The sequence below is a fragment of the Scyliorhinus canicula genome, chromosome 7 (genome assembly GCF_902713615.1).
Source record: "Scyliorhinus canicula chromosome 7, sScyCan1.1, whole genome shotgun sequence".
Classification (NCBI taxonomy): Eukaryota; Metazoa; Chordata; class Chondrichthyes; order Carcharhiniformes; family Scyliorhinidae; genus Scyliorhinus; species Scyliorhinus canicula.
Genome location: NC_052152.1, coordinates 97,953,692 through 98,929,689, shown reverse-complemented (window position 1 = coordinate 98,929,689; position 975,998 = coordinate 97,953,692). Strand labels below are relative to the sequence as shown.

Below are 975,998 nucleotides of genomic sequence, written 5' to 3'. Positions count from 1 at the left end.
ATGGTCCGAAATCGCAATGGCCGAGTACTCCGTGTCCTGCACTCTCGAAATCAGCCCCCTGCTCAGTACAAAAAAGTCTATTCTGGAGTACACCCTGTGGACGTGGGAGAAAAAAGAATACTCCCCTCGCCCTTGGCCTGCCAAATCTCCAAGGGTCTACCCCCCCCCATCTGCTCCATGAACCCCCTTAGCACCTCTGCCGCTGCCGGCCTCCTATTCGTCCTGGAACTCGATCTGTCCAGCCCAGGGTCGAGCACTGTATTGAAGTCCCCCCCCATGATCAGGCCCCCTGCCTCCAGACCCGGAATGAGGCCCAACAGGCGCCTCATAAAACCCGCGTCATCCCAATTCGGGGCATACACATTCACCAGCACCACATTCTCTCCCTGCAGCCTACCCTTCACCATCACGTACCTACCCTCCTTATCTGCTACCACCTGCGCCGCCACGAACGACACCCTCTTTCCCACCAAAATCGCCACCCCCCGGTTCTTTGCGTCCAAGCCTGAGTGGAACACCTGTCCCACCCACCCCCTTCTCAGGCGTACCTGGTCTACTACTCTCAAGTGAGTCTCCTGCAACATTGCCACATTCGCCTGCAGTCCCTTTAGGTGTGAAAAAACCCTTGCTCTCTTGACCGGCCCATTCAGCCCCCTCACGTTCCAAGTAATCAACCGGGTCGTGGAGCGACCTGTCCCTTTCCCCTGTCTATTAGCCATGTCCTGTCCCCTGTTCGCCCCGGGTCGACCCTCCCCTTCTGACCCGTTCCCCATGGTGATGGCCCCCCCCCCCTCTCTCCTCCCGTTCTTCCCTTCCCGTCCTCGGCCTTTCCAGCAGCAACCCGGTATCCCCCCCTAACCCCCCTTCCCCCCCCCCCCCCCGGCTAGGACCCCTCCTAGCCGCGGTGTATCCACCATCGTACTCCCGAGAGTCAGCTGATTTTCGCTGACCCGGCTGCCCCTGCCACACTCCGACTCCTCCCGATGTGGGGGGGGAGGGGCCTCCCCCCCCCCTTGCCATCCCTCTCTGACCCCGCTTCAGCGCGGGAAAAGCCGCCATTGCTGGCCACACCCCACTCTTCTCTCCTCCCCCTTCCTCCGTCCCGCGCGCGGGAAACAGGGGAAAGCCCGCGCTTTCGCCCGGCCACACCCTACCCCGCCATCTTCAATTCCACCCCCGTCCCCATCCAAGCCCATAAAAAAGCCCCCTTAGAACGAGAGGAAGAAAAAGAGAAAAAGAAAACACGCATAACCAACTTGCACCCCCCCGTCCCGCCTCCCCAACTTAACAATATAACAATATAAATAACAAATCTCAAATAAATACATAAATACATAACTATGCCTGCATAACTAAATAACTACCCAATAATAACGTATTTAACCATCACCCTCCATCGAACAGAACAGTAACCATAACCCTTAAAGAACAGATCAAAAAACAGTAAAAAAGCCCCCCCTACAATAACAATAATTAAGGGAAGTTGGCAACGGGAAGAGACACACAAAAAGGAACAAAGAAACCCCCCATAACACAAGTTTCAAAGAAACCAAACGATCCATCAACTTTAACCAAGTTCCGACCTGGCCTAAGAAAGACATGGGCCACTTGATCAGTCAAGGGTACTCGGGCGGCCTCGACCGCCGGCGTTCCCAAGTTCTAGTTCAGGTCCAGCTTTTCCTCCCGAACAAAAGTCCATGCCTCCTCTGGGGTCTCAAAGTAATGGTGCTGGTCCTTGTAGGTGACCCACAAGCGCGCTGGCTGCAGCATTCCGAACTTGATCCTCTTTGCATGCAGCACCGCCTTCGTCCGGTTAAACCGGGCCCGCCGCTTTGCCACCTCCGCACTCCAGTCCTGATATATCCGCACCGTCGAATTCTCCCATTTGCTGCTTTTCTCCCTCTTGGCCCACCTCAGCACTTTCTCCCGATCACAGAAACGCTGGAATCGCACCAGCACCGCCCTCGGGGGCTCGTTCGCCCTAGGCCGCCTAGCCATGACCCGATATGCTTCTTCCAGCTCCAGAGGCGATGGACCGGCCCCCTCTCCCATCAGGGAGCTCAGCATCTCCGCTACATATTTCGGGAGATCAGGCCCCTCCAGGCCTTCTGCTAGGCCCAGGATCCTCAAGTTCTTCCGCCTCATTCGAGTGTCCAGCTCCTCAAAGCGGCTCTGCCATTTCAGGTGGAGTGCCTCGTGCACCTCCACCTTTCCCACGAGGACCGTGGCCTCCTCCTCCCTTGCAGTCATCTCCTGCTGCAGCTCTCTTATCGACGCCTCTTGGGTCGCCTGGGCCCCCATCAGCCTTGTGGTCGTCGCGTTCATAGACTCTAAGAGTTCCACTTTCAGCTCCGTAAAACACCGGAGGAGAGCGGCCTGCTGCTCCTCCGCCCATTTTCTCCAATCTTCTAGTGCGCCACCGGCCGCCATTTTGGTCCTCTTCCCCCGCTTTTTTCGGGGAGCTGCTGCCGCTTTTTTTTGTCGCCCCACTCCGAGTACCGACCATAAAGTTGGTCTCACTCTCCTCAGGGAGCCTTCCCCCACCGGGATTCGTCTTTACAGTACCGTCGGGGCCCTCCAATCGGCCCTTAAACACCTTTGTCGCAGGAGCTGCCAAATGTGCGACTTAGCTGGTCATAGCCGCAACCGGAAGTCCCGCCCTTTTTGATTTTTGACTATGGCTTCTCTGCCTTATACTTTCCCCCTGACTGCTTTTTGTTTCTGGCCCCGTTTTACGTCCCTCCAACTTCCTACATTGGATCCCATCCCCCTGCCATATTAGTTTAAACCCTCCCTAGGACATCGGTTCCAGTCCTGCTCAGGTGCAGACCATCCAGTTTGTACTGGTCCCACCTCCCCCAGAACCGGTTCCAATGCCCCAGGAATTTGAATCCCTCCCTCTTGCACCACCTCTCGAGCCACGCATTCATCCTATCTATCCTGACAATCCTACTCGGACTAGCTCATGGCACTGGTAGCTATTTTTTTTTCTTATAAATTTAGTGTACCCAATTCATTTTTTCCAATTAAGGGGCACTTTAGCATGGTCAATCCACCTAACCTGCACATCTTTTGGGCTGTGGGGGCGAAACCCACGCAAACACGGGAGAATGCGCAAACCCCACACGGACTGTGACCCAGAGTCGGGATCGAACCTGGGACCTCAGTGCCGTGAGGCAGCAATGCTAACCTCTGCGCCACCATGCTTCCTGATGGTAGCAATCCTGAGATTACTACCTTTGAAGTGCTACTTTTTAGTTTAACTTCTAACTCCCTGAATTCAGCTTGGAGGACCTCACCCCGTTTTTTACCTATGTTGTTGGTGCCTATGTGCACAATGACAGCTGGCTGTTCACCCTTCCACCCCCCCCCCCCCCCCAAGAATGTCCTGCAGCTGCTCCAAGACATCCTTAACCCTTGCACCAGGGAGGCAACATACCATCCTGGAGTCTCGATTGCGTCCGCAGAACCGCGTCTATTCCACTTACGATTGAGTCCCCCATCACTATAGCCCTGCCATTCTTCTTCCTGCCCTGCTGCGCAGCAGAGCCAGCCACGGTGCCATGATTCTGGCTGCTGCTGCCTTCCCCTGGTGAGCCATCTCCCTCAACAGTATCCAAAGCGGTATATTTGTTTTGCAGGGAAATGATCACAGGGGACACCTGCACTGCCTTCCTACATTTGCTCTGTCTTTTGGTCACCCATTTTCTGTCTCCCTCAGTAACATTCACCTGGGTGTGACCAACTCGCTAAACGTGCTATCCACGACCTCCTCAGCATCACGGATGCTCCAAAGTCAGTCCATCCACAGCTCCAGAGCCGTCAAGCGGTCTAACAGGAGCTGCAACTGGATACAGTTCTTGCACGTGAAAGAGCCAGGGACAGTGGACGTGTCCCTGAGCTCCCACATCGCACACGAAGATCATGGCACGGGCCTGAGATCTCCTGCCATGTCTCAAACCTTAGGTTAACTTATACAACTACAATTCCAAAAAACAAAAGAAAAAAATAAATAAATAGACAAATGAAAAGGCCCCCTTTAGGATTTTGTCCTGGTCCTGGAACCAGTGCTGCTTCGCAATAATCGCTCTGGGGCTGCTCCCGGCTTTGGGCCTAGGTCGAAGTGACCTGTGCGCCCTGTTCATTTCTGGGGGTTTGGAAATCCCTCCCTCCCCACTAGCTTGCCCAGCATTTGGACAATGTAGCCCATTGGGTCTCTGCCCTCTATCCTCTCTGACAGGCCCACTATTTTAACATTCTGGATCTGCTTTCCTGGTTCTCCACTTTCCCTCTTAGGCTCCCTTGGGTCATTACCAACCTTCTCACCTCGGGTTTCCAGAGCTGCAATCCTGTCGCTCTGAAATGAGGTGGCCTTCTCCAACTCCAGGATCGTTTTCTCCTCGCCTCCACCTTTCTTCCCAGGCCTTCGATGGTTCGCTGCATTTTGGCTGTCGCCTCCAACAGCACCTCCGTCATCATAGTGTGGAGCTCCGTCCTAATTGCCTCCTTTATGGCTTTCAGCTCCCTTTTCAGCACGCTTCTCCACTCTTTCCGGTGAGGGTGGGGGAGATGATGGTCGCCACATCCTGTTCCTGCTCCGCTGTTTGCTTCACCAGCTTTTCCCCTTCCAGGTTTGCCTGAGCCTCCATCCCGTCTCGTGGGGCCGCCTGGCACATCGGCGCCACCGGGACGGACAGCCTGCCTTTCTCGGATGCCACTCTTTGCTTTTCCCTCTGTTTATGGTGAGCTCCCCCTCCACCATGTTAATTGGCTGGGTCTGTCTCTCTCCAAGTTGTTCCTCACTCTGACGCTGCTCTCCCTTCCCCCGCTGTTCTAACTCTCTGGGTCTGCCTCTCTCCACGCTGTTTCTCACTCTGAAGCTACTCTCCCTTCCCCCGTTGTTCTAACACATCAGTCTGCCTCTCTCCAAGCTGTTTCTCACCCACTATTACTGCTTGCCTCTGTGCTAGCAGTCACACGTTGCTCAGGGGTTCCACAAATGTTTGTCAATTCAATCTAGAGCATCAGGCCAAAACAAAACAGCATGACATCACTCAATTTGAACATTTTGGCAGGAGTTGCAAGATGATGCCATTTCAAATTCCATTGTGAAGCATAGTCAGTAAGTTAGTTTTTAAAGATGGGAAGTAGATAGTGGTTTGTTAAATGAGGACTATTAAAAGAATCATGAAGTGCCCGGGGGATGGGATAAACTGAATGGGATTGGCATGCCAAATGACCCGTTTCTGAGCTGTAACATTTTATGCATATAACCTCTAGTTTGACATTGCCGAAGATTTTCATGGAAGAGACTTCAGTTACAAATTAGATTGGACTGAATTTGAATGAGATGCCAAAAGGGCCAATATTGCCTTAACCCACTGTACAATCAGGCCCTGCCTTTTGTGCAAAATAAACCCTTTTTTAAATTGGTTCGCTATTTTGAAAATGCCCGTTATGTTGGAGCTTTTGGGAGGGTGCATAGTTAGCACAACCTTTAACCGAAACCCTTCAGCAATTAATCAAGCAATTAATGGGTAACTTTATTAGGATTAAGAACAGCACGAGTACAGCAATTAATTCGCAGGGCTAAGATTAAATTTACTTATTGCAAAAATACATTTGGGGCACATCATGTGTTACAAATATATCCTGGCACAAGACAAGTAATTTGTTATTCTGTCCTGTACTTTACTCGTAGCACTTCTCATTCACTGTATATCATTGGGGGGAATAGGATAGGAAGGCCAATTAATACAATATACACTTGACTTATTTTGAGCATGCAACCACGGCACTGCACAAATACCTGTGAAATTCTGACGACACAGGAAAATTAGAGTCATTTTATTCACAATGTGAAACCCCAGAATAGAGTATTTTTTCTCCTCAAAAAAAAGTGCCCAAAAAAAAAATCACAACTTATCTGGAAGATTGCCAAGGAAATAATAAAAGAGGTTTTAAAAACATATTTTTAATTAATAAAGTTGAGGCTTCTGGATATTAAAGGAGTTTGGGACTATTCTGAATAGGATTAATCTTTGAAAAAGAAAATATGATAGCTTCCTGTTGCTAAGGCTCTTGTTGCTAAAGCTCCTTGTTTGAGGCCGTGCCCATTCAGCTGCTTCTGAACTTCAAAAGATCCAATCAAACGCAATTGTTTAAAATCAATGTACGAAAATCTGGAATGGCTTCAGCTCAGTCTTGTGCAACTCACTGGAACATTTTTTGTTACTGAAGGAAATCATGTTGCTAACTTAGACAGCCAGTTAATATGTGCTATGGCACGCTTTGGCTTGTCTTCACTGCATTTAAAGATTTCTGAAGATAACAAGCCCTCTAATTAAGGTTGTTCAATGCGCAGGGTGCTGCCTGGGAATAGAGGAAAAGTACAGAGCAATCAGAATCCTTATGGAGCCCTGATGCAGCAGTGCATCATCTGAAGGCATTATTGGAAAATAGTCAGATGATTAGACAACAAGCACTGCCGCAAATTGTAATAAATAAAACATGAAGGTGCATCTGTACAAATATAGATTTTGAAATAAAACAAATCTATTTAAAAGCCAATGCTAATGTTCCTGAACCCAATACCTTCTCTTTGCCACTGTATAACCTCCCCAATCTCTTACAACTGTTGAAAGCACATCCACGCTACAGAAATTCAAGATTAGCAAGTGCTCCTTTATTGTGAAGAGGTAGAGTTCTTTTTTTACACCCCATATTTATTGCTAAGTAGGTACACATCAATTTAGTCTCGCAGCTGGAAGGCAAGCTTGCTAGCTAGCTTTAATCCTTAAAAAGCCATTCTGATTAAAGTGATTCAGGAATTGGTCACATAATTACAAGCGCAGTCACAAAAGGCACAATACTGTTTACCTCTCTATTGACATTGCCAGATCTTCTGCATATTTTCATGATTTTCTGTTATTATTTCACAATTACTGTTATAGCATGTCTGTCTTGTATTTCAAGCATTGTATCTGCAGCGAACCATCTGGTGAATGCTGGAGATTCTCTCCAGTCAGACTGCACCATGCTGAGAACTCGAGGCATAATGTGTGTTGGGTCGTACTTGCCTCATCAGCTTACAGTCTCGGATTTGGGAAGACCAACCTTAAATCTGAGAAGAACATTCATTCTCAGAAAGGTACATGCCACGGCTGAGACGCATTACTTACTTGCAACTAATTTGTTTTGTCGCAAATATTATTTATCTTATGGGCGGCACGGTAGCATAGTGGTTAGCACTGTTGCTCACAGCGCCAGGGTCCCAGGTTCAATTCCCAGCTTGGGTTACTGTGTGCGGAGTCTGCACATTCTCCCTGTGTCTGCGTGGGTTTGTTCCGGGTGCTCCGGTTTCCTTCCACAAGTCCCAAAAGATGTGCTGTTAGGTAATTTGGACATTCTGAATTCTCCCTCTGTGTACCCGAACAGGTGCCGGATATTGGCGACTAGGGGCTTTTCACAGTTACTTTGGGGCGGCACGGTGATAGTGGTTAGCACTGCTGCATACTGCGCTGAGGACCCGGGTTCGATCCCGTCCCCGCGTTACTGTCCATGTGGAATTTGCACGTTCTCCCCATGTCTGTGTGGGTTTCACCCCCACAACCCAAAGATGTGCAGGTTAGGTGGATTGGCCAAGCTAAATTACCCCTCAATTGGAAAAAAAAAAAAATATTTTCAAAACTTATTTGTTGTGATTTCACATGAGAAATTAGATTGTTATTTGTAAATTTGAACATTGCAATTCATTGCTATTTTCTGAAGATGAAATTTTAATCAATAAATTGCAACCGTGGCACATATATTTCTGTAAAAATACATAATTCAGGAAAGAAATTGTACAAATGAAGTATTCAGTGTGCTGGTGAATTTACAGTTTTAAACATTACAAATTTGTAGAAATGTACTCAGGGCTATAGATCTACAGTGACAAAATAAGGTCAGAAGTAGTAAGGGTAGGCCATTCAGCCCCACAAACCTGTTCCACCATTCAGCTAGATCATAGCTGATCTTCTACCTTAGCACCATTTCCCTGCAATGTATTTCCTTGCAATTTTTTTGTCTGTGGAATCTTGCAGAGGACAAATTGGCCGCTACATTCAAATACAAAACAGTACCTAACTGGGCAAAATAAATTGGTTTGCTGCAAGAATGTGACAGGCGCTATATAAATGCAAGTCCTTTCTTCATACCTGGGGAATGGATAGTGGGCTTGGTAGCACTGGGTGCATGGATCTATGGAGCGGGATTCTCTGTTGCCCGACGCCGAAATCGAGAATGGTGATCAGGCGGAGAATGGCTCCCAACACTGATATCATGGTAGGTGCCGGTTTGACACCGAGTCACAGTGCTCCGCCCCTCCAAATCGGCATCATCAAGATGCACACCGCGCTCAGTCGCAACCCGTTGGAATGTCATTAGCGGGTCCACCCACAATGCTCCACCTCCGATGGGCCAAGTTCCCGATGTCACAGGCCACATGTGGTCTCAGCAGTTGTGAGCGTGGCATGGCGGCTGCGGAGAGAGGGCATGTGGACAGTGACCAGCACCGCCACAGTCGGCCAAGTTCCGAGCCACTGGCCAGGGGGCTTCTGCCAGGGCAGTGGGGTCGGGGTGGCCGGTTAACCGGTCCAGTACAGCCGGCTCCATCTTTTTCCGGTGCAATCGATGCGTGTGTGGGGGTGTAAGCACATGCACAGCTGCAGCTTGTCAGCCTTGCGCATGTGCAGCATGGACCCGGCAAATCTCCAACTGTTTACCGCGCGTTCCGCAGGTGTTTCACGCTGCACCAGTGCTAGCACCTCATGGATAGTGGAATCGGTGTGGGTTTCGAGCCGATTTTCCCATTGTGACATACCACAGACCCTCCACTGGCGTCGGCACATAGCCTCAGGAACGGAGAATCCAGTCCCTGGTGTTTCAGTACTTGGTGGAAGTGCTGAGAACGTGGAGTTTGAAAGCCTAGCAGTTGAGGGTCTGGGATTTGGTTGTGTATAGAATTGACATTGCCGAAGGAGGCCATTCAGCCCATCGAGTCTGCACCAACCCTTGGAAAGAGCATCCTATCCAAGCCCAAATCTCCACCCTATCTCCGTAACCCCAGCTAACCTTTTTGGACAATAAGAGCAATTTTGCATGGCCAATCCACCTAACCTGCACATCTTTGGACGGTGGGAGTAAACCGGAGCACCCAGAGTAAATCCACAGACAAGGGGAGAACATGTGGACTCCGCACAGACAGTGATCCAAGCCGCAAATCAAACCCAGGTCCCTGGCGCTGTTACATAACAGTGCTAACCACTGTGCCACCCATGTTCTGATGGTGGGTTCCATAGTTTGGCTGCAGTCCATAAGTGGTGTTCGGGATGCTAGAAGCAGGGTACTTGGGGTGTGCTCATACTAAAGGAGGAACCTTCTGCAAAGCAACTAGCAATCCAGAGGCCCAAGCTAATGCTCTGGGCACAGTGGTTCAAATCCCACCATGGCAGCTTGTGGAATTTAAAGGCAATTAATAAAATCTGGAATTGAAAGCAATGGTGACCATGAAACTATCGTTGATTGTCATTTTAGAAATCCCTATCTGGTTCACTGCCATCCTTACCTGGTCTGGTCCACACATGACTCCAGATCCACAGCAATGCAGTTGACTCTTTATCGTCCTCTAAAATGTTCTAGCAAGCTGCTCAGTTCAAGGGCAATTTGGGATGAGCAACAAATGCTGCCGCAAAGTGCGGGGGAATCGGAGTCATAAAATGGTTTCAAGGAGGAGATTTGATTTGATTTGAAAAAATGGTTACAGGGATATGGGCAACAAGTGGGGAGGTGGATTTGAGACCAGGAAGAGATCAGCCATAATCTGATTGAATGGCGGAGCTGGCTCGAAGGGCTGAATTGCCTATATCTGCTCCTAATTCTTATGTTCCTATGCTGGCCTTGCCAGCAACGCCGACATTGCACAAAATAATTTTTTTAAAAGACATTATGAAACACTCCAGAACGCTTCACAGGAGCATTTGAAAGCAAAGTATAACACAGAGCCAAAAGGTTGGTCAAAGAGGTAGCTACCAAAGGAGGTAGAGAAACAGAGAAATCTAAAGCTTCGGGCCGATGCAGCTGGAGGCACAGTCATCAATTGGAGCCCAAATAAATTACGGGGGGGGGTACACCTGGGGCCAGAATTAGAGCAGAGACACATTGGAGGGTTGTGAAGGCTGGAGAAGGTTACAGAGATAAGGAGGCAAGACTGTGGACAGATTTGAAAACAAGGATGAGTAGTCTCAAATCAGAGCATTGCTTGACCGCTGTAGGTTGGGAGGAATGGGACTTGCTGCAAGTCAATGAATGGACAGCAGAGTTATAATAATCTTTATTATTGTCACAAGTAGGCTTACATTAACACTGCAAAGAAGTTACTGTGAAAATTCCCTAGTCGTCACACTCTGGCCCCTGTTCGGTACATGGAGGGAGAATTCAGAATGTCCAATTAACCGAACAAGCACGTCTTTCGGGACTTGTGGGAGGAAACCAGAGCACCCCTAGGAAACCCACGCAGACATGGGGAGAATGTGCTAACCACTGCGCTGCCGTGCCGCCCTATTTTGGATGACATTAAGTTTATGTAGTGCAGAACATGGGAGACCAGCCAGCAGTGCTTTGCAATAGTCGAGTCTTGAGGAAGCCATAGCTTGAATGAGTGTTTCAGTAACAAAAAAAAGCAGAGAAAGGGGCAAAGTCAGGCAATGTTACAGACATGGAAATCGATAATGTTTGCGATAGTATTTAGGGAAGAAATGGGCCAGTGCAGGCAGTGGAATAGAGATGGGGAAGAGAATTACTTCCTCATCCTATACCTGCCATGAAGTCAGTCTATCCACTGTTGTGCTGGGTTTGCCAATCGCAGTTACAATTATAGCATAAAAGGCCAAGACAGAAAAGTGGTTCTGAGCCAAGAGCAGATTATCAGGGCACCAGACAGGCCAGACATGTGGTGATGTGAGGCTCATGTGTGTAACAGAAGGAATATGGCATTTTTAAGGGCAGCACGGTGGCGCAGTGGTTTGCATTGCTGCTTCAGAGCTCCAAGGTCCCAGGTTCAATTCCCGGCTTGGGTCACTGTCTGTGCAGAGTCTGCACGTTCTCCTCATGTCTGCGTGGGTTTCTTCCAGGTGCTCCTCCCACAGTCCAAAGATGTGCAGGTTAGGTGGATTGGCTATGCTAAATTGCCCTTAGGTTAGGTGGGGTTACTGGGTTACAGGGATAGGGTGGAGGCTTAAGTAGGGTGCTCTTTCCAAGGGCCGGTGCAGAATCGATGGGCCGAATGGCCTTCTTCAGCACTGTAAATTCTATGATTCTATGAAACCAACGCCCTAATTGTTAATACTGATCATCATTGCTGTTGTTAACCTCCTGGTGTATGCAGACAGGATTCATTGGATATCTTGGTAGATGAATGTAAAGGCCTTATCCTTGCTGATGAATGTAAAGGCCTTATGCCAGCTCACAGAGATACAAGTATTCAAGCGCATGATGGAGTGCTGCGCATTGGAGGGTGTATTAGAGTCATTGAGCACAGAAACAGGCCCTTCGGCCCATCATGTCTGCACCAGCCATAAAGCACTTATCTATTCTAATCCCATTTTCAAACACTTAGGCCAGACTGGGTAAGGATGGCAGATTTCCTTCCATAAAGGATGTTAGTGAACCAAATGGGCTTTTTAAGTCAAATTGACAATAGTTTCATGGTCATTGTTAGACTTTAAGTTTAAGTTCTCATTGACATACATTCTGTCATTGATGAAGACGGTCTGGTTACTCGAGTGTCACCTCGGAATTCTGGAATCCCAGCAAATTCTGTTCAACTGGCTGGCCCTGCAACAATCTGTATCCACAGGTTTTACTGACATATGGAAACACTGATACTGGAATAGCCTACGGTCAATAAGAGTATTATTGTCACGGAAACAGTGCATACCTGGGAAAGAGCATCATGAAAGAGTCAAGAATTACTACCCTGCTTGTAACATGACTCCCAATACCACCCCCACCATAGTTGTTCAGTGACCCTCAATACCGCAAATTATTTCCCCAAACAAGCTTTTACAGGGCATCTGCAATGTAGGAATGATATCGTGAGGCGTTTCACAGAGGTGCTAGTAACAGAGATGTTGAAAGTTGTAGTGCGGTAGACAGTTGAATAGGGAAAAAGAGTAAAGAACATGCATTTACATAACACTGTTCACGCCAAAGTGTTTGTAGTCAACGGGCAGGTTTCTGTGTGGAGCGACACCCACATTTTGAATTTACCAGATAAACAGTTTCGCTCAGGTTTTTAATTCGACCAGCACTTGCAAATAAGAGAAGATCCAATATCATGAACGAAGTAACTATTCTGCATTTATCTCCACATTTGAAAAAAATAAAATCTAATTAAACCCATTTAGAAAGTTAAAGAATCGTTTCTAAAGAAAGACGACGAAATTTAAAAACAATTTCTGCTTCGAGCGGCCGATCTTGCAGGAACGTTAGGTTCCTTTCCAGTTGATGAAACATGGATTGCGCATCTATCTTCCGTTGAAGCAACGACACCACACATTGCTTTGCATGTTAAACCGAGGAAGATTGCGCATCGTGTGGCTGTGCTGCAAACGCCACGGGGCTGGCAATGCATTAGAACGCCCGGAGAGTGCTTGAAACAAAACAAGGCGTACTGCATTGCCCCGTTCCGAGTAATGAATATATTTTGAAAACGCACCTATTTAACCATACATACACAATATCAGCCTAAATGTTGTCTCGGGGTAGGGAAGGGGGGGATATCAAAACACCGAAGAGGAATCCCGCATTGACGAAATGAGGGGTGCAATACGTGAGAGCTATCCAAACGCTGGTCCGGCAAGGCTCGGAATGAATGGTGAGCGGAGCAGCGCGCCGGCGACATTGTTACATTTCCTCTTGTTTCCATCTGCGTGAAATCCACCAGCGCCCGTGACGTCACAATGATCGACTTGGAACCCAACCAGTCTGGAGCGTTGGAACGGTACCAACGTTCGGAAATGGAACGCGGCGGCGCTGGGAGCGCCAATCAGAGGCGCGCGAGTGGGCGGGACGCAGGGACTACCTCCAGCGCTGAGCGTTTGCGTCAGAGCTGATGAGAAAACGCCCTTTAACCGTTTCCGGGCTCCTTTCAGGTTGGATTGTACAGCCACACGCAAATATCGGCAGTGCGCTCAGCAAAAGCAGCACCTTTTCTGGCGGGCGGGGACCAATTAAGGGAGAGAATTTGTAAAATGGCCTTACCGTTTGCGGCCGACATTATGAGTTTGCTTTGACGGGCTGGTGACGCAGTTTCACCCGGGGTGCTGTTTACCCTCCTTTTCCAGACGCCGCTCGAATGGCGCTTTAACGGAAGAGGGACGCTCAAAAAAACCTTTGTACACTGCGTCCAATGACGGCGGCGCGACGCGGAGGCAAGACTGCGCAGCCGTTAACTCCCGACCCGGCCAGCATTGACAAAGCTGCCCCCCTCGGAGAGGGAAACGCAGACAGCGCTGCTCATTATCCAAATGGGCTTCAGTACTCAGCCACCGCCCAGGAACGCTTGAGGCTGCCGCTTACTCATTACTCCAACCCACCCGCTGCTGAATAATGTCACTGCGTTACCTTTTTCCACCACTTTTTCATTGATAATGCGCTGCCAGCGTTTCCAGCGTTCGTGGCGTCAGAAAATGTGACTCAAATGTCGTGGATTATTGAACCAGGGATTCCCTGCGGATGTAAGATGATTTCAACCCTTTTTAATGGCGGCAACTTAAATTGCTGACATTAAGTCGCGTAAACTTGTGAAATGTATTGGCGAAATTGACGCAAATCCCAACTCTGGAGCATTGACCAGCTGGATTGTGACGGCTGGCGGTCCTTTTGTCAATGACCTTGAATCTGTATCCCGTGGTTCTCAACGCTTCTGCCAACGGGAACAGTTACTTCCAACCTACTCTCCCCTTATCATTTTGATTTTATTGTCACATGTATCTTTCTGCAGCCAAGGGAACATACACAGTACATAAACAAAAGAGTAATCAAGAGTACATTGACAAATGGTACATCAACAAACAGTGATTGGTTACAGTGCGGAACAAGGGGCCTAACAAAACATATACATGAGCAAGAGCAGCATAGGGTGTCGTGAAGAGTGTACTTACAGGGAACAGATCAGTCCGAGGGGGAGTCGCTGAGGAGTCTTGTAGCTGTGGGGAAGAAGCTGTTCCTATGCCTGGATGTGCGGGTCTTCAGATGTCTATACCTTCTGCCAGATGGAAGAGTCGGGAAGAAGGCAATGCCTGGGTGGGAGGGGGTCTCTGATAATGTGGTCTGCCTTCCTGAGGCAGCGAGAGGTGTAGACAGAATCAATGTGGGGATGGCAAGCTTGTGTGAAGCGTTGAGCTGAGTTCACCACACTCTGCAGTTTCTTACGATCTTTTTGCACCAGTCAAATCTCTATCAGAATATCTCTGTCAAAGCTCATCCCAACCTCTACTTCTCGACAGAGAGCAACCCAAACTTCACCAATCAATTGAGGTAATTGAATTGTCACATCCCCAGCACCATTCTCATAAATCTTTATGCACCATCTCCAATGGCTCTTCTCTCTAAAGTGTGGTGCCTAAAGCTGAATGTGATTCTCAGGTTGAAAATTAATCAGTGTTTTATAAAGGTTCCCCATACCCTTTTATACTCTGCCTCAATTTATCAAACTCAGAATCTGATTATGCTTTATTAACCACTTTCTCAAATATGCTCTGCCACCTTCAACAACCTGTGCACACATACCGTCAGGTCCCTCCGCTCCTGTGACCCATTTAGGATTGTAAGCTTTACTGTCCAATACTTTTTCTTGTTTTCTTCCACACAAATGTTTCACTTAACACTTCTATGCATTAAATGTCATCTTCACCGGTCTGCCCCTTCCTCCAGCCTCTATGTTCTCGTGGTCTTATCACTATCCTCACAACTCATAATTGTTAGGAATTTGGGAAGTTAACGAGGTTAACAGTGAACTTGAGATGAAAACAAAATAAATATATAACAAGACTGACAGATGGCTAGAGAACTAATGAGATGTGATTTGCCCAGTAACAGGAAGCAGGCATCTAGAGACATTGAGGTGTGAATGGCCATATCAGAAACATTGTTTACCAGAAATCAGTGGGGCTATACTAATGATAATAACTTCTAATAATAATGCACCATAAAAAGTATCCTATCTGGCTGCATCACAGCCTGGTATTGCAACTGCTCGGCCCAGGACCACAAGAAACTTCAGAGAGTCGTGAACACCGTCCAGTCCATCACACAAACCTGCCTCCCATCCATTGACTCCATCTACACCTCCCGCTGCCTGGGGAAAGCGGGCAGCATAATCAAAGACCACTCCCACCCGCTTACACACTCTTCCAACTTCTTCCATCGGGCAGGAGATACAGAAGTCTGAGAACATGCACGAACAGACTCAAAAACAGCTTCTTCCCCGCTGCTACCAGACTCCTAAATTACCCTCTTATGGACTGACCTGATTAATACTACACTCATGTATGCTTCACCCGATGCCGGTGCTTATGTAGTTACATTGTATACCTTGTGTTGCCCTATTATGTATTTTCTTTTATTCCCTTTTCTTCCCATGTACTTAATGATCTGATGAGCTGCTCGCAGAAAAAATAATTTTTCACTGTACCTCGGTACACATGACAATAAACAAATCCAATCCAATCTCAAGGCAAGGGATTTGAGAGATGTAGACAGCATAATCCACAGGGTGGGATATCAAAGAGACTGAACTGTATAACTTCTAACACCCTCATTGGCGAAAGAGGCTACTTCTCCATCCAACAGTCAGACAGGCCAGTTCCATCTATGATGGAATCCTGTCCCATCTAGCATACTGCCATGGCAGATTGCCAATATTCTCTTCTCAAAGATGCAGTTTTTTGCCTTTGCTGAACCAGGAAGAGACATTTTCCACTTGGCCACCTGAGCCGTATTGTGTGTTAATTATTAACTGGATTTCAAACTATATAGTTATTAAAATTGGATGTTGCTTGGGGAAGGGGTGTCTCAGTAAGTTCAGGAAATGTGGGTATATTTTGGGATCAAAAGGTAACTTTTAAAATGGTGTGTTATTCACATACTTTAAGTGTTGTTGCTAATTATGCTCTCCTTAATTTGCTCTGTTTTAACTATGCTTGCTCAAGAGTCGCCAGGTATCCTTTGAATACCGCCACAAGGTTCAAAACCGAATACTGATCATAGACTCAATACACCAGTTAGTAAGTTTGAAATCAATGCACATTTATTTACACACACAGTCAATTACTACTCATGCACAAACTCTACTCACTAAACTACAACTACTACTAAAAGCCTATACTTAGCTTCACGTGCCCACTCAGTCAGAGGAACAATGGCCGTTGTCCAGTTCTGAGGCTGCTGGCATCGAACTTGTATAGAATAGTAGCTAGGAGCGCCTATCTTGTAGCTTGCGTTGACTTTAGACTTAATTGGCGGCTGCTTGGCGGGTCTCTCGTCGCTGAGAGCCAAGGTCAAGATGAAGGTGAAGAAGAAGAGTGATCTGTCTTTGGGGACTCCTCTTTATACCCCAAAGGGGCTTCGCGCTCTTTTGGGCGGACCCTGAACTTGGCCCCAATTAATTGGACCATGTCCCAATCATTTGTATTGATTTCTCCAATAAAGGGGTCGTTGCTTGATCACTGTGCGGGTCCTAAGTGACCTTTGGCCTGCCTTTGTTTTAGTCTCCACTGGCGACGGGGAGTCTGCCCAGGTGCTGATTGCTTAAATGTTTCTCTTTTGTCCCCGGAAATAGCTCATTACTATGCTACTGACTTGTAGTATCGGTTTTGTCTGGGAGCTGCAAACTCTAATCCACAGGCAAACCTTGCATCTGCTTGTTTCCTTAGCACTGTCCAATTTTCCCTTTACTCTTTGCAAGTGTCCATTTTGAAATCGGGACGCGCCACCCCAGTTGGCTACAGTGTCATAATGGATATCAGTTTTTTGCCATGTGTTTTTGTCTTTTACATTAATAAATATTCTTTATTACTTGTTTACACAACATCTGGATTGGCTCTCACTGGGTTGTACATTGTTCTTCACATAAAAATGTACCCCCAAGGACCAGTGTTTCAAGTATCCTTTGGGGTTTTGAGACACTTTTGCAGGTAATATCAGTGAGGTTCTTTTTGAAAATATTTTTTTAAGGCATATATAATTGTAACCATTTTCAAGAGGAAAAAACAACAAAACGAATAACACCCACCCAACCAACAACCAAACCTAGCCAACATGGCTTGCATACACAGTTCCCCAATCCCCCTTTCCCACTAACTATTTTCCACCTGAACCATCCCCCATGCCTCCCTCTACCCCCCCCCCCCCCCCCCCCCCCCCCCCCCCCTTATATCTGCTGACAGCTTAATTTTCGCCAAAGAAGTCGATAAACGGCTGCCACCTCCGGGCAAACCCTAGCATCGATCCCTCATGGCAAACTTGATCTTTTCAAGCCTGAGAAACCCACATATGCCACCTGCTATCGACTCCCCCCCCCCCCACCGGCCCATCAAGCATGTGCCTCATAATGCCCTCTTTCTGTCCCCACAGGGGAAGGTCTCAGCGTACCAGAGATTTGAGTCCTCATGAGGAACGGGACCTGGAGGTTGTGGAATTGTTTGAGGGGACAGCAGTCACTAACAGCAAGGTTGGCCTGTGCACAGAGGTGAGGATCCACTGCTCCTTCACCGAGATAACCTGTCTCAAGTGCGTTGTTCATGTCAGACAAAATGATCCTTCCCTCTCGTTGATCACATGTCCATTCTATCGCAGAATCTACAACTGATGGGGCCGGGCCATCTGGAATCATTCCCCCCTACCATCTTGGAGGAGAGCTCTGAGGAGACTACCATCCAAGCATCACAGTTCGCACCCGCACCCTCAACCAGTGCAGAGACACACACCTCTGTGGGCGACATTAGTGCACAGGCTTCTGGGCACAATCTGGTGAGCACCACAGTTGCTGCTGCACATCAGGTGGAGGCAGGAACATCCAAGGAAGACAAAAGTTGGTCTGCTTGATCCCAGGATACAGCTGGGTCCAAGTCAGATGCCAAACCTCTGAACAAGGTTTTACCGGAGCTGATGCACATGATAGGACACAGCCGTGACATTTAGCAGGGGATATTCTAGTGAGTGCAAAGCCGATTGGAGGAGTCTCAAAGCACTACGGCACTGGAGATGATGCTGACAATGCATGGCACCGAGGCCAACACTGCTAGGGTGGTAACTGCAGTGGAAATCCTGGAGCACGATGTCTGTATCTTGAATTGGTGCCCAAGGCATGGCTCAGTCCGTGATGACTATGGCGGAGGACCTCTACATCATATCCTAGTCACTGAAGGACATGTCCCAGATGAAAGTGGGCATTGCCGAAGTACTCCAGAGCATGGCCCAGTCACTGAGGACCATCACTGAGGGAGTCGACACCATGATGCAGACAATGGAAATCCGCATGGACTGGCAGATCCAGATGACTTAGAGGCCACTGGAGTTCACCCCAGCTGCCCCTTTGTTCCAGGGAGACCTCCAGGGCCCTATGGGCTCTACCGGAAAGGATGAAGCGTTGGAGTCAAACCTGGGCCTGCTACCAAGGAGATAGCGGGGGACTCCAGTACTTCCTAATCCCCTCCTGACACTGGCGCATCTCAAGGGCATGAAAAGGGTGGCAGGGCTTCGCTTATGACACCGGCAGATTGGCCGGGGCCCTCTAGCTCCAGACACTCCAGAGGGCGTCCGCCAAGGGCATCATAGGCACAGGGTGCGGAAAGCAACAGGCTGCCTCCACCTCTGACCTGCAGCCTGGGGACACACCTAGATGCAGCAGTAGATCACAAAAGATTAGGAAGAGTGAGAAACACTGATTGGGCACAGGGTGGGGCACTATCTGTTACTTGGGGAAGTGGAAATGTCCAGTGTTCACTGTTAAAACAAGTATCACCTGATACATGTGAAGCCTCTGTCACGTTATTCTTTATAGCGAGCCTGCCTGCAACCCCCCCACCCCGGACATAGTGGTCCAAGATCAAATGCCTCCGATGTAGACCCCATACAGAGGATAGGTGTGAGTGTGCTGTCAGCAGAAAGACAGGAGTCAGACTTTGGCATTAACTGAGGAGCACCTCAAAGTGAGTTATCATCACTCTCCTGCCTTGCATATTGACCCACTGACAGTGCTGACACAGGCCCAACAAGGAGGGATTGGTGAGGCGGGGAAGTGGTGAGCTGACGCACAAAGCCTCATCCTATGAGAATCGGGTGAGCATGAGGGCCTCCCTGTTCCTCCAGACATACCAGATCCTTGCCGTTGCCTGTCCTCCATCCTCTGGCTCCTCCTGCAAGTCCTCCCTAGGCTCGCCCTCCATCCCCTCCTGGTCCGTCTCCTCCTTAGACCAGACCGCGTGTCCCTCCTCTTTCGGCATGCTGCCTTGCCGCTGTGACAGTTTATATAGGGCACAGCAGACCACCACAAAGCAGGAGACCCTCCTGGGGGGTGTACTGCAGAGCACCACCAGAGCAGCCTAGGCATTGGAACCGCATTTTGAGCAGCCCAATGTACTGCTCAATGGCAGTATGAGCGGCAACATGGGCCTCATTATATAGGATCTCCATATTGGTGTCATCAGCCAGGACCTCAGCGGGTACTCCTTATCCTTTAAGAGCCAACCCATCATCCTGGGGTGGTCTTCGAAAATGCCGGGATCTCCGAGTGCCCCAGGATGTAGCTGTCATGAATGCTCCCTGGGTAGTGTGCGCAAATGTGCATGATCCAGAGGTGGTGAACATTCAGTAGGTGGAATCCCTTTCTGTTAATGAAGGGCACATCCTGATGCACCGGTTCGTGCAAAGCAACACGAGTGTTTGATTGTTGGTGCTGATGCTTCTAATGTTCAGTCAAACTGTTTGGTTGATTGAAATGCGTTACAATAATCATTGTCTGAGATATGGCATGTGTACCCATGAGAAGCCACTTGAGAATACTTTGTTTATTAAATGGTCAACACGACCAAAGATTTGAATATCAACTACGTAACATTCCACATATCCACTAACCATTAAACAAGGACATGTCACCATTCCATATTGGCACCAATACAAAGGTATATCCGCTTATTTTCACAAATAATACTAAACACACGGTATCACCCCTCGCAGGTTCCTCAATAGAAATGGAGGAAAAGCTTGGAATGTGGTATCATGTCCAGAGCTTCCTGGTAGAAATGATCTGTCCATCAATGTGTTCCTTGTTCCATGTATCAGTTCCATTCTCCGTCCAGGAGCCGTAGCTCTGCAGTTTCTCCCTTACAGCCCAATCTAATTGGAACTAGATTCTGGCATCCACATATTCCACTGGTGCTCAAGGTGCAGTTGAACATCCTTGACTTCCAGCGTGTTTAACCTGTGGTGATGTGCCAGTTACATGCAGCAGCACTCACCACACCAGCAACAAAAACATCAGCAATCTGTGAAAGCATTTCTTCAGCACTGTCATCAGGCGGCCCATTTGGAGCAATGTCACATACCAGGCCCCGCAGAGTCTTCTTGTTTCAAACCAGGTTGTCTTCTGGACTCATACATCACCCTGAGCCCGGTGTTCCAGGATCCAGGTATTTTAGATAAAATTGTCCTTCTTTCTGGCGATGGAAAAGGAAGGAAACAACATCAGCAGCTTCCAAGCATTTGCAACCATTAGCAGGAGCAAGCAGCAAACACAACCTGCAAATATTTTAGTTTATTGACATTATCAAAATACAAAGGACAATACAATGAGGACGTCAATCACTTGATACCTAGAACTCATCCCCCCCCCCCCCACGCCCCTGACCTACATCAGCAGAAAGGCTCACCAGCCCAGCCCAACCCACCAGAAAAGGCGTCTCCAACATGGAGCTTGGCAGAGGAGAGAGAGCAATCCATTCCAACCCTCCTAAGAGGGGCACAGTTCGGTCCAGAACAGGTTCGGCACATTATAAACAAAACAATAGAGCAACCTCCAAAAGAAAACACAAAACAGGCAGAAAGACACCAGGCATACACCAAGGTCGAAAACCAAAAGAAAGAACAAATTAACAATGCTAACAGCTGCCGAGGCTGCACACGCCCCCCGTCCCCCACCCCCCAGAATCACACCTACGGCGGCGGGAGGGTGCTAAGTAGTGCCTCAATCCACCAGAAAAGGACACCGATATGGGTCCAGTGGAAGGAGAGAAAACACCTCACACTCCCCACCAGAACTGGTAGCGTGCACCAAACAAAAACACAACACAGGCAGGAATATAACGAGGACACCAGCTGCACACCAAGTCAAAATCAAGACAAAAAAACAAAAGGAATACAATACTGCCAACTGTTGGGTCAGCGCACCCCCCTGCCCCCCACCATGGCCCCAACAGCAGACCCACATCAGTGGAAAGGCACCCAATGCATGTACAGGAAAGCACATGCGTGAACATCAGTACGTGCATAAAGAATATCGGCATGAATGACTGCGCCTGTGTGCCAGTTAGAGTGCACATGTGTTACAGCGAGCAGCACAGACCACCGAAAAAAGTCACACTGACAAAGGGCACAGCAGAAGGAGAGGGAGCACCCAACCCCTTCTCCAGCACTGGAAATTTGTCAGGGTCCAGGCTGCAGAAGCGACAGGGGTTGCAGCAGACAACCACACAGCCTCCAGGCAAAAGATGAATACACTGCCACAGATCATAAAAAGTCAGCGGTAGCCCATGAAAGTGCCCCGGCACAACCGCCAGGCTGCGCAGTTGAGCTGGGCTGCCGCCCCTCCTGCAGTATCTGCGTCTGATCTTCCATCACTGACCTGTCTGAGGACCGGGCCACAGGAACACAGGGGGTATTAACAGGTGACCCACAAGTCCAGAGCAGAATACACAGTCAACACACAAAACAGGCCTTTAAAAACACCCACAGACTGCTCAAGCAACCCCTCCTGCATCCTCAACCGGTTGTAGGCCCACCAAAATCCTCCCCTTGCCACACTCAAAGAAAAAGAGACCAAAAGGCAACTACTCCATCCAGAAAGCAGCAAGTAAGCCCAAGGGGAAGAGGCAGCAGGCAAGCAGCAAACAAACTCTCAGCTACAGCTACCTCCAGGCACCTGCCGCCACCAACAGGAGCAAGCAGCAAACAGAACCTGCAGCTGGGAAGTGCGCTCAGAACTAACAAGGCCAATTCCTCATGAGCAACAGCCTTCAGCTGTGAAGCTAAAGGCTGCTCACTGTCAAAGGGAGTTAGAGTGACCTTCAGCATAGAAACCAAGTGCAATACTTTGTCCTGGAAGTGTTTGGTAGGACAGACAGGCAGCAGCTCCAGTTGCCCTTGTTATGGGTCTCCACAACATTTAAAAATAGCTTGTAGGCCTCACAGATGAAAAGCTCCTCAACCCGCAATCCACCATCCCCACCCCCCCCAACCTGGAATGCTTCAGCCCCCCCCCCCCCCCGACCAAGCCCAACTACCACCCTGGGCACTGGGGCAGTATCTGCCATGCCCTTGAGCTGTATGCCAGAAATGACTATTCACCTCCTCAATCCCCCTCAGCAACCATTGTGCCAGCTTCACATTTTTAAAAAGGAGTACTAAACGACTCCCCTGTGATTTCTCACTGGAGATCCAGTTAATTCCGGAGTAGTGGTGGTGGTGGGAGGGGGGGGGGACTGCTCTATTCAATCTCACTAATGAGATGGATGGAAATGAATGCAAATGAGGGTTAATGATATGCTCATTATATTTAGGAGTGATTGGTAACTCGCCATCGGGAGCGGGCTGGTTAAATAGCGAACTGATTTACGCCCGGCGTAAATCTCGATTTTGGCCTTTCCTTCTATTTAACCGGTGCACCCAGATCCGCGGCAGGTGCAAGGCGGTGTTTAAATCGGCCCAACACTTTACCAGCTAATGGACACGTTCAATTGAGTAGCAAACAAATCCCCACCAGTATCACTCTATAGTGTGCAACTGTGAGTCTTTTGGAACTGGAGCAGGTGCATCGCACATCAAATTTTATTTAATGCTTCGCTGTGAGAATTTCTGTTCATAATACTGACACTCTCTCCAGTAATGACATCAGAACTGGTCTCCTGCGAGTTGTAATATGAGTAGTCTTCAGTCTGGGTCCCTTGAGAATGCTCCAGCGGAACAATAAAAATCTGACACTGCTATAATTTTGACTACCGCTGTCTAGTGTTAAAAGTAATTATATGTCAAGTAACTGGTACAGATGCTGAATGACAGTCTCTCTTGTATTATACAGAGCAGTGATGGCTAACCTCTAGTGCAGCACAGTAGCACAGTGGGTAGCACTATTGCTTCACAGCGCCAGGGTCCCAGATTTGATTCCCGGCTTGGGTCACTGTCTGTGCGGAGTCTGCACGCTCTCCCTGTGTCTGTGTGGGTTTCCTCTGGATGCTCCGGTTTCCTCCCACAAGTCCCGATGGACGTGCTGATAGGTAATCTGGGCATTCTGGATTCTCCCTCCGTGTACCCAAACAGGCGCCGGAGTGTCGCGACTAGGAGATTTTCACAGTAACTTCATTGCAGTGTTCATGTAAGTCTACTTGTGACAGTAAGGATTATTATTATTATTATATGCACCCAAGCTGACAGGTATCACTGTGCTCCTGAATATCATTCAAACACATAGGGGTTTAGCCAAGCTGAGCGAGTTACGGGGCTACTTATGTGCCCAACTTGTGTGTCATAACCGGAAGCTACACAGTGAAAGTCAAACAACGTGCAAATGCAAATCGAAACATCTGACCTGTGCAGAAATGGTCACAGTCTAAAAGGCAAGTGTGTTCGAAAGGAAGCAGCCGAGACCTGTCATTCACAATCTTAAATAAATGCAAGATACTGCTGTTGCTAGAAATCTGAAATATAGGAATTCTCAGCAGGTCTGGCAGCATCTGTGGAGAGAGAATTGGAATTTTGGTCGAATATGACTCTTCTTCAGAATGTAGAACTGTGATGGGTTTTTATGCTGTTGGCAGAAAGGAGGTGGAGGAAGAACAAAAGATCCAGGACTTAGTAATGGAGGCAGAGATTAAATGTCAAAGATGTCATGCAACAAAAGGCAAAGGGAGCGAGTGTGAATGCCAGAATAATAAACAGCTCTGTGCAAAAGCAAATGTAGAAAAACTGAGTGAAAGTCCGTCACCCACATGATGGTTTCTCTTTCTACATTTCTATTATTACATTTTCAAAATGTTATTGTTCTGATGAAAGATCATCGACTTGGATGATTGGTTTGACGTTAATGACCGTGGCGGTAACGCCAGAGACAACCCCATTTTTGAAGCCCTGATGTGATTGCTTGGCAATCAGGCAGCTAATTGTTGCTCATTACGCCTTTGGTGCCTTTAAGGGTGAAGGTCATGACCCCCAAGGGCTGCCAACCTTTCAGAGAGTTAGCAGCTCTTCAATCCCAGCTATGCTTCTGGGGAGGGAAGCACGATGACCCAGTGCCCTTAGCTCTTGGACTGTGACGCTGACTGTGACGCTGAGAACCCGGCTTCGAATCCCAGCCCTGGGTCACTATCTGTATGGAGTTTGCACATACTCCCCGTGTCTGTGTGGGTTTCACGCCACAACTTAAAAAGATGTGCAGGTTAGGTGGATTGGCCATGCTAAATTGCCCCTTTATTGGAAAAAAATAAATAATTGGGTACTCTAAATTTATTTTTAAAAAGCAATGCCTCTGGGAGGCATTGCTGCTGTTGATATTGTTGCCGGCTTAGACCAGTGGTGATGTAGGGGACCCGGAACTAAGATACCCTTACTAGGGCTCCTTCACCAGGGCCAATCAATCAGGCAGGTCCCAGCGAGTTGGGGGTAAGGTCTGTCAGCAGAGGTAGCCCTTGCTGCAAGAGGGGGCCTCCATCTGCCCTCCATGGAGTCAGACAGCTTTTATTACGTGGCATTGATTGGCCATTTAAAGGGCTCAATCAGCTTCTGTTAGGAAGGTTATCCTCAATCTGACAATGACAAGGGGTCAGGAAGGAAAAAGGCATTACACCCCCGCCTTCTCTCTTGGTTCTACACTCCCCCTGCCTCCTAGCCCACTCCTGAGGGTGGCATTAAATTCTGTGCAGTAGCTCAGTTTCTCTGTCCATAGGTGTGCCTGACCTGCTGAGTAATTCTACTTTTCTGTTTTAGTTTATTTCACCCCATCAAACAGGCATGAGTTGTTTCTAAATTTTTGTTAATGTTTTGTTACCTGTGTGGTAGGTAACATGTGCTACTCAATCCTTGGTTAATGATGAGGTCTTCTGAATCTCGATGAAGAAGACTCAAACTCATCCAGTAGTAACAAAAGGTTTATTGAGTAACTATAACAATAATTGCATGAGTTCTATACTTTAACTTTGATACTGTAGTTAGATCTTGTTAACCTTATCACTAGTAACTATATGTAACTCCACTAGCCATCTGAACTAGTCTGCTATTGCCCTGGTCACAGTGCACCCAAGAGAGCCAGAGACATAATGTGGTTGCCTTTTATACCCCTGTTAGTTCGGCCCTCTGGTGATCACGTGGTGCTACTGATTACACATTAACCCCTTGTGTATATGCACATATAGAGATCACTACATCCCCCTTTTTTCGTGTTACATATTTTCTGTATGTTGTAAAGAACTTTGAACAAACGGAGGCACTGGTAACGGCGCCGTTGCGGCTCCCTCCAACGAGGTATACCACGAGCCCGGTGGTGGCGGCTATCCTCAAAATTTGGGGGCAATGGAGAAGGCATAGGGGAGAAGTTGGAGGCTCGATGGAGGCCCCGATACGGGGGAACCATCGGTTTGTCCCAGGGAGCATTGATGGCGGATTTCTGGGCTGGCACAGGGCAGGGGTTAGGAGGTTGAGGGACCTGTTTGTGGACGGGAGGTTTGCGAGCTTGGGGAGTTAGAGGGGACGTTTGGGCTCCCCCCGGGGAACATGTTTAGGTACATGCAGGCTAGGGCGTTTGGCAGGTGGAGGGGTTCCCCTTGCTGCCCCCACGTGGGGTATGGGACAGGGTGCTCTCAGGGGTGTGGGTTGGAGGAGGGAGGATTTCGGACACATACCGGGTAATGCAGGAGGTAGATGAGGCCTCGGTGGAGGAACTGAAGGGGAAATGGGAAGAGGAGCTGGGTGAGGAGATTGAGGAGGGGACGTGGGCGGATGCCCTGGAGAGAGTGAATGCCTCCTCTTCCTGTGCGAGGCTTAGCCTCATACAGTTCAAGGTGCTGCATAGGGCCCACATGACTAGGTCGAGGATGAGTAGGTTTTTTGGGTGCGAAGACAGGTGTGCTAGGTGCTCGGGGAGCCCAGCGAACCACGCCCATATGTTTTGGGCATGCCCAGTGCTGGGGGAGTTTTGGAAGGGGGTAGCAAGGACGGTGTCGAGGGTGGTAGGATCCAGGGTCAAGCCAGGCTGGGGACTCGCAATTTTTGGTGTTGCAGTGGAGCCGGGAGTGCAGGAGGCGAAAGAGGCCGGTGTTCTGGCCTTTGCATCCCTAGTAGCCCGGCGGAGGATCTTGCTCCAATGGAAGGATGCGAGGCCCCCAAGCGTGGAGACCTGGATCAATGATATGGCGGGGTTCATTAAATTGGAGAAGGTGAAATTTGCCCTGAGGGGATCAGTACAAGGGATCTTTAGGCGGTGGCAGCCTTTCCTGGCCTTCCTGGCGGAACGGTAGGGAAATAGGCCGGCAGCAGCAGCAACCCGGGGAGGTGGGGGGGGGGTTTGGTTCGGTGGGAGGGAGAACTGTGTACATGGGTTTGTGGGATGTGGCGGGTGTTATCTCTTTCCCTTTTGTTGTTTGTTTTTTTTTTCCTTTTGTTTGCAGTTGCTTTTGTAGTTGGGTGGGTGTTCTTGGGTTTTTACCATGGTTGTTTTGTTAATATTGTTTTGTTGTTTATATTTTGTGAAAATCTTAATAAAAATTATTTTAAAAGAAGAACTTTGAACAAGCATAATTGATGCAGTTTGCAAATGCATTACAGAAAATCAATGTGTTAGTCCGTCAAATGTGAATACATTTAGTCTCTTAGGTTTTTTTTGCTTGTGTGAAATAGGTAGACAAATGATGTTATATACAAGTTGTGACGATCTTGATTATACAAAGCCAATTAATATTTATGAGTCCAATCTTAATAAAAGAATTTGTGAGTTCAAACTTCATGAATTTATTCGGTTGAGTTGCTTTCTTCTTCTGTTGTTGATGTGATGATGTTTATGTTGTTATTTCTTTGTGAATGTTGTCAGTGTTCTTGTGTTTAGGTGACCATCAAGTCATCATGAGGTGTTAGAATGGTCGAATCAGTTTGTTGTCTGATTTAGACTTTCTTTTTTATTCTCTATACTGTGGTAGCGATTCTGTGTTACACCGTTATCTGACCTGGACTTTTTTCTGTGCTTGCGGTATTGATTCTGTATGTCATCTTTATTGCCTGATCTGGATTTTTTCCTGTGCTCCTGTTATTGATCTAGTGTCACATCTGCCTTGAACGCAGGTGTGCTTGCTTGTTCTGGAGCACATGTGAATTTGTGAGATTCTTTGTCATGCCATGACATGTTTGTAGTCTTGTCATTGTTTTGCAGTGTGCTGTGGCATTGTCCTTCATATGCAGAGTTGTACCATGTTGTACAGGTCGTTGTTTCATTCTTGTAATTTCTGTTGTTTCTGTCTTGGTCGTTTTCGTTGTTGTTCTTGTTGTTGTTTTTGTCGTGCTTGTTGTTTCTGTTTTTGTTGTTTTCGCTGTTGTTCTTGTTGTTTTTCTTGCCGTGCTTGTTGTTTCTGTTTTTGTTATGCTTCTTGTTGTTTTTGTTGTTCTTGTAGTTTTTGTTGTTCTGCTTGTAGTTTTTGATGTTGCTGTCGTTGTTCTTGTTTCTGCAGCGCTTCTTGCGGTTTTTGTTGTTCTGGTTGCGCTCAATGAGTGTTCCGTGTAGATGATGTGAGTCATTGTCACAGTTATTGGTGTCAGTGTCCTTTGTGGTATCTGTTACATTGAGCATTTCTTCTTGAGAATTGTGAGGATGATCTGATGTTGCATTGATGTTGGTGACATCAGTCATTTATGGTGGATTGATTCCTCTTCTTTGCTTCCTTGGTACTCCTCTTCTAGAGTCATTTCTGGTTCACTTGAATCATCATTATTTCTTGGTGCACCTCTTTTGGAGTCATTTCAGGTTAATTTGAATCATCTGTGATCTCTTTGTGCTCCTCTTCTGGAGTCAAAATCTTCAAGATTTCAATTGACGTGGTCTCTCTGGACTCTTGGTGTTCCTCTTCTGGAGTCAAAATCTTCACGATTTCATTTGACGTGGTCCCTCTGGACTCATGAGTAGCCCTCCTCTGATTGTTGAATGCTTCTGTACAGACAAGCTGAGATCTGTCAGTCTCGCTGTGATCCTGCACATCCTGTATGGGAATTGTGATTTCTTCGTCACTTGTCTCATTCAGTGTCTTCTTGTTGGTTAAATGAGCTGGGTAGACTTTCATAGTCTTCTTCTGGTGGCTCAAATAAGCTGGATAGACTGTCTTCTTGTTGGTTAAATGAGCTGGGTTCTGGTGGCTCAAATAAGCTGGGTAGACTGTCATAATATTTTTGTTGTTCACGTGAGCTTGGTAGACTTTCATAGTCTGTTGCTGGAAATGCAGTTAAGGTGGATAGGCCCTCATAGTCTTGTTCAAGCATGGAGTGTTTGCTTGCTTCCATTTGTGAGTCTGTCACCGAGCTGTCTGTGGAGGCTTGCGTCATTCTCTTTGTGGAGGCTTGTGTCGCTCTCTCTGTGGAGTCGTTCATCGCTCTCTGTGGAGTCTTTCATCGCTCTCTCTGTAGAGTCCTTCGTCGCTCTCTCTGTGGAGACTTTCATCGCTCTCTCTGTGGAGTCTGTCATCGCTCTCTCTGTGGAGTTGTGCAGTGTTCTTGCTGTCGATTCGATCTGTGCTCTCTGTGTGCCGTTGTCTTCTTCTTGGGTATTGCTGTCATCCAATGTATCGACGATCTGCCATGGCATCATGGTATTGGATTCATTTACCATGAGAAGAGTCATGTTGAGTTTTTCAACTGTGTTGCTGATTCAATGATCATCAATTCCAAATAACTCATCCATGTCTGAGCAGTAGTCTTCAATGAACAAATCATCTCTTTTTGTTTCGGATTTGTCATTGTTCTTTCTATGTCCAATGAAGAAATCATCTTCTGAGTAATATTCTTCAATTAACAAATCACTGTGCCCTCCTCTTGGGTGGTGACTGGGTGCTGTGGAGGTTATTTTTAATTGGTGGTGTAAGTTCGGGCATTGTTCTGTCTTTTGATTTAAGAAAATTGGGTTTTGCAGCTTTATATGTCTTTTTGTTCATTTTCGTGCATTTCCCTTTTAAGTGGGAGTGGTCCGGGTCCTCTGACGTCATGACGCTTGTGACATCATGCGTAGGAATCGATTGCAAATGCGCAATTCAAGTTTCCTTTACTATGCGCTATTTTCTCAACTGCGCATGTGCGGCTTCTCGAGTGTGTTTCGCCGTTTTCCTTCTTTTGGAGAAGTGCGCATGTGCGTACTGGCTGGAACGCTCTCGCTCAAGGTGGCTGCCAATCAAAAAGCGCTGCTACATCGAGTGAGATCCTGCCTCTGCTTCATGATGAGTGTTCGTGCCATTTTTACCGATTTTGTTTCATTGATACTGATTCTGTGTTTGTAAAGTCTCACAGTACTGATTGTGTTTTTGTTCATAAGCAAGGCATTTTTGTATAGCAATTTCTAGAATTAGATATTTATCGTGTGAAAGTTCTTCCTTCAAAATTTTTGTCAGATAGTCCAGAAATTAATTGATCCATTATCATAGTGTCTCTGAAATCAGCATAATCACAGCCTTGTGGTATTAACTTTAGATTTGTAATAAAATCAGTGATCAGCCCTCCGTTTCTCTGGCATGTATGACAAGAGTTAAATCTTTCCAGCATCGCACCAGACTGACTCTTAGTGTTCATCAAATTTTTTGAGTATTATTTCTATTTTGGTGTTGTCTTCACCTTCTAAGTAATCAAAGCAATTATAGATTTCCCTAGCTTCACGCCCTCTTATTGATAGTAGTGTTATTTTTCTTGTGTCAGAGACCATGCTTAAATCATTAGCTGCGATAAATATTTGGAATATCTGTTCAAATCTTTTCCAGTTATAACTTAAATTACCGGTTGTTTCCAGCTGCCCTAGAGGTCCAATGAGTCCCATAATTAGTCGTTGAGGATCCATTTGCTGCGAAGTCTTCCACAGTCAAATATCCGGTCTTAATTTTCTTCTCTTTTTGTCTAACCTAATCTAACTAGTTCTGTTAAAGCCAATGTTTTGTTACCTGTGTGGTAGGTAACATGTGCTACTCAATCCTTGGTTAATGATGAGGTCTTCTGAATCTCGATGAAGACTCAAACTCGTCCAGTAGTAACAAAAGGTTTATTGAGTAACTATAACAATAATTGCATGAGTTCTTTACTTTAACTTTGATACTAGTGATAAGGTTAACAAGATCTAACTACAGTAACTATACGTAACTCCACTAGCCATCTGAACTAGTCTGCTATTGCCCTGGTCACAGTGCACCCAAGAGAGCCAGAGACCCAATGTGGTTGCCTTTTATACCCCTGTTGATCCAGCCCTCCAGTGATCATGTGGTGCTACTGATGACGTAGTATACTTGTGTGCCTTCAAATCATACAATTATTTTAAAGCAGCTGTTTGGGTGTGTTTGAAAAATTCCAATCTTGTCTCACTCATGGCCTCCAAACTAAGACATGGTTCTATGGGTGCTTACAAATCCCTCAACTAAATAGCCATTCTTCAACTGTGTGCCGAGACATGTAACCATGGAGGCATCACAGCCAATCTTGTCATGGTCGGATGGCAACACACTGAGGAGTGTTTTTCACCTCCTGGAGAGGAGTGACACTTTGGCTAGTCATTGTGTACTCACTGTAACCTAGGTGCTAAAAAGCGACAAAATCAAGGAAATGGGCAGAAGCAGACAAAAAGTACTGGAGACAATTAAGGAAGTAAAATCGGACAAATCTCAGAACCTGAGGGCCTACATCCTAGGATTCTAAAAGAGATAGCCGCAGAGATGGTGGATAATTGGCTTTCATTTTGCAAAATTCCTTAGCTTCTGGAACAATCCTAGCAGATTGGGTGTAGCAGATGTGACACCCCTGCCTCTTAACCAGAAGCTCTGTGTGTAAGTCCCACCTCAAGACTTGATGGCCAAGGAAGGTGCATTCATAATGTGGTCAAACCAATTGAGTGTGCCAACCTGCAAATCCTTCCAAACATGCCAATGGCTGGCGTTGAGAAGGGCAGACTCCTGGTCAGCCATGCTTGATGTGGAGTGGCACCCCTCAAGCTACAAGCCTCTGGCAACGGACTAGTGATCTGTTCCTGGAATTACTGGCTATGGAAACAGAGGAAGGTCTGCCTTACAGCACCACTAGGTGTAGGAGGAGAATTGGAATTGGAAATGCTACACCAATACTCAAGGCATGAGGGAGAGAGAAAATGGGGATCTGCTGGCCAGTCAGCCTGACATAGTCATCAAGAAAAGGCTGGCATCTATTATTAAGAAATACACTTTGAAATTCATAGTATGATCAAAGTCAACATGATTTTATGGAAGGATAATTGTATTTGACAAACTTATGAATATTTTTTGAGGGTGTAAATAATACAGTAGGTAAAGGGGAACCAGTAAATGTAGTATACATGGATTTCCAAAAGGAATTCGATAAGGTATCAGTCGTGATAAGAAGATGTGAAGGAATATATATCTGTCACCCTGGCTACTTTGGAGAAATGGCTGAGTTAATAAAATGGCTGTTGGTGACCACATGGTGGTAATTCTGGAAGTTTCTGAGCAATTTGAAAATGGAAAAGCTAACACATCAAACTTCTGGAATATAACACTCCTTGAATGGGCTAAGTATTCCAAACCAACCAGTCTCACTGTAAAATGCGGCTTGCCTGATCTACCCAAAGCATTGGAATCTAACCTGTTCACCTTGGAGACCTCGGGTGAGTGCCATTCAGTGTTGGTCCTCACAAACAGGGACCAGGTGGAATGGCACTTGGAGGTCTCCCAGAGGATCAGAGGCCCCAAGGTAATTGCCCTCTGGGCAGGGTGACACCCTGACACTGCTGGTGTGATCAAGACACCTTGGTACTGCCAGCCTGGCACCCTGATTGCCACTTGGATGACAGCCTGGCAGTGCCAGGCTGGCATTTTTCCAAGGTCAGAGGGCTGCCCATGTGAGGTGGCATGCAGGGGTTCCCGAAGATCCCTTATAGGTGAATTGGGACTTTGGGGGGCGGGGGTCGAGAGATCTGAACGCCATTTAAATGCTTGTACAAACGGAACTCCTCAGTGCAGGAAACAGGACTGAGTGCCGCCTGGGTGGGGCATTACCCGCTGAGGCCCTGAATTGGAATAAAGTCCTGATAGAAAGCATGGTGTATTTGAGCGCTGAGAGTGCCAGGAAACACCTGGCTAAACACGCACGTCATGGGAATCTGTTGCAATCTGGTTAGATTTTGACCACAGAGTAATATATCTGAGTTTACTTATAATGCAAAACTAAGGGGAATGTAAACTGTGAAGAGGACACGGAGAGGATGCTGTTACAAATGTGAAATTTTATACAATTATTACAATTTGGGACTGTCTTTAATTTAGGAGTAAAATAGAGTAAAGGGGGTCATGAGATCTTTTCTAACTGATACCAAGCCTGGTTTGCTTGGTTATTAAGAGATTAAAAGGAGGTCCCAGATTGATCTATGGGGGAAAAGGTGCAAGGTGTTCATGCCTGTATACAATGGCAAAAGCATTTGTGCTGATGGTGGATAGACTATTAGACTCCAAAGATGTTATGAATCACTGGATTTGTAAATGGTTATACTTTAAACTATCGATTTAATTTCAAGATAGAATGCAGTTGGGAGGTTGAAAGATAGCTATTTAACATTTTACCTGGATACTAGCCCATGTGAGTGTGTGTATTTTGCGAGAGTCCATAGGAAGACATATTAGAATCAGGTTACAGGTTTCTCTAAAATTATCACTGAGCCTCAAAGACAGGGTTAGTATGTGAGAATCCAGCAGAGAATGATAGCAGAGAGATAGGGGCAGCAAGTCTCTATTGTTCACCACACAAGAATGTGGTTGGGAGTTCATGCTCAGATTGAACATTTAAAGGAGACTGGAAGATTCACCTAGCTTTGGCTCGGGGGAGTAATCTCCAGGGTAATAACCTCTTGACTGTGAAAGCCAGTTCAGGGATTAGAATCAGGAGCTAAGACTCATTTTGCACTGGTTCCAGGAGAATAGATGATCTATTTAGGGACAGAGTAAAGTATATCTTTGGAGGGAGATTTTTGTCACATTATAGCATTGACAAAGAAATAAGTAGTTTAGAGTATGAGTTGACTACAGAATAGTGTGTGGTCAGTGTTTCTTTTAGTTTGTTTATTGCAGTAAAAGTCTTCAAAACTTGAAATCTCACCATTTCTAGTTTGGTGGGGAGAGTGAAAGCTGATCTGGCAAGGTGGGATGGTCTCCCTCTGTCACTGGCAGGTCGGGGACAGGCAGTTAAAATGAACGTGTCGCCGCAATTTCTGTTTATTTTCCAATGCCTGCCGATTTTCCGGCCAAAGGTATTTTTCAGAGAGACTGAAGGAATGATTACTTCGTTCATATGGGGAGGGAAGGTGACCAGAGTTAGAAAGGTGCTGCTACAGAGGGAAAGGCAGACAGGGGGTTTGAGTCTTCCGAATCTGATGTATTATTACTGGGCAGCGAATGTAGAGAAGGTGCAGAGCTGCGTCAGAGGGGTCGATTCCCAGTGGGTCAGAATGGAGGAGAGTTTGTGCAGGGGGTTGGGGTTCAAGGCGCTAGCAACAGCGCCGCTCCCAATGGCCCTGGGGAAATACTCGGGGAATCCAGTAAAAATAGCTTCATTGAGATTTGGAGGCAGTTTCGCCACACCTCCGGTTGGGGGCAGGGTCAAGGGAAATGCCAACTTGGGGGAACTACAGATTTGAGCCAGGGAAGTGGGATGGAAATTTTCAGAAATGGGAGGAGAAGGGGATTAAGACACTAAAAGATTTGTTTCTTGGGGGTCGGTTTGCAGGATTGAAGGAGCTGGAAGTGAAGTATGGGCTGGAGCAGGGGGAAATGTTCAGACACATGGAGGTTCAAGATTTTGCCAGCAAGAAGATACAGAGCTTCCTGGTGGAGCTGGCCTCAACATTGCTGGAGGAGGTGCTGACGACAAGGGGACTGGAGAAGGGGGTAGTGTCAGCGGTTTACAGAACTATTTTGGAAGAGGAGAAGGCACAACTGGAAGTGATCAAAGCAAAGTGGGAGGAAGAGTTGGGAGAGGGTATGGTGGTGGGGTTCTGGTGTGAGGTGCTCCAGAGAGTGAATGCCTCCACCTCGTGTGCGAGGTTGGGGCTGATACAGCTGAAGGTGGTATACAGAGCACACCTCACAAGGGCGAGGATGAGCCAATTCTTTGAAGGGGTACAAGACATGTGTGAACGTTGCCGGGGAGGGGGGGGGGTGGGGGGCACGTAAATAACGTTCATATGCTTTGGTCCTATCCGAAGCTGGAGGATTATAGGAAGGTTTTTAGGGCAATCTCTAAAGTGGTGCACGTGACACTGGACCTGGGTCATCGGGAGGCCATATTTGGAGAGTTGGACCAGCTGGGGTTGGAAATGGGTGCGGAGGCAGATGTTGCAGCCTTCGCCTCATTGATCACCCGAAGGCAAATCCTGTTGGGATGGAGAGCAACCTCTCCTCCCTGTGCCTGGCGTGGGGACCGGTTGGAATTCTTGACTCTTGAGAAGGTGAAGTTTGAACTGAGGGGAAGGATGGAGAGGTTCTACAATTCATGGGCACTATTCACTATGCTCTTTCAAGAACTGGATAACATTGAACATTAGTTGGGGGGGGGGGGGGGGGTGAGAGGTTTGGGGACTGTATGTGTTAATGGTGACTATGGGTGATTCCTGATACCTCTTTCCCATTTGTTTATGTGAACATGCGGGCTAATGTTTGGGATTTGGTGGGAGGATGGGATTGTTGTTATTGATATGGGGATTGACATCATATTCGTTACTGATTATTGTTTATTGATGGTGGGTGCACATTTGGGAGAAAATGTGAAAAAGGAGAATAAAAATATTTTTTTAAACTGGAAATCTTGTGCATATTTTTTAATTGTTCGCTGGGAATTCAAATTTATTTTTGGATCTTAATGGTCTCTACAAGGATCAGAGTGCAGCAAAGTGATTCAACAGGTTAAGTAAATGGATAATAATATGGCAAATGAAATATGGGGCGGGATTTACCAGCTATTCACGCTGGTGGGAAATTTTGGTCCCTCATCAGCATATGGGTTTCCCAGCAAGGGGTGCAGTCAATGGGAAGTCCCATTGACAACGGCAAGATCAGTAGATCCCACTGGTGGGCTGCTTCGGCCGCCAAAAAACCTGCTGCGGGGTGGTCGAAATATCCCATCCATAATGTGGGAAGTATGAAGTTATTTACTTTCTTGTAAGAATAGAAAAACACATTTTTTTTTTAAAAGGCATAAAACCTGTAAATATAAATTGAGAGATTTGGATGTATTCATACAATGAACACAGAAAGTCTGCATGCAGATACAGCAAGTAGGAAGGCAAACAGCAAGTTGGCCTTTAATAAGGGGATTGGAGTACAGGAATAAGGACATCTTGCTACAGTTGTACAGGGCATTGCTGACACTACACCTGGAGTATTTTGCATAGTTTTGGTCTCCATTTTTAAGGAAGGATATGCTTGTATCGGAATCAGTGCTGCAAAGGTTCACTAGATTGATCCCTGGAATTAGAGGGTTATCTTGTATGCTAAATAAAGTGGCCCTATATTCTCTGGATTTTAGAAGAATGAAGGGTGATACCATTGGAATATACAAAATTATGGAGGGGCTTGACAGGATCGACACTGAGGTTGCGTCTGCTGGCTGGGAATCTAGAATATGTGGGCAGAGTCGCAGCATATGGTGTCGATCATTTACGACTGAGTTGAGAACATTCTTCACTCAAAGGTGAATCTTTGGAATTCTCCACAGCAGAAGGTTGTGGCACGCTCCATCACGGAAAATCTTTAAGGCTGGGATAGGCAGAATTTTGGTCACTCGGGGAATCAAGGGATATGAGGAGCGGCAGGAAAGAGGGGCTGAAACCCAAGATCAGACATAATCATATTGAATGGTGGAGCTGGCTCGACAGTCTGACACACTCCTGCTCCAATCCCTTGTGTTCTTGTTGTCCCAACTGAAACCAGTTAATCTTACAGGGATCTAAACTGAAACCTTCCTGTCAAATAAAACTGCTTGCTTGAGCGTGGTCCTTGTGGTTAAAGTGCCTGAAATATAATAAGAATATTTTGTGAATCCTTGCTGATGAAAAAAAAGACTTTTCATATCGGAAAGCTCGTGGATTAACTTCCTGGCCTGTGTGTAGAACCAATGTAAAGAGTACATTATTCTTCCCATGTAGGTCCTTTTGAATCTACAGGGGTAAGTGTAAAATAATTCAACTACTGGAAAAAAGTAGTATTTTTTTCTGCTAATCCAATACAGTCACATTTATTGTCAGACTCTATGCACACTGTCAAAGCAGCCAGACTTGACTGGCCAAATGTATTGTACTTGGGGAGAATTCACAGGGGAGGTTTCACAATCTTTACTAAAAATAAATACAAGACTTAAAAGTGTTGCACAGCTCTAAAATATACAAAGGCTTAGAAATTAATTGTAAACTTTGAAAACATTTTACAAAAAAGCATCTCGGCATTTTAAAAAGTCCATATTTACAAATATTACAAAAAAATTATAAAATGGCTGCAAATCCATAAACCATTCTTGTCTTCCAGATGATCTGGTTCTAGGTACCAATACAGTTACACTGTAACCTTCTTTTATTTTTAATTTTATACAATAAACCAAAACCTAGATTTTGTTAACTCTGCCATCTATGCAGTTTAAATGCATTCATTCAACCTTTGGCAAAACCCTAGGCATAATTCTTTTAAGAGACCGCATACATTATTGATTTAAACTGTCCAGAACCTTGTAGTTGTCTTATATATGCCAAATAAACAGAAAGAAAGCCTATATAAATTAGGAATTATCAGATGCTATAAGGAAGCAGCTGCAGAACTTCAAACACTCAACTGTCTTACACTTCAGTGCAAACTACAGAACACACATATTGGAATGATGGTTCACAGAAATAATTTGTACAATATAATTCATTCAACTTATTTGGAGATGGCAGTAGTGTCTGAGCATTTAATAATTGTACGAGTGCTTCAAAAAAAGCTCAGCAGTATCTCTTGTAACTATGCATCATATATTTTAACAAATAAATTTCCAGAAGAATCTTTTCTTTATTCTTAAATATATTCATGTAGCTTTATGTTCTAGGGGAAAATATATGGCACGAGGTTGCTGATATTGTAGCTGCTTGACAGCTGATATATAAACGTCTGCTGAAAAACACTACTGCTCGTTCAGTCATTTATCACGCTAAATGATTAAAAAACTATGTGTGTTGATTAATTCATATCCACCTGCAGCGATAAAAAGCACTCGTATTACTGAAGAAAATGTGCTCATATGTCAATATCAGGTTATTCTAAATAATAAAAGTAAAGTACTAAGGCTGCTGGAAATCTGAAATAAAATCAGAAAGTGTTGGAAAAACTCAGCGGCCAACATTTTCTAGCAGTTCCCGCAGGTGGGTTCTTCTGGTCCCGGTGACAGGACTCCTCCCCCCTCTCTCCCCCTCCCTGCGGTTTCCCTGGAGATGGAAGGTAAGAACAGGGAAACCATTGACACCGGCAGGACTGGAAGATCCCGCCAATGGTGGGCTGCCTCCACCCGACAGGTCTGGCAGCATCTGTAAAATGATAAACAAAGTTAACGCTGGAACTTCATGGGTGTTGACGCCGACCAGATACCAATGATGCACCCCCATCGTGGGTTTCCTGGCAGCGAGGGGAGCACTCAACGGGAAACCTCGTTAACAATGGCGGGACCAGAACATCCGCCACCATGAAACACACGGCAAGTTGCGAGGTAAATCCCGCCCAATGTTTCAAGTCAAATATGATTTTTTATTCCTTAACATTAACTCTATTTCTCTCTCCACAGATACTGCCAGACACACTGAATCTTTCCAGCATTTTCTTTTTTTAATCCAAACCATGTTGAGTTTGACGGACAGGAATTACATATTTGAAGCAATTTCATCAGTGGGCAGCAATTCCCAAATTGTTAAGATATGTTACAACGCCCCCCCCCCCCCCCCAACCCCTTAGTTTCTCATCTGAGGAAATAGGATTAATATTTTTGGGGAGGACCACACTTTACTGGAGAATTTCCTTTCAAATGTTATCATTTTATCAAGTGCTGATCAGTCTCGCCGTACACTTCCAACTCTTTCTGTTCTTATGTCCATTTCATCATTTGCATGTTTTCCTGATATATTTTTCTCCTGTGATTGTTGCTTTAGTTGAAAGTTGAAGTGCTGATCTGGCCAGATATGATTAGCTGGAACAGCCATTTCCTTTTAACTGAAGTTGACCAAGACCCATGAGTAAACACTCAAAGGGGCCAACAGTGTTTTGCTCTGTGTTGTGTGCAGCTCATTGACCTGAAGATAGTCAGTTCATGGTGCCAATATACTTTCAATTGTTTTTTCAGCAATTAAGTGTTTACAGCTTTGTCACCATCCAGTCCTAAGTTGGGGCTGTTCTCAAGTCTTCAGTGTGGATATCTTAATATCTACATTGCTCTCTGCATTTTGTCAGCTTGCTGAAGTGGAATTACAGTCTTCTTTGCAAAATTTCTTTACTGAACGTCACTGGGTCAATCTGCACTTTAAAAATATCCCATTTTCTTACCCATTCGCATATCATTCATCTCTCACGGTTACTCATCCTCTTCTTACTTTATGAATATAGCATTTTCAATACACATGAAATAACTTCTCTAGCTTGTCCATTTTTGGATTTTACACCATCACCAATTCCTTCGAAAACCTATGGAGGGGGTGCAATTTTAAGCTAACTTGCTGGGCGGTGAACCCATGGGATCGACAGGTTTTATGTTTCGCCCACTGTTTATTGACAAGTTAATGCTTCGGTTAAAATTGCCCCCCCCTTGCACTTACTGCTCTTCTCTCCCTTTTTACTGAAGAACTTAAAACTACAAAACAAAATGCCTTTTTTTTCTTTTCAGTTAATTCCATGTTAATCTCATGATATTGACATCTGTGCACTATAACCTGTAGCTTAAACAAAATTTACACTACATGGTAAAGTCTCTTATAACCAAGGCTCAACGTTTTTTCCTCACTCCCCAACCCCACCAATGTGGTTCCAAAAATGCTTACATATTGTTTTAAACTATGGCATTTTTGCAAACATGCAATTCTCGGTGTTTACACACAAGTCATTCAAATTTAATCACAAAAATAATCATTTTCTTCGGTTCATTTTTTTTCTATTTGTACAATATAATGATCTTTAGTAAATTTTAAAAAAACATAATATTTTTCATGATTAGGTAGTACAGTATTAATCCTTTTGATGTAATTCTATTTCTACTGGACACAGCAGAAGTTGATTAAGATTTAAACTGTAATGGAAGACTGCTTCAGCAATGTATAATTTTAAACTGTTAGAATTGGACAATGGTATCAATTAGATTCAAATGTCCACGTATCTGTAAAGACCCTGCCAGCCTTGTGAAGATGTAAAAGTTATTTTTCTTTCAAACTAATTAAACAGAGTATCTGTGGATGACAAGAAGCCACAAACTCAGTGTAGCCATTGTTAGGAATAATAATAAGAGCTAAAGTTCAGACAGTATTTGCAAGGTATACTTTTGAAAAAAAAATATTTTCCTCATGTTTACCTGCATAAATCATTGTTTTAGTCTTTAAAATATTGGTCTATTTCATTCCCAGAACTCTCTGATGGTGCAAATTTTGAAGAATGTGCATTGCTCAAAGGATTAATAATTTTTTGAAATTGAGTAAAAGTGATGGTATTTACATTAGTTTCAAAGCCTGTGCTGAGCATATCACTGGTATTTCATTTCTTGTTTAGAAGATCATCACTAAGTTGGAAATACCAAGAACTGCACTGTACATTTCTCACAATTGTCCTATTGCTTAAGCAGCCGTTTAATCATTCTAGGAAACAACACCCCCTAATAGCAAACAAAAGGGAACAACCATGCATACATCCTTGCAAAGTTCATCAGAGACCCTTAAACAGAGTATTGGCCCAAATTCATTTAGGACAGCCTTCGATTTCCTTTCATTAAGTAGTCAAAAATCTCTCTTTTCCTGGTTTACTCTGGTTGCATTTCAAAATGTAGCTTATTTAATCAAAATATGTGTACACTAAAATGATTGAATCATGAGCAGTTTTGGAGGAACAGTGAAGGGATCTAGTATCTCAATACCTTTTTTTTCTTAATACCTTGGGCAGCAGTCTGTTTTGTTTTGTTTTGTTAATTGTTTCAGACCTGCCCTGCTTTTGATAAACCTTTCAGGATAAACATTGCTAAACTAAACCACATGCACATTTCTGTCTGCTCTACAACTGCTGCTGCACCCGGCTGTTAGTATGTGTCCTGCGAGTTCCGATCGTCATGTGGGCTGCCATCCGAGTTTTCTGCTTCCCCCTCGGAAATGACTTGCATTGGCGCACTGTGAAGGCGACTGCGCACGCTGTAACGACTGCTGCCCGCTGCAGGCGGGGCTCGAGATCGACTTGGCCGGGAAGAAAGTGAGGCCGAGAAGCTGCGGGAGGAGATCCCTTCCGTGCTGAACCTTGGGGAACAAGGTGCAACTGGTGATTGCATTTCACATCCAGAAGGGAAAGGGGGATTGTCCTCGCAATCTTTCGCCTGTTCTGAGGAACTGTCTCCTGGGGACTTGGGAGATACTGGACTTGCAGATTTCAATATTTCGGCTGCAGATAGTCGATAGTTGGAGTCTGATCGGCTGCCTTTCTTCAGCAGCAGTAATTTGAACTCCTCGTGGGAAGTGTTAGATTTGCGGACACTCCTATAAATGGGGCTAGACTGTTTCTGAGTAGCAGGAGGAGTTCCAGGGGAACTGCCAGGGGATGGTTTTGGTTTGTTTACATTCGGCCCTTCATCGGAATCTTTCCTTCCCAGAAGTTTCCTCTTTGATCTAGAAGGCAAAGCAAAATAGATAAAAATTCTAACATCAACCATACAATAAGTTGTTGACTAAAATGGATGTATTGTTACACAATTTAGTAATGACTGGGAAACTGGGTTACCAACTCAGATTGGATGCACTCCTGGATGTTTCAAACGGTCTTTTTTTTCCCAATCTGCAATACTTTTATAGCGTAAGAAAAAAAAGTGAAAAGTAAACGGAAAAGAAGATACACCATTGTTAATGCCCTTATGATATTTCTCCTGGGTTTCTCACAGATGGATCTCAGGGGATTCATTCAAGAGGACAATCCTGTAGGGATTCCCACATGGGAAAGGGCAGTGGGGCAGATGACTGGCTTACAAATGAAATTCACATTCATTTTTTAAAAAATATATTTTTATTCTCCTTTTTCACATTTTCTCCCAAATTTACATCCACCAACAATAAACAGTAACGAATATAATGTCAATCCCCATCTCAACAACAATAATCCCATCCTCCCACCAATCCCCAAACAACTGCCCGCATATTAACATAAATAACAAAGAGGAATCAGAAATTAACCATAGTCACCATTAACACATAACAGTCCCCAACCCTCCCAACCACCCCCTCCCTCCAATGTTCGATGTTATCCAATTCTTGAAAGTGCATAATGAATAATGCCCATGAATTGGAGAACCCCTCCATCCTTCCCCTCAGTTCAAACTTAACCTTTTCAAGAGTCAAGAATTCCAACACATCCCCCCCCTCCACGCCAGGGCACAGGATGGAGAGGTTGTTCTCCATCCCATCAGGATCCGCCTTTGGACAATCAACAAGGCAAAGGCTACATCTGCCTCCGCACCCGTTTCCAACCCTGGCTGGTCTGACACCCCAAATATGGCCTCTCGAGGGCCCGGGTCCAGTTTCACGTGCACCACTTTAGAGATTACCCTAAAAACCTCCTTCCAATAATCCTCCAGCTTCGGACAGGACCAAAACATATGAACGTGATTTGCGGGGTCCCCCCTCAACGTTCACCCACATCTTCTACCCCCTCAAAGATCCGGCTCATCCTCGCCCTTGTGAGGTGTGCTCTATATACCACCTTCAGCTGTATCAGCCCCAACCTCGCGCACGAGGTGGAGGCGTTCACTCTTCGGAGCACCTCAGACCAGAACCCTTCCTCCATACCCTCTCCCAACTCTTCCTCCCACTTTGCTTTGATCCCTTCCAGTGGTGCCTTCTCCTCTTCCAAAATAGCCCCGTAAACTGCCGACAATACCCCCTTCTCCAGTCCCCCTGTCGTCAGCACCTCCTCCAGCAATGTGGAGGCCGGCTCTACCGGGAAGCTCTCTATCTCCTTTCTGGCAAAATCTCAGACCTGCATGTATCAAACATCTCCTCCCTGCTCCAGCCCATACTTGAAATTCACATTCATGATTTTCCTCACATCCATTCAATAAATTACAAAGCTGGGGCTGTTGAACGCTTCAGCAATGCAGCCCAGTGGTAGCATTCTTAGCTCTCAGTCAGTAGGATGTGGGGGCCAAGTTTCACTCAAGAGACTTGGCCACCTAATCTAACCTGATACATCTATGCAGTACTGAAGGAGTGCAGCACTGTCGGAGGTGCTGCCTGTTCTCTCTGGTGGATGTAAAAGAGCCTATGGCACTATTTTAAAGACCAACAGGAGAGTTCTCCCCAGTGAATGTGTATCGTTCAACCAACAACAATAAAATGATGATCTGGTCATTGTTGTTTGTGAGAGCTTTTTGTGTTCAGATTGTTTGCTGTGTTGCTTACATTACAACACTGACTACGCTTCAAAAAGTACATCGTTGGCTACAAAGAACTTTGGAGCCTCTTGAAATCATGCAAGGATTTACTTAAACACAAGTCTTTCTTTCAGTGATAGAAAGTCCTAAAGGAAGAGATAATATAGTTCTGAAATAGAGAAATAACTTTGTGAGAGATTAAGACCTCATCCTGTATTTTTTGTTTTTAATTATAAAATTTAAATTAGACATAGATCTGCAATGGGTGAATCTATGTCTGTCTGTGACCCTGAACTAAAGAAGTTACGTGGTAGTTTCAGAGATACTTACACTTCGCTATTCCTGAAGAGCCACTAATGATCGCCTCTGGATTGCTCCAAAAGTCCTGCTCAGAATAAATTTAAAGAGAGCTATTCAAATGCGAACTGCATTTCAGAATCCAGACTGGACAACAGAAATCTGCTTGTCTTCTCAGACAAAGAGTCCAACAGCCAGTCTTTCAGTTCTTAATCATAGATTCTGCAGTGCAAAAAGAGGCCATTTGGTGCATCAAATCGGCACCGGCCCTTGGAAGGAGCACCTTACTTAAGCCCATGCCTCCACCTTATCCTTGGAACCCAGTAACACCACCTAACCTTTTGGACACCAAGGGACAATTTAGCATGCCAATCCACCTAACCTGCACATTTTTTGACTGTGGGAGGAAACCGGAGCATCCGGAGGAAACTCACGCAGACACGGGGAGAATGTGCAGACTCCACACAGGCAATTACCCAAGGAGCTGTAAGGCAGCAGTGCTGACCACTGTGCCACCATGCTGCCCCTAAATGTTAATGTTTGAGACTTTTAACAATCACAGGGATCCAGATGAGGGATGCTCGTCCTTTGTCAAAGACAGTGTGGGAGAGATGGGAGTCACAAGACAGACTGTGGAATCAGTAATATTGCCTTGCTGAATGACAAAGTCTCAGCTTTTTTAACATCTGACTAGCAGCCTCTCAGACAAGGAGCTCTGGCCCAGATTGGACACCTGGCTCCATCTCCACTGCTTCTGCTGGAAACATTGTACCATTGCCTCGAAGACTGGTTAATCTCTGTGTGCCTATGTCATTCTGGAAAGTTAACACCACCAAAAAAGTTCATTATCCAGCATGGAGATTTTCAACTCATCGACCTCCGGGAAGGAATACTTCATTGGACTTTGATTCTGGACTCTGGAGCTCATATGGTTCCCTGCACTGTAATTCTTTATTTTCTCTATTCCTCTTTTACTGTATGAAGGTAAAGAAGGAAATGTTGCGATCCTCCTCCAGTCTTTTGAGTGTGTGTAGATTAACTAACCCCCTGAGTTCATTCTATCTCAGATTTGATTTGGAGATAATTTATAAAAAACTGCAAGGCCACAAAACTGAGGCGGTTGGGTAATACGCCACTGCTTATAAAGGGGCAAGCAAATCAAAAACATCTTTCTGTTTACAGACAGTTGGTGAGGGAAGAAGTTAATATTGTTTAAATTAATGCTCCTCCTCCTGTACTTAAAATATTTGAAAGGATGCCATTGATTTTAGCAATACAACTGTGGTGAATGTAATTTACACAGTAATATATATGATACCATATTATTGTAAGCGCAGTTGCGTTGCCCGACCACTAGGGGGAGTAGCACTGGGAATGCATAGGAGTGTGTACAGGGCTCCACCCTTGGCTCCGCCTACGGCTCCTCCCCCTGGTCTGCTGTATAAAGATCGATGCCCAGAGCCAGCCGACCAGTTCATCCAGGGTTCATCGTGTTACAGACTGGCTCTGTTGTAAGTAGATTAAAACCACTGTTCATATCTTAAAGCACGTGTCTCGTGAATTGATGGTCGCATCAATTTAATCTACTTAAAAAACAGTAAGAAACAATCATGGAATCAGCCCTCAAGCCTGAGCGGTTGGAACTCGACCCACAGGATGCAGAGGCAAAATAAATCTTTTTGCATTGGCTCCGATGTTTTAAAGCCTACCTGGCTGAAGCAAGAACAGCTGAAACGACGGAGGAGCAGAAACTTAGCCTACTGCACGCGAGGGTAAGCCACAGAATTTCCACTCAACTAAACTGTACCGGCTCATATACTGAAGCTCTAGCGCTACTCAACAAAATGTATGCGAGGCCTGTAAATGAGGTCTACGCGCGACACATGTTTACTACTTGCCGGCAGCGGCCTACGGAATCACTCGAAGAATTCCTCAGAGAACTAAAAACTCTATCTCGGGACTGTAACTATCAGGCTGTAACTGCTGCAGAGCATTGAGAACGTGCTGTCCGCGATGTCTTTGTTGCAGGCCTGAGATCAAATTACTTGCGACAGCGACTGCTGGAAAAGGGGGCCCAAAATCTTGAAGATACTGTTGAACTTGCTATGACTATGGCGGTCTCATTTCGCAGCCTCACCTCGTTCCCCGCGACCCCGTCATGGGCCCCCGACCAGCGACTCCCCCAGGCCTGTGCCGCACGGCTGCCCAGCCACAATGCTGCCCCAGCCTGCCACTTTCGTGGCCAGCCCCAGCACCCGCGGCAGTTCTGCCCGGCCCGCAACGCGACCTGCAGCAGCTGCGGGCGAAAAGGACACTATGCCAGAGTGTTTCTGGCAAAGAAAGCCCCAGCCTCTAACCCTCCCATGGCTCAAAGCACTCGTTCCCGCAGGCCCTGAAGTGCTGCAGCCTGTATGCCGACTCCGCCCCCACCCAACATGTGCGACTCATGGGGCGGCCATCTTGGCAATCCTCCTCCATGCGGCCGGCCATGTGCGGCTCATGGGGGCGGCCATCTTGGGATCCATCCCCTCCAAACTCAGAAACTTACCTCGACGACTACGAACTCAGAAGGCAGTCATCACGGGGCCACTCCAGCACAGCTGATCGAGCCGCCGACTACCCGCAACTCAGAGCAGTCACACTGGACCAATCGCGCCCAAAGCACCACCACAACTCGATGGCGTCCAAATCAACAGGTACAGCACGCCATGCCTTTTCGACTCCGGGAGCACTGACAGCTTCGTACAACCAGATCTGGTAAGACGTTGTTCGCTCCCTGTTTTCCCTGCGCGGCAAACTATCTCCTTTGCTTCGGGCTCCCACTCTGTTCAGATCCCAGGGCGCACCGCCGCGACTCTCACAATCCAAGCCTAGCTATTCTAACTTCCAACTCTACGTCCTGCCCGAACTCTGCGCCTCACTCTTATTGGGACTCGATTTTCAATGTAATCTCAAGAGTCTCACCCTCAGTTTCGGCGGACCCCTACTCCCACTCACTATCTGCAGCCTAGCCACGTTGCGAATCTCCCCCCCTCCTCTCTTTGCCAATCTCACACAGGACTATAGACCTGTAGCCACTCGCAGCAGGCGGTACAGCCTGCAGGACAGGGTATTCATCCGATCGGAGGTCCGACGGCTGCTCAGTGAGGGGATCATAGAGGCCAGCAACAGCCCCTGGAGAGCTCAGGTGGTGGTCATCAAGACCGGGGAAAAATTCTGCATGGTCGTAGACTATAGTCAGACAATTAATAGGTTTACGCTCCTCGGCGCGTACCCCTCCCCAGGATTGCAGACATGGTTAACCAGATCGGCCAGTATCGGATTTTTTCCACGGCGGATCTGAAGTCTGCATATCACCAGCTCCTAATCCGCCCGGAGGACCGCCACTACATGGCATTTGAGGCCGATGGCTGCCTCTTCCACTTCCTCCGGGTTCCCTTTGGCGTCACAAATGGGGTTTCAGTGTTCCAACAAGCAATGGACCGAATGGTGGACCAGTACGGGCTGCGGGCCACGTTTCCGTACTTGGACAATGTCACCATCTGCGGCTATGACCAGCAGGACCACGACGCCAACCTCTACCGTTTTCTCCAGACGGCTCAGAAACTAAATCTAACATATAACAAGGAGAAATGCGTTTTCCGCACGACCAGACTAGCCATCCTCGGCTATGTTGTGGAAAACGGAGTCCTGGGCCCCGACCCGGACCGTATGCCCCCTCTTGGAACACCCTCTTCCTCTTTGTCCCAGGGCCCTCAAACGGTGCTTGGGATTTTTTCCTATTACGCCCAGTGGGTCCCTCAATATGCGGACAAAGCCCGCCCACTATTTAAGGCCACACTATTTACCCTGTCAGCTGAGGCGCGCCAGGCCTTCAACTGCATCAAGGAGGACATCGCCAAAGCGGCCATGCGGGCGGTGGATGAATCCACTCCATTCCAGGTAGAGAGCGACGCCTCAGAGGTCGCTCTTGCAGCCACTCTAAATCAGGCAGGGAGACCAGTCGCATTTTTCTCCCGAACCCTCTCCACTTCGGAACTTCGACACTCCTCAGTCGAAAAGGAAGCACAAGCCATTGTGGAGGCTATCCATCACTGGAGGAACTACCTCGCAGGTAGGAGGTTCACCCTCATCACCGACCAAAGATCGGTTGCCTTCATGTTCGACAACTCGCAAAGGGGCAAAATTAAAAACGATAAAATCCTGCGGTGGAGGATCGAACTCTCCACCTATAGCTATGATATTAAGTATCGACCGGGGAAGCTCAATGAGCCCCCGGATGCCCTATCCCGCGGGACGTGCGCCAGCGCACAGAGCGACCGCCTAAAAGTCATCCACAACGACATCTGCCACCCGGGGGTCACCCGGCTCACCCATTATATCAAAGCCCGAAATCTGCCTTTTTCCACTGAGAAGGTAAAAGTTGTCACCAGGGACTGCCCGATCTGTGCGGAGTGCAAACCGCACTTCTATAGACCAGACAGGGCCCACCTGGTCAAGGCTTCTAGGCCCTTTGAAAGCCTCGCGATCGATTTCAAAGGGCCACTCCCCTCAACTAACAGGAACGTTTACTTCCTAAACATTATAGACGAGTTCTCCCGCTTCCCCTTTGCTATCCCGTGCCCCGATATGACCTCCCACACAGTCATTAGGGCCCTGCATAGTATCTACACCCTGTTTGGTTTCCCCAGCTATGTACACAGCGACCGGGGTTCGTCCTTCACGAGCGACAAGCTGCGTCAGTACCTGCTCGACAAGGGCATCGCCTCGAGCAGGACTACCAGCTACAACCCCAGGGGGAATGGGCAGGTGGAGAGGGAGAATGCGACAGTCTGGAAGACCGTCCTACTGACCCTCCGGTCCAGGAATCTCCCAGTCTCCCATTGGCAGGATGTCCTCCCAAACGTGCTCCACGCTATTAGGTCCCTCATATGCACCGCGATCAATCAGTCCCCTCACGAGCGGCTCTTTAGTTTTTCCAGGGGCCTACCACGGGGGTCTCTCTCCCGGCATGGCTGAAGACACCGGGCCCTGTACTCCTCAGGAAGCACGTCAGGGCGCACAAAATCGACCCCCTTGTAGGGAAGGTGCGCCTGCTTCACTCAAACCCCAGTACGTCTTCGTAGAGTTCCCTGACGGCCGTCAGGACACCGTATCCCTCTGGGACCTAGCATCCGCAGGATCCAGCACCCCCACTATCACTGCAGAGGTACCCCTCACTCTACACCCCACCCAGCTGCCCCCTTGCGCTCCTGAGCCCACTAGCTCGCTACAATTGTTTCGCACACCCACACCGGCTAGCTCCCAGCGCCCCCGGTCCCCAGTCGAATCAGACGGGTATGGATCTCGGACCCAATCACCCCGGAGTCCGCCATCGTACCCCAACCCACAACACCCATCCAGCCACCACAAGAGGCTGCAACCCCGGTGCTCCGCAGATCGCAGCGGACGACTCGACCACCGGACAAACTCAATTTGTGAACCACCACCCCCGCCGGACTTGATTTTTTTGGAGGGGGTGAATGTGGTGAATGTAATTCACACTGTAATATATATACCATATTATTGTAAGCGCAGTAGCGTTGCCCGACCACTAGGGGGAGTAGCACTGGGAATGCATAGGAGTTTGTACAGGGCTCCACCCGTGGCTCCGCCACGGCTCCTCCCCCTGGACTGCTGTATAAAGATCGATGCCCAGAGCCAGCCGACCAGTTCATCCAGGGTTCATCGGTTTACAGGCTGGCTTGTTGTAAAGATTAAAACCACTGTTCATATCTTAAAGCTCGTGTCTCGTGAATTGACGGTCTCATCAATAACACAAGGAGTAAACCTGAAGTCCATTCAACAAGGCTGATTTGTCTGTTTCTGGTATGCCCCTTTGTGAAATGTCTTGGGACATTTTAGACATTAATGATGGTGCCTAAATGCAAGTTGTTGCAGAGCCCAGCAGGGGGAGCAGCACACACAGGGCAGTGCGCCACTTGTTTAATGGCCAGAAAAGCAAAAATTATTTATTCACAATTTCCAACACCTGAGTGGGGAGTGGCCGTGTAGTGGCATTGTCACTTGACACCCAGAGTAATGCTCTGGGGACCCAGGTTCAAATCCCGTCACTCCAGATAGTGAAATTTGAATTCAGTAAAAATCTGGAATTAAAAAGTCTAATGATGACCATGAAACCATTGTCGATTGTTGTGAATACCCACCTGGTTCACTAATGTCCTTTAGGGAAGGTAATCTGCTGTCGTTACCTGGTCTGGCCTACATGTGACTCCAGATCCACAGCAATGTGGTTGACTCCTACCTGCCCCCTCAAGGGCAATTAGGCCTGGGCAATAAATACTGGCACAGCGTGCAACGGCCACGTCCCATGAACAATTCTTTGAAAGTTGTTGCCTCGGCTCACAATGAAGGCTATCTTGGTTTGCTGAATGCCTACAATCATATCCCAGGCAAATGGAGTGTTCCAAGGGAAAATAGATTGATCTATTATGCTGCTTTCAAAAAAATGCTGCATTATGTGCTTCTTGTATCTAGGAACATTTAATGCCGAGTCTTGCCGTTTTTGAGTCAGGTCTCCAAAATGCCACGCCATCTATTTCCTATGTGGATACCTGTTCCTGCAGCTCACCAACCTTATTGAACAGCCTCCATGCATTTACACACATGCGTTGTACACACAATTTAGACTTTATCGCATTCCCTCTTACTCTGACCCCATCTAATACCGTACTATTGCTTCATTTTGTGCCATCTGTCTCTCCTTTGTGAACCTTTCTCATGTTGCGTGCTGATTCCAACCTCTCTGCTAAGTTAGTTTAAGTCCTTCCAATAGCACTAACAAACCACCCCGCTAAGACAGTGGTCCAGAGTCTATTTAGGTGCAACCTGTCTGGCCTGTGCAAGTCCCACCTCCCCATAACTGGTCCTAATGTCAGAGGACAACAACCTCTGGCTGTTCACCTATACCCCCGCAAAAAAATGTCTGCAGCCACTCAGTAACATCCCTGATCCTGGCACCAAAGAGGCAACACACAATCCTGGATTCATATCTGTGGCCACATAAACACCTGTCTGGTCCCGTTAAATAAAATTCCCCCACCATTATTGCTATCTCTCAGCTGACTACTTCTCCCATCTGAATTCCCAGTCTTTAGGTTTGGAAGTCGCCATCTGCTGTGGTCAGCGTGAGTGGGACCCGAATGGAAATTCGTAGCCAGCCACAGGCTTTAAGGCTCCATCGAAAGGGCAACATGCATTGACAATGTTTCTGGAGAGTAGCGAGAAGGACCCAAAGTAAGAAGCCATGGGCGGGATTCTCCGATAATCGGTGCGATAGCCGGGACCCGGCGCCACAAACGGTGCGGATCACTCTGGTGTCGGGGCCCCCCAAATGGCGCAAATTCTCCGGCCCGGAATGGGCTAGTAGCTGCGTGACGCCATTCGCGATGGCGCCACCTGCCGCAGATGCGCAGCATCATTGACGGCAGGCGGCGTCACAGCTGAAAAGACCCCCCCGGGAGATCCGACAAGATGGCCACCCGCAGCACAGCCCCAAGGTTCCAGGAGCGCGACATCGAGGCGCTCCTGGACGCAGTAGAGCAAAGGAGGGAGGCCCTGTACCTGTACCCCCGGACACGGCCACAGGGTTGCCCCACGCCTCAGCCAGCACCTGTGGAGGGAGGTGGCAGAGGCCGTCAGCGCTGTGGCTGTAACACCAAGGACAGGCGCACAATGCCACAAGAAAGTGAATGACCTCGTCAAGGCAGCCAGAGTGAGTTTCCTCCTCCCCCCCCCCCATCCCCCAATGTGCGGTACACCCCCAGGTGCAACCAACCCTAACGTGCTGCGTACCTCTGCCAATATACGCACAACCGCTGGCCTGCATGTATATCCCTGCCTAACATTGTTGCCCTTTATCCCTGCCACCCACCCCACCCCCCCCAATGCCCCCTATACCCCATATCCCCCCTATACCCCATATCCCCCCTCCCCCATATCCCCTCTCCCCCATATCCCCCGATCACCGCCTGCGTGTCTAACCATGCTGCTGTATTGTGTATTGCAGGACCAAACGTCAAGGCACCCGTCCCCACGGATGCCGACCGCCCGCAGGACGCCCCAGGGCGGCCAAGAGACTGCGACAGGCCCGGAGCAACACGGTGACGACGCCCCCATCTCGTGCGAGTGCGGCGACGCAGGCGTGTGACACCCAGCGACAAGGGGGGCAGCCGAGCCAGGACACCCCTACCCAGGACAGCGCTACCCGGGACACCCCTACCCGGGGCACCCCTACCCGGGGCATCCCTACCCGGGGCACCCCTACCCGGGACAGCCCTACCCGGGACACCCCTAACCGGGACACCCCTAACCCGGGACACCCCTACCCGGGACACCCCTACCCGGGACAGCCCTACCCGGGACAGCCCTACCCGGGACCACCGACACACATGACACCGAAAGACAGGACAGTGACACACAGCGGACGGGTGGACACGAACTGCCACCCCAGGGGACCATGGATTCTGGGTTGGACGATGCTCACGACACAACGCCACTGCTATCTCCAACACCCTCCACCATCGCAGAGACACTCACCTCGGTTGGGCACTTTAGTGATGAGGCTTCTGGTACACTCACTGGTGCGCACAATACAGCCGTACCAATACAGCAGGTGAGGGTAGGAGCAGCAGAGGGGCCAGGAAGTCAGAGGGCATCCTGGCGCAAGCAAACACCTGCCGCCCAGACGGGTCCCGGGTTCCTGGAGTTACTGCACCCACTCATAGACCCGATGCAGTCACCAAACCAGGGACGATCGAAGTGGGTGACGGCCGGCTTGTGGGAGCTGCAGACGAAGGTGGAGGAGTCCACTCGCGCCCAGGAGCAGGGAGTGGTGCCGGTCATGCGCACCACCCAGGCCGAAACCGCACGGGTGGCGTCCGCGGTGGAAGCAATGGGCACGACGGTGTCAGACATGGGGAGCAGTATGCAAGGCGTGGGGCTTTCCGTGCAGGCGGCGTCTGTGGCCCAGGACATGGCTGCTCTCTCACAGGAAGCCATGAGCCAGAGGCAGATGGCAGAGGCGCCCAATGACATGGCCCTGTCTCAACAGGCAATGGCCCAGTCCCAGCAGGCCATCGCTGAGGGCATCAGCGCCATTGCCCATGTGCTGTCCGGCGTCACCCAGACACAGATAGGAGTGGCCAACTCCCTGAGCTCCATGGCTGCAAACTTGCAGACCCTTGTCGATACCAGGGCGGGCCTCCAGGACTGGCAGCACCAGGTGTCGGGGGGGTGTTGGATGGCCAGTCCGTTCGCACCCCCGCCCCATGTAGAGGCCCGGGGGCCATCGGGCACCCCGAGGGAGGAGGAGGTGCTGGGGCCCGTCCCGGGTCCCCCTGTAGGGGAAGTCCCGGAACACCGTGGCACCTCGGACTCCCCCCCCCCCCCCCTTTCCGTCCCAGGTGCATCTCGTGGGCAATGGGCAGGACTGGCTGGCAGCTCGCCATCCCAGTCATCCGAGCCGCAGCCTGGTCCATCTAGGCCGGGCCGCCCCAGGAAACAGCCGCCAAAGAGATCCCGAGTCACAGGGCAGGAATCACAGGTGTCCACCTCCAGTTCAGCTGTATCGTCTGGGGAACCACCTAGACGTAGTCAAAGGGCCCGTAAGGTCAAACAATCAGACACTGAGTAAGTTGGCACAGGTGCAGGGCACAGATGAGTTATAGGGGCTAGGGCACGTGTATGGACTGTTTGTCATTAAAATCACTTTCACACATACTAATCTGGCTTTGTGCTCTGTCCGAAGCGTGCGGGGGTGTGGTATGAGGTGAGCGCCAGTGTGTGTGTGAGGGGTGGTATTACGTTGGCCCCAGGTGAGTGTGCCCCCTCTCCCCCCGGTTCGCCCTCGCCATCTCCCTGGGCAGAGGACGGGACCATGCGCTGTAGTGTCATGGCCGCATGCAGGGATGGTCCGGGTTGAGGGTTGTACTGTGGCCATGGGTCAGACATTGTCCAACGATGTGGAGCCAGGAGCTCATCGCAGAGCAGGTTGTCATCATCCTCCATGGCCTGCAATAGACACGCTTCCACCGGCGACAGTGTGAGACCGGCCCATTGTGCCGCAGGTGGATCTCCAATGGAGGGGTGGTGTGCATGCAGGTGGGGTGGGGTAGTTGGTGGTGGGTGGGTGGGTGGGTGGGTGGGGGGGGTGAGGGTGTTGGTGGTGTGCATGCGGGTGGGGTGGGGGTGGTTGGTGGTGGGTGGGTGGCGGGAGTGAGGGTGGTTGACTGGTGCCGTGGTGTGCGATCTGTGCCCATACTCACCAATTCTCACACCCCCCTAGTTAGTGAACCGGACGGCTATCAGCCAGTCCCGTGCCCGCTGGCCCAGCCGGTAACGGCGGGCAGCCTCCCACCCATGTCCAGCCCGTCTGTCCTGACCATTGCCCCCATCCTCCTCAACTGGGGAGGACTGCGCCTCTTCCTCCTGCTCCTCCACTCCCCCCTCCTCTGCCTGCGGTACATCGCCCCTCTGCTGGGCGATGTTGTGCAGGACACAGCAGACCACAAAGATGCAGCCACCCTATCTGGCAGGTACTGGAGGGCCCCTCCAGAGCGGTCCAGGCACCTGAAACGCATTTTGAGCAGGCCAAAGCACCTCTCTATCACACCCCTGGTCGCTGAGTGGGCATCATTGTAGCAATTCTCCGCGTCAGTCTGTGGCCTCCGTATAGGCATCATCAGCCATGACCGCAACGGGTAACCCTTGTCGGCCAGCAACCAGCCCCTCAGCCGGGGGTGGCGTCCCTCGAACATGCCGGGGATGTAAGACTGCGCCAATACATATGAGTCATATACACTGACCGGGTACCGGGCGCAGACGTGCAGGATCATCATGTGGTGGTCGCAGACCATCTGAATGTTCATGGAATAGGCCCCTTCCTATTGGTGAACACGGCCCTGTTATCTGCAGGTGGCCGCACGGCGACGTGCATCCCATCGATCGCGCCCTGGATCATGGGAAACCCGGCCAGTGCTGCCCGGGCATCCTGGCTGGCCCAGTCCATAGGGAACTGGATCTAGTGGTCTGCAATTGCATAAAGGGCGTCTGTCACTGCCCGGATGCACCGATGTCTGCGAGATGCCGGACAGGTCCCCACTCGGTGCCTGGAATGACCCCGTGGCATAAAAGTTCAGGGCCACAGTAACCTTGACGGACACGGGGAGAGGGTGTCCTCCCCCAGTGCCACGCGGTGCCAGGTGTGCCAGCAGGTGGCAGATGTGTGCCACGGTTCCCCGGCTCATCTGGAGTCTCCTCCTGCACGCCCGGTCCATGAGGTCCTGGTACGACGAGCGGGGCGGTACACACGGGGCCTCCTTGGCGTCCCCGTCGCCGTGGCGCAACCACCTCCTTCCCCTCCTCCTCGTCCTGTCGGGCGGGTGGCCCTCCAGCCTGGGCGGCTGCCACCTGCCCCTTTGCGGCAGCCTGCACCACCTCCGTGGCACGCTCCTCCTCCTCCTCCCCCAGGGCAACATGTAGAAGTGCGGCTGCCGCCACGGCAGCCAACATCGCTGGCTGATCAGCAAACATAACGGCCTGGTGGGGAGGGGAATGACGACATGTCATCATTGCCCGTACCCCCCCGTCCCCGCAGCCAGGTGCCATAGGCTGCATGGTCGCGACTGTTGGAGGCTGGCACCTGGCCAGGCAGACGACTTCCCTCGTCCTCTCCCCCCTCCCCGACACTCACCCTCTCCCCCCTCCCCGGCACTCGCCCTCTCCCACCCCTCCCCGGCACACGCCCTCTCCCCCCCCTCCCCGGCACTCGCCCTCTCCCCCCCCTCCCCGGCAATCGCCCTCTCCCCGGCACTCGCCCTCTCCCCTCCTCCCCGGCACTCGCCCTCTCCCCCTCCCTGGCACTCGCCCTCTCCCCCCCTCCCCGGCACTCGCCCTCTCCCCTCCTCCACGGCACTCGCCCTCTCCCCCCTTCCACGGCACTCGCCCGCTCCCCCCCTCCCCGGCACTCGCCCTCTCCCCCCCCTCCCCGGCACTCGTCCTCTCCCCCCCCTCCCCGGCACTCGCCCTCTCCCCCCCCCCCCCCGGCACTCGCCCTCTCCCCCCTCCCCGGCACTCGCCCTCTCCCCCCTCCCCGGCACTCGCCCTCTCCCCCCTCCCCGGCACTCGCCCCCTCTCCCCCTCCCGGCACTCGCCCCCTCTCCCCCTCCCCGGCACTCTCCCCCTCCCCGGCACTCACCCCCTCTCCCCTCACTCACCCCCTCTCCCCCCTCCCCGGCACCTCCCCACTCTCCCCCCCTCCCCGCACCACCCCCTCTCCACCCTCCCCGGCACTCCCCTCTTCCCCCACTCCCCGGCACTCACCCTCTCCCCCCCCTCCCCGCACTCGTCCTCTCCCCCCCCTCCCCCGCACTCGCCCTCTCGCCCCTCCCCGGCACTCGCCCTCTCGCCCCTCCCCGGCACTCGCCCTCTCGCCCCTCCCCGGCACTCGCCCTCTCGCCCCTCCCCGGCCCTCGCCCTCTCGCCCCTCCCCGGCACTCGCCCTCTCGCCCCTCCCCGGCACTCGCCCTCTCACCCCCTCCCCGGCACTCGCCCTCTCCCCCCTCCCCGCACTCGCCTCTCCCCCCTCCCCGGCACTCAGCCCCTCTCCCCCCTCCCCGGCACTCGACCTCCGGTCCCCCTCTCCCCTCCCGGCACCACCCTTTCCCCCCTCCCCGCACGCCCTCATCCCCCCCTCCCCGGCACTCGCCCTCTCGCCCCTCCCCCCTCCCCCCGCCCCGGCACGCCCTCTCCCCCCCCCCCCCGACACTCGCCCTCCCTCCCCTCCCCGGCACAGCCTCTCCCCTCCTCCCCGGCACACCCTCTCCCCCCCTCCCCGGCACTCGTCCTCTCCCCCTCCCCGGCACTCGTCCTCTCCCCCCTCCCCGCACTCTCCTCTCCCCCCCTCCCCGGCACTCGTCCTCTCCCCCCTCCCCGGCACTCGCCCTCCTCCCCCCTCCCCGGCACTCGCCCTCTCCCCCCTCCCCGGCACTCACCCTTTCCCCCCCTCCCCGGCACGCCCTCTCCCCCCCTCCCCGGCACACCCTCTCCCCCCTCCCCCCGCCCCGGCACGCCCTCTCCCCCCCCTCCCCGACACTCGCCCTCCCTCCCCTCCCCGGCACAGCCTCTCCCTCCTCCCCGGCACACCCTCTCCCCCCCTCCCCGGCACTCGTCCTCTCCCCCCCTCCCCGGCACTCGCCCTCTCCCCCCCTCCCCGGCACTCGCCCTCCCCCCCCCCCTCCCCGGGCACTCGCCCTCCTCCCCCCTCCCCCCTCCCCGCAGCTCGCCCTCTCCCCCCTCCCCGGCACTCGCCCTCTCCCCCTTCCCCGGCACTCGCCCTCTCCCCCCTCCCCGGCACTCGTCCTCTCCCTCCTCCCCGGCACTCACCCCTCTCCTCCCTCCCCGGCACTCTCCCTCTCCCCCCTCCCCGGCACTCGCCCCTTCTCCGGCACACGCCCTCCCCCCCTCCCTGGCACTCGCCCATCCCCCCCCCCCCCCCGGCACTCGCCCTCTCCCCCCTCCCCGGCACTCGTCCTCTCCCCCCCTCCCCGGCACTCGCCCTCTCTCCGGCACTCGCCCTCCCACCCCTTCCCGGCACTCGTCCTCTCCCCCCCTCCCCGGCACTCGTCCTCTCCCCCCTCCCCGGCACTCGTTCTCTCCCCCCTCCCCGGCACTCGCCCTCCCCCCTCCCCGGCACTCGCCCTCGGACCCAATCACCCCGGAGTCCGCCATCGTACCCCAACCCACAACACCCATCCAGCCACCACAAGAGGCTGCAACCCCGGTGCTCCGCAGATTGCAGCGGACGACTCGACCACCGGACAGACTCAATTTGTGAACCACCACCCCCGCCGGACTTGATTTTTTTGGAGGGGGTGAATGTGGTGAATGTAATTCACACTGTAATATATATACCATATTATTGTAAGCGCAGTAGCGTTGCCCGACCACTAGGGGGAGTAGCACTGGGAATGCATAGGAGTTTGTACAGGGCTCCACCCGTGGCTCCGCCACGGCTCCTCCCCCTGGACTGCTGTATAAAGATCGATGCCCAGAGCCAGCCGACCAGTTCATCCAGGGTTCATCGGTTTACAGGCTGGCTTGTTGTAAAGATTAAAACCACTGTTCATATCTTAAAGCTCGTGTCTCGTGAATTGACGGTCTCATCAATAACACAAGGAGTAAACCTGAAGTCCATTCAACAAGGCTGATTTGTCTGTTTCTGGTATGCCCCTTTGTGAAATGTCTTGGGACATTTTAGACATTAATGATGGTGCCTAAATGCAAGTTGTTGCAGAGCCCAGCAGGGGGAGCAGCACACACAGGGCAGTGCGCCACTTGTTTAATGGCCAGAAAAGCAAAAATTATTTATTCACAATTTTCCAACACCTGAGTGGGGAGTGGCCGTGTAGTGGCATTGTCACTTGACACCCAGAGTAATGCTCTGGGGACCCAGGTTCAAATCCCGTCACTCCAGATAGTGAAATTTGAATTCAGTAAAAATCTGGAATTAAAAAGTCTAATGATGACCATGAAACCATTGTCGATTGTTGTGAATACCCACCTGGTTCACTAATGTCCTTTAGGGAAGGTAATCTGCTGTCGTTACCTGGTCTGGCCTACATGTGACTCCAGATCCACAGCAATGTGGTTGACTCCTACCTGCCCCCTCAAGGGCAATTAGGCCTGGGCAATAAATACTGGCACAGCGTGCAACGGCCACGTCCCATGAACAATTCTTTGAAAGTTGTTGCCTCGGCTCACAATGAAGGCTATCTTGGTTTGCTGAATGCCTACAATCATATCCCAGGCAAATGGAGTGTTCCAAGGGAAAATAGATTGATCTATTATGCTGCTTTCAAAAAATGCTGCATTATGTGCTTCTTGTATCTAGGAACATTTAATGCCGAGTCTTGCCGTTTTTGAGTCAGGTCTCCAAAATGCCACGCCATCTATTTCCTATGTGGATACCTGTTCCTGCAGCTCACCAACCTTATTGAACAGCCTCCATGCATTTACACACATGCGTTGTACACACAATTTAGACTTTATCGCATTCCCTCTTACTCTGACCCCATCTAATACCGTACTATTGCTTCATTTTGTGCCATCTGTCTCTCCTTTGTGAACCTTTCTCATGTTGCGTGCTGATTCCAACCTCTCTGCTAAGTTAGTTTAAGTCCTTCCAATAGCACTAACAAACCACCCCGCTAAGACAGTGGTCCAGAGTCTATTTAGGTGCAACCTGTCTGGCCTGTGCAAGTCCCACCTCCCCATAACTGGTCCTAATGTCAGAGGACAACAACCTCTGGCTGTTCACCTATACCCCCGCAAAAAATGTCTGCAGCCACTCAGTAACATCCCTGATCCTGGCACCAAAGAGGCAACACACAATCCTGGATTCATATCTGTGGCCACATAAACACCTGTCTGGTCCCGTTAAATAAAATTCCCCCACCATTATTGCTATCTCTCAGCTGACTACTTCTCCCATCTGAATTCCCAGTCTTTAGGTTTGGAAGTCGCCATCTGCTGTGGTCAGCGTGAGTGGGACCCGAATGGAAATTCGTAGCCAGCCACAGGCTTTAAGGCTCCATCGAAAGGGCAACATGCATTGACAATGTTTCTGGAGAGTAGCGAGAAGGACCCAAAGTAAGAAGCCATGGGCGGGATTCTCCGATAATCGGTGCGATAGCCGGGACCCGGCGCCACAAACGGTGCGGATCACTCTGGTGTCGGGGCCCCCCAAATGGCGCAAATTCTCCGGCCCGGAATGGGCTAGTAGCTGCGTGACGCCATTCGCGATGGCGCCACCTGCCGCAGATGCGCAGCATCATTGACGGCAGGCGGCGTCACAGCTGAAAAGACCCCCCCGGGAGATCCGACAAGATGGCCACCCGCAGCACAGCCCCAAGGTTCCAGGAGCGCGACATCGAGGCGCTCCTGGACGCAGTAGAGCAAAGGAGGGAGGCCCTGTACCTGTACCCCCGGACACGGCCACAGGGTTGCCCCACGCCTCAGCTAGCACCTGTGGAGGGAGGTGGCAGAGGCCGTCAGCGCTGTGGCTGTAACACCAAGGACAGGCGCACAATGCCACAAGAAAGTGAATGACCTCGTCAAGGCAGCCAGAGTGAGTTTCCTCCTCCCCCCCCCCCATCCCCCAATGTGCGGTACACCCCCAGGTGCAACCAACCCTAACGTGCTGCGTACCTCTTCCAATATACGCACAACCGCTGGCCTGCATGTATATCCCTGCCTAACATTGTTGCCCTTTATCCCTGCCACCCACCCCACCCCCCCGCCCCCCCAATGCCCCCTATACCCCATATCCCCCCTATACCCCATATCCCCCCTCCCCCATATCCCCTCTCCCCCATATCCCCCGATCACCGCCTGTGTGTCTAACCATGCTGCTGTATAGTGTATTGCAGGACCAAACGTCAAGGCACCCGTCCCCACGGATGCCGACCGCCCGCAGGACGCCCCAGGGCGGCCAAGAGACTGCGACAGGCCCGGCCCCTCCGGCATGCAACGCCCCAGGGCGGCAAAGAGAGAGGGAGAGACCCGGAGCAACACGGTGACGACGCCCCCATCTCGTGCGAGTGCGGCGACGCAGGCGTGTGACACCCAGCGACAAGGGGGGCAGCCGAGCCAGGACACTACAACCCAGGACAGCCCTACCCTGGACAGCCCTACCCGGGACACCCCTACCCCGGGCATCCTTACCCGGGGCAGCCCTACCCGGGACAGCCCTACCCGGGGCATCCCTAACCCGGGACACCCCTAACCCGGGACACCCCTACCCGGGACAGCCCTACCCGGGGCATCCCTACCCGGGACACCCCTACCCGGGACCACCGACACACATGACACCGAAAGACAGGACAGTGACACACAGCGGACGGGTGGACACGAAACGCCACCCCAGGGGACCATGGACTCGGAGTTTGACGATGCTCACGACACATCGCCACTGCTTTCTCCAACACCCTCCACCATCGCAGAGACACTCACCTCGGTTGGGCACTTTAGCGATGAGGCTTCTGGTACACTCACTGGTGCGCACAATATAGCCGTACCAATACAGCAGGTGGAGGTAGGAGCAGCAGAGGGGCTGGGAAGTCAGAGGGCATCCTGGCGCAAGCAAACATCTGCCGCCCAGACGGGTCCCGGGTTCCTGGAGTTACTGCACCCACCCATATACCCGATGCAGTCACCAAACCAGGGACGATCGAAGTGGGTGACGGCCGGCTTGTGGGAGCTGCAGACGAAGGTGGAGGAGTCCACTCGCGCCCAGGAGCAGGGAGTGGTGCCGGTCATGCGCACCACCCAGGCCGAAACCACACGGGTGGCGTCCGCGGTGGAAGCAATGGGCACGACGGTGTCAGACATGGGGAGCAGTATGCAAGGCGTGGGGCTTTCCGTGCAGGCGGCGTCTGTGGCCCAGGACATGGCTGCCCTCTCACAGGAAGCCATGAGCCAGAGGCAGATGGCAGAGGCGCTCAATGACGTGGCCCAGTCTCAGCAGGCAATGGCCCAGTCTCTGTAGGCCATCGTTGAGGGCATCGGCTCCATTGCCCATGTGCTGTCCGGCGTCGCCCAGACACAGACAGGGATGGCCAGCTCCCTGAGCTCCATGGCTGCAAACTTGCAGACCCTTGTCGATACCAGGGCGGGCCTCCAGGACTGGCAGCACCAGGTGTCGGGGGGGTGTTGGATGGCCAGTCCGTTCACACCCCCGACCCATGTAGAGGCCCGGGGGCCATCGGGCACCCCGAGGGAGGAGGAGGTGCTGGGGCCTGTCCCGGGTCCCCCTTAGGGGAAGTCCCGGAACACTGCAGCACCTCGGACTCCCCCCCCCCCCCCCCCCTTCCATCCCAGGTGCATCTCGTGGGCAATGGGCAGGACTGGCTGGCAGCTCGCCATCCCAGTCGTCCGAGCCGCAGCCTGGCCCATCTAGGCCGGGCCGCCCCAGGAAACAGCCGCCAAAGAGATCCCGAGTCACAGGGCAGGAATCACAGGTGTCCACCTCCAGTTCGGCTGTATCGTCTGGGGAACCACCTAGACGTAATCAAAGGGCCCGTAAGGTCAAACAATCAGACACTGAGTAAGTTGGCACAGGTGCAGGGCACAGATGAGTTATAGGGGCTAGGGCACGTGTATGGACTGTTTGTCATTAAAATCACTTTCACACATACTAATCTGCCTTTGTGCTCTGTCCGAAGCGTGCGGGGGTGTGGTATGAGGTGAGCGCCAGTGTGTGTGTGAGGGGTGGTATTACGTTGGCCCCAGGTGAGTGTGCCCCCTCAGCGGGAGTGAGGGTGGTTGGCTGGTGGCGTGGTGTGCGATCTGTGCCCATACTCAGCAATTCTCACACCCCCCTAGTTAGTGAACCGGGCGGCTATCAGCCAGTCCCGTGCCCGCTGGCCCAGCCGGTAACGGTGGGCAGCCTCCCACCCATGTCCAGCCCGTCTGTCCTGACCATTGCCCCCATCCTCCTCAACTGGGGAGGACTGCGCCTCTTCCTCCTGCTCCTCCACTTCCCCTCCTCTGCCTGTGACACATCGCCCATCTGCTGGGCGATGTTGTGCAGGATGCAGCAGACCACAACGATGCGGCCGACCCTATCTGGCGGGTACTGGAGGGCCCCTCCAGAGCGGTCCAGGCACCTGAAACGCATTTTTAGCAGGCCAAAGCACCTCTCTATCACACCCCTGGTCGCTGAGTGGGCATCATTGTAGCAATTCTCCGCGTCACTCTGTGGCCTCCGTATAGGCGTCATCAGTCATGACCGCAACGGGTAACCCCTGTCGCCCAGCAACCAGCCACTCAGCCGGGGTTGGCGTCCCTCGAACATGCCGGGGATGTAAGACTGCGCCAATACATATGAGTCATATACACTTCCCGGGTACCGGGCGCAGACGTGCAGGATCATCATGCGGTGGTCGCAGACCATCTGAATGTTCATGGAATAGGCCCCTTCCTATTGGTGAACACGGCCCTGTTATCTGCAGGTGGCCGCACGGCGACGTGCATCCCATCGATCGCGCCCTGGATCATGGGAAACCCGGCCAGTGCTGCCCGGGCATCCTGGCTGGCCCGGTCCATAGGGAACCGGATCTAGTGGTCTGCAATGGCGTATAGGGCATCTGTCACTGCCCGGGTGCACCGATGTCTGCGAGATGCCGGACAGGTCCCCACTCAGTGCCTGGAATGACCCCGTGGCATAAAAGTTCAGGGCCACCGTAACCTTGACGGATGCGGGGAGAGGGTGTCCTCCCCCAGTGCCACGCGGTGCCAGGTGTGCCAGCAGGTGGCAGATGTGTGCCACGGTTCCCCGGCTCATCTGGAGTCTCCTCCTGCACGCCCGGTCCATGAGGTCCTGGTACGACGAGCGGGGCGGTACACACGGGGCCTCCTTGGGCGTCCCCGTCGCCGTGGCGCAACCACCTCCTCCCCCTCCTCCTCGTCCTATCAGGCGGGCCACCCTCCAGCCTGGGCGGCTGCCACCTGCCCCTTTGCGGCAGCCTGCGCCGCCTCCGTGGCACGCTCCTCCTCCTCCCCCAGGGCAACATGTAGAAGTGCGGCTGCCGCCACGGCAGCCAACATCGCTGGCTGATCAGCAAACATAACGGCCTACAGGGGGTGGGGGTGGGGGTGGGGAGGGGGAATGACGACATGTCATCATTGCCCGTACCCCCCCCGTCCCCGCAGCCAGGTGCCATAGACTGCATGGGCGCGAGTGTTGGAGGCTGGCACCTGGCCAGGCGGACGACTTCCCTCGTCTTCTCCCCCCACCCCGGCACTCACCATCTCCCCGGCACTCACCATCTCCCCGGCACTCGCCCTCTCCCCCCCTCCCCGGCACTCGCCCTCTCCCCCCCCTCGCCGGCACTCGCCCTCTCCCCCCCCTCGCCGGCACTCGCCCTCTCCCCCCCCTCCCCGGCACTCGTCCTCTCCCCCCCCTCCCCGGCACTCGTCCTCTCCCCCCTCCCTGGCACTCCCCCCTCCCTGGCACTCCCCCCTCCCCGGCACTCGTCCCCTGCCCCTTCCCCGGCACTCGTCCCCTCCCCCCTCCCCGGCACTCGTCCCCTCCCCCCTCCCCGGCACTCGTCCCCTCCCTGGCACTCGTCCCCTCCCCGCACTCGTCCCCTCCCCCCTCCCCGGCACTCGTCCCCTCCCCCCTCCCCGGCACTCGTCCCCTCCCCCCTCCCCGGCACTCGCCCCTCCCCCCTCCCCGCACTCGTCCCCTCCCCCCTCCCCGGCACTCGTCCCCTCCCCCCTCCCCGGCACTCGTCCCCTCCCCCCTGCCCGGCACTCGCCCCCTCCCCCTCCCCGGCACCCGCCCTCTTCCCCCCTCCCCGGCACTCGCCCTCTCCCCCCTCCCCGGCACTCGCCCTCCTCCCCCCTCCCCGGCACTCGCCCTCATCCCCCCTCCCCGGCACACCCTCCCCCCCCCCTCACCCCCCACCCCCTCACCCCCCCACCCCCTCACCCCCCCTCCCCACACAGACTGCGGCCACGCGTCACTTCTCCTGCGGCCACCCTACGCCGTGACCTACCTCCATGCTGTCCGGCGTCAACCATCACACTGGTTGACGCCGTTATATAAGGTGGTTTAATTTACACCGGCATGACCCGTGGTCACGTCGGCGGGACTTTGGCCCATCCGGCCGGGAGAATTCGGGCAGCCCCGAGGTCCATTACGTCGCGCCGGTCCCCGCCATTCTCCCAGGCGGGCGCCGCATTTCACATCTCGCCGACTTTTGGGGGGGGTTGGAGAATTCGGAGGACGGTGGGGGCGGGATTCACGCTTACCCCCGGCGATTCTCCGACCCGGCGGGGGGTCGGAGAATCCCGCCCCAGAAGTCCTGCTGCAGACTAGTCAAGAATAGCAATACCAGCACCAAACACTGTGACCTTTGAATTCTGAACCCATGCCCCCTGTGAGAATCAGTCCTCACAACCAGTGCTTGACTGGCTAATTAGCCCCCTATTAAGTCACTTTTTTATTGTGAACTGAAAACAATCTGTTACTGCAACAGAATCTAGTAACACATTTTTAGATATAATGGATAAGAATTCCTTGGTGCATTTCCCGTGAACAAAATCAAAATTTTCTTTGTGAACAGTGTATTTATATCATTTGTACTTGTGAACATAAGCACGTGAATGGATCATTCAACTCCCTCAAGTCTGGCCCGCTATTCAATTAAATCATAAACTCAACTCCATTGATGTGCCTGTAATCCAAAGCCAAAGATATCCTTCAAAGTCAATGAATGACCTTGGAAGTCTAGGTGCTGCCACCATTTTGGGAAGCTGGCAGCCAAACTGGGTACAGCAAGCTCCCGCAAACAGTAATGTGAGAATGTCCAGGTAATGATTCTGGTAGTCTTGGGATAAAAAGTCCTCCATTAATGCCATCAGGGTCCCATGTACATCACAGGATCTTCAATCAGAATATACTAATGAGGCTTGGCTGAGTCAGCAGGCGCCTACACTACCGGTAAAAGACTGAAGATAAACCTCACTAAGAGCCACTTGATTTTAACTCTTGATCTACTGTTAGATCTCCCCTTGGTATGTGGGGCATGGTATGTGTTCGAAAAAGTGATGTTAATCTCCTCCAATGGGAAAATTGCAATACCTACTTGTCTTTTCTAAAATAGAGCTAACCATTTCAGGGAGCAAATTAGAAAACAACTTTTCACAAAAAGGGCAGTGGAACTCTAGAATTCTCTCCTCCAAAAGGCTGTGGAGGCTGGGGGTCAATTGGAACTTTTAAGAGTGAGATCAATAGATTTTTCTTAGTTGAGGATATTGAGACACGGAAGTTAAGGCAGATGAAGTACAGATCAGCTGTGATGGGAGGAGAAGGCTCTGGTTTCTCTTATTCATTCATAGGATGTGGGTGTCATTGGCGAGGCCAGCATTTGTTGCCCATCCCTAATTGCCTTCAGAAGGTGGTGGTGTGCTGCCTTCTTGAATCACTACATCCATGTGTTGTAGTACATCCACAGTCCTGTTATGGAGGGTCTTCCAGGATTTTGACCCAACAATAGTGAAGGAATGGTGATATATCCCCAAGTCAGGATGGTGAGTGATTTGGAGAGGAATTTCCAGGAGGTGATGTTCCCATGTGTCTGTTACCTTTGTCCCCCTAGATGGTAGCAGTCGAGGGTTTGAAAGGTGCTGTCTTTAAGGAGTCTTGGTAAGATGCTGCAGGGCATCTTGTAGATGTTTCACACTGCTGCTACTGTGTGTAGATGGTAGATGGATTGAATATTTGTAGAAGGCGTGCCAATCAATCGAGCTGCTTTGTTCTGAATGGTGTCAAGCTTCTTGAGCGTTGTTGAGCTGCACTCATCCAGGCAAGTGGGGAGTATTTCATCACACTTCTGACTTGTGCCTTGTAGATGGCAGACAGACTTTGGGGAGTCAGGAGGTGAGTTACTCGCCACAGGATTCCTAGTCTTTGACTTGCTCTTGTAGCTATAGTATTTATATGGCCAGTCCTACTGGTTAAGTTGATGGGCCATATTTAAATGAGTGACAGACTCAATGACTGAATGCTGTTCCTATGCCTGTAGTTGGCACTATGGCAGGCAGGTTCTGTGATAGGTATTTTAATGATTGGAACTCATATAACTGGCCATTGCGTCATGCTAGATGTGACACAATAGCTAATATTTAATAGCTGCTTGTGACGGGGGAGGGGGGCACTGGTTAGCTTAATTAGCTCAATGGCTAGTACATGGTTTAGGGTAACACCCACAGCTTGGGATAGATTCTTGTTCTGGCTGACATAGATTTGGGACCTGCCTCCTCACCCTCCCCTAACTGTGGAAGGCAATGGTCAACCCCCACTGACAAAACCTGTGAGGAAAACTGCTCAGGATGGAGGATCAGCAGACAATGAGCCAGGACCAGCCTTCAGGCACAGCACACATGACACAGCATGGGTACGGTGAAAGAACTTTTGGCATGCATGTAGTTGCATGCTATACCACTGGGTGACAGTATCTGCAGTCTTTCAGAGATACTGGGCAGGCCATTTTCATTTACGATCAAGGAAAATGTACTTTTAAACTTTGTCTTTTTTTGTTGCGCAATCATTTTACAGCTTTAACTTAATCGGGGGGGGGGGGGGGGGGGGTTGAATTTTACAGGTCCCTCCATCCCCCCCTCCTTACTGGCATATTTACAGGTGGGATGGGTGGTGATGGCAGGGATGTGGATGGGGTTAACTTGCATGTAAAATAAAGCAGCGGGTGGCTAGCCCCCCCCCCCCCCCCCCCGGAGATGTCTCCCATATTCGGGTGGGTAGGCCATTAGCCCACCTGCCCAACCTTAGCACTGTTGCCTCAAAGCACCAGGGATCTGGGTTCAATTCCAGCCTTGGGTGACTGTCAATGTGGAGTTTGCACTTTCTGCCTGGGTCTTGTGTGGATTTTCTCTGGGTGCTCCAGTTTCCTCCCAGAGTCAAAGATGTGCAGGTTAAGTGGATTAGCCAGGTTAATTTGCTCCTTTGTATCCAAAAATGTGCAGGTTAGGTGGGGTTATGGAGATAGGGCGGGGGAGTGGGCCTAGGTAGGGTGCTCTTTCAGAGGGTTGGTGAGGACGTGATGGGCCAAGTGGCCACCTTCTGCATTGTAAGGATTCTTTGTAGGGCTTCATTCCACCTCTGCTGCAATAACATGTACAGTTGAGGAAGTCGGGATGAAAGAGGCAGGCCCACTACTTTCACAATGAAGATTAAAAGACAGGGAGGAAGAGGAGAGGAGTGCCTTCTATGACAGGGGGGAGGGGGGGGGGGCATTGGGGAAATGCTCCCCCTTGAGTCATACCACCTACCTGCCTTTTGTGACTCATCCTCCTTGGCCACCAAAACCCTGCCTCCTCGCTCTGGTGGGTCCCTGAACCTCCCCACCACCAAACACCCCAGACTTGAATGTGAGCCTGGTCTCAATGGATGTTCTTCTGGGGACTCCCTTGTAGTTCCGGCAGTGGCCACGGCTGTGTTGTGCGACTGTGACTCAGCAGCCAGCCATTCAGATTAGCCAACATTTCTCGAGAGCTGGACTTCCATTCCATGAGGGGCAGAAGTTCCAAACTTGTTCAGGCCACCACCAGCGTATTGTCGTTGTAGGGCAGCGCTATTTTAAAGTAGGTGAGCTGCACCACTCCCCTCTTAAAATTCACCCCAATGTTTTTATTCCATTTTTTAAAAAGTATTTTTCAGTCACCTTTGTCCTCAGTAAAAGTGGAGTTCCCTGCATGCTCCCACTGGACTTCCTTTCCTTCACTGACAGGACGTCTAAACAGTGATCCTCCAAATGGGCTGAAGTTTTATTTGAACAAAGTTTCAGTTTGCTTTACTTGCTTTTAGTGAAGTGTGTACATATGGCAGTGCCTTGTCGTCATGGGAGATTTGGTTCAGCCGCATAGCCGCACGGGCAGTGCTTCAAAATTGCTCTCCCACTTTAGCTAATACTCTGCACCTTGCAGCTCCCTATGCATCCCAGAGTGCTAAAAGAGATGGCTAGGGAAATTGCAAATGCACTAGTGATAATTTACCAAAATTCACTAGACTCTGGGGTGGTCCCGGCGGATTGGAAATTGGCAAATGTGACACCACTGTTTAAAAAAGGAGGGAGGCAGAGAGCGGGTAATTATAGGGCAGTGAGCTTAACTTCGGTAGTAGGGAAGATGCTGGAATCTATCATCAAGGAAGAAATAGTGAGGCATCTGGATGGAAATTGTCCCATTGGGCAGACGCAGCATGGGTTCATAAAGGGCAGGTCGTGCCTAACTAATTTAGTGGAATTTTTTGAGGACATTACCAGTGCGGCAGATAATGGGGAGCCAATGGATGTGGTATATCTGGATTTCCGGAAAGCCTTTGACAAGGTGCCACACAAAAGGTTGTTGCATAAGATAAAGATGCATGGCATTAAGGGTAAAGTAGTAGCATGGATAGAGGATTGGTTAATTAATAGAAAGCAAAGAGTGTTTCTCTGGTTGGCAATCAGTAGCTAGTGGTGTCCCTCAGGGATCAGTGTTGGGTCCACAATTGTTCCTTCCTGAATTCCTTGCCCAGTGAAGCAGTTGAGGCTCCTTCATTAGATGTTTTTAAGGTAAAGATAGATAGTTTTTTGAAGAATAAAGGGATTAAGGGTTATGGTGTTCGGGCCGGAAAGTGGAGCTGAGTCCACAAAAGATCAGCTATGATCTCATTGAATGGTGGAGCAGGCTCGAGGGGCCAGGTGGCCTACTCCTGCTCCTAGTTCTAATGTTCTTATGTTCACAATTTACATAGATGATTTGGAGTTTGGGACCAAGTGCAATGTGTCCAAGTTTGCAGACGACACTAAGATGAGTGGCAAAGTAAAAAGTACAGAGGATACTGGAAATCTGCAGAGGGATTTGGATAGGTTAAGTGAATGGGCTAGGGTCTGGCAGATGGAATACAATGTTGACAAATGTGAGGTTATCCATTTTGGTAGGAATAACAGCAAAAGGGATTATTATTTAAATGATAAAATATTAAAACATGCTGCTGTGCAGAGAGACCTGAGTGTGCTAGTGCATGAGTCGCAAAAAGTTGGTTTACAGGTGCAACAGGTGATTAAGAAGGCAAATGGAATTTTGTCCTTCATTGCTAGAGGGATGGAGTTTAAGGCTCGGGAGGTTATGCTGCAATTGTGTAAGGTGTTAGTGAGGCCACACCTGGAGTATTATGTTCAGTTTTGGCCTCCTTACCTGAGAAAGGATGTACTGGCGCTGGAGGGTGTGCAGAGGAGATTCACTAGGTTAATCCCAGACCTGAAGGGGTTGGATTACGAGAAGAGGTTGAGTAGACTGGGACTGTACTTGTTGGAATTTAGAAGGATGAGGGGGAATCTTATAGAAACATTTAAAATTATGAAGGGAATAGATAGGATAGATGCGGGCAGGTTGTTTCCACTGGCGGGTCAAAGCAGAACTAGGAGGCATAGCCTCAAAATAAGGGGAAGTAGATTTAGGACTGAGTTGAAGAGGAACTTCTTCACCCAAAGGGTTGTGAATCTATGGAATTCCTTGCCCAGTTAAGCAGTTGAGGCTCCTTCATTAAATGTTTTTAAGATAGAGATAGATAGTTTTTTGAAGAATAAAGGGATTAAGGGTTATGGTGTTCGGGCCGGAAAGTGGAGCTGAGTCCACAAAAGATCAGCCATGATCTCATTGAATGGCGGAGCAGGCTCGAGGGGCCTGGTGGCCTACTCCTGCTCCTAGTTTTTATGTTCTTATGTTCTCTGTGCGGAGTCTGCACGTTCTCCCCGTGTGTGTGGGTTTCTTCCGGGTGCTTCGGTTTCCTTCCACAGTCCAAAGATGGGCAGGTTAGGTGGATTGGCCATGCTAAATTGCTCTTTGTGTTCAAAAAAGTTAGGTGAGGTTACTGGGTTACGGGGATAGGGTGGAGGTGTGGGACTTAAGTGGGGTGCTCTTTCTAAGGGCCGTTGCAGACTCGATGGGCAGAATGCCCTTCTGTACTGTAAATTCTATGTTCTACATTCTATGACATTTGGTTCTGAGCCAGCCTTTTAAATTTTCTCTGATAACACTTTAGGATGATTTATTACACGAAGGATTTTATATAAATTAAAGCTGCTGTGGTTGAATTGACCCTATTCTCATTATCTATCCTTCGTTACCATTTACAGAGTTATTTATTTATGTAGCACTGGTACATGAAGGGAAAACATAGATCATAGAATACCTACAGTGCAGAAGGAGGCCAGGCAGCCCAGCGTGTCTGTACCCATCCTCCGAAAGTGCAACCTACCTCGGCCCACTCTCCCGACCCCCCTTTGTAACTCCTCCTAACCTGCACATCCCTGGATACTAAGGGGCAATTTAGCATGGCCAATCCACTGAAGCTGCACATCTTTGAACTCCGGAGCACCTGGAGGAAACCCACGCAGGCACGGGAGATCGTACAAAATTACAAAATCTCCACAGTCACCCCAGGCTGGAATTACACGCAGGTCCCTGGTGCTGTGAAGCAGCAGTGCAAACTACTGTGCCGCCGTACTTCTTCATCTATTTGCAGTGGGTAAAAAAAGCCTTTTTTTTCCAAAAATCAATTGAAAAAATTCCTTTACTGTGTGAACAAATCTCCCACAAGTTTGTTTCCGAATCCTTTCAGCAGACTTATGTACCCTCTCACAACTTTTAAAAATGTATTTATTTATTTTTTTATTAAAGGGCAATTTAGCGTGGCCAACCCACCTACCCTGCACATCTTTGGGTTGTGGGGGTCAGACCCACGCAGACACGTGGAGAATGTGCAAACTCCACACGGACAGTGACCCGGGGCCGGGATCGAACCAGGGTCCTCGGCACTGTGAGTCAGCAGTGCTAACCACTGCACCACCATGCCGCTCCCCCCCTCACCACTTTTAGCCATCCCGAAACATAAAAAACTTCATTTCACATGAGCAATGCGTTGGATACCAGTCTTTTTTCAGTTAGTTTTGTGGACAAGTACATGTAAATATTTGTAAAAGAGTCTGACCTGTGAATCACAGCAAAAAGGTCCTCTGTGGTGCGGAGTCTGTTTGGCGATATGAATACATTATCTTCATTAGTCTCAAGATCCACTGGAGAAATCAAATAATTCTCACCCTGTCCCACATCTGCATATGAGAAACACAAGTGGTATTTCCTTAGTTACTGTACTAAAGCTGCTATTTAATCTCGCAGGTTGCACAAATCTTTCACATTGTAGACACCTTGAATGAGGTCTTAGTTTGGTTAAATAGGAAACTTTCAAAAAATGTATTAATACTTTGGCCTGTGTAGTCTTTCAGACCAGCTTCCTGACCAACCTTTGAGATGATTTGATATTTGATTCAAATCAAAATTTTGGATTTGACAATTGTGTGTGCGCCATCGAATGTCAGCTCCAGTGAGTGGTATTAGTCGCCTCCCTAAACAGTTTGTGTGTTTTTATGGAAGCTGACTCACTTTGCCTTGTATCTGGAGTGCAACAGTGGTACCCCTCTCTGTGACCTGAAACAAACATGTCTTTCATGGGTGTACTTCCTCAACCACACCAAAGCCATTTGAAGGAAAAACTTCATGAATTGAAATAAAGGGGCAGCATAGTGGCGCAGTGGATTAGCCCTGCAGTCTCACGGCGCCGAGGTCCCAGGTTCGATCCTGGCTCTGGGTCATCGTCTGTGTAGAGTTTGCACATTTTCCCTGTGTTTGCATGGGTTTTGCCCCCACAACCCAAAGATGTGCAGGCTAGGTGGATTGGCCATGTTAAATTGCCCCTTAATTGGAAAAAATGAATTGGGTACTTTAAATTTTAAAAAACAAAGGAGATGAATTGAAATAAAAACAGAAAATGCTAGAGAAACCCAGAAGGAAACAGAGGAAGCGATCTAACAGTCGTGCCCGACTTGGAATGCAATGCGGCTGGTAAATCTCACGAGAGTCCGCTCTCGAGATTTACCCGGCTTGTTACGCCCCATGAGATCTCAACAGGATCTCGCGATGTGTCGTGATCTGGGCGTAATTCAGATTTGCATATTCAAGTGAGTAGTTAGCCTCACTTTCATATGTCTACGCCGGATCTCCCCAGCACCCGGGATCGAATCCCTCACCTTGGAGACCCCGGCCGTGCACCGGTTAAGCACTGGTCTCCACAAACGTGGACCTGGCAAAACGGCACTTGGGTTGGGGTCTCCCAGGCGACCAGAGGCCCCCGTATAGTCGGCCTTTGGGCAGGGTTGTACCTTGGCACTGCCAGGGTGCCCAGGTGGCATTGCCAGGCTGTCAGGGGAAAAAACAGCCTGGTTGTGCCAAGGTGCCCATGTGGCATCTTGCCCTTGCTGGGATGTCCTGCCCTCATGAGGTGGGGTATGGGGGGCTCAAGGACTCTCTAATCAATGCGTTGGGGGGGGGGGGGGGGGGGGGGGGGGTTGAGAGATCAGGGCACCATTCCTGCACTGGTGAGCTGAGATACTGAGTTGAAATGGCAAGCGATCGGAAGCGGCAGAGCAAAGATGTTCCGCAAACCGATCACCCAGCCTGTTCTTAGTTACCCCCATGTAGAGAAGACCATATTGGGAGCAGCAACTACAATAGAGTAATTTGAAGGACGTTTAAGTGACATGCTGCTTCACTTGACAGGAATGTTTATGTCCTTGGAAGTGGAATGTGCGTGGGAGGGGAATGAAGGATTTGGGGCAATGGAGGAGTGGGCGAGGGTGTCACAGAGGGAGTGGTCGCAAGAAGATACCCCTTTCCCATTATACTCATTGCCTTTTTAAATAGACTTCTCATTCTTTTTTCTCATACATCTTAGAATATATTCGCCGCTGTCGTGAATTTTCATGTTCACTTATTGCAATGTGGCCATAATTCTAGTTCTGGCAAGAAAAACGTGATGTCCACATGCTAATGAATAAAAGTACAATATTGAACAATACTGACGTTATATTTATGAAGTTCATCCTGCACCTAGAATATATAAAATAAAACATATGTATATCCCACGTCCATTTATCGCCCGTGTATAATGAGATTTAAAAAAGACATTGGATCAAGAGATCAGAATCCTGATGTGACCATAAATCGAAATCTAATTGTAATGGAAATGAAAATCTTTGATGAAAGATGTGAAGCAATTATCTTATATTGGGGATCTGAATGCAAATATACATCATGCTTATTTAATGCAATTATTAGAATTGATTTAAACACAACAACATTTGGCTGCTTTTCTCATGGAGAGGTTGAGTTGGCCAAATTTGATATTCTGAAAATAGTCAAGCTAGGTGCTGTAATAGGTAACGTTTCTGGGGCCATTAATACATTTAATAACGCTTTTTCTTACTGTGACATTGACAGGTAATGAGAGGTTAACAATCTCCTGAAAATCTGAAGGCAAACAAAATAAGAAAACAGTTACCTAAATGATCTTTGTACTGCCCATTGCTGGAACTCTGACATAGAGCGTCTGCAATTCTGCTGGGATCTGTTGCACTTTCTGGACAACCATCTTGTACCCTTTCGGATTTCTCGTCCGCACTACTTTTATTGAGCCTCGGTGCACCTATTGGTTGAATTACATCATGGGGTACAGTTTCATCATCTTTGACCGAGTCAAAATCAAGTTTTCTTTCCAATTTCTCTGCAGTTGCAGGTCCCAGTATTGTTGCTGGCAAGATTTCTGTAACTCTGTTACATGGCGAATGCACACTTTCAGGTTTCTCTTCAACCCCTATTTCCTGTGAAAATACCTCATTCTGTAAGTCTTTATTGGAATACCGGAAATCTTGTTCTATTTCTTGTGGAGCACTCTCCTTCACTGAATTATTTTTGTTGCTATATTTGCAGACTGTATGACAGCCATCTGTTGTAACCACTTGGTTATCTTCAAGTTCTGTGTTCCGTGGGCATTCACCTGATACTGTGAGCTGTGTTAGAGACTGTGCCGCTGTAGAGACTAAGGGGAAAGGTGGCATACTCTCTTTACTCAGCTTTTTTTCCAGACAAAGTGCAAAATTACTTTCCAAATGCAAGATGCTTGGGTTTGTGTTGGTGGATGACAGTTTTCGTAACAGTTGAGGGGAATTGGAAATTTCACTGCACTTGTGTGTCAATGATCTGTTTGGTTCAGTTCTGTCTGGTGGTGTGATACTTTCTGCATAATTTGGTTCTTCTATTAGGTCAGGTTCTTCTTGACATTCTTGTTTGGATTTCCTGCCTTTATTAATGGAACGAAGTTGTACAGACTGGAGAACAGACGGGGTTATGCCAAGGGAAACTGTTGCACTGTTGTTGGTTTTTTCAGCAGCCTCTCTCGGTTTGCTCTGGTTCGAGATATGCAGTTGGTTCCGGTGAGAAAAAGGCTTGCTTTTAAACAAATTCTGAAGAGCACTTAGGTCAAGATGTGTTGGAGGTATAGTTGGTAGTTCAAGGTCTTTCTTTGTGACATTCACATCCCTCGTGGAAGACTGCTGCAGTGAAGACCGTCTCTCTGGAACTTTTGGCTTTCTTTTACCACTGTTTGGAGACAAAGGGCCAGGGAACAGGGGTGTTGGCAAAGTTGAGGTTGGTGTGCCTGACTGGCTCGAATAGCCACTGGATGGCGATGCCAAACTGGCCAACTTATCAGGGGAGGACAGCTTGAACTCGTTTTCAACCGAGGGGAGAGATGGAGTGGTAGCTCGCGATTCGGACTGGGATGTTTGTGACTCTGATCCTTCTGGAGACTTAGTGCACTCTATCACGGTGGTACCAGTAGCAGTACTGGAGTTTGATAATGACCTGTAGGGGTCATTTGACTTTAAGTCATTTAAGAGCCAGAGTCCTGCATAATCTGATTGCACAGCACCTTCATCTTTAAATGAGGGCATGTCCGAAGGGGTGAGTTGAGGGTCTGACAATTCGTTATCATTTGTATATCCACTATGACTGTCCCAAGGATTATTCTTTTTACCAGGTGGAATGCAGCCTTTGAACCTGTCAGATGCAATGCTTAGGTCAAGTTGCAAGGCTTTCTGTGTATCTCTAGATGGTACAGTCCTATTCTGCCCATTGTTTGTCTTTGGTTCAGTCTGATCATTCTCATTTGCACAACTTTCGTTTTTCCTCAAAGATGAACTGCGTTTTGGTGGGGCTGGTTTTGCCTTTGGTTTCTTCAGCGCAATGCTCTGACCTCGACATTTCTGCTTTCTCAACTCCGAGTGGTCTGGTTGAGGGAATTCGCCAAGTTCCGAAGTATTTTCTGTGCTCTGAATTCCATCTGAGCTTGTAGATGCATAGTTAAAAATATAGTTTCTATTAGTTTTCAAACCACAGTCAAAGTGCATGGAGGTATAATACCCTTCAGTATCCACAGAGAAATAAGAGCCCGAGTCAGTTCTGGAGGAGGATGGTCTCTCAACAAAGCTGTCACATGTACCCATGCTCGCAAAACTAGGACATCCCAAGCTATTTGTCCTTGAATGCCTTGGACTAAAGTCTCGATGGCACGATGCATCGTGGCAATGGTGCAAATAGTTCCATTCAGCATCGCTTGTGTTACTTGTATTGAGATCTTCAACAACATCTGTCCCTGTAGAAGTAAAAGAGTTTGTCCTGTGACCTCTGACTTTGTCCCCTGGATATGTGTACTGTTCCAGTAAGAAACCTGACGAATCATAGTTTGTGTGCGCAGGAGTATTCAATGATAATTCGGAGTCACAGTGTGAAGATCCTGTCAGTGGAGGTGAAGATGCAGTATGAATAGTCTCCGATGTCTGTGAGGGGCATGTTGAATTACTCCCACTCCAGTTTCCACTCGAGGATTGATGGTCCTCCTTTTGATCTATCTGACTACTTAGAAGAGCCCCTGCGCTGGAGATACTGTTGACTGGACTCCCGAACGTATCAGAATTTGAAGAAATCTCACTGTTTCCCGTATCTCCCTCTGGCATAAAGTTGGAGATTTTTGTCACCGAGCCTTTGTGTTCTGGCTTTTGCTGGGGTTGAACTGTAACACCCTTGGAATGATGTTTCTGTGGGCTCTGAATAAACAAACGCTCTTCGTCTTCCTCCTCTGCCATTCCTGGGTTTGGCAAGTACTTTTCACGAGTACCGGTAATGCTCTCGACGCTGTCGTCCTGACTTAATTCACGAGAGAACAGTGAATCTCTAATGCCTTCTCGAGACAAGCTGCGTGAGCGAACGTGGCTGTCAATTGGTGTGAGAAACATCGAGCTTGAATCGTCTGCCAGGGTTGTGATATTCCCAGCTGAATGCGACAGCGAAGACACAATGTTGTTGCCACGCTGAGCTCGGATCCGCCTCACTGATGGTGCAGCAATTAGAATATCCTCTGTCTGGCACTCGGAGTCTTTTGTTCCAGATCGCCCGCTGGTAGAATTCGCCTCAACGCCATGGAAGTCCAATTCGGGGTTAACGTGAACAATCACATTCCTTTCTCTAGCCATGGGAGATACATCGGAATCTGCTAGTCAAGTAAATAAAACATAGAGTCAAGCATTATACCCTGAAATGACAATAAAGTTAGTGGCATATAAATAAATTTCCTCAGGGCCAGTGGTTTCCTGATGTACATTGAGGGGTGGGAACGGAATGGGATGGGATTGCGTAACATCAGGTTCCCACTCCAAAGTTAATTCTGAGCAAAGTTCCTTGAGTTCCATTGGCCCCTTGGAGTATGATGATTAAAGAGGAGCTGACAGGGGTCGGATAATATCATCTGCTGGAGTCCCTTCCACTCCGCCCCTCCCTTGTCCCAATTGAACCAGACACAGGCAAGCAGCAGTTCATTGCAGCAGTGCTAGTTGTTGCAACAATCCACAAGATGAAATGCTGCCAAAATAAAAGTGGCGTCTTATAAGGGGCACGAATTTCACATGTGGCTGCACTCTGAAGTTGCTCTCAATAGTTTCACCCTCAAACCCTTTGCAAGAATTGGATTTTGTTCCTCACACAGTGGGGTGGTACCAGTACTATGGGGAGGTACCAGACTGATTCATGCAAACAGTCTGGTCTCAAAAACATTAGTGGGTTCAAGCTCAGCAGCTCATGATTCTCACCTTTCCATCATCTGAGTGACTGAATGGAGTCACGGGTATTTGAGACCAACATCTTTATCTACAGTAGTGAGTTTGGAGAAGGGAAATCAGAGGCAGAACACAAAGGGTCTCCAGGAACTTGTGATCATCTCAGAACAAAAAAATTAAAATAATAATAATGGACTGATTTTGGCTATCAAATCAGCCTTGAGGCAGTGGTGGATAGCACCGTTGGCTCTGAGTCAGAAGTTGTGAGCTCATTCCCACTCCACAGACTTGAGTACAAAATTCAGGCTGACATTTCAGTCAGTGCCAGACCAAAAGAGTGTTGTGCAGCTCAATGTGCTGTCTTTCAGGTGAGATATTAAATTAAGGCTCTGTCTGTCTCTCAGGTTTCACTATTTTGGGGAAGAACAGGTGTCCTGGCCAATATTTCTCCCTCAACTAACATCACTAAAATACACAGTGACTATCACAATTCTGTCTGTGTGATCGTCCTGTGCCACTGCATAAATGGCTACACTTTAAAAGTACCTCAAGCCTTTTGCGACATCAGGCGATCGTGAGAGTTGCTGTTAAATGCAAGCTTTCTACTTTTCTGTGAAGAATGAGACAATTGGCTCTGATTCACCGCTTATTTTAAGTTCGACTCTCAGGGTTTTTTTCAATTGCGAATAACCTTTGCAGAAAACATTTCCAACCAGGTTTTAAATCTTTACCTATCTCTTGCTGCACCCGTCTGGGAATCCCACTGATAGTTTTTCGCCTCTTTAGCTTTCGTCTTCGCTGCAGCACAGATTGAGGGTGAACAAAGGAATACCGGCCAATGACCTGTCTCTCAAAACCTACTCCTGCAATCAAGAAAGGATCAAGAGAACTGTGCAATCCATAGCATAATTTCATAAGCAATTAATAGTAAGCTGCTAGGTTTATTTAGCATATTGGTACCCAAGATGGAGAAATCTTATCTAAACTAATACATCTCAGTTTATATTATATTATATTTATATTAGATTATAACGTTCATTGGCATAAAAAGATTGAAGCCTTTCCTTCATATTTTTCCAGAGGCTCACAGTTCACAACATTAAACTTTATTTCATCTTCATAGTACATAAATGCCTATGTACAGGTCCTGTATTTTCTACTTCTATTAACCTGGGACGTTAAAAATAACAAATATTTTATTAGAAATAGTAAAACCATCCTGAGCGTTTGAATTATATGGAAATTAAGACTTGTTTCAGCACCGATTGTTCATCAAAAAAGCTTAGGGAGATCATTCTTACAAATCTTAAAAAGACATCAGTTTGCTCTGGGATAAGCAGGCATTTTCAAGCTTGTGCTGAATTAGTTGGGCGGCTGTTGGGCCTACTCAGCTGACAACCTGAGCATCAGACTAGAGAAATAGAAAGTCAGCTGGGTTCTCACTGGTGCTACATGGGTGAGGGTGCGTGTATTTGGGTGCAAGGTAAGGGTAATGTTGGACTCAGCTGACAAGGATGCTTCTCACAGGGTCAGAGTCTATGGTTACTTAGAAGAATGTTCATGTGAGGCTACCAATGCCTGTACACTTTGGTCACCATCTCCGGTCAAAACGAGAATAACGTTGGAGGGGTGTAGGATGTATCAAAATTACTAAAAAAAAATTGTTCAATGTGAGGGGAACAAAGGAATACCGGTTGACTTGTCAAATAGGTGTATTATAGATGAAATATTCTCTAGATCAATTTGTCCTCATTACGCAAAATCCACCATTCAATTATATTTAAAATCATGAATAATCCACATCCTCCACCAAACTCCTTACTGAGACACAGATGGGGCATTCTGAAAGATACATTATTTGTCTTAGCATAGTCAACAATTGTATTGTTCCAATTTAAAATTTAAGCATTGGAAAGGGACAATCTATAGCCTATAGTACAATTGACAACATGAGTTAAAGGATTAAGCAGCTTCATTTACTTGTGCAACCTGACAAGTACTAAAATATTAAGCTATTAAGTGAATAAATCACTGTTTGTAGATGCATCAAAATGGCTTCTCGATTTTTCAGATGTGTAAAGAAGCGTTAACCTCTTTACAACAAAATGAGGCCCAAAAAGCATCACCCAATGTGGAGCTGGGGTATTCAAACCCAAAGTTCCAAGGAGCATCGACCTGTGAGAGTGGGGCATGAGAACCGTTTGTACAAACTCTGTGGCACAGAGGGATAAAAAGAGGAATATTTGAGAGGGGCGCCAGCATGAAAATTCATGACAAGTGAGTAGACGATTGGACTCAGTTGTGACATTACCCCTGCCAGTAATGATTTGAGTAAAACAGAGAAGTAATTAGATAATCGTGGTAATGCACCTCAGACAGAGTCTGTGTCTTCAGCAAAGGAGGTGAATTATAGAGGCTGAAAATTTTCAAATATTGGTTAGATCCTCACATGATACACTAAATTTATTGATGTGACTGACACAAGAAGGGTAGATTTCTTCGGCATGCAAAGCGTAACAAAATCATAAATGCATTTGTAAAGTACAGGTTTATGCTTTCACTACAAGAATTTTGCTGTGACCTAAGAACTTTTTGTTAACCACTTCACAAACGAATGCTGGAACAGTTCCCAGAACACGCTGTTTGGAAAAGACCCCAAGGATCTGATGAGAGGAAGTCGCCCGAGTAGTTTGTTAAGAACCTGGGCACCGCAAATTAATGTTCCCATTGCACTTAGGGTCAATGTAACAAATTCACACACACTTCTGCTTTGAGACACCAGTTCAATTTAAAAAAAACTAACTAATGCAACAAATTCTTCTTCTGAGTACTCTGGGCAGTGCTGAGAATTAAAGTGTCACCGTGACCTGGTATAATTTATATTCTTATCGTCATAGCCATCATTGCTTACATTAAATGGAACCTGCCATCCTGCTTGCTATATAAGGCATTGCATCATCTGTCAAGCTGTTAAAGGTGTTTCCATGGCATCTGTGCTTATGACATCACTTAAAGCATTGGTGAGACCAGCATTGAGCAAACAGCCCAAAGCTGGTCAACTATTGCCAGATGAAGTAAGCGCATTAATAATGACCTAATCAGACTGGACAATGGGTGTGCTTTAATGACAACTGACAAAATTGGAGATATCTTTAAATGTACAGTGTTTCTTCCTTTATTACCAAACTGGGAATGGACATGATTTATGAATTACCATGAAGCATACATCAGGAATTCAGAAACAGAGGCTCCTGTGTCTGTACGCTTCTGCATCCATAATAGCCAGAAAATCACACAGGGCACACTGACCTTGGAGCCTGTATTTCCACAGAACACTGCTCATGTGTAAAATCAGCCCAACGGTCACAGGTTGGAGTATTATATTGCAAAGTGTCATTTTCCTTTTTTTGTAGCCAATTCCCTCCCTCTCTCTTCAGAAGGTATTTTGAGTACCCCCGTCAAATGGCCTTTACTCATAGCATTTATTCACCTCAGCACTGAGTGCTGCCAGGCTATGTAACCGCAGAGGTCATCACCCTCCAGCCCAATCGTGTCTTCAACTGACAACAGCAGTGGTCAGTGGACAGCAACCACACAGGTTGCTTTTGTACACTCACAAAACCAGGAACACTGAAGACAGCTGTAGAAATCCTGACTTAGGAAAACTTAATAGACATTTAATCATTAATAGAGATGAGAAAATTGACCCTGTGACTCAGCTACTCCTGAAGTAAAGTTATGGAGTGATGCTCTCTTCACAATAGAAAAATAATTGTAGAGTCTTCCTTCGTTTTTACATCAATGCACTTCTGAAAAATATTTCGTTTGAAGTATTGTAAAATGGGGGCAGCACGGTGGCGCAGTGGGTTAGCCCTGCAGCCTCACGGCGCCAAGGTCCCAGGTTCGATCCCGGCTCTGGGTCACTGTCTGTGTGGAGTTTGCACATTCTCCCCGTGTTTGCGTGGGTTTCGTTCCCACAACCCAAAGATGTGCAGGCTAGGTGGATTGGCCACGCTAAATTGCCCCTTAATTGGAAAAAAGTGAATTGGCTACTCTAAATTTATTTTTAAAAAATTAAAAAGTATTGTAAAATGCAATTAACCGATTCACTTAAGATTGGCTTACACTTTAACTAATACATTAGTAAATCTATCACTGTGATATAATTAAAATTCAACTTTAAACAACAAAAGTTTAGAAAATTTGTGTATTCGCTGGCAATTTTTCAAATTCATATAATCACACACACAGCAAATTTCAAATACCGTATAATAATGAATACAAATTCTAATCTTCACTATTCGAACAGAGATATTGACGCATTCGGGGGCAGCAAGGTGGCACTGCTGCTTCACGCCACTGAGTTCCCAGGTTCGATATAGCCCCGGGTGGCTGTCCGTGTGGAGTTTGCACATTCTCCCTGTGTCTGCGTGGGTCTCACCCCCACAACCCAAAAGATGTGCAGGGTAGGTGGACTGGACACACTAAATTGCCCCTTAATTGGAAAAAAAAATGAGTGGGGACTCTAAATTAAAGGAAAAGAGATATTGACCCATTTATTCCAAACAGCCAAACAACTCTGATAAACTAGTTGGGGGGGGGGGGGGGGGGGGGGGGGCGCAGTGGTATTGTCACTGGACACATAACCAGGAGACCCTGCTCTGAGGGCCATGGTTCGAATCCCACCATGGAAGATGGTGAAACGTGAATTCAATAAAAATCTGAAACTATTGTCGTCAGAAAAACTAGAAGGAAATCTGCCATCTTTACCTGGTCGGCCCTATATGTGACTCCAGGCCCACAGCAATGAGGCTGACTCTTAACTGCCCTCTGAAATAACAAGCCTATTTGTTCAAAAGGCAATAAATGCTGGCCCAGACAATGATGCCTACATCCCATGAATGAATAAAGAAATTGGACATGACCACCTTATAAGGCGAGCATCATTCAGTACGATCTCCTTGCAGTAGGTCATAATTGCATATTAGATGTTAAGCTATAGATATTTATGATGTCTTGGAATTCTGTTTTTGATGAATAAAGTCAAATGTAATTCTGCTCAAGTCTGCATTTTTCTCGAACTTATTGTTCTCCAGAGAACCCTGCTGCAGAGTAAGGGTGAGAGTGTGAAGACATTGGATGAGCAAACGACGAGGCCACCACCACCCAGCTGAATTAACCTGCAAGCAGCCACTAGCAAAATAGATCATCTTAATAAGATAATGAAAGTTTCATATCTCAGTGAAACTCCACCCCAGACTGAAAACACTTTGCATTTACTCAACCTATCATCCAGCATAGATTTTTCTTATAAGTATGAAGAGATGGAACTGTACCAGTCACATTGATGGGAATAACACAGGAAGCAATAGCCTGAGCCTGCTGACGCATCTTCTGTTCTGGAGTTGGAAGAGGTAGATCTTTGCTCCAATTCGTTTGCCTATCTAGTGTTGTAGGGATGTTCGGTATCGGATTTTTAGGCCTCTGACCTAATGCGATCGTATCGCTGTCACCATCTGTAGGTGGAATGGACTGTAAAAGAGTATAACAATTTGAAAATGACTGCGTACCGAAATAACAGCAAGAATATGATGTGAAAGAACCAAGCTACGCACAACCGTCCCATGAAGATATGTTTGGCAAACCTGTCCTGCCTTCTTTGCAAGCGCATTATGCAATGGTGCAAATCACACTAAGTTTGACAAAATTCCCTTCTATCTCATTTTCTCCCCTCATTTCCTGAAGGAACATCCACATTTTTGGGTGTGGTTCCACAGGTGCTTATGACCCTCTGGTACAGCGACCAATTGCCCATACTTTAAGGATGAAGAAATAATCAGAATCAAGAGCCATATCAATCCCAAAGGGATTAAGCTGAGCTTGATCCTGCCCTTACTGCTCTGCCAAATGTTACAATGGGCTTTGCTGGATAACTATCAAAAGTGGTAACACCAGCTGGATTTTCCAGTCCCAGCTCAGAGGGACAAGCTTCAATTGTAGCTCCATTAATCCCAACCCATCTGATACCATTGCCTCAGCTGGGATCTTCCTGAGTTAGATGACAATGCTGTAACTGGCTAGTGCATTTACTAGCCAAACCACTGGGGGCAATGTTGTAACGACAATGGCGCACAACCTGCTCGACTCTCTTCCAGGCCAAATGGAAAGGTTCACCACTTCTTCATGAAACAGCACTCCGTTAAATTGCAGCAAAGCACAGAAAGCTAAAACTGACACACACACACTTAGTGAATCTGCAGGTTAGTCAATGAGTGAAATGGTCATAATGAAAAAGAAAGGTGAAAAAAATATTTTGACAGCTCCACTGAATGAATATGCTGAAGGCTGCAATTAATATCGGTAACACACGACCGATCACTAGATTTTGAGATAAATACTAGGCAAATCTAAAACCATTGGGGCCGATTGTGGTTTTGGCATTCTGATATTTCCAGTTTTTGGATCCACCGTATATACCAGAGGCCAAGGTCTGCTTACATTACAATAGCCTAAGCGAGTTATATTCAACAAATACTGGCTTGCTGCTCTATTTGTCAACTCTTGCACATACTATTTTTTTACTTATTAACACTTATTATACCTGTAATATAATATTACATCACTTCATTAACATACAAATCAACTACTTAGCGGTTCAAAAAAGTGTTACATTTTTGAATGTGTTTGGTTTTCGGATGAATGTATGAAGAATATGGAAATGTAAATAAAACTGATTTGATATCATTTTTGTTGCTTAGTTAAAAAGATTAAACAATGGAAATGATTTAAAGGTGTGTATTGCAATGTAACATTGGCTAAATTTTTATGGATTTTTCACCTATCAAGACAGCTTTATATAAAGTTACTTTAGCTGGGTTAGCTCAGTTGGCTGGGCTGCTAGTTTGTGATGCAGAGCAAGGCCGCAGCGCAGGTTCAATTCCTGTACCAGATGAGGTTATTCATGAAGTCCTCACCTTCTCAGCCTTGGGTCCATGGCTGTGGGCGGCCTCCATCTTGAACTCTGGAGGCACCCCCAAGCATTGTTCAGATGAGTCCTGACAGTTGTTCTGAACGCGTTTCAAGCTGGCGTGTTTTCCTGCTGGCAACCCGGAGAATCTGGTGTGGGTGGGGAGGGGGGTCACATCTTCATTTGGACATCACTGTTGGGATGCAAATGAGGTTCATGCTGGCCTCTAGTGGATTTTCTGACCCGACATGGTAGGCACCAAAGGAAGATCCCGCTGCTATCCGGCGGGGTGGGCCGTACCGGCGCCAAGGAGTGGCGTGAACCACTCCGGCGCGGGCCGCCTGGAAGGTGTGGAATCCCCCACACCTTCAGGGGCTAGGCCTGTGACGGCAAAGTTGGCGCCATGCCAGCCAGTGCTGAAGGGATTGGTGCTGCACCAACCGGCGCTGAAGGGTCTCCGCCAGCCGGCGTGAGTTGGCGCGGGAGCACCAGCGTGTACTGGCGTCATCCCAGCGCATGCGCAGGGGGTTCTTCTCCACGCTGGCCATGGCGGACCGTTACAACGGCCGGCGCCGGGGGAAAGAGTGCCCCCAATTGCAGGCCAGACCACCGGGACCAGATCCCCCCGCGCCCCGCTGAGGACTCCGCAGGCCGCCCGCAGAGCCAGGTCCCGCCGGTACGGACCTGATGTAATATACGCCGGTGGAACTGGCTGGAAACGGGCGGCCACACGGCCCATCGCGGGGTGGAGAATCGCCGGGGAGGGGGGCGGGCCGCTGCCAACGGCCCCCGCCCGGCGCAATGCAATTCACGCCTCCACCGACAAACTGCCGCCGGAGAATCCGGCAGCCGGCGGGGCGGGATTCCCGTCGCCCCCCCCGGCGATTCTCTGGCCCAGCGGGGGGGTGGGAGAATCCCGTCCCTGGTTTCTGGGCCACCCATATTTTCCCACCATGCCCGCCATCTAAAATGCCAGTGGGGACTTGGGAGAATTCCGCCCGATTAGAATTCTGACTAAATTACCACAAAGGATGAACTAAAATAAACACAGGAAGAAGTCTTTCAACATCAGGTTAAAGTCCAACAGGTTTGTTTCGAATCAATAGCTTTTGGAGCGCAGCTCCTTCCTCAGGTGAATGCTTCGAAACAAACCTGCTGGACTTTAACCTGGTGTTGTAAGACTACACCCCAGTCCAACGCCGGCATCTCCACATCATGGCTACAATCGACACTCTTAAAATAAACAATTTATGAATAAACAGGATGGTCTGCAATGGTGATGAAAGATAATTAACCTCTCTCAATTTAAACTTCTGCTATATGGAAGAGTTTAACTTTACCAAAAGATTACCCTCTTGACTACACTTCAAAAATACATAATTGCCAATAAAAGGGCTATGATACCTTGCGTTGTGAAAAGCGCTATTTAAATGCACAATCATCAAGTGATAAAATAAATAATTTAATCTCACTAAGACTGAAATGCTGACCTCATTTTATGGAGGATGGTCAGTTTCTACTCTAACTGCTGCCTTCCCTCAGCAACAGTTGACAGACACTCCTGGAAACGTTATTGCGCATCCAGGCTCACTTAGATCGTACTGTATTCAAATTAAACAGAATTTATTGTACTGACCCAAAGTCTTCTGCTAAAATAATGGTGAGGCTGGTAGTGCTAACTGTCATTCATGTGCAAATGCTGCAGCAGCTTTAGGAAGAGGCAGATGCTCAGTTAATTGGAAACCTGCCACCCGAGATGCGGCGCTCCAATGTTAACTTTGTAAAATAGCATCTTGCTGTCTGGCTCCCCATTTAAATGGTGTGAAATGCCTGTACGGCACAATGGATACAAAATAAATCCACCACAGAAAGTTAAGCCAAGTCGTTTTAAGGTTAAGCACTTTTTTTTAGCAATGTAGTAACTGATTACTGCCCATCAACCTCTCTAGCACTGAAAAGTAATTATTATAAATGCGGAGCTTCACTATTTCAAGCTTAATTGTTGTTGGGGATTTTAAAAAACAGATTAAAATTATTTTTTTCTTCACTGTCTCTCTCTTATTGCTCTCTCCTAAACCAATTATTTTTCTATACCTTATTTGACATCATAGAATTCCTACAGTGGAGAAGGAGGCAATTCAGCCCATCAAGTCTGCACCGATTATCCAAAAGAGCACCCTAACTAGGCCCAAACCCCCATCCTATCCCTGTAACCCTACCTAACCTTTGGACACTTAAGAGGGATTTTAGCATGGGCAATACATCTAATCTGCACGTCTTTGGATTGTGGAAGGAAACCAGAGCACCCGGAGGAAACCAATGCAGACACGGGGAGAAAGTGCAAACTCCACACAGACGGTCACCCGAGGTCAGAATTGAACCTGGTCGTTGGCGTCGTGAGGCAGCAGTGCTAACGATTGTACCACCATGGAATTCATTCACTTTAACTTGCAATTCTTTCTGGTTGCTAATTTTACAATACGTCTTGTTGCTAATTTCATAATACTTCAATCTGATTGGTTGAAGAGATACACACAACTTACCCTGTTCACTCAGATCCCAGATGCCCCATGGAGGGCATTATGTCAGGATTTACTATTCTTGACACGGGAGCCCATCTTCCAGTTGAAGAGCGGTTGGGAAAACCTGTTCTGCTTCTATGGGGAACGGCTGACCACTCTGGCCTTCTCTGGGATTTAGGATGCCAGTGGTGGAAATCCCATCAATGGGGAGCGGGAGCAGTGGCTGCTGTGCAGGTAATGCCACACGAACTTCATCAGGGATCATTGGACTGGATCCTGGACTCAGGTGATTTAGGGCAAGGTGATTTAGGGCAAGATGAGGGTCGCAGGGAAAAGGTCTTGGGAGAGGGAGGACAAGAAGGTTGGAGGCAAGGGCAGGGCCTGGGACTTTCAGCCCATCAAGTTTGCACACCGGCTATCCAAAAGAGCAGCCCTGCCCCTGAAGCTGGGTCCCTCGATCAGGCACCGAGTGATTGCAATGAGGAACACCCCCGGTAGGCCACTGAAACCCAACAGGGTTTGCTGGGTGGGTTTTGGAGGCATGGGAAAGACATATGACTCCCACTTAATCACTGAAACTCCAGTAAATTCTGGTGGGCTCAGCAGGGATTATTGCTATCAATTGGCTCACTAATTAACCTTATTGATATCCCACCGTGAGAAGTGTGATTTTTCCACCTAGGCCCATTCCTGTCTCCGACCTCATCGTAGGAGGTTATTCCACTGCTGGTTGACTGAGGCTCAATGTTTCCATAAATAGGTGTGCAGATCCGCCATGTCTCCCGCTGTGGTGGTCTGGATTAAATTGCGCTCCACATGTCTAACTAACAGTGCACATCCCTCGTTGTCTAAATAAGGAATTTTGGTCCATTCTTTTCAGATTAATATCATTTTGCAATATATATTTTTCAGGTTTAGCAAAAAAGGTTAAGAAAAATTGGCTGAATAGAGAGGGTAATTTTAATTGTTAGAAAACTAGCAGTAAAGTAGTTAAAATATTACTTAAAGAAATACTCAATAATAAATCTATCTTTTGGAGAACTAAGTTTTAAAGTCATGTGCATTGAGCATTTCATTTAGAAAATAATGACACATTTGTCGCACTCTTCGAATAAACTCTGTATGGTGAATTAAGTGCTAGATTCCTCTTTTATGGTTTATCTCAGTTCCTCCTATGTATTATAACAGAATGAACTAGCAACTCACAATCTTTATTATTGTCACAAGTAGACTTACATTAACACTGCATGACGTTACTGTGAAAAGCCCCTAGTTGCCACATTCTGGCGCCTGTTCGGGTAGACTGAGGGGGAATTCAGAATGTCCAATTTGGATATCAGCTGCATTGATTTGACATGAATGAACCTGAAAGCATCAGGTTTAGAGACAAATGTCCTGAAGCGCCTGACACTGAAGTATATGTCTGCGAAGTCTCTATACATTTAACAAAAGGTCCCTAATGACTTACAAGGAAGCCTGTTCTTTAATGAATAGTTTTGCAATCCAATTCTTACTGCTGTAAAATAGGGTCTTAACTGTCCATCAAACTACTGGAACAAAGCCAGTATAAATATCACTTTACAAACTCTTGGAAAACTAAACTAACTTGTGATAATTAGTGCCCTCTCCTCTCACAACACAGATTGGTTACATATCTTCGGTTTACTCCCATTAAGTATGCTGAGTAGGCATAAACATTGTAAGAAAATTAGTCATATGAACTGCCTAAAATGAGTGAACCATACCGATAGATACACTGTGGTCAAACTTTATATTCCAAGTGCTCTCAAGTAATGTAGGACACTGGAAACTTGAAGTGAGCAGTTCCTCACTTGGATCCAACTGAACAATTGGACACAGGTTTCTGCTCATCCTTTGCAACCCAACACCTCTACAAAATGGAGAATGAACCACTTACTTCACATGTTCCACCTTTGATCTGGCTCACCACCTGCTCGCTGTGTGCTTTTCCTTAGCAAGCCTCACTTCTTCTCCTCCCATTATGCTCTCTTTTGTGCACGGCATTCCTGGCAAATGATTATCTTTAATACGACGAGACCGATGGAATGATGAAAAGTTCTTTGGTCACAGCACAACTGACAACCCTGCTGTGGAACACAAGCGGTGTTTACCCGCATTCCTTCCTCAGTCAGGAGTTTGCCCTTGTGACGAGCGCGAGTGCTGTCCAGGATTCATGCTTAATGCAGTGTCATCACTATAGTGACCAGTTTTTTTTTGTGTGAAGGCTGCTATTTTCTTCTTTGGCAAAGCTCTTCGAGGGGTGCATATTAAGGATGCCGTGGGGAGCAATTAGCTATAGCCTGGATTTTCAAACACGTTTATCTTCTTTCATAAATGTTTCATTCTGCAGTGAGACAAAGAGAGTCTGTTTTGTCAAGATAAACTATTCTTTCTACAGAGCCTGTAAAATAATCAATGTAGTTCCAAATGAAACTAAATTCAGGTATCTACAATGGGTCCTCTGTTGACCTTATATCTAAGGCTTTACTGCTTCTTCCATTTGGTATACACATCACAAAACAGTGCATGAGGAAACAGCTAGCTTTAAGATTACATAAGTGATTAACCATTGATTTATTTTCGTGGTTAATTTCCTTCAATCTCATTGACCAAAAGGGCAGAACCCTTATCACGTCTCCACAGGAAACATGTCTAAACCTGTTTTGAACCAGAACCAGATTGGGAGTCCCAAAGTATTTCCTAGCAGCAAAAATGAGCTGCAGAGTATCAGTTTCTCCACGTCCGACAGAATAATCTTTTATTTGGAAAGGTTTGTTTCATCATTTTTTTGTTTGCACTGCTGGTGGTTTCGTACTAATAAGCTGACAAGTGTGGCCTGAATATCAAATCTTAAAGGAAAGAAATGAAATGAAATGAAAATCGCTTGTTGTCACGAGTAGGCTTCAATGAAGTTACTGTGAAAAGCCCCTAGTCACCACATTCCGGCACCTGTTCGGGGAGGCTGGTACGGGAATTGAACCGTGCTGCTGGCCTGCCTTGGTCTGCTTTAAAAGCCAGCGATTTAGCCCATTGTGCTAAACCAGCCCCTAGCAGAATGATCTGCTCAACGTTCCAAGCAGGTCATTCAAATGTTGTTACTGTGTACAGCTATGAAAAACTGACTATGTGTACCATAATTTATGTTTATATGCGTGATGAATTTATGTTTCCGCCTTCTTTCCGTCTTCAATGCTGTGTGGCAATTATTTCAAGGTATTTGAACTCACTGCCTGAAGTACTTCTCAACACTTTTTACTGATTGTTATTAATAAGAACCGAAAATTAAGCAAAGCTCGAGGCACTGCGCATTTAATCATTCCGGAAGATTCCATCACAGCAAAGAAGCCAAAAAATGGACAGAAAACCAATTCTTCACGGAAAAATCCCACTCCAGCACAAAAGTCCGTTTTATCTGTACAAATTGTGACCCTACTTCTTATTGCCTTCAATTGCCTAAGGAAGCACCAGTAAGAGAATTTGTCACATCATTTTTTAGTCATCTCCATTTTTATTCCTGAATGCAGAAAGTGAGTTGTTGAAGATTTGAGTTGAGAGTGAAAACATTTTATGAAGTTCCTTCCAGCACTGGAGACTGATATAATAAAGCAGACATCTTGGCCCGATCTATAACGCAACAACTGCCTCTGTTTCAAAAACATATATTTCTGCAGATGGAGAGACAGGAAGAGAGAAGATTGAGATCCCTCAAACATATACTGAACCACTTGGGTTGGTTTTAGGATTCTGCAAAATTCATATTAGTCATGGATGAGAGGCTTAATGAATCCAAAGAGAAGTGGGGAGTGATTTCTTATCGCCAAGCAGCCATGATCTTATTTGAAGTTTGTTAAATAACCCAATGAACAGTGGATATAGATATAAAAGTAAGCAAACCATGTAACCTTCAGATCAGAAGGGCGAAAATTAACGCTCACGCCTGAACTTGAAAATACAATTAGTGTAGGTCACTTCTGTAATCCTAAAGGTAATATACACTACAGACCATGAGCATAATAATATTTAACTTTTCTATGCTGTCTATTGTTCGACAGTTGCCTCAGTAGAAGTATGAATTCAGACCCTTCAAACAGTTCAAATAGTGGGGCCAGTTTAGCACAGTGGGCTAAACAGCTGGCTTGTAATGCAGAACAAGATCAGCACGGGTTCAATTCCCCTACCGGCCTCCTTGATAAGGCGCCAGAATGTGGCAACTAGGGGCTTTTCACAATAACTTCATTGAAGCCTATTTGTGACAATAAGTGATTATTATTAAGGGGCTGGTTTAGCAAAGTGGGCTAAACAGCTGGCTTGTAATGCAGAACAATGCCAGCAGCGCGGATTCAATTCCTGTACCGGCCTCCCCGAACAGGCGCCGGAATGTGGCAACTAGGGGTTTTTCACAGTAACTTCATTAAAGCCTACTTGTGACAATAAGTGATTATTATGGGGCATACATGTACAGATTTGAAATGACAATTCTCCGGAAAGACTTCGAAGTGTGGTAGCGAGTGGGAACTCCCGCGGGCTTCCAGGCACTCGGCGCGGCAAGGCCAGCAATGCAATACAACGTTGATTGGTCCACTTAATTAGGCCCCATAGGCTTCTCGCTGCAAATGAAGGCTCACCAGCCAATTCGCCGGAACCGCGCTTGCCAACCCCCTGCCAGCAAAGGTCGAGAAGCACTTAAACAGCACTTGCACAGCCAACACCACTCAGCTTGAAGCCTTTGCACTGAGACGGTCGGCCCCAAGGTTTGGAGACACGGACTTGGGGAGGCTTCGATGAGGTCGAGAGCAAGAGGGACATCCTGTTCCGCCAAGGGTCCCAGAGGGTGAGCCACAGGGCAGCCTGGGATGAGGTACAGGGGCCATCAGCTCAGGAATCGTGGCCAGGACGATTGTCCTCCAGTGCCGCAAGAACGTCAACAATCTACACCGGGCCGCATGCGTGAGTTGACACCCCCGCCAAAACCTTTTCACCCCCATGTGACTAGTCCCCCCAACCTTTCATTTGCCCCCCCCAACCCATCCTCTCCCCCACTTCACCGCCCTCTTCGCCCAAACCTTCCTTCACAACACCCCCCCCCCCCCCCCCCCCCCACACTACTGTGAACTGCATGTGGGGCTAATGATGCCCTGTCTGTCTCCGCAGTAGAAGCTGTCCCACAATCGTTGGGAGAGAGCCTGGACTGGTGGAGGGGTGCTGGACATAAGAATCGTCACAACCTTTGAGCAATAGGGCCCTGGAGCTTAAGGGGGTGGCCGAGGAGAGAGCGGTCACCAATGTGGACGTCGGCACATGCCATAGAGGTGAGAATCCACCATGCCTCACCCGGAGGCCCTGCCAAACGCGAGTTGTTAATGCCTTACTGACTGACATATCCCTCCCACTGACCACATGTCCCTTCTCCCGCAGGTCCTCCAGCCGATGGCTTCGGCCCATCTGGGATGGCCCCCTCCCCTGCCTCCCATTAGACCACATCAGAGGAGAGTTCCGAGGATGCCACAATCGACATGTCACAGCTGTCATCCCCACCCTCCACCAGCACAGAGACAAGCACCTCAGTGGGCAACATTAGTGGACAGGCTTCTGGGGCACACTCTGGTGAGCACCACATAGTTGCTGATGTCCATCAGGTGGAGGTAGGAACCCCCAGGCGAGACAGCAGTCAGAGGTCTGCTGGATCCCAAGTCCCATCTGGGTCCCAGCCAGAGGCTGAGCCGATGGAACATGCTATCCCGGAGCTGATGGAGACGTTAGGGAGCGTCCGGGACATTCAGAGGGCGATGTCAGCGACACTCCAGCAGGTCCATAGTCGATTGGAGGAGTCCCAGACCCTCACCACAACCAGTATTACGCATCTGGCTCTATGTTTCACGATGTATGCTCACCAGCAATCCCAAGCCCGGTTCCCACAGACATGGTCCCTCACCCCTGCGCTCCTCACCCTACATGCCCTGCCCATGTACACTCAGTCGGGGATATGTGCCCGTACCCTGGGTGGTCAAAGGTTACCGCTGTGTCTGTGGTGCTGCCTCCCGCAATGTTCAACCACAGTGTTAATGCATCAAGGTGTGATTGGGATGCCAGGTAATGAGTCCCACATGTTACATGGCCCACCCACCCACGGGATCCACGTGGGATGTGTGATGGGCTCACTTAACCAATAGCCTTCAGGCACAAGCCAGAGGCCTCCGCCGTAATTGGGAGTTTTAGGTGATCATTGAGCAAACAGGCAGAGATTAGGGTTTCCCCGAGAACAGGAACACAAGGACCCAAGCATGGTGAATCCCCTGACCTCATCAGCGTCCCCCCACCAGTGGACCCCCCCAGCCCCGACCGGGGCTGCACACCGCCCTGTCAGTTGCCCCTCCCCATCCCCCCCCAGCAAAGGGGCAGCATGCCCAGTACAGTATGAGGCCCTCCAATCCCATCGGACGGGACTCTCCGGCTGTGCCCAGCCAGTGACCGGTGAATCCTGGCCGAGGTCAATGGACGTTACCCATGGCGATCATGTGGCAGGCGGGGTGAGGCGGAGAATCCAGCCCATCGTATCTGCACCGGCCATCTAACTCAGGTGTATTCGAATCCAAATTTCTGTAAATTATTTTTTTAATTGACAGCCAAATGTCACAAGATGCATTACTGAGTAATACAGATCCTCAAATGAATCCCTGGCCGGTGCTAAATGAGCTGTTCTTAGCTGTCATGGTGGTGGGGCTATTCCAATCAGTCTCAGGTACCCTGGGTTGGAGAGGCAAAATGTATTTGTCAGGATGGCACAGTGGCTAGCACTGCTGTCAAACAGCACCCGGTACCCGGGTTCAATTCCAGCCTCAGGTGACTGTTTGGAGTTTGTATGCTCTCCCCCTGTCTATGTGAACTTCCTTTGGGAGCTCCAGTTGCCTCCCACAGTCCAAATATGTGCAGGTTAGGTTGATTGGCCACGATAAATTGCCCCTTATTCTACGATAACCATTTACACCTCCTCTCTACTCATCTTCTGGTTTCAATTGACCCCTCCCGATATCTTTACTTCTCACTATCATCCTCCTTGTCATTTAATCGCTCCTGTGCGCCACCAATCACAACCTTTGTTCTTTCTATCAATCCCACATCCTGGCCGGGATTCTCCAACCCCGGGGGGGGGGGGGGGGGGGGCACAAAAATCGCGCCACGCCGCCCCAACTAGCCGATTCTCCGGTGCCGATTTTCGGGCTCCCACGGGATCACTGCCACGCCGGTCAGGGGCCGTTGAAAGCGCCCCCCCCCGGCGATTCTCCAGGCCTCGTCGGACCGAGTGCCCGCCACGTTCGGCTGAGTCCCGCCGGCATGGGTTACATTTGGTCCCACACGGCGGCTCCTCGAAGTTTTGTTTGAGGGGGCTGTCCTGGTTGGGGGGGGGGGGGGGGGATAGGGTTAGGGTTAGACCCTAATAAGAGTTGGATAGCAGCCAGGTGAGGCCCGTTGATGGCGGAGTGCCTCGCACCACTTTTCTCGCCGGCGTCAGAACTTGGCTGCAGGATTGGAGAATCCCTGCCCTGGCTTTGTACTTACTTTCCAGAAAACAACTATTTTTTAAAAATAATTGTTATTGGAATTTTTTACAGAAAATATAACAACAAACAATGAAATGCAACAGAATACCCCCATAATAACTGTAGCACCCCCCAAACCATATCAACGCATGTATCACATTCCCCCAACCCCCCCAACCCCAATGAACAAAAAAAACTTTAAAATATATTAAAATTAAATAAACATAGTCATCGTCCCCCCTTCCCCCACTTTCCCTCCCCCTTCTCCCCCCCTTTCCCACTTTCCCTCCCCTCTTTCCCTCCCCCTTTCCCCTCCTCCTCCCCTTTCTCTCCCCCTCCCCCTCTCCCTTTCTCCCCTCCCCCTTCCTTTCCCCCCCCCCTTTCCCTCCCCCCTCCTTTCCCCCCCTTCCCCTCCACCTTTCCCCCGGGTTGCTGCTGCTGCTGCTGTCCCAGTACCCTATCGTTGAGCCAGAAAGTCGAGGAAAGGTTGCCACCGCCTAAAGAACCCTTGTACCGATCCTCTCAGGGCGAATTTGACCCTCTCTAGCTTGGTGAAACCCGCCATGTCGTTGATCCAGGTCTCCACGCTTGGGGGCCTCGCATCCTTCCATTGTAGCAAGATCCTTCGCCGGGCTACTAGAGACGCAAAGGCCAGCACACCGGCTTCTTTCGCCTCCTGCACTCCCGGCTCCACCCCAACCCCAAAATTCGCGAGTCCCCATCCTGGCTTGATCCTGGATCCCACCACCCTTGACACCGTCCTCGCCACCCCCTTCCAGAACTCCTTCAGTGCCGGGCATGCCCAGAACATATGGGCATGGTTCGCTGGACTCCCCAAACACCTGACACACCTGTCTTCTCCCCCAAAGAACCTACTCATCCTAGACCCGGACATGTGGGCCCGGTGCAGCACCTTGAATTGGATGAGGCTAAGCCGCGCACACGAGGAGGAAGAATTAACCCTCTCCAGGGCATCAGCCCATGTCCCGTCTTCGATCTGTTCCCCCAGTTCCCCCTCCCACTTAGCTTTCAGCTCCTCTACTGACACCTCCTCCACCTCCTGCATAACCTTGCAGATATCAGATATCTTCCCCTCTCCGACCCAGACCCCCGAAAGCACCCTGGCACCCCCAGGTATCTGAAACTCTTCACTGCCCTCTTAAACGGGAGCCTCCCAATTCCCTCCTCTTGATCACCCGGGTGTACTACAAATACCTCACTCTTGCCTAAATTTAACTTATAGCCCGAGAAGCCCCCAAATTCCGCTAACAGCTCCATCACCCCCGGCATTCCCCCCTCTGGGTCCGCCACATACAACAGCAGGTCGTCCGCAAACAGCGATACCCGATGTTGCTCCCCACCCCGCACCAGACTCCTCCATCTCCCTGACTCCCTCAACGCCATAGCCAGAGGTTCAATCGCTAGTGCAAAGAGCAAGGGGGACAGGGGGCACCCCTGCCTGGTCTCACGGTAGAGCCTAAAGTACTCCGATCTCCTTCCATTGGTAACTACACTTGCCATCGGAGCCACGTAGAGCAGCCTCACCCATTTGATGAATCCCTCCCCGAATCCGAACCGCTCCAGCACCTCCCACAGGTAGGCCCACTCAACTCTATCAAACGCTTTCTCTGCATCCAGCGCCACCACTATCTCCGCCTCCCCCTCCACTGCCGGCATCATAATAACATTTAGCAATCTCCGCACATTCGTGTTGAGGTGCCGTCCCTTGACAAATCCTGTCTGATCCTCGTGTATCACCCCTGGCACACAATCCTCTATCCTGGTGGCAGGATCTTCTCCAGCAACTTAGCGTCAACATTGAGGAGCGAGATAGGCCTGTATGATCCACACTGCAAGGGGTCCTTATCCCGCTTCAGGATCAGAGAGATCAGTGCCTGTGACATCGTCGGGGGCAAAGCCCCCCCCCTCCCATGCCTCATTGAAGGCTCGCATCGATAGGGGGCCCACCAGATCCGCATACTTTTTATAAAATTCCACTGGGAACCCATCCGGCCCCGGCGCCTTACCTGACTGCATTTGTCCAATCCCCCGACTAGCTCCTCCAACTCTATCGGCGCCCCCAGCCCCTCTACCAGCTCCTCTTGAACCTTTGGGAAATATAGCCTGTTCATGAAGCTCTCCATCCCCCCTCTCCCCACCGGAGGTTCCGACCAGTACAGTTCCTCATAGAAGTCCCTAAAGACCCCATTTACTTCTGTCCCCTTCTGCACTACATTCCCACCCTTATCCGTCACTCCACCAATTTCCCTAGCCGCATCCCGCCTACGGAGCTGATGTGCCAACATCCTGCTCGCCTTCTCCCCATACTCATATACCGCGCCCTGCGCTCTCCTCCACTGTGTCTCCGCCTTTCTGGTGGTCAACAAGTCAAATTTGGCCTGCAGACTACGCCGTTCCCCCAGCAACCCCTCCTCCGGTGCCTCCGCGTATCTCCTGTCCACATCCAGGAGCTCTCCCACCAGTCTCTCCCTCTCCTTCCTCTCCCTCCTTTCCCTATGGGTCCGGATGGAGATCAGCTCCCCCCGGATCACTGCTTTCAGAGCCTCCCAGACCAACCCCACCCGGACCTCCCCCGTGTCGTTGGTATCAAGATACCCCTCAATGCTTCTCCGGATCCTCCTACACACCTCCTCATCAGCCAGCAGCCCCACATCCAGGCGCCAGAGCGGGTGCTGGTCCCGCGCCTCCCCCATCTCCAGATCAACCCAGTGCGGAGCATGGTCTGAAATTGCTATGGCCGAATACTCAGCATCCTGCACCTTCGGGATCAATCCCCTGCTCAGGACGAAAAAATCTATTCGGGAATAAACCCTATGGACATGAGAGAAAAAGGAATACTCCCGCGCTCTCGGCCTCCCAAACCTCCAGGGATCCACCTCTCCCATCTGGTCCATAAACCCCCTCAGCACTTTGGCCGTCGCCGGTCTCCTACCCGTCCTTGAACTGGACCGGTCCAGTGGGGGATCCAACACTGTGTTAAAGTCTCCCCCCATGATCAGGCCCCCTGCCTCCAGGTCCAGAATGCGGCCCAACAAGCGCCTCATGAAGCCAGCATCATCCCAATTCGGGGCATATACATTAACCAGCACCACCTTCTCTCCTTGCAGCCTACCCTTCACCATAATATATCTGCCCTCCTTGTCCAACACCACCTCAGCCTCCTTCCTCTTCCCCACCAGAATCGCCACCCCCCGGTTCTTCGCGTCTAATCCGGAGTGAAAAACCTGCCCCACCCACCCCTTCCTCAGACGAACCTGGTCCGCCACCTTCTAGTGGGTCTCCTGGAGCATAGCCACGTCCGCCTTCAGCCCCTTCAGATGAGAAAATACTCTGGTTCTCTTAACCGGCCCATTTAGCCCCCTCACGTCCAGGTAATCAGCCAGATCAGAGGGCTACCCGCCCCCCCTCCCCTGCCAGCTAGCCATAGCTTATCGACTGTTCGCCCCAGGCCAGCTCGCCCCGCCCGACCCGTTCCCCATGGCGATAACGCCACTCCTCTACCCCCCGGCCCACACCAGCTCCTTCCTGGACATTCCAGCAGCAACCCGGTACCCCCCCCCCCCCCCCCACCCCTTCCAGGCTAGGACCCCTCCTAGCCGCGACGCACCCTCCATGGTACTTCCGTGAGTCAGCTGACTTCTGCTGACCCCGGCAGCTCCCGCCAAAACCTATCCCCTCCCGGCATGGGGTCATCCCCCTCTTGCCACACCTCCTTGGCACCGCTTCAGCGCGGGAAAGAAAACCAGTAGAGGCCACGGCCCCACCGCCAGCTCCGCCCCCCCGCCCCACAGCGCGGGAAACTAGAGGAAAGCCCGCGCTTTCACACTGCCACACCCCACCCTTCTGACGCAGCTCCCCAAAATCCAGTTTCACCCCAACCCCCAGCCCTGTACAGAAGAGAACATATAAAACACAAACCCCCAACCTTCCCCACATCCATACCCAACAGACAGACCCACCCGGAAACAGGGCAGAAAGAAAACCCAGCATAAAAAACACGTGTCAAAATTGCAGAACATCAACAGCGAAAAAAAACAGCAACGGCCATAGTGTGTCCCCAGGCCCTAGTTCGAGTCCAGCTTCTCCGCCTGTACAAAGGCCCACGCCTCCTCCGGGGACTCGAAGTAGTGGTGCCGGTCCTTATATGTCACCCACAGGCGCGCAGGCTGCAGCATTCCAAATCTGACCTGCTTGGCATGCAGCATCGCCTTCGTCCGGTTGAACCTGGCCTGCCGCTTAGCCACCTCCGCACTCCAGTCCTGGTAGATTCGCACTACCGAATTCTCCCACTTGCTGCTCCTCTCTTTCTTGGCCCAGCGCAGCACACACTCCCGGTCACTGAATCGATGGAACCGCACCAGCACCGCCCGCGGGGGTTCATTTGCCTTGGGCCTCCTGGCCAGCACTCTGTGAGCTCCCTCAAGCTCCAGGGGCAAATGGTAGGACCCCGCTCCCATCAACGAGCTCAACATCGTGGTCACATACGACGGGAGATCCGACCCCTCCAGCCCCTCCGCCAGGCCCAGGATCCTCAAATTCTTTCGCCTCGTGCGAACGTCCAGCTCCTCCAAGCGGTCTTGCCACTTTTTGTGGAGTGCCTCGTGCAACTCCACTTTCCCCACAAGGACCACGGCCTCCTCCTCCCGCTCAGCGGCCTGCTGCTGCAACTCCCGAATGGACACCTCCTGGGCCTCCTGGGTCTCAAGCAGCCTGTTGGTAGTCGCATTCAGGGAGTCCAGCAACTCAGCCTTCAGCTCCGCGAAACAGCGCAGGAGAGAAGCTTGCTGCTCTTGCGCCCACTTCCGCCGGCCGCCATTTTGTCCTTCTTCCCCCCGCTTTTCTTGGGGAGCTGCTGCAGCTTTTTCCTTTGCCCCACTCCGGGTGAGCACCATAAATTATGGGGAATGCTCCTCTAGACACCTTCCCCCACCAGGATTCGTCGAGAAAGCGCCTAAAGTAGCGGGAGCTGCCGAACGTGCGGCTTAGCTCTGCATAGCCGCAACCGGAAGTCCCAGAAAACAACTATTAAATTCCTAGTTTCTACCAATTCTGATGAAAGGTTATTGACCTGTTAGTTTCCCCCTCTATAAATGCTGCCTGACCTGCTGAGAGTTTCCAGCAATTTGAATTATTTCAGATTTCAGCTGTCTGCAATATTTTGCTTTGATTAATGGCCACGAGGTTACGATACCAGAGATTTGCCAGCATCAAATTTGTACCCAAGGAAGACTCACCACCTCAGGGGGAGCAAACATCGAACAGAAAAAGTGAAACAAAGTTCACCGATAATGTGCATTTGCATTTGGGCTAAATTCCATTTAATTTCTTGAATTTGTTTTCCAATTAGGCACTTTGCATATCTAGGGTTAGATTTTGCTTTCCTCCTTTCTGCTACTACAGAAGGGGTTAGAGTTTGAAGCATTGCTGTTGATGTTATGCCTTCAATGATATGCCTACCATGAATTCAAAAGGGGTCAAAAAATGTCAAACTGGAAACTTGCATGAATCTAGAGAATTTAACTTTCCGTCCGAATATGTGTAAACGACAAAAATAAGTTTTGCGGACAATCAGGTGATATGGTTAACTAGCATGATCCATTTCCAACTGGGAGAACTAGCCAATGGGCTGGCGGATTCGGGGCAGATTCCCAAATTACACCCGCCCAACTTTATTCTCCATTTGGGGCAAGAACATAGAACATAGAACAGTACAGCACAGAACAGGCCCTTCGGCCCTCGATGTTGTGCCGAGCAATGATCACCCTACTCAAACCCACGTATCCACCCTATACCCATAACCCAACCCCCTTAACCTTACTTTTTAGGACACTACGGGCAATTTAGCATGGCCAATCCACCTAACCCGCACATCTTTGGACTGTGGGAGGAAACCGGAGCACCCGGAGGAAACCCACGCACACACGGGGAGGACGTGCAGACTCCACACAGACAGTGACCCAGCCGGGAATCGAACCTGGGACCCTGGAGCTGTGAAGCATTTATGCTAACCACCATGCTACCGTGCTGCCCAAATAGTGTGCAAAATCAAAGCAAAATACTGCTGGAAATCTGAAATAAAAACAGAAAATGCTGGGCAAACTCAGCAGGCCCATTGATTTTAAGGAGTGGGGAGGAGCGCGTGGTTCAGAGGGTGGGAGGGTTAGAGCTGGGGCAACTGAAGGCATGGCTGCCAACGATGGAGTGATGAAAACCGAGAAGTGCAGAGATCTCAATTCACTGACAATCACTTGCCAGCACAGATCTCAGGGCCAGTGCTGGAAGAATGCTTCCCAACAAAGTCTGTACAGTCCCACTGGTGAAATTAGACAAGCTGTTCCTGGTTGCAGTACAAATAGAATAATTCTCCAAGCCAGCTTAGGAACAATACAGGAAAAGGAAAAGGAATTTGGAGCACTCTATCACAAAGTGCATGGAGGTGTCACAATGCCATGCCATGTTAAACATATTTCCCATGTACTGCTTCATCAAATGTTAAAATAGCCTCAGATTTACAGCAATTATTGCTTAATTATTATAAAAAACCTTGGGATCAAATGCAGCATTCAAACATGCACCCCAAAAATGGGAGTTAAATTGCATGTTCAATGCTTTTCCATTGGCAGAAAAGGATATATACAGGCATCAAGAGAAAAACATGTTGCTTGATACCCATGACATCTGTTTAGGTTTGGCTCCTGGCTGGTGTGCTGCAGGGGATTGATATTCCCTTTCATCCTCTTTCAGGGAGCAGCCTTCCTGCAGCTGTTCTCGACAGTCATGAGGAAATGTTTTTTAATGCTAGTATTATGCAGCATAGGAACACGCACAATTATCCTACCACCTAGCACCTATTGATATGGCAATATCATCTGATGTAGTCCAAAAATAAGAGTCCAAAACTGTGATTTTACATTGTGTCAGGTTTGTAGGCCTTTACAAGGGATTGCACAGATGTAGCAGCCATATTGGACTGGATAAACCCTGTTCTCCAAAATATCAAGCTTCGATTCTGTCTTTCTCCTCAGCTCGCTTGGTGAAACTCTTGAAGGATCAGTAAAGGATGCCTTGAAAATTGGAATAAAGTAACATTATACTCTCCCAGTGTTTTCACACATCCATATGGGCAGCACGGTAGCATGGTGGTTAGCATCAATGCTTCACAGCTCCAGGGTCCCAGGTTCGATTCCCGGCTGGGTCACTGTCTGTGCGGAGTCTGCACGTCCTCCCCGTGTGTGCGTGGATTTCCTCCGGGTGCTCCGGTTTCCTCCCACAGTCCAAAGATGTGCGGGTTAGGTGGATTGGCCATGCTAAATTGCCCTTAGTGTCCTAAAAATGAATGTTAATGGGGGTTGTTGGGTTACTGGTATAGGGTGGATATGTGGGCTTGAGTAGTGATCATTGCTCGGCACAACATTGAGGGCCGAAGGGCCTGTTCTGTGCTGTACTGTTCTAAAAAAAATATTTTGAAAGATCAGCTGCCAAAATAGAGAGCCTTACCTGCAATCTACAAAGTACCTGCATGGTGTGATTATCCATTGCCTGCAACTCTGGGGTTGATTTTGTGCCCGCACTAGACGCTCCTGGGATTGACAATACTGGTGGAATATCCGGAGAGAATCGCAATTCCCGATTTCCCCCTCCTTCGCTGGCGTCGTCACAAGATTCACGCCCACATTTGAATAGATGTTTTTTTTTAATTTAGAGTACCCAATTCTTTTCTTTCCAATTAAGGGGCAATTCAGCCTGGCCAATCCACCTACCTGCACATCTTTGGGTTGTGGGGTTGACCCACGCAAACACGTGAAGAATGTGCAAGCTCCACACGGACAGTGACCCGGTCCGGGATTGAACCCGTGTCCTCGGTGGTGCGAGGCAGCAGTTCGTTTGAACAGATATTAATGCATTTAAATATTATTAACGGGCCCCAGCCACATGTTCTCCCCTCGTTAAATATTCACAGGTGATGTCAGCAATGCCAATCTGTGCCAGGGGCAGTGCCAGGGACAGGTCCTAGTAAGATGGGGGATTAATTTATGTATGGTTGGGGGGTGGGGGATTCGGACACTGTTTTGGGGGGGTGGATGAGTCCATGATATATGTCCGCAAAGGTGGTGGGGGGTGACCAAAGCCAGCAATGATTGTTGGGGGTGGAGGGGGAGAGTCCCCAATAGCTCCGTGATGGGGGCTTGGAGCCATTAAGTTGCAGTCCTGATTCAGGCGACATATAAAGATGACACCCAAGATCTGTGGAGCTAGTTAGTATTCAGAGTATTCCACCCCAATCATTGTTTTTCCTTTGAAGAGGCTCAATATCTGGAGAGAAAACTGGACTGTGCAACTGGATAGTTACACACCAGTTTTCAGTCTGAGGCTGCCACTTTGCCAAATTCTGGTAAGAATCCCCCCACTGTACTGCCGATGTGAGTGTGACTAACAATGTCCAGAAATCAGACAATGCCATGTGACAATTGGGACGCTCACCCAACTCCCGCTCGTGCTGTTGCACTTGTGTTATTTGAAGTCTTGAAGATACTGGAGTGCCCTCCATACTGGCTTGAATGACTTATATCTCCGATTAGTACTTGGGAAGACACAGAACTCCACATTGAGGGTCTACGGAACCCCACATTGGGGGTACGCGGAACCCCACATTGGGGGTACGCGGAACCCCACATTGGGGGTACGCGGAACCCCACGTTGGGGGTACGCGGAACCCCACGTTGGGGGTACGCGGAACCCCACTTTGGGGGTACGCGGAACCCCACTTTGGGGGTACGCGGAACCCCACTTTGGGGGTACGCAGAACCCCACGTTGGGGGTACGCGGAACCCCACGTTGGGGGTACGCGGAACCCCACGTTGGGGGTACGCGGAACCCCACATTCGGGGTACGCGGAACCCCACATTGGGGGTACGCGGAACCCCACATTGGGAGTATATGGAACCTTAGATAACAATAATAATCTTTATTAGTGTCACAAGTAGGCTTACATTAACACCGCAATTAAGTTACTGTCAAAAGCTCCTGCTCACCCCACTCCGGCGCCTGTTCGGGTACACTGAAGGAGAATTCAGAATGCCCAAATTACCTAACAGCACTTCTTTCGGGGCTTGTGGGAGGAAACCGGAGCACCCGGAGGAAAGCCACGCAGACAAGGGGAGGACGTGCAGACTCTGTAAAGACTGTGACCCAAGTCATGAATTGAACCTGGGACCCTGGTGCTGTTAAGCAACATGCTAACCACTGTGCTACCGTGCCGCCCATGTACACCATTGGGGCTACATGGAACCCCACATTGGGAGCAAACAAAACCATACACTGGGAGTACATAGAACGCTATATTGGGGGTACACAGCTATCCCACATTGTGGTACACGGAACCCTACGTTGGGAGCAAACAGAACCCTACATTGGGAGCACACAGACACTACATTGGGGGTACACGGAACCCTACATTCGGGGTACATGAAACCCTACACTGGGGGCACACGGAACCCTAAACTGGGGGTACACAGAACCCTACCCTCGGAATACATTGGGATTCATGGAACCCTACATTGGGGGAACAAAGGAACTCTAAATTAGAAATACACAGAACCCAACCCTGGAAGTACACAGACCCAAACCTCGGGGTACACAGACCCTGACCTGGGAGTACACAGAATCTCACCCTGGGAGTACACGGAACCCTATCCCCTGGGAGTACATAGAACCCTACAATCGGAGAACTCAGAACTCTACCCTGGGAGTATACAGAACCTTACCCTGGGAATACACAGAATCCTATCTCTTGGGAGTACACAGAACCTTACCCTGGGAGTACACAGAACCCGATCCCCTGGGAATACACAGAACCCTATCCCCTGGGAGTAGACAGAATCCTATCCCTTGGGAGTACACAGAATCCTATCCTTTGGGAGTACACAGAACCCTAACCCAGGGAGTACACAGAACCCTATCGCCTGGGAGTACATAGAACCCTACAATGGGAGTACACAGAACTCTACCCTGGGTGTATACAGAACCTCACTCTGGGAATATACAGAACCCTAACCCTGGGAATACACAGAACCCTAACCCTGGGAATACACAGAACCCTATCCCCTGGGAATACACAGAACCCTATCCCCTGGGAGGACACAGAACCCTATCCCCTGGGAGGACACAGAACCCTATCTCCTGGGAGGACACAGAACCCTATCCCCTGGGAGGACACAGAACCCTATCTCCTGGGAGGACACAGAACCCTATCCCCTGGGAGGACACAGAACCCTATCCCCTGGGAGGACACAGAACCCTATCCCCTGGGAGTACACAGAACTCTACCCTGCGAGTACACAGAACTCTACCCTGGGAGTACACAGAACCCTATCCCCTGGGGGTACACAGAACTCTATCCTGGGAGTACACTGAACTCTACCCTGGGAGTACACAGAACCCTATCCCCTGGGGGTACACAGACTCTATCCTGGGAGTACACTGAACTCTACCCTGGGAGTACACAGAACTCTACCCTGGGAGTACACAGAACCCTATCCCCTGGGGGTACACAGAACTCTATCCTGGGAGTACACTGAACTCTACCCTGGGAGTACACAGAACCCTATCCCCTGGGGGTACACAGAACTCTATCCTGGGAGTACACTGAACTCTACCCTGGGAGTACACAGAACTCTACCCTGGGAGTACACAGAACCCTATCCCCTGGGGGTACACAGATCCTATATTGAGAATACACAGAACACCATCCTGGGAGTTGTGGATTGGCTGGAGGTATGGGCCGGGATTCTCTGACCCCCTGCCGGGGTCTCCTGCGATTCTCTGGGCCCCGTTGGGCTGAGTGGCCATCGTTTTGCCCAGTCCCGCCAGCGTGGATTACTCACCTTCTTTCCTCCGTGCCTGGCCCCTGTAGGGCTCCGCCATATTGCCCGGGGGCTGGCGCGGAGAAGGGAGCCGGCCGTTCTGCACATGTACGGAAATACGCCAGCCAGTCCGTGCATGTGCGAGATCACGCTGGCCATTCCGCGCAAACTCGCACCGGCCCTTTGGCCCCGGCTGGAGCTGTGGGAACCACTCCGGCATCAACCTAGCCCCGAGAAAGTGGAGAATTGGATAGGGGGGAGGCGACGAGAGACTGTTTCCGCAGGTTGGGAATAAAAAGTCAATGAGAAATTTCTTCAAAGTGTTGGAAAGCTGTGGAATTCTCTGCCCCGGATGGTTATGGATGTTTCATCATTGAATACATTTAAGACTGGGATTGACAGATGTTTTGGTCTCTCGGGGAATTTGGGATATGTGGAACAGGTGGAAAAATTGAGTTGAAGCACAAGATTAGCCAAGATTGATCTGAATTGTGGAGCAGGCTCAGTGGGTCCTGTGGTCTACTCCTGCTCCTATTTCTCATGTTCTTAAATGATTCAGTTCCACAGTGCATTTCTCAACCAAATTAATGAGAGGACTTGTAGGGAGCCGATAAAGCATGCTCTGACTCCACAAAATTTATCAAGCACTCACACAACATGTACTGAGTTCATGAAGTAGAGAACCTTTGTGGAGTACACAAATTCCCAGTGTTAGATCACCTAGTTCCAGCAATAGGCCATGTCTTGTTATGCTCTTGGCGTAGCATAAGCTGCTTCCTTGATGTTCACTCTGACACAGGAAGGTTCAGACGTGGAGATAACTTCAACACGTTTATTAAACTATTTACAATTCACCTACTCAGATTGGCCTCTACTGTTAATCCTTCTATAGCTACTCAGACTGACAAACCAGTCTGCTACAATCCACGTGGTGGGTGTGATGTTGAATCAATCCTGTGTCTATACTCACTGAGTGTCTCCACTGAAAAGAGGAATATCATGTGTGCTGTGTCCTTTATATATGGGTTGGTGTAATACCCCCCTGTGGGTAGTGTCACCTCTGTGTGTATCGTGAATGCGCATTGGTCGTGTCCTATCTTACTGACCTATTGGTTGAGTGTCTGTGTGTCATGTCTCTAGTGCTCCCTCTAGTGTCTAGCTAGTCTACGTGTACTTACATTAACCCCTTGTGTATCTACAGTGATGCATATCACCACAGGCCACATGTTCTCAGTATTAAACCTCATGACCCTAGCGGCCATATCAGTTCAATCTTACAGCATTGTTCCATCCATTATTCTAATAAAAGCAAATCCATTTATAATGCAGGACAACATACAACAAGGGAGTATTATATGAATATGTTGAGCATTTATCTAATAATATCACTGCAGGCTTAAAAAAAGGGCTTTTAAATTAATTCAGAGCAGAAGATTAACAATGCACTATTGTGTTTTGCAATGAAATGACTTGGACTGAGAAAACAATTCTTGTACAGTTTTCTTCTAAAATAAGTCTCACCAAGCTGGGAGAAAAATCAAATGCGACCGAAGAAAACAACCGCGATAATCCACCTGCCAGAGACTCCAGAACGTTTGGAAGACCAGGCCTTAAATTGAGATGAGGTGAACGTTAATGTTCCAACAACATCTTTTTCTGGAAAATTGACAATACGGGGCTTCACACAATTGTGATGGCCCACGTGCTTTCGCGGAAAACCCTATGTACTATGTTGGAATGGTGATCCCTTTCAGAAGTAGGCTATCCGAGGTGATTGTTTTGTAAAAACTACAAGCAAACCAGGTTAATTACAGGGATGGGGGACAGTAGATTCCTGGGCGTGGTTCTATTTTCCGGCACTTTCGTTTTAGCACAAACTGGCTGCTGGGAACATTTCTTTCAAGCAGAATACAGTTGAAATTCTGGGTAAAAGGGAATAAAACGCACACTAACTGAAGAACTCTATTAACAGTGAGTTTGACTTATGTGATAGCTATGCAGAGAAGAGAGAAAGAGAGAGTTTTTAGATGCAGGACTCCAGAGTTAAAGAACATTAGAACCAGCAGAATTTTGACCCGAGGTGGCCACGCTTAAGGTGGGATGCTTGGTGGAAATTTAAAGGGACACCCTTTCCAGAAGTAAGTGGACGGCCCAATAAATCTCAGCCTTCAAACAAATCTTTTAAACAGCACTTAGACCAAGTGGCTAACCTTCCAATTTCTGATAAGAATTTGATTTAAGTTTATTGGTGGGGACGGGGGAGGTTAAATAAGTTAAATAGGTGCAGAGAAAATTGTACTTAAAAATTTTGGTTTAGGGTTTGATTAACTGTATTAAGAGTCATAGAGGTTTACAGCATGAAAACAGGCCCTTTGGCCCAACTTGTGCATGCCACCCCGTTTTTACCACTAAGCTAATCCTAATTGACGGAATTTAGCCCATATCCCTCTATACCCAGTTTTCTCTTATAACCATCTAAATGCTTTTTTAAAAGACAAAAGTGTACAGATTCTACTACTGTGTCTGGCAGCTCTTTCCAGACACTCACCACCCTGTGTGAAAAAATTGCCCCTTTGAGCCCTTTAGTATCTCTCACCTTAAACCTATGACCTCTTCGTTTTAATATCTTTAATGTAGGTGTCTATTTAAGTTGGAACATAGAACAGTACAGGCCCTTCGGTCCACGATGTTGCACCGACATGGGAAGTCAAAAACTAACGGCCATCTAACCTACACTATGCCATTATCATCCATATGCTTATCCAATAAACTTTTAAATGCCCTCAATGTTGGCGAGGTCACTACTGTTGCAGGTAGGGCATTCCACGGCCTCACCACTCTTTGCGTAAAAAACCTACCTCTGACGTCTGTCCTATATCTATTACCCCTCAATTTAGGGCTATGTCCCCTCGTGCTAGCCACCTCCATCCGCGGGAGAAGGCTCTCACTGTCCACCCTATCTAACCCTCTGATCATTTTGTATGCCTCTATTAAGTCACCTCTTAACCTTCTTCTCTCTAACGAGAACAACCTCAAGTCCATCAGCCTTTCCTCATAAGATTTTCCCTCCATACCAGGCAACATCCTGGTAAATCTCCTCTGCACCCGTTCCAAAGCTTCCACATCCTTCCTATAATGAGGCGGCCAGAACTGTACGCAATACTCCAAATGCGGCCGTACCAGAGTTTTGTACAGCTGCAACATGACCTCATGGCTCCGGAACTCAATCCCTCTACCAATAAAGGCCAACACACCACAGGCCTTCTTCACAACCCTATCAACCTGGGTGGCAACTTTCAGGGATCTATGTACATGGACACCGAGATCCCTCTGCTCATCCACACTGCCAAGAATTTTACCATTAGCCAAATATTCCGCATTCCTGTTTTTCTTTCCAAAGTGAATCACCTCACACTTCTCTACATTAAACTCCATTTGCCACCTCTCAGCCCAGCTCTGCAGCTTATCTATGTCCCTCTGTAACCTGCAACATCCTTCCACACTGTCTACAACTCCACCGACTTTAGTGTCGTCTGCAAATTTACTCACCCAACCTTCTGTGCCCTCCTCTAGGTCATTTATAAAAATGACAAACAGCAACGGCCCCAGAACAGATCCTTGTGGTACGCCACTCGTAACTGAACTCCATTCTGAACATTTGCCATCAACCACCACCCTCTGTCTTCTTTCAACTAGCCAATTTCTGATCCACATCTCTAAATCACCCTCGATCCCCAGCCTCCGTATTTTCAGCAATAGCCGACCATGGGGAACCTTATCAAACGCTTTACTGAAATCCATATACACCACATCAACTGCTCTACCCTCGTCTACCTGTTCAGTCACCTTCTCAAAGAACTCGATAAGGTTTGTGAGGCATGACCTACCCTTCACAAAACCATGCTGACTATCCCTAATCATATTATTCCTATCTAGATGATTATAAATCGTATCTTTTATAATCCTCTCCAAGACTTTACCCACAACAGACGTGAGGCTCACCGGCCTATAGTTACCGGGGTTATCTCTACTCCCCTTCTTGAACAAAGGGACCACATTTGCTACCCTCCAATCCTCTGGCACTATTCCTGTAGCCAATGATGACATAAAAATCAAAGCCAAAGGCTCAGCAATCTCTTCCCTGGCTTCCCAGAGAATCCTAGGATAAATCCCATCAGGCCCTGGGGACTTATCTATTTTCACCTTGTCCAGAATTGCCAACACTTCTTCCCTACGCACCTCAATGCCATCTATTCTAATAGCCTGGGTCTCAGCATTCTCCTCCACAACATTATCTTTTTCCTGAGTGAATACTTGACGAAAAGTATTCATTTAGTATCTCGCTTATCTCCTCAGCCTCCACACACAACTTCCCACCACTGTCCTTGACTGGCCCTACTCTTACCCTAGTCATTCTTTTATTCCTGACATACCTATAGAAAGCTTTTGGGTTTTCCTTGATCCTACCTGCCAAAGACTTCTCATGTCCCCTCCTTGCTCGTCTTAGCTCTCTCTTTAGATCCTTCCTCGCTTCCTTGTAACTATCAAGCGCCCCAACTGAAACTTCATGCCTCATCTTCACATAGGCCTCCTTCTTCCTCTTAACAAGAGATTCCACTTCTTTGGTAAACCACAGTTCCCTCGCTCTACCCATTCCTCCCTGCCTGACTGGTACGTACTTATCAAGAACACGCAATAGCTGTTCCTTGAACAAGCTCCACATATCCAGTGTGCCCAACCCTTGCAGCCTACTTCTCCAACCTACACATCCTAAGTCATGTCTAATGGCATCATAATTGCCCTGGAGTGTAGTTATTAGTAATCATGTCCTTTGATGATTGTGCATTAAAATTCAGGTCATGGGGCAAGGTCGAGTGTTACCCAGAAAATCTAACGTTCAAGTGATTATAGACTTTCCATTCCAAAAACCAAATGATAGATCCTGTGGTTCCCTTGGAAAAAGTGGACTTTACAAAAGGCTGCCTTAATAAATATACCTGTGATGGCTGCTCCAAGTTTCAACAAACCATTCAAGATAGCAACTCATGCTAGACATCGGCTGTGGGGTCCATATTGTTACAAGGTGACGATGCTAACATGGAGCATCCAGTGAGTTATTTTGCAAGAAAACTTAATCCTGGTCAACAGAATTACTCCACAGTTGAAAGAGAAGTTTTAAGCCTTGTTTTGGATCTTCAACAGTTTGAAATACATGTTTCCAGAAATGCCGGAGAGACAGTGATCTATACAGACCTTAATCCACTTATGTTTTGGAGAAATTCCAAGCCCGGAATCTCCATTTGTTTCAATAGGTGATGTTGCAATCATTTAGTTCAAATATTGTTCACGGTGCAAGAAGTGATTGTACATGCTTTATCCAGAGTTTTATTATTAACTTAAATACTTCATAGCTGTAGAAAGGAGACTCAAGTTATTTGCCAAAGGTTTTTGACATAATCTCTCCATGGCCTCAGGTTGCATCGGGCATTTGAATTTGAATTTGTCCTTTTAGTAAATACCTGGATCGTCAGATTTACCATGATCATAGTAAATGGGAAATTACTGGAGAGAATGAAAGCGAGATGGGCAACTTTCTGCGCAGATTCAAATCATGGCTTAAACAAAGGCCACAGAATAGAAGTAGGTATTGTGTTTTAAAATAATCTTCACTGGACCATACGGCTTGTCAATAAATCAAACTAATCCCATCCTCTGAAAAGGGGTATAAATGGTTGAACATAGTGGAGACCTGTACTTCAGTCAAAGATAAGATGTTCCAGCCAATTGTTGGTCAGAGATTTAAACAAAAAGAGATAATTTGACTGAGCACTGGGAGAAAAGTCTACAACCACAGAAGCCTAACACGTCAGGTGATTGTATGACCACAGTTAACAGTATATTTGAATTAAATAGTGTTTCTTTGCTGGATGAAAAGTGACATATATAAGCATTCTGATGCTCGACATTAATGAAGCATTGATTTGCTGACAGCACACGAAGAAGCTATAAAATATATTATTTTCTGTTCTCATTTTCTTTCCTCAACCTGTTTAAGTCTGTAACCATTTTAATTTTTCTGTAATCCTTTTACATCAATGCCCATTTTAAATCTGTATTCCTGAGTACAAAATAAATGAACCCCATTAAGCATAATGATTTATGCTCTTGCAATGCGCAGGCCAACAGAACTATGTGTAGACCGAGTGTTGTAAAAATGATAAAATCTCCGACATTTATTGGCGACCACATGAAGATATCTGAGTCTAAACAAAGGCACACTCAAATTGAAAAGATAAAGATATGGATGAGTTAGTCAGAAAATAATTATTGGCAAAGTATCTCTCTGGAAAAGGTGAGCACATATAGTCGACAGCGATGGCCTGGTCCATATTTTTGTGCATTTCATCGCTTGACTAACAATGGTGTAGGTACTACACTACCGTAGAGCAGTAAAGATTTTTTTTGGCTAACTGAAGCATTTGAGTGCGATCATTATTTCTGTAATTTTCAGGTTAGAACTCCAAACATGTTAAGACTGAGGAAAGTCTTTCACCAGCAGCAGTTTCGAATATGACTGACTGACTTATTTTTGAACTGTCAACTGAGAAGCCAATCATTTGTGCAGGGATTGGATAGGAAGGGATGCTTTCTCTCAGCAATTTTCATGCACAAGAAAATGAATGAATACAAATTGATGCCGAAACACAAATGTGACTTCCCATCTGTAATTTTAGTGGATTCAAAACTGACAAATTGGTTATGCAGAGCTTTTCATATGGCTCCTGGATTTCATTGGGAATGTGGAAGTCAAATTTCTTCCCTTAATTTACACCTAATGTCTGTGCTGAGACACAACAATTTCAGTGCATGGAATAACATAATCTGGGCTGTAACTGCATCGTAACAATATATCGGATAACTTGATTTGAGCTGTCACTGTGTCATTATCATTATAGTGTGTGGGGTAACATGGTCTGAGCTGTAACTGCATTGTTACAATGTGTGGTATAACTTGATCTGAGCTGCCACTGTGCCATTACAGTGTGTGGGATAACATGATGTGACCTGTAACTGTGTCATTACAGTGTGTGGGATAACATGATCTGACCTGTAACTGTGTCATTACAGTGTGTGGGAGAACATGAACTGAGCTGTAACTCTGTTTAAAAAAAATTGTAAAGTACCCAATTATTTTTTTCCAATTATGGGGCAATTTAGCGTGGCCAATCCACCTACCCTGCACATCTTTGGGTTGAGTCCCACACAAACACGGGGAGAATGTGCAAACTCCACACTACAGTGACACAGGGCCAGGTTCGAACCTGGGTCCTCAGCGCCATACGCAGCAGTGCTAACCACCACGCCACCATGCTGTCCCAGCACCTATGTATTCTAATACAGTTTTCAAGCAGTTGGTCCATAGCCATGCATGCTGTGGTGTTCCTCAAATGTCCCTTTCCCATATCACCCCTGTGTTTGATGATCTACATTGGCCCCCAGTCAAGCAGCACCTCAATTTTAATATTCTCGTTCTTGTTTTCAAATCCCTCCATGGACTTGTCCTTTCCATATCTCTGCAATCCACTCCAGTCCCACAATCCTCCGAGATATCTGCACTTAACTAATTCCAGCCTCTTCAGCAACCCTGACTTTAACCACTCGACTATTGGTGGCTGGGCCTTCAACTGCCTTGGCCTAAGCCCTGAGCTGCCCCGCTGCCACCCCCACCTCTCTTTCATCCTTTAAAGTAATCAAAACCTATCTCTATGACCAAACGTTTGGCTATCCGTCCGACCTGCCTTGTGCGGTTTGGTACCATATTATGCTTTATAATCAAATACCGTTGGGCATTTCAAAACATTAAGGCTGTTATACAAACACAAGTTGTTGTTTGTCAGGGGATGCTGTTAGGTGAGATGAGCTGCAAAGTGGTCATGTGGGATGGTACTGGGGTTAGTTGACAGTTGCTAACTAAAGACTGTCAGCGATTATGGTAGAATAATCCGGTGATGTGTGAATGTGAGACAAGCCCCTGAGACGTGTGGCTTCATCTCTCTTCACAAATTAATGGCAGATTTGAGTGGATGAAACTAGCTCACTCTTTGCATTGTTCCTATGATGAGAAAAAAGCATCAACAGTTTTGGTGCAAAATTCTTCAACAAGCCAAGCGCTGGCCTGATCATTTCAATCAATTAGCACGCCCTTGACGAGCACACGTGCTCTTTTTTTAAAAAAAGATTTTAATTCGGTTTTTAACATTTCATACATAAAACAAAACACAAGATAAAAAGAACAGAAGACCCCCCCCCATTCTACCAACTAACCCACATACAATTCGAAGAATAAAACCCTCCCCATCCCAAACCCCCACCCAGAACCCACCTCCCCTTAGCAGCTGAATGTAACCAACTCTTTAAAGCAAAAATAAGCAGACCCCATCTCTATGGAACCCCTCAATCGCCCCCCCCCCTCCCCCCCCCCCCTCCCCCCCCCCCCTCCACCCCCCCCCCGACCTCCCCCCCCCCCCGACCTCCCCCCCTCACCACCCCACCTCACCCCCCCTAAGGTGAACATAACCTTTTAAAATACAGGAATTTGATCAGGTCCCCCAGCCACACTGAACAACAGGGCGAAGAAGCTGACCTCCACCCCAACAGGACCCGCATGTGAGGCAAAGCCCCAGCCTCGTCTGCAGCTCTGGCACGTCCAACGCCCCAAATATGGACTCCAGAAGTTCAAGTGCAAGATCGCCGACATGGTGCTGAAAATATACCTCCAAAATGTCTCCAACTTCAGGGAGGACCAGAACATATGTGCGTGGGTGACTGGACTTCTCCCACACCACTCGCAAGAATCCTCCACCCTCTCAAACAACCAGCTCCTCCTTGAACCCGTTAAGTGTGCCCTGTATACCACCTGTAACTGTATTAACCCAGGTCTCGCACACAAAGTCAAGGCATTCACCCTCAGCAACACCTCACACCACAACCCCATCCCCAGCTCCTCCTCCCACTTGGCCTTAACCCCCCCGTATCTATGGGGTTGTATCAAATATGCCGTATCTTCCTCCAGGATCCTCCCAGAAATGACCACGGTGACCCCCTCCCCTCTAACTCCATCACCAACAGCACCCCCTCCAACAAGGAGGAGGGAGGTGTTACCAGAAATATTGGGAAAACCTTTCTTGCAAAATCCTTAATCCCAAACTTCTCTGTCAACTCTTCCAAGCTCGCAAACTACCCTTCCAAGAATAAGTACCTTATTTCCACCATCCTCCGCTTCTCCCAATCCCAAAACCTAGCATCCAATCTCATTGGTTCAAACGCATTATTCCCTCTGATCAGCATCAGCCTCCACCCTGCCAAACTTATAATGTTGCCAAAATTGCCTCCATACATTAAGTGTGGTCACCGCCACCGACTACTCAAATATTTCTCCGCTAGCGCCGCAGCCCTGATCCTTACAAGAGCCTGCCTCCATCCTCACCCACATTGCCTCCGGCCCCCTACCCTAGCCCAGTACCTTCTCACCATTTGTCGCCCAATAATAATACAACAAATTTGGCAGAGCCAAACCCCATGACTGCTGCTCTCTCTGAAGCACCGTCCTTTGAACCGTCGCTACCTTACCCACCCAGACAAACGACAAAAATCAACAGTCCCACCCCTATAAAATTCACTTTCGGCAGGAAGTCCGGTAAACACTGGAATAAAAACAAAAACCGCTGCAAAACATTCGTCTTTACTGCCTGCAGCCTGCCTGCCAACGATAGGGAAGGCTGTCCCACCTCACAAATCTGCTTTGACCCTGCCCATGAGGCTCCTAAAATTCAATTTACGGAGCCAGGCCCAATCCCGAGGCACCTGCACCTCCAGATGCCTGAAGTGAGTAGTCACCACACGAAATGGAAATCCCCCCAAGCCAGCTCCCGTCCCCGGCAGGGAAGCAGGGTGACCAAAAAGCACTCGCCCTTCTCCAAATTCTCTTTGTATCCTGAAAAGGCTGCAATTCGCTTAAACAACCCCATTATAAGCCCCACCATGGGAAGGGGGTTGGAAGTATGCAACAAAAGATCATCAGGATAAAGGGACACCCTATGCTCCACTGCGCCCCACACCTCTCACTATGCCCCTCCACTTATCCAAGGTCCTCAGCGCAATGGCCATGAGCTCTATCGCCAGCGCAAACAAAAGGCGGGGGGGGGATACCCGTCTCGTTCCCCTATTCAGCTGAAAATATTCCGCGTTCACCTCATTCACCTGAATTGCCCCTTAGTGTCCAAAAAGTTTAGGTGGAGCTACTGGATTACAGGGATAGGGTGGGCTTAATTAGTGCGCTCTTTCCAAGGGTTGGTGCAGACTCGATGGGCTGAATGGCCTCCTCCTCCACTGTAGAGATTCTGTGGATTCTAATTCGTATGTACATTCACCTTTGGTTCCTTGTACAATAATTTGAACCAGACCATAAACCTAGGACCAATCACAAACTGTTACTACACCGCAAGCAGATAACTCCACTCTACTCGATCAAATGCTTTCTCTGTATCCAGCGCCACCAACATATCCTGCTCCCTCCTTTCTGATGGGGAGAGCACCACGCTTAACAAGCGCTGCACATTCAAGGACAACTACCTCCCTTTTACAAACCCGATCTGATCCTCCCCAACCATCTGTGGAAGGCACTCCTCCAACCTAAGTGGCAACACTTTGACAAGAAACTTGGCATCCACATTCAACAGAGATATTGGTCGATACAGCCCACAGTCCACTGGGTCCTTAACCCTTTTTTAACAACAACAAAATTGATGACTATCCCATCGTCTTTTGGAAACACCCGCTCCTATCTTCTGCATCCTCAAACATCTCCCCCTATTTCTCATCCACTTCCAAAATTTTGTCTACCAACTGCTGCCATTCCTCTCTTACCTCCTGTCCACCTGCACCTTAAACGAGATGATCCTGCCCCTTACCACCACCTTCAGCACCTCCCAAACCACCAAGACCTTCCCATTCTTATTGCACCTCACATAATTGTCAATCGTCTTCTCCAAGACCACATTCACCAAGTGTGGAGCATGATCTGAAATAACAATCGCTGAATATTCCACTTTCCTCAACCCTGACAACAACAACAATCCTCAAATACACATTATGCACCGGCGAGAAAAGGAATACGTGCCATAGTGTTCCATTGATCCATGTTGATCAATAGTGTTTAAATCGCTCCCTAAAATTAACTGATGTGTGTCCAGACTTGGTATGGCCAACATCCTCTTCATAAATCCTACATCATCCCAATTCGGGTCTAACACACTAACCAACACCATAAATCTCCCCTCCAAAGCACCCGTTACTATAACTATCTGCCCTCCTGATCTGCCACCACCTTCTCCATCTGAAACCTTACTTTCTTACCCACCTTTTGAACAACAAGTTCCAGCAGCAGAGGAAGGAGGCCTCAGTGGACTTGCTTAAGGTGGTGGAACTGCTTAGGGCGGCTATTGCGAGAGTGGAGCAGAGGCTGGAAGCACAGGGCCTGGCATTCTAGAAGTTGAAGGAGTCAATGGGGAACAAGAGGACCGGCTGGCCTCGCTGGAAGTGGAGATGGTGCTGGTGGTGGATAGCCAAAAGAGGATAAAGGAAAAGGTGGAGGACCTAGAGAAACACTGCAGGAGGCAGAAACTCTGGATCGTGGGATGCCTGAGAGGGTCGAAGGAGTACAGGCTGCTAAATATGTGGCAAAGATGCTGTGCGGAGTCTGCACATCCTCCCCGTGTGTGCGTGGGTTTCCTCCGGGTGCTCCAGTTTCCTCCCACAGTCCAAAGATGTGCAGGTTAGGTGGTTTGGCCATGATAAATTGCCCTTAGTGTCCAAAATTGCCCTTAGTGTTGGGTGGGGTTACTGGGTTATTGGGATAGGGTGGAGGTGTTGAACTTGGGTAGGGTGCTCTGTCCAAGAGCCGGTGCAGACTCGATGGGCCGAATGGCCTCCTTCTGCACTGTAAAAAAAAAAAATTTTTTAATTCTATGCTGGAGAAGCTAATGGGGGAGGGGGTCTTTGATTGACCCCTTGAGGTGGGTCGGGCGCACAGGGCGCTGAGGAGGAGGCCGAAGGCAGGGGAGCCGCCGAGGGCAATGGTGATGAGGCTGGATTGTTTTCTCGATAATGAGAAAATCATGAAATGGGCAAGGCAGACAAAGCAGTGTAACTGGGAGGGGTGCGAGCTGAGAATATACCAGGACCTGGGTGTGGAGTTGGCCAAACGGCGGGCTGGCTACAATCAGGTCAAGACTGCCCTCTACAAGGAAGGGGGTGAAGTTTGGGATGCTGTGTCCTGCTTGTATGTGGGCCATGCGTCAGAATCGGGAGTGTTATTTTGATACGCCGGAAGAGGCCAACAAATTTATGAGATACCATGGACTAGGAGGAGTGAGAGGACACTACACTTTGGAGATGTTCAATGTGGGGAATGTGAGTTTACAACAGGGGCGGATTGATGAATTCAATGAGAATGGGAGCGGAGAGGGTAAGTGTGCTGCCTGTTATGTTGGGGTTTCAGGGTGGGGGGGGGGTGAAAGTTGAATTTGGGGAAGGGGGGTAGATGGAGGCCCCAGGCAGGAGCCACCATGCCAACTAGTTTACTAGTTAACGGGAATGAAGTGGGGAGTCAACAGGGGAATGGAGTGGGGAGGGTGGGGGATGAGTTGGTTTATCTGTGTGGTTATGGGGGGTTGGAGGAGAGGGATACTCCCTCTGGGAAATGTTGGTGTGGCACAGTTGGGCGAGGAGGGATAGTGGTGGACATCTTGGGCAGGGCCCGGAGGAGGAAGCGGCATGGGCCAGGAGAATCTGGTTGAAGAAGGAATGAAGGAAGGAAGTGGGAAGGGAGCCCGCCGGTCTGGTTGATTACATGGAATGTGTGGGACTGAACTGGCCGGTTAAAACTGATACATGTTTTCACACCCGGAAGGAGTTTGAAGGCAGACGTTGTGTTTCTTCTGATCCTGAAGCTGGGGATCAGACAAGGCTGAGGAAGGGGCCAGTGGGGCAGGTGTTCTACTCCGGGTTGGATATGATGACAAATGGGTGACGATGCTGATCAACCAGAGGGCGGCTTTTGAGGTTGGCAGTATCGTAGCCAACGAGGGGGGCACGTACGTGACGGTTAGCGGGAAGTTGGAGGGACACCTGCGTGCTAGTGAATTCTATGCCCCAAACTGGGGTGACGTGGATTTTTGAGGTGGGTTTTAGGGAAGATTCCGGACATGCACACGCATCGGCTGATTATGGGGGAGATTTCAATACGGTTCTGGATCCTGGGTTAGACCGGTCGTGCCATGGATCCCTGAATGTTTCGACAATATCAAAAGAGTTGATGGGGGGGCAGCACAGTGGCACAGTGGTTAGCACTGCAGTCTCACGGCGCCGAGGTCCCAGGTTCGATCCCGGCTCTGGGTCACTGTCCATGTGGAGTTTCCACATTCTCCCCGTGTTTGCGAGGGTCTGACCCCCACAACCCAAAGATGTGCAGGGTAGGTGGATTGGCCACGCTAAATGGCCCCTTAATTGGAAAAAATGAATTGGGTACTCTAAATTTATTTTAAAAAAGTTAAAAACAAAAGAGTTGATAGGGTTTATGGAATGTGTGGGAGGGGCGGATCCGTGACGGTTTAGGAGGCTGAGAGCGAAGGAGGTTTGGCTGTTCTCACATGTGCACTGGGTATTCTCGCGAATAGATTTCTTTACATTGGATAAGGCGCTATTAGCGGGGTGGTTGGTTTGGAGTATTTGGCGATCGTGGTCTCTGGGACGAGGTGCGGGTGGTGTAGGAGGCGGCTCAGCGGCTGCAGTGGGGGTTGGATGTGGCACTGCTGGTGGACAAGGGGGTCTGTGAGAGGGTGAGGGCAGCCATTCTAAATTATGAGGAGCTAAATTAGACAGGGGAGGTCACGGCCTCCATGCTGTGGGAGACACTCAAGGTGGTAGTAAGGGGAGAATTTATTTCAATTCGGACACATAGGGAAAGAGTGCAATGGGAGGAGAGGCTGAGGTTAGTTGTGATGTGGAGATGCCGGTGTTGGACTGGGTTGAGCACAGTAAGAAGTCTTACAACACCATGGTACATTGGCAAGACCATGCAGACGCTGCGACAACGGATGAACGGGCATCGCGCGACAATCACCAGGCAGGAATGTTCCCTTCCAGGCGGGGAGCACTTCAGCAGTCAAGGGCATTCAGCCTCTGATCTTCGGGTAAGCGTTCTCCAAGGCGGCCTTCAGGATACGCGATAACGCAGAATCGCCGAGTAGAAACTTTGAACATGGAACATACAGTGCAGGAGGCCATTTGGCCCATTGAGTGACCAACCCACTCATGCCCTCACTTCTACCATATCTCCATAACCCAATAACCCCTCTTGACCTTTTTGGTCACTAAGGGCAATTTATCATGGCCAATCCACCTAAACTGGACGTCTTTGGACTATGAGAGGAAACCGGAGCACCCAGAGGAAACCCACGCAGCCACGGGGAGAACGTGCAGACTCCGCACAGAGTCTTCGCACAACTTATGGGCAAGTTCTGCACACATGAGCACGGCCTCAATCGGGACCTTGGATTCATGTTGCATTACATTCACCCCCCACCATCTGGCCTGGGCTGGCGAAATCCTACCAACTGTGCTGGATTGAGACAATTCACACCTCTTTAACCTACGATTATCCCTCTCTCCGGTTGCTCTGTCTGGACCTGTAAAACTTAATTACCTGCAAAGACTCATATTCAAAGTATTGTCTAGCATCACTGACTTTGTCTATATATATGTTTATGGAACCCACTTCTTCATTCAACTGAGGAAGGAGCAGTTTTCCGAAAGCTGGTGATTCGAAACAAACCTGTTGGACTTTAACCTGGTGTTGTAATACTTCTTACTGAGGTTAGTTGAGGAGAGGCTGAGGTTAGTTGAAGACATCCTGAGGGTGGACCGGAGATATTTCATGGCACCGGAGGAGGTGTTCCTAAAGGAGAGACAGAGGTTCCAGATGGCGTCTGGGCTGGTATCCACAGGGAAGGCCTATAGTAGGGCAGCTGCAGAGGGCCACTGGGGTGGGTTAGGAGTACGGGGATGCATCAGTTGAGGAAGCAGGCGGTGGCGAGAGAGATTGGAAGGATGAACGAGGCAAGGCGGTTTCGGAGTCAGGGGGGGGTGTATGGTTCTATCGAAGGCTGCATGAATTGGAGCCTCCGATCAGGGTGGAGGATGTGAGGCGGCTCTTGGAAGTGAACATGAAAAAGTGAGGTGTTCCAGATAAATGCCAGGGGGAGGAGAGGAGTTGCACTTCCGGGTGATATGGGGTGTGTTTCTGCTATCTTGGGGTACAGGCGGCACAGTGTTGGGCCCAACTGCATAAGTTGACCTTGGCGTGGTTGGCGGAGTGTATGAAGTCGGCCTTTAAGAGGTGGAATGTGTTGCCCTTGTCTTTGGCAGGGTGTGTACAGACGGTGAAAATGACGGTGCTGCCCAAGTTTCGATTTGCATTTAAGAACCTTTCCATCTTTGTTCCCAAGTCCTATTTTAGAAAGGTGAATGGGATGATTTTGAAGTTTGTGCGGGCGGGGAGGTGAGGAGGGTATTTCTGGAAAGGGATCGGCGAGGTGGAGGCTGGCTTTGCTGAGTCTGGGAAGCAAACATTTCAATGGTTAGGAAATGGGCAGTGGAGGATGGGTTGGTCTGGAGGCGGATAGAAGCGGCATTGTGTAGGGGGAATAGTTTGAGGGTACTCTTGTTGGCGCCCCTTCTGTTCTCTCCGGTCCGATTCTCCATGAGCCCGGTGGTAGTGTCAGTATTGAGAATTTTAAACCACTGTAGGCAACACTTCAGACTGGAAGGCATGTCTGTGGGTGCCAATATGTGACAACCATAGGTTTGTGCCGGAGTGGTTGGACACGAGGTTCTGAGGTTGGCGGTAGATGGGGATAGAGTACTTCAGGGATTTGTTTGTGGGAGGAAAGTTTGCAGGCCTGGAGGAGCTTGAGGAGATGTATCAGTTGCCTAAGAGAAACAGGTTCAGGTATCTGCAGGTGAGAGAATCATAGAATGTACAGTGCAGAAGGAGGCCATTCGACCCATTGAGTCCGCACCAGTTCTTGGAAAGAGCACCCTACTCAAGCCAACACCTCCACCCTATCCCCACAACCCAATAACCCCACTTAACCTTTTTGGACCCTAAGGGTAATTTAGCGTGGCCAATTCATCTAACCACACATCTTTGGACTGTGGGAGGAAACTGGAGCAACCAGAGGAAACCCACGCAGACATAGGTAGAACGGACATAGGGAGACATGGGGCAGCACGGTAGCATTGTGGATAGCACAATGGCTTCACAGCTCCAGGGTCCCAGGTTCGATTCCGGCTTGGGTCATTGTTTGTGCGGAGTCTGCACATCCTCCCCGTGTGTGCGTGGGTTTCCTCCCACAGTCCAAAGATGTGCAGGTTAGGTGGATTGGCCATGATAAATTGCCCTTAGTGTCCAAAATTGCCCTTAGTGTTGGGTGGGGTTACTGGGTTATTGGGATAGGGTGGAGGTGTTGAACTTGAGTAGGGTGCTCTTTCCAAGAGCCGGTGCAGACTCGATGGGCCGAATGGCCTCCTTCTGCACTGTAAATTCTATGAACGTGCAGACTCCACACAGACAGTGACCCAAGCTGGGAATCGAACCTGGGACCCTGGAGCTGTGAATCAACTGTACTAACCACTGTGCTACCCACAGAGAGACTTTGTTAGAAAAGAGGTACTGTCCTGTCCAGAGCTTCCACCTCCGGTGCTGCAAGCCAACTTGTTATCTGAGGATGACATTGGGGAGGGAGAGAGTGGAGGATATATATGAGAGCTGGGAGATAGGGAGGGCGCTCCTCTGGACGAGGTCAGATGCAAGTGGGAGGAAAGCCTTGTGGAGGGTGTTGGGTTGTTAGTTTTGTTAGCTGTTGCCGAGGTTTGGCTTGTGTATTTTTGTATATACAAAAATGCCTTCAATAAAAATATTCCTTGAAAAGCTCTGCATACTCCCGATCAACCCACCATTCACACCCCCTAGGCCAGTCAAAACCTGTCCACACAGGTTCAGCCGGCCACGACTCCTCCTCCAGCTCGCTCCTGTTCAGTAGCCAACTTAAGTTTGCTAGTGAGGTGGCCCCTACCAGAGCCCCCTCACCCCACATACGTAACACAAAGACCAACAAAGAAACCCGCTCTGACCCAGCCCTTCCAAACACCAAACAAAGGGGAACAACCCCAACCCATTATTCCACCGTCCCTAAACCATCCCCTCCTGACCACAACATGAGAAATCAAAGTCCAAACTCAGTCCTTCAGCCCTCACAAATGCCACCGTCTCCTCTGCCGTCTCAAAGAAATGTTCCTTGGAGTTATACCTAACTTTGCCGGGTAGACCACCTGAATCCCACATCACTCTTGTACAGCGCAGCTTTTGCTTTATTAAAGGTCGCCCGCCTTCTTGCCAGCTCCACCGTGACGTCCTGGTATATACGAATGCCACTGCCTTTTCACCTCACCTCCCAATTCTTATAATAATAATCTTTATCACAGGTAGGCTAACATTAACACTGCAATGAAGTTACTGTGAAAAGCCCTTAGTCACCATATTCCGGTGCCTGTTTGGGTACACGGAGGGAGAATTCAGAAATGGCCTAACAGCACGTCATTCTGGACTTCTTGGAGGAAACCGGAGCACCCCGAGGAAGCCCACGCAGACACAGGGAGAATGTGCAGACTCCGCACAGTGACCCAAGCGACAATCGAAGCTGGGACCCAGGTACTGTGAAGCAACATTGCTAACCACTGTGCTACCCATCTCAAGACCCTCTCCATCATCTGATAGCTGTGAAAACAGACTATCACAGCTCTTGGTGAATAATTCATCATTGACTTCGGCCAGTGTGACCGATGAGCCTCATCCAGCTCAAAGAGGGAAGTGTTCTCCTCCTCCCACAACAACTTAGTGAACATCCCCGAAAGGTATTCTGTCAGGTTCGGGCCCTCCAGCCCCTCAGGTAGTCCCACAATCCAAAGATTCTGCGCCGTGACCTGTCCTCCAGGTCCTCGACTTTGGCTCTCAGCCCTTTATTGTTTTCCTCCACCTTCTTCAGCCCCTCTCCCATCGAGGAGAGCTGTTCATTGTGCCACAACAATGCCTCCTCCACCCCTTCAACACCTCACCATGCTCATGCACCGTCTCTGACGTCTTTCCAAGAGTCCCCTTTGTCGGGGACAGCATATCCTCCACCAGCTGTTTGAGCGTTCCCATCATCTCCTTCCCAAATACACTTAGCAAACCGCCGCTCAAACTCCACCGCCATCACCTTCGCCAGCGTGTCCATTGTAATGGGCGCACCCCCACCCAACGAGCTTGCTCACACCATCATTCCTCCCACAGAATTCCACACTGAACTCAGGCCCACTGGCGGACTAGTTGCTCCTTCCTCTTCGTGCCGCATTCTTTCATCGGGATTTCAACATTCCCTAATTCTCACAACTGTACTGAAGACAGCTCATATAAAACGGTGAAAAAGGCCAAAAAATGAGAACTCTAGGGGGAGCCATTCAACATGCGACCTCCACCTACCTGTCACCACCGGAAGTCAAGCACATCTTTTATGGCTGGTTTTTGTTCTTTAATCTCAGAGAACTTTATTTTCATGGCTTGACAATATATTGCAGAGCTCGTATACCAAACCTTTCATATGTCCTCATCAGCTTACATTTTACATCTTTCTGATAAAGAATCCTCCACAATACATAAAGATATAGGCCATAGTATTTTTCTAATACACATACATGTCTGCATGTTTATATTTGTGTATATATATATATATATATATATATATATATATATGTATGAAAGTCAGATTTATATATTCTACAATATAAAAATAATTTAAAACCTAGAATTTTACTTTCTGTTGGTACAGCGAATGAATGCTTACCAATGACTATTCTTGACTTAAGTAGGGGCATTAATGCATGCAAAACAAATGTCAGCATTAAAAAGAATGTCATGCCAATACATTAACCCATTGCCCACAAATACTATTAATGGTAATTTCTAGATTTAAGTGAATTAGAAGAGGGACCTGTGTTGAAATGTGATGCTGACATATCCATTTTAATATGAAGTTCAAATATTGCGCAGACAAGCCAGTATTTGAGAATTCAGAAAATGTTAAGAGAGAAACAATGATTGCAGTTAAGGTTAAGGATAGAATTATAAGCTACAGAGTAAGGACTGGCAGAGAGCAGGGCTAATGCTTGAGGTGTAGTCCAGTACCTTTCTACTCCAGGGGGTCATTTGGCAACATTCAGTGGGAGAGGATGAACGAATGCTGTGAAACTACAAACAAAACAGCCAGTGAACTATTAAAACCAAAATAAACACAAATATCTCAACAAATACGAAAGACAAAATAAGAATGAATATCTGAAAGAACTAACTGGAAACACAAATCCATGAAAAGCAATATATCAACAAGGAATATTCTCATTGACTTTTGAAGCTCTTTATACAGCATCTTCTGAAATAATCAATTAGATTTTTATTATTATTAAGTTTTTGAGTTGTGCAAAATTTCAATCTTTTTTTAAAGTCATTCATTGTAGATCACACAGTACTAACAACCACATACATTGAAGTTTTAACAGCACTGCACAATAATAGGATTAGGCTCACCCCTTGGTTAAAGATTTTGGTTGGATTAGATTGGGGAAGGATGAGAAAAACAGTTTGTTTGAAATCCATGCATTCCACCTTTTTTTTAAAGAAGCATATCTCATCCCCACACTGTTTCTCCCATGGGGGAAAGTGGTGGAAGGATTCGCGAGCTGAATATCAGCCCCTTGAACCATGTTATAAACCCTTGTTCCATAGCCAACAAGTCCCGGCGCTGGACTCGAACCCAGAGCTTCTGCTCCAGCAGTAGGGATGCTGCAACAAGACCTTGTGCATTCCGCTCATAAATATCTCAATGTGATTCCCCCCCGCTACCCTCTATTTCCCCTGCATTTTTCATTCAATCTGGGTAGCATTCACGTAGCATTTGATAACTCAAAATGTTACGACTGACTTTAAGATTGTGTGATTGATTTGAAAATTAAGTTGCTAGTTTTACTGTGCTAATAAGTGTGTGAATGCGAACAAGTATGAACCCTGCAGAACAATAGGAAGAGAATATGCACTACAGTTTAGAGGTACAGGTCGAAATGAAACCCAAATCTTAGACAGCCATGACTCTTTCATCAATCTATTGCAATTGTGAATCATGTTTTAATGGGTTTAGTAGTTTCAGAAGCCAAGTTCCATCTATTGAAGTTCATCATTTCTCTCACACTTCTGTAATGGGAACTAAATTTGCTTCTAGTTTTACAATTTTAGCAAGGATGCTATAATTTTACCTAATTTATTCAATTACACAGACAGATGGAGCTCAAGGCAATCTTATAGACAATCAAATTGTTCAGAATTATAGTCTTGATTTTAACCCAAGGCAGTTGTGCCCCTGGCGTCTGAGGTAGGCAAGAAACCATTCAACGCTCTGAAGTTTGAGGCCCAAGAGAGTTTATCTTCTGAGCCTCAAAGCACAGAATTCATCAGTTCCCCATCCGAGTCTGGTGGTTAGCAATAGCTGACTGATTAATCGCCGTGGAAATTCCTCCGGCCCACAGGAAATGTTATCCTTTCATTGTGATGAACTACCGTCATCCATACCACAGGACATTATCAGAACCTTTGCGTTCCACACTTAGCTGAGCACAAACCAAGTTCCCCCCCCCCCCCCCCCCCCCAGTGAATAAAAACAAAAGTTGCCCAACATTCAATAGGCATTAACCGAACCAATGGAATTTATTCAAAAGTCTTGATTATTACAATAGCCTAAGAAAGTTAGATGCATCTGTTCTGCACCGCCTTATTGTGAATGAAGGGAAGGTGTGGCAGGTAAATTGAAATGGGGTAAAGGCAGGTAATGCGATTAGGTATCAGATGTACCAGCTACGGCAAAGCTAAATTCAGACTCGTCCAGCCCCAATAATCATTTTTCTTATGTGATAGCTTGGAACGTTAATTTAATATTATATGGGAGCCGTAGAAACAGGTGTCCATTCAGATCACTAACTGATTTGCCTTTGAAGAAATTAAATCAAGGCAGAAACAGGTTTTTGTTATATTTTAAAATCCAATTGCCCAAAATCAAAAGTGCCACTAAATAAACCCTCTGAAGACTCTTTATAGTCCCATCCCCTTTCATAATTTATGCTGCCAGATATAAACTTCTCAGTTGGATTACAGCTGCTCAAAAGTGACATTGTTCCTACATATGTCAGTGAACCATTGTCACTATCCTTCTCAGAAGGTTTCCCTCTCACAAGTTGGTGGGAACCTACATATATATTTTCCTCGGTTTGGTGATTTGAAAAATGAAACACTCGGTGATGTTCCCTGCCTGACACTCACATCTTTCCCTGTTAAAATCAGCTGGCTTGTTGAAGCCAGGACTCGGTGATGGTCACATTTTAACACTACCGAAGTGTGTTCTTTTCAGAACAACTTTATACAATGGTCTGTGCCTTGCAATGGTAGGTGGCAAAATGCCAATCAGACTTTTAGATGTTAAATCGGCAAACATAGCATTGCTAAGGGAAAGGCGGGATTCAAAGAGAAACCCTGAGAGTGATGGACAGAATTTGCAAGACAATGGTGACCCTGTATCAATACTAAAGCTAGCAAAGAGCCGCGACAGACGATTTTCACATTGCTCCAGCAATGAAAGAACAGCAAACGTTTGCATGAAAATCTGTCATAATAATGTATTGGTGATTAATATGTTTTATACCCGTTATATGTACAATCCACTACATTAATGAATAGCTATTCCAATTTGCTTTAAAAAAAACAAGTTAATTAATTAGTGTGGAGAACCAACAAAATCTGCCAGACATCTGTTCTGCCAAAGAAATGTCTTGCCTTGTCTACAGGATAATAATAAATATCTGTACACTACAGCCTCACAGAGCTGATAAAAGATCCTAAATGATTTGCTGGCAATCTCTGCCTTCAATCTCCCTGTTGCATGCCACCACCACTATGCATGAACTCATCCAGCTAAGATACCAATGAATGCAAATGACTTCCACTAATCCCTGTGCTGTGAATTTGTAGAGCTTGTTAAGAAGGGAAAGTTCCAGCAAACTGCTACATGTATTCTGTAGTTTAGGATTTATAAATTGTTTCTGAATTTGGGTTGGATGGGTACTGACAAAATTTTTTAAAAAAACATTCAATATGGCCAAGTACAGATCACGTACTTCGATGCAAGTATGAATGGAAGAGAAATAATGTGCGAGTCAGAAGCACTACACTGTGGTTTCCCTCTGATCACTGTGCTGATCAATGGAATAACTTCACCGGCATTAATGTAGTGTTATTATGCAAACTTTCAATTTTAATTTGTTGGCAACTGGAACTTAACAAGCAGAATTGGGAATAGTAGGGCAAAATCTTTTTCGTGATTAGGATATTACAGTGCTCAGGGACACACATTCTATGCTCGTTAAAGCAATGCCTGGGTCAGAATTAATCATCCTGTTGTGGAAATTGGGCATCAAATCAAATAGGGTTTTTAACAAATTCCAAAGGCTTGCAAATGTGAGCTTGCAACTGAAATGTTTCTGATCTCTCTTATTTGAACAGCAATCCCTGTGCTTCACTTGTGAAGAATAGTCCCCTTGCGATCACACCAACAGCATTGCACAGCAACACGCATTATGTTGCTAAGCGACTGCACAGAAAGGACAAAGGAAAGGAATCGCTTTCACGCCTGATCCTGCCGTGAAGCGGGCAGAGCTTTTGGAGTACGCAGTGGAGGCTTGGGGTTTGTGACAAATCACGGCTCAAAAACTTCTCTGCGGGTTCTGAAAACAGCAGATAGGCAGTATTTCTGAATTGAGAGATAGAAAGAGGCAGCAACTCACAGCCTCTTCATTCAATGTCCAAGACCTGACTATCCCTTCCTGGTCCTCTGAAAACCATTCCACTTAGACCCAATCACCATCTGTCACCAGACAGAATACGGCCTTTGGCCAATTCACTGACCACCAGACAACCAACTGAACCAAATCCTTCCGATCTCTCCCCTGCCAGAAATCTGAGTTTTTCTATTCAAAATCTGAATCTACAATAGCAGAGTGTACTATTTTGCAACTTTTGAGTTCCTCACTTCCTCTGCTCGACTTAAAGGTATATGTCCATTAAATGTCCATGGATCAAAATGTTAACCACAAAGTAAAAGAAATGGGAATAAGGGAATCAACAAGAAGGACCCTTACACTCTTGATTCCATTTGCTGGTTGGGACCTAGCCACAATCAGCGGCCCTGGACACTGTGCCGGCCCACAGGCAAGTCTCCGGGGTGTTGGCTGCAAAAGCTAGCCGACAATACTTGCTGATTGCAGATTTACGAGTGCAGGTGAAATATGAACACGGCCTCAATTTACATTGCAATGGCTGTCATTCAGGTTCATTCACCAGGGTGGCACTACACTGACCAGCTATTCAACCGTGACAGTCAAACATATTGCATGACACTCAATGACACACTTCCCACAGGAGAAGGTATTCCACAGCCAGAGGGGAACAGGCACACCCAATGAAAAGAAAATATTGGCCATTATTTAAGTGTCCATTGCTGAGGCTGTGCCCAGTAGCAAGACTGAAACCACAGTATCCTCACACCTAGTCCTCTTTTTCACATCCCACATCCTTCCCATCTCACATTGTTTTCTGGTTTACAAACTGCAGGAACTGGAAATATGCGCTTCCTATTTTTGTTTTGTTTCTTCATTGTGCCAATGGGCTGCTCTCAATATATGCCTGCTGCCTGCATGCAGTTGGGTGTGAACTGGAGTCATGAGCCATGAGCCATATTGGCAGTTGAGAGCCCTTGTTGCCCAGTAGCCACCCTTTGCTTTGCAATTTAGCTTCCACAGTGGACTGGCGCAGAATGAAGGTGTTGTCTCTCCTGCCAGGATACGATGCATGGACCTGCATGATTCTTTTCCGATGGTCACACAGCATCAGGACATTGAGGGAGTGAAGCCCCTTTTGATTCCAGTTTATTGCAGAGTTGACCTGCGCCACCTGCAAAATAATACACATGTGTAGTCGATGGCACCCTGCACCATGGGGAAGCCTGCAATCCTAGTGAAGCCATGTACACACTTTGTCTGCTTAACTCAAGCAAGAGGAGGTGAACTCTTAAAATAGAGAATTGCTGTGACTTTTCTTAGAGGGTAGTGCAAATCGTGCAATATCTTCAGCTCCTGCCTGGAAGAAGCCAGATACATAAAAGGTTCATCTCCATGGTCAACTTCACAAACACTGGCAATGCGACCCTTGCCCTGTTCCAAGGCTGTGGTTGGCAGGTTTGAGTAAGGGCCTTCTCAGTAAAGGGCAGACCTCTCACACACTCTTCCTCGCTGAGATTCAGGTAGGAGAATTGTTCCCTGAACAATATGGGAAAATATGGCCTCTTGCTGCGAGCCTTCTTCCCCTCTTCTTCATACAAACATACAAATTAGGAACAGGAATAGGCCACTCAGCCTCTCAAGCCTCTTCTGCCAATGAATAGGATTGTGGCTGATCTGATTGCAACTTCAGCTCTGCCTTAAAAATATGCAAAGACACTGGGCACCGAGAGATCCTGCTCCTGGGATCTACCCAGCTTCCAATGCCTCGCGGGATCCAACGCGATCCGCAGGACTTTGCAATGTAAATCCCGCCGAGTGTGGGCAGGATCACCTTTTGACAAATCTGCATATTAGAGCGAGAAAGCTGGTCTGACTCTAATGTGCAGATTCCCGAGGCACCCGAGACTTTAGGATTCATTCCGTTCGCCTCTGAGACGTCAAGCAACAGTTCAATACTGGTCGCCAGAGGGAACAGCACTCTTGGGGTCGCCCAGGGGATCGGAGGTCCCCCAGCTGCATGCCCTTTTGGCAGGGTGGTGTCTGGCACTGTTAGTACCACCTGAGCACCCTGGCCTCGGCAGTGCCAGCTATACTGGGGAGTTTTGGCAAAGGGAGCTCCCCAATGTACAAAACCCTGTTATCTGTGGTCTCGGCCACACGGCTCGCGTCCAGGCCTCTTATACAATGCAGGTTGCATTGAATAGCCATGTGTTTCTTGGCTAAACGCGCTCAATATGGGACTTTGTTTTCTTTTGGCAGAATCGCGCTCTCTGCTTCCACTGCCTCCCCTTCTAGCAACTCGTCTTGCTCTTTGTAACATCTGCTCAGTCACGCCCTGCCCTTGGCTGGGAGGTAATTTGTCCAGAAGTCTTGAATACTTCAGTCACACCAGACTTTTGAAACTTCAAACACCTATAAACACCAAAAATGTCTACAATTGTAGCACCAGATAGAGGAAATCAACCAGCAAACTAATCTGTACGTTATGGATGATGCTTTAAATAGCCCCGTGTGTCAGCCTTGAAAGTCTGAGAGAACATCTGCTGGAGCATGGAGATTCAAAATGGCAGTACTGGCATTAAATCAGTAATACACATAGATTAATGTCGTGATCTGCTTAGTCTTAACATCTTAAGGCAGATGTTAACTCTGAGTGCCGCTAACTTTTTCACCAAAATGGAGTGTGCTTTGCATCGGACGCCTGCCTGGGTGCCAAAGATGCCATTTTGGATCCCTAATGGCACTCGTACTTGTACTGCCCAAGATTGGATGTTACAGAGCTTAATTTATCACCCGTTATTCTGTAATTAAAAGGTTTTCTTTGTTGTGTTACAGAGAAAAGTGTATTTCTCTCTTCCACTCACGAGAAACCAGACAAAGACTCTTGGAGTAAAAAAACTAGTCCTTTATTACAAGTTATAGCAAGAGCTATTGGTATTCCAAATTGGGACGCCAGAGAGCCCAGATTCAAGAATTGTTCAGACAGTTATCCTTCGAGATTCGGTTACAACAAATTAGCATATACTAATCATTTGTTACTAATTATCCATCTATGTCCAATCATGACCATCGATTAAGGTTGTATCATGCATTGTATATGAGAATAATTAACCAATCCGATCAAAGGTCCACATCCAATCATTACAAAGGCACGTATGTTGTCTTGAAATTAGTGATATTGGTGGTCCGATATCTGGGGTGTAACTATCAATCATCTTCCTCTCTGCTTTTTAATGGCTCTTCTCGAGGCATGGGTGCTATCCATCACCCCGTCCTGCCATACTCAGCAGACACACTGGAGGCATAGAAAATGGTACACTGTCCCACATTGTAGAACAGACCTTGAGATTTAACACTTGCAGTTTTTGTGCCTGAAAGCTGGCCCCTCAGAGACAGTGTGTCCTTGTAATATCCGTTACAATTGGCAACTTGTTTTCCACAGTCAGAACCGTGTAACTTGCGTAACTCTGTAACTCCTCCAGTAAATAATGGATCTAGTTTTTAAACTGGTTGCAGTGTAATATTGAATATCTAAAATGCCCAAATTGCCTTCTTCAATTGACACTTGCATTGACCAATGAACTTTATTGAAACAACAACTGATCTAACCTCTGATCGCCTTGCCTACTTTATGGTTCCAAATGCATCCTGACATGCGGTTACAATATTTTTATGATGTGGCTGGCATTATATTAATATGCTAGTATACTACTATTAACATTTGATAATTACTTCCTGAAGGCCCTTCTGATCTCTTCATTCAGGTTGGTTTACCTGGGGTAAAATCACTGTTTCATCCTGGCTAAGAAGATCCATCTCAAAGGTTCTCATAACATTTGGAACCTGTGATTTCAGCTCTCTGCTGACAAATTAATGTGTTTTCATAAGTACTGAGCAGATTGGTATCAGCATTAGTGACATTAAATTTCTTTATTTACTCCATGATATTTACTCCATTCAGCCTTTCTCATTAACCCATGCATGTCTAGCGATGTCAAACATCTATTAAACAGATCGACTGGAAGCCACAAACTTTCACATTGCATTCACTGGTAAATTCTGTGTAGCTCTTTCTCCCCATTTTATTGGGCGTGGAATTCCCCATGATTCTTCATCAGGAGTACAGAAAACCTTTCATCTGTATTAATTTACACCTAGTCTCCTCCGTCAGAAGGTGATGACTGATGCGAATCCTTGGCAGCTGTTTTAATACTTTGCCCAAGTATGAGTGCTGTCAGGCCATTCGGTTTGAAGGCAAGAGTGGAAGACATCATAGTTGAACCTAATTCTATCTTTATCAGCCCTCCAGGCATACACATTATCCAGCAGATAAGAGTTCAGAGTTGATTGTTTTTCCTTCCTGCCCAGGCAGTACAACAACCTGCATGGATAAAGCAGCGCCAATGATGTAGAACATCTCACGAACTTCAAGTCGGCCATCAGACTTGAGCACGAGTAAATGCGGGAGGTTGGAAGTACAGGAGATTTTTTGCTAAATTCTCTGTTTCGCGATGCCGGCAGTGAGAATTACGATTGGCCGCGCAATGGAAAAATCACGATTTGCGGCAGGTGCCGATTCCATCGCCGTGCTCCAGTCCCTCGCTGGCGGCATTATGGAAGTTCGCATCCCCCAGTTTGGGGGGGGGGGGGGTCAGTGCAAAACTGTCATTTGCATGGATTTTAAGATCATTAGAATCGTTACAGTGCAGAAGGTGGTCAGTATGGACTCGATAGGCCAAATGAAAGAGCACCCCACCTCGATCCATGCCTTCATCCTAACCCCAGCTAACCTTCTGGACAATAAGGGACAATTTAACAAGGCCAATCCACCTAACCCACACACCTGTGGACTGTGGGAGGAAACCAGAGCACCCGGAGGAAACCCATGCAGACACGGGGAGAATGTGCAGACTCTGCACAGACAGTGACCCAAGCCGGAATCGAACCTGGGACCCTGGAGCTGTAAAGCAACAGTGCTTAACCACTGTGCTACCATGTTGCTCACTGTGCTACAGTGCTTGCTGGGGGATGGCTGCCCAGGCCGGTGTAGTTACTGGGAACAACTTGGTGCCTAGTCCGTGGACTCGGGGTGTATCCCTCGGGATCGGAATGGCCTGGTTCCGATTGTTATTGCTGCAGCATGTGGATTTAAACGCACCCCTTTGTTGCTACCTACTTGCTGCTCACACTGCTGACTGGTCACGGTATCCAGTGAATCTTTAAAGAAGACTTCCAGTGGCGTGACATGAGGGGAGGATGTGCATGAGGCGACTCCCGCTGGAAACCTGACTGCTTTACCCTTTTTCCTGGAGCCATGGGTCTTTAACTTTTCAGGAAAAAAAATCCTGAAATTCGGCTGTGCAGAATTCTCTCTTACCCGAGATACCCAAGGGAGGCATTGGTCCATACGTCTTCTCCAACCATTCCTCTAATTTTTCTTTTTTTTCATAAATTTAGAGTACCCAATTAATTTTTTCCAATTAAGGGGCAATTTAGCTTGGCCAATCCACCTAACTTGCAAATCTTTGGCATGTGGGGGTGAAACTCATGCAAACACGGGGAGAATGTGCAAACTCCACACGGACAGTGACCCAGAGCCGGGATCGAACCTGGGATCGGTGCCGTGAGGGAGCAATGCTAACCACTGCGCCACCGTGCTGCCCCCCCAACCGCTCCACTAATGGCTGAAACTCTCATAAAATCTTTGGCGATGAACATCAAAACATAAGAACTAGGAGCAGGAGTAGGCCATCTGGCTCCTCGAGCCTGCTCCGCCATTCAATGAGATCATGACTGATCTTTTGTGGACTCAGCACCATAACCCTTAATCCCTTTATTCTTCAAAAAACTATCTATCTTTATCTTAAAAACTGGCGGATGTCAGGTGAGTTGGGAAAAGTTAAACTTTTGATAATGCTGCAAGTCTCCATGCCTCAAACCATGAGAAGCGTCACCGTGTCGCAGTGTAAAATTTCAGGCAAGCGACCACCCAGAAGCGATGACTATGAGAAAGTTTTGATTTATTCTACTTACTATTTACACCCCCTACTCCCTGAAGGGTCTCCTGTGCCTTGCCCTCACGTGGGCCAGGGTTTTATGTCTTATCAATCCGAGGAAAAGGAGTGGGTGTGGGGGGGTAGGCCTGCCCCCTCAACTGGGTAAATCGGAGTCATCTGACTTGGCTGGGTGGCCATCTTGGGTGGATCTTCTTGCTTTATCTTGGGTGCGTCCTTCTTTAATACTTCTCTTTGGAACAGCTGACTCTGGTTTGAGGGATGGTGGGAGACCTCCAATATACCTGGGTGTTTGAATGGCCCTGTAAAGTGGTCCAGTGCTTCGCTTCACTCATCTCAAAAAGCCTAAACTCTGATATTGTCTTTTTGCAGGAAACCCATTTACGAATCAAGGATCAGATCAGGCGACATAAAAATTGGGCTGGGCAGGTTTTTCATTTCAGTTTCAATGGCAGGGCCAAGAATACAACAATTTTAATTAATTCGAGTCCAGTTCTCCTCTTCTTAGATTATAGCTGACCCCAATGATCGATATGTTATTGTTCGTGGCTCCCTGTTGAACACCCCTGGTCAACGTTTATGCCCCGAACTGGGATTGATGTGTACAAGATTATGAGGGGCATGGACAGAGTGGATAGGGATCAGATGTTCCCCTTAGTTGAAGGGTCAGTTACGAAGGGACGCAAGGTCAAGGTGAGGGACAGGAGGTTTAGGGGGGGATTTGAGGAAAAATTATTTTTATTCAGAGTGGTGACGGTCTGGAATGGACTGCCTGGGAGGGTGTTAGAAGCAGATTGCCTCATCCTTTAAAAAGCACCTGGATGAACAAGTGCTGGCAAATGGGATTAGGTGGACAGACCATGTGTTTTTCATGCCTTGGTGCAGACTCAATGGGCTAAAGGTCTCTTCTGGGCAGTCTTTCTCTGTGATTCTGTGTTGATGTGAATTTTAATAACTCTGTTACCTTCCCTCCCAAACCTCGATCACAGCAGCTTATTTTAGGAGGCGACCTGAACTGTGTTTTGGACCCAAAATTGGACCGTTCCAAGCCTCCATCCTTTGTTTCATCTTGGGTGGCTAGAGCCTTGTCTTCTTTTATGGCTTGGCTAGGATAGGGGCAGCAGGGTAGCATGGTGGTTAGCATAAATGCTTCACAGCTCCAGGGTCCCAGGTTCGATTCCCGGCTGGGTCACTGTCTGTGTGGAGTCTGCACGTCCTCCCCCTGTGTGCGTGGGTTTCCTCCGGGTGCTCCGGTTTCCTCCCACAGTCCAAAGATGTGCGGGTTAGGTGGATTGGCCATGCTAAATTGCCTGTAGTGTCCTAATAAAAGTAAGGTTGGGGGGGGGGGGGTTGTTGGGTTACGGGTATAGGGTGGATACGTGGGTTGAGTAGGGTGATCATGGCTCGGCACAACATTGAGGGCCGAAGGGCCTGTTCTGTGCTGTACTGTTCTATGTTCTATGTTCTATGAGTAGATCTGTGGTGCTTTTTGCACCCAAATGGCAGGGACTATTCCTTTTTTTCATATGTCCACCATGTGCATTCCTGCATTGACTTTTTTATTTTCCCAGGTTGTGGGAGGCTCTTAAGGCTGTCCTTAGGGGTGAATTTATTTCATATAGAGCATACATGCTGAGGAGAAGAGGTTAGAGCAGCAGAGCTGGTGGACTCCATTTTAGAGCTGGACCTCAACCCTACTTCGGAGCTATTTGCAAACAGAAAAAAGTTGCAGACAGTTTGGGATACTGGCCATTAACAAGGCTGCCCATTAGCTACAACGCTCCAGGATAACTTTTTAATGAGGACAGAGAGAAGGCCAGGTTTCTTCTGGCTCATCAACTCGAACATCAAATGAATGAAATGAAATGAAAATCGCTTATTGTCGCGAGTAGGCTTCAATGAAGTTACTGTGAAAAGCCCCTAGTCGCCACATTCCGGCACCTGTTCGGGGAGGCTGGTACGGGAATTGACCCGTGCTGCTGGCCTGCCTTGGTCTGCTTTCAAAGCCAGCGATTTAGCCCAGTGTGCTAAACCAGCCCCTCCCATGCGATTCCCCAGATAATTAATCCAGGAGGAAACTTCATTTCCGCCCCTCCCCAGGTCAACGCAGCTTTTAAATCCTATATTGCAGGCGTTACATTCATATAAATCCTTATGGGTGTTAATCATCACATACTTCCTGGATGACTCATCTAATACAGCTGGAGGTAGGCATGGCTCATATCTAGTTTGGTGAAGGTTTGACCACCTGTCAGTTTGGCATATGGATCTTCTATGAATGGTGTGGGATACTGGTCTAAACGTGAAGCTTTATTAACTGTTAGTTTATAGTCCCCGGAAAGGTGGACCGACTTGTTGAGCTTGGGGACGGGGACTACTGGAGTAACCCATTCTGCAAACCGCACTGGTCGCGTTCTCTGAGGCTCTCTAACTGCTCAAGTTTGGTCTCCATTTTGGTAAATAAAGTGTATGGGACTGGCCGTGAAATATTTGGGTTGGGCATCGAGTCCACATAAATCTTTCCCTTGTTCCAAGGCCTCCTTGGAATACCTCAGGATATTTTCCAATGACATTATACGGTTCCTAGTTTAAAAACTTGTAGCCAGTCCAGAGTGATCCTCTGGAGCCAGACTCTGCCCAAGTCTCTTGGTCCTGGTCCTCATACAACTATGAGTGGGAGTTAGGTCGTCTGCTGCCCATAGATAACCAGAGTCATACTGATCCCCATAGTCTTGAACATAGAATATACAGTGCAGAAGGAGGCCATTCGGCCCATTGAGTCTGCACCGACCCACTTAAGCCCTCACTTCCACCCTATTCCCGCAACTAATAACCCCTCCTAACCTTTCTTTTTGGTCACTAAGGGCAATTTATCAGGGCCAATTCACCTAACCTGCATGTCTTTGAACTGTGGGAGGAAACTGGAGCACCCGGAGGAAACCCACACAGACACGGGGAGAATGTGCAGACTCTGCAGACAGTGACCCAGTGGGGAATCGAACCTGGGACCCTGGCGCTATGAAGCCACAGTGCTATCCACTTGTGCTACCGTGCTGCCCAAAGGTTTATATGGCCAACTTGGCCCTGGTGCCTCGCAGGCTTATGAGCAAGATGTCCTTCCGGAGACGTCAGAAGATTTGTTCCCCGATGATGGAGACGGCAGCTCCCATATCCACCTCCATTTCTAGGGAGTGGCCTTTGACCAAAAGTGTTATCTTTATGGAGCATTTAGGCTTAGAAATAAATAGTTTTGTCAAGTTGTGCTTGGTACAGTTGGTGGCTCTCTACATCTCAGTTCAAAGATCATGAGATTTGAACTCCACTCTTTCACCTATTCACTGCTAAACCAAGCTCAAGTCTCAGACTGAACTGAGCTGGTCCAGGACAAAATAATATGCTCTGAAGAAGAGTCATATGGACTTAAAATGTTAACTCTGTTTCTTTCTCCAGAGATACTGCCAGACATGCTGAGATTTTCCAAGGCAATGGGTCATTTTGACCTTTGATGCTCGGGCAGAAATCTGACGGGAAGAATAGTTCACCGGATATTGAAAGCACCCTGACTTTATTTTCCACAATAACCGAGCCACCTGATTGGTGAAGCAGAAAATGAGGGAGGTTGAGAGATAATTTAGGGCAGGTTCCGGGGGGGCGGGGCGCTTTATGACTCTCTGCTGGGCATGTAAAATAGAATGGGTAGTTAGCCCATTACCATCCTGCCCACCCTCGAGCTGTCCCTCACAATATGGTTGGCGCTATGGGGATGGGGTAGAGGTGTGGGCTTGGGTGGGGTGCTCTTTCCAAGGGCCAGTGCAGATTCAATGGGCTGAATAGCCTCCTTCTGTACTGTAAATTCTATGATTCAATGAATATGGTGAGTGGATAAGGCATAATCTGGCCCGTCTGCCCTTAGGCCTTTTGAGCCCTTAACTGTGGGGGAAGGCGGAGGAAAGGTGAAAAGCGAGGTGGGTGTTACTGCCTTTGGGCTGAGTGCCAAATGTGCATCAGGGGCACCTGTTCCCATAATGTTACCCTCTGCTTTGTACCTCCAAAACCTGGCGCCCAACTCACTTCCCCAATACCCATAAAGCCCCGACTTACCTTCGTCTGGCATACATCACTTTTTACCCTTTAGTCCCAGCTGCGGCTACTACTCTGCAGCTGGGGCCACTCAGCTGCTGGCCATTCTGATGGCCAGCCGCTCTCATGGGCAGAACGTCCTTTTCCCCGGGGGGCAGAAGTCTCACATTCACCTTAAGGCCACCCTCAGTATACTATCTCATCAGGACAGCTTTTTAAAAGTTGACCACGGTGCCAGCAATCCCACAATGTCCAACATATAAGCTTCTCCGGAGAGGGGTACTGACAACATTGGTTGTCACTTACATGCACATACTCTGCTCAAGACAAACACATGTGAGGCAGACCTGTTGGTGCACAGTAACCGCTTGTTTCCATGGAAACAGGAGCAGACCATATTACAAAACTCGATAAGATGCGGCCGACACTCGAGTTCACTATCTCACTGACCAACAGTGGCTCTGCACTTAAATAAATATTGAAGGAATGGCATACCCCTCCATTATTTGTGGAGTTAATTTTTTTTAAATTAATGCTTTGCAGGGTGGGTGGCCATTTTACGCTTGGGCCACCATTTTGTTTGGAGCTGCTGTCATGCTCGGGAAAGATGTGGAGAATTAGTTGTTTGGCACACCACTGTCGAATTTTTAAAAATTATAAAGAATTTCAAATGATTCACAGAATGCATATATTGGTTTAGGAACCCTGAGGAAACAGGACAAATCTCACAAGTTTGTCTTTGGGAACCAACTCCTCAATCGTGAATCCTCCCAAGTACTGCCCCAAGAGTGCAAATTGGTTAATAGGCAAGTGCAGGTCAATAACGTCCAGGCATTCATTTAAGAACCTAATTCTCCCATATCAATCACCACTCTTACTAACTTTGTTTACATAAGTAATTGAGCTAGGTATACATTACATCCTTTTTATAAACTTGCACTGCTTTAGGCCCGAGTTTCTAATCAAAATCAAAAGTCTAATTAAAACTACATAGATAACCTGGATGTTATTTTGTACTGCTCTATAATTTATATATATTCCTGTTTCCTGTACACCACAGAGAAATGGTTGCATTGCTCTTTTAGAGGGGAGCGGTCAGGCATTTTTCAACGTCAGGCCAAACAACAGAGCAGCACTTCATGGCAACAGACTCCAAACAGGATGTCCTTGTCCACTCTCCGTGACCGCTGGTACCCACTTGTACTTCCACAGGTATCTAATCCAACCCCCGCATGGCCAGTGCCAACCAAGCAGGCTCATCCTCAGCAGAACACTCAATACACTCAGTGATAAATCAATGTATGAAGTACTGTGTGATCACAATGCCATATTGTCTGAAGTGGCTCTAATTGAGAGAAGTGTGACAGGAGAAATGGCCTTACCGTTAAGATATGCTGCTTCTTCTGGGCTCTCAGTCTGTTGCGGTGTTGAATCAATGACAGTGGTGGGGGCAACATGGAAGGGGGTTTCATTAATCTTCTCTCTCCAAACTGTCTCTGATGTTCTGCCATGAAACAAGAACACACAAAAAAAATTAAAACATGATCTCTGAATCCTGTAAACTGCCAACTGACATACAATGCCCCTCGACTAAGGAAGCCAAGAAAATAAGACCTGCTTGCCCAGACACTGAAAATCTGCCATCAATCCCTACTGTAGCCCAGCCGCTCGCCATCGCTTTACTTTCCTGTGAATGCTCAAGGACATTTTACATCAACGGACACTTTCTCTTCAGAGCTCACAGTTGCATCTTTCATTCTTAGCTGCATTCAGTTGGCGAGGTCCAGGTCCAACAATTATCACCGCTGCAGTAAATTGCTTACTAAAGAACAGGTTAAAACGTTTACTGTTTTGTGGGGCTGGATTTAGTCTTCTTACTGTGGGCCCCACACATCAGTTGGAAAACTGCAGGAGATCCACATCACTGTGGTCGGGGAGGCCCAATTGAATTAAATGCCGAATACCTATCAGGCACTTAAGTGGCCAGCATCAGACCCTTCCTGTGATTTAGGACCCCAGTAAAGGAAATCGCATCCCCTGAGAGGTGCTGATCAATTAGAGATTGGCAGCTCTCCATTGCCCGTCAATGCCACCGGTAGTGGTGTGTGTTGCCATTAATGCACCCACCGGGGGGGGGGGGGGGGGGGGGGGGGGGGGGGGGGGGGGGGGGGGGGGCTATGGTGTGCAAGTGTAGGGTGGTGTGTCTCAATGGGAACCCTACTTCCTGATGCCAGGTCACTTGATCAGGGACTGAGTGCCTTTGAAAGAGTACTCGTCTTGGAAGCCCATGCCAAACATGTTGGGATATGCTGGTTGGCCGTCAGGAGGAATGGGAAACCCATGCTAGTTAGGGACAATCCTTGAGCCACTATTAAATCCCAGTGCACTTAAGGATAATGACCTTTAAGTGGCTTATTAGTGAACCTAATTAGCTAATGGACAGAATTCCCGTGCCAGCCCATTCCTACCTCTGACATAATGGGGGTCAGTTTTCCCGTCTTTGGGAATGGGATGCGGCCGTGGGCCTGCCCAGCTTCTAGCCCACTCTTGTGGGCTCCATTAAATCCAGCCTGTGGAATTTGTGTTTCACTCCAAAGTCTTCAACACAAAAGTTAAATTGATACTCCAGTGCAGTGCTGATGGAGTACCATACTGTTGGAGGTGCTACCTTTCGGGTGCAATGTTAAACTGAGACATTGAGCGCGATCTAACCAAAAAAAAAAGAGTCCGTTCTGGGCGAGAATAGATGGGTCATTCCTGGCACTTGTAGTGCTGGGAACAACCCTGTTATCTAACGACATTCTTTTTTCGGGCCTCAGCAGGGAACACCCGCTGAGGCTGCACTCAGCCGCATTTTCCTGCACGGATGCCGACGAGCTGAACTCCTCCATACAGGAAGAGACGGGGACGCCATTTTTAAATAGTGTCCCGATCTCTCGACCACCCGACATGACTTCCGGCCCTCCCCAACACCCCAACTCACCTGTTGGGGGTGTCCTTGAGACCCTGCACTCCACTTTACATGTGCAAGGCACCCTCAGGCCTGATCCCCAGCATGGGAAAAATAGAACCCGGGCACTTTGGCACTGCCAGCCTGGCAGTGTTGCCTGGGCACTCTGGCAGTGCCGGGCTGGCACCTGGGTTCCAGGCTGGCAGTGCCAAGTTACCCAGGAGGCATCAGCAGTGCCAGTGTGCCACCCTGCCCTGATACCAGCCACCAAGGAGCCTCTGATCTCCTGTGATATTCCCAAATTGCTGGTACGCCTGGTCCCCATTTGTGGGGATCAGTAATAATCGGCGCCCAGCTGGGGTCTCCTTGACAAGGTGGGTAGATCCAGGAGCTGGCTCAATCTCATGAAAGCAGAGTTAAGCGAGTTTTCAAACTCACTTAACTCTGAAGGGGCAGCACAGTGGCGCAGTGGCTAACACTGCTGCTTACGGCACCAAGAATGTGTGTTCGATCCTGGCCCTGGGTCACTGTCCATGTGGAGTTTACACATTCTCCAGTGTCTGTGTGGATCTCACTCCCACACCCCAAAAAGGATGTGCAGGGTAGGTGAATTGGCCACGTTAGATTGCCCCTTAATGGGAAAAGAAAAGAATTGGGTACTCTAAATTTAAATAAATAAATAAATAAACTCTGCGAGTCTGAGCGGGACCCAGATAGCGATGTCTCGCGAGATCTTGTTAAATCTCATGAGGCGTAGCAACTGTTGGGAATCCCAGGAGAGGCCGCTCCCGGATCTACTGACATCATCCCTTCCCGACTCTGATGGACCCGAATCGTGCCCTTTATATGTCTTTTTGGGTGGGCGTAAAAGATCACATGACAGTTTTTGAAGGACAGAAGGGGTGTTCCCTATCCAGTGTCCCAGCCAATATTGGTCCCTCAACCACTATAACCAGAACTCACTGCCTGGTCATTACCTCACTGCTGTTTTTGGGAGCTTGCTGTTTGCACTTTGGCTGACGCTTTTCCTATATTACAATTCAAAAGTTACATCATTGGCGGCAAAGTAGTTTTTGACATCCCTGGGGTCAAGAACGGTGCAATATCAATGCAAGATTTTTTTTCCCCTCTTGTGTCACCTGTCAATTAGGATGTTCACAGCTACATTACTGAGGCAGGAAAAACGCTGCTCGGATAGATTTACAAATTAACTGATTTGCGGAAGCAGGCTTATAAGCAAGATATTGAATGGCATTATCCGTAACTCACAACACGTACAACTCAGGTGACTGTTTCAATGTGCTCTAGCTCATCTGACTGTTCTTGAAATGAAACAGTCCCTGGTACATAATGCAGCTTCCATTTCTTTATAACCAGCCCCACCTTCAATGGTGCAAGGAGCTAAAGTGTGCCCGTCTTAATACCTTAGCTGAGCTTCAAACCTTCCCTTGCAAGATTAGCTATTTCTATTCTGTAACTTTGCCCACCTTCACCTGTGCCTCCCTCCCAACTGCCCATCCCTTCAATACCTCTCGGCTTGACTTATTCAATATCGGCTTCACCACATGACAGCCTGCTTATTTTAACACCCGTTAATAATAGCAAGTTACATCCTCGTGTCGCACAGCATCAGGAGCGGTGGAACTAAGTCCCAAACCGGGTTCTCAAGCTGTGTGCCTAAAAGAGAAGCTTCTCGGCGGTCGTTTTGCTTTCCAACTGAAAACTTATTTAGCCCTGGCTACTAACACTTTTAAAATACATAAATAATTATACAGCCGAGATCTAGCAACCTATCACAATGAAACTTATGCTTTTGCCATGTCCCGTCCTGTCATCAGAGGCTCCCTGATGACGCGAGGGTGTGGGGTAGTTAGCTTGCGTGGATTTGACTCTCTCACATTGCTAGCAGTCAGTAAACTGTGGAGGGAAGTAGAGTGTGACTTAACCCACAAAAGCTTGCAATCGCCACCCTTAATTCAAAGTCTATAAGTGCACCCACAGCAGTATGCATAAGAAGATCTTGTGCTAAATATTCACCGTGCAGAGCACTGGCTCTGATTCGCAAACTGAACATGCTTTTATATTTTATCAAGACAAAGCCAAGTAATAAGCCATTCTAGAAGCCAGCGAACAAAACAACAAGATGGCCACTAAAAGTGAGCAAAAACTACCAACGATCACTGCTACATCATTTAGATAAAGTCCTATTGTGCAGAGCCAGAGAGGATTTCTGCCCTGCTTTCAGCCAAGCAGTCAGCAATGAATTTACAACATTAATTCCGACTTGGTATTTGAGGACCAAGAGAGATGGGGAAATACAGAAAAATGCTCAGCATGAGACATTGTCACTGTAATCCACTTTAACTACAATTCACGATTAAAGACTGATAATACGACTGACATCACAACTGTTTCTAATTCTCCACACGCACATGCATGCACACACACAAATTATGCCTGTTAGAATTGAAGACAATGATTTTTTTTTAAACTCAACTGAAAGTTTGATTGCCAACTGTACCTCTTTCACCAGGTCTGCGATAGCGGCCCATGGTCCCACCAACTGCTCCCTCCTGCAGAACACAGCACCGCAGTAACAGCTCACAGCAGGAGCCTTGATGGAAAGTTCATTATGGCAGAGCATGGAGCTGAGGCGCCCAATCCGCAAGCTGCCAGCTGCTCACTGGGCTACGCCGCTGCCCAGAGAGACTATTTGTTTTACACAAGACTTTAAAATGACAAAGTGATGCTGAATTGATTCAGTCAGACGCAGCTTAGAATGAAGCTATCATGGCTTGCACCAGCACCAGAGATATAATGAGGTTGCAGTAATACATGATATTGGTCAGACAAACCATTCTCTCCACAGAGCAGGGCGAATGATTTTTAACTTTCACGCATCAGGCTGAATTTATTTTGTAAGCAGCCCCTGATTATTTCTGCTACATTCGGTGTCACACAGCCTTTCATATTTAGCCCTTTGAAAGCAGCAAGTATGACAAAGCATTCACAGTTAAAGCAAATTATCATCTGTGGCCTGTAGAGTGGCTGAGTTATGAATTGAAAACTCAGGTTAAGTGTGTAAATACATTCTATGGGCGGAAACCAGAATTTACTAAGTGTGTGAGAGTGGGATAAAACTGGAGGGGGACCGCTGGACCTGCGGCCCCTCACCATGGCTGAGCAGAGGGCCCTGGACATGGTCGGTGGCCCAGAGGAAAGGGAGGTCACCCGGGTGGAGATCGGCAACGGGCGAGGAAGTGACGCCCTGCTGGGTCACGGTTCCCCGCGACATGTGTGTCAACAACTCCCCTCCCCCCCCCACACCATCTCACTTTCACCCTCATCCCCACACCACCCACACCCTCAGCCTCACCCCAACCTCCCCTGGCCCTGCAGTCTAATCATTTGTCTTGTCTTGGAGGACCTACTGCCGATGAGGGAGGTCAATCTGGTGTCCCCCGCCCCCAGCCAGTGCCACAGCTGGAGCCCCGGATGCCGAGCAGTGATGGGGACAGCAGCACAGATGTGAGCCATGGACCTGAGACCCAAGACACCCCGGAGCCCGGGTCCGAGAATGACTCCAACACCGTTCATCATCCTAGAGACACTCATCTCGTTTGGGCATTTTACTGAAGAGGTTCCTGGGACACTCTTGGGTGCGCACCACCCAGCTGATCAGGTGGAGGTAGGAACTCCTGAGGGGGTGGATGGTTGGAGAGCGGGCCGACCCCAGGAACTAGCTGTCGTCCAGACGGGCCTTGAGCTTATGGAACAGACAGTCCCATCAATTGTGGGGATCGCGTTGCAGAGCCAGGGACTACATGAGCGGTTGTCAGCGAGCATCCAGTAACTGCAGGCACAGGTGGAGGAAACCAACCGGATGCAGGAGCAGGAGATGGTGCTGACCATGCATGCCACCCAAGCCAACACAGCATGGGTGGTGTCCATGGTGGAGGCATTGGGGGCAAGCGTTGCGGCTAAAGATCAGCACATCCAAGGCCTGGGGCATTCTGTGCAGGCACTGGCCGAGGCCCAGGACAGGGTTTCCGCCTCACAGGTAGCCATGTGCGAGAGCCACCCAGAAATTGCAGTGGCGCTTCTGAGCATGGCCCAGTTACAGTGGGCCATGGCTGAGAACTTCAGCGGCATTGCCCAGGCGCTGACTAATGTGGCGCAGACACAGGGGGAGGTGGCTGAGACCAGTCGAGGTCATCTGCTTATATGTTAACGTCCGCTCCAATATCAATATTTAAAGTAGTATCAAAGTCCTACTTCTACTTGTAAATACCAAGTAGTCTGGATAAGAACTACCTACTTCCCCTAGGAATGCTGTAATTTTGTATTTTTCTAGACTTTACATTTCTTGGAAGGAATAGTCATAAATACTTACTGGTCTGCAACTTCAATTAGCATTGCAGCATTTGCAGAAAAACCTGGGGCCAGATTCTTTGGCCTCTCCGAGGCGTGTTTCTCGGCGGCGGGAGGCAGCCCACCGTTGACCAGCAGTGGGATCTTCTGGCCCCGCCGCTGTCAATGGGATTTCCCACTGAATCCACCCCACACCACCGGGAAACCTGCAGTGGGGATGCTCCGTCAGCAAGACCGGAAGATTTCACCGGAGTATCTCGCTCTTGAAAGGTCCAATTTTGCCATACTAGAAACATTCCGTGCCCACTGCTGGATGGGCTGTGCGTCTACATTGAGTTTTTGCACCAAAATGCATCAATGACAAAATGGCTGCTGGCATGGATTTCCCATCCTTTCAGTTTGTTTGGCTGACTTCTGCATGGATGGCATCACTGCCTATGGGTCTATCTAGTCAATGGAATCATATGAAAACACAAATCATAGCCCAATTAAATGCTCCAAGCTTGGTCTGCCTCGCATATCCGATCGCTTGATCCAAATGTAGATCATCTTTGCTCCGCAGAGAGTTGGATATTTTTCATTCTGGACATGTGGTCAGGGATCAGCCCGTCCTTCCGCATCCTGTATCCACAAGGACTAACTCAGCGATATAGGTCCATTCGGAATAATTCATTTAATTCCCCTAGTTAAAACATACTCGTTCAACCACTAAATTTTGCTTTGGGCTAAAATAGGTGTCAAAAAGGCTTTAAGAATGCAGCCAAAGTCCACAGTAGGCACTTACACATCCTGCCTTAAGGGAACGTTGTCTACTACTGCACCTACTACTTGAAGAAAGGAACTTTCAGGAAATGCGTTCCCAAAACTCCCACTGCTGGCTTCTCTGCCAGCCCTGGAGTCAGTCAAATGGGCGGAGCAGAGGGAGGGTCTGCTCACCAGGTACAGTCATCGTTAACTTTCTCCAGTGCGCCTCCTTCTACTGCTGAAGTTTCTTTGTGCTGTTTTCAAAGGTTTCCTTCGATAACACTAATGTGCTTTTTACATCAGTATCTCATTTGCTGCCGCCATGATCTGCGATGGGTATAAGCATGGGACTTGGTTCTTCAACATGGTAGCCATACTCTGGTATCTGCTTAACACTTGTTTATTCGTACTACATCTAAACAGGTTAGAGGGCAGGCATGCAGTTCTGAGGCATGATTCCAACCTCTCTTAGAGAGAGGGCCTAACATGTGACTGAATAGTGTCAGTGGTACATCATCATCTACGTCATACATTAGCATATTATAGAACAGTACAGCACAGAACAGGCCCTTCGGCCCTCAATGTTGTGCCGAGCCATGATCACCCTACTCAAACCCACGTATCCACCCTATACCCGTAACCCAACAACCCCCCCCCTTAACCTTACTTTTATTAGGACACTACGGGCAATTTAGCATGGCCAATCCACCTAACCCGCACATCTTTGGACTGTGGGAGGAAACCGGAGCACCCGGAGGAAACCCACGCACACAGGGGGAGGACGTGCAGACTCCACACAGACAGTGACCCAGCCGGGAATCGAACCTGGGACCCTGGAGCTGTGAAGCATTTATGCTAACCACCATGCTACCCTGCCATGTTGCACCCCGCTGCTGCTGTTAATCCTTTATCCTACAGCCAGCTGGTCTGTGAAGCAGCTGAACTTGTTCGAGGAGGTTACAGCCATCTGGCATCACCCTGAGCCTCCTGACACACAGGTATTGAAACATGTCGAGGAAACTCTGCCTCTAACTGAAGACCATGTGTTGTGGACAGCCCCTTCTGCCAGGTGCATACTTCTGCTGCTGCCTTCTCTCTCCCAACTCCCCTCTCTCTGTCACTTCCTGGGGGACCTTTGCAAGTCGTTAAGAGCAAATGTAGAGGAGCAGGCGAATAAATCCAGAAGACAGAACCTGCATATTGTCGGCCTGCCTGAAGGTGTGGAAGGCACGAGTGCTACGAGATATGTCTCGAGGATGCTGGCAGGGCTGGTGCTGGACAAGTCCCCAGAGGTGGATAGAGCGCACAGGTCTCTGAGGCAGAAGTGTGGGGGAGTCACCGTGATTGTGAGGCCCCGCAAGTTTATGGAGAAAGAGAAGATCCTGCGGTGGGCCAGGGAGAAGCGGAACAGCAAATGGGTGGGGAATAAGGTCCAAATATATCAGGACATTGGAGCGGAGCTGGTGAAAAGGCACCGGGCTCAACAAGGCCAAGGAGTCTCTTTATCGACGGCAGATCAGGTTTGGGCTGCTGTACCCGGTGAAACTGCGGGTGACTTTTGAAAGCCGGGAGTATTTTTTCGAAACCCCAGAAGGCCAATTACCTTTTTAGAGATCATAAACTGAGGAGAGCTGAATTTTGATGGGAGTCGGAGGAGTTGGGACAACGGAGTTCGGAGGATGCAGGTAGTGTGGGGGGGTTTTCTTTCATCTCGGGTGGGGTGATTTCATTGTGGCAACTATATGTTTCGGGGTAATAAGTTGGTAATGGGGCAACTGCCCCACCCCCTCCAGTCGCATGTGGTGGTGTTTATGTTTTGGAGGAGGTAACCTGTGGTTTTGGATGTGTCTTTGAGTGGGGGGGGGTGGGGAGGTCCATGGGAGCCGTTTACACAGATCAGGGAGGAAAGGATGAGGGGGGAAGAGTTGGACGGGTAGAGAGGAGGAGCCTTCGGGCAGGAGCTGCCACATTGGCAGGTAATGCTGGCGAACGGAAATGAGGTGGGAGAGATGGCCGTGAGGGTTGGCCAAGGGGGAGCGGGTAGGGGGGAGGGGAGGATAGCAGCGGGGTGCAATGTGGCAGTGTTGGAGGAGATGTGTGGTCATGGGCGGAGATGGGGGCCATCTTGGATGGCCCGGTTTAAGGTGAAATTAAAGGGGACAGAATCAGTAGGTGAGGATGGGGGACAGTAGAGGGGAATGGAGACGCGTGCCTTCGGTAAGGTTCATAACACGGAACATACGGAGGCTGAACGGGCCACTGAAGAGATCTCGGATCTTTGCGAGCTTGAAGATGGGGGTGGTCTTCCTGCAGGAGACGCACCTCCGGGTGAGGGATCAGGTTTGGCTGAGAAAGGAATGGGTGGATCATTCAGGGTTTGACTCAAAGTCACCAGGGTGGGTGGGGGGGTGGCCATTCTGTTGAGTACGAAGACGGGGTTTGTAAATGCCAAGGAAGTGCGGGACCAGGTTGGGAGATACTTTTTAAAATACATTTAGAGTACCCAATTCATTTTTTCCAATTAAGGGGCAATTTAGGGTGGCCAATCCACCTACCCTGCACATCTTTAGGTTGTGGGGGCGAAACCCACGCAAACACGAGGAGAATAGGCAGCACGGTAGCATTGTGGATAGCACAATCGCGTCACAGCTCCAAGGACCCAGGTTCAATTCCGGCTTGGGTCACTGTCTGTGCGGAGTCTGCACATCCTCCCCGTGTGTGCGTGGGTTTCCTCCGGGTGCTCCGGTTTCCTCCCACAATCCAAAGATGTGCAGGTTAGGTGGATTGGCCATGATAAATTGCCCTTAGTGTCCAAAATTGCCCTTAGTGTTGGTTGGGTTACTGGGTTATGGGGATAGGGTGAAGGTGTTAATCTTGGGTAGGGTGCTCTTTCCAAGAGCCGGGGCAGACTCGATGGGCTGAATGGCCTCCTTCTGCACTGTAAATGCTATGATATAATGCGCAAACGCCACACGGACAGTGACCCAGAGCCGGGATCGAACCTCGGACCTCGGCTCCGTGAGGCTGCAGGGCTAACCCACTGCGCTGCCCTAGGTTGGGAGATACATGATGGTGAGCGGTGTGCTGGAGGGGACGTTGGAGGTGCTCTTGAATGTATATGCACCGAATTGGGACGATGTGGAATTTGTGAAAGGGGTGCTGGGAGTGATTCCGGACTTGGCCGCACATTAGTTGATTATGGGAGGGGACTTTAATTGTGTGCTGGAGCTGAGGGTGGACAGGTCGAGCCCCTGGTCAATGGGAAGGCTGCATATGGCGAAGGAGCTAGGAGGGTTTATGCAAAGGATGGGAATGGTGGACCTGGAGATTTAAGAACCCGGAGGAGAAGGAGTACTCTTTCTCGCACAGTTACAAAGTATACTCCAGAATCAATTTTATTCTGGTGAGCTGTGAGGTGTTGGTGGGGATGGTGAGGGCTGGGTATGTGGGAATCGTGGTTTCTGACCACACACCACACTGGCTGGAGGTTAAACTTGAATCAAGGCAGGAACAGAAGCCGAGATGGATCCAGATTGGGGGCTGTTAGCAGGCAGGGAGTTTTGCTAAGGTGCAGTCAGTGATTAAGGACTGCGTGGAGCTGAACCAAAGTGGGGAGGTATCGGCGGGCATATTCTGGGAGGCATTGAAGACATTCGGGGGGAGATTATCTCGTTCAAGGCGCACGGAGATAGGAAGAGGAGAGAGGAGTGTAGACGATTATTGGATGAGATAGTTGAGGTAGACAGGGAGTTATCGAGGGTCCCCACAGTGGAGGGATTGATGGAGAAAGAAGTTACAGGGGCAGTTCGACAGGCTGACGACAGGAGGGGTTGTTGGGCAACTAAAGAGGGCGAAAGAGATGCAGTACAGACATGGAGAGAAGACGAGCTGCATGTTAGCCCATCAGCAATGGAGGCAGGACTGGTCCAGAGAAATCCTGAGATTACGGACAGGGAAGGGGGAGGTAGTGTCGGAGACGGGGAAGATAAATGAGGTGTTCAGTGAGTATTATGAGAAGTGTATAGGGCCGACCTGGGGATGAGGAAGGGGTATGGGGCGGTGTTTGAAGGGCTGGAATTGCCACAGCTGGATGAGGACAGGTGCTAGAGGAGCCATTCGGGCTGAAGGAGGTGATAGAAGAGGGATGAAGTCGGGGAAGGCCCCGAGGCTGGACAGTTATCCAGCGGAGTTCTATAAGGAGTTTGCAACAGAGTTGGCACTACATTTATTGGGGTGTTTAGCGAAGCGCTGGAGAAGAGGGAGCTGCCGGAGACATCGACACAGGTGACGATCATGCTAATTCCAATGAAAGGGAAGAACCCGCTAGAGTGTGGGTCATACAGGCCCACATATCACTGTTAAATTCAGACGTGAAAGTGTTAGCTAAGTTAGTGACAGGGACGATGGAAGGATGCGTTCCAGGGGTGGCTGCAGATGATTAAACGGGCTTTGTGAAGTGTAGGCAACTCTCGAGTAATATTAGGCGGTTATTGAATGTGATCATGACTCGGTCAAGGGGACAGGTACTGGAGGTATTGGTGTCTGGACGCGGAGAAGGCTTTTGTCATGGTGGAATGGGCGGTATCTGTTCGAGGTTCTGGGAAGATTAGGGCTCGGGCCGACGCTTGTGGGGTGGGTGCATCTGTTGTACATGGCTCCGGTGGCGAGTGTACAGACAAACGAGAAAAGCTCATGGAGTTTTGGGTTGCATAGGGGAACGAGGCAGGGGTGTCCATTGTCGGCACTGTTGTTTGCGTTGCGATAGAGCCCCTGGCGATGGCCCTTAGGGGGTCGGCAGCATGGCACAGGATTGTGAGGGGGAGTAGGGAGCACCGGGTGTTGTATGTGTCGGGCCAGCTCGAGAGTATGGAAAGAATTATGGGCTTATTAGAGGGGTTCGGGGCCTTCTCGGGTTATAAGTTCAACAAGGGCAAACGAGGTGTTTCCGGTGAGTGAGGCGGACAGGGGAGCTAATTTAAGGAGATTGCCATTTAGGGTAGCCAGGGATAGGTTTAAGTATCTGGGGGTCCAGGTGATGGGGAGTGGGCAGCATTGCATAAATGGAACTTAACAAAGTTGGTGGAGGAGATAAAGGAGGACTTTAGGAGATGAGATACACAGCACCTGACACTGGCGGGGAGGGTCCAAGTGGTGAAAATGAATGTCCTGCCCAAGTTCCTATTTATATTCCAGACTCTCCTGATCTTTATTCCGAAGGCCTTTTTCCGGAAGTTGGACGCAGTGATTTCGGAGTTTATATAGGCGGAGAAGGCAAAGGGTAAAGAGGGCTCTGCTGCTGAGGCAGAAAGGGGGACTGCGTTACCGAATCTGCTGCACTATTATTGGGTGGCAAATGTGGAGAAAATGAGGCAATGATAGGAAGGAGAGGGGTTAGAATGGGTTAGGATGCAGGGGGAGTCCTGTAGGGGGACCAGCCTGAGGGCTATGGTGACGGTGACGCTACCGCTGGCACCGAGGAGGTATTCTGAGGGCCTAGTCAAACAGTTAACGATTAGGGTGTGGAACCAGCTGAGGAGATACTTCAGGATGGAGGGGATGTCGGTGTTAACACCGTTGTGTGATAACCATGGGTTCAAGCTAGGGGCGTTGGATGGCATGTACAAGAGATGGAGAGAGGTGGGGAGGGTGAGGGATTTTCATTTGGAGGGGAGGTTCACAAGTCTGGAAGAGTTGCTGGAGAGGGTAGAGCTCCTGAAGGGAAGTGAATTTAGATATTTACAAGTAAGGGATTTTGCACGGAAGGTGTGCAAAGGGTTTCTCAGGTTGCCGAAATATGCTCTATTGGAAAGGTTGCTGCTCCCGGACGTGGAAGGGGAGGGTTGGATTAGAGATATATACGAGTAGCTGGGGAGTAGGGGGGAACACAAGTGGTGAGGATCAAGGAGAAATGAAAGGAGTTGTGGGAGGGGAAGATAGATTGGGGAGTTTGAAGCGAGGCGCTGCGCAGGGTGAATTCGATCTCCTCATGTGCGAGGATGAGTTTGATACAGTTTAAGGTGGTACCCAGGGTGCACACGACTTGGACGGGGTTGAGTGGGTTCTTCCAGGGAGTGGTGGAGTGTGAGAAATGTGGGTGAGGACCAGCAAATCACGTGCAAATATCCTGGGCTGTGAGAAGTTAGAGAGATACTGGGTGGGAGTGTTTGGGAGGCTAGCAAAGATTGTGGGAGTAGAGAACGGGCCGGACCCTATGGCGGCGATTTTTGGGCTATCGGAAATGCTGAAGCTGATGGAGAGGAGGAAGGCCGAAGTTGTGCCCTTTGCCTCTTTGGTTGCCTGGCGAAGCATTTTGTTAGAATGACGGTCAGTAACACCGGTGGGGATGGTGGCCTGGTGAGGGAACTTGTACGACTTCTTCTGGTTGGAGAAGATTACGTTTGACTTGAGGGATCAGCGGAGGGCTTTGAGACACAGTGCTCACCACTATGGTGGTGAAAAAGGGGAAAAACTTGTACAAACTATAAAATTATGAGAACGTTCCCCAGATTATTGATGTTTTTGTACTTTTGAATATGTTTGGAATAAAATACATTTAGAAAAAAGACATAACCGTCTCCACCTCTCGTATTTTCGCCCCTTGTGCCTCGAGGCACTTCTCCATGCGGTCCATTGACCCTCACAGAGATGTTACTGCTCCCATGTTGGTCTTCGACCAGTCCCCATACATCTCCTTCCTCTGCTGTCGAAATTCATCTTTGATGAAGGCCATCAACTGTTCCATCTGAGCCTTTCCCACTGGCGTCGATCCTTCCCCCACCACCATTTTCACAATAGTTGCTGCGCCACAGGTCCCTTCCAGTTCCTCAGCAAGGTTTTTGACTGTTTTTGCCGGGTGTGGCAGCCAGTAGACATACCGCTCGTGGTGAGAACCTCTCCTTCTGCACCTTTTTGCACCACTTTCCTGCTGGAGCTACGCCACTAACGGGTATAAAATGCCCAAACCAATGCCTTCGAGCCGGAGATGTCCTGTGAGCGACCACTCACTCCATGGCCGCTACTGGAAGTCTCCATTTTGTTCACCTCTCTCTGCTGCCTCCACCCCTCTCTCTGCTGCCCCCCACCCCTCTCTCTGCTGCCCCCCACCCCTCTCTCTGCTGTCCCCCACCCCTCTCTTTGCTGCCCCCCACCCCTCTCTCTGCTGCCCCCCACCCCTCTCTCTGCTGCCCCCCACCCCTCTATGCTGCTCTATCCTGCCAGCTGTCCAGGTATAACAAAGAACAGTACAGCACAGGAACAGGCCCTTCGGCCCTCCAAGTCTGCGCCGATCACGTGTCCTATCTAGACCAACTGCCTGTATTCTTCTATACCCCGTCTGTTCATGTGCCTATCCAGATAAGTCATAAAGGTCGCTAATGTGTCTGCCTCAACCACCTCGATTGGCAGTGCATTCCAGGCCACCACCACCCTCCATGTAATAACCTTCCCCCGCACATCTCCACTGAACCTTTTCCCCCTGACCTTGAACCTGGTCCCCCTTGTAACTGTCATTTCCGCCCTGGGAAAAGCCTCCAACTGTTCACCCTATCTATACCCCTAATAATTTTATAAACTTTTATCAGGTCGCCCCTCAGCCTCCGTCTCCCGAGGGAGAACAATCCCAGTTTATTCAATCTCTCCTCATAGCTAATACTCTCCATACCAGGCAACATCCTGGTAAACATTTTCTGTACTCTCTCCAAAGTCTCCACATCCTTCTGGTAATGCGGTGACCAGAATTGGACACAGTGGGGGCGATTCTCCGCTCCGCGGACCAAGTGAAACGCCAGACTCCTTCGGGGACCCCACCCAGTGAAGGAGCCACCCTCCACACACCCCCACAGGCCGCCTCCCTGAGCGTTCCCGCAGAGTTCCCGCCGGCAGCAACCAGGGATGGATGGCGCCTGCGGGACCCTGTCGCGTCAGAGCGGCCGCTCGGCCCATCTGACGGAGAATTGGCGCTTGCGCCGATTCTCCGAGCGGCCCGGCACAATTTGAGAGCCGCTGGTTTCGGAGGGAGTGGGAGAATCGCGTGCACGCGGCGCCCTGGCGATTCTCCCACCCAGCGGGGGGGGGGATACCACCCGGTATTCCAAATGTGGCCTAACCAACATACTATATAATTGTTACATAATTTGAGGTTTTATATGTACTATGAAGGCAAGCATGCCATATGCCTTCTTTACCTGTGCTGCCACTTTTAAGGATCTGTGGACCTGCATACCTAGATCTCTCTGTGTCTCTATGCTCCTGATGGTTCTGCCATCTATTGTACAGGTCCCTTTATAGCTGGTTGCAGCTGCTCTGGTTGTTGTTGACCACATTGTCCACATCCAATTGGTGGCAGCCAAGGTATCGCCCATCACAGTGTGATTGAGAAAATCTCCGTGTGGAAAGCAATCTCCCAGCAAAAGAACTGCAAACAAAGATTTTCCCACCATCGAGTAAGAAAAAGGCTGTTAGCCCCGAGTATCCAGGGCAGTGTTTCTCATATGTTTGAATCAAACACTCTCTCAACATTTGCTGCTACTTTGCGGATGTGATGTTGAATTTAAAAGTGTGTTGAAATGCCACTCCAATTAAACAATTAGCAAATCTTAGGTGGCAACTTGTCCCTCTCCAGGGCATTGCCTGCTAGCAGCCCAATGTGCTCAAGTTAAACAACAAAATCCTCAGGTTGGACCCAGCCTTCCGGTGCACTAATGTTCGTCCATTTAAATCCATCCCCCCCCCCCCCCCCCCCCCCCCCACACACACACACACACACACACACACACACACACACACACAGACAAACTTGTCCAGTTTAACCACCCCCGCATTGTCTTCAGGAAAAGGATGAGGGGAAATGAGAGCAATAAGGGTCCTTTTGATTCGCTGTAAACACGTCCTTCGTGTCTTTCCTTTTTAAAAGGCAAAAGTGACAAAACCACTTTCCTTGAAGAGGGAGATGAGCTGCAAAGGATAAGAGGAGGTTGTCCTGTAATATTCCCAATATCCTTGTCTCCAATAGATGGCAGCAGTTCTCTTTCCCCAAGCTCATGATTCTCCCATCAAACCTAAGAGAAACAAACTGGACACTGACTGTAAAAAAAATACTGCTGACAAATGGCCGTTGAAATGTTAACTCCGTCTCTGTCTCCACAGATGTTGCCTGACCTGCTGTGTATGGCCATCATTTTCTGTTTTTACAGTATTTTCGAATACAGACTGTGACTGACTAACAAAATTAAAACAGTTGTTTTGAAATTTATTGAACAATGATCCAGACCTTTTTCAAATTGGAATGTTTCCCACAGTTTCTTTGATGTGTCTTAAATAATAAGTGTGATTATATTTTTACACATTCCATTTTTTCAAGCACTTAGGTTTGAAAAAAGTTAACCACATAGCACTAAAATCCCTCTCTGCAAGATTGCCATTTCACCCAGATGTGAGGCACTTGCAGCCATTCTATAAATATCAGGATGTTACAACATGAAACAGGCCATTCGACCCAACAAGTTCATGTGTTTGGCACTCCATACGCACACAGTTGTAACATAGAATCCATACATACAGTGCAGAAAGAGGCCATTTGGCCCATCGAGTCTGCACCGACCCTCTGAAGAACACTGCCTGCTCTATCCCCGTAACCCCACCCAACCTACGTATCTTTGAGCTCTGGAAGGAAACCAGAGCACCTGGAGGAAAACCATGCAGACACGGGGAGAACGTGAAAACTGCACAGTCACCCATGGCCGGAATCAAACCCGGGTCCCTGGCACGGTGAGGCAGCAGTGCTCACCACTGTACCGCCATTTTGTTACCATGTCGCCCGTATTCTCTTCTTCAGTTTTATGACCCACAGCTCCATGATCTCCACAAGAGGTAGAGCAAGGAAAGGAGGCAGGAAAGGAGGCAGGTCGTGGAACGAACAACCCCCCCCCCCCCCCCTCCCCCCCCCCCCCCCCCCCCCCCCCCCCCCCCCGCCAACTGCTGTTTTTAAAAAAATGTATTCCTTTCTCAGAGTTGCAAAGCCATTGCGCAGAGTACACAGGGAAAAACCTTAATCCATCGCTTCACTTGCTCCAAAAATCAATTCAAATTTAATCGAAGTCATGATCCCCACAAAGGAAACATACTCGATCCAAGCTGACAAGAAAAGGCAAAATACCTGATCTTGGGCTTAATCCTACGCTTGATATTAGACAAAAGGCTGAGAAACGCACCAATCTCATCAGAGTAGATTCGCAAGAATAACAATGGAATGGAAGAACAATTTATACTGCATGAGAAGAGACTGCTGGTGAGTGCTAGATGACAAGCTTTGAAAATAAGTCCCTTTTTCCAGCAATACTCAATTTCTGGACTAAACAAAGGAGTAAAACTAAAACAGTGGAGTTCACCCTGATGTCCAATATTTTATCCCTTAACCAATATCATATTTTTTAAAATTAAATCTCGCTGAAAAGAGAAACACATTGCTGAAGTTCTTCATCTTGCAGTCATCAGTACAAATGCAAATAATGCCAATTTTAAATTTCACCACAATATATACACCAGGAGAGGAGGCTGCTGCTTGATTGCCAAGTCAACTCTAATAGGCTGGGGCAGCACGGTGGCCTAGTGGTTAGCACAACCGCCTCACGGCGCTGAGGTCCCAGGTTCGATCCCGGCTCTGGGTCACTGTCCGTGTGGAGTTTGCACGTTCTCCCCGTGTCTGCGTGGGTTTCGCCCCCACAACCCAAAAATGTGCAGTGTAGGCGGATTGGCCATGCTAAATTGCCCCTTAATAGGAAAATATAATTGGGTAATCTAAATTTTTTTTAAAAAAACTCTAATAGGCTGAATCGTTGCCATTGTTATGACACCCTGGCCTAGTGCGTGGTCAATTCCAGCCCCACTTGACCGGGAGTCAAAACACGATCGAATTACCCAATAATTCATTGGACTTTGGCTGTCCAATAACTACAGGTTTGTAAATATAAAAATTACTTATTAATAACAAGAACTGTAATGAAATATGCAACAAATACAACTGGTTAGCTATTATCCAATTTCTAATTCCCCACCTAAACTTGCTCCCCACCCGCCACACGCGCACGCACACACAGAAGACAGACAAACACAGAGGGGAAGAAATGGGCAAAAAATCATAAGTAAAAGGGGAAAAAAGGTTTCAGATGGTGGTTTTTAGCATCTTACTCCTCTTCAAACTTTGCTTTCAGTTTGAAGTTTTACTGTAGATTCATTCCGGTCTCTACTTTCATGAATATAGCACCTACAGCCTTTCTCGAGAGGGAGAGAAAGCAGTTCCTTGTCTTTCTGTGTCAAGGACTCTAAATATCATCCCACTGGGATAGGATTCAATTACCATCTATTTCCGGGCACAGTACGACCTTCTTGCCAATTCATTGCTCATCAGCCTAGCAATCTAACAGAGTCCCACCCTATCTCTCTCTCTCTCTGGTGCTGAAAAGTCGAAGCTCCTGTTCAAACGAGCAGAGACTAAGAGAGTGTTCTCTCCTGTAACTTCAGAAATCCTCATTCTCTCTGCTGCTTGGCTTAAAGATACATGTCCATTAATCACCCATGGATCAAAAATGATAACAAAATAAAAGAAAGGGGAAATATGGAAATAAACAAGAAGGAACCTTACACCGTGGGGCTGGTTTAACACAGTGGGCTAAATAGCTGGCTTGGAAAGCAGACCAAGGCCAGTAGCGCGGGTTCAATTCCCATTCCAGCCCCCCTGAACAAGCGCCGGAATGTGGCACTTAGGGGTTTTCACAGTAACTTCATTTGAAGCCTACTTGTGACAATAAGCGATTTTCATTTCATTTTCAAATCAACAGGGACCCATCGGCTCCCCAAGAACCTGGGTGATTCAACAAAGGTGCAGGGTCTAAAGAGGGCAGCACAATAGCACAGTGGTTAACACAGTTGCTTCACAGATCCAGGGTCCCAGGTTCGATTCCCGGCTTGGGTCACTGTCTGTGCCTGCGTGGGTTTCCTCCGGGTGCTCCGGTTTCCTCCCACAGTCCAAAGATGTGCAGGTTAGGTTGATTGGCCACGCTAAATGGCCCTTCGTGGCAGGTTAGGTGGGGTTACTGGGTTACGGGGATAGGGTGGAGGTGTAGGCTTAAGTAGGATGCTCTTTCCAAGGGCCGGTGCAGACTCGATGGGCCGAATGGCTTCCTTCTGCACTGGAAATTGTATGATTCTATGATTCTATATTCCTTTCGTTTGCAGGGAACGGATCCCTGTGTATTAATTTCTAGTAACTAGAAATGATGCACATTATAAGCTTGACTAATTATTTTAAAGTGGTTGTTAGTGTCACAATTGCTGGCTAATCATAGAATCACATTTAACGGTAGATATTTTGTTGTAGGTTTTGCAAGCAAGGTCCGGTTGAGTATGGTTTGTACTGTAGGTATTCATCGCTAAGTTATACGAGTGCAGAGTACAGATCATACTTTTTTTATCCTTTCATGGGATGTGGATGTTGCCTATCCCTAATTGCCCTGGAACTGATGGCTTGCTGGGGAATTCCATTGTTAAGTGTCAACCACATTGTTGAGGATCTGGAATCACAGGTAGACCAGCTAGGGTAAGGATGGCAGGTGTCCTTCCCTAAAGGACATTTGTGGACTAGGTGGGGTTTTATGACAATCGATGATATTTTTATGGCCACCATTCCTGAGACGACCAGATTTATTAATTGAATTTAAATCCCATCAGCTTCTGTAATGGAATTTGAACCCATCTCCTGGACATCTGTGGCGGGATTCTCCCTTCTGGAGCTAGGTGGACGCGGAGGGGTTGCCGCCGCTCCAGCCGGTGCCAAAGGGCCGGCGCGAGTTCGCGCATGCACGAAACGGCCGGCGTGATCTCGCACATGCGCGGATCGGCCGGCATATTTCTGTGCATGCGCGAGGATTCTCTTCTCCACGCTGGCTCCTGGGCAATATGGCAGAGCCGTACAGGTGCCCGGCGCGGAGGAAAGAAGTCCCCCCCACGGAACAAGCCCGCCCACAGGTCGGTAGGCCCCGATCGTGAGCCAGGCCACCGTGGGGTCACCCCCCCCCCCCCCCCCCCGGGGCTGGATCCCCCCTGAGGACCGCCCCCTCACACTCACCTGCCAGGTCCCGCTGTGCATGAGGTGAGTAATTCACGCCGGCGGGACTGGCCAAAACTGGACGGCCGCTCGGCCCATTGGGGCCTGGAGAATCGCCGGGGCTGGCCGCTGTCAACGGCCCCCGACCGGTGTGGCGGGAATCCCGCCATCACCCGAAAAATGGCGCCGGAGAATAGGGCAGCCGGAGTCGGGGCGGGATTCACACCACCCCCCCCGGGGATTCTCCGACCATTTGGTCTGTAGCCATAAGGCCATGAGATATATGAGCAGAAGTCGGCTATTCAAACCATCAAGTCCATTCTGCCATTCAATGAGATCATGATTGATCTGATATAATCCTCACATTCACTTTCCCACCTTATCCACATAATCCTTGATTCCCTTACGGATTAAAAATCTGTCTGTCTCAGACTTGAACATGCTTAATGACCCAACCTCTACAGCTCTCTGCGGTAAAGAGTTCCGCAGGTTCACTACCCTCTAGGAAGGAGAAATTCCTCCTCACCTCTGTATTGAATGGGCTACCCCTTACTCTGAGATTATGCCATCTGGTCCTAGGCTCTCCCAGAAGGAGAAACAACCTCTCAGCATCTACCTTGTCAAGTTCCCTGAGGATCCGATAAGTCTCAATGAGGTCACCTCTCATTCTTCCAAACTCTACTATTCAACCTCTCCTCACAAGGAAATTCCTCCATGGCCGGGATCAACCTCATGGACCTTCTCTGGACTGCCTCCAATGCCAGTATATGTTTCCCTAGATAAGGGGAACAAAACTGCTCATAATATTCCAGGTGTGGTCTAACTAGTGCCTCGGAAAATTTTAGCAACATTTCCCTATTTTTATACTCCATAGATGGATAAAGAACTGGCTGGGCAACAGGAGACAGAGAATAATGGTGGAAGGGAGTGTCTCAAAATGGAGAAGGGTGACTAGTGGTGTTCCACAGGGATCCGTGCTCGGACCACTGTTGTTTGTGATCTACATAAATGACCTGGAGGAAGGTATAGGTGGCTTGATTAGCAAGTTTGCAGATGATACTAAGATTGGTGGAGTTGCAGATAGCGAGGAGGACCATCAGAGAATACAACAAAATATAGATAGATTGGAGGGTTGGGCAGAGAAATGGCAGATGGAGTTCAATCCAGGCAAATGCGAGGTGATGCATTTTGGAAGATCAAATTCAAGAGCGGACTATATGGTCAATGGAAGGGTCTTGGGGAAAATTGATGTGCAGAGAGATCTGGGAGTTCAGGTCCATTGTACCCTGAAGGTGGCAACGCAGGTCGATAGAGTGGTCAAGAAGGCATACAGCATGCTTGCCTTCACCGGACGGGGTATTGAGTACAAGAGTCGGCAGGTCATGTTACAGTTGTATAGGACTTTGGTTAGGACACATTTGGAATACTGCGTGCAGTTCTGGTCGCCACATTACCAGAAGAATGTGGATGCCTTGGAGAGGGTGCAGAGGAGGTTCACCAGGATGTTGCCTGGTATGGAGGGTGCTAGCTATGAAGAAAGGTTGAGTAGATTAGGATTGTTTTCGTTGGAAAGACTGAGGTTGAGGGGGGACCTGATTGAGGTCTACAAAATTATGAGAGGTATGGACAGGGTGGATAGCAACAAGCTTTTCCCAAGAGTGGGGGTGTTAGTTACAAGGGGTCACGATTTCAAGGTGAGAGGGGGAAAGTTTAAGGGAGATGTGTGTGGAAAGTTTTTTACGCAGTGGGTGGTGGGTGCCTGGAACGCTTTACCAGCGGAGGTGGTAGAGGCGGGCACGATAGCATCATTTAAGAAGCATCTAGACAGGTATATGAATGGGCAGGGAGCAGAGGGAAGTAGACCTTGGAAAATAGGAGACAGGTTTAGATAAAGGATCTGGATCGGCGCAGGCTGGGAGGGCTGAAGGGCCTGTTCCTGTGCTGTAATTTTCTTTGTTCTTTGTCTTTGTTCTATTCCCTTAGAAATAAAGGCCAACATTCCTTTTGTCTTCCCTATTACCTGCTGAACTTGCATCTTTGTCAGAAAGTACAGGAATGCAGGTGATGAAAGTGATAGATGGGAGAGGGGAGACAAAATTGGCTATTAATCACCCATCGTCAAACAACCTGCGATCCTCCATGTCTGCATTCAGACGTGGATACTGGTTATTTGTGAGGATTACCAGGAGGTCTCTGGGGAGGTTACTGGAGATACTAGTTTTGTGCATTCATTATGAATCAGGAAAGGTAATTACATCTCACGAGATCCTCAGGAACCGGACAAACAGATCTCTGACCTTGTCCGTTGTCCAGAGGACTGCTCAGAAAGATTCCATCCAAAGGCCGCTGGTTCCAGCACTGGTGCCAACTGCAGCTCACTGAAAATGCATTGTGGCATCAAATATAACACCAGGCAGGGGAGGACAATAGTGTACACCAGCCGGCAGGAATAATGAGCTGAAGTCGATGTGACCATTCATCAGTTAACTTCTAACACACACTGAAACTCTTGACATACGTTAGCCTTTTTCAATATCAAAGTTTCAATACAGAAAGCTTACTTTGCAAAGCAACAACAATTATTTGCATTTATATAGAATCATAGAATCCCCCAGTGCAGAAGGAGGCCATTCGGCCCATCAAGCCTGCACCAACCCTCTGAAAGAGCACTCCACCCAAGCCCACTTCCCTCTCCGTGTCCCAATAATTCACCTAATCTGCACATTTTTGGAGTGTGGGAGGAAACCAGAGCACCTGGAGTAAACCCACGGGGAGAACGTACAAACTCCAAACAGACAGTCACTCAAGGCAGAAACTGAACCTGGGTTCCTGGCGCAGCGAGGCAGCAGTGCTAACCTCTGTGCCACCCAATATAGCACCTTTAACAAATGAAACATCCCAAGGTGCTTGACAGGAGCATTATAAAACAAAGAGGATGCCACTGAGCCACATAAGGAGATATTAGGCCAGATGATTAACCTTGGTCAAAAGAGGCAGGTTTTAAAGAGTGTCATAAAGGAGGAAAATGAGGGAGAGAGTTGGAGAGCTGTAGGTAGGGAATTCCAGATCTTGGGGCCTAGGCAGCTGAAAGCAAGGCCACCAGTGGTAGAACGATTAAACTCGGTGATCACAAGCGGCCGGAATTAAACTAGTGCAGATATCCTTGTGGGACAGGAGGAGATTACACAGACAATAATAATAATCTTTATTATTGTCACAAGTAGGCTTACATTAACACTGCAATGAAGTTATTGTGAAAATCCCCTAGTCGCCACACTCCGGCGTCAATTCGGGTACACAGAGGGAGAATTCAGAATGTCCAATTCACCTAACAGCAGGTCTTTCTGGGACTTGCGGGAGGAAAACAGAGCGCTCGGAGGAAACACACATGGACACGAGAGAATGTGCAGACTCCACACAGACAGTAACCCAAGCCGGGAATGAAACCCGGTAGGGAGGGGCCGAGGCCATAAGAAATTTGAAAACAATGATGAGAATTTTAAAATCAAGATTGTGCTTGACCAGGAGCTAATGCAGGTCAGTGAGCACCAGGGTGACAGGGGAAAGAGACTTAGTGTGGGCTAGGGCACAGACAGATGAGTTTTGGATGACCTCAGGTTTACAGAGGGTGGACCAGCCAGGTGTATGTTGGAATTGTCAATTCCAGAGGTAACAAAGGAAAGAATCATGGTTTCAGCAGATGAGCCTAGGCAACGGGAGGTCATAGAATCCCTGCAGTGTAGAAGTAGGCTATTCAGCCCATTGAGACTGCACCAACCCTCTGAAAGAGCACCCTACCTAGGCCTACTTACCCACCCTATGCCTGTAACCATACTTAACCTGCACATTTCTGGACATGAAGGGGCATACCTAACCTGCACGTCTTTGGATTGTGGGAGGAAACCGGAACACCCGGAGGAAACCCACGCAGACACGGGGAGAACTTGCAAACTCCACACAGTCACCAAACGCCTGAATTGAATCCAGGTCTCTGGTGCAAAGTGATGACGTACACATGGCCTTTACTGAGAGCCCCGAGGGGATGAGAGATTAAAAGAGGAGGGGAAGCAGTTGGTCATGATGCATTTAATGACTGAATACCGTGATGTCACATAATCTAAGCTTATAATTGAACAATAGTCAGTAAGGCTGAAGGACACCCTGGGTCAGAACTGAGGTGGGTAACCAAGCAAAATGGCACAAATGGCCTCATGTTAGTTAATCTCCTCCATTCTCAATCTGGGTGATATTTATGATGGTGAGGGGTGAGCAGGGGGGTGGAGGACAGGCTAATGAATTCTTCCGCAGAAATTATTAGGCCAATTAAGACACTTAGGGAGTTCATTAGGAACTCGACTTTGAATCTTTCCAATTTTCTGAGGGGTGGGCAGTCTTCGGGAGCTGTCTGAGGCCAGCTCAACGGCCACAGGGAGAACAGGGACGCTATGTTTTGAGTGCAGAAGGTCAACTCATAAGTGGCAGTGAAGAGATTTAGAGGGGCAGAGGGGGCCTATCACATCACAGGAAACATCTAAAACATTTAACCAATTTCACACATTCCTCCCCTTTCCCAGGTCCCAGATTCTATCTGCTCTCCGAAATGTGAAAATCTGCACGGTCCATTCTAGCAACCTTAAAAGTTACTGTGAATGTGGCAGCTATTGTAATGATGCCAAAGCGAGAAGGACACAGCCTGCTTTTCCAATAACCTACCATTGTTCCTGACCATCCCCGGCACTAACCAACCAGCAAACCTGTCTCCAACCCAATTGGCAGCATGACTTCACCAAATACTGATAAGCTTCTACTTTCTGTTGAGGGCGACTTGGAAAGTAATCTGTCTCCCGATTCCCATCTCTACCATCAAAATCCGATCCCTTACCTCAACACAGTCAGCATCTGCAGAAGAGGAGGATATCACCACCCTGGCTAAACAAATCTGATGTCGGAACTAAAGACCATAATGTCAAAACCACTTCACATGAACCCTCCTCATACAATATGGAGGACAATCTAATTCTGTGTAATATAAGTTCATGTAACTTGAAAATAGATGACCTGCTCGTCAAAGTAAAAGCAGAGCTGATTAAAAATATTTTTCATATACATCCATCAAATTAAAATTTTTATGTCTTTAACCACGACCTACTCATGAAATTTTACTTTCTATCTTCAAATTTTGGCTTTTTCCATTATTGCTTCCTCCAACTTTTCAAACTTTTTTTCCTGGGACCCACTTTTACCAATCAGCCGGCCTTCGGGACCTACGCCAGCCACGACCCATGCCAGCCGAACTTTGCAACCCACCATTTTTGCTTATCTTTTTTTAAAATATATTTTTATTCTCCTTTTTCTCATTTTCTCCCAAATTTACACCAACAACAATACAATAATCAGAACGATTATAATGTCAATCCCCATATCAACAACACCAATCCCATCCTCCCACCAAACCCCCCAAACAACTGCCCACATCTTAACATAAACAAATAACAAAGAGGGAACAAGAATCTCCCATAGTCACCACTAACACATACAGTCCCCCTTATCCCAACCCCCCCACCTCATCCTCCCCCAACCCCCCCCCCCCCACCTAATGTTCGATGTAATCTAATTCTCGAAAGTGTATAATGGAAAACGCCCATGAATTGTAAGACCCCTCCATCCTTCCCCTCAGATCAAACTTAACCTTCTCAAGAGTCAAGAATTCCAACAGGGCTGCCCGCCACACCAGGGCACAGGGTGGAGAGGTTGATCTCCATCCCAACAGGATCCGCCTTCGGGCGAACAATGAGGCGAAGGCTACAACATCTGCCTCCAGACCCGTTTCCAACCCCGGCTGGTCCGACACCCCGAATATGGCCTCCCGAGGGCCAGAGATCCTCCCATCTCTGAAAATTTCCATCCCACTTCCCTGGCTCAAATTTATGGTTCCCATAAATCAGCATTTCCCTTGACCCTGCCCCCACACCGAAATGTGGCAAAATTGCCTCCGAATTCTCAAATACGCTTTTGCTACTGGACTCCCTGAGTATTTCCCCGGGGCAGTCAGGAGCGGATCTGTTGCTCGCGCCTTCAACCCCAACCCCCGCCACAAACTCTCCTCCATTCTGACCCATTGGGAATCAACCCCTCTGACCCAGCTCCGCACCTTCTCCAGATTCACCGCCCAGTAATAATACATCAGGTTCGGAAGACCCAAACCCCCCTCTCTGTAGTAGCACCTTTCTAATTCTGGCCACCTTCCCTCCCCATATGAACGAAGTATTCATCCCTTCAATCTCTCTAAAAAATGCCTTGGGCAGGAAAATTGGCAGGCATTGGAAAATAAACAGAAATCGCGGCAACACGTTCATTTTAACCGCCTATACCCGACCTGCCAGTGACAGAGGAAGACCATCCGACCTTGCCAGATCAGCTCCCCCACCCCCCCCAATCCCGAGCAACCTGCACCCCAAGGTATCTAAAGTGAGTCCCTGCCGTATGGAATGGCAGCCAGCCAGCGCCCGCCCCGCCTCCTCCCCACACTCCCCCGCCCTGCCCCCCCCACACCCCCCCCACCCCCCCCACACACCCCCCGCCCTGCCCCCCCCACACACACCCCCCCGCACTGCCCCCCCACACACCCCCCCCCGCCCTGCCCCCACAACAACACCCCCCCCCCCCCCCCCCCCCCCCCCGCCATCTTGCCCTTGGCTCCTTATACAGTAGATTTAACAGTCCACAAATCATGGTCCAATACCAAACCGCTCCAGAACTGCCATTCTACCCAGTCAAAAGCTTTCTCGGCGATTTTTGCTTACCTTTAATATGACAGGTGAGCCTGTTTTGGCCTCGCAATCTCACTTGCTTTGTCATTCAATGTTACACTTCTGCAAAGGACTTCAGCTAATTATTTAAGTTCTTGCTGCATCCTTTGTCCTTGAACTCGCCATGCTTAGTCTTCAAATGCCGTTGATCTTTTGAGGGTTTTAAACTTTCATTTGCCAGCACTTCCCTGCATATAACACACATGAGCTTTGCATCCTGATTTGAATTGGCACAATTAACAAAGGAGTTAACATACTTCAGGAAATCATCCTAATACTTAATACTGTTTTGTTCCTGATTTCATCATGGGTTGTTCTTAATGGGTTGTTCAACAGAGGCCCTGGAGCTCTTTATACACCAGCACTATTTTGTCCTGCCACGGACTCTCCTGAGAAGCTCTCTCCAGCAGATTTGTTTGTGAGATCCTGGCCTGTTGCTGTCTCTGGCCCTCTCTTCCTGTCTCTGGCCCTCTCTTCCTTATAACCAAACAGTCCATCTTCAGTTCTTCACAGTCCTGTTGCTTGCTTGCTGAAAAATGGAGGAATCTCTCCATCATGATTTCCACGCCCAATGCACAGACATGCAAGGCGCCCGACATCAGTATAGGTGGCAGGCGTGTGTCCTGCTCTCTGCTGTCTCTTCTGGCAGGAAGACTCCATCGTTTGTATTTAAAGGCGGTTGCAGCTGACATTCTCAACTTAAAAGCTGGGTCACGGACTGCATTCTTAAAAGCTGGTCATGGTTGTCCGGTGCTTCTCCCGTGATCGGGAACGCCACGACGATTGCTCCGTGACACTCCCAAACCCGCCGTCGTGACCCGCAATTTGAAAAACCCAGCTCTACCTGAATTTGCACCAAACCATCTGTCTCAACCAGTAATGCTGCGGTTGCACAATCAGGCCACCAGATGGCTCTTTGATGCAACTTTCTGAATGGTTTGAAAAATTCAATTTTGTTTATTCATTTACAGAACTCAAGAGTTCCTTTTACCTGTTTGATGTGGCCATTGCTGGCTTTTATTGTTCATCCCTATGCAACTCAGTGGCCTGCGCAGCTATTTCAGAGAACACTTAAGAGTCAACCACATTGCTGTAGGTCCGGAGTCCTGTGCAAGGGGCTTTTCACAGTAACTTCATTTGAAGCCTACTTGTGACAATAAGCAATTTTCATTTCATTTCAAGCCAGACAGGATAAGGACAGCCGATTTCTTTCCTGAAAGGCGTTAGTGAACCTGGTGTTTTAAAAAAAATGACAATCTGGTGGTTTCTGAATCAGCGTTGCCGAGACTAACCATTTTTTTTCAATTCCAGGTTTATTTAGTTGACTGAAGTTAAACTCCCAGCTGCTAAGGTGGTATTTGAACCCATGTCTCTGGATAACGACTATACTTCTGCCAACTGGCAAGCAGTCAAGTAAAAGATCATGAGCGGGATTCTCCAATAATGGGGCTATGTCCCCACGCCCGTGAGAAAACGGGCGCGAATCACTCGGAAATTTTTCCAGAAAGTCCGGGGTGATTCTCCGTTTTTAAGGGGGCTTGCAGGGCCCCAGAGTGCTCCGGCTGCCGATATGAGGCCCTTCACTTCCGGCTGTGGTTCCGCGCTTGCGCATGGCAGACCCCTGGGGCGCTGGCCCCGCGTGACACGGCGGACCCACACAGCGGGCTGGCGCCGAAGAAGTAGGCACCCCCTCAGATTGCGCGAGCTCACCGACCGGTGGCCCCCGATTGTGGGCCTGCCGATCGTCCACGGAGAATCGCTGCGGGAACCTCTTTCAACGGTCACTGGAGAATCACGGAAGCTCGTAAAATACCGGCCCTCATTGTAAATGGAAATGTTTTCAGAGGAGTTAACAACTCTCCTCTGGATAAAAAAGGTAGATCACATTCACACTATTGAAAGGGAGCCTAGTGTGATCGAAATCTGCAAATGTTTGAACTTATTCTAATGCTTTTATATATTTAGTCGAGACATCTATTGAGATAGCAGTTATGAAGTTTGTTTGTTTACTCGAGGAGTTTTATGGGCTCTTGGCTGGAACTCAACTGTCCAATCATTTTACAAGTGTTTGACTTTGCTCATACAATTGGCTTTGCGTCTATTTGCTTATGCAGGGTTTTTTATTGGTTATTCAATGGCTTCCAACTGTTATAGTCAGGCTTTTGAGTTATGTTTATAAAGTGGATAACTGGTGAAATTAAGTGAGGGGATCAAAAGGGTAATGATGAGGGGGTGAAAAAGGATAAGGTGTAAGGAGGGTAAGGGTGAACAGGGGGAGGGTGAGGAGGTACAGGTGAATTAGAAGAATGGCTGTGGTAGTGAGGGTTAGGGTATCAGGATGAAGAGGTGACAGGGTGAAGGAAGGTGATGGGTGGATGAGGTTGAGGAAGTGAGGACGAGGGGGTGACTGGGTGAAGTGGTGAGGGGGGAAGGGCGGTTTAAAGTGTCCAGAATCGTAGAATCCCTACAGTACAGAAGGAGATCATTCGGCTTATCAGGTCTGCACCGACCCTCTAAAAGAGCATCCTTCCTCGGCCCAATCCCCCATCCTACTTTGTAACCTCACCTAGGGGCAATTTAGCATGGCCAATCTACCTAACCTGCACATCTCTGGACTGTGGGAGGAAACCAGAGCACGCGGAGGAAACCCACACAGACACGGGAAGAATGTGCAAACACCACAGTCACCCGAGGTTGGAATTGAACCTGGATCCCTGGTGCTTTAAGGCAGCAGTGCTAACCACTGAGCCACCGTGCTGCCCCAAAGAAGGTTCCAGGCAACTTAGGTCTTGGATTCGCCAAAGATCCTCTGTGCTGGCTGTTTCGAGACAGGAAGCGGGGCCATAATGGCGGAATTAGTTTCCTGATTTACGCTCTGAAATGCAAATCCAATCCTGCAATGCTGTTTCCCATGGTGGGAAATCCAGAACACAGGGGCACAGTTGGAGGGTAGGGGACTGATCATTTTGAACTGAGATGAGGAGAAATTTCTTTTTTCAAAACGTTGTGAATCTTTCGAATTCTCCATCCTGGAATATATTTAAAGCTGAGATAGACAGATTTTAGGTCACTCAGGGATTCGAGAGATTATGGGGAAGGGACAGGAAAGTAGAGTTAAAGCAGAAAATAAGGTGTGATTGTATTGAATGGTAAAGCCTCGAGTACCTCAGGAATCTTTTAAAAAATAGATATTTAGAGTATCCAATTTTTTTTTCCAATTAAGGGGCAATTTAGCATGGCCAATTCACCTACTCTGCACATCTTTGGGTTTTGGGGGTCAGACCCCGTAGACACGGGGAGAATGTGCAAACTCCACACGGACAGTGACCCAGAGCTGGGATCGAACCTGGGACCTCAACACAGTGATGCAGCTGTGCTAACCACTGCGCCACAATGTTGTCCATCGGGAATCTACACATTAGATTCTAGAGACTAGCTGTCTCGTTTTAATATGCAGATTTGCCAAAACGTGCATGTCTCGCAAGATCGCGTTAGATCTCGCAAGGCATTGCGAGCTGGGTAGATCCCAGGAGCGGGGTTTCCCGGATATTATTGGCCATGCTGCACCGAGCTGACTTTCAGGCGCAGTGTGGCAACTGGATCATGCCCATAGATAGATTAAGTAGCTGGGTAAAACTGTGACAAATGGATTTCAATAAAGTGGCCATTCACCTCAGACCTGGAAGGAATAGAACAGGATACTTGCTAAATGGTGGAAAGCTAGAATCAGATGAGATGCAAAGCAGATAGGTATGAAAATCATTAAAATGTCACAAACAGGTACAGAAAATATTTAGAAAGACATAGGAATACTGGCCTTTATATCTAGAGGATTAGAATATGTGGGGGTAGAAACCATGCTTTACAAAGCCCTGGTTTGCCTACATCTGGAGTACTGTGAACAGTTCTGGGCAGCATACCATAAGGAAGATATATTGGACTTGGAAGGAGTTTACTATGGATACGCCAGAATGATTTCCAGACTCCAACAGTTAATTTGTGAGGAGACTCGGATCATATTCCTTGGACTTTATAGGGTTGAAGGCTGATTTGATTGAAGCTTTCAAGATTTTAAAAGGAACAAGCAGGGGAGACCGACAGAAACTACTTCCATTGGTTGGGGCATCCAGGTCAAGGAGCATAGACGAAAGAAATGATAGCCAGACCTTTCCAGACTGAAGTTATGAAATACTTTCTAAGCACAAAGGGTGGTAGAAGTTTGGAACTCTCTTCCGCAAATGGCAACTGATGTTAGTTTAATTGTTATTAAAATTAGTTTGGCTAGATTTTTGTTAACCATAGGTAAGAATGGAAATAGGGCAAACGTGGGTACATGGAGTTAGGTTGTAGATCCAGCATGATCTCACTGAATGGCTGAATAGACTCCGAGACTGCAATGATCTACTCCTGCTCCTGTGTTGCTTTGTTACCATAAATTCAATGGTGTATATTTGTGAAGAGAGCTGCGTAACTTGACCTTCTCTATTGAGTTTAAACGCTGACAAGTTGCCCCTCACTACCTCAGACATGTTATCCATATCCATATTCGGAAATCTAGATTTTGGATTCTAATGGAATAAGGGGGTATGCGGAGAATATGGGCAGCAGGGTAGCATGGTGGTTAGCATAAATGCTTCACAGCTCCAGGGTCCCAGGTTCGATTCCCGGCTGGGTCACTGTCTGTGTGGAGTCTGCACGTCCTCCCCCTGTGTGCGTGGGTTTCCTCCGGGTGCTCCGGTTTCCTCCCACAGTCCAAAGATGTGCGGGTTAGGTGGATTGGCCATGCTAAATTGCCCGTAGTGTCCTAATAAAAGTAAGGTTAAGGGGGGGTTGTTGGGTTACGGGTATAGGGTGGATACGTGGGTTTGAGTAGGGTGATCATGGCTCGGCACAACATTGAGGGCCGAAGGGCCTGTTCTGTGCTGTACTGTTCTATGTTCTATGAAAGTGGGAATATGGCATCGAGATAGAAGATCAGCCATTGTCGTATTGAATGGCAGAGCAGACTTGAAGGGCCGAATGGCATACTCCTGGCTCCTAGTTTCTATGTTTCTATCTTTAACTCTCATCCTTTGGGATTTTGACCAATGTCTTACACGTGTGTAAGTACAGGAATAAGCCCAAGGAATACACAAACATGATTATTTAATACATATATTCAAATAAATAAATATACACTGTCAGAAATGACTAGGTGCAATTTTGGTTTATCACCTTCCAAAATAAAGCCACCTGCTCCCTTCATTCTCCAATAACCACTTTTCTGTTTTGAGGGGTTTTGTTCCAATGCTTCACCTTCCTCACCCCCACATCATTACCCTCTTAACTTCCTCATTTACCCCACTCTCACCTACCTCACTCTTATTCAACACTTACTTGTGATGTTGTTTTAAGGTATATTCCTAGTTTGCAAAACGGAATTCCGTTTTACAGAATTGGTCTCACTGTGATGGAACACAAACTCCACCACACTGAAGACTGTGCAGGGTTCCAGGGAGAAGGCAGGAGGATGGCACCGTGAACTTCTCCTTCGGAGAGACAGTACTGACATGATGGGCCAAATGCCCTCCTTCTGCACTGTAACAATTCTGTGATCCTGTCTTGGCAATATTGTCCGCTGGGGAATTTCAGGCTTTACCAAGCCTGAGGAATTCAAGAGTTTGCATTGAGATAACCCAGCTCTACCCCATACCAGTAATGACTGTTATTTGTAATAGAAAGGTATTGCTAAAGGCAAAAGCCCTGGGGCCAGATTGGGTGTCAGTCAATGATAAGAGTAAGGTCCTGTCTTATTTGGCTTCTTGCTGTTATTATTCTGCATGGTGTGAAATGTATACCAGTGAAGTTGAAGTTACCACGAGATGAACATGATTTATGACAACCAACTATGTTGTATTTGAAAAAGGACCCGCTGCTGGAACGTCCCATATAATAAAGAGTGTCAGTGGTTTAAACACAGCTGTCTGTCACCTGTAGAACTTGGATCTGAATCCATTCCTGACTGATGGGGGAAGGTGATTGTGACTGCGTGTGCAACAGAGGGAAATTTCTCCTGAATTTCCGACGCTTCAGTCGGAAAAAAGTCAGGAGATGTGAAGTGGGCTGTCGATCACATTCTAACCTTTCACTATCACAGATAATCTCCCCCGTGGGTGATAGTTTCACTGACACCAACTCTGACCTTTAACTTCATGTTACTTGGAATAAATTAGGAATCTGACCTGGAGAGGGGTCACAGGATGGATGGCGTGGGAAGTGGAAAATGACAGACTGGTGCAGTCGGGACTACACATTGCTGGGGCAGAATGCAGATTTTCACAGGATTAGATACCTGACTTGGGAGTGTTTAATACCAGCACTGGCTGGGAAGCAAGAAATGGTTCCTTTTCCCTCTACGCGTGCCTCATCTCACTGATCACCAAATGACTTACCATAAAATGCATAAAAAGGAGGGGGGGAGAAATATAACTCAATATAACCAAGAACTGATGCTTTGTTATCGAGCAAGATCAACTATTTAATTCATATTTTAGTCATGCAGCCATTTAGATTTTCAAAGCTTGTGTATTCCTCTCAAAAATCTTTAGCTCTTCTTAACTGAGTTGGAAGGCAGATTTATGTTGGAGCAATTTCTGTGCTCAGTGCAAAGGCTAGCTTATCTCAATGCATTAATGATGAAATCTGCTGCAAAATACATTCACTGTACGTATTGACCAACATGTTGATGTCTAATTTAGTTCCTCACAAACATTCAGGCGCCAGAACTTATTACAGAAAGTCTATTTATAAATGTTGGTTTACTAACAAAACAAAAAATACCTTACCCTCCTGTAGACATAGACATAGAACATACAGTGCAGAAGGAGGCCATTCGGCCCATCAAGTCTGCACTGACCCACTTAAGCCCTCATTTCCACCTTATCCCCATAACCCAATTACCCCTCCGAACCTTTTTTGGGCACGAAGGGCAATTAGCGTGGCGAATCTACCTAACCTGCACGTCTTTGGACTGTGGGAGGAAACCGGAGCACCCGGAGGAAACCCACGCAGACACGGGGAGGACTTGCAGACTCCTCACAGAGGAGAAGGGTGAAAAATTGGGTGGGGGGGTCCGAGGGGAAGGGTGCAAAATTGGGGCATCAGTGATGCCAATTAAAGGCAACCTATGCCCCTTAAAGGAGACACGCAGTTTGGTTGCCAGGAACTGAGCTCACATCCTTTTTATGTTTCCTTGGTCTCTATGCTGGAGGGTTGTGAATGTTTCATCCTTGAATATTTTAAAGCTGAGACACAGATTTTGGGTCTGTCAAGCAATCAAGGGATATGGGGAATGGGTGGGACAATGGAGGCAGAAAACCAGCCATGAGTGTATTGAATGGCACTGAGTGGAGGGGCTGAATGGTCTATTCCTGCTCCTATTTCTTATGTTCTTATATTCTAAAGTTACCATCTACAGCCTACAAACGGGCTCTCAAGTGACAATTGCACAGTCTCTGTTCCAGCGAGCTGTTAGACTGCCATGCATTCCAGACTAATCAGCAAATATTTTTTTTCATAAATTTAGAGTACCCAATTCTTTTTTTTCCAATTAAGGGTCAGTTTAGCGTGGCCAATCCACCTAACCTGCACATCTTTGGGTTGTGGGGGTGAGACCCACGCAGACACGGGGAGAATGTGCAAACTCCACACAGACAGTGACCCGGAGCCAGGATTGAACCGGGTCCTCAGCGTCATAGGCAGCAGTGCTAACCACTAAGCCACCCTCTACAAATATAATCACAGGTTGCCTTTAATGCATCAAAGAAAAGAAAACTGCACTGTCCAGCATAGAGCAGATGAGGCAAGTCCCAAAATTCAAACCCTAGTCTGTATTGCTTAACTGGTCTCAGCTACAAGTACTAATAAAGAGAAGGAATAACTTGCATTTCTATTGTGTCATTCTTGGCCTCAAGCTTGCCATTTTCAAGTGTAGTCATTTCCGGAATGTCATAGAACAGGGGTAGGCAAACTACGGCCCACGGGCCGCATGAAGGTCTTTATGCGGCCCACCAAGATGAAGTCATTAAAAAAAAAATTTAAAATTAAAAAAATTTTTTTTTTTTTTAAATTTTAAGGTTAATGGGTGGGCTGTTGGGTTACTGGTATAGGGTGGATACGTTGACTTGAGTAGGGTGATCATTGCTCGGCACAACATGTGTTTCATGTGAAGTTTCTACTTTAAAATATTAATAAAAATTAATTGCTTTTTTTCTTTAAAAACCTTTTATTTTGGCTATTTTAACTATTAATTATTTTACTTAATATACTATGCGGCCCTTTAAAATTGTGAATTTCTGAATGTGGCCCTTGCACGGAAAAGTTTGCCCACCCCTGTCATAGAATCATAGAATCCCTACAGTACAGAAGGAGGCCATTCAGCCCATTGGGTTTGCACAGACCCACTGAAATAGCAGCCCACCTAGGCCTGCTCCCTCCCCTACCCCCGTAATCCCATTTAACCTGCACATCTTTGGACACTGAGGGCAATTTAGCTCAGCCAATCCACCTAACCTGCACATCTTTGGACTGTGGGAGGAAACTAGAGCACCCGGAGGAAACTCACGCAGACAGGGGGAGAAAGTGCAAACTGCACACAGTCACCCAAGGCCAGAACTGAACCCGGGTCCCTGGAGCTGTGAGGCAGCAGTGCTAACCAGTTTGCCATCATGCAGCAATGATGTAGGAGACACGGCAAGGTCCCAACAATTGAAATTTGATCGTGGCCTGAATATCTGTTTTAGCGATGTTGTTTGCGGGACAAACATCCACCAGGACACTGGGGAGAACGCCCCAGCTCTTCAGTGAGCTGTATCATGGGATCTTTTGCACCCTGCTGAGAGGGCAAACAGGGCCTCATTTTAATGTCTCATCCTAAAGCAGACCTGTAAAAGCTCAACACTCCCTCAGTACAGCACCGGAGCTTCAGCCTAGAATTGGGATTCAAGTCTCTGGTGTTGAACTTACCCATGACCTTCAGACTCAGACCGTGCTTCTCAGCAAACAGTACAAACAAAAGTTCAATACCGCAGAGCTTGGGAAGGGTGAATTCAGCCGGTGTTTCTGAGCCTGACAGCTACCAAGAAATAAGTTTTACCCAGGCCAAACCATGACCACTGCTTTCAAGAGTGAAGGAGTGAAAATAGGAGGGAATTTTAAAATCAAATCATTTCTACTTTATGGAGCAATCTGGCCACAAATAATGGACACTTATCTCACATACAGAGTCACCCTGTGTCTGTACTGAGGTGATCGCACAAGAATGTGGTTGTCAAACTGCAACTTTCGCAGAATTCACTCACAGTGCAAAGAAAAACCTATTTTTGCGTCTCTCTGCAGCCTATTTAGTAAATGAATTGATGGAGAGGATCTGAAAACTGACACAACAGTTCCGACTTATGTCAGGCCTCATTCCCCCCGTCTGCAAGGATTACTCTATTTTTGATGAAGCACAATCCACTGGGATAAAAAGCTGCATGGAGAACGGTGCGCTTTTTCTCAGTCGCAATGCCAGCAATATTATGTTTTTGTGTACTTTTCCTGAAGGTACTCACTGCTGTTGGGCTCCAGTTCCATGGGCAATTCTGCAGTTGTCTTGCCTACCCTGCCCTGTAGGCACTGACTCCTTCTACACACCCACCGCGCACACTCATACACACATTGGTAGGCCCACGTGTGGGTGAGATTTTAGGTGGCAATTCATTTCCCAGAGAATTGTGGACCTGTAGAACAAGCTGTCAGCTCATGTGGTGAACACAGAGTCACTGAATTCCTTTAATGCTAATGGCACCTGTTTGTGGCTGGGGCAGTGATCATGTTCGATGAATGGCAGGTATTGCATAGAATTATCAGGGTTAACGTGATTTCCTGGACTAGTCTGAATGGCATGGTTGGGAAGCGGAGGTGTGGGGAGTGATGGTCTTCGATGTATTTCATGGGGTTTTCCTCCGAAATGATGTGTGGTTTCATCCGATGTTCCACCGCTCCGAGAACATCAGATGGTTTCAGGTGGGATGTGAAAAGCATATATATGGCAGCACACTATGTATCACAAATGATGTGGGTTTTTTCTCTGTCACTCATTTTCGTCCATTCATATCACTGAACAGTAGCCCAGAGTGAGAGCGGGGGGAGAGGGAGGACAGTAGGAGTTGGATGTCTGGCACCATGGGCAGGAACTACCAGGCTAGCTGGGCAGGCTAGCTCGCGGAAGCAGTGGGGGGGCGAGCGGGCAATAAGTTTGATAAGGGGGGTTGTGGTGCTTCGAATGGGGGGAGAGCTGCTCTGCTGACGGGGGAGGGACTGTTGTTGGGAGACAAATGGGAGTTTGAGGATGGTGGATATCTGAGGGCGGGCCTGCGGAAGCGAGGGACGTGAGCTTGAGGCTGGCCTAAGAAGGGTGATGGCTGATCGGCAGTGGCTGGGGGAGGGGAGCCTCCCTACTAGGCTGATGACGTGGAACATTAGAGGGCTGAATGGGCCGGTTAAGAGGGCCCGTGTGTTCACGCATTTGAGGGGATTGAAGGTGGACGTGGCAAAGCTACAGGAGACACACCTGAGGGTAGTACATCAGACCAGACCAGGGTTAGACTCTAAGACTAGGGGGGTGGCGATCCTGATCAACAAACACGTGGCACGTGAGACGGAGAAAATAGTTGCAGAGGTTTTTCATGGTGAGCGGGAAGCTGGAGGTGATGCTTGTGAATTTATACGCACCAAACTGGGACGATGTGGTATTTATGAGACAGGTTTAATGGAAGATCCCGGATCTAGATTCGCATGAGTTGATCATACGGGGGACTGTAACACAGTCATTGATCCAAGTCGAGGTCAAGGTCAGGGAGGGTGTCAGCCCTGGCGAAGGAACTAAAGGGGTTCATGGAGCAGATGGGGGGGGGGGGGGGGTAGGGGTTCATGGAGCAGAGGGGGGAGGGGGGTCGACCCTTGGAGGTTGGGGCATCCAAGAGTGAAGGGGTTTTCTTTTTTCTCCCATGTGCACAAAGTGTACTCCCGGATTGATTTTTTTAAATTTTGAGTAGGGCTTTGATGGTGGGAGTGGCTGATACCAAGTGTTCGGTGACTGATGTGTCGGACCATGCCCCACATTGGGTGGATTAATAGGTGAGCAAGGAGGGAGGTCAGCACCCGCAATGGAGATTGGATATGGGACTATTAGCAGATGAGGGGGTGTGCTGGCGGGTGAGGGATTCATCTAGAACTATCTGGAAATAAATGACACAATGGGAAGTCTCGGCAGCAACGGTGTGGGAAGTGCTGAAGGCTGTGGCTTGGGGGGAGCTAATCCCAATACGGGCCCATAAGGAGAAGGCGGAGTGAGCAGAGATAGATAGGCTGGTTGGGGAAGTACTCCAGGTAGACAGGAGATATTCAGAGACCCCAGAGGCGGGGTTATTGAAGGAGCGGCAGAAGCTACAGATGGGGTTTGGTCTGTTATCTACAGGAAAGGCGGTGGAGCAGCTCAGGAAGGCGAGGGGCCAATGCACGAGTATGAAAAGGCCAGCAGGATGCTTGCACACCAGCTGAGGAAAAGGGAGGGGACCAGCGAGATAGAAAGAGTGAAGGTCAGAGGAGGGAACACAGTCTTGGACACAACAGGGGTGAACGGGGTGTTTAAAGAGTTTTATAGCCGATTATATGAGTCGGAACCCCCAGCTGGGGTGGAGGGGATGAGGCAGTTCCTGGGTGAGCTGAAGTTTCCGAAGGTGGAGGAAGGGTTGGTGGAGGGGCTGGGAGCTCCAACTGGAATTGAAGAAATAGGAGAGAGGCTGGAAGCCATGCAGACGGGTAAGGCCCCGGGACCGGACGGCTACCCAGTGGGAATTCTACAAGAACGTCTCTGAGATGCTGGGCCCGCTGCTGGTGAGGGCATTTAATGAGGCAAAGGGGCGGGGTGTCCTTCCCCCAACAAGTCACAGGCCCCAATCTCATGGATCCTGAAGCGGGAGAGGACCCAGAGCTATGCGGGTCATACAGGCCAATCTCTCTATTGAGCATTGATGCTAAACTGTTGGCTAAAATCTTGGCCTCAAGGATAGAAGACTGTGTCCCGGAAGTGATGGGGAAGACCAGAAGGGGTTTGCAAAGGGCAGGCAGCTAACGGTCAATGTTAGAAGGCTTTTAAATGTTATCATGATGCCCTCAGAGGGCAGGGAGATGGAGGTAGTGATTGGATGGATGCGGAAAAGGCCTGGAGTGGAATTATTTGTGGGAGGTGTTAGTACGGTTTGGGCTTAGGCAGGGCTTCATTGATTGGGTTTGACTGCTGTACCAGGCACCAGTAGCAAGTGTACGAACGAATCGGCTGGTGTCGGGCTATTTTAAGCTGCACCGAGGGACAAGGCAAGGTGTCCCCTCTCCCCGTTGTTGTTTCCCCTGGCCATTGAGCCACTGGCGATGGCGCAAAGAGCATCTAGAGACTGGAAGGGGTTGGTCCGGGGGGATGGGAACACAGGCACTCGTTGTACGCTGATGACTTGCTTCTGTATATTTCTGACCTATTGGGGGAATGGGGTAGATTATGCAGATCCGAGGGGAATTTGGCCAATTTTCGGGGCATAAATTGAATATGGGGAAAAGTGAAATGTTCGCAATCCAGACGAGGGGGCAGGAGAGAAGACTGGAGAGCTGCCGTTTAGAGTGGTGGGGGAGGGTGTTTCCGCTATTTGGGAATCCAGGTGGCACGGAAATGGGGGACATTATATAAGTTAAATCTGACCCGGCTAGTAGAGCAAATGAAGGAGGACTTTAGAAGTTGGGACATGCTCCTGCTGTCACTGGCGGGGAGGGTACAGACGGTGAAAATGACGGTCCTCCCTAGATTTCTGTTTGTTTTCCGGTGCGCGGGGGGGGGGGGCATTGATAATGTCACCTCTGCCGTTCTCGCTGGCCCGGTACTCCACAAACCCAGTGATAGTGGCGGTCCTCAGAGTCTGGGGGCAGTGGAAGAAGCATATGAGAGTGGAGGGAACATCGGTCTGGGCTCCAATTTGTAACAATCATCGGTTTGTACCGGGAAGGCTGGATGGGAGGTTTCGGGCAGGGATTGAGAGGGTGGGGGATTTATTCATAGATGGAAGCTTTCCCTGTTTGAAGGATTTAGAGGAGAAATCTGATTTGCTGGCAGGAAACAGATTAAGGTTTCTGTAGGTACTGGATATTTTGCGAAGGCAGGTTATGACCTTTCTGCTCCTACCGCCACCGGGGAATACAGGACAGGGTAGTTTCTAAAATGGGGTGGGAGAGGGGAAGGTATCAGATATCTACAAAGAACTCATGGAGTCAGAGGTAACTCAGATAGAGGAACTAAGGGTGTCATAATATACACCAGTATATCATGGTGCAGACACACACACTGATTGACACACAGCAAGACCAATCAACACAAACAACACCGCAGCCAATCACCAGTTAGAGCACACTCACTATAAAGACAAAGGGCATCAGTTTTCCCACTCATTCGGGATGCAGCCTCTCAGAAGGACAGAGCTCACAGTTTACAGCACAGATCATCACCATGTGCTGAGAGCATAGACTGGTTAGGATCGGCACAGGTCTTTAGTTTAATCTAACATAGTGTTGACCCACAGTGAAAGTATTTTAAACAGTTTCTAGCAAAATAAAATAGTGTTGTACTATTTCAAGTGTTGGTGGCCTGTATGTGTTACTGCTGAGATAGAGGCAGTCTACACGGATCCAGAGTACCCAACACATCAAAGGGCAAATGGGAAGATGAGCTCGGGCGAGAGATAGAGGCAGGTCTGTGGGCGGATGTCTTGAGCAGAGTCAATATGTCCTCATCATGTGCCAGGCTCAGCCTGATTCAATTCAAGGTAATCCACCGGGCACACATGACGGGGGCCCGGATTAGCAAGTTTTTTTGGGGTAGAGGACAGGTGTGCAAGGTGTGCGATGGGAGGCCAGCAAATCATGTGTTTTGGGCATGCCCAAAGCTTTTGGGGGGGGGGGGGGGGGGGGGGGGTAAAGCTACATTTTGTGTAGGGTAGGAGGGACTTGTTAGGGATGAAGATGATTTATGCAATATGTTTATATTTGGATTTGCATTGTTTACTGTTGTTGTTACTGTTATTATTATAAAATTAAAAATACCTTAATAAATTGCTTTTTTTTTTAAGTAACCCGGGGTGAGGATCCTGACCAATAATACTGACCCTAAGTACAGGTTGCTGAGGCCAGTTCAGGGCCTTCTTCGTTTATCCAGGCTAATATCTGCCTAAGAATTGAAGCTGGAGCCTCCCTTGAGCAATGCATTAGATCATCTACGACGTGTGTCTCTAATTTTTCAGTGTTTAAATTACATTGATTGCAACAACTTTGCAATATGGAGAATGGCAACATGGCCAACCTTGACCCAATCACCAAGAGGCAAAAGCTTACATAGTCCCCTTCACCCATTGCAGCCCATCTAACTGGCTCCTGAATGACTCACGGTGTGCACTATTTCACCCAGAAGTCTATTCTCAGTGTCAATCGCTGTATTAAAGAAGCCCTTCCTGGTGGCAAACCTAAATTCATCTTTTACTCGTTTCAACCTAGGATCTCTCATCACTTTGATCCGGATTTAACTTTTACTCAATTGTCTTCTTCCCAGGCTAAAGAGCCTTTGTTACTCCAGTCTTATTCTACCTCAATCCTCTGATTCTGGGGAATCAGCCTTATTGGCTGATCTCTGCACCAATTCTACCGCTTGAGTATAACTCAGTTTCGAGATGAGCAAAACTGGACCTGGTGTTACAATCAAATGTTGAAGAATTTCCACTTTGATATGCAAGGTATAATTAACACAAAGCTTGGTGGGTGTCTAAAGATGTAATAAATATTACATGTCATTTATCAATGTATTAATTGTTCCCTTTAATTAAAAGTTCTGATTAGTATACGTTAACTAAAAGTCATCGAATGTTACCTCTCAAAACAGATGATTTGACCCATCAAGTCTGCACTGGTATATCTCCCTGCATGAACCATCTTGTCTAGTCCCTCTGCTCATTTTTAAAATGCCTTAATGTTCCTCTTTCTCAAAGAATAATAACTGTAAAATGGACATCACACGGCTAACCCACAAATTGACAGTTATCTCTGAATCTGGTTATAAGGACACACATAGGTTAATGCATCAGGTGTACCTTTATGCAGGAACTGTAGTTTTTGTTTGGCACAATGGTGAAGTTCCTCTACACATGGAGGTCTGGTCGATGGGTGAAACAGATCTTCTTGCTGATACCATGGAGCTCGGTAGTAGACTGTTAGTTTGCTCTCCCTGTCCAGGTTTGATACAGCTGAAAAACAGAAACAGCTGGTAAGCAATCATTGTGTCAGTGTTTTCACAGGGACTTCAGCAAAGTACAACAGTGGGGTACGGGAGTGTTTTGTAGCATGATGTACTGCTGACTAATCTGTCGCTGGTGCTTGTACCGGTAAAAGCAGTCGGAGACTGCGGCGGGTCGGAGAATCCCTGGGGGGGAGCGACAATCGCGATATGCCGCCCCAACGCTGGCCCGCAAATTCTCTGGCGGCGATTTTCGGGCGCCCGCGGGATCGCCGCCGCGCCGGTCGGAGGCCATGGAAGTGCCCCCCCACGCCCGGCGATTCACCAGGCCTCGATGGGCCGAGTGCCCGCCGTATTCGGCCGAGTCCCGCCGGTGTGGGTTACTCTGGTCCCACGTGGTGGAACCTGGAGGTTCTGTCTGCGGGAGCCATCCTAGAAGGGGGCGGGGGGATCTGACCCCAGGGGAGGGCCTCCACAGTGGCCTGGCCCGCGATCAAGGCCTACCGATCAGCGGGCGGGCTGGTTCCGTGGGGGCCCATGTTCCTCACCGCCATGGAACTCGTGCCAGTCCGGCATGCATGCGCGGACCCGCGTTGGCCGTAGCGTGCATACGCAGACTCGCGCCGGCCGTAGCGCGCCAGCTGGAGCAGCAGAGACCACTCCGGCGCCGACCTAGCCCCCAATGAAAGGGTGAATACCTGGCAATCGGGGACCGTTGACGCCGGAGTGGTTCGCTCCGTTTTTCACGCCGGCGTCAGAACTTGGCCACAGGATTGGAGAATCCCGGCCCATGTCTTTACTGGCCAATAAAAATGACCCAATCTGCTTCATCTGACTTTCCGGTATTTGGTCTGTCTTAAGATCATAAGGCAAAGGAGCAAAAGTAGGCCATTTGGCCCATCGCGTCTGATCCACCATTCAATGACATAATGACTGCTCTGATATAATCCTCAACTTTACTTTCCCGCCTTATCCCCATAATCCTCGATTCTCTTACTGATTAAAAATCTGTCTATCTCAGCCTTGAACATAACTTTTTTTTTAAAATTTAAATTTAGAGTACCCAATTAATTTTTTTCCAATTAAGGGGCAATTTAGCGTGGCCAATCCACCTAGCCTGCACATGTTTGGGTTGTGGGGGGGAAACGCACACAAACACAGGGAGAATGTGCAAACTCCACACGGACAGTAACCCAGAGCCGGGCTCGAACCTGGGACTTCGGCGCCGTGAGGCAGCAATGCTAACCACTGCACCACCGTGGTGCTCCGACTTGAACGTACTCAACGATGCAGCCTTTACAGTAAAGAATTCCACAGATTCGCTACCCTCTTCTTTGTCCTCAATGGGCGCCCCCTTACTCTGAGATTAGGCTCTCTGGTCCGAAAACCTTGAAGATTATGGCACTTCTGGTGCACATCCAGGCACATTTCAAATGAGATGAGGTTCTCTGCCTTTCAGACAGCGAGTTCAAGCCTCTTCCCGCCCTCTAGGTGAAATTATTTTTCCCATCACCCCTCTAAACCTTCTACCAATCGGTTTGAATCTGTGTCCTTTATCATTGATAAATACATACTTCCGCAAATGGCAAAATGATCAAATACACACCAAGAGAGACCAAAGGTATCAGCTTTCATTCCCAGGCTGTGCTGTACCATCTGATCTCAGTGGGGATGCTACAAGTGATCTCTGACATCTGTGAGCGAAGGAAAGGGAAAGTCCAGCCAGGTCTCCCAAAGCCCAATCGCCATCCCTAGAACAGTTGTTCACGTATGGAGACAACAAGTGAAGTGGGATTAAGCTTGGTTGTGGTGTGCTGCACAACTAGCATGCTGGCAGGGGATGTGACTACTTGAGTGAGGATTGCTGGACCATTGGGAACCCCAGTTGGAGCACCATGCAAACCTTTTTAAAAATTCGGAGCATGAAATAATTTTTCCTTACTTTTACTTTTCATTATGTTGGTACCATGATCATTAATCCCTTTATTGCAAATAACTTCACAATAAAATTAAGTTTATAAACTTCCAAGCAGTTAAACAGCTCTTGCCACCAGCCCTCAGTAATGTTTTTACCATGTTTTTTATTAGAGAGCAGAGAAATGTACCTCACATTTATATCAGCGTCAAGGGAGTAATAGTCATTCTCAAAGTTGCTTAATATTAAACTACCGGGCGGGATTTTACCCTGACGGGACCCATCTCAGGAGATTCGGTGGCCCAGCCGAAAGTCTTTGGGTGGGATCAGACGATCCCGACACAGGCAGGGCCGGAAAATCCCAGCCTCCTAAAACAATTCTTTATCCACCAATAGGTACTGATCCGCTGCAAAGGAACAAATAAATTACCTCCTAATTCTCAGTTGGGAATATAAATACATCAGAAGAAATCCCACAATGTACTTTCACTTTGAACTATAGTCTGAACAACTAAAAGTGACTAACTTGCAGATTACAGCCGTGTACATTACAAACTAGAAAATCTACAGATCACTTTCTCCAGTCCCTTAAATTAGTTTTGGGCACAGCCCAGTAAAAGGTTAAGCCACAAAGAGCGCGATCTCTTGAGTGTGATCTCTGGTTTGTGCTGAGTTAATTGATTTGATTCAGAGCCAGATGCCAGCTGTACACCAGAGGTGGCACTCTCGACACTAAGTCAGATAACTGTGGGTTCAAGTCCCATTCCAGCAGTGAACTTGGTGGACAATCTCAGTGCAGAACTCAGAGAATGCCGCACTGTTGGAAGTGATGTCTGTCTGATGAGATGCTGAGCAGAGAATGAGGACTGTCCATTCAGTGCGAACCTCACTGGGAAGATAAGTCTGACCAGGCCTTGAGTTGGGCCTGCTTTTATCCTCTGCCTTAACGAGCCCCAGGTAGATGGCCACCGCACCTTACCTGGGGAGCTCATACTTTACAAGTCTGATGGGGATGTCAATGTTTTTTTCCCCTGTGGTCCAAAGATAAGATAAGATAATTGCTTATTGTCACAAGTAGGCTTCAATGAAGTTACTGTGAAAAGTCCCTAGACGCCACATTCCAGCGCCTGTTCAGGGAGGCCGGTACGGTTCTACATTACAACCCAGCTGTTTAGCCCACTGTGCTAAACCTGGGGTTATAACAGCATGGTACCATGTCTCACTGCCCCAAGGCTACAAAAGGGAAATATTACAGGGAGCTCTGCTTCCTGCGCTGTTCCCTGACCCCTGATGGAATGTTCATATTCAGCAAAGTGGATCAAAATTGGGCTTAATTGTGAGGACTCTCTCAGCCTGCCAACACTTGCAATCCAAGCGTACACATGAAGAGTGGCCACTTGGGTGCGCTATGACAGGCGGCTGGGATAACTGGATTGCACTAATAGCTTCAGGAGGCAACGGAAGGAGAAATTCATGCAAACTGATCTTCGCAGGACCCACTTGCTTTGCTTTCAAGAAGGTTTTTCTGGCTGTGAAAAGCAAACTAATGGCGTATGTTAATTTTTGCAGTTGATTTTTTTTAAAAACTAAAATGTAAACACTCGGGGCTTTTGCTTTCCATTTTTGCATACAAAATGCAACAACTCTCTTAATTTAATGTGTGCATTACAATGTACTGATGGAGCAGTGGGAGAACCAGCCTTGTGACTGACTCCCATATCTGACAGAATGTTTTACAGCTTTGTGAGCCAAATTCTAATGCAGTTTGCATTGCACAGCAGAGGTCAGAATAATGATATCTGGTACATGCACAGCATCCATCCAGCAGAGACCAAAATAAAGATCCCTGTCAAAAAATATAAATAGAATCTTTAATTTCTTCGGAAACTACCACTGGCATTGCTTCAATTTAAGTAATTTTATAAATGAACACATTAGCTTTCCTTTAACAAACCCAATAGATTTGTGTCAATGAGAGCAAGGTGGACAGTTGCATTAAGATAGCAGGTTATATAGGCACTGATATCGGGCAGACACCCTGCTGTCTGCAGGATATGACAGTTGTCACATGGGCTGGGGCCATTCTTCTAAAAGGTTATGCTGAACTTCCTCAGTAGAGGCTCATCGTGGAAAAAAGACAGGGTTGTGTTTGTCTGTGATGCCCACACAATCAAACAGCCCACAGCTATATAAAATGGTGCCCATTCCCATGGACCTTAATTGTGCAGTAATTGCTGGCAAAAAAAATGAAATGAAAACAAATGGGTTGAGGTGGGGCTGATCATCTGAAGTTGTTGAATTCGATGTTCAGGCCGGAAGGCTGTAGCGTGCCTAACCGGAAGATGAGATGTTGTTCCTCCAGCTTGCATTGCGCTTCACTGGAACATTACAGCAGGCCAAGAACAGATATGTGGGCATGGGAGCAGGGTCTTTTGTTAAAATGGCAAGCAACCGGGAGGTCAGGGTCCTGAATGCGCACAGACCGAAGATGCTCAGCAAAGCGATCACCCACTCTGCATTTGGTGAGAGACCACCAAAGTGGGCAATCTGCTCCCACCCTCCACCACTACAGCTCTGTATTGGACAACAAAGCCACTTCTATGTACACAATCTTACAGCATTGAAGGCGGCCATTCAGTCCATCGCACCTGTGCCAGCTGTTTGAAAGAGTAATCCAACTAGTTCCACTCCTCTGCACAGCTCCTACATCCCTATTTTCTGCCCATCGCATTTTCATCACGTTCCCGACTGAAAGTTACTACTGAATTTCCTTCCACCACCTATTCAGGCAGCACATGCTGGATCATCATAAACTGCTGTGTCAAAAAGAAAAATGGCCTCAGCTCTCACCTTATTCTTTTGGTAATTATCGTAAATCTATCTTCTGTGACCCTCCACATTGACTCCATCAAAACCCTTCATGATCATGCACATGACTATTAATCTCCCCTTAAATTTTCCTGCTCTATGTAGAGCAATTCCAGCTCCACATATCCATGAGCCAGCTTGTGTGATTCATGTCTCTAACTCTATTTGATGTGGAGAATTGGCAGACTCGTCCACCCACATTCACCCGATAAAGCTGCTGCTGGACTGTGGATCAAACAGCGTGAATGCTGGAAGTGGCTCCAGGTCTCTGGAATTAAGGAAAGAACTATACAGGAAGCCCTTCAAAGATGTGCAGCAGTGATTTGATTGTCCCGGTCACGGGGAAATGATTGGATTCCACTCATTGCTTCCCCATCGTGGCGTGACTGAGATTCAGAACTCACTGACAAAGCTTTCAGGCACAAATCGAAGGTGTGTCGCTCAGCGGGCCAGCATTTTGGGCCTTCAATGCCACATCCAATCACTCGCTTTTAAAAATTATTTTCCTGCAGTATGCCCTGAGCCACTGAGGCTAATCTCCTTTGACACTCTCTGGAGTCCCAATGTGACTCACTCGCCCCCACTCTGCAGCACAAATAGATTTAAATACATTTTGCAGAAGCAGATTAAAAGCATTGCAGAGAGAGAGGAGCAGGGAGTGGGACTCATTGAACCACTCTTCCAAAGTCAGAATACTGTAGACACTGGAAAGCTGAAATGAAAACCAATGGTGCTGGAAAAACACAGCAACTCTGGCAACATCGGTGGAGCGAGAAACAGAGTTAATGATTCAGCTAGGGTGGGAGGAGGGCATATTGCTCACCTCTCCTCCCACCTGTAGAAAAGTCAGTCTTGAGGTCCAGACTGTTATCCCCGAGAGGCCTTAACTAGCTGAAAGTGGGACTTCTGGGTCTCAAGAGCAGCCAGCCAATCTGATTGGCTCACAGAAAGCGGTAGTGGCCGCTGCTGGGACTACAAGGGAGTCTCCAGAAGATGATAACATGCCTACCAGGCACGGTCAAGTCTTGAGGTTTTTGGTCACGGAGAGATCGGGGACCCAATGCCATTGGGTTTGTGTTTTGCAGGCCAGGGCAGGCACAAAAAGGGGTATGATTGTGTTGGGGGGTGGGGGAAAGAGATGCCCCCAACAGGTATAGGAACTCTCCCAAAGGAGGTTGCTTCCCCTTTCTTTACCTGCCTTTTAGCCCGAGTTGCAGAAGTGGCGGGCTGGTCTTCTTTGTTCAGCCTTTCCCAGCCACACGTATTATTGTGGTAGAAGCTGAATGAGGCTTTTAAGTGGCCTCAATAGACCTAAGGGCAGGCAGGTGCCTTACCCACCCACCCTAAAATGGGGGACAGCTCAGGGGCTCTGTGGCTGACCGCTCAACCTATTTTATGTGCCCCCTCCTCCTGCCTACAAATACATTGGCTGGGGGCTGTGAAACTCCCCCTGAACTCCCCCCGTTCCACAGATACCAGACAAGCTGCGTATTTTCAGAATTTTCTGTTTGTAGCTCTTTCAAGGAGTCAGCCACAGACAAGGTGGGCTGAAGTCCCCACATCTGCTCCCAAAGGTTCTAGGAGTCCCTATGTTTACAGCTGCAGCCTTGGGAATATTTTGGAGAACCCACATTGCACTGTCAAATAAAACAAATACCAGGCATTAGTCATCTGTTCTCGAGGTGCCATCATTAATTGTATAAGCATGACAAATGGAAAGTCCCATCCCTTGCCGTATTAGCCTTCCCGAACAGGCGCCGGAATGTGGCGACTAGGGGCTTTTCACAGTAACTTCATTTGAAGCCTACTTGTGACAATAAGCGATTTTCATTTTCACCTTCATGACATCCTCCTTCTCGGTTGGAAGGCAAGACCTGCTCCACAGAACTTGAATGATGCAAATGTCATTATATTATACAAAAACAAAGGCGACAGAGGAGATTGCAACAACTGCAGGGACATCTCACTCCTTAGTCATTGGGAAGGCCTTCAAGGGGTCATTATTGTGCAGACTGACTGCATCCAGAAGGACATTGTGCTTTCCATGTTGGCAGATGTACAGTGGACATTATCTTCTCCATATTCCAGCTACAGTAGAAGTGTAGGGAACTGAATACTCCGCTTTCTCTTACTTTCACAGATCTTAATAAAGCATTCTGACAACATCAGAAGAGGAATACTCTACAAGTCTTTGGGGAAAATTGGCCGTCCACCAAAGTTCCTCAGTTCCATCTGCTCCATTTATGTCAACATGCATTGGACTGCGCACTTTGCCGGCTCCACCCCTGGCAATTTCAGAGTGAAGAGAGGAATGAAATAGGAGTGAAATATGCCCTCCCCCCCCCCCCCCCCCCCCCCCCACCCCCCCCCCCCCCCCCCCCCCCCCCCCCCCCCTCCCCAACTAGCCTTCCCTGCAGAAGGTGTTTATCTGCATAGTTGATCAGATGGCAAGTTTGACAAACAGTTCAGGCTGAAAGCAAAGACAAAAAGAATCATGTCCAGATCAGAGAACCCCTGAACACTGACAATGCCATGCTTGCCATTCACTCAGGTTCAGGCACATTCTCAGAATGGATGAGGGCAGCATTGGGCACCAACAGCAAAAACAACAACCCACAACCATACCTGATAACCACTTGTGTCAGAATCTGCTTATCACCGATTGGTTCCTTCAGCCATCAGCAGATGTGTGCCACTTGAAGCTATCCCATCCCTCTGATGGATTGGATTTGCTGCATGCCCATCATCTGCTGGAAGGGTGCCGAGGACAATGACACGATACACACAGTACAAAGCAGGGAATGTGTGGACTGGTCTCATTACGGAAAACTGAACACCACTTCACTGAGTAAGTGGAAGACTGTCTCAGTTAAAACAATGGAGAATCCCACCATAAAACTAATATCAGTTCCAGCACAAGATTATTGTCAGATAACTGGAAAATGGCAGAAAGGCACATGAAGAAAAGTAACAGTAAATGAAGAAATGTGAACAGGTATGTGTTGAACAATATATGGTGGTCTTAAGTTACAAGATGTGGTTGTACATTTTCCACGGTTTCATCCCAATAAGGGACTTTTTTTTAAAGAACTTATTCAACTCACAATGAGAAATTGTGCGAAAATGAGCACTGCATGCCATTTGATTTCATGTCTGTATTCCCCCTGAGTAGCACTCCATACTGGGAGCACAATCTTCAAATATTTACCCCATTTATTTAACCAAGCCCAATCCAAATGCTGGGACTAAAATGACAAAACAAACACAATGGGTAAAGGTTACAAGGGAGGACTTGGTTTGAAGTACTCCGACACACACAAATCTCCAACTAAAATATTAAGTTGATATTGCTCTTTTCGGATACTGAATACACATATTTGTCTACTTTCGACATTCTTCAATTTCAAGCAATTACAGCTTCTTTTTAAATTGAAGTGGTTTTGATAATTCACGGAGGTGAACACAGAAACATGGGAAATAGGAGTAGAAGTAGGCCATTTGATCCCTCAGGTCTGCTCCGCATTTCGACTAGATCATGGCAGATCTTTTCCTCCGTGCCATTTTCCCATGCCATCCCTCAATATCTTTACTATCTACAAATCTATCGACCTATATTCAATGACTGAGCCTCCACAATCCTCTGGGATAGAGGATTCCAAAAATTCCCGCCCTCTGAAATGAAGAAATTCTGGCAGCATGGTGGCGCAGTGGTTAGCACTGCTGCCTCACGGCGCCGAGGTCCCAGGCTCGATCCCGTCTCTGGGTCACTGTCCATGTGGAGTTTGCGCATTCTCCTCGTGTTTGCGTGGGTTTCGCCCCCACAACCCAAAGATGTGCAGGGTAGGCGGATTGGCCACGCTAATTGGAAAAAATTAATTGGGTACTCTAAATTTATTTTTAAAAAGTGAAGTGAAGAAATTCCTCCTCATCTCAGTCATAAATGGTCTATCCTTAACTCCGAGAAGTAAACCACAATCAATTTCTGGCTCAGCAGAACCATATCATGAATCAACTCTGCTAGTTATCAATTAGCCTTTTTTTCTGAAGAAAATTGCTGTCATTTTGTTTTACTGTAACTACAGCATTTGTCCCCATTTGGGACCCATTAATATGTTGTTTATTTCTCTTTATTCTAAATGGCTTGGCGGTTCCATTAGATTGCTGGATATCTTGGCATAAGAACTATAGAGTAGTTAGAATGGAGGACTTTAATTATCCTAACGTAGATTGGGATAGTAATAGTGCAAATGTCAGAGAGGGACAAGTGTTTCTGAAATGTGTTCAGGAGAATTTTCTAGATCAATATGTTTCCGGCCCAATGGGGAAGGAGGCACTGCTGCATCTGTTTCTGGGTGACAAAGCATATCAAGTGGATCAATTATCAGTAGGGGAACATTTAGGGGAGCGGTCATTTTATAATAAGGTTTAGATTAGTTATGGAAAAAGTAAAATTAGTTAATTGAGGGAGGATCAACTTCAGTGGAGGAAGGGCAGGGGTAAGTCAGACCTGGCCTACATAAATTTGAATCAAAGATTAGCCACCAGATCTGTGATGGAACCATAGACTTAAACCATAGATGTGATAGTTTGGGTACAACTGAGGTACATTCCCAGGCTAAAAGGTAGGGCAACAATTCAGAGTGCAGTAAAACTGTGCTTATGACAAATGTCAATTGGATGAAACAACTGAGAACCAGGCTGCATACATAAATTTCAGAGGGGAAGTGGAAACAGAAATGCGAAGCAAAAAGATAGTATGGGAAGAGACTGGCAACTAACATAAAACGGAATCACAAAGTCTTCTACAGGCATATAAAGGTTGGCATAGGAAAATAGGGCCGATTGTGAATAAAAGAGTGTTGTATGCAATAAGGCAGGAGTACAGCAGTATAAATAAGTACATTTGCAATTGTCTTTACCGTTGAAGATACTACCCCGGCCATAGTGAAAGAGGAGGTAATTTAGAAACTGGATAGGTTAAAAATTGATTAAGAGGAGTTATTGGATAGGCTGGATGTGCATAAAGCTAATAAGTCACCAAGGCCAGATAGATAGTGAATGCGGAATGGAAATTGCAAAGGCGCTGCCCATAATCTCCCAATCTTCCTTAGATACATGGGTAGTGCCAGATGACTGGAGAATTGCAAATGTTACACTGTTATTCAAATTAGGGCATGAGGATAAATCCAGACCTGCAGGCCGGTCACTTTAACCTCAGAGGTGTGAAAGCTTTAATTAAGTCAGTGTGTCAGATGTGGATTTATTTTTTAAATATAAATTTAGAGTACCAAATTATTTTTTTCCCCAATTCAGGGGCAATTCAGGTGGCCAATCCACCTACCTTGCACATCTTGGAGTTGTAGGGGTGAGACCCACGCAGACACGGGGAGAATGTGCAAACTCCACACGGACAGTGACCCAGGGCCGGGTTCGAACCGGGTCCTCGACGCCATGAGGCAGCACTGCTAACCACTGCGCCACCCCAAATGTGGATTTATTATGGGCATATTATGTTTAATTAACTTGCTGGAGTTTCTTTTTATAAATTTAGAGTACCCAATTACTTTTATTTCCAATTAAGGGGCATTGTGTCACGTGCTGCCCCAACCTGCTGGAGTTTTTAGATGTGGTTTGGAACAGAAAAGGTTGATGAGGATAATATAGTTGAAGTGGTGTACTTAGACTTACAAAAGGCATTTGATAAAGTACCAGTTTACAAGCTTGTCAGTAAAAGTTGAAGCGTAGGAAATAAAAGGGACAGTGGCAGCATGGATACAAAGTTTGCTGAGTGACAGAAAACAGGGAGTAGCAGGGAGTGGCTGTTTTTCAGGACTGAAGGAAGATATGCATTAGGGTTTCTCAGGGGTCAGTGTTAGAATCAATGCTTTTCTTGATCGATATGAATTACCTGGTCACAATTTCAAAATTTGCAGATGACAAAAACTTGGAAGTTTGTGAACTGCCAGGGGAATAGTGATAGACTGCACTATTCTCACTTTGGGTCGGCGAGTGGCAGGTGAACTTTCGTGCACAGCAGTGTGTGGTGATTCATTTGGTAGGAAGGATGAGGAGAGACATAAAAAGTGTGAAATTCTAAAGGTGGTGAAGGAGTAGAGGATCCTGGCGATTTTTGAGCACCAATTATTAAAATTGGTAGGGCAGATCCAGGAAATAATTAATAGAGCATATTGGTGCATGGGTTTATAAATAGGATCATAGAGTACCAATGCAAGGAAGTTATAATGAATCTTGTATGAAACCCTCATTTGGTCTCAACTGAAACGAATTCAGGGAGCCGAATTCGTGAAGGCCGTCGTGAAGTTGGCCGAGGTTCACGACGGCCTTGGAGCCCGCTCCCAGCACCTAATTCACCCCCACCCAGGGGGCTAGGAGCGGGCCTCCGTCTTTCTCGGCAGCGACCTCATCACACGAACCCGCGCATGCGCGGTGGCCGTCTTTCTCCTCAGCCGCCCGGCAAGACATGGCAGTTTGATCTTGCCGGGCGGTGGAGGGGAAAGAGTGTGTCCGTTTTGGACGCTGGCTCGACGATCGGTGGGCACCGATCGCGGGCCTGCCCCCTCCCGAGCACAGTCGTGGTGCTCCCGTCCCAATCGGGCCCCTAGATGCCCCAAACGTGAAAGGCCGGCCGCTCGACCCATCGGGCTCGGAGAATTGCCGTTTGCCGTGAAAAACGGCGAGCAGCGATTCGGCGAGCGGGGGGGGGGGGGGGTGATAATCGCGGGGGGCGCAAAAAATGTCGGGGGGCCCTCCCGCGATTCTCCCAGGCCGCGTGGGGAGCGGAGAATCGCGCCCGCAGCATCTTTGAAAGGATGTGATGACATTAGAGAAAGTGCAGAGGAACTTCAACTACATGGATAGTTTGGAAAAGCTGGAGCTGTTCTCCTTGGAGAAGAGAAGAGCAAAAGGAAATTTGGCAGAGGCATTCAAAATCAGGAGGGGTCTGGGCAGGGTATTACTCCCACTCCCAAAGGGAACGAGAGTAACACATAAATTTAAAGTAAGTGGCAAAAGAAGCAAAAACAAAATGAGAAAAAAACTTTTTCACATAGCAAGTGCTTAAGATTTGGAAAGCACTGCCTGAGAGTATGGTGGAAGCAGATTGAATCAAGGCATTCAAAATGGAATTAGATTGTTCTTTAAAAAAGAGGGATGTACAGGCTTACATGGAAAAGGCAGGAGAATGGCACGAATGGGATTGTTCATTCAGAGAGACATGGTGGGCTGAATGGCCTCCTTCTGCACCGTAAAATTTCTGGGCTGGATTCTCCGATTTGCAGACTAAGTGCTGATTCCAGCGTGGGAACAGTGGCAGTTAATGCCAGAAAAAACGGCGTAAAAGCTGCACTGATCCTCCGTCTGGTGGGGAGCTCGCAGCCGTGTAGCGTGAAGCCCCCGGCTTTACCTGCAGATACGGCCGGAGAATGTCCGGGTCCGTGGCCGTGCATGCGCAAGGCGGCAGCCTGCACTGCAGAGGCCACGCCGTGCAACACTGCAATGGCCGTGCGCGGACCCAGCAACCAAAAACTACCCCTCCTGTAACCAGCCTCGCCACCCCCAGACCACCCCCCCCCCCCCCCCCCCCCCACCAGTGCCCCCAGCCCCCTGCCACGCTGGGATCAGGAAAAGAAAAAGGATAAGTGTTCCATGCCGTCGGGAACTCGGCTCATCGGGGGCGGAGCGTTGGGGGAGGGCCTCAGGTGATGCCCTGAGGCCATCCATAGGGTGTGCAGCGTACTCTTTCGAGGGGGCGGAGTACCGCAAAAGCGGCACCACCCCCCAATTTCGGCGCAAACGGGAATTCTCTGGCCGATCAGTGAACGCGGTTTCAGTGTCGGTGACCGGAGAATCCGGCCCATTGTGTTTCTGTGAATAAGCAAATGGTTTTGAGTGGTAAGTTGAAAAAGAACACTTCTCAAAAAAACTAACAACAGCATCAATTGCACCCATGGTGGAAACTCTTCCACATAATCTTCATTCTTTGACTTTTGCTTTTCCCACATCAGGGAAAGGTCAAGCTAGGAACTGCTGGGACAGACTGATAGGGGGTAGAAGGAAAAGAAGAAAGTAGCTATAACAAATGAGCTTATGCGACATGATATGATGACATGTGCCTTGAACTCTGGCTTGACAATGTAGCCTTGGAATTCAGATGATGGCAGCAGAATTCCGGATGTTGTAGCAGCATTCCTGATATAACATTGACATTTAGAATGGAGCAGCGCTGTTCAGTATGGCATGACATTTAAAATTTATCCATGTTATTTAGAACATAGCAACAGTATTCAGAAAACTGTGCCAAATTGACTTTATTGCAGAATACCACTGTTACATTTACGAAACCACTCCTTTATTCAGTGCTATTCTTAATAAAATAGTGATGTTGGAATTGTATTGATGGTAATTTGAATGTCAGGTATTATAACCATTGATTTTCTTGATACTGTATATATCAATAACCTGAAATATGGGTCAAGGGGGTTACAATTTAAAGCTTGTGTGTTATATAAAACTTAGTAACATAGGAACTAGGATGGTTGCAGACTTCAGGAGGGCATATACAGGAATAAGACACAAGGCACATGCAATTCTATTCTAACAAAGTGTGAAGTTATGCACTTTGGGAGGTACAACATGGAGAATGTTCTAAATAATACTGTCTTGAAGAGGGTTCAAGAGCAGAAGGAAGTGAGCTGGATATTACAAATCTTGAAAGTTGGCAGAGCCAGATGATCGGGCAGTTAAGAACGTGGCCATATCTGGCTTTGTAAATGGAACATAAAAATCTGAAGACATGGTACATCCTCACAGATCAAAGGCTCAACCTCTCAGTGTACGGTGTACAACATTAGGCACCACACGTGCAGAGAGTACAGAGGATGCTTACCAAAATGGTGCCAGGGATGAGGGGATTTGGTTCTGTGGAGAGAATGGGATTGTTCTCCCTTGACCAGAGAAAATTAAGTGCAGACTGTATGGAGATATTCAAAATTATGAGGGGTTTTGATAGAGAAAGTCAGAATTATTTTGATCGAGCAAGTCAGAATTATTTTTCTGGCAATTAGGTTGGTGGCTAAGGTTTAAAATGACCAGCGAAAGAATGAGAGAAGTGAGAATTTGTCAACATCTGGGATTTACTACCTGTAAGAATGGCGGAAGTACATTCCATAGAGACTTCCAAAAGATGACTGGACATGTGCTGGAGGAGGATAATTTTGCAGGAATATGGTGAAAAAGACTGGGATGTGAGACTAAATTGGACAGCTCTTTCAAAGCATTCGGAATAATGAAATGATATACAGGCTAGCTCCCTGTGCCACCTGTTTCCTTTGGCAGATCTGATGCCCTCTGCCTCTGGGAGGGCTCCAATCCCAGCTTGGCCTGCTCGAAGATGGCAAACTGGCTCAAAAATCAGTTCTGCCCCTCTTTTACTTTCAGCGTAAAAGATCAAGCATCACTAATGTGGAGGCAGAATTCCCTCATTGAAAAGATCCTAATAAGTCATAATTGCAAACAGAATTAAGGGCCTAGCGCACACCAGCATCCTCCCTATCAGTGGTTGAAAGTGCAGCCTTCCTTCAGCAGACACTGAACTACAGCAGCAGAGTTAGGAACAAGAGCTTGATATGTGGGGAAAGTCAGCCACAGATTTGTGGCAATCTCAACTCTTTGGTTCTTGTGAGTGGCTTCAAGCCACACATTGCCTAACAGTGTAGTCTGGGATCAATAAGCCAGTAAGGTTGTAGTATAACATGACCAGATATGTTTTCCCCAACAGGTTTTATACATACCACTGTCTGACTTTACAGACCACAGTCTAAAACAGTACACAAAAGGTGTCAATTCTTTCCCCTTTTATAGATTGCAAGACTTTGAACTATTCCCTCCTGTTATTAACAGCACTATAATCATGAATAGGTGATTTGCTATTTCCTCTTAAACTAGTCAAATTGCCCTTATTTAGATTCTTTTCTTGGCATTTTTCACTGGCTAACGAGAGTAGACAGTCTTCTTTTGTTCAATGACCAGAAGGTACAGATTGAAATAAAAGGAAAACAGCGACTATAAGTGGAGTTGAAAGGTGGGCCGGACAAAGCAAGATGAATATAGAAACAGCTGTCCAGGGGCTTCACAGCTGGCTAAAGTGATGGGGAAATGTGCTTCGAAAGCAGCCAGTGGTGTTAATCTCAGAAATATCAGCCACATGTTTTCAAACTTCTCTCTCGATTTTCTCCCTCCAGAAGGTGCTGACCCTCTCACTGGAGTACAGTCACCCAACAGTGCTTTGCTCAAGTACCCGTTCTTCATGAGGGGGCAGCATCAATCCACTGAGTGGAGGACATCCACACCCAATCAACCACTGTTCTCCTCTTGTGATGACGATTGATTTCCAATAGAGGGTGCAATTTAGCTATCAGAACCCAGGGACTCTGTCCAACTCCCTTTTTTCCCCCGACCACGGCCCAGCTGAGGGCAGCTAACTCACTATGATCTAGCCTGGTGTCTTCCGGTTCTGTAGAGCGGAGCTCACAGGGAGAGGAACACTTCACTTTCAACATCCTTGACTAGCCAATAGCTGGATTGCCCCACAGAGAAAGGAAAGAGGGGCCCAGTCTTTTTCAATATTACGAATCCATCAGTGACAAACTGAGTTTGAGATTTTCTCGGGGTCAGGATCTCATTGATATGGAGATGCATCTGTCGACCAGGAATGGAGGCAGGTTTCAAACACACACGGCAACCATCACTGAGGCTGCTGCTTGTCCTGAGGGAGAAAGCTTGTGCCAAAGGGAAGCAAAGGGTACGGACAGATGTTTGGCATGCAACAGGGAGAGGATTAAGGTGGCAGAAGGAGGCCACCTTGTTGTGCAACAGGGGCACCTCTCTTCAGTGTCATCTCCCAATGCCTGGGCATATTGCTGGGCACCAGATGACAGTACTTAGCAGAGGACTCACTGACTTCGAAGTTCATGAAGACCCATTGGTTGCAACCCTATTGGGTAAAGAGGGCATCTCTCACCTGACTGATGCACCAGTATGCGGCGGCAAGAGATGCCGCAGCTGTTGGCAGCTGATGAGAGCACATCTGCCGAGACAGTCACGAACAATCTCTTTTGCCACTGGTTTTCACAAATCTGTTTGCCTCTTCCCATAGATCCTGTGCTCAGGATGATGTGGCCTTTGAGTCCCTTGCCCTTCTCTGGCCTTCGAGTGCCTGGCACTCTGCCTCCTGTGCAGGCAGCTGCTCCTCATCTTCAATCGTCTCAATTTCTGAAGGTATATCACCCATTCCCAACTTCCTGGTGCTCAGGTAGAGTCCAAACATCAATGCCCGCACGGTGCTAACTGGGTGACCACCGCCTCAAGTGGCAAAGTTCTCAATTCTGGCTCCTCTTCTGACCTGTAATGGAACCTTACAAAGGGGTAAGACTTCGAACGTTTAGAATTCATTTTTTACTCACCTGAAATGGTTTGTGTCTACATATTTCCTCCTCATCTCAGTTTTAAAAGATCATCCCTTCAACCTGAGGCTGTGCCCTCGGGCTCTAGTTTCTCCTACTAGTGGAAACATCTCCTCCAGGTCCACTCAATCTAGCTCTCTCAGCATTCTGTAAGTTTCAATAAAATTCTCCCTTAGCCTTCTAAATTCCATCGAGTACACACCCAGAGTCCTCAACCGCTTCTCATATGACACGACCTTCATTCCTGGAATCATTCTTGTGAACTTCCTCTGGACTCCCTCCAAGGCCAGCACATCCTCCCTTAGAGACAGGGCCCAAAACTGCTCACAATATTCCAGATGGGGTCTGACCTAAGCCTTATACAGCCTCAGAAGTACATCCCTGCTCTTGTATTCAAGCCCTCTCAAAATGAATGCTAACATTGCATTTGCCTTCCTAACTGCCAATTCCCCAAACAAGTATGTCTTTTGGGACTTATAGGAGAAAACTGGAGCACTCGGAGGAAACCCACGCAGATATTGGGAGAAGGTGCAGACTCCACACAGTCAGTGGCCCAAACCGGGAATCGAACCAGTATCCTTGACACTGTGAAGCAACAGTGCTGACCACTGTGCTACTGTGCCGCCCACAGTTCCTTCCTCCAGATCGTTAATGTATTTAGGTGAATAGTTGTGGTCCCAAAGTGACCCCTGCGAAACATCACTAGTCACCGACTGCCATCCTGAAATAGACCCTTTTATCCTCATTTTCTGCCTTCTGCCAGTCAGTCAATCCTCTATCCATGCCAGTACCTTGCCCCTAACACCATGGGCTCTTATCTTATTTAGCAGCTTCCTGTATGGCATCTTGTCAAAGGCTTTCTGGAAATCCAAATAGATCATGTCACCTGGCTCTCCTTTGTCTAACATCCTCGTTACCTCCTCAAAGAATTCAATCAGATTTGCTAGGCATGACCTCCCCTTGACAAATCCATGCTGACTCAGCCCCATTTTACCATTCACTTCCAAGTACTCCGCAATCTCATCCTCAATAATGGACTCCAAAGTATTATCAATGACTGAAGTCAGGATAACCGGCCGATAATTTCCCGTCTTCTGCCTTCCTCCCTTCTTAAGCAGAAGTGTTACCATTTTTCAGTCCTCTGGGACCCTCCCTGACTCCACTGATTCCTGAAAAATCACCACCAATGTCTCCACAATCCCCTCAGCTATCTCCTTCAAAACCCTGGGGTGTAGTCCATCTGGTCTGGGTCACATTAAGGGCATGTCTCACCTAAAAGAGGACACCTCTGACAGTGCAATACTCCCTCCATGCTGCTTGGGCTCACACTCCACCATGTTGATACAATACAACAAAAACAAAGTGGCGTCTCCTGCTTTCCCACTCTATTTCCGTGAGTAAATGGGTCTTCCTCTCATTCTCCATGTAAGATGCTCCAGCAGAATCGAACTGGCCTCAAGGAAATACTCAGCAAAATTGTCTGTGGATATTAACTTCCTACCCACGTGCACAGAGGGCCATGCAAAAACAATTTCTGCTCACCTTAATCCGCACAGAGGTTTGCTCCACATGATGCACATTTTCTTTCTGTTGAGAAGACCCCCTAGCTCTGTTGCAGGAAGCTCTCCTGATGTAATAGCTTCTGAATGGGCAATGAACTGAAAATTTTCATCCTACCCAGCACATTATTTGTGCATAAACAGAAACCAGGTCAACGAAAAGGACTTAAAACATAGAACATAGAACAGTACAGCACAGAACAGGCCCTTCGGCCCTCGATGTTGTGCCGAGCATTGTCCGAAACCAAGATCAAGCTATCCCACTCCTTGTCATTCTGGTGGGCTCCATGTGCCTATCCAATAATCGATTGAAAGTTCCTGAAGTGTCCGACTCCACTATCACAGCAGGCAGTCCATTCCACACCCTAACCACTCTCTGAGTAAAGAACCTACCTCGGATATCCCTCCTATATCTCCCACCCTGAATCTTATAGTTATGCTCCCAGGAAATAGTCTCTGAACGTTCACTCTATCTATCCCCCTCATCATCTTATAAACCTCCATTAAGTCACCTCTCATCCTCCTCCGCTCCAAAGAAAAAAGCCCTAGCTCCCTCAACCTTTCCTCATAAGACCTATCCTGCAAACCATGCAGCATCCTGATAAATCTCCTTTGCACCCCCTCCAATGCTTCCATATCCTTCCTATAATGAGGCGACCAGAACTGCACACAATACTCCAATTGTGGTCTCACCAGGGTCATGTATAGTTGCAGCATAACCCCGTGGCTCTTAAACTCAAGCCCCCTGTTAATAAACGCTAAGACACTATAAGCCTTCTTCAATTCTCTATCCACTTGAGTGGCAACCTTCAGAGATCTGTGGACATGAACCCCAAGATCTCTCTGTTCCTCCACATTCCTCAGAACCCTGCCGTTGACCCTGTAATCCGCATTCAAAAAATTTCTACCAAAATGAATCATCTCGCACTTATCAGGGTTAAACCCCACCCATCTGTCATTTTCCGGCTCAGCTCTGCATCCTATCAATGTCTCTTTGCAGCCTACAATAAGCCCTCCACCTCATCCACTAATCCAATCTTGGTGTCATCAGCAAATTTACTGACCCACCCTTCAGCCCCCTCCTCCAAGTCATTGATAAAAATCACTAATAGCAGAGGACCCAGCACTGATCCCTGTGGTACACCGCTGGTAACTGGTCTCCAGTCTGAAAATTTTCTATCCACCACCACCCTCTGTCTTCTATGTGATCGCCAGTTACTTATCCAATTGGCCAAATTTCCCTCTATCCCACACCTCCTTACTTTCTTCATGAGCCGACCATGGGGAACCTTATCAAACGCCTTACTAAAATCCATGTATACGACATAAACTGCTCTACCTTGATCTACACACTTAGTTACCTCCTCAAAGAATTCAATCAACTTTGTGAGGCAAGACTTACCCTTCACAAATCCGTGTTGACTATCCCGGATTAAGCTGCATCTTTCCAAATGGTCATAAATCCTATCCTTCAGGACCTTTTCCATTAACTTACCGACCACCGAAGTAAGACTAACCGGCCTATAATTACCAGGATCATTCCTATTTCCTTTCTTGAACAGAGGAACAACATTCACCACTCTCCAGACCTCTGGCACTATCCCCGTGGACATTGAGGATCCAAAGATCAAAGCCAAAGGCTCTACAATCTCATCCCTTGCCTCCCAAAGAATCCTTGGATATATCCCATCTGGTCCAGGGGACTTGTCGACTCTCCGGTTTTTCAAAATTGCTAATACATTCTTCCTCAGAGCATCTACCTCCTCCAGCCTACCCGCCTGTATCACACTCTCATCCTCATAAACATGGCCCCTCTCCTTGGTGAACACTGAAGAAAAGTATTCATTCAACGCCTCTCCTATTTCTTCTGACTCCATGCACAAGTTCCCAATACTGTCCTTGACCGGCCCTACCTTCACCCTAGTCATTCTTTTATTTTTCACATAAGAGTAAAAAGCCTTGGGGTTTTCCTTGATCCGACCCACCAAGGACTTCTCATGCCCCCTCCTAGCTCTCCAAAGCCCTTTTTTAGCTCATTCCTTGCTACCTTGTAACCCTCAAGCGACCCAACTGAACCATTTACATTGACTTCCATTTACATAGCATCCTTCAGGACCACAGGGCACCTCAAAGTGCTTCACAGTAAATTAAGTGCTTTTAAAGTGTGATCCCTGTTGTAATGTAGGAGGTGTGGCAGCCAATTTGCACACGGGAGATTCTCACAAACCAGAATATAATAATGATCAGACAGTCTGATTTGTGTGTTGCTGATTGAAGGATAAACATCCTCCAGGACACCAGGAAATAATCCTCACCCGACTTCAAGATTGAGCCTTGGGATTCTTTAGATCCACCTCAGACAGGGCCTCAGTTTAACATCTCATCCGACAGACAGTGCTGCACTCTCTTGGTATTGCACTGAACTGCCAGCCTTGATGTTCGAGCTCAAGGTCTAGAGTGGGACTTGAACCCACAACCTCTGACTCAAAGATGAAAATGTTATTGTGAGTCATGTCTGACACCCAGGCCATGGTTAAAATTGGAGCGCATTCCCATTGATCAATTTATGTGGCTTTCACCTGCTTCAGTTATGCAATTCACACACTCCTGCAAACCACTACAGGTTAGCATTGGATATGGTTGGGATCGGAAAGCAAGAATGTGCATTTATATATTGCTGTTCAGAAACTCAGGACATTCCCAAGTGCTTTACACCAATGAAATTGGTTTTGAAAATGGGCTGGAATTTCCCCACGGCAGCGCCATGGAAATCTCCGTTCACATTGGCGGGACCAGAAGATCCTGCTGGCATGAAGGGCTGGAAAATTCCAGCCATGGTGACGGTTGTAGTTTGAGGGACCTCAGCAGTCCGCTGGAGTACAGGAAGATCCCACAAATAACGATGGAATGGATGACCAATGGAACTGTTTTAAGGTGTTGGATGAGGGACAAATGTTGACCGGGACATTGGGGAAGAGGCGTGCTTGCTTTTAACTCTCCACCGAGGGTTAAAATTGAAACCGAGATGTATTCATCCACTGAGCATTTGCAGAACATTGGGATATACTTGGGAGCATCCTCATAATCACAATTATGCTAATAATTGAGAATATGCTTTCCTTGTCATTACATCTGTTAAAACAAAGTAAAGATTGTAAACGTGTTACACTTTTTTCTGAGTTCAAATGTTGTTGCATTTAGGGAGAAGCTGTTTGAAATTCTCATGGATACTGAGACCCAGCAATATGCATGACTGACCAAAGTCTCTGAGAACATAGAGTGCTCTGCAGTGAGGATTGATTCTTATCTCTGGACTTTGCAAATATTACTGGAAATGGCATTGTGCTGCTGTCCAACCCTGAAGTAAATGAGAATCCCCTGCCAAGGCACAGCCCAGAACAATCTCCAAAACATTATTTCCACTGGTTCAAGGGTCTTGCAGACCAAAGCAATCATCACCACAGACAGCAGGGAGAGGATTCACTGCAAGACCTTGAACTGAAATTGCAATGGCAAACTTGGGAGTTTAACTGAGCACACAGAGCTTAAACCTCAAGATAAAACACAGGCAATTGAGAACATTCATTAGTGTTACTGCAGATGGCTAAGAGAGCATATTAGTTTCTCATGTAACAAAATGAAAGCTGCACAGGATTAACCAGTACATGCTTTGCCCATTGAAGACACTTTACAGAATCCATAGACCTCACACATAATAGAACACTCCAGGTAGCGCTTCATGATGGTATGGACAATTCATTGGAGTATTAATGTGATTCTGGCGAACTATAGATTCATGTCTGAGTGTCCTTGTGTGGTTCAGAATGAATAGAGTGTACACACAGACTGAGTCACTTTCAGTGGCACAAAACTGAGTGCCAGGTAAACAGCGTGTTGTAAGTGATGATTTATGGTAACAGAGCTTGCAATGAGGAGCTTTGACTGCAACTAATTTGCCTTGTAGCCGGCCAGCCGGTTTATGGTGCAACACTTGATTTAGTGATTTAGATCTGGTTTTACAGGATTTAACATTGCAGCAGTTGCAAAACAAACTGTCAATTAGTTTGCTACCCAAGTATCTGGTTACACTGGATAAATGGACTGCGAGAAACACTATTTAACTCGCATTTAAATAGGATGATGGCATTTTTAAATATCTGTTTCTTTTTAAAGGAATGGACAATGAGAGTAATGGAAAACGAGTGACATTTTAAATTGAGAACACTGGCGCTTCAACTGTGGGTTCTGTCTGAGTTCTGATGCAGCCCAGACAATAATGGGAAGAAAATGTAATTATTGCGATGTCTGTAAGCATCTGATATTTAATGAGTTTGGGTGTGGACATAGGCTCAAGGTAAAAATCTACTTTGATGATGCATTAGATTTTGTTACATAGACACCGATAATGTTTGAAAAGAAATTTGAACTTCCAGTTAATAGTTGAATAAATGACACATCAACAATTCATGCTTTAAAACCTTTACTGCAACAAATGACAAAAAGGACTACGTATTGACTAAACACTACTTCCTTCTTTGTAGGCAACTTTTTCTTTAAACTAGAGGGGAACATCCCCCTTTTACATTTATCACACTTCGCTATTGCATGGAATTATAATCTGTATAGCAAACAGTCCAGAGTTGATTTCCTGTATCATACTGACCATCTCCAAGTGCTTTCTTCAGACCATCTCAAAAATGACTTGCTCTGCCCTCTTCCCCATACCTTCTGAAATATATCAGCCTTGTGTCTAGCTAGAAATGCTAATTGGCTATTCTTGACCAGAACTCCTTTTTCATCCTCAAAGTAAATAGACAGTTCACAGCACAACTGTTTATAATCTGATACCTCCATCCGTTTTCTGGAACTTTGGGAAACTCAAGAATCTACTCATTGGAAAAAAAAGACTGCTGCCATTGACTCCAAGTGCAAATACTTGCACCTTTTTCTCAATGAAAGAATTTTCCTTTTATCTCGAACAATCAAACCACCCATCGCACTGGCACAGAATTCAGAACAGGTCACATGACCCCCTTTATTTACCCTTAATTTAAAGCTACAGTCCCAATGTATAATGAACTTACAAACCACCTAACTGTAAAAATGAGCAGCATGTTTTTGGTACATTCACTCCATTCTTGTTTTATGTATAAAATGTACAGTCAGAGACACCACTCACTCAACCAGCCTGGTCTTCTCCAGGTTGGAGAGATGCAATCCACATTCTAAACAGCATTCCATGGTGGGATTTAAAAAAAATATATATATATATTTTTTTAAAGAGTACCCAATTCATTTTTTCCAATTAAGAGGCAATTTAGTGTGGCCAATCCACCTACCCTGCACATCTTTGGGTTGTGGGGGCAAAACCCACTCGAACACAGGGGGAATGTGCAAACTCCACACGGACAGTGACCCAGAGCCGGGATTGAACCTGGGACCTCAGCGCCGTGAGACTGCAGGGCTAACCCACTGCGCCACCATGCTGTCCTCCATGGTGGGATTTTAACAGTGGAATTGTAGAATTAGTTATTCAACTGCCAGCAGTGTCAAATAAGGAAGAATACTAAATGTTGAATAGATTTTCCCAACAATCAATGAATGTCTCAGATTAAAGTCATTCCTCTGCACAGCTGTCAATATGCCTCAAAATGATCAAATGCCTCAACAATTATAAATGATATACAATTACTATAGAGTAGAACTTTCAACTCTTGTTGCCATATTTCAGTTGTGGCTGTGTTAGTTGATGAATTAAAATATTGGGAGTGGATGACATGGCAATGGTACTAGAAAAGAACACTCTGGTAACAAAAAATATGAAGATATTTATTGCTGTATTTTGATGGCAGTAGTGATGGTAGTGTTCATAGTAAAGTTGCCATAGTCCCAGATGACCATAGGCTGCTTTCCCCTTTGAGGTGGAGTTGCCGGCATTGGACTGGGATGGGCAGAGTAAGAAGTCTGACAACACCAGGTTAAAGTCCAACAGTTAGTCAAATCACTAACTTTCGGAGTGCAGCACCTTCCTCAGGTGAACGAAGAGGTAGGTTCCAGAAACACATATACAGACAAAGTCAATGATGCAAGACAATACTTTGAATGCGGCCTGGCCACACTTGGTCGACCTACAGGTTGAGTCAACAGGCCAGCGGCCCTTCGAGCCACCGCCTGTCAGAACGTCTATGCTAACGGCTCATTCCAGGGCAGCACCAGTGGCCTGTGCAGCATCACCCGGTCAGCCACAGTCATGCCAGAGACGGGGCTTTGCCCATTTAGCAAGCTTGCCCCAGGTGCAGGGTATGATAGACTGCACCCACGTGGCCCCGCAGTCTCCATGGCATCATATGGGTGGGGGCAGCACCACGGAGAGTAGGGGCACGGGGAAGACTACTGGAGGTTACTAAACCTGACGCTGCTGTATGTATGGGTATGGCGTCATCATGTATGGGGTTCCCTTGCAGTTTGAGATATAAAATACCCTACTGCAGGTAAGTGAGAGACCACAAGATGGAAGGAAGAAAAATGAAAACCGATCTCCATTTTCTGTATCTCAGTCAATTTTGAGGCTTCTGCTGATGGGGAAAGGAATAAGATCAAGCTGATGCAGGTGTAATAAGGCAAACAATACTGCACATAAAGCCACCCAGCACCAAACAGTGGCAAGGTTGGCTAAAAACCAGGCTTTCTGGTAAAAAGGTAAGGTAGATGAATGGCCACCCGTGGGCACTTAAGAGAAGTTGTAGGAGGATGACCACTACTCGAATAACTAAACGCCAACATTTGGAGGAGAGGTGTGACAATTGGTTCACGTAAGCCCTTAACAAAACAAAAAATAAAAACAGGTATATCAAACCAAGGAGATGCAAAGCTGGCTGTTCAGTGATCAAAGATCAAATCTAACTTTCTTGAAGGCTCACTTCCACATTGTTAATCCAACTGGCTTGATGAATCTTACTGCCTCGGAACTGCACCCAGCTGTGGCAGAACCTCGCTCACCCCCCCTCAAAGTTCGTTTGGCACTTCGAGGGTTAACTGGCTGCACAGCGAGTCAGACCCAAGTTTCTGCTGCAAACATCTGGAGAACAAAGTGCCATCCACCTACTAAACGACTGTGTTAAGTCAGAAACATTGATAAGAAGTGTGAAATCCGAAAGAAATCAAAACACCCCTTTGATTAAACCTCTCGCTTCAGCAAACCGCTGGCCAGCTCCAGTGCTGTGCGTTCTTTAATTACTCAACACTTGGGCAGAATAGAAAGCTGCTTGTGCAATTACCCTGAATAATGGAGCTTTTCTTATTTCTATCCTGCCCCCAATTAGCCAGGCATCAAAGTTGGCCAAACTGGAAGAGAAAATGAGGCCCCTCCCTGTGCCAATCACTTACATTACCAACTGCCAATTAATTATTCGCCCAAATTAGGTTTTTCTTACTGTCAAACTGTTCTCATTCACTGTGCCCCTTGTGAAATCTCCCAATTTGTAACGCTAGCACCACTGTTTACATAGATTTAAAATCTACGTAGTAGCTGGGTGAACGTAGTGACGTAAATTTCCGTGTCTGTGGAGAGAGAGATGGAACAATGATTCAGGTCGATGACCTTTGATCAGGATGATCCACAGGTGCTGTCAGACCTGCTGAGTATTTCCAGCATTGTCCCCATTTATTTCAGATTTCCAGTGTCTGCAGTGAATTGCGGCCTGTTTCAGCAGGGCACATGCTACGTAATATGTGACCAAGCATGGAATGGAGCCACACAATGGAAAGCTGAATCCATCTCAGTTAGATTGAGTGAAAGAAAGAAAGACTTGCATTTATGGCCACACAATGTACCCAACTAGTTGACAGTCAAAAACAGAAAATGCTGGGCAAAGACTTGTCGTCCAGACTCGAAATGTTAGCCCCCTTCTCTCTCCACAGATGCTGTCAGGCCTGTTGTGATTGTTCAGCATTTTGTGTTTTTGTTTCAGATTCCAGCATCTGCTGTAATTTGCTTTTTACTTTACAGTCAATAGTAATTTTAAAGTGTAGTCACTGTTCGAATGTGGGAAACACGGCAGCAGGTTTGGACACTGCAAGCTCCCACAAACAGTAATGTGATAATAACCAGGTAAGTTTATATGTTGATTGAGGGATCAATATTGGCCCAGAGAACAGGAATGAAGCCCCCCGCTTGTCTTCAAAATGGCGCCGTGGGTTCTGATATATCTGATGTGGCCCCGTTTTAACATCTCATCCGAATACAGCATCACTGGCAGAGCTGCACTCCAGCAGTACTCCACTAGACCATAGATTCACTACAGTGCAGAATGAGGTCATTCAGCTCATTGAGTCTTCACCGAACCTTTGAAAGACCACTCTACCTAAACCCAATTCCCCACCCTATTCCTGCAACCCCACCCTAAGGGGCAATTTAGCATGGCCAATCCACCTAACCTGTACACCAGCTTTGATTTTTGTGCTAAAGTCCTTTAGTGGGACTTGGCAGCACAACCTTTTGACTCAGAGATAACAGTGCTCCCAACTCAGCCTCAGCTGACAAACTGCTGTCTCTCGCAGGATGCGGATAGCTGCTGCTATATTCATGTCTCTAGATTGAGGGAGAGTAAAGTTCTCTCAGGTTGCTGCTCCTTCTCATACTCCAGTAATTCCTTATAGAAAGTGCATTGTGTGGGCAGCAGGTTCAATCTCTGACCTGGGCTCACCTCAGTTGATCTTGCGTTAGCCTCAATTGATGGCTGTGGGTACTAACATTGGTGTTGTCACTACGCTAGTGAGGATAACAGAAATCACTGATCAGATTTTATGCTGCAATGTGCGTGTATGTAAACACGAGGCATTATTGTCGGACTTTGTGTGCCTGTTGTGGAGAACTGACCACCGCTAAGTAGGTATCAGAAATGCAGGAAACCCATTGAAATTATGGCATAAAAATATCATGAGCTGCAGTTGCCAAAATTCCCAAATCTTCCTGGAGTGGGCAATACTTCTTGCTGGAGAAAGCTTCATGAAAGGCTATGATGTCCAAAAGGTTGAATGGCCCACCAATACTTTATATGTGGACAAGGAATACTCACTTGGGCTATGTACTGACATTGTGCCTCTCTCCAACTATCCTGTGAGGTTCCAGTCATGGCTCAGTTGTTGGTACGCTTCCCTCTGAGTCGCAAGGTTCTGGACTCAAGTCCCACTCCAGGACTTCATCACAAAAAAAAACTGAGCACTGAAGGAGTACGGTACTGTCAGAGATGCCATCTTTCAGACAGGGTGTTACACTGAGGCCCTGCTTGTTTTACCCCTCAGGTAAAAGATCCCATGCCACTATTTTGAAGAGGAGAAAGGGTGTTATCGCTGGTGTCCTAGCCAATATTTATCCCTCAATCAAAAATACAAATTATTTGGTCATTATCACATGGCTGTTTGTGGAAGCTTGATCTGCACAAATTGGCTAGCACATTCACAACAGCCACTACACGTCAAAGTACTTCATTGGCTGGAAAGTGTTTTGGCACATTGGTGGTTCTGAAAGACACTATAGAAATGTAAGGCCTGTTTCTTTTTTTATAAATTTAGAGTACCCAATTCATTTTTTTCAAATTAAGGGGCAATTTAGCGTGGCCAATCCACCTACCCTGAACATCTTTGGGTTGTGGGGGTGAGACCCACGCAAACACCGGGAGAATGTGCAAACTCCACATGGACAGTGACCCAGAGCCGGGATCGAACCTTGGACGTCAGCGCCATGAGGCAGCAGTGCTAACCATTGTGCCACCGTGCTGCCCAGGCCTGTTTCTTTTAACCTCAGCTGAGTTGGCACTCTCAATAAAGGAGCGAGGATTATAGGAAAGAGATGAAGGAGCTGCATCCATCAGTTAAAAAGAAACTCCTGGAGAAACATTTTAAAGGCGGGGCTAGCTGTGCAGAACATTAACTTGCCACTTTTCCGAGACTAACTAATTTCTGTTTTTGTTGTACCCGCTCATCAGCTCCGAAGTGTAAATAAATTCACTAATGCTCCCAGCACTTTTTGTAAACTACAGGTAGAACCGACAACAGACCTGACCATAGCTACTCGGAAAACCTTCGGCTGCTCTCCCACTTTGTACTTTGCTGCTGCTTTTACGCTATCATCTGCTCCTTCTCGAATTACACAGGAACTTGTTACAAAAGGCTCCTGAAGCTCAAAGTACACTTCAAGTTATTAACAGGAAGTCATCTGCCCCACAAATCCTGGACTGTTGATAGGTTTTCAAAAACATTTCAACACATTCCAGTATTTTCATCCTTCCTTTCAAAGGTACTTTCATAACATAAAACAACATCTCTCATCTCTAATTACAGGGGGTTTGTGGATCGCAGATATCGAAGAAGGTATACTTGAGCCATGGTCTGTCAGTGAGCTTTTTCACACTTGTGTTGACATATAGCACTGCCAAGATCGTTTCGTCCATAACCCAGATGCAAAGTGATGTCTGAAAAAAGACTCTGCACAGGATCAGAAGACACTGACTGCGATTTAAGAGAAAGGTTTCTAAGTGTGGTAGCGAGCAGGAACTGCCGTGAGCTTCCCAACAGTCGACCTGGAGAGGCCGTCACTGGTATTAAATGTTAATTGGTCCACTTAACGAGGTCCCACTGGTTTCATGCCGCAAATGACTGTCCCACTGGCTGATTCGCCAGGACCTCCCCCGCCAGCCCCCCGCTAATGAAGAGGAGCAGCAATTAAACCGATCCCACACAGCATACCACCAAGCAGACAGGCCTCAAAGTTTGGGAATGCCGTCCTGGCCTGTCTACTGGGTGCGGTGGAGGTGTTGTTCCTCTGAGGGGCTCAGCGGGTCAGCCACAGGACCCTGCCCCCACCACTGACAACCACGTGCCTGTCCCTGCCCCCGCCCAGCACCATGCTGCATCCAACCTCACCCGTGCCCGGCAGTGGTGCTTATCCATGTCCCCCCCATGTAGCCGCCTCCCCCGCCACGCATCACACAATGCCCTCTCTGTGACTCAGGAGAAGCTGGCCCATAACAGATGGTAGAGGGCCCAGACAGGCGATGGGGTGCCTGGCCAGACATCAGAGGCCTCACACACTATGAGGAACTGGCCCTGGAGATTGCGGGGGTTGCCAGGGACAGATCGGTCACTGACATAGAGATTGGCTTGCGCCACAGAGGTGACTAACTACCACCCCCACCCAGAGGACCAGTCACATGTGTGTTATATATGCCAGGATGTTGATCCTTCCCCTCCACTGACCATATCCCCACTCTCCCACAGTATCGCCATCCAATGGAGCTGGCTCATCCGTGGTGGTCCCCTCCATGCCTCCCAAGAGAACACCATGGAAGAGATCTCTAACGATACCACCATAATAGTCACGGCACAGCCATCATCTCCACCATCCGCCACCGCAGAGACACACACCTCGTGGATGAAATTAGTGGACAGGCTTCTGGGGCACTTTCTGGTGAGCACCACACAGTTGCTGACACACATCAGGTGGAGGCAGGAACGTCCAGGCGAGCCATCAGTCAGAGTCTGCTGGATCCCAGGACCCAGCTGGGTCGCAGACAGATGCTGAGCCTCTGGACCAGGTTTACCCAGAGCTGATGCAGTCGATAGGGTGGAGCCGAGAGATTCAAGGGGGATGTCAGCGACACTCCAGCAGGTCCACAGCCGATTGGAGGTTGAGGGTGCAGGAGGTAGTGCCGGCAATGTTTGGTACCAAGGCCAACACTGCTAGGGTGGCGACCGCAGTGGAGAGCCTGGAGCACAATGTCAGCACCATGAGTGGAGGTGTCCAAGACATTGCCCAGTCAGTGACAGCCATGGCTGAGGGCCACGGCAACATGTCCCAGTCGCTGGGGAACATGTCTGAGTCTTAGCTGGACCTGGCCGGGGTGCTGCGGAGCATGCCCAATCCCACGTGGGCATCACTGAGGCGCTCCAGAGCATGTCCCGATTGCTAATGACCATTTCGCAGCCGCAGGTGGACATTGGCGAGGCACTGCAGAGCCTGGCCCGAGCACAGGGAGGCACACTGTTGGCGTCAATACCATGGTGCAGACATTGGGAACCCACCAGGGCTGGCAGAGCCAGATTATACAGGGACATTTGGATCTCAGTCCAGCTACCCCTCTGTCCCAAGGTGACCTCCAGTTTCCAAGGTCACAGACCGGGAAGAGGGAGCGCTGGGGACTGAACTCTCCCTAAAGGGTGGCGATGGTAGCCACCAGCACCCCCGAGCCCCCCCCCCCCCCCCCCCGACAACCGCATGTCTCGGAGTCACCATCCTGTACAAGGTGGCACGGCAGGGCATGTTCCCCCAAAAGGCACTCGCCAGGGGCATCGAAGGCCACGCGTCGCAGGAAGTAGCATGCTGCCTCCATTGCTGATGTGGATGATGGGTAAACACCTAGTCGTCAGGGCAGAGCACGAAGTGCTAAGCAGAGAAAGGATCACTGAGAGGGCACTGTCGTGGTGAAGGGGGTGGGACGGGTGGAAGTGAGGCGAGGGGCAGTTGGGGTCACTACTGTACAACAATAAAACACATTGCACACGAGACATGTGAAGCCTCTGGCACATTATTCTGCAATGCTGGCTGACATCCAACCCCTTTCCCAGCGCCCCCCCAGGCATGATGGTCCTGGATCTGCACCCCTCTGCGTCCCTCCTTTCCAAGGCATACCATGTGCAGGTGATGGGTGTGAGCACACACCTGGCAGACAGACAGGAGTCAGACTATGGCACTGGTGCTCAGCTCACAGTGAATCATAGAACTTACAGTGCAAAAGGCCATTCGATCCATCGAGTCTGCACCGGCCCTTGGAAAGAGCTCCCTACTTAAGCCCACGCCTTCACCCTGTGCCCGTAACCCACCTAATCTTTTTTGGACACTAAGGGGCAATTTACCATGGCTAATCCACCTAACCTGCATACCTTTGGACTGTTGGAGGAAACCGGAGCACCCGGAGGAAACCCACGGAGACACGGGGATAAAGTGCAAACTCCACACAGACAGTAACCCAAGGCCGGAATTGAACCCAGGTCTCTGGAGCTGTGAAGCAGCAGTGCTAACGACTGTGCTATATACATAACCATGCTATATCAGCCTCATGCCGTCGACATGGACCCGCTGACAGTGGCCCATCACCATGGAATGATGTACTACAGGCCCTCAGAGGGTGGAACTTGACAATTGCGGCGGTGGTGGGGGTGGGGGACTGGACGGGAAGGTGTGGCTGGCCAGGTGGGGGATGCGGAAATAGGTGTGGCGGGACAGTGGATGGGAAGGGCGGGGTGGGATGACAGCCATATCCTATATGAGGCAGGTGAAGATGGAGTCCTCCCTGGCCCTCTGGGCATGCTGGACCCTCGTTGCCACTGCCTGTCCTCCATCCTCCGGCTGGTCCTCCAGTACCTTCTGACCTAGTGCCTCCTCATCCTCCACCTTGGAGATGGCTGCATGACGCTCCTCCTCCAGCATGTCGCCCCACTACTGCGCTAGATTGTGGAGGGCACAGCAGACCACCACAAAGCAGGCAACCCTCCAGGAGGTGTACTGCAGAGCAACACCGGTGGAGTCCAATGCACCGCTCAATGACAGCCCGGGTGGCCACATGGGCCTCGTTATATTGGGTCTCCGCATCGGTCACCGGCCTCTGTCCTGGCGTTATTAGCCTGGTCCTATTCCCCAAGATCCAATTGGTCACCCTAGGATGTCCCTCGAAGATGCCGGGGATCTCCGAGTGACCCAGGATGTAACAGTCATGCACACTCCATGGGAAGCATGCACAGACGTGCATGATCATTATTTTATCTAACAAACAATTTTAATGATGTCTTTTTGGCATTACAAACAACAGTATAAAAATAATGTACAAAAAACAGTAATAGTGCAAACACCGATACCCATCCCTCCAAGGCCCGCCTATTTAACCCCCTATTCTACGCTACCCTAGCCCCCACCCCCCGCTGACGATTAATTATCCGCGAAGAAGTCGATGAATGATTGCCACCTCCGGGCGAACCCCAACACTGACCCTCTCAAGGCGAACTTAATATTCTCCAAGCTGAGAAAGCTCGCCATGTTGGTTAACCAGGCCTCCGACTTCGGAGGCTTTGGGTCCCTCCAAGCTAGTAATATCCGTCTCCGGGCAGGAAGCCCAGAAAATCATGTCCACATGTTTTGGGCATGACCGAAGCTGAGGGGGTTTTGGCAGGGTTTTGCTAAGGCAATGTCCACGGTGCTAAAAACACGGGTGGTGTTGAGTCCAGAGGTAGCGATCTTTGGAGTGTCACAAGATCCAGGTGTTCAGGGGACGAAAGTGGCCGACGTCTTGGCCTTTGCCTCCCTCGTAGCCCGGAGACGAATCTTGTTAATGTGGAGGGACTCGAAGCCCCCGAGTGTAGAGACCTGGGTTAGTGACATGGCTGGGTTTCTCAGTCTCGAGAAGATAAAGTTCGCCTTAAGAGGGTCAATGGTCGGGTTCACCCGGAGGTGGCAGCCGTTTGTCGACGTTCTCGGGAAAAATGAAAATGTCCGCAGATGCAGTATTCCGGGGGTGTAGGGGTGTTGGGTTGTTGTTGTATGGTTGAGGTGCGTGAAGATTGGGTTGGGGGGGGGGAAGGAAATGTTTATTTTACCATGTTGATGTCATTGTTTATGTTACTGTTCTAAAAAAAAAATTTCAAATACCTCAAAAAAATATTATTTTTTTAAAATCCTCTAAATAAAAAATTCGCTTTAGCCACTTATTCATTCATTGCTGAATGTGGGACCTCGCTATATGCAAAATGGTTCCCACAACCACTGTAAAACAATGATATCTATTAGAAAGGTGTTACTACAGAGAGGAAGGCAGGCAGGAGGTTGGGTCTTCCGAAACTGATGTATTATTACTGGGTGGCGAATGTGAAGAAGGTACGGAGCTGGGTCAGAGGGGTTAACTCCCAATGGGTCAGAATGGAGGAGAGTTTGGGTAGGGGGCCGGGTTTGAAGGCGCTAGCGACAGTGCCGCCCCCGACGGCCCCGGGAAGATACTCAGGGAGTCCGGTAGTAATACTGTAGCTTCGTTGAGAATTTGGAGGCAGTTTCGACAGCACTTCGGATTGGGGGCAGGGTCAAGAGAAATGCCGATTCGGGGGAACCATAGATTTGAGCCAGGGAAGTGGGATGGAAATTTTCGGAGATGGAGTGAGAAAGGAATTAGAACACTAAAAGATTTATTTCTTGGGGGTCGTTTTGCGGGATTGATGGAGGTGGGAGCGAAGTATGGGGTAGAGCAGGGGGAAATATTTAGATACATGCAGGTTCGAGACTTTGCCAGAAATGGGATACAGAGCTTCCCAGTAGAGCCGGCTTCCACATTGCTGGAGGAGGAGCTGACGACAGGGGGACTGGAGAAGAAGGTAGTATTGGCGGTTTACGAGGCTATTTATGAGGAGGAGAAGGTGCCACGAGAAGGGATTAAGGCAAAGTGGGATGAAGAGTTGGGGAGGGTATGGAGGAGGGGTTCTGGTGTGAGGTGCTCCAGAAGGTGAGCGCCTCCACCTCGTGTGAGAGGTTGGGGCTTATACAGCTGAAGGTGGTGTATAGAGCGCACCTTACAAGGGCGAGGATGAGCCGGCTCTTTGAGAGGGTAGAAGATGTGGGTGAACTTTGCTGGCGAGGCCCCGCAAACCACTTTCATATGTTTTGATCCTGTCCAAAGATGGAGGATTACTGGAAGGAGGTGAATAGGGTAATCTCTAAGTAGTGCAAATGAAACTGGACTCGGGCACTTGGGAGGCCATATTTGGGGTGTCGGACCAGCCGGGGCTGGAAATGGGCGCGGAGGCAGATGTCATAGCCTTTAACTTGTTGGCCCGAAGGCGGATCTTGTTATGGTGGTGATCAACCTCTCCACCCTATGTCCTGGCGTGGCGGATGGACCTGCTGGAATTCTTAATACTTGAAAAGGTCAAATTTGAACTGAGGGGAAGGATGGAGGGGTTCTACAATTCCTGGGCGTTATTCAGCATGCACTTTCAAGAATTGGATCACATAGAACATTAGGGGGATTGGTGGCTGGGAGGGTTGGGGGGAGGGGGACTGAGTGTATTAATGGTGACTATGGGTGACTCCTGATTCCTTTTTGTCATTTGTTTATGTTAACATGCGGGCCCATGTCTGGGGTTTGGTCGGAGGATGGGATTGTTGTTGTTGATATGGGGATTGACATTACATTGACATAAACATTGTTTACTGTTGGTGTAAATTTGGTAGAAAATGTGAAAAAGGAGGAGAATAAAAAATATTTTAAAAAAAAAATGATATCTGCACTTCAAAAAAAAAAGTTTTTAAAATAAATTTAAAGTACCTAATTACTTTTTCTTCCAATTAAGGGGAAATTTAGCGGGGCCAATTCACCTACCCTGCACATCTTTGGGTTGTGGGGGTGAAACCCACGCAGACACGGGGAGAATGTGCAAATTCCACACGGACAGTAACCCAGGGCCGGGATTCGAACACGGGTCCTCAGCACCATAGGCAGCAATGCTAACCACTGTGCCACCTCAAAAAAAATAGTTCACTGGGCATAAAAGGCACTATATAAATGCAAGTTCTTCCCGTCGTGGGGCAGAAAGGCCAGGAGGAATATTAAAACATCACAAAGTCACATGTCCAATCTTAAGTAACAACCGGTCAATTGGTTTTTGTGCCCCTGTATTGGGGATACACCGTTGTCCAAGAACTCCACCCTGTAGGGAGTGTGCAAATACGTTTCTGGGATAGGACTTGATTGGATTCGACACTGCTGGCTACTACAGATGAAGAGTCATTACTCCCAAAGTTCACGCAAAAGGATGAGGTACCAAAGGGTTGCGCCACAGAAATAAATCAGTACCTTTGGCAGAAATGAGAGGGATGAAAAGCTAAGATTTGGAAACTGCTGAGAAAAACACAGACAATGTACTTGTGGGCCAGAAGCGATCAGTGCTTTTTACATTCAATCTCAGCACAAGACGGAAAAGGATTGCACCCTTAATTAACCTGGAGTTGGGGGTGGGAGAGGGCTTTGATCCTGCATTAGGATACAGCAAGAATGTTTTCCATCAATGATTTTCGCACACATTTCTTCAATCATTCCCTCATACCTGTGTAATGTTTTGTCAACAGTCGCGGTGAAATGATTAAAGTAATGCCTTGCTGTCAGGTTCCACGGTTCATCTTAAACAGGGTTGATGTCCTTAATCAACAATGAAAAGCAACACTCTTAAAGGCAAAAGTTGTTACTTAATTACTCTTTTTGTATTGCTGATTTTTTCACTCGACCAGACAGCAGAGCAGTTCCTTTGTGAGATTACCTTTAATTTACAGCTTACTGCCACAAAGCAGCCCTTTGCAGACTGTGGCAAGGAACAGATCAGATGTAAAATGGTCTGCTGCACCCTTGAACAGAGATAGTAAATCAGCCACAGATCACCATTCAAGCACGGAGGTACTGTTTGTATTGTCAGAACAGTAACAGCTGGATGGAATTATGAAGAACAGCAGGATACTAATTTGAGGTAAAACTACTGCTAGAGCATGCCTCCAATTGGCAGTCAAGTTTTCTATATTCCATGTTAATTCCATAATTTGGCTCAATCCAACAGTTAATTGTTCATTGTCACATGCTATATCACTTCAAGTCAGGAATGTTTGTAAAAGCTATGGAATAAAAGTCTGTGATATGCCGCTTAAAAAATCTCTCCTCCTCTCAATCGTGTTGACAACTCTGACTGGATATGTGCCTGGAGGTCTCATCACATGACCTTCTCCCGCTAACTACCCCACCCCCATACTTTTCCCCCATTGACCAAACAGCTTTTTCCTTTCCAAAGCCAACACTTTTGTCACTAATAAACAAAAGCGCCTTAAGTGTTTTGTCACTTCTAAACAATTAAGGATACAAACATACGCAGGAGCATCTGCTTCTGAACTGGGCTTCTATGAAAAACCGGAAGTGTAATTTATTCCTTTCCTTCCAAAAAAAGGATAAATCTGGGACTTTGTTTATGACACACTGTACTGGTAGTTTAAAAAAAAATATAGTACTTTTTAACTAAAATGTTCTTTTTACAAAAGTATAAACTTTAGACACAGACATCACAGCATCAAAATATTTTTACTCAACGCCACTATTATTTTCTCCTGGGTTGCTTTCAGCAGTGTCCTGCAGGTTAATTTTCAATTCCTGTAGACTCGGGGATAAATCCTGGCTATTGCATGGTCAACGCCATCCCAGACACTCAACAGGGAACGCCAGGGCCTCTATGGTGCTGAGCCATACAGAAAGGAAAAGATTTAAATTTTGGAGTACCCAATTCTTTTTTTCCCAATTAAGGGGAAATTTAGCGTGGCCAATTCACCTACCCTGCACATCTTTGGGTTTTGGGGGTGAGACCCAAGCAGACACGGGGAAAATGTGCAAACTCCACACAGACAGTGACCCGGGGCCAGGATTAAACCGGGTCCTCAGCGCCATGAGGCAACAGTGCTAACCACTATGCCACCGTGCCGCCATGTAAAGAAAGGATTTTAATCATGTAGATATGATTAAACAGGATGGTCTTCACCTGAACCAGAGGGGTACCAATATCCTGGGAGGGAGATTTGCTAGTGCTCTTCGGGGGGGTTTAAACTAATTCAGCAGGGGGATGGGAACCTAAATTGTAGACCCAGTGTACAGGATGTTGAGAGTAGTGAGGTCAGGGATAGGGTTAAAAGTTCGAAAGAGGGCACCGGCAAGCAGGACGCTGGTTTGAAGTGTGTCTACTTCAACGCCAGGAGCATCCGGAATAAGGTGGGTGAGCTTGCAGCATGGGTTGGTACCTGGGATCTCGATGTTGTGGCGATTTCGGAGACATGGGTAGAGCAGGGACAGGAATGGTTGTTGCAGGTTCCAGGATTTAGATGTTTCTGTAAGAACAGAGAAGATGGTAAAAGAGGGGGGGGTGTGGCATTGTTAATCAAGGAAAGTATTACGGCGGTAGAAAGGACGCTTGAGGACTCGTCTACTGAGGCAGTATGGGCCGAGGTTAGGAACAGTAGAGGAGAGGTCACCCTGTTGGGAGTTGTCTATAGACCTCCGAATAGTCCCAGAGATGTAGAGGAAAGGATTGGAAAGATGATTCTTGACAGGAGCGAGAGTAACAGGGTAGTTGTTATGGGGGACTTTAACTTTCCAAATATTGACTGGAAATACTATAGTTCGAGTACTATAGATGGGTCAGTTTTTGTGCAGTGTGTGCAGGAGGGTTTTCTGACACAGTATGTAGACAGGCCAACAAGGGGCGAGGCCACATTGGATTTGGTACTGGGTAATGAACCCGGCCAGGTGTTAGATTTAGATGTAGGTGAGCACTTTGGTGATAGTGATCACAACTCGGTTATGTTTACTTTAGCAATGGGCAGGGATAGGTATATACCGCAAGGCAAGAATTATAGCTGGGGGAAAGGCAATTATGATGCTATTCGGCAAGATTTAGGAGGTATAGGATGGGGAAGGAAACTGCAGGGGATGAGTACAATCGAAATGTGGAGCTTTTTCAAGGAACAGCTACTGCGTGTCCTTGATAAGTATGTACCTGTCAGGCAGGGAGGAAGTTGTCGAGCAAGGGAGCCGTGGTTTACTAAGGAAGTTGAAGCACTTGTCAAGAGGAAGAAGAAGGCTTATGTTAGGATGAGACATGAAGGCTCAGTTAGGGCACTTAAGAGTTACAAGTTAGCCAGGAAGGACCTAAAGGGAGAGTTAAGAAGAGCGAGGAGAGGACACGAAAAGTCGTTGGCGGATAGGATCAAGGAAAACCCTAAGGCTTTCTATAGGTATATCAGGAACAAAAGAATGACTCGTGTAAGATTAGGGCCAATCAAGGATAGTAGTGGAAAGTTGTGTGTGGAATCAGAGGAGATAGGGGAAGCATTAAATGGATATTTTTCGTCAGTGTTTACACTGGAGAAAGACAATGTTGTCGAGGAGAACACTCAGGTTCAGTCGACCAGGCTAGATGGAATTGAGGTTCAAAAGGAGGTGTTAGCAATTTTAGAAAATGTCAAAATAGACAAGTCCCCTGGGCCAGATGGGATTTATCCTAGGATTCTCTGGGAAGCCAGGGAGGAGATTGCTGAGCCTTTGTCCTTGATCTTTATGTTGTCTTTGTCGACAGGAATAGTGCCGGAAGACTGGAGGATAGCAAATGTTGTCCCCTTGTTCAAGAAGGGGAGTAGAGACAACCCTGGTAATTATAGACCTGTGAGCCTTACTTCGGTTGTGGGTAAAATGTTGGAAAAGGTTATAAGAGATAGGGTTTATAATCATCTTGAAAAGAACAAGTTGATTAGCGATACTCAACACGGTTTTGTGAAGGGTAGGTCATGTCTCACAAACCTTATTGAGTTTTTTGAGAAGGTGACCAAACAGGTGGATCAGGGTAAAGCTGTTGATGTGGTGTATATGGATTTCAGTAAGGCGTTTGATAAGGTTCCCCACGGTAGGCTATTGCAGAAAATAAGGAAGTATGGAATTGAAGGTGATTTAGCGGTTTGGATCAGTAATTGGCTAGCTGAAAGAAGACAGAGGGTGGTGGTTGATGGCAAATGTTCATCCTGGAGTTCAGTTACTAGTGGTGTACCGCAAGGATCTGTTTTGGGGCCACTGCTGTTTGTAATTTTTATAAATGACCTGGAAGAGGGTGTAGAAGGATGGGTTAGTAAATTTGCAGATGACACGAAGGTCGGTGGAGTTGTGGATAGTGCTGAAGGATGTTATAGGATACAGAGGGACATAGATAAGCTGCAGAGCTGGGCTGAGAGGTGGCAGATGGAGTTTAATGCGGAAAAGTGTGAGGTGGTTCACTTTGGAAGGAGTAACAGGAATGCAGAGTACTGGGCTAATGGCAAGATTCTTGGTAGTGTAGATGAACAGAGAGATCTCGGCATCCAGGTACATAAATCCCTGAAAGTTGCCACCCAGGTTAATAGGGCTGTTAAGAAGGCATATGGTGTGCTAGCCTTTATAAGCAGGGGGATTGAGTTTCGGAACCACAAGGTCATGCTGCAGCTGTACATAACTCTGGTGCGGCCACACCTGGAGTACTGCGTGCAGTTCTGGTCACCACATTATAGGAAGGATGTGGAAGCTTTGGAAAGGGTTCAGAGGAGATTTACTAGGATGTTGCCTGGTATGGAGGGAAGGTCTTACGAGGAAAGGCTCAGGGAATTGAGGTTGTTTTCGTTAGAGAGGAGAAGGCTGAGAGGTGACTTAATAGAGACATATAAGATAGTCAGAGGGTTAGATAGGGTGGACAGTGAGAGTCTTTTTCCTCGGATGGTGATGACCAACACGAGGGGACATAGCTTTAAATTGAGGGGTGAGAGATATAGGACAGATGTCAGAGGCAGTTTCTTTACTCAGAGAGTAGTAGGGGTGTGGAACGCCCTGCCTGCAATAGTAGTAGACTCGCCAACTTTAAGGGTATTTAAGTGGTCACTGGATAGACATATGGATGAAAATGGAATAGTGTAGGTCAGATAGGCTTCAGATGGTTTCACAGGTCGGCGCAACATCGAGGGCCGAAGGGCCCGTACTGCGCTGTAGTGTTCTATGTTCTATGTTCTATATGTGCGATTCTCATGTCAGGTCCACTTCAACTATGAATAACACCCAGAAGGAGGTCTGTGTTATTTTCATTCAAGATCTGGGAAAACAGCATCTGTTAAATCCAACTCCCCGATCTCCGCAGCAGACTTGTGGACTCGATGTTCTTGGTCCCCGACGGTGAAAATTAGTTAAGAGAGCTGGATTGAATGATGTGAACACTAAGAATCGGCTCAAGGATATCAGCTTCCCAGAATCAATATTAAAATAATCCCAATGTCAAATCAGCTCAATGCCAACTTCAATTTATAAAGCAAGTTTTAATGTAAAAAAATGTTCCAAGGTGTTCGACAAAGATGTACACAAACGACAGAAGGAAACATTGGCTAGGGCAGCTCATGTGTACCTTGTTTTCCCTTACCCTTCAGCTCGACAAAGTTCACCCCTGCAAGTTTCTGGCAGTTCAAGCTGGTAATGATTGCAAGGGTAATGAGGCATCAGGGACTTGGGTAAATGACAGGGCCAATAGTTTACCCCTTTAATCAATCAAATTTAACGATTTGAGAAAAATAGAAGGTACTGGCAGAGATAGGAAATAACTTGTATTAGAGACTGATCGAATGCAGAAAAAGTAATGAAGAGAGAAAGATTGATCAAAGTAGAAGAAAGATAAGAAAGTGACAGAAAAAAAATGGAAAGCAAATTTACATTGTTAATTTAAAAAATCTCTGACATCCTGCAGGAGTGAAACGCCATAATTAGGATTTCTGAGTCAGAATTGCAGAAATATAAATTTTGTTTAGAAAAAGATACTTTTGCTCTTAAGTAGCACCCTTAACTTTCGACAGTGAGTTTAATTGGTAAATGTAGCAGTTTTACAAAACTCAAGGAGGTTTGAGGGCAAACTGCACTTTTGCAAGGCTAATGGAGGAGATAGGAAGGGCTAGGTACAGCTGCCAAAGGATTTAAAGTTGAGGATGAGAATTTTAAGTTGGAGGAGCTGTGTGGTCCAGGATCTAGTTACCAAGGACAGCAGTGAGGTGAGAGCTGAAGTCTGGTTCTCAATGAGCTGCGCGCAGCTGGCAGAGAGAGGAGAATGGAAATCTGGACAGGAAGGCATTGGAAGCCTGAGCTGACCAAGGTATAAATGAGGATTTCAGTCGATGGGCTAAGTTATGGGTGGAGAAGGGAATGAAGTAAGCAGAAAGAGAGTTTTTTTTTCCAATAAAAGGAGCATGGGATTGAAAGCTCATTTTAGGGTTGAATCGGATGTGGATGTTGTTAAGAGCCTGGTCCAACCTGAGACAAGAGCTGGAGAGGAGGAGGAGGAGGAGGGGGGGGGAGGAGGAGGAGGAGGGGGGGGGGGGGAAGACGGAGGGGGGGAGAAGAGGGGTGGGGGGGAGAAGAGGGGGGGGGGAAGAGGGAGGGGGGAAGGGGGGGAAGAGGGAGGAAGAGGGGGGAAAAGAGGGGGGGGAAAGAGGGGGGAAAGGGGGGGGGAAGGTGGGGGGGGGAAAGGTGGGGGGGAAGAGGTGGGGGGGAAGAGGTGGGGGGGAAGAGGTGGGGGGAAGAGGTGGGGGGAAGAGGTGGGGGGGAAGAGGTGGGGGGGGAAGAGGTGGGGGGGAAGAGGTGGGGGGGGAAGAGGGGGGGGAAGAGGGGGGGGAAAGAGGGGGGGGAAAGAGGGGGGGGGGCGGAATTGGTCGCAACGGTACAGAATCTGTGGTGAAGATGTTTGGTCTTGTCAATGTTCAAATGGTAGAAATTGCAACCCATCCAAGATTGGATATGGACAAATACTCAGAGCACAGGCAGTGGCAGGATCAAGTGAGGTCGTGGCGAGATAGAGCTGAGTTCTATCTCCAAGAAACCCCCTCCTCCCCCCCCATCTTCAAATAATGTTGCACAGAGTAGCAAGTGAATGAGGGACTTGAACAAGGATTTACTGCTGTAAATGCTTTGATATAATCTAATGGTTAAGACTTGAATCAAGTGAGGGTAGATCTATTAAACTGGACAATGGAGAAGAAACATTGGGGGAGTAAGATATGCCTGGCCACTATAAAGGCTGCAGATGATAAAAGTCATCCTTTGAAAATAGAGTTGTACCTAACTGCAGCAATGCTGGCTGAATAACTCCTGTGTGAAGTGCTGGTGGTTACAGCTCTGTCACGAAGGTGTAAAAAGCCACATTTATGGGCCACCATTAGTTTGCCCGAGGTGATCCTTCCTATGAGCTATTGAGGTCACGATGGTGACGGTGCTCACACAAGGTGCTGGGTAGGAAATACCAAGGCATGGATCTGAAGACAGTAAAGCAACAATATCTTCCCGAGTTGGGATGGTGCGTGACTAAATAGGGAACTTGGTGGTGGTGATACCTCTTTGACCAATCTGTTGATTACCTGTCCTGATAACTCCCACTTGCCTCAGTGTCAAATTTTATTTGATAACACTCCTGTGAAGTGATTTGGGACATTTTACAACATTAGAGGTGCTAAATAAATGCAAATTGTTGTTGTTCGCGATGTGCCACTTTTTTACACTCTTTCGATACTTGTTTTCCCTCTCTCCCTGCAATATGTGGCATTGTTCCCTGTCTGATGGGGAGAGTGGACAATCTGTTCCCTCTGGCCTTTGGCTATGTAACCAGTTGCAGGGAGGTGTGGGGAGATTGTCTTGTCCTCCTCTGCCTCTCCTCCAAAAAGAGCCTTTCCTCCACGTACCCTGAACAACTCAACAAACCGCCACAGTGAATCTGTGTCCTGATGAAAGAGTAGTACAGCAACCGAGGACCTGAAGCCAGCACTAGCAAAACAGCAAGAGGCGTATCAGTAGAATGGATAATGTTAGTTATTCTGCAATGATTAATACCTCAATGCTCTATCTTACATGACCCCAGAGATAAAAGCAGGCATTTATTTTTGTATTGTGATTTATGAGGAGATAACTGCGACCTTCTGAAATGTAGATCCTATCATGTCATTGTTTCTGTTAGTATCTCTGGCTCACAATCACTGACATCCTAATTGCTTCGCACTCATTAGAAAATCTTCGCCTCGACATTCACTGCAGAAAGCTGCCAATTGACGTCTTCAATCATTCCAGCAGAATAATAGGCAAAAGACAGAAATAGATTGTGTGCGTTAACAAAAACAATTTGAGTACAAATAAGGTGGCCTGGCTGGCTCTGTACTATTAGTATTCACAGAACACCATTGCCATGCATAACCCAAAGTCATTGGTAACCTGGTAACCATAACAACTTTCAAATGTAATTTTCAATGAGTTGCTTGATCCCGATCAAACGATAATTACAGCCTCGATTCCAAAGATATATTTTGATCATTAAAGCTTTTCCAATGGTTAGATCTGAAGGAGCAGAAAACAATGATTAAAACTTCTTCCCGAGCACTAAAAGCTATTATTTCATCTCCAATGTTAGGCAGCTACTGCAGAATAACACAGCACTTGGTGGGAAAGGGTATATATTACTTGAAGCACAGGTCTTAGGACCATTTGATTGTCTTTCATCCTCTTCTCTTCTGGGGGTGATTCTGAGATATGAGGCATGATTCAGCGACCCCGTTGAACCGGCAGGGATCCGGGTGCAATGGTTGAATCTCACGCAAGCCCCAAATCAGGCTTTATGTCGGGCCGACCGCAAGTCACCCGACTAGCTCCATCCGGCGTGATGGGTGAGATTTGTAAGCCTGAAGACTTGTTTGAATATCCGGACCAGTACTGGTCCTCACAAACGCAGACCAGGCGTAATTGAACCTGGGTTCAGTACTGGTCTTCACAAACGCAGACCAGGCGTAATTGAACCTGGGTTTAGTACTGGTCCTCACAAACGCGGACCAGGCGTAATTGAACCTGGGTTTAGTACTGGTCTTCACAAACGCAGACCAGGCGTAATTGAACCTGGGTTCAGTACTGGTCTTCACAAACGCAGACCAGGCGTAATTGAACCTGGGTTTAGTACTGGTCTTCACAAACGCGGACCAGGCATAATTGAACCTGGGTTTAGTACTGGTCTTCACAAACGCAGACCAGGCGTAATTGAACCTGGGTTTAGTACTGGTGTTCACAAATGCGGAACAGGTGTAACTGCACCTGGGGGGAGGGGGGGGGTTGCTCTCCCAAGCTATTGGAGGTCCTTCGGGTGGTCGGGACAGGGTAGAATGGCACTCTGGCACTCACCATGACACCTTGACACTGCCAGCCTGGCACTGCCAGGATGTCTGGGTGGCACTGCCAGGGATCGGGCCGGGGGGGGGGGGGCCTTGCCAAGTAGAGCGGAGGGGAGGGTGGGGGTCAATAAAGCAGAGAGAGTCGTGAGGAGGAGGGAGGGAGAAAGATAGAAAGATTGGTACTGCTGTGCAAAATGGCGCCCCGATCTGCGAGAAGCCTTTCCTGCTGTCGAACTTCAGTTCTGTCCATGGTATTACAAGCAACGGTTTGACATTAAATAAATAAAGTTGGAATCATTCTCCTTGGCCTCAGCTCCACACGGAGACAGCTCCCACCTTCTCCACCCAGAATAGTTTCTGAGCCCAGATTGAGACTCGCTGTTGGGACAGTCAAATGTCCAGTCGTCATTCATTGTCCAAGACACAGGTAATCAGCATGGTAGCACTGCTTCACATCGACAGGGTCCTTGGTTCGATTCCCAGCTTGGGTCACTGTCTGTGTGGGGTCTGCACGTTCTCCCTGTGTCTGCGTGGGTTTCCTCCGGGTGCTCCAGTTTCCTCCCACAAGTCCCGAAAGACGTGCTTTTTAAGTGAACTGGACATTCTGAATTCTCCCTCTATGTATCCGAACAGGCGCAGAATGTGGCAACTAGGGCCTTTTCACAGTAACTTAATTGCAGTGTTAATATAAGCCTACTTGTTGTAATAAAGATTATTATTATTGTAATGGCTGCTTGGGGCAACATAAGTAGTGGAGAAATACCGACAGCTTTTTTATAAAATAAATTTAGAATGCCCAATTCATTTTTTCCAATTAAGGGGCAATTTAGTGTGGCCAATCTACCTACCCTGCATATCTTTGGGTTGTGGGGGCGAAACCCATCCAAACACAGGGAGAATGTGTAAACTCCACGCGGATAGTGACCCAGAGCCGGGATCGAACCTGGGACCTCAGCACCGTGAGACAGCAGTGCTAACCACTGCGCCACCATGCTGTTCATAACCAGCATCTTTAAACACTACTCAGCAGCCTTGGGAAGGAGGGCTAAAGAGGCAGTTGGAAGGATAAATGGATGGCCACAGTACTGCACACGTGGGTGAAACATATCATATGCTTTGAGTAGGATTCAATTCTGGCTATTTGTAAAACAAGATTGGAAAATCAGCTGTGATCTGTCCCAAAACATACCGATCTAACAATTTCATTCCTCTGTAGATCAGACAAAATGGTGAATGGCAACAAAACCATAAATGAGTTGATGATAAAAAGCTTTCAAGTGAATGTCCAATCAATAATATCAGAGAACTGCCAATCACACACAGCTGTGTTAATGAGCTCACTGTTTTGATCCAATGTTACGTGAACATTTGGCGGCTGCTTTTTCTGCTTGCCAAAGCCTGGATGTTAGTCAATCACATTTGTACTCATCTCACTGTTGTTACAACACCTGAAAAACATTCACTGCGACCTGACAAATTTCACACTGGAGATACGCTAGGCAGAAGTGGAAAATATTACAACTTGTATTTATATAGTAGCTTCCACAACCCCTGGGTGTGCCAAAGCACTTGACAGCCACAAAGATACTTAGGAAAGGTAGTCATTGTAGTAATGAAGGATATGGTGACCATTTTGTCCCACGGCTGCAATCAAATAAATGCTCAGATTGAGGGCTAAATATTGGTCAGATTGGGTGGGACTTTGGGTTAACGTTTCATCTCAAAGATGGCACCTCCGGCAGTGCAGCACTCTTTCAGCATACCACTGGAAGATCAACCTTAATTATTTGCTCAGGTCTCAGGAGCGATGCTTGAATCCAAAACTAGGAGTCATCTTGTTGGCTCCTCGCAGCTAGTTGCTGCTTCCGAGACTTTGTTTTGTCAGAAGTTGGGACGGGGAAAATAACTTCAACGTGGTTGCCTGGAGAAATCTGCAACTGAGCCCCCATTCTCCTGTTTATTGAACGTGCCTAATTTTTGTTCAAATGATTTCACCGTAAAGAGTGCATGTTCTACGACAGGTGGGCAGTCCGCACCACCAGATAACGCCCAGGAAGCCAAGTTGAAAATTAACCCCTGGGGTGGCATGGTGTTGTAGTGGTTATCACCGCTGCCTATGGCGTTGAGGACCCAGGTTCGATCCTAGCCCCAGGTCACTGTCTATGTGGAGTTTGCACATTCTCCTCCTGTCTGCGTGGGTTTTACCCCCACAACCCAAAGATGTGCAGGTTAGGTGGACTGACCACCTAATTGGGTTCTCTATATTTATTTTAAAAAACAAAAATTACCCCCAGAAAATGTTTCAACATGACACAAGACCTGTGCTGGCACCAGTCATCGTGGCAGGTCGAGTACAACTGGCTGCAAACCAAAGATGGAACTGTTGGGCTCACTTAAGAACAATTTGCGACCATCATTGTGAGATCTGAGTTTCCTAACACTGGCAATGGCAGCAAACTAAAAGTAACAGCAGGGTATCTTGAACAAATGCTACAAGCGTCTGAGCCCACAATTTATCATTGCCAGTTCTACTTGGCATGCTCTGAGTTTGTTTTAAGACTGTTGTTGCTAATGGTTAATACAAATGATTACAAAGTCATGAGTTCAGTGTAATGGGGGTTTGTGGGTGCATATAAAGATGCAGCACACTTATACTTGCTAATTCCCTTTCTGTCAGGTCTGGAACATGTTCAGACTTGGCATGCAGACAGCTCAAACTGAGCCAATCTATTCCTGTCTCACTTTCAGCTGTGCAGTTTTTTAAAAAAAAGTCAGAGCATTCAATGTTGTTGGAGATTTAAAGAATCTCGAAAATGCTGAGGGTTCAAAGCGATTGGTGACACGACACATCCCAATACATCCATCAACTGGTCAACTTCCATAAACATTCACTCCCTCCACCACCAACGCACACTAGCAGCCATGTGTACCTTCTAAAAGATGAACTGCAGGAACTCACCAAGGCTCCTTCAACAGCACATTCCAAACCCGCGACCTCTACAATCTAGATTGGGACAAGGGCAGCAGATATGTGGAATCACCACCTCCTGGAAGTTCCTTTCCAAGTCATTCACTAACCTGACTTGGAAATATAACACTGTTCCTTCACTGTCATTGGGTCAAAATCCTGGGACTCCCACCCTATTAGCACTGTGGGTGTACCTGTCTTATATAATTGCATGTGTGCCATCTCTTCAAAAGAGATATCCAAGGGCGGCACAGAGGCACAATGGTTAGCACTGCTGTCTCACAGTGCCAGGGACCCGGGTTCGATCCCAACTTCGGGCAACTGCGTGAAGTTTGCACATTCTTCCCCTGTCTGCGTCGGTTTCCTCCAGGTGCTCAGGTTTCCTCCCACAGTCCAAAGATGTGCAGGTTAGGTGGATTGGATGTGCTAAATTGTCCCTAGGTGGGGTTACAAAGATAGAGTGGGGGATTGGACCTAGGTTAGGGTGCTCTTTCAGAGGGTCAGTGCTGAATCAATGGGCCGAATGGTCTTCTTCTGCACTGCAGCGATGCTATGATTCTATACTCCCACTTCTTCCCCATACCACTCCATTTTCCTCTTCAGGTACAGATCCATTTTTAAAAAACTTAACGATAGAATCTGCCCCTTTCATGGAGTGCATTTTAGATTTTTTTTTTATATAGAAATTTAGTGTACCCAATTCATTTTTTTTCCAGTTAAGGGGGCAATTTAGCGTGGCCAATCCACCTACCCTGCACATCATTTGGGTTGTGGGGCGAAACCCACGCAAACACGGGCAGAATTGCATTCCAGAGTTTACTAACTCTGAGGAAGCTGACGGTAATCGAACAAAAAATAACTGTTTACAAAGTTTAGCTCAAGGCAGCATATCACTCCCACTCAATGTAGTCTTTGCTGTGAGAACTAACCACACCAGGCCCTGCTTTGGGCCCGCTTTTATCTTAGTTCATAACAAACCTCTGCCCCCAATCTGGGAAGCTCGTACTCCATGCGTCTCACACAGAAATCAATGATATTCTCCCCCGGTACTCATGGGTGTTATGACACAGATGTCAACCAATTGTGACAAAATGGTGGGCAGACTGTGTTGATGTTGATATTGTACCTGGTTCTTCCATCATTGCTTGGAGAGCTGAGTGATGCACCAATCGCCAATGTACCAAATTCTATAAACCAATTTATTTGGAATAGTGATGAACGAGTGAACAAGGCCAATACCTCATGATTTCCTCTCTCAGAATTCATTAGAGTGAGAGATTGTGTGTGTGAGAGAGAGAGAGAGAGAGAGAGAGAGAGAGAGAGAGAGAGAGAGAGAGAGAGAGGAGGAAAGATAGAAAGATGAGTGAGATTGACTGCAGGCAGTAAGTACATATATAATTCTGTAATAGCCCATAAACCAACAAGTGCTAATTCCTTATACATACGAATTTCTATCTTTCCTCCTCTCTCTTTCTCTCTCGCTCACACATTCTCTCACTCTAATGAATTTGAAATTTGAATTTATCCTTCATTATGATTTGTCTGTAATTTATTTGTATTCATCAGTTTAATTACAGCCACTCTATTGGAAAATGGATAGCCTTGAGTAGATCAATGTCAACACTGGGTCTTTTTACTGTCCTAAAGAGGGACGTCTCTCCAAAATTCAGTCATTATCTCTGTAGACAACATCATGACATTACCACAAGCAAAAATAGTGAAGATATGTTTTCTGATAGAAATTTTGTAACAGAGTTTCCTGACCCTGAGAGAATTGTGTCTCTTGCTTCTCATTTCAGAACTTTTAGATCACTATCCAACTTGCAGAACAATCTGCCAACAAAATAAATGACTCAAAACTGCCACAAAAGTTTCAAGAGGATGCAAAAATTTGTAATCATTCAAAATGACAAACTGACATTCTGATGGACGTACAAACACAGAAAAATGTTCAGGGCTCTTTCCCTGGAGGGGCTGCCTGGATCCTGAAATCTTCAGTTTTATTCTAATCAGTTTACTTGCTGTGGTATGCTGCATTGTTCTTTCAATGATGTGTTTTATTCCCAATCTATAATACATTAAGCTTATTACCTATATTGCATCCTCCTTATTTGGATGTCCCCTTTCTGAGAGTCATGCCTGCAGCTGCACACCTCTGCCACTAGATGGGGGTTTCACAAGCTCTCTGAAGTGCACTCCTTGCCCAGATCTACAGCATCACAGTGCACTCCGAGGGGAATTCGCTTTGCCTTAAATTTCCACGAGCAAGACCATGGGAACTCATCAGCCTTGCTTCGAAGTGAAACACTGGTGAGTTGGTTGTGGCTGAGTGGTACTTGCCCTGGATGAGTCAGAAGATTGAGGGTTCAAGTCTCACTGCAGGGACTCAATGCAAGCTCATGCTGCACTGCAGTAGATGGCCAGTAGATGCCACAGAGTGGTTGCAGACGAGCTGCGAGTGGATGTGTGAGGATGGTGCACGGCAGACAGGTCTGAGTGTGGCATATCTCCTGGTAAGGATAGCTACAAGCAGCAGTTCCACCATAATACCGAAGGAATGCTGCATTGTCAAAGTTCAGATGTTAAGCTATCTGTCTTCTCAGGTGGGTGTGGGGAAAAAGTACCACAGCACCATTTAAAACAACCATTGTGCAGGGACAGGGTTGCTCCTGGTGTCCCAGCCAACATTCATCCCCTCTACCAGCATCAGAGATTATCTGGTCATTTTTACACTGCTGCTCGGGGGATATTGACTAAAAAATGATTTGGGAAGTCACAAAACGGATGACACCAATTCAAGTCCTTCTTAGTGTTTCACCAGAAGTAAAATGAGTGAGTCGCAGCACAACCTCATTCCAGATTCAGCAAACAGGTGCACTCTCCCTTCCAGCACCTCTTCGCTTGTCTCTCCACACGTGCTTTCACAAAGTCTTTGAATTTCCTGGGGCTACAAGCTGAAATAATTACTGACATGAATCAGTGATTTCCTGATCCTTATCTAGCCCGTGAAACCCTGACAGTTCGTTATGCTTCCTATTCATACTGCAGGCCTGGGTATCAGAGTGGCCGGAAAAATAATGATGTTCCTGGTCTACAATTACAACAGAGAAAATCAAATCTGCTTGAAGATGCAGAGCCAAAGTGAACCTGTTTTATTCCATTGTCACACATTGTATGAGGATACAAGCCGGGCTCAATTATGCATTGAAACCCAAGTTGCATTTACAATCATCCTTCTTTGTACAAAATAATATCAATTGCTTTGCAACGTTCATTTGTCGAGCTGAACTTCACATAAAATGTGTGAAAAGAAATCAATGGCTACATCCACCTGAAGCGCAGGCTTAGAAGAGGTTCCTACATACATCAGTTGTCAAGCAGGGGGAGAGCATGCAGATCACGTCCCTTTTGTCCATCGTTCCTGAAAGATCATTTGGATCAAACAGCAAGCTGCTTAGAGGAGGAGGACAGGTTTCAGCTGCCCTTTCCGATCTTGGCTGCACTAACACTTAATTAACACTGTGTCTCCAGCAATAGTGAGAACTCTTCTACAGCAAAATAAAAGGCAGAAGATTAGACAGCTTCAAGATGTACTGTTATTTTACATCTCTCTCACTCATCCCCAAAAAGTACTGAGAAAGTCCCTTTGGGAAGAGGAACTTGGAGAGAATGGTAGTAATCTTCCAAAATTCGCTAGATTCCGATAAGGTCCTAGTGGATTGGAAAACTGAAAAAGTGTAACACCTATATTCAAGAAAGAAGTGAGACAGAAAGCAGGAAACTATAGTCAGTTAGTCTAACATCTGCTATTGGGAAATCAACATCATCCAGGCCAAAACAGCTAACCCAAAAATATTCAATCCCTCCACCACCGACGATCAGTGGTAGCCACGTGTACCATCTACACGATGCACTGCAGGGACTGACCAAGGTTCCTTAGGCAGGACTTTCAAAACCCACGACCACTACCGTCTAGAAGGACAAGAGCGGCAGATACTTGGGAATCCCACCATCTGGAGGTTCTCCTCCAAGTCACTCAACATCCTGACTTGGAAATATATCGCCGTTCCTTCACTGTCACTGGGTCAAAATTTTGGAACTGCCTCCCTAATAGCACAGTGGGTGTATCTACACCTCAAGGACTGCAGCGATTCAAGAAGGCTGCTCACCACCATCTTCTCAAGGGCAACTAGGGATGGGCAATAGAAATGCTGGTCTAGCCAGCGATGCCCGCATCCTGTGAAATGAATTTTTAAAAATTCCTGACATGTCTACACATCTCAGTCCATTGCTGATCGCCACCTTCTTGGCCTACCTGCAGTATCAGCAGTGGCCACCGTTATTGCTTGCTCTGAGGGTGTGCAATGCTGCCAGTCTCTAATTGACTGGCACCTTAATGAGGCAGGACTTCCTCTTGGAGACAGATGGAACTCCCATCTCAAACTAATAAAAGGGTAATTGCCGAAGAATCGAAGGGGAGATGCTGGCTAAGCAAAGGTGGGCTCGCCCATCGACGTACACACTGGAGTGTAGGGAACTCACACTCAGTTTTTAATTCAGCCCGTAGTGTTGGGAGTGAAATATTAATATGGATAGAGGATTGGCGAGGTAACACGAGTTGGGATTAATGGATCATTTTCAGGTTGGCAAACCATAACTAGTGGAGTGACACAGTGATCAGTACTGGGGCCTCAACTATTTACAATCTATAGCAATGGCTTTGGTGAAGAGACTGACTGTATTTGAGGCAAATTTGCACATTGTACAAAGATAGGTAGAAAAAACGGTTGTGGAGGGTACAAAGAGTCTCCAAAAAGATTTTGATAAAGTCAGTGGGCAAATATATGGCAGGTATAATATAAATGTAGGAAAATGTGAAGTTGTGAGGAAAAATATAAAAACAGACTGTTGTTAAATGGATAGGGATTGCAGAAAGCTATGGGACAGAGGGATCTGGGTGTCCTTTTGCATGAATTACAGAAGTTAGCATTCGGGTACAGCAAGTAAAAAAGAAGGCAACTGAATTGCCAGCCTTTCTTGCAAGGGAGATGGACTGTAAAAGTAGGTGAGTCTTGTTACAGCTGTACAGAGCAATGATAAGACTGCACCTGGAGTACTGTGCACAGTTTTGGTCTTCTTCAGGAGGGACATATTTGCATGAGAAGCAGTTCAGGGAAGGTTTACTGGGCTGATTCCTGGGATGAAGGGGTTGTCTAATGAGGAAAGGTTGAGCAGCTTCATTGGAGTTTCGAAGAATGAGAGATAATCTTATTGAAACGTGTAAGATTCTGAGGGGCTTGACAGAGTAGATGCTGAGAGGAGGTTTCCTCTCATGAGGGTATCTAGAACTAGGAGACAGTTTAAAAATGAGGGTTCACCCATTTAAGATGCAGATGAGGATGAATTTCAGCTCTCAGAAGGCTGGTAGTCTTTGGAATTCCTTATCACAGAGATCAGTGACGACTGGGTCATTGAATATATTAAAGGCTGAGTTAAGATAGATGTTTGAGTGACAAGGGAGTTAAGGGTTGTGGGGGCAGTCCGGAAAGTGGTGTTAAGGCCACAGTTAGATTTTCTGTGATCTTATTAAATGGTGGGGCAGGCTCGGTGGGCCAAACACCTACTCTGAATTCTTATGGTCCTATTTTTGAGCTGCTCATCCCTGATGCTGGAAGATTGGTGAAGAGTAATGGGCAGGATTCTCCGGTCCTCCAGCTGTCTCGGTAGTGTGCCATTCGCTGGCAGCGGGAATCCTATTCCCGTTGCTTGTCAATAGGATTTCCCATAGAAGCCACCTCATGCTGCCAGGAAACTGGAGGTCGAGGATACGCTGCCAGCAGAAACGGAGAATCCAAACAGCCAGAGAATTCAAGCCAATATCCTTCACTGGAATACTGTTCCAGTCTTAACTCATGTGGCTTCACCTTGATAGGTGAAGGAGTGTTGCTTTGTGAAATCTTTCTGGAGTTATTCTAGTGGAAGGATTGGGCTCAAACCCCAGGGCCTATCCTGTTAGGTGGCGTGCATTTCACAGCTTTCATCACATATTTCTCGAGCTCAACAAATATGTGTGGCTCAGTAACAGCACTCTCACCTCTGTGTCAGAAGGCTGTGGGTTCAAGTTCCACTCCAGAGGTTTCTGAGAGAGTGCTATGCTGCTGGAGGTGCTGTCTTTCCGATGAGATTTTAAACTGAGGCCTTGTCTATCCTTTCAAGCAGAGGTGGCAGAACAGGGAAAGCCTGCTATCATATGTATAAAATAAGCAAACAAGTAACGTCTGTACCCTTGGCCTTGTCTATTACAATCACAATTTGTCTTTAACATGGAAAAACATTGCACCAGAGATATAATCAGATGGAAATGAATGTTGAACCAAAGGAAGAGACTTCAGGAGGAGGGACCAAGAGTGGGATTCTCCGGTCTCCCAGTTGTGTGTTACTCAGTGACTCGCCATTCAATGGTCGCGGGATTCTCTCTTCCCGCCGATTATCGATGGGATTTCTCATTGGAGCCACCCCACATTGCCGGGAAACCCACGGATGGAGGTGCACTGGCAGTTTGAAAAGAGAATCCTAATGACTGAAGAACTCCAGCCCAAATCTTTGGTGAAAGAGCTGGGTTTTAAGGAGGCCTTAAAAAGGAGGTAGAGAAGATTAGGGAGGGAATTCCAAAGCAAGGTACTGCTGTAGGCACAATTGTGAATGGCTCGTACCAGCCTACTGACAAGGCAAATAAATCACCGTCAGGCAAAAGGTACCTAATTCTGGAACAGTGCATGACAAAAATAACTGTTCCAAGGTTACCTGTTATTTTCAGAATTGAGAGGCAGCACTGGGGTCTCTTTGGACCCAATCTTCTACCGAGTGGGCCAGCTTCCGATGGTCAACAACACTTTGATGCAGAAGGTGGGCTGGGCTGATACAAGCAAGAAAAGAGAAGGACTCAAAAAAAAAATGTAAGCATACCAACTCAATGCACTGACACTAGTCTTGCCAACTCAGCTGGGGCGTACTCCTGGAGGCATCTGCTCAAAACCTTGTCCGCAAACTGGCCCACATTCCTGCCAAAGGCCCATGCTCCAGGCACACTACCTCACCACAACTGAAAAGAAAACACTGTCCATCACTCAACTGGATTCAGCTTGACTGCTAGTGAAACAGCCTTTAGTTTCCTCTCTTACCAGCATTTGTATAATCAGTTGATGAAAATGCTAAAAGAAAATAGAAAATAAACACACTGTTTTGTGTTTTGCCCTTACAATATTTCTCCCACGATCCCTTGTAGCAAAGATGTCCCAGAGATGAATCTTCACGTCCAAGAGACTCCAGGGCAATTCGGGAGTGGGCGGGGGCTAGCAACCTTAACCGACACCCTCACTTGAGGTTGCACAACTACTATACCCTCCGCAAATGTACAATTGCACCAACCTACTCCTGTAATCAATGACTACTCCTGGAAATGCTGTATACAAATGTGTTCGACTGGTACACCATGGGGTAACTAGCTTTTAAGGAAAAGCCAAACTAGCCAAGACTCCCACGACTGATCCCCTGTCCATCAATCAGTGCCGGATGACAGTATCCATTCAGCTTGAGTGAGGAGAGGAGAGGTCTTCGCTATGCTGCATCCTAAATAATCTGGCAATGCCTGCTGTCAAGTTTCACCTTTGAATAAAGGAGAAATTGTCACAAAGGTCTCTCAGTTCATCTGGGACTCTAAACCACTAAGGAATTAACTCTTTCGAAGGAACGGGAAAACAGAACACTGACAATATGGGGATTTTTAAAAAAAACTAACAGAACAATAACTGTGTAACTCTGATGTGGGGAGTCAGCAATAGGGTCTTGCTAACATTTTAAGATAAATCTGTCACCCCAGCAACCTCCCCCAATACATAATCTCAAAGATGCCAGTGGAACACCCAGCTTATTGGCAATGTTACAGCTTTAGCTGCTTCTGGCTAGTTCCAATACTGCCTGCGCCTAAAAGCCTTTCCATCTTCCAAACTGGTCTTTGATTATAAACAATCATTTTTAGCATGCAAGGGCAGCACGGTGGCTCAGTAGGTTAGCACTGCAGTCTCACGACGCTGAGGTCCCAGGTTCAATCCCGGCTCTGGGTCACTGTCCGTGTGGAGTTTGCACATTCTCCCCGTGTTTGCGTGGGTTTCGCCCCCACAACCCAAAGATGTGCAGGCTAGGTGGATTGAACACGCTAAATTGCCCCTTAATTAGAAAAAAAACAATTAATTGGGTACTCTAAATTTTAAAAAAAAATTTTTTAGCATGCAAGCCAGAAATTCCTTATGACACATAACTCTTATAAATGCAGACAAACATCAAACAGACCTATCACAAACAAACAGCTGTTAAAATGCCACCACAGGACGTGATGAGCATTTTTCAAATATAACCAAAACAAAGCTGCTTTTAGCCCTGCAAGACTATCATTAGGATTTTGTCAATCATTCTAAGGTTGTTACGACACCCTGGGTAAGTGTGTGGTCAATTCCAGCCCCACTCATCCCAGAGTCACAGCACAAGTGAATTAACCAATACGTCTGATAAATATAGCCAAAATCTTTGGCTCTTGGCTGACCAATAACTAGTCACTAAGTTTGTACGTCTAAACACAATTACTGTTTATTTCTAACAAGAACTATAATGAAATATGCAGCATGATGTAGTTCGTTAACTATTAACTAATGCCTAACTCCCAATGTAATTTGCCTCCCACCTTCTACACACACACACACACACACACACACACACACACACATGCAAACGAGAGACAAACGCAGAAGGGTGGAGAGGGGTTAAAAAAAAAGCGTAAGTGAAAGGGAAAAGTGTCTTTGCTACAGATGATGTTTCTTAGCATGCTTTCTTCACAGTAAACTTGCAGATTAAAGTCTTTGCTTTGCAGCTTGTACTGGTCTTCCCGATAGTTTAAAAATACCGTACTCACAACTTTCCTGGAGAGGCAGTCTTTCTCATCAAACCTTGGTTTCAGTTCATGGCTTGTCTTCAGGTCTCTGTAGTTCCAAGAATCGAAAATCCACAGGCTTTCTGAAGAGAGGGACTGCCCCCAAAGCAGCCTTCTGGTGAGTGTTAGCAGCAGTTTTCTGGGCAGAGTTAGCAATGGCTTTCTGGAATTAGCTAGGCCTTTTCACCGTGCTCCTCAAATCAAAACTGAAACCTTCTTAGGTCTCTGAACCATATAAGTGGGATAAGATCCAATCACCACCTGTTACTGGGTAAAGTACAGTCTTTTGCGACAATTCATTGGCCACCAGCTAAATCAATCAAACCAAGACCCAGCCCATCTCTGTCATGGTGCCGGCCAGTCTATAACTCCAGTTCAACCAGCACGGGCTTCTGTTTTCCTCTGCTTGAATTAAAGAATTGTGGCTCAAAGACACATGTATATTAATCAACCATGGATCAAAAATGTAATGACAAAAATGTCTGGGCAGCACAAGTGGGATAGCATTGTGGCTTCACAGCGCCAGGGTCCCAGGTTCGATTCCTCACTAGGTCACTGTCTGTGTGGAGTCTGCACATTCTCCCCGTGTCTGCGTGTGTTTCCTCCGGGTGCTCCGGTTTCCTCCCATAGTCTCCAAAGACGTGCTGGTTGGGTGGATTGGCCATGCTAAATTGCCTTTAGTGACCAAAAAAGGTTAGGAAGCGTTATTGGGTTACGGGGATAGGGTGGAAATGAGGGCTTAAGTGGGTCGGTGCAGATTCGATGTGCCGAATGGTCTCGTTCTGCACTGTATGTTCTATGTTCTAAAAGAAAAGAAAGCGGAAACAAGGGAATAAAGAGGAAGGACCCTTACAAGATGGTTCCAAGATTGCCACAAATTGAATAATGATATCCAGGGGCTATTCTGATCAGTTTTGGGGAGATGGTGACATAGTGATGATGTCACAGGACTGCTAAGCCTGGGCTAAAGGTTCAAATTCCACTCCATGTGGTGGAATTTAAATTCAATTAATAAAATCTGGAATATATAGTTATTGATGATAATAAAACCCATTTGGTTCTCCAATGCCCATTTAGGGAAGGAAATCTGTCTTCCTTACCTGGTTTGGCCTAGATCCATAGTAACATGGTTGACTCTGAAATGGCCTAGCAAACCATTCAGTTCAAGGATATTTAAGGATGCTCAGAAAATGCTGGCCTTGCCAATGATGCTTACATCCTATGAAGATTAATAATTTTAAAAACCCATCTCGATAAGAAAATATTGGGTGATTTAAAAAAAACAAAACAATTGTCTCAGTTCCAAAAACATTGGAGATGGATTAAAGGGCCGCTTGAATAAAATTGTCCCATCGGGTATTGGCGAGTCATTTTGCATCTCAATTGACCTTGGCAAGATGTGCTGTGAGGACGGAAAAGTTGCTAGACCAATGGTGCGAAATGGGAGGTCATGTGATGAAATTTCCAGAAATTCACCCAGAAGTCACCAACTCTAAATACCTTGGACGCGATTCTCCGATCGTGGGACAGAGTGTCCGCGCCGTCGTGAACGCCGTCGCGTTTCACGACGCCGCGAAACGGGCGTGGGCAGTACCAATTCTGGCCCCCACAGGGGCGCTGGAGCGGTTCACGCTGCTCCAGCCTTACTTCCTGGCGCTCATGGGGCAGCGCCAACCTACACATGCGCAGCGGTGACACGCCAACCCGCGCAGTGGCCTTACTGAACGCTCCTGCCCCAACTCAACATGGCTCGGGGGTTCTGGGGCCGGACGCGCAACAAAGTAGGCTCGGGGGGGACAGGCCGATCGGTGGGCCCCGATTGCGGCCCAGACCCCAACAGAGGCCACCCCCACAGGCTGCCACCTGACCCTTTGCACAGAGTTCCCGCCGGCAGCGACCAGGTATGAACAGCGCCGGTGGGACTCTGCTCTTTCTGCGCGGCCGCTCGGCCCATCTGGGCCGGAGAATCGGCGGCCCCGCCGCGTACAGCGGCCTGCGACCGGTGCCATGCCAAACGCGCCAGCGCAAACGGTGCTGATTCTCCGTACCTCAGAGAATCGCGCGTCACCATCGGGGCGCGTGGCGCAGTTGCGCCGATTCTCCGGCCCGACGCGGGGCTCGGAGAATCGCGCCCCTTGGCTCCAGAAATTTGATTTGGACTTAGCAAAAGCTCTGAGCATCTCCACTCACTACTGTTGGCCCTTGACTAGGATGTCATCAGAAAATATGAGAATGTGATTATTCTGATCATTGAGTGGCTGGAGGTACTGTACCGGTTATAATCGCAAGCTCTAAAGAACCAGTGAGATCCCAGATTTGATTCTTGCTGATCTCAGCTTGATTTATCATTGGCCTTGGTGTTCTGGGTCATGGAAGAAAGAATCAGCCAGCTTCCCACTACTGTCACCTAGTGCCACCAACTGGAAAGCATAACCCGATGGTCCATACAGGTTAGTTATGAAGCACCACTTGAACATCGTGCCGATACCTCAGAATGGTAAGGCCTCCAATTTGGGCAGGCAGTGAGCTGTGGGACATCAGCCCAAACATTTGTCAATAACCTTTTCACACTGAATTTCCAGGTTGCATCTGGGATGTCATATATCTTGTCTGAGATCTGTAGTAGCAACATCAAGGGGCAAACAACTTGCACAAAAAGCTTCTATTGCACAAAATAAGCTATTAACCATTTATGCGACCATTGAGATATTTTTCAGGCTATTCCTGCCAGCAGGATCTTCTGGTCCACGCCGACTGTGAACCCCCAGCATGGGATTCCCGGCAGCGGGGGGTGGATTCAATGGGAAATCCCACTGACAGCAGCAGGACCAGAAGATCCCACCACTGACCAACAGTGGGCTGCCCCCATCCCTCTGAGAAACATGCCACAGGTGGGTGGCGGCGTCCCCCCATTGTCCCCCTCCATCCCATGTGAATGGCTAAATTCACTGATCCAGCAGTGGAGGAAGTAGGTGCGGGGAGTCTTCTCTATGGAGAAACATCGTCTTCAGTTCTATGGCTGAGGGATTTTAGTTATATGGATAGATTGCAGAAGCTGGAGCGGTTCTCCTTTGAGAAGAGCAGGTTGTGAGGAAATTTGGTAGAGGTCTTCAAAAACACAAAGGGTCCAGACAGGGCTGAGAGAAACTGTTCACATTGGCGGGAGGATCAAGAACCAAAGGTCACTGATTTAAGGTGATTGGCCAAAGAATCAAAGGCGACCTGAGGAAAAACCTCTTTACATCAGGCATGATTATTGTCTAGAATACACAGAGTGCAGTAGAGACAAATTCAATACTGACTTTCTAAAGGAAACTGGATGAACACCTGAAAGAAAAGGAAACTTAATGTTATGGAGAAAGGGTGTGGGAGTGGGGCGAACTGATGTGTCCTTACAGCGAGCTGACACATGCTCCAAAAGACATCCTTCTGTATTGAACGTATTCTAGGATCCTATAAAACGGGTATTGGACAATGAAGTAGTTGGGCATACATTCATTCCTTGGTACTAAATATTTCTCCCATATGACTTCAGAATGTTCGTCGCCCAGTAACAGAGGCCCAACAACCCACTTTTACAGATGTTCAATGATCGGAAACAGGTGTGTTTTCGAAGCTGTGGCCACTCCGTGTTCAAAGGGTAAATGCTTCCATGCATAAAACTAACTAATATTCTGTAATGTAGTGCACTGCAGCCTTACACATCACTTAAACATTGACATCCAGCACAGTGCGGTGCTGTCTGCAGAGAAGCCATTTCAGGAAACTTAATAAATGCGGCATTAATTTCACTTGAAACCACAATGGCTACAATATATTAAGAAAAATGAAAAAAATAAAGCTACCTGCCTATCTGAATAAGCAAAAAGGATTGAGAGAACCAAGGGGATTACTTTATGCTGCTGCAAGGAGAGCCAGGATTATGGTATTCAATTTGAGCACTGCCCCTTTAAAAACCTGGCCTTTGAAGTTCACCTGCATGTTGCCTGAATTCAAACCAGCTGTCTGCCTCCATCAGCTATTCCCCCCATACACACAGCTGTCTTTGCTTTGGTAGCTGGTCCACAGTGACCCTGGAGGTTTTTGTACAACCTGACTCGGTCAAAACCACTCGGAATCATATTCTCTCCTGCTAATAAATTATCTCCTACCCAGGGGTTAGTGGTCTCTGTTTAAATGGCTTCATTGCTACTTTCTGTAAGCAACTGATGTTAAGGCCAAGAGATATCGTATTTCTAATTAACTGTAGGTTAGGTTAACTTTATAAATAAATACAGCACACATGCCAATTACCTTACCACAGACTTCAGATCAACTGGATTTATAGACAAGAGAAAGGAATGATTGAAATGAAGAAAATGCATTTATATAGCACCGTCCACAACCACAGGCCACCTCCCAATGCACTTTTTAAGTGTAGTCACTGTTGTACTATAGAAGGGCAGCACCGTGGCACAGTGGTTAGCACTGTCACCTCACGGCGCTGAGGTCCCAGGTACGATCCCAGCCCTGGGTCGCTGTCCTTGTGGAATTTGCACATTCGCCCTGTGTTTGCGTTGGTTTCACCCCCACAACCCAAAGATGTGCAGGGTAGGTGGATTGGCCACACTAAATTGGCCCTTAATTGGAAAAAATGAATTGGGCACTCTTAAATTTATTTTAAAAACTGTTGCACTATAGAAAATAACTCAATCAATTTGTGCAGAGAAAGCTCCCACAAACAGCAATATGGTCATGACTAGAGGATCATTTTTCAAAATATTGATTGCGGAAGAAATACTGGCCAGGACACTGGGCAAAGTCCCTGGGCTGGATTCTCCAAAAATGGGGCTATGTCCCCACACCAGCGTAAAAATGCTGGCTTTTCACTCTGGACTTTCGTTAAGACTTCCGGTCGGGAGTCCGCGCATGCACATGGCGGCCTGGTGCGGCCGCGCCATGCGCATGGTGGACTCGCACCACAGACGTCATCAAAAATGATTGATCACACCAGTCCGCAACCGCCACCCGAAGTTCCCGGCGGCCAATATGTGTTTAGAACTATGCCGTTACTCGGCCAGTTTTGCCCAGAGAATCGCGGAGGGGGCCTCTGTCAATGGAGCCCTACCCGCGCCACGTAGATCGCGTGTGAGCTACTCCCAAGCGATTCTCCAGTCCGATTTCCGGGGAAACGGCCATTCTCCGCCCCCGCGTCGAACGCAGTTTCGACACGGAGAATCTAGCCTCCTGTTTTTTTCTAACTGGATCTTTATGTTCACCTGAGAGGGTAGATAGGGGTCTTGGTTTCATGTTTCATTCAAAAGATGGCACCTCTGGCAGCACCTCCCTCAGTGCTGCATTGGGAGTGTCAGCCTAGATTGTGTACTAGTGACGCCTTGAACCCACAATTGTTTGAATCAGAGGAGCCATGGCTGACACCAGCTTTACCACATGTGACATCAACACCTGGATTTGCAATAATAAACCAGACAAGAGCTGACTCAATGTTACCTGGGTGACTGCAAGAGAACTGCACTTTCTATTAACCAAAATTCTGATGTATCCAAGCAGAGTTATAGCACATATGGCTCTTTTAGTGTCTTCAGTTAATAAGCTATGCTGAATGGATCAACAAGGACCTAGGTTCAGTTTTTGGCCTGAGCATAGATAACGGAGATCAGTTGGGTTGGCAGGAGTGGGTAATCTAGCCTCAGCTGGATTAGAGAAAGACTGTCGGGAATCTTCGACTGGTCGCTATCCAGAAGCCCTGTGGCTGCCCAAGCTGGAATTTTCTGCACCAAGAGGACAGGGCTATGATGGCGTGATATCACCCATGTTTCGGATATCAATGATGGCTATTTGTGTTGGGTTGCCAGTCTCTTGAGAAACCCATCCCATTCTGAGCAGCCTGTATCTTCTGTGAAGGGCTAAAGCCTTCAGAGGAAGGTAAAAACAGGGGCTGAAACTGGTCGGAGGGGGAGAAAATACCCGAGACCCTGTTAGGGACCAGTACCACACCCTTTACCCTAAAGTTGCCAGTTCTGGTTGGATGTAGCCTGGAGATTGCATTACAAGACCTCCCAATGCCAACTGCCCAATCCAGATGCTTCACACCTTATACCATTCATGTGGTGTCCCATCTTCCCACAACCTTCATTTGCCATTTGGCTGATACCTGACTGCCAGTCAAACAGTCTTTCTTTTCCATCTCCAATATATTACTATAGAATCCCTAGAGTTCAGAAGGAGGCATTTCGGCTCATTGAGTCTGCACCGATCCTTGGAAAGAGCACCTTACTTAAGCCCACACCTCCACCCTATCCTTGTAACCCAGTAACCCCACCTAACCTTTTGGCACTAAGGGGCAATTTAGCATGGCCGATCAACTTAACCTGTACATCTTTGGACGTGGGAGGATACCGGAGCACCAAAGGAAACCCATGCAGACACGGAGAGAACGTGCAGACTCCGCACAGTCACCCGAGGTCGGAGTTGAACACAGGCTCTGGAGCTGTGAGGCAGAAGTGCTAACCTTAGAAAACAGAAGGAGGCCTTCAGGCCATTTAGCCTTTGGCAGCTGTCTGGAAGAGTAATTTAGCTTGTCTCACAACCCTATTTCCCCGTGGCCCTGAATTATTATTTTTTAGGTGCTTCTGAGAGACATTATTGAATCTGCCACACTCTGAAGCTGAGGATCCCAGATCCCAGCCACTTTCTATGTTTTTCCCCTCAGGCGTCTCGGCTTCTTTTGTAAATTGGTGTGCCCGTGATCTCAACACTTCTGCCAATGGAAGCAGTTTCTTTTTATCAAATCTGTCCAGGCCCCTCATGGTTTGAAACACTTCCACCAATCTCCTCTCTAACTTTTCTTCTCCAAGGAGAACAATCCCAACTTCCCCAACCTATTCACATAATTGAGGTCTCTCATCTGTGGTTAGCACTGTTGCTTCACAGCTCCAGGGTCCCAGGTTCAATTCTTGGTTTGGGTCACTGTCTGTGCAGAGTCTGCATGTTCTCCTCGTGTCTGCGTGGGTTTCCTGCGAGTGCTCCAGTTTCCTCCCACAGCCCAAAGATGCGCAGTTTAGGTGGATTGGCCATGCTAAATTGCCCTTCCTGTCCAAAAAAGGTTAGGTGGGGTTACTGGGCTATGGGGATAAGTTGGAAGTGTGGGTTTAAATGGGGTGCTCTTTCCAAGGACCGGTGCAGAATCGATGGACCGAATGGCCTCCTTCTGAACTGTAAATTCTATGATTCTATGATCACTGGAACCATTCTCATAAATAACTAATAAAATTAAATGTTCAAAAGGTTCATCACGGCAGTGTCTGGGACTTTAATCCCTGGAAGGTTGACAAACCTAAATTTACCCACATACCCCAAAACCTTGGGCAGGATTCTCCCATCCACCAGCCGCTTGTTTCTCAGCCGTGCACCGTTTGCTGTCAGCAGGATTCTATCTTCTTGCCGATTGTCATGGGATATCCCGCTGTAATCCGTGAAACCCACTGGCGGGACTGCACTGCCGGCGGGAACACTGAATCGCAACAACCGTAATATTCTGGCCCTTATCTTCAATTCAAGCAAACGCCTAATAGCAACTTTCACTGCCGTTCATCCTGGTGAGGGAGTTAATATTCCTGTATAGCTATCACAACTGATTAAAGGTTGCTATTGCCATCCTCGATCCATGAAAAACATTGGGGGCAGTAAGAGGGTCCTAGGGCCAACATCCAATAATAACACCACACATGATGTAAATAAGGTGCTCACAAATGTAACTATGGAAATCACTCACACGTTTCATAATTTCTCAAAATAAAAGTATGCTGCATAAATTCTATGGGCAGCCTAGCCTGTTTCTGCACTGGATAAACTATGATATATGTGATAATCGAGATAAAGCGCAGCAAATTGTTTTGATTCATGAATCAACAGAAAAGTGCCAGCCGCCCAGAGCTGTTTTTGTGGTTTTGGCGTCACTCTTGAAGCCTGCAAGAATGAATAACTATTAAAGTGTGTGTGGTCATGTTTCAGAGGGCATGTGAGTGACCTCAGTACACCAGTGTGAGCTTCCGGCCCACAATGGATTAAATAAAATTAACCCTTTGGTCATTAAATTTTGTTGGAACTCAGGTCAGATTGTACTACGGCATTGAAGAAAGTCAACATCTTTGCTTTAGATTTGCAAAATCACCTGACAGAAGTAACTGACACCAAATCAGCAGGGATATGACATATTGGGCGTAATTTTCCTAAAAGGGAACAAAGTCCCCTATCAAGCGCATTTTGCCACATGTTACCCGGCACTCGCCGAGGCCGCACATAGCCCTGTTATTTACAGTGGGTCCCACCGCCGGAACACCGCATTGTAACGAGAGATTGGGACGCCATTTTTAAATAGCATCCCCATGTCCGAGGCCCACAAAAAAAAATCCCCGACCTCCCCCCAGCCCGAATGCAACATGAGAATCCCCCGCCACCCCCCTGCAAACCAAGGTGGGCGCAGAAAATGCCAGCTTGGCACTGCCCCTGCCAGTGCCACCTGGGCACATTGCCAATGCCAGGCTGGCACCAGTGACACTGTCAGGCTAGCACTGCTAGGGTGCCCAGGTGGCACCAGCACTGCCAGGACACCACCCTGCCCAAAGGGCATGCAGCTGGGGGCCTCCAATCCCCTGAAAGACGCCGAGTGCCGTTCCATCTGGTCCCTGTTTGTGGAGGCCAGTTCCAAACGGCAATCGCCTGAGGCAAAGGGATTGAATCTCAAAGCGTCAGGTACCTTGGGAATCTACACATTAGAGCGAGGCTTACTGCCTCACTCTAATATGCAGATTTGCCAAAAGCTGACCCCGCCCATTGTGGTTGGGATTCCCCTTGCAACGCCTCTTGAGATTGCGTTAAATCTTGCAAGGCGTTGCGATCCAGGTAGATCCCGGGAATGAGGTCTCCCGGCTTTCAACGGCCATGATGCACCGCAGCGAGATGCTTTTCCGGCACTGCTTAGCTGGAAGATCATGCCCACTATCCCAAATTACTCTCACAATTACCCACAATTCACCATATGTTCATATATGGTATGTGACATATAACTGACCACAGGAATCTGAAACATATCCCCTTCCCTTGCTATTAAAATCGGATCCACATTTCCCCCTCTCACTAAACCCGAGAATCTGATCCACATATCTCCCCTTGCTGACCCTGAGATTCTGAAGAACATTCCCTTCCCTCACTGACCCTGAAAATCTGATACGTAATCCACACAGATCACTGTGGACTCTTACAAACACCCTGTGCCTCAAGGCTGCACAGATTTGACAACAACATTTACTCCAAGATTACACGGACTCTGACACGTAAAGTGATCCCAGACCACCAGAAAGTTTGCAAATCCTCCAACTGGTGACTGACATTTGCATGTACGCCAAAGTGCACTGGAATCCAAACAGGTCCAGAATTCAACATTCAAAGGTTTGTGGAACTGATGCACATTTGAGCTGGTATGAATAAATATTCACACATTGTATAGTTTATTTTCAATTACATTCAACTCAAAATAATAAACTGTGGATGGGGCGGTGGTGGCATTATGGCATTATCTCTAAATAGTATTCCAGAGGCCCAGGGTAATGGTCTGGGGACTTGGATTTCAATCTCACCACAGCAGATGGTGGAATTCAAAGACAATATTTTAAAATCTGGCATTAGTCTAATGATGACCATGAAACCATTGTTGATTGTCATAAAAACCCATCTGGTTCATTAATATCCTTCAGGTAAGAAAATCTGCCACCCTTACTCGGCCTACAAGTGACGAAAGACCCATAATAATAATCTTTTTATTGTCACAAGTAGGCTTACATTAACACTGCACTGCAGTTACAGTGAAAAGCCCCTAGTCGCCACATTCCGGCGCCTTTTTGGGTACACAGAGGGAGAATTCTCAGCTGGTATGGGAATTGAACCCGCGCTGCTAGCCTTTTTCTGCATCACAAACCAGCTGTCTAGCCCACTGAGCTAAACCAGCCCTGCTACCAATGTGGTTGACTCATAAATGCCTTCTGTAGCAGCCCAGCAATTCATTCAGTTCAAGGGCAATTATGAATGGGCAACGAATATTAACCAAGCCTGCGATACCCACAAAATAATTTTTTAAAATCCAGATCATATTTTTATTTAAAATTATATTACCGGTTCAGAAGAGGTTTTCTAACAATATTTTTAAGCGGGTTTAATATGATTGAAATCGGGCAAGGGGACAAATCTTGATGTGTTACCTTGGAATTATTCTATAGCGTGTGTGAGTATGTATGTGCATGACTGTAAATTTATGTAAGAGTCTGAAGAAAAATAGGCAGGTGAGACTGAGGGAAAGCGTGCTCATCTGAGATGTGGAGAGTATCTGTAGAACTGGACCCTGCGACTGTGCAACCCCCCCCCCCCCCCCCCCCCCACAACCACATCTCTAACTCTCCCCGGCTTCTTTGAATGTTGTTGAGTGAGGGACTGGAGAGAACTGTTGACAAATAAAGAATAGGTTGTATTGTCAATGTGCTCACAGGGTTAAAGGTAACCAGAAAACAAGCATGATGGTATTTCATGATATGGCTTTTAAAATGTAGGCAGACTTCCAAGGATGCAAATCATGCTTTAACCTTCTGGATTTAATAAGTTTTGGTGGACTTACACCCATACTTTCACTTCTTTGTTCTCAGTCCAAGTGACAATTTAATTCCATTGCGCACCAGATGTGAAGAAGTGGTATGTCACTGTGTGTACTTTATTAGAAATAAATACTGCTTTTGTGGTCATCAAAGACATGTTTTATGAAGCAAAAATGAGCATTGAAATCATCCCTGAAGTCCCAGCAGGGAACAACACTGGTTATATGTGCCACATGAATTGTCATAAAATACTTTAAAAGTTCAGCTCTTGTAATAGTGACTACAGCTGTAATCAGTCACAGACAGTGATGCAGCTTGAGAAAGGAATAGAATACTCACGTTTGAACCGTGTGCAAGATAAAGTTGTGACCTAATGACCGCCAACTATTGAGTCTTTGTAAAAGTAGTTGCTGCAAGCTCAATTAAACAGCAGTGATCCAAGTATCCAACGAGTTAATGGAAAGAGCAAATAAGACATGGAATGGAGTTCTGAGTAGAGAGAGCGAGGCTAAACCCTGGGCACATTTAAGAACTAACAATATTGTGCAAAGGGGCGAGTTTACGGGGTTCTGATTGATGAACTGGTATGGCCCAAATACTTTTTCTCATCCATAATTATTTTGTGATCTTTAGGGTTAGCTCTCCCTACAATATAATAATCAAAATGGTGGTCCGGCCAGGATAAAAGACAACAGCGTACCTTAATGCTTCTTTTTCAGCTCAGGGTCCAATATGGGGGTGAATTTTCCCAGGGAGATGGGGGAACATATTGCCCAGCTCTCACCAGTGGAAAAATAGGTTGACTGTCCCACAGTAATGACATGCTGGGGGCGGCCTTAACAAGACGGATATGGGATAACTTCCCCTCAGGGAATGGTAGTTCTGCCACCTTAGAAAGCTACCGGCCAATCTGACTGACCCCACAAGGAAGTACGCACCGCACCCCCCCCCCCCCCCCCCCCATCTATTTCTCCTCATCTCTGTCCTAAATGGTCTACCCTGCATCCCCAGACTGTGACCGCTGGTTCTGGACACACCCACCATCAGGAACATCCTTCCTGCATCGCCCCTGTCCAGTTTGAATTATATAGGTTTCTATGCGTCTATCATTTCTATATATTTTCTTTCCCCGGTCTTAGGATCCCAAATTCACATCAAGGTAAAGATGGACGTACTTATGTTCTCCCTCTTATTCTGTAGATCACCACAGTGTTACAGGCCTGGAATATTTTACCGCTGATGACTTGCCATTTAATTACTCGCTGTTGAATCTCTGATATTTAACCAGAAAGCCCCTCACAGGATAGTTTTCATTGTTCTGAAGCCAAGCCTCCCAGAAGTTTGTTCTATGCAGGCCTGTAAAGTGTCCTATAAAGCAAATATTGACTATCACAGTCTTGACCTGTGCTGAGAAAATACTCAGGAGCTCCTCATATACAGTCGAAGTTAAGCCCCTTGCTGTGGTTTGCTGCATTCGACAGCTGAAACAATAAATTAAATCCCAGGCCCTTTCTCTCAGGTGTTGGATTTCCAATATCTTGCATATCTCCATCTCGACCAGAGGAAATCCAATCTGTCAACCACAAGAACCTCAAGTTTCCAACAAAGTCAGAGAAGCATTGTGCTTTTCTATATGTATAGCCAGCAGATTAATGGAGTTGAAAACAAGGATTAAACCACGAGCTAGACCTGGACGCCTGCGATCAGGTGCAGAAAGTAAACATGAGAAGTATGTACCATCCTCACAAATAGATAACTGCATTTATTAGTGTAAGATGGAGCTGGTAGCGATATCTAATTAATCACAACTAAGTTTAAACCCAGTGCTGAATCCAATTGACATTTTTCTGGCCCATCGAAATCCATTTAATAAATCTCTAAACCCTCCACATTCCAAAGATACCTTGTGAATCTGAGAAAATAGACAAGGGGAGAAAACAGATTTGAACACAGCCAGAGAGTTTATACCTACATTGTTACACTGAGGTTTCACTGCTGTTGTCCTAGGAACATTCCACATGTGGCCTGGTAATCCTGCCAGTTTTCAATAAAAGGAACTATTTTTATTGCACGTCTCTCAAGGTGCTGCACATTTTCTGGTTATAAAGTAATCCCATGGTTACATTAAATGTACAAGTCCAGATATTAATCCTGATCATCATTAATTTGAAGGAGATCGAAGAGGAGCTGCTGTTAGTTTTCAATTTATTAACATAGTCCTGACCTAGCCATTTGATCAAAACAAGATGTTTTAGGTTAGATGATTGGAGACAGGCCAGCACAAACAGCTTGAGCCTCTAAATTCTCTCAAAACAACCTTTCTCTACAGAACTTTGTTAGGTCTTTGTGTCCCATTTCACCCATTGCTAATAATAACCTGGATTCTGTTCGCGTTCAGTCACCAACCTCTCCCCTTCCCAAACTGACGCTTCCCTTTCTTGGCTTCATGACTTTATGGATGGTGCGACTAAGGCTGCTGTGCTGAGCTGGGATTTAGAGTCTCTCTCACACTCGTGTTGTACAGGAAAATGATTTTAAAAGACAGATGTGCGTGAAAAAGACCTCACATTAATCGCAATTGGTTTCAAAATTCACCAAGTTCCACCACGGATGAATTTTATGAGTTGAATATAGGATCATAGAGCATAGGGTGAGGCAATCCGGCCCATCGTGTTCGTACTAGTTGCCCCCCCCCCCCCCCCCCGCTCTTCTAACAAAATAAATAATTTCTTAATCCAAAGAGTGGCGAGAATGTAGAATTCACCAGCACAGCGAGTGGTTGAAGTGAATAATATAGATGTATTTTAGGGGAAACTGGATACGCAAATGACTAAGATGGAATAGATGATGGTGTTGGTAGATTTAGATGAGAAGAGCCTTGAGTGGAGCATGGACACCGGCATAGACTGGTTGAACTGAGTGGGCTGCTGCTGTGCAATATATCCTAAGTCATCCTCTGAAATATGACAATATGCGTCATATATGTTATACAAAGCAGCTTAAATTATGTTATGCAAAATTATTTTAGCCTGTTTCTGAAGATTCAGTTGAAGACTTAAATGCTTCTGCAGTGCAGAACAGGCTTGGTAACTTGCACTGTGCTCTGGCGGCACTGTATTCAGACATCACTAGCTTCCAGTTTCAATCTCTTTGGCACTCCAGTCTGCTAGTTTCTTTTGCTGCTGAGCTGAGCTCCCTTGGGTCTTGACCAGGCCACACAGGGAAATGCCTCAAAAGGTACCAAGGGAAGGGAAGAAGTGGCACTGGGCTTATCTACGTCTTTGACCAAACAGCAGAACTGGTGATGTTTTAATGAAGCATTGGGGTGAATTTTCTGCCAGCGGGATTCTCCATTCTGCTGGCAGCGCACCCCCACCTGTGGGTTTTCCGACGGCGTGGGGTGGCCACAATGGGAAATCCCATTGGCTGGCGATGGGAATGGAGAATCCCGCTGCCGACGACGTCGCGCCACCAAGGAACGCGTGGCTGGGGAGGTGGAGAATTCAGCCATTGTCTCCTCATTCCCAGTCTGCTGTGATAGACCTTCCAAAAAAACCAATGTCACTGAGAACCCTGCCAGGACAGGCAATAAATTTAAGCCTGCTTTCAAATATAAAGAAATAAATCAGTCAATTTACATTAGTGCTACAAGAGCCAGAGCCTGTAACATACTTTAGATCTGTCAACATTCACGATGGCCGAAACAAATTACCCGTGATAGTTGTAAAGTGGAATGCTCCTTTGTCTTTAAACAGTATTTCTCTAACCTTTTGGTCTCAGTAGGGGAGGGGAAAGGAACCTTTTATTCAAACACTGTCTATCTGGTGAAAAATTATCCAGATGAGGCCTAAATGATAAGGCCTGGCTGCCTCCCAAGTAAAGGCCTTTTCCTGACAGATGCTGGAAAACAGCCAAGGAACTTAATTTGTCGAATTAATTTCATGGAACTTTAGAGAGACCAAAAATAACATTTTACGAACTTTAAAGAAATTAAACAGAGAGTGATCTCATTTTGATAAAGCCTTCGCTGCTCCGCAGTTACCGTAATACAGGCGACTGTGAGCACAGTAAGAGGGCTGGTCATCCTCTGCTCCTTCACAGGTCATTATCACAGAATCACAGAATTGTAATGGTGCAGAAGGAGGCCATTTGGCCCATCGTGCCTGCGACGACTCTCCAAACGAACATTATGAATTTGTACCATGATGCGCGATCAATTGCACGAAAGACTCACCACATTCCATTCTCCTGCCTTTTCCCTATACCGTTGCACAATATTTCTAATCAAGCAATCATCAAATGCCCCTTTGAATGCCTCGATTGAACCTGCCTCCACCACCCTTCCAGGCTGTGCATTCCAGACTCAAACCACTCGCTGTGTTGAAAATAGATCTCACTTCACATTTACTTCTTTTGCAAATCACTTTAAATCTATGCCCTCCATTTTTGATCCTTTTAGGAGTGGAAACAGTTTCTTGCTATTTACTCTGTCCAGCCCCTCATGATTTTGAGGATGAGGGTGAACTTATGAGGTGGAACCTTTCAGTCGTAGGTAGTGAGCGGAGGAACTTCATTTGGCAGGAGGCCAAAAATCATTTTCACAAAAGGGGTTTGGGGAGAAAAGGAGCAGTGAACATCAGCAATTAAATTCTCAAGACGTCAAAGGCGGGGCAAGGTTTCTGATGAACAATGTCAGGAAGCATGTCATGTCAAGCATGCTCATTAATAGACCAGCTCGCTGGAATTAAATGCCAGTTCATGCTCGAGTCTGGGTGGTGGCTGTCATAATATACACCAGTATATCATGGTGCAGACACACACACACTGATGGATATACACTAGGACCAATCAACATGCATAACACCACAGCCAATCACCAGTTAGAGCACACTCACTATAAAGACAGAGGGCATCAGTCTTCCCGCTCATTCGAGATGCAGTCTTTCAGAAGTACAAGAGATTATAGTTTACAGCACAGATTCTCACCATGTACTGAGTGATCAGACTGGTTAGGACAGGCATAGGTCTTTAGTTAATCTAACATCGTGTTAACCCACAGTAAGAGTATGTTCAACAGTTTATAGTTTAATAAAATAGTGTTGTACTATTTTAAGTGTCGGTGGCCTGTATGTGTTTCACGGATCCAGAGCACCCAACACATCAGTGGCAATGCAAGTTGTGTGGAGCATAACCAAGGAAGGGTAGAAGGGTAGAAGGGTTGACGAAAAAGGAATACTGCAGGCTGTCTAAGTATCCTTTAAGTATGGTATCCTGTCCTATCTTGACCTTGGACTGCATGAGGTAATGGCAGGTACGTCGACTTTGTGTGCTTCCCATCACGAGAATCAGCGACTATTTCACGGATGCATATTTAAGAAGCTGAAGAGTGCAAGATCCCATCTCCACCCCCCACCGACCTGGTCTTACTTCCCTGCCCGCCACCGAACTTAAACTCCAGAATGGAAGATTCCGGCCATGACATCTGACCAGATTAATGGTTAGAGGGCAAGAACTCTCAATGATTTTTCTTTTCGTAGGCCATTCCTGGAGCCAATTGTGCCATCTCGCACGTGACTCAGCTGAGATAAGCTAATGACACACAAAAGTGACACAAAAAGAAAATGTACCTAGCTGTTTTGTTTGACTCAATTCCACACTTGCCGCTATATACACCAGTATGGTGGGCAGCGAGTTCCTATCCTACACCGTAAGAACACGAGGAAAGCACGAGGCCCTTGAGTTGCATTTGGAAAAGAATTCACAATCTGGCTGGTGGGCTGGAGCAGCGATTTGGCAGCAGGGAGCTGCAGAGTGCAGGGTTTGGGCCCAGAGGTGATCGGTGAGAGAATGGAAGGAAGGAAGGAAGGAGGGAGGTTGGGTCTTGGTCCAAAAGGAATGCTAAAACAAGCAAAAATTTTTAAATGACCTTGGCCTTTTTTCCCAGTTGGTCAATGCCTTTCATTGTGGTTCTACTGCGACTGCACAGTGCGAGTCTCCCGCTAACATGTTAATGTTACGTAACAGTGGTGATGACATAATCAGGTTAGCACTTTTAAACATGACCTAGGCCTCTGCCTGTCTGTGGAGGTGGCCGGGCCAAAGGCCTGAATCGTTGTATTTAAATCTCAGCCATTAGGGACGCGGTGCAATCGAGCCAAGAACTGATTTTCAAACTTTTAACCCCTCCTGCGCACTATTTTCACCAGGTTGGGGGGGGGGGGGGGGGGGTGTGTGCGTGTGCGGGGGGGAATGTTCGAAATCCCGGCTTTACCATCTACGCTCACATTGTAAAAAATTGTTTCTGGGGCTCCGCATGTCCCCAGCAAAAGGATCCAGTGCCTTCTAAAAAGAAAATGGGTGAATGAAATCAGCAAGGTTTGCTAAAGTTCCCTGGATCGATGAATATCTGAAACAGCAAGATCCTAAGAGGTGAGACACATTTTAGTGAGAAACAGAAGCCCCTCCTCCATTCTACAATCATAAATATATCTATTTAATGGTTGGGACTTTAGAAAGTCAATTCACTGATGTAAATTGCTGCAAATACAAATGGTTTGGAACTGCCACTGAGAAATATCGGGGATTTCTGACTGGTGACAGTGACTTACTGCTGCTCTTTCATGAGTGTAAAAGACTCATAATTCAAGATCACCACAACCATGACTGAGTTACGATAACATTTCACGCAAGTAGCAAGCATCTGGAACTCGGTCGCCTGTGAAATATTTTGTCCCATCAATGGGAGAGAACAATTCAGTCTATTTAAGTGGCCTTTTAATTCATTCCAGAAAGCAAAAGTAATTGGCTACCGTTTTGCCTTTCAATATCATGAGTTATCAGTCACTCTGTAGGAGGCACTTCAATTACCGCTCTCATTTCCTTCATTGCTCACATACCATACACACCCCAGAAGACCTGGACTGCCAAGGACTTTTAGAAAGAGACCTTAAAACTGGAAAATTGGCCACAACTTGGCCAGGTTATCAGAAGTGAATAATACTACACGACATACTGGAAAATGCTGCAAAGAATTATCAAAGAAGCCTCAAAGCTGCAGTCTTACATCTTCTGGTTGGCATGGTTACTCGTGGCCAAGCAACAGGCTGTTATCACGGCCAACTTAACTGTAGGAATTATATACTGGATGGGCACAAATAACATATTGGGGGGATGGCAAATTAAACCAGATTGCATCATATGATTAATATTAGAATGATTTATATATGTGGTTAAAAAGAATTTTGATTTGCTATTGGTGTCTGCACTTGTCTCATCCAGTTTTGATTGTCCTTCCATTGACAGGTCTAATGGAAAGAGAGTTCTTCCTTCAGTTATGTCCTACCCTTATAGTCTGGGGAAAATCTGCCAGCCACATGGGCATGGAGAGCAGAATTCTTCGTCCACTCGTGGCAGCGAGATTATCCAATCATGCTGTAATGAATGGGAGATTGGGCTGAACGCCAAATTCTCTGCCTTCGCTTGTAGCAGGGCAAACCTGTGGCGAACAATCCCGGCCAAAAAGTCTGAAATTCAGATCTGAGTCAAACATTCCTGGTCAAAACTGACCAGAAACTGTACTGGGCCAGTCAAAAAATAGCGCGGCCTCAAGAGCAGCTCAGAGGCTGGGAATCCTTCAGCAGGTTATTCACCTCCTGACTCCCCAAAGCCTGTCCACCATCAGGAGTGTGATGGAATACTCTTCACTTGCATAGATGAGTGCAGCTCCAACAACACTCAAGAAGCTCAAAACCATCCAGAACAAAGCAGCCCCTTTGGCACCCCGTCCACAAACGTTCACTCTATCCTCACGAACGCACAGTGGCAGCCATGTGTACCATCTACAAGATGCACTGCAGGAGCACACCAAAGCATTTTCAACAGGACCTTCCAAACCCATGAACTCTATCATCTCCAAGGACAAGGGCAGCAGGTGCAAGAGCACACCAACACTTGAAGGTTCCCCCTGAAGCCAAATACCGGACTTGGAAGTATATCCTTTACTGTCACTGGTCAAAATCCTGGAACTCCCTCCCCAACAGCGCAGTGGGTGTATCCACACCACATGGACTGCAGCAACTCAAGGAGGCAGCTCACCATCACCTTATCAAGGGCAATTAGGGATGGGCGATAAATGCTGGCCTTGCTCGCGACACCCTCATCCTGTGAAAGAGTAGGAAATAATTATTTGAATAGTTTTATTTCCTATCAGGGTTGACACTACTTTCATTTTTTCCTTTACTGGTATTTATTGCGAGAACTTTGAGAGCACTTTTACACCAGTATGTAATACTAGAAAACTAACCCTGAAATTACTGTCATACTTTGGAGTATCAGATTTTCTAATTGATCAGATTTCCCCATCCACCATTAACTGGCGAGTCTGGCAATATTCAGCACAGTCAGGAAGGTCACTCCTCGGTTAACTGGTAGGTTCCTTCTCTCAAAATTTGAGCTCTTGAGCTTTTAATAATTTGCCTGAGTGGGAAGCCATGTTGTTGCTGAATAATGAGCAGATGGAAGGGGATCAGCCTGCAAAATGAAGCACAGAAATTGGTGATAATCCAGAGCCAATATTACAACTCAATTAGCCTTTGATTTTCACTCACATCATTAAATCGTCACTCAATATCTACAACCACTTCCAAAATTTCAAATGAGCAACACCATTGTACGAAAAAGGATTACAAAGAAAATTAACCACAAGCTCCAATTTACACACAACAACAAACATGAGGCATCAGGCAGGGTTCAAATAGCTGCAAACCGCGAGTGATTTACTGCTGTAGTTTAATGTTCTTTGTACATCAATGTGATCTTGGTAGATTCAGGTCAAAATGACACAAAACAAACTGATAAAAATTTCAGTTAATTTCTGAGAGGGTAAAAAGGAAAGAAGTTTTTCTGGCTCATGAAGGTGAAAAATATCAATGCTCGGAATGTAATACTTGAGGAACTGCAGGAGGAGAAATTAGACCATTTTGGGTGGAAAATGGACCTCCCTGAGGACAACTCCTTGAATCCTGAATGATGGCTCGAGACATATTTGACTGGGCGTTTTGCTGTTGGCACACTGGCTGACACGTGAACAGACGCCCTGTATTGAAATTAATAGCATAAAGCCTGTTTGAGGCTCCCTCTGCTAAACTGTTCAGTGTTGAGCAGGGCAAATGTCAGGCCTCTTTCAGAAATGAATTAAAATGCTCGCCTACACTTTCAGGGCATTAATTAAGGCACATCTACTGCAAGCAAGGCCATACTTCAATCTCCTTTGGTCACGTTATTGAGCCTTGCTGACTGTCTCAAGAAACATTTGGGACTGGAAGGAGATTTTTGCAATTCCAAACTGTCAAAACACATGTACAATTTGCGACCACATACAAATTAATTCTGAGAGGAAAAGCATGAAAATCTGGAACAAGCCCATTAAATAAATTTACTTCAAGCGTTTCTAGTGCTGCTGTTGGGAGAAACGCTGAAATCTAGCTATTCTTAAAAGGACTTCACTCATGTTGAGATTCTACAAATAATGTCTATCTTTCTGCCACAGGCTTCCTATCAAAAGCTGTGCTTTCCAATAGCCTCATAAGTTGTCTTGCATGATATGGTTGGACAGTATAATGAATGCGTCACTCCAGCAAGATAGAGCCCATAATTTATTTAACTCTTGGACCCTACATGTTGGCAAATGCATTCATACGATTATAGTCTTCTGACACAACTGTATTTCGTTTCAGCAATGAAGCAAAACCTTGTGAAACTTCAGTCCTGACATGCAGTCTCAGTAGATAGAAGCTTTGGTTGCCGAATTGGCCTGCTATATGATGGCCCCATCTGCCAACCTGCTATTGAGGTTACACATTGGCAGAAAAGCATTGTGAAAGAGCCCTGTATCAGAAGTGGAACTGCCCAATCAGTGATTCTCACACACATACATTAGCCCTCGGCTGATGTTGCAGTGGCTCAATGTAAAAAATTAAAATAACTAAACTGTGAAGCAAAGACCGAAGGCAAAATGAAACATTTTTCCTATTTTTAGCTTTTTCTTTGTTCTTTCAATCCTAATTCTTGCATCCCAGTAGTTTCACCATTGAGAGATTTGTAACTCGAGTGATCCTGGACATTGATCAATCAGTATGGTATTTCTCCCTTTGCATTTCCTTCAGGTTTGATTCACGTCCATCCGATTCTCTCTCCATCTGTGGCTCTTGGCACTCTTACCACACATTGACTGGTGATTTTAAGCAGGACCGTCACTTCCTTAGCCTCTCCTCTTTGCTCATCCCTCTCTCCTCACAATATTCACACAGTGCATCCCTCTTTATGTCTTTCCTCCTGATTCCTTAAATCAATCTCATTGTTCGGATCCTGGACAAGAACCCAACTATTTGCAATTCATAGAATTGCGAGGAAATGTTACTGCACCACAGGAGTGATAACGCTGACCCATAGGTATCTTTTATGTTAAAACAAACTTTAATTTAGACACAGAATTAACCACATTAGCATCACAGAAATAGCTTTACAGTTAACAGTTATAATAATTCTGAAGAGAAACCCTCAACTTACTTCCTACATCTACTACTTTATTCCAATTAAGCAAACCAATATATTTCAAATACCACTCATGAATAAAGTTAACAACAGATTTCTATTTCCTTTTCTCAATGCAGAATCTTCGGAGAGAGAACCTTTCAGGACCAAAACTGAAGACACCTCTGTTCAGATGGTAGTTCTAGGACGAACTGACTTTTCAGATTATCATAGAATTTACAGTGCAGAAGGAGGCCATTTGGCCCATCGAGTCTGCACCGGCTCTTGGAAAGAGCACCCTACCCAAGGTCAACACCTCCACCCTATCCCCATAACCCAGTAACCCCACCCAACACTAAGGGGAATTTTGGACACTAAGGGGAATTTATCATGGCCAATCCACCTACCCTGCACATTTTTGGACTGTGGGAGGAAACCAGAGCACCCGGAGGAAACCCACGCACACACGGGGAGGATGTGCAGACTCCGTACAGACAGTGACCCAAGCCGGAATCGAACCTGGGACCCTGGAGCTGTGAAACAATTGTGCTATCCACGAAGCTACCATGCTGCCCCATTGATTGGCTGACCTGGCTCCTCCCATTAACGAAATCACCCGTAATCAAAACATAAGGCAGTCTTTTGTCTCTTCTTAGAAGATGTCCCATGACTTGTTTAGACAGGCCCAAACACAATACCTCTCAGAAATTATCTACACTCCATCATTGGAAGGGAGTGGTAGGGAAAGTGTAGTTGAAGCCTCGGCTCAGACATTATTGAATGATTGAGCCAACTCAAACGTAAAAAAGTTTCCACTAGCCAACTGTAAACAAGCAAATGGTTTTCAAGATCTATTAGCGGAACACTTCACCTGCAAATCAATGATTACCTCACTTTTACTACACCTTAATCACAGCTCTAGCAACCATACTTTCTACATACATCTTAACCCAGGTTTTAATAACATTACTGCAAAAATATAAAATATGACAATTTCTTACATTCATCACACTCATGCACATCTCCACTTCACTGCCTGATCATTAACGTTCTAGCCATCCACCTAGATTCTAGATGCCACAGCAGTTAGTGATAGACAACAACTCGCCAATTGAACTTGGAAATGCTGATTTTTAAAAAATTATGTCTTGAATTGCCTCAATAAATTGCATAACTGATATAAAAAGTACAACTGTGCTGCAGTTCCCCACAAATTTGGTTATGACACAACAACTATAGTCAACTGTCATAACACATGAGCAATTCCACTCCCTCATGTAATGCAGGCAACACAACCCATATATAAATAATTATCTTAGTTGAGTTGAGTGAATTATCTTACATATAAAATCTCCAATGCTCTCCTATGATAAATGAATATTCCCTTGTACATCACAGTTCTCGCAGGAACAATGTACTGAATTGCTGTTTCTTTTGATCTCTGTTTCGATGCATTAAAAGAACCATTCACTATATTGCAAGGGACCTCTTGGAGGTGAAATCAGTTAAATATGTGTCGCGGCACTTGGAACTTCAGCGACTTGATCCCATTGTTGGAAAGTAACTGTGAAATGCGATCGATTCTACACCCCATTAAACTGTACTGTACTAAATCTTAGCAAGTGGCTCCAAAGGCAATTTTGAAGTATCATAGCCATTAACGCAAACTAAAAGCGCCAATAAATTCAAACTAGCATTTACAGAAGGTTTTCTCCAGATTACTGCATACACTGGCTGAGTTGAGTCACACAGAGACTTCTACAGAATGTTTTGCCAGAAGTGATAGCTTTTGGTAAGTAGGATTAGATGTCTCTGAAAAAACACTAACTTCTTTGAGTTGATAATTGCACAACAGTTTTAGCTCTTTATCACTTCCTCGTGGGTCATAATGACCATTGGATTATTGGCTCTTTTACCATAGTTTCTTAGCACAACTTAAGAACGTAAGAAATAGGAGGAGCAGGCTATACTAACTGTTGAGTTGGCTCAATCATTCAATAATGTCTGAGCCTGGGCTTCAACTACACTTTCCCTACCACTCCCTTTCAATGATGGAGCATCTCCAAATCTCTGGGGTAGAGAATTCCAAAGATTCACAACCCTTTGAGTGAAGCAATTTCTCCTCATCTCAGTCCTAAACAATCAGTCCTTTACCCTGAAACTGTGCTTCCTTGTTCTAGATTCACCAGCCAGTAAAACATCTTAGTAAAACACCTTCAAAGTCTTGAATGTTTTAAGGGCAGCATGGTGGCACAGTGGTAGCACTGCTGTCTCACAGCGCTGAGGTCCCAGGTTCGATCCCGGCTCTGGGTCACTGTCCGTGTGGAGGTTGCACATTCTCCCTGTGTTTGGTGGGTTTGGCCCCCACAACCCAAAGATGTGCAGGGTAGGTGGATTGCCACTTTAAATTGCCCCTTAATTGGAAAAATGAATTGGGTACTCTAAATTTATTTTTAAAAGTCTTGACAATTTCAATGACATCATCTCTCATGATAAACCCCCGACAATATGAACATAATTTACTCCGCTTCTCATCACAGGATAACCGTCCCATCGCAGGGACCAATCTCATGAACCTTTGCTGTACTACCTGCCATGCAAGTATATCCCTCCATATATTTGGAGGCCAACATTGCACACAGTATTCTAGGTGTGGTCTCGCCAAAGCTCTGTACAATTGTAACTAGACTTGTAACAAAGGCCAACCTGCCACTTGCTTTCCTAATTGCTTGATGTACCTGCAATTTTTTGGGTTCCATTTACGTGTACACCCAAGTTTCTCTGAAGATGAACATTTATAAGGTTGTTGCCTTTTGGAGCAGCACAGTGATGCAATGGTTAGCACTGCTGCCTCACGGCGCTGAGGACCTGGGTTCGATCCCAGCCCTGGGTCACTGTTTATGTGGAGTTTGCACACTCTCCCCATGTTTGCGTAGGTCTCACTCCCATAACCCAAAGGTATACAGGCTAGGTGGATTGGCCCATAATTGAAAAAAAAAGAATTGGATATTCTAAATTTTTGTTGCCTTTTTAAAAATATGCTGCTTTTTTATTGTTACAACCAAAGTGAATAAGTTCACACTTCCCCATATTATACTCCATCTGCAACTTTGGTGCCCACTCACTTAATTTATCTATATTTCTTTAAAGCCTCTTTTGTTTAAATTTAGAGTACCCAATTAATTTTTTCCAATTAAGGGGCAGTTTAGCGTGGCCAAACCACCTATCCTGCACATCTTTTGGGTTGTGGGGGTGAAACCCACGCAGACATGGGGAGAATGTTCAATCTCCACACGGACAATGACCCAGAGCCAGGATTCGAACCCGAGTCCTCAGCGCCGTAGGCAACAATGCTAACCACTGTGCCACCATGCAGCCCACCTCTGAAGCCTCTTTTGTGTCCTCCTCACAGCTTGCATTGCCACCTAACTTTGTACCACCAGTAAACTTAGATACATTTGCTCTCTTTCTCTTTGTCTAAATTATGAATATATTTTGTACATAGCTGAGGCCGCAGCACTGATCCTTGCGGCAGCCCACTCAACATAGTCAACTATCAACTTGAAAATGCCCCATTTATCACTACCGTCTGCTTCCTGTCCGTTAACCAATCCTCCGCATGTGCGAATATATCAACCTAACGCCATTAGCCCTTATCTTGTGCATTGGGGTACATTTCCAGGCCCCACCTTCTGCAGGAATTGTCGTGGGTGGGACACAAAATTTGACAGACCAATTAAAGATGTATTGACTTCAGGCAGAGATTTCCGGGCTTGGGACGGGTGTAACTAGAAAATCCTGTCCTTAACTTTTCCCGTGGCACCTTATCACTGGTTCCCCTTTAGCTACCCTGCTATTTACCCAAGCTCAAAAGACTAATAAATTTGTCAAAAATTGGATTTACATTTTGTAAATCCATGTTCTACCATTCTAGGCTTTTCTAAGTGTATTGTTAAGACTTCACTGGTGTTATAACCTGCCTGCTTACCAGAGAGAGAGAGGGAGAGAGAGAGAGAGAGAGAGAGAGAGAGAGAGAGAGAGAGAGAGAGAGAGAGAGAGAGAGAGAGAGAGAGCGAGAGCGAGAGAGAGAGCGAGAGAGTGAGAGAGAGAGCGAGAGAGAGCGAGAGAGAGCGAGAGAGAGCGAGAGAGAGCGAGAGAGAGCGAGAGAGAGCGAGAGAGAGAGCGAGAGAGCGAGAGAGCGAGCGAGAGAGCGAGCGAGAGAGAGCGAGCGAGAGCGAGAGAGAGCGAGAGCGAGAGAGAGCGCGAGAGAGCGCGAGAGAGCGCGAGAGAGAGCGCGAGAGAGCGAGAGAGAGCGAGAGAGAGCGAGAGAGAGCGAGAGAGAGCGAGAGAGAGAGCGAGAGCGAGAGCGAGAGAGCGAGAGCGAGCGAGAGAGAGCAAGAGCGAGCGAGAGAGAGCGAGAGAGAGCGAGAGAGAGCGAGAGAGAGCGAGAGAGAGCGAGAGAGAGCGAGAGAGAGAGAGAGCGAGAGAGAGAGCGAGAGAGAGAGAGAGAGAGCAAGAGAGAGAGCGAGAGAGAGAGCGCGAGAGCGAGAGAGCAAGAGAGAGAGAGAGCGAGAGAGAGAGCGCGAGAGCGAGAGAGCGAGAGAGAGAGAGAGCGAGAGAGCGAGAGAGAGCGCGAGAGAGAGCGCGAGAGAGAGCGCGAGAGAGAGCGCGAGAGAGAGCGAGAGAGAGCGAGAGGGAGCGAGAGGGAGCGAGAGGGAGAGCGAGAGGGAGCGAGAGGGAGAGTGAGTGAGAGAGAGCAAGAGAGAGAGAGAGAGAGAGCGAGAGAGAGAGAGGAGAGCGAGAGAGCGAGAGAGCGAGAGAGCGAGAGAGCGAGAGAGCGAGAGAGCGAGAGAGAGAACGAGAGAGCGAGAGAGAGAGAGAGAGAGAGAGAGAGCGAGAGAGAGAGAGCGAGAGAGAGAGAGCGAGAGAGAGAGAACGAGAGAGAGCGAGAGAGAGCGAGAGAGAGCGAGAGAGAGAGCGAGAGAGAGAGCGAGAGAGAGCGAGAGAGAGAGCGAGAGAGAGCGAGAGAGAGCGAGGAGTTAGCTGCAAGGGAAGTTGCTGCTGTTATATAATATATATATGTTACTGTAAATAAATGTTACTTCTTTGTATCCTGAAGACTCATGCTGGATTCTTCGTGGCCCTCAGAAAACTGGTGACGAGGGTTAAAGTGAATAGCTGTCTACACTGCTGAAGCCACCTCCCTGGATTTTTGTTGGATACAGGTTGGAAGTTGTTTTCTATTACACCATGCCTCTGTATGGACGTTTGGATGTTTTTGATGCTGCGCTGAAAAGCTGGAACCAGTACGCACAATGGATGCGTTAATATTTACGGGCAAACAATATCACCGAAAACGTGCGCCAGGTGGTCATATTGCTCACCGCCTGCGGCCTGCATACGTTTGGGGTGATTAGGAGCCTTACGGATCCAGCTGCGCCGGACACCAAAACGTTTGATGAACTTGTGAACTCAGTGAGGCAACATTTTAACCCAACCCCATCCACGATAGTCCAACGTTACCAGTTTAATACCGCTGAGAGGACCCCAGGAGAATCCCTTGCCGACTTTCTATCCAGGCTACGCAGGATTGTGGAGTACTGTGACTATGGTGAGACCTTATCAGAAATGTTACGCGACCGTTCGGTTTGCGGTATTAACAACGTGGCCACCCAGAGAAAGTTGTTAGCCAAGCCAACATTGACTTTTCAGCAGGACATTCAAATAGTATTATCCCGAGAGAGCGCAGAACTAGGAGTGCAGAAGCTTCCGCCGGCCACGCCCCTACATCACTGGGAATGGCCAGGACAGCCTTGGGCGCGCTTGCAGGCGGATTTTGCCGGCCCTTTTCAAGGATCCATGTTCCTGCTATGAATCGACGCCCAGTCTAAGAGGTGCATAAGATGGGAGGCACAACGTCCTACGCAACAATCGAGAAGATGCGTTTGTCTTTCAGTACGCATGGCCTCCCCGAGGTGCTGGTCACGGACAACGGCACTCCGTTCACAAGTGAGGAGTTTGCGAGGTTCATGAAGATGACGGCATACGCCACATCCGCACCGCCCCATACCACCCGGCTTCAAATGGGTTGGCGAAGCGCGCAGTGCAGACATTCAAACGAGGCCTCAAGAAGCAGTCTTCCAGGTCGATGGACATGAGACTGGCTCGTTCTTTTGTTTTCCTGTAGGACCACCTACCATGCGGTGACTGGGGTAGATCCCGCAGAACTCCTAATGGGCCGGAGACTTCGCACCCGCTTTAGCATGGTTTCCCCGGACATTGGCGCAAAAGTACGCTGCACACAAGAACGGCAGGGACATGGTTTTTCTTGGTATTGGCCAATTTGGCAGTTTACACCCAGTGACCCAGTGTTGGTTCGGAATTTTGCTGGTGGTGCCCAGTGGGTCCCTGGCGTAATCTTTCGCCAAACGGGCCCTATCTCTTACCAGGTGCAAGCCCAGGGTCGTCTCCAGCGCAAACATGTAGACCATGCTCGGTCCAGAAAACTATCACTTCCAAAGCTTCCCCGCCCCAGGAGCTCATTTCTACAGCCACAGAGACCAAACACAATGGAAAGTATTCCTCACAATCTTCCTCTGGTGCCTCACTCAAAGCCTGCGCAGGTCGTGTAGAACCACGTAGAGATAAAGACGCCATGATGATGGAGACAGCAGACTCTAACTCCGAGATGGAGACACAAGGCACCTCAGAGGGGGAATCCTCAGGCCCACGGGTCGTGGATGGACAACCGTTGCGCCGTTCATCACGGAAGCGCCGGTCTCCATCTCATTACACGCCGCCTGATCCAGCGCCTCGTGCAAATGGGGTCCGGCCTGGGGCAAAACAAGTCCGACGCCCTCCTTCGCCAGGGTCTTCGGTGGATTACTTGGACTTTGGGGGGGGAGGGATGTTATAACCTGCCTGCTTACCATTGGCTGGGGAATGACAATCCCACAATCCTTTGGGAGTATGAGCTTCCCCAATGAGGGGGGGCGGAGAAATAATTAGCAGACTCCCTGCATAAATAAAGCTGGCCAGTTTGGAACCAGCAGAGAAAGAGAGGAGTTAGCTGCAAGGGAAGTTGCTGCTGCTGTTGTGTGTGTGTGTATATATATGTTATTGTAAATAAATGTTATTTCTTTGTATCCTGAAGACTCGTGCTGGATTCTTCGTGGCCCTCACAAAAACTGGGTAGTCCTTTCCTTCATTAAGAATAGATTCCAACACTTTCCTGATGAATGATGACAGGTTAACTCGCTTTTAGTTCCATGTTTTCTGTCTTGAATAGCACTTTACATTAGCTAACTTCCAATCCTCTGTGACCATTCCAGAATCTAGGGAATCTTAGAAAATCATAAACAGTGAACCCACTATCTCTGCAGTTGTCCCTTTTAGAACCCTAGGATGTAGTCCATCGGGTCCTTGAGATTTAAATTTCTCCAGTAATTTGTATTTTCTGATATTAATTACCTTAATGTCTTCACTCATTATTCTCTAGGCTACCCTCTATTTCTGGTATATAATTTGTGTCTTCTGCTACGAAGACAGACACAAAATATTTGTTCAAAGTCTTTGCCATTTCTTCATTCCTCATGATAATTTATTTTGTGTCTCCTTCTAAGGGACCAGCATCTACTTTAGCTACTCTCTTTCTTTTTATATATTTGTAAAAGTTCTTACAATCTGTTCTTTTATATTCCAATTTTTTTCATTTTTATTAACTTTTGGTGGCCCTTTGCTGGTATCTAATACACTCAAAATCCTCAGATATACTGCTGTTCTTTGAAACATTATACGCATCTCATTTTAATCTAATTCTCAATCTCCTTAGTAAACCACAACAGATTTTCTCATTAAGTTTTTGTTTTTCAATAAAATATATCTCTATTGAACATTTTGAATCGTTTCTTTAAATGTCTCCCACTATTTCCTTACCACCACACCTTCTGGTCTATTTTCCCAATCAACCATAACCAGTTCTTTTTTTTTCCTTTTTAAAACACTCGAGTACCCAATTATTTTTTTCCAATTAAGGGGCAATTTAGCGTGGCCAATCCACATAACCTGCACATCTTTGCGTGTAGGGGTGAAACCCACGCAAACACTGGGAGAATGTACAAACTCCACATGGACAGTGACCCAGGGCCGGGATTCGAATCCGGGTCCTCAGCGCCGTAGTCCCAATGGTAACCACTGCACCACCGTGCTTCTCTGTATCCAGCTCTACCTCATACCTATGTAATTGGCTTTGTATGAGTTTAAGATCTTTGTTTGTTACTGGACTATGATATTTTCAATTTAACATGGAATCCAATTGTATTGTGATCACAGTGGATCTTTTACTATGACATTACTAATTAGCCCTGTCTCTTTGGACAATAGTAGATCTAAAATTGATTTATCCCTTGTAGGTTCCACAATATATTGCTTCAGAGAGCGGTCAGAAAAGCATTCTACAAATTTAACTTCCAGACCACCTTTGCCAATTTGATTAGTCCAGTCTGTGTGAAGATTAAAGTCTCCCTTAACTACTACTTTACTTTTGTTATAAAACCCAATCATTTCTTGTTTAATGCTTGGTCTGACAATATAACAATTGGCAATGGTTTATAATCTACTACCAGTTTTTTCTGACCCTCACAATATCTAATCAGCACCCAAAGAGATTATACTTCTTGATTTTCTGAGCCAAGATCCTTTCTCACTAATGTCGTCATATCATTTGTTATCAGGGTTTTTTCTCCTCTTTTTCCATTCTGGTTATCTTTTTGAAATGTTTGAGTACCATTGAATATTTATTTCCCAATCTTGGTCACCCTAACCATGTCTCTGTAATGGCAATTAGATCTAAACCATTTGTCCCCATTTATGTCATGAGCACATCTATCTTATTGCTCTGCTTATTCAGACAAAATGACTACAATTATTCCCCACATAGTCTGTAATATCTCAATATTAATCTCCCTGCACCGTTGTGCCATGGTCAGTGTTTTGTTCATCCTCCCTGCAATCTCTGCTCTCACCCACACAAGCTGCAAGAACCGCAAACCTGTTCGACAGGGACTAAGGCTACCTTGTTACCTAATTGCTACCTTCTGAGTCCTCATATCAACCTCACTCGTAGGTACAGCCCACTGTCCCTGACCATGGACTAGTTCAGAAGTACCTAGCCTAAGGGTTTTACTGCCTCCTGGAACAAAGTTGTCAGGTAATCTTCTCCCTCTATGATGCATCACAGGACCTGATGCTTGGACTCCAGCTCATCAACGTGGAACTGATGTTCCTCAAGCTGCAGGCACTTACTGCAAATGTGATTGCTATGGATTATGTTCAAGAAGAATTTTGTAATCTTTTTAGGATCATAAAGGATGCCCTTCTGGACAATTTCAGTGCTGTTTTATCTCCGGTTTCTCTTCGTATCCTCTCCTCCAGTGGAGGCTTTGACTTGCTCTGCTGCCTCTCTATTCCTCATAAAAGTGAGTGAAGGATTTTCTTTAAAGGCATAACCAAACAGGATTCAAAATCTTTGACCTCCAAAACACCATCCTGAGTGAGACCCAACTGGACATCCTCAGTGGACACTGCTCCTGTTGGGCCTGTTGATAAACACAAAGAGGCCATAATGTTATGTATGCCAAGAAAGGAAAACATTTTGTTTGGTAGGTTCCCATGATTCAGAGCTGGAGGTGGATGATGTTTTCCTCAAAGTAAATTTGGCAGCAACCACAAACATTCACCATCTGGCTTACTGGCTCGGACTCTCCTGTACCTCGGTACAATGCAATCAAAGTGATTTGGGGGCCATGTACTGTTGCCTTCATGGTCCCTTCAATCTTATGCAAAAAAAGTGGCACGGACAGGATGCCTTACTTGGAATGCTTTGCACAGATTAGAGTTTGTGGAGGTTGGAGGAAGAAGGACAGGGTCGTGAGTTTGGAATGAAGAAGGCACAGAGACACAGGTGGTGGTAGACAATTTGCCAGCAATGGTAAAAAGCAGCATATGTGATGCCGAAGTTGAGTTCTGAGCTCAGAACACTAAGGGCGCAATCATCCAACCATGCTGCGCCAGAAAAGCAGAGCGCCACGGGGCGGCGGGGCTGATGAAAGCCGGGTGACCCCGCTCTCGGGATCTACCCAGCTCGCACTGCCTTGCGAGATTCAACGCAATCTCGCAAGACTTGTGATGTGAATCCCGCCCACAATGGACGGGATCACTTTTATAGCAGACCTGCATAATAGAGCGAGGCAGTAATCCTCCTCTAATGTTCAGATTCCCGAGGTACCGGAGGCTTTGGGATTCAATCCCTTCGCCTCAGAGAATTCAGGCCAGTGTTGTTTCGCACTGGTCCCCACAAACAGGGATCAGGAAGAACGACACCCATGGGCGTCTCCAAGGGGATTGGAGGCCACCAGGTGCATACATTTTGGGCAGGGTGATGCCCTGGCAGTGCTGGCCTGGCACTGTCAAGGTGCCTGGGAGGTACTGCCAGCTGGCATGGGCACTGCTAGTGTGCAGGTTGGCACTGGCAAGGTGGCATTTTTTGCACGCATGTGATCGGGCTGGGGTTGCCAGGCGTGGGTGGGGAGGGTGTGCGGTGGGGTCCAGGGACTCTCCCATATTGCGTTTGGGCTTTGGGGTGGGGGGGGGTGGAAAGAGGTCAGGGATAGTTTTGGGGGCCTTGGAAATCGGGACGCTTTTAAAAATGGTGCCCTGTCTCACCGCAATAAGGTATTCCAACGAGCAGAGCTCCCCACTGTAAAAAAAATGGGGCTATGTGCAGCCTCGGCTGTGCACTGCCTGTTCAGGCCCTTCATTCAACGCGATGAATAACCATGTTTTTCAGAGCACTGCGAGTGCCGGGAAACACGCGGCTAAACACACTCACTCGGGGACTTTGTTTCCTTTTGGGAGAACCGCGCCCTAAGTTACTCTAAAGTAGCCAATGTGGCTTATGGGGTTGTTGTTGGGATGGACACCGAGCTGGAGTTAGGAGAGACATCGGCAAGCTTCCAACGGTATGGATTTTAAAAATTAAATTTAGAGTACTCAATTAATTTTTCTGAATTAAGGGGCATTTTAACATGCCCAATCCACCTACCACGCACATTTTTGAGTTGTGGGGACGAAACCCACACAAACACAGGGAGAATGTGCAAACTCCACACAGACAGTGACCCAGAACCGGGATTGAACCGTGAGTAGTGCTAACCACAGCGCCACTGTGCTGTCCTATCCAACAATATGGTTGATTAAATATATTTGCAACGGTTATTTTGGAGCTGGGGTGAGATGCAGCAAGGTACAGGGCTTTAGGAAAAGCATATCTGTGGTAACTGAAGTGAGTACTGCAAGCCACACTCCTGTACCATTGCTGAACTAACTTAATGTTCTTAATATCTGTAGAATAAGGAAGAGCTGTGCTTTAATAGGAAAAATGAAATAAATTGCCGTTGTCATTTGCAATGCAAGCTTCATCCATTCTTAACCACAGCAGGTGAGCAATGCTGCAGGGGAAATAGTGACATGAATCCATAATTTTTCCTTAGCATCAGCCTGAGACGGGAGGCTCTCAGCCATCCCATGTATGCTCACTTTCCTGAATCGAGGTTCTCATTGGCAAAGGAGACCCATAGCTAAGAAAGGACTGGATGTTCTCAATAAAACAGAAGATATAGGGAAAAAAAATCATTAATAACCGGTGGCCCAGTGGTTAGCACTGCTGCCTCATAGCAACAGGGACCCGAGTTCAATTCCAGCCTTGGGTCACTGTCTGTGTGGAGTTTGCACGTTCTCCCTATGTCCACATAGGTTTCCTCTGGGTGCTCTGGTTTCCTCTCCCAGTCCAAAGATGTGCAAGTTAGATGGATTGACCATGCAAAATTGCCCCTTAGTGTCCAAAATGATGTGCCGGTTAGGTGGGGTTACAGGAATCGGTTGGGGCAGGCTCAATGGGCCATATGGCCTCCTTCTGCACTGTAGGGATTCTATGATTCCTTTGAAAGGTATTTTCAGCATTCCCTCCTATCCTTACTTTTATACAGTTCTCAATAATCATCTAATTCTCTCATTCCAGCCTCTTGAATATTCCTGATTTTAATCACATTAGCAGCTATACCTTCAGCTGCAGGCCTTAACATCTGGAATTCTCTTCCTCAATCTTTCCGCCTCTTTCCCCTTTTCCGACATTCCTTAAAGCCCTACACCTTTGACTAAGATTTTGGTCACCTGCCCTGATATCTTTATGTGCCTCAGTGTCATACCTTGTTTTATAATGCTCCTGCAAATTGCAATGAATGTTTTTATTATGTTAAAACATGTATGCAAATCAATTTGCAGGTTAGGTGGATTGGCTATGCTAAATTGGCCCACGGTGAAGTTATGGAGATAGTGTGGTGTTTGGGCCCAGCTAGGCTGCTCTTTCAGAGGGTCAGTGTAGACTTGATTGACCAATGAAGGTGCCACACAAGTACAAGTAGCTGCTGCTGTTGGGTATCTTGTGACCAATTCCACATTTGAACCTTTGAATGGTATGAGTGGAGTGATGAGGTTGATGTGCATGATTTTTTTTTATCACTGGAGTTCCAAATGGACTCATCTCATGCACCTATGTCCTTTTCAAAAAAGTGGGAATATATTACATTAGTCAGGCCAAACCATAGATCAAATTTATTTGAATGGATTGAGATTACACAAAAATAAAATTAAAACAAAACCATATTAGACTTGCAAATTTTAATTTTATTTTAAAACCAAACTCATCAAAATCTGGGAGTCATTTCAGCCTTTTTAAATAAATTTCTTTAATGATCTTTTATGTAGTAGTAGACCCTCAATATTTACAGAATTTTATCTCATCATCACAACTTGGGCATTCAGCTGAACTGGGTGAAATAAAAATTAGTAGCTTGCACAGAACGTATCAGCAAGAGAATCCTTTCATGACACAGATATTGTGATATTAATAAGTTTCCTCCCAAGATATCATACTTATGAATCAGCCACTTACAGGTGGAAATCTCTCCCTCCGGAGTTGGGAATGGAGATCAATTGGGGAGTATGGAGTGAGGCACTGCGAAGGGTAAACGGGATCTCCTCTTGTGCAAGGATGAGCCTGATACAGTTCAAGGTGGTGCACAGGGTGCATATGACTTGGGCGAGAATGAGTGGGTTCTTTCAGGGGTAGCAGATGAGTGTGAGAGGTGTGGGCAGGGGCCAGCGAATCATGCGCACATGCTTTGGGGTTGTGAAAAATTGGGAAGATTCTGGGCGGGAGTGCTCGCTGTCTTAGCCAGAATAGTGGAGGAGGGATTGGACCGGGACCCTTTGGTGGCGATATTTGGGGTTTCAGAAAAGCCGGAGCTCATGGAGAGGAGGAAGGCCGATGTCATGGCCTGCGCCTCTCTGATTGCACGGTGACAAATTTTGCTGGAGTGGCGGTCGGCATCGCCACCAGGGGTAGCAGCATGGTTGGATGACCTGCACGACTTCCTGCGGTTAGAGAAGATAAAGGAGGGCAGCACGGTGGCCTAGTGGTTAGCACAGCTACCTCATGGCGCTGAGGTCCTAGGTTCGATCGCGGCTCTGGGTCACTGTTCATGTGGAGTTTGCACATTCTCCCCATGTCTGTGTGGGTTTCGCCCCCACAACTCAAAAATGTGCAGGGTAGGTGGATTGGCCATGCTAAATTGCCCCTTAATTGGAAAAAATAATTGGGTGATCTAAATTTGTTGGGAAGAATGGGTTCCCGGGGTGTTTATTTGCTGTAACCTACTTTGATACAATTTGAATAAAATGTGTTTTAAAAAAAAGAAATCTCTCCCTCAATGTCAACAAAACGAAGGAGATTGTCTACATCAATAGGAACGAAGTAGAAAGGGTCAAGAGTTTCAAGTTTTTAAGGTGTCCAGATCGGCAACAACCTGTCCTGGTATCCCCATGCCGACACTATAGTTAAGAAAGCCCACCAACGACTCTACTTTCGAAAGACTAAAGAAATTTGGCATGTCAGCTACGACTCTCACCAACTTTCACAGATGCACCACATAAAGCATTCTTTCTGGTTGTATCACAGCTTGGTATGGATCCTGCTCTGCCCAAGATCGCAGGAAACTACAAAATGTTGTGAACGTAGCCCAATCCATCACGCAAACCAGCCTCCCATCCACTGACTCTGTCTACAATTCCCGCTGCCTCGGAAAAGCAGCCAGCACAATTAAGGACCCCATGCACCCCGGACATACTCTCTTACACCTTGTTCCATCAGGAAAAAGATACCAAAGTTTGAGATCACGTACCAACCGACTCAAGAACAGCTTCTTCCTTGTTGCCATCAGACTTTTGAATGGACCTACCACGTATTAAGTTGATCTTTTCTCTACATCCTAGCTATGAATGTAACATTATATTCTGTAGTCTCTCCTTCCTTCCCTATGTACAGTATGCATTGTCTGTATAGCGTGCAAGAAATAATACTTTTCACTGTATACTAATACATGTAACAATAATAAATCAAATCAAAAGTCAAATTAAAGTCCTCTTTTGTAGTGGCAATTTGCATACATACAGTACCTCCCAACAAGGGGATTAAATGATGCTCTCAACATATTATTGACTCTGCTCTGCGAATTTAGCTGGGCTATTGATCACACTAAGTAACACCTCCAGAGGATGTGATTTGCAAATTCTGTACCTCAGGTCCATGGTGGCAGACAATCTGTCCCTTGGTGCAGAACTTAATGCACACATGGAGAAAGCAGCATCTTTGGCCGACTCATGGAACATGCATGGTTAGCATCAAGCTAACTCTTAGGATCAAGGTGCTGGTTTATGAGGTCTATGTCCTCAGCATCTTGCGGTATGACTGTAAAATATGGTTAACTTGCAGCTATCAAAGAAAAGAAGTTCAGCACCATTAGTCTTCACTGTTAGCAAAGCTTTCTGCCTGGGCATACCATGGAAGGACAAAATCATGGATGCTCCCAGGTATGTTGATGCTCATTAAGCTGAGGTGAAATCGCTACTCCAGGCACATTCTCAGCAAAATCCCTAAGGATTTTCCACATGGCGAGGTAACCAGAGGCAGAAGACCAATAGATCTCCCAAAGCTCCATATCAAGCATGTGTAATACCATCCTGGAGTCTCACTTGTAGCCACAGAAATGTCTACCTATTCCTCTTATAATTGAAGTCGGGTTAGGTTTATATTCAACTGCAGTTTAGAAGAATGAGAGGGGATATCATAGAAACCTGTAAAATTCTAACAGGGCTAGTCAGGGTAGATGCAGGAATAACCAGAGTTCACAGCCTCAGAATACAGGGTAAATTATTTAGGACTGAGATGATGTGAAATTTTTCACCGAGAGTGCTGAGCCCGTGGGATTCGCTACCATCGAAAGCATTGAGACCAAAACATTGTATGTTTTCAAGGGGAGTTCGATATAGCTCTTCGGGCTACAGGGATCAAAGGATATGGGTGTTACTGAGTTGGATGATCAGCCATGATCATAATGAATAGCGGAGCAGGCTCAAAGGGCTGAATGGCCTTCTCTACTCCATGTTTCTAATATGTGAAATGACAATCCAAAACAAATTGGGAGACAGTAACTGACTGACAACGGAGGAAAATAGTGACGTGGCCCGTGTGTCACCATGATGACCAACGGCTTGGCAACAGGCACCTACAGCAAAAACAACAGCCCACAACCACGCCTGATACCCACTTGTGGCAGTTGTGGAAAATCTGCCTCTCATTGATTCGTCTCTTCAGTTACCAACAAAAGTGCACCTTATTATGCTACCCCATGTCCCGGTGGATTTAATTTGCTGCATGTCCATCATCTAGTGCAGATGGGAGGATGCTGATGATTGTCCTATATAATATGAGCCGTTCACAGCCAATAAGGCAGATTTAATTCATCCTTAGAGCCCAAGACCAAGGTGACCCCTTCTAAACAAAGCAGGCCATTAGATACATGTCAAAATATCTCAGCCTAGCTAAAACCTCACATAAAAATCCTGCATTTTCTAATCTAAAACAGGGCAAAGATCTGCATCTGTTATCGTTCTAGCACCTCATAATGTGGCACTTTAGTGCTTCAATGTGATCCACCACTCACTATTCTTCCAAAGAGAAATGACTGCTCCCTGAATATGATTTAGTGAGTAAATGCATAATATAGAACATAGAACATAGAACAGTACAGCACAGAACAGGCCCTTCGGCCCTCGATGTTGTGCCGAGCAATGATCACCCTACTCAAACCCACGTATCCACCCTATACCCGTAACCCAACAACCCCCCCCCCCCTTAACCTTACTTTTAGGACACTACGGGCAAATTAGCATGGCCAATCCACCTAACCCGCACATCTTTGGACTGTGGGAGGAAACCGGAGCACCCGGAGGAAAACCACGCACACACAGGGAGGATGTGCAGACTCCGCACAGACAGTGACCCAGCCGGGAACTGAACCTGGGACCCTGGCGCTGTGAAGCATTTATGCTAACCACCATGCTACCGTGCTGCCCCTATATAGGACTGGCTTGGTCTCTGATCTGGCTCATTTCACACTTGCACAAATTGGGTTGTTACAACGGACCTCATTTTTCCATGTCCAGAATGGGGTAGGGAAATCAGCTGGGGTTCCTATTTCTTTTTTATTTTTAAAATTAAATTTTAGCGTACCCAATTCAGTTTTTTCCAATTAAGGGGCAATTTAGTGTGGCCAATCCATCTACTCTGCACATCTTTAGGTTGTGAGGGTGAAACCCACGCAAACATGGGGAGAATGTGCAAACTCCACACGGACAGTGACCCAGTGCTGGGATCAAACTTGGGACCTCGGCGCTGTGATGCAGCACTATGCCACCGCGCTGCTCCCGGGATTCCTATTTCTAAGTCATTATCCCATTAATCCCCAACTAGGAAGTGCACACCTGTGGAAGGAAGTGTGTGAACATGTCAGCTCAGAAGGGTTTGGACATACGATGCCCTACATGATCATGCAGCTCATGGAATCACATTGTGTGGGCTCTCATGTGAAGAATGGCATGTGGTAAGTGTAGGTTGGGAGGAAAATGGACCGATAGTTTCCATAGCTCTCCATCACTGGGGTCATAACTGGGTCGGTTGTTGACCTATAGAGATTGCCATCATTAATCAACAACTCAATTATCATTGCCATCATTAATCAATAACTCAATTATCATTGTACTAGGATGGTGGAGTGGCTAGAACTTGGTCTATTCTCATTCAGCAATTCTTATCACTTGGACAAAGTCCCTCGAGACAGCCAGCCTTGTAGAATTGAGACAATTGGGGGGGGGGGGGGTTGCGTGATAAAAATATATCCTTTAATTCAATTTGGAGCACTACCAGCGCTGACACGCCCCCCGCCCCTCTGCATTATGGCTCGTGCTTTCTTCAGCCTAATTTAAGGAGCTTTATTTGCAAATTGAAAGCAAATACCATTGGCGCCGGTGCGGAAAATGAAACAAGTGAGAAACCAAAAATATGCAAAAATGGTCACTTGCATAGCTTGTTTTTATCGTAGCCTTTTTGCTGAATGTCCATAATTGAACTCGCAGCTTTAGGCTTTTATCGTTTGCTTCTATTTCCCCCCACAGACAGGCAAATAATCCCTTATAATCCCTGATAAAGAAAATTATTGGAACCAAGAACAAGATAAATCGCTGGTTTCATGGGAAAATGCGAATTTAAGATGCGCCCGCAGATGAAAGAACTATACTATAATATCGTGTGCAAAATGCCAGAATTACAGATTACTAAATGAGGCTGGTGTTAAAACGTACAGCTAACATCAAAACTCAGGAGGAACAATCCACACAAAAGCTTTGGAGAGGCAATGGCTTTACATATCGAGAACAATGCACTATAAACTGTGCCCCCACATCGACCTTATTTTCATCGCTATTTTAGTGGCACATTAATGCACAAGCTGACAGATTTTTAATATAGTCTTGCCCTGCTCTGTCTCTGAATGTCAGGCATTTCAACACAGAATACATGCATTTTCCAGCAAGGTTAGCTCAGCCCTGCACCAAATAACATGCAAGGATGCTCCACACACGACAGGATCGGCATGCTGTAAGAAGCACTTACAGAGTTAAAAGTAGCTTTTGTGAGGTTTCCTCAGCCTGCTCGACAAAGTGTTTGAAGCGTGTAGTGGACATCTGCCTTCCTCCGCACACAGCATCCCATGACCATAGCGGGATGTGCTGCTGCAATGGAGAACGCTGCCTTAGTACCACAGTTGCTGCTCTCCTCCAGCAACAGCTTGCAATTCGGTCATGCTGGTGATGTTGAAAAGCTAGTCATGCTGCTGGGGGTGGGTAGAGAGAGGAAACAGTACTGGGGGTGAAAGCCGACATGAATGTCGACAGTATCCAGGGCCACCCCCTTTTCACTCATTAGATGGTAGAGTCCATTTTGCTTGGGATGCTCTCTCCTCCTAATCCCATTACAAACAAATGGCAGAGCACATTCCCGTGCAGCGGCAGTAATTGCTGGGCTGCCGCACCCAACGGCAAACGGGGGGGTCCGGGGTCCAGACAAACCGAGCCTGGTTTACCTACACCCTGCCATAGGAATGCGAACCCTTGTGGAGGAAGCCTCCACGCTTACACACATACTGCTCGTTCATTCATCGGGCACGCCATTCATTGTGAGGCAAAGCTGATACATTGGAACTGCAGGGACAAAACAAGAACTCAAGCATAGCAGGAGTTTTTTTTTGATTCACTGGGGCCAGTCCACACAAACGCAAGGCTCCAGGGGCGAGGCTGAAGGGAATCAGCACTCACTCACCCACCCCCAAATTCTGCTTGACCGAAAAAGAATCCTTTCTCTGCATTCACATTCCGTGGCTCTCAGCAGATCATCAATTTACAGTGATGTGTTCACTCAGAATTACAGCCACAGTGATAATCTTTTTATTGCTTCAGCACCAGGGACCACCTTCCTGTTCATGTCTACATCTATACAACACCACGTTGGCCTGCTCACTAGACAAAGCTGCTTCAGACTATGACTTTGTACGTCAGCACCAAACATCATCTGTCCCCTTACTCAATGTAGTCAGCTTCTCATCAGAGGCAAAGAGCAGCCTACTCTGACCCAACTAAGCTCCGTTGCACTCTAGCTTTCCTTACTGTGCTATTGTCCCATTTCTTTTTGTTCCCGCTTAGCCAGAATTTGTTGCCCATCCCTAATTACCCTTCAGAAAATGGTGGTGAGCCGCCTTCTGAAACTGCTGTAGTGCATCTAGTTTAGGCACAGCCGCAGTGCTGTTAGGGTCGGAGTTCCAGATTTATGACCCAGTGACAGTGAAGAAATGTCTATATATCTCCAAGTCAGGATTGTGAGTGACTTGGAGGGAAAATTGTAGGTGGTGGCGTTCCCATGTGTGTTCCCCTTGTCCTTTTAGGCGATAGATGTTATGGGTTTGGAAGGTGCTGTCAAAGGAGAAATGGTGACATGCCGCAGTGCATCTTGTAAATGGTACACACTGCTGCCGCTGTGTGTCACTGGTGGAGGGAGGGAATTTTTAATGGACGGATGAGGTCTGTCAATCAAGCAGGCTGTTTTGTCCTGGATGGTTTCGAGCTTCTTGAGTGGTGCTGGAGTTGCACTCATCCAGGCAAGGGGAGAGTATTCCATCATACTCCTGACTTCTGCCTTGGAGACAGTGGACAGGGTTTGGTGGGCCAGGAGGTGAGTTACTCGCCACAGGATTCCTAGCCTTTGACCTGCTCTTGTAGCCACAGGACAATGTTAAGACTCAGTTAAGACTCTGGCCAATGGTAGCCTGCAGGATGTTGATGGTATTCGATGCTGAAATACTAGATGTCATCTGAGGCCGTGTGACGATGCATCTGTTTTCAGAACTGTTTACATATTTTTAGGCAGAGACTCCTGTTGTGCAGCAGAGGAAGCCCCATTTCCATGAATGGTCATGGGAGCAAATCCAGTAAATTGTCGTCCTGACCTTCATGGCATAACCTAGAGCTGCCTCACCCCCAGTCTGACGGCAGCCATCTTTATTTTGATTTCTCCCTGTACATCCATATTTATTTTTAATGATGCATGGTAATGTCCAACGGTCAGTATGCAGATGTGATGTTGGCTGCACTGACCTGCATGGTTTCCCTCACAATCATGATGGACATATTAGATACATGACCCTCAAATTGGCAACCCTTCCATCATCAAGGGGCTGGTTTAGCTCACTGGACTAAATCGCTGGCTTTTAAAGCAGTCCAAGCAGGCCAGCAGCAAGGTTCGATTCCCGTACCAGTCTCCCCGGACAGGCGCCGGAATGTGGTGACTAGGGGCTTTTCACAGTAACTTCATTGAAGCCTACTCGTGACAATAAGCGATTTTCATTTCATTTTTTCATTTTCAATCAGAAATCTCTTCAAAACTCCAACTGCAGAATTAGCTGTACCTCTGGAGGTCCATTGCAGTTATTTATGAAATACCTTACTCTTTGATGAGTTCAGGATGTTCCAACGTGTTACACATTGAGTGAAGCGCATTTAAAGTGCCGTCACTGTTGTAATGCAGGAAACATGGCCGCTAAATTGCACAAAGCTTTCTCTCACAAACAGCAATGAGATAGCGACACCTTGGGCCTGTACAGGTAGGGTTAATATCTGAGTGTAGTTCGCTAGGCCCCCAGACTCCATTGCCCCCAGACTCTCAGGGCCGCCACCACCACGGGGCTGGTGGAGTACCGTGCCGGCGGGAACGGCAGAGGCACAGTTACCAACGCCTCCAAACTGGTGCCCTTGCATGAAGCCGCCTCCATACGCTCCCATGCCGACCCCTCCCCCCACCACCCACTTCCTAATCATGGCTATATTCGCCGCCCAGTAATAGTTACTAAAATTTGGCAGCGCCAGCCCGCCCTCTCCCCGACTCCGCTCAAGCATTACCTTCCTTACCCACGGGTAAGGAAGACGAACAGGAATCTGGGGAGGACCGTCATCTTCACCGTCTGCACCCTCCCAGCTAATGACAACGGGAACGCATCCCATCTCCAAAAATCGTCATTCATTTGGTCTATTAGCCGGGCCAGATTTAATTTATGCAGCCGGTTCCATTCCCTCGCCACTTGAATGCCTAGGTACCTAAAGCTTCCCCTCTGCCAATCTAAACAGCAGCACCCCCAATCGCCTCTCCTGTCCCCTCGCCTGGATCGCAAATATCTCACTTTTCCCCATATTTAACTTATACCCCGAAAACTGGCCAAATTCCCCTCAAATCTTCATGATTTCTTCCATCCCCTCTAATGGGTCCGATACATACAGAAGCAGGTCGTCTGCATAGAGCGAGACTCTGTGCTCCACCCTTCCCGGACTAGCCCCTTCCAGCCCCTTGAGGCTCTCAGAGCAATTGCCAACAGCTCTATGAGTAGCGCAAACAACAGTGGGGAGAGGGGTCATCCCTGTCTCGTCCCCCAGTCTGATGTTGTCCTATTTGTCTGGACACTTGCCACAGGAGCCTGATATAGCAACCTGACCCAGTCAATAAAGCCCCACCCAAATCCGAACCGTCCCAGTACCTCCCACAGATAATCCCATTGTAGCCGATCAAAAGCCTTTTCTGCATTTATTGCGATCACTACCTCCATCTCCCTACCTTCCGGGGGCACCATGATCACATTTAACAGCCTTCTTACATTGGCCACCAACTGCCTACCTTTAACAAACCTCGTCTGGTCCTCCCCAATAACGTCCGGAACACAATCCTCAATCCTGAAGGACAAAATCTTGGCCAGCAGTTTGGCATCCACATTCAACAGGGATATCGGCCTGTAGGACTCACACAGCTCCGCATTCTTGTCCCGCTTCAGAATCAGCGAAATCGTGGCCTGTCGGGGGCAGCACCCCTCTTTTCCTTGCCTCATTAAACATCCTCATCAACACCGGTCCCAATATCCCAGAGAACTTTTTATAAAACTCCACTGGGTACCCGTCCGGCCCCGGGGCTTTACCCGCCTGCCTGGCCTTCAGACCCTCCACTATCTCTTCCAACCTGATCGGGACCCCCAGCCCTTCTACCAGCTCCCCGTCCACCTTTGGGAAATTCAGCCCCCCCACAAGAAGTACCTCATCCCCTCCGGCCCCGTAGGGGGTTCCGACCTATACAGCCTACTGTAGAAATCCCTAAATGCTTTATTCACCCCTGCTGAATCTCCAACCAGGTTCCCATCTCCGTCATTTACTTTCCCTATCTCCCTGGCTGCCTCCCTCTTTCTAAGCAGATGTGCAAGCATTCTGTTGGCCTTCTCTCCATACTCATTGATGTGACCATCAATTTACTCGAGACACGATAGGAAGTAAACTGTGGTGTTAATAGACTTACAACTGAGCCTGCCTGTGACCAGAAGAACTGAGGGCAGACTCACAAGGCTGCAGCACTTTATACTTCCGGTAGTGGGAGGGGCCATGGGCGGAGCCATGTACAAGCTCCTCATCTCCCCCTCTCGGCAGAGCCGCGCAACGGCTCACAGACAGAGCCCACAAGGACACAATGCTATACAGTGTGAACGCAATACTATACAGTGTGAATTACATGATGTACATTCACCACACTCATAGATCGACCCCCTTGCCTTTCTCAGCTGCTCCACCGCCCTCCCTGTGGTTAACAAGCCAAACTCCACTTGTAGCCTCTGCCGTTCTCTTAAAAGCCCTGCCTCTGGGGTTTCCGCATACCTCCTATCGATCTGTAGTATCTCCTTAACCAGTCGGTCCGTCTCTGCCTTGTCCACCTTCTCCCTATGGGCCCGTATCGAGATCAGCTCCCCTCTGATCACCGCCTTCAGTGCTTCCCAGACCATCGCTGCTGAAATTTGCCCCGTGTCATTGACCTGCACGTAATTCTGAATACATTTCTTCAGCCGCTCGCACACCCCTTCGTCAGCCAAAAGTCTCACATCTAACCTCTAGTCTGGGTGCTAGTTACTGTCTTTACTAACCTGCAGGTCAACCCAGTGCGGAGCATAGTCTGAGATTATGATCACCGAGTACCCCATATCCATCACCCCTGCCAGTAAGGCCCTGCTCAAAATGAAGAAATCAATCCGGGAGTACACTTCATGCACGTGTGAGTAGAAGGAGAACTCCTTCACCCTCAGCTGCCCAAATCTCCATGCTCGTCAACGCATATATTGTATTTGCTGCAACTACAAAATGTGGTAATGAGTTCCACAATTTAACCACTCTCTGGGCAAAGATATTTCTCCTGAATTATTTATTGGATTTATTAGTGACTCTCTTATATTTATGAACCTTAATTTTTGACTCCCCCATAGGTGGAAACACCTTTATTGCATCTAGCCTATTGAACCTCTTCATAATTTTCAGGACCTCAATCAGGTTGAACTAACTTGCTGAAGTATTTTGAAGAGTTGTTGAAATAACTTGCTGGAATTTGTTTGAGGAGGTAATAGAAAGGGTCTATGGAGGTAATGCCATTGATGTGGTGTACATGGAGGTACAGAAGTCATTTGATGCAGTTCCACACAACAGACTTGTGAGAGAAGTTATAGCTCATGAAATAAAAGGGACAGGAGCAATGTGGATACAACATTGGCTGAATAATAGGAAGTAAAGAGTAAGGGTCAATGCATATATTTAGAGCTGGAGGAAGGTTGTAGTGGTGTTCCCCAGGGATCAGTATTGGGACCCTTGCTTTTCCTGATATATTAATGTTCTTGAAATTGGTGTGATGGGGACAATCTCAAACTTTGTGATGACATAAAATGTTGAAGTATTGTAAACTGTGAAGAGGACGGCAGCATGGTAGCACAGTGGTTAGCACGATCGCTATACAGCCCAGGTTCAATTCCCGGCTTGGGTCACTCGCTGTGTGGAGTCTGCACATTCTCCCCGTGTCTGCGTGGGTTTCCCCCAGGTGCTCCGGTTTCCTCCCACGGTCCAAAGATGTGCAGGTTAGGTGGATGGCCGTGCTAAATTGCCCTTAGTGTCCAATAATTTAGGTGGGGTTACGGGGATAGGGTGGAGGTTTGGGGATTAATTGGGGCGCTCTTTCCAAAGGGCCGGTGCAGACTCGATGGACCGAATGGCCTCCTTCTGCACTGTAAATTATATGTAAATCTACGACAGTTTAGAACTTCAAAAGGAGATAGACAAGTTGGTGGAGTGGCAAGGATGTGGCAAATGAAGTTCAATGCAATGTAATTTGGTAGGAAGAACATGGAAGGACAATATAAAATAAGGGGTAAAATTCTTAAATGTGTGGAGGAGCACAGGGCCCTGGGTGTACATATGCATAGATCAGTGAAGGTGGCAGGATAGGTGAGATCAGTTAATAAAGCATACAGTATTCTGGGCTTTAATGATGTGGGCATAGAGTACAAGGGCAAGGAGATTATGCTGAACTTTACAATACAATGAGTTAGACCTCAGTTGGAATATTGTGTATTGTTCTGGGTGCTTTGGTAATAGATGCAAACGCCTTGGAGGGAGTATAGAAGAGGTTTACAATAATGGTTGCAGGGATGAGAAACTTCAGTTATGAGGATAGATTGGACTGTTCTGCTTGGAGAGAAGAAGGCTGACAGGAGATGTGATAAAGGTGCTCAAAGTCACGAGAGGGCTGGACAGAGTAGATGGGGAGAAATTGTCCCCGCTTGTAAAAGGATCAAGAAAGAGAGGGCATAGATTTAAAGTGTTTTGCAAAAGAAGCAAATGTGATGTGAAAAAAATGTTTTCACACAGCGAGTGGTTGGGGACTGGAATACACTGCCTGGAATTGTGGTAGAGGCAGGTGCAATCGAGGCATTCAAGTGGGCATTAAATGATTACTTGAATAGCAACAATGTGCAGGGGTACGGGGGAAAGGCTCGGCAGTGGCACTAAATCACCATGTTTGTTTGGAGAGCTGGTGTAGACACAATGGACCAAATGGCTTAATTCTGCACTGTAACAATTCTCTGATCTCTTAGCCTTCTCTTTTCTGGAGAAATGTGCTCCAACTTAGTTATAACTTTTTAGTTCTGTTTTCACCTTTTAAAGTTTTTTGCACCTTCTCTAATACCTTTATATCCCTTTTGTAACGTGGAGACCTGAATTGTGCCAGCAAATTAACTGGTTAGTTAGCCAATTCATAAACTATTACAAATTGGACCCAATGTAGTTTTCAGCCTTAGGCTAAATGTAGCATGTAACTCAATGAAAAAAATCTCACGCTGTCAAAAGTCTTTGGGAACAGGCCTTTAACCTCCTTGTTTTCCAGATGTGAAGTTCCAAATCAGTTTGTTTGAAATATTTTAAACATCTGGCAACATTCAGAAGACTTTCAATAAGGTCCCACACAGGAGTTTAGTAAGGAAAATTAGATCACATGGGAATTGGGGTTAATATACTGATGTGGATTGGTGAATTTACAGAAAACACAGTGGAGGAATAGCAGGTCATTCTCAGGTTGGCAAGCTGTGCCTTGTGGGGTACTGCAAGGCTCAATGTTTGGGCTTCAGCTCTTCACAATCTACATCAAAGATCTGGATGTGGGGATCAAATGTAATGTTTCCAAGTTTGCTGATGCCACAAAACTCGGTGGGAATGTGAGTTGTGAGGAGGGTGCAAAGAGGGTTCAAGGGGATCGAGACAGGCTCAGTGAGTTGGCAATAACATGGCAGACGGAATTTAATGTGGAAAAATGTGAAGTTCCAGAAATACAGAGTATTTCCTAAATGGGGAGAGATTGGGATGTGCTGATGTCTAATGGAACCTGGGTGTCCGTGATCATAAGTCATCAGCTAACATGCAGGTAAAGCAAACAGTTAGGAAGACAAATTGTATGTCATGCTCTGTTGAATGCGGATTTGGGTACAGGAATAAGGAAGTCTTGCTGCAATTGTGTAGAACCTCGCTGACACCACAAATGGAACATTGTGTACTTGGTCTCCCTACCTAAGGAAGGATTTTATTGGCCACCGAGTAAGTGCAACAAAAGTTCACCAGACTGATCCCTGGGTCGGTTGGTCTGACTTATGAGGAGAGATTGAGGAGACTGGACTTGTGATCTCTAGAGTTCAAAGAATGAGAGATGATCTCATTGAGGCATACAAAATTCTTCCAGGGCTCAATAGCACAGATGAAGGAAAACTGTTTCCCCTGGCTGAGGGGGTCTAAAATCAGGGGGCACAATCTCAGGAGGAGGACTGAGATAAGGAAGAATTTCTTCACTCAGAGGCTGGTGAACCGTTGGCATTCTCCACTCCAGAGGGCTGTGCAGGCTCAGTTATTGAGTCTGTTCAAAACAGAAATCAATAGATTTCTCGATATTAAAGATTTCAAGGGATTCTGGGGATAGTGTGCAAAATGGCAATGAGGTAGGTCAATCATGATCTAGTTGAATGGAGGGGCAGCCTCAAGGGGCTGAATGGTCTAATCCTACTCCTATCCCCTACCTGAAGTGGTCAAATCTGAAACTGGGATCCTGAATCTAAATAAAGGGAACTCTAAGCTAATGTGGTGCAAATTGGCAAGGACACATTGGGGAACCTTACTAAAGGGGTTGACGGTGGATGGGCAATGGTTCATATTTAAAGAACGTGTGCTTCAATTAAAACAATTATTCATTCCTATCTGGCGCAAAAATGAAAGAGGAATGGTGGCTCAACTATTGCTTGCAGAATAAATTAGGGATAATATTAAATCTAAAGGGAGACATTAAAAATTGCCAGAAAAAGCAGCAAGCGTGGGGATTTGGGAGTTATGAGGATAGATTGGATTCAGCAAAAGAAGACAAGAAATTTGATCATGTGAAGTTATCCACCTTGGTGTGAAAAACTGAAATGAAGAGAATCATTTAAATGGTTGTATATTGGGAAGTGTGAATGTACTAAAGGATCTGGGTGTCCTTGTACACCAGTCAATGAAAGTGGAGAGGTAGGTGCACCAAGCAATTAGGAAGACCTTCAGTGCAAGAGGATTTGAGTTCAGAAGTAGGGGTGGCCTGCTGCTGTTGTACAGGCTTTGACAAGACCACACCTAGTGTATTGTGTGCAGTTTTGGTCTCCCTACCTAAGAGAGGATATACTTGCCATAGAGGGAGTGTAGCGGAGATTCACTAGGCTGATACCAGGGCTGCCAGGACTGTCCTATGAAGAGAGGTTGGTTCGAATGGGCCTGCATTCACTTGAGTTCAGAAGGATGAAAGGAGATCTAATTGAAACATATAGAATTCTAACAGGGCTGGACAGTCTAGATGCAGGGAGGATGTTTCCCCTGATTGGGGAATCTAGAACCAGGGGACTCAGTCTCGGAATATGGGTAGACCTTTGGGACTAAGATGAGGAAGCATTTCTTCACTCAAAGATTAGTGAACCTGTGGAATTCTCTACCACAGAAGGCTGTGGAGACTAAGTCACTGAATGTATTCAAAAAAGAGATAGGACCCGCGGGGTTTTTCGGCTGCGCCCACCTGGCGACCAGAAATTCCCGCCTGTGGTTAATGAACCTTTACATGGTCCCCGTCCCTTCTGTGGCGACCTTGTGGTGGGCACGTCCAAAAAATCCAACCTATAATCTTTTAGATTTTAATGGGATCCAAGGGGTAGAGAGAAAGCCGGCCCATGGCACTGAGATTAAGGATCAGCCATGATCATATTGAACAGCAGAGCAGGCTTGAAGGAAGGGCAGAATGGCCTACTCCTGCTCCTTGTTTCTATGTTCCTATTTCAAACATGTATCAAAGACTATAGCAAAACACACATTACAAGAATGAATAGATATACTTATGCCTGTGCCTGCCCTTTTACAACTATCCACGTGTCAATTTCAGGTCAATTCCATTACATAAGCAGTGTATGTAAATTAGAGCAGCCAGCCACCTCTGTGCATCCTAATGACGCTGTGAATAGACTAAAGCAACAAATCTGCTCTAAATTATTACCTGCGAGAAAGACCTCTGCAACCCATTCATGAATTAAGTGTTGGTTGGTTATAAAGGTCTCCTCACTTGTGAAGCTAACTGGGGATCCAGCTATTTGCCGCTCATTCACATTTAGCCGAAAAAAGGAAAACATTGAGTTAAATACTGACATTTACAAAGGTATTGAGTCTCTTTTAAGGCCATAAAACATATCATCCAGAACTGTAAGGCAAAGGGTGATTTGATACGACCCAGCCCCACCGCTGGCAGATGGACAATCATGCACGAATGGGCGAAGGAGACCCCCTCCAGCTGGCCACTGAAGGAGAACGTTCAGACTTCAGGGTGGGGGAGATGGGAAGAGAGGGTGTAATACCACTCATGAGGCCCATGGGGATACCCTACTTGATTTCCCCATGGGATGCTTAGAATACAAGATTCCCCGCTGTAGGCAGAGGCCTGCCCAGCTGGGGCTCATTATTTGACTATATAAAAGCTGACCCGGACAGAAACCGGCATCCTGCTAGTCCCAACGAGGAATTATTGTGTGTGTGTGCCGCTGTGGCGGCCGTTTCCTTTGACCTAAATAAACTACTGTTTACTTACCTACTCGGGCCTTCTGGGTCTTCAGAACCTCCTTATTCTGCCTGCCCAAATATGTTACCTTCCCTCTATTTATTCCAACTACACACACATTTTGCAACTTTATTAATGTAATCCTACATTTTGACACAATCCTCTTAAGTTTTAAATACACGACTGAATTTGGTGCTATCCTCAAATTTTGAAATGTTACTTCTGATTCCCAAATTTTTGGATATCATGAGCAGCCAAAGTGCCAGCACCACTCCTTGTGAACAACCAGTCTGAGTAACTTCCTTGGACCATTACTCTGTTTGCTGGTTTGTAGCCAGCTTGTACCCAACCCCATGGGCTCTGGCCCTAGTCATGAGGTTATGTGGTACTTTAGCGAAGAATGACCAAGTCCTGAGTGGAGCAGTTGCTTCGGGAGTGTGACATCAGACATAAGAATGATATGCCCCACTGGCAGTGCTGACTTTGACTCATTAGCACCTTGGACACCAGAATTGGAGAATCTTGCTGGTTTTTTGAGGTGCCTGATTTTGGTCGTCCAAATTTCTTAAGCACGCAGGAGTGTAGCGATCACTGCTGACTGGTGAGCCATGATCTTATTCCCGGCTTTGAGATCTTCAGCCTTAAATACTCTTTTCCTCAATCAGCCGAAGGCTGAGCTGGTACATTGGAAACAATGATGAGTTTTGTCATCCATTTCAGCCCTCATCAAGTCCTGGCTCCCAAGATGCAGAAAATTGTCTGCATTTCCCAGGATGGGGTCAGGGGATAGGGTGGGTCGTGGGTCTGTGTGGGGTGCTCTTTTGGAGGGTTGGTGCAGACTCGATGGGCCAATTGGACTCCTTCTGCATTTTAGGTATTCTATGATAAAATTTCCTGGAAAAGAAAAAGTCTCTGACCGACACACACCACAATTAGCCCACAAATCAACAAAGACTTGTCGTGAGGAGAAGATTGCAATCTGCCACAGACTGCTGGCTGCTCAATGCCGATCCACCATCAGCTTCCGAGAAATGGCTTCTTGGCCTTCATGTTAATTCTCATTTGTTTTATGAAGGTGCAACATTAATAAATTAATTACCCATTAAACCAACCACGGAAAGTTAAGTCTAGTAATTAATAGTGTAATAACTTTTTAATTATGTGATTATTAATGGCTGCCAATCAATCTGCCATGCCCAGAAAATAAACAATTAAATGGGAGGAGTCTCATTCCTTATTCCTTCAGGTTGTGAATCGTTTGTCTATTTTCACAAAGGAGATTTCAAAAATGCCATATTTTACATTTTAAATCATTTTTCTTACTTTTCCTTTCTGCTTCTTTTTCTCCCCCTTAATCCAATCTTTCTTTCACACTTTTTTTCTTCATTTGACATTGAATTCACCGATATACTTGCTCTGTTCAATTCTCAATCCTTAAATCTCATTGGTTTGTCCCATTGTTCATCAGAGTCCCAGATACCTTGTTGCCCTCACTGCACCTTTATTGCACCAAAATGCCTTTATTGGAATAGGCCTACCTAACCAGGAAAGCAGGGAGATGCTCTGCTCCAGAAAATAACGGTACGACGCTACAAGTAAAATAATCCTGCTATTCCCAGACAACAGATGGAGATGAGCTGTCTTTTAAAATCGGGCAATGTAGATCCACCTGTCACTCAATTCAACAATGACCAGAATTATTTCTCAGGGGATTTGGCTAAAAGATTCCACCATCAGAAGAAAGACATCGGTAAAGACATATCCCAGAAAGCAGTTTAACAGCACACACATAAATTATTCATTCCACACAGACACAGCTTTCTTGTCCCATTGATGCATGACTGAAGAATCTTTACAACTCAGATCTCTGGGGAAGGAGGGAAGGGCACATTCATACATGGTTTAACCATGTGTTAAAAAGTGTGGTGTTTGCCCCGGCAGCTGTTTTTTGGTAGGACCTGAACAACAAAATGTAGCTGTAGCATGTTGCTCATGGCTTTTAAGTTAGCCCTGCCGTGCCACTAAACTTGAACCTGGCCACTTTCAGAAGCAAGGTTCCTAGCCAATTCTCATATCCATAATTCCACAATCCAGAACTCAGGAGCTGTGATTCCAATGGTAACCTTGGCTCAGATCAACTTCGTCAACAATAGATTGGGAAGGAACCTCACACTATCTGAAAAGTAACTACTATATTTATATTATATGAGCAAAGACAACTGGCCTTAGTATTTTTATGACAAACACCAAGTTTTCAGGTAAGTGGGCCACTATTCTTTTGGCAGATTATATGGATAGATAAATGGGATCTTTGTTTCCTGCAGTCAGCCAAAATAGTAACCTAGATACACTTATTGCTGCGTTGCAAAATTCTCCCATCTGGGGACTATGTGCCATGGCGGAGGAGGGAACATGGGATGTTTCCAGCCTTGGAAGTTGGCAGGAAAGCATGTCATATCTTCCAGCCCCAACATAATTAATTATGCAACCAGAGGTTTTGTGCCATGATCCGTGGCATGTAGTTCTCCACTGTATCCGGGCACCATATTGAAAAGGTGCCCAACATCCCTGAACAACTATTGAAGAAAGAAGATGACCCTCCTGAAAAAAAAATGGATCTCTGGGAGCTCTCGGGGACCAGAAGATGGACATCCTCAATGACAATTAATTTGGAAGATTAGCCTGTAGACCCTCCCCCCTCCCCCCCCCCCCCCCACACACATGGCTGTGGTCCGGGGTTGCTGGCAGCCTCCATTCCAAACACCAGAGGAAGCCCTAGGCATTGTTCAGATAAGTCCTGACATCTGCATGCCACATTGTTCCAGACCTGTTTTGGACCCCGGCTTGTTTTCCTACTGGCGCCGCTGACGAGTGGATGTGGGTCGAAGATTCCGGCTAGCCTTCATTTGCATCCCATTAGTGGGATGAAAATTAGTGTCACGCCAACGTATGGAGGGTTTCCTGATCTGCCATGGTGGGCAACATCAGAAGATACCATTGGAAATCCATGCCAGCGTGAAACCCATGTTCTGCACTCCTAGCAAATTCAGTTTCAGATGTGCAGGCTAGGTGGATTGTCCATGATAAATTGCCCCCAAAATGTCCAAAGGTTGAGTGGGGTTATGGGGATAGAGCAAGAGATTGGGCCTAGGTAGGGTGCTCATTCGAAGGGTCGGTGGAGACTTGATGGGCCAAATGGCCTCCTTCGGCACTGTAGGGATTCTATGATACTGTATGCACTGGAGTTTAGAATAAAGAGGTGAATTTATTGAAACATATTAGGAGGCATGACAGGATAGATGCTGAGACGATGTTTCATCTTGTGGAAGCTATCTAGAACTACTGGGCAGAGTTTAAAAATAAGGGATTGCCTATTTAAGAAAGAAATGTGGAGGAATTTCTGTCTAAGTCAGCCTTGAATAAATTCAATGACTGCTTTCTGCAGAAGAGAATTCCAAATATTAACAACCCTCTGAGAGATTTATTCAAGGCAGACTTAGACAGAGGTTTGATTGACAATGCAGCCAAGAGTTATGGGGATCAGACAGGAAAGTGGAGTTTGGGTCATAATCAGATCAACCATGATCTTACTGAGTGGCAAAGCAAGCTCAATGGATTACCGCTGCTTCTTATTCTTGTGGTCTTATAATGTGTGAATGGGAGGGGGGGGGGGGGGGGGGTGGGAGAGAGGGGCTTCACAGAGTCTTCTGACACCAGATAATGTGGAGAGCTTGGTTGAAATTTACATGAGTACATAAAATAAAATGTTTCCAAAGTACTGTTAAAAACTCTGGTTTACCTTGTCTGCATGGGTCTCACCCTACAACCCAAAAAGATGTGCAGGCTAGGTGAATTGGCAACACTAAATTGCCCCTTAATTGGAAAAAAAACCTGAATACTCTAAAAAAAATTTAAAAGCTCCGATTTTTACATTTATTTGCTGTATTATATATATGGATATATGAATACACAAATTTGAGAACTATGTACTGAATATTGCTGCACTGCTTTATTTGCTGTTTGTTATGTTTTGCCTGGTGTCTGGACTCATGTTAAAATTGACTCATGTTGAAAATTAGTTTGGGAAGCACTGTTGCCCTGGATGTCAGACAAGCAGTCTTACAGTTTGGAGGACAGCGAGGGGCTAGGGGTGTGAGAGGGACAGTGAGATAGGTTGCCTCATTGAATCTCAGGGTTGAACAATGTTTCATTCTATGTGACATTTCCAGAACATGATTCATGCTCACCAACATTCTCAAATCGTAAGAAACTCGCAGGGAGATTTAGAACAGTATGTGGAAGTTTCTCCACTGCAATTCCGCACATGAAATATTCAGACTATAAAACCTATACATTTAAAATGATGATATGAAATCAGGATGTAAATTCTTCAGGATTGACCTACTTTTCATTGCAGCTGAAGCAGGGAAGACTGCTCTTCCTAAAAAGAATCCACCTGGTTCAATTTGCTCGAATCTCACTGTCATACATTGTTGTCGAAAAGTGATTAAAGTGATACTTCGCTGAGCACAGAATACAAGGCAATGTAATTTTTATTTAGCAACAGAGGCTGGGCCCTCCTTACGGCCTTTTTTTCGGTCTTCTCTCAACAATAATAATGACTAGACCTGGAATTGCCACGAGCTCTCTCCGTCAGGTCAGTTCTCGGGTAACACAATTCTCCTACATTCTCAGCCTTTCGAGTTTCGCCAGGTTTGTACATGTGCAGGTCCTGTGATTCATTTCATTTTTCATTTCATTTTATTTCATTTTCATTCCTGTTGCATGGGGCAATCTCTCGGATGGTGGGTGATGCGTGAACATTTTTACTGGTTTATTTTTACTGTAATGGCACAGGGCAAAATGATGGTTGCACTTGAACTTTGAGACGAGTTGCTGTTATGGACAGTTCTCAAATGCCTTATGTCCCAGCTGCCTCTGACTGCGCCCTATTCTTACACAGTGGACGAATATACAGTAATCCAATGTTGCCAAAGCTGCCACTTTGTTATTTGCCCCGGAAAGAATGAAGCAGGTCAAGCAAAATGCACCATTAACAAAATGTTTGCAAAAGGTTCTAATTCCTGTCTCTTATTAATGTGAACTCCAGCCGTGTTACGTGGTCTCTCCCCCTTTCATGGTGTCAGTGATCTATCAGGTTCCATGGGCAACATTTCTGATCCCTCATTCAATGATCGTAGGCATCACTTTGTTTCCCAGTTCAGAGGCTGGCCCATTCCACTGCCCTCCAGCACGGGGATGTGCAGCTAAAACCAAACTCCCAATGGGCGTCCCTGATTTGGGAACTCCCTGGTGGGAGAAATAGCCCCGAATTCTGGGCCTATGCAGAGCGTTGTCAGGCCGTTTGGCCATGAGGGCATCACAGTCAAGCCTGATACTGTCCTGGCATTAAGAATTTCACTGTGGAACTCTGCAGGACCTGTTCACTCCCACACTCTGGAGTGCTCGGCAAAAGAAAGACATTGCAATTCTTTGGTATGTTGGCAATCTAAAAATGTTCCAAAGCGCTGTGCAGCCAATGGAATATTTGTGAAATGCAGTCTCTGTTGTAACGCAATCCATGCACTGCAAGATCCCACAGACAGCAACGCGATAAGACTAAATCTGGGTTATTTTTTACTGTTGATTAAAGGATAAACACTGGCTGGGAAACTGGGAGAACTCTCCTATTCTTCTTTGAATAGTGCAATGCGATCTCTTGAGAAGGCAGATTGTGAGTTCCTAAACACCAGTAGTTCTCTTAGCAGAGGTCAAGGATCAAACTGCGATCATTGCTGGACCGTGTGGCTGAAGGAGTACAATTAGCAGTGAAAACATGATAGAACTATCGACGGTATGTTTTTGGACTGCAACTTATGGCAATACAAACAAACTTCAGCATGATCTTCAGGATCAGTTTGTTAGATTAGGGCCAAAGCGGTTTCCCTTCTCTTGGAAGGTTTGAAACTGATACCGTCTGCAAAAGAACAATACATTCTCTCAGCTCCCTTCTGCCCTTGGCCTGCGTGAAGACATGAAAAAATACTTCTTTGTAACCTTTCCAGCATTCATTTCAAAGCCAATTAGAATCACTTTTTTTTTTACTTTTTTGGGGAATAAAAAAACAACATACAAAGAGCTACGGTTCCTCATTATCAGTCAAAAAATATTTAATCCTGCCTTTCTTCTGCCGGTGGATTTAAAAAGGGAAGCTCCTGTCTCATGCAGCAGCCTGCACATTGGAGGAGGAGGCACCAGAAGCTTTGCTGAGTAATCACTGGATTAGGACTTTACACGATTGGATTCACAGGCTGGAGTCCTACAGAGGGCTTTTGTTTGGTTCAAAACAAACTTCTCCAACTATTCCTTCCATCTACACATATTCTAGCTATCACTCAGGTCACTAACTCAATTGTCATACACTTTAAACCTGAAGAGGCACCTCAAGGTCATCCAAAATCAAAGGCACGTTTCCCCAATATTCTACTCCATCCCCACAAGCTCTCATTAGGTAACAATTCTGGCAATGTGACTCTCCTCTGCTGACGGTACCCCAACTTGACCCTGTCCCGGATAATAATCTTTTTATAATTTTTTTTTAGTGTCACAAGTAGGCTTACATTAACACTGCAATGAAGTTACTGTGAAAAGCCCCTAGTCGCCACACTATGGCACCTGTTCTGGTACACTGAGGGAGAATTCAGTCCAATTCAGCTAACAGCACATCTTTCGGGACTTGTGGAAGGAAACCAGAGCACCCGGAGGAAACCACCGCAGACACAGGGAGAACATGCAGACTCCGCATAGCCAGTGACCCAAGCCGGGAATCGAACCTGGGACCCTGGAGCTGTGAAGCAACAGTGCTGACCACTGCGCTACCATGACGATTCTGGAGCTATTAAATAATGAGAGCCTTTGGTCACAACCATAGCATCATACCAGAGGTATCCTCTGGGACACTGTCAGTGTGGAGTTTGCACATTCTCCCCGTGTTTGCGTGGGTTTCGCCCCCACAACCCAAAGATGTGCAGGCTAGGTGGATTGGCCATGCTAAATTGCCCCTTAATTGGAAAAATGAATTGGGTATTCTAAATTTTAAAAATAAAATACCAGAGGTACCCACTTCACAGGTCGGGTTGCCAACTCTGGCCTGATGTATTCCTGGAGGTTTGACCCCATGACCTCCAACCCCAACCACCCAGTTCCCATCAACAGCCTTTTAACCCCAATTCCAAAATTTTACAATTAATAATTAAAAGTTCAAATAAATTGTTTTGTTTTTAAGTGTCCCTCTGATCTTTCTCCAGGATCACTCACAGCCATGTCCAGGAGATTAATCTTTAAATCTTACAAAGTCCAGAATGATCCTGGAGAGTTGGAAACACTTCCCATGTGGGCAATAAAACTTGGAATGGTTGCCCACAAAAGAGGAAATGCTATTCTAATTTTTTTTTCAGCACGGCCCCTCTCCCTCTCCCAATCAAATGATCCTACTGGAATTGATCCCCACTCACAATTTGTCTTACCGACTGCAGAGCCTACTTTAGGGCCCTGCTCTCAGCTGACCAATATCCCAGTGGGCCTAGTCAGGGCATTCTGTCTGGAAGCCATGGAAATTCCCTCAGTCGACGGCCCAAAGTGTTGGCAAGATGGGCAGGCAGAGGAAGAGCACATGTCCCCGGGAGAGCAAAATTGGAGGCATTTTTCTTCTTGCAACGTAGTCCAGAAAATGTGACACACAATGACATGTCAGAATTGGGTTTTATTGTAGAAACGTTCATCTGAGCTGAAGACTTGTAGCCATCACCGAGACAGATGGCTGGACTGATTCCTCAGAGAATGCCGTGTTTAATCAACCCCAGCTCACTTTGATTGTGTTTTCTTAGTTTTGACAAGCACACAATTTCTGGCTAATACACTAAAGTTTCAAAAACACGTCAAGTATTTGTTTTGTTGTTGGAGCAATGTCACCACTAGAGGCCTCTGATGGTCCATGACACCTAGGAGTTGAGGCCAGGAGCAGGGCACAGAAAGAATTTACACTTTAATCCTTGGGAAATTTTCCTATGTTAAAGATGCTATACAAATGCAAGTTATTGCTGTTGTTTCCAGGAAAAATAGGTTGCTTTTTCTTTTTTTTAAATTTAGTGTATTAATTTTTTCCAATTACGGGGCAATTTAGCATGGCCAATTCACCTACCCTGCACATCTTTGGATTGTGGGGGCGAAACCCACGCAAACACGGAGAGAATGTGCAAACTCCACACGGACAGTGACCCAGAGCCGGGATCGAACCTGGGACCTCGGCGCCATGCTGCCCACGGGTTGCTTTTTCAACAGGTACATGAAATGTGAGGATGGCCATGCACATCATACTGCTAAGTATTTAAATCAATTTGCTGCTCTGATTCAGAAAGCTTCAACAACGTGGGATTGCAGAAACCAGAGCCTTGAAAATCTATGGGTCTTCTGATACATTCCAGCCAAATTTAACCAGGAAATGCCCCAAAATCTTTGCATTGCCTTCGGGGCCCATTCAGGTGTGGAACATTTGTCTGCCTGAAAAATGGTTCCCTGTGATCAAAGGGGTGCACAGAGGCTGAAGAATCTGAACTCCCAGGCTCGAAGTTCCCTTAGTCCCAGCCTGGGAGCAGCTGGGTAACCATTCTAACAGAGGACGAGAGGTATATTGACCTTGTGGACAGCTGAATGGGTCCCAGCTATGTAGCGATGGGAGGGGAAATCAGGACTGCATTCGGACTGTTGGAAAAACCCTCCCTTGGTGTCATCTGAGTATCAGCTGATAGCTACACCACATCTGAGTTAGATCTTTTGTGGGTTTAAATCCCCATTCCAGAGACTTGAGCATGTAATCATAGAATAGAATCCCTACAGTGCAAACGGAAGCCATTCGGCCTATCGAGTCCACGTCGACGCTCTGAAAGAGCACCCTACCTAGGCCCAATCTCCCGCCCTATCCCCATAACCCCACCTAACCGTTGAACACTAAGGGGGAATTCGGCACGGCGAATCTACCTAACCTGCACATCTTTGGACTGTGGAAGGGAACTGGAGCACCTGGAGGAAACCCATACAGGCACGGGGAGAATGTGCAAACTTGATATAAGCAGTCTCCCAAGGTTGGAATTAAACCCAGGTCCCTGGCACTGTGAGGCAGAAGTGTTAACCACTGTGCCCCCCTGCTGTGCTATCTAGGCTGACATTTCAATGCAGTACAAGCAAGTACTACACTTTCACAGGTGCCTAACTTTCAGATAAGAAGCTAAATCAAGTCTCCATTTGTTCTGTCAGGTGGACATAAAGGATCTCATGGACACTACAGCAAAGCATAGAGGAGTTCACTGGTGTCCTGCCAATATTTATCCCTCAGTCCACATCACAAAAACAGACTATATGCCATTACCCTATTGCTGTCTGTGGGAGCTTGCTGTGTACAAATTGGCTGCAGCCTTTCCTATGTTTTTTTTAATAAATTTAGATTACCCAATTATTTTTTCTATTAAGGGGCAATTTAGCGTGGCCAATCCACCTACTCTGCACATTTTTGGGTTGTGGGGGCGAAACCCACGCAGACACGGGGAGAATGTGCAAACTCCACACGGACAGTGACCCAGAGCCTGGATCGAACCTGGGACCTCAGCGCCATGAGGCGGTTGTGCTAACCACTAGGCCACCGTGCTGCCCTAGCCTTTCCTATGTTATGACCGTGATTACGCTTCGTAAGCCTTTGATTGGTTGTAAAATGATATGGGGCATCCCGAGGTTACGAAAGGCACTTTATAATTCCAGAAAATCCTGTAGATCAGTAAATTTGTAACTTCCTCAAATAGAATCATTTTCCTTTCTGCAGACCTGGGAAAGAGGGGAAAGCAGGGCTTGGGTAATGGTTTACCTGACAGGATCAGCTACCAACAAACTAACAAGAAAACAGTTAAGATCACCATGGAGACGAATAACTTTCTTAAAAGAAATACAAACTTCTAGTGAATGGCTGGAATGATTAAACAACAGAATTTCAATGTTAAGATTTTTTACTGTAACAAACAAACTTGGAAGTCACATTGACTGAACACTATTTTAGGAAACAACTTAGACTGTGAACGACAGAAAAGATCCCCCATTTAACACCCTCCCTCTAGTGAAAGCGTGACTTCATTTAAGTCCTCACAATCTTGGCCTCTCCCAAGTGCGAGCTCTGACCCACATTTTGTGTGGTGAGCACTTGCTGATTTTATTCTTCTGCTCTCTCTATCACTCAGATCCTTGTACATTGACCCTGTCTGTGAGCTTCAGGGATACTTTTGGCAAAAGTTTTAACCAGATCTTGCAAAGGTTTCTTATGGGCCCTACCATATCACCATGGCAATGTGAATCACATGGGCCCTATACACAGGTGGAAATGCTAATTTGCTATTCTCCATACCGCACAACATCATTCTATCTTGGAATTAAATAATCAGATTCAAGTGTAACTGTTTACAAAACCTTACATTCCCAATACCTCCCTGGAACTTGGAAGCTACAGTCTATCCACTGTCAGCACAGCTGCTTTGGTCATTTTTTACAGATGTGGATATCTTTCTCCCAGTAAAACAATCCTTTAACCTTTAACAACCAAGTCACCCAGGCTTCTTTTTTTAAAATATTTTTATTAGGGTATTTGCAAGTTTTTATAATGATAACAATAACAGCGGCGTACACATGGTACAATAAGCATTTCCACCCCCATCCCAATCTTCACACCCCCAACAATAAAATATCAGTCTGGCCCTCTCAACCCCCCCACCCCCACATTTGGAATTCTGCTTCTGCTGACATTTTAATTTTCCCCGAGAAAGTCGACGAACAGCTGCCGACCATTGACCCTCCTGAGGCGAACTTTATTTTCTCGAGACTGAGAAACCCAGCCATGTCACTAACCCAGGTCTCTACACTCGGGGGCTTCAAGTCCCTCCACGTTAATAAGCTCCGTCTCCGGGCTATCAGGGAGGCAAAGGCCAGGACATTTGCTTCTTTCTCCCCCTGAACTCCCGGCTCTTCCGGCACTCCAAAGATTGCCACCTCAGGACTCGGCACCACCTGTGTTTTTAGTACCGTGGACATTGCCTTAGCAAAACCCTGCCAAAACCCTCTAAGCTTTGGGCATGCCCAAAACATGTAGACATGATTTGCTGGGCTGCCCGCACACCTAGCACGCTGTCTTCTACCCCCAAAAACATAGAACATAGAACAGTACAGCACAGAACAGGCCCTTCGGCCCTCGATGTTGTGCCGAGCCATGATCACCCTACTCAAACCCACGTATCCACCCTATACCCGTAACCCAACAACCCCCCCCTTAACCTTTACTTTTTAGGACACTACGGGCAATTTAGCATGGCCAATCCACCTAACCCGCACATCTTTGGACTGTGGGAGGAAACCGGAGCACCCGGAGGAAACCCACGCACACACGGGGAGGACGTGCAGACTCCGCACAGACAGTGACCCAGCCGAGAATCGAACCTGGGACCCTGGAGCTGTGAAGCATTTATGCTAACCACCATGCTACCGTGCTGCCCATCCGGGCCACCGTCATGTGTGCCCAGTGGACTAAATTGAACTGTATCAGGCTAAGCCTGGCACATGATGAGGATGTGTTAACCCTGCTTAGGGCATCAGCCCGCAGACCCGCCTCTATCTCTCCAAGCTCGTCTTCCCACTTGCCCTTAAGCTCCTCCACCGGAGTTTCCTCCGATTCCAAAAATACCTGGTAGATATCTGATACCTTCCCCTCTCCCACCCAGGTACTGGAGACAACTCTGTCCTGTATCCCCCGTGGCGGCAGCAGCGGGAAGGCCGGCACCTGCCTTCTCAAGAAGTCTCACACCTGCAGATACCTAAACCCATTCCCTGCTGGCAATTCAAATTTATCCTACAAGGCTTTCAAGCTGGGGAAGCTCCCGTCTGTAAATAGATCCCCCATTCTTCTAATTCCTGCCTTTTGCCATCTCCGGAACCCACCATCCAGCCTACCTGGTACACGCCGATGATTATAATAAATCGGGGTAAAACCGATGCTCCCTCAACTTTCGTATATCTCATTCCAATAAAAATTATTTTTTAAAAAACTCTCGTATATCTCTTCCACTGTCCCCAGATTCTCAGAGCCGCCACCACCACCGGACTTGTGGAGTATTGGGGCGGCGAGAATGGAAGAGGTGCCGTTATAAGTGCTCCCAAACTCGTGGCTTTACATGACGCCGCCTCCATCCGCTCCCACACCGACCCCTCCTCCACTACCCACTTCCTAATCATGGCTACATAAGCCGGTCACCCAAGCTTCTTGTCAGTATAGTTCAGAGCAGGTCACACAACCCTTCATAATAATCTTATGAATTTCATATTGATATCATAGCTCACACCAGTGATTAGCCACTGAACCACATTTGTTGCAGCCCAACTTTCATCATTCCTCTCTTGGTAGCACTGATTCATGCTGGAGGACAGCTCACTGAATACTGGCTGCTCTCCAGCACCATATTCAAATGTCTATACATAAAGAATGAGGCAGGTTAATGAGTGTTGGTTGCCTATTTTACTGCAGAAGACAGCACACCCACCCTGATCTTCGCACTGATGGGCACAGATTAAACAGTGTCACAGGGTAGTTTTCGGATGTGGGTACCCTGGCAGGCGGAGGAGGGGGGTGCACGTAACTATTAATTTTTTATTAGCGAGGGAAACATGTACAGCAGCCATTGTAATGGACATGGATAGAATGAAGAATGACATAGTGTCAAGTGCTATAACTCCCTGAAGTGCTTTAAATCCTACTGATCTCAGATGGTGAAGGCTATTTCAAATGTTTTGGGGTTATGCCAATTCATTAGTTGTAACAGATTCATCAATCAAAATATAGATCAACATTAATGTGCTGACATACTATTGATCCAAAATGTACCAGGCACACATTTTGGGTGCTTGTTCCGGTTCTGTAGACAAGTGGATGGAGCCTTGCACTAATCAAATTGTGGGTTTCTGAGCAACATCCTCAATCCCATTTGCCCACTCTCGAGCTGGTACTGCTCAGTACACATTGCTCTCTTGTGCAAAGATCTAATAGAGACAGGTGTTTTTTTGAGAGAGAGGAGCCATTTTAGTTGAGTTTTATCCTCTTCTCACCCCCGCCCATTGGCAAATACTTATCCAAGTAGTCGCTCAGTGTCCAGTCCTTTGCTGCATGCCACCCCGTACCTTGGCAAATGTGACCACTGTTCAGGCATGAGCCTAGACACTGATTTGATTTGATTTATTATTGTCACAGGTATTAATATGCAGTGAAAAGTATTGTTTCTTGCATGCTATACAGACAGCGCATACCGTATATAGGGAAGGAAGGAGAGACTGTAGAATATAATGTTACAGTTATAGCAAGGTGTAGAGAAAAGATCAACTTAATACGAGGTAGGTCTATTCAAAAGTCTGATGGCAGCAGGGAAGAAGCTGTTCTTGAGTCGGTTGGTACGTGACCTCAAAATTTTGTATCCTTTTCCTGACGGAAGAAGGTGGAAGAGAGTATGTCCGGAGTGTGTGGGGTCCTTAATTATGCTGGCAGCCTTTCTGAGGCAGCGGGAATTGTAGGCAGAATTGTAGACATTGATGTTTACCGAGCTGCTCACCCACGTGGGGCATCACAATGCTGTACTCACTCCTGTTCACACATGTGTAGTAAAGGCTAGTTAGACTAACAGCAAAATGCTTGAGTCAATTGTTAAGGATATGATGACAGGACACTTAGAAATCATAACATGATTAAGCAGGACAAATATGGGTTTATGAAAGGAAATCATGTTTAACAAATCTGTTGAGAGTTTTTTGGCAATTTAACTAGTAAAACGGATAAGAGGGAACCAGTGGATATAGTGTATTTAGATACTCCAACAGCATTTGATAAGAGCCACTGAAGAGGTTATTACACAAAATTAGGACTCATGTGAATGGGGATCAAGGATTGAGGATTGGTTAAAGGGCGGGGAACAAAGAGTAAAAATAAAGAGCACATTTTTGGGTTGGCAATCTAGTGAGGAGGTGAATATATCAGCCCTTAGTTCTCAGTTTATGAAAGAAAGCAGTGAGGAGGATGTAATGAGGCTACAGAAGGATATAGATAGGTTGATTGAGTGGGCAAGAACATGGCAGATGGAACACAATGTGACAAAGAGTGAAGTTATCCACTTTGGTAGGAAACATTTTAAAATAATTGTTTTTTCAATGTCTGCTGGAAAATGTCTACATTCTGAGTGTCCTTGTGCATTAATCACAGAAAGTTAACATGTAGGTACAGCAAGCAATCAGAAAGGCAAATGTATGCTAGGTTTTGTTACAAATGGGTTGCAATATAAGTGTAAAGAAGTCTTACTAAAATTATACAAGACATTAGTGAGGCCACACTTGGATTACTGTGAGCAGTTTTTATCTCTTTTCCTCAGGAAGGCCATATCTTCCCTAGATGGAGTTCACTGAAAGTCCACTGGACTGATTCCAGGAATGGGGAGGGGGGGGGGGGGGGGGGGGGGGGCTGTCCTGTGTGGGGAGATTGAGTAGACTTGGCCTGCATACCCTGGGGTTTAAAGGAATGAGAGGCAATCTAATTGAAATGCATACAATTCTTAAGGAGCTTGACAGTAAATGGTGAATAAACCTTTCCCCTGGGAGGGGATCCTGTCCATGGCTCACGGTCTCAGAAAAAGTAGTGGACCATTTAGGATCGTGAAAAGGAGAGATGGCTTCAAAGTGAATCTTTGCACTTCTCTATCACAGAGAGCTATAGATGCTCAGTGATTGAGCGTATTTAAGATAGAGGTCAAAAGAAAGGTTTGAAGGGAATTAAGGGAAATTGGGGACAGATAGAAAGATAGAATTAAGGTAGAAGATGATCCATGATGTTCATGAATTCAATATTGAATGGTGCAGGCTGGAAAGTGCTAAATGACCTACTCCTGCTCTGCTTTCTTAGGGTATGTTTATATTATCCTTCAGTGGTCACTAAGATCAGAAACATTATGTGGTGCCATATTTAATAGGTGCCAACATCACGGGACCACTGTTGAGGAAAGAAGATTGATCTCCAAGAACACCCTGAGGCTGGAAGATGGATCTACTTGATGACACTGAATCTGGAAGGTTCACCTGATAGGTACTCCCCCCACCCACTGCTGTGGTGCTCCATGGCTGCCTCCATTCTGAACTTATGGGGCAGTTCCAGGCCTTCTTCAGGTAAGTTGGGACTTTTGCACGCCACATTGTTGCAGATGTGCTCTGGACCAGCATGTTTTCCTGCTGGCGTACTGAGACTCGGGCACCGGAAGGGGGGGGGGCAAAATTCTGGTGAGCCTTCATTCGCATCCTAATAGTGGGATGAAATTCGGCGTCATACCAGCCTCCAGTGGGAGTCCTGATCCACAATGGCGGGCAGCATTGGAAGATCCCGTTGTGATTTCATGCCAGTGAGAAACTGATTTTTGGTTCTCCAGCCAAACTCTCCTCCCCCATCCCCCCAAACCCACCATTGATCCTGTTGGCAGAGGCAAGGGCAAATTCTATCTGGGAACTTTAGCTTTTTTCCACTCCCTCATACCGTTGTCATTGAATTTAAATGTAGCCTTGTCCTGGCTGACATCAACTCACAAATACAGGGGCAACATGGTGGTGCAGTGGTTAGCACTGCTGGCTCACGGTTCCGAGGACCCGGGTTCAATCCCGATCCTGGGTCATTGGCTGTGTGGAGTTTGTACGTTGTCCCCATGTCTGCATGGGTCTCACCCTCCAACCCAAAGATGTGCAGGGTAGGTGAATTGGCCACTCTAAATTGCTCCTTCACTGGAAAAATAAAAAAAACACAAATGCTGATTCATGCTTGGACCAAGTCAGTATGGCTCAAGCCAAGCAGCAGTGCATTTACTCACTGAGGACCACATGTCAATGGGGATTTGATTCCAGTACGTCTACTAATTAAAGAAATAACTCACATTTATATTGCAGCTTCCATAACCTCAGGATGTCCCAGAGCAGTTTACAATCAATGACAAGCTTTTGAAGAGCAGTTGTTGTTGTAATGTCAGAGATATAACAACCAAGTTGCAAACAAAATGTTCCCACAAAGCAGCAATGTGATTCTGACCAGATAATCTCTTTCATTGATGTTGGTTGAGGGTAGAATGTTGGCTAGGGCATTGAAGATCCCTTTGTTCTTCCTAGAATAATTCCATGGGATCTTATACATCCATCTGAGACAACAAATCTGACATACATCTCATCTGAAAGATGCAGTGTTCCCACAACACTGCACCACAGGATCAGCTGAGGTTGTGTTCTCGATCAGGATAAGGCTTGAACACATTGTGGTAGTATGACTAGGGAGATTTCGGTACCTTAGAACCATGCTGCCATTGGTGCAGAAGGCTCGCTGCCCATTGGCTCAGGCAAGTCATGTGCCTCTCTGCCAATTGGCTGAGGCTAATCATGTGACTACCTGCCGATTGGCTGAGACGTTGGTAGCTCCGCCTATGAGGCGGGGTATAAGAACCCATACCGGCTGGCAGTCGGCCTTTCTCTGTACGTCTACTGCCGGGCACACATATAGTGTATTAAAGCCTGTTGTTTGGAACTACTTCACGACTCAAGTCCAATTGATGGTCTCACATGACTTCTGGTCTCAGAGATGAAAGTGTTAAACATGGAGACGAGATTGGCACAACTGAAATGAGAGTCAGGGGTTTTGGTGAAAACATGTACAGCTGTAAGCATGATCTCTGAGAGGCAGCACTTAAAAAAATAAAGAACATCAAATTTAGCGTACTTGAAGGATGACTGGATATATCTGCTGCTCAATTCAGAATGCAACAGAAGGATTCCAAATTAATTTCCTGCTGAGTTTTGAGTTGGCTGGTCTCAGATGGGGTGGGGTTAGATGCAATAAAGGTGACTAAATGTCTTTGAGCTGGGGTAGGGGGTATAATCCCACCTGCAATGAAAGCCAGTACACTCTGCTGGAGAACGAATGGACATCAGGGAAAATGTTCAGCTATGATGTGGGGTTAAAATCGCCTGCATGTAGAATTAATCCCCAATTAGGTTCAGAGCCCTCAAGGGAAGAGAAGAAAATTGAAGGAAGCGTAGCTCTTCCTCTTCTGAGTCAGAAGGTCGGGGGTTCAAGTCCCATGGTGAGTATATAATCTCAGTTTACACTCTTATGTTGTACTGAGGGAGTGCCGCACTGTCACTGGTGCGGTCTTCTGGATGAATCATTAAACACAGGCCGCATTCGCCCTCTTGGGAGGCCACAAAAGATCCCAGGACATAATCGTAATGTAGGGCTCACCTGAGGAAGGAGTTGCGCTCTGAAAGCTAGTGATTCGAAACAAGCCTGTTGGACTTTAACCTAGTGTTGTAAGACTTCTTACTGTGCCCACCCCAGTCCAACGCTGGCATCTCCACATTAATGTAGAACAGGGAGGGGTTCTCCCCGGTGGTCTGGACAATATTTACCCCTCAACCACTCGAAGATGATCAGAATATCTAGTCATGATCATGGTGTTGTTTCTGGGATCTTGCTGTGTGCACACACACCGGCTGCTACAATTCCCACATCACAGCAGCGACTACACCTCAGAAGTACCTCACGGCGCCAAGGTCCCAGGTTCAATCCCGGCTCTGGGTCACTGTCCGTGTGGAGTTTGTACATTCTCCCTGTGTTTGCGTGGGTTTCACCCCCCACAACCCAAAGATGTACAGGGTAGGTGAATTGGCCACACTAAATTGCCCCTTAATTGGAAAAAATTAATTGGGTACTCTAAATTTTAAAAAAGAAGTACTTTCACTGGCCTGTGAAGCATGTTGTGACCTCCTGAAGAACCGAAAATACGTTACATAACTGCAAATCTTCCTTGATTAAAAAAAATGTTAAGGACAGGAAAAGATCCTGAGGCCTTAACACACTCATCCTTTTTAATCAGGACCGTAAATATGTCAGGGCCATGGATTACAAAATGTGTGTTTGCAGCGGCAGCGGCCATAAATAAAACAATTTAAAATCTACAGCACAAAAAAACTGCTGGGCTTCCTCCTTACACTTCTCTCGTAGCCTATGGATGACTGACAGGATCACGTGCTCATTGCTTGTAATTATTAAATATTTTCAGGCGGTAATGTGATAAGCTGGATGATAGTCGTGGGAAGTCCCGTTTGTAGTGAGGGTGGTGATTAGTTGTAGCTATGGATAGAGCGGTCTTTGTTCCTGCTCCTCGCCGCTGTACCGGATGAGGTGCATGCCTGAACTGTACCTGCTCTGTGGGAGTCAGTCTGTGCAATGACAGCAGTTCTTTAAGGCTCATTCAGTTTGTACCGTGAAATACAGGTGATATGGTTCTTGAATGATGATTTCCTTAAAGTGGGATGGCCTTTCTCAGGAAGTATTTACCCATCCGTTTGTTTTGTTGTTTATGAAACACTTGATGCAATGAAGCGATGAACATCACTGCACCGTGATAGAAATAGAACCAGCTCCTTACTTAGGATATTTGTCCAAGGCAGTGATGGCTCTTCAAACGATCACTAGGAGGACAAGCTGTTTTTAAAAAACTTTTTAACACTGAAAATTGTTTACAAATGTTTTCAAAATGGTTTCAAAAACTTTTTGGTATGTTACATATTTTAAAGTTCAGATGAGGACATGGTTGCCATTTACTGTCCAGCTATTTTGATTAACATAAATAACCAAGGAAACTAAATCAAATGAACGGAGAGACAAAGTAAAGGGACAGTTGCTAAAAGAAAAATTGCCTTAAACAAAATGAGAATCACAAATGAGACTCAAAACATTAAACCAAAATGTGATTAACGGGGTGAAAAAGGCACCCCAGCACCTACATCGCCCAACTGGCACGGAAGGTCTCAAGGATGCCAACTGTCCATCCAGATACAGCTGAGTCTAACTGGGCCAGTACACGGGGGATGTTACCAGTCTGTACGTTGGTATGGGATTGATATAGGCCTCACTAGGGTAACACCACCAGGCTTCTCTCCTTGAAGGACAACCGTGGGGACCAGTTGTTTATTTTAAACTCGACAATCTGCAGCTTTAATTTAATTTAATTTAATTTAATAATCTTTTATTGTCACAAATATGAAATTACTGTGAAAAGCCCCTAGTTGCCACATTCCAGCACCTGTTCGGGTAAACTGGTACGGGAATTGAACCCGCGCTGCTGGCCTTGTTCTGCATTACAAACCAGCTGTCTAGCCCTGAGCTAAACCAGCCTTGCAATCACTTCCGGATTTTTAGAACAGAAATCAAGTTCTCGAACTGCCACAGTGAATTTGAACTCACATTTATCTGGATTGTGATCCGGATTTCTGGATTAATGATCAGTGAGAGCCCTGCTACCCCATCCATTGGCATGTGCTATTAGTAAAACCATGCTCCGTGTAACAAGCCTGTATATGGTTTTTCAAAAATAGCACTCAGAAAACACGTGGCATACTTTTCATTAGGAGGATTGCTGCACATTTCCCGGTAAACCATCCGCACAGGTCTACATTCCCAACAACTGTTTTAGTAGCATGATATGGCTGGGACCCCAGTCTTTCCTCCTATTCAACGAATGCAGTCAATTAAAGTGCTTAACAAAAGCAAGCAACTTTTTTAAAAATCCTACAAACAATGCAACAGGAAGCCTTCCCCTCAGACACTGGATGCCACTGCATTCTTTGGCATCAATAAAAATACTTAACAGAGGTGCACACACCACTCGAAGGGTTTTAAAGAATTTGGCTTAGACTTTTTGCACTGCTCCCCGAATTGGACTGCATCTTCTGGGAATCACCCGCCATTGTGATTCTCCCACTCCTCCTTCCACCACGGAGATGCCTTAGCCCCTGCCTGCTGACCTCCCGACTTGGAGGTCACTTCAATACAGGAGATGGCTCATAAGCTAAAGACAGGAAATGGGAGCAGAGGTTGGCTACAGTAGGTCAAGGGTGGGCATGTTCCGTGCCGTTCATGAGAATAGCTTTAAAATAAATCATGGGGTGTTGTCTTTGGTTTGTGCAAGGTCACATTTTCTGGAAATGTGCCACAAAATGTTTCCTCAGCTCCACCCACACACACCCCTGCTTTGCTGACATTAAAATGATGGCGCCCCCGGTTCATTGTTCAAATGGTACAAATGGCAGCAATAAATCAGAGGCCAAATGTTCCTTCTTTACATGCTTTAAACATGCAGCGTCCATCTTTCCTCCACTAGCTACAAGACCCGGGAAATTGGCACACCAATATTTACCCTCAGCCAGATGGAAAAATAACTCCCAGAATGGGAGCCAGGCAAAAGCCAAAGGCTTTGGTACTAATGGCTGGAAAATAAATCCTCTGCCACATGAACCCCAGCTGCTGTTCTGGGTCCTCGGAAAAGCCCCTGCCATGAGATCCACATATGATATGGTCAGGTAGCACTGCCAAGGTGTACAGAAGGGAGCAGGGTTGAAAGTTGGCAACTTAATTGTAATCTTGAAGCAGCAGGAAGCCAAGTGTAAATTCCTGCTACCTCCCACAAGTGGCCAGTCTTTGCATGTGAGCCAGAAGCTGACTTTCACCAGCTTTCCTGGGTGGGGAGCGTCACAGCTGACCCTGTGGGCGGCACGGTAATGAAGTGGTTAGCACAGTTGTTTCACAGCTCCAGGGTCCCAGGTTTGGTTTCTGGCTTGGATGACTGTCTGTGCGGAGTCTGCACGTTCTCCCTGTGTCTGCGTGGGTTTCCTCCCGCAGTCCAAAGATGTGTAGGTTAGGTGGATTGGCCATGCTAAATTGCCCTCAGTGTACAAAAAGGTTAGATGGAATTACGGCAATAGAGGTGGAGGTGGGGGTTAGGTTGGGTGATCTTTCCACGGGCTGGTGCAGACTCGATGGGCCGAATGGCCTCCTTCTGCACTGTAAATTCTATGATCTGCGATCTATGACCCCCCGTTATCACCAGAAACACCACTCTCCAGAGCATGCCTCCGGGCTGGCTGGTCCTCTTGCTGCATCATCGGAGTTGAAGGCAACTACAGTCGGCCAAATGCTACTCCAGGTAACATCAGCCACTTCACCATGGAGCAGGGTCAGTTAATCCAGGACTCACTGGAGTCTTGTTGGTCTGTATGGCTCAATACTACAATGGATGGTCCACTTATTCTCTGAGCCGCCATCAGCATCTACACCAATTGCCTTTGTCTATCTCTGAGAAGATGGATGAAGTCTGAAGGGAATGAGAAAATGTGACTTTTTCCCAACCGAGAGAATTGTATTTCATACTAAAACGTTCCAAATAACTGAACAATTTGGAGCACAAAAGGCACCTCCGGCAGCAAACACAGCTGAATGGAAAAGGAAACTTCAAGACTTGCACATTATTGTGGTATAATAAAGGGTAAAGTACCCTTGAGAATACCGCAGCCTAATCATCTCTGAGTGGAGAGGAAACTGGCTACTCAAATTCTTCACCACTTTGGCCTGTGCATCTTGAACAGCATCCGAAATCCCGGCATCTCCATCCGGAGGACATGTTTTAAAGTTAATGAAATAATTGCTGAACAACATTAAAATCAGTTAGATCAATCTTGGCGTAAATGAGGCTGAACCTATTCAAACACAGTTTGAGCTTGTCACATATTTTTCACATTATGAAGCAGATGGGAGCTGCAGCTCCTCTGAAATGCGGGGCCTTTCCAACAAATGGTTACAGATGATTTCCACGTTCCTGTGACCTACTTCTAGCGCTGCTGCAGCAGTGACACTCTGATCTGAGATGCTCCTCAAAATACTGATGCGCACACAGCCTTGCGGAATGACATGTAAACCCGGCCAATCCCTTTGCATTAGAATGCAGCAGCTCTGAGTTAGAGCTTTCTGATAACAGAAAGGGAGCAATGCAAGTTATCACTCTTTGCAATGGATTTTTCATTCTTTAATACACGTATCAGTGAGACATTATTGCATTGACAGCAAAATTGTGTTACTACTAATAAGCAGCTTTTTTACATAGCCTGTAGGAGACAGTGTTAGCTGTGTTGGCAGCTGAAACGCCATAACAATTGGGAGGGGGGGGGGGGCATCTTACAAACCTTCAAGGTTCATGTTTTGGGACATTATAAGGCCTATATGTTCATTAATTATGATAATGAACCTCAATTTACATATGGGAAATCTTAGCTGATTTGCATATGCAAATCAGGCCTCATAGCAAATGCTGTATTTTCCACTGGGAAGATTTCACAAACTCCCACTCAAGCACATTAAGGCAGCCCTCACCCTGAAAACATGATCCAAGCACAGGTCAGAGAAACAGAGGCCGCTGCATTTCATTACAGCAAAACTGTTCGCACTGAGCGACTTGTTTAAACCTCAGCGCGTCTAGCATTTCACCACTAACAGTATCAGAGAAGACCTCAATGACAGGGAAAGAATGGAACTCACACCGATCCAGGTGAATAGTGTCCTGTCTGTAGAAAGTAATTGCAGGGTCAGTTGTTGCTAGAGGGAGTGTCTATTCTCTACATGTCTGTAGTCTGTCACCATTGCCTTGGGTTGCTGTACCAATACACAGAGAGGCCATTCATTTTTTACACAGCTCTCAACACAAAAGACAACTCACGGTCATTGTTCAGAGCTATGCCTCTCAGTTAAATTATGTAATGCTTGGTTGTATTGACAAAAAAAATAAGAAAATGAATACAGTTATTCCAGGAAATGTAATCTTCAAGCCTTTCAGTACTTTTGTATTAACTAGATGTTGAAGCCGTTCAGTAGAACCTTGTTTGGCTGAACCCTTTAGTTCAATGTGTCCTTTAGGTATCCAGAAGAAACATTATTCCTTCACTTATTTATATCAATGCAGTTTTTACAATAAAATTCCAATATAAGTCTTGTTTTTCCATCATGCTAGCGCTATCTTTGTACAATGCACCCTTCCTCTGTAAAGGTGCTAATTCATATTGATCTACAGCCGAATGAAGTGATTGGCACTGTCGCCTGGTAACTTAAGTGGCAACTGTATATGCCTAGAGTAAGAAGTCTTATAACTTATAACACCAGGTTAAAGTCCTTCCTCAGGTGAATCACCTGATGAAAGAGCTGTGCTTCGAAAGCTAGTGATTCGAAACAAACCTGTTGGACTTTAACCTGGTGTTGTAAGACTTCTTACTGTGCCCACCCCAGTCCAACACCGGCATCTCCACATTATGTCTAGAGTGCCAGCAAAACGATTATAAAACCAAGCAGATGGGTAGGGCTTTGGGATCCTTCTGAAAAAGATGATGAGAACCAATATCAATTTAAGATATTCCTTTATGAAACCTGATTGATCAGGGGCGAGGGCAAGTGATGGGAGCCTGAGTTTTTAGGCTCTCCTTTCGAGGTTGGAAATCTCAAGATCCCCCAGTCTCTCATCATAACCTGTAAAAGTTTTTTTTTTTTAATTTTAGATTACCCAATTATTTTTTTTTCCAATTAAGGGGCAATTTAGCGTGGCCAATCCACCTACTCTGCACATTTTTGGGTTGTGGGGCCGAAACCCACGCAGACACGGGGAGAATGTGCAAACTCCACACGGACAGTGACCCAGAGCCGGGATCGAACCTGGGACCTCAGCGCCGTGAGGCGGTTGTGCTAACCACTAGGCCACCGTGCTGCCCTATAACCTGTAAAAGTGACACGAGTTTGATTAGAGAGCAGAGTTGAGCACGAGAGCAGAGAAATGCAGTATGAACAGAATGGTGAATTGCTGATATTGGGGTACTGTTATCGGACAAGTCAGAAGGGAACACTTTGCTGATCTGCAGGCTGGCATCAGCCAGTAGCCAAATATGTCAACCACCGCTGGCAGCCTTGGGAAACCGTCTCTGAACATTGTACTTACTGCTCCAGCATCAGAAAACACTCTGCCTACAGTTAGCGGCAATGTTGTAATATGAGGGGGCATAAGGACAAGTATTCACCTGTTGTAACTGCTACCAGCAAACATACCTGTTGTTTCAAGCTTATTATAATAACAGTTTTTTCCTGTAAATATAGAGTTTTGATGTCCACACCCAGCATCACTATTTTGGAAGTTTATCTCTTTCACTTGTGTCTCTGTCTCCTGGACCAGGGCCAATGTAAACAGGGCACTTTACATTCTTCAAACACTCCCAACCTGTTGCTGTCAGTACAAAGCCACACATTTGCTGTAAATGCTTTCTTTCACAGCCAACATTCTCCCCCTTTAGGTACAGTTCCACAGGTGCCAGGTGCCCTGTGGCGCTTTGGCGGAACGACTGCATTTGTGAGTCCTGGTGAGCTATTCATCACAAGGGGGCATCACAGTAATGCTGTGTACACATGTAATAATAATAATCACTTATTGTCACAAGTAGGCTTCAATTAAGTTACTGTGAAAAGCCCCTAGTTGCCACATTCCAGCGCCTGTTCGGGGAGGTCAGTACGGGAACTGAACCCGCGCTGCTGGCCTGGTTCAGCATTACACACCAGCTGTTTAGCCCACTGTGCTAAACCACTGGTGTGACAGATTGCTGGGCCATGGTCCCCACGTGGGAACTCTGGCTGATTTCCCACTTTGTGATCCGTAGACTCCTCACTCCCAGTACAGGAACTCAACTTCCACCCAGTCAAAAGGATGGACTGGGACCTTCCTGCTCAGTTACGGCTCCATGCTCTGAGACATTAACAGAGGGTTGACAACTCTAGAGTAAGACCCCTAATAAATCAATCAAAGGGGAAACTCAGTTTGCGCGTCACAGAGTGAGGCACATTGTGCAACAGGGGAATACATTCAGCAATAAGAGCTTTCTGCAGCTTTTCAGAATGGTAGCAGGGGAGATGACGATGAGTAGGCGCGGAAATGGTTGGTTGGTTGAGAACTGCTCACATTTCTAATTTTGGTAGGATCTCAAATGCGGAGGTGGCAATAATTCCAAAACATGTTGCTTACCCAAAGAGTAAATATGTGAGGCAGTTGTAAATTGCCTGTGAAAACTTGTCTTTAAGGTGTTGTCTCGTCATCTCTCTCCTACAAGAACAGCCTACAAACACTCCCACACAAGGCGCTCATGTTGGAAAACAGTCGAGACCTTTTGCAGCTTGGTGTTGCTTTCGTTTCTCCCCCCACCCGCCCCTTCCTTCAATTCGTCTTCCCTTTTTTACCTCTTGCTGATCCTCTCCCAGTTGTGGTGGCAGTTCTACAATCTGTGCCAAAACCCTTGGATTCCCCAGCAAAATCCTAACTTCTCCTGGGTGAGCCTAAAACAGCGGACGCTCGACCTTTCGGCTAAGTCTGATTTATTTTTCTTCTTCGCCCAATCCCAGCACCGACACACGAGCACGGTTGCGAAGGAATGGGAAAGCCAGCATTTTCCTCGTCGTCCCAGCTGGGGAAGGCTGGCGCTAGCTCCTGGTACTTCTGACAACAAACCTGTGCTGACATTTATTAAACGCCGCCAAGTGCAAAGAGCTTCCTCGGTGGAAGAGCTCACTGCGAGGCACACTGACCCCCGTTTGCACTGGGGGTGCTGTGACACCACCGAGCTCAATAACACGCACACGGCGGCAGGTAGACTGATCGGCTCCAAACACCAATTCCCCATACATGGAGCTTTCCAAAACTCTGCGCATCAGGATCATTATAATTATGCTTGAACATCCTGCTATTGAATCCGTTCTGGGATTCATGGATTGTTGCCAGAATTGCTACAGTGCATTGGCGTGAGAGTGCAAGAAGATCGGTTTAAATGTGATTTCTCAAAGTAAATTCCTCATCTTAGTCCAGTTGTCCTGTGTAATGTTAGAAGAAACAGAAATGTATATGAGTTGGAGGGGCAGTCAGCCCTTGATTCTTCCTAGTCTCCATCAGCTTGTCATTGTGTGCCATTGGCAAACATTTGAAAGTGTGTCAAACTTCTCTCATGTGGAATGTCATTCTGTTGGATATGAGAAATATAAAAAAGGTAATATTCAAGTAAATTAACTAAATTGCAGGAGGTTCATTGAAATCCAGTTGTATCTGAGCTGGTGCCTGTGCCCAAGAGCTTAAATGAAGCAATGACTGCCAAGGCACTTGTTCTTGCTTACAATCTTTAAGCTGGTATGTTTATTTTCTAAGACTTACAAGCAGACTTAGAAACAGGAAATCGAAGGTGATGCACACGCACAAATACAGCGAAATTTAAAACGCTGCCCTCTTCTGCTTCAATAAAAGAAACATTATATTAAATGTGCTGTGAGTTCAGTGTCAGGGTTAGCCTCCGTTCGACATGTCTTTGATTGAAAGGTTGAGTACAGGTACATAATTTTGATAAATAGCTGTCAAGCTCAGAGGCAATTTACCTTTCGTAAAACTCCCACCAGTGTACAAGTGAAGAGAAAAAGTGCAGCCCTTTGTTATGAAGGAAGGATGGGTTGGTTGGGAATAGATACAAAGGAATAAATTGCCATGCTTCTTTTCACCCAATTGATCACTGACAAGCAGATTTAAAATATGTTTATTCTGCGCGTATTATTCCTCGTGCTGACTCATGCATCAGGTAAATTACACTATTAAAATCTCGTTAGCGAAAAACAACTTATTGCGGCTGAAAGGGACGACATCGCCAGGGAGAATCATTGCCTCTTTTCAACCCACTGTTGACTTTCACAAGTTCTGAGTGGCACATGTGTGTCCATGTTCTGCATGCTGTCACAGTTATATAAACAGTGTGCTCAAGCTGCAGTTCCGGACACTTTTTGAATCGATGATAACATATTGAAAGCCTTTCAGTGAGGTGCTGCAACCAAATGAGGTTAGCACATTCAGTGCCACCGTTAAGACAGTTCTATCACTGCTATCTCTTTATTTCTCTGCATCTTCACCCCCCCCCCCCCTTCTGAAAGCAGAAGGGGTACTTATGTATTTAGGGTAATTAAGGTGCCATTTGCCCAGAATTGGCATCAGGTCTGATTGTTCTCGTGTTCTGTTTACACTGGGGCTGTGGTTGGTGCCACCCTGAGATGGGCGACCAAAGCATATGCCTGGTTCAGGCAGGAGATCAAAGGACACTTTTGGATTGTATGAAGCACCTGGGGTCACCGGAAGAGAAATCTACAACCGAAAAGGTGTTGGGTCGATTTTAATCCTGCCTCTTTGCTGGGAATCTGCCATGGCCCGAAATGAGGCCCCAATTTTAACCTGCTCCTCTAAATGCGCCAAATGGACACAGAGACGTGTGGGCAGAATCCTTCTTTAAATGGTCAGGTTCTCCCACTAGGTCCATCTACTTGGGGGTCAGAAGAGGCCCCCAATATTCCGATCAACCTTACTGAATACCAGAGACCCAGGAACTTCCTGACACATCCCCTTGCCCCGCCGCTCCCTACTAACCGCTGTCTAGACCTCATTTCCCACGGATTTCAGGCGGGAAGCTGGACAGGCTTATGGAGATCGGGCCATGTCTAGCCCAGGCTAACGTTGACAAAGGGCTCACAGCACATTTAATACAATGTTTCGTTTACAGAGATAGAATAGTTCAGCATTTCCAATGTTATTTTATATGTGCGTGTGCGCTTCTTCAATTCCCTCTTTTTAAGTCTGTAAGCCTTAGAAAAGAAACATCCAACCTTAAGAGACTGGAAGCAAGAACAAGTACCTTGTTAAAATCGAATGAAAATCGGAGCCACAGACCTTTTAATGTGAAAGTGTTGGTAGCACAAGGCATAAAAAGGAGTACATTTCTACATGGGGACATTGAATATAAACGCAAGGAAATGATATAGCATTCATAAAATTGATTAGGACACAGTTGGGGTAGTGTGAAATTCGGAGCAGCACATTGTAGGAAGGAGTAATGGTGTTCTGAAAAGCATACAGCTGAGGTATGAGAATGATACCAACAGAATGAGAATGTATAGTTTTGGAAAGGCTCAAAGGCTGTTTTGCGCTGGAGCAGAGGAAGCTGAAGTGGATCTAATAGTAGTTTTCAAAGGTGTGAAAGCGTTTGAGAAATGGACAAAGTGAGGATGATCACTGAAATAATGAGGGGAAAAGAGAAGTATTTTGCACGCAGAAAGTTATTGGAACGTGGAATGCTTTGCTAAAAGTGATCATTGAGCAGAGACCGGAACATCATTAAAAATGGAAAGGAAGAATACAAAAGAATGCAGAAAAGTACAAAGAGAAAGGACTGGAACATTTGGAGTTGATGAGCCAGATTTCGCATGGGTACAACGGACTGAATTGATGTCCTCTTCTGCTAGAACTGTCCCGAGAGTTGATTATTCTTGGATGCAGAATTTTACACACTCAGCCTGCAGGTTTGTAGCCGTTAAGTGAGCGTAAAACTACTCGATGGCCTTCCTAAATAAAAGCAAATTACTACGGATGTTGGAATCTGAAACAAAAGAAAATGCTGGAAAATCTCAGCAGGTCTGGCAGCATCTGTAGGGAGAGAAAAGAGCTAACGTTTCGAGTCCAGATGGTGGCCTTCCTGTTGGGTCCCTGACCCTCTCCACAATTTTACACTTGGGTAGGTGAGCCTTGGCCACCTCAGCCGCCCAGTTGAGGTTAATTTGACTACTTAAGGGCTGTTTCCTGCCCCGCAGGCTGGCGGTGTGGGGGAAGTCTGATAATGCATTGGTTCAGGCTTGGGCAGGACGGAGGGTGGGTGCCTCCACCAGCAGCTCCCCTTTAACCTCGGACATCCCCCCCCCCCTTAAGGCTGGCTCACTGCAGGACCTCCCACCCTTCTAATCCTCTTCACTGACATGACAATCCCCCTCTGTCCCTACAGTCCACTAGGTTGTCCCTACCTTCCCCGCGCTGCGCCCTCCAACATTTACCTGGTCGACTCTGTGGCGACCTCTTGCAGTCCCCGTCCTGGCCACTGCAACCTCTGGCGTTGCACGGACTGGCGAGCAGCCAAGCAATCAGATTGACTGGCAGCACTCTGTGGGGCGGGATTCCAGCCTCCAGCCAATTGGAGTGCAGGACAGACCGTGCCGGCGATGGCGGGAAGGGAAACCTTGCCTGCCATCCTCAAAATCCTGGCTAGAATGTTCCTTTGATCAAAAAGCCACAGGAGTTGTGGAAAAGGTCAGCTAATGCGACCATAACGGGACAAGTGAAGGGGTGTCTGGCTGTTAACCAGTACTAAACGGCCGTAGCAATGATACTCTATAAGTTACACAACATAAACTAGTTAAGTGCCATATGCCAGCAGCTGCTCCTTACTTTTACTGTTGTCATGTTTAACTGATAAACCATTTTGCTAAATAGCAACTTCCTCACACTACAGTGATGTCTATATTCAGCTATTCACAAGACAGCTGGAGTAGCCAATTATAAATGATCCATACAGCACAAAAGGAGAGCCACTGTGCCCATACTGCCGTTTTAAAGGACTTGTCCAGTTAGTCCTGTTCCCCTGCTCATTTCCCTTGGCCCAGTAAATGTGTCCCCTTCAAATAGATATCCAATTCCCCTGTGAAAGTTACTATTAAATCTGCTTTCACTCTTCTTTCAGGCAGTTTATTCCAGGTCATAACAACTTGCAGCATAAAGAAAATATTTCTTCCCTATAAATGTATTTGCCAGTGACCTTAAAGTGGTGCGCTCTGATTACTGACCCTCCTGTCAGTGGAAACAGCTTCTCCAACTGAACACACATCGATGCCTTAGGTCCTGCTCCCAACCCTGCTCTGTTATCTGCTCAACCGTACATGCTGATCCTTATATTTCATGCATTGTTTCCATAACGTTCCCAAGTTAGCCATTAGTTCTATTGACTCCTTGAACAAATAATAACTCTCTCAAGATAATGCCATGTATGAATTCGAGCCTTCGAAGAGAACAGTCAGTGGTTTTACTCATGCCAGTGGCATTAATTGCCAGACACGATAGTCCAACTGCAGAAATGATCTCTTTCATGAACTGAATATTTTCCTTCATCATGAGAACTGGCTTATTACTTTAAACACACTTTCTTACTACTTCCAGTCAAGACTGACCTTCACACAGAATGCAGTATCCCAAACAGACATTGATTGTCCGAGAGCCTGGGTTAGAGGCGATCCTTATCTAATGGTGGCTACTAGCCATTTATCGCGACTAACATTCATTTGGACTCAATGGGAAGTAGATGGTAAAGTCTGCATTCAAAAGTAATGGCCAGAAGACGGTTGAATCTATCCGCCAGCAGCCCCTCCCCAGCACTTATTGTTCAAATGGCAAAATTCCAGGATTATACCTCAGCTTTTTGTGTTTTTTTAACATTAATTGCTGGGTTTAACTAGTAAGCAGTATTTTAAAGTCTTATGTAAAGGCACATTGGAAACAGTTGACTGAATTGCTAAAGGCACAGCCTGAGATTAGGCAGACTCTAGAATCGATCCCTTCAAGTGGAGTGCCAACAGAGTGCTCAGCAACAATGAGGACAATTGAGGTATGGTTTTCTGCTGAAACAAACCGGGTCACGCGTGAGCGAGAGTGTGACGCAGCTGTTAGATTGCAGGAAAGGCCAAAATTGGGAACCACGCCAGGCACTGATTGGTTTGCGATCTAACCGGCCCGCTCCCATTGGTGAAATCAGGATCCCAACGTAAAGTGGCAAGAAACCAAAAATCACCACTTAAATCCATTCTCCATACAATTAACAGGAATGACCCCCTACCTAAAGGCCTCCCATGATCTAACTGCCTCCCCAGAAAGTGGTCACATGGGCACTGATTAATACTGTTTTTTCAAAACGTGAAGCTGGTGGAATGAATGCTGTGGGGATCTGTGGAGGTGAGTAGCCATCTTCGCTCCCGGGCAATGAGCCCAGGGGCACTGGGGTTGCTGCCCCAGTCCTCTGGGGGACGGGACCCCATGGAGGGTGGCCTTGGTCGGGGGGGGGGGGGCACAATCGGTGGGAGGGGGGGTGTAATATCTCAGTGCTCATCAGGTCCACCATGTCATCCCCTGGATCGTGTGTACTTATTACCCAAGCCCCTGACTTTCTCCCCCACGGACCACCCATAGCTCCCACTGACCCTGGAGGCCTCTGGCTGCGCGGCTGAAGGGGTTCCACTCCCTAAATGTCCAGTTCGTGTGCGACCACGACATGAAGATCATGCATTTGTGTGCATGCTTCCCAGGGACTGTGCTTGACAGCTACATCCTGGGGCAGTTGGATATCCTTGGTCTCTTTGAGGATCATCCCAGGATGGCTGGTTAGCTCGAGGGATAAGGGGTACTCGCTGAGGACCTGGCTAATGATGCCAGTATGGAGGCTGGTGACCGATCTGGGGATCCGATACAACGAGGCCCATGCGGCCACCCAGGCTGTCATTCAGCGATGCACCAGACTCCTCAAGATGAGGTTCTGATGCCTTGCCTTTGGTGGTGCACTGCAGTAAACCCCCCAGAGTACCGCCCACATCGTGATGACCCGCTGTGCCCTCCACAACCTAGCACAACAGTGGGGTGACGTGTTGGAGGGGGAGGGAGAGGAATATGCGGCCACCGAGGAGGAGGACGAGGAGGCGCTGGACCACGAGGGGCTGGAGGACAAGGAAGGACCCACAGGACCAGCCAGAGGATGGAGGACAGGCGGCAGTGGTGAGGGTCTGGCAAGCCCCCAGGCCCAAGGAGGCCCTCACCCTCGCCTGCTTCACATAAAATGTGGCTTCACCCATTATCTCGGGGGAGCTGGTGGCCATCACCACTCCATAGGGTGGTTCCGAGTTGCTACCCAGTATCCCCTCCTCCCAGTCGGTGCCCATAGGGCTCTGGGGGTCACCTTGGGACAGAGAGGCAGCTGCATTGAGCCCCTGCTGCCCCTGCGTCATTGGGCTCTGTCAGACCTGGTGGCTCCCCAATTTCTGCGGCATGATGTCAACTCCCTCAGCGATACTCCTCAGTGCCTCATAAAAGTCCACCTTGGACATGTGCCCCAGCGAGTCGGGTATGCTGTCAGGCTGCTCAGCCATGGCTGTCACTGACTGAGCGATGCCCTGGACACCACCACTCATGCTGCTAACATCTTGCAACAGGCTGTCCACTGAGATCGCCAGCCTCGCAATATTGGCCTCGGTGCCACAGATTGCTGGCTCTATCTCCTGAGACCTGCTGGAGTGTCGCTGGCACCTCCCTCTGAATATCATGCCTGCACCCTGCCAACTGCATCAGCCCCAGGTAAATCTGGTCCAGATTATATGTTTTATGTTTAATGATGGCCTCTGAAATCTGAAGCTTGAGGGAAGTGAGGATAAGGTAACTCGTTTTCCAACACTCCCTGTGGGCCAGGAGGAGCAGGACGTTTCCCATTGTCCCAGAATTGCCACGCCCCCTGCCTCCTTTTGGGATCCCCGAATTCACCCCCCCCCCCCCACTGTCCAGGAGGATCTGATACCTCCTAGGATTAACCCCCCCCCCCCCCGGGTCCCGTCCCCCCCGTCCGCCCCCCCCCCCACCCCATTGAATCTCCATCCCAGCAGGAGGCTCCCTACCTATTCCCAACAGGGAGTCTCACCTGTCAATCAGACTGTCTTGGGCAAGGAACAGGCTTGAGGAAGAAACACACAATGCAAAGTTAAAGTTAGTTGTTAATGCAACAATGGTAATATATGGAACCTTCACAGCAGTACCCGGCTACCCGGTTAGCTGAGTTATGCTTTTAGGGGAGGGGAATAACTGTTGTGCCAGGTCAATGGATAGATTGATGTTTACGAAATTTGCATGTGTTATGGAATAAAGTTTATTTTTGGGGTTATTTTGTAAGGTGAAGAATGATTATGATGGTGTTAACGGGAGAATTTTATTTTGCTGGGATGTGCTTGGGTGGGATTTTCAGGGGTTTTGTGATTGACTAGAAGCTAATGGTGCATTTGACCAAAGTAGAAAATAATCATTTCGAAAGGAATGAACACATACATAACCAAAGAGAAGCAGGGATACGAACAAGCAAACACCTTGGGCTGGATTCTCCATAGGTGGAGAATCAATATTCACGCTGAAATCGGGCCCGGCGCCAGTCCGGCAATTCTCCAGGACCCGAGAATCGGCATGATCGCAGAGTACTCCACGTGGCTGGGGGCCCATTGCCAGAGGCCAACTCAGCGATCCTCCCCTCCCGACTGGCCGGGTTCCCGACGGCATGGAACTAACCTGCTATTGCCGGTCGGGATGCTCGTGTGGTGGCTGTGGTCTTAGTCCGTGGCCTCCCTGTTGGGGGCTAGCAGTGGGATCGGACACCGGGGTGCGCCTTATAGGCGGCCGGGGGACAGATCCATGCGGTCAGTTCCTCGAGTGCACGGCCCATCGGGGGCTCTAGTTCTTATGTGTGGCCCCGGGGTCTGAGTCCGCCATGACGCTCGACGCGGCCGAGAACCAGAAGTGCGGGGGCCAGTGTCCACAGCTAAAGCTGTGTGAATTAGTCTGGATCCCTGCTAGCCCCCTGCAGATCATTGAATCAGCTCATCCTTTTTGCAGGAATCTCCAGAGTAAAACGTCAGCGTTTTTACGCCGGCGTGGGGGACATAGTCCCATTTTGAGAGAATGCAGCCCCTTGTCCCCTTGTTCACAGTGCAGCAAACAGACTTGACAAACAGAACAACAATTATTACAAAGCCTAATCGAGCTCCCTAAGCTGAATGGCTCTGATAGTCTTATATATTAGCCATGGTGAGTTGGACAACATGCAAGAAGGTTGTGAAGGTGCTTAGGGCAGTGGATAAGTCGTGTTTTCTGACAGACTCCTTGGAAATTTGAGCCAATCAGTTGGTAGTGGTGACTTTTTTAAAGACTAATTTGAAATATTCGTTGACAGTTTGATACCCTAATTTTAATGAGCTGAAATTTCCTAGGAACAAATCAAAAAAGCACAACATGCTTCACATCTGGGCCTTCCCTACTCTAATAATTCCTTTATAATAATATTTATTATTGTCACAAGTAGGCTTACATTAACACTGCAATGAAGTTACTGTGAAAAGCCCCTAGTCGCCACATTCCAGCACCTGTTCAGGTACACAGAGGGAGAATTCAGAATGTGCAATTCACCCAACAGCACGTCTTTTGGGATTTGTGGGAGGAAACCAGAGCACCCGGAGGAAACCCATGTAGTCACAGAGAGAATGTGCAGGCTCTGCACAGACAGTGACCCAAGCTGGGAATCGAACCCTGGACCCTGGCGCTTTGAGGTAGCAATGTTAACCACTGTGCTACTGTGCAATATGACAGCCACCATGGAGTGCAGTTGCTAAGTGAGTCATTGGGTTTGCTTGTATTATTTTAAAAATCATTTCATATCCAGTTATCTTCTCGTATCCAATTCACTCTCCTGAGGCCGAGTTTCCTTCATCCCTGGTCTTCCACTGGGAGTTGAGAATCTCAGCCTAGTCAACGATCCAAGTGGTGAGAAGGTGCTGAGCCAGCCGCTATTCTTACAACAAGGGAGAAGCAGCATTGGCAATGAAGGATGTTTCACATCTGCTGTCCTGATCGGACAGAATTACTTGAGGGAGGAAGCAAAGGCAGATTTTCATAGGGAGTGAAATTAGTTTAGGTTGAATTCAGAGAAGAACTTTTTTTTTTGTAATTAAGGTTGTCAATCCCGGACCCTCCTAAAATTAAAGATTAATATTCTCGATGCTGAAGCCAGAAACCCGAGAGACTTGCGTTGTTTGTTTCGTTTTCTTTTTTGATTAGTTATAAAAATATTGGATATGAGTAAAAAAGGCTGTTTGGTCATGTGACAACGCCTCCATCTAGAGTTGGTAACCCGAGGGCAGATTGGCCTCAGCTTAACTTTGCTGAAATGGGTACTTTCTACCAATGTCAAACTTTTATCAAGATGTTGAGAAGCAAGAGCTTTCAGGAGGTAACGCTCGACAACTGTTTCTAATTAACTTTTGATAATATCTCAGTAATAATACATTACGGGGCTAAGCTGAAATGAAAACATTTGTTGAATATTACCATTTTGAAATCCACTCTGCCTCCATCCCACCTTTCAATCAGTAGAGAAGCCCTGTGTTAACAGAATATACTGTGATTACACTGAGAACATCGGGACCTGAGACATAAGTGAGGCCAAGTGTCTCAGAGAAAGAGATGATCATGTCTTTTTGTCTCAAATATAATATTCTGTCCTTCACCAGTCATATTGCTGTAAGAAAGGAAACTTGGACATTGGGATATGCTTTGCTAGCTTTATGCCCTCCAAGCTGCTATATGGTGGTTTATATGCACCCTACAGTGAACAGACACCCCAGAACGACCAAAGGAGCTAACAGAAAAAGTAGAGGTTCATAGTCCAGGACATACTGTGGTGAATTCCCTTGGATAGTCTGCTGCCTTCTATGCCATAACTCTGGATGAACCTCCTTTTTACCCAATACGTAATGACCCTTCAATGACAAACGGTGTGCGGAACCCCAGGAAAATGTTCAGGTCCCTTCCCAACAATGCTCTGATTTTAAACATGATGTGGAGATGCTGGCATTGGATTGGGGTGAGCAGAGTAAGAAGTCTTACAACACCATGTTAAAGTCCAACATGTTTGTTTCAAACACTAGCTTTCGGAGCACTGCTCCTTCCTCAGGTGAATGAAGAGGAATGTTCCCGAAGCATATATATAGACAAAGTCAAAGATGCAAGACAATGCTTTGAATGGGAGCATTTTCCAGGTAATTAATGGCGACAACATGCAGACCCTGCAACAACGGATGAACGGACATTGCGCGACAATCGGCAGACAGGAATGTTCCCTTCCAGTCGGGGAACACTTCAGCAGTCAAGGATATTCAACCTCTGATCTCTGGGTAAGCGTTCTCCAAGGCGGCCTTCAGGACACGTGACAACGCAAAATCGGCGAGCAGAAACTTATAGTGAAGTTCCGCACACATGAGTGCGGCCTCAACCGGGACCTTGGATTCATGTCGCATTACATTCATCCCGCACCATCTGGCCTGGGCTTGCAAAATCCTACCAACTGTCCTGGCTTGAGAATGCTCGCATTCAAAACATTGTCTTGCATCTTTGACTTTGTCTACATATATGTTTCTGGAACATACCTCTTCATTCACCTGAGGAAGGAGCAGTGCTCTGAAAGCTAGTGTTTGAAACAAACCTGTTGGACTTTAACCTGGTGTTGTAAGACTTCTTACTGATTTTAAACATGTTTGGTGCCTCTGCTTTGGACACTTGTCTCCAGTGGACGCAGCGTAAACTACGTCACTGCAACCTGTTTAACTGTAAAGGCAATAAAAGGCAGGGCCATTACATTAAAACGGTCTGTGCCTCTGAAAAGATCCACCCTGGGGTTCTTGGAGATTCAGATTGTTCGCTCAGCTAAGACACCAGGTTGCAAATAGCAAACTCCATTATGCAGAAGTCACAGGTTTTGTTCTGACTGAGCATTCACTGAGCCAGGCCAGGACCTGCCATTTGCATGGCCTGCCCACTGCTGTGTATATGTAGAAATATACATAGAAATAGAAGCAGGAACAAAGAACAAAGAACAAAGAAAAGTACAGCACAGGAACAGGCCCTTCGGCCCTCCAAGCCTGTGCCGACCATGCTGTCCGTCTAAACTAAAACTAAAAGGAGGAGGCCATTCGGCCCTTTGAGCCTGCTCCGTCATTCATTTTTATCATGGCTGAAAATCAAGTTCAATTACCCTGATCCCGCCTCCCCACTCCTGCCTCCATATTCCTTGATCCCTTTCGCCCCTGGAGCTATATCTAACTCCTTCTTAAAGGAGTTCTATCAAAACTTCTGCAGTTGAAAACAGTTTTCTCTGCCCTGGGAAACCATTGTCAGGAATTATGTAAGTAACCCTATTTTAACTTATTTTGTATAGAACTAAATTCTTCTGACTTTTTTCTGGAGTAACTCACAAATTAAGTCAGGAATCACAGTTAGAGAGTTAAACACAACTATTGTTGAAAACCAGTGAATGGAGAGGGACTTGGGGGTTGGGGCGTGGGGGAATAGAAACACAGCTCATGCAGATCCTTATATTTAAAACTGGAACATATTAGAAAAGAAAATATACAAATTAGATTAATCTTTCCTTAGGCTTATATATTTATTCACTTACATAGCCTAACTCAATGAACAATGACAGTGATGAATTTATTATCTATATTACAAACAGATTACACATGATATACAAATAAAAAAGATTATTTATTTACATTAAAAAGCTATTTATTTGCTGGAACCCATCAATGCTTTCTTCACTTAAGATTTTTGCCGACCTCTTTCGAGATATGTAATATGCAACTATGCAACACCCTTTCATTTCTGATGGTAGTATGTAACACCCCCCTCCATTTTGCAACAGTGTAACTCTGACTCTAAGCGCAACCTTATACGAGTTTCACTAATGGACAGAAGATTAGCGGGATAAATATTTCTTTCTGTGCAAAGCTTCACCCTTCTGGTCTGTCAGGCAGGGCAAGAGCCGACGTTGCTGATTTGATATCTAAACACTCGAAACAATGCCATGAACCAGCCTACCCTGTAAGCAACTAACTGATAAGCACTATCTTCAAAAGCTAGATTAGAGATATCCTCACGTTAACCGTCGCATAACCAATATTTAGGGCTGAGCCAAGGAAAAAGTGCACTCAGTGGACTAGACATCAGAACATTGAAGGTTGGCTGTTAGATCAGATGTCAAATGAGGTTCCTTCTCAAACAGCAATAAATGCTTACAATAAAAGGGATAAATGTGAAACTAGGAGAGAAAAACTTAACAGATATAATTTACCCAACCCTCTGCTTGCTGTGCTAACTTAACATTTACTTATGAATGAAGTGCTATGATTCCGGAGTAGAGATAGGTCCAAAATAATGAGAAATTTAGCAAAACAATAAATAATTAGCACTTAGTAACCAGAGAAAGTAACATTCACAAAGATCTTTATTTGACCCAGAATTCAGTTTCTATCTGGGAAATTTGACTTGGAAAACCAGGAAAAGTAAAAGTTTTATTTGTCCAAATTTTCAGCCCTGACAAACTACTATTACAGTTTTACATCTTGGAGCCATTTGCACATTTCAACAGTGACTACACTTCAAAAAGTACTTCATGGATTGTAAAGAGCTTTAGGATAGCCAGGGATGATGAACGGTGGGATATCAATATGAGTCTTTCCTCTTTCTGGCTATGCTGAATGGATCAGTAGCAACCAGATATTGTTCATAGTACCCCTACAATGCAGAAGGAGTCCATTCAGCCCATCGGGTCTGCACCGACCCTCTGTACATGCACCCTACCGATGCCCCCTCCCCCGCCCTGTCCCCGTAACCCCAATAGACCCTCACATCTTTGGGCACTTAGGGGCAATTTATCATGGCCAATCCACCTAACCTCCATATCTTTGGATTGTGGGAGGAATCCGGAGCACCCGGAGGAAACCCACGCAGACACAGGGAAAACGTGCAAACTCAACACAATCGGCCAAGGATGGAATTGAATCCGGGTCCCTGGCATTGTGAGGCAGCAGTGCTAGCCACTGCACCGGTTGCTTGGAGTTAAAGTCCTGGGTGTCTGCCAGTATTGTTTAAGATTACCAAATCCGAATGCCTGTATCCCTGGAGTCGCCTTTCGACCTCTCCCTTTCCTCAGCTGCTGCTGCCTCCAATGCAGCCAAAACCAGGAAGAAAGTCTCTGCCTGTAGGATCCTCACGAGTAACAAAGCTGGGAGCTGGCTCAGGTGGACGGGGTGGTGGGGAGAGTTGCCACTCAGCACACCGGGAGGGCATACTCTGATGCTGGCCACTTTATTGATGGAGCTGTGGGCTTCGGCAGACCTGCGGAGTAGTGGGGTGGCAGAGGGGGGCTGCTGAGTAAGTGAGTGGGGGAGGGGGAATGTGAAAAGGGGCTGCTGAGTAAGTGAGTGGGGGAGGGAGATTGAAAGAAGGGTGTGTGTGTATCTGTGCCTCAGTGTGTGCGTGTGTGTATTGGGGGTTTGATAGGCTGGTGCAGGGGCTTCACTGAGACTTCTGTCACCAGGGAATATGGAGATCATGGCTGAAGCTACATGGGTAGATGAGACAATAGCATTTTTACATAGCACTTGAAAAATACAGACTTTTATATTTATATGATGTATTATCATATGTGATATGTGAACTATAATATATTGAATGTTAATATGCTGCTTTATGTTGTTTATTTTGCTGGCATTGCAGAGTTTTTCCAGATATTTGCTCATGGGATGTGGGTACTGGTGGAAAGGCCCCATCATCACTGCTCCTGGGAAGGTGGTGGCGAGTGAAAATGCGATCATATTGAAAATTAGTTTGTGAAGCACTGCCCTAGTCCTTTGCTTCACTTTGCATGTACATCACCCAGCAAGGTTGTGTTCTGCTGTTAGAATGGACTTCATCCTGTACTACCTGCATTAACTCCACTCAATGCTGAAATGCTGAGGTTATTTTGGTGATTTGATACAAATACACATGGTCCACAGTCCTGATGGTAATAGAAGGTAAATGAATAGGAAAAAGAATATTCCTACCCATTTGAGTTCTAATAGTTCCACCCATCTAAGTGGCCTGGAAGCATTTGCACTTTGTTACAGATCATAAAAAGTGGAATCGTTATCAGGAAGTGGGTAGTGGAGGAGGGGTAGATGTGGGAGCGGGTAGAGGCGGCATCATGTAGGGGCACAAGTTTAGGAGCACTGGTAATAGCACCTTTGCCATTCTCGTCGGCCCGGTACTCCACAAGCCCAGTGGTAGTGGTGGCCCTGAGCGTTTGGAGGCAGTAAGGAAGCATATGGGAGTGGAGAGTGCGTCGGTGTGGGCTCCAATTTGTGATAATCACCAGTTTGGCCCAGAGAGGATGGATGGGGGTTTCGGAGGTGGCAGAGAGCAGGGATTGAGAGGCTGGTGGATCTATTTATTGATGGGAGCTTTCCCGGTCTGGAGGATCTCGAAGAGAAGTTTGAATTGCCGGGAGGGAATGGGTTTTGTTATCTACAGGTGAGGGATTTTGTGCAAAGGCAGGTTTCGATCTTTCCGCTTCTGCCGTTGCAGGGGATACAGGACAAGGTAGTCGCTAGAACAGGGGTGGGGGAGGGGAAGGTTTCTGAAATCTAGAAAGAACTTATGGAGTGGGAGGAAACCAAGATAGGTGAGATAAAACATAAATGGGAAGATAAGTTGGGAAAGGGGTTAGAGGTGGGTCTGTGGGAACATGCGCTGAGCAGAGTCAACACGACCTCACCATGTGCCAGGCTCAGCCTGATACAATTCAAGGTGGTTCACCGGGCACACATGCCGGTGGCCCGGACGAGCAAGTTTTTTTTAGGACAGGTGTGTGAGGTGTCCAGGAGGGCCCGTAAATCATGCCCACATGTTTTGGACACGTCCGAAGCTCAGGGGATTCTGGCAGGAATTTGCCGATGTCATGTCCACGGTATTACAAAAAGGTGGCGCCGAGTCCCGAGGTAGCGATTTTTCGAGTGTCAGAAGACCCGGAGGTCCAGGGGGCAAGAGAGGCCGACGTCTTGGCTTTTGCCTCCTTGGTGGCCCGGAGATGGACTACCATGGCTGGGTTTCTCAGGCTTGAGAAAATTAAGTTCGTCCTGGGAGGATCAATGTTGGGTTCGTTCGGAGGTGACATCCGTTTATCGACTTCTTCAGGGAAAACTAAACTGTTAGCAGATTCAATTGGAGGGGTGGTTAGGGAGTAAGGGGGGCAGGGAAAGTTAGGTTATTTTTGTTTGGCTCAGGCGGGATCAGTGACAGATGGAGGGGGTGTTACGCACCAAATTATATTTACATTTGTTTTTGTATCTTTTGTTGTTATAAAACCATAAATGCCTTAATAAAATGTTTGTTTAAAAAAAAGTGCAATCGTTATATAATTACCTGTTACAAATTATTTTTTCAGGCCTTTTTGTCTTCACCCCTGATCATCCAGGCACACTGCCTTCTCTTGCAAAAGGGAAAGGGGAATTCTTTGTTACACAATTGGGTTAATGTTGATCGTTAATCAAACAACTTTTTATTCGCATTGTCAATATTTATGTAATTAATACAAAATAATTAAAAATAAATTGTTAACACCTTTTATGTTTTTTCTGCTGAAGTAGTCTGCAGTCATGTGTTGAAGATAATGATAATCTTTATTATTGTCACAAGTAGGCTTACATTAACACTGCAATGAAGGTACTGTGAAAATCCCCTAGTCTCCGCACTCCGGCGCCTGTTCAGGTACACAGAGGGAGAATTCAGAATGTCTAATTCACCTAACAAGCACGTCTTTCGGGACTTTGCGAGGAAACCGGAGCACCCGGAGTAAGCCCATGAAGGCACGGTGAGAACATGCAGACTCCGCACAGACAGTGACCCAACCCGGGAATGAAACCTGGGACCCTGCAGCTGTGAAGCAACAGCACTAATAACTGTGCTACCTGCCGCCCGATGAATATTCAGTTTCATAGATTTCATAGAATTTACAGTGCAGAAGGAGGCCATGCAGCCCATCGAGTCTGCACCGGCTCTTGAAAAGAGCACACTACCTCCACCCTATCCCCATAACCCAGTAACCCCACCCAACACTAAGGGCAATTTTGGACACTAAGGGCAATTTAGCATGGCCAATCCACCTAGCCTGCACATCTTTGGACTGTGGGAGGAAACCGGAGCACCCAGAGGAAACCCACGCACACACGGGGAGAACGTGCAGACTCCGCACAGACAGTGACCCTAGCCGGGAATCGAACCTGGGACCCTGGAGCTGTAAAGCATTTGTGCTAACCACTATGCTACCGTGCTGCCTGGAGTCTTAGCGCCCTTAATGCTGTACTGTTACTGAACAATAGGAATAATGCAAGAACAACCTCCGGAATGACACTTCCTTCTCTCACCCCCTTAGGAAACTACCTGATTTCTGCTCCGGCATCCTTGATAGCACTACTGTACTTCGATGAAGAAACAAGGCGAATCGCCAAGAGAAAGTCACGGTACACCTACGTTTCACCCCACACTGCATGGCTTTTGAAAAGCATTTTGACCAGGTCCTGCACCAAATGAGATTCATTAAGCTTAAAGCAGTGGGTCCAGGACTTTGGAATGGGTGAGTAATTGTCATAGAGAATAGCAAGCAGCTGTCACAGAGCTGTGGGGAGGTGTTGAGTGTAATATGCAGCAGTTGGTGTTCGAGCCTCTATTATTCCTAATTTGCTTTAACAACTTGGATTTAGAAGCTCAAAGCAAACTGATCAAATTCACAGATGAAAGCAAACTAGAAGAGACAGTTGACTCCAAGTGGCAATGTGGGCGCGGCAATATTGAAGCAGACAAAACATGTTGTAGATGGGCTAATATGGGTAAGTGGAAAAATGCTGCCTGCGACATATAAAGAAAAGGTGACGTAAGTACTCCATGAAAGTTGTTGAAAAAGCAAAGGATGGATTTGAGAGGGATTTTGAAGCTTTGGCAGACCCATCACTCAACATACTCAATTACTGCTGAGTAGCATCATGATTAACAAAGCAAGGAAAACAGTGAATTAAATAGCAAAAATGCTGGTTTGTCTGCCTGTGTGTGTGTAGCTAGTCCTGGTCACCAAGAAAACCGAGGTTATCAGATCTGGGCATTGGATTTTACCCATTCCTTCCCCCGGTGTAAAACTCAGGGTAACTCCCCGCAGTCATTTTCTACCTGTTGGGCTGTTAATTTGCATGAAATGAAATGTAATGAAAATCGCTTATTGTCACAAGTAGGCTTCAAATTAAGTTACTGTGAAAAGCCCCTAGTCGCCACATTCCGGCACCTGTTCGGGGAGGCTGGTACGGGGCATGAGGTGAGACGTACAACCTCATTGGGGTAGGAAGTCTCACCTCAGAAAGATGTTGACCATTTGGTCTCAGGAGAGGTGACAATTGCCAGGACTACAGCCAGTCCCCGATGAAAGGGTCGGGGGGGAGGAGGCTAGCCATGGGGGTTGGGAGAGCAGGGGAGGGTAGTGGGAGGGTAGTGGAACGGGAATCCCATTGGAGGACAGAGTGAAACTGATTTGCATCCCTCTAATGGAATGCAAATGAAAGTGTAACTGGAATCGTCCCCTGATACCAGTGATAAAACACCAGTCCAGAGCAAATCTGGACCACATGGCGGCAAAAGTTGGGATTTATCTGACAAATGTCTGGAGCTCCCTCCAAAATTTGGGATGGAGGCCGCCAGTGATTCTGAAACACCACAACAGTGGGTGGGGGTGGGGGGTTTGGTGGCGCAGGTTCATCAATCAGATAGAACTTCCAGCTTCAGTAATCTTCGAGGAGGAGGTCTTCCTTCTTCAACAATGGGTCAGTGATGGCTGGAGCTTTTTCTTTTTTTGATATCAATTTAAAGTACCCAATTATTATGTTTTCCAATTAAGGGGCAATTTAGCGTGGCCAATCCACCTAACCTGCCCATCTTTGGGTTGTGGGGGTGAGACCCACACAGACACGGGGAGAACGTGCAAACTTCACACGGACAGTGACCCAGAGCCGGGATCGAACCGAGGTCCTTGATGCTGTGAGGCAGCCGTGCCCCGTGACCGTCTGGAGCCTTTTCATTACGGTACTCGCGTACGGCAGCAGGACGTACATCAATAAGCCCACTTGCCTTATTTACGCTGGGAACGAAAGATATAGCATGGTTTTCTGACCGTCCGCGCAGTGGGAAACACTCTCCATCCCTGTTCCTGCCCCTGTCACGGGACTTAGTCCCGGATTGAAGAATTCCGCCCGTTAACTCCATTTCACTCCACAGATGCTGCTTGACCTGCTGAGTATTTCCAGCATTTTACTTCAGATTTCCAGCATCCGCGGGTATTTTGCTTTTTCCTCCCCCCTGGCATCAGAAGGTCGAATTCTGAGAAATGACAAAAGAAAACTGGATTTTTCGGTTTTAAAAGGTGAGGTGGAGGTGTCCTTTCAAGATTAGGAATGGTGTAGAAGAGGTTCCCTACTATTGTGTGCCAATTTGCTGCCACATTTCCAGTCAGAACTGCCCAACAGTGAGTACACTTTAAAATAAAATCCTTCATTGGTTGTGTGATGCTTAGGGACCTCCTGTTGTGCTATATAAATGCAATCTTCCTGTCAAGCCTCACACACAAAAGACTGGGTGAGGTACATGGGTGTCAGCACCAGTGGAACCACACGAGTAAGCAGATTTTGGAGAGATAGGGAGGGACCGGTAACTGGGAGAGAAAAACTGAAAGCAGATTCTTGAAGCTGTGAGCTTTCATGCAGTGCCAGGATTTTAGATTAGTTTTTGTTCCTTACAGGTTTAATTATCTAATGCCATTTTTCTCTGCCTCAAGCTTTTTGAATTTTGAGATGAGAAACTAAAAATGATATTTTCGTGAGTCTTGAAGTGAAAGACAGAAATCAGTAGTGACTTTTAGAAGTATACTTCTAGGTAACCCTATCTGCCTTGTCATTATCAGCATCCAAGCACTTCCTGCAATTTAAGCTGTAAGAGCCACAAACTGCAATTATTTCCCTTTGCCAGCTTTATTCAGTCTGATAGCATCAGCAGGAATATGATACGCACTGTTAGCAGCCCACATTCACATGAATTAACTGCTTGCGGACTTCTGCTTTCTGATTTTTTTTCTGATGTAACCATCTTCTCAGAAAGATTAATGATTTGTATTTGTTAGATACGGGAAGAAGCTCTTGCATGCTGCAACCTGTGCCCACATTAAGCAGCATTAAACCAGTGAATGAGAGCTGGGATAAAGAGTTTGCTGAGGAAGTGCTGTGTTCCGGAGTTGGAAAGGAGATATGCTTGCCAGGTCCCAACTGTTACCTCTGTGCCTTGGGCCAGTTCCGATGCCAACCAAGGTTGAATTCCCCACTGATCCTCACTGCGGTAAGTTCAGCATTGGCCACAGGACCAAGGCACTTCCACATTCGATGAAACTGTTAATCAGAGAATTGCATGTGTCTTGGAGGTGGTAGGGACTCTGTTCAGTACAAAGATACACCTTCCTCTGATGTTACAAGCTTAGTCTCATTAGTCCACTTCCAGCCTCTGCTGGAGATCCCACTATGGAGAAAGCTTGGGGTGGGGTTGAGCATTTGCGGGATGGGGGAGTTGGATGATTAAAGAGACCTTGATAATCTTTATCGCCATTAGGTTATAAGAAGCCTTTCTGGTAGAGGAAGAAGTCCAAAATTTTATTCAAAAAAATCTGAAGACTTTGCTGACTTGTCACTCTACAATGGAGCAAATAACTCTGATGACATTACTGTTACCATTTTAATGTAATTTTGAGTCAGCCACCAATATTTGAGCAGATTTATTGCATGTCGCCTGTCTCTTCTGGCCAGTGACATTGTGACAGCGACATCATGGAGCCCAGTTCCCATCAACAACTCCCCCCCCCCCTCCCAAACTCCTCCTCTTCCCTCCCACCCCCCCACTCCAAATCCAGCTATAAATTTATGAGGAAAGGTTGGACATCCTGAGCATGCAGTTTAACACGGATTAGTTCCTTTGTTTGCCTGCAAAAGGATTTTCAGCTGAAAAAGTGTATTGTGTCGGGAGATTGAGCTGGATTGGTGGAGTTGAGGAAGGGACTCCAGAGAGCTTTCAAAATGGTGGGCAGGACTCAGATACAGAGGTCCAGTCCCATTTCTAAAACATTCCTTTTTTTGTCGGCAGTAGGGGAGGAGGGATCAGTCACACAGGTGGGAAACCTAAACGCAGGAGTATTGGAGGGCCTAACAGCCTTTTATACACTGGGCTAAAGTCTCAGGCAGCTGAGCTGGCCTTTCAATCAACCTGCCTCAGCACTCACCTATTCTTATGGCCACCTACAATCTGCCTCTGAGCCCAACGGACCCAGCTCTCTCTTAACTGCGGCCTAACAGGAGTGAAAATTAGAGGTGGAATTCTCCCATCGTGGGACTCTGGTGGGGGCAGGAATGTGGAGTGTTTCCTGCTGCAGAGGCCAGTGGCACAATTTGCCAAATTTTCCAGCTTCGATCTCATTATTTACATAACCTGGGGTTTCGCACCATATTCCGTGGCAGGGCAACTGTCATTGGTGGACCAATAAAAGTCAAGCAGGTCTAAGCAGCCGGTCCGGATATCTAATGGTTGTAGAACTGGAGAAGGTTAAAGATAGGAAAGGGTGAAGCCATAGGAAGGTTTGAAATGCCTCCATATTCAGAGAACTGGCAGCACCACAGACACAGAAAGGTATACGTCTATCAAGGTGATTAAGGGGCATAGAATCATGAAACGTAGTGTCACACCTGAGGAAGGAGCTGCGCTCCGAAAGCTAGTAATTCGAAACCAACCTGTTGGACTTTAATCTGGTGTTGTAAGACTTCTTACTGTGCCCACCCCAGTCCAACGCCAGCATCTCCACATCATTTTTTAACATAATCCTCGTATCTCTAACTTAGACTATTTCCTCTTATTTTCCCTGAGCTTTACAACAACCCACAGCTAAAATCACCCATGCACATCCAACTATGTGACTTCCATCCAAGGACTTTCCTTGCCAATCAATGTGACAAAGATCGAGAATAGCATCTCACCAACAGAAAACACCCCTTCTTGTGATTGCAGTCACAAGCATCTATTCTACCACCTGCATGAAGCAAAACATTACTGCTTGGACAATTAGGTCTGAATTTCCGCAGTGACAGAGAGGATCTTCGGCTTGGTCAAAATAGCAGCAGACGGGGTGGCATGGTGGCACAGTGGTTAGCACTGCTGCTTCACGGCGCTGAGGGTCTGGATTCGATCCTGGCCCCGGGTCACTGTCCATATGGAGTTTGCTCATTTTTTTTTTTTACAAATTTAGTGTACCCAATTCATTTTATCCAATTAAGGGGTAATTTAGCGTGGCCAATCCACCTAGCCTGCATATCTTTTTGGTTGTGGGGGCAAAACCCACACAAACATGGGGAGAATGTGCAACCTCCACACAGACAGTGACCCAGAGCCGGGATCGAAGCTGGGACCTCGGCGCTGTGAGACAGCAGTGCTAACCACTGTGCCACCGTGCTCCCCTTGAATTTGCTCATTCTCCCTGTGTCTGCATGGGTCATTTCCCCACAACCCAAAGATGTGCAGGGTGCGTGGATTGGCCACGCTAAATTGTCCCTTAAATGGAAAAAGAAAGATTTGAGTATTATAAATTTATTTTAAAAAATGGCAGCAGAGCCCTGATTCAGAAGTCGTGCCCCCAAACTTGTTATCCACCATTTTGATTGGGCGGTGGCAGGGAAGGAACATTGGGACAGGTTGCAATTTGCTCATGTAAAACAGATCAAATTTCTCATTAGTGGGATTTGTGTTTCATGACTGATTCCCTATTATCACAGTGGGATGCCGGTCAGTTCACAGTTTGATTGACAGTTCTAAGTGGTTAGAAAATCTTTGATGTGGGGCTATGAATACAAATGCTTGTTTTTATAAGGGATTAAACATTTGCAGGAATTTAAATACAACATATCGGTTTTCATCAGTTTTTTTTAAAAAGTGAAGTCATCAAGAGATATTTCGAACTTTATTTTATTTCATCTCAGCATGAGTCCAGACGTCTCCCAGGGTGGACATTGGATGAGCTGCATGGAGGGTATAGGGGCAAAGATTGGTAGATAAGAAAACAGGCGTTGACACTAAGTTGATATAGGGGCTAGAACGGGCCTTGTGGGACAGGTAGAAATGCATGGGTTTGCATTGAGGTAGGTTCGGTCTTGGGAGTTGTATGAAGGCATGAAGTGGCATGGGTTGGCATGGATGGAATATGGGGAGTGTGGGGGTGTTTTTTTTTACAATTGGCACAAAGTCCTGGGACACAGGGGCCCTTTCACAAAGCCCACCTCTGCACCCAACAATCCCTGTGGCTGCCTGCACACTGTTTCCAGGGTTGGCAGACCTGACTCCCATGAATACCCACCAATTCCAGTAAACGAAAATCAAACAATCTGAGGGCACTTTCTCCAGAGTTGGGTTTGTGGAGTTGCAATTTTTCCTGACTCTGCCCTCCCAACTCAGGGGCACTGATTCAGGTCTGGAGTGCCAGCAGGTCACCCCAGCATTCTTCAGTATGAAGATGTACCAAGAACTGTTTGGTCACTTGTATTTATTCCTACCATCCAACGGTGTCAGACATGGCTCAGTTGGTAGCACTTTCACCTGAGTTAATGGCACAGACAGGTATTTCTGTGACCCCAAAGAGGACTCTAGGATGGTGTGTTGCCTCCCTGGTGCCAGGGTCCTGGATATCTCTAAACGGCTACAGGGCATCCTGAAAAAGGTGAAACAGACAGATGTCATGATCCACATTGATACTAATGACATAGGTGGGAAGAGGTCCTGCAAAGACAATTCAGGGAGTTAGGTCAGGAGCTAAAATGCAGGACCTCTGAGTAGTAATCTCAGGATTACTTCCCATGCCATGTGCTAGTAAGACTTGGAGCAGGGAGATAGTACAGTTGAACACGTGCCTAAAGAGCTGGTGTAGGAGGCGGGGCTTCAGATACATGGATCACTGGGATGTCTTCTGGAGAAGATGGGACCTGTACAAGAAGGACAGGTTGCACCTGAACTGGAGGGGCACCAATATCCTGGGCAGAGGTTTGCTAATGAGAGTTGAAACTAGTGTGCCAGAAGGGTGGGAACCAGAGCAGCAGGTCAGTAAGTGTAGAGACTGGGGAAAAAAGTGACGCTGATATAAACATAGCACAAAGTAAGAGCAGGCAGAGGGAAGCTGCAGGGCTTAGCGGGACTGTAGATCTGGAATGCACTTGCTTCAATGCAAGATGTATAACAGGTAAAATAGATGAATTGAGAGCCTGGATTACTGCATGGAACTATGATGTAATTGCAATTACGGAGACATGGTTAAAGGAGGGAAAGGAGGGAAAGGACTGGCAGCTTAACGTTCCAGGATATCATTGTTTTAGATGGGACAGAAAGGGAAACAAAAGAGGTGGGGAAGTTGCATTGCTGATTAGGGAGCAGATCACAGCTGTGCTGAGAGAGGACACATTGGAGGGATCTTGGAGTGAGGCATTCTGGGTGGTGCTCAGGAATAAGAAGGGTGAAATGACAATGTTGGGAGTGTACTATCGACTTCCCAACAGCCCGCAGGAGACAGAGGAACAACTGTGTAGCAGATACTGAAAATGTGTAAAAAAAAAAAGCAGGGTAGTTGTGATGGGTGATTTTAATTTCCCCCATATTCACTGGGAATCCCTTATAGCCAGGGGCTCAGATGGAGAGCCATTTGTTCGATGTGTCTAGGAGGACTTTTTGGCACAGTAGGCTGACAATCCAACCAGGGAGGGGGCATACTAGACTTGGTATTAGGGAATAAGCCAGGCCAGGTGATTGATGTTTCAGTGGGGGAGCATTTTGGGCTTAGCGACCAGAATTCCATAGGATTTCAAGTAGTCATAAGGACAAGAGTGCCCCGCGGGTGAGGGTACTTAATTAGGCGAGGGCCAATTACATCCAAATTAGACCGGAACAGGGGAATGTGGATTGGTAGCGGCTATTTGAGGGCAAATCCATGAGTAACATGTGGAAGGCTTTAAAAGGCCAGTTGATTGAAATGCAGGACAGGCATGTCCCCGCAAAAATAAAGGATAGAAATGGCAGGATTCGGGAACCAAGGGAAATTGTAAGCTTAGTCAAAAGGGAAAAGGAAGCATATGCTAGGTCTAGGCATCTAAAAACCGACAACGCCCTTGAGGAGTACAGTGAAAGTGGGAAGGAACTAAAATGTGGAATTAGGAGGGCTAAAAGGGGCCATGAAATGTCTTTAGCAAACATGGTCAAGGAGAATCCCAAGGCTTTTTATGCAGAAATTAGGAGCAAGAAGGTAGCAAGAGAAAGAGTAGGCCCACTTAAGGACAATGGAGGGGAGTTATGTGTGGAACCACAGGAAGTGGGTGAAATCCTTAATGAGTACTTTGTACTGGTATTGACCAGGGAGAAGGACATGATGGATGGTGAGGTCAGGGATAGGTGTGTGAATTCTCTTGAGGACATCAATATATCAAAAGAGGAAGTGTTGAGTATCCTAAGTTACATTAAGGTAGACAAGTTCCTGGGGTCAGATGGGATCTATTCCCAGGTTACTGGGGGCGACAGGGGAGAACTAGCTGGGGCCTTAACAAATACCTTCACATCTTCTTTGACCACAGGCGAAGTTCCAGCGGACTGGAGAATAGCCAATGTTATTCCCTTGTTTAAGAAAGGAAGCAGGAACAATCCAAAAAATTATTGTAGCCACCTGGGGTGGCCACGTCACGATTCAAAATGGACACTCGCAAGGAGTGCAGGGAAAATTGGACAACACCAGAGAACACAAGCAAGTGCAAGGTTTCCTGTGTATTAAGATTTGCAGAACACAGACAGAACTGAAACCAATAGCCATTAAGATATTAATGAGCTATCTCCAAGGACAAAAGGAAACATTGAAACAATCGGGACCAAGACAGACTCCCCGGCGCCAGTGGGAGCTAAAACAAAGGCAGGCCAACGACCACCTAGGGCCCGCCCAACGATCAGGGAACAACTCCGGTATTGGAGAAAATCGATAGGAACAATTGAGACATGGTCCAATTAATTGGGACCAAGTCCGGGGTCCACCCAAAAGGGCGCGAAACCCTTGGGGACTATAAGATAGTGTCCCCAAGTTCAGTTCACTCTCTTGGCCTTGGCTCTCAGCGAGGAGAGACCTGCCTAACAGCTCTTGGCCTTGGCTCTTAGCAAGGAGAGACCTTCCTAGCAGCTGCATCAACCAAGTAAGTCTCAAGTCAACGCACGCTACGAGATAGATGCTCCTAGCTACTATTCCGTACCAGTTCGAAGCCAGCATAATCAGAACCGGACAAAGGCCATTGTTCATCATGGCCAATCCACTAACCTGCACGTCTTTGGACTGTGGGAGGAAACCGGAGCACCCAGAGGAAGCCCACGCAGACGCGGGGAGAACGTGCAAACTCCGCACAGACAGTGACCCAGCGGGGAATCGAACCCGGGACCCTGGCGCTGTGAATCCACAGTGCTGTCCACGTGTGCTACCGTGCTGCCTGAAAATGGTTTGTAACTTGACATTCTTCTCTTTTGCAGATACTCATTGGATACTTGTCCTGCCTATCACACCCTTCACCCAATTACAATCCCACTGTTTTATGTGTGGGCTCAAAAATAAAATGATCTATAAATGTTCCCCTAGCTCGCTGATATTGCGGAACACTACTTCTAATGTTGGTGCTCGAATCCTCCTGCATCTTTACCTCTATTTTGCCGCTATTTGCAGTCACCCCTTAATCACCCCCTTTTCACCAACCTCAAACCCGTCTCAGCCTTTCTTGCTACGCACCTTGTGATTTCTCCTCAATCAGCTTTTTATGGGCAGCACGGTAGCACAATTGATTAGCACTGTGGCTTCACAGTGTCAGGGTCCCGGGTTCGATTCCCTGCTGGGTCACTGTCTGTGCAGAGTCTGCACGTTCTCCCCGTGTCTGCGTGGGTTTCCTCCGGGTGCTCCGGTTTCCTCCCACAGTCCAAATATGTGCAGGTTAGGTGGATTGGCCATGGTAAATTGCCCTTAGTGACCAAAAAAGGTTAGGAGGGGTTATCGGGATAGGGTGGAAGTGAGAGCTTAAGTGGGTCGGTGGAGACTCGATGGGCCGAATGGCCTCCTTCTGCATTGTATGTTCTATGTTCTATCTCCCAATCACAACTACCGTTCTTGGTCATTTGCCAAGTCCAAAACATATCCCGTGGCACTGTAATATTTTCCCCCCACCCCCCTCCACAAGTATATATCTTTTATAAGTTGCCATTGAATCTGCTTCCACCCCTTTCCTGATCATCCCAATTTACTGCATGAAAATAACTCTTACCCTCTCCCCACTGGTTCTCTCGCCAATTATTTTACAACTGTACCCTCTGTTATCAACTCTCCTGGCAGCAGAAACAGTTTCTCTCTATTTACACGTGGTGTACGAGGTACATTTCCATTAATGGATGTAAACAAAATTATTTAAAACATATTCCTCTTGGAGAATACCTTTTTCCGGAGAACTATTATGCTGGAATAGATGTAACTGTGGAGGGGGTCTACATTTCAAAGTCCAGCCGATTATGGGGGGCGGGGGGGTCTCCCAATGCTCAACAACAGAAAGCACTGAAATGACTTAGATGTGAAGAAGGCCAAGCTTGGAGAAGATTACACTTAACTATTAAACCAAAATGACCTCCCAATTGCACAAATTAAATAACACGCTGCAATGTCACAGTAGGTAATTGCATGACATGGTGTGATACTGAAACATGTGGACCACAAGATCTGAGATTACATCCCTGGTCTTAGTCTCCCTCAGTAGTTGGGAAACTGCAATTGATAGGGAAGGGGAAAAATATGTTAGACCAGCTTCCCACACCTTATCAATGTTTGGAAATCCCTGCTGCTTTTCAGCAATAAGGTTGGCTTCATTCATATTCTCACCTCACACCTGAAGAATGGTATCTCTGGCAAAGCACCAGGCAGAAAGCAATACTCATAGGGAAGGAAGGGGAAAAGTGTATGAGAGATTTGTCATAATAGGGAGGAAAGCTACATATGTTATCATAAAAGGAGACAACCCTGTCTTGAAATCAATCCCAACTATTTATTTCAAAGATTATGGCCATTACTATATTTTTAGATTGGCAACATCACAGTAGAATCATTTTGCCCCTTGTCTCTCCCCTTCTGAGGATACCAGAATGCAGAGCCATGGGCATTGGCAGCTCTCTGGTGATTGGCTCAGGAGCCTATTCATCATATTTGAGATCAGAGGGAGTTCAGTCAATCCAGATTCTGTCCTCATCTAAAAGTCATCTAGAAACTTTCCAAAAGGCATACTAAAAATGTCATGTACACAAAGCCATTCAGAGCATGAATATCTCAAGTTCAAAACCATCTTGTGTTGAGTTAGCTGCTCTCAGTCAATCAATAGGGTAAGAGCAGTGCGGTTGTGAGTGTTCCTCGGGTATAGGGAGGGGCAAACAAAAGCAGCCATACCTGATTACTAATTAATGACCTACCACCTGTGTTTGGATATTGGGGAGGACAGGATCAAGCAACAGTGCATCAATAGAGTCATCAGCATCTCAGATTTTATTCAGAGCAAAAACATCTCTTAGTCCATTTTCTAACTCTGGAATTCCTTGTTTGATAATACTAAACGTTGCAAGACAAATTCATTCTCCAGGATCCAAGCTTTCAAATTAATACTTTATGACAGGACTGAGTGAGTTCCTGGATGAGATGTTAAAGCAACCTATTCATGTCGTTCAGGAGTACAGTCGCCTCAGTCTGTTAAAAGAAGTGAACCAGGCTTGTGTCAGACCAACACTTCTTTTTCAGGTTGTAGAAAGAAGGTGCAGGTGTAAATGTGATGCCTTTTGTGCCATTTCAAAGGCTATTTCTTCTCTTTATTCAAGAGGCAGTGTGAATGCAGTCTGTCATTGTTATAACTGCTTCAGCTATTTCTCAGCTATGTCAGTCAATGTGATACTAATGGAAATTGCAGCTGGAATGAAATTGCTTTGTAATTAATTGAAATCTCCTTTTGTTTGCCTTCACTTTAGTTGTCAGTAGCACTACCTTCACCCCCCCCCCCCCCCCCCCCCCCTTCCATCTCTCCTCAGACTATCTGTGCCAGGATCAGCAATATGGACATGATCTGCCCAAGTCATCGAATACCTTTCTAAAACGGACCACAAAGAGGTGTGTGTCTAATTGGGTCAGTCAGTGCCCTTTTGACCCTCCATCTCTCAGTGACCAATGAGCCTCTGTTCAACAATTCGTCACAGAGGCGTGACTGAGAACATGAGGTTGGCAGGCCGAGGATTCTGAGTGAAACTTGAAATCTGATTGTGCCTTGATGCAGCAAGTTGCAGAGCCCCTACAGTGCACCCCTCCAGTTGTTCCTGTGGAGTTTCAAAATATAATTTTGGCATAAAGACTTCTCGATGAAGAACTCCCACATGGCTGATCTGCATCCAAAAGTGTGGACGGAATTTACTGGCTGTTCGTGCTGGTGGGATGTTCCGATCTCACAGATGGCGCACCCCTGCCTCGTGTTTTCCTGCAATGAGGGGTTCATTCAACAGCAAATCCCGTTGACAACTGCGGTACCAGAAGATCCTGATGGCGTGTTGCCTCCACCACTGCAAAACACACGGCGGTTTACACAGAACATCCCGGCCCATATGGCTGTTAAGACATCTACCCCGTGCAATCCGGTATTAACGATTAATCCCCGCACAAACTACAGGAGGAATTTTCAGCTCCAGCTAGTGTCGGGATCTGTGGTAGGCGGGGCCACCAGATTTGGCCGGATGGAAAAAGTCAGCTTCCGGCCAGCCGGCAGGAAATTAGTTTGGAATTTTGACCTCCCCACTTTGATGGGGAGTTGAGGGCAGTTCGAGCTTCCTGCTGATCTATGTTGGAAACCATATTTACATTCATTTGGTTCTCATGAGTGGTCATTAAAAGGCCACCTCACCAGAACTGCGTGTCCTGCCAGGGGATTAGTAGAAAGGTCTGGGGCTGAATTCTCCGACGTCGGGATGCTCCGTTTTACCAGCCGCTCGGGAGTTTCCCGATGGCGTGGGGCTGCCTCACAATGGGAAACCCCATTGATCGGATGGCGGAAAGGAGAATCCCGCCAGCATGCTGAACCAAACATCTAGCGCGGCAAGGCGGAGAAATCCTCCCCTGCTTCTTGCCTGTAGATAAATGCCACGCACCTGGCGAGCTCCGTTACACCGCAGAGTATATAGACACTTATTTTGCTTTGTTTTAAGAGTGGCACTGCGAGACTAAGGATCAAAGTGGGAGGAGGATCTTTTACAGTGGGTGGAGTTCAAGGTCAGTACAAGTGACTGACTGAAGAGACACCCTCATAATGAGGAGACAACTGGATGTCAAAGTGGCTCATTGTGTTCTCCTCGCTATGATGAATCCCACATTCCTGCAAGATTGTTCCCAACCGATGGGTGTCATAACATCGAGTCCCAGCAAGGCCGAGAGCTGCCATTCAGGCTGTGCCATTTGCCATCTGCTGCAGTCGGAGGCTGAGATGAAGGGTGGGGGGCGGGTTTCCAAAGGGAACGGCTAGTAAAGGGAAGCCAACATCCCACTTCAAACTTCCATTTACCCAGGTGAGTGGTCATGGCTGACAAGGGATTATGCAGTTAGTCTTTCTATGCTGACCAGGCAATGGGCTCTCTATAGAGTTTTAAAAGTAATGGAGGGGAGCGTAAAAGTGTTCCGAGTGAGGCTTCTTGCACATGGCTCTCATCACCTTGATAAAAGAACAAAGTCTCCATTTAAAGTCATGTATAAATGGGAGGATCCCTCAACTATGGTCCTACAGGATCTCCTTTACAAGGAAGGGGTGGTGATGATGCCGTGTCTAGCTGGAAGCCAAGTAAAGAACTTAGCACTTGATGCCTTTGAGATGGAGGGAAACTTTTAAGGGTTATGCTCACTTAATGTATCACTTCAATTAATTCACACATCCACTGAGGTGTGGACACCGCAGCCTGCAGACAATCCTGCCTTGGCAAAGGGTCTCATCCAGATGAAGAGGAGGATGACCTCTGCCAGTTGGCACAGGGCCAGGAGGAGTGAAGGCCTAACAGCAACAGGCAATGGGGTCTTTACAAGATCAAGGCGGCAAACATGGAACACTGCAATGCCGAGCATCAGCCTGCCCATGGGTGTATCAACGGAAATGTTCTTATCGAGAAATGAGCGAAAGGCAATGACAGAGTTGCCCTCATATGCACCAACATGGGGTTGCTCACATCTGCCAGCTTCTCCAGTACAAGCTATGACCAGAAGGACTCTGGAGTAGTATGGGGCGCCTGGCCTGCATTGAGCATCTGTCTATCCCTATACCCTTTAATTATGGCACTAAGACCATCGATCCCTTGGTGTAACGGGGAAGGTGGGCAACTTGCTCCCCAAGCCATAATTAGTGAGCTGAAAAGCAGAGGATCACACATGTTCGCCTGCCCAGCGAGAATCACACCAACTTTCCCGCCCGCCACTGCACTTAGCCTCCGGAAGGGAAAATTCCATCCTTCGTTTCCATTTGGTTACACTAGAGCAACCTCAACAAGAACTTCCAAAGCAAAGAGTAGAGCGGGGAAAACATCAGATGCACAGTGGGAGCAAAAGGAATGAGGATACAAAAAAGCTGGTGAGAGAGCAATGGTTAAATAGAAGAGTCTCGAATAGTTTCTAAAAGGATGGAGATTGGTGGCAAGGTGCAGGGATTTAAACAAGGAATTCCAGAGGGGAAGGGGATTAGTGTGTAAAATCACAGCCCTTGATAGTGGAGAAAAATGGAGGGATATATACATTCAGCTCCACTCACTTGGGCACAGTGGGTATGCTGCCCTGACAATGTACTGTGTTGGTACAGGCATGCAACTGATACAGCCAGAGGCCACTGGTCACTCAGTAGTTCTAGCTCGTCTAACGATTTACACCCCTAAATCCTGGCTTTTATTTTGGGTGGTGATAAGTAGGAACTGAGATCTTCCCGAAATGGAGCAAATAAACGTGGAATTTCTCCCTGTTCTCTTGCTGAAAATCAGCTGGAGAGATTTGCATGGATTACATCCAGGATGGAGTCAGACACATTTCCTATTACACATGCCTTACTATGATCTTGGATGAGGCGGACACACATTGATCTCAAGCCTAATTTTCAGCAGGGAAAGAAACAAAGGCTGGACAATTTGGATTTTCAGAGGGAACTTGGATCTTTTGCCGCGACTGCTGTGAGGATGACATTCTTTACACTGAATGCCAATCTTTCTTTACTGGTCGAGAATGGAGGAAGGCGAACCTGGGGCGCGATTCTCTGCAAATGCGGCGAATCGTAAAGGCTGCCGTGAAACTGGCCGTGGGGGGGACCCAATTCTCCCCCCCGGGCGGGGCTAGCAGCGGGGCCCCGTGAAGCACAGCATCGCGGCCTCAGCGACCGTCACGCGTCACGCCGGCTGACGCGCACGTTGACGTCAGCCGCGCATGCGCGGGTTGGACGGCTCCAACCCGTGCATGCGCGGGGCCGTCATCTCCCCCGGCCGCCCCGTGGACTGATCCTGCGGGGCGGCGGAGGGAGAAAGAGTGCGTCCGTTACGCTGCCGCCCCGCAGAATCTGTCCGGGGCAGCCGAGGGAGATGACGGACCCGCGCATGCGCGGGTTGGAGCCGTCCAACCTGCGCATGCTCAGCTGACGTCATCGTGCGCATCAGCCAGCGTGATGCTTGCCGTGCTTCACGGGGCCCCGCTGCTAGCCCCGCCCGGGGGGGAGAATCGGGTCCCGGGAGGGGGCGCGGAGGCTGCCGTGAAAGATGGCCAGTTTCACGGCAGCCTTTACGATTCGCCGCATTTGCGGAGAATCGTGCCCTTTGTCTACCGTTGGGAGAATTTCGCCCAAGATCTAGATCTTGCTGGAAGCCCAGATCAGCAATGATTTGTAACTGAACAGTGGAAACAACATGTTTGAGATTTCTCAAAGCATTACACAGATTCATAAACAAACAAAAATACATTCAATGTACAAGATGGGAAGATATTAGGACAAATATCTTAAAGCCTGTTCAAAGAGGCATGCATCATCTCTGCATGAAACTCATTGGATCATCCAGAGTTCAGCTTTTCACACTCCTGCTCAGCTTGCATTAGCAAATACAACACTGAACCCGGGCAGATTGCAAACTGAATGAATGCCGATTTGTAGCAATAGTAGAAATGGCGTGGCACAGTGGTTAGTGCTGCTGCCTCACAGCACCAAGGGCCCAGATTTAATTCCGACCTTGGGTTACAATGTGGAGTTTACACTTTCTCCCCGCGTCTAAGTGTGTTTCCTCCGGGTACTCCAGTTTCCCCCCACAGACCAAAGATGTGCAGGTTAGGTGGGGTTACAGGGATAGGGTGGGGAATGGGCCAGAATGTGCCGGCTGAATGGCCTCCTTCTGTAGTGTAGCGATTCTAGATGTGGGGCCAGCATCAGAAAAAGCTCCGGGAGGACCAGCAGTAAATGTGATTAAGCCTTCAGACATGCTGTGGATTCCAATGCTTCACTGCTGCATCATTGGTGTCAGTGTTTGGTGCTCCTGAGGCCCTGAGTCCTGGAATTCCCTCTGTAAACTTCTCCAGCTCCTTATTTCTCTCTCCTACTTCAAGGTAATCCTTAAATCCTAACCCTATGAATAAGTGTTTAGTCATCCTTGTGTGGTTCGATTAAAAGTTTTGTTTGATTATGATCCTGTGTGGTACCTTGAGATACTTTCATTTTTTTTTGTTGATAATTTTAATGTGCCCAATTCCTTTTTTTTTCAGTTAAGGTGCAATTTAGCGTGGCCAATTCACCTACCCTGCACATCTTTGGGTTGTGGGGGTGAGACCCACGGGGAGAATGTGCAAACTCCACAGTTACCCAGGGCCGGGATTCGAACCCAGGTCCTCAAATGTGAGGCAGCAGTGCTAATCACTGCGCCACCGTACTGTCCCCCTGGATGGTGTCAAGTTGCTTGAGAGTTGTTGCAGCTGCCCAATGTTGCACATGTGGAAGAGCTCTAGAGGTGCCTTTATCTGCTGTCTGGTTTATTCCATTCAAAGTTCTCAGGTGCTTTTTATTTATTTATTTATTTATAAATTTAGAGTACCCAATTATTATTTTTCCAATTAAGGGGCAATTTAAGGTGGCCAATCCACCTACCCCGCACATCTTTGGGTTGTGGGTGGTGAGACCCACGCGGACACGGGGAGGATGTGCAAACTCCACACAGACAGTGAGCCAGGGCCCTCAGCGCCGTGAGGCAGCAGTGCTAACCACTGCACCACCGTGCTGCCCCCAAGATACTTTCATATGTTAAAGGCTCTATATAAATATAAATTGTGATTCTTGTCATGCTCAATATCATTATTAAGCCTTCACTTTGTTGCTGATGCTTCACTCGGCAAGAGTAATGTCTGCTGCCCAGAGACCCGATACTCGGCGAACGTCCCATTATCACAGTGTTAACACATTTTATCCGGATCACGGCTAAAGAAGAACTGTTGCATTGAAGTTGAAGAACTATGCAAGCCTCATCAGTTTTTCTGTCCTCAAGTAGTACCCAGGTATCTAATATACTCCTGCATGACTCCAAAACCACCCACATATTTTGTATTACATGGTGACAGTACAGTAAGGGACTGGAGCATTAAAGCTAAAATAATCCATTGGGTCACTGGCATTTTTCCACCCACACTTTGTAAGGTTTACAGAAACCAGAATGCAATAATCATGCTTTTTAACTTGGCTGAGGCATGAATCTTCAAAGATCAGGATGTAAGAAAAAGCTTTCAAAAGATTGAAGGATAATTATTCTCTTCACCTCTAATCCATCTACTGCTCCATACAAACCTAAGTGCAAACATAGCTACAAAAGAAATGTTACTAAATGCTCCTAAAAGACTGCCCACCCAATGCAGCGTTCACGATTTCTGCACACTGTAGAGTCTTACCAAGAGTACACATCTGGTTATAAAATCAAACAGCTTTGACAATGCCAATGGTCAGAGTCCCTGGAATTGGTCTCAGTGTGACAGTTGCTTGAAAAGGATTGTCCTACCTAATCGCTATCCAGTGACTTTCTACCTCTCTCTGTCACTCGCTCTCTCCCTGCCCCAAATCCCTGATGAATGTGCTTGTGTATGGAGGAAAACACTTCATGAGATTTCTCTCTTCATTTTGCCCCACCACCACCGCATGGAGTTGCTCAACAACCATTGTGCTGTCCAACAATATTGACTGACAGCAAATTGTGGATGAACCAGATCATTCTCCAACTTTACATGTCATAGAATCCACTCCTCACCCCTTCATTCCTTTGCCTTTGTTTTTTTTAAATTTAGAGTGCCCAATTCATTTTTTTCAATTAAGGGGCAATTTAGCGTGGCCAATCCATCTACCCTGCACATCTTTGGGTTGTGGGGGCAAAAACCACGCAAACACGGGGAGAATGTGCAAACTCCACACGGACAGTGAACCAGAGCTGGGATCAAACCTGGGACCTCGGCACTGTGAGACAACTGTGCTAATCACTGCGCCACCGTGCAGCCTCTATTGCCTTTGTTAACTGCTCACTCAAGGTGAAGCTAACAACAGGCAATATCAGTTTTGATCCTGACATCCATAACTCTATCCAACAGGACTTTCTGTTTTTGGCTTTGTAAGATTGTCCCTCTCTTCCCTACAGATGTTGAAATCATTACCCACGCTTTCATCACTTCCGTACTGAACTCTTGTGCCGCCTTCCCAACCTTCACCCCATAGAAATCCCATTGATCCAAAACTACGCAACACAAAAACCTGTCCCACATTAAAGACCAGTCAACCCTACTCTCCCCAATCTCCAGCATTTTGTTCCATTGGTATTGATTTCCAAATCTTTATCCTCATCTACAAGCTCCTCTGTGGCCTCCCCCTCCACACCTCTGCAACTTTCTCCTGACCGACATGCCACTCTTTCTGACTCTGGCTTTCAATCTATCCACCCTAACCTCTGACACTGTTTCACTTTCAGTGGCTGGACCTTTAGCTGCCTTGACACCACTTTTTGGAAATGTCCTCCCTAAACCCTCAATTCTTTGCTGCCTCTTCAGTGCAAAAACTTCTCTTTGATTGTTTCTTCCTTCTTTTATTGCTTGCTTTTCACCTCTGTGAAGAGCTATGGTACTTTTAACTATATTAAAGGCACATTGTAATGTGTAGATTGTTGTTGATGTCTTCCAACCTAATGTTAAATGGATAGACAGGCTTACCTATCTCTTTGTAGAATACATTACAATTCACTGCAATTAGAGAAGAAGGTCGCTTGATGTTTAACCAAAATTCAGAAGTTGAGGACAAAAAGAGACATTGAGTAAATGAGCTGCAGGCAAACCAAAGCACCTTAGTCGCCATTAATGTTAGATAAGAGGATCCAACTGGATCATGTCCCTCTGTCTCTCTAAGCAAATGCAAGCCAAAAAGACTCCACAAAGGAACCTTCAAAAAATATTTCAGTGTTTTTTGAGTCAGTGTTTGATGAAGAAGATTAGCACAGGGTAGATGCTGATAGGTACAGTACAGATCATTTCTGTACATATGCATGCAGGTCTGTGTGATCCTGTGGCTTCTGCTGATTAAATGCCACTGAATATTTTTAAATAAGATCTGCACATATTCAAAGCCTGAGAAATATTGGCTGTAACTCAGCATTGGAACAAAGATGGTTAATAAGCAAATGTTTAATGATGTTAATATTTAACTTGCCAGTTCAGGCACAGATTAGGTCCTTTTCCATATCACGATCGGACACAAAACGGCTTTCTGTTCAAAATCATGCAGATCACAGTCATTACTATTACACAAGCATTTTCAATGGAGTTTTTCAGGACAATACACACAATGTCAAAGTCAGTGGCACGTATCAGCAAACTGATGTAAAACCTTGTGTTCAATCGTATTTTGTTTAGATGATTGTTTAATTTTACTTCCCTCTCTGCCCTTCCACTTGCCTTTTTCCCAGTGAGCAAAGCAAACAGGTATAAATGTTTCATAAACAAGATACGAGGTGGCCCACCAGAGTGGAGAAGGGTGCCCTGGGGCAGTGCCCACGAGGCAGGGTCACTGGGCATCCACCATGCCCACCATTGCCTGTCAGCACTAACTGGAATGCAAACAGACTTGGTTACCCACAAGTGAATAACTGTCAATAAAGAATCAAACAACCCATGTACTATTCACAGTGTCTATATTAATTCAAATTTTCACTATATTATACTCACTACTTACTTTCATCTTTTGGATAAGTCAGGTGGATGCAAAATATCCTGACCCTATTCCGATGAAGAGCGGGGCAATTCTCTCCAGTGTCTGGTAAACATTTATCCTCCTCTAACCCCACTAAAGCAGATAAATCTGGTCATTATTAAACTGGTGTTTGTGGGAACTGGCTTTAGCCAATTGACTGCCCCAATTCTCACATTATAGCCGCAACTGCCTTCCAAAAGCACTCTGTTATCTGTAACACCCTTCGAATGACGTGAGGCGCTATATAAATGCAAGTTTTTTTTCCTTTCCTTACTATTCATACTATCTACCATCCTTGCTGTTTACCAATCACAGCGGGCATATTCATATTATTAATGTTTACAAATTACTAATGTCCTTCAAGGAAGGAAATCTGCCATCCTTACCCAGACTGGCCTATATGTGACCCCAGATCGATAACAATGTGGTTGACTCTTAAATGCCCCCTCAAAGGCAATTAGGGATGGGCAATGAATGTTGGCCCAGCCAGCAATGCTCACATCCCATGAAGGAATTTAAAAATGAATCACAGAATTATTTTCTCCTTTAGAAGATACAACACAGATTATTTTCTAAAAACTAATAAATGGGGTTAATTTTACACAAACTATGTAATTGATGAACAGGAAAAGATCAATTTGCTCATTGAGCCTGCCCCCCACCATGATGAAAAAGCCTCACGACCGAACACGTCTTCCCACCCTGCTACACATTCCCGTGGTCATGTAATCTCCTGGAAGAAATATAGGACCAAGAAGGAAAAAAGAAAATTCCTCTACAATTTCCTCAGGCAATTGAAGACGAGTCTTTAAAGCCACTCATCTTCTATATGAAAGCAAATTACTGCGGATGCTGAAAATCTGAAATAAAAACCAAACAATGCTACAAAAACTCAGCAGGTCAGGCAGCATCTATGGAGAGAAACAGAGTTTCAAAAATCAGATCAGTTCAAGACCGCAACATTTGTTAGGATACCAGACAAGAACCCCGGGCGCGATTCTCCGCCCCCCACGCCGGGTGGGAGAATAGTGGGAGGGTCTCCCGACATTTTTCACGCCCTTCCGCAATTCTCCCCCGACCCACGCCACAAATCGCCGCTCGCCGTTTTTTATGGCGAGCGGCGATTCTCCGAGGCCGATGGGCTGAGCGGCCGGTCCTTCGCGCCCGTTTCAACACGGCAGAAAACACACCTGCTCGCTGCCGTCGTGAAACGGGCGGCAGATGCCCGTTTGGGTCATCTGGGGGTCCGATTGGCACGGCAGTACCATGGCCGTGCCAAGGGGGGCATAGACCCGCGATCGGTACCCACCGATCGCGGGCCGTGCGTCCATGACGGACGCACTCTTTTCCCTCCGCCGCCCCGCAAGATCAAGCCGCCACGTCTTGCAGGGCAGCTGAGGGAAAAGACGGCAACTGCGCATGCGCGGGTTGGCGTCCAACCTGCGCATGCGCGGCTGATGTCATCGGCCACGTCAGCTGGCGTGCCGCTTGCCGTGCGGCTTTAACGACCGTCGTCAAGACCGCGCAGCCGTGATGCACGGGGCCGCGCTCCTAGCCCCGCCCGGGTGGGGAGAATCGGCCCCGGAAGTGGGCGTGAAGGCTGCCGTGGGTCACGGCCTGTCCCACGGCAGCCTTTACGATTCTCCGCATTTGCGGAGAATCTCACCCCCCATACATTTTATTTTTAATTTAAAACTGTGAGGAAAGGATACTTTGCTCCAGGAGTTATTCCACTGTCCGATAGATATCTTTTATACTAAAACAAACTTTATTCTTATCAGGATTGAACGCATTACCATCATAGAAAATAGCTTTCAATTAATAGTGAAAGGATTCTTAACAATAAGGAAACACTTTTAATTGATTTTTTTCTATCTTCAATTAAGCAACGTCCATCACAAGTCAAAAACACTTTAAAAATAAAGTTAGGAATCTCAGTGATACTTGTTCTCTTCTAGAAAGAGATTCCTTGGAAAGACTGTTTGGATAGAGGGGGAAACCCTTTCAGACACCAGCTGCAAGCCTTGCTGTCTTTGAGAGACTGCTGCTTAATCGGCGGTGTTTCCCAGTAGCATGGGGTGGCTTCTCTGGCAAATCCCATTGACAAGTGGCGAGAAGATAGAATCCCGCCGCCAGTGAACAACGTGTTGCCGGGAAACACAAGGCTAGAGGACTGGAGATTACAGCCCAATGTCTAAAATGATCTACTCTCCAAGGAATCTTCTTTCTATAAACAGAAGTCCATTAGGCCTCCCTTTGTAAACACATAGATGACTGCAATGAATGATGATCTCACTTTTACGACATTTTAATTGCACATTTTGCAGCCACAGAGTCTGGTTACCTTAATGTAGGTTTTTTAATAATATTACTGCAACAGATCTGGATAGTGGAAATAGCCTTGTAAAAACATTGCTGCAACAGCTATTAAAGACAATGTCTAAACATTTCCTACATTCATCACATATGAAGTAATTTCTTCCCCAATCAATAAACAGTCCAATTATCCTTTGAAGGCATACAGACTGCAAAAAGTGCAGAAGCCAGCAATATATTACAGAGGATCACTGTGAGAAATGCAGGGATATAAATTCCCTACATTTGATTAGCTATTATTACTGGGTGAAAAACAGGCACCAACTACTCGAACAACAGTTTTCAACCTCTCCCATTTTCTTTCCTGTTGAAGTAATTGGAGAGGATAATCTGGATGAGTTGGCCATTCACTATGGTAAAAGTTAAAATAGACCCCGAGTTCAGTTCAATTGTGTTACTTCATGAAATACGCAGACTGGGGCGAGCCTTTTGATTATAAAATCTGTCCCAACTTCTGAACAAACAAGCAAGGAATCTTAAAATTGTTTCTAACTTTTCAAACAGTTAGTGCTACAATTTCTGGAGCCGCAGGTAATGAAGTGATCACCTCTTGCCATTAGTCAACATATACCCGATACACACACGTTTTTTACGTTTGAGGCTTTTTAGGTTTTGGAGCTGTTGTGGACTATCTATCTGAGAATGGATTCAGTCAGTGTGAGAAATACTGGTGCAGGATTGGACTGCGTCAAGCTCACGTTTCAGGCATAGAATAGGCAAATCTCAAGTAAGATTCAATATCTGACCATATTGGTATAGGTGCCTGTCCAGACTCACCCAGAGATAGACATTAGTCCCCTCCCACATGTAACTAAAATACTTAAGCAAAGTTCTCCATTTGAGAGACTAAGTGCTGACGCAGGAACAGAATCGCGAGTGTTCTACGTTGACAAAAGAGGTGCCCGTCCTGGAGCAATTCAGGATCCGTTAATGGGCTAGCACTAGCACCATGTGGAACTAGTGCGATTTTGATGCAGGACGGCATCTCATTTGCCGGAGTCAGGACCGGCACTCAAGGTTAAGAGCCTGACAAACTGCAGCCGCATTTAAGCATTCCACTCCCCACACACATTCATTCCAGCCAACAAGATAGCACCCCGAAGAGTGACACCCCATTTCACCGATGCAGAGTTTGAGACCTTGCTGCACACCGTGGAAAAGAGGTGGAGCATTTTGTTACCCAGGGTGGGAAGGCGGCTGCCACTCGCGGGCATCAACCGGGCCTGGGCGCAAACGGCAGAGGCCATGAACGCCATGTGCCCCACCGCCAGCACTGGCCAGCAATGTCGCAAGAAGCTGCACGACCTCCTCAGGGCAGCCAGGATGAATAATCAGGCGGGCACCCCATTCCCATCTCACACCCCGCACCCCCATATCACCGTCGCCCCCAGGCGGTCCCCATCAGGTGGACTGGTAGGCACACTGGGCCCGGATGGGCAATCCCCAAGACAGCCAGAATGGGCCACCACCATCATGACTGTGCCCCTGGCACTAACCCCCGTCCCACACACCCACAGCTGCCCACCCAAAAGGGCGATCGAACCCCACCCGCCTGCAGGCCACCCACACCCCATCCTGCACCACATGCCTACAACCATCCCACCCACCATGGTCTGTCCCCTGCACACACAGGCTATCAGCCGAGGGCTCCCTGTGCTGCCTGCATCCGAGTGTCTCACACTCCTTTATCTGTCCCTCAGGAGAACGTGGCTCACTAGCGCAGAGAGAGAGAACAGACCAGACGTGGCCTACCAGACCTGTGGCCCTGACTGCTGCTGAGCTGTGGGCATTGGGCCTGGATAGTGGGAGAGTCCTGGGCCTCTTAGTTGGGGATGTCTTTGCACCATTGACTATATGCCCAGAAATAACCACGTTTTGACCCACATACCATAAAGAAACCTAATATGATTCCTATATGCAATGAGTTGAGTGGCGATAACGGAATTGAAAATCCTTGTGCTCAGGAAGGGAAAAAATAACCAGGATTTCTACTTTTGATCATTACTTAGCAGCACTTCATGGAAAGTGTGGGTATTCGGTGCATATGGTGACAGGTTCAGCTAAGATACTCACTGCCTAACCCTGCACATAAAGTGTGACCACTTTGGAGAAATACTGGAGGCAATTCAGTACTCACATCCTGTGTGTGTGTGTGTGTGTTGGGGGGGAGGAGGTTTAGTGTCAAAGTTCATTTCTCTTAAGAATGCAAGAGGTCAAGGCATCTGGAAAAATCATTGCCATAACTCGGGAAATAAATTGGACCATAACAGACACAAGTAAACAGATAAACAAAAGGTTAGTAGTATGTGAACAGATACAAGAGCCTACTTGGCACCCGCATTCCAATTAAGCAATAGGTTTCCCAGAACATACAAGTGAGTTGCTGAGATTTAATTTGGTAAGTCAAGGGTTGGTTTATAATCACCTTATGCTCCCTTTCTTACTGTGACTTGTGCTGTATAATTAAGGACCTGCTCCCAGCCCGTGTAAGTACTTAATGCGTTTGCTAACCCACCGTACACAGTACAGTAACTGTACTTGCATTGGCAGTTCAACACCACCATGGCATTTGTCCAACTTCATTACAGTCTATTGGAGACTTGTGAAAGGACTCAAATTAACCCAGGCAAATTCAACACTTATTTTTCTTCATGTTGAAGCACACGCGGCTGCAGAAACAACTAGCTCTTGTCTCATTTGATAGGAGACGATCGAATGGTTTGGTCCGGGCACATCGCTACCATGGCAACACAATTCAAGCAATGGCACGATGGGATGAAATGGCCTTCTTGCGGACCATAATTTCAATTGCTCGTGCAGTTGTGCAGGGTTTTTAAAGTTTTGAGAATCCTGTTATCGCTGCTAATAATATTCTTTAGACACATGTTTTTCGTAATGAAAGTTAATGGACACAGGTTACAACATGGGCTGAACAAACCCCACCTATGCCACCCCCCCTCCCCATCCCCCCCTCCCGAGACCGTGTAACTCTGACTAATTAGAACATGAAGTTGCTATGCATCAATATGGTCTCATTTACTGCTAATAGTGACAGTCTAATGGTGTCAGGTTTCTAGTGCTGCAGCACTATAACAAAAAATGTGTGCTGGCTGTTGATCAAAAGACTCCAAGGGGGTTCACAGAAAGTTCTGGGACTCTGGTGGGAAGAGAAACTCATCACAATATTCCCATTATTGGTAACCAGAAATGGGATCACAGTGACTGTCATCAGGTTTAATATCTCGTGCATTTACACGCAGGCTGTGGCCTATCTGCTGCATTAGCTGTGGGTGCAAATCCCATTATGACCATTAAATCTCGAGACTGGAGTTAGCACATTCTCCCCATGTCTGTGTGTGACTCGCCCCCACAACCAAAGATGTGCAGGGTAGAGGGTAGGTGGATTGGCCACGCTAAATTGCCCCTTAATTGGAAAAAAAAAGTAAATCTCGCGAGAGGCCCTAAATGGGATTTGCGCCAGTGTGATCTCAGACTCAGATCTTCCCAGCCCCCTCTCCGATGGCACAATCAGGTTCATGCCCAGGAAGGGCATGAGCTTGGTTAGAATATTTTTTAACATAAATTTAAATCTCATTAAAGGGCTGAATGCCACTACTTCTGCCCTCTGCATTGTCCCACCTAGCTGGTGGTAGGTTTCGTGGCGCAAACCATTGCTGGTTTTCAGAAACAATGACCAGTACTGATGACCACGCCGGGGGCACACAGGTAAGCATATCCCCTGTGTGGTGAGGGGCATGGCCCTCTGGCAGTGCCGATCTGCAGTGCCAGGATGGCGCTGCCTGGGTGGGACCTGTGAGAAGCCCCATTGGGGGTTCCCCTTATGTGTGTTGGGGTGATGGAAGCACACCTTGATGCCTTTGAGGGAGTAGAGGTGCTGCTTGTGAGTGGAGTGCCGCAATACTTCCTTGGTGGATTTGGGGATCGCCCTGATACTTGTGGAGGGAACCTCTGTCGCCCTGGGGGAAGAGTTTATTTTATCTCAGATCGGGGTGCCCTTTAAAGATTGCGCCCCGATCTCTGTGGAGCCAGCCTTGCTGGCTCTATCAGGCCCTGGCCACCAGAGTGATGGCATAAACCACGCCCCCAGATTCTATGTGCACAGGTTGCCAGAAAATCTGGAGTGAAAACCCGGCTGTGCATTAGTCTGAAACTGACACTCTGCAAGATTTGGGGGGAAATTCCGCCTCGTTTTCCTGGAACAGGGAAGGAGTAGGCATTTGTGGAAGCTGGGTAGGAAATGAAGCTCGCCTGCAGAGAGATCCCATGCAGCGGTAAGATTTGCATTTCTTTAACGCCTTACATGTCTTCAGAACATGCCAATGCACTGGACAGCTAATGAGATACCTTTCCTCAGTGAGGTCACTGCTGGGATGAACGAAATGTGACAGCCAGTTTGTGCACAGCAAGCTCACACAAACAGCAGCATGATAACAATAACCTCTGATTGATTAGTTGTTGGTTGAGGGAAAAATATTGGCCACGATATCAAAGAGAACTCTCTTACTTTTTTTGGAATATTGCTGTGGGATATGTTATGTTCACCTGGGGCGTCTCAGTTTAATCTCCAATTAGGAAGATAGCAAGATGGCAGGCATCTCTGACAGTGCAGCCTAGTATTTCTGCTCAAGTCCTTGGGAGTGCAACTCAAACCCCATAACCTTCTGACTCAGAGCGAAGAGCATGACCCTGGAGCATAACCTCCCAATACTCATCATCTGAGCAATGAAGTCCAATGGTACCATAACCCAACTGCAGGTCAGTACTATCTTGGTAAGGGGGATGGGAAAGGGTGGTGGGTACAATAAATAACCAGCAGCAGGTCAATCATCTTCTTTTCCCCTGTATGCAGGTTGTGTTGTTACTCGTGTCTTAATAAAGCTCGTAGTCTCAAATGTGGAGAAGATGCTTTATTGTGAGTTTGTTCTCTCTTCAGAGCTGTTACCTACGGCTACCTTCAGTGCTCCTAGCTGGCGTGTGTGTGTGTGTGTGTCCTGCTCCAAGTTCTGCCCTCTGTGAAGTGTGTCCTCACTTCCTGTCCCCGTCTATTTATATGGCTCTCCCGTGCCCCCTCTAGTGTTTGCTCAGTTGTATTGCATCTAGTTAACTTGTGATCACCACACAGGTAACCAAGTTTAAAGTGCATTAGGACAGGATGGTCTATAATGCAACACGAAGGAGTATTAAAAAGCACCAAACAATCTTCTCCTCAGCTTTTAATCAGAAGGAAAGGGCTCTAATGTGTTGATCTAACTGAAGGAAATAACAAAAAGGTCTTGATTTACCACCCAAGGTTTTTGTCCCAATAAACCTGCGAGCAACCATTCATTGAGAACTGAGGGATAGCAATCTGCAGCAAAAATGGGAAAATGATCCAACTCTGAACGACAGTGGCAGAGACTGGAAACCCATTGAAAGCCTCACATCGACATCATGCCTAACCTGAACTCGCATTTCTAAAACTAAACCTGAGTGGCAGATTCTTTCTCTCTGAAATTAAACTAGAGTGGTTTGTCAGCATTAGGGCCTGCACTTTCAGAGGAACCCAAGTACACGGCAATTCCTTTCGGCCTCCAAAGATGTAACTCCCTTCTCCTCTCTCCATCTCTTGTGAAGGCAATGACCAGTGTCCAGTAAGTTGCCCTGGGCACCAGCAACCCAAGTCAATCACTGTGAATTAATCCAATTCAAACGCATCTCAGTGTCGTTGAATTGGGACAGCTCTGAGGTAAGCAGGATATTCTTCCATTGGCAGCATTTCATTGGCTTTATCTCACATTCTTATCCGCCCAGACAGATTAATATGGTGTTCAGTGTAACAATCTGATGTATTCAGCAGTAATACACTTTTTTAAGCAGTTGATTTTTTTTCTCATCAATTTTCTTCCCTCTGCTGGAGCATAACCTGCTAATATTCATCATCGGAATAATGAAGCCCAATAGTACCAAGTCCCAACTGTAGGTCAGCTCTACCATGGGAAGAGGGAATGGGGAAGGAAAGTGAGTGCAATAGATAAGTGCCAATTGCCAGTCCCCAGTATCTTGTACAATTATTTATTGTTCCATTGTATGTATATGACGTGCCAGCTAGCTTGCGTAGGGACTCTACTGAATCAAACACCTCAGCTGCACCCGAGCCCATCCATAACTGATGCCCAAATACAGTTCATCTATAGGAAATATAGAGTCATAGAGTTTTCAGCACAGAAAGAGGCTCCGGCCCATTGTGTCCGCACAAGCCATCAAGAAGATATATATTCTAATCCCTTTTCCCAGTACTTGGTCTGCAGCATTGAATACAATGGCGTTTCAAGTGTTCATCTAAATACTTCTTAAATGTTGCAAGGGTTCCTGCCTCTACCATCTTTCAGGCAGTGAGTTCCACATTTCCACCACCCTCTGGGTGAAAATGTTTCCCCTCAAATCCCTTCCAAATCTCCTGCCTATTACGTTAAATCTATGCCCCCAACAGCAAAAACTTGCATTTATTTTTGTCACACCCTGGGTACAGTGAAACACTGCAAGGCAAGTCACAAGAGCATTAGCAAACAAAACTTGACATTGAACCAATTTTGGTGAGAGGAGTTAGGTTCTCAGGAGCATCGTTACAGGAGGAGAGAGACTGAAGGTTGGGAACTTCTTCACTGTCCAATGTACACTCATTTCCCCATGTTCCGAGATGGGTAAAGACACCAATGGGATGCAGGGAGTCAGGGTTGCACCAGAGGCTAAAGTTGGAGAAATGTAAGAGTTCTCAGGGCTGGAGGAGATTACAGACAAAGGGAGGGGAAACTAAATGAAGCATCGAAAAAGAAAAAAAAATGGCCTCATAAACTCTGAAATGTCTAAGAAGCTATGAGAAGCTAACTCTGGTGCGGCCACACCTGGAGTACTGCGTGCAGTTCTGGTCACCACATTATAGGAAGGATGTGGAAGCTTTGGAAAGGGTTCAGAGGAGATTTACTAGGATGTTGCCTGGTATGGAGGGAAGGTCTTACGAGGAAAGGCTCAGGGAATTGAGGTTGTTTTCGTTAGAGAGGAGAAGGCTGAGAGGTGACTTAATAGAGACATATAAGATAGTCAGAGGGTTAGATAGGGTGGACAGTGAGAGTCTTTTTCCTCGGATGGTGATGACCAACACGAGGGGACATAGCTTTAAATTGAGGGGTGATAGATATAGGACAGATATCAGAGGCAGTTTCTTTACTCAGAGAGTAGTAGGGGTGTGGAACGCCCTGCCTGCAACAGTAGTAGACTCGCCAACTTTAAGGGCATTTAAGTGGTCACTGGATAGACATATGGATGAAAATGGAATAGTGTAGGTCAGATAGGCTTCAGATGGTTTCACAGGTCGGCGCAACATCGAGGGCCGAAGGGCCCGTACTGCGCTGTAGTGTTCTATGTTCTATGTTCTATGTTCATGTGGCATCTTCTGTCCCTTTTACAGCAGCATTTGGGCAGCACGGTAACATAGGTGGATAGCACTGTGGCTTCACAGCGACAGGGTCCCAGGTTCGATTCCCCACTGGGTCACTGTCTGTGCAGAATCTGCACGTTCTCCCCGTGTCTGTGTGGGTTTCCTCCGGGTGCTCCAGTTTCCTCCCACAGTCCAAAGACATGTAAGTTAGGTGGATTGGCCATGATAAATTCCCTTAGTGACCAAAAACGTCAGGAGGGGTTATTGGGTTACGGAGATAGGGTGGAAGTGAGGGCTTAAGTGGGTTGGTGCATACTTGATGGGCCGAATGACCTCATCCTGCACTGTCTGTTCTATGTTCTATGATCATTTGGAAACTGGAATGTGTTCTAGTTTGTCAAGTTTGATCAGTTTGGGAGGTTTCTTGATACAAACTGAACTAGTTTCTGGCAGCTCTCTTTGCCATGATGTGTTTTGTCAAAACCAGTGGTAGACAACTTGTTTCTCCACATGGCTTTGTATCCTATTTACATTTCCTGAATAACAACTGGAGCTTTGCAGCTAGTTTATAAGACCACCTGCTGAACTATTAGAACTGAAAAGCATGAATGCGGTACATTTAAGATCACTCCCCCAAGACCCAATTTAACAGTAGCTTTAAATGGAACCTTGTCAAACCCCATTACTGGTGCTGGTTTAACCACCCCAACAGGGCCAGTAGATTAGTGCCAATAACAAGCTTTGTGTGTGTGGCCAGGGGAAGCACACTATAAACACGAACAGTCCATTTTAAGCCAACATTTCAGCCAACAAAGGACGGCACAGTGGAAAAATGGTTAGCACTGCTGCCTCACAGCACCAGGGACTCAGGTTCAATTCCAGCCTTGGGAGACTATCTGTATCGAGTTGGCACTTTGTCCCCATGTCTGCGTGCATTTCCTCCGGGTGCTCCGGATTCCTTCCACTGTCCAAAGATGTGCAGGTTAGGTGGATTGGCCATAATAAACTGACCCTTAGTCCAGGATTGCACGATGGTGCAGTGGTTAGCACTGCTGCCTCTCAGCGATGAGGTCCCAGTTCGATTCCGGCTCTGGGTCATTGTCCGTGTGGAGTTTGCACATTCTCCGTGTTTGCGTGGGTTTCACTCCCACAACCCAAAGATGTGAAGGGTAGGTGGATTGACCATGCTAAATTGCCCCTTAAATGGAAAAAAATAATTGGGTACTCTAAGTTTATAAAAAAAAATTGACCCTTAGTGTTAGGTGGGGCTACTGGTTACAGGGATAGGTTGGGGATGTGAGCCTAGGTAGTGTGTTCCTTCAGAAGGTCGGTGCAGACTTGATGGGCCAAATGGCCTCCTTCTGCCATGAGGGATTCTATGATTCTGGGCGGGATTCTCCATTTCATAGATAGTGAGCAGGATTCTCCATTACTCGACACCAAAATCGTGTTCAGCGATCTGGTGGAGAATGGGCTCCAGAGGTCAAATCGGGGCTGGCGCCAGTTTGACGTCCATCAGCCATGCTTCGCCCCCTCGAAAATGGCATCATCGCATCATGCGCTATTGCAACGGCGTTGGCGCGTCATTGGCCAGCCCTCACATGGTGCTCTGTCCCCGATGGGCGAGTTCCCGGTGGTGCGGGACACGTGTGGTATCACCCATGTGGGAACCCAGTGTGGTGGCTGCGGACTGAGTGCAGGGCCACCATACTCAGCCAGGATCCGTGCCGCTGGCTAGTAGGGCTTCCACGAGGGCTGGGGTGGACTGGTGGGGTGGGCAGGTGGTTGCCAGGTGGTGCGCTGTGGATGGCGGGTCGGTTCTGCGCACGGCCAGCGCCATGCTGTAAGGTGCGACCGGTGCAGGCCGTCAGCCATGGTAATGCTCGACCCGGGACCCGGCCATTCTGTGCCTGCTTTCAGCGCGGGAGCCGGGCGTTTTTGTTGGCGCCGGTGCTAGCCCCTCACCGGTACGGAAGCGGTGGGGTCCCCGCCGATTTTTTTCGCATAAACTTCCCGTGGATTCTCCGTTCGAGCCGGCACTTAGCCGCGGAAATGGAGAATCCAGCCCAAGGTGTTGATGTCGGGACAGAATCAGTGGACTTCTGTGACAGCAAAATTGGCGCCGGTCCCGGAGCAATTCTTGAACCGTTAATGGGCTAACACCACGCCACGTGGAACACGAGCGATTCCAATGAAAAACGGTGCCGGATTCGCCGGGGCCGGGATTGGCACTCGAGAGGCTGAAAAGCTGCACCACATCCACTTCCCACACACACTCAACGCAGCAAATAAGATGGCACAGATTGCGTTGGAGCATTCCCATTGATGGATTGGCTGGGGCCAGCAGGTACCTGGGGGTGTCCTGAGAGGGCATTCATACAACCTGTGTGTGGCACTAAGTTCACAGTGGGCAGTCAGCAGTGTGCGCAGCCATATGGCTCCCTTGCAGCTGCAGCAATGGTGTTCCGTGTTCGTCCACCCTGACCCCACGATCCACCTCCTGGCCGCCCCCCACTATTCCCCAGGCCCTGGCAGAAGCCTCCCAGGCCAGCGGCACAACAGTCAGCACACTATGGCGATGTTGGACACTTTTTATACCCCCTCTCGCTCCTTCAGAAAGCACCAGTGAAACTTGTCGCCGGGAATGCCTCCTGGGAACCGCGGAACATTGCGGAGTCCCTGGAGAATATGGCTCAGTCCCGCTAACGATATGCTAACGGCGTTTTCTGTGCACGTGGAGTAGAATGCACTGACGCCGCTATCGAGGCACCAGAGCATAGCATTCTGTTGGGCGCCTGGCGCCAGCTACAATTTTCACCTCACGCGCCATTCTCCGCCCAATCACGTTTCCCAATTCAGGCGTCGGCCGACAGAGAATCCGCCCTCTATGATTGAAGCATCATTGGTCAGGTATGGAATATAAAAGCAATTAATTCGGAACACAAGGCAGTGGCCTCGGGTATTGTCACTGGCCTAGTATTCCAGAGACCCAGAGCAATGTTCAGGGGACCCGAGTTCAAATCCCACCAGAGCAGATGGTGAAATATGAGTTTAAAATAAATCTGGAATTAAAAATCTAATGATGACCATGAAACTTTTGTCAATTGTCGTAAAAACCCATCTGTCCTTTAGGGAAGGAAATCTGCCGTCCTTACCTGGTCTGGTCCACATATGACTCCAGATCCACAGCAATGTGGTTGACTCCCCAATTAAAGATGGAGAATAAATGCTGGGCCAGCCAGCGACACCCAAATACCATGAAAGAATAAAACAAATTGACTAGGCCAGAAACTCTCTTTTAATATGTTTTAATTTGCCTTATATTCATTGCTGCATTGCACTCTTCTGGCTAGTTGAGTGCCATCTATTACCAGGCTTAAGAGTCTCTGAAGCTGGGGGCACGGTGTGGTCACCGATCTGTGACAATCACCGGTTTGCTCTGGGGGGGCTGGAGGTGGCAGCAGGCAGGGATTGAGAGATTCGGAGATCTTTTCATTGAGGAGAGTTTCCCGAGTTTGGAGGAGCTGGGGGAGGGGTTTGAGTTGCCAGGTGGGAATGTGTTCCGGTACTTGCAAGTGTGGGATTTTGTTGGGAGGCAAGTCCCGGGCTTCCCGCGCCTCCCACTAAGGGGGCTACAGGACGAGGTGATGTCAAAAACAGGAGTTGGGGAGGGGAGGGTCTCGAAAATATGTAAGGAACTGATGGAGTGGGAAGGGTTTCCAATGGGCGTGGTGAAGAGCTAGTGGGAGGAGGAGTTGGGAGGGGAGCTGGAAGTTGGGATATGGGAAGAGGCCCTGTGGAGAGTGAACGTGTCCTTGTTGTGCGCCAGGCTTAGCCTAATCCAATTCAAGGTGGTCCACAGGGCTCGCATAACTGAGGCCCGGATAAGCAGGTTTTTTGAGGGGGTGGAGGACAGGTGTGGGCGCTGTGGGGGATGTCCTGCGAATCATGTGCACATGTTCTGGGCATGTCCGAGGCTGAGGGGATTTTGGTAGGGATTTGCGGATATCATGTCAGAGGTCCTGGAAGGGAGGGTGACTCCGAGTCCAGAGGTGGCAATATTTGGGGTATCGGAAGATCCATGAGCCCAGGGGGGAGAGAGGCTGGCGTTTTGCCCTTTGCCTGCCTGATGGCCCGGAGACGGATTCTGTTGGGGTGGAGGGACCCGGAGCCTCCAAAGTCGGGGGTGTGGGTCAGTAACATGGCAGGGTTTCTTAGATTGGAGAAAATTAAGTTCGCCTTAAGGGTTTCATTACAGGGATTCGCTCGGAGGTGCCAGCCGTTCATCGAGTCCTGCAAGGAAAATTGACCATCAGCAGGCAGGGGGAGGGCATGGAAGTGACAAATAAGGGTAGGAAAACTAATGAAGAGAGAACCGTGAGGTGGAGTAGTCACATGGACCACGATAGTTAGGGTTTAGGCTTGTGGGGGAGATGGTTATGTTATTGTGGGGTTTTTTGTTTGTTGGATCTCTTTGTTTAAAATGTTAAATTATAACTGCCTTAATAAAATATTTTCTGCAAAAAGAGAGTCTCTGAAGCTAATTACTGAGAAATCTGCATAAGTTTCCATCTGCATAAATGGTGGGAAGCATGTAAACCTTCACGCACTTTTCCTAAAGGGATGTACCTCATTCACTTGACTCCAGAGGACCCATAACCAAGAGTAGGTAACTCCAACTGCATTTCACTGTCCAGCTGGAGTTCAACCAAACATAACCATGTTGTTTGTCCATCCACAGCATCAATATGTTTCCTACTCTTCTTCAGTTACTACACTCCACTCATCATGGCACCATTGTAGCTGGTTGTCTGGAACCCAAGTGAGAAGAAGAATCTCAGGTGCAATATTGGATGCAACCACGGAGCTCCCAGCCATGAGCCAGGCTAGTTGGTTGAACATCAAGAGTGTTGAGCAGCACAGCAGATCTGCCTGCCTCAGGTATCAGAATGTCAAATCTTTCACACACAGCACCAACCTGTTTGTACTTGCATTCCATCTCCCATTGCCAATTGTGTCATCTCGGAGCCAACCCAAATCCATCAAGTAAATGGCTGCTGGAAATCAGGTTGTGTGGCATGAAGTTTATTGAGGTCCGGCTGCTCTCAATTCGCGGTGACATCCTCATGTACACAGAGTGCAAGGACAGCTCTTGTCCTTGAAACTGGTCAGCGTAACCCTTGAGTAAAAGGATAATAATGATCGCAGCGTAGCCCCACACTGGGCTGATTACGTACTCAGACTTCTGGCTCACAGCCCATAATGCTGAAATCAGGAGATGCTTTCATCTCTTGCAAAATAAACCACACAAGGTTGGCTCTGCTTAAAATAACATCACCTAAAGAAGACAAGATATCCTGCGGCTTTGTTGCCATGGGGAATGGACAATCCCATTGCACCCGAAGGTATTTGTACAATTTATGGAGCTCACACGCCCCACCAACCAGGCAACTTGCAATGATTAAATCACAATGTCTGTGGGTGGGCTGATACAGTGCCATAATATGATGTGCAGTGATATAACCCCGAAATATCCTTGAAATGAAGGCTGACGTCAAAAGTTTAAAATCTCCAGCCATATAGCCAGAACAACATTTTTATAGGGCATTAGGTGTAGAAAAATCTCACATGGTGCTTCAAGGAGAGGTCAAGTCTCCAGAGGTTATGTACAGGCTTCGGAGTCCCTGTCACACTCACAAAAAAAATTGAATTTATCATGCATTTTTCACAATCTCAGGCTATCCCAATGTACCTGACATCCAATGGAGTATTTTTGAAGTGTAGTTACTGTTACAATGTCGGAAACATGACAGCCAAATTGGAGACGGCAAGCTCCCACAAACAGCAATGTGATAATGACCAGATGATCAGGGCGGAACAGTGGCACAGTGGTTAGCACTGCTGCCTCACGGCAACGAGGATCTGGGTTTGATACCAGCTCTGGGTCACTGTCCGTGTGGAGTTTGCACATTCTCCCCATATCTGCGTGGGTCTCACCCCAACAACCCAAAGATGTGCAAGGTAAGCGGATTGGCCATGCCAAATTGTGCCTTAATTGGAAACCAAAATGACCAGATAACCTATTCCTCACCACAAAAGCTCAAAAAAGGCCTTCTGCCTGTTATTTTCACTCCCCACACTGGCCAAGGAGCGCATTGGGCCAGGTTTCAGAGCAACTCCAGTAACACCCTCAGACTCCTCAAAACTCCTCAGTGGAGACATGTGCGCCACCCAGTGCGGAGAGGGGCGGGAGTGAAGAGGACCTCTTTGTGAACCTGCTCCTGGCCAAAGATGTCATAAACAGGTCCAAGCAGTGGGCCACCAAGTGGGTCATCTGATTTGACTGTCTGCCCCTCTACTGCGGCTACATTTGTGGGCAGGAGTCCCTAGAGAGGAAGCATGCGGTGTCCAAGGGCACCATTGAGGCCTTCCATGCCCGGTGGGCCCCATCGAGTCTGGGGTGTTTTATCTACCCTTTTAATCATATTTCAATTTGAAGTTTTAAGTTTAATTTGTGATTTGTTCCTGTTTAAGGCAGAATCCCTTTAAGGGCTGCCCCTTTTAATTTGTCCCTCAGTTTGTTTGATTTAATTTATTTGGTTCAAAATAGTTGGAGACCCATGCGCAACTTAGCCATGTTCCTCCCCACTTCAAGATCAGGGTCATTTGAACAGGTCGATTTAAATTCAGACCATTTTGCTCCATGCTGTCCTCGCAAAGTGTGGCATATTGTTCTGTCAATCAGATTATTCAATTAGCCAATAATTATCCAGTAATAAGATTGTCAAGGAGAAAAAATGAAAAATGAAATGAAATGAAAATGAAAATCGCTTATTGTCACAAGTAGGCTTCAGTGAAGTTACTGTGAAAAGCCCCTAGTCGCCACATTCCGACGCCTGTTCGGGGAGGCTGGTACGGGAATTGAACCGTGCTGCTGGCCTGCTTGGTCTGCTTTCAAAACCAGCGATTTAGCCCAGTGTGCCTGGCTATGTCAGAACAGTTCAACCTGGCCTCCCTGTTAAAGTTGTCATTTTGTAAAAACATTACCCCGTCAGTCTTGAATTAGAGATTGTGCACTTAACTATTGGGTAAGCCTGAGTGACTCTGTGGAGTAATGACAAGAGTGAATGCTTCGCCAACCCATTGACCACAAATGCTTAGTTTTGAGGTTAAGTCATTTTCACTAATGCTAATAGTCAATTCATTTTATTTAGTAATCATTGAAAGATGCTCCTTTTAAAGTTCAATTGCCAGAATTCTCACCTCTACATGCCAAACAAGCAACTTCCACCCCTGACAAATTCAAACTCTGAGGGATTCAGGTGTAATGGTTCAGCCACTGGAAAAGAGCTTGACTAGCATTTCTAAATCAGTCTTTTGTGAATGGAGCTGTAAGCTCTCTGGCATCAACTCCAGCTGACTCGCCAGTTTGTGGAGATCGGAGTTCAGTCAACACATCTAAATTCTGCCAAGCTCAACCTCATTCACTGAGAAATGGCAATCCAAGCATCGTCAGCTGGCTAACATACTTCAAGTGGCACCACACCATCGTGTACTTCCACACGGGCCTCTGCCCTCGGGGTGGCACGGTATCACAGTGGTTAGCACTGTTGCTTTACAGCACCAGGGTCCCAGGTTTGATTCCCGGCTTGAGTCACTGTCCGTGCGGAATCTTCAAGTTCTCCCCGCATCTGCGTGGGTTTCCTCCCACAAGTCCTGAAAGACGTGCTGTTAGGTGAATTGGACATTCTGAATTTTCCCTCTGTGGACCCAAACAGGCGCTGGAGTGTGGTGACTAGGGGATTTTCACAGTAACTTCATTTTTTCTAATAACAATTTAGAGTGCCCAATTAATTTTTCCAATTAAGGGTCAATTTAGCGTGGCCAATCCACCTACCCTGCACATCTTTGGGTTGTGGGTGTGGTACCCACGCAAACACGGGGAAAATGTGCAAACTCCACACGGACAGTGACCCAGAGCCGGGATCAAACCTGCAACCTCGGTGCCGTGAGACAGTGGTGCTAACCACTGGGCCACCGTGCTGCCCTGACAGTAACTTCATTGCAGTGTAATGTAAACCTACTGTGACAATAATAAAGATTATTATTTTTTTAAAACCTCTGCCCTTACAAGGAGATTTTCAGTTTATTTAAACTGAAGCTTTCCCCTCTGAAAAATGTCCCTTCAATCATTGTTTGTACAAAATGATTATCCAGTTCTCACACATAATCATGTTTTTTTAAAAGAGGTAAAAGTACAGAAATGGTTCTGCAAATGAACATATCACTGAACAAATATTTTCCAGCAAGCAACTGGGAAGTTAACACATTTCAAGTAAAAACAATTTGGCCACTGAGCGTGTCACTTCATAAAGAGTGCGAGTCTCGCGCTTGGTCATCTGTTTTCTCACATATTTAAACCCAACATTTTTGTTATTTACTTTTTAAAAATAAATTTAGCGGGCCCAATAATTTTTTTCTCCAATTAAGGGGCAATTTAAGTGGCTAATCCACCACCCATCGTAACCACCCCCATGCCGGCGGGAAACCTGTGGGGAGGGGTGCGCTGCCAGTAGGAAAGTGAATCACAAGGACTGGGGCATTCCGGGCCATGTGTTACAACAAGGACAACTTGACACAGTAAAACATCCCAGGGGGCTATCAAATGATGTTCATCACCAGGCCACTGAAGGAGATAATATGGCTGGATGATTAAAAGTACTGGAGCTAACATTTTGAGTCTAGATGGTTCTTTGTCAAAGACTTTGTCAAAGCCAGCTTTGACAAGGAGCCATCCAGACTCAAAATGTTAGCTCTTTTCTCTCTCCACAGATGCTGTCAGATCTGGTGAGATTGTAAGGCATTTTCTGTTTTTGTTTCAGATTCCAGTATCCGCAGTAATTTGCTTTTAAATTTGGCTATAAGTATTCAGCACATTCCATCTCTGGGCATCTGTGAGATTCACAGGGCTGATCAGTGAGGTATCGGAGGTGTGGCCTCACATCAAATATCTTGCCTACCCTCCAACAGGTACTTCTGGCCTGATGATGTCAGATAAGAGCCTGATCTACAACTTTAATGCTGAAATGCATTAACCCCAGGTGCGGAGATAACAAGAAGGTTCCAGTTTCTCCTGGTCTGATGTAGCACAGAAAATCGTCCTGGAAAAACCATGCATGAACCAGCTGAAAGCAGGGAGTGAACAGTTTCATTAAAGTGGTGGAGCAGGAATGGCTAGGTGTCGGGCTCATGGCACACACCCAAAATGTTGATATTAGAACAGACAGCTTTAATGCTTAAATCAAGCTGCAAAGTTAATTTCAAGGTCTCTGGAAATCTTGAAAGTTTCAAAGGACCCAAAAAAACAGGAGGGGCAAGACTGGAGGCAGAGTAACAGATATATCACATATATCAAAGAATAAAGTCAATAACAACAACCTGCATTTACAAAGGAGCTTGTATGTTATGGAATGTCTCAATTAAGGCATTTCGCAAGAATGCTACCAAACAAAATTTGACATAAAGGTGCACATTAAGCCAGACAATAACAACTTGTTACAATAACTAAGCTTTAGGGAGGGTCTAAAAGAAGGAGAGAAATGCAAAGAGGTTGAGAGGTTTAGGAAGGCAAGTTAGAGAGCATGGCAGCTGAAGACATGGCCACAATGGAGCGATTAAGTAGCCAGCAGCAGAGCATGCCCTCTCGGTATGCTGATCCAGAGCATGCTCCCAGCCTTGTTACTAGTGAGGATCCTACAGGAAGAAGACTCTCTTCCTGGTTTTGGCCGCATTAGAGGCGGCGACAGTTGAGGAAAGGTGGAGGTCAGAAAATAAATTAGAAGGGCAGAATTTCATTATCCAATGGCAGTGGTTGATTTTTTAATTGATTTCAGGTTTGGAAGAATACCGTTTACAGTTAAATGAAACCAGCCTTTCACCTTCTGTAAACATCAGCTCATCCAAAATGCTTCCTGTGTCCTATCTTGCACTAATTCCCAATTGCCCATCAGTCCATATTTGAAGATCTACATTGGCTCACTGGTTAATTGACATCACCGTTATAAAATTAACATCCTTGTTTTTAAATCCCTCCCTGCCTGGCCTCCTTTCTCTGTCACCCCATCTGAGAACCTGAGTGTTGTTGTTTTTAATTTAGTGTATCCAATTCATTTTTTCCAATTTAGTGCGGCCAATTCATCTCCCCTGCACATCTTTTTAAAAATAAATTTAGTGTACCCAATTCATTTTTTCCAATTAAGGGGCAATTTAGCGTGGCCAATCCACCTACCCTGCACATCTTTGGGTTGTGGGGGCGAAACCCACGCAAACACGGGGAGAATATTCAAACTCCACACGGACAGTGACCCAGAGCCGGGATCGAACCTGGGACCTCGGCGCCGTGAGACAGCAATGCTAACCACTGCGCCACCGTGCTGCCCCTCCTGTGTGTTCATACAATTTTTACCCTTTGCACACTGCCAGAAATTTCTGCTGGCAACAATAAAGTGCTGCCTCCTCTGCTGTAAAACACACCGGGGAGAGGGGGGGAGGCGGAAAATCCTGCCCAGAGTTTCTCACTTCATTATTTAAATAACCTCCCACAAATCATAGAATTGCTACAATGCAGAAGGAAGCCATTTAGTCCATCGTGTCTGCTATTGGCCCTTGGAAAGAGCACCCTACCTACTCCCATACCCCCACCCTATCCCATAGCCTAATAACCCCACTTAAACATTTGGACACTAAGGGACAATTCAGGAGCCCATCCACCAAACCTGCACATCTTTGGACTGTGAGAGGAAACCGGAAGACGTGGAGGAAACCTACGCAGACAGGGAGAGAAAATGCAAACTTCACACAGTCACCCGAGGCCGGAATTGTACCCAGGTCCCTGGAACTTTGAGACAGCAGTGCTAACCACTCTGCCACCATGCCACCCATATCCACAAAGTCTATGCTTTTCTCGAAGACCAATATCTCTAGCATATGGCAATAACTAATGGGCTTTTAAGCTGGGTATCAATCCAATTACCCAGGCTCTCTATATCACTCACCATGTTAAGGGGCCAAAACCTTTACAGTAATCTAGGAAAGGTGTAACCAAGGTCTTGTAGAAGGCAGATGTCATGTTTGTTGTTTATACTGTAACATCCTAGCAATGAATCTCAATAAGCTTGTAGCCTTTACAATGTTCTCATAGTATTACTTGTGAACCTCTATGTCATAACAGGCAGGTCTCCATCCCACCCAACAGACTTTAATTTAGGGCCTTGCATGGTATACTTGCTATTATTATGTTTCTGTTTTCATCTTACATTGATTTATGTTAAATTTCTTCAGCAAGATCCAGATGTATTTCCATACGCCATGAAGATCTACTAGAATTCATTCTTTTTCACTCTGGAGTTGTAACATCGAGCACAAACCCAGTCAGTGGGTTTTGCCTCCCAGAGTTGGCTGTTATAGTATGCCCCAGTATGTTAAGTATTTAATTAAAAATTGAACACCTATTTTCAGATTGGGTTAAGAGTTAAAATAGGCACGTACAGGTGAAACAATTTGGTGCAAATGTGTAGAAGTGCACCTATTTGCAATTAAGATTACCATAATGTGACCCTGAAAAAGCCCCATCTAAACCAACCAGCCTTGGATCCTCAGCGCCGTAGGCAGCAATGCTAACCACTGTGCCACTGTGCTGCCCATATTCACTAAGATCTTAGCTGATCTTATAACTCAACTCCACTTATCCTTTGATTACCACAGCATCCAAGAATACAGTGTTTTTCAAACTTTGTTACTTGGACCCATTTTTACCAACTGGCCATCCTTCAGGATGCACGCTGGCCGACCTTTGCGACCCACCCTCCCGAATTTAGTGACCCACAATTTTCACTTGCCTTTAATCATAGAATTTACAGTGCAAAAGAAGGCCATTCAGCCCATCGAGTCAATGTGACAGGTGAGCCTGCTTGCTCCTCATGATTTCACGTGCTTTGTTGTTCAATGTTACATTTCTGATTATCAGCTGGCGATTTAAGATCTCACTGCATCCGCTGAATCAAGAGGTTTGTCCTCCAACTCGCCATGCTTAGTCTTCCTGCCTTTGAAGCTTTGAGGGTTTTAAACTTTCATTTGCCAATGTTTCCCTGCATATAACACACATGAACTTTACATCCTGATTTGCACTGGAACAATTAATAAACTCACACCTCAATTAATCATCTTTATGCTCCTGTTTTCAGCTTATTCTTCATGGGTTGTTCACCAGAGGTCCTGGAGTTCACACCAGCAATATTGGCAGATGCAAGATGGAGGAATCTCTCTCACACCCCGAACACATGACATCAGTGCACGGGTGGCCGTCTCTCTGCCACTGCTTCAGGCAGGAAGACTCCAGTGATGTATCAAAATAATCTGCTCCTGGGTCAGCGTGTTGATGTCAGGAGGAGGCGGTCTGCCTCACTAGGCTCCAGGCCTGTGCACTGTTGAGGGGCACGCATGCACGGAACGGCCGGCATTCTGAAAGCCAGCTGTGCCATTGGGCACTACTTCGTGTGATCAGGAACGCATGGTCCCGCGATTGGGAATGCCACAACGCAAGGCCCGTGACTCTCCCGACACCTGCCCATGGGTCGTGACCCTGGGTTTGAAAATGACTGCAATAATCTATTAAGGTTTGCAATGTGTGGCTGCATAGATGCAGAAACAGTTAAAACAATAAGAACACAATGAAGCATTAGAAGGGCAGTACAGGAGGGGCGGCTTTAGCTGTGTTTGCACACAAAGACTCCCAATCACCAGGGCACAGCAATTATGGGAAACCCAAATGAGTTTATTCCTGAAAATGTTCCAATCTGCCTGATTTTCCAATAATTTTTGCACCCAGGAAAACTTCCCTCATGCCTTGCTCTTTCACTGAGCTGAATATACATCAAAGCTCTGTTTGTTTGATGACCAAGTGCCCCTGGCAGCTTTGAAGATGTGTCCATTTTTATCATTCCTCATTATTATCAAATTGAATTTCCAACAACTGTTAAACATCAAATGTTCTAAAGCAAATTTAGTAAATTGTGCATGATTACAGAACCCTTGAGCTGTCTCCACCAATGAAACTGCTTTTTTCCAAAATGCGTGTAAAAGGTCAAGCAGTCTTACTCAATATTACACAAGTGTTCCTATTGAGAATGGAAATAGCAACTAAATGTAAATGTCGCCACAGTCCCAGAGGACCATAGCTGCTCTAAAATTGAATCTGTGATTTTGCCAATCTAAACATGCCCTGTCTCCACTTTAGAGCACATTCATACAGACAAGCAAAGGTGAAAGTTCATTGGCGGAGTCAGGCTGAGTGGACAGTCACGTGTGGCCATTTCCAAGATGGCCACCGAACAATATCCAGCCACAGTAGCTGTTTAGATTTGTACAATTCAATTTATCTGACCCAGCAACATACATATAAACAAGTCTGCATCATAATTAATTAAAAGAATAAACACATTTGCCATGCCAAAAGCTCAAGCCAAGATTCCATGCCAACATTTCGTCTCAGAGCATGAGCGATCAGGGCCGGGATTCTCCGAGCCTCTGCGCCAAAATTGAACTCAGCGTGGGGGCCGAGACTGGGGTCTCAGACCGCAGCACCGAGACCCGATTCTCCACAGACCGGAGAATCGCTGCCAGATACTCACGGGCGGTCGACGCAGTGCCGGTCAGGGGCCTTTGAAAGAGGCCCCCGCGGCGATTCTCTGCGATCGACCGGCCAAGTTCCCGCCGAGTTCCGCCAGCTTGGTTCCAACCCGGTTCCGCCCGGCAGGAGCTCGGACTCGTGGCCGCACTGGCCGTCCTGGTTGGGGGTGCTGAGGGATCAGACTCTGTGGGGGCCGCCACAACGGTCATGCCCGCAATCGGGGGCTACCGATCGGCGCGCGCGCATGATCCGTAATGGCCTATCTTCTTCTGCACCGGCCCACTATACGCTCCTCCATGTTGCGTGGGGGCCAGCGTGAAAACGGCAGCCATGCGCATGCGCGGACCCGCGGCCGGAAGTGCAGGGTCCCCTATCAGCAGCAGGATCTTTTTTTGAAAAAAGTCTTGGAGTGATTCGCGCCCGTTTTCCGGCGGGCGTGGGATCATAGCCCCATTTTAGGAGAATCCCGGCCCAGTTTCCAGATCAAACACAATTTCAACAACCTGCTGCATAATAGTACACTCAAGCTTAAGCATGAGGTGGTTTTCATAGTATTGTTTTTATAAATTTAGTGTACCCAATTAATCTTTTTCCACTTAAGGGCAATTTAGCGTGGCCAATCCACCTAGCTTGCACATTTTTGGGTTGTGGGGGCGAACCCCACGCAAACACGGGGAGAATGCGCAAACTCAACACGGACAGTGACCCAGAGCCGGGATCGAACCTGGGCCCTCGGCGCCGTGAGGCTAACCCACTGCGCCACCGTGCTGCCCCTGGTTTTCATAGTTTAATGAGAAGGTGACTATCCATATGGTCAAAGCTATCAACTCTCCCACTTCACTCAGTGTCAAATTAGCTTAAACTTTGATTTGGCATCAATGAAAATTTTATAATAAGCAGGCAGTCAGGTCATAAACAGTTGGCTTATCAACCAAACAGTTCAAAACACATTATTACACATTGGGCTGAATTCTCTGCTTCACGACGCCAGCAACAAGAGTTACGATTGGGCGGAGAATAGCGTAAAAAGGAAAAATTGTGATTTGGGCCAGGCACTGATTGTGTTGCCATGCTTCCGTCCCTCTCTGGCGGCGTTAGTGAAGTTTGCACCCCACGCCCGTGAGTCCATGGAAAATCATCATTTGCATGGATTTTAATATCATTAGCGGCTTGGGCACTTGAGCCTACCCAGGCTGCCCATCTGGAAACCCTCATATCCCAGTGGAAACAGTAAGGGGATAGGTGTGGCCATGCTCAATCAATGGCTCACCAGGTGTTGGCACTCCTCAGAAGTTCTGCTCCACTGCAGAGGAAGCAGGGATTAGCAGAGTTCACCCCAAACAAAGGACACCTGTAACTGTGGCCTTTGAAACTCACCCTGAGGGCGTAGGGCTCACCAGTGACCCCCACCCCTCAGGATCACAAGCTGTCTCCTTCTGGTGAGGCTGGCAGAGTTGACTGTCTTTGCCACCACCTCCCAGGTGCTGTTCAGGAGGGCGGCCCACCCTGGGGAAGAGGATGTCCCTCCTCTCCTCATTGACATCAGGCAGTGGGTCCACCTCAGACTCCTGAAATTGGTGGGCAGGTCTTCTCTGAGCTATCCTTGAGTACTTACAAACGTTCCAGCTGTCGGGCTCGTTCGCACTAATTCCCGCCCTCTGGACCGGGAATTGCTTTCAATTCTCGCTGACAGTGTTGGCTCGTTTGTATGTCCTGAATCACGGAATGAATAGCGCCCCAATGGAAACATGAATCGCACACTATTCAGTCCTGGCTGGAACACTCTCCGAAATGGAGAATCCCAGTTGTTATAGCAAATAGGAGCTTGAAAGCAGGAGCGATAAGAATGATTAGTGATTGTTCACAAGAATTCTTGGACAATAGATCTGAGAATAGCATCCAGAAAATGATTTCCTTAATTGCTGATTTGTGTGGTCAACAAGTAACCTGTTACTTTAGAACGAGAGCACAAAAAGTAGGTGATTACCAGTCACTGCTTCTTTTCAAGTGAAACTCACAACTGTTGTAAAAATGAGCAATATTGTTTGGCAATCCCTCCGGACACGTGTGCGCAGACTGGGGATTATTCTGATCTATTCAAATAGATCCTAATCAGGTGGAACTTTTCTCAGACAATCTTGTTTGATATACATTTTATGTGTGCATTCTGCATGAAAACTCTTGCAGTTCATTAATTTGCCTCCTCTCGGGGTCCTCTCCCCTTCTCTCCTAAATGTGCCAATTCATGCTGGAGAATGTGTCTGTGGGCATGAGCACCTTGCCCAATATGCTCACTGTTCTAAACCGCTGGCTTTTAAAGCAGACCAAGCAGGCTAGCAGCACGGTTCAATTCCCGTATCAGCCTCTCCGGACAGGCGCCGGAATGTGGCGACTAGGGACTTTTCACAGTAACTTCATTGAAGCCTACTCGTGACAATAAGCGATTTTCATTTCATTCATTTCATTTCATATGCTAGTTATTTATGCATGAGGCACGATAATGAGCCTAAGCACTTTACTTGAAGGTGAGAGGAGACACAGCCAAAGCTCTCTCTTCCAGTATTCATCCAGTATCCACATGTGCACTTTTCAGTGATGAGGAATCGAGACAAACTCTTTTTTCTTCTCCCTTTGCTGAGCGCAACAACACTGAGATCAATTGCGTACAACAGCCTCGACTGCATTTATCTAACACAGCAAAGAGAGGGAACAAAGCTTGGGGATAAGTTCATTATACAGTTCAGCTGCAGTCTGGAGAATGCATTTACCTGCTGAGCATTCAAGGACAACACATTGTAATTAATAAATGATGGGATATGTTCAATTATTGAATTATTTATAATTGGAATTCGATTTACATGCACTCCCATTTCTCGCCTATGAAATCATCAAGATGCCGGTTTCTGCTAATTGTCAGTTTGTCGATAAATACAGCAGAATTCCACCTGTTCTGGCTATTTCTTCACTTATATATGTTACCATTGTTGGAATAGGTAATCCTGTTATGAATGGAATGGCACTCTGTAATCTACAGAAAGCTGGGACTGATTACCAGGCAGTAATCTAATCGAGGGGTTCGATTTACGTCACAAATCCCTTGACTGAGCCCCTCAATTAGATTATTCTCCTGAAATCTCTTTGCATGATCTGTGTTTTCTAATATAATAATATTGCTGCAAATTTGAAGACAAGTGTTTTACTCAGTTAAGGGCCTGTTCTTGGGCTGCTGGCAGTACAAATGCTATCTGCCATTTACTTGGTGCATTCATGGATGATAACATGCAGGCCTTAGGATTAATCATGTGATATTGTTACTGCAGGTACATTGAGCAGGAGATCTAAATTGATTATCAAGTTACTTCATGGCAAATCAAAGGTTTAAGAAATGCTAAATGTGTGCCTGCTTGTGTGTGTGTATATATATTATATACTAGTTGTGTCTTCTTTGTACTTTTTTTCCTTCTTTTTAAAATTTTTTAATTTAGAGTACCCAATTCATGTTTTCCAATTAAGGGGCAATTTAGTGTGGCCAATTCACCTAACCTGCACATCTTTGGATTGTGGGGACGAAACCCACCCAAACACGGGGAGAATGTGCAAACTCCACACGGACAGTGACCCAGAGCCGGGATCGAACCTGGGACCTCAGCGCTGTGAGGCATCAATGCTAGTTTTCTTTGTACTTGGGTGTACACGCATGCTATATCGTCACCAGAAGATGACAGGGCTTAAAGGGTTAAATTATATGGACTGGTTGCATAAACCTGGCTTGAATTCCCTTGAGTGTTGAAGAGGGATCTGGGTCAGAATTCTCAGGCTGTTGGTTTTCTCTTTTCCCGCTGGCAGCACACCCCGGCACACGGGTTTCCCACCAGCGTGGGATGGCTTCAATGAGAAATCCCATTGGCATGTGGCGGGAAGAGAGAATTCTGCTACAAAGAGACATGCGGCTGGGGCACTGGAGATGCCCAACACCAAATTTGAGGTCTTTAAAATGCTAAACGGATTGTAGAAGTATTTGTTTTAGTGGGAAAATTTGGAATATAATCTTTGAACTGGAGCAGTGAAATCAGGAAGCACTTTTCTCTTCCATGAAGAATGGTAGAAAGCCTATGAATGCTGTTTCAAGGCCGCAATAGATTTATGTCAGGTCTGAGTATCAAGGCAGCTGGAGCAAAGTTGGGGAAATAGATTTTTAAAATTCATTTACGGGGTCACCATCACCAACAGTCTGTCCTGGTCCACTCACGTTGATGCAACAGTCAAGAAAGCCCAACAATGGCCGTGATTCTCCGCTCCCCATGCCGGGTGGGAGAATCACGGGAGGGCCGGGCGACTCACAACACGCCCCCCTGGCGACCCCTGCAATTCTCCCAACCCGCCGCTCGGAAGAATCGGCGCTCGCCGTTTTTCATGGCGACCGGCGATTCTCCAGCCCGAATGGGCCGAGCGGCCTGCCGTTCACGACCGGTTCACGATGGCGGCAACTACATTTGGTCGCTGCCATCGTGAACATGGGCGTCAAATGCTCGTTTGAAGCTTGTGGGGGGGGGGGGGGGGGGGCGGAGAGGGGATTGAGCATCATGGCCGTGCTCGGGAGGGGACTGGCCCACGATCGGTGCCCACCAATCGTCGGGCCGGTGTCTCAAAGTGACGCACTCTTTCCCCTCCGCCGCCCCGCAAGATCAAGCCACCGTGTCTTGCGGGGCATGGGAGGGGAAGACGGCAACAGCGCATGCGCGGGTTTGAGCCATCAGCTGTCGTGACGTCAGCCACGCATACGCGGGTTGGAGCCGGCCAACCTGCGCATGCGCAGCTGACGTCACTTAGGCGCCGCCGTCGGGTCATTCTCGGGGCGCCGTCTTGACACAAGCGTCAAGGCCCGGCGGCCAAGAGTTACGGAGCGCTGCTCCTAGCCCCCCCGGGTGGGGGTGAATAAGGTGAGAGGAGCGGCCTCCGAGGCCGTCGTGAAACTCTGCCGAGTTCACGATGGCCTTCCCGATTTTTCGTGGGAGCGGAGAATTCCGCCCAATGTCTCTACTTCCTATGGAAGCTAAAGAAATTCAGCACGTCTGCATCGACTCTCACAAACTTCTACAGCTGTACCAACGAGAACATCCTAACCGACTGCATTACTGCTTGGTATGGCAACTGCTCAGCCCAAGTTCGCAAGAAACTGCAGAGTGTGGTGAACTCAGCCCAACGCATCACACAAGCTTGCCATCCCCCCATTGATTCAGTATACACCTCCCGCTGCCTCAGGAAAGCAGTCAGCATTGTCAGAGACCCATCACACCCAGGCTTTGCCCTTTTCCAGACCCTTCCATCAGGCAGAAGATGCAGAAGTCTGAAGAGCCGCACATCCTGACATAGGAACAGCTTCTTACCCACAGCTATTAGACTCAACAACTCTCCCTCGGACTGATCTGTTCCCTGTAAGAACACTATTCATGATGCTCTTGCGCATGTATTTGCTTTCTTGGGCCCTTGTTCTGCACTATAATCAATCACTATTTGTCGATGTACTTTGTTGATTATTCTTCTTGTCTACGGTGTACGTACTGTGTATGCTCCCTTGGCCGCAGAACAATGCCGCTCCAAGTTCTTCAGTACATTTGACAATAAATCAATCAAGCAAGCAAATTGGGCGATGCTGGTTGGGCCAGGATTTATTGCCCATCCCTAGTTACTCTTCAGAAGGTGGAGGTGAGTTGCCTTCTTGAACTGCTGCAATCCCTGAGGTGTAGGTACACCCCCTGTGCTGTTAGGGAGGGAGTTCCAGGATGTTGCCCCAGCATACACAGTACATACACAGTAGACAAGAAGAATAATAGTGAAGGAATGGAGATATATTTCCAAGTCAGGATAGTGAGTGACTTGGAGGGGTACCTCCAGATGGTGGGGTTCCCAGGTATCTGCTGCTCTTGTCCTTCTATATGGTAGTGGCCGTGGGTTTGGAAGATGCTGCCTAAAGAACCTTCATGAGTTACTGCAGTGCATCTAGTAGATGGTACACATGGCTGCCACTGTTCATCGGTGGTGAAGGGCTTGAATGTTTGTGGAAGGGGAGCAGTCAAGCGGGCTGCTTTGCCCTTGATGGTGTTGAGCTTCTTGAGTGTTGGAGCTTGCACAGGCAAATGGAGAGTATTCTATTACACCCTTACTTGTGCCTTGTAGATGGTGGACATGCTTGGGGGGTCAGGAGGTGAGTTACCCGCCATAGGATTCCTAGCCTTTGACCTGCCCTGGTAGCCACTGTATTAATATGGCTAGTCCAGTTCAATGTCTGGTCAATGGTAACCCCAAGATGTTGATTGTGGGGGTTCCGTGATGGTAATGCCATTGAATGTCAAGGGGTGGTGGTTAGATACTCTCTTGTATGAGATGGCCATTGCCTGGCAGTTGTGTGGCGCAAATGTAACTTGCCACTTGTCAGCCCAAGCCTGGATATTGTACAGGTCTTGTTGTATTTGAACATGGACTGCTTCATTATCTGAGGAGTTGTGAGTGGTGCTGAACATTGTGCAATCATCTACAAACATCCCCACTTCTGACCTTATGATGGAAGGAAAGTCATTGATGAAGCAGCTGAAGATGGTTGGGTCTAGGACACAACCCTGAGGAACTCCTGCAGTGATGTTCTGGACCTGAGATGATTGACCTCAAACCACCACAACCATCTTTCTTTGTGTGCCAGGTATGACTCCAACTAGCAGAGAGTTTCCCCCAGATTCCCACTGACTCCAGTTCAGCTAGGGCTCCTTGATGCCAAACTTGGTCAAATGCTGCCTTGATGTCACGGGAAGTCACTCTCATCTCACCTCTGGCATTCAGCTCTTTTGTCCATGTTTAAACCAAGGTTGAAATGAAGTAAGGAGTTGATTGACCTGGGAACCCAAACTGAGGGTCCGTGAGCAGGTTATTGCTGAGTAAGTGTCTCTGTCCATCACTTTGCTGATGATTGAGAGTAGACTGATAGGGCGGTAATTGGCTGGGTTGGATTTGTCCTGTTTCTTGTGCACAGGACACACCTCGGCAATTTTCCACATTGCCAGGTAGATGCCAGTGTTGTAGCTATACTGTAATAGCATGGCTAGGAATGTGGCAAGTTCTGGAGTACCGGGATATTGTAAGGGCCCACATCCTTTGAAGTATCTAATGCCTTCAGCTGTTTCTTGATATCACGTGGCGTGGATCGTATTGACTGAAGACTGACATCTATGATGCTGGGGACCTCCGGAGGAGACCGAGATGGATCATCCACTCGGCACTTCTGGCTGAAGGTTGTTGCGAATGCTTCAGCCTCGTCTTTTGCACATCTGTGCTGGACTCCTCCATTATTGGGGATGGGGATATTTGTGGAGTCTCCTCCTCCAGTGAGTTGTTTAATAGTCCACCACCATTCACGGCTGGATGTGGCAGCACTACAGAGCGTAGATCTGATGCGTCTGTTGTGGAATCGCTTGGCTCTGTTTATTACTTGATGATTATGATGTTTGGCACACAAGTAGTCCTGTACTGTAGCTTCACCAGGTTGACACCTCATTTGTCGGTATGCCTGACTTTGCTCCTGGCATGCCCTTTTGCACTCTTCATTGAACCAGGATTGATCCCCTGGCTTAATGGTAACGGTAGAGTTGAGGATATGCCGGGCCATGAGGTTGCAGATTGTGGTTGAATACAATTCTGCTGTTGCTGATGGCCAAAGCGCCTCATGGATGCCCAGTCTTAAATTGCTAAATCTGTTTGAAGTCTACCCCATTTAGCACGGTGGAAGTGCCACACAACACGATGGAGGGTATCCTCAATATGAAGACAGGACTTTGTCTCCACAAGAACTGGGTGGTGGTCACGTCCGGCGGTGGTCACGTCCACCAATACTGTCATGGACAGTTGCATCTGCAGCAGGCAGATTGGTGAGGATGAGTAAAGTATGTTTTTTCCTCTTGTTGGTTCCCTCACCACCTGCTGCAGTCCCCGTCTAGCAGCTATGTCCTTTAGGACCCGGCCAGCTCGGTCTGTGGTGGGTACTACCGAGCCAATCTTGGTGATGGACGTTGACGTCCCCCACCCATAGCATATTCTGTACCCTTGCCACCCTCAATGCTTCACCCAAGTGGTGTTCAACATGAAGCAGTACTGATTCATCAGCAGATGGTGGACGGTACATGGTAATCAGCAGGAGGTTTCCTTGCCCATGTTTAACCTGAAGCCAAGAGACTTCAGTGGGTGTTGAGGACTCCCAGGGCAACTCCCTCCCAACTGTATACCACTGTGCCGCCCTCTGTTGGGACTCTCCTGCCAGTGAGTGAGGACATAACCAGGAATGGTGATATTTGGGACATTTTCTGTAAGGTATGATTCTGTGAGTATGACAATGTCAGGCTGTTGCTTAACTAGTCTGTGAGAGGGCAGCACGGTGGCGCAGTAGGTTAGCCCTGCTGCCTCACAGCGCTGAGATCCCAGGTTCGTACCAGGCCCTCAGTCATTGTCCGTGTGGAGTTTGCACATTCTCCCTGTGTTTGCGTGGGTTTCGGTCCCACAACCCAAAGATGTGCAAGCTAGGTGGATTGGCCATGCTAAATTGCCCCTTAATTGGAAAAAAAAAGAATTGGGTACTCTAAATTTATTTTAAAAAACTAATTGTGAGACAGCTCTCCCAGCTTTGGCCAAGCCCCCAGATGTTAATAAGAAGGACTTTCCAGGGTCGGCAGGGCTGGGTTTGCCATTGCCGTTTCCAGTGCCTGGTTCGATGCCGGGTGTTATGTCCGGTTTCATTCCTTTTCAGTGTTTTCATAGCGATTGAATACAACGGAGTGACTTGCTTGGCCATTTCCGTGGGCATTTAAGAGTCAACCACATTGCTGTGGGTCTGGAGTCACATGTAGGCCAGACCAGGTGAGGATGGCAGATTTCCTTCCCTAAAGGACATTAGTGAACCAGATGGGTTTTTATAGCAATCAACAATGGTTTCATGGTCACAGTTAGACTTTTCATTCCAGATATTTTATTGAGTTTAATTCCATCACCTGCAGTGATGGGATTCGAACCCGGCTCCGCAGATTAATATCCTGGGTATCTGGATTACTAGTCCAATGACAATACCAGAAAGGCCACCGCCTCCCCCTAAGCCACAGGTCAGCCATGATATAATCTAATTTTGGAGCGTGTCTGAGGGGCTGACAGCCCATGGCCTGAATCTTGTACTTGTCAGCCATAGGCGATCGATGGGCCCAGAAGTGGATGCAATATGCGCTTCTGGCCGCATCGGTCCCCGACTGTGATTTTAAGTTGGCTGGTCAATTAACTGGCGACCAGCATGAAACACAGTGCTGCTGAAGTGGGTGGGGGGGGGGGGGGGGGGGGGGGGGGGGGGGGGGGAAAGACGTGGGATGAGGACGGGTGTCGAGAGAAGTTTGGGTGCAGGCAGGCGCTCCCTGAAGGCTGACAGCTGCTGCAGAGCTGCCTCACGGAGCTGTAGTACTGTAAAAATGGAATGAGATCAATAAAATACTGCAAACTATGTCACAATACTGAAAATTCAAGCACCTGCCAGCAGACCACAAAGCACTTCATCCTTCAAACTTCTTTTTCTATCTTATTTAACCCCGGACATTTTATCTCATCCTTGATGGAATTTATAGTGAAAGCGTGAAGGCTGCCTGACAGATTGGCCCATCTTCCAACCATAATAGTGCACAGGACTTGTAAAATCATGGAAATTGGCTCCTTAATGGGCTTATTTGGTCGCTTAATTGTCAGCGCGTGCGCTTCCAACACCCGTGTGCAGCTACTGGCCACAATGTTATGCGCAAGCGCAGCAATGTCAGGCACACATCGTCTTCTTGTGTGAGATATATATAGATATATAAACAAGCACTTGTGAAATAATCATTGATTGATTTTCCTACTGTTTTCCCTTGTCCCTTTTCTCGAGAGTGCTGAATTATACAACATCATGACCAAGACCAATCCTGAGCTCCTACAGTGTCCACACAAGTGGATTATCCTAGCTGTATCATTGGATGGCGGTCAAGAGTGTTAATTCTGGTTGATCTTTTCCCACCTTAGCACAACGGAGCTGTTTTACCATTCCAAATGGGATTAGTTGACAGAGCGCGGATCAAGGATCCTTAATTTTGTTCCTTTTTGTCCTTGTCAATTTTCTTCTGCTTCTGAAGTCTTGTCTAGTTACAATTCCATGTGCACCTTCAAGGCCCTCACATTCATCTATGAAGCTTGACAATGAGTTTCAGCACGTGGGCGGCACAGTAGCGCAGTGGTTAGTACTGTTGCTTCACAGCTCCAGGGTCCTAGGTTCTATTTCCGGCTTGGGCCACTGTCTGTCTGGAGTCTGCACGTTCTCCCTGCGTCTGCGTACCCTCAAGGTGCTCCGTTTCCTGCCACAGTCCAAAGATGTGGAGGTTAGGTGGATTGGTCATGCTAAATTGCGCTTAGTGTCCAAAAAGGTTAGGTGGGGTTAGATGGGGTTACTGGGTTAGGGGGACTTTTGGGTTATGAGGATGGGGTGGAGGTGTGGGCTTATGCTGAGTGCTCTTTCCAAGTGCCAGTGCAGACCCGATGGGCTGAATGGCCCCCTTCTGCACTGTAAATTCTATGATTAACAATTGCCAAGCCTGATCATCTTCACCAATGTCCAGACATTGTCCAATGTTTGGGGCCTCACGGTAGCATGGTGGTTAGCATCAATACTTCACAGCTCCAGGGTCCCAGGTTCGATTCCCGGCTGGGTCACTGTCTGTGTGGAGTCTGCACGTCTTCCTTGTGTGTGCGTGGGTTTCCTCCGGGTGCTCCGGTTTCCTCCCACAGTCCAAATATGTGCGGATTAGGTGGATTGGCCATGCTAAATTGCCCGTAGTGTAAGGTTAATGGGGGGATTGTTGGGTTACGGGTATACGGGTTACGTGGGTTTAAGTAGGGTGATCATTGCTCGGCACAACATCGAGGGCCGAAGGGCCTGTTCTGTGCTGTAATGTTCTATGTTCTATGTTCTACATGCACAAATCCAACAGGATGACGATGAGCAGGAACCCAAGCCTATCCCCCCCCCCCCCCCCCCCCCCCCCCCTTCTCCAAGCTGCTGAGCCGAATTACGAATACCAATTCCCTGACATTGACTGTAAGCAGCTAGCTTAGCCGATGCTGAGGATTAAACCGGAGACCCAATCCTGGCTCAGGAACTGGGCTCCTACTGGCAGCACGGTGGAGCACTGGTTATCTCTGCTGCTTCACGGTGCAGAGGACCTGGGTTCGATCCGGGCCCCGGGCCATGTGGAGTTTGCACATTCTACCCGTGTCAGCGTGGTTCTCAGTCTCACAACCCAAAGATGTGCAGCGGAGGTGGACTGGCCACACTAAATTGCCCCTTAATTGGGAAAAAAAAGAATTGGGTGAATTAAAATGAAAATAAAGTTAGAGTACCCAATTCATTTTTTCCAAATAAGGGGCAATTTAGCGTGGACGATTTACCTATCCTGCACATCTTTGGGTTGTGGGGGTGAAACCCACGCAAACACGGGGAGAATGTGCAAACTCCACACGGACAGTGACCTGGAACCGGGATCGAACCTGGGACCTCGGCACCGTAATGCAGCAGTGCCAACCACTGCTCCACCTTGTTTCCCCCGGGAATTTAAAATTTTAAAGACAAGGAACCGGGGTCATGACCCTGCGTTGCATCTGCGTCGATGACACAACACCTGTTTTTTTAATGCAGGGGCTCCAATTCGTCCAGAGCTGGGGTTGGCACCCGATTAGTGTTACTGGCCGCTGCCTGCTGGCAATGATTAGTTCTGGAGGGCAACTTTCAGGATTAGTTTGCTTGGAGGAATGGAGCAGTCAGGAGATCAGAGATTCAGCAGGTTCACTGTCCACACAAGTGCCCAAAAACTCACTCATCAGGTACTTACTCCAATCTGCTCGATTGATTGCAAATTTGTGCCCATCTCATGAGCCCCTCAGCTTGACTATCACTTTGAAAGACAAGATTTTAAATCAGTAACCACAATAAATGATGGTTCCCTTCCGCACACCCGACAGCTGCGCAGTAACATGCCTCAGCCTATTCGCCCTTTCTGTTGTTACCTTTTAACATGTGAATCTGCCACTTTCCAGACTGTTAACAAGTTCTCCGTTGAGCTTACCCGCAAGTGAACTGGGGGCAAGTGAGTTGCTGGTGTTCCCTCCCTTCAAAACCTTCAGCACGTTGCCAGGGCTTCAGAAGACTGATATGCCCTTAGAGATTGCTATTTTCAAAATGTGCCCACGCCTGGCCTTATACCCCACCCCCCTTGAGTGACTGAAAATCCAGCACCCAGGTTCCATTCCTGGATAAGCTTGTCGATTCAGTGTGGAGCTAATTAAGAATGCTGCAGCAAAAGGTGATGCGAGGGAAAGGCACAAACCTACACTGTTAAGGTGATTGCAGTGATATTGCAGTGAAACAAGGATGTTGTGTGCAGCAGGTTCAGGGGCCATCTTTCTGAACAATGACCAACTCCACATACTGAAGTGAACAGAACAGTTGATTTGTGTACATTAACATATGGACCCGTCACAAAAGCAGTGGGTTCATGGCTGACTGACAACATAGTTGCTTGTCACTCAGTACCGTCTGAAGTGTTTCGGCCCTGTGTGGCTCTTGCACAAATACCACAGCTTCCTAGCTCAGGAGTGAGCTGTGATGACTAAACCGCACACTCATAAAGCATGAAAATCTGGCACCGTATCCTCCTAGCTTTCCATACATACAAGGAGCAAATCCTCAGGTGTGCAACACAGGAATGGACACATTCTGTGAAATAGGACTTTAGGACTTGGGGAACAAAACCAGCCCATTTTCCTTTAGGGGTGATCAGTGACTACCTGGGGGCATTGAATGTGGACAGGGCTGAGCTTGACATTGGTATTATCCCTACCCCTCAACACATACTGAGATTCACTGTCTGGCATGTGCAACAATCACTCGGAGAGGTAGGAAAATTAAACAGCGGGATTTGGAACAGAAAGTATAAAGACATCATGAGAATTTTTTAAACACATTTTTTAAAGACATATATTAAGACTGCCATAGACTGATGCCGATGTTCTGTAAAGCAGCAGGTATTGAGTAACTTTGTTTAATATTCTAAATATAGCCTGCAATGTACTACCTACTGAGGGATTTTAACGGTCTGAATATTCTACTACAGATGCAATGCCTAACAATTCAGAACCGAGAAGTGTTAAAAGGAATGTGTATAACTCAATAAGCATCTTGCATTCATACCTGCCAACAGAAATAGTAGACAGATAATTTATGTTTGACCATAATCAATTATCAGCAACCCCGACTCTAACTGGTTATTTTGATAGTGACATTATCTAATCTGAAGGCTTTCAGCTCTACAAGACAAATCCTAAAGATGTGTCAGCAACTAATCACTCATCTGCTCACACCCCCATTAAGGAAAGCAAACAACACTGGGAGGCAAGTGTCATTTACCATTTGAACTGAGCTTTATTTCAGTCAGATCAACTGTTGAAATGGGCTGTCAAGCCTTCCCTTCACAGCTTAATCACACCGCCTGGACATCTGTTTATCTCACCTATTGAAGGAACATATCAAAAGGATCTCAAGAATACATCTATTTCTCTGTGAAAAGGATAGCACGAAAGAGGAGTAAAGCCTGGATCTCAAACCTGAAGCTGATAATGGAAGGCAAACACTTTGCCACTGCAGTTACTTCGGCATTTATCAGGTTAATTTCACTCTTCCAGTCCTTCCTGGTTTTCCCAATTCTTGCAACACTGATAGCTTCCTCCAGCACGGTAGCATTGTGGATAGCACAATCGCTTCACAGCTCCAGGGTCCCAGGTTCGATTCCGGCTTGGGTCACTGTCTGTGCGGAGTCTGCACATCCTCCCCGTGTGTGCGTGGGTTTCCTCCGGATGCTCCGGTTTCCTCCCACAGTCCAAAGATGTGCAAGTTAGGTGGATTGGACATGATAAATTGCCCTTAGTGTCCAAAATTGCCCTTAGTGTTGGGTGGGGTTACTGGGTTATGGGGATAGGGTGGAGGTGTTGACCTTGGGTGGGGTGCTCTTTCCAGGAGCCGGTGCAGACTCGATGGGCCGAATGGCCTCCTTCTGCACTGTAAATTCTATGATCTATGATTTCTTTCCCAAAGGAATTCATGGTAGAACTTGTCCAAGTGAGACCAGGCATTCATTGCTAGCTTGGCTATTTGACATTGGAAAAAATTCACAGACGTATCAATGCTGTCCTTTGTACTTTCCACCATCATTGCAACATCATTGGATAATGATTGAGAGTGGTATCCAGGATAATTTGGGTCGGATCCTCAAGTCCCCCAGGCACCTGTTTCTCAGCAGTGCGCCATGCACTGGCGGCGTGATTCTATACCTCCAACGCTTGTCAATGGGATTTCCCAATGAAGCCACACCACACTGTCAGAAAACCAGTGGGCGGGGGTGCGCTGCCGACTGGAAAGGTGAATTGCAACAGCCTTTACCTCTGTGCAACTATCTAAATTAGTGTCTTCAGAAGAGGATAAAAATTGGAGGAGGAAGAAAAAGGTCACAATCATCCTTTTCATTACAACAGCATAATGATTGTTCGGGCAGTACGGTGGCTCAGTGGTTGACACTACTGCCCACGGCGCCAAGGACCCGGTTCGATCCCAACACCGGGTAACTATCCATGTGGAGTTTGCACATTCTCCCTGTGTCTGCGTGGGTCTCACACCCATAACTCAAAAAGATGTGCAAGGTAGGTGGATTGGCCACACTAAATTGCCCCTTAATTGAGAAAAAAAATTAGTACTCTAAATTTATTTTTTAAAAGCATCATGATTGTTTCTGAGAGAAAGAGACAATTGTCAAAGCTTTAATCTTTCACTTGTCAGGATAGATTTGGAAGTACATTTGAAGTGTAGTTACTTTTATAATATGGGAAAATTACAGCCAAATTACACACAGCAAGCTCCCACAAACAATGACCGGAGCGACAGACAAAGATGCTGGTTCAGCATACCTGTCGGCCAGGACATTCAAAACAATTCCCTTCTTCCAATAGTGTCAGAGGATCACCTGCAGATGGTGCCTTGGTTAATGACTCAACTGAAAGATGGCCCCTCCAACAGTGCAGCAGTCCCGCAGTACTGCACTGAAATGCCAGCCTACCTTTTGGGCTCAAGCTCAAAATAGGGGTAATGGTATTATGACACCCTGTGCGAGCGTGCGGTCAGTTCCCATCCCACAGACTCCAGAGTCTCAACAAAAGTGAATTAACCAATAATTTGTGTACTTTCCTGTGATCTTTAACCCTTTACTGCTCCAATGAGTTACAGGTACCAGATTTATACGTAAAACATCAACAAACTGTTTATTTATAACAAGAGTAAAAGATGAACATATAATGGAAATGATGGAGCGATGGTCTACTTGTCTACCTATTTCCAAAACTCCATCCCACCCTCCACCTAGACACACGTAAGACAACACACGGTAAAGGGGGTAGGAAAGGTTAAAAAATAACAGGGATTAAAAGGGTATGAGAGATTTGAAGATCTTTGTAGGTAGTGATCCCTTCAGAATGTGATGTCAGTTGGTTTGGATCTTCAAGCTGGATCACTCAGGCCGGATTCTCAGGTTGTAGGATCCTCTCTGGGGACACACTGTAACTTGTGTTGGGCTGAGCCTTACCCACTGAAGATGCACTTCAGGACTGCTCAATTCCTGATGTGTGGTCAGCTTCAGCAGATTCACCAACAGCTTGTCACAGTCAAATAGAATACCAGCGCAGCAGTTTTCGTGAGGCCCTCGAGTGGTCTGGTACCTTTAATGGGAGAGTAATCCGGAAAGTTCCCCTTTCCCAGCTCTATCTTTGAGTACTCACTAACTGTTCTATCTACCTGAAGGTAGTTCCAGCTAACAGTTGAGAGAGAATTCCTCTCTTCTGGGAGAGCGACACAAAAAGGATTTTGCTTAGCTCTGCAGTTCCCAAACAAAAACAAAACTGAAAGCAAACACAAGTCAGCAGCAGGGCATTTAAGAATAACTTTGAGCAATCCACTTTGAATATGTGCCATCTCCCAGGAAATGACTGTCAGACAAGTCTGAAAAGACGTGCTACAACTGACGTCAGCATATCCTGCTACTGATTTTTCTGAAACTAAAGGTGTAGGCCCTAGCAATGCCCAGGTGTAGGAATTATAACAGCCAAAAGAATGGGATTCAAAATGGAGTCCAACCAGGATTCACAAGTTCCTTACAATGGGTACTGAGCACGTCTAGAGAGAAATAAATGGGGCCGGATAGGCTGCTCAATTTATACTCCATCCGGTTTTGGTGAAGCCTTTCTCAAAATGGCTGCCAAATCTGATCCTGCCAACTTCCCACCAGGAGGGTTAGGTTACAACCCTGCCTCCGCATGCCCAAACCTCCCCCTCCCCCAACTCAAATGCTTAGAATTGTACGGTAATGATAATTCCGTGCCTAAGATAAGTCAGGTTGTTCAGTAAACCAGAAATGAGGTCATCTTCAAATAGAAAGATTGCAGGAATTAGTTCCAAGGACAATTTCCTCTTTCATTAGGTGGGTAATAATGTTAGAAGCCACAATGTTTGGTTATATGACTTCAGCAGCTTACGGGACACAAATAAAATCTAATGGCTTGAAGCTATTGCAAGCAGTACACTACCTTACTTGTTTGAACCTCTATTCTATTTCCTCATTGTTTTATTAGGCTGAAGGGGTTAAATTTTGAAGACATGTTGCATTAATTAGATCTGCATACCCTTGAATATAAAAGATCAAGGGATAATACAATATAGGTGTTTAAAGTTGCTCAGAGAGGCTGATAGAGCTTATGGGGAGAACAATTTCCTCTGATAGGAAAGCCCAGAACAAGAGAGCACAACTTTTATTTCGAGATGATTTCATAAAAGTATTTCTTCAGATAAAGTGAAAACTTCTGATATGGGGTCATTTGAAAATGCGAATGCTGAAATGGACAGATTGTTGATAGATAAGGTTACTAAATGTTACAGAACCAGGTGACACTGCTGCCTCAAAGTGCCAGGGACCCGCATTTAATTCCAGCCTTGGTTGACTGTGTCGACTTTACACATTCTCTCTGTGTCTGCCTGGGTTTCCTCTCACAGTCCAACGGTGTGCAGATTAGGTAGATTGGCCATGACCAATTTCCCTCAGTCTCCAAAGATGTGCAGGTTAGGCTCTGGGAATAGAGCGAGGGAATGGCCTAGTTAGGGTGCTCTTTCTTTTTTTAAAAATAAATGTAGAGTATGCAATTCATTTTTTTTCCAATTAAGGGGCAATTTAGTGTGGCCAATCCACCTACCCTGCACATCTTTGGGTTGTGGGGGCGAAACCCATGCAAACACGGGGAGAATGTGCAAACTCCACACGGACAGTGACCCAGGACCGGGATTCGAACCTGCGACCTCGGCGCCATAAGACAGCAGTGCTAACCCACTGCGCCACCGTGCTGCCCCTAGGGTGCTCTTTCAAAGGGGTCATTGCAAACTTGATGGGCCAAATGCTCTCCTTCTGCACTGTCGGGATTCTATGGTTCCAAACATAATTGATAGGTGGCGTTAGGATACAGATCAGCCAACATGTAACTGAATGCTTTGAGGGCTAAGTGACATGCTCCTGTCCCCAGGTTCTGCTATTACTTCGTAAAACAATAGATAATGATTGTGGCCTCTCCAAAGCCTTAATGCACATAATTTCTGCATAGCTTGGACAGAGACGCATAGATCAATAAAGATTCAATGCACACCAGGTAGGTGGCATGACACGGTTGCTACAAGTTGATTCTGTGCTAGTGAGCGCTGCCTATTATCCATTGATATCTACCTAACAGTGCTCATGCGTGGACATTGGGCAAGGTCAGGATGGGATTTGACTGCAATGCCCTCACTGTTGAATAGAGGGCCAATGCCCACTGCTCAGGCTGACAGGGGAAGAATGGCCACTGCAGAATCAGCAGAACCAACAAAGGAAGGGAAGAACATTGGGATCTGAAAGTAAATTTTAAAAAGCACTGGAAGATAAAGGACAGGAGTAATAGTGCTTACTGTACTCTCTTAACAGAGTTATTTGCCATTAAAGGTAAAGTCGCCACAGTCCCAGATGACCATAGGCTTTCCCCTTTGACGAGGAGAGTTGACTGATGGTGATTTAACCTGAGGATGATCACACCTCAGGCGAGGAGCGAGGTTGAGAAGGCAGGGACTTCATGAATAACCTCAGCCGGTACAGGAATTCAACCCACGCTGCTGGCCTTGCTCTGCACTACAAACCAGCGGGCTAGCCCAGCCCAGCTGAGCGACCCCCACTATGGGGTCGCAAAATGCACCCCCCTTAATTCTCCCTTAAGGCCCTGCCCCCTCAGGCTCCACCCCTCAGGTCCCACTTCTTGGCAGTGCCCTAGGTTGGCATTGCCAGGATGCCAGGGGCAGTGCCCTACCATATTTCCAAGCACTGCGAGCTACAATGGCCTCCTTGCCCCCTGCCGTGGTCACCACATCTGGGCAAGAATTCTCTGGCTGTTTGCTGCTGGAGGAATTCTCTGGTCCTCCCGACAGTGCACTCCCTCCCGCAAGTTTCCAGGCAGAGTGGCTTCAATGAGAATTCCCAGTGACAGGGAGCAAATAATCCAGCAGCCAGCGAACAGCGTGTCGCCTCCCACCGCCGAGAAACACGTGGCTTGGAGGCCAGAGAATCCCACCCCTGGCGCCCATTTGTGGAGACCAGCAGTGATTCACACCAGCTTCCCGCTGCGCCAGCAGGAGCCAGGAGAATCCGGCTTTTAATAGATCCTGCATATTTAAATGAGGATTTAAACATCTGAATCTGGTTCCGACCACCCAGTGAGGGCATGATATTGATCACACCAGCTGGAGCGGGCCAGAAGCATCAGAAACTGTTTGGCGCTTGCCGCAAATCCCGTTTCTGGCCTCTCCCTGAATTCTCCTGGCATTTACGCAGGCGCAATGCAGTTGGAGAATTGCCCCCGGTATGAAAAAGACAATGCAGGAACGCTTTTTAAAAAGTGACCAAATGCAGTTAATTCAGTTTTGACAGGGTTTAATCCTTATCAAACATTTCTTTGCTGCAACAGTGTAACATATCCCCTCTCTATTCACTGATTGAAGGTTACGAAATGTCCCAACAAAACTGATTAGATGTAGAGAAGACTACAGTTTATACAGCTTGCATTTTTGGCAGGACCAGGGAGAGAAAGTGTTCGAAATCTGCTCATTTAATGGGTAAATTATTAGCTTTGTGGGACCAATTTTCATGAATTCCAACTGTGTTAAGGATCCACCTACTTTGCATATTCAAGGAGCCTAGTACCTGCTTTCGCACCCCATTTGGGGCCTCACGGTAGAATGGTGGTTAGCATCAATGCTTCACAGCTCCAGGGTCCCAGGTTCGATTCCCGGCTGGGTCACTGTCTGTGTGGAGTCTGCACGTCCTCCCCGTGTGTGCGTGGGTTTCCTCCGGGTGCTCCGGTTTCCTCCCACAGTCCAAAGATGTGCGGGTTAGGTGGATTGACCATGCTAAATTGCCCGTAGTGTAAGGTTAATGGGGGGATTGTTGGGTTACCGGGTTACGTGGGTTTAAGTAGGGTGATCATTGCTCGGCACAACATCGAGGGCCGAAGGGCCTGTTCTGTGCTGTACTGTTCTATGTTCTATATTCTAAGGGGGTCGGTTAGCTGAGTTGGCTGAACAGTTGGTTTGTGATGTGGAACAATGCCAAAAGTGCAGATTCAATTCCCCTACCAGCTAAGGTTGTTTATGAAGGTCTCACCTTCCCAACCTTGCCCCTTGCCTGAGGTATGGTGGCCTTCAGGTTAAATCACCAACCAGTCAGCTCCCTCTCAAAAGGGGAAGTGCAGACTACGGTCCTCTGGCACTGTGGTGACTTTCATTAGGACCCCATTCTCGAATTCAACAAAGGTGCTGTCAATACTGCACTCTGCATTGCTGGGTTGACAGCAGCCACATCAAAGAGGCCTCTGATGTGGAAAGCTCAGTAAAAGGAATGCTCCTTCCTGTTCTGTGCGTTGCTGTTGACCCAGGCTTGCTCCCACCACCCAATCAAATGCAGTTCATCTGTCAGCTGTGGCTCAGCTAGTATCACTCCTGCCCAAGTCAGAAGGTTGTGGATTAAAGTCCCACTCCTGTGATTTGAGCACAAGGCTAATGCTCCAGTGAACAATGAGGGGGTGCCGCACTGTCAGAGTGTTGCCTTTTAGATGCTAAGTTAAGCTAAAGCCCTATTGTAAATTGATGTCAGAGATCCCATGGTGCTCTTTCAAAGATGTGCAGTGGAGCACTCCCCAATGTCCTGACCAATAGTTATCACTCAATCAGCATCATAGAACCGGATTATCTAGTCGTTATCACATTGCTGTGTCTGGGAGCTTGCTGTGCATAAAATGGCTGCCCCATTCCTAGGTTACAATAGGAAATACACTTCAGAAGTACTTTGTTGTCTGAAAAGGGCTTTGGAATGTACTGAGGTTGAGATAGATGCTATAAAAATGCAAGTCTGTTTTAACCTAACTCTCCCTTTATTGGCTGGCTCTCGGAGCCACACCGTTCATTGGAGGTCTAAACCGGCAAGCTGCACCCAGATATCGGACAGGCTCATACAACTCACCAGTTTAATGCAGATCGGCTCTGACCTCCAAATCACAGCAAGCCTCAACTCAGTGCAACTTCTTTGGGTGCAAGTTCTGGCGGGGGGGATGGGGAATCCCACCCGCCCTATTCTTCGGCAACGGTGCAACAACTAACAGTGGTCCCGAATCAGGTTTGGGAAAAATCAGCCATGGTTCCAGCTCACGCAGAGTGAGGACAGGAAGGACCTCAACTGGGCCACCCGCCTCTTTGCCTTTCACGAGATTGAATAACTAGCTGAGACTGTGGTCAGGGGTAAAACTTGAATAATGCTCTCAGGAACAAATGAATGAGGAGTGCCCAGCAACAGGCATTTAGAGAGATAAGGGGAGAAACATGCAGTAAAAATGAAAAAAACTTTACTTCACAGGCTTTCACGCCTTTGTTTGAATTTTTTTTCAATGGAGATAATTTCTTTTCAGATATAAATCTATTAAATTCAACATTTTAGCTAATCCTTAAAAGAGAGATACGTGAGCTATAATGTTCTAACTCATTTAAAATTAATGGATTACCACTGTGGTTCCAATTGAAAAATCTAGGCCATGATGCATATATTTGGATCTTGGGACTTTGATCCATTGTTATAGCAGAACAATTTGACCCATGTGGTTATTGGTTGGCTGTATTTAAAGCTCATATTATTATTTAATTTCATTTCCATGATAAATCACTTATTATTTTTAAATTGAGTTGCCTTATATAATACTTAAGGCACTTTCGCACCTGCCCAAGTCTGGTTCCAAAGAGAAGAATATTAACCTGACCCAAATTTGAAACCCTGCAATGTCTACTTTGTGAACTGCTTCTGGCCTACAAATAGGCCAATTCCAAGATCTGAATTTCACACACCACCAGTTGGATTAAGCTGCCAGCCAGGACTGTAACAGTTACTGCTCTGCGTGGTCTGTCTCAGAACGTGAGGCTGTGTTGGGCTGGTGTCAGCTTGCTTTGTTTGTGAATGCTACCAATCTGCACCATGCTGCAAGGGCCCCTGGGATTGTGTGGTCCTCCCTCAATTCCTCAGCCTCTCCAGGGAGGCTGCAGCTTTGCGCTTATCAGTGCTGGTGGCTCCCCGGCCCTCCCCCTGGACCATGGGCACCTTGGCACTGCCCAGCTGGCACATTGGCACTGCCACCCTGGCACTGTCAAGGTGCCTGGGTGACACTACCAAGCCAGCAGGAGCACTGCCAGGGTGGCAGGGCAAGGGCGCCTGGATGCCAGGATGGCACTGCAAAGTGTCAGGGAGCAAGGGGGGGCCATGCCCATAAAACAAGGATAGAAAGGGGAGTTTAAAGGGTGGGGGAGTGCTGGGCAGGTAAGGAGGGGCCTCTGGGAGGTTGAGTGTGTGACGGGTGTGGTCCTGGAAGGGAGGGGCTGTTGTAAGGCTTGGGGAAGGCCTGAAGAGGGGGAACCTCCAGGGACCCCATTGCGTGGTATCCTCACTTGGAGGGTGTGGGGTAGTGTCCATGTGTGTGGGGGTGACGTTACCCATGGGTGGGGGATCCCCAAGCTCACAGAGGTCAGGACACCCTTTCAATATGAAGGCCCAATCTCTCAGTTCAGCTCCCCAGTGCTAAAAAAAATCTAAGTGTGGCCTAAACCGGTGAGAAACTCCCCAGGGCTCAAAAAAGTGGAATAGCGGGGGGGAACTTGGCAGTGCTGGCAATGAACTCCCGGAAAAACCCGCCACAAATTAACTTTGAAATTTTTGGGAGAATAATGTTTGGTTCCCACATCCCCAAATCTTTGATAATGGATAGGAATTTCCGATCCCAGCCACCACGGGAATCGTCGCGAACGGGTCGGAAACTTTGACAGACCAGCAAAAGTTCCTTTGACCTTGTGCAGGAATTTCCAGACCTGAAAATCCCACCCATAGTTTGGGAATAGCTGATCCTTTCAGTACACCATGGGACACAACCGCCAACCTGAGAGTGATCTTTTTACCACTTGCCCATTTATATTTCAGGGTGCAGAAAAAGATCATCTGGTTTTCTCGATGAATTTGCATTTTAGTTGCACATGGTGTGTATGTGATAGCGTGCGTGTGTGATCGAGTTGTGTGTGTGTATGATAGAGTGGTGTGTGTGTATGATAGAGTGGTGTGTGTGAGTGATATCGTGGTATGTGTGATAGCTTGTGTGTGTGATAGAGTGGTGTGTGTGTGATAGAGTGGTGTATGTGCGTGTGTGTGATAGAGTGGTGTGTGTGTGTGTGACAGAGTGGTGTGCGTGTGTGATAGAGTGGTGTGTGTGTGTGATAGAGTAGTGTGTGTGATAGAGTGCTATGTGTCTATGATAGAGTGGTGTGTGTGATAGAGTGGTGTGTGTGATAGAGTGGTGTGTGTGTGTGTGTGTGATAGTGTGGTTTGTGTGTGTGTGTGTGTGTGATAGAGTAGTGTGTGTGTGTGTGATAGCGTGCTGTGTGTGATAGAGTGGTGTGTGTGTTAGAGTGGTGTATGTGCGTGTGTGTGATAGAGTGGTGTGTGTGTGTGAGAGTGGTGTGCGTGTGTGATAGAGTGCTATGTGTCTATGATAGAGTGGTGTGTGTGATAGAGTGGTGTGTGTGTGTGATAGTGTGGTGTGTGTGTGTGTGATAGAGTGCTATGTGTGTATGATAGAGTGGTGTGTGTGTGATAGAGTGGTGTGTGTGTGATAGAGTGGTGTGTGTGTGTGATAGAGTGGTGTGTGTGTGTGTATTAGCTTGGTGTGTGTGATAGCGTGCTGTGTGTGATAGAGTGGTGTATGTGCGTGTGTGTGATAGAGTGGTGTGCGTGTGTGATAGAGTGGTGTGTGTGTGTGATAGAGTAGTGTGTGTGTGATAGAGTGCTATGTGTGTATGATAGAGTGGTGTGTGTGTGATAGAGTAGTGTGTGTGCGATAGAGTGGTGTGTGTGTGTGTGTGATAGCGTGGTGTGTGTGATAGCGTGCTGTGTGTGATAGAGTGGTGTGTGTGTGATAGAGTGGTGTGTGTGTGTGTGTGATAGCGTGGTGTGTGTGATAGCATGCTGTGTGTGATAGAGTGGTGTGTGTGTGATAGAGTGGTGTGTGTGTGTGTGTGATAGTGTGGTGTGTGTGTGTGATAGAGTGGTGTGTGTGTGTGTGATAGTGGTGTGTGTGTGTGTGTGTGTGTGATAGAGTGCTATGTGTGTATGATAGAGTGGTGTGTGTGTGATAGTGTGGTGTGTGTGTGTGTGATAGAGTGGTGTGTGTGTGTGTGATAGAGTGCTATGTGTGTATGATAGAGTGGTGTGTGTGTGATAGAGTGGTGTGTGTGTGATAGAGTGGTGTGTGTGTGTGTGATAGCGTGCTGTGTGTGATAGAGTGGTGTGTGTGTGATAGAGTGGTGTATGTGCGTGTGTGTGATAGAGTGGTGTGCGTGTGTGATAGAGTGGTGTGTGTGTGTGATAGAGTAGTGTGTGTGTGTGTGATAGAGTAGTGTGTGTGATAGAGTGCTATGTGTCTATGATAGAGTGGTGTGTGTGATAGAGTGGTGTGTGTGTGATAGTGTGGTGTGTGTGTGTGTGATAGTGTGGTGTGTGTGTGTGTGATAGAGTGCTATGTGTGTATGATAGAGTGGTGTGTGTGTGATAGAGTAGTGTGTGTGCGATAGAGTGGTGTGTGTGTGTGTGTGTGTGATAGCTTGGTGTGTGTGATAGCGTGCTGTGTGTGATAGAGTGGTGTGTGTGTGATAGAGTGGTGTGTGTGTGTGTGTGATAGCGTGCTGTGTGTGATAGAGTGGTGTGTGTGTGTGTGTGATAGCGTGGTGTGTGTGTGTGATAGTGTGGTGTGTGTGATAGAGTGGTGTGTGTGTGTGATAGTGTGGTGTGTGTGATAGAGTGGTGTGTGTGTGATAGAGTGGTGTGTGTGTGTGTGTGATAGCGTGGTGTGTGTGATAGCATGCTGTGTGTGATAGAGTGGTGTGTGTGTGTGATAGTGTGGTGTGTGTGTGTGTGTGATAGCGTGGTGTGTGTGTGTGATAGTGTGGTGTGTGTGATAGAGTGGTGTGTGTGTGTGATAGAGTGGTGTGTGTGTGTGTGTGATAGCGTGGTGTGTGTGTGTGATAGTGTGGTGTGTGTGATAGAGTGGTGTGTGTGTGTGATAGTGTGGTGTGTGTGATAGAGTGGTGTGTGTGTGTGATAGTGTGGTGTGTGTGATAGAGTGGTGTGTGTGTGTGTGATAGCGTGGTGTGTGTGATAGCATGCTGTGTGTGATAGTGTGGTGTGTGTGATAGAGTGGTGTGTGTGTGTGTGATAGCGTGGTGTGTGTGATAGCATGCTGTGTGTGATAGAGTGGTGTGTGTGTGATAGAGTGGTGTGTGTGTGTGATAGCATGGTGTGTGTGATAGAGTGGTGTGTGTGATAGCATGCTGTGTGTGATAGAGTGGTGTGTGTGTGTGATAGCATGGTGTGTGTGATAGCGTGTTGTGTGTGTGTGATAGCATGGTGTGTGTGATAGCGTGTTGTGTGTGATAGAGTGGTATGTGTGTGTGTGTGTGTTATAGAGTGGTGCGTGTGTTCACTGCAACATAAAACTGTTTAATGTCAAAAGTTTCAGAAAAGATTCCTCAACTGACGGAGTGTTACTCTTGAACAAAAGAACATGTCATCCAATGTGTTTAATTTGGAAAATTTCCAAAACCAGTTCTCATACTTTGCTAAATCTTTTAAGAAGTGATATTTAGAATGGCAGTTTACAGAGTGAATGCACCTATTGAATTCTCCGGGTTGTTACCCAGGGTGAGGTTTTATTGCTTGGTTGCATTGTGAGCATTCTGACTTTGTTCCCAGACACATCTGCACCAACAGTGAATGAATCATTTGAACTGGGCTCTTTAAGACACCATAGACTTATTATGCTGAAGTATGGCAGGGTCCTACAATTCAATCTGGAAAAGAAAGGCGATCAATGGTGTTAACTACCAAAATAAAGAATTATAGCTGCAGTAGTTTCTCAGGGCACGATTCTTCCAAAATATTTCTGAGTTAATTTGTGGCGGGTTCTCAAGGAGTTTCGCATCAACAGGCTTTGCGCTTCCCGGGATTCTCTGATATCACGCGAGATGTCGGAGTTGGAACCCCGCCCAAATGGGCGTGACCGAATGATGCTCACAGTAGTCCTAAACTGACTTACGACCAATCTGCGTGGGATCCAGGGGCCTCCTGCAATTCCTCAGCTTCACCAGGGAGGCTGCAGCAGGGCGCTTAGAATGCTGATCCACACAAACGTGGAAATGAAAATGAAAAATGAAAATCGCTTTATTGTCACGAGTAGGCTTCAATGAAGTTACTGTGAAAAGCCCCTAGTCGCCACATTCCGGCGCCTGTCCGGGGAGGCTGGTACGGGAATCGAACCGTGCTGCTGGCCTGCTTGGTCTGCTTTAAAAGCCAGCGATTTAGCTGAGTGAGCTAAACCAGGCCAGGTGGAACGGCACCCAGGGGGGTCTCCCGAGTCATCTGACACCCCAGGGTGGTCAGGGTAAGAGCAGGGTGACTCCCTGGCCCTCCGCCTGGAATGCGGAACCTTGGCACTCCCATTCTGGCACTGCCAAGGTGCCCGGATGGCAATGCCAATCCAGCAGCACTGCCTGGGTACCAGGATGGCAGTGCAAGGGTGCCTGATTGTCAGGGTGGCACTGCAAAAGGTCAGGGTGTGAGGGGGGCCATGCCCATGAAATGAAGGTGGAGGTGCATCTGCTGATAGACCTAAAGTAAAATTTGTACTTATTGGTTTGCATTCAGATGCGAGATAAATGAGGGTGAAGGGGGGTTTGAAGGGTGGGGGAGTGCAGGGCAGGTAGGTAGGGGCCTCTGGGAGGTTGGAGGGGTGATGGGTGGGTGTCCTAGAAGGGAGGGTATGCTGTAAGGGGGCTTGGGGGGGCCTGAAGAGGGGAGACTCCCAAGGGCCCCATAGCGGGGTGTCCTCCCTTGGGGGGTGTGGGATCATGTCCATGTGTGTGGGCGGTGACATTGCCCAGATGTGGGGGACCCATAAGCTCACTTAGAGATCGGGGCACCCTTTCAAAATGGCGGCCCAATCTCTGAGTTCAGCTCCCCAGTGCTAATAAAAAATTCGAAGTGTGGGCTAAACGGTGAGAAACTCCCTAGGAACTCCCCAGGACCCAAAAAAATGACTGAAGTGTCATTGGGTGACGCCCTATATTGCTCTTGCTCATGTATTTGCTTTGTTTGGCCCCTTGTTCCGCACTGTAACCAATCACTGTTTGTCGATACTATACCATTTGTTAGTGTTCTCTGTTGATTATTCTTTTGTCTACTATGTACGCAATGTGTACGTTCCCTCGGCCGCATAAAAATATTTTTCACTGTACTTGGGGTACATGTGACAATAAATCAAATCAATCAATCAACTGAATACCGGTGGGGAACTCGCCGGCAGAGCTGGAGGGAAGCTCCCTCAAAACCCAGACACAAATGAACTTAGAAGTATTTGGGGACTCATTGTGTATTTATGCATGTCCTATGTTTTTTCATGTATGGAAAGATCTGTCTGGGATGTACACAGAACAATACTTTTCACTGTACCTGAGTAGACGTGGCAATAAATCAAATTCAAATTCAAATTTATGCCCCTGGCCATTGATCCCTCCACCAAGAGTAAAACCCTTTTCTTGTCTACACTATCAATGCCCCTCATAATTTTATGCATCTCAGTCATGTCCCCTCTCAGTCTCTGCTCCAAGGAAAACAACTCCAGTCTCTTCATAGTTTAAACTCTCCAGCCCAGCCAACACCCTGGTAAATCTCCTCTGCACCCTTTCCAGTGCTATCACATCCCTCCTATAATTTGGATTCCAGAACGGCACACAATACTGTAGTTGTGGCCTATCCAACGTTTTATATAGATCCAGTATAACCTCCCTGCTCTGAAACTCTATGGGCGGGATTCTCCCGCAAATGGGCGGGATGGCCCGATGCTAGCACCAAAAACGGCGTGAACCACTCCGGCGTCTGGCCACCCAGAAGTTGCGGAATCCTCCGCACTTCCGGGGGCTAGGCTGGTGTCGGAGGGGTTGGCACCGGCGTGTTCTTGCACATGTGCAGGGGGTTTCTTCTCCGCGCCGGCCATGGTGGAGCCCTACAGAGGCCGGCGCGGAGGGAAAGAGTGCCCTCACGGCACAGGCCTGCCCGCAGATCGGTGGGCCCCGATCGCAGGCCAGGCCACCGGGGGGCCCTTCCCGAGACCAGTTCCTCTCCCCCCACCCTGAGGACTCTGGTAGACAGCCTACCAGCCAGGTCCCGCTGTAATGGACCATGTCCATTTCACGCCGGCGGGACTGGCCGCAAACGGGCGGTCGCTTGGTCCATCGGGGCCCGGAGCATTGCCGGGATTGGGGGGGGGGGGGGGGGGGGGGGGGGGGGGGGGGTGGTCGGGTGGTCGCTGCCAATGGCCCCCGACCGGCGCGACGTGAACCCCGCCCCTGCCCGAAAACCAGCACCAGAGAATTCGGCAGCCGGCGTAAGTGCAGCAGGGCAGGATTCATGCCGTCCCCCGGTGATTCTCTGACCCGGCAGGGGGTCGGAGAATCCCGCCCTATGTCTCAGCTAATAAACGCAACTATACCATATGCCTTCTATCTACCTGCTGTGCTACCTTAAGGGACTAGTTTAAACGCACACCTCTGATCCTCGGTGCTTCCCAATGTCATGACTTTTATCCAGTATTCCGTTGCCTTGTTTGTCCAACCTAAGTGCATCACCTCACAATCATCCGGATTGAATTCCATTTGCCACTAATCAGCCCATCTGACCAGCCCATCTATATTCTCCTGTAATCGAAGGCTATCCTCCTCACTATTTACCACCCCACCAATTTTTGTATCATCCACAAACTTACTGCTCAACCCTCCTACATTCATGTCTGAATAATTTATATAAACCACAGCAGCAAGGGACCCAACGCTGATTCCTGCGGGACCCCACAGGTCCCACTGGACACAGGTACCCAGTCAGAAAAACACCCCTTGACCATCATCATCTGCTTCCTGCCACTCAGCCAATTCTAGATCCAACTTGCCAAATGTCCTTGGATCCTCTGAGCTCTTACCTTCACTATCAGTCTCCCATGTGATGCCTTATCAAAAGCCTTGCTGAAGTACATGTAATCCATCTTCCTGAATAGTTTGTGAGTGAGCCTCCCCAATTAGTTGAAGGACCCTCAACGACCAACTGCAGCCATTAGTTTTGAACTCCTCTTTCAGCCTCAGAAAAACTAAAAAAAAACATTTAACCATTCCCAAAATCTCCAACAACATCCTGGAGAAAGTCCACCTTATTTCGAAGAAGGATAGGAAGGAATAAAGTTTTGGTGGTTTGATGGGAAATTCATGGCAGGCAGTCATCCAGACCAGAGGCTCCCAGGCCCAGTATCTGCTGGGTTTACTCCTCTCAGCTGAGACAATTGGCCTCAGTACCCTGCGACTGGGAGGAGATAGAAACGTGCCAATACAGACCTTAGAGGAGACCAGGGATGAGGATTGGCCTTCCAATCTGTCACTCTCTGCCAGAAAGCACTTGTGTAAGAGTAGAATTGGTCTCAGTAATAAAGTCAGAATCTTCAGGAGTAGGTTGCCAACACACCACTTGGTCATTGATAATCAAAAGGTGCCAATATGCGTGATTCCTTCCGTGGGCAAATAGCTGCCCAACACCACACATCAAGACTGGCCATTTGCATTTGGAAGCAGGAAGATGGCTATTGTTGTGGAATTGTATTTGTTTCAGGAGCGAAATGGGGAACGTGTTGGGAAGAAAAGCAGGAGGGAAAGAATAAATACCCAATTCAATTGGGGCATTCCCACATGACTGGAGGATGGAATAGGTGTCTGTAATTTTTAGGCACTGGATTTACTCCCTTCGTTCCAGCTCTGTGAAATAAAGGAACAGTCATTGACCACCCACAGACTCTTCTGTCTTTAGCTGCTTGTCTTAGCGGTTGCACAGTGGCCGCGAGGTGATCAGGGCACCATGTTTGAGCTATTTCCTGCCAGTCTGTCCTTTTGAATTTCTCTCCATGGTATTTAAGCCATTAAAACAGCCCGCAGAAATCAGAATGTTTTCTGTAACCATTATTTATACCCTATTTTGAACCAATACACTTGCTGCGGACTAGAGGGTCAGGATTCTGGCAGGCAGACGTGTTACTCAAGTGTGGTCAAGTGGAATAAATGGAATGCATTGCCACGGTAACCTGCTCCATTCATTTGCTGGCGTCGGTTAACATGCTGTGGTTTATAGAGAGAAAAAAATCACTGAATTGTATGATGACCTAACTCGCTCATGCTGGCAAACCACATGACTATGACCTCATAATGTACAGGTTGTATACAGCAGTAAATAAGACGATGAACATCAAATTGATTGACACACTAATGCTCTGGGCACTGAAGGATATCGCCATCTACTGTACCAGAAAACTGCAAGTCATACACCCTTTACAAGAACAGAGGACGCTGGAAAAAATCAGCAGGTCTGCCAGCATCTTATCAAAAGAGAAACATATACAGTCTTACTCAGAGTTGTGCAATAACAGCAAGATTTTTACTTTCTAATTATGCACACACCACACACTCACAGAGAACACACACCCACAACACACGCATACTCACACAGGTCATACACTCTCAAACAATACACCAACAATACACAGATACACACACTCACATACAACACATTCACAATCATATAATGTACACACACCCATAACACATACATGCACACCACACAATCACATACAATACACACACCCACAACACACACTCACTTCCAGTACACACACCCAAAACACACACCATTCACATACAACATGCACACCCACAACACACGTACTGACACAACACGCACCCACAACACACATACTGACACAACACTCATGCACACCACACATACAGACACAAGACAACCACTAACATACACCACATACGCACACCACACCCTCTCTAACACATCCACATCATACACACACTCACGCATGCCATGCACGCCACATGCACACTTACATATAACACACTTACACACATCACAAATAATACACCCACAACACACATACTCATAAACAACAAACACACTCGCATACAATACGCACCCACAACACACACTCATATACGATACACACACCCACAACACATACATGCACACCACATATTCCATACAACACTCACCCACAACACACACTGACATACCGATACGTGGCCCTGCACTTCTGGCCGCGGGTCCACGCACGCGTGCAGCGGCCCGCGCAACATGGCGGACCCACACAGTGGGCCGACCCCCACAATATGGGCCCCCACCAGATCACGCGCGCCAGCCTGGCCGTCCTGCCCCCCCCCCCCTCCGATGACGGATCCCCCCCCCCCCACCCCTCCACCAGGGCGGCCGTGGACAGTGATAAGCTCTGTGATACCGTACCGCCCATAACAGTTCATCATACCTTCCTTATTTTTGTTCACACATGTCCCCAAGTCCCTCCGTTCCTGCACCACCCAGCGGCACGGCAGCACAGTGGTTAGCACTGTTGCTTCACAGCTCCAGGGTTCCCAGGTTCAATTCCCGGCTTGGGCCGGCCGTACGGAGACTGCACATTCTACCCGTGTCTGCGTGGGTTTCCTCCAGGTGCTCTGGTTTCCTCCCACAAGTCCCGAAAGACGTGCTGTTAGGTCAGGGGTGGGCAAACTTTTCCGTGCAAGGGCCACATTCAGAAATTCACAATTTTAAAGGGCCGCATAGTATATTAAGTAAAATAATTACTTCACCCGGTTATGATTCTGGGCGCCTCATATAGAACATAGAACAGTACAGCACAGAACAGGCCCTTTGGCCCTCGATGTTGTGCCGAGCAATGATCACCCTACTCAAGTCAACATATCCACCCTATACCAGTAAGTAACCCAACAGCCCCCCGCATTAACCTTTTTTTTTTAACGACTTGGTGGGCCGCATAAAGACCTTTGGCGGGCCGCATGCGGCCCATGGGCCGTAGTTTGCCCACCCGTGTTAGGTGAATTGGGCATTCTGAATTCTCCCTATGTGTACCCCAACAGGCGGCAGAATGTGGCGACGAGGGGATTTTCACAGTAACTTCACTGCAGTGTTAATGTCAGCCTACTTGTGACAATAAAAAGATTACTACTATCACCTTTAGAAATATATCCTTTATTTAATATTGCCCTTTCTACAAAAATCTATCACTTCACACTTCTCTGTATTAAATTTAATCTGCCACCAGACAATTCATGTTCTCTTGAAGTCCATCACTAACTCCCTCACTGCCAACAATACTTCCAAATTGTCTGTCATCTGGAAAGGGAATGCCATCTGTGAGTATCCCCAGAAAAACCCAATCATTTTGACTGCCTCCGTTACTTGCCTTTTGTTTATTTGCTACATATTTATTTTTAGTTTAGCATTTTCTGCTCTACAAGAAATAGTTTGTGCATTTTCCAGATGAACCTCGGTGACCTAAAAAATTTGGGGGGGGGGGGTTCTTGTTTTTTGGTTGGAGCAGATGCCTGGGCACAAAGCCTGCTGTTGCATTCCTTCAACCTGATCCAGCTCACATCAAGTGAATGATTTACATGGGCACTGATATACTTCCCCAGTGGGAGTGTTACAGAGAGAACATTCCCCAGCACTGTCTAGTTATCCTGTGTTTCTATGTGCTGCCCTTTATAAAAAGGCTCCGAGGAACTTAAAACCTTTTCCTGTTTCCCTTGATTTAATTTTATGGCTAATTATTATTCATAGGCAGAAGGAGCCCAGGCATGTGTCTGGATTCATCAACCTGTTTACAACCCAGGACAAGCCAGAGGATCAAAGGCCGGCGGGCGAACGTTTTAGGATTTCTGGTATGGAGATCAGTGCACTGTAGGGTTTCATCTTTCCACATTTTAAAGTGAATAAACAGGCCATTCAGCCCAACTAGTCCATGCCAGCGTTTATGCTCAACATTTATTTTGCTGCTACATTATGAAACTGGAAACTCTAAACAACTTCTTCACGCTGCCTCGCCAATAAAAATGACAAACTGGTACACAGCAGAGATGGATGAAGTATCCCTCGATAGCTCGGTCGCTCAATATTATACCGATAACATACAGTGTAAGATTTGGGTTCAATTCCAGTTTGTTGTGTTGGCTGAATCAAGCTGCCAGTGACAGAGGTTTTAATTGACCAATGTGACTCTGATCAAGTTAGAGTTCCCATTCTTCCCAGATGCACACGTCGTTGAGTTGATGTTAATCTGCTAATGTACATTGCAAACAATGACAATCACCCAAACAGGAATTTGGACACAATATATTCGATAGCGCACGCTGTTTGGGTAAAAATAGACGTCTATATTGGGCCACCAGTTTACCACATAGTACAATGTACCTTCAATTAACTCAACGAATATTTTATGTCCCTATACTGTTTGATAGTGATGTTTGGTTATCAAATACCTTGATAAGCAATACTAATAGTTCAAGTGATTGAAAGCTAATTCTAACTATTTATTTTGTTATCAAGTTAAACAAATTAAAATATTTCATGGGCATTTTAAGACGTTTCCTCCCAACCTAAAATTGGTCAGGAGCTGTAACAAATAAAATCATGGTGGTGTAATAAGCAATTGAGAGCGGGGTCAGCATCAACTTGTACTTTAGATTGTGCTCCATACCTACACAAAGATGTGGCAACGTGCTTCACAATGAAGAGAGGGATATGCTGGAACAACACACGTTTAGGAAGAGGAAAGGACTTCAGAGATTGTGATGAAGAATCAGAGGTAAGGTCAAAGAAGAGGATTTTGAAGCAGGGATGAAAATGTTCAGGTGAAGGGGGCTCAGTAGAGAATTCTAGAGGCCAGGAACGAAGGGAGAGAAGGGCAGCATGGTATTTAGCACTGTTGCTTCACAGTGCCAGGGACATGGGTTTGATTCCAGCCTTGGGTGACTGCGTTGAGTTTGCACATTCTCCCAGTGTGTGCGTGGGTTTCCTCTGGGTGCTCCAGTTTCCTCCAACAGTACAAAGATATGCAGGTTAGGTGGATTGGCCATGCTGAATTGCCCCTTGGTGTCCAGGGATGTATATATTAGTTTATGGGGACGGTTGGTGCAGACACAATGGGCCAAATGGCCTCCTGCACTGTTGGGATTCAATGATTTTATGAAGGGATGAGCAATATGAAGAAGTGCAGCATTAAGGAGGTTAGAATCGAAGGAGAAGAACAGGGTTGGGTGGGACGAAGCTTAAGAGTGACTTGAACCAGGGCGGCATGTGGCGCAGTGGTTAGCATTGGGACTGCGGCGCTGAGGACCCAAATCCCCGACCTGGGTCACTGTCTGTGTGGAATTTGCACATACTCCCCATGTCTGCATGGGTTTCTCCCCCACAACCCAAGGATGCGCTGGTTAGGTGGATTGGCCACACTAAATTGCCCCTTAATTGGAAAAGAAAAAATAATTGGCTACTCTAAATTTATTTTTTTAAAAGAGTGACATGAACCAAGAAGGTGAATTGCAATATTTGACACAATGGAGTATGGGAAATGAGTGGAGGTTGCGGAAGGCAGGTGGATGAGTCTGAGCTTGATGTTTTTTGGGCGAGCTGGAACCTGAAGAGGACCGATGCTGGGAAGTCGGATTGAAAGTGACACCACACTCATGAAGCACCCAGATAACAATTAGTGACTGAATATTTAGATTCTCATAACAAATGGAGTGGCCTTAATAAAACCAAAATATTGGGAAGTTAATAATCCTTCAAGCTGCTTATGTTTTATTGTCACATCATTGTGTGTCAGATTTTAATTGAAGGATTCAAGCGCATGACATCATCAACCAAGAAGTTAATTCATCAAGATATACATTTATCAGCTTAGTTATATCTCAGTCAATATTCAAATATTTTCCCAACAGAGCTGTAGCTAAAGCTCGGTGCCATGTTTCACTGTAATTCCTCGGTTTTATTACTGGTGATAATTTCTTCACTTTATATTAGTGGCACACTAGCTCCCAGCCTGGCGCCCATGTAATCTGCTCATCTGAATTCACCCTTCGCTCCTGCAGTTCAGGTCAGCTGTATCCACGTTCTCTCTCCCACAGGCTATCCAAACTACACCAACCAAACCAGATCCAGCATGAACCAGGCCCAACTGAGGACTGAGGTTCTTGCCATTACATTAGGTTTCCAACATGAATTTGGGGAGGTTTATTCACATGACCTCTTATCTCCAAGGACCTCTCTCCATGTCAAAGAGCCATTTTTCCCCATCTCCAATATTTTTATTACAAATAAACAAGTGTGTTTAATTAACACTTTTTCTATGATGTTGCTTACTCCAGTGTCCAGGAGACCAATCTTCAATCACTTGAGACTCCAGGCCAATCTTTGAACGTTGTCAACCTTACATGACATAGACACCTGCTAGTGTACACTGACAGTAAACACATGCCCTGAATGTTCCTCTATCAAATGGCAAATTCTTTCTTACACTTGATCCTTGTTTCACTTAGAAAGTATAAGCATGTCTCCAGCCCCCTGATGGCTCAACCCATTTGTCCATCCAATGAAACCTGATGTATGCCATGTAAATTCCAATCTGGGTTCCTGGTCCTTGCTGCGTTAGCTGGTATAGATCAGCGTGGGGTTAGGATAGACGCAATTAACCTTGGTATTACAGATTAAGGAAGATGGTGACAATTCCTAATCCTTGGTAAAGGTTTGCATGTCAAGGTAGTCTGGCACATGATCAGCATTAAATCCACCTGCCCTCTCCAAAAGCCAGCAATCAATCACTCACAGGAAAATAATGATCTGTGGAACAGTACCCCAGAAATATGCTAATACATTCTGGGATGATGGGGACTATTCCTTACTTCCATTAAAAGCAGCATCTAGCACATGATCATTTCTATTATGAAAGGTGAGGTAGAAAAACATCCCAGCAGTAACAGGAAAGATATCTAAAATGGTTAATTGCAAACGTACATCAAATTCGTATTCCAGTTGCAATTTATACCTGGTGACAAAATAGTCACTGGAATCAGTGATCTTTAACAGACTCGCACCTTTTGAGGTCGTTGTTGGTCAATGTGTACATTCTGTGCACAAAGTTCATTTAAAGGTCAAACCTCTTGGCCTTGGTAATGGGGACAATTGGTTCTAAATGGCTAATTGCAAAGTTTACATTTGATTGTTTTATTGACTGAAGCTGGTCCAGGCAAGCCATGAAAGATAACATTTGGTGTGTGTTTAAAAAGCTTCAAACTGATAGCAAATGGACCACCCTCAATGAAGGAACAGCATAACGTATTCTCAACTGCAAGTCCTCCTCCTATCGTAGCTCTGCAGGCTTGTTGAGTGAATGAGTAGCTAAGCCAGCGAAGGAAGAAAGGTGCCAGGTTGCATCTGGGATGATCTCATCTAGTTTGTAGAGTGAGCAAGGGCAGCACGCTGGCACAATGGTTAGCATTGCTGCCTACGGCACTGAGGACCCGGGTTCAAATCCCGGCCCTGGGTCACTGTCCGTGTGGAGTTTGAACATTCTCCCCGTGTCTGTGTGGGTTTCGCCCCCACAACAAAGATGTGCAGGTTAGGTGAATTGGCCACGCTAAATTGTCCCTTAATTGGAAAAAAAATTATTGGGTACACTAAATTTTAAAAAAAATAGTTTGTAGAGCACAAATATACCTCAGTGCCTCAGGTTAGGAAAGCGGTTCAGAAAACCTCTGCCAGGGTCCCTGTTGCAGGTTCTTGGGCAGGTTCCATGCTGGAAGTTCAAGCGTGGCTATTAGGACCTACCAAAGTGACTTGCAGTGCTCTTGCCCTAGAGTCAGATAGCAACAGTCGTTGTCAATGGTCAAACATGCAATGGCTGACTCTTAAATGCCCTCTGAAATAGCCTGGGAAGTCACTCAGTTCAAGGGCAATTAGGGATGGCCAATAACAACGGGCCCAGCCAGTGGCGCCCACATCCCATGAAGGAATAAAATAAATCCATTTGGACAAGGTAATAAAGGGTGAACGATGCCCATGGAATTGTATTCCAATAACAACTTACATTTATAAAGTGCCTTTAATACAGTAAAACATCCGTGCAGTTATGATATAACAAATGTAGAAAGTAAGTCACATCAAATGGTAGGAAGGTAGATTACTGAAAGCTTCATAAAGTGATAGGTTTGAAGGAGTATTTTAAAGGAGGCCGGTGAAACAGAGAGACATAAATTTTTCGGAAGGGAATTCCATGCCCTAGCGCCCAGGCAGCTGCAGTCACAGCCGTCAATGGTGGTGTGTTTAATATTGGGGATGTTCTACAGGCCAGAATTGGAGGACCGTTGTAGGGCTCGAAGATGTTTCACTGATAGAGGGACGGCCATGGAGAGATTTGAAAACAAGGAGGAGACTCTTAGAATTGAAGTGTTGTGAGAAACTGTTAATCAGCAAGCACAGGCATGATGGATGAATGGGATTGGTGCAGGTTAGGGTTCGGGCAGCAGACCTTTGCATGAGCTCAACTTTATACGAGATGCAAGGTGCAACCACTAGAATAGTTGCGTATAGAAGTAACCATAGAATCCCGACAGTGCAGAAAGAGGCCATTCGGCCCATCGAGTCTGCACCACCCCTCTTAAAATGCACCCTACCCAGACCCACTGCCCCACCTTATCCCTGTAACTCCAAAACCCCACCTAACCTGAACATTTTTGGACACTATGGGGCAATTTAGCATGGCCAACCTACATAACCTGCACATCTTTGGACTGTGGGAGGAAACCCAGGCAGACACAGGGAGAAAGTGCAAACTCCACACAGACAGTCAGCAAAGGACAGAATTGAACCTGGGTCACTGGTGCTGTGAGGCAGCAGTGCTCACCACCGTGACGCTTTCGATGAGGGTTTCAGCAGCAAATTAAAAGACAGGATGGAGGTATGGGCTGTCTTGGTGATGAAGAGAATATGGGATCGGAAACACAGCTTGGAGTCAAATGGATCACAAGGCTACAAACAGTCAATTCAGTCCAAGACAGTTTCCCGAGAGAGGGATAGTGTTGGCTTCAACCTTCCCAATATTTAGCTGGAGGAGGTTTCTGTTCATCCAATGTCAGTCAACCAGAGGGTATGGAGTGGTTGGTAGAGGTGGTGAGGAGCTGGGGCTGAGTATGTATTGGGGTACATGTGGAGCATGATGTTGGGTTTTATAATGATGTTACCAACGACGCAGGTGGGAACTAGGAGGGGGACTCAAGGAGAAATCCTGAGGGGACACGAGAGGTAATGGTGAGGAAGCAGGAAGAGAAGTTATCGTCAGTGATTCTCTGGCTACAACTGGATAGAGAGGAATAGAAGGCGGCAAGAAATCAAAACCTCCAAGAGAGTGGAGGGAGGGGTCAAACCTGGTGAGAAAGAGAAACAATAAATCGTTGAGCAGATTCGGTAACACAGCTAACCTTGAGTCTGAAACATCCAAAGCAACAATCCATCTGTTTTGTTGTGCAGAGCCTCTGTGCAGGTGAGATCGTTTTGGATCCAGTTCTCTTTCCTGCTCTCAGGTACCTCATTTGAGGGACCAGTGTTAATGTTTTGAGGCGAGATAATAAGTGTCAGGGGGCTTCGCAGAACAGCCCCTCCTGGACCCGGAGCACTGAGGCCAGGGCCTGAACTGCCGCTCTAACTAAATTTAAACCTGACAGCAAACAGGAGAGTGAACATCTGACCTTCTACGCTCTGTTCCTCTGATATATTTACCCATTATGTCAAGAAATATATGTGGTATTTACAAACAACTAGTTTCAGTTCCTCCCCTGCTGCTCCACCATCTCAGGCTGAAGTGTATAGTTCACCAATGGACAGCAGTTCTATGCCAAATTTTTAAAAAATATATATATTTTTTAATTTTAGAGTATCCAATTAAGGGGCAATTTAGCATGACCAATCCACCTATCCTGCACATCTTTTGGGTTGTGGGGGTGAAACCCACGCAGACACGGGGAGAATGCGCAAACCCCTCACGGACAGTGACGCAGAGCCGGGATTCGAACCCGGGTCCTCAGCGCCGTAGGCAGCAATGCTAACCACTGTGCCACCGTGCTGCCCCTGCTCTATACCAAATTGACCATTTTTTCACGGCGAGATCCGGGACAATGTGAGCTGATCAGCTATTGAATCACGAGGGCCAGGGAGCCCAGTTGCCTGACCCCATTCTCACTGAGGATTACCAGCCCTTCAGGATTGTCTCTTGAGCCTCCAAGAATTAAAGATTATGCACACAAGGAACACGGCAGACACATGGAGATTCACAAACAAAAATTCACACTTTCTTTGAACTTTGACCAATTATGCAAATATTGGAGACAGGATAAAGAGACTGACTGACAGCCGGCAGCATCCAAACGGGCAATTAAGAGTCTGCTCTGTTTCAACTGGTGTGGGAAGGTGATGCAGTGCAGGGATGGATCGCTGGGGAGCAAATGGAGGGTGAGAGTTTTTTAGGGGGGGGGGGAGGAGTCATGTGATGACACCTCCAGGAATACATCCAACCAGAGTTGGCAACCTGACTCAACACAAATGTTCACACATGCACACTTTGTCGCGGTGGGGTTGAATTGTGACCGGGCATGGAAACCCAAGTTAGTTATTCCCTTTTTTAAAAATAAATTTAGAGTACCCAATTCATTTTTTCCAATTAAGGGGAAATTTAGGGTGGGCAATCCACCTACCCTGCACATCGGGTTGTGGGGGTGAAACCCACGCAAACACGGGGAGAATGTGCAAACTCCACATGGACAGAGACCCAGAGCCGGGATCAAACCTGGGACCTCGGCGGTGTGAGGCAGCAGTGCTAACCACTGTGTCATCGTGCTGCCCAGTTGTTTCCTTCTTGAGGTCAGGCCAAGGTGGGTGACAGTCTGTGTGGAGTTTGCACATTCTCCCCATGTGCGCCGGTTTCTTCCAACAGTGAAAAGATGTGCACATTAGTTGGATTGGAAATGTTAAATTACCCCTTAGTGTCAAAGGTCAGTGGGGTTACTGGGTTATGGGGATAGGGTGGGGGCATGGGCCGAGGTATGGTGCGCTTTCGGAGCATTATGGTGCAGACTCGATGAGTTGAATAGCCGCCTTCTGCACTGTAATGAATCTCTGGTTCTAAGATTGGTAAAGCACAGCATCAGAGAGATTCACACTCATAGTGCTTCCAAGATTAGAGCATTCACTCTGGTGAACATGGTGGCAGGTCATCATCACTTTCAGAGAAGGCTGCTTTTGGTCCTGTAGCATGTAACCCTGCCTTAAATATGCCATCTGCAGCAACTTTCCCACAAAGCAGCTTGACTCTGACTGCAGCACGAGCAGTTTGGTTCCAGTTATCAGAATCTGGTGTTTGCTTGTCTGCATGAAACAGTGTTCCCACATCCCGTCTTTTCACTGTATGTTTTGGCAACAGTTTCAAACTGCGCCCTAGTACAAACAGTTGAAGCCACATGCAACACAGATGTTACTCTCTGAAACACTTGGCTTTGAAACATCACCGTTCATATTCAAAGCTTTGTAGTTAAGCTTCAACTTCTAGTGAGACACCCACTGTGACCATAATAATTTATCCTTCCCTCCTCAAACCGGATCATTTCTCCCTTCCTAACTCCCATCGATTCATAAATACTCTCCACTACCCGCACACCCACGAGTTATCCCCCTCCCCACCCCTGCACTCGCCCGTCATTCTACCTTGCCTTTATCCCTCTATCCAATACGAACAATGAGAGACAGGAAAATACCCCACCCCCGCAAACCCCAACTGAGCCTGTCCAGCCTGCTGCACAACTCTGCATCCCATCATCACCCGTAACTATGCTTCCGCTCCTATGTCTTATGGTAACGCCAAAACTGACTGCTGTCTCCTCGCACAGCCACAAACCCTCGATAGATTGGCACAAAGAATTATGAAGGACATATGTTACACAGTACGCTGTGATGATCTGGAATGAAAGAGTGCTGGAATTTCTTTCCCAAACCCCTCCATTTCCTTCTCTTTTCCTTCATGATGCTTTTTCATGGACCTCTTTGACCAGGTTTTCGGCTGCCAGTCCTTAAAATGGTTCCGAGACATATTCTCCCTTTCCAGGGCCACCAATACACAGATACTCTCAAATTTTGTTGGATTCCTCAGCCTGTCCAACACTTTAGGAGGTCTGGCTGCACTGAAGACACTACATAAATGCAAACTGTTGTTGCTTGAGGCAGGTTTAATAATAACTTGCAAGAGGGAATGGGATATTTCGTGAAAAGTTGGCACAGTGGTAGAGTGGTTAGCGCTACTGCCTCAGTGCCAGGGAACCGGATTTGATTCCGACCTTGGGTGATTGTGTACAGTTTGCACGTTCTCCCCATATCTGTGTGGGTTTCCTCCAGGGTCCCCGGTTTCTTCCTACAGTCTAAAGATGTGCAGTGTCCAAAAGGTTAGGTAGGGTTGTGTGGTAGTGGGCTTAGGTGGAGTGCTCTTTCAGAGGGTGAGTGCAGACTCGATGGGTCGAGTGGCCTCCTTCTGCACTGTGGGTAATTCTATGAAATGTGCGGAGGACATGTGACCAACTGGAAAGTTGTTAGAAAGGGCTGGCTTAAGCACACCAGGCTTTCCCTGGCACCCGTAACAACGTGGCCAGGCAATGGCATAAGTTACCAGGGCAAATTAACAGAGAAAATGCAGAAAAATGAGAACCTCCCCTTGAATGAGATACAGGCAAATGTGGAGCAATTGACGTTTACAGTGAAGACGGCAATACTTCAGGCCCAGAAAGTCTGTGCAAGTTCTCTATCATCAGAGCAATCCAAAAAGTAATCCCACTGCCCTTTTCACTGCAGATAAACATTATTATGAGTCAAGATGTGCCGAATTACATTCCTGATCAGTAAATAAAAAAATGAGGAATAGGAACAAAAACAGAAACTACTGGCCAATCTCAGCAGGTCTCACACTATCCCTGAGAAGGGAGCTGATGTTTTAAATCTGGACGACCCTTTGCAAACATGAAGAATAGGCACTATCGTTGGGCATGTGATCTGAACACTCCCATTCCCACAGCGCGCACATGTGTAAAATGCTAGACTGGAAGGCAGAGTGTGAGTGTTTCTTGATCACTGTGAGTACTTTCCTTCCTTAGTTTCTGAATGGTGGCAGGTTATTTGTGAAGTGTTCCCATGTCTAGTACATGTACTGTATTTACCAACACCCCCTCCCATCCCCTCCAATTGTCATTGCTCACCGACCATTCTTCCTGACTAGCTATTCAGGCACTGGATCCAGCCAGTCATTGCTGGAAAAGAAAAATTATCTTGTACCTTGTTAGCAAAGCTGGAAAGTTTAATACAGTAATCTACATGACATCAGCAGACAGCCATGAGTGTAATGGTGCCTTGGCACTTTTCCAAACTTTGTTCATAAATTTAAAAAAGTAATGAACTCCCAGGTTTGTAGAAAGCAAAGCAAACTACCTCGTCTAATGCAGCCCCGGGAAGTTAGTAGCCAACTCTAAGTCTTCCTTACCAAGAGAGTTTAAACTGTGCCCCAGCAACACAAAAGCCAATTAGAAATGCCCGAGTGTGCTCCAACAGGTACTTGTCTTTTTCAGGAATTTTCCACAGCAGGTACACAAATAAAGGTCAATGGAAATTGTGAGTTAAACCATGGGAGTTCTGTGATTGGGTGGGTCTGCATTCAGCCTGCTTTCCTTCCTCTTATTGACGAATATTTCACAATTAGATACTTTCATCCAAATTCCCATTTCTCCTCACCACCTTCCTCTTTATCCGCCCCTGTTAAGGCATGATTGCATGACCACTGGATGTCCTTGGTCACCCTCGTACCCATGCCCTACACAGAGAGTGTGGGCAAGTTGTTTGACTTTTGGACATAGCCCAATTGCCCAATCAGGCCATGTGGGTGTCTATGCTTCACTCCAGCCTCCTCCCATCTTTCCTCATATAAATCTCATATAAATCTACCAACGTAACCATCTAGTTCCTTCTCTCACATTTGTCTAACTTTCACCTAAATGCATCTACTATTGCTTGTGGTAGCAAGTTCTACATTCGTGTCACCCTTTAGGTGGAGACGTTTCTTCTGAATTCCCTATTGAATATGTTACTATTTCAAACAGATGGCCTCTTAACCCAAAAAATGAAACACACTCTGAGTATCCATTTTATCTTAATTTTAAATTCCTCGATTAGATCACTCCTCCAATTTCTGTTTTCAAGGGGGAAGAGACCCAGCCTCAACATCTTTCCGCCCTACATCCAGGCACAGGCCCATTCCGGCAGGGATACATATTAGTCATCCGAAGTGTTGCCTTTCTCTCCTCTCTATCATAGAATGTTTATGGCACAGGAAGAGGCCACTTGATCCATCGTGTCGGTGCTGCCCAGAAAACGAGCCACCCAGCCTAATCCCACTTTCCAACATTTGGTCTGCAGCCCTACAGGTCATAGCACTTCAAGTGCATATCCAGACACCTTTTAAAAGCATTGAGGATTGGGCAGCATGGTGGTGGTTAGCACTGTAGTCTGACAGCGCCGAGGGCCCAGGTTTGATCCTGGCTCTGGGTCTGTCACACATGTCCGTGTGGAGTTTGCACATTCTCCCCGCATATGCATGGGTTTCACCCCCACAGCACAAAGATGTGCAGGGTAGGTGGATTGAACACGCTAAATTGTCCCTTAATTGGAAAAAATGAATTGGGTATTCAAAATTTATTTATAAAAAGCATTGAGGATTTCTGCCTCTCCTACCCTTTCCGCCAGTGCCCCCACCACCCACTTGGGTCAAATGTTTTCCTCATCTCTCCTCCAATAACTTTGAATCTGTGCCCCCTAGTCACTGGCCTATTTACTAAAGTAAATGGGCCTTTCCTATCCTCTCTATCCTGGCCCCTCACACTTTTATACATCTCAATCAATTCTCCCTTCAGCCTCCTCTATTCCAAGGTGAACAATCCCAACCTCTCCAATCATTCCTCATGGCTACAATTTTCTACTCCTGGCAACATCCTCGGGAAACTCTTCTGTACCCTCTCTAGTAATTACATCCTTTCTGTAATGAGGCCACCAGAACTGCACACAGTGCTCAAAGTGACCTAACTAATGTTTTATACAGTTCCAGCATTACCTCCTGCTCTCATATTCTATACCTCAGCTAATAAATGAAAGGATTCTATACGTCTTCTTAACCACCTTATCGACCTGTCCAGGGATCTCTGGACATTCAAGGCCCCTCACTTCCTCTATATCTCTCAGTAATCCTTTGCCTTGGTTGACCTCCAAATGGATCACCTCACACTTCTCTGGGTTGAATTTCATTTGTCCAAAGGCGTTGAGCCAATTGTACTGTCCTTCCTCCCCAACAACTCATTTGTCCAAAGATGTGCAGGTTAGGTGGATTGGCCAGGCTTGAATATCTTACTATTTCAAACAGATGGCCTCTTAACCCAAAAAATGAAACACACTCTGAGTATCCATTTTATCTTAATTTTAAATTCCTCGATTAGATCACTCCTCCAATTTCTGTTTTCAAGGGGGAAGAGACCCAGCCTCAACATCTTTCCGCCCTACATCCAGGCACAGGCCCATTCCGGCAGGGATACATATTAGTCATCCGAAGTGTTGCCTTTCTCTCCTCTCTATCATAGAATGTTTATGGCACAGGAAGAGGCCACTTGGCCCATCGTGTCGGTGCTGCCCAGAAAACGGGCCACCCAGCCTAATCCCACTTTCCAACATTTGGTCTGCAGCCCTACAGGTCATAGCACTTCAAGTGCATATCCAGACACATTTTACGTTTAGCTAGGCTAATTTGCCCTTACGTTAGAGGGGGTTACGGTGATAGGGGGGAGGTGTGGGGTTAAGTGTTGGTGCAGACTTGATGGGCTGAACAGCCTCCTTCTGCACTGTAAATTCTATGAAATCTATGGAACTCTAATTCCAGTTAAGCCCTAATAACACCAAAGCTGTGTCTTTCCTGGTCTACAACGTTCAATACCACCCAGGTCCGAGTACCTATCCTCTTTGGAACTGTTAACTCATGGTACTATAAACAGATCCTATCCATATATGTCCCAATTAGACTCAATAATACTTCAATGCAGGGCAGCACTGTGGTGCAGTGGTTAGCACTGCTACCTTACGGCACTGAGGACCTGGGTTCGATCCTGGACCTGGGTCACTGTCCATGTGGAGTTTGCACATTCTCCCTGATCCTGCGTGGGCCTCATCCCCACAACCCAAAAAGACATGCAGGGTAGGTTTATTGGCCAAGCTAAATTGTTCCTTAATTGGAAAAAAAAGAATTGAGTATTCTAAATGTAAAAAAATAATAATAATTCAATGCGGATATCATTACAGGTCAGCCACATACAGAACAGGGCTATCAGAATCCTTCAAGATCAGAAGCAAAAATAAATCCCACCAAACAAAAGATATGGGGCTGGATTCTCCGCAACTCGACGCCGAAATTGCGCCTGGCGCAAGGGAGGAGAATCCACTTTTGCGCATGGGATCGGGACTGGCGCTGGTTCCCCGATTCTCCGGGCCCCGAAAAGCGGCGTACGTGCCATGTACCCCCTACCTGCGGCCATTGCTGGAGGCCCTCCCCGCCATTCTCCATCCCCGACTGGCCGAGGCCCAGCCGGCGTGGATATAACATGGTCCCGCCAGTCGGGGTAACCACGTGGTCAAGGGTGGGCCGATCGGAGGGCAGGGGGGCCTTATAAGCAGCTGAGCAATGTTTGGGCGGGGGGTCCGGGTCGGGCGCGTGGCTGATCGGGGGGTCTATTTTTAATGTCCAGCTCGGCCGTCTAAGTCCGCCATGGAGCTGGAGGCCACCGCCGTGCGCATGCGTGACCTCCGACCCGGAAGTTGGGGGGGGGGGGGGCCTGTATCTGCAGAAAAAGCTGCTAATTTTACGCCGGGTCCCTGCTAGCCCCTTGCAGGGCTTGGAATATGTGGCCTTTTCATGCCAGTTTTTTTGGCGTGGCAGTTTGTTTTTATGATGGCGTGGGAACATAGTCCCAGAAACAGAGAATCCAGCCCATGGTGAAGCAAAGCAATCCATGAAGTTAAGCTCAAGCCTTTCTCTCTTGGCTGACATTATTTAAATCACTGGCTCCATAACTCCCCTGTCGCACTCTGCTTTTTACCTGGGGCATTTCCAAGTACCGCATTCTCCATATTTTTATTTATGCTGCATGTCGGATCCAAGACACCCCTCCCACCCCGGACAGATTTCAAGTTCGAGTTTAAGGTGGGGTAGTCAGCCCTGACCAGTTTTATATACCCTGAAGTGAAACTGAGCAAGGGGCCGGGAGGCAGGCGCCGTCTGAGCCAGATAATTACAAGTTAAGTTGGTAGAATGTAAAGGCTGAAGGTAGATAGTAAATTCTTTAAAAACTGGGAAAAAGCTGTCCTTCAGCTTCTTCAGTATGTATGAACTGTTCAAAATGATCCATGTGAAAAATTGCAGCGGACTCAATATGCCTATTTGACAATTTTACTATCACTGAACAGATGTTACAAACGTGTCAGCAAGGCAAAATAAAGCATGCTGACTGGTGAACCACAGTCCGTGTAATTCACACTGTTATTATATATGATATACTGTGTCTGTGTAAGCTTGTTATACGAGCAGTTGCGCGGCTCTGCCCCTAGGGGGAGATGAGGAGTTTGTACTGGGCTCCACCCTTGGCTCCGCCCATGGCTCCTCCCACTAACCTGGCAGTATAAAGCCTGACAGTCTGAGCCTGCCTGCCAGTTCATCTCGGCATAGGCAGGCTCCGTTGTAAGATCATTAAAACCACTGTTCGCTTCCAACTGCGTGTCGTGTGAATTGATGGTCACATCACTGACAACACATGGCTGCTCTTTGCCAATTACTGTTCAAACTTTTCATTTTCTTTTTCCGTGCAGTTTCTCCTATTCTTGTACCTTACTATTGAGATGCAAACTGATGGTATGTGGGAGTGATGCAACACTTCAAGAGGCAATGGGACTGATTGTCAAAGTCTCTTCAATGTGAATGCAACTTGCACTCGCTGTGTGTTTGATCACAGAAGAATCTGATTTTTCAACACTATACTGGGATGCCTTGTGAACGAACTCAATTCCTCAGAAGGCCAATATTGAAAAACAGATCACTGTGGGGATGGTACAGTTCACACACAGGACTTAGATTTGGATCCAACCCATCAAAGTGAAAATCTAGGAGTAGAAATTTGTCCAGGTTAATAATGCAAAATGGGACATCTCAGGTTGGGCACTGGTTATATAGACCTGCTGATATTTTATTGGCTGCAACGGAATGAAATATCAGGCTGTGAATCATTGGCAGCTAGCTCAACATCGCCAATGTTTGCGCCACTGCCCGGCATGCATTTCTAGAACCACCTCCTCTTCTCTTTGTCAGCAGCCTCTCATGACCCGTATGCAACGGCATTTGCAGACTGGACTGGCTCCCATTTGTGGGAAATCCAGTTTGTAACCAATATTAACAAATGTCGTCCAGACTCCCCATACAGTGGCCTGAGGCAGGCCTGTGGTTATTAGTGTGCAGGGGAACTAACCGCCTGACAACTCCTCCCCCACCCATATCACCTGGACCCAGAAGCATGACGCAGATATGCACAAATGAAAGATATTCAGCCGAGTCTCAGTCCAGTTCTAGTGAGCAGAAGCCAACAGCAAGAGAGCGAGAGAAGAAATCCACACTAAATTGGCAATCTCATCAGAAAAGGTCACAACTTGCTTTTTAATGTTGCTGATATTGACAGAATTACTCTCAGCACATTCAATTAAAATTCCATTCTAACCAATGTGTTAGCTATTTTTGTGTAATGGGCTAACATCTCTGTCAAAATATCAAGTGGAGGATTATTAAATTAACACATTAAATGCTCATCCCCTAATAACCAGTAAGATAAAAGCAAATTACTGTGGATGAGCTCTGACGAAGTGTCATCCAGACTCGAAATGTTAGCTTGCTTCTCTCTCCACAGAATGCTGTCAGACTGCTGAGATTGTCCAGTATTTTCTGTTTTTGTTCCTAATAACTAATTGTTATTTCTAGGTTCAATGGTGTGGCAAGTAGAAATATCTGGGATTGTTCTTCTTAAGTCCAAATAGGTGAAGTGGGAAATTTGATAGCAATGCTTGAAATGTTGAGGGATTTTGACAGTTAAGCCCAATTTTCACTCTTGCGTCAGTGAAAGGATTTTGAGTACGGCAGTAGGTAAAGAGAAACTCGTCTGTTAATCAGAGGACACAGATTTAAAATTGGCAAATCGATCAGAGTGGCAATGTTTACTCAGGAAGCCTATGATTTTCAACGTAACAGAGCGAATGGTTACTTGTAAAAAGAAATAATTTTTAATAATCTTTATTGTCACAAGTAGGCTTGCATTAGCACTGCAATGAAGTCACTGTGAAAAGCCCCTAGTCGCCACACTCTGGCGCCTGTTCGTGTACACAGAGGGAGAATTCGGAAAGTCCAATTCACCTAACAAGCACGTCATTTGGGACTTGTGGGAGGAAACCGGAGGAAACCCACGCAGACACGGGGAGAACGTGCAGACACCGCACAGACAGTGACCCAAGCCAGGAGTCGAACCTGGGACCCTGGCGCTGTGAGGCCACAGTGCTAAGCACTGTGCTACCGTGCCGCCCTTAGATGAATAGATGAAAAAGAAAAATTCTGCAGGGATATGGGGAAAGATTAGGCGAGTGGGGCTAGTTGGATAGCTCCTTTAGAGGGCGGACATAGATATGATGGGCTGACTGGGCTTCGTCTGCACTGCATGATTCTGATGATTTAGTGCTGCAGAAAATAATTTTCTGAAGCAGGACAGTGGCACATCGTAGAGGCAGGGTCAAGTCATTTGATCAGACCTGTAACTGGCAACGAACAGAAAAATGACCCATTTCCCTGCACTCACTTCATCCATTTGCTTAGAATAAATAAAAGTCACCAAAGAGAATAAAACAGATCAATTGTGAACTGTTAATGATCCCAAAGCATGCAGAACATAACTTGTACCACTCTCATTCCCATGAAGGAAGTCTGCAAATGAGATATGTAGTTAAATATAAATCTTCATCCGTGACTGATCCATAGATGGCTGTTGTAGCAGCAGGGAATGGTTAGAATGTGTTATCAATTTTATTTAAATTACCACTGGTTTTTTTTCCTGTTGCACACCATTTTATACATCCTGTTTTGAAGAGCCATAAGGAAAATGGCAGAGGCAGGAAGGGCCCCGTCAGAAAACACAGCAGTTGCTTTAGTCCCAGACAGTCCCATTAGTTGGGAAACAGGGAAGGGCCTGCAGGGAATCACAATAAATCAAGTCCAAATATGAGAAACGACAGGAAGGATATTTTCAGCCCCCACCCAAAACTCCAGGCTAACCCTCCAGTGTTGTACTGAGGGAGTGTTGCACTGTTTCAGATGATGGAATTCTTCATTTGGGAGAAAGTTCTCCCGCCGGAGGTGAATTGCACTAGTTTTACAATCCCCTTGCGGTCGTAAAGCGGGATGCAATTCAGTGTTCCACGCCCTGCAAATTTATACGTGACATGGAATACGAAGGATTCCTGGGGGAAATCCCGATATCAGGTGTCCGAATAGTGAGTTCCCGCCGCACCGCAAGTCGTGCACCGACACCCTCCCTGTGGGGCGACCCCTGTAATAGGCCCCCCCCCCCCACCCACCACAGGTACACCCCCAAAAGGACCCACGTAATAGGGAGACCCCCTAGGAATCCCCTGTCTAAAGGAATCCCCTTCACAGACACTCCCCCATACACAGACCCCCCACGCCACATAGATCTCCCTGCCCCCACAAAAAAGGGACCCCTATCTGGAAGCTGGAGAGCAGTCCAGAAACGGGCTGCGGGAAGCATTATAGCTGTACTACTTACCTTGCAGCTCCATGTGTTCATTCATGGATGACAAGCAGTCATGCCTGCGTCTGGTTCCCAGGGATCCACTGTCTGCAATCTATTCAAGGCTTTAGAGTAGTGGTTTGTGATTGACAGCTCATAAAACCAACTGCACTTTGATCCATTCATATCCCTTCACCTTTAGTGGCCTAAGTGGTGAAACCCCAATGTTTGTAAACATTAACCACATCAAAGAGATGAAAGTGCACTAAGTGCATTCAATCGCTCAAGCAGGGGTATGTGTTTGTGGAGGGGTGTCTGTGTGTGGAGGGAGTCTGTGGAGGAGGTTGCTTTCGGCAGTGGGTCCCGGGGGGGGGGGGGTCACCTCCGTACTTGGGGGTGGGGAGAAACCCAGGAAATCCAGGGGTTGGGGGCTGCTATGCGATGTTGGGGGCAGGGTTCGGGGCTGATTTGCAGTGCCAGAGTGGGGAGGATGGAGAAAAAAACTGGTAAAGGCTAGTGATTTGCTGACATCAAATCACAGAGACAAGCTTTATGCTTTGGACCTGCAGTTTCTGAACTCCAAGCGCTTTGGGGAATAAGCTGAGAAGGAAGTCTGCCCGAACTAGATACTCAGTGTGTGGTTATCAACCTGAAGCAAGATAATTCTCATTTGAGTAGATAGATAGTTATACTTCCAGAGTTCAATTCTGTGTACCAGTTCATGAAAATTGTTTTAAAATTATTTATTTTAAAATAATAAACCAATCATTATTGAAGGAAGCCTGGCTAAAATCTCATTTATTCTAGGTCTAACAATGGCAAAGTAAATAATTAGTCACTCTGGTGAGTGAATTAAACTTTTAAACTAATTGGTGAGATCTGCAGAGTAGTGAGGCTGTATAAACTGTGCATGCCTCCCATCCCCATTGTAATAATAAAGTGAACAGATACATGGCTATTTGTGGAGCTGTATACATTTGTCTGCTTAATTGGCAACATAGTCGTTCAAAACGGTGACCTCTTTGTTGTTCAAATACAACACACTCCAACCTGCTGTGATTTTGTAATGACAGAACTTATGGAAAGAAATGTTCAATGGCTAGTGACTCAAGCAGAAACATAAAAGAATATTGCAACTTTTACCAAATCTGGGGCTTGACAAAAATATGGTCACAATTGTTGGAGAGACCCCTATGACCTGGATTCTCATTTGCTGATGCTGTCCATTGCTTCTGTCCCATAATTATCCTTTCCCACACGTTGTTTGGAGCTGGACCTTGTCCCCCACTAACCCTCCTTTGTGTAGTCCAGGCGTCCTGCCTCTTCACGCTTGTCTGGCTCTGGCTTGTTCCGCGCTTGGCTTCCTGGCTAGTGCCCAAGCTGCTGCTGGCTGTCAGCAATTCTTTAGGGTGATGGCTATCCTCATCCAGGAGGGAGGAGATGGGGGGGCTTGCATCTTTTGTTGGGTCCCAGCATGGCACTGGCCTCGACAAGCACTAACCCATTCACAAAGTCCAAGCCTGCCTGTTGGATCTGATGGAACTCAGAGCAAGCAACTGAAGCAGAAACCAAAATAAAACTCGCTCAGCCACTTCAGTACGAATCGCTACACGCTTCTTACTAGTTACTGGTAAAACATATACAAGCTTTAACATTTCAAAAATCCACTATTGCACTCATCCCAAGATCTCGCTTGGCCGTAACTAATTTTCCTCGGGAAAGCGAGAGAGAGAATCGATAGTGATTAATTAAAAGTCAAGAAATAATTTGTAATTCTTTTCGCCAGTGATGTTACTGCAGCTGTGAATGCATAGAAATTCCCTTCACAAAGCACAAATCAACTCTTTCCTCATTATGAACATGTCCTCTAGCCATCTTTCATTATTCATTAGACAGCATTCAAATGGTATAGAAATTTACATTTTGGGTTACATATCATGAAAGAGTGTTTTCTATAAAGCACAGAGCCGCTGAAGTATAATCGGCATTAAATGGTGAGCAGCTTGAAAGGATGATGCATTGTTCCCATGTTATCATGCCCCCAGCCCAATGGCCTAGTAAATGACTACATCATATCCCATCATACTGAACTCTGAAAGTTCAACTTACTGTCTAAAAATAATCTTTATTCATAAAATTTATAAAAGTGACAGTTCAAAGTTGGCTTCACTCAAAATGTAAATGCATTCAGTTTCTTTGAACCCAGTATGTGGCACATTCAGATTCCTCACTACGCTTACAATTACAGCCTGTATTTACAATATTCATTCTATGTCAAACACACAGCCCGGGGGGTTGCAGGGGCTGTACGTTTACACTGTTTTCAATGCCTCCGCGTATTACTGCGTGAAAGCCTTACAAAGTGTCCTTTTCACATTGTGCCTCTGAGGTGGCTGCTCCGAGCATTAGTCACTCAGCTTGTAGACCTGGAGCTTGAAATGTTCTAGTCTATAAAACACTGTACTGGAAGGGAAGAAGGTTTTGTCGCAGCAAAGAGCATCTTTCATTGAGTGGATGGTCCTCCAGCAGCAGTTAATGTCTATCTCGGTGTGCATGCTGGAACACCACATTGATTCCTGAATCCTGTATTACTGAGCTGCTGGGGAAGAATCTGGACAAAAACACTGCAACGTTTTTCAAGACCTGCTTTGGAATGGAATCAGCAAGTGGTTGGGGGTTCTGGACATTACATTGTGGGCAATGGACCATGGACATGTGTTCAAAGGTGTTTTCCCATACAAATATTTCTACAAGGGACAGATGTTACGACACAATCCACCTGAATGAAGTGTTCCTGCCAACATAGCCAGACCCATCCTTCGTAAATCCGGGGACAGATAGAACCTCAAGACAAAGTGACAGCTGGTGTTCACTTACCAAGGGTCTATGCACAGCTTGATGCAGCCACACACAAAGGTGGCCAACAGGATGGGAATGACGTAGGGTGGCCAGGCAACAGCTAGTGGACTCCATTCTGGCAGTCGATAGAAAGTACTCCGAGGCCCCAACAGTAGAGCTACTGGCGGAGCAGAAAAAGTTGCAAATGACTCACCAGCTGAGAAAGCAGGCAGCCACGAGGGAAATAGCACAGGTTAAGGATAGCAAAGGCCGACTGGTAACAGAGCCAAAGGAAGTCAATCGGGCATTTGAGACCTTCTACTGTGAGACTGTGCACCTCCGAGCCCCCCGACGGGGATGCGGGAATGAAACGGGTCCTAGACAGACTGGAACTGCCAGTTGTGGGGGAAGACAGACGGGGGGAGCTGGAAGCACCAATAGAGCTGGGAGAAATCACACAGAGCATCAGCTCCATGCAGGTGGGGAAGGCACCGGGACCAGACGGGTTCTCGGCGGACTTCTACAAAAACTTTGCACCAGTCCTGGCCCTACACCTAAGGGGCATGTTCACGGACTCACTGGCAGGGGGCACCCTGCCCCCAACGCTAGCGCAGGCCACAATCTCACTAATACCCAAAAAAGATAAAGACCTGACGGAATGTGGATCATACAGACCCATTTCACTGCTGAACCTGGATGTGAAAATACTCGCAAAGGTCCTGACCAAAAGGCTGGAGGGCTGTGTACCAGAGGTGGTCGCAGAGGACCAAACAGGCTTTGTCTAGGGTAGGCAGCTCACAGCAAACATCAGGCGGCTGCTGAATGTGATAATGACCCCTCCCGGGGAGAGAACACCAGAGGTGGTCGTCTCCCTGGACGCAGAAAAGGCCTTTGACAGAGTCGAATGGAAATACCTCAGAGGTACTGGAACGGTTTGGGCTAGGAGCAGGGTTCACCGCCTTGGTGAGGTTCCTGTACAACACTCCCAAAGCGAGCGTCTGAACTAACGGCACCAGGTCTGAATACTTCCAGCTACAGAGAGGAACAAGACAGGGCTGCCCCCTGTCCCCACTCTTGTTCGCGCTAGCGATCGAACCCCTGGCGATAGCCCTGCAGGACTCAAAAATCTGGAAGTGAATTTCGGAGAGGTGACAGAGAGCACAGGGTCTCACCCTATGCAGATGACCTGCTCCTCTATGTTTCAAAGCCACAGGAGGGACTGAAGGCAATACTGCAAATACTGAAAGAGTTTGGAATATTCACGGCTACAAACTTAACCTGGGCCAAAGCAAGACATTCCCAGTGAACCCAAAAGGGGGAGGGACAGAGCTGAAGGGGCTCCAGTTCAAAGCGGCCCAGAACAGATTCTGTTACCTGGGGATCCAAATAGCCAGAGACTGGACACAGATCCACAAGTGGAACCTGACTAGCCTGGTGGAGGAAGAAAGAAAAGACATTCAACGGTGGGGCTCACTCCCACTCTCCCTGGCGGGGAGAGTGCAGACGATCAAGATGAACGTACTGCCAAGGTTCCTCTTCCTGTTTAGATCCATCTCGATCTTCATCCCCAAGGCCTTTTTCCAAAACATAGACAGGCTAATCATGGTGTTTGTGTGGGGGGGGGCCTGGCTCTGCCGAACCTACAATACTACCACTGGGCATTAACGGTAGAAAAAGTGAGGGGATGGGTACCAGAACCCATCACAGATTGGGTACAAATGGAAGAGGCATCCTGTAAAGGAACAGCCCTCCGGGCCCTGGCCACAGTGGCACACCCATCCCCCTCAACAAGGTACACAACGAGCCCAATGGTAGCGGCCATGCTGAGAACGTGGACCCAGTTGAGACAACACTTCGGGATAACCAAAATGTCCCTTATGGCCCCCATCTGCGGCGATCACAGATTCCCCCCAGCCATGCTAGATACCACCTTCAAAAGATGGAGGCGGGACGGGGGCACACTGACGGTCGGGGACTTTTACGTAGAGCGCATACTGGCGACACTGGACAAACTGATGAGGAAGTGGAAACTATCAAGAGGACAGGAATTCTGACACCTCCAAAAAAAGCACTTCCTCCGCAAAGAGACAATGAGGTACCCCGAGGCCCCAGAAAGCACACTACTAGAGGACCTGATAGGCACAAGCAGCGAGAAGGGGGGCTATGTGGGAAAATATCCGGACAGCTACTGGACAGAGCCCGAACACCACAGGACGGGACCAGACAAAAATGGGAGGACGAACTGGGGACAGAGGTGGGATGGGGACTCTGGAGCGAAGCACTGAGCAGGGTGAGCTCCACCTCCTCCTGCGCAAGGCTAAGCCTAATGCAGCTCAAAGTGGTGCACAGAGCGCACCTGACCAGAACCCGAATGAGAAAGTTCTTCCCGGAGGTGGAGGTGTGAATGGTGCCAGGGGGGGGCCGACCAACCATACCCACATGTTCTGGGCCTGTCCCAAGCTTGCTGGGTTCTGGACAGCCTTCTCCGAAGCAATGTCCAAGGTTGGGGGGGGGAGGGTGAAGGGTTTCCCTAATCGCATGGCGGAGAATCCTGCTTGGCTGGCGATCGGCAGCACCGGCCAAAGCTGCAGACTGGCCCGCTGACCTTTTGGAATTTCTCCACCTGGAGAAGATTAAGTACACCATCCGAGGGTCGGAGGAAGGCTTCCTGGATACTTGGGGGCAGTGCGTCGGCCTGTTCCAAAACCTGTTCAAGGCCAGCAACGAGTAAGCAAGGAAAAAAAAGATGAAGAACCACAGAATCTTTTGGGGGGGGTGGGGGGGGGGGGGGGGGGGGGGGGGGGGGGATGGGGAAACCACAAAAGAAGAGGAAGGGTGCTGAAACCAATGGGGTGCGGAAGGGGGAAGGGGGGGAATATCATAGACCGATCCAGAGGGCAGCAAAATGTACGTACAGTTAGGCAAATGAAGGACAAAACAAACCTCTCTGTAGAATAAAGCAAATTAGCGAGGGCAAGAAAAATGTAATGTATACAAGTAATAATTGTTTATAATATGAGAAAAGCCAAGAAAAGATTTTCCAAAAAAAAGGATGGGAGCGACGTTTAGTATGTGTTTTCCTCTCAGGTGTGCGCTAACCTCCTCCATTGGTGCAGTCTTACTACTCTGTTCTCCCTTGAGGATGCTGCTGATCATGGCTTCCTGGAGCTGGGTCTGCTGAAAGCTTCACTACTCCCGGATTCCCAGGGTTGGGTCTGCTGGGAACATCATGCACCCAATTTCCCAGAGTTGGGTGTGCTGGGAGCTTCACAGCATGCAGCTTCCTGGAGTTGAAGTCTCCCTGTGCTTGGTGCTTTGGGGTTGGGATGCATGGGGCCCTTTGCTGTTTTCACTCTGCTGGAGGTGTTCTTCTTCAGCTCCCTAGAATATTTTGCCGTCTTTTCTGTTGGTGTCATCCTTATCCGAAGAGGAGCAGCCACTATAGTTAATTTCGATGGGAACCTCTATTTGCTACCAGTTTGACTGGTGGCCTGGAACTGGTTTTGGTTCTTCTTTTTAGCTCCCCTTTTAACCGATTACCACTAATCAGATTGTCCCTTTGCTGACACCTTACATCTGTCTGCTGGAGGAGGAGGCAGCGTACGTACTTCACAGTTTGCTGCAACACATCATCTTTTTCCTTCTCCCACTTTGTAACCCTCCTTGTGTCCTTGTTTGACCTTTTTTCCTCATGAGGGGACTTGGCAGAGAGCGGTTTACTGGTCATGAAGAGATGCTCGGGACAGCTGTCACTAAGAGACAATTGGTATCAACACCCTTAGGCCAGGGAGTGAGGAATGAATAAAGAGGCTGCTGGTGTCTTCCATCCTATCATCCTTGTCTGTTAACGGAAATACCAGGCAAGGACAGGACTCTGACTCCACAGGTAAAAAAAAACACCCAGAAACCTTACATGTAAGCCAAGAGAATGAAATGTCTGCCATTTGTTAAGGTAACTGTGGAAAGCCTATACCAAAAACAGGGCTCTGTACTTTCAGCGAAGGCTGGGAATCGGAGGGAAGAGAATTGTGTGGAAGCAATCTATCAGAAAGTAGCACTTTTAGTACTGGGCACTGTGACTCAAAAACAAATCATGCAGAATTTCTGTCAATACACATGCCAAATCCAATTAACCATAAAAAGTCTGTTTTCATAGCTTCAACAAAGCAGGTTAGGACACATGCAGTTTCATTTTCAAGATCTTTTGGATTAAGTCAGTATTACACCAAAATAGTCAACATCTAATCTTAAAGAATGCTCTGCCCCCAGACCAACCCCTTACTGAAGATAGGAAATAATTGCAAATTCTGCCTGCAGAGTACACTTTCACTGCATATTATATTAAAATAATACAAATTCAACTTTTTTCTACAAGAACTGGACAAAACTGCCTTGGCAAAGCCAAATGGACCTCATGTTAAAACATTTGGAACAATAGGGCTCAGAACAAGATGTGGAATATTAAATATTTCATCACAGTCATTTGGACCATTGATAAAGCGTGACTGACTACCAATTTGCTGACTGCAATCATTTCAAGGAAGGAGTTGAATATGTTGTTATTTCATAATCAATAACACCATAATGATACTTCATAACTACCATACAATATGTTATAACTTTAATGCTAAATTGCTGTGCTAATATTCTCCTGCATCCTGAAAGTTGTGATTCCTTGCTGAAGTACAATTCCTCAGCCAGTTGGGACTTTCCTTTACCTCAGGCAATTGGCCAGTGAGAGAATGTGCCAGATTATTCACTGATTGAGTGAGGCAGGTAGACATTACGAAACTGACCATTGAGCTCACCTACTGTGTGTGGGTGCTTTCTGTTATACATTTAGCTACTGTTGTATAGAGTCAAAGGTTCTACTCCTTTTCCACAAACACCTTTAATTTAATTCAACAGACTCTATACAAAACTCTAACATCACATCACCTGACACAAAGGACACCTGAAGCCTCTTTACATATCAGTGTCAATTATTGGATACTTAACACAAATGAGACAACTAATTGGAATCCTCTTGACCCATTACTCAACACTTTCCTCTGTTGGAAGACTGATTCTCCAACTCCCGGTGATGCTCTAGCCCTCTCAGCCGAGATTCATGCGGGCGTGAATTAGTTGCAAGTATTTTTCAAGCGCGGCCCTGATGCGATAGACCCCATGTTGGGTCAAAGGAGTCAGTGCATTACAGAGGTACTCCCCCAAAGTCCATCAGAAGGCTCCCCTCCCCCCCATCCAACCACGCCCCCACCGATCCCCCATCAGACCCCACCATCAGACATCCCCAAAAGAGACCCCCAAAAGAGACCCTCATCAGTTACCCTGCCTGAAAGCTGAAGAGGAGTCCAGGCAGTGGAGTGCATTTTAACTTACCCCTCCCTAACATCTGCTGCCTCAAACAAAAGTGTTTAAAGCAGCAGATGTTACAAGTGTCAGAGGCTTCCTCCAATGTCAAGTACACTTCAAATTCTATGTTCCCGCCACTTGTCAATGGGATTTTCCACTAAAAGAACCCCATGCCGCCGGGAGATCTGTGGGTGGGGGTGCGCTGCCAGTGGGAAAAGTGAATTGCACTGACTGGAGAATTCCGGCCACTGTATTCATGTCTATTTTCATTGTTGGAGTGGAATGTCCCAACATTTTTCTCCAAGTTTTGCCCAGTTTCCTGGGAGATCACAATGGAACAATGTGGTAGCTGGTCATCCCATGTTGGCGCAGGAAAAGCTCAATAGATCAGAGGGCACCATCATACTCTCCCTTTCGAAAGCTCGAGGACCAATGGAATTGTCAGCATTGGCTGTAGCAGCGACCCATCAGGAGCGGGAAGGGAAGAACTGCGTTGCTGGCCTGTTCGGCTTAACAGACATCTGGCCTCACCTCTGACCAGTATAGGTTAACAATATGGCTGCCCCTTCAGCAGCCCAGGATCACCAAACCCTTAGATAGTTCCCCACTTATGTGAAGGAAGTAACTTTGTCCTGAACATGTTACAGCGCAGGTACTTAAATCAGATTTATTATTACCAGAAGCCTGTCATGGTGGTCTTCACTCTGACAATCCTGTAATGATCATTCCTGAACGTTGGCCATGGCAACAATTACTTGCAAAGTAAATGGCTTCTATAAATCAAATTTCATTTTTCTCCAATAATAAAATGGAAATAATTAGAATGTAAAGAATTCCTGGATGGTGGTAATTGAGATGATAATGAACTCCAAGTTCCACATTTGCAGTTTGCAAAATTATCTAAATTTCTCAATCGGGCTATTTTCTCAGAATCATTCGCACATTTTTTTCTGCTCTTTTTAATCTAAAAGCAAATCACTTGAGGACGAGCACATTACAACCACCACCCCTCCCCCTCCGAACCACAGCTGTGTTGTGTCTAACATTCAAACCTCCCCAAAAGCAGGGTGAGGAAGGCAGGATGGGCTAAATTAAGGGGACTGATTTCCTGAAAATATTTTTTCCCTCCCGTCCTGCAGGTGCTGACGCCATGTGAAGCTACAGGTTCCATTGACACTGGCCAACTTCCAGTTCCCAATCCAAAGTAACTATTGTGCTTCGGTTAGGCTGGACAGTGAGTGTCAGAGTACGATTCAACCGTGAATAAATTCACTACAGCCATGTAGTACTGACAACCATTAATATGCAATCTCTAAGAGAAGCAATCAGGAGCAGAAATCTGGACTGATTTTCTTCCCTGTCTGGTTCAAAAGGTGCCACGGTGAATTCCGACTGCCACTGCAATCAGGAATTCAGCCTGGTGCCTTTGTGATCTTTTTTGTGCCTCAGTTTCACATGATGGGATGGGGGGATAAGAACATTTGTTAACTGAATAATTGTAGGAGCCTCCACAAAAAGTAGTAAAATAAAATCTAACAAAGTACACCTGGAATAGAGCTAATTACAAATATATTTTAATAAGCCATCTGATAAATAATGAGGCTCTCAGTTCCTTTAATATTGTATTCAGATTTTTGACTTAGCTTAACAATGATAACCCATAACAGGTTCTGCTCATCCATTACTGCTGTTGACTGACATTGGCTCCCGGTTAAACAACAGCTGGATTTTAACTATCTCCTCCTTGTTTTCAAATCCCTCTGTGACCATCTTCAATCCTCAGAGAACACCGTGTTGCTCTAACGCGGGCCTTTTACGCATCCACAATCACTGTGTCCCACCACTGGCAGCCATGCTCTTAGCCATCTGTGCCCCTAGGTCCAGAATTCCTTCCCTAAACCTTTTTTTAAGACCCTCCTTCAAACCTGGGCTCAATTTGTTAGTCTCTTCCTCTTGGTATCACGGTTTAGCCCAATACTCCTGTGAAAAACTTTGGGATGTTTTCCTATGTTAAAGGTGCCCCTCCTGTACAGCAAAGACTCTTTTGGAGAACTCCCAACCCCACCAACAAAACACCCAACAAGCCCAGTGGTGGTAGCAACTCTGAGACCTGGAACCAGATGAGGCAGCACTTTGGTCTGACCGAGGTATCCACCGTGGCCCCATTTGCGGAAACCACAGATTTCCACCGGCCATGCTCAGTGCCACCTTTAAGAGATGGAGACTGGACGGGGACACTGATGTTCAGGACTTTTATACGGGAGACAGACTAGCGAACTTAGAGGAAATGATGGAGAGACTGGGACTACCGAACAGGAACAAACTCCGACATCTGCAGGTCAAAAACTTTCTCCACAAGGAAAGCCCTTCTGTAGTCAGATGGTTTTTTTGCGACAATTGTTTCATGGTCATCATTTGACTTTGATTGCATGCCTATTTTACCAAATTTCACCATCTGCCATGGTAGGATTCAAACTCCAGAACATTAACCCTGATGTCTGGATTACTAGTCCAGCAGCAATACCGTTATCCATCGCCTCCCATATGTCTGCCCCTTCTGATCTCTGATGCAAGTTTACAAATTCAAAAGGTGCATGTCAAAAATGAATTAATCACACATTCCCTCCAAAACCAGGAATGCTTTGGACCCGAGCACCTAATAATAGTATAGGTTGCATCGAACATATTTTAATGTCAGCTAGTGTGCACTGATGGATTGGGTAAATGGAAAAAAATTATCACCAAGTTCTTTGTTGTGGTGGATCGCAGAACCAGTCACTTAATTGAGTAAGAATCTGGCCCACGAGTGTAACTGACATAACAATTTTGTCCTTTCAAACAATTTGCAACTATGGAAATACAGACCCACTCCAGTCCAGCCAGATATCAGAATCCAGTCCATGTTTTCACATATGTAGCAACCGCAGTTTGTGGATGCTGTAGTTGCAAATACATTACAGTAATGTTCAAAAGCTTGTTTGCTCTGTCTTGAATTTCCAATTTAAAGACATAAGGAGCTCTAATGAATCACCAGAGAGCCGTTCGGTCTACTTTCCTATCTCTTTGTCGAGTTACTTGTGGGAGGAAGGGATCCCTTGGTGTTTACAATTTTGAAATTCCAAAAATCTGAGAGTAGAATTAATATCAGAGAATGTTTTATGTCATTTGACTGTATAACAATCATTATTGCATTTGCTTTCAATATATCCCTTTCTGAATAAAAAAAATAGTGAACTGAAACACTGCATTCTTAAAGGAGACTATTTTACCCTGATGTGTGCTTTGAAGTCCCTTTGTTTCAAACAAGTTTTGGTCCATATAATAGATATAGTGTTAGCTACACCTGAAATCTCTGCATATTGCCTACTTTAAGGGCCTTTGCAAAGACACCAATTTAATATATACCATTCAGTAAGGCTTGCTGTGAAGTCGGTATGTTTGAGGATTGGCCAAGAGCAAGAACAGGACTGGTGATGATATTGAAGGTCATCTTTTCTACCGACAATAAGTGACATACTGGACAGAGCAGTCAAAGTCCATGGAGAAGTTATTTAGTCAAACGGTTCCCAATTTTCTTATGCGATGCGATATGGTTCCATTGGCAGTGGGTACCTTCCAACAATTCACCCAAGCGACCATTCCTTGTGCGAAAGGTTAGACATTGAGTTACTGCAAGAAATTTCACCTTGGGAGACAGCACAGCTGAACTCTACTGCCCTTATCTGAAGCCCACCCATATGCATTTGCCCAGAAGTCTAGACTTTGATGAGGAGTAGGAAACCTGGCTGATTTGCTCCAGTTCTTAGCCACGGAGGTGTGGATCAATTGTCCCAATCACCTCCCGAACTGAACAAGGAATTCTTTGGTCTATGTATCTTAATGTATTTGACATTGAAGCATCAGGGAAACCAAGTGATATACAACTTATAAAAAAGTGACCCATTTTAATTTCTATGAGCTGCGGTATATTTAGAAAACACAGTTGATGTTTATCACATTCACTTTCATTATAAAGGCTTATTTACACACGAGGTACATTTTCTCATTTTCACTATTTTCTACCCACCACTTGTTGAGTGGCAGCTACACGAGAATTTATTATTACCACTTTAAAGCAGTTTGTCAAGGTGAGTAAAGGATGGAAGAGAAGTAAAATGCCAGGGGCCATGCATGTTGCACGATGTTTTGCCAACACTGGTTTCCGTTTCCTTTCTGAATGAGGGGGCTGCAGAAATTTATTGTCCACTGTTTAACAACTTGTGACTTTGGAGCTCAGAGTCTTCCCCACAGACAGCTAGCAATATAACCACAAGGAGGGTACAGAAAGGATATCACTGATGCAAACTCGCTGAGGAATATGAGGTTTCAGGTAAAATTCCAGCATTCATTCCGTGGGATTACGTAATAAGAAATGTATCATACGACAATTCACCACAGCTACTCCCATTTGAGTAATTCAAAATTTTCAATTTAACCAAGTAATCTTTAGTGCAGTGAAATAATAATTTGCACAAATGTGCTTAACGTCATTAATGCCTTTGACTTAATTGTAATTTCTTCCTTACTTTTCGTCTAATAAAAGGATCTAGCTCCATCAGAATTATGGTTGATGTACCTCCAGCACCGTGCAAATGAGGTACTGGCAGAAACAATGGACTTGCATTTATTTGGCGCCTTTTATGAATTTAGGATATCCGGCATGGTGACAAGTGGTTAGACTGCTACCCTCCAGTGTCAGGGACCTCGGATCAATTCCAACCTTGGGTGACTGTGTAGAGTTTACAATTTCTCCCCATGTCTGCGTTGGTTTCTTCTGGGTCCTCTGGTTTGCTCCCACAATCCAAAAATGTGCAGGTTAGGTGGATTGGCCATGCTAAATTTACCCTTAGTCCAAAGATGTGCAGGTTAGCTGGGGTTCTGGAGATAGGACAGGGTAGTTGGCCTAGGTTAGGGTGGTCTTACAGAGGGTTGGTGTAGACTAGATGGGCTGAATGGCCACCTTCTGCACTGGAGGATTTCTATGGTCCAAAACTGTATTACAGCTAATGAGGTGATGTTGTACTGTAGCCATGTTTCAAATAGCAAGATCCCACAAACAACAATGATATCATGACCAGATAGATCATCTGTTTAAGTGATGTTGGTTGAGGGAAAAAGTGAGGAAGAACCGCCATGTTCTGCTTCAAATAGTCCCTCCAGAATTTTGTATATTAACTGGAGAGGGCAGGCAGGGGCTCAGCCTAACTTCTTATTGGAAGAAAGCAAATTTCTGACAATGCAGGAGTTGCTCAGTACCGCCCTAGAGTGTCAGCCAAGGTTATGTGCTCAAAGCCTCTGGAGCAGGTCTTGAACCCACACACCGTCCCATGTCGGAGGCAAGCATGCCGACCAAGTGAGACACAGGTCAAGCCACTTGCAAATGGTGATGCGGCAACTTTCACACCTCAGCATGTCCCACAGTGCTTTGCAGGAAATTAGGCAATTGAAGTGTAGTTGCTGTTGTAAACGGAAGAAAGGGACACATGTCAGGGGCTCAATGACCAATTTTGGTGGCTGCTTAGAGACATCTGGATAAAATCACAATGCAATATGGGGTTAGACCAAATTTCAGGCTTCCTTGGAGTATGGGATATTGCACCACAAAATCGATATTTTCCTCTTGGAAAATTGGCACAATATCAAACAATTATAACACAAATGACTCTCTTCTTAAGAAGCATTAACTCATGTAAATATCTCTAGATCATAAGAAAATCCCTACAGTGCAAAAACAGGCCATTCAGCCCATTGAGTCTACACCAACCATACCAAGGCCCAATCCCCACCTATCCCTCTAACCCCACCTTGGGACAATTTAGCATACCCAATCCACCTAACCTGCACATCATTGGGTTGTGGGAGGAAACCGCAGCACCCGGAAGAAACCCACACAGACACGGGAAGGATGTGCAAACTCCACACAGTCGCCCAAGGTCGGAATCGAACCCGGGTCTCTGGCGCTGTGAGACAGAAGTGCTAACCACTGTACCACCGTGCCACACATGTCAAATTTACAATATGCTGGCTTCTATCATTAATACAAACAGTTAAAATAATAAGCTATTAAGATGCTCTGTCTAAACAACATACTAATATCAAAATAACCATTAATATTTTGCATAGGGAGCATGGAAACATTAATTTCCATAATGAAGGGTTGTCATGGTGAAGTGGTTAAGAAGATTTATTACCATCTTTATACCTGAGGGGTGATGACAGATTATTTTATTCTAAATTTATTTTGATTTGCATTAAAGCATGAAAGTATGTAGAGTATTTACACCTAAAACAATGACTGTCCTGTCAGTATAATCCAGGGGAGATTATTTCAGGAACCAAAAATAAAACTCCCCGTGCAGTTCGGCTGCTCCTTTAAGAGTGGACAGGCTGAACTGAATAGGCTTCCATCGAGATGAATGGAAATTGGGGCTTTTCACAGACCCATCTGGCTTGCAGGCTTGCCTGCACGCCGGGTGAAAGGATTCACTACTGTGGTTTGGAATCGTGGAGGTTTTCGATGGAGCACTGACCCTGCTCCTGCTGCAATCCATCACCAACAGGCATGACACAGGTTGAAAGCACACAGGAGGCTGCACAAACACCTCACCCATGCCCTTCGCTGGGGCAATAATCATGCTTGCAGAGGCTGGACCACAGCCAACTTTCCCCTTTCACTTCTTATTAGGGATTTCTTTCTTTGCTAAAACAGTGACGATAACAGCACCGTGCCCGAGGCAGGGCTATTATGTGCATTTCTCAGAGGCAACTTGTGGGGTTATTTAAATGTGTGCTTTAGTCCATCAACTTTCATGCCCCATCATAATGAATATCGGGAGGAAATTGTTTCTGCTTGTGATTAATCTAGAATATGAGGCCATAAAAGATGGCCACCAACAGATCAAATAAAAGGTTACGAAGAAATTTCTTTAAACAGAGCATGGAACTTTTGGAATTCTTGAACTCCTTCATCATCTTAAAGACTTCTTCCATCTGGTCAACTTTCAGTCTTCCCTTTTACAGAGCAAAGTGTCCCAGGCTGTTCATCTTTTTCGTAGAGTTGCATACTCTCAGTTCTTACGAATCTGTGGGATGCCTTCTCCAGTGCCTTTATTTCCTTGTTCCAAAAGGTGATCACAATTGTTGTCAGTATTCCCAGTATTGTCTAACCACAGTTTTAAACAAGTTGAACTACAACGGTTGTGGTCTCCATTTAGAAAAAGGAAATAATGTCCACTGGATGTTCAACGCATACATGAGGGAGAATGTACTATGGAGGCATGGTATTATAGCTCGGATTTATGTACTGTAGATTCTGTACCATTCTGTATTATTGCTCTCAGTTTTTCTTAGTTTATTGAGAGATCAGCATTACCTGTCTTTTGTCCCTTCACAAACAACTCTGGATACACATACTGATTTTTTGAGAAACGGATTCAGACGTCCCTGGTACACTTTCAATTAAACTTTAGCTATTCAGACAGCAAATTATATTTCTTTTTTACTCTGTGTGGAGTTTGCACATTCTCCCTGTGTCTGCGTGGGTCTCACCCCCACAACCCAAAGATGTGCAGAGTAGATGGATTGGCCGCACTAAATTGCCCCTTAATTGGAAAGAAAATAATTGGATGGTCTAAATTCATAAACAAATATATTTCTTTTTTGCAAAAGCTTGATGCTGGAGCCTGGTAGGCATGCCAACAGTAACAATAAATCTGAAGAGCTCTACAACCCAACATGTTCCAAAGAGGGATGTCTTGCTAGAGTTTAACGTACAAACATAGGAAATAGGAGCAGGAAGAGGCCATTCAGCCCTTCGAGCCTGCTCTGCCATTCATTATGATCATGGCTGATCATCCAACTCAATAGGCTAATCCCGCATTCCCGCCATATCGTTTGATCCCCTTTGCCCAAAATGCTTATTTAACTGCTTCTCTACAACATACGCAGTGGAATTAGATGTGCCGATAAAGTAACTTTATTTTAATTCAATGTAAATTTCACTCCAATTACATTGTTCATTGGGAAAGCCAGTTTCAAGCAATTAACTCCCCATTTGTGATATCACGAAAAGACCTATGTCAATTTTTACAAGTTCAAAATATCCAAAAGCACTTGACAGCTAATGAAGTACTTTGTGCAGTGTAGTCTACTGCTGTAATGCAGGTAACATGAGGGCAGCCAATTTGTATACAAGAAGGTTTGATGGCACGGTGGCACAGTGGATAGCACTGCTGCCTCACAGTGCTAGGAACCTGGGCTCAATTCCAGTCTTGGGTGACTGTGTGGAGTTTGCACGTTCTCACCATGTCTGCGCGGGATTCCTCCGAGTGCTCCGGTTTCTTCCCACAGTCCAAAGATGTGCAGATTAGGTGGATTGGCCATGCTAAATTGCCCTAAGTGTCCAAAAATGTCAGGTGGGGTTACTAGTTTGCGGGAAAAGGTGGGGAGTGGGCCTAGGTAGGGTGCTCTTTCAGCGGGTCGGTTCAGACTCAATGGGCCGAATGGCCTCTTTCTGCACTGTAGCAATTCTTAGGTTCTACAAACGACAAGGTCATGACCAGGCTAGCTGTTTTAGTGATGTTGAGGAATAAATATTGGCCAGGGCACTGGGGAGAATTCCCTTGGCCTTTGCCAAAATAAGTGCTATGAGACATTTAGGCCTTAGTTTATGTCCTCATTTGAAAGACAGCCCCTCTGACAGTGCAGCACCCCCTCAGGGCTCTCCCTCATTATTGCACTGGAGTTTCAGCCTTGGACTTTGTGCTCAAGCCTCAGGAGATAGCACTTGTGGCAATTCAGATGAATACCCAGCTTCTGTGGCTACTTGCTGGCTAACACCATAGGAAGATTTCAGTTCAATAAATAGTTCCTGCCCACCACCATCGTCCTTAAGGTCTGCACAAGCATGAGGAATGGTTGTCCCCAAACAAGGCAGTTAAATCTGTCCTTTGGTTGACCAGAGGTGGTACATTGCCAGCTGCCATATCGCGTCAATTTTTTCTCTTCCCCTGGTTCATTTCACCAAGAATGTGAAAAGCAGCCCTGAAGGAAAGCCATGGGAAATTCACTGGCTGCAGTGAAAATGCAGTTGCTCAGCTGTGGTAGCAGATTACTCCAAGACCCCTTGCCTGTGTAGTGTACAGAGGAACAGGAACTTTCTTATTCTGATATATTCAAAGTCCAATTTCAGCTACTGACTAATTTCAGAAATACTCTAGTGCAGGTATTCAGCCAAGGAAGGCATGCTGACATGACATCAATACAGTTAAGTCCTTGCTGCTGTAAAAAAAGAGGAAGTGAAAGCACTTAGCTGCTTTTGATGTGGTGAGGAATTGTCAGTCATAGCAAGAGTATTTATAAACATTGCAGTGAGCATCAAAGCAATGTCCTGGAGCTGCATTCAAGTGTGAAGTGAAAGATACATCAACATTTCACCACGCAGCTCTCTCTGGAGTGATAAAACTCAATCACTGCCAAATGCATCGATTGCTGTGTAAAATTGAATGGAAGATTTACATTTCAATGGCTGTCAAGGGGTTTGAAGCCCTTTGAAGTGTACTTGGATTTGGAGGAATCCTCTGACACTTGGAACAGTTACTGCTTTAAACACTTCTATCTGAGGTAGCAGGTGTTAGGGAAAGGTAAGTAAAAATGCAATGATTTTTTTTTATTCTACTGCCTTGTCGGCTCTTCAGCTTTTAGGGAGGGTTAACTGATGGGAGTGTCTGATGGGGATTTCTGTTGCAGGTTTCTGTTGGGGGTCTCTGTTGGAGTCTCTATTGGGGGTCTGATGGGGGAGATGGAGGCAGGATTTCTATTTTTGGGGCGTTAAAGGCCTTCCGATGGACTTTGTGGGCACCTTAGTTAAGCACTGACCCTTTTGACCCACCACAGGGTCCACCACGTCAGGGCCAGTCTTGAGGAAACTTGCACTAAATCCCACCAGGAGGCTGTCCCACTGTGGGGATCAGTACTGAATGAGGGGTGGAGACTCAGGCCTGCAGCCTGTTAGTTGGATGCACATGATTACATGTCACCGATTTTCATCCTCCTCCCTGCGGGGGAGGGGGGGGGGGAGGTGTAGCTCGCTGCTGCCACCATCAAGGACTGGAGCATTGGAACGGGATTGGTGCTTGACTTTAAAAACATTTTTCAGCCAACACTCTATTCTCCACCAAACTGGCAAACCACTACGAGTGTCAGGCAATGGAGACTCCACCCTCATATCAGAGAATCATAGAATCCCCAGTGCAGAAGGAGGCCATTCAGCCCATTGAGTCTGCACCAGCCCTGCGAAAGAGCACTCTACCTAGGTTCACTCCTACATCCTACTTCCACAGAATCCATAGAATCTTTACAATGCAGAAGGAGGCCATTCGACCGATCGAGTTTCATTGGCCCTCTGAAAGAGCACTATACCTGGGCTCACTCCTCCACCCTATCCCCATAACCCTATCTAACCTGCAAATCTTTGGACATTAAGGGGCAATTTAGCATGGCCAATCCACCTAACATGCACATCTTTGGAATGGTCCTTTTATAAAAAGCACAACTGGTCATAACACCTGGCTTGTGCCATGTAGATTTCAGAGACAAAAATTATGAATTAAACGGTGGCACTCAGTAGCTGCATTGATACTGAGCATTTTGTTTCCTTACTAGGCCCGTTTCATCAATTGCCCACAATGGTGAACCACTTCGCTTGGATGTATTGAATTTCCGTGACAAAAACAAAGGCCTCATACATGAATATTGCATAGGCCAATTTCAGCCGAATAGCCTCTGTGCTGCAAATGCCATGTTCTATAATCAATACGGCAGAGCTGAGCAGAACCACCGTTTTCTCCTCACAGACAAAAGCTCAAATCCTTCACAAAACCGTGCAAAGGAAGAAACATTATAAAATTGCCCATACCTGCTGTGATACAAAGAAAGTCTTTCCTATTGGGCAGAACAAGGAGTGGACCACCCTGGTGCCGGTGAGGAAAACAAAAATGAAATAAAGTAGGAATGCACCAGCAATGGCATCACTCCATCAGCCTCAACGTATGATCAAGTTCTCCCCTTGCCTCTGGCACATCCTGTGGCCTTTCCTGCTTGTAGCTCATATTGCTAATAGGCAGCAGGAATCTAACAAACACACATTTGCTAATAAATTGGATCAGGGCTTCCATTGCATCTGTTTGAGTACAAATGTTAGATTTAAGTTCCATCCTCTTTTCAGATTGACTCCTGGATTAGGGCTTCCATATAATAAGTTTGAAGCAATAGTTACTTTAACTTACTTTAGGCAGAGGCAGCAGGATTCAGTAATTTAAAAAATAATAATTGTGCAGTAGCATATTTCTTTATGTTAAAAACAAAAATGAAAATGGGAATTGGGAAATACAGCCGATTAGTGCTGTGTTGGTTCACTTCTGGAACAAATTCAGTTCTTAATGTTGGAATAAAAATGTTCTTCTGACTGAAAGAGAAATGAACCTAATCATCTCAACCCAACTCGGGAGTATTGGCTGTAACATTGAACAAAGTGATTTAATATTCAGTGCCGTGGCTCAGGTTATGAGCACTCCTGTTTCTCAGTCAGAAGGATGGTGGTTTGAATTCCACCCAGAACCTGGGCACATATATCAATGCTGAAACTCCAATGTAGTACTGAGAGTGTGCTGTAATGTCAGAGGCACCATCCTTTAGACAAGACCTTCAAGGGAGACCCAATCTACCCCTTCAGACAGTTGCAACATGAAAGGTCCCATGCCACCATTTCAAAGGGCAGGTGAGTTGGTGTTAGTGTCTTCCCTGAGTCAACATGACAAAAAAAAGATTGTCTGCCCATATTCACGTTGCTGTTTGTGGGAGATGGCTGTGTGTGAATTGGCTGCTGGGTTTCCTACATCGTAACAGTGACAATATTTCCTCAAACTTATTCAGATTACTTGTATGAAGGTCACACCAAGAGAGAGAGATGATTGTCTGAAAAGTACTTACCACAACATCAAGCTTGAGGGAAAGATTGATGCTCGACTCCTCAGCAGAGTCACAAGGACGGCTGTGGGAAATGGAAAGGTCATGTTGTTCCTTTTCTGTGGTTGAAGTGTTTTCTTAATGCATTTTTTCCAAACATATTCTTTTTTTTTAATTTAGAGTAATTATTTTTTTCTAAATAAGGAGCAATTTAACGTGGCCAGTCCACCTACCCTGCATATCTTTGGGTTGTGGGAGTGAGACCCATGCAGACACAGGGAGAATGTGCAAACTCCACACAGACAGTGGCCTGGGGCGGGGATTGAACCCAGGTCCTCAGCGCTATGAGGCAGCAGTGCTAACCGCTGCACCACCATGCCACCCTATTCCAAACATATTCAAAAGTACAGCAAAATCAGTAACATTGTCAATGGCCCCACTGTTCACAGTTTGTGCAGTATTTGCCCCCCCCCCAGAACAAACAATTCCTCAAACATTGTCATGAACAGTCCCCGCCGTGTCTTAAGCCCTCTGCTGATCCCCTCAACTCGAACGTGATCTTTTCCAACCTAAGGAAGTCACACAGGTCCCCCAGCCAGGCAGCCACCCCCGGTGGCGTCGCCAACTGCCAATCCAGCAATATTCTTCTCAGGGCAACTAGAGAGGCGAAGGCCATGACATTGGCCCTCTTCCCCTCCATCATCTCCGGCCTTTTCAACGTCTCAAAGATTGCCACCATTGGGTCCGGCCTGACCTCTACCCCCCCCCAAATGGCCCTCAAGCTGGACCCCCGACAGGACTCCTCCTCCAGCCTAACCCACTCTAACTCCTCCCACCACCATCTCACCTTCTCCACGTTCATCACCCAGTGCACCTCCCGCGCCACCTCTACATCTCCCGCTGCCTTGGGAAAACAGGCAGCATAATCAAAGACCCCTCCCATCCGGGTTATTCACTCTTCCAACTTCTTCCATTGAGCAGGACATACCAAAGTCTGAGAACACGCACTAAAAAATTCAAAAACAGCTTCTCCCCGCTGTTACCATAGTCCTGAGAGACCTTCTTATGGTCTGAACTGATCTCTTCACACATCTTCTCTACTGATTAGTACTGCACTCCGTATGCTTCCCCGATGCCTGTGAATATGTATTTACATTGTGTATTTAAATAAGTCCTGTGTTTTTTTCATGTATGGAATGATCTATCTGGACTGTACGCAGAACAATACTTTTCACTGTACCTCGGTAAACGTGACAATAAAACAAACCCAAATCCAATAGTAATGCAGCAGGTTTGGGAGCACCAGTCCCCGTTTCTGCCTATGTAATAGGGCCCTCTTTACCCTTGGTACCTTGGTACATGCAAACTCTGAGATAACAGCCTGCAATTTCCGGAAAAAAGCCTTAGGGATAAAGATCGGGAGGGTCTGGAATACAAACAGGAACCTTGGAAGCACATTTATCTTAACCACCTGGACCCTCCCTGCCAATGTCAGGTGCAGCAAATCCCACCTCCTAAAAGCCCCCTAATCTCCTTCACCAACATTGTCAGGTTCCACTTGTGCATCGTCGACCACTCCTCCATCGCCTGGAGCCCCAGATACCTGAACCTGCCCCCAGCTACCCTACTGTGTTTGGAGTGTTATGGAACATTGTTCAGTGTGGAAGAAGAGATGAATCTTTACGATGTAGGAGCAGTAGTTTACCAGACCTGAAAGCCTTGACTGCTGAAAATTATCATCCATTTTGTTACAGTGCCCTTTCCTCACCCAGATACAGTGGTGGGAAACCTACAGCCCGGGGGCCACAGGTGGCCCATCTGGGTTGTGAAGTTCTGAGTCAACGGTTTGTTGATGGTTGTGCACATGCAGGGTTGCCACTGTCTGCTGATTTCTGACTGCACCGTTTTTTTTCCTACTGGTATGACTGAAGTGATACATACGCAAAGCAATGAAGTGAGATGGCTGCTGATTGTCCACAACATTGACTGGGAGAGCTCTGCGTTCAAAGTGTAAATATTTATTTTGTTTTTGCCATTTAAAGTTGATGACAGTTCTGTAAATATATGAATGTTTATGCATTTTCTACAGCCCATTATGAAATATTTGGTGTGTATTAAATGTATTTAATCTTATTCATGGTGTCATGGTTTTTTTTTCTGGTCAGTGGACAAACCAGATTTCAATCTCACGGCCCACTGAGGTGAAGGAGGGCCACTCAGGCGGCTCACTCGTTGCTAGGTTGCTCATCACTGCCATAATATGAAGGACACAAAAACCCTAAAAGATGGAAAACAAATTCATACAGCCATGTAATGTGTAACCCAATTAGAGATTACACATTCCAAACATTGTAGTTTCACAGTAAGCTATTCAAATGTGACTGGAACCCATATGCCAGAGTATGGTGGTGTGATGTTTATATGTGTTAGGATGAACACTGCGAAGGTTGTGAGATGAAGTTCCATGGAATTAAATATGTTAGATTAATTGTAAAAACTGCTAGATTGGTGTTCAAAAGCCAAACTCATCACTAATTGGGAGAGGGTATGTGACCCAATGTGGCCTACATGTGATTTCAGTCCCACACTATGTGATTACTTGTGAATGGGCAATAAATACCATATTGTCCACACCTGAAGGAATAAAATCACTTTAGGCATTATTGTGACACTTGCATTTGTTATGACCTCACAACCTCAGGACATCCCAGAACAAACATTTTAGCATCATAGTCTAGACTCTAGAACATTAAAAATGGAACTTAATCTGTGCAGGTCAGCTAGTAAAAAGTAAAGTCACTATAGTCCCAGATGACCAAAGACTACTTACCACTTTGAGGGGGAGAGATGACTGGTGGCGATTTAACCTGAGGGACACCACACATAAGGCAAGGGGCAAAGCTAGGAGGCATGAAAACCTCAGCTGGTACGGGAATTGAACTTGCGCTGCTGGCCGTTCTCTGCATCACGAACCAGCTGTCTAGCCAAGTGAACTAAACCAGCCCCTATGGTCAGCTGTACGGGGTTAATCACCTTTCCCGCTGGCTGGCGGGGCGTGAACCACTCCGGGGCGGGCCTAGCCCCTGAAGGAGCGGCCCGACGCCGGAGTGGGTCACGCCACTCCATCCTGCCGGGACTCCCCGCCCCGCCGGGTAGGGGAGAATCCCACCCTTGGTGTTCCAGCCAAAACTCCATTCACTTCAAGGGGACTGGAGAATCCCAGCCATGAGCGAGGATAGAAGTTTTCGCTGATAGTCTTTACAAATCCCTTTGACTCGCTCTTACGATGGTAGAACAGCCTGGCTGCCCAACAAAATTTCCCTGTCCCCTCCGACAGGTAAGATAAGGAAAGAACAGAGTACCCAACATTCATGAATGGTGGTCCATGTGTACTTAAAGCAGCTAGTATGCTGAGTGGGGGCCATGTGTAAATAGTCCGATACTCAGAAGACCACCACGAGTGGGCACGGATTCACCCTCCCACAACCCTGATATGGCCTCAAAGAAGGACGTCCAGTATCCGACTAGTCTGCGACAAGACCAGAACATGTGGGTGTGGTTGGCCGGGCTTCCCTGGCACCGTTCCTGGATGGCAAAGTTGACCACTAACTGTAGAGTATTGCTGTTTTGAATTCTCATTTGAACTTATACATTGTTTTAGTCCGGACCATCACTCTGCTTGTAAGAAGTTGTGATTATTCACCCGAGGAAGGAGCAGTGCCCCCAAAGATAGTGTTTGAAACAAACCTGTTGGACTTTAACCTGGTGTTGTAAGACTTCTTACTGTGCTCACCCCAGTCCAACGCCAGCATCTCCACATCGTGATTATTCAGGTTTAGCTCTACCCACATCTTTGGCCATCTGGGCACAGAAAGAGTTTTTTTTTTAATTGCCTTTTAAAATGAAGCATTATGTATGTGTAATGAATGTAGAATTACTATTTGCCAAAGTAATTGAAACTTTATCCTCAATAAACTCCCAAAAATGAAAATAATTCCTCCTGTTTATGCAGCATCTTCCTTCTGGTTCTTTTGGCTCCAATTTCAAGCCTATAAATAGCCTGGTAGAAATGGAATATGCAGATTCCCGTCCTCTCTGATTTCATCCAAAATTGCAGCTTAGTTCAGTGACCTAGTTCCTGCAACCCCTGGAAAGTTTACCTCGCTCAAGATGAACTTGATATCATTAAAGGATTACCCGACAGAACGTGACAAGAATTTGCTCCATGCGAAGAAGTAAATGCAGAAACTAATCAGTAAATCGATCAGGGAGAAAATGTAAGATTTAATCATGGAGGAATTTGCATTTTGCTGCAAGGTTCGAAAACATAAATGAAGTGAAACTGATTTAAAATTAAAAGTTGCACCCCCTGAACATTTACTGGGTCCGTCCTTTTCAAAACCTTTGGGCATTTTGGAAGCATAAAGAAGATTTTAGTTCGTCCAACATTTGTTGAAACATATTTGATTAAAACAGGCAACAGTAGATACTGGCTGCAGACTTCCAATACAAGGAAAGGATTCCCGCCGAGGTCTTAGCGTTTGATAAGGTAGAATCAATTTCTAGTCACCAATATTTATAGTTTTCCTCAATTTAATTTTCAGAACAGTGTACCAGGAACAGACAAAATGTTGCCAACATTAATCCTGATGCTGGGGTTCTGGTGCCCTAATATATTTAACGGCAAAATAATGTGTGATGACACATCCTTATCGCATTGAGCAGAAAGGTCGCCATTTGTTTGACATTTGTGTCAGCTCAGTTGGTGCCCTCTCACTTCAGAGTCAGAAAGTTGTGGGTGCAAGTCCAACTCCAGGTCCTGAGCACAAAAACCAAGGCTGGCTCTCCAGTATGGTACTATGGGAGTGCTGCTCTGTAGAAGGTGCCGTCTTCCAGATGAGATGTTAAACTGAGGCCCCATTGTGCATCTACTGACACTCTGAAAGAGCTGTCCAATTGGTTCCACTCCACTGCGCTTCCCCCTTAGTCATACAGGCTTTTCCTTATATAAATTTCGAGTACCCAATTCTTTTTTTTCCAATTAAGGGGCAATTTAGCGTGGCCAATTCACCTACCCTGCACATCTTTGATTGTGGAGTGAGGCCCACACAGACACGGGGAGAAGGTGCAAACTCCACACAGACGGTGACCTGGAGCCGGTATCGAACCCTGGTCCCCTATGCCGTGAGGCAGCAGTGCTAACCACTGCACCACTGTGCCACCCAGGCTTTTCCTTTTTAACTATATACTCAAAATCCCTTTGAGAATCACCGCTGCATTTGCTGAGAATACCCTTTCAAGGGGAGCGTTCCATCCCTTGACAAATCTGTCTAATTCCTCCAGCACAACATTTAAGGGTGGCACTGTGGTTAGCACTGCTGCCTCACAGCACCAGGGACCAAGGTTCAGTTCTGACCTTGGGTGACAGTGTATGTGGAGTTTGTACTTTCTCCCCGTGTCTGCGTGGATTTCCTCCGGATGCCCTGATATGCAGGTTAGGTGGATTGGCCATATTAAACTGCCCCTTAGCATCTAAAAATTAGATGGGGATAGGGCGGGGAAGTGGGCCTAGGTAGGGAACTCTTTTAGAAGGTTGGTGCAGACTCAATGGGGTGAATAGCCTCCTTTGCACTGTAGGGATTCTATGATTAAAATCCTAACATTCCTTAAAACAGGAACACTGGTGGGAAATAAAAACAGAAGGCACAAAGAAAAAGGCTCACTACCAGCCCTTCTTTTGTCTTCACCGACGCTGTGGGTCATGCTGGATAATCACTGTTTTTATATTAGATTTCCAATTTAATCATGAGTTTTTAATTATATTTTCAGCCTTGGCTCAGTTGATTGGACTTTCTGGGCTGGATTTTCAATCTGGGGTCCGGATTGATCCAATTCGGAGATATGTCTTTACCCCAAGATTGAAATTTGCTATCACATAGACAGGTTGAGGCAAACAGAATCAGTTAAAGGGGAGGTAGGCAAGTAAATGTTGGAGATAGGAATGGAAGGCCCCACTGATAGTGTGAGGTGAAGTGCGATAGAAGGGTCATGCTGAGTTTAAGCAACGGATTAGACCATTTGGGACGAAGGCCTCTGTCTGTGCTGTAAATTCCACCAAAGCAGCTGTCAGTGGCTTTACATTCAACCAATATGCAAATACAACAATTAGCATTAGACTAATATCTGGCTTGGCTGTTTCATTCATTCCCCAGCAGACAGCATTTTGAATGAAGCCAAGCCTGTTGATCCAAAGCCTGTGCCAGCATTTTCTTGTGTGTTAGCTCGAAGGGAGCATGCTCTGCAGTAGGTCATCAGCTCCCTGTCCGAGGGAATCAACATCGAACCAGCTCACCTGCACTGAAGTTAAATAACCGTAGCCTGGCTGTCCATTCAAATCAGGAAGGCTTATTGTTACCACAGTCAGTGAGGTGTGTATGGAAAATGAATGGCACCGTTCCACACACCCTTCAAATCCAGACTGTTTACAACAGAGGAATGGGAAATTTTACCATGAACATTCAGGTCACAGGCTGTGCTTTACTGTGACAACAAAAGCTTCACTCCTTTTCTAATATCTACACAGACCTACTAAAACGTCCAAGCTTTCCAGTAAAAAGCAGTCTGATGAAACAGAAACCATATTAAAATGCTGTACAGTCAAGTGCTCATAGCTTTATTACTGAAGGTATAGTTTATTTAAAAGAAATACAAATCTATCCATCCCTCCTACCCCCACAATGCTTACCCCACTTCGCCTGCTGGCAGTGGCTCACATTAAGTATAACACTAAACCCACTCCTGCTCAAGTGATAAGTCTTCATGTGTGATAACCTGAACAAAGGGAATCAGCAGAGGATTGAATTTAAGAGCAAGCATGAGTACATTCACACACACACACTTGCTCAGCAATCAGCAATGGGCACCCTGGCTTATTGTACTGCCCTAACTGGTCCAAATACACATATAGCTGTGCTGAGATCAGTTGGCTCAGCCTAGACCTGGGATCGAATCTAGGAACTTCTAGTCTTAACTTGTCACCACTCTGACCCAATATATTGTCACTTGAGCCAGAAGCTCTCAGTCCTGATTTCACTCTGTGTGGTGATTTCCTGGCTTGTGTTGAACAAAATGGCCCCAGTTGGAGTGATGATGCAGATCCTGCAATTAGCTTCACCAGAATGTAGGGGAGGGGGAAAAAAATCATCCAGCACTTCCACTCCTTAACATTTATCCAATAGCTGCTAACCTCACCAATATTGCCAGCATCTGGCGAGGACAAACTCAAATTATTATGACATCCTTGTTGCCAAAACTCACTAACCCAGCTGATAATACGGGTAATCCTCTGCTCACATGTTACACGTATTGAAGGCATAATCCCCTTGATTTAATTAGAAATGAAAGTTGGGCATTTTCTATTATAGGCAATGTCTATTTTACATCTGGGCAGCAAGTTGAAGATCTGCCCTGTTGTCTCCAAGCTCCCGCAGGCCTTTAAGAGCAAGAGAGTTTGAATGAACTTCCCAACACGGGCATGTTGTGTCATACATTATCTTATTCTGTCCAGTGGGCAGCATGGTGGCGCAGTGGTTAGCACTGCTGCCTCATGGCACCGAGGTCCCAGGTTCGATCCCAGCTCTGGGTCACTGTCCCTCTGGAATTTGCACATTCTCCACGTGCTTGCGTGGGTTTCGCCCCCACAACCCAAAGATGTGCAGGATAGGTGGATTGGCCGCGCTAAATTGCCCCTCAATCAAAAAAACTGAATTGGATACTCTAAATTTATATTTTTAAAAACTTATTCTGTCCAATCTTCATGGGCCGGTCTGTTGCTTAATTTACAGACCAACTGTTCTGCACTCTCAGCTACATTGGATTTGGTGACTTCATTCTGCTTTCTCGACACCACATTCCTGCCACCAGGAATGTGCTGCAAAAAAGGAAAATCCCAGTGCAACAAGGTCAGAAGTTTTGCATTCAAACAAGCTTTTGATAAACCCTCACAGCAAAAAGAGACGCCAGTCAGTGAGGCTTGAAGCTGCAGCCAGAGCCTCAGGCTATACAGTAATGTGGTTGGAGACTTCAAACTGGCCGTCCCCCACCAATGATACTTCTCTTGAGAAAGCTTCACACAAAATCAACAGGTAATGTAAGGTTACGTTAGGAGGGGAAGAGCTGATCGAATTAGTGCACCATGTGAAAGGTACTCTTCACCAGGAGCCTGGGTTAGGGAATTACTCCATGAGACTGAGTAGGTAATCTCATTTCTAAGTACTTGGACTGTGTGTTCTATGCAGCTTAACAATACATCCACTTATAAAGAATAGGTTCACAGGTAATTTTCCTCCAATTTTTCACTTTTAAAAATGGCTTTCTCCTACAGAAACAGTTGAAGCACTTTGATAAATGTGTTAGTTACATGCATTTAAACAAGTTTCCTCCCCCATTTACTTGGCTGAAAAATTGATTATTACATTATTTGCACCTCTTTTCTAAAAATAATTGCCTCTTTAAAAGGGACAAGACTTCCCGAGTGCAGCAATCAGTCTTCGAGCACTTGTCTGCTGTCAAGTCAAGAGATATTAATGAATGTTGGTGGTGCTGGCAACACTTGACTCTTCACGGTGTGCTCTGCACATGAGAAGCTGCAAACACAAGAATCTGCCCCTCAGGAAAATGTCAGTCATGTCACTAAAAAAACGATTTATAAACTTCAGCAAGCTCAGAGGTGGTATGACTCAATTAAGAGATGGGAAAGTCAACTTGAACAAGCTGGGTTTGAGATACAAGCTGTTCACTTCTCACTAAGTAGCAATCAAAGGTCCAACTTGCCTGCACGATATTATAGCGAAGTCATGAATGGATTATCTATGGATTACCAGACTCAGAAATCTCATAAAGATAGCACCAAGACGAATTCTAGTCCTTCCAGCCTATTTTCAGTACCGTAGATCGCGGTATCTTTGAATCCTTGCAAAAACAGGGGTCAACCTATTGGCACAATAGGTGCCAATAACACACAGGTGGTTGTTACTGTAGGTGGTTGCCATTTTTAAATGCAAAAAAAACATAACATAAATAAAATCCATGTGACACATTATGTTGAATGAATCCAACCAGAGTCAAAGGGCTGGATTCTCCGATTCTGGGGCTATGTCCTCATGCCACCGTGGGAAAGGTGGCATTTTACGCCAGAAAATAATGGCGTAAAACGGCCACTAATTCCCCATTTTGCTGGGGGCTAACATGCAAGCAGAGTAAAGCACCCGGCTCTAGCTGCTGATGCGGCCCGAAGAATTGGCGGGTCCGTGGCCACGCATGCGCATGGCCTGCAGTGGCTCCGGCGTGCTACATGGTGGATGCCGCTTGCTGACCCGGCCCACGAAACAGTGTCCACCTTTGGCCGGCTCACGTGACCTGGACCACCCAACAGTGCCCCCAGCACCTACTAAGTCCCCCCCACCTGCCGATCGGCCCAACCCTGACTACTGGACTGAGTCCGCAGCCACCACGCCGAGTTCCTGACGGATGAGATCACATGCGACTGACGCCGTCGGGAAGTCAGCCGGTCAGGGTCGGAGCATCGGGGGCGGGCCTCAGGCAATGTCCTGAGGCTGTCGATACGTGCACAGTGTGGAGGGGGTGGAGCATCGCAAAAGCGGCGCCAACAACCTCCTATCTGGTCGGGAACTGTGATTCTCCGGCCGATCGCTGAATATGATTTTGGCGTCACCGACGGGAGAATCCAGTCCAAAATGTTTTAAAACCCCATCAAATTCATTGGTCAGGATTCTCCATCCCAGGATGCGTTACCTGATGTAAGGGGAGAATCAGGCACCGGGTGAAAATCGGGATCGGCGTCCATGTTGCGCCGAGCCCCTGCTGGCGGTGTGAACGAGGTCCACAATGCGCGCTGGCGGGAGGGTGTAAATAAATTCAAATGGGCTATTTAGCCATCCCAGCACCCTATGCTCTAGTCTACCGTGATTCTCCGGCCCCCAGAAAGCTGAAGTGGTGGGCCTCACAGTGGGCCAAGGCCAAGGGGGCCATGCTGGTAGAGGCCATCCGAAGGCCGCCCTCTCCCCCCTACAATGCACTGCCTGCTCCTGCCTAAGGCCTGCCCCCGATGCGACATCTCTAGCAGACCACTATAATAGAGACCCCACAGGGACCCCTGTAATAGGGGGAACCCTCTCCTCAGGGGCCCCTTTAAAAGGGAGGTCTCCCCAGGGACCCATGTAATAGAAGCATCCCCAAGGACCCCTGTAATAGGGAGATCCCCCACAGGCACTCCTGTCATGTGGTGGCCCCCCAAGGGACCCCTGTAGTAGGGGGAACCCCACAGGGACTCCTGTAAAATGGAGACCCCTTTAGGGACCCATGTAATAGCAAACTCCCCCCAAAGGATCCCTGTAATAGGGGGATCTCCCACAGGGATCTTTTGCCGAAAGCAACCCCTCCACAGCCCCCCGCCCACACACACAGAGCCACCTGCCCCCCAGAAAAGGGACCTTTGTCTGGAAGCTAGAGAACAGTCCAGACAAAGGTAGTAACAAGCGTTTTGGCTGTAGTACTGACCTTGCAGCTCCATTCTCAAAGGAGAGCAGCTATGCTTTTGTCTGGTTTCCACAGATCCATTATCTGCAAGCCAGTCATAGCTTTCAAGTAGTAATGTAAAAACCATTTGCAAGCTTTGATCAATTCATATCCTTTCACGCTTCAGTGGCCTTAGTGACAAAACTCCAATGTTTGAAAAGAGTGACCACAATAAAGAGATGTAAGTGTATTCCAAGCACTAAGTGCATTCCAATCACTCAAATTTGTGATTTCACTGATGGGAGGAAGTGCCAGGGCCGACTTGAGGGGCAGGCATGGGGCTGGCCGGCTATGGGATCTTGCTATCAGACCGCCTGCTCAAGATGGCAGCCCATGAGCTGGATTCCATTGGAATCCCTTGCATTCCGCACCATGCATAAATTTGCATGGCGTGGAACACTGAATTGCATCCCGCTTTACGACTGCAAGGGGATCATAAAACAGGTGAAATTCTCCCGGCGGGAGAACAGTTAGTCTCCCAAACGGAGAATCCTGTCCATTGTCTCTGGTATCTGATGCGAAGGGCAGGATTTTCCTCCCTATCCTAATGGCCTGTTTTGCAGAGACAGAGGCTGTCCGTCATTGGACAGCGGTTGGATCTCCTAGTACCGCCGATGTCAACAGCCTTTTCCATTTCTCGCCCTCTCCGCCACATGAGGAATCTTCGGCCAAAGAGTTGATCAAATTTATTCTGAGTCACTTTGACTATTGGTATCATCATGAGGACCCCAGTCTTGTCCAGATTTAACACTTTAAAAAAATGTATTTATTTTTTTAAATTTAGAGTACCCAATTATTTATTTATGTTTCCAATTAAGGGGCAATTTAGCATGGCCAATCCACCTAACCTGCACATCTTTGGGCAGTGGGGGTGAAACTCACGCGGGCACGGGGAGAATGCGCAAACTCCACATGGAGAGTGACCCAGGGCCGGGATTCGAACCCAGGTCCTCAGTGCCGTAGGCAGCAATGCTAACCACTGTGCCATGATTTAACACATTTGTTTTCAGAATCATCTCTTCACAACAAATCATCTTCCTCTCCATCCACTGAATTGGATATTTTGACATTTTCTGAGCAATCTGATGACAGGTTTTGAATACACGGTTTTTGGCGGCAACAAACCCCAGGCTGATTTTACACCTCGATCTGTGATAAATTTGATGAAACCACACAAAATGTCAGGCAGGGCAACTCGCACATTCCCATCTTGCGGAAGAAAATGTTCTCCATTTACTGTAAACCTATTCCATATGTTGTGAATACGATCGCTGAATGGCTTGCCTGTGCTGACATCCACCACAGGTTGAACTACGGATGAACCCCCTGTATAACTCATTGTGGGTGCTATTTCTTTGTAGGTGTCTCTTGATCTCATTGTTCTTTTTTAAAATAAATTTAGAATACCCAATTCTTTTTTTTCCAATTAATGGGGAATTTAGAGTGCCCAATCCATCTAACCAGCATATCCTTTTTGGTTTGGGGCTGAGACCCACGCGGACATGGAGAGAATGTGCAAACTTCACACGGACAGGAGGCGGCACGTGGCGCAGTGGTTAACACTGGGACTACGGCACTGAGGACCCAGTTCGAATCCTGGCTCTGGGTCACTGTTGTGTGGAGTTTGTACATTCTCTTTGTGTCTGTGAGTTTCACCCCAACACAAAGATATGCAGGTTGGGTGGATTGGCCACACTAAATTGTCCCTTAATTGGAAAAAAAAAGAATTGGGTTCTCTAAATTAAAAAAAACAATTTCACACGGACAGCGACCCCAGGCCGGGATCGAACCTGGGTCCTCGCCACGTGAGGCATCAGTGCAATCTTATTGGTTAAATGGGACCTGAACATGTCCCACAATAGTAAACTACATTCTTTCTTTGGAATGATAATTCGAAATGCTCTCAATCCACAATTTCACCCCATCCTCATGAATCCACTGTCATGGAGATGCACAAAAAACACCTGCGGGGAGCTTGATTTTTTGGCATGGTGCTACATTTGAAAATTCATGATTGCCTTTCATTTTGTTCTGAGAGCTATGCAGGCTGGTACCACTGTGAATCCTGTTTTCTCATCTCTTGTGGTTTTTGAACTGTTTCAAATCTTTCCACTCCACAGGTAGTTGCTGGACATAACAAAATTCCTGGGCATTTCATTCACGCCGCCGATGTGATATAATAGCTGCTCGTGTTTTTTGCCACTGTCTGATGATAAAGCTGGAAACTGGTAATTTGGCATCAAGGTCTTTTGGTAGTCTCTGAACAATCTTGGCTTTCTGCCACAACATTAGATGTTTTAGTTGCAAAGAACGCTGACATCAATTAGCTGTTCCATTTGGTCCCTTGAGTGCATCTGAACGCATTGCATTTCTGGTAACCATTCTGACAATCCTTGCGGGCCCATCCTGAAACAGGCTTCTCAAGATCAGGCCATTGGCTGATTCCTGTTCTCATGGCCTGCATGAGCTTAGGCATCTTCTTCAGGGCAGATTCCAACTTCTTCCATTCTTGCACTAGTTTTTCATTAACTGAATTCCCTTGACGGGTTAGCCAACGTTACAACTTTTCACTTGAAACCAGCTTTGTATTTGTTGCTCATCTGATCCGTGTGGGTGAATCTTAAACTCACACAAATTTTCTTTGCAGCGTGAGCTGTACCACCTGCCTGAACTCATGTGCCAACTTCTCAGGTGAGTAGACCACGTGATTCTGAGGTGAAGAATTGAGGCCAACTGCAAATGAGAGTTTGCATTAATTGGCAGAAAAGTGGAAATTGAATTATAATTTAAGTTTAAGCTTCAACACGGTTTTTGGCGGCAACAAAATGGGGTAATCGTAAACCCCAGGTTGATTTTACACCTCGATCTGTGATCAACACCTAACCTGGTGACCTGACAACAGGGGGTAAATTGGGTATCAATGGCAGATAGGGCCATTAGTTGTACAACGGGCAGGCAATCCACTCCAACAGATTATCAGCAAAGTTGTGAAGGTTAAAACTTTATCCCCCACGTCTGACCCTTCCAGCATTATTGCCATGAATAACTTTCTCTTTGTGTCCTATTTAGTGGGGTAGGAAACAAAGATCAAGCAATGTCGATACAAAGTACCCCCTTGTGGCAGATACAGAAAGTTGCTTAAAGGTAAATACTGCCCTGTGGTGACACATCTCTGAGGTTCCATTCTTCCTTCTTCTATAAGGTATTATCACTGAACTAATAACCACAGACACAGAGTAAATGAACTGGGGACCTGGGTTCGAATCCCACCAGGTAAGATGGTGAAATATGAATCTGAGAAAAATCTGGAATTAAAAGTCTAACGATTTTTTTTAATATATAAATTTAGTGTACCCGATCATTTTTTCAATTAAGGGGCAATTTAGCATGGCCAATCCACCTAGCTTGCACGTTTTGTTTTGGGTTGTGGGGGCGAAACCCACGCAGACACGGGGAGAATGTGCAAACTCCACACGGACAGTGACCCAGAGCCGGGATCGAACTTGGGACCTCAGCGCCGTGAGGCGGTTGTGCTAACCACTAGGCCACCGTGCTGTCCTTAAAAGTCTAACGATGACCATGAAACCATTGTCGATTGTCATCACAACTCGTCTGGTTCACTAATGTCCTCAAGGGAAGGAAATCTGCCATCCTTACCTGGTCTGGCCTATGTTTAGAGTCCTTTTCTTTGTTCCCTTTTATTTCATTTCATTATTTATTGGTCCGTGGATCCATAATCACAATGTGCCTTTCAGCAGTGGACGCTTGTCAGGACAGTGTGTTCCAGGTTTTGTATTTTGGACAGGAGAAACAGACTGACTGCTGTCAACTGAATCTTGATAACCAGCTCTGGAGGGAGTTAGTTCGTACAGGACGCTTCTGAGAGAGTGGGGCAGAAGTGATTAGACCTTGAAAGGAGAAGGAAATCTCTCCATTGCATTGTTGAAGTAAAGAACTGCTTTATTGATCTAAAACCTGAGTGCCTGGCACATCTTTACTACATATTTGAAATAATGTTGTATCCACAGAGAAAGTAGATAGCCTTACCGGAGAAAACCATCCCAAGCCTAGAAGGAAGTAGTATCAAAATGAAAGCTCGAACACATGAAAGACAATGGGCGGAATTCTCCCGCAACTGGCCAGATGGCCCGATGCCGGCGCCAAGAGCGGCGCGAACCACTCCGGCGTCGGGCCGCCCAGATGTTACGGAATCTTCCACACTTCCGGGGTTTAGGCCAGCGCCGGAGGGGTTGGTGCCGTGCCAATCGGCGGCGAAGGGCCAGCGCGAGTTGGCGCATGCGCAGAACCACCGGCTGGAATCGCCAGCGTGTTTCCTGCGCATGTGCAGGGGGGTTCTTCTCCGCGCCGGCCATGGCGGAGCCCTGCAGAAGCCGGCGAGGAGGGAAAGAGTGCCCCACGGCACAGGCCCGTCTGCAGATCGGTGAGCCCCGGGGCCGGATCCTCCTCCCCCACCCAGGACTCTGGTAGACGGCCTACCGGCCAGGACCCCGCAGTGTGGAACCATGTCCATTTCACGCCGGTGGGACTGGCTGAAAACGGGCGGCCGCTCGGCCCATCGGGACCCGGAGAATTGCCAGGGGGGCCGCTGCCAACGGCTCCCGACTGGCGCAGCCTGAACCCCGCCTGAAAGCTGCGCCGGAGAATTCGGCAGCCGCCGTCAGAACGGCGAGGCGAGATTCAGGCGCCCACCCACCCCTTCCCTCCCCTCCCCCCGGCGATTCTCCGACCCGGCCGGAAGCCATCCTTGTGCATTGGAGATCCTTTATCCTTTTATTATATCATTATTTTCTTCCTTCTCCATCACCCTTTCCCTCTATATTTTGTGTGTTTTTGTGTGTGTGTGTATATATATATAATACAAATATAGAGTGGGGCAAGTTGAAAGGGGAGCATTGGGAAAGGGGTATTAGGTAATTTATTACATTTTTGTCAGTTTAACTATATTACCGTTAAATACTAAACCATTATTTGTGTTAAATTTACAGACTTGAATACTGCAGTTTCTTGGACTCAGCCAAGGACCTCAGGTAGATAAATATAATCTCTAATTTCATTTGTGTTGTGACTCCAGGTCAAGGGGGCTAGGGTTGACCACGTACTAGCCCAGGGGATTGTGCTACTTACATGTGACTTCAGACCCACAGCATTGTGGTTGACTCTTAAAATTTCCTCTGATCGTGGAGCACGGTGGCACAGTGGTTAGCACTGCTGTCTCACGGCAGTGAGGTCCCAGGTTCAATCCCGGCTCTGGGTCACTGTCCGTGTGGAGCTTGCACATTCTCCCCGTGTTTGCGTGGGTTTCACCCCACAACCCAAAGATGTGCAGGGTAGGTGGATTGGCCATGCTAAATTGCTCCTTAATTTTAAAAAAATTAATTGGGTCCTCTAAACATATTTTTTTTAAATGCCCTCTGATCAAGGGTAATTAGGGATGGGCAATAAATGCTGTCCCAGCAAACAAAGCCCAGATTCCAGGAAGTAACATTTTGGTTCTCCATGCAGCTGCACATAACTGATGTCAGTGTGTTAAGACAGCAGACATGGCAGGTAACACATTGGACTGAATTCGCTGGTCAGTAATGAACAAATGACTGCTATTTTTGCACTGACCCACTGACTTTCCACAGGCTTTTGCACGGGAAGTTCCTGTTAATACAGAGACATAGTAAATAGAAGCAGCAGGAGGCCGTTTAATCCTTTGAACCTGCTCTGCCATTCATTATGATCATGGCTGATCATCAAGTTCAATACCCTGATCCAGCCTCCCCCCCCCCCCCCCCCCCCCCCGCCTATATCCCTTGATCCCTTTAGCCCCAAGAGCTATAGCTAATTCCTTCTTGTAATTACAGAATGTTTTGGCCTCAACTACTTTTTGTAGGAGTGAATTCCACAGATTCACCACTCTCTGGGTGAAGAGGACGGGATTCTCCGCGAACTGGCGGGGCTGGCAACTCCAGCGCGAAAGAGTGGCGTGAACCACTCTGGCGTCGGGCCGCCCCAAAGGTGAGGAATCCTCTGCACCTTCAGGGGCTAGGCCGGAGCCGGAGTGGTTTACGCCGTGCCGGCGGGGCTTGGCGCCACGCCAACCGGTGCTGAAGGGCCTCCGCTGGCCGGCGTGAATTGGCGCATGCGTGGGAGCGCCAGCGTGTGCTACCGTCATCCTAGCCCATGCGCAGGGAGGGTTCATCTCTTCGCCGGCCATCACGGACTGTTACACCAGCCAGTGCGGAGAAATAGAGTGCCCCCACGGCACAGGCCCACCCGCGGATTAGCGGGCTCCGATTGCAGACCAGGCCACCATGGGGGCACCTCCAGGGTACCAGATCCCCCTGCACCCCCCCCCCCCCCCCCCCCCCCCCCCCCCGAGGACCCCGGAGGCCGCCCGCGGAGCCAGGTCCCGCCAGTAAATACCTGTCGTAACATACGCCGGCGGAACCGGCCGAAAACGGGCAGCCACTCGGCCCATCACGGGCCGGAGAATTGCTAGGGGGCTGCTGCCAACGGCCCCCGACCGGCACGGCGTGATTCCCACCCCCGCCAAATCCCTGGCGCTGGAGAATTCGGCAGCCGGTGGGGGCTGGTTTCACGCCGCGCCCCCCACCCCCCGCGATTCTCCGACCTGGCGGGGGGTCGGAGAATCCCGCCTGAGATTTCTCAGTCCTAAAGGTTTCATTTAATCATGACCAATCAACCTACCGTGCACAACTTTGGACCACAGAAGGAAACTAGAGCACCTGGAGGAAACCCATGGAGACACGGGGAAAACATACAAATTCCACACAGTCACCCAAGGTCGGAATTGAACCCAGATCCTTGGCACTGTGAGGCATCAGTGCCAACCACTGTGCTACCATGCTTCCCCGATGAAGGGCAACATACCTTTTGCCTTCTTTAATGTCTGCTGTACTTTAAAAAAAAATTTAGAGTACCCAATTCATTTTTTCCAATTAAAGGGCAATTTAGCATGGCCAATCCACCTAGCTGGCGCATTTTTGGGTTGTGGGGGCGAAACCCACGCAGACACGGGGAGAATGCGCAAACTTCACAAGGACAGTGACCCAGGGCCAGGATTGAACCTGGGACCTTGGCGCCGTGAGGCCACAGTGCTAACCCACTGCGCCACCGTGATGCCCTATGCCTGCTGTACTTGTGCGCTTACTTTCAGCGACTGATGCACGAGGACACTAAGGTCTCGCTGAGTATCCACTTCTCACAATTTACACCCATTCAAATAATAATGTCTTTCTATTTTTGCTACCGAAATGGATAACCTCATATTTATCCACATTATACTGCATCTGTCATGCATATGACCACGCACACAGCCTGTCCAAATCCCACTGAAGCTACTCTGCATCCTCCTCACAGCTCACCCTCCCACCCAGCTTTGTATCATCTGCAAATTTAGAGGTCATGGGCAGGACCAATCTGCTGCATGTTATTCAGTGGCGGAGGCGGCACGCCATCGGGATTTACCGACCCCACCGTTGTCAATGGGATTTCCCGGTGACTGAACCCCTCCTTGCTGGGAAACCTGTGATCTAACATGGGACTGGAATATCCCGCCGGCGTGAACAGCCGGTTGATGGTGCCGAATACATTTAGTTCCCTTGTCCAAATCATTAATATATAATGTGAACAGTTGGAGTCCTAGCAGAGATCCCTGCAGTTCCCACTAGTCACAGCTTATCAACCAGAAGAAGACCCATTTATTCCAACTTTTTGCTTTCTGACTGCTAACCATCTTTCTATCCATCTCAAGACACTACCTGCAATCCAATGCGTATTCCCGTATTACTTTACATAGTAATCTGCTATGTGAGACTGTATTGAAAGTCTTCTGAAAGTCTAAATAAACCACATCCACCAGTTCCCCCTGGTCAACTCTACTCGTTATATCTTCAAAGAATTCTAGCAGATTTGACGAGCATGAGTTCCGTTTCATAAATCCATGCGGACTTTGTCTGATTATACCATTGCTTTCCCAATGCTGTGCTATGAAATCTTTGATAATGGACTCTAACAACTTCTCTACTACCAAAGTTAGGCTCACTGGTCTATAGTTTCCTGTTTTCTCTCTCCCTCCCTTTTTGAATAGCGGGGTTATATTAGCTCCCCTCCAACCTGTAGGAACCATTCCAGAGTCCAAAGAATTAACCAATCATCCAAAATGTGTAACGTCCTCTCTGGAGAATCTAAGACATGTGTGAACTGGGCAGGCAACTGTGCATCTCCTTAATCAATCAGCGCAAAGAACAATTAATGAGCAGTGATGACTAAACCAGCTAGAGTCAGAATATTCAATTCAGTGTCAAATCAGGTAGAGAAAGTGAATTATAGAGAGGGAACAAAAGATGGGATTAAGGGAGAAGAAGAACAAATTTAATGTTTTTCCTTTTTAATCTCCAACAACAATTACATTCCGAAGCAATGAGATTCCAAGTGGTCGAAGTTAATTTTCAATGCCAATGGGGTTGTTTGGCAGAAATGAACACTTATTCCATAATAGAACATAGAACATACAGTACCGAAGGAGGCCATTCGGCCCACTGAGGCTGCACCTGCCCACTTAAGCCCTGACTTCCACCCTATCCCCGTAACCCAATAACGTCTCCTCACCTTTTTGGTCACTAAGGGCAATTTAGCATGGCCAATCCACCTAACCTGCATGTCTTTGGACTGTGGGAGGAAACCGGAGCACCCAGAGGAAACCCACGCAGACACGGGACGAACATGCAGACTCCGCGCAGACAGTGACCCAGCGGGGAATCGAACCTGGGACCCTGGAGCTGTGAAGCCACAGTGCTATCTACTTGTGCTACCGTGCTGCCCCGATTAAAATAATTAAAAGGGTAGACAAATCCTGACATTTTCTTGGTGATTTTAGTTGGAATATTTCAGCTCAGTAATGCAATGTCATGCTGTTCCATCTGTTTCAGTGGTGAGTCTCCTTCTCTTCCCCCCGCTTGAAATATCACACAGCTTTCGGAAGAGCAGGGATCTCAGATCTCAACTTCCCGATTCACACTTTTAACTACTGCATACATGCGGTCACAGGAAGTTGCTACAGGATTTGCATTTTAAGGGCTGTTTGTCTCACTATCATTATGACTACAAAGTACAATGATTGACTACGAGGAAGGCGAGGACCTTTGAGATTCTGAACATGGAGATAAAGACAGGGGATGTGGGGGAAGATAGAGGCATCCCAGATTTCATGCCAAGTTGCTTCCTTTGCTTTTCATCATCTACATTTTTCCTCATTCACCTCCTGATTCAATGACAGAATAGTGAGCACACTCCAAAAGTAATTGGCTATAAAGCATGTTGAGATGCCTTGAGGTTGTGAAAAGTTGCTCCATAAATACAAATCTTCCTTTCTTTTCACTGTTCTCTTGACACTCTTTCTACAGCAAGGGACAGAAGGGTTCAAATTAGCTTGGTGTGTCATGGAGTTTTAATCCAGGTTCTCTCCCAGTTATTAAAATATTTTGCAGAATTTTTAGATTGGATTGCTCATCATCAGCATTTAGCTTGCTCAAAAAGACAAGGAATTTAAAAAATGGACTTTGAGAAGTCTGTAAAAGGAGCAAGAGCTAAAGGGATTGATATCCATGCAAAAGGATTGTTTTTGTTCTCAGTAACTGACACCTTATTTGTCTCTCTCCATGAAGGACTCCTACCCTGATGGTTGATTCCACTTCAATGAGGGAGGCTATCAAGCTCATCACTGCTGCTGGAGGTTATGCAAAGGTCATCAGCCATGGGGGGAGCCGTAAATGGTGGGAGGGGAACACTGAGCAAACACCACTGCAATTCTAAATAAACCCAGCCTGGTGCACTGACCCTTGCACTTTTGCAGTTCTGTACCCAGCTAGCTCTATGAGATAATTCTAGCTGTAATAATTGTTGCATTGATAATATCATACAGGTACATTCCAGACACTTATTACAGGCTGATATTAGTCAAAGCCTTAATCACATCAGGGACACCTAACTATTATTTCAGGAGATAAAAGGATTTTGCAACAAAGTCTTTATTGCAAGACATTCAATTGCTGTCTGACCGTCTTCTATTAATTTATGAAAGCTCTCTGTATTTTGTTTCCCACTGCCAATTTTCTCCTCCCCTTTGCTCTCCTGGAGGCACATGCCCACATGGGCTGGGGAGGGGCAAGGGTAGGGGATGGAAGAGTTGTTGAACAGGAGCCAGTGCTTTTGCTCATAACCTATTTCAAGAATCCGATGGGGCATTGGAGCTAAGAATTATGTGCACACATGCAATCCGGCCTTGCCGTCAATTCCAGGATTGTCCCGCCATTTGCCACAGCGCACAAAGAATCACCGCCTTTACGAACATGTACATGGAAGTCTCCATTTAGTCAGTCAGAGTGCTGAACAGAATGGCCATTCAGGGCAGGAAAATGCTGTCCTGTTGATGAACCGTTTGAGGGAAAATAACTGACAGTTGCGACACCATTACTGTCTCAGAGCTCACAGTCCCAAAAATTCATCCCGTGACCTCAATGGTGTCGCAGTTCACCTTTTGTGAAGCCCTGTCACAGACAGCAAGTGTCAACAGGTGAACTACACTGTCCGTACTGTCATCCCAACTACAATGAGAATGTCAGACATGGATTAATGGATTGGATTCTGACTCGAATCAGATGATTTTGTATTTAAGCCCCACTTCAGCAATTGATCTCCATATATCCATATGTACGCATATTTAATTCCTTGCCTTAGACAAATAGAACGATGTTTCACTAATCTGAGTCCGCACAAGAGACATCACGCAAGACAAACCAAACACAAAATAGCAATCCATAAATCTTCATTTTATTGCAGCGCAGATCCCCCAATGTTATGAGAACGGGTCTTCAGCTAGCCAACCTGAACCATGGGAAATCAGGGAGACGCCTCTACTAAATTATTTGTAGAGTCTTTGGAATGTATCCCCATGTTTCCGAATTGCCGCCACAGCCTATTAACCACTAGTGTACAAAAGAAATGTAATAAGTAAAGTGACACAATAACTGCTCCAGCCTCTGCTTTTTCCAAATCTTTTTATTCAATAAAGTGTTTACAGCATGAACAATATCAAGATACCGATAGAATTTTCTGGCATTCAGAAAGGAGAAACTATTTTACAAAGCCTGAGCAAAACCCCCACTAATTAATGGAGATTGTTTGTGCCTAAAGTATAGCAACAATGCAGATCCAAGCCCTGGGCCTGTCTGAGCACTGAACCCACTCATATCCCTCAGATCAGAATGTACAAAGCAACCCACTGATACCTAAAGACGGCTCCCATGTTCATTACAAACGAAACAGAGGCCAAATCCTGTAAAAACATTCCACACAACCTAGACTAGCAAATGCAAGCCTCTCCAGGGGGGAATCTTGTCACTGTGTAATATTACTGTGTCCTGCTGAAAAGAAGCCAGCTCACCCCATTCTCACAGGCAAGTAGATTAATCCGTTCATTTTAATCACTTTCAACCATAGCCCTTGGAGACAGTTTAAAGAACTTAATGGCACCAGTTCCTTTGATTACCAAGCATATAAGCGCTAATGTGAGGCGGTCTTGTATCTCGCAGAACAGGCAGTGGTTCCGCGGATTGCATGGAGCTGACCGGCTCCCCGGACCTCTGCTAATGCTGCTCTGAAAATAACCACTAGATCGCACAAGTGTTCCTGGAAACACTCCTGGGGAATGCAGCTGTCCCCCCCCCCCCCCCCCCCACCCCAATGCCCTATTTGACGTTTGGATCAGTTACATTCACATTAAGCCCATGTTGTTCACCTTCATTAGGGACGGATTATCAGCAAGGAACTCCGGGACTCTCTGTCAACACAAAGACCTGTGGAACAAGAATCAAGCACAGCTTTGGATAGAGAGGATGGGTCTCCGATTTCCACGACTCCACCACTGGCAGTGGCGCCTTTACCCGTCAACGCTCTGGAAATTCCTCCAGAAACCTGGCTACCTCTTTAGAGGGCCATAGAAAAGTTAGAGCATAGAAGGAGGCCATTTGGCCCATCTTGCCCATGCCAGCCCAAGGACGGATTGAATACATACTTTGGTTCTGTCCTCACAAATGAGGACACAAATCAGATCCCAAAAATGTTGGAGAATGAAAGGTTTAGTGAGAGGGAAGAACAGAGGGAGATCAACATTAGTCTCGAAATGGTGCTGGGAAAGCTGATGGTAGTGGGGAAAATGCTTGTATTCGTTATCAAGGACTTTATAGCGGAACATTTAGAAAGCAGTGGCAGGATCAGTCAGAGTCAGCATGGATTTATGAAGGGAAAATCATGCTTGACAAATCTGTTGGAATTCTTTGAAGAGGTAACCAGTACAGTCGACAGGGGTGGGGGGGCATTCGATGTGGTACATTTGGACTTTCAGAAGGCGTCTGACAAAGTCCCACATAACAGATTATTGTGCAAAATTAAAGCGCATGGGATTGGGGGAAATGTATTGAGGTGGATAGAAAACTGGTTGGCAGAGAGGAAACAAAGAGTAGGGATTAATGGATCCTTTTCAAATTGGCAGGCAGTAACCAGTGGGGTACCACAGGGATCTCTGCTGGGACCCCAGCTATTCACAATATATTTTAATTATTTGGATGAAGGGAACAAGATGTAACATCTCAAAGTTTGCAGATGATACCAAATTAGTGAGAGAGTGAATTGTGATGAGGATGCAAAGATCCTACAGCAAGATCTGGACAGGTTGGGTGAGTGGGCAAACCAATGGCAGATGCAGTATGATTTGGATAAATGTGAGGTTATTTCTTTTGGAAGCAAAAACAGGAAGGCAGATTACTACCTGAATGTTGTAAATTGGGAGAGGAGAGTGTGCAGCGGGACCTGGGTGTCCTTGTGCACCATTCGCTGAAGGTAAGCATGCAAGTGCAGCAGCGGTAAATAAGGCTAATGGTATGTTGGCCTTCATTGCGAGAGGTTTCGAGTATAGAAGCAGGGATGTGTTGCTGCAATTGTACAGGGTCTTGGTGAGGCCACACCTGGAGTATTGTGTGCAGTTTTGGTCTCCTTCTCTGAGGAAGGATGTTCTTGCTCTTGAGGGAGTGCAACAAAGGTTTACCAGACTGATTCCAGGGATGGCGGGACTGTCATATGAGGAGAGATTGACTAGGTTGGGATTGTTCTCACTGGAGTTCAGAAGAATGAGGGGGGATCTCATAGAGACTTTTAAAATTCTAACAGGACTAGACAGGGCAGATGCAGTGAAGATGTTACCACTGATACGTGTGTCCAGAACCAGGGGTCACAGTCTGAGGATTCAGGGTAAACCATTTCGGACAGAGATAAGGAGACATTTCTTCACACAAAGAGTGGTGAGCCTGTGGAATTCATTGCCACAGGAAGTAGTTGATGCTGAAAATTTGAATATATTCAAGAGGCGGCTGGATATAGCACTTGGGGAATATGGGATCAAAGGCTATGGGGAGAAAGCAGGATTAGGCTATTGAATTGGATGACCAGCCATGATCGTGATGAATGGCAGAGCAGGCTCGAAGGACCAAAAGGCCTCCTTCTGCTCCTATCTTCGATGTATCTATGACACCCAGGTGCTCTTTCTAATTCCGCCTTCCTGCACTTGGCCCATAGCCCCGTAGCTTACAGCACTTAAGGTGCAGATTCAGATACTTTTAAAAAGAGTTCAGAGTCTCTACCTTCACCACTAACTCGGGCAGTGAATTCCAGACCCCACTACCCTTTGCATAAAAAGATTCTTCCTCATGACCCCTTTACAACTTCTGTCACTTATCTTGAATCTACATCTCCTTGTTCTGGAATTCTACATCAAGGAAAACAATTTTATCTTGTCTTGTCCACTCCATCTCTTCCCCTTTGTACACCTCAATCAAGTCACCTCTCAGCCTTCTTTGCTCCAAGGAAAATAACCCCAACCTATCCAATCTCTCATAGCTACACTTTTCTAGCCCTGGCAACATTCTTGTAAACCTCCTTCGCACTCTCTCCAGAGCAATTATGTCTTTCCTGTAATGCGGTGATAAGAACTGCACACAATATTCCAGTTGTGGCCTCACTAGCGTTTTATACAGCTCCAACATTATTTCCTAACTTTTATATTCTATACCTCTGCCAATGAAAGTGAGCACTCCATTCACCCCTCAGAAGGTGTCTCATTCACCAAGCTTTTGGCCAGCGGTCCTGTGGTCCAGTGTCAATATTTGTTTGATTACAGTCCTTGGGACATTGTACCACATTAGAGGCATTATCGAAACATAGGTTCTCGTTGTAGTCCTGGGCAAGCAAACTCCTTGATTGTTTTTGAGGATGTGATAATCCAAATCAACTGTGGTGAACCCTGTAACATTGGGCGCTGAAGACTTCCAAAAACGTACCTGAGAAAGTATTGTGTGAAATTTGACTGTTTAAACTCAAAACTGTGGGGATTCATCGCAAACCTGGCTGGAGATTCAAAAATGGCTACTGAATGGAAATGTAGGAGCAAATAAGGGGTGGGGTGCCCTAACCTCACAGTTGCACCACCGCTGTTTCAAATTTACATGACTTTGGACTGCAAGACTCAGCGTATATTGCAGATGGTACAAAACAAGAGGCAGTGAAAACAAAAGGAGTTTAATAACATTTGCGGGCAGCATGGTGGTGCAGTGGGTTAACACTGCGGCCTCACGGCGCCGAGGTCCCAGGTTCGATCCCAGCTTTGGGTCACTGTCTGTGTGGAGTTTGCACATTCTCCTCGTGTTTGCATGAGTTTCGCCCCCATAACCCAAAAGATGTGCAGGGTAGGTGGACTGGCCACGCTAAATTGCCCCTTAATTGGAAAAAAATGAATTGGGTTTTCTAAATTTAAAACAAAACACAATTGCAAGTAAGCTGAACAATGGTGGCTGAAACCTAATGAGGTATTGGTTGGAAATTAAAATTAGAAACTTTTAGACTCTGAGTCAACCTAATGGAGCTGTTAGGTTCCACATGTAGGCTAATGACACCCAGCTCCACCTCTCCCAGATTTCTCCACCATCTCTGACTTGTCTCGCAGCATGTTCGGCACCCAGAACTGTATCAGCAGAAACTTCCTCTAACCAAGTTTTGAAAAGATTGAAAGCCAATAGTGGAATTTAATGCAGAGGTGGTAACCGGCCCACTGTAGGCAAATCTGAGCCGAACCCATCTCCACCAGTCCTGGAAGCCACCACCAGATTTTATGGCCCTCAGTTGCCTCTGTATTTCATCATCTGTTACTTCACCCTACCTCAATGCAGGATGTTCCACCTCCAAGAGCTACCAGCCAATCAGAGGGCCGGCAACTCTTCAGTGCCAGCAGTGCCATCAGGAATGGTGGCCACTACTGGGACTGCAGGAGGTCCCAGACCATGAGCTGTGCTGGAGGTTGGAGTACAGGTAAGTGAGATGGGCTCACTGGGGCTAGTCAGGCAATTCTTGGTAAAGACGTTGGAGGGGCCTCCAAGCAGCAATTAATATTTGTGCCACACAAGTCCAGGCAATGACAATCTCCAACATCAGAGAATCTAATAATCACTCCTTGACATTCAAAGGCATTACCATCGCTGAATCACCCACTATCAATATCCTGGGGTTACCATTGACCAAAAACTCAACTGGACTAGGCATATAAATACTGTGGCTACAAGAGGCTAGAAATCCTGTGGCTAGAAACTCATCTCATGACTCCCAGAGCCTGTCCACCATCTACAAGGCGCAATCAGGAGTGTGATGGAATACTCCTCACGTGCTAGATGAGTGCAGCTCCAACAACATTTATGAAGCTTGACACCATCCAGAACAAAGAGGCCGGCTTGATTGGCACCCCATCTACAAATATTCACTTCCACCACCAGATGCACAGTAGCAGCAGTGTGTACCATCTCCAAGTTGCACTGCAGGAACTCACCAAGGCTCCTTTGTAAGTACCTTCCAAACTCACAACAACGACCATCTAGAAGGGCAAGGCAGCAGATGCATGGGAACACCACAATCTGGAGGTTCCCCCTCAAGCCACTCGGCATCCAAACTTGGAAATATATCACTATTCCTTCACTGTCACTGGGTCAAAATCCTGGAACTCTCTCCTTAACAATACTGTGGGTGTACATACCCCACGTGGACTGCAGTGATTCAAGAAGGCAACTACCACCACCTTCTCAAGGGCAATTAGGGATGGGAAACAAATGCTAGCCTAGCCAGTCATACCCACTTTGCATGAATTAATTAAAAAGAAAAATGAATTGATGACTTAAAGTCCTCAATTGGTTCATCACGCTTGATGGCCATGATTTGTGGCTGAAAGAGGCCATTTGCAATTTGCCATGAGATTGGTCCTCTCACCAGGGATTTGAACTCTCAAGAAAAACTGGAGAGACTTTGACTTTTTAACATCAGAGAGATCAACCAACCAAGGTAGGACAATGGACAATGGTAGGATAATGGCAGATATTGATCAAGGGAGTGAGTGTAACAGAAAAGGTTAATCCAGTGACTTGAAATTAAGCAGTTGACATGGACCAAGGGGACACAGGTAGCAAAGGTCACTTTTGGATTGATATACAAAGACTGATGAAGACTATGCACTGAGGGTGATGGAAACAAAAACAACATTTAAGTAGCAATAGGTAAAGTGTCCGGTTGTTCTCTAATTTAAAAATTTAAAGCATTCAATTCTTTTCTTCCAATTAAGGGGCAATTTAACGTGGCCAATTCACCTCCCCTGCACATCTTTTTGGTTTTCGTGGTGAAACCCACGCAGACACGCGGAGAACGTGCAAACCCCACTCGGGCAGTGATGCAGGGCCGGAATCGAACTCGAGTCCTTGGCACTGTGAGGCAGCAGTGCTAACCACTGCGCCACCGTGCTGCCCAAGTGTCAGGTTGTTGTACATGGATAGGTGAAGATGGGCAGATAGCCTTCATCATTCATAGATTATTTGTGATCCTCCTGGAACTAAATTGCACTAGGATGCCAAGATCCTTAAGTATGAACTAGAACAGATTAAACCCGCCACATCATAGACAGTCAAGGTGTTTAGAACAGCCACAAAAGCACCTTCTCCGAAGTTCTGGGAGGAAACTTACCTTTCATTACTAAGATTGAGTCATGGGCTATTGTTTATATGATTACCTTCAGCACTGTCAGCCACTTGGAAGGGGGAGTTCGTCTTGGGCCACAAGCTGGCACCAGACTTGTGTCTGTGATCCTAGCCCCAGCCATCTGTCTAACTGGCAGCTCTCAGGGCAAACAAACAAACCCAGCGTCATTCCACCAAGGCAGTGAAAGGGAATTGGAGGCTGATTATTTTTAAAGTAGGGTTATTCTGGGTGGTATATCAGAATTATATTGCGAACAGTGTAGGGGCAATAAATCTTTAGTTGCCCTTTAAAAAAAAACAGATGGAAGGGGGTGAAAGTTGTTCCTCGAACATGTCAGCTCAGTTCTGACTGACTCCTTGACTAACAGAAATTTTTTGAGACAGTTGAACAATGCGAAGGAATGTATCATCGTTTATTTCTTTTTAACCAGGTCACCAGCTGTGGATTTGCCAATAATGTTCAGTGTGCTTCTATAGTATGAAGTGAGAGCAATGTACTCCACATTACTCCCAACACCAGGCACAAAGAGCCTCTCTGTAAATGAGCTCTGCACGAGCTAATAGTAAAACATGCCTCTACAAAAAGTTACATATGCTTGCAGTGTTCCAGAATTTAGAACATTTCACACTTTGGGCCAAAAACAGATAGCTGAGCCTGAACTTCCTCGACAATGAGACTCTCCAGCTGTGCTTACTTGACAGCGATCCATGGGAGAGGAGCCTGCTTACACCTTACCTAACTGAGAGCCACAGAGACCAATTGATTCAACCCAACTTCTGCCCCTGCTGACGCAGGACAGGCCAGAATGTGAATATGGCATATACTATGTGCATTGCCCAATTTAGTCCAAGGAACCAAAATAAATCCTTATTTCAAATCTGGATATGCCTGACATGCCATAATATCTCATATGTCATGACATCACTCCATCCTCACTGTGGGGTATGGAAATTTAGAAGGAAAACGTCTTCACTTATGCGAAGGTCGGAATCCTGTGAAATCAGTTGCGATTTTCTATCCCCTTTAGCAGTGTGTCTTGCGGCAGTGGTGGCATCTTCCAGTCCCTCCGCTGTCAATGGAGTTTCCCATTGTTCCGACCCTTCGCCGCTGGGGAATCCGCGATGGGGGCTCGCCATTAGCCAGACCGGAAAATCCAACCATCAGGAATGGCTGGAAAATCCAGCCCAAGGAATAACCTTGGCGGGTTATGTTGCCTCATTGGTTTCAACTGCAGTTGGAGAGGACCGAGATCCAAAGTTCTCTGGAATGAGTGTGCTCTGAGTATTTATGTGGATTGTCCACAAGGCCAAGTCTAGTGGATTGTCACAGTCAATGTCACTGGTGTGGTAGGGGCAGGGAGTGGATGAAATTGAGATTTAGGCTAGGATAATATAGAGTTTGGGCTGTGAAGCATTAACGTTGCTACTTTTAATATTGTGGGGTCTCAAAAGTGTATAAAGCATTGGAGTTCACTCCTATGCCACACCACTAAGTCAGGTGCATATTGTGCAGGGCCTGCCCTATAACCTGCACAACGAATAGTCTACAAATGACTCCAAACATTTGCCCTCATGCATTACTTTAAGGCAGCACCTGCAGATAGGTGTTAGTATACCTTCCGTGCTTTGAATCAACAAGATTTGCAATTACATTTGTGCCCTTTCCGATATCAGAACATATTACAATCAGTGAAGTGCTTTCGGAGTGCACGCAATGTGGCGGCCAACTTGCAGACTGCAGTTTCCTTAAAAAGCAAAGTGATAATAACCAGTTCATCTAGTTCTTGTTTAATAGTGATGGTGGTTCAATGATAAATATTGACCAAGAGACTGGGGGTAATCTTCTGCTTTTCAGCAAAATATGGTCCAGGGATCATGTGCGCCCGCCTGAGAAAGCAGACAGTGAAACGTCTCATTCAAAAGAAAGCTCCTCTGCCAGTGCGGCACTCCCCTGGTGTGTCGGTCATGCTTGAATGGGACTTTTAACTCTCAACCTTTGACAAAGAGGCAAAAATATAGACCTTCAGCTACAGCTGATGTTGTTTATAATCTTTGGGAAGGAAGGACTGCAAAAGGGAAAATAATATTTAAAAATAAAATAAAACTTGTGGGTTTAGACATTGATTGATGTTTGAGCTGGCCCAGATTAAGATTTCAGGGGCGGGATTCTCCAATAATGGGGCTATGTCCCCACACCAGTGTAAAAACGTAGACAAATTACTTTCCTTAAGAGAAGGAGTGCTTCTCGCAGCTCTGGCTGTGGATAAGGGGCCCCGCAGTTCTGGTCGGGTGTCCGCGCATGCGCACGGTGGCAGCCTGCAGTGGCCGCCACGTGGGACATGGCGGACTCGGACCAGCACCAGAAATGTATGACTCCCCCTCCCCCCCGAGATCGCAAGCGCCCGCGGGTCCGTGACGCTTGATCGCCCCCCTGGCCGTCCATGAGGTCCCCTCCCGATGATCGATCCCCCCGCCCCCTACCAGGACTGCAGTCTGCAGCCGCCACCAGCCGTTCCTGACGCCCGATAGGTGGTTAGAACCACGCCATCGGGAACTTGGCCAGTTCTCTTTGTAGAATCGTGGGGGGGGCCCGCTGTCAATGGCCCCCTACCCACACCGCGTAGTTCCCGCGTGAGAAATTCCCGAGCAATTCTCCGGCGGCGCGGAGACTAGGAGAATCCAGCTCCAGGTTTTCCAAGTGGAATTTGAAATTTTCAATGTTCTGCTGATATCAAAAAGAGATGCTTCTTCCCTTATATCACTAAATTAAAAGAAAAGGGGTGGGATTCTCCGTTGGCTGACGCCGAAATTGCGAAATGCAATTGGGCGGAGAATAGGTTCCGATGCTAAAATCGTGGCAGGCGCCGATTTGACGCTGAATAGTAATTCTCCGTCACCTCGACAGCAGCGTCAATGCGGTCAGGAACGCACGTACAGTAAACACCATTTTCATGTCATTTGCGGACCTGCCCCGGTATTCTCCGAGGCCTCCGCAATGCTCCGCCTCCAATGAGCCAAGTGCCCTACGGCGCGGTCCACTTGTGCTTTTAAAAATCGTGAAACCAGTGTGGTGGCTGCTGAGGGAGTGAGAGGGGGGCCACCATCGCCATAGTTTGCTGACAGTTGTGCTGCTGGCCAGGGGCTTCTGCCAGGGCCGGTGGGAGTAGCGGGGTTGGCCAGGGGGTGGGCTGTGGGGTCGGGGTGGACAGGCATGTTACACCATTGCCACAGCCGGCAAGGCAGCCATACAGCTGCACACACCACTAACAGCCCACTGTGAACCTAAGGCCACGGGTTGTATAGGTGTCACCCCAGGGACTCCCCTAGGTGCCCTCTGACCCCCAGCCGACCCATCAGCTGTATGGGCATGCTCCAGCACAACTAATGTCATCTTGTTGGTTGGGTCGAGTGTGTGTGGGGATTGTAACGTGTATATGCGGCTGCAGCTTGTCAGCCTCCCGAATGTCAATCACGGACCGGCCTAATCCTGCACCGCTTTTCATTGGAATCGATTGTGTTCCACGTGGCTCCGGTGCTAGCCCCTCCACAGTTGCTGAATTAATCCAGATTTGGTGCCAGTTTTTCTGTCATGGAAGTCCATGAATTGTGCGTTAGTGTCAGCACTTAGTCTCAGAAATGGAAAATCCCGCCTATGAGTTTTAATTTGCTATTCTTCTGGTCTGCATGCTTTGTTGGATAGGGAAACTGAAGTAAAAGTAAGTAAAGTCGCCATGGTGACCATCGGTTGCTTTCCCCTTTGAGGGGAGAGCTAACTGGTGGTGATTTAACCCGAGGATCACGACACCTCAGGCGAGGGGCAAGGTTGAGAAGGTGGGACCTTCATGCATAATCTGAGCAGTTACAGGAATTGACCCACGCTGTTTGGCCTCGCTCTACATCACAAACCAGATGCCCAGCCAACCAAGTTAAACTGAGCTCCCTGAAGTAAGGTGTGGCAAAAAATATAGCTGTCTTGCTCTTGTTCAAAAGTATTACTTGAATGTGGCACAGCACAACCCAATGCCTGTGGGAAGGCCATTAAAAGGTTCCCAGAGATGGCTCTGGCCTTGCAGAAGTGGCTTGCTGAGGGTCAGAGATCAAAGCATTTTGTAGTACGCTTCTCTCTCTCACCTCTTGTGTGGTTGAGGTTTGATCATTAGATCTGTGATATTAAGGTACATGTCAAAGTAGATAGCAAGGACCTGTTTGAAAAATGGTTACAGACCACCCAGAAAGGTCTTACACTGCTTTTAAAAAACAGCAATAAACTGTACATTGAAAGCTGGGTACATGACCACACAGTACTTTGGCACTCAGTGGTCACAATACCAGAGCCAAGCCAATGCCACAGTTATAAGTGCGGTCTATAAGACTCACAAGAGTCAAAATGAAAAAGATCCCTAAATTAAGCACTTTTCATTTTCATGCCAAGTAGCTATGAACTGGGAGGAGATTTTGGTGGGTCCTTGTGACAAGCTCACTTTTACAACAGATCTATCCAGTGGAATGAACCCTATTGGTAGTAAGTGTTCCACTAAACTCAAAATTATACACAGAAACTCAATAGTTCTTTAACCAGCTAAAATATAAAGCTGAAACTATTGCAACATATTACTAATTATTAAATAACTATGTACATCTGTCAACAGTTATTTATCAGAAAAGTTGCTGGTTTTTGCTCGTTGTGTGGGAGAGGGTCATGCAAACCACTATCTTTCCCTGTAATTGCAAGTTTTATTCCGGAAAGAATACTGTAACATGGTAGCAAGAATCAATTTTCCCTCACATAGAGATAGTCCATTGTATAGAGATACATTATTACAGCTTTCCAGATGTGGAATGCAATGTTCTCACAGAGTTCAAACACAGTAGACATCAGCATCAGAGCTGAATGGTTTTTACAAAGCTTCTTCTGACAATTATCTTAGGACTTCAGAAACTGTTACAAACACAGCAATACCTATGTGGAGCAAAATTCCAAACCTACAGCCCCGTTCCCTGACAATGGAATCCATGCAATATACCGAAGTACATAATAATAGATCAGACTCATGAAAAAAAAACATGAATCTTTCAAATCTGGCAACATTGAAAACCTCCTTTATCTTAGGGTTGCAAACAAGTAAACAAAGAGATAAAAGGTGTTGATTGTGGCTGGGTTGGTAGTTATCATCTGAATGAAAACCATGGAATAAGAAGGGGATGGATACAAGACCCATTCTGACTGCAAAGGCAAAATCCAGATTTACAGCTGAGTGCAGTTTGGAGCATGTGCTGTATTACGAGAGGGGACTTCTTTTGGAAGAGGCATTAAATTGAGGCCTTTCTGTCCTTTCAGTGATGACCACACTGTGAAGATTGGCTACTGCATTTACAAACTTACGCAGCAGTAGACCACTCTGCCCCTCAAGCCTACTCCGTCATTCAATAAGATCGTGGCTGACCTGTGCATGATGAGTTCCACATTCCCATCTACCCCCGACAATCTTTGATTCCCTTGCCCAACAAGAATCATCTACCTCCACCTTTAAAAAATATTAAATTACCTCGTTTTCACCACCTTCGGAGGCAAATAATTCCAAAGTCACACAACACTCAGAGAAAAAATTCACCTGATCTCTATCCTGTAAGTCAAGATGTGGAGATGCCGGCGTTGGACTGGGGTGGGCACAGTAAGAAGTCTTACAACACCAGGTTAAAGTCCAACAGGTTTGTTTCAAATCACTAGCTTTCAGAGCACTGCTCCTTCCTCAAGTTCCTTCACCTGAGGAAGCAGCAGTGCTCTGAAAGCTAGTGATTCGAAACAAACATGTTGGACTTTAATCTGGTGTTGTAAGACTTCTTACTATCCTGTAAGAGCAGCCATTTTTCCTCTATGAAAACTAAATAAATCCCAGAACTGGGACGATGATTTGCAAGTAATTCCAGTGGGAAAAGGAAGAATGTGCAGGGTTTATGAGGAGAAGGCAATAGAATGGCACAAAGAGAATTGTGCATTTGGAGAGCTGGTGATGGGCCAAATGGCCTCCTTCTGTGCTGTGACTTATTTTATAGACCTGTGTTTTTCTGAAGTTTTGGCAAGAAATAATTTTATCCACTGAGAGATATCCACTATTTAAAATAGCATGATCCATGTTGGGTTAATTGTGATTTTACACACTCAGCCTGTCTGCTCATCCTCTATCACTCGGTTTTAAAGTTGCAATATTTCAAAATGCTGAAAAAGTCCCTGAATTGCAATTGAAGCTTGTAGAATTCAACAGAAAACTCAAAGTGTCATCCATCCCTAACTAGCAGTGATTGTTTATTTACTTAGTGGCAGTTTGTGAATTCTGCAGCTATTGAGTTGATGGATCTGTGTGCCAGTGATTCATCAATGCTCCCTTCACACTTAGTAGTCAGATTTAGCACAGTATTGAGTACTCCAGGCTAAGTGTAGTCCAGGTTAAATGGGAATGACGTTCCTTGTTCTCCCAAAATCTCCTCCTATCACATCCTTTCATCATGACGGCAGGTGAAGTTTGCCAGTTCAGTGTCAATCAAAGCCGATTTGTGGGCAGTATGTTATCTGGGCCCACATCATAGAATTCCTACAGTGCAGGAGGAGACCATTAGCCCATCAAGTCTGCACCAACCCTCAGAAAGAGCACTCCACCCAAGCCCATTCCCCCACACTATCCCATTAACCTCTTAACTGAACCTTGGACGTGAAGGGGCAATTTAACATGCCCAATCACCTAACCTGCACATCTTTGGACTGTGGGTGGAAACTGGAGCACCCAGAGGAAACCCACGCAGACACAGGGGGAATATCCAAACTCCAGTCACCCAAAGCTGGAATCAAACACGGGTCCATTAGCTTTGAGGCCACTGTGTAAATGTGCCGTCTCTTTAGAAGTGGGCTGAAATAACCAAACATACGTCTTCTGGGTCCTTGATGGCCACTTTTAAGGGTCACTTGACGGCCCCTCGCCAGCTATGTAGGCTGAGAACAGCAAGGGTGTCTTCATTGTTAAATGGCTTCCAAGTCAAAGCGGAGGATCTCTTTACTGCAGAGTCCTAAGGGCCCATGGTTAAACATATTCCAGGAGACAGTGGGTAGAATTAGAGAGCTGAGATTCTGTGGTGGTGCTGCCAACAGTGGGAAATCAGTCAAAGAAGCCGAGGAGAAGGTCAGTGGATCCGTGGGAGACACCAAATAAGGTGAGGGTCACACATGCTCAGAATGAGAAATACCAACGGCTAAAGTCTGATTACTTTAACCAGTAATGATAAATGGATGTTATTGTGAATAAAATTGATAGCACAAAAACAAAATCACACCAGTGGGCGCAAAAGAATGAAAGCAAAATGAATTAGTTTTTTTAAGCAAAGCAAGAAATCACTTCCTTTATTTGCTGTGTATCTTTCATTTATTTATTGATGCATTTAATAAAGTAACTTTTTAATGGATGGGACTTGTGTAAATTATAAATGCGTCCACAAACTGTTGTTGCCCAGGGCCTCGTGAATTTGCTGTGGGATCTTGCCAAAAGAAAAGGCTAGACAACCAGCGGATGACTTTAAACAAAAAAGCAAACTGCTGTTTAATTTATTGTATGAGGTACAAAATAGGTTGGAAAACTTCACATTGTGCACGTGAACAAAAGGGCAGATTGAGATGAGGCACGAGTGGGACCTTTTCCACTCCAGCCCCAAATGTCAACCATCTCTGAGCCAGTGTTTTTTTTAATGAATCAGATTGAACCCTACTTGTGGGCTCATGACCTCTGATTTCAAGCTCACTGTTCAACTTCAGTGCGTCCTCACATACATAATTCATTTCCACCTTTAGTCACATAGAGGTCTGATGGTTCAACTCTAGCCAGAGGACTGGAAGTGCAAAGATTTATTTAAAATTCACGTTGCTCTCATTAACAAGTCACTAGTTTCTGCAGGTCCCTGGGATATCTCTTAAAAATAAGAAAGAGGGCAATCTCATTTACTGTTAACTATTGAGGGAACCCAATCTTCCTTCAAATCTAATAACCCAATTAAAAACTTTGGTATGACTCTGCAATTTTCCCAGGCACTGTGCACAAGGAAGCACTATCATGGAGGGCATGGGACAATGGCAATGGCCACTGCAAATTCAATACCCATTCTGAATAATACTATAGAATCCATGCAAATTGTGTATTCTGCCCTAAAGCAATAATCTGGGAAGCAAAATGTAAAAATTTATTGGAGTAGAGGAGGTTCTCAATCGTGTCAGTGGAGCACATGGGAGATTGAAGACTGAGGGGACAAGAGGACAGAACCACAGTATGACAATTTAAATTATATCTGACAGGATATGCATGCAGATTTTTTATATTACATATATACATACATTTTAAAAAGGGCTTGCAATTATGTAGCACCTTTCACAACGTCCAGACAACCCTAACCCCGAAGGAAGTATTTATTTTTCTGCAGCCTGCATGGTCCCATGTGCAAGACGATCTGTTTTAGGATGTCGATTGTGGGGTAAATGTTGGCCAGGACATCAAGGAGATCTCCCCGTTTGTCTTTAAAATCATACCACTCAACCTTTTACATTCACCTGAGAAGGCAGTTAGGGCCTCGGTTTAATGCCTCATCTCAAAAACAGCGTAGCACTCCCTCAGCACTGCACTCGGACAATCAGCCTGCATGGTGGACAGCCCTCAACAACTGGATTTGAACCCACAATCTTCTGATTCACTACAAAAGTATCAAGTAGGCACAGCTAGCACAGATCTAACATCAGCATCCTTTTCAGTGGAGTGCTGTAAATCTAAAGGGCCAGTTCTCCAAAGCTCCTTCTACATCACACAGTCTCCTTGGCCACGAGTGAAATAATCCAGCTCAGTGTCCCATGCACATTCCACTGGGCCAGAGAATGCTAATGTGCATGCCTCATTATAACATTTAAAAACAGGGGCTGGATTCTCTGCACCCCGACTCCAAAATCGCATTCGACGACGGGGTGGAGAATCCGTTTTGACGCACGTAATTGGGAGCAGCGTGGTAGTACGCTGCGCCGAGTGTCCACCGCCTCAGGCCATTGCCTGAGGCCCGTCCCGTGATGCTCCGTTGCTGACCGGCTGAATTCCCGACAGCATGGGACTCGTGTGGTCCCAACGTCCATGATGCTTGCGCGGCGGATGCGGACTTAGTCCGGGCGGCCACAGTCGGGGGAGGGCGCAATATGTGCGGGCGGTCTGGGGCGTGCGAGCGGCCGATGCGGGGCACTATTTTGCCGGACCAGTTCCGCTGGCTGAGTCCGCCATGGAGCACGGCGCAGCCACTGGAGGCCGCGGCCATTCGCATGCACAGCTTCTAGCCCGGAAGTGCGGGGTGCGTATCGGCAGCTAGAGCTGCGAGCTCGACGTAAGCTGCCTGCTAGCCCCCAGCAAAACGGGGAATATGTGGCCCTTTGATGCCAGTTTTCCTGGCGTAAAAGACCACAGTTTTCTCGATGGCGTGGGGACTCAGTCCCAAAGACGGAGAACCTAACCCCAGGTATTGCAAAGAACCATTCAACTGTAGGCGAGGCTGTACCTATAGTACGCATTTCACTCATATTAACTGAGAGTACAGGAATCTGGGGTCTCGGCCTTTGTCAAACAATTCATCAGGAAGATTGAATGCAACCTACCACAAAAGTCATGCCGCTGCTTCCCAGAATCATAGAATTTATAGTGCAGAAGGAGGCCATTCAGCCCGTAGAGTCTGCACCGGCCCTTGGAAAGAGAACCCTACGGACGTCCACACCTCCACCCTATCCCAGTAACCCCACTTAACCTTTTTGGACACTAAGGGCAATTAAGCGTGGCCAATCCACCTAACCTGCACATCTTTGGAATGTGGGAGGAAACCGGAGCACCCGGAGGAAACCCAGGCAGACACAGGAAGCACGTGCAGACTCCGCACAGACAGTGACCCAAGCCGGGAATCGAACCCAGGTCCCTGGCGCTGTGAATCAACGGTGCTAACCACTGTGCTACTATGCCATCCCCTCAAGAATAGTTGTTCACTGAGGAACCGCTTCTTCCATCTTTAGCACATAAACCATCCACTCGATAAAATGTGCAACCAGCACATCCCAACAGGCATATCAACGGCTACATTATTGTAATGGAATGGAAGGCTTACTTGCCCTTTTCAGCAACTTCTACCATTCGATTGGGCCTCCCAGTTTGAGATTTCTCTTTATGAGCAGTACAGGTGCTGTCCCCGTATTCCCATTACGTTGTCTAAACGAGTGACAGGACTCCACTCCTAGAAGTCAACATCCAACTCCTCTTGCATCCTGGAGCACCCAGGAAGGCGAGTTCTGGTTACAGCATATGTCTTGTGGTCTTATGCTGAGTGTGTTTAAGCCACAGAGAGATAGGTTCTTCATTAATAAGGGGATCAGGGGTTATGGGGAGAAGGCAGGAGAATGGGGATGAGAAAATATCAGCCATGATTGAATGGCGGAGCAGACTCGATGGGACAAGTGGCCTAATTCTGCTCCTATGTCTTATGGTCTTATATGTTTGCTGTCACATGCAACACCCATGAGGAAACTGTGCACAAAATGTTGTTGGTTCTTTGGTACTCACTTGGAAAGTTGCAAGGGCAGAATTTATTCTCGGGCATGAACTCAGAACAGCCGTATCATATTGACTGCCTAATGGCAATGGAGTTGAATATGGGGTGGCTCATATAACAACTGCCATGTCACTCACCTTTGCACCACAACCCGGGACAAATTTCCACCCCATACAAGTAGACCAGAGTCAAATCATAAAACAGAGGTTTCTTTCTCCCTACTTCACTTATGTGTCTTGCTATGGGAGTGTGTTACTTATTACGTGTTCAAAGAATTTTTATGTCAGTAGCAGAGCAGACATCTGAAACAAATTGTGTTCCCCTGAAAGCACAACTGGTATAGGAAGCCAGAAGCACAGCCATATGGACTACTCAGCTCCCTGGTTTAATGTCTAGTCTGTACTGGATTAACTGGCCTCAGCCAGTCTGAGGTACAATGACAACAACTGCTGTTGCTAAGGGTAAAGTGGACAAGACTCTCATTTTCAATCTCCTGTGGGAATGGTGGGCGAGGGCATTGTTGGGTTACACTGGTAGATTCGACAATTAAAGGGAGATTCTGATCATGACCCTTGTAACACTCAGTGACCAGGTTCACGCAAAACAAACACTGAGAAGGGAAAACAAACACCAAGATGGACATCAGATGCTCATGAAGGTGAACATCGGCACGAGAGTGAGATGGGAAAAAAAGAGAGAAAACAAACAAGCAAAAACAAAAATCCAATTTTAAATATTAAACAAGCCAAAATCCAAGAGACAGATTTTTTAAAAAACAGTCAAAGCAACAATCAAAAATCATGTTTGCGTTCTGCTGCTTAGCAAAAAAATTAATCTCAAATCTGAGAGAAGAGGTCTACAGGAAACCCTGGGCGCGATTCTCCGATCGCGGGACAGAGTGTCCGCACCGTCGTGAACGACGTTGCGTTTCACAACGGCGCGAAACAGGCTCGGGCAGTGCCGATTCTGTCCCCCACAGGGGGCCAGCATGGCGCTAGAGCGTTTCACGCCACTCCAGCCTTACTTCCTGGTGCGCACTGGGGGCGGTGCCAACCCCCACATGCGCAGTGGCGACGCGCCAACCCACGCATGTGCAGTGGCCTTACTGAACACGCCGGCCCCGACGCAACATGGCATGGGGGTTCTGGGGCCGGACGCGCAACAAAGTAGACCCGGGGGGGGAAGAGGCCGGCCCGCCAATTGGTGGGCTCCGATCGCGGGCCAGACCCCATCGGAGGCCCATCCCCCCCCCCCCCCCCCCCCCCCCACTCCCCACAGGCCGCCCCCCCCCGACTCTTCGTGCAGAGTTCCCGCCGGCAGCGACCAGGTGTGGACGGCACCGGTGGGACTCAGCTTTTTCCACACGGCTGCTTGGCCCATCCGGGCCGGAGAATCGGCGGCCCCGCCGCGTACAGCGGCCCCAACCAGCGCCGTAAATGGCGCTGATTCTCCGCACCTCGGAGAATCGCGCGCCAGTGTCGGGGCAGTGTGGCGCGGTTGCGGCGATTCTCCGGCCCGGCGTGGTGCTGGGTGAATCGTGCCCATGTGTCTGAGAATTAATGTGATTAACTGCAATACCTGCTGCAGTGGCAACTGTCACGTTAAGAAGCTTTGATTCGGAATCTTTGCAAACACCTGACCAACTGGGCGTCTGACCTAGGCAATCCCATCTATCTTTAAATTAGATGTATGTGTGATTATAGCCAAGTCAGTGAACAGGCTGGGACATGCATCCATATCAGCAGCATGGTTCCTTTAGCTTAAAGGGATACTGTCAAGAAAGTTTATCCGATTTCAGCCTGATCACATTTTTGATCACATTAAAAGCATTTGCCCCATCAGGTGAAAGGCAATGTGACATCCAAAATACTCATCTGGAAGCAGAGTTTCTACATTGGAATGGAGCCTAGCTATGTGCCTCCAAATTAGGAGTTAGCTTCCAAAATGTCAGGGTCGAATCTGGGTTGAATGTGGAAATTGGGACTTTCCGAAAAAGGTTTCTTGGAACGTCAAGGATATTTGTGCTGTAAGAGATTTCTGTAATTGAGAATTTTCCATAAACAGTATTTTTGGATTCTTCCTGGCAAATGCTACTGGATCAGACCTTGAAAGAACTTCCCAGCTTGTCATCCAATATAGCAGCACTATCGTCTTGTAACATCTGTAAGCAGATGACATACACCATATAGTTTGCAAGGGGCAGACAATGTTATTTCCTAACATGCACCCATGTCAGTAACAAAACACAACAATTAAGATTGGCTATTAGGAAAAAGCACAGCACAGTCAACTTGCAAGGAGCTAATCATTAGCAGATGGGCCAGTAAGCACCCTCCCCCCGCAACACCCCCACCCCCGTGACACTGGGCAACTGGTTTTGTTCAATCTGACGGGAAAAATGAGTCAAACAACTTCCCGGCAAGACCATTGCGAAACAAAACTTCAATCTTTCTCTCCATCATGGTTCCCTGGTCACAAACACACAGCTTCCCCTGTTGCTTGCAGTTTTTCTGAGCTGCGTCCACTATGAAAGACGTGGCTTTCTTTGGTAAGAGACAAACACTTGAAGTCATTTATCACAGTAGGAAATGTGTTTTTTTGTGTGGAAAAGAAAAGGAGAGGCAAAGAAATGAGGAACTGCCTGGGTGTTTCTCAATCAGAAACTCATCGTTAAAATGCTTAACATGAGCTTGTAAAACTGATATTCTTCATTATTTTCCAGACGTTAAAAAAAATGTTTAAAATTAGAAAGTTATCCTCAGGTCATCACCATTATATAGTGCTGATCATTTCTGGTTGATTAAGCTACCCTATTAATGGCCCATTATTTACTTGCAGGACTTGATTTTATGAGTTTTCTCTTTTGGTGGGATTTATCTTCACTGGCTATGCCCAGTGCGAAACCACACCCATCATTTCTCAACATTAAGAAAAAGGATAGGCATAAAATCATGGGCTACCTGCAAATCCATAGATGTCATAGAATCCCTACAGTGCAGAAGGAGGCCATTCAGCCCATCGAGTCTGCACCGACCCTCTGAAAGAGCAGCCCACCTAGGCCCACTTCCCCGCCCTATCCCCGCAACCCCATCTAACCTGCACATCTGTGGACTCTAAGTGGCAATTTAGCATGGCCAATCCATCTAACCTACACATCTTTGTGGGAGGAAACCGGAGCACTTGGAGGAAACCCAAGCAGACACCTATCCATCCATACTTTCCTCATACACCCTTCTTTAAAAAAAAAATTTAGAGTACCCAATTACTTTTTTTCCAATGCAGGGGCAATTTAGCGTGGCCAATCCATCAAACCAGCACATTTTTGGATTGTGGGGGTTTATTATTCATTGTTATAAATCAATGACTCGACAATATTGAAAATTACATGAAATAAAACAGTATTTCACCATGAGCAATGCCACAGGATACCTGTCAATATCAGTATGAAATATAGTCACAACTCATTAATCTAGTTCTATTTGTCACAGACAGAAAAACAATTGGTGTACTGTCATGCGATCAGTGAAGCGTAGCCCGGACATTCTAGATTTGCACCTCATTTCCTGCAGAGCTCAGTAGAATATAATTTCTGTTCAGTATATGAAATCTCATTTGCTGCTGAATTACACCACAGTTTGCCAGGCCATCACAGCACAATGACATGCAGCTACAACATTTTCTGTCATCGCCAGGACAAACATTCAAATTTATCTGAAGTGTTAGAAAAAACAGTCGTGAGCCTTTACTCCTGGTAAACCCCAGTCCAATACGCCAGCAGTTGGATTAATGTGTCAGAACAAAATGATAACAGCGCCGGAATGCAATCAGGTTATATAATGCTCATGACAAATAGCTTTGTGAGGGTAAAACAGAATGAAAGCCAGTGTAAATATGCCAAGGAATGAGATTATTTTTGATTAAGCAATCCTGAGAATGAGCACCCTGCATCACTAAGGTCCGAGATGCAGTCTGGCAAAAGTAGCTGTCTTTCTCTGTCAGCCACAAGGATCAGCTCTCCCCTTGTAATTTGCACAACTTAGCAGCACTTTTCAGGATTGCCCATTTTTTTCTTGTTGTTGAGACTTCTTGTTGTTGTTGTTGACACAACATCAACTTGCATTGATATAGCGCCTTTAACATCGGAAACTGAGGCTACTTCACACGAGTGGAACCAAATACAATTTTGCACCAAGCCACATAAGAAGGTAGGTTTTCAAGGAACAAAGACAGAACATTCTGGACAATCTCAGCAGGTCTGGCAGCCTCTGTGGAGGGAGAAGGGAGCTACCATTTTGAGTCTGGATGACTCTTTGTCAAAGCTGGAGAGAACTGGAAATGCGTCAGATTTATGCTGTTGTGGCCACTTGACTCACCTGTGGGTTATGTGCCAAAATATAGATCGAGGTCCCAGGTTCGATCCTGGCTCTGGGTCACTATCCATGTGCGGTTTGCACATTCTCCCCGTGTTTGTATGGGTTTCATCCCCACAACCCAAAGTTGCGCAGGCTAGATGGATTGGCCACGCTAAACTGCCCGTTAATTGGAAAAAATGAATTGGGTACTCCAAATTTATATTTTAAAAATTGACACTTTTTGAAAAATACATTATAAATTTATTCTTCCCAGTTGCCAGTGAATCTGGGTAGTATACTTTTGGTCAATAATTGGCTGCACAAGGCCCAAGTGACAGGAACTGGCATCACTGGTTCAGGTCATAGGGCAAAAGTTTCAGGGTTTCATTCTAGCTGAAGTTTTGGTGAGGGCTATAACCAGGATATTCAGTGCAACTGGGCTTGCGAGAGAAAAAGGCTACTCGAGTATTTCAGTCAACAGGCTAACCAGGACCAAGAATGAGGCAATATCATCAAGTTGAAGCTGGAGAAAAACGTCAGGAAAGGATGGAACAATAAAGTACAAGACGAGCAGTGCTCAAAGGAATAAAGTTGCAGCTCCTTTAATGTGAGCGTCATCTCACATTGAACAATATGTACATGGTACCATATTGTGCAGTTATACATAACCTGTAACACAATAAACACCACCCTCGGCATTCCACAGGAGCATTATCAGAATTTCCTTTCTACTTAGCCACGCAAGCAGGTGTCAGGGCAGGTAGTCAGAAGCTGGCTCTGGGAGTGATAGATGTTAAGGAGCTTTTCTGAAGAAATGGAGAGAGGGAACAAGATAGAGAAGTAATGAGATACATTTCCAGAGCTTAGTTGTGGAGAAAATCCTGGAAACGGATAAAATCTCTATGCCCTGCCCCTTTATCAGTCGTGATTGAATGGCAGAGCACACTCGATGGGTTGAGTGGCCTAATTCGGCTCCTATGTTTTAGGGTCTGCCCCACACCCGATATTTCCTATCTTGGTGGAGGCGGGGGTGGAGCTGTGCCAGGGTTCGTGCATGCATGGAAGCAGCAGGCCATTTAAATCACCAGCTGCCTCCACTGAAGTGGGATTTTTAATCCCTAGTTTCATGATCCCGATGTACAGGAACAGGCCAGGTAATAGAAGGTCTGAAATTGATGGATTCTTTGCATGCCTAATGTACCTCTTTGGATAATAGTATCTCGGAGAGGTAAGGGACCCTTTGTAATTGTTAGAATTAAACATGATAATGCATTTTTTACACACAAACTTTGGTGAGCGTTCAAGCTGTCCAGAAATTGTCAAGCTGTCCAGGAAGTGTCACACTGTCCAGGAAGTGTCAAAGGGTACAAGCTTCACATTGGGAGTATGGGGTGGCATGAGTTTTCATTAAGTTGGCATGGGGGTCTGAGGGGACTAAAGGGGCTAAGTTAGAGGGGCATGGGCTGGCACAGGAGATATGATGGTTATGGGGTGTGGGTGGGGTATGGATTGGTATAGGTTGGCATGGATGGTGAATATACACAAAGCATATGGGGAGGACTGGAGGGATGAGGGATGTTTTGTTTTATTATTTTAAAAATTTAAACACTGTGCCGGGGCACAGAGGCAGTCCTTGCACCCAGCCCACCTATGCACCTCGCAGCCTCCGCATTTGCCGCCCGGTTGCCCACAAAATCCACCCCCAACCCCGACCAAGAATTCAATCTGGGGGCAGTCATTTTTTAAGATCGGGTTCGCCAAGCTGGGAAATCTCCTGACGCTCTGAACGCCACCGAGGGATGAAAATCTGGGCTTCAGTGTCTGGACAGCTGCCAGTATTGGAGTGAGAAAAGGCAGGGAAGTTCAGAAGGTCAGAATTGGAGGAACAAAGAAGGTAAACCCCTCCTAACCTCTGGAACATCCTCCATCCCTGCATCTCTCCGGGTCATTTGCTCTTCCTTTGCTCTTCAGGATCCCCGGTTTTAATCATTCCCCCTTTGGCTGGTGAACACTCTCGGTTCTGGAATTTCCTCCCTAAACCTCGCTGTTTCCCTTTCCTCTTCTAAGATGCTGTTCAAAATCCCTCCCAATAAGGGCAACATGGTGGCTCAGTGGATAGCACTGGAAGTGGCACTGAGGACCTGGGTTCAAATCCCGCCCCTGGTCACTGACCATGTGGAGTTTGCACATTCCCCCAGTGTCTGCATGGGTTTCGCCTCCAGATGTACAGGTTAGGTGGAGAGGCCATGCTAAATTGCCCCTTAATTGGAAACAAAATAATAATTGGTTACTCGAAATGTTTGTTTTTTAAAAATCCCTCCCAATTGGAAAGCAAAAAGACTCCAGATTTTTGGCGGGAGCAGTGTCCAGGAGCCTGTCGGGAAGGTAAGTTTATCTTTAAAAACATACCTTACAGGAGAAGCGGCCTCCAGATTTTCAGCGGGAGCAGTGTCCAGGGGCCTGTCGGGAAGGTAAGTTTACCTCTTTAAAAACTTTAGAGCTGCAGGAAGTGGGGATTTCTGGGAAGATTTGTTAATACCTGTATATAAGTTGGGTGGTTGCTAAACCTGAGACACTACACTTGTAGTGTCCCCCACCCTTCCACCTCCTCTAACCTAAGGGGTTGAGTGAATATCAGGTAAGCTCTTCCTTTCTTTTTCTTGTTTTATCTGGAGGGGATGGCTGGGAAGGCAGTACAATGTTCCTCCTGCAGAATGTTTGAGGTGAGGGACACCGTCAGTGTCCCTGCTGATTTCATCTGTGGGAAGTGCACCCATCTCCAGCTCCTCAGAAACCGTGTTAGGGAACTGGAGCTGGAGCTGGATGAACTTTGGATCATTCGGGAGGCAGAAGTGGTCATAGATAGAAGCTTCAGGGATGTAGTTACTCCGAAGAATAAAGCTAGATGGGTGACGGTGAGAGGGGCTGGGAGGAAGCAGTCAGTACAGGGATCCCCTGTGGTCGTTCCCTTTAGTTACAAGTATGCCGCTTTGGATACTGTTGGGGGGGGGGGGGGAAACTTACCAGGCGTAAACCATGGTGTACAGGTCTCTGGCACAGAGTCTGCCCCTGTTGCTCAGAAGGGAAGGGGAGAGAGGAGTAGAGCATTAGTCATTGGAGACTCCATAGTTAGGGGGATAGATAGGAGATTCTGTGGGAACGAGAGAGACTCGCGGTTGGTGTGTTGCCTCCCAGGTGCCAGGGTCCACGATGTCTTGGATCGTGCTTTCGGGATCCTTAAGGGGGAGGGGGAGCAGCCCCAAGTCGTGGTCCACATAGGTACCAACGACATAGGTAGGAAAAAGGATAGGGATGTAAGGCAAAAATTTAGGGAGCTAGGGTGGAAACTTAGATGTAGGACAGTTATTATCTCTGGGTTGTTACCCGTGCCACGTGCTAGCGAGACGAGGAATAGGGAGAGAGAGCAGTTGAACACGTGGCTACAGGGATGGTGCAGGACGGAGGGTTTCAGATTCCTGGATAATTGGGGATCATCCTGGGGTAGGTGGGACCTCTACAAACGGGATGGTCTACACCTGGATCAGAGAGGTACCAATATCCTGGGGGGAGGGGGGGGGGGGGGGGGGGGGGGGGATTTGCTAATGCTCTTCGGGAGGGTTTAAAATAGTTCAGCAGGGAATTGGGAACCTGAATTGTAGCTCCAGTATACAGGAGGTTGAGAGTAGCGAGGTCATGAGTAAGGTTTCAAAGTTGCAGGAGTGTACCGGCAGGCAGGAAGGTGGTTTAAAGTGTGTCTACTTCAATGCCAGGAGCATCCGGAATAAGGTGGGTGAACTTGCGGCATGGGTTGGTACTTCGATGTGGTGGCCAATTCGGAGACATGGATAGAGCAGGGCGAGGAATGGTTGTTGCAGGTGCCGGGGTTTAGGTATTTCAGTAAGTTCAGGGAAGGTGGTAAGAGAGGGGGAGGGGTGGCATTGTTAGTGAAGGACAGTATTACAGTGGCAGAAAGGACGTCTGATGAGGACTCGACTACTGAGGTAGTATGGGCTGAGGTTAGAAACAGGAAAGGAGAGGTCACCCTGTTAGGGATTTTCTATAGGCCTCCGAAAAGTTCCAGAGATGTAGAGGAAAGGATTGCAAAGATGATTCTGGATAGGAGCGAAAGTAACAGGGTAGTTGTTATGGGGGACTTTAACTTTCCAAATATTGACTGGAAACGCTATAGTTCGAGTACTTTAGATGGGTCCGTTTTTGTCCAATGTGTGCAGGAGGGTTTCCTGACACAGTATGTAGATAGGCCAACGAGAGGCGAGGCCATATTGGATTTGGTACTGGGTAATGAACCAGGACAGGTGTTAGATTTGGAGGTAGGTGAGCACTTTGGAGATAGTGACCACAATTCGATTACGATTACTTTAGTGATGGAAAGGAATAGGTATATACCGCAGGGCATAAGTTATATCTAGGGGAAAGGCAATTATGATGCGATGAGGCAAGACTTAGGATGCATCGGATGGGGAGGGAAATTGCAGGGGATGGGCATAATGGAAATGTGGAGCTTGTTCAAGGAACAGCTACTGCGTATCCTTGATAAGTATGTATCTGTCAGGCAGGGAGGAAGTGGTTGAGCGAGGGAACTGTGGTTTACTAAAGTAGTTGAAACACTTGTCAAGAGGAAGAAGGAGGCTTATGTAAAGATGAGACGTGAAAGTTCAGTTAAGGCACTCGAGAGTTACAAGTTAGCTAGGAAGGACCTAAAGAGAGAGCTAAGAAGAGCCAGGAGGGGACATGTGAAGTCTTTGGCAGGATGGATAAAGGATAACCCTAAAGCTTTCTATAGATATGGCAGGAATAAAAGAATGACTAGAGTAAGAGTAGGGCCAGTCAGGGACAGTAGTGGGAAGTTGTGCGTGGAGTCCGAGAAGATAGGAGAGGTGCTTAATGAATATTTTTCGTCAGTATTCACGCAGGAACAAGACAATGTTGTTGAGGAGAATACTGAGATACAGGTTCCTAGACTAGAAGGGCTTGAGGCTTGAGGTGTTAGCAATTCTGGAAAGAGTGAAAATAGATAAGTCCCCTGGGCCGGATGGGATTTATCCTAGGATTCTCTGGGAAGCTAGGGAGGAGATTGCTGAGCCTTTGGCTTTGATCTTTAAGTCATCTTTGTCTACAGGAATAGTGCCAGAAGACTGGAGGATAGCAAATGTTGTCCCCTTGTTCAAGAAGGTGAGTAGAGACAACCCCGGTAACTATAGACCAGTGAGCCTTACTTCTGTTGTGGGCAAAGTCTTGGATAGGTTTATAAGAGATAGGATGTATACTCATCTGGAAAGGAATAATTTGATTAGAGATAGTCAACACAGTTTTGTGAAGGGTAGGTCGTGCCTCACAAACCTTATTGAGTTCTTTGAGAAGGTGACCAAACAGGTGGATGAGGGTAAAGCAGTTGATGTGGTGTATATGGATTTCAGTAAAGCGTTTGATAAGGTTCCGCACAGTAGGCTATTGCAGGAAATACGGAGGCATGGGGTTCAGGGTGATTTAGCAGTTTGGATCAGAAATTGGCTAGCTGGAAGAAGACAAAGGGTGGCGGTTGATGGGAAATGTTCAGACTGGAGTCCAGTTACTAGTGGTGTACTACAAGGATCTGTTTTGGGGCCACTGCTGTTTGTCATTTTTTTTTTTTTTTATAAATTTAGAGTACCCAATTATTTTTTCCAATTAAGGGGCAATTTAGCATGGCCAATCCACCTAACCTGCACATTTTTGGGTTGTGGGGGCGAAACCCACGCAGACACGGGGAGAATGTGCAAACTCCACACGGACAGTGACCCAGAGCCGGGATCGAACCTGGGACCTCAGCGCCGTGAGGCGATTGTGCTAACCACTAGGCCACCATGCTGCCCTTGTTTGTCATTTTTATAAATGACCTGGAGGAGGGCGTAGAAGGATGGGTGAGTAAATTTGCAGATGACACTAAAGTCGGTGGAGTTGTGGATAGTGCGGAAGGATGTTACAAGTTACAGAGGGACATAGATAAACTGCAGAGCTGGGCTGAGAGGTGGCAAATGGAGTTTAATGCGGAAAAGTGTGAGGTGATTCATTTTGGAAGGAATAACAGGAAGACAGAGTACTGGGCTAATGGTAAGATTCTTGGTAGTGTGGATGAGCAGAAAGATCTCGGTGTCCATGTACACAGATCCCTGAAAGTTGCCACCCAGGTTGAGAGGCGTACGGTGTGTTAGCTGTTATTGGTAGAGGGATTGAGTTCGGAGCCATGAGGTCATGTTGCAGCTGTACAAAATTCTGGTGCGGCCGCATTTGGAGTATTGCGTGCAGTTCTGGTCACCGCATTATAGGAAGGATGTGGAAGTATTGGAAAGGGTGCAGAGGAGATTTACCAGAATGTTGCCTGGTATGGAGGGAAGATTTTATGAGGGAAGGCTGAGGGACTTGAGGCTGTTTTCCTTAGAGAGAAGATTAAGAGGTGACTTAATTGAGGCATACAAGATGATCAGAGGATTAGATAGGGTGGACAGTGAGAGCCTTTTTCCTCGGATGGTGATGTCTTGCACCAGGGGACATAGCTTTAAATTGAGGGGAGATAGATACAGGACAGATGTCAGAGGTAGGTTCTTTACTCAGAGGGTATTAAGGGTGTGGAATGCCCTGCCTGCAACAGTAGTGGACTCGCCAACACTAAGGGCATTCAAATGGTCATTGGATAGACATATGGATGATAAGGGAATAGATGGGCTTTAGAGTGGTTTCACAGGTCGGCGCAACATCGAGGGCCGAAGGGCCTGTGCTGCGCTGTAATGTTCTATGTTCTAATTACCTATTGGATGATGCTTAACTGTCAGTGAAACAACCTTTTTATCCTAGCTCCAATATGTTTGTAACGAATAAAGTGAATTTTTAAAAAATTCATAATTTGAAATAACCTTGAGTTTTTTTCCCTTCCATCTCGCCCCGCTCAAACAAGCTTTTGGTCATCTGACCTAATACCTCCTTAAGTGGCTTATTGTCAAATTCTGTTTAATACTGGTTTTGTGAGGAAGACTGGGCTGCTTCATTATCTTAAAGGCACTATATAAATGCAATTTGCCATTGTTATTGGGCTGGAGGAGATTGCAGAGATAGAGGAAAGGCCAGGGTTTGAAACCAAGGATGAGAAATTTAAAATTGAAGTGTTGTTGGACAGGAAGACAATATAGGTCAATGAGGCAAGGGTGAAGGGAGTCTGGTGCTCATTACAACATGGGAAGCTTGCGCAGCAAGGTGGTGCAGTGGATTAGCCCTGCTGCCTCATGGCGCCGAGATCCCAGGTTCGATCCCGGCTCTGGGTGCGTGTGGAGTTTGCACATTCTCCCCGTGTTTGCGTGGGTTTTGCCCCCGCAACCCAAAAGTGGACTAGCCACGCTAAATTGCCCCTTAATTGGAAAAAATGAATTGGGTACTTTAAATTTAAAAAAACAGAACATGGGAAGCAGAATTTGGGATGGGTTCAAGCTTGCTATAATATGGCAGCAATTGGTTGCTTTTGTCTGCCTTTGGGGCAGCAGGGTAGCATGGTGGTTAGCATAAATCGGTGGAGTTGTAGACAGTGCGGAAGGATGTTGCAGGTTACAGAGGGACATAGATAAGCTGCAGAGCTGGGCTGAAAGGTGGCAAATGGAGTTTAATGTGGAGAAGTGTGAGGTGATTCACTTTGGAAAGAATAACAGAAATGCGGAATATTTGGCTAATGGTAAAATTCTTGGTAGTGTGGATGAGCAGAGGGATCTCGGTGTCCATGTACATAGATCCCTGAAAGTTGCCACCCAGGTTGATAGGGTTGTGAAGAAGGCCTATGGTGTGTTGGCCTTTATTGGTAGAGGGATTGAGTTCCGGAGCCATGAGGTCATGTTGCAGTTGTACAAAACTCTAGTACGGCCGCATTTGGAGTATTGCGTACAGTTCTGGTCGCCTCATTATAGGAAGGACGTGGAAGCTTTGGAACGGGTGCAGAGGAGATTTACCAGGATGTTGCCTGGTATGGAGGGAAAATCTTATGAGGAAAGGCTGATGGACTTGAGGTTGTTTTCGTTAGAGAGAAGAAGGTTAAGAGGTGACTTAATAGAGGCATACAAAATGATCAGAGGGTTAGATAGGGTGGACAGCGAGAGCCTTCTCCCGCGGATGGAGGTGGCTAGCACGAGGGGACATAGCCTTAAATTGAGGGGTAATAGATATAGGACAGAGGTCAGAGGTGGGTTTTTTACGCAAAGAGTGGTGAGGCCGTGGAATGCCCTACCTGCAACAGTAGTGAACATGCCAACATTGAGGGCATTTAAAAATTTATTGGATAAGCATATGGATGATAAGGGCATAGTGTAGGTTAGATGGCCTTTAGATTTTTTCCATGTCGGTGCAACATCGAGGGCCGAAGGGCCTGTACTGCGCTGTATCGTTCTATGTTCTATGTTCTATAAATGCTTCACAGCTCCAGGGTCCCAGGTTCGATTCCCGACTGGGTCACTGTCTGTGTGGAGTCTGCACGTCCTCCCGCTGTGTGCGTGGGTTTCCTCCGGGTGCTCCGGTTTCCTCCCACAGTCCAAAGATGTGCGGGTTAGGTGGATTGGCCATGCTAAATTGCCCGTAGTGTCCTAATAAAAAAATAAGGTTAAGGGGGGGGTTGTTGGGTTACGGGTATAGGGTGGATACGTGGGTTTGAGTAGGGTGATCATGGCTCGGCACAACATTGAGGGACGAAGGGCCTGTTCTGTGCTGTACTGTTCTATGTTCTATGTTCTATGTTCTCTTAAACTGAAGTCACCTTTATTTAAAGTCAAGCAGCCTGAGCAAAACCACTGTCTGAATTGGAAATGGGAATTCAGTTCGATCATACCACGTTTTAGAGGGGAGAACCAAAACAAAGTTGCACCAAAGTGCAGGGATTGCCAAATTAAACACTGCTATTTCGAGCCAATCTTCTCCAATCTTTCCATTTCACCTTCCGAGCTTCATTAACCGGAGGCCAATTTTTAAAAAATACTCAAAAGAAATCTCAAAATAATAGCACACATGGAAACAAACTGTTGGGAGAATAAGTCTATGGCTTTCACTAAAAACAATTCCCAATAGTAAGAGATCTGAAAATAAACTTGCCCTCAGGTGCTGCAAAAAATGTGTGCCCTCACATCTCCCAGCTGAACCCAATGCTAATGCGGAAATGAGGAAGTGGACTAAAAAGATTGTGGCTTCCTGCTGACAGAATCATTTACCTTCACGGTCTAACAGGAGCTACTGAGAGCCGACTGTCGTGTGGCAACAACCTGCATTAAGAACTGACCCAGTAGAATCGGCACAGAATGCAAAATCAGACTCAACTCCATTCACCCTCACTGCCAGCCCGTCACAAAATGGCCGCCTTAGGCCTTGCTTTAATAGAGGCTCGTCAATCCCTGCAGTCGGAAACAATTGAATGCCACTCTCCGAAGAAGATACAGAAAGAAAGGGTTAATTGGAATCTGTCTGGGATAACTGTAGAAGAAGAGGGTGGTGGCATATTGGTATTGTCACTGAACTGGTAATTCAGAGATCCAGAGTAATGCTCCGTGGTCCCGAGTTCGAATCCCACCATGGCAGATGGTGAAATTTGAATTCAATATCTAATGATGACATTTTTAAAACCCAACTGGTTCACTAATGACCATCAGGGAAGGAAATCTGTCGTCCTTACCTGGTCTGAGCTACATGTGACTTCAGACCTGCACAGCAATGCAGTTGACTCTTCACTGCCCCCCACTGAAATGGCCTAGCAAGCCACTCAGTTGAAGGGCAATTAGGGATGGGTAACAAATGCTGGTCCAGCCAGCGATGTCCACATCTCAAGAACAAACGGGGCAGGCGCTGGTTTGGTGCTGGGTCGCAATGCTCTGCCCTCTCCAAATCGGCATCATTGGGACGCATGCCACGCGCAACTGCAGCGCCATTGATACGTCATCAGCCGGCCCACCTGCAATGCTCCGCCTCCGATGGGCGGAGTTCCCGATGGCCGGGCCATGTGTGGTCCCAGCAGTCAGTAGCCTGGCATGCCGGTGTGCGGACAGTGTCCAGAGCCGCCATACTCGGCCACGATCCATGCCGCTGGCTGGGAGGATTCTGCCAGGACTGGGGGAAGTGGTAGGGGGGTGGCCAGTAAGTGGGCTGTGGGGTCAGGGTGGGCAGGTACCTGGTCCAGCACGGCAGGTGCCCTGTTTTGTGGCAGGACCAGTGTGTGTGTGTGTGTGTGTGGGGGGGGGGGGGGGGGGGGGGGTGTAGGCATGTGCGGCTGCTTGTCAGTCCTGCGCATGTGCAGCACAGGACTCAGCAATTCTCCAACCGTTTTCCGCGTATTCCGCGGGTGTTTCACATGGTGCCAGTGCTAGCCCTTCACTGTGAAACACCACGGATCCTCTGTTGGGATCGGCACTTAGCCTCAGGAACAGATAATACAGCCCCCTGTCTTTAATTGCCCCACCCCTGGCCATGTGATACATCAATCAAAGAAGGGCAGCACCTTCCCAAGCCAACTGGAAAGCAAAAAGACTCCAACTGCCTATTGGATAATACTTAACAGTCAGCCTTTTTATCCTATCTTCAATATGTTTATAACAAATAAATTGAAGAAAAGGGGGGGAAGAAAATCATATTTGTTCTTGAAATACGCTTGTTTTTTTCCCTATTTTCCCCCCTCAACCCCATGCTCCAAATCCCACTGTATTGAAGTATGTGTTTGAATGTCCTACATATTTTTCCTTAGCTCTCATGGAGTGCACGTAATCAGAATGTCTTGCGGTCTCTTTGCATTGCTGCATAATTCTTTGACTTGGGCACAGAGATTCATGAGGGAAGGAATTATTATTTGTGAGATATTACCATCTGAACACTTGAAAACCATCAGCCAAAATTCTATCTCTGTTATTTAATCTGATGCTTTCGCTTGTCCAAAACAAAATAACATGCTAACCTCATCTCTGGGTTGTCCATTTAAAGTTCCCAATTGTTTCCAAATTGGCTCTTGAGTTTGCCTAAGAAGTATTGAGAGGTAACCAACATCCAGTAAAAATTTGTTACGCGGTGAGTGGTAAGGATCTGGAATGCACTGCCTGAGACTGTGGTGACGGCAAATTTAATTGTGATCTTCTAAATGGGGTGAAGTGAAACAATGTGCAAGGGCATATTAAAAGGCAGGTTCTTGCAGGAAGCCAGTATGAACAGGATGGGCTGAAAGGACTCCTTCTATTATCCTCTTACCCAAGTTGGTTCCAGTTAAGAGTCAGAAGTGGATAACCCGGGGCACTTGGATTGGATTTGTTTATTTTCGCGTGTACCAAGGTATAGTGAAAAGTATTGTTCTGCATACAGTCCAGACAGATCATTCCATACATGAAAAATAACATAGGGCATACATAAATACACAATGTAAATACATAGATACAGGCATCGGATGAAGCATACAGAGTGCAGTACGACTCAGTACAGAAGATGTGTGAAGAGATCAGGTCAGTCCATAAGAGGGTAATTTAAGTGGGTTAACACTGCGGCCTCACGGCGCTGAGGTCCCAGGTTCGATCCCGGCTCTGGGTCACTATCCGTGTGGAGTTTGCACCTTCTCCCCGTGTTTGCGTGGGTTTTGCCCCCACAACCTAAAAATGTGCAAGCTAGGTGGATTGGCCACACTAAATTGCCCCTTAATTGGAAAAATGAATTGGGTATTCTAAATTTATTTTTAAAAAGAAGGTCATTTAGATGTCTGGTAACAGCGGGAAAGAAGCTGTTTTTGTGTCTACACTACAGTCTACAGAATTTGACACTTTTGTGGCAAGCAGAATTCAGGATAAATTTGGCTTCCTTTCGCCACCATGAACAGGATACAACTCAGCTGGAGGATACTAAATAAGAGGTGCCAAACTCACCCACTGGATAGACCAATCTTCAAAGGTGCGAGGGAAGCTATCTTCTGGAATTGTGGACTTGTCAGGAGGTTGACAGAGTGTATATTAAAACCACACACCAAGGCCCCAAATATAGCCATATCAAAGTCACTTTTGCATTATTTAGCAGGACAAAAACAGCACCATTCTGGCACCTGACCAACAGCAGCAACATGCGGCCAACACAATTTTACAGGACCTCGGGTCCACTCAAAACCCCGAGAGTCATCCTGCCCCTTTGTTATTACTCGCCTCACTTCGCATTGTTTCTTTATCACCACGTGGTTTCGATTAAGTTGATTTTCAGAGTCCTTTCTTGGCTGTGGAAAATTGAATGGATGGATAATTAAGTGCAGTAGGTCGGCTGGGCTATGCTGAAAATATGGCATATGCCAGCCATGAATAGTAATAGTGTTTGTGCAGCGGCGATCTTTACTTAGACACCACCAGTACACAAATTTCAGTGGCACCTTGGGCAAACCCAACCGAACAGCATTGACACGGGACTCATGGCTGCCTCTGTAACAGCGGCTTCCTTGTGATTGGACATAAAATGGGACAGCACAGCAAGCTGTTCGGCCCATCGTGCTTGTGCCAGATCTTTGGACAAAATATCCAGTTAGTTCTATTCCTCTGCTCTTTCCCCATAACCATGCAAACGTTTCCTTTTTCAGTATATTCGCTTTTAAAAGTTATTACTGCATCTGCTTCCACTAGCCATTCAGGCAGGGCATTCCAGAGCTGAAGACTCACTATACTAAAAATCTTCTCAACCCCTGCTTTTAAATCACAAATCGGTGTCCTTTCATTAGTGACCTTACTGACAGTTTCTCCCTATCTAGTCTTATCAAAATCCGTCATTTTGAACACCTCAATGAAATGTCCCTTTAATCTTCTCCGCTCAAAATACTGTCCTAATTAATTAAGCGTATTAACCCTAATTAATCACAACCCGTAGATTAAGATTAGGTAGGTTTTTATTTAACATGCTGAATAGCGACCTTAATTATGGATGAACAAGAGGGAAGACTTACCCTGTATGGTGTAACAAAATCACAAACCAACTTGTGAGAGGGCGCATTTAGTGGTTTGTTACATATAACAGAGAGGGAGTCTTCCCATGTGTGTGTCATTTGGAACTATGAATTGTGGTTTTCTCAGTGTGAGCAGCACATGTAAAGAAATTTAAATCTACTCTCCAGCCAGAGGACTCGAGTGTTTAATCAGACCACTGCTATATGGTACAGATGGAGGATGGTTCCTCTTTTGAATACAAATTTCCAAATTAGTATTTACAAGTTCTAGTTTTTGACATGTAACTTGCATTCTAAATTAGGGGAAAAAATAGAAGCCTTATTTTATCCTAAAATATGGACCCAGGTCCAATGCTAGACACAAAAAGAGCAATGAATAAATAATGTGTGTTATACAGAAAATGTCCATGGAATATGTAAACAGGACGACATGGTGATCCATGGAATGTTTGGAAGGGAGCTTACAGTTTTAAATACACCAAATAGATGCTTGTCAGCAGAAGGTTCTCTTAGTGAAGGACACTATGCAGGGCAAACAGTAAACTAGATAAAATTAACGTTTATATTACCATGATGTGAACAGATTCTGCTCAGTACTGTAAGGAAGGCACAAGTCTGGCATAGATTTCTAAAGGGCGAACACACATCGGGTTTACTTAGATCCCACAAAGGGGATTAGATGGCGGCCAGATGTTTTCAGCTGCTCGATCCTGGAATGAAGGATCCCTTGCAATCCAGCAGAAGCAAATTATTCCCATGAGCACATTTCCTTCTGTGCAGGAATTTTAAATTTGTCTGATAAAAAAGCTGAGAAGGCTCCGTCTCCAGATTGCATAGTGCAATGGGCAGCCGGTAGCATTGTGGAGAGCGCAATTGCTTCACAGCTCCAGGGTCCCAGGTTCGATTCCGGCTTGGGTCACTGTCTGTGCGGAGTCTGCACATCCTCCCCGTGTGTGTGTGGGTTTCCTCCGGGTGCTCCGGGTTTCCTCCCACAGTCCAAAGATGTGCAGGTTAGGTAGATTGGCCATGATAAATTGCCCTTAGTGTCCAAAATTGCCCTTAGTGTTGGGTAGGATTACTGGGTTATGGGATAGGGAGGAGGTAGGGTGCTCTTTCCAAGAGCTGGTGCAGACTCGATGGGCTGAATGGCCTCCTTCTGCACTGTAAATTCTATGATAATCCCATAATTAGGGTTGGCAACGCTCCAGCAAGTCCTAGAATCCCCAAAAATTAAAGATTCATCTCCCTGTAAGCAACCCAGGAGAAAAATCATTGGGCCAGTAAAGAAACATTTTTTAAAACTTCATTTACATTGAGCACTTTTGCTTAGTTAGTAAATAATGGAGATAGGGGTAAAGAAGTTGAATGAATGAATATGTGACGAAAGAGAAAATGCTGGAAAATCTCAGCATGTCTGGCAGCAACTGTAGGGAGATAAAAGAGCTAACGTTTTGAGTCCGATGACTCTTTGTCAAAGCTCAATGAATACGTGGGGTGGTTGAATCTGGAAAGTGATATGATGAAATCTCTGGAGTTATGTCCAAACGCGGTTAGCAATTCTACTCCCAATGCTTAGATTCAAAGCAGCATTAGTGGTCCCCTTAAATTTTGACTACCTATCTGTTCTGTCAGACATGCAGTTGTAGAGAAAAAAAATCATCTGATGATCTATTTCTGTCATTTCTGCCATTTCCATTCTGCTAGTTCAAACATGGGCAGCTATATAGAATCCAATCCATCAAGTTTAACAGGATATTTACCGGATGCAAAATTGGCTGAAATGTTGTAGAGAATGTTACCAATTGTTTGTTCTGGTTCTACTCAGACAAGGAGAAGAAAAGTGGACCAGCCTTGCCTAAATACCTGCCAGAAAGCCAATCAGCTATGTACTGTGATAACGTCAGTGAGGGTCTCAACAATGGCTCGCAAACTAATCACATAAAATTTCTCTCTCCCCATGTAGATATCTAGCTATCATTTAAAAATAACAGGCATCCTGGCCTTTGAGACACATCCAGAATTGACAAAAGAACTACCTTCAAAGGTCAAATTCTTACAATCGATTCCAATACCTTGGGCGGGACTCTCCATTTCTGAGACTAAGTGTTGATGCTAGCGCAGAATTTGTGGACTTTCACGACAACAAAACTGGCACCACAATCCTCAAAAGGTATGCAATAGCAATGGGAGTTATTTCTTAATTATTATATAAATATTAAGCCTGTGACAATTTAATAAAACCCTGAATTTAAACACACTATCCGTGAGACTGAAGAAAAATTTCTCCAGTACAAAAATGTAATCCTTTAAGTACTATTAGGTTTGTTCGTTGATTTAAATCACAGCAGAAAACAAAACAAGACAGGATAGGCTGACAGGATTTTTAAAAAACATTTTGATGGCATTGGGGCACCTTTGACAACTGGAAAAGCATTGTAACGCCTAATAACAATTACACAATGCTGCTCAATGAAAGGCTCAATACATCACTTCAAGGTGTCAAAACATTTTGTAATTAATTTTCAGAATATACCTCGCTCCTCAGCTGGTTTCCCCACAAAATCTTTTTCTTCAACGCTTACAAAATTCACACTAGTGAATGAAATTAGAAAGTGGAAAGAAATACAATTTTCCTGTGGTCCCTAGAATGGGGAGCCTGACCTCTAAAGAGGAGCAGGTGCCACATAAAAATGTTGTGGGGTCCGGAAGGCACAGGAGGACTAATTATCCAGCAAAAAAAAACTAAGTTCAACATTTTGCAACTTGATTTGAACCTCTATTGGGAGAAGAAATTCCAGCCCCCAGGACTCAAGCAGAAGGAAATGCTAACCGTTCAGGGTTTAAGGAAACATTTCCTTGCCGTAAAGAACAATCAGTATCTGCAATGGTCCTTGGATAGGGCAGCGGGAGTAAAAACCCTTGGAGTATGCAGGAAATTAGCCACTATGGTGGGGGAGAGCTGTAAGGTGCAGGGGGGTTAGTTGGGTGGGATCTGCACTCATCTTTGTGATCCTCAAGTCTATCTCTGCCGCTGGTGGTAAACAAGTGGTCCCTCAAAGCATCTATCCTTACAACTGTCAGCCAGCATCATGAAGCAAGAGTTACAGGCAAAGAAAAGACAGCTTCACCAGTTTCTACCCAAGCTTTGGGAGAGAAAACTCTATCCGAGGACACTGGGTGAAGGAAAATCTTTGAAGCACGTTTGGCTTTGAAGAAAATAAATCTAAAATGTCTGACGTGTTGCAGTATGACGCATGCGGCCCTAAATTACAGACTGACAAGGGCGGCACTTGGCACAGTGGTTGGCACTGCAGCCTACGGCGCTGAGGACCCGGGTTTGAATCCCGGCCCTGGGTCACTGTCCGTGTGGAGTTTGCACATTCTCCCTGTGTCTACGTGGGTTTCACCCCCATAACCCAAAGATGTGCACGTTAGGTGGATTGGCCACGCTAAATCGCTCTTAATTGGAAAAGAAAATAATTGGGTACTCTAAATTTATTAAAAATAAATAAATAAATAACAGACTGACTGATGCAGGACAACACTTCCGGACAGCATCCTGACAGGTAGGTAACAAGTGACTTGACTCAAACTTGTTTTTTAGGACTAAGGCAGGGCAAAAAATGAAAACTAGTCGGCTGAGTTGAAATCTGTATATTTGAAACTGGACCAGTGAGACGGGCAGCATTACTCGGCTGCTAGAGTTCTGAAAACAATTCAATGATCAACCCTAATCTAATTGACTGGCACAGCAGTGTCTGAAAGGGTCTGAAAAGTCTACTCCTGTTCCGATGCCAACATATGGTAATTACATAGTGCTTCCATGCATGGAAAGCTTCTGTACCCTTTTACGATGCACCTGAAACAGATGGCCATGTTATTGTACAAGATGTAATCATTATAGTTTCAGTTTCTATCACATTATCGCTAAGGGATCAAGGGATACGGGAGAAAGGCAGGATCAGGGTATTGAACTTGATGATCAGCCATGACCATAATGAATCACGGAGCCAGCTCGAAGGGCTGAATGGCCTTCTGCTGCTTCTTTTTTCTATGTTTCTACATTTCTATGTTATGTTTATGGCGGAGCAGGAATATGTGAAAAAACTATTGGGCCCTTTCCCATGTCTGGCCTTGATGGAACTCATCCCAACAATGGAAAAGGTGTAGAGAGATTAGAGCCAAGATATAGAATTCCATTTTTTGTAAACCTCCACTGAGTTTTTACCAAGATAAAATGACATAGATGAAAAGTAAAAACAAATACGACGAAAACAGTTTATAAATCAGGCATGAAAACGCAGTGACTGCAACTGGTCCACAGTTAGCAATGGCTGCACTCCATAGCAATCCTCTTGGCATATGCTAATGCAGTCTGCTGAAATGGAAGTTGTCATCCTTTAGGTTTTCAGCTAAATGGCCATTTTTGTAGCAGGATATTGATTTTCTTTTCAAACATATGTACCAAGAAGTAAATCACAAACTCGGGATGAAAAGTAAAATCCACATGAGCATTTTCCAGGTTGTCGCAACATCTTAAAAACAGTCAGAACTTCCCCATTCAATAAAGCACCAAGTTATTTCCATTACAATGTTCAATAAACAAAGCAAGATTCGGTGTGAAGCTGTTTCCTGGTTTCTTCATACAAGTTAATTACTTAATTTTAGCCTCCATAATAAAGAAGAAATGTCCTGGCAGGTCCATTAGCACCTGTATAAAAAAGTAGCTTACCAAATAGGTTAATTTTTCAGATTCCTCCACCTTTACTGAAATGTTAACCTGTTTTTCAATGTTTTCGCTATGTATTTCCCACATTTCCGACTTTGTTACCTTTATTTTAGATAACCAGCATTCACAACTGAAAAGAAAGCTTCAACAAAGTGTAGTGCTGTATTCTTTTTCCAAATATATTTTCAACTGCAAAGTTAAGAATTGTTAAGGGAGATAGTCGTCACATCAGTTTCACACTTTAAAACAGTCTGAGGCTTGACATCAGCTCACTCACACACAACAGTGAAACCAATTCAAAATTTCAGGAATTTTTCAACAAGAGCTCAGCTGGGTACGGTCTCACACCTTACTAAACAGCTCACCAGGAGTTAGCCAACATACTTTGTACTTTGCGTAAAACTGTACACTGGGAGCCATGGAGCAATTTCACACTGGCTCAATTGATCATTAAGAAAGGTAGTGGGAAGAATTTTGAACTTCATTCATTGGAGGATTTTTTACTGTTTGATGCCAAAACAACCTGGAAAGATGGTCAAATAACAGGCAAATATGATATTTTGTTTCCCCGCTAAGATATGCCATCCTGGCATCCTTCCATCTAAGGAAGATGATAAACATTCAGCATTTCCTTTTGGGAGAGGGAATTGATGGGCTGAATGGCCTCCTTCTGCACTGTAGGAACTCTATGACTCTCTAGGGTGTGGCACAGTGGTTAGCACTGCTGCCTCACAGTTCCAGGGTCTCGGGTTCAATTATGGCCTGGGGTGACTGTGTGGAGTTTGCACTTTCTCCCTGTGTCTGTGTGGGTTTCCTCCGGGTGCTCCGGAGTCCTCCCACAGTCCAAAGATGTGCAGGTTAGGGGATTGGCTATGCTAAATTGCTCCTTAGTGTCCAAAAGGTTAGGTGGGGTTACTGGGTTACGGGGATGGGGTGAAGGTGTGGGCATAAGTAGGTACTCTTTCCAAGGGCCGGTGCAGACTCAATGGGCCGAATAGCCTCCTTCTGCACTGTAAATTCTATGATTCTATGATGGGACAGCTTCAATTTCACATCTGCTGACGGCTCAGGATACCAGTCAACGAGAAGCAGGTTCTGTCACAAATGCCACATATGAAGTGGTTATCAGGTGGCGTCGTTATTTTTGGTGTTGGCGCCATGGTAGCACAGGCTGTCTCGTGCCAGCAATATTTCTCCTCTTTCGAATTGCCAGGTGATACTTCCACCAATGAAGCAAAAAGCAAAATACTTGGAAATATAAGAAAAAGGCTGAAATGGAAGCAGCCAACAGGTCAGGCAGGATTGGGGAGAAAGAAATGGACGAATAACCTTACCCATTGCTGAGATGAGTTCCAGAGAGGTGGTAAGTTGCAATGGGCCCAATAGTTTTTAAATTATACCTACCCTGTCACAAAAGTTAATGATAACATCACAGAAACAGAATCTATGATGACTGTACCTTGTCACGTAAACATGGTCATCTGCTGCTGGATTCTCCAGTCCCCCAGTTGCATATTTCTTAGGGGCTCACTGTTCGCTGCCGGCAGGATTCTCAACTCCTGCCACTTGTAAATAGGATTTCCCATTGAAGCCACCCCAGGCCACCGGGAAACCCGTGGTCAGGGCTGTGCTGCAGGTGGGAACAGAGAATCCCAACGGCTGGAGAATTCCAGCCATGTAGGTTACCACAGGAACAGGAATAGGGGGCAGGATTCTCTCAGCCCACGCCGGTTTGGAGAATGGCCGGGCGCGATTCGCGCAACGCCAGTCCGGAGAATCGGCGCCTGCATGGTCGGTGCAGTGCCGGTCGGCAGCCGCTCTACGCAGGCCCCCCCCTGGCGATTCTCTGCCGGGATGCGCCGTGTGGCCGCCCGTCCATCCTGTCGGGGGCGGCCTGGTTTTGGGGGGGGGGGGGGGGGGGGGGGGGGGGTCCGACCCCGACGGATCCTCCACTGTGGCCTGGCCCTCGATCAGGGCCTACCGATTGGTGGGCCGGCCTCTCTTGGTGTGGCCGTCTTTTACTCCACGCTGGCCCTGTGCCCTACGCCATGTTGCGTCGGAGCCGGCGCGGAGAAGGAAGCTACTATGCATGCGCAAGTTTGCACAGGTCGCAGTGCTCATGCGTGCATTTGCGCTGGTCGCAGCACGCATGCGCAGACCTGCGGCATACGTTTGATGCCGGTATCGGTAAGTGGAGCGGCGTGAGTCGGCCCTCTGTAGGGCAGAGGATTGCTACACTTAGCGGTCTTATGACGCCGTCGTTTTTACGCCCAGGACATTCAACGCCTCATGAATTAGATCGCAGTTGGTCATGGAAATGATTTCAAAAATCTGGCTGATAAGTCATCTTCCCAGTCTCACTAATCCAGTTCTAAATGAATCCAGCAGACCCATATGTGCTTTCAGCCCTGAACTAGTCCCAGACAGAAGTTCAGTCTCACAGTGGCTACCAAACCATCTGGATGACCTCCAAAAGGATTGCACTGCATCAGTCAGTGGGTTAGGACTCCACCTTATCTCTGTGTCTTTCTATCATTTACAAGTTTTATTTCCTCCCCAGTCTCTGGTCTGCTTTGTAAAAGGAAAAGACATGATCTGGATTTCTTTCAGGCCTCATTTCAGCAGTGCAATGGTGCAGTGAAGCAGGCTGAGGCTGTGGACGCTCTGACCTTGATTAAGAATTTTTGGTGTTCCAGCCACCAAGAACAATCAGAGAGTGGGCACCAGCCATGATGGGCCAAATGGCCTCTTCATAATGGTGAACTCTAATTTTTACTTTTCTGAAATCTCTGGGGTAGGACTTGAACACACCACCTTGACTCACAGGGTGAAAATGCCACCACTAAACCAAAGCTGACGCATATCACAGGAGCACGGATGGAGACTGACAGAGTTTGACCAAAGTGGTCTACACCCATGTTTTTACTCCAAACGGGCCTACCCCCACCCTCTTTAATATGACCAGGAAACAACAAGTGACTGCCCTGCAGAAGTAATTTGCTGGTGGTGAAGTACTTTTGGCGATTTTGAGTATGTGACAGGCACAACATAAATAGAATTGTTTTTCTTTTTTTCTAATAACGACAGCTAACATGGGTATACTACATAGTTTAAAAACATCATTTGAAATCCAGGTTGTTGAAGTACAAAGATGACCATGGAAATGTTATTCATTAAGTGAGGCAGGCCTTGTAGTCTAGCCTTGTAGTCACAATCCTGAAATTGGCTGAAGGTTTAAAACCAAAGGGGGTGATTTTACGCCCACATCCTCCGTCAGTGGGAACGTCAACATCGGCCCAAAATTTCTGGGTAATTGAAAAATGAGATTCTTGCCAGCGAGATCTCATTTCTTGATTTTCCCTTTCCCAAGCCAGTGACCCACCAAGGTCCATTCCTACACAGGCCGAGAACCTCATTCTGATGCTTTTACATACAAAGAACAATACAGCACAGAAACAGGCCCTTCTGCCCACCAAGCCTGTACTGGTCATGATACCAGCCTTGGCCAAAACCCTCAGCACATCCTTGTGCCGTATCCCTCCATGCCCATCCTATCCCTGTGTTTGTCAACATGCCTTTTGAACGCCGTTAATGTATCTGCTTCCACAACATCCTCATTTTAATATAATTAGTGAGCCCTCCCGCCACATGACTCGCCCCTTCACTGGATATTCGAACCACTCTGATGTGACGTCACCTCGGCGAGGTTTACAACGTTATTTTAAAATGTGAATCAGTTGAGGGGATCCCCCCAGGCATAAACATAGGGGTGGGGGGTGTGGGGGGGAGAGAAATTCCACCCTACCCCAAAATCTTCTCATTATTAATTTCAAAGACTTTATAAAAAGCAGCAAGTGCTGGTTCACCTTGTTTTGTCAAAGTTTGGTATTCCATCAGAGTGAGGCCAAGGGACACATGTACAAAGCATTGACAAAGACTCTGTGACAAAGAGTCATTCAGACTCTCAGCGGGATTCTCCACAATCGAAGCAATGGCCGGTGTCACAAACGGCGCGAACCACTCCGGCTCGGCTGACTAGAAGTAGTGGAATTCCCCGCACTTCCGGGGGCTAGGTGGACGCTGGAGGGGTTGGCGTCGTGCCAGCCGGAGGGACTGCGCGAGCCCGCGCATTCGCCAAAGGGCTGGCGTGATCCCGCGCATGCGCAGAACCGCCGGCGTATTCTGGCGCATGCGCTGGGGAATGTCTTTTCCGTGCTGGCACGGAAGGAAGAAGCGCCCCCACAGCACAGGCCTGCCCACAGATCGGTGAGCCCCGATCACAGGCCAGGCCACCGTGACCCCCTCCCCAGGGTTGGATCCCCCTGTGCTCCCAGAGCACCGCCCCAGCCGACTTACCTGCCAGGTCCCGCCGTGTGGGACCATGTCTAATCCACGCTGGCGGGACTGGCCAGAAACCGACGGCCGCTCAGCCCATCGGGGCCCAGAGAATTGCCGGGGGGTGGCCGCTGCCAATGGACCCCGACCGGCGTGGCGTCAACCCCGCCCTGGCACGAAAACCGGCGCCGGAGAATACGGCAGCTGGTGTAGGGACTGCAGGGCGGGATTCGCGCCCCCCCCCCCCCCCCCCCCCCCCCCCCCCCCGGGGATTCTCCGACCCGGCAGGGCGTCTGAGAATCCCGCCCCAAAAGTTAGCTCCCTTCTCTCTCCACAGATGCTGTCAGACCTGCTGAAATTGTCCAGTATTTTCTGTTTTTGTTTCCAATTCCAGCATCCACAGTAATTTGCTTTAATATATATATGCACAAAGTAGTAACTAAACCTGCACTGGGAACATGCAACCTAATTGTTTTCTTCCTGTAAACAATGCAATAAGATCATAAGAGAACTTCCTGGAGGGAGAGAGAAAAATCTCCAACATTAATCAAATGGATCCAAACCCACGCTGGTTGTTTTCTGTCTACTGCTTAATATATTTATTCAGAGTCTTGTATCCTTTATCCACAGCGCTGGACCCCTGTATATCTCCCTGATTTTATTAGCAAAACTGGTTGACAGTCTGGCTAATGTGGTTACAGGAATCAAGTGATTGCAAAATATAATGACACTGGGAGGAGAAAGACTTCTTTGCAAATCATCATCACTGCTGCAGAACAGCTAATGTTGATCAAGTGGTTTTGGTACAAGTATAGCGTTGATATCAGTTTTTTCTGGCTTCAAGTCCATTTTTCTCAGTGGGCTGTCGATTTTCTATTATTTAAACTGAGCTGGAAAGACCTGCTTTTAGTGCCTGTGGTCTGGGTTTCCTCCAGTTTTCGAGGCTACACGTAATCTCAGGGACTCTAAATCCCAATTTAGAATCACAGAATGTACAGTGCAGAAGGAGGCCATTCATTCCATGGAGTCTACACGAGCTCTTGGAGAGAGCCCCGTACTTAAGCCCACGCCTCCACCCTATCCCCGTAACCCAGTAACCCCACCTAACCTTTTGGACACCAAGGGGAAATTTAGCAAGGCCAGTCCATCTAACTGCACATCTTTGGACAGTGGGAGGAAACCGGAGCACTCGGAGGAAACCCACGCAGACACGGAGAAAATATGCAAACTCCTCACTGACAGTCACCCGACGCCTGATTTGAACCCGGGACCCAGATTGGAGAGATGTGAAACAGGTTGCCAATGCACCATTACTTGCGGTTATTCATGAAGGCTCCATCTTCTCAAGGTTAAATCACCACCAATCAGCTCTCCCCCTCAAAGGGGAAAACAGCCTATGGCCATCTGGGAATATGGCGACTTTTACTCATTTTGCTAAAATGAGTAAAAGCATCATCTCTTACCTAAAGCAAAAATACCCCTCCCTTCTGCCCTGACAGGTGCTCTGGCAATGATAGAACTAAGCTTATGATGGACATGAGCTTTTTATTACTTTTTCGAACCAAATATTAGCAGTTAGTGCTGACAACTTAGATTTCCAATTATATTTCTTAAATCCAAAACTGGAAACACTTCTGAAAGGATGTCAAACATGGATGGCCGATTAATAAACATTGACAAACTGGAACATGCCTCACCCACCGAATTGGAAGAACTCTTTACTTTAAGGAACCCCTTTCGGCTCCAAAGAATTCGCAATAGAGCCACGCTGAGTCACCATTTCAAGAGACAAATATTACCAATGATCCAGATCGGAGACCTTGACGTTAGTGTCAACCACGAGGAACAGAGGTCCACCTCCTGAAATTCATTCAGACCAGAAAAATGTACATCGCATTTTAAAAATAATTTGTGCCCAAGCAAATGGAAAAGGAAACTAAAATGCGAAAAACCCAGAAATGATGGAGAGAGGGAAAGACAGGAGGAGAATGTGGCCCTATCCAATGAAATACCGCGTTCTCGTGTCCAATCATTGTTGCAAAGATCCAGATATACCTTCATTTACGCATTAATTTTGTCACCTTAATCAGATGTATGGATTTATTTTCCTTATATTAGGTCCCAACAGTTCCATGCAAGTTTCCTGATGCCCGAAAGTTGACAGAAAAAGAAAGTTGCCAGAAGCAGAAAACTTTCCTGATGGCAGTGATCAGGTCTCTTTAGCAGCAAGCTAAATGGGCAACATCCCATACACCCTGGTTTAATTTCCCTTCTGAGTTGGCTGACCTCGGCCTCAACTGGGGACTTGGCCAAGAACTGGCCTTGACTTTCCTGGGTGATAAAGAGGCAAAAATGAGCTGGGTGTTCCCATTCCCTGACTGCTGCTGATTGCTTCAGTGACCTACTCATTGAAAGTTACATGCATGGATAGAGACAAGGCCAGGATCAGGCTCAGCTGCGATATTCTCACAGTCAGATGGCAACCAGATAGTTACTTTCTTGGCTCACGCAGGCGAGGCACCAGCTTGTTGCTCGCATAACTGGACGACAGTAGGTGCTGTTCCCAGGAGAGGAGGTGTAGATGTGTGTTGGGGTGGGGGGGGGGGGGGGGGGGGGGGGGGGGGGGGGAGGGGGGGAAGAAACACAATATTATTCCGAGGGCAAAGCTTACTCGTCATCCATTCATAGAAGGGTTGGTTGCATTTCGTATCGAACAAAAAGCTTAGCCAACACTTTTTTTTTAAGTCATAAAATGCTAATTGCATTTAAAATTGCAGTAGGAGCAGAGCACTAAATCACCATGAGAGTCGGTTCCTTTACAATTACTGTGGGAATTTTTATTGCCATGCTTCTATAGCACCCAGCGAAGAATGCCAGTTTAGTGGATCAGGCCATTGCTGATGAACTGGTTAAAAAGAGAAATTGATGTGTGGGATGGAGGTCATTTGCTAAATGCACTAAAATGATGGGCCAGTGCAGGGAAGGAGCTTTGGCCTCTGGGCCAAAAATGTGACTGGTTTCTGCTATTAGGAATTACTGATCTATAAATGGACAATTGGGAGTGTCAATATCCCTTGCTCGATTTGAAAAGGAACACACCAAAACCTAATCGATTCCTGAATCATCAAAATTCTGGAGGTTAGCTGCGTTCCTGGCTGCCGGTGGGAAGGTGCTGAGTGAATGGAAATGATTGAGAGACAAGTTTGCTCCCAAAAAGTGCAGCAATGACAATTATACAGTGCCTTTAACATGAAGGAAGGTCCCAGGCATTTCAGAGATGGAAACACTGTGGCCAGGAAAACAGATGCTGAGAGGATGAGTGAAAACTTGCTCATAAAGATGGGTTTTGGAAAGGCTGGAGAAGGGTCGAGACTAAAAAGTATTTGTGGAGAAAGCCCAATAAAGGGGACAAAGAGAGAACTTTGTTCCCAAATCCAGCCCAAAGCACCAAAAAAAAGATTCCAGAAGTAGTTTTTAAACTGCCTTGATCTTTTCAAACAGATTTCCACATATTCATCTATAAATGCAGTTTAATGGACAGATACGCCCAGAGTATGTGCCGTTACAGTTAAATTAGCTTTTAGTGCTTCTTCAGTCATTAATATTTAACTAGATGCCTGATTCAAGGAACAGCACGGTTACTTCAAAGAAAACCAACTGCAGCTAAACCTTTTCAAATTATTTTGCACAACTCGGTATGGAAAAGCAAGCAAATAGTCAGCACGTGGTCATGTTATTGAGTCATGCCAAGGTTCATCATAGTAATAATGGCCTGCTGACAAGCGCTGCCTATGGTGCGCACACAAAGGATGGTGGTAATTCCAAGCTGCCAGTGCAATCCATGGAGTGAATCATGCTGCAGGAGGAGTTACTATGCTCTTGGCGGGGGGGGGGGGGGGGGGGGGGGGGGGGAACGCAGCAGCGCGACCTTGCAACCCAGTAGCACTAACCACCACCATGGTCCTAACAAGCAGACTCAAAGCTGGTCTTGTCCATAGCATCCACCACCATTGCTGGGTCAAAAACCCCTGACTGAACAGCACTGTAGAAGAGTACCTTAACCACACGGATTGTTTGTGACCCCGCACCACAAGAACTAACACCATTACAAAAATGCAGCCAATGCTTCTCAGACTGACTGGGAAAAATAGCACCTTGCTTCTAACACAAAAAATATTGACATGATCGCAGTGGAATAATTGTTTAAGGGGTCACTACTATCAATATATGTTCGTTATACTCAATGTCTATTTGTCTAATTTTTGCTTCTCCAATGAGACCTTAGCGCCAAATGAATCCAGTTCCAAAGATGTACGCAGCTCATCACGGCCTAACCAAAATCTTCCTATTTTAATCGGAATTTCCCGCACTTTTTCCGCCCTGCTTTAATCGAAGGTGTTTTCGGGCAAGTGAATAGCAAAGTGAGCCACAAACTCAGGTTTGAGCTTTTTTAATATACGCCTTAGTCAAGTGAGCTAGACCATTTCCTGCCTGTTTCAGTTGAGAAAGTTGGCAGGGAGTAATGGAAATTGGCCTGCAGGCCACCTATCCACAACAGGTAGATGGTGTCCCTGCTCAGGTTAAAATTGTGTCCAATAGGATCCTGACAGCACAGCAGTGGGTAAGTAAATTGGGATATTCGAGCGGCCCACAAGGCTGGTTTTTATCAGGCAGTCATGATTACTATCACCCTCAGCGAGGCAATGAGACATGACCAGGCATCGCGGCCCTCACTCAAGATCTATATGCTTGGTGGATATGGTGAAGAACCTGCCTGATCCCCCCCTTATCTCAGAAATGATGACCACCTGAATTGCTGCTCCTGGTGACATTGGGAAGCCAGCATTTCCTCAAGACAGATCCTCACCTGAAAAGTGAAGGTTGAGAGGTGACAATTACAGTGTTTAAGATTCTGAAGGGACAAGCTAATAATGTTCTGGGGGCAGGTATCACATAATTACCATAATCGTATAAAGCGAATCAAATGGATTGTGGTCTTCCTTCATCCACCAATTCCAATGTTGCTCTGGAATCAAACCTGGGAATCTCCAGGTCTCAAAGACTTATTCTGTCCCTAAAACACCACCTTATTCAGACAACATTACCCTTTAAATAGAGTCTGGAGGATTCTCCTTCACCATCCTTCAGTTTGCATAAAAAATTGTTGCTGGAGAGACAAGGATGTTTTTTCTATACAATGTGCTCTTAACAGTGGATTATATAATAAACTGCTGCTGAGTAGATCAAAGGATTAAATAACAGTAATTAGCAACACGACAGTGCAATTTATCAATAAATATTATCCTACTTAATTAGTTTAGGCTGAACCAATTGTGGTCTACTGTGCATAGAATAACAGGGTATGGAAGGAGGGAGTTAGAAGCCAATTAGAAGTTGGAACATCTCATACAGATTGTCTTAATAAGAAAATTATGCTGCTTTTTTTAACCCCTTCCTACCTAAACATCATATTAGCATTGTCACACTTTCCTTCTATATGCACTTTTTGATTACATTAAATTAATTTTTCCTCCCGATTACACTATCTAACGCTACAGTATGAAAACACTCAACACCTGAAGGATCTCACCTCTTGTGCACAAGTCTGGAAGTTATTCAATCTCAAGACGATGCCAAAGTCAAATTTAATTCTGCCACTGTCTCTTGCCAACACTCTCACCCTTTCAAACATCAAAAATTGGCAGCAAATAAGCCCCACCCCACCTGCCCCTTCTCCCCACCCCACCCCGCACAGGGACAAGACTAACTGCACAATGCTAACTGATGCCCAGATGAGATGTTAGTTAACTCAGCATGCATCAGGGATCAAACTTCAAACCTCAATCTGGTTCAATACAACAACAGGAAGACAGCACATGGATCCTCACTTTGTGGAGGTGGCCAACTTCAGGTGATTTATGATTTTCATGGGAATCTCAGATTCTTCTTGAGCGATGCTAGAAGGTAAATATTTCAATGCTTTGTAAGATCAGAAAATATATGACACCAAGCCATGGCCAGAACAGATGCAGAAAGAGAACCTATTTCTTCCCCACAACACATCCGATCAAGTCTACATCTTTCAGTTTGTCTGAAGCTGACATTTTCTCTTCAGTGACTGGCAATTGTTTTACTTCCGCCCAGTTCGTTGCACAGCTGGTTTTAAACAGGAGCAGGGTGTGTTTCTCACTCCCTCTTCCATCTGAACAAAGAACAAAGAAAAGTACAGCACAGGAACAGGCCCTTCGGCCCTCCAAGCCTGCGCCGGCCATGCTGCCCGTCTAAACTAAAATCTTGTACACTTCCGGGGTCCGTATCCCTCTATTCCCATCCTATTCATGTATTTGTCAAGATGCCTCTTAAATGTCACTATCCCTGCTTCCACCACCTCCTTCGGCAGCGGATTCCAGGCACCCACTACCCTCTGTGTAAAAAACCTGCCTGGTACATCTCCTCTAAACCTTGCACCTTAAACCTATGCCCCCTAGTAATTGACCCCTCTACCCTGGGGAAAAGCCTCTGACTATCCACTCTGTCTATGCCCCACATAAGTTTGTAGTCCTCTATCAGGTCGCCCCTTAACCTCAGTCGTTCCAGTGAGAACAAACCGAGTTTATTCAACCTCTCCTCATAGCTAATGCCCTCCATACCAGGCAACATTCTGGTAAATCTCTTCTGTACCCTCTCTAAAGCCTCCACATCCTTCTGGTAGTGTGGCAAACAGAATTAAACACTATACTCCAAGTGTGGCCTAACTAAGGTTCTATACAGCTGTAACATGACTTGCCAATTCTTATACTCAATGCCCTGGCCAATGAAGGCAAGCATGCCATATGCCTTCTTGACTACCTTCTCCACCTGTGTTGCCCATTTCAGTGACCTGTGGACCTGTATACCTGGATCTCTCTGACTGTCAATACTCTTGAAGGTTCAACCATTCGCTGTATATTCCCTACCTGCATTAGACCTTCCAAAATGCATTACCTCACATTTGTCCGAATTAAACTCCATCTGCCATCTCTCAGCTGAAGTCTCCAAACAATCTAAATCCTGCTGTATCCTCTGACAGTCCTCATCACGATCCGCAATTCCACCAACCTTTGTGTCATCTGCAAACTTACTAATCAGACCAGTTACATTTTCCTCCAAATAATTTATACTACAAACAGCAAAGGTCCCAGCACTGATCCATGCGGAACACCACTAGTCACAACCCTCCAATCAGAAAAGCACTCTTCCATTGCTACTCTCTGCCTTCTATGACCTAGCCAGTTCTGTATCCATCTTGCCAGCTCACCTCCGACCCCATGTGACTTCACCTTTTGTACCAGTTTACCATGAGGGACCTTGCCAAAGGCCTTACTGAAGTCCATATGGACAACATCCACTGCCCTACCTGCATCAATCATCCCTGTGACCTCCTCGAAAAACTCTATCAAGTTAGTGAGACACGACCTCCCCTTCACAAAACCATGCTGCCTCTCTCTAATGCGACCACTTGCTTCCAAATGGGAGTACATAGAACATACGGTGCAGGAGGAGGCCATTCGGCCCAGCAAGTCTGCACTGACCCACTTAAGCCCTCGCTTCCACCCTATCCCTAGAACCCAATAACCCCTCCTAACCTTTTTTTTAAGATCCTGTCTCGAAGAATTCTCTCCAGTAATTTCCCGACCACTCACGTAAGGCTCACCGGCCTGCAATACCCTGGATTATCCTTGCTACACTTCTTAAACAAAGGAACAACATTGGCTATTCTCCAGTCCTCTGGGATATCACCTGAAGACAGTGAGGATCCAAAGATTTCTGTCAAGGCCTCAGCAATTTCCTTTCATGCCTGCTTCAGTATTCTAGGGTAGATCCCATCAGGCCCTGGGGACTTATCCACCGTAATATTTTTCAAGTCGCCCAACACCTCGTCTTTTTGGATCTCAATGTGACCCAGGCTATCTACACATCTTTTTCCAGACTCAACATCCATAAATTCCTTCTCTTTGGTGAATGCTGACCTTCCCAATGATGCCCACATCTCATGAAAGAACAAAGAAAAAAAGGTTTCCATTTTCATGCCTCATGTCGGCATCAGGCACTCCCAGGTTAGAAAGAACAGAGCAGGTATAAAATGCTGCCATTTCAGGAGGTCTGAGACTAAAACAGAGAATGCTGGAAACAGCACTGCTGCCCTGCGGCGCAGAGGACCCAGGTTCGATCCCGGCCCTGGGTCACTGTCCGTGTGGAGTTTGCACATTTTCCCATGTCTGCGATGCTCTCACCCCTACAACCCAAAGATGTGCAGGGAAGGTGGATTGGCCACGATAAATTGCCCCTTAATTGGAAAAAAAATAGGCACTCTAAATTTATTTTAAAAAATCCTGGAAACAGTCAGCTAGTCTGTAGGCATTGTTGGAGACAACAAAGGTGATCCTGCTGTTATGACAGTCAGTTGCTTGGATTGGAATTCAGAAAGCAGTGCCCAGTCAACTGAGCATTCACCTCTAAAATCACAACAGCATTTACATTAAAATCTCAGCTCAGAAAAATCCGGGAACATGGAGCGCGGAATTCTCCCAAGTTCCCGCTGGCATATTCGAAGGTGGGCATGGGGAGAGGAGTGGGGGAGAATGTGGTGGGAGGGCCAGAAATCACTTTCATGCCACTGTGAATTTACAGCAGGATATTCCAAGGGTCAGAAACCTTGTCAGAGACCTATCTGAAGCTCATTTGCATGCTGTTAATGGAATGCAGATCTAAACCAGTTACACCCCACCCCATGCCAGATTCGCCACGGCGCAGGCCAAAAACATACCAGCATGAAACACTTTAGGCGTGCAGATGTTGGGACTCTTCTGAACAACGCCTGGGACTGCCTCCAGAGTTCACAATGGAGGCTTCCCACAACCCTAGACAGCAGTGGCTCGTGGATTCACCTGCAGATGAACCTTCCCGGTGCAGTGTCCAGGAGGGGGACCATCTTCCAGGGTCAGAATATTCCAGGAGATCCACCTTCGTGCTCCCCAGGTCCAGCTTCTGGCCTCCCAGTGATCTATCTTCATTTTCAGGAGGTCCACCTTCCTTCTTCAATAGTGAGTTAGTGATGTTTGGTGCCTTATCAATATGGCACCCTACAAGGTGAACCAAGAACTGTGATGGTCTGCTTTCATAGCTACCAGGTGAAGGAAAAGGCATTGAGATGGGTGAGGCTGAATCGAGAGGCGAGGTGGGAAGGCAGTGGTATTCATATATACAAGGATCTCACGGTGGAGCTGGCAAGAAAGGTAGGTGACCTTTGGTCGGTGAAGGTGGCTATGTATAAAAGCGTGAGGTTTGGTGTAGTCTATCCATCGTTAAAGCTTGGCTACTGGATTTTCATTTGGTTTAAGAAGGTTCCCTGTGTAATGTTTAATTAGAGATCTTTGTGTTGTTAGTAGTATGTGGTAACTAATGGGAGGAGCTAGAGAATCAGACATTTTTGGAGAAAAGCAGTCAGAGATTTAGGTTGGTTCCTGAAAGTCAAACCGGGAAGACAGTTTCTGAATACTTCAGCTAGAGATCCTGCAATGTTCTGGAAGGATTCAGGTCTATCTCTTAAAACAGTCTCAAAGAACATCTCTTGGGCAGCACGGTGGCTCAGTGGGTTAGCACTGCAGTCTCATGGCGCTGAGGTCCCAGGTTCGATCCCGGCTCTGGGTCACTGTCCGTGTGGAGTTTGCACATTCTCCCCGTGTTTGCGTGGGTTTCGCCCCCACAACCCAAAGATGTGCAAGGTAGGTGGATTGAACACGCTAAATTGCCCCTTAATTGGAAAAAATGAATTGGGTACTCTAAATGTTTTTAAAAAAAAGAACATCTCTTAAGCAAGAATGCCTGGGTCTGCTAACTGTATTTAAAAGTGGATTGAGATCAGAGATGATTCTTGTGATGAATGGGTAATGTGCCTTTGAGACCGTGCATGTAATGTCCCTTTAAGACCGGGTTTGGAACACTGGGGGACTTCGCCTCCGGCTCCACCTCCCAGGGGCCGGATATAAAGTGATGTCCTGTGGCAGCTGGAGTGTCCTAAAGTAGGAGAGGAGAGGGCTGGAAGAGCCAGTGGGGATAGAAGAGGTGCGGGCGGGAATAGGGGGGCTGCAGACGGGTAAGAAACATTTCCTGGTGGAGATCTATAAAACATTTTTGGATAAGCTTCCACCGCTGTTGTGGAGATGTTTGAGGATGCGGTGGCTAAGGAGGCACTGCCAGAGACGATGGGACAGGCAAACATTTCATTGCTGCTAAAAAATCATAAGGACATGGTAGAGTGTGGACTGTCTCTGCCAATATCTCAGCTTAATGTGGATGCAAAGATTTTGGTTAAGTCTGCTGTTTAGGTTGGAGGAGTGCCTCCTGAAGGTGGTTGGGGAGTATTAGGTGGGGTTCGTAAAGGGGAGGTAGTTCTTGTCGAACATGCGGTGACTGTTGAATGTGGTGCTTTCTCCGGCAGAAGGGAGGGAACCGGAGGTGGTGGTGGTGGTGGATGCAGATGAGGCGTTTGATCGTGCCGAGTGGAGCTATTTATTTGTGGAATTGGAGAGATTTGGCATTGGGCCCAAGTTTATGGCATGGGTTAAATTGATGTACAAGGAACCGAAGGGGAGTGTGCGCACAAATTAGATGAATTTGGGGTACTTTCCGTTACATAGGGGAACATGGCGGAGGTGCCCCATGTCTCCCTCCTGTTTATGCTCGCAATAGAACCCTTGGCCATAGCGCGGAGGTGATCGGATAAATGGAGGGGGGGGGGGGGGGGTGGGAGGGGGGAGACATGAATCTGTATGCTCTGATTGTTGTATATCTCCAACCTGGGCTCTTCGGTGGAGGATATAATGGGACTGATTTGGGGGTTTTTCAGGCTAAAAGTATAATTTAGAAAAGAGAGTGCTTTGAAGTTTGGGGGGGTTGCTATTTTGGGTGTCCATTACCCACTTGTAGGTACTTGGTAGTGCAGGTGGCTCAGTTTTGGACCCGGCTCTGTAAATTTAATTTTACGAGCCCAGTGGGCAGGGTCAAGATGGATTTATTGAGATGGGGCAGCCTTTCGCTATCTTTGGCAGGCTGGGTGCAAGTGGTTAAGATGAACATTTTGTCGTGATTTTTATTATTATTTCAGTGCTTAGTGGTCTTTTGGCCAAACATATTTTTTATGCGAGTAAAACGGTTGATTCTGTTGTTTGTGTGGGCAGGTAAGGTGGCAAGGATTAAGAGGACAGTGCTTCAGAGAGGGCAAAAGTCAGGAGGCCAGGCCCATCCAAATGTGATGTATTATTATTGGGCGGTGAACGCAGAGAAGGTGTGGGGCTGGAGCAGGGAGCTGGAGGCTTTATGGGTGATGATGGAGGCAGGCTTTTGCAAGGGGTCAGTGTTGCGGGCACTAGTAACAATGCCTCTCCCATATGTCCAATGGAAATATTTGGGGAGCCCGATGGTTGTGGCCACATTTAAAATATGGAGGCAGTTTCGGCAGTACTTTAGGTTCGGGGTGGGGTTGAAGATGCTGCTGATCTGAGTGAACCATGGGTTTGAGCCAGCGAAAGCGGATATTGGGTTTCAGGGATGGGAAGAGCGAATGGTGATGGAAATGAAGGTCCTATTTCTAGAAGAGCGGTTTGTGAGTTTGGAGGATTTGGGGAGAAGTTTGGGATGCTTGGCGGGGGGGGGGGGGGGGGGGGGGAAAGAGAGAGAGAGAGCGGTTTTCAGATATATATGGGTGCAGAATGTCACGAAAAAGGTTTTTCTGACTTTTCCTGTGGCAACACCCTCCTTGCTGTTGGAGGAGATGCTGTTGATGATGGGGCTGGAGGGGTGTCATCTCAGCGATGTATGGAAGATTTTGGAGGAGGATATGGCATCTCTGGAGTTGGTTAGCGGTGTGGGAGGGGCCCGGCCAATGACGCACGTCTAACCACTGCGCCGCCGTGCTTATCACTGCTGCATCACGGCACCGAGGTCCCAGGTTCGATCCCGGCTCTGGGTCACTGTCCCTGTGGAGTTTGCCCATTCTCCCCATGTTTGCGTGGGTTTCACCCCCACAACCCAAAGATGTGCAGGGTAGGTGGATTGGCCACACTGAATTGTCTATTAATTGGAAAAAATGAATTGGGTATTCTCAATTTATTTTTTAAAAATCATGCGCATATGTTCTGGCCCTGCCAAGTTGGAGAAACTTTGGAGGTCGTTCTTCAGCACCATGTCGGCGATCTTGCATGTGGATTTGAGCCCGGTCTCCTGGGGGCCATATTTGGGGTGTCCGATTTGCCGGAGCTGCTGATGGGAGCACGGGCAGATGTTTTAGCCTTCGCCTCACTGATCGCTCACAGGAGGGTCCTGTTGGGGTGGAGGTCAGTTGCTCAACCCTGTGCCTCTGTGTGGCTGGGAGATCTAATGGAGTTTTTGGATCTGGAAGAGGTAAGGTGGCGAGTGAGGGTTTGCACAAGAGATGGGGTTTGTTTATACAACATTTCAAGGAGCTGGTTACCGTCAGCTGTTAAGGGGGGTGCAAATTGGGGTGTTTTAGTTGAAGTTACGGGGGGGGGGGGGGGGGGGGTCTTGTTTTTCTTTGTTATGCTATGTGTTTAAATGTTAAAATATCAAAAATTTTAAGAAAATATTTTAAAAACTGTTTTACAAGATATAGCAAATTAAGACAAAACCTGACAGAAAATGATTTAAATGGGAAAACAAATTCCAGATGAAGTTTAGGCCTAGGTTCAATATTAATGCTGCCCACACAACCAAAACTGTGTTGGCTGACTCCTTGCTTAAATATGTTTCCAGGCCTGGTGACCTTCCCTGAAAACATGCAACATGCGGATCACGCCCTTGTGAACTTATTGAGACCCGACCGCTACTTTCTATGAGTGTTTTGAATCATACGCAGCAACAAACTTGTTTGGTCGTGATGCCAGCCGACACTTACCATCAGGGTTCACAGGAACAATGACTAGTTGAGCGAGGTCCTTGTGGGACCTTTCAAAGAGCCAATCACTTGGACAGAACAGGGGAGAAAATCTGGCAAGGAAAACAAAAATCGTCAGGACTCAGGCTCCTGCTGATTCAATGCTTATGATCGTAACATCTTTGCCATCGAGTAATGTGAAATTGCCAAAAGTTATATTGCGTAGCTGACATAAATTACACAGTTTGAACAAAATTCCTCAGAATCGTTTCCCCTGTCATTACACTGTAGTTTACAATTTCCTGAAAATGTTGCGTCTTCATTTTTTTGCCACAGGCTCTCGATCTTACAGCAGCAGCTGCTGCTGAGCTGTTTGATGTGTTCATTGGACCTGTAAAGGCCTGCCTTTGGAGGAAGGCCCCTCCAATCTGTTAACAAAATATGCACTAATGAAATGTTTCATTACAAAAGGGGAAGCTTGCAGCTGCCATCAATGACTTATCTTGTGTGGTTAAATCCAGCACCTGGATGCTTGTTATGGCTAGCTCCTCCTAATGAGCCTAATTAGCCCTTGGAGGTAACTGGCCAGTGATGAACCCTAATTAAAACCTGAATGGAGAGAACACTGTGCACCGGGCTGAATATTAAGCTTCTTCACTTTCTCGGCAACAAAAAACTGAATATCAAATAGTGAACGTCATTGCTGAGGCAAGTTCAGTGATTAAGACCCTGACAAGAAATTTCTGATAAATTTCTTAAGTTTCAATGGTAGAAAAAGGTAGCTGAAGAGAAAACAAGACTTTTTTCCCCCCTTAAATTGCACTTCATGTGTGTCCTCTTGTTACAGTCACTTACCTTTGTACTGAGGATTAACTGGGACAAATACAAGTGATCTATTGCACCACAATGAGAGAGGGCTGGTGTAAAAAGCCTGTTAAATACCTGCCTGGGCCAGAACAGAATTGGGATCTAAATAGGGATTTCCAGGTTGACTTTCCTGATGGCTTGATGGGTTTATTCATAGAACTCCTCCAGTGCGGGAGACCATTCGACCCATCAGGTCTGTACCAACTCTTTGATAAACTACCCTACACCTTGTTTTTTATAAATTTAGAGTACCTAATTCAGTTTTTCCAATTAAGTGGCAATTTAAAATGGTGAATCTACCCAGCCTGCACATCTTTGGGTTGTGGGGGCGAAACCCACGCAAACATGGGGAGAATGTGCAAACTCCACACGGACAGTGACCCAGAGCCAGGATCGAACCTGGGACCTCAGCACTGTGGGGCAACAAGGATATCCCACTGCGCTGTCCACGATAGACCACTGTACCTAGGTCCAAACCCCCATCCTATTCCTGCAACCCCACCCTAAGAGGCAACTTAGCATCGCTAATCACCTAACCCACACATCTTTAGATGGTGGGAGGAAACCGGAGCACCCAGAGAAAACCACGTAGACAAGGGGAGAATGTACAAACTCCAGGCAGTCACTCGAGGTCGGAATCGAACCCGGGTCCCTGGTGCTGTGAGGCAGCAGTGCTAACCACTATGCCACCGCGGTGCACAAATTAGAAGAGCTTTTACAGCTGATGCTTATGTAGTTTGGGTCACAAGAGAGATTCATTCACATTGCAAAAAAATCAACTCCCTCCTGACAGCAGACACAGAGCCATGAAAAAAGTGGCGCTATGACTCTTATATTGGGACATGGATGTACCAGACTCCAGTGACCCCAACAGAAACTCCACACGTGCCTGCAGAGACTTGCATTGAATGTGTACTGTGAATGTTACATGGATCACAATTGTCTTGAAGTACATCAGAGTGCAACTTGATCTATGCAGACAACCGAAATACCTTTGTATCACTTGTAACGACCATTTTGAAATGTCTGTGATGTTTCTTTGACTGTATTGAAGCACCTCAGAGTGCAACATGGAAGCACAGTGGTTAGTACTGTGGCTTCACAGCGTCAGGGTCCCAGGTTCGATTCCCGGCTGGGTCACTCTCTGTGCGGAGTCTGCACATTGTCCCCGTGTTTGCATGGGTTCCCTCCGGGTGCTCCGGTTTCCTCCCACTAGTTCCAAAAGTCGTGCTGTTAGGTAATTTAGACATTCTGAATTCTCCCTCTGTGTATCCGAGCAGGCGCCGGAATGTGGCGACTAGGGGCTTTTCACAGTAACTTCATTGCAGTGTTAATATATGTCTACTAGTGACAATGAAGATTATTATTATTATAACAGGATGTATGTGGAGAACCCGAATATTATTGCACTTCGTGTGATGGCCACTTTGAAATGTTTAAATTTTCTTTCAGATATTTTACGAATAAAGTATATTTTTGCAAACAGAAAACAGCGCCTGCAGAAGTTTCCAGATTGGTTTCCAATCTATGCTGAGTTAGCTGATCTTTTATTGTAACTGCATGAACGGTGCTAAATGGCCTCCGCATTCTGCTGTGAAAAGAGAGGAGATAGGGTGGGGGATGTGAGGGAGCCTAAATTCCTGGTTGGTGGTAACGAACAACCTCTTCTGGAACTACATGCTGTATGGATGTCAGGTAAGTTCAGAACCAAGCTCAGTCTGATGCCTCCTTCCTCACCCACAGAGGATTACTGACCCACTCTCTCGCCATCACAGCTCAAACACAATGAAGTGCCAATGGGGTTTAGAATGCTTTGCTACCATACAGTTTCATCCAGCATTACAGCTAGCATACTGGTTCACAGACATCATGAGTCAATGCTTTCAGTGAGCAAGGAAGGTAACAAATACAAATGGCAAGAAAAGGAAATACATTTTGTGTAATATTCTCATTCTTGATATAAAGTCCAGGAACCAGAGACCATGGTGGCATTGTGGTAACATCACTGAATTAGTAATCCAGAGACCCAGGCTACTACTCTGTGAACATTGGTTCAAATCCCAACATGTCAGCAAATCCCAGCATGTCAGCTGCTGAATTCAATCAATGAATCTGGAATATAATCTAGCATCAGTTATTGGTGACCATGACACCTCTCATTGATTGTTGTAAAAACCCATCTGGTTCACTAATTCCTTTAGGGGAGGAAATCTGCCATCCTTGCCCTGTCTGGCCGACAGAACCTCAGCAATGTGGTTGGCTCTTGACTGCCCCTGCAATGGTCTTGCAAAGCATTCAGTTCGAGGGCAATTAGGAAGGACAACAAAAGGGCAGCACGGGGACGTAGTGGGTTAACCCTGCTGCCTCACGGCACTGAGGTCCCAGGTTCGATCCCGGCTCTGGGTCACTGTCCGTCTGGAGTTTGCACATTCTCCCCGTGTCTGCGTGGGTTTCGCCCCCACAACCCAAAGATGTGCAGGGTAGGTGGATTGGCCACGCTAAATTGCCCCTTAATTGGAAAAAATAAATTGGGTACTCTAAATTTATTTTAAAAAAGAAGTGCTTCCTGATATAACCCTTGAATGACTGAGCTCCAATTTTAAACTTATACCTCTTGTTATGAAACCTAACAACAATTTATGTCTATCCTGTCAGACCATTTTGTAACCTTATATCTGTGCTGTATGACTCTATACCTCAAGTTAGATTCCTCCCTGCCCTTGAAACAAATCTTCTAATCTTGAGGAATACAACATGTAACGTATCCTTTTTCAAAAATTTAGAGTACCCAATTATTGTTTTCCAATTAAGGGGCAATTTAGCGTGACCAGTCCACCGACTCTGCACATCTTTGGGTTGTGATGGAGACACGGGGATAATGTGCAAACTCCACACGGACAGTGACCAGGGACTGGGATCGAACCCAGGTCCTCAGCGCCATGAGGCAGCCTTGCTAACCTTGCACTACCGTGCCATCCAACATGTAACCTGTCCTATTTTTTAACTTGAGTATCACTGAAAAAGATACACGTCAAAGCTTTTCATCTTGTACTCATCAGGACATTTGCAAGAATATCAAATATACAGGGAACAACGGTTGATATGAAAATCTTTAAGGTGTCGTTTTTTTTCAGCAATAGTCACGTTTTGTACTACTATACTATTTATAATTTCAATCTTCTAGCCTCACTATCCTCCTGGTAAATCTGGACTGCGCCCGCTCCAAAGGCCTGAGGTGCAATGCCCAGAACTGAATGTAGCACTGCAGATGGGGGTCTAACCAGAGCTTTAGTAGAACTTTTGCCCCCTTTGTATTTCAATCCCTTGGGATAAGGGTCAACTTTCCATTAACCTTTTGAATTTCTTAAGTAATGTTAAATTCCAACACGCTGCATCAGGAAGACTCCGCAGACTTGTCAAAATGGAGCATGGGACACAGAAGTGGCCACGCTCCCATTTCTGGAAGATCTCATTTTTACCATTGGGGGAAATGTACAGGAAGTGAATCACACAGATGGAAAACTAAACTCAATAGAGCCGTTTGAAAATATAGCTCAGTTCAAACATTGTTTTAACTGGTCCAAGGGCCTAAACTCACAGTGCATCAGTCATGAATTAATGGATTAAACATAAACATTCTTGAAGGGCAGGTAAGGTCTGTTTAAGTGTCATGATCTAACGTGGTTGAATCCTGTGTTCTTTAAATGTGTAAAAAAATAGGCTGAAGCTGTCAGGAAGAGTTTTAAAAAACCCTCTGCTGGACTGTTTTGATTGATTTTCTTTACTCTTTCAGAGGATGTGGGCATTGATAACAAGGCTAACATTTGTTGGCTATCCTTAATTGTCCTTAAAAAGTGGTGGTGAGTTACTTCTTGAACCACTGCAGTCGATGTGTTGCAGGTGCAGCCACATTTCTGGGGGAGGGGTGGTTGATTCTCATGCATCTGCTGCCCTTGTCTTTTGAGGTGATAGAGGTCATGGGTTTGGAAGGTGCTGTCAAAGGAGTTGCTGCAGGGAAGCTTGTAGATGGTACACACTGCTGCTTACTGTGTGTTAGTGGTGGAGACAGTGAAAGGTGGTGGATGACGTGCCAATCAAGCCGGCTACTTTGCCCTTGATGATCAAGTTTCTTGAGTGTTGATGGGGCTGCATTCATCCAGGTAAATAGAGAGTATTCCGTTGTAATTAGTGTGGAGAACACCAAAATACTGTTTTCCCTATAACCCCATGATAAATTAAATGCTAATCCTTGAACATTCCCATTTTCACCAATAGTATTGAATACTTGATCCAAATAAATATCCAGAAATAGGTTATTGTGACCTCTTCTTAAGGCCCCACAGTACTGAAAAAATAATATTTGATTCCTACCTCAACTGTTCTGAGATACCCCCAAGAGTGCAGAGAGCCAGGAAGACTGCGCAGTGAACCAGGTCAGAAATGAGTGCTTCCAAAAATTCAAGGAATGAAAAGCAAGCACTTGAGATTTCACTGCCGTTTGACTATATGTGCTGCCTAGAATCCACTCTAATTCTCCAGCAAATGCTTTGAGGCCTATAAAAACCTATTATCAACCTTTGAACTGTGTAGAAAGCGACATCTCAAAATCAGATCGTCACATTGATGTGTGTGGGAGCTTGCTGTTTGTAAAGTGACAGTCACATTTCCTACCAGTGACTATACATTTCTGGAAGTACATCACTGGTATAAGATGCTTTGGGAGATCCAGAAAGGTACAAGATAAATTTATGCCCTTCTTCCATTTTGGGACAATTACGATTATGAAGTGCAACAACAATTTCCTGATTATGGACTCCAAGCAGGCGAGGTTCCATACTGTGAGCACTTGATACCATTGAGCCTATGCTTTATATATTGCAACCAGACTCCCCAAGTCAAAATAGCTCTTGTATCAGATCCCGTGCACATGATACTACATTGATGCTTTCCTTGATCTCCTCCCCCTTTATGTGCCCCAATGCTAAGCACCATTAGTGACAATCAAAGTGGTTTGAGAGACGATCGACAATCATTATAATTCAGCAGCTAGGCACCAGTTAGTATTCAACACCTTCCTGAGGTAGGACTGGCCGTTCAACGCTTTCTCAAAGTGATCAGTAGATCTTTATTGCGCATGGAAACATATACTGCAAACTGGACGTGTGATGATTTGAAGGCAGCAATACTATTTTGGATCTCAATTCTCCAGCCAACACCCTGCATTAATCTTACACAGCTGAACACATATTGTGCAGGAGGAGAGATTCCTTCCCCCCAATACAGGTGCTATTTAAAAGGATCATCAACTGTTTATAGGTTAGTTGCTGGTTAATTTATTCTGGCTATTACTACACGTGCTTTCCATAGTCCTTTCAAGTTGCAAAACTCTATAGGGACTGGTGTGGCATGTGCTGAAAGACTTTTTCCCGATTGAGGCTTCTGCACAGGCCGTTGCTTCCACTTCCCTTGGATTACAGCATGATTGGGAGAATGAGCCGAACTCAAAGGAGAATTGAATAAACGCTACAATAGAAATCACTCACAGGGCTACGGGGAAAGGTTGGGGCGGTGGGGCTAGCCAACTTGCCAGGGAGCCAGCATGAACACAATGGTCCAATTGGCCTCCTACTCTGCTGTAACCCTTCGATGATTCCACAGGACATGCAGAGCAGACAAGATTCTGGGAGAGAGAGAGAGGTGAAAGAGATGGAGAGGGACTTTCAGTCATACCCACCTGTGGAGCGCCATTTCCCTTCCTGAACCCAAATGGGGAAGAATGCGAAAGATGTCTATGATTCTGTAGGGATGTTCTCACTGATATCAGCCAGCTGCTGAAGCCACAACTGGAATCTCAGAGCAGGGTGAGCTCAGCATTGCCAGTGATCTGTGGTGATAAATCTCTTTGCATCTAGATCCTCCCCAGCTGGAACGAGAGATATTTACAACATTTTATAGTGTGCAGCAATCCGCTGCCTAAAGGAGGCCACATATGCCTGGTATTCCAAAGGAACTGGAGACATCTCATTCTCTCTTGCCAGAGCCGAGCAGAGAGTGAGAACAGGGCTTTGAGGATTACAGGTCTCCCCATGGTGAAGGGTGCGATTGAATGCATAATTTTGCCGATTCAACATATTAACACTGCTCGACACTGGAACTGAAAGGGATTCCACCCCTTCAACATCCACCTTAGGTGTTGTCACGGCACCCTGGGCTAGTGCTCCATCAATTCCAGTCCCACTTGAACTGTATTTGAGCTACCACACCAAGGTAAAGACTGGACAACAAGGGCTATATATGGCTCATGGAGAGCAGACGATGCTCATGACTTTGGTGCGTAACCCATGCATGAGCGAACAACATGCTGACATGAAAGACATGCTGCCCCACAAAACAGGTGAACTGTATCTGGCAGAACGGGCATGATGTTCTGCTGCATGTTGCACAATCCCGCCATGTTGGAGAGTGGGGGTGGGGGAGGGGGAGACAGCTCTTGTCAACAGCTGTACAGTGAGTGATGTTCAGGAACATGAAGCGGGGAGGAAATTTAGATAGTCCCTTTCTGCTTGGGCTGTCCATGAAAAATGTATTCAAATGGATACAAGTAACCTGAACTCCAATTCTTCCTTCATCAACAGTGCCAAATCTTCACTTGCCTCTGTTACCGACCATCACAGTGTCAACTTGGTCACATTGCCGAAAAAAAAGCAACCACAAAATGAAAATTAGATACAGTAAGAAGTCTTACAACACCAGGTTAAAGTCCAAACAGTTTTGTTTTGAATCACTAGCTTTTGGAGCACAGCTCCTTCCTCAGGTGAGGAAGGTTCACTCACTCACCTGAGGAAGGAGATGTGCTCCGAAAGCTAGTGATTCGAAACAAACCTGTTAGACTTTAACCTGGTGTTGTAAGACGTCGCACTGCGCTCACCCCAGTCCAATGCCGGCATCTTCACATCATGAAAATTAGATAAGCACAGATATCCTGGTGGTGGGGATGGGGCAGGTGGTGGGATGGATGGGGTGACAGGGGGATAGGACTTGGTGTGAGTTAAGACACAAGTAGCTGGGTTCTGGAGGGTACAATATGGGAGACTAACCAGGAGTATGTTGGAACAGTCGAGTCTAAAAGCAGCAAAGGCATGAATGAGGGATTCAGCAGGAGATGAGCTGAGGCAGGGGGATGTTACTGAAGTGGAATTGACAGTCTTAGTGATGGCATGAATATGAAATCAGCAACTCATCTTAGGGTCAAATAATAATAATAATGATCACTTATTGTCACAACTAGGCTTCAATGAAGTTACTGTGAAAAGCCCCTAGTCGCCACATTCCGGCGCCTTTTCTAGGAGGCTGGAATGGAAATTGAACCCACGCTGCTGGTCTTGTTCTGCATTACAAGCCAGCTGTCTTAGCCCACACCAAGGTTTTGAACTGGCTGGTTTAATTTCAGACTGTTGCCAAGGAGAGGGATGGAATCCGTGATGAGGCATTGAATTACGGAGCGGCATCTAAAATAATTGCTTTAGTCTTCCCAATATTAAACTGGAGGAAATTTCAGCTCATCCACTGCTGCATGTCAGCTGAGGAGCCTGACAATTTAGCAATGATGGGGGAGTTGAGAGAGGTGGTGTTGAGATAGAGCCAGCTACCCGTCAGTGTACATGTGAAAACCAACACTGTGCTTTCGGACTGTATCGCTGCGGGGCAGCATGTAGATGAGAAATAGGATGAGGCCAACAAGCGATCCTTGGGGGACACCAGTGGCAATATTGCAGGAGCAGGAAAATAAGCTATTGCAAGATTCTGTCTTGCCAACAAAAATGAAGACTAATTTATTTCCAGTATTCTGGCTCCTTTTTATGGGTAGAGGGAAAATGAGTGCCCTCAAAGATAGGTTTCTTCAATTTTGTCCAATACTATCTTGTGTGCGCGCATACATAGGAGCAGAACGAGGCCATTCAATTGTTCCTACCTGTTCTTTCAGATCCTGGCTGACCACTCCACTTACCTGCCTATTCTTCATAGCCCTCAACACGACGCACAGCTAAAAAAAACTTGGTTTTGAAAATTTAAATTCACTCAGCATCCACAGCCATTTGCAAGATTAGAGATCAGTAGAACTCAAACTGAAATGCCTCTGGCAAGGATTTAGAGTGAGATATTAGCTGAGATTCACATCAGTGTTCATCGTATGTCCCTGCAATTATTTTTTTAGTGAGTCCCTTCCATGGCTTGTTTTTAAAACATTATTTTTACTGGATTGTGGGCTTCGCTGGCTAGGCTAGTATTTGTTGCCCATGTCAGTTAAGTATGGACTAGAGACATCGGCAGGAACTTTGTGGAGGTTGCATGGGTTACACCTACCGGTTGAAGAGCTGGCAAGAGACCGCATTGCCTCCTTTGAGAGAATGCCCACCAACCCACACAAGCCAATCAGGCAGTTGAGAGACCGGCCTTTCAAACACATGAACAAACGTCTTAGGAGCGGGAGGAGGCCATTCGGCCCCTTGAGCCTGTTCCACCATTAAATAAGATCACGGCTGATTTTTAAAAAACTATTTTTATTGAAGGAATTTTTTCATCATAACAGAATAAACAACAAACTAAACAACAAATACATGAAGGTACAAAGCAAGAATAGCACAAGCAATAATTAACAACCCCACTGACGGCATAGGGGGAGTCCGAAGAGTTCATAAGAAAGATGTTTATTCAGCATAACAGCAGTATTTACACAGATCCCAGTTACACATCTCGGGGTCCTCGCCCCTTGCTGTCAGCTGCTACAGAACCAGTTCTGGTTAACTCACAGCCCAATCAGCACTAGAGAACAATCATCCCCAGCTCGCTGAGTCCCATGCAGGGTTATAACACCCCCACCCCTCCAAAGTCCAAAAACTCACTCAAAAACATCCGTGGAGGAGAGAAAAATATTTAAGGAGTACGAAAAAACCAATACAATAAAACAGCAATGGACAGACGAGAACAACAAAAAAAAAGTGTTTTGGGATCAACAAGGCACCACAAAAACAGGGGAGCAGGATGGACTGGCATACTCCCTACTGGATCATCCGGTCCAACGCCCCCACTAACCACACAAAGGGAAAAGCTGCTAAAAGCCGAGCCTGGGGACAGTGTGCACCATACCTTTGACCCAAGGCCTTACTGGCACCATGTAACTTTCAGCCACCAGGGGACTGGGTTTGTGAGGATAAACACAGCAGACAATGACCAACACTACATCCCATATATCCCAAAAACACGTACCATAGCATCAATGTAAAAAAGGGGAATTAATCACACCTACCATTCAGGGAGCTGTCGCTCCAGAATTTATACAGTCCTGATTCAATCAGGCACGTCACAAAAAAAACCACAGGGTCCACACCCCAACAGTGTCTGTCGTCACAAAACTTGCAGCCAAGCAGCAACATCTCAGGGTCCTTAACTCTTCCTGTCAGCTGCTACTGAAGCTGACCTGTTAACTATTTCTGCACCAGGGAACAATCATCCCGAGCTGGATGAGTCCCTTGCAGGGTTATAACTCCCACGAAACCCAACCCTTAAACATACAACTAAAGACTAAAATGCCCCCCGAACAACCGCCGGTGACTAACTCTGAAAAAGGAAATGAATGGCTGCCAACTTGAGTAGAACCCTTCTACTGACCCTCTAATGGTGTACTTGACTTTCTCTAGCTATAGGAACTAACTTCATCAGGTCACCCAACCAGGCCGAGGCCCTGGATGAAGTACGAGATCTCCACCCAAGCAGAGCTCGCCTCCGGGCTATCATCGAGGCAAAGATGAAGACATCCGCCTTCACCCCCGTCTGCAGCAACAGCGAGAACAAATCCCTGAAAATGGCCACCAGTGGACAAGGCTCCAGCTTGATATAAAGAATCTATTGCATGGTGTTAAATTTAAAAAAATATTTTTCATAAGGTATTTTATACATTAAACACAAGCAAAACCAAAAAGAGAACAAACAGGAAATCAGATAAATAACACTCCCTGCCATTCTCCTCCACCCACCCTGCCTTCCCCATTTTTACCACCTGCATCCACTCCCCCCTCCCCCTGCTGACATTACTTTTTTAAAAATAAATTTAGATTACCCAATTAATTTTTCCAATTAAGGGACAATTTAGCATGGCCAATCCACCTACTCTGCACATTTTTGGGTTGTGGGGGTGAAACCCACACAGACACGGGGAGAATGTGCAAACTCCACACGGACAGTGACCCAGAGCCGGGATCGAACCTGGGACCTCAGCACCGTGAGGCAGCTGTGCTAACCACTAGGCCACCGTGCTGCCCTCCCTGCTGACATCTTAACTATCTTTGAAGAAGTTGATAACAGCTTCCATGACCGGCCACTCCCCCCCCCCCCCCCCCCCCCCCCCCCCCGCCCCCCGGCCCTCTGAAAGCGAACTTGATTTTTTTTCCAGCCTAATGAAATCCCCTAGGTCGCTCACCCACACCCCCGGTTTCGGCAACCCCGAGTCCCTCCACTCCATCAAATTGCATCTCCGGGCTACCAGGGAGGCAAAGGCCAAGATGTCGGCCTCTCCCGCCCCCTGGACTCCCGGGTCTACTGACACTCCAAACATCACCACTTCTGGAGTCGGGGCAACCTTCACCTTCAGCACCTTGGTGATTTCGTCCGCAAATCCCTGCCAGATCTCCTTCAGTTTCGGACAAGCCAAAACATGTGTACATAGTTCGCGGGGCCCCCCGCGCACTGCCCACACCTAGCCTCCACCCCCACAAAGAAACTGCTCATTCTGGCCACCGTCATATGCACCCGATGTACTACTTTGAATTGAATAAGGCTAAGCCCAACACACAAAGAGGATGCATTCACTCTCCTCAGCGCCTTCTCCCACAACCAGCCTCCATTTCCCTCCCGTCCTCCTCCTCCCACTTTCATTTAACTTCTCCTATCGGGGCTCCCTCCCAATCCATTAACTCCTTATAAATCTCCGACACCCTTCCCTCACCAGCTCCTGTTTCCAACACCACCTTGTCCTGCAGCCCTGGGGCGGCAGGCCTGGAAAGGATGGCACTTGCTTCCTGACATAATCCTGCACCTGTATATACCGGAACCCATTCTTGCTGGCAGCTCATACTCCTCTTCCAATTCCTCTCGACTCGAAAAGCTGCTCCCCACAGATAGGTCCCCAAACTACTTGATCCCCACCCGCCACCACGCGTTCAACCCCCCGATGTAAATCTACGATTCCCACAAATCGGTGCCTCGACTGAGGTACCCTCCAACCTCAAATGCTGCCGCCACTGTTCCCACACCCTCAGGGCCGCCACTGGGCTCGCGGAGTACCTGGCCGGTAAGAATGGTAGAGACACCGTCAACAGTGCCCCTGCAAGAGTCTGTCTCCACCAGCTCCCACAACGACCCCATCCCTATTGTCGACATGGCGTTAAAGAAGGAGAAGACCATGGCTGATCTGACTGTGGCCTTAACATCACTTTCCTGCATTAACCTATGACTTCCTTGTTTGCCAGAAAATCTATCCAGCTGTGCCTTAAAAATCTACTGCCTACTCATATTGACACTGCCTCCACTGCTCTTTGGGGAAGAGAGTTTTAAAGATTCACAGTCCCTTGAAAGAAAATATGGGCACGGTTTAACAAAAGTCCCATTGTATGCGGGTTAAGCAGGATGTTTCTTGGAGCTTGTAGATACAGGAATGACCCCGCTATCGAATGGGACTCTTTCCATCATTTCCTGCGCTGGGGAGCTCCGCTCCATATCGCAGAAAACCCAATGTGAGCCCCGGAACCCCACATACTGTTCAGGAGATCTTTTAGAATCCCTCACTCTACCTCATAAGGGAAGGGCACCCCCGAGCCAGATCCCTGGTGCAGGCAAAATGCCACCATGGCACTGCCAGCCTGGCACCCTGCCAGTGCCAGAGTGCCACTGCCAAGGCACTCAGGTGGCATCAGCAGTACCAGAGTGCCACCAGTCCAGAGCCTGACCACGTGGGGGCCTCAGCTCGCCTGGTACCCCCACCAAGTGCTGTTCTGCCCATTGTGGGTTGGATCCAAATCACTTTGATTTGATTTTTTGATTTGATTTATTATTGTCACATGTATTAGTATACAGTGAAAAGTATTGTTTCTTGCATGCTGTACAAACAATCCTTACCGTACATAGGGAAGGAAGGAGAGACTGCAGAATATAATGTTACAGTTATAGCAAAGTGTAGAGAAAAGATCAACTTAATAAGAGGTAGGTCCATTCAAAAGTCTGATGGCAGTAGGGAAGAAGTGGTTCTTGAGTCTGTTGGTATGTGACCTCAAACTTTGGTATCTTTTTCCTGACGGAAGGAGGTGGAAGAGAATATGTCCGAGGTGCGTGGGGTCCTTAATTATTCTGGCTGCCTTTCTGAAGCAGCGGGAATTATAGATAGAGTCAATGGATGGGAGGCTGGTTTGTGTGATGGACTGGGCTACATTCATGACCTTTTGTAGTTTCCTGCTATCTTGGGTAGAACAGGCTCCATACCAAGCTGTGATACAACCAGAAAGAATGCTTTCTATGGTGCATCTGTAGAAGTTAGTGAGGGTCTAGGCTGACATGCCAAATTGCCTCAGTCTTCTGAGAAAGTAGAGTCATTGGTGGGCTTTCTTAACTATAGTGTCGGCATGGGGGGACCAAGACCAGGCTGTTGGTGATCTGTACACCTAAAAACTTGAAGCTTTCCACCCTTTCTACTTCATTCCCATTGATGTAGACAGGGGCATGTTCTCCACTACGCTTCCTAAAGTCGGCGACATCTTGAGAGATCCCGTTAGATCTCACGAGGCATTGGGTGCCAGGTAAACCTTACGGGCGTGACACGGCCATTAGATCACACCCTATATCTCTGCAACTCTGTCTTAAATGGGACACTCCATATTTTTGAAATGTATTCCCTAGTTCTAGCAGTTCTTTCCCCGGAATCAGGGGAGGGGGCAGAGGTTCCGCCTACCTATAGTTGGCAGCCAATCGGAGGCTGGCCGCTCATTTGCTTAGCAGTGTCATAGGTAAGGTGGTGATTCCTGCAAGAAATGCATCCACTGGAGGCCCAGAATCATGGCGTTATCATTGTATCTACAGTAGGTAGATCATGGCGGGAGGGGTTTTGCAGTGTGGTGGTTGTGGGTAGGGGGTATATGGGGGTATAAGGGACTGCAGTGGAAGGGGTCAGCTGCAGGGTCTGTGAGATGGCTGTCAGCTGAATCATGCCTTTTTTATTCTTTCACTTAGTGTGGGCTTCGTTGGCTAGTCCAACATTTATTGCCAATCCCTAACTACCCTGAAGAAGGTTTTGGTGAGTTATCTTCTTGAGCTGTTGCAGTCCCTTCCTAATGCCAGGTTCCCTGACCAGGCACTGAGTGTTTCCGAAGGAGGAGACATCCCCTACCTAGAGACCAAGAGCAGCCCGCACAGGTTTACTTGCTGTTTATGTCACCTGGCAAAAGTGTCACCCGCAGCTGGGTAAATACCAACTGCAGGGGAATGAGACCCTTGAGTGGTCATTCACTGTCCACTTAAAGGGCCTCAATTGGTAGTGGGCCGGGAAGGTCGGCCATGTGCCATACTGCCTCAGGCAGGAAAATGATGGGGAAATCACCCATTACCCTCCTGCATGATTAAATACCCTGTCTGCCTCCAAAAACACTACTAGATAGGGCAGAAGGTTCTGCTCAAAGATTAGGAAGGACCTTTGTTTTAATGCTAGTCTGTGCTCAGGCTGATCTCAGTAATGTTGACAATCGATGTCCATGTTCTATGACAGCAAGGGAAAAATAATAAGCTCCTGATACCTATCCAGTGATCACTACTGCTTCATTGGATTCAGCTTAATTCGGATGTATCTGATCTCTCATTCTTCCCCCCAAAAATCAGGGTCAATTAAAGTTTTTAAGGCAGAGAGAGATAGATTCTTAACTAACAAGGGAGTCAAAGGTTATCAGGGCTAGGTGGGAATGTGGAGGCCACACTCACATTATCCATGATCTTACTGAATGACAGAACAGGCTCGAGGGGCCGAATGGCCTAGTCCTACTTCATATGTCCGTGCTTCTACGAGGCTCATATTTAAGATTAACCATATCCTGTGGCAAACTGGTGATGATTAAAATGGACCCCAGGACAAACTTAAGGGTCTAGATGTCTGGCTGCACAGTGCCCGCTGCCTCCAGATTTTTTATTTTTTTTAAATAAATTTAGAGTACCCAATTCATTTTTTCCAATTAAGGGGCAATTTAGCATGGCCAATCCACCTACCCTTAACATCTTTAGGTTGTGGGGGTGAGTCCAACGCAGACACGGGGAGAATGTGCAAACACCACATGGACAGCGACCCAGGGCAGGCATCGAACCTGGGACCTCGGCGCCGTGAGGCAGCAGGGCTAACCCACTTCGCCACCGTGCTACCCTCGCTGCCTCCAGATTTAATCACCACTCACCCTTTCCTTCCGGATTGCCTCCCGTCACCATTCCCCTGAGGGCTGCTGCTGGCTTTGCAGTGGCCCAATCTTCAATCCCACTTCACCTGTATATTCGTTTAATGTTAATGAAGCCTGGGGCCCAGTATCAGGTGCAGCGGGAGTTTTGGGGGGGGGGGGGTTAAATAACTTTATAATATCTTTGGTCAAATATCCTTTGATATGCACAAACACTGAAACATCTGACAAAACTCCTCAGCTCAGCAACTCGCACGCAGCCTCGTTAAGAGATTTAGTCAGGAGTGTTGCACGCAGAAAGAAAACTAGCCAAAGAACAGCCATGAACCCCAAAGGTTATAACTGGAACAGACTGTCTCATATAAAACAGCACATCCCCAGCAAGCTCACACCACTGTACACCTTGGCTTATTCAAAGGAAGATGAAAGAAAAACAAAAAGTCGAGGAAAACATCTCTGTCGAGTGTGAAGGGGTTGACAACGGGGCTTGAAGAAGACTCTGAAGAGCCAGTGAACATCTGTTGGCTATGAGGCTACAGCAGCTGGCCTGTTTCCTAGATCAACTAGAAGGACCACCAACACATCAAAAGGCATAACATATCATTTTTCTCTATTCCACCAAACCCCCGCCCATTCTCTCTCTCTCACTCTCTCTATCTTGGAAACTTAGAGAATTTTAGAAGGACATTTCCCACCAGGAAAGCAGCATTCATTCTCCTATAAAATTGCGCAATAAATTCAAATGACATTTTGGGGCACTTCAGAAGACCTCTGTAAACGTGGGCTTTTCCAGAGAGACTCGTAAAGCACTTTTATTTTAAAGCGTTTTCTACAGTAGATTTTATTTCAAGGAATATGCTCCATGCTGATTTTTCACTTCTCTTTTCATTTGCAGAGAGAAAGAAAAAAACACTCAAATTGTCTCCAGATGTCTCTGAATCGAGAGTTTGCCTGGGTGTTGTTTATCTTTCATGGTATATCATTCTGCTTTATTACTTTCCCCTCGTGTGGTTCAACACATAAACCACCTGCTTTCAAAAGGCTCAACTTCAGGTTGTTTTTTCCCCTTCTCTCAAAACTTTTCTGTGAATGATATGACTCTTCATGCTTGGCGTGTTTTATGCAATGGTCATTAAGTTCCTTCAAATTCACTGACCCTCTGTAAAATCAGGAGCTTGATTTTTTTTTCCACTATAAACAGCAATGCTTGTCAAGAGTGTGGTGGGCCGAAGTGAAATATTTACCCGATGCCACGTACAATGCCGCTAACTGGTTACACAAAGCTGGCAAAGTTGCTCGGGCAGTCCACAGCCACAACTGATTTGAGCAGGGTTATGTCAAGGCCTTTGCAGCAGATGCCTCAGGGCCCTTTCAGCCTCGAGTATCAAATATCTATTCGTAGTGTGCCAGAGCTTTGTGTATGCTGTTCAGATCTGAAATTCAAGCACCGGCGAAAGGTTAAGCTACTTGAACTAATTATGTAAGATGTTAAGACACTACAAAAATGAGAATGGACGTAGCTATTTAATTCTTGGAATCAGAAAAGGATAGGGTTGTTTGCCAAATATTGTTGAAAGCTCCAGAAATTAGCATATATTTAAGCAGACTTTACTGAAAATGTCAATCTTCTGATAAATCTCCAATGGCCTTGAGCATAGGCTGAGAAAATGGCGGGACAGACCATTAACTTGCCGCCTGGGTGTATAACTGGAGTTCAAAATCAGATGGTTCCCAAGATGTGTGACTCATTCCCCTTGACCTTTTGCTGTGTTTGTTGTCGCAGATGCATACTTGCATTTAAAAAATAAATTATTTCATGGGATGTTGGGCTTCGCTGGCTAGGCCAGAATTTATTGACCAAGCCTCACGGCGCTGAGGACCCGGTTCAATCCCGGCCCTGGGTCACTGTCTGTGTGGAGTTTGCACATTCTCCCCATGTTTGCGTGGGCCTCATCCCCATAACCTAAGGATGTGCAGGGCAGGTGGATTGACCAAGCTAAAATTGCCCCTTAATTGAAAAAAAAGAATTGGTTACTCTAAATTTATTTTTAAAAATGTATTGCACGAGACTACTTACTCTTGAGAAGGTGGTAGTGAACCGTCTTCTTGAACTGCTGCAGTCCGTGTGATGTAGTTACACCCATAGTTCTGTTAGGAAGGGCGTTCTAGGATTTGGACCCAGTGACAATGAATAAATAGCGATATATTTCCAAGTCATGATGGTTTGTGGCTTGGAGGGGAACTTGTAGGTGGGGGTGTTCCTACGAATCTGCTGCCCTAGTCTTTCTAGGTGGCAGTGATCATGGGGTTTGGAAGATTTCATCGTAGGAGCATTGGTGAATTGCTGCAGTGCATCTTGTAGATGGTGCACACAGCTGTCACTGTGCATCAGTGGTGGAGGGTGTGATGTGGATGTGGTACCAATCAAGTGGGCTGCTTTGTCCTGGAACATGTTGAGTTTCTTCAGTGTTATTGGAGCTGCATTCATCCAGCCAAGTGGAGAGTATTTAATCACACTCCTGATTTGAGGCTTGCAGTTAGTGGACAAGCTTTTGGGAGTCAGAAAGTGAGTTACCTTCCACAGAATTCCCAGCCTCTGTCCTGCTCTTGTAGCCACATGCATCTGTTCCAAGATAATTGTTACATTTAAGGTAATTGGCAAAAGGAGACAGGCGATGAGGAGAAATTATTTTACACAGAAAATTATTATGGTCTGGAACGCACTGCCTGAAAGGATAGTGGAAGCAGGTTCAATTGTAACTTCTAAAGAGAATTGGAGAAATACTTGAAAAGAAACAATTTGTCAGACTATGTGGAAAGAGCAAGGGAGTGTTGCTAATTTGACGTTTTAAAAAATATTTTAAAAACATTTTTCCAATGAAGGGGCAATTTAATGTCATCAATCCACCTGTCCCAGACATCTTTGGGTTGTGGTGGTAGGATCCACGCAGACATGGAGAGAATGTGCAAACTCCACACAGACAGTGATCCGGGGCTGGGATCGAACCCGGGGCCTCAAATTGGATATGATTTTCAATCAGCCGGCATAGGACTGACAGGCCAAATGATTTTCTTCTGTACGGTGTATTATTCTACATTCTGACATCATTCACAACCTCAGGACATTCCCCAAACCCCCTTCCCTCTCCAGAAAACAGTATGTAGAGATATTGGAAGCAGGAAGTGGGATTAACTGGATTGCTCTTCAGAAGAGCCAGCACAAACTGAATGGACCAAATAGCCTTCCTCTGTGTTGGACTAGCCTGTGGTTTTACAGCCTGACCGAGTTTAGGGCGCCATCTCTGGAGCAAGTAAGAAAATCATTATAGTGTTACCTATTGGTTTCAGGTTAATGGGGATGGGGCACATTATCAATTCATTTTAATCTAAGATATATAGGTCTATGAAGTAATTAACGCCGGGTCTAATGAAAGCTCCTAACTCTCAATGAGGAGCATCGCCACAGAGACCAGAAAAGTCACAGGTCCAACCCTCAGCCCAAGTAAAGCAAACTAACAGACAATGCAGAAATGCTGTGACTGACCTCTGTATCAGGAGTAGGAATCCTGTTGAACCATCCCCCTCTAGGAAGAGTAAATCAGCCATGAACCATGATCCCGACCTGTATCCAGTGACCTTTTTTTGAGTAGAGAGATGTCAGATGCAGCACTGTTGGGGCACCCCAACAACAATCAACAATCTTCTGACTCTCCTTAAATTAAAAAGGTAGGTGGGCGGCATGGTGGCACAGTGGTTAGCACTGCTGCCTCACGATGCCGAGGTCCCAGGTTCGATCCCGGCCCTGGGTCACTGTCCGTGTGGAGTTTGCACATTCTCCCCGAGTCTGCGTGGGCCTCACCCCCACAACCCAAAAGATGTACAAGGAAGGTGGATTGGCCATGCTAAATTGCCCCTAATTGGAACAACAAATGATTGGATGCTCTAAACAAAATTTTAAAATTAAAACTGTCGGAGCTCGGTTAACCTGATCTGTCTGTCCTTGTCCTCCAGCCATCATCTCAAAAAACATGAGAGCAGATTGCCAACCTATCCACGTGTATGTGTGTCTGTGTAGTAAGGAACTATAAACATGATCTGCTTTAACATAAGAAAGAATAATGAAAGACTTGCGTTAATTGAGCACCGTACACAACCTTGGGACATCCCAAAGTGCTTTATAATCAACAAGGCATTTTTGAAGTGTGGTCACTGTTGTAATGGTACATGTCCAAATCATTGGCAATGATTGAACACAGCTTACCTTGTCTGATTAGTTAGAATTCCCTGAGGACTGTAAAAGCACCACGTTCTCTGACAAGCACTAGTTCCTGATTTACACAGTAAGCATTGATTGATTGTTATGAGAGGGTAAATTGTTATTTCCCTGGTGGTCATGTTTCCCAGTGAAGTGAGCTGAGGTGGGCTGGTGGGTGGTTGAGGAGGTTAATAGTTTATTAAAATGACTTTTCACCACTGTTCTCTCCTCGTCTCCTGAAGACACCGACCTGTAAGGTGGGGCTGGTTTCCACCGGTGCTGTTGTCCTGAATACACTGCCTTGCCCAAATAGAGCCTTTTATGCTTCAATGAACACAGAAAATGTTGGAAATACTCAGGGAGCAACTGTGGAGAGGGAAACAGAGTTAATGTTTCAGGTCGATAACATTCTGTACAGTTGCGTGAACCCCAAGTCATGAGTGCCGCTGGAAGACTATCTGATCTATAAAGGGCATCGCAGCCTGATACTGTATTCATGTGATGTGTGTTGACTCAGATTTCCCACGAGTGTTCCGCTGGACAACCAAAGTTGGATGATCCCATACCCAGGAACACTGTAGCCTACTGTAGCGTCTTTGCCAATGGCCCTACTGAGACCAGCTAACACGGTACAGATAAGGGATTGAACCTGGAGCTGCCCTGGGTTATCGAGCTCAGCATCACACTAATAAACTCTGAAATACAAAATATGATCTTTTACTTTTTATAACCGTGTATATTATCATTGATAATAAACGAGGGCCTGGGATTTGAAGCTGAAATGTAAATGGTTGTGCACATCCGAGCACGGGGGCTTAAAATTTCAACATGAGATTAGATTCACCTCCACTATCTACTTTTTCAAAACACCAGCAAAATCCCTGGCTGGTATTGAATATTTCTCGTTCTCTTCCTCAGAAAATTCTGACAAATGGCTACGGCAAACCTTAGTTCATTCTCATCGTGCACTTCCTGGTAGTTGCAGTACTACCAGGTGCAGTTCCCAAATTCTAGATTACTCAAATGTCAACCAGGGTGGGTAGTCCTTGTCCTCAACCTTTCATGACGGAAAAGCCATCAATGTTTATTCAGTGAGATGGGTAGGATGGCAAAGCATGTTCCTCATCACTATAAGCCTGACTCCCATTGGCAGTCACGGAGCCTCCAACATGGGCCAAGTGAAGATCTACAAGGGAGACAAAAGGAAAGATTGAGAAGGGAGAAAACAATGAAAGAAAGAGGAATGTGCAACCTGCCTTTCTAGCTATGCTTTGTGGTGCTTCAACAGTTAAAGAAGTCTTAGGTTTGCTGTGTGTGTGTGTGTGTGTGTGTGTGTGCGTGTCGCAAATCAAAAGGAATTAAACATTAAAGTCCTGTCAAAATCTAAAAGTAGATCTGCTGAAAGTAGGGCACTAGCTGCTTTTGAGCAAAAAACACTGAGCTGCCAGACAGAAGATTAGAAGATCCCTCCTCCCAGACACATTAGATATACATATAAAGGGCAAGAGTGGAGTGCTCTTTTTTTGGTAGTATTTGCAGGTATGACTTTAAAGCAATAACATACTGATCATATCTCTTCCTCCATGCCACTCTTATAGTCTCTCATTATCATCACGGGACATAGTTTGTGTAATTCGTGTAAAACTAACTTCGAGCAGCTTCCAACAGAATTGTTTCTCCTAGTCTCCCACTTCTATAGACATCAAAGGCTGGCTGCTGTCACAAAGCTTTGTAAGAAATCTGTCAAGTGCTGTCAACATTAGGGAAGAAGCTCGACTGACAGGCTTTGTACCTGGGACTGAAACATCTTCATGCCACACCATTATCTATGCTTCTGAAGATACATGCATTTCAGCTCCTCTCACAGTCTCAGTCTTAATGCACCCAATTTGAAAATATGACAATTTATAGGTTAAAATTGCTTTTCTATTTTTCCTACATGTTAATTACCTGACAATCCAAGCTGAAGGAAAAAGTGTAAAGTCAATGATGATCAATAAAGGAGAGTTAAAAGCCATTAAAATAAGGGTGAAGTCCATGGAAAAATATGTTCTTCAGAAAAACAGAAGCCCTGGTAAGCAGTCATTTTTATTCCACCAGATTAAGCTGACACTGGATGTGAATTATTTAGGTCGCGTGCTCCAATTATAAACAGTCTGCATCTAAAATTAAAGTATATGGTCGGGTATTTCAATTCCAAACTGCTCAGCCCTAATCATCAAGGAAGCTGGAGAAATCTGCACCCCCCCCCCCCCCAACACCCTCTCGTCCTTGCTATCCCCTTCCCCACCCAATGCTTCATGTTCATTCAGAGAGCAGCTGCAAAATATGGACCGGAAAGGGTCCAGGTTGTATCCTGGTCTAAAATGAGTTAGCTGATCTCAGCTGCAATCTGTCTCAAGGCGTAGTTTGGGGATAGATACACAAGTCAGTTGTGATTCAGATGAATAAAACCATAGGTAAAATAATAATCTTTATTATTGTCAAAAGTAGGCTTACATTAACACTGCAATAAGGTTACTGTGAAAATCCCCTAGTCGCCACACTCTGGCGCCTGTTTGGGTATACAGAGGGAGAATTCAGAATGTCCAATTCACCTAATTTGAACTGTGGGAGGAAACCGGAGCATCCGGAGGAAACACGGGGAGAACGTGGAGACTCCACACAGACAGTTACGCAAGCCTGGAATCGAACCTAGGAGCCTGGCGCTGTGAAGCAACAGTGCTAACCATTGTGCTACCGTGCCACTGGGACTTATTTTCAGACCGAGGATTGCAAAGTGGAGAAGTTATGTAAATCTTGTGTAAAACTTCAGTTAAGCTATGGTGCACCGTTCTGGTGTCTGTGAGCGATACTTTATGGGGGTATTGGGTGGACTCATCCACCGGGCTACTGAGCTGGCTCCACGCTGCTTCTTTGAGGGAAGGTCCACTGAATGAAATAACTCTTGGACACTTTAATTACACAGGAGTAGGGTTTCCCTGGGATCATGGACTTCTGCAACTGTCAGCTCATCCACCGAGAGCTGCTGGCCAATCAGAGGTTGAAAGCTGTATTGAATGGCAGTGCCTGCGGGGAGGGAGGTGGCTGCTGCTGGTACTACACCAACCCGAGCCCTAGGATTGATGTTGATCCCAGGGCACAAGTGAATGTTGGTGGCTGCGGAGGGGTGATTTGCAGAAGAGGTGCGGGGAGATAATTTGGCAACAAGAGCAGGGGGTGGCTCTAAAACTATTCCCGATGCTGGGTGCCTTTATCATGCACTGAGTACCTTCTTTGAACAAGGGATCATCTCCTCCATCCCACCCCACCCCCAGAGCCTGAAAGTAATCCAACACAAGTTTGCTGATCATTCTCCCTGCATGGAGAGACCCCCCTCCCTCCTGTCATTGGGTTAATATCTTGAAACGGTGGCGGTGAAAACTGTATGGCTTGTTCGGCCATTCCTGAGGGCAATTAGGAATCAACAATGTTGAGAGTCTGGAATTATTATTCCTTTCTCAGAGTTACAAAGTCAATATGCAGAGTGCACAAGGCAAGGCCCGAATCCATCTCCTTGCTTGCTCCAAAAACCAATTCAAATTCAAATTGAATCGAGTTCATGGTTCCGCAAAAGAGACATACTAGTTCCAAACGGATACGTGCAGGCATTACACATGATCATACGCTTGATCTCGGCCAAAAGATTGACAAAATGTTGGCAGCTGGTTTCCTTCCTGGAAGGGAGTTAGCAAACCAGTTGGGTTTTTCCAAAGTACCTGGTCATTATTACTGGAATGAGCTTTTTATCCCAGGTTTACTTAATTAACTGAATTTTAAAAATTTAGGTGCCAGGAGTGGGATTTGAACTCATTCAATTACTAGTCCAGATGCCAGATTATTAGCCCAGTAACATAACCATGATGTAATTATACCCAACACCTAGCTATTAGGAGCAGCACGGTAGCACAAGTGGCTAGCACGGTGGCTTCACAGCGCCAGGGTCCCAGGTTTGATTCCCCACTGGGTCACTGTCTGTGCGGGGTCTCCCTGTGTGTGCGCGGGTTTCCTCCGGGTGCTCCGGTTTCCTCCCACAGCCCAAAGACGTGCAGGTTAAGTGGATTGGCCATGATAAATTGCCTTTAGTGTCCAAAAAGGTTACGAGAGATTATTGGTTTACGGGGATAGGGTGGAAGTGAGGGTTTAAGTGGGTCAGTGCAGACTCTATGGGCCGAATGGGCTCCTTCTGCACTGTATGTTCTATGCTCTATGTTCTATACCCATCACAAAAGACTGGTCAGACTGGTTCTCAACTCTCTGGAAAAGGACAAGACTGAAGGGGTGAACTGTTAGAAGTCTTAGAGATTATGGACGGGTTGGGGAGGGTAGACATGGGGAAGATGTTTCCATTTGTGTGGAGAGCATAAATGTAAGACAATCACTAATAAATGCAATAAGGAATTCAGGAGGAGGAACGCCTTAACCCAGAGAATGATAAGAATGTGGAATTCACTACCACAAAGAGTAGTTGAGGTGAATAATAGATGAATTTAGGGGAAGCTAGATAACCATCTGAAGGAGAAAGGATATTTTGATAGGGGAGATGAAGAGAGGTGGAGGGAGGCTCAAATAGAGCATAAACACCAGATATGAAAGTGTGATTTATGGACAGTGCCTGATTAGGGGACCCAGCTTTGCGAACAGGGTCAGGGTGACTGCTGAGAGCCACTCCATGCCCGTCCTGCCAAAACATGTCCCTACGCCTCGTCTGTGAACCCCCCCCCCCGAGCTGGCAATACTCCCATGTCCCGGAATCCAACATTAATCTTCGGTCTTGGGTTGCTGCAGTACCAGCAGCAGCCACCACATCCCCAACCCCCAGCAAAATATCAGAGGAAATTGACAATATTTGTGATTTTTCACTCAATTTTCCCTATGCAACACAAAATGCAGTTGTGCAGCACACCCTTAATGTAGGGGTCGATTGCAATTGTTCTGACAGCACCAGAGAGCAATTTGAAACTACCCCACCTACTGCGATGGGGTCCAATACTATTCTTACAGCCCACTATGGTGTATTTTCTATTGACTAGTATTGGGGGGGGGTCTGTATAACTGGTAATAAGTTTGATTGTTCCTCGCCAACATGTTATGTGGCCTCCCTCACTCCAGTGTATAGGGCTATATGATTAATGACAACTAGGGATAAGTGAAAGAGGTGGTCTTCAGAAGAAAAATGGTAGAAAAAAGTGGCAAAGAAAAAAGTTAAGACAAATAAATCGCCAGTGTTCTCTCCTTCAATAACAATTCTGGGTGCTGTTAGGGTACAGCTTCATAGGTATTGACCACCCATCATTACACATGCTGGGTGCTCATTTCTCATGTATGGCCTGAGACAATATATATTAAAGCGCCAACAAGGAACTCAAAACCTATCTTTTCCCGAGATCCACTGCACTCACAGAAACTTGGTTTCAGCACTGGTCACTGGAGAGCAACAAGGATAGCTTGGGTGTTCTTTTTTAAATCCCTAATCAGAGATACTGAGGCCAATGGTACTGTCCAACTGCGAACCTACCCGAGGATCAAGTAGCTAAGCACAGGCAATAGGAACCAAACACTGGACCTTTTGGTCGACCGAGCTCAGTACCAAAAACTGCAGTGAATTTGGTGATTGGTACAGAGAAGTGAATAACTTTACACCGTATTCGTCAAACTTTAAATTATCAAGAGAAATTGACAATATTTGTGATTTTTCATTATATTTTCCCTGTGCAATACACAATGAATTGGGAAGCACACCTTAATATTGGTATCGATTGCACTAGTTCTGACAAAACCAATGAGCAATTTGAACCTCGCCCACTCATTGGGATGGGGTCCAATGCTAATTTTACAGCCCACTAGTTTTTATTTTCTATTGACTAGTGTTGGGTGGACTGGATAAATGGTAAGAAATCCAATTAGGCAAGCTCCCTCCCCCTAAAGAAATGTTATGTTAAAACTGCCCCCATTATGAATCCATGATTTTTCAAGTCCAAAGACTGGGAAAAGCTTCCAATCGTTTCCTTGATTCTGCTTTATCTCAAACGGGCTTGCCCCTTTTGGCAGCTGGACTCGCTACAAAATGCATCTCAGTTCATGTCTGATTCAATGATTCAAAAAAAGTAGACAAACATTGTTCAAACACACGCTTGGATGGAGGTAACAGCAGAAGAAGGGATAGCTCTGGACATGACATGGGGGCCTAGGAATGGAGGCGACAAGGTCCGAGAGAAGGATATTGTATGGTCAAAGATGTTCCTCGGAATGGCAGCCATTGCACAAACATTTACTCGCCCAGCATTTCCCTCACAAAAGTGGAGACAGAAAGCGGTCAGGAAATGTAGCACAGGAGAAAGCATCGAACTGGTGAGCATATGTTTAGGGAGTCGCACTCAATGGTTTCACAGATACAATTTGGACAGAGAACGAGCGACATCCAGCTGGAGACCAGAGAGCCAGGCTGACATTTCCTCAATCATATCCAAACAGGCTGCACTCAGTCCATTTGGAGTCATTTCTAAATCAATTATTACCAAATTAGAGAAAATAAACCCAAAGATACAGACAGCCATTTAACATATATTACATAATCAAAATGATTGTTTAATTACACTTTGTTTCACTGGTGTAGATCTTCCTTTTGAGATCTTAGCGGATCTGGAGGGAGACAAGGAGACTTCTCAATGCTGCCCCTATAAGTTGTCAACTTTCATTTCTATCATTCCTAAAAGTGTCAACTTTTCCTCTTTGACTTGCATCCTGTTTTCCCTGGGTGCCAAAGGGAAGAGTTTAGCTAACTGGTTGCATGTCAGTCAAGATATGACAGTTCGCAGTGCTGAAAAGTGCTCGGAGACTGAGATTGCTAAAAGTCATATATAAATGGAAATCTTTCTTTCTATTTGAGGACAGGGATAGTGACAAATCGGAGACTTCCTCGTACAGTGGGTATCATCTCTGCCTCTGAACCAGAAGGATTTAAGTCCTTTTCCAGGACTCGATGGCACATTCACAGACTGGCCAAACAGATGGAGTATCAATTTGTAAATCCTTCCAAAAACCATGGAATGCGAAAGATTCCTAGTCAGCCATCCGATGGAAAGAAATTGGAGCCTCGATCGTTGCTATCCGTTAGCTTTTGGCTACAACATGCATGTTAAAGTATATAGTGCCACAGTAACTAGGACACCTGAGTGAGGGTGGTTCGCTCAGTTGGCTGGATGGTTGATGTAGATGAGATGCTGCCAACAGCACTGGATTGAATCCTCTTTCTGGCTGGAGTTGATTCAGGACCTGCTTCCTCGCTCTAACCCATGGTGGAGATCATGGCACAGGTCTTGGACCTGCCCTGTGACAGAGAACTGAAGGAATATAGTGACAAGAACATCAAAGGATTGAAGGGCTATATTTATTTTATAAATTTAGAGTACCCAATTTTTGTTTTCCAACTAAGGTGCAATTTTAGCGTAGCCAATCCACCTACCCTGCACATCTTTGGCTTGTGGAAGTGAGACCCACGCAGACACAGGGAGAATGTGCAAACTCCACATGGACAGTGACCCAGGGCCGACATTGAACCTGGGTCGTCAGCACCATCGGCAGCAGTGCTAACCACTGCGGCACTGTGCTGCCCTGAAGAACTATATGAAGAAAAGAAAAACCTGAACATCCCTCTGCAGGATAAACATAATGTAACATAACATATAATTGACATATTCCACATTCACTGAATTACTGTACAGTTTATTAGTTGTTCTCTAATTAACTTTAGTCAAACACTTAAATGCACACAGTCTCCATTCTCTTTGATTTGTGATGCCTATCACTTGACCAAGGCGGCCTATATAAAAATATTTCAGAATCATGCAGAGGTTCAAAATATCTAAATCCTCCAAAATGTTGTGTGCAAAATACATATCTTTCTTGCATTACAATAATTTTAAAGATTTGCGAAGTTCACCAGATTTCACAGCAGAGCTGACTCAGTGGAAAAAGTTGATTGCTATTTAACCAAAGCAGCAAAATGCCTTTTAATTTGATAAGAATTAGGATTAGGATTTTGGGGTAGTTTATCTTTCCTGATATTTTCACTGAAACTCATCCACAGTGTGTTTAGATTGAGGTTTTAAAATACACGTAGCTGAAGCAGAAATTAATTTCATTGCGTCATAGGATGTGAAGCACCTGCTGGCCTGAACCAATCACTGGTGAAACAGTTGCAACTGGAACGGTGTCTTCTCATTCATGGACACTCTCCACTGGCTGCAGGAGTGTGTGTAGGCCAGCATTATGAAAACAGTAGCCCATGTTGACACAAAAAGAATCTGTCACCCAGCAGCAACCAGAACATAATGGTGGCATAAATATCCCGTGTGGACGGCAGTAACCATTGAATTTTGCTCATAAAGCGCCTCTTTGGAAAACCACTTTGGGATACATCACAGCCATTTGCTGGTTCCTTAGTAGATTGAGCTATCCTATTTCAGGGCAATCCATAACAGCAAGGGACACTGTCACTCAAAGTCACTGTTATTTGGACCAGACCCTTCCCAGTGTGGGGGTTAAGATTGTGCAGGCTGTTGGTGGTTTACACCTGCCTCCCTGCATGGCCAGTTGCAAGATGGTGCCCTCAAATTGAAGTACCAGCGATCAAAGCTATTGAAGCTTTGCTAACATTATCAGGGAATACCTGGCAAATCCCTCACTTGAAATGGGTTCTGGCCTTTCCAGCTACTGGATCATACAACGCTGCCTACAGTAATACTTTGGTGTTGGTGGCAACACATGCCGCATTGTAACTGTACTCACTTTGTTGCAACTCCTGATGCAGAATTCCATGCTTCAAAAGAAAAACAAATGTCTTCCTGCCCTCTTATTGTAGGAACATATTTTGTAAAATATACAGAAAAGGCAATTCGGACCTGGTCTTTGCGATTGATGGAAAACTGAGCTATTTGGGTCACTGTCCGTGTGGAGTTTGCACATTCTCCCCGTGTTTGCGTGGCTTTCGCCCCCACAGCACAAGGTGCAGAGTAGGTGGATTGGCCACACTAAATTGCCCCTTAATTGGAAAAAAAATGAATTTGGTGCTGTAAATTTTTTAAAAACAGAGTTATTGGCAGCAAGTTAGATTTCTGTAGCGCTCCTCAGATACAAACCAATAGGAATGAGCAGGGAATTAGGGGACGGGCTGAAAGCCCTATTTAAAAGAAGCCAAGTCGGTGACAGAAACGTACGGAAACAGATCTAAAGGATCACAGACTGTTGTGTCTCCTTTGCCTCGGTGGGACAATTCTTGCCACTGGCTCGTAAGGTTGTGAGTTCAGGTTCCACTCCAGACAGCCTTGGACTGACAATGAGGGAGTGCTGTACTGTTGGAAGGCCTGCCCTAAGTTAAACTGAGACCCACTTGCCCTTTCAAGTGGACATACAAGGTCCTATGCTGCTATACACAGCAGAGAAGCAGAGTTAACCTTGGGCAGTCTTGTGTTCTGTGGAATGCAGTGTGTCTGTCCACCGATGCCATTTTATGGAGAGAATGGTTTCAATCCTGGAGTGTAATTAATAGGGAGGGTTTTGGAGACACTCAGTGTTTTTCAATTTTATTTTTCAGTGAATGTGGAGGAGTGATTTTAGTGTTACTTAAAGTCAACTGACAGGAGTGGTGGTAATAAATATACACGGGTTTGGAATGGGATTTAATGGCACAAATCGCTGTATTTCTGTTCCAGGCTTTCTTTTCTTCCTTCAATATGTTGGCCAAGTTAGTAACTCACCACAAAATGCAATGACTCTATTTGCATTACTAAAGTACACTTGACAACATTATGACACCTTACATTAACCTCTCCCCAGAATAATCAGAGCAAGTTTTTAAAAGGCTAAGTGGCTGCAGGGCAGGGCTGGAAAGCACATCTTTACAGTTCAGTTGTTGCAGTCGGGTCTCAACTAAACACGAATTAGTCCTTTGTTGAACATAATCTACTTGTAACCAAGCATAATGTAAATTGAGAGCTTAGCAAGCTCCAGACGGGTCTTCTTCTGGGCTGCTGGTGTTCAGACATGTCAGAAACCAATTCTAAAAGGTCACATAACAAGCCTCTTAAAATAAGTTGGTCTCTAATATTCTTTTAACCCATACTTCATTATTATAAAAAGACTGCATCATTGAGATGATTTTTGTAAGATTATAAATGGTGCCCTGCACACAAGTATAAACATATAAATTTGGATCACGAATAAACCATTTAGCCCCTCAAGCCTGTCCTGACATTCAATAAGATCATGGCTGATCTGATTGAGGCCTCAACTTTACATTCCTGCCTACCTCCAGCAACCTTTTACTCCCTTGTTAGTCGGTAAACTAGCTACTTATACCTTAAAAATATTCAATGACACTGCCTCCATCGCTCTCTGGGGAAGAGAATTCCAAAGACTCACAACCTTCTGAGAGAAAATAAATTCTCATCTCCAACCTAAATGGGAAACCCCTTGGGCGCGATTCTCCGCAAATGCGGAGAGTCGTAAAGGCTGCCGTAAAACTGGCCGTGTTTCACGGCAGCCTCCGCGCCCCCTCCCGGGACCCGATTCTCCCCCCCGGTCGGGGCTAGCAGCGCGGCCCCGTGAAGAACGGCATTGCGGGCTTAGCGACCGTCGCTAAGCCCGCACGGCAAGCGCACGGCGGCTGGCGCGCACGATGGCGTCAGCCGCGCATGCGCAGATGACGTCATCACGCATATGCGTCAAACCTGCGCATGCGCGGGCCGTCATGCCCTTCAGCCGCCCCGCGGACTGATCCTGCGGGGCGGCGGAGGAACAAAGAGTGCGCGGGTATCGGACCCGCTGGCCGCGATCGGTGCCCACCGATCGCAGGTCCATGCCACCCTTGGCACGGCCGTGGTGCGGCCGTGCCAATCGGTGCCATGGTTGTCCGGGACGGCACTTTGCGGCCGTTTTCACGAACGGTGAGAGCAGGTGTGTTTGTGTTCCTGAAAACGGCCGTAAAGGCCTGGGAACTCGGCCCATCGGCCAGGGGAGCAGCGATTCGTGTTGTGGGGCGGCCGTGGGGGGGGGGGGGGGGGGGGGGAAGAATAGCGGGAGGTCGGGAAAAATGTCAGGAAGGCCCTCCCGCTATTCTCCGACCCGTCGTGGGCAGCGGAGAATCGCGCCCCTTATTTTTAAACTAAGTTCCCCAGTTCTAGTTTCTTCCACAAGGGGAAACATACTTTCAGTATCCACTCTGTCAAGCCCCCACAGGTTCTTGTACGTTTCAATAAGATCACCTCCTAAACTTCTAAACTGCAATGGATTCAGGCCCAGCCTGTGCGATCTTCCCTCATCAGACATACACCCATTCAAACCTTCTCATAACTGCTTCAAGCACATTTATATATCCTCTTAATAAGGAGGCCAAAAACACTGACCCCCGCGGCACTCCACTCATCACATCTTGCCAACCAAAAAATGACCCATTTATGCCTACTCTCTATTTCATTTTAGGTAACCAATGCTAATATGCTCCGCACCATCTCTTAGCTTGCATAGTAACAGCTGAAGTGGCACCTTGTCAAATGTGTTGGTTTCTATGTTTTACAAAAGGAAAAATAAATTCCAATTTGAGGAAATTTCAGTTTATTTTCAGGGGCTCTCTGAACATTTGAATGTGAGGCAGTGGAACTGGGGGACACTTTAACCCAACTGGCAACTTTCCTTCGGCCCATTTCCAAACAATATTACTTAAAAAGGAGATTAGGATGGAGATCAGGTTTTTCTGGTTATGGAAGCCAAGTAATTAAACTGAGCTAAACTTGAACGATATCAACTAAAGGAATCTTGTAGCAGGCTTGCCAAGCAAAGGAAACAAAGCAGACACACTGGATTTGTCAACAAGTTATTGTTCTTAAATTCTGAGTTAGCCCATATTGAGAAATACTTGATCAGGTAAATATTCCCAGAGTTTATGATTTATTTATAAATGATGATTAATATTCTCATTTAACATTTTAGATGCAATCTTATTTCCTCTCTATTGGTTTCTCCAGCTGCTTAGCTTCCTGTAGTGCATACACCGTTCCTTAACTGCGTGAGCAGGCAGGACACCTGTCCCTTGAAATGAAAGTCGCTTATTGTCACAAGTAGGCTTCAATGAAGTTACTGTCACTACATTCCGGCGCCTGTTCGGGGCGGCTGGTAGGGGAATTGAACCGTGCTGCTGGCCTGCCTTGGACTGCTTTAAAAGCTAGCGATTTAGTCCAGTGTGCTAAATTGGGGGTATTCTAATTTTAAAAAAAAATAAAAGTTGACAATTACTATACATGGGGTAGCACAGTGGTACAGTGGTTAGCATTGCTGCCTACAGCGCTGATGACCCGAATTCGAATCCCGGCCCTGGGTCACTGTCCGTGTGGAGTTTGCATGTTCTCACCGTGTTTGCATGGGTTTCACCCCCACAACCCAAAGATGTGCAGGGTAGGTGGATTGGCCATGCTAAATTGCCCCTTAATTGGAAAAAATAATTGGGTACTCTAAATTTATTTTTTTAAAACAATTACTATACATGGGAAGCACGGTGGCGCAGTGGATTAGCCCTGCTTCCTCACGGCGCCGAGGTCCCAGGTTCGATCCCGGCTCTGGATCACTGTCCGTGTGGGGTTTGCACATTCTCCCCGTGTCTGCGTGGGTTTCGCCCCCACAACCCAAAGATGCGCAAGGTAGGTGGATTGGCCACGCTAAATTGCCCCTTAATTTGAAAAATGAATTGGGTACTCTAAATTTGAGGGGAAAAAACAATTACTATACATTTTAGAGAAACTTATCATCAACTATTATAGACCATAAAGATATGGGCCAGGATTCTCCAATAATGGGGCTATGTCCCCACGTTGGCGTGAAAAACGGTGCCAACCACACTGGCATCACGGTCCTTGATAATCAGGAATGCTCCCCTTCCTACGGGGCCAGGTCAGCGCCGGAGTTGACCCCGCAGCGCCAGCCGGCGGGGAACAGCCGGTACGAGTTTGCACATGCACGCTACAGCCGGCATGATTTCGCGCATGTGCGGAATGGCCGGCAAGATTCCGCGCATGCGCATGGGTTCCTGTCTCTGCGCCGGCCCCTGGGCAATACGGCGGAGCCTTACAGGGGCCGGGCGCTGAGGAGATAGTCCCCCCCCACGGAACCTGCCCGCCCGCCGATCGGTAGACCCCCCCGTGGTCGTATGTCAGATCCCCCTCGCTCCCCTCCAGGACGGCCCCCGAAGACACACCTTCCAGGTCCCACCGTATGGGATCTGAGTAACCCACGCTGGCGGGCCTTGGCCGAACACGGCGGCCACTCGGCCCGTCAGGGCCCGGAGAATCGGTAAGTAGGCGTTGGGGCACGATTCTCATGTCTCCCCGTGGATTCTCTGACCCGGCGCGGGTCGGAGAATCGTGGCCATGGTAATTACATTGATGCTTGATCAAGGCCCAGGTCTCACACACAAAATATTTTACAAATGGTACCTGAAAAGTTAATAAAAGTTGTAAAAGCTGTTCACTAATTTCCACAGGCAATGTGCGTTCAAGGCACAATACATATTGAATTAAATAATAACACAGTGAATATTACTTTATTGAAATTCAATGAGCTGGATTCTCCGATTTCCAGACTAAGTGCCGACGGCGGCATGGGAACAGTGGCGTTTGATGCCAGAAAAAATGGCACAACAGTTGCACCAACTCTAGGACCGTTGGGGACTAGCAGCCATGTCAGTAAAGCTCCCGGCTCCCACACCGAAAACAGCCGGAAAATGACCGGGTCTGTGGCTGCACATGCGCATGGCGGCGGCTGCGCCATGCAACATGGCGTCGGACGCGCACGGATCGGCCTGCCAAATAATGACCCCCAGTAACCCCACTGTTATTGTCAGGATGCACAGAATCACAAACTCATTTCAGAGAAGAAATCACAAGAACAAGTTCAAACCCTATCATGCCATTGTGCGTGATGCTCTGTGTCATGAGGTCACGGAACAAACTTTTGTCGTTTCATGAGCATTCAGTGAAGGCAAGTGAAATACCCATAGCTGGACAAAGAACGGATAATAGGAAAACAAGTGTAAAACTGACAGAACCCACAAGCAACAGTAAAACTCCTTATATTGCTCCTTGGGCAATTGGACTGGCCATTGTCCAGATTAGAAGCTGACTCACAACTGTGGCTCTTTGTAGTCTCCAGATGATGTAAAATGTATGCAGACTGTAAAGATCAAATAATGACCCCCAGTAACCCCACTCGCAACCCCCCACCAGTCCCCCCAGCCCTCACCGAAGCCCCCCGGCCAGTGGCATGGCTCCCCCCGACAGTGGCGGCACTGGACATAGTCTGCAGCCGCCACGCATGCTCACCGAAAAAAAAATAGCATAAGTGTTCCACGCCGTTGTGAACTCGGCCCATCGGGGGTGGAGCATCGCGGGAGTGGCTTCCGATGACTCGGCGACGCCTTTCCAACGGCATGTGGTGTGAAACGCGATGATATCATTTCAGAGGGTGCGGAGACTCGAAAACCGGCCTCAAACCGGTGCCGCCCCCGGTTTGGACGACGGAAGGGATTCTCCACCCGATCGCCAAATACGATATTGATGTCGGGCAACGGAGAATATCGCCCAAGATTTTTTTGTCTTAAATGAGTCAGTTTCAATCACCCTCAGCATGTTTCATCTCTTGTGCATTGTGGCAACCTCATCAAGACTTCAAAATATATTTTTTAATTATAAATTTAGTGTACCCAATTCAGTTTTTTCCCAATTAAGGGGAAATTTAGTGTGGCCAATTCACCTAACCTGCACATTTTTGGTTTGTGGGGGCGAAACCCACGCAAATAGGGGGAGAATGTGCAAACTCCACACGGACAGGGACCCAGAGCCGGGATCGAACCTGGGACCTTGCCGCCGTGAGGCGGCAAGGAATAACCCACTGCGCCACCGTGCTGCCCAAGACTTCAAAATATTGTCCACTGACAGGTGACCCCAAGTGAGAATCCATCAAAGGGAACTTTTTGATAAACACTAACAAATAATGACAATATTGACTTAAAATGTCATTATTAAGTGCTACCAATTAATTGTAATCTTTAATTACCTGGGCACAAAGTTTTTCCTTGCAATTTTCAAAAAAAGGAGAAAACTGCATTCCAACAATAAAGCTAAGATATCTGATGTGCCATTTTACAGCCTTCCCCCCCCAACCACATGTTTGCTGGTAGCTGAGGCAGTTCACGATTGGCTGGCGGTGGAATCTGACCATCTCTAAAGAGAGAGCAAAATCATCTTGCCTTGACATTCAATGGCATTACAATTACAGAATCCCCCAACATAAACATCCTGGGGGTCACCACTAAACATAACTGCTGTGGCAACCAGACCTGATCAAGATCTGGGAATGGCTCATCTGCCAATTCGCGAAAGTCCCTACGAAACCTACAAGGGACAAATCAAGGATCAATGGAATATTGTTCAATTCCCTCAATGAGTGTAGCTGTAATAGCAAGAGGCTTGAAACCATCCAAGGCAGAGCAATCACTGGCATTGTGTACCATCAACGGAAAGAACTGCAGCAACTCACCAAGGCTTCTATGACAGCACCTCCCAACTCGACAACCTCCACCTCCTCCGAGAACAAGGGCAGGTGATACACGGGGACAATTTCATGTACCACCTGCCAGTTTCACTTTCCAGTTTCCCCAAGGCACACAATGTTCTGAGTTGCAACATATAACGTCATTCTTTCATGAATGCTGGGTAAAAATCTTAGAAAGCTGTAGCGAACAACTTCGTGAGAAAACCTTCATCACATGGACCACCCAGTTCAAGAAAAAGACCCACCAAAGGACGAACAATAATTGTGGACCTTGCCAGGGACAGGCACATCCTGAGAATGAATCAGAATGAGAAGAAATAAAATAATTATTTAATGGCTTTATTTTTAAAAATAAATTTAGAATACCCAATTCATTTTCTCCAATTAAGGGGCAATTTAATGTGGCCAATTGACCGACCATGCACATCTTTAGGTTGTGGGGCGAAACCCACGCAGACACAGGGAGAATGTGCAAACTCCACACGGACAGTGACTCAGAGCCGGGATCGAACCTGGGACCTCAGTGCCGTGAGGCAGCAGGGCTAACCCACTGTGCCACCGTGCTGCCCTTTTAATGGCTTTATTAAGAGGACAGTTTGAATATATTTGGTTTGGTTCCTTGAGTTTAGTTAATCTGAGCTAATATTGATTCTTCAACCAATATCACTAAAGCATATAATATCATATTTATCTCATTGTCATTTGTGGAACCACAATATGTTACTGCATTTCATGAAATTAGAACAGCAACTATATATGTCAGAAGCTGAAGGGATCGTCAATTAACTTATAAATATCACTTTATTTTGTTCAAGTTGCGGTACCTAAATAGATAATCACTGATGTTAAACAAGCAATGACTGGGGGGAACAATCAAGTCTGTCAAAATGGAAAAGATCAATGTGTCAAGTGAAGAATGATCAATAGTTTTAAATGGTAATGATCACTTACATCAAAGAGGGAACAATTGTTACTTTATACTTCAAAAAAGCAATACTATTTGATACATTAAGCACTTGTGTAGAGTTTGTGCTGTGGGCACAAATTAAGCTGGCCTGAAGAAGAGATTTCCCCCCCTTGCTGGTTTGAACATCGCCAATTTCAAAATCGGTCATGAGAAGCACAATCAGGCAGCATTTATAATGTAATGTTTAAATTTTTGTTTAAACTTTCCTTTAGAAAGGACTCCATGACACATTTAAGTTTGGTAACTTGGAACCATTTTTTTTAAATACAGCTTAAAATGGGTTATCATACAAAAAAGCACTTAAGGGCGTTTAGTCTCCCACTTGTGAGTAATCTGATCTTAAATAGTTGAAAATAAGTTTAAGAAAACTATCCAGAATAATTTACTGTCTTCGTTGGCGTACAGTGGTCAGTTCCTTACATTCAAAAGCTTTTAAAATATGCCTATTAGTGGCCAACAATGGCTTACTATTTAGAGTTCCTTGTAGCTCACAAATGGGTGCATTTGGCAGAAATTTGTAATGCTGCTGAGTAATTCAACCTGGGGCCATGTATTTCTTGTAGGCGGAACCTGTTTCTAGCAAGATATTTTTAAACTAGCACAAAGGTTCTGGAGGTTAAATTTGCATTTCTTGTAATTAATACGTCAAATTCTCTCAACTTTTCTGCTGGCTTCACCAATTTCAGGCCAATTGCACCAAAATAATGCCCGGGCAGCCAAGTGGAAACTTGTGGCCTGTATATCTCTCCTTCAAAGTTTTCTTCTATTTTTTTTATTCCCACAGGCCAAGAATTGAGTCAGCAGTCTTCTTAAAAATAAATTTAGAGTACCCAATTCTTTTTTTTTCTTTCAATTAAGGAGCAATTTAGCGTGGCCAATCCAGCTAACCTGCACATTTTTGGGTTTTGGGCGTGAAAGCCACGCAGACATGGGGAGAATGTGCAAACTCCACACGGACAGTGACCCAGGGCCGGGATTCGAATATGGGTCCTCAGTGCCGCAGTCCCAGTGCTATCCACTGCGCCACATGCCGCCGGGGGTCTTTTTTAAGCGTTGCTAGTTCACTGGGAAATAAGAACATAAGAACTAGGAGCAGGAGTAGGCCATCTGGCCCCTCGAGCCTGCTCCGCCATTCAATGAGATCATGGCTGATCTTTTGTGGACTCAGCTCCACTTTCCGGCCCGAACACCATAACCCTTAATCCCTTTTTTCTTCAAAAAACTATCTATCTTTACCTTAAAAACATTTAATGAAGGAGCCTCAACTGCTTCACTGGGCAAGGAATTCCATAGATAATGCATATCCTTTGCTTTAATATCATATTAAAATGTTCTAGAAAACATTTTGCATACTGCAAAACTTAACCCCAAGCCTACTCTGCTGGGAGTATAAGTGTGAAGATGTTAGACAAGAGGATTGCTTTGTCGTGATATCTTATGTTAGGACAGTTGTGCCATTTGAATGCCAGGTGGTACCACTCTTATCTGAGGATGTTCTTGCTATGGAGGGAGTGCAGCAAAAGTTTACCAGGCTGTTTCCTGAGATGGCAGGACAGTCATTGGTGGAGAGACTAAATCGGTCAGGATTATATTCATTGGAGTTTAGAAGAGTGAGAGGATTAGACAGGGTAGATTCAGAAAGAATGTTCCCGATGGTGGGGCAGTCCTGAACTAGGGGTCAGTTTAAGGATAAAGGGGTAAACCTTTTAGGACTGATGTGAGAAGAAATTTCTTCACCCAGAGAGTGGTGAATCTGTGGAACTCACTACCAGAAAAAATATTTGAGGCCAAAATGACGTATAATTTCAAGAAGGAGCTAGATATAGCTCTTGGGGTTAAAGGGATCAAGGGATATGGGGAGGAAGGCTGGATTCGGGGATTGAACTTGATGATCAGCCAGGATCATAATGAATGATGGAGCAGGCTCGAAGGACCGAATGTCCTCCTCCTGTTTCTATGTAATAATCTACTCATTCTTACATGAATAATGGCCAATTAAATAAGATTCAAATGTGGAAGGGTAAGAAAAAAACTTTTAAAAATCCCTTCCCAAAAAACATTTCCAATGAAGCTCTCTGCTCTATAAATTACCCAGATGGAAAGACAGAAGTGGCTGCCTCGATTGAAACTCACTGACTTAAATCTGTCAGTTAGACCAGTCAGGAAAGAGAAATTGGTCTTTTTAATTAAGACCCATTTTATTTTCCAGATAGTTTCTCTCTGCACATCCTGGATAAACTTTGCACATCCTGGATATTAAAAGCAGAGGTCTTTTGTACACTGCCTACATTTTAACGTTTAGAAGCCACAGGTAGCTAGAACCAATCATGAGATTGGGACACTGCGGGTTCAGTCTGAACCCAGCTCTTGTAGTGGGAAGTGAAGGGTGAGCTGACCTCATTTTAGAGCCATTTCATTTCAGCTGCAGCCAATCCAGTCGTATCACCTTGGCATTGCTGATGTGTCAATTGCAAGAGAGGAAACTTGACATGTCTTTAAAAAGTTACTTTCTCAATTTAGTTTGACATTTTCTCAGAAGAGCTCATTGTGGCATATTGCAAGGCCTCTAGGTATCGACCATGTCTCACATCACGACAGCGGTGCCTTTTGATTGCCAAGTGGTATCACTCTTGCCCCAAAATCCTGGAGATCCTGGATCCAAGTCCCGTGCTAGGAATTTGACTGGTCTAAGCTAGTTCTCCAGTGCAATAGTGAGAATGTGCTACATTGTCAGAGATACTGGGCGCGATTCTCCGGACTCACGACGGTTCGGAGAATAGCGGGCGTCGGAAATTTTTACGGCGACGCTGTTCCGACGCCCTCCCGCTATTCTCCGAACCCCGCAAATTGTCGGAGTCGCGTTTCCCGACAGACGCCTCCTTCCCGCCCCTGACACGACCAGAATCGCCACTGAGAGCCCCCCCGCTATTCACCGGCCCGGATGGGCCGAAGTCCCGACGTCATGGCGCCCTGTTTGGACGTCGTGAAACACACCTGCTTTTTAAATTCGTCAACCAGTCGGCCTGGCTGACGACTGCTTGGAGGAGGTCAGGGCACCACTCTGCGCACCGCTCAGCGCACCGTTCAGCGCACCGCTCGAGTCTGGCCACAACGGGGAAGGCATCCCTGGGAACGGGAGGGGGTCCAGAACGGGGGCAGTGGGGGGGAGACGGGGGGGCAGTGGGGGCGACGGGGGAGGCAGTGGGGGCGACGGGGGAGGCAGTGGGGGCGACGGGGGAGGCAGTGGGGGAGACGGAGGGGGCAGTGGGGGCGACGGGGGAGGCAGTGGGGGAGACAGAGGGGGCAGTGGGGGAGACAGAGGGGGCAGTGGGGGAGACGGAGGGGGCAGTGGGGGGGAGACGGGGGAGGCAGTGGGGGAGACGGGGGAGGCAGTGGGGGAGACGGAGGGGGCAGTGGGGGAGACGGAGGGGGCAGTGGGGGGCGACGGAGGGGGCAGTGGAGGGGGGGGGGTTAGGTAGAGAGTGAGCCGTCCAAGCCCGTAACAAAATGTCTGCCACCATGCCATGGTGTGCAGGTGACGAGGACACGGCCGCTGGTTCCCCTGTGGCTTCCGGACACAGGCCACTGACGCACCCGTGAGGAGGCCATAGTTTACTGGCCGTTGGATACAGAAAGTGACCAGGGGTTAGGCTGCCCGCGTGTCAGCAGTGCGACCAGGCCACCGGGACACACTGGTATCCCATGGCTGGCGGCTGCCGAGGTGTCGACTAACCTCCGTCTAACATGTCCCGTTTCTCTGCCTCCCACCACCCTTCTGTAGGTTAGCACGATGCATGGGAACAGAACGGCTATGTTCTGCGCAGTGGTTGGGGCCGCTCTACTGGATTTGGAGATGCAGCAGCATCCACACCCACAACCCGCAGTGGCTGCAGGGCCAGCTGCAGCAGCAGAGGGAAGGGCCGAGGAGTTGCCAGTCGTCGAGCAGCATGGGGGGGGGGGGGGAAGAGGAGGAGGAGGAGGAGGAGGAGGAAGAGGAAGAGGAAGAGGAGGAGGAGGACGCTGGCGGAGTGGCGGGCGCAGCACGCAGACACGACCCAGGTGCTGGTGATGTCCAGGAGGCGGCACGACGGACCCGGAAAGGACGGCGGGCACGCGACGCCATGGTGGCAGCACGGTTCACGCATCGCATGTGACGTCCCCGATGAACACCAAACCACCACCTGCATCGCTAGTCATGCAGAGGGTCACCACACAACTGCCACCACCACAACCCCCCCCCCCCCCCCCCCCCCCCCCCCCCCCCCCCCCCCCCCCTCAGTGTACACTGCTCCACTTCGACATGACGCTTATCACTGGGTACAGACGGAATGGCACAACATTGATGGCTGTGTCAGCGGGTGTGATCAGTGCCATGTGGAATGATGACAGCCCGCTCTGCGCAGAGCTGTGAGCTCAGAATCGTTAGAGAGAGTCTGACCCATGGCAATAGCTGAACCATCCACCTTGGTGGCCGCTGCGTTCGTCACTGACACTCCATCACGTGCCCGCGTGGGCTAGCTGTGGGAGGGGGGTAGGGGCAGGGACTGCACACCCGGCACCGAGGTTTCACCACCCGTCACCCCCAGCGACACTCGGTCACCATCACGATTCCTGTGGCTGTGGAACAATCACACGGTATTACAAGTAAGGTGGAACAGTGCGTTTAATATTAACAATTATTTACAGGTGCCCTAGCCCCTACAACTAAACTGTGCCCTTCACCCGTGCCAACTTACTCAGTGTCTATCTTAGTTGCCTTACCACTACCACTACGTCTAAGTGAATCCCCAGATGATACAGCAGGAGTGGAGGAGGATTGCTGCGAATCGCCCCCCTCGACTCGTTTCTCCTTGGCCAAGCGTTTCCTGGGGCGACCCGGCCTTGATGGTCCAGGCTGCTCTGCGGGCGTCTCGGGTGACATTGTGCCACCCTGCTCTGCCTGCTGCCCACCCGATGCACCAGGGATGGGACGGGGGGAGGCCGAGAATTCCGGGACGTCCCGTGATGGAGTTAATGGGACGGGCCCCGAAACCTCCTCCTCCCTCGGGGAGCCCGGTGGCCCCCGGGCCTCACTTTGGGACAGAGGTGCGAGCGGGGAGGTTCCCCGTCGCACCACCGACACCTGGCGCTGCCAGTCCTGGAGGCCTGCAACGGTATCCACCAGGATCCGAAGGTTTGCAGAGACGGAGTCCAGGGAGTTAGACATTCCCGCCAGGGACTGTGCGATCTCAACCTGTGTGTGCACGACGCCATCCAGCACATGTGTCAGGCGGTTGATGGTCTCCGCGACTGACAGCTGGGACTGTGCCAGCGACTGCTGGGACTGTGCCATGGCGTGCTGCGACTGGCCAATGACCTGCTGAGACTCGGCCATGGCCCGCAGGGCGCCGGCAATGTCGGTTTGGCTCTGGCACATTGCTGCCTGTGAGAGGGCAACCCTGTCCAGGGCCGAGGATGACGCGTGCACATTAACCCCAACGTCTTGCATAACCTGACCCATTGCCTCCACCGCGGATGCCACCCGTACGGTGTCGGCCTGGGTCTCTGCCATGAGCGGCACCACTCCCTGCTCTTGGACGCGGTTCGACTCCTCTAACAGCGTCTGCAGAGTCTGGAAGGAAGCCCTCATCCCGTCATTGTTTCCCTGGGTTTCCTGAGGCATCGGCTGTGCCGGTGGGTTGATAAACTCCAGGAACTCCGAAAACGTCTGGGAGCCAGCTGCATCCTGGGCCTGGTCTGGCCTCCGCGAGTCCGGGCCCTCTGTTGCTCCGACCTCCACCTGCTGTACCTGCTCATCTGTGATGTGCCAACCAGACTGTGCCCCAGGAGACTCATCACTAAATAGGCCCGCCGGTGTGTGTATCTCTGGGATGATGGATGTGGTGGGAGAAAGCAGTGCCGCAAGCCCGACGCTCTCAATGCTTAGGTCCTCGTCCATGGTGTGGGGCTGCTCAGCGACAGGAGGGTTGTCCCTGGCCATTTCTGGTGGTGGTGGTGGACTTCGAACCCTCTGTGCGTCCTGGTCCGCAGATTGGGTTGGGGCGGATAGGGCTGCCCGCTGATCGGGCACCCTCTGTTGTGAGGCCCCGGGTGAGGTGGCGGCAGATTCCTGTCTCCGTCTGCAGCCAGACGGCCCTGGTCGTTCGGCATCACGTCCTAGGGAAGAGAATGAGACGGGTTATTTCGATTTGCTCGGCAGGCCGCTGGACGGTCCCAGTGGGCAGGGTGTGTGAAGGGACAGAGGATGGGGGAGGTGTCCCAGTGGGCAGGGTGTGTGAAGGGACAGAGGTTGGGGGAGGTGTCCCAGTGGGCAGGGTGTGTGAAGGGACAGAGGATGGGGGAGGTGTCCCAGTGGGCAGGGTGTGTGAAGGGACAGAGGATGGGGGAGGGGGGGGGGGGGGGTGTTTGTCAGGGAGGGTTGTCTCACTTGCTGCAGTTCCGCCAACCTCGCATTGCGCGATATCGCGGCTGGCAGACCCCCCAACAAGGTCCAGTGCCCTCTGTTCAAAGGTGCTGAGGGGGTGCATGTTGGGCGAACCCCCTCCAGTCTTGTGCCGCTCACGGTGGTTATGACCGGCCTTGGCCTGTTGGGGGAGGGAACATAGGTAGATCATTACAAAACGGTAGGTATCAGCAGTCCGTTCAGATACTGGCACAGTTTGGGGGGGGGCAAGTTGTCATCAGATGATTGCATCTCTCCTCGGGGCCAGAGCGCTGGGTCTGTGACAACTTTGTGAACCACCCTCAAATAACTCTGCCCCAATCCCTCTCCCCCCCCCCCCCCCGCCCCCCCGGGCAGTTAAGGGGGAGGGATGGTTGTGACTAGGGGGCACCCTCATGGCACTTACCCTGGCAGACCTGGTGAGGTCGTGTAGCTTCTTCCGACATTGCTCTGCTGAGCGAGGGGTCTGCCCCACAGCACTGACGGCAGCAGCCACGTCACGCCAGGCCTGGCGTACCGTGCTGGCAGGTTGGCGATGCCCTCTCCGCGGGCGGATGATGCCCCTCCTCTGCTCCACGGCATCGAGCAGCGCCTCGACGTCTGCATCTACAAAGCGAGGAGCAGCTCTCCTCGGCTCCGACATCCTGCCCGACAGATTCTGTGGTCGCCCGCGCCTTTTTACGGCGTCGGGCGGCGTCACATGGGCGGGTTCGTGTCGTCGTCGCGTTCCGTCGTCATCACGCACGTAATTGACGCGGCCGCGCTACTAGCCCATTTCCAGGAAGTGAATCCGTCGGGAAATGAAGCCTTCGCGACCGTCGTAAAACGGTCCCGATTTTTACGACGGTTTGCCGACTTTCCGCGGGTGCGGAGAATTTCGCCCACTATTCTTGCAATGAGGCCTTCAGTCAAGAATCCACCTGCCCATTCTGACATTTGATCCCACGGTGCAAGTCAAAAAGGAGAGTGGGGTGTTCCTCCAGTGTCCCAGCCAAAGTGCCTTTCTTAATCGATGTCATCAAATATACATTAACTGGTTGGCCATTCCATTGTGGTTTGCGGGGTCTTGTGGTGTACTGAACATCTGCTAACTGTGTTTGAAAAGAAGACACTGCATTCCAAATTAGCTTGCAATGTTTCTGAAAGGCGCATTTCGGTGTTATCTAAATACCAGCCTTTCTTTGCCTATATTCCTAGCTCTCGCTCAATTTTTTATAATAAAAAAGGTAAGTTTTACAAACTATTCTTATGCTTTCTTCTCTCAAATATTGTCAGAGTCTAAAAACTGTCCAAATGGAATTGGTGGCTCACCTTAAGGTGTACCAGATGCTTTGTTAATTATACTGGGATTACTTCACCTCAATAGAGGTACATCCAGGAACATCTCATTTGCCCTTTGACATGCCATGCCTACTTCAGATGTCTTTCATGAGACATCACAGCAGAATTCCTTTGACTTCACTTTATAATTGGGTAACATCTAAAAACAGTGCAGCATTTACCTGCCATATACTTAAGAGGAATGTGCGTGACCCAATAAAGTCTTGCTTTGTAAAACCTGCCAGGATTCCTCGTTGTAAAGGGAACATAATTAATCCTCTCTGCTTGTGGAATTTTCTCCTATTCTCCTGAAAGATTTGCATTGATTTTACAAAACCACTTCTAAAGATTTTACAAGCTGGTGTATTCAAGGAGCTTCTGCAAGAAGCAGACTTCAGCAGTAAAATGGCCACGTTTATTGGAGGATATCCTCAGCTTCTTAAAATAGGTGCTTTACCAGGCAAAATGCACCGCGATAGTAGCTGGGCAAGACAATCCCTTCCTTTTTCTGGACTTACCAGGGACATTTCCCCGCACAATATTTGACTTTGTATTTCCAAATTGTTGAAGTAATGGCGCCAAGCTTTCCCCAATGGTGTTCATCTGTGAATACTGTGCCCACTATAGTACTGAGCTATAACATCCATTGTTCATTTTCTATGGAGTCAGCCAAGATGATAATAAGAATGCTGTATAAGGCTTTTGCTTCAGTTGCTCTTTTGCAATAAGACGGATGGAAACTGCCAATAACAGTGTTCCATCGTATCACTGCATTTATCAAATCCCTGGCATGATCTGTCAACAGCAAAGTCATAATTTGTGTTTTCGACAGTGTTATCAAGTGGGATTTGTTGACAAGCTCACCAATACTCGGTTTAGCTTCAGACCTCATTACAGCCTTGGTTTAAATATGGGCAGAAGAGCAGAATTCCAGGGATGTGGACTTCCCTTAACACAATGGTAGCATCTGACTAAGTGTGACATCAAGGACCTCTAGTAAAGCTGGAGTTAATGAGAATCAAGGGGAAAACTCTCCACTTGTTGGAGGTCAATTATCTCAGCTCCAGGGCGGCACAGTGGCTGAGTGGTTAGCACTGCCGCCTCACGGCACCAAGGACCCATGTTCAATCCTAGCCCCAGGTCACTGGCTGTGTGCAGTTTGCGTTTTCTTCCTTAACCCAAAATATATGCAGAGTAGGTGATTGGCCACACTAAATTGCCCCTTAATTTGAAAAAAAGGGGGGGGGGGGGAAATCATCTCAGCTCATCACTGCAGGAATTCCTCAGGATAGTGTTCAGCTGCTTCATCAGTGACATCTCTTCTATCATGAGGTCAGAAATTTGGGTGTTTGCGGATGACTACACAATGTTCAGTCTGTAGCTACCTGGGTTGGCCACTTCCTCACTTTAAAATGGAGATTCGCTAAGAATGCAGGGAAATTCAGCCAAGGACAGAAAAACAAGCAGGTGCAAAATCTCCTGTATATTAGAACTTGCAGAAACCCAGACAGCACTGAAACTGACGACCATCTACATATTGATGAGCGATCCCCGGGAACAATTGAAACAGTTAAGATAATCGAGGTCAAGCCAGACTCCTCAGCGCCAGCAGGAGCCAAGACAAAGGAAGGCCAACGGACACTTAGGAACCGCCCAGCGACCAGGGAACAGCTCCAGTATTGGAGAAATCAATCCAAGTGATCAGAACTCAGTCCAATCACTTGGAACCAGGTATGGGGTCCGCCCAAAAGGGCGCAAAGCCCCTGGGGACTATAAAGTAGAGTCCCCAAGTTCAATTCGTTCTTCTTGGCAGCTCTCAAAGAACTCTTGACCATGACTCTCAACCCGGAGAGACTTGCCTAGCAGCTGCACCAACCAAGTAAGTGTCCAGTCAACGCACGCTACGAGATAGGTGCTCCTACCCATTAGTCCATACCAGCTGGAAGCCTGCAGACTCAGGATCGAATGAGAGGCCAATTGTTCCCCTGACCTAGTGGGTCCCTTTTCCAAAGCTAAGTATTGGCCTGTTAGTGTTAGAAATAGCCTAGTGAATAGTATTTTATGCATGAGTAGCGATTGACTGTGTATATAATAAATGTGTTTTGATTTGGACCTTACTAACTGGTGTATTGAGTTATTGATCAGCACTTGAACTTGAACCTCGTGGTGGTATCATAAAGATACCTGGCGACTCTAGAGCAAAGGTTATAAAACAGAGCAATTAAGTGTAAAGCACACTTAGCAAAACGAGCAACAAGTCCCATTAGTAACTCCTCAGATACTGACATAGTCCATGACCATATACAGCAGGACCTGGACAACATTCAGATTTGGACTGACATTTACACCACAAAAATGCACGGTAATAACCATCTCCAACACGGGAAAGTCTAACTACCTTGCTTTTATATTTACAGATCCCCTGCTACCAGAGGTGGGAGGAAACAATTGACCAGAAACCTCATTGGACCAGTCATACTACAAGAGCAAGGCTGAAAAAACAGGTCAGAGTCTGGGAACTCTGTGGCAAGTGACTCACCTCCTGACTCCCTAAAGCCTTCCAACATCTGCAAGGTACAAGTCAAGAGTGTGATGGAATACTTTCCCCTTGTCTGGATGAGTGCAGCTCCAACAGCATACAAGACACCATCCCGGGCAATGCTTGACTGGGACCCTATCCACCACCTTAAAACCTTCAATCCCTCCACCATGAGCACACTGTGCCTGCAGTGTTATTACAGACAAAATGCCCCGCCGAAGATAGCCGAGACTTCCTCAACATCACTTCCCAAATCCATGACCTAGAATGGCAAGGTCAACAGATGGGAATACCACCATCCAAACAAGTTCCCATCCAAGGCACATACCATTCTGACTTAGAATTACGTCGCTGTTCTTTCACTGTCACTGGATGCAAGTTCCAGAACTAAGAGCATTGTGGGTGGAATGGCGCCACATGATTCAAGGGCTACCTTCTCCAGGGCAATTATGGATGGACAACAAATGGTAGCCTAGATAGTGACACCCACATGCCATGAATGATTTTTTTTTAAATATGACTCTTTCATGATTAAAAAAATGTTAGAATTGAACTAAATATAGGGAAGAGGTGGGTCTTTGAAGCCTTCCTTAATTAAAAGTCACTCAGATGTTTTAATAAGCACTATACTTATTCTTTCCATGTTATATTGTTGTAGAAATAAATGTGTTTATTGGAACTGATCGTGACTGTGCGAATGAAACCAATCTTCTCAAAAATCACTTGACCAGGCACAAGGTTTGGACCTTCCAGCTTTAGATTTCTTTTTTCAGGAGACTAATTTCTATTTGCATTTTGCGCTCCCACTCATTCCCTCTCCTGTAGCTCTTCCCAGCCTGATGTAACATTAAACTCTCCATTCCTTTATCGTCACTCAGATCAGAGAAGGATCCCTGTCCTACGAGTACCTCACAAAACAAATTACTTTGGGGAGATGGGGTCTTTGATCCTGATGACTGGAATGTGCAGTGAGCTCAAACTCAACCTTTTTATGAATAACAGACAAAAGAAAACACTGGTGAGATTATACTGATTTGGAATGTTATTTTTAAGAGCCTTTAATGATAATACTCCCACCTATATTTCAGCTCTGAAAGCAAACATCTTTCAGGGCCACTGACCAACTGAACGCCAACCTCCCTTTGCACCTTGCAATGCAGCAAGGCTGGGTTTTAAATCGCGAGGCAGCTGTAACAACTTCCCTTTGAAAATTATCACTCTGGCGACAAAGAAGAGAGACCTGGGCTGGAGTTACCATCCTCCCTCCTGCCATTGGCCACTCCAGTGAGATTTTCTGTTCCTGCTGAAGCCAGTGGCCGCTTGCATTGCTCACTGGCCATGCCACCAGGGATCCTATGGTGGGAGATCGCAGGACCGAAAGATGCTGCCGGTGGAAAATGCCGTAAAATCCCAGCCTTGGATTTATCGAGCGCCTTCAACAGCTTCAGGACACCCAGAAGTGCTTTACAGGTATTGAGGTGTAGTCACTATTGTAATGTAGGAAATTGGGCAAATTTACCCCAATACCAAACCCCATAAACGGCAACACAATAAATCACTGCCTAATCTGTTTTAGAGATCTTTGTTGTGGCATAAATGTCAGCCAGGACACCAGAAAGAGAGCTCTCCTGCTCTTCTGCAAAAGCCATTTTGAATCCTATGTCTATCTTATAGTCATAGAGTCATCAGAGGCCAGGCACAGCTGCCGAGCCACCACGATGTGTATGAACATCGATACACACACCAGGAACTTTGTCAGGAGCCGTGACAAGATACTGGTGGCTGCAGCTTTCTTTGGGACATAGGAACAGGACTGGGCCCTCAAGCCAGTTCTGCTCTTCCATTCAATGTGTATCTGTGTCATAGAAAGGAATGAGCTTACAGGGACTGATCATGTCTGTGCCAATAAAACCAGAACTGACGAAGGTCATCTGAAAAGGGCAGAAGGTATTTCTTTTTAAGGATTTTGATTTCTATTTATTGTGCATTGAGTTTTCCTCCTCAATTCTACTTGCCTTCATACCCCCGGCAACACAATCTATCCCTCTTAACTGACACAGCCTCAACAGAGGAGACAGTTTCAGATTTCCACTGCCTTTGTGCAATGAGATCCTTCCCAGCATCACCCCTGAACAGCCTCGCTCTAGTTTCTTGTTCTAGGCTCCCGCTTTATGAGAGGAATTAGTTTCTTCCTAACTACCCTGTCAAATTCTTCCATCACTTTAACTACCTTATCTAGATCACCCCTCAATCTTCTATACTCAACTGAAGATAGTACCTTAGGCGAGGACCAAAAAGTACAACCGCAGCGGAAATATTTAATTAATAGCATTTTTTTTTAAAAAAAGGCCTCTACATAACATTTATCCTGAAGTGTCGCCCAGGATCCCTCTTCACAACCCACGCAAAAAGGGAACTTGGGAGCCCTAAAATGTGGTTTTCTGGTATTACACGTTGTGCTGACTACTCCATCAAATGTTCTTTGAACTAATAAGTACTTGGTCTGTTCTGTCACTAAATGGTAGGGAATGATTATTAGGCCTACAGTTACATGGTTAAAACAAGTTATCATTTTCCGAGTAACAACCTTAGGCTAAAACATTAATTTCCATTAACTCTTTTCCCCTCAGTTATTTTTGGTTCTGTCGTCTCTTGGTTCCGTGGAACAGTAACTTGCTTTTAACTTTGGAGAAGACTGAGGTAGTTGCAGCAAACCTACTGAATTGAATGCCAAACAGTTGCGGATTTACAGCTAGTGGGGTCCTGTGTTCAGCTTTGTGCACCCTCCCTTCCCCCCAAACCACACCCCCGTACCCGAAGACCGACTACTTGCATAATTAGGTTCTCGGAATGTCATACCAAATACTTTTAGATGAGGTTTCTCTATTTTTGCTATGCATTGCAAATAAGTCGTTAGATTATGAATAGATGCTTGCTGACCAAACTGTTCCATTGGTGAGCCCAATAAAAACTTCTGTGAGTAGACAAAGTCACTTGAGGCTAATCACTCCTCCTCTGTGCAAACTGGCCAATACCCACTCCCTGCAGTACACTAAAACACAGGTAATCTCTTGTTAAGGCCACTTTAAGGTTTTATGTGCTCCTTGAATGGAACTTCAGGGACTGTATTTAGCCAAAATATTTGCATGACTTGATGTAATACAAATATAGACCTTCGAAGAACTGTCAACATATTCCCTGATGTGCAATTGAGCCATTCAAATTAAACACGTTCAGATTTGGTTCCTGGAGGACGGGATGTGGAAGAACAATCTGGCCACCTATAGCTGTTCCAAGTAGATTGGATTTATGAGCAGACCGCCACATTGAGTACTGCCAAACTATTCGGTCATGAGGGCATCGCAGGTAAACACAATTCCTTCTACACTTATTTCATGTCCCCTTTTCCGGCAGAGTTTGTTGAATGTTGATCGGGGGGCTGCTCGGTTTTTCCTTTCCCAAGGTATAAATTTAATGCCCTAACCATCAACAAAAAAACTCGGTTCAGACCAGGGATCAAACCTGGCATTTCCCTAGTCTCTAGGGGTTAGCTACTCACTGGATAAGCTTATTGGACCACTGCAAAGTCAGATAGATGAGCTCTCAAATGTCTGTAATATATACATAAAGGAGCCCAATCACTCAAGACAGATTCTGCTGGGTATCAGAGGTCAACATCCAACTTAATCAAAGCTTCATTTGCAGCAGGCCTCACTGCCATTTAAGCAATACGTATGCCACAGTCCATTACAGATCATCTGGCTTTAACTCAGAATGATCCAAATGGAACCTAACTGTCCAATGTTTTTTTAAAATTAAGGAGCAATTTAACGTGGCCAATCCACCTACCCTGCACATCTTTGGTTTGTGGGGTTGAGACCCACACAGACACGGGGAGAATGTGCAAACTCCACATGGACAGTGACCTGGGACCGGGATCAAACCTGGGTCCTCGGTGCCGTGAGGTTGCAGTGCTAACCACTGCACCACCGTGCAGTTGCTAAATGTCCAGGGTTAATGCTTAATAATGTGCTGGCCATTATTAATGTACCCATTATATTGGAATTCTTAAACTACCCAGCTAACACAGGGGTTGAGATTTTCCTTTGCACTGGAAGTGGGAGATTATCAACAACTGATTACAGATTCATAGCAAGCATAGATACCGTAAACCTCGCACTTTTACACATTGCTTCTATTTGCTGTCATTCACCTGTAAATGGTCAATAAATGAAAACATTGTTGCTGTACTTTTAAAAAAAAACCATTTTATTAAGGCATTTATGGTTTTATAACAATAAAAGATACAAATACAAATGGAAACATAGTTCAGTGCAGAACACATCCCTCCATCTCCCACTGTTCTCGCCTAATCTAAACAAAAAATAGCCTAACTCCCCCCTACCCCCCCTTATTGAATTGAATCGGCTGACAGTTTAGTTTTCTCCAAAGAAGTCGATAAACGGCTGCCACCCCCGAATGAACTCTAACGTTGACCCTCTCAGGGCGAACTTAATTTTCTCAAGTCTGAGAAACCCAGCCATGTCACTAAACCACACCCCTGATTTTGGGGTCTTCCAGTCCCTCCACGACAGTAAGACCCGTCTCCGGGCTACTAAGGAGGCAAAGGCCAAAACGTCAGCCTCTCTCGCCTCCTGGACTCCTGACACTCCAAAAATCGCCACCTCTGGACTCGACGCCACCCTCGTTTTTAGTACCGTAGACACGACATCTGCAAATCCCTGCCAGTGGCCCCTAAGCTTCGGGCATGCCCAAAACATGTGGACATAGTTTGCAGGCCCACCTGCACACACCTGTATTCCACCCCAAAAAACCTGCTCATCCGGGCCCCCGTCATGTGTGCCCGGGGGACCACCTTGAATTGGATCAGGCTGAGCCTGGCACCTGATGAGGACGTGTTGACTCAGCTCAGCGCATCCTTCCACAGACCCACTTCTACCTCCTTACGCAGCTCATCTTCCCATTTACGTTTTGTCTCACCTATCGGCGTTTCCTCCCACTCCATAAATTCTTTATAGATTTCCGATACCTTCCCCTTCCAGAAACTACCTTGTCCTATATCCCCCGTGGCGGTAGAAACGGAATGATCGAAACCTGCCTTTGCGCAAACTCCCTTACCTGCATATATCGAAACCCATTCCCTCCCAGCAATTCAAACTCCTCCTCCAAATCTACCAAACTGGGTAAGCTTCCATCAATAAATAGATCCCCCAGCCTCTCAATCCCTGCTGTCTGCCACCTCCAAAACCCCCCATCCATCCTCCCCGGGACAAACTGGTGATTACCACAAATTGGAGCCCACATCGACGCACCCTCCACTCCCATATGTTTCCGCCACTGTCCGCAAACACTCAGAGCCGCCACTCTCACTGGGCTTGTGGAGTACCGGGCCAGCGAGAACGGGAGAGGAGCCGTTACCAATGCCCCCAAACTTGTGCCCTTTAATGAGGCCGCCTCCACATTGTTGCTGTACTACAAACAATGCTGAATCCAAAACACCAGCACTATTACTACACATTTGAAAATGGAGGCATTTATATGTTGAATGTAATTTGCTTATTTCAGAAGCCACATCCCTTCATCTTTGCTAATTGCTAGGAGCTTGTATCTGTGACTCTGTTCACAATGGTTCTGAGAGGTATTTCTGTAACAAGGGGCCAAAACAAATTCAGTGAACACTTTCGAATAGAAATCCACCTAATCTATTGTTTTTTTATGTACATGCCATGGTGTGTGTTAATGCTGGTGCATAAGATGTAGTAAGCTGGACTCCTTTTTTTTATTTTTTAGTATTTTAGAGTACCCAATTATTTTTTTCCAATTAAGGGGCAATTTAGCGTGGCCAATCCACCTACCTTGCACGTCTTTGGGTTGTGGAGGTGAAACCCACGCAAACACGGGGAGAATGTGCAAACCGCACACAAAACAGTGACCCGGGGCTGGGATTGAACCTGGGACCTCGGTGCCATGAACTGTTTGGTTGGTGGAATCCTTAAACTGTTTTAAGCTAATGTTAATTTGCAGACATCTACAAAATGAGGCAGGTCATCAAGACATAATCTTAATTCCTGCCCCCAAGCCATCCCGATCGTTCAGGGTAACAAATCTGATCTAAGCCACACAGAAAAGGAAAACCTTGAAGTTCAGTCTTATCAGTTTATGGTAAGTGAGCTGAACTGTGTGCCACATTTAGGCACGGCATTAGTGGGTAGGGAAGGGGGAAGGTCGATCGTATTCCTGCTCATGAAGGTTGTCCAGCGCCCTTACAGTGTAAATTGTAGTAATCCCATTTGAGGAGCAGAGGCACGAACCATGTACTCCCTATTCTTTGATGTGGGATTCTCCTCCCAATTCTCCTTGGCTTCTGCTGGCTGTACACCCAAGCATGTCAACTCTGTCAAAAGCATAGTGGTTTAGCAAAACTTTCGAATATTTTTAATCTCCAAATTGAGGAAATTCTCTGAGGTAGTGGGAATCTCAAATGTCCATGGCGTCTCCCCCCCCCCCCCCCCCCCCCCCCCTCCCCCCACACACACACCATAGAACAACCGCACTTCAAAATGGAAATGAATATGTTGATTTTAATCAGCAGTATGGTGGTCTAATATACAATGATTTTTCAGTGCCGTAATTTGCACTACTGCAGGGTTTTGCAGTGCACCCTTGCAGGCAGGTGCGTGCACAGTCGGTCATTGCCAGATTTTATTAGTCCTGAGACAGCCAGTCCTAAATCACTCTGCTAATCTGGGCTATAGGTCCAATATATGATTCATTTTCCATGCTCAACAAGAAAGTCACTGGTTATATCTTTCAAACGGAATGAGTGGCAGACCCTGCGAGCATGCAATGGCTGGGAATTCCTGATCTCACAATAGGTATTGTCAGAATAGTGGCTCACACCCAAAGCGTTGGAAGGAAGAGATCCTGGACCAAAGCAAGGTGTTGTAGGAACATTTGAAAAGTACATCAGGAAGACAAGTGCCTCTGTTAACAAAGAAGAGAAATGGAGAGGGTGGTTGATGGGGATGGGAATTTGGTAGGGGGCTTGGCAGGGCTAAACAGGGAGTTCAGGGACTTTTACAGTAGGCACTATTGTTCCTAGCCCCCCACGGGGCCGGAGGGGATGACACACTTTTTGGACGGATTGACTTTCTCAAGGGTGGGTAGGGAGTTGGTAAATGGGCTGGGGGCCCCGATTAGAGCCGAAGAAATAGTTGAGGACTTGAAGGCAATGCAGTCCGGTAAAGCCCCGGAGCCGGATGGGTATCCGATGAAATTCTATAAAATGTTCTCGGGGATTTTAGGGCCGTTGCTGGTCAAGGTTTTCAATGAGGCAAGGGTAGAGGGGTGCTGCCCCCGATAATATCACAGGCCACTATTTTGTTGATATTGAAGCAGGACAAGAACCCGGAGCTATGCGGGTCATCTAGGCCGATCTCACTGCTTAATGTGGACGCCAAGCTGCTGGCCAAAATATTGGCCTCCAGGATTGAAGATTCTGTGCCGGATGTGATAATAGAGGATCAAACCGGGTTTGTCAAGGGCAGGCAGTTGGTAGCCAATATAAGAAGGCTGATCACTGTGATTATGATGCCCCCAGAGAGTAGGGAGGTTGAGGTAGTTGTGGTAATGGATGCAGAAAAGGCGTACGACCGGGTGGAGTGGGACTAACAATGGGAGGTGCTGGGATGAATTGGGTTCGGTAGGGGCTTTATAGACTGGGTCAGGCTGTTGTACCAGGCCCCGGAGGCTAGTGTAAGGACGAAAAGGACAACCTCGGACTATTTTAGACCGTACCGGCGGACAAGACAGGGGTACCCCCTCTCCCCACTGCTGTTTGCGTTAGCTATAGAGCCACTGGCAATTGCTCTGAGAGCTTCAAGGGGCTGATTCGGGGGGAGGTGGAACATAGGGTCTCACTGTACGTGGACGGCCTGCTCTTATACGTATCGCATCCAGGGGCAGGGTGGGTGATATTATAGCGATTTTGGGGGAATGTGGCCGATTTTCGGGGTATAAACTGAATATGACAAAGAGTGAGATGCTTGTAGTCCAGGCGAGGGGTCAGGAGGGTCGGCTAAGGGAGCTGCTGTTTAGGTTGGTAGGGGACAGTTTCAGGTACTTAGGGATACAAATGGCGCGTAACTGGGGCCGGTTACACAAGTTGAACTTGTCCCAGTTGGTTGAGCAGATGAAGGACGAGTTTCGGAGATGGGATGCGCTCCCGCTGTCGTTGGCTGGGAGAGTGCAGACGGTCAAAATGACGGTCCTACCGAGATTTTTATTCGTATTTCAGTGTCTCCCAATGTTCTTTTTTAAGAGGGTTAACAAAATCATCCTAGATCATCATAGAATTTACAGTACAGAAGGAAGCCATTCGGCCCATCGAGTCTGCACCGGTTCTTGGAAAGAGCACCCTACCCAAGCCCACACCTCCACCCTATCCCCATAACCCAGTAACCCCACCCAACACTAAGGTCAATTTTGGATACTAAGGGCAATTTAGCATGGCCAATCCACCTTACCTGCACATCTTTGGACTGTGGGAGGAAACCGGAGCACTCGGAGGAAACCCACGCACACACAGGGAGAATGTGCAGACTCCGCACAGATAGTGACCCAAGCCGGGAATCAAACCTGGGACCTGGAGCTGTGAGGCAATTGTGCTAACCACTATGCTACCGTGCACCCCCTGGGCTTTGTGTGGGCGGGTAAGTCCCCGCGAGTGAAGGTGATGATCGAGCGGAATCAGGGGGATGGGGGGGCTTGCCCTACCGAATTTGAGTAATTATTACAAGGCGGCTAACATAGCCATGATAAGGAAGTGGGTGGTGGGGGCGGGGTTGGTTTGGGAGCGGATGGAGGCAGCTTCATGTAGGGGCACCAGTCTGGGGTCGTTGTGGCACCTCTACCGTTCCCGCCGGCGAGGTACTCCACCAGCCCCATGGTGGTGTCAGCCTTGAGGATCTGGGGTCGGTGGAGAAGGTACGTTGGAGCAGTGGGAGCATCGGTCTGGTCCCCAATATGTGACAATCACCGGTTTGCCCCGGGGAGCTTGGATGGGGGGTTGAGTATGGCGAAGGGTGGGAATTGAGACGATGGGGGACTTGTTTTTAGAGGGGAGCTTCCCTAGCTTCAGGGCGCTGGAAGAGAAGTTTGGGTTGGCAAGGGGGAACAAATTTAGATATTTACAGGTGCGGGACTTTCTGCGCAGGCACGTATCATCCTTCCCACTCCAGCCACTAAGGGGGATCCAGGATAGGGTAGTGTCTAGGGGATGGGAGAGGGGAGTGTCTCAGACATCTATAAAGAACTCATGGGGGTGGAGGAAACGCAGACCGAGGAGCTGAAGTATAAGTGGGAGGAGGAGCTTGGTGGTGAGATGGAGGATGGCTTATGGGCGGACGCGTTGAGCAGAGTCAACGCAACGGCAACATGCGCCAGACTCAGCTTGATCCAATTCAAGGTGGTCCACCGGGCCCACATGGCAGTGGCCCGGATGAGTAGATTCTTTGGGGTGGAGGACAGGTGTGTAAAATGTGTGGGAGGACTAGCGAACCATGTTCACATGTTCTGGGTGTGTCCAAAACTTAGGGGATATTGGCAGGGGTTTGCGGACGTCATGTCCAGAGTAGTGAAAACAAGGGTGGCAATGAGTCCAGAGATGGCGATTTTTGGGGTTTGGAAGACCCGGGAATCCTGGAGGAGAAAGAGGCAGATGTTCTGGCCTTTGCTTCCTTGGTAGCCCGGAGACGGATACTGCTAGCTTGGAGGTACTCAAAACCCCCGAAGTCGGAAACCTGGCGAACTGACATGGCGAGCTTTCTCGGCCTAGAGAAGATTAAGTTTGCCTTGAGGGGGTCACTGTTAGGGTTCGCCCGGAGGTGGCAACCATTCATCGACTTCTTCATGGAGAATTAATCGTCAGCGGGGGGCGGGGGTAAGAGTAGTGTAGAATAGGGGTCAATTAGGCGGGTCTTGGCGGGACGGGAGTCAGTGATTGCACTTTGTTTCTTGTTCTTTGTACATTGTTTATATACTGTCGCTGTTTGTAATGCCAAAATAATTTTTTTCAAAACATAGAAGAAGAGGGTTAGACAGAGTGACTCCATGAACTGGGTGGGAAATGCTCAGGTCGGTGTGGTGATGTGAAGTTTTTTTAAATAATTTTTTTTTAAATGTAAATTTAGAGTACCCAATTAAATTATGGGGCAATTTACTGTGGCCAATTCACCTTCCCTGCACATCTTTGGGTTGTGGGGGTGAAACCCACGCAGACAGGGGGAGAATGTGCAAACTCCATACAGACAATGACCCCGAGCCGGGATTCGAACCCGGGTCCTCAGCGCTGCAGTCCCAGTGCTAACCACTGCGCCACATGCCGCCCTATGTGAATTAACCTGGTGTCATCTATTTTTCCAATTAAAAAAAAAACAATCTTTATGAAATAAACCAACATAGGATTAATCTGAATGTGCCATTTGCCAAAAAAGTACCGAGATAAAATTCAAACATTTTCCAGAGACCTTGGCCTCAGACCTCCCACCTAACCCCAAAGGTACACACAGGGGGTGGGGGCATTATATGTAAAAGGATAGTAAATTCTAATTGTACTGTCTGTTCGCCTGTTACAGCACCACATACATGGTCTTACATGGTACTATATTACAATAGAATTAGTAAGACACAGTGAGAAGATGTAGGGAAGCTGACACAGCTTCACATTAGGTCCTTTCGTTTCAACACATCTCAAAGATCACATTCTTAAATCCATTCACAAAGTATCGTCATGAAGAAAGTTCTTCTTCCTACTTCTGTTTATTCTGTATGGTCTTTGCAATACTTGGAATTACAACTTTTCATTTTTTTTAAAAAGCCATCAAGAGTCACTTATTATTCCCATGAAACACACACATTCTGATTTCCAATGAAAACAAGACATTCTAACGTAGCTAATCATTTCTGAACATTTGACTTTTGCCTGCCCCTTACAGGCAAACACAGCCATTAAAAATAACTGATGCTACAATTACAAAATATAAATCTCCAGATGTTAACATCACAGTGAAAGATGTAGCCGCCTGCCAATATTTCTCAGCCCAGTTAAAATGTACCACAACTAAATTATTTATGATCAGTTATTAACTGTAAACTATAAGGTGGGAATCAATCTCTTGAGCCACTGGAGCTTCCAAGCTTCTTTTGAGAAGCAATGACTGACCTAACCCAGCCCACATGTAGAACTGTTGACCTTTGCCTTTAGACAAGGCCTGTTTTATGAGGCTGTGAATGGCTATTAAAACTATTCAAAACCACTTGATCTCAAGTTTGTACTTGTCTTCCTTGCTCCAGCTGTTTAGGCTCCTTTTGAACTCAGGAGTCTGATTCTGCAGAGTTCAGCAGCAATTTCCTGGATGCAAAGTGCGCCCCTCAATCCTTCAGCCCGCATGCATCGTGCACATTCCGGGTGTCTGAGATGTGGTCACACAGCTTTGCAGTCTCAGGCCTCAGGTAACTGAGAAAAGACAACCCTCAATCTTGGACCTAATAATTAAGCGATTATGTCATCCAGGCAGCAATAATTAATGTTTCTGGAACATGCTTGAAGCGTGTGACCACCAGCATGTCTCAATTCATCTAGTTCACTTCAGGCAAAGCAAGAAATGGCAGAGCTCAGATTCTTTACAGATCCTCCTCTCCTCATTTTGTTTCCCTCCTTTCTGAAGAATTATAGGATGTGCAGTGTTGCTACACTTGTACAGCTTTTGGCCTCTTGGATAACCATAATTTCTGCGTGACCTGAGGCAGCCTACAGACTAGTCTATGTCTGGGGAAGACAGGGGAGGGAGGTACCATTCCTGAGGCTAATTCTCTCCCAACCCCAGATCCATCCTCAAACACTTCCACCACCAGCTTGCAGGACAACATCCAGGAATACCAACATTAGACATTATTTCTTTCCTAGCACAGAGCATTTGGAGTGTGGCGCCCTACCAGTACCCAGGCTGAGATCAGATAAGTCAGCACAAACTGTGAGTTCCACTCGAGACCTTCTGGGTTGTGTAGTTTACTGTTGTGCCAGAAATTGCCTTCAACCCAGCTATAGAACATTCGTTCTTGACTTTTTTTTAATCTAAAAAGAGCTGGCAACCCTAATTCCTAATATAATCTCGAAAAATCACTCACTTTGTGTGTTGATAAAATAACATTCATAATAATACATTCATTATTCTTTCAAAGTAATTATGCAATAAGTCACAGAAGCAATCTCATGATTTCACTGCACTATAGTGATAGTTTGGGGTGCGGGATGCAGTGAGGAGGACAGGGGCTGGCATCAGTTTGCAACATCTCATTCCTGGATCATCACCTCAATACATTTGGTCTGCATGGGGCAAGGATTAAGACAAACTCAAACAATTTGCATGTATTGATGAAATCAAGGTGCACACAACTAGGCAGCATAAATTTTTCGTGTAAAACAAAATTACAGCCGTCAATTTTAAACTCAGGGTCCATATGAAACACAGGCGCTTCACAAACAGGAGCATTTCTCTGCCCTTGATTGGACTTACTGGACCTACTTCTAGGCATTCAGTCAGCTCAGGACCTCTACTGCATAATTCAAACTCCCATCTTTCTCAAAGACGGATTGAAATTGTGTCAATGTTTATTGCTAAATGTAAACAGCATTAATTTTGAACTGTCTGGGATCCCTTCAGCCACAGACCACCATGGGTGTCCCTTGCAGCTAGTTAGAAAGGACTATATTCCTTGCTAGATAAATTTATTGAAGCAAGTTGTTAGGTGCACAAATGTCCATGTTGATGTGAACCATCTCAACTTTCCATTCATTTCAATGGGATCTGAAGTGATGTCATTTTTGGCATTTTGCTAATATTGTGGCAGCATTAGCCTACAGCTTATTGCAGGCTCCACAGTTCCCAGAGTGTCTCTGCTTGAAATATTGATCATCAGCTTTGAGAGTATATCAGTCTTATTTGTCCTTAGGCAGTCCCAAGGATCAAGGATGATCTGCTTCCACTTCAATTCGATGGGTTCTGAGATTGGCTGATAAATCCAAAAAGGATTAACAAGGCAAGGGAATACACAATGAAAAGCAGGGCGCTAGGAAGGATAGAGGACTAGAGGGATCTTGAGGTATACATCTAAAGATTTCTGAAGGCAACAGGACAGGTAGATCAGATCCCATGGTGGCACAGTGGTTAGCACTGCTGCCTCACAGCACCAGGGCCCCGGATTCAATTCTGTCCTTGGGTGACATTCTTGAGTGGAGTTTTCATGTTCTCACCATGTCTGCTTGGGTTTCCTCAAGGTGCTACAGGCTCCTCCCATAGACCAACGGTTGTGCAGGTTAGATGGGTTGGCCATGCTAAATTGCTCCTTTGCTAGAGTATTTTGTGCAGTTCTGGAATCCACGTTAGAGCAGGGATGTGGTAGCACTGGAAAGGGTACAGAGGAGATTTACAAGGAGGTTGCCTGCCTGGAGAGTTTTAGTTATGGAGAGAGACTGGAGTCGTTTTCTGTGGAGCAGAGGAGACTGAGGAGGGGGAGACATTATGAGGGGCATAGATTGAGTAGACAGGAAGAAACTTTTCCTCTTGGTGGAAGGATCAATAACCAGGTGCATAGATTTAAGGTAAGGGGCAGGAGGTTTAAAGGGAATGTAAGGAGAAAACTTTTTCACTCAGAGGATGGTGGGAGTCTGGAACTCGCTGCCTGAAAGGGTGGTGGAGGCAGGGACCCTTGTAACATTTAAGAGGTATTTAGATGTGCACCTGCGATTCCAAGGTCTACAAGGCTATGGGCCAAATGCTAGAAAATTGGATTAGAATATGGTTGTTTTTGACCAGTGCAAACGCGATGGGCTAAAGGGCCTTTTCTGTGCCGCAGTCTTCTATGACTGTGACTAATGAGCTGGAACACAGTCTCTGAGTCGAAACACACACCAGCAAAATGTGAAGGATCATTATCAGCTTTGGGAATATATCAGTGCCAGGACCCAGTCTGGCTATATCAAATGCCTAGTCTGAATGGGGACACACACATTCTGGATTTAGTAGGTGTGTGGTCAAGGGATTCGAGGCCAGTCCTTAAAAGATTCCTATGTAAACATCCATCATGGACTGTCTTAAAACTGTGTGTGAGGTAGGTTTGAAAGTTCATATCGTATTGAAGTAGTTTGGATTGACAGTTCTGTGTCGACCAGCAATAAGGAAGATTCAGACACTGTCTCTTTAAGCCTGGATCCATTCTAGTCTGTCAAGAGGGGATCCGGTGACTAGTCAGTGAAGATGATGAGAATTTGCTTCTATTTATTGTGTCGACTCCTCTCCGTACCCGGGTTGCAGTGTCTCCAGATGCCGGCAGCCGCCCTCCGTTTGATGGGAGGCGCCAGAGGCTTTTCAGTGAATGAGGGAACAGCAGAGCCTCTATTCTCAGCAGCCTGGTCATTCTGTTTGGATGCCGAGCGCTAGCCCACTGAAACATGCGGTTAGGAGGCGATCTTTCACACATTGGAAGCAAATTGATCCCGCCTGGCGTGCCTGATCCTGCCACCCCAGATAGACTCACAACTCTCCGAGTCTCTGCATAGAGAGCCACTTGCTCGCATCGACTTTCAAATCATTCCGACTCCAGAGAGAGACACACTGGGCGAAGCTCACCAAACCCGGAGCAAAGTTTATATTGAGACCAGTTACACAGCGACATTCTCAAACTTCCCAATGCAGAGACACGGGGGGGGGGGGGGGGGGGGGTAAAGATGGAACAAAAACTGCAAATGCCACCCCCTCGCTGACCAACTCTGTCACTGTGGCATGTGCTTGCTGGCGAAATGGCAGCAATGTTTTTAAAGGTGAAAGTGGAACAGGAATAAAACCCTCACTTCAAACAGGCGGCAACAGACCGGCCATCTCAGCACCTCCCAACCCAATTCTACCTCAGCGGTTCTCCAACCGCTAACCCCACCGGTTAAAATGAAAACAAAATAATTCTGCTGGAAATTGTTATTGTCCTTTCAGAATATGTTTAACTCGCCAGTTTTAAAATGTTTTCAGCTATATAGTATATATATATATATTGTTTCTCTCTCTCTCCACTGAGGAGTGGATTAACGATCCTTTCGTAGCTGTTTGGTCCTCGGGCTGGCTATTTGCTTCCAGCTGTTTTGGGACACAGTTCCCGGCGCTTTTTGAAGCATTCTCTCCAAATGTTGTGTTTTCAAATTTCTCCACCCCATCTCCCCAGGGCAGGGGATCCGGCTCGCAACCCCTCAGCGCCGACGGAAAGCCAGGGAGGTGGGGAAGGTAGGAAGAGAAGAGGGAGGGAGAGAGAGGGCGGCCAATGGCCACAAAATAACCCGAAGGAAAGCCGGGTGGTGGGAGCTGGGAAAGGGGCGCGAACTCTGAATAACAGCCAGCTCTGACCACGGAGAAAAGGAGGGAAAGTCTGTGGACACACACACATCCTGGGTAAACCATCCTCGGACAGAATAATCCAATATTCAGTAAACTCAGGTCTAAATGTTAGACATTGAGGTGAGACTAGGATGATACACAGCACCGGGAGCAAGCTAATGCAGACTGGTGTTCATTCGTGCTCCTCCTTACAGGTCCGGGAGAGTGAACATATTTAAACTGCTCCCAAATCCACAGTGCATGCAGGGACGAGGGGATATCCGAAATACAACTAAACATGATTTTTTTTTGCATTTACTGAAAGGGAGAGCACGTGACCGCAATCCCGAAGCTAAACACAAAACAAAACATTGCCGAAGCCCGGCTCACTGCACAACGCCTCAACTCAGCCTTCAGCCCAAAACTTTCCCCGAATCCGTGCTCAGCGGCCAGGCGTCTGGGAAATCAGACACACCACCCAGGACCGCGAGTGGAGATCAGCATAAAAAGTAGCAACTGGCGCTGGGAAATAGATTGAGACAGGGAAAGGGGCTGAAAACCGGGTGACAAAGTCAATGCACGGAGTTCACATTCCGGATCTCACACACACACACACACAGGGACCAGGCTGCTGAAACACTGCACACTCCTTCAATAAACACATCAGCTCTGGCAGCAGCATTGCACTCTGCCCCCATCCCACCCCTGCACACATCTGGACATTGGCGGGTGTTTTTTTTGTGGGGGGGGGGGGTATAATTTTGTGGGGTATAATTTGTTCAGAAGCCTCCACTTACGCACTGTTTCCTGCCTGGGTTGCAGGGCGTTCACGGCGGCGCCGATGTCGCTGATCTTCCTCTGGATGCCATAGAGGCGGCGGTGCACGGCCAGCACTTCATCCTCGATCTCCTGGAACAGACCGCAGGCGTGTTTGGCCAGGTGGGCGAGCTGGCGGAGGGTCCGGCCAAGGGTGTAGTTACTGACAGCGGGCAGATCCTCAAACACTCTGCCCCGCTCCGCCGAGCCATAGCGGGAGAGCAGCAGCGGCTCACAGATGCGCTTGGAAAAAGGCATCACCCTCACCCTGTCTCCCCCTTCCCAAAGCAGCAAGTTCAACTCAAATCAATCACAGCCACGGCTGAAAGTTTCCCTCCCAACCTCCCCCTCCCGCCACCACTCTTCACAGCAGCGCCGGTAATCTGCTGATAAGATCCATTGCCCCCACTCGGCGGTGACCCCCTCGGCGAGAGCAGCCCAGGCTCTCTCCGCCTTTGCGTTCATCAATTGCCTTTTGGTGCCTTTTTTTTAAGAAGAGGTTTTAAATGTTGGGAGAAACACGCGGAGCGGATCATCTGGATCTGGAGTTGGATGATTCCAGCTCTGCTTTCCCCCCACTGCTACAACACCACCTTCTGGTATATCCTCAAAGACATCCAATAGGCCGGAATGAAAACACACCAGCATCTCCACATCATGAAAACACACATACCTACATATACACACACACAAACATATATACACACACATGTACACACATACATATATATACACACATACATATACACATATATATATATATATGCGCACACATACATATACACACAGATACATATATACACACATATATATACACACACATACATATACACACACATATACACACACACACATATATACACACACAGCAGCTAAAGCAGCTCAAACACAGTCAAATCAACTTTGGCACAGGCAGTGCGTCAGCCCTGGCTCAGTTGGCAGCTGACATTATCGCATTGTGGGCCTTTCTGTGCCCATTTTGGCTTTTGCCTCTCTTACATTACAACAGTGACTGTATCTCAAAAGTACTTCATTGGTAGCAGAGCGTTAAGGCGCCATATAAATGCAAATCTTTCTCAATTGAATTATGAAGCATTTTGCTTGTCATCTGCAATGTTTTCTCCTATTTGCTTCATCAGTCAGCTCCCATATGTTCAAATCTTCCATAATCACATGAGGAAGAGGATTGGACCATTCAACCCCCACTGGTTTGTGTAGCAATTGAAAATGAAATGAAAATGAAAATCGCTTATTGTCATGAGTAGGCTTCAATGAAGTTACTGTGAAAAGCCCCTAGTTGCCACATTCCGGCGCCGGGGAGGCTGGTATGGGAATCGCTGCTGGCCTGCTTGGTCTGCTTGAAAAGTCAGCGATTTAGCCGAGTGAGCTAAACCAGCCCCATTAGAGTATGGCTGAGCTGTACCTGGACTCCATTTACCCAGCTCTGGCCAAGGCTCTAGACGACAGAAACATAATTTTCTCACTGCTTTCAGGTAAATGGCAACATTTCAATAACTGACTGCTTTTTGTACCTGTCAGCTGGCTTCAAAGTGATGTGTGCACTCAAACTCCTAATTCTCTTTGCCCCTTTGTACTGGTTTTGCTCTGTTGTAAAATGTATCTTTCATGAGTGACCATGTACCTGCACATATTGAACTCCATTTGCAATAGCTTTGCCCATTCACCTCCTGCACTGATCTGCACTATTTACTGTCCCTTCAAACTTAGCATCCTCCAACTCTCTATTCCCATTAAATGACATAAAGTGGAGGGTCCACTTACCATATCCTGCCAATCAAGAGTACCTACACTTAAACCACTTTCAGTCTCTTACCTTCCAATCTACAATCAAAGTACAGGGTCACCTCCAATTCTTTATGTTGTAATTTTTGCGAATGACTTTAATTGGGAGCCTTATTGAATGGCATCTATAAGTCCACATCCATAGATCTACCTTATTAATGACCTTCCCTGTGGCGCTGAGGACCAGGGTTCGAATCCCGGCCGTGGGTCCCGGACCGTGTGGAGTTTGCACACTCTCTCCATGTCTGCGTGTGTTTCACCCCCACAACCTAAAGATGTGCAGGTTAGGTGGATTGGCCACATTAATTGCCCCATAATTGGAAAATAATAATAATTGGGTACTCTAAATTTTAAAATAAACATTAATGACCTTCCATTTTGTCACATTTTCTCTATTTTGCCTGTCGGTGATCTACCCATAAACATGGGCTTAGTTTTTACATATATACAGATATCCAGATTTATCATTCCCCTACCATCACTCCTCCAATGATTGTTCTTGTTGTCCAACATTAACCACTGACCTTTATAAAAAAAACTGAGCTCAGACTTAATTCCCAAGCCCCATTTAAGTTCAATGTGGTGGAACAACAACTTACAACATTATTTTGCTTTCCCCTGCATACTCCCACTGCTGCTCACCTCACTTCCAAACTCATGGTTGCCTCCTCTTTGGCCTTCAAAGTTCAGCTGTATAAATTGGAATTAATTCAGAATTCCAGAGCTTGCATGCTTTTCCACATAAAACTACTCTTGCCTATCATGTACATCCTTACAGATTGCGACTCTCCCCCACCTCACCCCTTCAAGGGATCATGTTGTGATCCCATCCTTGGCTTCGCCCTGTAGGCAGTGGCGGACTGGCCAAGGTGTTAGCTTGCACGATGGCAAGTGGGCCCCTGATGAAGTGGGCCCCCTATATCAAATAAAAATGCAATAAAGAAACAAACACAGACAATTATTTTAGTAATAAAAAGGAATAAGAAAAAAAAGAGAACAGGACACAAATAAGCAGTGCATGAAAAGGAACGAAGCAGGGGAGGTAGTGGAAGGATGTGGAATAGGGGGGCCCGGGTCGGGCATAATTAAGGAAATTCCATGTTTTCAGCAAGTGTGTGAATTTAAAGATAAAGTTACAATTCGTGATTTGAGATGGTCGGCAACTTCAAAGGATATCAAGCAGTAGTCTTGGTTCAGCCGGTACATCGGTCCAGGGCCCGGAAAGCCAAGAAGGGGCCCGTGAATCTCTGAAGGGCCCTTAAAAATTATAATTAATTAGATAAATAAATCTCCAACTTCTTTCCTGAGATTTGTATTCTAACTTAATAACATATAATTGCTCTTAAAAAGAGTAATACCAAATAAAAATGCAATAAAGAAACAAACAAATAATCACTCAGTGTATGAAGGAACGAAGCAGTGTTAAACGGATGTGAAAAGGAGTGGAGGGGGCGGGGGGGTGGGGGGGGGGGGGGGAGGTTGGGGGGGGGAGGTTGGGGGGGGGGGGGGCTGGTTCACCCGGGTCGGACATAGTTGGAAATCCACGTTTTCAGCAAGAGTGTGTGAATTTAAAGATAAAGTTTCAGTTCGTGATTTGAGATGGTCGGCAACTTGAAAGGATATCAAGCAGTACATAGGGTCGTGAGGTCACCGAAAAGGGAGAAGCGGTACCTTTGACCGTGAATCATGAGGTCAAAGATATTGAAGTGATAAGCCATGATCGGTAAACTCAAAGGGTTGCGACTTGTAACACTACACTGGTATCAAACTGGACATGTTAACTTTGGTTGTGGGACCATTCTTAATGTCTTACTATAGACGGACCAAACTTCTACGTTTCAACAGTTGTCTCAGTTGCCTGCTGGTGTGAACACTGGACAGTGGATTGTCTCCTCTTCTGAAGCTGCATAGGCCACAGTAGTATTGACTAATGAATTGAAGTGTAAGTAAGTTATTTTATATTTTTTATCAAGTAGGGGTTTATCTGGCGTTCCTTCAAGTTATTCTTGCAATCATCAATATTCATTTTTCCCAATGTGGGCTATTTTTAATTAAGTTTTTATTTCAGGAATATTACCCTGCCAGCATGGAAAAGAAAAGGCATAAATCTGGGTCACTAAAACGCAAAGAACAAAAAGAAGCAGAAAGGAAGGAATCAGCCAAGCGATGCAGGCCAATTACAAAGTTTATAATACCACAAGCACAATCCACATCAATATCCAGTTCTGCAACAAATAATCAAGAAGCAAGATACAATGCTCATGGTGATGATGCAATGACATGCATGTTACAAGAACAGAGAAGAGCTACTTTGAATGTAGAGACAAATACAAGTGCATCCATTACTAATCAACCCAAGCCCAATATTTCTTCTGGCTTCCTTGTTCCGGTATCTGTACTGCCTGTAGTTGCAACATCTGAACACATAGCTTCAACTAGTGACAGGGAATCAGATATTCCTTCAAGCATAAATGACTTGGTTTCTGAAGCACATCCTGTAAATGAACCTACGCAAGAAAATGAAAGATCAATTACTTGAATCTTCCAATATCCATCACGAGCAAAGCTAAAACAGTTTTTTGCAGAACATCCACTTCAGCCACTTGATGATCTGCCATTTGATGCTCGTTTGTATGAGAGGAAAATTATGAATGACTCAGTCCCAAGAAAATGGCTAACATATAATAAAGAAAATAGATGCTTATATTGTTCATACTGCTTAGCCTTTGGGTTTCCCAACACTTGTAATCCATCACCCTTTGTACGTGGCTTTAGTGACTACAGGCGTATTAGCCAGAGCTTGACTTTACATGAATCGACAACAACACATGTCAGAAATGCTCAGCAATATATCAGTGTGGTTAATGATGGCACCTTAGATACATTTTTTGCAGCATCACTAATTAAAAGGAAAGAAGAAGTATTGAAGCAGAGAAGTATTGTCATGAGGATTATAGACATCATAAAGATGTTAGGCAAGCAAGCACTTCCTTTTCGAGGTCACAGAAATGAATCGGCCTACACTCTAGATAATGAGGTTCTGAATCATGGCAATTTTCTAGCTACAGTGCAGTTGATGGCAAAATATGACCCCATTATGGCAGCTCACGTTTCTGCAGTGCAAAACAAGTCTAAACAAATAATCAAATGATTAGAGCAACAAGGAAAGGCTCAAAGTAAAGGCCGTGGTGGACTTGTTACATACCTGAGTAAAACAACTATAAACATGTTAATCAAAATTATGAAGACTATGATACAAGAAAGAATTAGTCATGAAGTTTCTCAAGCAAAATATTATTCTATTCAGGTTGATTCAACACAAGATAATTCATCCATCGATCAGTTTAGCATTATTATTCGGTATGTGCTTAAAGGTATTATCTGTGAGCGACTACTTTCAGTTGTGCCAAGTCATGATGGTACAGGACAGGGACTTTTTGATCTATTGATTGAAACATTACAGCATCTTAAAATTGACCCCCAAAAATGGTTATCTGATAGCACAGATGGCGCTGCAAGCTACCATGACCAGTATAATGGTTTACAAAGTAAAATTGCTGATGTGGCTGATCAACATGTTCATATATGGTGCTATGCCCATGTCTTGAATTTGGTGATAATTGAAACAACAAAATGTTGTGTCCCTGCAGTTTCTTTTTTCAATTTGCTCCAGAATATAGCAACTTTTGTGAAAGCATCATACAAGAGAATGGCTGTATGGATAGAAGTTGTTGGAAAAACATCTAGGACAAGAAAAAATGAAACGATTAAAGCTAATTGGTGAGACCAGATGGTCAGGAAAATCCAATGCAGCAACAACTATATTTGGACGTTTTGATGATGCTGCTGCCAGTACTTTCGTAAATCTATTGACATGCTTATCAATGATACAAGATTCAGAAAAGTTTGATGCAAAAACAAAACATGAAGCAAATGTTTTACTTCAAAGTCTTCTAAAGTTTGAAACCATATTGACAGCATTTACTTACTTCTATATATTTGAAACTACAACCCCGTTATCAAGTTATCTACAGACAAGTGGTTTAGATATGTTTACTGCATGAAGTTTGGTAGATTCAGCTACAACAAAGTTGAAGGAACAGACAAGAACATTTGATAATGTTCACAGCAAGGCTTTGGAATTTGTAAATAAATGTAATGACAGGATTTCACAGATGAATATGGATGAAAATCAAACATTGGAAATTGATGCGTTGGAAACAGCATTGTCAGTTAAGAGGCAGAGGAAGAAAAAAAGAATGGCAGAGCTTATTGATGATGAAAGAAATTCCTCAGATTCTCCAGCTGATTTTCAAGTAAATGTGTTTAACCTAATAATGGATTGCATTGTCCAGTCACTAGAATCACGCTTTGTACAACACAAACAGTTGTATAAAGATTTGTCCTGCTTGGACCCAGCAAAGTTTAAAACTATTGCAGAGAAGGGCCTTGAAGTTGAAGCATTGGAAGGTATTATTAAGCTGTTTCCACAAATCAGCAAAGATCAAGTAATATTGGAATTGTTTTCTTTTGCTTCAAACTTTGGTGTATTAAAGCTATTGCTTAATGATAGTGAGAATATGGATTCCAGTTGCAACAATTGTAAAATTTGCAGCACTTGCCCATCGTGTGTACTAAAAATTCTGGCATCCAACAGACTTCATGACAAGACATATGATAACCTTTATGAACTTTATAAAGTCATCTGCACACTATCAGTTACTCAAGTACAATGTGAGAGGACATGTTGAAAGCTAAAGATCATAAAGACAAGGTTAAGAAATTCGCTGTGTGAGGAGAATTTGGAATCATACATGTTGCTATCCATTGAAAAGGAATTGTTAGGTGAATTGGATGCAGAAGCAATTATTGGCAGATTCGCATAATCATCTAGCGAACACAAACGATTGCTCTTAATATAGTGGACTGCATGCAATGCTCTATTGTGCTTTTGAACTATCTGTTAATGTGTAAATTGTGCAGTAAACTATTTAAAAATATCAACCAATTACTTAAAATTAAAAAACAAAATTCAATTATAACATTCTGTATCTACATTTGGTATCTACTGCCAGTAATATGTACAGTACATGTACATTGTAATTACTAAGAAATACACATTTTTTCCACAAAAATTTTAATTGTACCCTTTTTTCCATATGTATTTTTTGAAAATTTTATTTATTCGTTATGGAAATTAAATGATAGCATTGTAGTTGTGGCAGGTTTGTCTCCTGGCAACCAATATTTTTAGACCCAGTCCGCTGCTGCCAGTAGGTAATGAAAACCCTGCGGCTTTCTTTAGTTATCTTCTCCCAACCATTATTAATGACAGAGCCACCAGTCATCTTGCCCCTGTATTTCAGATATACCTCCCTTTATTACTTCTTCCTGCCCTCCAAACCTGCTGCTTCAACTGCACTTTCAGTCACCTCTCCTTATCTCCACCCTCCACCACCACCACCACCCCATTACTGCTTGGGCCAGGCACCCAGCAACGAAACACAATGAAATGTTTTCTCAACTAAAATGACTATACACATTCCATACAAATTGGTTTCAACCCTTCAAAGGAAGAGTGATCCACCCACAACAGGTTCAGGACTGGCCATGGCACCTGCTTGCCCAAACTCCACAGATGGGTGACTAGTGCCAGCCCCTTATGTGCCTGTTGGAGAGAGCAAACTATATCTCACATCACAGGAGAATTTCCAATCCACAGACTCAGCAGAGGCCTATCCTCACTCAACACAGCAGGACCGGAAGTGACTGCTTGGCTTAGGGACTTTGCATTCGCTGAATAAATAAACTATACAAATTTTAAGTTGCTACACTTTTAAAGTTTTTGAAATGTATTGCAGGCAGCTACTTCCTTATTGACAATCCTGCTTTCTTTGGTCTGTGAAAAGCAATTCAGCTGATTGGATGAAATCAGGATTACATTCCTCCGTGGAGAAGGCTTTGAACAACCGGTTCAATCAGTTCTGTTTTTTTCTGACACCTCCCTTCCTTTGCCAAGCATAGAGTCCTGTATAATTGTGCAGGGGGTGAGGGGGGTGTGGGGGGGAGGGGGGGGGGGGGCGGGGGCATACACATAATTCAGTACTTAGCCCACGACCATGAACATCTACTGGTGCCTGAAGAATTGCTAATTAAGCAAAGCACCTAAGGACCTGGACTTCTTGTGGCATAGTGGATAGCTAGTGGGTAGCTAGAAGCTCTGGGTTTGAGTTCCACCCAAGGACTTGGTGGTGTTCATAATGTCATCAAACAGGTTGAATGTCAACCTGCAAAATCCTTCCAGTATACCAATGGCAGGCAATAAGAATGGGAGAGATTCTGGGTCAGCCATGTTTGATGTGGAGTGACACCCCTTAAGCCAAAGCGACAGACTAGTTTTTAAAAAGTATTTTTATTAAGGTTTTGCAGAATTTTTCATAATAAACAGTAGTAACAATAATAACAAAACAAACTAGAGTGAACATTAACATAGTGTAAAAAGAGAATATACAATAACAATTAAATAGACATTACCCCACGCGACCCAGTCTTCCCACACCATCCCAATGAAGCACTATCAACAGGCTAGTTACCTGTCCAGGAAAACCCAGCTGTGGAAACAGACAAAAAGTCTACTTTGTGCACCGCTCGGGGAGGGAAGAGAAACAACAACAATCTTAACAATGAAAGGTTCTACAGCAGTTGAATCCTGCCCATCCTATACTTCAATTCCCAATACCAAGTTAGAGCAAGGGGTTCAGACATGTTGTTCCCTTGCCCAGAGGCACTAAGGCCAGTTGTAATTTGCCAATGCTGGTCCAGCTAAAATGTTAAAACTAGTGATTAAACCTGACCTGTTCATGTTTTGCACTTACTAATTGAAACATGGTGAGAGTTTGCTTGATCAATTCCACAGGATAATATACTCTTATTATGAAGCCATTGTTTAGTTCTAGGACCTAATAGATTCAGGCAATATCCTAATCAGAAAGTGAAAGTCCAACAGGTTAGGTAACTTAAACAGAGGATAGCATTCCTGGAAATTGGAAATTGACTTTTTTTGCCCGGTTAACTATATAGAGCAACTACAACCAGAACACAATATCTAACATTTTGGCCAAGTTGGTTACATATCCAACAGGTCAATAGATAGATTCTGGGGTAGTTCAAAGTGGATAATACTTTCTGAAAAAATGCAAATTGCCTTGTGTAGTAATGCATGTGATCTCCATCACCAAGACTTTATGCCTACTTTCACCTTTACAATGGTTGACTCTAATATCTCCTGATGTATCTTGCTGTCAAGTTTTCTTTCAGAGTTGTTCCAGGAAAGTGCCTTGGGGACATGTTACTTCCTTCCAGGTGCTAATTAGAGCTGATGATGAAAAAAGGACTATCTTTTATATAATGGGTACCACGGTGGTACAGTGGTTAGCACTGCTGCCTCACAACACCAGGGATCCGTGTTCAAATTCCAACCTCAGCTGACTGTCTGTGTGGAGTTTTCACGTTCTCACCGTGTCTGCGTGGGTTTCTTCCGGGTGCCCCGGTTTCCTCCCACTGTCTAAAGATGTGCAGGTTAGGTGGATTGGCCATGCTAAATTTCCCCTTTGTGTCAAAAGGTTAGGTGTGGTTACGGGATGAGGCGTGAGCCTGGGTACGGTGCTCTTTTAGAGGGTCAGTGCAGACTGGATGGGCCAAATGGTCTCCTTCTGCACTGCAGGGATTCTATAGCGCATTTCAGGTCTGCTGGACATCCCAGGGTTCTTTAACAGCCCAGGAAGTGATTTTGAAGTGAAGTGGCTGTTGCCATGTGGGGAAGGTGATAACCAATTTTGGTACAGCAAGGTCCCACAAACATCAAGGTGATGATGAACAGATTATCTGTTTGTGTATAATGATTGGGGGGATAAATATTGGCCCGGGAGTCAGATATAACTTTTTAAAAAATAATTTACGGGATGTGGGCGTTGCTGGTTAGGCCAGCATTTATTGCCCTTCAGAAAGTGATGGTGAGTTGCCTGCTTGAACCGCTGTAATCCTTGAATAGGGTAGATAGGACAAGACAATATCCCTCAGAAATATATTCCAATTATTTTTTGTTGTTTTTTTTACATTATGCTGTGATTTATGTGCAGCACTTTGCTTTAAATTGCCAACATCCTTTTTGGAGTCAGAGCTCCATCACAGTGTAATGAAAAAAAACCCACACCCCGATGAATGCAAGTAATGGAGATGGTTACAGTGCAAAACACATTTGCAAAGTCCGGGCCGGTTTTTTTTTACATGATTCATTCTGTCTCCAATAATGGGACATTTATCCGAAAAATTATTTGGCTGGTGCCTTTCAATTAATTTAACAAGTAAACCCGAGAGTCAAGGCTCTCTGCAATTGGAATCGCTGCCGGGAACAGCAGCACTGTACACATTAGCCCGCCAGTATTATCTAGTCTGCAAAACTGTTTGCAGAATCAAGATAGGTTTGCTTAACCTCATAATTAAAATTACCTTAAATGCGGTGGGAATTAAGTGCACGGCCCAAAAAAATGCTTAATGATGTCTGAATATGACATTTTAACGTTTCTTTAACGCGGAGGGTTGATATTAAGAAAAACAATCGCGTCTTTCGCTATTCCAGGGCTGGGAGGTCGATGGCCTGAGAGGTGGCGCCAAATAAATGCCAGTGTATTTGAAACCCTTCACGGTGCAAAGGAGGGAAACAGTTCTCCGAACCATAGAATCCCTACACAGCAGAAAGAGGCCATTCGACCCATCGAGTCTGCACCGACCCTCTGAAACAGCGACAGATAGTGTTGGCACAGGCTCAATGGGCCGAATGGCCTCCTTTTGTGGCATTCTAGGAATCTCTTGTCTCCGAGAACTAATCCAGGGAAGGGGTTGAACTCTGGGAGAGCGGGGTGATCACAGGTTCCTTTCCCGGATTGCCAGCAGTGCCTGTGTATTAACATGTTGGGGGGGGGGGGGGGGGGGGTGTAGGAGCCCTGTGAAAGATGAGGACGCCGGGCATTTTCCACCCACAGCAGTCAGCCTCAGGCGGGGTGTGACTGCCATTAAAAGTGGGTTAGAAACTGGAGAACCAGGCCAGGGGGCAGTACTGGCTGTCCAGCTCGGAGCACAAAGCCAGACTGAAATAAAGGCTGATTTAGGAGAGCCTTAGATTCTGTGTCCACCTGCTGGAAATAAGAGAAATCCTCTAGCTTGTGGTCACACTTTCCCGCTCTCTAAGAGAGAAAACTACCGACAACTCTCTCAATTATGGGTGTGGGCGCCGACACAAAGTACGATGGAACATTTATATTTCCCACCCCGTCCCCTTCCCGCTCTCTTGCCTTTTGTTCTCTTATTAATAAATTTGTTTCGATGTCCTTCTGGATTCAACACCTGGTCGTTTCCCTCCCTGTTTCCATTTGTCCTATATCCTTCCTTTTGCTATTTCTCAAACAACCCCGCCTCTCTCTGATATTGCTTTATTTGCTGCTTTACACCTTTAAAGGCGCCATCTAAATGCATGTTGATGTTTGCCTCTTCCTCCTCTCCCCTCACTTTTTTTGGGATTGAACATTTTCCAGGTTTTTCTCTCTATTGTTTTAAGTTGATACACCACTGTTATTATTGCTCAGAGGAATTATTACAGGTTTACTGAAATTATAGGCTACGTGCCGAGTGCTGGGTTCAAACAGTTGTTACCTGATTGAACCACGTTTGAGATATTCAAATGTCTCCAGGACTATAATGAAGCGAGCGCCGCCTCACTCTTGGGAAAGCTCTGCACTGAGCACAGAGCAGCTTTCCTCCCGCAGTACATTCAAAATAAACCTCCCTTTACTGTACCGGTGTCCAGCACAACCCATCTCCCAGTTAAAGGGCAATTCAAACAATTGTGCTGTTAACAGAGCGCGGAACTGGAAAGACTGCTTTCTGATTGGTTATTGGTGAGAGGATGCCTGATCACTGGGAGTCCAATCACTGAGAAGTGAGCGGTTGAAACATTCGTTCTCGATGCGGCGAGAACCCTTTCTTAAAATCTACAAAGCCAATGAGTAGAGAGGACCATTAATCCATCTTTTTGCTTGCTCCAAAAAACAATTCAAATTCAAATTGAATCCAAGTAGTGGTCCTCCACAATAGAGACATACTGGATCCAAGCTGACAGGATCCTAATCTTGAGGGTAGCAGAGTTGCGCAGTGGTCAGCACTGCTGCCTTATGGCACCGATACCCGGGTTCAATCTCGGCCCCGGGTCACTGTCCATTGTTATGTTCTGTGTTGTGGCCATGGTAAAGATGCACACAGAAGATGTGCCACTGTGCTGCCCAAAAATCAATTTATATTTAATAATAATAATCTTTTATTGTCACAAGTAGGTTTACATTAACACTGCAATCAAGTTACTATGAAAAATCCCTGGTCGCCACATTCGGTGCCTGTTCGGGTACACAGAGTGAGAATTCAGAATGTCCAAATTACCTAACAGCACGTCATTTTGGGACTTGTGGGAGGAAACAGGAGCACCCGGAGGAAACTCACACAGACACAGGGAGAACGTGCAGACTCATCACAGCCAGTGACCCAAGCCGGGAATTAAACCTGGACCCTGGCGCTGTGAGACAACAGTGCAAACCACTGTGCTACTGTGCCGTCCATTTAAAAAGAAGCTTTGGGTTGAAATGTGATTATAATTACTAAATCTTGCTGGCATGTCTGTATTCTTTTTTTTTTTATAAATGTTTTTATTCAGTTTTCATATTTTATATTGAACAAATTACAAATTGTTAGGAGAAAGAAAAAAGAAAAAAAACAAACACGCAAAAATTAACATACATATTTACAGGTAAGCATCTTCGTAGTAGTAACTGCGCCCCCCCCCCCCCCCCCCTCAACATGTTTATTTAGTTTGGTTTTGGGCCTTAGCTAGCCATCGAACCCCCGTAACGAACCTGTAGCCCCCCCCCCCCCCTCCCGCTACCTTCCCCCGACTATTCTTCCTCTTGTACATTGGCCACAAATAGGTCCCGGAACAGTTGCATGAATGGCTCCCACGTTCTGTGGAAGCCGTCGTCCGACCCTCGGATGGCAAATTTGCATGTCTGTATTCTGAGAACCTTTTCATACAATTTTCCAAAACAGTAGGCCATTCAGCCATTATATCTATGCCAGCTCCCTGAAAGAGTTGTCACGTATTTAGTATACAAAGCACAAACTGAACATCCATCAACAAGTTGAACCAAGGAAAGTAGTTTCATATAAAGAGGACTTTCCCAATAACTTAGGGGGGTGGGGAAGCCAAGTTTCTCCACAAAAGTACAGGACTGGTCAGGAAGAATCTTAGTTTGGTCACAGCTCTGGTCGAAGTCAGGTGATCTCAGTCAGGGCAGTGCTCCAAATGACCCCAATGATCCCTGAATTGGGAAGATGACATAGGTTGCATCCCACCATCTGTTGATTACTGTTCAAGTATTTGGATGGGCAACATTAAGTGAGGATAGGATGGAACTAGGCAATGAAGCTTCCTTAATGAGTACCAGCATCACCTGTTATTCATGGACCTGCCAAACCTGGGCATCGGGCATGCCATCGAAGACTCCGGCTGTGCAGGGGGTCAGTGCGACATGGTGGCGGCACAATAGCACAGTGGTTAGCACAGCTGCTTCACACGCCAGGGTACCAGTTGGTCACTGTCTGTGCGGAGTCTGCACATTCTCCCCGTGTCTGCGTGGGTTTCCTCCGGGTGCTCCAGTTTCCTCCCACAGTCCAAAGATGTGCAGGTTAGGTGGATTGGCCGTGCTAAAGTGCCCCTCAGTGTCCAAAAAAGGTTGGGTGTGGTTACTGGGTTACGGGGATAGGTTGGCTGTGTGGTGCTCTTTCCAAGGACCGGTGCAGACTCGATGGGCCGAATGGCCTCCTTCTGCACTGTAAATTCTATAATTCAATGATTCCCCAGCAGAATAACCTTGTGACATGCTCGCAGCCACTTAGACCAAAGGCTGGAAGGCTGTGAGGAGGAATGATGTGGAGATGACGCCAGTGGACTGGGGTGGACACAGTAAGAAGTCTCACAACACCAGGTTAAAGTCCAGCAGGTTTATTTGAAATCACTAGCTTTTGGAGCATTTCTCCTTCTTCAGGTGAAGCGGAGGCAGGTTCACAAACACAGGATAGATAGGCAGAGACACAGTTGCAAGATAATTACAGGCTGGAATGTGAAGAATGGTTGGAATGCAATTCTTTACAGGTACAAATAGTGTGAGTGGAGTGAGGGTTAAACACAGGTAATTGTAGTGTGAATTATCTCAATCCAGGACTGTTAGTAGGATTCTGCAAACCTGGGAAGTATGGTGGGGGTTATATGTAATGTGACATGAATCCGAGATCCCAGTTGAGGACGTCCTCATGTGTACGGAACTTGGCTGCCAGTTATCATGTCCTCGTGAGCGGAACTTGGGGACAGCACAGTAGCTTCACAGCGCCAGAGTCTCAGGTTCGATTCCCTGCTGGGTCACTGTCTGTGCGGAGTCTGCACATTCTGCCCGTGTCTGCGTGGGTTTCCTCCGGGTGCACTGGTTTCCTCCCACAGTCCAAAGACGTGCAGGTTAGCTGGATTGGCCATGATAAAATTGCCCTTAGTGACCAAAAAGGGTTAGGAGGGGTTATTGGGTTACAGGGATAGGGCGGAAGTGAGGGCCTAAGTGGTTCGGTGCAGACTCGATGGGCCGAATGGCCTCCTTCTGCACTGTACATTCTATGTTCTGCTCGGCGATTCTATATTGTCGTGTGTCTTGAAGGCCGCCTTGCAGAATGTTTACCCGAAGATCGGAGGCTGAATGTCCTTGACTGCTGAAGTGTGCCCCAACTGGAAGGGGCTTCCTGCCTGGAGATTGTTGCATGGTGTCCATTCATCCATTGGTGTAGCGTCTGCATGGACTTGCTGATGTACCACTCCTCGAGACATCCTTTCCTGCAGAGTATGAGGTAGACAACGTTAGCCGAGTCGCATGAGTATGTACCATGCACCTGGTGGGTGGTGGTTTCACGTGTGGTGGTAGTATCCATGTCGATGTCCGGCATGTCTTGCAGAGGTTGCCATGGCAGGGTTCTGTGGTGTCTTGGTTGCTGTTCTCCTGAAGTCTAGGTAATTTGCTGCAAACACTAGTCTGTTTGAGGTTAGGTGGTTGTTTGAAGGTTAGTAGTGAAGGTGTGAGGTGGCCTTGGCGAAATGTTCGTCGTCATCGATGACATGTTGAAGGCTCCGAAGAAGATATTGTAGTTTCTCCGCTCTGAGGAAGTTCTGGACGACAAAGGGTACTCTGCTGGTCGTGTCCATGTTAGCCTTCTGAGGCGAAGAGGTTTTGCTCAAACTTGTTCTTGAAGATGTTGGGTATTGAGGTGCGATCTTGGTCCCCATAGCTGTTCCGTGTGTCTGGATGAAGAACTGTTTGTCGAAGGTGAAGACGTTGTGGTTCAGGATGAAGTGGGGGAGTTGTAGGATTGCATCTGGGGATTGGCAATTATTGGTGTTTGGTACTGAGGCTGTTCCAGTAATGCCATCATCCTGGGGGACGCTGGTGTAGAGTGCCAAAACGTCCATTGTGATGAGGGGTGTTCCTGGTTCAACTGGTCCATGGGTGCTGAGTTTCTGAAAGAAGTCCGTAGTGTCGCGACAGAAGCTGGGGGTTCCTTGTATGATGGGTTTCAGGATGCACTCAGTGTAGCCAGAGAGGTTCTCACACAGGGTCCCATTGCCTGATAAGATGGGATGGCCGGGTGTGCTGGCTTTCCAATTTCCTCAAATAATCCTATGCTGAACTTGGATGCCACAAGAGGATCAGTGCCAATGGCATCAGTAGATACCCATCCTACCTTGCCAGATATATAGTAGGAATCTTGATCCCTGAGAAATTCTAGCCTTCAATGACACCAAATCCACCTTCATCAATCCTTTCGGGTAGAGAACATACACTAACATTAGTTGTAAGAAGTTCATTTGTTTCAGTTTCTGATTCCTAATCTTACATTATGTGCATTTCAAGATAAATAAACAAATAAACCAAATAAACCAATTTAGGGTGAGCACGGTAGCACAAGTGGATAGCATTGTGGCTTCACAGTGCCAGGGTCCCAGGTTCGATTCCCCGAAGGAACACAAGGGGAACACAAAGAGAAGAACGGGTTCATTTTCAGATTGGCTTCAGCAGGTAAGATACACGTTGAGGGAACAAGATGGCACCGCAAGCAGCCACTTTGGAGGGTCCCTAAACCCCGGCATGCAGGAGTGCCCCCACATGGTGTACACACAGTTGGTGGCCATGTTGAGTGCCCCCTGGAAAAAGGAAAAGCCCAGAATGCGAGGGCCTGGCCTCATGGTGACTGTGGCCATTTTGAACGGCCTCCTAACAAAAGGAAACCCCGGAGTGCAGGGCCGCATCCACCAGGTAAGTATGGTTGATCCTGCAGATAGGTGGGACAAAAGCCCCAACAGGATTATCACCTGGAATGTCAGAGACTCAACGGCCCACTGAAAAGGTCCAGACCCTTCTCCCTCTGAAGAAGTTTGAAAGCCGACATAATCTTTTCTGCCAGAGACACAACTGAGGGAAAGTACCGACTATGAGTAAAAAATGTCTGGATGGGACAGACGTATCACTCATGTTGTGGGACAAGGGCTAGGGGGGTAGCCATACTGATCAGTAGGAGGACAGTGTTAACTGTGACAAGGACGGTTTGGGACCAAGGGAGACAGTATGTCATGGTTAAGGATGTCCTGGATTGGGCACCGGTAGTTCTGGTAAACGTGTACGCACCCAACTGGGACAACACGGATATCATAAAAAAAGACCATGGCGGAAATCTCCGACATTAACACCGACTGATCATGGAGGAAGGGAGGTGGGGGCGACTTCAACTGCATACAGGACCGACTGACGGACCGTTCAAACCTCAAAAAAGACAGGCATGGCAAGGGAACTGGGAGCTTTCATGGATCAGATGGAGGCAGTGGACCCATGGTGGTTCCTACACCCTGGTGAGAAGGAATTCCCGTTCTTTTCGCCGGTACAGAAAGTCTATACCCGTATTGACTTCTTTGCAGTGGGGAAATCAGTGCTTCCAGAAATAATCAGAGCGGAATACTCCGCGATTGTCATCTCCGACCACGCTCCACATTACATGGATGTGAGGTCGGAGACGTGCCGTGCGCAAGGCCTCACATGGAGGTTGGACACGGTCCTTTTGGCTGACAACGTCTTCTGCCAGAAAACAACACAGGCCACAGACGAGTACATCACTAATAACCAGAATGGGAAGTCTCACCTTCCACGTTCTGGGAGGCACTGAAGGCGGTGATTAGGGCCCCGAGCCTCCAAGGCTCATAGAGACAAGGAAGAGGGGGGCAGCCAGGCAGCAACTGATCAACCCCATCCTTGAGGTTGACAGAAGATACTCCAAGGCCCCAACCATAAAGTTTCTGTAAAGAGGAAGAAGCTACAAATAGACTTTAACCTGCTTTCCACCAGGAAGGCAGTGCACCAACTCCAGCAGGCATGGGGAACCTTTTATGAACACGTGGAGAAGGCTAGCCGTCTATTGGCTTACCAGCTGAGAATGCAGGCAGTCACGAGGGAGATAACGCAGGCGAAGGACAGCAGAGACGGACTGGTAGCCGAATCAAAAAAGGTCAACCAAATATTTGAGGCCTTCTGCTGGGGACTGTATACCTCCGAGTCCCCCGACGGGGATGCGGGAATGAAACAGTTCCTTGATTGGCTGGACATAGCAGTTGTGGGGAGTGATAGGCATTATCTGGAAGCACCAATAGGATGGGAGCGATCAGAGAAAGTATCAACTCCATGCAGGCGGGGAAGGCACCAGGACCCGATGGCTTCCTGGCGGACTTCTACCAAATATTTGCACAAATCCTGATCCCACACCTACGGGAAATGTTCGCAAATTCGCTAGCAAGGGACACCCTGCCTCCAACGCTAACACAGGCCAGGATATCACTGATATCCAAAAAAGACAAAGACCCAACGGAACGTGGATCATATAGACCCATGCAACCCTAGACCAGCGAACGTAAAGAATGGAACTACGGAACAGACACGAACTCTGTCTTCTACAAATCAAAAGCTTTCTCTGCAAGGAGACGATGAGGTACACTAGGGCCCCAAGAAACACTTTACTGGAGGAGCTACTGGTCACGGACAGTAGGGAGAAGCAGAACTGTGGGGACATCTACAGACTATATTATTCCTTATGTCTGAATAAAGCTCGTAGTCTTACAGTTGAAGTAGATGCTTTATTGTGTGAGGTCGTTCTCTCTCCAGCGCTTATACTATATGTTACATCTGAGCTGTATGTCTGTGTCCTGCTCACCAGCTGCCGTTCCTGTGAAGAGTGCCCCTTGACTTCCTGTTTTGTCTATTATATACACTTCTGGTGCTCCCTCTAGTGATTACTTAGCTGTGGTGTATTTACATTAACCCCTTGTGTATATACTGTAATGTAAATCACTACATCCCCCTTTATTCTTTTTACATATTTTCTGTATGTTGTTCAAGAAAATTGTACAAAACATGTCGATAAATGATGATATGTACAAGTTGTGATGATATTGATGATTATACAAAGCCAATTAATATTTGAGTCCAATCTTAATAAAAAAAATTCATGAGTCAAACTTTATGAATTTATTCAGTTCAGGTCTTTTTTCTTCTTCTGTTGTTGACGTTGTGATGTTGATATTGTAATTTCTCTGTGAATGTCGTCAGTGTTCTTGTGTTTAAGTAACCAACAAGTCATCACGAGTTGTTCAAATGGTCGAACTACTGATGTTGACTGACATGGACTTTTTTGTGTGTCATCTGCCTTGAAAGCTGGTGTGCTTGTTTGTTCTGGAGCAAATATGATTTCGTGAAATTCGTTGTTATGCCATGGTATGTTTGTACTCTTGTCATTGTTTTGGAGTGTGCTGCTGCATTGTCCTTCATGTGCCAAGTTGTACCATGTTGTACAGGTTGTTGTTTCATTGTTGTTGTTTCTCTTGTTTCTGTCTATGTTATTTTCGTTGTTTTTGTCGTGCTTGCTGTTTCTGTTTTTGTTGTTTTTGTTGTTGTTCCTGTTGTTTTTGTCATGCTTGTTGTTGCTGTTGTTGTCTTTGCTATGCTTGTTGTTGTTTTTGTAGTTTTTGTTGTTGTGATTGTAGTTTTTGTTGTTGTTCTTGTTGTGCTTCTTGTTGTTTTTGTTGTTGCTGTTGTTGTTCTTGTGTGGTTTTTGTTGTTCTTGTTGCACTCAATGACTGTTCTGTGGATAATTTGAGTCATTCTCAAGGTTATTGGTATCGGTGTCCTTTGTAGTACCTGATGGTTCATTGAGTTTTTCGACTTGAGGTATGTGTGAATAATCTGATGCTGCATTGATCTTGGTGACATCAGTCATTTGTGGTTGATTTGATTCCTCTCCTTTGATTCCTTGGTGCTCCTCTTCTGGAGTAATTTCTGCTTGATTTGCTTCATCGTTGGTCTCTTGGTGCTCCACTTTTGGAGTCAACGTCGTCAAGATTTCAGTTTCTTGTGGGTTTTCAAGAGTTTTTAAAAAATATTTTATTCTCCTCCTTTTTCACATTTTCTCCCAAATTTACACCCACCAACAATAAACAATAATCAGTAACAAATATGTCAATCCCCATATCAATAACAACGATCCCATCTTCCCACCAAACCCCAAACATTAGCCCGCATGTTCACACAAACAAATGACAAAAAAAGAATCATGAATCACCCATAGTCACCATTAACACACACAGTCCCCCTTCCCCCAACCCTCCCACCGCCCCCCCCCCCCAACTAATGTTTGATGTTATCCAGTTCTTGAAAGTGCATAATGAATAATGCCCATGAATAAGGGGCTGGTTTAGCACAGAGCTAAATCGCTGGCTTTTAAAGCAGACCAAGGCAGGCCAGCAGCACGGTTCAATTCCCGTACCAGCCTCCCCGAACAGGCGCCAGAATGTGGCGACTAGGGGCTTTTCACAGTAACTTCATTTGAAGCCTACTTGTGACAATAAGCGATTTTCATTTCATTTCATTTCATTGTAGAATCCCTCCATCCTTCCCCTCAGTTCAAACTTAACCTTCTCAAGAGTCAAGAATTCCAACAAGTCCCCTCGCCACGCCAGGGCACAGGGTGGAGAGGTTGCTCTCCAACCCATCAGGATCCGCCTTTGGGCAATCAACGAGGCGAAGGCTACAACATCTGCATCCGCACCCGTTTCCAACCCCGGCTGGTCTGACACCCCGAATATGGCCTCGCGGGGGCCCGGGTCCAGTTTCACGTGCACCACTTTAGAAATTACCCTAAAAACTTCCTTCCAGTAATCCTCCAGCTTTGGACAGGACCAAAACATATGAACTTGATTAGCGGGGCCCCCCTCGAACATTCACACACATCTTCTACTCCTTCAAAGAATCAACACATCCTCGCCCTCCTGAGGTGTGCTCTGTATACCACCTTCAGCTATATCAGCCCCAACCCCACGCACGAGGTGGGGGCATTCACTCTCCGGGACACCTCACACGAGAGCACGTTGTCCATAGTGGGTTTTCAAGAGTAGATGAGGTTTTAATTGATGCGGTCTCACGAGACTCATGAGTGATTGTGCTTTGATTGTCAAGTTCTTTTGTACAGACGAGCTGAGATTTGTCAGTCTCGCTGTGATCTTGTCTATCTTGTCTGAGAATTGTGATTTCTTCGTCACTTGTCTCACATACAGTGGTTAGATTTACATTGTCTTCTTGTTGATTATGTGTGCCGGGTAGACTTTTATAGTCTTTTTGTTGTTCACATGAGATTGGTAGACTTTCATAGTCTGCTTCTTGTTGCTCAGATACGGTGGGTAAACATTCGTGGTCTTGTTCATGCATGGATTTCGCTATGGAGTCTTTAGTTGCTTCCACTTTGGAGTCTATCAACGATCTCTCTGTAGAGGCTTACATCGCTCCTCTGTGGAGTCTTTCATCGCTCTCTGTGGAGTCGTGCAGTGTTCTCTTTGTGGAGTCGATCTGTGCTCACTCAACGGAGTCGGTCAGTATTCACGGTGTGGTGTCGTTTTCTTCTTGGGTATTTGACAGGTTGCTGTCATCCAACGTATTGACGATCTGCCATTGCATCGCGGTATTGGGTTCATTTACCATGAATAGAGCTTTTCAACCGTGTTGCTGATGCTATGATTAGCGTATCTGAATAACTTAGCATGTCTGAGTAGTATTTTCCGATAAACAAATCATCTTTTTTTGCTTCGGATTTGTCACTGTGATCTTCATGGTCAATGAACAAATCATCTTCTTTGGTTTTGGATTTGTCATTGTGCTCTTCACTTTGGGTGTCTTGTTCCAGGATGCTGTGAAAGTTATTTTCAACTGCTGGTAGAAGTTCAGGCAATGTTGTGCCTTTTGAGGTTGAATTTTTTGGTTTTGTGCCTTTAAGAGTCTTGCTTGTGATTCTCGGGCATTTCCCCATTAAGTGGGCGTGGTCTGAGTCTTCTGACTTCATGACGGACGCAGATCCATCTTCGAACTGTGCGCTCTTTTTGTTCAGCTTGTGCATGCTCTGATCCATCTTCGAATGATGTTCGATCTTCATCTGACTACGTGTGTGCGGCTTGCACATTCGCAGAACGATTTGTGCCCAAAATGGCTATTTTCAACTGTGCATGCGCGGCTGCGGATTCCTGCGCATGCGCAGACCCAGATTTGTGTCTTTTGTTCCTGGGCAGTTTAAAATGTGCTCAGAGGCCATTTTAACTTCTTTAGACCCATGGAGAAGAACGTTTTCGGTGTTCTTTCTTGGTAATGACTGAATATTATTTTTTTCTTGCGATCTGCTCTTGTCAATTGCGATTTCCAGCATTAAACCTTTCTATTCTGACAATGATTCTTTGAGTTTCGCATCACTCATTCCCTGTGCAATTTGGTCTCCAAGCAATGAATGGCTTAATGCAGCATTGTTACTGGTGTTACAGTGATCTTCACATTTGTTGAGTATTACTTCTAATTTGGTGTTGTCTTCACTTTTCAAGTAATTAAAGCGGTTATAGATTTCTCTGGCATTATATCCTGCTAGTAGCAGTGTTATTTTCATTTCTTATGAGGCCGTGCTCAAATCATTAGCTACAATATATAGTTTGAACGTTTGTTTAAAAATGTACTGTCTATGATTTAAATTATCGGTTGTTTTCAGCTGCGTGGAGTTACAACGAGTTTCATCAACTCAGTGAAGTCTTCCCACGTCGAATGTCCGGTAGGAGTTTTCTTCTTAATTTGATCTTTCTTTGTCTGCATCTTGTGTAATCTTCTAGTAAATGTTCTTAAAGCACCTGGTAACATGTATTATTCCTTGTGAATAAAGCTCATAGCCTTACAGTTGAAGTAGATGCTTTATTGTGTGAGTTCATTCTCTCTCCAGCGCTTATACTATATGTTATATCTGAGCTGTCTGTCTGTGTCCTGCTCACCAGCTGCCGTTCCTGTGAAGAATGCACCTTGATTTCCTGTTTTGGCTATTATATACATCTCTGGTGCTCCCTCTAGTGGTTACTTAGTTGTGGTGTATTTACATTAACCCCTTGTGTATATACAGTGATGCATATCACTACACAGACGACTGCTGGAAAGGACAAGGACACCACTGGACAGATCTATGTAGAAATGGGAGGACAAATTCGAGACATAAGAGGAATCTGGAGCAAAGCACTAAGTAGATACAACTCCACCTCTTCCTGCGCAAGGCTAAGTCTCATGCAGTTTAAAGTGGTGCACAGAGCACAGCTAACCAGAACCCGAATGAAGAGATTCTTCCCAGAGGTGGAGGATAAGAACATCAGAAAATAAGAATTAGGAGCAGGAGTAGGCCATCTGGCCCCTCGAGCCTGCTCCACCATTCAATGAGATCATGGCTGACCTTTTGTGGACTCAGCTCCACTTTCCGGCCCGAACACCATATCCCTTAATCCCTTTATTCTTCAAAAAACTATCTATCTATACCGTAAAAACATTTTATGAAGGAGCCTCAACTGCTTCACTGGGCAAGGAATTCCATAGATTCACAACCCTTTGGGTGAAGAAGTTCCTCCTAAACTCAGTCCTAAATCTACTTCCCCTTATTTTGAGGCTATGCCCCCTAGTTCTGCTTTCACCTGCCAGTGGAAACAACCTGCCCGCATCTATCCTATCTATTCCCTTCATAATGTTATATGTTTCTATAAGATCCCCCCTCATCCTTCTAAATTCCAATGAGTACAGTCCCAGTCTACTCAACCTCTCCTCGTAATCCAACCCTTGCAGCTCTGGGATTAACCTAGTGAATCTCCTCTGCACACCCTCCAGTGCCAGTATGTCCTTTCTCAAGTAAGGAGACCAAAACTGAACACAATATTTCAGGTGTGGCCTCGCTAACACCTTATACAATTGCAGCATAACCTCCCTTGTCTTAAACTCCATCCCTCTAGCAATGAAGGACAACATTCCATTTGCCTTCTTAATCACCTGTTGCACCTGTAAACCAACTTTCTGTGACTCATGCACTAGCATACCCAGGTCTCTCTGCACAGCAGCATGCGTTAATATTTTATCATTTAAATAATAATCCCGTTTGCTGTTATTCCTACCACAATGGATAACCTCACATTTGTCAACATTGTATTCCATCTGCCAGACACTAGCCCATTCACTTAACCTATCCAAATCCCGCTGCAGACTTCCAGTATCCTCTGCACTTTTCGCTTTACCACTCATCTTGGTGTCATCTGCAAACTTGGACACATTGCCCTTGGTCCCCAACTCCAAATCATCTATGTAAATTGTGAACAATTGTGGGCCCAACACGGATCCCTGAGGGACATCACTAGCTACTGATTGCCAACCAGAGAAACACCCATTAATCCCCACTCTTTGCTTTCTATTAATTAACCAATCCTCTATCCATGCTACTACTTTACCCTTAATGCCATGCATCTTTATCTTATGCAGCAACCTTTTGTGTGGCACCTTGTCGAAGGCTTTCTGGAAATCCAGATATACCACATCCATTGGCTCCCCATTATCTACTGCACTGGTAATGTCCTGAAAAAATTCCACTAAATTTGTTAGGCACGACCTGCCCTTTGTGAACCCATGCTGCGTCTGCCCAATGGGACAATTTCTATCCAGATGCCTCGCTATTTCTTGCTTGATGATAGATTCCAGCATCTTCCCTACTACTGAAGTTAAGCTCACTGCCCTATAATTACCCGCTCTCTGCCTACCTCCTTTTTTCTTTTTTTAAAAATGTTTTTTATTGAGTTTTCATATTTTATATCCAACAAATTACAAATTATTAGAAAAAAAAACACGCAAAAATTAACATGTATATTTACAGGTAAGCATCTTCATAATAACAACTGTGGCCGCCCCCTTTAACCGGCATACATATTTTACATTCCCCAATATGGCCGAGGCACATGTTTATAGGCATTTATTTACAATTTGGTTTTGGGCCTTAGCTTGCCCTCAAACCCCCATAACGAACCCGTAGCCCTCCCCCCACCCCCCCTTCCCGGCTACCTTCCCCCGATTCCCGTCCATTTTCCCCTGATTCTTGGCCACCCGACTATTCTTCCTCTTGTTCGTTGGCCACAAACAGGTCCCGGAACAATTGCATGAATGGCTCCCATGTTCTGTGGAAGCCGTCGTCTGACCCTCAGATGGCGAATTTGATTTTCTCCATTTGGAGAGATTCCGAGAGGTCGGACAGCCAGTCTGCAGCTCTGGGTGGTGCTGCTGACCGCCAGCCAAACAGGATTCTACAGCGGGCGATCAGGGAGGCAAAGGCAAGGGCGTCCGCCCTCCTCCCCAGGAATAGATCTGGCTGGTCTGAAACCCCGAAGACCGCCACTATCGGGCATGGCTCCACCCTCACCCCCACCACTTTGGACATAGCCTCGAAGAAGGCTGTCCAGTACTCCACAAGTCTGGGGCAAGACCAGAACATGTGGACGTGGTTGGCCGGGCCTCTTTGACACCGTTCACATCTGTCCTCCACCTCCGGGAAGAACCTACTCATACGGTTTCTTGTTAAGTGGGCTCTATGTACCACTTTTAGTTGTGTCAGGCTGAGCCTTGCGCACGGGGAGGTGGAGTTGACCCTATGCAGTGCTTCGCTCCAGAGACCCCACCCTATCTCAATCCCCAGGTCATCCTCCCATTTCTTTCTTGTTGCGTCCAGTACAGTGTCGTCCATTTCTACCAGTCGGTCATACATGTCGCTACAGTTCCCTTTATCTAGGATACTTGCGTCCAGTAGGTCTTCCAGCAGTGTCTGTCGTGGCGGTTGTGGGTATGTCCTTGTCTCCTTTCGTAAGAAGTTTTTGAGCTGCAGGTACCGTAGCTCGTTCCCCCTGGCTAGCCGAAATTTCTCTGTCAGTTCGTCCAGTGTTGCGATCCTGTCGTCCGTGTATAGGTCCCTGTACTGGGAAGATCTCGCTTTTGCTCATGCTGAGTTTGTAGCCCGAGAAGGCTCCAAACTCTTTCAGGAGCGTGATGATTCCGTCCATGCTGCTTTGTGGGTCCGAGATGTAGAGGAGCAGATCATCTGCATAGAGTGAGACTCTGTGCTCTCTGCCTCCCCTTCAGATCCCCCTTCAATTTTTTGCTGCCCTGAGCGAGATTGCTAGCGGTTCGATTGCTAGTGCGAACAGCAGCGGGGACAGTGGGCATCCTTGTCTGGTGCCCCTGTGCAGCTGGAAGTATTGGGAGTTGGTATTGTTGGTCCATACACTCGCCATGGGAGCGTTGTATAGGAGCTTTACCCAAACGGTGAACCCTGTTCCAAGCCCGAACCGCTCCAGTACCTCAATGAGGTATTTCAATTCGACTCTGTCGAAGGCCTTTTCTGCGTCCAAAGACGATCACCTCTTGTGTTCTCTCCCCGGAGAGGATCATTATCATGTTCAGCAGGCGCCTGTTGTACGAGGTAAGCTGTCTACCTTTGACAAAGCCGTCTGGTCCTCTGTGACCACTTCAGGTACACAGTCTTCTAGTCTTTTGGCTAGGATTTTGGCCAGTATTTTGGCGTCTGCGTTCAGCAGTGAGATGGGTCTGTATGACCCACATTCCGTTGGGTCTTTGTCTTTCTTAGGTATCAGCGAGATTGAGGCCTGTGCTAGCGTGAGTGGCAGTGTGCCCCTAGCTAGCGAGTCTGTGAACATCTCCCGCAGGTGCGGGGCCAGAACTGTCGCGAATTGTTTTGTAGAAGTCTGCCGGGAATCCGTCTGGTCCCGGCGCCTTCCCCGCCTGCATGGAGCTAATGCTCTCCATGATCTCTCCCAGTGCTAGTGGTGCTTCCAGGTCCAGTTTTCTGCCCTCTCCCACGACTGGTATGTCCAGTCCATCAAGGAACCGGTTCATCCCAGCCTTCCCCGTTGGGGGCTGTGAGGTGTACAGCTCTTGGTAGAATCCTTGAAGGTTTTGTTAATCCTCTCTGGTTCTGTTTCCAACGTGCCTCCGGTACCCCTGATTTGCGCAATTTCTCTGGTGGCTGCCTGCTTTCTCAGCTGGTGTGCTAACAGGAGGCTGGCTTTGTCTCCGTGTTTGTACAGGGTCCCGCGCACCTGGCGGAGTTGGTGCACCGCTTTCCCGGTGGAGAGCAGGTCAAAGTTCCTTTGTAATTCTTTCCTCTCCGCCAGGAGCTCTACGGCCGGGGCCTCGGAGTATTTACGGTCTACCTCCAGTATGCAGTCGACCAGCTTCTGCCTAGCCACCCTTTCCTCCCTATCTCTTTGCGCTTTGAAGGCAATGATTTCCCCTCTTAGTACGGCCTTAAGCGTTTCCCAGAACGTGGAGGGTGAGACCTCCCTGTTTTGGTTGTTCTCCGTGTATTCTGCTATGGCCCGCGCTATCCTTTCGCTGAAGGCCTTGTCAGCTAGTAAGGCACCGTCCAACCTCCATGTGGGGCGCTGGGCCCTTCCCATCTCTAGCCGCACGTCCATTTAGTGTGGAGCGTGGTCTGATATCACAATTGCAGAGTATTCCACTTTGTCTATCCCTGGAAGCACCGTTTTCCCCACCACAAAGAAGTCAATTCTGGTGTACACATTGTGTACTGGGGAGAAGAAGGAGAATTCTTTCTCCCCCGGGTGGGCGAACCTCCAGGGGTCCACTGCTCCCATCTGCTCCATAAAGTGACTGAGTTCCCTTGCCATGCTTGAGGTTTTCCCCGTTTTGGGGTTTGATCTGTCCGTCTTTGGATCCTGTACACAGTTGAAGTCCCCCCCCAATGATTAGTCGATGCGTCGCTATGTTCGGGATTTCTGCCATGGTCTTTTTGTTGAAACTCGTGTCGTCCCAGTTGGGCGCGAACACGTTGACTAGAACTACTGGTGCCCCATCCAGGGCCCCGCTGATCATGACATACCGCCCCCCTGGGTCTGTAACCGTCTTTGTCGCCCTAAACATTATCCTCTTGCCGATCAGGATCACCACCCCCCCCTGGCCCTTGTCCCATAGCAGGAATGGTAGGTTTGTCCCACCCAGCCCTTTCTTACCCGCAGTTGGTCCTGCTCCCTCAGGTGCGTCTCTTGGAGGAAGACTATGTCGGCCCTCATGTTTCTGAGGTGGGTGAGGACTCTGGATCGCTTCACTGGGCCGTTAAGTCCCCTTACGTTCCAGGTGATTATCCTGGTGGAGGGCTTCTGCCCCCTCATTCCTGTGGGATTAACCATATTTATATGGTGGACGTGCCCCTGCCCTCCGGGGTTTCCCTTTGTTAGGGGGCCGTCCAGGATGGCCGCTGTCACTGCTCTCCCCATGCGGTCGGGTCTCTGCGCTCCGGGGTTTCCCCTTGTCCCGGGGGCACCCGCCATGGCCGTCCACTGTGTGTCCGCCACGCGGGTAGTCCCCTGCACTCTGGGGGCCCCCTTCGCCCACAGACCGTACTGGGTGGGTGCTTGCAGCGGTTCCTTGTTTCGAGCCCTTGGTTGTGGCACTTTGTAGCCCTGTTCCTTTTCTGGCCTTTTTTGTCCCTTCGTCCCTGCATTTCCCCTCCCCGATCTCTCGCTCCCTGTGTGCCCCCCCCCCCCCCCCCCCCCCCCGGTCTGTCCCTTTTCCCTCCTCCCCCGTATACCCCTCCTTTGCCCCTCTATCCCCTATTCCTGTCCCCGTTTGCTCTCCCGTCTTTGATGGGTGATCCCCCCCCCTCCCCTGCCTGGCGCCTTCCCCCCTGTTGGGGGTGCGCTGCGGCCCTGCTTTGTTGCATGCCCCCGTCGCTAGCTTTTCTGCTAGTACGGTGGCTCCCCTCTCGGGGGTTGTTGTCTCGCTTCTCCCCTGCCTGACCTCTACGGTTTTCTGCCCGCTCTTCCCCCATCCTACCCTGCACCCCTCTCGCCTGCTCTCCCTTCTCCATTACTCTCGTTCCCTCGTGCTGGGGCCTGGCCTCCCACCTGGAGTGGTCCCTCGGGCAGTGGTTTGATCTTTGTTCTGGGTGTTCCTGCCGGGGTGGGGGGCCTGGCATTGCCTCGCCCCTCCCCACCCCCCCGTCGGCGTGTCGTTGCCCCTTGCCATGGGCCCCTCGTCCCTACCCCCCTTGTAGTTTTCCAGCCCATGTTCCTCGACAAACCTATCCGCCTCAGCGGGGGCTGTAAATAAATATTCCCTGTTTTGGTATGTGACCCAGAGTTTCGCTGGGTACAGCATACCAAAACGCACTCTGCTCCTGTGGAGAGCTGCTTTCGCTCTGTTGAACTCAGCCCGTCTCTTAGTTATGTCTGCTCCAAGATCCTCATAGATTCGGATGGCGTGCCCTTCCCATTTGCAAGCTCTATTTTCCTTGGCCCAGCGCAGGATTGTCTCCCTATCCTGGTACTGGTGCAGTTTAGCTATGACTGCTCTCGGTTGTTCCCCTGCCTTGGGCTTCGGGCGCAGCGACCGATGTGCTCTGTCCATTTCCGGTGGGGTTGGGGAAAGTTTTCCTCCCCACTAAGTTGCCCAGCATCTCAGCCACGTATGCTGTGGGGTTTCTACCCTCGCTCCCCTCTGGCAGGCCCACTATCCTTACATTTTGCCTTCTCGAGCGGTTTTCCTGGTCATCTACCCTGCCCTTCAGGCTCCCCTGTGTTGCGCCCAGTCTCGCCACTTCCCTCTCCTGGGCCGTGACTTGGTCGCTCATGTCGGTCGCTGCTTTCTCCAGCTCCTTAATGGTCGCCTCCTGGGCTTCCAGTTTCTCCCCTTGGGCATCCAATTTCTCCTCCAATCTGGTCAGAGCCTGCTGAACCCCTGACATGGCCCTGGCCACTGCTGCCTGTACTGCGGCCTCTGCGTCTGCTTTCACCTCAGCCTTGATTGCCTGCAGCTGCTCCCTCAGCACCTCGGTAAAGGCTGCCTTCCAATTCCAGCCCCCCCTCTAGCCCCGGGGGAGAGGGCACCTGTCTGTCCAGCTCTTTTTGATGCGGCGATACATCCGTTCCACCGCTTCGTGTGCTGATTCGCTCGCCTGAGCTGGCTTGCCCTTTGCCCCGTCTGCTTCTGGTGCCCCCTCTCCCTCTGCCTTGGCTCCCTTCTGGCATTTTTTTCTCCCCCTTCCCTTTCATCTTTTCTTCTCCCCTTGTTTTTCTTTTCCCCCCTTTTCCGCACTCTATTTTTATTTTGTCTACCTCCTTTTTTAAACAGTGGTGTCACATTTGCTAATTTCTAATCCACCGGGACCACCCCAGAGTCTAGTGAATTTTGGTAAATTATCACTAATGCATCTGCAATTTCCGTAGCCATCTCTTTTAGCACTCTGGGATGCATTCCATCAGGGCCAGGAGATTTGTCTACCTTTAGCCCCATTAGCTTGCCCATCCTTAGTGATAACAATTCTCTCAAGGTCCTCACCTGTCATAGCCTCATTTCTATCAGTCACTGACATGTTATTTGTATCACAGCAGCCAGAGCTACATATAGGGAAGAGGGCTGACACCCTGGCTTTTGCTTCCCCAATCGCACACGGGGGAATCCAGCTCATCTGGTGATCAGCAGCACCACCCACAGCGGCAGACTGGCTGGCAGACCTGGCGGAATTTCTCCACCTGGAGAAGATTAAGTTCACTATCCAAGGGTCAGAAGAGGACTTCCACAAAGTTTGGGGGCCATTCATCAGCCTGTTTCAAGACCTGTTCGAAGCCAATAGTGATTAGGAAGAAAGGTGGAAGGGGGAGGGACCGATGAAGGCAGAGAGGATCGCACAGAGCAGAAAGGGACAAGGTGGGGGTGGGGAAGGCAAGGAAGGAATCCAGGGGAGTATGAGGGAGAGACATTGAAAAGGGGGGATGAAGGGCAGCACGGTGGCACAGTGGTTAGCACAGCTGTCTGACGGCGCTGAGGTCCAAGGTTCGAGCCCGGCTCGTACATTGGACATAGGAAACATCATACTCTGTAAATATTATGTGCTTTGTATGTCAAATTGTCAAACTATTAAATATGGAAAATGCCAATGAAAATATTTTTTAAAAACCAGTCAAAATAATGGGAGAGCCTCAACAACTCCTCCTAATGGGTTGGATTCTCCCTTTGGGAGACTGTGAGCAGGATTCTCCATGGGCGGGATCCTCCACTTCGCCGGCAGAGCACTCACGCCCATGTGTTTTCCGATGGCGTGGGGTGGCCCACAATGGGAAGCCCCATTGGCTGGCTGCGGGAATGGAGAATCCCATTGCTGACAGGGGCAGGCCATGCCGGAAAACAGGGCTGGCGGGATGGAGAATTCTGCCATATGTTCTCCCTCTGCAGCTGAATCACTCTTGGTCTGTGCTGGCACCAGGGACAGCATCGAGAAGTCATTCCCTCTCTCTTGCCATGCAAATTTATGCACAGCGGGAAGCTCGCGGGATTCCATTCCGAACCGTGCTATCGGGCTGCTCTTTTGTGTGGTCGGCGAGGTACTGAGGTCCAGCGGCTGGCCCCCCTCCCCTCCCCTCCACATTGCAAATCTTGCCTCCTCACCTCACATAAATAGGGGCAACCTCCCACCCCCCACAGCAGGCCCGCGTGAGGGTGACCCCCCCCTCACCGAACCTCCACCAGAGACCATCAGACCCCTCATCAGAACCCCACCAGAAACCCCAAACAGACGCCCCTCACCAAAGCCCCCATCATACCCCCCACCAGAGACCCGAGACCCCAATCACACCCCATCAGACCGCACATCAGAGACTCTGACATGGGGGGGGGCTTCTGCTGGGGGTGTTTGGTGTGGGGTGGGGATGATTTGTGTTGTGGGGAGATTGTACCCCCTGATGGCCTTTGGGGACACACACAGGTTAAATACTTGCCCCCTTGGCTCACCGCGATTTTAATCGTGTCAGGACCACACTGGCAAATATTGGCACCAATCCATGCCCGTGTGAACCCTGGCCTAGAGGGCTGGGGCATCATGGAGGTGTGGAGAATCCGGTGTCCAGTCCATTAACAGGATTCAACGAGTCTCAGGCCATGCCCCGCACCGGTGGACTTGCGACTAGGGGCGGAAGGAGGACAGTGCCCTCTCTGGAGACTTGATGTGGGACTGCTGGCAGATGAAGAGGTGTGCGGGCGGATAAGGAGGGGCATCCAAAACTATGTGACAACAAACGATATAGGGGAGGTAACAGCAACTACGGTCTGGGAGGCTATGAAGGCAGTTGTCAGAGGGGAGTTAATTTCTATTAGGTCCCATAGAGAGAAGAGGGAGAGGCCAGGGACGGAGAAGCTGGTGGGAGAGAGTTTGATCTGCTGACCACTCGGAAGGCGGAGGCACAGCTGAGGAAGGTGAAGGGGGCAGTCTGCGAGTATGGGGAGAAAGCAAGTAGGATGCTGGTGCACCAACTTCACAGGAGGGAGGCGGCCAAGGAGATTGGGGGACTTAGGGATAAGGCAGGTAACACGGTCTTGGGCCAGGAGAAGATTAACAAAGTATTCAAGGAGTTTTATTGTAAACTGTACGAGTCAGATCCCCCGGTGGGAGGGGAAGGGATGAAGCAATTTATGGACCAATTAAGGTTCCCAAGGGTGGACGAAGAGCTGGTGGAGGGACTGGGGGCCCCAATTGGGTTGAGTTTTGTCTACTAGAATAGAGGACTGTGTCCCAGGAGTGGTTGATGAGGATTAGATGGGTTTCGGCAGGGGCAGGCAATTGAATGTAAATGTGAGGAGGCTCCTAAACATTATTATGATGCCCTCAAGAAGGCTGGGACGCAGAAGTAGTGGCTGCAATGGATGCAGAGAAAGCCTTTGACCGGGTGGAATGGGAGTATCTGTGGGAAATGTTAGGTAGGTTTGGATTTGATGAGGGGTTCATAGGGTGGGTCAAGCTACTGTCTCAGGCCCCCATAGCAAGTGTATTCACGAACCGGCTGAGGTTGGAGTATTTTAGGCTGCACCGAGGGATGAGGCAGGGGTGCCCCCTATCCCCGCTACTATTTGCCCTGGCAATTGAGCTGTTGGCCATAGCGCTGAGGACTTCAGGGAACTGGAGAGGGCTGGTCCCGGGGGGGAGGAGCACCGGGTTTCGCTTTACGCAGACGACCTGCTATTGTATATTTCGGACCCACTGGAGGAGATGGGGGAGGTCATGTGGATCCTAAGAGACTGGGTGGCTAGGAACTGGGATGCCCGACACAGGCTCAATCTGTCTCGGCTTGTAAAGCAGATGGAGGAAGACTTTAAAAGGTGGGACATGCTCCCGCTTTCCCTGGCGGGAAGGGTGCAGACCATGAAAATGACAGTCCTCCCCAGATTCCTGTTCATTTTCCAGTGGTTTCCCATCTTCATCCCTAAATCTTTCTTCAAGCGGGTGAACAGGATTATCACGGGATTTGTGTGGGCCAACAGGACCCCGCGAGTTAAAAGACTGTTTCTGGAGCGCAGTCGGGGAGGGGGAGGGTTGGCGCTTCCGAACTTCTGTAGCTACTACTGGGCGGCTAATGTAGCCATGATTAGGAAATGGGTAATGGAGGTGGGGCTGATTTGGGGGCGGCTGGAGGCATGCAAAGGCACCAGCCTAGAGGCACTAGTAACGGCACCGCTTCTGTTCTCGCCGGCACGATACACCACAAGCCCGGTGGTGACGGCGGCACTGAGGGTCTGGGGTCAGTGGAGAAGGAACAGGAAGGAGGAGGGGGCCTCAGTTTGGACCCTGATATGAAATAATCATAGATTTGTTCCAGGCAAGATAGATGGGGGGTTTCATAGCTGGCACAGGGCAGGCATTAAAAGGATAGGAGACCTGTTCATAGATGGGACTTTCCCTAGCTTGAAGGCGCTGGAGGAGAAATTCAGCCTGCCCCCTGGAAACGCCTTCAGATATCTCCAAGTCCGTGACTTTCTCAAAAAACAGGTGGGGACATTTCCATTGCTACCCCCTCATAGTATTCCAGACAGGGTGGTGTCTGGCATCTGGGTAGGAGAGGGGAAGGTGTCGGACATCTACCAAGAGCTGCAGGAGGCAGAGGAAGCCCCAGTGGAGGAACTGAAGGGAAAGTGGGAGAAGGATCTGGGTGAGGAGCTAGATGAGGGCCTATGGGCTGATGCCCTGGGCAGGGTAAATTCCTCCTTATCATGTGCCAGGCTCTGCTTAATTCAGTTTAAGGTGGTACATCGGGCACTCATGACGACGGCGAGAATGAGCAAGTTCTTTTGAGTGGAGGACAGCTGTGCGAGATGCTCAGGGAGTCCTGCGAACCATGTCCATATGTTCTGGGCATGCCCAGCGCTTAAAGAATTCTGGCAGGGCTTTGCGAGGGCTATGTCCAGGATTTTGGACACGCGGGTGAAGCCGAGTCCAACAATAGCGATCTTTGGGGTGTCAGAGGATCCGGGAGTGCAGGAAGCGAAAGAGGCCGAGGTTTTGGCCTTTGCCTCCCTGGTAGCCCGGAGACGGATCTTGTTAATGTGAAGAGACTCAAAACCCCCGAGTGTGGATACCTTGGGTTAGTGACATAGCTGGGTTTCTCAGCCTGGAGCGAATAAAGTTGGTCTTGAGAGGATCCTTGCTCGGGTTCTCCCGGTGGTGGCAACGGTTCCTTGGCTTTCTAGAAGAGCGTTAAAATGTCAGCAGCAGCAACAATCCGGGGGTGGGGGGGCTTAGGTGGGGAACTGTTTATTTAATGTATATTCTCTTTTTGTATAATGACAACAGCCACTTAGTTTAGTTAAGTATTTTCCCTTTATTGTTCTGTTATTGGTTATGTAAAAATTCTGTTTGAAAAAAGCTTTAATAAAAACAAATTAAAAAAAAACAGTATTCAACTCGGTTGAAATGACCATTTGCAGCCTCCAGCCAGCACGGGGCTCAAAACTTGATGTCACTGCCGGAGGGGGACCGGAGCATCGGAACAAGATCAGTGCTGATCCCATTTATTGACCGACAAAAGATTCTCCTCTGCATTGGGAACTCTGCGATCGACGGCAGACAGCAAAGATTCCCCCAATGTCTTCACAAGGCGTGTCAAGCTTCAATTAAGGTGATCGGCAAAAGGAGCAATGGTGACACAAGGAAAAACGAATCGCAGCAATGCACGGATTGAGATTGGTGGAGGCAGAATCAACCGTGTCTTTCAAAAGGGAATTGGATCATTATCTGAAGAGCACTGCTATGCATGGATATGAGGAAAAGGCACAAAGTGAATTGATCTTGTAAAGAGCCAAAACAGTCATGATGAACCAAATGGTTTCCTTCTTTGCCGTAATCATTGCACAATTCTATAAATCATCTGACCAGGGAAATTCTTCGTTTATGTCTAATTGAAAACCTCACAGTCTGTCATGATACTCCCGCTAAGTTTACGGATGTAGTAAGTCTGCCTAAAAAAACCTCTTCTTCATTTCTACTACACTCACTCCCTTCATCATGATCACAGCAGTTCTGTGATTATGGTACAAGGCTGGAACCCCAAACGTCCGAGTTCAAAAATCCCACTATCTAGCAAATCTGTGGAATTGATCTCAATAAATTTACAGGCTAAATTTGGCCTACTTTTCAGGTGCCACACAGCCTACTAAGGCTCAGCAATGGGGGTCCAAGATTCACAGACATACACAAGAGTGTGGAGGAGTGTGGTGCTGAAGGGGTTTGTGTGTCCTGACTACCAGTAACACAAGAGGATCAGTGAAATGATGATGCGAATCAGCATGCAGTTTCTAACTACACACACCCAAGCAATGCTCCGTGTTAACCTTGCACAGCTGAACACTGTATCAAACAAGAAGTAGAACACCCCATCTGATCTATTTAAAGAGATCATGATGTACTCACTATTTGGGGAATTATTTATTCTAGCTCGTTTTGCAATTGCACATGTTTTTGGAAGTTTTCTGTACTTGGCTCACTCGTGTTTTCGTTTGTTTTTTTTTTAGAAACTTAGAGTACCCAATTATTTTTTTTTCCAATTAAGGGGCAGTTTGGTGTGGCAAATCCACCTAACCTGGGTTGTGGGGGTGAAACCCACGCAGACATGGGGAGAATGTGCAAACTCCACACTGACCTCATGTTTTCACTCATCTCTAGTCACAATAGGCAGTATTTGTCTGTCTGCACTGTTCTGATGGTTGGGTGGGTATACAGCGGTACACGGGGGCTGCGGAAGACTGCAGTACGTGACACGGGTGCAACTGTTGGTTGTGGCAGCAGTGGTGGGCAGGGTGGGGGAAGAGAGGAGGTAGGTGTCAAGAAAAGTGGAAGGTAAGGGGAAGCCAAAAAACATGTTTTGGTGGCTGGAGGTCCGGGGACGGAAGGGGCCGGTTGGCACGCGGAGTGGGCAGAATGCATAGGAGGTATGGAATGAGCTGTGAAGATGGGAGACATGGAAAATGGGGATTGTATGAGAAGAAGTGGTGGGATGGGGATAATGTGAGAGGGATGAAAGGAATGGGATGGGCATGGAATGAGAGGGATGGCACTGGATGGTTGAAGTGGGCATCTAAAGACATACTGCTGTAATAAAGACACTAATTGCACTGCAAATGTTTCACACGACTCTGTTAGTTGTTTAATATATCAGAGCACAGATTCAGTTGACAAATTATTCCAACCACTTATTGTGTCCACTTTGCACCTCCTTAGCAGCCTTGAAGTAGCGCAAGCTGCCCTCTATTGGACCTCTTCTGTGTAGGGCTGGCATTGGCTGGTCACACAGCAGGCAGCATAAATTAAGATGTTGCTGGCTACACTGTTTTAAAAAAATATATTTTATTCAGGCACATATATTTTTAACAATTTTCAAGGGGAAAAACAGCAAAGTAAATAACGCCCACGCAGCCGCCAAACCCAGCCAACATGACTTACATATACAATTTCCCAATCTCCCTTTCCTACTATTTCCCACCTCGACCAAACCCCGATGCCTCCCTCTTTTCTTTTACCACAACCCCCAATCTCTGCTGACAGCTTAACTTTCCCCAAAGTCGTCGATAAATGGCTGCCACCTCCGGGCAAACCCTAGCATTGATCCCCTCAGGGCAAACTTGATCTTCTCAATCCTGAGAAACCCGGCCATACCCCCTGCTTTCAGGGTTTCCGAGTCCCTCCACACCAATAAGATCCGTCTCCGGGCTACCAGGGAGGCAAAGGTCAAGACATCAGCCTCGCTCGCTCCCTGGACTCCCAGGTCTTCTGACACACCAAAAATCGCCACCTTTGGACTCAGTACCACCCGTACCTCCAGTACCTTTGATATGACACTGGCAATTCCCTGCCAAAATTCCCGAAGCCTTGGACATGCCCAAAATATTTACACATGATTCACAAGCCCACCCGCACATCGCCCACACCTGTCCTCCACCCCGTCAAAGAACCTGCTCATTCGGGCCACAGTCATATGCGCCCTGTGGACCACCTTGAATTGTGTCAGGCTAAGCCTGGCACACGACGAGAGTGAGTTGACTCTACTCAGGGCATCCTCCCACAACCCCCACCTAAATTCCCTGCCCAGTTCTTCCTCCCACTTTCGCTTCACCTCTCCTATCGGGGCTCCCTCCAATTCTATCAGCACCTTGTAAATTTCCGAGACCTTATTCCTCCCCACTCCTGTTTTCAAAACTACCTAGCCTTATATCCCCTGCTGTGGAGATGCCGGCGTTGGACTGGGGAAGGCGCTGCGCTCCAAAAGCTCGTGTTTGAAACAAACCTGTTGGACTTTAACCTGGTGTTGTAAGACTTCTTACTGTTATATCCCCTGGGGCAGCAGGTGCGGAAAGGTAGAAACCTGCCTCCGCACAAAGTCCATCACCTGCAAGTAGCGGAACCCATTCCCACCGGGCAGCTCAAACGCCTCCAATTCCTCCAAACACGGAAAGCCCCCGTCGATAAACAAGTCCCCAAACTGCTCGATCCCAGCTCACTGCCACCCCAAAACCCTCCATCCAGTTTTCCTGGTGCAAACCGGTGGTTGCCACAAATTGGTGCCCATCCTGACGCGCCCTCCAACTCCCATATGCTTCTGCCAATGTCACCATACCCTCAGGGCAGCCACTACCACCGGGCTTGTGGAGTACCGAGCTGGTGAGAACAGCAGAGGTGCCGTTAACAATACCCTTAAACTTGTGCCTCTACATGAGGCTGCCTCCACCCACTTGGCATCTACACTGTTAATGGGTGTGGGTTCATCATGGACTCTGTTCCCTATGTCTGCTTTTGGGGGTTATCTAATTTCAATGTCCATGCTGTTTAAGGGTTGGTGCCAGAATAATATAGGCAAAGCTGCCAGGCTGTCAGTGACATTCTTCAAGAAAAGGAATCAGGCAGCCCTGTCTGATCTGGCTGGCAGGTGATTCCAATCCCAAGCCAGGTAGTGGATTCAATGCCTTCTGTAAATCTAATTGTTCAAAACAATGTTCTAACATAACCTTCTCACGGGACCAGGAGATGCTTTAGTAATAAAAACAACCTTGCCAGGGCTGCAGACATCATGAGAACCAATAAAAAGTTTCTCCCAGACCTCCTGCACCTGTAATTCTCTCACTTATTCCTGACTTCTGTTTCTCTTTCTTCTATTTTGCTCAGTCAGCAAAAATATTTCTGTTGCAGTTATTCAAAAAAATTGAAATCAAATGCCAGTTTATTCTGCCACAAATTCTCATGATCCCTCTTCACAATGACATTTTAACCGGAATTCTCCGGCAGTTGGAATTCCCTGTTCCCGCTGGCAGTGCACCCCCCCGCCTGCGGATTTCTTGGCGGCCTGGGGTGGCATCAATGAGAAATCCCATTGATAAGCGAAGGGAGTAGAGAATCAATTCGACTCAAGACACAATTAGGATCCGAACTGTGGCTTTAATCAGCTAGTTGTTACCCCGGTGGTCGACTACAGAGAAAGGCCGACCGCCGGGTACTCTGGGTACTTATACCCCGCCTCGGAGGCAGGGCCTACTTGCCTCTTGACCAATTGGAGAGCAGTCACATGGCTAGTCCCAACCAATCGGACGAGAGGCACATGACCAGCCAGAGCCAATGGGAAGCCAGTGCTCTGCACCAATGACAGTGCTCATATCCATACCACCACATTCAACCTTTGTGGAGAAAGAAGGCGGGGGGTGGGGGTGTAAGTGGGAGAGAGAGAGGGGGGGGGGTCTGAGGACTGGTGGTATGAGCAGCGAAAATCGATAAAGGTGGGCCGCCCACTGGCTCGTGGCAAAACAATACTACTACTACTAACAACAGAATACCATAAAATGTCCAAAAAAGTCCCATGGCCGCATCAGATGGACACGATCAGCCTGTTGGGTGCCCGTGGTGTTCTGGAGGACCGTCGCAGTGGAGCCGGTGACGTCGGGTCGACGGTCGTCCTTACCTCCGGGAGCGTCGGTCGTAGATGTGTCTCCATACCCCGGGCCAGTGGTGGAGACGCTGTAATCGGGGAAGAGGGGGCATGTGCGCTATGTCGTGGGGGAGGTGTTGATGTAGGCGGAGAAGGCCGCATGCCGGCGGGTGCCAGGTCCCGAAGTGAGACCGTATCCTGCCGACCGTCGGGATACTCCACGTACGCATACGGCGGGTTGGCGTGGAGTAACTGGACTCGCTGAACCAACGGGTCAGACTTGTGCACCCGCATATGCTTCCGGAGCAAGATGGGCCTGGGGGTGGCCAGCCAGGTCGGGAGAGGGGATCCTGAGGAAGACTTCCTGGGGAAAACAAGAAGACGTTCATGAGGTGTTTGATTGGTGGTAGTACAGAGGAGAGACCGGATTGAGTGAAGGGCGTTGGGGATGACCCCTTGCCAACAGGGAACAGGGAGATCTCTGGACCGTAGGGCCAGCAGGATGGTCTTCCAAATGGTGCCATTCTCACGCTCGACCTGACCGTTACCCCGGGGGTTATAACTGGTCGTCCTGCTAGAGGCTATGCCCCTGCTGAGCAGGAATTGACGCAGTTCGTCACTCATAAAGAAGGACCCCCGGTCGCTGTGGATGTACGCGGGGTAACCGAACAGGGAGAAGATGGATTGGAGGGCCTTTATGATGGTTGTCGTGGTCATGTCGGGACAGGGAATGGCGAAAGGGAAGCGTGGGTATTCATCGATAACACTCAAGAAATAAGTGTTACGGTTGGTGGAGGGGAGGGGGCCCTTGAAGTCTATACTGAGACGTTCAAAGGGGCGGGATGCCTTGATCAGATGCGCTCGTTCGGGGCGGTAGAAGTGCGGTTTGCACTCGGCGCAGATGTGGCAGTCCCTGGTGACGATCCTGACTTCCTCAACGGAGTAGGGCAGGTTGCGGGTCTTAATAAAATGGTAAAAACGGGTGACCCCTGGATGGCAGAGGTCTGTGTGGAGGGAGCGGAGGTGGTCAATCTGCGCGCTGGCGCAGGTACCGCGGGATAGGGCATCGAAAGGCTCGTTGAGCTTCCCAGGACGATACAAGATATCGTAGTTGTACGTGGACAACTCGATCCGCCACCGCAAGATCTTGTCGTTCTTGATCTTGCCCCTCTGTGCATTATCGAACATGAAAGCCACTGACCGTTGGTCTGTGAGGAGGGTAAACCTCCTGCCGGCCAGATAGTGCCTCCAATATCGCACAGCTTCGACTATGGCCTGTGCCTCCTTTTCCACCGAGGAATGGCGGATTTCGGAAGCGTGGAGAGTTCGTGAAAAGAAGGCCACGGGTTTGCCCACTTGGTTCAGGGTGGCCACCAGACGTGTAGCTCTCGACTTGGAATAGAAGGGACTCGTCGATAGCACGCATCGTGGCCTTTGCGATATCCGCTTTGATGCGGCTAAAGGCCTGGCGGGCCACATAGACAGGGGAAAGGAGGTGGACTGGATGAGGGGGCGGGCTTTGTCTGCGTAGTTGGGGACCCACTGGGCGTAGTATGAGAAGAGGCCCAGGCAACGTTTGAGGGATTTGAGGGAGTTGGGGAGAGGGAGTTCCATCAGGGGGCGCATGCGTTCGGGATCAGGGCCTATCACTGCGTTACGCACTACGTAGCCAAGGATGGCTAGACAGTCGGTGCTAAACACGCACTTATCCTTATTGTAAGTTAAATTAAGGAGTTTTGCGGTTCGGAGGAATTTTTGGAGGTTGATGTCGTGATCCTGCTGGTCGTGGCCGCAGATGGTGACAATATCGAGATACGGGAAGGTGGCCTGTAAACCGTGCTTGTCGACCATTCGGTCCATCTCCCGTTGGAAGACCGAGACTCCATTTGTGACACCGAATGGAACCCTGAGGAAGTGGTAGAGGCGCCCATCTGCCTCAAACGCGGTGTACTTTCGGTCACTCGCGCAGATGGGGAGCTGGTGGTAGGCGGACTTAAGGTCCACCGTGGAAAAGACTTTGTATATCACGATCCTGTTAACCAGGTCGGAAATACGGGGGAGAGGATACGCGTCCAGCAGCGTAAACCTGTTGATGGTCTGACTGTAATCGATGACCATACGGTTTTTCTCCCCAGTCCGAACCACCGGCACTTTGGCTCGCCAGGGACTGTTGCTGGCTTCGATAACTCCTTCCTTAAGGAGCCTCTGGACCTCGGACCCGATGAAGGTCCGGTCCTGGGCACTGTATCGTCTGCTCCGAGTGGCGGCAGGTTTACTATCTGGGGTGAGATTAGCAAACAAGGAAGGGGGGTCCACTTTGAGGGACGCGAGGCTGCAGACAGTAAGGGGGGGAATAGGGCCGCCGAATTGGAAGGTCAAGCTCTGCAGGTTGCACTGGAAATCCAGGCCCAAGAGTGCCGGAGCGCATAGACGGGGGAGAATGAGGAGTTTGAAGTTTTTGAAAACCCTCCCCTGGACCGTGAGGTCCGCTATGCAGCACCCGGTGATTTGGATGGAGTGCGAACCTGAGGCCAATTCAATTTTATGTTTAACTGGATGGATGGGGAGCGCGCATCGTCTTACCGTGTCAGGGTGGACGAAACTTTCCGTGCTCCCGGAGTCCAGCAGGCACCTCGTTTTGTGTCCGTTGAGCTGAACCGTTGTCATAGTCTTGGCGAGCGTGCGTGGTCGCGACTGGTCGAGTTTGATGGAAGCCAGTCGTGGTGAGAGTTCCAGATCATCCTCAGTGGCAGAGTAATCGTTTGCAGGGCCTTCCGTGTTGGCCCAAGATGGCGGCGCCCAGGACCCGCACGTGGAGTCGGGGTCCCAAGATGGCGGCGTCCAGGACCCGCACGTGGATCCGGGGCCCCAAGATGGCGGCTCCCATGGCGTCCGGGGCCCAAGATGGCGGCGCCCGTGGGAACCTCGTGGCAGCTGGGGGCAGTGTCAGCGGCGTCTGCGGGCCGGTCGGGGCAGCTGGGAGCAAGGGTCGGGAGGACCGTGGGGCCGTTGCAGGGGCCGGGAGGCGGGCCGGAGAGGTTGGTGCGCGGCGTGGGGCCCTGGTGGGGCCCGGGGGGGCGATCCGCGGTCGCTGCGCGGAACAGCAGCGACCGACTTGGTCTGGCAGACCACCGCGTAGTGGCCCTTCTTCCCGCAGCTCTTGCACAGAGCGGAGCGGGCCGGGCAGCGCGGGCGGGGGTTCTTGGAGAGACCACAAAAATAGCAACGGGACCCCGCTAGTTTGTCGGAGCAACCCGCAGCGCAGGCTTGGGGGGGGGGGGGGGGGGTCGGGGTCCACGGAGGACGGGGGTGGCGCGTGCCATGAAGTCCAGGGGGTTGCTGCACGGCCGGGGGCTTATGCGCGGGCGTTCAAGTCAGCAACCTCCAGGGAGGTTGCAAGAGTCCGTGCCTCAGCTAGGCGGAGGGTGTTCTTTTCCAGCAATCGTTGGCGGATAGAAGGGGACTGCATGCCAGCAACGTAAGCATCTCTGATTAGAAGTTCCATGAGCTCAGTCGCCGAAACTTGGAGACATGCGCATGTTCTCCCTAGAGCTGTGAGGGCCTGGTGAAACTCGTCGAGTAACTCACCAGGGAACTGTTGTCTGGTCGTCAGGAGATGTCATGCGTATACTTCGTTGACCGGCTGGAGAAAGTGTCCTTTGAGAACCTCCATGCCTGCATCATAATCGCTTTCGTCCTCAATCATTGAGTAGATCGCCGTGCCCACGCACGAGTGGAGGATGTGGCGTTTCTGCTCCTTGGTGGACTTGCCGGCTGCAGTTGTCAGGTAACTGTTGAAACACACCTGCTAATGTTTAAAGATTGCAGGCGCATTTGCAGCATGCGGGCTGGTGCGGAGGCAGTCAGGCTTGATGCGAAGCTCCATTCCAAAATTCTAGCTGATTAAATTGATGTACCATCAATTCGACTCAAGACACAATTATGATCCGAACTGTGGCTTTAATCAGCTAGTTGTTAGCCCGGTGGTCGACTACAGAGAAAGGCTGACCGCCGGGTACTCTGGGTACTTATACCCCGCCTCGGAGGCGGGGCCTACTTGCCTCTCGACCAATTGGAGAGTAGTCACATGACTAGTCCCAACCAATCAGATGAGAGGCACATGACCAGCCAGAGCCAATGGGAAGCCAGTGCTCTGCACCAATGGCAGTGCTCATATCCATACCACCACACAGTGAATGATGCTCCACCAAGAAACATGTCCTGGGCGGGATTTTCCGGTCTCTGACTCCAGAATTGCGTTCGGCGATCAGCCGGAGAATCCACGTTGGCGTCGAAATCGGGGGCGGTGCCGCTTTTGCGATGCTCCGCCCCCTCCAAAACGGCGTACTCTAGGAGTACGCCACATGCTGTCGGGATGGCCTCAGGACGTTACCGGAGGGCCTCCCCCCGATTCTCCTCCCCCAATGGGCCGAGTTCCCGACGACATCGGTCACTCATAGTATTTATTTTCGGGAACGCGGTGTGGTGGCTGCAGACCAAGTCAAGCACTCCACAATTGGAGAGGGAGTCGATCCGCGGGTGGGGGGGGGGGGGCTTTGGTGGGGGTTGGGGGCACTGCTGGGGGGTGGTCCGGGGGTCGTGAGCCTGGCCAAATGGGTTCACTAGTTGGCAGGCCGGGTCCGCACGTGGCTGGCACCATGTTGCACAGCAATCCTTTGGCCGTATCCGCAGATAGAGCCGGGTGCTCTACGCTGCTTGCCTGCTAGCCCTCCCCCTCCCCCCCACCCCCGACCAGATCGAGGATCGGTCGCAAAACACCACCGTTCCCACGCCAGCATCAGCACTTGGTCTCAGAATTGGAGAATCCAACCTGTGGTTGGGGGATCGGAGAATCTAGCCCATTTTTCATAATTGCTAAAAGTTATTTATCATCCACCCCTTCCTCACTTTAGAAACATTCACCCTTGTGGTATTAGAAAGGCTCCAAATAAGGGATGAATTTAAATGATTTGAATTGAGGATTAACTTTGGATCACCCTGCACCTTCCTAATTTAGGTTTTGCTACGTCTTCAATAAATTTGAGCCATCAGAAGGCGATCTGACAGCCACAGGGTGTAAGCATTATGAAGTTTGAAGAAAGGACTTAGGTTTTGTGAGGGGTTTTGTGAGGGCCACGAAGAATCCAGCACGAGTCTTCAGGATACAAAGAAATAACATTTATTTACAATAACATATATATTGTAGCCACCTGGGTTGGCCACTTCCCGACTTGAAAATGGAGATTCGCTAAGAACGCAGGGAAAAATGGACAGGTACAGGGAAGCAAGCAGAATGCCAAGCTTCCTGTATATTAAGACTCGCAGAAAGCAGACTGCACTGAAACCGACGACCATCTGCATATTGATGAGCGATCCCCGGGAACAATAGTAACAGTTAAGATAATCGAGGCAAAGCCAGACTTCTCGGCGCCAGCAGGAGACAAAACAAAAGAAGCCAACGGACACTTAGGAACCGCCCAGCGATCAGGGAACAGCTCCAGTATTGGAGAAATCAATTCAAATGATCAGAACTTAGTCCAATCAATTGGAACCAGGTACAGGGTCCGCCCACAAGGGCACAAAACCCCTGGGGACTATAAAATAGAGTCCCCAAGTTCAGTTTGTCCTTCTTGGCAGGGTCTCCCAGCAGCTCGAAACAACCCTTGACAGAGACCTGCCTAGCAGCTGCACCAACAAGTAAGTGTCCAATCAACGCACGCTACGAGATAGGCGCTCCTGACCCTTAGTCGATACCAGCTGGAAGCCTGCAATCTCAGGATCGAACGAGAGGTCATTGTTCCCTGACCCAGTGGGTTCCTTTTCCAAAGCTAAGTATTGGCCTTTAGTCGTAGAAATAGTCTAGTTCTGTAGTATTTTATGCATGAGTAGCGATTGACTGTGTATATAATAAATGTGTTTTGATTTGAACCTTACTAACTGGTGTATTGAGTTGTTGATCAGCACTTGAACTTGAACCTCATAGTGGTATCATAAAGATACCTAGCGACTCTAGAGCAAGGATATAAAACAGAGCCAATTAAGTGTAAAGCACACTTAGCAAAACGAGCAACAATATATACAACAGCAGCAACTTCCCTTGCAGCTCACTCCTCTCTCTCTCTCCCTGGTTCCAAACTGGCCAGCTCTATTTATGCAGGGAGTCTGCTAATGATTTCTCCGCCCCCCCTCATTGGGGAAGTTCATACTCCCATAGGATTGTGGGAGTGTCATTAGTCCCCAGCCAATAGCAAGCAGGCAGGTTATAACATTAGGATTTCCACCCCCCCCCCCCCCCATTTCTCAGCGTATATTTTCACAATGAATATTTGTATTAATCAAGAGGAGGGGTGTTACGACCAAGAAATCAAATTCTCTCTAGTTCCAGTACCCTCGTCAGCCTCCAGTGCTCCCAGGTTACCAGGTCAACAAACCACCCCCCCTAGTTGGTGAAAGAAAGTTGGAGAGTAAAGCTCATATTACCCTCTTCTTTCCTTCACATTCGAAGCACTGTCCAATTGTTTCTTTGCGTATTTTCCTACTTCCCAAACTGGTCTCTTTCAGTTCCACAATTGGATCAGATTTATTGCATGGGCTCCTCACCCATTCAGATCTGAGCTGAGACAACCCAAATTCATTTTGGGGAAGGCATTAAACTGAGACCCTCATAAATTCTCTTAGGTGGACATTTAAAAAAAAATCTTATGGCCCTATTCTAAGAAGGGCACAGGAGTTCCCTCCAATGTCCAGCTCAATATTTCTCCCTCAACCAACATTACTAAAAAAATACTCTGCAGTCAATATTATATGGCTGTCTGTGGGACATTGCTTTATACAAATCGGTTGCTGTGCCTTCTACATTTTAACAGTGACTACACTTCAAAAGTACTTGTTGACTGTAAAGGGTTAAAATTCTGAGAACAAGTTGCGTGAACTAGGTTTGTATTCTCTTGTGGATAGATAATTAAGGGTAGTGGAAATCTGGGTGTCTCTCCCTTACAATAAAGATGTTGAAGCCAGAATAACTGAACATTTCAAAACTGAGATTAATAGATTTTTGTTATTATTTGGTATTATTGAGGATTACAGAACCAGAGTGGGTAGATGGAGTTAAAATTCAGATTAACCATGATTTATAGTAAGGGTGGAGGGAGTGAATGGCCTTACTTCTGTTTCTGCATAAAGAGCTTTGGCATTTCCTTATATCATCAAAGGTGCTATATAATGACTTTTGATTCCTTTCTTTCCATTTGATGTGGGCCATCAAAATTCAGCAGTGGAAAGCACTTACACCCAAGTTCAGAATTGAAACCTAGGTTAACTGTGACACTCTATTCATTTAAATTAAATTCCACCAAGCACTATGGTGCGATTTGAGGGATTTGAACCCATATCCCCAGAGAATTAACCTGGGCCTTTGGATTACCAGTCTAATGGCATTCAAGGGCAAATGCTGAGAGGTTGTTTCCCCTTGTGGGGTATCCAGGACCAGAGGGCATCATCTCAGAGTAAGGAAGAGGTCATCCATTTAAGATAGAGATGAGCAGGAATTTCTTCTCTCAGAGGGTAGTGAATTTGTGAAATCCTTTACTGCAGAGAACTGGAGAAGCTGGGTCGTTAAGTCTGTTCAAGGCTGAGATAGATGGATTTTTCATCAGATGGTTAAGGGGATAAGGCGAAACAGCGGAGTTGAAGATTATCATATAAGATCAATCATGATCTCATTGAATAGCGGAGCAGGTTGAATGGGCCGAATGGCCTACTTCTCCTCCTATGTCTTATGGTCTTATTACCACTACACCATCATCTCCACTTGTAGATGTCAGCCAGTGGTTGTGGAACCATACACCAGCAACACCTGGAGGAGAATTGTGAAGGAAAACTGGAAAATGGAAGCCAAATTAGCACGTAGACTGTATCTTCATTATAAACTCTGATCTTGACAGCATTTAAAAAACACCATGCTTTTGATTAAAAGCATGCTATGTTCAAAATAAACCTTCATCATTGTTTCAAGTTTAAGCTTATTTGGATTTATTAAAAGATGTATTATAGATTTTTCTTCTCTCATTTATGATGGATAACAAACATTTTCAGCCTATGCTATTTTAGGCAACACTCCACTGGTTGAAGAATGTTTTTTTCTGCAGGTCTATATAGTTTATTACTGTTCCTTTTGTTTGCTACATCAATAACGAATCTCTTCCAGATTAGCCACACCTGAAACATCTTGTACTAAACACTTCAGCAATTCGATTGGTGTTTAAATAGACGCAAAGAAAATTAGGTCACACTAAATAAGTTAGTCTACCGTAAAAATTACCAAGCACAATTGCATAAAATGCACTGCACTGGAACTTTATCAGCATCTACAGCCAATTTTTCTACCAATTTCTCTCACTGTTTGCCGCTTGGACAACAGAACCCACTGACAAAATGCTACAAAGCAAGTTGAACCAGAAAAGTCCATTACTTATAACAATAAAAGCAAAGGTGTAGTCAGATAGAGCAATGCGACCTTGGTGGCTTCCCTTCTTGGAAGCCATGTGGAATGTTTTGGAAGATGTCCAGTTAGTTAGGTGACTGTTTGGATGCCACCCTTGGCTCAGTGGTAGTGCCATCTCCCCTTAGCCAAAAGGTTGTGGGTTCACAGCTCACTCCAGAGACTTAAAACATATTTGAGGTTGACATTCTGAGTCCAGTACCATTTACAACTCCTCAGGTATTGAAGGAATCCGTGTCCATTGTGGCAAGTCCTGGGCAACATTACATATATGGGCTGCTTCTTTCCCTTCTTCTGGCTTAGATCAGTGAGCTCAATTTAAATGCATCAGCTATTCACACCAAAGATATCGGCCAGCTCTGTCCAGATCAGAAACAAATCTGGGACCTTTCTCATGTGCATGGCTTAGAACGACACCCAATGGTGCAGATATCCATTGAAACTAAACAGACTTCATAATTCAGTTAGATCTTTTAGTGACAAATATGAAAGCAGACAAAATATCTGGTTATGGTGTTAAAGAATTGCTTCTGGTATTCAGTATAAATTCAATTTAATAAGGTTCAAAATTCATATCAAAGTGGTGTCAGAATTATTTGAAGAGTTATTGGAAACTCACCTTCTGCAATATACTGTGAATTATTGCACAAAGAGATCATGCCAGTACATAGGAGGATAAGAGCAACTGCAATAAAATTTGGTTTAAGCTTATGGCAATGACACACAGTGATCATTGCATTAAAATGCTGGTTCCATATTTGACAAATTGCACTGGCTTCTAAAGCTTCAATTAAGTTTTAGGTCTTTTTGGTGCCACTATTCTGTTGTAAATTATGTAGCGTCAGATTTGAGGAGCATACAGTAGGTGGACAACTGCTGATCAACCTACATTGAGAGTAGTGCAGGGAAGGTTTTGTGAGGTATTGCCCAGGTTTTGCAACCAAGAGGTAGAGTTACAAGTTGGATAATGTATAACATAGAATCAGAGAATCCCTACAGTGCAGTGGGAAGCCATTTGGCCCATCGAGCCGGAATCGAGCCTCTGAAAGAGCACCACCCAAGCCCCCTTCACCCTCTCTATCCCAGTAACCCCTTAACCTAACCTACACATCCCTGGAAAATAAGGGGAAATTTAGCACATGGGCCTGCACATCTTTAGACTGTGGGAGGAAACTAGATCACCCGGAGGAAATCCACGCAGACATGGGGAGAATGCGCAAACTCCACACAGTTACCAGAGGCCGGAATTGAACCTGGGTCCCTGGCGTTGTGAGGCAGCACTGTGCCACCATGCCAGGTCAAGGGCCCAAATTCATGATAGAGTTAATAGAAATATTCAGATTACCTCAATGTCTTTGACAGAGAGAGGGGGAAAGTTAGCCTTGGTTCCCACACTTGTTCATTCTCCAATAAATGTACATGAGTACACGCTGGGCAAGGACAGAATTGACCTTGGTTGTAATTTCTTCTCTATTGAATCGTCTACCTGAATCCACTGCGAGTTTTCACACTTGAAGAATGACCATATCGGTGAGCGAATGCAAGGCCCTTGGTACCTGGACCGGTACCCCAGCAAGCAAGGAGGGGAGAAAAATTAAACACAAAACAAACATAACTGTTCGAAAGGCAACATTTCTCTGTTTGTCATTTATTGCAGCTCAGAATGGGAGCAAAATTGCTTGATTTTATCTGTAGCTGCACAAGGTCCAGCAGTGAACAGGTTAAATCACTCTTCAGGAACATTGGAAGTCACAAAATTGGATTTGTGTATTTGCTGTCAGTCTGTGCAGCACTGTGTCAAATCTGACCTGACATTGCACTGCACAAATGATGGTGACTATGCAAGCGCAAAGGACTTACACGGGGGAGGGGAAACAGCAGGCGGTCATTTAGATGAGGAAAAATGGGCCTGGACAAGAAAATGCATGTAACCATGGTGAAAACGGAGCGTCAGCTGTCCAAAACAGGCTGACTCATATTCATGTCAATTAAAAGGTAGAAATGAGCATCTTGATCCTTTCCTTATTTTTAGGTCTCCTTGGAATTCTGGAATGAAGAGCTGTGACCTCATTGCCAAAGTGACACTGCACCTCAACCCACAATCAGTGATGGCCTCCTGCACGAAGAACAGTCGTATCTTTCGTTATTCTCATCAATTCTTTAAGTGCAGGAGTTGAGTACAAAATTAATTATTCAGGAAGATGCATACGGGCCGTATTTTTGTAGAGTCAGAAAGACTCACGCAGGTGGGAAAACTTGAATTCAGCTGGGCCATTTGAACTTAATGCAGAGTTCCAATGGCAGATGGCAGCCATTCAGCTGACTGAGTCTGCACCGGCGTTTGGAAAGAGCACCTCACTTAAGCCCACGCCTCCTCCCTACCCCCATAACCCCACCTAACCTTTTGGACACGGAGGGACAATTTAGCATGGACAATCCACCTAACCTGCACATTTTTGGACTGTGGGAGGAAACCAGAGCACTTGGAGGAAACTCACGCAGACACGGGGAGGAAGTACAAATTCCGAGGTCGGAATTGAGGTCGGAATTGAATCCGGGGCCCTGGAGCTGTGAGGCAGCCAGGGCCGGCTCAAGGTACCGGCAACTCGGGCAGTCGCCCGGGGCGCCATGTGCTAGGGGCGCCGCGTAAAAGACTCGGGTACCGCGCATGCGCAGTTGGGCCGGTGCCAACCAGCGCATGCGCGGTGGCCGCCCTCCCTCAGGCCGCCCCGCACAAACATGGCGGATGGATCCAGGCTCGCCGGTGGTCACTCCGGCCCCCCGCCCCCCCCTCCGGCCCCCCCCCGCCCCCCCCCCCCCCGGCCCCTCCCCCCCCCCCCCCCCCCCCCCCCCCCGGCACCGCTCCCCCGAAGGGCGCCGAAGTTCAGCTTGCCCGGGGCGCCAGCAAACCTAGGGCCGGCGCTGGAGGCAGCAATGCTAACACTGTGCCAACTCGTGGAGCAACCTTCCAGAAAGGAAGGGAGGGAACAAATCTTATCAAAGGGACTTTGTTTTCTCCATGATTTTAGTGATTATTATTCTATTTATCAAATTGAGGCACATCAGGGTATGGAGCAGAATACTTGAAGCGCCTCGCACCCCTATTGAGTTCAGGTAGCACAGAACCGATACAGAATAAAACTCTGCCCATGTGATGCCTGTCGCCATCAACTCAGCGAAGCACATCTCACAGCAGCAGTGACAGGTTTTTCTATTTCACACATCAGCCATCTCTGTACGCAACTGCGATTGCCAATTCAGTGTCAATTTTTGTGCTGTGGACTCGTGCTCACCAAGAACCGAGTTCAGGCTGATGCAAACATTTTACATTGGAGCCACACAGACTGCAGAGGGAGGAAAATTATATCCCCGAGCTCACAGCTGGATTTTGTTGAACAATGTACCAACAAAATGGCATCTTGACTCATTGGCCAGACTTTTTTCTGTACATCGCCCCATGTCTTTATCCCATGGATATAGAGTTATTTTAGTTTGCTTCAAGTTTTATATTGCTATAAGTCTTGTGCATTTACCTTATTGTTACAATCTCAATACTATTCCAACATTATTGCTATTACAGTATCAGCATTAACAACATTCCTGCCACCCTCATCTTCCCTTTCAAGTCCTTGAAGTTAGAGATTCAGGTCGTATGGAGGCCATATAACCCTTCTACATCTCATTTGTTGTTCAGTCAGGAAAGTGGTCGGTTCTAATCATAGAATCCCTACAGTGCAGAAGGAGGCTATTCGGCCCATCGATTCCACACTGACCCTCTGAAAGAGCACCCTGCACCTGGGCCCACTTCCCAACCCTATCCCAGTAACCCCATAATCCCAATTAGCCTTTTGGGCACTAAGGGGCAATTTAGCATGGCCAACCTACATAACCTGCACATCTTTGGACTGTGGGAGGAAACCCATGCAGACATGGGGAGAACATGCAAACTCCGCTCTGGTTCTTGCTGTTGGCTTGGAGGCTGGACTGGCAACTGGGTTTGGTTTCATCCTTTCTTCCATTTCTTAATGTTAAATCAAGCCTCGTTGGCCTAGCTGGTTTGGTGGTGCAAAGTTGCTGTTACACTTGATGATGGTTTCATGCGGGGTGGTCAACAACGGTATTCGGCTACTTGGCAGTGCATATTCTTCTTTTTCCATTTGGGCTGGCGGGAAACTCTTCAAGGCTGACAAAGGGGATTCCTGTGGTAAGATTGAGTAGCATGCTCACCTCTGTTTTTTGTTGTTGACGGTGCAAGATTGCTACCAGATTTCAGCATCACTTGTGGTTCTGGCACATTGGCTGGACTTTTCCATGTATGCACTGTGGTGATTGTAAACATTGACCACACCAATCAGAGGTAAGTGCATTCTAAGTACTAAGTGCATTCCAATCACTTAATCTTGTGATTTCACTGCACTTACCTCTCTTTGATGTGATCAATATTTACAAACATTGGGGTTACACCACTTAGGCCACTGAACCGTAAAGGGAGATGAATTAGTGAAAGGTGCAGCTGGTTTGTAGAAGCTGTCAATCACAGACCACTATTAAAAAGCTATGAATGGTTTACAGGCAATGGATTTGTGGAACAAAATGCAGGTCACAGCTGCTCTCCTTTGAGGAATGGATAGCTAGACCTGCAAGGTAAATGCTAAAGCTGTAATACTTCTCACTGCCCCTGTCTGGTCTGCTCCCCAGCTTCCAGACAGGGTTCTCCTTTCGGGGGGTGGGGGGGGGGGGGGGGGGGAGATCTGTGTGGGTGATGATTCTTTTGGCAGAGGGTCCTGGGAGGGGATCCCCCATTATAGAGGTCCCTGTGGAGAGTCTCCCTATTACGGGGTCCCTTTGGGGGGTTTCCATATTACAGAGGTCCCTGGGGGTTGGAGGAGCACCCAGGCAATCTGGGGTTGGGGACTGCTGTGCGTTGCAGGGGAGAGGGGGGAAGGAGTGCAGTGGCCAGTTGGGGGAACCACAAGATGGCGGTCTGATAGCAGAATTCCCTGGGAACATACATTTGCATGGCATAGAACACTGAATTGCATCTCACTTTACGTCCCAAGGGGATCGTAAAACTGGTGCAATTCAGCTCGAGAGAGAGAGAACATAATCTCCCAAACAGAGATTCCAGCCCCTTGTCTTGAGTTTTATTGTAATTTACCAGAGTCTCATTGAGTTTTTTCTCCTATGCTGCCAGTCTGCGGGCCAAAGTATTCTTTATCCTGTCATGTTGAATGGTAATTGGACTGTTTTTGAATCTAATCCTGAAGGACAAATAGCTGTTGTTCAACTCCCAGTCTCAATACACAATCTGGAAACATCCCAGGATATTCGTCCTTCAACATTTCAGTTGTCTGATTTTCCACTGGCTTATCAACCACAGTAGGCATCACTCCCACCTGCGATCCAGCTATATCATTACCCAAGATAAACTGTATTCCTGGACAAGATAGTTTCTCTATTACTCCTACTACCACTTCACCACTCTTCACTGGACTTTCCAACCTTACCTTATATAATGGAACGCTACTCCTCTCACCCTGAATTCCACATATTACCACCTTTTCTGGCAATATTCTTCCCAAACTACATAACTCCTCATCTCTTACCATTAAAGATTGACTAGCTGCCATATCTCTTAAAATTGTGACTTCTTTACCTGCTCCTCCTGATACACGAGTAAACTTTACGCACACAAGTAAATTCTTTAAAGAGATCTGGCACCTTCTTATCAATCACCTCTTGATCAGGCTGTACAATCTTTTGTACTGTTTCGCTTCACGTGGGTTTTCGCGTTCGGACCCCATGGGTGTCCCCACGGTGGCCTGGCCCGCGATCGGGGCCCACCGATCGGTGGGCGGGTCAGTGCCGTGGGGGCACTCTTTTTCTTCTGCCACCACGGCCTCCACCATGGCGGAGGCGGAAGAGACCCCCTCCACCGCGCATGCGCCGGTGGTGACATTAGTGGCTGCTGACAGTCCGGCGCATGCGTGGACTCACGCCGATAATCGAAGGCCTTTCGGCCAGCCCCGAAGCCAATCGGCGTGGCGCTAAAGGCTGTTGGCGCTAGTCGGCGGAGCGGGAGCCACTCCGGCACGGGCCTAGCCCCTAAAGGTGCGGAGAATTCCGCACCTTTGGGGAGGCCCGAAGCCAGAGTGGTTGGCGCCACTCCGCTACGCCGGGACCCCCCGCCCCGCCGGGTAGGGGAGAATTTCGCCCCATGTCTCTAAAATCAAAACCATTTGGGAATTTTGCCGCAAGCTCCCCCTAAAGGTATATCACTTGAGCTTCTAGAATGTTTCAGTCTCTCTGGCACCCTTGTATTTGTTCGGATGCTGTCTTCTGCCTTTCTGTCATTTTGCTGGGTTTTCCCATGTGTTATGGGCCAGGGTTTAGAGAACCCCAAAGTGTATCATGGAGTTCACCTGACCCACAACTTTTACTAGATTGTGGTATGGGGAGCACACGGCCCACTCTACAGGTGTGGTAGAGCAGAAATGAAAAAAATATTTTTTTAAAGTAAAACAATGTTTATTCTATGAATTCAAGTTAACCTTTTTAAAACATATAGTGAACATCTTAGCAACCATTAATTCAAATACAACCCCCAAAGAATACAACACTAAGTAATCCTTGAAGCTTTTCTTTTAACACCCATAAGACTTAAAACATCTTTTACCAGAAGCATATCAGGTTAAAGTCACTACTGCTATTAGTTTTAAATTACCAGGATCGATTTACAGTCTTTAGATTAGAGAGAGATTTTCATGCACTTTCAGGCTGTGACTGCAGCTATCCAGCTCTGAAAATTAAACGAAAACACACCCTGCAGCAAACAGCCTAAAACGAAAGTAAAAAGCTGACATACCGCCCAGCTCCACCCACTCTCTGACATCACTGCAATAATAAACACCGATTTCTTAAGGGTGCTCTCGCTACAGACATTTATATACACACCCATTTATAAACACCCATTTCTTATAGGTACTCTCACATGACACATGCATCTTTTAAAGCTCTGAACTTGACTTAGCTGGAAGATTACAATATTCACCATAGACTGTTCTCAGCTCCCTGAGACTGGTTTCGGTTTAAGCAGTGCCTTGCATCAGGACAATGTAATTTGCAAGATCACCAAAAGATCAAAAAAATCACTTCTCAAGGATGTCAAATGTACTGTTGGATTTGGCCCTTGGGTTCGCCCAAACTAATCTAATAAATTGGATTTTCTGGGGTTTTTGAAGATTTTAAACATGGAGTGCCGCTTTTAAGAGATCACAGGCTTTCTGAGTTGGTGTGTTTGACTGCTGCAGTCATGTTTTAAATCCCCTTCATCCAAATGGCATTCAATCAACCAGATACTTCTACGAAGCTATAATTGTACCGCACTCTAAAACGGAGTTGTCTTTCAAACTAGGATTTTTAAAAAGAAATCCTAGTTTGAAAGACAACTCAGTTTTGGAGCCTGCAGCACAATTAAAGCTTTGTAATAAGATCTGGCTAATTAAATGTCATTTGGATGAAAGGGATTTAGTTAGATTTCAGCGTGGTAAGATGATGTGATTACCAGAAGGAGCCACTGTGTCAGGCATTTTGCAGGAAAGCAGTGTTAGTTGGGTTTTAAATGAAGCTGTGAGCAGAAGTCAAGCATTTTTCTCTCACTGCAGTTCAGTTAAAGATTTGTCTGTAACTATGTTAGCAGTTTCTTTCCAAGCAGTTCAGAATTGTCTGGTTAGAAGGTGAGCTGAAACAAGCTGAGAAGCATCTTCTACAGCCAGAGTTTCTGCACGGTTCTGACAGGAGTCAAGTCTTTTCTGGAAAGGCAGCATCAAAAATCTCTCTTTCTCCAAGTTGAGTATCCATACATCTCTGTGAAGCTGTTATTTCTGAGGGATAACTGTGTTTAACAGTGGATTGAGAGCTGAGATTGTTTGTTGTTGTTGTTGTTTGAGTGGGAATAAAGATAGCAGTTAAGGGTTACTGTTTCACTGTATTCATTAGCATTGTTTAAGGGGTAATTCAAAGTTATTTTCTGGTATGATGTTAAAGACATTTTAATACTGTGTTAGTAATAAAGTTGGTTTTTCTATACCATATCCACATTTCTTGTGAAATCACTCCTGGAGCGAGGTATCCTCTTGTCACAGTCTTACAAAATTAATATAAAATATGGGGGTCTCTGTCCAGTCTGGTCTGGGATTAATAGGCAGCAAAGGAACTGAAGAAGAAGGTGCCCCAAAAATAGCCAAACTCCCCCAAAATCCCCTTAATCCAGTTGAAGCTCCCAACCGCGTCCGAATGTACAGTAGGAGATCATCAGCATACAAGAAATTCGGTGCTCGACCCCTCCCACCCCGCTCAATACCCTTCCACTTCCTCGAGCCCCTAAGCGACATTGCCAACAGCTCAATCGTCGGGGCAAAGAGCAATGGCGAGGGCAAGCACCCCTGCCTCATCCCCCGGTTCAACCCAAAGTACTCCAAGCTGACCTTGTTCGTCCGACCACTCGCCTTAGGTGCCTTATACACCAGCCGAATCCAGTCCACAAATCTCTGCCTAAACCTGAACCAGCCCAGCACCTCGAATAAGTACGTCGACTTCACCCGATCAAAAGCTTTCTCCATGTCCATTGCCACAACCACATCTAGCATCATGGCCCGCTAAGAGCATAATAATTACATTAGGTAACCTCCGTACATTCACTGACAGCTGCCACCCCTTCACAATTCTCCTCTGGTACTCACCTATCACCTTAGCACTCACCTATCACCCAAGCACACACTCCTCTATCAGCACCTTTGCCAACAACTTTGCATCTACATTCAACAGCAAGATCAGGCCGCATGATCGACCCTGCTCCAGATTCTTGTCTTTCTTTCAGATAAAAGATATTGAAGCCCAAGACAGCATGGGGAGAAACTCTCCCCTCTCCATCAACTCATTTTACATCTCGAGTAGCAGGGGCTTCAACTCCAACACAACTTCCTCTAGAACTCTACTGGAACCCATCTGGACCTTGGGCCTTCCCCGCCTGTATCGACCCCACGCAGTCCACCCACCTCAACCCAATTGAGGCCCTCAGTCCCTGCACCTTCGCCTCCTCCACTCTCGGAAACTCCGCCCATCCAAAACCACCTCACCCCTTCATACCCCACCAGAGGCTCTGAGCTATAAAATTTCTGGTAAAAAGCCTCAAAATCCTTGTTCATCCCCACTGGCTCTGATGCCACCGTACCCCTATCATCCTAACCCTAACCCTATCGTCTGTCATCCTATTTAAAAAAAATAAATTTAGAATACCCAATTCATTTTCTCCAATTAAGGGGCAATTTAATGTGGCCAATTCACCTACCCTGCACATCTTTGGGTTGTGGGGGCGAAACCCACGCAAACACAGGGAGAATGTGCAAACTCCACATGGTCAGTGACCCAGAGCCGGGATCAAACCTGGGACCTCGGCGCCGTGAGGCAGCAGTGCTAACCCACTGCGCCACTGTGCTGCCCTGTCTATCATCCTATTAATCCCCCTCGCTACCACCTGCATCATCAGCTGGAGTGCAAGCATCCTGCTGGCTTTCTCCCCATACTCATATACCGCCCCTCTGGCTCTACGCAATTGCACCACCTCCTTTCCAGTGAACACCAGCCCAAACTCCATCTGGAGCCTCTGCCTCTCCTTTAGTAACGCCTCCTCAGGCACCACTGAGTACCTCCAGTCCACCCTCAGATTGGCCTCCACCAACCTCAACCACTCAGCCCACTCCATCCCCTCCCGATGTGCCCAAATCGAGATAAGCTCCCCCCTTACCACTGCCTTCAGTAGCTGCTACATAGTGCCCGATGGTCACCTTCATCCTTTTGCAAGCCCCCTTATTCGCCAATAGCCCCACATCCAACCTCCACTGCGGCTGCTGCATAACCCCCTTCGACATCCGCAAGTCTACCCAATGCGGCACATGGTCCAACACCACAACCACCATATACTCCGATCCAACCACTCCTGCCACCAGCGCCTTATCTAAGACAAAAAAATCAACCCAGGAGTATGCCTTGTGCTCATGCGAAAAATACGAAAACTCCTTCGCCCTTGGCCTCTCAAACCGCCATGGGTCCGCCTCGCCCCCCCCTTGCCTTCCATAAACCCCAAATGCTCCTTTGTCATCGTCGAAACCTTCAGGACCTAAGGCAAGGCAGGTTCAACATCGGGTCCAGCACTGTATTAAAATCCAGCCCCCCCCCCCACCATAGTCAGCCGGCACATGTCCAGGTCCAGAACCTTTGCTAAACCCGCCTCAGAAATTCCACATAATCCCAATTTGGGGTATATACATTCACCAATACCACGGGCATCCCCTCCAATGCCCAGTCACCATTACAAACCAACCCCCCCCCCCCTCCCGGGTCGGTCATAAACTCCCCACCTCAAAAGCAACTGTTTTGTTGATCAACAGCACCACCACCCTCATCTTCATATCCAACCCTGAATGGAACACCTGCCCCACCCAGCTCTACCTCAGCCTCATCTGGTCCCCCAACGTCAGATGTGTCTCCTGAAAAAACACAGGGCGAGATTCTCCCATATGGGGAGAAATCGTAAGGCTGGCGTCAAACCCGGGCGGGTTTGACGCCAGCCCCCCCCTTCCCGACCGGGAACCGATTCTGGTCCCCGGTCGGGGCTAGCAGCCCGACGCCGTAAACTCCGGCATCACGGGCTTAACGAATTTCGTTTGCCGGAGTTAGCGCCGGCTGACGCGTCATGTGACGTCAGCCGCGCATGCGCGGATTAGAAGACTCCAACCCGCGCATGCGCGGATGACGTCATCGCGCATTTGCGCGAAACCCGCGCATGCGCGGGCCGGGTTGCCCCTCAGCCGCCCCGCGAATGGATACTGCGGGGCGGCGGAAGGAGAAATAGTGTGTGGGCATCGGGCCCGCTGCCCGCGATCGGTGCCCACCGATCGCGGGCCCATGGCACCCTTGGCACGGCCGTGGTACTGCCGTGCCAATCGTGCCATGGTTATAAAATGCGAGTGTTTACGGCCGTTTTTACGAACGGCCAGACCAGGTGTGTTTGCCGTTCGTAAAAACAGCCGTAAAGGGCTGGGAACTCGGCCCATCTATCAGCTGTGAATCGCTGCCAGCCGTAAAAAAACGGCGGCAGCGATTCGTGTCGGGAGTTGGGCGTGGGGGGGGAGAATAGCGGGAGGGTGTCGGAACAGCGTGGCCGTAAAATTTTACGAGCCACGCTATTCTCCGCACCGTCAGGAGTGCGGAGAATCTCGCCCACAATGTCTGCTTTTAAACCTCTTAAATGCATGAAAACCCAAGCCTTTTAACCAGGCCATTCAAACCTTGTACATTCCATGTAATCAATTGGGCTGGGGGGGGGGGGGGGGGGGGGGGGCTCCCTTACCCCCACCCTCGCCAATCAGCCATAACCCCTTTTTAACCAGCTCCCTCAGGTCCACACCTCTCTCACCCTGTGACCCTCCCCAATATGTCTGCCGCCATGTCCCCATAATCAACTACACCACACCAAATTCACCTGTGGCAGCATTTCCCCCTCCCCCACTCCCATCCCCTTCATAAACAAAAAAAGAGAAACCCCCCCCTCAAGAGATTGAGCCCCAATTATCCTCCACAGATCGATCCCCCACTTCATTCCTCAGATCGACCCCCACTTGTAGTTGAGTATATTAGCTGCATGTGTTTATTAACTACTTTTAACTGTATATACATATATATATATATATATATATATATATATAAAATGTGTGGATGCTGCAGACAACAGACTACATCCTACATCTTTAGACACCCTTTGATTTGATTTATTATGGTCACATTTATTAGTATACAGTGAAAAGTATTATTTCTTGCATGCAATACAGACAATGCATACCTTACATAGGGAAGAACATAAGAACTAGGAGCAGGAGTAGGCCATCTGGCCCTTCGAGCCTGCTCCGCCATTCAATGAGATCATGGCTGATCTTTTGTGGACTCAGCTCCACTTTCTTGCCCGAACACCATAACCCTTAATCCCTTTGTTCTTCAAAAAACTATCTATCTTTATCTTAAAAACATTTCATGAAGGAGCCTCTACTGCTTCACTGGGCAAGGAATTCCATAGATTCACAACCCTTTGGGTGAAGAAGTTCCTCCTAAACTCAGTCCTAAATCTACTTCCCCTTATTTTGAGGCTATGCTCCCTAGTTCTACTTTCACCCACCAGTGGAAACAACCTGCCCGTATCGATCCTATCTATTCCCTTCATAATTTTATATGTTTCTGTAAGATCCCACCTCATCCTTCTAAATTCCAATGAGTACAGTCCCAGTCTACTCAACCTCTCCTCGTAATCCAACCCCTTCAGCTCTGGGATTAACCTAGTGAATCTCCTTTGCACACCATTCAGTGCGTCCTTTCTCAAGTAAGGGGACCAAAACTGAACACAATACTCCAGGTGTGGCCTCACTAACACCTTATACAATTGCAGCATAACCTCCCTAGTCTTAAACTCCATCCCTCTAGCAATGAAGGACAAAATTCCATTTGCCTTCTTAATCACCTGTTGCACCTGTAAACCAACTTTTTGTGACTCAGGCACTAGCACACCCAGGTCTCTCTGCACAGCAGCATGTTTTAATATTTCATCATTTAAATAATAATCCCTTTTGCTGTTATTCCTACCAAAATGGATAACCTCACATTTGTCAACATTGTATTCTATCTGCCAGACCCTAGCCCATTCACTTAACCTATCCAAATCCCTCTGCAGACTTCCAGTATCCTCTGTACCACTCGTCTTAGTGTCGTCTGCAAACTTGGACACATTGCCCTTGGTCCCCAACTCCAAATCATCTATGTAAATTGTGAACAATTGTGGGCTCAACACTGATCCCTGAGGGACACCACTAGCTACTGATTGCCAACCAGAGAAACACCTATTAATCCCACTCTTTGCTTTCTATTAATTAACCAAATCTCTATCCAAGCTACTACTTTATCCTTAATGCCATGCATCTTTATCTTATGCAACAATCTTTTGTGTGGGACCTTGTCAAAGGCTTTCTGGAAATCCAGATATACCACATCCATGGCTCCCTGTTATCTACCACACTGGTAATGTCCTCAAAAAATTCCACCAAATTAGTTAGGCATGACCTGCCCTTTATGAACCCATGCTGCGTCTGCCCAATGGGACAATTTCTATACAGATGCCTCGCTATTACTTCCTTGATGATAGATTCCAGCATCTTCCCTACTACCGAAGTTAAGCTCACTGGCCTATAATTACCCGCTCTCTGCCTCCCTCCTTTTTTAAACAGTGGTGTCACGTTTGCTATTTTCCAATCCGCCGGGACCACCCCAGAGTCTAGTGAATTTTGTGAAATTATCACTAGTGCATTTGCAATTTCCCTAGCCATCTCTTTTAGTACTCTGGGATGCATTCCATCAGGGCCAGGAGACTTGTCTACCTTTAGCCCCATTAGCTTGTCCATCACTACCTCCTTAGTGATAACAATCCTCTCAAGGTCCTCACCTGTCATAGCCTCATTTCTATCAGTCACTGGCATGTTATTTGTGTCTTCCACTGTGAAGACCGACCCAAAAAACCTGTTTAGTTCCTCAGCCATTTCCTCATCTCCCATTATTAAAACTCCCTTCTCATCCTCTAAAGGACCAATATTTACTTTAGCCACTCTTTTTTGTTTTATATGTAGAAACTTTTACTATCTGTTTTTATATTCTGAGCAAGTTTACTCATAATCTATCTTACTCTTCTTTATAGCTTTTTTATTAGCTTTCTGTTGCCCCCTAAAGATTTCCCAGTCCTCTAGTCTCCCACTAAACTTTGCCACTTTGTAACCTTTTTCCTTCAATTGGAAAGAGAAGGAGAGACTGCAGAATTTAAAAAAAAAAAAAATTTTTAGAGTTCCCAATTATTTTTTCCAATTAAGGGGCAATTTAGCGTGGCTAATCCACCTATCCTGCACATCTTTTGGGTTGTGGGGGTGAAACCCACGCAGACACGGGGAGAACATGCAAACTCCTCACAGACAGTGATCCAGGGCCGGGATTCGAACCTGGATCCTCAGCGCTGTAGGCAGCAATGCTAACCACTGTGCCACCATGCTGCCCCGAGACTGCAGAATATAATGTTACAGTCATAGCAAGGGTGTAGAAAAAATACGAGGTGGGTCCATTCAAAAGTCTGATGGCAGTAGGGAAGAAGTTGTTCTTGAGTCGGTTGGTACGTGACCTCAAACATTTTCCTGATGGAAGAAGGTGGAAGAGAGTATGTCCAGGGTGCATGGGGTCCTTAATTATGCTGGCTGCCTTTCCGAGGCAGTGGGAATTGTAGACAGAGTCGATGGATGGGAGGCTGGTTTTCGTGATGGATTGGGCTACATTTGCAACCTTTTGTAATTTCCTGTGGTCTTGGGCAGAGTAGGATCTTGAGCAGGTTCCATACCAAGCTGTGATACAACCCAGAAAGAATGCTTTCTATGGTGCATCTGTAGAAGTTGGTGAGTGCCGTAAGTGCCATGCCAAATTTCCTTAGCCTTCTAGGAAAGTAGAGTCGTTGGTGGGCTTTCTTAACTATAGTGTCAGCATGGGGGGGGGGGGGCTGGTTTAGGGTGTTGGTGATCTGGACACCAAAAAGCTTGACACTCTCGACCCTTTCTACTTCGTTCCATTGGTGTAGACAGGGGCATGTTCTCCACTACGCTTCCTGAAGTCGATGACAATCTCCTTCGTTTTGTTGACACTGAGGGAGAGATTATTGTCGTCGCACCAGTTCACCAGATTCTCCATCTCATTCCTGTACTCTGTCTCATCATTGCTTGAAATCCAAACCACACAGTCATAGGTGTACAAAGAGTACAGTAGGGGGTTGAGGACTCAGCATTGTGGGGCACTAATGTTGAGGATGATCATGGAGGAGGTGTTGTTGCCTATCCTTACTGATTGTGGCCTGTGGGTTAGAAAGTTCAGGATCCAGTAGCAGAGGGAGGAGCCAAGGCCAAGGAGTTTGGAGATGAGTTTCGTAGGAATGATGGTGTTGAAGGCTGAGCTGTAGTCGATAAATAGGAGTCTGACATAGGTGTCTTTGTTATCCAGGTGTTCCAGGGTAGAGTGCAGGGCCATGGAGATGGTGTCTGCTGTGGACCTGTTGCAGCGGTAGGCGAACTGTTATGGATCAAGGCAATCCAAAGACGCTGGAGTTGATTTGTGCCATGACTAACCTTTCGAAGCGCTTCATGATGATGGATGTCAGGCCACTGGACGATGATCATTAAGGCACGGTGCTTAGCTTTTTTCTGGTACAGGGATGATGGTCGTCTTCTTGAAGCGGATAGGGACCTCAGATTGTTGTAAAGCGAAGATGTCCACGAATACCCCTGCCAGCTGATCTGCGCAAGACCCGAGTGCCTGTCCGAGTACCACATCCAGGGCAGTGGCTTTCCATGGGTTGACCTTCGAGAAGGCTGCTCGGACGTCTGCAATGATGATCTCAGATACAAATTCATCCGAGGCTTCTGGGGTGGAGGGCTTGCTCTCACTGACATCTTGTTCAAAGCGGGCATAGAATTCATTGAGCTCATCAGGGAGGGGTGCATTGGAGCCGGTGATTTTACATGCCTTCATCTTGTAGCCTGTTATGTCTTGCAGACCTTGCCATAGTCGGCAGGGGACTCGAGCTTGGTCCGGTACTGTCTTTTGGCATGTTTGATGGATCTCCTTAGATCATATCTGGCTTTCCTGTATAGGTCAGGGCGCCTGACTTGAATGCCTCAGACCCAGACTTTAGCAAGCAGTGGATAGGAAGGAAGGAAGCCTCGCAGTCAAGTATATTAACAGTGAGTCGTATTAACTACTTGTAGCTACATACATATATAAAGTAGAGGGCACAGGTATGGAGCTGACTCCATTCACATCTCTGCATTTCTAGACAGACCCTGGCTCTGGGTCATGTGCCTACTTACAGGTCGAGAGAAAACGGGGAACTACAGACCAGCGAGCCTAACGTCGGTAGTAGGGAAGTTGCTGGAGTCCATTATCAAGGATTTCATAGCACAGCATTTGGAAAGCAGTGGTATAATCAGACAAAGTCAGAATGGATTTATGAAAGGGAAATGAGGCTTGACAAATCTACTAGAATTCTTTGAAGATGTAACAAGTAGAGTTGACTAGGGAGAACCGGTGGATGTGGTTTATTTAGACGTTCAGAAGGTTTTCGTCAAGGTCTCACATAGCAGATTACTATGTAAAGTTAAAGCGCATAGGATTGACGATAGTGCCTTGAGATGGATAGAAAGATGATTAGCAGACAGGCAGCAAAAAGTTGGAATAAATGGGTCTTTTTCAGATTGGCAGGCAGTGACTAGTGGGATATCACAGGGATTTGTGCTAGGACCCCAACTGTTCACATTATCTATTAATGATTTGGATGAGGGAACTAAATGTATCATCTCCAAATTTGCAGATGATACGAAGTTGGGTGGGAAGGTGAGCTGTGAGGAGGATTCAGAGATGCGTCAGCGGGCTTTGGACAGGCTGAGTGAGGCAAATGCAGTATAATGTGGATAAATGAGAGGACATTCGCTTTGGTAGGAAAATAGGAAGGCAGATTACTATTTGAGTAGGTATAAACTGAGGCAGGTGGATACTCAGCGAGACATTGGTAGCTGGTGCATGAGTTGCTGAAAGTAAGTGCGCAGGTACAGCAGGCATTAAAGAAGGCAAATGGTATGTTGGCCTTCATAGCGAGAGGATTTGAGTATAGAAATATGGCTGTTTTACAGCAATTGTATTGGGTATTGGTGAGGCCACACCTGGAGTATTGTGTGCAGTTTTGGTGTCCTTATCTGAGGAAGGATGTTCTTGCTATGGAGGGAGTGCAGCGAAGGTTTACCAGGCTGATTCCTGGGATGGCGGGACTGTCATATAGGAGAGACTAAATCGGTTAGAAATATATTCATTGGAGTTTAGAAGAGTGAGAGGGAATCTGATAGAAACTTATAAAATTCTAACAGGATTAGACAGGGTAGATTGAGAAAGAATATTCCCAATGGTTGGGGAGTCCAGAACTAGGGGTCATAATTTGAGGATAAGGGGTAAACCTTTTTGGACGGAGGTGAGGAGAAATTTCTTCACCCAGAGAGGGGTGAAACTGTGGAATTCACTACCACAGAAAGTAGTTGAGGTCAAAACATCTTGTAATTTCAAGAAGGAATTAGATACAGATCTTGGGGCTTAAGGGATATTTGGGGGTGGAGTGGGGGTGCGGGGGAAGGCTGGATCAGGGTATTAAACTTGATGATCAGCCATGATCATAATGACTGGCAGAGCAGGATTGAAGAGCCAAATGTCCTCCTCCTGCTTCTATTTTCGATGTATGTTTCTATGTATCCCCGTTTGGGGGGGTATTGGGGGCTGGTTTAGCTCACTGAGCTAAATCGCTGGCTTTTAAAGCAGACCAAGCAGGCCAGCAGCACAGTTCGATTCCCGTACCAGCCTCCCCGGACAGGTGCCGGAATGTGGCGACTAGGGGCTTTTCACAGTAACTTCATTGAGGCCTACTCGTGACAATAAGCAATTTTCATTTTCATTTCATTTCATTTCATTGTACTCAGTCTCACCTTAACCATGGATGTAACAGACCTGACTATTACAGATTGCTCTACAGAAATGAATCGCAATAGCAATGCAGATCATGTTGGAATATAAAGAAAGTGCTGCACAGTCAATAAAGTAATTTTTTAGTGTAGTCACTGCTCCGTAAGAAACATAGCGGCCAATTTCTGTATAGGAAGAGGCAACAAACAACAATAAGATATTGACCAGATCACCTATCTTTTATTCCTTTTTCTGTCGTAGGTTCAGAGATGAATCTTGGGCAAAGCATCGGGGAGAATGCAACTGCTCTCTTCCAAACAGTGCTTCTACATTCATTGAGGTCAGACAGGGCCTCAGTCTTCCACTGAAAGATGCCTCCAGTAGCGCTGCACTAGCAATGCAGCCCAAAATTTATGCTCCAGTATTTGAAAATGAAATGAAAATGAAAATCACTTATTGTCACGAGTAGGCTTCAATGAAGTTACTGTGAAAAGCCCCTAGTCGCCACATTCCGGCGCCTGTCCAGGGGGGAATCGAACCGTGCTGCCCCTATTTGGAGTGGGACTTGAATGAGAACCTTCGGACTCAAAGGTGAGATAGATGTCAAAAGAAGGAAGGGAGAAAATAAGACCAGAGCAAATGAGACAACGCCATGTGATGAAGTTTTATTACTAGAAATGGCAGGTGGCACCACGCAGATGGGGAAGATTTTAACTAGGAGAGAATTTTAAGCATTGCAGGTAGGCAAGACCCAAGCATCGAGCCATCAATTTGAGGTCCAGATATTTTAACATCCTGGACCTCAAATTTATATTTTAACATTTATATTCCGCTGGCCAATGCCCACCTGAAAACGATGAAGGGAAATAGCTGGCTGATGGCCACCGAGAAAATGTCAAGTGGCCAATGAAGTCGCAGTTGGTCTCGGCAGATCTGACGTGGTGTGAAGAAAAGTTTTTTTTATAAGCATTCTACCTTATAGAACAGTACAGCACACAGGCCCTTCAGCCCTCGATGTTGTGCCGAGCAATGATCACCCTACTCAAACCCACGTATCCACCATATACCCGTAACCCAACAACCCCCCCTCTAACCTTACTTTTTTAGGACACAACGGGCAATTTAGCATGGCCAATCCACCTAACCCGCACATCTTTGGACTGTGGGAGGAAACCGGAGCACCCGGAGGAAACCCACGCACACACGGGGAGGACGTGCAGACTCCGCACAGTGACCCAGCCGGGAACCGAACTTGGGACCCTGGAGCTGTGAAGCATTTATGCTAACCACCATGCTACCGTGCTGCCCTAAATGGGGCTCAATGAACCAGGTGGCTGTGAAAAACCCATTGGGGCCCAATAATATAACAGGAGCTCGTTTACACATATCAGTGAGTTTCCCACCCATGCCAGGTAAGTGCTTTGGCCTCCTAAAAAAAATAATCCAGTTAAGGTAGCAATGGGTGCGAATGAGCTGGAACAGGCAGTAACGTTTTGGAGACAACTATGTGGTTGGCCACCTCCCTCCAGGTGAACTGGGTCATAATCACTCCCAAGGATTGATTCATAAAGCCCGGCATTTTGGGAATTTGCCTCTGTGGTTGTGCCTGACGTACTTCAAAGTGCACATATTACACGTTTCCATCACGATAGTGCACTTCACCATTTAATTCAACTCAATTCTCAAACATAAACACATATGTACCAGAAATATTCAGGGCTTGCGGTTATGCATGGAAGGAAATAAGTACATCATTTTGACAGATTGTATCCCAGAGCGTAAGGACTGATTTGACTGGGAAGCCCTAAGGCAGTTCATTGCATTCCCTCTGGTTCACAGAATCACCAATGAATCATGGAAGAACTCTCAAAGGACAGCATACCTTAACGCAGAGTCAAAACACAAATCTTGCATAAACCAAACTGAAAGACAGAATTTTGCTACTGTGTGTCTGACCCTTTAGTTATAGCACCTCCCATTGAAAGACATGTTGTATTACAGGGAAAACAAGACAAGTAACCGGATTTGGCAACTAAGTTTAACAAGAACAATTTTCAAAAGCACGACCGAATTTACTCAAATAACATCAGCAATCCAATTACTAAACTCATTTCATGCAACTCTTTTTGCACGTCATAATTTCCAATTATAATCTTGCATGATCTATTTGAAGCTAAGAATGGATTGTTCAATAATTTTCTGGATAGCAAAACGAAGTACAAAACTGCCTCGTGTACAGCAGATTTCTAATAGTTGGGTTATGCAGCTAAAAATATGTGAACATGGTACATTTAGAATCTCACCTGATTTAGTACATATTGAACGGGATAAGATCATGTACTTTTAGACATGTCAATTTAGAATATTTAAAATGTGTGCAAAGTCCCTCAGTGCCTCGCAGCTCCAACGTGGTATGCTATAAAGCAATAATTACAATTCGTTACATAGAATTTGCAGCAAAGAATCTAGCTCTTTCAGCCCAACTGGTCTAAGCTAGTGTTATGCTCCCATGAGTCTTCTTCTAACTTACTTCACTTAATCCCATCAACATAACCTTTTATTCCTTTCTCCCTTTTGTATTTATCTATCTTATTTGGTGCCAAAGCGGCGCGTCCTCTTGTATTAAATTTCTAAGCCTCAGACATAATTGGTGGAGGAAAGTGTGCAGGGCAAATGAAGGTCAACACAATCAGAGGAGAGGTTGCACCAGATCAGTTCCAACCAGCAACCTGACCCAATACAATGTTAGGTCATAATTGGCTGTGGGTTACTATACAGCCTTTACGAGGCAGCATTGCATGTGAAAAGATACTGAAGAATGTAGGAGATAAACAAAGAACTATGAATGTAAAAATCTTATCCACCATTGGTGTGTACATAACCTGCCTTTAATACAGAATGATTACTCTTAATACTCCCGTGCCGGGACTGCCATATCACAATGCTGATGTCAATAATCTGCACTGCATTTACGTATACAGTAAGTTGAAGAGGTCGTCTGGTTGATTTTTGCTGATCTGATGGCATAATGTCAGACGTCTATTGTAAGGCTAGCCTCTTCAATATATTATTACAAATACTTGAGAACCCCTTGTCAATGCCCCAAGTGACAGACTTTTAGCTAAACTCAAATTCAGGGCTGAATATAGGCCTGCAAAAGTAAAAGATTAAAAATGGCAAAGAGTACAGGAAGAGTTGCATTGTTTGTTAAAGGAAGGTTTTGCAATGTTCAATTGATTTTGTGTTAGTTTGCTAGACAAGGTTAAATAGGGGGAATAGTCAGGACAGAAGATGCAGTTAACATTTGGAAACTTGATATAGATCGGTTATAAAATTGGTGGGTGAATGGCAAATTAATTTTAAAATGGACAATCTAAAGTATTGCACATAGGTAGGGGGGAATGAAGGTACGCATGCAATGAATTAGAACACGAGAATTTTAAAGTGACAAATAGCTGTAGACTCACCAATTTTATGTCAAAACAATCTAGAGAAACTACTGAAAAAAGCAAAATGGGACACAAAACCTTTACATCCACACTCAACTTATTTGGTCACGTTGAAGCTTCAAGAGGCATGGGTCAGATTTCACTGGGAACACTAGAGTTAGCATAAAATGGGTAATAGCAATCCTGCCCAGCACATCACTCTTAGGCCCAAAAGATCTCTCCTGAGAGCAGATGATAACACACAGGATCTTCTGAAGGCTCTGGATAGTTTGTGCTGGTATGTGTGTATGTGTGTGACTAAAAGTTAAGATCATTGCGTGTGTCCAATTGCAAGTCTATGTTTTGCTCTGTGCTTCTTCAGTCCTAAAATGGCCCATCTGATTTCTCCCCTCGATGGAGCACGCTGCTACCCTGATCTTTTGCTTGGCTCTCAAGATGGGTGTCTACATTGCACCTATACCATTGTGGATTGCTTACCCAACAGGCTACATATTGAACAAAGACACAGTGCCTTATGAACAGTTCAGTTTGATATTAGAGATTGGCTTTATTCTTAGAAAGTCTGGCCTCTTGGCCAACATTCCTTCCTCAAGCCAAACTGACCATGTATCTCACCCTTACTGGTGGGAATATGCTGTCCATTACATGGTGCTACTTTTGCTTATGCAACAAAATTCACTGTAATTCATTCTATGTAAAGCCCATTGAGACATTTTTTGAGAGATGTGATAAGGTGTTACATCCATGCAAACCTTTCTCCTGAAGACATCTATTCAAGTGGATGTGTGGCTCCAGACACATTTCTTTATTTAGAAACATGGAAAATGGTAGCAGGAGTAGGCCATTTGGCCCCTTGAGCTTGCTCCACCATTCATTCTAATCATTGATGCTCATCCAATACAGTATCCTGTTCCTGTTTCCCCCATATCCTTTGACCCCTTTAGCCCCAAGAGCTTTATCAAACTCCTTCTTGCAAACTCCACAGTGACCTAGGGCTGGGATTCGAACCCAGGTACTCAGCGTCACAGTCCCAGTACTATCCACTGCGCCACATGCCGCCCTGAGCCTTACATTAACACTGCAATGAAGTTACTGTGAAAATCCCCTAGTCGTCACACTCTGGCGCCTGTTCGGGTACACTGCGAGGGAATGCAGTGTCCAATTCATCTAACAGCACTTCTTTTGGGACTGAATATAATCCTAACTGACTCAATCTCTCCTCATACATCAGTCCCGCCATCCCAGGAATCAGTCTGGTAAAACTTTGCTGCACTCCTGCTAGAAGCAGGTGTTCATGGAGCCTGGCATATATTATTGCAGGAAGCGGTTGGAGCATAGACACCTGTGGAAAACGGAGTAAATATTTAGAGCAGTTGATGGTTCAGGACTATGGGGAGAGAACCTGGCAATGGGGTGAAACTTGAATGACTACCAAGGAACTGGCACAAACTGAATGAGCCCCTTGTGTTGCTGTAAATTCCTTTGGCACAATCAGTCAGGCTGGTTAAGGTCAATTGCATTTATAAACAGCAGCGTAAATTTATTGTTTGTATTTCACTGCTTGTTTACAGAGGGAAATGAGGCAGAATTAACCAATGAAATTGTAATCTGAATTGGAATAAAATCCACTAAACAAGGGATTTCATTAATTGACTTAACAGTGGTCTTTCAAATTCTGATGGTTGGACAGAGCAAATGTTTCCACTTGCAGAAGAATGCAAAATTAAAGCCAATAAGGCACACAGGGAGAACTTTTCTGTGTGGAGAATGGTTAGAATGTGGAACTCACTACTCCAAAGACTAGTTGAGGTGAATACCATAGATGCATTTAAGATACAAGTACATAAGGGAGAAAGGAATAGAAGGATGTGCTGATAGGGTTAGATGAAGAGGGGTGGGAGCAGACTCATGTGGAGTAACACTGACATGCAGAGTGGATGGGCCTAATAGAGACTGTTTTGGGGCTGTAAGTTCTATGTGACAAGGAGTGCAAAGCATTTGCTGGTGTTTATCGTTCCGGTTGCAGACTTATCTATTGCACATGACCAGAACCACAACAAACAAAAATGTTAACAGTGCAAAATGAAGATGTCCAACCAGCAGCGAACGTGGTAATATTGCTCCCGCGAAAGATTCAAAGCTCGACACAGATCGGAAAACCAGATCAATTAAAGTACCTTCAAAAAGTGACTGGTGCTGGAGACTGTTTAAACACATGCTTTTGTACCCAGGCCAAATATAATGAGCCTTTGGTAAGTTCAGCAATACCATGTTAGGTGAGAATTCTGTCCATTATTTTTAAATTGCTAATAGAATTGGCATACACATTCTGGAAGAGCAGGGTGTGTGCCAAATATTTGATATGGTTGCATTGCTCAAATGGAAATGTTTATCAGAGTTTATTATAACAGGCTAGACTGTGAATGTTGTGGCTATCAGTAACTCTACATAATCACTTCCCTGCTGCACTGTACTGGGTAGTTTGTTGGGTTGGGAGCAGGGGTTAGAGAAGTGATGACGTTCCTCTTGCTGGTGTGAATACCAAAATAAAAAGTGATAACTTTTGGACAGCCCAATGTTTCACATTAGGTTGAATCCTACAGTAATAAAAAGTTCACTGCTCATGAAATCGGGGCTAAATTGAAAATGCACAAGTGAGAGAATCAGGGAGAGCAAAAAAAAAGCCACTGGTCGACTGAGATCTCCTTTGTTTAAATTGTGTCTGACAGATGAAGACACTTTTTGTGCGTGCATATTTACCAAAGGGGTAGTTCATGTCAGAAATGCAATGCACCAAGTGCTTCCCAATCTGTTACAGTGGATTTATTATGAAACTGAATGTAACAGCAGCACAAAGCAGGCAGTCTACTCCTTCAATACTTTATGAGAAAGTATGCAGATTGTCAGATAGGGGTGTATGAAACACGAGATGTATAATAACTACGCGAGTGATTGAGCGACTGTTCAAATAAAACAGAGAACAATGGGCATCTGGTTGGAAGTGCAAGGCAGCAATCTCTTAACAAGGGCTTAGATGATGTCATGGACTATCCATTTGAAGTCCCTTTGTGTCGCCCACTGGATGTCAATGCCCAGCGCCCCATGTTAATACGCGATCAGAACCAAATATGGTGAAACTGTAGAACATGTTCTGCTGGGATACAAAATTTCTGCAATGTGTCTCCAGGCAGGAATACACTGAGGTTTCAAATAGTCTAATCAAAAACTGAACCTCAACATCTCTCACTGTCTTTAAACACATTTGCTACTCTATACTTTGGAAGCACAAGATTTAAATAAATGTACCTGATGTATTCAGTTTGTGGAAGAACTTTGCATTCAGGCAGATTTGCAAATTAGTTAGAGTCTCCTATACCTACTCACGCACGAGGTAACCCAGTTCTTCCACTAATCACTGTCCCAGGCAAAATGTGACTCAATTGGAGCATCATGTTGCCTCACTCCCAGCAGGTCATGGTTTTTCACAATTGATACTTACAAGTCTGAATAGACATGTCTTGCCTCTGAATTTTTCCACAACTAAACATCTTTTTAAGTTTGGAACACATACACATCTAGGTTGCCTGGCTGGGGTTGCACCCATTCCAGTGGACTCCCTGCCAAACCTATGGTGGAAAGAGCTCTGGGACCAAGGCCTTTACGAGGCCTGTTTAAAATACCACCTATAAAATACAAGTAGGTACACAGCAGTTTTAGAAACTTGCAGATTTATTTCAGAGTCCTATCAACTCAGAGTGGTGCAAGCTGTGACTCAGAAGAAAATATTTAAATCCTACAATCCCCGACACCGCTATTTAAATAACTATATCATATTATGTATAATTCAGAATAAAAACATTGCAGATAAATACAAAGCACACATATGAAAAAGTCATGTATAAAAGTGACAATCCCAGGAGAATCATTGCACCCTAATGAATGCACACATCAGGCAGTTGAACTGAGTACAGGCATGCCATTCCAAGATACGCTCTCTCTCTTACATGAAATGCTTTTGCTACTTTGTCTGCATAATCACAAGTCCACATATGTGTAGCACAGAGCTTTAAATTACACAGGATTTCCATCATTTCAGATAGCGCGCAGCTGCTTGAACACTTCGCCACCTGAAGAAAACTGGAATTTATGGAAATAAAGAACATATGCAGCACTTATGATCAAAGAAAAATACTGTGCCCACTTTAGTGCTGATATTATCTTCATCATAAATTCCCACCGAAAGTGTACTTTTTGCACAATTCCCAATAGTTAATTTGAAAAAGAAAATGACTAAGCATTTCATGAAGTTCAACAAATGTTGCGGTGAGGAAGAAAGTGTGAGTACTTTTTTTTATAGGTTTAATATAAGCACATTATTTGGCAAGTACTGCAAATGTCAAAAAGATCTTTTAACAAAATTCCAGATTAACCCATTTTTCCTCCTTCCAGCATATGATGCTTTTGGACATACATATAACAGGGACTTACAAAGACTGTGCATTGAAATTAAACCACTGACAAACATGTAAAAGATTTGCTCTATTACTTGTCACATGAGACAGTCTGAACAATCTACACTTCAAGTCACTGACCATTCTCAAAGAGGATTTGAAAATGCAAATTCCCGCCATTGTGCTGGCCACATTTTTCTGCTTTTGTCCTCAAGCAGGTTGTTGCAAAATTGATGGTACTGAGGGAAGTGGTGTCACAGTGGTCTGTATTGTGCTTACAGTTGCCCAGTTCCTATCGCGAATTTTAGTCTGCAAACTCCTTGTGATTGAGCTTCTCAGCTCCCAATCCATAACCAGTTGGAAGGTGAAGAAATCACGTGTGGGGGACTGGGCGAAAGTGCTCCAACTGAGACTCTAGCGCAATCCGTTCTTTGCGAACTTCCTGAAAGAGACGAGTATATACATCACATATCATTTTGTATTTATTTTATACAAAAAATATTCTCGAGTCGCAATGTGCATTATCCTTTCACATTTTTGGAGACAGCTTAAAATTGAAGCATTGTGTTTGCAGAGGTATGATCACAATTAGATTTGTATTGATAGTGTATTTAGTTCTCATCTTTGAAGGCTACTGCTACTGTCCTTGTTGCAAAAAGCACAAGATGTCAAAAATATCATCAATTTTTTAATGCCCAGAAACAAAGACAAACCAATAAAATTCCAAATGATAAAAACAGTGGCTTTGAGGCTGTTACGCAACTGTAATTACTGGGTTTTGAAAGTGTTAAAATAACAGTTAGATAAATATTGTGCGAAGATTGCCGCAATATTCCTAATCCACTGGTCAGCAACCTGTGGCTCTGGAGCTGCATTTGGTTTATTAAGGATTAATATTTAGTTCCCAACCCTCCAAGATTGGCCTGGAGTTTGTTTTTAATTTGTTCATGGGATGCGTGCGTCACTGGGTGGACCAACATTTATTGCCCATCCCTGAGGGCATTTAAGTGTCAACCACATTGTTGTGAATTTGGAGTCACATGTAGGTCAGATTAGGGAAGATCAATCTCCAGAATACTGCTCTGTGCAATCCTGGGGGAAATAAAATCATAGAGATTTAAAAAGACAGGTAAATAAAAACCTTCTTTGAACATTTCTCCCTATCAGAGATATAAATGTTGAAAATGTGGGGGGAAGAAAGGCTGTTTGACTAACAGTCAAGCATAACCCGTTGGCTAATGAGACATTTTCCTTTCCTATTGGTGTACCAGGATTGATGTGTTGGCCAACTAATGACTGGAGCATGGGGGAAAATCATTGTTCTAGGTTAAAGAAAGAGGCAAGAAACCATAAAATATTTACTGAATATTAAAAACTATATGCTTGCTAATCCCTGACATGTTTGCCATTGTAAATTCCTAAACTTGCATTTGCGGTTACCCATGTAACTTTGCCATGCAGTAATGACACCCTCCCACCAGTGGAGGCAATAGAATTTCTAATGCCAATCTAAAAATGAGAACAAATGCCCAATTAGACTTCCAGCCTCCTGACCCCCACTGAAAGCTACATCTGGTCATGACTGAATGATGCATGAAAGAAAATTTCAACATGCAGGGTAATGCCCCAACATCAATTAACTAATTATTTTAGGCAGAGCATGGTTCTAGACCTTAGAAACATAGAAAAATAGGAGCAGGAGTAGATCGTTCGAGCCTGCTCCGCCATTGAATATGGCCATGTCTGAACATCTATCTCAATGTCTCTCTCCTCCTACCCCTGGACTCCTTTAGAGTCTCAAAATCTATATATTTCCTTCTTAAATATATCCACTGACTTGGCCTCCATAGCTATCTGTGGTAGAGAATTCCAGGTTCAGCTTCCCCGAAATGAAGAAGTTTCTCCTCATCTCAGTCCAAATGGCCTACTCTTTATCCTGAGACTGTGACCCCTTGTTCTAGACCCCCCCCCCCCCCCCCCCAGCCAGAGGAAACAACACCCCTGCATCAAGTTTGTCCAGCCTTGTAAGCACTTTATACAATTCATTAGATCCCATCTCATTCTTCTAAACTCCAGTGAATATAGGTCCAGTCGACCCAATCTCGGCTCATCCGACAATCCTGCCATCTCAGGAATCAGTCTGATGAAACTTTGCTGCATTCCCTATATGGCAAATATATCCTTTATTAGCTTAGGGAACCAAAACTGCACACAATACTCTGATCTGATCTCACCAAGGCCCTGTACAGTTACAGTAAGATAGGTTAGCCCTGTTGCCTCACGGTGCAGAGATCCCAGGTTCGATCTTGGCTCTGGGTCACTGTTCATGTGGAGTTTGCACATTCTGCCCGTGTTTGCATGGGTTTCACCCCCACAACCCAAAGATGTGCAGGCTTGGTGGATTGGCCACGCTAAATTGTCCCTTAATTGGAAAAATTAATTGGGTACTGTAAATTTATTTTAAAAAGATATCCTTGCTGTTGTACTCAAGTCCTCTTGCAATGAACATCAAAATATAATTTGCCTTCCTAACTGCTTGCTGTACCTGCATGCTTGCTTCCCAAGAATAAAAACCTTTTTCAAGATATACTTCAGAAACTGTCACTCATGACAGGGCGGCACAGTGGCACAGTGGTTTGTACTGGTGCCGCACAGCTCCAGAGTCCCAGGTTCAATTCTGGCCTCAGGTGACTGTATGGAGTTTGCACTTTCTCCCTGTGTCTACGTGGGTTTCCTCTTGGTGCTCTGGTATCCTCCCACAGTCTAAAGATGTGCAGTTTAGTTGGATTGGCTATGCTAAATTGCCCCTTTGTGTCGAAAAGGTTAAGTGGGGTTACCGTGATGGGGTGGAAGCGTGGGCTTAAGTAGGGTGCTTTTTCCAAGGACCGGTGCAGACTTGATGAGCCGAATGCCCTCCTTCTGCTATGTAGATTCTATGATTCTATGATAGCTTGTACCATAGAAGATCACTTATCTTCATCATGAACACTTCCAAGCATTCTGCTTAAACTGACCACTGGTACACTAGTGCTTGCAGTTACCGATTTTACATGGTGACACAGTGGTTAGCACTGGTGCCTCACAACTGCAGGGACCCAGGTTCGGTTCCGATCTCGATGACTAACTGTGTGGAGTTTGCAGTTTCTCCGCGAGTCTGAGTGGGTTTCCTCCAGGTGTTCTGGTTTCTCCGGAGTAATGTGTGCAATTCTGGTCACCACATTATAGGAAAGGTGTAATTGCACTGGAGGGGGTGCTGAGGCAATTCACCAGGATATTGCCTGGGATGAAACATTTAAGTTGTAAAGAGAGGTTGGATAGGCTTGGGTTGTTTTCGCTGGAGCAGTGAAGACTGAGAAGCGACCTTATATTTTTAACCTGTCTAAGTTCCTGGGCAACTATCTAGCTAAGTACTGTGGATCTACCAAAGTCTTCAACTCTGAACTCAAGAGTTGGAGACAGTAGTATAGGGTCCTGGACAGAGGTCGAATTGCCCATCAGAAGTTTGAACTTCTTGGAAAATTCCCACTTCGGTCTGCAGGTCAGGACGTCCAAAGGGTTCTGATGCACATCATTTGTCATGGGTCCAGTCTACAATGTTCTGGAGACCAGAAGTTTGGGGTCATTATCACTATCCCTCCAGCTGAACCTCCATCCAGTTTGAAACACTCTACCAAATGTTAACAAACCCGACACACAAGTGGGCAGCATGGTGGTGCAGTGGTTAGCACTGTTGCCCCTCAGCGCTGAGGATCCGGGTTCTATTCCGGCAGCCGGTCACTGCCCATGTGGACAAAAAAAAAATTGGGTACTTAAATTTATTTAAAAAATGACACACATAAAGCTATGAGCTATGAAGATTCATTTTTAGCACCTATTCAAGCAACCATACTGCTGTGAGTATTAGTGGGCTATTCAATCACAGGAGATATCACAAATGAGCCGAATAATGACCTCAGCCAAGGGCCAGGGATTTGGATCCCACCACAGGTTGTTGAACAGAGGTCAGGAACAAAAACTCCCTAATCCGAGAATGCAGAGACTACTTGTTATATCTGTCAGTCCAAATGAGATGGTCTAACTCATGAGAGAGCAGGGATTGAATTTGGGGCCCATCTTTTTCTGTATGACTATGCTACTCTATTTTTTTTTTAAATTTAGAGTACCCAATTCTGTTTTTCCGATTAAGGGGCAATTAGTATGGCCAATCCACCTATCCTGCACATCTTTGGGTTGTGGGGGTGAGACCCACGCAGACACAGGGAGAATGTGCAAACTCCACACAGACAGTGACCTGGGGCCGGGATCGAACCCGGGTCCTCAATGCCATGTGGCAGCAATGCTAACTATCTGCTACCCTATTTAGCTGACCAATCAAGAGAACTCGTAAACTGGCTGGGAAGAGTTACTGCACTGCTCAAGTGAGCGAGTTGCCACTGCATATGTACAGACATTGAAATCACTATCATTGGTACAATCAGCATTTAAAAAACTTTATTCCAAACTTATACAAAACATAAACAGTCCAGGGGATAAACTCCCCAACACCAATTAACAGCAATTATACAGATCGTACAAATTGTCCCCCATTTTCACCCCCCTCCCTCCGCAACGAACAATTCCTTAAACACTGCCACGAACATCCCTCAACTAGCCTCAAACCCCTCTGCTGAACCCCTCACTTCATATTTAATCGTTTCCAGGCGGAGAAAGTCATATAAGTCTCCTACCCAGACTACCACACAGGCTCATCGCCGGGCAACAAGAGAAGTGAAGGCCACAACATTGGCCTTCCTCCCACTCCATCAGCTCCAGCCCAAAATCTCTCTAACGTCTCACAGCCCCAGAACATATGTTGCGTGGTTTGCTGGTCCCCGCCCACATTTCTCGCACTCGTCTGCTACCCCCTGGAAGAACCCACTCATTCTTGCCCGAGTCATATGCATCCTGTGTACCACCTTGAATTGTATCAGGCTCATTCTCGTGCATGAGGAAGTCGCGTTTACCCTGCGTAGTGCCTCACTCCACACTCCCCAATTTATTTCCTTGCCCAGCTCCCCCTCCCACTTCTCCTTAATCTTCACCACCTGATCATTTCCCTGTTCTCCCAGCCACCCATCGATGTCTCTGATCCTGCCCTCCCCTTCCATGTCCTCTCAGGAGCTCTACCCTCTCCTTCAGTTTCTCTATACTGTCAAACTTCTCTTCCAGGTACAGATACCTCACCCAAACCAGCCTCACTTTTCTCCACTTCTTTTGCATAGCGTCTGTCCCCCCCGCACCAGTCTCGAATCCGTGGTTTTCGCACAATAGCGTTAACACGGACATCTCCTACATCCTAAAGTGCCTCCCCAACTGGTTCCAAACCTTCACTGTGGATTGCACCACTGGATTCTCCGTATATTTCCTCAGCACCAGTGGCAAGGCTGCCGTCACCATAGCCCTCAGGCTGGACCCCCTACAAGATTCTTCCTCCATCTTAACCTATTCTGCCCCCTCGCCTTCCCACCACCACCTCACCTTCTCCATGTTTGTCGCCGAGTAATAATGGAGCAGGTTCAACCCCCCCTTCTGCCTCTGTAACAGGGTCCTCTTTACCCTTAGTACCTTCCCTGCCCACGCAAACTCTGAGATAATCGTATACAGCTTCCGAAAAAAGCCTTTGGTGTAAAAATCGAAGTCTGAAATATGCATAGAAACCTTGGCAGGACATTCATCTTCACTAATTGGACCGCCCCTACCAGAGTCAGAGGCATCGTGTCCCTCAGATTCTCCCTCACCTCCTCCACCAGACCTGTGCACTCTATCCACTTCCTTGTCCAGCACCCCCTTCGCCACCATCCACGCCAGCATCCTCGAGACGTACCTTGTGGCACTCATGACTTCCACTCCTTCAGGCAGGCCGATGATACGCAGGTTCTGCCTTCTCTTTTATTTATTTTTTAAAAATAAATTTAGATTACCCAATTATTTTTTCCAATTAAGGGGCAATTTAGCGTGGCCAATCTACCTACTCTGCACATTTTTGGGTTGTGGGGGTGAAACCCACACAAACACGGGGAGAATGTGCAAACTCCACACGGACAGTGACCCAGAGCCGGGATCGAACCTGGGACCTCAGCGCCGTGAGGCGGTTGTGCTAACCACTAGGCCACCGTGCTGCCTAGGTTCTGCCTTCTCAACCTGTTCTCTTGCTCTTCCACCTTTGCTCCCAGTGTCTTGCAAAGGTCTTCTAAGAGCCCCACCTCCACCTCCAATGCTACCCTGATCGCTGTGGCCCATCTCTCGGATGTGCGACCCCCGTGCCTCCAAACACTTTTCGACCTTTTCCATCAAGTCTTTCAGAGGCGCCACAGCCCCTTTGATGGCCTTCAATCTGTCCTCCTGCATCTCTTTCCTTTGCTGACGGAACTCTTCCCTGATGAAAGCCATCAACTGTTCCATCTGGGGCTTTCTAACCTGTACTGGCCCTCTGCCATCTTTCCAATGCCTACTGTGCCACAGGTCTCTTCGAACCCCTTGGCCAGGTCTTTCACCTTCTGCTGGGTTCGATAACCAGCAGACAACACTCCTCGGGGGAACTTCTTCCACGGCCCTCAGTTACACTTTTACGTCAAAAGTTTCTCCCATTTTTGGGTAAAAAGTGCTCTTTTCTATGCCTTCAAGCAGGAGCTGCACTGTGTGCGACCACTCACACCATGGCTGCCACCGGAAGTCAGTACAATCAGCATTAATTGCTTCATTTCAAAGTTAATGCAGCTTACAGTGATTCAACTCTCCCTAGCTAGTCTATTCAGAAACAAAAACATAACACACTTCTGATTAATGTTATGTTGGCCCAACATGAACTGAAGTGAGCCAGAGAAAGTTGGTAAAACTCAGCTGGTCTGGCAGCATCTGCAGAGAGAGATAACAGGTGCTAACACTTTGAGTCTGCCTGACTTCTTCAGAATTCAAGAGGGGGAAAACTGTGTTGGATTATATACAACAAAGGAGGGGGTGGAACAGCGATTAGTAGGAACTGGGAGAGGTTGGATCAAAAATGGAGCAAAATTTAAGAACAAATGACAGAGGTCCTGATGTGGGGTGAGGGGGAGGGGGGGGGGGATTTGCAAAGAAGCAAAATGCCTTTGGGATATGGTAATAACTCTCACGAGACCCACGGAGCCACGTCACTTGATCGCCTCGTGGAACTCAAGGAATACAAGATCCCCTCTACTGGGCAGAGGTCCACCCAGCCGGGGTTCTTAAATCTGCCTTATAAAAGCCGGCCTGGACTGGGACTGGCAGGATTGGTATTCCCGGTTGGGACCTTTGAACTGTAAGCCATTTTGGGGCCTTTACTTTATGTTGATTTATTAAATTCCATTTAACATACCTTCTCGGGCCTCAAGAGATTTTACCGATATAATGGAAGGTTAAGATGTAGGGGAGAGGGCAGCACGGTGGCCTAGTGGTTAGCACAACCGCCTCATGGCGCTGAGGTCCCAGGTTCGATCCCGGCTCTGGGTCACTGTCCGTGTGGAGTTTGCACATTCTCCCCGTGTCTGTGTGGGTTTCGCCCCCACAACCCAAAAATGTGCAGAGTAGGTGGATTGGCCACGCTAAATTGCCCCTTAATAGAAAAAAGAATTGGGTAATCTAAATTTATATTAAAAAAAAGATGTAGGGGAAAGGTCACAGTGAATGTTGGTGATTGTTTTATTCTTCCCTGTTGGTGAATATTTTGTGGGGTGGTGTTCCACAGGTGCCAGTCTCTACATTAACTCAACCATGTAGCTGCCTTTCATGTTTCAACTGAATAGTGAATACCAACAAGTTATTCAACCTTAGAGGGCATCACAGGTTAGGCCAATTCTGCCCCGTCCTAAGTCCATGAAGTTTGCAGAGATCAAGAATGGAAAGTCAGACTGACTGCCTCAACATTGATAGGTTGGCTCCATTAATCTGGCTCCAATAATCAGTTTATGCGTTACGACACAATTTTATTGTTTTCTTCTGAACCCAGGCTGAAACATCACCTCAGCAGCTGTCCTGCTTGAAATCAGCTCATTCAGGATGAAGAGTGCAGGCGGCAGTCTTCAGAAAGTAGACGGTTGTGTCCTCAAGCATCATCAACACAATGTTTGTTCACAAAATAGTTACAAAATAAAAATCAACAGGTCGAAAAAAAAAAGCTCGTGATGATTCTTAATTTGTCAAGAGTAAAGAGAGTCACTAATGCTCTAACAATAAGGAGCGCGATTCTCCGACCCCCCCCGCCAGGTCAGAGAATCCCCGGGGGGGGCAGGCGGGCAGCGCGAATCCTGCTCCCAGATTCGCCAGCCTGCTTTTAGGTGGGGGCGGGGTTCAGGACACGCTGGTCGCGGGCCGTTGGCAGTGGCCCCCCCAGCAATTCTTCGAGCCCCCCGATGGGCCGAGTGGCCGTCCGCTTTTGACCAGTCCCGCCGGCGTGGGTTATGCATGGTCCCACATGGCGGGACCTGGCAGGTAAGTCGGCGGGGGCAGTCCTTGGGTGGGGGGCTTGCGTGGCTGTCTGACCCGGGGGAGCCCCCACGGTGGTCTGGCCCGCGATCAGGATCCACTGATTTGCAGGCAGGCATGTTCCATGGGGGCACTTCTTTCTTCCGCGTTGGCCCCTGTAGGGCTCCACCATGGCCGGCGCAGAGAGGAGAACTCCCCCTGCGCATGCTGCAAAATATGCCGGCCGGTCTGCGCATGCGCGGAACCACGCCGCTGGTTCTGCGCATGCACGAGATCACGCCGGCCCTTCGGCACATGCGCAATCTCGCGTAGTCCCTACGGCGCTGCCGGGAGCGGCGCCAACCCTCCGCCGTCCATCTAGCCCCCGGAAATGCAGAGCATTCCGCACTTTCGGGCTGTTGACGCCGGAATGGTTGGTGCCGGTTCTCCCGCCGATGTGGGGACTTAGCCCCCCAGAAGGGAGAATCCCGCTAAAGATCTCAACATTAGAAAATGGCAAGGTTCCTGATTCCGTATTGAAGCAGGTGGCGGCGGCATCAAACTAGCATTGCTTGGAGGTGGGGAGTGGTACTCTTGCCCAATGTGTAACCCAGTCTGGCAGCTTTGGCCTTCAGTTGAAAATGTCAGTTCACCCCCTGGCATTTTAAGCGCAGAAACTTAGACCCAGGGAAATCAGTACTTACAGCAATAAAATGGAATCATTTTTTAAAAAAAAAGATAGAACGAGACATCTTGTGAAAAAGGGACATCTGTTTTTGCAGCAACTAGAAAATCAAAACATGGTGACACTGCTTCTCCAGCTCAACATGGGGGTCTTACTTTGAACTGTTGCTGCAGTTCGCCATTCAACCTGAGCAGAATCATATTGGCCTCCTTGTTTTTGCGGACTGCTGTTTGAATGGCTTTTTTCTGCTTGGATGGTATTCTGTAATACAAAAAAAAATAAGAGGTTAACTTTTAAAATATGGTTTAAAAAAAAGTTAAGTGTATACAATAATCTACAGTATAACATTTTAGCGACTGACAAAGAAAGCCAGTTACAGAGACTTTCAAGAGACATGGTTTTATTTGTTATTTTAAAGCTTACTGAATTCCAGGACGATGGGTGGATGGAAGGGACTCGTGCTCTCTTCCCTCAACCCCTCCCTTCACCCATGCATGACTATTTATGCGGCGAGAGATCTTTTTCCTCGCTGATCCAGGGCTATGTTTTTCCATGACTGTGCGGGTGAGGATTAATATCTAACTCACAATACGACTGGCGGACTCTGCTGATATTAATCTGAGGTCAAACAGAGTTGAGGATCAGCAGTCGCCACCGAATGGTGGATTTATCCTGCACCTTCCCTTCAATAATGAATTCATTTTCTGTGCACTTCTTTCACTACTGATAAAACAGGGGTTTGAAAAAAGATTTCTTATCAATGCATAGTGTGCAGACACAGCAAGTTTAAGGCCGCAGAGCTCTGCTTTCGCCAGTCACCTTTGACTCCTGTAGGACGGGAAGCCCTGTGCAACACAGTTGTTTCTTTCTGATGCACATCGTATATAGGAATTTAATTGTTTTCCATTTACTTGAAGTGCCACTTTAAAGAATAGAATTGAGCTAACAACTAAAAACCCTAATTGACATGCACCAAGATTACATAAAAGTTCGGAATTATTGCAGCTTAAAGGAAGCAGAGAAATTACTTCTGCAGTTGCTGGTGCAGTTTAGCGTCTGGTGCGGACGTTGCGTTCAGTCGAGGTAAGTGTTCCTGGCTTTCCAGCCGATGTTTTCGGCGAAGAGGTTTTAATGGAGGCTGGCGAGGTCTTGTGTCCTTTGTCAAAAGAAAGGAAAAAACAAAGCTATTTTGATGTTAATTCCACTATTTTACTTTTCTTAAACCCCCACTCGCTATCCCACATCCAGAAACAGTACATGGAAGAACAGAAGTGAATATGGAATGAGAAAGACTCTTTTGGTCTTTCAGATCTCAGCCATGGCTCAGTCGGCAGCAGCCTGGTTTGCAAATCAGAGGGCTGTTGGTTTAAGTCCCACTCTGGGGACATAATCTAGCTGATACTTCAGTGTAGTACTGAAGGTGTGCAACAACATCAGTGAAGACACCTTTCAAAACCTGGACGAGACTTACAGGGTGGGAAAAATCAGACTCCCTGTAAACCTCGTCGAGCGTGAGCTTCCCCATTAGAGAGATGGGAACCCTAAACCATGTCTTCTGCATAAAGTCAGCCAGTTTTGGTACCCATGTGAGAGACCCGGCTAGGATCTAACGTGTATTGTAAATAATAGTTCATCGTAATAAAATTAGTTTTCATTTAAACTACTCGGCATGTACGCCTTTGTGGTCTACAAAAACAACGTTCAGATGAGATGTTAAACTGAGGCCCCTTCACCATTTTGCCCTCTCAAGTAAGCAAAGACTTATCGCCACTATTTCAAAGAGGATCATGGGAGCTCTCTGCAGGGCCCTGACCAATACTTAGCCGATATCACTAAAACATCCTGCAATTATCACACTTCTGTTTGTGGGAGCTTGGAGCTTGCCAAATGGTTAATGCATCTCCAACATGAGAACAGTGATTATAATTCAAAAGTCTGTATCCAAAGCCGCTCAATAAGGGAGTCAATGAGCTATCCACAATGAAGCTCTAAAGCTAAGGCCCATCAGATAACTGATATGGGAAATCCCAATCCTGAGGAGACATCTCCTGGTGGCCATGTCTTCAGGGTTTGGTGTGCTCTTTGACTGGAGAGCTGAGAGACACACAACTGCTGGAGTCACGATTTAATGGACCCTTTTCTGTGCCCCAGCTGTGGTCAGGAGGATGATGCCAATGCACTCTCACATTTTCTGGTGAATTGTACCTCAAACCTTTTTGGGAAGATGTTCTTCGTTCCTGCTCTCCCAACAAGGGTTTAAAAGGGTAAGTGGCTGAGGGGAGGATGTTTAAGCTAAGGGTTTTCTTCGAGTTGTTAGTTTCACGATACTGTGCCTAACAATGATTCTTTGCACTTGCCTCCAGATTATCCTTCAAGTCAAAACCCCGATCAGTAAGGTGACTGGTGCGAGACAAGCAGCAGAAAGATTGCCATTGGATTTCACTGGCAAGATATGCAGCTCCAGAAGTTGATCTCTTATAACAAACTTCATATGGCGCTCGACTCATCGATCGACAGTTACAACACGCCACAGCAAAAAAACCGCACCGACCTCCTCAGAAGATATACATGGGACACAACCCACAAGAGTACCCTTCATCGCCCAGTACTTCCCTGGAGCGGATAAACTACGACATCTTCTTCGCAGCCTTCAACACGTCACCGATGAAGACGAACATCTTGCCAAGGTCATCCCCACACCCCCACTACTTGCCTTCAAACAACCGCGCAACCTCAAACAAACCATTGTTTGCAGCAAACTACCCAGCCTTCAGAACAGCGACCACGACACCACACAACCCTGCCATGGCAATCTCTACCAGACGTGCCAGATCATCGACATGGGTACCACCATTACACGCGAGAACACCACTCACCAGGTACGTGGTACATACTCCTGCGACTTAGCCAACATTGTCTACCTCATACGCTACAGGAAAGGATGTCTCAAAGCATGGTACATTGACGAGACCATGTGGACGCTGCGACAACGGATGAACAGACATCGCGCGACAATCGTCAGGCAGGAATGTTCCCTTCCAGTCGGGGAACACTTCAGCAGTCAAGGGCATGCAGCTCTGATCTTTGGGTAAGCGTTCTCCAAGGCGGCCTTCAGGACGCGCGACAACGCAGAATCGGCGAGCAGAAACTTATAGCCAAGTTCCACACATGAGTATAGCTCAACTGGGACCTTGGATTCATGTTGCATTACATTCACCTCTCACCAACTGTCCTGGTTTGAGACAATTCACACCTCTTTAACCTGTGATTATCCCTCTCTCCAGTTGTTCCGTCTGGACCTGTAGACCTAATTACCTGCAAAGACTCGCATTCAAAATATCGTATTGCATCTTTAACCTGGTGTTGTAAGACTTCTTACTGTGCTCAGCCCAATTGAACGGCAGCATCTCCCCAACAAACTTCATGATAATGCTCTGGGTTTTCAAATTGTAATGACAGTTTGCTGATTAAAACTGACATGAACTTTTAGCATCTACACATGCGCAGTTAAGCATGAAGTTGCATAAATCCAGAAGTTGCTGTCAGTGCATCCCTGCTCCTCCATAGCATGTGTTATTGAAGCTCTTGCATATTACCATCTTTAGAAATCACCAAACTGACAGAAACTTTCCATTTTACAGTATAATATCATTGTTAAATTCTCTGAAAAATGTATGCTTTGTTTTTAAAATTTTTTAGATTACCCAATTAATTTTTCCAATTAAGGGGTAATTTAGCGTGGCCAATCCACCTACTCTGCACATTTGTGGGTTGTGGGGGCGAAACTCACACAGACACAAAGAGTATGTGCAAACTCCACACGAACAGTGACCCAGAGCCGGGATCGAACCTGGGACTTCAGCGCCGTGAGACAGCTGTGCTAACCACTAGGCCACCATGCTGCCCTTGTGTATACTTTGTTAATCAGGAGTAACTGGGTTTTTAATAGCATTCTAAGTCATAACTACGGTTGAGCAACCTCCCTGGCCTTGAAAAGATGAATTTTGTAGTTGTGAAATGTCAAATTGCATAGACATTCCATAATATTTTAATGTGATAAAAATCATTAAAAAAAACAAATTATGATATTTCAGCTTTGAATGAACATAGCTTAATCTTTATTTTGTTTTCTGTAAAATATATAAGTGAAAGATAATCAGTGCATTTTGCTCCTGCTTTACTGTCTATGAGAATACTTCAATGTAATTGACTGGTTATCCTGTTTGACAGGGGTGTTCCACTGGTAATCAAAGGATTTTAATGAGGAAAACCCCATCATTTGACGCGTTAGCAACTAGAGGACATAAAATATCAACTACAGGGTAGGCAGGCTAGCAGTAGTGACGGGAAATTTTTATAGGCACTAATCTGGGTCACAATTGATTAGCATTTGGAAAAGTACAGACTTATAAAGGAAAGTCAGCACAAAATTTAACCTGACAGAGGTCTTTGATGAAATGATGGAGAGTGTTAATTTGGTTGTGTGCGGATATGTGTACGTGGACTTTCAAAACAGCATTTGACAAAGCACCACATAATCAACTTGTTAGCAAAATTAAAGCTCATGGGATTAAAGGGCAGTGGCAGCATGGATACAAAACTGATGAAGAGACAGAAAGCACAGTGTAGTGGCGAACATTTATTTTTACAGACGAGAGGGAAGTGTAGAGTAGTGTTCCTAAGGGTGAGTACTAGGTACATAGCTCCTTTTTGTTATATATTAATGACCTGGACCTGGGTATCCAGGGCATAATGTCGAAGCTTGGAAATGAGTTGAAACTCAGAAATCTATTAAACTATGAGGAAGATAGTAATAGGTTTCATGAGGAAACAGACTGACAGGTAGAATGGATAGACATATGGCGGATGAAGTTTAACACTCAAGTGTGAAGTAGTACATCTTGACAGTGAGGGGAAGAAATAGGAGCTACTTGGTACAAGGATAAGAGAGTGAGGGACAGAAAATCTTTGAAGGTGGTAGGAAACGTTGAAGAGTCTGTTAAAAAATATATAAGCTTTTTGGCTTTATTAATAAGAGTAATAAGAGTCTAAAAGCAAAGAAGTCATGCCAAACCTTTATAAAGCACTTGTTAAAGCCTCAGCTGAAGTAGTATGTTCAATTCTGGGCACAACACTTTAAGAAGGATGTCAAGGTCTTGGAGAGAGTATAGGAGCAAATGGGAGAGTTCAATTAAGTGGAGAGACTAGTTATTTTCTTACAGCAGAGATGACTAAGAGGCAATGTATAGAAGTGTTCAAAATCACTAATGGTTTTGACAGTCTGATCAGGGGAAAAAGGTTTCCAGTGAAAGAAGGGTCAATAACCAGAGGACACAGAGTTCAGGTGATTGACAAAAAGGATCAGAGGTGACAGGAAATATATTTTAACATGATGAGTTGCACGGTGGCACAATGGTTTGCACTGCTGCCTCTCAGGGACCTGGGTTTGATTCCAGCCTTGGGTTACTGTCTGTGTGGAGTTTGCACATTCTTCCTGTATCTGTGTGGGTTTCCTCCTGGTCCTCCGGTTTCCTCCAAAGATGTGCAGGTTAGGTGGTTTGGCCATGCTAAATTGCCCGGTTGTGTCCAATGAAGTGCAGTTTATGTGGAGTTAAGCGGAAACGACGGGTAGTGGGCCCAGGTAGGGTGCTCTTTCGGAGACTTGATGGGCCAAATGGTCACCTTCTGCACTATAAAGATTATATGGATACTATGGATAAGATCTAGAATGCAAGCCTTGAAATGCTGGAGGAAGCAAACTCAAGAGTAATTTCAAAACGGAATTGGATGAACACAAAGGTGAAAAAGTGCAGGATTATGGGGAAAAAAGCCGGAGAGTGGGACTAATTGGATAGTTCTTTCAATCATAGAATTTACAGTGTAGAAGGAGGCCATTCGGCCCATCGAGTCTACTCCGGCCCTTGGAAAGAGCACCCTACTTAAGCCCACACCTCCACCCTATCCCCGTAACCCAGTAACCCCACCCAACACTAAGGGCAATTTTGGACGCTAAGGGTAATTTATCACGGCCAATTCACCTAACCCGCACATCTTTGGACTGTGGGAGGAAACCGGAGCACTCGGAGGAAACCCACGCAGACACAGGGAGAATGTGCAGACTCCGCTCAGACAGTGACCCAAGCCGGGAATTGAACCTGGGACCCTGGAGCTGTGAAGCAACTGTGCTAACCACTGAGCGACCATGCCGCCCAATGAACCAGCACAGTGTGATGGGCTTTGTGGTCTCCTTCTGTGTTGCACCATTCTATAATTCAGACAAGGTCCTCACAAGAAGGAAAACAAGTAAGGTGAATCCCTCCCTGGTTTCCTGCTATTGAGGGCTGTTAGGTTATGTAATACCCAATCAGAAAAAGCAGCAGTGACGGAAGAAGAATCTGCAACTGTTTCCAAGAAAGAAATACTCAGACTGATATGGGTAGAGGGCAGAGGAATGCAACAAGTGATTCGATCATTCTTAATTAAATGGTTCACAACCTCCTCCAGTTCAAATTGAGCTGGGCTTCAAAGCCCCAGTACGGGGTAAAAAGTCACCATGGGCCGTAGCACAAAACAAATTGTCAGTTTAACCCCAACCCAATTGTTTTCTCATTAACTGAAAAGACATGTAAGACAGGCTGCAGTTCAATCACCGCCTGCTTTTTGCCAGAGCCCCCACTCACCTTAGCCTGATTAAATTCTACCTCTCCTTTTTTTGGATTAAGATATTTTCCCCATATTTGACACCAATAGTTTCTCCCAAAACAACCCTCACTCCTTATGAGCCAGATTAGGCCTTTTATACTCAGTAACAAAGTCATTGAGTGAGGAAAGAAGTTGAAGAGAAATCTTTACCCATGTCTTGAGCCATAAACTTTGGAAAATTATAAAATAAACAGCCTTAGGTTAAAAACTACAAGCCATAGTAGGTAAGCAGTGACAAAGATGATAGAGCAAACTATGGAATTATTAATCAGACATAATCTGGCCCCAATATGTTTAGCGTATCTGGACTTTGGTCACTGGACAATAACTTTGATGTGGGATTATTCCCACAATCAATATTATTTTCTATCCCTTTTTTAGATGGTCTCATAACTAATGGTGAACCAGACACATGCTCCATGAAACATACTCCATTGCACTTTGACCAGGAACAAAATAAAGCAATATTATTAAAATCCAATAATTCTTCCAAACACGTTACAAACTAACCTTAACTGGAGAGCTATTTTCTTCTCCAAGATTACTTGGTCTCTTCACCTGTGGGCATAGATCTGTCAATGATCCTTGGCTGGCCTGCAAAAATCAATTGCACAATGATGAAATAGTCCACACATCAACAAGCTCTTAATTAGTTTTCCTTTGGCTCACTAGTTTAAGGTTAGATGACACATTCTCCGCCATTGCACACACAGTCTCTGACCAAAACTTTGGCCACCTGACCTAATACCTATGTGGCTCGGTGTCACACTCTGTTTGGTAACACTCCCAGGAAGTGCCTCAGGACATTGTATGATTTTAAAGGAGTTATGTAAATACAGGTTGCTGTGGTGGAAACAGCTGAACATTTCCAAAATGAGCCAACCCACTCAGAATGAGGGAATGAAAAATAGGGCAAGGAAAATAATTCAGGTGGCCAAACAATATTCGATACTCTGGTCGGGATTTTTAAAGGATGCAGCCGATAGGGTCAGGACCTGGCCTGGGTGGGATTTGAAAATCGTGCTACCCGGATGTTTGTGTTGGCATCCTGATGCTTTGAATTTTAAATGGAGTAGCAGCAGGGAGGGAACGGAGAAGGCATGTTCCTCCAATTAAGCTCCTTAGGGTACTTGTTACAGGGGCCTGTCTGGAAAGGAATTAAATATTTTGAACATTTAAGGCTGTCCGCCTTTTTTGATCTCTGCCTACTGAGGAACTGGCTGTTCGAATCAACAAGGCAGTGACAGTCCCAAACATGGCAGCTGCCTTTGCCGGTAGCATAAGGCAGACAGCTCCGGTCTTTGGGAGGAGACAGTTCCCTTTAATTGGGCGCTGAGGTAATTAGGCTATTTGAATTTTAAGATCACATCCCGAGTGCGATTGCAGCGTGAGCCCAAGGTTGAGGAATTCCACTAGGTGTTGAATTGTTAACTCCACGTTGAAAATCCTTCCTCTCGGTGTATAAAACAGTCACCTTCATTTCAAAGAGGGGAAAAACAAATTACGGGCTGGATTTTCTATTTCTTGTTGCTTGGGCAGCCAGGTTTTCCAGCAGTATTTTCAAACACTTAGTTTAAAAAAAAAGTCAAGGGGCGGGTCCATAATGTTATGCTGGCAGGGCAGCCTTGGGATGAACCCACCCTGCCCGCAACCTCGGCTGCTGAGAGGTCGGGATGCCCTTTAAAAAGGACACATGACCCCACGAAGAGGATCACCCCACCAGCAGACACAGGACATCTGCCCCCATGTAACCCATCACACTGAACGTCCCCAACAGAGCCCCCCCCCCCCACCAGTGCCCCTGGAATTGTTCCCATAAAGTGTGGGCGGAGAATTCCGGGCTTTGTTTATATAGCACAGTTGGAGATGTACCACAAGCAACAAGTGAGTTTTGACAGATTAGACAAACATGTAGCCAGTTTGCACCCAAAGAGCTTCGAGAATAAAGAAGGCGCCTCTATTTTGATGACCTCGGTGAACCCGTCACATGACCCATGACATATACTCCCTTGAGGTTAAATCAGAAACAAAAGAAAATCAAAAATTAAATAACACAGCCAAAAGAGCACAACCAAACTGGACAAGATCAGTTCACTGGTTTTGGTGGTATTGCTCGAGGGATGAATCATGGCCACAACACTAGAATACCTAGTCTTTTTTTTTGGATCAGGGCCATTGGATCTCTTATTTTCCGTGTGTTTAACATCTCACCCAAATGCTGACAACATAGAAACTCCTCACGACTAAGTAAAGATCCTCCCTAGATTGTGGATTGGAACATAACTGGTGATCTTTGGAGTCAGGGATGAGAGTGATGACAATGGGCAGCACAGTAGCACAGTGGTTAGCATCGTTGCTTCACAGCGCCAGAGTCCCAGGTTCGATTCCCGGCTTGGGTCACTGTCGGTGCAGAGTTTGCACGTTTTCCCCATGTCTGCGTGGGTTTCCTCCCACAAGTCCCGAAAGATGTGCTGTTAGGTGAATTGGACATTCTGAATTCTCCTCTGGCGCCGGAATGTGGCGACTAGGGATTTTAACAGTAACTTCATTGCAGTGTTAATATAAGCCTACTTGTGACAATAAAGATTATTATTATAGAACCAAACTAGGACACCTGGAGCTAAACTGGAGTCAATGGGAATCAGGGGAAAATCCTCTGCTGGTTGGAGTCATACCTGGCACAAAGGAAGATGGTTGTGTTAGTTGGAGGCCAATCATCTCAGCTCCAGGACATCACTTCAGGAGTTCCTCAGGATAGTGTCCGAGGCCCAACCATCTTCAGCTGTTTCATCAATGACCTCCCTTCCATCATAAGGTCAGAAGTGGGGATGTTTGTAGATGACTGAACAATGTTCAGCACCATTCGCAACTCCTCAGATAATGAAGCAGTCCATCTCCAAATGCAGCAAAACCTGGACAATATCCAGGTTTGGGCTGACAAGTGGCAAGTTACACCACACAAGTGACAGGCAACGACATCTCCTACAAGAGAGGATCGAACTATCACTCCTTGACATTCAATGGCATTAACATCGTTGAATCCCCCACAATCAAAATCCTGGGGAGGCGGAGGGGGGTTACGATTGATCACAAACTCACCGGGACTAGCCGTATTAATATTGTGGCTACCAGGGCAGGTCAAAGCTTAGGAATCCTGTGGCAAGTAACTCATCTCCTGACTCCCCAACACCTGTCCACCACCTACAAGGCACAAGTCAGGAGTGTAATGGAATACACTCCACTTGCCTGGATGCGTGCAGCTCCAACAACACTCAAAAAGCTTGATACCATCCATGACAAAGCAGCCCACTTGATTACTCTCCTTCCACAAACATTCAAACCCTCCATTACCGATGAACAGTGGCAGCCATGTGTACCATCTACAAGATGTACTGCAGAAACTCACCAAGGTTCCTTAGACAGCACATTCCAAACCCACAACCACTACCATCTAGAAGGACAAGAGGAGCATATACCTGGGAACCCCACTACCTGGAGGTTCCCCTCCAAGTCACTCACCATCCTTATTTGGAAACATATCGCTGTTCCTTCACTGTCACAAGGGCAAAATCCTGGAATTTGTCCCTAACAGCACAGTGGGTATACCTATACCTCAGGAACTGCAGCAGTTCAAGAAGGCAACTTACCACCACCTTCTGAAGGGCAATTAGGAATGGGCAATAAATGATGGCCAAACCAGCGACAACCCACATCACATAAATGAATAAATAAATTTTTTAAATACCAGCCCTGTTAATTCAGGATGCTGCCATCCATGCACTGTGTTTTTGAGCCTCAAAGGACAGATCTCCTCTATCTGAACCTGCCTGTGGCTAAGATATGCTGCACTTCTCTCTTTTCACAAGCTTCCCATACGGTGCACAATTTGGCCGAGAGGATGGGCAGATGACCAGCTTCTGTAACAAATCAAAGCGACCTTGGGTTCCTATCCCTCGATAGGGGGGGGGGGGGGGGGGGGGGGGTGATGCATGCAGTACATAGCATTAGTCTGATGCTGCTCGCTGCTGCAAGCAGCTGAGATTGAGAACTCAGTAAGTGAGGCTGTGTGAATGTGGACCCACATCCTACTTTCCTGTGGCAAAAAACATTTGGGTCCCACACGGTACCATATTTATTTTGGTTACTTTTCTTAAATATAGGATGGAATTCTGCCCACTTCCGGTCAGAATGCCAGTATGGGACTTAACTCAATATTAATACATCTCCCTTGCGATTTATTCATTTCTAATTCCTAATCTTACTGATTTTGATTAAAGTGTCATTCCTTTCCCTTTTCCCCTCTACTTAAATTTGCTCCCGATCTCTAGCCAACACAACAGTATTTCAACTTTTCCATATAAATAACAACCCTTTTTTGACAAAATAACTACATTAATCTAAAAGATAGCAAAATGGAAATAACCATTTAAACTTTGGTTTGTTTGAAGTGTTTCTTGAAGATCATGAATTTTGTGGTCTGAAAACGTCCCTACGTCTGCCAAGTGCACCATCTGGTGGTAAAACCACAGATTATCACTCACTATTCCAAAGGTACCCCAGTTATTGATGGCCATGCCTCCTCCTAAACATATCAAAATACCACAGAACCTATTTTGAACTATCAGCATCGAAAATCACCCCATCTCTCTTACGTTGTGGCTGATCCTGGACCAGATGCTTCAGGTCAAAGTTTCAGACGTCTGGATTGATGAATGGACCTAGCACGGGCCAGTACCCACAGTTTCGATGATTCCAGATGCACTCATCTTCCAATCAAAACTCTGGAGATTGATGGCACAAGGCTTCGACAATACTGATCATCTTACTTGACCCTGCCCACGATAACACTGAATTTTATCCTAATGGGTACTTTGCAAACTAAAACAACAGTACACTTAGAAGCCTGGACTGTGATTTTGTTTCCAGGTGGAGCTGACATTATGTAATCTTGTAAAGGCAGCTATTTAATCTAGATTGACCAAAATTCAATCAAATTGGGATCAGGATTGTTCTTTGGGCAACATTCAAATTCACCTCTGTTTATTAGATGTAAAATAATAAAGTGGTATTCGAACAATGATGAAAAATAAAATTTTCGGACCTGCCACTTCTTTAGTTTGGATAGCAGGAGAGCACTCAATAATCTGGCTCCGCATGTTTACATCACAGAAACTCTCCTCTCTTCTGCATACATTGGTGAATTTATGATTCTGCTCTCATAGGGGCAAGGTAGATGGACCGTTCTCACTCTGCTGAAACCGAAACAAAACACTTGCCAAAAGTAAAAAATACCTGTACACTGCTCACTTTACAAACATTGGTTTTATGGCTTTTCGAAAAGGGCATGTCCTCTGGAGTGATTATCTGCCTGAGAAATTTACACAGCTTTGCCTCTTTGGTTTTCACTTCAAGTCTATTGCCAATATTCAAGTTTTGGCAATGTCCCTTCATCTAGGCCTCCATTATCAGGGTGGGAGTAGGGCCAAAGGTGCTGTGTCACATTTCTTACTCAATGAAATGTTTCAAGGTGACATACCATTCCTGAAACAAGTGCTTGTAAATAAATGGAATGGAGAAAGGCCAGCGAAATGTGTGGCATTTCTTTGGATAAAACCCAATTAAAACCATGAGATATAACCACTTCCCCCACCACCATTGACATAATGGGTACTTGCGGTAACTTTAAAGGAGAGGCTTGCAGACCACTAAGGTAAAAACAAGCTTTATTGGAAAGGTGTTTACTCTACAGAACAAACATGAATACGCAACGTTTTCCTCCCCCTTTACATTTAAGGTTCCTGCAATGAAACACAATGTAAAGGTAACAACCAAAATTTACAATATGAGCAATTAATAAACACAACAGTCAATAAGGTACTTATTTCGGAGAACGTCGATTTCTGTGTGGTTGTCAAAAAACAAGAACAATACAGCACAGGAACAGGCCCTTCGGCCTTCCAAGCCAGTACTGGTCATACCACCCGTGGCCAAAACCCTCAGCACTTCCTAGTGCCTTATCCCACTATACCCATCCTATCCATGTATTTATCGGTGAACCTCCGGCGTCAGCTTTTCCATGTTAACTGTAACCTCTGGTGTTTTTAGTTTAATTTGGACATTGTCTGTGGTTGTCTCAGATGTTGATGAGGTGATGAAATATCCTCAACTGGCGCGCTGTCTTCCACTGTTGTTTCTGGCATCATCAGTTTCTCAAGGAATGTTTAGGTCTTCACTTGGCACAGTTTGTTGCAGACTCTTGGTTGACTCTGTCTCTGGCAAACTAGTTCTAGTTGCTAAAAGTTGATCAGCGTGTCTCCTCCACACTACATTGTCCCGAGTTTTAACGGTGTAGGAGACCGGTCCTGTCTGTGCAAGATGATGGCAAGTATCCACTTCCCACTGGTGGTATAGTTCCTTGCCAATACTTCCTGACCTTTCTGAAGAACAGTATGTTTAGCCCTGTTCTCACGTCACAAGACCTGACTTTGCTGTTTCCTGACCACAATTTCTCTCATCTTACGTGGCTTCAGCAAATCAATGATGTTTTACCATGAGTAATTCTGAGGAACCTTGGGCTATCAAATTGTTGTATTGCTGTATGTCATCAGGAATTGGCTTTGTCGTTTACACAATGATCCTTGCTCACGAGTTACCTTCAGTAAATGGTTCATCATTTGTGGCAGAATGATAAGGAGCAAATCAGATGTGTTGGATTCCATTGTCCTTTAGATAATTTGTGAATTCTTACGAAGTAAACTGTGGCCCATTATCGGCAACAAATTGTTCCGGGTGACTGAATCTTGCAAAAATCTCACCCGGTCTTTCTCTTGTTCTCTCCGAGGGCATTGTCTTCATAATGGTGACTTCAGGCCATTTCAAGTGCACGTCTACCTCAATGAAAAACACCCACCCTTTGAATAGTCTGGCACAAGCGAAATGAACTCTTTGCCATAGCCCTTCTGGCCATTCCGATAGGTATAATGGTACTAATGGCAGCAGATTTCGAACATTTGCACAAGCCAAACACACTCCTGACTGATCCTTGATTTCGTTAGCCACCAAAAATAGCTTTTGGCTACTTCTTCATCCTTACTATCCCACAATGACCTTCATGAAATTGGTTTAGGGTACGTTCCCTTAACAATGGCAGAATGAAGACCCTCATTCCCCAGAGAAGTTAACCAGCCTGTACATATAGTTTGAATCTTCGGGTAATGTATGGCTTCAACTCTGGGTTTGTTCCCACAGTCTTGCCATGAAGTATCATGTCTATAACCTCTGACAGTGGTGGATTATTTCTGGTATAACTCTTAACTTGGCTTGTGGTTACAGAAGTGTTATTGACTTCTTCAAAGTAGAAAATATTACCATTCGAACTATTCATTGACGACTCGTTAGGTAAAGGTAATCTAGAGAGTCCATCAGCATTCCCATGGAGATTTGATTGACGATCTTTTATTGTGTATGTATGCATGTGTTGGCAACAGCAATGCCCATCTCTGTATTTGGTTTGGTGCTAAAGATGGAATACTGGTGTGTGGCCCAAGTATCTTTGTCAGTGGCTGATGGTCATTAGTAAATTTCCTTCCGTATAGGTACTGGTAAAAACATTTGATTCTGAAAATGAGCCGGGAGTTTCTTTCTCTCTGTGCATTGTTCATTTCTACTTTGTTTAAGGATCTCGATGCAAATGCTTCTCTTCACTATTGGGTATTCTGTGAGGCACCACTGTTCCCACCTCATACAGTGATGTGTTGCAAGCCAGTTGCAAGGGTAACTTTGGATCGAAGCTTATCAGGACTTCTGACTTTAGTAGTGCCTCTTTAGCTTGCACAAAGACCTTCTCACACTGATTGATCCATTTTATTTCCAGTTTTGACACAATTGCTGTGTAAAAGCTTGAGAGTAGTTGCTAGGTTAGAGACAAACCTTTCATAATAGTTTAGTAAGCCCAAAGACAATCAAAGTTGATTTAAGTTCGAGGGGCAGGTGCCTCAGTTATGGCTTTTACTTTTGAAGGTGATTTGTGCAGTCCTTTGCATCTATGATATGCCCCAGGTGTTCAATAGAAAATTTGAAGAATTCATATTTATCCTTCCGTACTCATAGTCCATAATCTTCTAGTTCCTGGGGTGTAGCATCTAAATTTTGAAGATCCTCTTCTTCATTCTTTCCAGTAACTAAGATATCATCTAAGTAACACTGGACTCTTTCTAATCCACTCAGAATTTAATCCATGGCATGTTGGAACAACGCAGCGATGCCGAATGGAAGTCTTTTATATCTGAATAGCCCTTTGTGTGTCACGATTGTCAAATATTGTTGTGAATCTGGATCCACATTTATCTGGAAATAAGCTTGACTAAGGTCAACTTTAGTACAATGCTGGCCTCCAGCCAACCCAGCAAATAAATCATCAACTAAAGGAAGAGGGTGCTGCTCTGCCCATAGTACAGGATTGATATGTATACCAAACCATCTGTCTTCATCATGGGTACTATTGGCGTGGCCAAATCACTTAGATTTCTGGGTTAGAGACCCCCCGTCTTGACCTGTCTCTCTAGTTCTGCCTCGACCTTAGGCCTGATGGCGTAAGGGACTGACCTACCTAGCCTTTAAGCATCTTACTCGCTTTAGTCCTTAATCATTATCTTGACTGAGATTTCATTCATGCTTCCCAGCTCTGCTTAAAGATAACGGCATGTTTCTTTAACATCTTTGGTAGACCCGCTTGAGATTCTGACATTAGAATCACATTGGCCCAATTCAGCTTGATTCTCTCCAGCCAGGTTCTCCCCATTCGGGCTGGGCAATTACCATTAATGACATGCAGGGACAAGTCTGCGGTCTACCTATTTAGCTGCACATTTACATTGATACGGCCCCTCAACGGCACTACTTGTCCAGTATCGGTTTTCAGAATTATCTGAGGGTTTTATAGTGATATGTCGTAGTTTTTCTTGGCAAACAGTTTCTGGTACCAATGAAACTGCTGCTCCAGTGCCCATCTCCATTTTCACCAGTTGTCCATCAAGTAAAGGAGTGACCCAGTAATGGTTTGTTGTGCACACAATGGCCAGTATGTTCAATGACCATTCATCATCGGTCTTTGACTCTGGTCCTTTTTCGTGCCCTTTTTGTATCACGTAGATCCTTTCCACTCTATTCGGTTTTCCATTTGACATACTTGGTTGCAACTTTATACATGATGTAGAGATGCCGGCGTTGGACTGGGGTGAGCACAGTAAGAAGTCTTACAACACCAGGTTAAAGTCCAACAGGTTTGTTTCAAACACGAGCTTTCGGAGCACTGCTCCTTCCTCAGGTGAATGGAGAGGTATCTCTTCATTCACCTGAGGAAGGGGCAGTGCTCCAAAAGCTCATGTTTGAAACAAACCTGTTGGACTTTAACCTACTTCATACAGTTCTTGTTTGGAACTCTTTGTTTCTTTTCCCACCACACAGGTATAATGTGCCTCTTTTTACCACATTTCCTGCATTTTGCATCTTTGCACCAGCAATTTGCTGCTACATGCCCAGTTTTTGCACATTTCAGGCTTGTGTCTGTGTTCGGGTATCAGCCGAAATCCGATGGATTCTAGTGCTTGAACTTAATTGTTGGGTTTCCTTAGCTGCTAATTCCATAGAAATCATGACTTCTAAAGCCTTCTTTCGGTTTAAGTTGCTTTCTGTTCACAGCCTATTTTGGGTAGCTTTGCTCCTTATCCCACACACTCATTTCTCTCTAATGGCGTTGTTCAAGACACCTCCAAATTCGCAGTACTCAGCAAATATTCCTGCCACTTTTATTATGGAAAGGGCTTGCGTAAGCACAATGTGCCATGAAACTTTTAGCGCAACTCGCTTTTCTTTTCATGCAAAGTACCCCTGAGCTCAGCCTGTTTCCTTCCGTGTTTTGCAACACTCCCAGCTCTAAACCATTGTTGCAGGGTACTTGCTATTCACAGCGCTCCCTGTACTGTTCCAGATCTTTCCGGGCAGAGCACGTTGTTAGCTTCTTTTCGATGTCGCTTCCTCGAAAATCTACATTTAAACTTTGATTCCCTCGATGGTTACAATCAATATTCGTCACCCTTCTGTCGCCAGCTTTGGTGCAGCAAAGTTTTTAGCTGTTCAATCCTTTTAGGGTGTCTGTGACAATGTTCCTATTTGTTTTACTTCTACCAGCATTGCTCCAACCTCCTCATCGTCAGTTTTCTTTGTGGCATTTTTAAGGGATAGGCTTGCAATAAAGAGTTTTATTGGAAAGGTGTTTACTCTACAGGCAGTTAGGATAGACTGCCTGTTTGCCTGCACACATGGCCGATGACGCCATCAATTTGTCATGTGATCGGGCCCTTAAAGTGGCCTTGTTCCAACTAGGAACAAACATGAGTACACAATAGTATTGCCCAGGGGGCAGCATGGGTCAAAATAGCATTGCTGCCTATGGCGCTGAGGACCTGGGTTTGAATCCCGGCCCTGGGTCACTGTCTGTGTGGAGTTTGCACATTCTCCCCGTGTCTGCGTGGGTTTCACCCCCACAACCCAAAAAGATGTGCAGGGTAGGTGGATTGGCCATGCTAAATTGCCCCTTAATTGGAAAAAATAATTGGGTACTCTAAATTTAAAAAAAAAAATAGTATTGCCCAGTATGGGACTAAACTATATGGATCAGAGGGTCTCGGCATTGAATTGGACAATCCTCAGATACTGAAGCAGTGTGTGTCCATATGTGATGAGACTAGGACAACATTGTAGCAAATAACAACTGTGCCACACAAGTGCCAGGCAATGACCATCTCCAACAGGAGAGAATCTAACAATCTGCCCATGACATTCAATGGCATTACCGTTGATAAATCTGCAACTATCAACATCCTGGGGGTTACCATTGACCAGAAACTGAACTGGACTAGCCATATTAATACTGTGGCTATTGGAACAGTTCAGAGATTGGGAATTCTGTGGTGACTAACTCACCTCCTGACTCCCAAAGTCTGAATACCATCAAGTAGTCAGGAGTGTGATGGAATATTCTTCACTTGCATCGATAACCACAATGCTAAGTTCAACACCAGAATAAAGCAGCCCATTTGATCGGCATCCCATCCACCACTTTAAACATTCACTCTTTTCACAACAGATGCACAGTGGCAGCAGTGTGTGCCATTTGCAAAATGCATGGTAGCAACTCACCGAGCCTCCTTTCATAGCACTTTCCAAACCTGCAACCTCTGGCAGCCAGGAGGATAAGGTAGCGCATGTATGGAAACACCCTCACCTGCAGTTTCCCTCAAAGTCAATGACTGCCCTGACATGGAACTACAGCACCATTCCTTCACTGCCATTGGGTCAAAATCCTGGAATTCTCTCCCTACCTGCAACATGTCGATTGCAGCAGTTCAGGAAAGTGGCTCACCACCAACTTCTCAAGGGCAATTTGGGATGGGCAACAAATGCTGTCCTTGCTAATAAACGCACAATCCATGAAAGCATGAGAAAATTAACATGCAGGCAAGGATTTTCATTGATGAGCCTAAAATGTCTGGTTTTCAAAACAAGTGAATGGGAAATAATGGGCTGCCAATCTAGGCTAGCTGATCTGAATTAAGGCCATGCTAAACATTCTGGCATGATGAAGAATGTGGGGTGGAAATGGGAGAGGGGGCTATCCAAGAGAGATAGCTTGAAAACATTATCTAGGTCAGTTAGTGAATAACTACCAAATTCTATTCAGGCTCATGAAAAGCTATGAATACTCACAGATCCCTATCCCACCTGTAAAATTAATAGGGACCAGGATACAGCCATGAGCACACGAGGCCCTGGCGCATGCTCCTCAACCACAAGACAAAAATAAAGGGAAAACGCTGCTCATTTGAAAACTCATTCAGCCTCTCAAAGAATACAAAGAACAGTACAGCACAGGAAGAGCATCGAGGCTAGGACAACATAAAACCAGTGGTCGGGGTCTCCGACAAACGTCAGACCTCGAAGACCGGATACAATGTGCTCCTTCAAACCTGGAATTCCCAGCCTTCAAATCGATATTGCGAAGGTTGGCAGTCAACTCTCAAATTCAGCCGGGAATTCGTCTCCTGTTCCCCTCAAGAGACGAATACTCCCTGTCCAGCTCCAACTCCCTGAATCAGTCAGAATAAATGACACACCACAAACAGGATTTTCAAGGACTGGGAGAATGGTCTATCGAGTAACAGGATTCTTCTGTTCTCCACTTTCACTATTCTCTTCAGGATATTTTGCATCTCATCGAAGTGAGCACCGATGACCTGCATCCATCATCTTGATGCTGACAGCACAGCTGAGGCAGAGGCCCATTCACCAGCACAACAGCCACTGCAACCTGGACCCCACCGACGACCTCAATTAAACATGGATTTTTATGGCTCATCACCAAAATCTAGCCAGGATTTTCCAGGGACATAATACAAGACATATCCCCCCAAAATAAGTAATTATGGGATCTGCAACAGGATTTTAAAAAAAGGATTAAAAGCTAGGTAGAGCCAGTGCTCGTGAAAATGCAACCGTCCCGTGCTCACATCACGTGACCCCCACAAATGTATTATTCTAAACCTGAGTAAAATGCTTTATCAAAAAAATTGAATTTAAACTCATCAAAGTTATCCTCAGCGTTGCATATGCATGGAAATAAATACAGTTTAGGTATGAAATTGAGACGCACTCATTGTAATACATTATTTCTGACAAAATTGATTTTATTCTGTTCTATTGCCCACATCAGTGAGCAGATTTATGGAAGAGACTTTCATGATGAACATACCGTTCTATTGTATTTTGGATGTTAATAGACCTACAAATGAAATGGGACTATGGTCCCAGAGTTGTCTGATTTTGTAGGCGAACTCTGCATTCATAAATTCCACATTCACTCTTTTTTTAAATAAATTTAGAGTACACAATTATTTTCTTTGTCCAATTAAGGGGCAATTTAGTGTGGCCAATCCACCTAACCTGCACATCTTTGGGTTGAAATGAAATGAAAATCACTTATTGTTACAAGTAGGCTTCAAAATGAAGTTACTGTGAAAAGCCCCTAGTCGCCACATTCCGGCGCCTGTTCGGGGAGGCTGGTACGGGAATTGAACCGTGCTGCTGGCCTGCCTTGGCAAGCTTTAAAAGCCAGCTATTTAGCCCTGTGCTAAACCAGCTCACCTGTGGGGGTGAAACCCACTCAGACATGGGGAGAATGTACAAACTCCACATGGACAGTGACCCAGGGTCGGGATTCAAACCCGGATCCTCACGCCGTAGTCCCAGTGCTAACCACTGCGCCACATGCCTCCCCCGCATTCACTCTCTGACAGCACTGTCCATATAATCCCCACAGTGACATTCAGCTCATTGAGTCTGCACTGATCCTCTGAAAGAGGGTCACTCCCCCGCCTATACCCATAATCCCACCTAGCCTACACATCTTTGGACACGAAAGGGCAACTTAGCATGGCCAATCCACCTGACCTGCACATCTTTGTGCATGTACCCCCACCTCATCGCCTGCAGCGATTCAAGACGGTTGCTCACCACCACTTTCCTGAGTACAATTAGGGAGGACAACAAATGCTGGCGTTGCCAGCGAAAGCCACATTCCTCGAAATAATGAAATAAACTTTTTACTTGATGAACTAATTCAGCTGCTTTCACCATTAGATCCCCATCCATTCAATTGTTCAATTTCCCATTCCACCTGGTAAGGTCCCGAGGGTGAAGAAGGTACTTTTGGAATGGGGGCATGGGGAGGGGGGGCTGAGCCCTTCCGAATTTTATGAACTATTCCTGGACAGCCAACATATCGATGGTTCGGAAGTGTGTATTGGGGGAGGGGTCGGTGTGGGAGTGAATAGAGACGGCATCGTGTAAGGGTACGAGTTTGGAGGCTTTGCTAACAGCACCCTGCCGTTCTCGCCGGCTCTGCACTCCACAAGTCCAGTGGTAGTGGCAGCCCTGAGGGTGTGGAGACAATGGAGACAGATATGAGATTTGAGGGGGGCTGTGTGGTCACCAATCTGTGATAATCACCGGTTTGTTCGGGGAGGCTGCATGGGGTCTTTTAGGAGGTGGCAGCGGGCAGGGATTGAGAGATTTGGGGATTTCTTCATTGAGGAGGGCTTTCGGAGATTGGAGGCATTAGAGGAGGAGTTTGAGTTGCCGGGTCGGAACGGGTTTCGGTACCGACAGGTACGGGACTTTGTCCGGAGGTAGGTTCCAAGCTTTTCTCACCTCTCCCTGAGGAGACTACAAGATAAGGTAATGTCTAAAACGTGGGTTGGGGAGGGGAGGGTCTCGGAGATATACAAGGAATCGATGAAGTAGGAAGGGGTCCCAATCGGGGAGGTGACGAGGAAGTGGGAAGAAGAGTTGGGAGGGGAGCTGGAAGTCGAACTGTGGGAAAAGGCCAATTGAAGAGAGTCAATTCATTCTCGTCATGTGCCAGGCTTAGCCTGATCCAGTTCAAGGTGGTTAATAGGACCCACATGACGGTAGCCCGGATGGGTAGGTTTTCCGAGGAAGTGGAGTACAGGTGTGGACGCTGTGGAGGAAGCCCGGCGAATCATGTGCATATGTTCTGGGCGTGTCCGAAGTTGAGGGGATTTTGACAAGGATTTGCGGACGTCATGTCAGAGTTGCTGGAAGGGAGTGTGCCTCAGAGTCCAGAAATGGCAATATTTGGGGTATCTGAAGATCTGGGGGCCCAGGGGGGGGAGGGAAGCCGATGTTCTGGCCTTCTCCCTGGTGGCCCGAAGACGGATTTTGCTGGGATGGAGGGACCTGGAGCCTCTAAAGTCAGGAGTGTGGGTTAGCAACATGGCAGGGTTTCTCAGGCTGGAAAAGATTAAGTTCGCCTTGAGAGATTCAACTCAGGAGTTTGCTCGGAGGTGGCAGCCGTTCAGCGACTTCTTTAAGGAAAACTGAACGTCAGCAGAAAGGGTGGAGGGGAGAAAATGAGAGGCATAGCAGTGTAAAATAAGGACAGGGAATCTAATATATGGTTAGTTAGGAACTAGGGTGGGAGGGTAGTTGTGTATGTTATTGTGATGTGGTTGCGTGCGTCGGGCCGCTAGGTTGTTAAAAAAATTAATTTGTTAAATTTGTAAACTGTGAACATTACAAATGCTTCAATAAAATATTTTCTAAAAAAAAATAAAAATTGTCCATTCCACATTAATTAATTTGTCAGATTGCACACCAGTTTTCAAAACTTCTAATCTTCTCAGTGCGTTTGTTAAACCATTACATCTTCGTCTCCCTCAATGGCTTTCATCGCAGAAATGAAAAACGGAATTCTTCCAATATTTAAAAGACCGGACTACTTCATACCTCGAACTAACAGCTGTTCTACTTACCTTTACGACCACTCCTTAAGTTCTTTGCGTCACCATCATCCTTATCCTGAAAATGTACCCCTGTATTTTAGATTCCACGACCAAGAGAAATAATCTCTCAGCATCCACCCTGTCAAGCCCCATCAGAATCTTATACATTTCAATGAGATCTCCTCTCATTCTGCCTATGCCAGAGAAAATAGACCCATTTGCCTTTCATCATAGGCCAACCCCTCATCCTAGGGATCAATCTGGTGAACCTTTGTCATGTCACCTTCAATACAAGTTTTTTTTTAAATGTGGAGATCAAAACTGCACACAGCACTCCAAATATGGTCACACCAAAAGCTTGCACAACTCTAGCAAGACTTCTTTATTCCTGCTCTCAATCCCCTTAGAATAAAGGCCAACATGCCATTTTCCTTCCTAATCGTTTGCTGAACCTTCATGTTAATTCCTTGCATTCCTTGTACCAGGCCACCAAGGTCTTTTTGAACATCGTTTACAAGTTTCTCACCTGTTCAAAAATATTCAACTCCTCTATTCTTTCAACCAAAGTGAATAAGTTCACACTTTCCTACATTATAATCCATCTGCCATTTTGTTGCCCACACTCCCATAACCTACATCTATTTGCAGCCTCTCTGTGTACTTCCCACAGCTTACCTTTCTACCTAGCTTTATCTCTTCCACAAACTTTGATACAAATGCCAGTCTCTCCAGCCAAGTCACTAATGTAAGTTGTAAGTAGCTGAGGCCTCAATACTGACCTTTGTGCTACTCTACTATTCACTAAAAGTCAACTTGAGCAAGTCCCATTTATGCCCATTCTCTGCTTGCTACCTGTTAACCAATGGTCTATCTATGCTAATGCATTACCGGCAACTCCCTGCACATTTATCTTGCCTGTTAACCCCCATTACCGTCAACTCCCTGTACATTTATCTTGCCTGTTAACCTTTTTTGTGTGGCATCTAATCGTAAGCCTTTTGAAAATCCAGGTATACTACATCTGCCAGTTCCACCGTCTCTACTTTATTAGATACATCCTCAAAATACTCCAATAAAGTTGTGAAACAGCGTTTTCCTTTAGTCAAATCATGTTGACCGAAGCTTTTACTAAGTGCATTGTGAATACTTCCTTAATAATACATTTCAGCATTTTCATAACAATTGATGTTAGGGTAACTTGCCTGTAGGTCCTGGGGTGGTGCGGTGGTGCAGTGGTTAGCACTGCTGCCTCACAGCTCCGAGGACCCGGGTTCGACATCGGGTCACTGTCTGTGTGGAGTTTGCACGTTCTTCCTGTGTCTGCATGGATCTTACCCCCACAACCCAAAAATGTGCAGGTTAGGTGGAGGCAGTTTTGGCCATGCTAAAATTGCCCTTAATTGGAAAAAAGTGATTCGGATACTCTAAATTTAAAAAAAGAAAACTGATCTGTAGGTCCATGTTTTTCATCTCCCTCCTTTTCTGAAAAGCAGAGCACCATTTGCCAACTTCCAATTTGATGGGATGGTTCCTAAATCCAATGAATTCTGGAAAACCACAGCCAATACATGCACTATCTCTGCAGCGGTCTCCTGTAGAAACTTAAGGTGGAGGCCACGGCCCTGGTATTTGATGCATTTTAGTCCTTTTGAGTTTCTCCATTACCTTTTATCTGTTGATATTAATTTCTTTATTTCCCTCACTCTCTTTAACCCTTCGCTAACTATCCATTTCAGGAATAAAATTTGTGCTTTTCACTGTGAGGACAGAAATAAGGTATTCAGTCAATGCCTCGCCATCCCTTCATTCCACACACAATAACCTCTCCTGTCCAATGGACCTATACTATATTTAGCTACTCTCTTCCTTTTTATATACTTATAAAAGGTCTTACAATAAGCCTTTGGCTAGTTTACTCTCATATTCTATTTTCTTTTCCTTTGTATCAACCTTTTGGTTGTTCTTTGCTGGTTTCTGCAGGGGCTGTTTAGCACTACGCTAAATTGCTGGCTTTGAAAGCAGACCAAGCAGGCCAGCAGCACGGTTTGATTCCCGTAACAGCCTCCCCGAACAGGTGCCGGAATGTGGCGACTAGGGGCTTTTCACAGTAACTTCATTTGAAGCCTACTCGTGACAATAAGCGATTTTCATTTCATTTTCATTCTATAACACTTCCAATGCTCAGACTTGTTATTGTTTCTGCAATATTGTAAGCCTCATGCTTTAGTCTAATATTATACCTAACTTTCTGAGTGAGCCACTGATGGGTCTTTCTTGCTGAGTTTTTGATTTTCTTGAACTTTTGAGGGACATACTGATTTTTTTTCTTTAAATGCTCCCCACTGTTTATGTATAGTTCTACCTTTTATTTTATTCACCCAATTGGCCGTAGCCAGTTCGCCTCTCAAACCTATATAATTAGCCTTGTTCAAGTTTCTCATTAACGATTTGGACTATATCACTTTCAAATTTAACGTGGAATTCAATGGTGTTATGATCACCATTTCCCCATGGATCTTTTACTATGCCATTGCTAATTAGCCCTGCTTCATTACACAATACTAGGTTTAAGATAGCTTCATACCTAGTTGGTTCTAAATATATTGGTGCACGAAACTGTCACAAAAACATTCCACAAACTCACTTTCTAGACAACTTTTGCCAATTTGATTGTTCCAATCTATATGAGGATTAAAGTCACCCACATTTATTACACTGTCTTTGTTACAAGTTCCAATTATTTCTTGATTAATGATCTGTCCAAAGGTATCAACTATTGTTCGAGGGATTGGAAACTACCCCCACCAGTGTTTTCTGACTGGTGCTATTTCTAATTTCTACCCATACTGGTTCTACTTTGTGATCTTCACCATTGCAATTCAGAGGGATTCTGTCAAAATGCAAGTGTCATTCACCTATGAATTCAATTTTTAAAAAGTCCCACTCATCTACGAAGTGAGAAATTCAAACCCCTTACTGGTTCTGGAAGACGTGACAAGTCATTGATGAGATGCATTAGTCGGGATTCACGGCAGAGTTACTAGTGCTTTTACAGATTCCCCTGCCTTGCTTTTTGAAGGAGCAGCTTTATTGCAGAAAAAATATTCTGCCTTCCCTTAGATGTTGGGTACATGATTTCATTTAGATGCTGGTCACCGTCCAGTCTGAGGGCCACAAATGGCATGGCTTTGAGATTCTGCATATATTTCTTAATCACATAAAACAACCCTGATGCACAAAAAGGTTATTGGTGGGAAAGTTCCTTAAAGGGGCAGTGTTCCAATTTCTCTCCATCAGGCAACAGACTGCTTGTGAATGATAGAATATGATAGAAGAGCACGGTGAAATCCTAATTAAGGTGACAAGTCACCTTCATGCATAAATTTCAGATTCTAGCTATTTATCATTCGAACTGAAGAGAACGTACAGAACTGGAACAGTGATTTTATTTTGTTGCGGCTCCATCTTAATTTCAATATTCTACAAATATTCCACAGATGGTCCCATCTGATCAGGAGCGATTCAGTAAATTACTTGTCTAATTAGCTGCGAACCTTCCCTAAACACACTCTAAACAAAGTATTAGCAAACGTACCAAAATGTTTTTGTCATCCTGAAATGACATATTGTCTACTCAAATAATTCCTTTTTCTCATGTTGATGACTACTGTCACAGAAGTACAAGTGATTTCTCACTAAGACGATTGGGGGGGGGGCAAGAAATGCTCCTCACCCTTGGTGAGCATATGTGGGTGTGCATGGATGAGCAGAGAGTCAAGTTTTACTGATCTCCAGGAGAACTTCACATCAGCTGCCACCTCCTTGACTTAGGCCCTCTTGGGGTTGCCAACCTTCCACGATTGGGCCTGGAGTCTCCAGGAATTGAAGATCAATCTCTGAGTGCAGCCCGGAAGAAATATCATGGGGCTTTCAAAAGAAGATGGGTTTTTTCTTCATTTTCTTTCAATATTTCTCTTTAACAGAATTAAAGATATTGAAAATGGGGAAAAATATCGTTTGGCTGACGGCAAGCATAATTCAATTTGGTAATGAGTTATTCTGCTTTCTAATTGCCGTAGTGTTATGGGCCAGGGTTTAGCGAACCCTAAAGTGTATCATGGAGTTCATCTGACACAACTTTTAATAGATTTTGGTTATGCAGAGCACAAGGGCCCACTTTATAGGTGTGGTACAACAGAGAATTTTTAAAGAGTATTTTAAACCAAAAAACAATATTTATTCTATGAATCCCATTAACATTTTTTTTAAATACACACTGTAAATATCTTAGCAACCATCAACTAAAATACTCGCCCCAAAAAATACAGTGCTCTATAAGTAACCCTTAATCTTTCCTTATAACAGCCATAGGATAAAAGACCCTTTTCAACACAGAGATCAGGTTTAAATTCACTACTAATAACAGTTATCACTTTGAAATCCTCAAATGATCTGGAGACAGTCTTTAGGCTGCAGAGAGAGATCCTTATACAGCTGCTTGCTTTGCCTGCAAATATCCAGCTCTCAAAATGAAACTAGAACACACTGTAGCTGCCTGCTCAAAAACAAAAGTGAAAGACAGACAGCCTAGCTCCACCCCCACTCTGACATCACTGCATCTATCTGACAAACACCCATTTCTTAAAGGTACACCCAGTACAGCTATTCAATAAACACCCATTTCTTAAAGGTACTCGCAAATGACAGTAGGAAGGCAGTACGTCACAAGAATGGATGTGTTGGCTGACTGATGGCTGGAGCATGGAGGCAAGTCATGTGATTCAACCTCCAGGAATACATTTATTTGCAGTTGGCAAACCTAGCTCACAAGAATCATGACCAGTTGAGCAAAATGTAAGAAAAGGGCCGTGGTTTGTGGATCTGCAATTCATGAACGAAAGTGGGCAAGGGTGGGAACTAATGGAGACTGAGTTAGAGGCGAACAGCATAAGGCTGGCCTGATAGTTTAATCAACTAGTTATTGATTGGGAATATCTGTGGTTCAATTCAGACTGTGCTAATTACCTGACCGTTGGCATTGAAATGATGGCCACGAAGAATCCAGCACGAGTTTGTAGAATCAGAATAAATAACTTTATTACCGATTACATATATACAACAGGAGCAATACTCTACCACTGCTCACTCCCCTCTAGCTGGTTCCACACTGGCCAGCTCTATTTATGCAGTTGACTCTGCCAATGATTTCTCCGCCCCTCTCATTGGGGAAGCTCATACTCACTAAGGATTGTGGGATTGCCATTAGTCCCCAGCCAGTAATAATGAGGCAGGTTATAACAAAAGGGTTATGGAGAATACAATTAGGCTTAGTACCCCTGCAGGCGGACAACTGACTATTGTGCCCAAAAGTGGGTGGAAGATAAGAGGAGGATCAAGTTTGGTTCCAGATGACACTTTCCTTGGTCGCCATGGTCAAGTAGCCTGCCAGCCTGCTCACCATCCAATCTCACACATGAGCAACTGCCTCATAAGAGCCTAAGGACTACCATTTTCACAGCCCAGGGCAAGTCACTGCCTTCAAAATATGGGAGTGGAAGAGAAAAGAAGATGAGAAGCTACTATGGGGAGTAGAATTCTGAAACAACCACATCCATATCAATCCTCCTGTAAAACTGGGTCAGCAATGACATTTACTACAAAGAAGAACTGATGTTGAGCATATAATCTGGCATATTTACACCTGCCAATCAGTTTTACCCCATATTTGGGTCTGTTTTGGCAAAGTCAGTAGATTATAACAAGTTCTAACTGTATCTTTTCAGGAATTTAAACAATAGAATTTTCATTATTGTATGTGGCAACAACAGCACCTTTAATGTAGTTAATGTAGGTCAATGAGCATGTCTACAGCATCAGTGTAACTTCACATTTAAAAATAACTCATTGATTTTTATAACTCGCTACAGAATTTTAAATTATCTTCCTATAACTCTGACTAGGACTCCCAAGGACACTGTACAAGTTAGCTTCTGTGTTAATGGGAGCATTCTCCCAAGTTACTGAATGCGAGTCTCAGTATGCCTTGAGTGGAGGTGCTCGGCAGTGACCATCTCTGTTGCTAGGGGTTGGAGAGAGAGTCACCCCAAGCTGCTCTCACACACCTTCCACTGGCTGAATTCAGGGACCCATTGTAGAAAGCGCTCGATGACCATCATGGGGAAGGGAAAGAAGGGAAGAGTTTATCAAAGGAAAATAAAAGTGACAAAGCTTGAAAATTTCTCATGCCAAATGAAACTCACAATCTGCAGTAAATTTAGAAGTTTGACGGAGACTAATTTCAATCAAATTCTGTCGAATTGAGAAAATCCATATGAGGTGATACAACAACAAAAAGAGTCAATTTTGGGTGGGATTAGCAGGGCCATTCCCAGTACTACTTCACTAACAGCATTCTGTTCATTTTTTGTGCCCCAACAGGCCCCCCCCCCAACTGAGGCCGCAATCAGCATAAATTCCTGTATTGAGGAGGTCCGGCAACTGAGGAACCCCCAGAGCAGCACGGTAGCACTGGGACTATGGTGCTGAAGACCAGTGTTTGAATCCCAGTGGGTCACTGTCCGTGTGGAGTTTAAATTCTTCCCGTGTCTGCGTGAGTTTCGCCCCCACAACCCAAAGATGTGCTGGTTAGGTGGATTGGCCACGTTAAATTGCCCCTTAATTGGAAAGAAAATAATTTGGTACTCTAATTTTATTTATTTTTTAAACTGAGCAACCCACAACACAACCCCCCCCACCCCCCCACCCCCACCCCAACAGCCCAACTCACCCATAAGGGGGTCATTGAGCCCACCATGCACCCAATCGCACATGGGCAGGGCAATGCCTGGCCCAATCCCGTCACAGGCAAAATGCCAGCCTTGCACCTTGGCACTGCCAGCCTTGCACCCTGGCAGTGTCAGGCTGGCAACCGGGTGGCACTGCCAGGATGCCACCTACTCAGAGGCCGATCAGTCGGGAGCCTCCAGTCGCCTGGGAACCCTCCCCCAGATACCATTCTGCCTGGTCCCCATTTGTGGGGGTCACTACTGAATGGTGTCCAGATGGGGTATCCACAGCAAGGTGAAGATACCGGGTGGATCCGGCACGAGCACAACTAAGTGGGCTTGTGCAAGATTAGATCCGCCCCACAATCGTGACATCTTGGGAGGTCTGATTAGATCTGACAAAGGCTGTTGGGAATCCTCGGGGAGACCTCTCCTTGGATCTACCGGCCGCGATGCTCCCCGGTTTTGGCAGGATGTGGCCGGTAGATCACGCCCATAGAACCCCTACAGTGCAGAAGGAAGCCATTCAGCCCACTGCGTCTGCACTGACCCTCCAAAAGAGCACCCTACCTAGGCTCACTAGCCCACCAGAGCCCTGTAATCCCACCCAGGTAGAGAGAGAGAGAGAGAGATGGAGATCCTTTCAGTAAACAATCTGCAGATCCCTCTTCGGCAGAATCTGACAGCCTGTTGCGAAAAGCTGGTGTTCAGCTCACAGCTTCTAGAAATGAACTAAACTAAAACAGCCTGCTACAGGCCTGGCTCCGCCCATTAATTACATCATCTTTATTCCACTCAAATTCCACGTCCAACTTACTTCAGTTTAAACAAAATGGGCATGGTGTAACCAAAAAATAATCTGAGTCTTTCCCTTCGCTACAAGTGCAGAGGACAACCCTGCTAAATAATGGCACTCTATTGTTATTTTGGGCTCTGGCGGGGAATGCCCCCTCAGCTGCACTTCAGCATAATTTCCTGCACTGCTTCGACGGGTGGAGTTCCTCAGTGCAGGAAGAAATAGGGATGCTATTTTAAATGTCCCCCCGATTTATTGATATTCCGATGCGACACACAAACTTCCCAACCCCCCAACCCACCTCTAATGGGGTATTCGGGCCTCTCCGCACTCCACCTTACACGGGCAGGGCACCGTCATGTCCGATACCCTGAATGAGCAAAATGCCAGCCTGGCAGTGCCCCAGCCAGCCTAACAGTGCCAAGGGTGCCAGGCTGGCAGTACAAAGGTGCCTTGGTGGCACCAGAAGTGCCAGGGTGCAGTTCTGCCCGGCGGCCGACCACCGGGGGGGTCCCCAATCGCTTGGTAGACCCCCCCCCCCCGCCACCCAAGTGCAGTTCCGCCTGGCCCCCATTTGTGGAGACCAGTGCTGAATGGCATCTGGCTGTGGTCTCCTTGGCAAAGCTGGCAGGTGCCGGGTAGCCATTCCATCCGGCATCAGCACATCTAAGTGGGTTTCTAAACTCGCTTAACTGTGTGAGACTGTGTCCCAGCCACTGTGGGCGAGATTCATATCGCAACATCTCATGAGATCTGGTTAGGTCTCATGAGGCATAACGGCCGCCGTGAATCTCCCGGGATCTACGGGCCACCTCTCGCCCTGATTCCAGCGGGATGGGTCCGGTAAATCATTCCCACAGTCTCTATAATTATCTATTCCCCAGGGAATCCCCAGAAATGATAACAAAATCCCATTAGGCCTCCCCTTGCAAACATTAACATGGTTGGAAAAAATGATGATCTCACTTTTATGACATCTTAAAATTGCACCTTTTGCAGCCATAAAGTCTATCTGTCTGATCAACCAGACCAAAACAAATTACTGCATCAGATACAGATAACACAATATACATAAAACAATTCTTAAATTCATCACACTCTTGTAAATAAGCCTGTTTCTCTATTCTTTTATGGGACGCTGGAAGTGGATTTCTTGATGGGATTGTGAATTGAAAAGCGGGATCTGCGCCTGGTGTTGGCAGACACCGATCTGAATGCGACGTTCTGACCCCCTCACTGGTGGTGGGATCGAGTTTCACACCTGCACAAAAACGGGAGAATGTAAATTAATGCAAATGCATCTTAATGATCCATGTGCATCCATTTAGTGGGCCCGGCACCGTATTCTCTGGCCCCCATAATTCTCCAGGAACCCTTCTAGTTAGGGGGTCCCTGTGAGGAGGGGTTTCTTTAGTTAAGGGTTCTCTGTGAGGGGGGATTCCTTTAGGTAGAGGGGGGGGCTCTGTGAAGGGGAGTCCATTAAGTTAGGGGGTCTCTGTGGGGGGTTCCTTAAGTTAGGGGATCTCCTGTGGGGGTCCTTCTGCTTTGGGGGCCCAGGGGGTTCCATATTAAGAGGATCGGCAGGTGTCTCCCTATTAACGGGGTCCCGGGGGGTTTCCCTACTAAGGCTGTCCCTGGGGAGGGGCTACCTATTAAGCGGGTCCGGGGGGGGGTCTCCCTAATAAGGCGTCCCGGGGCGGTGGGGGGGGGGGGGGAATCTCCCTATTAGCAGGATCCCTGGAGATGGGGTCTCCCTAGTCCCTAGTCAGGAAGTCTCTGGGGTCAGCCGGTCAGGTCACCCCCTTACTTAGATCACCCAGGGGCGGGGGCTGCTTTGCGGGAATCCCTCATATACCTCACCATGCATAAATTTGCATGGTGAGGGATACCGAATTGCTTCCTGATTTGCGCTCCCAGAGGAAACGTAAATTGGTAGCAATTCTCCTCCAGCGGGAGAATATAGGCCGGGATTTTCTGACCCCGTGCCGGGTCAGAGAATACCCGGGGGGGATGCAAGAATCGGACCCTGCCGCCAGCTTCCCGATTTTCGGGCGCCCGCGGGATTCCCGCCGTGCCGGTCGGGGGCCGTTAAAAGCGCCCCCCCCGGCGATTCTCCGGGCTTCAACGGGCCGAGTGGCCGCCGACATCGGCCGGGTCCCGCCGGCGTGGGTTACTCAGGTCCCATACGGTGGGTCCTGGAAAATGTGTTTGCGGGGTCCGACCCTTGTGGGGGGGGGGGAGAAAGAGAGAAAGTGGCCCGTGGGGGCCTAGGTTCCTCCGCGCCTGGCCCTGTAGGGCACCGCCATATACCCCGGGGTAGAGAAGGGAACCCCTGCGCATGCGCGGAATCACGCCGACCATAGCGCTAATGTGCTGAATCACGCCAGCCGTTCCCCTGACTCCCTAATGGAGAATCTCGCCTGTTGACATCAGTGGCAAGACCAACAATTGTTGCCCATCCCTAATTGAGTGGCTTGGTATTTAGGCCATTACAGATTCAAACCGCACATGGGAAAATAGACCGGATAAGGATGGCCATCAGGGTTTTAAGATAATCTAGGATAGCTTCATGGTCACTATTGCAGGCTTTGAATTCCAAATTTCTAATTAATTGAATTTATATCCCATCAGATGCTGTGGTGGGATTTCAACCCATGCCATCATGGCAATGGCCTGGATTTATGAATTACTAGTCCAATGAGATTACCACTAAGCCAGTTGCTCCCCCCCGTACTTGGAAACTAGTGTCATCTCTGCATTGCTTTGGAGATACAGAAAATATACAACAATGGCATCGTCTATATCCCCTTAATACATCAGACAGGACCTTGAATCAACATTTCATCCAAAAGATACAACCTTTGAAAGTGCAGCAAACTCGACTGTACTGAAGTACCAGCCTAAACTATGGCCATAGGATGTTCTGATTCAGAGACTAGTGCTACCACCGAGCCAAAGCTAACACTTAAATTGCTGCTTAGTCCACTTTCTGGCAGGCGTAGACAAATATTGCCGTATCCCACTGCCATCTATCATCCTGCCTCTCCACAAAGTACAATGATGGATATGCATCTCCAGAATGAATCTGAATACAGCAGATGGAATTCATTTCATTTTGCTTACCTGGTCACTGAACTTGCTGAAGTCTGCAAAATTTGGCTGTTGAACCTTCTCTTGCTGTTTGGCAGATACATTACTGCCCTCAGCTTTGGCAGGAATGGGAGCAATCTGGAAAAAGATGTCAACAAAAGTTTTCTGACTGCACTCAACAGTCTTCCAAGGTTCCAGATTTTATTTTTGCAACAATTTCCTCAGTCTTCCTCTTGTGAAGGGATCTAGTCTTTGTTAAAACCAATAATATGGGCACTGCTTGCTTTCTGTTGCCATAACAACTCCGTGAATCCCAACAAACTAATTTGCCTGGGGTCGGGTGTCATAGTCAAGTACAACCCTGTCAAACACCTTGTAACAGATAGTTCCACAGTATTGCTACAAAAAAAAAGAATAGTTGATGTGTGAGCATGAATGGACCTCTCCCCTCCAAGCTCCTCAATCTTTTTGACTACTGACAATTAAGAGGACAACAGTTAATGTACTCGGAGCCTGATGCAGAGAGGTGCGCAGGAGCAATCACTGGTCATCCATCCTTATGTCACCTCCCTATCAAGAGGATTTGATAGGTCTGCATTCAGCCCTTCTCAGCTGAGCAAGCAAGGTCAGGGGTCAGCAGCACATGGTGATCTGCAGTAACTCCCTCCATCACTGCACCATGCACAGCCATGTAAGGAACAAATCTCAGATCTGTACAGTCAATTTTTCCCTTTGAGCCTTTTAACGTGCCTTGTCCACTGTCCTATTCTTTGATACTTCTTGTTCCCAACAAATCACACAGGATGTTTGTTTAAAAACAGGACGTAAAACAGGAAATGGCACCTGGGCACATTCTCAGTTCTCTTAATCAGGTCTTTATTTCCTTGGCTAAACTGTAGCAGCTGCTTTTGTATCTCGAGACACGCGCTGTGCAAACATCACACAGGCCCACAGAGCTCTTCTTCTGGGTCTGCCGAACAATTACATCCCCCTTTATATAGAAGAACTCACTTTGCAATTCCAATTTCATCCACCCACACCCCGCATCCCCCCACCCCTTTGTCAGTTTAATTATTACGGATTTCTTTTTACACAGTGAATAGCTTAATACGTTTTGTGCTCATATGATAGCACTGCGCCTTACCTTGGCAATTGGCGGTCGCGGTGGAACAGCAGGAGGTGGCTGTGACCAACCAGATTTCACTGCTAATAAACCATAAAAATGAATATTAACATCAATCAGTCAATGAGCTGTGCAATAAATTGTTAATATGTGTGTGCAAAGAGACTATCTGACACTCCCATTAACCAAGGGTTAAACAGCAATGACATCGAACTTCAAGGTTTACGCACATTTTTGCTACTGTTACTTTAACAATGTAATTGAGAATCGTGCATTCCCAGCAGCTTCATTAGTGAGCCTGCAATGATGGTAGTTTCCATTAACTCGCATCTGTCTGGTATCTATAACTCAACCTTTTGATTAAGATCAAGCATCAGATAAAGCCCAAAATGAAGTGCAATGCCTTTTCTTGTCAGCTTGGATCTTGTATGTCTCTCTTGTGGAGACCTTGAATTGAATTCAGTTTGAATTTAAATTGTTTTTTGGAGCAAGGAATGAGGTGGATTAAGGGCTTGCCCCATCCACTCTGCGCATTGGCTTCGTAACTTTAAAAATTTTTTTTAGAGTACCGACTTATTTTTTTTCCAATTGAGGGGCAATTTAGCATGGCCAATCCACCTACCCTGTACATCTTTTGGGTTGTGGGGGTGAGGCCCACGCAGACACAGGGTAATGTGCAAACTCTACACGGGCAGTGACCCAAGGCCGGGATCGAACCTGGGTCCTGGCTTTGTAACTTTAAGAATGGAGTTTAAAAATGTTCTAAAAACTGGATTAAAACTATTCAAAAGTCATCACAAAAGCATAATCAGGCAAAAATCAACATCAAAACAAAAAATGAGACAAGCATCTTTTTCCAAAGGTAGGGGAGTCTAAAACTAGAGGGCATAGGTTTAAGGTAAGAGGGGAGAGATCCAAAAGGGTCCAGAGGGGCAATTTTTTCACACAGAGGGTGTGAGCGTCTGGGATGAGCTGCCCGAGGCAGTAGTAGAGACAGGTACAATTTTGTTTTTTAAAAAGCATTAGACAGTTATTTTTTTTTTAAATTTAGAGTGCCCAATTCATTTTTTCCTATTAAGGGGCAATTTTAGCGTGGCCAATCCACCTAACCTGCACAGCTAAATTGCCCGTAGTGTCCTAAAAAGTAAGGTTAGGGGGGGGGGGGGGGGGGGGGGGGGGGGGGGGGGGGGGGGGGTGGGTTGTTGGGTTACGGGTATAGGGTGGATACGTGGGTTTGAGTAGGGTCATCATTGCTCGGCACAACATCGAGGGCCGAAGGGCCTGTTCTGTGCTGTACTGTTCTATGTTCTATCTTTGGGTTGTGGGGGCGAAACCCACGCAAACACAGGGAGAATGCGCAAACTCCACACGGTCAGTGACCCAGAGCCGGGATTGAACCTGGGAACATTAGACAGTTAGAAAGGAAAGCTGGATTTAGAGGGTTATGGGCCAAATGCAAGCAATTGAGACTAGCTTTTGTGGTAAAAACTGGGTGGCATGGACAAGTTAGGCCGAAGGGCCTGTTTTCATGCTGTAAACCTCTATGACTAGAACTGGTGATCAAAACTTTGGTCAAAGACGTGAATTTTAATCAGAGTGTGAAAGGAGGAGAGAGAGTTGGAGAAGTTAAGGAGGTGTGGGGAGGAATTCCTTGAGCTTGGGGCCCAGACTGAAGTAAAAGGTTACCAATGGCAGGGCACAGAAAGTCAGGATTGTGCAAGAGGTCAGAGTTGGAGGAATGCAGCATTCTGGGAGGGTTGTAGAGCTGTGAAGAGGTTACAGAGTTAGGGAGTTTTGATGCATCTTGTGGATTCTATATTATGATGCTCATGTACTGCATCCACTTTAGTTACAAGGAAAATGCTACTTTGTTTAAAAAAGTATATTCTTTGGAATCATTGTGGTTATTTTGTATTGTTAAGAATTCTGACACTTATAATGTCAGGGTAGTCAACTTACTGAGACAATGACTATAGGCAGTATTAACTTGGTTGAGGTGAAGTGACAGTATTATATGTTCGAGACAAAGCTATTAAAATGTGAAAGCACTGAAGGAGAGATGTGATTTCCAAACAAAGCATGTGGTAACAATTTTGACATGACTATAACTTTAAATTCCTCTCTGCCAACTTTTAAAAAGATAGAATGCTTTTGAAAAATATTCCTAAACATCAAAGGATAACTCTAAATGAAATATTGATAGGATTGTTCCTAATCCTGATCCAAACATGTGGCTTTGAGATATTCTCTGACAGTTTAGTGAATAAAAAAATCACTCCAGCAATACAAATTAAATATCCCAGGCTTGATTCTCCTACTGAGCTGAAAGAGTAGGCAATGAGAGGATGCATATGGTTTAACTGGGTTTAGGACAGAGTTTGGTTAACCTCTTTCACCTGGAGAGCCTTTTGAAAAATATTTGCCTGAAAGCAGCAAAATGAAAAATGCTGCGAAATCCAAGTGTTTGGGAAATTGCCCATTTTTTTCCCAGCAGAAGGCATAATTTGCACTTATGAATAAAATACATGTATTGATTAATTATTAAGATATCAAAGCATGTGACTCTAGAGTTGAAGGTTGCCGCTCTTTGTTTTTGCAGAAGAAAATTAAGTGCGAGGGTTTCTGCTCCTAGCTGCTATCCAATGTGCACTAGTCAAAGTGATGACTAGTTATGTTGCTCGTTGGGCCCTTAGAGCCAAGGCTTACACTAGTTTGGTCATTTGAGTGCAGAATCAGAAGATGGCTAGCTGCAGCATCGAATTGTGGCAGAGCAAGATTTTTTTTTAATCAGAAAAAAGAAACGGAGAGAATTAGGGAGCAGCAGAAGTGCAGTTTCCCAAGAAATTCAAAACCCAACTCTGGTTCGAAACACTTCACAGGTTTGAAGATCTGATAGATATAACTAGCGTATCAGATAACCTAATCAACAAAGCAAATCTGATATTTTGGAGAAACATTTAAATTCACCCTCAGGCTGCGAATAGAGTGTCTCAAGTGCAGCCATCCAAAAACTGGACATCTTTTTCAGCAACCATTACTTGCTTTTCCCTCCTCACCAACATGTTTGGCCTAACAGTAAGACTGGGAAAATCCTTGAAGTTGCTCCCACTTCATCACCAACATGTAATTGAAGTGCACGGGAAACCCCATTTACATGCATAAACAGATCTTCTGGAGTGCCTCCAGGTGGATTGCACTAATAGATCTAAATGCAGCTCCATGGAATTATTTCCAGAGATCTTGCACATCTATCCCCAGAAGACTCGCCTTACTAACTGAACCCATCTGCTGTGGTACAGCTGTAGTTTTTATGGACAATAAATTATATGAAAATAAAATAGTACTGGTACATGGAGGAGAGGTCACAGGCAAATCTTATCTGAGCGGCTGTTGAAGACTTAGAAATTATGTCTCTGTTGGATGCTAAGGGCATAATTCCAGGCACAAAGCACTAGATTCCAATGAAAATTATGCTTGGTGATTTTACATTTGTAAAAAAGGTTAAATGTGCGGTTGGACAAAATTACAACCATTTTTTAAAAAAATGTACTGCACTATATTGACTCTGACAATAGTAGTTGGGATCCATTCTATTTTTCAAATAAGCATATGGGAAAATAGACGGTGGTTTCATCAGCAAAACCCGCTCTTGATGCACAGTGGAAGGATCACTTACCTTGGGTACCTTGTTGGAAAAGTTTATTAAGGTCCAGGGAAGAGGCTCTGGAATGAGTCTTTGGAAGTCTAGGTGGTGGCGTAGGAGGAACCTCCCCTTTCTTAATAGCATCTTCAGCAGAGGTACTGGAGTATGATCTATAGTGGAGAAAGGTGGCACATTTTAACAAGGGCTAGTAGAGTTGCACACACAAAGTGGTCTCCTGGCCAACTGTTACCTCTCAATCAGCACTGAACATGATTGCCAGATCATATATCTCATTGCTACTCGTGGGAGTTCACCATGCCCAAATTGACTGCCTTGTTTCTCACAATACAACGGTGGCTGCACAGGATCACCCCTCATGACACAAGGTCTGCTAAAGGATTCTGACAACTCACAGACTGTGTGATAGAGATAGACCCCCCTCCCACTGAACTCACAGACTGTGTGATAGAGATAGAACCCCCTCCCACTGAACTCTCAGACTGTGTGATAGAGATAGACCCCCCTCTCACTGAACTCACAGACTGTGTGATAGAGATAGACCCCCCTCTCACTGAACTCACAGACTGTGTGATAGAGATAGACCCCCCCTCTCACTGAACTCACAGACTGTGTGATAGAGATAGACCCCCCCTCTCACTGAACTCACAGACTGTGTGATAGAGATAGACCCCCCCCCCCCCCCTCTCACTGAACTCACAGACTGTGCAACAGAGATAGTCTCGGTCTCTCCAAATCGCTGGCTTTTCACCAGCCCCTCTCTGGCTGAACACCTTCGCCCCCACTTTTCACCAGCCCAACTCTGGATGAACACTCCCACCTTTCACCGCCCCATATGGCTGAATGCCTGGATTTCCACTGGTCAAGCTCTCGCTGAACTTGTGGCTTTTCACCGGCCCCGCTCCGGCTGAATTCCAGATTTTCCAATAGTCCTGATCTCGCTGAACTTGTGGCTTTCCATTCACTCCGTTCTGGCTGAACTCTGCTCATTTTACTCACTTTGAATAGGTTTTAATGAAGAGCCATGAGAAATCAACTGGAATTAGTAATGGTGCAGCAAGAAGCTACCCACTGTGTATGGGATTTGTCTGATAAGCAAGTCTCATTCCAAGTACTACTTTACACAGCCAGCCTTTCAACTAATTTGTAAAGCTCGCTTAACTAGTCTATTACATTTGTTCAGCTTCCACTGGGACCCAGCCATGGTTGATTAATGTGCTTGAGATAACAGTGAATCGGATAGATGATAATCTAAATGCATTGAGTATTTCAGTGCACCATAAAGTACACTGTGCATATAAAATGCTCTATCATTTTAATAAACATTAGATATTTAAGAAGCTATTTAGTGCACATAAATTACCTGGGTCTTGTTTTCCTTCTCTGGGTGTAAACCAGTTCTTTACAACCTTCAAAAGCAGGAGGTTACACATTAAAAGGACATCGCTCTTGAATAGAAGAAATTTATGAAAAAGAACATTTTAAATTATAATTGAGACTCCCAATCATGCACTTTTTCTAAATCTATGTACACTCAGCAAGAAAGATCCAGATTTTCCTGCGAGCACTGCGATGGGTTTAACCATTGATTGCCCAGTTGCCAGCTGCACTCTCTCTCTCCCTCTCTTCTCTCTCCCTCTACCAGCGAATTTTTATCACACAACCTACTATTGCCAGAGTTGCAAAAAGAAAAATGCACTGACAAAAATGTAATTGTTATTAGATCCAGAATCAATGATAATAATCACTTATTGTCACCACAAGTAGGCTTCAATGAAGTTACTATGAAAAGCCCCTGGTCGCCATATTCTGGCGTCTGTTCGGGGAGGATGGGACGGGAATTGAACCCACACTGCTGGCCTTGTTCTGCATTACAATCCAGCTGTTTAGCCCACTGTGCTAAACCAGCCCCCGGTGAATCAAGACTAAAATGTGAAGTTCATCACCAAACTGGTCATTTGTTTTATTTTAAAAAGGCACCATTATAATGGACAGGCTGGACGGACAGTTTTGTGCAAAAACATTCCAGAGCAGAATTTTGAATCCGATTTTCTTTTTCAGTCAGTTTGGCGACTATTGTCGTAGGACATCTCTCAGTCGTAGGACAGCAACAACGTCACAACCAATTGATATGGACATTTCAGTATACATGCAAATGAATCAAGTTGAGGAAATTGATCGGGAAAATTAATCTGCTTCTCTGTACAGCAAGTCCTCGATTAAAGTTGCTTCGCTGAACAAATTCTGGTTACAATATCATGCACAGAATGGGGATGGTGTGCCCATTGAAATCATGACATTCGTACCAACATTGGGGGTGACTCTCTGACCCCTTTCGGGCAGGTGCAAATCGCGTGATGGCCAGAAACTCTCGGGAAAGGGCCATAATGCAATTAGTGCCAGTGAGAACTCATTTTGAGATTCTCCCCACCCCCGGCCAGCAACGTAATCTGGTTCTAGCCCTCGCTGGGCATGAACCAGATTAGCATATTTGAATTCTAATTTATATATGTTGAATCGGCATTCAGCTCAATTCACCAGACTCCTGTAATTCTCCCACCCACCGGCACAACGTGAAGCCAGCGGAAATCACCACTCGTCTCCAAAAACAGGGACCAGGGGTTGGATTCTCCCAAAATGGGGCAAGGTCCCCACGCCGGCATAAAAACTCCTGGGTTTCCGAGAAAAAAAACCCAATTCACTTATCTGCAAGGGGCTAGCAGAAACCAGGGATGCTTCACGCAGCTTTAGTGCGGATACAGGCCCCTGCACTTCCGGTTCGGAGTCCATGCATGCACATGGAGGTGGCCTCCAGTGGCCGCGCCAAGCGTCATGGTGGACTCAGACCGCGGACCAACACCAAAAAACTAGCCCCCCCCCCCCCCCACCCCCCGATCGGCCGCGCACCCAGGGATCCTTCCGACCCGATCGCTGCTCCGGTTTCCCCCCGGTGCTCGATCCCCCCGCTACCCACCAGGACGGCGGCAGACTGAGTCCGCAGTTGCTACTCTATGTTCCTGACCGGCCATATGTGGTTAGAACCATGCCGCCTGGAACTCGGCCTGCTGGGAGGGGAGTATCGCTGGCGGGCCTCAAGCAATGATCCCCCCAGCCGCGCGGCATAATTTGCGGACGCCAGGATATTCGGGGCCCGGATAATTGCTGGAGTGCTCCAGGCCCGATTCCGTTGTAAATTTTGATTCTCCGTCCCTGTGCCAAACGCGATTTTGGCGCGGGGCTGTGGAGAAGCTAGCCCCAGATGTGATGACCATGCCGCGGGGTCCAGAGTGTATCGTAGCACCTGGATGATCAGGGGCATGGCTGGACAGTGCTACGGCACAACCCTCTGGCACCATGGCAGTGCCAAATTGGCAGTGCCAGGGTGGTACTGTCAAGGGGCATGACCTGAAGAGGCAAGGGGCAGGGTCTTTAGCGACCGAATAGTGGGCTGTCGCACACCTGGGGGGGGGGGGGGGGTTTCTGTGGGGCGCCCTTTGCCTCGGAGGGGCCAGAACTGCCGACATCTTCAGGTCCCACATACCTCATTCAGGGCTCAAATCACCCCAATATCCAAAACATATTCTAGTGTGGGTGGGTTGTGATCTGGATTGAGCCGAACCACCTGATGGGAAATCACATCATGTTTCCCGCCAGAGACTACATTTAGGATGATAATCAATTCTGGTTTGGGGGGGAGGTGCATGGGGAGTGAGTGGCGGAGTGGAAGCCTGGACAGATCGCTCTTGTGAAATGCAGTACAGGTGCTAACTCTGCAATCATCTTTTAATGTTGGAGCTCTGGGTGTGGCTCTTGTGCAGCTCTGCATCAGGTAGAGGCCATTTTCAAGCTGGTGACAGTGACGTTTGCTGCAGATAACATTTTGTCCTTGGCTCAGGGGTTTGTTTGGGTGAAAAATTGACGATGTAATACTTCTCTTTCTGGAGGAAAAGGGAAGCCAGCAGGTCCTGACTTTTTAAACTTCTGAATAATGTGGATCCCCAGATGCTACCTTGTGTTGTGTGGAGGCAGAGGCATCATTTTAAGGTCAGTGAGAGAGACTTTGTTGCAGCTTAGTGCTGCCCTTGGATCGGGGCTACTTAAAGGAACCAGCGAAGCAGCTAGTGCCAAAACTGAAGTGTCTAGTGTATTCCCTCCTATTTGGATAACTTTACTGAAGAATGTGGCTACTCACCAAAACAAGCCTTTAACATTGCTGAGATGGGATTTTACTTGATGCCACAGAGAACATACAACTCCAAACAGAAAACAGCGTCAGGATGTTTATGCATCAACAATCGGTTAATTTGCCTGCTTGATGGGAATGCTCGGGGAGATTTTTTGTTTAGGTCCTTAGTCGCATAGCAGTTATAAAGACATTAGGGTTACAGAACATCAGCACATCATTTGACCTTCGGGTAAGAAAGCCTGGTGATGGGGAGGGGGGGTACTCTTTCAAGAATGCAGGCTATTCCTATTTGGAGGACGATGTGTTATCGGTGTTGGTCTAACAACGACTGCAACTGGATGCAGTAAAATGAGAAACCGGCTTCTGACACATGAGATGGTCCAACACTGTTTTATTGAACCTGCTGATTGCTGTACATAATCTGCTGTGGGTTTACACTCTATTAACCTAACTGATAACCTGCTACTGGCTTGACCAGACTAGCTCTCTATCACATGGTGATGATGTTCATTGGCCTGTGCACTGTGACTATCTCCCCAGCTGTGTTCTGTGAGAGAGGGAGAGCCTGAAGTCCCTGTGGGCTTTATAGTGGTCGTGTCCTGTCTGGTGATTGGTTGTTCTGTGTTGTGTGTGTTCATTGGTTATTCTGTGTGTCAATCACTGCCTGTCTGCATCTCATGATATACATGAGTGAATATTATGACATCTCCCCCTTTTAAAATAAATTTTGGAACGTGGCTGTATATGCATGCTTAACTATGTACAAGTGGGGAATGAATGAACATATGTACATGGGAAGGTGTCTATCGTGCAAATACAGAGCAAACTGAACAAAATTTAAGTCTATAGATTCAGTCTTTGTGGTGGGCAAACAATTCTTGTCGATTGCCGCAGAGGTGGAGGGGGGGGGGGGGGGGGGGGGGGGGGGGGGGGGGGGCGGGGAGACGGGACGCCGGCACCTGGACAGGCGGGATGGCTGCCATCTTGGTGGCCTTGTGGGATCGCTGCCAGATTGGTGGCCTCGTGGTGCAAGACGTCCGGAGGAGGCATGATGACATGCAGAGAAGTGCGGTCGGGTGATGGGCAGGGAACTTTACGCAGCGCCCTCCTGTTGCGCTGTAAAATGGAGCCATCAGCCATTTGGAGAACGAAAGACCCGGGAGCAGCCTGTCTGACGACAACAGGTAGGGCTGACCAACCTCCCTCAGGCAGCTGAACGCGAACAACATCGTCTGGAGCCAGCGCAGGCAGATCCGTGGCATGAACATCATAAGTGATCTTCTGCTTGTCCCTGGATCGCTGCACCTTGTGCAGCACCGTGAGGTGATCAAGGTCTGGAACATGGATGGCTGGAACAGTCGTCCTCAGGTTGCGGTTCATGAGCAACTGCGCTGGGGACAAACCAGTCGACAGAGTGGTTGCCCTGTATGCCAATAGCGCCAGGTTGAAATCCGAGGCCGAGTCTGCAGCCTTGCACAGCAACCGCTTGACAATATGGACCTCTTTCTCGGCCTTCCCGTTTGATTGCGGGTAATGGGGACTGGATGTGGTATGACTAAAGTGGCAGGATCGTGCAGTCGGACCACTCTTGGCTGTAGAAACATGGACTGTTGTCACTCATTACCGTGAGTGGTATCCCATGCCTGGCAAACACCTCGTTGCAGGCTTTGATGACGGACTTGGACGTGAGGTCCGACAGTTTCGCCACTTCTGGGTAGCTGGAGAGGTAGTCGACCATGAGCACATAATCACGCCCATTGGCGTGAAAGAGATCTATCTCCACCTTGGACCACGGAGAGGTCACGTTCTCGTGCTGTTGCAGCGTTTCCTTGGGCTGAGCTGGTTGAAACTTCTGGCATGTTGTGCAGTTCAGGACTGTGTTGGCAATGTCCTGGCTGATGCCAGGCCAGTAAACTGCCTGCCGAGCTCTGCGTCGACATTTCTCGACCCCCAGGTGACCCACATGGATCTGTCTGAGCACCATGTTTTGCATGCTTTGGGGAATGACGATTCTATCTAGTTTAAGAAGGATCCCCTCATCAACCGTCAGCTCGTCCTTAATGTTGAAGAACTGGGGGCACGGCCCCTTTTGCCAGCCATGGGCGAGGTGCTTCATCACGCACTGCAGTAGGGGATCTTTGGCAGTTTCTTCGCGTATTTGTATAACGCGTTCATCAGTGATTGGGAGGTTGCTGGCACACAGCTGCACCTGTGCTTCAATGTGGCGAATGAAGTCGCCCTGTTCACATGGCGTGGCGACGGATCAGGATAGGGCATCCGCGATGATCAGCTCCTTACCCGGTGTGTAGACTAGTTCAAAGTCATATCAGCGGAGACAAAGAAGAATTCGCTGCAGCTGAGGTGTCATGTCATTTAAATCCTTTTGGATCATGTGGACTAAAGGCCTGTGGTCTGTTTCCACCGTGAACTTTGGAAGGCTGTATACGTAGTCATGAAACTTGACTATTCCTGTCAGGAGACCCAAGCACTCCTTTTCGATCTGGGCATACCGTTGTTCGGTCGGAGTCATGGCCCTGGAGGCGTATGCCACTGGAGCCCAGAACGAGGAGTCGTCTCGCTGGAGGAGCACCGCCCCAATGCCGTCCTGGCTTGTGTCTGTGGATATCTTGGTGTCCTTGGTTGGGTCAAAGAATGCCAGTACTGGGGCTGTGGTGAGCTTCACCTTCGGCTCAAGCCACTCCGCTTGATGTGCGGGAAGCCACTGGAACACTGACGACTTTTTAATGAGATGCCGGAGGGCTGTGGTGTGGGATGCTGTGTTGGGAATGAGTTTCCCGAGAAATTCACCATCCCGAGGAAACGGAGGTCCGCCTTTTTGTCCTCTGGGGTCTTCATGGCATTGATTGCCGGCATCTTGTCAGCGTCAGGTTGCACACCCTGCTGTGAAATGTGGTCACCCAGAAACTTGATAGCGGACCTATCAAATGAGCATTTGGCCCTGTTGAACTGGAGGCCGTTTTCATGAATCCTCTGGAAAACTTGTTTGAGGCGAGCGATGGGATCCTCTGGCATCGTAGACCAGGTGATCACGTCGTCCACATAGAATAGCACCCCCTCGATGCCCTCCATCATTTGCTCCATTATGCGATGAAATACTTCGGAAGCTGATATGATACCAAAAGGCATGCGGTTGTAGCAATACCTGCCGAACGGAGTGTTAAACGTGCACAGCTTCTGACTGGACTTGTCCAGCTGTATCTGCCAGAACCCACGGGAGGCGTCCAGGTTGGTAAAGAATTTGGCATGAGCCATCTCACAGGTTAACTCTTCACGTTTTGGGATTGGGTAGTGCTCGCGCATGATGTTGCGAATCAGGTCTTTGGGATCGATGCAAATGCGGAGTTCACCAGAGGGCTTCTTGACGCAGACCATGGAGCTGACCCAGTCTGTTGGTTCCGTAACCGTTGAGATGATACCCTGGTCTTGGAGCTCTCGTAGCTGCATTTTCAGACTATCCTTGAGAGGAGCCGGCACCCAGCGTGGTGCATGGATGACTGGGATGGCATTCGATTGAGCAATATTTTGTAACGATATGGGAGTGTGCTCATTCCATCAAACACGTTGTGGTATTGCGTGAGAATGTCATCTATCTCAGCCTGGAGATTTATATTGGGCGAGGCAGTTGCCGGTGTCGAGGACATGGCATGGATTCGCTGGACCAGATTTAGGAGTTTGCATGCGCGAGCACCGAGCAGGGATGCCTTGTCAGTCTGGACGATCTCGAATCGTAACGTCGCTTTGATTGCCTTGTGAGATACACCTAGCTGATACGATCCACTGGCAGCTACGGCATTGCCATTGTGAAGAATGCTAGGTTGGCCTCGGATGCTGTCGCGGTCTGACTGTGTTATGAGGTTTGCAGATGCGGCAGTGTCCAATTTAAATCAGAGCAAGACTGGTTAACCGTGATGACAGCACACCACTTGTCGTCAGGATCCACAGTGAGGATTGAAAGGCGGTTTGCAGGCACGGTGGAAGCCAGCTCGTGCGTGGTGATTATGCCCACCCGGTATGGAGACTCGAGGCAGTCAGCATTGGGGTCCGTTGGGTTGTCGGGATCAGAATCCTGCATGCCTTGTTGTACTCAGCGGACACGTCTGCGCTTCAGCTGGGATCGCTGGCTGTTGGTCAGTGGAGTGGACCTGCAGAGGGCCGCATAATGCCCAGGCTTTTCACACTGTAGACATCGCCTTCCTTTGGCTGGACCATTGGCGCTTTAAATGGGCGGAGCCACAATTTGGACACGTCATGACGCTGACGTCAGCGCATTCTGCGCGCCATCGCGCATGCGCAGTGCGGTCGGCCGACGTTCGCACATGCGCATCGGGGTCTTCGGTCTCGTCGTCCACCCGGCCGTGGCGCGCATGCGTAGGGACCCGGGAAAAGCACGCAAAATGGCCACTCTCCTCGATGCTCAGGCCTTGCATTTTTGCGATGGCCTGCACCCTTTCTGCCTCGTGGGAGACTAGTTTTGCATTTTCTGCCGCCCTGATGCGGGAGTAACGATTCCTGGCATGCTCATGGACAATGCACGTTTCGATGGCGATGTAGAGGGTCAACTGTTTGATTTTGAGGAGCTGCTCCCGCAGGGAGTCGGACTGGGCCCCGAAAACGATCTGATCCCGGATCATGGAATCAGCCGTTGAGTCATAATTACATGACTGCGCTAGGATGCGGAGATGGCTCAAGAAGGACTGAAAAGGTTCATCCTTATCCTGAAGCCTCTGTTGGAAGATGTACCGTTCAAAGCTCTCATTCACCTCAATGTCACAGTGGTTGTCGAATTTCAGCAGAACCGTCTTGAACTTCGCTTGTCTTCGCCATCGGCAAACGTGAATGAGTTATAGATGTGGATGGCGTGATCCCCCGCAGTCCACAGGAACAGCGCAATCTTTCGGGCATCCGATGCTGCCTCAAGGTCGGAGGCCTCGATATATAGGCGGAACTTCTGTTTGAAGACTTTCATGTTGGCGCCGAGGTTGCCAGAGATCCGGAGGAGGTTGGATCTTTTCCATGCCGCTGGATGGCTGTATGCTGGTAGTTGCAGATTCACTCGAGGTAGGTTTGTTAGAGTTAATAGCTTCCTGGTACCATGATGTGTTATCTGTGTTGGTCTAGCATCGACTGCAACTGGATGCAGTAAAACGAGAAACAGGCTTCCGACACAGGAGATGGTCCAACACTGTTTTATTGAACCTGCTGATTGCTGTACATAATCTGCTGTGGGTTGACACTCTATTAACCTAACTGATAACCTCCAACCCGCTTGACCAGACTAGCTCTCTATCACATGGTGATGATGTTCATTGGCCGGTGCACTGTGACTATCTCCCTAGCCATGTCCTGTGAGAGAGGGAGTGTCTTAATGCCCTGCGGGCTTTATAGTGGTGGTGTCCTGTCTGGTGATTGTGTGTGTTCATTGGTTATTGTGTGTCAATCACTGCCTGTCTGCATCTCATGATATACATGAGTGGATATTATGACAGAGGAGATATTGCACCAGGGAAAATATCATCAAGGTAGTGTATCCTCTTAGATAATGCCCCAGGTCATCCCAGCATTGGTAACTTGTCCAAAAATATCGAGGTAATTTTCCTGCCACTCAATATGACTTAATTTTATTGTCATGGGTCGGGAAGCAATAGAAACATTCAAGACTTGGTCTCTGTGTCATTACTTCTCCCAGCTCATCATGGCAACAGATGGTGAGAATAGGTCAACAGTCAGGAGATTTTGTCATGTCTACAACAGCCGCCAAGGTATCAACAATATTTCTGATTCATGGGACAAAATTATGTAATTGCACTGCTTGGTGGGTGGCGGGAAGGTTGTCAGCCACTTCATAGCAGTGTCCCAAAGTTCAGCGCAAAATCTTCACCTTGTAGAAGGAAATTGGCTTTGATGGAATGGAAGAGCCCAATGTGGTAGAATTGCTCAAGTTCCACAAAGAAATAGTCTGAAGATTTGATGCACCTGGCAAGTCAACAAACTGAAGAAAAGTGCACGAAAACATCACTCCCTCAAAGTTAGTCTACAAAAACATCTGTCAAGAGATTCTGAACTTGTTAAATAGGCAACAGAAATCGTCACTGAGGGTGATCCAAATAGAGAGTGCAGTTCCCAAATGAACAGGGAGATCAACAATGGCATGGACTGCTCCAAGGAGATCCATCAGTCCAACAGTCTTTGGGTACATTTTTTAAGTTCCACAACAATGCTGGCTCTTTGTCCCAATAACCCCACCACACCCCACCTAGGCTCCACAATCACCAGTGGTAGGTGGACCTGTGAAGAGTTCTAATTGGCCTCTCTACCGGGAGCCATGACGACTGGCTGGACGAAAACGCTTCAGATCAACAAATAAGATTAATGGCAAGACCCTGAAAATATGGGCCATTTTTGATAGCTTGGGAGCTTCCACTTGTCGAAGGCAGGCATGGACAGGAGCTCTCAAAAGCAGGATTCCCTTCCAAATGAGGGACGGAGGTCCCACCTGCAACTACTTAATGGTCATTCAAACATAAATTGGCTGCGGGATACTCGGGAGTCGGCAGGGACCCTGCGGATAGCAGGAAGCAAGACCCCACCATCTGCAAAAGTCAGGTCATACGACAGAAAGTAAAGCAGAAAATAATGTGTTTTTTTCCCTGTGTAAGCTATGGATTTTACCTAAATATCACAGCAAGGGAACGGATTTTCTTGGATACCGAGACTGATGCACACCTACAAGAGAAGCCAGCGAAACTGTGAAATAGTAGAAATGAAATTCTAAACATAATGCCTAGCACAGAGCTTTGTGTGGTCAGCTTAATTGCAACATGATTAGAAGTACCAACCTCCATATTTGTTGTTTATTTAATTGAGTCTTCATTTTTAAAATATTTTGGGACAAAATGTTTTCATAGCCTCTATCCTTGAAACAGTAGCTCTGGGGGAAGGAGTTTAAGAATTGGTATTCCTGGCTGTGACACCACTTCTGAGGAATTAGACTACGGCTCAGCTTTCAGGTTGCTAAGGAAACAGAAGTTAGTTGGGAGATGAAATTTCAGCCTTTGGTCTGTCTTCAGTTTTATGACAGCAGGAAACAAATCAGAATGGAATTGGGGCACAAAGCACTGTTTAAGCCAGCGGGAAAGGACTAATATCGTAAAACTGTGTCTGATCAGTTCAGATTCGCTGTAGAGCTGAATGTTTTCCAGCAAAGTTGATCATAACAGGATGCTATGAGTGGTTGGATATAAGGGACTCTGGAAAGCTATGCCACCAGGATTGTTGTGACCAGAGAGTGAGAGGGTCCACAGAAATACACCATGTGGAGATAAGCTTGCCTGTGGATCTCAGAGAGCAAAGCAGTTGTTTGGAGGATATTTGAGGGTTAGACCTGGCGTGAGGATAAATGGCGGAATGCCACTGGAATACCAGTTAGGACTTTGGGGATCACTTTGTGTCACATGTTCCTGAGAAGTGTGTGAGATAAACCTCTGTTGTATCAGCCATATCATGTGTAGTTTATAATTTCTACGCAATACAATTTGCCTGTTAATTTAGGATTAATCTATGTTGGTTTTAGTTTAATTGTTAAAAGTGAAACCTTGTCCCTTAAGGTTTATTCTGTTAATTTCTGGGTGGGAAGTTAAATAATTTTGGAAATGTACAAGCTTTTCTGAATTTGCTCTGCCTCAAATTTGAAAGAAAATACATTTTTTCCCTCTTTTTTCCTTCTCTCTAGATAACATGTGTCCCGAGCATGTACCCCTCTCCACCAATCTGACAGGTTACAGTGTACACTTGATCATTAGGAGGCATGAATGCAGTCTGAAGTAATTTGTGTCACCGTTTTTTAGCTTATATGTAGAGAAATCCCAAGACAGAATGACGGAGGACGTGGGGAAATCATGGGCTGGATTCTCTATTTCAACGGCTAAGTGCCGGCTCAAATGAATTTGCGGACGTCTTACGACCCAAAAATCGGCGCCAAAACCTTACCAATTCTGGGACTGGTGAGGGGCTCACAGCGGTGCCAGGTGAATCTCCTGGTGCCCTCGCTGAAAACGGGTCCGTGGCCACGCATGCTCACGTACAACACGTGGCCACGCATGCTCACGTACAACATGAAGCCGGCCGGCGCGGACCCGCCATCCGTGACACTACAAGCCACCTCTGCCAGTCTCCCCAGCTCTCCCGGACGCCCCCCCCCAGCCAGCAGTATGGATCCTGGCAAGCGGCACAGATCCCGGCCTAGTGTGGTGGCACTGGACGCAGTCCACAGCCACCATGCCGCGTTCCCGACCACTGAGACCACATGTGCCCCGGGCTGTTGGGAACTCGGCCCATCGGGGGCTGAGCATCGCGGGAGGGCCTGCCATTGAAGCGCCAGCACCACTGCAATGGCGTGCGACACAATGACGCCATTTCGAAGTGGTTGGGGGATGGCTGACCAGCGTCAAACTGGTGCTGGCCCCGATTTGGGCGCAGGAGCCCATTCTCCACCCAATCGCCGAATACGGTATCAGCGTCGGGCAAGAAGAATCCAGCCCCATATATCTTCTGGTGTAATGGACTGACCATTGTGCCATCTCTAACTTTTTGTCATTAATAATGAACCATTAAGAAATAGAATCCTTCTCAGAACGCATCTTTCGTAGTGTGGTACTCACCTGATATTTGTTTGGAACTAGCATTTGTGATCAGATTTAAATCTGTAAAATAAATGCAGAAATTAGTGCAAATTCAGCATCCGTTTGTTTGTTCCATTCTCTCCCGCCATCATGAAGGATTACCACTTGCTCATTCTTACACAGCAGCCCACATATGGGTTGACAAATGTTCCGAGCTATTTGACAGAAATTATGATTCAAGCAGACTTGGTTAACTTCTGCTAATTCTTTTCTTGGTTTAATTGCTTACAGTGAGCTGTCTCCTAGTGTTACACGGAGAGATGAACAAAACTTATTCAACTGCAGCAAATAATTCCCCAAAGTAATTTTCGCTACTAGATTAGCCTCGTACCAAGAAGCTCAAGAGTATTTGCTTTAACATTTTGGCCAGTCCAATTTCCTCCAATGTATAATAATAATAATCACTTATTATCACCACAAGTAGGCTTCAATAAAGTTACTGTGAAAAGCCTCTAGTCGCCACATTCCGGCGCCTGTTCGGGGAGGCCGGTACGGGAATTGAACCCGCGCTGCTGGCATTGTTCTTCATTGCAAGCCAGCTGTTTAGCCCACTGTGCTAAACAAGACTCCCAATCAGAACACAGTTGGTACATAAACCTGATTTAATGGGTGCATTACAATTTTAATGAAGTTTGAAATTTCACAGAATTCAACATAATAATTAATCACTTGGCCACAGGGCAAAATATTTTTCATCTGGTGGAACCACAGAATAAAGTACTGAACATCTGCAATCCTTCAATACTCTTGATTTACTTGCCGTAAGAATTGATGTGCACATCCTTATTTCAGAAATTGAGCAAAACCTCCCTCAGATGTCTCAACAATTCTTAATAATACAAGCAGACAGATCGGAAATTCCCAGGTTCGATACCAGATCTGTGCAGGGGGAGGGGGTCTCACTTGGCTAGACAGCTGGTACACGGTGCAGAGCAAGGCCAGCAGCACGGGTTCAATTCCCGTACTGGCTGAGGCTATTCATGAAAGCCCTGCCTTCTCAACCTTGCCCCCTCGCCTGAGGTATGGCGATCCTCAAGTTAAATTCACCACCTCTCAGTGGAAAGTAGTTTATGGTCATCTAGGACTATGGCTACTTTATCTTACCTATAGCGGCGATTGCCCCCACAACGATTCAAAGCTCGGAGCAGAGATATATGCGTTAAGATGAAGTTTCCTCCCCTATCTCAGAAGAGAGCTAGCGGTCAATTGGATGGCTGGCAGCTCTGTAGTCACAGCAGCGTGAGGGAGGAGAAGTGGCCACTGCTGGGACTACAGCCAGTCCTGGATGAAGAGAAGCCTGCACTTCGCTAAGCCTAGGCTATCACCGGAGCCAAGCTGGCTGGCCCCAGAGTCAGGGGTTGCGTGGAGGGCCAGATTTGACAGTTCAGGGAAAGAGGATAAAGGTTGAAGAATTACCTTTGGGGAAGGGGGGGGTGGGGGTGGGGGGGGGGGGGGGGGGGGGGGGGTTTGCCTCCAATAGTCACAGGGTCTTGGGAAAGGGGGTGCCCCCACCTTATCTAACGGCAACAAAGCTAAAGTTGCAAAGCTGCTGGGTCATGGGTAAAATAGCAACGAAGCAGAAAGAGGCTCTTAAGTGGCCAATAATTGGCTCAAGGGCAGGTGGGCTTTCTGATGCCTCCATCGCCTCCCGCAAAATTTCAGACAGGTTGGGGTAGGAAGGTCACGTGCTCATCAGCAACCCCCCCCCCCCCCCCCCCCCCCCCCCCCCCCGGGCCTCCCCCTCCTTCCTCAGCCCAGTCACAACACATTGAATCCAGGTTAAAATTGGGACTGGGGTTAACTTTAGATTTACTCTCATGTATTTATCCATTCTGAAAGTTTCTTTCCCCCCAATATATTTCAAATGTGTGGAGGAAATGATGTGGAACTCAGGGTGCACCTCTTTATTAACTTTGTGTTTTGGGGAGATGGGATGGAAGAAAGGCTTGACTTTTTAAATGTAGCCCAGTATATCTCATTTACCTTTCCAAGTGTATTTTGTGTGACCACTTCCAGGAGGGAGCTTTGTCAATTAGGAGCATGGGCCAAGAGAGTATGCGCAGAGGTCTGTTTGTGGCGCTCCCAAATATTTACACCAGCCAAACTGTTTGTTACAAATACAAGGAAGTTAGGCCCATGTAGAATTTTGACCTTTTGACGACTCACTCTACTATTTCATTTCCATTCACTCAACGATATCGGTGGCTCTGGACAGTACCTACAAAGTAAGCTATTTACCCCTCTGACTACAGAACGCCTCCCACAAATCATTGCTCGTCTATTCTTCATATGCGTGGTTACCTCTTCAGATCTCCAAGAAATGGGGGGGGGGGGGGGGGGGGGGGGCGTGTCAAGCCAGGGTATTTCATCTCTACAATCAAGAGAAACCTAAACAAATGACACTGTTCCACTAGAGAGAGATAATTTTTAATGTTCCTACCTGGTTTGTCATTGTAGAAGTGCTGTTCTGGCTGTTGGAGGGTACTTGCAGGTAATATAGCTGGCATTGATTCAGCTACAATATTCTCCTGTTCAGGAAAAAGTAAATTGTAACATTCAATACTGTTTTGACAAAATTGTGTAACGTAGAATCCTCATGTTGCAAACCCAACAGGAATATACCCTCCAATTTTGAACCGAACTGGATGCGTTTTCAGGGTGTTTGCAGAGCAGTCTATTCCTAGTTTCTATGTAAGGAAGTATTTGAAGATAATTCCATCATTGAGCTTAATTTTCCTACATTGTTCAGAAGCACGCAAGAGTATAACTTAAACCAGGGTGAGGCAGGGGATGCGGACATAGAGGAGGTGGTCAATCACGTTTGTGAAAGAACAATGCATAAATAGAATGCAATAAAAGAATGCACATTCCATAAAAGAATGTACATTCCATAAATCTCAAAGCAGATCACATATAATTATTTTTTTGTGCTGCCTCACGGCGCCGTGGACCCAGGTTCGATCCCGGCCCTGGGTCAATGTCCATTTGAGTTTGCACATTCTCCCCATGTCTTTGTGGGTCTCACTCCCACAACCCAAATAATGAACGGGGTTAGGTGGATTGGCCATGCTAATTTGCCCCTTAATTGGAAAAAAAATTTGAAATAATTTTTTTTGTAGTGATAATGATCGAATATTGTGCTGGACCCCTGAAAACCCCACTGCTTTTCACATGAAGGGAGTTTCCTCCAACACTACTGCTGATTATGATGTCAGACGTTGTAGCCCTCCTTGCACGTGGTGCCACTGCCACTTTGGTTCATTCACAGGCGAGTTCACCTCCCACTTTTTCATAGCATAAGCCCCAAAGATCTGCTACTAGATTGCTCTGCAAACCCTCACCCCAACCCCCATCAAAAAAAAATCACATTCTGAGTAAGCAGAGCTGCAAGAAGGAACTAAGTACTCTTTAGAAAGAAATGAATTGCTCGTCAGAACTCTTATTTTTATTCGTTTGCATGATTGAGCAACACTGACCAGGCCAGTATTCATTGTCCAGATTGGGGAAGGAAGGCAGATTTCCTTCCTAACAGGATATTGGTGAACCAAATGGGTTTCCAGACAAAACATAGTCACCATTACTGACACTAGTTTTTGATTCCAGATTCACTGAAATTAATTCCACAACTTCCATGGTGGGATTTGGACTCATCCATGGATTATTAATCCTGGCCTCTGGATTATGAGTAATGTATTCCTTCTGTAACTGCGCCCTACATTTTAGCTGCAGGAGTAGGACAAAAGAGACCGTCAAAACTTAGTAACTAAAATAATGAATTCAGAAAATAAAATATAAATAATTAACATAACCTTCTAAAGATCTAGGTTAAATACTTAGAGGAAAATGGGAGTAGCAGTAAGCCATTTGGCCCTCAAACCTTCTCCGTCATTCAGTGAGATCATGGCTGACCTACTTCAACACCATTTCCCGGCACAATCCCCATATCCCTTGTTGTCTATGTTATTTATAAATCTATCAATCTTATCTTGAACATATTCAATGACTGAGCCCTTTGGGTGTAGAAATTCCTCCTCATCTTAGTCCTACATGGCCTGTCCCTTATTCTGAGACTGTGTTCCCTGGTTCTTGACCCCCTTCCAGCCAAGAAAAACATCCTTCTTGCATCTACCTTATTTCACCCGGTAAGAATTTTGTACGTTTCAATGAGATCATTTCTCATGCTACTAAATTTGAGAGCATAAAAGAGCAGTCTCCTCAGTCTCTCCTCATAGGACAATCCCACCATCCCAGGAACCAGTCTTGTGCACCTTGGTTGTACCTCCTCTCCGGCCTGTATATCCTTTCTTAGGCAAGGAGGCCAAAGCTGTAAACAATACTCCAGAGAAGAGTCAGAAGCACAGTCAGTTTGAATGACGAAGAATAAGTAGGGAACTGAGCACGATTGAGATCCGAATATTTGAAAGGACTGGTTAAGAGGGAAAGAAGCAGGAGTGTAAGTTTTAGTCAAGGAGCCATTCAACTGCTAAAGGTGCTGCAGGGACTAACCACAACTTTAAGCCTCATCGGAGGAGGTTTCGGAGAGGAAAGACTGTAGATATATGGACAATTCAAGAGACAACCACAAGGGGGACTAATACATATTTACATATGGAACATTACTTCCAGCTAACCTCTGATATTAAGAAAAGAGGGAACAAGTTCAAATTACAAAGGGCGAGATTAGGATTGATTTTCGCAAGTGCTTCCTAATCCCAATGGTTACCCTGTAGAATAGAATGGATGGTAAGGCAAGGTAAACCTTTGAACAGACAACGATCGGAAACCTTTCTTTTATTGACCTTGCTCATCTGTCTCTCTAATACTCACACGATTGATTGTGACATTGTGCACATACTTGATTTGTGAAAAAAGTGCGAAAAATGAGCTTCAAACAATTTGTAAAGAGTAATTATACTGCAGTAATACTCGGTACAGCAGTGAAATCTCTGTGAAGATTTTGGAGTGTTATAGGTGGACCGCAGTTATACTGCCTGTGCATTTCTTTTAAGTTGAGGTTGAAGATTGCATCCCCCCTCCGCCAAAAAGTCTTATATATCCACACATACACTGCAATGTGTAATAGGCCGTGATTCAGATGACCATGTCAAGCCTGAGGCCTTTGTTTCCAGTACTCGCCGATTCTGGTACCCTTCAACAATCATATTGCAAAGACAGCGGCAGTTTTCATTCTAAAATGCTTACAAAGATACACTCTTGGACGTTAATTCAAACACTTTATTTTTTTTTTTTAATTATAAATTTAGAGCACCCAATTGTTTTTTCCAATTAAGGGCAATTTAGCGTGGCCAATCCACCTAACCTGCACATCGTTTTGGGTTGTGGGGGTGAGACCCACGCAGACATGGGGAGAATGTGCAAACTCCACACATACAGTGACCCGGGGCCGGGATTGAAGCCGGGTGCTCAGTGCCAGAGGCTGCAGTGCTAACCACTATGCCACCGTGCCGCCCAATTTAAACACTTTAAACTGATTTCTCTCCTTTAGAATGTGACAACTCCTTCCTTGCTGAGTAACATTCCATAGCCCACCTCTGGCAGAGAAACCAACTAGCCATCATTCATTTAGGCAGTGACTGCCAGAGGAATCTTTGACCATTGAAGCACTAGAGAAAAGTCCAATTGCATACCCTCACCCCTGTAGCAGAGGTTGCCGTATAACGAAACTCTGGCCAAATCAAACCAAAAATAGAGGTCGGTGGTGCACTTGTCTTGGCCCCATACAGGACCAGCTAATTCAGCAGATAGCGGGATCGGCATTGAACTGGGACCTCATGAGCCTGTATATTTCACTGTGCCATTAGGGAATGCTCTGCGGGATCGGCATTGAACTGGGACCTCATGGGCCTGTATATTTCACCGTGCCCTTAGGGAATGCTCTGCCTGTGATCTTAAGCTTGCGGTTCAGCTCTTGAATCAACCAGGTCAAATTAAGTGTCAAAACAGTTCAGAGCCTTTGAGCTGGAGGGAGCTGTTTGCATAGTTCCCCACTGTTTAAGAAAGGGCACAGTCAAGAGAAAGGGTCAAGGCATAAATAAAAAAGTTGATCCACTTTTCAGCTTCCACTTTCATGTACATCTCGTACAAGCATGCCGCAGAGCAAAGCTGTTGGAGGGAGACATTTAGCAGGGGAGAAATTAAATGAAAACACTTGTCAAGACAGCAGAGCATTACTGTGTTTGTACAATTACCACAAGAGTGATGGATTGTAATGCTCTCTTGGAGGTTAAAAGATCTTAGATTAAACCTTTGGAAGCAAACCCAAGAAACAATGCCACTTTTGTTCAAGGAGCCAAACTTTAAACAAGAAAAAGCTGTAGTGAAGTTATTCTTTTCAAAATGATATCCATTTTTTAAAACCTAAAATGCAACCCGATGTCTAAAATCATATAGATGTATAACACCTACCTGCAGACAGAGTTCCCAATTAAGAAATATGAACAACAATTGAAGTAGTGATTTTAATTCTGGTTGACTGGAGAGCAAACAGAGGAAATACTGGTATTCAATCAAGTGTTGGGATCTTAATGTATCTCAGTCTGCCTGCAAGGCAATGACAGGGGATGGACATCATATTGCAAATTGGTACCTCTGAAACTACACCCTTCAAAATGTCACAGTCTGTATTGGTCTGTATAGCACAGGGGTGGGCAAACTTTTCCGTGCAAGGGCCACATTCAGAAATTCACAATTTTAAAGGGCCGCATAGTATATTAAGTAAAATAATTACTTCACCCGGTTATGATTCTGGGCGCCTCATACAGAACATAGAACAGTACAGCACAGGACAGGCCCTTCGGCCCTCGACGTTGTGCCGAGCAATGATCACCCTACTCAAGTCAACGTATCCACCCTATACCAGTAAGTAACCCAACAGCCCCCCCCCATTAACCTTAAAAAAAATAATTAAAAATGTTTAAAAATTAAAAAAAAAAAATATATATATTTTTTAATGACTTGGTGGGCCGCATAAAGACCTTTGGCGGGCCGCATGCGCCCCGTGGGCCGTAGTTTGCCCACCCCTGGTACAGCAGGAGCTCCCAAAGTCAGCCACATTTCTTTTGTTTATACCCTGTAGAATGGACGTTTGGATGGTTTGGTATAATCTTTGGATAGAACTGAATAAATAAGGAGTTTTGTTTTAAATCAAAGTGCCGCAGTAAAGCGCCAGAATGAAAATTCTTCAACTTTTCCTTCAGTTAACAGATGCAAGGAAAAGCCCCCGAAATAATTTGGAAATAAAATTCTATTATTTGAGAAACAGGTTGACCGTGCAGAACTTGGTGTGCGATTTAATGAAAGAGCATTTAGCCTGCAACCTAGTGTGTGAATGGTGGGAGAGTTGGGGCTGGATGCGTGAACCTCCTCAAGAGACACCACTGCCCAGCATCCCCTGAGCTGGAAGCCAAGTGTGATTAAAGTTCACACTTTTATCTTCAGTATTTGTTTCAATTTAATTGCAGAGAGGGTCACTGATAACACAGTTCTAAGCATTCAAATTGTGTTGTACCACTAAACCTTCCTTAACAAGGACAGCAGCAAACAGAATGGGTGGTCTTTCGGCTTGAGGCTCACACTGAAGTATTGCTCAACAAAAAGTGCTGCATTCCAGTCATCTAGCATTTTTACGAGGAAGAAAGGGGAACAAAAACAAACCTCACTCAAGCTTCTGTGCAATCTGCCATTAGTCTGACACAAACCGTTCTCAAGCTGATCCTTCCCGAGTAAGAAAAAGTAATAGATATTTCCAAGATGCTTGTTGAAATGTCACAAACACACAGTGACCCACTGCCACCTTGATTACATTTTTATGACTGACGTGAAAGTCGACTACACAGATGATTTCCCAACTGGCTATTTAGTTTACAAAAGCAATTAGGCCACACAACTGGATGCACCGACCTCAATTACCTTTTGAGCCCACGTTCGAATTCCCAAATGCAGGCTCACACTTTGAAATGGTTGATTTGGGCCTATTCCAACAGGGGGTAACTGAATTGTGTTGAAAGAAATTTCTGCCATTCTCTTAGCACAACAGGAGTGCGTTAGGTGAAGAAAGGGCCACCAAACATAAACTTAATGAAACCCTTGACATTGTCCTCATCAACACGCATCCAAGGTTATAGTCTTCTCTACAAGTATTGAATGATAGAAAAGGCCTTTCCTCTCATTCACAAGATGAACTGTCACTGAATTTCACCATCCACTGCAGATTGTCAATGGATCACTTCTGGATAAGGAGCAGTTATATCTTTAGTGAGCAGCAACTTGCTTTGGTGATGGAGGTGGGGAGGGGGTGGTGCACCCTCAGAAGGGTGGGAAAAGGGAAGAGAAAAATAAAAAGCACTTGGGTTCCAAGGCCAACTATAGAGGTAATGACCCAAATCAATACAAATTGAGCCTACTATATTTTGTTCTTGGCCATCTTCTTTCATTATAATGGAAATTCAAGTGCTAAATATAGTAGTAACACAGCATAATAAAGAAAACTTTTATGAACACATTTATATAAGTGATTTAGATGAAGGGACTGATGGTATGGTTGCGAAATTTGCTGATGCCACAAAGGTCAGTGGGAAAATAAGTTGTGAAGAGGACACAAGGAGGCAACGAAAGGGTATAAATAGGTTAGACGTGTGGGCGGAGAGCTGGCAAATGGAGTATAATGTGGGCAAATGGGAGGTTGTCCATTTTGGCAGAACAAACGAAAAAGAGACCTATTATTTAAACAGTAAGAGATTGCAGAGCTCTGAGATGGAGAGGGATTTGGATGTCCTAGTGCATGAATCGCAAAATGTTACCGTGCAGATGTAACAAGTAATTAACAACGCTAATAAAATGTTATTGTAATCAATCTGCCTTGCATTGAACAAGAATAGGGAGGTTATGATTCAGTTATACAGAGCATTGGTGAGACCATTTCTGGAGTATTGTGTACAGTATTAGTCTCCAGATGTAAATGCATTAGAAGCAATTCAGAGAAGGTTTACTACATTAATACCTGGAATAAGTGGGTTGTCTTATGAAGGAAGGTTGGACGAGCCAGGCCTGTATCCGGTGGTGTTTAGCAGAGTAAGAGGCGACTTGATTGAAACAAGGTCCTGAGTGGTATTGACAGGGTGCATGTGGAGAATCTAGAACTTGGCATCTCTGTTTAAAAATAAGGGGTCACCTATTTAAGACAGGGGTGAGGAGAATTTCTTTCTTTCAGAGAGTTATCAGTCATTGGAACTTGAGTGAGAGTCTGTGAATATCTTTAAAGCAGAGGTGGATTGATTTTTTATAAGTAACTGGGTGAAAGGTTATCGGGGTAGGTAGGAATGTGAAATGGAGGTTAAAATCAGATCAGTCGGGCGCAGCACGGTGGCACAGTGGTTAGTACTGCTGCCACATGGCGCCGAGGTCCTAGGTTCGATCCCGGCCCTGGGTCACTGTTCGTGTGGAGTTTGCACATTCTCCCCGTGTCTGCGTGGGTTTCGCCCCCACAACCCAAAGATGTGCAGGGTAAGTGGATTGGCCACGCTAAATTGCTCCTTAATTGGAAAAAATAAATTGGGTACTCTAAATTAAAAAAAAAAAGACAGATCAGCCATGATCTTATTGAATGGTATAGCAGGCACGAGTGGCCCTGTGGCCTACTCCTGCTCCTAATTCATATGTTGTTTATATGTAACCAAATAACTCAACAGTAAGGGCGCAATTCTATGGAAAGTTTTCGAAGTGTGTGCCGCGAGCTCCCCGGCGTCGGCCCAGTGAGGCTGGCAACGCAATTCAACGTTAATTGGTTCACTTAAAGAGGCCTCAGGGGCTTCTCTGCAAATGAACATTTGCCAGGATTCGCCGGGACCGTGCTCGCTAGCCTCCCACTAACAAGGTCAAGCAGCAGTTAAGCTGCACTTGCTCAGCCAACCCCAGCCAGCTCGCTGCAATGGCGCTGAGGAGACCAGCCCCAAGATTCGGGGATGCTGACCTGGAGAGGCTCCTAGTTGCGGTGGAGGCCAGGGGGGATGCCAGAGGGTGAGCCACAAGGTATCCAGTGCTGCCTGGGATGAGTTGGCGGCAGCTGTCAGTTTGGGGAGTATGCCCAGGTGGACTGGTCAGCTGTGCAGGAAGATGATCAAAGACCTACACCGGGCAGCACAAGTCAGTCGACACCAATGCCCCCTCGTAAAGGGAGCACCCACCACCCAACTCTCCATGCCGACCCCCAGCTCCCCCTTTCCCTACCCCCTCAACTCCCCCAACCCGGCCTTCACACCCCCTCTCCTACCATAATGAACCACAAGTGTGAACCGCAAACAATGTGTTTTAATCTTCTGTGACTCCTCAGGAAAAGCTCTTGCATATTCGACGTGAGAGGGCCCGGACTGGCGGAGGGGTGCGAGACATAAGAGTCCTCACCTCCTTCGAGGACCGGGCCCTGGAGGTGACCGGTGTGGGCGAGGACAGAGGGGTCAGCCACGTGGAGGCTGGCAGACGCCGCAGAGGTGAGGAACCATTGGGCTCCACCCGGAGGGCGTGTCAAACGTGAGTAGTGATTGCCTTATTGGCTGACCTATCCTCCCACTGACTACATGCCCATCCTGCCACAGATCCAGCAGCCGACGCCACCGGCCCATCCCGGGCGGCACTCTCTCCTAACTCCGAGGAGAATACCTCGCAGTCAGCACATGGGACAGGGCGGCACAACGGGGTATTGTATAGCACATTAAACATATGTGGTGAATGTGATTCACACCGGATTATAATCTGTATATACATGTGCTAAATTGTAATTGCAGTTGCACTACCTGGCCACCAGGGGGAGTAGCTCTGGGAATGCTCGAGAATTGTACTGGGCTTCTCCCTTGGTTCCGCCCAGGACTCCTGCCCCTGGAGCTGCTGTATAAAGATCAGTGCCACATGGTCAGCCGGCCAGTTCACCGAAAGTTCAATGGCTAACCGGCTGGCTCTGTTGAGTATATTAAAACCGCTATTCTAATCCTACAAGCACGTGTCCGTAGAATTGTTGGTTCCAACAACATATTTGCACAAAGCCATTATGATGCCTCTGTCACTTCCTTTTGCAATGTGGGCTGACCCCCTGACCCTTTGCCTACCACCCCAGCGCACCTCCCCCACTGCCCCCCCCCATGGCGGACCACCCCTGTGGAGGGTCCCCCACTCCCCACCGAGCAAGCCCAGCACCCCCAGGCTCTTTGCCTGTGAGCAAAGATGGCTACTCACCTCCTCGGCTCCCCACAGAAGCCCTTCTGCCATGTCCATGTTTTTCGAAAGGAATACTAATCGTTGCCAGCGTGAGCACTTGCTGGGGAGGCCGCTGAATGACAGGAGACCGTTGAATATGGGGTGGCTCCCGTTAATTGTATGGAAATGGGGCGCAAGTGGTGATAATCGGTTTCTCGCCTTGCTACAGCGAGATCCCGATTTCGCCTCCGGGAGCGGGTTGGTATTCCAGGGTGTCCAGGTGTCAGAGTGCCAGGTTAGCATGCTGCCCAGAGCCCCACCACCCAGGGGCCTCCAATGGCCTGGGAGAACATCCAGGTGCCTTTTGTGTGGACCAGTATTAAACGGCGCCATGACAAGGTCTCCCAGGCACAAGGCATTTGTTCCCGGGTCTCGGGAAAATCAGGCGCCGACATGTTTAAATGAGCCTAATGGCTCACTTAAATATGTAAATCTGGATCTTGCAAAGCGAGTGAGAAATCCAGATGTAGACATCCAGCATGATCTCGTTAGGTCTCGATAGTTAGATCTCGCTCGTTCCGAGCATTGCAAATCTCATGAGAGGCCTCTCGCGAGATATAACGGCCTCGGTGCATCGCTGAGTTGGGCATGACGAGGCCGGTCAATCGTGCCCGTAGATGACCTTTGTATAGTTTCATTTGGATTTGATTTCCACAGCCCATGGGGGGTTGTTAGGGTGATGGAACCATCAATTCACCAGACACGTGTTTTCCGATATGAATCTAGGCTTTAATCGACTTACTTCAGAGCCAGCCTGTTACCCGTTGATGAACTCTTAGTGAACTCAGGCTGACTCTGGACAAGGGTATTTATACAGCTGCACTAGGGGGAGGAGTCGCGGGCAGAGCCAAGGGTGGAGCCCAGTACAAGATCCTGAGTACTCCAAGAGCTACTCCCCCTAGTGGGAGAATATTGCTACTGCGCTTACAAAGACAGTGTGAATGATCATATATATCTATATATTACATTCACCACATTCACCCCCTGCAAAAAAATCAAGTCCGGCGGGGGTGGTGGCCGACAACGTCAGCGGAGCACCTGGGTTGCAGCCTCTTGCGGTGGCTGGATGGGTGTTGTGTGCTGGGGGACGATGGCGGGCTCCAGGGAGGGTTGTATCCGAGCTTCATACTCTCCTGGTTCGACCAGGGACTGGGGGCGCTGGGGTCTGGCCGGCGCGGGGGTGCGGAATTGATGGAGCGAGCTCATGGGCTCGGGAGCGGCAGCATGGGGTGTAGGGTGAGAGGACCTTCTGTGGGGGTAGAGGGGGCGCTGGATCCGGCGGGTGCCAGATCCCGGAGGGATACCATGTCCTGACAGCCGTCAGGGAACTCCACGAATGCATACTGGGGGTTGGAGTGGAGCAGGCGCACCTTTTCAACAAGGGGGTCGGTTTTGTGCGTCCTGACGTGTTTCCTCAGAAGTACAGGGCCCGGCGTCCTCAGCCATGCCAAAAGTGAGACCCCCGTGGTAGTGCCCCTGGAAAATATGAAGAGCCTCTCGTCAGGGGTCTGGTCGGTCTCCGTGCACAAAAGGGACCTAATAGCGTGGAGCGCATCTGGGAGGACTTCCTGCCACTGGGAGACTTGGAGCTTTCTAGACCGGAGGGTCAGTAGGACGGTCTTCCAGACCGTCGCTTTCTTCCTTTCCACCTGCCCGTTCCCCCTGTGGTTGTAGCTGGTAGTCCTGCTCGAGGCAATGCCCTTGTCGAGCAGGTACTGACGCAGCTCGTCGCTCATGGAAGGACGAACCCCGGTCGCTGTGTACGTAGCTGGGGAAACCAAACAGGGTGAAGATGCTATGCAGGGCCCTAATGACTGTGTGGGAGGTCATGTCGGGGCACGGGATAGCGAATGGGAAATGAGAGAACTCGTCTCCGACGTTTAAAAAGTAAACGTTCTTGTTAGTTGAGGGGAATGGCCCTTTGAAATCAATCGTGAGGCGTTCAAAGGGCCTAGAAGCCTTGACTAGGTGGGCCCTGTCTGGTCTATAGAAGTGCGGTTTGCACTCCGCACAGATCGGGCAGTCCCTGGTGACCGCTTTTACCTCCTCGTTGCAGAAAGGCAGGTTTCGGGCCCTGATGTAGTGGGCGAGCCGGGTGACCCCCAGGTGGCAGAGGTCATTGTGGATGACTTTTAATCGATCGATCTGCGCGCTGGCGCATGTCCCACGGGATAGGGCATCCGGAGGCTCGTTGAGCTTCCCGGGTCGATATTTGATATCGTAATTGTAGGTGGAGAGTTCAATCCTCCACCTCAGAATTTTGTCGTTTTAAATTTTGCCCCTTTGCGAGTTGTCGAACATGAAGGCAACTGATCTTTGGTCGGTGATGAAGGTGAACCTCCTACCTGCGAGGTAGTGCCTCCAGTGACGGATAGCCTCCACAATGGCTTGTGCTTCTTTCTTTACTGAGGAGTGTCGGAGTTCTGAAGCGGAGAGGGTATGGGAGAAAAAGGCAACTGGTCCCCCTGCCTGATTTAACGTGGCTGCAAGAGCTACCTCCGAGGCGTCGCTCTCTACCTGAAATGGGGCGGATTCATCCACCACCCGCATGACCGCTTTGGCAATGTCCTCCTTGATGCCGTTGAAGGCCTGGCGTGCCTCGGCTGACAGGGGAAATCGTGTTGCCCTAAAGAGTAGCCGGGCTTTGTCCGCATATTGAGGGATCCACTGGGCGTAGTAGGAAAAGAAGCCCAAGCACCGTTTGAGGGCCTTGGGGGAGGGGGAGTTCTAAGAGGGGGCGCATACGGTCCGGGTCTGGGCCCAGGACTCCGTTTTCCATGACATAGCCGAGGATGGCTAGTTTGGTTGTGCGGAAAACGCATTTCTCCTTGTTGTACGTGAGGTTCAGTTTCTGTACCGTCTGGAGAAAACGGTGGAGGTTGGCGTCGTGGTCCTGCTGGTCATAGCCGCAGATGGTGACATTGTCCAAGTATGGAAACGTGGCCCGCAGCCCGTACTGGTCCACCATTCGGTCCATTGCTTGTTGGAACACCGAGACCCCATTAGTGATGCCGAAAGGGACCCGGAAGAAATGGAAGAGGCGGCCATCGGCCTCGAATGCTGTGTAGTGGTGGTCCTCAGGGCTGATTGGGAGCTGGTGGTATGCAGACTTCAGATCCACCGAGGAAAAGAGCCGGTACTGGGCGATCTGGTTTACCATGTCTGCAATCCTGGGGAGGGGATACGCGTCGAGGAGCGTAAATCTATTTATGGTCTGACTGTATTCGACCACCATACGGAATTTTTCCCCGGTCTTAACGACCACCACCTGAGCTCCCCAGGGACTATTGCTGGCCTCTATAACCCCCTCACTGAGTAGCCTTCGGACCTCTGCTCTGACAAATACCCTATCCTGCAGGCTATACCACCTGCTACGAGTGGCTATGGGTTTACAGTCCTTTGTGAGATTGGCGAAGAGAGGGGGGGGGGGGGGATTCGCAGCGTAGCGAGGCTGCAGATCGTGAGTGGGGGCAGGGGCCCTCCGAAGCCGAGGGTGAGGCTCTTGAGGTTACATTGGAAGTCTAGGCCTAATAAGAGTGGCGCGCAGAGTTCGGGCAAAACGTAGAGTTTGAATTTCGAGTAACTAGCGCCTCGGATTGTGAGTGTCGCGGCGGTGCGCCCCTGGATCTGGACCGAGTGGGAGCCTGAAGTGAGCGAGATAGTTTGCTGCACGGGGAAAACGGGGAGCGAACAGCGTCTTACCAGGTCTGGATGTATGAAGCTCTCCGTGCTCCCGGAGTCGAAGAGGCATGGCGTTTTGTACCCGTTGATATGGACCTCTGCCATTGAGTTTCGTAGATACTTTGGTCATGATTGGTCCAGGGTGACCGCGCTGAGTTGCTGGTAGGCGGCGGCTCGATCAGCTGTGCTGGAGTGGCCCCGTGCTGACTGCCCTCTGAATTCATAGCCGAATTCGAATTCTTCCGCAGAGTTGTCCGAGCGCAGAGATGCAGATCGGGCCTGTGGATCGCATGTGGCGCTGGTGAGGAAGATGGTGTCCAAGATGGCGGCCCCCATGAGTCGCACTTGGCTGGCCGCCTGGTGGAGGTTTTCCAAGATGGCGGCCCTCATGGATCGCACGTGGCTGGAGGGGGCGGAGTCGGGGCATAGGCCGCAGCGATTCGGGCCCCGCGGGCCTGCGCGTGAGGGGAGTGATTACTTTGAGTCGCTGGGGAGTTGGAAGCTGGGGCCCTTTTAGCGAGGCACACTCTTACGTAATGGCCTTTTCGCCCGCAGCTGCTGCAGGTCGTGTTGCGGGCCGGGCAGTGCTGCCGTGGGTGCTGGTTCTGGCCGCAGAAATGGCAGGCTGGAGCAGCATTGTGGCTGGCTGCGGCAGCATAGTGGCTGGCTGGGGCAGCTTGGTGGCTGGCTGGGGCAGCATGGTGGCTGGGCGGCCGCGTAGCACAGGCCTGGGGGAGTCGTTGGTCGGGGGCCCATGATTGGGTCACGGGGTCCGCGGGGAACGAGTTAAGGCTGCGGAAGGAGTCCTCCATCGTGGTAGCAGCTTCCACAGTCGTTTCTAAGTCCTGGGCCCCCTTTTCCAGCAGTCGTTGGCGCGCATAGTTAGACCTGAGGCCCTCTACAAAAACATCGCGTACAGCAAGTTCCGTGTGTTCAGCTGCAGTAACCACTTGGTAATTACAGTCATTGGACAAATTATTGAGTTCCCTTAGAAATTCGGCGAGTGATTCTGTAGGCCGCTGACGGCGAGTCGCGAACACATGGCGAGCGTAAATTTCATTAATAGGCCTTACATAAATTTTATCGAGAACTGCTAGCGCCGCAGTATATGAACTGGCCGAGTTTAGTTGCGTAGAGATTCTGTGGCTCACCCTCGTGTGCAGTAGACTTAGCTTCTGATCCTCTGTCATTTCGGCTGTGCTCGCTTCTGCCAGGTAGGCCTTGAAGCACCGGATCCAGTGGGAGAAGATTTCTTTAACCTCTGCATCCTGAGGGTTGAGTTCCAGGCGTCCAGGCTTGAGAGCCGATTCCATAATCGATCTTTACTGTTCTTAAGTCGATTAAATTGATGGAACCATCAATTCACCAGACACGTGTTTCCGATATGAATCTAGGCTTTAATCGACTTACTTCAGAGCCAGCCTGTTACCCGTTGATGAACTCTTAGTGAACTCAGGCTGACTCTGGACAAGGGTATTTATACAGCTGCACTAGGGGGAGAAGTCGTGGGCAGAGCCAAGGGTGGAGCCCAGTACAAGTTCTTGAGTACTCCCAGAGCTACTCCCCCTAGTGGTAGGATAGCGCTACTGCGCTTACAAAGACAGTGTGAATTATCATATATATCTATATATTACATTCACCACATAGGGTCTCCTCAGAGATAACAAGGTGCCAGTTTCTATAAAAATGCCATATTAGCTATTATTTTTCGAGGGCAATAGACAGGCATAGCTTCAGCCATTTAAAATAATGCCTTTGCCTAGTTTTAAAAGTTTTGGAAATTAGCCATGAAGATATAAATACGTATTTTGTAAAAATATATACGGTGAGATCTCAGACCACTCATATGACCCAAAGTCAAGCCAGCTGAACCTGCAACTCATGACTTCACCTGGACATATATCATTCAGTATCTGAGCTTGGGTGTATTTTTCACGAGAGGTGTTGATGAATGATTTTGACATTAGATATTCAGAAGATACCAGCCTCAACATCCAGATACATTAGATGAAAAGGTCCTTTGTTTTGTAGATAATTTCCCAAGTGGAACATACAGCAGGTGGAAAACACTTCTTACCCTCCTCCACATTCAATTTGGGATTTTTTTTCCTCTCCTTAGGTTCTGTCCACCCACGAACATACTGGGCATAGAATCAGAGAGTGGTTGAGCACCACATGAGGCCATCCGATCCATGCCAGGACATCTCACTCTGTTGGCTTATCCCCATAGACTTTCAATTTCCTTAATCTTCAGATAATTATCCAATCCCCTCAATGAAAGCCCCATTTGAATCTGCTTCCACTGCACTCTCAGGCAGTGCATTCCAAATCCTAACCAGGTGCTGTTTAAAAATGGTTTTCCTCAAGTCACCTCGAACTGGTGTCCTCTGGTTCTCGACCCTGCTGCCATTGGAATACTTTCTCCCCCTTTACTCTGCCCATCCTGATTTTGATGTGGAGATGCCGGCGTTGGACTGGGGTGAGCACCATAAGAAGTCTTACCACACCAGGTTCAAGTCCAACAGGTTTGTTTCAAACACTAGCTTTCAGAGCACTGCTCCTTCTGCTCACCTGAGGAAGGAGCAGTGCTCCGAAAGCTAGTGTCTGAAACAAACCTGTTGGACTTTAACCTGGTGTTGTAAGACTTCTTACGATCCTGATTTTGAAGAGCTCTATCAGATCCCCTCTCAACATTTTCTTCTCTCAGGAGACCAAACCCAACTTCACCAATTGTTCCACATAACTGAAGTGTCTTATTCCCAGAATCATTTCTGTAACTCTTTACTTCACCGTCACTAAAGCCTTCACATCGTTCCTAAGATTCCTGCTGATTCCACCAGCCTTCACATGCTCTCTTGAAGTCCATCATTATCCTCCTCATAATTAACAATACTTCCAAGATTTGTGTTAGCTGAAAATTTTGAAATTATGCCTTGCTCACACAAGTCTAGGTCATTAACATAGGTCAAAAGCAGCGTGATCCTAACATGACCGTGGGAGGAATAGCATTATATGCCTTCCTCCAGTCTGGAAAAAAAAACGTTCCCCATCACACAACCATGCTGTCACTCTCCCTTTCACTCCATGAACTTCATGGCTGGATTCTCTGTGTTTGGGACGCCGTCGTAAGGGGGCTAGCAGGGACCTGCCGTAAAACTAGTAGCTTTGGCTGCAGATACAGGCCCCCGCACTTCCAGGTCGGAGGCTGCGCATGCACACGGCGGTGGCCTCCAGCGGCTGCGCCCTCCAGCGGCCGCGCTGTGCTCCATGGCGGACTCAGACCGCGGAGGTGGACATTAAAAATAGGCGCCCAGTCGGCCGCGCACCCAACCCTGATTGCCCACCCAAACATTGCCCGGCTGCGTATAAGGCCCACCTTGCTCTCCGATTCCCCCCCCCCCCCCCCCCCCCGGCGTCCGCAGCTGCCGCTAGTTTCCCGACCGGCAGGACCGAGTGGTCCATGCTGTCGGGGCTTCGGCCGGTCGGGAGTAGAGAATGGCGGAGCGGGCCTCCAGCAAAATACTCACTTAGTACCTTCAAACGTGAATCCCTTTGGTCCCTAATCAGTCCTACACTATTTTTGCTGCTTAAATTCTTATGAAGGACTTTTGGATATTCTTCTTGAACAGGAGTTAAAATAATTGTATTTACAAAGCTGCTTAATGTGATCTCCTTTTTCCATGGCAACATGGCGATGTGATATAGGAACCCTTTGAATCCAGAGTGTTCTGGCATCATGCAGAGGGTGTCTACTTTTATTCCAGAACTTACAGAAAGTTGTTAAGCCTTGCTCGCCTGAGATTCAAGTCAAAATGTACCAAGTTATCAGAGAGTTTCTCGACGCTGGCGAGGCCATACTAACAGACCGAGGAGTACCTTCAGTGGCAAAAGGACAGACTCTCTCACACATGTAAAGAGTTTGACCAGCAGCATCAGGAAGACAAATATCATGGTCCAGGATGTTTCTGTACCGCAATCTACCAGCATTGATCTTGTGATGCTGGGGAGGTTGTTGATAGCTTCACATATATCGGCTCCACAATCACCAACAATCTGTCACTTGGTGCTGAAATCAACACACACATCACAAAAACTGCAGCTGTTATATCCAAGCTATAAGAGAGAGTGGAAGAACAGCAGCGTGACTGAATACTCAGTGCACTCCCTTACAGTGATGAGGCCTGGATAACTTATGTTAGGCGGGAGAAAAGGCTGAACATTTTCCACTTCACTTTATCAATGTAACCTCGGCATCACTTGGCAGAAAAAGATCACCAACTCAGAGATGCCAAAGTGTGCTAATAACATTAGCATCCACGTATTGCGAAGCCAATGCCAGCTGAGCAGGCTCAGTCACCCCCATCGGACGCATGACAGCCATACACTTGAAAGGCCTTCTGTATAGGGAAGTGGCCATTGGGTCACAAGCTCCTAGGAGTCCAGACCTCTGCTCCAAGGACACTATGGCCGAATGTGAAGATCTTGGACATTGACAACTGGGAGGCAGTCACGGATGGCTGTGACCTCGGAGACTGTTTGGAAGCCCACTGGATGAGGTAATTCGGAACAAAAAGCTCAGCTGGCTGAAAATAGAGCCCAGAAAAAACAGAGACCAGTGAATCCTGCAATTTCCACTGCCATGCCACAGGAGGGCTCCTGGGCCGCACCAAGCAATGCTTAACACAGAGTTGACCATCACGAGATAGAAGGCTGCCACAAATTCAATTGAAAGGAAAGACAATTTCCACAGGTGTGCAGATTTGTTTTCAAAATAATCAGCTAATTCTAGATTCTTTTTTTAAAAACACAAGGAACATACCCATTTCTGAATAAACATGATGGACTATAAAATATTGCTGCACTGCATATTGATAGGAAACTCTAAACCTGTAACATCATTCCAAATCCTTAAGAACTGCACAATATAGTAAGTAGTAGGTGTTTATTCCCCTGGTGTCAGCAGCTAACTTTAAGTTGGATATTGCCACTTCAGTTATTTTAGAATAAATAGTTTTGCAGTATCCATGAGCGTTCAGCAACGAGGTGTATTTGGAACTTTATTTCATTGCCGATCATTCTTCCAGCTATAGCTCAGGAAATTTGACCTGTTCTGCAATTCTTCTTGAAAAGTCCACTTGTGCAAAACTGGCTTCATTACAGATTCTGATCATATGTTAAAGAGCGGATGCAGGTTAACAGCAGCATCCAATCATCAGAAACATTTGCTGTCATCATTTAACTACACTAAGAAAATGGAGCCCATTTGATTCAAAATTAATTTGGATGCTATGAAGATAGTTGAGTTTAAGTGAAATGAGGCAAACCCTATTTCTTGTTCCAAACATTTGTTCCGTTCTTAAATGCAGTAATTACCCACAGTCTCATAACAAAGACGCGTCTATCTCCATCTGTACTCCTGCACTAAAGCATATGCTTGCTGTGTGCTTGCTTTTAAGGCAATAATTACCGGTTCCATAAACCTCAATTTCAGCAAAAGCCACAAAAAGCTCCATTTACCGCCAGTCAAGCAGCCCGTTGAGGCTGAAGGATTGACACATTTTCCAACCATGAACACTTAAAGGTTTGGAGCATTACAGCATCCCCTCTCCCTTGACAAAGGAGCAGTAATATCCCGCATGGGACTTACAGGGTGGGTATGATTGCCTGTGGTTCTTGCGGAGTAGGAGCTCCGCCGCTGAGGGACGGGTACCTCATTCAACTGTATAAAGGACGGCTAGTAAGGCACCGACGGAGAAGAGACCCGGTAGGGATCTACTGGGAGTTGGATATAACGTAACTGTAAAAAAACCCAGTTTGTTATTACTTGGCGTGGACTCCCCATGTCCTGATTAAAGGAGCCTTCAAATTCCCCCTCCTGATCATGGAAATTGCCAGTTATTCTCTTCCACATATTTATCAAATTTCCATCGACAGGAAGTGAATGTTGCAAGCAGTGCCAGCATGCATTACTCATTCCCAATTACCCTTGAAGGTGGTGATGGGCTTGCTCGGCCAGAAGGCAGTAGAGGGCAGTGCCATAAAAGCTGCATGACCTCCTTAGGGCGGACAGGGGGAGTAACCACTGTGCCACCAACTCCTGTCCATCACACCAGTACCACCTTCCCCCATACTCCCCTTCCCCCACCCAGAGGATGACCAAACCCCACCCGCCAGCATTCTGCTCGCTCCCCACTCTGCACCACATTTCAACACCCATACAGGGTGCCCTACACACACAGCCCACCAGCTGCCCACCACTGTGCTGCCCATGTCTGGCTGCCTCACACTGTGCATTTTCTCTCCCTGCCGATAGGAGAAGGTGTCGCACAACCGCAGGGAGAGAGAACAGACTGGAGGGGGCCCATTGGACCTAGTCGGTGGGCCCAGAGAGCGGGCAGTCGCTGAAGCAGAGGGCAGCTTCGAGGAACCAAGTGAGCCCCCGCTGAGTTCGGTGTCTTATGGCACTGGTGGCACCACCCCACATGATCACTCTACCAGCCCACCACACCATCCCTCCACCATCTCCACCCCAGCACTCCACCACTTCCACCTCACCGCTCTACCAACCCTCCACCCCACAGCTCTACCACCCCCACCACTCCAACACCCGCACCCCAGAACCCCACCACCTCCCCCATCCCAGCACCACCCCCACTCCAGCGCCCCACCACCCCAGCATCTCACCAGATCCACACCCCCCGCCACCTGTACACAACCCATCCAACACCACATCACTACTCCACCATCCCCACCCCAGCACCCTACCACCTCCATACCACCCCTCCACCACCCCCACCTGCGGTCCAACCATGCGTCATGTCTTGTGTCTTGCGGGATCATCTGACGATGAGGCGGGCCCTTCTAGTGTCCCCGGCCACATCCTAAGCACACGTCAAGTGACGAGGCGGGACCAGACAGCGAAGCGAGCCCCCAAAAGACAGCCCGCAACACCCCGGAGCACCAGTCCGGGGATGACACAAGCTTTCCATCACAGCTGTCTCCTACACCCACCACAATCCCAGGGACACTCACCTCAGTTGGGCATGTTAGTGAAGAGGCTCCTGGGGCACTATCTGTGTGCACCACACACATGCAGCAGTCATCAGGTGGAAATAGGAACCACAAGAGAGCAGACAGTCAGTGGTGGATCGACCCCAGGGACTAGCTGCAGTCCAGACTGGTCTTGGATTTCTAGTAAGGATGGTCCCATTGACGCTGGAGATGCAATCACAGAGCCAGGGACTACATGAGGGAGTGCCAGCAACTATCTGGAGCCTGCAGCTGCAGCTGGAGTGGTCCAATTGCCTGCAGGGGCAGGAGGTGGTGCTGACCATAGGTGATGCCCAGGCCAACACTGAACGGATGGTGTCCACGGTGGAGGCTTTGGGGGTGAATGTATCAGCCATGATAGCCAAGGTCTGTGCGGGCAGTGGGTGACACACAGGACAGGGCGGCCCGTGCATGATGTGCATCTCATAGTCACACACTAGCTGCACGTTCATGGAGTGGAACCCCGTTTGGTTTGTGAAGGACACCCCCTTACGTGCTGCTGCTCGTAGGGGGACATGTGTCCCATTGATTACCCCCTGGACACGGGGCATCCTGGTGAGGACAGCGAACCCCACTGCCGAGGCTGCCTGGGCTTGGCCTAGATTGAAGTTGATATATTGTGCCGGCCAGGCATGTCGGGCATCATGATGGCACAGATATACTGAGGTCTGCGAGATTCCAGACAGGTCTTGACTCGGTGCCTGGAAGGACCCCGTGGCCTCTGGCCCTGGAACTCCAGCCTGCGGCAGGGGTACAAATGGCTAGCACTACCCATTCCAGGGGTCCGCTCTGCGGCCCCTTTCTGGCGCCCTCCTACCTTGGGTGGACCGTGTAATGTCCTGCCGGCAGGGTGTGGGGTGGTGGTGACACCCTTACGGCCGTGTTATCCTGCGCAACCACAGGCCACGGTGTGCAATCTATGGGGTGTGCAGCAAGATGGCTGCTTGGCTGCTTTGCAGGCCGCAGCAATGGCGGCCTGTGCCTGGACACTCTGGTCTTGGAGGACACCCCAATCTCACGGCCCATCCCCTGGGCAGTGATCACCCCCAAACCCTGCAGGTCCCTTGATTACTAATAACCAAACTATTGTGCTACCATTCCTGCAATTTCAAAATGATGCTCATAAAAAAACCTCTCTCATTGGCCCCGATTTTATCTTTGGGCAGACGGATAATGGAATAGTTTAAAATCTCAGACCCAGTGGCGTGTTACTCCTGAGCTTCATTATAATCCCACAGGTGGATTTTACAACTGAAGCATTAATTAGAAATTTGTGCTGTTATTTAATAAATTTTAACCAAAGAGTCAAATCTTTCCAAAAGGGCGGGATTCTCCGTCCGTTCACAACAGTGGGATTCTCCGCTCCCCCTGCAGTGAATCGACAATTTAGTTGAGTGCTAAATTCACCCTCCTCACTAGCAGCGATGGTGGGGCGGACTCACAATGGGGAATCCTGGCCAAAGGGTTGCAAAAACTGTGGAAACGTTTACACGTATCCCAACAAACAAGAGACACGTCCAGTTCTCTGCTGCGTCATCACTCATATATGCTTCAAAAGACGGATTTTATTGGTTGGATAGGATTGTCGAGCAAGATAATTAAGATCAATATCTGATGGAACAATTAAAACAAATCCTAACAATTTCTTCTGTTGTCAATGACATGTAGCACATTTACATATTATTATAGCTTTGTACTATAGCTGGGCCCTTTGAAACGAATTACATGACATGTTAATAATTTCTCCAGTCTCACCTCACTGTCATTCCAGTTTGTCCATTGCTGTTGTACTGGTAGCGACTCAACAGCCAAGTTGCCATGGGAACCCAAATGTACATCTTCGTGCGTCAACTGTGGAGACACTGCAACAGAAACTTTGCTTTTGTAAGTTTACTAAATTACAGCATGTCCTCACTTACCGTTGACCCATTTAACCTAGTTTTACTTTAACAATTTTAAAATTAATTTAATGGGATGTGGGCATTGCTGGCTGGGCCGCATTTATTGCCCATCCCTAAGAGCATCTAAGAGTCAACCATATTGCTGTGGATCTGGAGTCACATGTAGGCCAGACCAGGTAAGGTCGCCAGATTTCCTTCCCCGAAGGACATTAGTGAACCAGGTGTATTTTTACGACAATCAACAATGGTTTCATGGCTGTCATTAGACTTCTACTTCCAGATTCTTACTGAATTCAATTTTCACCATCTGCCATGGGGAGATTCGAACCTGGGTCCCCAGAGCATGACTCTGGGTCTCAGGATTACTCGTCCAGCGACAATACATCTATGCCACTGCCTCCCCTTCATCATTAATGAAGTAGAGTCGTTATATCCATTTCACACTTTCACTTTAACGTCAGCTACCACAGACCTCCTCTTCTGTGGTCTGTCTGCTCACATGACTTTCCCCCACAGTGCTTCTACACTTGCCCTCTTCCTCCTGCTTCCCCCTTCCTTGCCGGCCCCCACCCCATGTCTCATAGCTTACTAACTCCCATCTGTACCGCCTGTCACTAGATAAGAGTCTGGTTGAAATTCTAAAAGTACTGCATACTGAGGTGCACAACATAATTGTTTTGGACATTTTCATTGGTATATTGTATTTCTTTCATATCTAGCGATATATTTTATTTTGCAAGTTATTTTTTCTCAGAATGGACAGGTCTGTACATGTATGATTCAGCACTTCAACTTGCCAACTTGCACATTACTATTTCCAGGAGGGAAATGTCTGACAGAGCCTAACTCCAGCTTTAACACTGATTCCTATGGACAGCCATGACTCACATCAAATCACTTCAATTAAAGTGGCAATTTCCACATTTATGGAGACAGGTTTTAGTTCTGACTGATACTGAAGCAGCAGTATAACTCCAAAGGGAAGTCCCAAACAGAATACCCAGTTCTGCAAAGCTGCCTCTTCCTCCTTCACTCTGTTCATCACACTAATAATAATCTTTGTCACAAGTAGGCTTACATTAACGCTGCAATGAAGTTACTGTGAAAAGCCCCCAGTCGCCACATTCCGGCGTCTGTTCAGGTACACTGAGGGAGAATTCAGAATGTCCAATTCACCTAACAGCACGTCTTTCGGGACTTGTGGGAGGAAACCGGAGCACCTGGAGGAAATTCACGCATAACGGCTGGATTCTCCATTCTGGAGACTAAGTGTTGTCGTGAAAACTGTGGAGTTTTACAATGGTGAAATTGGGTTCACTAGATGTTCTTTTTACTGTACAGACTCTTGAACTAGCTTGCCTTGTTTTGGAACCTTTGACATTGTGCTAATTGAATTTGACACGATTTAGTAACACAACTAACCAGAATCTTAGGGAGATTTATTGACCTTACACATCATCAGGAATGGCAGATCCGTACAATATGAAAAAAATCCCAAAGCAGCGGAATGAATAGTTTGCCACACAATTTAAGAGTAATTGATGTGACGTGTTCAGTAAAGGCCAGGCAAACTTTGGCCCTCGAACTGATTAGCTTTGCCTAAGTTGCTGAAGGATAACTAACCTGAGAAATGACAAACTGAGCTGAGTGAACCAGCTTAGTGGAGAAACATGGAATGGGGAACATGGGGATTAGGAGGGGTGGGGGGGCTGGTGGAAACCACAGGCACCAAAATGCCAAGCAGGAGCAAGAGAGCACAAAAAAAGTCAAAAGTCATAACATCATAACATTTTAAAAGATGCTTAAAAGAAAAACTGGGAAACTGTGTGTGCTAGCCATATTAGCTGGGCATGGTTGCTGGTTTGGGGGGGGGGGGGGGGGGGGGGGGGGGGGTTCCTCCCACAAGTCCCAAAAATAGATGCTTAAAAAGAAATGAATGTTGGCATTTGTAATCAAAGGAGAAAAATGCCAATAAGCCACTCCCTGCTCCATGAGAAACATTAGCATTCCTAATAATAATTAAAAACTTCTTCATTTTGTAGCTCTAGATATGGACAGCAGTCTAAACTCTGGACATCACCATTCTACAGTGAGGAAGGCCTGTGTAGGATTGGGATAGAATTGCTAAATTCTGATGATTTTATTACAGAAAAATGTAAATGACATTTTGATGCCACACTCAAGGGTAATCACGAGCTCAAACCTACCGACATTTTAGGGGAGGCATGGTGGCGCAGTGGTTAGCACTGCTGCCTCACAGCACCAGGGACCTGGGTTCAATTCCAGCCTCGGGTGTCTGCCTGTGTGGAATTTGCATGTTCTCCCTCTGTCTGCGTGGGTTTCCTCTGAGTGCTCCCACAGTCTAAACATGTACGGGGTTGGTGTATTGACCATGATAAATTGCCCTTAGTGTCCAGGGATGTGAAGGTTAAGTTGTGGGGTTGCAGAGTTAGGGCAGGACATGAGTGGAGTGCTCATTTAGAGGGTCGGTGCAGACTCGATGGGCTGAATAGCCTCCTTCTGCACTGTAGGGATTCTATTTTTCTTTCGAGCAACTTTAGGATGGTTACATAAGCTTACTAACAATATAATCAATCATCAGGTTGTGAGACTTTGTTGTGCATGAGGCTATTTATATCAAAACTTCTCCTTCTGAGGGATTGACTTGTTGCTCTTCTACACGTATGTGCTGTTTGCCCAAGCCACCATAATTGTGTGAGTAAGAACTGATGGTGAGTTTTGCCAGTTTTTACATGAGGGTGAGAGCATGTGTCAGAAATAGAAACAGGGATAGAAAGAGAAAATATATCAAAATTGTAATAGCGAAAGACAGAGGTAATGAAAAAAGATAGAGAAGAAAGCAAAAAAAGAAAAATGATAGTGAAAGGGAAAAAACAAATTATACTAGTACCTCATTGTGTTATTTTAAAGACAGTGCACTGCTGTTGTTCGTGCAGTTAGGACAGTGAATTTATCACACTTGGGAGTGTGAGAGTGGGTAAAGGAAACATGGAAGCAATTGCTATGCTTTCCTCACTCTTTTATGAATGCACAAACTTGCCTTTGAGGAGCTTAAAGTGGCTATTCTTCCAAATGATGAGATTAAATTACGTAGGCATTGCGGCCACCCAACATCCTCAGATGTCCAATGTATGCATTCTCTTAAGGCGGAACTTGATGGTAATCAGGACCCTGGCTATTTTCCCTTCCCTAGCCCAGAAGCAGCAAGGCCATTTCTTCCTCCTGCTGCTGCCCCACTGTTGGAAGATTCTAATGGGAATAAATGACCACTGCACACTGCCTTCCTACCATATTGATTCCCTGCAGGCACAATGGCTGTTAATGTCTAATCCCTTTGTCTGCATCAGCAACATAAAAATCCTCAGAGGACACGAGTAAGGTTCCAACATCAAATCCATTTCTATTGTTATTCAGTGTTTTGACTACCAACTTTACACTGGAAAGTTGAACAGGTCTTCCTGGATGACAAAAACTATGTAATATATTTACTAAAATCAATACTACCTCCCACAGTATTAAAAGTGAGAAAATAGAAATACTTTCAATTTCAACAAATGTGACTTCACTCAAGCCTTTCCTGCTTAGGAGCTATTCAGTCAGCCTGCAGATATTATGATAATGTTCATCCTATTACAAAGTTAGATGCATGTTTAACCTTGCACTTCTTTAAAACTAACGACCCCATTATCCTATGTTGCAAACAATGGGGAGCCATACTTGCCAAGAGCTTGTTGAATGATTAGGGCTGAAGTGTTGCAGCCCTATTAATCTGAGCTACATCACCTTTAAGAGTAGCGTCCCTACTAAAGTATGGGATTTATCCCTTACATTCTGCTTACCTTCGCTCCTCTGTAGATATTCAGGCATCAGGGTCTCAGGAAGTGTGGCTGGCAATGAATAGCCATTCTTCCTGGCTACGACTAGGTGAAAGGCGGCACAGAACTCGAACAGTGTCAAAGCTCCATCACAATCCATATCGGAGAGTTCCCTGCAGGCATAATGGCTGTTAGCATCTAAACCTTTTATCTGCATCAGCAACATAAAAACCCTCAGAGGACTTGAGTAAGGTTCCAACATTAAATCCCAAGGGACATTTGATTTCTTTTTAAACTGTTTCAAACAGAACCCTGTTCCTCAACATTCAAAATTGTTCTTCTGGAATACAAGTAGTTTTATAATGTACTGCATTGAAAAAAAACATCTGAAAGTCTCCTCTAAAACTGTAAGAGGTTCAGCTTTGGTCAGATTATATGGGGAGGCATGGGGGCAAAGAAACATACATGTAAATAAAGGTTAGGAGCCAGCCAACCAAGTTAGTTTCAGTTTAAACAGGGGACACAAGTTCTTCTCCATTAGAAAATGCATTAAATCCAAGGGAAAAAGGTAAACCAAAGAAACCTTCAATTCTTTTCAGAAGAAAAGACAGCCCAAAATCCTCAAAGGGTTATTGGAGAAACACCACAACTGTTTTAACGTACAAATATCTTTCGAGAAAAATCCCGCTCCAGGTTTTATTAAATTAAAACAAGGAACTTAGTCAAAATAATTTTTGAAATAATGTTGAAGTAAAATGTTGACCCATTGAATTGGAAAAGATAACTTTTGATTTCTGTTCCACCCTGATCTAGCAAGTCTGTCATAGAAAACACAGAAAGTGGCCATTTATCCATCAAATCTACATAGTCATGTTAGTCTCACTTTCCTGCTTTTTCCTCAAACCCCAATGTTTTTTTTCCCCTTCAAGTATTTATTTCATTTCTCCTTTGAAAACTATTAAATCAGTGCCCACCTTCCTACCAAACAATGCATTCCAAACCAGGCCATTCATTGCATCAAAGTACTCGAACTGGAGTACAATGGGCAGCATGGTGGCACAATGGTTAGCACTGCTGCCTCACAGCTCCAGGGACCCAGGTTCAATTCCGGCCTCAGGTGACCATGTGGAGTTTGCACTTCTTCCCAGAATCTGCGTGGGTTTCCTCCGGGTGCTCTGGTTTCAGTCCAAAGATGTGCAGGTTAGGTGGATTGGTCATGCTAAATTGTCCCTTAGTGTCTAAAAGGTTAGGTGGGGTGAAGGGTTACGGGGATAGGGTGGAGGCATGGGCTTAAGTAGGGTGCTTGTTCCAAGGGCCGGTGCAGACTTGATGGGCCTCCTTCTGCACTGCAAATTCTATGATTTTATCACGAGTGCACCTCTTATTTGTCTGCAAAACAGCTATTTACCACAACTCTACTTTCTGTCAGGTAGCCAATTTTGTATCCATGCTGTTTGGCTTCTTTAATCTCAATGGGCTTCAATTTTGCCGACAAGCCTAACAGATGTTTTTAATAATTGTTTCATTTTCAATCCAAAACCATTAAAGATAATCTCAATTTTCCAAATCATACTCTGTAAAACAGCAGTATTTAGCTCTGAAATAGAACAAAACTTGGAAAGGGTCGTATATATAAACAAATTAGTCAGAACAGATGAAGGAAAGCAGATACCAGTTTACAAATAATCTAATATTGTATCTGTGTTCATCACAATCTGTTTTGCCTGCTTTTTCTACTAACTGAAACTACTTTGAAACAACATTTAAATTCAGATTGTGTAACTAATTTCACGGGCAGTATTCTCCGCTCCCGATAAAAATCGGGATGGCCGTCGTGAAATCGACCGAGCTTCACGACGGCCTCGGGGCCTGCTCCCTGCACCTAATTCACCCCCACCCGGGGGGCTAGGAGAGGGCACCCGTCGTTCCCGGCCGTGACCTTGTTGCGCCGGAAATGACGCGGAAACGGCGCTTTTCTGATGTCATCCGCGCATGCATGCGCGGGTTGCCAGTTCCAACCCGCGCATGCGCGGATGACATCAGCACGCCGACGGCACGAACCCGCGCACGTGCGGTGCCGTCTTTCTCCTCCGCCGTCCGACAAGGCGTGGCGGCTTGATCTTGCTGGGCTGCAGAGGGTAAAGAGTGCGGCCGTTTTGGACGCTGGCCCGACGATCGGTGGGTACCGATTGCGGGCCTGTCCCCTCCCGAGCACAGTCGCGGTGCTCCCGTCCAAATTGGGCCCCTAGATGCCCCAAACGGGCATCTGGCGCCCGTTTCACGACGGCAGCGACCAGGTGTGTTTGCTGCCGTGGTAAAACGGGCGTGAAGGGCTCGGAGAATCTCCGTTCGCCGTGAATAACGGCGAGCGTCAGTTTTTCCGAGCTGAAGGGGGGGGGGGGGGAAAGAGAATCGCGGGGGGCGACAGGGGGGCGTAAAAAATGTTGGGAGGGCCTCACATGATTCTCCCACGCCACGTGGGGAGTGGAGAATTCCACCCCACATGTCTGGTTTTCACTATTACTGAACAGGAGAGATATCAGTTTCAGTTAATGTGAAAATGTGAATCTGCACACACATGCAAACACCGTCCTAGAAAATAGTGGGTGCCGCAGAGAGGTTGGATAGACTTGGGTTGTTTTCGCTGGAGTAGGGGAGACTGAGGGGCGATCTGATCGAGATGTATAAGATTATGATGGGCTTGGACAGAGTGGTTAGGGAGCAGCTGTTCCCCTTAGTTGAAAGATCAGTTACGGAGGGATACAAGTTCAAGGTGAGGGGCAGGAGGTTTAGAGGGGATTTGAGGAAAGATGTTTTATCCAGAGGTGGTGATCGTTTGGAACGTTCTGGGGTGTGGGGGGGGAGGGGGGGTAGAGGCGGGTTGCCTTACATCCCTTTAAAAAGTACCTGGATGAGCACTTGTCACGTCTTAACATCCGAGGCTATGGGCCAAGTGCTGGCAATGGGATTGGGTTAGGCAGGTCAAGTGTTATGCATGCGTCGATGCAGACTCGATGGGTTGAAGGGCCTCTTCTGCACTGTATTATTCTGTCATTCTGTGCATGAAAGATTACCTTGTTGGTCAAAAAGAACATTTCCCATCACCTACTTTTTTCAAATCACACCCCATGAATCTTACATTCATTCCCGCGACTGTCAAAGAATCTGCCTCAGCACCATCATTGGAATGAAGTATTTTCACTATGGGCTGCACGCAAAGTACTTGCTTCCAATGCAATTTTAAAATCTCTCTGAACCTGGTCAAAAAATGCTTTAACTTTAACCTCAAGAGTCTCACCATTTAAACAGTGTGGCTTTACCACTTCCCAAACCAAGCAGATGTGTTTTAGTTTGGAAAATGTTATCATCATAGATGAATCACCATAGAATCATAGAATTTACAGTGCAGAAGGAGGCCATTCGGCCCATCGAGTCTGTACCGGCTCTTGGAAAGAGCCACCCTACCCAAGCCCACACCTCTACCCTATCCCCATAACCCAGTGACCTCCACCCAACACGAAAGGTAATTTTGGACACTATGGGGCAATTTAGCATGGCCAATCCCCCTAACCTGCATATCTTTGGACTGTGGGAGGAAACCCATGCACACACGGGGAGAATGTACCGTACAGGAAGTGACCCAAACCGGGGAGTCGAAACCTTGGCCCCTGGAGATGGTGAAGCAATTGTGTGAACCACTATACTACTGTGCTGCCCACTGTGCTAACCACTATGCTACCGTGCTGACCACACATCTACACCTGTTAAGGGGTGTGTTAAGATGGCACAAACTCATTTCATGCAGTAGGTTTGGGGTTAACAGGGCGATCTTCATGCCATTAATACAGGTTAGGATACAAGTCTCAGAAGGACCTGGTTTACAAAGCTGGCCAGGTTTTTTCACAGAATCTTTGGTGCAGAAGGTGGCCATTTGGCCCATCGAGTCCACACTGGCTTACTGAAAGAGCATTCTAACTAATCCCACTCGCCTGTCGTTATCCCCGGAACCTTGCACATTCTTTTTTCCAGAGAACAATCCAATTCCCTTTTGAATACCTCGGTCGAATGCGCCTCCATCACCCTCTCAGGAAGCTCATTCCAGACTCCAAAAAAAATTTGCTCGCATTACTTTTGCCCATCCTTTTCAATCTGTATTCTGTAGTTCTTGATGCTCCCTTGAGAGGGAACAGCTTCTCAGTGTTACCCAATCCATGCCCCTCAAGATTTGATACCTCCAACAAGTCTCTCCTCAGAACCTTTCCTCAAGGAAAATAGACTCAACCTCTCCTTTCTATCCTCATAGCTACAGTTCTTCTCCCTGGAATCATTCTTCTGCATCTCCTCTGTACTTACTCCAGTGGCTTCACTCCTTCCTCAGATCTAGTGCCCAGAACTGAACATGGCACTCCAAATGAGGCCCAACTAATGTCTTATACAAGTTCAGAATGACTTCCTACTCTTGTGCTCAAAGCCCCTATTAATAAAACCGAGGATACCATAACACTTTACTAACTGCTGGATAAAAGCAACTTACTGCGGATGCTGGAATTGAAACCAAAGAGAAACCAAACCAAAGCTTGACAAAGGGTCACCTGGACTCGAAAAGTTGGCTCTTTTCTCTCCCTACAGATGCTGCCAGACCTGCTGAGATTTTCCCAGAATTTCTCTTTTGCTTTATTTCACTGCTTTCTCAACATGCCCTTATCTTCAATGATCATGTACATATACAGCGAGGTCCCTTTGTTCCCTGCTCCTCCTTAAGAGTTTCTCACTTTATTTTATACTGTCTCTCTACATTCTTCCTGCCAAAATGATCACCTCACACTTCATGCATTGAACATATTCTTCTACTTCAACCGGCTGAGGTACTTCAAGCTTCACCGGGAACGAGGCAGGGGTGTCCCCTCTCCCCGTTACTATTTGCCCTAGCTATAGAACCACTAGCTATGGCGCTGAAAGCCTTGAGGAACTGGTGGGGACTGGTTCGGGGGGGGGGGGGGGGGGGGGTGCGAAACATCGGGACTCGCTATACGCGGATTATTTGCTACTGTACATTTTGGACCCTGTGGAGGGGATGGGGGAGATTCTGCGGATCCTGAGGGGATTTTGGTAGTTTTTCAGGGTACAAACTGACATGGCAAAGAGCGAGTTGTTTGTGATCCAGCCAAGGGGCAGGAGGAGAGATTGAAAGAGCTGCCGGTCAGATGGTAGAGAAAAGTTTACGTTACCTGGTATACAGGTGGCCAGAAAATGGGGATGCCCTGCACAGGCTCAACCTGACCCTGTTGGTGGAGCAAATGGAAGGGGACTTTAAAAGGTGGGACATGCTTCCGCTGTCACTGGCAGGGAGGGTGCAGACCGTGAAAATGATTTGTCCTCCCCAGATTTTGTTTGTCTTTCAGTGTCTCCCCATCTTCATCCCTAAAGCCTTTTTTAAGCGGGTGAGTAGGATCATTACGGGCTTTGTGTGGGTAAATAAGACTCCGCGAGTAAGGAGATCGCTGTTGGAGCGCAGTCGGGGGGTGTTGGGTGGTGGGTTGGCACTGCCGAACTTTTGCAACTACTACTAGGCGGCCAATATAGCTATGACTAGGAAGTGGGCGACTGAAGCTTTCCCAGTTTGAAGGCGCTAAAGGACAAATTTAATCTGCCGCCAGGAAATGCCTTTAAATATCTGCAAGTACAAGCCTTCCTGAAATAAACAGGTAGTGGCCTTTCCGACGCTGCCACCACTGAGGATACAGGACAGGGTGGTCTCTGGCACCTGGGTAGGGGAGGGGAAGGTGTCGGTACCAGGAATTACAGGACGTGGAGGAAACCCCAGTGGAGGAGCTCAAGGGCAAGTGGGAGGAGGGGCTAGGTGAGGAGTTGGAAGCGGGCCTGTGGTCACAGGTCCTGGGCAGGGTTAATGTCTATTTAATTGTTATTTTATATTCTCTTTTTACACTCTGTTAATATTCACTCTTGTTTGTTTTGTTATTATTGTTACTACTGTTTTATGAAAAATTCAGCAAAACCTTAATAAAATACTTTTAAAAAAAATCATCTTCTACTTATCTGCCCAATCCACCAATTTGTCTTTCGTTTTGATTTTCAAGGCTATCCTCATCACAGTTGACAACACTTCCAATCTTCATATCATCCTCTCATGATGGCACAGAGAGGGGCAAGGAGGTGGATGAAGACGAACAGTAGAAGGCAGAGGGAAGACCGAGGGGAGGGAAGTTGGACACTGACAAGACTGCATAAAGCGCTCACAAACAAGGCTGTCAAAGAGATACCACATTGTTTACAGGAAGGGGATGCACAAAGACTCCAGATGTGGTGGGTAGAAGTCCAAGTGGGGCATGGGCACCCCTTGCAGGTGATGGGTTCAGAGGGAGGGTGGTTGAATCGAGGAACAGACTCCCTCTTGAGGCTGCTAGCCTTTTCCTTCTGGGTTGCTGACATAATGCATGGTCCAGTGAACACAGGTGGGCTGGAGCGAGTCGTACAAGTGTGCTGGACAGGCAATTAAATGTGGCGCCAGGACCTTTGAACCCACCAACTGACAACAGGCAGATGAATCAGCCACCGGCCCACCAGCTGACTGGGAGGGGAGCCCCCCTGTGCATAATTAATGAGGTTCCAAGTACAGAATCTGGCGCAGGATACGGAAATTCTTGCCAGCGGGAAGGCGCCTCCAGAGCTAGCCACCAGACATTTCATGTCGTAACCAGAGAATTCCACCCAGAGTTTCCAGAGGTTTCCCTCCCACTTGAGTTAAACTGACCCTTCTGGGGGCAGCACGGTGGTGCAGTGGGTTAGCCCTATTGCCTCACGGCGCCGAGGTCCCAGGTTCAATCCCGGCTCTGGGTCACTGTCTGTGTGGAGTTTGCACATTCTCCCAGTATTTGCTTGGTTTCGCCCCCACCACCCAAAAGATGTGCAGGGTAGGTGGATTGGCCACGCTAAATTGCCCCTTAATTGGAAAAAATGTATTGGTTATTCTAAACCCTTCTGGAATTGCCGACATTATCCTTGTACCCCTTTTTGAACAACAATATAATATTTGCAATTCTCAAGATTCCTCTGGAACCTCAGCTGGAAGATTATTACCAGTACCTCTGCAATTTCCACTTAAAACCCGACCTCCCTCGGTAACTTTGGATCATCTCATCTGATCTGATGTCTTACCAATTTAAGAAAATATTGCCTTTCTAACACCTCCTCCTTCTCAATTGTAAATTCTCCTAATGTACCAGTTGTCTCCACTCTCACCTCAGCCTGTGGAGCATCCTCTTCTTTTGTAAAGACAGATGTAAAGTACTCACTTAATACTGCCTCTCCCTCTCCTGCCTCCCCATACAAGTCTCATTTTTATTCCCCAACTGAGCCTACTTTCTTTTTTAAAAAAATATTTTATTAAGGTATTGCAAAATGTTTATAACAATAACAAAAACAATAACATTGACATGGTAAATTAAACTTTTTCCCCCGCCCGACCCCAATTTTCACACACCTCAACCATCCAACACCTATCCGCCCCCCCCCTCCCCCACCCCAGGCCTACTTTATTTTACCACCCTATTATTTACATGTTATAAAATACCTTGGGATTCCCTTTTATGTTAACTGTCAGTCTCTTTTCATGCTCCTTATTTTTCAGATTAGTTTTCTCACTTCCTCTCTGGTCCTTCGATATTCAGCTTGATTCTCTATTGTATTTTCTACCCAACACCTGTCACACGTGGACTTCTTCCCTTTCACCTACATCTCTCTCATCTTCCAGGGTGTTCTAGATTTATTTGTTCTTCCTTTCCCTTTCAAGGAAATATACCTTGACATTGCCTGCAATAGTATCTCTTTGAAGGTAGCCCATTGTTCAGCCAGCATCTTTTCTGCTAACATGTGATTTCAAATTTATTCGACTCAGATGCATTCTCATCCCATCAATGTTCGCTTTCCCCAATTAATTATCCGTGTTCTGGATTGATCCTCGTCCTTTTCTGTGGCCAATCTAAACCTTATGATACAATGCCCACTGTCCCCTAAATGCTCTTCCGTTGTTGTTTAATCAACTTGGGCCAACTCATTCCCCAGAACCAGGTCCAACAGTTCCTGCCCTCTCATTGGACTGGAAATGATTGCTGCAGAAAATTATCTTCAAAATAACCCAGGAACTCTCACCCTTCTTGTCCCTTTGCAATATTCCTATCTCAGTCTATATTTGGATAATTGAAGTCCCCCATTATAACTGCTCTATAATTATTGCACCTCTCTGTAATTTCTTTGCAAATTCGTTTCCCTACATCCATTTCAATAGCTAGTGATCGATATACTACATCGATCAGTGTCATTGCAACTTCTTCATTCCTTACCTCTAGCCAGAGAGATTATCTCCTCTGGAACATCTTCTATCTCTAGCACTGTAATACCGGGCTGGATTCTCCATTTAGGAGACTATGGGTGGGATTCTTCGTCGGTTGACGCCGAAATTGGGAAATGTGATTGGGTGGAGAATCGGTTCCAATGCCAAAATCACGGCGGGCGCCCATTTCATGTCAAATCGCAATTCTCCGTCGTTTCGACAGTGGCGTCAATGCTTTCCGCAATGCACGTACAATAAATATCGCTTACATATCATTAGTGGGCCCGACTCGGTATTCTCCGGGGCCTCTGCGATTCTCCTCCTCCGATGAGCCGAATTCCTGACGGCGTGGTTCACTTGTGGTTTTAAAAATCACGAAACTGATGTTGCGGCTGATGGGAGAGAGAGAGGAGGTAGGACACGGAGAGGTGCAACTGTGGGCTGCCAGGCCAGACATTGGCCAGGGCTGGTTGGTGTAGGGGAGGGGCCCTGCCAGGGTGGGGAGGGGGGGGGGGGGGAGGAGAACGGGAAGGGGCTGTGTGGATGGGGTGACCCTCTCATGGGACTGCAACGGTGTCCAGGCACGAACCACCACTGCTGCAGCCCTCAAGGAAGCCATCTTTCTGCACACCCCACTGACCACCCACCTTGGCCCCTGGTTCTGCAGAGTGACACCGGCCATATGGGGGCCATGGGACATACTGCTAGCAACAGCAGCACCAGCCGATGGTACACCTGGAAGCAGGGATGGTAATCAGGATGACAGTCTCCAGTGCCAACCGGGGATACCATGTAGCCTACTGGACCTGGTTGGGCACGGGGTACATACCATGCTAACATGTTGAGCTTTCACCCCTGTAGACGATGGATATTGGAATTCAACCATCCTCCCTCCTAGTTGCCGAGGATGCCCTGTGGCTGTATGAGCTAGAGTGCTTGAGGAGGAGGAAGGTGCAGCAACGGAGCGTACCCCAGAGGAACAGGAGGCAGCCACCCAACAGGCCAAGGAGAAGGAGATGCAAAGGAGGTGGCGCACGAGGCCTTGTGTGCACCAGCAGCGGCCGTCATTCGAGGACCTGCTGGACTGGGCATGCCCCTCAGGAATTCCTACCTCCAACTGATATACCGGAGCAGCTATGTGATGCGCACCAGATAGTATCCCAGCAGCCTCTTCACTAAAGTGCCCAACCGAGGTGAGTGTCTCTGGGATGGTGGAGGGTGTTGGTGACAGCTGTGATGGGAAATCTGTGTCATCCTGGACTCGAGCTCCGGTGTCTTGGGTCTCTTGTTGAGGGCTGCTCTCCTCATTGCTGGTCAACATCAAAGGGGGGGCTCAGCTGTGGCACTGGCTGGGGACAGGGGACACCAGATGGGCCCAATCCTTAACCGGCAGTTCCTTGCAAGATACAAGACAAGACGTATGATTAGACTGCAGCTGGGGATGAGTGTGAGGGTGGTGTGGGAGTGATGTGGGGGTAAGGGTGAGGGAGTTGACAAATGTAACATGGGGAAACCATAACTAAGCGGGGTCTCGCCCTGGGCCGATCTCCACCCTGGCCACCTCCCTTTTCTTTGGACCTCTGACCACATCCATGGCCCTCTGCTCAGCCGCGGTGAGGGGCCACAGGTTTGCCGAATATCTGCACTGATGTAGGGTGGGGATGACAGTTGTGATGCTTCGATTGTGTCTTCCTCGGAGCTCTCCTCCGAGGTGTTCCCCTGGGAATCTGGAGAGGGGGCTTCCAAGGATGGGCCGGCCCCATCGGCTGGAGGAACTGTGTGACAATGCGGGAAAATGGACATGTGGTCAGTTGAAGGGATGGTCAGTCAGTAAGACAATGACAACTCGCGTTTGGCAGGCCCTCTGGGCGGGGCCCGGTGGTTCCTCACCTCTATGGCTGCCGCCAACCTCTGTGTTGGTGCCACTCTGTCCTAGGCCACCCGAGTCACCTCCAAGGCATGCTCCTCAAAGGTGGCGAGAATCTTAAGTCCAGCATCCCGCCAGCCTGGACCCTCTCCCGACGGTTGTGGGTTGTGAGCCTCCTGTGGAGGCTCAGAGAGGGAATTATTAACCACATGCGTGCTTCACAGTCGTTGGGGGGGAGGGGGTGAGATACGAAGAAAGGGTTGGGGGGGGTAAAGGGATAGGGGAGCGGGGGGTGATGAAGGGAGGGTTGTGGGCTGCTTGGAGAGTTTGTGGATGTGGGGGGCATTGGTGTCTACTCACCCATGCTGCCCGGTGTAGGTCTTTAACCTTTAAAAAAATTTTTTTTTAGAGTACCCAATTCTTTTTTCTTTCGAATTGAGGAGCAATTTAGCGTGCCCAATTCACCTATGCTGCACATTGTTGGGTTGTGGGGGTGAGACCCACGCAAATACGGGGAGAATGTGTAAACTCCACACAGACAGTGGCCCGGGGCCAGGATCAAAATCAGTCCTCAGTGCCATGGTCATTGACCTTTTTACAGCACTGGAGACCAATCATCCTGGTAACGCTCCCAGAGCTTACAGTCGCTGCCAGCTCGTCTCAGACAACACTGGCTATGTTGTGGCGCACCCTCCTGGACCCTCGGTGGAACACGACATCTCTCCTGGCCACCAGTGTGTTTAGGAGCCTGGACAGGTCTGCATCGCCGAATCTTGGGGCCGTTCCTCTCGGCACCGTGGATGCGCGCTGACTAAGGTTGGCTGTGCAAGTGTTGTTTAAGTGCTGCTCAACCTTGTTGGCATGGGGCTGGCGAGGGTGGTATGGCGAATTGGCTGGCAAACTTTCATTTGCAGCAAGGAGCCCGTGAGGCCTCGTTAAGTGGACCAATTAATGTTGAATATCATTACCGGCCTTGCTGGGCCGAGCGTTGGGAAGCTCGTGGCTGTTCCCGCTCACTACCACACTTCAAAATCTTTCCAGAGAATCACGCCCAATGTTATTGTTCCATTTGTCAACTTATGTCTTTAGTTCACAAATCCTATTGACCACACTCCTGTGCGTTCACATATCCTGAATTAGGCCATTCAACTTTTCCTCTTACTCTGACCCCATCTAACGACTAGTTCCACCAAACTCTTAAGTATTCTATTTATCTGGATGCTACTCTCTCGCACTTTTCCAGTCGAGGGACTAGTAATCTTTTAATATTAATTCTTCTCAGGATTTGGACAATGCTGACAAAGACGTACTTATCATCACATCTGGAGCTGTCCAAGACAATGGTGGTAGGGTTACTTCTTGAATCAGTGCAAACCTCCTGGTGTGAATGATCCTGCAATCATACCAGCTTTAGATTCCCACTCAGTGATAAGGAATGAAAGACAAGTGGTGTTGAAGTCAGGATTGTGTGCGCCTTAGATGGAAATATGGGGGTAATAGTATTCCAGCAACATTGCTGCTTTTCTACTTCAGTGTAGAATTTTTTTTTTTTAAAACATTTTATTCCGGCATTTATGGTTTTATAATAACAAAAGACACAAGTACAGATATAAACATGGTTCAACGCGTAACACACCCCTCCATCTCCCATAGTTCTCGCATAAGCTAGACCGACATAGTCCAACTCCTCCTCATTGTCCCCACACTCTCAGGGCCTCCACTACCACTGGGCTTGTGGAGTACCAGGCCGGCAAGAGTGCAGAGGTGCCGTTACCAAACTTGTGCCCTTACATGATGCCACCTCCACCTGCTCCCACACCGACCCCTCCCCCACTACCCACTTCCTCATCATGGCTATATTTGCCGCCCAGTAATAGTTGCAAAAGTTCGGTGGTGCCAGCCCACCCTCCCCTCGGCTCCTCTCCAGCAACACATGCTTTACTCACGGGGTTTTACCCGCCTACACAAACCCAGATATCACCCTGTTCCCCCGCTTCAAAAAGGCCTTTGGAATAAAAATAGGGAGACACTGAAAAACAAATAAAAATCAGGGGAGAACCGTCACCTTTACGGTCTGTACCCTCCTCACCAGTGACAATGGGAGCAGTTCCCACCTCCGGAAGTCCTCTTTCATTTGTTCCACCAATCAGCCCAGATATAATTTGTGTAGCTGCTCCCATCCCCGTGCTACCCGAGTATCCAGTTAACGAAAGCTCCCTCCCACCACCTTAAACAGAAACTCCTCCAGTCTCCTCTCCTGCCCCCTCGCTTGGATCACACAAACCTCACTCTTACCCATATTCAATTTGTACCCCGAGAACCGGTCAAATTCTCCTAAGATCCGCATAATCTCCCCCGTTCCCCCTCATGGGTCAGTAATATATAGGAATAGGTTGTCTGCATATAGTGAGACCCTGTGTTCCACCCCCCTCCCCGGACTAGCCCCTTCCAGTCTTTTGACACTCTCAGCGCCATTTCAGTGTAGATCTTGCAGGACATGGAGATCACGCTGCCAATAATGTCTTTGGTGAGTTGCTGCACTGTACCCTGTGCATTATACATAATGGAGAGCATGGTAGCACAAGTGGATAGCACTGTGGCTTCACAGCACCAGGGTCCCAGGTTCGATTCACCACTGGGTCACTGTGCGAAGTCTGCACGTTCTCCCCGTGTCTGCGTGGGTTTCCTCCGGGTGCTCCGGTTTCCTCCCACAGTCCAAAGACATGCAGGTTAGGTGGATTGGCCATGCTAAAAATTGTCCTTAGTGTCCAAAAAAGGTTAGGAGGGGTTATTGGGTTACGGGGATAGGGTGGAAGTGAGGGCTTAAGTGGGTCGGTGCAGACTCGATGGGCCATATGGCCTCTTCTGCACTGTATGTTCTATGTTATCATAGACAGTAGAATAGGCGGATAGTGAATCCAATGACAACGGCATCAATCAAACAATCTACATTCTCTTTCAATAACATAATTGATATGGGACTCTGCGATTTCCCAGCCGCGTGTTTCTCGGTGGTGGGAGTCGGCACGGCATTTGCTGGCAGCGGGATTCTTGTACCAGACTACACAGCTTTGAATTCAGAAATCAACCATGTTATTATTTTATAAGCCTCAGTCACGACACTATGTTACGAAAAGTAGACTCAGCTTCAGAATGAGCAACAGCGGAACTGGTTTTCAAAAGTAATTCAAAATGTCACACCACCAACATAACTCTGACTTTGTGCGATTACATTTTCCAGCCTGTGCGGGTGCAATGCTCAGCAGACCTGTAAGTCTACGTGGAAAGTTACCACACAACAAACCTGCAACTATTTAAAATTACGTATGCCAATAACAAAAACTGCTTCGGAGCCAATCGCACCGCCCCAAAGCCACAAAAACATAAACAACAGAATTAAGATCACAAGGAGATTGACAAGGCTGTGGAACTCGCAGCACGCTGACCCGTCAGAATAAAACCACTTTTCAACCATTTTCATTTACCTTGCTGGGAGCATTACAAAACTTCAAACCAAAGCACTAACGCAAATAGTTAATTGATATTTAATAAACATAAGCACAGTGCTCAAATTATACAAGTGGATTTTGGATCATTGGTTCAGCAGACCGATGTGCTGTAGTAAGCTATACAGACCAACAAAGCCTAGATTTGCTCAGTATTAGATAAATGATCTGCACAAGTTAGGTAAAGGTGGTCACCTCAGAGTAAGGAAAAATAAATCACCTTATTATCACTGTCCTTTGATTTTCATACTGAAAATCCAATACAAAGCGACAATATACAATGAAAATGAAATGAAATTCGCTTATTGTCACAAGTAGGCTTCAATTAAGTTACTGTAAAAAGCCCCTAGTCACCACATTCCGGCACCTGTTCGGGGAGGCTGGTACGGGAAGTGAACCGTGCTGTTGGCCTGCCTTGGTCTGCTTTAAAAGCCAGCTATTTAGTCCAGTGTGCTAAACCAGCCCCAAGTGGTGAAAAGTACAATACCGGAAAATGTTTTGACTAAGCTCCTCCCATCTCATGATTTATCATTTAAATAAGAGGTAGTTATACGCAGTAAAGGATTAACTGATGGCCTTTTTTTATTTGTATGAATAAAATTTACTCTGAAGCAGTCCATGTCCAAATGCAGCATGATCTAGATACTGTCCAGGCTTGGGTTTATGAATGGCAAATAACATTCAAGCCAGACAAGTGTCAGGCAACGACCTTCTCCTACCATATCCCCTTGACATTCACTGGCATTACCATCGCTGCATCACACTAAATCAAGATTCTGGGGGTTGCCATTGACCAGAAACTGAACTGGACTCGCCATATTAATACTGTGGCTACAAGAGAAGGTCATAAGACCATAAGACATAGGAACAGAATTAGGCCACTCGGACCATCGAGTCTGCTCCGCCATTCAATCATGGCTGATATTTTTCTCATCCCCATTCTCCTGCCTTCTCCCCATAACCCCTGGTCCCCTTATTGATCAAAAAACCTATCTATTTCTGTCTTAAAGACACTCTGTAATTTGGCCTCCACAGCCTTCTGCGGCAAAGAGTACCACAGATTCACAACTCTCTGGCTGAAGAAACTCCTCCTCATCTCTGTTTTGTAGGATCGTCTCTTTAGTCTGAGTGGAAACATTCTCTCCACGTCCACTCCATCCAGGCCACGCAGTATCCTGTAAGTTTCAATAAGATCCCTCCTCATCCTTCTGAACTCCAACAAGTATAGACCCAGAGTCCTCAACCATTCCTCATACGACAAGCTCTTCATTCCAGGGATCATTCTTGCGAACCGCCTGTGGACCCTTTCCAAGGCCAGTACATCCTTCCTTAGATATGGGTCCCAAAACTGCTCACAATACTCCAAATGGGGTCTGACCAGAGTCTTGTATAGCCTCAGAAGTACATCACTGGTCTTGTATTATAGCCCTCTCGACATTGATGCTAACATTGCATTTGCCTTCCTAACTGCTGACTGAACCTGCACGTTAACCTTAAGAGAATTGTGAACAAGGACATCCAAGTCCCTTTGTGCTTCTGATTTCCTAAGCATTTCCCCATTTAGAAAATAGTCTAAGCCTCCATTTCTCCTTCCAAAGTGTATAACCTCACACTTTTCCACATTGTATTCCATCTGCCACTTCATTGCCCACTCTCCTAGCATATTCAAGTCCTTCTGCAGCCCGCCTACTTCCTCAATACTACCTGTCCCTCTACAGATCTATGTATCATCTGCAAACTTAGCAACAGTGCCTTCAGTTCCTTCCTCCAGATCATTAATGTATATTGTGAAACTAGGAATCCGGCGGCAAGTAACTCACCACATGACTCTCCAAAACCTGTATACCATCTACAAAGGCACAGGTCAGGAGAGTGAGCGAATACTCTCCAGTAGCCTGGATAAGTACAGCTCCAACAATACTTAAGAGTCTCAATACCATCCAGAACAAAACAGACTGCTTGATTGGCACCCCTTACACAAGCATATTCCAAACCCAGGTCTACCACCATCTAGAAAGACAAGAGCAGCAGATGCCAGAGAACACCACCACCTGCAAGCTACCATCCAAGTCACTCACCATCCTGACTCGGAAATATACCGCCGTTTTTCTCACTGTCGCTCAATCAAAATCCCTCCCTAGCAGCACTGTGTCCATCTCCTTAACCAATAAAACTCAAGGATAGAGAAAGAAACCAAGCTAATAACAGAGAAGGAAATAGTTAAATCAAAAGTCAAATTGGACACAGAAAGAGAAACAGCATGTGAAAGATTGGATTAAGAGAGCACGATAAAGATACAGAAAAGGATACATAAGAAAAGTTTTAAAATGTAACATTTCAAAACTTCTAGGGACAATTGACTAACCATTGGGATGAGTTAGTCAATTGTATCCCCATATAGCCTCCAAGATTGCGTTTCATGTCAGAATCATAAATTTCACCATTAACAGGATCAGTTATCAGATTAAATACCAGCACAAATTCAGCAAATTTTAAAATTCACTCAGAGGTTTCATCAACCTCCTGTTTGTGGGATGTACACAGTGAAACACTGCAAATCACCAATATTTTGTGGTGATTTACAACTCCCAGGATCTCTCTTCTTTAACATATTTTTATAAGTGGCAGCATGGTAGCATAGTGGTTAGCACAATTGCTTCACAGCTCCAGGGTCCCAGGTTCGATTCCCGGCTGGGTCACTGTCTGTGCGGAGTCTGCACATTCTTCCCGTGTGTGCGTGGGTTTCCTCCGGGTGCTCCGGTTTCCTCCCACAGTCCAAAGATGTGCAGGTCAGGTGGATTGGCCATGATAAATTGCCCTTAGTGTCCAAAATTGCCTTTAGTGTTGGGTGGGGTTACTGGGTTATGGGGGATAGGGTGGAGGTGTGGGCTTGGATAGGGTGCTCTTTCCAGGAGCCAGTGCAGACTCGATGGGCCGAATGACCTCCTTCTGCACTGTAAATTCTATTCTATTCTATTCTATAATTTGCTTTATTTTTTTTAAAGCAGGCTAATAGTGGTGAGTGCTATTAATTTGTCGTTATTCTCCCGAAAAATTTGGATCTCCGACTCCTATCTGTTAAAATAATTCAAGAATTGACTGGAGCTTCAAGACCAAAGGCAATTAGAATTTAAGATTCAGTCCACCATAATTAAAAACCCGGAGATTTGAGCATCTTTACACAGTGACTATTCAGTGTACTCAGATCATCATGCCAGATAGAAAGACGAAATGTATAATTAAATTATACTTACCATATATGAGAAAGTTCTCGGATTGGAAGCTTTGATTTTGTAAAGAAGTCCTTGGCAACAGAACCTGTAACAAGACTTGGGTTAGTTTGCGATTAGAATAGTGTGAACATGAAGTGTAAAGAATATTTTCTGGATCAGTTAACTTCTGAAGATTGTTTACTCAAGGATAGTTTTCCTCCTTTCAGCCCCAGAACCAAATGCAGGGGCAGGGTGCCCCACAATCCCAGTACAGGGCAGGGTGCCCCAAACTCCCGGTACAGGGCAGGGTGCCCCAAACTCCCGGTACAGGGCAGGGTGCCCCGAACTCCCGGTACAGGGCAGGGTGCCCCGAACTCCCGGGACAGGGCAGGGTGCCCCGAACTCCCGGTACAGGCTGGGGTGCGTCAAACTCCCGGTACAGGGCAGGGCGCCCCGAACTCCCGGTACAGGGCAGGGTGCCCCGAACTCCCGGTACAGGGCAGGGTGCCCCGAACTCCCGGTATGGGGGGTGTCCCGAACTCCCGGTACAGGTTGGGGTGCCCCAAACTCCCGGTACAGGGCAGGGTGCCCCGAACTCCCGGTACAGGGCAGTGTGCCCCGAACTCCCGGTACAGGGCAGGGTGCCCCGAACTCCCGGTGCAGGGGGTGTCCCGAACTCCCGGTATGGGGGGGTGTCCCGAACTCCCGGTACAGGCTGGGGTGCCCCGAACTCCCAGTACAGGCTGGGGTGCCCCAAACTCCCGGTACAGGCTGGGGTGCCCCAAACTCCCGGTACAGGCTGGGGTGCCCCAAACTCCCGGTACAGGCTGGGGTGCCCCAAACTCCCGGTACAGGCTGGGGTTCCCCAAACTCCCGGTACAGGCTGGGGTGCCCCAAACTCCCGGTACAGGCTGGGGTGCCCCAAACTCCCGGTACAGGCTAGGGTGCCCCGAACACCCGGTACAGGCTAGGGTGCCCCAAACTCCCGGTACAGGCTAGGGTGCCCTGAACACCCGGTACAGGCTGGGGTTCCCCAAACACCCGGTACAGGCTGGGGTTCCCCAAACACCCGGTACAGGCTGGGGTTCCCCAAACACCCGGTACAGGCTGGGGTTCCCCAAACTCCCGGTACAGGCTGGGGTGCCCCAAACTCCCGGTACAGGCTAGGGTGCCCCGAACACCCGGTACAGGGGGGGTGCCCAGAACTCCTGGTACTGGGGGGGGGTTCCTTGAATCTCCGGGCGCAGGGCTGGATGCCCCGATACTCGGTGTAGGGCAGGGTGCCCTGAACCCACGGGCATAGGGTGGGGTACCCGCAACTCTCAGGCATGGGGCAGGGTATCCTGAACTCCCAAGGTGCTTGTTGGGCTCAGAATGAAGCTTTGTGAGGCCTGCTAGACATGGATCTGATCCAAGATCTCAATCAGGGGCCAGAATCTTATGGCCAAGGGTGAGTTTTAGAGTACTGATTTTCAAGAGCATTAGAAAGGAATGAGATCCAAGAGGAGTGATTTATTGCAGGGGGGGACGTTTAGTCACTGCTAGGACCAGAGGGGCTGGGGCCTGGAAGTACTAGAGTGGTGAGATGGAACCACAGCTGAAACACAGCTAGGACAACAAAAGTTGGTTTGTGATGATCAGAAGCAGCTACTGCGAACGCTTTACTGAATATACAAATTGCATGTGCTACCTCATGCACTGTACCTGGTAACTTAAACTAATTGAAGGTCCTGATAATTAAAAAAATCCAGGAATAAAGCAATATTCAGGGACAAGGAGATGGGGAGGGCTGTCCAGGAGCACGTTGTCAGCATGAACTACAGTAATAAGATGTTTAAGTGTAGTAATTATTGTCCAGATTGTTTAATTATCTTGGAGCCCGTAAATTCAATTTTAATGCATGAGATAGCTGCCCAAAGGAGTTATACAATTTTTACGGGTTTGATTGGTTGCTTTCAGTGATGGAAAATGTTTGTAACCAGATTATTTCCTTTAATAGAGATAGTGAGCAGGATTGACCAACAACCCCGCTGCATGTTTTTCGGCGGGGCAGGTGCAGGATCTAGCGGTCCCGCCGTTATCAATGGGATTTCCCGGTGACAGCACCCCTTGTCGTCGGGAAACCCGTGCGCCGCTGTGGGACCGGAATTTCCCACCAGTGTGAACAGCCAGTAAATCCCGCCCAGGAGTTTTTGATTGCATATAAATGAAGTAATTAAATCTATCAGATATTTTGCACACTCTGAACGTTTTCCCTTGCTCTATGGACACACACTGGACGGTTAATTAAAGGGAAGACGGGAGAATTTACCAGTTAATGCTAACATGGCACATTCTTTAGCAAGTTGCAATAATAAGGGCTCGGCATTGTCACACAGACTGGAATCTGGGTTTGGGTTCTGCTCACAGAGATGTGACGCAGTTTGCATTACTTCCTCCCTGCTAGCTTGCAGTCACTCAAATGAAATGCATTTGGGAAGTCTCCATTCAGTTTGCCGTTGAGACTGGATTCATGACAGAAATCTGCCTTTCATTTGGCACAGTTTTAAGCCTCCTTTCTGTGGGGGTGGCTGTTATCAGGAATAGAAAACCTCACAATGGTTCAGCACTGAGAGACTTTGGTGGGCCAAAGATCAACGTTGTCAAGAATACAAAAGCCCCTGTTATGCACCCAGCCTATTTTTCCTTTTCACTGGCTTGATCGAAAACTTTAAAAGAAAAATAAAGGCATGACTACTATTTCATGGTAGATCAGCATTTTCATTCATAAGATTGTATTTCTGATTTGAAGAAAGTTTTTTTTTACCGGAAATGAGCAATTTCGTATCAGGCTGCAAGGTTTTAAACTGATTGAAGTAGTACTCTCGCTGTTCCTCAGTTATCCTCCAGGGGTCATCTGTGTAGTCCGAAAGGTCCTCCTGTGATTCAGAATCTGCCCGTTGTACAGATGTTTGCTTCTGTAAAGTGCAGAAAGATATTAATAAGACCATCATTTGGTGAAGGAATAAATCTAACAGCAGCAGCTTTTAGAGGGGACTTGCACTTTTTTTATGTGGAAAGGTTGTTAAAACATGCGAATCTGAAATCCCTTTATATGGGTGGCATTGTAGCAGTGGTTAGCACTTGTTGCTTCACAGCACCAGGGTCTCCGATTCAATTCCCGGCTTGGGTCACTGTTTGTGCGGAATCTGCATGTTCACCCAGTGTCTGCATGGGTTTCCTCCGGGTGCTCCAGTTTACTCCCACAAGTCCTGAAAGATGTGCTGTTAGGTGAATTGGACATTCTGAATTCTCCCTCAGTGTACCCGAACAGGTGCCGGAATGTGGTGACTAGGGCTTTTCACAGTAACTTCTTTGCAGTGTTAATGTAAACCTACTTGTGACACTAATAAAGATTATTATTAAAATTGAAATATCCAAACATTTGGACCGAGGTATTCGGACCCGAATTGATTAGCTCATTTAACTGTTGCTTTGTTTCATTTTAAGTGCAGTTATATAATTTCTCATCTCATGTTTTGTCTACCCAATCTGTCAATACCCCAATAAATGCTGAAGCTAGCACTGCAGTCTCACGGTGCCGAGGACCTGGGTTCAATCCCGGCCCTGGGTCACTGTCAGTGTGGAGTTTGCACATTTTCCCAGTGTCTGCGTGGGTCTCATCCCCGCAACCCAAAGATGTGCAGGGTAGGTGGATTGGCCATACTAAAAATGCCCCTTAGTTGGAAAAAATACAACTAAAAAACTGCTGAAGCAAAATAATGATTTAATATTTCTGCCATTTTGCTATAATGGCTCATGATTTTATCCTGACCACCACTTGGTAGCTCTATTTACATTCTAGTATTCCTTTAATTTGTACGCCTGTAGAATATTTTACTATTTTGGTTATGTACCTTGATAATTTAGTTTCTTACAGTTCCTCTTATGTCCCCATGGTTTTATTTGACTGTTCGCCTCTTCATTTGCTCGTCATGCTCTCCCCTGTTGCCCATGTAGTTGTGGTATGTCCTTTCCCTCTCCCTCAAATTTTCTCTTATAGCTTAATGCATCCATGGAGTCTTATTGGTGTTCAATTTTTCCTGGTTACTTATTTCGAAGAATGTGGCTTAACTGATCTCACTATTTTAAAAGCTTCCCTTTGCTATGCTACATCATTGTTCACCCATGTTGTCCATTTTACTTTCCAATGTTCTATTCTCAGCCCCCCCAAAAAAAAATCAACTTTTCTCCAAAATATTACCCTCGCTTTTGTCAGGCCTTTGTCCTCCTCAATTGTTATTAGTAGTCATTATCGCCTTGATGCTCCCCTAGCTTTGCTTCTCTTACCTCCTCTGGTTCACTCCTTAGTACTCGATCCAATAGCAAATCTTACCTTGTCGAGCTTTATACGTACGCGGTTAGAAATGTGTCCTGCACATATTGTGGGAGCTCCATTCTTTACCCATCTCGTCTGCCAAATCATTTCACGGTTGTTGAAATTCCCCATGATTATTATTCTATGTCTGATACTCATTTCCATAATTTGCATACCCCCCCCCCCCCCACCGTTTATTCTACTAAGTTGTCAGGAAACTACCCCTATTTATCTAACTGATCGTTCACTTATTTCTATCGACATGGATTCCATTTCGGTCTTGTTTATGGTTGCATTTTTTTTTCTGCTGCCATTGTGCTATCTCTAATAAGAACTACTTCACACACACCCTTCCCCCACTCTCTTTCCTGAAGATGATATATACCCTGCAATGTTTAATTCCCAGTCCTGATTTATCTGTAGCCATGTTTCAGTATTCCAAACTCTGTTTGGTTTCTCCAATTTTATTGACTATTATGTCCCTGTTTAATTACAGACATTGTGTGATTGATGTACCAATAGATTAACTTATTTTTAAAAGCTTTTCCTCTCACGTTATTTTTAACCATCTTTGCACACTTGTTGCGCCAGAACTGGTGGCGTAACGAGGCTGATGAATTTGGCAAGAGGCCTTTTGTGAAATTCTTGACGCTGGGGATGTCTCGTGAGATCCATCCAAATCTCATGAGACTTTGCAGTCTGGATCTTGGCCCCCTCTGGGCAAGATCAATTTAAATGAGCCGTACGGAGACCAGGCAGAATGGCACTTGGGGTAGGGATCTGCCAGGCGATCGGAGGCCCCCAGATGGCTGGCATTTGGGGAGGGTGGCACTCTGTCGCTGCTGATGCAACCTGGGAATCTGGTCCAAGCCTACACTGACAGGTGTCATAATATACACACAAGTATATGATGGTGCATAGACAGACACTGACTGACACACTGAATGACCAATCAACACACAGAACACAGCAGCCAATCACCAGACAGGACATGACCACTATAAAGCCAGAGGGCACTAGTTTTCCCGCTCTCTTGGGATGCAGCCTCTGAGACAGCCAGAGCCCGTGATCAGCAACATGAACATCTACCATGTGCTAGCAGGATAGTCTGGTCATGTTAGCCTCAGGTCTCCAGTCAACTTAACATAGTGTCAACCCACAGTGCAAGTATGTTTAACAGCTCATAGTTAAATAAAATAGAGTTGGACTTCTGAAAGTGTTGGTAGCCTGTCTCTCTCACTGCTATGGTAAACGCAGTCCTCACAGACCCAGCATACCCAACACATCATGGTACCAGTGGGTGATGTTAGAGTTTGATGGACCGATCCTGAGATAGTCTGCCTTTGACCAGCGATCAGCCATTCGGTAGTATGGACAGCTTCCGCCCTCCCCCGCCACTCCGCATCACCGGCAACCTCGGTGCCAACTGGAAGATATTTAAGCAGAAGTTCCAACTGTACCTCGAAGCCACCGACCTTGAAGCCACCTCAGATGCCAGAAAGATTGCTCTCTTTCTCTCCATGGCCGGGGACCACGCCATCCACAACTCCCTCACATTCGCTGAAGGTGAGGACAAGTCCAAGTTCAAAACAGTCCTGCTCAAATTCGACAGCCACTGTGAAACAGCGTCTGCAGAGTAAAGATGAACCTTTTCAATCTTTCCTAACCCATCTTCGCATCCTCGCGCAATCCTGCAATTACGGCTCCACCTCCGACTCAATGATCCGCGACCAGATCGTTTTCGGAGTGCACTCGGACCCCCTACGCCAGCAGCTCCTTAAAGTGAAACAGCTCACCCTCACTTAGCCATCGAAACCTGCATTCTGCATGAGCACGCCACTAACCGATACTCGCACATTCAAGCGGCAGAGACGGCGGGGCAAGGCCCCCACGATGTGGAGCGGGTGCAGGTCTGCTCAAACACCTGCCTCCCGTTGCTCCCAGCAGCAGTGCAGGAACATCCGGACCATACAACAACCGGTCACAGATTCCGACTCCGACATGGTTCCAGACCCTGACACCGAGGATCTCAAATCCCCATTCCGGGTGAGCATCATCACCAAGCACATGGTGCTTCAAAAGAAAAATGCCAAGCTCTTCCCAATGATGAGCATTGATCCGGACGATGAGTGGTGTGCCACCCTTACGGTCAACAAATCTCACATCCAATTCAGGCTGGACACCGGCGCTTCAGCCAACCTCATTTCGCAGTCTGACCTGGACAGCCTCCATGTTAAGCCGATCATCCTTCCATCCGCCTGCCAGCTTCTCGATACAATGGCAATGCCATTGCTGCCAGTGGCTCATGCCAGCTTGTGGTGTTGCACTGTTCCTTAAAGGCCACCCTGCACTTCGAGATTGTAGGGTCCACTAAAGCTTCCCTGCTCGGTGCTCAGGCGTGCAAGATCCTGAATCTCGTCCAAAGGGTTCACTCCATGTCGCCCGCTGAGGCATCAGCATCGCCAGACGCCGACTTTCAGACACAACTGAAGAACATCATTACTCGATACCACAGCGTCTTCGAGGGCATGGGCACACTCCCATACACATACAAAATTCTTTTAAAACCAAATGCCACGCCTGTGGCTCATGCACCCCGCCGGGTTCCGGCGCCCCTTAAGCTGCAGGACCTCCAGGACCAGGGCGTCATCTCTAAGGTAACGGGACCCACCGACTGGGTCAGCTCCATGGTGTGCGTTAAGAAACCATCAGGAGAACTACATATTTGCATTGACCCCAAAGATCTGAACCGGAACATCATGAGGGAACACTACACTATCCCAAAGCGCAAAGAACTCAGCTGCGAGATGGCTCGCGCCACATTTTTCACAAAGTTGGACGCCTCCAAGGGGTTCTGGCAGATACAAATTGATGCATCCAGTCGGACGCTCTGCACCTTTAACACCCCATTTGGCCAGTATTGTTACAACCGGATGCCGTTTGGCATCATCTCAGCTTCGGAGGTGTTCCACCGAATAATGGAGCAAATGATGGAGGGCATGGAGGGGGTGCAGGTATATGTAAACGACATCATTGTCTGGTCCACCACCCCGCAGGAACACATCGATCGCCTCCAACACGTCTTCTGGAGAATCCACGAACATCATCTCTGCCTTAACAGAGCCAAATGCTCCTTTGGTCAAACAGAAATAAAATTCCTCGGCGACCACATATCACAGTTTGGTGTGCAGCCAGATGCAGACAAGGTGTCGGCAATCAATGCCATGAAGACACCGGAGGACAAGAAGGCGGTCCTTCGCTTCCTGGGAATGATCAACTTCCTGGGGAAGTTTATCCCCAACCTCACATCGCACACCACAGCTTTCTGCAATCTAGCGAAGAAAACCACCGACTTCCAATGGCTCCCCGCTCACGAGCAAGAGTGGCGTGAACTCAGGGCGAAACTCACCAAGGCCCCGGTATTGGAATTCTTCAACCCTGCCAAGGAGACGAAGATCTCCACTGATGTGAGCCAGTCTGGCATTGGAGCAGTGCTCCTCCAACGCGACGATTCCTCCTCATGGGCTCCAGTTGCATACGCATCGCGTGCAATGACGTCCACCAAGCAACACTATGCTCAAATCGAAAAAGAGTGCCTGGGCCTCCTCTGAGGAATTGTCAAATTCCATGGCTACGTATATGGACTCCCCAAATTTACGGTCGAAACAGACCACAGGCCACTGGTCAACATTATACAGAAGGACCTCAATGATATGACGGCGCGCCTGCAACACATCCTCCTTAAACTCGGGCGGTATGACTTCGAACTGGTCCACACCCCGGGCAAGTAGCTCATTGTGGCCGATGCACTCTCCCGTTCCATCACTACGCCATGCGAGCAGTCGGGCTTCGTGTGCCAAATTGATGCCCATGTTGAGTTCTGCGCATCTAACTTGCCCGCCATTGACGAACGAGTCATCCAGATTCGGCGTGAAACAGCCAATGAATGATCCTTTGCTCCAACGCGTCATGCGCCATCTTACAGACGGATAGCTCAAGGGCCAATGTCCGCAATTCTACAACATCAAAGATGATCTGGCAGTGGTAGATGGAATTCTGTTAAAGTTGGACAGGATCATCATTCCGCAAAGCATGCGGGAGCTCGTCCTTGAACAGCTCCATGAGGGCCACCTGGGGGTGGAGAAGTGTCGCCGGCAGGCCCGTGAGGCAGTGTACTGGCCTGGCATCAACCAGGACATTGCCAATGCCGTTCTCAACTGCCCAACGTGCCAACGGTTCCAGCCAGTTCAGCCAACAGAGACCTTGCAGCCACATGAACTGGTGTCGTCCCCATGGACCAAGGTTGGCATTGATCTCTTCCCCGCACTCGGCCGGGACTATGTCCTCATTGTGGATTACTTCTCTAACTACCCAGCGGTGGTTCGGCTGCATGACCTCACATCGACAGCGGTCACCCGTGCGTGCAAGGAGACTTTTGCTCGCCATGGCATTCCACTCACGGTCATGTCCGATAATGGCCCGTGTTTTGCCAGTCAGGAGTGGACCAAATTTGCCCGGCGGTATAATTTCACGCATGTCACCTCAAGTCCCCACTACCCCCAGTCGAATGGCAAAGCTGAAAAGGGGGTACACATTGTTAAACGACTCCTGTGCAAAGTGGCTGATGCGGGTTCAGACTTTTACCTCGCACTACTAGCCTACAGGTCGACTCCTTTGTCAACTGGCCTGTCCCCAGCACAATTGTTAATGAACCACACATTACGGACAATGGTGCCTGCAATACACATCACGGACTTTGACAACTTTCCGGTCCTGCAAAGAATGCAACTGTCTCGGGCCCAACACAAGTCGGCGTACGACACCCGCGCCACGGATCTCCCGGTTCTCGCCCCTGATGACCAGGTTCGTGTTCAGCTCCCTGAAGGTGACTGGTCTGCCACTGCTGTGGTGATCAAGCAAGTGGCCCCCAGATCATTTCTGGTTCGTATGCAGGATGGCTCTTTTCTTCGCCGTAATAGGCGGGCACTGCGGCTGCTTCCACGCTCGCCGCCAGATCGTGATGCCCTGCCTCACCCTCAGGACACGCCCTTCCAAGAGCTCGCCGATCTACCTCTTCTGTTGCCGCCCTCTATGACTGACACAGCCCCGCCCATTCCAGAGCAGGTGGCCCCCAACCCACCCTTGAGGCGGTCGACCAGAATTCGCCGCCCACCACAGAGACTGAATTTATGAACTGACTGAATTCATGAACTGATTGTTTCGTTACCCTGGTTCTTCGTTCGCTCATTTGTACATACTGTTATTTATATTCCATGTTTTGTTACATACACTCTATCTGCACTAGACACCTTCCCGTGTAAATATGTTAGGATTTTTGTATATAGCCAGGATCATGGTCATGTAAATATGCTCACATGCTCTCTATATAGTCAGGCACATTCACATACCACACTATTTATTGCCACGTACACATATTTTTTTTCAAAAAGGGGGAGATGTCATAATATACACACAAATATATGATGGTGCATAGACATACACTGACTGACACACTGAATGACCAATCAACACACAGAACACAGCAGCCAATCACCAGACAGGACATGACCACTATAAAGCCAGAGGGCACTAGTTTTACTGCTCTCTTGGGATGCAGCCTCTGAGACAGTCAGAGCCCGTGATCAGCAACACGAACATCCACCATGCACTAGCAGGATAGTCTGGTCAGGTTAGCCTCAGGTCTCCAGTCAACTTAACATAGTGTCAACCCACAGTGCAAGTATGTTTAACAGCTCATAGTTCAATAAAATAGAGTTGTACTTCTACAAGTGTTGGTAGCCTGTCTCTCTCACTGCTATGGTAAACGCAGTCCTCGCAGACCCAGCATACCCAACACATCAACAGGGTACCCAGGTGGCACTGCCAGGCTGGCAGGTGCATTGCCAGGGCGCCAGGCTGGCTGTGGCAAGGTGCCCAGGTGGCATTTTGCCCACATAAAGGATCAGGCTTGGGCATGTCCTACCCATGTGAGGTTGGGTGCTCGAGGATCCCCCAACAGGTGAGTTGGGCATTGGGGAGGTCTGGGAGTCGTGCCGGAGGATCCAGAGATCGGTGCCATTTCCCCTTCCTGCACTTAGGAGGTCAGTCGTTGGAGCTCCTCAGTGCAGGAAATACAACTAAGTTTGGCCTTGGCAGGGTGTTCCCCGTCGAAGCCCCCCAAAAAAGTGCCTTTACAATAGCTTGTAGTGCTGGGAACAGCTCGTCCAATCCCACCCAGAATGGACTGTTTCGTTTTGGTTAGATTGCTACCCAAATGTTGTTGAAAAGCAGTATGGATCTCACTCATAAAGCCCGTGAGAAACATCCAACCAAACTCACCCAAAATTAACAAATATTTTGGTTGAATTCCACCAAATTACTCGCGTTATTCCCTGGACATTTCTGTCCTCTCTTAGCTTAATCTGCCCCATGCTCTCTGTTCCATTTGTATTCTGATGGGAAGATGTTCAGCCACTTGACGTTTCCATTCATGTTTTTATGAATGGAAACGGCAAGTGGCTGAACGACGCTAGTAAAGCCAGCTGGATGCTATGTGACTTATCTTGGCCAGCATTTCACACCCGCGATTTTAGTACCTCGCGTATCATGCGACCCCTGAAATTTAGGCTTTAAATTAGGTGCTCAAAAGTCGCATGTTACGCGAGTATATACGGTATTTTAGATTTCTCCCTCCCCAGTTTAAACCCTTGGTCACTCTCCGATATATCCCTTTTGCTAGGACACTGGTTTCAACGTGGTTCAGGTGGAACCAATCCTTATCTCAATGTGTCCCGTACAAAGCAGCCCCTCGTTCCAATTTCAGACCTTTGACCAGATGTTAACTCAACTATTCTGCTCAACTCGGTGCCAATTTGCCTGTGGCCCAGGTAATAATCTGATTATTACCCTTGAGGTGACGCTTTCTAGATTTTGTTCCTAACGCTTCCTACCAGCCCCAGCAAATATCTCCCCCTTGTTCCTACCTAGATTGTATATTTAGAGGGTTAAATATTGCAGTTCCCTACATCCTGCAATACAATCTGTCTTATTCTCTTATAACACAGCCAGAACCTTCTGACCCCAAATTCCTTGCCAGATTGGCTTGTGTTTGATGTCCTCTCACCCATTACACCCCATTTGAAATTATGAATAATTACATTTAGTCTCTGTGTACTTGAGGAGAAGAGAGCAAAGTAAAAATCCATCCACATGTTTCTGATGGTGCCCATTGCTCTAAAACGGTTTGCAGTGCATTCTCTCTCCACGTGGAGAGTGCCACATTGCTTTCTTTCTTCTTTCAAGGATGATTAATAACAGTGAGAATTGCCTCAGGTTCTTTGGTTATTTGTAGCATTTGCTGTGATTTTATTCTGTAGCTTTGTGCTTTGCATAATGCATCCCACATGAGCCCATTCATTCTTATTGTGAAACCGTTGCAGGTAATAGTTTGCAGTCAAAGAAAGCTGCAGTTGGTATCTGCAACACAGCTGCTAGCTGAGCAGGGAATTCAGATTGTTTAGCAGTGTAAAGTGGTCATATTAAAAAAAAACTAAATGAGGAATTGGGGTGCATTGCAAATGCATAAAAGAAAAACAAAACTGGTTTGAGTTTAAACCTGTACAATTTATGGTCTGTGTGCAATAGTTGGGCACTCTGCTGTACCTGGGGTTTACAGCATTGGAGGTGGGCAGCACGGTAGCATTGTGGTTAGCACAATTGCTTCACAGCTCCAGGGTCCCAGGTTCGATTCGCGGCTTGGGTCACTGTCTGTGCGGAGTTGGGTCACGTTCTCCCCGTGTGTGCGTTGGTTTCCTCCTGGTGTTCTGGTTTCCTCCCACAGTCCAAAGATGTGCAGGTGGATTGGCCATGCTAAATTGCCCTTAGTTTCCAAAATTGCCCTTAGTGTTGGGTGGGGTTACTGGGTTATGGGGATAGGGTAGAGGAGTGGGCTTGGGTCGGGTGCTCTTTCCAAGAGCCGGTGCAGACTCGATGAGCCGAATGGCCTCCTTCTGCACTGTAAATTCTATAAGAAAAGCAAAACCGCTGAGGTCTGCACACTTACACCAGCATCTCGTCCAACATTCTTGAGGTTTGGGTACAGCATGGTGGCGTAGTGGTTAGCACTGCTGCCTCACAGTGCTGAGGAACAGGGACACTGTCCGTGTGATGTTTGCACATGCTCCCCGTGTCTGCGTGGATCTCACCCCCACAACCCAAAGATGTGCAGAGTAGGTGGATTGGCCATGCTAAATTGCCCCTTAATTGAAAAAAAAAGAATTGGGTACTCTATCCACACTCATCACAGCAGGACCAGAATAAACTGCTTGGCTTAGGGACTTTGCATTGGCTAAGTACCCAATTCACGTTTTCCAATTAAGCAGCAATTTAGCATGGCCAATCCACCTAGCAGCACATCTTTGAGTTGAGGGGGTGAAACCCACGAACCTGGGACTTCGGCGCCGTGAGGCAGCAGGGCTAACCCACTGCGCCACCGTGCTGCCCTGCATTGGCCAAGTAAATAAGTGAGGGTATTGTTAAAAACTCAAAGTGAGATCCTGAGATTTACATTTGTTTTCACAGAGTAGAACAGAACGGAGAAAGTAAATGATAGCAAACATTGATAACGTAGATGTATGTGAGGTAGTCAGCTTGCTCCAAGAACTAGATGGCAGAATGTGCAAAAATTGCATAGCTTATAGTAACACTTTTATTGTTAAAGATCTTTCTCATGCTCCCCTCCCACACATCTCTCTCAATCATCATTAATGCAATACTGACTTAACACCTTCAAAATACACAGTTCAGGAGATATCAATTAATGGAGAGAATTCTGTTTGGGAGAAATCTGTTATTTCCTCCCTTCGTGTGAATGATGTCGTTTTTGTATTTTGCCAAACTCTCCTTCAGATATACTCTTGCACTTGTTACATAAAAGCTTGGATTTAGTTGTTCTTCAGGTGATTCATTCTTGAAAACAATCGTGGAGAAAATTAAACATGCTTACCCGAGCATAAAATGAGTAAGCAAGTGAAGGCTTGGATACATAGTTCCCATGGGCTTGCCCATCTGGATGGACAGCAGCGCCTGCTGTTGGGCTTCCTTCATGAATGACTGAAACATAAAAAAGTGATGAGCAATTCAAATACCGGGTCAACACAGTAACCGACATCACAGTGACCGAGTCACCACAGTGACCGACACCACCGTGACCGAGTCACCACAGTCACCGAATCACCACAGTCACCATCAACACAGTGACCGAGTCACCACAGTCACCGACATCACAGTGACCGAGTCACCACAGTCACCGAGTCACCACAGTCACCATCAACACAGTGACCGAGTCACCACAGTCACCGTCATCACAGTGACCGAGTCACCGCAGTCACCGTCATCACAGTGACCCAGTCGCCACAGTCACCGACACCACCGTGACCGAGTCACCACAGTCACCGAATCACCACAGTCACCATCAACACAGTGACCGAGTCACCACAGTCACCGTCATCACAGTGACCGAGTCACCGCAGTCACCGACATCACAGTGACCGAGTCACCACAGTCACCGAGTCACCACAGTCACCATCAACACAGTGACCGAGTCACCACAGTCACCGTCATCACAGTGACCGAGTCACCGCAGTCACCGACATCACAGTGACCGAGTCACCACAGTCACCATCATCACAGTGACCCAGTCGCCACAGTCACCGTCATCACGGTGACCGAGTCACCACAGTCACCGTCATCACGGTGACCGAGTCACCACAGTCACCGTCATCACGGTGACCGAGTCACCACAGTCACCGTCATCACGGTGACCGAGTCACCACAGTCACCGTCATCACGGTGACCGAGTCACCACAGTCACCGTCATCACGGTGACCGAGTCACCACAGTCACCGTCATCACGGTGACCGAGTCACCACAGTCACCGTCATCACGGTGACCGAGTCACCACAGTCACCGTCATCACGGTGACCGAGTCATCACGGTGACCGAGTCACCACAATGACCGACATCACGGTGACCGAGTCACCACAGTCACCGACATTATGGTGACCGAGTCACCACAGTCACCGACATCACAGTGTCCGAGTCACCACAATGACCGACATCACGGTGACCGAGTCACCACAGTCACCGACATCACCGTGACCGAGTCACCGCAGTCACTGACATCACGGTGACCGAGTCACCAGTCACTGACATCACGGTGACCGAGTCACCACAGTGTCTGAGTCACCACAATGACCGACATCACGGTGACCGAGTCACCACAGTCACCGACATCACGGTGAAGGAGTCACCACAGTCACCGACATCACGGTGAAGGAGTCACCACAGTCACCATCATCACAGTGACCGAGTCACCACAGTTACCGTCAGCACGGTTTCCCCAGCACATTGGTCAAAGTTATCGCAAAGATATTGATGTTAGGTACACATTTCCTATAGAACCCGCATATGTCTCGGAATTTCCATCTCCTTTTTCGTTTTGGAAATGGAGAAATCCAGCAATGCCTTTACCTAGGCCGTTCTGGGTCCTGCAATGCATTTACCTAGGCCGTTCTGGGTCCTGCAATGCCTTTACCTAGGCCGTTCTGGGTCCTGCAATGCCTTTACCTAGGCCGTTCTGGGTCCTGCAATGCCTTTACCTAGGCTGTTCTGCGTCCAGCAATGTCTTTACCTAGGCTGTTCTGCGTCCAGCAATGCCTTTACCTAGGCCGTTCTGGGTCCAGCAATACCTTTTTACCTAGGCCGTTCTGGGTCCAGCAATGCCTTTACCTAGGCCGTTCTGCGTCCAGCAATGCCTTTACCTAGGCCGTTCTGGGTCCAGCAATGCCTTTACCTAGGCCGTTCTGGGTCCAGCAGTACCTTTACCTAGGCCGTTCTGTGTCCAGCAATGCCTTTACCTAGGCGGTTCTGCGCCCAGCAATGCCTTTACCTAGGCCGTTCTGGGTCCAGCAATGCCTTTACCTAGGCTGTTTTGGGTACCACTCGTCCCTGTCCAACAACATGTCCAGGTACTTTGCTTGGCCAAACTCGCTTATGGCCAAATTGATGACTAAATCAACCAACTGCAATTGTTTAAAAAACTCCAATATTTCCACATGCCCCTTTCTTGCATCACCGTAAATTACCAAGTCGTCCAAATAGACAACGCAGTTGGGCACCTGAGCTACTCCTGGAGGTACGAGTGGTTGAAATGTAGCTGGTGCATTTTTCTGAATGGCATTCACTTTATACTGATACAATACCTTGAATCACAAAGGCAGATATCTCTTTAGTCCTTGGCGTTAAAACCAATAACCCTTAAACAAATAGATTTTCGAAAGGCATGAGACACTGCTATCAATACAGTCCTCCAACCTTGGAATCGGATACAAATTAATTTTGATGATGGCACTGGCCTTCCAGTAGTCTATACAGAACTGGACTGTCCCACCTGGCTTGGGTACGAACACAACTGGTGAACTCCAGCTATTCTTACTCGGCTCAATTGACTGATTCTCCAACATGTATTGGATTTCCGCTTCTAACTGAGCTAGTTTCTGTGGGTTTAGTTGATGTGGATGTTGTTTTATTGGGTTAGAGTCATCTGTGTCTACATCATGTTCAGTTAATGGAGTGCACCCTGGTGTGATTCTACAAATCTCCTTATACGTTTGCAGTATCCTTATGTGATATTTTCATGCTCTTCCGAAGCAAATTCAGTATCTAACTGTTCTAGTATTGCTGAATTTGCGTGTCATACCACAGGAAGGTCACCTTGTGAACTGTTGATCTTTTCCCTTACCTCACTCTTACTATCTCTGTTCTCTTCCATTAATTGTACCACCTGACACACTGGTTCCTTACTATCTTCTTCCCTATGATGCTATTTTTTCAACATGGTCTGGAGAATCTATTAGGTGAGTCACCTTACTCACCCTCCTAACTACCTTATTGGGGCCACTGAATTTCGCTTTCAGAGGTTCACCCAGCAAAGGCAATAATACCAGTACCTCATCTCCAGCTTGGAATGTTCTGGACCTGGCACGTTTGTCTGCCAGGTCTAGGACATTCCTTTTCTCAAAATTCTGTTTCTTGAAAGCATTAAATGCTCTTGGGCTACCTGACAAGCTCCTGTGAGTCTTTCTAGAAAAGCGGATGCACAATCCAACATTAAGGATTCATCCTTGAGGGCGGCACGGTGGCGCAGTGGTTAGCAGTGCTGCCTCATGGCGGTGAGGAACCAGGCCCAATCCCAGCTCTGGGTCACTGTCCGTGTGGAGTTTGCACATTCTCCCCTTGTCTGCGTGGGTCTCACCCCCACAACCCAAAGATGTGCAGGATACGTAGATTGGCTACTCTAAATTGCCCCTTTCATGGAATTTAAAGCACAGAATAAGGCCATTCGGCCCAAACGAGCCTGCATCAGCCCTTGGAAGAGCACCCTAACCTAAGCCCACCCTTTAACCCAGTAACCCCAAACTTCTCTTTCATCACCTTACTGATGAACCCTCCTGCATTCATGTCAAAATCATTTTTATAAAACACAAGGGCTCCAACACTGATCCCTGCAAACCCTGCTAGACACAGGCTTTTAGTCAGAAAAACACCCCTCATCCATCATGCACTCCTGCCTGCCTCTTGGCCAATGCTGGATCCAATTTGACAAATTTTATTGGGATCCCATGGGCTCTTACATTTGCTATCGGTCTACCATGTGGAATCTTATCAAAACCTTTTCTGAAGTCCAAGTAGATTATCTGCCAAATCATTCCCCAAAGGTAAGTCTACTCCATCTCTTGGTAAGGTCTTAACCAGTCAGACAACTTCTGGACCTACTAATAAATCACACTCCAATTGTACTTTATAATATGGAACTGGGATATAATCTCCACGTATACCATCCACTAACACCTTAGCTTTCACTGAATTCTCTGGAGGGAAAACCAAGGGCATGATTCTCCGCAAATGTGGCGAGTCGTAAAGGTTGCCGTGAAAGCTCCGCGCCCCCTCCCGGGACCGATTCTCCCCCCCGGGCGGGGCTAGCAGCGGGGCCCTGTGAAGCACGGCATCGCGGGCTTAGCGACCGTCGCTAAGTCCACGCGCCAAGCGTCACGCCGGCTGACGCGCATGATGACGTCAGCCGCGCATGAGCGGGTTGGACGGCTCCAACCCACGCATGCGCGGATGACGTCATCACGCAGACACGTCAAAACCCGCGCATGCACGGGCCGTCATGCCCCTCAGCCACCCCGCGGACTGATCCTGCGGGGCGGTGGAAGAACAAATAGTGCGCGGGTATCGGACCCGCTGCCCGCGATCGGTGCCCACCGATCGCAGGCCCATGCCACCCTTGGCACGGCCGTGCCAATCGGTGCCATGGTTGTCCGGGATGGGCACTTTGCGGCCGTTTTCACGAACGCTGAAAGCAGGTGTGATCGCGGCCGTGAAAACGGCCGTAAACTCCGCAGTATTCGGCCCATCGGCCTGCGGAGAATCGTTGTTCGCCGTAAAAAATGGCGAGCAGCGATTCGTGATTCGTGTCGGGGGGCGGCCGGAGTGGGGGGGGGGGGGGGGAAGAGAATACCAGGAGGCCGTGAAAATTGTCGGGAAGGCCCTCCCGCTATTCTCCGACCTGTCGTGGGCAGCGGAGAATCGCGCCCCAAATCTCTCTCCAGTATGAGAGTTTGCATCGCACATGTATCCCTTAAAATGGGTTTGGCTACATCATAGGATTGGATTTTATTTGTTGTCACATATACCGAGGTACAGTGAAAAGTATTGTTCTGTGTACAGTCCAGACAGATCGTTCCATACATGAAAAAACATAGGACGTACATAGACACACAATGTACATACATACATAGATATGGGCATCGGGTGAAGACAGGATGAAAATGGGTGATCTTCCCCTTAGCCAAAAGCACTGCATATCTCCTATCTACCTCATTTGCCACACCTGAAGCTAGAGCTATAGTCTGCCCTGTGGTAGTCTCCACTTTTGTTCCCTTTTCAGAATCCTCTTTATGAACCCCAACAAGTCATACATTGAAACACACAAAATATAGAAGCAGGAGGAGGCTATTCGGCCCTTCGAGCCTGCTCCGCCATTCATTATGATCATGGCTGATCATCAAGTTCAATACCCTGAACCCGCCTTCACAGATTCACAGAAAAATACGGTGCAGAAAAGGCCCTTCAGTCCATCAAGTCTGCACCACCTCATGAAAGGCACCTGATCTGCCAATCCTACTCCCATTTGCCAGCACTTGGCCCATAGCATCGAATGCTGAGGCGTGCCAAGTGCTCATCCAGGTACTTTTTAAAAGGATAAGAGGCAACCCGCCTTCACCACCCTCCCACTCAGTGCGTTCCAGACCATCCCCATCCTCTGCGTAAAAACATTTTTCCTCAAGTAGCCCCCTGAACCTCCTGCCGCTCACCTTGAATTGTGTCCCCTCGAAACCGACGCTTCATCGAAGGGGAACAGCTGTTCTCTATCCACCCTGTCCATGCCCCTCATAATCTCGATCAGGGTGACACTCAGTTTTCTCTGCTCCAGCAAAAATAAGCCAAGCCTATCCACTGGCAGGGACTGCACCACTCCCCCCTCCCCCCCAAGCCCAGCCCAGCCCAGCCCAGCCCACCCCTCACACTGACCGAGAGCCGAGGCAGGTTGTAACGGTGGTAACAGGTGTTTATTGTTAACAAAGATTGACTGGTCTGTGCCCTAGCCGCTATAACTAAACTGTGCCCTGCACCTGTGCCAACTTAGCTGGTGTCTAACTTTCAGGCCTAGACGCTCACAATTGCTATCGGTCTACCATGTGGAATCTTATCAAAACCTTTTCTGAAGTCCAAGTAGATTACCTGCCAAATCATTCCCCAAAATGATTGGGCTGCACGGTAGCATTGTGGATAGCACAATTGCTTCACAGCTCCAGGGTCCCAGGTTCGATTCCGGCTTGGGTCACTGTCTGTGCGGAGTCTGCACATCCTCCCGTGTGTGCGTGGGTTTCCTCCGGGTACTCCGGTTTCCTCCCACAGTCACAAAGATGTGCAGGTTAGGTGGATTGGCCATGATAAATTGCCCTTAGTGTCCAAAATTGCCCTTAGTGTTGGGTGGGGTTACTGGGTTATGGGGATAGGGTGGAGGTGTTGACCTTGGGTAGGGTGCTCTTTCCAAGAGCCGGTGCAAACTCGATGGGCCAAATGGCCTCCTTCTGCACTGTAAATTCTATGAAAAGTAAGTCTACACCATCTCTTGGTAAGGTCTTAACCAGTCCTACAGCTTCTGGACCTACTAATAAATCACACTCCAATTGTACTTTATTAAATGGAACTAGGATTATAATCTCCACGTATCCCATTCATTAACACCTTAGCTTTCACTGAATTCTCTGAAGGGAAAACCAAATCTCTCTCCAGTATGAGAGTTTGCAACGCACATGTATCCCTTAAAATCCCCCAGATGGTGTAGCAGGAGTGGAGGTAGCCTGCTGTGTCTCCTGCGACTAGGATCCCCGTTAGTGCATGTCTTCTGGGGTGACCCAGCTTGTATGGGCCCGGCCGCTGCTCAGGTGGTGTGGTGCTGCCCTGTTCAGCCTGCTGCCCACCAGATGCACTGGGGACTGGAGGAGTGGAAATCCAAGGTGCTGCGGTGTTCCGGTACCTCTCCTGCGGGAGTCACTGGCACAGGCCCCATCACCTCCTCATTCCTTGGGGTATCCGATGACCCCTGGGTTACTCCATGGGGCGGAGGTACGAGCGGAGCTATCCCGTGGCTCCCCTGCCACCTGATGCTGCGAGTCCTGGTGGGCCGCTCTGGTCTCGGCCAGGGTAGCACGCTCATGGCTATGAAGCACAAGAGAGTGGACCATCTCCGGGCAGAAACACATCCTGCTTCTTGCTTATGGGCAGCACGGTAACATAGTGGTGAGCAATATGGCTTCATAGTGCCAGGGTCCTAGGTTCAATTCCCTGCTGGGTCACTGTCTGTGCGGAGTCTGCATGTTCTTCCCGTGTCTGCGTGGGATTCCTCCGGGTGCTCCAGTTACCTCCCACAATCCAAAGACGTGCAGATTAGGTGGATTGGCCATGCTAAATTGCCCCTCGTGTCCAAAAAAGGTTAGGAGGGTTTATTGGGTTGCAGGATTGGGTTGAGGCGAGGGCTTAAGTGGGTTGGTGCAGACTCGATGGGCCAAGTAGTCTCCTTCTGCACTGTGTTCTATGTTGTATCTCCTTCTGGAACTACGCCACAATTGTGCCACCTTCTGGATCTGTGACATATCAGCCAGTGACTGCGCCATCTCCCTCTGGGACTGGGCCACGCAGCCCAGTGACTGCGCCACGCCCCCCAGCGCCTGGGCAATTCCGCCAATGTTCCCAGCCATGGCCTGCTGCGACTGGGCCACGCTGAGAAACGCCGCTGCAATGTCCAGGAAGCTCTGGCAGATGGTTGCCGGTGAGAGGACAGGCCTGTCCTGGACCCCGGTCACCGTCTGCACAGAATGCTCAAGACCTTGGTCACGCTGATCCATCACCAAAACCGACGTCCCCAAGCCCTCTACCACGGATGCCACCCGTGCGGTTTCGGCCTGGGTGGCACACATTGTCGGCACCACCCCCTGCTCCTGCACGCAGTTGGACACCTTCACCTGCACTGGAGGTGCTGGATGCCCGCTGACAACCCCTCGTGTAGTCCCTGGCTCTCAGACTGCATCTGCACTGTGGTAGCCACTGGATGTTCCAGAAGCCCAGGCCCCATCTGGACGGCAGCTGGATCCTGGGATGATCGGCCTGCCCTCTGTTTGTCCGATCCTCGGGTGCTCCTACCTCCACCTGCTGCACCAGATCAGACGTGTGGTATGTACCAGATAGTGTCCCATGAGCCTCTTCACTAAAGTGCCCAACCAAGGTGAGCGTGTCTGGGATGGTGGAGGGTGTTGGGAGACAGCTGTGATGGGAAGTCACTGTCAATCTCTGCTCCGGGGTGTCCGGAGTCTTGGGCGGTGTGGGGGGGGGGGGGGGGGGGGGGTCCTCCGGGCTGCCGGCCACGCCCCCTGCTTGGTCACTGTGAGGGGCCGCAGGTCTGGTGGTTTCCTCCCGTCTTCTCCCACTCCTTGTGGTTGTGCATGACCTTCTCCTGGAAGCATGGTGGAAACTCATACAGCAGCACTTTTAGACTGTCCGACGCATGCACCCTCAGTGGCCAGGGCACCTGGCTATGGTGACTGTCATGGGTGCTGGCATGTGCGGCAGGGTGGGCATCCGGTCTTCCCCCGAGAAGAGGGGGCAGGTTCTGGGTGTGTGGGGTGCCAGGGGCACAGCGCTGCCAACTCACCCTGAGGAGGGCATGCAGTTTTTTCCTGCACTGGATGCCGGTCTGGACGACATTGCCCATGGCGCTATCTCTGCCATCTGCACCCAGGCACGACGGATGGCGGTGCCTGGTGCCCTTCCTACCGTGCCAGGGTATAGGGTCATCAGCCTCCCCTCCACCGCATCCAGGAGAGTCTCCAGCTTGGCATCTGTGAACCATGGCGCTGCTCTCCTTTCAACCATCTTATTGGCTGGGATGGTGTGTGTGTGAGTGAGTGTGAGAGTATGTGAGAGTGTGTGTGTGTGTGTGTGTGTGTGTGTGTGTGTGTGTGTGTGTGTGAGTGTGAGTGTGAGTGTGTGTGTGTGTGTGGGAAGAATGGTTTATGTGCGGCTGCAGCGCCTCAGCCTCGAGTGTCAATCATGGACCCAGCAAATCCGGCACTGTTTTCAGTCGGATTGATTGCGTTGCACGTGCTGCCGGTGCTAGCCCATTAGTGGTATCGGAATCGGAGCAGGTGTCGCGCTGATTTTCCTCTCATGAAAGTCCACGCATACCAGGCTGGCATCAGCATTTAGTCTCAGGAACAGAGAATTCAGCCCTACGTGTTCTTTTCATTGCATATTGCCCACTAAAAATGAACTGATAATGTTTTCCAAACATTGCAAATTACACTGAATGCTTGATATATTAATACCATTCTCTATCTTTCAGTAATTAGTCACTGGCCATTTACACTGATAGAGGTGATAGCTCTTCAATTAGATCCACCTACTCTAATCCCATTTCCTTGTTGCAGTTTGTGCAATACTTTTGATTGTGGTGTGTCACGTCATATATTTTCAAATGCTTTTGCATTAATTTGGGCCGTACTCCCATTTCACATTCATTGGTATAATTGCATTTCTTCAATATAATTCAATTTAATTGCACCCTGGACCCTTCTTTCAGATCAATCACAAATCCCATTAAGCACTGAACGCCAATGTGAATTCAACGATCCATCTGGTAGAATCATCGAGCAAATTAGTTAAAGAGTAATGACTGAAGGCTAGAAATAAAACTGTACCCTACACATTTTCAAATTAATTTAAATAATATGGATTAAATACAGATAATTGCTTGGTACTTAATACTTCTGTAATCTACATCACCAAAAGGTATTGCAATATTTTGTGGGCTACATTTTAAAGCACATATGGGAGTCCACCCTGCAGCTAATTTGATAGTTTCATAGGATTTTTATAAAGCAATTAGTTTTCAAATTAAAATCAGTTTCTATGGAAAGTGTGAAAAAGACAGAATTAAATGCTCAACAACTTATGGTGTATGTGTAGTGTGTGCCCCCCCCCCCCCCCCCCCCCCCCCCCAGGGGCAACCCTTCATGGGCGACGTGATCAGCACAGAGCATATGGGGATGGAGTACGTGAACATTAGCCTTTGGTCAGAGTAAGCTTGAGAGTGGAGTGAATTAGACCTGTGCAGTGGTTGTACTGTTCTGTGTCTATAGTTCTTCTTAGTTAAATAAACACTGCCTCATCGCTTGCCTCGCAAACAACATTGGCAACGAGAATAAATTAATCCCATTGAAGGAAACTCATTGAAAATTGGAAGGGGATTGGGGGAAAGAATGGTGTCTCAGAGGTAAAAGATCAGCTGCAGTCGAATAGCTCTGCCATTATTTGGGGAAATTGATCTGTTTGATCCGGATGTTGAAAGTTGGGGCCAATATGTCGATTTGATACTTCTTCACTGCGAATTAAATCACAGCAGAAGAGAAACAGGAAGTAATATTACTTACAATTTGCAACCCGCAAACATATAATCTCGTGCGAAGCTTAACATCTCCCGAGGCTCCGGACTCCAAGTCCTTTGATCAATTGGTGCAACTAATGAGGGACCATTACAATCCCAATCCTCCACCATTATGCAGCATTATACATTTCATACAGTAGTCCTGGAGAAACAGCATCTGCTTTTGCAGCCAGACTTTGACAAATGTGGGCATACTGTGAATGTGGTACTTCTCCCAGTGACATGATGCGTGGCTGGTTGGTCTGTGGGAACACCAACTTAAATATTCTGGAGGCGTTGCTGGCAGAAACCAAGATATCTTTGGAGAAAGCGGTCGAGTTGGCTCAAGCAACTGAAAGTGTTGAGCAAAGCGCTTTTGAATTACAAAGCGTACAAAGCAAGGGTAATGGTGGGAGGCAGCGGCCATTCGAGCTTCCCGAAGCGAGAGAGCAGCTGAGCCTGAGAAGAAGGAAAGTGACCGGCAGTCACAAGGGTTAGAGACCTGTTACCATGTGGCGGAGCGCATTCCCTTTTCTAAAATAAATTTTAAAGTACCCAATTCTTTTTTTCCAATTAAGGGATAATTAAGCATGGCCAATTCACCTACGCTGCACATCTCTTTGGGTTGTGGGGGTGAGACTCATGCAGACATAAGGAGAATGAGCAAACTCCACAGGAAGTGACCTGGGGCTGGGATCGAGCCTGGGTCCTCGGCGCTGTGGGGTAGCAGTGCTAACCACTGCACCACCGTGTCGCCTGGGGAGAACATTCCCAAGGCAATTGCATGTGTAAGGAATTCATCTGTTTCAGATGTAATAGGAAAAGCCATATCCAAGCCAGATGCAGAGTTGGACAATCAACTCCAAGTTCCCCCCAAAAATGTTGCCACTTCAGTGAACAAACTTTAGAAAGACCCTCAAGAAAAATCAGAAGTGTACAAGTTTAATGAGGTGAAATTAAGTAGAACACTCTCCTATTGAGATTGTCCTTGTCGTCAACAGCTGTCCGCTTAAAATGGAGATCAATACAGGGAGGCTGCCACAGCAGTGGGTGAGCAAACGTTTAGTACCTGCAGGGAGGGCTGCAGCCTATGAATCTCAGCAGTACTTTGGCCACCTTAACCATCTACACCGGGCAAGCACTGAAGATATTGGGCGCGATTCTCTGATCCCCACGCCAGGTGGGAGAATCGCGGGAGTTCCGGGCGATTCACGCCACGCCGCCCTGGCACCCGCACGCGATTCTCCCACCCCACCCAAAACGGCATGTCACGTTTTGCGACAGGCCGCTCGGAGAATCGCCGCTCCGGTCGAGCAGCGATTCTCCGGCCCAGATGGGCCGAGCGGCCTGCCTAATACGACCGGTTCACGGCAGCGCCAATCACACCTGGTCGCTGCTGGCGTGAACAGCGCGCGACCACTGCGTGTGGGGCTTGTGCGGGGCGGAGGGAGAATCGAACACCAGGGGGGTGCTCAGGAGGGGTCTGGCCCGCGATCAGTGCCCACCGATCGTCGGGCCAGCGTCTCTAAAAGACGCACTCTTTTCCCTCCACCGCCCCGCAAGATCAATCCTCCATGTCTTGCGGGGCAGTGGAGGGGAAGACGGCAACCTGCGCATGCGCGGGTGACGTCATTTAGGCGCCGCCGGCCGCGTCATTCAGGCGGCGGCGCTTTGACGCAAGCATCAAGGCCCGGTGCGCGAGATTGACGCGCCGCCACTCCTAGCCCCCTGGGGGTGGGAGAATAGGGGGCGAGGAGCGGCCTCCGACGCCGGAGTGAAACACTCCGGTTTTCACTCCGGCATCGGCACTTTGTCTCCCTTTGGGAGAATCGCGTCCATTGGGTATGGCATCCATACTAGTATCACACCAACAGCAGTCTGCCCAGATGCCTTTAATCACTGTGAAGGGACAAAGGCCAAGCCTCATTGGGGGGGGGGGGGGGGGGGGGGGGGGGGCGGTACAGGTCCCCACAAACAGAGGCCCCAGTGGTCAGCCTCTGAACAGGCAGGATCCCTGACCCTGCTGGTGCCAATCCGGCACCTTTGCACGGCCAGTCTGGCAGTGCCACCCTGACACCAGCCTGGCACTGCTAGGGTTCCCAGATGGCATTGCCAGGCTGGCAGGGGCCAAAGTCAGGGTTCCAGGTCTTGAAGTGTGAAGGTGCCAGGCTGGCATTTTGTCTACACCAGGATTGGGCCCAGGGGAGCCATGCCAGTGTGAGTTGGGGTGTCCAAGGACCCCCTTATAGGTGCGTTGGGGTGCGCCGGGAGGTCAAAAGATCGAGATGCCATTTAAAAATGGTGTTCTGATCTCTACCTGCACGGAGGAGCTCCGCCCCTTGTGTTGTCAAGAGTTAAAGGATGGTTCTCACAGGCTGGCATTTTGAGAGGTCAGAACATATCTGGCCCATGCACTGTAGGGACAAAATCACTTGCAAGGATGGGGTTGCAGTGATAGCTCCTGTGGGGTTGCAGAGTGATAGTGCCACCCCCGGGGTGGTGGCACCTTCTCCAAGAATTGCACAGCAGTCATCCTGGTCAATCCAAGATGAAGGTACTGACCAGGAGTTATGTTTGGTGGCCAGGGATCAAATGTATGGTCACCCAATGCGTACAGTGTCAGACTCAACACAACTTTCCACTGCACCTAATTTGTACCATGGATGAGGGAGTGGCTATGGGGTCCTTGAACAAGGCATCACATTGACTTTGTGGGTCCTGTTTTGGGAATTATGTTTTTGATTGCGGTAGATGCCCACTCAAAGTTCAGCTTATGCATTTGACCACTGTGGCAGCCATTGTGGACAAACTGTTCCAAATCTTTGCCATTCACGTCCTGAGGTGATGGTCTCGGACAAGGGCATCGTCTTCATGGCCGAAAAGTTTCAACTCTTCGTTAAGTACAATGGGATGCAGCATTTAAGGACAGCCCCCTACCACCCCGCACCAAACGGGCTAGCTGAAATAGTGATCCAAACTTTCAAAGCGTCAATGAAAAAACAAGTTAACTGACCAGGACTGCTTTATTTAGCAGACTTCTTGCTCTTGTACAATTCATATCACGACTGGGGTCACCTATGCTCAGTTGTTAATGGCGCAGGTGCCTCCGGACCTGGCCTGCCCTCATTTTTCCAAATTTGCCGTGAATGGTGTGGGCAAAGTAAGCCTCACAGAAAGGCCACCGTGAGCCAGCCAAGAAGGGCAGGTCGTTCCAAACAGAAGATTTACTGTACATGCGGATCTTTGGTGGAGGACCAGAGTGGTTACCTGGGAGGGTGGTGCCAGGACTGGGCCAGTACCCTATGTCATAGACCTACAACGCTGAGAGGCTGGAAAACATGTTGATCATCTGAGAAGGAGAGAAACTGTCGTTCCAACAAATGGGCAGGTGGATCCAATCCCAGCTACCAGTATGACACTCGCCAAAACGGTAGTGTTAGAACCAAGATTTTCTCAAGGGGAATCACCAGAGGACACAGAAAGAATTGAGAGGTAGTTAGAACTGCTGCTATTTTGGACTCTACCAATTCCCCTGCTCTTGCTGTAGACTCGGATGCCTGCAGTTTGGAAAAGCCAGTTGCCAAGTTGAGACGCTCAGCAAGATTTAGGAAGTCACTTGATAGACTTACCTAATGAACTTTGCTTTAAGCTCTCTTCCTGTTTCACTTTTTGACTGTATATAACAGTAAGTAAGATTTTCTTCTGTTTTTGTATTTCAGGGATCTGTAGAGAACTTAAGCAGGAGGAATGTGGTAGCATGGTCCCTTTAAGGTGTGATCCTTTTCAGAACACGTGACGAGCCTGGCGTCTATGGGTACAGAGTGCGCAAATGTTAACCTATCAGGTGGACATGCTGTTGGGATTTGTTCAAAATGAGCTTGGAAGTCAAGGGAAGTACATCTGTGAAGTAGTTGTACTGTTTTGTATAATATAAAGTTCTTCATAGTGAAATAAGTTACCGTTGTGATTTAAAACTGCCTAGTCGTTTGCCTTGCAATGCAACTGTGTCCAACCTCAGAAACAGCACATTTATAAAATCTCCATTTTATACACCAACATCAAACTGAGGGTTACCATTAAGCCCAAACTGAACTGGACAGGCCATATAAATACTGTGATCACATGAGCTGGTCAGAGGCTGGGAAATCTATGGTGAGCAGCAGGGCAGGAGGATGATGGAATACGCTCCAGTTGTGCCTTGTGTGGCTCCATCAACACTCACGAAGTTCAGAAACCTCCAGGACAAAGCAGACTGTTTATTAACATCCTATCCATATTCTAAAACATTCACCCCCCCCCCCCCCCCCCCCCCCCCATCACTACAAACACTGGCAGCAGAGTATTATTTTTTATTCATTTACGGGATGTTGGCATCACTGGTTAGGCCAGCATTTATTGCCCACCCCTAGTTCTTCAGAAGGTGGTGGTAAGTTGCCTTCTTGAACCGCTACAGTCCTTGAGGTGTAAGTACACCCACTACTGTGCTGTTAATGAGGGAGTTCTAGAATGTTGCCCCAAAGACAGTGAAGGAACAACAATATATTTCCAAGTTAGGGTGGTGAATAGCTTAGAGGGAACCTCCAGGTGGTGGGGTTCCCAGGTATCTGCTGCTCATGTCCTTCTAGATGGTGGCCATGGGTTTGAAAGGTGTTGTCTAAGGAACCGTGGCAAGTTACTGCAGTGCATCTTGGAGATAGTGCCCACAGCTGCCACTGTTTGTCGGCAGTGGAGGGTTTGAATGTTTGTGGAAGGGGGAGCAATCAAGCGGGCTGCTTTGTCCTGGGTGGTCGAGCTTCTTGAGTGTTGTTCGAACTGCACTCATCCAGGCAAGTGGAGAGTATTCCATTAAACTCCTCACTTGTGCCTTGTAGATCGTGGATAAGCTTTTTTTTGGGGGGGTGCCTAACCTTTGGCATGTACATATACAAAAGGCATTGCAGCAACATATCAAGCTTCCTTAGATAGCACCTTCCAAGCCCACAACCTCTACCACCTAGAAGGACTAGGGCAGCAAACACATTGGGAACACCAACACCTACAAGTTCTCTTTCAAATCACCACCACCCTGACTTGGACATATATCTTTGTTCCTTCACTGTCTTTGGGTCAAAATCTTGGAACTCCCTCCCTATCAACATGCAGCCAGATACACTGCAGCAGTTCAAGGCAGCAGCTCACCACCAGCTTCTCAAGGGCAATGAAGGATGGGTAACAAATGCTGACCTGAACAACAACGGCCATATGCCATGAAAAACATAAACAAAGAAATTCAAAGTGGCTGGAAGTTGTTTAAAAAAAGCAGAAGATATTGAGAACTTGGCAATAGTTTGATATAAATCCCTCAATTAACTAAAGCACTGGTTTGCATTTCCCTCTTGCTTGTACAGAAAAAATTGCAAGCTGCATTTCCCTCTGCTGACATCTTATAGCTTCTCATTTTCATGATAATCTTCCTCTGGCAGAGAAATAGTTAACAGGGGAAAAACCTTTTGTCACACAGGGAAGTTATTAAAGTTCAGCTGCCTGAAGGAACTTTCCCAAATTACATCTAGTCTGGATTTCTCGAATGTGAGGCACCATTGAGGCAAACTCAATTTCCCTCAAATGCCCAGTACTGAATTTTAGTCACAGAATCTTGTACCACGATTTGCGATTGACATTTCAAGTAATGTTCAGAAAGGATTCAATGAATGAATGCTGGAATAAATCTCGAGGGCAATTTGGGATGTGCAATAAATGCTGGCCTGGCCAGCAACGCCCACATCCCGTAAATTAATTTTTTTAAAAATCACATTCAGTTAATGTTTCCTCCCCACGTTATTGAAAACCACTGGCATTGGGATGTAGACAAAGGTAAACTCGAGCAGCTATGAGAATGACTTGCCACCAACTGTAAGAAATCAAAAGAAAGAGATGTATGTACAATGTTCCTCAAGCATTCTTTTTTTTCTGGCTTTGTGACATTATTCTGGGTACACTTCTTTTTGTGACAGGTGTTTCATAGAATAAAACTGCCCGCTCTTTATGCCATTCAATCATTAGGAAATACCTTGCCATCTCAAGTGCAAGCACACACACTCATAGCTATAACCTACCTGTGTGACTTTGATCAAAACCAACTCTTGGTCTGCCCTCTCCACTTACTGCTTGACGTTTTTGGTAGGAGGGTGATGGAGGAGGAGTGGTGAAAGGTAAAGTAGCTGCACACCACGGTTCCTGCTTCAAAAGGTGCAAAGTCATATTTCAGTCCAGCAGCACACAGCAACACTTCAACCAATAAGTTCCATCCGTGAGCTGTGAATTACTGCATTAATGATAATAAAAATATATCTACTAATAATCTATTCCGTTCTTTATAATAATAATAATCTTTATTGTCACAAGTAGGCTTACATTAACACTTCAATGAAGTTACTGTGAAAGTCCCCTAGTTTCCACATTCCAGCGCCTGTTCAGGTACACAAAGGGAGAATTCAGAATGTCCAAAATACCCAACAGCATTTTTTTCGGGACTTGGAGGAAACCGGAGCACCCGGAGGAAACCCACGCAGGCACATGGAAAACGTGCAGATTCCCCACAGGCATTGACCCAAGCCAGAATCGAACCTGGGACCCTGGAGCTGTGAAGCAACAGTGCTACCCACTGTGCTGCACATCCACTGTAACTATACTTCCCAAGACACTTGGAAAAGGAAAATTTGACTGGATGAGGACACTTGGATGTAGCACGATACCATTTCAACCAAAATGTTCAATTCCTGGTCTGTGCTGCATTGGAAGATCTTGAACTAGTCACTTCAATTGTCCTCATATCCTAAGGTTTAAGAAAAATACAGGAGCTGTGGGGCGAGGAAAGATAGGCTCCAGTTAACCTTGTTCTCATCATCTAGTGCTTTTACTGTTGGAAGGTGTGCATGCATATAGAACATATGAGGCATGGACAGGATTAATGTTATCTCCAGAGTGAAATATCCCATCAGTACAGGTGGTCAGGTTCATAAACGATGGTCATGTGAGAAAGGTACTGAAGAGTTGGATGCCGCCAAGGAGTCATCACATTTAGAAAAGGAAGGATTGAGAATGTTCCATACCCAGAATAAATATGATTTATTGTAAAAGAAAATCAGTAATTTTCATTCAGCGTGCATCAGACTTTCTCTCTTTGTTCTCTCCCCCCACTGCCTGACAAGGTCTTTCCATGTCCCCAATTTAATGTTAGAGAGGGAATCTCTATGGCACTTCATATTGAGAATCCACCAACTGTAGTTTTCCAGTCCAGCTCACTTGATTGAGCAGTTTCACAATGTTGGCCACCTTCCAATATGCTAAACAACTAGCACTATGCACCTGTGGGCCCAGACAGTGACCACTGTAAGGTTAATTGACAGCGAAGCTGATCCAGTCTACACCAGCCAAGTACTTCTCCGTTGGAATGAAATCAGGTGGAAGAGCTATCTTAAATGTTTCCCTCTCCAATTCAGGAATGTGTGCCAGGGTTCTCTGCCCCGCCACCCCAACGCCGGCTTCCCAATTCTCCGGCGCCATTTTTCGGGCGCCTGCGGGATTCCCGCCGCGCCGGTCGGAGGCTGTTGACAGCAGCACCCCCCGGCAATTATCCAGCCCCGATGGGCCGAGTGGCCGAAGAGTTTGGCCGAGTCACACCGGTGTGGATTACTCACCTCCCACACGCCGGGACCTGGAAGGCGAGTGTGCCATCATGGGGGGGGGGATCCGATCCCGGGGGAGCCCCCACGGTGGCCTGACCTGCGATCGGGGCCTACCGATCAGCAGGCGGGCTGGTTCAGTGGGGGCCGACTTTACTCCGCGCTGGGCCCCTGTAGGGATCCATCATATTGCCCGCGAGCCAGCACTGAGAAGGGAACCTCCACGCATGCGCAAAAATACGCCGGCCGTTCCGTGCATGCACGAAAATGCGCGGACAGTTCCGCGCATGCGCGAACTTGCGCGGGCCGTTCCCTGTTGGTTGGAACTGCGGGGACCACTCCAATGCCAACCTAGCCCCCGAAGAAGGTGACAATTCCTCACTTTCAGGGGCTGTTGATGCCAGAGCCGTTGCCGCCGATTTTCACGCCGGCGTGGGGACATAGCCCCATTATTGGAGAATCCCGCCCGTGAAAGCTGATTGGGGCCTTGATTGAGATCAGACAATTCATTTCAAATCTGGGTATATTGTGGACAGTCCAACACCATTAATACACAACGCATTTCCCCCGCTGAGGAACTTTTATGGTTAATTCTATCACCAATCACCACCCAGCTTAAAAATATCTATGAACAGAAGCCTACCACCAATCTTCAGCTTTTACTTGAAGAAAAGTCTGCAGGAAGTATTTTTAATTCATAGCACTTCTATTTTTGTTCTAAAAATTGATTTACCATTATTTTATTTGTTATTCCATACAAGGACCAGTTTTCTTGTTTGAAACCCTCATACTGGGTCTCCCTGAACCAAGTGATGCCTTGATAATTTTAAGGCACCACTGCCAAAAGTGTCCTCATACTGTGCTAACTAGCATGGCGGCACAGTGGCTAGCACTGCTGCCTCACAGTTCCAGGGTCCCACGTTCAATTCCGGCCTTGGATGACTGCCTGTGTGGAGTTTGCACGTTTTCCCCGTGTGTGCATGGGTTTCCTCCAGGTGCTCCGGTTTCCTCCCGCAGTCCAAAGGTGTGCAGGTTAGATGGATTGGCCATGCTAAATTACCCCTTGGGGTCCAAAGATGTGCAGAGTTTAGGGGAGGCGGTGGCGGAGTGGATTTGTCTCTGGACTCGTAAACCAGAGACCCAGAGAAATGCTCTGGCAATCTAGGTTCAAATCCCGCCACAGCAGATGATGAAATTTGAATTTAATAAAAAAAATCTGGAATTAAAAGTCTAATGATGACCATGGAAACATTGCTGATTGTCGTAAAAACCCATCTGGTTCACTAATGTCCTTTAGGGAAGGAAATTTGCCATCCCTACCTGGTCTGGCCTACATGTGACTCCAAACCCACAGCAATGAGGTTGAGTCTTAAATGCCCCCTCAAATGCAATTAGGGATGGGCAATGAATGCTGGCACACCTACGACGCCCACGTCCCATGAACGAATAAAAAAGGTAAGGCAGGGTTACGGGGTTACAGGGATAGAGCTGGGGAAGTGGGTCTAGGTAGGGTGCTCGTTCAGAGGGTCGGTGCAGACTCAATGGGACGAATGGCTTCCATCTGCACTGTCGGGATTATATGATTCTATTTTTCTTTAGAGCAACTTTAGGATGGTTACATAAACTCAGTCAACAGTTGAAGTTACTATTTCAAATCCGACAGACAATTGCTTGACCTTGAGACAACCAGTGGGGCAGTGGCGTTCAATGGTCCCTTGTTTCAAGAGCACCTCTCAGGCTAGTTTCTTCATCATTTAGCAACCAGCCTCCCCGGGACACATGGGATAGAGTGTCTGTGTGCAACAGCTGCAGCATGTCCTTCCATGGAACAAAACCAGGCTCGAGGATGTGTTGAAATAATGGTGAAGCTATTACTTTTATATCTGCACAGAAAAATAACGGCAACCCTTTTGACTTTCCTTCTGGTTTCTAGTAAAGCCTCATGATATGTGGTGTGGCATATAAATGATATGGTGACATCAATGGCCAAACCAAGCATAAAAGCTGTATTCAACATTAATAAGCAACTTTAAAAAATACATACACAATGCAATTAATGCAAGCCATGGATTATAATCTTCATTTTAGAGAAAGGAAAATAATTTTTGTAATGCACTGTTCAAAATTAAATACATGTTAAATTTCACGAGCCTCTCAGTGAAATTAGTTGGTGTAATGCGCTACTTGTTTTAACATGACTCAAATCTCCCCATTTGACAAATTGGTTTCTTACAGCGCTTCTAATGAAGCTGCAATTTGAACACGTTCATGTCCTGTAATGAATGGAGTGACCCGAATAGTCATACTAATGGCGGAGGCCAATGTTGTATTGCAATTTGGACACAAACACACAAAAAAGTCACAGATTGGAGAAGGTCAATCAGTACATTCAAGTCTTCAACCCTCTACCAGATTATCTGCCAAATCAATGAATATCATTATATTTGGAATTCCAGTGGTGAATTCTTCTATTAAACTAACTGGCAAATTCATTATTAATGTTTTTCACTGAGAGAAGAGCTATTTTCCCTCTAATATTAGCTCTGAACTTACTTCCTACCAGTTTTGCCTTTCCCTCAACTCTTTGCACATTTTGAAAATACTGTTCTGAAGTTCACTGCATTCAATTCTAATGAGATTATAATATACATGGATGAGAAGGGACAGTTTCATTGTTTACTGTAGTCCATTGCTTCTCATTGATAGTTGTCAGAAAGCACTTCTTCACACAAGGGTAGTAAAAACTTATTTTCCCACAAAAGGTTGCTGGGACTAGTCAACGGAAAATATAAAAACAGAGACTGATAATACCCTTGCTCAACAAAAATTTAAGGGATACAGAACTAAGGAAGGTAGATGGAGTTAAGTTACAGATCAGCAGTGATCTAACTGAATGGTGGACAAGGCATAAAAGAGCAGAATGGCCTACTCCTGCTCCAATATTCCTTCACATCTGCTCTCAATATTTCCCTTGCTCCCTCATCAAAAATTGAATTCCGCTCCCTGACCTCCTTGCACGGTCATAAAACTGGATTTTATGGGGCATCATGCTCCCACACCTCCTGACAAAACAGGGGCCAGTAACTTGCTCATGAAGAAGCTAGCTGGCTTCCAGCCATTGTACGCTCGGCAGGGATATAAATTGGCTCAGGGTGAGTGTGGTGATATGATTTGCATAGCTGTCTGCCATTGGTGCAGAACACCGGCTTACCATTGGCCCTGGTCGGTCATGTGTCTCCCGACCAATTGGTTGAGACCAGTCATGTGACTGATCTCCGATTGGTTGAGGCTGAATTAACCACGCCTCCTTACCGAAGTATAAATAGTCGAAGCGCCCGGCGGTCGTCCATTTTATTGTAGACAACCGCAGGGCTAAGTTCTAGCTTATTAAAGCCTAACTTTTGTAAAGCAACTCGTCTCTCGTGCAATTGATGGCTCATCAGTGAGCATGCCCTTATCTGGGGAAGAAGTCCCACCTCAGACAGCTGCCAGTTAGATTAGCCGGCAGCTCTGTAGGCCCAGCAACATCAGGTTTGAGCGGTGGCCACTGCTGGAACTACAATCCCCAGAAAAGCTGGGTTATGGAGGCCGAACTGAAGTTAAGTCTGGCATATTGGTGGGCCCTAGGTGGCAAGTGCCAATGAGAGGTTAGGGAGACAGGTTTAAGAGGCTGGGGTGAGAGGGTGCCTCTAATTGGCACATGGGAGATGTTTATATTAACAGCTATCGGGCGACCCGCTTGATGTCGACCTCCCTCTACCTTGGGTGAAAAAGTGACGGGGGTGAGATGAGGCACTTAAGTCGTAATTAATTGGCCACTTAAGGGCCCCAAAAGTCCCAACGGTTGGAATGCCGTCTGATGCCTCCATTGTGCTCAGAAAATGGGAGACAGGTCGAGGGCGGTCAGAAAGGACACACGTTGCATTTTACAAGCTCCTCCACTTACAAACGTGCCAGTGAGGGGTAAAATCCAGTTTATAGCTTCCCACAGTGTCCGCAACATAACTTTGGATGGGACAATGTTTTTGAAGGCGACTACACCTCAAGTCCCAAATATCCAAGGTTCAACCTATTGGAGATCAGGTCTTTTGAAACTGAAACATAGATAGAACTTACAGCTAATTTGTTGTAGTATGTTCTTTATGGGAGTAAACCTGTCCTTATCCAGCCTGGCCTATGCTTAATGCTCACACCAATTAAGTGGATTCAACTGCCCACTGAAGTGACCTGGTGAGCAGGCCTAGAGAAAAGTGGGAAGAGGAGTTAGACATTCAGCTTTCTTAAGCCTCATCTACCAGGCAGTTAGATCATGGCTGACCTGCATCCCAACTAAACCACTCAGTTGCACAAGGGAACGAGGGTTGTGTAATAAATGCTGGTGCTACTGGCAATGCCCATATCCAGAGAATAATTCACTAATTTTAACATGAAAAGATCCCAATAAATTTAGAAGCATTTTGTAAATGTGCTGAAGGTAACATGTCTTTCTATATGTCTTACCATTTTTCCTGTTACACCTTCTGTGCCTCTGGGGGTGCTCACTAATGCGACTACGTGAGCCAGCTGGCGATGTATTTCTGCACTTTGGGGAGCGTTACCTTTTTGTACTTCGTTGTCACTCTTCAAGGCAAGGAAGTGAGGAAGAGGCAATTCTAAATAGGTTATAAAACAAACAAAATCAAAAATACAGCTCACGAGAAACAACATTCTGACACTGCAAAAAAAACAGCATTTACAGAGTCTTGATAAGTTTACAATCCAGAGACCATTGCAGCTTTGCTTTCTCTTTACAATTTCCAGTTGACACACCCTTTCGATCTCCACACACCACCCCTTTAATAGTGAAAAACTGGTCACCATAACAACTGCCATTGGGACTCAGCGAAGAAGTATATGCACCTGGCCAGATGCCTCAGTGCTTATCAACTGTGCTGCTAAAGTATCATCAAACCTCTCCAATTAAAGTCATTCAAATCCAACACCCTTTGACTCACTTGTTAGTCAGGAATCTATCTACCTCTGCCGTAAAAATATTCTTGGAATTTGGGCACCTATGGCAAGTCCAGCATTTGTTGCCCCTCCGTAATTGTTCTTAAACTGAATGGCTTGCTCGGCCATTTTAGAAAGCAGTTAAGACTCAAACACTTCACATGTAGGCCAGGCTGGGTAACGGTGGCAGATTTCCTGCCCTAAAAGGACATCAGTGAACCCAACAGGTTTTTACGACAATTGACAATAGTGTTCCTTACCGAGTTTGGCTTTCCATTCCAGATTTATTAACTGAATTTAAATTCCACCAGAGGCCGTGGTAGGATTTGAACCCATGTTGTTTGAGTGTTAGCCTGCACTTTTGGATGACAGTCTAGTGACAGGAGCAATCCACCACCATGTTAGATAATGGAATGAATCATCGGGTGCAAACTTCAGGATCACATATATCGGAGATGATTTTGAGCCCACACTTGCCATCTGTGGGATTGGAGGCTTTGGCGGAACATTCCATGAGAATTGTGAAATGCAGTTCTCGCCGGAGAGATAGGCGTCTTGTTATGCTCTATGTGTGGCATAAGCGGCTTCCTTATGGTGCACTTGACAAAGGAAGGTTCAGACGTGGAGATAACTTCAACACGTTTATTAAACTATATACACTTCTATTACTCGGGTTCGACACTACTGCTAATCCTACTATAACTACCCAGACTGACTAAGCAGTCTGCTATAATCCACATGGTGGGAGTGATATTGAATCAACCCTGTGTCTCTACTCACTGACTGTCTCCACTGGAAAGAGGCAGATCATGTGTGTGGTGGATTTTATATATGGGTTTGTGTAATGCCCTCCTGTGGTTGTGTCACCTCTTGTGTGTATCGTGAATGTCCATTGGTCGTGTCCTATATAACTGATCTATTGGTTGAGTGAGTGTGCGTGATGTCTCTGGTGCTCCCTCTAGTGTCTAGCTGGTCTACATGTATTTACATTAACCCCTTGTGTATTTACAGTGATGCACATCACAATAGGGTTTCCCAATTTTTCCTGCTCCCTCGCCGGCAATGTCACACGGTTCACACCCACAAAGGACATGAACCTCATTTGAATAGTTTTGCATCAATTTCCAAATTATTAGCGGACCCTGCCACATGATCCTCCACACTAAATATTCATACCTCACCGACTCGATGTGGTTTGACCAGACGAGAAGGAGAAAAGAGTACAGAGCAGGTGTCCCAGGGATCAGCATCAGTAATTGCTGCTTGCAATTCACAATTTCCAGTATAATCTGATCAAATTTGCAGCTGATACCAAACCAGGAGTAGTAATAGATTCATAGTTCAAATTACAAAATGAACAGACAACAAACTAAACCGGGTGAAACAATAGTTGTTGACAATGCGGTATGTACTGTACATAGGAAGGCAAAATGCACAATAACCCTGAAAGGTGTTTGATGGCCAAGAATTAATTTGAGATAGAAATCAGACTTTGCTAGACTGAGCATTTAAAATGTCTAACTGCTGCAGGGGAGGAGGTTGGAAAAGGAGTGACTGTTTCTACCCAGATATATATGATTTTGAGGAAAGAAAAACAAAAGCATCTTTCATTTCCTGTCAGATTTTAGTTTTCTTTATTCATCATTCAGAAACTTGCTTTCACTCTTCAAAATAATTTACATTGAAAGATCAGCATATCAAATGTAACATAACAACCAGTGCCAATACGTAACCTTACCACCAGTAATAGTTTATCCCCAAATATAAGCTGCAGGTACAGAGATACCAGGAGTGCAGGCTATGCTGATGTATCATAGCTGATTGATGTAGACAATATGCAGTGCTCAAATCCAGGACCTTAACGTGCCAAGGAACATGAATCAGAAAAAACAATATCCTCAATATGTTGATATTGAATCAATGGCAAATGTGATGACTCAATGGATAAATCCACCAAGCTGTGTGGAAGATGATCCTAAAATGACCTGGGTCCATGTGTGCCAATGGGACGTCTCGCAGTTCCTGGATCACTTGATGAGAATAACCAATCGGCCCAAGTCTCATATCTCATGGCTTATGAATTTGCCTCAGGTTCAATGAATACACCAGGCAGGCCAGCATTGTGGAAAATACTTTTCAAATTGGTTGTATATGTTTGCACAATTCTTAGCCACATTGGAGACGATTGAGCTGGAGATGATTGAGCAATTCCCAGTCACCATGCCCAGACACTGCACTGCTCCCAGTCACTGGAATGGTTATAATTTGTATAACAAAACCCTCCTTCATTTGTTAGAGAAGGAACTCTGCTTTTATTGGGAGACTGTGCTGCAGTTTTGGTCAAGAGCTGTTTCCTGTGGTTTGTAGAGGCTTTAAAAAAAGGCTTTGCTGTAAGTCCTGTCCCACCCCAATCTGCCTACTCATTATCTGATAAATTGTTTAAAATATAGCCTCTCCAAAAAATATAAACCACACTTTAAAAAGTGTGTTTGAATTCAATGTTCACATTGTTTTGCAGTATGTACGAAGTGTTGAACAATTACGTAGTCTGCAGCTGCAGCAGTACAATAAGAAATGCAATGTACCATCATATCCTTTAAAAAAAATCTTTACTCAATTCTTCACCAACTTTTTGAACCAATGCTCAAACAGGAGACTGTCAATTGAATGTACCATGGCAAGCTTTGGGTTAAAATTGATCTTCTGTCATGGCACTCAAAGTAACTCACTTGCGTACATACGGTCTAAGGATAAAGTTCTGTATCTCTGAAAATTATTCAAATAAACACAACTTGGATTCTGATTTTTAATACAATGAAGGCAGCCAAGTTTAGTGCTATTTTCAAAACAAATTTAAGAGATGCCATACTTTAAAAAAAAAAATGCAAACTGTCTCTATCAGTCAAAATAGCCACTTTTGGCACTTGATCGTGGTGCTTTTTATAATTTGAAATTTAAAATGACAAGTACTTGAATTGACTAAACAATTTACTTTGGCTCCCAAAAGGTAACATTTCTTCAGCTGGTTCAAAGTTCTCACAAGCAGCATTTCATGTGATTATTAAGGGTTTATACTCCTGCTCAATTTGTGGAAAACTGTTTTTTCCAACAACTTGCTAACATCTGGTCCTTGACCTCGAGTTCCTGGCAATCAAGCTTCAGGATACAAGAGTTGGATCACTTGAGACCACAACTGTGTGTTTCTGAAACTGTTCTATCTGTGGAAACTTAGATAAGGTAACCTTGAGGCATCAGACCTATTTTATATTTACTCCCATCAACCTAACTGAGCCTTAGTCAATGACACAAAACTTGCCGCATAAACACTGCTGCATTCAGACTTGAAAGTTCACTGTGCAATGGTATTTAGGCCTTCCTGGTGACAGCATTTAGGAGCCGGTGTTTCTGTAATATAAACATGGACTCGAGATGAAGGCGGGGTTAGCTTGACTTGTGCTGGGAACACATCCAAAAATTAATCTCGGCCCAGATAAATTGCCTCTTCTTCCTACAAAAGAGGGAGGCGGTGGCATACTGGGAATATCACTGAGTTTTTTAATCCAGAGGCCCAGGCTAATAGATACATAGAAAATAGGAGTAGGAGGTGTTGGATTTATCTGATGTTTAAAATGTTAAAATTATAAATGCCTCAATAAAATATTTTCTAAAAGAAAAGAAAATAGAAGCAGGAGGAGGTCTTTTGGGCCTTCGAGCCTGCTCCACCATTTATCACGATCATGGCTGATCAAACAACTCAGTTGCCTAATCCTGCTTTCTCTCCATAACCTTTGACCCCATTTGCCCCAAGTGTTATAGCTTGCCACCTCTTGAATATATTCAATGCTCTGGGTACATGGGTTCAAACCCCATTACAGCAGCTGGTGGAATTTGAATTCAATTAATAAACAAATCTGGAACATAAAACTAGTCTCAGTAAAGGTGACGATGGAAGTATCATTGATTGTTGTTCTGGTTCACGTGACTCCAGAGCCACAGTAATGTGGTTGACTCTTAACTGCCCTTGGAAATATCCCAGCAAGCCAGTCAGGTCAAGGGCAATTAGGAATAAGCAACAAATGTTGGCCATACCAACGATGCTCACATCCCATGAAAGAATTGTTAAAAGAAGAGAGATATACAAGTAAATTCTTTAGAAAAGGAACCCAGAAAAACAAGCCACGTTTTTAAATAGTGGTGAAAGTATTCGGCAGTCGCAATGTCAGCAATCCTGGAGGGCCCACTAAAAGACATCATGCTCAAGTCTAGTAAAATGACCCACTAATGTGTGGAAATGTGCCATGCTTTTCCTTTTGTATCATCTGTTGTGTGGATTAAGTTGAATGGAACCAATCAGAACGGTTTCTCAGAATGTTTAAGTCATGTGAAATAGGTTTAGTTATTTATACAAGCCTCCCTTTGAGCAGATTGCGGAGATACGCATGCAAAAGACACAAATATCCTATTTAGGTCACAAGGGGGCATGATTGTCCCAGCCCTGAACAGGGAAAGGGAGTATTGTGAATGAACTTGCAGAAACGCAAGGCCTTCTGATTGCTTGTGGGTGCAATTAACACCACTCAAACTGGGAAAGCACCTAAAGCAGACCTGAATGTACAACAGTGTGAAAATATAGAAACAAGAATTAAAGAGAGGGGACTCAGCATTATTACAGCATCGTAATGCAGCACTGGAAATAAATAGAATGTCAAGTTGTGGTGGCTCAAAACATAATAGGAAATGCAGCAACTAATTTGCATACAGCAAGCTTCCACAAACAGCAGTGTGATCCTGACCCGATGTTTTTGTGATGTTTCTTGAGAATGAACATAAACCCTGTACATCAGTGATATATTAACTGTAGTTTTTCATAATCATGTTGGGGTATCTTTCATAGCCACCCGAGTGGGTGGACTGGGCGTCGTCTTAATGACTCCTCTTAAAAACAGCACCAGAAACAGTGCTGTGCTCCCACAGTGCTGCACTGAATTGTCAGCCTGCATTATTGTGCTCAAGACCTCGAGTGGGACTTCAACACCCCCCCCCCACCAACACCCTGCGCAGAAGCAAGAAATAAAAAAATGAAATGAAAATTGCTTATTGTCACGAGTAGGCTTCAATGAAGTTACTGTGAAAAGCACCTAGTCGCCACATTCCAGCGCTTGTCCAGGGAGGCTGGTACGGGAGTGCTACAAACAGAGCTACAGCTCACACATGCTACTTCTACATGTCCCAGCTGGGGGACACCAAGTTATGAACGTTAGGGGAAAAGCCCCAAGTTCAAATCCAACCTATTAAATGGTTAATTCTGGTGAGTTTTACACGCAGGCTCTTCCACATTCTGCATAACAGTTAGCCAAAGCTAATACCCAGCAACATTACCAAATGCAGCAAACACAAATATGCTCCCCACATCATTTAACAAACTGGTTGACCTCTCATCATATTTGCTCACAGATAGAGAAATAGAGGGCGGGATCTCCTTCGGCTGACACCGGAATTGGGAAACATGATTGGTGGAGAATCTGGCATCAGCTAAAAAGTAGAGTTTGGCGCCAGGTGCCAAAGGCAATGTCATGCTCCGGTCCCTCGACAGCAGTGTGAATGCATTCCATGGCATTGCAAATTGTACAGTAAATGCCATTGGCATATCATTAACAGGTCCAGCCCGGGCATTTTCCGGGCCTTCCACAATGTTCCACCTCCACCAGGAGGAATCACCGATGGGGAGGTTCACTTGTGGTATTTCAAATTGGAGAGCAGGCACCGTGGCTGTTGTGGGTCCGGGAGGGTACACAAATAGTAACTAACATCGTTATAGTGAGCGGACAGTTGTGTCACTGGTTGGAGGGGGGGGGGGGTGTCTGCCAGGGCCGGGATGGGTAGCGGGGCAGCCAGGAGGTGGGTCAGTGGGTTGGGATGCCCAGGCCTGGACGGCCATTGCTGCAGCCTGCAAGGCAGTCATGTGGCTGTGCACACCGCTGACTACCCACTGGGAACTTAGCGCCACGTGTCGTATGGGTGCCTCCACAGGCCACGCCTCTAGGCATCCTCTGGCCCCTGCCGACCCATCAACAGGGTGGGGGTGTGCTCCAGTGTAACCAGTGCCATCACCTTGGCTGAGATGAGGGTCGGAAGGCATTGGAATTGCGCGAGTTCTCCGTGGCACCGGTGCTAGCCCATTGACGGGACCTGAATCTCTCTGGGACTGGCACCGCTTTTGTCCACGTAGAACACTTGCGATTCAGTCCCAGCTTCAACACTTAGCTGCCGTTTCGGAGAATCCTGCCTGCATCAACGGGCCCCTTGGCCTAGCGACTCACTTACCTGAAGGGGGCCAGCAGGGTGCCGGAATGCTCCACGCAGCTCTGACTGCCAATATGGGGCACTGCACTTCCGGCCGGGGGTCCGCGCTACATGGTGGACCCACACAGCAGACCGGCCCCACAATATAGGCCCCACCCACCCCCGAGATCGCGCGCGCCCGCCGATTGGTGGCCCTCGATCGCGAGCCTGGCTGTCCTGGAGCATTCTCCCCCCCTGCGAAGGATCCCCCGTGCTCCCCAACAGGGCGGCCGCAGACTCAGCCTGCAGCCGCCACTCCGAGTACCCGCCGGGTGAAACCATGTTAGAACCATGCCGGCGGGAACTCGGCCAGTTGCTGGCAGAGAATCGCCGCGGCGGCCTCTTTCAATGGCCCCCGACTGGTACCGCGTCAAGCGCGCGCGCGTGCATGCGATTGGTGCCGATTCCCCGGTGAACGGAGAATCGCAGGAGTGGCAACGTACCGAATTTCCCCGTCAATGCCCATTCCCCGCCCTCACAGTGAGCGCAATTGTGGCACGGAGGCTCAGAGAATCCCGCCCTTAGATTTTCAAACAGAGAATTCATCCCGAGTTTTAGAAACTTTTCATTTAGATCGCACGCCAAGTCATTTGTGGCGGGTTTTGCTGGGAGTTTCACCCTGGTTCTGTTGGCGAGTTCCCCATCGCTATCTAATCACACTGGGCGGTATTTACCAGCTGTTCATGCCAGCAGGGTATTCCAGTCTCAGACCGGTGCACAGGTTTCCTGGTGATGAAGGGTGCAGTCTCACTGCCGGGTGCCACCGCTACTGAAAAACATATAGCAGGTTAATCGGTAAACCCCACCCTCTAGGTCATGTTTTTGGGCCCTGGGAAGTTTCTCCCCGGTCAAGCCCACACTTTTGGGAAGCTGAATCTGCTGGCCAGATCGGCTTCTCAGAGATTGGGGTGCATTTTGAAAGGGCGCCCGAACTCAACTGGGCTTGTGGGTCTCCCACATTCCCCAGCCATGGGCAATGTCACCCCTTCCCCCACGTACATGGGCAATACCTCACATCCCACCCCCACCTCCCCAAGTGATGAAACCCTGCTACGGAGTCGCTGAGGGCCCCCTTTTCAGGCATTCTCATGGTCCCTTTCCGACCCCTCCCCTTCCCAACCTCCACCCTACACCCCCCCCCCCCCCCCCCCCCCCAAACCTTTTGGAGGTCGCTAATACATGCCCTGGCACCTGAGCACCATGTGTTGCTCGTTCTGGGTGAGTGTGCTTAACACTCAATTTGGCTCTGTTTCATTACTTAGCTTTGGAGTCACCAGGTATCATTAAGGTACCGCCACAAGTTTCAAGGTCAAGTTCAAAGCAATAAAACCATACACCAATTAGTAGATTAGTAGTAATCTACTAATCATGCATATAAAACTATAAGACTAGGCTAATCCTACCGCTAATAGGCCAAATACTTATCTGGACAAGGGGACTGCCGGATCAGGGAACAACGGCTTCTAGCTTTGTCCTGGGTCCGCAGGCTTCCAGTGGTTATGGTCTAAAGGGGTCAGGAGTGTCTATTCCTGTTGCGTACATTATAACTTACTTGCTGGTGGCTTCTGTCCAGACCTCTCCTGCACAAGGTTCTTCTGCTGCAACGGTGTTCTGCTACGAGGGCTAGCTGGTCAAGGTGAGGCTGACAGAGAGAGAGAGCTGTGGTCGGGGTCTCTGTTTTATATCTCTCTCAGGGTCTGGGCGGACCCTCTATTCACTCGCAATCGATTGGGTCTCTTCCCAATCGATTGATTTGAATTCCCCAATAACGGGGCAGTCCCTCAGTCACTGGGTGGTTCTTGGGACTTATTGTTTTGGACTTCCTTTGGCGCCGAAAAGTCTGGCCTTCCATTCAATGTATCGATCTGTGTTTAACTTGTTTCCATTGTATCTGGGAATCGCCCGGTATCGCCGCATTAGTATGCTAACTGTTTCTTTTCATAGTGCTGTCTGGTTTCTGCAGCAGTCAAAACTGGTTTCTGCAGTAGTCTGAATATACAAGCGCTTTGCAAGCTGCTTGCTTTTACAACATGTCCAATTTCCCTGCATTCCTTGCAATCTTCCATTTTGTGTTGGGCAGTGGTCACCCCAGGTGGCTACACATGGCACTACAACCCTGGCACCGTGTTGGGGTGCTGTTGATGGCTTTGCAGTACCACCTGGGTGCCTTGATATTGCCCTTTCCCTGACCATCCAGAGGCCTCTGATTGCCCTGGAGAGCCCCCCTATGTGCCGTTCCGCCAGGTCCACATTTGGATGGACCAGTACTGAATGGAGCCCAGCTGGGGTCTCCTTTGGGAGGCCGGTAAATGCTGGAAGCCCGATAGAGCCTTGATCAGCTTGCCTAAGGACTGATCGTGGTGTCTCATGATATCTGGGTCGATCTCACGAGGTGTACCGGTTGTTGGGAAGTCCGCAGAAGGCCTCTCCCGGCATCTACTAGCCACATTGCGCTCCCGTAGATCGCACCCACAGAGCTTTTAAAGCAGGGAAAGAAGCCCTTTGGTCCATCGTGACTGTGCTGGCCAACAAATACCTATTTACTCTATATTGTATCTCTCTTGTAACCACCTATCTGCAGGCCTATTGTTGATTGGTTGCTTTCTTTTGTCAATCACTTTGGTCCCACTTCTCTTTCCCACTTCTTGACCTGTATTTCTAACACTTGCTCTCATTGTACTCAACATACATGTCACTTCATCTCTCTCTATCATGCCTTTTGCACTCTATCTATCTATCTTTTCTGCAGGGTTTTACTTCACTCCAACTCCCTTCACTCATCTACATTAACCGAGCTCTCTGCACTCCTGTGATAGCAGCATTAATGATCTTGCATGAGTCAAATGTGCACTGACACACATACACAAGTATTCCAGTACAGCTCCATGGCTAATCTTTTTAAAACATTCTTTGAATAGAACTATCTAGCTTTTGCTGTGATCACCATATTTTGTGCAATTTTCTGTTTTTCAGTACATAGAAATCCAACTGTGCAGTCAAGATAGACGCTGCAGCAGAAATCTCACAGTACCAGCTCCCCAATACTGGGAAGCGCTCTAACAGGCATTGAAAAATAAAAGAGATTGTTCCAGCGCTTCTGGCCAGGGAACGATTGTTGAGACTATCTTTCACATTATTCAAGGACAGGTGCGGGTATTGGCTGTGGAACAATAACAGAAAGATTCACAGCACCAACCTAGAACAGCAGAAGATATTATCAAAGAATCCCTACAGTACGAAGGAGGCCATTTGGCTCATCGAGTCTGCATCGATCCTCTGAAAGTGCAGTCTACCTAGGCCCACCTACCCCTATCCCCACCTAACCTGCATAACCTTTGGACATCTAAGATCAGCACCAGGATTTTACACAGGGAGAGTGTCCCACTGCTATTAGGGGTGTTATCCTTCCAACACATACCTGGGACAGGATGTCAGCAATGCACAATATAATTGATCATTTTTGACAACAGACCATCTGCACTGATACATTCCACGTCTCTGACAAAAGCATGGGCTCAAATGCATTTTAACAAGAATACTTGCATTCACTACCATCAATTTCTGTTATCGCCTCTGCATCGTGTTCTATCTCTCTTCAGAGAATTGCAGAATAAACAGCATGAAAAATAAACAGTGAAAATTAGCACTGTTAGCCGACAGCTCAAATTACAACACTGTGGGCGGCTGCGGTCTTCACTCAGTTTTGCCGAGTGTTCAGGCACAGCTACTCTATCCGTTCACCTGTCCTCAGATTGCCAAAAGACTGGAGGCTACATGGCCAGCAAGGGCTTTGTTCCCCTTTGTTTATTTGTGTCATTGGTCCAGGAGGTATGTACGCACCATAAATGTTACCTCAGTGAGTTTTACCAGAGATGATCAGAATTTGGATGACTGAATTTAACAATGCCACTCTCAAGAGTCTTTAGTAGACTGCAAGCTTGCCCAGTTTTTTAGAAAGTATTTTTATTCCAATTTTCAACATTTTACGTTTTACAAAAAAGAACACTCGACATATAAACATCCCCACCCAATAAGAATCCCTGCCTTCACCTCTCCCCTTCCCTCCCTTTTTAAAAAAAATAATTTTTATTGAAATTTTTACAAAATATAAACATCTTAACTCTATTAACAAAACAACCGCAGTAACACCCCAAGAACAATACCCCCCAACTTCAAGAGCAACTTCAAACAAAAGGAAAAAGGAAAAGAAAACAAAAAAGCACCCAAACAAAAGGGAAAGAGATAGCACCCGCCACATCCCACAGACCCATGTACACAGTTCTTCCTCCCCCCATTCCAGACCCCCCCCCGCCCCCCCCCCCCCCCCGGGTTGCCGCTGCTGTCGGCCTATTTCCCTACATTTCCGCCAGGAAGTCCAGGAAAGGCTGCCACCGCCTGAAAAACCCTTGTACTGATCCCCTCAGGGCAAATTTCACCCTCTCCAATTTAATGAACCCCGCCATATCATTGATCCAGGCCTCCACGCTTGGGGGCCTCGCATCCTTCCATTGGAGCAAGATCCTCCGCCAGGCTACTGGGGACGCAAAGGCCAGAACCCCAGTCTCTATCGCCTCCGGCACTCCCGGCTCCACTGCCACCCCAAAAATTGCGAGTCCCCAGCCTGGCTCGACCCTGGATCCCACCACCCTCGACACCGTCCTTGCTACCCCCTTCCAAAACTCCCCCAATGCTGGGCATGCCCAAATCATATGGGCGTGGTTCGCTGGGCTCCCCGAGCACCTAGCACACCTGTCCTCGCCCCTAGAAAAACCTACTCATCCTCGACCCAGTCATGTGGGCCCTATGCAGCACCTTGAACTGTATGAGGCTAAGCCTCGCACAGGAAGAGGAGGAATTCACTCTCTCCAGGGCATCCGCCCACATCCCCGCCTCAATCTCCTCACCCAGCTCCTCTTCCCATTTACCCTTCAGTTCCTCCACCGCGGCCTCGTCTGCCTCCTGCATTACCCGGTATATGTCCGAAATTTTCCCTCCTCCAACCCACACCCCCAAGAGCACCCTGTCCCGTACCCCACGTGGGGGCAACAAGGGGAACCCCTCCATCTGCCGTCTGGCAAACGCCCTAACCTGCATGTACCGAAACATGTTCCCCGGGGAGAGCCCAAACTTCCCCTCTAACTCCCCCAAGCTCGCGAACCTCCCCTCCACAAACAGGTCCCTCAGCCTCCTAACCCCTGCCCTGTGTCAGCCCAGAAATCCGCCATCAATGCTCCCTGGAACAAACCGATGGTTCCCCCGTATCGGGGCCTCCATCGAGCCCCCCATTTCTCCCCTGTGCCGTCTCCATTGCCCCCAAATCTTGAGGGTAGCCGCCACCACCGGGCTTGTGGTATACCTCGTTGGAGGGAGCGGCAAAGGTGCCGTTACCAGCGGCTCCAAGCTCGTGCCCACACAAGACGCCGCCTCCATCCTCTTCTATGCTGCCCCCTCCTTGTCCATTACCCACTTACGCACCATCGCTGCGTTGGCAGCCCAGTAGTACCCACAGAGGTTGGGCAACGCCAGTCCCCCCCATCCCTGCCTCGTTCCAGGAACACTCTTCTAACCCTCGGAGTCCCATGCGCCCACACAAATCTCGTGATACTCCTGTTGACCCTCCTAAAAAAGGCCTTTGGGATAAGGATGGGAAGGCACTGGAACAGGAACAAAAACCTCGGGAGCACTGTCATCTTAACGGACTGCAACCTCCCCACCAGTGACAGCGGTAACATATCCCACCTCTTAAACTCCTCCTCCATCTGCTCCACCAACCTTGTGAGGTTGAGCTTGTGCAGGGCCCCCCAACTCCCTGCCACCTGGACCTCTAGGTACATGAAGCTCTTCCCTGCCTGCTTCAGTGGGAGCCTACCAATTCCCTCCTCCTGATCCCCCGGGTGCACCACAAACACCTCACTCTTGCCCAGGTTCAACTTGTACCCCGAGAAACCCCCAAATTCACTAAGAATCCTCATCACCTCCGGCATCCCCCCCATCGGGTTCGCCACATACAGCAACAGGTCGTCCGCGTACAACGACACTCGATGCTCCTCCCCACTCCGCACCAGGCCCCTCCAGTTCCCTGACTCCCTCAGTGCCATGGCCAGGGGCTCAATTGCCAGCGCGAAGAGCAAGATGGGACAGGGGGCACCCCTGTCTCGTCCCTCGGTACAGCCAAAAGTACTCCGACCTCCTCCTATTTGTGGCTACACTCGCCATCGGGGCCTCGTAGAGCAGCCTCACCCACCGGATAAACCCCTCCCCAAACCCAAACCTCTCCAACACCTCCCACAAGTACTCCCACTCAACCCTATCGAAGGCCTTCTCCGCATCTAATGCCACCACTATCTCCGCCTCCCCTTCCACAGCCGGCATCATAATAACATTGAGGAGCCTTCGTACATTTGTGTTCAGCTGCCTTCCCTTCACAAACCCCGTCTGGTCCTCATGAATGACCCCCGGCACACAATCCTCTATTCTAGTGGCCAGGATCTTTGCCAGCAGCTTGGCGTCTACATTTAGCAGCGAAATCGGCCTATATGATCCACACTGCAGAGGGTCCTTGTCCCGCTTCAGGATCAAGGAAATCAGCGCCCGTGACATAGTTGGGGGCAAAGTGCCCCCCCTCCCTTGCCTCGTTAAAGGTCCGGACCAACAGGGGGACCAACAGGTCCACATACCTTAGGTAGAATTCCGCCGGAAACCCGTCCGGCCCCGGCGCCTTCCCCAACTGCATGCTCCCTATCCCCTTGACCACCTCGATCGGCGCCCCTAGTCCCTCCACCTGCTCCTCCTCCGCCCTCGGGAATCGCAGCTTATCCAAGAAGCGCCCCATTCCACCCCCATCCACCGGGGGTTCAGACCGGTACAGTTCCCCATAGAAGTCCCTGAAGACCCCATTAACATCTACCCCCCTCCGCACCACCTTCCCAGCTCCATCCATCACTCCCCCAATCTCCCTGGCCGCACCTCGCTTCCGGAGCTGGTGCGCCAGCATCCTGCTCGCCTTCTCCCCGTTATTCATACACCGCCCCCTGTGCTTCCGCCTTTCTGGTAGTCAATAGGTCAAATCTGGCCTGAAGGCTACGCTTCTCCCCCAGCAATCCCTCCTCTGGGGCCTCCGCATATCTCCTATCCACCTGCACCATTTCCCCTATCAGTCTCTCCCTCTGCTCCCCCCTCTCCCTATGGGTTCGGATGGAGATCAATTCCCCCCTCATCACCGCCTTCAATGCCTCCCAGACCGTCCCCACCCGAAGCTCCCCGTTATCATTGGCCTCGAGGTATCTCTCAATACACCCCCGAACCCTCCCAGCCACCTCCTCATCTGCCAACAGCCCCACCTCCAAGCGCTAGAGCGGACGTTGGTCCCTCTCTTCCCCCAGCCCAAGGTCCACCCAGTGCGGGGCATGATCTGAAATGGCAATGGCGGAGTATTCCACTTCTTCCACCCTCGCCACCAGCCCCCTGCTCAGGACAAAAAAAAAAAAAAAAAAATCGATCCTCGAGTAGGCCTTATGTACGTGGGAGAAAAACGAGTATTCCCTGGCCCTTGGCCTCGCAAACCTCCAGGGATCCACCCCCCCCCCCCCCAATCTGGTCCATGAATCCCCTCAGCACCTTGGCCGCCGCCGGCCTCCTACCCGTCCGGGACTTGGATCGATCCAATGGGGGATCCAGTACTGTGTTGAAGTCCCCCCCCCCCCCCATGATCAGGCCCCCCTTCTCCAGGTCCGGAATGCGGCCCAACATACGCCGCATAAACCCCGTATCGTCCCAATTTGGGGCATAAACATTCACCAACACCACCCGCTCCCCCTGCAGCTTGCCACTCACCATCACATATCTCCCACCACTGTCAGCCACTACATTTAACGCCTCAAACGACACCTTCTTCCCCACCAGGATCGCCACCTCCCGACTCTTCTCATCCAGCCCTGAGTGGAATACTTGGCCCACCCATCCCTTCCTCAGCCGAACCTGGTCCACCACTCTCGGGTGTGTCCCCTGGAGCATGGCCACATCCGCCTTCAGTCCCTTCACGTGCGCAAATACCCGGGCCCGTTTGACCGGCCCATTCAGCCCCCTCACATTCCAGGTTATCAGCCGGATCCGAGGGCTCCCTGCCCCCTTCTCCTGCCGATTAGCCATACTCCATCCCTTGCCCACCCCCAGCCAGCGTCCCCCGCTCTGCCAGTTTCCCACGGCGGCAACTCTCCCCCCCCCCCCCCCCCCCCCCCCCCCAGCACCCCCTGCGTCCTCCAGCTCCTTCCTGACCGTTTCAGCAGCAACCCGTTACCCCCCCTCCCCTCCCCCCCCAGGCTAGGACTCCTCCTAGCCGCGCCCCTCCCTCCACAGCACTCCCGTGGGCCAGCTAACTTCTGCTGACCCCGGCAACTCCCGCCCTACCTTCGGCTCCTCCCAAAGTGGGACTGCCCCTCCTCCATTGTGCCCGTCAACGGGTCCACCCTCCCCCCGCCCTTGCGCGGGAAAAGAAAACAAGCAGCAACGACCGGCGCTTCTCAGCCCCGCCCCGCCCCCACCATCACACAGCGCAGAAAGCCCGCGCTTTCGCCCTGCTGGGCCCCGCCTCCTCCTGGGCCACTCCCATTGTCAGTCCCCCCCACCAGCTCCCCGAACTCCCCGTTTACCCCTCTGCCCGAACCCGTGCACCCGGCCCCTGCTTAATAACCCCTGTAGAAAAAACAGTACGACATTCTTACACTAAACCAAGCAAATGTAAATACAATATTATACAACATCCCCCATCCCAGACCCTCAGTTTGAGTCCAATTTCTCGGCTTGCACAAAGGCCCACGCCTCCTCCGGGGACTCAAAATAGTGGTGCCGATCCTTATAGGTGACCCACAGACGCGCCGGCTGCAACATACCAAACTTCACACTCTGTCTGTGGAGCACCGCCTTCGTCTGGTTAAACCCGGCCCTCCGCCTCGCCACTTCCGCACTCCAGTCCTGGAAGATCCGCACCTCCGTGTACTCCCACTTGCTGCTCCGCTCCTTCTTGGCCCACCGGAGCACACACTCACGATCCGCAAACCGATGAAACCTCACCAGCACCGCCTGCGGCGGCTCGTTCGGCTTGGGCCTCCTAGTCAGAATTCTGTGGGCCCCCTCCAACTCCAGGGGCCCCTGGAAGGACCCAGCCCCCATCAGCGAGTTTAACATGATCACCACGTAGGCCGCTAGGTCCGACCCCTCCAGCCCCTCCGTGAGGCCCAGGATCCGCAAATTCTTCCTTCTCGACCGGTTGTCCAGCTCCTCGAACCGCTCCTGCCATCTTTTAAGGAGCGCCTCGTGCATCTCCACCTTCCCCGCCACGGCCACGACCTCGTCCTCCCTTTCGGAGGCCTGCTGCTGCAGCTCCCGGATCGCAGCCCCCTGGGCTGTCTGGGTCTCCATCAGTTCCCTGTTGGTTACCTTCAGGAACTCCAGCAGCTCCAACTTCAGCTCCTGGAAGCAGTGCAGCAGGATCGTCTGCTGCTCCTGGACCCACTTCCTCAGCTCCTCGAGGTCTTCGCCGGCCGTCATTTTTTCTTCCTGCCCCCATTTTCTCAGAGGCACTTTCCTTGGTTTTTTTTCCTGCCCCGCTCCTGGTCCTGACCATGGGACCGTTGGGGTCGCCTCCTGTCTTCTTCCCCCGTTGGGAATCGCCGCTGCAGCTTCGTTGGGGGCCCTGAAAAGAGCCCCAAAGTCCGTTCACCGCGGGAGCCGCCGAACGTGCGGCTTAGCTGATCATTGCCGCCACCGGAAGTCCCCCTTCCCTCCCTTAACAGTCAACGGTAACCAACTCTGAAAAATGCAGAATGAACAAACCCAACTCTTGTGGAACCCATCACTCGCAACCCCTATTAGAGCAAATTTCATCTTCTCCAGGGCTAAGAACTCCAGTAGGTCCCCCCCACACCGAGACACAGGGTGGAGAAGCTGATCTCCATCCCAACAAGATCCGCTTGTGATCAATCAGCGAGACGAAGGCTAAAACATCTGCCCCCGCACCCGTCTGCAACTCCAGCTGGTCCCACACCACGAATATGGCCTCCAGGGAACCGGGCTCCACATCTACAGACAAAACCAGCGAGATAGAGCTGAAAACTGACCTTCAGAACCTCTCCAACTTTGGGCAGGAGCAGACTATGCAAATTATCAGCAGGACCACTCCCACACCGCTCGCCACAGATGTCCTCTACCCCCTCAAACAGCCAGCTTAGCAAGGATTTCGTCAGGTGCCCCTGTACACCACCTCCAGCTGGGCAGCACGGTAGTTCAGTGGTTAGCACTGTTGCTTCACAGCGCCAGGGTCCCAGGCTCGATTCGCGACTTGGGCCACTGTCTGTGCAGAGTCTGCACGTTCTCCCGTGTCTGCGTGGCTTTCCTCCGGGTGCTTCGGTTTCCTCCCACCAGTCCCAAAAGACATGCAGTTAGGTAATTTGGACATTTTGGATTCTCCCTCCGTGTATTCGAACAGGCACCGGAATGTGGCGACACGTAGTTTTTTGCAGTAACTTCATTGCAGTGTTAATGTAAGCCTACTTCTGACAATAAAGATTATTATTGTTAATCAGCACCAGCCTCACTCACAAGGCTGAGGCAGTCACACTATGCAGCAATTCGGACCACAATCCCTCCTCCAATGCCACCCCAACTCCTTTTCCAATTTAGCCTTAATCCCCTCCCCCCTATGAGAACACCTTATCCTCCTCCAAAATCCTCCCATAAATTGCTGAGGTGGGCCCCCTTTCTAAATCCCCCCCCCCCCCTGATAGCACATCCTCCAACAATGAAGAGGCGGGCGCTATCGGGAAAGCCAGAAAGACCTCTTTCGTAAAGTCCCGCACCTGCATGTACGGGAAACTCGCCTCCCATGCCAGTCTCAACTTCTCATTCAACTCCTCCAACCTCGCAAACCACTCTCCCAGAAACAGATCCTTCATCTCCCCGATCCCCCTCTCCTCCCATCCCTGGAACCTTGCATCCATCCTCGCCAGCTCAAATCCTCAATTTCCCCCTGATCGGCATCATCCTCAACTCCACTCCTAATCCAAAATGCTGCCGGAACTGCCTCCAAATGTTCAGCATGGCCACCACCATCGGACTTCGCGAATACTTCCCTGGAGCCAACAGGAGCGGCGCCGTTGCCAGCGCCCACAACAACCCTGTCCAGCTACATGAATCTGCTTCCATCTTACCCACAAAGCCTCAGCCTCCCTATTCCAGCCCTGTACCTTCTCTGCACTCACCGCCCAGTAATTATATCACATTTGGGATCAGGAGGCCTACCCGCTCCCCCCCACCTCTTCCACCCCCCCACCTCTTCCACTCCCCCCCACCTCTTCCACTCCCCCCCACCTCTTCCACTCCCCCCCAACTCTTCCACTCCCCCCCACCTCTTCCACTCCCCCCCACCTCTTCCACTCCCCCCCCACCTCTTCCACTCCCCCCCCACCTCTTCCCCCCCCCCCCCACCTCTTCCACTCCCCCCCACCTCTTCCACTCCCCCCCACCTCTTCCACTCCCCCCCCAACCTCTTCCACCCCCCCGATTGCCATCCACTCTGCAGTACCACTTTCCTTATCCTGGCCACCTTCCCCGGCCATACAAACAAAGAAATCCGCCTATCTGCCCTCTTGAAAAACACTTTCGGCAAAAAGACCGGCGTACACGGAAATGAAAACAAAAACTGTGGTAAAATGTTCATCTTCACCGCCAGCACCCGGCCTGCCAACGACAGAGGAAGATGATCCCATCTCAACAAATCTGCTTTCACCCTCCCCACCAAGCTTAACAAATTCAATTTCTGAAGACCTCCCCTGTCACCCGCATCCCCAGATATCCAAAGTGAGACACTGCCAGACAGTACGGCATCCCCACTGCCCCGACCCCCGTCCCTGGAGTAGAAATTTCAAAACACTCACTTTTCGCCCAAGTTCAGCTCATACCCTGAAAACAAAAAATACCCTGAATTCATATGGTTTGTGCGCAGGCTTGCCATTGGCTCCTTATACAGCAACTTCACCCATGTCACAAACTTAGGCTCAATCCCAAACTTCTCCAACACCGCAATCAGATTATCATACAATTTACAGTGCAGAAGGAGGCCATTCGGCCTATCGAGTCTGCACCGGCTCGCGGAAAGAGCACCCTACCCAAGGTCAACACCTCCACCCTATCCCCATAACCCAGTAACCCCACCCAACACTAAGGGCAATTTTGGACACTAATTTATCATGGCCAATCCACCTAACCTGCACATCTTTGGACTGTGGGAGGAAACCGGAGCACCCGGAGAAAACCCACGCACACACGGGGAGGATGTGCAGACTCCGCACAGTGACCCAAGCTGGAATCGAACCTAGGACCCTGGAGCTGTGAAGCAATTGTGCTATCCACAATGCTACCGTGCTAACTCCACTCCACCCGATGAAACGCCTTCTCCACATCCTAAGCCACCACTACCTCCAAGTCACTTCCCTCTGCCCGAGTACGCACAAATTCAGCAGCCTCTGCACATTTGACGACAGCTGTCTGCCCTTAACGAACCCTATCTGATCCTCCCCAATTACTCTCAGAAGGCTCACCTCCAACCTTAGCAGCAGCACCTTTGCCAATATCTTGCCGTCTACATTCAGTAGAGATATGGGCCTGAATGCCCCACACTCCACCAGGTCCTTATCCTTCTTTAGCAACAATGAGATGGAGGCCTGTCACATCGCTTTCAGCAAAATCCCCCTGACCATCAAATCCTCAAACATTTCCACAAACACTGGTGCCAGATTATCCTTAAATTTCCTGTAAAATTCCACTGGGAACCCATCTGGCCCCATCGCCTTCCCCGTCTGCATCTTCCTCCACTGTTTTCACCTCACCTACCCCACCTACTCCTCCAGACCCGCCCTTTCCATTTCACCCACCTTCTGTCACACTCTAGCTTCCCCAAAAACTCCCTCATCTTCCGCTCATCCTCTGGTGGTTCCGACTTGTACAAAACTCCTCAAACACCTTATTAATCCGCTCCGGAGGCACCACCAGCTCATCCAACCTATCCTGAACCATCTCGCTTGCCGTAGCTTGTCTACGGAGCTGAGCTTCTCCCCATACCCAGACGGCCCCCTTTACCGCCTCAGCTGACGCACCACTTTCCCCGTGGACAATAGATCCAAACTTGCCTGCAACTCCTTCCTCTTCACCAAATGTTCCGGGTCTGGGTCCCCCGCGTACCTCCCGCCCACTTCCAGATCCTTTTCTATCAATCGTTGATGCTCCTCCCTTGCCTCCTTATCCACCTTAGCCTTAACAAAATCACCTCCCCCCCTCACCACTGCCTTCAGAACCTCCCAAACCACCGACAGCAAGACCTCCCCAAGTACAGTTAAACCCACATACTCCTCAATCATCTTCCCCATCCTATCACAGAACTGTGGTCCACCAACAATCCCACATCCAGCCTCCACCCTTGGCTTCTGAGTCAACCCTTTCTCCAGTACCACATCCATCCAATGTGGAGCATGATCCAAAATCACAATTGTCGAGTACTCTGCCCTCTTAACTCCAGCTAACAGCACCCTTCCCACCACAAAAAACAAAATCAATCCTCAGGAACACCCCCACCAAAAGCAAACTTCAAACCATCCCCCAGCCATAATACAGTCAGAGTGAGGAGAATACATCCACAGAACGAAAGAAACACAAGGAAAGAAAAATAACGTAAAAAACCCAGTGAAAAAAAATCAAAGAAAAAAGATCCCAGTCCATACCGTTCAAGTCCAAATCCCAAACTCATCTCAGTCCCAGTCCTTCAGCCTTCACGAACGCCTCTGCCTTCTCCGCTGTCTCAAAAAAGATGCCCTTCGAATTGTGAATCACTCTCAGCTTCGCCAGATAGATCACTCCAAACCCCACACTGCTGCTGTACAGTGCCGCTTTCACCCGACCAAAAGCCTTCTCGCTAACTCTGCTATACGAGCTTGGTATATATGTATACCAACACCTTCTCACTTTCTTTTTATTCATTCTTCATTTCTTGCTTCTGCTTCGCCCAACTCAAAACCTTCTCCTTCATTTGGTAACTGTGGAAGCAGACTATGACCGTCCTTGGTGACTCATTCGTTTTAGGCTTCGGCTGGAGTGACCAACTGGCCCTGTCCAACTCAGAGAGAAGGCTGTCCGCAAGGTACTCAGTCGGCCTCTGGCCCTCCTCCTCCCCCCCCCCCCCCCCCCCCCCTCCCCCCCCCCCCCCCCCCCCCAGGCAAGACCACAATCCTCAAATTCTGTCTCCTTGATCTGTTCTCCTGGTCCTCCACTTTGGGTCTTAGCCCTTTACTGACCTCCGCCACCCTCCACAGCTCCTCACCCATTGAGGTGAACTGGTCGCTGTGCTGCGACAATGCCTCCTCCATCCCCTTCATCTTCTCTCGACCAACATCTTTGTCAACACAGTCTTTATCGGGGCAAGAGCCTCCTCCACCCACTCAGAGCGAAGTCATCATCTCTCTCCGAAGTACCTCTAAAATGCTCAGCAAAAAGTCTTTCAAACTCCCCCGATTCCACCTCGGTCAGAGTTTCAACCCTAATGGGAGCAGCCCCACCCAACGAACCAGCACAAGCCATCTTTCCTCCTATTGGACTCAACAGCACTTCGCTCGACCGCTTCCTTCCCTGTCCTTTCTTCTGGAACTTTGACATTTCACCGACTCTTTAGAACTTCCCACACCAACTCACCCAAAAAGGACCCGCAAGACCAGGCACAATAATCCGAAGGTCAAAGACTCTAGCAGGAGCCAACCAACGTGCGACCTCCGCCTACATGTCAACACCGGAGGGCGCACATTGTTGCCCAGTTGTTTCATCTTTCTCCTTGCTGCGTTGAATGGTACAGACATACACAAAAACTACAACATCCTTGGGAGTAAAATCACTGACGGACATGATGGGCGCGATATACTGGCCATGCTGTGCCCAAAAAGCAGTGTGCTGTGACACGATATGGCTGGTAAGTGGCAGGAGACCCCGCTCACTGATCTACCCGGCTCGCTACACCTTGGGAGATCTAGTGCGATATCACAAGACGTCACAATGTGAAGCCGCCCATTGTGGGTGGGATCACTTTTTGGCAAATCTGCATATTAGAGTGAGACCACGAATCTCACTAATAATCAATTCCCTGGAGTAACCACGGTGCTGGGATCTATCCCCTTTGCGAAGACCTCGGGTGATTGCCGTTCGGTGCTGGTCTCCATAAATGGGGACCAGATGGGGTCTCCCATGGGACCGGAGTCTCCCAGATACTTGCCCTCTGGGCAGAGTGGCACCCTGATATTGTTGATGCCACCTGGCCACCCTAGCACTGCCAACCTGGAACCCCTGCATTGACACCCTGCAGTGCCACCTGACGGCAGCCTGGCACTGCCAAGGTGTCCAGGTGGCACTGTCAGTCTTTCGGCATGCCAGGATAGCAGTACCAAGGTGCCAAGCTGACATTTATCATGCAGCAGTGATCGGGCCAGGAGGGGTGCACTGCGTGGGTGTGGGGTGGCCCGGGTTGGGAGCCCGAGAGATCTGGCAAGCAGAGCTCCTCAGTGCTGAAAACGGGGCTGAGTGCGGCCTCAGGCACACATTCCTGGCTGAGGCCCTGTATCTAACTGGATAGGCATTAGATAGCAGAGTATTCCTTGAGGCTGTAAAGTGCCAGGAAACACTTGGCTAAACGTGTTCGCTATGAGACTCTGTTCCCATTTGGTTAGATCGGGCCCCATATCCCTAAATGGCTAGCCCGGAGGTTAGAACATCCTCCAGTCTTGCACCAGCTGCAGTGTAACTATAACAAGCACAAAGTAAAATTTTACACATCCCAAAACTTAAAGGATTTATTTTTTAAATGTTTTATTATTACCACAACAGTCAACAGCCCCTCTAGTGATTTGTGGTTCAAGTGCATGCACACAAGCACAGTCTCCACTTGTTTGGCAAAATACATGCTCACAGTACAATTTAGCCTTCCTCCGATGAGGTTAATCTGATATTAATGGCCCTGATACCACAGTCTGACACACGCACAAACAAACTTTGGAATGGGGCCAGTGGCTGGGTCAAATCAACGTTTCATATTTTGTATTTGTTTTGCTAACAGCGGGCTCTACATCGTACACTGGCACACGAGCCGATTGAAAGTAATGGGGTAGGATTATTCAAATTTGTCAAGATTCCAAATGCAACACGATCGCTCCGTGGATTATAGTCTCTCAAATTGGACACTTTGTGACGTATTCCCTTCAGCTGAGCATTCACTCTTGCAGAGGCTAGTGGTCGGAATTTCAATAATTTGGGGACTGTGGAGGAAATGGAGAATATGATGAGGGAAAAGGGTTGAAAGAGAAGGTTAGTTCAATTCTCTGCTCCGTGGTTTGACTTGCATTAATTCTGAAGCTGAATTGGAGCCAGTTCGCTCATTAGCTCTGTTCGCACTCTGAAAATTGCCACCTCTTCACGCGTGGATGCCAAACACATTCCTCTGCAACACAACAGATATTCCAAGACGTAGATTTTAAAATTCCACGGAGACGGCAAATTTAACATGATTGCTCACTTAAGATAGGATTGAGTTAGGGAAACCTAGGTCAGTGTTCGAAGCACAAATACACCAGAGGAAAAAATAGACATAAATTTTGAGAAACAAAACGCTAATTCAATTCATTGTTTCAGGCTGTCAGCGGGGCAACCCAGCCACATAAATGTGTTTTGTTTCTTGATCCATTCAAACACTGCCAACAACTGCCAGTGACAAGAGCACATTAAAAACTGAACGGTCACCTCCATTTCACTCAAATTGTGGGGGTGGGGGGAACCAAAGACCAGGAATAGAAGATAGTCACCAGGATATCAAAGTGGTGCAGTCAGGAGAAACCTCCTTACCCAAAGAGTAGTAATATTATGGAACTCCCTGCCTCATGAAGACATTGAGGGTGGTGAGTGACTTAGAATGCCAGGTGGTGGGATTCCCACGTATCTGCTTCGCTTACCCTTCTAGATGGTAGTGGTCATGGGAACATGCTGCCTAAGGAACCGTGGCGAGTTCCTGTAATGCATCTTGCTGATGGTACACACGGCTGCCACTGTTCGCCGGTGGTGGAGGGATTGAATGTTTGTGGAAGAGGGAGCAATCAAGCGGGCTGCTGGAAGGTGTTGAGCTTCTAGAGTGTTGTTGGAGCTGCACTCATCCAGGTCAGTGGCCAGTATCCCACCACAACTGCTGGTTTAGCAGACTGGGCTAAATCGCTGGCTTTTAAAGCAGACCAAGGCAGGCCAGCAGCACGGTTCAATTCCCGTATCAGCCTCCCCGAACAGGTGCCGGAATGTGGCAACTAGGGGCTTTTCACAGTAACTCCAGTTTTTAAGGGGCTGGTTTAGCTCAATGGACTAAATCGCTGGCTTTTAAAGCAGACCAAGCAGGCCAGCAGCACGGTTCGATTCCTGTACCAGCCTCCCCGGACAGGAGCCGGAATGTGGCGACTAGGGGCTTTTCACAGTAACTTTATTGAAGCCTACTCGTGCCAATAAGCGATTTTCATTTCATTTCATTACACTCCTGACTTGTGCCTTGTATATGGTGGACAGGCTTCAGGGAGTCAGAAGGCGAGTAATTTGCTGCAGGATTCCTAACTTCTGACCAGCTCTCACAGCCACAGTATTTGTATGGCTGCAACAGTTCTGTTTCTGGTCAATGGTAACTACCAGAACGTTGATGGTGGAAGATTCAGCGATGGTAATGTCATTGAATGTCAAGGGGCAATGGTTAGATTCCCTCTTTGTTGGAGATGGACATTGTCTGGCACTTGTGTGGCTTGAATGTTACTTGCCCAAGTCTGGATACTGTCCAGGACTTGCTGCATATGGGCATGGATTGCTTCATTATCTGCAGAGTCTCGAATAGTACTGAATTTTGTGCAAACATCAGTGAACATCCCACTTCTGAAGTTATGATAGAAGGAAGGTCATTGATGAATCAGCTGAATATGGTTGGGCCTAGAATACTACCCTGAGGAACTCCTTCAGTGAAACGGAGATGATTGACCTTCAACCACCACAATCATCTTCCTTTGTAGCAGGTATGACTAACCAGCAAAGGGTTTCCCGCCAAATTCCCATTGACTCAGTTTTGCCTGGGCTCCTTGATGCCATACTCTGCCAAGTGCTCCCTTGATGTCAAGGGCAGTCACTCTCACCTCTGCAGTTCAGCACTTTTTCCCACATTTGATCTAATATTGAAATTAGGTCAGAAGTTGAGTGGCCTTGGCGGAACCCAAACTGAGCAACAGTGAGCAAGCAGGTCATTTCTAAGTCGGGGCCATTTGATAGTATTGTTGATAACTCCTTCCATCTGATGATCAAGAGTAATTTGTCAGGTTGGATTTGTTCTGCATTTTGTGTACAGGACATACTGGGAAATCTTTCACATTGATTTCTTCCTGTTGTGGTACCTTTCCCCTTTCTAGAAATCCATTCACACAAGGCATGTCGAATGATGTTTCCACTGGGCATTTCCCTCCAAACTACGTAAGACGAGGGAGTGAAGGATAATGAGGAGCAGCTCCATAGGGATGTCTGGCACCATAAAGGATATCTGGTAGCCTTATGGAGATACTAATTGCCTTGAACCTCCTTCCCTCAAGTATTTATATCTAGACTTCGCCAATGATTCACAGCTCAGAAGATTGCATTTCCCTCGAGAGAACACTGAAAAGTACCTCATCCAGAGCCCACTGAAATGCTCCATCACCTGCTTGGCCCATATTTGCACCTCTTTCTTCCTAATGGTACTGCTTTGGTCAGAAAAGTAAAATTCACTGTGGTGCTCAGCTTTTGGGCCTCAGTGTTCTTCCAGGCTATATTAGCAGACATTGATCGTGCTCCCTTTGGATGTGGCAGCACGGTGGTTAGCACTGTTGCTTCATGGCTCCAGGGTCCCAGGTTCGATTCCCAGCTTGGGTCACTGTCTGTGCGGAGTCTGCACGTTCTCCCCGTATCAGTGTGGGTTTCCTCCGGGTGCTCTGGTTTCCTCCCACCAGTCCTGAAAGACGTGCTGTTAGGTGAACTGGACATTCTGAACTCTCCCTTAGTGTACCTAAACAGGTGCCGGAATGTGGCGACTAGGGGCTTTTCACAGTAACTTCATTGCAGTGTTAATGTATGCCTACTTGTGACAATTAAGATTATTATTATTACAAACTACTCAAAACAGACTCATTTCTCACCACCTTCCCCATGGAAACTGATTACTAGTGGGAGGACCAGTTTAATTGAGCCCAATAGCGATGGTTATCCTCCATGTCCCCAAGCAGGAAAGTTTTTCACCCTCTGCACATTCAGGTGATCAGTGCTGACCAACATTTCATTTTACAATTCAAATGTTAAATATGATTCCTTTATGTGGATGCAGATCAACGTACCACAGCTCTTTACTGTTAATGCATGTCTATGGATAGTTCCATAGTTCTGAAAATCAAGACACAGAAGCAGTTTGGGTGGAACTAAGAAACAGCAAGTGTCAGAAAACATTGGTGGGAGCAGTTTACATGCCACTAAACAGCAGAAATGTAAATCACAGTATAAAGCAGGAAATTAAAATTCTGTGCGAAAAGAGTAATCCAGTAACCATGGGGGATTTTTAAGATTGGGTAAACTTATTCCTAATGCGGTGAAGGATTATTTGCAGGATGGTTTTCTGGAGCAGTACGTCGAGGAACCAACTCAGGAACAGATTCTTTTCAATCGAATATTATGCAATGAAAAAGGACTAATAATTGATCATTTTGCTGTAAAGGAATCTTTAGGAAAGAGTGAGCATAATGCAATGGAATTTTACGTTAAGTTTGAATTGTGGGGCAGCACGGTGGCGCAGGGGTTAGCCCTGTTGCCTCACGACGCCGAGATCCCAGGTTCGATCTCGGCTCTGGGTCACTGTCCGTGTGGAGTTTGCACATTCGCCCCGTGTTTGTGTGGGTATCGCCCCCACAACCTAAACATGTGCAGGCCATGCTAAATTGCCTCTTAATTGGAAAAAATGAATTGGGTACTCTAAATTTAAAGAAAAACATATTTTAAAAGTTTGAATTGTGTTCAGAGACTAGGGTGTTAAACCTAAATGGAGGAAACTGTGAGGGCAAGAGGGGCAAATTGGCTGAGGTAGCTTGGGAAACTACTTTGAATGGCATGATGGTAGACAGGCAATGGCTAACATCTAAAGAACTATTACATAGCTTACAGATTTGATTTGATTTATTGTCACATGTACCGAAATCCAGTGAAAAGTATTTTTCTGCGGCCGAGGGGACATACACAGTATGTACATAGTAGACAAAAATCAACAGAGTACATTAACAAATGGTACATCGACAAACAGTGATTGGTTACAATGCGGAACAAGGGGCTAAACAAAGCAAATACATGAGCAGGAGCAGTATAGGGCACAGAAAACATAGAAGAACATTATTAGTAATTATATAAGAAATGGAAAATAGTTTTAGTAGGTCAGAAGGTGATAGGAGATAAAAGAAAAGGGATGGGGGAAAGAGTTTGCAGAGAGTCGCCATGCTCCGGCGCCAACTTGAATTACAGCAAAAATACATTACTTTAATGCATAAAAACCTAACAAGGAAAGTGTTTTAACGTGGCTAACAAAATAAATCAAGAACTGAATTATGTCAGAGGAAGAGGCATCTAAAGTTGCCAAAAAAATGGTAAGCCTGAGAATTGGGAGAATTTTTAAATTTTTAAAGGAGGACGAAGAAAATAATTAAGGGAGAAAAAATATGAGAGTAAACTAGTGAGAAACATAAAACTGTAAAAGACTATATTGGTGTGCAAAAATGAAAAGAGCAGCGAAAACAAACACAAATTCACTACAAGCCGGGTCAGGAGAATTTATTATGGGGAACAAGGAAATAGAGAAACTTGGGCGCGATCTACCCGAATGGGGACAGAGTCCGGCAGCATGCGACATTAGCCGGGTGTTTCCCAGTGCTTGGAGTGTCGAGAAACACACAGCTATTTCACGCCCATCCGGGTAGATCGGGGGCCTCAGTGGGGAACTCCCCAATGAGGCTGCATTGAGCCCCATTTTCTGCACTGAGGGAGCTCCGCTCACTGGAACTCCTCAGTGCAGTGAGAGATCTGACGTCCCGATCTCCCGAGCCCCCGACGCAACCATCGGACCCCCCCCCCCCCCCCCCCACCCCGCCAAACCCCAACTCACTAAAAGGGGGTCCCTGGCCCTCCCTGCATGGCACCTCCCCCCCCCTGCCCAAACACCGCTGTGCAAAAAATGCCAGCTTGGCACCTTGGCAGTGCCAGCCGGCACCATGGCAGTGCCACAATGGGCAGGATTCACATCGCGACGTCTCACAAGATAACGTTAGATCTCGCGAGGCATGACGAGCCGGGTAGATCCCGGAAATGGGATCTCCTGTTACCTACTGGTAGCATTGTGCACACTGTTCTTCGGGCATGACGCGATGGGAAGTTCCCGCCCTATGTGTCTGTCTTCACAGGGAAACATTTTAAAATCCTTTCAGAAATAATAGAGAATCAATGGACGAGTGTAAACAATGAACTATAGGATATTAATATTGGTAAAATGAATAGAGAAATTAATAGGACTTAAGTAGATAAATCCCCTCGACCTGTGCATTGAAAGAGGTGACTGTAGTGATAATCAATGCATTAGTGTTTATCTTTCAAAATTTTATAGACTCTGGAATAATTCCCGCAGATTGGAAGGTGGCAAATATAACCCCACTATTTAAGAAAGGAAGAAGATAGAAAATGGAGAACTTCTTTTCACGATTTCAAGGTGAGAGGGGGAAAGTTTAAGGGAGATGTGCATGGAAAGTTTTTTACGCAGAGGGTGGTGGGTGCCTGGAACGCTTTACCAGCAGAGATGGTAGAGGCGGGCACGATAGCATCATTTAAGAGGCACCTAGACAGGTATATGAACGGGCGGGAACAGAGGGAAGTAGACCTTGGAAAATAGGAGACAGGTTTAGGTAAAGGATCTGGATCGGCACAGGCTGGGAGGGCCGAAGGGCCTGTTCCTGTGCTGTAATTTTCTTTGTTCTTTGTACAGACCTGTTGATCTGACATCAGTAGTAAGGAAAACGTTAGAATATAATCTCATAACAGAACACTTAGAAAATAATGGCATGATTGGACAGAGTCAATGTGGATTTATAAAAGGCAAATCATGTTTAACAAACCTGTTGGAATTTTTTGAAGAGTCAACTAGCAAGAACAAAGAACAGACACAGGAACAAGCCCTTCGGCCCTCCAAGCCTGCGCTGACCATTCTGCCCGTCTAAACTAAAATCTACACTTCTGGGGTCCGTATCCCTCTATTCCCATCCTATTCATGAATTTGTCAAAATGCCCCTTAAACGTCACTATCACCCCTGTTTCCACCACCTCCTCCGGCAGTGAGTTCCAGGCACCCACTACCCTCTGTGTAATTGCCTCGTACATCTCCTCTAAACCTTGCCCCTCGCACCTTAAACCTCTGCCCCCTCGTAATTGACCCGTCTTCCCTGGGAAAAAGTCTCTATCGACTCTATCTATGCCCCTCATAATTTTGTAGACCTCTATCAGGTCGCCCCTCAACCTCTGTCGTTCCAGTGATAACAAACCCAATTTATTCAACCTCTCCTCATAACTAATACCAGGCACCATCCTGGTAAATCTCTTCTGCACCCTCTCCAAAGCCTCCACATCCTGCTGGTAGTGTGGTGACAAGAATTGAACACTATACTCCCAAGTGTGGCCGAACTGAGGTTCGAGACTGCTAGAAGGATAAATAAAAGGGGAAAATCAGTGGATGTGGTGTATTTGGATTTTCAGAAGGCTTTCGATAAGTTCCCAAACAAGAGGTTAGTAAACAAAATAGGGGGGGGGGGGGGGGGGGGGGGGGGGGGGGGGGGGAGGAGAGAAAGAAATAAACTGGTATGGGTAGAGAACTGGTTAATGGACAGAAAATAGAGTGTCGGGGTGAATGGGTCATTTTCAGGTTGGCTGGCTGTGACTAGTGGGGTACCACAAGGATCAGTGCTTGGGCCCTAACTATTCACAATCTGTACAAATGCTTTGGATATGCGGATTAAATGTAATTTTTACATTTAGATGACACAAAACTAGATGGAACTGAGAGTTGTGAGGAGGTTGCAAAGATGCTTCAAGAGGATTTGATTTTGAGAGGCTAAGCAAGTGGGCAAACATTTGGCAAATGGAATACAATGTGGAGAATTGGGAGATTATCTACTTTGGTAGGAAAAATAGAAATATTCTATTCTATCCGCACCTGGATTACTGTGTGCAGTTTTTGTCCCTTTACCCAAGGAAACACGCAATTGCCATAGAGAATGCAACAAAGGTTCACTAAGTTAATTCCTGGGAGGGAGGGATTGTCCTCGGACAAAAGGTTAAACTGACTGGGCCTTTATTCTTTGGGATTTAGAAGAATGAGGGATTATGTTCAAATATATAAAACTCTTACAGAGCTTGAAAAGGTAGATGGAAGAATGATGTTTCCCCTAGCTGGGGGTTGTATAGAACTACAGGACATAAATTGGCAAGTCTTTTAGAACTGAGATAAGGAGGAATTTCTTCACTCAAGAGGGTTGTGAATCTTTGGAATTCCCTGCACTGGAGGACTGTGGAGGCTCAATCACTGAGTAATGTTCAAGATGGAGATAGATAGATTTCTACATATTAAAAATATGGCAATAATGCAGGAAAATGGTGTCGAAGTTGAAGATCAGCCATGATCTCATTGAATGGAGGAGCAGGCTCGAAGGGCTAAATGGCCGACTCCTGCTCCAATTCCTTCTGTTCCTATAAAGGCTACACTTTGAAGCAAATTGTTCATGATCTGATTGCATAGTGGTTATGTCACTGGACTAGCAATCTCGAGGCCCAGACTAGTGCTCTGGGGCTATGGGTTCAAATCCCACCTTGACGGCTGGGCGAATTTGATATGCAAAGCAAGAAGACAAAAGCGGAGCACGAAAATAAAGAGTTAAAAGAGCAGCTATTTGACCTTGAGGATCAAATTCAAAAACAGTCGTTTCTTTGTTTTGGACTTTCTGTTGAAGGGACGGGCAATTGTTTTGTAGGAATGACGGGTGTTCATTTATCTCTTCCTTTGTATATGCACCGGGGGGGGGGGGTTGTTGTTCTTTCTGTTTTTTGTAATTTGTTTGTAATTTTTTGTAATAATTATGGGAAGGCATAGGGCAAGAGTCTGGTGCACTACTGCCTACGACGCTGAGGACCCAGGTTCAATCCGAACTCTGGGTCACTGTCCTAGTGGAGTTTGCATATTCTCCTTGTGTCTGAGTGGGTTTCACGTCCACAACCCAAAGATGTGCAGGGTAGGTGGATTGGCCACGCTAAATTGCCCCTTAATTAGAAAAAAATAATTGGGAACTCTAAATTTTTTAAAAAAGGATGAGGGTCTGATATATACAGGGTTACTAAGGGACGGAGTACAGTATTGCCCATTCAATGATGTAAAAAGCATATAACCCAGAGATAGGGTCAGTGTGGTGTTGAGCAGAGCAGTGTTAAGATCTAGACATGGAGATAGTTCCTTGCCTGTACCTTTTACTTTATATTTGGATATAGTTAATAAAGGCTGACTGTTGAAATACAGAAGACTTCAAAGACTTCTGGAACAGACATGTTTTGCAACTTACACCATTTCAAGATAACATCCATTGTTCAAGGAAGATTCTATAAAGAATACCTATTAATATAGTAGGGTTTCAACCCAGTTATGAATTGTTGTAATTTTACAGGTTCAATTGTGGCACATACTTTGCATATGAGCAATGAAAAGCATGAGCTAGATGGAAAACTTGTTTTGCAGATGTGACATGGTGACACAGTGGTTAACACTGCTGCCTCACGCTGCCGAGGATCCAGGTTCCATCCGGGCCCCGGATCACTGTCCGTGTGGAGTTTGCTCATTCTCCCCATGTCTGCGTAGGCCTCACCCCCACAGCCCAAAAAATATGTGCAGGGTAGGTGAATTGGCCAGGCTAAATTTCCCCTTAATTAAAAAAGGAATTGGGTACTCTAAATTTATAAAAAATAAAATTTGTATTGCATGGAGATAGTTTCAAAGTTGATCTCACTTATATGGTGCACGAGCAATGCAAAGGCAAGCCCAGGTTGGATACTTTGCATTATGTGAATTTACACATTGCCTTCAATTTTTTAAATGGTAAATTGTTTACGGAAAAATGAATACAAAAGGATGTTTCCATTAGAGAGCTAACCGTCCTCAGCAAACTGGCTGAAAGATTATACCTCCACACTGAGAATTGTTTTTGTTTGAGATTATTTATAGATTTTAAGGAATTGGGAAAATAGAATCTGTCACAGCAACAGAAAGTGATAAATGTCTCCAATCAAGAAGAAAGGCACAATTAACTCACAACTTCATCACTCAGGACTTACACAATCAGTTTTATGCATGGCACTATCAATCATAACCCTCTGCCATTCTCATCATATCTGCTTATATACACAAATCATTCATGTAGCAAATTGTACTTTAGAACTGTCGATGATTGCAGAGAAGTTGGATGAATCATGAGTGAAATGAGCCACGTAAGTCTGTCAATCCTGGTTGAGACCATTGTTATACTGTTAAGAGACAGATGGTCGTCTTCTATATGGGTTGGGTTGGAGCATAATTCCAAGTGGTTGATTTATTACTCTGTGACTGCTGTATTGCATTTTGGGTATTTACCAACACAGAAGTTGTTCTGGATGAACTATCTATCAGGGCAAAATGTGAAGGCTGCATTATCCAGCAACTTTTCAGTCAATGTGATCTAGTCCATTAAAGGCAAAGTCTAGTTTGTTTCTATCTGGAAATCTCATCTTCTTAGCACAGTCCCAAAACAAACATCTGGAAAACAAAAATCATAAAGGATCTCTCCACAAACCGACATGACCAGCCACAGCAATAATCAAAATATTTCCAAATCTAGAATGGCTTTTCATCAAAACTGTGTCTAAGTAACTGTGCTCATGTTCACAATGATTGGTTCATATATACTTATTACCGAGACACTGGTGTGCCATAAATAAAATTGATTTTCCTTGCAGCCACATTAACATTGGAACTCTAGGCTCCAGCTACAATACACTGTGTCTCAAACTCAGCCTCTGAGGAGACACAACCAGGAAACAATTTGATTCAACACTTCGGAGAGGCATGCAAGAAGTAAAGTCGTCATTCTGATCACGTCGGTGTTTTGTAGTCCCATAGGAAATGTAATCTCTTTTTGCTTTCCGAGATAAATGCCCTTTTTCGTTCCCTCTCCCTGCTCTCTTCGATTGATAAATGTTGTGGTGCCTTCACGAGCCCACCCCATCTAGTTCTCTTGTTCTTGGGGAATAAGGCATTCTCATTCTGCTGCCCATCTTCTGGGCACGGATGAACAAATTCCGAAATTGGCAGATGGTTTGGGATCACCTGCTCCAGTGTCTTCTCTAATCTGTGATGAATGCGACCCCTGTGGTCTCTGATTGCAATTGAGCAACAGTGTGAAATACAAAGTTCTGTTTTTTCTTACTGTGCCCAGTTCTGTCTTGGCAAAGCAAGATTTGGGATGTGGTAATTGTAATAATAATAATAATAATAATCTTTACTGTCACAAGTAGGCTTACATTAACACTGCAATGAAGTTACTGTGAAAATCCCCTCGTCGCCACATTCAGGCGCCTGTTCGGGTACACAGAGGGAGAATTCAGAATGTTCAATTCACCTAACAGCACGTCTTTCAGGACATGCGAGAGGAAATTGGAGCACCCGGAGGAAATCCACACAGACACAGGGAGAACGTGCAGACTCTGCACAGACAGTGACCCAAACCGGGAATCGAACCTCGGACTCTGGCACTGTGAAGCCACAGTGCTAACCACTATGCCACCATTGCTCCACCATTTCTCCAGATCTTGATTAATCTCTGGTCCAAACCCGTTCTCTCGGTTGAAGATCTGATAATATTCTTGCTCTGTGACGATTATCATTATGTTTCATCTGTTTACTTCAGCAAGTTTCCTCGCTATCTCACACTTTCTCCAAGTTGGCCTGTGGCATCAGTGTATGTGAAGAGTAAGAATCTTTGTCCAGAGCCTTCTTCTCATGAGGAACTCACATGCAGCCAATCCATTCTCCAAGGGAGAGGATTGATAACTCAAGCAGCTGTCACTCTCATTGTTTTTAGTAATACCATTACCGCCTCAACTTCTCTGTTCTCCTGTGGGAACCTTGGTGAATTTGTGAGAACAAATCCAAGTGATTCCGGCAAATTGTGGACTGTTATCTGATTGCACAGATCCAGGAAACCCATGGGCTGCAAAACTTTATTTCAATGCTGTTAGCACTGCATCAATGTGTGATCACGTAACTGTTTCATTTCAATTCACCTCAAATAGTTATACTATTCTGAGCATTTTCCCTTTATGCTCAAACACATCCATTCCTAAACATTCCCATGGCCTTGTAGGAAATGATGACATCAGTGGTTTGTTTGCTTCCTGTCTATGAATATAATCTGGATATAATTTATTCCAATAACTCCGAGGCCTGACCACCAAACTTAACATCGAGCTTTGGCTCTGTACTCGATATCAAAATCATCTTGATGTAGGTGTGGCAAGATCTCAAGTTTCAATACTCTTGGGATTAATATTCTATCATAAACCAGTAAATCATCGATCATTGTTATATATGCTTGCTGCTTGAAATACAATTTCAAGATGGGACTAATGTGGTATACATGTTGCCCATTCTCCAATACAAAATTCCCGGATCTGCTTGCATTCCCCATCGGATTTTTGAGTCTCTGATTTCACTCATTATGTAGTTGCCAGTAAAGTATGGACTTTCTGGATGATTACAACACTCTGGGCTACTGAGCGGTCAATTTCAACCGCACTTAACCTGGAGTGTTGAAATTAGATGTTATTTTAAAATATCCGAGGACTTTGACTGAGCCCAATAAACTGCAGTCACCGAGTTTGTAAATTTAACACAAATAACCTTTTAATATTTAATAGTAAAATAATTAAACTAACCAAAACTATAACGACCTACCTAATGCCCCTTTCCCAACCACCCCCCCTTTCCCAACCACCCCCCCTTCCTTTCAAACTCACCCCACTCTATATACATATATACACACACCACAGAGGGAAAGGGTGGTGGAGAGGGAAGAAAATTAACAATAACATAAAAGGATAAAGGATCTCCAATGCACCAGGTTGGCTTTTAGTTAAAGTCTCTCAGGAGTTCAAGCTTTAGTTTTGATACTTCTTCCTTCTAAGCTTGGGATGGTTTTCTCTGGCAAGACTGTCTACTTTCTCTGCAGATTCAAGATCATTTCAAATATATAATAAAGATGCACCAGGCGCTCACTGGTTTTAGAACAATAAAGCAGATCTTTACTTCAACTGAAAAAGAGAGAGACTTCCGATGTCAAGGTCCAACCACTTCTGCCCAGCTCTCTCAAAACCATCACACAATCACTGATTGTTGTCAGCCAGAACACCGTCCTTGGCCAACTCACAGGTTTCCAGCCAACCAATCAAACAGACTTCCTCCAAAGCTGGTTCTTAAGATTCCCTCGGCACGGACGAGTCTGTTTTCTCCTCTCTAAAAAACAAATCCTGGATCTCACAGCCCTGACTTGCAGGTTGCCTCACCTTAACTCCACTGCTTAAAAGGCACATTCAGATTATGAGTCAACAAGCCAAAAATAATAAAATTAAGTAAAATAATTGGGAACAAAGGGAAATCAAAAGGAAGGACTCCAACATGCCTCCCCCCTTAGAGGGACGAAACATAATTGCAAGGGCATTACTGGGGTAGAAGCAGTGTTACTACAGGATGATGAGACAGGAATAGAGAGGCCAGTGGGATACTTTTCAAAAGTACCAGGGTACGTGACGCAAAACCCTCAAACATTCATCCTTCCTTGCCTACTAGCTAGGTTTCCCCAAGTCATATATCTGCTACTTATCAACATTTAAACCCATGATAATATCTCCGCAATAATATTGTCCTTTCCAGGAAAATGACAATTTAAAATATATTTTTATTCTCCTTTTTCAAATTTTCTCCCAAATTTACACTCAACAATACAATCAGTGATGATTGTAGAGGTGGGAGGGGCAAGGTTTAGAGTAGATGTACGAGGCAAGTTTTTTTACACAGAGGGTAGTGGGTGCCTGGAACTCGCTGCCGGAGGAGCTGGTGGAAGCAGGGACAATAGTGACATTTAAGGGGCACCTTGACGAATACATGAATAGGATAGGAATAGAGGGATACGGACCCAGGAAATGTAGAAGATTGTAGTTTAGTCGGGCAGCATGGTCGGCACGGGCTTGGAGGGCTGAAGGGCCTGTTCCTGTGCTGTACTTTTCTTTGTTCTTTGAATGCAATGTCAATCCCCATATCAATAATAACAATCCCATCCCCCCACCAATCCCCCAAACAGCAACCCGCATGTTAACATAAACAAATAACAAACAGGAATCAGGAATCACCCATAGTCACAATTAACACATACAGTCCCCCCCCCCCCCCCCACTGCCTCCAACTCTCCCAACCCGCCCCCTCCCAATGTTTGATGTAATCCAATTTGCAAAAGTGCATAATGAATAACGGCCATGAATTGCAGAACCCCTCCATCCTTCCCCTCAGTTCAAATTTGACCTTCTCAAGAGTCAAGATTTCCAGCAAATCCCCCGCCAAGCCAGGGCACAGGGTGGAGAGGTTGATCTCCATCCCAACAGGAACCGCCTACAGGCGATCAACGAGGCGAAGGCTACAACATCTGCCTCCGGACCAGTTTCCAAACCCAGCTGGTCCGACACCCCGAATATGGCCTTCCGAGGGCCCGGATCCAGTTTCACGTGCACCACTTTAGAGATTACCCCAAAAATCTCCTTCCAATAATCCTCCAGCTTTGGACAGGACCAAAATATATGAACATGGTTAGCACCCCCCCCAGTGATGTTCATACACATCTTCTACCCTCTCAAAAAGCCGGCTCATCCTCGCCCTCGTGAGGTGTGCTCTATACACCTGTATCAGCCCCAAACCCGCGCACGAGGTGGAGATGGTCACCCTCTGGAGCACCTCACACCAGAACCCCTCCTCCATACCCTCTCCCAACTCTTCCTCCCACTTTGCCTCTTCCAGCGGCGCCTTCTTCTTTTCCAAAATAGTCCAGTAAACCGCTGAAACTACCCCCTTCTCCAGGCGTCAGCACCTCCTCCAGCAACGTGGACGCCGGCTCTATCGGGAAGCTCTGTATCTCCTTTCAGGCAAAGTCTCGAACCTGCATTTATCTAAATATTACTCCCTGCTCCAGACCATACTTCGTTCCCAGCTCCTTCAATCCTGCAAACCGACCCCCAACAACCAAATCTTTTAGTGCCTTAATTCGTTTCTCCTCTCAGCTCCGAAAATTTCCATCCCACTTCCCTCAAATCTATGGTTCCGCCGAATCGGCATTTCCCTTGACCCTGTCTCCAACCCGAAGTGCTGGCGAAACTGCCTCCAAATTCTCAACGAAGATATTACTACCGGACTCCCTGAGTATTTCCCAGAGGCCCTTGGGAGCAGCACTGTTGGCAGCGCCTTCAATCCCGACCCCCTCCACCAGTGTTCTTCAAAGTCGGGGGCGCGACCCGCGGGCGGTCGCGTGTTGGGAAGGTCACGGAGCCGTTGTCCATGGCGCTCCCAATTGTGCAAATCCCCACGCAGCAGCCGGCTTTTCATAACGCCGGCTGCAAGCAGCCGCAAACATATTTAAAAAAAAATTCGGCCGCATGCGCGCCAATAATCGGGCACGCATGCGCAGTGCGGCCGCTATTTTTGTTTAAACGGTTGCAGCTTTTTGTTTTACAAGTTCTGTAGTGGTTTTTATTCATTTATTTTATTCATTTAATTTTCATTTTTTTCATTTATTTTATTCCTTTTTTTTTTACAAGTTGGGGGGGGGGGTTTATTCATTTTATTCATTTATTTTACTCATGTTATACTTTCCGACACCAGAAGGCTTCACCTTCATCCAACAGGTTCCATTGGAGGAGCGCGTACGAGGGCCAAAGGAACCCAAAACCATTTCCTACATTTTTGTCAGCAAACAAGGTAAGAGAAAATGGTGGGTCGCGCAGGTCGGATGGCGTGGGTCGCGAAAGTCGGTCAGGTTGGGTCCCGAAGGTCGGCCAGGTTGGCAAAAAGGGGTCTCCGGATGATGTGACCATCAATTCACTCGAGATACGATAGGAAGTAAACTGTGGTTTTAATAGACTTACAACTGAGCCTGCCTGCGACCAGAAGAACTGAGGGCAGGCTCACAAGGCTGCAGTACTTTATACTTCCGGTAGTGGGAGGGGCCATGGGCGGATCCGAGGGTGGAGCCCTGTACAAGCTCCTCATCTCCCCCTGTGGGCAGAGCCGCGCAACGGCTCACAGACAGAGCCCACAAGGACATAATACTATACAGTGTGAATTACATGAAATACATTCACCACACCGGAACACTGCCCTACACAAACTCTCCTCCATGCAGCGACAACAATCTCTCCCTCAATGCCAGCAAAACTAAAGAGCTGGTCATTGACTTCAGGGAGCAAAGTACTGTACACACCCCTGTTCGCATCAACGGGGCCGAGGTGGACATTAACCCTTACCAACTTTTACAGATGTGCCATAGAAAACATTCTATTGGGCTGCATCACAGCCTGGTATGGCAACTGCTCGGCCCAGGACCGCAAGAAACTTCAGAGAGTCGTGAACATGCCCAGTCCATCATACGAACCTGCCTCCCATCCATTGACTCCATCTATACCTCCCGCTGCCTGGGGAAAGCGGGCAGCATAATCAATGATCCCTCCCACCCGGCTTACTCACTCTTTCAACTTCTTCCATCGGGCAGGAGATACAGAAGTCGGAGAACACGCACGAACAGACTCAAAAACAGCTTCTTCCCCACTGTCACCAGACTCCTAAATGACCCTCTTATTGACTGACCTCATTAACACTACACCCTGTATGCTTCATCCGATGACGGTGCTTATGTACATTGTATACCTTGTGTTGCCCTATTATGTATTTTCTTTTATTCCCATGTACTTAATGATCTGTTGAGCTGTTCGCAGAAACATACTTATCACTGTACCTCGGTACACGTGACAACAAACAAATCCAATCCAATCTAATCCATTCTGACCCACTGGGAGTTAACCCCTCTGACCCAGCTCCGTACCTTCTCCACATTCACCATCCAATAATAATATATCAGGTTCGGAAGACCCAAACCCACTGCATGCCTTCCTATCTGTAGTAGCACCTTTCTAAATCTGTCCACGAAAATATACAATTTTAACATCGGAAGGTTGCAACAATAAACCCTAGCGTCAGAGTTTAACACTTTTCCATAAACATAAACGCTTTCTTTATTGTCATGCCGGACATATGCTTCAAAATACTGAAGGGCTAGCAGGAATGTGAAGGCTTCCTTCTCAACGGTGGAGTACTTTCTTTGACACGCACTTAGTTTTTTTGAAACGTATCCCACCGGCCTCTCTATTTTTGGCTCGTCACCCTGTAGTAACACTGCTTCCATCCACAGGTCACTGGCACCTGTGTCTATTTTAAAAGGTTAAGAAAAACTCGGGAGTGTTCAACTCTGGTTTGCCTACCAGTATGGCCCTCAATTTCTGTTTGGCATTCTGTGGACCATACTATTTTTCTTGTTTCCACAATGTACACAACATGTATTGGATGCCTCTAGCTGAGCCAGTTTCTTGGTGTTCAGTCGACACGATGCAGTTTCATCAGGTTGGAGGCACCCAAGTATAAATCATGTTCAGTTAATGTAGTGCACCCAGGTGTGCTCCTACAAATCTCCTTATTCTTTTGCAGTATCCTCGTAAGATATTTTTGGTGCCCTTCTTTTAGATATGCAAACTCAGTATGTAACTGTTCTAGAGGTTATTCATGAAGGCCTTGTCTTCTTAACCTTGCCCTCACCCGAGGTGTGGTAATCCTCAGGTTAAATCACCACCAGTCAGCTCTCCTCCTCAAGGGGGAAAGCAGCCTGTGATCATCTGGGAATATGGCGACTTTACCTTATTGCCATATTTGCTAGTCATACCACAGATGGGTCACTCTGTAAACTGTCGAAATCTTTGCCTACCTCACTCTTACTACCTCAGTCTCTTCCACTACTTGTCCCACCGACACACTGGTTGCTTTCTATCTTCTCCCCTACAATTATATTTTTTCAACATATTTATGTGGCATAATCAGTCCTTCTCCCTGCGGTCTGGAGTATTTATTAGTTAAGTCACCTTACTCACACTGCTAACTATCTTTATGGGGGACTGAATTTCACTTTCAGAGGTTCACCCAACAAAGGCAATAATACCAGTACCTCATCTCCAGCTTGGAATGTTCTGGACCTGGCACATTTGTCTGCCCACATTCTCATTCTTTTTCCCGAAACCTTTAAATGCTCTTGGGCTACTGGACAAGCTCCTGTGAGTCTTTCGAATGACCAACAATGGCTGTATACCTTGGGCCGTCGTGGGGCTCCCTCTCTGGGTCCCTCCCTGTCCTGATGGGTGGTGTATCAGGCGGGATCCGGAACTTGGTCCACTGCCTTGAGCATCTGCTGATGCTGCTGTTGCCGCCGTCCCCGGCACCTGGCCATCTGACCTATCACCTTCACCACTACAGCAAGTTCTGCTGGGTCCAATATCCCTTCCATCGAGTTCAATATTGGGAAGGCATTGGGAAAGGGCTAGTCTGACAAAACAGCGGTGGCTCCCAACTCAGGACCTTCCATTCCCCCATTGATCCCTCCCTACGCCCAACGCCCTGCCCACGCACTGCTGGCCACAGCGGGCTCCCCTCACCGGACCCCACACACTGTACCTTGGACATCCACTCCTAACATCACCTGGTCAGGGTGCTGGTCCCATTCCCATGACACTCATCTACCCTCTGGACGTGATCATGTCCCCCAGAGCTGTGTCCCATCCCCTGAGCATTCAGATGTTGGCTGCTGTGTGCCCGGTGTTGCCTCCCACAGTGTTCAAGCACGGTGTCCAGGCAGCACAGTCTAATTGGGATGCGAGGTAAATGACTCCTCGTCCACTTGGGTTGTGTGAAGTGCTCACTTAACCATGATTGCCATTTCCCTGTGAGCAATAGCCTTCAGCCGCACGGCAGGAGGCCTCGGCAGTCGGTAGGATTATGGGTGGTCGATGGGGCTGACGGACAGGGCCTTTAGATTTCCCCTGGTACAGATACACATGATCCAGGGGTTGGTATGGTAATGCCAGCAGGGTTCTCCCCCCCCCCACCCCCCTCCATCCCCGTCTCATAAACGCCTCCACACTACCCTCCCATGGCTGCCCACTCATGCAAAGGATCCCCCGCCTCCAGCTGGGGTTCCCCGCCCCCAGCCAAGGGTCCCCCACACCCTGCGGACACTGGGTGGCAATCCGTGTGCCCCCGGGCTCTTTGCTTGTGAGCAAAGATGGCTACTCACCTCCTTGGCTCCCCACAGAAGTCCTTCCACCAGATTCACGTTCTTAAAAAGGAGTACTAGTTGGCGCCAGCGTGAGCACTTGCTGGGGAGGCCGATGAATGACGGGAGGCCGTTGGATATGGGGTGGTTCCAGTTAATTGTGTGGAAATCCCGATTTCACCTACGGGAGCGGGTCAGTTGAATCGCAAATTGTTTGACGCCTAGTGAGGTTTTCGTTTTTACCCTCTCCCGCAATTCACCGGCCCCGTTTCAGTCAAACGAGAGCGCAACGAGGCTGGAGAATCATGCCCACAATCTTATGGAAACGCAACCACCTCGAGCACCAACTCGTTGACAGTTTTAGGGATGAAATTACTCCTCGTCTTACCACTGAGCCAATCTGTTTCTTTACTTTAGGAGGTAATGGATGAGGAAACCTTTTGGGTATATATAATAATATTGGTTTTGCTTCAAGGCGATGCTACTGTTTTCAGCTTTACCAATCCTGTAAAGAACCTCTGGAATTCTGCTCTGAAGCCTTCTAATCAACTTTGACCATATTTTTTACATTCTGTGAATTAGTTTCAATTCCAAACATGCCTTCCTACCCAGCAGGGGTTGGTTTAGCACAGAGGGCTAAACAGCTGGCTTGTAATGCAGGAAAATGCCAGCAGTCTAGGTTCAATCTCCGTACCGGCCTCCCCGAACAGACGGCGGAATGTGGCGCCTAGGGTATTTTCACAGTAACTTCATTGAAGCCTACTTGAGACAATAAGCAATTATTATGATGATGCGAGTTATGTAAAATACAAGTAACATTTCCACAAAAATTATTTTACATTTAGAGTACCCAATTAAATTTTGCCAATCCTCCTACCCTGCACATTTTTGGGTTTTTGGGGTGACACTCACGCAGACACAAAGAGAATGTGCAAACTCCACATGGACAGTGACCCAGGGCTGGGGTCAAACCCGGGTCCTTGGCGCCATGAGGAAGCAGTGCTAACCACTGCACCTCCGTGCTGCCCCGAAAATAAAGTTATTCAGTAAACAGAAGTAAAAGACAGTCAAGCATAAGGGAAGTAATGTGAAGCATGGCAGTACAGATCAGTCATGTAGAATGAGTCTCCTGTAATATGTGGGAAGTCATGGACACGACTGATATTCTAGACTATCATATGTGGCTCAGCATTTGGAGCAGCAGTTTCTGTGCAATCAGCGTCTTGCTAAAGTGCGTTTTGTGACATTCTACCAGAATATTTGCATTCTAGTAATCTCCTTTTAATGTTTAAAATCCCAATGCCTTGTAAATCTTCAACTTCATTAGTTCGGTTTCCATTTAAACATTTCTTGTCATGGAGTGTTCTTTCTGCCCATTTTTACTTCTGTGGCATGATTCCTAAAAGTCCTTCCTCCTTTTACACCAACGGAATTGTGTCTCCTTTCCAGGACACTTCCTGCATCCATGTCTTTCTCTACCGCACCAGTTTGCAGCCATAAATTGCTTTTCTTGCCACATGTCTCTCCTTCAAATTTCCCCTGTATGTCTGATAAATTCAACTGTATCTGTTACCTTGGGATTTGAGCCCTCTTTCGTGTGCGTGCGCGCGTGTGCGTGTGGCTGGCCTGCTGGTGCCAGGTTCCCGAGGGAGACAGTATCCTGGCAGCCGTCGGGGAACTCCACGTAGGCATACTGGGGGTCTGCATGGAGCAATTGCACCCTCTCCACCAACGGGTCCACCTTGTGGGGCCAGACGTGCCTACGGAGCAGACGGGTTCTCGAGCTGCGGGCCAAGTCGGGAGCGACACCCCAGATGTGGACTTCCTGGGGAAGGCAAAAAGACATTCATGGGGTGTGTTGTTAGTGGTGGTACACAGTAGTAACTGAATGGAGTGTAGTGCATCAGGGAGGACCTCCTGCCAGCGGAAGGCCGGGAGGTCCCTGGACCATAGGGCCAGCTGGACGGCCTTCCATACCGTCCCATTCTCCCTCTTTACCTGCCTGTTTCCCCGGGGGTTGTAGCTGGTCGTCCTGCTGGAGGCGATACACCCCTGCTGAGCAGGAACCGACGCAGCTCATCACTCATGAATGAGGATCCCCTGTCACTGTGGATGTAGGCGGGGAAGCCGAACAGAGCGGAAATTGTGTTGAGGGCCTTGATGATGGTGGCAGACGTCATGTCGGGGCATGGGATGGCGAATGGGAATCTGGAGTACTCATCGACCAGACTGAGAAAATACGTGTTACGGGTCGGTGGAGGGGAGGGGCCCTTTGAAATCTATGCTGAGGCGCTCAAAGGGGCGGGACGGCTCCACCAGGCACGCACTGTCCGGCCGGTAGAAGTGCGGCTTGCACTCCGCACAAACCTGGCAGCTCCTGGTGATTGTCCGTACTTCCTTGACGGAGTAGGGCAGATTGCGGGCCTTTATAAAATGGTACAACCGTGTGACTCCCGGGTGACAAAGGCTGTCGTGCAGGGCCCGGAGTCGGTCTACTTGTGCGCTGGCACATATACCTGGGAATTGGGTGTTTAGGGGCTCATTGAGCTTGCCGGGGCGATAGAAAATCTCGTAAATGATAGATGGCGAGCTCGATCCTCCACCTCAAGATCTTATCATTCTTGATCTTGCCCCGCTGTGTGTTATTGAACATGAAGGCTACTGACCGTTGGTCAGTGAGGAGAGTGAATCTCCTGCCGGCCAGGTAATGCCTCCAATACCGCACAGCTTCAACGATAGCTTGGGCCTCTTTTTTGACGGACGAGTGCCGAATTTCTGAAAAATGAAGGATGCGGGAAAAGAACGCGGGTCTGCCTGCCTGATTGAGGGTGGCGGCTAGGGCGACGTCTGATGCGTTGCTCTCTACTCGAAAGGGCAGTGTCTCATCTACTGCATGCATCCCGGCCTTGGCGATATTGGCTCTGATACGGGCGAAGGCCTGTTGTCCCTCGGCCATCAGGGGAAAATGGGTGGACTGTGTAAGTGATCAGGCCTTGTCCTCATAGTTTGGGATCCACTGGGCATAGTATGAAAAGAACCCCAGGCAGCGTTGGAGTGCCTTGGGGCAGTGGGAGAGGGGGAGTTCCATGAGGGGGCGCATGGGGTCGGGATTGGGCCCCAGAACTCCGTTCTGGACCACTCAGCCGAGGATGGCGAAGCGGGTCATTTTAAACAGGCACTTCTCCTTGTTGTAGGTGAGGTTTAGGAGAGTGGCGATGTGGAGAAATTTGGCAAGGTTGGCATCATGGTCCTGCTGATGATGGCCGCAGATGGTGATGTTGTCTAGGTACGGAAAGGTGGCCCGCAAACCGTACTGGTCGGCCATTCGGTCCATCTCCCTTTGGAAGACCGAGACCCCATTGGTGACACCGAAAGGAACCCTGAGGAAGTGATAGAGGCGACCGTCTGCCTCGAAGGCAGTGTATGGATGATCCAATTTACGAATGGGGAGCTGGTGGTAGGCGGATTTGAGGTCTACCATTGAGAAGACCCGGTACTGTGCAATCTGATTGACCATATCAGATATGGGTGGGAGGTGGGAACACTTTGAGCTGCGTGTACCGATTGATGGTCTGGCTGGCTGTAGTCCACGACCATTCTGTGTTTCTCCCCAGTTTTACCTACTACCACTTGGCTCTCCAGGGGCTGTTGCTGGCCTCGATGATACCTTCCCGAAGCAGCCACTGGACCTCGGACCTGATGAAGGCCCTGTCCTGGGTGCTGTACCGTCTGCACCTTGGGGCGACGGGTTTGCAATCCGGGGTTAGATTTGCAAAGAGGGAAGGCGGATCGACCTTTAGGGTCGCGACGCCGCACACAGTAAGGGGTGATAGGGGACAGTCGAATTTCAGGGTTAGGCTCTGCAGGTTGCACTGGAAGTCCTGGCTGAGTAGTAGGTCAGCACAGAGATTAAGGAGGACGTAGAGGCAGAAGCCGCTGAATTCTACGTCCTGGACAGCGAGTGTGACCGTACAGTACCCCCGGATCGCCACGGAATGGGATCTGGAGGACAGCAAAATTCTTTGGTTGGCGGGGTGTACCGCGAGGTAGCAGCGCCTTACCGTATCCGGGGGGGATGAAGCTTTCGGTGCTCCCAGAGTCCAGCAGGCAAGAGGTCACGTGTCCATTGATTTTCACGCTGGTCGATGCGGTGGCCAGGTTGTGCGGACGAGACTGGTTGATGGTCACGGAGGCGAGTCATGGTCTGTTGCCGCTGGTGTCGGATAATGGGGAGCCCGGGGGGCACAGTTCCTGGAACACTTGCGGTGCCCATGTGCCCTGGGGGAGACAAGATGGCAGCGCCTGAAGATCTTGAGGGGAACAAAATGGCGGTGCCCATGGGCCGCACGTGGCAGGGGTTGAACAAGATGGCGGCGCCATGGGCTGCACGTGTTGCGTGGAGAGGAAGATGGCGCCGCCCACTGGCCGTGCTTGGTCTGAGGGGAGGAATATGGCGGCACCCACTGGCCGTGCATGGTCTGAGGGGGAGAAGATGGCGGCGCCCACTGGCCGCGCGTGGTCCGGGGAGGTGAAGATGGCGGCGCCCATTGTCCGTAAACAAGGGGGTGGGGGCGATAGCGGCAACTGCACAGGCCTGGCACACTGCGACAAAGTGCCCCTTCTTACCGCATGCCTTACAAAGGGCAGCGCGGGCCGAGCAGCGTTGGTGGGGGTGTTTCTACTGGTCGCAAAAGTAACATTGGGGACCCCCGGGGTTCGCTGGCTGGTGTGTAGCGCAGGCCTATTGGCTGGGTAAGGCCCCCGCTGGTGCGGCCGTCTGTGGGGTCCACGATGCGTAGGAGGGGTGGGCTGCGTGGCAGGGGGTGTAGGCCTGAATGTTGCGCGAGGCGACCGTCATAGATAACGCTAGCTTCTTTGTCTCTGCGAGATCGAGCGTGGCCAATTCTAACAGTCGCTGGTGTATGAGGTCTGACCCAATCCCCGTAACAAAAGTGTACCGCATAAGGAGGTTTGAATGTTCCGTGTCCGTAAAGGCCTGACAGTCACAGTCCCGGGCTAGTGGGATTAGGGCCCGCCAGAAGTCTTCTATGGACTCACCAGGGAGTTGAGAGTGACTGGCGAGTACGTGCCTGGCGAAGAGCGTGTTCATCTTCTGAGGGTAATTTTCTTTGAGAAGCGTCATGGCTTCGGCGTAGTGTGGCGTGTCCTGGATCAGCGGAAAGACGTTGGAGCTCAACCTTGAGTACAGTATCTGTATTTTCTGAGCCTCCGAGACAGAGCTTGGCACCGAGTTGATGTACGCCTCGAAACAAGCTAGCCAGTGCTGAAAGTCTCTTTTGGCAGCACTTGATTACAGATCCAGCTGCAGGCGATCTGGCTTAATGCAGAGGTCCACCTTTTGAAAATCTTAGAGCAATAAATTGATGCACTACCAATTGCACAAGATTTGGATACAACTGAGGCTTTATTGCTGGAAGAGGTGTGGCCTCCCACAGCAGCTGGTGAAATGGCTGCAGCATGGATGACACACACATTTATACTCCGCCTACTGGGTGGAGCCAGCAGGCAGGGACTACCGACGTACCTGTAGTACAGGTCCTACCATACATCACTTCATATTAGGTGCAACAGTGGTTTACCACAGTTTTTTCGCCCACATTTCCCCCGCCCTACCCTGCGCTCCCCGTTTGCTCACCCTTCTCCGCTACTCTCATACCCTTGTGCTGGTGCCTGGTTTCCCACCTATTTCGGTTCGTTGGGTAGCGGTTTGATTTTTGTTCAGGATGTGCTTGCCATGTTGGGGGTGGGGGCTTGGGGGGGCCTGGCATTACCTCACCTCCCCCTCCCCATTGGCACATTGTTGCCCCTTCCCAGGGGCCCCATGTTTCTACCCTCGCTGTTGGGTTTCCAGCCCATGTTCTTCGATAAATTGGTTTGTGTCAGCGGGGGATGTGAAGAAATATTCTTTCTTGGTATGTGACCCAGAGTTTCGCTGGGTACAGTATACCAAATTGCACCTTGTTCCTGTGAAGGGCTGCTTTTGCTCTATTGAATTCGGCCCTTCTCCTGGCGAGGTCTGCCCCAATGTCTTCGTACACTCTAATTAAGTGTCCTTCCCATCTGCAGATTCTGTTTTGTCTGGCTCAGTGCAGGATTGCTTCCCTGTCGTTGTAGCGGTGCAGTTTGGCTATAACTGCCCTCAGGTGTTCCCCCGCCCTGGGTTTCAGGCGCAGCGACCGATGTGCTCTGTCCATTTCTGGTGGGTTGGGGAAAGTTTCCCTTCCCCACTAAGTTGCCCAGCATCTCGGCCACGTAGGCTGTGGGGTTTCTACCGTCGCTCCCATCTGGTAGGCCCACTCGTCTGACATTTTGTCTTCTTGAGCCGTTTTCCTGGTCGTCCACCCTCCCCTGTGTTGTGTCCAGTCTCGCAACCTCCTTCTCCAGGACCGTGATCCGGTCGCTCATGTCAGTCGCGGCTTTTTCCAGCTCCTTAATGATTGCCTTTTAGGCTTCCAGTTTCTTCTGCTGGGCTTCCAGTTTCTTCTCTGCTCTGCCCAGGGTGAGCTGCACCTCCGCCAGGGCCTTGGCCATTGCTGCCTGCACCGCAGCCTCCATGTCTGCTTTGGTCCCTGCCTTGTTTTCCTGCTGATGTTCCCTCAGCACCTCGGCAAAGGCTGCCTTCCAGTTCCAGTTCCCACCTGGCCCAGGGGGAGAAAGCTCCTGTCTACCCAGTTCTTTTAGATGCGGTGAAGCTTCCATTCCACCGCTTCGTGTGTCAATTAACCTGTCTGAGTGGGGTCATGTATTGCCCAGTTTGCTCTTGGTGCCCTTTCTCCCTCAGCTTTGGCTCCCTTTTGGCATTTCTTTTTTTCTTTCCCCCTTATTTCCCCCCCCCCCCCCCCCCCCCCCCCACTCCCCTTTCTGAGGAGACTCTCTTCAGGTAAGTTTGGTTTTCTGTTTTGGGAAGCGTGGAATGAGAGAGGGAGTGTTCTGTCCCTTTAACAGTTTTCTTTTTCTAAGCCTTTCTTCTCTTTTTTTCCCCCTCAAAAAGAGGGAGTTTTCGTTTTCTTTTTCCCCCCTCCTCCTCACTCACCCTGGAACCAGAGAGAGAGAAAGGCTTCTCGGTCTGGGAGTCCCCCTGTGTTCCGCCGCTGCCTCCTCCTGCCCCGCGTTGTTGTCCCGCGCCCCGCAGCCGCCCGCATTCTGCTCAGTTGGCCGGGCTGGCTCGCAGGCCCGCGCTCCGTTGTGCCGTCTACATTCTGGGGGGGTGGGACTTTCTTTGGTCGCTTCCTGGTCTCCGGCTCCCGGCTCCTCCAGTGTACCTTTCCTCCCTCCGGCTCCTTGCGGCCTCCTCTCCTTATCTCCGGAGGGGGGGCTCTCCCCTCGTGCTTCTCCTGCCGCTCACTCCGTTCCTGAGCGCCCAGGTCTCCGGCCCCATTCCGCTTCGGAGTCCTGCTCACAGTCTGCCTTCGCTGCAAGACCCAACGCAGTGTGAAATGGTGGCCGCGATCTTATGGAAACCTTTCTGAGGCATAAAGAAGGGAGAGGCCACAAACTCACCACAATTATGCTGATTATTCAGAAACAGGAGGTGCCACTCTCCATAACAAGTAATGACTCCCTATGAACCATATGTGCCTTTAATTGTCCAATATTAGGCTAATTGTTACCATATACCTGTTGGAAGCAATCTACATTATACAAAGACTTCATTTCAAGATAGTATTCTATCACACCCCTTGTGACTTCCGACTTGTGCCTTGAAGATGGAGGACAGGCTTTGGGAAGTCAACTGAGTTACTCGCCACAGAATTTGAGCCTTTCATGTGTTCTTGTAGCCACAGTATTTATACGGCTAGTCCAGTACAGTTTCTGGTCAATGGTAACCCTCCCGGATGTTGATAAAGAAAATAGTTCAGTTTGCATGGCAGGCAAAAACTAGGGGTCATAAATATAAGACAATCACTAATGAACCCAATAAGGAATTCAGGAGAAATGTTTGCTTTAAAACACAGTACGTGGAACCTGACACCAAAAAGCATAGTGAGGCAAATTGCACATATACATTAAATGTGAAACTAGGAAGGTACATGAGTGATAAAGGAATGTGGTCGATGGGGTTAGACGACGTTGAGTCAGAGCAGGTTTGTGCAGAGCGTAAACACTGACAGGCTGTTGGGCTGAATGACCGGCTTCAATGCTGTAAATTGTACCCGATCAGCTGGTAATAAATCTTGGCTTCACTGACAATGTATTTGAAATTTTAGTGCACCCTTAACATCACGCTTTCAAAATGCAAATTTTTAAAAAAGGCACTCAAAATTTCCATTCGTGAGCAAGAGAAAGCAAACTGCCACGTTGCTGGAACTTTACGAAATCTTGCCAAAGTGTCTTAATTACACTACAAGTCCTGTTTATTCCTGCCTTCATTACTTCTTGCAAGAAGCAAAGTACAATTGTGTCACTAGCATCTGCACTCAGGTGGAAAGAAATTTGCATGAAAAGTGGAGCTAAATATATTCACGCCTCTTTTATACTGCACTGAAAGGTGCTACATGACCCATATGTTATTTTTAGTTGTGCTCTTGCGTAAGCAGGTGTGGGGAAAATACTGAAACCTATTATGCTGCTTTCTGCCAAAGTATAATGTCAACTTGTCTTTTGACCATTCTAAAAGAGCTGCTGTGATATTAAAGGTTCCATGTGAATCCATCTAACTACATACGAGCAGAAGACCACCCTATTCTGCACACAACCTCTCATCCCAAACTGTGGAGCTCCCAAAAACAAAAATGATAGCTCCGCTAATTCTGGCAAATAAAAAAGTTGGAAGCTATAAATTGGCAGCAATTTAATCTGTTTTGCTGCAATGTAATTTTTTTTTGTTACAAATAAGCAATTTCATTTGCAACGTACTTGTACGAGGTAGCTATTGCTGAAATTTATCATCAATAAAGACAAGTTATGCAGTGAGTACCCTATATAAATCATCCAGTCGGTCGGTGGTTCACCATAATTGGAGTTAATGGTTGCTATTCCTCCTGAAAAATCAGCCCAAACCATCCAGAACCTATGCTTCCCAAAAACTACCTAGTCTACCCACACCACTAAATGAGACAGAGCTAAATTTCAAAACTGCTGTCTTAGAGTGGGCTTCAAGGGGGGGGGGGGGGGGGGGGGGGGGGGGGGGGGGGGGGGGGGGAAATGCTTTATTATTGCGTTAGCCATCGATTGAAGAACAAATAGAGCTAATCGAGGACCTTGGTGATCAGTGGAACCAACAGTGCATCTCATTGACTTCTTACGGACTTAAGGATCGAGAACAAAACAAAGCCTCCAGAGTTCAATTTGTTCCTGTTCTGGGCTAATGCAAATAGGCCTGGGTAGTAGACTTTTAGTGTAACATGGTGCTATGCAGAGGGACCTGGGTGTCCTCGTGCATGAGTCGCAAAAAGTTGGTTTACATGTGCAACAGGTGATTAAGAAGGTGAATGGAACAATCACATAGGGTTTCAAAACTGGCATAGGGCAGGTATTAAAAGGATGGGGGACCTGTTCATAGACGGGACTTTTCCTAGCTTGAAGGTGCTGGACGAGAAATTTAAACTGTCCCCTGGAAATGCCTTCAGTTACCTTCAGGTACGTGCCTTTCTAAAAAAAACAGGTGGTAGCATTTCCGTTGCTACCCCCACAGAGGATACAGGATAGGGTGGTCTCTGGCACCTGGGTAAGGGAGGGGAAGGTGTTGGACATCTACCAAGATCTACAGGAAGCGGAGGAAGCCCCAGTGGTTACTTAAGGGCAAGTGGGAGGAGGAGTTAGGTGGGGATCTGGATGCGGGCCTGTGGGCTGATGCCCTAAGCAGAGTTAATTCCTCCTCATCATGTGCCAGGCTTAACTTAATTCAGTTTAAGGTGGTACATCGGGCACACATGGCAGCAGCAAGAATGAGCAAGTTCTTTGGGACTGAGGATAGATGCGCGGGAAGTCCAGCGAACCATGCCCATATGTTCTGGGCATGTCCGGCTTTCAAAGGATTCTGGCAGGGATTCGCTAAGGCAATGTCCAAGATCCTTAACACGCGGGTGGTGCCGAGTCCAGAGATGGCGACTTTGGTGTGTCAGACGATCCAGGAGTTCAGAAAGCGAAAGAGGCTGAGGTTTTGGCCTTTGCCTCCCTGGTAACCCGGAGACGGATCCTTTTAACGTGGAGAGACTCGAAGCCCCCGAGTGTGGAGACCTGGGTTGGTGACATGGCTGGGTTTCTCAAGCTGGAGAAAATAAAGTTTGCCTTGAGAGGGTCCTTGCTGGGGTTCTCTCGGAGGTGGCAGCCGTTCCTCGACTTTCTAGGAGAGCATTAAAATATCAGCAGCAGCAGCAATCCAGGGGGGAATGTTTACTTACTGCATTTTTTTTTGTTGTAACGTTAACGTTCACCTTGTTTTGTTAAATGTTGTTAATGGTTATGTAAAAATTTTGTTTCGCTAAAAACCCGAATGAAAAATTAATTTAAAATAGGTGAATGGAGTTTTGTCCTTCATTGCTCGAGGGATGGAGTTTAAGACTAGGGAGGTCATTCTGCAACTGTATAAGGCATTAGTGAGGCCATACCTGGAGTATTGTGTTCAGTTTTGGTCTCTTTACCTGAGAAAGGACGTACTGGCGCTGGAGGGTGTGCAGAGGAGATTCACTAGGTTAATCCCAGAGTTGAGGGGGTTGGATTACGAGGAGAGGTTGAGTAAACTGGGACTGTACTCATTGACATTTAGAAGGATGAGGGGGGAATCTTAGAGAAATATATAAAATTATGAAGGGAATAGATAGGATAGATGCGGGCAGGTTGTTTCCATTGGTGGGTGAAAGCAGAACTTGGAGCATAGCCTCAAAATAAGGGGAAGTAGATTTAGGACTGAGTTTAGGAGGAACTTTTTCAACCAAAGGGTTGCGAATCTGTGGAATTTCCTGCCCAGTGAAGCAGTTGAGGCTCCTTCATTAAGTGTTTTTAAGATAAAGATAGCTGGCTTTTTGAAGAATAATGGAATAAAGGGTTATGGTGTTCGGTGGGAAAGTGGAGCTGAGTCCACAAAAGAGCCATGATGTCATTGAATGGCGGAGCAGGCTCGAAGGGCCAGGTGGCCTACTCCTGCTCCTAGTTTTTATGTAACAACCGTTTATAGGCTATTTTCATATAGCATTCACTGTGGCAAGTTAACAAGGTCAAGAAGTCAATTTGGGACCAACAGAGGGCTGAATAAGCCCTTTTGCATTCTGCATTTCACAACTACTCAAATGTGTAAATCAAGAATTAGTGTATAATTAGCAACCAGCCAGAAATAGTTGACTGACTAAGAAGCATGCCTCAATTAAGCTATAGTGGAAGAATTGATCATTATTTAGTGATTGTATTAATAAAGATGCGTTATGTGCAAGAGTTTGTAAGCTTGTTTCAAAAGTATTAATTAGTCATTGTAGGAAAGACCATGCAACTCGATACTATGTGCTAGCTGGAACTTCCCTGGCCTTAGTGAGGTTTAGACAAAAAACAAGTAATGGGTGGAGCCTTATACAAAATCAGATCGAAGAAACACTGAACTCCATTTTATACACCAACGGGACAATGTACAAGGGTGGCTAAATCCAATGAGAGTAATTCAATAATGAAATTCATCAATTGTTAAGTTACAATGGTCCCAATTTGGGATAAGGTCATGGCAATTTAGGTGTTAAAACGAAGGCTCTTAGAGACATTTTTTGTTAGCCATGTACTGGAAGTTCCAAAGGCAGAATTCTGGAAGAAATTACTTTCAACAAGGGAGTTTGAGAGAATTTACACTGCTCTGGCCAGACTAACCTTACTGTGTAAAAAGAGTCATTGTCATAAAAAGGTGCAGGGGAGTGAGTGGAAGAGACTGACCATCTGGTGTATGGGCTGAGGGCCAGAAGCGGTCGAAAAAGAGGGAATCAGTCAGTTGGACCTGGTGCGGTGCCTGTGATCCACATGGAGATGGTGGAGGGACAGAGAGCGGCCTTGCCGGCTCAGCGGTCGATGGACCAGCTGATGAGCTTCCTGAATGAGACATTCACCTAGCAACGCAAGGAGAGTCTGGAGGACCTGGCCTGGGTGGTGAATTCGATCAAGACGGTGGTCGACCACGTGGAAATGAAGCAGGCGGCCCAGGGGAAGGCGATCCATAAGATGGAGGTGGTGGGGGAACAGGAGGAGCAATTCGCCTTGATGGCAGCGGAGATGGGGCTGATGCAGAATTAGGGTACGTGTAGCACATTGTGGGGGGGATGGATCTGTGGAAATTTGGGAGGCCGAGGGCGAAATAATTTTTGTTTTACTCCCATGTGCACAAGGTGTACTCCAGAGTATGTTTCTTTGTGTTGGATAAGACATTGTTGGCTAGGGTGGTGGATGTGAGTATTCAGCAATAGTAGTGTCAGACCATGCTCCGCACTTGGTAGATTTACAAGTGAACAAAGGGGGGGCCGAGCCCCTGCAATGGAGGCTGGATGTGGCATTGTCAGTGGAGGAGGATGAGGTGTGTGAGCGGGTGAGGAAGGCATCCGGGGATATGTAGAGATTAATGATACAGGGGCAGTGTCGGCAGGTACGGTTTTGGCAGCACTGAAGGCAGTGCTCAGGGTGGAGTTTCTCTCTATTCGGGCACATAGGGAGAAGGCAGAGCGGGGGGAGATAGAAAGGCTATTGGAAGAAATCCTACAGGTGGACAGGAAATATGCAGAGGCCCCGGACGAAGGGCCGCTAAAGGAACGGCTGAGGTTGCAAATGGAATTTGGGCTGTTATCCACGGGTAAAGTGAGCAGAACGTTATCCCACCAGTTGAGGAAGCAGGAGGCGCAAAAGAGATTGGGAAAGTGAAGGACACAGGTGAGAATACGTTCTTTGACACGGCAGGGGTGAATGGGGTGTTTAGGGAGTTTTATAGCAAATTGTATGAGTCGGAACCCCCAGTCGGGGAAGAGGGGATGAGGTGGTTTCTGGGAAAGTTGGAGTCTCCGAAGGTTGATGAGGAGTTGGTGGAGGGCCTGGTAGCCCCATTGGGCTTGTAGAAGTAGTAGAGAGGCTGGAGGTGATGCAATGGGGCAAGGCCCGGGTCCGGATGGGTACCCGGTGGAATTTACAAGATGTTCTTAGGGGTGTTGGGACAGCTGTTGGTAAGGGCCTTCAATGAAGCAAAGAAGCAAAGAAGTAAGGGTGCAGAAGGTGCTGTTGGAGCGCGGGCGGGGGATTGGCTCTTCCGAATTTCATTAATTAGTACTAGGCGGACGTCCGGTGGCGGCTATGAGGGAGTAGGTCGCACATTTGGTGGCTCCCATTTCGGTCGGACTTTTGGACCTTTTCCCCTGACATTTTTGCGCTTTTGAGCGCGGAACTGGAAAGCAACAGTACTCAGGCACAGGACCCATACAGAATTGTATGGACCTAAGAAGCCGGAGGGACCGTAAACAGCAGAAGAAGTGGTCGAGTAAGGGCACAGTGGAGGCTGGGAGAGGGATCAGCATGGCTGGTGTTCACAGCAAGGAGCCGACAGCCCAGCCCACAATGGAGCAGCTGCTGCAGGCTATGTAGAAGGGCTTTTTGGCTTTGAGGCGTGACAACTTGGAGCCGCTACAGAAGTCGATTGATCGGATGGGAAAAAGGCTGGATGATCAGGCTGAGAAGCTCCAGCAGATGGAGAAGTCAGTGGAGGAGCAGGCTGACTTTCAAACAGTGGCGGATGTGGTGATTCGGAGGTTGAGGGACCAGCAAAAAGTGCTTCTGGAAAGACTGGAGGACCTGGACAACAGATCTCGCCGGCACAACATGAGAATCGTGGGCCTCCTGGAGGGGGCAGAGGGGCTAGACGCTGCCGCTTTTGTGGAGGGTATGTCCTGGATAAGGAACGGGTGCTGCAATGGGCAAAGAGCACACGGAGCTGTATTTGGGACAATACCACCCTGCGTGTTTACCAAGATTTGAGCGCGGAGGTGGCCAGGAGGAGGGGAGGCTACAGGCAGGTGAAGGAGATACTGTATAAAAACAAGGTGAAATTCGGGATGCTTTTTCCAGCACGACTACGTATAAGGGTCAGCACCACTATTTCGAGGAACCCGAAGAGGCGATGGACTTCGTTAAGAAGCAAGGGCTGGCCCTGAGCTGAGGGCGTTTGGACTCATGTTTGAACTTTTAAGTATATGTGGGGTCTCTCCCATTTTGGGATGTATCTTTTTTTTCTTGTTTATGCGTGCTTTTCCTGAATGTTTCCTGTTTGGGCTATTTGCTTAGTTGAAGTTTGGCTGGGGGGGAATTAATAAAGAAAACAGTTAAAAGGGTTGGGTTAAAATGGATGCTTCAGGGGAACTTTGTGCCATCTTTTTCTGTGTCTGTATGGGAAGGACTGAAGAGTGCCTGTTATTTCGTCTTTTTTTTCTTGTTTAACTTGAATTGTGCTATTGTGGAGGTTGTTTATGACTTGGATAGGGTGTTTGCTTAAGTAGGGCTGATCTGGGGAAGTGGTGTGGAGGGGTTAGGGGTTATGGAAACTGGGCATGGTAACAGTGAGGAAGTCATGGGTGGAGCCGGCCAGGAGGCGGGCCAGAGGAAGTGTGACACATGGCTGGGGGGGCTGGCCAAGGAAAGGGGATGGCTGATCAGCAAAGGGGGGAGGGGGGGGGGGTGAAGTGCCCCCCAACCAGGCTGATCACCTGGAATGTTAGAGGATTAAACGGGTCAGTGAAGAGGGCGCATGTGTTCGTGCATTTGCAGGTTCTGAAGGTGGACATAGTCTTGTTGCAGGAGATGCACCTGAAAGTGGAAGACCAGGTTAGGTTAAGGAAGGGCTGGGTCAGTCAGGTCTTTCATTCGGGGCTTGATTCTAAGACGAGGCGGATTGCGATCCTGATTAATAAAAGGGTACAATTTGAGGCAGAGGGCACAGTCGTGGATGGGGGTGGCAGGTTCGTTATGGTGAGGGGTAAACGCGAAGGGGTGAGAGTAGTCCTGGTCTGTGTGTATGCCCCTAATTGGGACGATGTGGATTTTATTAGGAGGATGCGAGGGAAGATCCCCGACTTGGACTCGCGTAAATTGATCATGGGCGGGGACTTTAATACAGTCCTGGACCTGAGCCTGGACCGGTCATGCTCAAGAACGGGCAGGTTGCCAGTAATGGCAAAGGAACTGAGATGGTTCATGGAGCAAACGGTGGGAGCAGATCCGTGGTTCATGCCTCCACGAAGCTGGTGGAAAAGCCGACTCCATGAAAATTGAAATAAACTTACAGGAGATCGCATTGAGTCCACAACACTTGTAATTTGCCTCCTTTATAGAAGTGGGTGGGTTCCAGACCCTGCTCCTCCCTTTGTGAAAATGGAAGAGGGCGGAAATGGAGGCAGGACCTCTGGGTGCATCTGGAATCATGAGAATGCAGCCCAAAATGTTTGATTTTAGCATGATTCCTTATGACAGGTTGGTTACTTTGCCAGGTGAGAAAGGCAATGGATGAAGATAGGAGTGCAATGCAGGAAGGGTCACACTGGTTGCCTCAGCAGAAATTGTTGGTTCTCTCACCTCCTGTTAAAGAGAGAATGGAGCACAAGGAAAATAAAGGAACAGGAGTAGGACAACAGCTCCCTAAAACCTGCTCAGTCATTCATTCAGATCATGGCTGAAGGTTGATCCAAAATCCTTTCCCACCCAAACAACATATCCCTCAAATCCCCCAAAAGGCAAAAAATGATTCACTCAGCTTTGAATGTACACAACGATGGACCATCCACCAAACTCTACAGTAGAAAATTCCACAAATTCAAAACCCTCTGAAAAGGAAGAAATATCTCCGCACCAGACTCTTAAATGGCCATTCCTTCTCCTGTGATGTACGACCTCTAAGTTATAGACAATCCAGAGAAAAGATACAGCCTCTCAGTGCCTACTCCATCAACCCTAATGTCACAAGATTCAATGAGATCACCTCTCATTCTTCTAAACTCAAGAGTACAGGCAGGTTCTACTCGGCAAGACCTAAGGGCAGCACGGTAGCATGGTGGTTAGCATAAATGCTTCACAGCTCCAGGGTCCCAGGTTCAGTTCCCGGCTGGGTCACTGTCTGTGCGGAGTCTGCATGTCCTCCCCGTGTGTGCGTGGGTTTCCTCCAGGTGCTCCGGTTTCCTCCCACAGTCCAAAGATGTGCGGGTTAGGTGGATTGGCCATGCTAAATTGCCCGTAGTGTCCTAAAAAGTAAGGTTAGGGGGGGGTGGGGTTGTTGGGTTACGGGTATAGGGTGGATATGTGGGTTTGAGTAGGGTGATCATTGCTCGGCACAACATCGAGGGCCGAAGGGCCTGTTCTGTGCTGTACTGTTCTATGTTCTATGTTCAATCTCTCATCCTCGGATAACCCTCACAGCCCAGGAGAACTGATCTGAGGACCTATCAAAATACTCCCAGGAGGGTCCCACACCCTTGATACGTTGTAACATTTTTAAGGAACAGAACTTGCATTGCATGTTACTAGACAGGAAGCGATTTCCACAGAATGCAAACGTAACACCCAGATCAATGATTTGATGACAATTTTATCCAGCAGCAAGAAATATCATTTAATGACCAGCTCAGCGATGGCCACACCTCCAGCTGTCGTCTTTCTTTCACCCTATTGCACACTCAGTTCCCACCTCGCTCTCTCTTTATTCTGTCAATATTCTTCTAGTCAGCACTTCTGAATTTTGTAAGCTTGAAATCTGGAGTCCTACTTCATGTCTACAACCTCAAGTGTTGAAATTGAATGGTCTCGAGTTATTCTCAAGTCTCCCCCATCCTTTCCCTCCTTCAACATTATTTAGGCTTTTAAAACTCAAAAAGCTTGACATTATCTAATCACTATTTCCCAATTTAATTTGTCGGTACTGGCTCTCGGAACTTGATCTCCTACTTCAGGCTTCCAATGAAGGATGGACAGGAGAGTTTGTTAACAGCAGCAATATCTCTGGCACACTATCTCTACATCGTCTTGGTTACCCATGATAGTACAAGTAATAATAAACCATTCCTGATGTAACCCAATGAAAATGAACTATGTTTCTTTATAATTGGACATAATATAAGAAGGTGACAAGCAATGCCACTCTGGAAGAATAGTTAATGCTTGGATAGCTTTCAATACATTAAACAAATCTCACCTTCCTTTCACTGCATCACAAGATTCAGAAAATTACTTTCATGCATGAATAGCTTGGAGCTGAACGGAGACAATGGACATTCTGACATTTATCCACCTCTCTTCTGTATTGCATTTCAGTGTTTGCAAGGATATTGGTGAAACAAAAACTTTTTTTTGCCCAAATGAGGGGTACTCAGCGCACTATATCTCTTCAAATACTACCAAAAGAAAAGTTGCCATGGGAATGCACTAAGCAAAAAACAGTAGTTTCAAAAATTATTATAATTCTACCTCCTATAATTACAAGTTTCACAATGAACCCGTGGGTGTAGGTTTTGTTGTAACATTGTTTACAGAAGGGATTTTGCTACTTGCCATATTATTACCTTGACAACACTTAATCTTCTGCTGAGGGAGTCTTCAGGGTCGCCGATTTCCTCGGTTGAATAAACGTACTGTTTGAAATTATAGCCATGGACGGTAGAACCTCTACAGTGCAGAAGGAGGCCAATCGACCCATCGAGTCTGCACCGACCCTCTGAAAGAGCCCTTACCCAGATCCTCTCCCCTGCTCTATCCCTGTAACCCCGCCTAACTTGCACATCTTAGGGCTGTGGGAGGAAACTGGAGCGCCCGGAGGAAACGCACGCAGACACGAGGAGAAGGGGAAAACTCTACAGTCACCAAAGCCCAGAATTGAACCCGGGTCCCTGACGCTGTGTGGCAGCAATGCTGATCATTACCAGCCCATTACCAGCCACATTCCGTTGCCAATGATGTAGCAAGTCTTTTAGATGTTGAGATTGAAACAAGTGGTGATAGGAAGCAGCCATCAAGAATTACACTTCTGACACCCGAGATGGAGAATGATTAATATTGAAACAAGACAAATTACCTTAACAAAGTGACCTTAACAAATAATGTGCGCGATTCACCCAAAAAATGAGACAGTAATTTTGTGTGTGTTTCCCACCGGCTGAGATCCAGACCTGGATTCACTGAGTCATTTTTTTTGGGCCTTGGTGAGTTTCGCCCTGGTCTAGCCCAGAATTATAAATTGTTTTCAGCAGTGGGGAGCTGAACCTTCCAGCAAGACCTACTCCTGAGAGATCTGGGCAGCATTTTGAAAAGGTGCCCCGATCTCTAAGTGGGCAAGAGGTTCCCCTCCCACCCCCCATTTGAACAATGCCACCCTCTACAGACATGAGCATTACCCCTCCTTCACCCCCAACCCCGCCCCACCAAGTGAGCACACAATGCTATGAATGTTGCTGAGGGCACCCCTCCCCCCCCCTTTCAAAACCCCCTTCATCCCTCCAACCTTTCATAACCCCCCTTCACATGGGCATGGCTCCCCTGGGAGTTCCAACCTAGTCCCCTGGCATTGCCAGACTGGCATCCAGGCAATGCCCCTGACACCCTGGCAGTGCCAGTGACATTGCCAGGGTGCCAAGGAGAGTACAGGACTGCCCTGCCATGTCCCGACCAACCAGGGGTTTCATCCCCACAATCCAAACATGTGCAGGGTAGGTGGATTGGCCACGCTAAATTGCCCCTTAATTGGAAGAAAATAATTGAGTACTCTAATTTTAAAAACAAAAGAAATCTTTACTGGACTGGTTTGATTTGGCCCACTTAAGTGCCTATGTATCGTTACGACCTGTCCCTCGGTGAAGTCCGTAATTTCAGACTAGATATCCCTGAATTGTTATGCTCCTGGATGAGGAGGGATGAATTGGCTCCCCTTCTTTACTTTAAAAAAATAATTAATTTAGAGTACCCAATTATTTGGGTTTTTTCCAATTAAGGGGCAATTTAGCCTGGCCAATCCACCTATCCTGCATATCTTTGGGTTGTGGGGGTGAAACCCACGCAGACACGGGGAGAATGTGCAAACTCCACACAGACAGTGACCCAGGGCCGGGATTCGAACCCAGGCCCTCAGCGCCGTAGTCCCAGTGCTAACCACTGCACCACCGTGCTGCCCTCCCTTCTTTACTTAATCCCCTTCCCTTATGAACAAAGAACAACAAAGAAAAGTACAGCACAGGAACAGGCCCTTATGGATACAGTTTCCCAGTCAAAATTTATTTATGTTTTAAAAAGAAGCCAATTTGACCAGGTTTTCTTGAGTTAAAGAAAAATTGAGTTTATTAGTTACTAAAATGCAAGAAGAATCAAATACAGCACTTGCATACAGATTAAAAATGAGAACAGAGTCCAAAAGCAAAATTTAAAAATATATACAAATTAGTCTTTGACATCTCAGTGAAATGTTGTGGTTGTTAAGTTGGGTGATTCCAATAGCAGCTGAGCAGTTCGTGTGGAGATTCTTGGTTCCATAGGTTAGCTGAAATAAATTCTCCGGTTTCCTTCTCAACGGTAACTTTGCTGACTTGTGACTTGCTTCCAGCAATCAGAGAGACAGATTTATTTTTTAAACTCGCAAGAGCAGAGATGCCTAGTGGATGTTCTTCAGCTGTGAGCTTCATAGCATACACTTGTACAGTAGAACTAGATCACTAGACTAGCACATGGTGATCAACATTGCAGTTGGTTTTTAACCACTTTTTTGGTGCATTCCTGAAACATGACTTCGCCCAGAAACTGCTTTATTTCAATGCACATCATGTCCAGGATATAACTCACAGGAGATGGTTTCTGTTGCGATGGTAATCAGCCTCCATTATCTCCACAGCAGGTGACAGTGAGGAAGTGGCGCTGGGCTACTTGGTCAAGTGTAATCCATATAGGAATTCCACCAGTGGTTACTTTACAGTCTCAGCCAGTTTTTGCTCTGATGTTCTTTGGTTAAAAAAAAACAAGTCTTTCTTTAAAGTTCAATATAACCGTAAGTAATTTGGAGCTATGACCTGTTGTCATGACAATGCACATTGCATTCTTGGTGAGGAATCATTGAATTTACAGTGCAGAAGGAGGCCATTCACCCATCGAGTCTGCACCGGTCCTTACAAAGAGCCCCCTGCTCAAGCCCACGTATTTACCCTATCCCCGTAACCCCCATTTAACCTTTTTGGACACTAAGGGCAATTTATCATGGCCAATCCACCTAATCCGCACATCTTTGGACTGTGGGAGGAAACCGGAGCACCCAGAGGAAACCCACGCAGATACGGGGAGAACGTGCAGACTCCGCACAGATAGTGATCCAAGCCAGGAATCGAACCTGGGATCCTGGAGCCGTGAAGCAACTGTGCTAACCACTATGCTACCATGCTGCCCCTAGGAGCATTGTAAGCTTTTTGAAGACCTATTACGAAAATCAAGCCAGTTGTTTGTCCCGGTTCTCATGATGCATTGAGTCTTTTTAGCCGTTTTCCTCAGGGTGGATTGTTCTTTCTTCCATGCTCGCACCAGTTTTTTTTCATGACCACTGTATTACCTCGCTATCGCAGTTACTTGACAAGTTAGCAAAGATTACAGCATTTAGCTTGAAGCCAGGTTCATACTTCATTTGTTTTGTTGAAGGACTCATTTCTTTTCCACACTGTCTGTGCTGTGTGGGATGATGAATGTCGGAATTTCAGTTATATACTGCATTACATGTATCAGGTGCAGAACATAATTAATTCTAGCCATGGATATTGTTTGCCGAAGTAGGGAGAGTGGAATTTTATTATGGAATTTTACCCTGGGGGGGTAAATAATTAGAGACATTTGGCTGGATTCTCCATCCAGCAACGTCGGAATCGGGAAACGCAATTAGGTGGAGAATCGTACATCAGCCGAAAATAGAGGCCGTCACCGGCTAGCCAACGGAATGCCATGCCCCGCTGTCTCAACGGCGGCGTATGCATTCCACACTGCACACTGGCGTGCACATGCAAATTGTACAGTAAATCCCGTTGACATTTCAACGTTCTTGAACCCACCAATTTCTGGGGCCCCATGATGCTCCACCTCCACCAGGAGGAATTACTGATGACGAGGTTCACTTGTGATATTTAAAATCGGGAAACAGGCACCACGCAGTTGTTTCAGAATAAATGATTTAAACTAGATGTTCTGTAATGCATCATTCATATCGGCCATTCTACAGAACATGACACAATGGTCATAGATGGTCAATGGACAGCACAGAAAGAGGAATAGGGCATATTCCAATCTCACTTCCCATGCAGCTCCTAAGAGTCAGTTGTAAAAAACTTTAATATTACTGGCTTTCTTGTTCCCATCTGAAAAGAGATCATTCCATGCCGAGCTCTCCACCTTTTCTACATTCATTAATGGATCCTAGCTTCAATTATGCAAGTGATTTAAAAGGGATAGGTTCATATGGCTGACGACTTCCTGCTGCTTCTAGTACATTTAAGTGTGAAATTGAATTGCCCAGAACCAGCAGCTCAGATACATCTTTACAACAGCTTTTTCAGATACAGTAACCAGCAACTCCTACCTCCACTAAGGATAGTGAAAAGAGCAATAAGACCTTATAAATTAGAGGAAAATAAACCTATGAATACAGATTTTCACAGAGGTCTCAAAGCTCTAGCATTCAAATAAAGTTTTTAGATAAATAATCCCAGAAAACGTTGCGTCTATTTAGATTACATATTTTCTATTCCAGTATAATTACTTTCACTTGTTGCAAGAGTGTTTTCTGCATTTCTTCAATTCATAAAAACATGCTGCTGAGATTTTCCCCAGCTGCTTTTAACCTTTATCTTTCCGCATGGCGTTTCATTTTCAAACTATAAATGAGAATAAAAATGACTATGCAGGTTCCGTAAGAGCGGAACAATAATCATTGACCAATTTGCTATCACGTTGACATTTAATGGTCTACTTGCACGCTCTAACTGTTCACTTCATACTAATATATTCACCAGTTTGCAAATCTAACTTGCAATACATACATCAAAACTTAAAACAAAAAAGAAAATTATAATAAATCGGTATGCAACCCAAAATTAAAAGCAATAATAACACTCACCACAATTAATGCTATCCAGCTGTACTGGAAGGCTAGATTGGGCTGCAGCTATTAACTTCAGGGCAAGGTAAAACTGGCCACGGCCAAAATAACCCAGTTGCTTTGCACCACATAATTTTGTAATCTAAGAGGGCCAAAGAATATCATAGTTAATACCCTGGTAAAGAACTCTCACTAATCAATTCCAAATCATTCAAATTACATTGTGATTTACAAAACTACTAACAGCAATGCAAGGGAGGAAAGAAAATATATTTATTGATTAGAGGTTATCAATTGGAATTGAAAAATCTGAACTGAAAATGTAAATATATTCTATTTTTTTCATTCTCTCTTCTAAGCCCAATCTTTCTCTCAATTAAAGTTGTGTTATTTTACAAGGAACAAATGGATAAGACCGTGAAAACATTTTAGAAATCCCATTGACAGTCTCATTCAACAGTTCACATCCTGCTTTCAGTATGACCACACTTATTAATGTCATTTTATGAGCAAATACAGTCATCAATTCTTAAAGAACTAAAATAGTTTAGACAAGAGAAGTAGCCACACCAAAATGGTTGCCAAAGTAAGGCTGTTGGCTCTTTTTTAAAAAAAATATATAAATTTAGAGTACCCAATTCATTTTTTTTTTCAATTAAGGGGGCAATTTAGCGTAGCCAATCCACCTACCGTGCACATCTTCGGGTTGTGGGGGCGAAACCTACGCAAACACGGGGAGAATGTGCAAACTCCACATGGACAGTGACCCAGAGCCGGGATGGAACCTGGGACCTCGAACGCCATGATGCACCAGTGCTAACCACTGCGCAACCCTGGTGCCCCGGGTGTTGCCTCTTTCATTTAAATAGGGTCTTACCATAGATATCAGATAAGAGCCTGCATGTTGACTAAAAAGAGGGGACCCACCTTCAATCACACTATAGATCTCTCGATATTGTTTTCAGGAGAGGTAGGAAAATGGCAACACCTGACGATTGTACATTTTCCAATCATAAATATTATAAAATAGGGGGGCTCTGTCCCACAGATATTGATTCATTATTTGAGTGCCTCCATTGGTGGTGCTTTGGCATTTGATTCATGTAAGGATCCTCCTGTAAATCCTGGTCAGTCCCTTGTTTTCCTTTATTTTCTGTTCTTCTGGCTTTTAAAATGTCTGTACCTGGACAGAAATTTGCCTATACCTTTACGATGAACTGCCCCAAAAGGATTAACAGCAACCAGGCATCCAATTGCCTCAACTTCCATACACAAGTCCAGTGTTGCAGGTTATTTCAAACCATATGTTAAACAAAAATATCCTGCCAATGTCAATGTCAATTTTACATAAAATCAGTGCTGTACCTCTTTCAGTATGCATTCATTTTGAAACTTTGTTCAGTAAGTGGTGTTATAATTCTAAATTTGCAGTATAAATTAAATCAGGACTTTGACACGGAATATAACAGCAGTATTGTGTCAAGAGGGTCCTGCTAGAAACTCTCAGAATTGAATTAGAGGTTAAGTATTAATACTCGGGCATCACAGTGGCGCAGTGGTTAGCATTGCTGCCACACGGCGCCGAGGTCCCAGGTTCGATCCCGGCTCTGGGTCACTGTCCGTGTGGAGTTTGCACATTCTCCCCATGTTTGCGTGGGTTTTGCCACCACAACCCAAAAGATGTGCAGGTTAGGTGGATTGGCCACGCTAAATTGCCCCTTAATTGGCAAAACTGAATTGGGTACTCTAAAAAAAATTTTTTTTTTTTTTTTTAAAAAGTGTGAATACTCTTGGTCATGATCTTGAATGATTCATTTTTAAATGCCGGCAAAGAGGCCTGTGCAAGAATCCATGCACAAAGACCTTTCCTAGACCAGCAGATGCTGCTTTAGCTGGGTGGCATCAACACCATACCTTGTTATAAACCATACTGCATTAATTTTAATTGACAGGCTGAATGTATACTGCCTGACCTTCTAAAACATTAATTTAACATAATGCAGCCAGTGGTATGAAACAGGTAGCTTGCGATATAAATGCACTATTACATGAAGCTGATTGTGTCTACTTCAGCATTTCACATGTGGAAATACTTAAAGAAACAGAGGTATAGAATGTAGCTGAGCAAAGGACAAAAATGATTTATTGCTGAAACACAGCTCCAAATTGTTAATCTCTCTCCTCTCCCAGTTCTTTGGTTTGGTCCTATGATCTGCAAGTGCGTATCGCACCATAAATCATACCTGATGACCTAGACCTGCATTTCTTTCTTGCTAATCACTGCCTCAGGAGGTTCCTGAATAACTCTAAACAATAGAACTGCTCCAATACAAAGGAATTCCAGGGATGAAGGACTTGTTTTATGAAGAGAGATTGAGCAGTTTAGGCCTATACTTGTTGGAGTTTGGAAGAATGAGAGGAGATCTAATTGAAGTGTATAAGATGCTAAAGGGGTTTGGCAGGATAGACATACAGTGGATGTTTCCCTTTGTTGGATATTCTAGAATGAGACCACAAGCTGGATTCTCCGTTGGGAGACTATGGCTGGATGCTTCAATTGCCAATGCTGAAATCGCGGCGATTGGTCGGAGAATCTGTTTTTACGCCAAAATCAGGGATGGCGCAGTTTTTCGGATGCTCTACCCCTGCCCCACCACCAAAAACGGCGTAATTGCCACGTACGCCGCATGCAGTTGGGACGACGCAAGGACATCACCCGAGGCCCTCCCCGATGCTTTGCCCCTAATGGGCCTAATTCCCAATGCCGCCGGTTGCGCGTGCTCACAGTTTTCAAGGACCTCACATGGAAGCTGCAAACTGTGACAAGTGCCGCCACAGTCAGTGGGGTGGGGGGCGCACTTCTCCGGGGGCTGGGGGGACTGGTGGGCGGTGCTCCATGGGTGGTGAGGTGGATTACAGCGGGACACTATCTGGCAGGCCGTGTCAGCACGCGGCCAGCGCCATATTGTACGGCGGGACCACCGCAGGTCGCCACCATGCGCATGCACGCCCACCGACCCAGCAATTCTCCGTCCATATCTGCAGCTGAAGCCGGGGGCTTTACATGGAGCCACTACTAGCTCCCTACCTGGTGGAGCATCAGTATGGCGATGGCGCCAACTTTTTGGTCATAAGACTAGACACATGCTCCAATCATAGCCTCACAATCGGAAAATCCAGCCCTAAGTTCTCCTGCTGGAGGTGAATTGCAACCAATTTATGATACCCTGAGGATTGCAAACCGGCAAGCAATTCAGTATTCCTTGCCATGCAAGGGGCAGCATGGTGGTGGTGGTTAGCACTGCTGCCTCACGGTGCCAAGGTCACAGGTTCGATCCCGGCTCTCGGTCACTGTCCGTATGGAGTTTGCGCATTCTCCCAGTGTTTGTGTGGGTTTGCCCCCCCCCCCACCACTAAAAAAGATGTGCAGGGTAAGTGGATTTGGCCACGCTGAATTGCCCCTTGATTGGAAAACAAAATGAATTGGGTACTGTAAAAAAAAATTTTTAATTCCTTGCCATGCAAATTTATGCATGGCGTGGAATAAGAGGAAATCCTGATAATTGGGCCGCCATTTTGAGTGTCGATCCTGATTTTGCCCTGACACCCAATTCCCCATCCCATTGGGGAACGCAATCCGGGCGTCCAGAGAGGGAAACTCCAACCCCACAGATTTAGGATAAGGGGTGGCAGATTTAAACAGAAATGAGGAGGTATTACTTCATTAAAAGGGTTATGAATCTCTACAATTCTCTACCCCAAAGTGCAGAAGACGCTGGAACAGGAGGCGATAGATTGGTTTTTAATTAGTAGCAGGTTGAAGAGTTATGGGGAGCAGGCAGGAAGGTGGAGATAAGACCAAGATGAGATCAGCCATGATCGTATTAAATGGTAGAGCGGGCTTGAGGGGCTGAATTGTCCACTTCTGCTCCTGGTTCTTATTATGTTATGTTCAAAGGGAAAGATGCTCTGCACTAGCTCGCTTTCCCACAACTAGTCTGGAAATATCCAGAGATAGTTGGCACCTAGAAAGTGACTGATGCTACAAGTTTTGTAATCAAGCACATGACTTTTCTTTCCTGGGAAATACATGTTTTACATCTGAGTCTCACCCAAGTAACGTTCCAGGCTACCTGTCCCAGTATAAAATACTTGCAAGGAATGTTAAAGTACACCCCATCCAGGCAGAATGTTTAATTCCATACATGACTTTTCAGGCAATAGTCATTTTTGTGTAGCTATGTGCCATCTAGATAGCAAGAGGCACTGGTCCACCTTTGTGCAGCAAGTTGACCCTGTCCATCTTTCCACTGCCTAATTTCCCCAAATCTGGAGAGATAAATATACTTTCTGGAGCAGCTAAATTCAACACATTACAATTAGCTGAAACTTCTTCACATTGAGCAACACAGGCATGAGTCCACCTCAAAACCATTTTTTAAAAACTTTTCACGAAGTCATGAGGTGCAGCCACAAATAACAGCATACCCTTCAAAGACGGGGAAATATTATTAGATTATAATTACAGCCAGCTGTGAATACTGGGAACTAACAGTTACATCCGAATATCCTGTCAAGTCTCAGTTGTTGCAAAACTAAAGGAAAGCTGTGAGCGTGATGGAAGGTTTCCTATCAATACTTGGTCAGCACATCCGCATCTTTTGAATCCATAGAATTCCACAACTATTTAGATATATTTATTTGAATCCACTTAGTAACTCAATGCAGTCTTCATTCTCTAGACCTTTTGCGCAATGTAGTGAGGCGCCTTCACCAGCTCAATCCCCATTTTTCATGAGTAAATCCACAAAAACACGAAGCTCTTTTCTTTCAACCACCTTGTTGTCCATCTTATTTCCAATATCACTTCTCCTTCCATTTCTCCTGCAAAGCACAGCAGCTCTTTGCCTGTTAAGACTGGCTTGCAGTGCAGCCAGCAAATATTGTGGGGTTGACCCGACTGTCACAGGCACAGAATCACAGTGTAACCCGAGATGCAAATGTTTCTAATTTCATCTAAATTCCTTGTATCTAGTTATATGGCACTCGGGTTTCTGTTTTGTAAATAGAAGCACTTTAGTTTTAAGGCTTACTTGTTCTTGTTGCAGAGTAACATTGATAATCTTACCTTTGCAGGCTGCTTTCTGTTCGAGAGTCCCAACAGGGGCAGCACAGTAGCTTCACAGCTCCATGGTCCCAGGTTCGATTCCCCGCTGGGTGACTGTCTGTGCGGAGTCTGCACGTTCTCCCCGTGTCTGCGTGGGTTTCCTCCTGGTGCTCTTGTTTCCCCCACAGTCCAAAGATGTGCACGTTAGATGGATTGGCCATGATAAATTGCCCTTAGGTTAGGTGGGGTTACTGGTTTACGGGGATAGGGTGGAGGTGTGGACTTAAGTGGGGTGCTCTTTCCAAGACCGGTGCAGACTCGATGGGCCGAATGGCCTCCTTCTGCACTGTAAATTCTATGGTTCTAATAGCAACTTTTAAGCTGCAGCTTGGAGTTAGGTTCGGCACAAATTGGCAGTATAACTTTACTTGTACGACACAAATAAAATAAATGTTTCTTGGTCATTTAGTTTCAGAGAAAACCATCAGGGTTCCCTGAACAGTGTGACTGAATCTTATCCTGAATAACGATGGCAACTAATTTCTTTTCCAAACATTTATTCCAACTAAGGGGCAATTTAATGTGGCTAAACCATCTACCCTGCACATCTTTGGGGCTTCTCACAGTAACTTCATTTGAAGCCTACTTGGGGGTGAGACCCACGCAGACATGGGGAGAATGTGCAAACTCCAGATGGACAGTGACCCGGGGCTGGGATCGAACCCGGGTCCTCGGCACTGTGATGCAGCAGTGCTAACCACTGCGCCGCCAGATGGCAACTAATTTCTCATGGTCTAGATTCATGTTCCCTTTTACTCCATCATATTCATACTTAGGAAGGTAGATTGACTGGTTTGGTGGTGATGTTGCAAACAAATTCAGCATGAACCTGCACAGCATTATTTATTGTCATTATTCATCCACCTATGTCAAACACCAAAATCTGCTGAATTTTAAATTTTTTTTCCAACCTGGTTTATAATAATCAGCAAAACAAAAACTACCCTGGGCTACAGCAACAAAGGTTGCTGCAGAGGAAAAAATTACTGATTGACTGGGGATCTTAAACGGTACCAGTTTTGTTCTATATTAGTAAGCTCTCCAGGCATATTAGCCCAACTGTTGACACTAAAAGCATGTCTGAATTTCTGTTGTGAGATGCTGTGCAATCATTTGTCAGGCCATCATTAATGGACCATTATAGATGCAGCGTGTTTTTGTTGAGCTGTTGGGCAAAAATACAGCAAATAAGAAATATCTGGGGCAGGATTCTCCAATAATGGGGCTATGTCCCCACGCCCGCGAAAAGACCCACGCAAATCACTCTGGACTTACCTGGAGTAATCCAGGATGATTCTGCGATTTGCAGGGGGCTAGCAGGGCCCCGGAGTGCTCCTCGCAGCAACCAGCTGCCGATACGGGGCCCTGCACTTCCGGTCAGGGGTCCGCGCGTGGGCATGACGGCGGCCTGTGCCAGCCACCCTGTACGGCATGGCCAAACCACAAGAAGATAGGCCTCCCCCCAGTGACAGAAAGAAGATAGGCCTCCCCCCAGTGACAGCAAGAAGATAGGCCTCCCCCCAGTGACAGCAAGAAGATAGGCCTCCCCCCAGTGACAGCAAGAAGATAGGCCTCCCCCCAGTCCAGTGACAGCAAGAAGATAGGCCTCCCCCCAGTGACAGCAAGAAGATAGGCCTCCCCCCAGTGACAGCAAGAAGATAGGCCTCCCCCCAGTGACAGCAAGAAGATAGGCCTCCCCCCAGTGACAGCAAGAAGGTAGGCCTCCCCCCAGTGACAGCAAGAAGATAGGCCTCCCCCCAGTGACAGCAAGAAGATAGGCCTCCCCCCAGTGACAGCAAGAAGATAGGCCTCCCCCCATTGACAGCAAGAATATAGGCCTCCCCCCAGTGACAGCAAGAAGATAGGCCTCCCCTCAGTGACAGCAAGAAGATAGGCCTCCCCCCAGTGACAGCAAGAAGATAGGCCTCCCCCCAGTGACAGCAAGAAGATAGGCCTCCCCCCAGATTGCGTGCCCGCAAATCGGTGGCCCCCGATCAATAGCCTTACCGTCCTGGAGGAGGCCCCCCCCCCCGGGTGTTCCCCCCCCCAGCTGCGAACTCACCGCCACGCCAAGTTGCCCGCCGGGTGGAACCATTAGAGAACCACATAGGCAGGAACTCGGCCAGCTGCAGTGGGAGAATCGCCGCGGGGGCCTTTCTCAAAGGCCCCCGATCGGCGCCGCATCGACCGCTCGCACCCGATTGGCAGCGATTCTCCGGGGAATGGAGAATTGTGGGAGCGGCGTTGGATCCGATCGCGGGTCTTATGCCCATTCTCCGCCCCCGCACCGAGCGCGATTTTGGCGCGGCGGCTCAGAGAATCCCATCCCCGATTTCTGCCTCTTGTCCAGGGTAAATTGATGAGGCAGAAACTATAGACATTTATAGGTGGATGAAAGAGGGGCTGGGCTGAGTAATGTGGTCAGCACCATTTCCTCAGCCAATCAGGTAAATGCCAACATTGAATGGTTGGGTCGAAAGGCTAATGCGCTTCAATTCAAACTAACAATGGCAGAATTCTTTTGGCTTTGTGGACAAATTGTTTCTTCTTGTTCCTCCCCAAAAAGCAGCTCCCATGGTCCGATGTCTGAACCAGTGTCTTACTCACTCCAATCTCCCATCTGTCATTTAAGGTTGAACAGTGTGGAGGCAACACACATGTTTCCCCCGATGATTTTTTAAATAAATTAATCTTCAATAGGCTGATTTTATTTTAAATTTGCAAAAGTAACTTAAGCACTCGGGTAACAAATGTATCCAAGCATGCTGAAGAAATTTAAGCATACGTAGAATTTTTTTTTTTTTTTAAAAAGAGTACCCAATTTTTTTTTCCCCCAATTAAGGGGCAATTTAGCGTGGCCAATCCACCGAACCTGCACATCTTTGGGTTGTAGAGGTGAAACCCACGCAGACACGGGGAGAATGTGCAAACTCCACACAGACAGTGACCCAGGACCGGGATTCAAACTAGTCTACACTCAGGGTCACGAAAGATGGACCTGTTAAATGTGGATCTGTGGATTAGCTTCTCATCTCGAACTATGTTGCTCGGGCTATCCTGTGTGTTAACACCTGTATTAGTCACTTAATATGCTCATAACCAAGGGCTTGTTTGACTCTTAGGATGCATTTGAGCATTTTCTATGCGGCTGTATTGTGCAACTTTTCAATTACATCTTTCACAAAGTAGTTTATATGTCGGAGATGGGGCCCTCTAATGTGGTTGTTTAGCCAACGAACTGTAGCCACCTGGGGTGGCCACTTCCCGATTCCAAAATGGATGGTCGCTACGAATCCAGGGAAAACTTGTCAGGCACAGGGAAACAAGCAGGTACAAGGTTTCCTGTGTATTAAGACTTGCAAAGACCCAGACAGAACTAAAACCAGCAACCATCTGCATATTAATGAGCAATCCCCAGGAACAATTGGATACATTAAAGCAATCGGGACCAAACCAGACTCCCCGACGCCAGCGGGAGCCAGGACAAAGGAAGGTCAACGGACACATAGGAACCGCCCAGCAATCAGGGAACAGCTCCAGTATTGGAGAAATCGATTAAAGCGATTGGGACTTAGTCCAATCAATTGGAACCAGGTACGGGGTCCGCCCAAAAGGGCGCGAAACCCCTGGGGACTATAAAATAGAGTCCCCAAGTTCAGTTCGACCTTCTTGGCAGGGTCTCTCAGCAGCTCAAAACAACTCTTGACCATGACTCTCAACAAGGAGAGACCTGCCTAGCAGCTGCACCAACCAAGTCTCCAGTCAACGCACGCTTATGAGATAGGCGCTCCTAGCTACTAGTCCATACCAGCTTGACGCCTGCAGCCTCAGAATCGAACGAAAGGCCATTGTTCCCCTGACCTGGTGGGCCATTTCCAAAGCTAAGTATAGGCCTTTTAGTGTTAGAGATAGTCTAGTAAGTAGAGTTTTATGCATGAGTAGTGATTGACTGTATAATAAATGTGTTTTGATTTGAAACTTACTAACTGGTGTATTGAGTTATTGATCAGCACTTGGCTTTGAACCTTGTGGTGGTATCAGAAAGATACCTGGCGACTCTAAAGGTTATTAAACAGAGCAATTAAGCAAAAGCACAATTAGCAACAGAACGCTATGCAACATGGAATACCTGCTGCTCGTTTTGTTTATAATGACGATCTTAGGATTTGATTTACGGTTTTAATTATTATCACTCCGTTTGGCTTTTGTTCGAGCGGTTTGGGAGGGGAATGATTGTTCTGGGGTGGGAGAGATTTTTTATGCTGACCAATGATCTTCTTGTATTTGGCTATCCTTACTGTGTAATGAATCTTTTTGATCTCGTTTTCTTTTCCTCTCTTTTCGCTGACCTGTTGGTCAAGTCTTCTGATATGCATCAGGCGGCCAGGGTGGCTAGTTAGACTAGTTACATGACTTGTTAGGGGGTTGGATGGCTCAGCTAAGCATTCCAAAGTGCTGTCATATCTCAAAAACCTTAACACTGATATTGCATTCCTTCAGGAGACGCACCTTCAGGTTAATGATCACACCAGATTACATAAAGCATGGGCCAGCCAAACATTTCAATCCAACTTTAATGGTAAAGCTAGGGGGAATGGCAATTTTCAAAAATATGCTGTTCTCCCCTTGAAATGTAATCTCATATCCTGGAAGACATTACACAATAGTCACTGGCACACGTTTCCAATTCCCTGTAGTGTCAGTGAACGTCTATCTCCCTAATTGGAACGATACAAAATTTATTACATCACTTCCATCCTCCCTTCACAATCTAGACACTCACCATCTTATTTTTGGAAGAGACCTATATTATGTCATAGATTCAGGGCTGCATCACTGAAACCAAAAGATTTTCACTGCCTCCAGCGTAGCCAGGGCTCTGTCCACATTTAGGGCTCAAGTGTGTTGTCTCCTGGCATTTCCATCACAGGGACTTTTCCTGCCTCTCGATTTCGATCAGGCTTACGCGTGCATTGACTACTATTTATTTTTTCAAAATAGAGCTCTTCTCCCCTCAAGTCAAATCAGCTGAGTGCCCTGCCGTAGTTATTTTGGACATGTGCTCCACCTCCTTGATCTGTTTTTTACGTTCAAGGCTGGAGTTCGGCCCCATGGAGGTTTAACGCATCCTTACCACCTGACAAAGATTTTTGTAAATTCATAACCTCTATAGGCAATTTTATTAAAATGAATAAATCTGATTCCACTATTCCGGACACCCTCAAAGCCATTCTCTGGGGAAACAATGTCTTACGATGCATATATTACAAGTAAAGATAATGGAAACAACAAGAATTAGTGGATTCACTTTGGAAACTCAGTCAATATTCCATTACCCCTTTCACTGTCTTCCAATCTTCATCCCAAAGGCATTTTTTTAGGAAGATGAATGAGGTGATCACAGGTTTTATATGGGACGAGAAAACCAAGAGGGTGAAGAGGTCCTTCTTGAGTGGGGGCGCGGGCAGGGCACAGGGAGGGGGGCTTGGCCCTTCCAAACTTTATTAATTACTGCTGGGCAGCTAATACATCAATGGTTAGGAAATGGGTAGTGGGGGAGGGAGCGAGTGGAGGTGGCAACTTGCAAGGGCACGTGCCTGAAGACTTTGTTAACAGCACCTCTCCAGTTCTCGCCTCCTCGGTACTACACAAGCCCAATGGTGGGGGCAGCCCCGAGAGTGTGGGGGCCAATGGAGGCAGCATAGGAGACTGGAGGGGGGCGTCGGTATGGTCACCAATCTGTGATAATCACCGGTTTGCTCCTAGGGAGCTGGACGGGGGCTTCAGGAGGTGGCAACGGGCAAGGATTGAGAGATCTGGGGACCTCTTCATTGAGGAGGCTTCCCAAGCCTGAAGGAGCTAGAGGAGGAGTTTGAGCTACCGGATGAGAATAGGTGTCGGTACCTGACGGTAAAGGATTTTATTCAGAGGCTGGTCCCGAGCTTCCCTTGCCTCCCACGAAGGGGACTACAGGATAAGGTGATATCTAAAACAGGTATTGGGAGGGGGGTCTCGGAAATATACAAGGACTTGATGGAGTGGGAAGGGATCCCATTCGTGGAGGTGAAGAGGAAGTGGGAGAAAGAGCTGGGGGAAGAGTTGGAAGTCAGGTTATGGGAGAAGGCCCCGAGGATAGTCAATGCATCTTCGTTGTGCGCCAGGCTTAGCCTGATCCAGTTCAAGGTGGGCCACAGGGCTCATATGACTGTGGCCCGGATGAGCAGATCTTTTGAGGAGGTGATGACAGTGTGGTCAGTGGGGGGGGTCCTGCAAATCATGTACATATGTTTTGGGTGTGTCCAAGGCCGAGGGGATTTTGGCAGGGATTTTCAGATGTCACGTCAGAGGTCCTGGAAGGGAGGGTGACTCAGAGTCCAGAGGTGGCAACATTTGGAGCGTCGGAAGATCCGGGATCCCAGGGAGGGGAGAGAGGCCGACGTCTTGGCCTTTGCCTTCCTGGTGGCCCGGAGACGGATTTTGCTGGATGGACTTGGAGCCTCCAAAGTCGGGGGTTTGGGTCAGTGACATGGCAGGGTTTCTTAAACTAGAGAAAATTAAGTTTGCCCGGAGGGGTTCGTTAGAGGGGTTCGCTCGGAGGTGGCAGCCGTTCATCGACTTCTTCATGGAAAATTGACCGTCAGCTGGGGGGGGGACCAATGGGGACTAGAGCGGATGATCACCCCAGAGCATGGAGTCGCCTGGCGGATAGAATACATGGGGGAACTATGGAGTAAAGATGTAGAAGTTGGAGTAGCAGCTCAGTGATGCTCCAGGGCAGTGAGGCCAGCGGTCTCTGTACCATTTTACTGATATGTTTGTAGATGGACCCTTTGCCAGTTTTACCAAGCTTGCAGCCAAATTTAACCCACCCCAATCTCATCTTTATTGCCTCAAAAGTCCCTGCCTCAAACTTGGAGGTTTTATTTCAAGATTGTACGATCTCATGCTATCTAGTCCCTCAATTCTTCACAAGTTAAGAAATGACTGGGAACGGAACTTGGGATAACTGGCGAGTGGGGGCCCATTTTAGGGTCAACTCCACATCCTCCTGTGCTCGGTTAAACTTAATTCAATTTGAAGTTTTGCAAAGAATTCATTTAACGAAGGCCAGAATTAGCAAGTTTTGTTTCCAGTAGAAACAATAAATGTGACAGGTGTTCACTTGCCCCTGTGGGCCATACCCACATGTTCTGGTCATGTTTTTGGTCATCCTTCTTTCCAAAAAGCAGTTGGATAGATGTGGGCATCGCTGGATAGGCCAGCATTTATTGCTCATCCCCAATTGCCGAGAAGATGGTGAGCTGTCTTCTTGAACTGCTGCAGTCCATATGGTGTAGGTTCATCCACAGTGCTGTTAGGGAGGGAGTTCCAGGATTTTACCCCAGTGACAGTGAAGTAAGAGAGTGATAACATTTCAAGTCATGATGGTGTGTGGCTTGGAGGGGAACTTCTTGCATGTGGTGATGTTCCCATGCTTTTGCTTCCCTTAATCTTCTTAGTGGTGGAAAGCATGGGTTTGGAAGAGGAAGTCGAAGGAGACTTGGTGAGTTGTTGCACTGCATCTTGTAGATGGTACAAATTCTGCTACTGTGTGGTTATGGAGGAACGGATTGTTGAAGGTGCCCATTAAGTGGGTGCTTTGTCCTGGATGGTGTTGAGCTTCCGGAGTGCTTTTGAAGCTGCACTCATCCAGTCAAGTGGAGAGCATTCCATCACACTCCTGACATGTACCCTGAAGATTAGGTACAGGCTTTGAGGAGAGTCGGGAGGCGAGTTATTCACCACGGAATTCCCCGCATCAGACCCGATATTGTCACCATAGTATTTATATGGCTGGCCCAGTTCAGTTTCTAGTCAATGGTAATCCCAGGATGTCAGTGAAGGATTGGATTTAAAGGAGCAATGGTTGGATTATTTCTTGGGAAGTCATGACCTGGGGCATTTATGTGGCACGAATGTTAGGGGTAACTTTTCCAGAAGTATTTTTTTCCAATTAAGGGGCAATTTAGCATAGCCAATCCATCTACCCTGTATATCTTTGGGTTGTGCTGGCGAGACCCACGGAAACATGGGTAAAATGTGCAACCTCCACACGGACAGTAACCCGCAGCCAGGATTGAACCCGGATCAGAGGTGGCATGAGGCAGCAGTGCCAACCACTGCACCATCATGCCGCCCCACAAGTAATATTTTTGAGGGGTTGAAATCCATCCCCTCCCACTGTCTCATTTTTCCCCAGAGTTGCCAGATTGGAGACTGTTCCCATCCCTAAAAGTAACACAAAATGAGCCAGAAGTATATTGTTGAATATTATAATTGCCTCCATGGAGGTGACACTAATTTATGTACAATAATTCAAATCTATCAAATTTTTAAAGGCCATAAACATAAATGTACACAATTTCAGTCCTTCTCAGCACAGCAAATACTATCTCTTGTTTCTCATGATATCCTTGAAGGGATTGTTCAGGGAGACATCCAACGATGGAACATGGCTGGTTGGACCACCTGGCATCATTTGCAATATCACTGTTTTGCGGTCCACATTTAGCAACATCACCCCAAAGGTGTGATTCAGTTCATGCTCCGGGTGAAAAGACTTGTATGTAATGGTCGCAAACTCCAAACTTTCCTCAGCCATATTTTCAAGTCGTCCTTTATCATGAACATGGACGACTTGGGAATTGCTGTTTCTCGTTAATATCATCATTGGCTTAAGCTTTGTCCCATTGGATTTACACAAGAACACAATTATGCATCTACTCTTTCCATGACCAGTTGTCTTCACTGATACTGCTTTCTCTCCATCTTTGCTCACCGTTTGGCTGGCTGGAACGTCACAATTCACGGGAGGTCCATGTTCTGAACGTATTATTCTTTTGTCAATCATTGATTGTAAACAACTGGAAAACTCGTCACCAAATTCTGCTGGGAGACACTGTGATATCTTGGTCTTCTGTCACAGCACAAAATGTTTCCCCTTCAAAAACCTGGTACACCATCAGGGGTTGGCTTTGAAATCGGCATTGCCGAATCTGGTTGTTTCAGGAAAAGGTTGGATAGATCCTCAGGAAACTGAAAGTCCATTCTAACAATTTTCATGGACGCATTTTGCAACTTTAGCCTTCCAACTACGCCATATACTAAGCTATTGGCTGATTACACATTTATTCTTTGGCTTCTGCCTAAGTTGTACAGGGAGCTTTCTCCAATCTCCAACATTTTCTGATATTTTAAATTCTCTAACCGTTCCACAAGTACCTGCATGCTCTGCAATCCCCAAGACTTTTACGTTTGAACCAGGCTGTATATCTGCCGCCCCCTCCTTGATACCTTGTTGCCATATCAGAGCGCAGGATTGGCGAGAATGCAGCTTGCCCCAGTGAGGTGGCAACTTTTGACATTATGTGTTGATGTGTGCAAACATGATGAGCTGAACAAGGGTGTGCTATTCAGGATTCTATCAATGACTCGTTTGCATGAGGTGAGTTTGACTTAAGTGGCGCATGGGTGGTACTTTTAAAAGATATAAGGTCTGGAAAGGAGACTTCACTGAGCCGAACAGGTTGAATCAAAAGGAAAAAAAGAGTTAATATAATGGAACAAGAGTACAGAGCAGTTACTCTACTACAGAGGGGGCCACTCACCGTTCATGGCCCTCTGGTTTTATACAGGATGCAGAAGGGGGCCCTTCTACCGCCCCTCATTGCGGGAGTGTGTATTCCACATAGTCCTTTGGGAATACCAACCCGCAGCCTCATAAGTGTCCCATAACCTGCTTAAGGTTTCATTCATGTCCCATCATCTGCTGTTAACCCCAGGTTATGACAAAAAGTTTGGATTCTTTGTTCAATGTCGGTGGTTAACATATACATGGTATTGACCATTACACGAGCGTACTAGTAAAAGAGCACATGTACCACGATGTTCCAGAAATGAAAAGTACTGGGTATAAAGGATAGTTATGAATGAAGATGGCATTCGATCAGTGCAATATTTTTAAATATAGCAGGTCGCTTGTGGCACATATTATGAGATAGTAAGCTATTTATAATGACAAAACTGCTTTACCATGTTAAACATATATTATTTTGCTGCGAAGGTGCAGCTTTTATTTTAAAGTATGACCATTCAAATTTTTTCATAATAAATCAACACAAACCAAAACAAAAGAATGCAATAAAATCACAAGCAAATATGTACGTTTAAAAAAAAGTACATAATTAACTTAATACTGAAACTAACCTAAACCCCCGATCAACTGACAGTGACTAAATCCTTAAATAGGAAATAAATGGTTCCTATCTTAGGTAGAACCTCTCCATTGGCCCCCTGATGTTGAACTTGTTTTGTCCAAGTGTTGACATTAAATCATCTGATCAAGCAGACGCAGTGAGCGGAGTGTGAGACCTGTAACCTAGCAATATTCACCTCCGGACTAACAGAGAGGCAAAGGTGACAATATCTGCCTCTACTCCAGACTGGTGGATGCGATATCCCAAATATGGCCACCAGTAGACATGGGTCAAAACCACACAGAGTATCTCTGATATGGTATTAAAGAATGAAGCCCAGAAGCCTACAAGTTTGGGGCAGGACCAGAACGTATGCATGTGACTAGCCAGTGCCAAGAGCAACACATATACTCTACATTAGGGAAAAGCCCACCTATCCTTGCCTGAGTCGAGTGCATCCTGTGTTACACCTTAAACTGAATTAGGCGCAACCAAGCACATGTGGAGTTGACCCTGTGAACGGACTCACTTCAAACCTCATCAGTAAGAATGGGGCCCAATTCACTTTACCAGTTCACCCTCAAATTACTTAACAGAACAGAATCAGACAAGAGAACATGGCCATATAGATCCAAAAGAGACCACTCACCAGGCCATGCCAAGGACAAAATCCTCTTCATCAAGGAAGACAGCGGCGCAAAAAGAAAGGAAGAAAAAGCCTTCTGTGAGAAGTCACGAACATGAAAATATGAAAAAAAAGAGTGAAGTTATCAGCTGGAATTTAACAGATAACTGTATAAAACTGGCAAACCTCCCCTCCATGTACAGGTTCCCAAAATGCTCCAGACACTTCACTTCCCAAGATTTAAATGTTAGGTCCAAATCGGAAGGTAGGAAAAGGTGATAGTTGCAAATAGGGGTGAGTGAAGACAGGGAAAGGAACTTAAAATGCTGTCTAAACTGTTTCCAAATTCTAAGAGAGAGACCACCAGCGGATTAGAGGAAAATCTAGTGGGGTAAAGGGCAACAGTGCAGTGACTATGCAAGAGTAGAAGTAGTGCAGGAACGGACCTCCATTTGTTACCAAACAGAATTAGGGTCACGGATCCACAACAAAAATGTTTTAATTTTTTAATGTTAGCAGTAATAAAATAATAAAACAATAAATTGGGGAGGGCCATGCCCCCTGGCTGCCTATCCCTTTGGAACAGAACACGACAGATTCCAGGATACTTACCCACCCAAATAAAATATATCAATTTGTTAACCTTGATAAAAAAAGGATTTATAGAGAAAAATGGGAAGACATTGAAAGAAAAAAAGAAAAACCTCACGAGCACATTCATTTTGAATTTTACCTGCCAAAGATAGCGGAAGGTTGTTTCCCCTCTACAAATTCATTTTGACACTATGAATCAGAATTGTGTAATTCAACTTATGAAGTGAGGCCCAGTTGTGGGCCACCCAGGCTCCCAGATAGCAAAAGCTTGTATTAGAAAGGCGAAAAGGTAACGTCCCCAATTGGGCTCGCCTTCCAAGAGTGTTAACTGGGAATCATTCACTCTTGCCTAAATTCAATTTGTGCACAGAGAAAGAGCCGAAGGTGTTAAGAAACTTCATTGTGCAGTCAATGGAGGGGGGGCTGAGTCTGTAATATAAAAGAAGTAGATCATCTCGGCTAATACCCCTCCATTGACCAGAGGACTTCAATGCTATAAAGAGCCGCTCTATTGCCAGGGCGAACAAGAGTGGAGAAAGTGGGCAGCCCTGCCTAGTAGGATGACATTTAACAGGCAACGTATATTGGCCAACAACTGTCGGCCTTTCATAAAGTCTGTTTGATCCTCCAAAATTATATTTGTGAGGCAAGGCGCCCCGAGCGTTAACACCTTAGAAGGCAGCTTGACAGCCTCATTCAAAAGCGAGGTAGGACTGTATGTATCACACTCTGTCGGGTCCTAAGGTACAGGCTTTTCCAAGACCTTCTTGTAAAATTTAATCGGAAAGCCATCAGACCATGGGCCTTGTCAGACTGCATCAGTTGGGGCGTAACGGGGAATCCAACTCATTATTTTTATCCACCTCAAGGGTCAGGATGGGTAGACTGCCCAGAAAGTTGGACATGGCCCATTTAGCTCCAGGGCACTCCAATCTATAAAGATCAGTGGAAAGGGATTTAAAAGCTGCATTAACCTTGGGAGAGGTGAAATTAGATTGCCGCCTGAATCAAGTATCTGAATGATCTCACCATAGGCCGCTTGGTAAACCAGAAGAGGACTAGCCTTCCCTCCGGTACTCACAAACAGGGTTCCCAGAGCGTTGCAACTGACTTACCCATCTGCGGGTAGACAATAGCTCGAACTGAGTCTGTAATATTTTCTACTTGACAATAGCTCCGGAAATCTGCCCAACCCACCTCTTGGGCAGGCTGGTTTGATCCCTGACACAAGTGGGTCTCTTGCAAGAAAACAACATCGGAGTTTCAGCGCCCTCAACCATATCACTGGGCCATTCAAACGTCTAACGTTCTAGGTGATCAAAAGGATTGGAGGTCTCCCACCACTCCTTAATCCAGAGACAGCTATTCCCACCAAGAATGATCAACCAAGGGACACCAAAAAAAAATAAAGCAAAAAGATCCACCCAAGATGGCCACCAATCCAAATCCAAAGACAGGACAAAAGAAAATCAACAGACACCATCAGCAAACTAACCCTAACCCCACCCCCTCGTCCCCAAAATGCAATCACCGTTCCCTGTCTTATTATACCGGGCCCCTCGCTCACTTCAACCAAAGCCTTGTTCTGAAGATCCACCACGTGTGGCGATTGTAAGATTTCAAAGTTTTAAAGAAAAAGAGAGGGTTCTGCGATGGGCAAGGGAACACTGTAATTTCAAATGGGAAGGCCATTCCATTAGGCTGTATTAGGACATGAGCGTAGAATTAACGATAAAAAAAGACATTTAATGGAACAAAAGTTGCCTTGTATAGAAGAGTGGAATCAGGTTCGGGATGGTTTATCAAGCTCCAGGAAAAAAAAAGATGTGGACTCTTTGTTAAAAGGTTTTGTTTAGACTTCCGGCTACGCGGAGCTAAGCCGCACGTTCGGCAGCTCCTGCCAGGAACGGACTTTTGGGCTCTCTTACGGGCCCCCAGCGGTACTTGCTCGACGGTTCCCGACGTGGGAAGATGTCTCAAGTGGATCCCCAGTGGTCTATGGTCTTGACCAGGAGTGGGGCCAGCAAAATAGCGGTGGCACCGCCTAAGAAAAAGCGGGGGAAGAGAATCAAGATGGCGGCCGGCGGAGGCCTCGAGGAATGGAGGCAGTGGGCGCACGTGCAGCAGGAGACTCTCCAGCGATGTTTTCAGGAGCTAAAAGTGGAGCTGCTGGACTTGCTGAAGGCGAATGCGGACAAGCTGCTGGCGATGCAGACAGCCCAGGGGGTGGAGATCCGGGAGCTCCGACAACAAGCCTCCGAAAGAGAGGATGAGGCCGCGGCCCTCGCGGTATAGGTGGAGATGCAGGAGGCGCTCCATAAAAAGTGGCAGGAGCTGTTCGAGGAGATGGAGAACCGGTCGAGGCGGAAAAAATTGCGGATCCTGGGCCTCACGGAGGGGCTGGAGGGGTCAGACCTGGGGGCCTATGTGGTCGTTTTGTTGAACTCGCTGATGGGAGCTGGGTCCTTCCAGGGGCTCCTGGAGCTGGAGGGGGCCCACAGAATACTGGCCAGGAGACCCAAGCCGAATGGGCCGCTACAGGCGGTGCTGATGCGGTTCCACTGGTTCACTGACCGAGAGTGCGTGCTTAGGTGGGCCAAGAAGGAGCGGAGCAGCAAGTGGGAGAACACAGTAGTGCAGATCTACCAGGACTGGAGTGCGGAGGCAGCTAAGCGGAGGGCCAGGTACAACCGGACGAAGGCGGTGCTCCACAGAAAGAGTATGATGTTTGGCATGTTAGAGCCAGCGCGTCTGTGGGTCACCTATAAGGACCGGCACTTTTATTTTGAGTCCCCGGAGGAGGCGTGGGCCTTTCTGCAGGCCGAGACGTTGGACTCTGACTGAGGGTCGGGAGTTTGTAAATAACGGTGTTAACTTTTGGTGGGAAGGGTCGCTGTTTTATGCTGTTTTAAGCGGTTGTGTGTTGGTACTTGGGCGGGTAGGGTGCTGTCTTTTTTGCGTGGGTGGGGTCGGGCAGAGGGAAAGCGCGGGCTTTTCTTCTGTTTCCCGCGCTGAGGGTGGATGGGGGCGGGGTCGGAGCTGAGAAGCGCGGGCTTTTTTCCCGCGCGAGAGCGGGAGGGGGAGGAGGAGGGTCTGCTCATGGGTCTGGGGGAGGAGGAGTAGCCCCACCTTTGGGGGGGGGGGGGGTCAGAGGCGTGGCGGGAGTCGCCGGGGTCAGCAGAAGTTAGCTGGCTCACAGGAGTGTTATGGAGGGAGTAACGCGGCTGGGAGGAGGGGGGAGGGGGGGGGTACCGGGTTGCTGCTGAAATGGCCAGGAAGGACCTGGAGTGTGCAGGGGGGGGGGGGTGGCTTGCCGCCCTCTGATCCGGCTGATAACTTGGAATGTGAGGGGGCTGAATGGGCCGGTCAAACGGGCCCGGGTGTTTACGCACCTGAAGGGGCTGAAGGCGGACGTGGCTATGCTCCAGGAGACGCACCTGAAGGTGGCGGACCAGGTTAGACTGAGGAAGGGCTGGGTAGGCCAGGTGTTTCATTGGGGCTGGATGCAAAAAATTGGGGGGGGGGGGGGGGGGGGTGGCGATTCTGGTGGGAAAAAGGGTGTCGTTTGAGGCGTCAAAGGTGGTGGCTGACAGTGGAGGGAGGTATGTGATGGTGAGCGGCAAGTTGCAAGGGGAGCGGGTGGTGCTGGTGAATGTCTATGCCCCAAACTGGGACGATGCGGGTTTTATGCGGTGCATGCTGGGCCGCATTCCGGATCTAGAGACGGGGGGGCCTGATACTGGGGGGGGGGGGGGGGGGGGGGGGAGAGACTTGGATCCCACATTGGATCGATCCATGTCCAGGACGGGCAGGTTTATGGACCAGATTTGGGGGGGGGGGGGGGGGGGGGGGGAATCGATTTTTTTTTTTTGTCCTGAGCAGGGGGCTGATTTTGAGGGTGAAGGATTCCGAGTATTCGGCCATAGTCATTTCGTGTCCAGTGCGTGGACACTGGGTAGACCTTGAGCTGGGAGGGGAGAGGGACCAGCGCCCGCTCTGGCGCCTGGAGGTGGGACAGCTGGCGGATGAGAAGGTGGGCGGGCGGGTTTGGGGGTGTATCAAGAGGTACTTAGAGGCCAATGATAACGGGGAGGTCCGGGTGGGGACGGTTTGAGAGGCATTGAAGGTGGTGGTTAGAGGGGAGTTGATTTCCATCTGAGCCCATAGGGAGAGGGGAGAGCAAAGAGAGAGAGGGAGGGAGAGGTTGGTGGGGGAGATGGTGAGGGTGGACAGGAGATACGCGGAGGCTCCAGAGGAGGGACTGTTGGGGGAGCGACGTAACCTGCAGGCCAAGTTCGACTTGCTGACCACCGGAAAGGCGGAAGCTCAGTGGAGGAAGGCACAGGGAGCGGTGTACGAATATGGGGAGAAGGCAAGTAGGATGCTGGCGCATCAGCTACGTAAGCGAGACGTGGCCAGCGAGATTGGTGGAGTGACGGATAGGGGAGGCAATGTGGTGCGAAGAGGGGTGGACATTAATGGGGTCCTCAGGGACTTTTATGGGGAATTGTACCGGTCCACGGTCCAAGCCCCTGGTTTGAGGGGGGGGGGGGGGGGGAATAGTGGTAGCATTGGACGCGGAGAAGGCCTTTGATAGGGTTGAGTGGGGGTACTTGTGGGAGGTGCTGGAAAGGTTTGGGGTCGGGGAGGGGTTTGTCAGTTGGGTGAGGCTGTTATATGAGGCCCCGATGGAGAGCGTAGCCACGGATAGGAGGAGATCGGAGTACTTTCGGTTGTATCGGGGGACGAGGCAGGGGTGTCCCCTGTCCCCTTTGCTCTTTGCGTTGGCAATTGAGCCCCTGGCCATGGCGTTGAGGGAGTCGAGGAATTGGAGGGGTCTGGTGCGGGGTGGGGAGGAGCACAGAGTGTCATTATACGCAGATGACTTGTTGCTTTATGTGGCGGACCCAGTGGGGGGAAATGCCGGAGGTGATGCGGATCCTTAGGGAATTTGGGGGCTTTTCTGGGTACAAGCTCAACCTGGGTAAGAGTGAGCTGTTCGTCGTGCACCCGGGGGATCAGGTGGAGGGGATTGGCAGGCTCCCGCTGAAAAGGGCTGGGAGGAGCTTTCGGTACCTGGGAGTCCAGGTGGCTAGGAGCTGGGGGGCCCTTCACAAGCTTAACCTCACTAGGCTGGTGGAGCAAATGGAGGAGTTCAAAAGATGGGACATGTTGCCGCTGTCGCTGGCGGGCAGGGTGCAGTCAGTCAAGATGACGGTGCTCCCAAGGTTTTTGTTCCTGTTCCAGTGCCTCCCCATCCTTATCCCGAAGGCCTTTTTTAGGAGGGTCAACAGGAGTATTACGGGATTTGTATGGGCGCATGGGACTCCGAGGGTTAGAAGGGTGTTTTTTGAGTGGGGCAGGGATGGGGGGGGGGCTGGCGTTGCCCAACCTCTGTGAGTACTATTGGGCTGCCAACGCAGCGATGGTGGGTAAGTGGGTAATGGACGGGGCAGGGGCAGCATGGAAGAGGATGGAGATGGCGTCCTGCGTGGACACGAGCCTGGAGGCACTGGTAACGGCGCCGTTGCCGCTCCCTCCAACGAGGTATACCACGAGCCCGGTGGTGGCGGCTACCCTCAAAATCTGGGGGCAATGGAGTCCCCGATACGGGGGAATCACCGGTTTGTTCCAGGGAGCATTGATGACGGGTTTCTGGGCTGGCACAGGGTAGGTATTAGGAGGTTGAGGGACTCGTTTGTGGATGGGAGGTTTGCGAGCCTGGGTGAGTTAGAGGGGAAGTTTGGACTCCCCCCGGGGAACATGTTTAGGCACATGCAGGTTAGGGTGTTTGCCAGACGGCAGGTGGAGGGGTTCCCTCTGCTGCCCCCATGTGGGGTACGTGACAGGGTGCTCTCAGGGTGTGGGTTGGAGGGGGGAGGATTTTGGACGTGTACCACGTCACGCAGGAGGTGGATGAGGCCTCGGTGGAGGAGCTGAAGGGTAAATGGGAAGAGGAGCTGGGTGAGGAGATTGAGGAGGGGACATGGGCGGATGCCCTGGAAAGAGTGAATTCCCCCTCTTCCCGTGCGAGGCTTAGCCTCATACAGTTCAAGGTGCTGCACAGGGCCCACAAGACTGGGACGAGGATGAGTAGGTTTTTCGGGGGCGAAGATAGGTGTGCTAGGTGCTCGGGGAGCCCAGCAAACCACGCCCATATGTTCTGGGCATGCCCAGCGCTGGGGGAGTTTTGGAAGGGGGTAGCATTCGAGGTTGGTAGGATCCAGGGTCAAGCCAGGCTGGGGACTGAGGAGGGGGAGGGGGGGTTTGTTTCGAGGGAAGGGAGAAATGTGTATATATGTTTATTGAATATGCCGGGTGTTTATCTATTTCTTCTTTTTGTAGTTACTGGGGTGGGGGGGGTTTGGTTTTGGGGGTTAGTGTGTTTTTATTTTTGTTGTTAATACTGTTTTCTTGTTGTTATTTGCTGTTTTGATATGGTTTTGAAAATCTCAATAAAAATTATTTTTTTTAAAAAAGGTTTTGTTTAGTTCAATGCAGGTTTTAGTCTTTGTTTGCCTCGCTTTTTTTGCTTTTTGGTGTGAAACAAAGACTAAAACCTGCATTGAAGTAATCAAAAAGTTTAAGCTCCTCGGTGGGATACAATTAGGTTAATGGGTCCCTGGCGTGTGGGGGGAGGGCCTGAGCGCTGGGACGGGAGACAGGTAGGCGCCAAGGGCAGGGGTCAGTGTGACTAGCGTAGGTCAGGGGGCACCAGGGAGATCGGAGGGGGGGGGCGGGGCGGGCTAGGGCCAAGCGCAGGGCTGACCTGGCAGGTCAGGCCTGGGGGAGTAGGGGAGACCAGGCGGAGGGGGGCGGGGAGGGGGAAGAGGGTTAGGGCCACGTTAGTTTAGTTGAACACGTGTGGCATGGGCAAACAGAGCTGGCAGGGAAAGTGCCTTATGGAAGGAGCTTTGGCTTCAATACTTATTAACATGTTTATTCTTTCCCACTGTTCGTTTTCACTATGTTAAGGCTCTTTGCACAGGGCCATTTTTCGCTCTGTAACTGTTACAAATTTGTGTTAAATAAAAAACTTCAAAAATAAAAAAATAAAAAAAAAAGTTTAAGCTCATTAGCTAAAAAGTTCTAGAGGAGGCGGAGAATGGGGCATCAGACCCCTTCCCGCAATTCTCCTGTGACCGGAGAATCGCCGACAGTCACGCGTGGTCGATGCCGTGGCGGTCAGGGGCCATTGAAAGAGGCCCCCGCAGCGATTCTCAGCCGGCGGCTGGCTGAGTTCCCGCCGGCATGGTTCACTCATGGTTCCACCTGGTGGGCACGCGGAGTGGCGTCCGTAGCCGCCCAGGTGGGGGGGGGGGGGGCGAGGGGATCCGTCAACGGAGGGGGGGGGGTGCTCCAGGACGGCCAGGGTTCCTATCAGGGCAACCGATGAGTGGGCGTGTGCGATCTGGGGGAGAGGCTATATTGTTGGGGCAGGCTTGCTGTGTGGGTCCGCCATGTTGCGCGGGTCGCCGCCTCAAATGCACAAACCCGCAGCTGGAGTACAGGGCCCCGTATCAGCAGCTGGAGCTGTGTGGATTACTCCGGGGTCCTGCTGGCCCCCCTTCAAAATAGAGAATCACTCTGGACTTTTACTGGAAATTCCAGAGTGATTTGTGCCCGTTTTCTCGCAGGCGTGAGGACATAGCCCGATTTTCATAGAATTCCGCTCCCTCAGACTACCTTCAAACAACTTACCCACCACAGACCTTAGGCTCACCAGTCTGTAGTTCCCAGGCTTTTCCCTGCAGCCCTTCTTAAACAAAGGCATAACATTTGCTACCCTCCAATCTTCAGGCACCTCACCCTGTGGCTGTCGACAATTCAAATATCTCAGCTGGGGGACCCGCAATTCCCTCCCTAGCCTCCCCACACCGTCCTGGGATACATTTCATCAGGCCCCGGGGATTTATCTATCTTGATGCACTTTAATACCTCCAGCACTTCCTTCTCTGTAACATGTACACTCCTCAAGACATCACCTTATTTTCCCCAAGTTTCCTAATATCCATGCCTTTCTCAACAGTAAATACCGATGAGAAATATTAATTTAGGATCTTAACCATCTCTTGTGAATCTGAACAGATGATCGTGTAGATCCTTAAGATGCCCTACTCTCTCCCTAGTTACTCTTTTGCCCTTTATATATTTGTAGAAGCTCTTTGGATTCTCTTTAGCCTTATCTGCCAAAGCAATCTCATATCCCCTTTTTGCCCTCCTGATTTCTCTCTTACTCTACTCTGACAACCTCTATACTCAGGGATCCACATGGCCCCAGCTGCCTATGCATGCCATATGCCTCCTTCTTCCTTTTGACCAGAGCCTCAATATCCCAAGTCATCCAGGGTTCCCTACTTCTACCAGCCTTACGCTTTACCCTGAACCCTGGTTAACACACTTTTGAAAGCTTCCCACTTACCAGCAGTCCCTTTGCCTGCCAGCAGACTCTCCCAATCAACTTTTGAAATTCCTGTCTAATATCAGCAAAATTGGCCTTGCCCCAATTTAGAATTTTAACTTTTGGGCAAGACCCATCATTCTCCATAGCTATCTTAAAACTAATGGAATTATGGTAACTGGCCCCAAAGTGATCCCTCACTAACACTTCTGTCATCTGCTCTTTCTTATTTCCTAAGAGGAGGTTTTTCCCCCTCTCTAGTCAGGCCATCCACATAAGGAATGAGAAATTCCGCCAGAATACACTCCACAAGTTTCTTTCCATCCAAGCCCCTAATACTATGGCTGTCCCAGTCAATTTTAGGAAAGTTAAAGTCCCCAACTATTATCACCCTATTTTTCTTTCAGCTATCTGTAATCTCCTTGCATATTTGCTCCTCAATTTCCCATGGACAATCCTATCAAAGTATTCTCTCACTACTTATTTTTCAGTTCTACCCATATAGACCTAGTGGGCAAATCCTCAGATATATCCCCTCTCAGTACTGCCGTGATATTCTCCCTAATCATGAACACAACTCCCCCCTCCTCTCTTACCTCCTGTCTACCTTCCTATAACATCTGTACGCTGGAACATTTAGCTGCCAGTCCTACGCCTCCTCCCTAAGCCATGTTTCAGTATATCCTAGTCCCATGTACCCATCCATGCCATGAGTTAATCTGTCAGGCCTCTTGCATTGAAATAAAAGCAGTCTAATCTAGACTTTCCTTGCTCTCTGCTCCGCTTTCTCAGACCATCTGTCCGGTCATGTTTTGTACCTTACTGAGCCCATTCACTGATTCTTCACAGTGTCTGTACTCTGTACTGTGGCCCTTTTTGATTTTGGTTTCTCTGCCTTTCACTTTTCCCCTGGCTGCCTTTTGTTTCTGTCCCCACTTCACTGCCCTCCAACTTCCTGCATCGGTTCCCATCCCCCAGCACATTGGTTTAAACACTCCCCAACAGCATGAGAAAACACTCCCCTTAGGACATTGATTCCAGTCATGCCCAGGTGAAGACTGTTTGGTTTGTACTTGTCCCACCTCCCCCAGAACTGGTTCCAATGCCCCAGGAATTTGAATCCCTCCCTCTTGCACCTCCTCTCAAGCCACGTATTCATCTTATCTATTCCAACATTCCTACTCTGACTAGCACGTGGCACTGGTAGCAATCCTGAGATTCCTACCTTTGAGGTCCTACATTTTAGTTTACTCCCAACTCCCTAAGTTCAGCTTGTACGATCTCATCACGTTTTTTACCTATATTGTTGGTGCCTATATGCACCACGACAACTGGCTGTTCACATTCCCCCTCCAGAATGTGCCGCTCTGTGACATCCTTGACCCTTGCACCAGGGAAACAATATACCATCTTGGATTCTCATTTATATCCGCAGAAACGCCTGTCCATTCCCCTTACCATTGAGTCCCCTATCACTATAGCTCTGCCATCCATTTTCCTGCAGGCCATGGTGCCATGAACCTGGCTGCTGCCTTCCCCTAATGAGCCATCTCCCCCAACAGGTATATGGTACATTCCACGATGAAGACAATAAATTACTTTTAATCTGAGAACTGATGCACAGCTTCAGTAAATTAGATCTCTTTCCTGCAGCAAGGTGACAGTACGGAGTTGATGAATGCACAAAAACTGCTGTACCAAACTACTTTGCAGATAATGGACAATTCAAAGGGACAACGGTTTATCCACAGAATAGTTACTGCATTGGTGAAAATGTTTCATATTAAAAAGGGATAAGGTTCTGTAAAACTATACTATTTTTAAATCCCTTCTGCATTACTGATTTTTGCCTGTAATAATACATTACCCCTCACCAAGAAGAAACTGCTTCTTGGCTTCATAATAGCCTTCTGAAATGTAGCCACTTGTGGCCAGCAGAGAAGCATCTAAAGTCCACATTGTACTTCAATTATCGTGTTTGTGGGTGCATATCTGTGATCACAGTCTCCCATCTTTGTCAAGTCACAATGGTCCAGTATTGATGCCAATTGATATTGGCATCTCAACACTTTGCACCACGGAGTGGAATGGGTTACTGTTTGTTGTGTTATGCTTCTTCATGTAGCATAAGCTGCTTCCTTGATGTATACTCGACAAAGGAAGGTTCAGACTTGGAGATAGGTTTAACACATTTATTGAACAGTTAACAATTCTCCTACTTGAGTTTGACTCTCCTGCTAATCTTGCTATAGTAACTCAATCTAACTAACCAGTCTTCTCTAATCCATGCGGTGGGTGTGATGCTTCTGATCTGCCCCTGTGTCGCCTGTGGAAAGAGAAAGAGCATGTGCGCCCTGTCCATTTTTATATGGGTTGCCCCTTGTGGTAGTGTCACCTCTGGGTGTCTTGACTGCCCATTGGTCATGTCCTATTCTATGTGTTCATTAGCTGTATGTCTGCATGTAATGACATCTCTGGTGCTCCCTCTAGTGTTTACTCAGTCTTAGTGTATTTGCATTAACCCCTTGTGTATTTACAGTGATGCATATCACCACACTGTTAACAGGGGCTTCACATCCCAGCAAGTGTCCAAACAAACTTGTGATCAGAAAAAGCAGAGAATCTCATATTTGCTGGTGTAAGATAGGAAAGATAAGAGCATTTCTCAAGATCTTGTGTCATTACCACATTAAAAGGAAACAGGGGTTTAGATGTAAATATTGGGATCACCAATAAGTGACAGATAAGAAGTTGTATTATTCTCATGAATGTAAATTTGGAATTTCCCAGAGCTATGTTTGAACCTATGCCGCATTCCATCACACGAGCCTTGTTCAGAAGCACCTTTACGATGTTGAAAAGGTGCCACAAAAGTGAAAGTTGTTGTTCAGAAGAGGTTCTTCCAACATAAATTGGAATCTTGATGTTATAACAATGTATGAAGCTGAGGTTTTGAGTTGTCAAAACAGGAACATGAGTCAGACGGTCCTAGACACATTGCAACAAGCTTACAGTTTATATCCCTAAAAGCTTGAACAACATCTTAATGAAATGGAAGCTAAATTGTAACATTAAATATAAAATTTAACCAGTTAAAAAAGTGATTAAATAAATGATTTTTAAAAACACCGTGGGTGGGATTCTCCCAGCCTGGGGCTGGGCCGGAGAATCCCGCAACCGGGCCATGCGGCCCCAACGCAGGAACGCAATTCTCCGCAGAGGGCTGCTGTACATGGCCGGTCTGCCAATTCTCCGGCCCGAATGGGCCGAGCGGCCGCTCTAAAAAGGGCAGAGTCCCGCTGGCGCCGTCCATACCTAGTCACAGCCAGCTGGGAACTCTGCGCACAGGGTCCGGGGGCAACCTGTGTGGGGGGTCTGATGGGGCCTGGCCCACTATCGGGGCCCACCAATCAGTGCGCCGGCCTCTCGCTCCCCGGGCCTATATTCGTCTCGCGCCGGCGTCTCAACTCCCGCGCCATGTTGCGTCAGGGCCAGCGTGTTGGAGGGAGGCCACCGCACATGCGTGGGTTGGCACCGGCGCCACTGCGCATGCGCGGATCCCGCAGCGCACAGTTCACGCCGGGATGGGAGGCTGGAGCAGCGTGAACCGCTCCAAAGCCGTGCTGGATCCCTGTAGAGGCCAAAATCGGTACTCCCAGCGGCCCGTTCATGCCGTCATGAAATCCACCGTCACATTTCCGACGGCGTGGTCACTCTGCCGCCAAATGGGAGAATCCCGCCCCATATAACAGGAACGTCAGATTAGGATGATTATTTCTATGTAATTAAAATGAATAGAAAATGATTTGGTGCTCAATATATTTAAATGATTTGAAATCCATGGAAGGTATGATAAATGATGGTGTTATGGCAAATATTTTTTTTAAATGAACCAAACTAAAAATGTGTCCATGATACTTGTCAATCCCGTTTATATATTCCAAAAACAGCTCGTCTAGCTCTGGATAACTCTTAGCTCATAACACAGCTTCTTCTGCACATGCAGCATGCCAGTGTGCATGCAGGAAAGGCCATTAGATATGGTTTGTGGGCAGAGGGAGTCAGACAAAGCAGTTTTAGCAGCTGCTGCACAAATAGTGCTGACTGTGTCCACCACTTACAAATGATCAGAAGCCAGGTGCACCATCAACTGCAATGAGCTGGCTTGATAGTTAAATTGCAATATTGGTCTCTCGCTGTCTCTCTCATTTCATTTCTAACAGATTTTAAAGTACAAACAACAAACCAACGCTGAAAAGAAAAGCTACCGTCCACTTAAACATTCGCTAGACCATTCATTTTACAAAGAGGGTGTTATTGTATGTCCAAACTTCCAAAGTAGCACAAAACAACTAATTAATTCTATCATTCAATTGCCTTTGAATGGTATTTAGTCAGAAGTAAATTGCTACATTGATTCAGCGAAGTAAAATGCCTACTTTCATCCGATGACTGGAGCTCTTCAGTTTATTGGCCATGGTATCTTTTCAAGGTGCGTGGAGGTCACTCATTTCATTAATATTTTATGAGTCACCCCAGGTTGCAGTTTCAATTTGTTTAAACTGCTGACAGAAGTTTGGGGAATCAATCATTCGTGCCTAATTTTGGATGGTCAGACTCTGACCTAGTTGCAAGGATCTCTGCGAACATACAAAATGAATCTTGCAGAACTAGAAAACCTGTGGCTAAATGTCAACTGGAATGAGATTGAACATTTTGGATTTGGTTATGGGGCAGGGGCAAATGGTTGAGCTGAGCTGAGAAACACAGGCATTTATTTTAAAAGTACATCCCTGTGCACCATGAGGGGTGACCAGCTCTGAAGCAAAGCAAGGCCTATCTTGTGCAAATAGCAGAGCAAATGGCCAAAAGTTTCAATCACTTTTCTAGCTCCCTTTCTTGCTGCCAGCCATGCTGTGCAATCGCATTAATTACAGCCCTGCTCTTTTGAAAACATGACTCCAGCTGTGTGCAAGAGGACAGCTTTTTCTAAAAAACGTAAAAATGTTTCCCAAGTATCAAGTGAATAATTCCACTGCCGCACACGGATGCCCTTATTCCATGACAAAACAGAATCAACAGCAATCATTACCATCAGCAATTAAAAGCAGAAGAAATTAATACTAAAAATAAAACACACCCAGGAAAATCTTGCAAGTTTTGGTATTCCAAAAATGAACACAGGAAAGTCTTAATACCATAACCAAACTTGCCCAACAGGCCCATGATTCTCTCCATGCTCTCCAGCGGCTGTTTTCACATAGCGACACCCGATGCTCCCTTTGTCCCCTCGCCACTCTGCCGACCACCTAAGAGCCATTGCCAGAGGCTCTAACGCTAGCGCAAACAAAAGCGGCGTCTCCCAGCCTTGTTTCCCTGTGCAATACAAAATTTCATGAGCCCACGTCGTTAGACTGCACACTTGCCTTTGGTGCCATGTATAACAGGTGCACCCAAGCCACAAACTTCGGCCCAAACCCAAATCTTCCCAGGACCTCAAACATGTCACCGCCACTCCACCCGGTCAAATGCCTTCTCCGTGTCCATGGACACCACTATCTCAGGTACCTGAGCTCACGACAGGGTCATGACCACATTTAAGAGCCTCCTTACATTACTAGAAAGCTGCCTGCCCATTACGAAACCCGTCTGGTCCTCCGCAACCATCTCTGGGGTACAACCCTCTATCCTTTCTGCCACCAACTTAGCCAGCAGAGATATGAGCCTACATGACACACATCAATCAGTCTTTGGTATTAATGTGATCGTTGCCTGTGTCATAGTATCTGGCAGCTCCCCCTTCTCCAACGCCTCATTAAACGCCCCCAAGAGATGTGGTACCAGGTCCGTCGCAAACTCTCTAAAATTCCGCCGGTTAACATTCGGGCCACGGGGCCTTCCCCGGCTTCATACCCTTTACTCTATCCAAGACCTCCCTAAGCCCCAAGGGCTCCTCTAGCACCTGCCTCTTCTTTTCCTCCACCTGTGGAAACTCCAGTTCATCTAAAAACCATCCCATGTCCCCCTCTTCACCCCTTGGGTCTGCCTTGTACAGCTCCTTATCGTTGTAAACGCCTTGTTTATTTTCCCCAGCTCCGGCACATCCCCCACCCCAGTCCATATCTTCAAGATTTCCCTGGATGCGGCATGCCTTCATACCTGATGCGCGAACATTCGACTTGCCTTCTCCCTGTATTCATACTGCAACCTCCCCTTGCCCTACGCAGCTGTCCTACTGCCCTCCGTCGACCTAGCAAATTGCCCCTGTACTTTTTTCCTCCTCCCTAATCCCTCAGTGGTGGGCACCCTTGAGTAGTCCCCATCAACATCTGCTATCTTGTTCATTAGCCATTTATATTCTTCCCTCCTTTCCTTATCCACATGTGCCTTGAACAAGATAATCTCCCCCTCCAGTCCACTGCTTTTAACGCTTCTCAAAATGTGGCCGCAACACCTCCCCATTTTGGTTCAATTCCACACAATATTTAAGCACAGGCCGCACTGTGTCACAAAACACTCTCTGCCAACAACCCCGAATCAAGCCTCCACCCTGGCGTCTGTTCCTGTCCCGATCCAAGCCGAATCTCCAGCCAATGGGGCGCATGATCCAAGATTACCATCCCCGTGTTCTCTGCCCCCTCCACCCCAATCAAAACCTCCCGGCTCATCAGAAAAAAATTTGATTCTTGAATACAACCTTACAAACATATGAGAAAAAGGAATACTCCCTTCCCCCTGGGTTCTTGAAGCGCCAGGGGTCCACCATACCAGTCTTTTCCACAGACCCACCCAGCTCCTTCGCCTTTCGTAATCTACCCATTGACCTAGCCACAATTAAAATTTCCTCCCATAATCAACTGGTGCGTGGCCAAGTCCGAGATCGCTGCCAGCAACCCCCTCATAAAATCTACATTGTCCTAATTCGGTGCATATAATTCACCAATACCACCAGCGTCCCCTCAGATACCCCACTCACCATCACAAATCTCCCACTCGGGTCCCTCAATTACTTCCCGCTCACAAACACCATTTTCTTGTTCATCAAAATGGCCACTCCCTGCGACTTTGAATCAAACCCCGAATGGAAAACCTGCCCCACCCATCCCTTTCTAAGCATAACCTGGTCCTTCATGTGGACGTTCATCTCCTACAGAAAGACCACCTCCGCTTTTAAACTCCTTAGGGTGCGCAAAAACCCGACATCTCTTCACCGGTCCATTGAGCCCTCGCATGTTCCATGTTATCAGCCGTACCCGGGGGCTTACGCCTCCATTCCCCTCTACCATCCGCCATTCTCCCCTTTTGGCTCTACCCCCATTAATTTCACCCTGTATCTGGCCTATCCAGATGGCCCGTTTCTCTGCCTCTGACCATGTTTCTCCTCCAACCTCGCTGCATCGCATCACCCTCCCTTCCTACCCGCTTCCCCCACCCCCTACGACCACCTCTCTCGGCCTTCTCTCGACCTCACTTCCATTCACTAGCATTACCTGTCAACCCAACAGAAAAAAGAAAACCCCTCCACATGGGAGGAAAAGAACACTCACCTTGCCCCTCACCACCACATTTCTACCCGCAACCTATTTATATGGTGGGGAAATATCTAACCAACTAGCATCCAAGCTGTTCCAGTACAGCTGCAACAGTGGCATCTATCCAACAGGGTGGAAATTTGCCCAGGAATGTTACGTCCACAAAAAGCAGGACAAATCTGAATTATTACTACCCCAGTGCCCTACTCTTCCACAAAAGGGATGGAGGTCACTGACATTGCTATTAACTGACCAATAACCTGATAGATACGCAGTTTAGGTTCTGTCAGGACCACTCAGCTTCAAGCCTCATTATAGCTTTAGTCCAAACATGGTCAACAAACAATTCCAGAGAGGCGAGAGTAACTGCCTTTGACATCAAGGCAGCATTTGACAGAGTATGGTATTAAACAGCCCTCACAATCCTTAACCTGTTTATATGTTGCTGTTTATCAATGAGATTTAAGCACAAAATTTGCCTGCACAACAACAGGCAAATGTGTTAGACATCAAAATCCAATGATTGACAACCATCGACATGGTGCAAAACAAAATGAAACATTCTAGCTATCAGCACATCCCATTCAGAAGCAAGCGAGTGCACGAAGGTCAGATGTATTATAGACTTTTCAATAACTTCTGTAAAGAACCGTCAACAAAATCCATCATGGAATCAAAAGTACTCTCTCGGTACTAACTCGCTGATAAACTTAACTAATCCCATGTTTCAGCTCATCAGTAGCTCCCAGCTGAGAAAAAATGGAAACAAAATTTGACAAACAATCGTTAGGTTCATGTCCCATAGATGAAATAAATGCTCAAATGTTCCAAGTTAGGAGCTTCTGGCAAATGTCCTTCCAGTATTTCCACAGAGTAATTACAATGAGATTTCTTAACTTTAGCCGGTGGGCTAATGGGTTGTCAAACCTGGCTGAATGCTTGCTGGAGATTTCCTCACAGGGACCTCTACTTCCTCACCACCTCATTCATGCCATTAAATCACCAACATGTTCATTCTTACAGCATATTGGAAAGCAAAGTCTCATTACCTGAAAAGCCTTTTCATCACCTGATTGGATTAGTCTGTCTCTTTTTCCTCCATCCATCTCAAAAGAAATGTATAAACCAGTAAGCAATTTGTTCACAGCAAATGAAAAAGAACAATTTTGTTTAATATCCTTTAATTTTCCCAGGGTTGCTCGCCGTAGATTAATCTTCAATTCCTAGATTTTCCAGGCCAATTATGGAAGATGGGTTGGCTACCTTATTTGGAGGCAAATAAATCTTCCAGCACAAATCTATGATTAATTCATATTTTTATATGTTTGACATTACTAGAACGAACGCTGATGATAAAATAAGAAACGCAGAATGGAAGAGTCTTATTTACCTTGCCGCAAACAGTAGTTACATACAGCGCTAACGGAAGGATTGGGACCAAGTTACAACTGACCTTGCGCTTGTCACTCACATTGTGATTAAGCAGGAGACAAGCAAAAAGGCCTGATAAAGCCATCCATAACTTCTCCAATCCTGTTGAAGTTTGGATCACTGTGACTGCTACCACCAGGTATTAAAGACAAGGTTGCTGCTGGAAGAATGATAAACAAAACTTCTGTTTGCAATATATACACAAAATATATGATATGATGTGATGCAGAAAATACTGGTGCATCCCATAAAAAGGTATTTGCTATTATATTTGCTCTCCAAATGGCTACCTTTACGGCTAAATTTGTTTGTACTGCATGAAGAGAAACTCATTTCTAAAATGCAGCATATTTTGCATCGGTAAAATCTTTGCTCTGTAGACTTCAGCTCTTTTAGCTTTCCTTCCCAAGATTAGAGCGAGGGGAAAAATAGTAGGATTTTTAAACTGCTGATATTTTTACCCACCAATTCAATGCTTTTCAGAAAAATACCACTTTGAGCAGCAAGGCAAGTGAGGTATTATCGCAACTTCACATTTGGGTTTAGAAGCAGCTGGGACAAGCATGCTATCAAATTATAAACCACAATTTCTTTAACTTCGGTTTATCCTATATTTGCCTGCACTTCAAAACGTTTGCCCACAAAAGCAGGAAAATCCAATCTGACAATTGCTGCCCCAGTCTACTCTCAAATATCAGCAAAGTACAGCATTGTCAACGACAGTTTTCATGAAAGTAGCGCTTACACAACAATTACATGCTCAATGATGCTCAGTTTGGGTTCTGCTAGGTCACTTAGCTCCAGATTTCAATTAAGTCTTAGTCCAAATATAAATCAGGAAGCTCAGCTCCAGAGGGGAGTGTGACTGCTCTAAACATGGCATCAAGGGTCCCCATCAGAACTAATGGAAAGCAGGGGGAAACCTCTCCATTGGCCAAGGTCATAGCTGACACAAAGATAGATGGAGCTTTGACATTGGGTCATCTGGACTCGATACGTCTTTTCTCTCCCTACTGATGCTGCCAGACTTGCTGAGATTTTCCAGCATTTTCTCTTTTGGACAAAGAAAGATGGGTTGGGGGTGTTGGAGGCCAACCAGATCAGCCCCAGGATTTTGCTGCAAGAGTTCCTCAGGGTAGTACCCTAGATCCAACCATATTCAGCTGCTTCATCAAAGACCTTTCCTCCATCATAAAGGTCAGAAGTGGAGATATTCGCTGGTGATTTGCGCAATATGCAGCACCATTCATGACGATTCAGGTACTGAACTAGTCCATGCCTGCATGCAGCAAGATCTGGACATTATCCAGGCTTGGGCTGACAAGTAACATTCTAGCTGTGAGGTAGCACAGTGGTTAGCACAGTTGCTTCACAGCTGTGGGGTCCCCGGTTCGATTCCCAGCTTGGGCACTGCCTGTGCGGAGTCTGCACGTTGTCCCCGTGTCTGCGTGGGTTTCCTCCCACAGTTCAAAGATGTGCAGGTTAGGTGGATTGGCCATGATAAATTGTGCTTAGTGTCCAAAAAGGTTAGTTGGGTTTACTGGGTTACGGGGATAGAGTGGAGACGTAGGGTGTTCTTTCCAAGGGCTAGTGCAGACTCGATGGACCGAATGGCCTCCTACTGCACTGTATATTCTATGATTCTATACACAAGTGGTAGGCAATAATTATCTCCAATAAAAAAGAGAATCTAACCATTTTCCCCTGCCACTCAACCGCATAACTATCCCTGAATCTTGCTCCATCAACATCCAGGAGGTTACCAGTGAGCAGAAATTGAACTGGACCAGTCATATAAATATTGTCACTATAAAAGCAAGTCAGAGGCTGGGAATTCTGTCGTGAGTAACTCATCTCCTGACTCCCTCTCCACAATGGCCCAAGTCAAGAGTGTGATGGAATACTCTGGCTGGATGCCTGGATGACTGCAGCTCCAACAACACTCAAGAGACTCAATTCCATTCAGGATAAAGCAGTCGGGTTGATTGGCACCCCATCCAGCACTTCACTCCCTCCACCACTGTCACACAATCTAAAAAAGGAATTGCAGAAACTCACCAAGTCTCCTTAGACAACACCCTCCAATCCAACAACCTCCACCACCTAAAAGGTCAAGGACAGCAGAGGCATTGGAATGTTATCACCCGCAAGTTCGTCTCCAAGTCACTCACCATCGTGATTTCAAACTATATCGCTATTCTTTTCCCTATCACTGGGTCAAAATACTAGCACTCTCTAACCGCACTGTGGTTTTATCTGCATTACCTGGACTACAGCAGCTCACTCTCACCTTCTCAAGGGTAATTAGGTGCAGATAATAAATGCTAACCTTGCCGGAGACTCTTTACATCTCAAGAACAAATTTTTTAAGAGCTACTTTTACACGAAGGTAGAATCCAGTTACCAACCAGTGTATTAAACTAGAAATATGTTTTGAATGTTGGTTTCATTTATAACACAGTATGTTTGACCCTGGTACAGTACGTAGTACTTTCTGATAGCACTGCGTGGTTCAGCAAGGACAGCTCACATTGCAACGTACTGTGACACTGATCAGAAATGAACACGACCATATTTCAGTTTTAAAAAGTGACATTTGACAAGGAAAAGAAAATAAATGCTCCAGCCAGCATAAACCCTTTTTATGTTGCAATGGTGAAATCAAAACATAAAAACACCACACATTATTTGATTTGATGGGTTGAATGGCCTGAAAGTCCATTGAACAATTCAGATGCAATCTGCTTTAAATCCAACAGCTAGCCACCATCGTGATAGGAAAGCATTTGGCAAACAAGTGCTAAAAGTATTTGTGTTAAACTTTGCGATCATTTCTTAATTTTTTGAAAATTATTACAAATGTAGAATACATGAATTTCTATAAAATGCTTTTTCACTTCAGACATAAAGAACGGAATGCAGTTCAACAAGCAAAGCTTTTCTCAAATGCACCTGCAGGATAGTGCTTTGAAGCCTATTTGACAAGCTTTACACCTTGGGCGTGTCTCCCACAAAGATCATACACAAAGATCATACTGTGCACAATATACCAGGCAAGGCATCATACCTGAATGTTGACAAGCATAGGAAAATTAACATTGTTGGCAACACCCTGGAGCTGTGTGGAGTAAGGTTTCTAATTTTTGAATGGTGTGAAACAAAGAACGTACTTCATAAATACATAATATAGTTAAACCGAGCCACAGGTTTAGAAACTTCATGAATGGCTTTAAAAAGTTGACAACCGACCTACAAACTAGATTTTTTTTTAAAAAAAGAAACAGAGAACTCACTGATTTCTATGACACAACCTACTGCTGTACTTGACGAGGGACACTCGGAGCAATCAAAGTGTACCTCATATCTTTGGTATTCAGAGAAGCTCCATACATACCATAGATCAGGCTTATGAAATTGAACGCAAGATAACCCCATTTTTCAGCCCCCAAAATCATGTTTTGGCATATATTACAGGTATAGGTCAACTCCTACTACCCCCTCCCCACCACACCCCTTAGTCTGCCATGACACACCATTAGTCAGCCTCAATTTTTCACCTCACATTTGGATATTTTACTTGCCAGTATATGATAACTGTGCGCATGGGATTAAGCAGACAATATAGATGTGTTACGAAGATGCGCGGGGTTTAAAAACACACCCAACGAGATCAACCCCAAATCATGAATGATGAAGATGGCAGCCATTCACACCCATGTCCACACTGCTGGTTCAATTTTATAATCAGCATACAAATTGATCCCTGCTCTCAGGGGGGATTTTGAGGTTTCAAAGGCCAAACTTGTATCTCAACATTTAATGTATCCTTGTAAACATCTTCCTTATCCTCCAAAACAATCAGTCTTTCAATGTTGGCTTGAATGTGAAGATTCATCAGTGGGATTGCGACAGTCCCTCCAGCCACTTCTCCAAATGGCCATTCCTCATTATAGGCCCAGAACAGCAAACATTGACAATTCTGAGATATTATTCTATAATCAGCTAAAAATCCAGTTCCAGCAAGGGCCATTAGATAACAATCAGAAGAGGAAATCTTGCTTCATAATAAATAACTGAGGCAAGGGCAGAACTGAATCATGTTCTGTGGTGAAAATAAGTGGCTTTAGCAATGATGTGGAGGTGGTTGGAAGCTCAACTTGGGGTCAAATATGATATCAATGTTACCAACAGTCTGGTTCAGCCTCAAGTAAATGTCTGGGAGAAGATTGGAGCCTGTGACTACGGAAAGGAGTTTATACTGGGAACTGAAGGCAATGGCTTCAGTCTTTAAAAGGATTAGTTAAAGGAAATTTCACTCATCTAAAACTAGGCATTGTGCAAGCAGAATGAAAATATAGACATAGTGGAGGAATCAAGAAAAGCAGTGGTGAGGTAGAGCTGCATATCGTCAATTTTCATAAAGAATGGAACTGGAAGGATCACCTGGCATTGACTTTGGCACCAGAAATGGCTATAGCAAACCCACCCCTAGTGACCCAGTTCTCCTTACTAACATCTGGGGACTTGTGCTAAAATGTAAAACGCTGCCCCACAGACGCGTCAAGCAACAGCCTGATATAGTCACACTCATGGAATCAAAGAACAATGTCTCAGACACCATCCACTACCATCCCCGAGTATGTTCTGACCCACCAAGGCAGTGGCAAAGTGGCACACATTCGAGGGGGAGTTGCCTTGGGAGGCATCAACATCAATTACAGACCCCCAATAAGTTTCATGGCATCAGGCCAAACATGTACAAGGAAACCTGCCTGCTGATGGCCACGTGCTGCATCCCTTCAACTGATGGCTCCATCATCACTTGGAGGAAGCTCCAAGAGTGGCTCAGTGGCACCAGTACAAACCGAGCTGGCCATGTCCTAACCAACATAGCTGCTAGACAGTGTCTTCACATGCATCAGTGGGTGTGACCACTGAACAGTCCTTGTGGAGGCAAAGTCTCATCTTCACACTGAGGATAGCCTCTGCCGTGTAGTGTGGCGCTCCCACAGTGCTAAATGGAATAGATTCAGAACAGATCTAGCAACTAAAGACTGAGTAACCAAATGGCACTGTGGGCCATCATCAGCAGCAGAATTGCACTCAACCACAATTTGCAACCCCATGGCCCGTCATATCCTCCACTCTACCATTACCACCAAGCCGGGGATCAACACTGATTCAATGAAGTGCAGGAGGGCATTCCAAGAGCTGGGGTCGCCCAGGCCTTTAGAGGCCCCTGAGTCATCGGGGGACAAGGCAGGGTGGTACCCTGACACTCCTGCTGCACCAGTCACCTTGGCATTGCCAGGGTTCCTGTGTAGCACTGCAGGCTGGCAGGGCCCTGCCAGGGTGCCACGCTGGCACTGCCAAGGTGCCCAAAGGTTGCCTTGCCCATAAAAGGTGGGGTGAGGGGGGCCTCAAGGACCCCAGAAGAGGAAAGTTGGGTGTAGTAGGGTTGGGGGGAGGGAGAGTCTAGAGGCTGTAGTGGGGTTGGGGCGGGAGGGCGGTTGCAAGTGCGGCCGGCATGTAAAATTGGCACCCTGATCCGCAAGTCATCTTCCTGCACTGGCAAGCTGAGCATAAAATGCAACCTCGATGGTGTGTTCCCCTCATAGGCCAAATAAATGGCAAACTGCAGTTAAATTGCTGGGTCTTTCGTGACGCTGCACAGAGAAACACCTCACTAAACGTGCCCAAAACGGGACTCTGCTTTTGTCCCGTTAAATCATGCCATTAAATACAAGTAATTGTTATTTAATGGCGGACAGCTGAAAAAGTTATTGTGCAAGACTTAAAGAACCAACTTACATCCAGTCTGCACAAAAGATATCCACGTGGAATATTACAGATTATTTCCATGACAATTAATTATTTAAATGATTAAAGGAGTTTTAAAAATTACGATTAGATCTTTTAAAAATAATGTTCTACTGCCTAGAATCTGCAAAGTGAGAGAATGCGCTGCCCATTTTTTAAAACCAATGATCATTCGTTGCTGGGTTACATCATTATAGCAAAACATTTCAAACAACTATTTTTTCCTCTGTAATAATTTAGGTCATTAATTTCATTGATTGTAATAGCCCAGGCATTTCAAGTAGTCTTTCTTTCCTTGGATCTTTGCTTCTAGGCCAAGATTGCATTTTTTCCACTTATGTATGTTTGATTTATAGTCTACAAATTGTGGTCACTGAAATACAGGAAGTAATTTTAACCCCCTCCCAAATGGATGGGTTTTGGTAGAGTTAAACATCTTAAACCCACACCTACATCCCTCAAACCCAGCTATTTTCAGTTTTAATGGAGTCAGGTCAAGGGATGGGCAACCAACGTGCTGTCAGGGTATTTAAATATAACCAGGTTGTGTAGCTCAGACTTGATCTCCATTTTAAATTTTATCCCGGCCAATCAAGAGTCCTAGGCCTCGGATCTGCCCCTACCCTAACCATCCCCACCTCGCTCTCCTTCCACTCCGTTTGCTGGCTGTGGCTGGTGCCAAAAGACCTACATGCCTAAAAGTTAACCAGCCTCTCATGAAGGATGGAAACCGAACCTGCTCCGAGGAAGCATGGTTGGCTGGGGAACAGAGACAAGAAAAGAATAAATCGGTGTCAGCCTCCAAATTCAGTAGGACCAGAGAGAAGTCAGTTCTTCCCAACGGCAACACAGCTCCCGGTTTCCCCCCCGGCCCCTCTCTCAAGCAAATATCACAGCTTTGGTTTGTATTGTACCTTGACGTACGTCATTTATCTGATTTTAAGGCATGTTCTTTTAAAATCAGTCGAAGGGATTTATTTTTCAGTTGCTAAATACTGTCAAACAACTTTATCTGATGGCTTTATTTATTGCTGGCTGAAGTTGGAGAACCATCGCCCAGTAGCATAGCTGTAACCACGTGGAATTACAGCCCAACAATTCAAAAATTGGAGCCAAAAGTTTTAAGCAAGCTCCTCCTCACTTTCAGAGTCAAACATAAACAGAACAAATGTAGAGATCACATATTTCTGTTTTTAAAAAATATTTTTATTGCCATTTTTTAGTTTTTACAGAACTTAACAAGTAGTGTCCCTGGTATTTACATGTAGTGATGTTTCTTATTTACAAATGTTTACACAAATTGTCTGCCCTGCCCCACCCAACAAAAGGGTCACCTGGACTCGAAACGTTAGCTCTTTCCACTCCTTACAGATGCTGCTCGACCCACTGATATTTTCAGCATCCACAGTAATTTGCTTTTGTGATAGTCCAGTTCTTCCCCAAGATCAACTTTCACTCTGGGTGTCACACACAGTGCTCTGCTCCTCTCTTCTGCGGTTTTAGTTGTTGTCCTCACGGGGTCCGGGGGGGGGGGGGGGGGGGGGGTGAGCGGTGTTCCTGCTCCATCCCCCCCTCCCTTTTCCCCCCCATGTTTCACTCGGTGACTCCCTTAGGTTCCCTCCTCACCTCTCCCCTTCTCCATCTGCTCTTGTCTATTGTGTGTGTTATTTGTTTTCCTCCATCCCTCCTCTCCCCCCCCCCCCCCCCCCCCCCCCCACCCCACCCCTCTCTCTTCCTAGTCACTGTTTGCTTGGAACAGGCTGATGAATAGCCCCGTGCTTTGTGGAAGCCCTTGCCCGACCCTTGGAAAGCCAGGGTGTTGACCCTCTTCCCTGTATGAGGTTCTGGCTGGTCAGATACCTCGAAGACTGCCACTCTCGGACCTCGAAGACTGCCACTCTCGGGCATACTCCACCCATAACCTTGGAAATTGCCTCGAAGAAGGCTGTCCAGAACCCGACACATCTGGGGCAGGCCCAGAACATATGGGCGTGGTTGGCCAGGCCTCCCTGGCACTGTTCACATTTATCCTCCATCTCCGGTGTCTGACAGCAACCAGAAATGCCCCTTGGTTACTACTTTGTATAAGAGGGATTATTACTCAACCTGATCACCTCATGACAATAGGCCAGAAAGAGGTAACACTTCTATTTCAGTTAGGTAGAGGAATGGAGAGCCAATTATACAGAATACAGATTGTTGAGGAAGATGATGAAGGGATAATTTGAGAAGAGGAAACAGTGGTGTGATTGAGTATCTCAAATGACAACAAATGAGGATTTGTATATCGGAATTTATCTTTGTGTTGAGATAAAGAGAGAGCACGGATAGGGAGTCATCACTTGTACAGGGAGAGCAGTGTATTCACTGTAATTCAACAGGAATACTGTAGAACCCAAACAGGAGAGAAAAAACACCATATGGTAGGTTAGGAATTAACTACAGGTTTATTACCGTGTACACAAAACCACAGAAAAGATAATAACTCCTCTCCTCGAAGGGCTACCCTTATATTGTGTGGATTTCCCTTGGTTTTTAAAAAAATTTAGATTACCCAATTCATTTTTCCCAATTATGGGGTAATTTAGCGTGGCCGATCCACCTAGCCTGCACATCTTTGGGTTGTGGGGGTGAAACCCACCCAAACACGGGGAGAATGTGCAAACTCCACACGGGCAGTAACCTGGAATCGGCATCGAACCTGGGACCTCGGCGCCGTGAGGCAGCTGTGCTAACCACTGCGCCGTGCTGCCCCTGGGATTTGGCTGTACATTATCCATGCTGGTATTCACCAACTGGCTGGGCTTGCTGCAGAGTGGCAGTTATCATAGAATTTACAGTGCAGAAGCCCATCGAGTCTGCACTGGCCCTTGGAAAGAGCACCCTACCTAAGCCCACACCTCCACCTCATCCACGTAACCCAGTAACCTCACCTAAGCGTTTTGGACACTAAGGACAATTTAGCACAGCCAAGCTACCCAACCTGCACATCTTTGGACTGTGGGAGGAAACCAGAGCACCCGGAGGAAACCCACGCAGACACAGTGAGAACGTGCAGACTCCGCACAGACAGTGACCCAGCAGGGAATCGAATCTGGGACCTTGGAGCTGTGAAGAAACTGTGCTAATCACTGTGCTACTGTATGGCCCTAGTTGTATTGAGGCCTTTAATAATTCAGGCAGGTAAACACGCCATTAATCCAGGACTGGACAGGGTAGATGCAGAAAGGATGTTCCCAATGGTGGGTGTGTCCAGAACCAGGGTCACAGTCTGAGGATACGGGATAGACCATTTTAGGACAGAGATGAGATACTTCTTCACCCAGAAAGTGGTCAGGCTGTGGAATTAGTTACAACAGGAAGTAGTTGAGGCCAAAACATTGCATGTTTCCAAGAAGCAGTTAGAAAGAGCACTTAGGGTGAAGGGGATCAAAGGGCAATGGGGATCAAAGGATATGAGGGGAAAAGTGGGGTAAAGCTATTGAGTTGGATGATCAGCTATAATCATAATGAATGGTGGAGCAAGATCAAGAGGCTGAATGGCCCCCTACTGCTCCTATTTTCTATGTTTCTAAATAATAGAAGCACCCCCACTGAAACAGGAATCGTATCAGTGCTATGCTCTTTTTGCCTTCCCTGAAGCCATTAATTCTTCACTGTGTTACGATTTTACAGGCACTCTAGTTCCTTGCCCAGATGACCATCCCCCATGTGTGCCTGTGGTTTATCTCACGTTGGGCGGACTGCTAGTTTGTGATGCAGAGCAAAACCGACAGTGCAAGTTCAATCCCCGTACCAACTCAGGTTATTCCTGAAGGCCTCGCCTTCTCAACCTTGCTCTTTGCCGGAGGTGTGGTGATCCTGAGTTAAATCACCACCAGTCAGCTTTCCCCCTCAAAAGGGGAAAACAGTCTATGGTCATCTTGAACTATGGACTTTACTTTTTTTTTTTAAACTTTTACATTGTTCAAATTATTCAAGTCACAAACTTTCTTCTGTGCTAAGCCCCCGTCCATAAATACCTTCTTTCCGTAATTGTTGTTGGAAACAAATCATAGTGAAAACTTGCCCATCTATTTGTCTCCCTGAACCAAAAGGCAATTGCATTGTCACGGCATGTCACCATAGAACATAGAACAGTACAGCACAGAACAGGCCCTTCGGCCCTCGATGTTGTGCCGAGCCATGATCACCCTACTCAAACCCACGTATCCACCCTATACCCGTAACCCAACAACCCCCCTCTTAACCTTACATTTTAGGACACTACGGGCAATTTAGCATGGCCAATCCACCTAACCCGCACATCTTTGGACTGTGGGAGGAAACCGGAGCACCCGGAGGAAACCCACGCACACACGGGGAGGACGTGCAGACTCCACACAGACAGTGACCCAGCCGGGAATCGAACCTGGGACCCTGGAGCTGTGAAGCATTTATGCTAACCACCATGCTACCATGCTGCCCATTATCAGGGATAGGAGGGTATTATTGATGTCATCTGTATTGACCTCAAAAAAGGCATTTGATGTTGCTTTACACAAGAGATTATGCAGAAAATCGACAGCGCTGTGGAATTGGGAGTAACCTTGCAGCACAGTTGTTAAATGATTGCAAGATAAGAGACAGAGAATAAGGTTACAGGGCAACATTTGACTTATGGTGTTCCTTAAGAGAACTATTCTGGGGCTTTAGCTTTTTGCCATGTGCATCAATGGTTTGGCGAAAGATTATAGACTTGTGGGTTCCAAGTTCCCGCTAAATTAAAATGTACAATAGTTAAAAATGGGACAGGGACATATTTAGTGACTGAATTCTATCTGCCAGTCTGTAAAGTGTGAAGTAATCATTTTGGATCCAAGAAAGAAATCCTAACATTTATTTAAATAGGGAAAATATTCAAATGTGTGGAAGAACAAAAAAGGTTTAAACACCCAAGTACACAATCAATACAAGTTAGCACATAACCACAAAAACAATCAGAAGATTAGTCTTTGGGTGCAATTTAACGGAAAAAAGCAGAGTTCTGTGCGGAGTGCATTCAGTGGGGTGTTTTCCGGTACTTGCAGCACAGAGCATGATCCAGCTATTAAACAGAACTCTGTTCTTTTTATGGGCCTCAGTGGGGAAAGCGCCACCGAGACTGCACTTGCCTTAATTTCCTGCAGAGAAGAGCTCAGCTCGGCAGTGCAGGAAGAGATCGATGGTGCCCCAATCTCCCGACCGCGCAACATGATCCTAGACAACCCAATGCCCCATCATACCTATTAGAGGATTCTTGAGCCCCCTCACCCCACATCAGTAGGGCAGGGCACCCCGGGCCCAAACCCTGGCATGGGCACGGTACACTCACACTGCCAGCCTGGTGCCCAGATTACATCAGCAGTTGCATCAGGTGTCACCTTGCCCAGAGGACAATCATCCAGGGGCATGCGATCACCTGGGAGACCTCCCAATCACCCCTCCCCCCCCCCAAAATAAAATGTGCCTGGTCCACATTTGTGAAGACCACTGCCAAATGACGCCAGATCGGGGATTTGATCCCGGGCACTGGGTAGATCTGGTGTAGATTCAACTGAGGCGAACTACCACTTGGTTGTGCAAATCTGGGGCCCGCCCATTGATTGTGGGTGGGATCCAGCTCGTGACACCTTGCGAGATCCTGTTAGATCTCGTGAGGCGTAACGAACCGGATAAATCTTGAGAGAAAGGCCTCTCGTGAGACTTACCAGCCGCACCCAACTCGGGACGTGACACAGCCATTAGATTGTGCTCGGTCTCTCAAGGTTTAGGAATATAAAAGGAGTGGAAGTTATGCTTCAGTTTTATCATTTCAAGTGTCTCCATTAGATTATCTCTCAGGCTTCTAAACTCTGTTCAGATCCAATATGGATTACTGCATGCAGCTTGGGCCACAACACCTCTCGAGGGACAGTAGTCTTGGTTGGTATACAGTCTAGACTCACTAGAATGATACCAGTGATAAGAAGGGTTAAATTACTAGCACAGCTGCGTCAACTTATCATGTGCTCCCTTGAGCTTATCTGACAGAGACACTTGAAAAGGATTCAATAGTGCAGATGCAAAAAAGATATTTTCTCTGATGGAGGAATGAATAGGAGAGCAATCAGGAATCACTTCTTTCTCACACAGGGCAGTACAAATGGGCAACGCTCTTCTCAAAAAGGCTGCAGATGCCCCAGCTGGAGGATTGTGTCCGATTCTGAATGACATGAAGTCCAATAAGAGGGTGTGGTGGAGATTAATGGCATGATGGCTGAGGGAATTCAGTTATGTGGAGTGATGCAAAAAAACAGGATTGGTCTTAGAGAAGATTAAATGAAGTTTTAACTAAAATACATTCAAAATCATGATGGATTTTGACAGTGTCTCTTCATTTTCTCTGTCTGCAGCGACACAAGTCTCAGTAACTAATAGGCATGGTGTTAAAATGCAATTGATAAATGAAACAACAGTGAGTGGAGGAAAAAAAATGTATTTGCACAGCTAATTATAATTGGAATGCATTTGGAAACATATGTAATAGAAAGGGAGTTACATAAATTCTTGAAAAATACAATTGCAGGGCTGTGAGGAAGAAACAGGGAAGTGGGATGAATAGAACAATCTAACATGAAGCCAGCGCAGACAGGGCATGTTAATGTTGAAGTTGTGCTGCAATAGAATACATGCTTTAAGTTGAGGGTTACAAGCATCTCTCACCAATTGGGAAAGTATTAGGTCTTGATTATAATAGTACTAAAAAGGTGTTCACACTGGGCATTAGGAGAACTGGTAAAGTCTGTGTATTTACTCTGCAGCCTTGGATATGAAATCGGTCTCATGCTACAGACTGGCTATTTATTCATTCTTTCCACAACTTCCGAATATAGGATTTAACGTGCTGGGCCAAATGAACTAATTCTGTGATGTAAATTCTATGATTCCAAATGAAACTTGCTGAATTCCTCGTTCACTTTATTAACTGGGACCAACACATTAAAGGGGGATGTCAGTCTTAATCAGGGCAGTTTAAAATATAATGGATCTTTTCCAATACCATTTTTCTGTGGCAAAGTGCTTAAACTGATAACTGGTCAGTGAAAAATTCACAACATTGGTTTCTTAATCAAGTGCTCATGTACCAGCAATTGAATAGTACTTTTTGTAGAATTAACTCTGTTCAAAGAAGACAGCCTAAACTGCAATCTATAGCACCTTTTGTGTATTTTGTCCTTTTTCAATCATTTCTCCCGAAAACAAGGTCCCAAACCTTTTCCTTCCAGGACAGTTTCACAAGCACCCAAACAACTTCCGTACCTCACCCATGAAACACATAAACCCAGATAGTCAGAAGCTACACATTTTGGAAACACAATCACAAACAGTGCAAACCTATCCTTACTAATCATATTTGGAAGGATCCTGGAGAGACAACCATGACCGATTTTTCTCTCTCCAACCCAAAGACCCTGAAGCTAACTGCAGCTAAATCCTATCACCACCCTGGCCAAGATGACCTAACATGAACTCAAAACAAAAATCAAACTAATATACACTGATCACAGAAAAATCAATGGAAGGCACTGGACGTATTTAAACAAAACTGCCAATCGAGTTGGAAAACCAGAACATTTGTTTGCTTTTCATTCTGGAATTGGATGCAGGATATACTCCCACCCCTATTTTTAATGACCTTAAATCATCCGCCAGTCTCTCCCACAAATGGGAAATCACGTGGGTGATGAGTGAATGAGTGGTGAGGTTGAGAGAGAGGCAGTAGATTTTTGGATGAACGCAAGGTTATGGGAAGTGGAAAATGGGTAGCAGGCCAGGAAAGTATTGGAGTAAATCAAGTCTGGAGTTAACAAAAGCAGGGATAATGGTTTCAGTGGCAAATAGGGAGGAGAAGCAAAGGATGGAATTATGGAGATGGAAGTAGGTGGTCTTTGTGATGGAGAAGTGGGATTGGAAGCTCTGCTCATGGCCAAATAGGACACTGACCAACCTACGAATAAAAGATTAATGAAACAGCACTGGCAGACCAAGCTGTCGATTGACAGAAAACTTTCATTGCTGGACTGGAGTGTGTTTGGATATTATAGAAACAGTACAATTCTGCGTCAGGGCATGAATTTAACTATCATCTTTTAAAGCACCAGTACAAGGTTAATTTTGGTACAAGTACATTTCTACAGTAGATAAGCAGAATGTAAAACAAAAAAAAGTGAACAAAGTAGAGATATTTAGATTTCGAACAAAAATTCACCTAACCAATATAATGATGTGGAGATGTCGGTGTTGGACTGGGGTGGGCATCAAGAAGTCTTACAACACCAGGTTAATGTCCAAATGGTTTGTTTTGAATCACTAGCTTTCAAAGCGTAGCTCCTTCATCAGGTGAACGAAGAAACATATATACATATATACACATATACACATATATTTATATATATATGGTAATTAAGTCTTTACAGGTCTAGATGGTGCAACTGGAGAGAGGGATAATCACAGGTTAAAGTAGTGGGAATCGTCTCAAGCCATACAGTTGGTAGGATTTTACAAGCCCAGGCCAGATGGTGGGGGGGTGAATGTAGTGAGACATGAATCCAAGGTCCCGGTTGAGGCCGTACTCATGCGGTACATACTCGTGCGACTTGTCTACCTCATACGCTGCAGGAAAGGATGTCCCAAGGTGTGGTCCATTGGCGAGACCATGTCGACACTGCAACAACGGATGAACGGACATCGCACAACAATCGCTAGGCAGGAATGTTCCCTTGCGGTCGGAGAACACTTCAGCAGTCAAGGGCATTCAGCCTCTGATCTTCGGGTAAGCATTCTCCAAGTTGGCCTTCAGGGAGCTTGCTGAGGGAGAGATGGAATGTTGCAGCAAGGAAGATCGAGAAGGGTGTCAGTGCGATGGCACAGCCTTGTTTGACCCCAGTCCAATGTGAATTGGGTCTATGACGGATCCGTCAATCAGGATCACAGTTTGCATGTCATGGTGAAGCAGACAGAGGATGGTGACATACTTTCAGGAGCAGCAAAAATGGAGGAAAACACTCCATAATCCCTTGTGGCTAACAGTGTTGTAGGTCTTTTATGAGGTCAAAGAAGGCCATGTACTGGAGTTGGTGTAATTCCCTGCATTTCTACTGTAATTGCCACACAGTGATGATCATGTCCGTTGTGCCCTTTGGTGGAAGGAAACCGCATTGGGGCTCTGGGAGGAGCTCTTCAATCAGAGAGAAAGCGACTAAGGAAGATTCTTGTGATGGCCTTCCCTGTGGCTGACAGAAGGGAAATTCCTCTGTAGTTATTGCAGTCGGGCTTGTCACCTTTCTTGAAGATGGTCATGATTACGGCATCTCCGAGGTCCCCAGGCATGTTCTCCTCCTTCTAGATAAGGGAACTATATTTGCACCGAAAGTGTTTTGGCAGCGATTCCATCTGCTGCAGATGCCTTATTGTTCTTCAGTTGTCGGACGGCCTTTTCTACCTCGTGCCAGGTTGGGCGGGATGGAGTGGAGGACATTTGCGTTAGATTCTCTGTTAAGGGTGTCTTTGGAAGTGCTTCTTCCAATGGGTGTTGACTGTCTCTCTATCCTTTACGAGTACCCCAGCAGTGAGGTGAGCCTTCAGTGCTTGGGCAGTAGATGGTCTTGATTGGATTAAAGAAACCTTATTTCACGGTTGCAGACTAACTGCTGTATCTCCTGCGCGTTCTCCGCCCACCATCTGTTCTTTAGGCCATGGGACTTTTGCTGGATCTCAAGAGTAAGAAAGCAGTTTCACAGGCAGCAGAGTTAGGTTGCTGTTTCAGGTTCAGAAATGCCTTGTACTTGCAGCTCATCAGCCCCTGGATCTCATGATCATTCTCATCGAACTAGTCTTGTTGTTTCCTGGTTGAGTGACCAAGCGTCTCTTCACAGGTGCTGATTGTGGAGGGCTAGCAGGACATTGTGGACAATCTGCGTCTCTGGGTCACCTGTGTATTGATTTTCCTGGAATCCTTGAACCTCATCCACCCATCATACACTGTATCAAACCAACAAACCTTATAGCAATAATCAAATATGTTAAAGTCATTTATTGATAACTTTCCACTTCCTTAAAAAAAAAACTTAATGTTACGACAGGGCAATTGCAACATCAATCTTTCAGGTCCTTAAGTTATCAATGCCAGAAACTGTAAGCACTTGAAAACTCTATCTCATGTGAATAAACATTGTGCAATTGACAGAATGGATTAGAGAGCCAGAGCTCTCAATCCAGCAATATCATCCTTGGAGTTCAGGTGTTTTAATACTCTAATGGATATCTGGGCTTTCAACCAAGTAAATGCACAACCAAGTTAATTTATAGGGGTTTCAAATGCCTGCAGTTTAAGCTATTGATAATTTGAATGATTCACACTTTTATTGCCCTGCAATAAAATTGAGTTTTTATTAGAAAGTGGAAAGCCTTGAATGATGTTTTTAAAATCTTTATAAAAAATACATCCTATTGTCACTATCAGGTTCATTGGTTCTATACAATATACAGTGGGTGACTGGGCACAGAAGTACCATAAGGGTAAATGGTGACATTTGATTTCAGTAAAAAATTGGGAGTCTAATAATGACATGAAACCATTATGGAGCGTCATAAAAACCCATCTGATTCATTCATGCCCTTCAGAGAAGAAAAATCTGCTCAGCCCAGCGGCACAGTGGTTAGCACTGCTGCCTCACGACGTTGAGGTCCCAGGTTCGATCCTAGCCCTGGGTCACTGTCCATGTGGAGTTTGCACATTCTCCCCGTGTTTGCGTGAGTTACACCCCCACAACCCAAAGATGTGCAGGCTAGGTGGATTGGCCATGCTAAAAATTGCCCCTGAATGGGAAAAAATTAATTGGGTAATCTAAAGTTGAGAAGGAAAATCTGCTGTCCTTACCTGGTCTGCCCTACGTGCCTCTGGCACTGTAGCTGACTTTTGAATATCCTCTGAAATAGCCTCAATTAAAGGGTAATTGGGGATGGGGTAATCAATGCTATCCCAGCCAGTGAGAATCAGTTCAATAAATACAAAAAAGGTGGCATGGGCTGTGAGAGTTATAGGGTTCTACACTTTTCATTATAACTTGGATGAAGTTGTTCAAACCTCTGGTGCGGCCGCATTTAGAGTATTGCATGCAGTTCTGGTCGCCACATTACAGGAAGGATGTGGAAGCATTGGAAAGGGTGCAGAGGAGATTTACAAGGATGTTGCCTGGTATGGAGGGAAGATCGTATGAGGAAAGGCTGAAGGACTTGAGGCTGTTTAGAGAGAAGAAGGTTAAGAGGCGACTTAATTGAAGCATACAAGATGATCAGAGGATTAGATAGAGTGGACATTGAGAGCCTTTTTCCTCGGATGGTGATGTCCAGCACGAGGGGATATAGCTTTAAATTGAGGGGAGATAGATGTAGGACAGATGTCAGAGGTAGGTTCTTTACTCAGAGAGTAGTAAGGGCGTGGAATGCCCTGCCTGCAACAGTAGTGGACTCGCCAACACTAAACGCATTCAAATTGTCATTGGATAGGCATATGGACGATAAGGGAATAGTGTAGAGGGACTTTAGAGGGGTTTCACAGAACGGCACAACATCGAGGGCCGAAGGGCCTGTACTGCGCTGTAATGTTATATGTTCTAAGTCTCACAGCACCGAGATGGCACCTGGCAGCCCCTATGCCTGCCTCCCAACTCGTCTGACTAAAGCTTGCACTCATCCAGCGATGAAAATCCCAAAGCAGGCAGGCCAAACCGGGATTTTTCCCAATTCCCACTACTCACTTAGAGGATGAAACTTCAAACCATTAACCCACCTCTCCTCTGCAAAAGGCTGTCAAACCTGCTGAGTATTTGTATTCTGCTTCATTTAGCTGTCCTTCCTGTTGAACACCATTATATCCAGCACTTTTGTTACTTTCGCAATCACTAATCTTCATGCTAAATACTATAAATATATTTTTTTTAAACTTAAGACTGAATCAAATATTTTCTTAGTTGATGATATTTGAGTTTTTGTTCTTTAAAAGTCAGATTTGTATGTCAAAACCAAAAGAAAAATCTCAGCAGATCTGGCAGCATCTGTAGAGAGAGAAAAGAGCCAAGAGTCCAGTTGACTCTTGGTCAAAGATTTGTAGGTCAAGCAGATGCCGATCCGGGATGAATACCGAACACAATTTTACACGGGGGCGAGGGGTCTAATTGGCTCCTCTGGTTAGGCTCTTATATGTTGCAAACCATCCATATTCTAGGAATGCTGTGAAAATAAACTCCCCATTCGGCCATATATTGTCAGCAGGTTAACACATCAAACAGCCTCTTCGTATTCAGCATTGATCTGACTCTGCACGTGCAAGGCACAGTAGCTGGACAAATATTCATTCAGAATTGCACATTGTTCTACATTATATCCTCATAGAAGAGTTACGTAAGGTGCACAGACTTCGATTTTAATTATTCGGTTAACACACAACAGCTTGATTATTCTTTCTACGGATCCTGGGAGAAATTTGATTTGTATTCACATACCTCGGCAACAGCAAATTAACTGTCTATCAAAATATTTCTGTGAAGTAAATTACAAAGAAACCCTTGCTTGTGATAGAATGGCTTTGAAGTATATTCACTGGACTAGTAATCCGGAGACTCAGGGTACAGCTCTGGGAACCCGAGTTCAAATCCCACCATGGCAGATGGTGGAATCTTTTTTTTTTAAATGAGTCAAATGATGAGCAGTCAGTTGTTGTAACCACCTAGTTAACTAATGACTCTTAAAAATAGCCCAGCAAGAGCAATTCGGGATGGACAACAAATGCTGACCTTGCCAGCGATGCCCACATCCCAATAAAGAATAAAGAAAAAACACTTGACATAGATAAATGGCAGATTGCTCTGAACAAAGAGGAATGTAGACTGTCAAATTCCAGCTCTGGTTCTGAATCCCTGTGTTCTAAAATCAGCCAAGTTGTTCCAACCTTTAACCAAATGGTGATAAAGCTACAGCATTACATGGTAATTGCTCCACTATGATCTGTCAATTTAAAAAAATGGACAAATTCAATTAGAACAACCTACTCTCAATCATCAGCAAACTGATGGGAAGTATTCCAGTTATACTGAATCACCAATCTATGCAGTTGTGCTCGAGTTCTGCCAGAACCACTTGGCTCCAGACCCCATTAGAGTTTTGGCCTAAACATGAAGATAAGAGTGGAGACAAGAGCTGAATCCCAGAGATAAGATGAGAGTGCTTGCCTTAGTGTTAAAGGATGATCCTGAGTAAAGCAACAAGGAACCTTGGTAAAACTGGAGTCAATAGGCATCAAGGGGTCAATGGAACAAATGCAAATGGTTGTAATTTTTGGAGGTCATTGGCGTGGCGGGGGGATTGACATTACATTCGTCCTGATTATTGTTGGGTGTAAATTTGAGACAAAATGTGAAAAGTAGAATAACAAATATCTTTTTTTAATTTTTGGAGGTTATTTATCTCAGCTCCAGGAGGCAATAGCCATCTCCCAAAATTACTTTCCACTGACCCTCAATAGCATTACCATCACAGACTCTCTCACCGTCAATATTTTGGGAATTGCCACTGCCCAGAAACTGAACTTGACCAGTCACATACAGATCTTGGCTACTAATCAGGTCAGAGGCTCAGTTTTCTGCAAGCATCTCATCTTCCAACCTTCCAACATCTTTCCACCACCCAGAAGGCAGGGGGAGTGTGACAGAATATTCTCAAAATTCCCTGGACGGGTAGAATGCAAAACTCAAGAAACCAGCCCCATCCATGGGTGCCAAAGTAGTTAGCACTGCTGCCTCACAGCTCCAGGGACCCAAGTTCAATTCCGTCCTTGGGTGACTGCCTGTAAGAGTTTGCACTTTCTCCCCATGTCTGTGTCGGTTTCATCCGGATGCTGCGGTTTCCTCCCACAATCCAAAGATGTGCAGGTTAGGTGGATTGGCCCTGCTAAATTGCCCTTAGTATCCAAAAGGTTAGGTGGGGTTACTGGGTTACAGGAATAGGGCGGAGGCATGGGCTTAAGTGGGGTACTCTTTCCAAGGGCCAGTGCAGACTCAATGGGTCGAATGGCCTCCTTCTGCACTGGAAATTCTATGATCCAGGACAAACTGTCCATCCAGCACGCCACCCACCAGCTTAAATACCCCATTCCCGCCACCATCGGTGCAGAATAGCTGCAGTGTATGCTTATGTACTGAACTACATATTTGCAGCAAGATGTCAGGTTGCTTTGGCAGCGCCTCCTAAATCCACCATCTAGAAGGTCAAGGACAGCAAGTACACTAGACCACCATCACCTCCAAGGCACACATCATGATCAATGTTCCCTCCAAGCTGCACAAGTGAGCTGCCATTCGGAAATTGGGAATGTGCCATTCTGGGAATAAATAAGCTGCAAAGAATCAATCCCCCCCCCCCCCCCCCCACCCCCAAAGATGGGTACATACATGGGCATGTATCAGTTTTAAAGGGGCCATGCAGTACCATCCACACACTGCAAGATATTAGAGGATACATGCCACTGTTCCTTCACGAGGCTGGGTCAAACCACCTGGCACTCCCCACTTAGCAGGGTATCTTCATCACATGGACTGTAGCAGGTCAAGGTGGAGGCAGGTGCACCTTCTCATGGGCAAGTGTCAGCAATGCCCATGTCTGGAGAATTAATAGGAAATAGATTACACGACCATATATATATGCCCTTGATTGCAAATCAAACGAGCACTCCACCCTGCATTAAGAAATCCTCTTTACCAGGGTTATGCAAGTTTGATTAGAAATTCACCTGAAACAATACGAGTGACTGTTTGAAGACCTCGGTCACAAATACGCGAGGTGAATGCATGAGTGGTAAGCTTTTGTGGCGATTGTCACTGCTGCAATTGGGAGAATTCGCCCACAATTAGCTGCAGTACTCACACAACGATGGGGAAAAAAAGATTCACTTCACGATTAGAGAAACGTGTGAGGAAAATATTTCCTCTAAGTGGCTGGTGGGAACTCGTAACAACTTGAAAAATTAAAGACAAAACACACATGTGCAGTGGGAAACATTAGAAAGATTTTTTTTGTTAAGTTTCGGCAGTGCAACAGCTGAAGAGTCAAACTGGAAAAATGACATTTGCCTCCTCCACTCACCTGGTGTAAGGTGTCCGGGGGGAGCTGGGAGGCTCGGAATAACTCGCCAACTTTAGTTCCGGCTGCAACTCTGCCCGTGGAGTCGGCAGCTGGCAGAGTGAGTAAGAAAAGGTCGGAGTACAGCCTCTCCTCCTGCTCACTCACAACCATTCCCGGAGCCCAGCAGTCTCGGGACATCCTGCTGCTAATCCACTGCCTGCACCCCTCACCCTCTACTGCTCTTCACTCCACTCCTCCTGCAGCCCGTCCCCTACGCACATACACACACTGAGCCACTTCTAAATGTATCGATTTCCTCCCTCAGCAGCCACCGCCATTTTTTGAAGCCGCCCACCTGACGTCAGCGCCGCCCTGCTGCAGAATTCAATCCAGCTGTTTCTGCAGCTGCAGCCCCAATTCCAACCCAGTCCGGGACCGCATGCCCTGCACCCCCCAAGGTGACTTCAACACACCTCACGCAAACCGGCGGCACTTTCGATCGCAATCTACAAAACAAAAACATTTATTTAAATAGCTTGGAAACTATATTTGCATGAGACACATTTGCATGCACAGGTGAGATGGATTTCGCAAACCCTCGGGTTTGCATGTCAGGTGGAGCAATGTGCAAGTGAAGAAATTGCTTTTTATACATTGAAGAAGTTGTCAGCCCGGCAGGATTTCAAAACCAGGCAGGCTGGGCGCACATAAGAGATGTTTACAGAAAGAGTGCAGAGATTAGCACCCTTCTTTGCAGCACAAGACATTGGCGACGAGTCGTTGCTGGAAATGTTTCTTGGGGCTTGTTCACATCGGTGGGCTGACCCACCTTCAATTATCGATTTCATTAAAGGTGCATGAATTTCAAACATCTGCCAGAGCAGATTTTTTTAAAAAACAAGTGAATTTCCGGGATGCTATTGAACGATACCACACAATACCCCTTTCCCCGAATTTTGAGCTGGGACAAAAAGAAAACCAGTTCGGCTGAAAGTATTACCAGACACCCAAGTGACAGCTGAACACAGCGAGATTTGGAAGAGGATTGAGCAGAAGCGGTCACCAAGCATGGCAAGGAGCCTGCCGATGTACAGTAACTTTCTAACACTAAGTGTTACATACTTTTTATTTGCAAAAGTATACTTTATTCGTAAAATATCTGAAAGAAGATTACAAACATTTCAAAATGGCCATCACACAAAGTGTAATAATATTCTCTAAGCATCATGTCGCACTCTTGAGATGCTTCAACGCAGCCAAAGAAACATTACAAACATTTCAAAATGGTAATTTCAAAAGGTGCAAAGGTGTTTAGGTTGTCTTCCTAGATCAAGTTGCAACCTGAGGTGCTTCAACACAATGGTGATACATGTAATATTCACTGTATACGTTCAGTATGAGTCATACAGCCCAAGGAGATTCTATTCAATTCCACTCCCCCTCAGTTCACTATGGCTGAGAGGTCTTGGACAGCGACCTTTGCCCCTCTGGGGCAGCTGCCCCAAGCTTAAGTACATCCTTTTGCACATAGTCCGCCACGTGCAAGTGTTACATCCATTCTTCAGTTATGCACAAACCTAGTAGAGTGGGACGATTCTTGAAAACATTCTTATTCACAGTGACATATGTGAGTCTCACCCCCACAACCCAAAGATGTACAGGTTAGGTGGATTGACCATGCTAAATTGCCCCTTAATTGGAAAAAAAATTTGGGCACTCTAAATTTATTTAAAAAACAACAGTTGAACATATTCAAGTTCATCTTACCACCATTGATTTGTCAATAAATTTCCCAGAAAATCTCCTTTATACCAATCGTTTTATTTTCCCATCCTTTTTTCAAGACCTCTTCAGGAGAGCTGGGCTGACTTGGAGTTTGTTAACCTTGATGTACAAGGGGGACATAATGAGGATACTGAAGATCTTTGGTTCTTTTGCCGGATATAAATTAAGAAGAGGGTGGCATGGTGGCACAGTGGTTAGCACTGCTGCCTCACGGTGCCAAGGACCCAGGTTCGATCTGACCCTAGGTTACTGTCCGTGTGGAGTTTGCACATTCTCCCCGTGTCTGTGTGGGTCTCACCCCACAAACCCAAAGATTTACAGGGTAGGTAGATTGGCCACGCTAAATTGCCCCTAAATTGAAAACAAAAAGTAAATATATTAAAAAGAGCAGAGGCTAGAGCCAGTTTGGGTGCACTTTCTTTTCGCTTGGCCAGGTCAAGTTTCCGGTATCTGGGGGTCCAGGTGACTAGGGATTGGGTCCATCTCCATAAATTTAATTATACCAGCCTGGTGATTAAGGTCAAATCTGACCTACAAAGGTGGGGACATCCTTCCTTTGTCCCTGGCAGGTAGGGTGCAGTTGATTAAGGTGAATATCCTTTTTTTCAACATAATAGCATAACTCTAACATCCAACAGAGTATACAGTTTGTAAATTTTCCCCATTTATGCCCTCCCTGCTCTCCCCCACAACAGACAGCTCCTCAAATATAATCATGAACAGCCTCCACCATACCTCGAAGCCCTCCTCTGAGCCCTTAAGGGCAAATTGGATTTTCTCCAACCTGCAAAACTCATACAAGTCACCCAGCCATGCTGCGACCCCTGGTGGAGTAGCTGTCCTCCAATTCAAAAGTATCCAAGGCCATGACATCAGCCCCCTTTACCTCCACCACCTCTGACACCCCAAAGATCGCCAGAATAGGGTCCAGCTTAATCTCAAACCCTACAATCCTTGATAGGTTCCTAAACTCCACCTCACAAAAGTTCTCCAACTGCACACACACCTGAACATATGCACCCCCCCCCCCCCCCCCCCCGGCCCCACCACCACCACCCCCGGGTTGAGGTCATAATTATATTTAGCAAATCCCTAATATTACTAGGAAGCTGCTTCCCCGTCACAAACCCCGTTTGGTCCTCTGAGACCACCTCCAGTACTCACCCCTCCAACCTTATCGCCAATACCGTTGCCAAGACCTTCACGTCCGTGTTCAGCAGCGGGAAGGGCCTATAGGACCCTCGCTCTAGTGGATCCTTCCCCTTTTTCGGAATCACCAAAATCGACGCCTGTGCCAGTGTAGCCAGCAGTTCCCACTTCTCCACCGCTTCATTGCACAAACCCAGAAAGTGGAGAGCATACTCCGTCATAAACTGCTTATAACATTCTGCTGGGAAACTGTCCGGCCCCAGCCCCTTGCCCGATTGCATCATGCCAATGCATTCTATCATCTCCTTTCGCCTGCCTCTCCCCCTCCTCCAACTTTGGGAAGTCCAGCTCATCAAGAACTGACCCATACCAGCCTCCTGCACTCGTGGCTCATCCTATACAGCCCCTCACAGAAGTCCTTGAACACCTCATTTATCCTCTCTGTATCCGACACCACTTCCCCCCCTTCTGCACTCTCCTGCATGATTTTCCTCGTCACTGCCTGTCGTGCAGCTGGTGGGCCGCATGGCTCGCCATCTCCCCAAACTCCCCATACCCCCTGTGCCGCCGCAGCTGACCCACCGCCCTTCCCGACATCAACCGGTCAAACTGTCCCTGCAGCCTTTCTTTCCACCAGCAACTCTTTCGTGGGGGCCACAGAGTACCTCCTATGCACCCCAACTATCTCGTCCAACAATCTCCACTTCTCCTCCTTCCCCATCATATTATTATGGGCTGTGAATGAGATAATTGCACCCGGACCACCGCTTTAAAGCCTCCCAGAACGTGGCTGCTGACACATCCCCATTCTGATTGAGATCAGCATCACCTCTGCAACCTTCCCGCAGAACTCTTGTCTGCCAAAAGTCCCGAATCCAACCTCCACCCCAGCCCCTGCGCTTGACCCGAATGAAGTCATCCACCTAGATAGAGCGGAGCGTGGTCCAAAATCACTATTCCCCATATTCCGCTCCTTCCACACCCATCAGCACCACCTGGCTCACAACACAAAAGTCAAGCCAGGAATATACCCCACATACATGCACAAAGAATTAGTACTCCCTCCCTCTCGGGTGTCCAAACCTCCATGGAACCACCATCCTCATTCTCTCCATATTCCCTCCCAGCTCTCATGCCATTCTCGACTGCTCCATCGACTTACAGCTTGACCTATCCATCCTCGGCTCTGCTACACAATTAAAACCACCATTCCCGCCCCCCATAATCAGCTGGTGGGAATCCAAGTCTGGAATTGCTCCTAATGACCTCTTCGTGAACCCGGCATCATCCAAATTATGTGCATATACATTCACCAATACCACCGGAGTCCCCACTAGCACCCCATTCACTATTACAAACCTCCCTCATCCCCCAGACCCGCACCTCCCCAGCCCCCGAAACAGCGTTTTCCGATTCAGCGGTATGACGACCCCCTTGAATTCGAATTGAATCCTGAGTGGAACACTTGCCCCACCCACCCCTTCCTCAGCCTCATCTCATTTTTCACCCAGAGCTGTGGCTCCCGCAGGAAAATCACCTCTGCTCTCAAACATTTCAAGTGCAACCGGCCCATTTAGCCCGTGGACTTTCCATGTCACAGCGCTCACCAGAGGCTCCGCCTCCCTTCCCGCCTAGAGTCTGTCTTCATCACCCTTGGGCTTCGCCCCCCCCAATCCCTTCTCTGAATCAGGCTCACCCAAGATGGCCCCCACCCCGCCAATGCCCAAACTCATCCTATACATCGGCCACATCACTTCCCCTCCCCCACATCCCCCCTTTCCTGATGCCTCTCTCCCCTCCCCACCTCATTCCCCCCTTACCCCACCCAGGCTAACCACTGCAGCCCCCCGCACTTCACTTCCATTTGCTAGCATTTCTTGCTAGAGTTGGCAACTCCCATCTGAAGGCCCTAATCCAACGGCCCACCTTCACCACCCCCTCTCTCCATCCCCCCTCTCCTGCACTCCCCTGTTACTTCTCTCCAGCCCACCTCCCCAGTCTCTCCCCCAGTACCACGCACCCAACCCAATTCAAGAAACATCAAAATGGCCCCCATACAGAACATTCTCGAACCGCCCGCCACCCCACCCGACTCACTACAACCCCTCATGCACTGTACAGAGCATAACAAATAGAGTGCAATACAATTAAATGTTATACCCCCATCACCAAAGGGGGTGAAAAAAAGCAACAATTTAAATTCAATACAAAAATACCAAAAAAGGGGGGAGGAAATACCCCCATAACAACCTTTCCCAATCAGCAAACAAAAACATGTGACAAAATTTCACAGATACAGAACTTCCACCAACATTCGTCTTTCAGGGCTGCACGGTGGCGCAGTGGCTGCTGCCTCATAGCACCAAGGGTGCCAGGTTCAATCCTGGCTCTGGGTCACTGTCCGTGTGGAGTTTGCACATTCTCCCCGTGTTTGTGTGGGTTTCGCCCCCACATCCCAAAGATGTGCAGGGTAGGTGAATTGGCCATGCTAAATTACCCCATAATTGGAAAAAATGAATTGGGTACTCTAAATATATAAATAAAAAAAATAAGAACATGCCTCTTTCAGCCCTCCCCCAGCTTATGTTCCATAATAAAGTAATTTGCCTCCGTCGACATCCCAAAGTAATATTCTCGGCAACTGAAAATGACCCAAAGTTTGGCCAGGTACAACACCCCATAACTGAATCAGGCACCGGTACAACACTGCCTTGACCTTGTTGAATCCCACCCATCTCCTCAGCACCAATGTCCTTATAAATCCAAATTCAGTTTCCTTCCCAGTTGCAATCCCGCTTTGCTCTGACCCACCTCAGGATCTTTTCCATGTCCTGGAACTTGTGCATTTGCACAGTCACTGCCTGCGGTGGCTCTCCCACTCTTGGCTCCTATCTCAGGGACCTATGGGCCCGATCCACCTCCAGGGCCTTGTCCAGTACCTTCTCGTCACCAACCTCGTCAGCACCCTGGTGACATAGTCCATTGCACTTGTTCCCTCCACTCCCTCCGGTAGACCTACAATCCAAATATTTTGCCGCCTGGACTTATTCTCCTGGTGTTCTACCTTTGCTCGCAGCGTCTTGCACATGTCCCCAGGATCTCCTTCTCCGCCTCCAACACCTCTGTTCTCTCTGGTTGGACATCACCTTCTCCACCTCTTGGGTTGTCGTCCCGTGCAGCTCCAGGCACTTCTCCACCAGTTCCAAAGTCCCCCGAGAGTTGCCATTGCCTCCTCAATCGCCTTTGACTAGTCACTCTGCATTTCTTTACACTGCTGCCGAAATTTGTCTGAATGATGCTCATCAACTGTTCCTTTGGCAGTTCTCCAGTCAACAGCGACCCTTCCTCCTCCGCCATTTTCCCAATTGATGCTGCACCAAGAGTCTCCTCCAACGTTTTGGCCAGGGCTCGCACTTTGTTTGGTAACCCATAGTCATGCCCACCCAGGGGAGAACTGATTCCCACTATTCTCTCCGTACAACTTTTCCGCCAAAATTCTCTGAAATTCGGGTAAAAGGGAGCATAACCTCCAAGAGAAGCCACCTTTGTGCGACCACTCACTCCATGGCCGCCACCGGAAGTCCAATGTGAATAGCTTGCCATGATTTCATAGAATCTCTACAGTACAGAAATAGGCCATTAGGCCCATCAAGTCTGCACCGATCCTTTGAAAGACCACCCTACCTAGGACCAATACCCAACCCTGTACCCTCACCCTAAAGAGCAATTTAGCATATACAATCCACCTAACCTGCACATCTTTGGACTGTGGGAGAAAACCGGAGCACCCGGAGGAAACCTACGCAGACACGGGGAGAACGTGCAGACTCCACACAGTCACCCAAGGTGGGAATCGAACCGGGTCCCTGGCGCTGTGAAGCAGCAGTGCTAACCACTGCGGCACCGTGCCATCCCCAAATCAGTTTCTATTCCATTATCTTCTGGTATTTCTTCCCAAATCATTTTTTTTGGGGGGGGGGGGGGGGAGGAACAATTAATATCAACATTTATATGGGTGGGCAAATCTCTGTGGATACAGAGGGTTGTTAAACAGAGGTATAGACAATCGGGTGGTCTCAAGTTGCCGAATTTTGTATTTTATTACTGGGCAGTTAATGTAGAGAAGGTGTTGGGATGATGTAGGGATCTGGGTGCTATCTGGTTGCAAATGGAGCCTGAATTGTGCAGGGGATCCAGTTTCGGTGCTCTGGTGATGGCTTCTCTAACATTTGCGTTGGCAAAGTACTTTTCGAACCCGGTTGTTGTCTCCACTTTAAAAACAAGGAGACAACTCTATCAACATTTTAAACTGGGGTCAGTATCAAGGCTGGCTCCTATTTTTGCCAACCACCAATTTGAACCAGCGAGACTGGGTGCCGCATTTGGGGTGTGGAAGGGACTGGAGAGATTATGTGATTTATTCCTGAACAGTTTGCCAGCCTGGAGGAATTGAAATGGAAATTTGGGCTCTCGGGGTCGGATTTGTTTCGGTACCTTCAGGTACAAAATTTTGTCAGACAAATGCTCCTGGCATTCTCAATGGAGCCACCACCTTCCTTGATGGAGAGGTTCCTTTCGTGCGCGGGGTCGGAAGAGGGTAGTATATCCAGTATATATGGGCAAATTCTGATGTAGGATTTGGTCTCGATGGAGGGGGTGAAAGCCATGTGGGAGGAGGAGCTGGGACCCGTATTGGAGGAGAAAGTATGAAGTGAAGCCCTTCACAGGCTGAACACCATGTCTTTGTGTGCGAGGCTGAGCTTGATTCAGCTTAAAGTAGTGTTTAGGGCACACCTGACTCGAGTTAGAATAAGTTGCTTCTTTGTAGGGATTGAGGACAGGTGTGAGGGCTGTTCGAGGGGGGCAGCCAACCACATACACATGTTTTGGTCCTGTCCCAAGCTTGTGTGTTTCTTGGTCTCTTTATTCAACACCATGTTGGCGATCCTGTACATCGAGTTGGAACCCTGACCCTTAGTAGCCATATTCAGGGTATTAGACTTGCCGGACTGCAGATGGGTGCGGGGGGCAGATATCTTAGCCTTCGCCTCGTTCACTGCTCGGAGGTGAGTCCTTCTGGGATGGAGGTTGGAAACTCACTGCTCGGAGGTGAATCCTGCTGGGATGGAGGTTGGAAACGCTGCCCAGTGCCTCGGCATGGCTAGGTTCCTAATGGGGTTTCTGCACCAGGAGAAAGTCAAATATGCCATGAGGGGAGTAATTGATGGGTTCTACCGATGCTTATCATCTATTATGTTAGCTGTTGGGGGGCGGTGGGGGTGTGGGGAGGTGGGTGTGGAGGTGTTATGTTCTGTGTTATGGCCGTATTAAAGATCAACACAGAACATCTACTTCTTTAACTAGTAAGATGATTTATTAACAAGATGAACAAATGGAAAGGTAATTAACAAACAATGATACAAACAGTAATGAATCATTTAATTCAGTGACTTCTCCTGGGGCTACTTCTAGTGTGACTATCCTCTTGTATGACTTACTACCGGATATCTCGAGTCACATGGTAGATCTCTATCCCCACCAGCTGGTTGGAGGTCGCATCGATAACTGTATACATTGATAGACAACTATATACAAAACTGTGCACAGGCATACCACCACATCCCCCTTTCTTTGGAAGTGCTACCGTTTACATACAGATGTAACTGTGCTTTACAAAACATAATCTGCATAATCATTTTAACCAGGTCACAAGTACAAATATAACTGTGCTTTACAAAACATGATATGCCTGATAATTTTAAATGTGTTCATTGTGCACAGCTTATTACACATTCGAAACAACTTCGTCCCGTTGATCTTCTGAACATTGACCGTATACTTGCTCTCACTTCAACTTTCGGAAGACCGGTTTTCTGGCTGGTCTTTTTTGCATCACCAACTTTTTTAACCTTTTGAAGCGATGCTTCCGACTCAATCTCGTGTGTTTTCTTGCTATTGGGTGGATTGCTGAGCCATGTGTCTTCACCGTTGTGGATGCTGCCCAGTCGACCGATTGTGTCCTCAACTCCTCTTCTCTCCCCTTTACTTCTCATTTGAATGATCCACTGATTCCGTCTCCTTTTATTTTTGACTCTAGTGGCATCCTTGTTGCTGCTGGACTCTGCCATGGATTAGCCGGTTCAGGATCCCTTGTTGCAAGGGCTGCTTCTGAATAGTTTGCTGTGAAAGCTGACTCTGGCTCTTCGGTCACAATAGCTGATTCGAAGGCCTTTGCTGGATTGAGGAGTTTTGGTTGATTTATGGTGCTTGGGCTCGAACACTGTGCTGCATACCCCTCAACTAGTAAGGCATCCACTGTCGGCATACTTTTGGACGCTTGCGCAATTGCAGGCAAGTCTGCGACTTCAGGAATGATCTGCACATCCTTGCATTTCCGTGTCATGGCTGGATCAATGTCCTCAACATTAGGTGTTGCTTCTTCACTTTGTGTTTTAGCCTCAATTAGCAGTTCACCCTCATCTGATATGACGATATCTGCTTTGTCTTTTGTGGGAGAACTGTTTGGTGTCTCATTATCATCTGATATAACGATACACTCTTCGTCTTTCATTGGGGAACTTGACGGAGACATATCCATGTGTTCTTCTTGCAAGTCTTTTGGTGGACTGGCCTGAAGTATTGGGGAATCCACTGCAGGAACCATTCTGTGGTCTGGAGCCAATCTCTCCAAAATGGGAATTATGTCTTCAGTTACCAGTTGGCTGTTCACAGTTGATTTGCTCTCAACTGTTGTGTCTGCTGCTGCAATCTCACTTTCAGCCTCTGTACATACCATCTTAGAGCTTTCACACTTATTGTTGTCCTGTGCAGATTGGGTGCCCCTTGTGATGACCTCATCACTACCTCCAAACCAACTGAATAATGTTTCATCGTCGTCCCCTTCTGGCTCATCATCTGAGTCTTCACTTTCCTCATCATAATCATGGTCGTTATAATTATCATTGTCATAATCATCACCGAATTAGCATCATCTGCAATGGCTTCTCCTGTAAAGTATGACATTGCATGTGGAATTATGTGTTCACGCAAGAAGTGACCAATTTCAAAGTCAGCAGTGAGTCTCACTGCAGAACCTTCATCCAGGCTCTGGAACTTCAGAAGGACTGAAGAAATTGAAGAATGGTACAGTTTTTGTAACTGTTTTACCAGTGCCCCGACCGTTATGCTTTTGCTTCGTCTTAATGGTTTTCAATGTAACGTTTTTTCCTTTCTTCCAGTTGATCTGTCACCCTGTGCATCCCATGATTTCTGGTTCATCAAAGAAGAGAAAGTCAAGGTCATCAGGCTGTGACTCCATCTGTTGTGTTTTTGGGAGTACCTCATTTGTGAAATACTCATTTGGTTCAAACTTAAACTCCCGAGTAAAGCTCATTGACTGTCCAGGCTCTCAACATTTATGTTTAGATCTTGTAGATGCTTTAGGATTGGCTCATCATGCTCCTATATCATGTCACTGAGCGAATTCACATTTTTGAAGACTGTTAACCAAAATTCCCTTTAGATCCTCCAACTCTTCACCTGGTTTGACTTCCTCCACTTTGACTTTCGCTTGTATCTCATCGGATAATTGCAGCATTCTATCTCCTCATTGCCAGTCGCAATGATCCTCTATTGCAGCGCTGCCTGGAATGTACAGCTGCTGAACTAGGTTCAGGACCTCAGCACCTATGATGGATTTGAGTTCCATGTCCACAATGGAAAATGGTAGGATGTGACTTCTGTTGTGTACACATGCATCAAGTTCACATGCTCCCAGCGCCACCATCTCATTCCCATTGTAGTCTTTCAATGATCTCGTTTGACGACTTTCGGTTTAACTTGCAGCCCGTTCAAATTGGACAAACTGAGAAGGTTGGCCCTTGCTCCCGTGTCGAGCTTGCATTTGAACAATGTGGCATTCAGCATCACTGGAATTGGTCATCTGTCTTCGATGGTATCAGTATCACCATTAATATTGCCGCAACTGGTCAGTAAGACCTTCACTCTGCATATTCAAACTCATCATGTCCTTAGTTGAAATCAGATCAACGAAAAATAGGTCTTCAATGGACATCTCATCAATCAGGTTGACTGATGCTGTTTGGTCCACTGCTGGACACGAAAAACATTGCTTCGCAAAATGATGTGTTTGGCGACACTTGGAACACACCTTCCCAAATACTGGACATTGTCGAGGCCCATGTTGATTGACACATTGCTGACATAAAATGGTGGATCCGGTCGGCCGCTTGAAATGGCCGCCCGCACTGAGACCACGTTTTTTCTTCAACTGCGTCACAGTGCTGATGGCGCTGGCGTCTTCTTCCAGATTGATGCCAAAATGTTTCAGGTAGAGCGCACTCATCTGCTGTGCAGCTGGCTCAATCGCATGACAAATCTTGATAGTGTTTTCTAATTGAAGCTCTTCTTCCCTTAATAGCCTCTCGCGTACCTTGTCATTTGATATCCCAAACACTATCTGATCATGGTTCATCGACGACTTTAAAGTACTAAAATTGCAGCACTGCGCCTTCAACCACAAGTCAGTTAAAAAACTATCAAAAGATTTGCCTGCCTTCTGGGTACACTTACAAAATATATAACGTTCAAATGTTTCATTTCTCTTTGGAACGCAATGCCGATCAAATTTCTTATTCCTTTATTCTCTTGTTTAATTGTTTCTTTCCTGACCTTTTGCATTTCTATTTAAAGGCGTCTTTTGGTTCCTTATAATGACAACAGGAAATGCATTAAGTGCTGTTTTTCAAAGTGCCAATGAGCTGAGATGGTCACAGCGGAATGTTGAAAGAAAGGAAATACCTGCATGCACACAACACCTGGAACGGCACGGTGGTGCATTGATTAGCACTGCTGCCTCACGGCGCTGAGGGCCTGGATTCAATCCCGGCCCTGTCATAATATCCAGCAAGACGACTCTTCGTCCTGGGCTCCAATGGCATATGCCACCAGGGCCATGGCGCCGACCGAGCAACGGTACGCCCTGATCAAAAAGGAGTGCTTGGGTCTCCTGACAGGAATAGTCAAGTTTCATGACTACGTATACGGCCTGCCGAAGTTCACGGTGGAAACAGACCATAGGCCTTTAGTCCACATAATCCAGAAAGATCTAAATGACATGACACCTCATCTACAGCGAAATCTTCTTCGTCTCCGCCGATATGACTTCGAACTCGTCTGCACACCGGGTAAGGAGCTGATCATCCCGGATGCCCTATCCCGGTCCATCACCATGGTGTGTGAACAGGGCAGCTTCATCTGCCACATAGAGGCACAGGTACAGTTGTGTGCCAGCAACCGCCCAGCCACTGATGAACGAGTAGTCCAAATACGTGAAGAAACTGACAAAGATCCTCTACTGCAGCGCGTGATGCAACACCTCGCCCATGGCTGGCAAAAGGGGCAATGTCCCCAGTTCTTTAACGTTAAGGATGAGTTCACGGTCATTGAGGGAATCCTTCTTAAACTGGATAGGATCATCATTCCTCAAAGCATGCGAGCTATGGTGCTCGGACAGATCCACGAGGGTCACCTTGGGGTCAGAAAATGTCGACGCAGAGCTTGGGAGGCGGTTTATTGGCCGGGCATCAACCAGGACATTGCTGACACGGTACTCAACTGCCCAACCTGCCAGAAGTTTCAACCGGCTCAGCACAAAGAAACTCTGCCACAGCGCGAGATTGTGACCTCTCCATGGTCTGAAGTGGGGGTAGACCTCTTTCACACCAATGGCCGTGATTACTTGCTCTTGGTCGACTACTTCTCTAGTTACCCGGAAGTGGTGAAATTTTCGGACCTCACGTCTAGGTCCGTCATCAAAGCCTGCAAAGCGACGTTTCCCAGGCACTCACAGTAATGAGTGACAACGGTCCATGTTTCTGCAGCCAGGATTGGTCCGATTTTGCATGATCCTACAACTTCAGACACATCACCTCCAGCCCCCATTACCCACAATCAAACGGGAAGGCCGAGAAAGGGGGGCATATCGTCAAGCGGTTGTTGTGCAAGGCTGCAGACTCAGCCTCCAATTTCAACTTGGCGCTGCTGGCATACAGGGCAGCCCCTCTGTCCCCTGGTTTGTCTCCGGCGCAGATGCTCATGAACCACAACCTGAGGACGACTGTTCCAGCGATCCATATTCCAGACCTTGACCACCTCACGGTGCTGCCAAAAGTGCATCGGTCCAGGGACCAGCAGAAGATCACGTATGATGCTCATGCCACGGATCTGCCTGCGCTGGCTCCAGCAGATGTTGTTCGCATCCAGTTGCCTGAGGGAGGTTGGTTGGCCCCAGCTGTTGTTGTCAGGAAGGCCGCTCCAAGATCTTTCATTATTCAAATTGCTGACGGCTCCATTCTCCGGCGCAACAGGAGGGCGCTGCGGAGAGTTCCCCGCCCACCACCTAACCGCATTTCTCCGCTGGTTATCATGCCTCCTCCGGACGTCTCCTGCCACGAGGCCACCGATCTGCCAGCGATCCCGCCTGTCCACGACACCGCCGCAATGCCAGCATTCCCGCCTGTCCAAGTGCTGGCGTCTCCTGCTCCACCTCTGCGGCGATCGACAAGAATTCGTCGCCCGCCTCAAAGACTGAATCTATAGACTTTACTTTTGTAAATTTTGTTCAGTTTGCTCTGTATCTGCACGATAGACACCTTCCCATGTACATATGTTCGTTAACTCACCACTTGTAAATAATCAAGCATGTATATACCTTCATGTTCCAAAACTTATTTTTTTTAAAAGGGGAGATGTCAAAATATCCACTCATGTATATAATGAGATGCAGACAGGCAGTGATTGACACACAGGATGACCAATGAACATACAACACAGAACAACCAATGTCGGATGGATCTTGCGGGGCGGCGGAGGAAAGGAGGTCCTCCTTCAGAGAGGCAGGCCCGCCAATCAGTGGGCACCGATCGTGGGTCAGACCCCTTTTGAGGCCGCCCCCCCCCCCCAACGTTCCCGCGCTGTCCCCACCGGCAGCAACCGGGTGTGGACGGTGCCGGCGGGAACCTGTCGTGTTGGGCAGGCCGCTCGGCCCATCCGGACCGGAGAATCGGCGCTCGCCCGTCACAAACGGCGAGCGGCGATTCTCCCAGCGGCCAGCCATGAATCGCGCCTTGCCGGATTGGGGGAGGGGGTGGAAGAATCGCGTGCAGGTGCCGTTGTGGCGTGGCGAGACTCGCTCGGCGCCCCAGCGATTCTCCCACCCGGCGTGGAGGGGGAGAATTCCGCCCATGCAGTCTCGGTGGATTGGCCACACTAAATTGCCCCTTAAATGGAAAAAAAGAAAGAATTGGATACATTAAATTCATAAAAAACAAATGTACACAACATCTTTCATGACCACAGGACATCTTTACATTCTTTACACATATGCTTCACAGACAACAGAGTACTTTTGAAGTGTTATCATTGCTGTAATGTAGAAAACATGGCAGCCAGTTTGTGCTCATAAATTCCCTCAAAAAGCAATGTGATAATGAACAGATAATCAGTTTTCAGTGATGCAGTTGATATATTGGCCAGGGCACCAAGGAAAACTCTTCTTCAAGTTTGCATTCGAGGATCTTGTGTTGGTTATCATGGTCTCATCCAAAAGTCAACACCTTCGGTAGTGCAGAATTCCTTAGTACTGAACTGGAATAGGGCAGCATGGTGGCGCAGTGGTTAGCACTGCTGTCTCACGGCGCTAAGTCCCAGTTCGATCCCAGGTCTGGGTTACTCTCCGTGTGGAGTTTGCACATTCTCCCTGTGCGCGTGGGTTTCGCCCCCACAACCCAAAGATGTGCAGAATAGGTGGATTGGCCACGCTAAATTGCCCCTTAATTGGAAAAAATGAATTGGGTACTCTACAATTTAAAAAAAATAAACTAAAATAAAGTACTGAACTAGAATGTCAGTTTAGATTTCTGTTCTCCCGTCTTTAGAATGGGACTGGAAGCTGCAATCACCTGGACCGGGATTCTCCCCTACCCGAGGGGGGGGGGGGGTCCTGGCGTGTTGGAGTGGCGTGAACCACTCCAGCGTGGGGCCGCCCCAATTTCTCCGCACCTTTAGGAGCCAAGCCCTCACATTGAGGGGCTAGGCACGCGCCGGAGTGGTTCCCACTCCGCCGACTGGCGTGAACGGCCTTTGGCGCCACGCCAGCCGGGGCTGAAAGGACTTCGCCGGCCGGCGTAAGTCCGTGCATGCACCGGAGCGTCAGCGGCTGCTGACTTCATACCGGCGCATGCGCAGGGGAGGGGGTCTCTTCCGCTTCCGCCATGGTGAAGGCCATGGCTGGGGCGGAAAAAAAAGAATGCCCCCACTGCACAGGCCCTCCCGCCGATCGGTGGGCCCCAATCGCGGGCCAGGCCATCATGGGGGCACCCCCCCGGGGTCAGATTGCCCCCCCCACCCCCCCCAGGACCCGGGAGCCTGCCCGCGCCGCCAATCCCGCCGATCAGGTAGGTGGTTTAATCCACACCGGCGGGAGAGGCCTGTCAGCGGCGTGACTTCAGCCCATCGTGGGCCGGAATAATCGCCGCGGGGGGCCCACCGACCGGTGCGGGGGGCCCGCCGACCAGCGCAGCGCGATTCCCGCCCCCGCCAAATCTCGGGGCGTGGAGAATTCGGGACATGGCGGGTTGCGGGATTGACGGGGTCGGAGAATCCCGCCCCTGGAGCCAGAGACCAGAATACATCCAACTGAGCAATGTCTGACACTCTAAACACAAACACCTGGTTGAAAAATGTACTACAAACCTTTACATTCTATTAGAACATAGAACGATACAGCGCAGTACAGGCCCTTCGGCCCTCGATGTTGCACCGACATGGAAAAAAACTAAAGGCCATCTAACCTACACTATGCCCTTATCATCCATATGCTTATCCAATATATTTTTTAATGCCCTCAATGTTGGCGAGTTCACTACTGTTGCAGGTAGGGCATTCCACGGCCTCACCACTCTTTGCATAAAAAACCCACCTCTGACCTCTGTCCTATATCTATTACCCCTCAATTTAAGGCTATGTCCCCTCGTGCTAGCCACCTCCATCCGCGGGAGAAGGCTCTCGCTGTCCACCCTATCTAACCCTCTGATCATTTTGTATGCCTCTATTAAGTCACCTCTTAACCTTCTTCTCTCTAACGAAAACAACCTCAAGTCCATCAGCCTTTCCTCATAAGATTTTCCCTCCATACCAGGCAACATCCTGGTAAATCTCCTCTGCACCCGTTCCAAAGCTTCCACGTCCTTCCTATAATGAGGCGACCAGAACTGTACGCAATACTCCAAATGCGGCCGTACTAGAGTTTTGTACAACTGCAACATGACCTCATGGCTCCGGAACTCAATCCCTCTACCAATAAATGCCAACACACCATAGGCCTTCTTCACAACCCTATCAACCTGGGTGGCAACTTTCAGGGATCTATGTACATGGACACCGAGATCCCTCTGCTCATCCACACTACCAAGAATATTACCATTGGCCAAATATTCCGCATTCCTGTTATTCTTTCCAAAGTGAATCACCTCACACTTCTCCACATTAAACTCCATTTGCCACCTCTCAGCCCAGCTCTGCAGCTTATCTATGTCCCTCTGTAACCTGCAACTTCCTTCCGCACTGTCTACAACTCCACCGACTATAGTGTCGTCTGCAAATTTACTCACCCATCCTTCTGCGCCCTCCTCTAGGTCATTTATAAAAATGACAAACAGCAACGGCCCCAGAACAGATCCTTGTGGTACGCCACTCATAACTGAACTCCATTCTGAACATTTCCCATCAACTACCACTCTCTGTCTTCTTTCAACTAGCCAATTTCTGATCCACATCTCTAAATCACCCTCAATCCCCAGCCTCCGTATTTTCTGCAATAGCCGACCGTGGGGAACCTTATCAAACGCTTTACTGAAATCCATATACACCACATCATCTGCTCCACCCTCGTCTACCTGTTCAGTCACCTTCTCAAAGAACTCGATAAGGTTTGTGAGGCATGACCTACCCTTCACAAAACCATGCTGACTATCCCTAATCATATTATTCCTATCTAGGTGATTATAAATCGTATCTTTTATAATCCTCTCCAAGACTTTACCCACCACAGATGTTAGGCTCACCGGCCTATAGTTACCGGGGTTATCTCTACTCCCCTTCTTGAACAAAGGGACCACATTTGCTATCCTCCAGTCCTCTGGCACTACTCCTGTAGCCAATGATGACCTAAAAATCAAAGCCAAAGGCTCAGCAATCTCTTCCCTGGCTTCCCAGAGAATCCTAGGATAAATCCCATCAGGCCCCGGGGACTTATCTATTTTCACCTTGTCCAGAATTGCCAACACTTCTTCCCTACGCACCTCAATGCCATCTATTCTAATAGCCTGGGTCTCAGCATTCTCCTCCACAATATTATCTTTTTCCTGAGTGAATACTGACGAAAAGTATTCATTTAGTATCTCGCTTATCTCCTCAGCCTCCACACACAACTTCCCACCACTGTCCTTGACTGGCCCTACTCTTACCTTAGTCATTCTTTTATTCCTGACATACCTATAGAAAGCTTTTGGGTTTTCCTTGATCCTACCTGCCAAAGACTTCTCATGTCCCCTCCTTTGTGGTGTGAGTATATTTCAACTCAATCTTTTAAATTTCAGAATTCCGACTGCCATTCCATTGGAATTACTGGGTTACGGGGATAGGGTGGAGGTGTGGGCTCGGGTAGGGCTGGTGCAGACTCAATGGGCCGAATGGCCTCCTGCACTGTAAATTCTATGATTAAAATTGCTGAAGAGCTCACAGAGAACTGCTACACCGGAAATCATAAATTTGCATTTTATTCACATAGGCATGAAAAATCAACAAAAGCTTGCATTGAAATAGGGCATTTACTTTCTTTTTTGTAAATAATTTTTATTGGAATTTTTGAAAAATAAATATCAACAGAACAATAATAGCAATAACAATAATAAACACCCCCTGGCACCCGTAACAACGCATATAACAAACCCCCCCACCACCCCCCCCCCCCCCCCCAAGCCCAATAGACAACAAAATAAATTAACAATAAGCAAATTAACTTAAACACGATCCCCCTAAAACACCCCCCCCCCTTTCCCCCCTCCCCCCCGGGTTGCTGCTGCTGCTGACCTAGTTCCTTATCGTTGAGCCAGAAAGTCGAGGAAAGGCTGCCACCTCCTAAAGAACCCTTGTACCGACCCCCTCAGGGCGAACTTGACCCTCTCCAGCTTAATGAATCCCGCCATGTCATTAATCCAGGTCTCCACACTCGGAGGTCTCACACCTTTCCACTGCAGCAAGATCCTCCGCCGGGCTACTAGGGACGCAAAGGCCAGAACACCGGCCTCTTTCGCCTCCTGCACTCCCGATCCACCCCAACCCCAAATATCGCGAGTCCCCAGCCTGGCTTGACCCTCGATCCTACCACCCTCGACACCGTTCTCGCCACCCCCTTCCAGAACTCCTCCAGTGCCGGGCATGCCCAGAACATATGGGCATGGTTCGCTGGACTCCCCGAACACCTGACACACCTGTCTTCGCCCCCAAAGAACCTACTCATCCTAGACCCGGACATGTGGGCTCGGTGCAGCACCTTAAACTGGATGAGGCCAAGCCTCGCACATGAAGAGGATGAGTTCACCCTCTCCAGGGCGTCCGCCCATGTCCCCTCCTCAATCTGCTCCCCAAGCTCCACCTCCCACTTAGCCTTCAGTTCCTCTACCGATGCCTCCTCCACCTCCTGCATCACCTGGTAGATGTCAGACACCTTCCCATTCCCGACCCACACCCCCAAAAGTACCCTATCCCTTACCCCCAGCGGGGGCAGCGAAGGGAATCCCTCCACCTGCCGCCTAGCAAACGCCTTGACCTGAAGGTACCTGAACATATTCCCCGGGGGGAGCTCAAACTTCTCCTCCAATTCACCAAGGCTCGCAAACCTCCCTTCAATGAACAGGTCTCCCAACTTCCTAATGCCTGCCCTGTGCCACCCCAGGAACCCGCCATCCATGTTCCCTGGGACAAACCGGTGGTTCCCCCGCAGCGGGGCCTCCACCGAGCCCCCCACTTCCCCCCTGTGTCGCCTCCACTGCCCCCAAATTTTGAGGGTAGCCGCCACCACCGGGCTCGTAGTGTACCTCGTTGGAGGGAGCGGCAGCAGCGCCGTTACCAGTGCCTTCAGGCTTGTGCCTCCACAGGACGCCATCTCCATCCGTTTCCATGCTGCCCCCTCCCCATCCATTACCCACTTACGTACCATCGAGACGTTAGCCGCCCAATAGTACCCAGAGAGGTTGGGCAGCGCCAGCCTCCCTCTATCCCTGCCCCGCTCCAAAAAGACCCTCCTTAGCCTCGGAGTCCCGTGCGCCCAAACAAATCCCAGAATGCTGCTTTTCACCCTCCGAAAAAAGGCCCTCGGAATGAAAATGGGGAGGCACTGAAACAAAAACAAAAACCTCGGGAGCACCGTCATTTTGACGGACTGTACTCTACCTGCCAACAACAACGGCAGCATGTCTCACCGTTTAAATTCCTCCTCCATCTGCTCCACCAACCTAGTAAAATTGAGCTTGTGCAGAGTCCCCCAGCTCCTAGCCACCTGAACCCCCAGGTACCTAAAACTCCTCACTGCCCTCTTTAGCGGGAGCCTACCAACCCCTCCTCCTGATCTCCCGGGTGTACAACAAACAGCTCACCCTTGCCCAGATTCAATTTATAGCCCAAGAAACTCCCAAACTCAGCAAGAATCTCCATCACCTCCGGCATTCCCCCCACCGGGTCTGCGACATACAGCAGCAAGTCGTCCGCATACAGCGACACTCGGTGCTCCTCCCCACCTCGCACCAAACCCCTCCACCTCTCCGACTCCCTGAGAGCCATGGCAAGAGGCTCAATTGCCAACGCAAAAAGCAAGGGGGACGGGGGGCACCCCTGCCTCGTCCCACGGTGGAGCCTGAAGTACTCGGACCTCCTCCCATTTGTCGCTACACTCGCCATCGGGGCCTCGTACAGCAACCTCACCCATTTAATAAACCCCACCCCAAACCCGAACCTCTCCAACACCTCCCACAAGTACCCCCCACTCAACCCTATCAAAGGCCTTCTCCGCATCTAATGCCACCACAATCTCCGCCTCTCCTTCTGCTGCCGGCATCATTATCACATTTAGCAGCCTTCGCACGTTAGTGTTCAGCTGCCTCCCCTTCACAAAACCCGTCTGATCTTCATGTACCACCCCCGGCACCCAGTCCTCTATTCTAGTGGCCAAGATCTTCGCCAGCAACTTGGCGTCTACATTCAGCAGTGAAATTGGCCTATATGATCCGCACTGCAAGGGGTCCTTATCACGCTTCAGGATCAGGGAAATCAGCGCCCGAGACATCGTCGGGGGCAAAACACCCCCCTCCCATGCCTCATTGAAGGTCCTAACCAACAGGGGGCCCAGCAGGTCCGCGTATTTCTTATAAAATTCAACCAGGGACCCATCCGGTCCCGGCGCCTTCCCCGACTGCATGTGGCCAATCCCACTGACCAGCTCCTCCAACTCGATCGGCGTCCCCAGTCCCTCCACCTGCTCCTCCTGCACCCTTGGAAATCGCAGCCTGTCCAAAAAACTCGCCATTCCCCCTCCCACCGCCGGCGGCTCCAACCGGTACAGTTCCCTATAGAAGTCCCTAAAGACCTCATTGACCTCTGCCCCCTGCCGCACCACATTCCCACCCCTATCCTTCACTCCACCAATCTCCCTAGCCGCGTCCCGCTTACGCAGCTGATGCGCCAGCATCCTGCTCACCTTCTCTCCATACTCATAGACCGCTCCCTGCGCCTTCCTCCACTGTGTCTCCGCCTTTCTGGTGGTCAATAAATCAAACTTGGCCTGCAAGCTACGCCGCTCCCCCAGCAATCCCTCCTCCGGGGTCTCCGCGTACCTCCTATCTACACTCAACAGCTCCTCCACCAGTCTCTCCCTCTCCCTCCTCTCCCCCCTCTCCCTATGGGCTTGGATGGAGATCAGCTCCCCCCTAATCACTGCCTTCAGAGCCTCCCACACCATCCCCACCTGGACCTCCCCAGTATCATTGACCTTGAGGTACCTCTCGATACATCCCCGAACCCTCCTACACACCTCCTCATCAGCCAACAACCCCATGTCCAGACGCCAGAGCGGGCGCTGGACCCGCACCTCCCCCATCTCCAGATCCACCCAATGTGGAGCACGGTCCGAAATCGCAATAGCCGAATACTCGGCCTCCTCCACCCTCAGGACCAGTCCCCTACTCAGAACAAAGAAATCAATGCGGGAATAAACCCTGTGCACATGGGAGAAAAAAGAGTACTCCCGAGCCCTCGGCCTCCCGAACCTCCAGGGATCCACTCCTCCCATCTGGTCCATAAACCCCTCAACACCTTGGCCGCCGCCGGCCTCCTGCCTGTCCTTGAACTAGAATGATCCAGTAGGGGATCGAGCACCGTATTGAAGTCCCCCCCCATGATCAAGCCCCCCATCCCCAGGCCAGGAATGCGGCCCAACATACGCCTCATGAAACCAGCATCATCCCAATTTGGGGCGTACACATTTACCAACACCACCCTATCCCCCTGCAGCTTACCGCTCACCATCACATATCTGCCGCCACTATCAGCCACATCCTCAGACGCCTCAAACGCCACCCTCTTCCCCACCAGGATCGCCACCCCCCGGTTCTTCGAGTCGAGCCCTGAATGGAAAACCTGCCCCACCCACTCCTTCCTCAGACGGACCTGGTCCGCCACCTTCAGGTGGGTCTCCTGGAGCATGGCCACATCCGCCTTCAGCCCCTTCAGATGCGAAAACACCCGGGCCCGCTTAACCGGCCCATTCAACCCCCTCACGTTCCACGTAATCAGCCGGATCAGGGGGCACCCCGCCCCCCTCCCCCGTCAACTAGCCATAGCCCATCAACTGCTCGCCCCTGGCCAGCACCCATTCGGTCCGTTTCCCACGGCGATAGAACCTCACCCCGACCCCCCAGACACGCACCAACTCCTCCATGGCCAATCCAGCAGCAACCCGGTATCCCCCCCCCCCCCCCCCCCCCCCCCCCCCCCCCCCCCCAGGCTAGGACCCCTCCTAGCCACGACGCTCCCTCCACAGTACTCCCGTGAGCCAGCTGATTTCTGCTGACCCCGGCAGCTCCCGCCCTAACTCCGACCCCTCCCGATATGAGGTCCCCCTCCTGCCCTGCATCAGCTCCTTGGCACCGCTTCAGCGTGGGAAAACGGATCTGATAACCACGCCCCTCGCCACCAGCTCCACCCCCCTCGTCCCGCAGCGCGGGAAACCAGAGAAAAGCCCGCGCTTTCACACTGCCCCACCACACCAACGCAGCTCCCAAACAGCAGTCCCAACCCATCCACCAACTCCGTACAAACAAAGATACAGATCACCCACAAACCCCAATACCCCCCTTAAAACACAAAACCATAACCAACATCGTCCAAAAGCGAGAGAAAAAACAGAAACAAACAGAATAACCAGCACAGCATAAACAGTGATACAGAAATAGAAAAACTCCCACAGCCCCCAATCTCTAGTTCGAGTCCAACTTTTCAGCCTGCACAAAGGCACACGCTTCCTCCGGGGACTCAAAGTAGTAATGCCGGTCCTTGTAGGTGACCCACAGGCGCGCAGGTGGCAACATGCCGAACTTCACCTGCTTTCCGTGGAGCACCGCCTTCGTCCAGTTAAACCCGGCTCTCCGCTTGGCCACCTCTGCACTCCAGTCCTGGTAGATACCTGAATTCTCCCACTTGCTACTCCTCACCTTCTTGGCCCATCGCAGAACACATTCCTGGTCACTGAACCGATGGAACCGCACCAGCACCGCCCGCGGGGGTTCATTCGCCTTAGGCCGCCTGGCCAGTACTCTGTGGGCCCCCTCCAGCTCCAGGGGCAGATGGAAGGATCCTGCCCCCACCAGCGAGTTCAGCATCACGGCCACATAGGCCGGCAGGTCCGACCCCTCCAGCCCCTCCTCGAGGCCCAGGATCCGCCGGTTCTTCCTCCGTGACCGAAACTCCATCTCCTTGAACCGATCTTGCCACTTTTTATGAAGCTCCTCGTGTATCTCCACCTTCCCCACGAGGGCCGAAACCTCTTCCTCGCGCTCAGAGGCCTGCTGCTGCAACTCAAGTATCGCTGCACCCTGGGTTGTCTGGGTCTCCAGCAGCTTAATAGTCGTTACCTTCAGGGATTCTAACAACTCTCCTTTCAGCTCCGTAAAATAGCGCAGAAGGGCCGCCTGCTGCTCCTCAGCCCACTGCCTCCACTCCTCAGGGGCTCCACCGGCCGCCATTTTGTCCACCTTCCCCCGCTTTTCCAGGGGAGCTGCTGCCATTTTTCTCCTCGCCCCACTTCGAGTCCGCACCATAAATCCCGGGGGGTTTTACTCCAGACCCCTTTATCCACCGGGAATCGTCGAATCAGCGCCATTTGGGGCCCTTAAAAGAGCCCACAAGTCCTATTAAAGCGGGAGCTGCCGAACGTGCGGCTTAGCTCCGCATAGCCGCAACCGGAAGTCGAAATAGGGCATTTACATTGTGAAACGTTACAAGGCGAGTCACAGGAGTGTAATAAATCAGAAATTTACATGGAGACATTCAGACAGGTGACCGAAAGCTTGAACAAAGGTCTAAGGAGCACCTTCAAAGGAGTTGAAGAATTAATTATGATGATCATAATAATTAGATTTCACAAATGAATGAAAAAAATTCCAAGATATTAAAATTTCAGGCACCCTCAGAAGAAGCTGATGAATACCCGATGTGCCATGAGAAAAGTGTAAAGGAAGCTTAAAAGTAAATAAGTAAAAAAATGCTTCTAAATATTTTACCATAAGGCGGCACGGTGGCGCCGAGGACCCGGGTTCGATCCCAATCCCAGATCCCTGTCTGTGTGGAGTTTGCACATTCTCCCCGTGCCTGTGTGGGTCTCACCCTCACAACCAAAAGATGTGCAGTCTAGGTGGATTGGCCACACTAAATTCCCCCTTAATTGGGAAAAAAAAGAATTGGGCACTTTAAATGTATAAAAAATATTTTGCTGTATTGTGTCAGACAAAATAGTACAAAACATGGTTCATTTAAACACATTAAAATCATAAATTATTTTAAACACCTTGAAAAACACCTAAACTCATCTTAAGCTAACATCTTACATTCTTTGGGTTATTGCTTACATTTTTCAGCATCAACCTCGTAAGAACTATCTTAACAACTTGTGAAATGTTAGCAAGGAAGGCAAAACTGCTCCCAACTTTCATCCAATGTTACTTTGTAATCTGCCACTAGAGGGTGCACAGCAATAGCCCTGGGTCACTTGCTCCAACCTTCTGGGGAACACCGAGATTTGGGCAATGACTCCACACACTGGTGTAGTTGAGTTCAGCAGCTCACAACATAGACCTGTGACATAGCACTCTGAAGATTCAAACTATACACTTACCAAATAAATAAACACTTTCTTCACTGTAATTGTGAAACTTAACCATAACTCCTGTAAATGCAGTACTAATCTTTGATTTTATAATGTACTTTAGGTTATCTCTGTATGGGAAAATAACCATCTCTCACATTGACAAGTCAACTTCAGTTCAGCAAATTATGTCCAGTGCTCCATTTATAGTCTCACACAAGTTGAATGTCATGCTTGAGGATTTTGAAGTAAATCAGCTCAGATATTTAAGACAGCTGCCCTGCAATGTACCATAAGGGTGCAACAAATCTAGCCTTAACCTAACACATGACGCTTCCCATGAGGAATCCTGATGTTTTGACACCACTAAGTTATTCATGATACTGAATCAAAGGACATTGCTTGTTTTATTTTTCCAACATTTAAAAATATTTTTCCACCCTCACCATTCCTTACCCACAGGGATGGAAAGGTGGCTTATGACTTGGTCTTTGAAAAAGTTGCGTTATTAATGTTAAAGTGACATGAGCCAACTGGCGTTATCGCTTATTTGAAAATGCCTTCTCTATATTCAATACTTGCTTTGTGGCACAGCTGAGGCTGAGAACTAGGAAGAAATACTAAACCTCTCAAGCACCATGACGGAGATCACATGGTGAAAATGTTCAGGATTGGCACAGTGAATCTGCTTCCTACCACAGGCCTAAAAGAAAATACTTGCAAATAGACACAGTGGACATTAAGCTTGCTGGTACAACTTAATTCCTGCCATCTAATAAAAGATCTGGAGTATTCCAGAAGCCTTACCTTTTATAGCAATTACATTTTCTCTCACTATTTTTAGTCTCCATTATAAATTTTATTTCCGAGCTACCAATTCTATCTTGGACGTTATCTCTGGCTGAACCAGACTGATTGCAAACTCAGCTTTCGGCCCCATCTCCTCTCCATCATAAACTACACAACTTGTACCTCTTTGGTGTAACATGCCTCTGCTTCCTTAGCCCAATTATTGTTGAAACCTTTATGCATGCTACTTACCTCCAGAACTATTCCAATGTTTCCCCAGCCAGCTCCCAATCTTCCACACACTTGAGCTCATCGAAAATTCAGCTACCAGGACTTCCGGTGATGGCCATGAAGTAAGTGATCATACATAAGGTGCCTCCTGCCTGTGGACTGGTTTTCTGGCCCTTTCTGCCCATTTTACGAGTGCTGTGCAGGTGGAAAGTGGTACAGTGGAAGAACTGGGATTCCTCCTCCGGTGTGGGATGTTCAAAATATATCAAACGAGGAGTGTGTTGAGTAAAGGGCACTCTTTGGACTGAGAGGGCCCGCAGGGTGCAGGAGAGGACAACATGGCAGAGGGACCTATGGCGTCATTGCTTGCTCAGTGAATACATTGAATGACTGAGAGGTTGGTGGAGTTCCTAGCGACAGCATTTAAGAAGCAAAGACAGGTAGTCTCGGATGATCTGGCAAAAGTGACTGAACCAATTCGGGGAAGGGAGCAAAAGCAGTTGGAGGTGCAGAATTAGTTGATCCAGAAGGTGGAAGAGACGGTCTCAGATCATGAGACTCTGTTTGTCACCTTGGAGGCAAAGGTGATGATGATGTCGGGGCCGTGTGTTGCTCGTTCTGGGTGAGTGTGCTTAACACTCAATTTGGCTCTGTTTCTTGTTCTAAGCTCTGGAGTCGCCTGGTGCCATTAAGACACCGCCACAAGCTTCAAGGTGAAGTTCAAAGCAATAAAACTGTACACCAATTAGTAAGTCCAAACAACTAAAGTTTATTATAATACAATTATAATAACTACCCATGCACACGCTAAAGGATTAAACTTACTCCTACCGCTAAACAACTAATACTTATCTCGAAGGAACTGCTGGGTCAGGGAACAAGGCCTCTTGCTCTGCTGTGGTCTGCATACTTCAAATTGTTATCAATTGAAAAGGGGGCCAGGAGTGCCTATTTCTGGTAGTGGTCGTCGTTAGGCACTTACTTGTTGGTGGCTGCTGCTCGACGGCTGGAGTAGGAGACAGGAGCCAGGAGACAGAAGACTGAACCATGTGTGGGACCTTTCTTTTATAGGTCTCAGGGGATCCGCGCCCCTTTGGGCGGACTCCCTTACCTGCTTGGAATCGATTGGGTCTCTTCCCAATCGATATGTTTGAACCCCCCAATCATAGGGCAGTTCCTCGGTCACTGGGGCGGTTCTTGGGACCTATTGTTTTGGGCTTCTCTGGCGCCACAGGGTCTGGCCTTCCATAGAATGTATCGATTTGTGCTTAACTTGTGTCCATTGTATCTGGGACTCACTCGGTATTGCCTCATTAGTATGTTAACTGGTTTCCTTTCACAGTGCTGTCTGGTCTCTGCAACAGTCAAAACCGGTTTCTGCAGTCGTCCCAATACACAATCGCCTTGCAAGCTGCTTGCTTTACAACATGTCCATTTTCCCTGCATTCCCCGCAATCTTCCATTTTGTGTTGGGCAGTGGCCACCCCAGGTGGCTACACGTGGCAAAAAATGATGAAGGCCAGGATTGATGACGTGGAGAACTGCTCCAGATGACAAAACCTGAGGACCGTTGGGCTGAACTAGGGCATAGAAGGAGCGAGGGCCACAGAATACGTGGCAAAGATGTTCAAGCAGCTGTGGGGGAGGGTGTCTTTGCACGCACTCTTGAAGTGGACCAGGTCCATCGATCCCTGAGGAAGAAGCCCAGAGTCGGGAACCGCCATGGGCTATCATAGTGCGGCTCCACAGGTCCTGAGGTGGGTGAAGGAAACACGAGAGTGCAGTTGGGAAGGCGACAGCAGGACTTGGGAGCCAAACTGGCAAAAAGGAGGGCCACGATTAATAAGGCCAAATCTGCTCTTTTTAGGAGCAAGGTGAGGTTTGGAATGATGTACCCGGCTCACCTGTGGATAACACATGGGAGGGGGGGACCATTAATTTGACACGCCGGAGGAGGCAATCAACCTTACCAAGGAACATGGATTGGGGACATTTGAATGCTTTGGGTAGGTTCATTTGCATGGCTACGTTTTGATAGTGTGTTTAGTGTAGTTATCATTAGATTTTCCTGTTATATTTTTGTATTGTTCTGTAATATATGTTACCCTGCATTTGGGGTATAGGTTTTGGGGTATGGTTATGGGTAGGGGCTGGTTTAGCCTAGTGGACTAAACAGCTGGCTTGTAATGCAGAACAAGGCAACAGCGCGCGGTCAATTCCTGTACCGGTGGTTGGTGGGAGGGCCAGGGGTGGGGGGGTTGGAGTGGAGATGGAGGATAGGGTGTGGGGTTAGTGGTGGGGAGGGTGGGGCAGCTTACGACGAAAGTTTCTTTGTTGAGCTATTGGGTGGAGGGAGGTGGCAGTGGCCATCTTGGGTAGACCTGGAATCTGGTTGAGACAGGACCCTGTGGGATTCCCTTAAGACCAGGATATGGCTGATTGTGGGGAGTAGTGGGGGTGGGGAGTGGGGGGGGGGGGGGGGGGGGGGCGGGGGCAGGGGGGGGGGTGGTATTGTGAGGCTCCCGACCAGATTGGTCACATGGAACATGAGGGGATTGAAAAGGCTGATTAAAAGATTTCAGATGTTTGCCCATTTAAAGAGCTTGAACGTGGATGTAGTTTTCATACAGGAGAATCACCTGAGGATTAAGGATAAAATGAGGAATGTAGGAGGGTGGGACAAGTGTTCCATTCAATGTGAAGAGGGTGGCCTTTTCAGTGGGTCATATAGTGGGAGATCGGGAGGAAGATATTTGATGGCGAGTGGAAGGTTGGAGGTGGCCCCTATGCTTTTAGTGAATGTGTACCCATCTACTTGGGAAGATACAGAGTTTATTAAGAGGGTGCTAGCAGCGGTCCCAGATTTGTATTCTCATCAGTGGATTATGGGGGTGGGGGGTTTAATTGTGTGCTTGACCTCAGATTGGACAGGTGGTGCCCCAAATCCCTGAAGATAACGACAGTGGCGAAGGAGTTGCTTGCGTTCATGGAACAGATGGAGGGTGTGGATCCGTGGTGGTTTTGACATTTGGGAGGGAACGAGTTCTCCTTTTTATCACATATGCACTGGGTTTGCTCCAGCAATTACATTTTCATAGTGGGTAAGGCATTGCCCCCTGGGGTGGAATACTCGGCAATTGTCATATCTGACTATGCTCAGGGCGGCATGTGGTGCAGTGGTTAGCACTGGGACCATGGCGCTGAGGACCCGGGTTCGAATCCCGGCTCTGGGTCACTGTCCGTGTGGAGTTTGCACATTCTCCCCATGTCTGCGTAGGTTTCACCCCACAACCCAAAGATGTGCAGGTTAGGTGGGTTGGCCATGCTAAATTGCCCCTTAATGGTAAAAAAAATAATTGGGTACTCTAAATTTATTTTAAAAAATCTGACTATGCTCCGCACTGTGTAGATTTGTGTTTGGAGAGGGGTGCACTCAGCGACCTCCGTGGAGGTTGGCGAATAAGGGGGCGTGTGAGAGGATAGCCGCAGCTATAGGAACGTACGTGGAGTTTAGTAAGAGTGAGGAAGTCTCACCTTCCACGTTCAGGGAGGGGTTAAAAGCAGTGATTGAGGGTAGCTGATCTCGATTAAGGCACATAGAGAGAAGGAGAGCAGGATGGAGAGACAGAGGTTAGTAGAGGCTATTCTGGCAGTGGACCGGAAGTACTCGGCTACTCCAAGGAGGAGTTGTTGAAGAAGAGGAAAAAGCTCCAGATGGTGTTTGAATTGGTATTGACGGGGAAAGCAGTTGGCCAATTGCATCGTGTACGAAGGGGATTCTATGAACATGGGGAGAAGGCCAGCCTGTTACTATTGCACCAGTTGAGGTGGATGGCAGCCTTGAGGGAGACAGTGCAAGTAAAGGACTCTGGTAACAAAGTGGTTTCTGGTCCAGGAAAGGTAAATGGCTGTTTGAGACCTTTTATTGCGGGTTGTACAGGTCATAGCCCCCAGAGTGAGTCTCGGGCATGAAACAGTTCTTGGATGTGTTAGACTTCCCGGGGGTGGAGGAGGAGAAATTGCAAGGGCTTGCGGCTCTGCTTGGGCTGGAGGAAATTATCAGGTGCAGTTGCTCTATGCAGTCTGGGAAAACTCCAGGCCTGAATGGATTCCCAGTGGAACTCGATAAAACATTTGCGATGGAGCTGGGGCCTGATCTAATGGAGAATTTTAATGATTCGTTATCCGTGGAGAGTTGACAAAAACATTGGCACAGGCTTCTATCTCTCTAATCCTGACAAACGATAAGGATCCAAAGGAGTGATGGTCTTATCTCCCAATATCTCTATTGAATGCTGACACAAAGTTATTGGCCAAGGTGCTGACAACTCACTTGAAGGAATGTCTACCGGGGGTAGTAAGTGAGAAGTTTTTTCCAGAGGTGGAGGAAAGATGTGAGTGGTGTTCAAGGGGCCTGGCAAACCACACACACACATGTCCTGTCCAAAATTGGGGAAGTTCTGGGAGTCATTTTTTGAGATGTCAGAAATTTTAGGGGTAAGGGTGGTGTTGGGCCTGTGGGTAACGATATTTTGGGTATCAGATGAGCCAGGAGTGCAGGAGGGGAGAAAGGCTGAAGTATTAGCCTTTGCCTGCCTGATAGCCCGGAGGATTTTGCTAAGGTGGAGGGTTCCGGAGCTGCCAAGGGCGATGGCATGGGTAGTGTGGTATTGTCAAAACTATCAGAACTGCAAGGGTTAATGAAGTGTTGAGAGTAGCCACTAGAGGGAGCTACAGTGACAACTATATTAGGCATTGATGCTAAACCTTGCCAAAGAGTGTGCAGGAGTTAGCTCGTGAGAGTCAGGAGTAGATAGTGTGAGTGCAGATCATAGTTTAAATCAGTAGTGAGATTAGCTGTAGATGAGTGTAATTTAGATGTTGTTAAACAACTCTGTTATTCGGGATAAATGATGTACGTTTGCGCAAGAAAATGCTGAGATGACCAGCTTTACTGCTTGAAGACACGATTAATATGTGCAAGGCCAGTGAACAGGCATTGAGTGTGAGAATATGCAGAATTTGTGGCAAAAGAAGAGTGTGAAATCGGGAAACGTGGCTGACGCCATTAATGCTGTGTCCAGCAAAGGAAATTGCGAACAATGGGCGGTGGCCATTTTGAAAGTGATGTCACGAGCATGGTGACATGCAGACGCTGTGGTTACGTCCATAGTAAAAAATATTGTCTGGCAAAAGGCAAATAATGTTCCAATTGTTGCAAGTTGAACCACTTTGCAGCACAGTGTCCCTTATCAGCAACTGTTCCAGTAACCAAATTTAAGAAGTCCTACAGTGATTTCAGATGGATCCAAAGTGTTAAGAGTGAAGAAAAAAAATCCAACATCGTAGCGGTTGGTGAGGATTGCTCACCATATTCACTTTCGGATACTTTCATGATAGAAGCAGTTACTAGGATTGATTTACTGGATCAAAATGAGAGACCAGTACAAGAGCTCACGAAGATAATTAAGGAGTCAACTGTCGCATTAGAAATAAATGGAAAACTGATATCATTTAAAATTGAAACAGCAGCGCACGCAAATATTATCATGGAATGATATTTAAGGCAAGCTTATGACAAACCACAAATAAAGCAATCCACTTGTCGGCTCACAGATTACAACAGTAACACGATGGTCACAAGAGGATCCTGCTGTCCTGTTGTTAGAAATGGAAACACCAAGATACCCATTGACTTCGAGATGGTAGAGGGTGCAAAGTCAGCATTATTTGGAGTGGATGCTTGTAAAAGATTGCAGCTAGTTGAAAGGGTTCACTCAACCAGTACTTCAGCTGACCAAGATGAAGAGTCAAGGGAAGATGTGGGTATTGTGGACAACCCCTCCAAAGCTACTGCTGATGCTGACACATCAGAATCCAGGGCAACCACTGATGCTGAAACATCAGAACCAGAGATAGTCCAAATAGTGGAATCTCAAGCATGTTTCTTGACCGAGATACTACTAGTGTCTGACCGCAAACTACAGACAATCAAAGCCCAAACTGAAAAGGATTTGACGCTCCAGAAGGTGAAACAATACCTAAAAGAAGGATGGCCGACTGGATGTCAATCTGCCTTTTGAGATATAAGAAATGATCTTTCTACAGTTGATGGTTTCCTGCTCAAGGGAGATAGGATAGTGATTCCTGCCAGTTTACGTTTAGGGATTCTGCAGCAGATTCACGAGGGTCATCAAGGCATTGAAAAGTGTCATATGAGAGCCAGACAGTCGGTGTATTGGCCAGGAGTAAGAGATATGTTCAAGGGAGTAAGTCAATATGTTCAAGCATGTACAGTTTGTCAGATGCATCAGCCAGCACAGAGCAAAGAAAGCATGCAACAGATGGAAATCAAAACCAATCCATGGAGCAAAGTGGGCATGGACTTATTCTACTTCCAGGGTCATGACTATCTGATAGGAACAGACTATTACTCCAACTTTCCAGAGGTGATGATGCTGAGTGATTTGACTGCCAGATCAGTGATAAAGGCAACAAAATCAATTTTTACACGCCATGGGATACCTCTTAACGTTGTCTCTGACAATAGTCTGTGTTTCTCGAGTTGGGAGTGGACACAGTTTGCAGAGCAATACAATTTCAACCATAGTACCTCAAGCCCATGTTACCCTCAGTCAAATGGAAAAGCAGAGAAAGGCGTTGGGATGATAAAGCGATTGATGATGGTCAAGACATATCGTTGCCATTGTTAGTGTACAGAGCGACCCCACTATCAACTGGATTATTACCTGCTCAGATGTTAATGGGTAGATGACTACGAACCAGAATCCCTGAGATAACCATTCTTGAAATGGATAATAAAGAAATACATTAACGTATCACAGCAATGAAAAAGAAGCAAAAAGAGGACTATGATAAACAACCAAACCTCTGTTAGAACTTCGAGAGGATGACTTTGTACGAATTCAGAATCCAGAAGGAGGGTGGCACCAGATTGCAAAAGTTCTGAAACATGTAACGCCAAGGTCATACTTAGTCAAAACAGAACAGGGATCGCTGTTCAGGAGAAACAGACGAACATTGCTGCGTATCAAGCATAACGTTCAGCCTCAGCTTCAAAATGTTATCGCGCTTGATAACATATTCAAGGACATTGTCTTTCCAAATCCTTACTTAGCACAGACACAGCAAGACGATGTGGCAGAGCAATCGAATACCTTGAACATTCCGTTAAGAAGATCTACAAGAAGACCGCTTGAGAGACTTAATTTGTGATAACAGTATAATGAAACATTTGCTCGTCTAAGTGAAGTAACAGTTATTTCTGAATTAATGTACAGGATTTTAGTGAGTTTAGATAGATACTAGCTAATAGTCAGAGTTACACCTGAAATGTAACGGTTAAAGAAATTATCACAACCAATGTTATAAGAATTTTTTTTACAAAGAATGGTATTATCATAACTATCAGCACTGCAAGGGTTAATGTGGTGTCGAGAATAGCCACTAGAGGGAGCTACAGTTACAACTATATAAGGCAGTGATGCTAAGCCTTGTGGGAGAGTGTATGCAGGAGTTAGCTAGTGAAGAGTCGGAATTGCAGATCGTGTGAGTGCAGATCATAGTTTAAACCAGTAGTGAGATTAGCTGTCGATGAGTGTAGTTATTAATCAACTGTGTATTCGTTAGAAGTAGGCATCAAATCCAAGTTAGTAGTGTTAATAAATGTATAGCTGTGTTTAAGTTAAAGCTATTTCGTGGTCTTTGTGAAAACTATTCCAACCATCCTGAAATAAGCAACACAAAGAACACCACCGGTAGGAGATCTGTTGGAGTTTCTGCATCTGGAGACAATTAAGTATGCCATTAAGGGGTTGGAGCAAGGGTTCTATTTGAGATGGAGACTGTTTATCTCCTTCTTCAAGAATTGGTAGTCGTCAGCAAATAGAAGGGGGAGGGAGTTGCAAAAATAAAACAGGACACACAGGGTGGGTTGTTTGTTTATTATGAAAATTGTATTAAGAAGAATAAGTGGTCTGCATATTGTAAAATGGAAAATGTCTTGAATAAAAATGTTTAAAAAAAAATTTGCTGCCAACATCTTATATACGCAGTCCCACTTACCATCAACTCAATTTTAAAATTTGCATCCATTTTCACATCAGTCCGTCGCTTCGCCCCTCCCTGTCTTTGTAATCAGAGAACATCACCACCTGCAAATTCTTCTCCTAACCACACATGATCCTGACTTGGAACTATATTACCATTCTTTCACTGTAGCTGGGTCAAAAACCTGGAACTCTCTTCCAAACAGCACTGTGGGTGTACACTATATGGATTACAGTGACTTCAGAAGGCAGCTTGTCACCTCTTTCTCAAGGGCAATTAGGGATGACAAACAAATGCTGGCCTTGCCAGTGATGCTCACATCCCATGAGTGAATAAAAAACATCTCCTCCAACCATCCAGGATTTGTACTCTCCTCCAACTCTTCCTTTTTAACCAGCAACTCCACCATCTAGGCCCTATGTTCAGGAATTTCCAACTCTGTACCTCTCTCAGCCTTTCAGATGTTACTGAAAAGTATTTCTTTGATCAAATAGTTGACTCAGTCCAAATGTCTCTTTCTTTGGTTTGCTGTCACATTATGTTTGATTTTACTAAGAACATATGAAGAAGTAAATGGAGGACACCATACTGCACCTCAAGCTAACCACTGCGCCACCGTGCCGCCCTACCATTTGTTTTTTTATTGATGCAATATCCCTTTAAAACACTGCTCTTTTGATTTGTCCCTTAATTTGTTTAATTGGTTATACTGAAGAGAGTAAAAAGGCGACACACGCCTGGCGGTGCGGGGAGGTCCCCAGTGAAGGGGTTTCTACGTGGGAGTCCTCACTTTCTCCATCGGGGACCTGGCATGGAGGGTGTTGCGTGCAAGAGTGCAATGTAACAATAGGTTAAGTTCATCTACAGACTCCTAAGCCGTATGCCTTTCTGAGGCAAAGGGGAGCCCGTTCCTCATGTTTTCAGTTATTACAAGGGGCTGCTCCTCAGCCTTTGGTTGCACTTTCACCTCACACTCCTAATCTTCAGTCACCTGGTGTGGAGGAAGGAGGTCCTCCTCGTAATCCTGCTTCTGGGCCTGGCTAAGGTGGTCATTAACACTTCCATGCAGTGGGCAGTCAACGGGGTCATCCAACCCTACTGTCTGCTCCTGTACCACGGCTACATTGGAGAGGGAGCACACAGTTCCACTAGTATGCTTCAGGCCTTCCTGTGACTGCTGGGCACCTGGGGGGCTGGGGTGCATCATCACTCCCAGAAATAACATTTTAGTTTAACTAGTTAAGTTTCCTTTTGACCTTTTGTTTTAGCTATATCAGGGGCTGTCACCCTGTCATTTTTGTTTAATTTATTGATTATTATATTATTGACATTGGTGGTGGGTTGTAGAGTTAGGAGCTAAACATTTGTAAAATCCCACTATGTGAATAAATCTAAACACTGAGAAAAGATTGATTTCTGGTTGCCGCCTCCTTCACTAATTAGCTATAAGATGTTTAACATGGTAGCAGAGAATGGTTACGTAGAATTATTTTTAAGACAGAAGATCACATTCTGTGAGTAGGTTTTATGAAGAATATTTGAAAGCAAGTGTAAGTCGTCAGGAAATTATTATCCGTTGATGTTCTGAGTCTGAACCTTATGATCAGTGGCAGAATGATGTGACTATATAGACACAGGTAACATCCCAACCAAACAGATCACATGGTATGATCTTGATATTGTCACTGCCTAACAAAACTAAAATCAGAAGCAAAATATTCTGTGAGCTGCAAGTCTGTCAACTGGATACTGAGAAACGTTTGGAATCAGAAAGAAGATCTGTTGTATGCCTACGAGGCACAGTCAAACTTTGATACATTTCAAAAGATGGACAGTTATACCAGGTGGTGGCATTTCCAGGTATCTGCTTGTCCTTCAAGATGGTAGTGGTCGTGGGTTTGGAAGGTCCTGCCTAAGGAACCTTGGTGAGTTCCTGCAGTGCATCTTGGTGCACACTGTTCCCACTGTTGGTCGGTGGTGCAGCGAGGCTGTTTGTCCTGGATGCTGTTAAGCTTCTTGATTGTTCCTGGAGCTGCAGTCTTCCAGGCAAGTGGAGAGTATTCCATTTCTCTCCTGACTTGTGCCTTGTAGGTGGTGGACAGGCTTTAGGGGGGGGAGGGGGGGGGGGGGGTAGCTCAGGAGGTAAGTTACTTGCCACAGAATTCTGGTAGCCACAGTATTTATATGGCAAATCCAGTTCAGCGTCTGGTCAATGGTAATCCCCAGGATGTTGATAATGGGAGATTCAGCCATTGAAAATGCCATTGAATGTAAAGGGGTGATGGTTAGAGCCTCTCTTGTTGAAGATGGTCATTGCCTGGCACCTGTGTAGCAGGAATGTAACTTGCCACTTGTCAGCCCAAGCCTGGATACTGTCCAGGTCTTGCTGCATTTGGACATGGACTGCTTCAGTATCTGAGAAGTCACAAATCGTATTGAATATTGCACAGTCATCGGCAAACATCCCTACGTCTGGCCTTATGGTCATTAATGAAGCAGCTGAAGATGGTTGGGCTTAGGACACTACTCTGAGGAACTTCTGCAGTCCTCTTCTCCTTTTTCATCTTCTGTTTATAAATAAGGGACACCCTCGCTCATTTTTTTGTTTGATTTATTGATCTGTTCTATCAAAAAAAAGAGTATAAAGTGACACTCGTGGCCGTATGGCCTTGGAGACGGATTACGTGGTGTCCACTTGTGCGCCTCAGGTCTTCCTTGGCTGGTGGGTGCTGGGGGCGGGAGTACGGTACTGGCATGCAGCATTACCCCCAGGAATTATATTCTGGTTTTGTTGGTGTAAGAGTCCTTGCTGTGCATTTCGTTTGTTCATTTTTATTTTATTTCATTCATATTATTTTGGTCTGTGGATCCATAATTGGGATGTGCCTTTAAGCAGAAGATTCAAAGTTGAAGTAGCCTGCTTGCCAGGACACTGTGTTCCCAGGTTTGTATTTTGGAGAGGAGAAACCAGACTCCTCAGCACTGAGTGTATCTTTGGAACCAGCCTTAGAGAGACTTTGATTGGTTAACTGGCAACCTGTGGGTTGGCCAATGACAGTGTTCTGCCGAACAGTGGTCAATGATTGGTTCCTGTGTGGTGCTTTCTGAGAAGTATTTATGGACAGAAGGATTAAGACCTTGGAAGTGAAAGGGACTCTCTCTGACTACTGCTTGCTGAAGTGAAAGAACTACTCTTTTGTTCTGAAAGCAGCGAGTGCCTGGCATATCATTTGCTGTGATCATAGATCATAGAATCATAGATCATAGAATTTACAGTGCAGAAGGAGGCCATTCAGCCCATCGAGTCTGCACGGCTCTTGGAAAGAGCACCCTACCCAAGGTCCACACCTCCACCCTATCCCCATAACCCAGTAACCCCACCCAACACTAAGGGCAATTTTGGACACTAAGGACAATTTAGCATGGCCAATCCACCTAACCTGCACATCGTTAGACTGTGGGAGGAAACCGGAGCACCCGGAGGAAACCCACACACACACGGGGAGAATGTGCAGACTCTGCATAGACAGTGACCCAAGCCGGGAATCGAACCTGGGACCCTGGAGCTGTGAAGCAATTGTGCTATCCACAATGCTACCGTGCTGCCCCTGAAATGATGCTGCATCTGCAGCAGTAGACAACCTTGCCAGGGAAAAGCATCTCAAGCCTAGATGGAAGAAGTACCAAATAGAAAGCCTGAACTTCAGAAAGACGTTGAATGGAAGCCAACCCAGTGCATCAGAGATCCTTATCCTTTTATTTTTATTAATAGTTTTTTTTCCCTTTCCACCATCCTTTCCCCTCTGTGTAGTCTGTGTGTGCAGAGAGTGGGGTGAATTAGGAAGGGGGAATTGGGAAAAGGGTGGTAGATAGTTACATTTTTTGTCCGTTAATTACAATGCTGTACATAATAAAAGGTTACTTGTGTTTTAAGGACTGTAGTTTATTGGGTTCAACCAAGAACTTTGGGTATTTTAAATAAAATCTAATTTCACTTGAATAATGACTCCAGGTCAAGTGCGAACCAGCCCAGCGTGTCATGACATTAGTTAAGTTTCCTTTGACTTTTGGTTTAGTTACAGTGCCCCAGGCTTTTAAAAAAAAAAATTAGCTTTCTTTTTCTTTATTTTTCTTTAAAAAGTATAAAGAGAGGGGCTGCACGGTGGTGCAGTGGTCAGCCCTGTAGCCTCATGGTGCTGAGGAACCAGGTTCGATCCTGGCCCTGGGCCACTGTCCGTGTGGAGTTCACGCAGTGTCTGCGTGGGTCTCAGCCCCACAACCCAAATATGTGCAGGGTAGGTGAATTGGCTACTCTTTTGAGGTCCACCAACAAAACAGAAGAAAGGAAACAAACTTAGGGACAAAGCAAAAAGGGTCGCTCTTGATCAAAGATCAACAGAAACTCGAAAAACATCATATGAGAGTGAAATGAAAGGGCTCAATAATGCGCCTCAACCCCTGTGTGCCCACCAGGCATTGAAGGCCTCAATGGTGTCCTCATGCTCCCTTTCTGGGGACACCCAGCTGTGAATGTAGCTGCAGAAAAGGGGCAGACAGCCTGGTCAGACGACCCCTCGGTCGCCCACTGCCTGGACCTATAAATGTCGCGCTTCGCCAGGCCCAGGAGCAAGTTCACAAGGCAGTCCTCTGCCTTCCATGCCAATCTCTGCATGGTTTCCCATAGATCAGGAGCATGGGCTGAAGTGCAAACAAAACGTCAACAAAAGATTTGCCAAAAAACGAAAAGGGAGTGCAGGATATAACACGTGACATAGATGTGGTCCACGGAATCCACAAGGCCGCAAGAATTGCAGGCTTCTTGGGAGTCTGTGAGCCAGTGCAATCGGTGCATACATGCATGCAACACCCTGCACCCCAGGTCCCCAAGATTGAGGGGGAGGACTCCTCCATAGAGGGTCCTCCAGTAGGGACCGGACTGCAACAAGGCACGCCATGGCTTGTCCGGGCGATGGTAAGGAAGTGAAAGGCGTGCACAGCAGCATATACAGGAAACACTTCCACGCAGTGCGAAAAGGAATTTCCGCGAGGCAGCTAGGATTGTGAGGCACCAGGCCCTGAGGGAGGTGTTGGGGCCTGGGGCCAATGTGGAATTCCGTCCGTCAGGGGTTCGCCCAGACGGGATACTACCGCACACCTGCTCGTTCTCCAGACCGCAAGTGTCATTGAGTCCGAGCATGGCCGTTTTGAGGTCTTGCATGGCGGTGGCCGGAAGCCGGAAGTCGACCGGCAAGCAGTGTGCTAACTCATGGGGTGTCATTCAGCCTATTCCTTCGCTACCCAGCACATCCTAAATCCTGGTCACTCGGGCAGCCACAGCTTACTCCTCCGCCAGCCATTCAAAATGGTATTGGTGGAGGTGCGGAATCCTGAGTCGCGGCTCCCTGCCGACAGCCACCACTCCTGACCGGGGGAGGGGGGGGGGGGGAGCTGTGGCGTGAGGCGACTATGTCCCAGACTTTGAGCAGGTGCTGTTAAAAGATGGGCAGCGCCTGCAGAGGGTAACGAAGACCCTGCAGATCTGTGAACAGGAGCTGCAATTCATAATTCAGGCCGTGCACCTGGCGGAAAAAATGCATCGCCAGAACACACCATCGTGGAGGGAGCTCAACATAAAGGTATCGCTATAGGGTTGAAGGCACACCAGCACCTGACCGCCCTTCCTAAGCGGGAGACTCAGACCCTTAGCAGTCTCTTGTCCCAGAAGAACTCTGCAGGCATTCTCTGGATCTTTGTGACAAAGTCAGGGGGAGAGGTCAAAGTGACCAGCGGTACCACAACATGGAGGCTATCAGCTGGTTTATGATGAGAACTCAACCCCTATAAGACAGCACTTGGAACAGTCCTGTCCAGCGTCTCAAGTGAGCGGTGATCTTGGCCTCCAGCTCCTACCAGTTGCTGGCCAGGATTCCTCAGCCGAGCAAAGATGGACTCCCAAGTAGAGAAGACTGGTCCTGCTCCAGGTGAAAGCCTCAGCTCCTCTGGGAGGGATTCATCTACTATGGACCGACGAGGAGCCCGGAACACTTGGTCCAGTTGATCCTGGCAGAGGACGCAGCGGAGTACACAGCCTGGAACTTTCGCATCCTCCGCAGATCAGCAGGTCAGCGAACGTGAAGAGCATGTCATCTGCGTAGGCTGAGAGGACCACCCGAATGCCCGGCCCACGCAAAAGCAGTCCCAACAATCTCCTCCGCAGGAGGCGCTGGAAAGGCTCCACGCAAAAAGAATAGAGTTGGCCAGATAAGGGGCAACCCTGACGTAATGCTCTCTAGCAGCAAAGGAATGCCGTCAGGGACCCGTTAACCTTAACGAGACACTCTGCGGCAGTGTACAGAAGTCGGATCCAGGCGACAAAATGCGTTCCAAACCCAAATCCTTGCAGAGATCCGAATAAATATTCATGAACCTTTCTATCGAACACCTTCTCCTGATCAAGGGACAGGAAGGCACTCGACAAACCAGCTCTCTGGGAATTGGACCAGGTCCCCAACAAGATGGATGTTGTCGTGGATTGTGCGGCCCGGGACTGTGTAGGACTGGTCAGGGTGGGTCATGTAGTCCAGCATGGTGCCAAGGTGCAAACATCGCCTTGGCGAAAATCTTGTAATCTGTGCTGAGGAGGGAGACCGGTCACCGGTTATGATGGCGGAGATTCCCCCCCTATTTGGCAGCAAGGTAATGGTGGCCCTGCGCCACGAGAGGGGCATATACCTGGTAGCGATACTTTCCTCCAGGACACCACGTAGTCACTGCCCAGGACTTCCTAGAAGGCCCTGAAGAACTCCACGGTCAGCCCGTCCAGCCCTGAACAGGCTGTTGAGGGCGCCGGACAGCAACCCCAGGGTTATAGGGGTATCAAGTCTCCCCGTGCCCTCAAGGCTGACCTGCGACAGGCCCTCCCACATAATACTGCAAGCATCCTCGCTGGACGGATCCAGGGAGAAAAGGGCACTGTAGAAGTTTCGAATTTGGGCTCTGACCTCCTACGGATCCGAGGCGAGGGACCCGTTATCGGCCAGCAGCACAAGGAGCTGCTGACGGACCCCGTGCCTTTTTTTCCAGCAAATAGAAGAAGGGGGAGCCATGGTCCATGTCTGTGTGGATCTGGATCTGCGACTGCACGTATGCACCACAGGACCCGACAAGTTGCAGGTCCCACAGTGCGCTCCACTCTGTACACCAGCTGCAGGGCCGGGTCCTGATTGGGCTGACCGAGACGTGACTCCAGGTCGAGCACCTCTTTCTCCAACTCATGGACCCTGGATTTCTGCCTCTTTGTCAACCCTCTCGCATACTGCTGACAAAAGGTACGCCTGTGAGTCTTGTCCACATCCCACCATAGCCTCGAGGGGAAGCCTCCCCACTTCCTTCTCCAGCTGGTCCAGAAGCAACGGAACGAGCCCAGGAACCGCTCATCCGCCAGCAGCACGTTGTTAAATTGCCAGTACGCAGGCCGTAGGGAGGTAGGGACGGTCATTTGACAATATGACCCTCTCGGCGGTGGCCTCAAGAGGGTCCACCGCCAGGTAGGTCACACCCACAGCGAGCCCCTTTTCAAGGGCGAGGTGGACTGCCCTCTCGCCCCTCAGGAAGAACACCACCTTCCCGTACATGCTACAGGCAGTCAGAATGGTTGAGGGGTCGATGACCTGACCATTGTGCGAACGCATGTCTCCATGGTGAAGGTGGGGTGAGCGTAGCACTTTATGCCCAGCTTCCGGGTCAGCAAGCGGAAAGGTGGCTAGGCTGTGGGAGTATCATACAATTTACAGTGCAGAAGGAAGCCATTCGGCCTATCGAGTCTGCACCAGCCCTTGGAAACAGCACCCTACCCAAGCCCATGCCTCCACCCCATCCCCCTAACCCCTGTAGTGGAGGTGACTTTGGACGGCCCCGCCACCGGCGTGGGTGAAGTAGCCATCAGGGCAAGTGCCACGTCCACCCCAGTGTGGGCTTTGTCATGTTTGTGGGATTAAAGTAAAGATGGGGGGTGGGGGAAGGGGGTTTCGGAAAAACCAAGGTGGAATAGTGCCCTCTTCCCTAAGAAGGTATACAGTGGAACAAGGAAAGGGAGGAGGAGAGAGCAAGGGATGCAGTGAGAGAAGGAAGATATCGCCACAGGAGAGGGGGGGGGGGGGGCACCATGGATGGGTTGGTGCCAGATCTGGAAGACTCCTGTACAGCTGGAGGGTGGGAGGACAGAGGAGCAAGTCAGATCTTAAGCCTAGGAGGGGGTGGGGGGTCTGTACTCCTAGGACAACCACATCGATGTAAGTAGGTGTAGTTGCTTGAGGTCTTCAGCCCTTGAAGGGCGCAGCGAAACCACACTTTGTGCTCCCTACCCTGGAATGACTACACCGAAGAATCAGACGTTGTCCCCACCAAAAGAAGCCGCTGGCATGCGAGTGGGTCTGCAACCCAGGAGGGGTTCAGCAATCACACCGCCTATAGATCCCCCTGTTCTGACTCCGTCTTTGCTGGAGACAGTCATCAATGGACGTGCCAGCTTCGGATTGGCCATGCTCCTTAATTGGAAAAAAAAGAATTGGGTAAAGAAACTTATGAAAAAAGAAAAAAAGAGTATAAAGAGACACAATACATAGGCAGCTGGGTAACCTTGGATAAGGAGTGTGCGGTGTCCACCAGCATACTTCAGGCCTTCCTTGACCAGTGGGTGTCACAGGGCCTGGCGTGCATTTTCAGCCCGGGGATTTCCTTTTCATTTGATTAGTTAGGTTTCTGTTGAAGTTTTCGTGCAGTGCCCCTTTAAGGGGCAGTCAATTTGGCTTTTTTTAGAAAATATTTAATTGAGGCATTTATAAGTTTAACGATTTTAAACATCAAATTTCAACAAGAAGAAAAACATAGCAATATAACCAACAAACCTCCCGAACACACATCCCAGCCAACATGGCTTACATACATCAAGCCACCTTCCCCAGACCCCCCCCCCCCCCCCCCCGTAGATTCTCCTGCCCTCACTCGTCTCTCCCAAGTCTTCTCACGTCCCCACCATTTTGATAACCCACACCCCCGACTTTGGGGGTTCCGAGTAACTCCAACCCAGTAAGATCCGTCTCTGGGACCATCGGGGAGGCAAAAGCCAGGACGTCGGCCTCTCTCACTCCTGGGCTCCCGGGTCTTCCGACACACCGAAGGTAGTGTTATGGGACAGGTGTTTTCAGAACCCCAAAATGTATCATGGAGTTCAACCAACCCCCACCTTTAATGGATGGTTGATTTTGAAGCACACGGCTTGTTCCCCAGGTGTAGTATTACAATTATGGACATGTGGTTTTTAAAACAAAACAATGTTTATTCCACGAACTCAAATTAACCTTTCAAATAAACATTGGATCTCTTAACAACCCTTACTTCAAAAATAACCCCGAAAATAATACAACACTACCCAATCCTGCAAACTGTTCCTTTACACATCCAAAAGACTTAACAAATCCTTCAAACGGGAGCACATTTGATTTATATTCAATACTGAGACCCTTTTACAATTCCGATTTCACCGAAGGATTAAGAGATAGTCCTTCATGGCAGAGATCACCAGCAATGCAGCTCACAACCACACCCAAGCTTTCTTGAAACTGAAACTAAAACTCCCAAAAAGCAGAAGTGAGCTCAACCCCCCCCCCCCCCCCCCCCCCCGCCCCGTGACGTCACTTCAGTAATATAATCAGCCTAATTTCTTAAAGGTACATTTCTTAAACATCCAATTCTTAAAGGCACTCTCACATGACACCTACCCACAAGAGGAAAAAAATGAACCATCAACTTCAAGATGGTTTCATTTTTCACTTTTGCACCATCCTCGAAGAAATGCACACAATAAATATACGTTTTCATTTAAAAAAAACAACACATGCAAACAGGCATAATAATTCTTAGAATTTACAGTGCAGAAGGAGGCCATTCGGCCCATTGAGTCTGCACCGGCTCCTGGAAAGAACACCCTACCCAAAGTTAACACTTCCACCCTATCCCCATAACCCAGTAACCCCACCCAACACTAAGGGCAATTTTGGACACTAAGGGCAATTTATCATGGCCAATCCACCTAACCTGCACATCTTTGGACTATGGGAGGAAACCGGAGCACCCGGAGGAAACCCACGCACACACGGGGAGGATGTGCAGACTCCGCACAGACAGTGACCCAAGCCGGAATCGAACCTGGGACCCTGGAGCTGTGAAGCGATTGTGCTATCCACAATGCTACCGTGCTGCCCAAATAGAGTCTATTATTCCCGTTCTTCTTCGTCCAACCGAAAACCTTCTTGATTGACAGTCTCTTTGAACAAGAAAGTCTCTGCACGATCCATCCATTCTTCTACTCCTCGGCATTTCTCTTTAGAATAAGATACTTTAGTTCAATCTGACCACAGAGCCCCTTGCAATTCTCCAATACAGGAGCATAGGTGATCACAGCTTTCAGGCGGTCAAATGCCTGTTGAAAATCCCCTGTCCATTGAAATTTTTTACGTTTCTTCAGCAATTCCATCAGTGGAGCAACCATGCGACAACTCTTTTGCACAAAGGTTCGATCAAATTCATTCATGCTAAGAGATCGCATTATTTCCCTTCGTCTTCAGGGTATCGGAAACTCCTCAAGGATAGTGATTTGGGCTTCTCCAAATTCATTTTCGGCTAGGTTCATCACCAAACCCGCTTCCTGAAGTTGATCGAAGCACGGTAGCATGGTGGTTAGCATCAATGCTTCACAGCTCCAGGGTCCCAGGTTCGATTCCCGGCTGGGTCACTGTCTGTGCGGAGTCTGCACGTCCTCCCCGTGTGTGCGTGGGTTTCCTCCGGGTGCTCCGGTTTCCTCCCACAGTCCAAAGATGTGCGGGTTAGGTGGATTTGCCATGCTAAATTGCCCGTAGTGTCCTAAAAAGTAAGGTTAAGGGGGGGGTTGTTGGGTTACGGGTATAGGGTGGATACGTGGGTTTGAGTAGGGTGATCATTGCTCGGCACAACATCGAGGGCCGAAGGGCCTGTTCTGTGCTGTACTGTTCTATGTTCTAATAACTCCATATGATGTTTTAAATGTTCTTTCCATGTCTGGAAGTTGGAAAGAAAAGCAGTTGTCCCACTTTCTCAATGCAATCCTTCAAACGTGGGATAGGGTAATAGTCCGTCCTTGTAACTGCATTCACCTTTCGATAGTCCGCACACAACCGTTGGGTACCGTCCGGTTTTGGTATCATCACTATGGGTGAGCTCCATTGGCTGCAACCCACTTCAATTATGCTATTTTTCAGCATTCTCTCAATCTCTTTGTTAACCTGTGCCAATTTTAAAGGGTTAAGTCTATATGGATGTTGTTTGATTGGTACAGCATTTCCCACATCTACATCATGTATAGCCATTTTTGTACTTCCCAATTTATCTCCACAAACTTGCCCATGTGATATCAATAACTCTTTCAGGTCAGTTCGTTTTTCCTTTGGAAGGTAACTTAACAATTCATCCCAATTTTTAAGAATATCCTCATTTTCCAATTAAATTTGAGGAATGTCAAATTCACAGTCATCTGGATTTGGTTCGTCACTTTGAGTTGGAATCATTAAAACCTCCTTTTTCTCTCCTTCCCTTTCAAAGTACCTTTTCAGCGTATTCACATGACACACTCGGCGAGTCTTCCTTCTATCTGGTGTTTTACCACATAATTCACCTCAATAAATTTCTTTTCAATCTGATACGGTCCACAAAACCTAGCTTTTAAAGGCTCCCCTACCACTGGTAACAACACTAAAACTTTATCTCTACTTGCAAAACTACGAACTGTGTATTTCTTGTCCGCAACCCGTTTCATCACATTTTGTGCAACTTTTAAATGTTGTCCAGCCAATTTACCTGCTCTATTTAATCGGTCCCTAAAATTTGACACGTAATCCAATAATGTAATTTTCGATTTCTCACCCACCAATTTTTCTTTGATCAATTTAAGTGGTCCTCTTACCTCATGACCAAAAATTAGTTCAAAAGGACTAAATTTTGTTGACTCATTCGGTGCATCCCAAATTGCAAACAGTACGAATGGAATTCTTTTATCACAATCCTCTGGATAATCTTGACAATAAGCCCTCAATATTGTCTTTAATGTCTGATGCCAACTTTCTAATGCTCCCTGCGATTCTGGATGGTACGCAGTTGATTTAAATTGTTTTATTCCTAAACTATCCATAACTTCTTTGAATAACTTTGAGGTAAAATTTGATCCTTGATCTGATTGTATTTCTGTGGCTAGTAAAGAATTTAAGTAACTCATCCACAATCTTTTTAGCTGTAATATTACATACTGGAATGGCCTCTGGAAAACTAGTAGACACATCCATTATAGTCAAAAGATATTGATTCCCACTTTTGGTTTTAGGAAGCGCTCCTACACAATCAATTAGGACCCTCATAAAAGGTTCCTCAAATGCTGGAATGGGTATAAAGGGCGTTGGTTTTATCACTTGACATGTGTGACATGATTGACAAAGTTTAACTACATCTTTATGTAGTCCAGGCCAATAAAAATGTTTCTGGATTTTAGCTTGAGTTTTCCCTATTCCCAAATGACCTCCCACTGGTACCACATGTGCAACTCGCAACACCTCCTTTCTATACACTACCAGCAATACTACTTGATGAACTTCTGCCCACTTTTCATCCACCTGCATATGTACAGGACTCCATTTTCTCATCAAGACATCACTTTTACGGTAATAACACTCTGGTATACACTCAGATTCCTCTTCCGTATATGCTTTCTGATACATCCGTTTTATTTCTACATCTTTCTGTTGTAACTCCACCAATTTTCCTGAAGTAAAAATATCCGCCTCATCCTCAACCTGTTCTTGTTCTTTTTCAACCATCTGATCAAAAATCGTTTCTGATAATTGCACTTCAACTTCATCTTCACTCTTTAATTTCTTCTCTTGTCTTAACCTGTGACTTCGCGACCTTGTTACTACACAATCCGGAAAAATCCCAGGATATTCGTCCTTCAACACTTCAGTTGTCTGATTTTCCACTGGCTTATCAACCACAGTAGGCATCACGCCCACCTGCGATCCAGCTATATCATTACCCAAGATAAACTGTATTCCTGGACAAGATAGTTTATCTATTACTCCTACTACCACTTCACCACTCTTCACTGGACTTTCCAACCTTACCTTATATAATGGAATGCTACTCCTGTCACCCTGAATTCCACATATCGCCATCTTTTCTGGCATCATTCTTCCCAAACTACATAATTCCTCATCTCTTACCATTAAAGATTGATTAGATGCTGTATCTTTTGAAATTGTGACTTCTTTACCAGCTCCTCCTGATACACATGAGTAAACTTTACCCACACAAGTACATTCTTTAAAGACATCTGGCACCTTCTTAACAATTACTTCTTGAACAGGTTGTACAATCATTTGCACCTCCTTTGCTTCCCTTGAGCTTTCCTTTGCCACTCTAACAAATCCCACTGTATTATCCTGTTTTACCACATCAGCCTTTCCAGTGCTTTTGTTCAACCACCAACACTGTGACTTTACATGGCCTAGTTTATTACAGTGAAGACATTTGAAACTTTTCATTTGTTTTCCACCCTCCTGGATTTCTTTTTTAAATCTGAGGTACACTCTCTTTATTGTCTCCCATCAGATCACCTTTACCTTTACAATAAACAAAGAAATAACTGATGCATGTAGAAATGGTACAGCAGTTATCATGGGGGATTTTAATTTACATGTCGATTGGTTTAACCAGGTCGGTCAAGGCAACCTTGAGGAGGAGTTTATAGAATGTATCCGCGATAGTTTCCTAGAACAGTATGTAATGGAACCTACGAGGGAGCAAGCGGTCCTAGATCTTGTCCTGTGTAATGAGACAGGATTGATTCATGATCTCATAGTTAGGGATCCTCTCGGAAGGAGCGATCACAATATGGTGGAATTTAAAATACAGATGGAGGGTGAGAAAGTAAAATCAAATACTAGTGTTTTGTGTTTAAACAAAGGAGATTACAATGGGATGAGAGAAGAACTAGCTAAGGTAGACTGGGAGCAAAGAATTTATGGTGGAACAGTTGAGGAACAGTGGAGAACCTTCCAAGCGATTTTTCACAGTGCTCAGCAAAGGTTTATACCAACAAAAAGGAAGGACGGTAGAAAGAGGGAAATTCGACCGTGGATATCTAAGGAAATAAGGGAGAGTATCAAATTGAAGGAAAAAGCATATAAAGTGGCAAAGATTGGTGGGAGACTAGAGGACTGGGAAATCTTTCGGGGGCAACAGAAAGCTACTAAAAAAGCTATAAAGAAGAGTAAGATAGAGTATGAGAGTAAACTTGCTCAGAATATAAAAACAGACAGCAAAAGTTTTTACAAATATATAAAACAAAAAAGAGTGGCTAAGGTAAATATTGGTCCTTTAGAGGATGAGAAGGGAGTTTTAATAATGGGAGATGAGGAAATGGCTGAGGAACTGAACAGGTTTTTTGGGTCGGTCTTCACAGTGGAAGACACAAATAAAATGCCAGCGACTGATAGAAATGAGGCTATGGCAGGTGAGGACCTTGAGAGGATTGTTATCACTAAGGAGGTAGTGATGGGCAAGCTAATGGGGCTAAAGATAGACAAGTCTCCTGGCCCTGATGGAATGCATCCCAGAGTGCTAAAAGAAATGGCTAGGGAAATTGCAGATGCACTAATGATGATTTACCAAAATTCACTAGACTCTGGGGTGGTCCCGGTGGATTGGAAATTAGCAAACGTGACACCACTGTTTAAAAAAGGAGGTAGGCAGAGAGCAGGAAATTATAGGCCAGTGAGCTTAACTTCGGTAGTAGGGAAGATGCTGGAATCTATCATCAAGGAAGAAATAGCATCCGGATAGAAATTGTCCCATTGGGCAGACGCAGCATGGGTTCATAAAGGGCAGGTCGTGCCTAACTAATTTAGTGGAATTTTTTGAGGACATTACCAGTGCAGTAGATAACGGGGAGCCAATGGATGTGGTATATCTGGATTTCCAGAAAGCCTTTGACAAGGTGCCACACAAAAGGTTGCTGCATAAGGTAAAGATGCATGGCATTAAGGGTAAAGTAGTAGCATGGATAGAGGATTGGTTAATTGATAGAAAGCAAAGAGTGGGGATTAATGGGTGTTTCTCTGGTTGGCAATCAGTAGCTAGTGGTGTCCCTCAGGGATCCGTGTTGGGCCCACAATTGTTCACAATTTACATAGATGATTTGGAGTTGGGGACCAAGGGCAATGTGTCCATGTTTGCAGATGACACTAAGATGAGTGGTAAAGCGAAAAGTGCAGAGGATACTGGAAGTCTCCAGAGGGATTTGGATAGGTTAAGTGAATGGGCTAGGGTCTGGCAGATGGAATACAATGTTGACAAATGTGAGGTTATCCATTTTGGTAGGAATAACAGCAAACGGGATTATTATTTAAACGATAAAATATTAAAGCATGTTGCTGTGCAGAGAGACCTGGGTGTGCTAGTGCACGAGTCACAGAAAGTTGGTTTACAGGTGCAACAGGTGATTAAGAAGGCAAATGGAATGTTGTCCTTCATTGCTAGAGGGATGGAGTTTAAGACTAGGGAGGTTATGTTGCAATTGTATAAGGTGTTAGTGAGGCCACACCTGGAGTATTGTGTTCAGTTTTGGTCTCCTTACTTGAGAAAGGACATACTGGCACTGGAGGGCGTGCAGAGGAGATTCACTAGGTTAATCCCAGAGCTGAAGGGGTTGGATTATGAGGAGAGGTTGAGTAGACTGGGACTGTACTCGTTGGAATTTAGAAGGATGAGGGGGGATCTTATAGAAACATTTAAAATTATGAAGGGAATAAATAGAATAGATGCGGGCAGGTTGTTTCCACTGGCGGGTGAAAGCAGAACTAGGGGACATAGCCTCAAAATAAGGGGAAGTAGATTTAGGACTGAGTTTAGGAGGAACTTCTTCACCCAAAGGGTTGTGAATCTATGGAATTCCTTGCCCAGTGAAGCAGTTGAGGCTCCTTCATTACATGTTTTTAAGGTAAAGATAGATAGTTTTTTGAAGAATAAAGGGATTAAGGGTTATGGTGTTTAGGCCGGAAAGTGGAGCTGAGTCCACAAAAGATCAGCCATGATCTCATTGAATGGCGGAGCAGGCTACGGCCTCACCGTAGCATGGTGGTTAGCATCAATGCTTCACAGCTCCAGGGTCCCAGGTTTGATTCCCGGCTGGGTCACTGTCTGTGCGGAGTCTGCACGTCCTCCCCGTGTGTGCGTGGGTTTCCTCCGGGTGCTCCGGTTTCCTCCCACAGTCCAAAGATGTGTGGGTTAGGTGGATTGGCCATGCTAAATTGCCCGTAGTGTAAGGTTAATGGGGGGATTGTTGGGTTACGGGTATACGGGTTACGTGGGTTTAAGAAGGGTGATCATTGCTCGGCACAACATCGAGGGCCGAAGGGCCTGTTCTGTGCTGTACTGTTCTATGTTCTAGAGGGGCCAGATGGCCTACTCCTGCTCCTAGTTCTTATGTTCTTATGTTTACCACTTGAGTATTTCTCATGTCCCCAGTTTCTATCCCTCACCGGCTGAAACTGATGTCGGAAACCAATTTATGAACTAATTCATAATCATCTGCCATTTCTGCTGCTAACCTCGCAGTTTTAACCCTCTGCTCTTCCACATGAGTTCTCACTACATCAGGAATTGAATTTTTAAACTCCTCCAAAAGTATAATTTCTATGAGAGCTTCATATGTTTGGTCTATTTTCAAAGCCCTTATCCACCTATCAAAATTACTCTGTTTGAGCCTTTCAAACTTCATGTATGTTTGACCAAATTCTTTCCTTAAATTTCTAAACCTTGGGACTTCCGGTGGCATTCGTGAGCGGAGTGGTTGCAGAAGAAAGGGCTCCCGCAGGTCCACAAATTCGGGGCTTTTTCAGGGGGTCTCCGTAGAAAAAAAAAAGTCCTGCGAAATCGAGAGCAGGATAACTGGGCCCTCGGGAGCGGCGCGATCCGGCGGCAGCGGCAACCCCGCCCCCCCTCCCACGCACGGCAGCAGAGCGCAGGACTGGATCGAAGCAGTGGCCGAACCTGCAAAGAGGAAGGAACGGAGGAGCGACCAATGACCCCCCCCACCCCCAGCAGGAGAGCGCAGGGTGCGACGAGTGACGGCCCGGACCAAGCAGCGGGGACAGACCGACTGACCCCCCCCCCCCCCCCCCCCAGCCAACGGCGGCGACCACCACGAGGCAGGAACAAAGAGGGGCTCGCGACCAGAACCCTCTCTCTCTCTCTCTCTCGACCCTGGATGAGTGAGGGAAAAGGAAGGAAAAAATAACTTTTGCAGAAACAAAACTCTGAAAAAGAAAACTGTTAAGGGGGGGGGGGGGGGGGGGTGGGTTTCTTTTAGCACTTTTTTTTTTCTCACCCACAACAAGTTCACCTGAGAAGAGTTTTATAAAAAAGGAAAAATAAAGTGGGAAAGGAGAGAAGGGAGGGGAGAAGAAAAAGGGAAGAAACAAAAAAAAAAATAGGGAGTGGAAAAGGGGAAATAAAAGGAAAAATAAAGAAAGCGAAGGGGGGAAAAAAATGCCAGAAGGGAGCCAAAGCAGAGGGAGAAGGGGCACCAAAGGCAGACGGGGCAATGTACCTTTAAGAAATTAGGCTGATCATATTACTGAAGTGACATCACAGTGGGGGAGCTGAGCTCACTTCTGCTTTTTGGTAGTTTTAGTTTCAGTTTCAAGAAAGCTTGGGTGTGGCTGTGAGCTGCATTTCTGGTAATCTATGCCACAAAGGACTATCTCTTAATCCTTTGGTGAAATCGGAATTGTAAAAGGGTCTCAGTATTGAATATAAATCAAATGTGCTCCCGTTTGAAGGATTTGTTAAGTCTTTTGGACGTGTAAAGGAACAGTTTGCAGGATTGGGTAGTGTTGTATTATTTTTGGGGTTATTTTTGAAGTAAGGGTTGTTAAGAGATCCAATGTTTATTTAAAAGGTTAATTTGAGTTCATGGAATAAACATTGTTTTGTTTTAAAAACCACCTGTCCATAATTGTAATACTGCACCTGGGGAACAAGCCATGTGCTTCAAAAGCAATCATCCATTAAAGGTGGGGGTTGGTTGAACTCCATGATACATTTTGGGGTTCGGAAAACACCTCACCCATAACAATTGTGGGCTCGAGGGAGATAAAAGTCTATTTATTGGATTGGCTTTTGTGAACTTAAAGACAGTGAAGGATTGTTGCTTTTCCGGTGTGGTATTTTAGTTTAAGTGTGTTGTGGGCAATGACTCTTTCAGAGGCTCAAACGTTTTTGGGGTGGAGACTGTACCTTACGGACAGAGACTAAAAGCAGACTGTTTGATTTGGCAAAAACATTGCAGTTAACATTACCTGACAAAATGCGAAAAGATGAGGTAATTATGGTGGTGGCTACGCATTTAAAGTTGCCTGAGATACTGTTTGACTCATTGGAAATGGCAAAAATTCAGTTGCAAATTAAACAAATGGAACATGAGAAAGAATTAAAGCGGCTTGAATACGAAAGAGAGAGAGAGGAAAAAGAAAAGGAGAGAGAACAAAGGAGAAAAGAAAGAATAGCCCTAGCAGAACAAAAAGAAAGAGAAAGGGAGATACAGAGCAGGGAAAAAGATAAAGAGAGAGAGTTTGAACTTCATGAAACAAGACAGTCGGTTAAAATTGGCAGATGCAAAGGGAAACGTACAGTTGGATGGTAGTGATGAGGTATCTGTTGGAATTCTTGACTTTTGAGATGGTTAAGTTTGAACTGAGGGGAATGATAGAAGGGTTCTACTATTCATGGACATTATTCATTATGCACTTTCAAGAACTGGATAACATCGAACATTAGTTGGGGGGGTGGGTGGGAGGATTGGGGGAGGGGAGCGATGGGTGTTAATGGTGGCTATGGGTGATTCCTGATTCCTTTTTGTCATTTGTTTATGTGAACATGTGGGTGAATGGTTTGGGTTTGGTGGGAGGATGGGATCATTGTTATTGATATGGGGATTGACATATTTGTTACTGATTATTGTTTATTGTTGGTGGGTGTAAATTTGGGAGAAAATGTGAACAAGGAGGAGAATAAAGAAATATTTTAAACAAAAACTCTCCTCAGGGATTGGATTGGATTGGATTTGTTTATTGTCACGTGTACCGAGGTACAGTGAAAAGTATTTTTCTGCAAGCAGCTCAACAGATCATTCAATACGTGGGAAGAAAAGGGAATAAAAGAAAATACGTAATAGGGCAACACAAGGTATACAATGTAACTACATAAGCACTGGCATCGGATTAAGCATACAGGGTGTAGTGTTAATGAGGTCAGTCAATAAGAGGGTCATTTAGGAGTCTGGTGACGGTGGGGAAGAAGCTGTTTTTGAGTCTGTTCGTGCGTGTTCTCAGACTTCTGTATCTCCTGCCCGATGGAAGAAGTTGGAAAAGTGAGTAAGCCGGGTGGGAGGGATCCTTGATTATGCTGCCCGCTTTCCCCCGGCAGCGGGAGGTGTGGATGGAGTCCATGGATGGGAGGCAGATTCTCTTCCCATAATCCAGCCTCCAACTCCCCACCCAGCTCTGCTTCCCACTTTCTCTTCATCTCCCCTCTAGTGGCTCCCTCCCACTCCATTAGCTCCTTATCGATCTCCAGAACCTGCCCCTCGCCTACTCCTGACCTCGACACCACCTGATCCCGCAGTCCCCAGTGTGGCAGGTGCAAGAAAGTCAAGACCTGCATCTGCACAAAATCCCAATTTGTAAATACCGGAACCCATTCCCACCTGGCAACTCAAACTCCTCCCCCAGCTCGGGAAAACCTCATCAATAAACAGATCCCCAAATCTTTCGGTCTCCGCCCACTGCCACCTCTGAAACCGCCCATCCAGCCCCCTCGGGCGAACCGGTGGTTATCACATATCAGTGCCCACACTGACGCCCCTTCCAACCCAATGTGCTGCCTCCACTGTCCCCACACCCTCAGAGCTGCCACTACTACCGGGCTTGTGGAGTACCTGGCCGGCGAGAACGGCAGAGGTGTCGTTAAAAATGCCCCCAAACGAGGGCAGCATGGCCGCACAGTGGGTTAGCCCTACAGCCCCACAGCGCTGAGGTCCCAGGTTTGATCCTGGCTCTGGGTCACCGTCCGTGTGGAGTTTGCATTCTCCCCGTGTTTGCGTGGGTTTCGCCCCCACAACCCAAAAGATGTGCAGGGTAGGTGGATTGGCCACGCTAAATTGCCCCTTAATTGGAAAAAATAAATTGGGTACACTAAATTTATTTAAAAAAAACAATGCCCCCAAACTCATGTCCTTACATGAAGCCGCCTCCACCCGCTCCCAGACCGATGCCTCCCTCACTATCCACTTCCTGACCATCGCAATATTCGCCGCCCAAAAGTAATTAATGAAATTCGGAAGAGCCAGCCCCAACGCCCGCTCCAGCAGCACCTTCTTCACCCGTGGGGTTTTTCATGCCCAGACAAATTCCGAGATCACTGCATTCATTTTTCTGCAGAACGCCTTGGGGACAAAAATTGGGAGGCACTGGAAAACAAACAAACACCTTGGGAGGACTGTCCTTTTAACTGTCTGAACCCATCCCGCCAATGACAACGGGAGCGCATCCCATCTCCGAACGTCCCCCCTCATCTGATCTCCCAACCGATCCAAATTCAGTTTATGCAGCTGCTCCCACTCCCACGCCACCTGGATATCCAAATGTCAAAAGCTTCCTTCCACCACTTTAAATGGCATCTCCCCCAAACTCTTCTCCTGCCCTCTCGCTTGGATTGTAAAGACCTCACTCTTACCCATAATCAATTTGTATCCCAAGAACCGGCCGAATTCCTCTAATACCCCCATAATCCCTCCAATCCCCCCCAGCGGGTCTGATATGTACAAACGTAGATCGTCCGCGTAAAGTGAGAATCTGTGCTGCGTACTCATATAGCGCCCCTCTTACCCTTCTCAATTGCCCTACCCGTGGATAACAGCCTGAGTTCCATTTGCAACCTCTCCCGTTCCTGGGCTGGTTTAGCTCACTCAGCTAAATCGCTGGTTTTTAAAGCAGACCAAGCAGGCCAGCAGCACGGTTCGATTCCCGTACCAGCCTCCCCGAACAGGCGCCGGAATTTGGCGACTAGGGGCTTTTCACAGTAACTTCATTGAAGCCTACTCGTGACAATAAGCGATTTTCATTTTTCATTTAGCAACCCTTCCTCGGGGCTTCTGCATGTCTCCTGTCAACCTGCATGATTTCTTCCACTAGCCTTTCTATCTCCACCCACTCTGCCTTCTCCTTATGCACCCGAATCAAAATAAACTCCCCTGATCACTGCCTTCAGTGCCTCCCAAACCGTACCTGCCGACACCTCCCCCATATCATTAATCTGTATATACCCCTGGGCAGCCCTCCTCACCCACTCAGACACCTCTTCCTCTGCTAATAGTCCCAGATCCAGCCTCCATTGCGGGCGCTGGGGCCCCCCCCCTTTGTTCACTTGTAAATCCACCCAGTGCGGGGCATGGTCCGACACCACTCTTGCTGAATACTCAACATCCACCACCCCTGCCAACAATGTCTTATCCATCCCGAAGAAATCTATTCGGGAGTACATCTTGTGCACATGGGAGTAAACCAAAAATCGTAGGTCACCCACAGACATGCTGGGTACAGTAGCCCAAACGTCACCCTTTTTTGTAGCGGGCCGCCTTGACCTTTTTGTAACTCGATCTCCTCTTGGCCAGCTCTGCATCCAGGTTCTGGTACACTCGGATTTCACCGCCCTCCCAGATGCAGCGCCTCATCTGCCTGGCCCACCTCATAATTTGCTCCTTGTGCAGGAAACGGTGTAACCGTACCACCATCGCCCTCAGCGGTTCGTTCCCCTGGGGCTTCCTCATTAGCGCCCTGTGTGCTCGATCCACCTCCAAAGGCAGTGCAAAGGCGCCCTCACCTGGCAGCTTCTCCAGCATCCTCCTCACATACGCGCCAGCATCGGCTTCTTCACGCCCCTCCGGCAGGCCCACGATCCTTATGTTCTGCCTCTGTGACCGCTTCTCTAGGTCTTCAACCTTCTCCTGTAACCACCTCTGCTGATCATGCTTCAGCCCCATCTCTGCTGCCATCTAGACGAACTGCTCCTCGTGTTCCCTCACCACCTTCTTCATCCCGTACCATCCTCCCCGGACAGGCGCCGGAATGTGGCGACTAGGGGCTTTTCACAGTAACTTCATTGAAGCCTACTCGTGACAATAAGCGATTTTCATTTCATTTCATCTTCTGGATTGCCTGACCCTGGGCCGCCAGCTTTGTTTCCACGCAGTCGACCACCACCTTGATCAAATCTACTGCCCAGGCCAGGTTCTCCACTTTTTTTACGTTGCTGGACGAACTTCTCATTCAGGAAGCTCGCCATATGGTCGGTCCACCACTGAGCCGGCAGGGCCACTCCCTGCCCCTCCACCATCTCCACGTGCGTCACAGGTGGTGCACCAGCTCCAACCGACTGATTCCCTCTTTTTTGACCGCTTCTGGCCCTCAGATCCATACAGAGGGTCAATCTCTTCCTCTCACTTTTCTGCACCTTTTTTCTGCCTCACATCCACTTATTAACCGGGGAAAAGGTCAGAAAAAAACACCACGAGCGAGAGCCACCAAATGTGCGACCACTCACTCCATGGCAGCCACCTGAAGTCCCAGCTGTCAATTTGTTAATTTAACTAATGTTTACTTAAGACTATAAAGAGACACTTATATCTGTGTCCGTATGTCCTCAGAGAGGAAATACAGGTTGGCCACCAATACACCCAAGGTCTTCCACAACCAGTGGACAATGAAATAGCTGGTGTGTTATCGTTCCCAATAGACACTTTAAGTTTCCTTTTACATTTTTGTTTTAGTTACACTGCCCCCTTTAAGGGCTGGTCAATTACTTGATTTTATTAGTTAATGATGCTGTAAAGAGACACTCATTAATAGGGGTAGTGGATTGTCGAGTTAGGAGCTATGTACTGTTGCAATGTCTCCCTTTGTGAAAAAATCTAAAACTGAGTAAAGGTTGACTTCTGATCTCCCCTTTACAATCTGGCTGTAAGATATAACACAAAACACGGATATCAATTCCAACCTTAAATATATTCAATGATGGAGCAGCCACAACCCGCTGATGTAAAGAATTCCAAATAACAATGTTTTGAAGAAATGTATCACCTGAGCTTTAAATGAGCTTCTTATCCTGAAACTGTGCCCCTTGAAACAAGCTCTCTCAGTGAGAGACCAGCCTTCAGAACCTTCTGTGGTGAATGTATTATACTAATAATCCACCAGTGTATTTGTATCTGTGCTGTTGCACTTGTATTTGTATCTGTGCTATGCTGTTGCCCTTGTGGGCTTCTCCTATGGGCCATTGTATGGCATTATCCATAGGGGAACATGTTGGAGCATGTAGGGGCTCCGCCCATGGCTCCTCCCCTTGAAGGGAGGTATAAAGAGCAGTCGACCAGTAGGCAGTTCTCAGTATTGGTTCAGTCGCAGGCAGGCACTGTTCTAAGTTGATTAAAGCCACGTTTTTTTCTACTCATGTCTCGAGTGAATTGATGGTCGCATCAATTTAATCAACTTAAATGCAACTATGGAATCGGCCCTCAAACCTGACCGACTGGAACTCAATCCGCAGGCCGCGGAGGCGAAATAAATTTTATCGCACTGGCTCTGCTGCTTCAAGGCCTATCTCGCAGCCTTTGCCACGCCTTCCGTCACCGACGAACAGAAGCTGAGCCTCCTCCACGCACGGTTGAGCCATCGAATCTCTGTTCAATTCGATGGGGCCTCCTCCTACGCAGACGCCCTCGCGATGCTCGAACGCCTCTATGTACGGCCCGTGAACGAGGTCTATGCGCGACACATCCTCACCACTCACCGCCAGCGTCTCGGGGAATCGCTAGACGACTACCTATGCGACCTCAAAGTCCTGCAACTGCCAGGCCATTACGGCCACTCAACATATGGAACTCGCCGTCCGAGACGTCTATGTGGCGGGAGTTCGGTCCAACTATGTGAGACAGCGCCGACTTGAAACTGGGCCTACTGGACCTGGATCAGGCGGTAAAGTTAGCCTCCTCTCTGAAGTAGCATTCCAGAGCCTTAACGCATTCCCAGCTGACCACGTGACCCCCTCGAATACCCTCGACCAAAGACTACCCCAGGCCTGTGCTGCATGGCCGTCCGGCCAGCATGGGGGGGCTACCCTGCTATTTCTGCTGCCAGTCCCAACACCCCTGGCAGCACAGCCCGGCCCGTAACGCGAACTGCAGCAGCTGCGGGAGAAAAAGACATTTCGCCAAAGTTTGCCTGGCCAGGTCCAAGAACTCTAACTCACAGGCCTGATCCTCAGACTCACAGGCCCGCAGACCCCGTTGTGTGGCAGCGTGTCTGCCGACTCCGCCCCCTGCAGACGCGTCATCAGCCTCGTGCTATCCGTGGGGGCAGCCATCTTCCAGCCCTCACAGCACGTGCGACTCACGGGGGCCACCATCTTGGCCATGTGCCAATCCATGGGGGCCACCATCTTGGGCGCCATCTTCCTCACCACCCGCCACTCTCGACCAACGGGGGCCGCCATCTTGGCCGCCATCTACTACGCCGCTTGACGCGTACGATCAACAAGAGCAGCCATCGCGGAGCCGCCCCAGCACCTCCGACCACGCCGACTACCTGCAACTCAGCGCGGTCACCCTGGACCAGTCGCGACCCAAGCACCTCCGGAGCTCTATGATGACTGTCCGGGTAAATGGGCACGAGGCGCCTTGCCTTTTCGACTCCAGGAGCACAGAGAGCTTAATTCACCCAGGCATGGTAAGACGCTGCTCACTCACTATTTTCCCGGCACCAAACCATCTCCCTCGTCTCTGGGTCGCACTCGGTGCAAATCCAAGGGTGGACTACCGCAACCCTAGCAATACAGGGCGCGGAGTACGCCAATTTTAAATTATATGTGCTCCCAGACCTCTGCGCTCCTCTCATATTGGGACTAGATTTCCAATGCAACCTCAGGAGCCTAACTGTGAAGTTCGGGGTCCCCTACCCCCACTCACCATATGTAGCCTCGTGACCCTAAAAGTCAACCCTCCCCCACTCATCGCAAACCTCACCACTGACTGCAAACCAGTCGCTACCAGAAGCAGGCGGTATAGCATACAGGACAGGACTTTTATCAGGTCCGAGGTCCAGCGACTCTTGCGGGAGGGAGTAATCGAGGCCAGCAATAGCCCCTGGAGAGTTCAGGTGGTGGTCGTCAGGACCGGGGAAAAGAACTGGATGGTTGTAGACGACAGCCAAACCATAAACCGGTACACGCAACTCGATGCGTACCCCCCTCCCCGGATTGCGGACATGGTGAATCAGATCGTACACTACCGGGTGTTCTCCACGGTGGATCTGAGGTTTGCATACCACCAGCTCCCAATCCGCCCAGAGGACCGCCACTACACGGCCTTTGAGGCAGACGGCCGCCTTTTCCACTTCCTCCAGGTCTCCTTTGGCGTCACGAACGGGGTTTTGGAGTTCCAAAGAACAATGGACCGAATGGTGGACCAGTACGGGCTGCGGGCCACATTTCCGTACTTGGACAATGTCACCATCTGTGGCCATGATCAGCAGGACCACGATGCCAACCTCCACAGATTTCTCCAAACCGCCCAAACCCTAAACCTCACGTACAACAAGGAGAAATGCGTTTTCCACACAACCAGACTAGCCATCCTCGGCTATGTCGCGGAAAACTGGGTTCTAGGACCCTGACCGTATGCGCCCCTCCTGCAACTTCCCCTCCCCCACTGACCCAAGGGCCTGAAGAGCTGCCTCGGGTTCTTTTCATAATATGCCCCGTGGGTCCCCAGCTATGTGGACAAAGTCCGCCCACTAATCAAGGCCAGCATCTTCCCACTGGCAACTGAGGCCCGCCTAGACAGCGCTGGTGAGGGCCGGGCTGGGGGGGGGGGTGTCTAATGAGGGGGTTAGCGGGCCAGGGAGGGGAGCGCCTGCAGGGTGCAGTTGCGGTTGGGGGGGGCCCCGCCATAGCCTGTGGGGAAAAGGGTTGTCCAGGGAGGGGAGCTACGGTGAGAGGTGGCTGGTGCTGGTGACGAGGGGGATGGAGGAGATCCAGCGGGCGCCAGGTCCCGTAGAGAGACCATGTCTTGTCGGCCGTCGGGGTACTCCACATACGCATATTGCAGGTTAGTGTGGAGCAGCTGGACCCTCTCGACCAACGGATCCGATTTGTGCGCCCACACGTGCTTCTGGAGCAGGATGGGCCCGGGGACTGCCAGCCAGGTTGGGAGCGGGGTCTCTGAGGAAGACTTCCTGGGAAAGACAAGAAGGTGTTCGTGAGGTGTTTGATTAGTAGAAGTGCAGAGTAGAGACCGGATGGAGTGGAAGGTGTCTGGGAGGTCCTCCTGCCAGCGGGAGACTGGGAGATTTCTGGACCGTAGGGCCAGTAGAACGGTTTTCCAGACCGTGCCATTCTCCCTCTCGACCTGTCCATTACCCCGGGGGTTATAACTGGTCGTCCTGCTTGAGGTAATGCCCTTGCTGAGCAGGAATTGACGCAGTTCGTCACTCATGAAGGAGGACCCCTATCACTGTGTATGTAGGCAGGGAATCCGAACAGGGAGAAAATGCTGTGGAGTGCTTTTATGATGGTGGTTCTGGTTATGTCAGGGCAGGGGATGGCGAACGGGAAGCGGGAATACTCTTCAATCACATTGAGGAAGTTAGTGTAGCGTTTGGTAGAGGGGAGGGGACCTTTGAAGTCCATGCTGAGGCGTTCAAAGGGACGGGAAGCCTTTATCAGATGCGCTTATTCGGGGCAGTAGAAGTGCAGACCTCCTCGATGGAGTAGGGCAGGTTGCAGGTCTTCACGAAATGAAAGAAGCGGGTGACCCCTGGGTGGCAGAGGTCCTCGTGGAGGGCTCGGAGGCGGTCCACTTGCGCGTTGGCACAGATGCCGTGGGATAGGGCATCGGGAGGCTCGTTTAACTTCCCAGGACGATACAAGATGTCATAGTTGTAGGTGGAGAATTCGATCCTCCACTGCAAGATCTTGTCATTCTTTATCTTGCCCCTCTGTGCATTGTCGAACATGAAGGCCACCGACCGTTGGTCTGTGAGGAGGGTAAGCCTCCTGCCGGCCAGGTAATGCCTCCAATGCCGCACAGCTTCTACTATGGCCTGTGCTTCCTTCTCGACTGAGGAGTGGCGGATTTTGGAAGGATGGAGGGTGCGCGAGAAGAAGGCCACGGGCCTGCCCGTTTGGTTGAGAGTGGCTGCCAGAGCTACATCAGACGTTGACAGGGGGAAAGCGGTAGTGTGATGAATGGTATCAGTAGCTGCTGTAACGGTACCTTACCTTTAATACATTGGCCCTTTAAGACCGGGCTTGGAACCCTGGGGGACTCCGCCTCTGGCTCCGCCCCCAGGAAATGGTATATAAGATGAGGCTCACTCGGCAGCATGTGGTGAGCACACTTCTCAGCTGCTGTTCAGTTCTCTGATGATTAAAGCCTTTGAATTACCAATCTTCTCTCCTGTGTCGTAATTGAGGGTATCTCAATTTAATCATCAGACGCATCAAGATGGACAGCGCTCTAAAGCCGGAGAAACTCAACCTGGTCGCTCGGTCGCCGGAAGCGCCGGAAATTTTTAAATATTGACTCTGGTGCTTTGAGGACTATCTTGACTCCTCAGCGACTGATGTCGACGGCGCTCGCAAGCTGAGATTACTACATGCCCAGGTGGGCCACCGGCTCTTCTCCGTGATCGAGAACGCTATGACCTACGAAACTGCGGTCGAGATACTGAAGAAACGCTTCGTGAAGCCGATTAACGAGGTACACGCCAGACATTTGCTCTCAACCTGCAGCCAGGGTTCCGGGGAAACTCTGGACGAGCACATGGAGAGACTCACTGCGCTCGCGAGGAACTGCAACCATAAAGCAGCGACGGCAGAAGCCCACAAGAACTTGCATATTCGCAATGCCTTTGTGTCCGGTATCAGGTCCTCGTACATCCGGCAGCGGCTCCTAGAAGACGGGGCAAAGGATCTCCAAGGCACGGTAACGCTCGCCTCTTCTCTAGAAACGGCCCACCGTAACCTCCATACATACTCCTCTCGATACCCTCCAGACTCGACCACGCTACAGGCCTGCGCCGCGCAGCGATCCGCTCACTCCGGGGGTTCCCCATGCTATTTCTGTGGGCAAGGCCAGCACCCACGTCAATGTTGCCTTGCCCACTCCGCGATCTGCAACGACTGCGGGAAGAAAGGGCACTTCGCTAAAGTCTGCCTGGCTGGGCCCAAAGACCAGAAACAAAATCCTCACCAGGCCCCAAAATCAAGCTCCCGGCCTCACAGGCCCCGCAACGCAGCCGCTCGGCGGCCGGACACGCCCACTTCCAACGTGTCATCGACCTCGTGCGAGTCATGGGAGCGGCCATCTTGGCGGTGGCCACCTTCGAACCCCGACACGTGCGACCGACGGCGATGGCCATTTTGTGATTCCAGGCGGCCATTTTGTGAGTCCGACTTAACCGAGGACTCTGACTACCCGCAACTAGGAGCGATCACGCTCGATCAATCGCGGCCGAAGCACCTGCGGAACTCAATGATGCGGGTGCAAATCAACGGCCACGACACTCTCTGCCTATTCGACTCTGGGAGCACGGAGAGCTTTATCCATCCAGACACGGTAAGGCGCTGCTCTCTGCGCACCCACCCCACCTCCCAAACTATCGCCCTCGCTTCTGGGTCCCATTCGGTACAAGTCACGGGGTATTGTGTCGCTGACCTCGCAATTCAAGGCGCTGAATACACCCGTTTTAAACTCTACACCCTCCCTCACCTCTGCGCCCCCCTGCTGCTCGGTCTGGACTTTCAGTGCAGCCACCGGAGCCTGACACTGAAGTTCGGT

General features: G+C 47.1%; 3 protein-coding genes across 16 annotated transcripts in view; all 3 read right to left on the bottom strand.

The window, feature by feature from the left end:
- The window catches only part of LOC119969218, a 102,983-nt gene extending 89,086 nt beyond the window's left edge, over window positions 1–13,897 (bottom strand). Inside the window, exon 1 of one of the 5 annotated variants that reach the window (XM_038802531.1) lies at window positions 13,666–13,897. Coding sequence is in view for 2 of the 5 variants with exons in the window: in XM_038802530.1 (XP_038658458.1) it covers window positions 13,303–13,318 (16 nt within the window). In the remaining 3 variants the exon portion in view is untranslated. Of the gene's footprint in view, window positions 1–4,318; window positions 4,921–13,302; window positions 13,603–13,665 lie in introns of those variants that run through there. The other 4 variants (XM_038802530.1, XM_038802534.1, XM_038802533.1 and 1 more) reach the window with 4 other exon arrangements.
- A 25,555-nt stretch (window positions 13,898–39,452) lies between these two features.
- nhsa (Nance-Horan syndrome a (congenital cataracts and dental anomalies)) lies at window positions 39,453–582,828 on the bottom strand. Of its 5 annotated transcripts, none has more exons than XM_038802522.1 (9): window positions 582,454–582,828; window positions 181,338–181,490; window positions 139,547–139,668; window positions 124,382–124,444; window positions 82,445–82,640; window positions 77,840–77,971; window positions 73,502–76,549; window positions 71,096–71,216; window positions 39,453–41,428 (listed from the first exon to the last, which is right to left on the bottom strand). In XM_038802522.1, exons 1-9 carry the CDS (start codon window positions 582,728–582,730, stop codon window positions 40,852–40,854), a joined length of 4,689 nt encoding a protein of 1,562 aa, XP_038658450.1. In that variant the 5' UTR covers window positions 582,731–582,828; the 3' UTR covers window positions 39,453–40,851. The 5 variants fall into 5 exon arrangements, with proteins under 5 accessions (XP_038658450.1, XP_038658451.1, XP_038658455.1 ...); XM_038802523.1 differs by having other exon boundaries at window positions 73,502–76,546; XM_038802527.1 differs by lacking the exon at window positions 582,454–582,828 and adding an exon at window positions 276,361–276,967.
- A 71,540-nt stretch (window positions 582,829–654,368) lies between these two features.
- Window positions 654,369–913,787, bottom strand: reps2 (RALBP1 associated Eps domain containing 2). Of its 6 annotated transcripts, none has more exons than XR_005461312.1 (19): window positions 913,471–913,787; window positions 858,486–858,609; window positions 794,952–795,103; window positions 788,883–789,006; window positions 772,684–772,790; window positions 762,129–762,279; window positions 759,365–759,428; window positions 742,412–742,560; window positions 738,406–738,512; window positions 717,095–717,182; window positions 714,634–714,675; window positions 703,133–703,178; window positions 701,785–701,921; window positions 698,130–698,191; window positions 697,019–697,123; window positions 671,466–671,549; window positions 665,282–665,437; window positions 664,409–664,514; window positions 654,369–655,550 (listed from the first exon to the last, which is right to left on the bottom strand). XR_005461312.1 is itself a non-coding variant. In XM_038802518.1 (19 exons), exons 1-19 carry the CDS (start codon window positions 913,645–913,647, stop codon window positions 655,482–655,484), a joined length of 2,022 nt encoding a protein of 673 aa, XP_038658446.1. In that variant the 5' UTR covers window positions 913,648–913,787; the 3' UTR covers window positions 654,369–655,481. The 6 variants fall into 6 exon arrangements, 4 of the variants coding, with proteins under 4 accessions (XP_038658446.1, XP_038658447.1, XP_038658448.1 ...); XM_038802518.1 differs by having other exon boundaries at window positions 665,282–665,409; XM_038802519.1 differs by having other exon boundaries at window positions 665,282–665,409; window positions 788,883–789,003.
- Window positions 913,788–975,998: the final 62,211 nt, after the last annotated feature.

Bases quoted from the DNA above. Each gene is read 5' to 3' on its own strand.
- reps2 (XM_038802518.1), bottom strand. From the start codon at position 913,647: ATGTCCCGAGACTGCTGGGCTCCGGGAATGGTTGTGAGTGAGCAGGAG. The intron at 858,610-913,470 runs GTGAGTGGAGGA...TGGCCCTCTTAG, and splicing joins CCCCGGACACCTTACACCAG to ATTACAAAATTATGTGGTGC. The intron at 759,429-762,128 runs GTAAAAAAAAAC...GTCTTGTTACAG, and splicing joins TACGAAATTGCTCATTTCCG to GTTCTGTTGCCAAGGACTTC.
- nhsa (XM_038802522.1), bottom strand. From the start codon at position 582,730: ATGCCTTTTTCCAAGCGCATCTGTGAGCCGCTGCTGCTCTCCCGCTAT. The intron at 77,972-82,444 runs GTACAGTTCCAT...TCTTGATTGCAG, and splicing joins TATTCCCATCAATGTGACTG to GAGTAGGTTTTGAGAGACAG. The intron at 71,217-73,501 runs GTAACTGTTTTC...TCTCATATGCAG, and splicing joins GCAGTACAAAGATCATTTAG to ATGTGGGACAGGGTGAGAAT.